The sequence below is a fragment of the Rousettus aegyptiacus genome, unplaced genomic scaffold (assembly GCF_014176215.1).
Source record: "Rousettus aegyptiacus isolate mRouAeg1 unplaced genomic scaffold, mRouAeg1.p scaffold_m13_p_5, whole genome shotgun sequence".
Lineage (NCBI taxonomy): Eukaryota > Metazoa > Chordata > Mammalia > Chiroptera > Pteropodidae > Rousettus > Rousettus aegyptiacus.
Window position 1 is genome coordinate 96,035,642 of NW_023416308.1, and position 1,128,151 is coordinate 97,163,792.

General features: G+C 35.1%; 4 protein-coding genes, 2 long non-coding RNA genes, 1 other non-coding gene and 6 pseudogenes across 15 annotated transcripts; 7 read left to right on the top strand and 6 right to left on the bottom strand.

Annotated features, from left to right (window-relative positions):
• Positions 1-12,140: 12,140 nt before the first annotated feature.
• Positions 12,141-606,204, top strand: LOC118602771. Of its 2 annotated transcripts, XR_004950748.1 has the most exons (5): positions 12,141-12,210; positions 86,013-86,288; positions 194,212-194,285; positions 439,133-439,262; positions 476,654-478,448. It is a non-coding gene; the product is annotated as an uncharacterized LOC118602771 (long non-coding RNA). The 2 variants fall into 2 exon arrangements; XR_004950749.1 differs by lacking the exons at positions 12,141-12,210; positions 86,013-86,288; positions 476,654-478,448 and adding exons at positions 105,083-105,190; positions 605,586-606,204.
• On the bottom strand, positions 246,921-247,762 carry LOC107499114 (annotated as a pseudogene).
• LOC118602770 lies at positions 458,128-480,443 on the bottom strand. The gene is made up of 4 exons (XR_004950747.1): positions 480,312-480,443; positions 474,462-474,652; positions 472,706-473,270; positions 458,128-460,549 (listed from the first exon to the last, which is right to left on the bottom strand). It is a non-coding gene; the product is annotated as an uncharacterized LOC118602770 (long non-coding RNA).
• Positions 527,323-961,868, bottom strand: KCNA4 (potassium voltage-gated channel subfamily A member 4). Of its 8 annotated transcripts, none has more exons than XR_004950746.1 (4): positions 919,572-920,047; positions 909,030-916,309; positions 528,870-528,954; positions 527,323-527,340 (listed from the first exon to the last, which is right to left on the bottom strand). XR_004950746.1 is itself a non-coding variant. In XM_036220194.1 (4 exons), the coding sequence occupies exon 4, from the start codon at positions 915,539-915,541 to the stop codon at positions 913,583-913,585; it is 1,959 nt and encodes a 652-aa protein (XP_036076087.1). In that variant the 5' UTR covers positions 915,542-916,309; positions 929,691-929,863; positions 953,677-953,864; positions 961,720-961,868; the 3' UTR covers positions 900,272-913,582. The 8 variants fall into 8 exon arrangements, 2 of the variants coding, with proteins under 2 accessions (XP_036076087.1, XP_016010343.1); XR_004950745.1 differs by lacking the exons at positions 527,323-527,340; positions 528,870-528,954 and adding exons at positions 583,645-583,709; positions 593,478-593,879; XM_036220194.1 differs by lacking the exons at positions 527,323-527,340; positions 528,870-528,954; positions 919,572-920,047 and adding exons at positions 929,691-929,863; positions 953,677-953,864; positions 961,720-961,868 and having other exon boundaries at positions 900,272-916,309.
• LOC118603335 lies at positions 622,481-622,599 on the top strand (annotated as a pseudogene).
• Positions 677,871-677,989, top strand: LOC118603666 (annotated as a pseudogene).
• On the bottom strand, positions 680,647-680,765 carry LOC118603189. Its single transcript, XR_004951129.1, has one exon. It is a non-coding gene; the product is annotated as a 5S ribosomal RNA (ribosomal RNA).
• On the bottom strand, positions 824,546-824,664 carry LOC118603633 (annotated as a pseudogene).
• LOC107515747 lies at positions 919,154-920,999 on the top strand. Its single transcript, XM_016154858.2, has 2 exons — positions 919,154-919,228; positions 920,397-920,999. The coding sequence occupies exons 1-2, from the start codon at positions 919,154-919,156 to the stop codon at positions 920,997-920,999; spliced, it is 678 nt and encodes a 225-aa protein (XP_016010344.2).
• On the top strand, positions 954,044-954,161 carry LOC118603028 (annotated as a pseudogene).
• A 16,406-nt stretch (positions 961,869-978,274) lies between the features above and the next one.
• Positions 978,275-978,393, bottom strand: LOC118603180 (annotated as a pseudogene).
• Positions 978,394-1,070,845: 92,452 nt separating this feature from the next.
• On the top strand, positions 1,070,846-1,072,959 carry FSHB (follicle stimulating hormone subunit beta). The gene is made up of 2 exons (XM_016154856.2): positions 1,070,846-1,071,035; positions 1,072,597-1,072,959. Exons 1-2 carry the CDS (start codon positions 1,070,877-1,070,879, stop codon positions 1,072,825-1,072,827), a joined length of 390 nt encoding a protein of 129 aa, XP_016010342.1. The 5' UTR covers positions 1,070,846-1,070,876; the 3' UTR covers positions 1,072,828-1,072,959.
• A 34,011-nt stretch (positions 1,072,960-1,106,970) lies between these two features.
• Positions 1,106,971-1,107,399, top strand: LOC107515726 (prefoldin subunit 4-like). The gene has a single exon (XM_036221585.1). The coding sequence runs from the start codon at positions 1,106,980-1,106,982 to the stop codon at positions 1,107,397-1,107,399; it is 420 nt and encodes a 139-aa protein (XP_036077478.1). The 5' UTR covers positions 1,106,971-1,106,979.
• Positions 1,107,400-1,128,151: the final 20,752 nt, after the last annotated feature.

The window sequence follows — 1,128,151 nt, forward strand, 5'->3', positions numbered from 1 at the left end:
TATTTATTATTATCACCATCTTATTGTTCCTTTATTGAGCATATCTTATATGGCAGGCAAAGTTATAGGATCTGAAAATCCTCAGCGAATATAATGGAGGGAATGAATTTGATGGGAAGGCATCAGCTCCTTCCTGATTTTGAGGTCTAGGATGCATTGTTCTCTTTTGAAGGTTTATAGATAAGTTTCGGCAAAGTTGTAGGTGTGAACTTGGAAGCTATTCAAGTAGATGCTAATCACAATTCAGTTTTCATTTGTAGGGACTTCAGCCTGGGAAGTGTCCATCTCTATATACTCCGATTCTTTGAGGATGAGTCTTGTATCCATATTTTCCAAATAATAAGTCAAGACCAATCGTCTGACATCGATGAGAACCAAAACCATCTGTACTTGTACACCTTACTGTTCTACAGTAACAGGACTTTTTCTTCAACTGTATTCTACAGCACCCAATCAAATCAAAAGAACCACCGTAAACCAGACCCCTCCAAACCTCATAAGTATCCCAGCTTTGCCTTTCTGTCTTGTACATTACTTTATTTCTGTTGGGTAGTGATCTCTTTTAGCCGTAAGCAATAAATTCAGTTTTGCTTGATCAGTAGGTTATTTGGGTGATATTTTGCAATAAAACAAAATATAATCTGGCTTTATGGTCACAACTTTATCTTTCTAACTATACCACTTTGGGGGAAAAAAATTAAATTCCTTAATTTTATTTTTTTTAAGTCTGGTTTACCTAAAGGGACATAATAAGAATAGAATGAATTTATAAGGTTGTTGTGAAGATTAAACAAAATAAGCTAAGCCAAGTTCATTTGGCTCTGAGCTTTGGCGAGCACTAACAGCAAGAAGGCAAAACGTGATATTGAGCTGTTTGGCCCTTATACTCCTCCCTGGGATTTGGTAGCTTGGTTGTGAGAGCAGATTTTACACTGTGGCTATAGAAGCTCATGAACACATTGCACTTTGGGGTGTACCGCTTGATTCTCTGAGTGGAGACAAAATTCAACACTGGCAGAGTTCAAACATTCCTTCTGATCTTTTCCAGGCATTTCCCAGCTCAGCAAATTTGGCCAGACTGGCAAAATCTTAGGAAATAAATTTTCAGGAGAAATAAGCAGAGCAACCATTTTGACAAAACAAAGCTGTTCATGCTGGTAGTGAAATGGATTGCCAACAGCTTCATTTAACTTAACTCTTGGTTCCAGACAGACAGTCTCCAAGGGCTGGGGTCGGGATCACCCAGCAGCCTGGGAGCAGATTCTGGCTGAAGAGAACATGCGTTTACAGCTCTGGACAGAAGGAAATGGGACTTTAATTGAGAAATGTCACCAGTTCTGGGGGCTTTGCCTCCTACTCTGAGGAGGAAAAATACATAGACAATAATAATTTTGACTCTTTTTGTTGTTCAGAACGTGGTTGGGATTTTACAGATCTTCAATGAAGTGAACTCTTTTACTTTTTTATTATAATAAAAGCCAGAAGTAAACCTAATTCTGTTTTGGTTTACTGAATATTTCATGAATGAGTATGTATCATTCAACGTATATCTATTGAGCACCAACTCCATATGAATGAAGTATGTTATCCCTCAACATGCAGTTAGTTATATAGGATAAATAAATAAAATTATCAAACTTTATCGTGCTAAATGTTATGGAATGTCATTCTCAGTGGAACTGGAGGGAGGCACTAACCTGGGAAAAACAAAAAACTTAACGACATATTTTGAATCTATTCAATTTTCAGTTTATTCTGACTCTTCAAAATAAGACAAATAAGATAATTACAATATTTCTGTAATGCCAAACCAGAACAGATGAGGATAATTATCAACGTACAACGGAATTGTGTATAAGTGGCCTGTTATTATAGGTTGGCAGACAGGCTGTAGCTAAATCAGAGCCCTAAAGCATGACACCAGCATGTGACAAAGGCCTGATTATGACAAAGTGAGGCTTAGCTGCATTTTCTTGTTAGAATTACAAATAGTCTAGGACATGTCAACACTATAGAAATCAGTTAGATTTCAAGATTCTTTGTTTTGTTATTCCCTGACCACCCAATTGGAGGGCCTTTTGCCTGGTGGAAAGGTCTGTGCTGGGTAAGAGTAGAAAGGAGCCAGGAAGATTTAGTGTGTGCACTCTTCATGCTAATAAATTCTACATAATCTTTTGTTACACTAAGTTAGTTGTTTCAAGTATAAAATCACCTATAGCTTTCTTTCACGGGTAGCCAACATGATCACTGAAAAATTAATTGAACTTTTTTTTCTAAACCTATAATGCCAAATAATTAGTATAACTTTATTTTTTTTCCTTCTTTCATAAATCTATCTGGTAGACTCATCTGAATCTACCGACAAGTTGTTTTAATTATGAGTGTTATCTAAGTTTAGATTCTACTGAAAAAAAATCTTAAGACGGGGGGCTTCTGAGCTTAGAAAGTGGTTCCAGGAAGAAAATGAAGAATCTGAGAGAGACAGAAGGAAAGAAGGTCAAAGTCAGGATGAGTAATCAAGGCCACTGCTGGAGCATCCAAGGAGTCTGAGAACAACCCTCAGAATCGAACATCCGAAGGAAAGAAGCAGGTGCATACTTTTATCCACCAGCTCCTGCCCCCATTGGTTGAATATTACCCCTAGAAGCATTAATTTCCTGCACTTATAAACTTCTATTGAATGACTCTTGTTACCTTAGAGAAGGCCGTCAGACAGAGAACTAAGTTCGGAGGATGCTAGGAGACAGAGGTGAGTCTTAGCTCCACTACAGCTGCAGCTGAAATCAGGGGTAGGCCAAGGAGATGTGAAGAGAGGCACCAGAGGCATTTTCTATAGGTACACATGGTCTTCCCACTGTAGACATCTTATTTTTCTCTCCTTTGGAGCGAGTGCCAAATCAAACCAGATCTCTTAAAAGAGATCATCTTTGTTGGCCTTGTATTCTCAGAAGTGGATATGAAGATTCAAAGAAAAGTGTTAAAATGAGTTTCTAGAAGCATGTATAATTCAATATGTCTGCATCAAAGAGTATTTTTATCACCTCAGCTTCTCTCAATAAGGACCAGGAAAAAGAAGAGTTTGTCTACGTTGTGGAGGTAGGAAGTGTATTTGTATCACTTACATTAACAGCCATAAAAGGAGATGTGGAGACCATCTTCATAATGATTTAGCACACCAGCCCATGTTGTCTCCTTTTTTTTCTGTAGGAAGTTTAGTGGAGGCCACAAGCAGCCAAGGGCCATGGCTAACTTTCTCCTCCTCCCTTCTTCCCACTGAGGGCATCTGTACATACCTGGACATTTACTTCAGATCTGAAGAAGTAGATAACCTCACTGCTTACTTCAATGTCAGCAAGATACTCCTCAGTAAAGAGTTTTTTATATATAGAGTTCAGTGCAAGCTGCCCTCTGATTGGGCACTCTGGGATGTCAGAGGGGACTTGGCTTACCCAAAGGCAAGGAACAAAGGCTTTTCGTTACTCTTTCATTAACATAAAAGGTTGAGTAGTCTGAAGTTCTTTTTGCAAATGGTTTCAATGACTGCAGAGGCCAGGGGGAAAAAAAAAGATTGCATAGCAAATAATGGCAATTCTGACATACTTAGAGTCTTGTGAGGTCCTCTGATACACTTATCCTGAGGCTGGTGGGAGAGGAGGTGTGATTCAGAGCCCGGGAGAGCAAAAAACAAAGAATTTCTAGGCATGTGTCTTCTGTACAGCTCCTTTGCTGTTATGACATCAAAAACAGTCTGTAGGGAGCAGAGGAGAAACCAAGGGCAGAAAAACCCACAAAATGATAAATGACCCCAGAGCTGTTGGGTTGCATCCCAGCATTCCCTTGGACTGAAAACTAGCAACACTTTTACACAGCCCCAGGTTAAAAGATGGAAACATTTTATCTCATCCTTTCCAGGAGATTTTTAATTTCCTTCCAGTAAACAAGGTTGTAATTCTTAAGGCTAGGACCCTCAACCTAGGCCAAACAGAGCATCTGCCTATCTCATGATAGGTGCTCAATAACTTTTTATTGAAAGATCAGCTAGTATGTTATGGCGTAGTGTACAGACAAGTAAACCGAAAGTAGGGATAAAAATCAACCAGGCTCTGTGACTAATAACTTCCCTCACTCTCAATTTGTTTATCTATTAAATGAAACATTAATTGATCCCCTACAGTGAACAAAGCTCAGTGCTATGAAAGACAGAGTGAAGAAATTCAAGTTCAAGAACTTGTCTTTGTCTTCAAAAAGGATGATGCTTTATGAGGAGATGAAGAGGTCAGACACTGGAGTCAGTGTGACTTGGGTACGAAACTTAGGTCCCTCACTCATTAGCAAAATGGAGATAATAATAGATTAAGCATGTAGATAAAATAATGCATATGAAAGCACACAACACTGGAACATCACATTCAATAAATATTAGTTATTAATATTGATTAATTATGAGCAAGTGATTGTAATAAAAGCCATATGCAGCAAACGTGTTAGGTATTCTCCTGTAGTGACTGGAGGGGATGGGAAGTTTTATATTGACTGACCCCATGAATGGAGTTGGGTAGGGTGTTTGCAGGCGGCTTCAGAGTTGCTTTTCATTAGGCTCATAAAGCATGAAAAAGAATTCCGTGGAAACCATGTAGAATGGGGTCAGCCTTCCCAGGAGGACAGGTGCAGAATTATGAATATCAAGATAAGGACAATGCATCATTTAGACAGTCTATTGTGAAGAGAGGGTTGGTGCTGTCGGAGATCCTAGGAAAACTTCACAAGTAGCATTTTTACTGTAAAAATTTTTCTTCCTTCAGGAACAAATGGATTATTTTTGTTCTTAAGTGTGTCCAATACTATTAGCTACATACCTAATTTAAAATCATTCTCTTTCTTTCTCCTTCCTTGCCACTAGAGCTCTGTTTTGGTAAAGAGTATCAAGGTGCCCATTTAAAAAACGTTCATCTCCCTTGATCCTTTGCAGCTACACAAAGTCTATGTAATCATTTTCCAGCCAATGAAATTCAAGCAAAATTCCAATGGGTGTGGGGAAGCTTCTGGGTAAGAAATTATAATCCTACCCTCCCTCCCTCCCAATCTTTTTCTATTTCTGCCTTATTAAAAGGCATTGTTAGCTCTCTCTTAATATGTGAGAACATTGAGGCTTAGAGATGTGACTTTCCCAAGTTCACCTTTTATCATGAAATGCTCTATCACCCTTCTTGATTCTTGCATAGTTCATTTTTGATAATCCTGTATTTCCATTAACATACCTCTTGTACATTGAAAACATTCCAATTGGTAGAGCCAGTCTTACTGGTGAATTTTAAAGCTTTGCTGACAAACGTTTAAAGCATTTGTCAAAGGCCCACTCACTGCCTTTTTGTTCAAAGATTACAATAATAGCTTCCCCTCCCTCCTAGATTATTAACTAGGATAAAGATAGAGAAGACACTGTCCCCTTCCCAGATTCTTCTCTAGTCATTTATTCATTCCCTTATTATTTGTCTCAGTGTGGTTACAGAGAGGCATTGAAGGTACAAAGGTAGAGGAAAGTGATTATGGCATATCAAGGAAATAATACAGCTAGAGAGAGGGGAGTCTGGGTGACACAAGAGTTCATCTTTTTAGATGAATATAGATTCAAGGCCATCTCTGCAAATGAGTTTCTATTTTACTCCTTTAGTGATTCTCCTCATATTTGGGCCAGTTTTCTATCTTGGCTGGATGTGGCCACCTCAGTCTTCTAAATACTAGAATACCAAAATTTTCAAGAACACAACAGAATTTTCTCCAAGAAGCCTCCCAGCACCTCAAGAGTTGCAATAATGTCTGCTCAAAATCTTTGGTATTAATTTTCATTATATTACAATATACTATCTTACTAATATGTTTGAGAAATATTGGTTGAAAGATTGTGTATTTTTGTATATTTGTATGAAATAATTAGTAGGGCATTATTTATCTGTTAATTTTAAAAGTTGTTAATGGATTACTATGTGCCACAGGACATGGCACAGTGCTGATGACACAAAGATTCATAAGACAGAATTCCTGATGTCAAAGAGGGAGACAACATATCCAGATAATTTTAACAACATATTGAAGGTATTATAATAGACTTGTGTTGAGAGTTCTACAATTATTTCCATCTCATTACTATCAAGAAATTCTTCCAGTAAAGGTGACATTTAGACTGGCCTTGGAAATATGAATAGGACTTTCCAAAGTTTGCCAGAGAGAGTACGTTGAGGGTGGGAGCATTATATACCAATGGAAGGGCAAAAGCCAGGAGGCAGGAAGGCTTGGCATAGCCTGGGAAGAAAAAGGAATGTGATTGGAACGCAGCGTAGGAGTGGGCGGTGGGAGACAAGATGGAAGGGTAAGTCAAGAATTTGTGTTCTACAGCATCGCATTTCCTTTCACCTCTGCTCCTTTCCCACAACCCCCTAAATCTTTAATGACTGAGACACTTCTGCTTTTGTGATTTCAGGAAACCAACTGAGGGCAATTCATCACAGGAGATCCACCATTGACAACCCTCCCTAAAATTATTTGTTTTTAATATCTCCGCCCTTTTCTTTTAGCAGGGCTTCGGCCTTACCGGAAGAGCTGACACCCAAACCATGGAACACTTCAGCAGAGCTGACTTTACAAAAGGCCCCCACAATACCAAGAAGGAAGTGTTCTACCTGTGCAGAGACCTATAATTTCAAACTTTAAAAATTTTAAAAATACTTAACCATTGTTTTCCTGAACATTTGGCATGACTTTCCTTTTTCTAGGAGAGCTAAGATCCTGCCAGCCTTGAACTTTCTAGCCTTGACTATTTGTTAAGTTAGAAGAGCGGAGAGAGAAATTATTGCAGGCTTTTTTTAGAATGGAAATTTTTACTTTATTCATCCTGATGTAGCTGAAAAAAAGAGCTAAATGAATTCATATAAAACTTTTAAAAGAAATTCAACTTAGAGTTCAGATGAAGTGTAGCTACCTTTAATTTGAAAAGAACTTATTTTTAAGGAGACTGGGAAATTTTGGAAATTAGGTTTGGAGTGGATCCTCTCTCTCTCTCTCTCTCTCTCTCTCTCTCTCTCTCTCTCTCTTTCTCTCTCTCTCTCCCCGCCCCCTTGCGTGCGCACACACGCATCACTCTCTCTGTGTCTCTATCTTCCTCTTCCTCTCTCTTTCTCTTCTTCCCCCCTCCTTTCCCCTACTGTGCAGGCACACACACCCTGATATACTTGTATACACACACACATAGAATCTTAGTTCAGTGAAGCCTCACTTAAATAGTAACCTCGGCAATTGGTGTATTCCAGAAAAGTGAGTTTTCTGGATAACAGAAAGTTAGTTCTTCACACCCATTAACTTTAATACAAAGCCTAACTACTTTTAGTGAAAATGTTTCTAAAATGTTTCGCATACTTCTCTGCCCTCTTAAAGAGTGATAAATATAATTAAACCTTTCTAGTTACACCACTACCTAGATTATGAGTTTTAGGTAATCTTTAAACTCTGAGTTTATTTATTTTTTACATTTTATTCTCTTCAATGAGATAACTACCGTGTTCTGGGTACCCAAATATCTACTCATCCTTCATTCAAGAATACATATTAAGTTCCCATCCTCAACTGCTATTTGCTGCCCCCTGGCGGCACCTGCTGACAGTACCTTTCTACTTTTGCTGTATGTGGGTGGGGGGAGGGGGAGGGTGCCCTCTTTAACCCTTTGTTGGCCGCATGAATCTCTTATATTCAAATTTTGTCCTAGTTCTCTCTACAGAAGAGAAAATAAATTCTAGAGAGTATAAGTTATATAATGTCACATTCTCAGCAAATTTTAAAAGTGGATTATCAATGTATCATTGTGAACACTCAAAAATAACTAATGGTCATGTGGCATAACGGATCACTAAATACACATGAAACATATTAAACCCACGAACCGCATCTTCTTTTAGGTTAGAATCACCCACCGGGATTAGTGGAATAATGCAGAGGATGATCACATTGGTTTCTAAAGGAATTTAGACTGTGTTGGTATCTTCATGACCCTTTTCCTTTTCTTCAAAGTGTGTGGGGTTTTTTTTGTTTGTTTGTTTGTTTTTGCTGGGGCATCGGTCTCTTCTTTATCCATGCTGAAATGGAGAAATGTTAGCCAGAGGTTGGATAATAGTATCAATGCTGAACTGAACAAATCTGAACCCCTTGAGAACATATGTAGAATTTTATTTTTTCGATTTTTGTGTGTGTGCTTCAATTTCTATAACATATATACCAGTTTGTAGTATATTTGTGCTAAAAGCTTATTGAATTTTAGTAACTAGCAGGATGATACTGGACAAGACACTTATTTCTCTGTCCTTCCTTTTGATCACCTGAATAATGAACTGGTTTAATCAGATCTCTACTAAAATTTACTATACAAAGGTATAATCTTCTCAGATAATGCTGAATGAGGCTGAACTCATTGTACCGATGTTAAATGATCTCAGCCTTGAGTGATATTTTTTAGAGGTTATCTTTTTGTTTGTTTGTTTTAGTAATTTTATTACTTCTATCTCCTATGCAGTCAGTAGGCTGGTTTCTGTTATGTCTATTTCAGTACTGATCACCTCTCTTCCACTTCTTATTTGCTGATACTAAACTTCTGTGTGTGGAGAACCAATATCAAAGCTTATTTTTCATAGTACTACACAAAAATATTTAAAATCCTGAAGCCTTTTGACCTTTTGTGATGATCTGAAGTTGGCTCCAGTTCATCTTGTGACATAAAACACATGGCCTTTATGAGAATTATTTTTCTTTGTCTTCCATGCCCTCTCCTTCTCAAATTCTGCTTTGTGGCTTTGTTTCAGATGGATGATATTTCCACAAATCTTTAAATAAGTGAGGTGCATTGTTATATAATCACTGATAGGCCACCTCTGTGTTTCTATTTGGAGTATAATCTGGCTCCATATCTTGATCAATTTGTGAATAGATCAGTGCATAAATCAGTGAACACATATTTAGCAAGGATTTCCCTTCACTGTGTGTAAGCTACTCATCATGGAGATCCAAAGCAATGAAAGACAGAGCCCTCAATCTCAGGAAGACATAACACAAATAATAGTACCACAGCTAAGTTAGAAAAATAAGTACCAAAGCAAAGTCAAGAAATTAAATCTCTGAACTATGCACTTGACTGTTAGACACACGCTATTGGAAGCCACAGAATAGTGTGTCTATCAGTCAAGTACATAGTGAAAAGATTTAATGCCTTGACTTCAGAGGCTATAGTGGATCTCTTTGGTCAAGAAGCTTTCCATCCAGGCTACTGGGTGGAAAGTTCTGACACAGAGTTGTCATCTTGTTAACAGAGATGTGTTCACTGTTTCTTCAAAGATGGGTTTTAGCTGCTATTTTGTGCCCTTTTTCTCTGAGAGTGCTTGATTCTCTGTCCCTTCTCTTTTGCTTCAAGAAGCTTCTGTCTTTCCATTTTGTACCTTGGTGCTTGCCTCACTTTCCCTGAATGGTAATCCTGCTTGGAAGTTAAAGATGCGTAACCTCCGATCAGCTAAAAATAGACTTCTTCATGCACACTGCTCCTCTATGAGATATGACATGGTAATTTTATTACCATTCAGGTTCAGCTTTTGGAATGGAGATGAGGCGTGGGAAAAAGAGCATGAGCTCAAAGTCAAGTGAACCCAGCTCTACATCATTCTCTACCATTTCTTAGCTGTGATACACTTGCCAAATTTCTTAAACATTCTAAGCCTTGGTTCTTTCATCTATAAATACAAGATAATAAGGAACTATGACTTTAGGGGAATAAATTTGGCAGAAGTACATATGATGAACTCCAGGGACAAGAGACTCTCTGAGTAAAAGAAACTGCTGGTGAAGAGATGAGTTCAGAAACTAGAGTATAAAAATAGTGATAAAAGTATAAGTTAGGATATTGACTAAATACTGTCTGGCAAATTGGTAGGTTTTTAACATAAAAACTAGCCTGAAAAATCTGGGATATATAATTGCTGGAAATAAAAAACATGTGGCCTAGGGTCTTATCGAAAGTATTGATGGGGCAAATTAGAAAAGATATGGTTCTTATATTTTATTAGGGCAGGGTCTTTGTCTATTTTGTCATTCTAGCACCTTCTGCAATGTGCAGTTCCTTATAGATAGTCACTTGATGAATGTATTTGATGAATGAAAATGTTTTACATCCTAGCCTTACCACATGCTAGTTCAGTGACACCTAGAGTATAAATGGAGGCTGTGACATTTGGCTGGTATCCAGTACTAGTTATGTCAGAGGTGGAATCCAATATGACTTGGGTGGCTTTACTTTATGGCATTTTTGAAAGACTAGACTTTGGAGTCAGATGGCCCTGAGTTAGACTCCTAGATCTCTTATTTATTATTGATGTTGAATAAGGTGTTTTACTGCCCTGAGCCACAGTTTCATCTTCTACAAAATGGGGATAATATCATTAACCTAAAAGGTATCGTAAAGATTATTTATAATGCATATAAAAATGGTTAGCATACTGCCTTGCATATAGAAGGTAAACAATAATCTTTAGCTATTTGTTATTTTTATTATTGTTGTTAGTGCTATTATTCCCAATTTTCTCTAGCCATTGAACAGCTCCCAGCTTTTGTTTGTAAGCTGAACTATATAAAAGAATCCAGCTCAGTGGAAAGCTCATGTGGCAGGTCAGTCAAACACCTGGATTTGGAGAACCAGCATCATTAATAAAGGCTACATCTTGGCATATCCTGGCACTATACTTTTCTGGGATTCCCTTTTACCCTCTCTGGGGATTGAGGAGTGACAGACTTTCCTTTCCTGTTGATATGAGGAGTGAATATGCTACTGAAACATGTGGCTGTTTCCTCTATGCTTCTTCCATCTAGAGCCTCAGTCTCCCAAGATGCTCTGGGAAGAGTGGTTGCCATTGCTCTCAGGGTATGATATATATGCTTGCCCCCTGCGCCAGTATTCCAGTTGCATTATTCCTTAGAAATGTGATAGAAGGGCTTTGACTGTAACGAGATTTTATTTGTACAACTGTTCTTCCAATAGATTATGAATTAAGTAAACTTTGAGGCAAACCTAGAAACTATCATCATCCCCAACTCCAGTCCCTTTAAATCCCAATGACTGCTCCCCATAGTGTTACCACACACACCACAATTTCTCTAGGGGCAATTGTTTAAGCTCCAACAGCCAACGTATGAATGGTTTCTGGACCGCAGCTGTTTGGGATGTTTTCATCATTCATGCAAGTGTTATGAAAGGCAGCATGGTACAGAAGACTGGTTCTGGGGATGTTGGCTCTCTGTTGAGTTCTGCCCCTTACTTGCTTTCTAACTTTGGACCAGTAATACCCTCCTCTGGGACTCAGTTTGCTCAACTATAAATGAAAGGTTTGAACTAAAACCCTTTTGAGCTCAAAAGACCTCTGATTCAGCAAAATCCTTTATTATCGTAGGTGTTAGAAAAGGCTTGTTTCAGATTGATTGTGGTGGCCATTGCTTTCCTGGCCTGTCACAGTGCTCATTTCTTCCTTTTCCCCTCACGTCCCTGTGGTATTTTGGCACAGAATGAGTCACTGCCGGCTGTGGCGTACATCCGGAAATGGACTGCCATCCTCTTTCCTGGCACGGGGAGGGAAGAGTGTGACTTTTTATATCCCCTCCTATTGATTAATGACATCTCCTACATAAGAATTATGATTATTCTGGTCTCATCAAGCCACATCTATGAATACAAATCCTTTGTGTTACTGCAACCTCATGATGAGTCTGACCTCGGAAAGGCTTTGGGGACACTTTAGAAAACATCTTTCTCTACCGCTGAAAGGTTCACAACTATTGTTTTCCTCTTCTGACTCATCTTTGAATCAGTAAATTAAATATGTATAACTTGTGAAGATTTCATTTTTATTAAAGCAAGGTGCTTTGCTGAGCAAAGTCAAGAAGTATTCAGTCCTCCTTTTCTCCCTTCTCAATGATTTCATTTCCTTTAGTTTGCAGGAGGGCTCTCTGAGAGCTTCTCCTTCTCTCTCTCTCTCTCTCTCTCTCTCTCTCTCTCTCTCTCTCTCTCTTTCTCTCTAACTCTCTGTGGCACTGGTTCTTCCCTGTAATGTGGAGAAGTTAAAATTGAGTTGACTACCATCTACTGTTCCAGGGGGACTGGCAAGAGTTGAGGATCAAGAAGCTGTTTCTCAAGTAAGTGATGGTCATTATATCTTCTGGGAGATTGTGTCTTCCTCTGGGATAGGGCAAGAGTCATATTTTTTCATTTTGTCATTGCTGACATGTTCTAGAGTGCTGTTTCTTGATGATCCTCCCATCTGGAATGTTCTTATTCTACCCCTGAACCCCATCTGCTATTTTATCAGTTCCTAACTCCTTCTCTTTTATTTCCCCAAAGGGAACTAGTTTATTTCATAAACTAAAGCCTTTCTGCCTACATTATTTTTTTTTTTCCCTAACATAAATGTCTATACAACTTATTGTCTTTCTCACCTTTTAAATAATTTGGTTGGGAAATGTATCAGATTTTTAGAAGTTTTTCCCTAGTATGCAACTCTTGCCTTTCCAAACAGACTGGAAGTTTCTTGAGGGCAAGAGATCACATGCTTTTAAATTAATAGATAGATATTCCTTAAGCATTTTTTAAAACATTTATGGCACATATTATAATTTATTTCTATCTGTTGTACTGTACTTGGCATAAATTTTAGGTGTTATCAAAGCCCTTTGCTAACAACTAATTTGAATAGCATATGACATTGCCTTAAAAATATAACTCTTAACTGTTAAACTGCCAAAGTAATGGAGATCATAGCATTTTGATATTGTGATTTGGAACGAATTTTTAACTTTCTTTATATATTTTAGTCCTACTTAGTTTCCCAAGTATGTATTAAGTGCTGACTAAATACCAGGAGCTATCTTAGATACCAAAAATACCAAGAAAATCATCAGGCTCCATGTGCTCAAGTAATGGTTACTCTATCTTTGAACAAGTCATTTAATATTCTGACCGATTTTTTTTACCAAACAATGGGAACAATAACTCTATCTCAAAAAACTATATAAAACTTTGTAAATTTGAAAAGTGCAGAGTTACTTTTTGTCTTTCTTAACTCATTGAGAGGATCTAGTTTATGAAAAGTAATCTTTTCTTGAATATAGAAGGCTTTCTTCTCTTTATTTAAGTCATTTTTACTTTCAGGGATGGGGACGCCTTTGTGAATGGCAGTTTCGTGTACCTACAATAGGAAGTATGAGTGAAAATGAGTTGCTGGTGTGACAATCTCAAGTCTTCCGTCTTCATTTTCACCTATTAACAGCGGGCCACCTAGAATTTCTGATTTTTTTCTTTATCTCTTGCTTTTTTTTCTTTCCTTTCTTTCAAACCACTGTTGCCACCATAGTCAGATCCTTATTAGCTTATAAAAGTTTATTCACTGAGCAAGTATTTGTTGAGTTTGAGTTCTTACTATGGTCACTATTTTAGGCACTGGTACACAGGAGCAAACAAAGCAGACCTAATTTTGCCTTCATTAAACCTATTTTCTAGTGTAAAGTCAGAGAATACATAAAACAAATAACCATAAAGAAGAAGAGTATACTGGCAGATTAAGAGCCCTGGAGGAAAATAAAGCTGGAAATGCAGATCGGAAATGCTGGGAGTGATGGGTACAATTTTAAGTAGATAATAAAAAAAGAGATAATCTTTCCATAAAGACTTAAAAAGGGTGAGGAACAAGCCATATGGTTATTTGGTGGAAGAACATTCCCGGGAGCATGAGCAGTTGATAGCAAAATCTCTGAGGTGAAAGTGAGAAAGTTAGACAGGAAGCTGGAGATTCGGGAACAGAAGCCAAACAGGCAAGGCCCGAAGACCGTTGTGAGGAATTTGGCTTTCGGGCCAGATGACATGTGCAGCCATCAGAGCATTCTGAGGGGAGGAAAAAAACATGATTTAGCTTATGTTTGAACAGAATTACTCTGACTACCATACTGAGACAGACTCTAAAAAGGTAGGTGGAGAAGTAAGGAGACCAGTTTTGAAGCTATTACAGTAACCTGCATGAGAGATGGTGGTGGCTTGGATCAGAGTTGGAGGGGTGTATGTTGTGAGAAGTATCTGGGTCTTAGATATATTTAGAAGGTATCGCCAAGAGAATTTGCTGATTGACTAAACATGGATGTGAGAAAAGAAGTATATTCAAGGATGATTACAAGGTTTTTCCCTAAGCAGCTGAAAAAATAGGGTTGCCATTTTGTTAGAGAAATATGTTCGAAGCACTTAAGTTTGAGATGCTTATTAGAAATGTTAAGTAGGCGGTTGTTTATAACAATTTGGAGTGCAAGAGTGAGGTTCAAACCCATCTTTGAAACTCTAATACTGAAGCTTGCATTTTGTCTGCTATGTCAGACTCCTAGAGTAGAAAAGAGAGACTAAATAGAAATAAGGAAATACATTCAGAGGATATTTTGAATTTATGCATCAAAAACTTATACAACTGTTATCTCTTCTATTTCTCTTCTCTCTCCCTCTCTCTCTTTTTGTGTTGTGCCAGTTACAATGTCAATTCAAGATACCTCTGAAGATATTTATTAGCAAAGGGATACAGAGTCACAGGCCAGAAGCTAATTTTGCATTGTAGAATTGATTTCTGTTGAAAGCATATTTCATAAACTTAAAAAAAATTATTGGGTGGGGATAAAAGACAACATCATTATTTCTCATTTGTAATTTATCTCACGAGTATGATCTCTCAGCCAGTAGAATGTTACATATCTTATGTGGGATGCAGGATATATTCAACTAGTGTTACTTAGTCAAGTTAAATGGGATCAGGCTACAAATATTACTTTGAAAGGATCTTTGGGATATTTAGTACACATTTGCAGAACATTGTATGACATACTTTATTCATTTGTAGCCCAGTTTGTATTTGTCTAGAAATGCTGCAGACTATTAAAAATTAAGTGAAATGCATTCTCAAATGGAATATAAAATACATCCATTCTGGAAGCTTCATAAGTGCTAATTTTAAGTTCTAGGATCTAAATTCTATATATTATAGTAATTGTGAATATTCATGTACATGGAAAGAACAATTATGCGATATCTGGGTAATGCTTGTCAGTTTTTAAAACTTGCTTTTACATATCCTGTCTTATTCATTTCTCATAGCAACCCTGTATTATAGGTGATAGTATCCCCTGTTTTGAAGTATGAGGAATTTAATGATCATAGGACTTATCCAAGGTCATAGAATCTCAAGCTGATGTGTCATAAGTTCTCTACATGGTGAGAAAAGTGTGTTTCTTTGTTATATTGTCAAACATTTATTATATTATTTATTATGATAAAGAAGCATATTTTTCCCTTTTCAAGTAAACATTTCTCAAGATTTACAACTTTTTCTTTTTAATTAACATCTATTACTGAACTAGTAGAATCTATAAATGGTTCTTCTGGGTACTGGTAGAGAACTGACAATCAAAATAAAACCATATATTCTGTATAACAATGTATGCTTGACAAAGTACATTTATCTATAGTATTATATTTAATCTTCCCAACAATCCTGAGAAGCAGAGTGATCAGTTTTTCTCATCCAGATTTTATGGATAAGATGGTCAAGTGACCTGGTAAAAGTCATATCACAGATTGTCAGAGAAGAGACATAAACCCGGTTTTAGATGTGAAGTCCAGAGTTCCTCCATGTGGTGTCCTGAACACATCATTTATTGCATGTTAAGTGCTTAATAGATGGTATCTGTATTTTGTTATTAGCTTTATTGTTATTCTGTACATTCAACTGATTTGTAAGTATACCTCTCCTTGGCCAAGTTGGCTGATATCTATTAACCCAGCTAGTGAGCCATTCTTTAATCCGCCTGATAAACCACCACTTAGCTGCAAACAATCAAACAAGTGTCTAGTTGCTGGAAGCTGAATTTGACCAGGACAATTATTAAATAGTTAAGTTGAGAAACTTTGCAAGCAGAAGTGGACTGTATTTTACAGTGTAGAGAACTGGGCAGATTTTTTATGCTTCTTAGTGAAGATGGTTGTTCAATTTTATGAATTTTCTCAAGGTTGCAGGGGTGGAGCAGAGATGCTACAGTAGCCACTAAAAATCAATGAATCTTTGGTTGCTATAAAATAAAAATCGCACTCATTCAGAAGTGATCTCAGACAGTCTTTAAGCTGAGTAATCAAGAAGTTATTCAGAATTATTCTTGCCGGACAAAATGCTATGCATCTTTGTTTAATCCAGAACTTTTAGAACTTAACTAGAAGCTGTCATTTCTAACATTTATTGTGTGTTTACCATGGTCAATTACTGTGCTAAGTAAATTATACATTGGGAAACCATATGTACAGGTGTGCCTAGGAGAGTCCCAATGTTACTCACCTATCCTTGCATAAATATTAACGGTGTCTCCTTTCACTTTAAAAAATGTTCTGGAAGGAAAAAAAAAGATAGGAGGAAAGGTAGAGGGATATACATAAATTAAGAAATTTAGAAAAAAATGTTAATTATAGAATTTAAGTAGTAGATATAGATGACGGTAAATAAAGTTCTTTAAAATTTTCCAAATAAAATGTTGGGGAAAAAACATCCTGGTTTGGATGGCAAATTTTATGGTTACCCAATATGTAGATGATCTAATTTAATACCTAAAATCACCCTATAAGTTAGATGCAATTACTATCTGCATTGTACAAATGACAACTTTGAGTCACTAAGAGGGTGAAAAAAGTGGTCCATAATACATACCGCGTAAATGGGGTAGACCTTCTCGCGGCAGTGAACTTCCAGGACTCACACAGTTGGAAACAATGCTATACTTCCCCTAAATATGTGATTGCAGTTAACTACCTTTTCTTGTAACAGCTATTTAAGTTTCATGAAATTAATGTTTCTCAGAATACATCTTAGGAAATGCTGCCAGAGGAAAGGTGGTAGGTGGGTGGGCGGGAAGAAACTCATATTTATTTAATTATTTATCTTCTTACTACATTTTACTGATTAACTTTCTGTCAAGCACTTTATATAGACAATTTCATTTACTCACAGTGACATTATTAATAGATATTAATATCTTTATAGTAAATAAATGAATACTTAGAGCTATTAAATAACTTATGTATGGTCACACATCTAGTAAGATTCGAAGCTGGAATTTAACACAGGAATATCTGCCCTCTTCACCCAATTGCTTATTTTAAACTTGTCAACTCTGTGTCTGACATGAGCTTAGCCTAAAAAAGGAATACTTACACATGAACAAAGGCCCTAAATATTATGTGACTAGATAGTACCCTTAGAATAATTCATAAAATTTTCTCTTAATAATACATTTTTAGAGAACGATAAGGGTAGAAATTGATCATCTTTTAAGTTGTATCAATAGATTCTATGATACTACATTTATCCAGATTCTTTAGCTGTCATTAATAGAGCACTTTTTAGGTAAGGTAATTGAAAACTAATTACCCCTATTCCCTCTTCTGAAGAAAAAGAAATTATATTTACTGATTTTCTACTTCGTGCCACACACTATGACCTTTTCTGTCTTAGCTCACTTATCTACAAAATGTTTATAATGACTACTGATCTCATAGGGTGGCAGTGTGGGAGTCAAGTGAGCTGCAAAGCACTTTGGACAGTGCTTGCTTCATACTAAGATGACATTCATCTATATTTCATTTATTCAACCAATGGTGATTGGGCATGCACTATGTCCCACACATCATTTTGTGTGCCAAGGATATATCTGTTAACGGAATAAATGAAGGTCCTGCCCTCATGAAATTTACATTTTGGTGAGGGAATCAGATAATACATGAATAAAAAAGTAAATATATATCAGGCAATATATTAGTCAGGATTGTCTAGGTTGTGCTGCAGTGAAAAATAACCCCAAATATCACCAGCTTAACCCACTAAAAGTTTATTTCTCATGCATGCTACATGTTTAATGCAAGTTAGCAGAGGAGCTCTGCAATTCACTTATATAGGGATTCAGGTTCGAGGTTCCATCTCGACTCAATGCCATGATCTGCAACAGAAACATAATTGTACACTGACTCTTAATGCTCCTACCAAGAAGACACAAGCCATAGTTCATTGGCAAAGGCGAGTCATATGTCAAAGGGAATAGGGAATACAATGCTGAAGTCAAGGAGAGAGAAGGAAGCCAGATCAAGAGCCTTGTGGGTCATTGTGAAGACTTTGGCTTTAGTGCTGAGTAGGACTGCCATTTTGAGAAGAGAGGTGTCATTTAACATACATGTTAATTGAATCACCCTGGATGCTTTGTATAGAAGGGGGCTTTTGACTTATATTGATGAGAGATGATGCCGGCTTGGATCAAAGTAATAGTAGTGGAGAAAGTGAAAAGGTGAGATTATAGATATGTTTTGAAAGTAGAGTCAAGACTATTTGCTTACTGATAAAATGTAGGGCTCTAAAGAAAGAAAGAAAGGAAAGAGTCAAGGGCAAATCCAAAGTTTTTAGTGCGAGAAACTGTAAGGATGAAGTTGTAATTTATAAGGAGGTAGAAACTTTGAGAGAGCTCATAGAATGTTGTCATAGGTATCATAATTATTTAGCCTTTATAGTAGCTCTATGAAGAACATTTTTCTAGCCTCACTTTAAAAAGGCAGAGCTGATTCTCAATACTGTTAAGTGGCTTATCCAGGGACATAGCTCTAGATCATTTGGTTCTTTCTCCAAAGATACACTGATAATTACAAAGCATATTTCTCCTATTCTGGTTTGGTGCTTAACTAGGTTCTGATATATTTGTAAGTGTAATATCATGACGGCTAAATTACTTTAACAATGAATAAAAATCCCAATGTAAAATTTTTAAGGGAGTTGCTGTAAAACCATAAAAGAACTTTAAGCTCCTATCAAATGTACTATTAATATAGAATTACCACCAGCACCACTGTCCTCCAAAAAATGGGTAATGTATATCTGTATACCTAGTCAGGGCATGCAGCCAGATCAGTGGAATGGATTGGGTTTCATTTTAATGTAGTAAACCTATATTAGGAAGCTATGTATCTATATTATTATGTGTTTTCTATATAAATATAGAAATAAATCTATACCTATGTATATATGTGTATATATATCTCCATACATACACAGTATACAACTTATTGTTTTAACCTGTTGAAAGATCCTGGACACAATTGAATTCTATTAAATTATGGAGGAACTTGTAGTTTATTAGTGTTGCCCTTAGTTCAACCTTTAAAGCTTATATGACCTGAACTGCTCCTTTCTCTCTAAAGTTGGCCCAGTGACATTCCTTCTCCAGTTGTAGCAATTATTCTCATCCCAGAATTTTCCATTCTGCTTTGCTATTTCATAGACTCACAGATGCTCTTCTCTTTCTTTAAAATGTGTTTTCCCAACCTCCATTAACTTCAGTGAAGTTCTGCTCATCCTTCAAGACACAGACAAGGACCGTGTCTTCTAAAAAGTCTTTCGAAACTATTTCTCCCAAGAGGGCCTAGTATCTCTCCTTTCTATGCCCACAGCACCTTTAGTATACCTCACTCAGCACTCAGCATCCTGTATGCCAATTAGTTATTTATTTTCTATTTTTCCTTTAATCTGTAAGCTTTTTGAGGTCAATTCATCCTAAATGTCTCCATATTCTAGGCATCTAAGCCAAGTGTTCTTCATATATAAGGAACTCAATAAAAATGTATTAAATAAATGAGTAAAGGGTTTTTTTTTTTTTGAGTAAAAATCCTCACCGACAATATCTATAGATGTTGAAATAGAACATTTAGAATAGAAATAGCAAATGCATTTTATTCCTTTTTGTCAAATCTCGTCAGTTGGTAGTATCAGCATAGAGTGTAAGATAAAAGGGCATTCTGAGACTCTTTTATCTGCACTTGGTTGGAAGAGAGAGGCATGTGAACGTGATGCCTGAGATGGAGATGGGAGAAAGAAGTGAAGGCATTCATTTGAAGTTGTTTGACTCTTGGGGCTAGAAAAACGGGCTGGCTAAATTCATGTAACTCGAAGGACTTGTATGGAAACTATAAATGCCTACTATCAACTTATTTATATCCAGGATTACTAATGTGATTCAGCTGAGGACCTATTGGTAATTTTATTGTTAAGCAAGTTTTTCTGCTTGCCTTGTAATCTCTTGAAAGAGAGTTTTTCCTTAAAAAATACGATCAGCTCTTGTTTTGACGTAAGTCCAAAATCTCTTAAGTAGTAGTGGACATATCTGGAAATATCATATAATATTGTTGTAGATTCCTTACTCTGTACTTTTGGAGGCCCAATTAGATTTCATGGGAAACATGGAGACTTATCATCAGTAACTTTAAATTTTTTCTGCAGTGGAAGAATATAGAATGAGGACAAAATCCAGGAAGGCAGACATATTTTTAAATAACAACCCCTTTGCCTATTACTGTTATACCTGCTAGCTATTCTTCTCTTCTAAAAAGCTAACTTCAAAACCTAATTAAAATAACTTAATTTTATCAAACACTTGCTGTGCCTTGCTCCTGTGTGTACTTATATATGTAGAGTACATAATTATACATATAAATTCTATCTCTATTTTCTTGTCTGTCTGTCTATCTATCTATCTATCTATCTATCTATCTATCTATCTATCTTTCTATCTGATCAGTGCAAAGTTGTTAGTTAGCTTACCTTAGAAAAGACTGTCCGTTATTCTAAAATTGTATCATTCACATTTTTCTTGATGTTGAAATGCCTTTTTAAAAAAAAACTAAATAATGGAGATAGAAAATATTACTGTTTTTATAATGTCCTTACTTGGCAAATTAAAAGTAGGAAATTCTATATTTTCCTCCTCCATCATCCCATAACCTTCCTTTTACCTCTTCCACCTCCTCCTCCTCCACCATAATAATCAACATAATCAAATCAATTTTTGTCTTTTACTTGACCATGAAAACTGAACTGTGCTACTAAAAAAAAGACATTTCAAACAATGTAAGATTGGGTACTCTTGAACTTTTTCCTCACTTTTTTTGTTAACCAGCATGGGTCAATATATTGAATTCAGATCCCCAGGTTTTAGTTCTTGGCTTTCGAAGAACACATAATAATTGGTTTTAAAAAGTGATAGCCAACATACAAGGAGACCTAACCTGAGGAAGATACTTTGCCTGTAGCTCTCCAGAACTTTGCCTGGCACCTAAATGGTACATTATGGTTCTTGATTGAGATGGGAATTTTATGTGATAAAAAAAATAAATCAAGTAAAAAAGCTTTAATGACAGGATTTCTAAAAACTTTATTGCCAGGTTGATAGAGAAGTTGCCTCTATTTCAGAACCAAATGAAAATCAAACACAGCCCCTCAGCCTCTCATTCCAGATGTCTGTGTAAGTTTTGGGTACATTTGTAATGTTTGGTAATAGATTAACACACAGAAATAGAATTAATATCAATAGTATTGTAAAGGAAAACATTTTATGTAGATACTCAAAAATAAGTAGTGTGTCTATTTTAATGTAGTCTTAACATGAGCTGTTTCCAGACATTTGACACAAGTTATTCATCAAACCATAGTTTCATTGTTTGTCTTCTAACCTATTATGAAAATCACAGAGCTTTTGTACTTGAAATAATTCCCAAACTTTGTACCCCAAGTTCCTAAACTCCTTATTCTTTTATGCTAAGTCAATTAAAAGATTACTTTGTTCTTTTCATGAAGAACGTAATTGAGAATGGACAGATTTTTATTGCTTCAGGAGATTACAGCAGCGTCCCTCAGGCTTTGTATTCTCAGGAACCCCTTTACACTCTTAAAAAATACTGACAACTTCAAAGAATTTGTGTTACATGGGTCCTATGCATTGATATTTTCTATATTAGAAACTAATAATATATATATTTATTCATTTTTAAATGATTCTTTGTAAAACAATAATAAATGCATTACATGTGAACATAAATAACATTTAAAAATAAAATGTAGACATATTTCCCAAAACAAAACAAAAAAATATTTACTGAGAAGAATACCATCATTTTAAATTCTTCCAATTCTCTTTAGTGTCTGGCTTAATAGAAGACGGTTTGGTTCTCTTATCTCCTTCTGTACTCTACTGCAACATATGGTTTTGGTTACAATATAGGAAGATTGAGCATCACACAGACATGAGAGGGAAGAGTACTTTCATAGCCTTTTCAGATTACTGAAGATATTCTTATCTAAAGTCTAATGTTATTTTCTAAGCCCTGCTCCTGTTGTATCATTCTTCTGTTCCTCTAGTGCTATGACTGGTTTTAACTATTTTACATCTATAATTAAGGTCATTCTTTGCTACTACACTAAAACTTGACAGCTGGTACTTTGTATATTAAAATTTACTGGTATACCTTTGAATGAATCCTTTTCTTTACCCATGAATAATTTTGTAACACCATTCAATGGTCATTTGGAAAATATTTGTTCACTGAGTTATGTAGCTCTTCTAAATGTTGACTCATTCCATTACACAGCATAAAAAATCGTGCTGATAAATATTACCACTTATTTCAACTGAAAAGTCTTTAAGTCTGGGGACACTGTTAAGCTCACAGTGGTGGATACAACTTTTCTAACATTGTAATATTTGCTTGCAAGCTGAAATTTTCATCGACAAAGGATACTGTGGTTGTTTTCCTTGGAGTGACAGGCTTGTTTCATTCATTTTTGAGAAGATGTCTGCCAGATTCCCAAGTCTGAATAATCATAGTTGGTCTGTCATTCTTCAGTTAAAAATGATGGTACATTAAAAAAGCAGCTAATTCAGCTTGCAACTCAATCTCACAAGTCCTTTTTCTTGAGATAACTACGGTATATAGTAGAAATACCTTATGCATACTTTCCATGTTGTCACAGAATATTAAAAAGCATATATTTAAGGTTTGAGGTTTAATAAGATTTTTAATGCTTCATCAAAGACATTATTAAGTGAAACTGGCTTTCTATTTGCGACCTCACTTGATGAAGAATATAATAATTACTGCTTTGGTGTTCAGTTTAGTATCACATTAAGGTGCTGTATTACTAACCATTAGTTTTATACCATCAGTGCAAATGTTAACACAATGAAAAAGCAAATAGCATCATAGTGTTATGAAAATAATTTTGACTTTGTCCCTGAAAAGTTCTGCGGACCATACTTTGAGAACCTCTGTATCTGAAGCGTAACTAGATCCAAGCTAAATTCTGAAGTTGGTAAGGATTGGCTTTGGTGCCCAAACTCTCTTGCTGTACATGCTCATCCCCAAATACCCTCCCCCAACTCCCTTCTCCTCCCTGCCTAGCTCCTATTCCACAACACTCTCAACAGGCCAAGAGGCATGGTGTCTCAAGTGGGATCCCTAAGTTGAATTTTACCTTTGAAGTCATCAATTATCAGCTCCTTCCCTGCATTTTCCCATTTCAAAATATATTTCATTGTCAGGGATACAACTCCCCAGGAAATATTTGGATGTAGCATTATCCTTTTCAACTGCTATATTCATCACTGATAAAACTTTATATGTTATGCTTACAAAGGTGAACATCTATAAATATATTTTGAACTATAATGAAAAAAATCCAATATCAGTGTTAAAGTATAAATTTCAAAAGTTAAAAACATGGATCACATACAAATACATAGTATGCATGTGTCAAAGATTTATTTACCTCATAAATAAAGGAAACAGTAGGATGGTAAACCTAGTTCAAAGGATAGAATGAGGGGAAAAAATTGCATATATATAGTCACTAGGAAAAAGAATGCTGAAATAAGGCTGTAAAATTAGATTCCAAACTGATTAATGTCCTGCAGTATAATAAAATCTTAACCTTTGGAGCTATATTTTTTACTGGACAGAAATTATTTGCATTCCTACTGGACAAAAGTAATTTGTAGCTTATCCATCTTGCACAAGTTAGGATATAACTTTACCAAGTCCAGGCTCTAATTGAGACCATTACAAACTAAAAACAGTTTCTTTTCTTTAGAGCAAAAATGGACCCTTATGCGGGCTTCTTTAATGATATTTCTGAATGGCTTTGAAAGGGAATGCAGTCATCTTTTTGCTGGATTTATGAATTTGAATCATTTTTCTTAAATTAGCAACAAAATTGTGGAGAGGGATGCTTGGGGGAATATCTTTCCAAGCTCTTAAAATGCTGCAATATAGCCGAATGTGGAATATTTATTAAATATTTATTGAATATCCACTTTGTGACAAGCAGTATATAAAGAGATTTCATGTATAGTTTTATTTTACCTTCACAACAACCTCATGATATATGTATTTTTTTTCACTTTTAGAAGAGGAGACAGGGATAAGAGGTAAGTGAGTTGCATGAGGTAACACAGCTAGTAATTAGTTAGCGCCAAGATTCAGATACTAGGTCTGAATTTTAACTAACATAGAACAGTCCTACCGACAATGCTCAGGGATTATTTCTGCAAATTTCACTCTTTTGTTTCTGGCAAACAAATGCCATTCATTCACTTTATAAGATAACATATTTTTTTTTTCTGATTTTAAAAATATTGTAAGATCATTATAGAAAGTATGGCAAATAACAAGAAACATCAAACTCCTTGATCTTTCACTACCCAGACACAAACCCAGTGAACATTTTGATATTAGTCCTCATGATTTTTATTATATGTATAAGCTTTCGAATATAAGGTTGCAAATTGTACCATGATCTATAAGATGAAAGAGCTGATTGAATTACAATACAATATTGCATGGATAAATCATAGTGTATTTGAAAGATCCCTATCATTGGGCATTTAAAATTTTCAATATTTAATAGGGTAGATAATGTGATGGACATTTCTAACTAAAGATATTATTTAATCTTTTTGTCGATTTAGTAAATAGGCACTCTATTGTCTGTACTTCTTAGTACAGAAGGGTAGGCACCTAATATTAGGACACAGATGGAAAGTGCATCTAAGTCAAGACCTTAGAAAACCAAACGTACATTCTCAACCACTGGGGGACCAGGCACCCCAGTTTACATTCTTTTTCTCCACACTATTTTCCATGAGCTCAGACTCGGAACCCATGGGACAGTTTGATATTCATTTGTAATGTCTACATGCACATTCGAAGTTGCCTTTGCTGCCATGATTTGTGAGATCTTGCATTCTCTGCCTCCACACTCAGGGTGAGGCAGCATCTCCTTTGCTCTTCTAAGCCAATAAAACATCCCTCAGGAGGTGGGGCTTCATACATATGCGTGCCATATGCTGCCCCTCACAATCCACAGGTGTGTTTTATCAGATTATTAATACTTCTCAACACACACAAAGCTTCAGTCTGCCCATTTCTGTAAACTCTCTCCTTAAGAAGAAGCGTTTGTTTGTTTATTCGATCAAAAGAAAAAATTATCTTCAGTTTTGACATATACAACATATGGAATTGCACGGCATTACAAGGCAAAACAAGAACTCAACCACAGCTGTTAACACACCAAAATCCACCAAATGTTCTGGATTTAGGGAGTGTTCTTTATTGCAAATAAGATGTTAAAATGTATTAAACTCACTAGAGCACTTTTATATTTCATATAATATTTCGTTCCCAGACGATGGAGGGTAGAGAATATCTATATCTTGAACCTAACACACCATTTAATTATGTAAATAAATTTGTTTTCTTGTGCAAAGAAGGGTCTCTCTTTATTGTTTATAGTCTTAGAGGATGTAGTTTCAAACCATCATTCTGGCTTCTGAAATTACATTTTGCAAACTTTTATCAATTTGATTCACTGTTCTTAGTTTATTTTCTCGAAAACGTTTTTCCATAGCATTACTGGTGTTGAGTGGATTACTGAGAAAAGTAAACAAGGATATTTCTGAAAGGGGCTGATGTGTCTCCTTTGAAAGATATACTGAGGTCAGTAAAGGTCTTTTAATGATCTGGATATACACAACTTCCTGGTTATTAAAAGCACAAAACATAATAAAAGATCATCATTGACAACAACAAACTATTCTTCCAGCTAACCCTGAACACACATGCTCATTATTTTGAAAATGCTCTTGCAGAAGCAATAGAAAATTTGACACAATTAATGGCAAACTCTGACATCCATCCTCAGGGAACTCATATAATTCCCAAAAGTATTTTCAGCTGTTTCTATCATTTTATATCTGGCCAAGTGTGAAAGGAAATCATATTTTGCTCCCAGTTTTGAGACAGATAAAAAGCTACATATATATTTCTCAATGTATTCCTAAAGCTGCCTTCAGAATCAACACAAAGAAGAATATTTTATGGTTCTTATGATCAAAAATAGCAAATTCCTTGTGATACTGATGCATTTGTGCACTATCCAGAAACTCCCTTACAAGGGCAGAAAAACCATTTCCTAAAGGTGAGTGTCAGGAGCATCTCTGAGCTCCAATGGTTCTTGGTTTAGTTCACTAAACTGTGGGATGGATTACTGATAAATTAGAAAAACAGAGTTGGGAGCAGCAAAGGGTGGGTATTCTTCTGGTTTAAATACCCAGTCCTTGAGCTTGGGAAGAAACTTCTAACAAAACAAACGAATACTCAAAATCAAAGTGCAGGATTCTCCCTAGAGTTTCACTTGGGTACCTTGACCCTGGACCACATAACACCAGAACAGATAGCAAAACCTGATAACGTCTTCGTACTCAAGGAACTCGAAGGTTTAAAAAAGGGGAGTGTAATTAATTGCTACAGGGGTATCTGCTCCCAAATAGTAAAAATGGGCTTGTCTTTGATTTACTTTACCCCAGATCTCACCAGCAGTCTGATCTAATTCCCTATCTTTTCATATTAATAAACACACACAGAGATTGGGATCATGTGGCAGTATTTAGAACCTTGATAATATGACTGGGAATGCTGTTTTATTTGGGATAGAAAAAGAAGAGAAAGTGATAGGGCATTACACTTTTTCAGGCCTCTGCATCTCACTGAGCAATGCCTCCTTTCCTTCTGTGGACTGTGATTTCGGTCACCTTCTGTCTTGCAAGGAGCTCTGTGCTTCACATGGACAATGAGTAACTCAGGAGACCTGGACCAGGCCTACCTTTGTCACTTTCTAGCTCTGTGGCCTTGGTTGGGAAAGGCCTTTCTCAACTTTGGCTCTTAGTTTGTCCTCTTGTAGAATGAGGAGTTCAGAAGAGCTGTTCTTGGTTGTCCTTTCTTAATCTATCCTTCTACAATAAGGGTTGTGGCCATGTTCTGAGTTTCTCTCTGTCTTCCCTGAGTCCTGGAGGCCACGTGTTAGTCTGAATTCTGGCTCCGCAGGTTGCCAGCTGTTGCACCTTCCACAAGTAACTCTCTAAACTTCAGTTTCCTTATGAAGTGGTAGTAATTCTCCTACCTCATAGGAGCGGTGTGTGATGAAATGAACCGTTTCTGAAACATTTTAAATGTTAAATAAACGTTAGCTGGTTTTTTAATGAGATAATATATGTCAGGGAGAGCACAGTGCCTGGCACATAGAAAGGATCTAATAAACATTAATCATTTTATTATGATTGTCATGTGCAGGAAAGTAAGGTTTCATTTTAAAACTCTTTAACGCTATTTTTGGTTTAAAGAAAGTTATTTTGCTTCTTACCTCCAGAGGTGTCTAAAGATGAAGGGGTTTCTCCTGCCTGCGTCTTGCCTTAGTAGAGAGAATGTGCTGACTTCAGAAAGGAATTCTCCTAACAGATTTTTGGTGTTCGCACTTTGACCTGGACACACTGTTCTTCCTCTGCTATTCCCCCAACCATCTTTGTGCTGCCTCAGGCAGTAAGTGAACAGAGGTTTAGATGACTTCAATCTAAAGACAACCTCCTGCCGCTGCTGATGGCTGCATTGGCAGTGGCCCGTGCTGTGAAGAGGTTGCTTACTGCTCACTTGAATGCAAGAGCAGAGAATACATCACTCTACCCCCAGGCACACTGGCTCCTTGAAACAGCTAATAGGAGAAGTTAAGCAAAGGCCTGGGGAGGGGGGTAACAGAAGACAAATTATATAAAAACATAGTTGCATACATACTATATTAGTCAGCTTGGGCTGCCATAACAAAACACCACAGGCTGGGTGGTTTAAACAAGAAAAATTTATTTTCTCACAGTTCTGGAGACTGGACATCTAAGACCAAGGTGTTGTGAGAGTCAGTGTCTGGTTAGGACTCTTCCTGGCTTGTGGATGACTGCCTTCCCACTATGTCCTCATCCGGACTTTCCACTGTGCATGCCCGGAAAGAGGGAGCTCTGATGTCTCTTCCTCTTTTTATAAGGACAACAGTTCTACTTAATTAAGATACCACCTTTATGACCTCTTTTAATCTTATTGACCTCCCAAAAAGCTCTGTCTCCAAATACGATGACGTTGGGGGTTAGTTAGAGATTCAATATATAAATTTTGAAGGGGTACAATTTAATCCATAATACATATATATAATAATAGGTAAAGAAGTAGCGATTCGAAGCAAATTTGGTCCCTGCATTCTGTGCTTTTGCAATTCATAATTCGGTGGAAATAGGTAAAGTTCAGTTTTATCTTCCTTAGAGAGGTCTGCTCTGAATCCTCTGACTTTGTCATTTTTACCTACCATATGCAGTCATTGCCCTAAGTACCTATCTCCCTTGTATTATTTTTTACTTACTCACATTATTGTTCGTTATTATTCAATTAAAAATAGGCTCTACAGTCTGTCTAGTCTCTAAGCTCGCGATTACCAGAGCTTTATGTTTTGCCCTGTTGCTCACTGCTCAGCACAATACGTGGTACATGAGAGGTGCTCCCATTACATGGCCTTTTTCCTTGAATACCAAACATATTCCTGCCTTGGAGCCTTTGCACTTGAAATCCCTATGTTTATAATACTCTTTCTCTATATATTTTCAGTGTCAACAGATTTCCTTCAAATCTCTACTAAACTGCTACCTCCAAGGCCTTTTCTGCCCTCACTTTCAAAAACGGTTATTTTTCCTTCCCCACTATATTTTCCTTTATAACCCTTTTCAATAACTAACCTGGTGCTATATGTCTAATTATTTTCATTATTGTACATCTTCTGCTTTAGAAATTAGGCTTCAAGAAAGCAGGACATTGGTTACGTTGTTCACTACTGTTTTGCTCTGTTCACTCAGTACAGAGACTGAAAGGTAGGATATTCTTAATAAAATAAATGTTAAATAAACAAACAATCATCTGAATAAATGATAATGTAAAAAAAAAAAGTTTATTCCTTGCCGAAAGGGGGACATCATATAGAGAAAATATAAAATACCTTAATTCTTCTCCCAGGAACACTCCTTCTCAATTTTCTTGATTCCTTCTGTGCATCTTTTAGGTCTCCAGGAGAATTTACCCGATCTTTGAAGTAGGAAACGGGTGTTCCTTCCATGCACTTTCCTATTATAGTAATACCCTGGTAACTACATCCTCCTCTTCTGAATTTTCTTGATTACTTCCTAGAATATATGTTCTGTGAGTGTGGGAACCAGGATTGCTAGCACAGAGTAGAAGCTCATTAAATATTTGCTGAATAAATATGAAAGGATTTCTAAAATGGGAGAAAGGTCTTCTAAGCCCTAATCAGCTCAAACAATGATGTATTTTTCTAACCTAAATTCAAGGTCTTATGGGATCATTCTCTGTCAGCTTTATAGAATCATTTATAAAGGTGAGCCCTCTCCCAGTGTTTTCCATATTATAAGGCTCCATGTAAAACATAACACTGGAGACACTGGAACTTTACTTATTGGGGTAAATTGTAAGGGCTTCCAGGGGAAAGGAATATGTTGACTAGTTTGAGTAAAACAAACAAACAAAAGACGCTTGAAATTAAAACATCCCCTTTGTAATAAAAAAGATATTAAAATTATATTTAATTGGGTCTTGTTCCAGGTACCATATTTAGAAATGTATGCCAAATTTCTCATTTAATAGTCAAATCCTAAATAGATATTATTTTTAATCCCACTTGAGGAAATTAATGTTCAGAGAGATTAAGTGACTTATCCATGATCATAGGCCAACTGAATGAGAGTCTGGACTCTCATTTAAGTCTATCTGACCCCCAAACCCATCTTTCTCATCAGTGCTACTCAAGAGTATTGGCTTGTTTGTGCTCTATATTATATGACATCTAAAAGAAGTTATTTGATTCCATCAAGCCTTGTAGAAAGAGAGTGGTTTGACTTTAAGAGGATATAGGGGGCCAAAAGTAGATTTAGAGTTCCCAGTAACCTCCACATCAGATGCTTGGTTTTAACAGCATAAGGAATCAAGTAATTGAAGAATTGAGGTAAAATCCAAGAGCATTAGAGCTGGAAAATGTGTTTTAAAGTCATCTTGTTCAATGCCTCCATTTTTGGCACAATGAAAATGAGGTATGAGCAATAATATGACTTTCCTAAGGTCATCCAGGTAAGTTGTGGCAGAGCTAGCCCAGTGTGTTCACTTCTCTAGAAAGAAAAACAGAAAAAAGAAAGAAAAGAATCTGTTGGTAGGATGACATGAACACAATTTAAAATAGTTATCAAGCTGGGTTTAAAAATAGCCAAACATGCCCGATTAGCTCTTGGGAGTTAGATGCTTGTGGTGCAATTTAGTAAGAATGAATATATATATATGTATTTTTAACTTCAGTCTGTGTGTTTGATAGTTTTTTGAAGCCATTAAAAAAAAGATTTATCTGACCATCGCACATGTTAAGGTAGTTTATGGGCTTGCAATAAAAGTGATAAGATGTGTTAAAGAATGATGTGTAGATGTGCTTGGATAGGTTTTTGAATCAATAGTAAATACTTGAATTTTGCCATTACATAAATTATTTGACATGGAGAAATTTACTATCTGCTTAATCAGTGAACTCACAGCTAATCCCAGATTTGAAATGATGAGAAAAATCAGCATTTTACATATCGACTTTGTTAAACTTAATATGATTATTATTAAGCCAAACATAGAACCAGCTCATAGTAGGTTCCTAAAGAATGGTATTTGCTTGACCCCATTTAAGCTGTACTGGAAATAATTCAGATACAGATTCTTATATCCACATTATTTAGGATGAGAAATATATGAGAGAGAAAATCTGAAAAAAAGCACACCAAAAGAAAAATGATGTAAAATCTAAATGTTCAACCCCATAATGATGTCAAGCAATCAACCTGAATGACATTGAGGAGATTATCCCAAAAGTTGACTATAAAGTTTGCCTGAGAGTCAACATTGCTCTTCTCTAAGTCTTTAAATTCACAACAGACTAATATAGTGAATGTTTCCCCTTTAGCATCTACCTTGCTGAGTAATGGATGATTCACCTATTGAATAAAATGTCTTAATGTAGTAAACATATTTCAGGCTCTTTATTTAATGTCCTGGAGTCTATTGGTTTTGGCTAAGGATGGAGAATGCAGTCCAGATGATTTCTATGTATCTAGACTACACATGTTTGCATCTCTCCACTGAGAAAGAAGTGGCATTGCCAGGAGTCAAAAGATGTTATTCTTGTCTTTCTCACCTTTCTCTAGCAACTGAGAAATCCTCGAACTTCTTTGCCATTAGTTTCCTTAGGTATAAAATGCAGGGGTATTGAGGGGAAAAAACAAAGATAAAAATAGTCGATATAGCTTTGAAATATTGCCATGGGCTGGGGTCCGGGTTAGGGACTTTAAGTGTATTACTCTATTTAATAATCACTAAATCTCTGGGCAGTAAGCATTATTGTTCCCTTTTCACAGATTAGATAAAATAAAAGTTAGTGTCAAAGAGATTAAGTGCTTGCCCAAGGTTATGTGACAGAATCAAGATTTGAATCCAGTATTCTCTAATTCCAAAGTAAATATTCTTAACCCCTATTCTAGAGTACACTGCCTCAGGCAACATGCATATAGAAAGTGTCACAAAAAAACAAATAATAGAGGAGGGGAAATTATGGAATATCTTCAATATACTCAACATTATAGAAGGTGTTTTCGTAAGTTATTCTATTTCATCCCCATTACCTTGAGGACACCTATCTTCACAATTATTATTTACTTATTTTTTCTCTGATTTCAATGTATTTCTTTACTATGTCAATGTAGAAACCACAAAACTAATGAAAGCACACTAGGTCTATAATTTTACAATGTTAGAAATTACAATATTAGAAAATTGGCATTGCCTCCTTAGATATGAAAGAATGGGTTATGAAGGGAGTAATGGTTCTTTATGACATCCAAGTCAAAAGTTTACTTGAGGGCCTTGAGGATTTTTTTTTTTTTTTTTTGATATATTGGAAAAGAGTAGGCTAGGAGAAAATGATCAAGGGTCAACATAATGTTTCACAGTGGTAAAAGTTATGATTGCAGACATCTGCCTGACATATTTCTTCTTTTTTTTAATAAACCTGAAGTGAGAGTTATGAGGAAGACTGAGTGTACTGATTTTCATTTGGAGATGTGAATTTACAAATTTTAAAAGTTCCTTGAAGATATTATATACATAGGGCACTTTAGGGAGAATACTCTATTTACATTGTAGACTTTATAATCACTTCTTTTGATTAAAACAAGCGGACTAAGTGGAAAAAAATTTTAAATTGTATTAAAAAGACTTTCCTTCAGGTCTCTTTTGAAGGAATGGCAGAAATTTTGATATGTAGTGAAAAGTATAGGATGGTTTTCAAAAGATGTAAAAGGTGAATCAGAATAAAGACTATTTCTTTGCCTAGAATATTCATAGAAAAAATAAATGTCAATTGACTTTCTAGGTCTCAAGACTCATAAATATTTACATGTGAGTGTGTATGTGTATGTAAGTGTGTGTAGATGTGCAGAGAAAGGTTTCAATATATTAATCCCTGTCTTGCGTGGATTCTTCTACACTTCTCTTGTCAAATTATCTTTGCCTTGAGAGAAATTGTTAATTCTAATTGATTTGGCTCAACTGGCTGAGCTTTTTGAAAAGTATTCAATTGCTTCCAACTTTTAAGGCATTTTCTTACTCATGGAAGATGGAAATGTTTCTGAGCAACATTTCTGAATAGGTGGCCTTCCTGAATGTCTCTCTGCACACCCTGGATCATTGGTCTTTTGATGCTCCTACCCTACGGTCAAAAGAACCCGCTTCATACACTTGCAGTCACAGTACAGCTCACCATAAGCCCTCTCTCACCCTCCCCAGGCTTTTTTCAGAGCTCTTTGCTTTCTGGGCTTAGTGTCAGGCTCAGTTCTCTTTCCAGTGTGCCAGTGTGCCTATCGTGTGTTTGACTCCAGCTACCACTGCACCCTTTTTGTATTTCTTTTTGTATCACTGCTGCCTGTACTTTCTGACTGTATTTTTCCCAAGGAAGCCACTGTGTAACAAGAAGCTGAGGCCCACCTTATAAAACCTGCAGGGATTTTCAACCAAAGACATTTAAGCATATCTTCAGGGCCCGAGTTAAATATGCCTGCCCCTGGCTGATCCACTTCATCTCTAACAGAGACTCAAAAGAGCTGGTAGAAGGAGCATACCCTTCTGTAGTATGATCTTAGTTGCCAGTGGTGGAACCAAGCTCTGTAACCTGAGAATGAAGACTTCTTAAGTGCTAATGTGAGAGCTGAGAAATAACCTCCTCCAAATCAGCTTGACCAACAGCATAACCGCTAGAGAAGAATGAAAGTCCCAAATTATACTTGGCTGGAGTACCTAAGATCTCTGTAGTGAATATTTGGTTTCCATCTAAACGATCCCAACATTGAATGAAAAAATGAGGGCTCAAAATGTTTTCAGGATTTATTGCTCATGCATAATACAGCATAGTGAACAAGAATTGGTTTTGTTGAACACATTTGATAATTGTGTATTTTGGGTCAGCTGTAGCTGTGATGTGGTGTACCCTGAGTTAGAAGTGTTTGTTCTCTAAAGCACATGGTTCCCAGACTTACTGTGTGCTATGATCTGATTTTTAAATGAAGCAACAACAAAAACAATAACGAAAACTGCAGCGTGCACTAACAGTAATGTTTATGTAGGGAAGTAATGTTTATGTGAGGGACTAATTCCAAATGGGGACTAAGATATGAAGAGGGAGGTGGCATTTAATTAGTCTATAGTTTCACATTGGTATAGAGATATAATTCTGGACCTTTCTACTTTCTTTTACTTAAGTTTATAAAAATTTATGGTCTGGGTAAAGCATAAATAATGGCGTAGTATAGAGAGTCCTCAGTCTTCATGGACTACATAAAATGGGACCGCGGGGCCTGTCACATGCATACATCATCCATAATCCCCTAATTCTCCAGCAAAGCCACTGGCGTCAGAGTGGTGTGAAATACTGTTGTGCCAAATTGATGAGTGAACCTTGAACAGTGAGCATAAAGAATCTCTTAAGAAAACAGAAGAATAGACAGCAGAAGAGGAGATGTTACAGAAAAGCTTATTCTAGAGAAAGAGCTTTTAAAAAGGATAACAACATTATAGACCTGAATTAAGATAAACCAACAAACAGATGTCGGTATCAGGATGCTGTATTAGAATATTTAGATGAGGGAGGGATGCTGACAGCTGAATGCACAGACGGGGCTGAGCAAGGTGGGCGTGGAGGCCTGAGAGTCTGTGTTCCTGGTTATGCCTGTTCGCATGTGGAGATGGCAGCTGTGGTATAGAACCAGCGTTAAATGCAGTGAACATGAACACACCGAGTTCTGAGTTTTCAGTACTGATTTAGTATGTTTGCATGATCCTCTGCCAGGGGAATAACTGCCAATAAAAATCCGATATCAGATATTAGGTAAGAAAGGAGAAATATTTTTTATATATATATAAAAGTTCTTTCTTTAAACACAGAGGGCTCTGGAATCCAGTGTTGATCTAAATCTCAGTACCCTAAGAGCTATTCAAGTGTAAGACCCACCTCACAGATTTTGTGTGTGTGTGTGTGTGTGTGTGTGTGTGTGTGTGTGTGTGTGAGGATTAGGTAAAATTCTGCTCTTTAGGCCAAGTACATACCTAATATATATTAAAAGTGTATCCCCTTTTTATAATTTTTACTTTACCATAATTTTGACTGGTTTTATAAAAACTCCTGTTAACTTAGTTTTAAGCACCTTTCCAGGGTAAAGGGTGAAGAGTTACCACAGAGTGGTTGTATCACCCACACATTTTGGCTCTCAGAAGAGCATATACATGCTAAAAGTCATTTTATTTGCAGTTTCTTTGACTTTCAATCTTTGTTCCTTGGATCACTCACTATAGGCCTTACTTCTGGATACCCTCTGGCAGAGGGTCCATAATACTCATGTTTTGCATCACCAGGTCATTTGGAATAAAATCATTAGCATTCATATTGCTTAGCCACATCCAAGAGCTTCATTACACATTTGTCTAACCTCTATTGATCCTGTTTCTCTAAAGTTTATAGTTTAGATTCTCTGGTTCTCATTTTTTCTCCCCATTATATCTGACCTGTCATTGCGCCTTTCTCCCTCTGTTTTATAGTTGCACTTTCTGGAATTTCTTTGGGCTGCTGATTCTTATCATTTTCCATGAGCTAAAAAATGTTAGCAGATACTGCTAAATGGGTCTGATAAATGAAGTTATACCTTGAATAAATATCTATAATATGGAATTGAATGTTTCCTACCAAATGTTGAGGGTACATTTCATTACTCTTTTCACTTATCATTCATTAGCCTCTGGGCATGTTGTAAAGAAGATCCCCATCAGCCCTGATGGATACTGGTATTTGGCCAGATCTACAACTTCAGAACAAAGTGGAGGAATGACTCAATTATTCTCGTTCATGCCTGAATTATCTGTGTAATTGGGACAGGGAAGTGCGGGCAAAGATGCTGCCTGTCGCTATTTTTAAGCCCTGCTCCTGCTGCATTGTTCTTCTGTGTTTCACTAGGGCTGTCACTGGCTTTAAATATTTTACATATCATAATTAATGACTTGGATGCACCCCGAGGCTTCCTTAGCAAAAGGGCGAATTTTGCAAATTAAATTGCAAATAATTACATAGGTGATAGCATTTCTGAATAGGAAATGAACAGATCCATTGGGTTTGTGTATTTTAACAGTATGTTCTCAATTTATTAGTGATAGTTATAAGAGAGCTATTACTGTCAAAAGCTCAGGTATGTGTGGGAAGGAAATTAACATTAATAGGATGATAATTGATCTTTAATGATATAAAGAGAGCACGGTCTACTTGACCTCCAAGTGCTTTCTGGTAAAGGGGAAACATTGAAGCTGACTTTCTCATACAAGCAATATTCTTTCTGGTCTCTGCTTTTGTTTTGTTCTGCTTTGTTTCATTTTAAAATAGGGAGTGGAACCCTAGCTCTTTAAAAGAAAACAAAATAAAACTCAACCAAAGACTGGACTTTAGACAAACTGTAGTACTGGGCTTGCATGCCAGGCATTATATAATTATAATTAGTTGGTGTTTCCAATTTTAGTGAACTCTCTTGTTTGCTAAGTAATAGATTACTTTCATTTAAAGTTAGATATCTCCCTTCAAAGGGAAAACCTGTTTTAATACCCAATCTAAAAAGGCACTTCCATAACCAAAGACAACTTGGCTATAAATAGACAGTCATGATGTTATTGCAGCAGAAGAGATTTCATCCCATTAGAAACTTCACTCAGAAATGTAGAGGAGTGTTTAATAATGAATGAATGTGATTTAAGGCCGCTTTATACTGATGACACTTTTCCTATAAATATTACAAAGACGTTTAAATTTTTATCTTCCGTAATTCTAATGAATGAATTTCCCTGACCCTTCCTGAAAATTATACCTGTAAAGTCTGCAATTTACTGATGATTGCTTGGGCTATTAAAGAGACTTGGGTTTCAAAACATTTTCATTTCATTCATAGATTCCTGTAATGCCTTTGGAACCAAAGTTTAAAGAAACTGGGTTGGATGTGCTTCCAGCATTAATCATTGGGAAAATTTTGTAGTTTCTTCAACAACTAACTTCATTAACAACATCAAGAGTCCAACTAATGTGGAAATGTGGGGGCTTGCATGAAGCCAGTTTCTGTGGATAGTATGCTAGGAAAAAAATTAAAAGGGGGTAATGGTTCTACTGCTACATTTTGAGGCAGTATGCTAACCCACTTTCCTTCATAATACAAGTATTCCTAGTCCTGTATTCCAGCTTGACAAAGTATAAAGATTAAAGGACTGGGAGAAAGAAGTCTTGCTCTAAGTATTTCCAATGTTAACACTAATTATTAACACTAATTATATTCTATCAAATAAAGGAGAAACTGATGCTGCATTTGGCTAGAATTATCAAATTCTCCAGATAATTGTAGCTTTAATAATACAGAGTTTACATGTATGTATGTATGTATGTATGTATGTACATACATACATGCGTACGTATATATGTATGTATTTTAATGGAAAACTGTCTAAATTGACAAACATTGCCTGGATGGAAAGCATCAACATTTTTTGAATATCTACAGTGATTAAATTACTGTTCTGGAGGTAAGAGTGTACTGTTTTAAAAATATACATACATGAATGTCACAAGAATACGAGCATAAAGGTACTTTGGGAATAGAGTAGGGAGAGTTGAACTGGGAAGCTTTCTAGACATGATGTCGGACTGAATTTTAAGAAATGAGTTCTTTCTTGTTCATGGAATAAAACACATTTCAGGCAGAGAGCGAGTATTCAAAGCTCCCATAAATAGGGAACAAAATATAACCTCTCTGATAATATATATGTTCTAATTTAGTTCTTTTCCCTCATCTCTGACCCTGTTGGAAAGTTTTCTCGTGTTTAATTGGTCACTATATGTTTGATATCCCCAATATCTACTGAAGCTCTGCCTTCCTCTCTTATCTGCCTTGCTGCCATTTCCTTAGTTGAGGTTCCCATTCTTTCTTCTCTGGGCCGTCACAGTAGCCTTCACGTACACAGCCTCACCTTCATGCATCTCATTATTCACACTGTTCCAAAAAAATAAAATGGGTTTTCTGCACTACATATCCAATCCCATCATCTCCCTTTTTGACTCCATTAAGTCCTGGAGGAAGTGCAGACTCCAAGAGCCCCTTCTGTCACATCCCCACATCCACATTCATCCTTCTCCCAACAAATTCAGTCAAAATTTTTCAAAGATTCATGGTTTTCTTTGTCTCCTTGCATTTACATATGCGTTTTTATTTTTTTAATGTCTAGAACATCTTTAACCCCTGGTCCCCTAGCCCGACTTTTAAGACGCATTTAAAGCATCCTTTCCTCTTGGAAACAGTTCTTGACTCCTCCTGCTTCAGTCAGATGTGTCTTCCTCATTTTTGTGTAATACCTGTTTCTCTCTTCTAGCATGAATTACTCAGCAATAGTCAATTCTGTGTGTGTTTTCCCTACTAGAGTATAAGCATCCGAGGGCAGTAACTATGTTTTCTCTCTTTGTTTACGGCTCTTAATGTAATATTCTATGTCATAGAAATTTTCAATGAATGAATTAATGAATAAGCTACTTCTTCTTAGGAATACAGTGTGTTCATTATTCTTATATATACTGATATCAACATCTTATTGAAAATTCAATTGTCCTGAAGTTATCTGGTTAATTTTGGCACACTTTGCCTAGGAGAATTCCTAGCTCATAGACTTTGAACCATAAATACCTATAAATATTTGTTGCTTGAATGAATAAAGAATTGTGCTCATCCCCCAAAATATTGAAGTCCTAACTCCAGTATCTGTGAAGGTGACATTATTTGGAAATAGTATCTTTGCAAATTATCGACTTAAGATGATGTTATTAGGGTGGGCCCTAATCCACTATGACTGAGTCTTTATGAAAAGGGGAAACTTGGACACAGAGAGAGACACAGAGAGAGAATGCCAATGTGAAGATTGGAGTTATGCTGCCACAAGCCAAGGAATACAAAGATTGCCCGCAAACCAACCGAAGCTAAGAGAGAGCCATGGAACACATTCTTACTCATCACTGTCAAAAGGATCCAACCTTGCCAATACCTTGAGCTAAGGTTTCTAGGTTCCCAGCACTGTGAGAATAAATTTCTGTTGCTATAAGCCACTCAGTTTGTGGTACTTTGTTACAGCAGTCCTAGGAAACTGATACACTTGGAGACAAAAATTTGCATATTTCATCGCCTCCAAGGACTGGTATGTATCTTCAGGACGACTGCAGTGGCTCTGAGGAAAATTATGAATATTATGAAGGCAGAAGGTAAAAAATTATTTTTTACCATGGCTAGTGAGAGAATTATTGTAGGTGTCATAAAAAAAAAAGAAAGAAAGAAAAAGAAAAAAAATGCACAAAAACAATGGATTCTTGTGGTAAGAGTATTGGGAGCAGTCTGCACTTTGCAATTGAGGATTAGATTTTCAGATTAGACCGGGCACGTGTATTTCTGTAGAAAGCTCCTCAGGTGATGTGGGTGTGCACTGAGGTTAGAAACGTGAAATAAAGGCCTTGCCTTTTGCGCTGCAGGCAGGCTCCTGCGGGGTTGTGCTGCCTCCTTCCGGGCAGCCTTCTCCTCTCAGTGCGGATTCTGCTAAGGGTCACATTGCAGCGGGAGGGAGCCAGGCCTCTTGGTTCATTTCCTAATGAGCCCCTGCTCATTGATGATAAAACTATGTTTATTTTTTAAATTGCAAACTTTTCCTTTTTTATTTTTGTTTGCTTATGTTTCCGTTTTCCCAAACTCACCTGTGGTATTTAGTCTTGAAGTTTGCTATACTTTCTTATTATTTTTATTTAAGAAAACAAAATTGTTTTCCCTTTCCTTTCCTTTCCTTTCCTTTCCTTTCCTTTCCTTTCCTTTCCTTTCCTTTCCTTTCCTTTCCTTTCCTTTCTTTCCCTTTTCTTTCCTTTTTCTTTCCTTTCCTTTTTCTTTCCTTTTCCTCTCCTTTCCTTTCCCTTTCCTGCTTTTTTTCCTGGGGATCTTGCATTCTTTTTCTCTACCTGGCTCTCAAATATTGCTTCCCACATCAGAACAGCTCTGCTCAAACATTGCCAAGAAGACTAGTTAAAATAAGTCTTTCCAGGTTAACTACATAGATTGATTCATTATCTGATGGAGTCTTTTGACCTTTTGTATTTAAAATAAATCAGGACTTCTCAGAGAATCAGAGGGAAATAATATAGTGTTAAATGACTGTCTTACAATGATTCAAAACTGAAAGATACTTTCACAAACAGGCTAATATTCACAGCTTATGAAGAAATATAGAGATTCAAGTGTTTTTTTTTCTATTTAACAATATCAAAACAAAATGGGATCAAGGGATTTGAATTTAGTGTACATAAAATAAAAGCGCTTATAGAGCTTCCCTTGCATTTAGAGCAATCAGCTAGAGCACAACCTAAGTGGAAATGGATATGTTTGAAAAATCTATATGCTCCGTGAAGAACGGTATGTTTGAGAGACTTGCTAAGTGCTTACATTAATACATCCTGAAGTACTTTCTAATCAAACATATTATTGCATTACTTTCCACACTGTTGTAAGTTGGAAAGTTTCCTCATATGTTAGTGGTTTTTAAAATCACATATTAAGTCTTCATCGCAGATTCATTTCATCATCTCCCATTATTCTAAAACGTTGTGTTAGTTTTCACTAAGCTTTGTGGCTGGCCACTGTTATGCCTCAACATACCAGGCTGTCAGTTTGGAGATGGTGCATCTGTTGCCTGAGCTTTGCAAATCAGGAAGTGTTATTTTCACAATTAGATCAGTGGCTATTGGTGTATGTGTTAGAAGAGAGAATACTTGCAGGGATGACAAATGGAAATATTTTCTCTGTGGAAGCTCAAATCATTTTGGTGAAGCCAGGTTCAAGGCCCGTCCAACATATGTCTATAGTGACTTGTGGCTGAAATTTTACACCTGTTTATATTATACATGAATTGGGTCTGGTATCATGTGAATTGTTGATGGTGAAACTTGAAACTATGTGAAAATTATCTGGCTTCAGGTTTGGTTTCCGAAGCGAGACTCAGACAATAGTTACAGAATGTTCGCATGAACCTGAGCGAGTTTGTGTAATTCTCCTGGTTTAAACTCAGGGAAATGTTTGTAGTCCTACTGAGCTATGACTTAAGACTGCGAAACAAAAAGGATAAAAGATTGTAAATGTCGAGGGAACAGTTTAATAGGGATCAGGGATAAACTAAAATGAAAGAAGCTGGTAAACCCAAGTATGCCAGAGAACACTGAGTGTGGGCATGGCTTCCCTCCCCTACCATGTCCCCTTATGCTTGCACATTTTCCTTGCAGTCATTACTTCAGTTTAAATGTCACCTTCTGTGTGAAACTTCCACTGACCCCACAAATCAAGAGATAATTCTGTCTTCTGTGCTCCCCAAATATTTTAATTCTATCTATTCTAAAAGTAAGCTTTTTTTTTTTTTTTTGGCAATTGTGTTTATTTCATGCTTCCCCTTGCCACATACCTACACTCCAAACTCCAACTACCCAGTATAGTGCCTAGCACATAACAGGCAAGTGAGCAATATTTATTGCATGAATAAATGACAGAATTGGCTATGTGTCATCATTTTTGTTTAGCTGTTTAAGGAGTGAATGTAAGCAGAATGCTGAGCCACCAAAAAAGTGCAGAAATTAATAAGAAATTTTCCCAGTGTTGTAAATAAGCTCTCATGTCTCCTAATGTGGCTCTAGAACTTGGTGCATATGAAGACCTGAGGAGACCTAAGCAAAAGCAGATAGGAGTTAAGATCAAGACTTAAGAAAACAGAGTCCAAAACTCTGATGGCCAAAGGAAATAAGAAAGAGAACTGAGATGTGAGCCGATGAGTTTTGATAAAGAGTATGATGACCATTTATCGGTTATCTCCACTGGGATAAAGCAAGAATAGATGAAACAATGATGAAGCTGTTGCATCTTGTGATGAGTTCCTATGTGGCATCATAATATATTCCTGCTTCGAACTTCAGCTAATAAGAGCCTACACTGCCAGCAAAGGAATGATTCCGAATTCCAGGACTGATTATACCTTTTCACAGCTTGAAATCCCTTGCTGAATATTTGTCGCTTCTAGTGTTATTTTCTAAACTTGCCTGAAAGTAATAATCCCCCAGGACAATGGTAGACAGTAGAGATTCCTACCCATCTTCTAAATAAGAATCTTGGGAGGTGGGGGCTGGGAATCTGTATATTTAATAAAACATTTGGTTATTCTTATCCTCAATGAAGTTTGGATGTATCTTCAGAATGAAGTGCTTTTTCCTTAGAAAAGCACTATGGATTTACTTTCTGGCTCTGGCCTCATTTGCTGTGTACCCCTATTTTGTTCCAGTAGTAGTAGCATATTGTTTCAGACTGCTGTTTCTTTCCAAATGCTATTTTCTCTACTTAAATTCTATTCGCACTTCAAAACCAACCTCAAATGACTCTTTCCCTAGAAAACTTTTTTTTTGCACACTCCCAGAAGAAGTACCAGAGTTTATCTTATCCTAGTCTCTTTATTTGTTCTTTATTTATGTTTTTCCTCTATAGCAGGAGTTTCTGAAGATTAACAAACATGTCTAATTTATTTATACTATATGTCCAAGACTCAGCCTAGTGCCAGCAAATGTACTTTTCCTGACTCCTGCTGTGTGTGTATTTCTCTTACCCATACACCTTTGCCCTTTGTTAAAATCCACCTGAAATGAAGCCTCCTCCATGAGGATTTTCTGGATGGCTTTAGCTCTTCCAGCGATCTCTCTTCTTTATCATCATCTATAATTACCAACATCCTGTTTGCTTCTCTTTTTCTTCTTTTTTCCTCACATAAGCCTGTGTGACTAGAGGGCAAGTGGGTTGTGAGTAAGGAGAACACTTTACACTGTATTTGCATAAAACACTCTAGAATGTAGTGGCACATTTAGATTTAGTGATATCTTAATGATATGTTTCTTAACAAAATATCTGTGGTAAATATGTCACAAAGTTAACATATTTAAAATGTCAGTGATGGATATACAGAAGTTTGTTATGTAATTTTCTGAACTTGTTTGACACTTAAAATAGCTTATAATTTTAAAATATTATAATATGTTAAACCCAGAATTCTCAAGCTGAGATCCACACACTCCTGAACTTGAGAATTTCATATAAACTCCCTAAAATCATATATAATTTTTTAAAGTACGTGCCTTTTTTTTTGAGAGAGAGAGACCATCACAAGCTACACAAAAAGATTGACAATGTCAAATTATTTAAGAGGAACTCTTCTGAATTTGCAATAATAATGGTAAGAATAATTTGTGGATAATTTTCCGATTTACAAAGAACTTCCTCATGCATTAGGCTATTCATACCTCATAGCAGCTCCAAGGAGCAGCCATGACAGGCATTCTTAGCTCTACGGATCAAATAATGAAACCAACACTTGGGAAGGTTAAGAACCTCCATTGAAACTAGAGTCTTAAGTCTTATGATTCCAGAGCTCAAGCTATTTCCATTATATGAATCAAGTGGTTCTTCCCATAAATACTAGTTTGCTTAATCTTCTTTGGACATGTAAAGTACTTTAAGCTTCTGCAAGGAGCAGACAGGCAGGTGAAATTTAAATTACCCTTTATACTTTAATGAATGAGGTGAATTAGTTTACTCTCTCAGTCATTTGTCTTCAATGTCCTGCTTGTATATAAAAGGAATTTCCTCTTCATGCTTTCATCCTAAACACAGATTAATTAAGAAAATCCCTGGACTCTCAGCATCAGCCTCTTCTTGAGAAACATTTGTCAAATGCATTTCATATGCAAGGCACTGTGCTTAGTGCTAACAATTGTAAATACGCAAGCTGAAACAAGCAGACCATTGGACAATTAATACCAAAGTAAACCAGCTGCTTCGGCCAGTATCAGAAGACAGCAACCATTAAAATACGGTTTCAGTGATGCCATGAAGTATGTACTATTAGTCTTAAAAAAGAACTATTCCCTGTTAACTGGTAATTCTACTTCTAGAAATTGGTCTTATATAATTCTAAATCTAGAAAATTCTTTATGTTCAAAGTAGCATTATTTAAAATGGTAAAAGAATGGAGACAACCTCAACCTCCAGCAGCAGGCCAAGTGGTATATAAATTTTGCTTAATTACTTGTGGATGAGCAATTGACCTTTAATTTTTATTCTGCCCCAACACACTTGAGAAATGCAGTATCTTTATCGGTAGCATTGGTTCACAATATAGAGACTCAGAGCAGAAGTTGTATAACAAGTCATATAAGAAGAGATACACTAAATCTTTTACAGATAGAGGTATACTTTGAAATGAACTTCATAAAGTCTTGCTACTCCCTTTTTCTAAGATAAGAAATATTCTTACTTTGTGGAAAATTAAGGATTCATGACATTAGAAAATACTTATCTTTTGTTTTGACTATCCACTATTCCTAGTAGCTGTCCTTTTAGAAACAACAGCTTCCTTTTTTTGAGGGGATGGGAGGAAATTGCTCTTCCTCAATTACTTATAATTCTAAGGGAGAGAAAAGGTCTACCCCAAAATAGTAATGGATGCAGAGTCCTTCCCTGGGAACCAAGATGTCCCTCATAACTCGGAGGTCCTAAACTGGGCAGGCATCAAAACACTCTCCCTCTTCTTGTCACATATGAATGTTTCCTATTTGTAATAATTGAGAAAAACACCTGATCTACCCCCGTTCTTTCCAAATGACATGAATAAACTTTCTTCTTTTTTTTAAAATTTATTTTCTTTAGCTAATTCAATTTGGATTTTTGTGACTTGCAACCAAAAGATTTCTGAGTATATATAACAAGTTAATATGGATCTGACTGATGTAAACATACTAAAAACAAAACAAATTTAAAAAATCCAACAACATTCCAAAATTGAATTCATAAAGAAAAAGTGCTGTATGAAAAATGGTGATTATTGACTTATTAGAGATTAATTTTTCTCTTGTGCTCTTTCTACTTTTCTGTACTTTACCCCAAATTTTCTATAATAGCTATTTACTTCGTTTCAAATTGTAAACAGCAGCATTCACACCACATGTAATTTGGTACCATGGCAACATCCCAGAAGAAGATAGAGAAAAGAGAGCAAGAGATGCAGGCAGTTAGGTAAATTGATTACTGAAAAGTATATTGTTTCTTTCCCACTTCCATCAATTGCTTCTTGAGAAAATATGCTAAGCTCTGCTGAAATCTTTCAGTTACATGCTGTCAAACATCTATACCTGTCGTGAAGGTTAGTAGTAGAAAATGTTAAATAAATATTTGTGCCTGAGGAGTGTGTAGGTGCTTTATTGGGAGAGAATGTCTGATAAATAGAGGGAAAGTTTTAAAAAGAAGGCTTTCATTCTAAAAGATAGCAAAGAGTAAATATCTCAGTAAATCTTAATAGACTCATGCAATGTTCTGACACTACTAGAGTCGGGCTGCCAAAAGAGATACTGCTTGGGCCATGGCTAAAATGGACCATCTCAGCAAGCCATCTACTGTCTAATCCCAGTAGCCTATTGTTAGATGATGTTTGACTATTACTTCAGGGGAAGTGAAATGGCTGTAATGATCTTTATATCCTCTTAGCTTTATCAACAACTGACAGAGCCTCGAATGTGGCAGACTTTAGGTTATATTTCTTTATCTGAGAAGAGCCCCGGTTTCTGCAGTCCTGTGGTGTGTAATAATCATCTTCTCTAAACCAAGTGAGGATAGCAGAGCCTCCACAATAGACTGTAATAGGGTTAAAACTGGTGTTGGTTTCAAGTCACCACTTTGCAATTTGCTAGCAAAGTGCGGGGCACTTAAAATTGAACTGCAGTGTATAGAGTAATGAAATTCCATCTCATTGTCAAGAGGTGGATGAAGTAGGGCTCTCCCAGCTAAGGTCATAGTTAAGGAAATTCTTTAAATAATATTTAAGCAGATTATGTACCAGCTTTGGGAATTTGGATGGTGACAGGCAGTCATCATCGAACCCAAGAACTGCATTGTGAAACCTGAGTTCTCATAGTAGAGAGAATTAAAATATTACATGGGAAGTTGGAGGAATTGTGTTCTCTGTTTCCTCCCAGTCTTGTGTCTCTAAGACATGTTCTTGTGACAGATTCTAAAATTAATTTTGTGGTTGCATGTAACTACCAAAACACTTTATTATTTGACCTCATGATAAGGAGATTAATTTAACTTAAACTATTATTGGGCCTTTGTCATTACTGTCTGGAACTCTTCTGTAGTTGACTGTTTGACCCCAGCCTCCACCTGTTAACCCTTCCAGCCTATCTTCCTCATGACCATCAGAGTGATCTTCAAAAAAAAAAAAAAATTCTTTCTGTCCAAAACAAAACGAAACAAAACAAAACAAAAACTGAAGTACCGAATCCCTCTTTTAGTTTTCTGTTGCCTATAAAGTTCAGTATTATTCTTCATCTTGATATTTAATCTCACCTCAACCTTCCTCCTTGAGCCATCCCCTACTGCTCTTCAATGGCTGCCATCTTCCTAGAGAACTCAAACTTCCAAATATTCCTTAATATGCTGTGATTTTTTTGTCTCTGAGACTTTATTTGCACATGTTCTTCTGATTAAAATGCTCTTACCTCCTTCATTTGGGAAAGGTAGTGAAAAATGAGGCAGGAAAGATATATGGAAGAGGGTAGTAAATCACTGTGAAATTATGGTAGAGTTTGCACTTCATCTTAAAGTCAGAAACTAGACTCGATCTTCTTGAATCAAAGTACTTTGGATGAGAAATGTCCAAAATTCCCTTACATTATTAGGGATCTGGAATCTCTGGAAAGAAAAGGACTTCATAACAGACCTTGAAACCTCAATTCTATAATTTTTCTGATATAAGATTACCACTTTACAAATGAGGAGACCGAACCACATGGATGTGAATCTTGTGGCTAGAAAATTCATCATACTATGCTGCATCTAGACTCTCTCCAATCTCCCATCTCAGCTGTTCCTTGACACTTTGCTTGTACATCTGCTTTAACATTTGCCAAGTTGTGTTATAACTTACATGCTTGCATTTTTTTATTCCTCTTTAAGTTGAAATTCCCAGACTATATTATTCAAGTTTCTTGCCACAGTGCCTGACATATTATAGGTGAGATTAAAAAAAAAGAAGAAGAAGAAAAGAATTTTCCCTGAATCCAAAAGAAAAAGAGTTATGTTTAAAATGCTTTTTAAATTTAAGAAATATGAAGACATGTTTTAATACTGATATAATTACTATATAGAGAAAAAAAAATCTCTGAATATATGTTACACAGGACAAGCTTTAAGATTCCTAAAAAGGGTTTGTGGGTCATTTGAGATCATAAGCAAATATGAATTTACAATATTCATACTTGATTGTTAATGAAGTATTTAGTTGTGTGAATTGGTTATAAAGTATAAAATTATCTTTCCATTGCTTGGATCATTTATAATTCTTTGATAACTGAATATATATACTCTCTATATAAACTTGGAAAACATCCATTGGTAAGAGAAGTGATAAAAAAAAATTGTCATCTAATGTGTATTAGGTATGTTTGTTATAAATAATTTTTATACATTATCACATTTGATTCTTACAACAACCCTTTGAGAAAGTTGAGTAAACTGTCCATACAATTGTCCATACAATTAGTCAATGGTAGAGCCAAAATTTTTATCCAGAACTAACTTCTTTAACCTTTACTGAATACCATGCTGCCTTCAGAAGAAATCTGATTTCTTTGGCTTAGAAAAAATAATACTGCAAGAGGCTGAGGGATACATTTTTATATGCAAAATGAGAGTCCCTACTTCCATCAAAGTCTGGATATGAGGACATTAGATTATGTTGGAACTGCAGAAATTTCAATTAGATCATTTGAAGAAGACATTAGAATATGTTGCCTTGGCAGGTGGTAGAGTCTTCTCAGGAGACGACATAAAGAAAGCTTTTAAAACCTACAGCTTTCTTTCTGGAGATTAGGCAGCCAACGTGATGAACGTTTCATTTCAGCTCTAACTTTTGATTTTAGTTAAACAGGGTGCTGTGTACTGATCAAGCATCTTTAGAGACTCCAAAAAAGCAGCAATTAATACTGCTCTACTGTATAGGATAGCAGGACTTCTGTTGGAACAGCTGTTTGTTGATCCAGCTGACATTCTCTTTCATCCACCCATCCATTGTTCTCCTTAAACAATAGCAAGATACAAATGTGAGTTTTACTCACTCTAATGAAAAGGGTAGAGTTTCTCTCCCTATAAATATTTTCAAAAGCCTTGATGATTCATGAGATTTGCACAAATACATTTAGAGCTGAAAGTAAGTGTATAAGGCGTGTGGAGAATACTCTGCCCCTGGCATTACAGGGAGGGGAGGGCGCCTACATTAAAAATAACTCTGCTTGTGCTTTTAAGGCAAACACGCTCTTCATTACTCTCCTCCCTACCTCACTTTCTCCTGGAAAAAAAATAAACACTGTCCAAAACAAAACCTGACATAAGAGAAGACTGCTTCTTGGGTGGGCACGAATGCACTCTTGCCTGAAGCAAGGGGCATACACAAGATGACCTTTAAAACTTTCCTTTCAAGCCCATTATTCACTGGGTTTATCTAAACATTGTTTATGAAGGAAGATAAAATATGGATGAGTTTTCAAATCAAGAAAGCGGCAAAGACTTACTGACTCTTGTTGCAAAAAGGAAATTGGATTTGTACCTTCATCTCCTACATTTCTCATTTATTTCATTCAAGCATGTGGGAGATGTAGCAAGTATCAAATTCACCTCTGCAGCACAGTTTGTACAATAAAAAACTGAAGGCTTCATCTCTCTTCCTCTGCAGAAATCTATATTTCCCTTTCAAGTTGATAGTAGTTCTTTATGCTTCTCTGTTAGAGAAGATTCTAAACTTTAAAAAAATCTCCCTCTGCATATTTATTTTTTAGAGATACTTCTGAAACAAGGGGCTCAAAGTACAGATGAGATTAGACTCAAACACCTATAGTTCTCCCAAGCAATTTCCAAGGTACCAGATCACAAAGCCTGTATTTTGCCTCTATTTTCTGTTCTTCAACTAGACACTGAGTCACACTCATTCCATCTAGCTGTTTCTTATAATTCAGAATGTAGATCGAATGCCATCTCTTCAAAGATCTTTCTTGACCACCCCAATCTAAAGTAACCACTTGGTCACTATCACATCCCATTGTTCAAAGCCCCCACCTAGGATTTGCTACCACCTTGTTCATTTATTTAATGTTCACATTTCTCAACTGGAACGTATTCCATGAGAACAGAGGTTAAGTCTGCTTTATTCACCTATACACATCCACCAGTTAGAACAGAGCTTATAAATAGTATGTATCCAATTAATATCTGTAGTATGAATAAATGTATGGTGCCCTCGACAGGAAATACATTGCAAATATCCATGGATAATTTCATGTTATACATATAACATGCGCATGGAGAAATATAGACAAGTATTAATTACTTGGCATCAAATTCATATTGATTAATAATGGTAAAGAATGGTTGAGACGGCACAAAGTTGGGCTGGATTTTCCTAAAATAAAACATGTTAAGACAAAATGTAAGGGTTTAGTCTGGTATTGCCTCTTTAAATTAGCAAAACCGATTTCCTTGTAGAAAAACACAATAAAAATGAGTTCTCAGCATCCTAACTGGTTTTAAATGTTGTGATGATCTCTTTTGTCTCCTGACAATGCTACCCTCTTACTTCATCTAGTCTGGGTATCCTTAGACCCAGATATCTTGATTTAAACACTACTCTTAGGCCTGACAGCATTTCTCTAAATAGATCTTAGTTCAATTTCTTCCAGTTTTATCTTCTATTCCGCATTTTTTCCTGCTTCCATTTGACTGGCTGTATTTTATCAATTGTCTGGTTTTAAATTGTCTCTAATCTTCAGGCTGAAGAACAGTTTGGAAATCAAACAATAGCTCTAATATCTGTCTTAATTGGAGCTTATACCAAACTATATTGACTCTGCTTACATTCACAGTGTATTTTAAAATTTATTGGCATCAACATTAAGTATACTTGGAAGACTTCCCTGAAGATAAAGTAGGAGTTTTGTATTTCTTTAACTGGGCTTCATATTGAACATATCAGTAATGGTAATGATTTTAGATTCCTGAAAAAGCTACCTAATTTTTTCTAAAATTTATGACTGGTGCCACCCTTAGCATCAACATTTAATGGACACAGAGTTGCAGCCAAGTATATCTTTAGTTGCACAACCAAGACTGGTGAGGGAGGGAAAAAGTAAAACAACTTGATCATGGTATTGGAAGTCTTCCATTAGTTGGCTCAAAACTCCCTTTATTTAATTATGTTTTAAAAGTTGAATTTATATGACTATAGAAATATGTTTATTGTATAACAATTCCATGTCAATTTTGGAAAATCATCTACAGCACAGGGAATATAGTCAATAATATTGTAGTAAGTGTATGGTGGCAGATGCTTACTAGACTAATCTTAGAGATCATTTTGTAAAGTATACACATGCCAAATCGCTATGCTGTATACCTGGAACTAATATAATATTGTATGTCAACTCTAATTTAAAAATTAATTAGTTAATTTTTAAAAATAGAAAATAGAGATAAGGAAAACAAACACACACACACTTCCAACCATACTTTCTAGTGAAGTTTTATTATTCCGGTAAACTTCTTCCTCAGCCACACACACGATTGGCCATCTCACAAATATAAGATCCTGCCTGTCTTTGCTCAGACTGTTCTCTTGACAGGAAAAACCCTTTTAAATATCCGCTTTTAAAAAATCATAGTTACTATTCAGAGTCCAAACTCAAATGCTACTTTCTTTATTAAAACTACTCATGTCATTTCAAATGAACCTAATCTTTTCTCCCCCCCCCCCACATAGTCAGTTTAAGTCATCCCTCAGACTTTTGAATTTCCTTTAAATTTGTAGTTGGATCTCTACTTGATAAGACTCAAGGCTGCTTCTATAAGGAGACGTATATTGCCTTTCTTTTTATGAAATTAGTAACCATTGATTCTCAATGCCTTTAGGTCCATTAATAATTAGGAGATGATAAATAGTAATATTCTAATTCTATTTTTGCTCAATATTATTAATTGGAATACTTCTATTAAGGAAAACTTTTCCCTCACTTATATTTGGTTACTTTATGGTAAAATTTAATAGGAAAGGCGTTATAGATGCCTGATTTTTATTCCCCTCTTTACTTATCTGGTGTGAAATAATGAGTTGATTCACTAGTATCCTACAAAGATGACCATCTCTTAAAAAAGATTATTCAATATAAAAAATTATGGGTAGGTGATTTTTTACTATCAGATAAAATGAGAGAATGTATTTTTAAAAAGACTTCTAACGGCAAACCATTTTATTTTCTATAAACAAAAATTCTATTCTCATTTGTCTTCTTTTTCAATGAACAATAATTTAAAAAATTCACATGCTCTACTTATTATATTTTGGGGGTCTCATCCAATCTCTTTATTTTAAATATTATTTATATGTCAATAACTCCCAAATTCTTGGAAATTGGATCCTTTCTGGCTCTTTCCCCCAAATTCCTGTTTCATATACCTGACTCTCTACATTGCCCTTGATAGCTCTACTTAGATATCTACTAGTCATCTCCTGTCTATATAACCAAAACTCAACTCCTGATCTTCTTCCATCCACATACTTTTTATACTCAATTTTCTCCATTTCACTCAATGTCAATATCATCTCTTCAGTTGATCAGGCAAAAAATTTGGAGTCACACTTAGGTCCCCTTTATCTCTCCTATCCCCTGTTGGCCCTGAATATATATATACACACACACACACACACACACACACACATACACACACATATACATATATGTATATATGTATACATGTATATACGTATATATGTATATATGTATATATACACATACACACACATATATACATATATATGTGTGTATATATACATATATATGCATATATATACATATATATATATGTTCTTTGAACTTTCCCTACTCTCCAGCCTTTTGCCCTTCAAGTGCTAACTCCTCTGACAGTCTTGAACTCCAACTTGTGTTTGCTAAGCAACATCATTCCATTTTTCTTTATAAAAAACTGGACTTTATTAAAACTTGTATAAAAATATCAATAACTGTGAAAACTAATATATGTAGGTATATCTTATGATGATCACATGCCACAATGATTTGTTTGTTATAATGATTATATGTTTTTATTTTTATATTTATAGTATAGCTTCGCCAAAATAGAAATTCTAAGTCAAGGCACATGTTTTAAATGTTATTCGCTACCGCTATATTGCTTTAACCAATATTTTTTTTTCTCCCACCAGCAATATATAATTACTGTTTTGCTAGTCCTCTCCAGAATTAAATATATTCAGCATTTTAAAATTTCAGTAGACTAAAGAGGTTTAATAATGGAATCTCAATGTTGATTTGGTATTTTCAGTTTACACGAGTTGAGCATCTTTCTGAAGTTTCTTGGCCATTTTTCTTCCCTTTTCTATGTGAATTTTTTGTTTACATTCTTTTTCTACACTAAATAATATTGTTTAACGTTGATTTTTATGGGCTTTTTTTGAAGAAAGGAATGCTAAGACTTTTTCAAACAATTTTTTGTAGTCTCTCATTTTTATTTTAACTTTAATGATTTTTCTGTTCAAAATTTTAATGCAGCTATGTATCAATGCTGTTTTTTATGACATTTGGATTTACTATTTGATAAAGATCTTCTTACCTTTTATATTATATAAATATTTTCCTAAATTTACTATAATTCTTTTGTTTGGATTTTTATATTTTATATTATTATCCTTCTGAAATTTAATATTTTGTGCTGCAATGTTGGGCTGAATTCTTTCATTTTAAGATGTATAACAGTTATGCCAAGATCATTGGTTAATAAACTATGATTTTTCCACAAATACTTGGATTTATGTGTCTATCTTCAACTTACCTCTTGTTCTTTTTCTTTGTTTTAGTCTTTGCTTCAGCTAATGACATATTGTTTTGATTTCAATAACCAGTATAATAAATTTTATCTGTGATATAGCATTTACTGTCATCTCTTTTGTAAAAAATTTCAAAAAAAAGTTACATATTTTTGTTTCCATATGTGTTTTAAAATAATCACCCAGTTTTTTTTTTTTTTTAAATAAATTCTTAATGGAATCACATTAAATTCAGCTTCTCGGTTGTTGTTTTATTCTGAGTTATTTGAACCCTCACTCTACATATAAAGTTATATTATATTAATTATATTATATTATATTATATTATATTATATTATAAATGTAGTTTAGGAATCAGTAAGCAGTTCAGAAGGGGGATATGAATGTAGATTTTGGGGTTTTTTAACCCAAAATTTAATGTTAATCCATATTAATTAATATTAATATATATTAACTGGAAGAAATATTTATATTTTCATGATTTTTAAAAAAATTCATTAATACTATAGACTTTAGTTTTCTATTTTTTGAGTCATTTATTTATGACTTTAAAAAATATTTAATGAGTTTAGTTTTAATTTATTTTATTTTTAATTTTTTAAATTTTCAAACAATTTACCATTTGAGATTTGTTAATAATATTCAGCCATTATAACATATATGGAAAAAATAGCAATATATTAATTAGTATATTCCTTAACATTTAATTAATTTTTTGACTGTTATTCCTTTCACTGCCATCATTGCCAGTTTTTGCTCTCAAACGGTGGTCCAGATTGCATCTGAATGCTGCAAAATATATTAACATTTATTTATTTATTTATTTTTACTATGGTGACATTGATTAATGAAATCCAGTAAGTTTCAGGTGTACAGTTCAACAGTAAGGCATATACATATATATACATTGCATTGTGTGTTCACCACCTGTAGTTAGATTTCTTTCTGTCACCACATATTTGACCCCTTTTACCCCATCTACCTCCCCTTCCCCTCCCCCCTCTCCCCTCTCCCCTCTGGTAACCACTAGTCTATTGTCCATGTCCATGAGTCTCTGCTTGTTTGTCCTGTTCGTTTGTTGCTTTTAGGTTTATATTCTATATATAAATGATACCATGTGGTTTTCAACTTTTTCTGTCTGGCTTATTTTGCTTAGCATGATTATCTTGAGGTCCGTTCATGTCGTTGCAAATGGCAGTATTTCATCAATAAGTTTACTTTTAAAATTTATTACAAGGTACATTATAGTTTTATCGTGGTCGTCAACAGGGCATTATATATATATATATATTTCATATTTGAAATATACATATCTCAATGGTTGTTAGAATAAAGAAAAATATATAAAAGTAGTTTTATTTTATCCAGTTATCTCATTGATTTTTCTAGTATTTATTATATATTTTTTAGAGTTTATATTGACTATAGTATATTATACACATAGAGATTTTGTCTTTTTGTTTACAGCTGTTTGGTTTTCTTACTGCGTTAGTTTATTCACAATGCTGAATAATTGTGGGGATGGTGGTCATTCTAGTATTTACCCTCATTGTAATGGGAATGATCTTGGCATTTCAATAGTCAATATACTGTTCATTGCCTATTTTATAATGGTAGATATTGGCCAACATACTTTTCTGTTATTAAAATAAAGTTTGTATTGAAAATATATACTGAATTTTATGAAATTTTTTAAAGAAAATTTTAATATAATCACATTAACTTATTATTTAAATATGTAAATTCAATACATTTTGACTTACAAAACTATCAAAACAATTTATATATCCAAAATGTATAAAAGTAATGTTCCCTTAGTGAAAAAAAAAATACATGATTTTAAATATGCTTTTTAAATAGACTCATACTGTGTTTAGTACTTTTATAACCTACTTTTTTTAATATAACAATTTAAGGTAGATCTCTTTCTCACTTATGATTATATTTCTATATTACCATACAGGTGGCTACGAAATACAGTATTACATGGATAAATATCATAAGGTACCAAGTTGGACATTTAAGTTATTTAAGTTTTTAACTATTAAATATATTTTTAAGATCTTATTCAAGAATGTAGTAAACTAAACAGTCTTGCAACCTGAAGTATGCAAAGTATGATTTAACTGATTTGAAGAGAAAGCTTATTCACAGTTACAGAAATATTTAATTTCTTTTTTTCTCAATCACAGCATATACAATTTTATTGTCAATATTTCTAAACTATGCAAATTTCCTATGTATCCCTCATGCAGGATAGTCTAATTAAGAACTACTAATCATGCATAGCTACTCTTTTCCTCACAACATTTTATAATCATACATGTTGGTTGGGCTTGAAATGATAGGATTTCCATATATTCTTGTCCTTAACAAAAATGAATTGAAAGGCAGTCAGAGAGTAAGAATAAGAAGGACTATGGAAAACACACTTTGTGTGAAGTGAAATAGGGTGAGGTCACCATCAAAGAATCTTTCCTCCTTAGAAGAATTCATTCTCTTAGAATTTGTCTTTACCTCAGATGATTATTTCTGTCCTTCATTTGTCCAGACCTTTTTATGGAAAGTTGTTTCTAGAACACATCAAAAGTTAGGTAGTTAAAAGACGATATGAATCTTTCTAGAAAAATACATGTAACTCCTGAAATAAATCAAAGATAACAATTATCAATGAGCACCAGGATTATAAACACATAGACTATGTCATTAAAATTATATACCTTTGAAAATGTATTTTTAGTCTCTCTCTATACTGTGGAAAGTGTCTAGCCTTTGAAATAAGAGAGACCAATGTTCATTGTCATGGATTTACAAGTATAGTCCTTAAACTCTCTGAGATTCAGTTGCTCCAATGGTGAAATTGAAGTAATAATATTCACTTTGCAAAATAAATATAAAAGCTAGAGAGAAGATATAGGAAGTTCTTTGCATAGTGTGGGGCACTTTGTAAATTGTAGTCAATCACTGATAGCACTGTTGTTGATAATAATAATATGATATTTAAAATATGTATGGTTTACAATCTAGAGAATATTTAGACTTTTTCTTTTAACATTTTAAGACTTTATATTACTCATCCAGCTACTATTTGCTTGTACTTATTAGTATTCATCCTGGATAATGTCTTGGCATAGAGATTATTGATGACAATGCTTCTTGTTCTACTATTTGTTTGGAAGCAATATTAATTTATATGCTGATTAACTTGGGGGGCTGGTCACCTTACTCCTCTGCCTTTGTCAGAGATCTCATTTGTTTGTAATCAATTTTTCTTAACCTTTATACACCCAAAGAGATGGCCCATGAATACATTACTTATTTGCTTCATACCTTCATTCATAAGACAAACAGCTAATGGATAGAATGCAAAGATAAAAACAGGTAAATTACCTCTTCTTTAGGAATTAAGACTATTTCAAACTTATAAAAATTAATTTTGTGAAAATTCTTACTAATGATCTTATGTGTGTTTGTATAAATGAAAACAGGAATATAATATACATTCATGGGTCATTAAATAAGTGTGTATAAAACTAGGAAAATGGCATATTATAAAGTGTTTTTTTTTTTCTGTATAAAATGCCTGTACAAAATTAAGGTAAAGAGGACCTCTTAGACTGAATGTATATTTTTTCTAGCTCTGATATGCTACTTTGTTGGTCCAAGTTTTGAGAATATATTCCTTTTATGATGCCTTTAGTCTTTAAGGTTACAATTATAATACTGTTAAAATTATTTGTTAAATACTAAATTTATTGAATTATTTCATTTACTGAATAATGTATTTTAGTAGTGGAGTGGAGGTGTGGAATTATAAATACTGATATATTGAGAGCCTGAGATATTTTATACTGGGAGCCATGGATGAATATAGCTCAATGTTGACCATGATTCTGAGATTTAAAATGAGATCAGAGCATCATATTTTTTCCTAGATCATCTAGTAGTCCCATGAATAATTACCAACAGCTCTTAGAATTAGTGATTTATCATTTTTTTTTTTTGGTCACTAAAGCTTCATTACTAGATGCAATAACATAAAACTATTTGGGAAAATAGAAAAGTTACTAGACAGTAATTCGGAATAAAGAATAAAAGTAAAGAAGATAAGAAAGAAGAGAAGGAAGGAGGGGTAGAGGGAAAGAGAGGCAAAGAGGAAGGAAGGAAGGAAGGAAGGAAGCAAGGAAGGAAGGAAGGAAGGAAGGCAGGCAAGCAGGAAGGAAAGAAGGAAAGTAGGGAAAGGAAGAAAAAAGGAAAGTGGTGAAAATAAAAAGAAGTAAAAAAAAAAGAATGAAGGAAAGAAAGAAACTAATAAGCACTTTTTTTACATCTTGGTCTAACACGATAGTGGATCCTCACAGTTTTAAGAGGTAGGAATTTTCCCCCATTTTGTAGACATATACCTGTGTGTTGCCCATAGAAGAAATGTTTGATTACAAAGGATCATTAATACACTGAGTATGAAGTTACTCCAAAGCCTCCACACCTTGTTTCTTCATTGGTTTTTATTTTTGGCTTCGTTTCCTGTCTTTGCTCCATAACCACCATGAGCACACTCTGTGGACTAATTTTAGCCATGAGGATTTAATGTCACTTTTAACTACAGATGGCTAGGCAATTAGGTAATTTTGTTTGTCTAGTGGCAGCCTGTCAGGGTAGTGCTGATAAAGCCACTGTAGCAGATAACTCATTTGCCAAGGGCTCTGATTATTTATCATATTGCATGCAAGCTTCCTTAACTGAAAACACAAAAACAAAGAGATAGAATGCCGTTGTGGGCAAGACTCCAGCTCAGGACCCAGACTCACTGGGTTTGAATCTTAACTCTGTTACTAGGTGAGATATCCTTGGGCAAATTGCTTAACCTTTCTATACTTCAGGTTTTTTCTTCTCTGAAATGATGATAAGAACAATATCATAGAGTGCTTCTAAGCATTAAAGGAGTTAATATGTAAAAGTCCTGGTACATAACAAATGGAAGATAATTATTGCTATTATTATTGCTTTTATTATTTGTTAAATTTATTCTAGCTTTATAATTCAGCGATTCTAAAAGATAATACCCCATTTCTATACTTTTACCACCTCCCTGAACTTTCCCATCTCACAAGCACAGCTGACAGGTCACTTTTTGAGGACAGGGACTATAGTATGTCTGTCTCTTTTTGCCTTCTAAGCACATATCACAGTGCCTGGTACACAGAGGGCTGTCAGTAAATATCAAAGAATAAGTGAACTTCCCACTAGACAGATAGCAGTCTAGGGGAGATGAAGTAAAAGAAGCGTAGGGACCCAGGGAAGCAGAAGGTACAGGTATGCAGCTATGACAAAGGCTCATAAGCAATAGTTATTGGCCCATGTTATTCTCTGTCATCTAGCTATGTAATAACATTAATACTTTAAAGTACCTTATCCAGAAACATCTAGTAGGCACTTTATATTTGACCTCTCATTTAGTATTTACAACAAAATGCATGCAGTACATACTTTTATTAGCCCCATTTTATACTAATGAGGAAATAAGCTCAGGGAATTAAGTAACATAGCTTTGACTTGCTAACGCTGGGATTAGAACCCTGACCTCTGACGTCAAACTCTATTCTCCATGTTTTAAATTGCTTCTATACACACACTGCCTTTCAAATGAATAAATATAAAATTTTTTAATAAAAATATTTTATTTTGTTCAGAGTTGAGATGTTTCCCAATGGTCAAATCTCATTTACAGCCCAGGATAGTCCATCCATCATATTATTTCTGGGGCAGAATGGAGGAGTATAAGCAAGATAAGTTCAGAGAAATATGATTTTCTCTTTTCTCTTGGTTTTTTTTTTTTTTTTTTTGAACCCTGCCTCACTTGACCACACTCTTTTTTACTGATGGAGAAGCAATTTTAGAGGCTGAACAGTCAGGACTGGGTCTTCTAAGGGATCTAATTTCACATCTTATTCTGTATAAATGAGTATAAGTTGTTGAAGAATGTGAACTAATGTTCTGGTTTGGATATTTTCCAAAGGTAGAATTTATGAGGCTATTGAAATTCTGTTAGTTGAGAATTATTGCCTACACATTTCCAAGATGAGCAATTTAAGATTGATTAGAATGGAGTCTCTGATGAGAGCTACTAACAAGGAGACCTCTCACCAATAAGCAATGTATTGCAGTGGATCCAGTACTGTTATTCTGTTTCCACTTCTCTCCAAAGTTGGGAACTTTGCATATGCAATCAACTTTTTACTCATTCTACTTCTGAAATCATGTTGAGGGAAAGGAATTTTCTTCAACTGCCAGCTAAGGAATGGTAGGAAGTTGAGGTTAAATTCAGGTCATTGTGATGGGTTAGGAATTTGGGCTGGAATGTGCTCTTCTGAGTGCCCAGTATTCATTTTACACCCTTCAACATGAGAATGTAGTAATGATATATATGAATAATTTCACACAAAACTTGAGAAAGCAGTCAGTGTACTCTGATGTGAATTGCTGATGATTTCAGCATAGGAGAATCCATGAGGCTTCTCCATAGCTTGTAAAATTAGAGCTTGCTCCTCTGGGGAGTAGATAGAGGTTTCTGAGCTTGGGCATTTATCACCTGGGATCAATAAATTCTCTCGTTCATTCTTCCCTTTCTTGAAGAAAGGTCCTGCAAGAGATCAAGGCAGCATTTTCCTGTTATATTTCTCTCACAATTTGAGAGAAGAAAAAAAAAACCTACGTTTAGTTTATAGGTAAATCATTGATAAAATTCTATTTTGAGAGATCTCATTTCTTATCTTCAAATTTAAAGAAATTCTTCATATTTAAGCACTGACTATTTTCTCAGTTTTGTGTGAAATTATTTATATATACCATTATATTCTCATAAAATAGCATTTTGTCATTGTTGGTGGTTTCCTTTTTTTGTTTGTTTGTTTTGTTTACTTCTCTCTCTCTTTTTTTTAACTTTAATGTTAAGCCTTGATCAACTTACTGATATTAGTGACAGGTTCTGTAATTTCAGGTATAATATATTGAGCATTACTGTAAACAGCCCCATATCAAACTGACCTTCCTGGAGAAGGTAAAGCACAACTCATTGGTTTAATCATTGCATTCCATAAAGGGAGATGTCACTTAACTAGCTTTCCTCTCAGTGCCAGGAAATTAGCTTAAAGTATTTTTTCTTCAGATAAGTGAACATGCTTGTCATAGCTTCCTGTGCCTGTTAAAGCTTTCTATGAAATATTTTACAAGGAAATATGTAAATATTTTGACTGCTTGTGCCATTCTTTTCAGACTGCTTTGCAGATTACACATGGGTCTCTATATGAAACAAAGGAAAAGCAAGCAGAAATTTCTTAATATAGCATTTTTCATTAACAAGGACAGAAAGACTAAAGGAATTTTTTTTTAATGGAGTCTTAATGTAAATAGCCAAGAAGAGTAATATATACTGCATGAGTTGGCCTCAAAGTGATACTAGTATGATGGAAGTACATTACAAGTTTCCAGGACAGTATGTCCTCTTACCTTTTCTTCCTGACAGCAGATAAGTAAACTAAGGCTTAAGAGCAGAATATTTGCCAAATATGCATTAGCGCAGACTTTGTATGTAGCAAGACTTTTATGGGTTTGCTACATCTTACATGAACAAAGGTCTATAAAGCAGTCTTTAATCTTAGAAATGTTTTTTTTACAACCTATAGTTAGCAGATGTGATATATTCTGAACATAGACAGGATTGAGAAAAGTGAAAGAATTTTCCTCAGGCAGTTCTCATGAAACGTAAAAATTTTTTTTCAATTCAGGTATTTATATTTTGCTTTTTTCATTATTGTTGTTGAAAGAATAACAATGTTGATGGGATTTGAAGACCAATATCATGGAATAATTGCGCTGGTTCCATCATTTGAGATGACATGGTTATAAATGTTTTTAATTGTCAGATGACCATATTTTTCACATTTTTTCAGCAAAACTCATTTTATTCAATTTTGGGGTTAGAAATGTAAATGTATGACTTGACTGAGGAAAGAATTACATCACTAATACTTGCACAACTGTGGAGCTGAATAAAACAATAGGCAGTTTCTGATTTGAAGCAATAGAAACATCTCTGGTTGTAAACTAAAAGAGATGCATTGGAAAAATTATAATTGACAACTAGGCGGAAGCCTAAGGCTTAGAAAATAGAGAGTCATAAAACGGGCTGCACAAGAAGTGCAGTCACAGTCGTGCTACAGCAATCATCCAATCCATGGGCTCTTGCTTTAGTGGAGATCATTTGACTCTCCCAATATTTTCTCATCTTTTGCATTGCTTGTCTAAGAGTCAGAGTTCCACAACAAATGCTTTATCAACAAAGCCACCATTGACCTGTTCTGTGTACAGCCAGGAGTGGTAGAGGAAGGTCCCTGATTCCATTGTTTGAGATAGGAGGAGTAATAAGAGGCAAATAGTGGGAATTGTCTCCCGACTCTGTTGGCACACAGTGAAGAACTAATAAAAGTAGTGGGACGTGATGATAGCCAAAACATGGCAAATGTCCACTCCACATAAGTGTTGCCTTAGAAGTAGTGATTGGTTTTTAGATTGGACTTTATCATTAAATTCTGTGAGACCTTGGATACGTCCCTTGAGCTGTCTTTTTCTCAGTCTTTGAAATGAGAACTTTGACTTAGAGAAGGAATGGGAAGTAAACGGTATTTACCTTGTCATTACTCTAGTTTCCATAGCAGACATCACTAATCAAGCATTGGATTTGTCGCTCCTAAACCCAGGCATAATCTCAGAAGCCTTCTCAGTACAGTGTTCTGGCAGCAACCACTAAATTATTAGAGTTGACAAATGAGATAAAACTTTGCAAATATCTCTAAACTAAAGGTTTATTATCTTTCCTTAAAGTGTTAATGTTCTTTGAAGTTCCAAGACTAAGAAGTATTATTAATTGAATTAGTTTAGATAATTAGAAAGAAACTATATCAGGTGGGACTAGACTCATAAAGTAGCTAATCTTGCAATATCTGATTGAAGAGAAAGAAAATATTTTTAAACTGACTGGCTTTTATTAGGAATGTTGAGATGTTAAAGGAACACTTTGTTCTATTGTGGAATGTGCTATTCATCCTCTGCCTTTAATCTGAGAAAGTTCTCTGCTCACAAAGACTATCCTTTAAACAATATAAAAATGAGATATTGATCTGAGGCTTAAATTATGAATTATATCATTGATGTAATTATATATAACAGTATATTATTAATGGCAAATAAATTATTATTAACCATGAATTAAATTGTTGATGGTAAAGAAACTACTATTTAAGTAGTCTTTTAAAGTTTACATAATACAGGATCTAAAATGGCTCAAAAAATTTTATCCTAGAATTCACTAGGATATAGATTACTAAACATAAAAGCAAGTTTAGGTATCATGATTAAGTAAACATATTTAGTACTGTTTTTGTTTACTAATCTATTTTAATAGTGAGTCTATTTTAATAGTGAGCTTTTTTTTTTTTTTCTAACATCTCAGACTAGATGGATGTACATGTTAGCACAAGTAAAACCAGACAGAATGATTATGGTACCCAGAAATTGCTATTCTCCAAAGGCCAGTAGCATCCCTTTTCCACCCAGTAGGTTTCCGTTGCCTTTCTTATAACTTTGGGCTGTGTTTGTATTCATCTATATATCAACATTTCCCTTTGGAATTATAATAAATTGTAATATGTCCATGAATCATGCCAGGAAAATATCTTTCAAATTCAAGAGAAATATCTGGTTCCATGAAACCACAAAAAGTCTTCTAAAACTATTGGCCACTAGCTCTCTGTGAGGTACATAGAACAAGCTCAGTTTCACTGGCTAACTTCTCTGGTACCTGTGATAGATTACAAAAGAACCACAGATTTTTCTCATGTATGCATGCCCTTTAACATTGCAGTTTTGTAGCACCTTTCATCAAGACAGGTAGTGTCCATTTCTCTATGCCTTAAATCTGGGTTGGCCATGTATCTTGCTTTGGCCAAAGGGTTCTTAGTAACAGCGTGACAAACAGAAGCTTGAAAAGTGCTTGAACTTTGGAGTTTGCCTTCTTGCTGCTCTGGGGAGCACTGAACTCATCATCATGTGAATTAGCTTGCAGTAGCCTTTTGGATGGTGAGAGAGACATGTTAGTTCCGTCACTGTAGTTAACATCAAGTCAATCATCAATAATGTCAGTGAGGCCTTCTAACTAATCAGCCCCATCTGAGCTGGCCCACTATGAACTTCTCAGCTACTTCAGAATCGTGAGAAATGATCTTTGTTGTTTTAATACATTAAATCTTGGGGTGAATTTTTAAGTAGTAAAATATAGCCCTAATATTTTCTTTTAGTCTCCTCATCATTGACCCAGGATCAGTTTGTCTACTCACATAGGTTAATCTCCAGAAATTCCTTAGCTCTGCCTACTTATTTTCAGTAAACAGAATGTATCCTAAACGCACTAGGAAAGATTCCTGATAGCCTTTCCACAGTTTTTAAAAGAAAATTAATTTTGGACTCTTATTTTAATGTTTGCTTCAGGCATTATTTTTTACATTAAAATATCTGTGTTGAAATTTTTTTTGAGGTACAGCAATGATACAGTAACAAACATCTCAATATATATGGTGAGAACTTCATAGCATTGGTGAATTGTATAACTTTTACTAAAGAAAAAAAGTAAGTTCTCAACTTGTTCAGGGAAAATCTGCTATGTGGATTTGGTGTGGCATTTGACGAATGAAAAAAAAAAAAAAAAAAAAAAAGAGAGACCAAGATTGTCTTAGAGAGAAAAAGGGCCTTATAACATTTAAGCTACATAATGTCTTCCCAATGGGGAGATAAAGGTTCGTTTACTTTTAGAATTCATTAAGTTCTCTGAGACATTTTGCCTTTCATCCTAACATTCCAACCTATATCTTTTCCTGTGTCCCAGGGGCAATTGATTTGTTTCCTCTCCTCCACCTTCAGGCTAGTTCTAAAACATACTATCTGCTTTTCCTGGGAATTGTCCTCACAGAGTTCCTTCTAGAATTTTCATCTGTTTTGACTGTGTTAATCCATTTTCAAAGTTAGATAGTTTATGTGTGTACTTACACATGGATGTATTTATTCTACTTCTCTGTTATTTCTCTCTGTGCCTTGGAAACAGTCTTCTGGGAAAAATTGGCCAGAGAAATGTTTGGGAAGCATGGCAAAGCATGGAAATCTATGGTCAGAGAGATTGCGCCTAAATTATATATCTTATCTGTACTTACAAAAATGCTTTTTTGTTTTTATTGTCATATTTCAGTAATGTGATAGTGCTTTAGGGTACACAAATATGCTGTTTATGTGGTTCTGTAGTCTTGCATGATGTCTATTATTTCAATTGTTGTATCTTAGAAAATGTGGAGAAGTTGACAGAAAGTGCTAGTTATGTGACTAGGAATATAGTAATATTGGTACTGCATTCGAATCGAATACCTAGATTCAACATAGAACCACAGTGTTCCCTGCAAAAGTAGTAATAGGGTCACAGCAGTTCCTATGGCAGGTGGTTTTGAATAATTACTGGTAAGAATCCTCTTTAGATTAAAAAATTTAAATGATCAAGAATAAGAGTCATGTAAAATGTCTCATCATTTTTACTTCAATACCCTTTGGATGTGCCACAAAACATGCAGTGTTTTCTTTAGACGTCAGTAAACTTGTGAATACGCTTAGTCAAATAATTTAGTTCAAATCTCTTCAAATTTTTTCATGCAAAATAAGTATACCAAACATATATTGAAAGTGCTGTCTGTTGTCTCTGGGCAAGGTCTTGTAAAATTTATTAACTTCTAAAACAGAAGCAACAGAAGGCAGAGGTGTCTCACAGAAATGTATGCTCTTAACTCCTTCCCAGTTGGGGAAAGTAGAGATAGGGGGAAACACTAAGAGAAAGATTCTATGTTCAGAGTGGATAAAGCAAATTGTGACCTGTAATTAGTAACTATGACTACCTTCAGCTTCGCAGAAGGACAACAAACAAAAAGGAACAAGATGTCTGGAATCTTGGAATGAGACTAGATGAGCTAATACAAATGTGAGAAAAATAACTCCTTTTCTTCCTTTTGCTAGGAAGACACTCCAAATTTGGGATCTAATGATGAATGTTACTTTTTCACTATCTAATAACAAGAATCTTTACTGTGCCTCGTGTGGTAGTTCAGAATCAAATTTTCTTCCCTAATTATATTTTTACCAAAGAAAACACTCTTGAATTTCAACATGATTTGTTATCCCGGCTGTGATGGTTGCTTATGTGTATCCCTAACCATATAGAATCAAAAATAGTCTTAAATTATTATTAACCCTCTCTAATGTTTGTGTGGGAATTAGGAAGTCATAAACTGCCCTTAAAGAATCTTTCAACCAGGGCCAAAGTTTAGAATTATCTCATCCCTCCTTCTCCCTTCTGTCCCCACCCTCTACTCACCCAACTGCTCTATAGGTGATCATTCTATTTTAGTATCTCCTAGAGTTAATGATAGTGCCCAAAGTGCATTGTTTATTCTATACTTTATCATAAGTGTTTACTAAGCATCTTGTGTAGTATATGCAAAGTACTATACTGGTGCAAATGGAAATTCTAAAGGAATAAGACCAAAGCTTTGAGTTTAAAGTAGAATAAGATGAAGATATGAAGTGACACCATCTTTTAGCTCTCAACGAGGGACTAAATATTAATGAAGTGAGAGTATTGTACTTGTTAGCCTTGAGGATCCAAACAAGCTCATCTTAAGCTATAAACCTGCCTATTGGCATGATGCATTCATTCTTAACACAGTTATTTTATTGAACACCTACCTTATTCATTCACTTATTTGTTTAAGAAATGTTTACTGGTTGTCTATTATATGCTAGACTCTGTACTAGTCTCTGGGATAGAATAATAACAAAAGCAAAGAAAAATCCTGCCCTATGGAGTTTTCATAAGTACTAGAAGACAGATGATAAAATGAGAAAAGTTAAAATAAGATAAGTTAAATGGGAAAAAAAAGCTATGGAAAAAATTAAGGGAAGAAAGTGGGATAGTGTGTGTGTGTGTCTGCATTAGATTTTGTAGAAAAAGTAATAAATGAGACTGACATGCTCATGGTATTTATAGACTAGTGGAGATGAAAGGCGATTATAAAGATAACTTTATTAAACTGTGGTATTAGGATAAGAGGTTTATATAGTACTAAAGACAATGACACTAGGCAAGGAGACCTTCAATAGTCTAGGGAATCAAGAAAGGTTTCATGGGTGAATTGACATTAAAATTGAGACCAAAATGTAGAATGAGCCATAGGAAAAGTGAACTGGGTTGAAACTCAGCACAGGAAAACTAAGTTTAAAGATCCAGAAGAAAGTGAGACCAGTACATTCAAGGAAGTAAAAATTTAAAATGACTGAAGTGTGGATTGGAGAAGGAAAGTGACATGAAATGACTCTCCAGAAGTAAGCACTGGTCCTACTGCAAAGGCATTGAATGCCATGTTAAGAAATTTGGACTTTATCTTGACAATGAATAGAAACAATTAAAAGAATTTAAAGGTTTAAATAAGACTTGAGGTTTGTTGCCAAGGGCCTCTAGGGAGGCAGGATGGTGTTCTGTTCATTCAGCATCCTGATCTTAAATGGACTCTTAACTCGGTTCTTTGATTTAACTAATTAGTTTTCTTTTTAATTTTAAAGCACATTTATCTGTGACCCATATGTTTATTAATTTATTCATTTGTTTCTTCAACAGATATATAATATTGCTCATTCTGCTCATGTCCAAATAAATCCTTTTAATTCTCATGTCTGAAAAGATGTATGCTTCTCTTAGAACTTAAATAACTAGAGGCCAGCTGAAAATTCTGGGTGAACAGTATAAAACTCAGGACTGCAATTTTGATCCTAATTTTAACTCACTTGGGCATTTACTGAATCTGACTGCCTTCCTTTACATTTCCAAAACACACACAAAAAAATAATTATTAGCTCTCTTGGCATATTACATATTATTTATGTTCTAAAAATATAATATACATGTAGTATTCTCAATAATATTCCATAGCATAGACATAGACATGAACTTCTATAGTTAAAAGGCTCCACAGGGATCAAAATTATTATACAGAGGAGTAAACTGCCCACTTGAGGCTATCATTTAATTTATATTATTTGACAAAATTTACCTATATATTTATATGCTTTTTATGTTTCATGTATTTTAATAAATAGTTATTTTAAAAATATGTTAATATAAAAATATGGTGCAAAAATTCAAAAGTTGTAGAAAGGTATACAATTAAGTATTTCTTTCATATCTTTTCTTAGGCCACACTGTTTCTCTCCCTTGATACTATTTTTATGTATTCTGTCCTATATGTTTTATTTATATGCAAACATATAAGCAATATCTGTGTACATACTACAAGACAGAAATTTTAGCACTCTTTACATGTTTTTCTCACCTTGCTTTATGACTGAACAATATATTTTTGAGATCATTCTATATGGATATACAGAAAGACCTGTCTAACTCTTTTTAATAGCTAGTATTCCATTGCATGATATAACCTGATTAATTTAATTAATCCACTGTCTAAAAGATTTTATTTTTTCCAAATATTTTCATGATAAAAAATTTTAATAAATATTATTTATATATCATTTTTACCATATGGGATTCTACCTACAAGGTACTCCTAAACATGGAAGTACTGATTCAAAGAGTATGTAAGTTTTGAAAATTTCAATGAATATTTACAAATACTCTATAAAATGCTGTAGATTTCCATTAGCAATTAATGAGAGTGTTAGTTTTCCCACATCCTCTTTAACATGATGCCTTATTAAATTATTTGATTTTTGCCATACACCAAAATGGTAATTTACTATTGTTTTAACTTACGTTTCTCTTTTTAAGGGAAAAGATGAATATATTTTTACATATATAGGATTTATTTGCATACCCTTTTCTGAGAACCGTTAATAACATTTGACTATTTTTTAATCAGATTATTGCTTTTCTATTGATTTATAGGCATTATTTATGTATTAGATAATTGAAACCTTTATGACATGAGTTGCATTGTTTCCTGTTTGCAATTTACTTTTAAACTTTGGTTAAGGTTTTTTGTTTTTACTGTGCATATTTTAAAAATGTAGTAAAACTTAGCACTCCGGTCTTTTATCACCTCTGTATTTATGTATATTATGTAGAAGGACCTTTTTCACTCTAAGGTCATAAAAAAAAGTCCCATGTTTTATTCTAGAGGGTTAATGGGTTGTTTCATATGCAAATATGTGATATAAAGATATATTTTCTGTAATTGATATCCAAATCCAAGTTATTTTTCTTAATATGACTTTGTTGCAACATCATTTTTTGAATAGCCCAATTTTTATCTCCCTATGCGAAGTGCCATCTTTATCATAAACAAAATTTCTAAATTTGAGTTTATATTTGGATCTTTATTATGTTCCATTTATCTGTGTGTTTATTCATGTATCATTATTCTACTATTTTAATTATTGTAGCTCTAAAATATGTTTATAGCTAGTAGATCTAACATTTTCATTATTAGAATTATTTTGATCAAATGTGTTGGTTTATTTTTCATATGAACTTTAAAATCTATATAGTTCCAAGAACTCTTGGTGTCTTTTGGTGATTTTATATTTATTGAGATATATGTGTGTGTGTGTGGTGTGTGTGTGTGTGTGTGTGTGTGTGTGTGTAATTTTATTTTTTTTCTTGTAGTATCCTTATCTGGCTTTGATATCATGGTAATGGTGGCCTTGTGAAACAATTTAAGGAGTGTTCCCTCCTCTTAAATTTTTGGGGAGACTTTGAGAAGAATTGGTATCAATGCTTCTTAAAAGTGTGGTGGAATTCACCTGAAGCTATCTGGTCCTGAACTATTCTTTGTTGGAATGTTTTTTGATGACTGATCTAACATTCTTACTCATTATTTATCGGTTCAGTTTTCTATTTATTTATTATTCAATCTTGGCAGATTGTATGTTTCTAGGAATTTATACATTTCTTCTAGGTTATCCAACTGGTCGACATATTATTATTGTTCATAGTCATCTCCTATGAACTCTTGCATTACTGGTGTCAAAGGTAATGTATATTTTCCAAAAACTTGACTTTGCATGCCAAAATTTGCAAGATCTTATGGATTTTGGATTCTCTGGGGTCAGTCAGATTGCTTTATAAAACATATCTGCAAAAGTGGTAAAAGTTGAGGTTCACATGTAGAAGGAGGTAATTATCTCTTAATACTCTTATTTCTTAAATTATTTTCCTATGATAGAACACTGACTATGATGACTTCTCGAAGCCTTTACTTCACCCATGTCCAAAGATATTGGCAGCTGTGCTCACATAGTATCTAACCTACACACTATTGACACTATTTTGGGCAAATAGTGAGAATATCTGTGAGTTTCCTTTTAGGACATATCCCTGTGGTACATGTTGGTGCCAGATTGGGTTTTGTGAGGATTCTACTGCTTACTGGTAAATATCCTTTCTGTTGTGTAAAACAGAGTCATTAGTTTTGTTTCTTCATAGTATGTCATCTATTTCTGAGAATTATGTTCTGATGCCTTCCCCCAACCCGCAACCGAAATCTGCAGCTACAGGTGTTTTTCTTATCTGTTTGACTTTCACTGTATTTGCAACTTTTTTATATATTGGGAATTACAAATTTAGTTTTACTAAAGATAAAAATTGCAATTCAACTTCTTTCTCTTACGTTGTTTTGGGTGATTTCTGTAGAGATTATACAGCATAATCTTTACATCACATTTTTAAAAACTAACCTTTAATTATCACCTTTTAGTAATGTTATGCTACTCAATTCAAACTATTGTCTTACTGGTTTGAATTTTATTTTCTAGATTTTTTTCCTCTTGTACTAAGTAGTCTTTCCATTGAACATTAAAGGATGGGAAAATGTAAAATTTGCATTTTTTTTTAAAATGAAGTTAAGAAAATAGGCTCTTTTGAAATGATTTTTTAAAATTCAAATTTAGGTCTTTATCTTTAGATTTATTTTAATCATGATTTTAACTAATAGCAGATCACAGAACTATGAAAACTACTACCTCAAACTTCAAGGAGGAAAATAATGTTCTAAAAAAGGGACCAATTATGTGTAACATATTTGGAGAGAGAAAAAAATAATGAGAAGTGCTCATGTCATGAAGCTCTATTTTAGTAAAATGAGAATTTTATATTAATTTTTCTACTATAATGTGTAGTGTATCATAGGTTAAGTAACATTATAAAGAAGGAAATCTGGTGGAAACTAAAGTGCAAATTAAAACAACCCTTTACATAGCTGTTCTTTATTTTTCAGAGATGCTAAGAAATAATTTGAGAAACAAGAACATCAAGAGATGATTACCTCCTTTTGTGGGCAAACCTCACTTTATACCACTTTTGCTGATATGTTTTGTAATGCCATCTGACTGATCCCAAAGAACCTAAAATTTAAAAATTCTTGTAATTTTAGGCACACAAAGTGAAGTCTTGGTAAAATGTACAGGGAGAAATCTTCTACAGAAGTTTACATATCTTTTAAACATCTAACTCATCTTCGAAAATCAAGGCATTTGATTTCAATTCAAAATTTATAGATGTTCTGATTGCTTTTGGAAAAGGTTTTTGGATTACAAAAGAGGTTACCTATGCATAGAGGACCCAATTCTTCTCTCTTTTGGTATTCTAATTTCACTCATTTTTTACAGTACTAAGGAGGTAGAGAGGATCTCATCTTATAAATTGTGATTCTTTAAACACTTCAGGCCTGTAAAAGCCCATACTAAACTGCTCATAAACAAAGCACCCTAGTTGATGCCTTTGGACCATATAGCTTATTGTACAATTGACTTGAAGTTATATTTTTCAAAGCATAGAAAACATAATTTAAACTCAAATTGGGGAGCTCGCATAAGTGCTAGATTAAATGCTGTATCTTTGAATATCAAGGCTACAAACATGGAAAGCAATCAGTCCACTCATAATTACTATGCCACTTGAATTCTAGTAATTTATGGAGAAGGAAAACAAGTCTAGTTACTCATTCCCTTCGTGAATGAAATGTGCTCTGCACTACAAATGCAAATTATTATCCCTTATCTAAATCGACTTAATGATATTCTATTTCCCAATCTCATCCTCATGTCATTGTCAATGAACAGGCATAATCTAATGATTAAAAAGTGTTCTCTGTTATATTTGAACTGGAGTTTATTTCAGTGTTGTATGCTTTAAAATAATATAAGTATTTTATGGTTTTATATCTCTGTAGGAGAATATTAAAAAAATAAATGTCTCTATACTTCCTCTTCAAAAGGAATGATGCAAACATTTATTAGTTCCTGCCCAGGGAGCTTAAAATGCATTTCAGAGAGCCAAGAGACAAATAGTGCCCACTAAATAACTATGTGGGAGACGAGTAAACATTCAAAATGATATTATAAGATAAGTTCTAAGGAAATACATTAAAACCTCTTATTTTTCTGGAAAATTTTGGGAGTGACTTCTTAAAAATTACAACTAATGTTAATTATTTTAAGTCTTGAAGTATTCTTAATTTTATAATAGTTTGATAGCATTGTAGTTGAAGTGTTATGCACATACCTTTCCTTTACTTTGTAGCCATGTCAGTAACCATTAATTATGTTTTCCTTGGTGATTCAAAATTGTGGTTGTAAATGTCAATTTTTATAATACAGGAAGAGGTATGTTTTTACATTCTAATGAAAAAAAATTTAGTGGTCGTATTTTTTTTAATTGTTTTTTTTTTTTTTTCAATGTTTCTCTGTCTTCTGATGTGCTCCTTGAGAATTTTCTACTTGTTCTTCTTTGGATTAGGAAATAAAGTACAGTGGGAGAGAGGATGTGTACATATGAATGTGTGAGTGTGTGTATGTGTGCGTATGTATTTGTATATGTCTGTATGTTGGATTCTTTTAATTCAGAGAACAAAACTAGGTGTTATACCTAAAGTGTTATAGGATTTTTCATTATGATGCATGTAGAAATAAAGACAGAAATATCTCCCAGATAATCATGCCTAAGGGAATTTAGAAATAATGAAAGACTAGAAAGTGGTTTGGGAACTAGAAAGTCAGGCTACAAAGAAATTCTGGGAACTAGACTATTTCATCACCTTCTCTTCCATAAAACTCCTACAAAGAACTTGACCAATTTGACCCACCACCTACTCTCTCCTCTTATCTTAATATTTCTATTGACCATGCATAAAAGTTTCAATTAGTTCACTTAGTTGCTATGACTTAAGTGGATTTTTATTCCCAATCATTTTAGAGGTCCCTTGCCAGCCTATGAATTGGCTGCCTTTAAGCTCAGATATATTTGGTACTAACTTAGCTATTTATTGAAATAAAACCCTTTAGAAAGAGACAGCATTTGAACATTCTTAGATATTATGAATTTTGGCCAGTCTAAATTTCATGTGATCCAACTACCTATGACTGTGTTCAACTTAAGGTTAAATATGCTTTGAGTAAAGTTCTCAGAAAATGGAATCTTGTACCTGTAATAACTATATTTTGTAAGTATAATTTGATTCCTCGGTAGCTTTCTTTTTCCCTATAAAGGTGACTGTTTCTTTTGTATATTTTATAGCATATTTTTTAATCTATTTTATGTTAATTTTTTGTAAATACGTCACTTTACTCCTTAATTGGTCAACCCACATTCCCCACAATGCCTAGCAAACTCCTTTGTTTAAAACTGACAACGAATATATATTTAGTAATTTGAAGTAAATCAAAGAAAGTCGCTACTAACTACAGTTGTTTTGTTATTTGTATAAGTTATAAACAATCTGTGCTACAAAGTCAGATGAGAGAAATAATACTTGGAACTGAAATAATTTGGCAAATTTTATGGAAGAGGTGAACAAAAGAGTCGTTATTTAATCAAAATGTATAAGGCTTTTGTTTTAGTGATAACCTTCATTGTCATTGCCATTATCAAAAATAAAGTTTCACCTGCAAATGCTAATTACTATTTAATACTCACTTTTGTTTTGATTCAAGATATCTACTATTTGAAGAGAGATAAGTAAATTCACTCACAGACAACTTTGTAAGAAAGATAACATTAATTTGGCCATTTTTCTCTCTAGAGTATGGTCCACTACATACATACATACATACATACATACATACATATGTACATACATACACACACATGAATATACATATGTGTACGTGTGTGTGTATACATATACATATATATATATATGCACAGAGGTTAAGGTATATTCAAGTTCTTCTCTCTGGACATATTTTGAGTGAATTCATCTATAGGATCTAATAACCCAGTAGAGACAGCAAGTCTATTTGATATAGAAATGAAGAAAATGAGATTCTTTATATTCTGAGTAAAGAAAAATATTGTCCCCAAGAAAGATAGATGGATGATAGATGAAAGAGCAGCCTTCATAATTAACAAGTACTTTTTCTCCTCCCATCCAAATGTGTTCCCATCTACCTCTTTATTTTTATTGGTATGTGAACTTAATGTTCCCATAAAACAAGTACATATAAATCGTCAATTTAAACCACAGGGCTGGATCAGTGTCATGTGGGGAAACATGAGTCCCTTAGCAATACTGTGTTACATATTTACTAAACCCAGACCTTACACAAACACAAGTATCAGTCACTAATACCTTTTTACCACTTTATCAGTATGTTGCATATGCTAATGTGGTTGCCCACTGTGGTGAGGAGACCATACTTTACTCATCTCTGTATTCTTAACCACCTAGCATATTGCCTGGATAAGTATGTGTTCAGTGTTTGTCGAAGAAATTTATGAACTAATAATTCAGAGACATGCAAATAATTATTAGCATTCATCGTAGTCAATGACACAACTATTCAAGAAAACAAGTTTAGATATGCCTGTAATCTGTAGTCACAACAAATAATTTTTCATACATAAAATTTCACTTGGTCTGTATGGGTACTAGACTAATGACATGAGTCTCTTCTGCAGTACACCGTCACCAGCTTGGGTAGCCAATTCAAAACAGGAAGCTCACTGCCTTTGGTATTCTTTATGTGGAAAATTCTTTTCAGTTGGTGTCAGTGCCTCAACCTTGATCTGATTTTGCTTTTCGCGCCTTTGCTTTAGCCTTATATGTTGAAAAGCTTTAAATTACATGATTTCGCTTAAAAAGTGAGTGATCCTCACCTAAGACAATCTCTAATCTAGAGTGTTTTAAAGGACTATATGGAAACTATTTCTTCTCTGACATTCCCCACATTACAGATTTCAAGCATAGACTATAAGATCTGGTTTTAAATTTCTTTTCCTGATGATGGTAATAGATTTATTCTGTGTTATCTATACTGTCTTTTGTTTTGTTATTTATATGATTGTTATATAGCTCTGAAGATGAATGGGGCAATCTGAAATCGTCTAGAAAGTGCTGTTTCAATTCATATCCACAGGTCCATCAGTAGTTTCAGGGATGTAGTGATAATCAAAATCCTAGATGCTTGATTAGAGAGGGGAAATGTTTACCTGAGGCCATATATAAGAAACACAACTAAACAGAGATTATAAATTACAGATGAAGCAGGAAGCTAAAGGTCAAAGCTATTGAAAAATGATCAGGCTATATCAAATTGGAATGCAATTGGATATAGACATCTCATGATATTTGCATCTTCCGAAGTTTAGAATTGAACAGGAATTAAAATTTGAGACAGATTAGGGGAGTTAGGGTTGAAGTTACAAGTTGTTCAAATGTGCCAGTACTCTACTTCAATATTCTCCTTATGCTTAGGAGTAGGCCAGTTGATTTAAAGATCCAAACAGCCAGATTTATGAAATTAAAATAAAGCAATGAAACACAATTATAGCTGGAGATTTTGAATTGTGTATCTGAAATCCTGTGGTGTTCAAGATAATAAAGAAACAAATAGAAAAGTGGAACATTCTTTAATGCACTGTTAGAAAGTGGTATCTGATAGAATGAATTCCAAAGACTCAAAGAATTCTGGGTACATGTTCATCATTATAATTACCATAATCAGATTATTATTTGGATGATTCTGTGTGTACAGCTCTGTATTCTGGTACATAAAGAAGAAAAGAACTCAATCTGGGTCTTAAATGTAGATTTGACAAGAGAAAGAGAGAGAGATGGAAGGTAATGATGCAGTCTGAAATTGTGGTGTTGTAAAGTGTTAAGGGCACTGGATCGAGTGATGACAATGTAACAAAAGACAGCAATAGATTTGTGGAACATTTTGTATGAAGAAATATGCATAAGGCCCAGAGACGACAATGTAGAGGAAAAGGAGAGGAATTCGAAGCTGGGGAAATTGCAAAAATGCTGACAGCATGGCCAGAAATAGTGGTCTGGAATGAAAAATTGGCTCTGGTGTTAAAGATATTTAGTTAAATTTGGAAGGTACACTTGAGAGTGATGTCAGACACACGACGGAATGAGAGACTTCCCTGGATTTCTCCCCTTGAAACAACAATAAGCCGAATATCTAAAATTCAACAACAAAAAAAAACACCCAAACTGCACACCAGCATATCTGAGTGTGAGATCTGCACATAAGAGCTACCATAGGTCAGAACCCTAGGTGTCAGGCAGTGGATTGGGAGAAAGAAAGAAGCTGTCTCTCACAGTCGGAGCTCCCTGTAGGAGAAGGGGGAGGGGAGCAGGATTAGCGGCTTCCCTGAGCAGCTCTGCCTGGGAGACTGTGAGTTCCACATAGCTGGCAACAAGGCCCAGTCATCAGGGCAGAAGGCAGAGAAACAGGATGGCGGAAAAGCAGGGATGGCAGAGTACCAGCAAACAAGTTTATTTTTACTAGCCGCAGTTGCAAAACCATCCCCCAACCCAGAGGGCCCCTCCCCCCATATCCTCTAGGATGGAGTGCAGTGGAGCCCTAGGGGAATCTGAGCAAATGCTAACTGAAACTGTCGCTAACACTGACAGGAACTGAGACTGAGGATAGTGAGCGTAGTTGAACATTTATAAGAAAAAAAAGACTTTATATAAAGCAGAGATCCAAGAAGCTTAGATGCCACCTACTGGAAACAAACAAACAAACAAAAAACAACTTCTTTACAACAGGCTAGGGACCATTATATAATTAGTCTTTATGGAAAAAAAAAATCAGAATATACTTCCATTAATGCCTAGGCAGACAAAAAGTCCTTTAAGTGCCATGAACAACAAAGGTGACAAAGCATCTCAGAAAGAAAGAGAAAAATCGCCAGAAAATAAGTTTACAGACATAGAAATATGTGACTTAAATGACAGAATTCAGGATGGTACTTCCGTAAAAAAACTCAATGAGATCCGAAACGAGTCATATCAACAATTTCAGGAATTGAAAAAACAACTAGATGAGCAGAATGAGTTCTTTAGCAAGGAGATTGAAACCCTCAAAAAGAACTGAATAGAACTTCTGGAGATAACACACTGCAAGAGTTAAAAAATGAAATAACAAGCTTGGGAAATAGAGTCGACCAAATAGAGGAAAGGATCAGTGATATCAAAGACTGAAATCTAGAAATAAGAAGAAATAAGAGAGAAACCGAAGAATGAAAAATAATGAAAGAGAAATACAAGAACTAGCTGATACTATCAGGAGAGGAAACATAAGAATAATGGGAATTCTCAAAGGGGAGGAAAAGGAGCAGGGATTAGAAAGTATTTTCAGACAAATAGTTGATGAGAATTTCCCAAATCTAAGGAATGACCTGGAGCTTGAAATTCAGGAAGTCAATAGAACACCCAATTATCTCAACCCAAAATGGCCTTCACTAAGATGCATTGTATTAAAATTATCAAAAATCAACTACAAAAAGAATTCTCAGGGCAGCCAGGGAAAAAAAGATGGTAATGCATAAAGGAAAACCCATTAGATTATCATCAGACTTAGCACAAACCTTACAAACCAGAAAGGAGTGTAATCACATATTCAAAATGTTAAATGAAAATAACTACCAGCCAAGAATAATGTATCCAGCTAAACTCTCCTTTAGAAATGAAGGAGAAATAAAGACCTTTCCAGACATACAAAAATTGAGGGAATTCCCCATTATGAGGCCTACACTATAGGAAATATTGAAAGAGGTCAGCTCACCTAAAACAAAATGACAAAAATAATACACAATTAGGAGTAAGGTGACTAGGAGGCTGATAGAAGCAGAAGAGTGTATCCCTTACTAGGAACAGGGCATTATAAGCTTAAAAATAAGAAGAGATTTGCTATAACAAGATAGTAAGAAACATTTAGCATACATAGGGACAAATTGAGATGACAATGACTGAAAAGGAGAGAATTCAAAGATCCAAATTCACAAAGGGGAACAGAGATAAGGCATGCACAGAAGAAAGTGGAAGGTGTACTTGAGGTGAAGGTGAAACAGTCAGATAGTCATGTGGATGTTAAATTAGCATTTATTTGCTTATATAGCCTAAAAACAACATAAAACTACTCCAGCAAGAACCTGAGGATAAATCTCACAGGCCATATAGTTGCTTCAGTCTTTATAACTGAAAGAGGCAAAAAAGTAGTCAGTTCATGGTCTCTGCCACAAAATGGTATTGAAGCTTGGTAGAAAAAGTCAGTGGATCAACAAGAATAAATGAGATTCTTTAGGGAGAGATTATGGAGTAAGAAGAACAAAGGACTGAAGCAGAAGCCTTAATGACATCAGGAAAAAGATCGCTATTTTATGAAATTTGAGGAGGAGCCTGAGAGAACAAGGATGATGAGCCGAGAGGAAATAGTTCCAAGGGAATTGTGTGCACGTAACTGTGTGAAATGTTATAAAGTGATTATTAAAGAGTGGAAATCAACAAATGGTAACCAGGAGGTCATTGATAAACTTGGGCAGAAAAAATTTAGTAGAAAATGGACGGGGCGGGGCGGGGGGGAACAGTTGGCAGGAGCTAAGAAGTGAACATATTTTGAAGAAAAAAAAATAAAATGGACTACTCTTTTCAGGAATCAGACAGTGAAAAGAAAAAAAGGAACCAGTTAAATTCAAAAGGTATCAATGTTGAGAAAAACTTATGCATATATTTTAGGCTGGAGAGAGCTGAAAATTTATTCAGGCATAAAAAATATAAATCAATGTCTAGTAGATAGTACCTAAGAAAATAACTTTGATTTAATTTCTGGCTTTTTTCTTATTTTTACTCTGACAGTGTTTGTTGAGTAACTTTATGATGTTACTATGATCAATACTTAGTGCTTAGGATACAAAGGTAAATATGGTACAATATTTACCCTCAATAACTTATGACCTGGAAGGTAGGAGAGACAAATAAGCTGAACTAAGGTTTTAAGTTCTGATTTGTGAAACCTAGACCTTAGGGACTGTCAGATGTGAAAGTCTTGATAAGAGTGTTAAATATAAAAAACCTTTACAGAAGACCTCTCTCCTTTACATTATATTTCTCTTTTTTAGCAGTCTGTTTGGGAATTAGTATCACAGGCCACCGGTGGTAAAAAAAACCACAAGATGCCTAAAAAATCCTTCTGAGCTTGGGAAAAGTTCTTGAGATTTCAGGGTTCTTGGTGATGAATTTGATCATATGCATGCTTCATTAGAAATTAAAGCATGTGCTTCCTTCCGTATTGAAACCAAAAGCAGAAGCACAATAGCATTCCCAAGGTGCGGTGACTAATACTTTGAGTAAGGCCTCAGTGTTCCCTTTTTAGATCAGGTGTTAATATACACTGACATGCTTGCTCACAGCACTGAAAATTAACACGAACACCACAGGCTAAATAAAGTGCCACTCTGAAAATGCAAATGCTTTAGGTAGAATGGGAAACATTTTATGGCTTACTTTAGAAATATTCTCAGTTCCTCTGAAGATAAAAATACAATGCTAAAATTCCCATTAAGACCTTTTAGGGGTACTTGTATTCTTCCTTCTACATCTTGTACTGAAGTGAAACCTTTAAATTGTGTTAAAATAAAAACATTTCCAGAGTTAACAAGTTAGAATTAATTCATGACCAAATAGTTTTTCAATGACAATCATTTTCATCCTTTGAAACAATGATATTTTTAATGAAGTTTCTTTTTAAAAACTATTTTCCTGGGTAGTTTAATTATAGAAGCAATGGTCTGGAAGGGATAGAAGTGGTACGTTAATTAAAACATTTGGATGCACAGGAGTTTCATTTTATCTTCTTAGAGCAGGAACTTTAACCAACCTATTTCTTTGGGGACTAACAGTAACCATTTCATAGACTCATTGAACCTGTAAATACCTTGGAGATTAACCTAGTAGGGATTATTCAAAGACCTCTGTAATTCTGGAAATATTTTCCTTAAAGTGAGTTTAAGTTAAAAAAAAAAGTAAAGAACTCTTAAGTTCAAACACAAGGAACTTTGATAATATAACTAGTTAAACTCTTTGATCACTGGCCCCCATATAATGCAGTGGTTAATAGCACAGAATATGGCAAAAAACTGATTTAGAATTTTCTTTGCACTACTTACTAGTTGTGTGATGTTAGACAAGTAAACACCTCAGTTTCATTTTCTGTAAAAAAGAACAACGATAGTAGCACCTGATTAGAGTTTTTGTGAACGTGTTTATAGAAAGTGTTTAGAACATTCCTTGGCACATAAAATATACTATGTACATTTAAGCTCTAATTATTATGAGAATTCTTGAATTGTCCATTACTAGGGGGTAGTTAATGTTTAAGTTTATAGATAAGAAAATTGAGGCTTACGGAAAGAAAATAACTTGTACAAAATGTCATTAATCAAGTAAATGGTGTAGCTAGGCATAGAACACAATGATTTTCACTTCAAAATATATATCCTACATGATATGACTTTAAATTTTTCTATATGTTATCCATTGAATGTATCACTTATGTTATCCATCAGATGCCACTTTAGTTAATATTCAAATTTTAAGTAAGATAGGATTGTAGTACCATTCTAAGTAGTTTATTTATATTTCTTATACCAAATTTCAAGTCGGACATGTTTTATTTCAGTACACTTTTTAAGGTAAGACAGGAGATATGTATATATATATATTTATATATATATTTATATATATATTTATATATATATTTATATTTATATATATATATAAATTTTTTACTACTGCAAATATTACCACAAACTTAGTGGCTTAACACAGCACAAATTTATTTCTCTTATGATTCCAGAGCCCAGAAGTCTGAAATCAGTTTCACTAGGTAAAGACAAGGTAGGCTGGAGGCCCTAGGGAAAATCTGTTTCCTTGCCTTTTCCAGCTTCTAGAAGTCATCTGCATTCCTGGGCTTATGTCTCCTTCTTCTGTCTTCGAAGTGTGTCACTCAGATCTTTGCTTTCATTGTCACATTATTTTCACTCTTTCTGACCTGTCTGCCTCTTTCTTATAATAACCCTTGTAATTACACTGGATCCACCTGGATAATCAAAGATAAACTCTTTCTCTCTCTCCCTACAGTACTTGGTCTTCCTAGGTGGTCTCCCATCCAAGTACTAACCAGGCCCAACCCTGCTTAGCTTCTGAGATTAGATTGGATTGAGCTTGTTCAGGGTAGCACAGCCATGGACAAAATAATCTTCTTTTATCACATCTGCAAAGTTCTTTTTACCATGTAAAATGACGTAGTTGTAGTTTCTGGGAATTAGTATATAGACATTTTCAGGGAGAGGCGCATTATTCAGCCTGCAATACCAGGTTTGGTTAAGAGACATTTATTTCATGTTATTTTGAAAACCTTCCAAATAACGTCACTTTAAAGAACGGAGAAAATTTGGATAAAATTCTTGACACTCTTTCATCTTTCACTCCCTCCACCCACATATTTGCTCACTAAGGCTACTATAAGATCTGATGTTTGTTAATTATCAATTTTATTGCCAGAAAGATTCCTACTTAGGCTACAGTAGTTGTCTAAATATAGCAAGGTATTCAAGACAACAAATGTTTGACTATAAATATTACAGGGTTAAAGGAAAATCATGATAATAACTTTAATTTAAAGAGAAGAATAAACATTCCTTTAAGTTTTTAACCAAATCAAATTCGAGCTACATTTTTCAAAGTGTTTTTCTGAAAAATGTGCTCAGAATGACCACTTATCCCCATTTCCATATGTAAGGTTTTTATTTTACAAAACAATAACAGAAAGAAATTTTGCTACAGCTCAGTTTTATATAATTAGATCTTTTGGATAAAGAAAATAAGTACATCAGGTTAAGTTCATAATCCATAGTTTTAGGTGTTATAATCACTGTACGGCCAGAGTTGAGAACCTAAGAGGACCATAAAGAGATCATCTTACACAGATGAACATAAACTAGTTAGGGCTATGTGGTCAATAAAGATAAGAGCTGAGCATGGGTATAAGATTTATCTCCATAAAAAATACTTTTGATATATATAAGGGGCCCATAAATATTATTGCCAGATCTTACTACATTAGCAAAGTTACCACTCCATCATCCCCTCTTAAAATTTAAAAGAAAGAATTTTAGGAAAATTTCTAAAAATGGAACTCTCAGTAAACTAGCATTTTCAGGTACTGGGCTAATTGACTTAATTAACTAGCATAATCAGTTCAGTTTCACCAATTTTCAAAGACTATTGAACTTAACATTTAATATTAAAATACTGATTGATTAATCAGACAAAAATATTTATCAGTATTGAGTTTTTGCAATGTGCTAAGCACTGTGGTAAATGTTTTAAATGCCAATATAAACAAGGTAATATTCCTGTGTTCTAAGACTTTTAGAGTTCATTTGAGAAGTCATATATGTAAACAAACAAATCTCAGGGTATACCATGATAACGATATGTACCATGGTGGAGAAACATACATAGTATGAGAACAATTAACCTCTAAATGGACAGGGAGATAGGGCTTCCTGGAGCTACTGCTTGAGATGAAACTTCAAGGGAGTCCATATCACAATCAATGGCATAGAACGACATGATTTTTCTAGGGAACTATTTTATACAGCAAGATAGATGAGTGATGGGCATGAGGCTGAGTAGCATTTAGTTGAGAATAATTCTTTCTGCTGTATTAGAGAATTTGACTTTCATTCTGAATTAAGTTAAAGCTGAAGAATAAAGCAATCATATCTGTGATTTGAAAAAATCAATCTGGTAGAATGTCAAGGCTGGTTTAGATGGCAGAGAGATGGCATACAGGGAAAACAACTAATAAAAGACTATTTCAGTAATCCAATTGACAGGTAAGAATATTGTCTAAAGAATATTGACAAAATAGAAATAGGGATGACTAGCAATGGCAAAATAAGTATATGGATGTAGATTCAGCAAAACATGAAAAGTAAAAGAGAGGAATCAGAGATTTACTTTAGATAGAAGAAAATATAGTCACTAAAATGGGGAATATAAAAAAATACAGATTTTGTAAAAAAGATAATAAATATTTTTTTGACTTGTTTAGTTGGTGAACCCATAGAATGTTCCAATAAAAATGTCATCTATATAATTGTATATATTGTCCCAAAGGTTAAAAGAAAAATCTATGCTATGTAAATATATGATATCCATAAAGAATTGAGGTCATAGGTATGAATAATTTTCTCCAGAGAAAGTGAGAAAAGTAAAATAGTATAGGATGAAGGCTGACAAAACACTGCCTTTTATTATAAATAAAAGAGATGCCACTAAAAGTTCTAAAGTCTCATAAAATAGGAATAAACAGGGGAATATTTTTAGGATATGAGGCAAACATTGTGGCAACTGTTACTCTCATTTTCTAACCCCAAAGTAGCAAATCCAATTGCCTATGGGAGCCAGACAGGTAATCTAATGAGTAGAGAAGCTTGAGTGTAAGATAATGACGAGAGAATGTTATAGACCAGAAACTACCTTGTACACAGGTAGGAATTGTTATCTAGGTCCTACCTACTATTGCCCTCTGAAAATTTGGGTCAATGTTGCCAGACATTTGGCTTTTTCAAGAAAAACTGAAACTATATTTTTATATGAAATCTGGCAATTTTAAAATGTTCAAAACACAAAACACATCTATGGGACTTTTTCAGCATACGGGCTGCCAGTTTGCAACATCTGCCATCCATGACAGAAACAATTCTGGGCCAGTATGACATCCAATTGGACCCACTATTGTGATCTTCTATTTCCACATTCATGAGCAGGTTCTTCTTATAAGTGCCTGGAGAAATAATTTTGATAATCGGTGCTGCTCTATCTAAAAATTGATAATTGGAACAATTAAGTAGTAGCTCATGAAAACAGAGATATTCTAATCAATGCCTAAGAATGTTTTGCAACCTTTGCTAGTTACCACTACACAAGACCTTGACATCTATAAACACACTGATTATATACTTTAGCATTCAAACATGGGTACATTTGAGGTGAAAAGGAGTGCTTTCAGGAGGTGTAAAATGAGATGCTTGATCACCCTAAATATAAATGTATATTACCAGTGGTGAGCTATATATATTTTATTTAGACCCTGTGAAATCAGGTTCTTAAGTGGGACTCATTTTCTCAAAATTACTTAATCTTTCATATTTATCTTGAGGGTAGACCATGAGCATTTAAGTATTTTTAAGTCTCACTCGTTAGTCATGTAATTTATTTGAAGCAAGAGCAGTTTTACTGTGTATCAATTAGTGGCTTCTTTTGTTTAGGAATATACTATCTAAGTAACCTTAGAATAGGAAAAAATAATTAGGTTGTGTCTCTTCACAGGTGGTGTATGTAATTTTTTCATTTACATAATGTCTATATTTGTATAGATATTCATGCTTATTTTAGATAAAAAGGATATGCAATTTTCATTTCTTGTGCTGGGGAAATCATTATTATTTAATCATCAAGCATTGCTTTTTTTTTTTTTTTTGTATATCAAAGGCCATTCAATTAGTAAAACCAATTTTCTCTGGCTTTACGTCAAGCTCTCCTATCTGGCTTTGGGTTCCAAAGCAGATGACAAGCACACAAAACATAAACAAACAAACAAACAAACGAATAAATAAATAAATAAATAAAATCTTTCCCTTTTTTTAGAGGATGAAATAGAATGATTTTCAATACATTGACAATAAGTTTTTTGTGTACCTTTATTACTAAAATGACTTTTTTATGCAAGCACGTTTTTATATCACACAGTGGAGATGCAAAAAAGGCATCTACTCACATGGGTGTTGTTGGTTATTCTCTGCTAAATTATCTTAGAAGGGCTTTGGGGGGAAGAAGACTAGCCGTAATAATCCCACATGGGCTCCAAGGAATTTAAAGCCAAAATTATTTCTGAGCTGATTATGAGGAAAACTCCTTTTAGGATGCTTTATTTGAAAGGGTGAGCCAGCAATAAGGAAAGAAAATTTACTTGGGACAGAAGTAAAAGTAAATAAATAAGTAAAAAGAGTTCTTATCACCATGTCATTATGCAAGCATGAGTCATAGAAGTCATCAAATAAGGATGTTTTAAATGCCTGTGCGGGGCATTTTTTGAAGTCTCATAAATATTTACATATTTGACAAGTGAGGGTGGAGTATTTCCAATCTAGCTTTTGGTGTAAAATGTATTAATGACCTTTTAGAGCAGAAAATGGCCTTTGAGATTTTTCAAGTTCCTTCCTTTCTTTCTACTTTTTAGAGGAGTTTGATCAAAGCAGACTAGTTTGAAGAAGAGTTGGAATTCAAATCCCAGGCTCCTAATTCTAAGCCCAGTGTATTTTCAACTACATATTTTTATGTTCCAACCATTCTTTATAATATAAACATTTGAATATCCAGGAGACCAGGGGAAGAATATTTAAATGTTTAAATTGGCCTGCACATCACAAAGAAGTTTATTAATTTTAACATAGCTCCCGATAAAATTCATAGTTTTAAATTGCCATTAAAACGTACACATAAAAATATGTATAGACACACTGGTATTGTTTATCCTCAGCATATACTCTAAACTGCAGTCATTATTTAGGGACTTCTTGAAGTTTGTTTCTATTTTTAGTAATACCTGGAGGGATATTTAACCTTGTACTTGCCTTAGTAAGAGGTTCCTGGGAACAAATATCTTTTTAGAAGTCTTAAATTCAAAATACTCTCTCCTATGAAAATACTGCATCTTAACCAAAGATTGCTTTATTTGGTCATCGAATTCTCTCCCGAATTATTCAGAAGTTCTGAACTTTAATGTAAAAAACCGGCAGTTGCAATGATTATCACACAACAGTTTGCATTTAGTCACAAAGGTTTTTTTAAAACGTATGACTGAGATTAGCATATACTTAAATACTTGCAAGGGGTTGTGACTTTCTAAAATGCTAAGTCACTTCTAAACTCTTTGGACTTCTTAAGGAGGAACCAAATAATTATTTTTCTGGGATATAAATTCGGTCTGTGCTTTCTATAAAAACTCACTTATTTAAAGGAGAATATTACATGCTTATAGCTCTACTCCTGGAACTAGAAATGTATTCTTTAATTAAATTAATAAAATAATTATTAATAATGAATGTAAATTTAAAACATAAATATGAACTCATCATAAATAATACAAAATTTTATGAAGAAAACAGTGATTAAATAATAATGATTTCCCCAGCACAAGAAATGAAAATTGCATATCCTTTTTATCTAAAATAAGCGTGAATATCTATACAAATATAGACATTATGTAATGAACTTGAAAAACTTTCAACTTGTTTGGTTTTGGATATCTCTGTTTTGGCCTGGTTTGGATTCATTACTCAGACTCCAGAATCGTCTTTCCTGTTCCATGCTTTCAAAGGGAGGCTGTGATAGTTTATAAGGCGGTCCCCATAAATCCTACCTTCCCATGTTCAAATCCTTGCGTAATCCTTCCTCTTGAGTGTGTGCAGGATATTACTTGCTTCTAACCAATAGAATATGACAAAGGCGAAAGACGCATATGATTATGTGTATGTAAGGTTATAATGCCCATCTTGCAGAGACATATTTTTGTTTTTTGCTAGCTTTGAAGAAGCAAGCTGCCACACTCTGAGCAGCTGAATGGAGGGGGTCACATGGCAAAGGCCTTCAGCTGACATCCAGCAGGAATCTTGAAGGAGTTTATCCAACAGCCTGCAAGGAACTGAATTCTGCTAACAACCATGTGAGCTTGGAAGAACTTTCTCATTTGAGCCTCAAATGAGACGATGACCCTGGCTGATTCTGTGACCACAGCTTTGTGAGACCTCGAAGCAGGAGATCCAAATAAGCTGTACCTAAACTCCTGACCCATAGAAAAGGTATTATAAATATATTACTTTAAACTGGTAAGTTTGTGGTAATATTGCTACTCAGCAATAGATTCCTAAAATAGAAGCCTATGCTAGAATGTTTGTTCCATATATCAGAGTTCATTTGTTTAGTCATTTATTTCACAAATATTTATAAGCCTCTATGATACATAAGGCTGCAAGACGTCCTGGTCTAAAAGATGAGAGAAATGCTATAAGTACCGTAACCAAAGTTTGGATATGTCCAGTAGAAACACAAAGAAAGAAATGGTCTGTTCAGTTTGTCTAATTCAGTAAGAAAGAATAATTATAGGCTGTGATTAATGCTAATAATAATCAAATCTAATAATTATAGGCTTTGATAAATATTATAAAGCACATACATAGGACATGATGGTAAATAATAATAATACTTAATAATCATTGAGTATTTATAATATGTCAAGTGCTTTTTTCAAAAAGTTTATTAAGCTGTACTTTGTTTTCACAATTCAGCAGTCCCCAACCTTTTTGGCACCAGGGACCGTTGCTCCTATGAGAATTTAATGCCTGATGATCTATGGTGGAGTTGAGGCCATGATGCTAGCAGTGGGAAAGGCTGCAAATACAGATGAAGCTTCACTCACCCCCTGCTGTGTGGCCCAGTTCCTAAGAAGCCATGGACTGCTACTGACCAGTCTGCAGCATAGGGATTGGGAACACCTGATATAAGTGAATTTCTAAGCATTTTAAGTAAATCAATACTTTTTAAAAATAATATTTCTATTAGCATATCATTATAGAGATAAAGAAATTAAGGAGCTGACAGACTAAGTAGCTTGTCCTAGATTTCCTAGTAAGTCAGTGCCAGACCTGAGACTTAAACTTTGGTTGTCTTGCTCCAGAATTTATGTTCTTAATCAGGGGCACCTATTTGAGGTGGGGTGGTCAGGAATTCCTCTGAGATGACTTTTAGTTAGTATGCAATGGATGAGAAGTATCCAAAGATGCAAATAGCCAAAGAAAGAATAATTCTAGAAGAAAAGGAAAAAGTCATTAAGAGAGAAAAGGCTGACATATTCTAAGAGCCAACGGAAGGCCAGTGCCACCAGACTTCATTGAGTATTGATAATATTGAAGCAGAATGTAAAGGTTGATTTATGCAAAAAATTTTACTTTATTCTAAGTGAAATAATGAGGTATCTTACTCAGAGAAGTGCATTGGCTGCTGTGCAGAGAATGGTTTGGAAGGGATAGACATAGACATGAAGAGACCAATGAATAGGCAACTGTAGTAATCCGAGTGAGAGACAATGACGGCCTGGGTCAGGGTAGAGACAACGAACAGAGAGATAGAGAGGCTAAAGGTCTTTTCTAAAGGAAGAATGATGGGATTTGCTTAAGCAGCTAGGGATAAGAAAAAGGGCGGAGTTTAAAATGAACAACACCTCTCTGGTTTTAGTCCTGGATGAATAATGGTGCCCCAATAATTTATTGAGTATCCATTATGTGCTGTCAAGCCCTGTGCTAGGCCCTGTGCATATTGTGGTGGTAAATACACCCTCCTGTTCGATAGGCTTCCTCTACTGAAAGAGACAGAGACAGAGACAGAGAGAAACAATGGACCATAACATAGCATTATAAAACGTAGAAGCATCTCAGTGCCATGGAAACATGGAAAAGTGAGTAATTCATTCTGCGTGGTTTACCAGAGGAAATGTGGGCTAAATGTCAAGAAAAGCTTTCACAGAGAAGAAGGTATCTGAGCTAGACCTTTGAGATTATTAAAGAGAGGGAGGGAGTGAGGGAGAGAGGGAGACAAAGTATCTAACGAGGGCACCAAGGATTTCTCTAAATAACTTCACTTGTTTGTTTATACTCTTCATTTCACAAAGAATATAAAGTAGTTCACAGAAGTAAAAAAACAGTATGAAATGTTTTGAGAATAAATAATGGTCTAGTGTGGCCAAAAATTTGAAAGGCTGATGGGAAGTCAAAGTGTGAGGAAACTACTTCAGGATGTGTTCATGAACGTTTACATGCCATGCTGGGAAGTAAACTCTTCTCCTACTAAAATTTCATGCAGATCAACAGAACATATTGTTAAGTACAAATGCATTAATTGGATTTAAAAAACTAATAAAAATCCCAGAACAAAAATGGAAGCAACGTACTATATCTTTTTTTACTACTCTGCAAAAGATCAAATTGTATATGTATTTATTCATTCAATAAATATTTAACCATATATTGTATCTTATTAGTCATAAGAAGATAAACATGATTATTTTACTTAGGGTACCAATAATCTAGTAGAAAAGATAATTATGAAACTGATTAATTCAACAAAGTAATTAATTTGATTTCTGGAAAGTGCTAGAAAGGAAAAATTCGGGTTGCTATGACAACATTTAAAACAGGGGACTTAACCTAGTCAGGGAGGTCAAGGAAATAATAATTAAGGTAACTAGGTCAAATTATGATAAATGTTCTATTTTATGAGGAAATGTCCATTTTATAAGGAAATGCTCATTTTATAAGGAAAAGGTAAACAGCATTTGAATATGTCTGTTTATCCAACATATCAAAGTACTACTTAGATATGAAGCATTATGAGAAAAACAGAAACAAATAATGTAGCACTTCTATAAATTCATTTTACATTTAATAGTTTACAAGCCATATTTTAAAATCAAACCTTAGTTTAACTACTTCACACAACAAGAATCTATAAATAGATACCTTTAAGCATATCATACATGAATGATATTACCTGGGCACTCCTAACAGAAAAAAGAGATGTTAAGGAACTAGAAGGCAGGTAGTAAAAACAGAGACCTCTCTGGCTTATGAAGGCAAAAGCAATTTTATTATCAGTCAATTGAACCACAAGAACTAATTTAAGGATTCCCTTGCCCAGCTCAATAGGCTCAATTTTGAACATAGCAAAAATGATTAAAATAACTGCAAGAACAATAGCAACAACTTCTCTCATTATAAAATTTGTTTGTCTTCTCCAAGTTTTACGTCTGTACTATCCCTAGTACAACCAGAAATAATAGGACTAAAGGCCTGGCACTAAGATATGTCTCTGCTCATTCAGAGACATTTGTCTTCAGACAACTGAGATTCTGATACTCTGTCCTTGGAGACCCTGCATCTTGTGGCCACCAGCATAAACCCCAAAGTACTGAGGAATTCAGGTTTTAATTGACATTGAATCATTTCATATAAAAGCTGTAATTGGATTTTCTCCCATGTCCAGTAATAACAGAACAATATGTATTATATATACCAACTATTAAAAAACAGGTAAGGCTAGATATTCTTTTTTATTTTATTTTATTTTATTTTATTTTTTTATTAAGTTTATTGGGGTAACATTGGTTAATGCAATTATATAATCTTCAGGTTTACATTATACTTTGACATCTGTATATTCTATTGTGTGTTTACCACCCAAAGTCCAGTTTCCTTCAGCTACCATGTATTTGATTCTCTTTACTTACTTCACCCTCCCCATAACCCCCTGTATTTGACCCCCTTTACCATGTCTCCCTCTCCCCTCCTCCCCTGCCCCCTACTCTCTGGTAACCACTAGTCTATAGTCCATGTCCATGAGTCTCTGTTTGTCCTATTCCTTTGTTGGAATATCATGTGATTGTCAACTTTTTCTGTCTGGCTTATTTCGTTTAGCATGATTATCTCAAGGTCCATCCATGTTGTTGCAAATGACAGTATTTCATCTTTTCTTATGGCTGAGTAATATTCCATTGTATATATGTACCACAGCTTCTTTAGCCAGTCATCTATCGTAGGACGCTTTGATTGCTTCCATGTCCTGGCCACTATGAATAATGCCGCTATGAACATCAGTGTGCAACTATCTTTTCGGATATGGATTTTCAAGTCTTTGGGGTAAATATCCAGTAGAGGGATTGCTGGATCATATGGTATAGATTAATTCTTAGCTTTTTGAGGAAACTCCATACTGTTTTCCCTAGTGGCCGTACCAATTTGCAGTCCCACTAGCAGTGTATGAGGGTTCCTTTTTCTCCACATTCTCTCTAGCATTTGTTATTACTTGTCCTGTTGGTTATAGTTATTCTAACAGATGTGAGATGGTATCTCGTTGTGGTTTTGATTTACATTTCCCTAATAGCTAGCAATGTTGAGCATATTTTCAAATATTTGTTGGCCATTTGTATGTCCTCTAGGGAGAAGTGTCTGTTCAGGTCCTCTGACCATTTCTTTTTATTGGATTGTTTGGTTATTTTGTTGTTATTGAGTCATATGAGCTCTTTGTATATTTTAGATATTAGGCCCTTATTGGTGGCATTATTTGCAAATATATTTTCCCATTTGGATGGCTATCTCTTTACCTTGTTGACAATTTCTTTTGCTGAGCAGCAGCTTTTTAGTTTGATGTAGTCTCATTCATTTATTTTAGCTTTTACTTCCCTTACTTTTGAGGTCAAATTCACAAAATCCTCTTTAAGTCCAAGGTCCTTGAGTTTAGTTCCTGTTTTCTTCTATGCTTTTTATTATTTCAGGTCTTATATTCAGGTCATTTATCCATTTTGAGTTAATTTTAGTGTGTAGTGATACACAACAATCTAGTTTCATTCTTTTGCAGGCGGCTTTCCAGTTTTCCCAGCACCATTTATTGAAGAGGCTTTCCTTTCTCCACTGTACGTTTTTGGCTTTTTTGTTAAAAGTTATTTGCCCATATAAATGTGGGTTTACTTTGACTTTCAATTCTGTTCCACTGGTCTGTGTGTCTGTATTGCTGCCAATACCATGCTGTTTTGATTACTGTCGCTTTGTAGTATAATTTGAAGTCAGGCAGAGTGACGATGCCTCCAGCATTGTTCTTTTTTCTCAGGATGGCTTTGGCAATTTGAGGTCTTTTGTGCTTCCATACAAATCTGATGATTTTTTTGTTCTATTTCTTTAAGAAAAGTCGATGGGATTTTGATGGAGATTGTATTAAATCTGTATGACACTTTAGGCAATATGGTCATTTTAACTATATTGATTCTTCCAATCCAAGAAAACAGCATATCTTTCCATTTCTTTGTATCGTCTTCAATTTCTTTGAATAGAGTATTGTAGTTTTCATCATATGGGTCCTTCAAATGTTTCATTAGATTTATTCCTAGGTATTTTATTCTTTTTGTCGCAATTGCAAAAGGAATTATTTTTTCTATTTCTTTTTCTGACACTATACTTAAAATATAGGAATATTTTGGATTTTAGAATGTTGATATTATATCCAGAAACTTTACTATATTGGCTTATTGTTTCTAGTAGTGTTCTTGTGCAGTCTTTAGGGTTTCCTATAGAGAATCATGTCATCCACAAATAGTGACAGTTTGATTTCTTCATTTCCTATTTGGATAAGGCTAAATACTATAATAAAAATTATCGAATGAAAATGATCATTTGAATGCAATTTATCGTTAAAAGGTAAGGGACACCAGAGTACCTCCACCAATTTTGACTAAAGTGACCTACAATAGAAATAGATAAAAAGAGGCTCAGAAGGCATAAAGATTTCCCAAAAGTTTGGTGCTCAATAAATTGTTCAACCTAGTCTTGAAAGTGAACCTTTTAAACATACTATCTAAACTTATTTTTTTATATCATTGCCATCACTGTAGGTCCCTATTCCAAAAAGAAAAGTGATGTTTAACAGAGGAGATAAGGCATGCATATAAGTAATCACACTATTAAGTGCCCTGTGAGAGATATAGATAGAATGATATGTATTATATGGAATTTTTTTTCAATGGAAACTTATAGAGGCTTTTATGAAGGCAATGGATTTGTTACACTGAGCTTCCATTCAGAGCAAGGGAGTGATTTCTTTTGGCAGAAAGCGTATTTTAGTATTTGAACCTCAGAGGAAATACTATAAAGCTAAATATGTGCCAAGGATGGCTTTTCTGTTTTTACTTTATTTGCTTTATTTTTAAAGGTTTTATTGGCAGCTTAAGCCCAATTCTAAGACTTCTACATGACAAAAGTACTACTAGCTTAGCTGCATTTGTGACAATTTACTATGTGATAGAAAAAATATCATTTGTAGATGTTTTTCCTGCCAATAGAGACTAAGGATTTCATTACCACCAAAATGTCTGTCTCAGTGTAAAGGTCAGAGGCATATTGGAGAAAATGCTCATATATTTAGCTGTCACAAAATTGTTCTCTTACCATAAAACTCTAGAACAGTTATTCAATGAGGATTCACCATTTATTGCATTCTATTTATTTATAGAATGAATGTGGTCACTTGGTTATAGAAGATACTAATGTTTTAAATTTGATGCATTTCTTATTGGTAGAAAAAGAAGGAGAGTTGCGCATTCTAGATGTTTAAGGGAAAATAGAATGGCCACGCGTGGAAAGTGAGAGGCAGGAATGGGACAAAATGGTTTGTTCAGGTCATTTCCTGCCAACCTTTTTATGCAACCCAACTCAGGAGATGGTACTTTGTGGAAACAAAATGATTAATAAGGCTTCCCAAAAGGACCACAAACCAACCTGAACCATGACAGAATGTTACAGGTTACTGTCTAGAGTAAGAGCAAACATCTTCAGAGGGCTATAATGACAAAAAGAAATATCATAGATGGCTTACAATATCAGTGAGATACTGAGCAGAAGAAAAAGAAACACGTCAGCATGCTTTTCTCAGGATATCCTCTTGGGACTGGGATAGTTTGGATTTTCAGTCATCAAAACAAATAGAAACATTTATTAGGTGCCTAGATGTTGCAGAAGTAATGAGTCCCTTTAGCTCTCCTAATGTTCCCTTTTCATTTGGCATAGAGACCCTGGATGACTTATGCTCTATACCAAGATGTGCTTTATTTCGCTGTTTTTCTTCAAGTTTCTTTGGACATGTTTTCTTAGGATGGAAAGGGAGTAGGCTGATAAATTTTTCTTCATACACATAGTATAAAGCATGACCTAATTTGTGGACATCTCTTGATATTTTTTTATGTACACAGTGGATTTCAATTATTCCAAGAATTATTTCCTAGGGGGGGGGAAAAAGGAAAAGTTCTAACCATGGAAAATGACTTTGATGTTTGGCTAAAAATATGGATTTTGATTTAGAAATAATAAAAGCATTATTCCAAAATAGCAAGTGAGTTAGTGACTGCATTGTAGCAAGGAAACGGATACTATTAACTGGAATCAGCATAGCCAGGTTCTCAAGTTCAGATTAAGTGCAATAGATAAGGAACAAGGTAGAATTCTGGATAGGCAATGGTCAACCATTGATGAAGAGAATACACACACATGCACACATGCACACAAATGGCCACATAAGGTGCAAATACCTTTTAAAGACTGAGATTCTTCTACATGATTAATTTTGCAAATCAATTAGTAATATAGGAGATGACTATTTTTTTTTTGTCTTTAGGTGTCTACTGAACATTACCATTCAATTACATTAATGTGGACTTAATATCTGTATTAGTTTCTTACTGCTGCTGTAACAAATTATTGCCAATTGGCTTAATAAAATACAACTTTATTATCTTTCAGTTCTAGAGGGCAGAAGTCTGGCATAGAACTCTGAGCTAAAATGATGGTGTCATCAGAGCTGCCTTCTTTCTAAAGGCTTAAGGGGAAATCCTGCTTCTTCACTCTTTTAAGCTTCCAGAAGTTGATCGAACTTCTTAATTCATAGACCCACCCCCAAGCTTCAAAGCCAGCAGCATAGCATCTTCGAATTTCTCTCTGACTCTGACTTTCTTTTCTTTTGCCTTCTTTTACTTTAAAAGACCCTTGTGATTATATTGTGTATACCCCGATGATTGAGGATACTCTCCTTATACTAAAGTCAGTTGATTAACAACCTTAATTCCACTTACAAATTTCGTTCCCCCTTGCTATGTAGCATAGCATATTCATAGGTCTTGGAGATGAAGACATGAACATCTTTGGGGAGGGACATTATTCTGCCTACTCCAACACTTAATATTAAGTTAACATATTTACATGCAGAGTATTTTCAATTTAAATTTACCTTGACAGAGGAGACCACATTATCCAAGCTTCAGAGTGTGTGTTGCCCTGTGATTCAAAAATATTAATCTACCAACCAATCAAAAACTAAACCTCATCTACCTTTTCCCCCCCAAAATATGCCTACTTTGCCTATAAGAGTCTGCATTAATTAGTACTAAATTCTTTCTTTAAGAAAATTTTGCTTCTCACAGATGAATTTGATTACCTAGTAATTTTAAGTTCATGTGTTTACCCTTCCTCTTACCCCATCCTTATCTGTTCATTCTCATATTTAACAAGTCCAATATGTGTCAGATACTCTGCTAGATATAGATATTCAAGGATGAATAGAACACAGTTACTACAGTTGAAACAAGATCTAAAGTAAAGACAGAGAAGGGGACATAAAATTAAAGAAAAACTATTTGGTTTAGAGTATGAAATGATTTGGTTTAGACTATGAAACCAGAGAGAAAAGTCCTAATTCTGGTTGGTAAGGTCAGAAAATCTTCACTATAACTATGAACTCCTGACATACCGGGTGAGGGCAGGGGAGATGGCATTTTGGTTAAAAAAGGAAGACTACATTGAGAGAGAGAGAGCTAGTTTTCTCTTTTGCTCTTGCTGTTTGTTCTTCTTGAAATGTGCCCTCCACAGTTTGCCACATCTAATCTTTCTCTATTCCTGTCCCCATTCTCAGGCTTCCTGTTAAATCTCCATACCTGATTTACTAAAAGAAGAAGACGAGGACAGAATAGTCTTACTATGTGATGCATAAGTACCTTATGACTTTTCTTGCTTTCCTCTTCAAATCAATCTCTTAACCACTTGCCCACATAAACCTAAATTCTATATTTCACTGTGTAATGGAAAGAGACTTAGAAATCAGAAGGACTTTAGTGTGAACTCTATAAAGTGATCGTTGACAAAGCACGTGACCTTGAATGAATTGCTTTATTGCTCTCAGCTCTGTGTAGCAGGGATGTCATAAGTTAATATAAAGTAACATATGACTGATTTATTGAGTAGGCTGAACATGGTGCGGTTCAATCTGGAAACTATTTTATTGTTCGATTGCCTTGAAACATGCTCTATTGTACTTCTCTTATTTCAACAATATTTTGTGGAAGACTTTATAGCCTTAGATCATTTTAATAAGAATAAATTCCATTTTGATTAAATTTTATGTGATTATAAAAGGTTTCCTCTAGACAAATCTACATTTTAAACTTTAGTTTCAATTCTATTTCATCTATATTGGAGAAAGAGCATGATTTCTCCTTTTTGTATTCCTCAATATTTTTCTACTCCTTCTTCCTTCTTTTTCACCCTTCAACTGCTTTGGAGTTAAAAAGGGGAGGAAAATGGTCAAAGTTAGTTTTATTTATCTTGTCCTATATGAAATTCCATATTTGTTTATATTATCTGTCACTTCCTGTGTTGTGATAAATGCTCATATTTTTGTAAGACATAAATATGTGTGTTGGTTGAATGCCTATTACAGACTTTCACACTGGGCAGTTGCTGATATAAATGATGAATTCTATATCTGGTCTGTCAAACCCACTAACCAGTCTATCTCTTGTCTCCGTAGTTTACCCAAGGAAACTTATAGTATCCCTTTGACTCGGGTAATCTCAATAATATGGTTCGAAGCTGGTTATATTCTATGGTATCCATCTGGCCCAAAGAGATTGCTTTATCTCTTCAATAACAAATACGAATAAACACCATAATTCTATTGCTACCCTCTCTTTTTGTTCTCCAAGGCATCTCTAGTCATCTTTTCACCTTCAGAATTTTCTGATGGAAAATAGGTACAATCTTGACTTAGGACAAAATTCTAGAAGACGCATTACAAAATACTAAGATATTTCTTCCTACATTGTTCTCTCAAGACAGCACCAAGCTGGGCCTATGGGTTATTTTAGGTCATCAAACATCCAGCTTTGGAGAAAGATGTCCACCTTTTCTTTTTTTCAGGCATTCTAGATATCTGTGGGTTTTTATCTTGGTGCTGAGTCTCTTGGTTTGTGGGCATTATAGAACAAGATACTTCTCTCACTAGAGAGAAGTGGGCACACTCCCCCGTACACTGGCAACTCTCCTCCACCTAACCTTATGAGTTGGATGGAGTGATAAACTGAAGGTTTAAGAGCTGGTTTGGCCACTTCTAGGGCACCCAAGGTGACTGTTTAATAAAGTTTCTTTACTGCTGTCTTCAGAATGCAGAGGTACTTACCTCCCGTGTTCTATAGATGTGTAATTTTAGCCCAAATTCTCAGACAACTGTAAAGTTTCATTTTATATCCAGGCTCATATGTAAATTTTATAGCAGAGTGCCTGCCACAATATGAGGCTCAGAAATGTTAGTTCTTTTTTATTTTTATTTTTGAATTATTATTATTTTTACTTGGTAAGTTTCAATTGGGCATTTCTGTAATGCCACTTACTTATATAACTTTTTAAGAGGTATTTAAATCTAATGCACATATTCTGGCATTTTTTTTTTTTTTTTTTTTAATGAGTGAGAAAGCTAAAAGAGGGAAAAAGAAGCCAATCTAAAATTTAAGAACTGCTTGGGGGAATGGAGAAAAGTAACACCTTACTGCATTGAAATATTTTTTTCTTTAGTTCAGGGGACTGTGAGCCTCATTTACACTTGCCTTTTCCAGAAGCTAACATGTAGCTCTGCTCACCTGCATTTAGGAATAGGTTGATTCATTTCACCTTCACATCCAGCTAGTGCATTTGAAATTGCTGATGAAAGGTACCGTCAAATCCCTGGTCTATTTTGATAATGATTTGTACTTGTAAGGCAATCTGCCCATTAGTGTAGAAAAGGAGAATTGGGACAGCACCTCACAAAATGATTTCTAAAAGCAAGCACGGAGCCCCAGAGTCTGCTGGGCAAGAATTTATACTCAAATAGCATCTTGACTCAGCACACATATGTGGGATGTATGGGGGTGTTTGCATTCAGTGCCAGATTGTTTGCCTATACCAGAGGCTATCCTAAGAGATTTGTTGTATCTGCCTTTTCTTACAGATTGCAGTTTAGGGAGCCTTTATTTAAATGCTAAATTATAGCTCAAGGTTTCTCTACATTTTATCTATGGCTGCCCAGGAATAATAACCCACAAATGATCAGGATATATCGAAATGTATCCAGTTGTCAACCAACTGGGTAGAACATCATCTGTCACTAACCCGCTTTTGGTAATGTACTCAACGAGGAATTGCTAAGCCAAAGATTGCTTGTATATCACAATATGCAGTGAAATTCTCCTCCACCCATGCTATGAACTCTGCCACTCTACCCTAATATTTTACCTCAGAAAATACAGTTGCATTAAGGAAATATAAAAACTATATCCTGGAGTAAATTTGGCATGCGTTTAAATTTTAATTTTTGCAGTAAAAAGTTTACTGCAAAAATTCGAGTAAGAAGTCTTATTTTTTCTGAGCCATTTTCTGAGCTACATTTTTAAAAGACCTATGTCTTAGTTTGCTATGAGGAAAAAAATGAGATAATATGAGCATAGGGCCTACAACCTTCCTTGGCATGGGAGAGGTGCCCAAGAACTGTTAATTCTCTTTTCTCTTCAACCCTGAGATAAGACTTACTTGTTACTCTTGTACCTAGAAGTGCCACTGGAACATCGCGTGCGTGCGCGCGCACACACACACACACACACACACACACACACACTCCAGCAATTGTTTCAGCTTTGGGTTTTGGAAGCAAGCTTTACCTTCGACTGGCAGTGCCTCAGGGAGAGAGTGGGAGGTGGCTCTGCTGCCGTTTTCAGCTCCCGTGCAGTCTCACTTTGAGACTTGTAGAAGGAAGGAATCCCCTTTCTCCTTTAAGATCCCTTTCATCTTAGGAATTTGTGTTCATGAAGAAACAACATAAATAGCTCTTCATCTCTTCATGATCAGTTTTAAAGATGAAGATTGTTGTTAAGATTATTGTTATCTCATAATTTTTAGGTAGACTCAGAGGTTTAGGAGTATGATCCTTTAACCTGCTTTTCACTTTTTCCAGTTTTTTTTTTTTTTTTTTAAACAGATTCTTTCCTTTCTTAGGTCCTTCGTCCCCTCTGTTTCCTCTCTTATAATACCCAGGGACCCTGTCCTGACTACTTCTCGTCCTTCTAGGCTCACTTAAGTATTACTGTTTCCAAGAGACCTGTTTCAGGTTGATTGTCCTCCTTCCCTTAGTTTTAATCACAGCTCTGTAGTTGCTTTCTTCACCTATTACAATTTTAATGAACATATTTATTTGTTTACTTGTTTATTTACCCTCCCAGTCCTACACTAAGACAGACTCCTTGAGGGCAGAAACGAGGTCTGTTGTCTCAATATTTTAAATCCAGTGCATCACATGGAGGCATAGAGAACGTGCTCAAAAATATTAATTAAAGCAATGATTAAATGAATTTTCCAGCCTCAGTTTCTTCATATGTAAAGGGGATAATAATTACTTAGTGTGAGATTTAAGAGAGATAAAATTGGGAAGGATTCAGCAGAGGGCAGAGTGCCTGACCTAGCACTGATGTTATCATTATAAGTATGGGCATTACTATTCCATTATAGTTCAATGGTTGTGTAAATTGGGCAAGTTTCTTAGCCCTCTGACTTCACTTACCTCATCTTTGAAATGAGAGCATTAGGCTATTTCATTTGAAGAGTACTTTACGTATGTACTTCCTTGTTAGCAGAGAAAAAAAAAAACTATATCTAGATTTTTAAGCGTATAAGACATCTTCTTGATTAGACAATTAAAAGTGTTATTCTACAACATCCCCAAATATTTGAGTTAATATGTAGTGATAACATGAAATTATTCTTTTTTCTTCTGGGAAATTCTTTATTGCTCAAGAGAAAAGGGGACTATTTCACTGGTTGTAATTCTTTGAGGCTTACCAGCAATAAAAAGAGGAACTAGAGATAACACAATTTCTCTGCTGTGATAAAACATGTATAAAATTCACTGCAAAATTAACAGTTTTTATCACTTATAAAAACTGCAACTGCTTCTTCCATATTTCTAGATTTTTTCATTCTGAGAGAGAGAGTTGGGAGGTAGCAATATTCTAATTTGATATATTTAATTAAAACTGCAGGCTTGCCTCAGAAAAATTATCAAGAAAACTCTCCTCTGCCCATGGTGACAGGGCTCATCGCATTACCAAGCCGTGGAGATCTTTTGTTTCCTTGCCCCCATGTAACTTCCTGTTGCAACAGAATATAATGCACTCACCGATTTGCAGTGCTCGTTTCAAATTGCCAACCTGATCCAGACAACATGTCTTCCCAAGATGCCTCAGGAAAAGGTGTTGCAAGAAAAGACAGACTCACTTGAGTCATTTTTCTCTTTTATTTTCTGTCATTCTGTGACTTGGTGCATTTTGTCACCATTTTCTGCAGTTAAAACAACAGTGATGGTGACAGCAGCAACAGCTAACAATTACTAGGTTTTGCTTTGTTTTGGGCACTGTTTAAATACTTTATATTTAATTTATTTATTCCTAATGTACGAATTATTTTCTTCTACTTTTACAGAGGAATAAAGAGGTTAAATAACTTGTTCTGAATAATGTTATTAAGTAATAAGAGCCAAGATTTGAATGCAAGCAGTATGGCTTCAGTCTATGCTCCTAACCACTCTATTTATAAATGTTTGCCGTTGGTGTGAACACCTGTGGTGAGCAACTTCTAATCCTTGAGTTCTGGTATTCAATCCTAAAGTAATTTTCTTCTCTTCCCCTTGTATGAGGGCTGAATCTAATGACTTGCTTTAAATAGATAGATTATAGCAAAAGTAATGAGATATCACTTCCAAGACCAGGTTATAAAAGTCTGTGACTTCTATCTTGTTCTCTCTCTTTCTCTCACTGTCTTTTCTTGGCTCTTCCTTCTTATGAAGCAAGTTGTCATGTTGTGAGCTGTCCTATGGAGAAGCCCACTTGGCAAAGAACTAAGAGTGGCTTACAGCCAACAGTCATCAAGGAACCGAGGTTTTCAGTCCAATATCTAGCGAAGAACTAAATCTTGCCAATAACCACGTGAGTGGATTTGGAAATGGATCCTTCCCCAGTTGGCTTTGTGAGGACTGCAGACTTAGTCAATACCTTAAAAGCAGAGAACCCACTTATGCCGTAGCTGGATTCCTGACCCACACAAACTGTGAAATAATAGATATTTTAAGTCACTAAGTTTTGCAGTACTCTTCTACACAGTAATAGATAACAGATTCAATCCCTTAGCAGTCTTATTTATTTTTCCCTCTCTCCCTTCCTTCTTTCTTATTTTTTTTCTTGTCAGTGCTTGCTATGTGTCAGATAATATTTTCACATACGTTGTCTTATTTAATCCTCTTTACAGCCCTATGAGGTATATAATTTTTATTTTACAGGTCAGAAAACAGAATCTCAGAGGGTTTGTCGAATCTCATAGCTAGTAAGTGGAAAAACCAATGTTTGTAACTAGATCTCCGTGATCTCTTTGTCTTTTATAAATTTATATCACTTCTTTCATAAATTATTTTCTTTTTTATTCAATTGTCAAAACTTAGAGCTAATCACTTTCTTGTCTATTATACCTCTCTCTGCATCATTTAAAATAATTAAAATTAATTGAATTGTTCAGCAACTTTAATATGCCAGGTACTATGTTAAGAGTTTTATAGACATTATTTTATTTTGTTCTCATAACAATAATCTGAAAGAGGTTCTATTGCTTCCTTTATTTTGTTCATGAGGAAATTGAGGATTATAGATATTAAACAACTCATTTATAGTCACGGAGATAGAGCATTTCGTGTCATACTCATTACCTTTAATTGTAATTCACATGCCTGATTTCCCCAATGGACTTTGAGCTTCAAGAGGGCTTGTGTTTTTGCAGATTATGGTACCCAACACAGAACTTTTCCATCTGGGTGCTGAATAAATGTTTATTGAACTGAACTGAATTTCAACCTCAAGTTCTCTATACTGTGCATATAGACAGGCAAATTTATTCAGAGCAATATAAATACCAAGACACCTTATTCTGCACTTTAACTCATTCTGTACATTGACACCCATAAAATCTTTGGCTCACATAGTGTAGAATAACTTAAATCTTCAAAATTTTTATCTCTCACATGCTTTCTAACTAAAAATGATGTACAAAATAATGAATTCTGAAAGTCAACAAAAGTTGTATCTTTAAAATCATTTTATTATATACCTTTAATATATTGATTTTGCTCAAAGTGTTGAAGGCAAGAAAACAGTATACAGAAGGACTTTCTAAACTAGGGTTCAAACTAAATAATATTTGTAAATTAAAATGATGAGGGAACCAGAAAACTCTTTAATAGAACTCCCATAATTTAGTAAATTGAATAATTAATATAGTTTATCTTGGAGGTTCTTACTGAAATTTTTGTAATTACTTCTTGAGAATGCAACTTTTAAATTATTATCTTAATTAATTCACTCACTTAGTTAAGAAACATTAAATGAACTCCTACTATAGCCAGATACTGTTTTGTAAATAATAATATAGAAATGAATAAAAGATGGTCTCTGTGCCAAGGGTCTTTCAGTTTAGTGAAAAAGTTAGATTTGAATATTAATAGTTACAGTATCATCTAAGTGCAAAGATAGGTGTATATTTTAGGAACACAGAATACTCTTGATGATAGAGGTATATCAAAATAATATTTCATATATAAAATATCAATTGATTCATATAATTTCCATGTAATTCCATATTCTCTAGAATTTTATTTAAATGAAGAAATATAATTATAGAAACTACCAAATAAATACAGATGTTTGAAAGTTTGGCTTTCCTATAATAAATTCTTAGCAGCTAATGAGTCATTTAGAAATATGGAACATTTAATGTTATGTCTCTGTGTACTAACATTAGCACAGATGAGAACCACAGGTATTTTGAACTCCCTAAATGTTTCTCAAGTTCAGAAACACCTGTGCTAAATAACTTTGTGTGTATTTGCTATGATGACTTGAAGATTTTATAAGTATGTGAGACTTTACATTGCCAGATTTCTTCATTATGATTCTGCTCCATAGACTATAGAATTTATGAAGTCCGAATAGAATTATCTTTATCCCACAAGAAGCTTCTAATCTAATAGAGTTACAAAACACATTGACTTTTAGACTTAGGATTGTTCAGGGTCACATGGCAACTACATTTTAAACTAGAATCCAAATGTATTTTCTTTCTATTAAGTTCATTGTCTAGAAAATGCTGTCATATTCTTTGAAATAAGAGAATCATTTTGTTAAATTAAGCAATAATCCTCGCATTTGTCTTATAGATCACGGTTCCTTCCTCCCTCCTTTGTTTTGAAACTTACAATATGTGAATATACAACTCTCCATTTCTCACTGTCCTTATTATCTAGCCACATTCTTCTCTACTGTTCTCTTTCTTTGAAGGCTTTTTTACTTGCTGCACGTTTTCATTCCAAGCACTCTCATCATAGTTAACTTACACATTTACATGAACACTATAGATATCTGTGGTCATCTTAGGTTCTTATCCCTTCCAGGTTTTTATACATTGTTCTCATAAAATACTGTCAATTTTTTTTTTTCTTAAAGATGCTTCTCCTCTTCTTTCCTTCCTACCTTCCTTCTTAGTTCTTGCCACAATTGTATTCTTACCGGCCTTTCATATTCCAGTCTCCTCCCCCTCAGAGCCACCCCACATACACCCTTGGATGACCTTTCTACATAGCTATTTCTATTCATCATTTATTTTTGGCAAAGTATGCAATGGATCACAACTGTGTCTCATTCGTCTAGTTTCCTTCAGTATACTTATTACCTTTCTTTTATTATAGAAGTTTTTGCCTACTGTGGAAAAGAGTGGAAAGTACTGATATTAACAAATAGGCAAAAATTTCATTTGCAATATTGGGTCTCCCCACATAGGATATGGAATAATAACTACATTTCATATTTAAATTTAAAATTCTCATATCTCTGGAAAATTTGTAGCCTTTTACATGAAAGTCTTATATATTTTTCTGTTCTATGTGGTGTTTCTAGATTTTATTTTTTACATCTTTTGTAACTCTAAAGTTTTTCTTTCATATTTCCAAATGGTTTTCATTATTTTATATAAAACTAGATACATGTTAATTTTAAAATATTCTTACTTAACTCACTGATTCTAGGAATTTTCAGTTTATTTTCTTGAAGTTTCTGGGAACATAATATTATATTCTTCAACTAATGGTAATTTTTCCACTCCTTTCTTTTTAACAGCTTATGAAATTGGTTAGAACTTCCAGGAAAATGATAAATAATAATGGAAATAGTCCATTTCATTGTGTTGCTCTTGATGTCACTGGGAATGACTACAGTGTTTTTCTTTGCTTTCTAAAAATTTTAACCAGGAGCAGGGGCTTAATTTTTATCAATTTTTTTCCCCCAACACCTGAAAGGGAAAAATGTGTTCTTTTCCTTTTATTTTTGAAATGTAACCTTTGATAAATTTCCTAATGTAAAATGAATGTTCCTTGTCTCTACCAGCATGTATGATTTAAAATATATTAATATTAGTAATCTAAAGATTGATGGCTCACTGATCAGGAACCATGCTCCACTAAAAGTTCTTAACCTTATATTGTCCGACCACAAATCTTCATGATTTCTTATTGTTTCCAGAAGGCATTTAGTAGGTGTTTAGAAAAATAATAATCTTACTGCCTTTCACACTGACCTCCTTATTAATGTAAAAAGCTCTTGCAAAAAGTATGTGACCTTATTTCTCATCTCTACTGGTGGTTTTCCTTAGAAGACAGATACTGTGTTGTTGTTGTTGTTTTAAAGATGCTTTTTTTTTTTTTATTATGAATTCATACTACAGGCTCCCATACATAAAAAATAAAGGAAGTGATAGAATTTATTTCAGATTATTATAAAAACAAAATAAGAAAACATATGCAAAGCTCTTAGTATACTGACTGGCATATTAAAGTCACTCAACAATTGTATTACTAGTAATTATTTTAAATGATGCAGACAGAGGTATCACAGACAAGAATGATTAGCTCTATTTGTAGAATTAGGGCTTGAGGACTGAATCAAACAGGGAAGTCTTTACAGCCTTGTTAAAAAATTTTGCCTTATTTTTATTTTATTTTATTTCATTTCATTTCATTTCATTTCATTTCATTTCATTTCATTTCATTTCATTTCATTTATTTTTTTTATCTACCAGGCAGCAGGAGAGTCCAAAGATGAGAAACATTTGAGTGCCCCAGCACCGAAGACCCATTCTCCCAGACTTATTCATAAGGAGTCTAATAGTCAGGGGTCCCTAACCTCTGGGGCGCTGACCCGTACAGATTTATGGCACAGCAGGAGGGGAGCAGTGGACCAGTAAGCCAAGCTTCATCTGTATTTGCAGCTGCTCCCAGTGCTAGCATCACTACCTCAGCTCCACCTTAGATCATCAGGCATTAGATTCTCATAGGAGCACTGGTCCCTGATTCCAAAAAGGTTGGGGACCACTGGTTTAGTGCACGTCACCTATCGTGCAGTACCTAATCCTGACAGACTCTTTGATACCCGCTTTTCCGCCTGGTTGAGCCACAGTCTGGCAATGCTGCACACCAGAGGCACAGCCAAGTGTGAGGAAAACACTCTGGCCTAAATACTGAGCCTGGGAAAAACCTCCGGAAGCCAGATAGAGGCAGTGAACTGCGCATGCGGGTGGCAAATCTATAGCCTTCTGGAACCTAAAAGGTCTGGGGAAGCCAGGGAACTTCTGGTGCAGAACCCTAGAGCTCTAATCTAACGTCTGTCAAAGTCCAAGACTGCAGCAGCTCGAACACAGGTCCAGTTGTTCCCCCTGGGAGCTTTAAGGTATTTAAAAATTGTCCCAAGAGACCATCTTTGCCTGTCTCAGGAGCATTTTCCTTGAAAGGCTTTATTCTGAGCTTTATTCTGTTTCCCACCCAGCCCATCTAGCAAAGATGTGGAAGCTGGCTCCGTCACCCAGTCTCTTTTATCAGGAAATATTCTATCCTTTGAATACTATCAAAGATGCCAGTGAGCAGGGGCTGGGACCGGGACCAAGTGTGTGAGATTGCCCAGGGAGGCGAACCGCGCAATCGGAGCCTGCGGGGTGTGCTGTGTGACTTCTCACTCTTGTCCTTTGTCCATATTCCTAGGTTCTCAATTCTAGTCCATTGAGCTCTGTGTTTTTATGCCAGTACCATACCTTTTTGATTAGCTTTGTAATAATTTTTGAAGTCCTGAACATTGGGTGGAAGCTTTACTTTTGACCTTTTCCCAAGGGAGAAGCCTCTGAGTTTTCATCATCATCTTATCCATTGAGGGTCAAGTAATATATCATCATGAGGGTTTTCTTTACTAAACTCTCAAAATGTATTCTTGATATCACAAATTGAATACTCTAAGTTATTATTTTTGTGATTTGATTTTCCATGTGTTTAATCTTAATTTTATATTTGGAATTCTTGGGCATATGTATTATGAACGTATGTATTATGCTATATTTACTTATTACATATTCTTTGTTTATCCACAGTACATTGCAGTGGACTTTGTAAGGATATTTAAGATAAAAAAGGCAGAAAGTTTGATATCCAATTAAAAAATTCTTTGTGGATATCTCCATAAAGACACAAATTATTGATCTATAGGATAACAACTTATATATTTCATATGATGTTATTGAATCAAAAAGGAATAAATCATTGTTTTCTGGTATTAATCTGGAAGTGGCTTTAATGATGAATGAGGGAGGCAAAGTATTGAGAAGTTTTTATAGACTTATCATTCTAGTGAGAAAATGCCTTGATCAGTTGATTGCAACATCCTAAACCCATGTTTGGTGGGTGAAAAATAAAGAAAAGATCCTTAAAAATTGATAAAGAAAAGATGAAAAAAATGAAATAGGATTTGTTTATTTACTAGACTTATGAAGGGCAGAAATGATTGTGTTCCCGGGGCTAACATATTTTAGATATAAAGACAACCGAGCTGCTAAGTGGCAATATATTTTCTTCAAAACTAGTTTTGCTTGCTTACTAAAATTTTATAATGATGTTGTCCAATTAAAGGAGTAAAGTGATGCTGAGTCATATTTGAAATCTGAATGTTGCTTAGCAGGTATCAGATGTTCACCTAAATTACAAATTTGTAAATAGATTCCATCTTTCCTTTTATTGTAGTCTTGTTTTAGTCTGTCTGAGTGACACATGATAATGTGATTAATTACTCTAATTTGTCTTCCATGAATCTTAATTTCACGGTTTCAAAATATATAATTCGTCATCGTCTAAAAGATACACATCTAGTTAATAAGCACATGTGATACACTGTATTTACTATAATATAATTCATGCAATGAAATCAGCATGTAGCAAATTAAAACAAAGCTCAAATAACAGCAGCAAAGACTAAAAATGGTGCCCTTCTTTTAGATTCCTTTGAATTGACAGCATTTGAATCCTCTCATTTTGTTGTTATTTTTTGAGATTGTATTGTCTCTCCCAGTTTCCTTGAGTTTTCAAATAAATTTTAGGATCAGCCTGTCAATTTCTACAAAGAAGTTAACTGGAGTAATAATAGGGATTGCATTGAGTCTGTAGATCAATTTTGGAAATATTACTATCTTAATATTGTTTTCCGATACATGAAAATGGGATGATTTTCCTTTTATTAAGATCTCTAATTTTTTTCAACAATGTTTTAAAAATAATTCTAACTATAGTGTGTTGATGAAAATATGGAAGATCTCAATCTTTGATACACTGTTGTGAGGAGTGTAAATTTCATCATTTTGAAAAACTGGCAACACCTAATGAAGTTAAATATTTGCATTTCTTATAACTTAGAAATTTTACTCTTAGGTAAATGCACACATATATGCAACATAGAAAATGTACAAGAAACTTCAAAGCAGCAACATTATTTGTAATAAACATAAACTGGAAAAAACACTAAAGCTCATCAAAATATGATGGATGAATACATTGTGGTATAGCTATACATGAAAATACCATAGAACAGTGACAAAAAAAAAAAACTTAACTGCTTTAGTTAACAATGTGGAAAAATCTTAACATGATATCAAGCAAAAGGCAAAGAGACAAAAGACAATATGCATAAGATTTCATTTAAGTGGTGAGAGAATTTTATATTTTGTCAGAGGAGGCAATAAATACCAATAATGTAATAAGTTTTTTTAAAAATGTTAATTAAATTTGTTAATATTGAAAAGTATAAAATTAGACATCTACATTACAACATACAAAAAATAAATTTTGAGTGAGGATTCAGGACCTAAATCAGAAAAGCAAATGTAGTTTTATAGATTACATAAAAAACTTCTAGAAGTCAATATGGAAAATGATTAACCATTACAATAGAAAAATTGGCAAAAGATAGAAACCTGTAGTTTATAGAAGAGCGGACCTAAAAGAGTTATATATGTATTAAAAGATGGTCAACCACATTAATAATCAGAAAAATATACATTAAAACAAGATATTTCCAACTGGCAAGAAATAAGACCTGAAAACAGCAAGCTTTTATAGGCATGTAGGAAAATGAGAACTGATATATATTGCTGGTGGAAGTATACATTGGTTTATTGAATGTGGAAATTAATTTGGAATTAACAAAGCTGAAAGACATGCATACACAACAGCTCTAAGTTTCGATGTCTGAATTTACATGCTCTTTCATATATCCACAAGGAGATACATATGAGAAATGCTGTGCCAGTGTTTGCAACAGTGAAAAAAAGTAGAGAAAACCAGAGTACCTCTTATAGGAGAGTGATATAAAAGTGTGGTTTAGTCATGTGGTGAAATACTATAGAGCAATTATATCAATGAACTAGATCTACATAGATCAAGGTAGATAAATTTAAAAATATAATGTAAAGTCAAAAAAGGCAATATAATTCCATTTATAAACATTTTAAAAGTCTTACGATATGGCAAAAGTTATTTTAAAACGCATACATTTTTAGTAAAAGTAAAACAAAATCATGGGAACAATTCATGTCAGTTTCCAAATACTAGGGTCTACATCTTGGAAGTCATTCAGTTTCCTCTTTTCCTCACATCCAACACCCTTTCCGTAGGGAAATCTTCCAGCTTCAAAATATATTTAATTATTCAACAGCTTTTACTATCCTCATTGTCCCTTGATTAGTTCAAATTCAACCTAATTGGTCTTTGTGCTTTCACTCATACTTTCTTTCAGTCTATTCTTAACTTCAGAATGTTCTGTTTAAAACAAGTCAGGTGATGTCCTGTTTCTGCTCAAAACCCTCCAATGACTCCCTATTTCTCTATCAATGGTCTAAAAGGCTTCATATGGTTAAATTCCCATCATCTCTCTGACTTAATTTTCTAATATATAGCCTTTGCTTCCTCTGCTGTAGCCCCGGTTTGCTGTTCTCAAAACATGCAAGGTAAATTTTGGCCTTAGGATATGTGTGTGTGTGTGTGTGTGTGTGTGTGTGTGTGTGTGTGTGTGTAACACTTCTACTCTCAACAAATTTCCATTATATAATACATAGTTACTAACTTTAGTCATTATGTTATGCATTAGATCCTCAGACCTTATTCATCTTACAGCTGAAATTTTATACCATATTTTTTACCAACCTATTTCCCTTACCTGTCAGGCCCTGGCAATGACTTTTCTGTCCAAGAGTTTGACTTTCAGAATTTTGTTTGTTTGTTTGTTTGTTTGTTTGTTTGTTTTAGATTCCACATATAAGTGATACCATGCAGTATTCATCTTCCATTGTCTGAGTTATTTAACTAGAGTAATGCTCTCAAGGTCTATGTTATTCCAAATAGTAGGATTTCCTTCCTTCTCATGGCTGAATAGTACTCATAATATATATACACTGTATCTTTATTCATTTGTTGGTGGATATTTAGGAAATATTCACATCCTAGCTATAGTGAATAATGCTGCAATGACCACGGGAGTGAACATATTTCCTAGATAATGTGTTTCCATTTCCTTTGGGTATACACCAGAAATAGATTTTCTGGATAAGACGGTAGTTCTATTTAAAATTTTTGAAGAAACCTCCATATTGTTTTCTATAGTGGCTGCACCAATTTATATTCCCACCGACAGTACACAGGTGTTTCCTTTTCTGTACGTCCTTACCAAAACTTGTCTCTCGTCTTTTTGATGATAGCCATTCTAACAGGTGTGAGGTCATATCTCATTTTGGTGTTAATTTGCATTTCCTTGATGATTAGTGAAGTTGAGCCCTTTCATGTGCCTGCTATAAAAATCTCTTTTCAGTTGCTCTGCCTATTAAAAAATAATTTATTATTATTATTATTATTATTATTAGGCTATTGAGTTGTGAGAATTTTTAAAATATATTTGGATATTTACCCTTTATCAGATATATGCAAACATTTTCATGTTTTATCCCAGTCCATGGGTTGCCTTTTCATTTTTTGATGGTTTTCTTTTTATGCAGAAGCTTTTTAGTTTGATGTAGTGTCAATTGTTTATTTTTCTCTTGTTACCTTCACTTTTAGTGTCAAATCCAAAAAATATTTGCCAAGACCAATGTCAAAGAGCTTACCTTCATGTTTTCTTATAAGACTTAAATGGATTAGGTCTTAAATTTGTCTTTAATATATTTTTAGTTCATTTTTGTGTATGGTGTAAGATACAGGTCCAGTTTATTGTTTTGCATGTGACTATCTAGTTTTTTCAGTATCGTTTATTGAAAAGAATGTTTTTTTCTCCTTTGTCATTAATTTACCATAAATACATTGGTTTATTTCTGGTCTCTCTATTTTGTTTCATTGGTCTATGTGTCTATTTTTATGTCCATATCATACCGTTTTGATTATTACAGATTTGTTGTATAGTTTGAAATCAGAAAGTGTGATGCCTTCAGCCTTGTTCTTCTATCTTGATTGCTTTTGCTATTAGGAGTTCTTTTATGGTTCCATACAAATTTTAGGATTGTTTTTCTATTTATGAGAAAAATACCTTAGAATTTTGATAAGGATTGCATTGAATCTGTAGATTACTTGAGGATAGAATGGACATTTTAACAATATCAATTCTCCCAGTCAATGAGCACATAATATCTTCCTACGGATTCATGTCTTCTTCAATCTCTTTCATCATTGTCTTATAGTTTTCAATGTATAGATCTTTCACCTCTTCAATTAAATTTATTCCTAAGTAGTTTATTCTTTTTGATGCAATTATAAATGGGATTGTGTTCTTATTTTCTCTTTCTGATAGTTCATTGTTAGGGTATACAAATGTAACTGATTTTTGTGTATTGATTTTATATCCTGTAAATTTACTGGAATCCTTTATTAGTCTGTATTTATTCTCTATTTTCTTTATTTCCACTTTGATCTTTATTGTTTCCTTCCTTCTAGTAACTTTGGCTTAATTTGTTCTTCATCTAGTCTTTGTAGGGTAAAGTTTATTTGAGAACTTTCTTTTTTCTTTACATGGGTATTTATCACTATAAATTTCTCTCAGAATTTCTTTTGCTGCATTTTATAAGTTTGGGTGTGTGGTATTTCCATTTTTATTTGCCTCAAGATATTTTTTGATTTCTCTTTCGATTTTTTCTTTGACCCATTGGTTGGGGCCTGTCCCTTGGGCAATAGCCACAAGAGCTGGAGCTCTAGACATGTATACAAGCTTCTTCGCAAGGAAATATTGATAATTTGGAGTGGACTCAAGAGAAAAGGTGAAAGTGGTGTCTGCTGTCTTCCCCTTAATCCAGAGAGTATTCCAGTCAGCCCCTAGGTGCATATTAAATTAGGAGACTCACTTGCAAGTAGCAGCATGCAGATAGGCTTCTTTCAGGGAAAGATTGAGATGAAAGTTTTTCACTTGCCCTTTCTCTACAAAATTGGAGGAGTTTGGGTGAGGACAGGCACAGCAAGTTCTTGTGATCTCCTTAAGAACTGTCTTGTTTGTTAAAATCTGTGGGTTTCATGGACACAAGCCCTATTGGCTTTCAGAACTAGGTGTTCTGAGGCCTGTCCCTTATGTGGGAGTCTTAAAAGATGGAGTGTTTAATGTGGGATGCAAACTCTTTGCTCTTCAGGGAGAAGCTAGGAGTTGAGAGTTCCCTCCTAATAGTACGGTGCTATGTGGGGGTATGATTTATGTTGAGACTATGTCTCAGCATTTCTTTCCCATTTCGATGTGGGTTATGTGGGTATTCATGTTTGTCTGATGTGTAGGAGTCGCTCATTAGTTTCTGAATTTTATTTAGTGGAAATTGCTCTGTGTGTTATTATAGATTCCTTGTGGCCATGGCAGGAAGTAGGTTCAGGATGCTCCTATGTTGCTATCATGAATAGGAAACTTCCATGAAGTCTTTATATTGCCTATTCCCTCATCCTATAAAGTATCCATTAAGCTCACTTCCTCGCTCTCTTTCAAATTTTGCTCTAATTTCACCTTTCAATTTATAATTGCCCCCGACCCAGCTCCCAGTCTTTCTTATTCTGCTCCATTGTTTCATTTTTTCACAGCATTGGTCACTATCCCATTTAATATAAGATGTACTTATCAGTTGTTTGTTGATTACAATCTGCCTCATACTTTTCAGTGTAAGCTGTAGAAGATCAACAATCTTCATCTCTTTAGTTAGTTCATTGATGTGTTCCAAATACTTGGAAAAATGTCTAGCACATAGTAGAGAGTTATTAAATATTTGTTGAATGAGTAAATCAGTTAACTAGCATCAGAATATTGGATAGTCTTTTTTTTTTTTTTTAAAGAAAAAAGTTTTAATGAGAACAATTTAAGGGACCTATGGGATAACATCAAGCATACCAAATTTGCATTATAGGGGAGGGGTCCAGAAGGAGAAGAGAGAGCAAGGGATTGAAAACCTATTAAATATTGTTTATTCGTGGTGAGGAAGGGAAGAGGGCAAAAAAGAAGGGGGAGGTTGTAAAAAAGTGAGTATCTGTAATTAGAGAGAGGGAGAGACAGAACAAAAGAGAGGAAAAACGGTGAAATGTTAACAAAAAAAGTATTTAACAGACCACTATATGCACATACCTCTGTGTAATGATTTTAAGCTTCTTTGTTTTTTTCATAGAAGTTAACAGAATTCTTCTGGCCATAGAATAGAGGCCACTATTGAGAATGACAATATTTGTGTCTGTCTGTCTGTCTGTCTGTCTCCCTCTTTTTCTCCTTCTCTCTTTCCCTCCCTCCCTCTCCCCACCCTTTCTACTTTATCTTTACCTAAGTGTTTATTTCTCCCTTGCTTTTCTTTTTTTTGTGCACTGAAAGAACATTTTCTGAAGCAGTGGGATTAAGGAGCCTCATTTCCATTCTTAATGAAGTTATACTATCTTGTTTCTTAGGAAATCACTGGAGGCTTTATAAACTTTGCTTTTTAATTCAGCTTTATGTAACCTACTCCACTTAATGTTTGACTGAAAAAAAATGAGATATGAATATCATTCTTTCAGCAAATATAGTATAAATTAGGGTTAATAGCCCTCTCTTTCCTAAATTTTTTGGAGAAGAGGGACAAAGAATGACTTTGGAATTATAAACTTCTGGTCATTTTGTGTGTTCCAGGCTTATCTGGATAGAAATATTTTTCATTTTAGATATGGTTTATGTCCTTGGCTATTTTACTGATGCAACTGCGATAATTACAGTAGTAGAAAGGATAAGAGCAAAATTCTGACACAGTTGATATCTGAAAGAATTCTCTTCTTGAAGAGTGCCACCCATCAGTTAATGAGCATTTGATGCATACCAAGTAAGGTGCTATGTGCTTTATGTACATAGTTTCCAGTAATCATTAAAGAAAATATTTTAATTGTTGTACACATGCTATTATCTTTATTCTGTAGATGAAATTCAGAGAAGTTAAATGACTTGTCAAAGATTTTAAAGCTAATAAGTAACAAAGCCCTGATTCAAATCTATTTTTCTTGTCTCCAAAGCCCACACTCAAGAGTAGAAGATACCACCTTCTTTTATTTCCATCCACTCTCACCGTCTTTACTGTGGATCACAGAAAATTGTACATATTCTGTTTATGACTATGAAAGAGAAGATTTCTCTTTCTTTTTATATAAAAATCTGCGGTCATCCTATAGTCTTCAGAAAGGAATTTGCCTTCAATTAATATATATTTAATGTCAACAGAAAAATAATAAGTAGTTTGGAAAACCGTCACCTCATTAATTAATTGTTAGTGTCCTTTGGAAGCTTGCTTTCCTCATAGCTCAGGCAAGAAAAAAAATGTTTTGAAAGAGAAGTTATTGGGATACCATTTTTAGAATCACAATTCTGGTTTTTTTTTGTTCAGTGATTTTTGGTTGTCACATACTCTGGACAATGAAAGAATCTCACGTTTAGGCTCCCTCACTGCTTATGAGAATTGTTCTTAGGATTACAGGAAATGGACATGATTGGCACTTGAAATTTTGTTGTTCTCAAGCACAAGTAAAAGTCTGTACAACTTTAAACATTTATTATAAGATTATATTGGATCACAGTATCACTGAAAGAAACAAACAGACAAACAAAAAACAAGATGTGTTAGACACACCCATGTATCCTAACTCTGATATTCATATATTTTAATAACTTGCTTTCAAAAAGGAGAATTAAAGGTGATTTTATCACATGGGTGAAATTGATCTGAACCAAAGTGATGCCTAAACAGACTGAGCTGTATTATATTGCAAAAATGATGCTCTCAGGTAGCATCATTTGAAGGATGCCTAAGGCCTTAGATGTTTTCACACCTATTAAAATGCATAAAAGTCCTCTTTTACACTATTAATTTGTATTGGGTAATAGAGGAGAATTATTTTAAAACTGAATTAAACGAAATCAGGGTAAGATTCTTCATTTATTTGGTTACTACTTATTAAATGCCTATGTTAATTATATCATTTAGTATTTTTTAAATTCAATAGTACTTCTGAAAAATTTGAGGCAGCTCATAGTAAAAGACATACAAATTAAAAAGACTTCTTCTTAGAGATAAGTTACATGTGTCAGTACTAGTAGCATCTCTAATTAATGAACAGGAGGTAACCAAACAGAAGCAATCATGGATGATACTTAATAAAGTTGCAAAAGAGCAGATCTCAAGTTCATTTTTTTTTTCCTCTGAGAAAAGAAGATACTCTTTTTGTATACAGCCAGGAAGCTATTTTGCCACCAAAACCCACCACCGCTGAGCGGGTAGAACACAGAACATAGAGCCAGCTGGGAAGAGCAGGAAATCACAGGACTGCCAAAGTAGAGAGAAGCCATTCCCAGTTAATAAGCAACTGACAGCAGACAATTTATAAATTAGATGGAAAAAACTGACATCTTTTATTAATATCATAGGTAAAGATTTTACTTAAAGGCAATTTAAATCATGGTATTTGCTGTGATAGTGTTCTACAATTTAAATTCAGATACATACACAGATGATTGTAATGTTCGTGACAAATTATTATGACTTATGCTGGATACTCTGGTAGAAGCCAATCTGAAAGAAATGTGCAGTAATATAAAAATCTTTTTTGAAGAAGCATAAACATTGAGAACTGAACAGAATTTACTTAGACAAAAAAGGAGTAAATTTTTTCAGGCAGAGGGAATGATAGAATATGGTGCGTTCAGAAAAGTGAAAGTTTTTCTGAGTAGTAGGGGCCTTTCAAAAATGGAGGGAATTGGGCAGATGTGAAGCTAAGGAAATAGGCAAAGGTCAGGTTTAGAAGGACACTAAATACTGTGTTAATGCATTTGAGTTTCTCCTACCCCCAAGTATGATATAGGGTTACTACATGAATTTAGGCAGTGAAATAGTCTAATTATATTTTTCATTTTAGAAAAAAAATTTCAAAAGCATTGAGAACGGATTGAATGAGCAAGGTATATGTAGGTGTCAAGAGAAATCTTTTGAGTGTCTTGTAAAAATTTTATGGTGAGATGATGAAAGACTGAAGATAGGATGAAGCAGGGGAGAAACGGAGATAGAATGGAAGAAAAAGATACAAATGTTAAAACGCCAGGATGTAAAAGTCTATTGTTCGGATATTGAGGATAGTGGGAAAAAGAATCTTGGAGAACTGAGGGCACTTAGTGGTGCTCATTAAAATATTACTGTGGGTAAGAAGTTGGTTGTAGTTTCAAGAATGAGGGATTCAATTTTAAAAGTGTTGTCTTGACTGGCTGTGGTACATCCAGAGGAGGATGCCCACTATGGAACCTGCAGATACTGTATTCATGAGACTACACAGAAATGATAGGTTACAGATATGGCTCGTGGGTGTGAATTAGATATCTTGGAAGAATGACAAGAAAAAGCAAAGGCCCCGACAAAAATTGGGGGAATAAAGGAATGGGCTGGAGGAAGAAAATGCTGGGAACATCACTAAAAATAAAACTATGGGAAATTCGATTGCACCTAACAGACGACTATCTCTGTCTCCAGAATTCACATGTAATGCATTTTTAATTCTTGAGTTTCAAACTAAAAGAACAAGAGCTGAAAGTAAATTGATTGGTCATGAGTCACCGAGTATATGAATGTTAGAACTATTATTAACATTCTGGGTATATTAGCCAGCAAGATTTTCAGGACCAGCAGATGTTGCTGGGATTAAGGACATGGAGAAGAGAAGAGCACAGGGTGAAGGGCCCACAAAAGCATTTTGGAAAAGTGAACAACAGGAGTTGGTAATAATTTAAAGGAAAAGGAGAAGGAATGGAAGGCTTGAGGCCTGAAAGCAATGAAAGACTTGATTTCTCATTGCATTAGCTCAGCAAAAAGAATCCTTGTGGACCAGCACCACACTCTGGCTCCTTGTTAGCAAAGCACAGCCAAGAACGTATAAAACGGTTGTTCGTAAAAACAATATGGGGAGAAATCATACCAGAGTACTCTAAGAAGTACATTAGGGTAATATGCCCAATATCTTAAAACTTTAGATTCTTATGAAATTGGTATATTAATTAATGTGATTTCCAAGTAATAGATGGAAAAGTTTAGGATTATAACTATAAACCAGGTCAGCAATAATATATTATTCTAAGTATTGAGGCTCAGTAAGTAATGAAGCATATTTAAAAATATAGAATAGTAATTAAAAAATAATAAAATAAGAGATAAGAGCAAATGCCAAATGTAGAAATCCCAAAGCACCATTATTATCTGGTTTTCTTACATAACATGATTTATGAGCAAAGAGCCAGCGCCTACACTCTAATCTCTCATGAGTCAGCAATGACCGACTATTTTTCTTTAACAGGGCCATGTTCTTGGTCTGGATTAGTGGAGAAAGTGACATATACTTCCTCCTGAAATTTTAAATAAATGAACCTCAGTATACTCACTCAGGAAATTAAAGTTATTAAAAACCTAGAGAATTATGGGAATTCTCAGAAGGTATTTCAAATATGTTCAGGCAAAAAGCTCAGTCATAAGTTTGGTTAGTTACCTTGTGGTGCTACTGATTTTCTACTTGTCTCCTATCTGGCCCTCCATCACTGTGTTTCTACGTTTGCTGGATACTGCCAGAAACCTCCATGACTTCTGCAGAGGTTTGCGGTCTGAGGCTCCAGGGCACTGCCTACTCTTGCCAGTCTTATGTTTTGATGGTGTACAAAAAATGATCATTGGGCTGCATGATTTTCTCTTGTGAAAGAGGGAGGACTGTCTTGCATTTTAATACAAGATTATTACATCCTGTTATAGGGTACTACAGCAGCATTCCTTGAGTACCACAGTCCATTTGGACTGTTGACTCATTCCAGCCAAGATGCTCGGTGTTAAATATGAATAGTAAGCAAAAACAGCCACCTTAGTGGAGGAGACAGACCTTAAATAAATTTCAGTAATGACACGCACAATTACAAAACTCTAATTGTGGACAGGATTCTAAAGGGAAAGAAGAAGCTACTATGAGATTGGAAGAATCAATAAAAAGAAACTAAAGTGGGGATGGATGGAGTGAGAATGAAGGATAAATTATCACAGCAGAAGGAACTGTCCAAAGACTGTGGTAGTTGGAGCTTAGAGCTTCCCAGGATCTGAAGAAGTCCAACGTGGCTAAAGGACAGAGAGTAAGAAAGATAATGGCGCAGTGCAATGCTGAGAAGTCTACCAGAGCCAGAACATGACTTGCTAAGGTCTTATGTCTTCATTCCAAGAGTGAATTATTATAAACTGGGACTGCGTGGGATGTATCCTTCTCCACTGTGGAGAATTGATTAAAGAGAGGCAACACTTATATTGAGTGAAACAAGACTTTCATGTTTTATATGGAGTCCACCTCCCCTCCTTCTTCCTCACCCACATGCTCAGTAGGACTGAGCAGTGAGTCTAGGGAGGGGAGCTATGCTTGGAGATAAATTTAAAAAACAGTTGTATTATAGTCAGATTTATGTCTCTCCTCTGACAATTATGAATTCCTGATTGGGTCCCCCTTTTTGTGCCTGGCTTGGTAGGAAATATCTTATGAAAATTAACTTTAGTTAGGACTGTCTCAACATTTACCACAGATGCCCAGCCACTTCTGAGACCCAACACATTAGATTCCAGTTGGGGTTCCCACTCTATCGGTATAAAGAAAACGCATTTTCTTCAGTGCTCTATTTTCATTGTCTTTAAAATCTCTTGTATCAGTCTCCCTAGTTATAGAAGATAGTTTTCCTGATTTTATTACTTTAAAATTTCACTCCATGAACTGGGATCCATGATTCAAATAATACAGTAGTAATCTTTTCATTGGATCTATATTAGCAAAACTAAGATACTGTGTTTCGTGGTTTCAAAATATCTGGTTAACTAAACCAACTATAAAATTCAAAGGCAGAATAACAGTGATTTCAACTGAAATAGACAGACGTGGGCACAAATTCTAGCCCAGGGCCTAAAACTCTGAAATTCTGGGCAAGTTTCTTTAATCACTGATACTTAGTGTTGTCATGTGAAAAATAGTTGTACAATAGTTGAGTATACAGTAAAATAGTATGCATATGTGAAGCTCTTAGAAAAGCACTTGGAATATCACATTTAAAGATTATGATTATTGTTTTATCATTATGAATTAAGTTTAATGGTGAATAGTATAATACGATAAACGACTTTCTACCAAGTCTTTTTTTTTCCCTTGTTATTTAGTAAAGACTTCATGCCTGTGGATATTAGTGATATCTTCCCTTAATAAGCATCACAAAAATGTATAACTTAAGTTTTGCATTCTAGTCCAAAAGCATATGGGAAAAACAGTTTCAGAAGCTTTAAATATTAACAAGAGGAATACGGCATAATGATACAGGGAAAAAGTGCGAGCATGAATGCTCAGAATTGCTTTTAGTGGGAAAAAGCAGCCAGCATTTGTTGAGAGCTAAAGATTTTTTTTTTTAAATAGATCTGAGTTTAATTGGCAGGACTTGGCATCATTTACAGGAAAATATGTTTTATTTATTTCAGTTTAAATATATTTCAAACATTATTTTAAAATATACTTCTGCCAAATGATGGGGCAGTCGTTCAGTGGTTCAAAATTTAATGCCCTGGTTAGCCTTTCACCTCTGAGGGCCTTGATCTATCTCCATGTAATTAAGCTCATACATTAAATGATTTTTATGGGATAAGGGAGCCCCAAATAGAATATGGACATGCCATAATAGGAAGCCATTTTGGATAATTGGCAGCTTCAGCTTGAAAACCACTTGGAGTGGAGATGAATGGGTGTTGCAAGTTTACATGGACATTAGCGAAAATAAATACCAGTGATGAAATTGAAATTTTTCTTTCTGTTTTTGATCAAGGCCAACCTGAGTCAAAATTATAAAGTAGATAAAGATTGTCTTTACTGGGATTCCATCTCTATCAGTGCTTTCTTCTTCCCTCTTTCCCCTCTAGTCTCAGGGGGAATGGAAATAGACATATCCGCAGGATGTAATTTCTCCTTGAGGATCCCCTACCACAATACTACACTGCAGACTTAACCACATTCCAGATCTAATCACTACTTGCAATTCTCTGTGTCATGCAAATTCAATTTGTGCCTTTCTTTGTGCTGTTACCTCTGCTTAGAACAGCCCCCAAACCCCCAACTTCCTAGGACTCCCTCATAAACATAACTGTTTATCTTTAAAAAATTGAAATGATGCCACCCTTGAACCAGACACTCCAGGTATGATTAGACAAACTAGGCAGGATTCCCTCATCTCTACTCCTTCTGTATCCTATACAGGCTTCTAGTGTGGTGTCTTCACATCATGAAGCTTATTTCTTACTCTCTTGCATACTTCGTGCAATTGGTAAGAAACATTCCTCCTTAAGGTCTGTCTCTCAGGGACCAGGGCTGAAAGAGGCTCTACCATTTTATGATGGTACCATATTTACAACTGGCTTCTAGGATTAACTTGATAGCCAAAGAGAAAATGTGGACAATCCACACTCACTTCTAAATGCCCTAGAGCAAAGTGACAGCCACTTCTGTTTTTGATCTAGATAGAAATTCTGGATCAATTCTGACCTAACTACAACATCTACAAGTTAGGACAAATTAAGGAAAGACATCAATCTAACTACAAGGAGGCTGGGAGATTCAGTACTGTAAATAGACTATTAGATAAGCATTACTTTTTCAAGCATAACAAGTTAGTGTTCTTGTTTATGTGGCCGCTTTTATAACCCACATTTTGTATCTTCAAGGACTAGAAACTTATCCTTCCTCAGACAATGTTCAAATATTTTGCACTGACAATTAATTTATGTTTGAGAATTAATGTGTTGGCCCATAAGGAAGGAGATAGAGGAAGAAAATACTTCACAATCATGATCTCATTAAATTCTTAAAGAAATGTAAGGCAGCATCGCTCTCTTCATTTTATAGACAGAACAGTAAGGCTGAGGTTACTTACATGAATTAACACAGAGTTAGAATTCCAATTCAAGCAGACTCAACTGTATGCTACATTTAAAATTTTGAAATGTCTCATTTCTAAAGGAGATATCTAGAAAGACTAAAACAAAAAGAAATGAATTTCTCATATAAAATTCTCATGGCTTAATTTACTCTGTAAATAGGGGAAAGTTTGGCATGTGTTTCAAAGAACATTTGAGGAAACTTTGATTCATAAAGTCAGTGTGACCTGCCCAGTGTTACAATGCTCTAGTAGATTCCTTGTTTAGTATTCTGACAATCTGACCTTTTTTTTCGGTCCATCTGATAGTGAATACAACCTCACGGGGTTTAGAGAAGATAAAAGGAGATCTACGATTTGTAAAGTGCTTTGGATCACGTATGGCACAAAGCAAACAACCTAAATTCTTGATTCCATGCCTGCCTGACTTCTTTTCCTTCGTGGCTGACTAGACCCTTTGTTCATTCGGCAAAGTGGAGACTGCTTTCAGAGTTACATATAGAAATAGCAGAGATGACTGTTCTACTGTTTATTCAAATGGGAGTATTACAAAATTTTGAATATAATTACAGGTAGGAAAGGGGATCTAATTTACAGGTAAGAAAACAGGTTCGAAAAGGAAGAAGTGACTTCTTCAAGGTCACAAATGTGGTAGTAGCAGTAGTCTCAACTCCTGATTCATCATGCGTCCTTTCTCTGCCCAGTGAGCAGGTGCTGAGTGATAAGTAGTCGCAATGATTGATCGATTAAGAATATTGAATTTCTTCTATTTGGTTGTGTATGTGTGAGAGCTAGTCAGAGTCCGTGTGGGGGGAGGAGATATCTCACTGAAGTAGTTTCAGCCTATTTGGTTTCTATCTTTAGAAAAATACTCCTCCAGCCAATGTTTTCAATAGGATAATTGCATTGTATTCATAACCAATTTGAACTCTTTTCAGCAACTGTTTCTTTCCCATGTGAGAAGCCTGGGGAGCATTTCTATTCCATCTTGAAATAATATTTTCATTTTCAAGTCTAAACATAGTAACTAGGGTAAAGACTTAGTTTAAACTTAGCTGCTAATAGCCTAGGCTGTTAAACTTGTCATTACGATAATTCTTTTTTTCCTAAGTGCAAAACTATCGCAGAGTAAGATGAAACAGTCTTTTGTTAGCAACCAAAGCTATTGCTTTTAGCTATGTAATTTCCAGAAAATAGAGAAGGCAGCAAAGCATGTTTTTTACCTCTTATTCATAGATGACATAGTCACAATGTGTAGCATGAATATTTCCAATTAAAGGGACAGTGGAGGTAGAGTTGGCAGAAATTACTTTAGGTCATGGGGTCTGTAACCGAGAATCTCTGCATTTACTTGAAAGGTACTGATATTTTTGTGGGGAGGAGGGCGTGAAGTCATGTATATGCTATCATCTGCCATAATGTGGTGGAAAGTCAAGGCTTTCTTGATATTCTTTTCTTACTCAGGCCTCTAAATGTGAGTCCAAATTTACAATTAAATCATCTTCAAATAGAATGCTTTCTCAAACTTTCCTAAACTTGTGTACATAAAAAAAATAATAAAGTACAATTGTAAATATCACCAGAAAAGGAGGTAGTTTAGGACAGAGGTTCCCAATCCTGGACCGCAGACCCATACTGGTCCGTGGCCTGTTAGGAACCCGGTCACACAGCAGGAGGTGAGCAGCGGGGCGAGCAAGCCCAAGCTTCACCTGTATTTGCAGCTGCTCCCCAGCACGAGCATCACTGCCTCAGCTCCACCCCAGATCATCAGGCATTAGATTCTCATAGGAGCAACAGCCCCTGGTGCCAAAAAAGTTGGGGACTGCTGGTTTAGGAGGTTATCTCATTTGTCTCCTTAATTTGTTTCAGGATCACATTTAAGTCACCTCAGGTGTGTGCGACTTTTCTTAAATAGCTCTCACTTCTTATGATAAAGGAAAGTTTAAAACGTCTCACAGGGAACATTGCAACCTTCAAAATATCTTGTGGGAGTTTGGATAACAAACCTGTTGGGTGTGTGAAGGAAGGTTATAAAATGCAAAGGTGGGTCTGAGGATCTAAGACTGCCTCTGGGTTATAGACTCTGAGATTATTTCTAAATTAATGCTGAGGGCAGACTTAATCTGTCTCAGCTGGGATTGTTCAACTGTATTTGATAATTTTATGCCACCCTTTCCACATCAAACTCCATAAAATACAAAAAAAAAGGAATCATTCTTTCATAGCTGTTCTTCCTTCCTTTCTGTTATTACAGTTACTCTTTCTCTCACTCAGGCACTCTCTGATAGACACAGATGGGCAGCCCAGATCCCTCTTCTCGGAAGGGCTTGCTGACTAGGGTACAGTGCTGTTATCAGGCAGGTTCCTGCTCTCAGCGCTTTCAGGGTTGGTCCCAACCGTAGAATAACCATGCCTAAAGTCTCACTCCTGCCAGGGCAGTCCATATCGATGGAATGAGCAAGGCGGTTGTATCAGATATCCAGACATTTCTACCTGATGTGGTCACATGGAAAAACCCAAGTGGTAAATATTACTCTGGAACTCCTCAGCAGGTTTACCACATTTTTTGTTGTGTCTGCATTTCAAATAACTTTTCTCTCTGCTGAATCTTGCATGGTCCCTCTTCCTTTCACGGGGGCTGATTCCTAATAAACATCTTTCCACCTAAACTTCATCTCAGCATCTGTCCCTGCAGAATTTAACATTCCTAACTTACATATTCCTGTATCACTCCATCCTATGTGCCTGGTTAAACCTGACAATTTTTGTCCATCCCCAACTAGATAAATCGGTCTGGAGAAAATCACAACCATTCAGATTCACTTTAAATTCATGATCATCAGTCTGAAAGGGCACTCAACCCTGCCAGCTGATCTTACCACGCTTCTTCTATGTGATTCCCCACATTTTCTATTTCTCCACCAGTATCATCAAAACACCAGCGCCCCTTTCTCTTACTTCACAGTTTAGTGAGAAAGATCTAGAAGATCTTATTTTTTAGTTTGGTGAAAAGGAAATGTGCATCTGATAATGCCTTCATATTACTAATACCAAACTATCTACATCCACTCCTTTGTCTTGGGTGCAAGAAGTGTCCCCTCCTTTATCTGCACCATTTTGCTTTCGATGTCCTTCAATCTTACTTTCTTAAAGACTTTGTTTCTGCAATGTTACTCTTTCTCTGGGAACATCAATTTTTCTCTGTCTACTGACAATACATGTCAGTACATACTTATGACAATACATGTATTAAAGGCAGACTAGCATAGTGAGAGACGGACAGTTCATTGTAGAGATTAAAATTGTAAACTCTGGAGTCAAGCTGCCTTGGTTTAAACACTGGCTCCAGCGTTCACTAGGTGAAGCACATTACTTTGTCTTTCTCTGTCTTACTTTCCTCATCTGTAAAACGTGGATTGTAACAGTACTCACCTAATAGAGATTTCGTGAGAATTGTAAATAAAATAAGAGAATGCATTTAGAAGAGCATCTCACACATTATAATCACGAAATAAGTAGTAGAAACTAATAAGATTTATTCCTCATCTCAAAAAACACACAAACAAACAAAAAAACTTTTTTGGCAGGTCTTCCTCTAGATCCTACTCCATTTCCCTATTCTCCTTCACATCAAAATTTATAGATTTTTATTTCTACTTCCTCATGTCCCATTTTCTTCTTACTGTACTTTGATTGGGCTGCATTCCCTACTTCTTTATCCACTCCCTGCTGAATCATCTTTGCAGTCACCAATCCACATTGCCAAAGTTAATGACATTTTTATACTGCTTTACAGGATCTCTCAGTATGTTTTGACGTAGTGAGCATGCCATTCTTTTTCAAACACTGCTTTTTCTTATTACTGTGATATACAACTACTTGGTTTTCCAGGCACCTTTCCAATGGCACCTTCTCTGATTCCTTGGCAATCTTCTTTTCTGTTCAACCTTTAACTTTTGGTTTTCCTCTTGATTTAGCACTAGGTTCTTTTACTTTTTTGTAGGTGACCTCACTTGTGGTTAGACATTTAACTATCATTCCGTGGGCTGTTGACTTCCCAATTAAAAAATTTCCTGTCCTGGCCTGTCTACTTAGCTAAAATATGTGTATCTAGCCACTTACTTGTTACTTCTACTGGTATGGCCAAAACAAACCCTTCATTTTCCTCTCTACATAAACCTACCTGCTTCTCCTCAAGTCTTCTCCATTTTAGCAAATAGTAACACCTAGTTATTCAAGTCCCAAAGGAAACAATCTTATTTTCCTTTTTTTCACACCTATATCTAACCTTTCAATATATGCTTTGTTTCAAATTATAACCTCAAACAATCTACTTCTATGAATCTCTAGGACTTGTAACCAAGATATTCTTACCTGCTTAGAATCCTAGAACAGTTTCCCAACTGATATTCCTGTTTTCACACTTGTCCCATTAAAATGCATTGCCACCTAAGCAGTCATAAAGATTTTTTATGCAAATTAAATGATCACTTCCCTTCTTAAAATGCTCCACTGAATTCTCATCCCAATAAGAATAAAATGTGAACATCTTTACTTTTCAAACCTTCCTCCCTAGATTCTTCTTCAGGCACGTAGTCATATATTTCTTCTTCCTCAATATGGAATCTCATTCTCACTTTATGACTCTTGCACTTGCTTTTTTGTTGCCTGGAGTACTCGCTTTACTGATCATCACATAGCTTGACAATTGCTCATCATTTAGGTTGCAAACATCATTTTTTTAACGAGGCTTTCCCTGATCATCTCTTCTGATGTTCCCGTGCCTGGTTTCTTTTTTTTTTTCTTTTTTTTAAAATATTTTTATTAAAATGTAGCTAACATACAATATTATATTAGTTTTAGATGTACACCACAGTTATTCAACATTTTTATACTTAAAAAAGTGATCGCCATGATTTTTCCAGCTAATCTGACACCGCGCAAAGCTATTATAATATTATTAACTGTATTCCCTATGCTATACACTGCATCATGACTCATTTGTTTTATAACTGGAAATTTGAACCTCTTATTTCCTTTCATCTGATTTCTTCCCTTTAAAAATTTTTCAGTTACAGCTGACATTCATTATTAGTTTCAGTTGTAGAGCATAGTGGTTCGACATTTACATAATTTATGAAGTGATCATCTGATCAGTCTAGTACCTACCTGGCATTATACATAGTTATTACCATATTATTGACCGTATTTCCTATGCTATACTTTACATCCGCATGACTATTTCATATCTACCAATGTGTATTTCTTAATGCTAATACCTTCATTACCCCACTCTCATTCTCCTGTCATCTGGCAACAGTCAGCTTGTTTCCTACATCTATGAGTCTGTTTCTGTTTTGTGTTTACTTTGTTCCTTAGATGCCATATATAAGTGAGATCATATGGTATTTGTCTTTGTCTAATTTATTTCACTTAGCATAATGCCTTCCAGGTCCACTCATGTTGTTGACAATGGTAAGATTTCTTTCTTTTTATCGCTGAGTCATATTCCATTGTTTATATGTACCACCTCTTCTTTATCTAATCATCTATTGATGGGTACATAGGTTGCTTCTCTATCTTGGCTATTGTAAATAATACTGCAATGAACACAGGGGTGCATATATCTTTTCAGATTAGTGTATTGGATTTCTTCAGATAAATATCAGAAGTGGAATTACTGTGTCATAAGGTTGATCTATTTTTAATTTTTTGAGGAACCTCCATTACTTGTTTTCCAAAGTGGCTGCACCGATTTGCAGTCCCACCAATAGTACACAAGGGTCCCCTTTTCTCTGCATCCTCACCAACACTTGTTGTTCATTAATGTTTCTAAGATAGCCACTCTTGACAGGTGTGAGGTGATATCTTATTGTGGTTTTAATTTGCATCCCTCTGATGATTGGTGACATTGAGCATCTTTTCATATCTCTATTGGCTATCTGTATGTCCTCTTTGGAGAAATACTTATTCATGTCCTCTGCCCATTTTAAAATTGGGTCTTTTTGTTCTGTTTTGTTTTGGTATTGAGTTGTATGAGTTCTTTATAAATTTTGGATATTAAGCTCTTATTAGATGTAACCCCTTTTCACTGGCAAATATCTTCTTCCATTCAGTAGGTTGTCTTTTTGTTCTGTTGATGGTTTCCTTTTCTATGTAAAAACTTTTTACTTTGATGTAGTCTCATTCGTTTACTTTTTTTTTGTTTTGTTTCCCTTGCCAGAGGAGATATATCAGAAAAAAAAAAAAATGTTACTAAGAACAATGTCAGAGAGTTTGCTGCCTGTGTATTTTTCTAGGAGCTTAATGGTTTCCTGTCTTACATTTAAGTCTTTAATCTATTTTGAGTTTATTCTTGTGTATGGTGTAAAGAGGTGGTCCAGTTTCATTTTTTGCATGTATCTGTTTTGTTTACCCAACACCATTTATTGAATAGACCGTCTTAACCCCATTGTATATTCTTGCCTTTTTTGTCATAGATTAAACAGCTATATAGGTATTGATTTATTTTTGGGCTTTCTATTCTCTTCCATTGATCTATGTGTCTGTTTTTATCCAGTACCATGTTCTTTCAATTACTATAGCCTTGTAGTATAGTTTGATATTAGGTGTTGTGAAACCACCAACTTTTTCCTCCTTTCTTTAAATTGTTGTGGCTATTTGGAGTCTTTTGTGGCTCCATATAAATTTTAGGATTATTTGTTCTGGTTCTGTGAAAAAATACCATTGATATTTCGACAGAGATTGAACTGACTCTATAAATTGCTTTGTTAGTATGGGCATTTTAACAATGTTAATTCTTCCTATTCATGAGTAGGGTATATGCTTTCATTTATTTGTATCTTCTTCGGTTTCTTTTTTCAATATCTTATAATTTTCTGAGCATAAGACTTTTACCTCTTTGGTTAAATATATTACTAGGTATTTTTTGATGCAATTTTAAATGGTATTGTTTTTTTAATTTCTCTTTTTGATAATTAATTATTGGTATATGGAAATCCAGCCAATTTCCAAATATTAATTTTGTATCCTGAATTTCCTGAATTTATTTATTGTTTCTAATAGTTTTATGGTGAAATCTTAAGAGTTCTCTCTATATAGTATAACATCTGCAAATAATGGCAGTTTTACTTCTTTTCATTTTGAATGCCTTTTATTTATTTTTTTTTCTTGTCTGATTGCTGTGGCTAGGACTTCCTTCCTTATCAATTTTCAATATGAATCACAACATATTTTTAATTTTACTTCTAATGTTTATCTTCTAAGGTAATCTTATATATTTATTTTCTCATTTATTGTCATTTTTTTATCCAGTTGAATGCCAGTTTTATGCAAACAGGGTTCTTGCCTGTCTTGTACGCCAGTTTATCCCTGGAACATAGAAAGGGCTCAAAAATAGTTTGTGAATGAATAACCTTCTAGTCTTTCCATGCCATAGGCCTGATTCTCATTGTAGCTAACTTTATCTCTCCCTGTCTTGACATCATCATTCCTTGTTTGTTTGTTTGTTTGTTTGTTTGTTTGTTTCTTTCTTTCTTTCTTTCTTTTTCAGTAATACTGTGATACTTTTCTTTTTCTGGTACAATCTTAGCACTTCGTGGTTCAGAGTCTCCCTTTTAACATGGTCATGGGTGGTCTCCATAAGCAGCTTTCCTTTTTCACTCCAATCTGGGATCTTTTCTTACAAAAACCCTCTTTTAGGTGGCATTCCACCAATCTTGCTCTCTCACAGGGAGCCAGAGCTGGGCACTAATCCTTGTGGCTTGATGTAATGACCTCCATCTTGTGTTTCCCTAGAATATTACAATGTCAAGAAGACATCTCAGAGGATGCTGCTAAGATAGAGAATGATCTAGTTATGGAGAGGGGATGCTCTCTTCTCCCCTCTAGAATTTAACTAAAACAGTGTCTCCACTTTGAGAGTATCCATCCTCATGTTGTTATAAAGAGAACTCTTAGGCTTTAGAAAACCACAGTCCAGGTGCATTCCTTTTAAAGTTCCTATGACTGAAGTGTTTGCAATGTATCCTAAAATGGCATTATCTAGTCTGAAACAGTTTATTTCTGAGTTAAAACTTTATTATAGGTTTGTTTAACAATTACCTGGCTAACACAATGATATTTGCTGCTCAACATTTAAATGACATTCATCATTTAAGTTTAGATTAAAAAGAAAGTCAGTTAAGAAAAAACATTTACCACATTTGCAATCTACTTACAAGTTTCATTAACCATAATCATATCCTTGCTTACAGTTAATTATATGTATATTAGGTGGAGTTCGGGCTCGATTTGATCAAGGCTTCAGGATGAGTGGTCCAACCTTGATTCTATAGGGCATTAGAGGCCTCAGGTAGCAGTCTTCTCTTTTCCATTGTTTCTTCTAATGTTCATGACTTCTTTTATGAGTTCCTTAGAGGTACTTGCTAATTGTAAACACTCTTAGACCTTGCATGTATTTACATGGTTGTGGCAGTCAATGTTTTCCACCCTAAATACCCAGGCAGCTCACTATTCTTTGTTTCACCCAGTGTGGTGCTGTCCAGCCACTGTGGTTTTCAGTTTGGGAGATCGGCTCATGTCTCTGTAGAAAACAACCATTTTTCTTTTCATCGAAATAGGTAATTCATTTGCCCTGTGTATTTCTGGCAGGAACAATTAGCTCCTATGAGGAACATGAAAGCAGATTCTCCACGGAAAACCATACTGATGTTTTCCCAGTTATTATTTTAATTGTTGTCTCAAACACACCCTCACTCATAATCTAATTTTATTGACAACAACATTATTATCATTACAAAAATTAAAATCAAATATTAAGAATTCACAGTGTGCCAAGCAACATGCTACGTATGCTACAAACATGATTTTATTTCATTCTCAAACAACCCTATGAGGGATTTAATTATTATCATCCCTGTTTCGCAGATTAGCATCATGAACACAGAGAGTTTAAGTGACTTGGCCCTCATAACACAACTGGTGATGCGAGAGCCAGGATTTTAATACATATGGCAACACCACTGTCCACATACTTAACCGCTCCAGAATTCTCTCTTACAGTGTCATTCCTTCTAACAATGTCCTGGACCTTCTCTCATGTGGGTCTATGACTGGTATGTCTTCAAATCTTACATATAATTTTTGTCCTTTATGTTCATTGGTGGATTTATTTATTTTTTTTTTTTTGTGATCAGAGAATCTAGATGATATTTATAGGCAATGGTCATCATCATAATAAAGAAGTTTGTTTTTTTAAATCACGATGTTTGTTAATCCTAGAAAATATTTATTATCCATGTGTCAAATATTTTGCTGGGAATGTCACACAAATCTGTATAAATTCTTCCAATAATACTGAGAAGTAAATGCTATTATATTCATTTTAAAAATAAAGTAATTAGACTTAGAGAGGTTAAGTAATTTATCCAAGCTTACAGAGATATAGTAAGTTGATGCAAATGAAATTTGTATACAGATATGTACACATTTCATAAAGTTTTTACACCCTAAATCTGTATTATTTCTGCTATATTAGACTGGAGTGTTTCAAAAAGGGGATACTAAAGAAGGATTTGAAATCATAGAAGATCCAGTAGATAGAATCTGGGAAATAGCTATCTATAATAACAATAACATCCAAGACTATCATGGGGAAAAGGACAGGTATCACCTCTTCTGAGAAATTGATTCCCATCACCTTGTACCCTACCAGTGAACTTGGCAGTGGCAGTTAGTGAGGACAATTTTTAACACGTGTTTGCTGTGTACTTTTGTTGTACTTATTATTATTTTCTTAATATAATGCATCTTACTGTATTTTCTTAAAAACATTTGCAAAATACAGAATATATCCCTCAATTCAATGAATAGTTAGGTTCTAGGCACAATAGCAGGATTTTCATAAGATTTGGAGCATGACACAGAAATAAATGTATGTGCTCTGGGGCCAGAAGTATCCAAGTTAAAATTCTGCTTCCTCCACTTAATGTTAACTCATGACAGGATACGTAATGCCTTAGAGTCTCACTTTTCTCATTTGTAAAATAGGGTAACATATACCTCCTAGAGTTGTAATGAGAAATAAAGAGGTACCTTAGCATGGCACCTAGAATATAGCAGGAACGAAATAACTGTCTATCTTCTTATTTCCTTCTTTTTACAGAGAATACAGTACAGAAAGGAAATAAGATAACTCTAAAATAAATAATGCCATGACTCATGTTTTGATGGATTGAGGTAGTGGACAAATAAGTGAAAAATTGAAATTATAAAAAGGATACACACATTGTGATATACTCACATACTGGGATACTACTCAGCAATAAAAATGAAGAAACTATTTTACACCCAATAATAACATAAAACAATCTCAGAATATTATGCTGAACGAAAGAATCTAGGCACAATAGAGTACATACTGTATGATTTAATTTATATGAAGCTAGTGTGATGGAAGTCATAACAGTGGCCACCTCTGAGGCAGAGGAACTTGCTGGAAAGGGGCATGAGGAGATTTTCTGATGTAATGGAAACAATGTATGCCTCAATTGAGGTGATAGTTGCCTGGGTCAAAAGTCAGTAAGCTGAACTCCTAAAATCCATACATTTGTATATGTTAATCAGAATAATTTTTAAAAGTACATATGGCTATGAATATTTAAAATATGAAGAAATGAAGTCTAATTAGGGGGATAAGGAAAGTCTGTTTGACAGGTTCATGTAGGACCTAGAATGAGTGAGGGGTAAACAGAAGTGGAGAGGGCAGTCTAAGTAAGAGAATAGTGAGGACTTACAGAAAGGAGAGTATGGGGAGACAAGTAGTGGGAGGTATTTCTGAGAAGATGGTAGAAGCCAGATTGTAAAAGGCCTTGCATGTCAGTCTGAAAGATTTTACTTAATTCACTGGGTAAAAGGCGCCACAGGAAAGTTTCAGTATAGAAGACTGGTATGCTTGAAGCAGTACTTCTGAAAGATTATACTGGCAATTACCTGCTGACTAAATTAGAGGCAGAGAAAACAGACATTGGGCTACTCAGAGGAGACAAGTGGAAGAAAGACTGCACAGGGAGCCTATATCATGTTATTATGGACGGAGTGAAGTGCTACTCAAGGCCTCCAGGTAATTTTTTTTTTTTTTTTTGTAAGCAAAGCTATCAAGTGTTCCCAATTTGAAGATGGCAAGTATGTCAATGGCACTAGCTGGTTTTATCCAACAACACTGATACTGACACCTGTCTATTTTTGAAGTCAGGAAAAGGAAAACATTCTCCAGCATGTGGTGATGCAGTGGTATTACTAGAAGTCCAGCTGGATGACTGACAAGAGATCTAATAAGGTAGTAGTTTTCCCTGATAAAGTTGCTTACATCAGAGTTTTACCATTGAATACTTATAAATGCATTTTTTTTTTTTTTGGTATCTAAGAAATGATCAGATTTGGGGATCTTGATTATGCTAATTTCACAGAAAACTGATGCATAAACAATACCACTTTAATTGACAAGAAAAATATAGCCAAGAGCACAACCCCAGACAGGTAAATACTGATTGGGTAGGAGGAAGGGGTAGGGAAGTTTTGGGATTCTCCCAGACAATGAAAGCCCACTATGGAAACTGAAGATAACATCTTCCTGCTGCTAAGGCACAAACATTTTATTTGTGATTACCCCGCTCACCCTCAGGCCACTTCAAACTTTAAAAACAAAGCTAGGAGTGCAGGGACAGGAGTTGTGCGAAATCTCCATTCTAGAATATTTGGTTTGGAGGGAGCCACATCCAGTGTAGAAAGGCAGCAATATGAGAGTTCCTGCATCAGTGGTGGAAACAGTGAGAGCTGAGGCTTTGCCCCAGGAGGCAATGGCAGCAGTGCTGTCTTAACTCGACTGGTGTTGCAGTATGATTTTGTCTGTCGTTCTTGCCCACAGAGCCACCGTCCAGCCATGAGGCTGTCTACCTGTATGTAAATATACCTCACAGTACGGAAGATAGTGAAAGTAAAGAAAGAAAAAATCTTTCTGCAATATCCACACATTTTACCTGTAGAGAAATCAGGAATCCATGCAGTTTTAGAACTTGAATAAACTTTAGGAACAATCTTTTACAGCCTTTACCACACTTGCTAGAAAAAGAGTTTTACCCACATAAGGGACTGTACCTTATTAATCTCTCTGTATCTTCTTTCTTGCCCAGTGCAGTGCCAGGCTTGGCGCGTACTCAATAAGTGCATTCTGAATGAATAAACCATCTAGTTCTTGCATGGCAAGTACCTGGCAAAATACCTTGCCAGGTCAGGTCTAACCCCTCCAACATGCGCAGCAGACCTCATTAACTGATCAAGTTAATGTTCTCTTTCCAGCAGCTCTTATATATGACCTCAGAGCTCTTCTCACCACAAAATCACCTGGAGCTGGCATGAAGATGAAACGACATGCCATTTCTGAAATTGTCCACAGAAATGAGAAAACTGAGATATAAAATGTTAAATATTTTGAGAACGTTCTCATGGTCAGTGGCAGAACCTGGAATGAAGTGCAAACATTAGATTCCTAGACCAGTATTTTCCACTTTTTCACATTTAATGGGTCTGTGTAGTCAAGAAAATTTTGTCTTTAAAATCAAACAAACTAAGGAATTCACATATTTAATAAAAGAACTAAGTGAAATAGGATCCAATAAGTCATATATCTTAATAAAATCCTGTATTTAAGGGGCTAAAATGCACCATCATGTCATGGTCATGTTGCTCTGAATTGTCAAGAGGTGAGCATTGAAGGGAAATCTCATGTAGACAAACTGAATTATTTATCCTTATACCAGTAATGGAGAATTTTATTCTAATAAGAACCATAAAAATGTTGCTAGTAAATTTAATATCTAAACCAACATATCTGGATGTCAAAACCTATTTTCAAGTGTTTTTATAAGAATTTTTACCAAGTTACTATTCCCTTTCTTTGGGAACTGACGGTATTTTTCTGATAACCATGCTTGCACAGCATGACCTTAGCTATTATTGATTGGAGAAGGGATAGACACTTGAGGTAAACTGGATAAATAGTATTTTGGGATCTCGGAAATTTGGTCTCTAAAGAAAAAACAGTTGGCAGCTGAGTTGCACAAGTGGTAGAAGGAAAGCCTTAAAATCTTCTAGGGGATCCTCTGACGGTGTATAGTTCTTCATCTTTCCTGGTACCTAGTTGTTCAGCTTTTCTGTAGAATTATGCAGTATCCCTAATAATATTTTTTCCTTTAAACTTCCTTGATTAATTTTGTTATTCATACTTCCCTCAAAACAAACAAAAACTAATTTATACACTTAAAAACGATTTTACATTTTTGTGTTTCCTACTCATCTTCCTTACTTTTTAATGTACACTTTTCTAAGATTAATCTTTGAGCTGCCCCTTTTTTATGTATAAAACCGCTTCCTTGATAGTGTCATCCAGTCTCATGAATTTAAATATCATCTATAAGATGATGATTCCAAAATTTAAATCTACACTCCAGGCCACTTTCCTAATCTCCAGACTCATAAATCCGAATGCCAATTTATTGTTCAGATGTCCAACGGACATGTCAACTTCATTATGTTCAAAACCAAATTATCAGCCTCCTTTCCTCCATCCTTTCAATCCAGTTAATAGGAGCTCAGTTGTTTGGAGTGATCCTTGCTGCCACTCCTCTAAAACCCCACATCGATTATGCCAACAAATCTTCAAAATATGCCCCTAATCTGATGACTTCTCACCAACTTTACTGCTTTTACTCTCAGTCCATTCTAGCATCATCTGTTGCTCATTTCCCCAATAGTCTATTTCCATCCTTATTCCTGTTTAAAGCTAGGCTCAGCAAAGTAGCTAGGATGATGTTTTATTAAAAGTGAAGTGACATCATATGAGAGAGATGAAAGCCAAAGTCTTCATAATGTTTACATCTCGTTACCTGGCCTACATCACCTTTTGACTTTATCTTTTACTTAGATATCTAGATGAATGATTTGGGTAAATTATTTATTCTGGGCCTCAGTTTCCTTTTAAAAATAGAAATAATAATGGCCACCTGCCTCACTGAATTGCTATGAGGATAAAATGAATTATTATAAATAGTTAGAATGGTGCCTGTTATATTGTGAGCATTGAGTAGATATCAGCTATTATTATCAATAAGAGAATGCCAGAGATCATGTCAGTTTTGCACATGATAGTAAAATTAGCCTTACCTAGGTCCTTGATAATTATGTCAGATAAGTCTATTAATAAATACATTTTAATAGCCTGTATTTATAAATTCACAAATATGCATTCTTTTGCCCCATTAAACTTATAGTATAGAGCACATACTGAGTAGTGACACAGTGAACCTACTGGTAAATGCTTGCTTTTTTCTTACCAGCTTCACAGCCCCATTTTTTAAATTTATATCTCAGGAGAAGTTATCACAGATTACCTTTCAGGGATCTTTGGGGGTGCATGCGAATAGTAAAGCATTCACTGTGTTGTACTTCTAGGTGGTGGCTCTCCCTCACCACCACTTTGTGTGGCCTAAGACATATGTGATAACTGACTTTTTCTTCCTTTGCTTTTCCATCCTTATTAGTCACTAGAAATAATCTATCTTGAAAAGATGAACAACAGGCCATGGAATAAATTAGCATAAATAAATGAAACCAAAACGTGATGAGTGTTAATAATAAGGCCCCAGTTGGATTTGACATTAGATAAGCAGCATCCAGAATATGAAGGCATTGGGCTAGGGCATCTCTTCTGCTTCTCAGAAGTAAAGAGAGCTCATGTCAGCCATTTACTGGCACTAGATACCTTCTTGCAGGAAAAAAGTATCAAATGTAGCCAGCATATTCACACTTATACTATTTCCTTATGAAAAAAATCCATAGCCCTCTTAAGAAATAAAATTAATATTAAATATTCCATTGGCTGAATCCCATACAGACACTAATGGGAATCTGAAAAGAGCCCTGCTTTTGGTAAGCAATCTTGAGTGATATTTTTCTTTTTCATATTATTAAAAAATATGGATCTGGTTCTCATCACTTTCTTCTTTGTGAATCTATCCTATATTTTTTTAATATGAATAAGCATACTGAGATAAGTTATGAAAAAATGCACAATAGAGCTCAGTTTTCCTAAAATCCTCCTTGTCCAGCTGAATAGGCAGCTATAATATAAATGAATGCAAGTGTCAACATCAAATATAAATGCCAGTGTAATGATATTGTTTGCTAACTTCATCTCCAATCTCTGCTTGTCTATAAGTCAGCTTTATCATTTGAGTTCCTCTTGTATTTATGTTATCAATATTATTACTTATTAATTATCCATTATAATCAATTAATAATAATGAAGAAGCAACCAAACATCACTGGTTCTCTATTGGCTTGTTACCACTTTGATACCCCATGTTTTATGCTGTGCTTATGCCTAACCAGACTTCTGACTTTTCTTCCTCCAATGGCTTCAAGCCTTTCAGTACAAATGCTGGCAATTCTCCCTAGTGGATTTTATCCTTTCTCTGATGGACTATTTCTCTAATTAATAATATGATCAACTGAATTATCTTTCTGTTATCCTGAGTTACAGGCAACTGTATTTAATTTAATGTCATCTACTGATTGTAGCAAGATACTTTTAATGCTATTTTGAGGTCACTGGTAAGGATAAAATAATTGTCTATGTTCTTGGAGTATTTTCTTCCAATGAAGATTCAGAGAACAATTCTGTATACACAATTATCCATTTATGCAGCACCCACATTTTACTATCAAAACCAAATTAACCAACTTTCATCAAGTTCCTCATGAACTTATCATCTAGCTGATTTACTGATCATTAAAATTATAGCATGTGACAGTAAGAATAAAAAACTTCTTTTATAAAATTAGATATTAGCCTTGCTATTATTGTTAGTTTGGCAACACCTCCAAAGATCAAATCAGATATATAAGTATTTTGGATATTATGTTGTATGAGAAACAGTCAACAGTATTGTTGAAGGTGAGCCTTTTGGGAAGGACAGGGCAGTACAGGCTTTATGGTTGATCCTAAACATTTGGAATGCTATCTAACAAATGAAGAAATGTTTGTTGTTGTTGTTGTTGTTGTTGGTTTTGGTTTTTGCATTGCCATAAAAAGCTGAACTAATCCCAAGTAGTGATAAACACACGTCAGTAGAATTATTTCACTTTATCCTGACTTGTTTCATAAAGAATTTCAAAAGATACATGAGGAATATAGACTCCTCCAAATGAAAAGGATAATAAGCAAGAATGGTTCTAAGTTTCTTTCAATCCAGGCATCCAAAAAGTGACAGGAAGATTACTTTCGGAAGCTCTTTCAGAAATAAATTAAGCCTCAGAATGGTGGTTTTACTAAGTGGCCCCACATATTTCTTTGTAACCCTAGTAATCTATGATTCTATGAAATATGTCATCTATATTCCTTGTCTCTAATTCCTTCCTGCTTATTCTTCAACATCTTACAATCTGTGTTCATTATTACTAAACTTTATTTCTTTCATTAAAGTTACTATGTTAGATTGCATTAATGATCCTGAGCCTTCACTTGCTCTATCTGTATCAATACTCTTTGCCATGTGACTTTGCAGTTTCTTCTACTAAAGGAGGATCTATTTCTCTGCCCTTTGACTTGAAGTTGGCTATGTGGCTTGCTTGGCTGATGTGATATTAAGAAGGATGATGTGCCAAAAACATTTTAACAACTTCTGCGTGATTGGGCTTACCTTCTTGCGCCCCTGATATTTCCATGAGAATGACATGCCTTGGATAGCATGCTACTCTCAGGAGAGTGATAGAAGAATATGTAGCAGTTAATCCACAGAAAAACTGAATTTCCTAAAAATGAATTATTATTGTTTTAAGGTGCTGAATTTTTGGATGGCTCATTATGTTAATTTTTTGAACCAGTAGCTAAGCGATGTAAAAATGGTACCTAAAAATGGGGTGCTGCCATATTAAATAATTAAAATTAATAGGATGAGTTTGGAGACTAGCAAGTCAGTGGTGAGGAAACAATTTAGAAGAATCTCAATAAATGACAGTGCACACTATGTAGTGATGAAATTAGTAAAATTGTTATTCCTATAACAATTTAGATAGAAAATATACTTAAATGAATTTTTGTACTTGAGCAAGTAGAACTATAGGAAAAATAATGAGGGTATATCATAATTTTGTTTTTACTTATGTTTGATATAGTACTTTTCAAAAAGTAAAACATAAGCTTAGGAAAACACCAAGCAGATAGTAAGCAAAATTTAAAGGGAATATAGAGTCCATAACCTGTTGAGTTGGAAACTAAAAATGGCTCTTAATTCCAGCTTCTCCAGACAGCAAAAAAATCTTCAATTCTGATCAATCTTGAGGGTGAAGATAAAATCTAGAGTAAAGGTGATATATACAAATCCTCTAAACAAAGGTCTTATAGGTCTATAGTCAAATACTACAGGTCTTGATAATACCGCTAAAAAAATTTAAGGTATTACTTTTTAGACTCTCCTGGTTGGATCAAAGAGCTTTAGAAAGTTTAAGGCTATGACCCCACAGCAGCCTAATGTTCCCAATATACATAATTGAATCTTAGCTTTTTTTTTTTCTACATGGTAGCTACTAGCTACATGTGTCTATTAAAATTAAAATTAATTGTAATGAAATATTTAGTTCACAGTCATACATACTATATTTTAATGACTCAATAGCCAAATGTGGCTAGTGGCTACTTTATTAGGCAGTACAGGTAAAGTATATTTTCATCATTGGAGAAAGTGCTATTGGACACTTCTGGTGGAGCTATCTAAAAAAAAAAATCACTAAATGTTTTAAAGGACTCAGTTACTACATTTGCTACCATTCTGGACTGAAAGATACTGAGACTATTCAGAATGTAAGACTGCAGGACTCTCAACTTTCTTCAGGCAGGAAGTTTCTCAGCCATAAGAAGTGTTACATTTTCAATGTTCTCCTTATAAGTAGCCAGTGGAGTGTGATGGAAAAGAAAGGCATTTCACAGTTCAGAGGCATGGACAAACCTTGGTCAGAGAATGATGTGCTGGAAGTTGTTCCCAGAGAGCAGAACTAGTGCCTAATAAATATTCTTTGACCCAAGAATAGAAGAATGGTACATCATTTTTGCACTGTGATTTTAGAAATGTGGCGCTCAAATGGCTGCTCTCTCTTCTCTCTCTCTCTCTCTCTCTCTCTCAATTGAAGTGTCCATTGCCCTTATCTTGCCCCTGCATCATCATTGTGTGTTGATTTGTGTGGATAGATAACTTATCTTTTTAGATAATGCCTCCAGGTCAAGAGAAGTCTCATCTGAACCTGACATATCAGTTCACAAGATCCTGGTAGAGTTTAATGCATAATTGAAGGAAAATTTGTGGTTCCTGAGATGGGGCTTCACATATTTTTCATATGAGAGGGATGTGAATAACTGTGGCTACAAAGGCAGACTATAATAGATTATATCATTGACCCTAATGCTACTCCCCTTTCTGTGTTCAGATCTGTGACTTAGGATTCAACCATGTTACTTGTCTGTGCCAATGAAATATTACTGAGTGCTGTAAGACCAAATGCTTGAAAGTATTTATATGATCGGATTTATCTGTTGACTCCTGATAATGCCATGAAAATAATATTTGTGGACTAGCTTCATGGTTCCAGGATGTGGATGAGCAGATACGAACAGCTCCAGCTGAATTCAGACTAATCGCCTGAACTTCCAACAACATGCAGATCAGGGAGACTCCATGATTGTTGTTTTAAACTACTGATTTGGGGGTTATTTCTCATGTTCCTTTTGTGTGTCAATTGTGACCTGATATATTCACCAATGCTTTCTTGTCTATTAAATTTAATAAGCGTTTCTTAATCTTTATCTAAATCTTTCTCCACCAGTTGTCACTTTTGATCATTTAATCTTATAACTTGATTTTCGTGACCCACTTGTTTTCTACCTGCCTATTTTTATGGATGCTTTTTCTCAGCTGTCCTTTATGGATTTCTTTCTAGACTTGTTCCTTAATTCAGGTTTACCCTTAACTTTGATCTTTTTTTTTTTTTTTTTTACTTCGTGTGCTGTGCTTGGTTATACATTACTCTCCTTGACTTCTCTCCTATCAGTTTATAATGTTGAGATCTCTATGTTCTACTGGGATCTTCCTTGTGGTCTAGAATATTTAACCATCAATGGGTTGCTTTAATATGCATATATCACTGGATTTGTCTCAACACATATTCCTTATCTTCATTCTTAAATATGTACCACTTCGTGTGTTTCTTATTTCAATGGATAGCAGTATCACATTTCCAGTTGCTCAGGCCAGGAATCTGGGTGACATGAATCTTCTTCCTTCTCCCTTACTTCCCACATCTAATTAATTACAAAGTCATGCCAGTTTTGCTCCTGAATATATTTTATATGCATTCACTCCATTGACTCTAGTCTTTGTTATTTTAGGTCCATGTTATCTTGTGCCTAGATTTCCACAGCTTCCTTTTAACTGTTTTTCATATCCTCAATTTTGTATTCATTCAAGTTATTCTTCTCACTGCTATTAGGCTGATTGATCATGTTAAATAGGGTTCTTTGGTGGTAAGTTAGAGAAACCATCTCTAGCTAACTAAAGTAAGAAGCCGATATATTGAAAAGAATTGTAGAGCTATGTGGATGTTTACAGATAGAAGGACATTTTAAAGAGTCAGGATCAGAATAGACATAAACTAATACTTCTCAGCAGGAATTGCTCCATAGGTTTGCCTAGGAACTCATGCTCAAAATGAAAAAAAAAAAAAAAAAAGATGTTTCTTTTCCTTTAACTGCCTGGGCTTAGATGTTTCTTTTGTTCAGGGTGTTTGTCACAGAGTAGTGAAAGAAACAATGTGACAATTAAGCTTCCCATGACTCTTTAAGTTTTTGAGAACAGAAGAGCTAGAATTAAATCTCTTTCTATATTTTCCTTGCATTGCTTAAAAACATTTTGATATCTCTTCATGTCCTCCAGGGTAAATACCATATTCCTACCAAGGCAGGTGAACCTTTTCCTGAGTTCTTCTTATGTCCTCCACCTTATAGAACACTATATCACCAGAATCGGCAGAAGAGTTAGATTACTTATACCCCTTTTAACAAGTCATGTCTTTCTCTGGTTCAAGGATTGTGGCTTCTCTTGCCTCCTAGGCCTGTTCCCAGCTATGCCTAGCTAAATCTGGCTAGCCTTTCAGAGCTCACTTAAAATTCATCTCTTCCAAATACTGAGATGGCATAGCATTTCTTCTATGAGCTCATATGTACTCTGTGCTTGCTTGCACAAAAGGGACTTAGCATACTGATTTTTAGTTATCTTTTAAGGAAACTAATTGATTCCCACTCCCAGGTGACTTCCCAGTGGCTCAAACTGTACTTGGCACATAGTAGGTAGTCAGTATATTTGTGGAAAGTTCAAAAATATACTCCTTATTTCACTGGTACATTATTTGTGAGCACTATTAAAATGGTAGTAACATTAACCACATGGCAAAGATGCAGGATAGTAAGGCTTTGAATTAATGAAATCCACCTACTCTTGCCTCATAAATTGCACTGCAATATCGTGTTCCAAGTTCCACAGGTGCAATGCTTACATTTAATTGCACTGATCAAACTCTCCTTATGCTGAATTCCTGTATATATCATCCTCTAGGTAGGATCAACTGAGCAGTTTCAAATCCATTTGTTTCGAAATCCCAGGAGGACTCTGTGTTCTTGTGTGACTTTGTGTTACTTCCTGATGACTCATGGAGTGTAAGAGCAATGAAAGTAGATGCTGCGTAAATAGATTCTCCTGGGAAGAAAATTCCTCTTTAAATCAATTTAATTTTCTAAGTTTTTTGAAATGTGAGCTAAGCATGTTGCATCTTTCTTTTAAAGAGCTCAAACCTCTTTGCAAGTATTTGGTCTCTATTCTTAAAGCATTCTCAAAGCCTAAGATGACTGCCTTTGACTTCCATGTTTCATAATTCCTTGTGGTTTGGTAGGTATATCAAAGGCGAGAATCCATTTGTTCTTCTTTAATAGAGAGTGGTATAATAAATTAGTAGTATACTGTGAAAATAATAAAAGCAAATGGATGCCAATAAGTTGGATTTCTACAGAGCATGTTTTTACTACAGAACTGAAAATTCTTTCTCATATACTATATTATCATATTGTTATTTGTTCTGTCAACATGACATAAATGTAAAAATAAACTTGCTGAGGATGCAGAGTCATTAGAAAAAAGTACTGTTCAGTCAGGTCTCCAGGTTATTTTCCTGTTTATAATCCCCAAAACATGCTGCTGTCTCACCCTTATTTAAAATGTTGGCTCATGATCATTTGACTCTCACAATGGGTATACTGGCAAATTCCTCTTAATTTTCCTCTGACTAGTATGCATTAGGATAAAAGTGACTCCCAACTGACCAGTGCTGTGTTTTGAATACACACTATAATGAATCAATTTACACAGGCAAACATTGGCTTCTTTTACTGATTTGATTTTTCTGAAACCTACCAAATAAAATCCAGAATCATTTGCTTGACACTCTAAATCTTCTGCCACCAGATCCCCTAAGCATTTTTCATCTTTGTTCTACCCGAGAACTTTATAATATATATTTATTGACTATTAGTCCTTTTAAATATTCTGGGAAGGAAGCAAATTCCAGGGTAAAATAAGTTTATTAATAACTTTATACTCTTAAGGATTTATAATGCAAATTAGCATAATAAAAGCTTTGAGAAACCTCTTAATAAAGAAGTTGGTTCCATTTTGTTTAACCCAGCGTTTTCCAAATGTAGTAAATCATGGATTCCTTTTTTCAGATAACTCTTTGACTTTCTAAGGAAAAGGTTCCATTCCATGAAATGTGTTCTGGAAAACTTTGCTTTAGCCACTCTAAACTGATGGACAGTAGTTTCCGTTATCCTGGTATATCTCATCCACCATCCTTAAATATCTTTTAAACTAAGTCTATGTGCTATCCATCCCATTTGTGATCCTCCCACTTCTGAACTCCTGTTGCATTTTATGTGTATGTCTCGTATGGCACAGCTTATTCTCTGTATCGAACAATAATAAAAGCCAGTTTAATCACTTTCAATGAACTGTGGGCTCTTTGAGGATAGAGCCTGTTTTTAATCACTGTTCTAACATCCAAAGTATAGATACTTTATTATTTTTCATGTTTATTCTAGAACATAAATGCTGTTGAGCAAACAAAAGAACAAAGCAATGAACGAATGAATGAATTCGAATGATTAACTTTATACATTATTAATCAAGCATCACTTTTAGTGTTGTGGCTGGATTTAACTCTATAAAAATAATTTCATTAGTGATATACAAGGTGACTAAATATATAATTTAAAGACATTAATACTTGATTGGCAGTTTAATTTACATAGGGATCAGCTATCAGTTAGCAGCCTTGACTCTCCATTTCAGGCTTTCATATCCCATGAATATAAATCTTCAAGAATCAAACACCTTAGCTTGGTTTTCAGGGGTCTCCTATATTAGGCTCCTCTTATTTCAGCCTTTGACTGTCTTCAATTGGCAAAGTCTAGGAAAGTATGTCTCTTCATCAAATGAAAACATTATACATCACTGCCTCATGCTGACTTCTATGCTATATACTCTTGCTCTGAGTGCTTTTCATTCTTCCAATCACTTAACTATACCAACATACTCATTTTTCAAGGCTTCATTCCAGTCACAAGTTCAAAATGAAGCCTTAATTCACTTGTCTTCTCATGTCTTTTGACATAACATATCAGATCTTGTATTATTGATTACTTACCTTTTGTTTCGCCTTTCCCCACTAGGCATCAAACACATTGAGGGTGGGAACATTTTGTCTGTCTTTTTTGTTGCATCAGAGAATAACAGCAACAATATTAATAGATAGCATTTAGTGGGTACTTACTGTGTCTCAATCACTGCACTAATTGATTCAGTAAATCCTTACTCATTTGAGGCATAGAGATGTTAAGTACTTTGCCCAAAATAACACAGCCAGTTTGTGATTTAAAATCAGGTGGTCTGAATATGGAACTTACATGCTTAACCACTAATTATTTAGTCAAAATGGTTTCTATCTTCCTAGGCATTATAAATTGTGCACACCTGTACACATATCTATTACTTTAGTTATATTAATAAAAATATGTATGTTCTCATATATTATTTTACAAATTCTACAAGAGAAGAATTTCTTTATAATTGGAGAGAATTAGGTAAATATACTATACAGAAAATTGAAACCTAAGATAGTTATAATTTTTTAGTCATGTGACATAAATTCATATCCAAGCCCAAATATATGAAATACATAATACAGAGATATAACCACACAAATAAAACAATATCTGACATAAATAAAGCTTTGCATGTATATTTTCAGAAAAAAACATCAAACTTTGTTAACTTATGGAAAATAGCAGGCCTTTTAAAATTCCAGGAAACATAATGTATTTTAGATTTTAAAAGGAAAATGACAGTTTTCATACAAATTAGAAATATCAGCTAATATTAATCATTAGCAAATTTTGCATTAGATTTTTGAGCAGAAATTTTGTATTGTGGAATAAGAGAATGTGTTTTTCAAGGAGCTGGTGAAGATTCATTCTCTATTTGTAAGGTTAATTTGACAGTACCTCTCTATTCAGTAAGACTGGGTTTTGCTGATCTCTCAGGTAAATTGTCAGATAACTGAAGCATCAACAGATTTCAGATATTCAGTAGGCAACACTGCTGCTCATGGAAAAGTTTGGGAGATATTGAAAGATTTGAAATAAATATAATACTAGGCATTGGTTAGATAGATACATGTAAAAAGTATTGATAAATTATTGATTTGCTTTGTGATGCTATAACTCTAAAGAATACCTGCCTGTGTCTCAGTGATCAGTTTTCTTTTCTAACACCTTCTTCCCCAGGAAGCTAAGAAGCTATGCTGGGGGTTTCTATATTGTTACAGCACACCTCTGACATTTTACATGGATAGTTCTGATACCTGGTAATCTGTTAAAGAACCCCACTAAAATATTAATATTGTATAATGTCTTAATATGTCATCTCTCTCCAAAATATTTATATGTTATGGCTGAACTTCCTAAAGACACACTGCTTTGGTCCCAAATGACTAACCTTTGTGGTAATAATTCAGTCATCAGAGTAAGCCAAAAGCAGATATAATTTTGGTCCTAGAATTAGTATTACTACTTTTGGCCAAATTTGTAAGGCATCGTGTGTGTGTGTGTGTGTGTGTGAGAGAGAGAGAGAGAGAGAGAGAGAGAGAGAGAGAGAGAGAGAGAGAGAGAGAGAAAGAGAGAGAGAGAGAGAGAGAGAAGGGGGAGGGGAGAGAGAGAGAGATCGTTCCAGAATTCCTTTGCACACTCGTTTATCCTCTTGTTCTCTCTGCATCATCCTCTTCAACAAAATTTACCTTCTGGAAAGATTGTAATGCCAGTCATTTACAGCTTAATGCAAATTTAAGCACCAGTATTTCTCTCCAGTGGCATTTGAATTTTAACTCTAATTTAAAAACAAGAGGTTCTATTTAAGATAAAAGATGTTTTAGTCATTCTAAAATGGGGAAGAGGGAAGTCAAAATCTGGCTTTAATAATTTTCTGCGCACCTCCCTAATTTATGTCTATCTGGAATCAGTAAATGTAACTTATTTAGAAATAGAATCTTTGTAAAGATCCCATCATGATAAGTTCATACTGACTTAGGTTATAATCCAAGGACTAATGTTCTTATAAGAAAAGAGATATTTGGGTACAGACACACAGAAGGAATATGCCATGTGAAGACACAGGCAGAGATGGGAGTTCTGCCACAAGCCAAGGAGTGCCAAAGATTGATGGCTGCTATTAGAAGCTAGGAAGAGTCAAGGAAGGATATTCTTCTTAAGCCTTCAGAAAGAGCGTGGCCTTGCCAACACTTTGATATCAGACTTTTAGCCTCCAGAAATGCGAGAGAATCGATTTCACCCAGTTTCTGGTAATTCGTTACAGCAGCTCTAGAAAACTAACCTGTTGATAAGACAGAATTGAGTTTATTGCTTATTGCAGTGGGGAGAAAATACCTCAACATAGTTTTAGTAGCTTCTTAGGGAGGGGAAGGGAAACATTAGGATATTTATTGGGATTTTTGAAGGTGGGTTTTTCAGTGAGTGAGTTGAGAAAAGGTCATTCTATAATTGTTTAGGATAGATAGATAGCAAGGCAAGAAAGTTGAAGTGAGAAGTCAAAAAATCCTGGACTGTAAACTGTCATTTGAATTTCCTAATGAAGAATGGATGTGTGATTCAGAAAATTCCTAGAGTGAAGAATAAAGTTCTTTGAAATTATTTCTGTGAAGAGATTCCTGGAATAATAAAATATGACAATGAAGACCATGGAATAGTAGAATCACATTAACACAGACCCTAAGTTGTATGAGCATAGGTATTTTTTTTCCCTCAGGAAATCAGAAACAGAATCACTGGAAATCACAACTTACAGGCAGTGACTTGCTCTAATTATCTTAAGTAAGCAACTGCTGGGAGGCGCCTGCCATCCCACAAGCCACGATTTCATCAACTCTCCTCTTAATGTTAGCAGCTCACTAGATCATGCCTCAGATCGGCCAATTTTTGGTGTAAGTACTTGTTTCTGGAGTGTGCAGATCTAGAAACGCCAAAACAGAATCATTTGGGGTAAGACTTTAAAGGATGCAGAGGGCTATCACTAGACTGTTTTAACTTGTCCAATGTAAAAGGGAAGTAGCCCTGAAGATCCAGACTGAGTTTTACCACCTCAGAGTGTGGCCCAGACAGAAGTACTTCCTCTCTTTTTTGTGTGCCTTTGGCACATGTATGCATCTTTTCTGTAGAGAGGATGTATTAGTCAGAGTAGGCTAACTGCTATAACAAATAACTTCCAAATACCAATGGTTTTAGACCATAAATATTTGTTTCTTACTCAGGTAAGCAGTGAGTGTAGGTATTTGACAGGCATCCTGGTGAGCAAGGTTTATGAGATGCACATTCCTTCCATCTTGTGACTCTGCCATCCTTGAGGTTCTCAGAGTTCTCTCTGTCAGCAGGTGAGGAAATGAGAGAAAATATCACATGTGGAATGGTTTCTATGGGCCAGTCTTGAAGTTTCAGACATCATTTCTTTCCATATTCTATTGGCAAGAACTCAGTCACATGACCACACTGACCTGCATGGGAGTCTAGGAAATATACTCTAATTACATTCTCACAGGAAAATGAGTGTGTTTTGTGCTCACACAGCAGTCTATGTCACACAGAACTTTTTTACATCATATTTTAATTAAATATTAATTATGTGCTGATCCCTTCCACTGTTCTTGAGTTCTTTGAAGTTAAAGAGTTCGTTGATTTAGAATTTGGTATCCTCGGAGCCTCGTAGCAAAGCACCTGGTACAAAGTAGTAGGTGCTTAATAAATATTGATTGAATGATTGATTACAGTAGCATTTAGACTAAAAAAACCTATAATTTGATTTTGTAGGACTCATTTAATATTATATTTTTAAAATTCTTGCTGAATAATGAAATTGACTAAGAAATAACTCACTTTCAATGTGTGTGTGATTCATCCAACCAACACATTCTAAAGTACAAATTATAGCCTCTTTTCTCTGTGTTGTCATACTGCTATTATTTGAGCTGGACCTGAATGCTGTTATTATGGGATTAATTTTCTCACTTAAGTTTTACTGGAAACTTTTTTACTGACTACTATTAAGGGTCATGTCAAACACTTTCAACTTACTCCATTAAGCAAAGCAACCATTGCTTTTAGCATTTTCCTTATGGTTCTTGACATATTATGTCTTTTTCAAAAGGCTTGTTCCAGTAAGACTGAGGTTTGCTCAGATGTTCACTTTAAATGAGTGGTTTAATCCATAAGATCTATAAGTACTATCAGAATATTTATGTGGGAAAACAGTTCCATACTTGAGGAAACCTATTTTAAACCTCTGAGTAAAAATCTTGTTTCCAATAGATATTACAAAATGTCAAAATAGTATATATGTATGTATGTATGTATATGTGTGTGTGTGTATGTATACACATTTATACACATACACATATATGTGTATATATATATTGGCTCTGGATTATCGAATATTATAATATAATAAATAAATATCACTTGCATAATAATCATCTAGAAACACTTGTTCTACATCTGATATACTCAATGAGGATATATAAGAGGAAAGAAGAAATATTATAGAGGAGTTAAGAGAGCAAGTCTTTGAAATTTGACACGGACGGATTTAACTCTTAGCTTTGCTATTTGAGCTATGTGATCTTAAGTCCTAGATGTCCCTGAGCCTCAGTTTTCTTCTCTGTAAAATGGGGATACAATGTCATGTCTTTCGCAGTATGAATGTGAGAATGAAGAGGTTAATCATAAAATGCATGTGACATATATCAAGGAGCACTCAATAAGTGATAACTTATTCATAAGTTTTTATAAGTAAATTTATTGAGCTCTTATCATGGCCTAGACAATATGTTAAATATCCTATGGGCCAATGTTAACTTCCTTTGTCCTATCAATAATCTTGAGATCTTGAGGTGACAAGAATAGAGAGGAAACTAGGGCTTTATGTAAAGGGTAGATTCAGGATCAAAGACTTGTCACACTGCAGCTACTTCTATCCTTGTCCCTAAAGTGCTTACAACCCAATTGGAGAGAAAAACAAATAAACAAAAACTCAGTGGAATAATAAATTCAGTGGCACGAAAGCTATCAACTGGGTTTTTTCTATGTGTCAGACATTTTAAAAATTTTTTATATACTATACAATAGTTGTTACCATTATCCTTATTTGCATATGAGGTAACCGAGGCAAAGAAAGTTTAAGTAATTTGCCCAATATATACATCCAGTAAGTGTCCTAATAATCCCAAAGCTGGAATTTTAACTCAAGCAGTATAGTTTAAGAGACTGTGCTAACCATCAGCACACACACTGCTACAGCACAAAAATGTCATTTTGTCCAATACACTGTGTGGAACAACAAAAGGATAGTTAACAATAATTTAGATGAGGGAGAGAAGCAGGACTTGCGCTAGACCTGAAACAAGAGGAAATTTAGATAAATAAAAAAGAGCAAGGAAAGGAGTTCAGGAAGGTGGACTAACATCAGATGGTGAAATGGCAGTATAAACACTTCCATTCTATTACAGTAAACAGAACTGTACATTTATTGATGAAAGTATCTGAACGCTGCAGCACCAACTTGGAAAGACAGAACTGTTGAGCAAAGCATCCCAAGAGCCTTCAAGTAGGCGGTGGAATTGAGTGGGCAGATATTGAAAGAAAACATAGATGACTGACAGGTAGAGTTGGCTCAATCTATTACTTTTCTTGAAATCCTCTCAAGGGTCATCATTAAGTGACAAGCTCATTGAACTTCACATGAGAATCCACAGGATTAGAAAAATGAACTCATATCAAAAAGTATATTGGAAGAGGCCAAAGGAATCTGAAAATGAAAGTGGCAGTGCTTTTTTTTTTTTTTTTTTAAATCAAGGTTCTTAAATGGTTGTTGAAAGTCATGAAGCTAATTTGTTACTCCATTGACCGTCTTATGTCCTGAACAGTTGACTTTCATTTTTAATTGTAATTTGCCTTTAAGACTCCACTGAAGCTTTGTTTCTGTCTTCACCTAATTCCTATTTTAGAAGGACATTCACCATAGCTGTAGTTACCTCAGCAGTGTTCTCTGGTAGAATTATTTCCCAGTGGAAGTATCTGATGCTGAGTCGTAGGCTCCATTTGCATTTATGTTCTGATGTATCCTCACAGCTGGGTTTTTTTTTTTTTCATTTACAGAGTTCTTTTGGTGATCATTCTCATGAGTAATAAGCTAATTCTCTTTATAGTTCTATAACCAAAACATTAACCAATTGAATAAATTCAATTTTTGAGAAAGTAAAAACTAAGTAGTTTTATCATCTCTCTCGATAGTCTGCAATCTATATTGGTGTAAAGATTAGGACCATTAAGGCATGGTGGAAATCATCAATGTCACCATTATTGTCATGACTCTGTCAATGACATCACCATCATCATTATAATCATCATTAATCATTGTAGGCTCATGAACTGTAATTCCAGAATCTTTACAGATCCTTTCTTTTTTACAAGCTTCTTGATAAGAAAAAGTATAATTATTATTCCTACTTAACAAGTGTAAAATGAGGCTTTGGTAACTCATGCAAAAATCACATTTCTGGTTTGTGGAAGAGAAAAGCTGAGATTTTACCAAAGTTTACCTTTCTGAATCTTGTTTTCCCTTTCTACTTCACATTTTAGTGTTTTTTACCAGCCTCAAACTGGAACCTGGGTCCATTTCCCAGGAAAGAGTATTTCTCATAGCCATAAATTAAGCTAATTCAGGGTTTCTCAATATCTGTACTTTTGATGTTTTGGACTAGATAATGCTTTTCGGGGGTGTCATCTGTATTATAGATTGTTTAGCAGTATCTCTAACTTCTACTGTTCGAATGCCAGTAGTACCCCTCCCCAGTTGTGGCAGCTAAAAATGTTTTTAGACATTGCCAAATGTTCCCTGGCGGTCAAAAGCATCCTGATTGAGAGGCACTGAGCTAACATCTTGGAAAGTGTTAGCTTCTCGGGAATAGAAGACTTATTTCTCCCAGGGGCATTTCCAAAGAACTGATTTCATAATGATGGAAATTTTAGGCATTTCTACAGACAAGAGGGAAGCTAATTTTAGGTGTGGGTAGATGCAAGAGATTTTTCTTGATGCTCTTGAAAAACATATTTTTCCTAAGCAATCACAAAGCAGATGTTGATGTGGGCATTAAAAAATGTAAAAAATAAATAAAGAACTAAACACGATTGTCCAAATATTATAATCTTACTTACTATGGACTTCTCTTGCTCAACTCAAAATTTTATAGAAATTGATACATCTCATTTAGCTAATTCAATTTTGAAAACAATTATTTTAACTAATTTAAAAAGTGAATGATTATAGATATTTTGGAAAACGTATTATGCAGTAAAATAACCATTTGTCCTCCAAATAAATTATTGTTTAAATTTGATACATTTCCTCCTCTATAGGGATTTTTGTTGCTGTTATTGATGTGTGTGTGTGTGGGGGGGGGTGTGTGTGTGAGAGAGAGATAATAATAGTGCCTTTCTTACAGGGCTGTTTTAATTCTCATTTAGTGTTTAACACATTGCCTGGTACACAGTATAGACTCTGTTTGTTGTGCTTGCTATTTTCAGTGTTATTATCTTGCAATTATATGTTTTATGAAAACTTTGCATCATGTGAATGTGTCATAATCTAATTAACTTTCCACCTATTTTGTGGCATTTAGATTATTTCAAACAATAATAAATCATTTTTGAACCCCAAACATACTATAAAGTAGTAGTTGCTTAATGGATACTCACAGATGAAAAGGGGGGAAGACTTTTCAAATGTCAGGCGATTAATCAGTAAAACAATATCTTCATATCTGACCATTTGTCCATTTTCCTACCAATGTGAGCTTCTAGCAAAAATAAGCATTGAGACAGAAACGTATTTATTAAGTTCAGGTAGAATGCACTATGCATTTGAACCTTCCTTTTGAAATGATCAGACACCTGTAAAGTATTTGGATATTTTATATATCTTTTTTGTTCGACTGTGACAATCATAGGGAAACAAATAAAAGGGTTGTTAACCAACACAATTCTGCACAATATGGAAAATGAAAATAGCTTCAGGAAGTTTTTCAATTTGAAACTCAGTCAACAGCTTGGACATTGGGCCAATGAGATGAGAAATGGTGTCCTCAAACCAGTGGTTTCTTCGTTCAGAACTTACTAGGCTTTGCTGACTAATAGCTGTGGCTCAGGAAAGGTGTCTCTTTGCCTAAGTTAATGGCAAATATTTGCTTTAAATTGGTTTTAACATGTATTATAATTAGGAATGATGAGTAAGAAGCAGGCAATTGGGGTGGGGACGGATCTTTCCTGGGTATCAGGAAATTTGTTTTTTTTAAACCTCTACATCAAACTTATTCTGGGACTTAGACTGTGTTTTCTCCTCTCTAACAATGAGAGTGGAATTAGATCACTTACAAGTCCTCTTACCATTTCCTCATTTTGAATTTTTCAATTTTGTTGAACAAATGTATTCAATTCCTTATATGTAGATTGATAAAAGTAGGTTATTAGTATATTAAACTTGTCAGAAAAGAGATCAGAGAAGGCCCCCAGTAAAGATCACAGCTTTTAAAGTAAGATTCAAGTGACTCAAAGGATTTCAATCTATGAGACTGAAAGAAAGGACTGGACAGCAATGGCGGTCTGCTTTGAGGCACAGACACCAAATGCAAAAGCTACTTAACACAAAGACTATAAAGAATATCTACTGGACAATTGGAAAAACCCAATGGTTTGAAGTCTCAAATTCCTCTTCCCACCTTGATTGCATTTTTCTATTGGATCAGCTAAAATAATTGAAAATAGCAGAAGCTAATGAACCCACATTATAGCTGCTTCTCAGTCTGTGCTCCATAAGCTGTCAGAGAGCACACCCCACTAATAACTATGAACCTTGTAGCTTTAACTTTGGTCAGGGTATTGCTCAGTCTGGCTATTCTTAACATCTATAAATATAACAGAAAAAAAGTATCTGTCGATATCTATTTTATGCCAAATACTCTGCTGGACACTGTGGACGCCATAAAAATAATATTTATTTGGTTTCAAGAGCCTCTGCCTTCATGGGTCTTCAATCATGGTGAAAGAAGCAAATAATCAATCATTAAACAAATGAATGCTGAATTGCAACTCTGAAAACTGTGTCAAATAATATGTTATTGTGGAAACACAAAACGGAGATTAGAGAAGCTCTCACTTCTTTACCAGAACAAAACCAGTAGGACAGCTCCAATGATCAGATGTGCTTCAAGTGCTTTTTCTTCTTCTTCACTCAAGTCTCAGAGACGTGTGTGTGTGTGTGTGTGTGTGTGTGTGTGTGTGTGTGTGTGAGAGAGAGAGAGATAAAGAATGCATAGGCATATATAATCCACTGATGCTTTCTGTATGGTTTGATATGGCACTTTACTCTTTGAGATTCCAAAAAAGTAAAAGGAAAACCAAATTATAAGATTTTAGTGTGACAGTATTGATTCTCACACCAGCATACAGCATACATTTCATTTTACCGTATAGTAGATAGTTTTTAATTTGACCATCATTTAAAGACAGAAAAGTATACCTGAATGAATCTGTGCCTCATCAGGACTCAGTCCCATATTTAGTCCACTTCAGACTTATTGATCAGTACTCCAACCTTCAGAGAATCATGGGAAATCTCCTCTAGTTTGGCTACCTAATTCATCTATTTATTTGACCAATATTTAGGAAGTACTTGTTTTGTTAGATGTCAAAAAATCTAACCTTGCAGAGATACACATTGTGCCTCCCCTCAAGACACTTAATGTCAAATGCTTTCAAGAGGTAGTGGCAAAGCTCTCCAGTGGTTAAGATAAACAAATAGACATTTGGCCAAATTGGTGATCCACCCCCCCCCATTATATTATTTGCTTGTAATAATATGGCATGATGTAGAACACTGTTAACAATCAATTCTCTCAAACTTGAAGATGTTCACAAAACTACTGAAAACTGAGTTTTCAATTTTGGTTAGGAATTACACAAAGACAAGGAAACTAGCCTGTTGTTATCGCATGAATTCATTCCCATTCCTCAAGTAGTTTGCAATTTATTTTCACCCAACTGTTGTTAATACTTCTGGGCAGGATATTAACATTTTATTTAATAGTATCCTCACATATCAGTTCTTTAAGACTGCTATAAAATGTCAGGTAACTTTAGGATTTTGTATTAAAGTCTGAGTCTCAGACCAGAATCAATCAATAACAATGACAATAGCAAAGATTTAATGACAATAATGGTAATATATATTATTAATTGAATATATATGCCAAATGCTACTATAAACATTTTCCATGTGATTTTTACTTTTCACAAGAAGTAAATATCATATAGCTTATAAAATTCACAGCTAAATTCAAACTGAGGTCTGTCGAATTTCAAAATTCATTCTAATTATATTAACATATTAACTACGAACAATAAGTAAGGGCATTGGGAATTCTGACACTGCATCTACGCTTAGTCTATTTCTCATAGGCATGACAAAGGTGAGAGCAGGCAAACATGCCACCTTTGCATGTGTTTTGCCACTTTGCATGAAGGATAAAGAAAAATTTTTCCAAACCACAGGCCTTCTTTTAGCCAGCTTTTCACACATACACTATTGATAGCAGGATACTGGATGTATAAGCATAAATTTGTCTATTAAAATGTGATGTTTTTATACAAGGTAAACATTTCCACTTTCATCTTTTCAAAACATCACATTCATGCTCTTTAAATAAATTAGAATCAAATAATTCTTTAAAATGTTATTTTCCATTTTTGTCTATTAATTTTATTTAAAAATATGTATGTTGCAGCAGCACAAAATTATATATTATGGAAAGTCTTTTTCTACATTTAGTAATCATTTACCAGTTTCTTTCTCTAGAGGCAGACAGTATTTTCAATTTATATGTATCCATTTAAGTATATTCTATGAATAAATAATTCTGTATATGTATGTGAAAGTATATTTTTTCATCAGTAATATATGATGGAGATTAGTCCATGACAATATCTTTATATTAAATTAACATTTTTAACATCTTCACTGTATTCCACTGTATGCACATACTGTAATTCACTTAGACCATCTTCTACCGATTAGTATTGTTTCCAGTCTTTTCGTACCTTTACCAGTGATGTAATATATTTAGATATATATATATATATAAATTTCATATATATATATAAAATTAATTTTTGGCTCATATGGGACTACATTCACAGGAAGAAAATCCTAGAAATAATTGGGTAAAATGATATGTGCATTTTAAAATATGGTTATTAACAAATTTTACACAAATAGTATATGAGTGTTTTCTCCACACTATAACCAAAACTTTTTCTTATATTTTTGTTTAAAAATAATTTCAAACTTACAGATAAATTATAAAGGTAAAAATAACACAAATAACTCTATTTACTCTTTATCCAGATATCTAGATTCAGTTATCATTAACAATCTGCTTCATTTGTTTATTCATTTTCTCTTTCTCTTTCACAATTTTAAATGAAAGTTACATACATCATGGCCTTTTATACCAAAATACTTCAGTATTCATTTCCTAATGATATGGATTTTCTTTTTTTATAACCATAGAGTTGACTACAGTAAATTTAACATTGCTACATCTAACCATATGAATAGGTAAAAAATTTACTCAGATTTATTTGAATTGTTTCTGTTAAATGAGTGAGTTTAGATATTTGTTTATATGCTTAAATTTTATTTTTTTAAGAATTTCATGTTCATATCCTTTACCCTATTTTTCTATTCATTTGCAAATGTTCTTTATATGTTATACCTATTTGCTCTATCATGGCAAATATTTTGTCTCATTTTATAATTTGTGTTTTGACTTAGTTTATGGTGCTCTTTACACTGTAGAAATTATTTTTAAAAAACTAGACTTTATTTTTTAAAGCAATTTTAGGTTCATAGAAAAATTAAAAGGAAGATGCAGAGATTTCCAGCATACCCCACCCCCTTACACATACATTACCTTCCTATCAATATTCCCCTTCAGAGGGGTATTGTTACAACCTATAATGCTATATTGATACATATTATTACCCAGAGTCTTTTGGTGATGTATATTCTATGGGTTTAGACAAATTTATCATAACATATATCCACCATTAGTATCATACAGAATAGTTTCACTGACCTAAAAATCTGTGTTCTGCCTATTTATCCCTTCCTACCCCTACTGGCAAAAACACAGATCTTTTTATTGTCTTTATATTTTGCATTTTCTAGAATGTCACATAGTTGGAATGATACAGTATGTAGCCTTTTCAGATTGGCTCCTTTTAGTTAATAATATGTGTTTAAGTTTTCTTCATGTCTTTTCATGGCTTGATAGCTCATTTCTTTTTAGACCGAATAATATTTCATTGTCTGGATGTACTACAATCTGTTTATCTACTGAAGAATATCTTGATTACTTCCAAGTTTGGGCAGTTATGAATAAAGATGCTCTAAACATCTGTGTGTGGATTTTTGTGTAGACATAAGTTTTCAGCACCTTTGGGTAAATGCCAACATTATTTTCAAGAAGTGCAATTGCTGGACCACAATGATAAAAGTATATTTAGTTTTATAAAAAGAAGAAAACCCACAAAGTTTTCTTCTAAAGTGGCCATACCATTTTGCATTCTCACCAGTAATAAATAAAAATGCCTGTTGATTCACATGCTTACCAGCATTTGGTGTTGTCAGTGTTCTGAATTTTGGCTATACTGAGATATGTATAATGGTGTTTCATTGTTGTTTTAATTTGCATTTCCCTAATGACATTTGATATGGAGCATCTTTTTTATATGCATATTTATTTGTATATATGTATTTTTGGTCAGCTGTCTATAAAAGTTTTACTTTTCATGAACCAAATTTATCTATCATTTTAATAATTTCTGTGTTATATTTTAAAAATAATTCTTACTATGAGATTATAAATATTCATTTTTTTCCTTATACTTTATGGCTTAATTTTATATCTTTAAATATTTGAAACATCTGGACCTCATCTTAGTGGCAGAGATGACAAGAATCCAAGTTTATATTTTTTAGATTGTTTCACAATTTTTTCAACACTATTTTCAAAATTGCTTTTTTGGCTCTTGATTTAAAATATTACATTTCACATGTACTATATTCCCATATGTACTTAGGCCTATTTCTAGATTCCCACTTATTACATTTATTTACCTCTGCTCATGTGCTCACGTTTTTATGACTGTATCTTTATACACACTATATTTTAAGTTTTGGTAAAGCAAATGTTCTATTAATTACCCTTCTTTTCAGAATCTACTGGCTCTTTCTGGCAAGTTTTAAAAATATACATATGAACTTTAACGTGATATAAATTATTTCCAGTATTAACTATATTTTGTTAGAATCACATTCAAGTTGAAAATTAATTTGAGACAATAAATATTTTTATAATTAACATTTTTCTTGTATTTAATTATTTATGTCCCTTGATATCATTTTAAAAATTTTAGTATTTATTTATTTAGTGCTGTTTTAATCTTTAGCATATTTTCTATTCTTCTTTGTGATCACAAAATCATTGTATTTAATTCCCACTGTCAAGATAAGTATTTACTAACAAAGTATGAGTGCCTGTATTTTTCTCATTTTATATGCTCATTTATACTCACACATACTTTATATCCACATATATTATTTTATTTTATGATTAATATTAAGTGGTGATAATTTAAATGTTAGATTTATAAAAATAAAACTATATTATTAGTTACTTATATTTATTTTTTTAATCTTCAAAACATTTTGGAAAATTCTATCTACTACAATTTAAATACATTTTTTAATAGTTGTGTAATAGTGTACGGTGTAGAATACCACAATAAAGCTAGTGATTCCCCTGTTAATAGGCAGTCTGTTTGTTTCCAGTTGTTGGTCACTGTAAGTCTGAGTAAACATCCTTATCCATATGTCCTTATTGTCTTTATGAGCTGATATTTTTCCTTACTTGGGGTAGATTACCACAAGAGTTATTTTTGATAGACATTACTAAATTCCCTTCAAAAGGAGTTGTGGTCATTCATATTCCCAATAAAAATGCATGATATAATTTGCCATGAGAAAGACCTCTAGACTCTATAATTTAGATAACATAATTCTCACTTAAATCTACATTTTAGTATTAGTGTTACTGAACACATTTTTACATATTTGTTTTTTATTTGGTTTTGCTCTTCTGTGAATTATCTATTCTTAAGACTTGAGTATTTTAATTTAAATTTTTACTTTTTTATCAACTCATGAGAGCTTTTACATACTATACACATTAACCCATGGTCTATCATCTATATTGTATAATTTTTAGAACAATTACTCTTAACTTTTTTCATAGTATCTTTTTCCATACAAAAATTTTTATTTTTTTTTCTCAAACCCTCTATGTTTCAGTTAGGAAAATATCCCTAATTTCTATATACTATAGTTTTTTAGAGTTCTTTGCAAGTCTTGGTTTTTGTCATTGTTGTTAAACATTTAATCTATCTAAAATTTATTCTATATTATTTGGAATATTTAGGACATTAGGGGTTATTTTTCTTCTAAATATTAGCCAGTTTTGCCATAACTATTCATCAAATCATCTTTATTTTACCCACTGAATTAAACTTCCTATTTGTCATATATCAATGTCCCATTAGTATAGACATTTATTCCAAGTTCATAGTTTATTTTAAAATTTCTGTGTGTTACCCACAAAGCAATATTATACTGATTTTATTTCAATGGTTTTATAATAGTTTCTCTATTGAGAGCCTGTAAAATGTTACTAGAGTTCCTGAGAGGTCATAGTTAGTTAAACAGTTGTTATTTAAATTTTGGATGCTTTGCAATAGTAACTTTGTCAGTAGTGAATATTAACTAAGCAGTACCATTAGAAATTTTATTATAAGTTTATCAGCCTTGTATGACAGTACACAATAGGAAGCCCCATTTCATTTGGTTGAATCTATTCTCAGTTTCTGACAGGATAGGGGAGAACACTGACTATTTCACTGATGGTTGCTGTATGAGAGGGCGGGTTGGGGCAGTATGATGATGATGCCACCCTCTCTCTCTAAATTACCTCACCCAAAGCCCCCTGTGCACTGCTGACTGACTCACGGGATTGAACAATATATCAGAAAATTTGGGGGACATTTTCAATATAAAAAAGAAAATTTTACCTACAATGACTCAGCCATCCTTTTGAATTTTGTCATTGTAAGGTCAGCAGAATGAAGATTGTATTAGAATTGAATTGTATTGTGAAATTTTACAATTTAATTATTTATTACACCCTCCTATTTTATATTTTATTAGTGTTTGTGTGTTTAAAACATGTCTGGTTATCCAATATAGTGATTTTTGAAGATGAGGTAAGACATGGATGAGAATTTAAGGCTGATGGCAATTATAATTTGATGAATGATAAAAAAATCATAAGTTGCAAATTCAGCAACGGCTCCAACAAAATTTAAAAGTCGCTTATATGCAACTCGCAACGATTTGACAGTAAAGCTACTGGTTATTTTAAATAGCTATTCTCAAAACAAATATTTGTTTTTAAAAAGTCATGTTCAGTCAGAAGCCTCAGGAATCAAGTTATTTAGTAACTGAACATATTGACCAGAAAGGAAAAAATGATACAGCTGGTAAGAAACTAATAATGTCAGCATGTAAAATTATAGTAAGTAAAATGTTTGGACAGGATGCAGTATGAGAAATTGAAGGCTTACAGTACAGTAAGTTGACACATTGATGACATGTCACATCATACTGAATAGGTTTTATGTAATATACTGAAAAACAACAGTTTCTCTGCAGATTGATGAGTCAACAGATTTTGCCAGTAAATGTCATGATGTAGCATAGTGAAATTCGTAAATGATGGTGAAATTTAAGAAAAAGTTTTTTCTACTGCAAGGAATTGCCAACAAGAAAGTGCCAAGAACTTTGTCTTCATATCTAGAAACAAAGTTTTTATCTGGAGGACTGAATTGGTATCTGCATGAATGCTTCCTATCAATGGTTGGCTCTATGAAAAATTTTGCCCCTCATGTAAAAGAAGGAAAAACCTGATGTTGTTACAATACAGTACTTTCTTCAGAGAGATGCTGCAATCAGCATCTCTAAGAGATGAAATAAAATTTCTGGGTAATGTCACAAAGAAGGTCTCCTGAAAATTAACCCTGAGATCATAGTCCATAGGAACTTAATTGATAACCTAGACTGCTATACCTAGAATATACTTATCACAATTGTTAAATTAAAATAAGTACAGAAGAGTAAAATAGGTTTCAATATTATTCAATTGGAGAAAAATGATATCATATATATATACATATATATATATGCATGTGTGTGTGTGTATATATGTGTGTGTGTGTGTGTGTGTGTGTGTGTGTGTGTGTATATATTCCAAATCTTTTTAGACATTCAGATTTTGAAGTAATAGAGTTTATTTCTGGATCTGGAAGACACCAAGATTTAATTCCTGTGAATCATTTTCTTATAGAAATTTTATTTGTATCATTACCAGTATAACCCTTAAAATTTAGGCTAAGACTTCCAGTAGACATTTTGAGATGTGGGTCACTTTTTTCTTGTACAAATAGAGGTATCATGTGGCTTTTGTTTATACTCACCTATGTCATGTGGCTAAGCTCTGCACTTAAATGGGGATGCCATTCATTACCAAGTTCATTACCAAGTTCTTGACCTTAGACCGCCTGTGTTCCCTTAGCACATATGTTTGTGTCATTCTCCTGAGAGGTTTCTTGGAATAGCCTTATTATTTTTTTCTTCTCAAGTTTGTTATTTTTCTTTCTGTTTATTTTATATTTCCAATAAAGTAAACTTTTTCTTGACATGTCCATTTGGAAAATATTTACAGAGGCAAATAGGAATAACCAAAGTATTTTCCAAGTGTCCAGCCATAAATTTGCCTTGGAGTTCATCAACATTGAGGGATGAAGCCTGCATTATTTCCCTGTCTTCACATTATCCACAAGAGTGAAATAAGACTTGTTATAGAGACTTTTAAAGAGATTTTTTTAAAAATCAGATTTATTGAGCTATAACTTATATAAAATAATTATCCATTCTATATGCATATTTATTGAGGTTGACAAACATATTGCCATAACACCACTCTACCAAGATATAAGATCTACCTATCACCATGAAAATTTCCTCCATGGATCATTGATGTCAATCTCTTAACCCTATTCCCCGTCGACTTGGTATTTTGTCTTGTACTTACAGTTTTGCCTATTCCAGAATGCCATTTAAATTGAATCATATATGTGCATATACACACATATGTATGTGTGCATATGTATATGTTTGTGTGTGTGTGCGTATATATATATATATATATATATATATATATATATAGCCATTTAACTCTGGATTCTTTCAAATAGTATAATGTATTAGAGAAACAGTCATGTCATTGAATACATCATATCTGTAGTTCATCACTTGGCATGAGTAGGTAGTATTCCTTTGTAAGGAGTATGACAATTTGTTAATCTGTTCACCAGTTGATAGATATTTGGCTGTTCCAAGATTTTGGTGATTATGAATAACTATGCTATAAATATTCATGTACAGACATTGGTTAAATATGTTTTCATTTATCTTGTGTAAATACCAGTAGCAAGATTGCTGGGTTGTATGGAAATTGTATGTTTAAATTTTAGGAAAACTGCCGAACCATGTCTCAAATTGGCTGTGTCATTTCACATTCCCACCAGTAATATATCAATGTGCTAGTTGCTGCATAGCCAATATAGTCAGTTTTCTCTTGTGCTTATTTACTATTTGTATATCTATTTTGTGTGTGTGTGTGATAAATTTGTTCAAATCTTTTGCCCATTTCCTAGTTAGGTGATTTGGTTCCTTGTAATTGAGTTGAAAGGATTCTTTACATATTCTTATTAAAGTCCTTTATCGGATATGGATTTTGTAAATATCTTAAAGTATGTCCCTTGTCTTTTCATTTTAGCTATGTTTTTCAATGAACAAAATTATTCAATTTTGATGGAGTACCATTTTTAGAATTAATGCTTTTCTTTACATGTAAGAAGTCTATGCTTTCGGAAAGGTCGCAAATTTTCTTTTTTAGAACTTCTATAGTGTTAGATTTTACATGTAGATATATGATTTAGTTTAAGATAAATTGTGTATGTTATGTAAGATATGGGTCAAGATAATTCCTCTCTCCGTTAAGTTGTTTTGTCATCTTTATCAAAATTTGATTGATTTAAGTTTGTTTATGTCTGGCTTTTTTCTTCTTTTTAATATATCTATATGTTTATCTTTTTGCCAGTGTTATACTATCTTGACTATTGTTGTTTTGTAGGTAATCTTGAAATCAGGCTTTGTGAGTATTACAAAGCAACTAGAACTCTAATATATTACTGTTGGGAATAAGATAACTTTGTTCCTTTCTCAAAAATATTCTAGCTATTCCAAGTCATTTGATTTCCCATTATAATCATATTTAAGACAATATATACAAAAACCTACTATTATTTATAAGAGGACTGTGTTAAATCTATAAATTAATTGCTAGGGAATTAATATCTTGATAATGTCAAGTATTTAAATTCATGAACACAATGTAACTCCAACTTGTTTAGCTATTCTTTGATTTCTTTTTTCAATGTTTAGTATTTTCAGGATACAAATTTTGCTTGTTTTATTAGATATACTCTTAGGTATTTCATCCCTTTTCTGAGTATAAATAGCAATTTTGTTTTAATTTGCAGTTCTTCATGGCCAGTCTAGAAATACAGGTGATCCTTGTTTCCTAAGAACTAGTGAAACTCATGTATTCATTCTAAAAGCTTGTTGTAGATTGTTTTGGATTTTCTACTAATACAATCAGGTCTTCTGCAAATATAAACAGTTTCATTTTTTCTTTTCCAATCTGTATTTTTAAAATTTATTTTTCTTGCCTTATTTCTCTGACTAATGACTTCCATTATGATACTAAGTAGAAATAATGAGAGTCAGCAAATTTTCATTGTTTCCAATTTTAATGAGAGAGTAATAAAGCATACCATTATAGATGATACCAGTCATAGATATTTCATAGATTCACTTTTGTCAGATTGAAGAAATTTTATTCCTAATGTACTGTGGATTTTTATAATTAATGAATGTTGAATTTTGTTAAAAGATTTTTTTTTTTGAATCTACTGAAATAATTATACGATTTTCTCCTTTAGTCTGTTGATAATGGTGAATTACATTTAGTGATTTTCAAATGTTAAACTTCTCTTGCATTCTGAGATAAACCCCACTTGGTCATGATGCATTATTCTTTTTATCTATTGCTGGGTTTAGTTTACTAATGTTTTAAGGATTATACACTTATGTTAATAGGATATTGGTCTGTGATTTTCTTTTGTTGCTATCCGTATATTTTTTGTGGGAGTATGTTGTAATATCCTTATCAGTATGCTGGCCTCACAGAAAGAATTGGGAAATGTCTTCTTCTCATATTTTCTAAGAGAGTTTGTGTAGAATTGATAGTACTTTTTCTTAAATGTTTTATAGAATTCACCAGTGAAGCCACATGGCATAGGCTTTTCTATGTTGGAAGGCTTTTTAATTATAAATTCATTTTCTTCAATAAATATAAAGCTCTCAAGGGTATATATTCTTTCTGAATGAGCTTAATAGTTTGAGTTTATGAAGATATTTTTCATTTAAGTTATAAAATTTATTTATATGAGATCGTTCTTGAGCTCCCTTAATGTCCCATCACTATTTCTATGTTCTTTTATATCTAATATTAGTAATTTGTGTCTTCAATCTTTTTTCTTCGTATAGAGATTCAATAATTCTATTAATTTTTAATAGTAAAACTATTGATATTATTCAATGTTTTATGGTTTTTCTGTTTTTAATTTCATTTTTTTTCTCATTTGTAATATTCCTTTCTCTTACTTATTTTGAGTTTAAATCACTCTTATTTTACTTTCTTATAGTGGACACTTGTATTATTGATGTAGTACTATATATTATGATTTGTTGCCCTATTTTAGCTGCATTCACCAATGTTTGATATGTTGTGACTTTATGAAAAATATTTTCCAGTTTCTCTTGCAATTTCCTCTCTAACCTGTGGGGGTTTTGCTAATTTGTGGTTAATTTTATCTTTTTGATTTCCAGTTTAATTGAATTTTGATTATTTCAAGTCTCTTACATTTGTTGATGTTTGATTTATGGCCCAGAGTATGGTCTATCTCAGTGAACATTCCTTGTGCACTTCAAAATAGTATCTCATGCTGTCGTTGAGTGTAGTGTTCTGTAATTGTCAACTGGGTAAATCTGGTTGATAGTGTTCAGTTCTATATCTTTGTTGGTTTTCTACTTGTTCTATCAATTACTGAAAAAGAAATTTTGAAGTCTCTAAATTTAATTTTGGCTTTTCTATTTCTTCTGTCAATTCTGTGGTTTTTGCTTCATATAATTTGAAAGTCTGTTTTGTTTTGTTTTATTTTGTTTAGGTGCATGCCAATTTAGTATTTTTAGGTCTTCTTGATGAATTGACTCCTTTACCATTGTCTAACATACCTCTAAATACCTGGCAATATTTCTTGTTTTGAAGTCTACTTTGTCTGATATAAATCTAGCTTTCTAGTTTTAAAAAAATTACTGATAGCATGTCAATCCTTTCAATTACTTTGCTGTTAATTTATCTATGTCTTTATGTTTAAAGTAGCTTTTTATAGAAGAACATATAGCTCAATTTTGTTTTGTTCTGAGATTGTCTGCTATTTAATTGGGATGTTTATATGATTTTCTTTAATATAGTCATTGATATGGTTGGGTTTAAATTACCATCTTGATAGCTAGATTCTAATTGTCCTAAATATTCTTTGTTCCACTTTCCCTTCTTTTCTACCTTCTGTTTTATGATTTAATCTCCTCTATTAGCTTGTTAGTTATACTTGCTTTACAGTTTTTAATTATTGTTCTAAGGCTTATAGTAAACATCTTTAATACATTTATATCTTTTCAATAAAGGAGATACAGCTATTACCTTGGAGATGAATGAAAAGCTAACTTTTGTACTGAGATACCAGAATTTCTTTACAAAAAGCCATTTCACTCTCTCATATATTAATACGCAGTATATTTGCAGATGCACCTCTATTTCTAGAGTATAAACTATACTACTTCATATATGGTATAACTTATGATAGTATACTTTTATAATAGTATACTTCCAATTCTCCCTCCATTTTTGAACTACTTTCATATATTTTACTTTTAAATGTATTATAAATAGCATTAATAGATAAGTAACTAAACGAGTGATAATAATGTATGCAAGCCATTGAAAATATAGAAAACTCGTCATGTATGTCCCTTTATTTTTTACCATTTCAGATGCTCCTTATTTCTTTGTTTAGATTGAATTTATGTCTAGTATTATATTTTTTCTGCCTGAAAAGCTTCCTTTAATATTTCTTGTAGCATAATTCTTATGTAAATGAATTATCTTAGGATTCGTTTTTCTGATGAAGACTTTGCCTACATTTTGAAAAAATATTTTTGCTAGGTATAGAATTTTGGGTTGGTAACTTTTCCTTTTGATATTTTAAAAATAATGCTTCATTTTCTTCTAGCTTATTTGTTTTCTGACAAAAGTTCTGCTGTAATTCTTATTTTTATTTTTTCTGCCTATGTATATTCATGTCTTTGGTGCTTATAAGTTTGACTAGCAGATGTCTTTTTTTTTCTTTTTTTTTGAAATATGTATTTTGATTAGAGTTCCCAGAGTTTCCTGAATTTGTGGTTTGATGCCTTTCTCATTTTTAGATAATTTCCCACATTTTACCTACAAATGCACTTTTTTTTTGCCCTATTTACTTTCTCTTACCTCTCCGAGATTAAATATTATATGTTTCTTAGACTTTCAAATATTGTCCAACAGTTCTTGAGATTTATTTTGTTTTCTTCATTTAGTTTTGTCTTTGTTTTTTGTTTGTATAATTTATATTGACCTATCTTCAAATTCATTGCTTCTCTTTCTCTTGTATTGAGTCTACTAATGAGACCATTAAAGGAATTCTTTATTCCTGGTATCACATTTTTATTTCTAGCAGTTTCATTTAACTTTTTCTTATAGTTTCCATCTCTCTTTTGATGTTCCTCATCAGTTCATACATTTTGTCAACCTTATAGATATTTTGAAATTTTTATTTGATTGTTTCAACATCTGGGCCATCTTTCAGTCTGCTTTATCTCTTACCAGTAGATTGGATTTTATTTTTCTTTTGTGTGTCATACTTTTTGACTGAATGTCTCTGTTCATGTGTAGAATAGTATATATGACAATAAACAGCAAGTAATCCTTGGAATGAGCACAGCTCTCCTGTCAAACTCTCAGCATGGGAAGTTGAGTCTATCTGTCAGCAGCTAAGTGATATTCGGTATTGTTTTTATTGTTACCTTCAGTGCTCCATATAGGCTTCAAATTTTTCTGGTAGTGGGTGGCTTTTGCCCTGTTTTTAGAATATAGGCTGCAGTGCTGGAGGGTATTTATTAGTATTTCTGTTCCCCCTAAGCTTTCAGCAGTCTCTGCATGTCTGTGCCACAGCGGGAGGCTATCCCTATGCTCTTATTCCTCCCCTGTCTTAGTCTGAGCAGACCCAACACATGGGTCTTGGAAATGAGCCTTTTTTTGATTTTCCTGCTCCCTTCACCTTAGCAAACAAATTCTGCCTGCATATGTACTCAGACTTGGGCAGAAGATTCCTGTTCTTCCCCCAGCAGTTACTGATGGAGGCTTTGTATAGCCCCTTAGTTAGAGGATTTTTTTTCCTACTACTTTTCCCCTGGTCATACTAGATCTTTGTCTGTGTCTTGAATGTGACAAATGTACTACCCTTCCCTGAGAAGTTTTAAATTTTTTGTTTTTTGGGAAAGAAATGTCTGCAGAATAGGTGGTTTCTTCATATCTTCCTGCTAACAGCCACCAATTAACTTCTGCATGTCTGTAGAGATCCCTTTCTAGTCTGTCCTCAGTCTTTCTTCTGAGTACCTAAAAGAAGCCCATGGAAAATATCTTGTGAGTAGATGCAGATTTCAGTTAGGTCTGGTGCCTACTCTTATCCTAAAATAACATGTAAGCCTACACTCGACCTTTTATAATACATTACAGTTCTTAACCGATTGCTTCCTACCTGCTTGTATGGTAGTCCCTATGTTTCCCACGCTCTGCCAGAGGTGCAACTCTTTTTGTGTCCTTGGAAAAAGCTTGTTCCTTTTTGGAATTCTGGTTACTCGGTTGCTTCACAAACTTACATCTCTGGTAGGCTCAAGAAAAATTATGATTTTGTAGAATGTTCAGTGTTTCATCCTTGTTAGGTTATAGATGTTCTTTGGAACTTTTTATATCTTAAGTGGAAACTTTAGTGACTTAGACTGCAATTAGTGAATGCTGACAATCAAGTAATGTTGTAAATTGACTATAACTGGACAAGAATCTGGGAGTTAATATACTCTCAGGAAGTAAAGACTCACATTTCCCTAAAATAAATAGTTTTACTGAGTTTTTAAGATTTGAAGGAAACAAAACCCCATAAATCAGTGTTTGTATTTGTAATGTTCATAGGTATAGGAGATTAAAAAATGTAAAAGCATGTCTGATGGAGCCTCCTTTAGAAATGGTTGCTTCTGGAGCCATACTTGAATTTATTACAAAGTTATCAATTATTGGAGTCAGAGAAAAAGGCAGTTGTGGGGGGATTTTTGGCTTTGGCATGGGGCAGATGTTTTGGGAATCCATATTGACCTTGTTGTCTTGGTATCATGAATGTGCCTGGAGAAACACTGCTCTGTAGGAGCTGAACCACCAAAGAGTAACAACCCTGAGGATCCAAGCAGTTTTGCTATAGGGAATTGTTTACTAAGTTTTAGCCGAAGAAGAAAAAATATGCATTCTTATTATAAAAAAAAATTACTTGGATTAATTGGCAGAAGCCTAGAATGAATCAAGAGAGATATAGGAGCCATGAGTGAGGCTCCAGCTATAAAGGGACAATAAAGTCAGTCATGGTGACTTTACTGTAGAACTACCAGGGCTTTTGGCATAGCCGTTAGCAACTGCTGATATCTTGCTCTTCTGTCAGTGAAAACATTAAAAGATCTGCATTTATTGTCTTTAGCCAAAGAGTAAGACCCCAGAATCTGTTCTTCTATCAACAACTGAGAGTAAGTAGTAATAGTGACTAATTCATCGTGAACATATTTAAGCATCACTAAGGATTTGGAGGTAAGAAGATCCCTGGAATATGATGAAATCTCTGTTAGTAAAGTTGATTGTTCTCAGAGTCATTTTAATTTGGTCATAAAATCCACTTGAGGTGAGATACAAAGGATGTTGGCAATTAAAGACTAAAGAATCTACACAAAGCATCTAATCCCTACTCTGGACTGTAGTCTCCTTCAGGATGCAGACTGTGTATTATTTGTAATTACATCCCATTATTTACTCCAGTACCTGACACTGATAGTTTTTTACTGAACATTTACTGAATAGTTGAAGAATGACCATAAACTTAAGGAGAATATAATATGATATTTGACAATATTTATAATTAAGGGCTTTTTTTTTCTTGAATAGTTTCTAATAGAAGCATTATGTGAGAATACCATTACTTTTGTCAAATGCCCTTGTGTTTGTTTATAAAGGTAAAAAATTAAAAAGTATATAGATTGTAACATTTATAAAGCTTCCAGATAGTAATTACTATAGCTTAGAAGTTTAACAAATTTTCATGCCTGTTTATGATAAGTGTACTGTAGAGTATCTATGTGACAGATACTATAGGTCAGCAGCCACTTAGCATTGTAGGATCTTACCAGATACTATTTGTAGACTCATTTTATCAGTGGGATCCAAATGACAATCACAGTTCTAGGAAGAAGAGTAAAATTACCATACCTATGAAAAAATTCATTCTCAAATGCACATAGTATTTAGTAGCAAAAATGTTCTCACTTGGTTACATCCGTGATGGAGACTGAGGCTAACTCTCTTAGCATCTCACAATGGATTCTGCTTTACCAGAAGTTATTTTAGGGAAATTTACTTTGCTTTTTCATTATTACCATTGATAAAGGTTCTAGAGGTTACCATGCATTTGATCGAATATTAATAAATGTGCTTGGAGAGAGTTAACGTCTACCAGCAAAACAGAGGGGACACGTCATTTAGACCTGACAGAGAAACTTCGTGGAAAATCTGCAGTGGAGATTGCTCTAGGAGGCAGATGAGAGAGATTATTTTTCACAACTACTGTTGAGTGAAATGAAAATGCCTAGCTTTGTCCCTCTATGGCAAAGGCTGGGAAACGATCAATCTTGTCAGCACCTGAATACTATTTTGCTGGCGGACTTTAATTACATAGGCTAGACAGCTTGCAAGGGGAAAAAAAAAAGTTGAGAATCTCTCTTCTGGGTAAATTTCCTAAGCAGTGTGTGAGAGGTATACACAGAAATCATGTTGACAAAATATTTTGTGCAAGTGCCTCCCACACACAGCTTTAAAATGTTACCCCTATGTGTTTTCCATTCCTGCTGCTATGCAAGTAACAAATCTGCAGCGTCTTAATCTGTTTCTTTCTCTCCCTTGCCCCATGACTCCTCCAAGAAACATTAGCAACTCTTGCATTCATCTCCTTGTATCATTTCATGTAATTTAAAAGTGATTTTAGAATTAAATTGAGTTCTAAGTTTTCCTATGAAGTTTTCTGGAAGGTAAGTTAAATTAAATGAACCATGAACATTTCATACTAGTATAATATGTTTTTAAGAGAGAGAAATTCACATTTTCATTGAAAAAGTTATAAACTTTCTTTAAAATCTTTTGTATATTTTAAATATTTTCAGGGAGTGCTGAGGAAACACACAGTTTGAGATTACGGAGTGACTAAATTGTTTCTCCTATGAGGATCTAAACATTTTAATGATGTCATCATTTTTCAGTGATGTCAGTATTTTCTTTTCTTTTGTCCCATTAAGTAAAACATTATGTTGGTCAAAGTGTCTTTGCAGTTTCTGGAAGCTATCTGGAGCCTGTCTACTGGCAGAGCCCCTGAAAATGCAGTAACAGGAAAATTTAGGTCATTCCTTCACTCACCATTCACCCAATAAACTTTTATTGAACATATGTGGTGTACATATTGGAAGTATATAATATTGAAAAACAAGTGTTCCAGTAGAAAAAACACAGATTATGGATTCAGAAAGAGTTAGAGTAGGCTTTTACCTTTGCCCTTGCTGGCTATGTGGCTTTGGGCGCCCTATTTAAACTTGTTGAACCTTGGCTCCCTCACATCTCATCTTCATATCTACAGATATAAAAATTAGAGATACCAGTGTGTATAGAGCCTAATATAATTGTAGAAGCTTATTCTTAGCAAGATTTTTCCTTCTATCCATTTCTTTTTGGAAAGAGTTACAATGAATGTTGGGAGAGAAAGAGAATGGCATGATATGGGGTGCAGTCTTGTCTTAACACATGTCTGTATTTGAATCCATACTCTAGCACTTTGGGGTCTAGTGGGATATCAAAATGACTAGTATTATCTCAGTGGTGCAGAGAAAATGTAGATTCTTTATTTGGTTTATAAGCAGCCAAGTACCTTTGATATATATGAGAGTCCATGTTAAACGTTTAGTACAATTTAGCTTTAAAGCTCAGGCTGTGCAATAATTTAAATATAGTCATGTGTCACATTATGACATTTTGGTCAATGATGGACCATGTATATGATGATGGTCATATGAGATTACAATGGAGCTGAAAAAGCCCTGTTATCTACTGACATCATAGCCCTTGCAACTTTATTGTGCTGTGTATTACTCACAAGTTAGTGGCGATGTTGGTGTAAACAAACCTGCTGCACTGACAGCTATATAAAAGTATAGCACATACAATTATATATAGTACATATTACTTGATAATGATAATATAAAAATTATGTTACTGATTTACGTATTTATTGTACTATACTTTTATCATTATTTTATTTATGTTATTATTCTTTTTAATCATTATTTTAGAGTGTATTCTTTCTACTTATTAAAAATGTGCTTGTTGTACAGTAGTATGCCATGTTATGCTGGCAGCAGCCGCAGACATCTCTTGTTTACTGTGTCTCTTAATTGCATCATTTTCTCTTGGCCTTCTTTAATCTCATGTTATCTACAGTACATGCTGTACAGGCTCATAGCCTAGGAGTAATAGGCCATCCTGTATAGCCTATGCGTGTAGTAGTCTATACTATTTAGGTTTGTATAAGTGCACTCACAATGATGGAATTACCTAAGGACACATTTCTCGAAACAGATCCCTGTTGTTAATTGGCGCATGACTGTAGTCTCACTGGATCAGTGGTTCTCAAACTGTAATGGAGAGAAATCATTGGGTGGGCTTTAAAAATCCTGATTGCCAAAACTTGTCTCCAAAGTTTTCACTTCAGTAGGTCTGAGAAAGGCCTGAGAATTTGCATTTTAACAAATCTCCAGTTGATGATGATGATGCTACTGGTTGTGAGACTCCTTTTTGAGAACCTCTGATTTAGATAATAATCATTTATCAAGGAAAGTTTCCCTTTGTCTTTTATATCTTTCTACTCTTTTAAATCTCTGAATACCCAATTAATTTTAATAAAATTATACCTACAAATGACAAAATAGAAGCATATTTGAGTTAATTCTGAATATATATGTTAACATTTATGTTATTATATATCAATATAGAATAAATCTAAAATTATTTCTTCAATTAAAAATAAATAATTTCATTTAATTTTTAAAAAGCAGAATTTATTTAAAAAATAAAAAATAAAATAAATTAGGTAATCAAACTTGGGTCATTTATTGAAAATCATGAATTCATATTGTTAGATCTAATTTATTAAATTATTCCAATTTGAAGTCATTTCTTTTTCTCTAATAATTTAAAAAGTTAATCAATTTTTATCTGTTTTAAATGCCAGTTTTTATTATCTCTATCACAAAGTCTTTATTAATTGTAGTATGCTATGCTGTATTCTGTCATTGCAAATAACTTCAGTTCTTAGAATATTACCATATTCTTTTGAAATTTTGAATATGCCACATATTGTGTCATAAATAAAGAAACCATGCTATACGATATTACATTAAAAAAAATAAATCTTGACTTCTACCTCACTGTACACAAACATCAAGTAAGGTGTATTGTAGCTCTAAATGTGAAAGGTAAAACAATAGGGCTAGAAAATAACCTTCATATCTTGATAAGGTAAAATATTTCTTAAGTAGAGTATAAAAACAGCTAAAAAAAAAAAAGCATTACTAAATTGGACTACTTTAAAATTAAAATCATTTTTAAGAAAAGATAGGCCACAAAGTGTAAGAAATTATTTATATTACATATAACTGAAAAGTGTTCACATCCAGAATTTATACTTCTCCAAATCAACAAGAAAAAAAACAGACAACTTAATTATATATTTTTGTATTACTTGTCGATAATAGCCATTCTTTCAGGTATGAGGTGGTATCTCATTGTGGTTTTGATTTTGCATTTCCCTAAAAGCTAGTGAAGTTGATCGCTTTTTTCATATCTGTTAGCCTTTTGTACATCTTTTTGGAGAGAAGTGTTTGTCCAGGTCCTCTGCCCATTTTTTAATTGGATTGTTTGTTTTTTGCTGTTTTTGCTGAGTTGTATCAGTTCTTTATGTTTTTGGTTATTACTTCCTTTTTGAAGCTGTTGTTTGAATATATCTTCTCCCATTAGTTGGTTGCCTTTTTGTTTTGCTGGGCAGAAGCTTTTTAATTTGGTATAGTCTCATTCATTTATTTTTACTTTTATATCCCTTGCCTTTGAGTTCAAATTCACAAAATCCTTTCTAAGACCAAGATTCATAAATTTAGTATCAATGTCTTCTTCGATGTATTTTATTGTTTAAGTCTTATATGTAGGTTTTTGATCCGTTTTGAGTTAATTTTTATGTATGGTGACAAAGAGCAGTCTAGTTTCATTCTTTTGCATGTGGTTTGCCAATTTTCTCAACACTATGTTTTGAAGAGGCTTTCTTTTCTTCATTTTGTGTTTTCGGCTCCTTCATCAATTTTTTTTTTTTTTGCCCAAATATATGTGGGTTTACTTCTGAGCTCTGAATTCTGTTCCCTAATATGCCACATATTGTGTCACATAGAAAGAAACCATGCTATATGGATATTATATTCAAAAAATAAATCTCGAATTATACCTCACACTATATACACATATCTATAATAAGTGTTGGATAGGTTGTGTAGAAAAAGGTACCCCCATACACTGCTTGTGGGAATGTAACTTGGTACAGACACTATGGAAAATAGTATGGAAATTTTTCAAAAAGTTAAGAATAGCATTGCCATATGACCCAGCAATCCTTCTTCAGGGCGTCTACCTGAAAAATTTGAAAACATTTATTTGTAAAGATAGATGTACCCTTGCAGCATTATTTGCAATGGCTAAGATATGAAAACAACTGAAATACCTTTCGATAGATAATTGCATAAAGAAGATGTGGTACATATACACCATGGAATACTACTCAGCCATAAAAAGGTGAAATACTTGCCATTTGTGACAACATGGATGGATCTTGAGAATATCATGCTATGCTAAATAAGTGAGACAGGAAAAGTCAACCACAGTATTTCACTAATATGTGGAATATAAAACTGAAAGCAACAAATGAACAAGACAAACAAAAACTCATAGACACAAACAACATTATGGTGGTGACCAGAGGGAAAGGGGGTGGGAAAGGTGAAAAAGGGTAAAGGGTGTCAAATATATGGTAATGGAAGAGCTTTGACTTTGGGTGGGGAACACACAGATGATGTGTTATAAAATTTTACACTAGAAACTAATTTTATTAACCAATGTCACCCCAATACATTTAATAAAATTTTAAAAAATTTAAATGATCAAAATGATTGAACAGTTACTTCACAAAAAAAGTTATCCAAATAGCCGTGATATATATATATATATATATATATGAAATATTTTAACTCTTATTTGTAGTCAAGGAAATGCAAAGCTAAAACCACTATGAAATTTCACTTCATACCCACAAAAAAGGCTAAAATAAAGTCGACCGAGTTACGAACTGTTAGTATGGATGCAGAGCTGCTAGAAACCTGATTTGTACAAACTTTTTGGAAAAGTGATAATACTGTCAAAGTTGACATATGCATACCCTTGACCCAGCAATTTCTTTTCTAGGTATATACTTTACAGAAATCTATACATATGTGCACCCAAATCCATGCACAAGAGTGTTTATAGAAGTATTATTCTTAATTACTAAAGTTTAGAAATAGTCCAGTATCCATCAACAGTAAATTGTGGTATATTTATATGATGGAATGCGAAACAACAAGAAAAATGAATGAACTATTGCTACATAAAACAACCTTGATGAATTTAACAAATGTATTTTCCTAAAGACACAAGACACAAAAAAATACATATTGTGTATATAATATTTGTACAAATTAGAAAACAGAAAAACTTCTAAAGTGTCCTAAGTTACTGATTAATTTGGGGGAACGGGGAGGGTAGTGACTAGGAGGGGGCACAAGGGGGCACTCTGGGTTTCTGCAAACGGTTGATTTCTTCTTTCCAAGTTGGCGCTAACTTTGTAATAGACCTTCAAGCCATCTTTTGATTTGTACAGTTTTTGATTTATACTTCAATGAAAAACTTTTATTTATTGTTGAACTACATGCACAAAGTTATGTTGGAACAACAGAGACAAAATATCTGACATCAAGGAAATCATCTCAGAGGGGGGATCTGAAGTCAGACCTTATACCATGATGAATTCAAATACAAGTACAGAAAATCTCTTTCTTTAGTAGCTTAAAAATGTAATGGTTTTATGTTCATTGGAAGAAAAATAACCTAGGAATGTGCATGTTTCAATAACGTTGTCAATAATTGAGGCTAACTCAACTCCTGCTGTTCGTTTGTTTTTTTGTTCCTTTGGCTACAAGATGGGTGCTGCTTCTCTAGGAATTTAGTCAGAGTTACAGGAATAGGCAACAAAAAAGTAGAAAAGGTTGCCCAACAATCTCATACCTCTACCTCATTGACCAGAACTGTGACACCCTAGGTTTGAGGAAGTATGGAATGATAATAATGGGAGGCAAGGGAACAGGCTTTGAAATGGATATTTAGTGAGACAATCTGTGATTTGCCATTACACCTGAAAGATATGTCTGCCAGCTATGTTTTGGGAGGACACTACAATGCAAAAGAAACACTATACGTAAACATAAATTTTGTTGCCACCTTCCACTTCCTCTAGCTTAAGGAAGGTCACGTATTCTCATAAAGTTTCCAATGTTTTCAAGTATAGTAGAATTTAAGGTACACTGACGATACTTGAAGTTATGATGATTTTCAACAATAAAGAACCATAAAGGAGTTCACTACGTAGGCAGACAGAAAAGTGTCTGAGTTCATATAATAACGATGAGGTCAATTTTTTTTTTTGGTTGTTATTCTTTAATAGTTTGGCATAGATGAGGGAAAAAATAATTTTAGGCATCAATTTTGGAAGCATTTAGTAGGTAGATATCCAAACTAAAAGTTTCTCAAACAAAAAAAAAAAAAAAAAAAGGAAAGAAAGAAAAGAAGAAAAATATCATGTGACTTCAAAGAGAACAAAACTGTCCTGTTCAATTTATCTTCAGTAGAGTAGAAAGATTTTGTCAATTCTTGAATTCCTGGGATTTGATTACTCATTTCTCAACCAATAATTATTGTGTACCTGTTATGTGCTAGCTGCTGTGCTATCTACTTTAATGCCTATTGTCATATTTACCTCTATAAAGCCTTTCCATTTGCAAACTATAAAATTGAGTCCCAGATGGGTTCAAGAATTAGCCGAGTATCCTACAATTAGTAAATTCTGCAATTGGAACCAAGGCCTTCTACTTGGTATGATCTAGATCCCTGTAATGATCTTAATATTTGACTGCATCCACCCAATTGTTCAACTGAATAACCAGTTAATAACTGACTGATAATACATGTGATGTCGTCTCACATTATTTTACATTAGTCTCATTTCTTGTTAGTAGATTCTAAAGTATTTATTATTAGTTAATTTTAAAAAGGTGAAATACTCATGAGGAAAGTTTTCTGAGTTTTTTCTGGGGAGCTTGCTCACTGGATTACAAAATTTAAGTATAATTCTAGCTCAAAATTCTGACCTCGTGGGAGTATCTATCTCATGCAATCTGATATTTTGAAATGTTATTTTAGAAAAAATTAGAAAAATTCTTAAGTATCAAATTCTTATGATCAAAAAAAATAAAAGGAAAGAAAGAAATTTTCAGAAATATATACCAAAATAAAATATATCACTCACTTTTTCAGAGTTAGCCAATTATATACTGGATCCTAATCAGAGTTGATATGAGAAACCTCTAAAAAATGATGTTGTGCAGAGAGGTGGGACTTCCATTTAGCTTTGTACATTAATTTTTTTTTTTTTTTTGGCATTGTGGTATTGTTTGAGGACTTTAACTTTTCTTACTAGTTGAGGCAAAAGTGTTCCAATGGGTGCTAAAAATGCAATCAAACAAATAAAGTGTTAGTCAGAATTCTAAAGTAGAATCATTTTGTTCTAAAATATTGACAATCTCGTGGTGGTGACACAAAGCCAAATTAGGCAAAGAACACATTGGTGCCGATCTCTGTGTAGTTGAACCTGAGGCAGTATATGCATCATCCATGAACATGTAGGAACACTAAGATTAGATTAGTTTGCCCTGTGCACGGTACAGAACATTTTTACTCTTTTACTGCCCTTGAGCAACTGATAAACGTTCAGTGACTGCATTTTAACACATTGTGTCAAATAGATCTTTTCTTCCTTTTCTTTTTCTAAGTTTGAGGCAAAATATCTGGCTTGCCTTTCAATCATAGAAATAGGTCCACATGTGTGTGAAAAGAAACCAGAGAGATTTCTCACATAGCTCTTTTAGGTATAAACCACCTTTTAAACAAATATAATCCCTTTTCTGGGAAAATAAAACTAATTTGTACTTTTTAATAAATATATATATATATTTTTTTTTTCATTAGCAAACCATTGCAGAGGATGGAAAATCCCTTCTAAGGGCTCACGAAATTTATCACAGGTAGGTGGCATTTGATGACTCACAAAAGAGGAAATGTGGTGCAGATTAATTATTATTTTGGCTATAAAATGATGCTGGTTTATTTTTCACCAATAATAAGAAAGTTAATAAATGTCATTTACATCATCAAAACTAAAGTTTCTGATGCTATTGGAAACTATAAACCAAAAATCCTGTGAGAGAGCAAACATTTATGGTAATCTACCAAATTTGTCAATATTCCTACTATTAATGTAATCTACCTTTAATCGTTAATATTTCTTAGTAAATCTATTCTTCATAAAATAATAGCTATAGATAAGTTATCTTGTTTTTTTCACTCAAACAGGGAATAATCTCGACATTAACTCTTAATACCAAAGTTTCCTTTCTACATTTAAGTATCATCCACAAATTAGTTTTTAGATATACCATTAACCAGGCCTATTGTGGGCAAGGGTGTTGGAAAGTGGACACCTTCACATATTGCTTTTGGGATTAAACCCATACAACATTTCTTGGTGGGCAATGTGTATCAAAGATGACATACTCTTTGAACTAGAGTCTAATTCTAAAAGTCTGTTCCAGGAATTAATCAGACAAATGCTAAGAATGTTCATCACAATATTATTTACAATAGGAAAATTAAATAACTGAAAATTTTTATGTTGCTAGCGATCTGTCAATAAGCTATTATGTACAATTAAAATTATGTACATTATGGTTTGGGCATGAAAAATCTCTATAGTATGTTGTTATGAGGGAAATAGAAGCTACGGAAAACTATAGTGTCTCTACATTTGTAAAAATAAATGTATTTATAGACTCGAACATATGTGATATATAGATATGTGATCTATATAGGATGGCTTAGACAGTTTTTATAACTATGTTAAATATATGAAAATAAAATAATTATAATACTAAAATAGTTATCTTAGTATTTATAGAGGATTTAAATTTTTATTTTCCTTTTGCTACTATATGTATTTTTTCTAAAAACATATGAATACTTATATAATAGAATATAGATAATACTTATATAATAGAATATAGATAATAGAATATAGATAATGTAAGAGCAGAAAGAGCAATTGAAACAGTAAGTTACCTCGATCACACCTTCTATTTTTAATCACACAAAAAAAACCAAGATTTATATCCACCCTTCCCCTCCTGTACACACACAGATATAACCCATTTAGGACTTCAACTGGAGAGGGATAGACAGAACATTGGGCCTTTCATTAGTGACCTCTCCAAATTTCTCTCTGATTTTTATCCCCTCATAAAGTGGTTGAATTTTTTCTTCCTCTTGAGTTTGAAATCTTCTTCTTTCACTATTATACATCTTTATAATGTGGGAAAGGGCATTCAAAGTTTGAACCTGGGGCACCAGCAAGTGGATGTTCTCAACTGCAGGTCTAGGACTTCATGAGCAACTTCTCCTTCATCCAACTTCCTCACCTGTTTGGATATGTTAGAAAGGGTTTTCCAAGCCCAAGACTTTGATGACTTTGGACACAGAGGGAATCGAGGGATGGGTAAAGCATAACCTTGGGAGGGACTTTCACTTTATTTTGGACATTCTGGTTTAGGTTGTGGAATATCACAGGCTCTGCTGCTAGGTCAATTTGAAAAAAGGATACAGGAGATGAAGAAAAGGAGACCATGTAAGTTAGCGGTCACAATAATAGTTTTTTTTTCCATATTTTCATATACAAATAACTTATAAATCTAGTTACACCACATATATAAGTTCAGCATTTGGTTTAAAAGTGAAACAAAACAAAGCAAAATAATTAGACACCCAACACGGAAATATGAAGAAAAGAAGTGCAAGAAGACAAGAGCTGCTAAAAAACTAAAACAAATAAACCAAATCCCTTCTCCCCCCAAAAAATAACTTCAAAAGACAAATATAAGCAAAAGAAATAAATACACGTACAATTCAAAATATGAGCCAGAACTGATATAAAAGTAGAGGAGGTGTTAGGCTTGCAGTGTCATATTGTTTTTCTTTCTTATGATTTTATATCCTGTCTAAGATCTTTGATTTGAATTCTTTTACTATTAAATGATGTTTTCTCTTAAGGTTTCTAATATGAAGTTTATTTAAACTTAGAATAGGTTGAATTTTTCCAACCTACAGACAGTGGATAAAATAATGGAATTATCATATTAGGGGTGACATTGTCAGCAGCACTGTGAGGAGGTAGGTGCTTTCAGATGAAGACAGATATAAGAAAACTGGGGTAAATAGAATTGCTTATTCTTTTAAGAACAAATGGTAAATGCTTGTACATAAATTTATACACTTATCTATATAATTTTACATACATATCTATATACCGAGAGTTGAAGACCCTGCAATAAGAATTTAACTTTTCTGTTTTGAAATAAAGTTTCAACTTTTCCTTAGAAGAAATAAAAAGAAGTCACTGGGGAATAGGTTGACAAGAAAACCAATTTGACATCTGACATTTTTATTATTTCCTTTGATTTTGTAAGAGCTTTGTTGTGAGAGGAAAAGTCAAACTAAACAACTTCTAAATGAATGGAAGAATTTGTCTTTGTGTATTCATAGATAGTTCTTCAGTAGTTGGACCATTCATATAAAAATTGTTGAGAGCCTACTTTTGACTGTTAAAAAATAGATCATTCAGATGATGTGAATGATTGAGATCATGCCTTAAATTATTTGGGTAACAATTACCCTATTAAAAGGATAAGAGAAGTTCTATCACGAACTTAAGTTAATTCAAATAACGGAAAAATTATTTAACTCAGTGTGTTACCTTCATAGTGTTTGTTAATAGATCTACATTTCATATTAGAATTCTTCATTATTGACCAAAAAGGGACATGGAGTTAGAATGAGAGTTTCATTGAAAACATATAGGGCTTTTAGGTTATGCTTGGAAATGTGACTGTTTGTGGAGGTTAACACACAATCTATTTTCTAAGAGTTTCTGGACTACTCTGCTAGGTTACTAAGCAACCTGAAATCCTTAGCATTCAAGGGTTATCTTTCCCTGGTGGAATGTCAGTCCTCTTATGAATGATAAGCCCTAAATGATATCCTTCAAATTAGGGATACTTTTCACTCAGGGAGTGAAATAGCTTCTATAAAACTAGACTTAAGTGAGAATTCAGAGACAAAAATTACAGATGGATACTACAGACCAGGGCAAGACTTCTGTAGACACCAAGGCAGCATTGTAATGAACTAGAAAAAAGGATATTGATATTTGGAGTCCCTATAGATTTAAAAATATCAATATTGAAGAATTTATCTCATTGGCACAAACTTTGGAGAAGTTTCCATAATATAACCTGAGAAGTTTTCTTTTTCCTTACTTACTTTAACACTGATATAATCTGTTACAGCAGGAAACTCACCTTTTATGATTTCTATACATCCAATACATTACCAAATTCTGTTGATTTCTTGCTATTTCTCCCTACCTTCATCATAAATAATTCTATGCATTAACACCTCTTTTTTGAGCTTCCAAAATAACTTTTTGACTGGTCTACCTCTGTCCAAACTTTTTTCCATCAATCTATTCTTCAGACTACACACATTTTAACAATACAAATTTAATTACATTAATCCTCTATCTCCACTTAGTTAAAATACTTTAAAGGTTTTTATTATTATTATTATTTTTAGGATAAAAGTAAATTTAGGATTAAGGTAAATGCCATCTTTCACCAAGCTCCCTCTCATTTTCCCAGTTTTGAGGAGCTTCCTCACTCAGATCTTTCTAGTTTAGGATGTTTCAATACTTTTCTCTTAATCCAAAGTACTCTCAAGGTAACATAATTTTTCTTTTACAGCATGTACCACATTTGCTATCTCATGTTGATTTATGTAATTATTAATGCCATTCTCCCCACTAGACCATATGTTCCATAAGAGTAGAAATCAAGTCTGTTTTTAATCATTATTGACTCTCCAATTCCTGACATATAGCCTAACATTTAGTAGGTACTCAATAAATATTGAATGTATAATAGGAAGAGTGTATAATGGGAAGAATATAGTTTATTCTTTCTCTTGTCTTTTGAATGGCAATCTGGGGCCAACATTATAATCTCCAATATCTTAACATGTCCATAGGGTAATTATTTTTCAACTTTCCAAGCTCCATGTATTTCTTTTTAATAAAGAGACTTAAAAATAGAGTCGTGACCTCCTTAAAGTACTTCTAGCTCATGAAAATATGAAAAACTTATAGCTCCTCAAGATCCCAAAGGATATAAAATTTTTCTATTTTCTCCCCATCTTCTATAACACAGGTAGCAGAAGTTCTCAATAAAATAGCATGCAGCCTTTGAAAGAAATACTCCATTTAAAACTACCCATATTATACCTACATAAATCTATTTTTATTAACGAATAGCAGAGATAAATTTGATATAGTAAGAGAAGTATATAGTATATAGGGATGTTATAATAACTAATTTTATTTATTATATATACATGTAGCTCAAGGATTTTTTAGAGATTTTTTTTTGGGGGGGGGAATCAACAATCCAAATCCAGACTTAATCAATGGCGTGGGAGGGATCACTAATTAAATTTCTAAAATTACCTTCTCTGTTCATATGTAGAAATTCTTCTCTGAATTAAGTTAGGTGGCATTATGTAAAATGAGGCAACCATAGTGCTAAACCAAAGACCCAAATTAGCAGCAGGCTTTACTGGTATTTGGAACTTGTAAATTAAAATCACAAACATTAGTTGCATCTTTGTAGTATATAAATTAATAATATAATGATGACTTCATCTTCATGTTTAATTATACCATAATAAAATCACTTCATGATTAATTTGGTTATCTTAAGAGCTGTTGGGTTTTCTCATAAATCAAAACTATTTTCATAAAGTGTCAGTTCAAGATGTAATTATCTTAGAGCTATATTTTAGCATTTATTCTTCAACTACAAGAAAATAAAATAATTATATTCACAACATAGCCAAATGTAGCACATGTTTATAATTGATTGATTGATTGATTAAAGGCTACCATAGAATTTTCAAGTTCACAATTTTCTTTATGCTTAAGTTTGCTTCTTTGGTGATTAGCACCAAATTTGGGGATTTTGGAGCAATGGAGGTTAAGATCAAGGTGCCAGCATGTTGTGTTCTGGTGGGAACTCATTCCTGACTTGCAGATGACTGCCTTCTAAACTGTGTTCCCAGATGGTGCATGCATGCAGAAAGAGTGATCTTTTTTTTTCTTCCTCTTTGCATAAAGCCACCAGTCATATAAAATTAAGACACAACCACTATGACTTCATTTAACCTTAATTACATTTTAAAAGCCATGTCTGCAAATATAGTCGCATTAGGGGTTAGGGCCTCAACATATAAATTTTTGGGATACATAATTTAATCCATAAATTATGGTTTTAAACTTGTAACACATTCTGGTACATCCCAAAGGTTCATGTGGTAGGAAGATTTCTTGCCATAGTTAATGGGCTGCTTGTTTGTAGGAATATTCTGTACAAATCAAGGGCACTTAAGGAACATAAAATACATTTCTCAGAAATCAGTTGTTAAATGGATTTGACCTGTATTTTCAACATGATGCACTCAATCATTTTTCGCCATCTTCACAGGTTAACACAATTGGTGAAGATATGATTCACACAGGACAAGTTTCCTCTCTTGCTGTGTTCCTATAAAGATCTGACTCAAGTGTGAGGATTCAATTTAAAATCAGTTCCTTGCTTAGATCAAGATAGAGAAAGGGGAGGAAGTGGTAGAAGTTTTTAAACTTCCTTAGGTACAAATAACTTTTGTGCAACAAATCATATCCTCTTTGAAGACAGCTGAATATAAATCTGATTTAGGTAGGAGCTTAAAAATATAGGTATAATTTTTCCTTCTATAGAAGGGTAATCAATATTTTCCATTACTTCCACTTGCCACACTTGAAAGTCAAAGGGGCTTGATTTCGATTTTCCTAAAATGTGTAATTATAATACTTGATTGAAAAATATAAAATTAAAATATTCAAAAAAGTAGATTATTAGTCATCTCAAGAAGGGATGTGTACTGTAAGTTCATACATTCCCAACTTATTCTTATGATTTTTATATCTAAACTCATAAAAACACAGGACAGTGTATTCCAATATCCTATGTTGGTTTCTCTAGCCCAGCCTATAACATGACATATATATGAAACCTTTTAGTTGATGCTATGTGGACTGTCTGCTCATGAATTTTTGTTCAAAAATTCATGAGCAGACAGTCAACTAAATAGAGTCAGCTGCTCTATTTAGGCATGGTCTGGATACCATATTCTTAGTGAAGTTCTGGGCTATCTTACTGGAGATGTTATATGGTTTCCTCACCCAACCCCTCTGAGGAAACTTCCTGTTCACAACCCTGACAACCAATTAATTGATCTCTCCTAGTTACAGAGAGAAATGTGAATTAGTTAACTAGGGATCTGGTGATCTACTCATGGTTGATCATATTCAAGGATACAGAAAAACTGACCTTCAGAGAGATAAGGAGGATTGGAGGAAAATAGAAAAGCAGCAGCGAGAAGTAGAAATAAGATAACTCAGAGAGAAAGAAAGAAAACTCCTGAATTTTCAGGTCCCTTGCTCAGCCCCTATGATGTCTAACTCCCTTCATTTCTTGGTTATAAGTGAGTATGTGTTTGACTATTACACTTCTATAAGAATATCTATTTTTAAATTTAGCTTATTTTTGTCTTTTTTTCTGTTGCCACCAAACATGCCTATCTAAGAGAGTTACCAAGAACAGGAATCTGTCTTCTGCCCTCAGATTCTTCATTTTTTATTCCCACAGAACAGAGCTTTGTATATAGTTCAGGAGTAAAGTGAACAAAGCTGATGTCACAATTATGCTCTCAATATCAGGAGACCCTGTTAGTAGGAGAATGCTTTTGATTCTGATCTTGTCATTGAGGATTCTGGCTGTGGTACTCCTTTAGAAGGACATTAGAGCAAAAACCTAGTTATGGTACCAAGGCTCATTTTAGATTTTTGGTAATCCATTAGTCATTTTCTTCTATTTTTAGCCATCAAGTCAGTTTCCCTGTGAGATATTTGGAAGACATTTAACAAGAATAGTTATGAGCTCTTAAGCATAATTGAAAGCTATTTTTATTATTTCCCAAGTTCTATGTTAAATAACATGCAAGATTCATACCAGCAATAAACCATTGAGACATCTATCAATCATTTCTTCCATACATATTATTATTGTCAATTAGCAATAATGAATTTAGCCCTACTATGTGATTAGTCTTTAAGGAATATCACGCACAGCACTAAAGTTGCCACACTTTGCTTTATTTAGATGTATAATCCAACTTTAGATCACTACATGCTCTTTTTAATCTTCAAAGATTCTTCTTATTCCTCAAACATTGTATCCTCATTGCTTACTCACTTGTTTTGGCTGTCAGGCCATGAAATACTGATGAAAGAAAATGCACAAGGGTGTAACAATTATAGATTCATTTTGTGGAGTTTCATCAGGATCGTTCCTGTCATCACATCAACCCTTTTATTCACCTCTCAAATGTCACAAAGCTATTCTCTCACTTATTATTCTTTTCTCCTCAAAACATCCAACAATCTTACAATTTCTCCCCCCACCCTGATTCTTAGTAAAAATATAGCCTTTTTCTTATGCTGCAAATTGAGTTTTGCTGAAACTCTCTCATATTCTTTCATCTTCAATGTAACATTCTCATGTTTCTGTTCAGGCTCTTTGGAGAAGAGTCCATTGGGCTGAGACCTCCCTTGATGATAATCATAAAATTTAGTCAACCTTCTACTTTGATGCCCAGCCAATTTTATTTAATGTAAAGGTTGCTTCTAAATGTGCTAAGTACATTCATAAGTAAAATATCAAAACCACTTTTCTTTTTAAAATTTATCATTTTATTTAAATATAGGTGGCATACAAGTTTATATTGGTTATATTAGTTTCAAGCATACAATATACAGTGATTTTACATTTCTATACCTTATGATGTAATTATCCCACTTAATTCTAGTAACCAGCTATTACTGTGCAAGCTTATTACAACATTATTGGTTACATTTTCCTTCCCCTTTCACCTATCTTCCCATCCCTTCCCTTCTGGTAACCATCCTTTTGGTTTCTGTTTCTGAGTCCGTTTCTTGTTTTGTTTTTAGATTCCACATATAAGCGAAACGATTTGGTATTTTTCTTTCTGTGCCTGATTTGTTTCACTTAACATAACACCCTCTAAATCCATCTTTGTTGTCACAAATGACAATATTCCATTCTTTTTTATTGCTGCATAATATTCCACTTTATATCTATATATAATTATATATATATATATATAATCTTCTTTATCAATTAGTGGTCACTTAGGTTGCTTTTATATTTTGGCTATTGTAAACAGTGCTGCAATGAACATACGGGCGCATATATCTTTTGGAGTTAGTGTTTTTGTTTTCTTTGGATAAATTCTCAGCAGAAGTCAATTTGTGGAGTTGTGTGGTATATACATTTTTAGTTTTTCGAGGAATCTCCATACTGTTTTCCATCGGGGCTGTATCAGTTTGCAGTCCCACCGGCAGTGCACTAGTGTTCCCTTTTCTTCACATCCTCACCAACACATGTTATTTGTTAACTTTTTGATATAGCCATTCTGATTGGTGTGAACTGGTATCTCACTGTGGTTTTGATTTTCATTTTCCCAATAATTAGTTATATTGAGCATCTTTTCATATGTCTGGTGGCCATCTGTATGTCTTCTTTGGACAGATTTCTTTTCATGTCCTCTGACCATTTTTCAATGGGATTGTTTATTTATTTTTGTTATAGAGATGTATGAGTTTCTTATATGTTTTGGATAACAATCCCTTATCTGAGATATCATTTTAGAATATATCCTCCCATTCAGTAGGTTGTCTTTTTTGTTTTGTTGTAACTTTCTCTCGCTGTGCAGAAGCCTTTTAGTTTGATGTAGTCTCATTTGTTTATTATTGCTTTTGTTTCCCTTGCTCGAAAGGATTTATCAAAATAGATAGTACTCAGAATGGTGCCAAATAGTTTACTTCTTATGTTTTCTTGTAGGAGTTTAATAATTTCAGGCCTTACATTTAAGTTTTTCATCCATTTTGTGTATTTTTGTATATGATATGAGAGAGTAGTCCAGTTTCATTTTTTTTTGTATTATCTGTTTAGTTTTCTCAGCACCACTTGTTGAAGAGACTATTGTTACTCCAGTGTATATTTTTATCTTTTTTGTCATAGATTAGTTGACCATTGAAGTGATGGATTATTCCTGGACTCTATTCTGTTCCATTGATCTATGTATCTGTTTTTGTGCCAGCACCATATTGTTTTGGTTATTGTAGCTTTAATAGTATAGTTTGAGATCAGGGAGCATGATACCACCAACTTTGTTCTTTTTTCTCAAGATTGCTTTGGCTATTCAGAGTCTTTTGTGGTTCCTTATAAATTTTAGGACTATTTGTTCTAGTTCTGAGAAAATTTACATTGGTATTTTGATAGAAATCACTTTGAATTTGTAACTTTCTTTGGGTAGTATGGTTATTTTAACAATATTAGTCCTTCCAATCCATAAGCACAGAATATTCTTCAATGTCATAGTTTTCAGAGTACAGCTCTTTTATTGCCTTAGTTAAGTTTATTCCTACGTATATTATTCTTTTTGATTCAGTTTTGAATGGGATTGTTTTCTCCATTTCTCTTTCTGATTATTTATTATTAGTGTTTGGGAATGTGACTGATTTCTGTATATTAATTTTGTTCCCTGATACTTAAGTGAATTCTTTTATAAATTTTATATAGTATCATGTCATGTGCAAATAGTGACAGTTTTACTTTTTCTTCTTCTATTTGAATGCCTTTTATTTCTTTTTCTTGTCCGATGTCTGTGGCTAGGAATTCCAGTACTATGTTGACTAATATTGGTGAGAGTGGGCATCTTTGTCTTGTTTTTGATCTTACAGGAAAAGCTTTCAGCTTTTCACCATTGATTATAATGTTAGCTGTGGACTTGTCATATATAGACTTTATCAAGTTGAGGTAAGTTCTTTTTATACCCACTTCATTGAAAGTTTTTATCATAAATGAAATTCAAGTTTTATTGAATGTTTTTTTCTGCATCTATTGAGATAATCATATGGTTTTAATCCTTGATTTTATTGATATGATGAGTCACATTAACTGTTTTTGCAAATGTTGAACCACTCTTGTATCCCAGGTATGAACACTTTCCTTAGCTCTACTACTTCTAGATACTGGTTAATCTTTCCATTTATTATCAAAATCTTTAAAAAAAAAAAAAAGAAGAAGAAGAATTTTCACTATTGTTTCCACTTCTTATCTAATCTCTCCACATTTTAACTATGAGAAATAGAGTTCCCCTATTTTCCAACCCCATAAATGTCTGAAAATACTTTCAAAAGGTTAGGAGTGACATTTATGTCCCTACAGCCAGTAACTGTGCCTTTGCTTTTATTTTCCTTGGATTCACTTAGATATTTGATATTTGAGGCCACCTCTTTCTTAAATCTCTTTTCTGCCTGAGTCTTTGTTGTTTTTAAAGCATATTCATGGCTTGATTTCTGATTTTTAGGCAGATAATTCCCAAATGACATCTTCAGCCCTTGGCTCCTGCATGCATTCTTCCTGTGCTTTTTCTCAACCAGCAATAGGTTAGCCTGAATGGAATTGTGGTTAGCATGTAAATTCGGCATATTCCAAATAAATACAGAATCTTGGTCTTCAAATGGCCCTTCCTTTCTGAATAAAACTGTGTGCAGTAGCTTTTTCATATTCCTCAACCCCTGAACTCAAACCATAGACTTGCCTTTTAGTCTTCTCTCTCCGTTATTCATAATATGTCACTATGTGTTGATTTTTCTTTTGAAAAATCTCTGGAATTCTTTTTTCTCCTTCTCATTGTTGACTAAAGTAAAGAGCTCAGGCTTTTAACACCTCAACCTAGATACTGTCACACTGACTTTGTTGTCTATTTCACTGTTTTTCTGTCATTGGATTATTACCGTATCACTAATATTAAATGAAACTTTTAACCTGTCACTCCCATCATTAACTTGCCTAACATATCAAGTTCATACTTTCTGGTTTAAGTTAATATGCTGATAAGCTTACCTCACATTACCTAGTTATTATTTTCCCTTTAAACACTAACTTCTACCTCTGCCCCAAATACATTTGTGTTCTCACATTTTCTATCTTAACTTTCCAAACATACACCAAACTCTTCCTGATTTCTAGATCTTGCTTATTTTTCTCCCATTTAATCCTACATTTCCTGTACTATAGTACATATCTCATTAAATTTCAATTTCTTGTTTACTCATCAATCTTGCTAGACTCATAGTATATAAGGACATTGTTATTATGTTTCCTGCTGTATACTCATTGCTTAGTACTATGCCTGTCATTTAGCAAGTTCTCAATATATATTGAAAGATAAATATACTAGCTGTGAATCACATACAGGATCTAGTCAACTGAATGTCACATACTATGCTCTCCATTCATTCTGGCTGCTTAATTACTGTACAGAGTTTCCTTTTTAATTATATTGAATGATATTTGCTATTAGTACTACTTCATCCAGTAGATTTATACTAAACACACCCACATTTATATTTGCTTTTATTTTCTTTCCAAATGTCTATAATATCATGTCTGCACAACCAAATTGCCAAAAAATAAATTTAGTAAAGTTTGTTAAGAATTTACTTTGAATGGATTTATATAAAAGGAAGTTTGTGGTGATTATAAGAGGGACAGTATTACTTTGCTGTTTTATTCTCCATCATTGCCCTTATTAGAGGTTCAGCAAAGACATTTCCTAATTGTTTCTGTCTACATTTTATATAGTCTCATATTATTGACCAAGCATATTATTCTATACTTATATTGCTAATTTATGATTTTATGCTTCAAAAGAAGTGACACTTTTAAAAATATATTTAAATTAAATAAGAAGATTTATTTTACTATGTATTTTATTATTATTATTATTTATTACATAGCTTCTGAAGAATTTCAAAGTAGGTTGTTAGGTTTAGATTTATTATTGGGATAATTCATGTCCCTCAAAAACATTTTATACAATTTAAAGTAGTTGAATTAAAGATGGGAAGACATCCGGTGCATCTGTATTGAAATCATAGCCCAGAGAACTCTCACTTAGATATTAATATAGTCATGAGTATAATCCTGAGAAAAGCAGAAGAAAACTGTGAAAATCTTTTATTTACCATTATACAGTTTTAAAAGTATATTTAAGATATAATTCTTGTTTGGAATTCTCTATGGAATACCAAATACTAAGGACAATCAACAAACATCTTAAAATTAAGACAAAATGCCTTTGTTCTTTATAATAATCTTGGATATTAAGTTAAATTATAAAAATTACATAGTTCTTGATAAAGCAAGAGAGCAGAGTTTTTAAGAATCTTTAAACAAAACTTGACTCTTTTTTAAGAGAATTACTTAACCTTGGTTTTGTTGATTTGCAGGGTGGTGCCTTATAAGATTTTTTTCAGAAATTCTCTAAACATAAATAGTTTCATGAGTAGAAGTATGGAAAAATGCGACCTACGCATCAGCCATAGGTTAAAATAACAGGATAAATAATACCTCTTCACATTCTAAATGGGAAACTAGTACCGAGAGTCTCTTTTCTGCCCGAGGCCTTCCCCTCTGTCACCTGCCGCCCACTTCTGACCTATGAGTCACTGACTATTCCGACTTCATTTAAAATCTTTATTAAATTAGTTTGAATCCTAAGCCTTCTGTGTTAAGAGAAACTGTATTGGATTTTATACCTTTAAAAGGAAGAATTGCAGTGGAGACTGAAGAATTCTTGGCATATTTATGTATTTGCAAATCAAGGTATATGTATAAATATTTCTGTGTGAATGTGTGTGTATGTATGTGTAAACGTATGAATGCAACTAAACTGACACACGTCCCCATTTTTCCTTTAGTTTATGATGGCATGCTCTATTACTTCTTTGAGAAGGAATAATAATTATTAATTATTAACATTTATAATTACATTAATAATTATTAACATTTATTGAATGTTTATTATGTGCAAAGTGCTATGCTAAGTTCACTAATAAAATCTCCATTCAGTAGTAAGCTTAGTGGATTAGACTGCGGGTACCTTGTTCATTACTAGTTAATGCCTGTTATATAACAGGTGTTCAATAAATATTAGTTGAGTGAAAGAATAATATTCTTTCAAGACATAATTATTTTTATTATGCAAATGAGAAAAAATGAGATGTAGAGAGATTGAGAACTCCCGAAGTTTACCCTTACTTACTCCAAAGCCCATGGGTTTAATTATATTATAATTAGATGGAAATATTCACTAGAGGCAAACTTTTTAGGACAGAATTTTCACTTTAACTTGTTAATTTCTCTGTGGAAAAAAGATCCTACTACTAACACATTATTCTTCATTCTTTCATTAAACACTAGCCTACTAAGAAGTTTTCCTTAAGTAAAAGCATCTACAATGTTTCACAACTGTTCCAGGTTAACTTTGGCCTTTTTTAAAAAAAATATATGTTTAAACATATTTATGTTGCTTTAAATTATTTTCATTGTTAAGATATGAAGGTTCACATAACTAGATATATTAAATAAGCATAAGTTTTTATCTGTACATATAATTACATTTAATTTTAGAATTATTTATTTCATTTTATTAATATTTCTTGGATAAAACTATAAATATAAAGAACAAGATGCTTAAGAATTCAGATATATTTGTTTCTGGAGTCCCCTGGGAGATTGTGCCTTCTGCGATCAATAATGTGATTTCCCTCCATAAATTCATACAGTCTTCATTTCTAGGCTCGATCACTCTGAAGGTATTGGGTCATGTGTTTCTAATATCACTTGTTGAAATCTAATTTAACAATACCCTACATCAACATAGCTAAGAAATAAAATAGTCTCTAAAATACATAATGCATTTAAAAGCAAAATATTTCTGTATAGTATATGCTTGTCATCATTTCCTTATCAGCGTTCCTTTCCATTGGAGTAGCTACTCAGAAATGTATTTTAGTTGGACAAATAAAAGGATAGTTATCGAATGTCTCATGTGTATGTACCAGGCTTTGTATTAGGGGACAGGAATATGAGGTTGAAAGAGATCAATATGGTCACTAACTTCAGTTCAATTTCATAGTCTAATGGGGGAACACAGAAAACTTAACTGAAGAATATAATATGATGTAAATTGCACAGGAGAGGAAGTCTGAGGTCCTTTCGAAACACTTAAGAAGATTATATGAGCCATAATTCACATAGTCAAGGAAGGCTTCCAAGAGCACGTGACATTTAAGCTGAGATATGGAAGAATTGATAACTTCTAATGATATTTTGTGATAAATGTTCTGAAGTTTGGGAACTTAACCTACACTGAGGTTAGCATTACAAAAATGATGCTTTTTTACTGAGATCTAAAGATGAGTTTTCATTAAGAGAAGAGGAGGGTACTTCTGGAGCTTCAAGCAAGAGAAACTGCATGTGCTATAGTTTATGGCAAAAAAAGAACTTGTGGCTCTCGAAAAACTGGGGAAAAAATGCAAATATAAACTGCAAGAAAACTGCCTGTAGGCATACAGAATGGGTGAGTGAAAGGAGGAAGGGAGGGAGGGGCAAGGTCAGATCCTGTACCTGGGTTTAAGCAGGAAAGGGCAAGAGTGACAATCACATTTGTGAGTGACAATCACATTTGCATTTTTCAAAGAGTAGGCAGGCACCCTTCCAAGGGTATAAGTCTTGCAGGTATGCAGAGAGACAGGTTGGAAATGCTTATGTCAGAACTGTGCTGCATATATGGATTTGAGAATTATCAGCATGTGAATCATAATTGACAGAACAAGAATTCATGTGATCACACTGGAAGAGTATGTAGAGCTGTAAGATGAGAAGAACAAAGGTGACCCCTGAGAAGCACTAGCACTTACATTATCTGTTGTGCGGTAGATGGAAGTCTAATTCCCATTTGAAAAAGAAATCAGCTCACTACCAGAACTTGTGATTCTCCAGAAAATGGCTCCATTTTCTAAACTATTTAAGAAATGTTGATTTTATTCAAAGAGTAATAAATTATCATTTTGGAAAATTTTGAAAGTGTAAAAAAGTAAAAAAAAAAAAAAAACAATAAAAATAAAAATTACCTGGACCCCTACCACTCAGAACTAAGGTATATTAAAATTTTGGCAAGTTTACATGCCTTCCTGTACCTAGGTAGTCTGGATTTGGCCATATGACCTGTTTTAGTCAATGGAACAGTGGGAAATATAGCACACACATAGGCACGATAAGTGTGCTTTGAGTTTTTTCACTCCTGCTCTTTGTATACTTGAGACTGCAGTGGGAAAAAGCCCATCTAAATTGCTGGATAATGGAGCAGAGATGAGTCATCTTGGCTGAGATCTAGACTAACTACACTTCCAAACTATGAGGTGATCCGAAACCATCCAACTCCAGAGAAAGCTGTCCAGAGTAGAACATCCCAACCAACCTACAATCATGAGAAAAAATAAATTATTGTTCCTTTAAACCTCTAAGTTTTGAAGAAATATGTTATAGAGCAAAAGTCAACTGGTATGATGGCTATTAAATGAATTAGCAAGTAAAGGACATTTCACTTGTACTTCAAAGGCTTAGGTTGAATCTCATCTCTACTGCATCCTGGCTGTATGGCTTTGGATAATTAACTTTACCTGTTAGACTTCATTTTCTTTATCTGTAGAATATTTCTTCAGATGAAATGTAATAATGAATATTAAATTAGTTTATAAGCTCCGAAACATTAGCTGTTGTTGTTTTGCTTTTATAATCCTTTTTTTCTAAACTAAGTTACCTATTAAGCAACTATATCAATTTAATATGATAAAACTCTTACCCAGTTTATACTGTTCTGATATCCAATACAATGCAGTAAGGCCATTGCTGTATTTCCCACAGCAAAACATCAGTTGGCTCAAATATCATTATTTCTATTATCGTTAATAAGAAAAAATATAAAAGCTTATATTAATCAAGAGATTTGGAATTGACATGTATTGCATTTTGTTCATTTTAGCTCTTGGAAAGTTTTCAACAACCTTATGAAATAGACACTGTTACTGTCACCACTTTTCATGTGAGGAAACTTCCAGGACTTAGCCTCTAACTTGGTTTTTTTCTGAGTTCAGAACCCAGGTTCTGAACTACTATATTATTGCATTCCAGAAATAGAGGCTCAAGTTTCAAGGAGCAAATCAACTACGGAAGCCCTTGTATAATACTCAGATCACTTGAGGCATTAACGTAGGGACACCCTACTTTATTTACTTATAGCTCTTCAAAGAGTGATTCCAGATTCCCACATCTCCCTGCAGAGTGTGCCAGGGACAATTGAGGAGCTGTATCCATGGTCCATAACTTAGAGCCTGTGACTGTGACAGATATCAAAGCATGCCCACTCACCTCCAATTTACCAATGCAACTTTTTGGAAAATTTTTCTCTTCCTGCATGGATTTTTCATTTCCTCTTAAGCCCTCTTTTATCTTCTTCTATCATGTGGTTCAAGTTAAATAATACAAATTAAACCTTAGCATCAATGTTAAAATTTAAACCTTACAAATTTCGGATTCTTATCTGGCTTAATGATCTTTTTACATAAAATTCTCCTCTCAAACTAACCTCTATCCTGACTCTTGTTTTAAAGGAAGGTGCTGCTGACTCACCTGGTAGTAGGTCAAACTGTAAATATAGCATTGGCTGAAGAGTTATCTGAGCGTAAATAATCAAATTTCTATAGGTGTTTTTCTTTTCCAATAAATACTTTTGATCCTAATGATTTCAGTCAAGCCAAAATAAGTCAACATAGATCCTCATAATCCAGAGCCAGAAGAAAACAAAATCATGTGTGCTTCCGGAGCAATGTTTTTAAATGTTGATAAATGTTTTCAAAATATTTATCCATAAACTGCAGACTGTTAAACAATGCATCATTACTGAATCTTCCTTGATGTAATATTAGCAGAGATGCTATGATAAAGAGCCATTTGAATATCTGATAATTAAATGATATTTTATATGCATTCTAGTTTACATTTTAAAATAAACTATAGTTAAAAAAATTCTGACTTTAATCTATTGTCTGAGTATGTATCTTTTCAGTCTAAAAACTAGTAGACCTTCCATAATATCTTTCTAAAAGCCACAAATCATGTTATAAAATTTTATTCTTCTTATACTTTTTTATGTAACTTAGATTTTTCTGGTAACTTTACTTTGTGTGTGTGTGTGTATGTGTGTGTGTGTGTGTGTGATCCTATTACTCCCAATAGTAGTCTGTTTCTTCCTATTTACGCCTTCACCGCACATCATTTTGTATTGAACTTACCATTTTTTCCATTTTTCTTGCCTTCTAGTATGAATTCCTGAAAGGTGTGGATTTTAACTGGCTTTCCACCATATGCCTAATTTAAAGACTTAAACATAGTGGTTCTTCAAAATTATTTGTTGAGTAAATGCATCATTTTATGATGTGTCTGACTCCCCCTTTTTTCTTCATATTTCTCTATTGTTTCTCCTCTATCTTTCTCTCTTCTCATATTACTCTTCACTTTTTAAATCTGCCTTGGATCATAAAAGACTTCTAGAGTGTCTGAACTCTATCATTGTCCCTATTGTAAGGAACCTAATATCTCTATATTTAAGGTTCTCTGCATATTCATCATTATTTGCTCAGATCCTTGCATAGCATCTTAATTATTACATTTTGTCCTTCCCAACCAAGTGTTTCTGGATTTTTAAATGGCTTTATTCCTTTATTTTTCTACCAGATTCCAAAACACAAGCCGGATGATATGGATGGACTAAAGCTGAAGTGAAGCAATCTGATGACCGTCCCAGCAGAGTAAGTTTCTTGTTTCCCATCGCTTTACTGGAGCAAAGTTTAGAGTCCAAAGGTAGCTTACTCTATCAGGGGATTAACTTTTGGCCTTGGGCCCAAGGAACAATCAACAGTGCAAATGTGCATCAGCTGTTAGTTACTCTTTGCCTTATATGTCTGCAGTCTTTTTATTTGTTCTTTATGGCCAGCTGCTGGACTGCCACTTGGCAAGCTCACACCAATATGGTGTTAACCAATTTGTTTCCCCCTAATCTGGTTCTGGAAATTGATCTATACATATCTAATTCATTACTTCAAACAAGCCTCTAATCAAGAGGCTCGAGAACCACAGGTGGCTACTTCACTGGGGGTAACAAAAGGCCTTTTGGAGATGATCTCATTAGAATCAACAAAGAATCCTATTTTTATAGCACTCACATATGATTTATTGCATATAGCAAGTGTTGATTTATTTATCATGATCATATTTCTCATAGTTCTCAAATGAACTTAATATAATAAGATACAAGTTTGTGTGTTTATTTTCACTTAGGGAAAACCACATTATCTAATGTATGTTTTGGTCCCTAGTATTTATCTGAGCCCTCTTATCTCAACCCTCATATGAACACTAATAAAGAAAACATGATCACATTCTAGAACAAAGTAGACTTATACTTAGGTATTGCTAAAAAGGTATTATATCCATGTCATTTGGATATGAATGGAATAGGAGAGAGATTTATTATAGTTATAAAATATTTATGTAGCTATTACTAGGTAAAGACTAAATGTGTGCATTTTGGGCATTATGCTAAATACTTTCTCATTTAATTTTCAAAATAATCCTATGAGAATAAGAGGTATACAATTCCCATGTTATAGATGAGAAACAGACACTTATTGTAAAATTAATCTACCTGCTAGGTGTCACCTAGTTATTAAGTCATAGAACTGAGAAGAAGAAAATTTTATGTAATGCTAATGTCTATATTTCTCTGACCCTATGTAATTGTGTCTGTGGAGACTTAAAAAACTGGTTGGTACGTGAGATATTGTGGAAAGATTACAGATTTGCGGCTGAGAGTTGCATTTTATTTTAGCTCATATATAAGTTGCCTAATTTTACCTGGAACATGTCACTTAACCTCCCTGGAATTCCATTATAACACACCATTTGGAGCTTTTATGAAATGAAATCTGGATATAATTCAGTTTTATTTTTTAAGTACTTGACTTATGAGATATTATGACTGGCTTGACAGACTACATTTGTATGTATTTATTGAATAGAAATTGACTCAGAATTGCTATTAGAATCTCATGTGGAATTATCTGCTATTGGTGCAGCCATGTATTTCATTCTCATCTCTGCCTTTTGATCCCCTTCTTCTCCCAGTAAATATCCTAATAAGACACTGAGTTAGTCACTATATATCTCAAATGAACTGTCTTTTATACCTTTGGGTTTTGCACATGCCATCTCTTAATGTATGCACATCACTTAAAACAATGACACAGTGCTGTGACAAAATAAGAGCTAATATGTTATTACTGTTAATATCGTTATTTTCCCTTTCGTAAACTGCTCCTCAACTTTCAATATTCAATTAACATTGCCTTATTTGTGATTCCACATATCAGTAAGAAATTCTATTGCATGCCCAACTCAGACTCAATATAATAAACAAACAAAAAACATTAATAAGAGGGAATTTATTAACTCACATAACAAATATTCAGGAGTACATCTTATACATCAGTATCTGGGGGCTCAGGTAGCCTTTCTTAGTCTCTTAGTTCTGTTCTTCCTCATTTGCTTTATTCCCTTAGTCTCATAGGGTGGCAATAGGACTGCCTACAACACTAGACCTGCTGAGGTCACAGCCAGCACAGAGAGAGTGTTTCTTTTCTGTAGTTCCTACATAGGTTTTTGGATTTACTCTGATCAAAGCCACTTCTATCATATGTTCATTCCTGAAGCAATTACTGTGGTATGTGAGGAGAAAGGATGCACACTAATTAGGGTTGGATTAAGAGAGTCTACCCTTGAACAAATCAGTCTAATTAAGCAGTGCACTTATTTACACACCCACCTACCCACTCTATAAGTTTCTTCAGTATCAGAGCTACATTTCATGCTCTCATGCATCCTTGAAGATTATGATGATGGCAGGAACAGTAGATTCTCAATAAATGTTGAACTGGCGAAGGGATGAATGAGTGAGTTCGTGGACTCATGAAAGCCAAATGCATGATTGAAAAACATTTATAGTGCCATGACGTGATAAATTTATTATTTGTTTTTTTCAATTAATATTTATAAACCGCCTCTAATGTTCCAGGAAACATACCATTAGGAAGACAGCAGTAAGAGAGACATCACTTCTGTTCTCATGGTGTTTATAGCCTGCTGGCAAAAGCCAACAAGCAATTATAACTAAATAGCATTATAAAAGAGACTGAGAGGACCCTTGAAAATGTGGGAGCGAATTAACCTAACCTAGTTTAAGGATCAAGGTTTACCTTTTTTATCAGGTTTATCTTTAAGCTGAGCCCTGTGGGGATGAGTAAAATAAAGTGAGAGAGAATTGAGAACCAGCATGGCATATTCAAAGAACCGAACAATTCCAAATGGATGGTCAGGATGAGGGTAGTTTGGACTGGAGAAGGGCTTGGAATTTATTGCTGGGATCATGTAGCTGATCCTAGGAGAAATTGAATGTCTTTGTATATAATATCGTATCTGAATTATATAATAATAACTACTTCAAAGGTAGATACTTGCAAAGTTATATGCTGTCTAGAGAGTCACTGAGAAGAGTTACAGCAGGACTTATGTGTTACTTACACTTTGAAGAGAGTTTTCTATCACAGAACGAGTAAGACATCAATGCTGTAGCACATTGATGCAAAAGTACCTAAGGAGTGTGTTTCTATAGGATACTATACTGGGTGATGTTTTGAGAGCACTGGAAATGAGCCTGGATAGGTAGTTAGCTGCCAGTTCTTAAACATCTGCCTTTGTTTGCCACCTTAATAAATCTTAATTTTATCTTTTAGTCAGTGTGGAATCTTTTAAATAATGATGGACATTCTCTTCAGATTCTCTCAGTTGTGTCCTATGGTTAATTCTGGAACTTCCAAAGATAAGGGACGATAAATATGGCCTAAACTTTTTTTAAAAAATTCAATTGTAAAGACCAGAAAAAAATAATTTACGTAAAAATCATTCAGATTAAGGTATTGCGGTACTCCTTGAAATTTCTAATAACATAGATCACGAAACTGCTGACCTTCAAAAGATTACATTTGACGTCACCCAGTAGTACCAAAATAACTCCTTGCTTCATAGATTTATTGCACAATACATTTTCTTTTGCTAACACCTTAGAAGATCACTGTTGTTTTGTAGGCAGCTGCCCTTTCCCTTTACAAAGGAAGTAGCATTTTATCACCTACCAAAGATAATTGTTGAGAAAATAAGAATCATCGCTCTGTCAATGACCTATTTTAACTAACTTCTTTGGGTTGTAATCAGAAATAGGCCAAATAAAAAGAAATGAAAGTATTTCAAACAATTCTGTTTATAGTATAAAGGAAGAAAGAAAAGTTAGTCTTTACTCTTTAATGGTTTGTCATTATGGAGTAAAATAATCTGTTCTTGAAAAATTCTAAAACAGTAAGGAGCAGACTGCAAATATCACGTGCTGAATCATCCAGGAACTTGGAGATTATTTGGTATGATTTTATTTTTTTTAATATGTAGAATTTATTAGGTATCTTAAAAAAAAACATTTTTTAGAGACAGCTGTGTTAAAAATAGCTCACTCAGGAATAAATGTTTGCCTTTAGGCATCAGCTTCTTTCTGCCTGAAATTCTAGGTGCCTGCTTCTGCTTATTTCCTTGGATCACCATTCAGGTATCACACTCTATCGGTCCCTACTAAACAACCTCATTTATACCAATCATAAAATGTTACATGTCTGCAGTATTTCCCCAGATTCCTGATTTCCAGATAGGGAATAATTTTAATAAATGAAAAATGCTAATGTATGATGCAATAATTTTAAGACGAAATATTTCATATTCTGCTTTTGTTTTAGAAACAGTTCTGATGAAAGTAAGCTGGATGCATTAAACAGTATAATTAGTAAATTGCCATCGTAATGGTACAGGTAAGAGATGATGAAAGCATTAGCCAGGAGGTACAATAAGAATATTACAGAGTACGTACACACACACACACACACACACACACACACACACACACACACACAGCATATGGAATTGTAGAGCTGATTTCTATAGGAAATGAGGGCAAAGAAAGACACAAGATTAGAAATAATGAATGAGAATTGGGACAATGAGAGAACATTGACTCAAAAACAGAAAAAGAGAAGTATATTTAGGGTAAAGAGATGTAATGAATAAAGTTATAATATGTATATGTTTCTATATGAATATTAAGGTGCCTTTGGTGTTACCTAAGTAGGGGTACACAATAAGTAACATGTGTCTGCAACTCTAGAGAGACATGAACTGTAGAAGCAGATTTGATAGTCATCAATATATTTACAGATAACTGCTGAGTTCATGAGTGGGTATCATGCAGGAAGAGTTCATGGGACATAAAGCAGGGAGGCCTAAAAACAGATGTAAGAGTTATTTAGCTTAAGAAGAAGAATAGAAGCCAACAAAAGAGAAATCTGCAAAGTATAAAAAAAACAGTATAACATTGTGAGAAAAGTCAAGGAAAGAAAATTTTATGGGAGTAGGTCACTAAGGTCTCTAAGGACAAGATATGAAACAGAAATATATTCACTGAAATGGTTAATAGGAATTCATGTTTGGGTTCCTCTGAACCAAATCTTGTGATAGGGACTTAATTTTACAGGTAAATTATTGAGAAGTAATCTCAGGAAGCTAAGTAAAACAGAGAGCATGTAACAGGCAAAGACAACTCAATAAGGATTATTGCTCTGGCTCATGAAGGCTTGTTTCAGCCCACTGAGCAAGCAGGTAGCAGACACCTCAAAATGGTCTCAGGAAAGGATGAGCAATTAAGGACTACCATTGCTTGAGGTTTGAAGGTTGTTCCAAGGGATGTTAACTCTCAGCAACTTCTGGGTGAGACCAAGCAGCAGTCACAGATTCAGAGAAAGCCCTGAGTCAGAAAGCTGAGAAACAGTATCCACATGAGGCAGAAAGTCATTAAGGTGAACAGAAGCTGTACATCCAACTGAAACTTAATTTAAATGTGGGCTAAAGGAAGATGGTATGGATGCACAAGGAGTGTCTATTATGGAGTTCATGAGTAAACTCACGAAACAGGTTTAAGTACAGGGTGTAAAACAATTTCATTACTAAGAGGTAATGAAATTAAGGTATTGGTTGGCAGTTGTATAGTTAACTAAAATGAAACTAAATTTTCTTACCTTGACATAAGGGATTGGGTATATCCCAAGAATGCATTCCATAACTGATCAGTATTGTAGGAAGAAAGGAGAGATGTTAATGTGGCCTTATTCATACCCACAGATACTTGGATTATAATTGGTTCCAGAATGTAGGCAATGGAGAGAAAACTAAATTAGCAGAAGTTTTAAGATGAGACTTAGTTGAAAGAAGTTTTTATAAACATGCTTGTAGGCATTCTTTCATTTATTTAAGTGTTTTTGGATGTTTATTATTGATCTATTCTAGGCTAAGCATTAAAAATGCAATTGTGACCATCATAGGTATGATCCTTCTCTCAGGCAGCTTGACATCTAGTCCAAGAGACAGGCAAGTTACCAAAATTACATTTACCATAATTTATTTATAATCACGATCACCACTGCGAAGGAAAATTGCAGTGCGTTACATGAGCAGGTAGCCAGAGAACGTCAACTAGGGAAAAGAGAGTGAAAGATCATTAATGATAAATGAAGAGGTGTTTATCCAGGGCAGTTCTTTCTCTTCTGTCCTAATGTGAACCCATTGTTTTTTAGTCCCTTACACTTCATGTTATTGACATTCATTTAAATTTGCTTAAATATATCTACAAGTAAAAATTTAAAAAAAAATGAATTGTAGATAAATGTTTTTGTTGCCCACAACTCGATTGGAAGTCTGACCATATATGTTTCCAAATAAAACCATTTTCTCTCAGAACTCTCTAACCACATTTGAATTCAGTATTACTAAGGAGATTTTCAGTGCTAATTCTCACTCATTACATGTAATTTTCACCTCTTTTCCTGTTTCCTTCTTCTACTATAAATCTTTGTAGCTCCTCTTTATTCAGAGTATACTTAAATTTCACAATAATGGGCCAGAGTGTTTTTACATTTGCCTCTCAGTATTGCCATCTATGCATTTCAATGCTTTGAATATATAAAGTTGATTTTATTTCAACTATTGTATTTTTTTAGGTTGTTTTATTGTATTAGTTTCTCTTCCATATTCTCTTTTCCTTATTTGTGAAATACCTTTAGGATGGACCTTGAGTCTTCAGTTGATTCTATCTCTTCAGATTTTTCTATTTTATATCTTTTAAGAACATTCTTATGCTTTTTCTTCCTTTTTTTTCTCATATATTTTTTCAACCAAATGAATATTTGATATGTTCAAAACTATATGCAATATAAAGGTAAAGCTTGACGCATCCTAATACTTTATGACTGAACTTAAAAATTAAACCATTAACAATACTGGTGAAGTTTTTTAGGGTCTAATTTACATCTTTTTCCCTGTAGATGGGATGACTTCTAATTTTTTTTTTGTAATTTTATGAAGTACATATTCCTAAACAATATACTGTTTATTTTTGTATGGTTTTAAACTTTTTAAGTTAATGTATTTTATAATATTCTGTAAAACACTTTTTCAGTCAAAACATATTTTTAAGATCTGTTCATTTTGCCATATGTGACTATAGTTTCTTTTCATTCATGTGAGGAATTATGTTACGTGAACCTATAAGGTTATTAGACACAGGTAGCCAGCAGGAGTAGAGACTGAAATCTGACCCTGGTTACTGCTCATGAAGTCCAAGATCCAACCCAGAGAAGGGATGGCTTTTGTAATTGTGTACCCAGAAGGAAGGGTCTTGGATTTTATGCAGAAATATATAAGGTGGGAAATGAATGGGGACTGATTCCACAGTTGGTTTATTTATTCTCCTGTCAATAAACTTTTAAATTTTTGAGTTATCGCCCTTTTTTTTTTTTTTTTTTTGAGAGACAGTGCTTTTGTGAAATATCTTGTACATGTTCCCATGTATATGTTTCTTTTCCATGTGTAAGCATCTCTAGGGTAAAATTGCTAGGCAACAAGGTATGCAAATGTTAAACATTACAAGAAAATACCAAATTAAGATTTACTAATTTATAGTGCCATCAACAGTTTATGAGCATTCCTATTGTTCTATAACTTTGCAAGCTGTGGTGCTGTCAAAATTTTTAATTTTTGCAAATTACTGTTGAAATTGACCATTTTTTAAAAAAAAATAAAATAATTGGTTATCTTGTTAAATTTTCATGAAAAAAAATGCATTGAAATTTTTATTAGAACATCATTTACTCTAGAGAGCATTTGAAGGAGAATCAATATCTCATGATATTTAGCCAATTTGTCTAAGAAAGTAATAAATCTGTTTTCTAGATCTTCACTGTTATTGCTCTGACATTTTATGATGTTCTCCATAAGACTCTTGCATATGTTCATTCATATATACCCAATATTTTGTTATATTCATTCATATATACATTTTTTGCAGTTTTAAAATTACATTTTTGCATTTTTGTTGGTATATGGATATATCATTGACTTGGAAAAATGATTTTATGTTTATCAACTTTTCTAAACACTCTTATTCATTCTGGATTATTCTGAGTTTTCTAAATACAGAAGTAGAAAAAAAAATCTGTTAATAGCTACCAATACAAATCTTGTCTAGATTTTTAATATAGTCAACTTTATTTTTTTTAATGCTATTTAGTACCTATGTAGTACAATATCAAATAGAAGTGGTGAAATTTGTCATTTTGTCTTGATCTGCATTTTCAAATAAAGTGTTTCTTTTTTTTTTTTTTAACTAGTAAGCATTATTTTACTTAGACCTTGGACCAAATCTTATTTTATAAATAGGAATATAGTGCTACTATATACCAGTCACTTTTATAAGTTTTTAAAATATAGGTTAACTCTTCTAATTATTTCAGTAGATTTATGAGGTAAGTACTAATTTACTAAAGTCTTTTCATTATAATACATATGGTATCTTATTTAAAGCCTTATATCACTCTTTTGAAAATGATTTTTTTCTCTTTATTCTATTAATTATATTTATGGATTTTTTGAAAAGTGAAAGCATCTTTTCAAACAAGATAAACTCCAATTGATCTGATATATTGTCATACATCTATCTGTCTGTCTGTCTGTCTGTCTATCTATCTATCTATCTATCTATCTATAATATACTACATATAGTATACAGACATACTGTTCCTTAATAGTTCCAATGTAGCAATTTTTTCCTTCTATATTGGAATGGAACACTGATTCTTCATTTACACCACAGATAAATTGGTTTACGTTACAAACAATGTTAAATGAAAAACATGTATTTTTAGGAATACACTGAGCATCGTCAGATGCCTTTGTTATGAGATGAACAAAGGAACTGAAACTAAACAAGGGAAAGTATATTTTTATCTGCAAAATTGTGTTTCCTCTAAGAATACATCCATTGAGTGGAATAAGGGCAGGTTGTTTTTACACTTATGTTGTTATCATCTCTCTTACTTTAATTTATTACTTGTTGAGTAAATGTTTTTGATTTCGAATAAATTAAAAGTGCATATGGGACTACTCTGTACCTAATTTATTGTGGTGTTGTTAGGATTAAATAAGATAAGCCTTGTGATGTGTTCAGAAGTTTCAGTACTAAGTGCTTAAAGAGTGTTGATTTTACTTATTGGTATCAATATATTTTAAATTGTTATTGACCAGAATATCAAATATGAATTTACCAATTCAAATAACTATATTAGTTCACCATAATATATTTCAGTATTTCTTTTATAAACTTGCATTATTTAAGACCTTCATGTTAGATATAAATGCTCTGATTTTCATGTTATAAATAAGAAATGTCATATTTACAGATAATGAAGGTAAGTCATTTATAGGGTTTCTGCAGGTTCATATTATTGAACCCTACTCTTATTACTGATAAAGAATAGCTGCTATGATTAATCTACCTCCTCAAGATCTAGCCTTACCATTGTGATCAAGAGCACCCAGACTGCCTATGTTTAAATCCTTACTCTACTCCTTACAGGTTTGATGACATTATGCAATATGCTTAGTGTCTCTGGGCTTTCATTCCTCATTTGTAAAATGGCAATAGTGAAAATAATGACATGTACTTCATAGGCTTACTTGAGGATTAAGTGATTTACTGTATATAAAGCATTAAACCTGGTAGCTACCTTTGTTATAACACCATGCCAATCATTTTCATTATCTCATTTAATTCTCATATAATCCTATACAGAGGCAGACAGTAATATCCTTTCTTTTCTTATCTTTTTTTTTTAGCTAGGAGATAGATTTTAACCTAGAATTGCCTGCATTACAGTCATTACATTGAATCTTACATGAATGCTTCTTCTAACAAAATATGATGCCACATTTAAACAAAGTAATAAATTAGTGCAGATCAATAATGTGAAAATGAGAGATTGTTTAATAGACAGGGAAAGCTAGCATTTCTGTCACCACTTAAATCAGAGAAGAGATGAACCTTATGTTGTAATATGAAATTAATATGTGAAGGGGATTTATTAATGGAAGGATTTGTTTACATTGGAATGGGCTATTAAGGAAAATGCAGACTCTTTCTAAAAGAATTAGTAGTAGAAGATTAGATTTTATGTAAATTAGTTCAATAGTTAGTTAAAAGCATTGTCCTTTCCTCTGGAAAGACTTGGATTCAAATCATAAGGTGTTACTTTAAAGCTCTTTGTCTTTGGTCTGTTCATGTAACCCGTGAACTTCAGTCTCTCATTGGGAAATTGTCCATGATAATATGATCCTACCTCATTGGGATGATTGAAAGAATTGAATCCCTCAGCAATGTGCCTGGAATAGAATAAATACTTAAGAAAATATTAGCTTATTATCATAAATGAGAAGAGAGAAAGAGAATCTTCCCCTTCTTTTGAGTTAAGTGGACTGTTCGTGTTAAGCAGACTAAGTAAATACATACTCTAATCAAGAAGCTATGATTATGAAAAATTGTAAAGGCTTTAATCAATCTAAATTCTTATTAATCTATATTTCAACTGTCTAATCAAACATGAACACACACATATGCTCATGTGCACACACACACACACACCAAAAAACAAAACAAAAAAAATTCCTAGAGTCTATGAAAACAAGTCAATCATATTAACCATTCTTACTAATGCAATATGTGTCATTATGCACCCAACCTAAGATGCCTCATAATAGTGGTTAAAGGCATAGTCTCTGGAGTCAGACTATTTGGGCTTGATTTCTGCCTTCCCCTCATATACTTACTGTATGTCCCTGGGCAGTTACTTACCCTCTTTGTGACTGAATTGCTTGTTGGGTAAAATAAAAATAATAATAGAATGTATCCCATAGGGTTATTTTGGGATTTAATTCAATTATAAGGTGTTTAATCTAATTCTGACACTTAGTAAGTAATAAATATATTAGCTATAGTTATTATAAAATAGGGACACTAAATGTCCAAACTTACCTTACAATTGTCCTGAGATTTAAATTAATTAAATGCATATTTAAGGCACTTTGAGGGCTAAGTAAAATGAGGTATTATCATTTTTAGATTGCTTTGCATATGCCAATTATTCTCAGAGTTGGAAACCTTTCTCGTTTTCTCTTTATTTGATAATTTAATTCCTAGAACAACCTTTTAAGCATGTGGTCATGTGGCTTCTGTTTCACTACGTCCAGTGTCAATCTCCCTGCTTTTCAAAGCAATGCATTCCATTATAGAATATATTAGAAAACTTTTCTTCATATTAAATTATTGTATGCCTGTTCATAACTTGCATTAATTAATCTTAGTTCTATCCTTGCAACTGTACAAAAAACAACTATCAGTGTATATTCTGCATAACAAACCACGCCAAAACTTAGCTGTGTAAAGCAGATGTTACCTCTCGTGTGTGATTTTGAGTTAAGAATTCGAGGAGTGTTCATTAGGCATGTTTTTTGTTTCCCGTGGCATCTACTGAGGCTAAAGTTATCCAGGTGGTGGGTGGGTAGTCCGAGGCACCACAATGGCATCATTTACGTGTCACGTACATTAATGAGGATGAATTGAACTGTTAACCTGAGCCTAAAAATGTGGTCTTTCTTGCACAGTGGTCTCAGAGTATAGGCAGATTTCTCATATGGTAACTGGCTTCACTCAGAGCGAACATCCCAACAGCATCAAGTTGCATGGCCTTTTCTGACTTACTCTCAGAAGCCACTTAATTACACTATTCTCTTTTGGTACCAGCAGTCACAAGATCACTCAGATTAAGAGGAAGAGAATATAGACTCTGCCTTTTGATGGGAGAAGTATACAAAATGGGAGGGGGGAATATTTTAATACCACTATATTTGACCTGTTAGTGTGCTTCTGGTGGAGAGACCCCAGCCCTTACACAAAGCAGAAAACGTTCTGCACATGGCAAGGAGGTTTACAAAACACTATTTAGACTGAGATTTAAGTCACAACCAGAGGGGCTAGAGTTGGTTGAATATTAGCTGGTCCTCTCTGGAATAAATCTTTCCTTGTCATGGTAGAGTCTGGACAGAAGCAGACATAATTCTTGTCTATTTATTTGAAAAATGAAATAGAACAAAATTATCGTGACATTGTTCTGCATATAAATAACATATATAAAAACCTGATTGGATACTGCACAATCTTAAGATTACTTATAACAACCAAATAAAAACAGGAAGTAGAGGCACATATTCATTTTTTTAATTATAATTAGCAAATATGCTTGACTTGAATTTTGTTTATGATATCCAGAACTTAGGAATCTCAGCATTCAAAGATAGAAATATGTGTGTCCTAAAGTATGAAATTTTTGTTGTTGTCACATAACAGAAATGACTAACTATTTTGATATCATTTCTCCATTTCCACCAAGGTAGTCTAATTGCCTATGATAGATTGCTATCTTTTATTATTGATTTGAGGCTGTAATCTAAAGAGAAATAAAGCAGGCTTAAATAAGTCATTTTATTATAGGTTATGTGGAGTAAGTAATAGCCTTATAAATATCATAGATTCATATTCTATTCATTCTTAGAGAGTTAGCAGGAGATTGTGTTTGAGAGAAATTTTGTAACAAAAATAAACAAAATAGTCGAATATAAAGAACTGATAGCAATAAAAAATAAGAAAGAAATCATGAAGACAGAGAGAGAGAGAGAAACTGAATGAGTCCTGATGGCCTACAAAACCACGTGCAAACTCTTTTATCTTGTATTCGAATGACCTTGAAAATTTGTTTCTTCCTTCCCAAGCTATTTTTCTCTTGACACTATGAGAAGATTTTGCTCCAGCCAAAATTACTACTTAACTAGCCACAAAAAAGTTTCATATTTCCCTTTATGCCAATTCTCCACCTACGTTACCTCTCCGTGTATACAAATCAAAATCTTAAGTCTCCACCCCAGTGCTGTTTCTTTAATAAACTCTAATGGATCCTCTTGCTTCAAAGTGTTCTCCTTTACAGAACACCTATGACATCCACTTTTAAGATGCTGCCTTATTTATCAGCTATTTTTATATGAATCTTCTTCTGGTAAAGGCCAGTGCTGCTCAGCTCTACCCTACAGTCACCATATAAACATTAGAGACCATGGTGGCAGATTGTCGGAGATTTTTGAGAAGCTAATAAGAAGGCTTTTATGTGTCTCTCTTCATTATGAAATGGTGGTTTAATTTTTTAAAAAAAATATTTATTTTACTGGTTAAAATAAATCTGTAGCCTGATGGGGGGCCTGGGCTTTCATTTTGCAACTTTGTTTTAAAGCATTATGTTTATAAAAATAAGAAAGGAATAAACGAACAAACAATTCTTCCTCTTCCTTTTCAAGGCTGCATGGTGACTGTCTGCTTCTACCCCCACACATATTTAAGCCTACCTTCCCACCCATGGGTTAGAGAACAGGTTTCTATATTTACCAGCTCTTCTAACCACATGTATCTTCATGGCGCCACAGTGTAGAAAGTCTGAGTGGGACTGTGTGCAAGTCAAATTATATATATAAATTACACATCTGTCTAGTTGGAAAGAGCACACTCAATTTCCTTATACCCCTCAAACTTTCTGAGGTAGGAATGATTGATTTGGAACATTTGGGTTCATATGAATATTGTACATGCTGGTTTCATTTATACACAGTATAATATAATATGCCCATATTGAGGCTATCATGTTGTGATTTCCAGTCAGTTCACAGACATTTAATTCATGTGCTTGAATGTGAATGTGTGTTTTGTAGTCTATGCAAGAAGCACATGGAAAGTAGAGAAGACATTAATTGAACACCTAGTATGTGCCAAGACCTTTACTCTTTTCAACTCACTTCATAAGTAGAAAACAATTAAGAATCTCACAATGTGTTTGGAGTAAATTACAAATGCACATGAAAAAAAAGTAGCTGGAACCACAAACATTGAATGTTACATATCACAAGTGGTACAAATAGCAGAGACAACAGGATCCTGCAGCAGAGACATTACCTTGAGCAGCAGTGATCACAGGAGACTTCCTGGAAGAGGGAAGCATTGAAACTGACTTGGGTGAAAAGGCAGAAGTAACTCTGCAGTTGACAGTGCAATAGTCCAAGGAATAACTAAGGGAGAGAATCTCTTTTCTTCCAAGAGACATCTTTACCAAACGATACAAAATAAAGTCTTAGAACATCTGGCACTACATATTATAATATAAAAAAATACATGTTATGAGACAAGTACATATAAATGTACATGTCTAGATAATCAGTTCTAATGTTTCCCTTTAGTTGAGTAAATGGAGAGTAATTAAAAATTGAAAGCTGATAAAAATAACGTATAAATTTTTGTTGTTGTTATTGTTATATAAATAGGCCTCTTTTCTCCTTGACTTGCACAGCAATTGTTTGCATCTCTTCTGACACACCTGATGGGTCAAATGTACTAGGATAGAGAGTAACCACATTGTTTACTTAGTCATTTTTGTTTCAGCCTTTTCCTAAAAATAATTTTGCACTAAAGAGCCAACTATCTTAAAAATTGTTTTGTCAGTAACCAAATGTAACATAGGGCTTCTTATCCTACATTTAAAAGAAGCTTAATAGAAATCCTCCTAAACTTGACATCTGACAGCTAAGAACTGTGACTTGTCATTGAAAGTTTGAAGCTAGAGCCTGATAAAGAAAAATAAGAAGAAAGCAATGTTTAAGGAACATTCATTCTGTGGTGTCATAAAGGATAGGTCATTTATAAGAATAAAAAATTAAAGAAACTTGTTAAGAATGTGTAATAAACTCATATGTTATTAAATAATTTTATGTTAATCAAATGAACTATTATTAAATAAGACTTCTTTATGCTAGGACCAGTGCTAAACAATGGTATAGTCAGCTCCAAAATGGCTACCAACCATCCCACCTGCTGGTACTTACACTCTTGTGTAGTTTCTTCCCACACTGAATCACATCTGGCTATGTGATCTAAAATATGATGGAAATAATATGAGACTTTTGATGTAAGGTCATAAATTAAATTGTAACTTCCTCCTGGTATTGTAAAAGGCTCTGCAGCTTCCTCCTTGGTTTCTTGGATCGCCCGTTCGGGGAGAAGCTGGCCACTGTGTCGTGAGGGCCCTCAAGCAGCCTGGGCCAGAAACCCTCATGGAAAGAATCCTCCCACCAAGAGTCAGCACTAACTTGCCAGCCATGTGAGAAGTCTACCCTGGACGTAAATCCTCTAGCCTCAGTCAAGTTTTCAGATCACTAAGCCCCAGCTGACATTTTGATAGTTTTATATGCCTTGAATCAGAACTGCTCCTGAGTTCCTAACTCCTTCTTTCAGAACTTTGAATGAGTCCCCAAAGCACTTGCACAGAAGAGTCACAAGACCACAGATAGGCAAAGGAGGACGGAAATTCCTTCTTACTCTATCGGCTTTCCCAGAAATGTTTCTAAAATCATGTGTCTGGAGGGAGGCTTTGCCTCCTTTGTATTCTCTATGTAAGTCATTGTAGAGCCAACAGTGCAGAATGTAGGACAATAGAAGAGATTATGTCCAGGGAATACTAAAAATGACACTGAGCATGAAAATAGTTAAACAGGACAAAAGAAATACCTCAAACAGATCAATTGGGCAGAGAGCTGATGTGCATATAAAAGAATTCCCATCTGGAAACCAGAGGGTTGAAGTTCTGAAGAAAACTTCAGGGCCCCAGCCAGACGGTGTCTGTCATGCTAAAGGCCTCAGTGATGGAAGGAACAGGAAATGTCATCAAAAAACTAATGAGACTGTCAAGTTTCAGCTAGAATTAGATGAAAGGCTGCTTCACTTGCAGGGGACAGTCCTAGTTAGAAGATGAGGAGCCAGAACAGCTTGAAGAATTGGATGTTTAAGATAGATTTTTAAATCTCCTCTTATTCGCCTTCACCCTCTATACTACATTTAAGAACAATAACTTCAAAGTATCTAGCAACCAAGAATAGTTGGCATTTCTCTTTGGAGAATGACTGTTCAAAAGGTGCCTGGGACCTCCAATTTCAAGAGGGGAATTTTACCTGGATCACGTACAATTTGAGAAACTGGGGCCTTTACGGGGCCCAATTGTGGAAGATAATTTCAAAAAGAGACGAATCAGTGTCTGTGTGTGTGTGTGTGTGTGTGTGTGGTATAAATTTAAACCAAATATAATTAAATCAGAGCATATTACATACAGAAATAAATTGAAAAATCCATAATGCATTATATTTTATGTGAAAGTATACTACATTAAAAAGTTGGCAAACTTTTTTTTATTAATAAGTGAATGTCAAAGACAGTAGAAGTAGATTAGGAAAATTAAAAGTCTGTATTAATGGATATATTCAAAAACTGTACAGAAAAATAAAATTAGCCTGTAGTTTTGTGAGACAACATGCAAGTAAGTATAAGGCAAAAGAGTGAATGTTTTAATAGAGCTAAATTTTTAAGAGAGGCCTAAATTTTTTTTCTTATGGTATTGACAATGCTCAAAATATATTAGATATAGCTTTTGAAGGGAGTCGGCCTCATAGTCTATGGTATAGTCTTTGAAATATTGACATTGACAACAAATTTCCATCTTTTATAGTTATTTTTTGCATGTGGATAAATTCTTCCCAGATATATAGAGAGGATTGACTAGGCTAGGGAATACTAGTTTAGAAATGAATGTTTGGCGGAATCTAAAAATATTGATTTTCTTCTTTTGTATGAAAATTGGTTTTTGAGATAATATTGAGAGAGTAATACGGTAGATTGAATTATAAATTCATAAGGATTTATTTCCTCTTTATCTACCCCATCCTTCTATGTAGGCATTGGCTTTGTACTTAGTCATATGACATGAATTGGCTAAAGGCATGTAAGCAGAAATGACATTTGCCATACGTAAGCAGAAGCTTTAAATGTACCTTCATGTTTTGGCTCTGAGTCTGTTTCATTCCTGCCTTTTGCCATGAAACAATGGCATTTTTAGATAGTAGCTACCCTTTCAGTCTGGGTTCCAGAATGATAAGAAACGTAGTATCTAATTGAATCCAGTCATGTCCAGGAGAATGGATCAGAGCCACAGTCCATCCGGTGCTCTCATGCTACATGAACATGAAATTATTGTTATTTTTGCAAGCCTCTAAAATATAGGAGTTATTTATTACTACAAAGACAGATCAGTGAAGTAAATGGTGCCAGAAGTGGCATGATGCCAAAGGGAACCCTAAAATATAGGAATGTGAAGTAGACATCAAGTAAACTGATATAAGAGACAGGAAAGGTAATGATCTAAGTTATAAATTGGTAAAATATTTGATAAAATGATTGCCTGCAATAAATTGGAAGCAAAAAGTGCATCTAAAACACTTGCAACTTTGGACAAAGATATTAAGCAGAACTTTCATAGCATAATTTGGTTGTTATTAGCTAAATTTGATTAGATATTACAAGAAAGAATGAGCTAAGAGAATAATTGGCTTGTTTCCAAGGATAAAAAAAGAGAGATAATTTCAACATTCTAGAGATGGCCAGTTGAAAGATGTGATGCTTTCTCATCTCCTGCCAATAAAATGCTCTCAAATTAAGACAATCTCGGGGGGGGGGGGGGGGGGGAAGCAATCAAAGCTTTGGCCATCACACCCTTTGTTAAGACCTCTAGATTGGATTAAGATAAAGCCTGAAAATCCTTTCAGCTGGACTAAAGTTCTCAAGAGAAAAGACCTTACATAGTTACTATCCCAAGTAATAATATTAATCTAGAAGCAACCAAAATTAATGGCAGAACAGCATGGGCCAGTAGAAATATACCGCAAATCACATACGTAATTAAAATTTTTTTAATAATCTCACTTTAAAAAGTAAAAAGAAACAGGTGAAACTAATTTCGGCAATTTTATTAATTTTAGTAAGGATATTTTATGGAATCTAACATGCATATACAAAATAACACAATTTCCACAGGTAATCAATATAAAAATAATATTGAGACCTTTTCCAATTTTTTTGTACTTAATGTTGAAAAGCATGTGTGTGCTTTAGAGTTAAAGCACATCTCAATTCAGACTAGTCACATTTCAAATGTTCCATAACTATATGTGACGAATGGCTGGCTGGATAACAGAGTTCTAGAGTGAGGAATGCTAGAAAAAGATTTGTTGATGTAGTCCTCCCAAAGAAATAACTAGAATAAAACACACACACACACACACACACACACACACACACACAAGTCAACAATGTTTTTGAGAGAATTATGGTGTCAGAATGAATTAAAGGAGACCATGATTCTTTGAAATGTAAATTGACCATTTAACTTTCTCTGATAGTCTGAGAGCAGTCTGAGAATTGTAATAACTGTATTCTGCTGAGATATTAGGAGTTGTTTGTTGCCATAGCAAAAGCTAACTAATGCAAGGAATATTAAAAATAGTTTTAAAAACAGCAGATCTTTAATAAGATAGGCTTTTACTATCACCAAACCTTGCAGAGCTGTCCCTCCTGACTATTCTCTGCAGCATTTACTGAAAAAGGGGAAGCTTATCTCACTACACACCAGCAAAGACAATGAAAGAGCAGGATTGTTATCAGAAAGACCTGTATTTGAATCTTAATCATATCACTCTTTAAATATACAATACTTACGACACTTACAATATAACACTCTTTTAGCAAATACAACATAAGCAGAGTCTGGAAAAACATTTGTACATTAGAGGTTACTCTCCTGGACTGTGGCCACTGTGTCAAGAAGTTTAAGAGAGACTGCCGAATACTCATGGTTTCGCCAACAGCCATCACCAACAATCAAACTTGGGAGTGAGCTCCTTTAGACCATTCAGCCTAAGCAAGCTATCTACTGACTACAGCCACTTGAATGAACCCAGTCAAGACTAGCAGAAGACCTGCCCTGCTGAGCCCATTCCAAATTGCTAATCTAGAGAACTATGAGCAAATAAAACTTGTTTTAAGACACCTGATGTTGGGATAAACGTTTGTTGTACAGTGAATAGATAAAAGTTATATATGACTTAAAGGAAGTTATTTAACCCCCTGGATCAGTTTCCTCATCTATAAAACAAGGCTAATATTATTTACCTTAGTGCTACCAGGCAGTACCAAGAATATGGCAGGTTCTTAAAAAGAAATAATATGTTCTTTCCTTTTTCCTTCACTCTTCCTTTCCCTTTTTCTTACTTTTCCTCTCTTCCTCTCTCCTCCTCCCAGTGGCACTATTTAATATTGTTGAAATCAATGCATAGCCTACTAAGATGGCTACTTCAAAGGGGCTGGCTTCATTTGGGTAAGTCAATACGAACAAATTGCTGTAAAATTATCTACATTCCATTAGACACATTTGATAAAATCTCATTATATACAGGAGGGGAGGAGGGCAGGGAAGTATTCATCTTTATAGAAGTAGAAATTTTCTAAAATACTGCACTAAAATCTTTTCCTAAGTCATATATTTGTCTACTAGTCATGATGGTTCTCATTGGTAGAATGAAATCTGTAAGCTTTTGTGTCTAGCCTTGTTTTTATGCCAGAAAGAAATCTTTCTTTGGCAAAGCTGATAGACTAACAAGATATTCTTTATTCATCCAACTTAATCAAAACTTGTAATCAGTGAATAAGAATAATTTGCCTAAAAAAAAAAAAGCTGGGTCTAGTATTGAATGACTCATACAGGAACTTTATGATTTTGCTTTGTGCTTTATGAAGTAATTTCATAATATGTAATTATTTTAAATATTTTATAAACTACAGTGATTTTTTAATAAGGGTTTCTAATTATCCAATACAGTTTCTAGAAAGATTTGCTGAATACGTAGTATACGTGTGATGAATCATTTGTCATCCAAAGGCTTGTGAAGAAACCCTCATTCCTAAAAATAGGGCCCTCGTAGATCTGATACCGGCTGTAATTTTTCACTTGAGACATTTCCTTTTATATCTCTGACTCTACTTTTGGTAAATCATGATACATAACTATATAAAATATCACATAATCTAAAAAAAAAAAGGAATAAAGTTGCCAACTGTACCACATCAAACACAGTACACTATGCACCAAAAAATTAAACTAGTAAGCGAATATTAGGATAAGAAAAATTAAATTTTTAATTTTCTTTACCCTTTGCTCTGCTGTCTCACACCCTACCCCTGTACCCCTATTTCTTGAAAATTTATACTATCTGGTACATACTGACAACAGGGGAAAAATCAATCATTAACACAATAAGAACAATCCAAAAAATTTCTTGGTATGAAACAAGAATTCATTCATGCTGGTATATCCAAAGGATAGGCCCCTAACAAGTATCTAAGCTTTAACATTTCCTATTTAGAAGACAATCAGGTTAGGAGGGACAGAAAAATCTCTTAGACCAGTTGTCTTATGAATACTCACCTCCCCAGTTGCGTGACAAAGTATGGAAATGTGAATGGATATAAAAATGTAACATAAAATCCAAGTGAAAATCTATATCAGGTACAAATCGTTATGTCATTCCCACTGCTTGCCAGTTAATAAGGTTGTTTCACTTTGGTGCACCCTTGTAAGCATCTAGAAAAATCCACAGATTGAGTCCATTTTAGGCTTTGATTGGTGTCCTTCTAATGCTTTCATCAAAAAGGTTGTAGTCTAATCTGATCAAATCAACATTTTAAGTACTTTATTATTTTTTTTTAAATATAGTTCTTATCCTTCGTGACACAGTTCTCTCAAGTAACTGATATTTTTTACATGATTTGCTGGGTAATAGAACACATCCTTCAGTTTTATCCTGAAATGCTTGTTCCTGCACAGGAAATGTTTTTATGTCACAGGTCAGCCCAGAGTAAACACTATAGTATCATAATAGTTATGGTTAAAGGTTTTCAAAATGATTCAAAAATCTCTAATCCAATTCTCTCATTTAATAAATGAGAAACTAGTTCCTAAGATGTTAGTGTGCTTTCCCAAGATTGCACAACTTTGAGAAGCAAAAGCAAAACAAAACAAAACAAAATGAAACAAAAACAGAGAAACAAAAATAATCCTCAGAATCTCTTGTTATAATTCATTCAAGGCACTTGACCAACATTTCGCCAGTTGGGATAATTTTGCTAGCTGTGGTAATTACTTCAGTAATGCTTCTCTGAAACAGGTGGTGTCATCAGAATAAACTCTAGATCCCATATAAAATCCAAGAGATCTTTTTATCTTATGCTCAACTTTAATGACTGGTAGTTCTAATGCGAATGGCAGCCATGTTGACACTTTAAAGGACCAAGAGCCACTTGAATGAAGCTGAACAGATAGGTTGTTTTTGCTCCCTAGTACCTACATGTCTTCCTGATATATCCCTGTAAACAGATACATTTCTTCTCTTCGACGTATGTATTTTTTATTCAAGTTGGACTTTCTGCCACATGGAAAGTGTCCTGATACATGAACTTAACATAATTTACTTAATTATTAGAATAACGTTAGATTTTTTTGGTCTTTCCAGTAATTGTCAATGTTACAAATGAAGCTTTGTGTAGAAGTATTTCTTTGTATATCAGAATTATTTCCCTAAGAGAGATATAAGAGAGATTCTTAATCATATAATTCTTAAATTTGAGAGATTCTTAAATATGAAATTAGTGGGCTAAGAAAGATGAATATTTTTAATACTCTTGATACCCATTCCTCAATTACCCTCTAAAAATGAGCACCCTTTATTTCTATGAGAACTGATCTTTCTTATGCAAATTTTGCTAGACTCGAATACTACCTTTTAAAAAAATGTTTTTAGTTTGAGGCAAAGCCTGTACCTCATTTTCAAAAGGGAAAGTTAAGTTTTTTAACTGGTGCTTTAGGTTTCTTTGGGATAGGTAATGTGAAAGTCATAGGAAAATCATTCAATTCTAAGCAGTTATAGATAAGACAAAGTCTCTAACTTTACAACAAAATTTCCCTAACTGTAAGGAGAGGCAGAATGAGTCCATTTGGGATGTGTGAGGTGGTGCAAAGAGCAGTGAAACTCATTAAAAATAGACATTTCATGTGAATCAAATTTTATTTTTAAAAGTTATTTGATATTTGCTTTCTACCTTGTGTTAGAACTACATATATTTATAATCTAAAGGTAATGATTCACATTTTTCTTATTAACTTTTGCTTCAAATTATTTATATTCAAAAAGTATAAGTAATTCAGTTTGAAAACATCAGATGGCATGAAACTAGATAACCAGCTATTTTGAATTATAAAATCATACAAACCGTTCAAGAAACACCAGAAAGATGTCTTCTGGAAATTCTAAGGACTTCAAAGAGCAAATAAGTTAGAATTCAATATTCTTTTTCATTTTGACCCAATTTTATATGCTGATGAATAAAGATCTATCATATAATTAGTAACAAACCCAGTGGGACAGGGGTAGCCAAATTGCAGGGCTACCGCATTGTTTTCTATATGTATATTTCCTTTTGTAATTGTAAGTGGACATCCTGTCTAACCATACATGGCTACCTTGCCGGTTGACAAGAGAGGATATAACTACTGTCAGAGACGTGAGAGAAGATGTGGTCACTGACAGTTTTAAGCATATGTTGTGGGCAGCACAAACATCTGTGGAATAGATTAAGAATAATTTCCCTCAATTTAGAAGGAAGAAATCTTAAGCCTCCATATAACATACTTAAAGATGCAAAGAAATATAATATTGGAACCAGGCTCAGAACCCCCAGGTTGTTGATACTGTTACCTACTACATATTATATATTTCATTCTACAGAGTTAAATTAAATTAAATTATTTAACTATGGGAAAAGAAACATGTTCCTAATCCTATAATCAAAATTCTAGCAGTGAATTTGCTAGAAGTGAATGCAGTATCTATTGAAATGTTCTTTTTGTAACATTGTCATAGCACGTAATTATCAGGAACAGAAGACAATGTCCTTCTATAGGGAACAGAGCCTGTGTATTACCTGATCGAAACCGGTGTTTTGTGACATTGGAATAAATTAGTAATACTGTGCTTTCTGAAAAAAGAGTTTCATCTTTTCTAAAACGTAATTTTAAAAATCTCATTTAAAGAAAGCACAGAATGGTTATATATTTTTTTTTCAGATGCACTGACTTATCGAGTGGGATCATTCTCTGATAATTCTGCACTGAATAATACTCATACTAATATCCTGATCATCCTCAAACAATAACCATTGTCATGGTAACTACCTATCATGGGAAAACAAACAGTGCAAATGAGCTTCTTCCATAGCTTTAATTATGCAAATAGAAAATTGAAAGAGTGCATTTTAAGGAGTCAGTTTCCTCTCTAAGTATTGACTAAACTAAATGACTCAAGCTGTTCTCTACATCTGACTTTTAATACATTGAAGATGTTAACATGATTACTACGTCTGTCTGGATTTGTGTTGACGTTCAATACAGGAAACAATTTAAATTTCTGCTTAATATTTTACAGCAATAGAGTCCGATTCAGTGTTTTAATCAGTTATCCTGATAGTTATTATCTGGATTCAGTGCATGTGATTAGTAAGTGACCACTGTGAAGTGATTGATTGATTTTTCATTTCTAATGCAATTGATTTGATAGTTGGATGGAAAAAGTTAGGGCTGCTGTTACAGACTTATTTATTCTTTTAGTTTATATTTATAAAGCATCTGGAATATTTACTGGGTGCTATTTAAGGTATTCAAGTGAAAATTAGATGGTTATCCCTTTAGAACTCAGACTCAGTAGGAAACGTAAGGTAAAATAGCTAAATACAAAGTGGTATGGGCTATGTGTACATCACTGGTATGAGTGTTTGTGGTGAATGGAACATGTTCAGGTACACTCTGTAAACTATCAACATGAGACCTTGCAGATTGGATAAAGGTACAGAATGGAGAGAAGTGAAAATTAAGAAAGAAAAGACAGATTAAGGAAGCCAGTAGTAGGCTCATTAGAAGGCATTTTGAGTCCACATGAATGACCCGGAGAATCATAAATCATTTCATGGGAGGTTATTCCTCCTCCTCTTTCAAATGAAGATTTTCTAGAGTGGTTCAGAAAAATCACAAAATGTAAGAAATAAGGTATTCTTCTAGAAATAAAATGAGGAATAGATTGTGGCCAGCACAATTTAAGTATTAATGTTATAATCCTCTTTGGAAAGCTGAGCAACTAACAGTAATATGGCAGATAACACACACACATACACACACACACACACACACACACACACCATACACACACACACATGAATCAGGATGGCAAGAAAGACACAAATATGGAGTTGTTAAGGAAATGATGTATGGTCTGCCTGATCGGATTGGTGCTATGATCCAGGCTTTTCTAATCACAGAAGTAAGGTAGTGGGAATGGAAGACTTAAACATATGCTGGATATATCACTCTACTAACAGCAAAAGATTTGATAAATGCTTAACCAGAACATGGAAAAAACAGCTACTTTGGGGTAATTATGACAACCATGGAGAAAATTATTAGACATGTAAATGTCAGGCATCTCTTAGTAGAAAAGAATCATGTTATATTGGAGAAACAAACAGCAAAGAAGAAACTACTAAACATTATTAGATGACATGCTCATCTTCCTGAAATTATATTGTGAAAATATAAACCATAAAAGAATAACTATATTCTGATGAGGGGAATTTTGAAAAGGAAATTTGTTTCAAGAGTATTTAGAGATTTGATAAAATTACTTGCCAATATAAGTATACATACTTTAATGCAAAGAAATGTTTTTATTGAGATCAGATTTTTAAAAAACCATAAATAAAGGTGGAAGGAGTTAAATGCAGTTTAAAAAATATAGAGGGGGCTTGAAAAAAGAGTATTTAGAAAGCAAAGGCAGAAGAATTTGACATTTTCTTAGTATAATACAAACAAGAAAATATTTTGAACTCATGCTTTAACTGAGAAGAGGAACAAACATAGGATTGGTATATTGCTTGTGGGGAGATGGTAGAGTAATACAAAATGGCAAAAAGAAAGCAGAACAAATTGACAATGGTCTTTGAAACCAGCAGAGAAGAGAGTATTTTATTAAGAAATGAATAAGGCTCAAGATAACAAGGTGTTAGAATAATGTCAGGCTAACTATTTTAGGACCAGGTCCTTGTAAGGACTAGCCAACGACATGTAGGAAACTTGTCAGTAATCTGAAAGAATTCTGGAGAAGAGATATGGTACAGAAGGGTGGGGATAAAAAAAATGTGCACATGTTGACAAAGAAAGAAAGAACATGAATTATTGAAATTGCATTTCTGTAAGCTTGATGCCATTTCCTGCTGATAGTCAATTTATTAATGTGTGGTTGGTATACTTTAGGAAAGAAGACAGTGGTCATTATGTGTTTACATTGAGAAAGACTGCACTTATAGTAGTATTTGTAGATAAATCTTTTGGGAAGTAAGTAGGTTTAGAAGAGTTCATGAGAATGAGCTCCCATGATAAGATTTGTGGCCTTAAAAGAAGGGGAAAAGACTAGAGCATTTCTCTTTCCACTATGGGATGATACAGCAAGAAAACAGCTCTCTAAAATCTGTGAGAAGACCTTCACCAAATACTGAATATGCTAGCACCTTTATCTTAGACTTTCCAACTTCCAAAACCATGAGAAATAAAGGTTTGTTATTCAAGCCACCCAGTCTATAATATTTTGTCATAGCAACCTGAAACTAAGACAATACTCTGTTATAATATTTTCCCCTCTATACATCTACATCCCCACTTACCTGCAAATAAAACTGTTCCTATTCATATATTTAACCTCCATCTGTGGTACATTGCCCCGAACTAACTGTTCATTGAATATTTTTTGAATGAAAAAATAAAATAATGAACACCAGAAATGCTGTCCTACAAAAGAGGAAGTTGATTCATTCTCTATTGCCACAGATGACTTAATATTGAAAAGTAAGAAGGCAACTACAATTCATTTTTAAAAGAATGATTACTGTATACCAAGAGCTATAAAGAATATGTTACTATATGTCTTCTACAAATGAGATAACTCAGGTTTAAGAAAGGCTAAACTAAGTTGTTCATAGTCTCACAGGTAGGAAGTGGAAAGTTAGGGTCTGAGAGCAAATACACAATGCCTATGTTCAGATGTTGGATGCCTATGAATGGGTCTTCTTTTCTATGGTACTTCTTAGAGTGCAAGGAAGGATTTTCATAGTAATTAAGATTTCAAGGAAGATTTCGAGCTTTCTGAGAAGCTTCTAAGAAAAATTAGAAGACAAATAGGAATTATTAGCATTTCTATTTGCATAGTCCCCCCATCAAGATGCTAAAAACAAAATATAGAAATCTATGAGTTTAAATCAGCAATTTTTTTATCTTAAACTAAGCAGATGTTGGCTAAGTAGGAATAAAACCCTAAATATTACAGATTTTAAATTGATATAGCTTTGGCATTTGGTGCTTCCAGAGGAAGGAAACTTGCAGGTGGACCTCATATTCAAGCACTAGAAGTATTTTCTCTCCCCAAATATCAACCTTTACCTGATAAATCTTCAGGGGGGATATAGTCTTAAGGTAAAATTAAAGTAATAATAAAATAAGAAAAAAAAATTGTAAAAACAAATGGGAACAGCAACATCAACCATTTTCAAGGCTTCTAGTTCACCCTCTGATTTCAATATTACACATGTAATCATTTTATCAAGTTATTAACATTTTCAGAAAGAAAGCATAGAATGTTAGGTATTAATAGGAATAAGCCCTGAGATAAGATGTCACTTAAAGTGAAAAAATTTCAAGTAAAGAAATCAGGAGCTTTCACTGACTCTTGTATTTAGTGGTCTGAGAGTGGTAAGGTTATGCACTAAGTATGTTCTTCCAATAAAATGTTACTTTCAGTATTCAGTAATGAACGGCTAGGCATTACATTATAAATCTTATCAAACTTATTGATGTTGCCCAAAGACCAGGAGAGTTCCTAGTGCCTTGCTACTCAAAGTGTGATCTGTGGAACTACAGCAGTGGTATTTTCTGGAAGCTTGTTAGGAATGTAGACTTATAGGCTAGACCCCAGATACATTGAATCGAAATCTGCATTTTAATTAGATCCCAAGTTAATTGAGAGGTTGAAAGGCACCTTTCTAGAGCACTTGACTCAGTTATGATTTCTACTTTCTTTCCTTTCTGTATTATATATGTATGTACGTTTCTGTATTATATATGTAGGTTTTTCCCACCATAGGTGGATCCCCCCCTCCCCCCCCAGTTTTTAAAATGAGTCTTTTGGCAAGAATATGCAATTGTTTTGAGTTATAAGATGGGTCTTAGGTAAGCTGCATGAATGGGAACATAGATCTTTTAGCCTTCTGTAGTTCATTGATTCACTCTTTTCAAATACCTAATTGAGATCAGATCTGGGGCTATGTACACATGCATACACACATAAACATACAACAAAGTGAAAATGAAGAAATACGTAAATTTTTTTGGTATGATGAATATGTTAGGCAGTTTGTATAAACTCCTTTTGTCTTCTACCTACATTTAGAATAAGATTCAATGCTATGAGGAATGAGGTCACTGCTCTGGCAAGAAATATGATCTGCATTATGACTCAGAACTCAGCAGAAAATGGTCCTCACTCTAATACCTTTGCAGCTTTGAGCCGACTATGCCATCTGTATCAGTCAAATGTTACTGTGTAACAAACACAGCAAACATAATTTATTAGCTCCTGACTCAGTGAGTAAACAATTTGGTCTGGGCTCAGTTGAGCTGTTCTATTTCTCTTGTCTGGGTTCATTCAAGCTGCTGCAGTAAGCTTGTGAATCATATGGAGAGTTGATTGAGCCCGATTGGCCTTATCCATGTCTGGCTTTTGGCTAGGGTGCATAAGCTACATGTCTTCAGTAGGCTCACTCAAGCTTTTTCACATGGCAACTGGGTTCCAAAAACAGTAAGTCTCAATGAAAAAGCACTTTTTAAGCTACTGCATGAATCATGCTTGCTAATATCCCATTAACTAAAGCAAATCACAAGGCCAAATTCAGATTTAAAGGGTAAAGATATAGATTCTATCACTTGATAATAGATGCTATTACATGCTGAAGCCATTTTTTTTTCTCAATTTACTATATCATCTCTTTATTCCAAAATATTGAATAGGTTTTATAAACTTGTACTTCTTTCTATGTAAACATTTTTATGTTATCAGGAAAGACCCTCATGTTAATGAAACTATTATGGAACAAAAATGTCATAAGAGCTCTAAGACCATGGAATATGGTGAGAGACAGAAGACATGACTTTGAGTAGGATCAAGAAAAGACACTATTATTTATGCTGAAAGTCCACTTCCCTGCTTTTACTCTGGGAAATCTATATTTGTAAGTGGAACCGTATTTTGTCTTGTTTATTTCACTTCTGTTGCATCAATAAAATCTGCACCTGTTTGTTCTGGCATTGAGAGCAGCTGTCTGCTCTGTAGCAATATTTCCCACCTGGGTAGCTGAGCTGTCTCTCAGTGGCAGACACCTTTGTCAGCGTTGGTGGGAAATGAGCATTTTGGCTTATTTGGTTGCTTCCCTTTGGACTTGGTGAAATAGAACAGAAAAGGAAGTGTTTGACTCCCAAATGCGTACTGTGAGAAGTTTCCTAAGACACACACAGTGGGTAAGAACATCATCAAAGAGGAGGTGGGTGGTGCATGACATGGAGAGGCATTAATAATTAATGTGAGTTGTGAGGTAGAAAGATGAATAGAGACCAAGGGACTTTGGTTGTGTCACAGTAACCATGTGAGCAAAGCCTCCATGGTTTGTATGATGGAAAATACCTGATGTATGTAAATAAATTAAGATATCATTTTTTGTGTATTAGACTCTATGTACTTGAGACACACATAGATACAGCTATTTATCTATGTATATGACTGGGTTGCAATTGGGATTGTTTTTTATTTATTCATGTTATTGCACATATCAGTGGTTTGTTCTTTGTAATTTCTGAGTATTCTGTTGCATGAATAACTTGCAATTTGTTTTTTCCATTTACTTGTCGATTGACATTTGAGCTATGTCTAGTTCTTGACTATTATGAATAAATTGTTATGAATAATTTCATATGAGTCTTAGCATGAATACAAGTTAATTTCTCTACAGTAGGTACCTAGGAGTAAGATTGCTAGGTCGTATGGGAACCGTATAACTGAGAAACTGCCAGATTATTTTCTGAAGTGATTATGTTTTCATCCTTATCAGCCATGTATGAGAGTCTTGCTTGCTCTATATCATTACTAACATTTGGTATTGCTAGTCTTTTTAATTATAGTCATTCTAATGAGTTTGAATTCATATCTCAGTGGTTTTAATTTGCATATCCATAGTCATTAACTATGTTTAGCTTCTTTTTATGTAATTAATGATAATTCTATATCTTCTTTCAAATATTTTGTGATTTTTCAATTGAGTTTTCTGTCTTCACATTATTAAGTTGTAAAGGATCTTTACATATTTACATACAATTGTTTTACCACTGTATGTAAATATATGTATTTATATATATATTTATTTATTATACATTTTATTTGCATATAGATGACAAATCTTTTCTTCTAGTTGGCTAGTGTTTTTTCTTTCCTTAGTGATGTCATTTGAAAAGCAGACAATTAACTTTAGTGAAATTCAATTTATTGTTTCTTTTTAATAGTCAATGTTTTTTATTCTCCAAGAAACCTTTACCTAACACAAGGTTGAAAAGATTTTCTCCTATGTTTCCTCTAATATATATATTTACCTGTTATGTTTAAGTTTATATTACATTTCAAATTAATTTCTGTATATTGTGAAGGAGGAGTCAAATTTTATTCATACAGATATTTAGTTTCGAGAGCCTTATTTGTTGAAAAGACTATACTTTCAACACTGAAATTTGTTGGTACCTTTTTCAAAAATCAGTTGATCTTATATGTGTCATTTATGCCTAGACTCTCTATTTTTTTCTCATTGATCTAGATTTGTACCTATGCAACACTGTTTTGATATCTGTAGCCTGGAAATCAGATACCTTAAGAACTCTTTTTTTTCTCCTTTTTCAAAATTGTGTTGGCTATTGTGAAGTTCATGAAAGGCCTTGCTAAATTTGCTTATACAATCTAGAAATCTGCTTTTCTTAGATACCTCAGAATTTTCTACTGAGTAAATCATGCCATCTGTAAATAAGTTAACATATGTTATTATACCACCAATGCATAATTTAATAAAAGTGTCAGGAGTGGGGATTGCTGCTTTGTTCCCATTTTTAGAGGGAAAACATTTAATCCTTAACCATTAAGTATGATATTAGCTGTTGTTTTCTCTTTAAATGCTATTTATCAAGTTGAAAAAATTTCTTTCTATTCCTATTTTGATTAAAATTTTTCTCATGAATGGATATTGAATTTGAGATCATTATTTGAATATTCCCAGTTGTTCTGTTATGGTAGTGAATTATGTTGATTGATTTTTAAATGTTAAACCAACCTTGCGTTGCTGAGATCAATTGCACTAGTGCAATGATGTGTAATCCTCTTACATATTGCTGGATTCAATATATTAATATTCTAGTTGATTCAATTTGCTAATATTTTGCTGCAAAATCAATTGCCAACATTATTTTGAGGCTTTTTTCATCTATACCCCATGATTTTCTCTTCTTGTAATAGCTTTGTCAGGTTTTATGTTTAAGTTATACTGTACTTATAAAATTAATTGGAAATGTTCCTTCTGACTCTGATCTATAAAGAAATTTTTTTTTTTACTCTTTTTAAAATTGAAGTTTTTTCAATTAAAATTATTGGCGTGACATTGGTTAATACAATCAAATAGGTTTCAAGTATGCAATTCAACAAAATGTCATATATATATTGCATTGTGTGTTCACCACCCAAAGTTAGATTTCCATATCTCACCAAATATATGATCCCTCTTAACCCTATCTACCTCTTCTCTCCCACTCCCCCTTCCCTCTGGTAACCAATAATCCACAGTACGTGTCTATGAGTATCTGTCATGTTTATTTGTTGCTTTCAGTTTTATATCCCACATGAGTGAAATCATACGGCTTTCAACTTTTTCCGTTTGACTTATTTCCCTTAGCCTGATTATCTCAAGTTCCATTAATGTTGTCACAAATGACAGTATTTTATTTTTTCTTATGGCTGAGGAATTAATTGTATAAAATTTATGTCATTTTTCCTAAATATTTATTATAAATTGTCAGTAAAACCATTAGGATCTAGAATTTAAAATGTTTTATTTTGCATTACATTAAAAAATAGATTTTAAGATATTCAGAATTTATATTTCTTCCTAATAATGTTTTTATAAGTTATGCTTTTTAACAACTTTGCCCTTTTTATCTTAGTTATTAAATATATTAGCACAAAGTTGTTAAAAATATTTCTTTGTAAACCTTTTTGGTGTTTGTATGATATGTATTAATATCCTTCTTTCATTACTATTATTATTAATTTGTTTTCTTTATCTGATTTAAAATTATTCTAGCTGAGTTTATCAATTTTATTAATATTTTTAAAGTATTAACTTTTGTCTTTAATATTTTTCTTTTTTCCCATTCATTTATTTCTGTTCTTATTTTTATTATTTCATTCCATATGTTTACTGAGAGTTTATTTCATTTTGTCTATACTTTTTAAAGTAGGAACTTAAATAAATGATTTCACATTATGCTTTGTTTCCTAATATAGATATGTAAAGCTATGTCCCCTCTAAACACTGCTTTTGCTTATGCCTACATATTTTGATATGTTATTTTACCATTTAATTCAAAATAATTTTTATTTCACTAGAAATTTTTTGTTGTACCATGGTTTACTTATTTTATTCTATTTATTTGTCATAAATATTTCATGATTTTTCTAGATATTTATAGGTATTGATTTTTAATTTCATTCCATTTTGATCGAAGAACATACTCTGTAAGATCTCAATATTTTGACATTTTGGGAGATTTATTTTATGGCCTACCATATGGTTTATCTTGATGAACATTTCATGCAAGATTGAAATGTATATTTTTCCATTTTTGTGTTTTATGTTTTATAAATATCAGTCAGTTTAATTGATAGTGTTGTTCAAATATTTTTATTTGAAATCTTTACTGATTTATCTACTTTTTTCCATTAGATACTATGAAAAGAGTAAAAATCTCCAATTATGTTTGTAGATTGTTTATTTCTCCCTTTAATCCTGTAAAATTTGCTTTATAATTATAACTGGGTATATACATATTCTGGATTACTTTATTTTCTTGATGAATGATTTCTTTTAAACTCTTGTAATGTATTTTTAACCTTATATTACTCTACGTTACAATTTAATTCTGGTATTAACAGAACTACCATGTCAGCTCTTTAATATATGTTTACCTTTATATTTCAAGTATATCTCTCATAGATAACATATATTTCAGTCTTGCTTTTCTATTCAGTCTGATATTCATTTTAATTATTCCTTAGTCTATTTATAGTTAATGTAATTATCAGTGTGGTTGGTTTTTAGTTGGCCATGTTAGTATTTGTTTTCTACATGTCCCTTTTGTTTTTTGTTCCTTTGCTGTCCTGTTCCTGACTTCTGGGTTAATCAATTTTTTGAGACTTTTATATTATTTTCTCTAATTTCTTTCTTGGCTTTCCACCATTTCGTTATTTGCTCTACAGTTCAAAATTTATATTCTTACCTTATCAAAGACCATTCAGAGCAATATTATCTACCACTTTACACATCTTACTTCTGACACTGTATGCTTCCTACTTCCTAATGAAACTTCCCACTTAAAATAGAATACTATTTACCTATTATACTTTATTTTTGTATCATAGCTATATATTTTGCATCTCCATCTATTATAAAGCCTGTCTTACCAATAATTTTCTTTTAACTTTACAAAATCAATCCACTTGTAAAGAAATTACAAAAACAAAATCTCCGTCTTTTATATTTACCCACGTGTTTATAAAATCCTATGTTCTTCATTCTTTCATGTAGATCCAATTTTCTTTCTTATGGTTATTTATAAGAAATCAATAATCATTTGGGCTGTAGTTTTCTTTTCTTGTAAAATCTTTGCATGATTTTGGTATTTGGGTAACGCTGGTCTTATACAATGAGTTATGAAGTGTTCTTTGTGCTCTATCTTCTGACCGAAAGAGAGTATAGAGAATTGGTAAAATTTCTTCCTGAAATGGTAGAATTCTCCAGAAAGCACCAGGCTCAGAAGCACCCATCTGACCCTGGTGCTTTCTGTTTTGAAAGGTTATTAACTCTTGATTCAATTTCTTTAATAGATATAGACCTATTTATATTATCTATTTCTTTTTATTTGAGTTTTGGTAGATTGTGTTTTTCAAGTAATTGGTTCACTTCATCTATGGTAAAAAATTTGTGGACATAAAGTTGTTCATAGTATTTCTTTATTATACTTTTAATGTCCATGGGATCTGTGAGATGCCTTCCTTTTTATTTCTGGTATTAGGCATATATACTCTCTCTTATTTATTTTTTTAGTTAGCCAGGCTATGGGCTTATCAATTTTATTGAACTCTTCAAAAAATCGTTATTGATTTTCTTGATTCTCTCTGACAGTTTTCTTCCAATTTCATTGATTTCCGCTTGAATTTTTATTATTTATTTTCTTATGCTTGCTTTGGGTCTAACTTGTTCATTTTTTTCTAGATTCTTAAAGTGAAAACTTAGATTACTGATTTTATATCTTTCTTCTTTTCCAATTTATGCACTCAATGCTATAAATTTCTAAGTGCTACATTTGCTGAATCCCACAAATTTTGACCAATCTTGTATTTCTTTCCTTTAATTCAAAGCATTTTTGAATTTCTATTGAGATTTGTTTTTTGATCCATGAATTATCTAAAAGTATGTTGTTTAAAATCCAAGTATTTGGGGATTTTTCAGCTATATTTCTATTACTGATTTCAAGATTAATTTCACTGGTTTGAGAGCAAACATTGTATAATTTACGGTCTTGAAATTTGTTAAAATGTGTTTTATGGCCCAGAATATGGTCTGTCTTGGTGAATGTTTCATATAAGCTTGAAAAGAATGTATATACTGTTATTGTTCTATGAAGTCATCTATACATGTCAATTATATCTAGGTGATTGATGGTTTTTACGAGTACAACTATATTTTTATTGATTTTCTGCCTGTTAAAACCATTAATTTCTCATAGAGGACTGTTGAATTCTCCAACTATAATAGTAAATTGTCTATTTCTCCATTCAGCTTAATCAATTTTTTGTATCATGTTATTTCGACACTGTTTTTAGGTGCATATATATATAAAAGAATATTATATCTTTTTATAGAATTGACTTTACCCATTATGTAATACCTCTCTTTATCTTTGACAATTTTCTTTTCTCTAAAATCTGCTATATCTGAAATTAATATAACTGCTCTCACTTTTTTATTATTATTAGAATGGTATATCTGTTTCCATCTATTTACTTTTAATCTCTATGTGACTATATTTAAAGTGGGTTTCTTGTAGATAACATGTAGTTGGGTCTTGCTTTTTGCTCCACTCTAAAAATATTTGTTGTTTAATTGGTGCATTTAAATTATTAACAATTGAAGTGATTATAGATGTACTTGGATTACTATCTACCACATTGGTTATTGTTTTCTATTTGTTATACTGTCTTCGTTCCTATTTTTTGTATTCTTTTTTTCTGTCTTTTTTGGTTTTAATTGAGCATTTTATATGATTCAATTTTCTCTCCTTCGTTAGCATATAAGAAACATATCAGATATACATCAGTTATATATATATATGCACATATGAATGTATATACAGAAATATTTTCTCTTTTACTTTTTTTAGTGGTTGCCATAAAGTAAGCAGTATACATTTACAAGTAATTCAAGTCTACTTTAAAATAATACTGTACCAGTTTGTGTGTAGTGTGAGTACTTTACGATAACAAAATAATTCTAATTCCTCTCTCTTGTCCTTTGTACTATTACTGCCATACATTTCAGTTATACATAAGCATATATATGTGTGTGTATATAATTCATTTGACTACATTGTTGCTATTATTTTCAACAAACTATTAATTAAATATAAAAATAGAAGTTTTTATTTTACCTTGATTATTCCTTATGTGATGTTCTTCATTACTTTTTTATTTTTTATTTTCTGTAGTTTAATTATATGCCTAAGTATAGTTTGTTTTTTGGCATTTATCGTGCTTGGTGGGGGGGGGTCTTTGAATTTTCTAGATGTGTAATTTGTTATCTGATATTAATTTGTAAGAAATTTCCAGTGAATATTGTTTCTAATATTTTTTGTTCCTTTTTCTCCTTCTCCTTCTTATACTATTTCCATTATATGTATAGTACACTTTTTGTAGTCTCAGTCCTTGAATAGTCTATGCTGTTTTTTTTTTTTGCCAATTACAGTTGACATTCAATATTATATGTTATATTACATTTAGGTATACAGCATAATGGTTAGACATTGTTATAATTTACAGAGTGATTCCCCTGTAAGTCTTGTATCCACCTGGCACCATACATCATTATTACAGTATTATTTACTATATTCCCTGTTTTGTATTAGGCATCCCTGTGACTATTTTGTAACTACAGATTTGTACATCTTAACCCCTTCACTTTTTTCACCCATCCCCCAGCTTCCTTCCCATCTAGCAGCCATCAGAATGTTCTCTATATCTATGAGTCTGTTTCTATTTTGTTTGTTCATTTATTCTGGTTTATTTATTTATTTATTTATTTATTTATTTAGATTTCACGTATAAGTGAGATCATATGATATTTATTTTTGTCTGGTTTATTTTGCTTAGCATAATACCCTCTAGGTATATCTATGTTGTTGCAAATGGTAAGATTTTATTCCTTTTTATGGCTGAGTAATAATCCACTGTATAATACACCGTCTTTTCTTTATCCAGTTGTCTATTGATGGACATTCAAATTGCTTCCATGTCTTGGCTATTGTAAATAATGTGCCAATGAATATATCTTTTAAAATTAGTGTTTTGGATTATTTAGATAAATACCAAGAAGTAGAATTGCTGGATCATAAAGTAGGTTTATTTTTAAATTTTTGAGGAACCTCCATATTGTTTTCTATGGTGGTTGCACCAATTCGCAATCCCATCAATAATGTATGAGGATTCTCTTTTCTCCACATCCTTGCTAACACTTGTTGTTTGTTGATTTTTTGATGATAGCCATTCTGACAAGTATGAAATGATATCTCACTGTTGTTTCAATTTTCATTTCTCTGATGATTAGTGATATTGAGCATCTTTTCATGTATTTATTGGCCACTTGTATATCCTCTTTGGAGAAATGTCTATTCATTTCCTCTGCCCATATTTCAATTGGATTGTTTGTTTTTTGGTGTGAAGTTATATGAATTCTTTATAAATTTTGGAGATTAACGACTTCTTGTATGTGACCTTGGCAGATACCTCCTCCCATTCACTATATTACCTTTTTGTTTTGTTGGTGGTTTCCTTTGCTGTGCAAAAACTTTTTAGTTTGATGTAGTCTTATTTGTTTTCTGTTGTTCGTTTGTTTGTTTCCCTTGCCTGAAGATACATAGCCAAAAATATATATATATATTACTGCGAGCAGCATCAGAGAGTTGACTGCTTATGTTTTCTTCTAGGAGTTTTACGGTTTTAGGATTTACATTTAAGTTTTAAATCCATTTTTAGTTTATTCTTGTACATGATGTAAGAAAGTGATCTAGTTTTTTTTTTTACCAACTTCACTTATTAAATAGACTGTCTTTTCCTTATTGTATATTCTTGCATCTTTTGTCATAGATTAATTGACCATGCAGGCGTGAGTCTATTTCTGGACTCTGTATTCCATTCCAGTTATCTATGTGTTTGTTTTTATGCCAGTCCCATGCTGCTTTGATTACTATAGCTTTGAAGTATAGTTTCATATCAGGTATTCTAACTTTGTTCTTTCTCAAAATTGCTGTGGTTAGTCAGAGTCTTTTGTGTTTCCATATAAATTTTAAAATTATTTGTTCTAGTTTTGTGAAAAATGCCATTGGCATTTTGATAAGGATCGTACTGAATCTATAAATTACTTGGGTAGTGTGAACATTTTAAGAGTAATTCCTCCTATCTATGAGCATGGTATATGCTTCCATTTATTTATATTATCTTCAATTTCTTCACTATCTTAAAAATTTTTGAAAACAGGTCTTTTACCCACTTGGATAAATTTATTCCTAGGTATTTTATTATTTGGGGTGTTTTTTTTTTAGCCTTTTTTCCTCTTTGCTTTTCAGTTTTGGCAGTTTCTATTGGGAGATCCTCAAGCGCAGAGATCCTTTTCTTAGCTGTGTTTAGTCTACTAATAAGCTCATCAAAGGCATTCTTCATTTCTGTTACAGTGTTTTTTGATCCTTAGCATTTCATTTTGGTTGTTTCTTTGAATTTCCATCTTCCTACTTACGTTGCCCATCTGCTGTTGCATACTATCTACTTTATCCATTACAACCCCTAACTTATTAATTACAGTTATTTTAAATTTCTGGTCTAATCTTATATCTCTGTGTTATATGAATCTGGTTCTGAACCTTGCTCTTTAAACTGTGTTTTTTGCTTTTTAGTATACTTTGTAATTTTTTCTCGATAGCTAGGCATGATGTGCTGGATACAAGGAACTGCTGTAGATACACCTTTGGTAATGTGGTGGTAAAGTGTCAGGGTAGGGGCAGTGTCCCCTAGTCCTATGATTAGGTCTCACTTCTTTAGTAAGCCTGTGCTTCCAGACTGTGAACTTATTTATTTTCACCCCCTTATTTGAAACAGAATAGGTAGAGTTGACTGTAGCTGGAGATTTCCCTTCTCCTGTGTGGAAGGCTAGAGGGGACTGGAGTTGGGTATTTCCCTTTCTCAAAGTCAATTAGGGTCTGATAATACCCCAGCAGAGTAGGCTATAGTAAATTACTTTTCTCTTAAGGCAGGCCTTGTTAAGATGAATAGAATGTTCTGTTGTATTGCAAAATGGTACCTTTTCCCCTCCACCTGCCAGAAACAGGAGGGATTTTTTCTCTGATATTCACTACAAGAAACTGGACTAGCTCCTACGGGCAGAACTCACAAGAGAATGAGACCTCCCAAATGACTGGATCCTCCTGCATTTTTAATCTCTACAACTTGTCTATACTTAACTACTGGCAGTTTGTCTATTACTGCTAGGTTTTCCTAACCCATCACTGGTTCCTGCAGAAGTTTCTGCTTGTGGATTTCTGCTTTATCCCAATGAAAATATAGAATACTTCTTCCAGTGCATCTAAAATCATTCAACTTTCTCAAAAGCTACAAATCTTTTAAAAGTTTTAATGGTTCAGTTCAATTCTGTCAGGTAAAATGTTTAGGCTGTTTTAAGAATAAGAGTTGGAGCATACAGCAGGTCCTCAAATAATGTCATTTTGTTCATCATTGTTTCATTATAATGTTTATGAGATGCCTTAGGAACTTAAACAGAATTTACTACTTTCTTTCCTATTGTGTTTCCTCAGGAGGTTTCATGACAACAGCTAAGTTAATATAAATGTGCATTAATTAATTATGAATTTTGCCACTATTAGATCATATAGGTCAAATGTCTAAAGGGGCATAAGCCTTTTTAAAAAATAATATAATTCAAATAATATTTGCTGGTAAAGGTACCCAATATTTTATTCTTATAGAAGGTCAGTATGGCCTCTAAAAGATATGAGAATATTTTTTCCTTTCAAATCTTTCATGATCCGTATAGGATCAACATGTAAATATATAACATGTACACATACTATATATCAAAAAACAGTATTGTAGGTCTTCAGAAAGGTAGTCGACAGCATAATAATATAGGCAGATAGATGACTAATAAATTATATATTAGAAGAAGTAAAGGCAGTTTATTACACTTCTGAAAATAGAAATAGCAATAACATTTATAAAACTTGAAGTATATATCTTATAAGAAGATTTTAAGAAATTATTATATAATCTTATTTTCATAAAAATCCTATAGTTGATATACAAATGGATGAGAAAAATGAAGTAAATTTTTTATACAAGTACACACCTAAGTAGTCAAGAAAAAAATTGTTTTTAGGCCTAGTAAGGTCACACAGATCCATGTTAAGTGCACTAAAGCAAATAAGAAAACATGAAAGATTGTATGCTCATTAAAAAAAAAATTCTTAACAAATCAACTATATCTTCCAGATGCTCAAGAACAAGAAAAACTTGATTTTTTTATTTGATGAATAGGTGGAACACATAGAAGGACAAAAACAAAAAACAAACAAACACATTTACTGATTGTTCTGATAATGATTCAGATTATGAAATTGATGACCAGGATTTAAATAAGATTTTGATTGTAGCTCAGATGCCGCCTTATATAAGATAGCATCCTGGAGAAAATTGAACAGGCAATCACATGTCTTTGGCAAAAATTACATGTCAGCTTGCTGAAGTTATCAATAATGGTTTATATTATTATAAATAGTATCTATGGTTATAAAATGAAAACATACACATAGCCACAAAGATAAAAATAATAAGACTCTTTCTCAGAAGAAGGAATAAAAACTGAATTCATAGGAAAAAATTCTTAATTATCTGCTGTAATCACAAAACAGATCATGATAGATGACATGTCCTAGCACTAAGCTAAAATAATCTCCTTCCTGTAGGCATAGCATATGTATTTTAGGGAGAGAACTGTAAAACTTAATGGTTTAGAAACTTCTAATAGAAGTATTTATATGTGGAAGAATCATAATAACATATTCCCAAGCCATATTTATTCTAATAGTAGATTTAAAAAATAAATATACATCATAAATTAATTCCAGTGATTAGCATTATCATAAAATTAATTTGATCATTAAAATGAATTTGAATTTATTAATATTCATAAATAAATATTTCAAACAATTTGAAGTGATTGATTATTCATCTTCTCCTCTTCAGCATCTTCTTCAGCAGGTTTAAATACTATGCTTTACTGAATTTCCCTAAGCAATGAAGCAGGCATTTACTTAAGAATCAGCCTAAAGAAACAAAGATTTACTTACTTGCATTGCCAATTTACATTTATTTGTCCTATTACACCAAGGAAAGTAACTGTAACAAGAAATTGGTTTAGTTCTCTACACAGAAATCAAAATGAATTATAGTTGCTGTAGTATTTTTTTTTTTTTGGCAAGACACTAATATATCTTATTTTAGCTTTCAGAATGGTAATTAACTTACTCACAGTTAATAGTTTGACACACTTTTTTTTCCCGTAGTACCTGAAATAAGTGAATAAAACAGCACTTCTCTCCATAATTGCCTCGTAATTACTTTGTAAGCTTTAAGCATTTACATTTTATCAGCTACAGAAGTAATTACATAATCCTACATGTTCTTTAAATTCCACTTGTTTGGCTTATTTTGTTGCAATTTAATCTCACAGCCATTGCTCAAAGGGGGGAAAACAAATGAACAAACAAACAAAAAAAACCCCAAACATAGGATGTCCCAATATCATTTTACCCTACTCTATGAATCATTTTCTCTGCTCATCATTTTATTGATATTAATTTTTGAATGGTTTTCTTTCTCATCAATTTGTTTATGAGGTTGGTAATGATAGGATTATGAGAATATTATCTTTTTGAATATTTTATGGGGGAGGTATTATTGTCTATATATACTTATTTTAGTATTTATTTATTTTAATATAGATACGCTAGTATAGATACTCTTTGTTACATTTGTCATGATTATTATTGTCTCACACTGGGGCCAGATTCTTGGACATTCTTTCTGTATATTACAGTGCCCAATACCTGTTTAATGCTCTGCTGTTGCTATATTGAAATTCTTAAAATTATTGAACATGGAGTCTGCATTTTCACTTTACGCTAGGCTTCATAATTTTTGTAGCCAGTCTTCACACACACACACACACACACACACACACTGAGTTGGCTTGGATTACTATAACAAATTACCATATACTAGGATTAAACAACAAACATTTGTTTCTCAAAGTTGTGGAGATAAGAAAGTTTAAGATAATGGTGTCAGATTTGGTGCCTGGTGATAGCCCTTTTTTTGGTCTATACATGACCACCTGTAATCTCACTTGATGGCAGGAGAGATCATCTCTTCATTGCCTCCTTTTATAAGGGCACTAATCCATTCATGTGGGTGGTGCCTTCATGACCTAATTACCCCCCAATTACCTTCAAATTACCATCACATTGGTAATTAAGGCTCCAACATGTGAATTTTTGGAAAATACATTCATGTCACAGGACATATACACACACTAAATGTTATATGCTATTATGCTTATGACATGAAATTCAGTATTGATTAAATTAGATTTAAGAAAAAAGATGCTCTTATATTTGTATTGTGGATTCATAAGTAAATATTTCAAAGAAGTGACTTGCTAACCTATGCTCCTGCTGTTGCTCCAAGAGAAAAAGAAATTGAGTAGGAGAGAGGAAGGGAAGAAAGAAGGGAGAAAGGAAGAAAGGAAAGTTTTTTTTTTTACTTGATTTAGTCCAACTTACACACAGATAAGTGAACTGAGCCCAAACTCAGGCAAAAATATACATAAACCCATTGGGCTTTAACACATAGCTTTAATACCCATATCAAGGCATTGGCCTGAGATACTTTGATTTTCACTCTAAGTCACATAGTAAAAAGACTTCCCATATGAACAGCCTTCCTTCTGTGTTCTCACGATAATTTAGTGAATTCAAAAAATTCATGCAATTTTAATGGAAGCTCTTTGTGTTCCTACAGAGAATCATAAACAAAAATCGGTTACTTTGCATCTCTACACAGTATTACTTATATTGATATTGTTGCATAAATACTGAGACTGAGGTGTGTCACAAGCAAGTTTCTGTACACACACATACATGCACACGTACACATATTCCCTTCTCTCTACTGCTGCTTTTGGCACTTATTCTGCATCTAAAATATATGACCTAAGTTTCACTTTTCACAGATTTCCTCAAAAGTTCGACTGAGTAGAGAAGGGGGTGTACATTTAAACTTCTAGAAAATAAACTTCAAAGATGTGCATGATCCTGCCGCATCTTGTGTGATGTAAATACCCTACAAAAGGAATAGGGTGGTGTCTGTACAGGTATGATAGTACTGCCTACTATCTTGCCTTTTATACTTGCCAGCTAGATCTGGTATCTTTACTTTGTGTGCCCCAAATACTTTATGGGGTTGGGATGTGATAGCAAAAAAGCTAAAGCTAGTCTGGCTCACTTAATTTTAAGGTATTCTATTGACCTGATGGTGCCCATCACCAAAAAGGATTAAAATTTATTATGCTATGTCTTAAAGCTGAATTTCCAACAAGCTTTCCTAGGCCAGGCTCTTTTCTCTGTACTATATTATTTTCTTCAATATCTTCCCATTTTTAATTGCATAGTAAAAGAACCATAATATTATTTTGGAGACTTTAGCATGTGATGCTTTATTTTATTTTTTTTTAAAAAAGACTAGAAAAATCCCAATGATTACCCCTTCTATAAGATCACCATTAATTTAAAAAAAATAGTTCTGTTTGTAGGCAAAGATAGAGGAAAAGGATTGGATTTACCGTCCTGTTCATCCCTCCTTTCCCTCCCAAAAAAAGAGGGCGGAAGGAAGGGTGGAAAGGAGAATGAAAGAAAGGGAGAGAATGTATAAAACAATGATTTATAAGACACTAGAGGTCAGTCAACAAAGAAGAATGATAGTCCTCCCTTTGTTGTAGGAAAGAAACGAGATGATGGCCCAAGCTCACTGTCCAGAGATTGTTCCACAGCACAAGGAGAGCTACTGAGACTAGTGTCTGCTTTCCCCCAGCCAGACTATGACACTTCATGATTCGTGGAGCATTGGAAAGACACCCAAATGGGTCTTGCCTTCTTAGCAGTGGGAGATATTTCATTTTAAACTAACTGCTCCTCAGATCTTGCCTTACAAATCTTAAAAAGCAAGACCCAGAAGGATCAAACAGTTTCCAAGAAACTTAATACCATCTCAAAAGAAAGATCAAAATTGTTTGTTGGAACAAGATAATATTTAGCATGTAACAAAGTCAAATAATGTCTAGCATCCAATCAAAGATTCCCAGGTATGCAATATGAATCATATGTGAAGAAATATCAATTGAAATCATTCCAGATCTGAGTTAGATGTTAGGAATTGCAGATAAGGACATTAAACAGTTATTATAACTATATTCCACATGTTTAAAATTTTAAGTAGAAACATGTCAAATGTAAAAAAGATCCAGTCAAATTTTTCAAAATGAAATATCTAGTATGTAAGATGAACAATATGCTGGATGGGATTAATATATTAGACAGTGAAGAATAATGGTTAGTAAATTTGAAGACATACAATGGAAATTATCCAAAATGACACACACACAGAAAAAATTTTTTAAAGGATTGAAAGTATACCAATAAACTGTGGGACAACAAGTGATCTAATATTCACTTACTTGGAATATATAAAGGTATGGGCACAAAAATGTTAGAAGAGAAATGGCCAGAAATCTTCCAAATGCCGTGAAAGCTATAAATCCAGAGATCTAATCTGCTTAATGAAGCCTAAGCACAAAAAAAATGAAGAAAACTACACGATGTGCTTTGTGATGGTTCATTTTTAGGTCAACTCGATTGGGCTGTGGAGTGCCCAGATATTTGGGGGAACATTTTTCTAGGTGTTTCTATGAAGACGTTTTAGATGAGATTAATACTTACATTGTAGACAGAAAAAGCAGATTGCCCTCCCTAATGTAGATGAGCCTCATCTAATCAGTTGAATCAGTCGAAGGCTGACACTCCCCCAGAGAAGAGTGAATTCTTCCTGCTTGTCTGCCTTCTAACTGGTACATTAGCTTATTTTCTGCTGTTGAACTCAAACTGAAGAACTGAAATTTAGGAATTTGAGATCATCGACAATCTCGGTTATATACTGAGTCCAGATTCGAAGGAGCAAAAAATTGTAACAACTAATTCATTTTTCCATTCATTTATTCACTAAGTGTAATGGTATTATGTTCTCAACTTGTATATTACATTGTGACCAAGAATATATTTTATTCTGAGCAGAGCTTAATAACTCTTAGGATACTGCATTGGTTTCTTGTTCAAATGCAGTTGTCCCATTCCAACTGGATTAGTTTCACCATATGGGTCAAGTAAGCCTCTAGCTGCATAAGAAAATGATACATTTAAAAGTTAGTATATTTTTGAAGCAGTCTATGTTTGAATAAAGAAAACACAATTCCTTGTATACCTCTAGGATTTACAAAGAGTCAAATGCAGGCTATGTTATAACTTTTTGGATGTATTTTGGTAATTTTGTAAATATAATTGTACTGTAAAACCTGTGTACCCAAATGATCAGTCAGATCAAGTTAGAATGAAATTTTCAAATAGCAAAGCACATGAGTAGGGGCATTGAGGGAAAAGCAAAGGAGGCAGACGTGAGCAAAACAACTTAAGGCGCACAGTTCTAAAATAAAGATATTTTGAGAGAAAACTGCACACACAAGTACACATATGACACATATCCTAATGAACATACTTATAATTCAGAGTATCTTGTTTTAATAAAATGAATTGAGAGGCAAATCATACAGATTTGTAAATGGGATGCATTTTCTTTACGGAAAAAAAAATCCTAAGGACTTTTTTTTTTTTTTAGAATCCTGTTGTTTTAAATCTTAAGATTGGTTTGCCCCTATTAAAAATACCCAGTTTTAGTGTTATTCCACTTTACTTTCATAACCACAAGACTTCTCTCCACATATGAATATAACTACTCAGACCAAGTTTTTGGAAACTTCCCACAGGAACAGTTCTCTCCATTCTCTTCTTTGCTGGTTAATATGACAGGTTTATCCCTCACTACTTCCATTATTATTTTCCAGTTCTCATTAGTATACCTTTAATTCTATCTTACCCATTTATTTCTTGTTCTTTACAATTTCTCTTCCCAGTTACAAACTATTATCTCCCTTTTATTATGATTTTCCCCTAATCATCTTCTATTATCTCTTATTTTAGTACTTGGCTTTCTCTCTTTGATGTCTTTTAGTTTGAACTTCAGGTAATTTGACCCTTTTTGTTAATTCTTTGACTTATCATAGATCCATTATCTATTCTTCTTTTTTCTATCTTTCATCTTTTTCTTTATATTGAAATTCATACAATTGTATGGTTTAGCTGCAGCCGGCAGGGTGATGAGCTGTGGAGAGCTGTCAGAAGGTGAACAAACAGGCTTTTATGATAAAAGGTCGAAATGGAGCACACATGAGGTTAAAAAGAATAGGCATCTATTATAGGATTTGGAGAATTGAATTGCATGACATGATTCCAAAAAAAGGAAAAAAAATACATTGAGTAGGTAATGACATCATGACAAGAGGAAAGCATTATTTATCTCATCAAAGCTTAGTGAACTTAAAAGCTAAATCACATAAGGCATGTGTTTCAAAATAGTTTGAGGAAGGTTAGATCAGAAAATCAACATTTGAAGTCCGTGTGCAATCTCAACAAGCACCGGGCGTTGGAAATAGCACCTGACCTGGGAGGCAGGAGGTTTCACCACCCGTTTAGCCTTTTTATTTTGACTTTTATTTTTTCCTCTACAAAATGGAATTAATAGACCTTATTCTGAAGAGTTTTAGATCCTAGAATCATGGGCTCTTGTCATACTTATATATGGCAAGATCTGGAAGAAAGTTTACAAGTTTTTTATTTATATGTTGAGTTGAGGTAGATCTGAACGCAAATTTGTTGCTCTTTATTTACTATTATACCCTCCAGTGCCTCAGCCACATATTTTTTAAAAAGACTTTACGACACATACTCATGCATCTAATCAAAACTTATGGGGTATAAAAGTGACAAATTATTTTGGGAAAAAAAAATAACTCTTATCAAACATCTGTGCCCTTTGGCTCAGTAATTCTACTTCTAGAAATACATACAAAGAAAAGAGCCCAAATAAGAGAGGAAATTTTTTAACAGAAGGTGATCAATACAGTGTTTCCTTAAAACAAGAATATTTTGAAATATTGTAAATACTCAATAGTAAGAACATAGTTAAATAAGTTAACATCAATGTATATGATTGCCATGAAACATGTCTGAGAAGAGTTCTAACATTAAAAATACTTTATTATATTTTTAGGTAAAAATCATGTTTCAACATATGTAAATAATAGTTCTTAAATGAATTTAAATGCTTGGAAAGACAAATAGAAAGATTTAAATCAAAATGTATTTATTTTGGCAATCTGGATTTGTTTGGGTACTTCTATTCAATATTCTCTAAATTTTCTCTTGTAAGATTATTGATTTTTTAATGAAAGAGTAGCATACTCTTAATAAATCTAGTATAACTTATTAAGAAATTCCTTTCATTTATTATATTCATATATTATATTCACAGGATTATAGTTCTAAAAACCAAATGCTTATAAATATGAAACTCAAACTAAGCCAAACTAAACCAAATCCCCAAAAGTTATACTTTGCTTATCTAACAGATTATTCTTATTGCCCTGAATTTAATTTTTATTTTTTAACTTTATTTTTAGCACCTTATTGCCTGTCACATAACATAAGAAACTAAAATAATTGGCTGTTATTTATCTGGAATTTTATTTGCCTAATTATGTGTTCTCCTGAAGCCTGATATTCAGTAGACAGGTCTTGTATTTCCTTTTATTTCTCATGGTATTTTGCCATGGTAATCAACCAGAGCAGATTATTTATTTGCTGAAGCACTTTTGTGGGCAGAGTGTCGCCCTTCTTGAACCCATTGCCTGCCCAGGTTAAAAAATTCTGGATGCTTCTTGCTTGTAATATCCTTTCCCAAGAAACAAATCATTAGATGCAGTGCTGTGGGGAAAAAAAAAAAAAAAAAAAAACAGCTGGAGGATGAGAGAGAAGGAGAAAGCCTGCATTACTATTACCCCCAAGTGACATAGTAACACAGAAGATGAAATTTCAGTGATTTTTTTGGTTCTTATTTACTATGATACTAACCAAAGTTATGGTTACCTTGGCAACCCTCTAAGCTACTAAGCATCTAGGTGGGAAACAAAACAGTTATTTTACTCTCTTGTGCTTTGTAGTGGAGTCAGGGAAAATTAAGTTAGATTAAGTATAGATCAGATTCTCCATGACTTTTATAGATGGCTTTAGAATAACAGTTTTTTTTAGTCACACCATTTTCTGGTCATTATTATTTTTACTTTTAATTTTTTAAAATGGCACAACAACTCATAAGAAGCAACCACGTAAGAAGCAGAAGAGGTTTTCTTAAAAGCAAAGGAGAAAGCACAAACAAATTGAAATGATATAAGAAACATTTCAAACTCTCCTCCAAAAAAGATTCCTGTTAGGTGTTTCCTCATCACATTATTCTTATTAGCTCATTGACTTCTAAGAATTGGAAAAAGCATTAGATAGTAGAATCAGCTGGGGTTTTTAAATCACCCAAATGCAAGTTTGACTGTTCTAGAATTGAGAGATGTTTATTGAAGCACTGTGCCTTCTGAACCAACACCCACTCATGAGTACAATGAAGACACTATCACATATTATAGAGAAACTTATGGCTTAGCATCAGCACTATATGGGAGCTTATTTAGAAAAATTTTGTGTACACTGGCCAGCTTTAATACAACTCAAGTTGTCTCATGTTACCCAGATTTTCTGATCATAATCTGCATTATAACAAGGTCCCCAGGTGGTTTGAAATGCACGATGTAATTTGAGATACACTGGTGGATATCCTACCACCATGTCTTAGCTCATGGAAAAATCTCAGAAATTGATCAACCCTGTTTTCCTTCCATTGAACAGATTGGTCTCTACCTTTACTTCAAAACCATTGGACAATATTTTCGAGGCTACATAAAAAACCCAAATGGCTGTCCTTCAACTCCCTTTGTCATTGTAGATTTTCACAGGGTTGATGTTCTGTCTTTTTTGTTGTTGTTGTTTTGCAGTTGAACACTTTAATCTAGCATCAACTCCAAAATATGCTTAATTAGTAAAATTATATACGTCATTAACTAACTTGAATTTCTTAGCTTTTGAAAGTATTATAACACATTATATTCCAATCTAAACAGTGAAAACCTAAGATGGCATATTTATGCTAAAATTACAATTAAATATTTGAAAAGTAAATTGAACAATGAGGAGGTTGTGGGTAAATTCCAAATTTTTACAGTCTAGATTGTTTGAGGACCTTTGGAGTCACATTCAAACTCTGTCTTTGACACTTTCTAGCTCATTACTTGTTACCATTTATAAAAATGTAATAGAAATAATAAGAATTACCTAATCCAGGGTCAGTGAGAATAGTTACATTTGCCCCTCCATTATTATTCTTAAAAATTGATCTTTAATTGGACAGACATCTGCATAGACCGAAATACAGATATATAAAAAATCCTTCGATATGTAAAGAGTTCTGTAATCTACCCTTCATTACCTCTGATTATAAGAATTAGAAATAAGTAAATGCCATAAGATTATTATATTCAGATATATACAGTGATTCAATTAATCATTAACAAAGTGTTCCCAAGTTGAGATCCTCAGGGACCAGCTTTAATGAAAACTAAAGATGCCTCCGTAATTAGCAATCACGTGCATTAAATTTTATTTTCTTAAGCAGTTTAAATGTGCTTTCTGCTAAGCTTGTCTTATCTTAGTGATAGTAGGATCTTTTCTTACCTGGTCAATGCTGATGCCAATGTGTCTATCATCTCCCTCTCTTCTAGAATGCACTGTAGCTGGAGTGTCAGCCACCCCAAAAGATGTTGTCAGATGTTGACATCCCCATAAGAAAAAGATAAGCCTGCATCAGAGTTGTACTGACCTTAACAATCTTTTATCTTTTAACATACCCACTAATTGACAAAACTTTCCAATGAAAAACTTTAACCCAAGAAAAATTTTCTCACATTCCAAATTCGTAGAGCACAAGTTTAAAAACTTGTAAGTCAGAAAACTTGGCAAGCAGCTTCTTCATCAAGGAATAAATATATGGTATAGAGCTTTGAGCATATCTTTCCTTGACAAAAACTGTGAATTGAGTCAAGTGTTACAGATTCTAGTCCTGGCCCCGTTGAGTCTTGTGGACTTGACTTAGCCACTGTCAGCCTATTATCCAGGGAGCAGTGATTCTGTCCTGTTCACTGCTGCATCTCAGTGCCTCAAAGAGTAACTATTCTAAATATTTGTTGAATAAACAAATCTGTAAAACCTGCTTCGTCAATCTCTCCACAGAGAGAATTGACAACAGAGCTTCCCAACTGGAGTGACCCACCCCAGTGAAAGCTCCATTTGGTTATGAGCCTGATGAAATATTATTCCCTTCAGTCCTGAGGGCAGCAGGGTAGGGCCTGCGGCAGCTGGAACTCTTGAGACAATCTCTTAGCAGCTTTTTCATTAGTTCAGTGGCTACACTAATAAAGTATTTTCATTTTCTCTGTGTGCCATAGCATGAAAAATGTTGGAAAGCCACTCTTTGGTATAAGAGTGATAAACATAAAATATCCACGTTTTGTAGGTAATTTGAGTTAATTAAGCTTGGTGAAAGTACTGGCTAGCTGGCTAGTTTGAGCCCTGATTTAGGAAGCAAATACAGTGACCAAGAAAGTATTATATCAAACTGAAATGATCACAGAAACTTAAATCTTGAAGGCATCAGACAAGAATGTATAGTATAGAAAGTGAACATCTTCATGAAATTACTTACGTATCTTTGCTTTGAGTTACACATGTATCAGCCTCTGAAATTTACAGAATTAGAATGCCATACTTCTGTCTGTTGGTTTTATCCCTTGACCCGTCATCCTTTTTGTTCCTCATCTTTTTACCAACCTTGCTTCATCTTTTCTATTACCTATTTGAGTTCATTTCTCTCACTTCGATTTCAAACTTACAGATATATGAGCCACACACAGATTTATGTCATAAGGGTTATTTTGTGGCATCATCACATGTTTTTAGTTAATGATACCACATCCTTTTTTCCTGTCATTTATGTCAGTGCCTATAAAGCACCAGGCATTATATTAAAGTCTAGGGGAAAAGTTTAATACGATATTATCCATGTCTTGAGAAGCTCACAGTCTAGTAGAAGGAGACCATATTATGAACCTGTAATTAAAATAATAATAAAGTTTTATTGAGTAGTAATTGGGTACTAGGAATTATTCTAGGCAATTTACATTTATTACTTCATTCAAGCCTTCTGAAATACATGTTTACACCCTATGTGTGAATCTAAATTTTTCTGAAATCTACCGTAAAGATGGAAGCCTTCTAAGACAGTAAAGTCCTTGATGCTAAGCAGTCTTGAAACATTTTCATAAAATTTTCTTACTATATGCACTCAGCTGCCCTTTTACTCCTGGTCTCTTCTCATTCCAAACCCACGGGTATGTATAGAGTCATGATCTGTGCATAACTAAGGGTTTAGTGTGGCTTGGATATGGTGTGCTTCCATTGTTCGAAGATGTCAGAGAATCTCAGGATATACTTTGTGTGTGTGTGTGTGTGTGTGTGTCCATGTGTGTGCCCTCATGAATATTTATACACATCATCTAATTTATTTTTATATTTTTATTAGTTTCAGGTATGCAGTACAATGGTTAGACATTTATATATTTTATGAAATGATCCCCCCGATTAGTCAATCATCCATCTGTCTCTACACATAGTCATTAGGTATCTCCACTATGCATAACAATTCTGCAAAGTAAAAATAATTATTTCCATTTCAAAAATGAGGCTAAGAGGGAGTAGGCAGTTGTTCCAAGTCACAGACTATAAGCACCAAAGATTACAGTCAGACTCATATCTGATTTTAAAATCTAGTGTTTTAGCCATTGCCTCTTTCTTGCTTAAGATGTTTTAGTCTAATCATTCACCTGATGTTCATAATCTGTCTACAACTTCCATGGCAGATGGTAAAACAGTTATGCCTTCAGAATAGAAGTGACCACATTCTTATTTCGTTTGGAGACACCTTGGACTGTTCTGAGCTTTGAAAGTTAATATAAAGTTTAATTCTTCTTAAAGTAAATTTTCCTTACAATGAGGATGGTTCAGATTCTATCCCTTGACCATATAGAACTTGTTTACTTTTTTTTTTTTTTTAATCAATACTTTTGTCTTCTCTGAACTTGCCTTGCCTTTTTCAGCAGTACTGCCTCTGATTCTTTAACTGGTTTTCATGGTGTAGAGTTTCAATTCTCTTTCCTTTCCCTTTTCCTCTCTGCACTTGTCCAGGGTTAATATATTGAGTGTGATTTGCTCAGCCAGCTTTTCCAGTTTCTTTCTTCTAATAACAGATACTGCTCGACCCCACTTTCTATTCAGCCACAGGCCCTAGGAGTGATCATATGACAAAATCAAGCCAACCATATTACCCCATCTCCCTGACAAAAGTGATTGGGAAAATAAGTTTTTAAATGGCTACAGCATGGCCAAACAGAATTCTTTTCAGGGATTGATATATGACTATTGAACCAAAAAAAAAAGCTTTCTCTTTCAGCTGGAAAAGCTAAGCCCCCAGTGGTAGTCATGCTTCCTGACTGTGGTGAAGGCCTGTGTGAAATAGGTGAGGATGAGACCAACATGTAAAATGAAGCAGTAATAGACAGAGATGAGAGATTGAGAACAGAGAGAGAGTTTATGGCTCTAAGACCCTATTTTTCATTCCTAAAGTAAAGATTCCAGTTTTTTCTTCACATTTGTTGTAGGTTACCTGAGAACTCTTCTCCGCTCTGTAAACCAGAAATACCTTTCTTTTTTTTTTTTTTTTGCATAGAGTTTCTGTCATTAACAAAAGAAGAAATCCTGATAGATATATCCTATATTAAGGTGTAGAGTTTAGAACTCAGAATACTGAAAAAGCAAGCATGCCACCTCCCTCATTTCAGATAGTTATCCTAATAGGACGTAAGAATCTTTTAATTTTTTTAGCAGCCAAATCAACACTATTGACTCACAACAAGATTGTTAACAAATAAAATATCTATGAATTCATTTGATAAACTAATGAGTTTAGATTCTTTTAGAGCCTGATTCTATAATTCAAAATATTTCTTCTTTCTCCAGTTTCAGGTAGTTTACAAATTTTAAAAAACATATACTATTTATAGTTTGATAATCTTCAGTAAAATTTTCAATTTAGGTGATGTACAACTTGAAGAGCATTTATTTTGTTGTTCATTGTGAGTATAAAATTCACGTCAAGGGGTTAGCACAAGCCTAGCACACAGTAGGTAGGTGCTGAAATGTGTTTTTAAAAAGAAAGAAAAGAAGATATTTGAAAAATAACAGAAAATTGTGCTCTAAGATTCAAACAGTCCATTAACTAGAATCTTTGATACAGTTATTTAAGAACTTATGAATCTATTTTTCTGTATGATCTTCAGGTTGAGTTTCCATTGTGACTGACAAATGCCTTGCTAAATCCAGGTGATCACAATCCATTTTCTAAGAATTCTTGTGCAAAGAATAAAGCCAGTCTGACCTGAACCTTTCTTTGTGCACTCATCCTAACTCCTGCTGGCCTCTACTTCTATTTCGAAATGTTTGGAAACCATTTATTTCTTTCTTCATTTTTTTCCCATGAGGTACAGTGATCTTTATTGATAATACATGATAAGGTAGGGCTCCCTAAGCGCCTTCTCTTTTTCAGGAGGTCTGGGATAGAAACTGTTGAGGATGGTAGATCTAAGTACATTGGTAGATCTAGCAACTTTTTGTGCTTTCGCTGAGGCTAATTACTTCAGGGGGCTGTCACCACCCTGTTGCTATAGCCAAATTCATTATCACACCATGAAATGTGATTAACAAAGTAGTTAATGAGGGTAATGTAAGCCCCAGCATCAAAAGTAAAGGAATGGGTGTCATAGTTCAAGTCGCAGGACACAGCCTGGTTCTCAGTGTAGCCCAAAATATCATTTAGTGGGCCTTCTGATGTCTGTTGTATTATCTTCTTAATATCATATTTGGTAGTCTTCTCTAGACCATAGTTTAGATCCATGACTGACATGTTGGAGCTAGGACCCAGGAGGTCATGCCAGTGAGCTCTCCATTCAGCTCAGGAGTCACCTTGCTCATAGTCTTGTCAGTGCCAGTAAAAGCAGGGATGATGTTCTGGGCATCAACATAACTACCATGCCACAGCTTCCGAAAAGAACCATGACGGTCTTCTGGGTGGCCATTATGGCATGAACTGTGGTCATAAGTTCCCTCCACGATACCAAACTTGTCATGAATAACCTTGGCCAAAGGGGCAAAGCTGTTGGTGGTGGAAGAGGCATTGCTGACAGTCTTGAGGATATTTTCATACTGCTCATGGTTTATACCTCTTTATAATATATTTACCATAGCATCACCCTATTTAACGTGGGCAATAGCTTATTCCTGAAAGATGGAGATAGGCCTTCCATTGATAAAAAGCTTCCCGTGCTCAGCTTTGACCATGCCATAAGTTGTCACAGGTGGAATCATATTGAAACATGTAAACCATGTAGTCGAGGTCAATGACAGGGGTCATTGATGACAATATCCATTTTGCCAGAGTTTAAAGCAATTCTGGAGACCAGATGCCCAACATGGCCAAATCCATTTACTCAGAACTTTATCACAGTGTCTCAGTGATGCAGCTAGCACTGCAAAAGAATATGCGACTATCTGTGGAACAGGGAAGAGCAGAGAGCTCCATTTCTTTAACAATTATCTACTAGTGCTTAAGATGCACCTCAGGCATAGAAGTCTAAAGTTTGTACGTAGCTAATTAGTGTCCTTTTTAAAAAAAGAACTACTGCTGTTTACTTGCAGCCTTGTGGTACCAAGTCCATTTCTCTATGATGGTTCAAGATGATTGAAAACAGCACAGTAATTTCAAATACAAGTTTTCAGTAGTCTGAAATTCAGCCTCATTTAACTCAACAAGTGCTTTCCTATAATTCATCCAACTACTCATAAGGGAAAGCTCTTCTTACTTTCCATTATGTTCATTATGCTTTTTTTTTTAGTCTGAAGGTCATTTTCAACACATAAACATTATGTCTATACACACATATATAAATATATGAATATAGATATAATTTTATCAGTTGATAAAAGATGTTATTTAGTGTCAAAATCTCAAGTTCACTTTATTATCTATGCTCTAAAAATTGGCATACATGCATCTAGGGTTATAAATCCTATTTCCTGCTTATTCTCAGTTGGTTTTATGACTGAATCACTGGACACTGCCTACACTTTGTTTTCATATCAGACAGACCTGCAGTCTTCCTTAATGGCAATTGGTTTCACAGGTTTATCTGTGTATTTTTCTTTCTCTTCCACATCCAATTTAATTATTTGATTGCACCAGGTAGAGTTTAGACAAATGTTCTTCTCAGCTCTAATGAAGTCACCATAACTTAGCTTGTTGAGGTTTTATCTTAGAAGTACCTATATTCATACAAAGTAAGATATGGTCAATTATGACAATAAATTCTTTTTTTATTAATAGTTCTTACTTTGTTAGTGCTCCTTAAAAACTATTGTTTTGAAAATAGCTGAATCGAAAATGTTTCCCTTGTGTATCTTTAACTCAACAAGCCTTATTAAATTGCAGTCAGGGAGAGAGATTGTCTATCTCTCTATGTTTAGGCTTCGTGCCTCATACATCTCAGTAACAGAAACATTTAATTGTGTAGCACACTTTGTTCATCAGGATAAACATGTATTAGAGAGATAATTGGGAAAAAATAAAATAACAACCCAACAAAACCATTTATTAAAGTTATCCAAGGAAGTATTATGATAACTTTCTCTTACACATTAGATGGTATGGTTTGTTCATTGTTGTTGTTGTAGTTTTGTATGTGTTTCTGTTTCTTTAAAGTTTTGATATAGTTCAACTAAAGCATTAAATACAAAACACAAGGTATCAACATGTAGTACTTAGCTATAAATTGTTTAGAAAGAAAAGAAAAAAAAAGAAGAAGAAATGTTATCTAGGCATACTTCTCCCCTTGTAAAAATCTGAATCTAGTTTTTTGAGTGAAATTGAATGAAGAGGCAACACTAGGAAGGAAGTTAATTAATTTTTTACTTCCTTTTGTTTTTCAATATCCTCTACTAAATTCAGGTTGAATTCTTTTATTCTTACTTTTGGTAGTGAACAAGTATTCTTTTGGTTCCATTTTTTGGTTGTGGCATCCATATTTCCCCTTGAGAAAGTTGAACTTTTGCATTCTCTCTGTCTGTGGGATTTGGATGAATGATGACACACGAATGGCTTCCCTCTAGCTGTAAAAATTGGTGCAGGGATAACACTGGACCCAAGTTGGTCTGTTTAAAACTTCTGATGTACTGGGAGCTTCTGATGAACTGAAAAAAAGACATTCTTTCTCATGTAGCTGCTGAGAAGCTAGAATGCAAGGTGGAGCCCTGGATATCTATTTTGCCAACAAGAGGAAGTATACAGTCTAAGAAGGAAACCCACACATAGCACAGCATAGCCAAGAGATGAAAAGAGCAAGACTTAGTCTTGATAAGGACTTTTGAACACCTGGATTCGGATGTCCATATGTACTGGAGTTTATTTCTGGATAGAGAGTCCCTATTTTAAAACATTTTCACTTACTCTTTTTTTTTTTTTTTTTTTTTTTGAGATGGAGAGTAAAAAGAAAATAATCTCCCTTGGGATATATCCTTTCTTTCCTCCACCCTCTTTATTTCTGCTTCTGCTTGTGCTTCTTCATCTGACTAGGGAGGTTTTTGCTTCCAAAGAGCCATCCTTACATTTGTTTGCAACACATTCCTTTGGAAAAAAAAAAAAAAAACTGATGGAGAAACAGCAGTATTTTTCCTATTCATTTCTTATAATTTTTCATAATTTGGATCTCAATGAGTTGTTATCATATACAAACAAACCTGGACCCTTGGGATGTTTTGGAATGAAGATAATTTGTACATATTGTGATTGTTAATAGAGATTTTGGTGTACAGCACTGATTCTTTACAATACAACAAAGATAACTATATTAGGAGACACAAAACAAAATTCATTGTTCAGAGACATTCGTCATTTTTATGAGTCTCTATGGGAAGGGGCAGGCGATGTCAAGAGTTTGCATTTGATATTAAAATGTCAAGTTATTGAATAATATCAACCTTCAGGGAAACATATTTAACTACTTATTTAAATTATATTTTAAACATTTCTCTCCAAGTAAGAATGAATCTTGTTTAATATCCTAAGGCTGTTTGTACAATTGTTTTAAAGGGTGAGAGGCTATTAAGAAAAACACATTTTTAAAAGGATGAATAATCTCTGCATTATATGTAAATTATGGTAGCAAACCAAGTCCAGAAAAATATATATGGAAGAAATAGAGAAGAAAAATTAGTTGAGATGAATAGAAAGGAAAATGCAGTGAAAGTGTGGCAAAGTCTCCTTTAAAAAAAAAAAATGTAAGCGATTTAGTCCCTTGTAGGTAAAATGAATTCAGATAGGAATCCAGAGAAAGGAAAAACACAGAACATATTGTCTTTCTCTTCAACATTGTAAGGGATATTGTGGTGAGCCACACTGATCCTTCTTCAAGACCAAAAGAATTATGCCCCTAGCTACTGGGGCATCTCTTAATTGTGAATCTTCTCCAAAAAAATTTCTAAACTAGAAAGAGCTGCTTCAAGGCAAGAACAGACTGTGTCCAATGAATGGTTGATCCCTGAGGCTAGAGGCTGGGATTTGAGGCGGGGTAACTTTTGAGGGCTTCCCTATGGAGACAGCTGTAGCATTTGCTGAGAAGTAATCAATGTCTTTCTGTGCTCTGTTCTGCTTCTTCCATGTCCTTTCCTCTTCATAGGTGCTGATCCTAAGAGTGTCTTCAAATCAATTTACTGCATGTTAAACTCTAACTCAGAGTCTGCTTGCTTGGAAACCCAATCTGCCACAACCTGAAATTATTTTTTTGGTTGCTAATATTTACTGAGTAAATATTGTGCATAAGGGAACCATGTATGCACTTTACATGGATTATTTAATTTGATCCTCACAATTGGTAAGGGAAGTACTATTATCATCTATAATTTTTTAGTTCAGAAGACTGAGATGAAATGAGATTTAATAATTTGTTTTAGCTTCATGGGTGAAAAAGAGTTGGTGTCCATCCCATTCTCTAGGGACTGCAGAGGGAGAGAGAATTCATAGTTAGGAGCTGCTGAGAAAAATTTAGGATTATTGGCCCTAAAGTTGAACTAAGAGTCAATATTCAGGAGGGGATATAGAGTCCAATTTAGGTATTTGTAACTCTCTTTAAATTAAATTAGAATGATAAAAGGAAATTTTCAAGGGTAAAAGTTCAACAATAATGAATAAATGTATCTAATTGTATTCTTAAGCTTAGAGATTTAAAATTAAATTTTTCTTCAATCTTAAAATATATTATATTCTGAGAATATTTCAGGTGGTGACTTTTAATAGAAATATTAACTTCTTATATAAAATGTAGAAATTTTTATTATGCATCTTTAAGTAAAGCTTGATGTAGCACTTAATCTAAGAGAATTCAGAATTTTACCCCTCTATTCAATCAGTATTGACATTTACTAGGAAAAAGATTTATTTATTTATTTTAAATACAGTTTCTTAAATGTGTTTATCCATCTAAATGTAATATATAATCATGATTAACTACAGATGGAAATGTAGAATCATAGAGACCATAAGTGAGTTTTGTTTGCTTAATTTTTTTAAGCATATGATACTAGCAGCTTTATATTCTTTTAAAAGTTAATATTATAATAATTATGTTTTATGAGACTCTATATACATTTTAGCTACTTCATAATGCTCTACTGAGCAGATGAATAATTTTAGCATAAATGAGAAATGAGACCCTGAAGCCAGAGGTCACTTAGGGAATACCACCTGGCCTTGTAGACCCAATCTACCCAAGACAATAGTTGATTTGGTCACAGTATGGAAGTAACAAGAATTCAGTAGAAACCAGAGAACCCATTAATCACATAACAATAAAAAATATACATGGAAGAGACAAAGTGAGCATGGACTGAGAGCCATCAGAGCTAGCTGTGACAGTAATGGTGGCCTCAGGGCACTCACCTGGATTTAAGAATACGCATGCTCAACAGACCAGATCTGACTATTTATCAACCAAGGAAACTTTGTCATTCTCTTGCTTAAAACCCTGCAGTGGCTGGTCTTAACCATTAGATTAAAATATAACATCTGTTTAGATAATTTTGTACCTACCCACTTCTGTCTCATTTCCTACCTCTTCCTTGCTCCATACTGCTCACACACTACATTTTTTTCAGTTTCTGGAACTCACCAAATCTTTTGCAACATTGTGGCCTTTAAATATGCCATTCTCTTGACCAAGAATGCCCTTTTCTCCAATGTTTCTACCCCAGTTTGCCAGTTCAATCCTCATTTATCATTCATGGTTCCTCTAAAATGTCATTTTCTCAGAAAACTTTCTCTGTAATATAGGGTTATGACAGTTAAATGTCATTAATATGTAAACTATCTTGGCACCCAAGCCTTCTTTGGAGCACTAGTCTCAGTTGTCATTGAATAATTACATACACAGTTTTTCGTGGAGCAGGTAGATACTTAAAGAGAAGTTTGATGCAGTGAAGCCATAAGCAGTGAGTTACACAAGTTTAAGGACCATATTTCTATTATTTACTACTGTGACTTCAGTATTGACCTCTGGATCTGGCATCTATTACGTATGTGTTGAAATCACACAAATTTCTTTCTTTGCCTTTTTCTCTTCTTGGCTTGCATTTTTAACCAAAACATTTTTCCGTCTCCTTGCTAAGATGAACACATGTACACACAGACACAGTACACACATAAATACTTATTTTGTATAAAATCTTCAGATTGAGGTTGAAATTAATTTTTTTTATTAAACAGTCTCTTTAAGATGACTTTATATATTTCTGTTTTGGTATGGAAGTAGAGATTTTATTTCAAGATTTCAGGATATGACTCACAGTTTCCTTTAGTTACGTGAATATTTGGCCATTTCCAAAATCTGTGGATGGTTAGAGTTAATTATTATTTTTTATTATACACAATGCTGCGATGAGCGTATACCTATATAAAAATAATTTTTTTATTTTATAATTGAGTTGTTCCTAGGGTAGACTAAAGAAATGCTTATAAGAGCTAAATAAGTCCTTTCTGACATGGATTTTTTAAAATTACAGTAGTGTAATAATGGATCTTTAATTTTTTAAGTTTTTTGATTTCTGAGTTTTTAATTTATTGCGAAAATTCATGTATAAGTAAAAACATTACTCACATAGCAAATGAGTGTTGTTAGCTAGGTTTGGTTTCCTTTAGTCTCTCAGGAAATGACAAAATATTCAACCTTTTTAGAGAACTTAACTTTTCATTACTCTAGTCAATGCTGACACTGCTAAGAACAAATCATTAAATGTGAGAGGAAGGCTAAAAGGAAAAACTTTTAACCAACCATCCTTTCCTAGAGCTACATTTAGATAAACTATTTTTGAATATACAGAATATATTTCAATGGCTCCAATATAATAGAACAGAAAAGATATCCTTTAGTTATTGCGATTCATTCATAAAAGCATTTTGCATGCTAATTAAATCAAATTTTGGTGACTGGAATGGAATGTTGAAAGTATAGGAATGATAGTTTTTTTAAATTAGTTGATATCAGAGATTTCTTATAAAGTTCAATAACAGAGTTTATTACATATCTCAACAAGAGGAATTGAATTCGACATGGAAAGAAGAAACTACTTCATTCCCTCTTGTTAAATCCCTGGGCTTCAGTTGCATGAAATAATAATTTCGATTACATAGAATTCAACTGAAAGGGAGATTAAATTAATCATATTTATGTTTTCAGAGTTCTACTTTGGAGAAAAATAAAGGACCCAAAGTCCAGTCAATTAAATAATGTGTATATAGTTTATATTGTTAACTATTAGTTTAAGACTAAAGTATAGCTACATAGTATTAAAGTATTTATGCATTTTATATTAGACAATGAGGAATGACACATGGAGTGATTCATTTTTTAAAGAAATATTTTTGAGTGCCTAATACACCAGGTGTTGGGATAAATATTTCAGATTAAATAGCAAACCAAAATAAACATTATCTTGTCCTCACAGAGTTAGAATCCAGTGAAGAATGTAGACGTGGAAAAAAAAATGTTCAGTTTTAGAAATTAGGTAAATTAAAACATATAAAGCACAACCTGGAAAGTTATATCATGCTTTAAGAGTGCATAATATACCCATTTGACCAAATTATGGAGGTAAGAGAAAGCTTTACCAGCAAAGGAGTGGATGAGCAATGTGATGAATAATGATACAATTATTAGTTTAGGAAAGAAGGAAAGAATTTCTGAAGAGATGAACTTTAAAATATGTTTTTTCATATTGCCCTTTATTTGAAAAACACATATGACTGGAAGCATGATAACTTTTAAAATGGTAAAAATACTACCATTAGAAGTGTTTCATTTCACTATTTTTTCAACAAATAATTGTCTAGTTTTAGCGAGAAATCATCTAGATTGTGAAAAAATGATGTTAAACAAGAAAGACAAAATTCCTCACCTCGTGGAGCTTAACTTCTAGTGACCTCAAACAAGTTAACCAATAAATAAATAATTTTATATATTAATAAATGCTGTATAGAAAATAAATGTAGGCAAAAGGCTAGAGAGTGAATGTTACAGGAGAGGATTTTTTTGTTTATTTGTATGTATGCATGTATGTGTGTGTGCTTTTCCTGTAAACACGTATGGAACGTTTTATTGTTTTTAATAGTCACATGCTAATCTATTCATGTATATACCACTGTTATTTAAGAGTTTATCTAAGAGTACTTTAAGTTCTTGCCATTTTTCACTATTGTTATAGATGAATGAAAGGTTCTTAGCAGTTATGGGGTATTTCTAAAGAATGTAGGAGAAATGTTAGATCAAAAGGATAGGAATATTTTAAATTTAATCAGTATTTCTATATTGCATTCCAAATGTTTATTATATTTTCATTAATGCATATGAACAGAGTGTAAGGTATCTTTTACAGTTTTCTTTGATAAAATTGTATATCAGTATATCATTTTTACATTTGGTTCTTTGATAACCAATGAACTTCATGTTGATGCTGTTTCGCTTTTAATGACTGATTCCTTATTTCAAATTTCACATATAAAAAGTAATGGTTTAATGCCAGTTGTCTCACCATTCTAAATTTATTTCCGAATTTTATATATTTTTATTGTCTAAACATGTCTCATATATGCAAAACCACAACCAAAACAACCTCAAAATGTAAAGGAGATATTGATGTTTTCAACAGTAAACACAATTTGGAATATGAGAAAAACTTTATATGGGCTAGGATAGTATTTATGCAAGAAAGAGAGCAGTAAACATGAACATTGTAGTGCTCTGCTTGTGACAGTGAATTCCAGCAGTTCTCATTTGGAGCCAGACTGCAGAGACATCAAAAAAGCATGGTCAGCAGGAAATATATTTCACTCTTATTAGGCAGAGCATACACATCTGCATGGAATGTATTCAGGTTTTACATTAAATGTGATGAGTTTTTCTTAGTGTTCCATAAACACTTAGAAAAACACATCTGTATGTTTTAGATTTCATCTATTAATTCTACTTTAAAAATCATATTTTCTTAGCTTTGATGTCTTTTATCTTAAACTGGGGCAACATGTTCCATTAAAGAATAAACAAATCCACAGGTGATACATGACATTTTTCAGAAGTGATTAAATCAGTATAAAACACTGGGAACTTCTTTTAAAGTTTGATTTTCAGAAAACTCTACTGTTATGTATTCTTATTACATACAGATAATGGCTTCCTAAATCTCCATTGCTATTGTGTTTCTGTCAAACATTTTTTCTTTGCATCTCTAACTTTTTTTTTTGTTTTATGTCTTTTAGTGCTTTTTTTTTTTTTTTTTAATTTGGCATATTACTCTTAGGTCTTTACTTTTAATATAGCTTATATCAATTTAAAATTGTCCTCATCTTTCTCTTGCCTTATATTCTAATTTATCTATTAAAATTTTGTTTGCATATTATTCTCTAATGCACATTTATCAATCTTTTTATTTTTTACTATCCTTATTCTCTTTTAGAACCCCTGCGTCAGTAGTAAAGCAAGATTCAGTGTATTTCAGGAGATTAAGCTTTGTAATTGTGAAAGTCACTGTTCACATTTACACTTAGAAATATGCTTATTTCTGTTTTCTGCTATTTTGTTTTATGCCTTTTGTTTTACATTGTTTCTATTTCCTTTTTTAATTTCTAGAATTTTTAAAAATAATCTTCAGAAGTTGGGATGGCAAAACCTATTTTTAATTGTGCAGGTGGCATTCCTTTTTTTTTACTTAGTATATTGTTATATTTTTATTAACCTAATTTCAAATTAAAGACAAAACAGTATCTTCTGACTTTTCCACAAATGAAGATAGGAAGTGTAACACTTTTTCATTTATTTGTTCCCAACCAGAAGTGTGCTATCTTATAGATTTGGAATTATGCAGTAAATTGCTTTTTCATTCAAATAGAAATTACCACTATATTTTAATGATTTTTAAAATTAGCCCCAACACACTCATTCTTAAGTTCATTATTTCAATTCTTTTCAGAATACCTGAGTAATATATTTAGAAAAAGAGCTTAGAATACACACACACACACACACACACACACATACATGTGTATATATGTACAAATATACAGATATTCGTATACATAAACACATACACATTGAGAAAGTTAGGGCAAATATTTTGTCTATCTTTACATATTAATGATTATGGAATGACATAAATTTTCAGTACAATAACAGTTTTCCTTAAAGCTATTTAGATACTTTTTGGGGGGGATTATATTGTACACAGAGCAAATCAGAAAGAGCTCTCTGTATCCAAAGATCTCTCATTGTTCCCAATGGCCAAAGTTGAAACAGTTAGAAAAATAAAATTAATAATAGCAACATTGGATTATAACGCATAGGATAAAATAAATATACATGTTTGTTTCCACGCTGATATAAACAAATAACTGAGGATAAAGGACAGCTCTCTAATATATGAAATCCAATAGAAAATATAGAAGGAATGAAGGAAATGGAAACTCTCATTAGAGCTTTATAGTAATAATTGTCAGACAAGATTTAGCAAAGGGTGCTAAATTTCAGGACATGGCATGAGAAAATACAGGACATTTCTGAAGACTCAAATTGTCTATCTTAGGATATTTATTAATTATAATGGGAAAAATAATAGGTTTTTCTTGTTTGTTTGTTTGTTTGTTTGAGTAAAAAAACCTGACAGATAGCACCTTAATGAAGTTATCAAGGTTACTGTCACCAGTAAAATAACATATTGACATATATGGCCTTTGATATGATATACTGAGGAGGATATGTTATTTTTGTGTCATTTCTCCAAATTACATAACTTCAATCTAATAATGAGAAATCATAAAATGAGTCTTCAAATTGAGAGGCATTCTCAAAAATAACTGAGCAATATTCTCAAAATTGTGAAGATCATGAAAGATAAGGAAAGACTAAAGAACTGTCACAGATTGAAGGAAACTATGGAAACAACTAAATTTAATGTGAAATCCAGGAATAGATCCTAAACCAGTATTAGTAGAAGTACTGATGAAATCTGAATAAAATATATGGTTGAATTTTTAAAATAGCAAAAAATAAACAAAAATAAAATAACCTTATAAATAAGCCAGCAGAGGAAAGAAACAAATTTAAAGCTATTTAGAAATGACTAACGATGAGGATAGAGCATTTTAAATATCTAGGATGAGAACAAAATAATTAGAGGAAAATTTATAGCCATAAATCCCTTTCTTATAAATAAAAATTTAATCGACAATAAATGAACTTAAAGGGGGAGAAACTAAAGTAAAATCTAAAATAATTACAAAGGTAGACTTTGTAAAGATTAAACAAAAATAACTAAAATATAAGTTAGTTGTAAAGTGATAACAATAGATTTGATTATTAAAATTCAGTTTTTATAGCACTAAATGATTAGATAAAATATTAACAAGTCTACTGTAAAGAAACAAAAGAAATTATTAATAAACAACTAAGAAAAAAGTATGCATAATAGAATCAATGTACAACTTTAAATGTAATTTAACAATGAGTATAAAATGGACACTTTTCTTGGAAGTACTAACTCAAGAATAAGTAGAATAAATATTAATTTGAATTAACTTCATTAGGCCAAAGAACTGAAAAGATATTTTAAAAGTAGTAAAAGATCTTAAAAAAAGCTCAAACTTATGATCATGTTCAAGATTATTTCAAGAATAAGGACCACATATTTATAATAAGGAAATTCTCTTAGAAAGAATACTAAAGCATATTCTTTAAAATAAAAGAATAATGTGCTATGCTTCAGCATGGAAATATCCTATATCATAAAGATGTCATTTTCCCCCCAGTCAACATTTACAATGCAATTATACTCAAAATCTTTAAATAGTTTTCATGTAATTACCAAGAATATTTGAAAACCAATCTGGAAGATCAGATTTACAAAAATGGCAAAGAAAAACCTAAAGAAGGAAGAAAAACCTAACGAGAGAAGAAAAAGCTAAAGAAGGGAGAAAAGCCCAGTCATGTCTAACAGACAAGGGATGAGAATAGCATCAGGTTTCTCAACAATACTGTAAAATATAATACAGTGAAGCCATCTCTAAAATTTTGGAACACATTAATTACAACTTGAGAATTTATATAGAATTTTACCTTCCCTGTATCAGGAAATCTTGTGTCTGAAGAAATAAGTACACTAAGGAAGAAGAAAATGTGATTCAGCAGAGTTTGTAACTTCAGGATACTAAAGAGAAAAACCTCAGGGATGATGAAGTCAGAACAAATACATACCAGGTCTGGAGGACAGAAAGCTGAGAAGGGATATCGCAAAGAAAACATAAATAATAGAAATTCTAATGTGTTTCAACAAATACTTTAGAGGTTGCACTTATGACTGAGAATTAGGGGTAATTAGGTAATTTTGTCAGTTTTCTATCATTTGTTCCTCCAGATTCTTCTCTACCCTTGTCTTTGCCTCAAGAAATTGATCCACTTGAAAAACATTGGTGGCATCCCTTGTCCTTTATATTTAAGAACTGTGTGGCCAATGCAAAGACAAACAGGAAATTCAAGAGAAGAAGAATGAAGCAACCTTGACTTTCTTTGTCCCTCCTATAAAGATTATTCTTATGAGCGGCATTGTTTACATACACTAGTGAATTTCAATAACTACACCCTCATTGGTCCCTTGGATCTAAAAGTAGTTATAGCTCTTTGTTACTAAACCAAGGTACTGAACTATTCATTATAAACATTTTCTTTATTAACATCTTCTGAATGTCATTCATTCATTTATTCATTGTTCCAGCTATCCTGGAACATATATTTTAGTTAAACAAAACAGTTAACACAACTAAATAAAGGAACAAGAAAATGTCAGAGAATGATAAATACAAGGAAGGAAACACGTCATGGGGCATTCTAGCCAGAAAGTGATGTGACTAGAGGGTGCCATTAGCCAGGGTGGACAGGCGGTTACCACAAAGAGGGTCTTAATATCCTGATTTGATTCATATTTCCTGCTGGGGCCCTGACTGGAATAGTGCTATCTAATTAGAAACGAGATAACATAACAATCAATTCAGTGGATAAAATACTTAATTCAGAATAGCTCCAAAATGAGAGAAGTGAAAATAAGAAGAGCAGATATTAACTAACAATTAATTCAGGAAAACTTCCCATGAGTGACGGACTTGAGTTCTAAAAGTCTTCCAGATTGTAGTAGTCTTCTGTATACACGATGGATGAAAATGAAGAAATTCTTTATAGATGATAGATATATAGATAGGTAGATGATAGATATACAAATAGATAGATGTATAAATGTATATTTATTATATAGCAAACTAAAAAATACATATAGTAATTATACAAGGTAGTACTGATTCAGGAGTTAATAATATATAGGTCTATGTAACAAATAAATAGTTCAGAAACTATTTGTAGATACGAGAATTTCATTGTACAAGTAAGGGTTCAATACAGTGGAGAGATAAATTGTAACATATCATGTAGCTATCACTTTAGAGAGGAGAATAAAGGGAAACAAAATTCTATAAAGCGGGGAGAATTTGAACCAAATTACTTAAATAACCTAGAGAGAGAAAAAAGCAGAACAAATTAATACTAAGATAGTAGGTGTACATATGTATGCATATGTATACCAGTGATTATGCTGCATGTAAATAAGTTAAATGCTCCAATAGAAGATGTTTGTTATATTGAATTTTTAGAAAACTATATACTGTTTTAAAAACAATAAAGCCTTAAATGTGTAAAAAGAACTTGATATAAAAGGAATTCACAAAATGTACAATGTAAATTTCAACCAATATAATATGGGTACAAATATACAAATATTAGAAAAAGTAAATTTAAGATTTCTAACATTGTGTGCACCTGGAAAGAGCTGCAAAGTACAGCAAAAGTCTACAGAACAAAAATCTATAATCGCCCAATTAAATTTCCATACACTCTTACAGTAATTTATTAAATGAAAATATCAGGAAAAAGTAAGTTTATAGAGCATTTGAAAATATAATGAACAAATTTGAGATTATCACCATATATAGAATATTTTATCCAATGTGTACAGAATACACATTACTTTAAGTGCACATACAGAATTTACTAAAATATTCTGGACCATGAAACAACCCTGAATAGCTTTCTTAGGACTGAAATCACAGTAAAATCCAATGACTTAATATGGTGGGACTATTATACATAACTAATAAACAATAACCACAAAATTTACAAATGCTTGGAAATCAGCAATTTTACTTCTAAGTAATACAATTAAATAAAACATTTGGATTTTATATCAGTCTAAAAAAATCATATCAAATTAAAACAATGGAGGAAGATGGGAAGAAATTATTAAGAATATAAATTAATGAAAGAAAAAAATGTTCAGTACAGAGAATTGATAAAACAAAAGTTTATTCTTTGAAAATGATAAAGTAAAATAGATAACTTTCTGGTAAGTCTGCTCGAATATATTAAAAATAGAAAAGAAGATAACAGATTCCACAGAAAATAAAAAGAAAGTAACAAAAATAATGCGATGGACAAAATTATGAAAATTTAAAGGAAGTGAACATGTGTCCAGGAAGACTGAATCTACTAAAACTGTTGTAAGAAAAAAAAATATCTGAATATTACTACTACCAAGAAATTGAATCTGTAATTAAAACTTCCTACATATAAAATTCTAAACTTAGTTTTACCAGTATAGAAAAACCCTATCATATACACTTTCTAAAAATACAAATAAATAATACTTGAGAGCAATTTCTAAGCAATTTCATGAAGCCAGCATAGCCTTTATATCAAACCTGAGAAAGACATCACAAGAAAGAATATCATAAGTCAGTCTTTCTTAGACACATAGATATAAAAAATATTTGAGATTCCAGTGAAATATATTTTTAAAAAGTTGGGGGGATACTATATCATAATAAATTTGGGTTGATTTCACGAATGCAAGGTTAGTTTAATGTTTGACAATCTGAAAATCAATATAAATGACCACAAAAAATATCACAAAGAAAATGAATTCATTTCAAAAAATAGCAGAGGCATTCAAGCAAAATAATCATCCATTTATGCTTCAAAAAATAATAAACTAAAAATAAAAGAGAGCTTCTTCTATCTAATTTTTGCATTTTTATTTTTTAGTTATGGCTGACATGCAATAGTATATGAATTTCAGGTGTACGATACAGTAATTATAACTTAGGAAGTGATCTCTTCATTAAATCCAGGACCCATATGACACCATACATAGTTATTACAATAATACTGCCTATATCCCCCATGCTACTCTCTACATACCCATGACTATTTTATTACTACTAATTTATACTTCTTAATCCCCTTCTCTCTTCACCCATTCCTCCCACCACCCAAACTGGCAACCATCAAAATGCTCTCTGTATCTATGAGTTTGTTTCTATTTGTTTGTTTATTCCATTCTGTAGATTCCACATATGACATTTGTCTTTCTCTGACTTACACCACTCAGCACCCTCTAGGTCTATCCATGCTGTTGCAGATGCTAAGATTTCATTTTTTTTTATGGCTGAGTAATATTCCATTGTGTATAGATACTACTTCTTTAATCCATTCATCTATTGATGGACACCCAGGTGACCTCCATATCTTGTCCATTGTAAATAATGCTGCAGTGAACATATAGATTCATATGTCCCTTCAAAGTAGTGTTTTGGGTTTCTTCAAATAAATACCCAGAAGTGGGATTCCTGGATCCTTCATTGTCTCTTGTTTTAATCTATTTAAAATCTGTTTTGATTTAGAATCTATTTTGATTTCAAATCTATGTTGATTTAAAATCTATTTTGTCTTGCCACCCGTTTGTTGTTTGTTTGTTTTCATTTTTGTGAAACATCTTTATTCATCCTTTTACTTTCAGTCTGTGAAGTGAATCTCTTATAGGCAGAATATGTAAGAGTCTTGTTTTCTTATTCATTCAGCCACCCTATATCTTTTGATTGGAGCATTTAATCCATTTATATTTAAAGTAATTGTTGTTAGATATGTAGTTATTACCACTTTATTAATTATATTTTTATCTTTTATTTTTTTCTTCTTCTTAAAGAAGTCTCTCTAACATTTCCTCTAATACTGGCTTGGTGATGATAAACTTCTTTAGCTTTTTCTTGTCTGAGAAGCTCTTTTTCTGTTCTTCAATTTTAAATGATAACTTTGCTGGGTAGGGTAATCTTGGTTATAGATCCTTGCTTTTCATCACTTAGAATATTTCCTGCTAAACCCTTCTGGTCTGTAAAGTTTCTATTGAGAAATCAGCTGACAGTTTTATGGGAGCTCCCTTGTAGGTAACTAACTGCTTTTCTCTGCTTTTAAGATTCTCTCTTTGCCTTTAAATTTAGGTATTTTAATTAGGATGTGTCTTGGTGTGGGCCTCTTTGAGTTCATCTTATTTGGGACTCTCTGTGCTTCCTGGGATTATATGTCTATTTCCTTCACCAGATTAGGGAAGTTTTCTGTCATTATTTCTTGAAATAGATTTTCAATTCCTTGCTCTCTCTCTTCTCCTTCTGATATCTCTGTAATACAAATGTTGGTACACTTGATGCTATCCTAAAGGTCCCTTAAACTATCCTCATTTTTTTTTGGATTCTTTTTTCTTGTTGCTATTCCAATTGGATATTTTCTGCTACCTTACCTTCTAAATCACTGATTCCATCCTTTGCTTCATCTAATCTACTGTCAGTCCCTCTTTATTTCAGTTACTGTGTTCTTCATTTCTGACTGGTTCATTTTTATGTTTTCTCTTTGTTAAAGTTCTCACCAAGTTCCTCTACTCTTTCTTTAAGTTTATTGAATATCCTTATAACCAGTGTTTTGAACTCTGCATCTGGTAGATTGCTTGTCTCCATTTTGTTTACTTTTTTTTTTTTTCTTTTTCTAGAGCTCTATTCTGTTCTTTCAAGATTTGTTTCTTTGTCTTCCCATTTTGACTGCCTACTTGTGTTTGTTTCTATGTATTAGGTAGGGCTGTTATGTCTCCCAGTCTTAGTAGAGTGGCCTTATGTAGTAGCTGTGCCATGGGCCCTAGTGGCACAGTCTTCCCTAGTCACCCAAGCTGGGTTCTCCAGGTATGTCCCTTGGGTGTGCCCTCCTGTTGTAGTTGAGCCTTGGTTGTTGTTTGCACAAAAATGGGAAGAAGACTCTCAGGATGATTGGTTGTGATGACTGGCCATGACCAGTGGATGAGCTATTGTGCAAGGGCTGACCGTACAGAGTAGAATTTGCTTTAGCAGGACTCTGGGACCTGCCCTGTCTTCCCTTTGGATGTTTCATCCTCAGATGAGGCCCCAGGTGGTGCTCTGGCTCTGTCAGCAGCAGGCCACCAGGCATGCAGGCCAGGGCCTCCTGGGAGGGGCCCTGATGCAGGCAAAGTTCAGCTGTAGCCTATGCCCTGCTTGGGTCCACCTGGCCCAAGCCACCAAACAATCTGTAAATGGTTGCCACCCACGGTGGGCTTGGAAGTGCTTCAACAGGCAAATCCATGAACGGAGACTGCCTATGGCTAGTGCTGGGCTTGGGGCTGCTCAGCAAGAGTTATGGGGCAAGCCAAGGTTAGATGCTGCTTGTTGAGGTTTTGTGAACCTTCGAGAAATTTTAGGAAAGTCCATGGCATGAGACAGGACAGGCTGTTTGTAAGGAAAAGCAAATGGAAGCAGCTTGGGTAATCCTACAAGTTGGGAATGGCAGGGTCTCTGGGAATCAGCAGGAAGTAGCTGCTTCCCTAGTGCAAGAGCTCAAAGCAAGTGAGTCCATCAGCGGTATGTCTACAAAAAGGCCCTTTAAGAGGAAAGTCTGCTACTCCAGAGGCCCTTTGTTTCGCTCAGCCACAATCTCTGTTGGTTTTCACAGACAGAAGTTGTGCGGACTTCTCTTCCTGGCTCTGGAACCCTAAGCTGGGGAGCCCAGTGTGGGGCTGGGACACCTTGCTCCTCAGGGGCAACCTTTGCAGACAAGATATTTCTCCTGATTCTCAACTGTCACATACAGGAGTGAGACCAGACTGTTCCATGTCTTTGTCCCTTCTACTTATCTCAAGGTGGCCTCTTCTGTGTGGCCCCAGTTGTAGGACTTCTGTTCAGCTAGACTTCAAGTGACTCCCATGATGGCTATTCTGTAGTTTAGTTGTAATTTTGATGTAGGTGTAAGAGGAGGCAAGTGCTGCATTTATCATTTCACCTACTTGACTGGGACCTCAAGACTTCCTCTATCTAATAATGAATATCTATCAGCAAACATCTTAATGGAGAGATATGGAAAATTCAGGAGGAAAGAATTCAGTAGAGAGAAAGGAGATGTTCATTATTACCATTTATATTCATCATTGTATTGTACATTCTAACAAGTAGAATAAGGTAAAAAAAATAAATAAAGATACATAGATTGGAGAGAAGCAAATAACATTACTCATTTATAGACCTTATTATGCACATAAAATATTTGGAAAGAGTCTGTAGATAAACTAGTAGAATTAGTAAATGATTTTATCGAAACATAACCTCAGTCGTGGATACATGGATAAGTTTATTTTTTGACTATTTGTTGAACTGTATATTTAATGATTTATTCAATTTTTATCTATATATTATGCTTCATTAAAAAGGGTTAGCAGAAAATGCAGGGTAATATGGCTATAACTTTGGCAAAAGGACTTCATAAACATTTATATATTATGTAAAATATGGTAGATAATTTTGACTTCTCAAATATTAAATCTTTTATATTATAAAAATGATAAACAAGTGGCACACTGGGACTGTAGTTGCCTAAATGAAATAAAACATAGCATTGTTATCCAGATTATAGAAAAAATTCCCTAAACACATTTTTTAAAAAGAAAGAACAGAGAAATACATAGATATTGCAAAAGCCTATGATCAGGAAATTCACAGGAAAAATAAATTTGACTAAAAAATGTATAGAAATGATTTCACCTTCAGAATTACTTTTAAGAAGATGACATAAACAAATACTAGATTTTTAAAAAATGATTGCCAATTTCAAATGTTGGCTAGTATGAATAAATGGAAATATCAATGTGTACTGCATTTTTGGAGGCCAATATTAAAGCACCTGTCCACAATAAAAATATGTATTGTCTTCGACTCAACAATTACATTTCAGTATGCCTCATCTGTAAGATGATGCACATAATAACAATTAATAATGTGCAGAGATTTTCACTAATAGGAAAACTTGGAAATAATCTAAATTCACCAAAACTTGTGAATAGTGATACAAACTATTGATGTATCTGTATTGAATAGTTTCAAGAATATGGTAGGTCTAGTACATTCAGTGATATAAAAAGACCCTAAGTCAGATCGAGAAGTGAAAATCATAAATTACAAAGCAATATATCTAGTTAGATTATAATTCTATATTAAATAAAATAAACTGCAAATATATGTAAGATTGTATGGGCATTTATGTGTTTGTTTTGTCTTTGTAAATATATACCAAAACAATAACAATGGCAGTTCTGGGGAAGGAATTAAGAAGAGGAAAGAATTCATAAGGACTTTCACTTTTCCCTATTGCTAGTATGTGTTTCAATTTCTTACATAAAGAATCTATTCCTGCTTGAATAATTAAAAGATAGGAAGAATACAATAAAAAGCCCGGTAGAAATGTGACTCATTATTAAATTATAATATCCAGGTTTTACACTATCGTTCTTTCTTTGGTGGTATACTGAAGAGGTTGCTTTTGTACAAATACTTAGCCATCCAGTAATATAGAAATTTAGAGGTAATAAATTAAATGCCCACTTGTTGCATTTGTCCACTGCAAGCCAAAGTCTTAGTGAAATTATACAGGAAATGCCATGGAAGACATCTGAGTGTAGATAGAACACTAGTAAAGAATTCAAACAAAAATCAACATTTCTATGGCCTGTACATATTTTTCATTTCCCTTAATTATTGTTCTTTTTCCTAGGGAGACATTAAAAAATGGATAGTAGTTTCTTGCCATGAAGAGACTACTTTAAAAAGCTATGCTAGAATGCTAAATATGAATTTTGATGAGTATCTAAAGAATTCTCAAAGCCAAGCCACATTTATCTGAGCATACAGTATATGTACTTTAATTACATTAAGTGAGATTTCTAAACATCTGACATCTGTTTACTAGTAAACATTTAATTAAGTATTTGAACATAACAATGTTAAATGAAATGTTTTAAAGAAGCCGTTAGAGCTCTGCAGTTCTAGCTACAGTCCTCAGAAACTCAGGAGAGCACTAGAATCTGTTGTTACTGCAACCAGAGACAATGAAGCCCATTTGCTCTGTGTTCTGACTTTATTGCCTTGTTTTTCTGACTTTTGCCTGCCTTTGCTTATCTCTTCTCCCTCAGTGATGATGCATTATTCATCAGGCCCTATGTATGAAAAAATTGGTATCTTGCAATCAGAAAAGTGGGTCCGAAGTTTTTCAGTGAGAGACCGTTGTGCATATAGACATTTAAAAATCATTTATTCCCCTAGTAAAGGTAAAGAGGGAGTCTCATTAATTTTTTTTTCCCTTGGGTATTGTCTAGCTACTGGAAATTACAAGACTGACTTTTATCTGGTGTTTAAATATGAATCAAGCATTGTAGCTTTAGCAGATTCCACATAAACATTGCAGACATAGAAACCTTTTATCCCATGCCATGCAGTTTTCAGTAGAGAATGTCTGAGAGTAGACACATGGGAACAAGGTTTCTCAAATGCGAGGCATATACATACAGCTATGTTGATGTCTTGGGACAAAGCTGCAGAGTAGGTGTCTATAACCTCTCCTACTGGACACCCTATTACATTCCAGCACACTTGAGGGCCTAGAGCCCTACAGTTTCCAGTTAATACAGTGTCACTTGGGACTTTCTAGTGTAGTACTCCTGAGGCCTCCAAAACAGCCATCATTATGCAGAGTTTTCTGGCTCTCTCTCTCCTTATTGAATATCAAAATTCACTGTTACTCATTCCTGCTCCTTTAAGATGAACCTATGTGACTACATTTTAGCTGGGGATGGGAGAAATCAAACTGTGGTGTTAGTAGCTGATAAATGACTTAACCATGCCTTCCTGTCTAATAACACTGGTATTTGAAAGTAATTTTAGATGTCCTTATACAGATAGCATGAAATATGACATGTTAAACATCTAGCATGCTGTGCCTGGCAAATACTAAGGTGACTATCATGGTTGTTGTTCTGCTATCATAAGGAGCACAGGGCCAACAGGCAGAGAGTCTGGTTTCATTTGGAGATCCAGCTTCTTTATCTGCAATGCTTTCTAGCTCTGTGGCTTATATTTGTTCTCTAAATGTAGACTTAATGTCTAGTTACATTCTGGACCTATACCCTCAACATCAGCAAAGTATAATGTTCTCAGTGTGTTTATTCAGATTCTAGAATGGCTTAAACATTGTTTTCTACTACTACTAATTGCAATGATGGCTAATGTTCTTTGATATTATACTCTATTGCCAAGCAGTGCCCAAAGCGTTTTATATGGATTATCTCATTTAATTCATACAGGAATCCGTGAGGAAGTTATTAGTCTCTTTTTATAAATAAGGAATTCAAAGGTCAGACAAGTGAAGTAATTTATCAAAAGTCATTTAACTAGTAAATAAAATAATTAAGCTCTTAACTACTGAGATATTCTGCTTCTATCATTCCTTGTGTGGTCTCCTCCCACTCCGTATATTATCTGCCCTGTGGCTAAGCTATGTCTACCAGAGGATATCTCTTTCACTCGTGAAATGAAAAACTGCTACCTATGCAGCTTATCTCCTTTTATAACAAGAGCTGCTTCCTCATCTTCCTTTTCAAAAAACATTAATCACCATTGGGATGATTTAAAGGGGCAGAGCAAAACCATTCATTCAAACAAATTAGCTTTGGCTAAGTGTTAGACACTGTGCTAGGTAATGCAGATATAGAAAATGAACAGGGTCCTGGGTTTGTGACACCTGTAGGGCAGAGAGAGGAGATAGTAAATAAGCAAATAAATGATCAAGATAACTGTTATAGTGAAACATGCTTTGAGAAAAATAAACAAGAATGATAAAAGGAAGTGGCTACTTTCAATTTTAGCAAAATACTGGCAGCAACATCAGTGACCAGCCCAGGGGTCTTGATGAATACACTGTTCTGTTCACACAATATGCTGCAAAAAGTAACAAGGAGATCTCTGAATACTAGTACTGAATGATTGCCAGAATAGTTATTTAATACATTGCCTTTTGTATAAGAAAGGGGAAATATGGATATATATATATGTATGTATATATATATGCTGAGATGTGTATATCTATACACACAATTATGAATACAGATATATAAAAACATATTCAATTATAATGTTTAAAAGACACAGTAGCTAAGTAAAACAGAAAACTAATGAAAAGGATCACTCTTAGGAAAAGAAGGAAAAAAGCAGAATGGGAAGGAATGGAAATAAGATTTCAATGAATGTGCCTTGGTATATAATTTTGACTATATGTTTATAATAATTTGAATAAAGTCATTGATTCCAACATTAGTGGAAATGATTGAAAGCAAGATTTAACGAATTTTTTTTAAAAACTTAACTATTAAGTGGATGCCATCCACACTCTTTTCTTACTGATTCTTGAACACAGTGGATACATTTCTGCCTCACAACCTCTCCATTTAATGTGCTCTATTTGGAATGGTCTTTCTCTGTTTCCCATAGTTTCCTCCCTTACTCTATCAGGTATCTGATGGTGTTTCTTGAGTCATGTGTCTGAACTAGCACCTTCACTTTTTTTTATGGCATTTGTTATCATTTGTCAAGCCGTGAGATACAGAAGTGTGGCTGGAACACTGTGGAAGGAACTGTTAATATTCAATACCATCCGTAGTCTCCCTTTTTTTCTGGTCTTAGAGCTAGGTTATTTTTTCCAGTCTCTGTTGCAATTAGTTGTATGTAGCCAGTCATATGGGTAGATAGACTACGTCCTGGCCAGTTAAATATGGGTAAAAGAGATATCACAATTGCAAACTGGCCCATACAGTTACTCTACCAAATCCTCAATCCTTTCTCTATCTCACTATATACCACTGATTGAAGAGAAGATTATAAAGACTTAGATAAGGGTAGAGATCGAAGAGGAAAAGATCATAGACTTCAATACTTGCTGGAGCAGGGTCCTCTACACATCTGCTTTTTCCTGGGACATGAGCACAACATAAATTTATTTTATTAAGCCCCTGTACCTGTCAAAGTCTAAACAAGAAAATGAAAATCACTTGAAGCAAAAGAAAATTAACTCAGGGAATTAGTTGACATAGATGATGGAGGACATTAGAGTCAAATAAGAGACAGAGATAAATCAGAAATTAGTATCAGCAAGAAAACACTACCATCCTAGCCAAGAGAGACAAAGCGAGGTGTTGATCACAGAGTCCAGAGCCTGGTGAAAGCCAGAAAACCTACTCTGTGGGAGAAAAAGCCACAGAGAAGGTATAGCTGCTATGTCTTGGAAAGTTACCTGGAGGAAAAACTATTCTGGATTTTCCCTTCCTTGCCTTCCAGTTTTCTGGAAATGCCTTCCATTAGCTAGAATGACCTCGAGGTGAGTTGACAAAGGTACCTGTGAAGAGCAGCCTATAGGCATCAGCTCACTTGCAATCAGAACATGCTAAGAGGAGGGTAAGGCCTAAGCCATCACTGACATTGAACTTTTGGGTTCCTTTAGGCCATGCAGAAATCTAGGCAGAAAATGAAGATTGTTTGCACTAGAATGGAAGCAGTGGAGAAAACAGTTGACTATTTGGAAGTCTGAGCCAACAAGATTTCTGATAGATTGGATATGAGGTATGGGGAAAAGAGAGGATGCAATGAAGGCTTCAAAGTTTTTGTTCTGAACGATAGTGCAAGTTACTAGACTAGGAAATACTTAAGTTTCATATTTGGAGGATGGAATGAGGAATTCTTAGATTTCTGAGATGTCTAATAAGAATGTCCGGTTTTATTGGACACCTAAAATGCCCATTATATTTCTTAGAGGCCAGTGGCTATTTGGAGGTACTAGAAGGTCTTGTTCCATTGGCAATATCTACTTGGACCACCACCATTCTTTTAAGAAGTAAAACAAATGAAAAAAATCCCCTGTATGTAGTGGCTAGAGATCTGTTTACATAGTCACTTGTCGCCATCTCACAATGTCACTATGTCACAATAATAGTACCAAACTAAGTATAAGTTTTGGGGAGATAGATTAGTATTCTAACTTTTCTTCATGACAAAAAAATTGTAACCAGATCTGAGCCTTGGAATGGGAAGGAAGGATCTGGGAGAAAAGAAAGAAGATTAGGTTTTAGAATGAAATGGAATTGAGTCATAAAATTTGAATATTCAAAGGAATGGCTTGAATTTGTTCCCGAAGAACTAAAACTAATAAATATCTATTGCATAATTATAATCTCCCCTAAAATATTAAAGTTAAGATAAATATATATCATTAGTATGACTCACCTATATAATAAAAATAATTATATTAATGATGTCTATGATGATGGTAAGAGTTATTATACCATATTTTAAAAAATTAGTCTCACATATTTTACTTTGGATATCCCTTAAAATAGCTTCTTATGTTAACAGGGCTGGAATTACTAATGAGAAATGGTTTTCATTCTATTACCACTATAGTCTCCTTTTTGAGAATATTCAAATTGATCAATGCTGCAAATAACTAACGGTTTCTTTAAATTGGCACAGTACCCCTGCTGAGGCCTAAGCAAGGTACAGCACAGAGGTGCTGTGGTTTCCATGTTCCAGATGCATGACTAGATAATGGCAGTAGGACAACTAACTGCTTGGGTTTGAATTCCTATTGAGCCACTCACTGGTGATATGATCTTGAGTATGTTATTTCTTTGTTTATCAGTTTTTCTGTCTGAAGAAAGGCATAGCTCTGGGAGGCAAAGCTTTCAAGAAATTAGGTTGTAATCTTCTTCACTTATTCTTCTCTTTGTACTTTCTCAAAGCAAAACAGAAATCCAATAACTAAGCATAAAAATCTATAAAAACTGAATTTCCAAATGAATGCAATAATCTGTGATAGAAGTGACTATTATGTACACCTGGAGCAAAAATTAGGCAGGTACTGAATCATTTTTCGCTATAGCCGTGGATTGAGGAGTTTCCGTAACTACATTCTTATGTATTACCCATCGCTTTCACTAGCGTAAATTATTGATAACCTTTTTAATGGATACTTCTTAGATTGATTAAAACTTATAAGTGAAGCAAATATTTTCAAAATGTTTCAGCTATTGTGGGGGTGTGACATGTATAGACTGAGTCAGAATGGGGGAAACAGCTGTTCTTTAGTAATGACATATGAGATATTGGCTTTATTAATTTTACTGCCTTTGTAAACTTAATTAACAAACATCTGCACCCTGCTGTCTATTCCCCAAGGTTCTGACATTTTCTACATATTCAAATACCTTCATTTTCATTGATTGAACATTTCCAAAGCGGCTATTCTGACAAAGTTCCCAACTGATATTGTGTCAGGGGTAAAACTATACTTTTTGAGGCTCTAGTATTCAGAATATCAATGTAATTTTTGACCATTAATCATGGATTATGGGATAAAATCTGGGTACATCACATTTTTTTTTGTCTTTTTTTGGTTCAAGTCCACGGATATCAGCAAAAATTTCAAGATCGCTTCCATGTCTGTAGTACATATATGACCAAGTCTCAGATCAATTCAGTTTCAGTTTTAAAAATAACCAGTGATTCACTATGCAGATATTAGATGTATTTTTATACTCCCAGGCAGATTCCTTTGCCCCTTTGGTGCCCCTTCAAAAACCACCCAGGGGTTGAGCTTCCTCAGTAATGGCAGATTTATTGCTGTGATTGCAAGGAATGGGGAAATCTGTCTGCTTCTCTTTCATGTGAATGTGAGGGCCTAGATATGGATTTCGATGGAGCTAGACAAAATTATTTTACCTCCTGAAGACCTCTGGTGAGGGAGTTTGTGGGCAAAAGATACTAACTGTGTCTAAAAGCCCTCTGAACTATGCCAATTCTCTTAAAGTTATTTCAAAGGACAATCCTGGCAACCAACTGATTGCTCAGCCTGCATCGTAAAGTGGCCTGTGTAGGTGCTGCAATTTAAATTGGCTCCCTGGCTTCTTGGGATGATAGTTAATATTTTTGAGGGATACATTTCAGTGCCAATGGAATACTCTTTGGAAACGGAAAATTACAGACATATAGGTAACAAAATTATTCATTTTTATAGAAGGAAATGTGTTCTTTTAATATGCCGTGATTATTTTTAGATGTCGAGATGAGAGCATGACTCACCACCTTCCATTTCATCCACCACTTGTGCCGGCCCCCACTCATCTTTTCTGACACATTGTGCTGATGAAGGGAGTGACAGCCTGTTCCCCACAGTGTGGTCATTGCCGCATGTTGCAGCTGCTTTGAGAAAATATGGAGCACTCTGTTTCTTGAATACAGATTCTGAGACTAAACATCAGTATTCTGTGTGACCTAAAGTATATATCATTGCATAGGGAATTCAATGGGGGCACTTCTTTCTGGTGGTTAACAATGAGGTTTTAGAATATTAGAGATCTGGGTTCAAATCTGACCTTCTCCCCTTAGAGGTTGCTGGCACTAGGTGAGGTTTGTAACCACTTAAAACATCTTTTTTTTTTTATATACCAGGGGATGAAAAATATCAACTCAATGGGATTATTTGAAATATCGCATGAGATCGTGATTATAAAGAATTTAGCACAGTGCTTTACACAGAGTATGAAAAGCATTTTGCTGTCATAATAATAAAGATTGTTGCTGTAATCATATTGATTCTACTACAGCCCTTCTCATTTTCTTAACTGTAAAATTAAAACATGCCTATAACATCCAGTAGAATATCAAGAGGCTACATTTCTACATGCTCATATGAGCATGGTGTGCTTTTGGGGAGGATCCCAAGAAAATCCAATTCATTGCTATTGTTACTGATATCTAAATCTGGAAGACTATTTTATTTGCGGTATTGAAAATGAAAGTTCCTTCACCATTTGATTTTTCTTATACTTAAGAGACAATTATTTATTTGTAGTCAATTTTATCAAGTCTTAGGCATGATTCATGTTCTATCTCATCCCTGGCCAAGATGACTGCCCACCCACTCGCTCCCCCACACTCCTTAGTTCTGTCTCATTGCTGGCCCACTGCTCATATTTTCAGAATTATCCTTTGTCAGTTTTTCTATTATTCCTCTGCCCACCTTGCTCCTTCCAAAAGTAGTTTGTGCTTGGGCTAATTTCACAGACTGACCAGAAGAAATATAATCACTTTAAAACACTTTTAAAAAAAGAAGAGAAGAATATTCATACTATTGTGTACGTCATTATACTCCTCTTGTGAAAACCTTTCCAGAAGTCCCTGATTTTCATTGCTTGTAGGTAGATTAGAATTTCTTTGTCAAGCCAACGAAGGGACAGATAATTTTTGTAATAGGATTATATCAAATTATTAGGATTTAAGGCATGATGGAGACATTTCTCCTTCCTTAGTCAGATATAATGTTTTTTGATATAAACTTAAAGGTCAGAAAATTATAGGGGATATTTCAGAAAAAAATATGCCCATAGTGATTTGTCTGGTTATCCCTTCTTTTCTCATCTCTTTTTCTCTCTTGGCAAAGAGAGAGAAAAAGAAGATTTTCAAAACTAACAACATATTGAAAATGAAACTGGCACACTGTCCTCCTTCTAAGGGGAGGGTGAAAATATCAGTTGACTGTTAGTGATTCAGAAATGAAATTTTGGTATATTTAAGTCCATTTTAGAAGGAGGGATGGAAAGTGCAATGCTAAGAAGAAACAAAGATTAGTCTGGTTCCTATGTGGTGAAATAAAGGAGAACAATGACCACGTACAGCTTTTGCACAGCTGCTACTGCTCAAGATCCAATCCATTCTTAAACAGTTCCTTCAAAAGTGAGTCTTTTGCACTTCTAGATCAGGGCCAGATTAAAACATCCTAAATTTCTAGAAGCACTAAGTGATAAAAACATGATGGTGCCCAGTGTTCCAGGCCTGTCACATAGAATCCAAATTAAACATGCTACTAAACCTTAAAACACAAATATTAATGTAGTTTCCTTTTAGAATGAACTTTTCCCATGTTGTTTATATCTATCTTAAAGTATAAGCCTATTGTATGGGCTTAGTGTGAACACCTACATTGCCTTAAAGTTTAACAGATATGAGCTGACAAGTTGTAAATGTTTTTAAGTGTGCAGCTTCAGCATAGAACTCTGCTTTGTATTGAGAAGCCTGGGGCAAATTCTTTAACCCTCATTTTTTCATAAGTGGCATGTAGATAATAGTACATACAGCAGAGTTATTGTAAGAATTACACTATTATCAAAATTATTTGAGTGCTAACCTCTTAATTAGGTGATCATGAACAATGAAACAAATACCTGAGCCACCCATATTTCTCCTATGAAAAATATAGTGGATATCAGCAAAATGAGAGCAATGAAAGTTTAATATTATAGAAAGGAGACAAGAAATTACACATTATTTTAAAAAGTCTGGCATATAATAAACATGCAGTAAATGTTAATTCTCTCCTACCAACATAGCTTACCAGCACCAATGACAATCAATGGCTTGCTTTTATCTATCTATGTATTTATGAATGTATGTATGTATCTATCATCTATCTATCTATCATTTCTGGGAATATAAACTTAAAGGTCAGAAAATTATAGGGAACTTGCCTCAAATCATCTTGATGATTTAGGGCTATTTTACCAAAGAAAGGTTAGAATGGATCATCATGAGTATAGCTTGGGCAGTTTCTCTCTTTCATTTGGATTTTATAGAATTTTAAGTAGAGAAATAGTTTCATAATAGTAAAGAACATTGAATAGTTCTGGTGTAATAATATAGAACTGAAAATGCTTAGAAAAATGTGAGAATCTGAAAAGGACAATTTTCTCCTCAAGTTGAAAGTAAACACCTACACCATCGGGAGTGGCACCATAGGATAGGCTCTAGGAATTCTGAATATATACTCAAAATAAGGGTTTTCCAGCACAAATGATTGTCTTAATTCTTTCCTTCTTTACTTGATTGCTGTTTGGTCTTATATTGATTAATATGAACTTCATTAGGTTATTTATTTATTAAAGTTTGCTAAAATCGGCAAAAATTTGGGATCTTATTAGCATTAAAAATGCTCAACTAAATAGATATTCTTTAGTCAAAGGATAACTAAGATAGAAATATAAATCTACTCAGAGTAAAGAAGAACACTAAAAGTGGTAATCACGTAAATTATGTTCCTAGATCACTGTTCGGTAATCCTCTTGCATGCAAATCTCAGCATATCAAATTATACAGCCTGCAACAATAATTGATAAAAATAATGATTAAACCTCAATGCCTTTAAATATTAAGCCTGAACTAATATTGTCATAGACTATTGAAATTTTGGCAAATAAATAATTGAATGCAATTTATTATGCTATTATACTATTTGAAGTTTTTCTAAGAAAGATAATTGATTTGAATTTTATAAATACGTGATAATTACAAAGTGCGGTATTTCCTTAACAAGGACTAAGCTTAAGTTGTTCTCAAATACTGAATTTTCCCATCCAGGCACAGAGTCTATGTTAAAAAAAAAAAAAATTATCGAATTACAAAAACAAACTGAAGACTAACTAATTCATGAATTCACTAATAAATCTTGTTTCCTATTTTAGATTATTTGAACAAAGTGATATGTCAATTAATAAAGTTATAATCTTTACAAAGAATTAACAAATGGACTTGGGGAGGTATATAAAACATGTTTAATACAATACATTTTAGGAGAGGGTGCTGGCTGAGACTGAGGTTTGGAGACTGAAGGGGCAAGCGAAAAAAATCAGCACTTATCCATTCTCTGTATTGGCACTCACTTAAATCACCATGTATTGTCTCATACCTTAAAAAAAAAAAAAGCCAGTACAAGTTGACAAAGTTAAATCAATTCGCATACCTGTTGACTGAGCAATTCTATTTCCCAGGAATGTATATAGATATTCTCTTATCCAGATGCAAAGATATTTGTTAAAGATGTTCACTGCAGTGCTATTTATAAAAATTATTTATCAAATGAGACATATATGTTCATTTGAAATAGTCTCCAACATACCTTATTAAGTGAGCAAAGGAAAGATCAGTGATATAATGTAAAATATTTCTTATAAATCTATATATGTCATATTATTTATTATATATTATATATTATATAGTACATAAATATATATTATTTAGGTTTATATGTAGTATATAAATTATAATACATAAATATATATCCTATAAGTTATATTTATTTGTTATACATACATATATACATATATATACACACACAATTCTAATCACATATAAAAATTATAATTTCATAGGCACAAATATTTTGGGGGAGAAGACACAAGACACTGTTAATAGTGGCTGCATCTGGGGGGGAAGATTGTGGGTCTATGTAGGATAATTCCTATTTGTTCAATGTTTTTTGTACTATTTGAGCTCTGTTTCATTGCGTGTTTGTTTTCTAGCATATACTGTAGTGCTTAACAAGATAGAGGCAGAAAAGGTTTAGGATAGTTTTGAAATTTTTATAGTTAATGAAATTTAACCTTCTGATTTAATTTTTTCAGTTGCCAAAATATATGAGCAACTACATTTTCTTATAAATATTGCTGAAAAATAAATACTAAACATTTAATCCAATTCATTACTGTATTGTTTAGAGGAAGCTTTTTAATGTCATTTCTGAATGGAGGTCTTTCTTTTTTCCGAACTAGGTTAGGTGACTCTGGTATTTTCTTCAAATAGTCTATGCACCTCTTAGTTCTTGTTGTAATTTTAGTGAATTATTTTTCTCCTGTAAAGTTTTATACCAAGAAAACAATTTCTCTCTGTTTTGCTCACTATTTTAGAACCAATTATTAGAAGACCAGGAAACTAGTCTGATACTCAACAATCATTTAACAAATCAATTAATTATTCAGTCAAACAATCCTTGAAATTAGGAAATCTTCATTTCAAAATGTATGATAGACTTTGTAATGCTCCCTTGTGTTAATTACACATGCAGTTATTTTACAAACTATTGCTATACCTTTATAAAATTCTGCTAGAAAATATACTTAATGCTCATTGAATTATGTACTTGAGTACAAACTAAATCCGCTTCATATATTTTTTTCATTGTTTACAGATGTAGGAAATTATTGCACCTTCCTCATCTCACATCTTGGGTTAATATTAACTTATTTTTATTATTAAAGACTTAATGTTTACATTTCAGAAGCTTTCCAATTATCTTTCTGTCCTAAGTGTATTTCTGGCTTTAGCAGGAGCGTGGCATGCTGTTGCATATTTCACTATTTTTTGTGGGTGGTATGACGTTAAAGATGACATAATACTTATCATGCAGATGAAGAAATAAATATTTCCTAACTCTAAAAAGTGAAGATTGATAGATGGGTAATTCCTCAGCATGCCAACCAAGGCATTCTTCAATCTGTGTAAATCCTGATATCATTAAATTTATAAAGGAACAGGAAGTAAATCAATGCCTTTACAAATAGGTGAAAATGACTGATTAGTTCTGGAATGGACAATAGCATGGTATTTTATAATTTTATAAGAGCAATCTAAGCTCTGTATCTCATTGGCTATAAAGTGAGCAGCTTTGCTTTTCCTTCTAATGCAGATATTTAGATCTCATTTGAGATGAGACAGATCAGACGGAGTTCTCCCTTTCCCCGGCATGTTGATGAGAATGCATATACACATTTTATTAATCAATTTCAATTATTTAAATGAATAATAAATAAAATTATATGAACTACATAATGTAGCAAGGTATCATGGATTTTTAAAAAATCAAACAAATTATCCCCTCTGTACAGATTCTGCAGGCATTAGAAATCAAAGGACTTATTTACACAAGTCATTGAAAATCTCTTGGAAGTACTAACTCTTGGGAAAGTTTCTTCAAAATTAAAAAGTCTGCTGAATTTCTATCTTTTCCTAGAATGTGCACCTCATGATCATGACATGACAAGCTTCCGATCTTGGCTACTTGATTTGTGAACACACACACAATGTGTATAAGAATAGCAGCAATATAAAATCTTATAAAAAAAAGTTTTTGGAGAGATTTATGTAATAAATTACAGGAGTGTAAGAATCATTTTTCTGCTTTAAACAGGATCTATATAATGCAGAAGAAACCAGTGAAAAGCATTCAGTTAAAAAATGTTATATTTTTTCACATATAATAGCAAACAAGTGGTTTTGCTCTTTTTTTCTTTTTTTCTGAACTGAGTTGATATTTTAATATTCTGTGCACAGTTAATGAAGGCATTAAAGGAGTTGCTATATTTGCCTCTGGAAACTCTTCATTGCTTCTGACTTCATGAATGTCTTCAAATAATAGAATGATGGCTGAATGGAAAGAAAAAGGGACTTGTGTTAGTAAACATAAATTCAGTTATTATTTTCACTTATTAGCTTTGTGAACTTTTGTACATCCAAATCTGTTTGAGATACTAACTTTTAAAGAAATAAAATTTAGTCTTCTTGTATACTACCCCGAACTTTCTCCGTAGAAAAATAATCACTATTTGAAGTGGCATGGTATTCTCATGTAGATTTTCATAAATTTACAACATATATATCTACCCACAACAAACTATTTAGTATTCTTTTCAGAACTTTTCTCATAAATGATCTTAAATTATATGAATTATATTATACTTTGCTTTTATTACTTGTATTTTTAAATTTAAAATACTTTTTGATTTGTTTTTATGATTTAACAGTAGTGTTTTTTTATTACAACTGATGTTAATTATTTTTTCTTAGATTTATTGGTCATTCAGGCTTCCACTTTCCTGAATTAGCTCTTCCTATGTTAACTTTGTTTTCTTGTTTTGTTGTTGTTGTTGTTGTTGTTGTTTTTACTTTTGTATTGTTTATCTTTCTAATGTTAATTCGAAGGCACTTTTTTAATGTTTAGTATAATCTAGATATTAATTGCTGATTACATTTTATGGAGGTTCCTTCTCCCATAAAGTTATTTGTCTTTTAATTTAGTTTATCATCTGTAATGCAAAATTTTTAGTTTTATTTTAGTCATTGAGAATTTCTCCCATGAAAGTTTATGCTTATGAATGTTTTTCCAGAAATAGTTGCCCCTAATTTATAAAGACATTCTCTTCCAAAAGTTTCAATGTTCAAATCTTTAATTCAAATTCTAGGTAATGTGAGGTATAGTGCAAAGTAGGGTATCTGATTTTATCTATTATCATACTGTTAGCCATTTTTCCTAGAACCATTTTATAAATAATCTTTTTCTTTCCCACACTAATTTTTCATGCTGTTTGTCATACATCAATTTCCAACTATAAATAGGTCTATATGCAAGCTCACAGCTCTGTTCCAAGGATTTACCTTTCTATCTCTGCAAAAAAAAACAAGCACTATGTAATTCTTTAACATCATGCTATCTTCATATCTTGTAGAGAAATTCTACTTCCCATTTTTTTCATGTTTCAACATGTAACAAAACAATTTCATTAAGTAGCATCATGATGTCATTTATTAAGTGCCATAACCTTGCTTCTCACTTATAGCATCAATATTACTTCACTATATTGAGACCAATGTGATCTATTCATGGTTATGGTTCAAACAATACTGTTATGCTCCTGCAGAATTTCAATAGGGTGATGTCTAGCTAGATAAGTGAGATTGATATGCTATATCATCATCATCATCACCATCATCATCATCATCATCATCATCATCAACAACATTATAAACTTTTTAAAGATTTGGGAGGACTCGATCAAAAAAAAACACAGATGGAAAAAATTAATCAAGATTCAAAAATAATATACGAATCACTCAATTTCTCCATTGAAGAGCAAGTGCAAAGCATGGTACCCTTTTTTGTAGTCATGTTCAGATCCAGATATTCCTCAGCTTGTGAGAGTGAAGAAATCTATTTTAATGTAATTGAGTGCTATCCTTCCACCATGGGGAAGCACTCAGTAAATAGTAAGCTGTTTTTAGGACTGATTCTGACTGCTCTCCCTCAGCAATGCCATCCTGTCATCTAGCCACATGTGCTCCTGATCCAAATCACCATGCATATGCATGGCCATATGTTTCATCCCTGTGGGCCTCCTTAGTCTCATCATTTGGTTCAGTATCAACATTCCCATCCCCTTCTTTGCAACTCCACACGTTGTGTTCGACTCATTGCACCTCTAACCACACCTCAGGAAAACTGTTGCTATCAAGAGGGATATGCTGTTGACTTGGATGTGTGAGTGTTATCATATTCTGGCCATCTATGCTGTGATGCTGCTTCTGATTGCCTTCTCTGATCTGTCATCACAGAAAAGTCAGTGTTTTTCTCTGCTGTGTAATTTGGAGTGTAGGATGAGGTTCTCTGCCATCCTCATTCTACATTCTCAAATGAATTAAGGTTCTCAGAATAACTCTGAGGGGAACTGAGTTTTGCATGTGTTTCTAGCAGCTTTGTCTGCAATGGAGGTGATCTAAACTGCTAGTATACCCAAGGGAGCTTTGCTGAGAAATGCCATCTGACTCGTCATCACCCATGAAATCTAAGTGAGAAGTAGTGGGGGTGGGATTTGGTGGGAAGGGAACAAAAAACAGTAGAAATGTGGACAGGTACACTGATGTCTTTACCTGAATGTCAACAGGTAAACTAATGAGTATTTAAATAATAAACAGCTGTTCTTAAGTAAGATCTCCCTAGAAACACAATTGTCCAGAAAAGCAAAAAGCTGTGTAGATTTAGAGGAAAAGGAACTTTAGAAAAGGAAACTAAATGTCACAAAATGGTTCACATTTTCTACATCAAACTTCTTAGTTAGTTGACTCTACTCCTAGGTTCAGCTTCATAATTTGCAAGGCTCAGACCAAAATGGAAATGTGGGCTTCCTTTCACAAAAAAGCAGAAAAGAAAGTTATGTTAAAAGTACTAAACAGGTTTTCTTCTGTGGTCACTCAATTTGTGGTCATATTTATTATTAGCTGTTTAACGTTCTAATTAAATAAAATTTAACATTTTAAAATACCATTAATTTTACTATTCATCTTAATATTGTGCAATATTATTTTTAGTTTATTTTGTATTACAATGTAGTTGAAATACAATATTATATTAGTGTTAGGTGTACAACATATTGATTTGACATTTATACATCTCACTATGGAATCACCATAATAATCACCATCAGTTACTATGCATCATTATTACATTATTTTTGACTGTTTTCTCAATGCTAGGCATTACATTCTGGTGATTTGTTTATTTTATGAATGGAAGTTTGTACCTCTTATTCCCCTTTACTTTTTTCACCGATTTTCTATAACTCTTCCCTCTGGCAACTATCAATTTGTTTTCCGTATCTATGAGTTTGTTCTTGTTTGGTTTTGTTTGTTTACTTGTCTTGTGCTTTTAGAGTCTACATATAAGTGAAATCATACAGTATTTGTCTTACTCTGTCTGACTTATTTCATTTCTGTTACCAAAGAAATTTCCCAATGATCCTTGCCCCTATAGCACTTGGCCTAAAGTTAGTCATTGTAATTCCTTCACTATGACCTAGGCAATTTTCAAACTGCTGTCTCTACTCTGGAGCTCAAAGCAAGTTCTTTGGCTCCCTCAGATATAAACCCAGCTGGTTCAGAAAATCAGATGTTATGGAGGCTCCTCTTCACCTTGTAAATCCCCTTGACTGGGGTTTAGATTCTTCACTTCTTGGGGGGGACCACCAAATTGGGATATCCCTCCTACTGGGAACTTCCACACGAGGGGTGAGGGTCCTGAACAGACCATGTCTCTATCCCTCCTACCCATCTCTAGGTGGCTTTTTCTTGATATCCTTAGTTGTAGAAATTCTGTTCAGCTAGTCTTCAGGTCATTCTAAGTGATGGTTGCTCTATATTTAGTTGTAGTTTTGGTATGTCACTGGGAAGAGATGAACTCAAGATCTACTTATTCCACTATCTTTCCTGCAAAGTCAATGCCAATTTTAAATATAATAAGAGCATAACTCTTATGTGGAATCCCTGAAGTTACATAATTTATATTTTGTGGCTCATGCATTTATATGTATTTTGTTCTTAATAGAATGATAAAAATATTTCACAAAACTAACTCAACTTTTTAATTTTACTTATTGACACATACACATTTACCAGTACTCTCTATCCTTGGCTTGCTCATAAGGAAGTAAAGACTGAAGGGAAAAGGAACTATGGGTTGCTCTATATTTTCCTTTCTTTCTATGTTGTCAATTTCAGCCTAAATGGTTGACTGATTCAGGGAAGTAATTCAAGTAAGAAAGATAGGGTTCCTAGGTCACTCTTGTTTCTTAGAATGACATTATCTTCTTTCTATATTCAGAACAAGTTCTGATTCAAATGATGTGTGGTATCAGAGTATGCACAAATGCTTACTCTGTTGTAAAATTAACAGGTTTACCTTTTACTTATGAGTCTCACTGAACTACTAAATATTTTGATTCCAATGGAATAGTTCTTTTCTCATAGAACATAATGAATACAATATGCAAATAAAATGACAAAGAATAATAAGGGACATACAATTTGAATGAATCTTCTCTGCTATATTCTTCTCCCACTGTACTTCACTTTCAAAATTCAAGTTCAAAGATAAAATCATTAAGTATCACAACATGGCTACAGCATAGTATTAAACTAAATACACTTTTGTACTCCCATAGAGGTGACCCTGTCTACTCTTATTTGTTTTGGTAACTGAGAATTTCTATTCGAAGACCTAAAATTGTGTATTATCTTCACTCTTATACTCAATTATGACTAGATATATCCTGACTGTCCAACCTATTTACTTAAAGACAAAGGGACTCCTTGGAAGAAAAATTGAGAATAAACTTATACAAGTAGGTTTTGTTTAAATAAGTGTTGGAGCTTAAATGTATCTGAATCTAAGGGTACCCAGTATCAATGGTCTTATTCTAAGACATAAGGAAAGGATGATATATTAAAGAATGAGCACAATTAAGTATAAATATGTCTTAATACAATCTTCGTAACACTTTAGAAGCAAAAGTGCTCATTATTTGTCACCTGTGTAAGGATGAGGAGCATAGGGAATAATACTGGAAGTTCCTAGAGGATTGATATTGGAGCATGCACTTCATGCAGTGAATAGCCTCCGACTCAGAAGGAAACTTAATAGTATTTCAGGCTCGAGATACCATTACTGCTCTTACTAAAAAAAGACAATTAGAAGCTTCAGCACTAATGGCAACAAGAAAGAGCCCCACAGGTAGAGGAAAATAGTGGTAAATACAATGTGTCAGTAGAAACAATGATGATGATGAATAATAGTTGTCTAATATTATAAGAGCAAAATGTTGAACTCTGTGCCATAGTGTGCTATGAGTATGGATTATCTCATTTAATCCCCACAATAAATCTGTAGTAGAGACTGCAAAGAAACAGACTTTATTAAGCCTATCTTAAATATGATACATTTGAGGTCCAGAGTGTTAGTTATCTTGCCTAAGGTCATGCAGATCATAGGTTGTGAAGGAAAGGTTTGAGATCAGGTGGTGGGCAGGTGCTGTGGATGACTCATGGGATTTCTGTGCTATCTACATGCCATATTCCTCTTTTTTAAGAACTGCTCTACATCATCCTTCCCAGAGGTGGAATCGCATAGCCAAGTATAAAAGGCATTTTAGTTCCTTCTCTGAAAAAGCTATGTATGATTTGATTATATAGGAATGAACATCTCCAAATTGATCTAAAAGTGTGTTTTTCAAATTTGTTAAACTGATGCCTGCAGTACATCTTATATCAGTATCAGGTATTCATACTCATATACTTATAACATCTACTGTGTGCCTTACAATCTGATATTTTCTATTCTATCCTATTTTTCATTTCTAAAAATGCAAATTGACAAAGTAGATTGACTAACCAATTAGTGACCATTTTAAGAAAAAATTACTGTCTCCCAAGGTTTTGGAATTGGGACTGAGAGACAGTTAATTAAGTTTTATGAGACTCTAAAAATGACATGTGAATTTTATTCATTGTCATCAGGGGGCAGCCATATCTCACAACTTACTTATCTACCATAAGCCAAAATAAATAAATAAATAAATTCATACATACATAAATAGAAAACTGATCTGGAAGAGCAAGAGAGAGTAAAAAAGAGAGAAAGAGAAAGAGAGCTAATTTTCAAAAAGAAACAGATAACTGTAGGAGTAAGAGAAGATGAGACAACTACCTAATCCTTGCTTCTGGGCCCTTCCTGTACCTTCCTAAATCCTGGTTATATTCTTCCATCTGAAGTTTACTGAGACTTCTCTAGTTTTTAAATGAGCTCTCATTTACATGTGTTGGGTTTACAAGTAGAGAATCTCTGGTTGCACAGGATGGGAAACTGATCAGAACTGTCCAGGAATAGCTGGGAGGAATTTGACAGAAAAGAATTCTCCTGACTTTGTGCTTGCTACGTCTGTCTGCAAAAGGTGAAAAAGAAAGAGAAGCAGTTAATTTTGACCTCTGATTTGTCTACTCAATTATTGGTTTGTTCTTTGGGTTAGAGAAACAGACTAGACTACTTAAAGAATTATCAAATGAGAGTCAATTCTCTGACTCTGAGTTTTAAGTCATCGTCTCTATTGATTCTATAGATAAGACAGGAGAAGTAAACATTGCAAAAATATAGAAAAACTCTACTTACTCAGATGACAAAATTATAAGAATTTTAATAGAAATGAGAACATTTCCCACAGTCAGAAATATGGCATACTTCAAAAACTTTACAGTAAATTCTAAATTGAAAGCCTTACAGTAAATATGGTTTTTTTTCTTTTTGCTGTCTAGTCTCACAAGAGAGCCTAAAAAGAATACCTTTGAGAAATACTCATGAATTCCATAGAATGGTTAGCTGTAGTTGACTAATTTCGATGTTGCAGGAACTGCCAATACAATTTTTGTCCTCTTCCTCTACAATAGGGAGAAGATATTGCTCATTATTTCAGTGACACTAACTTGAACCTAAGCAAACTTTCTCAACTACCTCAATCAATAGAATGCAACAAGAGTGACACCACATGACATCCAAGGCTAGCTCATGTGAGGTGATATATCTTTACCTAGCTCTCTTTAAGAAAGTTCATCAGTGGAATCTATGTAGGCATAAAGACTACATGAAGAGGTCCAGGAATACTGGAACTGATATTCCCAGCCAACTCTCTCAATCAATGATCCATCCAACATGAATGAGATTTAGATAACTCAAGCCCTTAGTCTTTGATCTTCTGGCCGAGTTCTTTTCTATCCTAATTACTAATTCACAAAAACCTGGAAAGACAAGATATGACAATTACTGTTTTAAGCCATTATGTTTTAAAATAATTTGTTATATGGCCAAAGTGACTGTGAAAGAGGAAAAAGAGGCCTCTATCCTCAGAGAGAAAAGTTTGTCAAGAGAGTCAGATATTAATCCAATATGACTATAAGCAACTATAAACTCTAATTATAAATTATAAAAGCTAGAATATAAACTCATTGAGGGCACAAATAGTGCCTATCACATGCATTATCTGATCCGTAAGGCCTAATGCAACAACATAGTAACTCCATAACTATTGAATGGGTAAACAAGTGAATCAAATGTTATAAAAGAAACATACACAGAAATGTGAAAGCATATACTAAAAAACCTAAGTGAGCCTGGGGGGTTAGGACAGCTTTTCTAGAAGTACAGTCCATAAACCTACATAAATAACATGTCAACATCTGCTTGGGAGTGAGCAACATGGGCATACAAGGGTCTAAAACAAGGTCAGTGTGGCGAGAGTACAGAAGTTAAGGTAGAAGTAATCCGTGATAGGGAATTAAGCCTTATTCTAAGACTAGTGGCAAACCATTCATGTACTTTAAAGAAGGGCGTGATATGACAAGATTTTTTTATAAACTTTACTCTGACTCAAATGTGAAGGCATGGGTGGAGGAGTTAATGTATTTTTTTCAGTAGTTCAGATGATAAAATTAAATTAAAACAGTTATAGTAGGATGGAAAAAAATAAATGGGTTTGAAATGTATTTGGGAAATAAAATCTATAGAGCTTGGAGATGATAACTTTTAGAGAGTGAGATGGAGGTACTAAGGAGATCTCCGAGTTTCAAGAAATGAATATATTTTATTTTCATACATTGAGAGAGGAACCATTGAAAGAAAATGAACTTTGGTGTTAGGATCACAAATTTTGCTTTTTAGTTATCTGAGTGGAGATGTTATGTAGGTGATTGGATAGATGGACTTAGAGCTGAGGAAATGACTAAACTAGAGATAAAATTTGGGTCTTATGACATATAAATTATAACTGAAGTTTTGGCAAGGATGAAGTCACATAGTTCAAAGGAAGAACAAAACACAGCGTAAGACAATACTTTGGAACTTATAAAGGATGACCTTATAAAGGAGATTGAAAAGATATGATAGGTAGAGGGAGTTAAAAAAAAATGTGTCCATGAAAATCAAGGAAGATATTGTTGCTATGAAGAAGGTGTAGTGTTGAATACTGAAGAAAAGCCAAATTAGAAGTACACTAAAATCTAACCACTTTATAGTCACCTGAAGTACATTGTTGGCTTTGTACAGTGTTCTTCACTTATGCCACGCATCAGGTCAGACCATATCCATGCTTCATCTCATTTATATCTACAAATAAGAAAAGAGCTTAGGAAGAACTAATGAGCTATTTTAGACTTCAGTTTAACAGGAGTGAAACACATCTACAAAACTGATGTCTATAGTTTCTAGTCTTGAAGAGAATACACGGTGATAAGGATTGGGTACCCTACCAATGAATTAATTAAGGAAATCTCAAAATTTACCTTTACCTGATATTTAGAGAAAACTAAATGGGAGGAGGTTTAAAATAAGCTAGAATGTCAAGTACAAGTCACCTAACTTTAGGGATTAAACTAAAGAAGATTATGCAAAATGGTAACAATTTAACAAAATAATGACCTTTTTAAAATCCTGCAAAATGTAGAAAATATTTATGTTTCTGGTGCATGCCATTTTGCTTAGAGCACACAGGTTATTCAGAGATGGCACCAACTGGTTAATCTGTGTACTGTTGACCCCAAATAAAAGTATATAAAGTTTCTGTAAATAGGCATTTTACCCTTCGATGAATATTTGACTGTAACAGCAAAACTAGAAGACAATCAAGTTTAAAAAAACACACGGTTATGGACAAAAGACCACAGCCTCTAGAATGCCTAAAATCAAAGAAGAAAGCTGAGGTTTACTACTCTAGTTTAGATTTTTTCTTTTCTGGATGGCAACTTTGATTGCAGTATCTAATATCATTTAAAAAGATCAGTAGACCCTCAAAGACAAGAACTTGACAGAGTAAAAAGTGTAAAATTGTCTTTTGAATACTTGTTGCAAGTTTCAGATGGAATGTAACCCAGAGTTTCCTTCTCTAATTGTGCTCACTGACAGTTTCCTGCTAGACTAGTCTGGTTACTGAATTAGAAGAAATGGGTACTGCCTTCTCGTTATCTGCTCATAATTTCCCATTTCAATACCCGGGTGAGTCTAATATTTCTTAAAATATGTTGAAGGTAAATCAAATCAATCTAGACCCAAAGAAGATGGAGAGAAGACCTGGAAATAGAGAAGGGGTGTGGTCAGAGAATATATGGAAAGACTGTTAATCAATAAACATTTTGGCAGGAAAAAATAGCATGTTCAAACTGGGTAATTTGAGAAAAATTTAAAGGGCCTATGTATAAAGGTGTATGCAGAGTTGAAGAAACCGATGAATAATAACGCAATATCCTGGGTTGTATATCCTTATAACAGTACACAGCCATTGGTATTTATAATTGAAGCAGCCAGAGAAAGAAGCATTTTTGGGAATTCATCGAGCAGTGATCTGGCAAGAAGGAATCCAGAAGAATAAACATGCTTAGCTCATTTTTCTCCTTATCTCTGGTCTTCTGCCACAGCCTCTCATTGGCCAAAAGCAACCAGAAACCAGAAGGCAATGGAGCTTTTGGATGCAGTCCCTTGAGGTCTGTCTGCCACATAACAGAGCAAGGTAGAGAGTACATCCAGAGGGTCAAATTGTAGACTTATACTAAGTGTCCTCTCTAATGAAAGATCAAGCTGGCACTTCCCTGGTTTTATGTTCAATTAAACTGAATAAACATTTATTCAGAAAAGAATAAGTGTAATAGTTGTACACGAAACATGAAAAGATGAATAAATATTAGATTCTATCTTTAGAGGACCAGACCAGTAGCCAAGGGATTACACTATAAAGTAGTGATCTCCAACATTTTTGGCACCAGGGGCCATTGCTCCTATAAGAAGCTAATGCCTGATGATCTGAGGTGGAGTTAAGACAGTGATACTAGCACTAGAGAGTGGTTGCAAATACAGATGAAACTTTGCTGCTAGTCCACTGCTCACCTCCTGCTGTGCGGCCCTGTTCCTAACAGACCACAGGGCCCATCTGAAGATGGGGGTTGAAGAAAGAAAAAGAAGGAAGAAATTAAAAAGGGAGATATATTTTCCTTTGGTATGCAAACTCCTCTTAGCTGGGGAAAATTGTTAATTTTATTTTTTGGTTAGTCGTTCAAATTAAACCTTAGTCGAAAGTCCATTATGCTGATCAGATAAAAGAGGCACAGTAGTTAAAGTAAGAATGGGACAAGGATGTGTCTATAAAGGGCAAAAATATGCTATTATGTACAAATAAGAAACAATAAAAATCCAGTTGAGAAAGGAGAGCAGTGGTCCAACAATTGCAGTTCAACTTCATAAGAATTACTACAAAGAAAGTCGAGGTGCTTTGGGAGCATGAATGGGGGGAAAACATGGAGCTCAGGATACATAGGTCAAGAGAGATGTCTCAACCAACATTCTATCTAAACAGTTACCTGAAAATTGTTACCTGAAAAAATCCATGCAAAGAAGCCAAGAGAGGAAGAATTTTTCAGGCAGAGAGAATGGTAAATATATGAAATTCGAGGGAAGACAAATGGTGTTAATATGGTGTTTTCAGGGAGACACAAGAAATTGAATATTACTGGAGTTCAGAAGGGAAGGTGAAAGAGCTAAAGTCAGGCAGACCAACAAGGTAAATTCATGATGATGGCACAAGAGGAAAGAGCTTAGATTTTTGCCTGGAGGGCACTGGTAAGTCATTGAAGGATTTTAAGCAGACAGGGATGTATCCTTAATATAGTTGCATTTTAAAGGACTATTCCAATGAATGGAGTGGATTAGAAGAGAACTAGCTGATAAATTAATAATACTAATCTGGATAAGAGATAATGATGACCTGAGCTAGGATGGCAGGAATAGAAGAAACTTCTTGGTTACATTCCATCTGAATAGAATAGAAATAGGGATAGGACTAGATGAATTTCAGAAATATTAAAGAACCGTAATTATCTGAATTGATGATGGATTCGATGAGCAATAAAAAGAAAGAAGTGCACATAGATGATTCAGTTTCTGACTTGGTAATTCAATGACCAGTTGTTCCATTTACAGAGGTAGAAATTGCAGGGAAAGAAGCAGGTTTGGGATGAGGAGAAATGAGTTTAATTTTTGATATTTGAGACTGACGTACTTGGAAGATATTTGAGTATAAAAGCGTAGTAAACATTTGAAAACATGAACCTGAATTTGCTGTGAAAATTATTGTTTGTATCTCTATAAATTTAGGAGCTGCCAACATGAGTTGTAATTAAACTACTCATCAGAATAAGGTTACTGTGGGAAGGTATAAAGTTATAGGGGGGAAAAAGTTAACTTTAAACAATAAAATTTAAGAATGGCCTGAGGAAGAGGAGCCTGAGAGCTGAAAAGAGGCAAGAGGCAGAAAATAACTGGAAGAATGTGGAGTCAAAACTGTTATAGAAGAAAGTGTTTCCAGAGGAATTGGTTTTTGAGGGTAGAATGTACCAAAATTACTTTTCATTGGTATGGACAGCCCAATATTCTTATTGAGACCAGTCCTAAGAGAAGAGACAGGTTTTTATCCTTTCTTCCAATTTCAAATTTTTATTTTCTCAAGGTCTATGGAACCCTTCTATCCACCTCTCTAATTCAGCTGGTTAGTGGACACATAAACCACCATGTTAAAGACTTACTAAAATGTTATAAGATGGATGAAATGAGTTGAATATTATTCCTGCCACAGAGTTATTTTACTAACAATTTATGGAATCATTACCATTTTATTCGATGTTATGTTGACTACTCAAATCAATGGTTTTCAGTAGTAATGTGTAGGACTCCTCTGACTAAATGCCAGAGTGGAAAAAAGGGGAGGACAATGACAGACTAGAGGACACTCACAGTCAGTTAATATACATACATACATATATGTATTATATCATATAACATAGCATAGACTATTAAATATATATAGTTTTAAAGCATTCACTAAACCTCATAAGAGTCCAAAGGATACACACATGCACACACACACACACATGTGTGTGATTTTTCTTGGTTGAGACCTGCTTATATAAAAACAATTCAGAATATTTGATGAAAAATTTGTGTGTGGTTTGGTTTGCTGAGTCAGAAGACTAAGGCAGGAATCTCATATTAGACTGACAGCATTGAAAGACTCTGGCTTGCATTCTTAACTAGGTTTTTTTCCAAGTTGTAAGCTTCCTTATTAGTCTAGGAGTAGGGCACAGAATTTCAGAGCTCTCATTTAAACACAAAGTTATAAGACAGAGTGTGTAGGTGTACTGGGCACACAACTTGTCTTTGCTATATATAAGCATATCAACTGATTCTCATCCATCTAAATTAATTAGAACTTTTGATACCAAGTATTAAAAGGTATTCTCACCAGGTAATGTTAATAACTTGGCCCTGAATAACAAAGACATTTTTCTATTGGATCCAAAGGTTAAACTTGATTGTAGAAATCTTCACAGAAGAATGTTTAAAGCATTCACTAAACCTCATAAGAGTCAACAGGATAGAGTAGTTTAAAGTATTTATCCTACAAATTTTAAAAGAGATCTAATCAGGAAACTATTAAAGTATAGCTATATTGTTAGAGATAAATTATTATGAAAAATAAACTCCCTGAGGACAAAGACCATATCCATTTTGTTCATCACTACATCCTTTTAGTTCTTAGTTCCTGATATTGCCTGGAACATACTAGGCATTCAAAAATATTTCTTGGATGGATGTTGCACAGTCTGTTTGATTCAAAAGATTCTCTGAAATATATTTAGCTGAAGAATCTTGAAGCCTATTCTAAGTATAGTTTCTGTTAGCAAATAGTTTTTCTCTATCCATCAGTGATAATTGATGTCTAGCCTACATTATGTTGAATTGGAAGAAGCATTCGACAGCTTCCGAACAACAGCTTTAGTGGAACAGAAAAGATCTCTAAAACTGTTATGTGGTTCCATGTATATATGGAGGATAGTATAATAGTATAGATCTTTTAAAATAGTATAACACTAAACATATTACAAAACACTGTATAGACTTTTTGTTTTCATTTGAGCTGCACAGCAATCCAGTTGGAGAAGAAAAGAAAATACTGTCTCCAATTTATACCTATCTATGTGACTAATTATTCTTTCAACAAGCATTAACTGTGTTCTAAATACTGAGAGCACCCCTTGCCAAATAGATACATAAATTATTAGACATGAATCCTACCCTTAAGAAACTGACATTTTTTAGAGGAAGTATGATAATGACATAACTAATTATAATGAAAAATAGAGATCAATATCAAGTAAAATATATAACCTCATTATATAAGGAGGTTGGAGAACAGGACACATATTTGGCTGGAACTTTAATAAAGGATTTAAGAAGGAAGGTGCATGTCAGTTGAGCTTTGAAATATTTATTTGATCACTTTTTGGAGATTATTTAATAAGTAATTACTACATGTTTATTGTATTTCAGGCACGATACCAGGTATTGGGGACACAAAAATTTTTTTAAAAAACATATTCTAACTTTTTGGTGAGAAACATTTAATTTTAAATGTGTATATACTTTAAAGGAAATCATTACCTTAATGAGAAAAAAGTTGTAACAAAACTCCTCTGTGATAGAGCCAGAACCACCCTTAGTCCTGGACATATGGGGACCATGCCTCGGCCCCTAGCTTATATGGAAAAGAGCTGCATAAAGATATTTACTGGGGATGGGGACTTGAATACCCGAGAGGAGGCGCTGGGTAAAAAGATGAACCAAATGCTCTTGGTGGCCAGATATGGAAGAAAAGAACTCTTTGAAATGGTCAAAGAGTTTCCAAAGGAGATAACATTTTAAATGTGAGAACTAGATATCCAAAGCATTATATCACTATTTTTAGCTACTGTAACTATGATTTCAGAAACTATGATATGATTATTATTTTTACTCCTTCTGAAATACATTTTGTGGACAATATTGTTAGTAAAGATATAAATTTTTATACTATTTGCAGAATGGTTAAAATGACATTAGATTTGAACATAAGCCCTGAATAAATTAGACCTACTATGTAAAACATTCCCAAGTTCTCAAAATTAATTTGTTTCACAGAATGGGGTTTATCTTCTTCACACAGAGAGATGGATAAAAAAATTCATTTGAGAATAAGGATTGACACTATTTAAGAGAAATATGATTCAGTGGAAAAAGAGCTAGAATTCAGTTTTAGCTCTATCAGAAACTATTGAATTATTGGACTATTGAACATTCACTTGCCTCTTGATTTTCAGATTTCCATTAAGGGAGGAAGGAACGGATTAGACATGTTATGTACATGCTGCAACTTCTCCCTCCCATGATAACGATAGACACTTCTGTAGGATCATTGGTGTCTTTTTTGCTAAGTGAGTTGTTATGCAAAGTGAAAATCTTTGCCTTCCCTAGATTAGATGATGATCAGTATTCCTTCACCTGGAGTATTCTATGAATCTATGATTTGTATAACTCAAATGATATAACTTAATTTAAAATGAAATTTAGTTTCTTGCAAAACCATTGACTTACTCATGAGCTGCACATTAAAACTTTATTAAAGATTTAACGGTAAATCAAATACATTGGTGTATAACGATTATTAGTAGAAATTTTAACCAATATCTTTAATCTTTGCCTGATTAGATTCTCACTTGTTTTATACCTTTTTTGTTTGTTTTTCCATTTTGTTCTCAGAAAAAGGAAGGAAAGAGCCTATCAGATTTTCAGTGTTCAGATTGATTTGACTGATATTCTCCCAAAAGATTATAAATTAGTAACAGTCCATTTAGTTCCTTATTAACTATTAGTAATAGTTAATAATATACAGATTCTCCAATCTAAATAGGAAAAAATATCTCTTTGTTTTTTGGAATGTTGATAAATTGGTATATAGCGGAGCATTCAAATATTATATATAAGGGCCAGCTGCTCTACTTCCAGCCTTCTACATCTGATTGCATTCTACTGAACTCATTACTCTACATAAGATATGCTTTCTAAATACTAAGTTGAAAGTATAAAAATTGAATCAATCTTCTTTCATTTTTTAATTTCCAAATATTTTAAAGGCCGTCTGAACTAGCCTTCTATAAGATTTCTCTAAGTTCCATCATTACTTTAATAAATCTAATTTAAAAAGTTCCTTATTCTATACCAGTACTTATTTTTCCTAAACTCCCATAGTATATTAAATATAATAAAATGCAAAAAGTTGTCCCTAATTTCTAAAAATCTCACCTTATTTACTTTAGGCTCTTATAATATGAGTAGTCACATACTGTTCATCTTTTTTTTTTTCTTGTTCCACCACAATTAAATTATACTATTCTAGGGAGAAATTTCTTTTATATTGTTCAAAATAGCTGTTATGAAACTTGCACATAAAAACACATTTAAAAATGATTGTGTAAAATTTAGCAAGTAGGAATAAGAATTTCCTTTTTAATTTCCTCTTACTATTAATAGCTCTTACAGAGACTTTTGAATTAAATTTGATGGAATGGATTATTTATGAAACAACGGGAAAAAAGGAAACCTATAAAAATTCTTCATGTAATATTGATCAGTTACCAGTTTCACAGATGGATAGACTCATTTATATTTTGTACTTTCAACAGAAGTTTGTTATCAATGAGGGAAAAAAAGGCTTTAAGTCACCAAAATATTCTGGGAATGAGATTTCAATAAATAAAATTTACATTTAAGTAAAAATTATGGTAAAAATCATTTGATTTTTAAAAACTAATTCTGTTAAAAATCAAAAACTTTTAAGTCACATCTTCTTATTACAACTTTTTAGTTAAGAGAGTTCTTTGAGGCTTTGGGGGTCTCCAATGCAAACATGAATTTTACTTCATTAAGAATTATAAATGGAAGTTTAGAGTGTGTTCAATAAATCCATCACATTCTCTGGAATTTTTTTTTTTACTTAACAATTTACTGTTTAATTTTTGTATAACAAATCTCATTTTGAACTCATATGAAAGTAGAAACATTCTTAATGTAAACAGCTCAATTAAAAAAAAATTAACCAAATCAACAAACAAAATTAAATGCAGGTTTGAATCTCATCTTCATAATTCTCTACCTGATTTAGAGGAGTTGAATTTAAATATAGAGTGGTTTTTGGAATATTTCTATTCCAGTTATGGTGAGGTGGGAAGTATTAAGCTGCCCTTTTTCCTAAGAACATCTATCAAAGCTGGATAAATTTTAAGGGGGAAAAAAATCATCTGTTTGCATATTTCAGAGAACAGAAAGCAGCTAAGGGTTAAGGAACCAAAAATACCAGAAGTAATTAGAGATAATGAAAACACATCTAGATGAGCTAGGTATTTATGCCTTAATTTTCTTCTTGGGGAATATGTTAATTTCAATGGCGAGACCTAGAAGCTGAACAAAAAGTAGCAATCTGGATATTGTAGTTTTAATGAATAAATGAAATTAAAATTCGAATTTAGGGCTGCCAAGGCATTCATGACTTGAGGGTCTGATCTCAGAGAAAAGAGAACCACAAAAAAGTAGGCCATAAATTCTGCATGTGATTGTCTCTTTAGGTTTTTTTGTTTCCTAAGCTGAACATCTATAGGCAAAAATACTAAAAACATAACCTGGAAAATGTTATTGAGCGCCTAAAAATTAAGCAGATATTTTAGCAGTTTCAGTGTGCTTGAGACACAAAAAAAAGAGCTACTGGTAAATACCATAAACTTTTTAGTTATGAATCCAGAAAAGGATAAGACTTAAGACTAATGGTAAATTAGAAATAGACTAGTCGGGGTGTTGCTGCCCTTAGTCAATATGCTGCCAGAAAAAAAAAAAATTAGTCTATTACATGATCCAGACTCTCTACAATTTTGCATATCAATTTCCAAAATTCAATAAAAAAAATTGACAGGAATAATAGACAATAGAGCCAAATGACCAAAACCAAACAAAGAAGAATTATATAGAAAAATCTATTGGGGAGTATTGAAATAATGGGGCTATCATCTAAGGAATTTAAAATAACTCTGATTAATACATTTAAAATAGATGGATAAGATAAAGAATTTCATCAAATAATTTTAATATATTAAAAAAGAATCTAAAAATTATAGATCTAAAAAATATAACTGAAATTAAGAATTCAATAAACTCAGAAAATTGTGATAGTGTAGAACAGATAATTAACAAACTGGAAGCTATGTTGATAAAAATAATTCAGCTTGAAAAATAAAGAAAAAATTACCATAAAAATTAGAGAAAAAAAAGAGTAAGAATCCTGTAAGGACCAGTCAAAAGTTTTAACATAAGTGTAATTTGTCTTTGTAAGAGAGTAATAGAAAGCAACAGGGTTAGAAACAATATTCAGAAAGACAAAGAAAAAGGATTTTTAAAACTAATGAGAAATCACTTCAGTGATTCAAGAAGTTGGTAACCTTAAGCAGAGTAAATACAAAGATTGACCATACCTAGGAATGTCATAACTGATAAAAATATGTAAATAAATAAAAAATAAAGACAAGGCAATCAAAGGTAAAAGATAAACTATCTTTAATCAAGAATCATGAGTAACTATTCACCATCAACTATGGAAGTCTAAGGATAAAAGGATGATATTTTTATATTACTAAAATAAAGAATACAGTTCTAATATTCAATATCTAGCAAAAATATTTTTGAAAATGAATAGAAATATGAACATTTCTGCTTCTTCCCCCCTTGCCCAAAGAAAACCCCACAAAATATGAAAAGACTTGTGGCCAAGAGATTCACAATAAAGGAGATATTTAAGGTAATCAGTTCTCCAGACAGATAAAACTGATCCTACATGAAAGCATAACAGCATTGGAAAAAGGGAAGAATGCTGGTAAAAGTAAACAACAATTATTTGAGAGGTAAAAAAAAAATGTAAACATACGAGGTAACAGTACAATGAGTATAAGTTTGTATACCCAGGAAATAGGAAAAATACTAATTTAATGCCTAGAGTACTCACTAAAGGAATAATTAAATCTGCACATTCTTCTAAACATTAAGGGAAGAATTTGTCCCAGAATTTAAAAATTGAGAGTAAGTGGAAAGAATGAAAAATTATTAAACCTGACACCAAAAAAATAGAAAATGTAAATAGCTCAATGGTCAATAAAAATATAATCATAATTTATAAACTTTCTCTCAAAGAAAATTCCTTGACTAAAATGCTTCATCTGCACATTCTTCTAAACATTAAGGGAAGAAATAACACTAATATTACACAAAATTCTAAGAAATAGATAATAATGAGAAAACACATACCACCAAAATGTTGAGACCTAAGGAGCTTTAGAGTGTAGAAACAGACTAAAATAATACTATGAAGGAAAATTACAGACATCTATCTCAAAAAGCTGTATGCAAAAATCTTAAACACATGATTAGAAAACTGGATCTAGCAATATATTAAAAGGATAATATAACTGTTAGATTTTCCCAGAAGTGTAATGTGGGTTTATTATTGAATGTCAAAATTAAAAAAAAATAATAATTGTAGTAATGGAAGAATACTTTAAAAAATTGAGAATTGCAAAAGAATGGACAAGATTTTATATAGTCCTTTTAGTTTAAGATGACATCTGACCAGAAAAATATATTTTACCAAATAGAAACCAAAAACTGCTTTTTAAACTAAAACATACAACCTTAAAAACAGAATCAAAGAAATTTTTGACTAATTATAATTTGAAGATACAAAATGAAAATTATCACCAGTGACTCAACCTGAAACACAATTTTGTTCCAAAGGGAATTAAAATTTGGAGAAGGAGATGAGGAGACATCTTTGCATTGCATTTTTCTGTTTCAGAGATTAGGATCTGTGCTCAAAGGAAACTGATAGTTATTCTTCTACTCCCTTAATCTGGCAATACATTCATATATTCAAACATCATTTCTTATAATAAAGAAATACGTCAATGAGTAGATGCTATCACTCTTATTCTGAAATTTGAAGTCAGACTAGCAGTAATATGCGACGTAAAAGTCACGGCAGTGGTACTCTCTTGAAGTCTGTTTTTATTTGGGCTTTTTGGCAAGAATATACTAAGTATTATTTACATTACTGAGGAATAAATTTTAATTTTCTTAATTCCAGTCAGAGCTGGCAGATAATCCTTCCCTCAATTTTGTAGCCACTTTTGAAAAATTATTGCTTGATATATAAATTTTGGCTAGAGACTGTATATGTTTGTAGCCCTCTAGTTAAGTCCTAAGAGTAAACTCTGGTACTTGTAACCAGGAAACAGGGATAGAAACCAAGGGAAAATGTCTGGTATGGCAAAATCCTAGAAATGACTGGACCCCTTTTCATTCAAAGATGTGTAAACAAAAATACAAAACCAAAAACATGACCTGAAAGGACTCTGTACTCAAGTCACAAAAAATAAAAATAGAATACTCAAGAAACAGAAGAACATGCTTTTTAAAAGAAATGTAAGAAAAAATGTAAATGTAAGAAACAAATAAATCTAAGAAATATATTTGCTTTGGCTTTGTAATATAATTCAAAGAATTAAGGGCTTCATAAAATTAAAATTTTGATAAAGCAATAGACTAAGATAAATGAAATGATTTTGTTGAGAAGAAATGAAAAGGCAGCCATTTTAGATATGGTAATATTAGAAGAAAAAAAACCTTAAGTATTCATGGACACACAAAGAAACACAAATATGAGGTTTAAAAAAAATAAGAAAATAAATTTTGAAATAAATTTTAGAGAAAAAAATTGATGATTTGTAAAATAACTGTAATAACACTTAAAATACAGCAGTAAAGAGTAACATAACTGGAAAAATAGGAGAAAAGATTGATCAGTATGGAAGACACACACACACACACACACAAAAACATATCGTTTTTGGGGAGTGTTACATAATAGACTCAGATAGTTACTGGTAGTGTAAGTTAATATGTTCATTTATTCAGCAAAGTTTAGCGCCTCACAATGTACAAGGCACGACTATAGATGAATTACATACATCAGTGAATCAGAGTTAGGTTCCTTACCCATTTAGAACATCTAGAGTGAGGAGACAGATAAAAAAAAAAAAGTGATAAATAATTAAATTATATAGTAGCACATTGAGGGTGGAAATTGCAAAAGAAATAAGGTGATAAGGATGGGCTTCATTAAGGAAGCGAGATGTTAGGGAAAAAGTACAGGAGATAAAGGGGACTGCTAAGAGAAGGTATAACAAAGGCTCCGAGAGGTTAGAGCACCCTTGTGTAAAAAGAATAGCCAGGAGGCCACATGTGTTTGCAGTGGAATAAACAAGGAAGAAAGTAGTGAAGAGAAGTCAGAGTTTTAACAGCGTGGGCCAGAAATGTAGACCTTATTAGGATTTTGACTTTTACTTTGATTGAAATGAAGAATCACCAGGGTTTTGAACATTTCTAGAAAGAAATTTAATAAGGTAAAACAGATTGTAAAATGTTCATATCCATTGCCCTTGTAATTCTATTTCATAGAATTTATTCTGAAGATATAATCAGATATGTGACAATTAAGTGTAAATAAACCATAAATAACTTCAGTGAATTTATTATAACAAACCATTGGAAACAACATATTATTCAGATAATACAATAATGATTAAATAAAGTTTGATTACAGGCTCTATAAAATGTACTTTTTAAAAAAAATATTTGATAATATAAAAAAACTTGAATGAAAGATGGTAAAAATGGAGACAAACCTGTGTAAATATACATTTTTGCTAATAAAGTTTCAGTTGATAGAAGAACATGAATTAATATATAAAGAGAACTAGAAGGAAATACTAGCCTGGTATGAGGATATATGTCTGTGTGTTGGTATTATGGAATTTAAAAAAAATCCTTAGACATATAACCATTTTTTTTTGTAAATTAGCATACATATTTGAAAGCAATAATAACCCATTCTTTAAAATAAGAATATTGATAGCGAGGCAAATTACTTTCTAAAAAATCTGTTTGCGAGATCAAACATGAAATAAACTATTTTAAAGATAATGATAGCAAACAAAATTTTTACTATGACCTAAATGCTTTGCTTTAATTAAGGCAATCTACTTTCTAATCTGCTGGATTCAAGTTGACTTTGTGGACCAGAGGGATTATAGGAATAAATTTTGTTTCATCTATTGTATCAAAGATGCAAAACATGCAGTGCAGAAGCCTTGAGAGCATTCTAATGGCCAAAATTTTCATCTCTTTCATGAAATTTTAGCTTGTAAATTCTCTCTGATTACATACAAACGAAATAAAACAGAAACATTCTGCCTATTTCTGAGCATTTCCATGTTTCAGAGGTTATATGAAACATTGACGCACATTGTAACTTTTAATCTTTACAATAGCTATAACTTAAATCTCATAAAACTGAGTCTTTGGGTGGCTACATTGCCTGAAACTTCTTAGCTAGCAAGTGCCAGGAGCAGGACACAATCCAAGATATAGGCAACTCTGGATCTCATTATCTTAACCACTACTGTGGACTCTTAGACGTACAATGTTAACTCTTAAATTGCTAGTTTTTCATTACATGCTCAGTAATGTGTTCACTGCATTTATCTACTTCACTGAATTCCCAATCTATTTACAACTGCTTAATGACCACATCATACATGGAAGATCATATAGAATGCTAGAATCCAAAGAGACTTTGGATATCATGTCTAATCTATAACTCAATCCCAAAATCCCATTTTCATGTGCATTTGCTTTGTCAGGCATTTCTCCTTGCTCTAAGATATGATATCTTCTAGCAACATCTCTTTTTGGTAGTTTCCTGACTTATTTCCTACTCTAATGGAACTGTTCCTACAGTATTTTCAAAGATCATTCTATAGTTTCAAAGTAGTCTTCTAAGTTTTGGCAAATTTAATGTGATCTTAGGCTCAGGTATCTGTCTTTAGAAGGAGCAGCAATATACATAGAAGCAGATTTAGTTTAGTAATGTGTTCAAATGCCTATGTGAATGAATATATATTCAACATTTGGACACACATACACCTAAACTTACTTTCTCCTACTCATTCATTTAGTATCCAGTATTTACTGAAAACCTATAACTTTCCAGGCAATGTTTTAGATGCTAATGATTCAGTGGTGAGCAAGACAGATAACATTCTTCTGATTTCGTAGAGGAAACATACCAAAAGTAGTCAAGGGAATTTTTGGAATGGAAAAGAATGGAGATTACACAATTGCTAATAAGGCTACGGCCAAAGCAATTGTTTTGAAACTATTAATTTAACTTCATTAATTTAAGTGACAGAAGTTTACTGCATGGCTGGCTGAGGCCTGGGAAATATGCGTAGTGTTATTTTGTAAACATTTGGAACCCAGAAGAACAGTAAACATGACCTATACTCAACCTCCCTGCTCATGTATAGGATTGCTTTCTTTAACTTATCCCATTGATTGGCTTTCTGCCTACTAGAGCAGAAAGAACAAGAAAGTATGAGATAAGAAAGAGATTTTAATCATTACAATGCTCTGCAACATACGTTATCATTCCCATTTTGCAAATAAGAAAAGTTGATTCTTAAAGAACTAAATTACCAGCCTAAAACATGTTGTCACTAAGTGTAGGATCTGGAGTTAAAACAACATGTTTGTCTTGAAACCTGGTTTTCTAAACACTATATTCCCTGCCTCATCAAGTCCTTCTAACTCAACAAGGTCAATATCTCATACAAAGATTATACTAGATAATTTGGTAGGTAAAGCAGTGTGCCTCCCCAGCTCCTGACTTCAAGATATTCACATTACACCATGAGTGGCAGATACGCCATTAGACTGGCTGATCTGTTAAAACAATTTTTAGGAGAAGTGCTAAGAGAGTAGAGCTGGGGGGCACAATAAATGCCAAATAGAAGAAATTGGGGTGATTTCGCAAAGATAATTTGAGATGGACATTGAGGATAAATAAAATGTTGACAGTTATAGTAAGGCCATATCCCCTCTACCCTTACCATGGTGGTAAACAAGAACTGACTTCCAATAATCCAAGAGCTTTCTATTACGCCAATCTACTCTTCTCAATCTCATAGTAGGCCAAATATGACAAAAAAAAAAAAAATTGATGCTTTACAGGAACAGCTCCCAACCAATAACAAATGGGTGTTGGTATACAAATGTCCTATTTCCTTTTCCTCAGGCAGGTTAACTTTAAGATGAAAGTTCCACACCGACTCTGAGTTTCCAATGGAATTAAGCTCCAATACCTAGAGGGCTAACATGATTTAGTATGCTCTTTATTGTTTTATTTTCCTTCCCAGTTCTGTTCACTCCTATATTGGTGTTTGCTGGGATTACTACCCTACTAAGCTATTTACATTGAAATCCTTGACTCAAGATCTGCTTCTGGGAAACCCTAAGGCTCCTCCTCAACCAATCTCAGCCTACACCCCTGAGTGGGTAGTTATCAAGAGTTTGCAGAGACCAATGTCAGTCTCAAGGTCATCTAGTAAATTCACAAAAGCTAACACAGGCAACCAACAGAGTTATTTTCAAAAATTTTCTCTTAAGCCAAATGTGAATCTGAACCCTTGTCCATGTGGAGCTGCTAATTCTCCCAAGATTGATGGGCTCTCCTTGTCTTCTTTCTACCTGCCAAAATCACATTAATACCTCTATTGACACCAAAATCTCTGAACAATCCTATTTTACTCATTTATATATTACTTCTAGCTGCTGTAAGCAAAATCTCTGAAAACAGTAATGGTAATGTTGAGTCTGTAACAGGAAATTCTGCATAATTTTAACCTAAGCATTATTTCGCCATTTCTCTGTACAGATGCTCCCAACTAGCCCCTGTTTTCTATTCATATCAGCACTAAATATGGTGAGATTTTTTACTTCTTTTCTTTCTCTCTACCAATGAAAATTCTACCTAATCTTCAAAATGCAGCTTTTGTCATTGCCTTCTAGTGATATGCAGTGGCTAGAAGAGATGTCGATAAATATCAGCTGTTTTCGAGAATTCACAGAGGAAAGTGTTAAACTTAAACAATTAATGATATAAGGGATAAAAAGCTGTAAAGAATTAGGACATTTGTTCCAATTCAGATGCCTAACTACTGATTTTCAAAATTATTTCCACTCTTTTTGACCCACTGGGAGAGTTACCAATCCCAAAGTTACCCTATAATCTTCATCAGTAAAATGGGATCTGGCAGTGAAGATAGAAAATTTCTAACCTAACTTACTTTTAGAGCTGAATGTTGTTTTGATGAGCTTCTTTGATGACTTGTAAACAAAACCAATGATAAGGCCTTTCAATGAGCAAGAATAAAGTAGCCTTGTAAGAACATAACTAAAAGACACTTCGTGTTGTTGAATTTGGTAACTATATAGATGAGAGTGTCCTGTTCGTGAGTCTATGTGGTCTTTAAAAATAAAGGCCTACAGCAGGGTAGAGAAAGGAATTGGAAGCCAAAGACAGGAAATATATTACTAGTGCAATGATCACATGATGATAAGTCAGAAGTGAGATGGCCTCTATCCTATCATCTGCCCTCTATATAGTCATTTTTTCAGAGTCTTTATCCAAAGTCTTTCTGTTTCTGTTCAGAATGGATTCTATTCAAGTATATTTCTGCCCTATATGTGAGACTGGCCAGGGAAGGTTACAAAAAACAAGTTTTGTCCTTTATGATACATATAAACAGGTCATGGGGCAATAAAACCTTGGTTACAGCAGCTAGAAGTAATATATAAGTGAGTAAAATAGGATTGTTCTAGTTACAGCAGAAGAGGAATGCCAGATGTAAGGTCAACCAAGAGTTGTTCCATCAGTGACTATTCTAAGTAAAAAAGAATTTAATTATTTGAATGGAGTAACTGAGATTAAATTTCATTTAACACTCAATGAAAATGAGAAAAGGTTGGGCTATCATAATAAGATTTTTTAATGTTCATTTCTGGAGAATTTCTAAGCACTCCTGAGTTTAATAGAATCATGAAGAGAATACCTGTTGAGAAAACAAGTCTTAGGCTAGAGTTCAGAATAATCAGTTTATGTCCCTGATTAGAAACATACCAGAGTAAATGCATATCCATTTAGGAGGAGAAAGAGGCAAGAGCAATAACAAAATCGAATGATTTTTCATCCATCCTGGATTTTTAGAATTGAAAACACTTTGATAAACCATATTTTTAAGTTGCCTGGATTCTGTTTTTCTTTAATTTCCTAGCCCTTTAAGAGGACAGTATCTGATGTGACCAGTCTCATCTTCGCTTCAACAAGCTCTTTGGATTGCTTTAGTACACTTGAGTTTTATTTATATAAACCAGAACTTTAATAACATGGAAGAGAGATCTTCTATCATACATTTTTGGCCTTTAAAGAGACAACATATTCTCTTTTTGCCAAAATATCATCCCTTACATTGGATTACTGGAAATTTCCTAAACATTTTGTGACGTTTCTTGTATTTATACGTGCCTGGGATACTTTAGTCCTCTGGTTAAAGCATAAGAATCACAGGGAAGTGCTCTGAAATCAGACTTCATTGTTTTAAATCCCAGTTCCACTAGTTCCTTATTATATGGTATTTAAAAAATTGCCTAACTCTCTAAATTCTAATGCCCTCATCTATAAACTTCACATGATACCAATAGTTTTGCATAGAGCTGTTAAAAGATTAAATAAGAAAACCCATGTAAAAGATTTAGCTAAATGCTTAGCTATAGCATTATACTATTATGACAATTCTTATTATAATTATTACTATTATCCATATAAAAATTATGTCCAGCCTCTTTAAGAAATACAAACTATTTCAAAATCTTGGTCACAGGCTCTCCTAATACCATAAAGACTAATGAATACCAAAATTGGAAACTAAGGTTAAAAGCAGAACAAAGTGTCAAATAATTCCTTAAGGTCACTCAAAGAGTTCATGTGGAAAGATTACAGGAACACAAAAGGGACACCAGGATGCTTCATCTTGGTGATCTGACTGAGACTAGCAATTCTTATCCCTTCATGGACATGTCTAAATGTAATAACAATATTATTATTTTGTTTCTGTTTCATGAAAAAGATTATTTTACTCTCAGAAACTCAAAAGCAAAAGAACATTTTTAATTTCTACTTTAAGTTTGTTAGAATTCATTTCCAAGAGGACTGTTGCCATTAAAAGTGTTATCTGTCTCATAACTATGGCAACTGGTGTCCTGGGAAAATATTAACTACCTAGCTACTTGTACTATTTACTAGCTATATGACTACAAACTACTTGCCTAGCTTCTCTGATTCTATTTCCTCATCTACAAAATGTACAAAGTTATCTTAATAATATCTTCCTAACCTGGTATCTATAATAATTTATGATACAGATAGCGTGTCTTCCACACATACTACATATTGTATGCAAACAACTAGTAGGCACTATACAGCATAATGGGTAGTTAATGATGTTTGCTGCCCCCACCCCTAGGATAAAAATAAATATGAATGTCTATATCAAGATATCAACATCATATCTACATCAAGACATTTTTATCAAGATATCTAATTTTAGGGAGTGGCTCCATAGTGTAGTGGTTAACATATCTGCGTTACACACAGAAGGACCTGGGTTCATGCCCCAGGTGGAGCCATGGACCATACTTTGGGCATGTCAGACCCCTCAGGTGCACAGGGGGCACCAAACCCCAGGTACATGCTGCGAGCCTTTGGGAGGAGACACCCCGCCTTCAGAGATCCAGTTCTTAAGGGGAAAGGGTAACATCTGTAGGTCAGGGGTGGAAGTGGCAGGGCGAGGAGTTAAATAGGGTGGAAAAAAAATTCCGAAAAAAGAAAGCTATCTATTTTTATATTATCTTCTTCCAAATCAGTACAGATACTTTAACTTGAATAAAATTACACCTATTCTAGTTGAAAAAAGAGAAATGTGTGCTTAGGAAATACATATTGTGTACAAGGCACTATGCAAGACTTTATCGAAGATGCGAAGAAACATAGTCATTGTCCTCGTTCTCAAAAATTTGTCTTTATATTGAAAGATGAAACTTACACATCTGAAGAGTTATATGATAATATGGCAATAATAACAAGTGATACCGCAGTGCACTGTGGCATTATATGTCTAATAAGTGTTATCAACAAATGCAAAATTGTCACCCGGAAAATTCCCCTAATTGGAATGTTTTTCCCCCTTACCTACTCCTCCTTCCAGACACAGCTCAGATGCCACCATCTGTGAGAGTGAGTTTAGTGTCACTCGCTGACACAACAGTCATGTCCTAGGTGTGCATCATTCTTCACAGTGCTTTACTTCAGACTGCTTTCAGTTTCTCTTTACTACTAGGATATGAACTTGAAGACAGAGGTCCTGCTCTTCTTTGGATCTGTGTACAGAACACTTCTTGTACATAGTAAGAATATAATAAATACACATTAATGTTTAATGGGCCTTTTCCCAGAAAAGATGGTATTTTGACTGGGCTTTGAATACGTAAAATGAATAGCCTATGTCTATTAACTCATAAGATGAAGACTCTGATAACAAGGAGGATCATATGGAGAAGAATTACAATCATAGGACCCAATCAATTCCAATCGCTTTGGTTATAAAGTATAAATTATCTATATACTACTCCAATGAGGTCAGTAGGTATACATGTTTTAAACTTCACAGATAAGATCTTACCCAGTAAGCACTAAAATTCATTTTTAAAGTTTTCAGGAGAATTGATTGTTATATCTTAGTAACAGAACTCTTTCTGTACAAATAATGATAATAGGCCTAGATCTCTAATTACTGGATCTAAATATTAAAAATCTTCACATGATTAAAATACTCATACTATGGAATAGTCTGGGCAATTATATTTCTTTATTGGACAGCAATTATAATACTGATTCCTTTTTTTTTTAACTACTCTATCATCAATCGGTTTTCTTTAATGTTGACAAGATATTGTGAAATAGGTAGAATCTTTATTTTTCACAGAGAAAAATTAAAGTTACCAGAAGTTGTGTGAATGGTCACATTAATATTATCATATATTTTTATTTCTATGATGTACCATATCTTTGAAAAATTAGAAAGTTATAAAAATTTAGAGCTAGAAAATAACTTTGAAATCTTGTTTCATTCTTATATCAAGCTCATTTTCTGCCTTATGAAGAAGAATAAATCTTGCCATTACGTTTACAACCCAAATTCTTGAATAACAGTATAATTCCTTTTGAATCAGTTTAAAGTCATTTTTGAGAGTCTCTAGTCAGCAATGAGTATAGAAGGACAGAAATGGATATTGAAAAGCAGATGTAGGCAATAGCTTTATCCTGCCCATTCTCTTTGTACTGTGATTCAAATTTGTGACATCAAAATTACAAACTGCTAAAAGTCATGGATGCTTGGGGTAGTGTTTAAATGGCATAAACCATAAAGAGTAAATTTACAAACATCAATTCAGTGAAGATATATAACTCTTTACTTGACATTTAAAGGTTTTCTAGCACTCTAAGTTCTTGATTCTAGTTATATGGAGGCAGAGTAAATCAAGCTATGGGTGTATGGGGTGAAAGTCATGAATCAATAAGTAGTAAGTAGAGATCTAAGAACAAGATCATTTTTTTTTTCAACAAGCTCATTTTACTAGCTTCTTTTCTTGATTACTTCTCTGTCCTAAAAACAAAGTACAACAAATCAAAAAATTATTAATATTTCTATCTCATTTCCTTTTGCATTCTTACAGAGTTCCCTAAAGTAAGGTATTAAAGACTAAGACCAGTCCAGCTAAACATTAGCTCTCCACATTTCAAGGAGGTATATAAACTTCCTAAAAGAATAAATTGCATTTCTGAGTCCTTGAAACTTAGGCAATTGCAATCACAAGTGTTTTTATTGGTTGCACCATTGACCTCCTCCAATTTCTACTTAACATTACATGCATGGCACATTTTGGAAATGCAATCGTGATGGTCTAACACAGTTACTTTCTTTTGTCTTTCTTTGGATAAAGACAAAGATGTCTTCAAATCTGCTCTGTGAGATGGCCCCTGCTTTTCTCTTCAGTTTAATCTCCCATGAAACAATTCCAACTCTCTAAACGGTAGCCTCCTTAGCCTTCCTCAAAATTTCTCCAATTTACTATGTTGCCTTTGCCCTGGGGCTTTTGTTCAGCTTCTAGCTGGATTTCATTTTTCTATCTCTCCTCTTTGCTGTCTCTTTTGTAGTTAGCATTTCTTTCTTCTCATCTCAGCTCACTCTTAGTTTCCTCAGGGAAAAGCATTTCCTAATATCCCTGACTAGAACGAAGCCCCTATTAGAATTTTCCTCAGAGTCATATATTTTCTCTTTATAGCATTTACCACAATTGTAAGCTTTTTTTCAATTTGTGTAATTGTCGGTTTTTCCATGTTCAGGACAATGAGCTATATAATGAGAAAGACTGCTTTACTGACATATCCCAGCACTCAGCAGTGTGCCAGGGACAAAGGAAGTAGTTAATAAATTTTGGTGAGCTGTTGTAAGGATTTGTAGAAATCGAAAATGTATATACCTTATGTCGTATAATTTAGCCATGACTAAAAAAGATAACTAAATATGAGATCATAAGGCTGAACTGGTAGTTAAAAAAGAGAACTGAGAGTGGAAGTCTTTTCATACAGGTGATTGAGCTGTTAATTGATAGGAAATTAATAGGTAAGAAGAAATTTCAAAACTGCTTAGATACTAGAAATCATAAAATTTAATTTAATTTTATCATCTTATAATTAATTGATTTTTGTTTAAGGTCCTGTTGGATTTATAACTTTAAGGGCACTGTTTAAGTCAGTTTGAGCTGCTATAACATATTACCATAGGCTGTGGGAGCTTAAACAACACACTTATTTCTCATAGTTCTAGAGGCTTGAAGTTTAAGATCAAGCTACTAACAGATCAGATGTCTGGTGAGAGCACTTTTCAGGTTTGCCTGTCTTCTCATTACATCTTCAATGAGAAGAAAGAGAGAGGGTGATCATCTCTCTACTGTCTCTTCATATAAGGGCACCAATCTCATATAAGGTTCCACCCATATGGCCTAATTACTTCCCATAGGGCTGATCCACCTCCAAATATCATCCACTGGAGACTAGAGCTTCAATACATTAATTTTGGGGGAACATAAACATTCGGTATGTAGCAGAAAAAGCATGTTTGATATGGGAAACTACATTCGTTAAAATGTTTATTAGAGAAAATATTTGTTGTTTACTTGGAGTTATAAGCTATATCTGTCATAGGAGGATGGTTTTTTCATCTACCTTAGTGATAAATAATTCAGCCAGTATCAGTAATCTAGCTCTAATTAACTCAGCTGGTGAAAAAAGACCATGAAGTCCTTAAAGTTATTAAAATGAAGAAATAACTAAAAGAATATTTAATCCTTGTAAAATATATTTAAAAATAGAGTCAATTTTAAAATAAACTGCAGTACCTAAGAATTGTCAAGATGGTGATAATGTAATAAAAATAGTCTGTTAAATAACTTTGTGAATTTCTGGGTTAATCAAAATTAAATTAGTTTCTTTATTGCAAAGTATTTAAGAATCTTTAATCTTCATTGTAAATCTTAAGGTGAGAATAATGGAAACTGCATTTAATAAATTCATCTGGACACCTTTTTTTTTTTCACAAGCAGCTCCCAAAGAATATACTTGGCAATGCTGACAGTAAAATACTTTCCATCTCCGTAATTCTAAATTTTATGTCTTAGATGTATACTATTATGAATATGCTTACCGAAGGAAAAGGAAAGGAGATAACCCTTTTGAAAACAAAGTGGGGCTGTTAGGCTTAAACAAATGGGAAAAATCTTTTAAATCTAGAACTAGGTGGAAGATGACACATTTTTTAGTGCTTTTATTCCCCCTATTCAACTCTGAATTTGAGATGTTACTCCTTTATGTAAAGCGTACACACTTGCATATAAAACTACCCCTGAAACTTGGTTAATATGGGTGGCACAACTGCTAATGATGTTTTCATGACTGTGGGAGTGATCCAGATGTTTACTTCACTGTACAGTTGCACACTAAATGACTCATTTCAATAGATAACTTTTAAAATTTAAATTCTAATGTAATTAAATAGACCTTTCTTTTCAAGGCCCCCTAAGTCAATCATCAAATTATATTAATTATGTAATCCTGTGTCAAGAAATGTGGCCAGTTTTAATTCATATTGCCAAATAAATTGGAAAGAACACATTCATTAAATTCTTCCATTATGTTCTTGTCATTGCTATTGAAATGAATGTTCTGACCTTTGAAAACGATGAACAATTCAGAAATTAAACATTTTAAAAAGTAGTATTAACTGTGATTGAGAATACTGAAGGAGTGTTTTGATATTATTGACTTTTGGAATTTGCTACTGGTTGTTATCAATTTTCTCTAGCCTTTCTCTCAGTAAAAATAAATAAACTCTAAAGTAGCTGTAAGACAGACATATGAGCACTTTTATTGGAATTTAAATATGGAGTCTTAGGAGTCTTTCTAAATCAAATGCCATGTTATGATAGCAAAACATATTCTGAACTGCGAATCATAAAATCTAGTCAGATGTCAAAGGTCAGAATTTTTATCTACTACATTCTGTTGCTTTTAATTTTTATTTACCAAATACCTACATGGAGGAGATGAATGCTCAATAACCTTTTAGGTAATTGGTATTTTTATTCAAGGATTACAGTACCTTTAAGTATGTAAACATACAAACAACTAACAAATAGTACAAAATTTTAAATATAGAATATTCAATGTGATGATATTACAGAAGGAATGTTATATGTGGATTTCAAGGAAGAATGTAAAGTGCATTATTTTAGTTGGGTCTTTAATACATGAGTAGTGCTTTACAAGGGCAAAAAGGTGTCAGTAGGGTTGGGGGTGTGGGGAAATGGTAGGATTGCTAGATTTGGCAGGTAAAAATACAGGATGCTTTTGGAATCTTTCTTTCTTTCTTTCTTTCTTTTTTTTTTTTTTTGACATAAGAGGAACCAAAACACACATATAACTAATTGACATTAACTTGCATATTCAAGGATTAATTCTATGTCCATACAATCTTGAGTTTAACAGTGGTGTGGAATCTCAAGCTACCTTTATATAGTGAAATGAGAGTCAATGGGGCTCAAAGTATGTGGTTAAAAAAATTAAAATTTTGCAATAACCATTTGGAGAATGACAACAATTACTGACTAGTACCTACCAAAAGAATTAGAAAGAATTTGAGTACCAGTATTTTCAGCAAATTAGAAACTGTCTTTCTCTATATATTATTTCAAATATTCATATATTTGTATAATGTAAGAATATATACACAGTTAAACAGTTGAAACTATATAAATGCTTCTTATATATTTTGTTATATATACATAATTTTATTTATTGTGAGATTAATACACATGTAATATGGGAAAATTTAAAATACATAAATCACAAATAAAAAGAAAAAAATAATCACATCAACACAGAGAAGTGTTTTACTATTACATGTTGTATGTGAATATATTGATCTATAGATGAATGTTATATACACATATAGCTATAGATGGATTATATTTTAAATTTTATACAATGCTTCTTGTACTTAATATCACAGAGAGAGCATTTTATTTTCTTAAAATAATATGAATATATTTTCAGTGGCTATGAATATAATATCATTTGATTAATCAATACCTAAACCCTATTACTTAAGGTTTCAAAAGCTTTTTGATTATGACGGTTACAAATATGACTACAATAAAAATCCTTTAGCATAGAATTATTGTTTACATTTTTGATATGTTCTTAGGATGAATTCCAAAAAGCATAATTAGTTGATTAAAGCATATACATCTTTTAGATCTCTGGAATTATTTTGCCAAATTGCTTTTTAGAAAAGTTTTATGAATTTAACTTCTCAGAGTATATGAGAGTATTTGCTTCATCATAAATTCACGAATATTTTGTATTCTTAATAATATTCTTGGCTATTCTTGAAATTTGCATTTCTTTGTTTACTAGGAAGTTTTAATATTTTATGGTAGAGGAGGCATATCTGTTTTTAATTCTATGAGTTGTTTGCTCATGTCTTTTCTCAGTTTTCTATTAAGCTATTAGCTTTTATTTTCTTGATGTTTTGCAATGAGTAATAATATAGCAATATTTTTTACTCTTGGTCATATCTTTTAAAATATATTTCCAAGTTTTACAATTACTTTTTTGTAATAATAAGGTATATGATATACAGTAACCTTAAAGTTTTGTATAGTCCAATGTTTCAATACTTTATTTCTTCATTGCTTGTATGCACAGAATAGGTTTCTTCAGCCAAAAAGTAGATGGATATTCATTTGAAAAATCTAGTGTTTTCTTTCTTTTTTTTTCTCTTTTTTAAAAGTTCTGAACCATTTAAAATTTATTTTGGTATAAAATCTAGGGTAAGGATGTAATAGTCTAATAATTTAGGATAGCCAACTTTCCCAACCCTATTAATTGATTGGCAAGATTTTCCCTTCTCATCTTAGTATGCAATGTATTATTTTTTAATGTATCAAGTTGATATAGATATGAACATTAATATGTAATCCGTTTTAGGACCATCTGTTATGTTGCTTTCATTTTACTGTTCACTCCTGAATGAGTTCTACACTTAGAGAAGTTGTCTAATTTGTGTAATATCAGGTAGCTACAAGGCCACCACACTCAAAGTCTCTGATACCATTATGCTTAAATGTCCAAAATTATTTCACTGTTGATTTCTTTTCCAAACAACCTTTTGAATAGTTTCGTCAACTCCTTTTTAAAGGAAATTTTATTGAGATGACGTCAAGACCATAATCTGATAAGAACTAAGAATTTTGAAACAAATGACTGTTCAAGGAACATAATAAGAAGAACTAACACGTTTTAAATGTCTATTATACACCATTATTCTAAGGCATTCCAATTTACTAGCTCCTTTAAGACCAAATACACTCACTTCCTTGGTGATTTGATTGAGTTTCAAGGGTTTGAATGTATTTTCTAAAGAACATCCACATTTGCTTTTCCAACTATAAGCACCCTCCTGAACACTGTAAAACGTATTACTTTCCTACTCAACATCTCTTCTTGGATAACAAGCATTTCAAACTTGACATACACCAAACCAGACCTCACTACTGTCTTCCCATCACAGTTAATTATTCCATTTAAAAACCTTGTCGTCCTAATCGACACTTCTCTTTCTCTCGTACTCCATACATAATCAATCATGTTTTCTACTTATCCCAAAATATAGCCATCACAGGCTCTACTTGCAAAATATATCAATAATCTGAATATTCTCGATGTGTTTTGTACTGGATGTATTTCTCAGCACTGCCACCATACTAGTCCTACGTCTCTCTTCTAGATTGCTGCAGTAGCCTCCTAATGGGTCTCCTTGTTCTGACCATTGCTCTTCTACATTCTTTTTCCAACAGAGTAGCCTAAAAGAATGTTTTAATAAGTGACTCAGATAATATCACCCTTGTGAGAAAATTTTCCTATGGCCCCCGTCTGCTCACAATAAAGCCAAGTCTTTACAATAACCTAAAATGCTACTTTAGCATTCCAATTTACTTATTTAGTTTCCCATAGTTTATTTTCTGTTTCCCTCTAGAGAATACATAATCCCCAAAGGTGGGGATCTTTGTCTGTATTGTTCATGGCTATATCTAAGCACCCAAAATAGTATATTCTTGGCACAAAATAGTTACTCAATAAATATTTTTCATAAATGCATAAAAAGAGTAATACAATCTAATAATCCATATACTAATATTGTTTCTACTTTTGTGATGAGAAGAACAAATAACAGCAAGGTAAAGTAACTCAAGAATACTTAGAAACAATTGCCAGAGCCAGGGTTTGAACCTAGATACTCTTTCTGAAGTCTGAATTTTTAATTTCCAGCTTAGATATTATTAGCCACTACATTTTTTTTAGTTAGATTGTAATTAGTATTTTACCACTTCTCCTCTTTGAAATTAGGCATGGAGTATGCCTTGCTTTGGCCAATGAAATATAAGCAGAAGTGTTACAGGACTCTTGAATGATTTTTCATCTTCCTTTTCTATCGTCATAGTACAGAGCATACCAATATTTGGGATCCAAATGGCTGTAGTATGAAATACAGTCCCCATTCCATCTGATCGAGGACATGAAAAATGAGTGAGGAATAAATCAAGTTTATTTAAGGGGATATTTTTCACCACAACATAAAATAGCCTATCCAGAGTAATACATGCATTTTCTAATTTTCATTGTACAGATTTACACAATGATATTCCTAGACAGTGATTGCATGTACATGTGTGTGAAGAGTATGTTGTTTTGTGTGTTTTCAGGGTAGTGTGATTTTGGCTTTAGAATATTTGATTGGAATATTTTTAAAGATATTTCAATCACAATAAAACATCTGATTTTTATTTGATTTTATTTAAAAAACAACCACCGTACTTAGAATGAACTCAATCTAACAGGTTATCCCTCAATCTTCTACCATTTCCTTTATACAATTCTGCTACCTGCAAATAATGCTAATGTTGTCTCAGTTTTAAAAGTTACATCTCCTATTTCTGTCTCTTGCTTTATTACTTTGGACAGAAATTCCAGCCAGTGTTAGAAAATAATAATGTCTTTGTCTGTTTCTTATTTTAATGAGAATGACTATTATATTTTACCATTAAGTATGATGCTGATGTTTGATTTAAAAATTCTTTATCATGTCTAGAAAGGCAACATCTATTCTGATGTTTCTACATGTTTCTTTTCATTTTACTCAGAAGCGATAATCCAAATGCCTTTTTGTATTTATTGAAATAATCATGTGACAATTTATATTAATCATTAGGACTAATATTAATGTATTAAATAATACTCAAATATATTGAGATGATATTCTTGAATTATTATCCACTAAATGGCTTTTTCTCAGTATTTCTTTTTCTCTGAAGCATTTTTACCATTATAGTGATGCTTATAGCCTCAGAGAAAAATACGATAAAGAAGTTGCTTCCGACCACAAGAGGAAATGGAAGACTATTCTGTTGCAGAGATGGGTTGTTAGGGAGAGAGATGAAGATAGATCATTTCCGAGGGATTAGAGAGCATGTGCTGCCCAAACATGCAACATTTATGCTCCTACATGCACTGATTACCCTAGGCATGGGAAATCAAATGTTTTTTAATTTTCCAAAGTACATTATGTTCTTAGAGTTAAAAAATTAAAGCAAAAACAAAACTATTTTTACTCCTAGGTATAAGCAGAAGTTTAAAGCTTTTGAATAGTGACTAATGTTTGTGGTGTAGAAGCTGGGAATTTTTAGAGATCTTTAACACTATTCAAACGATAGATATGTTTAGTGAAATAATCATAACTCTGGTTTCAAGTAACAGAAATTCAACTTAAAGTAATTAATAAACAAGTGAGATTTATTGGTTAAACTCCTACCCTGTTTGTGATTTAATTGGTTATATAAGATATATAATATATCCCATAATATGTACTATAATGGATGTTATAAGGACTACACGAGTCAATAAGATGTAATGGTAAATCTGTGTCATTGGATTGTTATAAGGACTAAATTAGGTAATGTCTTTAAATAACGACTGTATTTTGAAAACACAAGGGCTGATTTCCTGTCCCTGTATGGAAGGAGAAACACCTTACATTATATTCTGATGAATCAATATCCACCCTGAAAAGAGATAGGGATTCTTCCTATGGTAGTAAAATCAGTAACTACGGGTTAGTTATCAGAGGGACAGCCTACTGTCCAAGAATTTCTTAGGATGCCCTTTTACTCTGACTACAATTGTTTTTACTTCTAATCCTATCAATACAATTGCAAATTATATATCGATATGATTTTATTTATTTCTGTACTTCCAGTATCTGGCAAGGCCCTAACCTAAGTACTCAGTAAATATTTGTTGAATGTATAAATAAATAATTTGTTAACTCTGAAGGATATAACAATTATCATAAAGAAAGAATTGACACTATAATTGTATGGAAAATCTCCAAGGAGATGTAGCCTCCTTGGTGGCATCAGTGGACAAGAGTGTAGACACATTACTATAATTTGTTAGATCTGAGAATAGCTTGACATCAAGATGTATGTCTGCATCATAGGAAATCTTAATCTTGACTGAAAGGAGCAAGCTCTTTCAATTCCATTATATCAGTATGTTAAATAATAGATAAACACCAGTTTACATATATCCTGTATAGCACATTTCAAGAAGGTAAAGAGTTTTAACTCTGACACTAAGATCACAATTTAGAATTCTAAAGTACGCTGACAAAAATGGAATGCAGAATCTCACAAAATAGCACTTAGCCAAAAACACAACATATGCGGGCCTTTACCAGCAAAAGGCAGTCTCCAGGGTAGGGCTAGGAAGGAAGGGGAAGCCGTGGAGGCAAAAATGAAAATTCCAGAGAATGCTGTTGGCTTTTGAAGCTTTTGGATAGCATATCTCATTCTATTTCCATTCAAATACTCCCATTTTTAAGTTCCTCAATAAAATCCATTGTAAATGAGAATATATTAAGAGACTAATGTTACCACTCAAGTTCAAAGGCCCAGATATTTTCCATTAGAGTATAAATAAAAATCTTTCCATTAAGATCTCAATATCACTAATGCTTAATTTTGGAGAAGACATTAACTGAAGAACTGCCACATGACTATAGACAGGCAGATGTCTCAATTGATTAAAGACAGAACAGGAGAAAATGGTATAATGAGTGACTGGTAAGCCTGATGTCAAACTTTAAAAAAAATCTAGAGTAGATTATTAAACACATGCATAATAAGCCATAAGAATAGAAGGTTTCAACATGAATTCACTAAGCAAAGAAATTATGTCAAAGTAATCAAAGTTTTTTTTTAACTACTATGTTCATAATGTGCTATAAATATCATGTGCTTTAAGTTCATCAAAATATTTGATAAAATGAGGAGACTGGAACTGGAGAGTATAAGATGAACTGAAACCTGAATGATGTGAGTGCACCATGTGAAGCTCTGATGAAAAATGTCTTTGGATGAGAAAACAGCAAGGGCAAAAACTAAAGGACACAGGTCCTGAGGTGAGAAAATACTAATCATATTCAAGGAATAAGAGGAAGCCAGTGTGAATGGTGTGGAGTGAGAAATGGAGTGGAGAGAAAGTAAGAGAGGAGGCCAGAGACACAGGGGGACAGGACAGATGGTTTAGGGACATTATTGTAGAGAGTATCATCAGGACGTAAGTCGGGATTGAGATGTGGATGTGAAGGCAGAGGTGAAGATTCAAATTTGTTTTGAAGATAAGACCAATGGACTTGCTCATGATTCCATGTAGAGCCAAAACAATGCCTGGCCAAGGAACTGCTTGGAGAACAGCATGGCACACCAGCCATCATCAGTAGAGCAGCACTTTCTAGACTGCTGCTGGGAAGGAAAAACTCCCTGAACCCAGGACTTGTAGTAGAAATGGCTGTAACATTTTAGTATATGAACTCTCCCTTTTTTTGAGCACATGGCTAGACTCCATTTTCTATATTTCTTTGAGTGAGGCACAGCCATATGATTGAGTTCAGTACAACGCAATGAGAGCAAAAGCATTGAGTTCAACTTCCAGTCTTGACGCTTAGAAATTCCCATGCCTGATCCCCATGATTCTCTCATTTGCCAAAAGGACCTAGAAGAGAGTAGAGACACAGCATGGTAGGAGTTTTGGGCTCAAAATATTTTCATGGGGTAAACCCCAACACATATACACACCCTGACTATCACCATTGCAGTATAACATGAGCAGAAAATTTAATTGTGTTAAGGAGTTGAGATTTGGTGATTTATTTATAATAGCAATGAGGGTTGAGGTGAAATAATATGAAAATAGGCATCAGAGCCTGAAATATAGAAGTAACAAAATGCAGATAACTCAGATAGTGAGACATTGTGTTTCATGTTCTAACCAAATTAACTTTCAAATCACCCATTGTATGGATGAGGAAACTGGGGCACAGCGTGGTTAAATAACTTGTTTCAAGTTGCAAGTTTCAAATAGCAAAGTTGAGACTTAAATCCTGGTCATTTGGCTCTAAAGTTTTCCTCTTTAACTACTACACAATACAAAATGTTATTTGTACTTTTATAATATTCAAATAATCCTGAGTTAAAGATTACCTCCACAACTATTAAGAACCTTATGACCATGGTGAGATGGATATTGTCGTGCTCATCAATTATAGGTCTGATTTGTTTGAATACTTTGTAGCAATACTTTTATCCCCCTGGTATAGAGGAGAGCACTGAATTTGGGCAGTTTTTATGGTTTTAAAGCTAGTCTGAGCTGTTATTCTTACCCAGATCATTAGATTCTAGAGCCGTGTTCTCATAAGCACGCTCTGCTGTCTAAAACCCATGAAAACTCTCCTTCCAGAGCACTGTCTTCCTCCTGGCTGTGCATCTACAAAATTGCTCTGTGAGTAGAAAGACATGACATATGGGAAAGTGCTCTGTAAACTAGGAAACATTGCACAAACATAAAATCTGGTTATTACCATGATTACTTAAGACAGAACAAACCATGACAACCCAATTGCATGTACTTCCTTATTATTCAGAAAGGGAGCTCAGAGGAAAAGGCTTGCCTGGGGAATTCTCTACCATCTGACTGTACGTTCTGCAGTTCACTCAGAAAACTGTGACTTGGCAGTTCCCATCCTAAATTCTGCTTCCCAGTAATTGGATGATATTCACTTAGATTCAGTGTGTAGGATCACCTCTGTCTCATGCGCCCGGGCCTCATTTCCTCACTCATTGCCTTCTCAATTCTGTTATTTATTTTCTTTAATATTATGGCAGCATAGAAGGATGAATCATATGCCCTGCCATTCCCAGTAGTACCCTCAAAGGCCTACAAAACAATAAGGTGATGTGTAAAGCCCATTTCACCCAAATGCTACACAATCACAGAAGCTTGTTTTCATGGCAGGTCAGGAACAGGCTTCGGCTCTTATATCAGGGAAGGGGCTCCAGATCTCTGACCTAGTGCCTGTAATGGAACAGTTCTAATGCAGGGAGACATGGATGGCTAGAAAGCTGGACCAGAAAGAGAGGGAGGAGAGAAGGGTCTGGGGACAAGCAGATGCACTCTACAGAAAGAGAGGTCAAAGCATTGAGCTCATCTTGTATACTCATTCCTAGAATGGGAATGCCATACATTTAAACCTGTGTTTCTTAACTGTAGAGCAATTTATGCCCTAAACATCACTTGACAAATTCTGGAAATACTTTTGTCAGTCGCAGTGGGGAGGGTAAGGGTGAGGGTGTTACTTGTATCTAGTAGGTAGAAGCCAGGGATGCTTTTAAGCTTTCTACAATGCACATGGCAATACACACAGACACTCTAAGAATCAGCTGGCTCAATGTCAATCATGCTGAGGTTGAGAAACCCTGTTCTAAAACCAAGAAAAGGAGCCCAATACCATTCAGAATTAGAGTTTAAATTTTGGGACCATGACGGAGGGATGGAGTGGGTTGGCCATGGTCTCTAAACCCTTGGTAACACCAGTGTTTTCTTCTATCCACTGGCACTTGTTCTAAATGTTAAATTATATCACTTTTTAAAAAAAAAATTCCAGTTTTACTGAGATATAATTGACGTATAATACTGTATAAGTTTAAAGTGTACAACATAATGATTTGATATATGTATATATTATGAAATGATTACCATAAGAAGTTTAGTTAATATTCATCAACTCATAGTTACAATTTTTTTCTTATGTGTACTTTCAAGATCTACTCTCTTAGCAACTTTTAAACATACAATACAGTATTATTAACTATAGTCACCAAGCTATATCCCTAGAATTTATTTATCACATAATTGGAACTTTGTGCCTTTTTAACAACCTTCACTCAAATCTCCAACCCTAAGCCCACCTCTGGTGACTGTCAATCTGTTCTCTGTTTCTATAGTATTTTTGTTTTTTAGATTCCACATGTAAGTGAAATCATATAATATTTATCTTTCATGTGACTTATTTAACTAGCATAATACTCTCAAGACAGAAATTCCTTCTTTTATATGGCTGAGTAATATAGATATATGTGTATGTATATGTATACACACGCATTTTCTTTATTCACTTGTCAATGGATGCTTAGTCTGTCTCCATGTCTTGGCTATTGTAAATAATGCTGCAATGAACATGGGGATAAAATCTCTTTAGGATATATCACTGTTTTAAAGAGGGAGTGTGTAAATTGAGGAAGGGGCTGGACAGACCTGAACTCAAATGCAAAGTTGATCACTTAGTAGCTCTGAGACCTTTTAACCTCTCTGTATCTAAATTTCAACACCTGTACAATGGAAATAGTAATAATTAACTTTCACATTAGTGCTACCTTTTAATAAATTGATGAAGTTTCAGATGTTCTTTGCTAAAATTGAAGTTTATTGCTGTCAGAGCTACAGTTCTAAATGTCCGGGGTAGTGGTGGCGGGGGGAACAGTGTACCATTTTTGAGTGCCTACAATGTGTTGGTGACTTTATACACATCATTTCACCTAAACAGGGCTTGAATTCGAATGGTTTGCAGCAGCATGAAAGCAGAGAATGGACACCACATCACCTTCTCTGGAACAAGATTCATTGACAAAGCTTTTCCCAGCAGGGACCCTAATCATGTCCGTGCGACGTGATATTTTCTTACAGCAAAACAAATCTGACACCTTAGCAAGATTAATCATAACTTCTCCCTTTGCAGCAGTGACACCATCCTGCCCTTGTCTCCCAGGCCACTTCTTGACTGTTTTTGTTTTGTTTTTGGTTTTGGTCAGCCTTCTTAAAGAACTCATCTTAAATGTTAGTGTGTTCCTGTGACTCTGCTCTAAGTCCTCTGTACCTCTGGCACTTTTTTACTCATTCCTAATTAACACACTCCCTAAATTACTTCATATCCATCCAAGACCTCGACTGCCACTTATAAGATCAATATCGTCAGAATTGTATTTCTAGCTCAAGTATGTGGTTTAAGTCCTAGTGAGCACCAGCGCTACAAAAGAAGGCAGTCTTATATAGTGGTTAACAAGTATAGACTTAAAGATATACAGAATTGTACTGACATTTTGGCTCTGGCACTTACTGTATTAAATAGAACAAGTAAATGTCTAGGAGACTTCATATTTAAAATAAAAAGATTAATACCTACATCACAGAACATTTGTGATGATTAATCACAAAAATCCAGTAGAGTTTCTGATATTTAGTTAGCCCACAATATTCTTTCTTCAGCATAGGTATCTTAAAGGCAACTCCATTCAATTGTTAATTGCTTTTTCTGCTCATTCCCCAAGGGAGACACCCTCCCTCTCTCTTAACTTCCACAACTAAGACCTATAAATTCTATCTGTAATTCTACTTTAATTCTTGACTTTTTAATTTTTCATCCTCACTGCCTTTGCCTTAGTTCAGACATTTACTATTTTTTACCTAGATTACTACAACAGACTCAAAATATGTTTTTCTACCTTTACTTTCCCTCACTTCCCAAAATACATATTAATAATGCAACAATATTTCTCGAATGTAAATCTGATTCATTCTTTTCATTTTGAAACTCTTATTGGTTTCAATTGACTTTCAAACTTTTCATTTACAAGATTCAAGTTCTGGCTCTTGGTTTCCCCTCTAGCCCTATCACTTAATACTCCGCTTAGTGAAATCTACCCTTAATATCACTCGTTTTACATATTATCCCTTTTAGGAGATCCCCTAAAAGAGTTAAATGCCTTTTCCTTTGCTGTTACCACACCACCTTGTTTTTACCTCTGTTTTAGCACTGATCACATTGATGTAATTATTTGCTATGTATCTGGCCAGATGTACTGAGTTTATCTCAAGAATTTAATAAACATTTGTTTGTCGAATAGATGAGGGATGAATTAGTCTTCCAGTGTGAAAATCAGCAGCTATTGGTATTGCAGACCTCGACATAAAACTTTAGTCTAGTATATTATTTTGCCTACCTTTCTTCATTATACTGAACAAAATAAGTTAAGAGTGTCACGATTTATTCATATCTGTATTTTGAAGGAAAAAAGTAGAGGAATAAAACATCTATATGCACACATGCATATATGCTTGCATATATGCAAACAAACGAACATGCATACGTATTGAATCCCATTATACATGTAGCCAGAGCAGGCACTTACCACTGGAATAAGTAAAATTATTTTTTGTATATGTCCCGTGCATACTCCATGGAGTTCTCATTGGCTGAGTAATTCTTCCTCGGAGAGGTACCCTCCTAGTCTTATGAAACAAAATTTTTGAAAAGGGGACTGCAATACATGGAAAAAAGTCAAATGCCTCCAGAAACCAACTTTTCCAAGCTCTAATTTTCTTTACCACAAGGTTTTCTGGCAAAGCATGGTGCAAAAGGGCCTAGCTTTGTAGCTAAACTAGTAGGTTCAAATCTTACTACTTACTAATGTGAACACAAACAAGTCATCCAGTTGCTTCTGTAGGCAGAATGTTATACTCACCACATAAGGCTCTGAGAGAGTCACTTTCAGGGTTTCTTGACATTGGCACTGTTTAGAGTTTGCTGCAAGGGACTATCCTATGCATTGCGGGGTATTTGGCATTCTCACTGGCCTCTACCCATTAAATGCCAGCAGCACCTCAGCCCAGGTTTGACAGTTAACAGTGTCTCCAGATATTGTTAAAGTCCCCCAGGAAAATGGGGCCCAGGGGCTCACACCCTATTGAGAACTAATGCATGTGTCATATGCCCAGAATAGAGTAGATTTTTCGTCAATCTTTTCCTTCCTTTTCCTTTCCTTCCTTCATGGAGCAAATGAAATTCTATACCAAGAATTATATTTCCTCAGGGGGGAAAAAAAATTGTGTCTACGAATGACCGCATCTCAGGGAATGTTTAATATGAGATGTGTGGTATGTTTTTACAGCCCTCCCTGGTGCTCCACAGCAGCTTTACTCAGAAAACCTTAATTATCAGTGCAAAGTGATAGTCTGAATGTCCCAGTGATGAGGCTCAAGCTCTAATAAGTGTTGTCTGTGAAGAAAGAAAAAATATACTTCTTTTAGTAGGAGAGAAAAGAAAAGGAAAAGAAAAAGAAACTTCAAACCTGAAATAAATTGGAAGTTGTAGGTGTCATGGTGATGCAAGCTGAGAAATGATCGATTCTCTTAGATTCTGAGTGGCACATTCTGTGCACGGAGCGCCATCTGACGTCAATTGGATTAAGTGGCCTCGATGGGAGCACTGCATGCAAGATGAGTGAAATGCAGGCCCAAGGATTTGTCATTGCCTCCAAACGCAGCTTCTTACTTCACAGGAAGAGAGAGGATAGTCTGTGAATGAGGAATGAGAAGAAGCGTGTTCTTGCTTAAGGAAAAGCTCTTCTGGTTTATACAAATGCAAGCCAAATCTGAACACACTTACCTTTCTGCATGTCCCTTCACTCAGTAATATCTCTAGCCAAATGACACACTTTCTTTTTGATTTAAGGGTATATAAGCTTCCCTTGCTTTATTTTGAGAAAAAGTGGCAAACCTTCAAGATAATTTTACCTTAAGATATGAATGTAAAGAGAGCGAAGGCTCAGAGCTCACTAATAGATTTTGCCACTTCTCCTGAATGAATAATTTAAATGACTTAATTTATTCAAAAGGCTGAGAATAGTGTCTGACATAATTCTATATAATTGTTAACTGTTTTCATTACCATTAATCATGTTGCTGCTGCTACTGCTCCTTTCACTTTTTGCTAAGTACTATATCCTTCAAGGGTCATCCGAGGAAAGATTTCCCTATATGTCCAAGATATATTATGCTCTCTTCTTCTGTGATTGTACAGATAAGTTATCCCATTCAGAACTTACCCCATTCTATTAAAATCATCTGCTGCACTGTTTTTCTTTTACTGAAATGACCTCTTTGGCTGCAAGGTCTTATTTCACTCACTTTTTTTTTTTTTAATCTTTAGCATTAGCAAATTGCTTGCTTTCACACATTTGTGTAATTCAGTTATTGAAAACACCCTCCTCTCAGTGAATAATCTTTGTAATCTTTCTATAATACTTCTGTCGTGAAAAAAGCATGCCAGAATAACCAATCAACATGAGAAGAGTATCAGAGATGATTTTTCCTCAAAGCATCATGGGCTTACTCCTCATCAATGTCATTTATCCAAGTCCAAGGGAGACTCTTGTTCCCAGGATAGCTGCTCAGAAATCCATATGAGGCTCTGAGCAGTGAAGAATTAACCTTCCTTAAAGAGAGATTTAGCTTCTATCTTTGGCTACTTGAGAGGTAATCTCTCGGTCCCTGAAATGTCCTTTTTGAAAGAAAAGTATTTGCTTGGGGTTTTTGACATCTAGATAATCTAATAATGTGATTTATGATCAGAGCTTTGAGACAGACATCATCAGTTCTAACTTTCAGGAAAACTGGTGATTATACCAATGTCCAGGAAGGGCTGCAGACTAAACGTCAGCTGCACAGGTGGTATGTGAGCAAGCCCCAAAGAAAACTCTGGACATCAAAGATTTGGGAGTACTTCCCTGGTCGGCGGTACTCTGTGTGTATGGTTATATGTCATGACCAAAGGGAGATGACATTGTCCACAATGCCACAGAAAGAAGATAACCAGCAGTTGTAGGAGATGAGAGAGAATAAATATTCTTAGAAATATCAAGATACATGAGTAATCACGGAATGTCCATATCTAGGGTCAGTTTTGTGGCCACTTTTTGGTTTGGCCTCTGTGCCACTTTGGGCCTTGAGGCTCTTTCTGTGACTTCATCATGATCTCATGTACCTCAACTGGCCCATTTTTCAGAGAAGTTAATGAGAAATTGATGCTGTTCTTTCCATTCTCTTTCTCCTCTATCTCTCAGGCTAGAAGAGAATTTCTTCTCCCTATTTGTGACTTGATTTCTTTTTCTGTTATTTTTTCACACCAATCTTTTAAATTGTCTTTAAGGATGTCAGCTCTTGGAACACAAAACTAAGAAAGACTGAATTTTTTTTGAGTTGTATCCTGTTACATCTCTCTCCTGGGACAGTGAACAAAGCATTGGATGCTTTCTTAATTAGGGAAAAGGAAAGAATGAAATTCAGGGAAGGAAAAATAGTTAGAAGAGATAATAGATTCTAAAGAATCTCCTTTAAATCTTGGCCTCAACCCACAGCAAAAGATACACATTTAACATCATGACCAATTACCACATGGGCATACTCCCACATGTATATATAAACATACTACAATTAATACATTATGTATATATATACACATATATATGTATATATATACACACACACGTACACAAATATGGTTTAATGTGCATGCGTACACACATATAAATGCATGCATAGGTGCATGTGTGTATGTATGTGTAAATATATGAGAGAAGTAGAAGTTTTTAAGAAAATGCTTACCTCTATTATATTTTATCTACTCCTTTTTTCCCCTCTGTTCTATTTTGTTATTGATAATGGCCATCTACCAGATTGATTTTATGAGTATTGATGCATCAAATTGTAGTTTTTGAAAAACACTATCTCAGTTATGTGATAATTCTGTTTTCACTACTGAAATGAACATTTGAAGGAAGTGACTCAATTCTTTTCAACGTTTAGGTCAGAGAGTCAGTGATCCATCAAACCATGCAATTGGAAGAATTTCATTGCAGGGGATTATATTAAAGAAATTCCTTCCTATTAAGTCCTATGATTCTAAGAGTAACAGTTTGGAAAACTAAAATTAAGACCTCAATAATTTTTTTTAAATAAGAGATCCCAAGTCTCATATTATCACTCCAGTACAGATATTATTGTCCTTATTTTATTTATCTCCCCCCACTAAAAAAAAGGAAAGAAAGAAAAAGCTAAGAGAAAGAACGAGGAAAGGAAGAGAAATTCTGAGAGATATGACATCCTGTGTTAAAGGCTAGTAAATGCACATATAGACTCAAATGCATATCATCAAATTGCTAATCTCTTTCACATTATCTTTTTCCACTTGGCCTTTTCATGTACTTTTAAGCTCAGATTTTAAAGTGTTTATATATAAGCCATGCACTGTTCTTAGACCATTGATCACAGTGACTCCTTTAATCCTCACTGCAACCTTATAAGGTAAGTATTATTATTTTTCCCCATTTTATAGAAGAGAAAATCAAAGCAAAATAAGTTAATTCAATTGCTCAATATCATACAATTTGTAAAATGTAGAGGCAGGATTCAAGCTGAAATGTCTGACACAAGAAACTCTTCAAACAAAGGAAAGCATGTTTACTCACTGGTCCAAAATGATTAAAGTTTTAATAACAACCTGCGGCCATAAATATAAATTTTCTTATATTTTTAAGAAAATATAATATTGCCTCATTAAAATATATAATATTGATAATTATGTAATTTATATTAATACATATAAACACATATAATAATAAAATAATTTGCATGTAATGTGGCTGCAAAGTTTCATAAAATCTATATGATTAACAAGGTAAATTTTAAGTGAAGCAAATAAAAAGATAAATTTCTTAAAATCAGAAAAGAGGGAAAATAATGGCGGGAGAAGTAATGCATAGTTGTTATATAATAGTCATGATGAAAGGCCTTGTCCTTGTCCACCTGAGATACAGAGAAATGATTTAGTGCTGATGATCCTGGAAGGCTATGCAAATAGATGCATACTACTTATGATTATTCACAGGATTTATTCAGTTAAATATTTTTTTTATTATAATCTAACATGGAAAAGTGCTCCAGGTCATAACAAGATTTAATTAAAACCAAAGAGGATTTATAAAACTGGCCCAAGGATTTTATAGTTCTACAGCCAAGTCTATGGTCATGTAAGGATTAAACCCATATAAAGATTAAATAAAGTTTAAAAATTAGTGAATGGTTGGTGATATACAGTAGAAAATAAATAGAAGTGGAAATGGTATGAGTCTGACTTTTAGCAGAGACCACACTGATTTAGCAGAACTGAGGTGATGCAGCATTCCTTGTAGGAACAGCAAAATAGCATACAAACTTTTCCCCAGTTCTCAAATCCACCTAGCTAAATAATATAATATATACTCAAGTATATGGACCATATTATTTAAAGAACTTTGGATGAAGAGTTAAACTTGTCGTGCATGGGTATGATCTGGTACAGCAGGTCTTGAACCCCCTTTTGTTCTCCTTTTTGTTTTCCAAGCCTCATATGCCGTTGATCCAGTATTATTTGTGTACTTGAATGAAATATCACACACCTTTTTGAAGAAGTAAATTGTAGCAATAATTTATAATCCAAACTTGAAAAATTGAAAATAAAAGGGGAGTTATTATGCTGTGACGACAGGCGTAAAATGGGACTCTTCTAGGCAGATCGTGTTGTAAAGTCACAGGGAGAACATTCAGCCAGTATGGTTGCTAAAATGTAGTAATTCTTTTTCTATACCAGTTAGAAAACACCCAGTTCTCCAAATTACTCTTAGCGCTTCTGAACTTCAATTTCTCCTCTAGGACCCACCAGACAAACTGATGTTGCAATAAATGAGGGGACAATGACTAGGACATTTCATAGCACTACTACACTGGAGTCTTCATATCCATAGTAGGGTAACCATATTCCTGGTTTGTATCCCGATATCATTATTTATAGCACTTTCTTTCAATCTCCAAAATGCCAATTTGGCTGATAAATTTTATGACTATACTACCCATAGAGCATTCTAAACAAATGCAGCATTCCTTGTAGGAACAGCAAAATAGCATACAAACTTTTCCCCAGGTCTCAAATCCACCTAGCTAAATAATATAATATATACTCAAGTCCTAAATTGTGGCAGATAATAGCCTCCCAGCGTGACTGGTATCCTATGGAGTGGGTCTTGCAGCTTTACTCTAGTACACAGAATTAGTTCCTTGAAGCTGTGGAGTCCTTTGAATGAAGACGAGTTAGATAATCCTTTGGGTCAGGAGAAGAGGATGTATATTATTGTACTGGAACTGATTCCATTTTCTGTGACTATTCTCTTCTCCAGAAATAGCCTTTGGTCTCCAGTAATTATTTTAAGATGCTTTCTACGTTGACACTGTGTTGACATCTTGGCACTTAAAATTATGTTTATATTAAAACATAAAAATATACTATACATACACAGTGGTACATACAGAGTGGTAGTGGTATTCTTCTGGAAGTTGGGAGTGAATAGAAAAGACTAAATATGCAAATTCATAGATTCATTCAGCAATTAAATATTTATGAATACCTATTATGTTCCAGGCCCTGTTCTAAGTACTTAGAACACACCAGAGAACAAAAGAACAACAAAAATTATTGGGGAGATTAGGCACTTTTAAATTAGGTGGCCAAGATAGTCTTCATTAAGTGAGTGAGATTTGAGCAAAGACTTGAAGGAAAGGAAAGCTTTAGCTTTATGACTATTTTGGAGAAGATAATTCCCAAAAGTGAAACTACATTGTATAAAGGTTCTGAGGAGAGGCTTTGCCTAACTATTCAAAGAACAGAATGGAGGTAAGCATGAATGAAGTGGAGTGCTTAGAAGATGAGACCAGATAAGCAGAGTCATATAGGCAATTATAATTATTTTGACTTTCATCTGAGATAAATAGGAAGCCATTGGATGGTTTTGTGCATATTTATGACATTATATGACTTACATTTTAAAAGACATAGTTTGGCAATTGTGGATTAAAAATAGACTGCAGTAAGGCAGGTTTAAAGCCTATGGCAGTAATCCAGGAGAGAGATGGTGGTGATTCAAAACAGGGCAGTTAAAGTGGGGGCGGTGAGATCCTCCCCATATTTTACTAGCACAGAAACAATATTTCTTAAGATAAGTGAAGTATGGGAGAAAATAAATAGAGAAAAGTCAGTGATGATTTCAATGCTTTTGTTCATTTGCTTGTTCTACTAACCGACTGGAAGGGTGTCATTGCTATCATTTGATATAAAGGAAATGATGAGTAGATAAAGATTTAAGGATGGGAGGTGGAATATAATTTTGTTAAATTTCAGGTATCTTTTGGGCACTAGATGAATGCGTAATGGTGACAATTGAGTATGTAAGTCAGGAATTCACATCTTATTTAGTTTTCATTGTGTGCAAAACTATGTTTTATAACAGGGCATATAAAATTATGGAAGGTACCATCTCTGTCTCTTTTTGATCCTGTGACCTCTTCAGCTATTGATTTATTTCTTGCCTTCACAGCCACATTCCTCAGGAAAAAAAAATAGTTTTTGCTTATTTCCACTTCTTCACCACAGGTTCTATTCTTCAACCCACTATAATCAGGCTTCTTCTTTACCAATTTTCCCAAACCAATCATCCTAAATTAACATGTAAAATATATTTCATGCTGTTTTTATTTCCTATAATACTGACTCCTCTGTGACATGTTGAACACTTTCTCCTTGGAATTGTCTTTCCTTGATTCATGAGACAGCTCTCTCTGTTTCTCTCCCTTCTTGCTATTACTATTTTTCATTTTCATTTAATGGGAAATCTTCTGCTCATGCTCAAAATACTATGTTGTCTCAAATTCCAACATTAAACTTTTAATCACCTAACTCAACATGCTTTTACCGAGAAATCTCCTTTACTTCCATACCTTCAGCTGTCACTAAATATGCTGTTGACACTAAACTTTGTATCTTTGGTGCAGACTTCTCTCTTTACCTATACATTCATTCAGATAATTGTTTTCTGAATATCTCCAATGGTGTATGATATTGGTACCTCAAAACCAACATGACCTCTACTTTCACTTTCCTGGGACACACATACGCACACAGAGTTTCCCTTCTCCTTCATAGACATTTCCTTCCTAAGCAGCTCCTCAAGCCAGAAATATTAATGTTATCCTAACTTCTTATTCTTCTCCTCACCTAGTAATCTTACTAATTCTGTTTTTAATAAATTCCAAATAGTTCCCTTTTTTCCCATTCCTATCTCCAGATTTCCTGGCTGCTCTCTTAATCTAGCTTCGCATGTATACTCCCAGATTTTTCTGGAATACCTATAAGGCTTGATCTATATGCTAACTACCTGAGATAATAATGTGAATATTAAACTCTACTTTTTTGCTTTATCTATGAACTTCCTTTAAATCCATGTCTTTACCAATTTTGACCACTAGATATGAGACCCCTCTTGTCCAAGAAGAACAGATCAGAGCAGAACGAAAGGTCCGAACCTTTCATTTTTGATGTTCAGAAGCAGAAGTCCTGTTATGAGAGGGGCAATTTTTTTTTTTTACTTCATGAGTCTTCTTTTTTTTGATTTTTGTTCTTTTTTAGAAGTAATAAATCCTCTCTGAGCTGGAAAGGGAGGTTTAGAGAAGAGAGCAATATAGAGAGCAATAGAATATTGTTGTTATGTTCATGTACAATTTATTTTAAAATATTTCTAGAAAGTTGAGTAATTTTCAAACAGTTTTTACCTCAACCCATAGTTTGAATTATATCGTATGTTGAAATTCAGTGCACACATACATACGCATAAACACACATGTGCATGTATGAACATATACATACACATATAACTGCTATACACACTTTAAGGGATATATTTACCCTTACTTTCTATGTTCCTGCATTCTGACTTTTTTCTATTATATATCATTTTGTAAAAATGTTGCTTTTGACATGAACTTTTTTCATTACTCATTAATGGGTCACTGAGACCTGCAGTTTGGAAAATACTGATAGAGTGACCTAGATACATGAGTAGGTAAGTTAATTTTAATTTAAGATCAAAAGGCAATTAATTAATACTTTCATCATCCTAATGATAAATCTATACTCCAAGAGTTGTTGGTTAGCACCAGAAAAACCTGATCAGGAATGCATGCTCTCTAAGAAATACTTCAAAAGCTTTCAAAAAATGTACTGTCTAATTGGTTAAGGGATATTAAAAATAACTTCTGTGTTGAGCTAAAAAGTATTCAAAATGTGAGATGGTTGCAAATACTATATAGGCATGGTTGCTCTTGAATGAATGGAATTTAAAGAACTATACAAACCTGATGAGCTCAGCAGCCAAAACTTTAATTGTAGATTTAGTTTGTCTAGGTTTCTGCCCATTCTCCTCATTAGTGAAAACTACAGGTATATCTGATCCTGCCATAGGATCATTTCTGCATTTACCTCATAGAAAAGCTTTCATGTAAGGTGACCATTGAGGGGCTTAACGGCAAAAATTAGGAAGTACTAAACATGCAGAATAGGTTGCATAACTGCCTTTGGACCTGTCTGCTAAGAGATGTTTACACCTGTGGCAGATTTTATTCTACACTTGCTCATATTGTAACAAAAACTTGATAGTGGGGAAGGACAGGGAACAAGAACCTTCTCCATGTCTAATCATAAGAGTAGCCTGATATTACCAAAAAAGAACAATCTGAAAATATGAATGGTCAAATTAGCCTATGGCAGCTTGCAATATAGATGTTAGTGGGTGTTTCAGAAGAGGTACAACTTGTCCATTTTTGCAACCCAAGTGTTCCCCAGGGACATAAGAGGCCAATAAATACTCCAGATGAGCGGAAGATTGAAGTAAAATACCTTTCAATTCCTTCCTAGAGTTTTAAAAAGTTTTTTAGAATTTCACAGAATTTCTAGGCCCATCATCCCATAGGATGGCAGGTAGCCTGGGTGCCAAGGCAGAGAACACCTGAAAAGCCTTGGCAAGCTTTCTGAGGTCCCATGGAAAAGCAATTAAATTTCCAATCAGCCTGAAAGAGTTAAAGTGGCTAGCTAAAGGGGTTTAAGATTGGGTTAGGGGACTCATCATCAGAATTTCTGGCATATGACCAAATCTTTAGCATTTCCTAGGATTGTATAAACAAGTTGTTTGATGTTCTCGGAAGCGTGGTTTTCATACCTATAAAATTGAAAAGTATGTATACTTTAAAGCATCGCCATGAATATTCATTTGATAAAGTGAAGTAGTAGGTATTGGCAAATACTTTATAACTAAAACCTAATTTAGATTAATGTAGAGAAAGGTAACACTTTCTTCTCTTCTAAGAGATACACTGAAGGCTCAGTTATAAATTGAAGAAAAAATAGAAATAATCTTTGTTGAATGTCTATATACCATATTCTAAAGTAGGCAGTTTGCAAATATGTATATTTAATCAGCTCAATAGCCCTAATCAGTAGGTACACTTGCTACACCCATTTTACAGATGATAAAAATTAGACACTAAGGAATTTATGCAAAGTCACAGAACACAGAAATGGTTAAGTCTGTACTGAAACTGAAATCAGACTTTTCAGACAAAGAAAAAAAATACTGTATGATCTTACTTACATGTGGAATCTGAAAACAAACTCATAGAAACCGATTAGATTGGTGGCTTCAAGAGGTGAGGGATTGGGGTGGGGGAATTGAGTGAAGGTGGTCAGCAGGTACAAACTTCCAGTTACAAGATAAGTTCTGGGAATGTAATGTACAGTATAATGATGACAGTTAATAAGACTGTATTGTATATTTCAAAGTTGCGAAAAGAACACATCTTAAAAGTTCTTGTCACAAGGGAAAAAATGGCAACTGAGATGATCTCTGTTTCCTAAACTTACTGTGATAATTTCAAAATATATACATATATCAAATCATTATGTCATACACCTTACATTTATATAATGTTATAGGTCAATTATATCTAAATGAAACTAGAAAAATATATAAAACATAAAAACAAAATAAAACACAAAAGTCTAACTTTAAAAGTCATCGTCCATGCTCTCTCCTGATTCTGCCACTTTAGACAAGACTGGATAATGTGTTACCATGTGAGAAAGTGGACCTCCTGAAGAAGGACAAAAGAGCCACATTATTTTTAGTAACATTATGGAATGCACAGAAGAAATAATTTATAATACTTTTCCAAGTGAAGTTTAACTAAGATTTCAGAAATATTTACAGGTAAAGAAAAAAACTATTTTTAAGAAAAATTATATAAATTTCCTTGTAAGATAAAGAAGTACCTTTTCAATTTTTATCTTTCTTAAAAAAAAAACCATCAGCTTCACAAAACGTCAAGATTATTCTTTTAATTAGTGTTCAACAAATAGAAATCATCCTACTCATGTTTGTTTTGATAAATATTATAGGATACTGAATAAATTAGAAATATACAACTTATTTTTTCCTGATTTCTACATTGTTATTCAGAGTTGGAAGTAGATTAATTTCTTTGGGAAACTCAGTGGCCTTTTATGGATACCATATTGCATTGAAAAACTAATTTCTCCTTTTTGATTTACATGTAATAGTTTAATAGAGAAAAATTTTATGAGGGGCCTGATTTAATCATGGATTATTTATGTCTCACCAGACATTATTGTTAACTGATCATATCTCACTATCAATTGAAGCCAGACCCTGGTCAAAATTGTCCTTTAAGTAAGATAAAGTTGTGGGTAGTATACATGGAACACATATGCCACTTGATATAATTTCTGATGTTTAGTTAGCCCTTACTAAATATTCTTAGTATTATCATTATAGTAGTTGTTATTTCTATTGTTATCATTATTTTATATTGTAAGGCCCTAGAGAGAAATAATTTAGTGGTAGTATATCCATTATATTTCATAGCTGTAGGTGTCAACTTGGTGTGATGATGTTGGTGCTAGTGGTGACAATTTCAGTCTATTATTAAAAATACAATATATATTTTTGGATTTGTGTATATTATCTTATATAATTATTACTATGATTCTATAAGATGCATTTTTTTATTAACTCCCCTTGGCAGACAAAAGAATTAAGGTTCATAGAAATTGATATATGCCCAAGTTTATATATTCATTAAAAACTGTTTCTAATTCTCTTCAAGGTCCATTTACTTTCCATTTCTTATGCTGCCCTTGTTATACCAAAATCCTTTCAAATCCTTGGGATATTAGTCACTGGAGAGGAAATTCACCAGAAGAAATTCTTTAGGCTTTGAACTCAACAGTCTGACCAAAAAGATGTTTCTATCACCATCAAAAGAAGTGCTACACCATTGCCCAATCATGCTACCGTCTCTTAAGCAACCGTTTAGTGTTACCTGCAAATAGCCTCCACCTGAGATTTGCCTTCTATTTTGATAAATTGTCTTTTGGTGTAAAGAAGCTTGTCTGTGCCATTGGAAATACGGCATATATTTTTACTTTTCAATAACACTTATAAGAAAACTTGAGACTTCATATTAGAAATGTATTAATTCTTTATTAAGAAAAGGGACTTGGAAATAAAATGTTGAGAGGTTAAACCTTTATAATTCTTGTCAAACTCAGATGAAAGAGTCTCATGCTTAAGATAAAGTGTGGGCTTATTTTTTAAGTAATCAAGTTAGGTTTCTTAGTAGCTTTCAGAAAATATTATACGAAACCTGAATTGGAGCTTATGAATTAATAAGCATAACAAAATCATCTCAAAGTTTCTGATATCTTAGAATAGCACGGATCTGACATGTCCTTATTGTGAATATCCATCCATCAGAGACCTTTTAAAAGATATTGGTGCTTCTGTCCCTTGTATTTTTCTCAATGCCTCAGAGAAGGCAATGTCAACAGAAACCTCTTGGGTCATTAAGGAACGTGTCAAATCTATTACATTTTTCTCTCCCCAGTCCTTTAGAATTTGTCTTTTACATTATTCCAGGGAAGTCTAGCACCTCAAATTCATTCAGTATAGGCCATTGCTGAGTTCAAGTTTCAGTCAACAAAATCAGATGATAAAGCCACTTCTGGCTGAGTGAGTTAGCATATTAATTTTATATAAATGCATCCATATTGATACAATTAGCCTATTGCAGGTATATTTCTTCTTCCTTTGTCTCTTACTCTTAGCAAGCATTGACACATATTCTCTAGTTTCTGCTGATATAAAATAGGGAAATATTGCAATCCTTTGAGAATTTAAGATATTTCCTCTTGGTTCATATTTTGTACTGGTCCCACTGGCATACTGAGATCTGATCCATGCTATAAATCTGGTGACAATGAGAGATAATTAGAGTAAGTGTTGACAAGAATAAAAATTCCTTGCAAGTCATCTGCTCCAGGCAATATTATTCAAGTATCTTCAAAAAAGGTAAAATAAGTTTCTTCATACACAGAATGGTGATCTCCTTCCATAGGCAAGAGACTCTCGGCGTAATTTAAGGGTTTAAGATTTCGAGTTTCATGAGTCCAACAGTATTCAGATTCCAAGTTTTAGGTCCCCTCCTTCCTAACAATGCTCTATTTTGCAGGTGAGAACCTAGTGTGGCTGTAAATTCAACTATCATTTTTATTTTACAATCCATGCAATGGATGTTTATGTCTGATTTTCACTGAGGTCAGCCTCAAGCACACAAGAAAAAAAGGAGTCTTTAGGACCGCTATAGAAACTCTTTTGTTTTGTGATCATGACTTGAGCTGAGAGTTTAAAGAATGAACCTCATCATTTTTTTTTTTTCCTGTAAGCTCTCTAGTGTTCTATAATAGGATCCATTTATCTCACTGTAGTCTCGGTAGTTAATAATTGCTACTGCTCTACTGGTTAAATGCAGCAACTACTTTATACACCAGGGCAATTGCTGTTATTGGTATTTCAAAACACACAAAATACAGATGATAACTTTATCGATTAAGATGCTACCACATGCCATGGATTATAAGTGTAGTGGCTTTAAAACACGTCTACCAATTCTTTGACACTCTTTTAAAAGAGATGTAGGGGTAGAAGCCCCGATCCTTTGAATCTTGGCTGGTTTAAATGACTTATTTGTAACAAATGGAATGCAGCATAAGAGACCCTTCACAACTTCAGGTTTAGGCCAGAAAAAGTCACGTAGCATCTGCCTGGCTGTCTTGGTGGTTTGCTGATTTTATCATTTTGTTTGTTTGTTTGCTTTTATTTGTTTTATTTTTATGTTCCTCAGTGGAGACCGAATTAAATAGTGTTTACACCTGGAAATGGGCATAATTTCTTTTTTTATCAGGCTGCTAGTGTAGGAAGTTGAGTCTATCTATTCAAGGAGTTGAGCTGGGTTTGGGTATTATTGTTGTTTTCGTTATACCAAGTACACCATGGGCTTAAAAGTCTTCCTGCGGTGGGCTACTGTTGTTCTGTACTTAAGATGCAGGCTGGAATGCCAGAGGGATTTTCTCAGTGACTGTACTTCATCAGTGGCTGTCAGTCATTCTGGCCCATCGATGCAATAGAGGAGATCTCTCTCCATGCTCCTATTCTTTCCTCAGTAGTAGGCTATTATAGCTTACTCTCAAGGTGGGAACTAGGAGTTCTGTTATTCTGGCCTAGCCTCAGTTTTAGGCTAGTCCTGTATGCCTGGGTCTCTGGAAGTAGAACTTTTTAATATCCATGCCTCTTCTCACCATGGCAGCCAACTCTACCCTGTATCTATATTTGGACTTATGTGGGCATTTCCTACTCCAATATAATATAAGGCCTTTTCTTTGTAGGAGGGAAGGATCCAGAGAATTAGTTGGGGTAGGTGCTTTTTTCTCAGTAGTTGTTGAAAAGATCATTTTCTTCAGGTTTATATGACCAAAGGGGAATTTTTCAGGTCTCTTGCCCTGTGCCTATCCAGTCATTCTCATGATCATCTGGTAGAGACCTAAGGCAAGCTCCTCTCTGTCTAGAGTCTCCATTCTCTGGCTTTTCTGGACTCATACTTGGCCTTTAACATTTCATAAAATTTTAGCTAATTTCTTCCTGCTTGTATGGTAGCCACATTGTAGTCAAAGGTGAGCCACTTAATGACTCTCGTCACACTTTAAGAGTTCAAGTCACATGGTTGTCTTGGGACCTCATTTCTCTTATGTGCTTAAAAAAGGTAGGATTTTTAAAACTATTTCTCTGTTTTTAAATCTGGAGTAATATTTACACACATTTCCCATAGTTTTCAATATCTGAATATCAAAACAAGCTATAAGGAATATGAAAACTAAAAATCATGCACAGAAACTTAAAGGTCATCTAATTTGATGAACTATCCAATTCATAAAGGTCTATTGTAGTATTTTACCAAGTGGTCATTTGGTCTGTGCTTAATTTTTTTTAATGAACTTTAAAAATTTTTGTTTTATTTTTTTAATTAAAAAATGTATTGGGGGTGACATTGGTTAATAAAATATAGTACAATTCAGTAATATATCATATGTACTTTGCATTGTGTGTTCACCACCCAAAGTCAAATCTCCTTCCAGTTTTAGATTTACAGAAAAGTTGCAAAGATGGTACAGAGTTACAACATACCCCATACCAATTATTCCTTATTTTAAACATCTTACATTTGGTACATTTTTCACAATTAATGAATCAATACTGATACATTATTAGTAACTAAAGTTCATGCTTTTTTGAGATTTCCTTAGTTTTTAACCTAATGTTCTTTATTTCCAAGGTCTCATTTTAAATACCACATTATATTTAGTTATAATGTCTCTTTCAACCCTCCTTGGCTGTGACAGTGTCTTGGATTTACTTTTTTTGATGACCTTGACACTATTGGGGAGTACAACTTATGTACTTTATAGAATGACCCCAATAGGGATTTATCTGATGTTTTTTCTCATGATCTCATCAGTTATATGTTTTCAAAAGGAAAAGTACAGAGGTAAAGTGACATTTTTCATCATATCCATATTGAGGGTATACACTATCAACATGTTTTGTCACTGTTGATGTTAACTTTGATTACCTGATTGAAGTAGTGTATGCCATATTTATCTACTATAAAGATCCCTCTGCCTCTGTTTTATTGTAATTTTAGGAAAGAAAATCACCATGCACAGCCCACACTTAAGAAGCAAGGAGCTATCTTTTTGAGAGCAGAATATCTATACAAATTATTTGGAATTTTTCTGCATGAGAAACTTGTTTACTTTTTTATTTATTCAACAATATGTTAAAAATTGATATCAGTATTAGGTATTAGTATAAATATATGCATATTTATTTTGTACTTTGGGTTAAAATCCAAATAAATAAAATTCTTTATTTTGTTGCTCTGAGTGTTCCAACTTTAGTTTTTGGGAGCTCTTTTGGTTTGCTACTGTCACTTCGACATACTTTATCATCGAGTGTGTGTGTGTGTGTGTGTGTGTGTGTGTGTGTGTGTGTGTAGCACTTCTAACTTTCTATAACTGCAAGGTACTGAAGGCTTATCTTGTCAATATCTTACCCCAGTGTTAGGTCAGCTATTCTCCAAGTAATTCTGGGTCCTTTTTTGGGAACATTGTATTAGAAACCAAGATCTGAATGCTAGATGTCCTTATTGCTCCTGAGGTATCATTACTTAAAGGCCCTCTCAGTTGACAAAGAAACATGTGCATGTATGCTAACAAATGTATATATACTTATCTATTAATATGTATGTGTGCAACTACCTATGTCTAAATTAAGCTGAACCTGAATTCATGCTTGTGTCTTCAACACTAATTCATTTCCACATAGATCATTCTAGACTATTCCTCTTTCTTGTCTCTAGCTGCCCCTTCCAACAGTGAGAAATCTGGCTCCCACCATTGGCCAGACATAATTGCTCAATTTCAGTAATAGCAGTAACATAATTGTCAACCTGTACCTCTGTGCAGGGAAAAAAAGTTTATCAACTTAAGTGTTATTCTTACATACAGTACTTTTTGCCTTTAGTCTTGCATGTTCCACTTATTTCCAAAATTGCTTAGGTAAACAAACACCTTTCCTTTTATCTCCCTTGGTAAGGTGATTTTATACATTTTCCATACAGTTAGATTATTTTGTCATATTCTACATTCTATCATGAGATTCCGCAACCTTGTAAATAGTTTTCAAAAAATTTTCATACATTAAAGTTCAACTGTTGGGCTGTAAACCTTTTGAGTTTCGACAAATGCACAGTGCTTTGTATCCATCATTAAAGTATACAAAATAGTTTCAACACTAAAAAATCTCCAGTGCTTTATCTATTTAAATCCCCAACTCCCCCTGAACTACTTAATTTCTCACCATTAAATCTGATGTCAGCCATAAGGTTTTTTAAATAGATGTTGCATTTTATCTCCTCTCTTAGTACCTCTTTAAAAACATTTTAGTTATTACTCTAGAATTTCCAACATACGTTTTTGCTTAGTCTTTGTTTACCTTTAATAACAGTACTTTTACACTATACTTGCAGTGTAGTTATCTTAAAATATAATATTGTACTTATAGTATTTCTAACTTCTCTGTTATAACATTGCTGTTGTTAATTTTACTTACCCTTGTGCTATAATTACCTAATATATGATTACTATTATTATTTTAAACACTTATTTTTACATCAATTAAGAAAAAGAAAATTAATATTTTATTCTACCTTATATTGTTTGTTATTTCATGCTCTTCTTTTTGTTATGTATGTCTAAATTTTGTACCTATGTCATTTTCCTCCTCCAAAAGCACTTCTCTTAACATTTCTTGAAGGATAAGTTTGTGATTAATGAATTCCCACTGTGTTTGTTCATTTGAGAAATCCTTTATTTCTCTTACACTTCTGAGGGATAATTTTAACTGGATATAGAATTCTAGTTTACTTTTTTCCATTTCAAAATTTGCATATTTTCCTCCACTTTCTTCTTTCTTTGCATGATTTCTGATAAAAAGTTTACTTCAACTTTTATCCTTGTCTTTTTATAGGTAAAGTGTTCTTTTTTCTCTAGCTATTTTCAAGATTTTTTTTTTCTCTGTCTTCGGTTCTTCAGTTTGAATAATATGCCTAGGAGTCTTTTTCTTGTTATTGTTTAATCCTCCTTCCTGTTTTCTGAGCTTTCTGAGTCTGTGATTTTGTATCTGATATTAACTTTTTGGACATTTTTTTTTCAAATATTTCTTCTGTTTCGTTCATTTTTTAATATATCTTTTTGTTGGTGGTGGTGGTGGTGGTGATGATGATGATGATGTTAAAGTGAAGGCAAAGTTATTTTTAGCTTTCCATAGACCAAATAGAATAAGGAACATTTACCTTGTTTTCTTGAGACGGGGAAGCTGGTTCCCATATAAGATGTTTAACTACTCTAACTTCATTGTGATTTAGGGTCCACATGCAGGTATTCTTGTCAACACTTTCATATTAATCCCCAGGTCATAGCCGGCAGCAATTGCCAATCTCTTGAGTGAGCCATCTAGTATAGGCAGTAGCAAATGGCAGTCCACAGGCCAACTCTCTATTTTTAAAACTGTTTTATTGGAATAGAGACAAATCAATTCATTTACTTTGTACTGAAATGGCAGAATTGATAGTTGTAGCAGAGACCACATGGTTTATAAAACCTAAAATATTTACTCCTTTTTCCTTGGGAGAAAATATTTGACAACCTGGGGTCTAGGATTTTAAGCCTAGTTGTGCCTTGCTTGCAGACTTAGTTGACATCTGAATAAATATATGTGGCTCTATGCAGGAATCAACCAGATGAGCCTTTCACAAATTCCTGACCCCAAAAATCATAAACAAAACAATATTGTTGTTGATTTATATGATGAAGTCCCAGGGTAATTTGTTACAAGTGGAATCTGATTTTTGATTGTCTCGAAGCTCAGTATTGTGTTCAAGGTCAAGACCAAACTCATATCAATCTCAGAATCCTCTGTTAGGGTCTATTTGCTGAAACAACTTTTTTTTTTTTAATCGAGTACTATAAATCAAGTTTTAGTAAAGAAAATAGATACATGTCAGTTTTAACAGCAAGAATCCTATGTAAAGAATTGTTTAAATGAAACTTAAAGGACTAGAAAGGCAAGAGAACTCTGAAATAACACAGAGATACTAACTACCAGCTGCCAGAAGCAGCTAGCATTCTTAGGGAAAGGAGAATAAATGAAAGAGACTGATGATAAGAACCTTGAAGCTTACAGGAGAGTTCCTGCAGAGCTTGAATATAGACTTCAGAAGTGTGGATGCTGCCTAACTGATTCTGGTATTCAGGAGCAAAGAAAAGAGACTCTGTGGCACTGGGACCCAGACATCTGAGCATGACCCAATTTGAGTTGGCCCCTCAGAAACCCAGAGGAGGGATATACAGAGCTAGAACTCAAGATAAAGAGCAGACATTGATCAGCTGGTGCTACATCTTGGAGGGAGCTCTATGACACTAGTTCTGGGAATATGAGGAAAAAAATGGAAAGCTGAAGTAACAGGTTTTGCTGGTATAAAGGAACACTTGCTAGAGAGATGCTGACAAGAATAGGAATCAAAAAAGGAACAAGTCTCTTCATCTTTGTAGTCTTCCTATAGCACCATTTACTAGCAAAACCTAATAGGCAACTACCTAGTATAATACATATGTTCCACCAAGAAGCCGATATATGAATTTGGAGCTCAGATATTATAGCTTAATAACTATTAGACTTTTATTATGGAACATACATCTTTTTCTTTATTCACCGTATCCCCAGACAGTTCTGTAAATGGACAGGTAACATATCCTCTGAACTACTGTGTGACATTCGCCTTTTTTTTTTTCTCTCTCTCTCTCTTATTCAAGCTCTTTCCAGACATTTGAACTGGAAAATAAGAGACAGTGACATGACAAATGTTTCTGCTACTGGGGCTTTTTTTCTGGTACTAGTGTTACTTCTTACTAAAAGCTCCCATGGGATTTTAATTGTGCTAATACTACACAGTGCTAATACTAGTCAACTGTGCTAGCAATAATTTCCATCCACGCTATACTCGTAGTTTATCTCCACTTGACTAATAACTTTCATACCAGTTAGGGCTCATAGTTTCAAGCACTGAAAACAACTCTTGTTAACACAGGCAAAGAGGAATGTATTAAAAGAATGTGGAAAGCTCACAACTGGGACATCTTCTGAATTTGGATAGTTAGCACTTATAGTCTTTTCAGACTATTCAAGAATGAGTAAAATTATCATTTATAAAGTTTTCAGTTTCTGTGTCACATAGACCAAGATTCAAATTTCAGGCAGAGAGAATCTGATTGTTTTAGCTTGTTCAGGTACCCACAGTTTGGCTACAGAGAGCAGGACACCTCAAATGACAACTACACTAAAATAACATGCAATGAAGGTGGGCTAGTTTTCTTAAGTAAAGTCAGAATATTTCTTTCAGACACGAAGAAAATAAATTTACATCTGATAAAAATAGCTTACTACCTCTAGTAATGCACTTTGTCATTATTGCTCAAAGAAATACAGATGTGTGTTTCTCATACTTGTAAACCACTTCTGATGATATCCTTTTGTAGGTCCATTTGCCTAGGACGCAATCCCTCTCTCAGCTAGTTATGGCATATTCAATTTGAATGTCACCCACACCTGCACATTTTGCACACCTATAGCTGAAGCCCTGTCTGGTTTTCTAATCATCCACCCAAGACTAATATTTTACTGTATAAATTTTGCTTCTTTTTTTGATTACTGTTGGTGAATTTTAAATGCCAACAATGTAGTCAAAGACTTACTTTAAACATGTTATAAAAAGCATACTGGAAAATAACACTGAAAAGTTTCACATGGATTGAGACTGCCACTCATGGTCCAGAATTCTTTTAGATCAATGGCATAAAGTTTGCTAACATGCAAAAAAAAAAAAAAAAAAGTGCTGGTAAGTCAATGATACCTGAATGGATGATGAAAATTTGTGTCAAACCTTAAGATCGTTAGTTATTTTCTAAGCTAATAAAAACATTATAAGCTATGTGGCTTTGACATATATTATAACACAGATTGCCAGAGGTGATTTTCCCTAATCTAACTGACTAGATAGGCATGTTCTTTTTCCTTCACTTTTCCTAAGATTCACCCTAGAGTGAAATGATCATTTGGTGGGGTCCAAATTCCTAATTACAGAAACATTTTCCTTTCTGAAAACTTAATAGCTAAGTGACATGTATGTCTTTGATTAAAGAAGAAACTTCCCTCTACAATTATGTATTGCTTAATGACATGTTCTGAGAATGTGTCATTAGGATTTTATCATTTGCAAACATCATAATGTACACTAACGCAAACCTAGATGGTACAGCCTACTACATACCTAGGCTATATGGGATAGCCTATTGCTCCTAGGCTAAGAACATGTACAGCATATTACTATATTGGATACTGTAAGTAATTGTAATACAAAGGTATTTGTATATCTAAATATATATCAACATAGATAAGGTATTGTAAAGATACAGCATAAAAAATAAAAAATGACACTCTTGTATAGGGCACTTACCATAAATGGACTTTGAAGATTTAGAAGTTTTTCCTGGATGAGTCAGTGAATGAGTGGTGAGTGAATGTGAAGGTCTAAGACATTACTGTATACTGTCGTAGACTTTATAAACACTGTGCACTTAGGCTACACTAAATTTATAAAACAACACAAAATTAAATCAAACATAAGATAAAATGATACAATCAAGATGTATAATGATTGCTGCCAGTGTAACAAAGAATACTGTTTCATCACAAAATTTTTTTCTAAATAGAAAGAGTATGATTTAAAATAACAATAAATATATAGTATAGTAAATACATAAACCAGTAACATAGACATTTATTACCATTATCAAGTATTATGTACTGTACATAATTGCATGTGCTATACTTTTATATGGATATAAGTACACTAGGTTTGATTAAACCAGCAACATCACAAACACATGTGTAATGTATTGTGCTAAGATGTTATAACAGCTGAGACATCACAGAACGATAGAAATTTTTCAGCTCCATTATAATCTTATGGGACCACTATCATATATGTGGCTTGTCATTGATTGAAACATTGTTATGAAATGTAAGACTATGTTCCATTTTAATAAATATATACACATTTATTAAATATACATAGCACAGATATATGCTCTAGCCTTTTATTACTTGGAGATAGTGAAGAAAAAGATCTTAAATAGTTTGTCTGCTGGATCCTAGAATTGCTAGATTTATCAAATAAAAATACAGGAAACAATTAAATTTCAATTTTAGATAAAAATAATATTTTTAGTATAAGTATGTCCTTCTCAATGTGTGTGACATCTTATAGTTAAAAATTGCCGTATATTGGAAATTCAAGTTTACTGTGCATCCTCAGTCTATATTTTATCTGGCAACTCTAGATGAACAGTACAACAAAACAAATATATTTGGTGGAATGTTTTTTATTTTTTTTAACAAGGATCAATACTTAAAGTCCCAATTAAAATAATGATAGTAATAGGCCAGTCAGAAGAAAAGATATGCAGTGCATCTTCATGGGACTTTTTCTCTAAGTTCAAATTGAGATAAATAACTCAATGTCATAATGCAAAAGAATTCTTTTTACTTTAGGAGTTAAAAACCTTTTTCCTATAAAGGACATTGTATTGTGCTTCAGGGAATTTGTGTACACATGTAGTCTTGTCATCTGTGAACATTGCTGGAACTAATCATAAGACCACTGCTCACAGCAAAAGTGCAAATACTCTAAGGTGAGTTTGGGGAGTACCACATCAATCTAGATGTTGCAGTCAGTACTGAAAAAACCGAATGTGAGACATTTGAAAACTGGAGTACAAATCCTGAGAAACGCAGTTTAGCAGAAAGATTAAGGTCAAGGGGTAACTTTTGGTGACAATCCCAGTTCTATTACTAAAATGTGCATGTCCTTTACAGTATGTGTAGTAGCTGATGCTATGTCTTGCACATACTTAACTGTTCAAAATTATTGATTCTTAATTTATACATCTCTTTCTTTCCATCTTTGTTTCCTAATCTATTAAGTGGCCAAAATCTATTATGAAATATAGCTAAGATATGAGCATTCAGTAAGTAGATCGTAGGACAAATCCTACCAGTCTATGAGAACTGCCTAGTTTTATTTGAATATCTTTAATAGTAATTATCTCTGATATTTTCTTAGTGCTTCATAAGTATGTGGTTCCAAGCTAAAACTCTACCTATCACATGATTTTAATCTTCACAACAGCTTAAAGAGGTAGACACTTCATAATCTTTATTTTACAGATAAAAGAAGTGAGGCTCAGAGTAATTTGTCCAAAGTTCAGTGGCTAATAAATAATACACACAGTATTAAAACCAAAGCAGTCTGATTCCAGATCATGTACTTTTGATCACTAATGAATTCAGTCTCTAAACGAATCCACCAGTTGTTGAATGAACTAAGTACTTTATGTGCCTATCTTATTTAGTCCTCACAAGAACCCGATGGGGATGCTAGCTTAAGGACATCATATAGCTTGTCCAGAGTTACAGAGTAAGGAAGTAGCAAAGTCAGGATTCAGTTCTAAATCTTTCTAATTCTTAAGTTATACTCATAACTACTAAATACTGACATCATATATAGGAAGAAGCTGCAGCTCCTGGAAATTAAGAAGCTGAGCTAACTTCGCACAGGTAATTAGTAACAGGAATAACACTCATGAATGTATTATCTCTTGATTTCTCATCTAACAAATTTTTGTTTATTCCTCTGCCAGCTTTTTCATTTCATTGCTCTTAGCTGACGTTTATTAGTTATCACATTTAAGGAGACTCTTTGCCCAAATCATACTCTTCTGATCAAGTGTAGGAATACTGACTTCCTCATATAAGTCATAATTTCTACATAGTCCTCTTTCCAGCAGAAAATAGGCCTCTAGTACCTATGCCTTGTCAGCTCACAGAATTATAGAATGATAAATTTCTTAAAAAATCAAGTACATTTAAAAACTTATAAAATGTATACATAGCCAAAAATCACACTTTTAAATAAATTGGCTCATCTGTTACCTATAACAAAATTTGGATTTGTAGCAGTCCTAAGAAGTTAAGTATAGATGCCAGACATCTTTAAATTCCATTTATAATTATGGTTCTGTCATTAGCAAATTACTTAAATGAGGATTTTTCAAAAATATGTTTTGTATAATATTAGTTATTCAGCAAAAAGAAGATTTGGGGCCAGATACATTTGGAAAATACAACATAATATAACAATCATTTATAAGTTTAATATAATTCCTATCAAAATCACAGAAAAGTTTTTTGTAGATGTAGAAAATAATATTCTAAAATTTATATGGGAATCCACAGGACCAAGAATAGCTAAAACAAGTTGAAATAGAAGAATAAAGAATAAAGTGGGAGTCATCATTCTAGCTTATAGCTATAGTAGTTAAGACAGAATGGTATTGGCAGAAGAATAGACACACAAAGCAACAAAACAGAATAGTGAAGCCAGAAACAGATCTATGCAAATATGCCCAACTAATGTTTTTCTTAAATAACAGCTTTAGAGAGGTATAATTTGTATACTATAAAGTTCATCCATTTAAATTTTTTTAAATCTCTTTTTTAGAATACTCACATAGTTATATAATAATCACCACTATCTATGCTTAAAACAAACATTTTCCTCACCTCCCAAAGAAATTCCATATCCATTGGATGTCACTTCCTATTTTCTCCTCTCATCATCCCTGAAAACCCTAGTCTACTTTTGGTTTCTATAGATTTACCATTCTAGACATTTCATATAAATGAAATCAATCAATATGTGGTATTTTGTGACTGGTTTCTCTCATTCAGCATAATGATTTCAAGGTTTATCCATCTTGTTGCACGTACCAGAACTTCATTTCGTTATACTGCCAAGAAACATACCATTGTATGATTATATGTATTTTATTTATTCATTTATTGTTAGAGTTGTTTCCACTTTTTGGAATACTGGCTCCCATGTTCCAGTTTGCTATCTTTATTTTTGCTATTGTAAATAATGCTGCTCTGAATATTTGTGTACAAATTTTATGTGGACATATGTGTTCACTTCTTAGGGATGAAATTTCTAGGTCATATGGTAACTGAGTTTAGTATTTTGAGAAACTGTCAAGCTGTTTTCTAAAATGACCGCACCATTTTACAACACCATCAATAATCAATAAAGGTTCCAATTTTCCACATTCTTATTAACACTTAATATTTATTATCTCTTTTTTTGTTAGCCATTTTAATTTATTTTAAGTAGTATCTCAATGTATTTTCCAATGATGTATGAATTTGAACAGTTTTTTTGAATGTGTGGCTATTTGCCATTTCTGCACCCCTTTTGTAAAAAAGCTCTTTTAAGTATTTTTAAATTGGGTTATCTTCTTTTGAGTTGTTAGTGTTCTTTATATATACTATATAATAATCTCTTATCAGATATGTGATTTTCAGATATATTCTCCAATTAGCTGGATTACTGTTTTACTTCCTGATGATATCCTGTGAAGTAAAAATTTTAATGTAGATAAGACCAATTATTTATTGATTTACTGCTTGTGTTTTTGGTGTTATACCTAAAAGTAATCAAAAATCATTAAAATTTACTCATATTCTCTTCTAAGATTTTCATATTTCAAACTCTTATATTTGGGTTTATGATCCATTTTTAATTTATTTTTGTATATAGTATAAGGAAGGTGTCTAATTTCTTTTATTTTTTAATTTTACATGTGGCTGTATACCAAATATTCTTTTACAAAGGTGCTAAAGCAGTTCAATTAAGGAAGGATAGACTTGTTAACACATGATGCAGATGCCAACTGGAACAATTGAACATCTATAGTCAAAAAATGAACCATACCCTAAACCTTACATCATATAAAAATTAATTCACAGTGGATCATGGACTTTAATGTAAAATATAAAACTAAAATGTATTTAGAAAAAAATTTAGAAACTGTTAGAAAAAATGGAGAATTTTTAGTATCTTACACTAGGCAGAGTTCTTAGATTTGACAGAAAAATATGATTAATACAAGGAAAACTTGATAAACTAGGACATATTAAAATTTAAAATGTTAGCTCTGTGAAAGAACCTTTTACTGAATGGAAGCTACAGGCTGGTATAAAATATTTGCAAACCACATATCTAAAAGTAACTGTGCATAGAAAAATATAAAGAACACTCGAAACTCAATAGTAAAAAAAGAAAGAAACAATCCATTAGATAATGATTAAAATACATGATGAACATCTTACTGAAGAAGATATATGGATGGCAAATAAACACATGAAAGGATGTTCATCATCATTACTTAGTTGAAAAATATAAATTAAACCTCAATCAGATGTCACTATAAACCTATCAAAATGGCAAAAATAAAAAGGATAACACCATATGCTAATGAGGATACAGAAAAACTGGATCATACATTACTGGCCGGAATGTAAAATGGTACAGGCAGTCTGGAAAATTGTTTGGTGAGTTCTTATAAGATTAAATATTCAACTACCATATGGCGTACCAATTACATTAGGGCATTTGCTCCAGAGAAATGAAGACTTACATTTACATATAATTCTATTCATGAATGTTCATAAAAACTTTATTTATAATAACCAACAACTAAAACAACCCAAATGCCCTTCAACACGTGAATGTTTAAACAAACGATGGTACATCTAAACCATGGACTTCTACTCAACAATGAAAAGAAATAGACTGCTGATACCACGCTAATGTTAATGAATTTAAAGGAAATTATGCTGAATGACAAAGAATGTATTTGTAAATCATTAAATACCATATGATTCTATTTATGTAACTGTCATGAAATGATAAAATTATAGAAGAGTATATAGTGGTTGCCAGAGGTTATGAGTGGAGGAAGGAAAAGGTAAGTGAATGTGGCCATAAAAGGCTATCACGATGGTCCCTGCAGTGAAGAAACTATTTTTTATCTTGACTGTGGTGATGATTAGAAAACTTTACACATGTGATAAAATTGCGTAGAACTAAACAGACCTACACCCACACACATAAATATACACTCAAGTGAATACATGCAAATCTAGTAAAATCTGATTAAGATCAGTGGATTGTATCAATGACAATTTCCAGTTGTATAAGGTATCATAGTTATTCAAGATGTTACCATCGGGGGAAACTGGATGAAGGGTAAAGGGAATTTCTCTGTATTATCTCTTACAACTACATGTAAATCTGGATTTACCTCAAAGAAATTAATTTTAAAAATTCTGAACTGGAATTTTTGATCCTGAAATAGATTGTTCCATAGGGCACTACAATTGTTCTACTTATGAGGGAGATTGAAGAGATGTTAGAGAAAGAGTATTTCCATTTTCTCTGAAGAAGAAGTAAACAATTTTAATTTTGGTAAGACAAGTAAAATATCCCTCAGGCAGTCTCATAAAGTCCAATCATCTAGTGTAATCTTCCTAAAATGTAAATCAGATCATATCATTTCTATGCTGAAAAATCCTCAGTAGTTTCCCATTGCACTTAAAATAAAAATCAATGTATTTAATATGATCTACCAGGCCCTACAAAATGTGGCTTCTACATACTCTCTGATCTCATCTTATCTTCTTTTACTCCTTTTATTAGTTATCCATTGATGCGCAACAAGCTACCTCAAAATTTAGCAGCGTAAAATAGCACACGTTTATTCTCTACAATTTGTGGGAGGTACAGATCTGGGCATAGTTTAGCTAGGTCTTCTGTTTGAAGGTCTCTCACAAGGCCTCTCACGAGGAGATCTAGGTGTTAGCCAGTGCTGGGATATCATTTAAAGACCCAAGTGAGGGGTGAAAAATATGTTTCCAAGCTTACTTATGTGATTGTTGGAAGGATTTAGTTTCGTAAAAGGTTGTTGGACTGAAAGTGTCAGTTTCTTGCTGGTTCTTGGCAAGAAGCTACCTTCAGTTCCTTGCCACACAGGCATCTCTGACATGTCCCTTGTTTCATCAAGGCTGGTAAGAGAGGGTGAGAGAATTTGCTAGCAAGATAAAAGTCATGATCTTTTGTAACTTAAGTCCAGAAATGGCATCCATTCAATGTTGCTATATTCTATTGGCTGGAAGCAAGTTACTCAAGGGGAAGTGATTACACAAGGCCCTGAGTAACAAAAGGTAGAAATCACTGGGAGGCATATTAGAGCCTGTCTATCACACGGGTCTTCTTGCTGTTGATTGTGTATCATATCCAAGATTGCTACAAAGCTGACTCCTCATTTGGTATGTCACAATGCAGTCAGTATTAATTGCAGAGAAAGCTCAAAGTCTATAGAGGCAGGAGTTGGGTTTAGAGGTGAATCAAGCTTATGGCTAGCTTATAAATTAGCTGTGTTTAGGTGTGGCCCTAGGTCATTCAGATGAGTTAGGTCAGCCTGAATTAAAGATGGTAGAAGTCAATACAAGTGTGATAGTACAAAAATATAGAATACCTTCTGTGACTCAGATACCATGTTTGTTGTTCTGCAACTGAGAAAACTATTAGTCTTACTTCAAGATATCATGATCCTAATCTCTTAAGTAATAGAATCCAAGGCCCGCAGATATTTATTGAAGTAAATCCTAAGATCATACAATTGTAAAATAATTATTTGTCCCATACTGAGCCCTGGGATGTTAGGTAGGTTTAGAGTCAGAGACTACCGAGAGAAGCAGGTTGGATCAGGCTCCTGCTATAGCTGGACTTGGACTACTGAGCCTTTTCCAGCATCTCCTTTGTGATGCACCTTTGCATTCTGCTGCTCCCTAATGTCCAAAGCTATAATTACAGCTAAGCCTACAATCCTGACAGAAGTTTTCTAGCGAAAAAGGCAAGAATCTCAAAGAACACAGAAACATAAGCCAACATTTCAAGCAAATAAAGGATTCGCTTTAAAAAAAAAATAGAAACAAAGGGTAAAAAAAGGAAAAATGAAAAAGAAGCTCATGGCTAGGTCAGATGCTTAAATATTGGTTTCCTGCCCAGTTGTCTTTTGTCCATGCCTACCTAGAAGAAAATTCATTCATAACTTAGGAGAGTACATTCTGACTGGGACTCCTCCAGGAATTACACAGACACAGGTTAAAGAACCAATCAAAGCTGGTAGAAGAACCAAGATTTGACTAAATAATGAGAAGTAGGCATGCCTCTTATAAGATTATTACTCAATATAATAATATAAAATAAGAGTTATAAAAATAAAACATAATAAAATTAACTTGCAAGTGCATTATAACATTGTATTATCTAAGCAAACCTGTGAAACCAAATTTTCATTATCCCCATTTTACAGATGGGGACATTGAAATTCAGGGCAATTTAGACTTGCTCCTAAAGTCACTAAGTTAAAAGTATCAGATCCAGATAGTATTTCATATCTTCCAATTCCAGACTCGTTCTTTCCTGTTATGTCTCTTTATTGTGTCTTTCATTTCTGGAATATCTTTGAACCTACTGGTTCTCTCTCCAAGTGATTGGATTTTCTAGATCCTTTTTCACTGTACTGCTTTGCTGTGTCTTCTTAATCTTTAAACTACAAAGCAATTGCTCGTGTTCAGTACATTTTCACATCCAGACCACCAATACCCATGCTTTCCCAACCTACTTAGAACATTTGAGGTCTTACTGGACAGACTGTTCAAAGAGGAATATGATTGAATTAAAAAAAAAAATTCTGTGTTCTTCATTTCCTGGAGGGATACAAAGTACCTAATTGACAATTAATTGATTATATTTCCATTTCCCACCTTTCATTCCGCCAGAGGAGTTTCCCCACCATCCTATACTTCTATGATATGGGTGTTAAGGAACGTGATTTGAAAACCCACGAGTGATTCACCAGATTAATGTAGACTAGAGGTACTAATCACAGTTTAGAGATGAGGGAGTGAGAGCATCCTGACTGATGAAATAAAGGGCAGTTTGGAAGAGAGAACCAGGGGCTGCTCACTCATTGTTTTTCCTGTCTATCTGAAGTTCATTGTGTTCTTGAAAATGTTACTTTTCCAGTACCTAATGAATGATACATCAAGAGCTGCCATGAAACTGTAGGGAGAAACTTTATGGTGTGACTCATGAGCCGTGCCGAATTACAGATCTTTTCTCATTAGTCTGATTAAAAACCTAAGCTCATTATGGCTCAGGAAGTGATTTAGTTTCAATGCCTTTTGGTTATGTTCTTTTTTTTTTTTTTTTCAGGAGTACATATTTTGGCTAAGAATTCATTTTCTATTTTAAATGGTTCTAAATTTCAGTTCTTAAAATATGCGTTCATTCTATCATCCAGACCTGTAAATATTCTTTTTATATTTTAAGAACTATTTTAGGAAAGCAAAAGCTATTTTGATATTATCTCACGTAATGTTTTTTTTTTTTCCATAAATAGGACTCTTCAAGAAAGGTTTTTTTAGCAATATATATTTTTTAATTTTTGAAGAAAATAGGCATAATATTGAGGAAAGAGAATATTGGCTTTGGAGTCAGACCTAGGATAGATTCATACCTTAGCTATTTCCTACAATCTTACCTTGGTCAATTCACTTAAACCTAATAAGTCTCAATTTCTCCATCTTTTAATAAAATTAGAATAATAACAGTGATTCAATAGTATTTTTATGAAGATTACATAAGTTGATATATTTAAAGCATGTGAAATAGTAGGGGCCCAACAAATGTTAGTGTCCTTTACTTTCTGTACTAATATGGAGATATAGAGCTTTTATATTTTTGTGCTAACAAATAATTAATCAAAGAGGCTGATGAATTGATTTTAATATATTCCATCTGTGAAATGAGGATTTAAGTATATATTTCCATATCTCTGGGGACAGATGTACAATTCAAAATGCAGACTAGGAATTTATTACTTGAAACTCTTGAGCTTAGTTTTCATGAACTCTACCTGGCACAAAGCATGCAAATAAAACATGGTCTGTATGTTAAGATGTATTGGGAGATGCCTACTTCCATAGGATCCCAGTGAATTTCTCAGAGAAAATTACTTTTAGCCTGAGAAATAGCTTGATGATAACCATGAAGTTGTTTCCTGTCTATTGAGAACTAGATTTGCTATATACAGCTGAAAAACTGAAGATGCAAAGACCCTTTCTGATGTGTATACATAGCAGTTACCAATTGTAACTGGGTAGTCTTCCCCCAAACAATAATACTGTGGTTGTAAATAGAGGATTGGTGATTTTTGCCTTTCAGGGGACATTTGGCTGGAGATATTTTTGGTTTTCACAAATGTTGGGGTAGTACTGGTATCAGAAATACTGCTAAAGATCCTACAATGCACAGGACAGACCCCCTAACAATTATCTGGACCAAAATTTCATTAACACAATTGTTAAAGAACTCTGACCTAATAAAATCACCATTTCTCCCAAGTTTTTCAGATACTCTTGAAATGTTTTCTTGATGTCATGTAGAAACAGCCCTAAGCTTACAGAGCCTTAAAGGTTGTCATGGCTATTGAGTAGAGATGTGACCAGCTGAGCTTTCTTTCCATTCAGGATTGATCAAGCAAAAATAGGTCTGAGGTACAAGAAGTCTAGTTTGAACTGAAGAAGAGCTTCCTCTTAATAAGAAAGTACAATGCTGTTAACGTTGGCATTGCAATTTTAAGCTAGACTAGGGAAATTATTTCCCTTGCTACATTTCACATTAATGGTCATCATATCTTCCTGTATCCCAAGTTGGCTATGATCAAAAAAATTTGTTAGATGGCAAAAGAGCCTGGCTTGGAGTCTACAAATTTTTACTAGCTAAAGCTGCTTGTTAACCCTATTATCTTGAATGCTTTGACTTCCTCCCAAAAGTGTCATTTTACATCATAAAAAATTTCTGAATAAATTTATCTCCCCTTTCAAATAATTTTTAATTGGCTTCCTCTTAGCATGTGCCATTAACACCTGTCTTATTCCCACACTTTAGGTATCCCTGGCAGTCTATAATGTTCCTGAACATAAGAAGAAAAAGATGTAAATGTTTTACATGTGTGGTCAATATTCCTGAAACTTTCTTTAGTTATTTAAGTTCTGAATTCTGTAATACTCATAGTGAGAGGCAGGGAGTCTATACTTGTTTAATGAGGTACAACTGGATAGATTTTCATAGAAATATGGACCTAAAGCCATCCAAATGGAAAGTTTCCATTGTTTTCATGGTCACATTTGATCAGTCCCCTTTATCTTAACCATTTTAGATCATTCTATATTCTTACAGAAGATTATTTTATGATGAAACTTAACATTTCATGACTTAATATACTCTAATTTTAACTTTTCCATTTTCAAAATCAGGGCCATCTTGGTGTTTTTGTCTGCTGCTACCTCAGAGACACCAAACACTTATGCCTTAAGAAATGTACCCAGAAATAAAAGAACATATGCTGTTACCTTTCCATATACAATTATAGTGTTTTCTTTATATGAGTTATCTTATTACTAAGACCATTAAGTTTAGGGAAATGTGGAGGCAATTTTACAGGTTAATAAAACCTTTCAATTTGTGAAAGTGTGTATAAACTGAAATATTCTTTGACTATTAGTGGATATTTAAATATCTAAATATTTAACTATTAGTGGATATTTATGAAATAAATTAGAAAAAAAAATGTCAACATTTAAGACAGGCATTCCTTTGTCCAGAAATGCCATTGTTAGGACCAGTATAAATAATGAAGGAAAATACACAATGAAGTTACAAAACTAAACATTTATAATTGAAATGAAGCTAAATGTACAATTAGGAGCTAGTAAGACAAATTTTAACACATCTATCTAATGTAATTCTAAATGAGTTTCAAAAAGTATGAGATTGGAAGCAAAAATAAATGAATGGGACTACATCAAACTATAAAGCTTCTGCACAGCAAAAGAAACCATCAACACGGTAAAGAGACAACCATCTGAATGGTAAAAGCAATGCCTCCGATAAGGAGCTAATATCCAAAATGTACAAAGAACTCATACAACTCAATACAACAAAAAACAAATGATCCAATCAAAAATGGGCAGAGGACCTGAACAGACAGTTCTCCCTAGAGGACATACAAATGGCCAACAAATATTTGAAAAGATGTTCAACATCGCTAGCTATTAGGGAAATGCAAATCAAAACCACAATGAGATATCATTTCACACCTGTTAGAATAGCTATAATTAACAGGACAAGTAATAACAAATGTTGGAGAGGATGCAGAGAAAATAGAACTCTCACACATTGCTGGTAGGACTGCAAATTGGTACAGCCACTATGGAAAACAGTATGGAGGTGTCTCAAAAAACTAAGAATTCTTCTGCCATACGATCCAGCAATCCCTCTACTGAGTATTTATCCCAAAGTCTTGAAAACCCATATCCAAAAAGATATTTGCACATCGATGTTAACAGTGTCAATATTCACGATGGCCAGGACATGGAAGCAACTAAATTGTTCTATGATATATGATTGGCCAAAGAAGCTGTGGTACATATGTACAATGAAACATTACTCAGCCATAAGAAGAGATAAAATACTGCCATTTGCGATGACATGGATGGACCTCGAGATAATCATGCTAAGCGAAATAAGCCAGACAGAAAAAGTTGAAAATCACATGATATTATTTATATGTGGGATATAAATCTAAAAGTAACAAATGAACAGGACAAACAAACAGACTTATGGACATGGACTATAGACTAGTGCTTACCAGAGGGTAGGGGGCAGGAGAAGAGGGGAGGTAGACAGGGTAAAGGAGGTCAAATAAGTGGTGACAGAAAGAAATCTAACTATGGGAGGTGAACACACAGTGTAAATATATATATGCCTTACTATTAAAGTGTACAACTGAAACTTATTGGATTTCGTTAACCAATGTCACCATAAAAAATAAACTAATAATTAATTTAAATATATATGAGATTGATTTATATGTATTGGCATTGAAATGACTCCACATCATTATTAAATGAGAAAAGAAACTGCTCAAATAATATGGTCTCGTTCATATAAGAACCACACACAAACACACCACAGAGAAAATAAAGACTAGAAGGATACTTCTCTATATGGAAATATTGCCATTTCTTGGGGAAGAAGCAGGAATTCTGTATAATTTTTATTCTCTACTGTATTTATTTCTGTATTGGTGAAGTTTTGACAATGAGTATCAAATCATTTTGTAATAATATAAAATAATTAAAATTGTTCAATAAAAAAAAATTAAAAATCACAGTAGGATACAAAAAAATTACCATGGCTTGCATCAATTTACTCAACAAATGTTTGCTATGCTTCAATCACTATGCTTGCCACCAGTGATATGCTACTTTCCAAACAGAATCCTTGTGTAGTTTGGAGTGCAGTGGAGGAAACCAACATTGATCAAATAACTGTATGAATAAATACAAATGATAATTTAGAGCAAGTGTATGAAGGAGAGATGCCTGGTAATATAAGGGTATATATTAGGGGATCCTGACCTAGATCATGACTTCAGATTAAATTTCATTTCTAAGAAATGAAATTTAATCTAAATATGAAGAATAAATAGGAATTAAATGGGTAAAAGGGGTGAAAGAGCATCTTAGATAAGGTAAACTGCGTGTAAAGAGACTTTCTGGTAGGATATACTTTAATACATTCAAGGGATCGAGAGACAACCAGGCTTTGTAGTTGGAACACAAACAAAATTGGAGAGACAAGGCTGATAGGAGCTACATACTACAGGTCCTTTAGCTCATGTTGAGGATTTCGAGACTATAGTAAGAATAATAGGAGGCCATCTATTTCAGAAAATAGAGCAGAACATTGATGAGTATGGATTGCTATTTTGGAAAGAGCACTCTGGTTCCAGAGTAGAAAATAATGCTAGAATAGAAGAGAGAATTTATGGAAACCAGTCAGGAGCCTGTCACCAAGTCCTCCCAGCACTTCATATAATGGTGGCACATGTAGCAGTCATCTTTCTTAACAGTTTGGGAGTACATAAGTGGTAAACAACACTCATGAAAGTGTCGGGGTCACCTTCAACAAATAATTTTTAAAAACCAACCAGAAGTGAATATAGTTTGATATCTTTGGAAGGAAATCATCTAACAATACTTTGAAAATGTACAGTTATTTGAGTGCAATTATAATAACTGAAATATAACTTCAGAAATATATGATTGGAATTTGAGTGTGTTTCTAAAAGCTACAACTCTTCAAAAGCATTTAGTGACCAAATAGAGCCCAGAATAAAGAGAGGGAGAAAAACAAGATTTTTGTCAGTGTGTTCCTCATTGATCTTGGAGAGATGTTGTGCCCTGATCATTTGCATTCAGGTCTACTTGGAAGGTATATCTCTATAGAGGAGACAGATAGATTCGTTAAAACCCTTTGCTCTAATTCCATGATCATTTGTCAGCCTTCTAATTATAATTTGTCTTTCTGCATAGTATTCTATAGAGAAGAACATGCTGCTCAGCTGAAATGAGCCACTCTGATATGATTTAAAATTATATTTAGCTTTAGACATTATTAAATGGGCGTAGTTGTCTCTTGTGGGTTTAATTTCAAAATGAGTCCCTCTTACATCAAAAGACTGATCATCTTTGAACAGATATGACAAAGTCAAGGGTCTGGGCCTACACAGTTGAAGGTCGGATTCTAGGGTTTGGGGAACTCAAATGTTTTTCTTGTAAACTCTTCCTGATTGACAAAAGATCATTCTTTTGCCTCCTATCTATCGAGAAATCCACTGATCTAGCAATAACTGCCTAACAAACCAATCATTACAGAAGCTTATTTATATGATTTCACTCAAGAAAAATCTAGTCACTTCTTTTGACTGAAAATCATAGCTGGAATTCTGCTGGTAGCTGGTCACTACCAAATATATAAACAATTCAAGATAGTGGCTAAGAGCACAGCCTGGGGAGGTAGATCCATCTACATTCAAATCCAGCTTTGCTTCTTACTAGCTGTGGGACAGTGGGCAAGTCATTTAGTCATTGGAGTTTGGGTTTCTTCCAATATAAACTGGGGATAATTTTAACCTCAAACTAATTCCAATAGAGATTAAGTGAAAAAAAGTATCCAGAGTTCATAATACAGTGCCTGTTAGAGTAGGTTTTCCATAAATGATAGCTACTATTATGGCTGTTATTTACTTTGCCCCTTAAAGCTCTAAATCTTATCTCCAAACATCTCTAGAGAGATTCTATTCCCTATGCTTTCAATAATCCTTTGCGCATGATACCGTACTTTGCCTGCCCTGTTTTAATATTTTACTTCCTTTTTTCACTCTATTCCCAGATCAGCTATATATTCCACGTTGTAAAATAGAGACATCCTCCTAACAGTTGTACTCTTGACATGAACTTTAAAATCTGTCTTAGAGAATATGCCTGTGACACAAAATGTGAGTTTGATATTGAGGGCATCACTTGTAGAAGAAATTTAATGAATATATCTTACAATTCTACTCATATAAGCGATAAGAAAAGGCCCCAGTACATCACCAAAATGAGGAAAAATAAAACCCCCATCAAATACTAGGGTGCTTTCTCTTTGATCTGCCACATGTCATTTCTGCCTGTCTGGAGCTGCACACCAGCTATCTGGCAGGCAATATTTCTGCTCATGAAGATGAACAGGTGCAGTGACTTTTCCCGCAGGGAGGGCAAAGATTAATGAAGTGTGTGTGTAAATTCTAGGAATACGAGAGGCAACAGTCAGCCTTTTAATAATACCTTAATTAGCACTGATATAATGCATTAACTAACCCTCAGCAGCACATTTTGACTCATTTGTTAATCTTGTTCCTAACAGCAGCTGTTCAACTGTATCAAAAAGCATTGCTTCCGTTGCATGTTAAAGAGCCCAGAGCCATATAACACAGTCTACAATGTAATCATCCTACTTGACTAAGAGGAGGTTGTCATTGAAGACAAAAGGAAGAGAAAATATTGAAGGTCTAAATAAATGTTGTCATTCCCTATATCTTGGGTAATAGCAGGCTTTCCGGTAGTCCAGCACAGCAAATTTTATATGGAATTTCCCTAACAAATCATGACATTTTACATCTTCAGTATTCTTATTTATGCTATTTTGTAGCCTAGAACAACTTTCTCATCATTTGAAAGCTAGGTCATATTTTACTAATACCTCCATATGAATCTATTCCTGTTAGATGACTTTTGTTCATGTTTCTATTGCCCATTTGCTTCTATTCTTGCATTGATCACACTATTTCATAAATATCTATTTAAATACATATAAAAAATCCCACTAGACATTGAGTCTTGGGAGCTAAGGCTGTGTGGTATTTATTTTTGTATCTCCAAAGTCTAGCACAGTGATTGGTATCTGATGAGTACTCAGTGGATTTAATGAAATTCACTATTAAAAATAAATTAATAGAATGCACATAAATTAAGAGCTTTTATTTGAATTAAAATTATTCTTTTATGTCATTTAGATTCAAGATTATGATGAAAGTCATATTTCTAAGAATGATTGTCTCTTAGAATAACTATGACAGAAAATAGATATTACTGAAACTAGCCTTTTCTCCATAGTCAGGGACTAAGAATCCATTTTATTCTATTTACCATGACAAATCATTCTGACTCCAATGGCAGAAAGTTACGCTAAACATCATAATTAAGCAACAGTTAAAAAGGAATACCAGATGTTAGGAAGCAGAGAAATTGCTCTGAGTAAAATCTTTAGTACTCTGTGCCTTTAAAAATTCTGTTCTCTTTTTCACCCACTGATCACCCACTTTATCTCTTGTCTGCTAGCTTAACTGTTTCCACTTTTCAAATTTAGCTTCACTGTATATTTGAGACAGACTCCCATCTATAATATTCTATACCTACACACATTCATGTAAATATTTTTTGTTAATTGATTGTTCAAGAGTATGTTCTTCACTAATCTATTTACTTTTGGAGACCGGGACCATGTCTTTTCATCTTTGCATCCCTTCTTTCTGTCAGAGTATCTAATACATAGTAGGTCCTTAAAAATATTTAATGGATGAATTGTTTACTGTAAACAGTGACTTTAGATTTTGGTTGTATTTACTTTTCCATGATGATTGCATTTTAGTAGAATTATTTTCTTGTCAGTGATAATAAATATATACCTAAATACAACAGAGTACATGAGAAAAGCTTCCAAGGCTTGGCTTGTGTTCTGGTGCTTCATTTTTTTTATGTCATTCTTGAATTAAAACTCACAAGTTTAGTGCTCCTAGCACTATATTACTCAGTAGTTTACTTGATTCACTGGAATAACCCAATGCAATGTGCATGCCATTAAAGTGTAGATCACACAAATACTCAGACACTCTTGGGAAATAAAACTAATAGAGTCTTTAACATGAGTTCTGCAAACTGTCATTTTATAGCTATAGCTACTTTGGTTATGTGGAGATTAAAACACACACACACACACACACACACACACACACACACACACACACAATTCCTTAGCCATTTATAAGGCTCTGTTCTTCATTGTCTTAATATAAATAGTTCTGGTATTTGGTAAATTAAATTGTAACGTTTGCTGTTGCTTATGGAGATTGGTTTCACTAAGTTACTATATAAATTTTATTTATTTCCTTATCTGTTGGGTTACTCCCACCAGATCACCTTTGCTCTGAATCATTACACAGTAAGTTTGGCAATTGAGTCAATGATTATTGAAACAATTTTCTCAAGTCTCTTCTTAGAAAAAGAGTTCCTTAAGGATATAGATTTTGTATTATTCATTTTGTATTTTCATTCTTTTAATGCACAGTATCTGACATACATTAAGTATTTAATAAACATTTGTCATTGAAACTATTGTTAAATTCCTATACACTTATATGCCTTTTTCCTACTATCACAAATGTGGACACAAGAAGTATATAAACACATATTATTTTTGGCCTAAGGGAATTTTTGAAGCCTGAATTATGAATTTCAGATATTTGTCCTATCATTAATTGCTAACTACACATTCTACATTACATTTTTCATTTTATGAATTGTGACTAGTAGACACTTCCATTTTTCAGTGGGTTCTATACATATTAAAATTAGAACACAATTCTGATATATTAGGGGCATGAAAGACATCAGTATTAATTCCTCCTGCAAAGTAGAATTGGATAGTGAGAAAGAGCATGATTGCTAATGTCAGACTGACAGAAATAGCAGAATTTGCTGATAAATAGGATGAGATATGGGGGCGGAAGCATTATAATGGTACTCAGAATGTACGTGTCATTTATGAAGATGGAGTGACTATAGGAAGGCCAGTATTTTCCAGGATATCAGTTCTTTGGACAGGTTAGGTCTGAGATTCCCCACATAGATCCAAGTTAGAGATGTTGAGTAGGCAGTTGGATATATGTCTCTGATGTTCAGAGGAGAGGTTTCCCACTAAAGATAAAGATAAAGGGTATATCAAAAAAAGTTGGCATTTTAGAACAGAAGATGGGATTAAACATTCTATAAATATTGGAAGTTATTATTACTGAAGTTCATCATCATTATCATTATGATGATGGGTAGTCCTGTGTTCCTTTTTTAGGGCATCAGAATCGCAATTGTCTTTGGAAATAAGGTGTAGAATAGAGATTGTCATGTTAATTTTTTTAAAAAAATGCAGAAATGAAAGTAGACAGGGGATAGAGAGTGAAGCTATTCTATAAAATGAACCTAGAAGAGCAAAGAAGTTTTTAGGGTTGATTAAAACACTGTCAGCCCTAAAGGTCTTTTGAAACTGTTTGCATACCTGATCAAGGATAGTTGGAATAAATTAAAACTAAGAAATGAAACAAACCTTTTCATGTCCCAGAGAGAGATGGTTTGAGTAATTAAGGGCAGATCTATACCTTTATTTCAGAAGCATAATATTTGCATTACATATTAGAACGGTGTTAATCTGACAATTGATTTTTCCACTCACTATTTCTTTTCTTAATCACTGATACTGAAAATGATTCAGAAACCTCATGCAATAATAATCTTACAGTAAAATTTTGAAAATTTAGGCACCATTCAAAATAAATTCATTCACTTGGTCATTTTCCACTAAAAGTAGATCTAATTGCAGACAACCAATAGGCTGTAAGGTCAAATTCTATTTACAAATGAGAAATTAAAATGCCCAACTCTAAAGTGGAATTGAGCTAGTTTTTTCAGCAAAATTTATCTCAGTTTTAAAAAATAAGTTTACAGTGTATACTTCTATCACTAATAGTAATACATTAACCTCCAATTATTTGTATCCACTATGCCAAGTACGCTGCTAAACACTTGAGAATTTATTTTATTTGATCCTGACAGCAACTTTTTAAGGAAGCCATTGTTCCTGTTTTACAGATGAGGAAATTTAAAACAAGACAGTTTAGGACAGTGTTTCTCAAAGCAGATTCAGATCTGAGGGTCTGGAGTGAGGCCTGAGATTTTGCTTTTCTAACAAACTCTCAGGCCGGCCTTAGAGATTAAGGAACTTGACAAAAATTGTTTGCCTGGTCCAAAGCTGTTGCTTATACTCTTATTTTTAACCTAGTTTTGTCCCATTGTAAAAAGACTATTCCTTTCCTACAGCTAAGCTCCTTTCCCTGGTATCCTAGGCAAACTGGCTCCATTAGAAAGAGATGCCTACTTCATGTTTTCTACACGTGAGTCTGTGAGTGTGCCGTAACGCTTAGACTTCACATACCTCCAAAACTGCTTTTTCCCTCTGGCTACCTGACCAAATCACAGACCCAAGTTCTGCCTTTAGAACTTACCTATTCCTTTAAACTTGAAGACTCTAAAATTCGTGCTTCTTTGTCTACACTCTAAGGATCAAATTCAAGGACTTCCCTGGATTACCTGTATAATTACCCATTTTTTCTTCACATCCTCTACTCTTCTGCCTTTTTAGATTATTATGCAGAAGGTGTGGATAAACAAAGAACCCACTCTTCCTCTAAGCTCTCACCTCCTACCCGATCCTACCATGCCTTTCTCACTTATATTCTCACTCATGCCATCTGTTATTCTTGGAGTAACCTTTTAAGTCTACCTTCTCTCCTCTTTTTCAAAGGTTTTCTAAAATCTCACCTCCAACAGCAAAGTCTTCTAGAGATAAAGCCCTGTGATAATCCTCTTCTCAAAGCTGATGAGTAACTTTCATATTTTCTATCCCATGAACTATAAACATAGACACTTTACATAATGAAAATGTTTGCATAGTTTGTCTTTCCCATTAATTTTTCCTTTACAGTTTGCATGTTGTAGATTCATGATATTAGAGCTAAAAGTTATCTGAAATTTTAATCCAGTAAAACCAGCATTCTATAACTAGACAATTAAGCTCAGAAAGCAGAGATTAAAAAAAAATTTACACGATACCAATATAATTGTGAGAATTGAGTAAGATAAAGAAAGTTATGTGCCTAGCAGTTCGAATACATGTCAGGAGGTGAAAGAAAATACTAAAACAAAATTTTAATAGCACAGTTCATTAGTACAATTGCTGAGAACAAAAATAGTTCAGTACTAATTTAGTATTCTTTCCACTCCGCCACACTGGAATTGAGGTATTTAAAATTCTCAGACTATGACAATAATTGTATAAAATTAAGTGGCTGGGTTTTTAGGACTCAAGATAGTAAGACATTTGAATTTTTCTCCGGCCACTACGATTAAGACATACCTGTTTGGCAATAGTGGTTGAGGAAATATCATCAGAGAGCATTCTCTGCTTTTTAAAATACAGAAGAAGGACAGGGCAAGATGGATCTGAACATGGAGCCCTGAACTAGTCTAACTTAAACAATAATAGAGACCCCTAGGCATCTACAGTAAAACTGCCTCCATAAGTTCACTTTCTTCAGGGGTGTTTGATTCATCCTCTGAAGCTATCCTATCAACTTCCTGGGGTAGAAAAGAGAAAAAAGAGAAAGGAAATAGTGTCTCTTACTGTATTTCAGACTAGGCTTTACACAAGTCACAATTCCAATTGTCTGTTTAATACAACTACCTTTAATTATAAACATCTGAAAATGGACACCTCTGAAATAAAATGTCTCTTTTATTCATTCTCTACCTTCTTTATTCTCTTAAAATCATTGATTCTGCCTCCCAAACCAGGGTGTTTGATATTATTCTCAGTGCTTGCCTCCTCTATACCCTCTTCTCTCCATTTAAGCAATAATAGAGAGTCTACTATATGTGGAGATTTTTTGGATCTATTTTTCTCTGTCTATCCCAAATGTTACTGTGTTAAAATCAGTCCCTCAACATCTCTCACTTGGAAAGCTGCAATTATAACCAAGTGCTCTGGATACTATTCCATTTTCCAAATGAAAAAATTTTTTATTTGGAAATCACAAATTTTTCTTCCTTATCACAAGTTGATCACAGCACCCTTTGGTCAATATTTACTGCTTACTCTTTTTCCTTTTGAATTAGTTCTCATCTCTCTTATTGGCAGATGAAGTCCTCTCAAATCTGGTGCAGCACAGAAATCTATCCTTGGTAATGTTACATCGCCATTAGCCAACAACACTGAGCTGAGTCCCAAATATTAGGAAACAAGGATGTATGAATTATTTTTGATCATTTACAGTCTTTATTATATACAAGATTTATAGTTTTTTTAATCATAAAATATTACATATCCTTGAACCATAAAAACAATGAATTAGAGTCTGAAAATTTACTTGAGTAACTAATGGTTGGAACTTACTTTCTAAAAGGGAATAATGAGTAGCTTGAGCTCTGTTGAAAAAGAAAGGATTCAGTTTATTTCTTTATATTTGTATCAATTGTTTCCATTGTCTCTTGTGAAATACATGTTTTAGTGGGTTACAAACTATTTTAATTTCGACTGGCTATCTGCTAAGATTTTAACCAGGCACAGGAAATTTCTGGGCGCTACTTAAAAATAAAAGGAAATGTCTTGAATTCAGCTTTAGTGAATTATTTGACTTTAAAAATTGCTAGATAAAATATCACAGGAAAGAATAATTTCTTGGCCTGCTTCTATGAGAACTTCTTTGGTGAATACATTTGCAGAGACGTATGAAAGCATTCATTAGAAGTGAATCATAGTGTACTTTGTTCAAATAATTTCCATTCAAGTGACACTTAATTCATAGTTTATATATTCGGATCCAATAACTACACAATCTACATTCCAGGAGGAGTACCAACAATTTATAAGATGCTCCAGGTTTCCTGAAAGTAGAGCATATTATGTCTGCACAGATGATAGTGAGAAAAGTGAAATGGTGAGATTGTCAGAATCCCTTTGATGTTTTTTAAACAAAGATTCTAATAAACATTGACTCATTTTTATTCCATGTGACCTTATGGAAGAAAAATTTTGTTTGGGTCTTGGGAACTTAGGCATGCAATGAACTTAGATTTCTTTCCACATTTTTTTCATTTTTGTAGTAGAAATATTTTACACTTCAGATATCAACCTCATTAACTTTGCAAACTACAAAGACACATAAATAGCATTCAGGGCATTTTTGCTTATGACGATTGTGGTAATTTCAAGAGGCCTTCTCCAATTTACCCCTCTATGATATTGGAAGTGGGAAATTCATCTCCTGTAAATTGTATACTTATTAATGCTGGATACCACTTGGAACAGCTATCTTGAGTATATATTTAAATGGAAAAGCCTATTTTCCTAAAAGAAATAAATTATGACTCAATTACTGTATAAAAAAAAATTTTTTTTTTTTTTGGTGAAAAATGCCATCTTACCTCCTTTAGTATACCATAGAAAGCAGATTTTTTAAATGGCTTTTTAGTTTTTCTGTTGAACTAGATTCTTCATCACGCAGATATTTTTCTGAGATTGAAAATTTTGCAGGTGTGTTTAAGTTAGGCCGTCCTAAGGGTACAAAGAAGTTGGGGGAGTACTGAGGGGAAGTTTCTGCATGGTGCTACCCAATTCAATTACAATAATTACATTTTATTATGACTTCTTCAAGAATGTCTCAGGTATATTGAGAATTATAGATCTGAACGAAGATAAAAATAAAACAGTAAATATAGTAAGTGAATATTACCATGCCATAAAATGATTACAAAATATTTAAAGAGAATTTGTCCTTAGCATTTACTCAACGGATTTTCGGCTTAGTATGTAAAAGGTTTTGTTTACTCACTCCATAACCTCTTTAAAAATTCCATTAAGAATTTCTAAAAGGGGGAATTATGGAGAGGAGGTAATGACCCCTCCTCCTCAAACTTCACATGAGCGAAGAATATGTTAACTCCTCTTTCCATCAATAAGAGAATGAAGTGCCTCTCAGACACTTTCCGGTGGAGCAATGAGAAGAGTCCCTACCTTGTTTTTCTGGACATTTGCTCATGCCTCTGAAAGTCCACACGGAAGTACTAGAGGCACTGTGGAATATTAATTACAGTGAGGTAGGGAGGAAAGTATTTCTAGTGATTCTCTAAGCAAAGCTCAGAAATCCCAGTAAGACTAAATAAAATAAACCATTGGCACTATGGATATCAGCAAACAACTTATGCTGAAAAAGGAAGGAAGCTAGTGGTTATACCAATATTTGAATCTTCCCCTATTACTGAATCAAGGACAATCTGTGCTTAAATAGTGTGGTAAGAAACACAGTGACCACAGTGGGTATATTCTAATATATACAATATATAAATTATACACACTATGCAATATACATTAAAAAGTGCCAAGAGATTCCAAAGGTCCCTAATAATGGTGAGAAAATTATGAAAACTATGGCCAATCTTATCAAGAAGTTGCAGTTGCATGACTCTGAAGTCTTTTGGGATCAACTGTCTTGCTGTCTGGTTTTTAGGTTCTATTTTCCCACAGCTAGAGTCATTTGATCATTAGATGCATGACCAAACTTTCTGCCTGCTGCTAGAACCATTGTGAGTTGAAATATGAGTTTTTATTGTTGTTTCCTTTTTCCCCGCTTTTCTTTTAGGCATAGTACACTACACTTTGGTTCAGCCCATTTTTTAAAAGCTAGATAAACCTAGATTTGAATACCAGATCTGGAACTCACTTATCTGCTTATCTGGCTTTGGGAAATTTACTTGCCCTTTCTGGGTTATAATTTCTTCATCTGTCATGTGAAGATGCCAACTCTTTTCTTGTAGACTTTTTAGGAAGCATCAATACCATGCCTAAATAGTAATAGTAACAGCAATTCTGCATCGAGCTATCTTTGCTGTATGTAGAACAAGCCTTCTACCTGAATATAAAAGTTGGGATATTATCTCACTTCTTGAATTCTATGTTATACCTCAGTCCTTCTAAAGGGTCTCCTCCATTGGTTTTGTTCTTTCTGAACCTATTTTGTGTATCTGCCTAGGACCTGGATTTGGAACTCATACCTTATTCTTAACTCTTAACTTGAAGACAGTAAGCTAACAACTCTGGTGAGCTTCTGAGCATTATGTTTTCTACTTGCTGAACTACCTCGTTCCTTAAGATTATTGCTGACAACTTATGTGAATTGTGCTTAGTTATTACCATATTTCTTGTGCATTAGACTGCCTGCCAATAGGAACTTTATCTTGATTTTTATAATTTGGCCAATTTCTCTCAGCACATGTCCTTTCCTGGCGGACACTCTCTAGGCGAGTGACATTTTATTCTTCCAAGAGACATTGGACAATGCATGACTGAGTCCCAGGATATGAAACCATAGGCCTTTGGTAAGATATTGAGAAAGTGAGTTAACTTCTAATAAGAAGAATATAATAGAATAATAATCATCACTGATAGAGTAGTTCTTAGGTAATTAGATTTGCTGCTTCACAGATATCATCTATAAACTCCAGAATAATTTTGAATGCTGATTCTTATTCCCATTTTACATATTAAAAAAAAAAAGATTCAAATACACAAAATCACTTGCCCGGGAATATGTTGTTAGTATTAGAAAAATCAAAATTGAATTCAATCATCACTCAAAAACATGTTTTTTTTAAAACAAATCCCTTCCATACTGTCATGAATTAGGCCCCATTTTTAATGCTGTTAGAGCAAAATTCCAATGTATTTGGTACTTTTGCCTAACATACCAGAGATATTTTTTCCAGAAACAGTCAATTTGTTCTAATATCTATTATAAACACCTATGGAGACTTGTATGTAATTCCCTAACATACTCATTATCTGAGTTTTTTTTTCTTAAGGATGTACAGATTACATAATGGTGGCAGTTTTACAGTAGGGTTTTATTTGGCTTGGTGGCCTTTGATATGACTTGGTCAGGTTTTTACCTTTTGTAAACTGATGGAAGCATCCTCCTGTAGTCATGGCCTGTATGTCTTTGTACACAATAGTCCCCTGATTTTATGTCATTCTAGGAAGGTATTCTGAAAAATAAAATTAATGAGTAGAATATATTGAAGACTCAGGACTTTGTTTATTAATTATTATATGGAAAATTATCTTCTAGTTGTGACTGGGGATTAAATCATCAACCACATCTCTGGTTTGCACGTGCTGGCCTTGGGTAATAGTTTTATCCAGACTGCCTCGTATTTGTTTGAGTAAAGGGACATATCACAGAGCACACATCTCAACGCTATTATTCATCCCATTATAATTGACACTTACAAATGTGAAGGAGGCAGGGGCCCAGTTATGAAGTATTCATGACACACTTCTTTTCCAGCATCTCACATCTGCCCACTCTGACATTTCTCAATCCAAACTATGTAGTAATTCTTCTCATCCTATGTTTTCCACACATTCTTTCAGGTCAATACACAGATGCTTTTACTTCTCCGAATTTGAAAAAATAAATCAGACTCCCACACCCATCTATAAAAGATTGCTCAAGGTCATGGCAATAACAACTCTTTCTTCCTGTGCAAAATAGAATAACTTTGCTTTCTTACAATCGTTGTTCTTTGGAGTTTGCCTTAAAAAATAAACAAATAAAAAGAATAGACTGGCATTTCCATTGCCCTCCACAAATTCAAAATGGCTTGCTAATATGACTTAACACATAATATATGTAAGATAAGAGCTTTCTAGATTCATTGTAACATCTAGACTAGCTGGTTCTTAACCTTAGCTACACACGAGAATCACCTGAAACACATATTAATATATACATGTTGTTACCTCTGCTCCTCATTCCTTAATAGTCTTAAAATAATCTAGGTTGTATCCTCACAATAGGTATTTTAAAGAAACATTTTGAAATATGCCACCACATTTGAGATTCACCAATGAAACAATATGACACAGGGGTTAAGAACATATACTTTGTAGTCAGATAGACTGAGGCTGGATTTTAGCTCTCTTATCGGCTATTAAATAGTGGGCATTTGTTTAACCTTCCTCATCCTCAGTTTCTTCATCTGTAAAAGAGCTTGAAAATTCTCACTTAAAAAGTTGTTATGAGACTGGAATAAGATAATGAACATAACACACTTAGGGAGTGCCTGGGACTTAGTTATTGTTCAATGCATTTTTTTAGTGTGATGATTAAATTTCTCAGGATTTTTAAATATGCCTCTATGCTAGTACACTAGACTATTTATGAGACAAGCATTTTTAATGACTAATATTTTGCTTCAATCTCCAAATTCGAATTTATAACAAATACCAATAATAGTAATTGCAAACATTTATTAACTACATTAGTATATGCCAGGTTCTGTGTTGAATCTTTTATATAAATGATATTTTTAAGCTGCTTGAAATTTTTGGGTATACTTTAATGCATTTTTATAAGAGTAGAGTGCTTGCTTCGGCAGCACATGTACTAAAATTTATAAAGGCAGACACAGATTTTCAGAGATTTGAATTTTTTCCCAAATCATCTGTTATGAAGAGTTGGAACTCAATTCTATGTTTAAATACATATATTTAAACTTAGACTTTTAATCATTGTACTATATTGTCACCAAAACAACAAATCTATACAGGATCAATATATAGTCTCTTCAAACAGGGCACCCTTTTTCACTCCCTCCTTGACTAAACTCAGAGAATGAAAGCTGGGGTCAGCTTTGTAAGTGGTCAGCCACGCAGTACGGTTGCATAGGACCTGATGCTGAGAAGAGCCCTGTGCTCTTTGCAATTGCCAATCTAAATCCTTAATAATTTTCTCTTTGAACTTGTGTTTTGTAAGTGAAATCTAATAGGACAATGGAGGACGCACTGGGGACTTGGTAGCCTAGCTTACATATAGTCCCCAAACTAGAAATGATGCAAATTACTTTTTTAATGAATGGATAAACAGTGGTACATCCATACAATGGAAGACTGATCAACAATAAACAGTAACACATTACTAATATATTTTCCATATGGATGAATTTCAAAAGCATTATGCTAAGTAAAAATATTCAGACTCAAAAGGATCCATGCCATATGATTCTATTTATTATTTATTTATTTATTTATTTATTTATTTATTTATTTATTTTTCTGGAAAAAGGAAAGCTATAAGGACAGAAACTAACTATTGGTTATCAGAGACTGGAAGCAAGGTAGAGGTGACTACAAAGGATCATGAGAAACTTTTGGAGGGTAAAGGAAAGGTTCTATATATTGATTATGGTGTTAGTCACATGACACTCTTCATCTGTCAAAGCTCAAAAAATGATATACAAAAAAGGTGAATTTTATCATATGTAAATTATACCTCAAGTAAACAAAGAGACTATGGCTCCTTTCAGGAACTAAAAATAGTTACTATGGAAATAAAGAAGCAGGAGAAGGTAAATAATGAGGAAAGAAAGGTAGTAGATATCAAGGCATTAAGGTCTTTGTAAATCATGTTTAGGAATCCAGACTTTATCCTTAAGGTAATGGTGAAGTTTTGAGTAATTCAACTTGGTCACAAATCATGTTAAAGGGATCACTTAGCCAGAAGAGTGAAAGCAAGAAGACTAATTGAGATGTGAGACAGAAATATAGTAAACCAGGTAGAAGGCATTACTTGCCTGAGCTAGGAAAATATGATGGAAATTTATTCCTTTTTTAACAACTATGTTTTAAATGCCTACTATGTTACAGATAATGAGCTGGTTCCTGAAAATAAAATGGTCAGTAAAAAAAAAAAAAATACACATAGTTGGCCCTCTTTAGAGCTCATGAACTTATGACAATGACAGCAAGTATGTAATTTTGTAAGTGATAAATTCTAAGAAAAAATGGTAGTTCTTATTATGAAAGTGTGTACCAAAAGGGACTCTCTGTTTGACATGATTAATTACTCAACCAAAATCTATTCTTCCTTTCTTATTAACAGAATCCCCCATTCTGTTTGTGTCACCTACATGCTACCTTTTTTTAAAAAAAAATAATATTTCCCAACATTTAGGTGTGGTCACGTGAAACAGTTCTGGCCAGTAATATATAAGCAGAAGGATGTTGGGTATTTCTAGGAAGGTTTTGCCCACTTGATTATAGTCTCCCCTTATTGCATTCTTTGTTTTTCTTTCTGTCTGGTGCAAGAGATAATAGTCAAATTAATGACAACATAAATTTTTGTGTTGGCATGGCAAATGTTTAGTAAATTTTAAATTTAATGCATTATAATAATTATTTATTGTTACCTTTATGAAATTTGTGTTTGTTCCTTCCTCTTTCCCCACCCCTCCCCCGATAGCTCAACAGAGGTATAGACAAAGATTCCTCATGCATGCTATGGTTTAGCCTATTAAATCTCTGTGTTCTCTGTCTCTTAGCCACTGCACACAAAGCAGTGTTGGAGAACTTGGGTTCCTCAAGCCTATAGCAGGGTAAATACAGTGGGTTAGTTTTTTTGGGGGGGAGGGGGGGGAGTATTTTTTTTTCATGTATAACTATGCTAATCAATTGGTTCTAGTGTTCCCAAACACATTGAGAAAGGTTGTGACAGCAGGAAAGAGTATTGTCTTAATTAGTAATGTCCATCACATACACAGGAGGGAAGATTTGCAAAAAAAAAAAAAAAAAAAAAAACTTTTCTATCATTATGATGGTACCATTCCCTTTACAGAAAGAAAGGTGAGGGAAGCCTTTTAGATATGGATTATATGCTCAAGAACATAGAAACTAGATAAGATAGTTCTCTGGAGCATTCAGGAGCCCAACTGACAAGAATGTTGGTCTGTGTAGATAGGCCTAAGGACAGTGAACACTCACCAAGAACAAAGTAATAGGGTGACACTCATGGCATGGGTGGCATACGCCCTGATACCGGAACTGTTATTCTTCGTGACTTTCACATCAGCAATTTCTCTTGCCTGAGCCCATTAACTACTCATGAAAACCATTCTCTTTCTTCCTGAAAGAAAAGTACAGAGAGGTGATGTGGGGTCATGAGTGAAAGCAGCCTTCTGTGCCAAGCAGTCAGGTCAAAAACTGAAAGGAGAACAAGCCATGAGGTTAATTTTTTTTTTCTAGTTTTAGGTACAAATTACTTTATTTTACTTTGGGGGGAAGTAAAATGAAGCAATTCAGAAAGAAGAAAGAATTCCGGAAAGAAATTCTATTCTTACCAACCCAGCAGGGATGTACATTTCAATTGCTGAGAGGAAACAATATTAGATGTAATACTAGAGGCTCATTGGAAGCGGAAACAGGAGCCCTAATTTGAAGCGGGAGCCATTCATAAAATGACTCACAAACTTGCTCGCAAGAATTAAACCAAGTTTATGAAGAATAAGTCTTGTTTGCATTTCTTTTCCTTTTCGAGCAAGTAATAACAGTAATGTGGCCCATACCCAAGGTCACATCAGCCTTTCTCTGGCCATTCACATGGTCATTATTAAAGCAATACATATGTTGAGGAGGCCTGGACAACCAAAGAGGGAGGGGATGTTGGAAAATCCTGGCTCCCGGCCATATACTGAATTGGTAATAGGATAGAATGGTTAATGGTATTTCATACTTTAGGTAAATCTGAGGCCCAGATTTCTGTCATGAAGGACATTAGGCATCAGGTTAGCCAGTGACAGGTCTTTTCCTATGCCACCTTCACTGCCTCGAGGGATCTGCATGATGAAAGCAGTTGATTAACAGAAATCCTGTTTTCACTGTGGGACTTTTACACATTTCCTGCCGGACAGCTCAATTGTCACATGACACCTTCATTAAGTTAGTTGATCAGATTAGTTCCAATGTGTTGTCCTGTTCTGCATCCTCCCCCACATTCATGTATCTTACCTCTGTCTGAGACAGAAACAGCTCTACAGGCAGTGGAAACCATCAAAGCTTCCACAACTCGGAACCAAAAGAGCAATATTTCCTTTTGACTCATTTCTCAAGACTCCTGTCTATTATGACTTTGTATCACATTATGGGTAAGCAAGCTGCTTTGGATCACAGACTTGCTATGCATTCCAAACTTCCTCCCCAAGAGAGGAAACACACTGTAATGTAAAGTCATGGATCTGAACGATTTTCTATTCTCTCCTTAAATTGTTCTTGTCTTACGTTTGCACCAAGGGGAATGAACCTATGTTACTGTAGTTTCTTACAGCTGCCCTCTTGTACTTTAGGACATTATGGTCAGGGAGAATTAGACATTAATTCCTTTGGAAATCCAATTCCAGGGTGTCAGCCTTCCTCAGTTGAAACATGGGTCAGATGTCAAGTCTGTCATTGAAATGAGAACTCAACCTCTCTTATTGGTTTCATATTCCTGTTTCTCCTCTTCCATTCCCCATCTTCCTCTTTGAAGGCACAATTTCTAAGTAACTTAGAAAGTTGGGACACCCTCATTCTATAAGGCAATAAAGTTGAAGAAATCATAAAAATGGTTGACATTTATGTAGTGTGATTCCTGTGCATTTTTCTAAGTAATTACTTATAATAGTCCATTTAAAAAAATATCTTTGAGGTTTATGTTAAGTGGCTTCTATATAAAGATGTTCTTATTAGTTGACATATTTCTCCAAGTATTAGACCAATGCTACTAAAGATTTTGTGCTAATGAATATAGTTAGCTAAGAGAAGAAGCCAGAAAGAGAGCTAATGGAAGTGGAAAGAAGGATTGTACTTATCATATATATATGTGTGTGTGTGATATATATACACATGTATATTATACAGATATATAAACATTATTCTCTGAACAACTTAGGCACTGTCTTTAGAATAACTTCTTCCTTAAGTAGCCAAGAAAAATCCATCTTATTCATAGACTTTTTTATAGAAATGAGGTGGATATTTACTGTTATGAAATTAAAAATTTGCTAAGTAAATAAATAATACAAAAAATAGAGCAAAAGAGAGGCCAGGTTGGTGTTATCTTAATAAGAACTTAGGACTTAAGAAAATTTATGGGGTTTTTTGGTGTTTCTTTACTTATTTTATCTCTCCTAAAAGGTAATTATGTAAGTAATATCTATTAGGCTACCTAGTTAATAAGCACGTACATTCATGTGTTTATTTACCATTCATTCATTCCTTTAGAACCTATCACCCACATGTGCTGCTCTGGAAAATTTCTCCAATCTCTCTAAGACTTTCTAATTCATTATTAATGGAGATACTAAAAGTAAATATAAGCTTTTTGTGGGATTTAATTGAGATGTAGCTTGTAAATCATAAGAACCATCTGGCCTATAGTATGATTTAATTACTATTTATTTAAACCAATTATTTTTACTAATGATTAAAAAACAAATAAGAAAAACCAGCATCTAATATTAATTGAGGCCTAACTACGTACAGGGTTATTGTTTTTAAAGAACAAGATAGTCATCATGTTATTTATCTCTGTTTATGTGACTTCTGCATATTGTCTTTCTCTTTCATCCCATCCATCCTTCCTCCATTGATTTTCATGCCTTTGGAGTGGGGCAGTTTGGTCACTGGTCAATTTGTATCACTACTCCTAAATATCACTTTTTCTTCTGGCTTATTTCACACTTGGTATATTTTCAAAGGTCCAGCTTTACTTTCAGGCTGTCTTTCATGATCCAGAGTCTCATTCAGTTCAATCCAATTTAATTCAATTCAGTTCAGTTAAAAGAAAAACAAATCATGTGGCTTCTACAATATGATACAGAGATGATTAAGGAAAGATTCTGCATCAAGTTTCTTATAGCCTTTCCTTTTTCTACCTCAGGTCATGCTGTTGATAATCTTCCTTCATAATTGGAATTTTGGCTCAGTCTTTATCATGCCACCATCTTACTTCGGGTAGGCCCAAGCAATTTAGAAATCTAAAGACAGCTAGCTGACCCTAAAGGGGCAAGAATAACAGTCTCTGAAAATTTGTTCATTATGTGCAAAACACATTCACAAGGAATTCTTCAAAAAAAATGGCTAATCTTTATATCAAGAATTTAATAAAACTCTATGAGTCAAGGGAATTGTTCAAGGCAATAATGAATATAGTATTAACCGACCTTACTCTTTGTAAGCAAAGTGCATTCCAGTTTCCTTCTAGTGTTAGTGTCTACATGAGGCTAACTTTAAAGTCTCCATCAAGACCATTTTCTTCCTCCTTTCTCTAAACTCTCACCCTTTGCTGAGGACATTATCACTTCAACTTCATTTAGTAGCCTAAACACTTCCCTTTGTTTGCATTAGAACATTAGCAATCCAAATACCACAGCCATGAGGAAGAACTGAGTCTTAAAAAAGTAGGTATACATTCTGCCCAGATTCCATTGTTTTCCAGTGAAGTAACATGTTCGTTTATATCTAATATCTTCAGTACTCTGACCATGTAAGGTAAACAGAAGACTTCCAGAAGGTAACAGCCCCATTAGGCTAAGACTTCATTATGTCCTGAAATGATTTAATGAAAATATCAGATAGATCAGAAAGAGAAGAGAAATTGGGATACCAGAAACAAGACTCAAACATTTGATAGCATGGCCACATTTTTTCTTGTGCTATATTGAGATGTTACAGATAACTACTAATATTCCCACGGCTCTGATATTAAAAAAAAAAAAAAAAAAAAACACTATTTTGAACCTTATAAACCCATCATGTGCTGCCTCCAAAACAGAAACAGATTTTGTTGTTGTTGTTGTTTGTCAATTTAAAAGTATTTCAAAATAACCAACTCTGAGCCCTCTGTGTTTTCTTTATTGTGCATTTATTTTATATTTTATTAATTTATGCTTTTATGTTATTTCCTTCCTCTAATTTCTTCAAATTTAATTTGTAATAATTATTCCAAGTTCTTGAGATAGTTACCTAGATCAATGATTTCCAGCTTTCCTTTATTAATATATGCATATAAGGCTATATATTTTCCTCTAAGCATAGCGGTAGCTGACCAATGACTCAGACAAAAACAAAATAATGCAAAGAGCAATGTCTGACATGAGACAACTCGACACAAGCTTTGTGGTTTAGAATAGAGCTGTTAGCTGCCATCTTTCAGAGTCTGAATAGTAGCTTCCTCTCTGTGCTGATTCCTGATTTCTCACGCTGATTATAATGAAAGAGGCCACTATCAAGCAATGCTCACACTCTATGCCCTCAACTACCTCTTATTTCTAGGATTAGGCAAAGGGAGGACATTGTTGCTCCCCTAATCCAAATGGCCCCCCTTAATTAGAGCTGGACAATGTTTGTAAGCTCCTAGGTATACTTCCTCTCTAGATTCTTTAGCCGCCATTAGTTTCTGCCGATTTAAAGTAAATCCTCTTACTTTTTCAAATCATAATCCTCCCCATCTACCCCTTAATAATTGCGTTTTGATTGGCCAATTAATCTTCCATTGTTTCAAAGAAAGAACAGAATTTTGCCATGATATACATCTAAAATTCACATTTTAGAATATGCATTTTAAAAACTGCAACCATAAAAAAAAAAAAACTAGAAAGCCGTCTATGCCCTCAAATCCTACCTTCATAAGATAAAAATTACTACATTAGGTGGTCTTACTACCTCAACACACCTCTTTCCTTGTGCTAAAAAAAAATGAAGCAAAAGCCTATGAAGATGGGATCTTTTTTTTCCTACACTGACTCCAAAACACCCTGATACATGAATGAAACCTTTTTTTTATGCAGCAGGAATTCTACCTACTCCATTTAACTGTTAACAGACCCTGATTTTGCTCAAATATTAGGCCAAAATCATTGATATTTGGGAACATTGACACAACCTCAATTTCTGGGCAATGAAAATATAAGATGAAGATTTTAAAAGTGTGCCTGTAAAATATTTTCTTCCCTAAGAAAACATAGTTTATAAGTGCTTATCCCAGTCTGCCCTCTTCCCTCACTTTCTCCTTTTCACACTGACCATGCTTCCTGGAGCTGGGGCAGCCATCATCTGCTGTGGAGCAACTTAAAGATGAAAAGCCAACCCACAGAGGATTGCAAGAAAACGTAGAAATGAGCCTGAGTTCTTGAAAAAATTGTTGAACAGTTGAGTCAATGCCAGCAGCCGCCTACCTCCAGATTTGTTATTATGTGAGATCAATAAACCCCCAGTTGTTTAAGCCATCATTAGTAGGATATTCCATTACCTTTAGCTGAAAGGCTTTCCTAACAGATAAACATAACTTTTGCTCCATCCAAACTAATACTTATTTCCCTTGTCCCAAAGCCAACCTACTCTCTGACTAAACTGACAAATTCTTTTGTGTACAGCATTAATAGTTAATGGTGGCTTAATGAGTTATATTATCCTAGGAGGCATTTGTATTTTAACAGTAGGCTTTAAATTCTTAAGAAAAAAAATAAGAAGTATGATAGTAAAGGTATAGTTGAATCAGTGAGGAAAATGAACTACTTACTCCTCAAAACACACCTTTGACCTATGTTTGAGGTCAGCTTAGATAAAACAAGAGATTGCGTGAATTATTAAAGTGAATCTCACTATTCTATTTTATGGTAAACAAGTGGAGTCATGTGTCAAATGATGAACTAAGACTAAAGAAAAATGAAAATTTTGGAGATTTCCTAAGATAATTTTTTTGAATTATTATTGATAAAAGACAATTTTCCTTTTCCATAACAAGTAGAGACTGAAGATGGCCACCTGTTTTCCTTTTCACCAGAGAAAGAGAATAATTCAGATCATTAGTTCAAAAGAATTTTCTATAGGCATCTCGAATTCAGTTTTTAAAAATGAATTCAAAATCTTTTTCACTGAAATATTTTTTTCTCATATTCTCCAGTAAGTTTCTCTGCTTCTTATGATTATTTGCTCCCATCCTTATTCCATTGTGTATTAAGCCTGGCTAATTCTCTTAAATTGTTTGGAATTCATCTCTTCCTTTCACTCTACTTGTTTTACTTCAGGCCATTTTATTTCTCTTAAGGGCCATTTCCAAGAGCCCCACACTTCATTTCTTCACTGTTTCTCATGCTGTACTCATCGTGGTTTATCTAAAAGTCAGACCTAATCATGTCATACACATGAATAAAAAAAAAAATCTTTCCATAATTTCCCAGATATTTCTTATGATCTAATGCTATTAACTTATCTAATAACTCCTGTCCTTTCATGTGTTCCAGCCACACCTCATGTCTAGTAGTTAGCTGTGTATGCCATGCAGTCTTTGCTTGGCATGACTAAATATGCTGTTTCCTCAGGAGCAGCTTTCTCCCAACCCTCAATCCCTTTTCAGTTTAGAAGAGCGTAAACATGAACTCGAGAAGAATAGGAGACTGCTTAGATGTCATTTCTTTGGCGAATCCTTTCCTTAATTTCAAGTTTGCTTAAAGAGTCCTATAGTTCCTGGCAATTATCACTGTCCATAATGTATTATACTGTATGATAAAACATAATTATATATCTCTTTATTACTAGACAAGTGGTTCTCAACCCTAAGCTGTACAATCCGGAGAGGTGTTTTTTTTTTGTTTGTTTGTTTTGTTTTGTTTTGTTTTTTAATGTTAATACTGGTCTCCATTCCAGACCACTCATTATGGTTTATTAGGAACAAATCTCAGGCACTTGAAGAGCTTGTTCTTTCTCTGCCAGTTTCTTCTATATGCATAGTGGCTGTAGTTGACAATTTAACTCAACTATTTTATATACAGTTTTTAATTCATTACACTGATTACCATTTCAGAGTCAATTCTTAATGCCCACGCCTGCCTTCTTCAACAATGAAGTCTCTATGAGGTTCTGCTAAAAGAATAGCTTCCACCTCTGTGATGCTTATTACCTGTTTGGAGATAATGCATCCTTCACTTTAATTTGTTTTTGCATGAGAAACAAATAGCTTTCCCTCTTGTAGGAATTATTCTAATTGTCTTGTCTTATTTTATTCTATACCTCCTTTTTATTCTTGGAACTTTTATAAATTTATTACCTTTTGAGTATTTTAATTATGGTTCAGTGGGGTGTGGGAGGGCAGGAAGTAAGCATATTTACAAAGTCTGTCATTTTGTCTTGAAAGACTATTTAAGCCATTTAGGTACCTTAGGTAGTAAGAAATTAGTATTTAGTGTACCAGTTTATGGGTCTGATACAGACACTGACTTTTTCTCAGAGTTTACAAGGAGTTAAAACAAACAAACAAAAAAAACCCTATAAAATATCATAAGCATGTTTGTATCAAGTGGAGAGAAGCTAAGAATTTATCCACTTGTCTGGGGTGAGAAAGTTGAATGGTAGAAGTGAGCCAGAAAGCAGTCATCTGAGGTGAAAAGGAGCACCAGTATGTCCAGTGCTATTATCTTGATAGAGATAATACAGGTACAGATACTCCTGATTTTTTTTCATATTATTATTTTAAATTTTATTTCATTTAGAAATTTTCCTTCAAGGAGCAAAAAATCTGAAGTCCTATTTCTAAGATTTGTGATAAAATTTAGTGAATATACCTATTTACTGTTATCAAAGACCTATTTTCTAAAAAGACTACTGAAGACAACTCAATGATGGTTTAAATTCACATTATTAAAAGACAGTAATGTTTCCCTTTTTATATGCCTTAGAAGAGCTCATTTCTCATTATTTCAGCATAGAGTTCAATAGTTTGCTCAATCCAATCTCGGTACAAAGTGTAAGTCACACCTTAGTTAGCATTCTGGGGTTTCCTCTGGTCATACTGTTATAGTAAGAAAACCTTTAGAGTAGCATCCTCAGAGATGGCTATAGGGTGTCAAAGTAGTACACATGGCACAAGTAGGTGTCACTTTTTCTAAATGACCAGCTAAAGTGGAAATTTGCATAGAGATTATGTTTTTATTCATGTAAAAACCTGACTAAAGCAGGTGCTGAGTACAAAAATATATATTTCAACTCGTATAAAAACTGATTGCTATTGATGGTCTGGTCCAACAGATCTCTAGCACTTGAAGAATTATCCTCTTTTCCCCATTTACCCAGTGTTATCTAGTCAACAATCCTGCTCTCAGCAGGAATCGTCCTTCTAGCTGAAGTCTAATAGCACTGTTTATTCATCTCCAACTTCCAACTCACTCTTTTATCAACATCTTCACCAAATCCAAATTTATCCCTCATACCAAAAGCCTCATTAACTCATAATTACATACCAAGAAGTAACTTTGAAATCTTTGCCTAAATCCTTAGTAACAGGAGAACTGGTTTACTCTTCCAGGCTTGAATTTAAATTTATTGAGGGAAGACTTTGTTTCAAATTTAGAGTAGATTTTCCTTTTCCACAAGATGATCCCGAGACTTCATTTAAAGCTTTGAAGGAAAAATCATTACAAGAAAACCAAACAACATCTTGAGTTTCCAAATAAAAGCAAATAGCATCCATGAACCAGTTCATAGTTATTGACACCTCTCATTTCCTTCTATTTGTAGACATTTAATTGACTACATTTCATTCCCGAGTTAAGGCCTTGAATAAACCTCTGTCCACAAGTCAGTTGGACTCTCTGGGCCTTGGTTCCCTCAAAAAATAATAATAATAATAAAAATAAAATAAATAAAAACAGTGTAAGACTTGAATAGGGTTGGTTACTAACAATTATATTTCTAATATATTTTTATAAATAAGTTATTTTTGTATGTTCTAAATTTTAGAATGATTTTCTGACACTTTCAATGGAAACAGAAAAGTATAAAGTAAAATATGGCCACAATTCATAGTCTTACCAGTGAGAATTTAAAATACTAATATTAATGTATTTATTTCAAATTTTTATGTAAATAATTTTAAATTTTTAAATTATTATAAAAATACAAATGTAAGTCATGTCTTCGGTAATCATATTCCCCTATCGATATATTCATTTTCTTTCTTCAAAAAGACCATCTCTATTCCATATGCTTTAACTGCCTCCCATTCTTAAGTATGGAATATCTAATTAATGTAATGGTTTCCAAATTAAAAGGCAAATAATTATTATTACCCTTTCCTTTAAAAAGAGTGGAATTGTATATATAATGACCAATTATCTGGGCTTTGGAGTAAATAGATATTAATGTTAATATCTGACAGCAATAATAACATTCTGACAACTGAGATAAGTGCACGTCACTTCCTTAGGCTTAATGTCCTCATCTGTAAAAATTATTAACCATAATTATTTTATAAAGTTATTATTTTGATTAAAATAAATTATAAAGTATTTATCCCAGCGGCTACATAAATAAAAATGTGTGATTGCATGTGTAGATGAGTACATACACACACACATGCACAGAAAGTCTGTGATGCTGTGATTGTACTCTCTTGATGCAATGCCTAACGGATAAAGAGGACATTCATTCAACTATGTAGATGGTACAATTTTACAGTATATAACTATATTTCAGATACTGGTCTGTTTCCTCATTTATATTTGTGATCCCATGAAGGTGTAGATTTCCCCCAGTTTCACCATTTTTTGTTTTGGAGTAACATATATATGTTGGTGCTCAACAAACACATGTTACATTAAATTGTATTGGTTAAGGAGTTAAAATTACCAATATTTCAGAGCAGCTTACTCAATGTTTTAAAAAGCAAGAACATGTATCATAAACGTTTGAAAACTCCCTTCCCCACAATGAACTATTGAAAACATAAATAATCCTACCATATTTAATTTAACTCACACATACACATACACAATAGCAAGTACTAGCAATCGGAGTGTTTATAACTAACTCTCAGTTTCCATCAGCTAAAAGAATGCACTAATAAGAAGTGATTACAAACTAAATTCTTTGGGATTAAATAACATGTAGACTTTTGTTACTAGAAATTCAAGTATTCATCTTGACAGACAGATCTTTTAATTGTCATTGCAGTTGATATAAATGGAACTTTCTAGCATAAGAAAAACAATAAATTAGAAGTACTTATTCTCCTTTCTTTTCTATATATTTTGTTTATGTATTAGAATCCCCTACTATTGTCACCTTCAGGAATAATAATAACAATTATGTAAATACTTACATAATCTTAGATATTATCTAGCCCAATCCTGTAACATTTAACTAAAACTATAAAGGTTATGATAAACACATTCCAAGTCATCCAGATGGATCAAAACTACATCTTTCAACTCTTAGATTGATGCATTTCTACTTATATGCATTGTCTCTCTTAACAGATGCCAGAGAAATTGATTTCCAGTTTTGCCACAGCTTAGAGCTAATGCTGCAAGAGATCAAACTAGTAGCTGCCAACTTGACTCATATTTATTCTCAGAAAAGTTATATACGTTGAGGAGAAAAAGGCTCAACCCCTAAAGCAATAGTTCTCAACCCTAGCTACACACTAGCATCGCCTAGGGAATAGTCAAACACACTGATACTATTTCTGGGTCATTCATTCAAAGATTCTGATTTAATTGATCTAGGGTGGAATTTAGCCCTTATTCCTTTTCAAAGCTACCCAGTTAAGACTAATGTCCAGGCAGAGTTGAGAACCAATTCCCTGAAGCCTCAACTGTAAATCAAAGGAAGTCACACAGGTAGAGGCCAGCCCTATCCAGATTTAATCAGCCAAAGAAACCGCTGGAACTGTTAGAGGCAAAAGAGCTAAGTTGTATTTTTTTATATAAATCTTAAAAATATTTTTCTATTTGGTTCCCATGTGGTCTCAAAAGAAACTAATCATTTCTCTACAGTTAAAAATTAACTGGACTAACTCATGGCCAGGAGGGGCGTAAAAATATATGATGTCTAAATGTAATGTAGTATCCTGGATGAGATCCTGGAACAGAAAAAAAATCATTAGGTAAAAACTAAGGAAATCTGAATAAAGTAAAGACTTTCGTTAATAATAGTGCATCAATATTGGTTCAATAACTGTAACAAAAGTATTGTACTAATATAAGATATTTATAATAGAGGAAATTTGGTACAGGTTGTTATGGGGTGACTCTTTGTACTATTTTTGCAATTTGTCTTTAAATCTAAAACTGCTCTAAAATTAAAAGTTTATTTAAAAAGTAAATGTACTTAAAAGTATGACATTCCTATCAATTTTTTTCAATTTAAAAGATAGTATATCATTAGCACGTTTATTTACAATTTTTAGAGTTAATATTTCTCTAATGACTGCTCTACATTTATTATTCCATTTTGTTTACAGATCATCCTCATTAAAATATATTAGAAGTCATTTATATTTTTAACATTCTTTTGAAAATTTGAGAGGATTTATAATAAAAAACAAATAAATAAACCATAAAAATGAAGATAAAATATTAAGACTGTATTGGAAGGAAATAAAAGAGAACAGTATTTCGAGGGCAAGTAGAAAAAAATTGTCCTTAGTATTAGTAGTAATAAAATTAATGCAGTCACTTAGAAGTATTTCCAATATCATTTCAAAATTTGCCTTGACTGCTAGATTATTTGTAATTCATATTAATATATTAAACACTTTTTTATACATCGGTTATCATTATTTTCAAAGTCATAGGGTTGAACAGATGGAAAATATTAAATAGTGTGGGTGGCTTTCTTGGCTTAGCATTGGAGATTGAATTCTATAATGTGAAAAAAAAAATCTATTGATTTCATTTTACCTTTTCTACTACCATTAGCCTGCTGCTCTGTCCGGAAGGGGGATAGCCTGATTACTTGAGTCTTATGCGTACATTTGTCAACATCATTTCTTTCACTTTCCAATCCCACAGTCCTTCACAATATAATTAAAAGTGAAGCGTGTGGGTGGGTTTCACAATCTTCTCATTCAAATGTAAGACCCAATATCAAATTATTAACTTATGAAAAAGAACAAATAAAACAGGGGAATCCCATTCTCATTAAAATGAAAGAGACTGGGTCAGGGGTGTGGGGGTGGAAACTGGGAATGCGTCTGCATGGGAAATCAGCTTGAAAAGAGAAGGGCTTTAATAATGTCAATACTGGTCAAATTTTTGGAACATCTTGAATGTAACACTTATCACAGGTATTCTGATTGTTTAGTGCCTTTCAGGTCAGCAGTAATCTGACAGGAAAATGAAGTATCTCGGGAAACAAAGTTCCTCAAGAAAAAATAAGACAATACTATATGTGTGGCATCAGATAAAACTAAGTTTAGTTCCTCTCTGTCCCTTATCCAATGTATAAGTTTTAGTAAATTATTTCTCTGAGCTTCACTTTCCTAATAGATAAAATTGAAGACAATAATAAAAACTTCATAGTATTTTTGTAAGAATTAAGTTAGATAACATTAGTTATATGGTTAGCATTGTGCTGAAATTTCAGTTTGAGATGCCTAACCATCTATATGGTCCATGTTCTTAGTGATTCATTTGTTTTTGTATTGTGTTTTCTATAACAGAAAGTAGAGTTCTATGCTGTATGTATGATATAGAATCTCCTAATAGCTTTCTCTGTAACAATTATGACCTGGAACTTTCTAGACTAGCCTGTTAGCTACTATGGGATTCAACTATGATATTATGACTGTTTTGCAGGCAGAGAATTTTTCTTGTCCTTATATAAGGTGCCATGCACAGTAAAATCATGTAAGAGCTATTTATCATAGAAAAGCTTATATCTATTGAAAAACTTGTATTTTTTTTGTAATGTCAGCGAAATTACATTGTCATTTCTGTTTCACTCTACTTTAGATGTGCTAGAAAGATATGAAATCAAGAACCATAGTTACATTTGCAAGGGTGTTGGTGCAAATGATTTCCTTTCTAGCAGTATAATTTGGATAAAATACTTCTATTTTATTAAGGAAATTGTATGCTTACGTTCACTGAAAAATAGTGTTTGGAAGTAGGTGAAATAAAATTTTTAAATAAATAAGCGATCTACCTCCATACTACCATGTTGCCCAACACAATGTATTTTGTGTAGCATACATACAACATATATTGTTTAGCTAAGTCAAACTAACTTTGGAGTTTCCTAATATAAATAATGTACAAATGAACATAAAAGCATCCACTTAAAATTCAATCAGACTTCTTGGAAAAGTGTCAGAAAGTTAACTGAAATTCCTGTAAGAATGTGGAGTTTTAATTCACATTTTATCCGGTATCTCTTTTCAAATTTTTCTGCCAAAACTATTGTATTATACTACAATTATCCAGAGGTGCTATTTTACACTTGGGCTATTATTTCAGAAGCTCTGCTTCCGATGTCTAATAAGGTTTCCACACATAACTCCCACACCCCTGAGCTGCCTTCAAAGGTCATTTCTTCATCCCGTTCTTTGCCGACATAATTGCACCTGCCAGGTGAACTGCAAAACAAGTCCCAGGCGCACAGGGTGAGTCAGTCCCTGTCATCCAAGCTGCTTTCCTGTTTATGCTCATCCCAAGCATTATGGGCTGGGACGGCTCTGGGGCCATTTGTAGCTTCTCTTTTTGATAGCCAGAATTTTCCATACATTGATTCTCAATTCCCCATTTCCCATAACAGGAAGTCAAAACAGACTTGATATCAAACAGGAGAGTTGCGATGATCTCAAACAAGGAGAAATGAAGAGAGAGAGAGACCCCTAACGTTTCCAAAACACTCCAGTTTGAAGAGGGAAATATGCCGTGTTCCTGAAATGTTTTAAAAGAGCTTGTGACTGACTGGAAAATCTCTTGCTCGCATTTCCCTGTCATGTTTACCTTTCTTGTAGTCTCCCAGGAGCTCTTTCAGTTGAAATTCGCATTTCCTATTGCCAGTTGCAAATCTCATAGCAAAATCAAGTATTTCTCTGTGAACAAATAGATGTGCTCTGTATTTTCCCAGTTATCTCTGAAAATGAGGAAAGGAGAAAGTATTCAAAATCCTATCCTACCATAGAAATGTAATTTGATGATGTGACCTCCTTAACAAGTGATGTTCTTCTGAAAATGAAGAATGATGCGAAAGGCAGAATCCTATAGTTAATAATACCACCTGTTCTCGGTTCAGCAATTACATTTCTAAGTATATGAAGTGTTTGCAAAGCCTGGAATAAAAGAAACATAAATAGGACAGTGTTCATGGAATAAAGTCTCTTGCTTTTGTTTAAATCTTAGAAATATCTCAGAGTAGGTTATTCAAATACAAGGTAATATCTAGCATAACATTAAACACTGTGGTAATTCAGATGTTTTATTTTCATATCATTCAACATAGTTTTCCCAATATTTTTTTAATCACACTTGTGAAAGGTTTTAGGTTAAATTACCACATAAATAACTAAAATGTGCCAAGTACTGTGCTAAGCTCCTCACTGTCCCACCCTTCATACCATTCCCCTGAAATAAGTATTCCTGTTCTCATGTGAAAAATAGATTCAGTGGTGTTAACTGCATGAAATCACACATCTAAAAATAAATCAGTGTGTACCATACCTCAGAAAAATCTGATTCTAAACCTTGAGCTTTTTAATTTATACCAGAGATGCCTAGTCCAAAATACTGTATCATTAAAATATTATGTCATTATAACAATTATTATTATAATCTCAGATGTTATATAACATTGCCACAATTTTATATGATAATTACAATGTAAATATAATGACCCATAGGAAGGTCATGACTAGGTGAGAGAATGGTCTGAGGGTGAAATCCAACTAGTAGAAGGTCATTCAGGGCACTAGGAGGATGACTGCATAGAAAGTAGAGGATGATAACTGCTTCAACAGACAGCAATGAAATCCAAAGGTGAGGCAAGAAACGGAGTATAGCTGTCTTCCTGGAAAGTTGATTCAGGATAGAAAGTAGCATGAGGTCTTTCAGAAACCAAAGTCTGTAGAGGGATGCTATTTTTCGTTACTTTCTGGAACCCAATTTTATGATATGCTCCTTATTTAAAGATTCCAGGTGAAGATGAATAAGTCATAAGTCAGATGATCACAAATCGACTTCTGAACTTCAATAGTTTAGCTAATTGATTGCCAGACTCCTTACAGTAGAACTCCCACTGATACTCTAGTGTTGACTTTTTCTCCTAATTCAGTTTGGTCTCTAAGTTCAGTTTCAACACTCTTACAAAGAATCATAAGATGACTTGTCCTTTTCCCTTCTTACCCACATTTTAAAAATATGAAAATACATTTAATTTTTTTTACAATGGGAAAAACAAAGGGTTATTTTTTATTTAAAACTAAGTACAAATAAGAATATATGGAGATGCCATTTGGGCAAAGATTTATTACCCATAATTCATTACCTTTTTTCCCAATTCATACTTTGCCTCAAAAAGCTAGCTTCTAATTTAATCCTCTCCATGAAGAGTCATGACTATTCTCCCCTAGAATATTTTAACACCCATATAACTGTCTCTTTCCCATTTGAGCCACTCTCTACTCTACTTTAACTATGATCTTTCTAAAATAGAAATATACCACCAATCCTCTGCCTAACAAACATCCAATGGCTCTGCCTCATTACAGAATAAATTACCTCTTTTAATATTGCACACAATGCCTTTCATAACCTGGACCCTGATATTCTCTTCAAATTTATTGCCTTTCTTTTTCTATTTTAGCAATATCAAAATATGTGTGACTCTCTGAAAACTTTGTATTGGTTTACCAACTGCAAGCATTTACACTTGCTATCATTTTAGTTTCTAATGTCTTTTTTTCTCTTGTACAATATATGAATGTCTTTAGAGTAAAACTTTTTTTATGTCCCTGTTGTATTTCTGCATACCTATTATTGTGCTTGTGGTACCAACTATAATCATTTGTGGCCATTTTAGACTCATTTCTTACATTGTTGGATTCTTTAGAATCAATTTTACATTTTACTTATCTCTGCTTTCCCATAGCTATGCTTGAAACAAGGAAAAAAACACAGTTAAGTTGGTTGTATTGCATTGAATTTAATTGTGTCCCAGTAAATTCTTCCTGTGGGATTCTAGTCCATTTTGCAGATCCTCAGAGTCATTGGGACTAAGTAGTGAGGTCAAGAAACTGCTTTGGATTAGTGACTCTTTGCCTCTATTGGTGGGAAAGGAGGGTCTTTTCTCTTCACCTTGATTGGTGGGGAAAGAGGGTCTTTTCAGAAGGATAATGACCTTTCTGTTAAGCTCAAAGATCTCCAAATAGAGCCTGTTTATAACTTGGGCCATATGATATCTTGCAGGATTTGTTGATTTGCATAGGCAGATTCACAGAGATATATTTTGGCATGGCTTTACCCTTTTTTTGTTCAGTCCCTTAACTTAGTGTACCTGCTATCTATGTCATTGATAGAAAATATATGACACAGATGTTACCAATAATCGCCTGTAAAACCGATTACCATTAAAATCTACTGGATATTTTTTCTTTGAAAGGAAAAGGATGATTTATACCTTGGATTTGTGGTTTTACCTGAATAGAATAATTTATACCATGATACCTACACTGTGTAATTATGTAATGTCTTTTAGATAAAATAAAGCAGAAATTGTCTGTATTAAAATCATAATTTATTATATTATATAAATTAAAGTCTAACTGCTATTTGGGGATTTTCTATACCCAAATTCTGAAAAATAATCAGAATAACATCAAATATTAAACACGGATACCAAAATGTCACCTTTACAATTAACAGAGGCTAAATTTGAGTATGTAGCTTTAATCTACTGGCAAGTACACTTGTCAATATTTAACCTAAGAATCAGGCATTTTTGTACCCAGTCCCAGTTATCATTGTACTGGGATAGCCATGTCTGGTCAACCCAGGTAGAATCCATAGTATGAAGAGGTGGAGAATGCATTCTTTTTGTGAATATTTACTTACTAGAAGAAGGAGAGAGCTAATCTGACCAGATCAATTTATTCCTCTCAAATTTATAAATCAAATGTCACTTGAGCTTCTCAATGGAGATGAGAACAAAGTAGTACAAAGAAGCAAAGACTAGATTTAAAAATAATATTTCCTGTGAAGGTTGAAGTTTAAGGCAAAAGAATTATTCTATCATTACAAAAATTACAGGGTTTTAAAATGAATAAAGAACTTGCTCGTATGTAATCTTACTTAAAATTGACATACCCCCATGATTAAGCAGGGCCAATACCTTTATAAGAATTGTCTAAATAAGAAAAATGAGGAATTTTTGTGAACAGCCTCATGATTGGTAATAGCCAAAACAAAAACCCATTTTATCTGACTTCTAATCCAAAGCACTTTTATTATGATATACAGTATATGTCATGGATTTTCTTTCCTAAATTTATCCCATTTTCCTTAAAATGATTTTTTTTTAATCATGTCTATATTTATTAAGTGCCTAAAGCAGTGCCATGTGCAGAGTAAGCATTTAGTCAAGATTCATTCAGTAATGCCAGTAGTTTATCATGGAAGTAAGTTTAATATAGGTGGTTAATTTTATATTAACATTATTAGTCTCTCTCAACTAACTATGCAATGTTACCTCCTATAGCTCTTGAATAATTCAAGTAATAGTTATGTATTTAAGACATTATACTGTTTTTTATTTATTTTATTTAATTGATTCACCGTAAATACCTGTAAGTTCTTTTAGTTGCCTAAAATGATGACTTAAGATTATGAATATCTGCTGAATGGTTTACTTTTAAACATAATCAGAAAAAAGAGTATGTCACTTCTTTTCAATTTCTCAATTAATCCAGCTAAAAAAAAAAATAGAGGGTTAATTACATTATCCATAGGTTTCTTTTTAAATTTCTGAAATTATTTGTGCAGAGAATCATTGCTCAGAATTGTAAACATGCAAAAAATGGTTTATTTTTATTTTCAAATTTATTTCAGGTTTCAGTGCATAGACTTCTTGTTTAGCAAGTGATTCAATGTTATTTGTTTTTGAATTCAAAAACTATACAAAAGTCCCAAGGCATTGATGATATTTCTCCATATATTGCTTATTAGTTCCTACTGGATAAAAAGAAGACATAGGTTGTCCAACCGACTTTATCTATCCAAGTCCTGGAGCTTTGCAGTCACTGTATTCATTACCTTCTTCATTCTCATTGTTATCATCCATTGAGACCACCTTCACATCATCTCTATCATCATTTAATCACCTCCCTATTAGCATTATCATCACAATAATCCTTGTCATATCACCAATGTCATCCATCAGCAGCACATCATTATTGCCTACATTGTTTCACTCTGTCATTGTTAATTTTAGCACACTAATATCACAATCATCATTGCTGCTATTACCTATTTCATCATCTCCACCATCACACTGTCCTAACAACCATCTTCATAATTGGCAATGTTAGAAGCATCAAATCCTTTGATCTAAATGTGGTACATAGATCTTGACTATCAAAGATAATTGTTTCACATATATCTACATTTCCCACCATTGCTCTAAGTAAGATATCTTAATCATCTCTTTCAACAGCATTCATTCAAAGAAACTATAATGAGTTGTTACTCTTTCAAGATTTTTAGCTCATGTTAGTAGGTGCACTTATCCAACAGTCTTCTTTAGACAACCTCTAATGCTATAGGAATGATATCCTTTAGAAAGTGACCATATACTATGATATCATTGAAACCATAAGCAGATACCTAATAAGCAATTTTTATGTGCCCAATTCTTTAATAGTTAGTAAAAGTCAATGATATTGATATAAAATCCATCTTCTAGCCTCAAAGAGCTGACATGAATTTTTCATAAAAAGACAAGTAGACAAAATTCAGCAACTACTTTTAGAACATCAATTATGTTCCAGGCACCGCACAAATTGTTGTATGGGACATGGGGATGAATTTAATTGATGTATGGGATATGTTACTTGCAATTTAAGAGTCATGCAATATTCTGTGTCGTTATCCTTGTAGTACCTTCCATAATAGGCTGTGATCTCCTGAAATGCAGGAATCTCTGTATCACTAAGGCACCTAGCACAGGAATTTCTGGCTAGTAACAACTCATTATAGTTTCTTTGAATGAATGCTGTTGAATGAATTATTTAACAAAACCAACAAAAGTGTTTATATACAACCTTAATTACGACCACTAAGGGTTATAACAACTTAAATAGTAGATATTTAACTTATCTATAGGTATTAGGGAGATACATATAATTAATTTTAAATTTTATTCATAGATATTAAAGTATAAACTTCGTTGTGAAGCACTTTAAGCAAAAGAAAAAATATTCAGGACAAAGTTCATCAATTATCAATTATGAATGTTTCCTTGAAATGAAATTGAACCACTGCCTTACCCAAACTCCCTGGAAACAGCAGCCCACTGGAATCTCTTTAGATCCCCAGGAATCAATCCCACACCCACCCTCTTTTGAATATGGCCTTATCTCTTTGCTTTCTTGGTAAAATTGAGGTCACCAGGAACAAAGAGCTCTGTTCCAATTCTGGAAATTAGGTTTTGGGAAAATCTCAGAAGAGTCTACAATCTCATTTACCTTTCATGGTCCTCCACTATTCCAAAAACTATGGGACTTACCTAGCATTTTTATTTCTGTGACTTCACAATTTTCACTCAAATAAAAAGAGTAACTATAATAAAAAGAGGTTTTGAAAATCTCTACATTGCTTCTTAATTCTTAAAAGTTAATCTGTAGGTTCAGAAATTTTCAAGTCACTCATCTTTCTTCTTTCTCCACCTCTACTTCTGTATTTTTTTTTTTGTATTTTTACTCCAGTTTTTATTACTATTATTTTAGTCCATGAAAGTGATATCTCAGTTTTGAATATATTGTATTAGAAGAATTGGTGGTAGTATTGAGATGCATGTGAATAACATTTTGAAAAGTATCTACTACAGAAATGTATTTTTAAATGTTTTTAAATGTCCCTGCTGTGTTTTATGAATAAAAACAATAAAATTTGAGTAAAAGAATGAAGAATTGTATATGTTGTGATTAAATATAAAGGAGCTAGCTTAAACAGAGGAGATAATAAAATAGAAGAGATTTAAATAAAAAGACTTAAATAAAATAGAAGAGACTTAATTAAAAAGCTTAAACTTCACTCACATAATAAAATGAGCATTATAAAATATAAGGTCCAGTATCAACAGTGTAGAAAAAAAATAACGATGTGAATTACAAGTCTGTGAAATTCCCACAAAATAAAGAGTGAAAATACTAAATAAATGAATAGTAAGAAAAATATCACAGAATAACAGAGTGAAGTAATAGAGAGCAGAATTTCAATAGATGAAAAATTGTTTCAAAAGAGGGGAATGTTAAGATATTTACAAAAATGTTCTAAATAGTAATTAGAGTATAATAGAACAAATCTTTTCCGAGCTAAAAAAGACTGTCTCTAAATCACACGTATGCGTTTGAAAGATTAAAGTAAAGTAAGCAATACTGCTATAGACTATGTGTCTGTGCCCCTTCTCCCCAATTTATATGTTGAAATTCTAATGTCCAAAGTGATGATATTAAAAGACGGGACTTTTGGAAGGTGATTAGGTCATGAGGATGGAGCCTAATGAATAAAATTTCTGATACTAACAAAAGAGATGCCAGAGAGCTCACTTTTATTCTTCTACCATGTGAGGACACAGCAACAAGAGGGCTGTCTATAAACCAGAAAGTGGGCCCTCAGACACTGAATTGGTTGGCACATTGATCTTGGACTTCTGAACCTCTAGAACTATGAGAATAAAATTGTGTTTTTCATAAATCATTCAGTTTTACACGGTATTTTTTTATGACAGCCCAAACTAAGACAAACATCTAGAAATAGCCAGAAGAAGAATATTTTGAAGATGAAGAATAAAGAAATTCACCTGCAATCACTCAGGTCAAAAGAATGGAAGAGAGAGTTGGGAGGAATATACACTGTGGAAGAAAAACTGGGTTTGCTAAAGAACAAAGCCTTTGTCTCCATATATTTAAATCTAGAAAACAATGGAGCAGCCTCTAGTGAGTTTTTATACCTAACTAAGCTTTATTTCATCTGGAAAGAAAAAAAAAAACATGAAAGACCAAGAAGATGATAAACTTTTTTTTTCTTCAAAAAAAAATACTCAAGACAAATTTCAGGCAAAACAGAAATAACAACAGCAAAACAGAACAAAACAACACAAAACAAAACAAAAATCTAAAAAAAGAAAAGTGGATATTTTTGGTATAAAATGGCAAGTATGAATACTAAATCTAAATTTCATGGATTAAGTATAAATTATCATTTTAAATGTGATAACTACTTGATTTCATTTATTCATTTATTTATTCTACTAACATTAATTAAATGTCCACTCATTAGGTAGCTGGGACACTGACCTTAAGGAATTTATTTCATAGTCTGAAGATGTATTCAACAAAAATTTTTCATAAAAGAAATATGAAAAATCAAGATAAGCACATAATGAAATAATCGACGTGATGAAGTATGACTTTGTTTAAGTTGGGTTGGCAGCGAAGACCATCTTAAAAGGTTGCTTTAAGTTGGAGCATCAATATTATAAAGCTTCTTTCTATGTGACAATCTGGATAAAAAATAATCAAAGTAAAGGGAACAGTGACCCAAGACAGAAATGAATGTTGAATGTTTGAAGAATCAGAAGAAAGCAAGTGCGGCTGAAACACAGTAGCCAGAGGAGACTAACCAAGGGACTAGATATATATAGCCTAGTTTCCCCAGGATAGTTCTAGTTTGTACCTGCTGTCTTAATTTAATTTTAATAGCATCCCTTTTTTCATTCAATAGTGACAATCAATAACACAAATACTCTCAAAATGTATGAAATGAAAGCTGCAAGGTATACAGGCTAGTAGACAAAATTATTGACTCCCTAGTTATTCTTTCCATGGCTTAATTTCATTCAGCAATAGATGAAAGAGGAGTGAAACTGCAATAGAGATGTTCAAAAGACTGTTTATTTACAGTACTAAGGTCAGTGAGAGTGCTGTTAAAGCCCTAGTTAACCTATAAATTACATTATTTTCCTTTTCATATTTTTTTCTAGTGCAGAACCTCTATACAATCTTTCACATACCTTTCCCTAAAGTATAGTTATATAGGCCATGCTTTGATCCACCTTGAATTTGCATGTAGCTTTCTACTTATTGCATAAATATCATTATGCAGGCACTCCATCACCAAGGCAACAAGATGTGGAGCATGAGCAGTTCAACCTTTGCAGATAACCCAGATTTAATTGGTCAGTCTTCATTCTGTTGTGAGAAGAATGTAAACATTCTGAAATTCCTTATTTTTCAACTCCTTTACAATATATTACAGAAGAGTGTATTTTCTCATGAATCTACTAATTTAAATTATTTTATTTCTACAAACTCATGTTGATGTGTATTCCCTTATCCAATATAGGGATGCTGCTTTCTGATCAATACTGTGTACCTAACGGAAATGCTATCAGGCTTTGTAAACCAGGGTAAAAGGCTTTGGATTTCATTCTGAGTGTCACGGGAATATCATGGCAAGATGAACACAAAGAAATGATTATGACCTGATGATTATTCTGACATGGTAAGAAAAATGAATAGAGGAGAATAAGTGTATAAACAAGGAATAATTACAGAGTTGTAAGAATATTCTATTTGAGAGATGACAATAGCTTTGAATAGGCTGGGGCATTAGAGATGGATAGAAATATTTGAATTCAAGATATCTTTTGAAGGTATAGTGAATGAGACTTGCTAATGGATTGGCTGTGGGAAGAAAGATCATCTGAAGTAGAAATTAAGACTGTATCCTTCATTTTGCTTAGCTGCTTGGATTGGTAATGTGAATACTTATTTATATGGGAAAAACAAAAGGATGAAACAGGTGTAGGAGGTGTCTCAAGAGTAAAATTTTAGTCTCATGTTTAGGATGCCCATAAGATAGCTAGTAGAGTTAAAGGAGTTGCAAGCCTGACATAAAAGGACAGGTAAAAATTTGGGAGTCGGCAGCATCAAGACATTTAAAACCCTCAAACTGAATGGAATTACATATAGACAGAGTGTAACGAGAGATGAGATGGCACCCCAGGACTGAGCCACAGAGTAGAGTAATCCAATATTTAGAGGGTCTAGTGAAATAAGATGAGCCAGTAAAACTTCCAAGGCCATAACAAGTAGTTGGGAGATACACACATGACTGAAGAGAAATAGGCAGTCATAATCATTTTCTCCTGACTATAGTGTTTTGTTTAAGAGAGAGTTAATGAATAGGCATGGCCCTAGCAAATTTAACAGTTTTTCCTAAGTTTTTTTCTCACTGGAATTTTCAGAAAAGGCTATCCTCTCTAGTCTGTGAAAATGTGATAATATAAAACCAGACTATATCATATATAATCAAGGTTCCTGGAGGAAGCTTGTTTGAAGAATGAACCTGATGTTTATGTTATTTATTTAACTAAAAATTTTATACCACTAAACAACACCTAAAATATAATTTCATTTCCTGTCTCCCTCTATTAATTTAATTTTATTTCCTGTAAGCTCTCTGGAGGCCAAGACTTTGTTTTGCTCATGTGTTTCTAACACCTAGAATGGTGTCTGGCACACAGTAGATGCTCAATAAATATTTTTGAACAAATATAATATCCATGTATTGCATTGTCTAGAGCATACAGAGAAAGTTTTCAAAAAATACTTTTCATCTAAATGAACCATTACCTACCCTTAAGACTCTTAATGCATTGCCATTTGTATTATTAGTCTTCTACCATTTCTTCTGTCCAAAATACTCTCCCTGTTACTTTTTCAACTCTGTTTGAATTTCCCTTTTCAAATCCATGGTTAGATTCATATCTGCATCCCAGAAGATGTTATTCGTGTTATTCAGCAATTCACATATATTTTCTTGGTATCATTTGTCTTCTCATCTAAATATGAGCATTCATGGGTAAGTATTATAGACATATTCAATGGTCTGCCACATCTAAATCTCTTCTTAGAGACCTAGTCTTTCCATAGCTCAAAGAAGCACCAGGCATACATGTCACATACAGGCACACTCACAACTCAGTCCTTGCTTTCTGGAGAGAGAAAGACACCTAGCCCTTTAGTCTATTTTCTGTCCAGAAACCATCATATTTTCTCTGAAGGGAGAATTTAAAGTGAGAGAATGAGAAGCATTCTCCTCTGACCTAACATTCATGTGAAGCCAAGGCTGGAATCAATATCATTATAAGACAAATTCATGTGTCACCCAATGTTATAGAACAAAGACTATGTGTTATGTACATATAGAGAAAGTGAGGCTATAGAGAGAGGTGGTTATTGTGTTCCTAGTAGTTGTCCACTTCCCATAAAGCTGATTTGTACTTTGTTTTCTGCCCTTGGGTTATATGGGATTCTCCTGTGTTCCCTTCAAGAATCCCCCCTTGTTTTGACTACTTCAAATGAATTTCTGTTTCTTGCAGAAATGAGTTTCAACTACAACTACAGAAACTAAGTTCTCTACTAATTTATTACCTTTGAAATTGTCTGCTTTGCACATAGTAGGGGTTCAGTAAATCTATGGCAGTGTTTTTACCATTTTGTGATCTACACCTCCCTTCTGTCTCCAGAATACTTAATTCGGTGTTTGGCCATGTAGGCCATTATTATCTGTTTGTTTGTTACTGCATGCATTTTGTGCAACAAAGTAGAAGTAGTCTCTATTCATGTTTGAGTCACCAGATTGATAACATGCAACTTCAACCTGTTGTTTCGGTTGTTGGTGATAAAGCAAAAATACTAGATTTTACAAGAGTAGATTAAAAATAATTATTTAACGAGTCAATGGAATAAGACACTTTGAAATGGTCTCTTCATGGAATATGCATCTCCAGATTCCTGCTGCTAAGGTGCCACCTTTACTTACGTACAAAAGGATCATTTTGAGTCAAGTTGTTTTTTCCCACTACTGTCAATATTCACTAGATATATTTGCCCAATGAAGTATTTTTATTTTTTGGTCTTTATCAAAACATCTCTCATCCTTGCTGGGCTTATGGTTGAAGATCAGAAAGGAATATTCCAGCTGTTCTTAAACCAGCATTTCTTAGCAAGGTTAAGCAGTGCCTTTTCAAACTCCCCATGCTGTATGCATCATCTCCTGGTGAGTCAAACCTGTTATGTCAGTGCATCGCACAGAGAAAGGCCAGCAAACTTTAAAACTTTGAAAAAGCAGCTTCCCTTCTTGGTCTACTTAAGTTGGCTTCAGATGTGTTTATCTGTACTCCACCTGCTGCTTTAGACTCTATAAGCCCTTTCTTTAAACAGCTGATGCCACTTTCTATTTATCTACAGGCTCCTCAACTGCCACTACTTCTCTAACTGGGAAGACTGAAAGAATGAGAGTATAGAATCAAATCTTATTTTGGAAGAAACTCACTTGGGTGGGTTCCCATCTTTAAGAGTTTGCCTTTGAGAGAAAGCCCTGAACAGCTAGGCAATGACCCTTATCCTTCCTAACACCTGAGACCTGATTCTGCCTCTCAACTTTTTTGATGCCCTAGATCCTAAACCTTAGATAGGCTCCCCACTTTGCTAAAATAGCACATGCCCTAGTGTTTTAGTGATAAGAATGCCAACGAATATAGAAACAGTATCCTAAGACTGAATAATTTGGGAAATGCTGGTCTAAACAAAGTTGATGGTTTCTTCCCTGAAAAATTTTCTGTGTCATTAATATGTTAAAGTGATTCTGCATTTTCAGGAGAGATAATGAATGTCTGTTATTTGAACACAGAACTCTTTGTGTAAAATATATTAGGAGGCCTCTCTTTAGTGCAGTTCCCAGCTTTAATCTCTTGAAATCATCACTATGAATTGGTATGGGAATTTGGGTACCTATTTTGATATTTGACAGTTTTAGTCTGAAGTCCCTCATGTCTCCATTTACCTTGCCCTTATCCTTTATCTAGATTTAATTATCTAGTTCCACTAACTCTCACCTACATATCAGAACTTATGTATTGTTATTTAACATTCTATCAGTCTAAAGAGTCTCTATTCAAAGTCATTGCATCCCTCTTCTTTCTGATGAAATTCAATTTCTCTTTTAAGGGTAAGCTCAAACGTTATTGTCTCTGTCCTTGACTCCGAATGACAGACTATAATAGATCTGTTATTATTCTGGTTCAAATATCTTTCAGATGAGAAATACATAGTAGAGGCAATATAACCTATCCAGGTCACACTAGACAGGTGTGCTAGGACTGGATCCTAGTGTAGCTAACTGGACCACATAAAAGATGAGGCTTCTAGGAGCTGTCAGGACTGGATTAGGAGTTGTAAAGCAGGTAAGAAAGAGGCAGAGTTTGGGCATTGTCCCCCATGAATTACATGGAGTCACATATTAAGTTCGGTTGATCAAATATACAAAACAGAGCTGGGTTAGGAAAAATAGCAAAGCCCATGGTCAAATCATAGATTTAAAAAGGAGAACTCATGGTATGGAAAGAGCAAAAGTTCCAGGTTCTTTAGATTTAATTAATCAATCAATATGAGTTGTTAATGACAATCCGAAGCCCAATTCCTACAAGGTATAAATCACTGGTACTTATAAAGAGAGACTTTGCAATTCTTTAAACTTCATTTCTGACAGCTAATTTTGAAACCTAGTCTCCAGTACAGCATCCTTCAATATACCACACTCTCTTGCTAAATGAGCTTTTGCTACAATTTCAGAGAAAAAAATTTATTTGTTCTTGGGGGCATAGGACAAAATATAAGATGACAGCCTTACTCCAAATACAGCAGGGAACTGCAGTGTGAATTTTTTTTGTTAGTTATGAGGATAAATGTTTCCTGAGTCATCCCTGTTCTATCATCTGGTCCCTATGTGAACAGAATTAAAAAAAAAAAAAAAAAACCCTGCTAGTTTCTTTGTTGGTATGTGGTTAAGTATGATCTGCCTTCTTACCCATAATTACAGTATAACACACATTTCAGATAACTGCTTTCTACTCAGTACACAGCCATTTTTAACATAGATGTCAGATTTGTAATATTGAAGATCTATTATTTCATTATGTCTTTGAAATATTTAATAGAATTCCCAGTTTTGAGAACACTGTTCCTTTGACATGCTCTGGATGTTAGACCACTTGTCTGGGTTCCACATCCTTATGTTTAGGTGTCACTACACATTACCACTTGAGACCCCACTTGTGCTTAAAACAGCACTTTCAAATCAAAATGTCTTTTTTCCTCTTAAACATGTTTTTTCTCCTGCATATTGATCTTAGGAAATGGTATCACCATCCCTAATCACCTAAGCCTAACATCAACCTAGACTTAACTTTTTGTTTTAATCTTTACCTCTACTAATTAGAATTTCAAATGTGTTGCTTCCTTATTTAAAATGTTTCTTGAATTTTTGCCTTCTTTCTTGAATCATTGCTTCCTTTCTATATCCAGAGCTGTTATCCAAACCTTCACCATTCTAGCCTAAAATATAATAATGTCCTTTAGAGTGCTCTCCTTATCTCAAGTATTTACTCCTCACAATTGCTAGGGGTTATCTATCTGAAATGCAATATGACTATACCATTTCCATTTATTTTATTTTTTTGCCACTTCCATTCTTGATATCATACAATAGCTTTCTACCCTATAGAGCAAAAATGTCAAAGATCTCCACTGTTGCCTTTCATTCTTTTTTTTCCTTCTTCCAGTACTTTATTAGTGATTGTATCATCAGATTTACATATTTTATTTCTTTATTTTAATATTTTTTATTATATGTGGCATTAAATATTATATTGGTTTCAAGTGTATAGCATAGTGGTTAGATATTTGTGTAACTTAGAAGGCGATTAATCACCCTGATAAGTCTATTACCCCGATAGTTATTACAATATTATTGCCCATATTTCCTATGCTGTACTTTACATCCCGTAACTATTTTTGTAACTGCCGATTTGTACTTTTAAATCCCTTCACGTTTTTCACCCAGCCCCCTACAAATCCTCTTTCACTTTGAAAGCATCAATTTGTTCTATGTATCTACATTTGTTTCTGTTTTGTCTGTTCATTTATTTTGTTTTGTAGATTTCACACATAAGTGAAATCATATAATTGTCTATCTCTGTCTGACATTTCATTTAGCATAATACTCTCTAGGTCCATTTATGTTGTTGTAAATGATACGATTTTAATTTTTTTTTATGGTTGAATAATATTCTATTATACATACACCACCTTCTCTTTAGCCAATCATCTGTTGATGGGCATTTAGGTTGCTTCAGTATCTTGGCTATTGTAAATAATGATGTAATGAACATAGGATGCATATGTCTTTTCAAATTACTGTTTTATATTTCTTTGGATAACTATCCAGAGGTGGGATTTCTGGGTCATACGGTAGTTCCAATTTGTAATCCCATTAACGATGCATAAGGATTCCCTTTACCCCACACCCTCGTCAACATTTGTTGTTTAGTGATGATAGCCATTCTAACAGATGTGAGACGATATCTCATTGAGGCTTTAATTTGCATTTCTCTGATGATTAGTGACATTGAACATTTTTTTCATATGTCTATTGGCCATCTGTATGACCTTTTTGGAGAAATACCTGTTCAGGTTCTCTGGCCATTTTTTAATCTGATTTATCATTTTGGTATGAAGCTGTATATAGTTTGGATATTAACCTTATATATTTTGGATATTAACCTTATATAACTGGGATGTAAAATGCGTATTGGATGTACCATTGGTGAATATCATCTCATACTAAATAAGTTGTCTTTTGATTTTGTTGAAGGTTTCCTTTAATGTGCGAAAAAAATTTTAGTTTGATGTAGTCCCATTTGTTTGTTTATTTATTTATTTATTTATTTATTTATTTATTTATTTATTTATATTCTCTTGCCTGAGGAGACACATTTGAAAATATGTTACTAAGGACAATGTCAGTTTACTGCCCACTTTTTTTCCTAGGATTTTTATGGTTTCAGGTCTTACATTTAAGTCTTTAATCTATTTCAAGTTTATTCTTGTGTATGATGTAATAAAGAGATTTAGTTTTAATTTTTTGCATGTATCTGTCCAGTTTTCTCAACACCATTTATTGAAGAAATTCTTTTTACCCTATTGTATAAGTGTGCCTCCTTTGTCATTGATTAATTGACCATATAGGCATGGGTTTATTTCTGAGCTCTCTTCTTTTCCATGGATCTATGTGTCTGTATTTATGCCATTGCCATACTGTTTTAATTACTATAGCATTGTAGTAGTTTGATATCAAATAGAGTGATACCTCCAACTTTGTTCTCCTTTCTCAGAATGCTTTGGTTATTTGGGGACTTGTGTAGTTCTATATTCACTCATTCTTGGATTATCTCTTGCTACACCCCATATTGATTTATGTCGTTATCTAGACTACTATCTATTCTATAATTTTCCATGCCCCCCCCCCCCACACACACACTGGTTTTGTTTTTTTCTTTTGCCTAGAATAATTTTTCCTCTTTCTTGGTTATATTTAAGATTCACTTTATAGTTCTCTTGTTCTAATAAAATTTCTCTGGACAGTCTAGACTAGGTTTTATGCCCTTCTTCTGGTCTCTACAGCATGTATACTTTGCTCTATTAATAACTGTACTATAATTAGTTATTTATGTCTGTTTTCCTGAGAGTTCAGTAGGTCTCTAAAATCTCAGGTTCAGTGATTTGCTAAAATGACTCCTGGAACTCAGGAAAACTATTATACTCATAGTTATAGTTTATATAACAAAGGATAAAGATTAAAATAAGCAATGGGGAAAAGTACGTGGGGCAGAGTACAGAATTGTTTCAGGCATGAGATTCCAGTTGTCTTTTCTCAGTGGAGTCTTGTAGACAGCATTCACTTCTCCCAGCAAATAGTACTTCCAAAGAGAGAAGCTTATCTGAGCCTCGGTGTCCAGAGATTTTTATTGGAGGTCAGCCATGTAGAAACAGAAACAAATAACCATCTATATGTGCTGACTTCAGTCTCTAGCTCCTCCAAAATGGAGCTGTTACCTATCAATTACATTGTTAACATAGACTATCTATAATGGCCAAAGGTCTCCACATAAACAATTTTACCAGTCAGAATATTACAAGGGCTTACGGACTAACTAATGGGACCCAGGGGCAAAGTCTCAAATCTTTTCTCTAGCAAGATTCATCTTTACTGCACATATTCCCACTAAAGTACAATCTCCATAAAAGTATAGACTGTGTCTCTTTCATCTCCAAATCCTCATTATCTATCCATATTCAACCCAGAGTAAGAGCACAATATACAACTGCAGAATAAGTGAGTCAATTAATATAAAAATGAATAAAACTTCAATTAGTTCTTCAACTCTTCTGCATTTTACTCACCATCACCTTCCAAGACTAAACACAACTTACTAAAACTAAATATGTTCCTTTACATATATCAGCTAATAGTCATCCAATTTCTGTTTTTCTCTTATTTCTCAATACATAAATGAAGTATACACTGTTAACAGATGAAGGAAAACATGATAGTCAAAGGAATAGATCCAATTTGCTATATTATCCCATGCATCACAGATGAAACAACTCCCATAGGACAGTCGTGTGAAGGAACCCCATAATTAAAGATTGGGAAGAGCACCTTCAACAGAAGTACGTAGTGAGGTCTCAGAAGAAATGTGCCTGTATCTTCTTTGTATAGGATATATCCAATAAGTGGCCTCAGGATAGAGTCAACTATCACATACAGTTCCTTTGCCTGTAAGAAGGCTTTCTTGTTTCTGGGTGTTTACTCCATAAATATCTCACTCTGTCATATATATCACCATTAGGAATTTATTTCTCTGAATATGCTTCTTCCTTTTAAATTGCCTTTATTCTTATTAGACATTATGCTACCCCCCTTACTCTCAGTGTTCTACATAGTATCTCCTCAGGTGATCTTTTAAAAATGTAAATCAGTTCAGATCACTACTCTGCTTAGACCTTACAGTAGATTCCTATGTCATTTAGGAAAAAAAAAAATGAATATTTTTACCGTGGACTATAAGACCATAATTCCTTTATAACCAAACCTCTGACTGTCTCTCGATCTCATCTACCCATTCTACTGTTTTATTTCTTGTAGCATCTTACAGCTCTCTAGCATTATGTTGTTCATTTATTTTGTTTATATTCTGCTTCCCTCTGACTAGAGTGGAAGCTCCATGAGGTCAGGAACCTTAATTACCTTGCTCACTAATTTAGCCCCAGTACTTAAAATAGTGCCTGATACATGATATGTATTACCTGTCAACTGGCAATCCTTCGTATGGAAGCACTATTAGGTTTTATCAGAAAGTGAAAGAGCAGCTCACTAAATAGCAGCTTGTGTAGGAAGGGGGGGGGGTGGGAATTGGCACACTCCTGAGAGCAGGCAAGCCTGCAAGGGTGTATATGAGAGGGGAAAACATAAAGATAAAGTAGTGCCACTTTCAACTTTTCAAGCTACCACAGTGTACTTCCAATCCACTCTTAGCCACCGCTCACATGATGCTTTGAGTATCCAGAAACAAAAGAAAATAACATGAACAACGTTATTCTCTCTCCAATGTTAATGCCTCATTGGCACCCAGAAATATGTAGCTTTTAAACGCCTTCAGTAACTGTTTACTACCTACAAGATATAGCAAGATACATGCAGCCCATTATAATATGATTCAAAACTATTATTCCTGGATCAAATGTTGTCACTTTTGCCAATGAATTTTGTGTCTGTGCTAATTAATATTGATGTTTAGCAGATCTTTCTTCAGATCCAGAGTATGCATATTTAGGAATATGGCAGCTGAGATTCTAGAAAGCATCATGCTATGCATTTTACTTATTCTTTTCTCAAAGAAGAGCAGAAAGAGGCACCTGACCTGACACACTGACAAGGAAACATGCTTGATTGGTTCTTTTTCTCCACCCTGTAAGGAAAGGGTTGGAAGAGAGCCCGTGGCTGTAGATGGAGAAGCAGCTGTATCTCTAGGGGTGAGGTGAGCTTTAATTCATCCACGGAGGCAGGCAGGCAGCCCAGAGCCGAAAAAGAGGATCAACCTCCTCCGAGTTGCTATCATGGGACCCTCAAGGGGTTAACGATGGCAGATTTTTTTGGTTGCTATGTGCAGCCGGAGAACAAGCAGATTTTTACTGACAACTCCAGGAGCACCCCCTTTAATAAGTGAAGGGTGGACTCAACCACAACGCACTCGCTGACGTGCAGCTGATCCCCAGAGACTCCAGGCTGTTTTGTGTGTGATCAATGTAATATTCCACTGCTAAATTTAGGGACCCTACATCCGATGACAATTGCACCTCAGCAAAGCTAATTAACAATAAAACTATGGATGGTGACAGGTTTAATTATTTAATCTCTAATGTTTTGATTAAATTAAAACCCTTTACCACAGCCCAAAAATTTACAGAAATTAAAACTGTAAAACAAAGAGGCTGATACCATAAATCACAAGAGGAAAAGGGTCTCATGACGGAGCCTCTCTATGTATACATGAGATTAATTGTGTTTGTGTGTGTGTGTGTGTGTGTGTGTGTGTGTGTGTGTGTGTGTTTCCACTATTAAAGAAGGGCTACACCAATCCTGGAGATGTTTTTGTATGTATTTTGTGTGCATACAGATTCTATATGACTATGTTCAAATGACATGTGTATTTTATTTATAATTTATATACATTATATATAGTCAATATACAATAATACATAAGGTTATATATCCCATGAAAATAGATTATATAATATATATTAAAATGTATGTATAGTTAATATTATAAAAGTAGTGTGTAGTGCCAGATGGGTGCTAGAGTAATTGGGGGGATCACTTCACAAATTATATAAATGTCTAACCAAAAATTTTTTTAAAATTAAATATATGTATGAATATACCACTAGGTATACAGGTATATGCATGACACATTTGAGATATATTTATGAGTTCTACATGTTAACCCTGTAAAACATTACCATGTGAATTTATATTCCACATTGAAAGTGGTAATACATATAAAATTGAAGATACCATTGACCATGTTCATTATATGAGACACATGTATAAACATTTACCACACAGTAAGTATACGTAACACTACAGACACATTGTGTTTGCAAGTAATATTTTTAATTGTGTGAAATATACATAACATTAATTTACTGTTTTAATCACTTTTAAGTGTACAATTAAATGGCATTAAGTACATTCACATTGTGCAATTATATCTACCTTCCACCTCCAGAACTTTTTCATCTTGCAAAGCTGAAACATGGTACCAATTAAACAGTAATCCCCCATTCCCTCCTGCTCTTAGCCATGGAATCCACCATTCTATTTTCTGTCTCTATGACAACTCTAAATACCACAAATGAATAGAATCATACAGTATTTGTCATTTTGTGACTAGTTTATTTCACTTAGCGCAATGTCTTTAAGGGTCATCCACATTATTGCATTTGTCAAAATTTTCTTTTAAAAGCTGAATAATATTCCATTGTATGTATAGACCACATTTTGTTTGCCCATTTATCTGTTGATGGACACTTGGGTGTCTTCAACTCTTTGACTCTTGTGAATAATGCTGCTATGGACATGGGGGTATAAATGTCTATTCATGTCCCTGCTTTCAGTTCTTTTGGGTACATACCCAGAAGTGGAATTGCCGGATCATACAGTAATTCCATTTTAAATTTCTTTAGAAACTTCCATACTGTTATTCATAGTGGCTGTACCATTTTGTATATATTTATGTATGTGTGTGTTCACTATATAGGGAACATATACAACTATGCATTTATATTTTTATTTATAAAACTACAGATATAAAATGTGAATGTAAAGCACTGACTATATGAATGTGTGTATACATATTTAATGCTAAAGCTGGATTCCTGAATATATACCGAGATATATATATGTGTGTTTGTGTATGTGTTTTTGTGTATATAATAGTGACTTATATTCAGTCATTTTATATTTACATTTGTTCTCTCATTGTGTCAGTGGCCTTTTTCTGTATATAAAAAATCCTAAAACATAGTAGATTAAAATAATAACAATAAATTATTTTGTTCATAAACCTGATACTTTGGCAATGCTTGGCAGGGAGAGCACAGCCCTTCTTTGTTCCTAGAGGTATGACCTGGAGTATCTTGATTGGAAATGGACCTGCTTTTATGATGGTTCACTCACATGGCTGGCAAATTGATGCTGACTGTCATCTAAGGACTCCACAATGGCTGTGGGGTATCAGTTCCAGGGCCTTTCCATCGGCTAATTGGACTTCCTTATTACATTATGGCTCTGTTCTAAATGCAAGCATCTCAGGAAAACCTGGTGGAAATTATTGCTTTTTATGACCTAACTCTGGAAGTCACATAGTGTCACTTCTGCCAATCAGATTGAAGGAAAGAACTATATACCCTAGCTCCTGATAGGAGAAGTGTTCAAACCTCAGTGTAAGAAGAATATTTGGGTTGGAAGATACTGTTGCTGCAATTTTAAGGGAGGACAGTTTGCCACAGTCACAGGTTATTATTTCCAAACAGTTTGAAAGGTTCATTCATTCATTCATTCATTCAACAGATATTTATTGCATGCGAACTATGTACCAGCACTGGAAATTAAGCAGTAAATTAAACACACAAAGCCTTTGCCCATGTGGAGCTTATATTCCAGGGGAAGGAATCAGGAGAAAAACAATTAAATACCTGTCATGTCAGATGATAATAAGTGTTAGTGAGAAAAATAAGGCAAGGTAATGGGGAAAAGGAATGGTAAAAATTGTAGAAGTACTATTTTATATAGGATGATCTGGGGAATAATCTCCAATAAGGTGACTTTTGAGCAGAAGGGTGAGAGACTAGATCTTGAACATAAAGGCATCAGGAGAGAGTAGATCTAAATTGAGACATGTAAGGGCATTGAGAGCTAACCATGCTTGGTATGTCTGAGAAACAGTAAGGAGGCAAGTATGCCTGGAGCATGAGAGGCAGAAAGGTAGGAAATGAAATCATAGAGGTTATGGGTGCCAGATCATGTTGAAATAGAAGGATGGTGATATTGTCCTTCCTGTTGAAAAAAAAAATCCCAAAAGAGACATTCCACTAATAATATAATTCTTTTTAGCTGTATTGTCTTTGTTTCAATCACATCCATTCCATAAATGCCGGATACCAAAGAACAAGGCTTCATGTGATAAGTTAGTGGGCATCAGCTGTCATCTGGATCAGTAGGAAGATGGCCAACTGATGGAAATTGCCTCTAACCTTGGAGATGAAAATTCAGGTCTCAGAAGGCTATGAGACATCCCTACTGTCTGAATCTGTTCTCTCTGCCTGTTTCATGCCACATCTGTGCACACAAAATGCCAACATAGTCACTGACCTCAATAGCAGAGGTATTAATGGGGTTGGCATTTAGATGTTAAGGTTTATAATCATGAAGAGGACTCACCAAAGATTTTAAAGGTTGTTTTGATTGTCCTTCTGTGCATTTTCCTACTCCCCATCTCCCTAATAAGATTGGGTGAATCCTTGCTTGTCATCATGAACATCGAAAGTAATAAACAGAAAACAGCTGCAATCAAACCAGCCAAATATTTAGCACACTCTGATATGTCACTTTAGATATTGCTTTCGTGGCCATTTGTTTTCAAAACTCATTGCAGGTTAGCACCATCTGGAGAGTTTTGCCCACCTTAAAGCTCTGGAGTTGGGCCCAGGAATGGATTTTTTTATTTTTATTTTTTAGCTCCCCAGCTTATTCTAACACGCAGCCATAGTTGACCACTATTGCTATCAAGCTATGACTAGATGGTACAGAAGGACTCAGATTTCATTTTGTTTTAAACACTGTCAAACAAAATAATGCATATGCCTAAAGGTTGAAACCTACTAAAGGGCCTATTTCTAAATCCTTTCTCTGAAGGGTCATGCTTGGTTAAGTGCTGTATTTACAAATATCACTGGAAATATTTGCAACATCTCTTGGCATATCCATCACTGCACCCTTTCTTTCCCAAATCCAGTCCTCATCTTTGAGAGAGCAAATGACATCATTCCTTTCTTATGCAAATACATCCTGAATAATCCTGGCCCCTTGCAAAATTCTCTAAGGCTGTATTTTCAAACTTCGGTATTATGATATTTGTATCTTGATTAATTTAAAAATGTTTCTTCCATTACTTTGTTTTTCTTTCTCTACTTTTTGCAAGGCATTCAACTTGTTAATTCAAGCAAATGAGATTAAAACATTGTTTAATTTGGTCAGACATGCTTAAATCACTTTGTGAGGCTTGAGGTCAAAGTATCAGTAATTAGAAAAGAAGCACAATAAAAGCATTTTCTTCACTGAATTTTATGTAATTATCTTTTGTTCATCATTTTTTTTCATCCCCAACAATAAGACATGGAACTTCTTGAAGAACCACTTGGACCATATTGTATTAGGATATCCACTGATATTCTTCATCCTACGTATATCAATCATAAAGCCCTATTGAATCTCCTAATGTGCAAAACCAAAGTCCACTGCTCTGCTATTTATCTCCAAGTATGTTCCTAGTCAATGATCTCACCCGATGCAGAGTTTCAAAACTAGAACTTGGGGTTATTATCTACTCAGGTAGTTTTCAGACATTTTCTAAGGAAGATTTTTATCAAACAAAATAGTATTTACCAATATAGTCAATGAATAAAAATAAAACTTTTCTTTAGGGTATTGGGGAATCTAAGTCTCCTAAGTTAAGCCTCCCGCTTTCTCCCCAGTTACTCTCAGTATTAGTCAGGGTTCTCCAGAGAAACAGAACCAACAGCGTATGTAAATATGTAGAGATTTATTATGGGAATTGGCTCATACAGTTGTGGAGGCTGAGAAGTCCCACCATCTGCCCTCTGCAAGTTAGAGAACCAGTAAAGCTATTAGTATAATTTAGTGTGCATCCAGAGGCTCGAGAATTGGGTGGCCAAGGAGATAAGCCTTGGTCTTGGTCTAAAAGCCAGAGAACGGATGCCCAAGGGCAAGAAAAGATGGATGTGAATTTACTCTTCCTCTGCTTTTTGTTGTTCTATTCAGGGTCTCAATAGATTAGATGATGCTCACCCACACTGGTGAGGGTGATTGTCTCTTCTCAGTCTACTGATTCTGCTATTCTCTTCCAGAGACACATTTACAAACACACACCCCCAAAAATAATGTTTTACCAGCTATCCTGGCATCTTATAAGACAGGCAAAGTAGACACATCAAATTAACCATCACGCTGTCCTTAAGATATTCCCATGGAACACTAAGTGATTTGCCAATTACTTCTTTACAACATCCTCTCCACACCCAGTCACCAAAGCCTCTGATTTTACTTTAGAATGAACCCCTGAGCCCAGCATTTCTTCTCCATTTCTACTAATCCTGCCTATCTTTTGTCTGGATCGTTATGATTTAATTATCTTTCCCAACAAATTTTTGCCCACTGAGGTCAAGTGCCAACAGTTTTCTTTTAAAAATAAAGTCGATCATGTCTTATAACTCTTTAAAGATCTAGTTGCTTTTGTACTTCTAATGGGATTATGGCCAAACTCCAATACTTGGTACAACAAGTCTTCTTATCTATTTTCTACCTTTTTCTCTAGACTCACTGACATGCTCTCATATCACATAACAATCTCATTAAACTTTATGACTTAAAATATCATCAAAATATTGAAAACCCACAAATTCATATCTCGAGATTAGAACTCTCTCTCTGATTTCCAGTATCTTGTTCTCCAACTATTGCCTCAGGATCTTAGTTTACTTCTCTACTAGATATTAAAAACCTTAGTAGTGCAAAGCAAAACTTTGTTTCTTTTACATCCTCTCAGCTTAGACAATGGTAATTCCATCCTTCCAACTGCTTAGGCCCAACACTTGAGTAATGCTTGAGTCCTTTTTTATAATCCATCAGCAAATCTTAACAGTCCCTCCCCACAAAAAAAAAAAGCCCGGAGTCTCACTATTTTTGCCACCTCTACTGCTACCACCTTCATCTCAATTACCATTGTTTCTTGCATAGCAAGCTTTTCTTGCCCCTAAACTCTGTTCTCACAGGATACCCAGATTAGTCAAATCAATAGACATCTCTACCTAAAAACCTCCAATAACTTCCCATTTATTTCATAGTAAAAAACTAAGTCCTTCCAGCTGCATCCAACACCCTCATTATCTGACCCATATTACCATTCTGTCTTCACATCTTCTTAACCTCTCACTCTCACTCTTCTGCTACTACACTGGCCCCCTTGCTGTTCTTTCCAGGCAATAAACATGTTTCAGCCCATAAGATTTTTGGACTGTTTCCTCTGTCTAGCATGTTTTCCCCCAAATACCCAACTGGCTGTTTTTCTCATTTCCTCTAGGTCTCTGATTATGTCACTTCCATAATATGGCCTTTGTAGACCCTCCTATTCACTGTATCCAACACTCTTGGCTATACGTCTTCCCTGTTTTAATTTTCTCCATAGAGCTTTTCACCATGAGATATAATTTGCATTTTTGTTGTTGTTGTTGTTTTTCTCTTCTAGTTAGAACATAAGCTCCACAGGAGCAGGGATTATTTTTTTCCTCTCTATTTTGTTTACTATTGTACTCTCAGTGAATAGAATGATGCCTGATACACAGTAGTTGCTCAATAAATATTAGTTAAATACATGAATGAATATATTACCTTGAACTATAGACACATAATTTCATTATTATCTGAACATACTCAGTACTTTTCTAATTAGTAATTTGCACACAAGTAGTTTTTTCTGCTTGGAGACCCATCATCCTCACTTCAGGCTTTAACACCTCTGTTGTTATATTGTAAAACCTCCAGCTCCCTCAGATTATTGTGAATTAGATTATATATTGTGTTCTAATATTTATTTGTTTATTAGCAGTCTGTAATTAGAAGTATCTGTTAGAACTCTACAACATGGTCTCATTTATTTTCATGTCTATCTTCCTTACTATACTACAAGGTTCTTAGCAACCAGGACTGGCTCTAAAGTATCTTTGAGAGCACAGAGCATAAAATTTTAATACATATTTGCTAAATGCAGGAATCAGTAGTCAATGGTTCAAATCTATATATCAATCTGTGACTTTCCAGGAATGGTGACTAGGTCAAAAGGCCAGAGCAACAGGAGAGAATACAGGTTAAATTTTTTTCCCAAGAGTGGGAAGTGTTTATTTCATGAGTTTATTTACATTAAGTGATAAGGAATGGAGACAAGAGTGAAAATTGAATAGTGGAATTTGAAAAGACAAGCTAAGGTCAGACTTGGGTCTTTCTTTTTTTCTTGGCCAAGAAAGATGCTGTCTGGTTAGAACAAGACAGGAGAAATGGTCATTTAGAAGATGCTTGCGTAGTGCTACTAATGAGATCTGGGTCGTAGGTGAAAACAATTTTCCAAGTGTAGCACGAACTTTTCTCTTTTGTCTTGGAAACTGTGACAATAATTTTTATGAGTTTTATTCAGGGACTCCAACCAAGCTCAAAATTTATGTCCAGGAGGACAAAACTCAGATGTGATTGATCTTAGAAATAGCCCTTTTAATAGACTATAGGTGTGAGTTTGAACGTGTGTCTTGGGGTCTCCTTCCTAAATCTCTGCTATTCACAAGATGAATAAATGAAGGCAGTTGGGGCTGAAAACTCCAAAGGTACTTCTGATCGTAGGGAACACTAAAAGCACTTCATTAGAGATGGAATTGCACCCAAAAAACCATATTACATACTCACCCAAAGTAGACTCTAAGATAACTTCCTGTTGATCACTCTATGTATTCTGGAACTTGTAGAAGCTTAAATAATTCAAAGCTATTCTAGTTCTCTAATGGATTGAGGGAAGTGGGGGATTATCTGTTAGATACTTTGTTTTATCAAGGGTTAATTTGTAACATGAAGAATGTTTATATAAAATTATCTGGGTAGGTTTTTAAAAACTCATGTAATACTTTCCTTGCATAACTTAGTTTCATAAATGAGATATAGTTTCATAATAGATGTTAAGTAATAATATAATTTGCTTTTTATTTTACAGTGACTGCTAAAAAGCTCAGAGAAAAATTTTATGTTCAATTATGGTAACTATATTAGGCAAGGTGGTTGATATTTTCTTTTTTATTCTTTTATGTTTTTCAAGGTAATTTCATAGAAGTATGATTTACACAAGAACATTAATTTTATATATATAATATAGCAAATTGAGCAAATATTTATAGACATACAACCATAATCAAGAATATTCTATCACCCCAAAGTTTTCTTACTGTACTACCAGAGTCAATTACTTCCCCTAGATTCAACTCCTGGCTAGCATTGATCTGCTTTCAGACCTTACAGTCTGGCTTTTCTGAAATGATACATAAGTGCCATCATACAATATGTAATATTTTGTATCTGACTTCTTTCACTTAGTATGATCTCTTTGATATTTTTACATATTGTTTTGTGTGTTGGTTAATAAATTTTTAATGTTGTGTAGAAATCATTGTATCACAACTTGTTTTCCCATGCACTAATTGTAGAATATTTAGATTGTTTCAGTAGTTATAAAGAAGCTGCTATAAACATTTGAACACATTTTTTTATATGCACAAATATTTTTGTTTCTCTTGGTTAAATACCTAGGAGTTGATTACTAGGTCATATGGTAGATGTATATTTAATAATATAAGAAACTGTTGAATTTTTTTACCAAGTGGCTATAACAATTTGCATTCCCACCAGCAGTGTATAATAGTTTTAGTTCCTCCAAATCTTTTGTAGCACTCGATTTTGTCAGTTTTTTTAGAAATTTTAGTCATTCTAGTGAGTGTGTAGTTATAGCTCATTATGTTTTTATTTGAATTTTTATAATCATTAACCATGTTAAGCCTTTTTTTCACACACTTATTAATCATTTGTATACCTTCTTTGGTGAAGTATCTGTTAGACTTTTTTGCTCATTTTTTAAATTAGATGTTTGTTTTCTTATTATTTATCTTCAGGGACTCTTTACATATTTTGGATAGAATACCTCTATCAATATATACTCCCATTAGAACCTCTCACATTATAATTTTGTTAAACATTTATTCTAGAAGCATTTTCATAGATTCTTTAGTTTATTCTATATGTCTAATGATTTTATTTTTTTGACATACAGATCAATAAATAAATAAATTTCTTGATTTATTCCATTGGCTAGGACCTCCAAAACAATCTTTGGTGGTTGTTATTCCTTTAATTTTGCCATATTTATGATCTTATCAAAAATTATTCCATTTATCCCTAGTAAATATGGTATTAGGTATAGATTTTTCTTAAATGACTTTTACTATTTGAGGAAATTCCCTATTATTTCTACTTTGAGGGATCTTCATTATTATAATGAATGAGTGTTGAATTTGCTGAACACTATTTCTTCATTGCTGAATGCTATTTCTGCATGAAACTATGCCATAGTTTTTTCCCTTTATTTTGTTAATATAATGTTATATTGCTGGATTCAATTTTTTAAGTATTTTTATGTCTGGGTTCATGAGAGATATTGTTCTGTAAATTTACTTTTTAGTAGTATTTTTGTCTTATTTATGTATTAGAGAAATCCTGGCCTTATAAATAAATGGAAAATCTTCTATTTTCTGAAAGAATTTAAGTAGAATGGGATTTAATTCTTTCTTAATATTTTGGGAGAAATCAGCACTAAAACCATCTGTGCCTGGATTTTTCTGGATATAAAATTTTTAACTACAAATTTATTTGTTAATGTATACAGAGCTCTTGTGATTCTCTTTCTCCTTTAATGAAATTTGATAGTTTATATCTTTCAAGAAATTTGTATATTTTGTACATATTGGCAAAAAGTTGTTTATTACATGTAGTGCCTTATTCTTTTAACAACTGTAGGCTCTGTAATAAAGTTCTCTTTTATTCTTGAGATTAGTAATTGAGCTTGTTTTCTTTGTTGCTTGGTTGGTTAGTTTGCTTGTTTCTCATGAGGAAAGTTACAGATTTATCTATTTCATTGACCTTTTCAAAAAAACAGCTTTTGTTTTCATTAATTTTCTCTGTTGTGTTCCTGTTTTCAAGAACAAATCCAGTCTCTATTATTCCATTATGACCGGAAGTTAAAGTCATATATTATACTTGTATAATTTTATATTTAACAGTCTTACTGTAAGCATACTCAAATTGTTTTTCAAAAATTGGTAGAGTTTGTTTCTAATTAAAATAATGTAGAAGGGATGATAAAAGCAAATTTAAAAAATTAAATGTTGAGCTTTTAAATGGAGTAGATCTGCTAATCACTCTTAAAGAAGGGCTACAGAATCATAAATATATTTCTTATATTCCTGTGACTATGAATTTTCTTATATGGATCTCAATTAATTTAACAAATGCAAGCTTGATTGCAAAATATTTTCAGGGATTAAGAATAACCAAGACCTCAGTATTGCCTTAGAGTTGTTCATAGTAAAGTAGCAAGATGAAATTTAGGGGAAATCTCAACAATGCAAGGTGGAATGAAATAAATGTCATAATAATATTTGGATAACATATTACTGCATTTCATTTTACTATGTTTGAAAGCAATTTTCATGACTCATGGCTGGAATCAGTTTGAGAATCAAAGCAAAACTAAATATTTATATTAGAAGCTCTAACATTTTTTTTTATAATAGATGTAAATGTTCTGAGATTCTAGAAATATTCCTAATTGCTTACTTGCAAAAAAGCAGAGACTCGGCATAAGTTGGAACAAAAAATTAGAGAGAAGTAGGGAAAAGTAGTGGAACTCATAAGTTGTCTTGATAATAGTTACTTTATTGTGCATCTCAATAAGTGTGACATATCAAATAATTGCCTAATAAAAAATTTTTGGACAATACAATTATGAAAATATCTGTGTTTCTTATCTGAAAATGAGTTCATAGTATCCAATATGGCCCAAAAACTATTTTCAGAGGTCTAAATTATGAGATATTTCAAAGACATAATGAACATGGAAATTAGTGCCCATCATTTAATTATTCCCATACTTCAGGAGAGTGGTAAATGAAAATTAATATTTCTAAGATGAATCTACATTGTTGCTGAGATGGAAAATAAAATCTATCAATTAGATTATTTTTTAAAAGAAAAGGTTAAATGGAAAATTACACCGGCCCTATGGTGTCATTATTATATCCTATTATAAGTGGCAATACAATTTGTCCCTTAGAAAATCGCGTGGTTTTATCAATTTAGAAAAAGTTCTGTGTTTTGAGAATGCGATCATCTAAAAAAGAGATGAAGTGCAAAATTCTGCACTGTGACAATTAAAATATATTTTTTAATGTTTTATTGTTTGAGGAAGTGACTATAATTATTAAGTTTACAAAACAATAAATATATAAAGTATGATGAAAACTTCTTTGTAAAGAAAACATATACTTAGAAGTATATTTATGAAGATGGTAAATATATAACAAATGTATACAATTTTTTTCATTTAATTTTTCTGGATATATAAGATTTTTTAATTTAAAAAGCCTGTGATGAATTTAGAATTTTAAAAATTCAAAATTAAAAAATTAGCAGCAAATATAATTTAGTGGGCCATCATATTTTAGAAGGAGAATTCCAACAAATTAATGTTTCTAAATTTGGGGGCTTTTTTAGAATTGTAAATTTTATTTGCTGGGTTATTATTCTGTGATAAAGATTTCACTTCTGAGTTTATAAATGTTGCCTTTCTATGTTTTGTTTACTTTCAAAGTGCTATTCCTAAAATGTAGGTGTGTTGCCACCAGAAGGTAATTAAGTTTCAGAAAATGGATTCTCTTTCCAAAAACATGTCTAATTTTATGATTTCTCTTATGCTTAAAATAACAGTAACAAAGTGTTCTGAGTGTTAGTCTAGGTATAATGGAAAAATTTTGATCATCTAATCTCTTTCTCCATTCTAAAAGAATACCAATTTTGTTCCAGGGGTGGTCCTGATTAATTTATGCACCTAATGTTTCCTTCTCTTGATAACAGCCTTGGGTTCAAAAAAATGACTTGACCCAGGTGGAGTCAAACAGAGCCTAGAATTTGCTGGGAGCTTTTGGGAGAAACATTCTTTAAAGACAGGAAAAGAGAGCCTTCCTTCCACCTATTGTGAGGAGTGGATGTGATTTGCAAAAGTATCTATCTCCCTCCTTCAAAGGAAACAGTCCACACACAGGAGAGCAGAGCCAAGGAATTCACGGAAAATAGAGCCAGAGCCACATGATTAAGCCTCCTTTATCATCAGATCTACTTCTCAACTTTCTGTTAGAGTAGTCAAAACAGTCCTAATTTTTTTGGCCAATTTGATTTGGATTTTCTGTCACATGAAGCCAAAAGCCTCTGACAGAGCAGACAGTCATGACCTCAGGGCACTCTTTTTATAGTGCAGGCACCTGGAACACCTCTGGGCCACTCATGGTCACTGGCTTGCTTTCTCAGTTGCTCTCTAAAGTTTATTTTTCCAATCACCATCTCTCTTAGCCAGAATGATAAAAAAGATACCCAAAGGGAGTTTCGAAAATAAATTCTTCTCCTAGTCATATAAATTTGCCAATTTGAACAAATATCACGGATGTGTAAGTGTGTGTGCCTGTGAGTGTATAATATACATAGATAGTATGTGTGTGTGTGTGTGTGTGTGTGTTGTATATGTACCTAAATATAATTTTGCCATGTTTCCCAATGAAACTTTGGAAAACCAAACTGGCGTTTATCAAAGTTTTTCTCAGAAAGATTGGACTTCAAGTTCCCTGAATTAAAAAAAAAAAAAAAAAAAAAAAAAAAAAAAAAAAAGTTTTTTAATGTAAGTAACTTATGAAATAAAATAAAATAAAGTGAATCCCATCTCAGTCATTCCCTAGCTATGTGCTTGAAGCAAGTTATTTCATCTTTCTATCTTTAGGAATATTTTTGTTATTATTGATAATAACACCTACCCCACATGGTTGTGTGGGTTTAAATGAGATATCCTTAAATTTTATCTCTCAGGTCTCAGCACAATCAACTATTTATTCCCTTCTCTTTTTCCTTTGCTCATGAGAGAAGCCCATGTGAATCTCATTACCTAGTTAGTCCTGTACCTGAAAAATAAAATCCACAATGCCTGCAATTCTTCAAAAATTAGGAGGTACAATACTTCATTCCTGTAATGATTTTTTAAAATATTTTATACAATAGAGTTTTCTAATTCTTTCTGAATTAAAGATAAATCAATTAATACTGTCTCTTGAATTTATTTTTTTGAGGAAACACAATTGACTCCAAAGACTTCTAAAGCTTCATAGAGAAGGAAACTTAAGAGTAGTCTGACTAAACAAATGTGGTAAATAGAGAAAAACCTAATCCTAGCACTACTCTTTACCTTGGCAATGGAAATCAAATTCCCAAGGCCCACCTACACCTGCAAGTTATAAAGATATTTACATTTATTTTCTTGTTCTCAAAAATCTGAGCCCACCAAATACTTTGTCTTTCAGGAACATTTTGCATATTTATGTGTAAGTCCTAAAGTTTCCATGATCTTGCAGTTTGCTATTAACATATTCCGTAGTCTTTGTCTTAGTTATAGATATATGAACACATTTTACACAGAACGCAAATGCTGGCCAGACCTTCTCTATGTATAAGAGATAGGTCCCTTGAAACTAATTTTCCCCTAAGATATACAGAATATGTATATGTTACATTTATTACAGAATATGTTACATTTTTCCTGGTCATAGAGAAAATTGCACTCTATCAATATCAAATGTGTGAGTTGATACACTAAGAATTTTCAATAATTTTGGGGTCTAGACTGGTAAGGAAATTGAGCCATTTTCAATTTCTAAAAATCTATTTATATTACTAGGACCAGATTAACAAGAACAAAACAGCAACAGCAACCAATATTTTATATTTATTATGCATATGTGCCAAACGTGATCTTTTGTGCTTCATGTGCATTTTCTCAATTAATCTTCATAATATTCTGTCAAGTAGATACTATTGATATAACTATTTCACAAAAGACAAAATTGAAACTTAGTGAGGTTAAGAAATCTGACCCGGGTGATTGGGCTAGAATATGGAAAATGGAAGAAGGACTTTAAGGTTTTATGTCAAAAAATATGTTTAAAGCTAGACCCAATTTGGGTTTATGCCGATTTGGGTTTAACTTTGATTTTAAAACATGATGAAACAATTAATCCCGTTTGAAATGTATAAGAGAAATTGTTGCAGAAGAAATTACATATGTATTCTTATTTAACTAATATGAATACATGACTTTTCTCTTAGTAATAGACATTTGCTCATTTGAATAGCATTTATAGACACTCCTCCAAAGCAGCAAGTATGTATTTCCATTATGTTTTCCAATGACTTCTTTCCAATCAAGAAGAGCAAATTGACATGTATCAAATTTCAATTTACATATGGCATATGGCACTGATCTAAGATTTTCCAGAAGTTTATCTATTTTCCATCTAAAATAATTCATCACTGGACATTTGGTTTTGAGCTCTCTTCAATCTTATAAAATTATTGAGCAGAGTTAGTGTGGAAGAGGCTCAAATACCAGAATAATTATTGCCTTAAAATTACTGTGATAAGAGCTTTTAATTCAAATATACCATTATCAAGAAACATCTCTACTTACACAAATCAGCTATTAGTCAATCTTTTAACAGAGATAATTAAAACTTTCAAATAAAAAAGAAAGAATTATTTTCTGCTTCATTGTCACAAATACTGTTGGTTTTTGTATAATTGGAAACTGTCAAAATTTTTACATATGGCAATAAATTCAATTTGAGTATTTTCTAACATATCTTGTAGTACATCTATTGCAGGCAGAAGATCAGTATCAGGCTTGATTATAAAATTAAATTTATTTAACTTCTGCAAAATCCAACTTTATTAGCCAATTTTATAGCAAAGATTACTATGAATTCTGAAAAACTTTGACTATCTTTTTCACTCTTTTCCTGATATTATCTAATGTTCACCACTGATTTCATAATATAATAATCAAGTTGGATTATGATATAGACAAATGAATTTTATCTAGTATGTTTGAAGAATACCTATGAAGTTAAGCCCAGGCTGTTAACTCTCACTAACCATTTTCCCCTGAATAATTATATATATATGAATCCTATTATAACACCCAGCCTTGTGTCATTTTTTTCTGATAGCTTGCCATGGTACATGGATTCGTATTATGTGAATGCATAAGAATTAACCAAGATCCTTAAAATCTTAATGCTAGATGGTCTAGAGAACTTCCATCCTACTCTCAAATTCTACATTTGAGATGAGACTCCACAAAAGTTAACTGGCCATGCTTCATTTTTAAATCCATACAACTAAATAGCAACAAAGGATTCTGACATTATAGGTGAGTAATTTATTACTTTATTACATAGCTTTCCAATGAAACAGATGAAGAGAAGGTTTTAAGACAAAAAATGCATATATTTTAACAGGGGAACTAAAAGTCTTTTTTTTTTTTTTCAGGTGAGGCAACCCTTGGTTGACCTCATAGATTGCAAGGACCTTGTCAGCTTACAATCCCTTATTTTTTATTTTATTTTATTTTTTTTATGCCTACAGCACCTGGTCTTCCTAGGCAGTCTCCCATCCAAGTACTAATCGGGCCCAACCCTACTTAGCTTCTGAGATCAGACAGGATCAAGTAAAAGTCTTTATTGCACTAATCTAACCATTACCTGACAAATATTTTGAGAGAGGGATGCAGCTATCCCATGGTAAACAAGCAGAGGGAATCTCAGTGGAAATAATTATCCAATCACATGTCTTTCAATACTCTAATCCTATTCCTGTGCTTTCCATTAGCTAATCTCAACCAGAAGTCAGGGGACAAATGAGTCCGCTGTAGCAGTCCTTAAAGATCAGCCTTGGGATATCCCTTCCTGAGGCACAGAGCATGGTGAGGAATTATGGAGTAATGAAATGGAAGATCAAAATAGAATATGTCCAACACACTACCATACTAGATCCCCTGTGGTTGTGAGATTGTCTTATTTTCTTACACAAATGCATTTATGTCATTTGATTTTCACCTTGAATTTAATACCTAATACAGTACAGCTATGTTTCTACATGCCTATTTCTAAACAAAGATATAGGTTTGTATAGAGTAGAACCTGATAGGATTCTAAGGAAAGGCCATGACAATGCAGAAAAGGAAAGCATGAAGACTTAGTAGCTTCCTCCCAATTGAGAGGGTGGGAACCTATCTTACACAAAAGATTGCTCCATAAAGAGTAGAGTATGATTTTCTTATCATTAATTTGGAAAGGAGGTGAGGTGATAGTTAACATTTAGCACATTCTGAACCATTGTGTCAAAACTGGAATGAGTGGGATGAAAACTGCATCTGTTACTGCTGATTTGCCCTCCCCCAGAGGCTGGGCAGCATTTGAACCTGTGATTAAGAGGAAACAGGTTTATCACACATGATAAATTCCCCAAGCTCTCTGTTAGTCTTTAGGAAAGTTCCCAGCAAAAATACCAGAAAAACTGTGAGTGATCTATATGCACATTTTGTAAAAAGCAGGCGCTCAAGTCCTAATGGGCTTCCACCTGGATGACTAGGAATGGACTGAAAGTCAGGGAATAAATAAGATATGTGGATCTTGAGTTTGTATATGAATCCAGGAAAAAATAGTAATAGTAAATTCCTATTTAGAGTAGGAATTTTAACTTTTGCAATGTACTGAAGCAGAATATACTTCTATGTTTAACTGAAGACTCTGAGAGGCCAGGATGGTGGGAAACAGACAACTTGCTTACATGCAAACCACCACAGACTTTAGCTTGGGTACACTCTCTTTCCTACGGAGTCTTAACTTGTGCAAAATTGGAATATCAGCCAAGCTTGCCCTTGACGTCCTTTCTGATGCCTTTCACCTGTTCTCTCTACCTTATAGAACTCCTCGACTAAAATATTCATTATCTTCTTAATTCCCACCCACCTTACTTGAGTGTTACTTCACTCAAGACCAACGTGCTTAAGTATGGCTCTGAGCCAAATCACTCTCTCTCCCTCATGGCCCATTAACTTATAATCTGCCAATCATTAAAAATGGCTCAAATCACTCTTAGGGTATTTATATTGGACAAATGTCTCCTAATGTCCAAAATTCATAAGCAATACATTTCTAAATGTCTCATTCTAAGTAGCCAGGAAGCAATTTACTATTTAGAGGGACCTATATTATGTACATATCAGACTATGCCTTTTCATGATATTGCTTTTGATAGTTCCTGTGCTAATCTTGTTTTAAATCATGAGGTCAATCAATAAGAATATTAAATATTTTCTTGACTCCTGAGATTTTGTTAATGCTGAACTTTTTACAGCAAAGTTTGCTTTTTGTTATATACTTATCTATCTTTATCTATTAACTAGAATTTCTTCTCAAGGGTTATGTGAGGTAGTTCTGCACCTTTTGTAGCTGTAAAGAATTAAGGTGATACTTTAAAAACAGCAGACCCTCTAAATTGTTCAGACTCAGTACAGAAAAACATAGGCACTCAATCTAAGCCATAGATTAAAACCCAATGAATATGAATCCTCTCTACCACAATCTTCTCACATTGCTGAAAATTAGGACACCAAGACTGAAATGTGAAGGGCAATTTCACTTATGCATATTTATCCAAAGAAAATGAAAACACTGACTTGAAAACTAACATATATCTCTATGTTTGTTATAGGACTATTCACAATAGTTAAGATATGGAAGCGACCTAGGTGTCATTGATAGATGCATGGAAAAAGAAGATGTAGGCAAACACACACACACACACACACACACACACACACACACACACACACACACACACTGTACTATTACCAAGCCATGAAAAAGAATGGAATCTTGCCATTTGCGCCAACATGGATGGACCTAGAAGCTATTATGCTAAATGAAATAAGTCAGAGAAATACAAATACCATACAATTTCACTTATATGTAGGATCTAAAAACAAAACAAATGCACAAACAAAACATACAAGAAACATACTCATAAACAGAGAAAAAATAGATTGGTGGTTGCCAGGGGATGAGGGAAAATGGGGTCAATAAGGAAATGTTGGCTTAAGGGCATAAACTTTCAGTTAAAAGATGAGTAAATTTTGGTAATCTATTGTACAACATGATGACGATAGTTAATGATACTGTATTGTATACCTGAAAGTTGCTAAGGGAATAGCTCTCAAACGTTTTTAACCACATACACACAAAGGTAACTTCATGAGGTGATAGATGTGTTGACTAACTTTATTATGGTAATCATTTTACATTATATATATATATATTTAAACCATCACATTGTACATTTAAATGTATATGTCAATTATAGTTCAATAAATTGGGAGGGGATACATTTATCCTTTCTTTGTTTTAATTTCTTTCTCTGTAAAATGTGGATAATAATAATACCAGTTTGCAGGGAAATTATGAGTACTAAATTAGATGATATATACAAAGGACTTAAAATAATGCTTTTCTTATAATTAATGTTATAAACATGTTTCTATTGTTTTTGTAAATGAGAACAATTGTCATTTTCATTGTTAATGATTATGATCTTGACACAAATGACCATAATATAACACAGAAAATGATGAGCTCTACTAGCTATTTAAAGAGAAACTACCATAGGATTTGATAAAAAGTAGAATATTTTAGGCAGAGAAATGATGAGAGGTTTCAAGGAAGTAGTGTATATAGAGAAAGCTCAGGTTGAGAGGCAAGTAAAAGACATATGGAAAGATGAAAGAATGTGAGCAAAATTATGCATAAATTGTAGGTAGTTCTACCATTGGTATATTGGGAAGACACCGTGAGTGTAAGTATTACAAATATAAGCTAAGGCAGATCATGAAAGAACTGGAACAGCAAGCCATACACTGTAAACTTTATTGTCAGCAATGGGGAATCCCTCAGGGCCTGTGGGAAGACTTATCTTTTAAAATAGGTTGTAGAGAGAAGGAACAGGATGTAGAAACACGAACTAGGAGATTTCTGCATAACACAGGCTAAATGTACAGGAAAACTTCAGTAGGTTAGAAGCAATGAGAGGTGAAATAAACATATATGTCAAAATGCCCTCCTAAACAAAACAATTCAAATAAGGGTTGCATAAAATTTTTTAATGATACTGCAAAATCAAAAATATCCTGCCATTCTTTTCTTCCTTTCTTCGCTACCATTTTTCCTTTTTATGTAAGATATACAGCCTTTACATGAGGGGTTTGCAAACTCAGGTGCCTATATGAGACAGGCAGGTAACCTAGAAAAATACTGAATGCTTGGCAAAATGAGGCAGTGGAGAATTCAGGGGTTCATGACGTGTCTTAAGTGTATGGTTGCCATAGGCCCCCAGCAATTGTTGCCATGTAGATGTGTAACTCAGAATTGCCAGCTATTCTGATTTTTCCAGGGGGAAAAAAAGGATCTTTAAAAAATCAAAACTACCAATTTGTACACGTTGGCAACTATTTTGCAATTAAAAAAAAAAAACCCTCTCAAGGCCAAACTAAATACATTTATAGGCCAAGTATGGCATGTGGGTCATGAATTTGTAAAGTCTGTCTAACTCTCTTATCTGGCAAGGTTATGGAGCATTCTGGTTAGTCACATTCTGATTGCATTGCCACATATGTTATATAAGGCTTCCCAACCTTCCAAGAATAGGAATACATCAGCTACACTCAACATGAAAGTTTTATTTAATATTATCAGTTTTCCCTCTTAATTCAAATATATATTTACTCCAGAAATATTTATCATTTAGCTATGTTTGATATACCATGATAGTCATCTAGAGGTATTGAACTATGAATGAGATAAACCTGTTCTCAAGTAATTCACAGCTTGTTAAGGGTATAAACAAAAACATGAATAGTGACAATATGAAAGTCTGACGACTTGGAATAATATAGTGTTTCAAGAGCATGAATGATCAACATATAGAAAACATGGATAATGGAAGTTGGTAGCATTTTCCAACTGATATTCTAGAAGCTCTGTTCTACAATGTCAGCTTTCAATATTTAATTTCTCAGAAGCACTGTGTCAGACTCTCAAGCAAGATTCTGTGCTAGCTTCTGTCTTTTCTGAAAATATTTTTTCTTAAGATGTTTCTTAAAAAATTTATGGAACAGGATCTGATTTCCAAGGTTAAAAAAAAAAAAATCTCATTCTAAAGTTTCTGGGCTCTTAATTTAAGTTCCGTAGGTAGGAAAGAGGAAGTAAGAAGAATGTCTCTGGATGCTTTCCAAGGAATATTCCCCTTTCATTTAGTCCTCAGCACCAACTTCTCTTCTAACACAGTTCCTCACTACCCTGAAGAACATGGTACACACTGTGTTTCTCCATTCTGGTCTATACTGTTCAGCAACGTAAGAAAATATTAAGGAAATAACTACAAAAATGAGTACCGATTATTCTGCCTCTCTTCCCTAACATCCAAAATCCCTGGCTACATACCTATTTTTATGCAGGGGTCAAATTAATGTTTTTATTTTTCATTTATTTTTCTTATTATATTTATTTATTTTTAATAATTATAGTTGACATACAGTATTATATTAGTGTCAGATATACAACATAGTGATCACCATCTGTCACCATACAGTTCTGATATTATGGACTATATTCCCTATGCTGTATATCACCATGAGTTATTTCATAACTCGAAGTTTGTACGTCTTAATCCCCTTCCCCTTTTTTGCCTATCCAACCAGCGGTTTGTTCTCAATGTCTATGAGTCTATTTCTGTTTCGTTTGTTCTTTTGATTTTTCACATTCCTCTTATAAATGATTTCATAGAGTATTTGTCTTTGACTTATTTCACCTAGCATAGTAGTTTCTAGGTCCATTCATGTTGTTGCAAATAGCATGATTTCATCTTGTTTTATGACTGAGTAATATTCCACTGTGTGTGTGTATATGTATCCATGCATCTAACAAAAGAGACCTAGGTTGTTCTATATCTTGACTATTGTGAATAATCCCGCAATAAACACAGGTGTACATATTACTTTTCAAATTAGTGTTTTCATTTTCTTTGGATAAATATGCAGAAGTGAAGTTGCTGGATCATATGGTAATTTTATTTTTAATATTTTGAAGAATCTTCTTACTGTTTTCCCTGGTGGCTGCACCAGTTTACAAAACCACCAACGGTGCTTGAGAGTTCCTGTTTCTCCACATCCTGGCGAACACTTGTTCTTTGTTATCTTTTTTATAATAGACTTTCTGACAGATGTGAAGTGATATCTCATTATGGAAACTAGTATTTACATTTATTTCTTCTTTGAGTGTTATGTGTGAGGCAAGCAGAGAGAGTACATTTTTATATGCAGTTTCGGACAAATATTTAGGGCAAGCAGCTATAATTCTTTTTGCTCTTAATGTAAAATCAGTGAACCTCACCGACCTCCCTAATTCTCAAAGTCTAGACATAAAATGTTATTTTGTTTTTATAGTTGATATATCCAAAGATATGAACAGGTCTATTACAAAAGAATCCATAGGTTAAGAAAATAAGAATTAAAAATATAAAATCCTTGGCTCAACATATGAAATAACTATTTTTCCTTTATGGTAGTATATATAACACCGTGTATCCTAAGTTGTGTAGAGAACAGGAACTGAAGATGCGAGATTAATTACTTCACTATTGTCATCTGTAGCTAATAACAACATAGAGATCAACCCCGCTGTTAAAGCCTCTCTGGATATATTTGTTTGCTTTCGGCATAAATTAAGGAAGCATACAAGTGGGAAAAAAAATAACACAAAATAAAGTTTGTGCTTTGGGAGAAACAGAATTTGTTATTACTTTGTCACTGCAGGCAACAGGGTGTGAAGCCAGTAAGAAATCAAGCCAGTTCTTGACGTCAGTTTTTCCTAATTTGGAGCAATTGAGTGCGTCTTTGACTTATGTGTAAGAGCTGATCATTGATTAAGCTGCAGGGGTGTTTCCTATAGTGTTCCGTTGACCTTATTACTGTGAATAGCAATGTGTTGTCAGGCTGCTTTGCCTTTTATGTTTTTGTTTTGTTATTTTCTTTCTCCAGAAGACCCTAAATTGAAATCTTCCTGAATTTGGTTACAGCAAAACTTACTAGTTTCCAGAGTATCAGACTCAGAATTTTCCTTGAGTTTTTGATCAGCTTTAGGAAAGCAGATATAACATTTTTGAGGTTTCATAGACACAGAGAAACACTTTAATATTGTGTTTTCAAATTGGAATAAGTGGCATAAATAGCAATCATTTTGACAAGAAAAATAAACTCTTCGGTTATCACATTCTTAATTAGACTTTTTAATTTAAATGAAATAGTGCTTAAAAGAAAACACAACTGTTATAACTCTCTTTTCAGGGTATAGGGAAGTTATGGGGTATTTTAATATTTAATAAAATTAACAGCCATTATGCAACCTAAGAAAATGGCCAACATCCCAAGGTGGTCATGAAGAAAAATGAAAAGAATTTGAGACTCTGAGGACTTTATAGACCTACTAAATTACCCAACTCTAACACTATAGCCTCTAATTATGTTTGTTATTTGAGACTCCCTCATCCTAAAGATCTCGTTTTCTACTTCTAGACTATGTATCAAGATATTTTCCTAAGTATGTACAGGCTCTTCCCTGAGATGAATTTGGAAATCCCTTGTTAAGATAAGACTAAAAATACTCATCTCTGTACAATGAAAATTTACTAAGCTTTTACTTTGTGCCAGTTATTATACTAAACATTTTACACAAATAATCTTGTGTATAGTTCTGGAATTATACATTATCATTATTCCCATTTGAGGGTGTGGGATGGTATTCCACTTTGAAAGGGGACTTTAGATTCAGTGAATTTTAAAGAATTTGTCCATGTCCAGTAAAGTCTTTCTCTTAAATTACTTCTTTATGGGAAAAACAATCTCTCTTAAATTAGTGGTTTTTAATGTTGAAAATATACAAGACTATTTCCACTGTAAATCTCTTTATCTGAATATATAGTATTCTCTCTTCATCGATTCTCACCTTCCCAAGCATTGTGTCAGTATTTTGGATGCCAACGAAGGTTTTTCTGTTTTCTCAGTTTTGAATTAAATTGACTTGAACCCCCTATTTCACTTTCTCTGAGAAGTCTAATGCCTTCTCCAAGATTTCTCCTGGTGTTGTCTCTCAATTACTGACTCTTCTGGATTCTCTCACTTTCATGCGTTATCTCTTACTTTTCTGATTAATGTAAACTCGGATGTAGAAATTGGCCCCGTTGTGATATTTGTGCAACTCTCTGACAAAAGGCATGTGGTGCACAGAACATTTTGCTAATACGTACTCAGTAAAAGTCAAATTAGTCCATGACCAACAATTTCTTATGGACCTTTCATCCTGCTTTGCTGGATTATCTGCTTGTCTTGGTGATTTCCACTCTATGCTCTCCTATCCCTTCTCCTAGTTCACATTTTCTTTTCTAACTTTTATGTGTGTTTATTATACAGAGTACTTTGAATATACTGTTCAAACTAGTTTTTAATTTTATGCCTCTAAAACCTCTCAGTTCCATATCCAAACTTACTTAGCCTAGGCACTCTCCTCCTACCAAAGACAAGTTTCTCCCCAAAATGTAATCTTGTGGCAATTGATAACATAATTAATTTACATCTGGGTTGTTAATTCCTTAACTTTTAAACACCTAGATACTATGTTGGCCACTTATTATCAAATAAAAATGATAAAAAATGTTTTGTTGAGCATCTGCTCTATTGTAAGTACAAAACAAGCCTATTTACATTCATTTTTTTATTCTTTATAATAAAACTGAGAGATAAGAACTATCTCCACCAGATGACTTTGAAAAGGAAACTAAATCTTGGGTTGGTTAAGAAAGTTGCTTGTCACATAATTATTAAGTGATAAAGCCAAAATTTCCAACCAAATCTGTTTGATTCTAAATTCATATAATTCCATTTGATGATTCTGAGCACAGTCACCCTACTCCATCTCATTTACAATATGCCTTAGTAAGAGGGAAGAGGTAGGATGTAAAGACATCTTCTGAGGCTCTATTCTTTAACATAAATAGAGTAGGTTAATAAAACAATATATATTTCCAGGATTGAGAAAGGATGCAAAAACTGCTTTACATCTCACAAGGTTAAAGGAAAGCAGAAAAACAATGAACAAAGGGGAGGCGGAGTGACAGATGCTGGGACAGATTGTGTACCTTCTCCCCAGCTTCAGACTAGAAAAGAAAGGGGGGAAAGAGAGAAAAAGAGAGAGTGAGAAAACAAAACCTGATCTATTTATACTCGTGGGACGTTTTAGGTCTCCTCTGGCATAGTTGATGTCTATCCCTCCTAAAAACACGTTGCAAATGTTCCATCATCTGCTTTACACCTCTCCTGTTGGCCAGAATAGGACAACTGGCTCCTTGCAGTCAGTCTCAAGTTTCTAATGGTTCAGTATTTCAGTATTTGGTTGTTATTATCTTTAAAAAATCTCATGCTTTATTATGTCGCTGAGCAAACTGGGCTTGTGAAGTTGCTTAGGAAACATAGTGTAAACATATAAAAGTCTCTCCCCATATTTTCACCTCCCCATCTGTGAGGCGTTTTGAGTATCTGCCATGTCCTCTTGTGGGATGCTGCTAGTTTGTATGTGGCGTTACTTATGTACCTACCTACTTCCTTCATCCTTGCCTTATTTAGTTCCACGTTTGTTGGTTTTTACAAGTCTCAAGAAGAAAAGAAGTCACAATCACTCTGGTGTTATAAGGTAAATAAAAGGCTGAGAAAAAAAAATTTAAACAAAACTGAAAATGTTCAGCTAGGTCAACAGGATGCTAAAACATTTGTCTATAATATGAAAAGTTTAGTCAATTGATGACTCAGTAAAATACAGTGAATATTCATTTTTGGATTTGTTTTGTTCTACCTCTGGCTTCACTGAATCTATAAGTTGGTCATATAGGTACAATATAAACCCAGCTATAGATTAGTTTCTATCTTGTAGAGTGTTTGAAATATAGAGTCACAAGAGCATACTTTAAACAACATCTAAAGATGAGGAGGAAGAAGGAATTAATACTTGTTGAACACTTATTGAAAATTATGCCATTATGTAGATGGTATCCACAATTTACAAATGAAAAGTTTAGAAAATACAAAGAATGTAGCCTACAGTCAGGATTAATTAAATGCAGGGTTAATTTAAATTAAATTTAAAATTTCATCTGTGGAACTTCAAAACCTATGCTTGTTCCACTATGCAAATATAATGCTATAAAATCACGTTCTTGAGCTTACACAAAACTAAATTTAGGAAACATTTATTTTTCAATTATCGAATAAGGATTTTTCAATACATAGTAGGTGAGCAAAGTGCACATACTCCTCAATAGATGAAATAAAAATGACTATTTAATGATGATATTTCAATATACCAGTTATTTCAGCATACTTTAGAAGGCTCTACTCAGATCTGAAAAATCTTAAATTAGTAATTTGAGACCTGAGGAAACAAGGTTTCTAAGAGAAAGGAGTAGAACTAATGTCGATCGAGCTCCTGCTATGTGTGAGATGATATTATTTATTTAACTTTTTCCAGGGCCAGGAACATGAAAAGTTTTAAACATTCTACATGTATTACATCCTTTAATATTTACAATGACCTTGTATGGTATGACACATTATAAATTTTATTTTACTGTGAAAAAAGTGAAGTTATACAGTAGCGAAGCTAGACTTCAGACCCAGGTCCATTGTCCTTGTCCTGGAAGACACATACTAAGCCAGTAGCTCTTCCAAGCTAGTTCTATTAAAGTAACTTCATGGTCGCTTCCTAGACCAGAAAACGAGCAGAGAATTTTTATCACTTTAAAGATTCATTACTCAGGATTTCCGTTTATTCATTTAATTAAGTCATTCTTCTGCTAATGTTAGTGTTTAGCAGTCTCTCAGCCTCACTGTGTTTGTGGACAGGTCAACCAACAGAATAATTTTCATCCAACAAGCTCCAATTGAACTTGTTTCCCTGGATCATTAAGCACATTGGCATTTACATTTACAACCATTTTCCGCCTTGTTAGTTTCCATCTACTTCATTCACAAATTCATAAGAACATAAAGAGGACTTAGTTAATACCTCTTCGCACACCACCAGCAGCCTTCTTGGTGGCAGATAGTGAAGATTTGATATTAAAAGAAAAAGCCTGGAAACATGTTAAACTCAGAATGGAATCAAGATTCATTCATCTTTTGGGACTTGAAAACTATGCCAATAGGAATAAATTCCTGATTTTGTAATACCAAATGTGCTTTAGACATTGTCAACATGCCCTATCCAGAGCCCTTTAACCTGAGGTCCTCATCCTCAGCACTATTGACATTTGGAGCTGGAAAATTGTTGTGGGGCCTGCCCTGTTTAACAGCATTCTTGTCCTCTATCACTTGATGTCAGTGGTATCCCCAACTTATCCCTAACCGTGTAGTAACAGTTGTCAAAAAAGTCTCCAGACATAGTTAAATATCTCTTTGGAAAGCAAAATACCTCTATTGAGAATGACTGCTCTATCTTCAACACTTACCCCTCTGTGCTATTCTCTTAGACTTCTGAAAGTAACACCACAAGTCTTAAAGATCACTTTCTCTCATTTCACTGTTAAAAAAACTAAAACCTTAGAAGAAGTTAGATGCTTAAAAGAACAGTATTTGATGAGCATATACTGTGTACCAAGATCTTTTACGTATACTAAGGGGATCCTCATGGGAGAATCCTCACTATTCTTAATTTATATATTTAGAACCGAGAACCATAACTTGCCCCCAAAGTCACAACTACTAAGTTGCCTTGCTAAGACCCATGAATGAGAAACTCAAGGTTTAACCCAATACAGATATCTCTCACTATTTTTTTAATTCATTATAAAGACTCGAAAAAGTTTTTATTGCATATTTACTATCTGAAATGAAAATCAGCTCTAATGGATTCACATAGTCACAGAAAACAATATTTTAGTTGCCCTCAAGTTCAGGCAAGAGGATATTGAGTCCTCTACAATTATAACACAGCTGTTTTCCAGTGGGTATTATCTCCTGCTCTGTTGTTTAACATGTTTTTTGCTACCATCTTCTCCTCTTTTTTTCTTAAGATTTAACTCTTCATGGATCCCAAGTGTTTCCTTCTTCCAGGTCTGGGGACACTATCAAAAGATTTCAATTTATATAGTACCTTAAGATCTTTAATACTATCTCATTGTTTATTTGCTTAAACAGTCCTTAATTCCTTAAACATTCTTGAAGAAGTGTAGGAGGAAAAAATCCCAATATATATCTGGTACTCTATAGTATTGCAACTTACTACACAGATATATGAGTTATTTAAGTGTTAATAATTTGATAACTGGCCATTTAAATACTGTATCTTATGCTGAATTCCTGCTTAAAAGTGTGTCAATACTGTCTGGGGAACTTATTGGATGGATTGGGAGCACTATTATTTTACCATTTGTAATATCTGAAAATTTAATAGCCAAGACATGTACAGGAGAACATTAGAAATGGTAAAATGGAATCTCTCTAATCCTTTTCTAAAAGTATCTGGGATCCACTTTTCAGTTTCTCAATAACCTCCTTTCCCTGAAAATTTACTTAAGTTAGTAACCTATACTCTGACCTTGAACTTACTGTTAATTAAAATGTATTTGGGAGTTTTAAATTATAGATCTAAATCCTTCAATTGTCCTCTCATCAAGACTGGGGTCTGTATTCTCTCTCCTTGAATCTGGATGGGCTTGTGAGTTTGGCTGATAGATTTGACAGATGTGACGCCATATGACTTCTGAGGCTAAGTTATAGGCCATGTAGCTTCTTCCTTTTTATCTCAGAAGGCCCATTTCTGAACATTTTCTCTCAAAGTGTTTTATCTGAGAACCCAGTGTCCATGTATGAGAAGCACAAGCCACATGAGGTCATGTGTAGTTGTACTGATCAACAAATTACCCAGACGTGACCAGCCTTGGGTAATCTTAGCACAGGGGCATAAAGACGTGTAAGTAAAGAAGCCAGTTGGACACAGATCTTCCAGCCCCAGATATTTCAATTCATAGCAATATTAGTCACCTCCAGCCTTTAAACTGTGTAACTCATGTCACAAACAATATGGAACAGAGACAAAATATGCCCATTTTGCCTAATCTAGGTTCAGAACCACAGAGACCATGAAGATAATAAAATGGGATCATTTTATGCCACTAAGTTTTTGAGTGGTTTGTTATTAGCAATAGATAATGGAGACATTACATATATCCTGGTCCATTCCTTCTAGGCCCTTTTTCAAACAATTAATAATGGAAACCACTTGGGATAATCAGAAAATCTTATTAGTTCTAACAGTTAAAATATGAGAAAAGTTTTCTAATTTTTTTGCAAAAAATAACTTGGCCATAAAAGAATTCATGTCAGGTCACTTTTCCAAGTAGACCTAGTCACTCCATATAGAAGTTTTCAAGGTGGTAGGGGAAAATGGGAAAGTAAATTCTAAGAGATATGAATAAAGGACAAATAAGAATATAAATAGAGAGAAATGTTTTGGCATTAACAAAGAAGCTAAAAAAACTTTCTCTTACAAGTCTTGACCTGAACAAGTGAAACTGACTTTTGCAATCAAGGTGCAGTTAGGTTTGAATTGTATTTTCAAACTATGCTATACAGAATAATATTTCCCATAATGTAGACATAAATTAATATACATTTGTACATACTGTAATGGTTAAATGTTTGCCTAGATGTCGCTCTGAAGATACTGTCGATGTGATTAAAATGTACAATCAGTTTAAGTAGAGAATAATCTCAATAATGTGAGTGAGTCTCATCCAATAAGTTGAAGACCTTAAAAGCAAAAACTAGTTTCCCAAATTAAAAGGAAATCAGTGAAAAGATTATAACAGAAATACTGTGTCTGTACACACACACACACACACACACACACACACACACACACATTATACAGACACATGGACATGAAAATATAAGCACTAAATTTTTAAACATTAGTATAAGCCAATATTTATAACATAGGAATGTCTCTGAAACTAATTATGCATGTCACCATATTTCACTGTGTACACACTGTTTCTCAAACTTATTTTACCATGGAACACTTTTATTACAAACCACTCTGTGAAACTTGTTATATGAAAACCATTTTGAAAAATTCTGGGTTAGCAACTAGAGGGAAGCAGAGAAAGTTTGGAGTACCTACCAGGGAAAGTGAATGAGGTAAGTCAGATGCTTTTTTAAAAGCACTGATGTCCCAGATATTTTATGGAGCACAAATATTGTGCAGTCAGTTGGCCTACTTTATGATTTTCTTCATGGATAAAGTAGATGGTGGAATTTATACACCTCTTAGTATTAGAAAAGGTGCAAAAGAAAATCAAAAGGATATGTAACCCTAACTTATTTTTAAATTATATTTATAAGACAATGAGACTAGGAAAATTTTTCTAACTACTCAGGCTGTTTACCTAAGCAAGAAAGCTGGCAATCATTATTAAACTTCTCCTTCATTACTTTACATCAGAAGAATGTAAAAGCAAATAATTATCTCATACTTTCTTTTAAATCTGTATCCTTTCCTCAATCCATTTTGCCTTAAATGGGTCCCATCATCTCAAGCTATATTTATTTACTAACCTAATAGATTTGCCTCAGTTCAGTTATCAAAGGATTCTCCTTACTATAGCCAGAATATTACTAGAACATAAATATGCTCTTATTACTCTGAGACTTAAAACCCATTACTTTCATAAGAACCAAATTCAGAAAGGCCATGGCTTACTAACAGCTACATGATGTCACCCTGCCCGATCCTCATTCCCTCCTACTTTTACTGTGTCTGCACATTAATCATAAATCCAAACACATCAAATGGAATACAGTTTCCCTGCTCAGGATAGGAAGTCTTCGCATCTTCATGTCTTATGTATGATTTTCCTGTTGCTTGGGACACTATCCACTGAGCCATTGAGATACAAATGCCATGTCTCAAAAATATACTCAGTTATATAAGTGAATAGAAAATAAACCTAGGAAATTGGAAACCTGTGTATCACGTCTTTTAGGGGACGGGGATTTAGAAATTTATTTCTAAGTTAAAAACACATAAATATATGCAATACTTGTGGAGCTCCTGCAATGTTCAATTAATTAAGGTCAACTGTTAATAAGTAATGCTGCATCTCCATTGACTCCTTTATTGTTTCAATATTACATTTTAAGATGTATGTTAATATATTATGAAGCTGGATAACATAGTGAACAATTACTGCAATTATAATAATTACATGTATATTTATGATGAAAAAAGTGACAAATGTGTTATATTAACAAATAATTATGTCTTAAAAAGCTAAACATATAAACCTTTTTGCTATCCAACTAGTTCTTTTTGAAAAACATTTTCTTGTAATATGAATTCTTTATTTAAAAATTTAAAAAACATAAACAAACTTAAAGAAGAATTTTTTAAAAAATTTTATCTGTACATGTATTATGGAAAAATAGCCAATACTAATATTTTGTTTTGGTTTAATCACTTCATCAGGTGCTTTATGCAAATATCATCTTTTATAGTAACAAAACTGTATTAAATGGTAATATTATCTAACAAACTTTTCTGGAATAAGATATACCATGTTTATCTCTTCATATTATTACATATTTTTCATGTAATAATTTTCAAAGTCCTCATAATGTTGCATGATATGGAACTATTGTAATTTAAATAATTAATTTCTATGACTGGACATCAAATTTCTTTTCATTGCTTCATTATTAGAAGATTAAACTATGATAAGATTCTGATAGCTATGTCTTTGTAAACCAGCAGGTCCCTTTCTGCTTTAATATTAATTCCTAGAGGAGGAACTGTTGAGTCAAGGGATATACAAGTGCAAATACACTGATAATATATTGCCGCATTTTCTTCAGAAATCCTGTTACAATTTTCATTCCCATCAGCAAAGTAGGAGACTGCGCACTTGCTACACGATTTCCAGATTTAGCTGTTTAACCATTTCTAAAATTACTATTTAAGGATTTTTTAGACTTTTATTTTTAGCCAATTTCTCTAAGACTTTGTCTTTGCTATCCTGGTTTTCTTTTCTTTAAATAAAAGAAACTTCGATATGGAAAATATAAATAGTAAGAAACAATTCACCTCCCAATAAGCCTAGAAGACAGGAGCAATGCAGGAAGGAGGGGATTTTGCAAAATTTATAAAAAGAAAATAACCACAAAAAAGATGCTAGAATTTATGTAAGTAATTTTACAATGTTAATAACTGTCATTTTTTAGCCAGTTAGATAGTACAGAAAAACAGGGAATTGTGTGTGGGTAGTTGTGTGTGTGTGTGTGTGTGTGTATGTTGTGTGTGTGCAGTATGTATATATATTTTAAATTTTAGTTAGCATAAATTACCCCTGTTAGATCAGAATTAGGTTCACAATGAAATGCTAAAGGAAATGCTATAAGATATTACGATGGAAACATGAGAAAGTTCTATGGTATGATCAGGTTGGACTAGTAGTCAAGTGGATGAAACACTTTAAAAAAAGGAATACTTTGAATTACCAACTGTAAAAAATTAGTGACAGAAATAATGATACATCTACACAGGCTTGTACACAGGATCTATTTAGCTCAGCAAGCTGACATTGTTATTCAGCTGACATTGGGGAGGGGAAAACAGCAACAAAAACCTCACCATTATGCACGGAGGGTTGTAAAACACAAGACTGTACATGTGTCTATTTTTACACTCATACTCCCTCATTTTACACATTCTCACTATACTCACATTAATTCTACCAGGCAGCCTTTACATTTACATTTCGGTTTTCTCTAGGTCACTGTAAAGGAGCCCTTTTATTGAACAAGTATAATTATGACATTCGAATCTTATTGCTGTCTTCATTTTCTTCCTACGAAAATATGATTGTTTCATTTCTACAAAGCCATGTGTGTGAAATGAAGAGTGAACTATGGAATTTTCTATACTCAGAAAATAAATATTACATATAAGCTTTTCCCTCCACTTGGGAGTTGCCCAGAGCTAGGCAGAGCATCTACCCTGCCTGATCAGCTCAGGGTAGTGCTTGTCAGTGGAGTAAAAGCAAGACATTTAATTATTTCAACAAGAGAGGGTAGAAGCTTAGGATAAAAAGGAAATATTATTAACTGAGAAGGCAGTACTCCTCCTCCAGCAAAAGCTGGGCACCCTAATGAAAATATAAATAAATGAATTAGGTAAGAAATGCCAGCAGGCCTGAAAAGGCACTGTCATGTGACTGTCTAGCATTTATTTAGAGAAGTATAATCTTTTCTAACAAAATGAGTGGTAAAGGTAAAGGGACTGAGATTAGTGGGAAAAGAAACTGAGTCAAGACAAAGACTTAGGTTCTTTAAACAGGAGCTCTTTCCCATGTATGTGTTCTAAGGTGAGTTCTCATGGCCCTTCCCTTGTGGGACCTGGGCTGGAGTGTAATGAGAGAGACAGACGGCTTGCTCTAAATTCACAGGGAAGAAATACACTCCCTATTTCACATTAATTAGCAGGTGGTATTTTTCATGACTAGGTAGAAGTGTAATTGCTTTTTCCCCTTTCTTTTTTATTTTTAACCCTTTAAATACACTACCCGGCATCCTAGCAATTGTCAAATCTGTGTGTATGCCTGTGCATGCACGTGTGTGTGTGTGTGTGTGTGTGTGTGTGTGTGTGTGTGTGTAATTTACCAGCATATGAATGCTCTGGCAGTGACATCATACTTTGACCATACTCTCCACCATGAGCAATATACACAGAGAAGACTAATTAAGCAGAAAACTGATTTTTATAAATAATCTCTTTTTCTTTTTGCAAAGTAGGGTTGTTTAGAGTTACTGTGTGATCACACATTTGTAGCTTTATTCCTCGGATTGTAATGCTGAAACCAGGCTGTCATTAACACTTGCACTCTCTTCTTCCAAAGAAGCATTTTAATTAAAAGGCCATTGGTGGCAATGGTGAGGTGGGTTGGGGTGGAGAGAGCGAATTTTAGAATGTCAAGGTATCCCATAGCCACAAACACATCGTGCTATTTAAGTTATATCTTTACCCACTGCAGTTGGCAACTATCAGAATGCAGAGGAAGCCAGAAGGGGGATAAAAAAACGACATCTTTTAAAAAGAGTGAAAGGATTGATTTTTTACTTCAGTCACTTGAATGAGTGATTCTCTCCAGGGGGTGCAGGGAGGAGGCTTCTCTCTAAATGCTAGGAGTGTCTATGGATTTGAATAATGGATTAGGAAGTGCACAAACATCACGATTTTCAGATTTCTCCTGCTGAATCAGGACAGCTTGTCCAAAGCTTCAGGAAGAAAGCTATTCTTTACCTTGGAAACGCTGCGACAGGGGGCCCAAATAATGACATTGCAATAGGGAGCAAGTCCCTAAAGGCCAGTGTCATATGAGGCTGAGCTAGAATGATCAGAGGCAGTTAGCTATAGGTGGGTGGGCCTCTGAGCACTTTTCTGCTTGTCATTTTCTCTCCGTTAGGGCGGGTGTGTGTGGGGGCAAGGGACTGTGAATTCAGAATGCTTTAGGGAGAGCAGGTTGTGGGGGTTGGGGCGGAGGAGGGATTCTAGTTATTTTCTGACTAGTGTCTTTGATGGCACTGTCCCTAGAGACCACCGTGCTGCCAGCCTGTTACTCATCCCCGGAGTGAATATTACTTTAGGAGGGGTCCCCATTTATGTGGCATCTGTATTGAAGCCTAAGGCTCATTTCTAAAAAGAAGAAGAATGCTGTTCAAACTATAAGAATTGGAAATTGTGTTAAAATTCACCCCTGGATCTTAGGAAAGGATTACATAGTAGAAGTATGCTACAGGAGCTAATGTAAACAATCCAGGCTTTGGACACTTTCTCTGAAAGGGAAAAAAAGTGTTTTACCTTGAGAGATTATGGGAAAAGCTGTGAGGAAGGGTCGGCCTGCTGACAGGAAGAGGATAAGACGTTGAGTGGGAGGAGAAGCATAACCAAGTCATTTTTCTGGTCAGTGAACACCACCAAACAATTGCGAGGATGGAAGCAGACATCTCTCATCTTCTTCAAAACAAAAAACTGAGTGAGCAGCCATATGTGAGGCTATGTAAACAGGACACTTCTTCTGATCCCAGGAGTTAACAAAGACAGTGCCAAAAAAATGAGTCACTCAAGCATCGCCAAGGCTGAGGTTGGGGCTGAGTCATATGCGAATAAAATGTAACCTCACGTCCCTGCCTCCTCGTCCAGCTTCCCTGGATGGTGCCCGCAAAATGGACTTTTAGCTGCACCTCCTATGAACATTGGCTGTGTAGGTAAATAAGCCATAAAATTTAGGATTTTTGAAAAGGATTTTCTTAAAAGTAATTTTTCCCACTGAATTAGCCAAGTCAGCCACTCAGGCCTTCTTTTCTTTCTCCAGAGCTAACCAGGCTGGTGTCTAGATTGGGAGAAACTATACTCAAGTCTAAAGAAAGCACACTCCAAGGAGTCTTTGGTAATTAATGAATGGAATTATCCACATTCCCATCTGGCCAAATCACCACTATCAGGTGAGTAACAATCTGTGTACACAGCACACGTTTCCTCTGCTTCCTGAAGCAAGTCCTTGGGTCCCTGAAGAGTGCTCTTCAATCTCTGACCACGACATTTAATGCTGGCTTAGTCAGCCAACATGTCTAAGACAAGTCACTGACTATGACACAGTCACTTCCCTGAAAGAATTAATTGTCTTTTGGTAAGATAAATTAAGTAAACATATAACTTTCAAACACAGCAACAAAATAAAAGTGTTTATGAGAGAGAATCAAGGTGAGTATATAGACATAGATTTAGGCATCTCAAGGATAACTTTTTAAAATATAGATCTATATTGTTGGTCCAATTGTACAGGCCTCTAGTCACAAGATGAATAAGTTTTAGGGATCAAATGTGCACAATAGTGATTATAATTAATAATAATGTATACTTGGAAGTTGCTCAAAGAGTAGATCTTAAATTTTGTTACCACAAGAGTTGATTGTATGACCTTATAGAGGTGTTTGACAACATTATACTGGTAATCATATTGTAATATATAAGTGTATCAAATTAACATGTTATATACCTTCAACTTACCAATGGTTATATGTCAATTATATCTCAAAAAGCTGTAAAAATAAATAAATAATAAAAAATATGTAATATAGATAAATATATACACATTTATATGATATGTATAAATGTGTCTGTGTTTGTGCAGGTGGTCTAAAATGAATTTTAAAACTGAGATAGGATGCTCTCAAAGTCCTTCAAAATGTGTAATATTGAGACAGGTAGAAAGGAAAAAGGAAGATAACTCTAATCACAATGGAACACAGGTTAGTCTGAAGTGAAAAAAAATACTGTTTTTGACCTACAAGTAAGCACCATATAACCCACTTTAAAATATTTGTTTCATCTTATAACTCTCTGAAAACTTGGTACAGGGCAGTCTCTAGGATGACCAAGGTTACGCATGAGTAGAAGAGTCAAGATTTGCAACCAAATTATTTCCCAACTTCAAAGCCAACACTGTCTACACTGCACATATTAAATGAAGGCAGATACACTGAGAAATTGGAAGATTCTACTTTTCTCATTAATCAAAAGCATGAAGTTAAGTCAAATGGGTAAAAGATTTGCACATTATTAAAGAATTTCTGTGTGCATAAGATAAATATATAGGATCTCTGCTTGACTTCAAAGTTTAGCTACAATTTTTCAAACATGTAGTATCATTTGTTCTTTTGTTTTCAAAACTGAATAGTCAACAGCAACCAGGTTGAGTTCAATGAGAGTTGAATTGAGGCTAAAGAATCACCTCTTTCTGGAAGACTAATTATTTTCACATTCATCTCTATTTTATCCATTTAAGGAAACCTACTCTTTTATCACCTTCTTTCTTAATCTTTTTTTTTTCTTTAATTTGACGGCAAAATATGAATAAAGCATTTAAGTAAATGCAGATCCCATAGCCAAAGATGATGGTTCTGATCAAATTCTTCTGCTGGCTGGAAAAACAGCATCTGCATGTAACATTATTAAAGTTCATTTGGGAGTTGACTTATGGAAATCCCAATTCTGGATGCAAAAAGAAGCCTCAAGTTGTTGAGCAATGCATATGTAAAGAGCCAGGTCTAGGAATCCGTTGTTGATTATTATAAAATGGCTCCCTGCATTTTTAACACTCCGGAAATGTGGAGAATAATTTATTCTCTTTGAAAGGAGAATAATTTTGTATTAATTCACTAATATTTAAGATATTTTATTGAGAACATAACCATGAACAAAAACAAAAAATCCTTTCAAGTGCTTCTAGAAACCAAGCTTGAAAAACATATCTGTTATTTTTGAAATATGATGTATTATATATATATATATATATATATCATCAGAATGATCAGAATTTTGCATATTTGGTATGACATTTAAATTCCAAATTCTTGGTAGCCTATGTGGGATGTAGAGCTCCCCTGGAGCAATAATATAGGAGTAAGTTGCCTTGAGATAGTTGAGCTGGTGATAAGTAGAATTCCTTACACTGTATCAAAATTAGTCTAAAGAAATATGTACATATAGTTTTGTTGTGACTAAAACAAACTAGCATTCACAGTGAGAATGATCCAATTTATATGCTGTAATATTTTATATATTTTATGTTCTGAAGAATTATTATTACTAACAATGGCCTACATTTTGAATACCTAAGATCAGGAATAACTATCTATCTATCTACCTCCTTGTCATATTTTCAGAATGATACAGATGTAGTTATGTATATAAACATGTGTACAAGTATGAAATTTATTTCACAATCAAAAGTTGCAAGAGATATTATTATTTTGTTTTGTTTTTCTCAAAATCAAATTTAATTGCCTTAAAGCTTTCACAGTGACATACAGGAATTCCAATTTGAGTAATTTTGAGACTGTGTCTATCTACAGAAATTTTTTAAACATGGAGGAAGCTGAAGTCTTAATCCATAGAGGTTGTCATTTTTTAAATTGTGCCTATGACCGATAATGCTGTTGCCAACTGCCAGTCCTGGCCATTTGGCTCTTGAAAATTGCTGCTTCATGCTGTCTCTGAGATGACCCTCATACAAACTCCCCTATTGACCTGATATCCCACAGCCGTTTCCTTATCTGAGGTGCTGGGACATTTCAACAGTCTCTGTCACCCCATCATCGGTCTCCTCCCCCATCTAGGGAGGAGTTGGAACTTACTCTCTGGAAAGCAAACCTGAACCTCCCCTATTCAAAGCACTTCCTTCCCTCTATCCCCTTTATCTTCCCCCATCTTGGCCTTTAGAGACATAACATTTTTATTAACTTCCTCTACAATATATGGAATTTTCTTACCATATAAGTTTTAAAAGTTTATTTCTCGCTAACCGAATTTTGAAAAATGTTTCAGGCAGTTTACTCCATTCAAAAATGCCATACGAGTTATGAATATGCATTAGGTGAACATGCATCTGAACATGCAAAGCTTAAAGGACTGACCTCCAAAATCTATTTTAAGCTATGTTGAACCAAGCAAATAAATTTGACTCTAATCATTTAAAACAATTATTTAATCAGCAATCACACTTTAGTTAGCTGAGTGCCTTTTAAGCTCTCCTCTCATTTTTCCCTCTCTGGCCAAAGGGATCAGGAGCTGAACAAGCTGGTATGATATGTTCTTTTTGAAACGACTGCTTTTACCATTGAATTGGCCAGATGATTAATTTAAAAATTAAACTGTTTGGTCAGATACACATATCCCTTTAAAGATCATTTGATACTGGATACCGAATATCAAAGACTCACAGTAGAGAAAAGGAAACGTGGTTGTTAAAATAGCCTTGTACAGTCGCTATAAACAGATTTTTTTAACACACAAACTGTACAGTGAGTACAGTGTTTAAATCCACAAAGATGCTTTAAATAGAGTATTTCTGTAATGTAACATCTTGTGTTTTCATATTTCCCATCATATTCAAAAATATTCTTCAACATAAAGAAAAAGTACAATATATTTGCATAGTAGGAATTAAGAGCTGAAAACACCAGAGACTATAAAGAAACTGGAATAATAAAATATAGTACTTTCTTATTTCTATATATTTTAAAAGTGAGTGTTTATACTTATAAATCATTATATACAGAATTACTATCAAATTTATGATGTCTTTAAAAATAGAGTAACAGTGTTTCCTGTAAATACTGGACTTGCAAGAATTAGGCTATGATTATTTTCTCAAGGACATGTAGATGTCAAAGTGATGTATATGCTTATGGATTATCCTTCATAGAGAGAGAAAAAAAACAAACAAAGTAATATAAGTAAAATAAATCTAGCAATCAGTGAAAAATTAATTAAGGCCTTGCTTATACATCTGTAGATAAGGAAACTGACTCTCATTTTTTTCAAGATTATCTTCTTTCTTAAATAATCACTTATAGAAATGATTAATCACTTATACTCATTTTAATTTTTATAATCAAGCTTGTATTTCATTCATGTTACACTTCCTTGAAGGAACAAGACAGTGTTGGGGGAAAGGAAAGAATGGTTTATGGTTTGCTTCGGGCAGCATTTTCTTCATTCATTCAATAAATATGTATTGTGTTAGTTTCTAAGAATATAGCTGAGAATAAGACAGGCACAGTCTAAGCTCTCATACAATCAATCCTAGGCCATTATTGCATTAATAACGATTATTCTTGAAAGTATATATAGACACAGTTTCTTGATTTTGAATTAACCATTTATTCTTTTTAAAGGTGGATACTAAAAACACATAAGTAAACAAACATTTTATTTCTAGCAGTAAACTTGGCTATAGTTTATATTAACTCTTTCACCACACATTACATGTGTCCTCTTGTTGCTGTAGTTCTATTATGCCTGGAAAGCTAAATGGATAATTCAAGCAAGAAAATTCAACAGCATTTGAAAAGGAATATTTTACAGTTAATGACGAGCCTTAGCTTATTTATGGTCTTCTCTTAAAGTTTGATTCAAACTGGTAATTTGCTTCTTGTATACTCTAATTGTATTATTTCAGAAATTCTGTCAATTTGTAACATTCCAAAAGTAGAAGAGAAATGGAAGTTGTTATAGTCAGTTATTGCTGCATAACAGACAAAAACAAACTTAATTGTATGAAATAAAAATCACTTTATTATGCTCATGTATTCTGTTGATTGGGAATTTAGAAAAAGCACAGCACAGAGGGCTTATCTCTGCTTGACAATGCCTGAGATCTCAGCTGAGAAGACTCAGAGACTTGAAGTGACTCGAAGGCCAGGATGGGAATCATGTAAGAACTCACCCACTCACAGGTCTAGACAATGATGTCAGCTGTGACTGAACCTGACTAAGGGCTGTCAGCCAGAATAGTTACATGTGGCTTTTCTATGTCACTTTTCTTCCTCTTAACAGCCTGGTGACTAGGTTCTAGGGGTGAGCTTCTTGGTAGAAACTGTATCACCTTATATGACTTAGTTATATAGTGTCACTTTTGTCATAGACATAGGCCTACAGAGATTCCATATTTTAATAGGAGGAGTATCAGTAGTACAATGTAAGAACATGGAGAGTGAGATAGCTTATTGTGGCCATGTTGGAAAGCTCAATCTACCACAGAGGCAACTGAAAATTAAAGACACATATTTCTCATCACATTTTTTGTTTATAAGCATTATGTTACACTATATTCTTTTATTCAGAACCAAAGGACTTTAATAGTAATAATGATATGTAGTATATATTAATATAATTATATAATACCTATAATATATTATATATAATAAATAAATATAACAAATACATATATAATAAATAAAATAATAATAACTATTGTTACTTTTTTATATAATGGCTATGAGAATTTCTCTAAACGTGTTTTTTATGACTCACTAATAGATTGAAAACCAATTTAGTAAATAGAAACTAAAGGACTAGTTAAGTGTCATGTTAGAATAAAATGGGAAATGTGAGAATGTTTTACACATAATAAGTATTGCTTCAAGAATTTTTTTATTTTAATTATCTATGTGTGTTATGTGTATGTGACTGGCTATGAATTAAATGTGTGTCTTCCCAATTTTCAGTCAAAAAAGTGTGAAAGCCACTTCCCTAAACTATAGCAAGGATTCTCTACATGAAATAGTAAATTAAGAACAAGAAAAACAAAACGGGATGATTAATTACATAAGATTGTTACTGATAAACTGGTTAAAATTAGGTTACTATTTGTCAATGAAAATTATTTTACTTTTAAAATAGATCAGATCCGTCCTTCTGCAGAAACCACTAATAGTGTCCATTGTTTGTTCAGATGCCTTAAGTTTTACTTATAAAAACCAAATGTTCTACATAGAAGTTATTGTTTCTCCTCTTCATCTCTGCGTAAGGGAAGGAGGTGAGGGAAAGATGAAAGCAGTTCTTTGAAAGTGGCTGAATCTCATTTAAAAAAAAAAAAAACTTTAAATGAATGGAGAACATAGTTCTTGTTTTATTTTTTCTGAAATACTCTATGAGTATTTATAAGTGGGGTCTTATGGTGAATTTTTGCACCTTGGCCCATAAATGGATCCTGTCTAGAAAATGAAGGATGAAGTGACATCAATGAATGCTACATAGAGTTGGTAGTGTCCCAGTAGTCTTCCACATGTAAAAGTGTGGTTCGAGCATCCTAAGTTTAAATTTGCTGCGTTAATAGTTGTCCTACAATTAGAAAAAATGTCCAGTAAACCAGAAGGCCATGACTGGAATATTAGATTGTTGGTGTTTGGAAATATGACATCAACTCTACCCTAGATTCCATTGAAATAGTGATTGATACTCACAAAAAGTACATATGAATTAGCTAGTGATGATTATTTATTCATGCCTCTATGTGGTTAACAAGTATATACTGACTGCTCGTTATATGCCAGGCGCCCTGATGGACCCAGGAAATGTGATGGTAAATTAAACAGTTAAATTCTTTATTCTCATAAAGTTGACATTGAAAAGCTCAATTACAGAGAATGACTGTGAAAAGCAATTCTACAATGTTTCAAGTGTTTTTTTTCTTATCTTCCATGCACATAAATTTTCCTATCCAATATATTTTGTATCAAGACCAATACTGCAGTTATATTGTAATAGGCTAAGAAGTTATATAAACACCTTTTTGCTTTTCTTTGTTGTTAAAAAGTATGAAGTAATTTAAGTGAAATGAATCAGTATCAGCAAAATATTAAACCTACGAACCAGAAATTTTAGCAAAAGGAAGTATCTATATTCTTTGGTTGTAAATCACCATTATAAAAATAACAACATTAAAATATCTCTGGGTCTTATTTCCTTTACTAAGGTCAGGTATCTTTTGTTATCGTTTAAAGTTTTTGTCCTTGTTTTGTTTTGTTTCATCTTCCTTTTAAAAGAGGAAATGTGGGGAGACTACCAGGTGTATCTTAGTCATGTTTAAACCAATTGTATAATTTGTATCAAGAGTGTTGTTCAATAGAATTTTGTTTTAAAAATTAACCTTAAGAATAAATTGCTTTTAGAGTTTGTGTACAAAATGGGGAGGAACAATATGCAGCAAAAAAATGTGTGTGTGTGTGTGTGTGTGTGTGTGTGTGTGTGTGTGTGTGTGTAGGGAGAGGTAGTAAGAGAGACACAGACAGAGAGAGACAAAGAGAATCCTGGGCTTAATTTTGAAGCTGTTATTACTATTGTTGCCATTCTTTCTTGGGGAGAAAAAAAGACACAGTACCAATCCTTCAATATTTGGGACTGAAAGCCATATTCAATTGATATTTTAGCCTCACTGATCTCGAGCACATCTATAGGAATGGTTAACGAACAGGGTGATCACACTTCCCAACTTGCCTTGAAGAGCTCTATTTTACATGCCAGTGTTCCCAGAGTAGTTATAAATTGTGTTTCTTATAATTCTCAAAACTGCCCTTATTTGTGCAGTAAATTCTGTGGTCATCTTACTAGTGAGGAACTGCGAAAGTTTTTTAAAAAGTTCAGTGTAAAATATTAAATTCTATTTGATTTTAGCTTTCGTATAAATAGAAGAAATCACTGACAATTAACAAAATAATACATGGCATCTGAATTTTAATCTTGCAAAGTGTTTCCTAAATCGAAACTCTAGATTGATGCAACTTGCATAATAACTAGTTATGTTTATTTTGATGAAAGCCAAGAACAGTGAGAGGAGAATCAATTGAGGCCAGATTTTTGGGATTGCTAGTCCTATGTGGATCAGTCCTATAATACAGCTCATATACGATGTCTTCCTAAACAAAATAAAACAAAACCCAAAGTGATGCTGCCGAATTTGAAAATCTTTCCAGTAGCAGGATGAGGCTGAATGATGACATGGTGAAGTTCGAGGAGTCGGGTCCATTGTTTTAATCCTTACTTTCCCCTTGTCTGGAAGTGGGGATTGGTAACTTGGAAAATCACTCACCTCCTTCGAGGCTCAGTTTTATCATCTGATGAGGTTGGGCTCCATCCAGAGTTTTCAAACTTTGTTGTTTGTGTGGGAGACAGGGAGGGGAAGTCAGTCAGAATATCCAGAAGCTCTTTCCTCTAACTGTATCTCAGGAGAAACACCAAGGGGGAGAGGGGAAGGGCAGCATGGAAAAGATAAAAGTGAACTACTGTACTCAGTTTGAAAGGAAAACAGGGACCCAGAGCTCTGTCAGTTGGACTTCTTATCTTCTATTATAATGGGCAAGAGCTCTGAGGAACACAAACTTTTAAAAATGCTATAAAAGATGATTGCTCAGGTGCTTTTTTCATCAAAAATTCATAGGCTCAGAGATTTCACTCAATGCTGGCACTAAAGGTGTTTTGCTGTGTTTTTCACTCATCATTTCAAAACAGTGATAGGAAATTAACAATTCTGCAGTGATTAATAACAATGAGGCTGAAGGCTCTATCTTTTAAAGTACCTCTTTTTTCCAACTCACAGCAACCATGAGTGGCTGACAGGGAAAATGTGATTATTTCTGCTTTAGAGATGAAGAAACTGAGAGTCAAAAATGTTAACAAACATGTGCGAAGATAGATAACTGCTAAGAGGTGAATGTGATTCATATTGCTTCACTAGCAATCGCACCATATTTTCTATTCAAAAGGATAAAATAATGAAGGTGATTGTTTTATTTATGGACCTTAAAGATGTGAAGTTAAATATCTTCTCGTTTAGAAACAGGGTGAGTTTTCTAAACCACAAAATCAGTGACAAAGAAGAAAATTCGTGGGACTTTTAAATTTTTCTCATGTAGAAAAAGTAACCTAAGGAAGAAAGTGTCATTTGTTGCTAATCCAGTAGATAGGCGGTCATAAGGAGAAGTATATTACTATGGAATTCAGTATTAAGACTGTATTACAAAAGATAAAGGGACGAATAACAGTAACGATGGCAGTGGTTGCTCAGTGCGTTGCCCCCTTTAATGTCCCTGCTTTTAAGGAAATGTAATTCACCAAAGGAAATACTATTATACACTCCTGTGATAGGGGGTGAATGTGGGAGAAAGTGAAGGCAGAATTAGTACTGAAGTGGAAAAAGCAATGCATTGCAGGACAGAAGGCTTAGGTTAAGTATATTTTGCCACAGAGTAGCTTTATAATATGAAGTAGATATCTCTCCATTATTTTAAGTCTCGATTTCCTTATCCAGAATCAGAGAGTGTTGGACTTAAAATTCTTAGTTTCCCTACAACAATGCTACCCTGAACAAGCCTGATCCCATCCGATCTCAGAAGCTAAGCAGGGATGGGCCTGGTTAGTACTGGGATGAGAGACCTCAGTTCCCTGTTAGCACAAATATTTTCTCATTTTAGAGTCCCTTTTAAGTTAATATGACTATCAATATTACTTAAGAGGTCCAAGATGGGAAAGCCAAGACGTTTCACCCATACTGTAGAGCCACCTATCTGGAAAAAAGAAAAATAAATCCATTTCCTTGCATGTAATATTGGTTATCTCCATGTCAAGCTTAAGATGCATGGTTTGTCTAGAAATTATTCTCACACCTCATTGCACTTGTGCCTGTCAGTACTCTTGGTGGCAAATGACAGAAAACACAACTCAAAACAATGTAATTAATAAAGGGAAACTATTGGCTTATGTAATAAAAACCGTCAAAGGCACATAAGACTTGAGGTGGAAACTCAAAAGGTATCATAAAAACATAGTCTCTACTTTTGACTCCACTTATCTCTACATTGCATTTATTTTCAAGTTACACAAGGTGTTAACATGGCTGTCAAAATCTTCAGGCATGAGTTATTCCAGATTCGGATTCCCTAAAATTGTTCTAATATCTCTAATAAAACTCCCGAGATTCACATAGATTGGAACATTTTGGCTTTATTCATCCTTTAATCAGTTATTATTGTCTGGGGGATGAAGTACCCTAACTGGCCAGGCCTACTACAGAGGCAAATGTTAATGCCCATGGACTTGACTGTTACTGATCTAGCATACGTCAGACCCTCAAATTTTCTTGAAACTGCAATAGCACTCTCCATAAATAAAGTATTTTCCAGCTTCATTTTTCTCCATAGTACTGGCCACTACCTGATATACTTACTTGTACATATTTGTTTGTTTATTGCATATTCCTCCTCAACTAGATTGAAAACAGGCTGCATGAGAGTAAGGATTTTTATCCTCTGATCTGGAAAAGTGCATGACATTTAAGAGAGCTCATTAATGAATAGCACTGTGAGAAACATATGTTATTATTCACCTTTTATAGATAAGAAAAAAAAACCGAGGCACAGAAATAAATGTTAACGTGTCTGAAATCATAGATCTATTAAGTAGCAGAGCTGGAATTCACACCAAGGAGTCTGACTCTGGAGATCATACACTTGGTTGTTACACTAGTCACCAGAAGAACTTGTTTATCGTTGTTGTTGGTAGCATTCTGAAATTATCAGTGACGTAGAGACTCTGAATATCAGGTTTCCTCACCAAAATGAGATCCTAATGCAGAAGATTATGTCATTTCGATAAAAGAACAATCCAACCTCCCTGAAAATTAGTTCAAATACCAGCTATGTTTGCACATCATAGTTAAGTGAATGTTTCAGCTAAATAAGTATCATTAACTTTCACCTGATTGAGCTCAGACACCCCTAGGTAACTTTCTCAAACTTCTTCCATTCATAGATGACACAGCTGGGTAGAAATTAGTCTCTAAAAATACTTTCACACAACCGGCTTGTTTTCTAGTCACTGTCTGCTTATGTTATGCTCATTCCATCTGTCAATAGATGTGAGTCACACATTCGACCTTTCAGCTTCACTTGCGCACATAAATTTCTTCCAATTTCCTGTGAAACAAACACTTTTAACTCTTTAGGGTTTAGTAATTTGTACACAGGTCATTCAGGGATGATTCAAAGAACAAAGTAAGCCCTTGTCTATGTGACAAATTTGGCTTGAGACCTTTATTACAGAAATAGATTTTCTTTTGCTGTTTGACTAATAAATGTAGGTCAATATATAGAGACAGATATGTATATTTGTATTTCAATATATTTCTATGTACATATAACCAAGCTTTCCAGTGGCTTTCCACAATGTAGGATATCTAGATGCAAACCACTTTAAAGAAGGCACATGCATTCACTAACAAATTCCTGCTAACTCTCCCTAAGTATATATAGTTTGCCCTTTCACAATTCATAGGAAAGAAGAAAGTTGAAGTAAGAAAGCAAAGTTGATCCCTCTCTAATATCTACCTGTCATCATGACTGACTGTTTTATCAAATTGGTCTAATCTTTTTTTTCTTTCTTTTTTTTTTTGATTCTGGCTCTACACAATAAAGAATCCAAATCAGAAGGATATGTTGGCAGAAATACATTTCTGTTTTCAGAAATTTTATTTGACTGAGTTTAAATCAAAACTAGCTCCTTGATTTAACAAAACCCACAAAACTCTTCCCAAAGCCTTTTATGATAACAAGCACACAAACACTGAATAACACAATGACAAAATCAACAAAGGTAGCAAAAAAAACAGTGTTCTCATCTCAAAAGATAGTCTTACCCTGAACAAAAGAGAAATAACAAGACCCTTTTCTTCTTTTTCCTCTAATCCCGGAGTGCCTGAAGTGATGGGATCTGTTTCTTCAAGTGCTGTGGAAGGGAGCTGTACCTGCAAAGCTCCGGGAAAACGCAAAGGAGACATTCTTCCTAGTTTTGTGCCAATATGTTAAGGACTATCCTTCCGCATCCATTTTTATTTATTTTTTTGTGTCTCCTTTCCTCTTACTCGGCAAATCTGCTGACCTCAATAAGAGTTTCTGACTGCACTTCTTGCCTTATGGGATCACAGGGACAGATAGTTACTCAGAAGAAGTTCTGTGATTATTAGTAATCTAATCAAAACACTTCATGACCAGTGCTTGTTAGGTTATTCCACACTACCTGTTCCATATCTTTATTCAGGCTGGTAGAAGTGGGTACTGTGAATCGTCCTAGCGAAGAGTATAGAGTATAGGCCATGGTTTATCCTTAATATATAAATCCCAATATAAATCCCAAGCCCTGGTGTGACTTCCCCTGAAAACTTTTTGTGTTACTTCTGTGATTAATCTGAAATGTAGGAAGAAAGACAAAATGGCCAGGGACCCAGGAGCAACATATAGCCACTGAGCATGATGATTGCTTAGTAGCTGCTTTAAACATATGGGAGAAGGTGAGATGAATGAAATTTTAGTATGGAGAATACATGGCACCCATGGAAGGTTAGAGATATAGCCTATTCCAGCTTTTCTGACCTGGAAGTGAAAGGAGACAGAGCACCATGTAGTATAGTAGAAACAAGTCTGTCTTTGAAATATAAAGCAGATATGAGATTCCAATGTAACCTCTACAACTGAATGGTCTTGCACAAATGGCTTAATTTTCTCATCTATAAAATGGAAACAATGGGGGACGATTTGATGATGATAACTAGCTTGATAATAACTAGGGATTAAATGGCATGTGATCCTGTCTGTGTTATTCACCACTGTATCCCCTATTCCTTGGTGCTGTCAAGGAATTGCTCCCCCAGTTCCCTGGGTTTGGCACATAGTGGAAAGTTAGTTGTTTTTCTCTGTTCTCCCTCAACTTTTTATTTATTCATTTTTTGTGTCTGAAAGTAATGGGTCCTCTTCCAATTTTATTTATATTCATCATCTTGAGAATGTCTGAATAATGAAAACACTTATCAATTTATTACTGATTTTTTTTTGTTTAAATTAATTATTGTGATAAGCCTCAGGCATGGAAAATCCTAATGGAGGGCATGTCTGGAGCATAAGCAATAATGGAGATGTCCAAGAGGTAAGAAGGGACATTTAACATGTAACCAGGCAGTTAGTCACAGAGTCTGTTGCCCCAAAGGCTGTCTTATTAAGAAAATAGCCATATTATGTATTCAAAAAAGCTAAGACTTCATTTAAAAGTCTAATGAAATATACTACTAAAAGAACAACACTCAAATTCCAAACTAAAAGGAACATACTCTACATAGAAAATATGTGCAAGTAGTTTGGAGCATAAGAGCCAGAATGATGCCAAATCTGAATTCGAACCATCTAGAAGGAATAACCATTAAGAATATCAGCCTCTCTTTACCCAGGCCCCAAACAAACAATCAAAGACTTAACCAGAAAAATGAAGAAAACAAAACGTTAGTTGAAAATAAACCTTCTTGGCAGGAAAGTTTATCAAAATGATGACTCCTTCCAAGAAGGTGATTCAGCCAGCTTCCCAGGAGGCATACGAACCCAGGCTGCACAGAGGAATCAAAAGTACATCATGGAGAACCGTCTGCTTCCCCAGTTCCCTGGGTGTGCACTGAGCGCACCAATAAAGTCGTTCCATCTTGATTCTCTGTGATTTCAGCACAAATTGCTCTGGGGGGTTCCTTGACCCCTGCTGGAGCTCGGGAAGCTGCCAATAGGTGACTAAATCAGTGGAAAAGATAAAAGTAAGGAGACTCCCTAATCAGATTACTGTGTAAATATTAGAGATGCTTCAGAGGGCCCAGTGTATTTGGACTCTGGCTTCTGATTCCAAAAGCAGATTTGTTCTGCAGGTATCTGTGTTTATGGCCTCAGCCTACTTCCCTGTTGTCGATATTTCTAAACTTTATTTCTTGACACTTTAGTCACATCACAAGGTTATTCTTTATAGGCAGTGAGTCAAAAGAAAGCCGCAAACAACATAATCATTCTTGTAGCTACTTTCCTTTACCTAGAACTTTAGTAGGACATGAGAAATACTTAAGGTGGTCACTCCATATTGCTTTTCCCCATCATTGGATATTCTTGGAAGTCTATTTATACACCCTCTGGAACAAGCTGGGATATAACTAAATGATGAAAAATAATCCTATTCTAGTAAGAAAAACCACTACTACTACTACTATAAAAAAAAAAAAAAGAATAAATCAAAGGAGGAGAGACCTAGTGCCAGTTATGTTAGATTCTTATCTAGGAATTTTTCTCCCAAAATTAAGACTCGATAAACCTGACCTAATCAAATTGGCATATTGCAGAAGGCAAATGGAAGGCTGTATACACTGTCAGAAATTTAGCTTTGAAACTATATTTCCATTCTTCATTTAGCCAGTGTGTATATTTCAGCTAGTTTGCTCCAAAGTTAGTTCAGATACAGCAAGCTCCATTTTCTCTTTTATTATCTTCAATATAACTGGGACAGAAGTCACAAATGAAATGAATATGTGTTCTTTGATAGGTGATTGGAAAAAGATGATGTACATATATACAACGGAATACTACTCAGCCATAAGAGATGAAATACTGCGTTTTGTGACAACACGGATGGATCTTGAGACATAATACTAAGCAAAATATATCAAATGGAGAAAGTCAAGAGCTGCATAATTTCACTCATATGTGGGATATAAAAAATGAAAGCAACAAATGAACACACAAAAAAAGCAAACAAAAATTCATAGACACAGACAACAGTATGGTGATTACCGGAGGGAAAGGGATTGGAGGGTGTAGATAAGGGTAAAAGGGGTCAAAAATAAGGTGATGAAAGGAGATTTGACTTTGGATGGTGAACACACAATGCAATATACAGATAAGGTATTATAGAATTGTAGAATTGAAACCCATATAATTTTATTAACCATCGTCATACCAATAAGTTTAATAAAAAATTTTTGAAAAGCAGTGTTATAGTTTAAATGGCTGGCTCTGTTGCAAATTGGACACAGAAATCAAAAAAAATAATAATGTGTAGGGTTTATAGAAGGTTTTACATTGTCCAAAGTATGTTCACATGTAGGCATCTAGCTGTCAGGAAGTTAATTGAAATGACACAGAGTTTGGGCACAGAGATAGTCATAGAACACAATTTACTCAAACCACAATATATTCCTGCTCAGGTTAGTGGCAGACCACATACAGATGATTTTTTTTCCTTTGGCATTATTTTGCAGCCAATATTTCTGCCATTGGTGTTAATTTGATCCCACTTTGCTACTCCAGATAATAGGTTTTCAGATCCCCAGTAGGTAAAATCTCCAAAAGGAATGCAGTACAGATACTTGGGAGCCAAGGACTAGTGCCTACCACTGTCGATTTATTTGATTGCTCTTAACTCTGGAATCCTTGTTTCCTCAATAACTATTTAAACTTGGCTGTCAGACAGATCTATATATAAATCAAAGTTAAGCCACTTAATTGTGAGAAATTTACTAAAATCTTTAAAAATGAGCCTCATAATAGTTACTGTTAATGGTTGTTTTTAGGAGCGAACAACTGATGATGCACCTAGCTGCGTATCATTAACAATCAATAAATGTTTTCCTCTTTTACTTACTCCCACTTTCCCCACTTCAAATCTACATTTTCTAAATTAACATTATGAAATGTTACCATAGTATTCTGTCTCATCCCAATAGACAGTGACTTGCTATTAATTGAGGCCCATCCCCAATTACTTAAGAGCAGATTATTGCCAAAATGCAACTGATATATGAACTACTTTGTCACAAAGATCTGAGAAGACACAATATTTATTTTAACATTTTATTGTGAAACTATGTCTCACAGAAAAGTGAAAAAGAAAACATAGTCCAGAATAATAATTCTAATCCAGGCAATTGTTTAATTAGCACTCAAGAGATAGAACACTGCTATCAACCCAGATTTTCTTGTTGGGGTATAATTTTTCTTAGACACAGTCACATATACGTATAAAACGCAATTGTGATATAGTGGAAGAGACATAGATTGTAAGATCACACAAACCTGAGATTAATTTGGTTTGCCTAATTTATAAACTATGTGACTTTCGCCCAGTCACTTAATCTCTTTGACCCTCAGCACCCATATCTGTAAAATGGGAATGATAAAACCCACATTTCGGTGTAACTATGAGGGTGTTATATGTACACAAACACGTGGACATGTGTATATGTGGGCGGCATGTTTAGTTCCACAATGAACAGTAACTATTACCATTAGAAATCATATATACATCAAAGGCATCATGACATATTTGGCTTCAATACATGACTTCACTTATTCCAGTAATTTAAATTATAAACAGTTGCCTTGACTAAAATTGTCTTTTCAGTGATTACTAGTCTGAAGAACAATGATTCTTTTAAGCAAAGGGATATTTTAAATAAGAATGTTGAAGATTTATTTAATAAAGCTTTAGGTATTGTTTGTATGCACTGCAAATTAAAAACATTTGTTAAAATATACCCAGCAGAATTTCCACTTAGATTGTACATTGTTATTACTAAAATGTTAAAGAGATATTTTATTAAAATGTTCTCAATTCAGACTTTGAACTAATTGACCAAAATAACCATCTCTACTTAATCTGACTTAATCTTGATGAATTATTACCACGTTTCTACCTATAGCCTTTTGTAGCAACATAACTTTTAAAGTATTATGACTAAATTGAATGGATTATTAAACTCTCTTCTTACAGAATAAATCTTATATCAGAATATTCTAGCATTCCATTCTAGAGAAAGCCTATATATAAATTAAGACAATGAGAGAGGTGGTCCCAACTTTACTAGAATTCTCAGGAACTACATCTTTTTGCTTAAAAAACTTCTGCACCTATGTTAATAAGAGCAAAAGAAAGTTTAAATGCCTTTTATGATGGCGAGATTAGGAAAGGACTAATGGGAAATATATTTAGATAATTCACATGAAGGGTTACTTCATGTTTAGTTTTGACTTTCGTCCTCCACCTGAGAGAATGCGCATGGACAATTTTATTTCCCCACAACAGTTTTGCATTCTTATTATGTCTTGGACTTGATGTAGTCCCATTCATTTGTTTTTGCTTTTAATTCTCTTGCCTTTGAGGTCAAAATCATAAAATTTTTTCTAAAACCAAGGTCCATGAGTTTAGTATCTATGTTTTCTTTTATACAAATTATTGTTTCAGTTCTTATATTTAGGTATTTGATCCACTTTGAGTTAATTTTGGTGTATGGTGACAAATAGCAGTCTAGTCTTATTCTTTTGTGTGTGGCTTTCCAATTTTCCCAGCATGTTTCATTGAAGAGGTTTTCTTTTCTCCATTGTATAATTTTGGCTCCTTTGTCAAAAATTATTTGCTCATATATATGGGTTCATACCTAGGCTGTCAATTCTGTTCCATTGCTCTGTGTGTGTGTCTTTTTCTGCCAATGCCATACTGTTTTATTGTTTTTTTGTAATATAGTTTGAAGTCAGGCCATGTGCTAGCTCTGAACTTGTTCTTTTTTCTCAGGATTGCTTTGGCTATTTGGGGTCTTTTGTGATTTCATACAAATGTAATGATTTTTTTGTTCTATTTTTTTAATGCCATTGGGATTTTGATGGAGATTGCATTAAATCGGAACTTTGCTTTCAGTAACATGGCCACTTTTAACTATGTTGATTATTCCAATCCATGAACACAGATTATATTTCCATCTCTTTATGTCTTCCTTAATTTCTTTTAATAACGTCTTATAGTTTGCAGTGTATAAGTCCTTCATTTGTTTTGTTAAGTTTATTCCCAGGTATTTTGTTGTTGTTGCAATTGCAAAAGAATTATTTTTCATTTGTTTTTCTGACACTTTATTATTAGAGTATAGGATTTTTGGATTTTTGGCTTTATGAACATTAATTTTGTATCCTGACACTTCACTGTATTTTTTAAATTAATTCTAGTAGTGTTTTTTAGTGGAGTCTTTAGGGTTTACTACATAGTGGGTCATATCATATGCAAATAGTGACGGTTAGACTTCTTTGTTTCCTATTTGGATGCCTTTTATACTTTTCTATTGCCTGATTACATTCGCTAAGACTTCCACAATTATATTGAATAGTAGAGGTGATAATGGACGGCCTTGTCTTGTTCCTGATCTTAGAGGGAAATCTTTCAGATTTTCACCATTAAATATGATATTAGCTGAGGGTTTGTCATATATAGCTTTTATTATGTTGCAGTAATTTTCTTCTATATGCATTTTATTAAGTGTTTTAATCATAAATGGATGCTGTGTCTTGTTAAATGTTTTTCTGCCTCATTGATATGATCATATGATTTTTATCCTTTATTTTGTTTATGTGGTGTATCATGTTGATCAATTTGCATGTTTTGAGCCATCCTCGTCCCCCTGGAATGAACCCCACTTGATCATGATGTATAATCTTTTTAATTTATTGCTGTATTAGATTTTGTTTAGGATTTTTGCATCTGTATTCATAAGAGATATTGGTCTATAGTTTTTTGTGTGTATATTGTTCTTGCTAGGTTTTGGTATCAGGATAATGTTGGCCTCATACAATGAGTTAATAAGAAGTAATGCCTTTCCTTAAATTTTTTGGAAGAGTTTGGGAAGGACAAGGATTAAATCATGTTTGAATGTTTGTGTCTCATCTCTGAAATTCTTCATATTTGATATTGATTTCTTAATGTCTTTTAGTTGTTGTTTCTTCACTATCAAAATTGAAATAATGATACTAGCTGTATCTACATCATAGATTTATACTAAAGATTAACTAATAATGTATGTAAATATATATATTTTAAAAATCGTGAATTGAAATGCCAATAGAAATTACGATCACTATTTTCTCACCATGCCAGAGTTTAGTCAATGCAATTTTTATAAGTTGTAATGTTCTTGAGATGGATTGTTTTATAGGTCCTACTTCACTGTTTACCTAACTCTGGGGAATGTCTTTAGAATATAAAAGGAAAAGTTATGTTTATTGCTACATACTTTGTGGATTAATGGTTCTAAGAACAATCTCAGCTTTATCTTTTTGTTAGGTCAATCAACTGGGATCTCACCTCTCAGGAATGCACTAGTTATGATTCAAAAACTTTGAGAATTCACTCTTACACTAAGATGGATAAGTCTGTTTATTTACTGAGACTTGTAGCTAAGGTTAGTCTTTAAATTATCTGACTACAGATTTAGTATGGATACGGCATTAAGCATATTAAGCATATGTAGATCCATCAAGGAAGTTGCTATAATGTTTCTTTTTTCTGAAAGGTTCTTACATCTCTCTTCCTATTGAAATCTGACACATACTTCCGAGTCCAGTCAGCTGTTACATTTTCTATAATGATAATTCCCCAAACAGACTCAATTTATGGCCTTGCCTCATTCCTAAAACATCACCTCTCTTTCATATTTATGCTGCCTCTCTCATTCATTGGATCCTGGCATTCTTGAGGTCAGGAACCTAGCTAGACTCATGCATCCTTATATTATTTGGGTTATCATAGTGCTTTTCAAACTTTCTCATTATAGTGGAAAATGCTAGATTCCTCCAATTCCCCAGGTATCTGCAGAGGACTGGTTCCAGGAACCCCCACCCTCCATACCAAAATTCAAAATTCATGGATGCTCAAATCTCTTATATAAAATGGCATAGTATTTGCATAGGTACAGCCGGGTATGACTACATATCACTTTATTTCACATGGATTCTACATAGTGCTTGGTTTGTGAAAAATTCAACTTTTGCTTTTTTGAACTTCTGAGGATTTTTTTTTTCTGAATATTTTTGATCAATGGATGATTGAATCAGCCAATGCGAAAATCTCAGATACAGAGGGTCGACTGTATCTTACCTTGCCTTCTTATGTTTTTCACTTGGGCATATGCCTGCCCAGAATAATGATTACATTTCCCAATTTAGGTGTGGCTTTGTGTCAAAGTTCATTTAAGTATTGATTTAAGAGCAGAAATTACATAAGAAAATTCTGAGCCACTCTTCTTAAAAGGAAATGTATTTTTCTCCTACTTTTTTTCCCCTTCCTATGAGCCATCTTGAAAAATGCAGATGAGGGCAAACATTCTGGGGAGCATGGAGAAGCATGATATAAGGAGATAAACTTATAAACTTCTATGTTTAAGCTTCTATTGCTTCGGGTATTTGTCATAGAAGTCAAACCTAATACTCTAACAAGTGTACTTCTACACTGGAGGTGCAAATAATAACGTTTGGACATAATATAGTCATGTTTATGTACTATAAATTGAAACAGCATGTTTATTAATTAATACAATTACATTACTCTTGTTGGGCATTATTCATTGTTTTCACTGTTTTTGCTTATAGGTCATCTAAGCTTTGGAGTAAAAGTACATTTAGGTTATTTATATCACTGATATTTTTGTGGTATTTAACAACAGGCTCTTATCTTTAAGAATAAGATTCCAAAAGGAGATTGCAGAAAGAGCGTCATTCACTCTTTGGTGTAGCGTTGGCTGTGAATCTAAATCTGGAATATATTAGAGATAGTTTTGTTCATTTTCTATGACTTCATATAGGCTGTTTCCATTTTCTAGGAAGCTTGTATATTTGGGATTGCTTTATGACCTAGTCATCCTTTTGATCTCAATTTAAATATTATTTCTTTTGGAAAAATCTTCCCTGAACTTACAGACTTATTAAAAATTAATATAATGTGGTATCATATTTTATAGCACATTATTATATAACAGTTCTGTAATATTTGTATAAGTTTTATTTTAATGCCTGATCCTTCCACCAGACTATGTTCCATGAGGGCTGGAACCATGTTTGTAAAATTTACTGATGTATCCTAAGAGCTGGAATAATCTATGTAGCTGCTGATTATTTGGTGAAAGAAAAAGAAAAAAAATAGAAAATGAAGAAAAGGGAAGAAAGAGAGGGAAGGAGGAAGGGAAACAGGGAAGGGAGTGAGAAGGGAGGAAGGAAGGAATGCAAGAAGGAAAGAAGGAAGGAAGGAAAAGAGGAAAGCAATACAGCCATGGAAAAAAGGAGAACTAGAAACCAGTTGGAGATCTGATCATTTGAAATACCCAGATAATGGAGGAGAATATGTTTCTAAAGAGAGGGAGTTGAATCATTAAAATTAATTTACTAAATTCTCCTCTTCATACTGTGTGGGTAGTTATAGTAGGAAAGGAATAACACTTTTCTTCTTTTTCAATTTTCTTCTAGATCCAAATAAATCGAAGCTTGAAAACTTTGCATATTTGCAAATCAGCAGTTACCTCCAAAACTTTCTCTATAGTATCTTGGGATGTTTGCCCAGGATCTTCCATTTTCTCTATTTCCTGAATAAGAATTTGCCAAAAGGGATTTGATCAGGCCCACCTCTGGCGCTGCCAGCCTGACTGAATTTCCTGGTCCTCTAGGTGGTGTTGGAAATGTCACTCAAAGGAGCAATGCCAAGTCAGAAAATCACTGCTTGTGCCTCTACATGCGGATAGAGACAGGTGTCTTCATTTGGCTGCTGGTACTCCCTGTGTCATGAGAAGTTTCTGTAAATAAAAGAAAAAATGATAAAGTTTTTTCGAAATAGGGATTTAAAATTTTCAGTACACTCCAAATCAAAAGTGTTTGACACAGTCGATCCTCCCACTCATTGATACACTTTTTTCACTTGGTTTCAAGATACCACATTCTACTGGTTTTCTTCCTACCTCACTGGTCACTTACTCTTGGTCTCTTTTGCTTATTAGAATGCCTCATAACTTATTCCTAGGGTCACTTCTCTTTCCTACCTGCAGTTCCTTGAAGATTTCTTTTATACTCACAGTTTTGAATACCAGTTGTGCCCATGACTCCCAACTTTGCATCTCTCGTTATACTCCAGACCCAGGTATCCAATTGGCTACCTAACAATCTCATTGGCTGTCCACCGTCATCAAAAATTCATCACATCAAAAGCTGAACTTCCATCCCTCTTCCAGACTTGCATAAATAATCTCATTTGATTGAAACTCAGGCTTACAGTTGTGAAAAACAAAAGTGATATTAGGATGTAAGCTTTGATGTCTCTCTTTCATATTCCACTGTTGACCTAGCAGGACATTTTATGTACTCCACCTTCAAAGTACAGTAGCCCCCCCTTACCTGTGAGGATACTTTCCAAGATCCCAGTGGATGCCTGAAACTGCAGATAAATTCCAATCCCTACATATGTTTTTTTTCTTATACATACATACCTATGATAAAGTTTAGTTTGTAAATTAGGAACAGTACGAGATTAATGAAAGCTAGTAGTAAAACAGAGCAATTATAACAATATGCAACAAAATTTATAAAAAGTTATGTGTTCTCTGTCTCTCTCTTTTAAAATAGCCTATTGTGGTGTACTCACCCTTCTGCCAATATGACAAGATAAAGTGAGGTGAAATTTTCCATTTAATATTTTCAGACTGTGGTTGACCATGAGTAACTGAAACTGCTATAGATAAGAGGGGATTACTGTATATCTATATTCTGGCTATTTTTCAATACTGTCATCGTCACCACTCTGGCCTGAACCTATACCATCTCTTGCCTGCATTATTGAAATAATCTCCTTATAGCATCTCCCTGATTTGATATAAGGTCCTTATCACCTAAACTTCTAACAATGACCAGAGTGATTTTTTAAATAATATATGTCAGATCAAGTCACTTTTCTCTCCAAATACCTTACTGGCTCTCCAGTCCATAAAGTTATAGCCAAAGTCCTTTTCTGCATGGCTTTGTGTGGTCTGCCCCCAGGGCCTGCCTAACCTCATCTACTTCCCTGCTAGTTGCTCACTCTGCTTCAGCCACACTGGTCTGCTTACTCCTCTTCAGATGCACCAGGCATGCTCTATCCTTGGGTCTTTACACTGGCACTTCCTCTACCTACAGTGTCTTTTCTACAGATATGGACATGGCTAACCCTCTTACTATCTTTGACCCCTGCTCAAATGTTAGTTCCTCATGAAGTTTATCCTGCACTACCCCATGGATGCCTGATACTCCCAATCGCCCTCTTCTTATTTATTCTATGCTGTTTTTTTGCTAACTATAGTAACTTCACCTTCTACATTTTATCTAATTTATGTATTTATGATGTATATTACATATCATGCTTCATTAATGCACAAAAGTTTATTGTTTTATTCGATGATAACTAGAACAGTTTCTGGCATGTAATAGAAGTTTAATAAATATTTATCGAATAGATGACACTTTCTCACCAAAGACAGGCACATGTCAAGTTCGCCTGCTATCTCTGCGAGTACTGAGTATTATACTGGATGAACACATCAACGTAGGAGGACAGGAAAAGAAATGAGTTATAAATGATAGAGAGGGAGAATCAAAATTGTGATTCTGTGCATATAATATGATTATGTTCCCATAAAACCAAGAAAGTCACCTAAAGAGGTCTAAGAACTAATGAGAGAATTCAGTAAGAAGGACACAGTCTTGCTAAGTATGTATTTTTTCAAAATTAATCATTTTATATATGCAAAAAGTAACCAAATATAAAAAATAAACTCATGGACAAAAATGGATTTACAAATGAAGAATAAAATGCCTAAAAATTCACCTAATATGTAAGGATCAAGGCTTACATTAGAAAAAAATTCAAACAAAAAATAAATGAATTTATATTTAGCATTCCAAATTCATAAACAGGAAAATGTAGTATTATATATAGAACAATTTTTCCAAAATAATTATTTTGATGTATTTTATTAAAAATGTAAATAGGAATTTTTTAGAATTTGACATTTTTTTCAAGTTCAATGAAAGAAAAATACATAAGTATATCCATTACTCTTCTACTAAATGTTAAAAAATGTATATTAGTACAGTATTTCAAATTCCGTAGGAAAAGATGGACTATTGAATAAATCATGTTTGAATAATTAGCTATTTATTACGAAAATAATAAAGTAAGACTATAACTCAGATATGCATCGAATTAAATTTCTGATGGATCAAGGAGCTAAAATTAAACTATGTAAATATTGCAAAAAAATGTAGGAAGACATACTTTTACAGTGGAGAAGAGCTTCCTTAAGAAAAATACAAAACCTAGAAAGTCTAAGAAATAAATCACCCACTTTGACTGCATAAAAGTGAATACAAATAATTTTTAAAAATAGGTTACTATAGGCAACATTAACTTTCTGGATGACTATCCAGGCTCATAGAGTTCCTTCAAATCAATAGAAAAAAAGATAGGCCTTCTAGAGGACAAAATATACAAAAATATAGGTTATAGAAAAAGAAAAACACAGACAAATAAATATGAAAAGCCTTAATCTCACAGATAATCAGGGAAATCCAAACTGAAAGAGAGTATTTTTTTACACATCTAACAAATATAAACGTTTTAAAGATTGCCAACATGGAATACTGACAAAGATATAAGGAAATGTATATTACACCCCAGGCTAAAAGATGAATACTTTTTGAAGCCATTTATTTAATGACTTGACTCCCCTGCCACTCTCTTTTAAAACATTTCCTATTAACCTAGAAGGCTCAAAAGCTCATTGGTTTTGTTTTGTTTTCTTTCTTTCTAAATTAGGGAAGGAAGAAAATAAGAGGGGCATGTAATAAGCACTCTCCTCTTTTTGATGCAGATGCCATTCTTTCTCATTGATTCCAATTACTCCTATCAGTTCAACCAGCGTTTACTGACTACTTACTGCCTCCCAATTATAAATGTTATAGCAAAAAAAAAAAAAATTAAAATTTAAAAAATTAAAAAATTAAAATTAAAAAAAAGATAAAAATTTTTTAAAAATACTGAATCAGAGCCCTGTTCATTTTCTGAACTGCACAATCTGTTGGATGAAGAAGATTCTCTCTTATTCAAGATAGATTGTTAAGTGCTCTGATAAAGGCACACTCCAAGTGCTACGGGACCATAGGGAGGAAGAGATTAATCACTACCATTACCACATTTTTTAAATCAATTTATCAGGATCCCAACTTTGCAATTAAAGGAAATTTGTCAAGGCACTTAGAACAAAAGTATCTGTATATAATTTTCTTTCATTAATCCTTTCTTCCAGGCTCTTTCGCCCAGTGGGTTGTATAAATCAGTATGGTTTTTTTTTTTTTTTTTTTTTTTTTCCTACTCGCTGGTCAAAATGTGACTAAGAATGGGAGATCGTCTTTGGACACAGTATCAAAGCCTTATATGGCTTCACTCTTGCCATTTGTAATCTCAGAAATACCATACAATAAAGGTCATTCATACTACTAGCATGACAAATAGTTTAGAGAAAAAAAAATTGCACGTAAAAATATTCTGAATTACTTACACTCCAAAATTGTGAAGGATTTCTACCAGTCATCTCTTTGGGAGGTATTGTTCTGTTGATCATTTACAGTTTTCTATTTGTTGCAAATTATGTAATTTATCCAAATTTACAACAAAACATTTAGAACGTAAACTAATTTTTGTTACCAAATCACTAATTAAATTTATTCTCAATGTTTATTTACTTATTCTTTCAACTAATATTTGTTATGCACCTACCAAGTTCAAGTCACCCTTCTAGATGCTAGGAACACAGAGGTACGTAAAATATACTAAGTCCTTGAACTCGTAGGACTTGTTCTCTGATAGAGAAAACAAAACAAATAAACATAAACAGAGCCCAATTTTAGAGAGCAATAGGTGTTAAAAGGTTCAGCACAGGGGCAAATTTAGGAGATAGCAAGTGATAGGAGGAAAGGCTATTCTAAGATAAACTGGTAAGGCAGGCGTTAAAGCAAAGTTAAAAAAAAGTAAGAGAACATGACACATGAAAATATGAGAAAACACCATTCCAGGCAGAGAGAATCACAAGCACAAAGGCCCAGAAAGAAACTAGGTTTGTTTCAAGAACTCTTAGAAGTGAAGTGAACAACAGTGCCAATTGTTGGACTGAGGGGGTTTCTGCGATGCTAAAACAGAAAATCCCAGAAAGATAGGGATAAGACGGTCATCCTACATGGAAAGCCAAACTGACCAGAGTGGATGAAGAGTAGACAAAGTGGTGGGAGGTGACTTTAGTGAGGTAGGCAAGGGCAAGAAAATGTGCAAACTTTAGAATCTGGTAAAGAGATTGAACTTTTTAGTGTGACAGAAGTCTTTGGAGGAATGTTATCAGGAGAATCATGTAATTTTGAGTTATTTGTGGTATTGCAATAAGTAGGCATCCCCTTTAGTGAGAAGGGTTACTGTTTTCTCTGAGGTCAGAAGCACAGAATGTTGGGCAGCCTTCCCATTAGTCCAAGGAATTCTGAAGATCAGAGTCAGAAAATTCTGGGCAGAAGATTCACTTGCCCTCAATGATATTTCTAAAGATATGTTAGGAATAATTTTTGTAAATGCCTCAGGGATTCTCTGTTATGAATCTGGAGGAAACGGCCTTCCTATAGAGGAAAATGTTGAGATAAACCATAATGGCTTTGTTGATACAGGTATGAGTCCCAGACTCTGGCATGACCCATTAGTCACCTTGTAGCCATTTTGAACTGAAGGCACCAATGTGATCACTGATAGGATTTGAGCCCAAGAACTCTTTATTCTGCAGAAACACTGGAGACTTTTCTCACTGTGCTTTCTGTGTTAATGTCTTTTTTTTTTTTTATAGTATATTTCCTGAAAAGTCTCAAAGCAATTTCTCTAAGCTATGAAAATGTCCTTATCTTTTGGTCCAAATGGAGACATATACCCGTTTATGGCTAGGAATGACTTCCTCTGAATGCACTCATGTTCAGGCCAAACTGTAGCAGCAAAATACCTAAAATCTTGGTTTTTGGTGCTGTGCTTCACTCCACTGTGCTTCATTTTGTCTGAGGTATAGATGCTGAGAAAGAATTTTTAAAAATTAAAATGACGGAATAGAGAGAAAGAAGTAGGGAACATTATGAGACAAGGAAGTAAGGGATGAAAGAGAAAAGATGAAGTAAAGGTGAGGGAAGGATTCCATTTAGCAAGGATACCACTAAAGCTCACTCTCTATTTTAAAGACCATGAAGGGCTGGGCAAATCCAAGTCCTTCTCCAACTGAAGGATGTCTCAAAAGACCGAGGTGAGATTCAAAGTGGAAAAGGTAAAGACAGCAAGAAAGAAAAGGAAAAGTTATAACCACAGTGTTTTTATTAAGTTTCTTTTGACCCCAAATCCTCCATGAACATGCCACTGCCTCCTTTCTAATCAGAATGTAAAATTATTTCTTCTTAAAAATGGAGACTGGATAAAAAGAAGTTTAAGAAATATTATTAATAATTTCCAAACAGTTGTATCAGAGTGAAAGAATTATTAACAAATCCTTTTAATTTAAATTTCCTTCTATGCCTTTATTTTTATGCTTTAAATTGAACAGAAGTCAGTATACAGAAAGATACATGCAGATGGAACCAAATTTATTGTTAAATATATCTAGTTTAGATTAGTTCAACTAAGCGGATTTGTAATTAATGGGATATTATATAGATGTATATAACATAAAGTATACATAGCACAAGGTATATATCACAGAAGGACAGAGCAGATAGCCTGTTTAGGAGATTACAACCCTAGAATATTAATCATCAAAGTCTTACTCAAGGAATAACTCATGTATAACTGGTTTCCAAAAGTAGATAATAAACATAGACAAACTGAAAATATATAATTATGTGCACAATCTTAAGAAGAGACTGTATAGTGGACAGTCTTAAGAAAAACATCTCAAAATCACATATATTGTGTCTTGGGAAGAAGCAACAGAAATTTTAAGAGAAGATGGGACCAAGTCAAGGATTGACATAAAGGGAAGCATTCCCAGAGGATTACCCTGTTTTAATTTGAAAATAGTAATATTCATCCAGGTATGAGCACAATACCAAAGAAAAGCAAATGGGAGCTATACGGGGCTTCAAGAAGCTCCTTTAGAGGAGATTAGATCAATTATCCTTTATTGAACTTCTCTATGTGCCAGATACTGGCACTTGCCAGTAGATTATCTCATTTTATCCTTACAGAAACAGTCAGGAGCATCTCAGCCAGTTTAACTGACTATTGTAATAGAGATATTTAGGGCTCATTCATATCCACTTCTCATCACCTTCTTGGCACACAGGAAGACTACAATTCTCAGGTGCCATGAGGCCAGGCAGAGCCATATCACTGACCAACACTAGCCAGTGAAATGTAAGTGGGAATGAAAAGAGTCATTTCTGAACAAAGGAGTTATCAGCTTGTATGATGCCTCCACACCTTTTTCTCTTCTGAACAAACTTGGAGGCCACATACTAAGATGGCAGAGCCACAGGATGGAAATTACATGCATCACCGAGTCATTGATTAGAAGAGGGGTCTGACCCTCTAAAGCTGCCCAATTCACATTGGACTCAGTATGAGAAAGAAAGAAATCTTCCTTTCATTAAATCACTGAGATGTCAGGATTTGTTTACTACTACAGAAAAGCGGTTTATCCTTAACTAATATACTTATATGTAATATACAGCAGGCAAAGGTAGAGGTAGATATTGAAATCTATACTTACCTGACTCCGAAGACAAAGCACTTTCCACATTATCATACTACTTTTAATGAGCAATATAAAAACGCTGCTGATATGTGGTGACACTGACTCTATATGCCTTATACACTCAGGATAAAGTAGGTATCATTTTTAACTCAGGCTCATCATTGTAGGTGGGCTTTGACTTGGATTTTAAAGTGAATGGTGGAGGATGTAGGGAACTATGAAAAAGAAATGGAAGCTGTCGTTGAGGCCATATAAAAACAGGTTATAGAGGTGGAGATGAAAATGGCCTATTTGAGGAGAGAATGAGAGAGAGAGAGAGAGAGAGAGAGAGAGAGAGAGAGAGAGAGAGAGAGAGAGAGAGAGAGAGATGACAGAATATAAAATTAGAATGGAAGAGGAGATTTTCTTGAGAATCTCAATACCAGATTGGAGAACTTAGGTTTAAGACAGTGGAAAATGGTGGAGAGTGCACTGGACCGAGAGTTAAGAATGCTGGAATTTTTCATGCTGTCGTTAGTATCTTCATCTCTGCTGCACATAAGCACTTCCTTCTTAAAGTGTGAGGTATATCCTGAATAATCTCTAAGACCCATTCCAGACCATGTATCTTCAAGTCTACATCTCAAAGGTCTTTTATGTGGATTCATTAGTTGTTCTATTTAGGGAAAATTAGAACCAATGACCTTTGATAATCATTAGCTTTTTAGTGAAGTGTCTAATAATCATCTAGAGTTAGAAATGTTCCCATACTTAGACCAGAACATATAAATATGTTTACATCGATTTGGCCACAGGGCATAATGTCACAGGAATGATTCTGCCGCTGTAGGAATTGATAGCAGCCTTTCCATAGGCTAAATTGAATAATAACTATTTTTTTTTCTATTGGAAATGTGTACAGCCATCATTGCTTTCTGTTGGGCAAAGTTTACTATTACCTATTTCTAGGAACTTGATCACCAGACCCTCTTTCCTCTAGTTCTTATTCCATTTCTCTCTAAAGCATGTCCCTCCTAGGAAGCCCCTTCATTCAGAGGCAGAGGGAAAGGTAGCATATATGACTGCATATGAGCATAGGCATACATTGACTGTCCTATAAATGCTAGCAATCTGTTGAACACTAAAGATTATATAAATCTTAGCAGCTTTACTGATGCTTCATACACAAGCAGCTGTTGTTTCTTGGTCGCCTGATTAAATATGCTGCAAAATTTCTCCCTAGAAAATCTCACCAAAGTTGATTCCAGCAAATCCTTCGTAACAACTCTGCTAGTGAATTTGGTTTCTAAGCAATTCAAAGAAAAGACCCAATCAATAGCAACTCTTTCAAGGGGGTTGCTCATTTTCCTTTTAAGACAAGGGAATAATAATGCCTGACCAAGTGTTCTAGTCCTGGCTCCGCCATCACTCAACATTTCCAAAATGAAGTTTCGACTATTTTGAAGAGACATTATATGGAGTGAAATGTGTTTTTGACAAAATGTCTCTCTATATATGTCTGTAACTATTTCTAGATCATATACATACATTTATATGTATTTATATATGTATCTTCATAAATAAGCAGAAAAATTATGATCTACATATTTAGAAATAAATTCAGAAAAATGTCTCTAGCCAAGCCTAACGCTATCAAAAATCATATTACATTTATGGAATGTTTAACATTTACTGGAGAAATCAAATCAAAAGTCTACATAAAATATGAGCTCCAAGTCTTTTGTTCACAAGAATAGGGCTTAATAGGCCCTAGATTTTTGGGAACTTCTCTGAGTCTGAATTATCTACCTTTTATTTATGCTTCTATGGTCCCCAATAGTTACCATCATCATGTCATCATGTTTGTTTGATTTTCTATTAAAATGTATTTTTAAGAAATGAATCATTCTGTTTTGAATATTATATCTTTAGCAGAAGGATACACATAGATAGATCCAAATTTATTGTTGAATAGATCTAGTTTAAATTTAGTTCAAGTAAGGGGATTTGTAGTTCAATAAATTGTTGAATGATTTTTTTAATTTACATGTAAAATGTATTATTATATTAAAGTGGTACACATAAATTAAATATCACATAATGACCGACCTTTAAGATATGCACCATATTTTCTTTGCTGCCACACTTTCATATGCGCTATTCTCTAAGGCCGGAATGCTTTCCCCAGTGAATTCGTTAGTGGCTGCTATAACCCATTCCAACATCTGGTGGTATAGCACTTCTTCGGGCACCTTTCCTTGACCACTGACAAATCCAAACCCTCCTACCACAAGTTCTGGTATCCACTAATCTCTCTTACAACACTTATAATTTTAAAAATTTTATATATCATTGTGTAAATTTTTGTTTAATGTATGTTTTCTCCTCTAGACAATAAGCCCTTTGATGGCAGGGGCCCTGAATGGTCTTGTTAATCACTGCACCCCTAGGTCTAGCAGTGTGACTGGCATACTGAAGAATTCCAATAATGATCTTCTGAGCTAATGAATAAGTGACTTACCATTTATGCATAAAATAAGAGATTTTAAGAGCAAGATATTGTCAAAAAATTTCCAATATTATTCAGGGAATAGGATATACAGTAACTCCTCACTTAACATCAGTCGATAGATTCTGCAACTTTAAGTGAAATAATGTACAATGAAACCAATATACCATAGGCCAATTGATATAAACCAAAGTTAAGTTTTTATAGCATCACATCAATATTATAATGAAAATGTGTTGAAGGAAACAATGTTATTTGAGGACTTGCTGTATTTTATTTATTAATAATGGCTACATGTATATAAATGTAAAAAGAAATACTCTAGACTTTAATGATTGGTGGGAATGATCTACTAAGAGTATATTTTTTGTTATTGTTTGCTCTAGTTTCATTGGCACCCAGAGACCTGATCTGTAAGTTAGTCTTGATTAATATAAGTAATAAGCAAGAATACCCTGTGCAGATACTCAGAGATGGGTCATCTGCCAGAAACATCCTCTACTATATATTAATCAATTTATATGTCAGTTCCTTGAGTTTAGTTACTATGTGAATATAATCAAGAGGAAAGTGATATTTATTGGTATATCCATTTATTCACACATTTATTCATTTTTTATGTATTTCTGGAATGCCTACTAGGCGCCAGCACTGTGCCAAGTACCACTTTGGTGTGCTTAACTGTGTGTAAAGGGCGAACACTGGGTCTGGGCTGATACAGAATTGGGAACTCAATGTCTGTCTTCTCAGTGTACTTCTTCCTTGGAAATCACAGAGTTAAGGTAAATGTGGAATGTTGAATCTGCCTCATCTACTGTATTGAGCTATACCTGCATTGAGATAGCTGGAATTGGGGATGTAGGCCTTGGACTTACGTAAATGGAGATGTAAAAGATTGCTGAAAAATTAAGGAATAATTTCTCTGAGTCAAAATGACCACTATACTTCTTAGTTCTTAACGGAGGCAGCTGTGCTTATCCTACATGAGTGTAGGAACTAAAGACTCTCTGAACTTGGGTAATTGCAGGTCTTCCCTTGAGAAAAAGATGGCATAAATGCTGAATATCTTGTCTTATAAAATTAGATAACTAGCATTAGATTGAAGCCTATTTGTGGCTCATGCGACTAATTACCTCCTCAAGCCTGTAATAACACTGTGGTAGTATACTGACAAAATCTGGAACCGAATTTCCATGCCAGAACTATACCTTTACCTGTAAAAGTCCCACCTCATATCTTGCTGGCTTTTCTCTATTTCTCTGTCTATTCTATTGCGACATCCTATGCTTGTAATAGCTTATGGTCAGCATCTCAGTAAGAGACAGACCCACATTTATATCTCAGCCCCACTACTCCCTGGCTCGGTAGCTTTGGCAGGTGATTTAATTCCTTTACATCAGTTTCTTCTGCAAAATGAGTTCACACTGGAGAAACAATAAACTTGATAAAAATACAATCTTTGTAGCCATTGCATAAATTCGGCTACTATTAATAAATACTCGTGTGCCTCTGGCCGAGTTGCCAAACATCTCTGTGCCTCAGGTTTCTTCACTACGAAATGCAGAGAACAATCACGCATACATTATAGAGTTGCTGTGAGGATTTAAAAAGTTAATATATATAAAATGTTTGCTACACTCCCCAGTGCAGAGCAAACCCCCAATAAATGCCAGCTATTAACTATAATTATTATATTCAAATTTCAACTTAATGATTATCCTTCCAGTGTTTCTACTTCACCAAAAACAATGAAATAATAGGTCGTTTGCCTGGAAAGATTAAGTAGTAAGAAAAGGGCTACAAATTCCAAAAATACATAAGAAAGAACAAAAAGCAAAACATAACTAATCTAGAGAGGTCACTCTTCGTCTCTTTGACTGGAGAAACAATAGAATTAAGTACAATGAGATAGCATAATTCCCAAGCAGCAAATTAATTGAGAAACAGCAAGAAGACTATGGCACATATGAAGTCACCATGGTGATCCAGAACAAATCATCTCTATTGGCTCAATTTATTTAATATGTATTACTCCATGTTTCATCAAGGATTGATACATTGCTCTCTTTCTCTTAGAGCCTCATTGTGCTCTTCTATTAAACAAGAGGGTCAGATGAGATGAATTCTATGGCCATTTGTAGTTCTAAATTTATATTACCCATTCAAGCTAAGGAACATGAAGATGAAAACTCTCAGGTGCCTAGTCCCACTGGGCAAGAATTCGTGTATTTTTCTTAGCCAAAAAAATAAAATAAATGTGTAACTCAAATTCCCTTTTAACTAATCACCTAGAGGGTTTTTTTGAAAGATTAATCTACCTTATATTCTTCATCTGCTTATTTTAAGTTTTGTGAAGAATTTCCATTTGCCTATGTAGAAATTGAATATTCAGCCTTGCCCAGCATCTAGTAATGTTTGTCTCCCACACAATCCAAATCTGAAATGTTTTCGTGACATTTTCATTGGTTCAATTAATTACTCTGCAACATATACTTGCCTTTCCTTTGCCCCCCCCCCCCGGATAGATAGATAGATAGATAGATAGATAGATAGATAGATAAATAAATAAATAAATAAATAAATAAATAAATAAATAAATAAATAAATAAGAAGGAACCTGGTCTCAGCTGCAGAGATGTTCCTAGTTGCCTCCCACTCACACTCACCTAACTCACCTGGCAGCTGTTCATAGTGATCATTTCAATTAAAACAGACATCACTTTTAATCAGGAATGCTGGTCGGCTTTGTCTGCTCTGTCTTGTGGCAAAGTTTCCTCAAGTTCCACAGATGCACTGTAGGTGATTCAAACTTCTCTATGTTCGTTATGTTCATACGAGAGTTTAATATGAGTGAGCTGATATAGAAATAATTGCCTTTATGCAGCTGGGAAGGAGACCTTCAGCTACAGTTCTCTGGGGCTGGGGATGCTATAGAAATGTTCCTAGCCAACCCAGCCAGTGAGTGACTGCTCACAGACAACTGAAACCACAGACTAGGAGGACTCATGGATCATACAGCTCCATACAGAAATTCATGGTCACCACAGCTGCTTCTGTGTGTTGGGATAGATTCAGAGTCAGGGAGTTTACATGATCCTTAGGTGCTCTGCCCAACCTCCATGGAATTCAGAAGTTTTAATGTTGCATCATGTGTAAGGGCTTTGGAATTCGAATGACCTCAGCAAAGTTTTGTCCTTTACAAGTTATCTGCTTGATGTTTATAAAACCCAGCCTTCACAGCTGAAAAACAGGAAAAAAGTGGAATATAGAATATAGGACTTTTATGATTATTCAAACTAATTCATTTAAGGTACTTTAATACTGTATTTGTTTTCCAGTATTGGTACAATAAATACTTCTTCTTATAATTGTTATAATTAGGAATAAATTATGGCTGTGATTCCTATTGACTCACTCAACTTCATGTGGTAAAAACCACATTCCAAAGTTCTAGACTACCTTTTCCAAACATATGCTTTTGAGTATACAACAAATGTGCCAACAGTGTCAAAAATAAGAGCATGCTAATTGCTATTTCTACAGAGCCACCCGAGATTGGATATGTATTTCTGAGAATGGCTTATGGCATTATTTTAATATGTTTTATAGTCATTTGAAGGACGATGAGTGGTAATATATTCATGTACAAATAATATGGAGATGAGATTGAGAAATGTTTCTAGGTGTGATGGGAAGAAATATTTAAGTGCTTTTAAGATTTATAGGAGGCTCTCTAGTTTGGGCCATTACCAGGCTGCCCCAGTTTATTAAAGATCTCACCCTAAAGTTTGTAAGGGATGAGGATGCAATCTAAAGTTCTATTAATGTTTTTATCTACGTGTGGCAACAGCATCACTTCAACTCAAGCATTATTAGTCAGGCAACACTTTTCAAACAGCAGTGTAATCTGGTAACTGTTCTCTTCCTATGGTACTAGTAGAGATGCTTCTGATTAAAAGCTGCCTAGAAGGAGGCTCAAGACAATTTGAGATACAACAATATTTATATTGTTTTAGGTATAACAAAATAACTAACATACAGTGTATGTGAAGAGATATAGTGCATTGTGCTTTTTATGATTTTTAAGGTATTGATAAACTTGATCGTCTATGAAAATTTCCAAGCCTTTGTGGCATGTCTGCTGCATGCATTGGCTGAAGAGTTGATCACAGCCTCCAATTGTGAATTGAGCATATGGATAGAATTGGAACAAAGAGCTAGAGTCAGGGGCCCATACATTTCTGTCTTAAACATTACTTTACAAGACACATTTCATTGGATACTAATTTTAGCCCTGACATGTTATTATCTACATTTTAAAGATGAAAGAAGGTGATGCTCAGAGAAGGGAAACCACTTGCCCATGATCTTATAGCTAAAATGACAGGGCTGAATTTTAACTTCAATAATACAAATTCGATCTCCTCTTACCTAAATTAAAAGAAGAGTAGGAGTTGAATGATGAGGTCTGAGGGATACTAAAGACCTGCCATGGCTGCAGGGCTTCTCCTTGAAGCAGGCACTTCTTCCAACATTATGATAATTACAAACCTCGAGGGGTATTTTTTCAAGCATACCTTTATTTAATGAGTGCCAACTATTTGTTCAGCCTTGTTCTAGGCCTAATAAATAGAGGTGTAGAAAAAGAGAAGAAGGTAGAGAGAACAAAAACAATCTCTTAAAATTAGTTTATAATCATCAAATCCATGTAAAGAACAGCTTTGGAATTCTGTTATTTAAACCAGCATTTGATCCAACAATAAGTTTTCTGGCTTATTCTCTGTTTTGAAGCAGATCTACAACCCACCAGTAAGCCTACAACCTGATCAATCCTCCCCAAGAAATAATTGAATGCCGTTATGTTGGATATATTGTATCATGGGTTTACAGAACGGGAATGACAATAATACCTTCCATGTAATCTTGCTATTGAACAAGAGTTGTTTGAAATCCAGTCATTAAATCATCAATTACCACACTTAAAACTGCTAATTAGGTTTATAGATTAACTAATTTGAGTAATAAACTACAAATCATTTATTTTGAAAAAATATTAAACACAACATAACTGAAGCTCTAAGACAAAAAAAAAAAAATCACTACACCATGAAACAACTTTGAAAATAAACCTAATTATGTAGACTTAACTACTGACTCCTGTAAAGTAGGTGTATAAATCATTTGACTTTGCAAACAAACTGGTATCTGACAGGTATTTAGTAAAGTAAAATTTTGTTACAAAGCCTTAAATTTTGCTTAATTATGTGCTATAAATATAAAATGAATTCCGAGCATAGCATGAGAATCTCTCATTTGATTATGAAGTTGCTTGTGGCCTTACTAGGTGAATATGAGCTGTGTTTGTGGATGTTGTTCCCTCTATATGCCATGGTTCTAGATTTATTTTTCTAGAACATAGCTCTGTTCTCTTCTTTAAGACTATATCATTTCATATTACTAACTAACCTTTTGGGGGCTCTATTGACAGGCATAAAATCTGTTTTGTTTTGTTTTGTTTCTGGGTTGACATTCATCACTTTTTTGGATCTCATTAAACTCACTTTCTAGCAGTACCTTCCACTTCCCCTGCCTCAAATGTAGCTTCTGTTTTGCTAGACTATTATTATTTGCTATGCTGTTCTTTCCACAGGTGATTCTCTTCAAAACCTACCTATCCTGAAAGACAGTGACAACACCAAGTGGTGGCTCCAATGAGCCTAAGCACAAGATCCATAATAGCCATTGGTTCACTTAAGTGAGCTCAAATAAACTCACTTTCTAAACTGAAATAAACCACAAATACAGGTTGGGAGACTGATAACGAACACCCTCTTCATTATGAGGTTATTTACTAGCGTTTACTACTTAACCTGCAAATAACCAGTTCAAAGGGAACACGGGATCAAGGATACAAGAATGAGGCAAGACTCTAATGTCCTTCCTGTTTTACAGAGATGTAAACTGAATTTGAAGTCATTAATCAGCCTATTAGAATGACAAGTCCACTTAATCAGAGTAGCTCAGAGTCACAGACTCACAGCATTTGCCATATATAGCTGGAGAACAGATCATGTCAAGAGTCAAAAGTGCTCTCATTAACACATACAATTTTTTTTATTATGCTTGAGATACATACTCCCACATTCTATTCTAACTGCAACACTGGGCCTATAGGTAGTTAGACAATAGTTCACCATAAAAATAAAATAGCATGTGCTTGCTCTGCCAACGTAACCTTGTGACAAGTCACGTAGGTAGAGGTACACCCTCAGCTAATCCTTCAACCTGACCACCACTGCAAAACAACTTCTGAGCTGTTTCAAGATAATGTTTCAAGGTCAAGCTGAAATACTAACAATGTGGAACATTTTCTAGACATATCCATCTGCTTTCTGCAACAGAGAGTAACCTTTCCCCCCAAACCATCAAGAGCTTCATTGGCTACTTTCTTGGGTTTTCACGTTTTATTTTCCATAAAAATCATAGGAGTGGACATGAGTATATCAAGCCTGGTATTGACTAGAGACTTCATTTTGCCATTTATTAAAAGAACAAAAGAAATGAATATGGGGTTGTTGATTTCTTTTGCTGCTTGGGTGAGTGAGTTAATTCTCCTTTTCCAGATGGCTGTGGTCCCTGCTCATCTTTGGATCCTGACCCTTAGTCCCCACCAATATTGTGAAGAGAGAAGCTGGAGAGAGAGCCACAAATGTTGACAGATATCCAAATGACAGAGACACATATGGAGTAAATGCACTTACTTGGCCCATTGCCATAAAAAATGATATGAGAAAGAAGCAGTTGCATCTTTAAAAGAACGGAATACGGCAAGCTAGACTTTGCACATTTCTCGAATGAAACAATTAATCAGCGACATAAAAAATACCAGCTTCTTAAAGATAAAACCAATAGAACAAGGAAATAAAAGGAAAGAATTTTTTCATCTATCTCTGTATGAGATGTAACTATGCACTGAACAGAAATGAAAAGAATTAGAATGGAAAGCAAATAACTGTGAACCTGACACTCAGGGCCCTTGATGTTGCTTTTGTAGTGAGGTCCTCCTATCAACCCCATGTGTCTCCATTTCACCAATGAAGTATCAGGAAATAGTTTAATTCGCCCAAGATCACAAAGCCCCATGTGGCAGAGCTAAGATCCAACTGTAAATCTGACTCTAACATGCATGCTGCCTCTCTTGGCTGAGCAAGTATGTTGCTACTTTCTATAATAATTACTAGAGAATGGCATATTAGAGAATAGCTATTTAAAGAGAAAGGTGAAACTGTTTTGAGGGACTAAAAATAGATTGAGGTTGAGGAGAACTTGCCCATGCCAGAGAGATTAATTAAAAGTAGATATTTAATAACATTGTCATTGAAACACAGAATGGCAGCTGTAATCAAATCCATAAAAGGGGCGAAGTATACAAGCTCCCAGTGTGTAAAGGACACAGCTATTTCTGAAATCAAAACAGTAACATGAAGAGATTACAGTTTGACCCATTTCCTGGCATAAGAACTTGGTATTTCCAGATTGCTTCAGAACACCAATAACCTTACCACAGCTTGAAAATATTATTTAGGATCAACAGATCTGCAGGCAATGTTGAGAATGGATGCTGAGGCACTTGAAACAGATTTATCTATTACTTAAATTAAAAATGTTATTAATGTCTTATATGCAGAGATGGCCTGGGGACCAGATGGCTGCACTATCGCATGTTCTAAAGCTCACAAAGCACATTTGATTTTGGTTTTGAACTTACAATTTCTGCATTAAAAAAAATTATTAAAGCTACATATAGACCCCATTCTCAGTAATTAAAAATGACTTTTAAAGACTCCTAAAATGCTTGTAGCAGACAGAGGACACAGATTTATTTCTAGGATGATTTGTGAAAGTCAAGTAATATGGCATGAATGGTTATTTTCTCCAGACATTCGTATTCTCCTTCAGTGATAACTAGGGGAAGTCGAAATGTTTTCAGTTATTAGGGATTGAACCCTGTTCCTAAAAGCTGCAGATCACTGTGTTTTTAACAAAAATAATTTACTTTAGAAACACATAAAATATGTTATCTGCAAAATGACAACATTCCAATGAAAAGTGGAAAGTGCAATTTACTGTTTTGCTTTTTGGAAACATCTGGATATTCATCTAAGTATAGCTCCTTGGAAGGGCTTTGTCTATGTGACCCATGGAGATGTTTGTCAGAAATGACCACTTTCATCTCAGTTAATGATAACTTCCCCTGCATAAAAGTATCCAACAATGATATTCAAAAAATTTTCAATAAAAAATAAAGAAATCAAAAACCACCCTTAAAAGACTTAGACTTTGGAGTGGGGTAGATCTATGTTTAAATCTCAGCTTCACTACTTAATCATGATTCGACTATGGCTAATTTATTTTTAACTTCTCTGATATGTAATTTCCTAGTTTGTAAAATGAGAAATTATTAAATAAAATAATGTATACAAAGCATTTATATAATATTTGAACTATAGTAATTAATAAATGTTAGCTATTGTTATATTAGATTGAACCACGTGAAACTGCCACTTTTGTCTGACAAATCAAACATTGGCAGTGTTATATGATTTCATAGAGTTCTAGCTTGCATTATAAATTTCAAAAGTGCTGAAAGAGAGTGGAAAGTGAAGGCTTAACTTGCCTAACCAGAACAAAGGAGAGGAATTCCCCAAAAGGCAAGGAGGCATCCAACAATACCTATAAACATGCAGTGATATGATTAGATTGAAAATGGTATTGAATTTTTAGAAGAAACGGCAAATTGCACATTCGAGCATGGGACAGAGGGCGAATTCTTTGACAAAATTTGAATATCGAGGATGGTTGAGGAGTAACTATCTACAGGCTTATATTTTTTATTGATTTTTTAAAATAAAAGAACCTTAATAGATTAAAACAGAATAATAAAAAAAAGAACATGGAAAATAGTCAATTTCACATACTCTCTTGAATAACTTTTCTATGACTTCGACTCAGGATAACAGTTCAATGACAACAAAGGGGATTCCTTTTCCCTGTTCATATCTTTTTTTCCAATTTTTAAAAAGCTATCTTTGAACTTTTCAAAAAATTTTTTCATACCCAGAAGGAAAAGTTGTAAAAATATTTTTAATTCTTATAAATTTCAGGCAATGCCCATCCTACTTTTCATATGCTTTAAAGTCATTCTAGTGGGCAAATTTTATTTTTGTGGTTGTTAGTGGGAAAAATACTAAGGCTATCCAGAAAATAGGAGGAATGTGTATTTAAATTCATCTTGGTAAGGGCCAAGGCTCCCCTAAAACCTTGAAAAGGCCTAGAATTCTGAATACCTATGCCTACACCCTCCAATTCTATTGTCATGTATTTATGCTCATATTCCATCCTTCAAGTAGAAATGCACGTCAATTCACCAAAAAAAAAAAAAAAAAAAAAAAAAGGATGTGTCCCTGAGATTGTTGATTATAATAAAACATTCTGCTTCCAAAATAGAAGATATTCTAGAACCATATAATGCTAAATAGACACACTGTACCAAGCTCACATTCACAAACACAAAAAGAATGTACACCAGAGAATGAAGGGAACAGGGCTCCACGATGAGGTCGGAGAGGTAAACTGGTCCCCACCAAGGGCCCTGAAGGCCATCTTAGGGTGTGTTCTTTTACATTTTGAAAATTTCATCCTCATGGGAAGGTGGAGAGTAAGAATAAAGAGAATCCAGGTTAGAGACCCATCCTGTCGTCCCTTTAGGAGATGGCAGTGAAAAAGAACCAAAAACCAATTTGGGCCAAGGACTCAGAGACAGACAGTCTTCTTTTTGATCAGTTCTTTGATTTCCAGAGGTGGCATAACTGTGGACAGCGGTTGGGGGAAGGGTTCACACATGCCCCAGCCACAAGCCTCAGGACCGACTTTACGTGGTCTCTGGCTTCTGCTTCTCGAGTTAGTTGTACTAACTGAACATCAAGGGGCCAGAAACACTTGGAAACATATATTTTTCTCAGCAAGTTTTAGTGTTATTTTAAGCCGGAAATTCCCTCCACTTTGTAAACTCGACAATCAGGAATTTAGTATGTCAAGTTGATTTATGATAAAAGATGCCTTCTAGATTTTTGAAGGACCTGTTCAGGGATCATTGCCAATTAGCTCAAGGAAAATTTTAAAAGGCAGGGGAGGGAATGGTTGAAAAGACTCAGAACCACATGTAGGATTCGATAGAAGCAAATACAAGCAGTGCTCATAGGAAATGTTTCAGATAACTACCTTGTAAATCTTTTGGAGTCTACATTTTCTCTTCTATCTGATATTTTCTTCACATATGTTCCGTTCTCTGCAGACTGACTTCTTCTTACTCACAGCAGCAGCTTCCCTGTGACTGCGAATTACTTATGGCTTTGGTTTGCCTGTGAAACTCCTACTCTGACATAGGGTGACTTTTCTACCCTAGAGCCCTCCTCCTTCCTTTATCTCTCAGTTCAAATTCTTTCTTTGGCATCTAGATGGGAAATTTCAGTTTGTGGTTGCTTTTTCTCTTAGTTCAAATGTTTGCCCGGGAAACAATAGATTATATTAGGAGAGTTTGGTTAACATGACTGCCCAATTTTTGATTTTCTTATCAAGTGGGATCAATTTAGAAGAAAAAGTTGAGCCTAGAAATTGAGTTCACATCACAGATTCAAAAAATAATAATAACAACTACAATAATTTTAAAAACCGAGCAAAAAAACAACTTTAGTTTTTACTCTAACCAACACCTCTAGAAAGTACATAAAAGGGCAATTTGGGTAAAGCTAATGTTTACCACTGTATCTTTAAGCCTCCCCTGGTCATGTTAGACTTGTACCCTGGGTATCTTTGATCTGTTTTTGTGCTATTACATTCCCTTATAGCTCCGATCACCTATGAAATGCTATAAAATTTAAGAACAGAGCGTTGCTTCACAATGCCAGTGCACACATATCATCTGGCTGGGTTTTAAAGTTTAGAATGTGGTGAAGACAAGCGTTTTCCTGGTCTGAGGTATTTATTTTTTCCTTTGGAGACATCATCACTGGGCTACTCTTGGAAAATGAAGGAGAGAAAATGAGACATCACTTTTGGCTGTGTGGGAGTCACTGGCGAAGGAAGATGGCTGGGGACAGCTCACAAAGTACACTCCATTTTTCACATCCCTGGCCTTTTGTATGCAGGACAGACACTTGAGAGCCATCTAGTGGTGTAACATCATAGAACTAAAACGTTGAGAAGAGCCAGGTTTAGACTTGAGGGCAAGCCGGTGTACAACTCCAGTGGAATCTTACTACATCTGGGAACAATCTCACAAAGAGGAATCATTCATTTCAGGAAGGCAACTCTGGCTGTAGATGTCCTGGGTCTAGGAAGGCAATGGACATCTTCTCACTCTGCCTCAATCTCTCTGACTACAGCTTCCTGTAGCACTGTTTCAAAATGTGCATCATCTAGTGACCTAGAGGTGGTGGAATTTATAAGTAATAGTTATTTTAAACAATGAATCCACAAAATTCAAGACTTCATCTATCCAGTAGAAATTAGAATCTGTTGGTGACCTTATTATTGACCTCTATATAACTTTACATGTTTTTAAATAAACACTTTGGGGCTGAGGTCGGGTTGTCATGGGTGTATTTAATGGCTTTATAGTGTAAGGATAGTGTTTTATTTTGACTGATATTTGTGGTGCTTGAGGAATAGAAGGAATGGAGGCATTTTCCTGTCCCTGAGACTGAAAACTAACTTTCCCTATAAAGATTTAGACTGGATGAGATTGATTTGCAATAGTTGGAAGAAGTTTTTCTTAGAAACTGCACTGGTAGCTTCTTTCGATTCATTTTACATTTCTTTTACTTGGGAAATGAATTAAGCCCTGTGGCAGGTGTCGTCAGACTTCAGTATGCATCAGAATCAACTGAAGTCCTCTTCAAGTGCAGATTTATGGGTCCTATCTTAAGAATTTCTACTTCACTTAGGTCTGGGAAGGGTCCAAAAATTTGCATTTATGACAATTTCCCAAGAGATGTTGATACTGTTGACTTTGGGAACCAGTAATGTGAGGAATCAGGCGTGGAGGCCCACCTTTTATTGTCTCGCTAATTTAAAGCTAAGGCTCAAACATTCTTCCAGAGCTCCTGATGTGCAACAGGTTTTTATTGTTGATAATTCTTCTATTTTTTAAATAGACTTGATTCTTTAAAAGAGATTCTTCACAGAATTCCAAGATATAAAACAAATCAAAATAAAGCTGCTCTAATGAAGATTGGGGAATATCAGCTCACATGCCCTTCTTCACTCTCCACAAATTTCCACAGCAGATACTGGAACCATCTCCGCAGAACCCCTAAGCTATCATGGAAAAACAAAGCAGTCATTAGTATGACTGCTGTCCCATTAGCTCCTCCCCAATGGTCACTAGCGACACAGCTTCTCAGGAGCTTCTGCTCATCATCCTGACGTCTCTCACCAGTTGTTCCATCCCAGCCTCAAATACCATTACCTACAAAGTGTCCCTTTTGCACCTCACCACTATTTACTTATGGGTGGAGTGGATTTTTCTTGTGAGGGTAACACTTGATGATAAAATTTTTGTTTCACAGAACTAGCCCATGAGATATTGGGAACAGTTTAGAACATTAATACTGCTTGAGGAGCATCTTCTGCACAGCTTGGTTCTTTAGGACTTCCAGGAGTAGTGCATCATGATCACCATTGCCCCAGATGCCACCACTGCCACCATGCCTCCTACTATCCCCTCCACACTGCAAAGCAGATAATTTTTATTGATATATGATTTATAATTTATCCAAAACAATTACAAGTATTTACGTGGGAATACTTTTAAATCATACCTTTTAACTCAATATTTCTTTCCTTTGATAGCTCAATACTGGTTTATGTGTGGGAGCAGAGAGAAAGAACAGGTTAAGAACTGTCATCGACTTCAAGACTTCCTAAGTCACAGCTTTTATCAAGCTATCTATGGGAATATATAACTATGCGTAGATTTTTTTTTTCTCTCCAAATGAGTTCTTGAATCTAAACCAATACCCAAAAGCATAAAGGTTAAAGATTCTGTATCTCTGAGTGCTAGGCTTGCTTTGGGCTATGAATCTAAAATCAATTCCCCTCAGGCTACCGAGAATTCTATTAGATCCAAAGAACCAAAAAAGAATAGTCCCATGATTTTACTATTGGAGATCCCACCCATTTTGACAATCAAGGGTAAACAGACCAATCATATTACAGACAAGTATACTTTTGTTATTGCTGTACCAACAACATAAAGGAGAGTTTTAGAGTTAAAGCAAGCCACTAGGAAGTACCTGTTCACTTTTGGCTTGACTTTTTTTTATTTTTACAGATTTAATGTGAATTTCTTTGAGCATATTTCAAATAATCAATATTCTTTCTCCATGAATTTGCATATAGTCTCTATACCCATTGTCACCAATCTGTTCCTTAATCTGAACTATAGGGAGACCCTAATCCGAAGTCATTAATATTTATACCTACTCTACAACTTATTAGGGGAATCCGAGGCTATCTCAATGAGGTCAAAGGCAAAATTGGCTAATGTAAAGTATAAATCCAGAAGTTAGGAATGAGTAGGATGATCCAGGGGTAAAGACTAACACTTCTTTCAAAAAGCCAGTCCTGCAGATATTATTAAAAATAACATTAGAAAATCCAAATATGTGTGTGGATTCAATAGGTGAATATAAGATGATCAATGGAAGATAAAAGCTAAAAAGTCATTTTCTAAACAAATACGGAGACGCAGAATTGAACTAAAAATAATATGAGTGGGCCAATGTCACATAAGAAAACAGACATAATAAATGCTTGGTGACTCTATTTTATGAGTTTGTATTGCTAGGCATATAGTTTGAAGTGTGTATTCAGAATACACATATAACATGTCATAACAATTCCCAAAAGTTTTGTCCACTCTTTTCTATTCCTTACATTAGACACACCAGATGCCTGAAGAAGAGTATCTAACAACAGGGGGAAAAAAAAAAATCATCCAAATTAAGTTTCCAAAGGGATTATAGTGGAATACACATTTTAAAATAAGATCTTGTTTTCTGTTCCAATCCCTTAGAAATTGGTGTCCACTACCATATTATGCAAGTTGCCTATTTATTTAGTCACAAATGAGTTCACTCTCTATGGAGCACACAAATTCTCAAAGCAAACTCTTCAAAAATTCTTCAAATGACATTCAGCAGGGGCTTTTTACATAGAGTGCATACGGACCCTACCCATGGCAGGGTGTGGAAGGTGTGACATTAAGAAGTGAAGGTTAATTGCCTGACTTTCGCATTGCAAGGTGATCCTGGAATCATAAACATCTCTCACGGTTTACTGCTCTGGCTCTAGCCGCTCTCTCTTTCTCATAATTAAGATCTATATGTAACTCTCTCCAAATGTGCTATTTTTAGACTTGGAAACAATTGTTCAATTTTCTATGAAAAAAAAAAAAACTTAAGTATTTTCTAATACACTGAGGAAATTTGGATAGCCATCCAAATAAATCCTCCAAGCCGACAGACCTATGATTTTTCAAGGGTTGTTACAAAGACTGTGCCCGTAAGCCAAATAAGCATCATCTTTGGGGAGATTTTATTTGTGTGATCAATTCATATCTGGACAGGTCTTCTGCTGGTTGGCATAGCAACTAACTGAAGTTCATTGAACTTTTAGATGTGTTTGCTAACAGTCTAAAGCCAATTTTTCCCCAATAGGGACCAGAAAAGGCTGTCTTTGTTAAACCTCTCTAGTTGCATTCAAAAATACATCATTTTATTCTAACCTACAAACACACACATTTGAGATTTGGGCAGTAATATTAATAAAACTGCTTCTATCATATAATCCCATAATAATTTTCCTCTATTTTCTGGGGGGAAAAAAGCTAAAGTTAAATATCAGTCTATTTTTATCGATTCAAGGTCTTTTTATAGTAATCTTAGGAGATCTTTTCCAAGAATTTATTTTTAAAGATTTCATTGAATAGTCTGAGCCTTGACTTTGAAAATGTTGGTTTTTACTTTGGCCTTGATAAAGTTTTAGACTTGAATATATTAGGTCTTCACTTCTTAGTCAGGTGAAGCTCTCCAGTAATTCATTTTCATGCTATGTTTGTTAAGCAATGAGTTAACCAATACACATGTAGAGAGAAAGCCTTGTCATAAGCCTGTGCAAAGCACTGTGGAAGATGAAGAGCAATAAATGCCATTGGCTTTTCAATAATTCATAATATCATTTTTTTAAAAGGACTAAAGGAAAACTAGCAAAGACAATGTCTCTACTACAGGGAACAATATGAAAAAAGACTTAAAAAGGACAAATTTCTAGTTATTTCCTACTCTTTCCTTGCTTAATTCCCAATTTTGAAAGCATTATTACTATGAAAATTAAAGGAGCTTAAGGTGTAGGGTAGTTTTCTCCAGAAGAATGTAGTAATCCCGACCTGTGTCTACCATAGAAGATCATGTTACTATTTAAAGAGGTAAGAAGAAAAGATAGCATTTAAGAAATCATTCTCTTATGAAGAATAGAATGAATGCTATTCTAATTATTTGTACAAGAAATATTCTTGTTCCTTGATTTTTATTTAAAGTCTGCAAGCAGTACCTAATTTCCCCAATTTCACAAAGATTTTATTTGCCTCACTTCTTCAGCTTTCTGGAGGAGAGGAAAGATGTCTCAAATATGGTTTCGTAGTCATTTCTCAATTGTGGATCTGTTGGAGGCCACACTGACTTGATTAAATAATTACAATCTGACTACTCACGAAGACTGTTTCCTTACAGCCTGGACTCCAGCCAATCTACTGCCAATGAGGCTGTTACACTTCAATGACTTTATTGATTAACAGCGATTAGGTCAGGTTGCTGACAATGTGTAACTGACCACTGCTATTTAAAAACAACCACTTGGCAACCCCCGATCTAGGGCTCAGTTGCATGTGGTTTTGTGGGCAGCTGAGCCCTGGCCTCCTGTGTCTGGGGGTCTTTTATAATGAAGCTGATGTATTGTATGGATCTTCATTCATAAATGTTCTTTTTGAACTGAAGAGCCTGCCTTTGTTTGATTCAGAAAGGGGGGAAGTGAGAAATGTTTAGAGCCAGGGCTGCAAGAGGCTGTGGGCATATGGAGAAAAGGAGAGTTGAGTGCCAATTCTGAACAAAACCCTACTGTGGGATTTTGAAGGGGGTGTATAGTGAGGTTTAACATTAACCTATACTGCCATCCTGTGGAGAAAAAGAGAAATTCTTGTCCCAGTGAACATGCTTAAAGAACTGGAGGGAACTTAATGCTAAATAGGAGGCCAAAATCTGACTTCAAACAGTACACTTTTAATTAAAAATATCTTGGAGTCTACATTATTGCTTTAAATTACAAGCGTCGGAGCATGTTCTAGAGTATGAAACAAACCAATCCTCCGGGACTACTAACAGCTTCTATGGGCCTGAGGCCAAACCTCTCTTACACAAGGGGAAGGGTGAGGCTCTGAACCTAGGTTCTTTCATCCAATCTCACAAACCAAGAAAAAAATAATGAAAAGTTTGCAAACACAACTCTCTAAAGCTTAGACTAGAGAAAAGAAGAAAAGGCAAGAGACATAAATCTCAATAACAAATGGGTATGAGTAGAAAGAAAATGATAGAATTAAGCATTCGATTTGAAACCAAATGACTCTGAATTTAAGCCTTGGCAATCATTTACTGAATGTTCTTAAAGGAAATTATTCCCTTATTCATGTCAAAGAAAAATAGTACCAGGTGGAGTTAAACGGGAAAGGAAGACATTACGATAAAAGTGCTAGAGGACTTTAGGGGGAGGGTTCATCAATGTGATTAGACCATCTGTGTTTGCTAATTGATGCTTGTGAAAGTTAGGCTCCTACCTTCCCAGAGACTAACAGATAGGGTCTCAATATTGATTATTACACTTGAAAGGGTTGGCTCCCATGTCTTTGAAAGAAATTCCTAGATTATAAAACTAGTAAAGCTTGGGAGAATTTTTACATCTCCAAGGAGCAGAGAAAGAACTTAACCATTGCAAGTTTTCTAAAGTAAATCTTTAAAAAAGAAAGGTCTTTAAAAAAGAAGGTCAGGGGCCTAAAGTCAAGGAGAAACTTGCCTAAAATGTAATCAGGTCAAAGGGAACATTTAAGTCATCTTGGTGAATCAGTCTCCCAATCTGTAAAATGGCCAGAGTAATCCCAACTGTCTTTATCTACAAACGTGAATGTGAGCATTGGGGAAAATATTTAAAAAATAAAGAAGTATGTGAATGTGCAGGAAACCACTAAATATAATCAATGTTAACATAGTGTTGCTATTTTTCTCCATCTTACTTTAGGAATGTGCAACTAAAAGGAAAAATGTTTCTACAAAGTAGAGACAGATCTATCAAAAAAAATCTCAGATTCAGGCTTAGCTCTATAACTTACTAACCATGGGGGCTTAAGAAAGTCATTTAATTTCTCTAAACTTTAAGGGAACTGAGTACACCAACACCTACCTCACATGGTGGTTGTCAAATTTAAATGAGAGAATATGTGAAACTACTAGCACAGTGTTAGCCCTTAGTGAATACTAGTACGATCTGAAGTTGCATTTAGATGAAGTTGTGGACTAATTTCTAATATGTTTTTCTTATCCCTGATTTGATTCATGCATCTGGCTATTTTCACACACACACACACACACACACACACACACACAAATGTGATATTACGGACCACCTTCAAACTCAGTGTCTTAATAGAACAAGCATTTATTTCTTGAAAGGATGTATGAAAATGTGCTGTAGGTTTCATGGTGCTTTTGCACAAGACTGGGGTTCAAGTGATCTAGGCTGGATCTGGCTAGACTTCAGTCTAGGTTGTGGGTATACTTCAGCTCTGTGCCATGTGCTTTTATGTCTTCCAGGACCAGTGAGCTGTTATGGTATGCTCTTCTCATAGTGATAGCCCAAGTGCTAAAATATAAGCTTTTGCTCATTACATATCTGTTGAAAATCGATTAGCTAAACAAATCACATAGGCAAACTGAAAAGCAAGAGATGAAAATATGTAAAATTTCAGAAGAGCAAGAGGATGAATATATAATATTACTACAAAGAAATAGAGGACTAAAACAGTAACTCAATCTCCCACAGTATATCATCTATTTTTTATACATGTTGTAGCTTCCCCTGTGTACTTGGGTGCCCAAAATCTTCATATCTTCAATAGTGATTAGTTATGGGAGTAAAGAAAGTATTTGAGCATAAAGAAAAATCTAGGAGAAAAGTGGGAATACTTTTCACATATTCCCCACCACATATTTGGAGAAAAACATGACCCAAACAAAATCTTGCATCTTTTTACAAAAACATTTTATTATGCAGGTTTTTATATTTTTAATTTTTCTTAAAGGTTTTCCCTTACTGAGAAGTATTCTTATGACAAATTACTGAAATGGAGATGCCAGGCCAAAGCAAGGACTTTGAATTTGCCAAATACAGGGAAAGTAAGCAATTATCAAAAGGTGATCAAGAGATGGATAACAGTGAGTACTTGCCCCCTGCCTTTTTTTTTTTATATCTCCTCACCTCCTACTCACACCTCAACTAACAAATCTGCGTCATTTGAGCTGAAAGAAGAATTCATCTCTGAATATAGATCTGAGTTAAAATCATTCTGCAATGGTCCTACTGAGAACAATGCCATCTCTTAAAATAACTGTTTTCAATCGTGACCTTCAGTCTGAAAGTTTGTGATGATGAATAGTGAATGGTGAATGGCATGCTACAGAATGTGGTCCCTAATCACTCATGGAGAAGTCACATAGGATTTTCAATCCTTCTGTTTATCCCAATGCTTGGAAAAGATCACTGAATCTGGATCTATATGGAGCTACCAGACTGAATCAGAAATGAAAATTTTCATTTGAGCCAGCTCCTCAGTCTTTTGTGAAACAATTTGGGGGAGGGGGCAGTATGAAAGACAGTGTGTAATGATGGTGTGCACAGACTTTGGGGTCAGACATGTGTGCTTAAATTGTGGCATTACATTTAATGACTGTGTGACCTTGAAGAAGTTGGTAATTCTTTTGCATTTCAGTAACAATATCTGCAAAATAGAAATCATTATCACTCATGGGGTTGTTGTGAGGATTTAGCATGCTAATATATGTAAAATATGGCACATAGTTAAGTATAATAAGCACACAAGAGAAGAGAGCTGTTGTAGTAGCTATGACAATGTATTAGTGAATTTGTTTTCAGCAAAGAATAAGGTAGAAACCTAGTCTGCTCCTACAGGGGTAGAACCTGAACTCAGGATAACAAATCCGTGCTGTGGACAAGGCAGGGCTGAAGTCTGTGGGATGGGTGAGGAAGGAATTTGACAAGACAGGTTGGCGAGTATGCAGGGAACACATCTGGAGGAAATGTTCCTCCAGAAACATGAAAACAATGACAAAAGAACCTCTTCTTAAACTACTTCTACTCCAAGGCTGAGCATTGAAAGGTTCTTCTGGGATGTTATATTCAGGTCAATGACTCTGAATTTGATGACTATTGTAGTGTAAAGTATGCTTTCCAGCTTCTGGAATAAAGGAGGGAAGGGCGTGATGGTTAATGTTATGTGTCAACGTGATGGGGGATGCTCAGATATTTGATTAAATATTATTCTGGATGTGTTCGTGAGGGTATTTCTAAATAAGTTTAACACTTGAATCCACAGAGTAAAGCAGATTGCCCTCCCCACTGTGGATGTGTCTCATCCAGTCTTCTGAAAGCATGGATAGAAGAAAACAAGCAAAGAGAGAATTCTCTCTCTTTATATGACTGTCTCTGAACTGGTACATTGGCTGTCCCCTGCTTTTGAAGTTGAACTCAGAGTGGAACATACCCCATCCTGGTTCTCAGATCTTTGGACTGGAACTAGAACTCTACCATTAGCTTTCCTGGGCCTCCAGCGTGTAGCAGAGACTTCTCAGATGCCATTAATTATAATAATTTATATATAATTTTATATAGAGATATATAGGAGACAATCCTAAAGCAGTACTCAAAATCAAATAATCTTGAGAATTCCTCTCCAATGTCTGTATTCTTAAGAAAGCAGGTGACAATCAATATCCCAGGTAGCTGTGAAGGAAGAGAAAAGCAGCTAGGTGTCAGGGGGTCCACCTAGAACAAACTTTGAAAGGAATTACTGAAAACTAGAAAAATAAGGAGTTTTCAAGGCAAGTAGATTGAGCACAGGAATGGGGAATTACAGAAGCAACATTGTGTATATTCTGGGAGACAACAGAGGGACTTCTGAGAGCAAATCACAATGAGTCCCAACTGAGTGGGGACTGGGAGTGGGGGAAGAACCCTCACTTGGGAAAGAAATGGAATCGATGACACCAGACTTTAGTCTTGTTGGATTGTGTTTGGAGCCAAGGATTAAAATTAGGCCTCAATTTAGACATGGGGTACAAAATAGTGTCTTGTTCTCAGGAGCCAGGTCACTGGGACTAAAATGCAAGCCACAGGAGCACTGGAGCTGATATGACTGGATGTGAGGCATCCGGGCTGCTAATTAGAGTCCTACCAAAGCATCCAGATGGAGGACAGCTCTGATCCAGGCTCAAAACTGCCTTGAACAAGACATCTTGACAAAATTTTCATAATGATCAGACTACCAGCTAGGCTTTTGAGCAACGAATCTCCCTGAAATGTCTTCTTTCATGCTCATGGAAAGGAGGAAGTCCCTACTTTTATTTTGGTCTAGATCTTTATATTCATGAAGCTTCTTCTGGTGAAACTCTAGAAGTGAGGCTAGATTTACAGACAAAATCCTGAAGTGCCAGCTCAACTCACTGTACTCATGATCCAGTCTCAGATTGTTCTTTCATCTCTGAGTGGTACTGACTCTCTCATCTTTAACTCTACTATATCTTACACTTCAGACATGATGCTCAAGACTGTTTTCTTAGAGCCATCCTTGGATACCTTCTTCAAATTTGTAGAATCACTGATACACAGGGGTCTAATTACTGAAATAGACTTAGAAATTAATGTTCTCCATCTCTGCCAGAGCTCTTGAAGGCAAGATAGATTTATTGATCAGACACATGCAGGGGCTTTCCTTTACCCCACCCATGGCTCAGAATATGTCTGCTAAACAAACACTCCACCACACTCTGGACAGCAACATGTTAATCTATATGAAAGGAAGAATAAGAATAGGTTTCCTAGGTACAAAATTTATCATTTCAATTTTTTTAAGAGTTAGGGTGGGATGCCAAGTAGCCTGGCAGGGAATCTTTGGAAAATTAAAGCGTGAGATTAGACCTTCCAGAAAAAGGGCTATGGTTAGTTACCACAATAGACTGTCTTTCCCGATAATCTTTCCTTCTGCTCTTCTGCCCCAGGGGTGTGAGTAATCACCACTTGTGTTGAAGTGAATTTGAATTTGAGACGAGAAGTTACCGACTTTGAGAAGGTTAATAACTCATTATAAATGTCTCTCCTTTTGAATTAGATTTGGATTGGAAACCTTTTCAGATTCTAATGTTACAGGGGCAATAAAATATCTTAAAATTCAGCAAGCCAAATGGTTTCTGTCTCTTCTTGAATTTATTCTTATGTTCCAGTGGGAAACTAGGCAATAATTCTTTACCATTACTGAACTTCGTAACATTGGAAGTTAGCAGAGTAATTCGTAGACTCCTTCTGGCCCTTTCCCTTCAACCTACTCTCACCTCCATTCTCTAATCACTTGAGATAAACCATTTTGAATGAAAGCAATGAATATGTGTGAACGGATTCTATCACCAAGTCCAAGTTCATGTATCTGACTCTTCAAAAGGCTAAAATTCAAAACATCAGAGTTTGGAATGAGAAAAGTTTTATCGATCAAGAAGGCACCAACCGAGAAGATATATAATTTTATATAGTGCCCCCAATCCATCTTTCTCATTGGACTAAATTAAGTTTTTAATGCGTAAGGGAGTATAGGTATGTGGAAGTGCTGGTTGAGCAAGTTTTAATTGGAGGACCTTAGAATTTGGCTATTATATGGAAAAGAGATGTCAACACTTGATCTTCTTGGACAGCAGACCCTTTGCTTCTGAAAGGGTTTCAGTGATCCAGTTCTGCTTATATCCTGGTCCTTTGGTAATGGGAAGGTGAGAGGGGGTTGGGGAGAGGCACGGAGACTTTAGTTCCAGATACAGATGGAGGTCAAATTTCGCTCCTCTGGCATGTTTTGGCTTCATGACTTATAGTTTTGGTATATTGTCGCTAAAAAGCAACTCAGTATCTTATTAAATAGAATAGAACTATTTTAATCTGATTCTGTGGTTACAATTAATTCAATGACTTGAAGCAAGAGATCCTGGTTGGCCAGGTTGCCCTTTATCTGCCAATAAACTAGGCATTCTACTTGACTGTGCAGGGCTGGTACGGCTTCTTTCTCGGGCCTTTCCCACTAGGAGAGTGTTTGAGCTGCTATTTCAAAAGACAAGGCATTGGAAGCAGAAATAAGCCATGATGTTGTGATTTATAATAAGAGATATATATTTGGTCTTCATCCCCATTTCTGGCCCAGAGCTCCTGGACTTTCCTAAGTGCTAAGACAAAGGTATCTTTTGTTATGTTAATGAGGTGACATTTAGACTGCACCTAAGGATGGGAGCTGGTCGCCAAAAGAAGGAACCTTGCATTAAAAGATAACGGTTTTCAGTTCTACCCCTCTGACCTTTGGGGAGGAAGGTGGGGCTGGTGATTGGATTCTATCACCAATTGTCACTAATTTAACCAACTATGCTTATGTAATGAAGCCTCTGTCATAACCCAAAAGGACCGGGTTCGGGATCTTTCAGGGTTGGTGAACACATGGAAATTCGGGGAGAGTGGTACACTCAGAGACACCATGGACTCTCTGGGCCCTATCTTTATGTCTTGCCCTATGTATCTCTTCCATCTGGCTCTTCCTAAGTTATGTCCTTTTCTGATAAGCCAGTGATCTAGTAAGCAAAATGTTTCTCTGACAAATTGATCAAAGGTAAGGATCAGAGCTTTGGAACCTTCAATCTGTAGCTGGTCAGTCAGAAGCACAGGTGACAACCTGGACTTGCAACTGGCCTCTGAAGTGAGGAGGTGGGGGAGTATTGTGAAATCGATCCCTTAACCTGTGAAATATGAGGCTATCTCCAGTTAGGTAGTGTCAGAATTCAGATGAATTGTAAGACACCTAGCTGTTGTCTGAGAACTGCTTGTTGGTGTTAGGACCTCATCTTCCAACATTGTAATTGGGTGCAGAATTCTTACGAGCATCAAAGGTCTTTCAAGTGTGGCCTGACTTTATTATCAGACATCTTTCTTTTTCTGTCTTCTGAGTCAGGTACCAGGAAACTGATTAGATACTCTCTTTTCTTGATACACCCACCTTGCTCTAAGACCACATGGGCTGTATGAGAATTTACAAAAGACACTGAGAACAAAACATTCTTAAATGAGTTACTGCAAGAAATTTGTTCTGTGTGGTGTTTAAATGCTGAACTCAAATTATACTCGTGTATTTATAAAAACCTTTTTTATTAGAAGAAAATTTTCTAAAATGTAAACTGAAGTTGTCTTCAAGTTGTGGGATTATAGATGATTTATCCTTAGAATTTTTTCTTTCTTTACTTTTATTACTATTTTGTATTAAGTTTATACTATTTTTATAACTTAAAATGGTATAAAATTAAATCTTACTTATTTTTATGGGCACTTTAATATCTTCCTATTTGTGTGTATGTGTACATGTTAACATGGCCGCATCTCTGAATTATTATATTGTAACTGCCTCTTCACTATATTATACTTTTCTTTGTCCCTCAAAATTATTTTTAAGCTAGAAGCAATGAAAAAGAAAATTCCAATCCATTGTGATTTGCTTTTCTTACACCTATCGACCACTTTAATTTACTCTGACGAAATGAACTCAGTAGGCATCATTATACAATGTAGCATTCAAGAGAGGATATACTTCTTTGGTGGTATACTGCTTAGCATTCCTCTTCCCAAGAGATCACATTAGTGCAGGCAAATTCAGAAGATTCAGCTTTACCAAACACCAAACACATACAATGAGTTATCTCTGACCCAAGATTGCGCACAGTTCCCCAGGAGGTCAAGAGCGCAAGTCCTGACAATGATGTCAAGATTTTGCTTAGAAGCACCTAGAGCAAGAAGGGTCTAGATTAACGGAAGATTAAATAACTTCTTATGAACTTGTATGTCTGCTCTAGGTTTGACTTGATCTGTACAATGACACTCAGAGGTAGATGACATTATCCTCATTTTGTAGATGAAAATATGATCAAAGAGTAAAGCGGCTTTCCTGACTTTACATATAAATATATCAATATTTATTAAGTGATGGATTTTGGATTTAAGGCTAGGTTCTATGACTTTATACTTCTATGCCATGACTTTACAGAAAAAGGGCAAAGAGTATATAGAAGTAGAGCTGTTCTATATAAACAAGTGGCAGGGGGGCAAGGAGGAGTAAAATGAAAGAATGCAAAACAGTGGAGAAAGTATGCATTCAGATTTTCACCTATCCCTAAACCATATTGACCCCAAAGAGTTCCTCCACCCTTTCTCTCCTTGTATGGCCCTCATTGTTTCCCTAAGTTCAATCTCTTCTCCAGGTTGGGCTACAAAAATGTGCAGGCTCAAGAAAAAGTCCCAAATAAAGAGTAACTAAATCTCATAAATTTTAGGTGATTTCTGAATTTTCAGTCACCTTATTTTAAATGAACAAATTTTCTAGAAACTTTCTCAATTTTTGAGCAAAGGAAGATATTAGTGATGGCAGAGCTGATTCTATGATAGATTGAATAGGTAAGCATTCAACTTCAAAATGACTTAAATGGATACTTTGGTTCAAAATATTTGTAATCAGAATGTACCAGGATTTAAAATCAGACAGATGAAGGGTTTGAAATCTAGCCCTTACCAGATAAGTAAAATTCGACAAGTCACTTCACCTCTCTGGACACAGGAATAAATAACTAAGGTATATGCTTACTTAAGGGCAAACTTGGAAGTAATGAAAGAACTGGGCTTAGAGCCCAGGTCTATTGATTCCTAGCCAACCATGTTAACCAAGAAATAACCCACAGTGGGCCCCAAAGAATTGATTGATGCTTCTTTATTTGCCTTCTTGCAGCCTGGAGCCTGGACTCTTTCTGATGACTTGATGATCACAGAATATTTCTGCTTCAAATGATAAACTTTGAGAGTCTTGGAATAGCCAATACTGGCCCCTAGCCCCTACCACCATAGAACACAGACTAGAAAGAAAAGAAGAAAGATTGATTTTTTGATAAAGCACCAGACATCAAACACTGTAGTGTTAGCACATTATCTCACATGTTGATTCATGTCATGATCATGGTTATTCTCAACAACAAAAAAATGGAGAAATCAAGGCCCAGAGATGTAAAATAACTTTCCAAATATCACAGTGCTAAGAAGTAACTTCAACATGATTGAAGGTCCATGCTGTTTCTCTGGGTCATGCTTTCCTCCATGGAACACTGAGAAATGGGTTTGTTAGAGATGTGAGAGTTTCTATTAACCCACACAATTGCTAGTCCACCCTAAACATGTCCTTAAGATCCCAGAAAAAGGGGGGAACGGAGAAGCCTGTTCTGCACAGTGGTCCACGCTGTTCTTGTTTATCTCTGTCCTTTCCCCTGTGTGGAGGTAAATGCAGGTTCCTTTCCTGTCACCTCAGAGGCCCCGATAAAAGACGAAAAATGAGGAGAGTAACAGCTGTGCTCTCTGGAGTCTTCACAAGGGCTAGAGTTGCCTCCTTGGACACCTCTTCTATCAGTCCCGTTTATTTCCCATCCAGGTTGACCAGGGCTGTGCAAAGTGTGGGTTAAGGAACAGTGGTGTGGTTTTCCGTCCCTCGTCCTTTACAAAGAAATACAATTGGTTCTGGTTCAGCTACCTCACAAATCAAAACCTTCCACAAAACAGCATTAGGAAGAAAAACCAAGTCAATCCTGCAGAGGGAATGAACAGCAGAAATCCTACATCTGTGACAAATAGGTTTACGTGATTTCCTGAGGCCCTAAAAAAAAAAAAAAAAAAAAAAGACACTCACCTGCAAATAATGGTCCACAAGATGGCAGCACACTCTACATCTGGCTTCCAGGCCTGCTGGTTTGGAGAGCTTGCTCCTCTCCACAGGAAGGAAAAAGGAGAAAAGGCAGGGCAGAAGGGGGAATGGAGGGAAATGAATATTTCTTGAGGGTCTTTAGTGTGCCAGATCCTGGTGTACATATTTTAAAACACATTAATTCATTTATAATTCCCACAGCTTATTGAGGTAGATACCCTGTTTTAAAGTTATTCATATCGATATTGAATATTGAGGGTTTACTCCATGCCAACCACTCTTCTATATATTCACTACCTTATCTAACTTCCTCAATACCCAACAAAATGACTACTCTTATTAACCCTCTTTAAAGATGAGCCAATTGAGGTTAAATGAGAGTCAGTGATTAAAATCACACAGTCACTAAGCCAGGACATAGGAATTCAAACTCTGCGAATGACAGTATACACTCTCTGCATATACAAAAGATTAAATAGCTCCAAATGTAAAGAATGATAAAGTCAGAACTAAAGCCTATGCTTCTAATAATACTTTTTTTTGAGTATAAAAAGAACATTTTTTTCACAAAGAAATTTTACATACAGGACATTGACCAAAGGAATGTAATTTATCTATAATCACACAATCCAGAGATAACTACTATTAACTTTTCCCTTTCTACTTCTCTCTGTGTGTATGTGTTAATAATGGATCCAATCATATTGTCCATATAGTTTTTGAATAGCATTTATTTCACTTAATATTCAAAAATTTTCCCAGGCTACTAACTACGTTAAAAATATAATAGCCTATAAAATGCATGACATTAATTAATTATATACATGTTTTAGAATCTGGATTGATTCCAATTTTTCACTACTCTAAGCTTTGTTGTAATGTACAGCCTTGACTATAAATCTGAGCACGCATTTCTCTGCAGGTAAGTTTCCTATCAACAGAACTGCTGGATCAAAGGATCGGACGCATTTAAGTTAATACCTGCTATCAAATTTATTGCCAGAAATATTGTATCAGTTTTCATTTCCTCTAGCACTGTATGAGATCTTCGGATTCGTTTACTCCTTTGCTTTTGAGCCTGTTCTACTGCCCTTTATGGATTATTTGGCCCACAATTACATCTCTTCCTTCTAGAACTGTCAGCCTCTCCATCATTCGAGGCTCTTTCTCTCTGCTTTTAAATGTGCATCCCACTTATCCTCTATCTTGACTCAAAAACAAAAATTCCTTATTTGACTCGGGTGCTCTTTAAGCTATAATCTATTTCCTCTGCCAGTTCATTATCAGTTTTCTGAAACACATCTGGTTCCTTTGGCGCACTGCCACGTGTCAGTCCCCTCCAATTAGGGTTCTACATTCTTCATTCTAATGAGGTAGTCTTCATAAAGATAGCTGATGACCTCTTACCTTTCTTGGTCTCTGTTATTCCTAGCTTCTCTGCACCATCAAATTTTGTCACCAGATTTCACTCACTAAAACTTCTATTCTTTAGTCTATATAACATTGTACTTTTCTGGGTTGTTGTTGTTGTTGTTGTTTTTTTTTTTATCTTATTTTTTATTAACTTTCCCCTTTTCCACTAGAACCTGTTCCTTCCCCATGGAAATCCTCAAATTGTTATCAGAGTCTACTTTTTCTAGGCATAGCTGAATTCATAATTTGACTTTTTTGATGGCAACACAAACTTCAAATATATTAATATTTTAATCTCTCAAATAAGCATAAGATCTGTCCAAGTAGATGGAAGAGGCAGAGTACAGAGAGAGTTTATAAGGCAGAATAGTAGAGTGAAGATAGAGACAGAGGGGTGGATGCTACTTGCAAGAATGATAAAAGTAGCACTTCTGCTAGCATACCAGGGCATTTGACAGGTTTTGCTCAAAATAAAAGAGGGAGAGTACAAGCAAAGGTATTTAAATGTCAAACTAATTTGGGAAACATGGCATGCTATGCCCTAAATTTGCTCTATATATTTGCAGAGTGAAGGCTCTGAGAAGTCCTACAGGTGCAAAAGCAAAGGGCTAAATGAATCTGTGCTTGAAGACATGAAAACTGATATAATGATACAATATTTCTGGTAATAAATTTGGTAGCAGATATTGACTTAAATGTAATCAGATCCTTTATCCAGCAATATAAAGACCTATTTAATCCAATCTTTCTAATTCTTGATTGTTGGACCTTTTGTGGGAGATGATCTAGTAGGATACAGTGTGGGAAATTCCAGACTGAGAAAATGAGGTTCCCCATGATGAGCTCAAGAAAAGTCAGATCATGGCAGGTCTTAGTTGCCCAGGAGAGGTAAAGGAGCACTTTTGATGTTTTGTTCAGCTTTGAAGACTGATTAGGGGTATTTAAAAAGGGAATATTCTGGTGGAAATATGTTTTTTAGATAGATACTTTGAAATATTATGTTATCAAGGGCCTAAAGAAAGGTGATGGATGGAGAGGATTTTGAAATTGATAGGACTTCACTGAGGAAAGACGTGCTGCTCAATTCTCATTATGGTGCTGGGGGTGGAGAGAAAGACACCCAAAAAGGGAGATGAAAAGAGCGAAACTTTGTAATCGATTAATAAAGAGGATGAAGTAGAGAAAAGAATCAAATAGCACTCATGTTTATTAATTCACTTCTTTACACCGACAACAAATATCTGCAGTGCTAGTAGTTGCAATTATAAGCATCAACTAAGTTTTTTAAAGCTCTTGCTCTCAAATAACTCAGCCTGGTGGTACAAGAAAAGTGCTCGGAACACTACCTGTATATATCTATAGCTACATCTACATCTACATCTATGCCTATAACTATACCTATACCTATATCTATGTCTATTTCTATATCTACATCTATCTATATATCTATATCTATATCTATCTTTATATCTAGCCACAGATAAAAGAATTTTTAAGTAAAAAAATTAAATACTTAAAATGCATGCATAAGTAATTATCGAACATAAAATAAATACTGAATATATAAATACATAGAAGTAATTATACATAAAAATGCATACAAAATATATTTTAAGTATATAAACATACATAAATAATCTTATATTGGATGTATATGTAAATAAAATATTCAAAAATACATAGCTATTACATGAACTATATACTTAATACATAATGCATATGAATAAATATACCTAAAAATACATACGTAATGTATTTTATGTACCTAAAACACATACATAAATAATTTTATATTATATGTGTATATATAAATAAAATGTTCACTTTTATAAGGGAAGCTCTTTCTTTCTGTCTCTGTCTATATATATAATGGTATCCTCAAATTCTATAAGGAAATAAGATAAATCCTGCAACGTAGAGAATAACTGATATCACACCTCCCAGAACTCCTGACCTGATATTGATGCAGCATCAGAAATTCTGCTTCCAAAGCAATCAACCTATTATTCACTATTTCACTGCACTGTTCTTTTTTAATTTGTATAATAATGATAACAATGAATTCATCAACACCTGGTGATCAGAGCATTCTATCACCAGAGAAAATCTATTGTGAAAGATAACCAGATTTTCTGATTTGAAATGACACTAAAAAATCAAAAGGAAAATACACACAAAAAAAATAGAAAATTTTGTATCTAAAGGGAGAATTCACTCTCTTTGCTACAATTTTAGAAAATGAGATATAGCAATCCCTTTTGGTTTAGTGTCTGTGCATGTCTCAATATTTTTGTAGAAAATGGGAATATAATTTCTAGTCTCAGAATTGAGCCGACATACCCAGCAATTTTTAGTGGTCCCTAAAGAGGAGATAAGGTTAATATGAATTATAGCTTTGAAATTATCTGTATACTCACCAGCATTATTCATTGAAATAAAAGCCAGAATGTTATCTTGGAATCAGAATGAGACAGAAATGGACAAAACACTTGATCTCACAATGTTTTGCTGCAAATCAAATTTCCAAGCATGTACTTAGCTGCCTAGTTGAGGGAAGCTCCATGCTAAGCATGAGAAGATAGTGACAAAAGAACATATGTGCTAGAGTCAAACGGTCATGGCGTCCATCACTGATTAGCTATGTGATCCTGGACAAATCATTTGACCTCTCTGAACCATGATTTCCCTTTTAAAAAAATGGGGAAAATAATTCTAAAGCATCTTGTATGTTTGCTATGAAGTTTCAAAGATGTAGAAATCAATGTCTGTCATAGAGATGGGACTTAATAGTTCTTATTATCTCACCTCAGCCAACATTATTATTTTATTGTGAGGTCAAATTGGACACAAGTTCTTTGAGAACAGGATGTGGTCCCTATTCTCGAAAAAGTTGTAATCTAGCTAAAGAATCCAAATGAAAAGAAAAATAGACTAAGCAATTTTTATAGGGCCCATTCAAGAAAAAGCGAGCCTTTTCTCAATGAGTTTCACTGAGTAGTATAACCAGCAAATATTCTAGAACTGAGATAGTCACCGTGATAAACATTGATCCAGGAGTGAAACGATTGTAAGATTCAAGAAGGTGTGGAGGGTCAGGAGGAGGATCTCCAGGCAGGAAGAGGGTTTCAGTAAATATGATGGCAGAAAAACATATTTCAGAGTATTTAGGGATAATAGGCCCCTTTCTCAGAAAATTGATAATTGGCTATTTTTCATCTTTTACAGCTAAAACTATCTTAGGCCTGATTGAAAGTAAACTTCAGAAATTAAAAAAAGAGAGAGAGAGAAAGAGAAATACCTCGATTAAAAACTGGGAGTCTAGGGAGATGAAGATGCTACATTGACAGTCAAAATATATCTTTCTTTAATTTACTATTAAATTATTGATAGGTTTCTCAATAACTACATGACCTTGGGGAAATCATGGCAGTTCTTTGAGCCTGAGCATCCTCACCTACAAAACCTTATCTAAACTGGATGCTTTCTTATGTACTTCTAGTTCTAAAATACTATAAATTTGTTCATTTCTAAACACAAAGAACTTTACAATTTTTTTAAAAAAAAGAACCCCTACTCTAGGGAAACACATTTTTTAAATCTATCTAAATCTATTGAATCTATTTAAGAAGGAAAACAGATGGTAAATGTATCCTAAAATGCCATTATTTCTCATATAACTGTATACCTCGAATTTACATGAAATTTCCTGGGGATAGTCAATCTGAAAAGCTTTCTATACCTTAGCCTGAAAAATGAAACACCAGCAACATGCTGAGCCTCCTAATTATCAGGAATGCAGGGCCCATTAAACTGTGAGAATGCATATGCACACCTAATTATGTTTATGCCTACTTATAAATCAGCAAAGTGAAAGCATATGCATGCTGAAAATTACCCATCATTAACTTTCCTAATTGCACCCAAATAAAGAGGGAAATAATTCACTTCAGAATATGTTTTCATCCTTTGGGCAAAGCCTACACTCATCTTGTTTAGGTTTTGAAAAATTGTCTTCTTGCTCATAAATGGAAATCAATTCTTTGGGTGCCAAAACACAACATAGTTCTTCCCTGGGTGTTGAACCAGAGAAAATGAAAAGATTTAGAATTGAATGTCAGAAGACAAGAGCATGGATCTAGGAAGCAAACAGCACAGAGAGGAGATACTAGGTAAATGAAAACAATTCCATCATTCTGAAGAATGTGATGTAGATGGTGACGGGCCAACCACGGTTACAACAGAATGCAACAATGAAGGACAGATCCTCGGGGAAAAGGAAACATTAAATCTAGATGTTGGACAGAAGACTCAGTTTCATGACAGTAATTGAGATCAATTGGAGCCCTGTCTGCACTCCTCATTCACAATCTCCCTTGTAGTTTCTCTGAACAATTACTATTCTATTACTGGCAGGATTAAGATAAGACAGACAGGAGTTGTGCATGCTTAATTGGGTTTCCATATATGGTTTATTGCTTTCCTTAGAGACAGGAAGCAGAAAGAAAGGTGGGAAGGTGAAAAACAAGGCTTTTGATGTTCATAATAATGGGAAAACCTTCTGGTACTAATTCAGTGGTGCAGAGTCCTGAATAAGAACTCTGAGGATCTGCCTCCTGGTAATTCTCTTCTAGGCATTTGCATATATTATTTTATTTAGTCTTGACAATAGCACTGCAGACTTCTGTTATTGTTCCCATCATACAAATAGAGAAGATGAGGATAAGGACGTCAACTAAGATGACCCAATAACTGACTAATCGATGGGGTGAAGATTTAAACTCCAACTCCTGACTCACAAGCCCTTGTTTCAAGCTATACTGCCGCCCAACACAAAGGAGCACAGATTTCCAGATTCAATCTTCATTTTGCCAAAGATTCAGATGGACTTTTATTTTCCCTTCACACTATTGATTTTTTTTTTAGATACAACAACTGAATTAATGACTATAATGTGCAACATGTACCAGATGACTTTACTGACTTCTGTTGATCTGTGCTTGGGCGATGTTTTCACTTGAGTTTATACGCCATCTTTGAAAATCCTCTATTTTAGTATATTCCAAATTATAAGTATAGTCTTCCCAAAGGAAGAAGCTAGAAAAATCTGAGCTAGACTCTCTACCAATAAGATTCACTTGTGCAAGATTTTGATTGAGAACTGAATAATTCAAGGAAGCCATGTGTCCGGGGTATTGAAATCAAAGAAAGTAGAATGCTGGAAGAGTCCAATTCTTCATAGATGGCCATGGCAGTACTTCTGGTTTCTAATCTTGAACATAATGGATATTGTGCCATGGTATCTAAAGTGGACTTGGGAATTGATTGTGGCTCTAGTGCTCAGTGTCTTGTTCTCTCACCTCTTGGATAGTCTGTAAACTATCTAATACTCTAATAAATCCCTTTTTACTTTTACTGGCCAGAGTGGATACAATTGTTTGCAGCTAACTCTAATTTTGACACCAACCAAAGTAAGTACAAATTCTCTTCCCTGGCATCCATAGTCTTTCCCACAAAAAGACTCCTATTTTTCACTTTTTCATACCAGTATTCTAGTCAGTGTGACTTATGCAGTGTTACTCTGCTTGAAAGTGGTCTTATTAAATTAGTCATTGCACTAGGCTTAATACACCTTGACCTATATAAAATCTAAGGGTAACAGTTATTTTCCAATATTCTCTGTGAATTTTTCCATTTTTTTATACAATATATGTAACTCATCCCATTGCCCAAACCAAAACTCTGTCATCCCTGATTCTCTCTATACCTTTAGTCCTTAAAATCCAATCCCGTTAATTGCATCTCCTTTATATTTTTCATATCCTTCCTGTGTTCATTTATTCACGCCCTCTAGCAACAGCTTCCTGCTGGTTTTTTTATTTCCAATTTCTCTGCTGGTTTTCCGTTCCCCATAAGTACAGTAGTGTGACTTTTCCAGAGCAAAAATATGATCATGTCTCATCCTGGCTAAAACTATTCCAATCACCCACAGAATGGAATCCAAACTCATGGGCATTACATATACCCCGTTGCCTAGGAGAAGAGACAGATCCGATGCCTGCCTTGTTGTCTGGCTTTGGTCAATGACCGATGCTTGATGGTTTGTATAAATTTTCCCAGCTTACTTCCATGATATAGTTGAATATTATAAATTCCTCTAAGAACTCTTTATTGACTCCACCTGTATCTAGCAGTGAATGAGGCACATAACATTTTAATGATGATGAATAATAGTAATGATGATAATTAAATAGTAATGATAATTATTAGCTACTATTACGGGATGCTATTATATGACACCGAGTCATTTACCATCCACCACAACACTGTGATAATAATCATTAATAATAATCATTATCAATTTATAGGTGAGAAAAATGGAAAATAGAAGAATTAAGAAAATTGCCCAGTGTCACAAAGCTGAGATATAACAGAGCCTGCAGTTGAACCTTATTCTCTTTGATTCTCTGACCTTGTCTACTGGTACCCCTGCCCACAGGTCTTCAGGTCCACATTCCAGATGAAGGGGAACCAAGAATTTTCTGCCCAAATGTCCCGGAGACTTTACGTCTTCTTGAGGTCCTTTCTCCCAAGAAGGGACCCACCACTGGAGTGGCTATTCGTGGTATAGTATGAATAAGGCTTTGACGTGACGGCTGGAATGTCCACACACATGCAGACAATGTTCCTCACACAGTGCGATGAAGCTGGTGTAGGAAGGTCCAGTGTTATGCAAATGAACAACAGAGTAATTTGAGAATTCTAGGTTTGAACCTGTTTTGATGTTGCTACAAGGCTGTATTTGTCAAAGTAGGAGGTACAAGGTGTTTTATTTTCCAGTTCCTAGTTTATGACTTTTAAATATTTAGATATGTGGTATCTTGGCCTCTTTTTGTCTTCATGTCTTTGACCTTGTGAAATGTTAAGGGCGAGGCTTCCTAAATTCTAGGTTAATAGGCTGATGATGTATTCCACATCAGGTCATTCATAGTAGAATTTTTACAGCAGCCTTCTCTCTAATTGTCAGAGGCAGTCAAAAGAGACTGACAGGTTAAGTCTGTCAAATCCTTTGGAATCTTATTTGTGTCCACCATGTACACTTTCAATCTGTATCTCATGTCTCTACATATGTCTCTCCAGCTGTATTTAGGAAGGACTCCAACTCCACAGGGTCACATACCTCACTTGGTCACAGTCTACATCCATATAAAATTCCTAAATCTCTTTGAGCCTCATTGTTCAACACTGAGAAAACTTCCACCCTTTGTATAGCAATTCCCCTGGGTGTGACTCTTGTGGCCCTTGCAAGCTTAGCCATGGTATGTCGCTATGAATGTAATCTCTGAAGTAATTAGCATGCTCAAGCACAAAAGAAACAGTTCCCCCCCGCCCATTCAATACAGTACCCGGCTAACAAAAATTTTCTAAAACTGTTCAATAAGAGAAAGTGGAGATTGTTATTTGTATTATGATTGCCATAATATTACCAGTGAGCATTGTTGAAAGTTGGGTTAAAGAATTATTTCTCAGCTGATGAAATGACAGTAAGCAATTGTTATTATTATCTTTTATCTTATAATATTATCATAACATATTTCACATGCATTACACAATTTTATGCTTTAATTTATCTCTCTTAAAAAGAGCTTCATAGTGATTTTCTGCAGCTTAAAAATATAGTCCAAAAAAAAAAAAAAAACTGCATAACCATAGCATTTAAATTCTTTGGACAAGAGATTCATTTGAGAACCCTTTAAAAGCTTTTAATTCTCTTCTCTGGAAGAAACAGATGTACATATATGCAACTGTTTGCTACAATTTTCTAGGGCAGATGTAACCACAAAAGTCTGAAAGAGTACTCCATAAATTACTTAGAACCCCTAAATAAGAATTTTGCCTTTCCATGTGTCTGGAAGCTTTCTTCAATATTTTGATAAGAAGATTATAAGAGAGGGAGTATGTGGAGAATAAAAAATCCCCCCAAATGGGAATTTAGACATACGAGAAATAATAATAGAAGAGGGAATGGAAACACGAAGAGATGAAAATGTAGAGATGAAATGTGCGGAAATGGCCCCCCAAAATTTTATCTCGTGAATCTCATATTAAAATTATTTACTGTGTGTCATGGTCGTGTAAGCTCCTAGTTTGTACCCTCAAATGTGCAGTAAAAGTTTCCTGTACATGCCTGCCTCATGCAAGATGAATCTGTGGGAAAGTGCTCAAGGAATAGAGAGCTGTTTTCAACATTTGAGTCGATGACAAAGCAGAAACAGAGGAACAGATGCAAGATGCAGAAGCCAGAAATCAGAGCCAGAACAGATGAGGAATATAATTTTTCAGAATGCGAAGAAATTTTGGAGCGTTCGAATTTCCATAGAATGTAGGACCGTCCTTGGAGCCCATCCTATCCTTACTTTAAATGGGTAGGCAACCTCGCCTGGTATCTCAGTTACTCTAACATTTCACTAGCTTTTGAAAATTTGCAAAAGGCAAGCACATTAATTATCTCATTTTATCCACTTTAAAAGCCCATGAAGTGGGTCGCGGTTCCCCTTTTATGAGGACACTGAGAACCAGAGTATAAAATAACAGAGATCATGGAATTAGAGAGAATTGGCTCACAGAGCTGTGTCTAAGGGTTCTAACCTTTGTCCCTAACAAATCTCCCACTCTGGGCCTCATTGCTTATTTGAAAGCAAAAGTTAAATAATGGACAGCTGGTTCTTGGTCTTTATTACTCCTCTTCCTCTTGCGCCTGTACCCCGTGGCTGCATCCAGTTAGAGCATCAGTACATGACTAAACACCCTGCTGCCAGGGGCCAGTCTCATCAGGTGAGAATTGGCAGTTAAAGTGCAACCTATTCAGCATCATTGTCTGACATAACTAGGAGTCAGGCTTCTCCTGGAGGTCATTGAACCTGGACACAGAAATCAAAATTAAGGTTTTATAAAAATGATTTGGCCATCAGCAGTTTTCAATTCCAGCTCTTGCTTTCACATGTGTGCCCCACTCCAAGACTTTGAGTACGAGCTTCCCACAAGACATTTCAATGCAGAGCCACTCGTGACCTGACTTGTGCGTGAGTCCAGGTATAACGATCACCCGTTGACGTTATATGAAACAATCCTTAGAGGATTGTTTTCTGATTCCCATGTTAGATTAGAAGAAAATTTCTTGTGGTTTAGCACCAAGCTCTTGCATATTTGAGAGAGGGGCCTGCTGCCCTTTGTCATCATAGTTAAAGCAGGTCATTGTCAGAGAGGCCCTCCCAGCTTCCCTTTTCTAACATTCGCTAACCTTTTCCCCACCCCATTATCCTCTATCATAGTTCCCAAGCCATTCATCTCTCCTTGCACTTATCATGACTGGAAATTAGTTGATTATTGTGTAGTGATAATCGCCTCCACTCTGGTGTACCCTTCACAAGACAGTTCTCACGTCTACTTTGGGTACTACTGTATCCTCTGGCAGAGGGCCTTACACATAATAGGTGCTCGAATAATATTTGTGGAATTGAAGAATCTGCGAAACATATACACCAATAAATAAATGGTAGTATCATCTCTGCTGGAGCCTAAGGGTCATTATAATTAATCATACAATCCCTTACCCTTTGTTCTAATAAACAGAAACACTCACATTCTTCTGCACTGCTCTCCATTCCCACCATCATTTGTTCACCAGTTGTAGTAGCAATGCCTCCAGTCTCTGAGTCTGTACCTTGGACCACTGCCTTGGACTGGCTTCCTCTGTCTTGTATTTCCTAGCCCTCCAAGATACTGACATTAAGACCCTGAGTGCAGCCACTCTGCTTGGGTTTTGATTGCTACTGTTTGTTCTCCTGATCCCACAATGCTCTGCCTAAAATGATGCTCATTCTCCCTTTTTGGTGATAGTAAAAGAGAAGTAGTGATTCACAAACAGTAATAAATGCCTGAGTTTTTGTATATCATAGCTACTCAGGGGCAGACCCTAAAGAATCAGAGTCTCCAGGCCTAGGTATAAGGAACAGGTACTTTCTAACAAGCTCCTATGGTGATCATGATGACCAAGGTTTAGGAGCTACTAGAGTAGAGAAGAGCCTACCAGTTTGGAATCACATATGAGTTTGCATCTTTGCTCACAGATGGATTAGCTTGATGCCAGTTAATTAAAATAAGTTCATTGCCTGCTATAGAAGATGGTAGGCCTTGACCTCCCCTAGCCTATTCAAATGCAGACCTACTTTTTATACTGACTGAAAATTCTGTAAGGACCCAGGTTCAACCTTTTTAACTTAAACAAAGAGCTTTCCTAAATTCTAAATGATAAGATAAATCCATTTTCTAGAAAATGGATTCAAATCAGAATATACCAAATTATAATTATACTTAGACATAAAAGTAGTGCAGAATATATGATAACCCAAGCCAGTTATAATCCACAGATGAAAAAAACTATTGTTTAGATACCGTTCTACTCCTTCCAAAGTCCCTTACCTTGCTACCACCAGATGCAGAACTGCCGTCACTGGTTCTACCTCCCTACCAGTCCTCACCTCCTTTCACATTCTACTGCCTTTAGGCCAGAAGGCATGCTGACCTAACGCCACTGGATTCCCAAGGCCAGTAACTAATGTCCCTATTATTGGATTTATTAGGAATCCCACTCATGCTCCTGATATGGTCTTTATACCCTGACCTGGAATTCCAAATTAGTCACTTTTTACAACTGATATTGTTATGGAGACACTGGCAGAACTAAATTTCTCGGCTCCAACCTCTCTCATGTTGATTCCCAGGAAAGACACTGCGATTTGACAGTAAAAATAGCTCAGGAGATTGTAAATGGCAAAAGCAGAGGGAAAGGGAGGCAGAAAATGATAAGAGATGGAGCTAAATATTTATATATACAAAAAATGAAAACATGAAAAACGTTCCTTCTGAAATACATAATTAAGCTCAAGACAGAGTAGGCAGATGGAGTCAGTAATTACAGGTTCCTAATGTATCTAAAATTCCCAGAGAATGAAAGCGTTGCTGCTAATTTTGTAGTTTCACAATTTATATAGGCTCTGCTCCATTAACACTTGATGTTCCAGTTAGATAGCTTGAATTTTAAAAATAAACCTAGCAGAGCAAAGCGGCACAATTTCTGACCTAATTAGACTATTTATGTAAAAATGCAATGTAAACTAAGGTTATTATGCAACTATTACATTTGTTATAGATACTATCATCCTCATTATTATTACAGGCAGTTGTGGTGTCACGGAAAAGACCTGGATCTGGAACCTCATTTAATTTCAACACATATTGATTAAATGCCTACTACTGGTTAGACACACTTCCAAGCCATTGGGACATATCAGTGAACAAAAAGCCTTTGATTCCTGTCCTTGTGGGGCTCCCGTTCTGATAGAAATTAAGGAGCAGGGAGACAAAAATAAATAATAAACAAAATGAATAAGTAAGTTATATAGTATCTTAGAAGGTGATAAGGGCAATTATAAAGGAGATCGTATTGGGCAAATAGGTTTATCAATAGAATGGTTGAAGCAACGTTCATAGAGAACATGATGTAGGAGCAAGACTGAAGGAGCTGGCCATGTGGGTGTCTGTGGGAAGGGGAGGGGGGCAGCCAGTGCAAAAGCCGTAAGGTGGGAGAATGTTGTCAGCCCTGTTAGGGAATAGCAGGAGGTGAGCATGGCTGGAACTGGCTGACAGACCATGAGACAAAAGGTCAGGCGGCTGACAGGGAGATCTCGTAGAACCATGGCGGCCGTCATAAAACTCTTGACTTTCACTCTGAGGGAAACTGGGATTTGTTTCAGGAGTGCAGTAAATTGACTTACATTTAAATTTGGGACCCTGATTGCTAAAGGATTTGTTTCAAATTCTCTTCAGGTTATATGGCCTCATTTTTTTTATGTGTATGGTAATAGAAAAAGAATTTCAATTCAACTATGTAGCTCCTAAATACGGGATGGTGGTGGTGTGGTGTATTACTTTTAACAAAAATATAGTTCTTTTTTTAGAAAAGCACTATAAAATTTTTTAGAAAAGTGATGCCAGTTTGTTGTCACTTTGGAAGATGGCCAAACCATCCATGCCAGGCCCACCACATTTTCCCCAATATCATTCATAGATTCATTTTCCCTTCCCAGGGCTTGAATTAAGAGCGCAATCTCAGAGACAGCTTCTCTGACGATGAGAAAAATTACACAGCAACTCTAGTGCGTGACCCCACACTCCTACTCCATTTCCACGGTCAGGATTATAATTCTATTATTATTATTTGTAACCCTCATCCTCCAACTCCTTCAGAGTCAAGAATAACCAGAGAAAACCAAATGTGCTGCCTAATCAATCACATGAGAAGCCCTTTCATCCAATTAGCCTGGTTTCAGCTTCCCCAAGCCAACAACTGCCAATCAGGCACAACTGAAGCCTTTTCTTTCTTTTTTTTTTTCTTTTCTTTTCTTTTTTCTTTTCTTTTTCCTTTTATTTTTTCTTTTATTTTTCCTTTTATTTTTTCTTTTCTTTTCTTTTTCTTTTTTCTTTTTTCTTTTCCTCTTCTCTTCTCTTCTCTTTCTTTTCTTTTTTTTTTAATCATAAAGCTTTCCCACTTCCCTACCTGCATTGGAGTCTCTGCCAAGGGCAAATGACGATGGCTGACTCCCTTGCTACGGCATGCAATGCAAGGCCTGTTTTCATTTTTGCTGTGTTTATCTTTATAGAAGCATCTCTGTTCCCCACAAACAGAGAAGATAGAGACAGGCAGGGAGGAGAGAAGTGCCCTGGGGGGAGGGGGGAGAAAAACACCAGTTTACTCTCTGCAGTTTCTCCCAGTTGTGGATAGAGTGGCAGATCTGGCATGTAGGGCCAGCTAGCCTCTCCTCTTGTCCTCCCTGAAGCTCCTGGTGGCTTTTTAAAGCCTAAGCTCCTTAGTTAATTGGTAGTCAGTGCTTTTGAAGGCCATGGAGGTGCTGGATAGACACTTTTATTGAACCTGTTGAGAGAACAGTGGGGCACTTTGCATACCTTCATTTTCCACTGGCCCAGGAGCCCTGCATGAACAGCAGCAGTCACTACTGGTACAGCTTGCAAGCTGCTGCTTGCAGCCAGCACCCTTTCTTTCCCCCACATCATCTTATCAGGCTCCATGGAGCTGATGATCTTCACTCACCCTATAAGTGTGGTGAGTGAGGCTTGGCCTCTCAAAATGATTTTTCTTTATTGCTGCCTCCACTGCCCACCATAAGAAGTCTGAGCATTTCCACTCAGTCTTTGCTTTCAGGTCACTTCAGGCTAATTCTAGCAAACCTGAAATCGAGTTTTCTGTGTATAAACGTGAAAGAGAATTCACTGCAGTTCCCGGTGGTCCCTTGCCAGCCCTAGTTGTTGCTGGAATCACCACAGGGGAGATTCTCCTAGACGCAACTGTAAGGACAGAGTCTGCCTAGTATGGACAGAGTTTCCAAGGCTAGTTGGTCGAGTCTGAGGCAGCACCACTTCTTCTGATGTTGTGAACGAAAGTGAAGGCCATGGGGACACAACCAAGAGCTGTGTTTGGCCATATATGGCACCTCACAGTGACTCTCCGTGGGGCACAGCCTCAAGGCCTGGTGGAGTCGCACTGAGGCTGTCTTGGATTCTTTATGCAGGCAAGGCGGGTAGAGACATGAAGGAAAGCAGGAGCCAAAGAGGTCCCTACCTTGGCACAGTTAGGATGACTTTGCCATTCTGGATGGAGGCCTCTCCAAAAGCAGGAAATTCTTGCTTTGTTTGTGCTAGTAAAGAGGTCGCTGTTTGCTGAGGGGCGAGCGAGTTCTTCTCACACTCCAAGCTTTGGTTGGGGACTGGCAGACATTGGTCGTGCTGTTAGTTTTCCATCCTTACTTGTGGTCCTCCTCAGGTCACTAATTTCCTGTGTTGTTGCTCTTAGTATTCTCAGAGTAGGAATTAAAGATGGGATGGGTGAGCTCACTAAAACTCTGACATTTGAGGTTAGCGGAGATGCTGTGATGTACCTTGTGGGATGGGGAAAGAGTGCTGCTATTGGTCAGATCAGCTGGAGGCCAGGGCTTTAGGATGATGTGTAGCCTTCCAGTTTGGATTCCTTGTAGCAGTGGAACAGACAGGTGGCCATTGCTTTGTTGTATTTCTGACCTATCAGGAGACCTGGATCTCTTCCCATGTGTAACTCATGGACACCATCCACTGAGACCTCTGGAGGTTCTTTTAGTCAGGAGGTAGCCGCACATTATCTTTAGGACTCACATTCATCCATTGATCTTTCATGATTTTACCGTACATGCTTCTCTTGTTGGCACTGAGAATGAGAAATTTCTTGAGCAGGTTTTCACATTGCATGGACATGTAGAAGGGAATATGGTATTGTCCTCTCTGTAACTCAGTATATACACTAGGATTTTCTATATTCTTGGCCATAAAATGCATTTAAAAGAAGTCATACAAGGTGTGTTCTCTGACCATGAAGAACTTACTGAAAATTAATAATACCTAGAATAACTCCAAATAATGTGAAATTAAACAACACTTCCAAATAATCTGTAGATCAAAGAAGATGTCCCAAGGAGAACTGGGAAGTATTTTAACTTAAGTAAAATTGAAGTGCAGCATATTAAAGTATAGCAAGAACTACTTTTGTTTCCCCTACTCTTTCTATTTAAAGTAAATTCAAACCCTCAAAATATTTCTTTATATTGATATCTGAACTAGACAGGCTTCCCTTGATTTTTGTTATCAAAATTTCTATTCCTGAATTGGGTCAACTAGATAAGCATTCTATTTTTCAAAACAAGGCTGAGGCAATCTTTATTTATTTTGGAATGTGTTGTGTACTACAGTTTCATAAATACCTTGAACTTCCTCTCATAATCATATGTTTTAAAATGATTAGTTTATCCTCATAGTGCAAATGTTTCTTTTAATGAATATTATAGAATCTTACCAATTAGGAAACTGAAGTCTAAGTGCCAATTAGAGATATAGCAGAAATTAGAGAGAACCAGTTGTTCTTATTTCCTGTGTCCTCTTTCCATTAAATTATCTTGTTCTCCTTATAAACCAAAAAATTAAGTTCATATGGCTCACAATGTTAACTAAAATTGTTTCCTTGTTTATGTATTAAATATAATGGCCAATTAGGAACTCCTTCTTCTACTCCCCTCTACATCCCTTGTTCCTCCTAACTCACTTTTCCCGACATGAGATGCCAGATTTGAAGACAGACAATTCATTTAAAACAGCACTAAAGTGACCCACATATTTTCATGTTCACAACCTTTACCTCCTTGATTTCCTCTTCTAGTCTTTAAATTAATTCTTTGTGACTCTTCCATAATTTCTTTAAGAACACCATCATGACTACCATCACCATCACCCTCATTATTATCACCATTATTTCTAATTTTTTTGAGGATTTATTAAATACATGCAATGTTCTAATGTTTGACTCGCATTATTTAATTTAATCTTCACAAAAACACCAAGCGACAGAAAACACTGAAAATTAACTTAATACTTTATTCCTCCTGAAGGAGGAATTCAATTTCTAAAAAATAGCTTCTAAGTCAGAGTAAATATAGATCCATATTTACAAGTTATCCTGAAGGAAGCACCCATCTCCCTGACAAGTCTTTTATCTTTGAATGTTTGTTCTCATTACAGACATGTATTTGTTTCACTTTCAAGAGAGGAAAGATGAAATTAGTGTATTTAGCTTCTTCTTGTATGATTCCTTTAGGTTTTGGAAAAGCTCTTAGAGTCAACTGAAACACAAAGGAAGGTCTGTAATCCCACAGAGGCCACGTGGACATGGTGCCACGGAGATGTGGCTGCAGAATCAGCAGACATCTGGACGTTGGATAAACATCAGAACCATACCAGAGCCAAGGAGTACTAATGCAGCAGTTGCTGGTGAGGTTTGGGTGGGAAGAACACTAGACTGAAGTCGGCAGATGGGGCACTGGAGTTCTAGAGCCACAATTTTATAGTTTTATGCTACATGAACTTGAGCAAACTATTATCCTTCTCTAGACCAGCTTTTTTTTTTTCCTTGAGAAGAGGTCCTTGATTGGAAGGAAATCTGATGTAGTGGTAAGGGCACTAATTCTGAAGTCCATCAGAAATGAGATTGAATACGAGCTTTACTACTTACTGATGTGTGTCCTTTGACAAGTTATATAACCTCTCTGAACCTCAGTTGTGCCATAGGGAGTTATAGGATGGAATTTTTAAGAATAAGTGTTTTATTTCAAATATTTTATAAGAAGTTAAATAGATACTCATTTTTTAAAGATATTGTGAGGATTAAATTAGAACATAGTTAAATGCTAAACATAATATACACCCAATAAATGTATCTGACATTTGCTCTTTTTATTACATGTTTCACCTCTGTTCCAAGGGTGAGTGAAGAAATCAATCCCCTTCATTGCTGCGACATTATGTAGATACAGGTAGAAGATGGCATCAGAATATATAAATCCACTGCCAAGATCTTAAGAGAAAAGAAGTCTCCGAAAGACATCATAATGAGGAATAAGTAAGATTAGTATTGCTGCTGTAACTTGTTGATTGTTCAAACATTATAGACGGGTACTCCATATAAATTTTACATAAAACCAATTATAGAGCCTTGACTCTCAACCCAAATAGCATTGTATCAATATCCTAGCAAGAGCTAAACGACAGGGATCATTGCTTTTTCCGAGTTATTTATTTATTTATTTATTTATTTATTTATTGCCATTTGATGATAATTTAATGAAAACTTCCTCTCCTCCAAAGCTGTTCAGTAAACTAATTGACATAACTTCCAACACCAGATTTTCTAAAGTCTACCAGTTGTGGCCTCACTACTTCTTACATCCTTTTTTTTTCTCCTTTTATAAATCAATTTTAATGACTTTTAAATTATGTATACAAAATATATGATGAGTTGACATTTGGATCTGTCCTTAACATCTAGACACATTTGGTTCATGCTAAAAATTCCAGAAATTAGGTCCTATCAAAAAGAAATTAGGTTATTAAAAGAAATAACCTATATATCCTATACATCTGGAAAACTCAATGAACTACAAATAGAATAAAGGTAAAGAGACCCATAAAAAGACACATCATATAAACGTGCTGAAAGTTGAAGACAAGGAAAAATCTTGAAAACAACAAGAGAAAATTAATGCATCATTTACAAATGAATTCAAATAAACAGTTGACTTTTCAAAAGAAACAATGCATTGAAAAGTCGTTGAAAATTAGCACCAATCTTTTCTTATGTTTATTTTGGAGCATTACAAAAATTTTACGTTAAAAAAATTATTGACTGTCTTCTATATTCACACACTTTCTAACTACTCCAGAGCTTCCTATTCTCCATCTACATATTCTTTTGTTGTTGTTGTTGTTCCTTCTTTTTTGTTTTAATATCCACCTCTTTAATATTGTCTTTCTGTACCTATTTCAATATTCAACTGACAAAAAATGAGAATTCTCTTTAAAGGATAAGATAGTACTGAACTTAAGCAGGTTAATATCAAATTCTCTTTATTAAGAATTGGACTGTGGGAGTACTAAGGAACATTAAAAAGAAGTACAAATTAATCCATGGGATCTGATGAATTCAGGGGATATTTGGTCTTCACTTTGAAAGAGTTGTTTGAGCCAGTATAAATCATTGTAGCTATGAACAGTTGTAGCTATGCGAAGAATGGGAAAGAACTTTTTAAGCAAAGAGGACTATTTGAACAAATACCTTGAGATGGGAATGAGAATGATGCATTGGAGAGGCAAGAAAAAAACAGTTTTGTTGTTTGAAGAAATGAGTAAAGTTTAAAATGGCTGATAAGTTTTGTGGTATAAAAATGGACCAGAATGTGTTAAAATTTGTACTCCATATTAAGTAGTGTTTTACTCTATTTTCCTCTCAATAATTGAAATTCAATAACTCTTTTTCAATCGTGAATGATTAATGTACTTTTATTGACCTACCTGGAGAGGATGCATTGAAGTGCAATATTTTAATTCAGAGAGTTCCAAAAGAATGTGGTTTTGTTATTTTTAAACTTAGACAAAACTTGGAAATGTTTATGTGGTTATTACAAGTCTTAGAGGGAGCTTAGTGGGGTGGATGAGACTCATCAGTAAACATTAGCAACATTTGCATATAATTAGTCTGTGGATGCCTTATAAAATAGTTTTTCTCTTAAAAAAACTTCAAAGTTGTGTTTATACTCCTCAAATTTTTTTTTCAAAAAAAATTGTGTTTCTATCAAATCTCAAATAAGGGAGTGAGTTAACAGAGATTTTACTAACACCATCTGGCTCACCTATGAGGCTCTAAATTCCTATACAGGATCTCCTAAAAGAAAGTTTTGACTACAGATCAGGGACCGGGGAAGGCTCTCTGCCCGAGGTAAAAAATACAAACAAACAAACAAACAAACAAACAAACAAAAAACACCAAAGATAGTATTTTCTTCACCTGATTTAAATAAGTCGGTCTATCTGCCCCATCTGCCACCCAAAATTTGCATTTTCTCTTTTTCGACAATTTTTCCTATCTTGATTGTATCTAGTACTACATACTAGGAATGGGAAAAAGGAATGGGAAGGGAGAGTTGTAAGGGAAAATATTGTGCTGGCTGCTCAAAGCTGCGCCCCCAACCAAAAGGCGATGTGTAGGTGATTGTGTAAGTGGAGAGGGACTACTTTATTGACCATGAATGTGTGAGATTTTGTGAACATAAGTATGTTGGATTTGAGTATTTTTACATTTTTATTATTTTGCATTTCATTCATTGTGAGAGATGTGAATGTATGTGATAACTGTATGTATGTATGTATGTAAGTATGCATGTATATGAATATCTTTAAAACTTATTCATAAAACAATAAACTGAGACTATTCTGGTTTATGCATTGCAAGTGCTTTTTCTTTGGCTGTCTGTGAGAAACTAGAGAAATGGAGACTAAATTACTTGTGTTGGATATATCTGCCTACAGCTACGTATTTCCTGTTTAACTCTTACTGTTCAACTTGTTAGTCAGCAACATTTATTGACTTTACTGTGCTAAGCAGGAAGAGGTGCTAAATTAGGAGACCTTGACTTTAGAGAGCTCATAGCAACAAAGGAAAATAGCACGAATCAAATTGCTAAATATAGTCTACCCTCTTGAGTAAACAAATGAAGGCTATTCTTTTCAAGAGCACTCAAGAGTGAAAGGGTGGTAAAGAACAGTGTTCTTGCAGAGAGAAATTATAATTCCTTTCTTTTAAGTCCCATCTTGTGGGCTGTATATGTCAAGCAGTTTGTTTGTGGGTTGGTTGGCTTTTTTTTTATGCACCATTGGGCATAATGTTGATGAAAGACCATCCAAACCTGTATAAAGCTTTGTGAGAGTTTATTTGAGTCAAATTTGGAGGACATGACCAGAAGCAAAATCTCAACAAATTGAGAAAATACTCTGGAGAATGGCAGTATTGCAGCTTATTTTGTATATTTAGAATCAAAGGAGAAAACCTAAGGAAGGTTATGTGAATCTACTGGTGGTAGATTAGAGAAGGTGGAGAAAGCAAAGAAGGAAATCTCTGGAATTGGATAAAAAGCAAAGTGCAGAGATATATGCTTGTTTTATATTAGTGTGTATGGGATAGCTAACACATTTATAATATGTAGAGATGGTATATGGGCAACAAAATATGACTTTTGTGGTTTTGCTGGAGGTTGTGCCTTTGAGGGATTTGGAAAAGAAAATTACTCCAACATTTTAAAGGTATGTTATCCTAGATGCATAAGAGCAATAGACATGGCTCACTTAAGGTAAAGACTGACCTTTGCTAAGGAGGTGATAGGCCTGGGACATGACTACCCACCCACCTGACTTGCCCAGTTAGGAATTTATGATCAGATCATCCCGTGTTACTACTTTTGATCACTGAGCATGCCAGGCCTGCCAAGTAGCCCCTAAGCATGTCAGTTCTACTATGTCACCTCTTTTCATTCATAATGCAATGAACTCCCATCCTCTATTCTTCTTTATCATCAGTGAATATTGTGGAATATGACATGAGTGGATCTGTTACTTTTTTTATTTGACAATCTCGGTTGTATGGCGGGTTGGGGAAGCATAAGGAGAGAAGGAAGGAAGAGGTGAACCCAAGGAAGAAAAGCACTGGAGGACAGTCTGAACGATAAGGATGCAGAAGTAGCAAGTCAGCAGTTGTCTAGATTCTAATAATTACTTGGCCATTCAATGTGTGCAATTATATCCTCCAACTCTTCTATCACTAGAGTAAAATGATTATCGTCAGTTTTTAAAATGTTAACTGTGGAGGTATCTCACAGGTTACCTTGGCAGATAAGAGGTAGGAGCTTTATCTATCTGGCAGTATGAATCTGATTGGGGAAAAACTGTCGATAGTATTTGAAAATCCTTGGTCAAGTACTCTCTCAGACTCTTTCTGGTTGCAAAACTCTCATAATAGAACATTCTCCTAAGAAGGCTTGACCTATCAGGGTCTGATTACTTGGAGGTGACAGTTTCTTCTTATAGTCTCCTGGAGTCTAGAGAAAAAAAGATTTTTAGAAGACCACAGAGGAGATTTTTAAAAAGATTTTGGTGATTTCAAGGAAGGCAAAATTCTCACAAGGTCTTATTTGTAAGATCTGCTTATTCTGCCACCTTTTTCTTACTCTCCTTCTGTCTATATTCCTAGTTCACACCAGATTAAATTCCATAGTCAATTAATATGATCACTGCTTCTAATATCTTTCAACTTCCTTGTCCCTCTAACTATTCTATGCTATGATGTTAGAATCACAATTCTGCTTGAATGCAACTCTTCATATACTCAGAACTACATTAGTATAGCTAATTGTCACTGGAGAAAAAGTGTAACATATTTTAACCACTCAGGTTAAAGTATGACTACAAACGCCAAGCACACCGTTTATTGCTCAGCAATCAAACTATATTTCCCTAGACCATTCATTTTATTACTTGCTAGAGGTTATTTCACACATTGCTTTTTCTCTCCAAACCCCATGCTCATTCGGCTTTCTACTTCATTAGCAAAGTGGAAGCAAACAGAGAATTTTCACAAACTCCCCCTACTACAACTACTCACATACTAGCATCTGGGTACATACACTTGACCCTCTCTTCTATTACTACATAAGGATTATTAATCCTTCTATTTAATACCAACCCTTAATAACTGAACTGTGTATCCCCCTTTCACCTATTAAAGTACTTCATTCAAAAATATTCTCAACTTTTTTCTATGTCATTGTTTCCCACTCTACACCAACATTCAAACATACTGACTGCTATTTTGTCTACCTTAAAAGTAAAGTTTCCTGATTTCGCTTCTCCTTCAACTATCATCTTATTTCTTTATTCCCCTTTATAGCAAAATGTCTATCAACTATTGTCTTTATCCATCAATCTCTTTCTTTTCATTCTTTCAACCCACCCACATTCAAAGTCTTCCTACCACCCCCACCGAAACTGCTCTTGCTAAGGTCACCAATAATCTCCACAAATTAAGTCCGACTATATATCCTAAGTGCTCATTTACTTCACCTGTCATCAGCGTTTTACCCAGCTTATCATTCCCTTCCCATGTAAATGCTGTCTATTTAGTTTTTAGGATACTGTACACTTGTGGTGCTCTTCCTTCCTATTCATCCGTTTCTTCTTAATCTGTTTTGCGTGTTCCTCTTCTTTCTCAGACATTTCACCTTTGATATGCCCCAGGACTCAATTCTTAGACCGTCTCTCCTCTCTACCTTCATTACCAGGATGAAATCATCTCAAGAGTCATGGCTTTAAGTATTATTTATCTGCTAATGACTCCCTGCTAGGTTGCCAGGTCGTCTCCTCTGAAACCCTCATGTATCCATCCAGTCAGTATGTTGCTCCTGAAATCTAGACTCACATCCGATTTCCTACTTGACATCTCCACTTGGATGTCTGATGAACATCGCACAATGCTTGTGTTCAAAGAATTTTAAACTTTCCACCGACTTCCAAATTTACTGCACTCACACTTCCCTCATGTCACTTAATGGCACACACCTCTATTCTTTCATTTACTCAGACTAGAAATCATTGACTTTTTAAATTTCTCTCATGTCCCACATTCAGTCCAACAGAAAGTCCCCCACTTAAATTTTATATCCAGAATCACATCGCTTTACACTTTCTCCAATCTAAGCCATTATCTTCTTTTATAGATTATTAAAATTGATTTCTGACTGATTACCTACTTTCACCTTTGCCCCTCTACAGCCTATTCTCAGCACAATGGTCAGGATGGTCATACTAAAATGAAATCAGGTCATTCCATTCCTGCTCAGAATATTGTGGCCTTCTCTACAGCACTCAAAATTAAAGCCAAAGCCCTTATAATATCATGTGAGACCCTATGTGATTGAACTCTCTACTAGTCTCTGACCTTAACTTCTACTATTTTCTTCACACTCCTTATAGACATCTGGACCTTCTTAATTTATAAGCACATACCAAACATGCAACTGCATATGAATTTCACATAGTCTTTTTTTCTGCCTATAATTCTTTCCCCAGCTAGTCACATGTCTCATTACCTCATCTCTTTTAAGACTGCTATCATGTTAATTTCCTAATGAATCCCACCCTGACCATCCCTCTTTAAAACTGCATACCTAATATCCAGCACTCTTAAACCCAAAGCCTTTGTGTAATTCAAATAGGAGAAAAGAATCGCTCTGGATTTCTTAAATAGAGGACATTTAATATAGGACATTTAATATAGGGAATTGGTGACAAAGTTGATGAAAAAGTTGAGAAGCCAAAAAGGATGGAGAGGTAGACAATAGCCATCCCATAGGACTAGAATTTCATATGACTAGAAAGACTAGTGAAAGGTTACCAGAGCTCAGAATTGGGGGCTGTCTGGTGTGAACTAAAATCATGATGGAGGCTGCCCAGCTTAGCTGAAACCATAGAAGGGACTATTTGGCTAGATGCCATAGAAAGCAGAGACATAGAAGGAGAAACACTCAGATTTCTATCATCCTCTCAACCTCCACTGTTTCACATTGTTCAAACTCCCACAAAAGCCAAAAGGCTAGGTTGCTTGAGAAATGTAGTTTCCTCTAATACATAGTAAAACTGATGTGGACAGAAAGTAAGTAGGCAGTTGACTTGAACTTCTGATTCTAAGTGGTCTAGATAATGTCATTGGTTTATTATCTCTCTACTCCCACCTTATCAAAAGTCCACAAGGGCATGAATTTCTTTCCATTTTATTCACCGGCCTATTCATAGAACTTAGAAATGTATCTACCACATAGTAGATGCTAAATATATTTGTTGAGTTGAGTGAATATGGCAGAAGATGAAGGTAGAGAAATGGATTTACTTCTTACTATCAACATGAAACTAGTTAATTGTTTTTATGAGCTAAACATATTTACCTAAAGAGAAAATAATTATTCACTAGAAATTACCCATAAAAACTTATTGGGGAAAAACTTGTCAGAGTGAGGGAACTAAAGATCAAAATTTAACACAGTACTTAACTCAGAGTAAATATTTGATAAATATTTTCTAGTTTTCTCTAATCTTCTTTCATTCTTATCAATTATATCAATATTTTAATTGTAAAAGTCTCTTTGAGTCAAAATGAAATCTAGGACATTCCCCATGTCACATACGAATGTCCCCAAGTCACATCTCCTTGCCGCTACACATTTGTCTCTTTTTTCTGTAATATCCTTCTTCACCCCAGCTCGATTTTTATTCATTGAATTAATTTGTACTCATGTTCTAGGGGTTTATTCATATATTAACTTCATGCATCCTTCCCTTAACCTTCTTTCACCTAAGTCAAACCCATCCCTCCCTCTCTCTCAGCTATATCCTCATAATTCCTGGCATGCACTACCACTGTAGTACTTATTATGTTATATTAAATTTGTGTCCATTTTTGTGTGCCCAGAAGAGACTGTGTTATCTTTAAGAGTGGGCATTATGGCAAATCTATCTTTTCATTACCCTTATTGTCATGGTTGTGGCCACAATTTACTCTGGGTTCCCATGAGATAAGCCTCGTATTAAACATCTGTTTCTGATGCTTTGAAATCTGGAGCCTTGCTGACCTTGAAGGGACTGCCCCTCCCAAGGCTAGTGAATTCCTAAAGAAAATAAATGAACCATTTGTGAGCATGTTTTTTATAAGAAAACCAACCAATCCAGATGTCAAACTCCAGTCTCTTCCTTTATCAAGTTCATACACTCAGGACCCCTATTCCCCCTAATCACCCCCAAGTTTAGGCACCAGATACCTAGGGACGGATCTTATGCCCCAGAGCCTGCTGAAATTATTTAAACTGGGCAGTCTCAAACCTTCTGGCTCTGCCTTGCCCATGCCTTCCTGTGCCTTCTCTAGTCCCCCATGGTGTGGCATACCCTCTTCCTCTTGGAATTTGTGAGCATAACAAACTATCTTTTCAATAGTAGTTATCTACTGATCTGTTGGACTTGCCATACTTAAAAAATAATAAAATCTATATTTTAAAACAAATCCTTTAATGAAACCATTAAAGTAAAAATAAAAAGATAATTGATTCATTCTCTCTTAAGAAACTGGTTCTATAACTGATAAGAACTCAACATTAATTGAAATCTACTTAATACTAAGCTCTAGGAATCTCTATTCACCAGCAACTTAGAGTATCAAAATGGAGTAAAAGAAATTAGAAATAAGATCCTTTTCAGAGTTAGAGAACAGAAAAAAAGATCTCTAAGAAAGCTGGGAAAGAAGGATCTGTGATGAGCATCCCAGGTGAGAGAAGCACCTTTGTACTGTAGGGCAAAACCTCCTGAGCTGAGATTTCAGTGACAGAGTCCAAGCTTGTAGTTGTGAGATCTAGCACAAGTCATGTCCCTTCTCAGAGTCGTAGTCTTCTCATCAGTAAAATAAGGGAGGATTCAGTAAGTAGCTGCTCTCTATTAACTATCTTGATTCTCAACCAGTTTCTCTTGTTTTAATTTTGAATGGCGCCACTAGATGGCAGCAGGAATTAAATAATATCTCTCTTTGCCTTAGTTTTCTGAAGGATTTTCAAAAGAATTTTTTTTTTTTGCAAGAATAGTATTCATTTTGGAGAATGATAATACCACCACCAATGCCACAAAAATGCAATTAAAAATGATGTTTAAAGCACACAAAAATTAACACAACTTCTAACTCATTCGTTAGTTTATTGTTGCCTCAGCAAAATATCCAATGATAGTAAGAATTTAACCTGCTCTCTATCGAAATACATTATCAAAAGTCTAAGCTTTCATTATTTATAGATTAAATGTCTTAATACTATGAACTCCAGGCACATATACAGAACAACGTGCTCAATATTTCCATTTCGATGTCTAATAGTACCTCTCACTTAAACACAGAACTCAATTTTCTTCCCCCAAACCTGATATTTTCCAAACTTTTGTCATTCCAGAAAATGAAAGCAATATTCTTCTCATTGCTTAATCCAAACATCTAGGAGCCATAATTTATTTCTCTCTTGTCCTCCCATTCTACATATAATCCATCAAAAATGCTTTGACTCCACCTCCAAACACATTGAAAACATTTCTACTTATTTCCAAATTCACTGCCACTGTTGCCATCCAAGCCAACATTATTTCTCACAAAGAGGACTTCAAAAGCCACCTACCTGGACATCCTATTTCTCCTTTTTCATCGTACAATCTATGTTCCATGTATTAACCAGAGTAATATTTTAAAATATAATGCCTGTCATGTCCTCTCTTACTTAAAACCCTCCAAAAAATTATCAGTGCTCCAAAAATGGAAACCAATCTCCATAACATCATCGGTGTACCGCTTCATAATCCAGTGTTGCCTGCTCCCCCTACAATTACACACTCATTCACTGTGCTCCAGCAATACTGAACTTCTACCCTTTCCCACATGCATGTCAATCACTACCTTAGACCTCTGGATTGGTTCTTCCTTCTGCTCTACTCATAGCTGGAATTTTCTTATCATTTGGATCTCAAGATATCCAAGTCTAACCCAGCCAGTCCATGTCCAGTGCCAACAACTACTTTAATTACAATGACCAAATTTGTTCCCTTCTGTCTACTTGTCACTCTCTAAATGATCTTTGTTTGTTCATCTGTTTTCTTGTTTATCATCTTCTCTTACAAGAATGTGTTATTTAGGCCAGGAATATGTTAGTTATTCAGTATGGTACATATATTCATGTCTACAGGAACATCACAAGTACTCAATAAATACTTTAAACTGAGTAAATTAATGAATTATGGACAGGATTGTATCTTTCTTTAAAGATTAAAAAGATATACCAGCATGGCTTTGACAAACAGGATCACCATATTGATCTCTAGACTTCACTGGATCCAGTCTTTAAGAATAATTCATTTTCCCTGTGTAAATCCTCTATCACAAGCAAGTAGCATGTTTAGTGTTGAGTAAATTTTCTCTCTCAATAACCATTTAACAACAAAATCATATTGTGTATAATCTCTTAAGTGACAACAATTAAAACTGAGTACATACTCTGGGCTAAACTCAGGGCTAAATGTTACATTAACAGCTTATTAATTCTTAGAACACCCTATAATTAGGATACATATGGTCATTTTCTCAAATATTATAGACAATGAGGCAAATGAGGGTAAAGGTTGTTGCCAAACCTGCCCAGGTTTGACAGCTGGCATATGCTAGAACCAGGACCTCAGCCCTCACAGTCACTCCAGAGGCTGCTATAACAAATTATCACAAATGTAGTGGCTTAAAATAATACAGATTTATTCTCCTACAGTTCTGGATGTCAGAAGTCTGAAATCAGTTTCACTGGGTTAAAGTTAAAGTGTAGAGAGAGAGCCGGTTCCTTCTGGAGGCTCTGAAGGAAGAATTCATTCCCTTGCCTTTTTTCACTTCCAGTGACAGCCTAAGTTCTGTGATTTCAAAGTGCATCACTCCAATCTCTGTTTCCATCATCACAGCACCTTCTCCTCTGTGATTCCTCCCATGTATCTCTTACACAGTCCCTAATGACACAGTCCCAGCATAATCTCCCCATCTCAAGACCCTTAATTTAATCACTTTTACAAAGACACTTTTGCAGTAAAAAGTAATGTACATAGGTACCAAAAATTAGACTGCACATATATCGGGAGCAGAGGAGGTAATATTCAGCCTCCCACAGTCCCCACGCTAGCTAGCAGTAGGAAGAAGATACCAGGCTAACTCTTTTACTACATAATTGTCTTGTTTCCACACACCAGCCTCTCTCTATATGCAGTTCTAGCTAATGCTTTAGCAAAATCACATAGCACAGACATCATGGGACTTTGGCATCACCTACAAGTAATTAATGTTGAAAATGCTTATGTTCTACTATATATTGATAATCAATATGCCTGCCAGGTATTTAAGACTATTTAAACCTGCAAGGCATTAAGCACAAATATTTAATACTAAGTCCTAATGCATTCCCTTTCTACCTCTTATCTGTTTCAGTTTGGGCTTCCTGTTTAATAATTCCTCTGACATACCATGAATGATTTTTATTTAAAAGGAGTGAATTCTTTTTACAAGGTTCAGAAACCCTTGCCTAGTTCAGATATGACCTACATGATTTAACTTGAAAGAAAGTTGATGCTGGTTTTATTAAACCAGCTCCTAGATGCTAGTTACAGAAAATGATCAATGATTTTGGCAAACAGTAAAATATATTATAAAGTGCCCAATAGCATCTATAAATAAAATTGCAATTCACTTAGGATGTAAACAGTGCAGAGTAAGATTCGAGTACATCAGCCAGGCTATGAAATGATGCCTTTACTTTCCCTCACTTCTGACCTCTCAATTACAAAGGCTTCCAAGAGTCTGTGGTAGAACATTATTCCCAAATTTCTGCTCTCAGAATATCTGTCAATTCAGAGATTCCATTGCAACATTCATCTCTTCATATCTCTGGAGGCAGAACAACTTTCTAAGTCCAAAGTAGCTCTGTAAAGAGGAATAGTTTAAGGACAGGACAATTTGCAATCAAGGTCAAATGATCTCCTAAGGGACAATCTGCTTACAAGATCATTTAAGATGGTGGCAGAATTCAGCTCGAGGCAGTTTTTTGTTCTACTGAGGTCCCCATTTTCTTGCTGGCTGTCATTGAGGGGTGGGGATAGTTTTCATCTTCTGAAAACTGCCTGCCTTCCTTGGCTTGTATCCCTCTTTGTCTTGAAAGCCAGCAATGGCTAGTTGAGTTCCTCTCATGCTTTGAATCTTTCGTCCTTCCTTTTCTATTTCGGCTCTCTCCCACTGAGTCTTTGGTTTCCCTCTTCCAATTTTAAGGGTCTATTTAATTACAATTGGGCCTTACCAAATAATGAAGTCTAATTACCCTAATTCAAGCTTAGCTCAGCAACCTTAAAATTCCTTTTTGGCAAGTAATAAAATAATATTTATAGGCATAACTTCAGGAGGTAGAACATTGTGGGGGCCAAAATCCTGCCTACCACACCAGTCCTGCTTTATTCTTGAAACATGGGACTGAAACTTAAGTACACATTACTTATACTCTAGCGAATTTACACTGGCTTTTTCAGTTAGCACACATATCACCATCTAGAACAATTTGTTGACAGATAAAAAAAAAAAAACACTTGTTACAAAATGGTGTTTGCTTGAGAGTGCTCTGTTCCCCAAAAGAAATCAAAGGAAAAGGTTTCATTACAATGTAGCAGTTGCTTAGGAAAGATACCCCACAAAGGGACTGTCCTGGGATTCCTCGCCAGGTGGGCTCCCCTCCTGCAACCCACACTTACTTTCTCTGTGCTTTCAAATCACTTACTGGCTTCTTGGTACAAGGAGTTAATTTTTCAGTGGTGAGCCCAGTTTACCAAACAGGGTTGTAAGGAAGCAAACATTATGTGCCTTGAATTTCTTTGAATCTTTAGGAACAAATGATTCAAAATATGAACAGGACCATACACTGAATAGGAATTTATAAAGAGACAGCGCCCAAGTATAAACTAGGTTACCTACAAGGAAAACAAAAACTGCCTGCTAGAATCCAGGGAAGTTAAGAAAATTAATAGGGAGAAATATCCTGAATGATTTGTTATTTGATAAGACATGGCATCTTAATTTTTGATATTTGTTTTTTCGTATATCTGATGAGAACTTGATAGTGTATAGTTCTTTTCCTTCTTTGTTATGTTGTGATTCTAGTATCTCAACAGCCCTAAAAAAATCTCAGGTTAGAAAGGAGAAAAAGTTAATGAGAAAAAGGTAATAACCCCATGATTACAATACAACGAAATATATTAGGTTGAAGTGTCAAGGAGTGATTCGAGACAGTTATGCAAATAGCTACCTAAATCCAACAAAGTCATCAGAGAAAAGTGTCACTGCAAGAACAGTTATGAACAGAGAGAATAAAACCCGATCTCATTGCAGGAAGTTTCTGAACCTGGCTGAAAAGATTTGACTTTCCATTCCTTCTTTGGAGGTTCACTACACTCTTGAAAACCAATGTGCTTACTGTGTCGATTGAACTATTCCATGCTGGTTTGCTTAGCCAACCTACGTGTAGGTACCAGTGACTGTAGATCAATTCTGTAGTTACGTGGACCTTGCAGCTGCAGGACAGAAAAGAAAATGACATGTACATAATAAATGTTCTCTTTATACTTAGTTAAAAATATTAACGAAGATAAATGTGGCTAGTGATGCTGCAAATTTTGAACTGAATACTTGAAAATTAAGAGCGACAAAGATTCTATGATATTCCTACAGAAAATCAATGTTTTAAAAATTTTCTCCCTTATGAAAGAGAAACATTCTCATGCCATGCTCCTAAGCGCCAGAAGAAGGCAGAAGATGTACATGGTTGAAAATATCCAACACCTCTGGATTCTGTTATATAAAGTAGCTTTTTAGACAATATCTTACTTAAACACTTTACTGAACCTAAATTGAATGTTTTAGTCTTCATTCAGAATTTTTCCTAACAAAATAATGAAAATATGTAGGTGGGTTACAGTTTTACTATATAGTGATGATTCTAAATTCTGATGATTCTACATATTAAGGAATACTATACATTGAATCTTTAGTTACAAAAGAACATGTGAAGCATTTGCTAAAAGCTTATGTGAATGGTGAATTTTTTAAAGTGCTTTCCAAGCATCATACAGTAAGCTAAAGTCTAAGGTGGTCCTGAAGATTTTCCACCTTCTTGTGTACATGTCCAACATAATCCCATGGACTTTAACTCTGACAAGATTTTACTCTTGTGCTGAGGTTATGTTATATTGGTATAGTTGACTTTAAGATAGGGAGATTTTCTGGGTTAGCTGACCAAATCACCTGAGCACTTTAAAAGCAGAAATTTTTCCCTGGCCGGTAACTGAAAGAAGTCAAAGACTTGAAGCACGAGAAGATTTCCATGTGCCATTTTTGGCTAGAAGATGATGCAGATTGTACATAAAGAAATACAGTGGCTTGTAGATGCTGAGAGTGGCCCGCAGCTGGTAGCCAGCAAGGAAACAGGGATGTAAGCACTATGAATACAAGGAAATAAATTTCATCAGAAGCAAAAATTAGCTTGAAAGTAAATTTTCCCCCAGAGCATCTAGATGATACTTTACTTTGATTTTAGCCTTGTGATATCCAAAGTACAGAACCAAATCCATACTTCTGATGCACACAAACTGTAAGATAATAACTAAGTGTTATAGGGAGATGCTAATTTTTTTTAGTATTTTGTTCTGCAGCAATAGAAAACTAATACAAATGAATTCATTTAATTTTCATAACAATTATATGAACTAGCAGCCATTATCCTTATTTCCAGGGGTTTTTTTTTTTTCAGTTTTATTGAGGTATAATTGACAGAAGTTGTACATAGTTACATGTGTGGAATGTGATGATTTGCTATAGATGTATATTGTAAAATGATTACCACAATCAAGCTAATTAACCTATCCATCACTTCACATAGTTCCCATTTTTTTTGTATGTGATGAGAACACTTAAGATCTACTCTCTTAGCAAAGGTCAGGTATACAATAAAGAATTATTAGCTATAGTTGTCATGCTGTACATTAGACCCCCAGAATTTATTCATGTTGTAACTGAAAATGTGTATCATTGGTCAATCTCTCACCATCTTTGCCAAACCCAGGTCCTGAAAACCACCATTCCGCTCTTTGCTTCTGCAAGTTTGACCTTTTTGTCTTTCTCTGTCTGGCCTATTAAAGTGAAAAAGGGAAGACTTAATCAGAATATGCTCACTTAGGTAAGTAAGACAAAAAAAAAATGATGATATTACAGAAAAAATGTTTAGAGAGAAAACAGGGAGGGATGAGGAGGAGGCAGATATATTTATTTAATGGAGCCCCCAGGCTAGAAAGTACCAACCAGAAAGCAGAGTTGAAAGCATCTAATAGCCATATTGATATTGCCTCCACACAGTCTTGAATTCTTGGCGAAGAAAGACTGTAGGGGCTGATAATATGGAGTCAGGCTGTGAAGAGTATACAAATAGATATTTTATAAGACTCCTTTCCTGGGAAATGTTCAGAGTCCTCAAATATTCAGAGGTATCATAAGTCATTTTTTCTGATTCCGTAAAATTTTGATCGGTGGTCCCATTTCACCACACAAAGAAAAGCAGAGGAATGTTTTCTAAAAATGCCAAATTTGAGTGCCTCAGAGTCTTGCTTGTTGGTTACCAATTTATGTTCCTCCCAAAATCTCATGTTGAAGTCCTAAACGCCAGTGAGACTATATTTGGGGATAGGACCCTTAAGGAGGTGATTAGGTTAAATGAGGTCATGTGGGTGAGGCTCCCTCTGATAACAGAGAAGGAGACACCAGAGTTTACACTCTATTCACTGGCACACAGAGGAAAGATTATGTGGGGACACAGAGAAGGCAGCCATCTGCAGGCCAAGAAAAGGGGCCTCGCTAGAAATCAAGACTTCTGGCTCCTTGATCTTGGATGTTGGATTAATTTTTATTGCTTAAGCCCTTCAGTTTGTGGTATTCTGTTATGGCAGCCTGAGCTAATACACATATCTTTGTGGTAGCAAAATACTCTGGTCAGTGAACAAATTGTGTGATAAACTGTATCTTCTCAGGCAAAATGATCAAATGTGACTGTTCTCCTCTTCCAGACTCATTTCCTGGGCTAAGATCAAATAGAGACTGCCAGGACCCGCTTATTTGCTCAGGTCAGCACCAGGGCCACAAAGTACCTGGGGGAGTTAAGACTGAAGCCTGAGGGATGTGAGAAAAGAGGCACTCTCTGCCTCCACACTTGATGTATGAAGCCTAATCTGCCCATGGAAACAAAATGGCCATCTTTTCACATAGTTGGGTCTCTAGTAAGGACATAGCTATAATCTGAAATTTCTGAATTATGACCATAGCCTCAAATACTGAAAATCTTAAAGAGAGCAAATCCCAAATGATATTTCAGACCTATGAACACTCTACATTTGTCATTGAAATTGGGCAACCAGCCCTAGCAGAGTCTCCGTCAATTGGGAAAGACAAGTTCAGAAGCCACAGGAATGTTTTCTATTAAATAGGTAAGTAAAACAAGCTGACACAGAACTCTTTCCTCCGGAACCCTCCCTAGTTTCCAAGACAGAGTTCCAAAATAGGATAGGAGGATGTATCTCTCTAAGTAGGAGGCACTAGGCTCCTCCCACTGTACCAGCCTCGCTAGAGAAAACAGACCAAGAGTTTGATCCTCCAAAAAGAAGTGTCTTAAAGAATCACGTGGGTCATTCTTCATGCTCACAAATACATTTACTTTTTCCTACCTCACATTGTATATGAAAGGCTTAATGTTTTAACATTGTGACAAAATTTTAGCACAGCTTTTTGCCCTTGATGTGAGTGGTTTATATAGATTCAAGTGCACTTAAACATTACACACTTGTAAAATAGTAATATAATGATTGAGAGGGCTCAACTCCCCCATGCGCCACACATTGCGCTGACCATTTTTCATATATTATCTTATATAAGCTCTACAGAAGCCTAGCATATTGTGGCTATCTGTTATGCGTGACTCTTAATATCCATTTATTTTAACCCTGTCTAATAAACCTCAGTTTCCTTCTGGGAAGCCATCCCTTCTTCACTTTGTTAATTAACTTCCTGTAAATTGAGAACAGAGGTGAAGCATGGGAGAAGTCTGAGACAATCATCAGTTCATAAACAATGTGAATGACAACGGCATTTTCTCTGGCATTTATCGGAAAGAAATATTCTTATTTTCTTCTGTGCTGAACCAGGAAAGATCCTTGGTGATTGCTTATTTTGTTATCTTAAGTGAATGAACTGCTTAAGATGGAACTAAAAAAAGGGGGGGTAAGAGTTAAAGTGAAATTATAAAATAAAAATAGATATTGGACCTGGGTCATATTGTTTGAATCCATCTTGGATCAAGTTTCAACTGAAGCCAATTCTCATCTTTGATCTGTTTAGTTTTACATACTAAAAAAGTTTATTTTCAGCTTAAGCCATGTTAAACCACGTTTTCTGGCATTTTAAAAAGAATTCTCACTATTGCACTTTATTTTATACATAAGTTCCTGAATCTTAGAGAAATAATTTAACCCGAAACAATACTATTAACTACAGCAAAAATGCTAAACCCTATATAGCCGAACATATGGAGAAGTTGAGTGTAAAATTCTCCATGTCTGAACTGAAGATAATTTACCATCAACTGGTTCAGGAAATTCATCAAAAGAAAATCCCAGGTAGAGGTTGGCCTGACATATCTCCTTGTGGTTTTTCACTGTCAAAGTAGAATTCCATCCTAGATCTGACCAAATCTATGGCTTACGTTCTGCTGTATTTTTTCATGCAGCAGAAGGAATAATGGATAACACTCTATCTTACATGGAAAACCTGATTATGCCTCAGGAAAGCCAAGATAAGAAAAGGTGAAACATGGGGGGGAAAGTTAGAAGTGTTCTGTGATCAAGGTTTCTGAGCCTGAAACACATGCTAAAATAGAGTATGCGAGCTGCCTTCAGAACCATGGGCCAAGGCCACTTTCTTAAGCTACTAGGAAGCATTAGAAGGAACTGAGCAGATCAAAGAAAATGGGCCTTGGTCAGAGATGATATTATTTGGGGTATATACATGTATTCCTAAACTATTTGTCCCCAAAATATGTTCTTTGCAGCACTGGCATCAGAGATGTTCTGTGAACATATTCTAGATTGTAACCAACAGAAATTTGACTCTAGTAAAGGAAGAAATGACTATATGAAAAGATAATGGTTACTTCCTAAATTGACAGTAGGGCGAGCATCTACTTTGTTTAATGTTGGGGTCTAATACAACTGGGAGTGTAGTGGCAGTCAAGATTAGAAAAGGTGAAACATGGGGGGAAAGTTAGAAACCAGAATCTAATTACTACTAGCACCAAGTCACCAGATTATCACTGGCCACCAGATTGGTCACCACTCCAGGGGTAAATTCAAAACTGTCCCTCTTCTTTCTTTATCATTGGTTCCAGATTAAAGTCCCCTCTTTTACAAGATAATTCTACTGGCCAAGCTTAGGTCACTCCCTTAAACTTTAGTTGCCTTATTTCAAGAACAACAAATGTCTGGTTCTTTTGTCTTCATTGGTAAGAAGCAGAGTCTTGATCCATGTAAAGACTCATTCCAAATCAGAACTTTCGAACATAAACATAAGCTAATGAATAAGTAATAAATCTCTGCTTCATTCTGAAAAATGTTTAAAACAACAACAACAACAACAACAACAATAACAACAACAAAACAATGGAGAGGATTGATACTGTAATTTCTTCTTAGAGATTCACAAATCTCTTTATATAATAAAGTCCCTGAGAATTCTTACAGATAAACAAATGAACAATTTAAAAAAGCTTATTAACTTTATAATTTAGCATTCCTAAATTTATTTGAACATGGATGTCCTTTAATTATAGAATATGTTAATTCATTGAATATTTTTCCTCGGATATAACTTGATAACTGTTTCCTTGAGCTTTCTCCAGATCTTTTATTTATGTCCTCCCTCAGCCTTCTATAAACATATCCTGAGATAGCAATCTAGAGGTAGAAACTAAAGAGCCTCATTTTCCTGTTTCAACTAGAATTCAACCTAATAACAGTGTCCTTTGGAATTCATTCACAGAATCTAAATCCTGGACCAGAGTTTACAAAATAATAGAGATTAATAAAAGCTAAGAAACTTCTGGTCTTAAGTTGAGATGCTAAAGGAATTCCAAGGAAAGATCAAAGGACAAAAGTAAAATGGCCAAATATCATGGTGGGTAAGTGACATCGTTACCTAGATGATGTAGGAGAGACAGAGTCTGGCCTCCAACTACATTTGTGTGTTCTTCTGTTACATTATGGATGTGTCAAGTCTAGGCCTATTGTACACTGCCCTTTTCCCTGAAATACTCTTCATCTGCTTTTTCTGGCTGATTTCTTCTCGTCATTCTGGAATTATCTTACATAGCCCTTCTTTTTGGAAGCCTTTCTTTGACTTCCTTTGCCACCGCTTTCTCCACTAACTAAATTAGGAGTTAGTTACTCTAGTATGCGCTCATGATACCTTTTAAATTCTTTCCCGCTTAACAAATAGCTCACCTTATATGACTGCTCACTTGTGTTTCTATACAATGGATTATAAAAAAAGAAAGAAGTAGGGGTATTAAGCGGTAGATCTATTTTCTTTTTTTTTTCAGGATAAATCGCTATGAATTTCATCCCCCACATAATAAGGCAGATGATATTCATTTCCTACCAAGTGAAAGTAGGTATATTAGTTTCCTAGGTCTGTTGGAATAAAGCACCGCAAACTTGGCGACTTAAAAAAGCAGAAATTAATTCTCTCGTAGTCCTGGAGGCTGGAAATTTAAAACCGAGGTATTGGCAGAGGGCCATGCTCCCTCCAAGGCCTCTAGGAGAGGAAACTTTTTTCATTTTCTAGCTTCTGATTGCTCCAGATGTTCCTTGACTTGCAGCTGCAACACTTCAATCTCTGCCTCTGTAGTCACATGGTGTTTTCCTTGTGTATGTCTATCTGTGTCTCTATTTTCTCTTCTTTTATGGACACCAGTGATATTGAATTAGGACCCACCCTAACAAACGCATCTTAACTTGATTATATCTTCAAAGACCGCATTTACAAATAAGATCATATGCACAGTACTGAGGGTTAGGACTTCAACATATCTTCATGGGGACATAATTCAACCCACACAGCAGAGTTCACGTTTATCTGATACATCCACAGCCTCTTCTTAAAAATGTTAAGGCACAGTATATAATTAGTGATACTTTCTCTTTCAGTAGATATACAGACAGACAGACAAGAGTGGGTTGTGTGCATCTCTGTGTGTGACAAATAGGTTGACATTTGAGAAAGGATGTGATGTGTTTTCTGATTGCTCTGCTGTTTTTCAGGAGGGCTGGAAGGACAACAAGGACAAATCTATAAATTCGTGCTCTTAAGGAAAAGTTAAGAGAAATAAATTGTTGTTGTTGTTGCTGCTGTTGTCGTTAGGACCCAAAGACATGAGAATGCAGAATGAACTTGTGTTTAACTTTAACCTGACATAGTAATCTGTTTGATCAGATGAATCCACAAAAAGATAGAGGATCAGAAACAATCTGGCCCTTATTTCCAGAGCAAGAATATACATTAATATCTTTCTCCTTGTCTTTCCTCACCCTTTCCCACTTTTCCTGCTTCTTTTGTCTTTTTCCCAATTACCCTACAGCCTCAACTGAAATTGAAAAGGTTTCCTCTAACTACCTGTCTCTTTTTTCAGGGAATCATTTATCTCTCCCTTTCTCCTGTCTGGTTTACTCTTTGGCTTTCAATCCTGGTTGAGCACTAGAATCATTTAGAAGATTTTTTAAAATACAAATGTGATGACCATGCCCATGAATCTTCTGTTTTATCATCTGTGATTCTATTGTAGGATTAGGGTGAGATCTACTGGCTTTGTGGTGTAAGAAAGATGCATTCAAGATGGCAACTACCATGAAATCCATCAAGTGCAAAATTCTGAAGGCAAATAATTTATTTAATAAAAATATCTTGAGCATTTTATGTCTTCCTTCTTATAAAATGCATTAGCATTGTGTTATATTACCCAAGTAATTTAATTCACCTCGAACCTACTCCTTCCCAACTCTTCAAATTTCTACTTCAATTTTACCCAACAGGTAAACTGAGCCCTTTGAGGATGAGAACTTTGTTTGATCTCTGTATCCCAATCATCTACCACAGGGCTCAGCATACAGTATGACTTTAATGCATTTAGTTAAATGAGGAACTGTTTCTATAGCTTCAGTTTTCAGGAAATAGCAAATTTCTCCTACTCTCAACATCTCAGACTGGCCTTAGCCTTAGATCAATCTAAGGCAAAACAATGGCCACATTTCTGGCTACATTTCCCATGCCAACTTAAAAAAAAATTTTCCTTTGATCTCAGCTGCTGATGGAGAGACTATGAGGTAACACAAAGTTCTTTTCTTCTTTAGCTAAAAAAATGTGGTACTAATGCCCAGGAGGGATCTAAGGTTCTATTTTTACACCTTCTCTGAATTATCAATTTACTGCTAGGCTTTGTTTTGAATTTCAGGGTTCTGACAGAGCAGACTCTGTCTTTCAGATCTGACTGTTCTGCAAGATCATTAAAAAGTAGCTTTATTAAAATAAACACATTAAGAATCAAAACAACTTTGGTGCTTCTAGAGATGTTTCCTAGAAGGAGTGTGAAAAACAAGTCAACTGCTTAAGAACCATTTTATTACCTCTAATTAAAATAGTTTTCTTTTTCTGTCATAGTGACCTTTTTGGTAGAGAGATGGGGCTTGTTTAAGAAATTCCTCATGTTTTCTAGGGACCATAGAGTCTCACAATTTTGTTTTCTGACTTTGGTCTCCTTCACAGTAGGCTCTCAAGTAAACTAATTGCTCTGGACTCAGTGCTGCAGAGTTGTTTACTTAAATTTAAATGTTCCATAAATTTGCATTTAAATTAAAAAAAAAAAACCTTTAAAACATTTTTATTGAATTTATAGCATAGAAATAAAAACCTAAGATCTGGTAAGGCAGTGTGATACAAAAGGAAAAGGCATAGATTTGATGATCAAAGACTTGAGTCCCTGCACCACATGAATTATGTGACTTTTGGAAGGTCATTTCACTTCTTTGAATCTCATCTCCCTACTCTGCAAAATGGAAATACTGAGCACATAGCTTATACATACTTTTGAAGGTAAAAGAGAATCAGATAAAAGCACCTGACACATAGCAGAAAGTGTTAAATAAAATAAAGTTCTCTCCTCTTCCTATGATTTCCCTTTTCATCACAGAATTAAAATAGCTACCGTAACAGTCTCTTCTCTGTCAAATTATTAGCCTTATTAACTAATCTTTGTCCTCTGTCACATCTATATTCTGGTGGTAACTGCTGTGAAAAAAAATGATATAAATGAAACAAACAACCAGATAAAGAGAAAAGGCGTAACTTTAACTCTCAAATATATTCTGGAAAATATCATTTATGTATTATTTTTTTTGGTACACCTATATGTCAAAGACCATACTTATTGCTATTAATTCTTAATTCCTTTCCTCAAAATATGGCAGTCTAGTAAGGAGGTTAGATATTATGACAAAAAGTTTTAATGTGAAGCTGGTATTGATATATACTATGAGAGAGGCATAGATGAGGACTATAGCCATTCAAAGAGAGAGAGAGAGAGAGAGAGACAGTCTATCCATCTTGGAAAACCAGTAAAGGTTTCTGAGAGCAAAGAGTATATTAGCCATCAAATGAAAGATTGATAGGATTTAGAAATGAAGAAACTAGAAAGGAAAGCATCTTAGCAGAAATAGTAACATGAGCAAAACAATGAGGAGCGAGCAACAGGTATATTTGGAGAAGTGAGAATTCAGTTTTGTTGGAACAAGTGGTTCACCGGAAGAGAGAAGCGAGACAAGATTAGTTTCATGAATGTACTGTAATTGTAAAGTACTATGATTATGAAATTTAGAAATTCTGGTAGATATTTGAATTGGCCTTAAATTATTTGAAGCTGGAAATGTGTCTTCCTATGTTGGAAAACAGTAAATTCTGGCTCAGAGATGACTCCTTTTTGACTGAAATATGACTAATTAAAACCTGGATTGAGTATATATATTGAGCTATATCAACACATGACCCAAAAGACTGGACTGAGAATACCATGATTCAGGTCAAAACAATCCTTTGAATATTTCCATAGTCAGTACTTAAATATTGATGAAGTTAGAAAATCAGTTCCTCACCAAATCAGACAATTAGGTATTTGAAACCAAATTGTCAAAAACATGCTTTTATCTGGATGTATCTGCCCATAAAAACCTTCATCAATATTTGAGGCCCATCTGGATTACCACTTTTACATTAAGCCTTTTTATCATTAATGTTGCCCCTAGGTTTTATCTTGGTCATCTGTTTATTTGTATATGGTTTTTTTTTTTTTTTTTTGGTAATTTTATAAGCCTCATGGCTTAAAATATCATTCACATTTGACAATGACTCTTAAATATATGTCTCCCTTCTAGACCTATGGCTCAAATTGCTCATGTATCCCTTCAACTCACTCAATATAACTACTTGAATGACTGATAGATATCACAACCTAACATGTTTAAAACAGAATTTCTGATCTTCCTTCCTAAAGCGAATCAACCTTTAGCTTTCCCAGTCTCAATTAATACCAACTCCATTATTCCAATTTTCCTAGCCAAAAAACTTGGAGTAATCCTTGTCTCCTGTCTTTCTCTCATTTCATGCATTCGTTTAATTGACCAGGAAATTCTGCTATTCTCTACCTTAACAAATTTAAAATACTAATTCTCATCACCTCTTTAGTCCAAACCACCATCGTTTTCTCACAACAAATAGCCTTCTAAATGGTCTTCTTGCTATACTTGACCTCTCCCCAGACCCCAGCTTAATCGCAACACAGCAACTAGAGTGATCCTTTTATTATGAAAGTCATAGCATATCACTCCTCTGTTCAAATCTCCGCATTAGGCCACCATTTTGTTCAGAGTCAGTATGCTAGCTATCCTGCCATTTCTCTAACAGAACTCATTCTCAAAACAGGATCTATCTAGTGGTTGTTCCCTCTGCTTAGAATGGGATTCTAAAAATATCCTCATGGTTTACTCCATTTTATTGATACCTTATCAATAAGACCTATTGCAATTCTTGTATTAGAAATTACGACTATGCCTACAGCATTCCCAAATTCCATTACTCTGTGCATTTCATCTTCTTCCTTTATTCATAGTGTTTAATATTTATTTTCTATCTTCCTGTGCTAGAATGTAAGTCCTTTGGAAGGCTTGCATATTTGCTGTTGGGGCCATTTATTTTTTTTTAAGTGCCTAGAACAATGTCTGACACAATGGATGTTCAAATAATACTTAATAAATGAAATTAAGAAAAGATATTTCTTTTACCTCCCTTTCTACATACTCTTTCATTTTACCTAGTCCTTGATACAGTTTCTGGTAGAATCCTTTATACGTGGAGGTGCTCAGTAAATGTGTCATGAATGCAATTGTGTTCCACATTTTATTGGATTCTTTTAGAGTCATAGAGTTGGCACATTAGTAACAGAAAACAAAACGAAGCACTATTTGCTTATATCTCTCGTTACCAGTGGAAAAGATCATGTTCTCTAAAACGAATTCTTTCATTAGCAGTAAATCTGCAACCTGAATTCCCTGGACTAATGGCTTTTAAACTGTTTTTCACATCCTTCTTGGTGCTCTGAGGATGTGCTACAAGGGCTGCTGAAAAAGCCATGAGTCCACCTGGGGTCCTAACTGAACTTGACCTCGAGTTTCTTCTCACCTAGGCTAGCTCTGCTATTTCTACTTGCTATATTGAGCCATGGGGTAAAATTTTGTTGGAATAAAGGATTGCAGAGTAAAAAGAAACTTTGGAAACAACTAAATTAGGTCATTTTCTTGACTCTACTTAGTTTGATCTGTATAGACACCATTTTTCCTTTCAGTCTTTGCCAGTTCTGGAGCTAAATGGAATCACATTGAATATTAAAAATGTGAGATTTTTAATATTCTTTCCCAAACTGACACTTTCTATTTTTTAAAAGAATGAAGCAAATAATTTGCCTTAGCTTGTATTGGATTACAGTTTTATTTTATTTATTTATTTAGCCATTCTGTTTTCCTCTTGGTAGACTGAATGGCTGACTGATAATTGCTACAATTAGTGTCCAGGAAAATTCATGTTTGCTACTAAATAAAACCGATAGAGAAGGAAAAAAGAAAAATCAAAATGACAGAACTTATAATGTCATAACATGTCATGCTGTCAGAATCTTTAATTTGATGCCTGAAAAAAAAAAGCCCCCACCTACAGATGTGCTACAACCAGCAATTTTGAGTCATCCAGGAATATTTAACATCGACTCATATTTTATTACCTTGCTTGGTGCTTTTCTTTTCATCTATTTTTAATTTTTTCCCCCCTTGGTTTGTTATTATAGTCGACAAAAGTGTATTAATATGTATCATGTTCTTTCTTATTTGTATGATCTCTATTTTTCTACGAAAAGAAAATCGAAATTTTTCAAATTCCCTTTCTGCCCATCCTCTCTCCTCTGCTTAGGACATTCCTAAGTGGGCATATAATATCTGTATATCATTTGATCCTTTTAGTAATCTGAATTTAAGAGATAATATACTATTTAATTTTAAATCACCAGTATGAACATAGATTTTATTAGTCAAATATAATTAGTATTTTTGAATTTTCAACTTTTTTGGTCAGTGATTCTTAGTTCTGGTTTCACATTAAAATTACCTTAGGAGCTTTAAAACACTGATGCTTAGACCCCAGTAAGGATGAATTAAATTAGAATCTCTTGAAGTGAAGCTTAAGCATTGGTACTTTTTAACAGTGCCCTGAGTCATTGTGTTGTATGGGTAGTGCTGAAAACCACTTTTCTAGGAGAACTAAGTTACTGAAAAGCGAATTCGGCATTTATTCTAAATTTAGTTGCCAATGTATATCACTTAAAGAAATGCATTAAAATACAATAAGGACTGAATTAGCTATTGCTTTACTATTTTAATATGACCTAGAGTGACTTATAGTGGAACCAGAGGTGGATTTGCTGTGAACTTGATGAAATTTAAACTTTGGTGTCCCCACTTGGTCTTGCCTCTGTGAGAGCTAGGACTTGCTAAGAGTTGAACAGTGTTCAGGTAGATAAGTCAGGTAACAACTGGAAAGCATCTATGTTTAAGGACTACTTATAGATTACCTAAAGAGATCTCATTAAAAGGGACCTGAGTCATCCTGTCTATAGAAATTTATGATTTCTTTTCTTACTTTACATGAATATTTATTTTCAAACCTAATTTTATACTTATAATTTTGTGTTCTTTTTCTCAAAAAAAAAAAAAAAAGACCAACCAACTATATGTTCATAAAGTCTCTCAAAACCAGGATCTGTCCCTAAATGGGACAGGTTTGAAGAAGCAGAAGGAATTGTTGGTCATATGCCTAACTAGGAATTTAAATGGTTAGAAATTCAGAACAAAGAAAGGTACATTGATCCTTTTCTGCAAAATAATTGCCCATTTCAAAGATGTAGTAGCTTTACCTTTGAAACAGTCTTTTAAAAATAACTTAGTATTTCTGTTTTGTAGTTTTGAGTTGCTTCTCTATCTCTTGATTCTTTTGAGTAACTTTCATATATACTCTTAAATTCCACTCTGAATTAGAAATGGCCCAAGAGTTTCCATTTGATGGCATTCCCATTTGATATTTATTCTTTCCTCTTTGAATTCAATCACAAAAGACTCTAATACTCATCATCATCATCATCATCATCATCATTGTCATCATCATCACAGATATTTATAGATACTATTTTCACATATATTAACTCATTTAATACTTAGAATATATCTATGAGTTACTCATTTTTACTCTCATTTTCAGAGAGGATGCAAACTGAGAAATAAAACCCATACCCAGCATCCAGAATTCAAGCCTAGAACTATCAGATACAAAAGCCTGTATTCATTCCATCATTAAATTTTTCTTTTATCACAACTGTACCTAGGTGTCCATATTGACCTGAATTGTAAGCATTACCTTGAGGTTTTCGTTTTCAAGTCTTAGATCTCTAATAATATTCCAAGATTTACAAGTAAGATTTGTTTTTTCCTCTCACATACGAATTCTAATTGACAAACAGTGACGAGCTGAAGTCCTATGCTGAGAAAGATTCTATAGGTGAGTCTGAAATCATCAGAAGACTAACATGAAAAATTAATATCTGTCTTTGATGCACAAAGTGATAGTTCTTATGCTAACATTATATTATGTATTCTAAGCTACTAATTACAGCCAGTCCCTAACTAATTTTCCCTCATTTACATTTCAGACAATAGTCTAATGGCCTTACTAACAATTTCCAGTCTTGAACATTTTTCTCCATAGCAGTCTTCAAACATCAGTGACACAACATCCACTGAATATTATTCTTCTCCGATCTCAATGCCACTAGGTGAAGGTTAAAAAACACTAGATTTTATTTATCTCCCTTAATTTTCAGTTAGAAAGTGTATACCGAAATTTATGGGACATGGAGGAGCTATGAAAAATATATTTTATTTAATGTAGTAAAGCACTTGCTTATATATTGTGTTGTTTTGTAATTGTATACCCGAATAAAATTTTCTACACTTCTCTACCTAGACATGCCTGTTTACCATTCAAAAACCCTTCTTGATTTTATTTTTTCTTTTATTTTCTATAACTATTTCTGTAGCTAAAATAGTTAGGGATGCATTTGACTGAAAATAATAGAAACCCAAAATATAAGGGCCTAGATAAATATGAGTTTATTTTTTTTCTTACTTACTAAAAAATCCAGAATGTGGAGTTTGTTGACATTTATTTAGTGAATCAGAAATGTCAAGGTCAGCATCTCTGGAATTCTCTTGGCCTTTACCTTATGACTGAAAGATGGCAATTGAAGCACCAGCCTTCACAACTACATTCAAAACACAAAAGCATTGCCATGCTTTTCCTCATCATCAGAAAAAATCTAATGCCTTCCCAAAACACTGATTAGAATTCCAATTCCATTCAATTTACAATTTTGTTGCATGATTACTCCTAGCTACAAAAAAGACTATCAAACTGAATAATTAGTTTTCCCATCTTCTCTGGTAGAGATGGAATGGGATGAGTATGGTATCAAGCTACTCAACCATCAGTGTCAATTACTCTTCCCATTTCGTTATAATATTTTTCCAAATCTTGTCTCCTTAATAAATAATTTACATGGTGAGGACAGAGACAGTGTCTCATCTCTGAATGCAAGATCTATACTTGGTGCAGAGTAATTACTCAGTACCTATTTATTGAATTGCACTGTGTGATGGTCCTGTTCAATGTCAACGTGGTTAAGCAGAAACTATATTTCTCAGAATCCTTTTCCCTATGTGGTCCAAGTTTAATGTTGGTGCAAAGTGAAATTTATGTGAGATTTGGAAAGCAGAAGGCATTTGTGGCCATTATCTTCTGAAGGCTATCATGGTTAGACATGGTGAGAGACAACATGGAGATGTCAGTGAGTTTGAGTTTATCTTTTGCTCTTCCCTGCAGTAAGAAACAGATATAGAGGCACTAGTTAAGTCCAGTTTGTTCCCATTCCCACTCCTGTCCTGTGTCCATCTCTTTTTTCCAACTGCTAGCTCTGTTGACCAACATCAACAAGACTGAGAGCAAATGGCTTTCTGCTGACTTCTCCACCAGTCCCCTTTGTAGGCTCACACATGAGCTGAGCATTCCTGAATCCCAAATCTCCCTGCACCTTGCTCCACCTTGACCTCCAGTGCCCATGCTCCAAAAGAGCTCATTAGTGACTTTCTTCTGTTTCTCCCACTTTTCTCAAAATTATATAAACTTTAATTTCTACAAAAGATCCTTTATTTCAGTCTGATTACCTAATTTACTCAATTGATACAGAGAGATAAGATAAAGTGACACTTGTCCATGCAAATTTGGGGCGAAAAAATTTTCCTTTGCCTTTCTAAGTTCTTTTGGCTGGTCTTATAATTAAATTGACATAAGGCAAATTAACAGGAGAAAATCAAATTTAATTTCATGTGCATGGGAACCTCACATATATGAGAGAGTTGGAGACCCCACATACATGAGAGACTCAGAGATAGAAAGGTAAAATAAATGTGGCTTCCTGAGCTAAGGAATAAGGTAAGGGGTCTGGAGCTTCACAGGGGAGGAGGGCAATTTGCAAGATGATAAGAGCAGCTATTTGATAATTAGATGTTTACCCTGCCATATAGATAGGCCGTAAAAATTATATCTGGTAATAACTCTTATTATGGGAAAGGCCCCAAGTAAAGGTTTTTTTTTTTCTTAAGAATAGTTCTTCCTCAATAGTCTTTCTCTCTTTGCCATGAGGCTATTTTGCTAATATTTCTTATTTGTTTTTACATATGAACTTTAGAATTCTTAGGATATCAAGTGTTATTTTACCAGTATAGTATTAAATTTAGAAAGCAACTGTTTTCAAGTTTCCTCCATTTAAGTTTGCACATTAATTTATTTCTAAGTATTTTATCTTTATTGATAATGTACTCTATTTACTTGTTTCATTTAACCGTTCCTTTGTTTCTACATTATAAGGCTACTGAGTTTGGGTATTATTTTTTCTAGTATTATTATTTTTTACTCCACAACCTTATTGAATTATTATATTATTTATAATGTTTTTTTTTTTTTTGGTTTATTCTCTTGGATTTTCTAGGTATACAATCATCTCATCTGCAAATAGTGATCATTTTTCCTTCTTTCCAATACTATCTCTAACATTTCTTTTAGCAAATTTTATTTGTTCATATCCTAACACAATATTAAATAATGTGGATGATGATGGACATTTTTACCTTAACTTTAAGGTTAGTGTTTCCCTGTTGAGCACGGCACTAACTCTTTTGAAATATACATAGTTTTCATACTTAGAAAGAATCAATTAATTTCCATCCTACTGAGACTTTTAAAATCAAGAATGGGTGTGGAATTTTTTAAAACGTCTTTTCAATATGTGAACATATGATCATATAATTTATTTCAATAAGTTGATTTATATGTTATCTTAATATATTTCCTAATGTTGACCCAAAATTTTGTTGCTGTTATAAAACATTCTTGGTCATGATTTATTAGTTTTTTAATGAGCTATTGGATTTTATTTGCTAATATTTTGTTTGTGATTATTTTCATCAATATTTATAGTAAGATAAATCTATACTTTGTGTGTGTGTTCAGTCTTTGTCACATTTTTCAGAATACAATGCTAACTTTAAATAAAAATATTCAATTACCTTTTTTAATGTTAAGGCCACGTTCCAATCTGGCTGCTGTGGAAGAGATAACATCACTAGAATTATCTGATCTTTAAAAATGTGACTACATTCCCCTATGAAGCTATCTGGGTCTGTTTCTTTGGGGGGCGGGTGAGTGTGTTTATTATACTACTATTTGCTATTTATTTCTAAGAAAATCAGTCTTTAAACACATTATTTTCTCATTCTAAAAAATTTTTTGATGAGAAAAGTGGTCATTAGGCGGTAATAATGAAGCACCCAAAATTTGATTGTTAACTATCAGATTGGAGAAAAAAGGAGTCTATTTTTTTAGGAGAATATGAAGTGTTACTCTCTTTCCATTTAATTCTCAATAAAACTCAGTTAGATAAATATCACCATCTCCACTTCACAGGTGAACAAAATAAAGTGCTAAGATGTTATGTAACTTTCTCAAAAATGTATGCAACCAAACATTATTCAAACTCTTGTCTTTGTAACAAAGCCCAAATATTATAGATTGCATTATCTTTTTCTTTCTTTTGCTTTTCAGAAATGTGATGCATAATGTGTAAATCAGGAGGTAAAACTATCATACAGTTATTAAGAAGTTATGGTTCATATATACAATGGAATATTACTCAGCCATTAAAAAAATAAAATCTTACCATTTGCAACAACATGGATGGACTTAGAGGTTATTATGCTGAGTGAAATAAGTCAGACTGAGAAAGATAAATACCAAATGTTTTCACTTATATGTGGAATCTAAGAAACAAACCAAAAAACTAATCAAAAAGAGACTCAAAAATATAGTGGACAATTTGGTGACAGAGGGGAAGGGGGTTGGCGGACTAAGAGAATTGAGTGAAGGGTTAAAGAAGTACAAATTAATAGTTGATAGTTGGTCACAGGGATAGGAAGCAGTTACCATTAATATGATGGCTAGGTAAAGGGCTAGGGGAGGGAGGGAGCAATTGGGGGAATCGTTTTATGAACTATATAGATGTCTAACCAACGTACTGTATACTTGAAACTAATTTAAATAAATAAATTTTAAAAATAAAATAATAAAAAATAAGTACCTCCCCCCCCAAAAACACTCACATAAAGATGTTTAAAATCAAATAGATACTTAACAGCATACATAACAACTCTGATAGTTTGTATCTGTATGCAACCAGCTCATCAAACAAAAAGAAAAGAATGGTGAGACCTCCAAGGCATTAAGGGGTCTAACTTGATAGTGAGAAAAATGGAGTTAGCCTTTGCTGGGATATTTTGGCCAGATTGGCCCTATACTGAGTATAATCATCCTGTCATCTCCTTCCTAGGATCATATTAGGCCAATTCCTAAAGAACTGGTTAACTGTTAAAAAGTATTTTATAACAAATCCAATCTGTAGCTGTGCTTATTTTATTAAATAAATCCTAGACACTTGCTGAAAAAGAAAATACTAGAATTACTTTATCAATATCTTAAATCTAAAGCTCATACAGGAAAAGTGAAATATGAATCAAGAAAGCTTCCCCCAAATCTCATATTGGCTTATCCCTATTTTCCTCAATAACTTTTGTACTCAAATTACTCTCAATTTGAGGCCCTACTGATCCTAATTCTACAATTATCAGCCTGAAACTCCTGTAAGCTTATAACATCTGATGTTTTGCACCGTAAATTAAACTATATGAATTTCAGGTTAACCTAGTAGCCCTCTACAATGTGTTACCCAATTATATAAATCTTATTTGGCAACTGAAATGCAAAGAATATGAAAATAAGTGAATCTGTCTCAGCACAAATCACATAACGTATGATTTTTCTCTTTATTCTATGACTGTCAAGTATCTTAGATTTAACAGCAACTTTGCACATTGACTTCAATAATTTTATAGAATATGTACTATTCCAAGTCTTTGGAGGAAAATAAATCAATACAAATTAGTCTCCATTGTCACCTCTTTTAATTGGTCTATGTCAGACAAAAAATAAAGCAAGATCAAATCACCTTGGTGCTTTGTAATTAAATGCATATACCTATTATTTGAATTGTCTATGATACATAACAGTTTTGAATCAATATTACATAAACATACATACTCACATTTTTTCACATTACATACTTGCATGTTGTTACTGTTTCCCAATAATTAATAAAAAGGGTTTATAGACCAAAATAATGAAATTGTCAAATAATATTATTCAAAAAGTTAAAACTGTGACTCATATCAATATAAAATAAACATATATTAAAAATAGTAATAGCATAGAGATACTACTACACACTTATTAGAAAAAAAAACAAAATAAAAAAAGGTAATTGATAATATTCATTGTTGGAAGGATGTGGAGCAGCAGGAACTCTCATGAATTGGGGTCAGGAATGCAAATGGTACAGTCATTTTGGAAGATAGTTTGGCAGTTTCTTACGAAACCAAGTATAGTAGTATAGTCTTGCCATACTGTCCAGCAAGTGTGTTCTTGGGTATTTACCCAACTAATTTTAAAATATGTGTCTTCACAAAAGCCACATTAAAATGGTTATAGTAGTTTTATTAACAATTGCTAGAAAAACAGAGGCACCCAAGATCTTCTTCAATAAGTGAATGAATAAGCAAATTGTGGTACAGTCACACAATGGAATTCTATCTATTAATAAAAAAGAATAACTTTCCAAGCCAAGCAAGACATAGATGAATCTTAAATACAATATGTATTGCTAACTGAAATAAGCCAGTCTAAAAAAGCTACATACTGATCCATTTATATGACATTCTGGAAAAAGCAAGACTATAGAGATGATAAACAAATCAGTAGTTGCTAGGAGTTCAAGGTGTGTGTGTGGTGGAGAGGAGGGGTTATTCAATAGTGGAAACACAGAGAATTTTTAGGATGTGAAACTATTCTGTATGATACTGTAACGATGGGTATAAGACACTATGCATGTGTCAAAACTTATGAAATTTTACAGCACAAAGGATGAACTTTAATTTACACAATTAAAAAAAAAATTCTTTAGAGGGAACCCAAAGATGAAATGCAGACTGTGACGACAAAAATAAATAAATAAATAAATAAAATCCAGCTGTGTTACAAATGTATGATACAACCTCTCAGAAAGGGGAGGTAAGAGGTGCTGACCTAAGTAAGTTTGAAAATGAGTGGAGTCTGAAACATTAGCAAAAGCATTGTGCATATACCCTATATTTTAGGTAATAAAGTTTTTTTCTCATGAGGATATGGGTTAACAATTCTGAAATCACTCACATGTATACTAGAATGGAACAATAAAGTAAATAGATAGTAAATGGTGAGAGGAAGTTTTTACAATGTTGGAGTGGGATCTAGGAAGGTTTCTATAGTAGGAATATTTGATTTGATTCTTTAAAACATATAGAATTCCAGCAACAAGAAAAAAAAGAAAGGATATTTTAATGAGAGAGAAGAGTGTCATTCAATTGTTCTCAAACCTTTAGGTTTCAGAAGATAGTTATACTTAGAAAAATTATCTAGTGTCCCAAAAAGCTTTTATAAAATGTATATTTACTGATATTCCCATATTATAAATTGAAACAAATAAAATTTTAAAATATTTATTTGCTGATTTATTTTTAAATAAAATAATAAATCCATTACATGTCAACAAAGTTTCTAGAAAACTCCACTTTACACGCATTTGAAAAAGTTTTAAAAAGCCAGTAATATCTTAATATTATTATGGACATAGGTTTAACCTTGAAAATTATGCAGAAAGTGTCTTGGTGATTTCTGATAACCATCGTATCATACTTTGAGAAGCATTGAGTTAAGCAAGTCACAGAGGACAGAAGCTCAGAATGTTGAAGGGGAAAAATGCATAGATTAGTAATAATAGAATCATATTTAAATGGTGTAATTACATGTAGCTAAATTAAGAATTAAATAAAAATTAAATTGTCAGATATTGAAGAAATTTAAATTTTCTACAGTGTAATTTGATTGGCTTATTGACTTATGTTCTAACAAACACAGATAACAGGTTCTTGAGCAGAGAGTGACTGTCTTTAATTTTTTTGTTTAAGGAAATAAATTCTAATTCTATAATTTGGAGGGTTTATTTCTTTTTTTAATTTAATTAAGTTTATTGGGGTAACATTGGTTAATACAATTATATAATTTTCAGGTGTACATTATCTTTCGACATCTGTATATTCTATTGTGTGTTTACCACCTAAAGTCCAGTTTCCTTCAGCTATCATATATTTAATCCCCTTTACTCACTTCTCCCACCCCCATTTTTTGATTGGATTACTTAGTTTTTTGTTGTTGTTATCGAGTCGTATGGGTTCTTTGTATATTTTGGATATTAGGCCCTTATTGGAGGCATTACTCTCAAATATATTTTCCCATTCGGATGGTTCTCTCTTTACCTTGCTGATGATTTTTTTTTTGCTAAGCGAAAACTTTTTAGTTTGATATAGTCTCCTTCATTTATTCAAGCTTTTACTACCCTTGCTTTTGAGGTCAAATTCATAAAATCCTCTTTAAGTCCAAGGTCCTTGAATTTAGTTCCTATATTTTCTTCTTTGCATTTTATTGTTTCAGGTCTTAAATTTAGGTTCTTAATCCATTTTGAGTTAATTTTGGGGTGTGGTGATAGAAAACAGTCTAGTTTCATTCTTTTGCAGGTGGCCTTCCAGTTTTCCCAACACCATTTATTGAAGAGGCTTTCCTTTCTCCACTGTATGTTTTTGGTTTCTTTGTCAAAAATTATTTGCCCATATAAACATGAGTTTACTTCTGGACTCTCGATTCTGTTCCACTGGTCCGTGTGTCTGTTTTGCTGCCAATACCATGCCGTTTTGATTTCTGTCACTTTGTAGTATAATTTGAAGTCAGGCAGAGTGATATCTCTAGCTTCGTTCTTTTTTCTCAAGATGGCTCTGACAATTCGGGGTCTTCTGTCCTTCCATACAAATTTGATGATTTTTGTTCTATTTCTTTTTAAAAAAAAAAAGCCGATGAGATTTTGATGAGGATTGCACTAAATCTGTATAATGCTTTAGATAATATGGTCATTTTAAATATGTTCTTCCATTCCAAGAACACAGAATATCTTTCCATATTTTTGTATTTTTTTCTGATTTCTTTTAATAAAGTCTTAGTTTTTATTATATAGGTCCTTCATTTGTTTCTTTAAATTTATTCCTAGATATTTTATTCTTTTGTTGCAATTGCAAAAGGAATTATTTTTTCCATTTCTTTTTTGACACTTCATTATTAGAAAATAGAATTGTTATGCATTTTTGAACATTGATTTTGTATCCAAGTACTTTACTGTATTTGCTTATTGTTTTTAGTAGTGTTCTTGTGGAGTCTTTAGGTTTTTCTATATAGAGAATCATGTCATCTGCAAATAGTGACAGTTTGACTTCTACGTTTCCTATTTGAATGCCTTTTATATCCTTCTCCTGTCTGATTGCACTCACTAGGACCTCCAATGTTATATTGAATAACAGTGGAGATACTGTACAGCCTTGCCTTATTACTAATCTTAGAGGGAAGATCTTTAGTTTTTCACCATTAAATATAATGTTGGGTGAGGGTTTGTCATATATGGCCTTTATTATGCTAAGGTACTTTCCTTCTATACAGATTTCATTAAGTGTTTTGATCATAAGTGGATACTGTATCTTTTTGAAGGCTTTTTCTGCATCTATTGATATGATCATATGATTCTTAGTTTTTAATTTGTTTATGTGGTATATCACATTAATTGATTTGTGCATGTTGAGCCATCCCTGTGCCTCTGGGATGAAGTCCATTTGATCGTGGTGCATAATCTTTTTAATATATCATTGTATTCAGTTCACTAGTATCTTATTTAGGATTTTTGCATCTCTGTTCATGAAAGATATTGGTCTGTAGTTTTTTTGTGTGTTATCTTTATTAGGTTTTGGTATCAGAGTAAAATTGACCTCATAAAATGTGTTGGGAAGTATTGCCTCCTTCTCGATTTTTTGGAAGAGTTTGAGGAAAACAGGTATTAAATCTTTGAATTTTGATAGAATTCATTGGCGAAGCCATCTGACTCTAGACTTTTAATTTTTGGTTGGTTTTTGATGATTGTTTCAATTTCCATACTGTTTATCCATCTATTTAGATAGTCCAGTTCTTCTTGATTCAGCCTAGGAAAGTTGTATTTTTCTAAGTACTGGTCCATTTCTTCTAGGTTATTAAAATTGGTGTTATGTACTTTTTCGTAGTATTCTTGTATGATCCTTTGTATCTCTGCTATGTCAGTCATAATTTCCCCTCTTTCATTCCTGATTTTTTTTTATTTGTCTTTTCTCTTTTCTCTTTAGTGAGTTTAGCCAGGGGTTTGTTAATTTTATTAACCTTCTCAAAAAACCAGCTCTTTGTTGCATTTATTTTTTTTACTTTTTTGTTTGTTTGTTTTCAATTTCATTTATTTCTGCTCTAATTTTGATTTCCTTCCTTATGCTGACTTTAGACTTCATTTGTTCTTCCTTTCCTAGTTTTTTAAGATGAAAAGTTATGTTGTTTATTTGGGCTCATTCTTGTTTTTGGAGATAGGCCTGTAATGATATGAACTTTCCTCTTTTGACCACTTTTGCCGTGTCCCAAAAGTTTTGATATGTTGTACTATCATTATCATTTGTTTCTATGTATCTCTTGATCACTCTTTTTATTTCTTCTTTGACCCAGTTATTCTTCAGTAGTATGCTGTTTAATCTCTATGTATTTGTGGTTCTTCCTGATTTCTTTTTGCAGTCGATCTCTAGTTTCAAAGCATTATGATCAAAGAATATGGTTGGTATAATTTCAACCCTCTTATATTTGTTGAGGCTATCTCTGTGTCCCAGTCTGTAGTCGATTCTTGAGAATGTTCCATGTACACTAAAGAAGAATGTATAAGCAGCAATTTTGTGATAGAAGGCTCTGTAAATGTCAATTATGTCCAGTTGGTCTAATGTATCATTTAAGAATGTTATTTCCTTATTGATTTTCTGTTTAGATGATCTGTCCATATCCAACAATGGGATATTTAGGTCCCCTACTATGATAATGTTTTGGTCTGTTTCTCCCTTTATTTCCGTTGGTAATTGCTTTACATATTTCTGATTGGGAGCAGAGATTTTAATAAATGTTATGTCTTCTTGGTGCATAATTCCCTTTATTATTATGAAGTGCCCCTCAGTATCTTTCTTTACCTTTTTTATTTTGAAGTCTATTTTGTCCAATATTAGTACCACTACTCTCGCTTTTCTCTGAATGCCATTTACTTGAAATATCACTTACCACCTGTTCATTTTGAGTCTATATTTGTCTTCAGAGATGAGATATATCTCCTGAAGGCAGCGTATGGTTGGGTTCTGTTTTTTTGATCCATTCTGCAACTCTGTGCCTTTTTATTAGTGAGTTCAATCCATTTGCATTTAGCGTGATTATTGAAATGTGAGATCTTCTTATAGCCATTTTATTTTTTGCTTTCTGGTAGCTCGGTGTTTCCATTGCTTTCTTGTCCTTGTGGGTTTTCCCTCCAGTCCTTCTTGTTTTATATTATATACAATGGTTCTGAATCTTTGGTGTGTGGTTACCATTATGAATACTTTTAAATATTCATAATGTTTTGGTCTGTTTCTCCCTTTATTTCCATTGGTAATTGCTTTACATATTTCTGATTGGGAGCAGAGATATTAATAAATGTTATCTCTTCTTGGTGCATAATTCCCTTTATTATTATGAAGTGCCCCTCATTTTCTTCTGTGTATGCTTTGTCTCCATTCCCCTTTGTAAATTTGAATCTTTGAATCCCTGCCCCACTTTTCAGTCATTATTATCTCAATTTGTTCCTATGTAGGCTGAACGTTCATTACTATCTTGTTCTAACAATTTTCTTCTTATTATTTAAGGTTAAGGTTATAATGCCCTGTTCTTAGTAAGGGTTAGAAGCCTCCGCTTCTATTTGCCTGATTGTCACTTAACTCCTAATTATTTTTTTTATTTTTATTTATTTATTTATTTATTTATTTATTTATTTATTTATTTATTTATTGTCATTTTGTTTTAGGTGAACTGTCCCTTTTCAGTATTTCCTGTACTGCAGGCCTTGTAGTGGAGAATTCCCTCAAATTTTGTATGTCTGGAATAGTCTTAATTTCTCCTTCATTTCTAAAGGAGAGCTTAGCCAGATACTTTATTCAAGGCTGCTAGTTCCTTTCACTTAATAGTTTAAATGTTAGATTCCATTCCTCTCTGGCTTGTAAGGTTTGCGCTGAGAAGTCCGAGGATAATCTAATGGGTTTACCTTTATAAATTATCATTTTTTTCTTCCTTGCTGCCTTGAGAATTCTGTCTTTGTCACTGATTTTTGATAATTTTTATACAATATGTCTTGGTGAAAGTCTTTTTGGGTTGAGATAATTGGGTGTTCTGTTGACTTGTTGAATTCCAAGCTCCATCTCATTCCTCAGATTTGGGAAATTCTCATAAACTATTTGTCTGAAAATGCTTTCTAATCCCTGTTCCTTTTCCTCGCCTTTGATAATGCTCATCATTCTTGTTTCCTCTCCTGATGGTATCAGCCAGTTCTTGAATTTCTCTTTCGTTATTTTTCATTCTTCGGTTTCTCTCTTCTTCCTTCTAATTTTATTTCTAGATTTCTGTTTTCGATATTACTGATCCTTTTCTACAATTGGTTGACTCTATTTTCAAGCTTGCTACTTCATTTTTCAACTCTGGCAGTGTGTTCTTCATCTCCAGAAGTTCCATTTGGTTCTTTTTGAGGGTTTTAATCTCCTTGTTCTGCTTATCTAGATGTTTTTTTAAATTCCTGCAAATCAATGCATTGATTTGCATTGTTTTGGATTTCATTGAGTTTTTTTAGAAGTACCATCCTGAAATCTATGTCATTTAAGTTATCATGTTTCTCTTTCTGTCTGAGATGCCTTGTCACCTAGGAATTAAAGGTAGTGTATTCTGCTGTTTTTCTAAAAAGAAGATTTATTATACAAAGATCTCTCTTTAGCCTGTTGCAAAGAAGGCACTTTTCTTTTGATTTCCAGTAGGTGGTATCTAAGCCCCTTGAATCCTTGTCTTATACAAAGTCTTAATAATGCTTATTTAATTTTCTCATAGATATTTAATCGCACTTGCTACCCTCAGTTTCAGTCCCTGTCAGTGTCAGCGACAGTCTTGGCAGTGTTTGCTCAGATTCCCCTGGGGTTCCACTGTGATTGGTCTTGGAGGGTATGGGGGAAGGGACACATGGGGTTGGGGATTGGGGGCTGTAGCTCAGCCTCATTTTGCAACTGCAGCTGGCAAAAATCAGCTGTTGTTCCTCTGCGGTCCTGTCCCGCTGCTCTGAGTTGTGCCCTGTTGATGGGGCCCTGCAGCCAGCTGGCCACGGGGAGCCCACAGCTATCCCAGGCAGGAATTTTCAAGGAACTCATTGCTCCTTCTCCCTTTCCCTTCCTCCTGTAGGGAGCTCCAGCGGCTGTTGGAGGCAGCTTCTTTATTTATCCCAGTCCACTGCTGAGGGTTCTGAGCTGTGGTAGCTCTTATGCACAGATTCCACACTCAGACATGCTGATGTGCAGTTTGGGTGTTTTTTGTTGAGTTTTAGATGTTCAACTTATTGTCGTTTCAAGGGGAGAGATCTGGAAATGTCTCTCACTCCATCATGTTTCCTTAATTTGGAGAGTTTAAAGATTAGAATTCTGAGGTCATCACCTAAGAAGTGGTTTTAACAGTCCAGGTGAATCATGATGGGACCTAGTAAGAATTTTTAAAGGGTGGTAAATTTTATAGCCAATGTAAAGAGCACTTGGGGTTATTAAATATGTGGTTAAAAGAAATGGAGAAAGATCAGGAGTGGGTATTTGTGGCCTTAATTTGAAAGAGATCTATTTAATATTGCATTTCTATTCTCTATACATATACCCTGCAGAGAAAACTTGTGGTAGACTTCCCAAACACATTAAATATATTTTCACAGAAAGTTAAAACTGAAGTCTTAGCAGTAGCAATCTCCCTAGAAAGATGGATGAATTTTTTGGATTTGGGGCTGGAACCATACAAAAGTTACTCTTGGAAAACTATATGTGGACTTTGTACCAGTTTTTTAGAAAGAGTTCACTGTGGTAATTTTGCATGGATTCTTATAAATTAAGATAGTATATCTGGTTTATTCTAGGCAATTTGTTTTGCTGAGTGGGTATAAAGACAAATACAAAGCTGAATTTCTTAACATAGAAATGATTGAAAAGATGGCATTATGTGCTGAATTGTGGCCCCAACCTCTCGAAAATTCATGTCTTGAATATCAATACCAGAAACTGTATTCAGAGATAGGCCCTTTAAAGAGGTGATTAAAGTTAAAAGACATCATATGGATGGGCTCTAATCTATAACTAAATTTGGAGATGAGTCCTTTAAAGAGCTGTTTGAGTTAAAATGAGGTGACTAAGTTTGGACCACTTATCCAATATGACTGGAATCCTTATAAGAGAGACCGGAAATGCTGGCACACAGAGGAAAGGCCATGTGAGGGCACAATGAGAAGTCAGCCACCTACAAGCCAAGAAGAGAGGCCACAGGAGAAACCAAGCCTACTGGTACCTTTACATTGTACTCCTAGATTCCAGGACTGTGAGAAAATAAATTTCTGTTGTTTATCCCCTCAGTCTATAGTATTTTGTATGGTGGCCCTAGGAAACTAATACAAATGATGAGGGAGAAAGAGCTAGGGAATACATTTGCTTGCAAAATGGAAAGGTACATTTGGGAATGAACACATACATCTAGCAGGGATTTTGTTTACTTTGCTTTGTGGCAAGCAAAACCTTTTCCTTACCTCCTGCAGAATTTTTAATAAAACCTATGCTACTCAGAGCATTTTGGAGTTGATTTACTTTCTATTTTTTGGCAGAAAAGATAAAGCTTCAAGGCAGATTTTAGCTCAATAAATTTTGCACCTAAAGACTAGCACATCTCTGTTAAATAAACAACTACGTTTTTTCAAAGTAAAGAGAATGTGTATTTTAGCAAAGAAATAGCTGCCTATAATTCACAATAACCAAGATATACAAACAGCCTAAGTGTCCATCAACAGATGAATGGATAAATAAGATGTGATATACATATACAATGAAATCCTATTCAGCCACGAGAAAGACGGAAATCTTTCCATTGTGACTATATGGCTGGACCTTGAGGACACTATACTAAGTGGACAGGGAAAGAAAAATACTTCATGGTATCGCTTATACGCGGATTCTTTTAAAAAATGTTTAATTCATAGAAACAGAGAGTAGAAAAGTGACCTGGGGGTGGGAAAAATAGGGAGAGGTTAAAGGTACCAATTTTCAGCTATAAAATGAATAAGGTCCAAGGATCTAATGTAAAATATGGTGACTATAGTTGATAACACTGTTATAAATGTGAAGGTATAAATGTGAAGTGATGGATGTGTTAATTAACTAGATGGGCGGGGGGGTTCTTTCACAATGTATATGTATATATATATATCAAACCACCACGATGTATACTTTAAATATCTTAAAATTTTATTTGCCAATTATACCTCGATAAAGCAGGAAAAAAGAGAGAAATAGCTGTTTATTAATGAAAGAAAATCAGAAGAGTAATAGAAAATGCAAAAAAAAAAAAAAGTTTGTTTCTGAGCAGAAAACCTAGAAAGTAGTAAATCAGGATAGTTTGAAGAGGAAACATGGTGAGCTAAGCCAAACCACAAAGCCTGGTACAGAGATAAAAATTGGTGAGAATGACAACACTAAGTTCACTTCCTTCATTCAGCAAGCAACAAAATGAATATATGCAAAATTAAGAGCACACATACAAATAAATACAGCTCCCTGTTGCCTCTCCTGCTCCTAATATACATGTTTTTTTTTAAATTGGAACTCCAAGTAGGGACTTTCTCTCAATGAGGTGTCTACCAGGTCAAAGGAACCCAAAATAAGGACTTTGCTGATTTTTTTCCCTTCCGTTATCAGCTGTCAGTGTGTAATTGTGAGCCTTCCTGAGCAGTGAGGATGGCCTATCCGTTCTCAAGTGCATGTCTCATTAGCAAAATGTACTCTTTATTATGCTAATTACAGTCTTCCACATGTTATTTCATGCCAAATCGTTGGGCCTATCTGAAGTTTCAGTGAAGCAGGCATGTCATGTCCCTGAGGTACACATTTTAAATGCTTTTAGAACTATATCCATTGTTGAATATAAATTTCAGGGATAAACACCCAACAAATGCTCAAAAGGGAGTTACGAATCTTCTTAAAAAAAAAAAAGTATCTTCTTAAACTTCAGAAAAAGTTTCAGCCCATACGATTTACTATAATAAAATCAAAAGTACAGCCATTACTACAGTCATTAATTCTACTCTTTGGCTCCCAGCTCTCTTAATATAGAATTGAACTTCAATATCCCACTGAGGATGTTTGTGTCTGCAAGATTTATTTAGCCAAAAAAAATGTAAGCAAAAGAGACAAGTGCCATTAGAATTGGAATAATTTAAAAGCCAGTGGATAATTTTCCATACTCTCTTTTCCATTGCCACGATCATGAACAACAGTGGCTGTTGTTGAAAATAGTGGCTGCTCTAATAGCCTATAAGGAAATACTGAGCAGACACCCTAGTCGAATACCGACAGATATAAACCATGTGCAATAAATAAATCTTTGTTGTCAAAAGCCACTGAAATTTGAGGGGAGAGGATGTTGTTAGTTACCGTGACAATAATATAGCCTATCCTGATTGATAGAGTCAGGTCGTTCAAGATATAAATGAGTCTTCTGGCTGTTAGAGAGATAAACTACTTCTCTAGATATTTTAAAAAGTTAATTTAGTCTCTCACAACCAAGTCTTTCCTGTAACTACCATTTTCATAGGATGAAAGGGTTTAGCTTTTCTGATTATTATGGAAAACGTTTATCAGGCATCTAAAATTGCCTTCTCATGATTCTTGTTATGTATCTTTTAAGTCGATATTATTATTCCTATTTTACAGATACTGGAACTGAAGAGTAAGAATTTATCAAATGTACAGATTGTACAACCAGTACATGATGGACTCTCGATTTGAGTCAAGTGCTTACTTTGGTGTATATGCTCTTTCCATTTGCTACAATTCCTTTGGTTAATCTACAGATAGAAAATTGACTATTGCCTTCTAAGGGAAGTCTTTTATTCTTATTCTCAATGTTTAGAATCTCATTTAGACAATTTTCTGGGTCTTCCGGGAACAATTTTTAAGTGAGCTTCTATGTTCTGAAAATGAATTCTTCTTTAGATTCTTCTGCCCTAGATACTGAATTCTTACACATAGGAGTTTCAGGTGAGTTTCAGGAGAAACTGGCTCTCTTGTCTTATGGAAAAGACAATGTAAGGAAAACAAAAAGGAGATGCAGGGCTATTTTCATGTGTTACTCAACTAGATAGTCTTTTTCCCCCTTTGAGGGGAAATAGGGAGATAATTATAATCACACCAATCACTTTTCTAGTCTTTCCTCCAGCATAAAAAGACCATGGATGTCTAAGTTTTGAAAACAAAACAAAACAAAAAATCTATGTAAAAAAAGAAAATTTACTTTTCTCATTTCCTGGATGGATGACTTAAATTAGTCAAATAATCTCTAATTATATTTCCTATTTACACAATCAAGAAAATGATACCTTTCTAACAGTGTTATAGCAAAGTTTTTTTTTTAATTATGTAAATAACTGGCACAGTGTTTGCCATAATGGTGATTATATTTTATTTCCTCCAGATTTTCCAATTAAAAGAACCACAATACCTATCCTTTAATGCTCCAGTTAAACAAACCTTTTTAACATAAAGGTCTCAAAATATGTGATCTGTTTCATTTGGATTCAACAGATAGCTGAAAGTAGCTTCATCCATTGTACCGATAAAATAAATCAGAACGGAAGTTTCTGTGATTAATTTGGCTGTGATGATCATTATCCACCTTCCAACAGGCCAAAAGAGCCACACTGGGTACAGTATGTTCCATTTATTTCATAAACCTACAAACGCCTTAGTTAAAGGAATGTGAGCAATTTATTTATCTTTACCCTCAATTGCTAGTATCCTGGGCAATGTTTAGAGAAAATGCAGACACAGCTGAAAACTCACAGAAGCTTCCAACCTTGGAGCCACAGATAGTCCTAGACAAATTGTTTACTTATTTGGTGAAAATAAGAGGTAAGATATGGAATGACTTTACTTTTTAATAACTTATTTGTATTTCCTAACTACAAAGGTAGTAATTTAACACAGGCATTGGTTTTAAATTTAGAAGACAGAAAACTTAAAAAGCAGGATCAGAAACTATATAATCTCATGATAAAATTGCAATCTTTATCTGATAATAAACTTTTGTCAAGTGGAAAGATTTTAACTAATTATTCTCTCACTACTAATATGTTCATATTGATATTTGATTATATTTAAAGAATTTATAAGAAAATATTAAACCAGTAAACAAAATGGAATAATAAATGATTTGTAACAATAAACTTTTTGACTATCCCACAGATAAATTTCCCTATTTAGTAGATCATTTTATTTTAGCGTATAGATATGTTATACCTCCTTCTGGAGGATATTTAATTTTTTCCCCCTTCATTCTAAATATTGCCCTGTGAATCTGTTTACTTATATGTATAATTAGCAAATTCTAGAATTGAAGAAACGTATCCAAAAGTTTTAAACGATTTTAAGATTTTAAATGGTATAAATATTAATGTTAAATAATACAAGCCATGAAAGAAAATATTTATTTTTCTATACTTGTGCCAATGTTAAATATTATTAATCTTTTAGTATTTTGTATTTTGTCATTCTGACAGTCCAAAACAAAACTTACAAGAATAAAAACATCACCAAAGAACAATCCTCCTTGTTTTCTTGGAAAGTTAATTTTTATATTTATTATTCATACGTATGATTTTTGGGGGGTTACCTGTTCACATTCTTTCTTTTTGACTCTTTGATCTCTTTTCCCTCTCTTAATGGCTTTTAAGATATATAACATCGTTTATATCATATAAAATATGAATCTTTTATCTTTTACAAATGTTGCATCTTTCCCTTTTGCCATTTGTTTTAATTTTGCTTGTTTCTTTTCGTTACCACTAGGTAGTTTTTCATTTTCATGTAAAGAATCTTTTTTTGTATTTTCAACCACGTTTCAAAAGTTTTAATCAAAATTTCAAATTCGTACTTTATGTTTTAAAGATTTAATCAGTAATACCAATTAGGAAATCCTCCATAAAAACCCAAAAGGACTGGGCTCAGACAGAGCTTCTGGGTTGGTGAACATATGGAAGTGTTACCTGGGTAGCAGTCCAGAAAAAGCATGGAAGCTCTGCTCTCCTTCCCCATACCTTGCCCTATGCATGGCTTTCATTTGCTGTCTCTGAATTACATATTCTTTTATAATAAACTGGTAATCTAGTAAGCAAACCCTTTTCCTGAGTTTTGTGGGCCACTCTACCAAATTAATTAGACTCAAGGAGGGGGTTGTTGGAACCTCTAGTTTATAGCTGGTCAGTCAAAATTAAACTTTTGATGAGCATCTGAAGCAAGCAGCAGGGGCAGTCTTTTGGGATGGAGCCCTTAGCCTGAGGGATCTGATGCCATCTCTAGGTAGATGGTGTCAGAAGTGAGTTGAATTGTAGGACGCTTAGGTAGTGTCTGAGAATTTCTTCATGGGGGAAAAATCTCCACACATTTGGTGACCAGAAGTGTCAGAATTGTTCAGGAAAATGTTGGAAATGAAGTGCTGTATTGTGAGTAGCGAAGGGAAAAATGGTTTTTCCTTTACAACAGAATATTCTTAGTGTTCCTTCCCCGCCCCCCGCCCCCCGTTGGCTTCTTCTCTATACCTCTTTTGATTATTTTTGGTGCTAGCTTTAGGGTTAGCAATATACATCTTTAATTTTTCTGTGTGTTAAGGTCAGTATTTTACCACTTCATACTTTACACTTCAGTACTCACAGTTACCATTTTTCTTTCTACTTCCCTACACTTCAAAATCCTCATTTCTGAAACGTAATAACTTATAATATTATCAGGAATTTACCCACCTCTTCTTTTTTGCGCACTGTTGCCCTATCCTATACTTCTCTATACATTATTAACCCCACATTACAACTGTATTATTTTTACTTTTATAGTCATTTTCTTTTAAGACAATAATGAAAAGGATCAAATACATATATTTCTATGTTTATCCACTTAGTTATTTTTTCCAGAGTTCTTCATCAATTTCTGAATTTCTATTTGGTGTCTTTTCTCTGAAGCTTGAGAACACGCTCAGTACAGCTAAAGACAAATTTCCTCAGATTTGATATGTCTGTAAATGTTTTTATTTTACTCTTATTTCTATGAGATATATTTGTTGAATCATAAATTCTGTATTGATGGACTTTTTTTCTTTTTTAGCATTTAAAGGATATTATTTCATCGTTTCTTGCTTTTCATTTTTTTCTAACGAGGAGTTAGGTGTTCACTCGTGTTGTTATTTCCCTTCATCGTATGTGTTTTTTTCCTCTCCTGATGAAATTCAAGATTTTTATTTTAGGTTATAGAAATGTGTTATGATTATTTTCCTATAATTCTGGTTGCATTGCTGTACCAGCATCATGATGCTGCACTGGTGTTATGAAATTTTCCTCATATCCAGGCTTAACTTGAGAATTTCCATTCTTTTAGGGATTCCAGTCTTGTGCTGACAGCTGTCCACCACCTGATAGCAGTTACCTTATAGAGTTTGTACAATATGATTGTTGATTATGGCAAGAAGACTAGTGCAGTACCATTGACGGTATCATAGCCAGAAGCTGAAGTCTCTGCACCTAAAATATTTTAATGTATTTTCTCCAGCCACTCTCCTTATGTAATTCAATGAAGATGTAATTGTGATATATACATATAATTTTCAATCCTTCTATTTTTACTGAACACTAGAAGCATTATCCAACATTGCTTAAAATAATTATTAACCTTGGAAACACTTATTAGAAACAAATAGTTGGATTTGCAATAATTTTCTATAATTATAATAATTAATTCAGAACTGTAAAAATCTTCTACTTCGTAACTAATCTTGTTTTATGCCATAATTATCATTCTTTTGGAGACTTTTATGATTTAATCCTTGCTGTCAGTCACCCTGAAGCATAATGCATACATTTGTCTCAGGAATAGCAACTCAGTTACAAATCAATGCTTATAATCTAGAGTGGCAAATGTAATTTATCACTAGTAATGGTAAATATGACACTTATATGTGGTAGGTAAATGCTTATTCCTCTCTATTCTTGTCCTTCATTTTAATGTATTTGCAACCTTCCTTACCTTTTTTCAATGAACTATCTCCATTAAGGATTTTTGTGGCTGTGTTGAATTAATAGCAGACTTCAATATGACCTTTCCATTGATATAGCTTATAATTTTAGGCTCATCTTTTCGTTTCAGATATTGACATTAGTAACTGAATTCAGACATTGAATAAAAGTTATATTTCTCAGCACATATGACTTGAAACCACTGTCTCCTTTGTGCACAATGTTTTAATGTATATGGCATGTCTCTCCACATCTGAAGCCACATGTACCTTAATCTAGAGTTTGGATTCAATTCCAGTAAAACCCCCTGTTATTCCCAATTGGCAGCAATAGGCAATAATTCACTAGTAAGCATTTAACAACAATAGCTCAGAAAAAAATAAATACATGATTCGCTCCAGTACACCACTGGCCATAGGACTTTTTCTTTAGTTCCTGGAGGGTGACTGACATCTCTTTGGGTATTCAAACATTCCTCCTGTCAGGCAGCAACTTCAGTTATGCTTGATGAGCAGAGTTCTGCAGGGAGATCACCAGACATTTGTTCCATTATACATCGCTTCCATGTGCCTTCAAAATAGTCTTCTTTCTCTAATGAATATTTAGGTGGTCATCATTTTGAGTAAAATTCAGGAAATCTCAGATTTTTTTTGTCCGCCTCCCAGCTTTATTAAAGTATAAATTAAAAATAAAATTGTAATATATTTAAAGTGTACAATGTGATGGTTTACAATGAATTGTGAAAGGGTTTCTTCCACGGAGTTAATTAGCAAATCCACCTCCTCACATATTTACTTTATTTCTCCTCTCTCTCTCTCTCCTCCTTTCTCTTCATTCTTCCTTCCTTTTTCTTTCTTTCTTTCTTTCTTTCTTTCTTTCTTTCTTTCTTTCTTTTTTTCTTTCTTTCTGAGGACATTTAAATTCTACTCTCTTAGTAAATTTCAATTATGCAATAATACAGTATTATCAACTATGATAACCATGTTATACATTAGCTCCTCAGACTAATTCATCTTATAACTAAAAATTTGTACTGTTTTGCTAAGCTTTCCCTATTTCTTGCACTCCTAACCCCTGGCAACCACTTTTCTACTCTCTTTTCTTCCTTCCTTCCTTCCTCCCTCCCTCCCTCCCTCCCTCTCTTCTTTCCTTCCTTCCTTCCTTCCTTCCTTCCTTCCTTCCTTCCTTCCTTCCTTCCTTCCTTCCTTCCTTCCTTTTCTTTCTTTCTTTTTTTTTTTAATCTTCACAGAAGTGTAACTTAGCATAATGCCCTACAGGTTCATCCATATTTTTACAAATAACAGGATTTCCTTTTATTAAAGGTTAAAAAAAATTTTCATTGATATCCGCTCATCCATTAACAGACACTTAGTTTGTTTCCCTATCTTGGATCTTATAAATAATGTTGCTATGAACATGGGAATGCAGATGTCTTTTCAAATAAAGGTTTGTTTCCTTTGGATATATACTCAGAAGCAGAATTGCTGAATCATATGATAGTTTTATTTTTACTTTCTTTAGGAAATTCCATAGTATTTTCCATAATAGCTGTACCAGTTTATATTGCCACCAACAATATATAAGGGTTCTCTTTTCTCCACTTCCTTGCCAGAATTTATCTCTTATCTTTTTTTGATAATAGACATCCTAACAGGTATGACATGATATCTCATTGTGGTTTTGATTTGCCTTTCCTTGATGATTAGCAATGCAGATTACCTTTTTAAGTACCTACTGCCCATTTCTATGTCTTCTTTAGACAAACATCTGTTCAGATACTTTGTCCATTTTTTAATTGGTTTGTCTTTTTGCTATTGGGTTGTATGAATTTCTTGAGTGTCTTAAATAATTTAACTTTTATCAAATATGTGGTTTACAATAATTTTTCTCATTCACTTTTTCATTTTGTTTATGGTTTTCTTTGCTGTAAAGAAGCTTGTTAGTTTGATATAGCATGCTTGCTTATTTTTGTTTTTGTTGCCTTTGTTTTTTGTGTCAAACCCAAAAACATCATTGCCAAGACCAATTTAAGGAGCTTACTCTGTATGTTTTCTTTTCAGAATTCAACAGGTTCAGGTTTTATGTTCAAGTCTTTAATCCATTTTAAGTTAATTTTTGTGTATGGTGTACAATCGGGGTCTAGTTTTGTTCTTTTGCATGTGGCTATCAAGTTTTCACAGAACCATTTATTGAAGAGAGAGTACCTTCCCCATTGCATGTTTTTGGCTTCTTTGTCCTAAATGGATTGACCACATATGTATGGGTTTATTTCTGGGCTCTTTATTCTATTCCATTGATTTGTATGTCTGTTTTTATGCCAATAACATAGTTTAGATTATTAGAGCTTTGTAGTATAGTTTGATACCTCCAGCTTTATTCTTCATTTTCATGATTGCTTTGGCTATTTAGGGCTTTTGTAGTTCCACACAAATGTTAAAATTATTTATTCTATTTTTGTGAAAAATGCCACTGCAATTTTGATAGGGATTGCATAGAATCTGTAGGTCATTTTGGGTAGTGTGGACATTTTAGCAATATTAATTATTTTAATCCATGAGCATAGTAAATCTTTCCATTGATTTGTTATTTTCAGTTTTTTTCATTGATGTCTTATAGTTTTCATTTCCTAGATTAAATTTATTCCCAAGTATTTTATTCTTTTTGACACAATTATAAATGGGATCATTTTCTTAAGTTTTCTTTCTGATCATTGATGCTGTACATTTAGCTCTTAAATATAAGGTTTAATGTAGATGCTTGGTGCAATTCGGGTTGACTATTTGGTTTCATTTGTTACATACACACTCAAATATATGTTGAAACAGACACACACATCACATACACAATATTTCTTTCAGAAATTTAATCTTTCTCAACTATTATTTCTTCAGCTGGTAGAACTAAGAATTAAGATGTACTATAGAACCAGATTTGTTTGCTTTCGAAATAGCTAGCAGGCATAATTTATTTAAGTATAATGAAGTATAAATAAAAACAAATAAAATTAATAACTTAAAAATCATCTTCTTATTTTTAGAGAGGATTATACTGACCACTCCTATCACTCTCTATCACCTTACTTTAGTTTTTATCAAAATATTTATCACTGCATATTATATTAAAATTTTTATTTATTGTTTCATCCATAGCACCTACAACCATGTGCATAGTCACATAATAAATAATCTTATAAAAATTCATTAGTGTTTGGGCTCCTCAGTCCCCACCAAAAAATCTCCATTAAAATTAATTAAAATAATTAAATTAACAAATTCCTGAACTTTACTCATCGAAATGTTTTAAATATTGATTTCATAATACTGTACAAAATAAGAAAGTAATTGATGTGCTATATTCAAAGTTAATTTAATGTACTTCATATAGCTTATATTTTAGGCAATAACCTCTAGATATGGTTAAAATCTATTTACAGAAAAAAAAATCATACCTAAATACACTTGTATTTTACATATATAATTGCAAAAAGCTTTTTCATTTATATTAAGTTCTTTCTGAAAAGTATTGTTAATGTTTACATATTTTATCATAGAAATAGATAATGATTTACATATTAGCTACCCCAGTTTCTCAAGACCTATGGCTACCAATGGAATTGTATTTGCATTACTTATCCAACTCTCACTGGCTCATGACATTTCCTCCTCAAGCCTACAAAGATCCTGAAAAGTATTTTGGAGAGTCCCCAGTGTTAGGTCGGAGGGGGTTTGCCTGGAGGCTTCCCAGTTTGACCTCGGAATCCGGAAAAGGGCCCACCCTAAAGCCCTGGCGCCACTGCCCTAATCTGCCACTGCCCTAATCGAGATGCTCCACTGACATTCCCCATTCTATACCCAAACCCCACATAACCCTGTAAAAATTATGCCCTCCTGTCTCGGGGCGTGACATCTCTGGCCCCTCTCCTCTCTGGCCCCTCTCCTCTCTGGACCAGAGAACCTCGCCCGGGAGCACTCTCCCAATAAAGGCTTGCTTTTAAAACTTCTCTTGGGGTGTCATGCGTTTACCTTTCACCCAAGTGGTTACATAACAGCATCTCCCATGTCCTCATAAATATGGATCTGATCAGCACCATGTGATTGCCACAGGGCACTAACATTCTCAGGCCACCATAGTGTCCACAGGCGGTGCTACCACCCTTCCTGCTGGGTTCCAGACTATTTTGGAGGAATGGTGGACACTTTCCTCATGTTTACTGCAACGCACTGTCTTTGGCCAATACTATAGCCTCTATTACATGATGCGACTACTATTTTTGTCTCCTTTTCTCCTTTCAGTTGTACAAGTAGCCTGCTAGGGTCCAGTACAGATTCCCAGAAGTCACCGCAGATACTAGAGTGATCTACCACAGAGTGGAAAAAAATGTCGTATCTTGTGTAAATTAGTGTTGTTTGTGCTCTGATACCAGAGAGGTGAATTAGCTTTATATTTTACTAATTAATTTCGTCCCAAGAACACAGACAGAAGCTCATGGGAATAGGTGAGGGTTCTCAAATGACAGGTTTAGAATTAACCCCTTTCTTTTCCCCTAATATTTTATTACATGGCGAAGCTTAAGATATTTGTTTGTTTGTTTGTTTTTCCATAGGATTAGTTCTGCACTAGCTTCATCCTCAGGCACTCATTCAAATTGATTTCTGTTAACTCCCTCTCCTTCAACCCTCTTTCTGCTAGTTTTCAGACCATAATAACAAACTTAAGCACTACTACATAACGATTATCCTACTGTTAGACAGTGGTGGTTTAAAATTTTCCCTGTGCTGCAATGAAAATCTTGGCATTGAAAGCTCTTTTCAGTGTAGAAGTTATTTAAAAAAAAAAAAAAAAGATTGATTTTGGGGGCAAAATTTTTGAAAAGTTGTAGGATTCTTAGTATGTATAAGAAAGTAGATGTTCCTCTCTGATTTTTTGCCTGTAGATAATACCTCTCCTAATCTCAAGAAAGCAGTATCCTCATTAAGCAATCCCTGTGGTAAAATTACAGCCACTCCTCAAAATAACTCCATCACTTGCTTTAAGTAAAGGTAATAATGTGTCACCCAGAAACACCAAAACCTTATATTTCTTTAAAAAAAATTTTCACTTCAATTTCCTTGCTAGCAGAGTATGACTCTCACAAAGCTTTGCGATTATTTAAGCCTTCAAGTTCGAATGCCAAGATTTAGGGTGGTTTTGAAATCTTACATCCATAAATTGAGTATGTTATACACACAAAAGTTTCTCCAATCTAACATGAGATATTGGTGCCTTGATAGAATGTTATCTCCCTGACTTATCATTCACTTATCTCTCCCTATCTTATCACTCACAACCTTGAAGAGTTTCCTTAGGCCCATGGAAAATAATGTTAATTATATTTATAATCAGCTCTTCTTGGCTCTAAACTAATCAATTCCTACTCTTTGACTCAGTGAGTTATACAGGCCAATATTATGCTTTGTTCTTGCCTACATCAATCCTCCAGCTATGGACATATAAAATGATTTTCATTATTTATTTGTTTGTTTGTTTGTTTGTTTTCCATGCTGGCCCTTAAATCTGAAGAGAACGATAGTAGGGAGTTCTCACTCATTTCGTTCGGATTCTAATATATTTATATTGTTAAATAATTTCTAATCTTTCCCTCTATTTTCCTTTTCTCTCTTACTTTTTAGTAAGAAGGCAAAATAAAATGTATATAGTAGATAAAGTAGTGTGTATGTGTAGAGAAAAACATCCCAGACTAATTTTCCAACAGAACTGGAAGGCACATTAATATAAATATTTTTAAAATGCATCTTATAAGTCTGCCAAAACAATCTAAAAACAGGTCTTATATAGGACTATGCACGTTGAGTGAATATTTTGAAACTGCTGATTTATAAAAGAAAATTATCGTGATCCTCTTAATCATTCTCATTATCCCAGATATGATTATTAAATGCCTACCATGCATCAGGTAATTTCCTGAGCATTTTACTAATTGCATTAATTTCCTAGGGTTGCCATAACAAATTACATGAACTTGATGACTTAAAACAATAGAAATTATAGTTCTGGAGGCTAACAGTCAGAAATCGAGGTATCTGTAGGGTTGCACTTCCTCCTAAGAATACAAGGGAAATTATGTTCCTTGCTTCTTCCAATCTCTGGTAGTTGCTAGCTTCTTTGAGATTGTGGCCAAATAACTCCAATCTCTGCCTCTATAGTCATATTGTTTTATTCCCTCCATCTATCTCTTCTGTGTATCTTTTATAAAAATAGTTGTTATTGGATGTAGGACCAATTCCTGTAATTCAGGATGAGTTCATCTCAAGATACTTAACTACATCTGCAAAGACCTTTTTTCTAAATGAGGTAACATTTACAGGTCCTAGAGATTAAGTCATAAACATCTTTTTTTTGAGACACTATTTAACCTACTACACTTAAATTATTTTTAATTGTCACAAATATAGACATACACTAAGAATGAGAGAGGTTAGCAATTTTCTTAAGGTTGCACAGAACTCATCCCATTACATTTTGTTTTGTTTTGTTTTCAATGAGGTATGACTGACATACAAAAAAAAGATGTACATAGTTAATGTATATATCTTGAGAAATTTGTCATTACCTTACTTGTTCATTTACTCATTTGCATATTGCTCTCTGGGTCTAAGTATCTTGGTGGCTGAGATACTCTCTTATTTTGTGTTATGTTCTCAATGCCTCACTTTTAGCCTTTAATATAGACTAGGTACTAAATAACCAATTGTTGAATAAATAAATGTATGAATTCTAATCAGTAAGACCTCTACCAATGATCACCTATGACCAATAACCATCAGAAAATGTATCTGTCACATTGCAGTTGTTTTACCTAAAGGCATCAAAATTCAATAGCAAATGCTAGCCTCTTTCCTGAGATATATAATATGAAAATTTAATTCTTTAGACTTTATCTACTCAAAGAACAATCTCTAAAATATAAGTATAGGAATAAGAATCAACCAATTTTTACCTTCTTCCTTTATCTTTTCTTCTTATTTTGTTTTCTTAAAGTTAGAGATAACTGAAAGGAGAAAACCTTGATAGATTACCTCCTTATTTAGTCTTTAAGCACAGCCACTACCACATATTGACTGGTGTGTGATTTGTACAGAGCAGGGAGATCCAATTTGTTGCCTAGTTATTACTGGTGATTGAGGATAGCTTTTTTCCCTAAAATTGAGTGATAGTGAGGATGGCCGAACACCACTTCAGTCATTCACTGTAGCAGTTGTTTCATGAATGAATCATTCAGCTTCCCTTTCTCTCCTTGAGGGAATTTCTATAGGCAACTAAAATTTTGATAATATAGAGGACTAGTATTGAAAATTTTAGATCTCATCTATTTGAGGAGTAATTTTCACATTTCCTATTTTTTTCTAGTTTTTTTCTAGCTATTTTAGTCTAGGTTTTTTGTTTGTTTGTTTGTTTGTTTTTAATTTGGTTGGGGGAGTTATTGTTCCTGTTATCTTTTATTCATTCATTAACCTTTCTTATGCCAGGGCACCTACCATCCAGGTAAATCTTAGTGTTGTATCATATACTTTTTGTTTGGTTTAGATGTACTTTTTTCATGAAGGGTTTCAACATTGTGGTCCTTATCTGTTCTCTAAACATTTCTGAGTTTGGCAAGGAATCTTTGGGTATTGCAAGGAAGATATCAACAAAATTTTAACGATAGATTGGCATCAGATTCATGGATTTGAGAATGCAGTGGTTTGAAAAGACAGAATTCAGAAACACTAAAGTGTTAGGATTAAATATAATCTATTTGAGGCACCCTGATTCAGATTTATTTTAAGCCATAAGAAACTAAATATTTCTGGTATTTCTGATATTCGATTTTTCATTTATAAAATGCATATTACATAATACATTTCAATCAAGGTTTGTGTGAAATTTAGACAAGTAATACATGTTGAGTATTTGGCACAATACCTGGAACCTATTAGGTGCTCAAATATTGTTACTTAAAATAAGTTCAGGCAGGGGAGATAATTGTAGAAAGTTTTTTCCACATATTTAGTGAAAATTTTATCATGTAGTTATAAATTTATTATCTTTGTGAACTTCTCAGTACCCATCACTGCTCAGTACCCAAGCATACTAGCTCAATAAACAGAGAGCAGATAAGTTTCTTATGGAAAAAATTGTGCTAACAAAATTTATGAACTTGCAGATAAAATCAGAATGCTAATTTCTTAATTTTCTGCTTAAAACATAATTGTCATGCAGTTGGAAGTATGTCAATGCTTATTATTTTATCTCTGTAGGCAGACTTCATGGGAAATAAAATCATAATTAGAATGCTATGTAGAATCTGAACAAGAAACCATAGATAAAAAGAAATGTAATTACCATCAAGTTTATGTAGTTTAATAAACTCATCTTTGCAACATGGATGGTCTTGTAAAAAACACTGGAATGTTTAAATTTTGCTGTCTAATTTTCCCTTTCTTTAGAATGTTGGTTGAGTGAGTATTACACTTGTTTGCTTCTATCATTAAACTTATGATCAATTTTCTGGCAAGTTGATCTTTTTTCTTTCACAAATGGCGTTTTTAGTAAGTAGTCAGTCCTTGCTTGCTAAGAGCAACTCTCTCTCCTTATGAAATGTTCTCATCTCTAAGCCCACATTCATTGTGTGTCAATTTTTACATTATAAACATCAGAAAGCAATCTCATTTTTCTTATTCCCATAATTCTTGAGTCACCTCTAACTGAAGATGTTATTTATTTCTTTGTGGCTTTCGGTTTTCTTGTTTTTAAAAATAGAAATAATACTAGTATCTTCCTCATATGGTTTTTGAGATGCTTTATAAAATAATGCTTTTAAAGGACTTAACACAGTGCCTGACATAAGTACAAACTCAGTAAATGTTTTTTAAAATTCTAACTCACCTAACATTTAATAGTGTTTTGCTATGGCTTGATATGTCATAAAAAGGGAGGCCTGCCATAGCAAGACTTTTAATAATGTATACAGCTCACTCTTTGTATCTAATAACAATTTTCACCAAAGATATGTAAAAAGTAAAGGCCATCTTTATTTTAACTAACTGTAGAAAGTGTTGGAAATGCCTGAACTCCATAAGGGTATCTGGAAGTTGCAGCTTTAGGTCCCTGTTGAAGAGGAGTCAGACAAGCAAAATAGAATAATGGACATGAATTTTCTTTAAAAATGGCAAAAACACATTGAATGTCAGGAGCATAATCATTATTATTAGAAGGATGTTAACTTTATAGAGAACAGCAAATGCATCAATGAAGCTTTCTAGAGTTGGTGAAGAGACAAAATCCACAAACTTTCATGCAATTCTGATAAAAATTCTTGAACAATTACTTCCTTCTTTAATAATGAAATTATCACAAGACAATCTATGACATAACAAGACAAAGTGCTCCAGTTGTTAACGCCTTCGGGTGACATCTGAAAAAGAATCTCCCCTACAGAGATTATAAAACGACATTATTCTTGCTCCATTATTTTCATAGGCAGCAAGAAGAAACTACAGGCTAATGAATCAACAAGTCACTTATCCAACCTCCTCCTTTCAGCAGCTTTGCTTTAAATAATCTCTTATTTAAATTATTCAATAAATCTACCAGAAGCGCAGCAAGGATTATTAGTCAATCTTTCCCACATGAGGCATGGTTGGAAGGCTTAACAGTTTCAAACTTAAAATTATTTCTTAGTTATGTAAATGTTTCTGATCTATCATTTGCTCATGAAATATTTCATGAAATAGTGAGAGGCTGAAATAAGACTTTGACTTTGAAACAGGAAACCATTTACTATAAGATGAAAACAGTCCTGGGTTTACCAGGTTGATAGTAGCCATAGAGCCTGTAAGAATATACAAACATGGGAATTCTTAGCAAAAAGCGGATCTCAATGCCTCCACAAATTAGGCTGTTTCTCCATTAAAGGCAACCTATTGGAAAGGTGTTTTTTTTTTTTTTTTAAATGCAATCTTCCAATTTGAAAACCCACATATTTCTTTCTAAAAACCTCCCAAGGTGAACACATCTTGATTGTTCCCATATTGGGCAGAATCAACTTAATCTAGTTTGGTCTTGTGCCTGTTGTAAGTCACGCTAATTGCCAACTACTTCAATGGCTCACATATCAGATTGGACCAGAGCATATGTTAGCAGTTTACCTCTTCAAAGATCAGGGCTTTCATTTGTCCTTGATTGCCTTGAACAATCTAGACAAATAATCTTTATTTTAATGGAATTACATTCAACCAGTCTATTCAAGTGAAATAAGTCATATCCTGACATTGTAGAGAAGAAGATTGAGCTTTGGAAGCAAAATAGGAGACAGAAGGAAGCAGGACATAGCAAGCAGTTCTTAGTAGTGAAAGGTGCTTATACTAAAAACTTAATTGAAAGTCATGCCTTTAAGTGAATATATTATATTTTCTTGTGGAGTTTTTCTTAACAAAATATTTACTTATCGTCCAAAGACAAGCAGCACCAGACATCTGTGAGATAACCTCGAAAGCTGTTGAAGCATCATATAAGTGCTCACTTAATGTCATTCATAGGTTCTTGGAAACTGGGAATTTAAGTAAAATGACATGTATTTAAACCAATTTTACCCTAGGGTAATTGATATAAACAAGAGTTAATTTCCTACGACAATATTTTTGATCACAGAAACATCACCGAACTCCTAAATAAAGACCGAAACCTCTTCTAAAACATTTAAATATAAGTGAGGTATACATACATTTAAGAAAGAGTTCTAAAAACAAGTAAGATAATTCTTTTTCAATCCGCTTATTCTAGTCCGGGGTCACCGCAGCCAGCGCCTGTCCTGATAGTGCAGGGTACCAGGAGGGCATCCACCCTGGACAGGGCACCCTTCCATCACAGGGTGCACTCACACCCATACTCACCCAGGCTGGGATAACTGAAACACAGCAGTTCACCTTACACGCACATCTCTGGGACGTGGGAGGAAACCAAAGTCCCTGGAGAAAACCCACGCAGACAGGAAAATGTGCAAACTCCACACAGGATCTCTGCCAGGAATCAATATATTTTTTCCTCATTAATGTCATAATGAAACAATGTTGACCAAAACAACATTATTTGAGGTCCTTCTGCACATTGATTTCAGGCGCTCGGTTAGGTTTGCTAAGCATGGCTACATGCTAGTGTAGTCTATGGATGCTCAACCTTGCTCATAATTAAAATAGAAGCAACTTATGAAATATATATCTTTTATTACTCGTCAGATTAAAAATATTTCAAAAGTATGACCAGATGTTGGTGTCAGTGACAAAAGTTCCTAGTAAGAATGTCAAATGGCATATGGTACAATGGTACAATATTTGGGATAAATTTTTAGTACATATATGTATATAATTAAAAATATATGTATGTATGTAATAAAAAACATTGGTATATGTAATCAAGATATATATACACACATATAAGCATACATATATAGTATATATGAAATTCATATGCTATTTGATCCAGTAACATTAATGCTAGAGATTAATACGACAGCTATTTCATAAAGCTTATTGCCACATTGCTTATAATGGCAAAATACAAACTTGATTGCTTTCATTCTCTCTCACTCTCACGCTCTCCCTCCCTTCCTCTCTTTTTTCACACACACATACACACACATCACCACTTCTACCACCGCCACCAGAAACCTCAGTCGAGTGGTCCATTCATAGGATTAATAGAAGATTACTATGAGAGGCAGTATGGGAAGAGCCCATCCCCCTGTTTTTAAATGTTAGATAGCTGTATGAAGCAACTTTAAACATATTACTCAACCTCTCTTTGCTACTCTCTACTCATTTTTAAATTGGAATGATAATTATGGTACCACCTTATGAATAAAAATAATAGTACCCATCTTACATGGCAGTTTCAAGAATTAAGTTAATATATGTAAAGTATTTTTAAAAGGGCCTGATATGTAGAAATAATTTCCTAAAATAGCAATTACTTTAAATAGCCATTAGAAATAATGACTTAAACCTCTTTATGCTAAATTGGAAAGATTGCTAAGCTACTTTATAAAGCAAAATAAAAAGCAAATGAATAAATAATAGCATGCATATTTTTATCTCATTTAATTAAAAATCATAAAATTTTAGGAAATGCTAAAGATTTTTGGAACGATATACCAAAAATAGCTAAAGAGTAGTTTGCAACAGTTGCTTCTGAGAAATGGTAGTGGAGATCTAAGGAGGGAGAAGAATTTAACTTTTCCTTTTAATCCTTTCCCTATTAAATGAAATTTTAACTAAATATGTCTGTACTTTCATAAATTAAGCAAAAGCGTAGAGGCATAATTGGCTGTTTTTTAAAGACAAGTTTAGTGGCTCCTTACTTTTTTCACCTCATGTGTCTCCAATGTAACTTAGTATTTTAGTAGGACACTCATGGCAGGGGTTACTCTAGGAAGACCTTCTGTTCACACCCACCGTGTGAGTTAATATAACAATCCAGAGTCTCCTTCAGGTGGTGTCCTGTGTATGATCACATGGTACATCTTGCCAATAGTTTAATTAAAGCGCTTTAATAATTCCTTCTGCTCCAGGCTATGACTGACTCTTGCATTAAAATATAAAGTTTATGGTAGAGAAGGAAGAACCACACTCCAAACACATAGAAACATTACTTTTGTCTTCATGTAATACGTATTTATCTTTTAGAACTCATGTCTATTTTGACAAAAACTGGGAAAATGACAGATCTTGATTCTTGTATTATCAAGGTGACTTGTACATTATTTCAGCATTGATATTCTATTTAACCCACTTTAGATGAGCTTATCTATTCGAAATGATCATTCCCTAGTAATTCCCAGGACTCGCTTAATGTCATGGCTTCCTTGAGGTAATGAAAATACTAAGTAAGTTAAGTCTAAACAGACAAAGTGCTATATTACCTACAATATTGAGAAATCCCTTGAAGTTAGTGGTAGGTTCTTCAGGAAGTATTGAAGTGACGAGGGTGTGACATTTTTTCAGAGAGGATCTGACCAAAGATTTTTTAAAAAATGAAAGCTATATTGGACCAGAAAAGAAACTAAATTTTCAAGTAATGTGATATTTGTGAAAACTATGCAATCAGGGATTATATACTCCACCTAAGGGCATTCAAACAAAAACCATGCACGGACAGAAGAAAAACAAACTGTAGTCAAATCTAACCTCAGGGTCTCCTAGTTATCCATTTCTGCATTGTTTTATCTTTAAAGCATACTTTAAGACCATATATCTGTTTAAGCTACATGTTACTTAAAAGTGAACAAATAAAAATAATTTGAGGATAAATAACATAGTACTCTTGAATTCGTATTTCCTTTGCAGTAGTAAAGGCTTCTCTTATTCCATAGATTAAAACAGGATCACACTGTCAAAAACTGTTCCAGCTCCTACTCTGTGCCTGTCACATAGTAGATGATAAATAAATAAATGAATACTGGAACAAATGATATTCAAATTATTGTCTTGCCAGTGTGGCAAAGTATCAAAAGTTACCTGTTTTGTCAGCGTTTTCGACAGAATCTGCAAAGGGAGAAAACAATATAAAATATGTCAGATGCCCTGTATGCTAAAGAGAAATCCTAGACCACTCAGGTAAACATTAGCTCATTAAGCACATCATGGATGTATAAGAGGTAAGGAGTTAAGAGGAAAGCTGTGGAGAATTGTTGGCATGAGCGGCATTTCTCTCCTTCTTCCCATAACTCCCCTTAATTAGTAAAGATTCCAGGAGGACTGTCGGAGAGCTAACTCTCTGACGTTTAGGGAGCAACAGTGCTGATATTTAAAATTTCTTGAAAATACCTAAAAGTAAAGGGGTAGGTAGGACTGGAGCTGTTCCTGTCAGCGAGTATAGCATGAGCATGAAGAGGTAAATGTACTAAGAAAGAACTGCCATCAAAGGCTGTGGGGTGTGTGTGTGTGTGTGTGTGTGTGTGTGTGTGTGTGTGTGTGTGTGAGAGAGAGAGAGAGAGAGAGAGAGACAAAGAGAGAGAGAATATTTGGAGGAATGTACAAATGAGTTCTCTGTGGAAGGGAATGGCTGCATTTATCTTAAAATGAACCTATCTCATGACAATGTTCTGGAAAAGCAAAGGGACTTCAACAACAGTATTCACTTACAGAAACTGATGAAGAAGTCAAAATTGGGCAGCCTGAGGAGGCATAATCTACAAGGAGGCAAATGTAGCTGGAAGTACCTGAATCTAAGAAAAAGTTCTGAAAATCCTATATAAGCAACTCAAACAAACAAAAGAAGTCTTGACTGTGTTGCTTTCACCTTCAGAGGACACCAGCCTCAGCTGTCAATAGCGCGGCCAGATAAGACCATAATGTTTCTCTTTAATCATCCCCTTCCCTAACCCAGCACTGAAGGTATCAGAAATATCTGTTAGAAAGAGGGCAGTGAGAAACGAAGTACAGGGAACAAACGAGACAGATTACTCTCCACCCTGCTACTGCAGGCTTCCAAACCTGAGCCAGTCTAAAACACAGAGTTAGAGCAATAGCCTTCAAATTTGGATTAAGTAAGATTAGATTAGACACTTTATTATCCAATAGTCGCTAGAGAATCTTTTGAATCTGCCCAAGTTTTTGTCTGGATATAGAGAAGAACAAATTCATTGACTAAGTTTAATGACGAGAGAAAAGAAAAAAGTTAACTTTAATGCATCCTGTCAGATCCAGCCCATTCAATAAACTTATTACTCACTCTTGACTGTAACAATGAATGAATAAATGAATGAATGGATATATTAAGATGTATGAGTTAGTTTCTTGAAAACCAGGTCTGGGGTAGCATAATCATAGAAAGAAGCAATGCAACTTTAGGGACTGCTTGAATTAAAACTGAATCCGCATGCCATTTTTTCTTCCTCCTTTCTCTGGCCTCCCTTTCTCCCTGGGTAGTGGTCTTATTCACTGAGAGGCCATATCCTTACAATTTCATTTCCAGAAAGGAAAAGAGAGTTAGAAAAAATATCTCAAAGGGAGTCCCGAATGGCTCGTTTTTGGTCATGTACTCACAATTAGACAAATCACTATAGTGACGGGGGATGATATATGGCAATTGCTAAACCCACCAGGAAACACTAGGGTATGAGGGGAAGGCGCTGTTCACCAAAGAAAATGAGGCATGGCGGAACAATTCACAAAAGACAAAAGTACTGTTATATATTTGTCCTCCAAATTTATTCTAAAAAAATGATAAGCGCTCCATTCACTGTGAGAGGGCTGACAAACCAATTTATGAGCATTGAGAGCTGATAGTTTTTGTCAGTGATGGTGATGACTTACTGACAGCCAGTTAACAGAGATATGGGGAGGGGGGAATACATGCTCTGAAACAGGCAGGAAAATAATGCTTTGTAACAGTATTTTAGGTACAGAAATGCTGCTCATTTGTCAGAAACTGTACTTGCTGATGTGAATGGCAATTTCTTCAGCCAAATCTAAGGAGGCATTTTGTTTATAAGATTATCTCCTTTAATTTTACTTTTTTTCCCAGCCACATACATTCTGTATAGAACAAGATAAGTATATTGAGTTTCAAAACACAGAAGTTATCAAATATTTTACGAAGCGTCTGTTTTGAATTGATTTATTTGGGTTTGTAGGGCTAGGCTTTTATAGCTAGTTTCCGTAATCTAAGTAAAGTGCCGCTATGTAAACAATGGTAACTTGGGCATGTCTTCATGATCCAAACACTCATTTTACCATAAATTTACAAATAATATTATTGGAATTATTCTTCTTTTTAATTATTGTGAAATGAGGTTATTTTTGTAGCAAAGTTGATAAAATTCATTTAAAGACATTTAAAATAATTCAAAAATTACAGAAGTTACCATAGTTTTCAACGTTGACATTTTTTAAAATGTTATTTTCTATGTATGATTGTATAACCAATCACCTTATGGTTCGCTAATTTTCTCAAATCATTTTTAGTCAATGCAGAGTCTGAAAGGCTATAAACCAAATTTCCTAGGCTCATTGCAACCACTGTTCTGAATGCAAAAACTGATGAGACGCACATGTGTGAAATTCGGAGTGCAGATTAATGCAAAGGTCATCATCCTTCTGCTGCTTGTTGTGCAAGCAATCAGGTGGTGGGAACTGAATGCTAAGAGGCAATTACAGAGTGCAGACCTCACCATCTAAGGTCTATTCACAAAATTTGGAGAGGTTGAAAGGCAGTTGTGGGTTGCTAGCAGCAGTGGTGGCAGCATTTTCAAATCACAGCTCTCATATGTGATGTGCTCCTAAATTTTATCTATACTATCCAAGATTTCTGCTACTCCAGTGCTTTTAATAATTTCGTAGGCACACATTTATCTACGTTAAATCATCTGCTGCTTAAAAGAGCTGGAGTGTGTTGTGTTTCCCGCACTGGTCTGTACTTAATGCAAGCCCATTCTTCCTGCTCTTTAGTACACACCCTGCACTTTAGAGTTAGGGTCACTGTGGGGCATCACATAAACCTTGAGATTCCCGGGTTCTAAAGTCCAACCAAAACTCTTTCACAAGACTCTTTTTCTCTCTTCTCCTCCCCTGTTTCCTTCTTCCTTCTCCTCTCCTCTCCTCCCACCTCCTCTCTTCCCTTCCCCTCCCCCCTCTTTTCAATTGGCCTGTCTCACTACACACCTCTAAACGTCTATAGCAAGTTTGTAAACTCTTCTTCTTTACTGTTCAGGTAATATTTACCTCTGCTTTATATATTGATGTCTAATTATCATAAAAATATAAGAACATGCCTCGTATTGTTTTGTTTGCTTGATTATATTGTGTGTGTGTGTGTGTGTGTGTGTGTGACAAATTCACCATGGCCTATTCCAATGTCTTGGATGTAGCTATAGGTTGATATGTATATATATATATATATATATATATATATATATATATATTCAGGTTAATCACTGATGAACTTAGAAATTCTGCTTTCCACATACAGTCTTCATAGACTATAGCAAATAACTTGCGAAATTAACACCTCAAATTTGTCGCATGACATTTGACACTCTTTATCATTGAAGCCAAAGTAGAATGTGCATGAATTTGCCAGTGGCTTCTAGTTGAAGATAAATATGTACTTTTTAATCATTAGAAAATTAAAAAAAATAAAAAGATCATGTAATCGACTTGTGCATTATTTGAAGTCTGGCTCAAGAACTATAAATTTACATCTGCCATTACTAAATTTCCATAGAAGCATTTGTTGACTTGTGGCAATTAATAAGTTGTTTTTCATACTATATAAATATATAGTATATATATATTTGGGTATATAAATATATACCCAAACATATATTTGCATCTCTGTCTGAATGCATATATTAAAATTAAAAAGTTTTGGGCTTCTCAAGAGCACACTACAGAAACAAATAAATACTAACATGGATGGCTACAGAGAGAGTGAATAATTCCACAAAATAAAAAATGGAGGAGAAAATACATTGCAAGTTAAAAATGACCACACAAATATACAATGCTGATACTCTATTTTACATGAAGATGCCGTTGTTAACAAGGAAGTTGTAGATTTGAAACCAATCCTTCCTGCTACACTTAACTATGTGAATGTGGGCAGCTTGTTTATTGTCCCTTGAGCTTCATTTTAGTCTTACATCAAATGGAAAAACTGGGTTCTCTTTCCTTTTCTCTTGAATTAAGGCACAAAGACAATCCCCAGAAAATGCTCGTGAGAATAGACTGGATTTACAGCAGATGTTCATCACATCTTGAAAACACTCATACTGCAGCTATAGAACATGGTGCAGTGGCCAAATAGAATACTTTTGGCTTACAGCAATCCCTTCTCAGGTCTGTGGTAAAATTGGAAGAAGAAAAAAAGAAAACTGCAATGCAATACTTCTAGAAGACAGCAGCTCCTGTCATAAGATGCCAAAATAGCTGCATGCATAGGAAGTGCTCAGTTTCCTTGATCATACAGATGTTTGGCACAGAATAGGTACAGGATTCAGATGCTCAACCAGTTAGTACCTTGTATCCAGATGTTTCAGCACCATATGGAGCAAGCTTTAACATATTTCCTTTTCCCCTCAGTGATAACTTTCATTTTCTTTTCTCCTTTATGATTCTCAGGATCCAATCTTTTAATTTATTCAGTCTGCAATGGATCATTAGTTAGTTTATGTTTTCTATCCAACCATAATGAATATTAGAATATAGCCTTGTAGTCATAGTATTTATTTCAAGAAAAGTTGTGGTTTAATGAACATAAATAAAGTTTGAATTTTTTTGACTTTAAAAAAATAATTTCAGTGTTAATCATTTTATTCTAACATCTTGGAGAAAATTAAATTTGAATAAAATTGAAGCAACTAGCATTTACATTTTCGGGAATAAAGATTATGAAATCTCAGTCTCGATGTCCCTGAATTAATGAATTATGTTTAATCTGGTTACACAATTTAAGTCAGAATCTGCTACAGACTCTCCCAAAAGTGGTTTCAGTCCTCCCTAGGAAACATGCTCCTGAATTTCCCCCTAGTGAATTTTCTGAAAAATTCTACTTTGTTACCATTCCATTATTCACACTGGTGATTTTCATCTCATACTGAGAACATTGCAGTTTGGGGGGTCATCAAATCATTAGCTACTTGAAATGTCTCAGGAAAGATTCACAAACAATGTACAAATGATCACTTCTTTGTCCATATATTACATCACTTTAACATACTCTCTTCCCTCTCCCACTTCTGTCTTCTTTGGTGGAATTTCAAATCAATCAGAAAATAGTTTGTTAAATTAATGGCTGCAACTGGTGTAAATAGAATAGAATACAGGTTTGTGATAATATAATTGGAGCTGTCACTGTCATGTAGTAGAAATATTATTGAATTTGGAATTAGAAAAGTGAGATTGTAGTTCTGTTTATTATTAACAATATATGAATTAAGAGATGTTTTGTTTATCCTGTTGAGTTTTAATTTCCTTATTTATCAAATGAAAGCTTGAAAAGAGTCTCTAATGTGCCTTCTACTAATTAGCTTCCTGTTACAAATGATATGTCTGCCCTGGAATAAACATGAAGTCCCTATATTTGTTTTCTTAACTAGTATTTCAAATATACCTTTTCCTTTCATACATACCATTTATTTTTTCTCTATTAGATAAGAAGCTATCAGATAAACTGTTCAAATGCTTTATAGAGCAGATACCTTAGAATAAGCATCACAAAAACAAGGACTCTGAGGATTCAAACACTAGTCAAAGCACAGAGACTAACACATAAAGGTCACACAGCTATGGAAAATCTAAATCAGCTGGTTGTTAATTTAACATGTTGGTTATGCTTTGAAGAGGGATGATAAATATCACTCTGTATAGGGCTACTATTCATTAACAACTTTTAAAAAAATACACAATTTAAATGTTGTATAAAATATAAAGTGCTTTAAATTATAAAGTATTTGTTTTTTAATATTTATAAATGAATCTATTAAACAAACCTAATAAAACACCAGTTTTTAAATGCTTTTTAATTCCTCATTTGTTAAAGAAAAGAAAAATACAGATAAGCAAAAAGTCTAAAATAAAGGTAAAATGATTAAGAAAGAAGTGAATGAGAAAAATCAGTAAGTTTTGATGTGGTTTAGCCTCAGGGAAATTAATGTTTTCATACACATTAATTCACTGAGATAGTGAGTTTTAGAGCATCACCGAATGTCATTGACCTTTAAAATGTCAATTTACCAATATTCACAGTTCATTAGCCGAATTAATCCTTAACCTTTGGAAGCCTTCTCTTTAGCAGGCATAATTCAACAAAGAAAAACTCTCTTTTGGAGAGAGAGCAGCCACGGAACTATAACTACCATGGACCCAAGTACATATGAAAGTCTGACAGCACACACACATACACACACACGCACACACTGGAACATCTGGAAAGATAAATGGAAATATTTATAGAAGTTATCTTTGGATAAGAGATTATGAGTAATTTTCCTAAGATGTTTATCTTTGTTTTTTAACTTTCAAAAAGAAATATAAATAATTTTTGAAAGATAATTTATTAACCAATTAACTTAACACATATATGTAGGAATCATTTGAGTATTTCAGCAATTTCTTCAGCAAATAATGTACCATCTAGAACAGTAAATATTAAGATTTTCCACATATTAGAATAATCTTGGGATCTTTAAAAAGATCGCATTACCCTGGCTGCTCTCCACACCAATTAAAGTAGAAGCTATAAATGTTAGTATTTTTAACTCAAACCCACCCAGGTGATTTCAGTGTTCAGCCAAATTTGAGAACCAATGATACAGAACACAGATATATGTTATATATAAATTTGAGGACTTTGAATTATGAAAAAATGACATTAAGATGCAGTTGCACAGTAATGAGTTCCGGTGATGGCATTCTTAAGCGAACTCTTTCAGCAACCTTGTCTCAGCCAACTACTCATTAACCTGTTCTTCCGTGATTTATGCTGCATTCCACACCTGCTTTATCAACATTTCTGTCATTCTGTGAGATACTGGATATTCTTCCAATAAATTCCTCAATATAAGTTATTCAGTTGTTTGAAACCTATAGCCTTAGCTGGTATAGTCTTAATGTATTATCAATTTAATAAATAATATAAACTGGTTAAAAAAAGGAAATAAATTTCTATAAAGGTAGAGTTAAATTAGATACTTTTAAAAAAGTTTAGATCAATACGATTTATAATAATTTGTAAGATATATAGTAGTTATCATGTATATGACAGTATGTTTTACGTGTATTTTCTCATTTATGTTCTCACCATCATCATTAGGCAATTACTATAAATATACTCATGCATAAATGAACAAACTAATATTTAATCAGGCTAAAGGTTTAAAACCAAGTGGTTTTCAGAATCCATTCTCTTAACCACAATATTATATTATTATTAATGGATATGGGTTGTTATGATAGCAAAAGAATGTAGGGGTAAAATTGAGACCACTTGAAAGTGATTGCAAAGCTGTCTTGGGGTACATAAGCCCTTGTAAAAATATTTTTAACATGATTTTAGTATATTACTTCACTTACTTCGATCGTGTTCTTGTGCTAAACTGTTAATAAAACACTGTAAGATTCATCAAGTTGAATATCTCATCCATGACAAAAAGAATAAGGAGAAACATAAACTTTTGTACACATGGTAAAAGAATATTATCTGTTTATATCTAATTATAAATTAATCACCTCATCATGCAAACATAGTATGAAATTCACACCACATGAATGTTTAGATGATATAATTATCTTAATATCAGGTTGGCTTTTGATTCATCTTTGCATCTCTTATGACATCTGAATAAATATTAGAGTGTTTTTCAGTTTTAAGTATTGAGTTAGTAGACTCAAAATTCTTCAGTATATTTATTTCAAAATATATTTAATAGAAATTGGCAATATTTGGAAGACTGGGTCACAAAAATAAATGAAACAATCTTTTCTCTTAAAGAGTATTTTCCAAAAGAAGTTTTGGTTTCAAATATTTAAAAAGTATAAATAATGTTATCCTATTTCATATAATTATTAAGTAAGATGAGTAACACTCATTTTACCTACACTGTCTAGCTAAGAAAATTATCACAGTTCTATGTCTATTCCTGACCTTCCCCTTAAACCTCAGAGTCTTACGTCTAACTGCCTACCTGGCATATACACGTGGATATTTAGACCTAACAATAACAAAACCAAAATACAAGTTTCTGAATTTAAACCTGATCTTTCCCATGCTTCTCTAGCTCAGTAAAAGGCAACTCCATTCTTCCACTGGAACAGCCAAAATAATTGAGTTATCTTTGCCTCTTTTTTCTTTTTATATCTTGCACACCGCACACCAAAATCTATCAGCAAATTCTGTAACCCTGATCTTCCGAATTCATATTAAATATGATGCCTTTCATCACCACCCTTATTGCTACTACCTTAGCAATATATGACAAGCCTGCAGCTAACATACTCACCAATTAAAGGTTGAAAGTTTTCCTGCTATTATCAGGAACAAAACAGGGTGCTCACTTTCATTACTCCTTTTCAACATAGTACTGGAAATTTTAGCCAGAACAATCAGGAAGAATAAAGAAATGAAAGGCACCTAGCTCAGAAAGGAATAAGTAAAATTGTCTGTATTTGCAGATGATAGGATTTTATATAGATAAAATCTTAAAGACTGAACCAAAAAAAAAAGTTAGAACTTATCAATAAATTCAGTAAAGTTGCAGGATATATAATTAATATATAAAAATCTGTTGCATTTCTATATATTAACAATATAATAGCTGAAAAAATATATTTTTAAAAAGGAAACAGAAAAGAGAATAAAGAAAAAGAAATAAAAATTTCATTTCATAATAACATCAAAAACAATCAAATAGGAATAAATTTAACCAAGGAGGCAAAAGTTCTCTACACTGAAAAACTTTAAGACTCTGATAAGAATAAATGAAGTAGATACAAACAAGTGTAAAAATATCCTTTGTTCATAGATCAAAAGAATTAATATTGTTAAAATGTCTATACTACAGATTCAATGCACTCCCTATTAAAATTCCAATGGATTTCAAACTATACTACAAAGCTATACTAATTAATAGAGCGTGGTACTGGCATAAAAAACAGACACAGACACCAATGGAATAGAATCAAGAGCTCAGAAATAAACTCTCATTTAAATATAGTTACCTATTATTTGATAAGGGAGCCAAGAATGCTCAATGGGAAAAGGATAGTATCGTCCATAAATGTTATGGGAAAACTGGATAACCACAGGTAGAAAAATTAAGTTGGACACTTACCTTAAACAAGTCACAAAAATTAACTTGAAATGGATTGTAAGACCTGAAATCATAAAACTCTCAATAGAAAACATAGAACTAGAGCTCATTGTCATAGATCTTAACAATGTTTTTTTTGTTTGTTTGGTTTTTTTGTTTTTTGTTTTTTGTTTTTTTTTTTTGGCTATGACACCAAAAGCACAAGAAATAAAGCAAAAATAAATAAGAGGGATTACATTAAACCAAAAAGATTTTGCTCATCAAAGAAACCACCAACAAAATAAAATGGGAGGAAACATTTACAATCCATATATTTGATAAGAGGTTAATATCTAAGATATATTCAAAACACATACAAATTAATAACAAAAAAGTAATCTGATTAAAAAATGAGTAGAGGAAATGAACAGACATTTTTCCGAAGAGAAGATACAAATGGCCAACAGATATATGAAAATAATGTTCAACATCACTGATCATCAGGAAAATGCAAGTTAAAAACATGATATTACCTCACATGTTTTAGGATGGTTATCATCAAAAAAATAATAGATGAAAAGTGTTGGCAAGGAAGAAAAGGTAACCCTTGCGCACTGTTGGTGGGAATGTAAGTTGGTATAATCACTACGGAAAACGGTATGGAAAAAATTAAAAATAGAACTACCATATGATCCAGCAAACCCACTTCTGGATATATATCCAAAGGAAATGAAAACAGATATCAAAGAGATATCTGCATTCTCATGTATACTTTTTATTGCAACATTACTTACAATAGCAAATATATGGACACTACCTAAGGGTCTGTCAATGAATGACTGGATAAAGAAGACACACACACACACACACACACACCAGAATATTATTTAGCTATGAAAAATAATGTAATCTGTCCACTTGTCCACTTATGACAACATGGTTGGTCCTTCAGGACATTATACTAAGGAAAATAAGTCAGACAGAGAAAGATAAATACTGTATGATGTCACTTATATGTGGAAACTGAAACTGCTGAACTTGTAGAAACAGAATTAAATGGTGGTTATAGGAGCTAGAGGTATAGAAAATGGGAAGATGTTGGTCAAAGTACAAACTTCCAGTTAAAAGATGAATAAGTTCTGGGGATCTAATGCACATCATTGAGATTATAGACAACAATCTCATACTATGTACTTGAAAGTCACTAAGAGAGTAGAACTTAAATGTTCTCACCACACACACACTCGCGCGCGCGCGCACACACACACACACACACACACACACAAAAGGTAACTATATGACCTGATGGAAGTGTTAGATAACACTACAGTGGTAATCAGATTGCAATATATAAGTGTATAAAATCAACATGTTTTATGCCTTAAATTTACACAGGTTATATATCAATTATATCTCAATAAAGTTTAGGGAAAAGAACACAGAAATTCAGGTTGGCATTAGACTTTTCAACATCAACATTAGAGAAAGATAACAGTGGAAGACTAATTTTAAGAACACCGAGGAAAGACATTATGAAACAATTGTGTTGGACAGATGTCCTTTGAGTATTAAGGCTATAATAAAACAGATCAAAACATGCACAAAAGTAGAAAATTTATGGAAAATTATACCTACAAGCCCTCTCTATGGAATCTACTAAAATAAGTTTTATTCAACCAACAGATTTTTAGAAAAACAAACAAGATATTTTGTTTAAGAATGTACTATATTTATCTGTAGATTAAGACCAAAAAGAAAAAATAGTGGGAATAATAGTGGCAGAGTAATAAATGAATCTTACATGCTCTGACAAATTAGAAATAATACAACTAAAAGTGGATGGAGGAGGGAAATAGAAAAAGGAAAGTAGAATAAGAGTCTGGAATTTTTTAAAGGGAAAGGTAAAAGTCTAATGATACAATTTAAAACTGACAAAGTAGATAGTAGAGTCTGAAATAAGGTAAAAAAGAAACCAAGAGATAGTATACATTATTGATATAAAAATAACTTGAACAAAAATATAAACCTTTCTTTAGGAACCAAAATGTAAAGAAAAGAAAAAAGCCAACAAAATAGTAATAAAATAGATCACATTGATAAAGAAACAAGGTAACTATAACATAATATGCAGTAAGTGTATCATAAAGTTGTCTGACAAAATTGAGAAAGACCTCAAAAATGACTGTATTACGTATATTAGAAAATTACTTTCCTACTGGGTCATAAAACAAAGCTCAAGCCTAGCTATATGCAACAGTCTAATGTTAAGTAAAATGATTCAAAAGGTAAAAAAGATGGTCAAATGCATCCCATATCAGTAAAATCAAAATGACTACCATTTGATATTTAATAAGGTAGATTTCAAACCAAAAAAAGCATTAAACAAAAAGGCTGAAATTCCCAACGCAATTATAGATAAAAGTTATAAGTATCTATGCACTAAATGACACAGCAGTGACCTTCATATAGAATAAATTATAGAACATAAAAGGAAAAATAGAAACTATCTTAAGAAAATTTTAACTTATATTTATTATTCTCAGTCAAATAAACAAGTAAATAAGGATACAGATTATCAAATAATCAATAAAGAGAATCAAAAGTGAATATTTAATCAAAATGTGTACCTTCAATAAATAGAAAATATATCTGCTTATAAAGTGCAGTAATAATACTCATAAAAATTTACCAAACAATAAAAAAATCAATAAATTTTATAAAGAAAAAATGATACCAAAAATTATCTTAATTCAATAAAACTAAAAAATAATAGCAAAATTAAACAGAAGTTTCTTCCATTGGAAATTAAAATATGTCAAAATTTCTGAAATTTCTAAATAATATTAATGAAAATAATATATTCTAGAATATACATAATTAGCAAAAGAAGTACTCAGTTGAAATAGCATTAATTAATATAACAAGCTTTAATTATATAACAAGAATAGGAAAATGAAAATAAACATAACAGCCAACAAAAACAAAACAACAACAATAAAAAACAAGCGCTATGAAGACACATTAATAACAAAATAGAAATTAACAGGTTGGATAGTAGAATAACAATGAGAAAAAAAAAATTTGCCATCACTAAAGGTGATTGTTACCCTAACTTCTTTCTCCAAAAAAAAAAATGGAAAGAGAAAAGAGTTAATTATTTACACTGCCTTTTTATGAGGAAACATGGTTAATTACCAGTTGAAAATAAAACCTTTTTTAAGCAGAAGTATGACAGCTAATAAATAATGTACAATAGGTTCTTTTAAAGTACCATTTTTAACATCAAATAAAATAATGTATCAAGCAAAAATCATCAGTGAATGCTCAAAGGAGGCAAAAATTGATGTGGACAGGATATTTGCATACTGCCAAAATATCACCACACAGAATACTTGATAATGGCAAAGAGAAAAATTTATTTTTATAGTGAAGTTTGGTTGTCATACCTTAAGCAAGTGACCAAATTTAGCATCAGTAATTTTGAAAATACTTGACAATATGTTCCACCTGATGTGATATGAGCAAAACAGCTGTTATGAAAAATTCCCAACAAATGAAATATTTAACCTGAACATAATCAAGCCATTATATCTAACTTCTATTTTAAAATAAATTCAACAATATATACAGAGACGTGCCCTGTAAATTAACAAATCAGCTCAAAGAAAATTGGCCTGGTATCTTGAAAAGTTATTGCTATTTTATAAAGGGCTGAGAAGAAAATTGTTCTAGATTAAAAGAGATGTGGTTGATATTTCAATCAAATGCAAAGTGAAAAATTGATGAGATGTTATCTTGAAAAGGACTTGATAATAAGTGATAATTAGGAACCTATTTTTAATTTCTATAGATATAATAATATCACTTCAGTTGTTGAGGTATATGCCTTTATTCATGCAATATTTTTAGGGGTTAATTATCGTAATGTCTGAAACTTTTTTTTAAGTGGTCGACAAGGATATTGAAACATAGAGATAGTGCACAAAGCATTAACGTGTTTTGAATGGATCTGTAATAGTGGGTGTATGTTGCTCATTGTCATATTCTTCCATAGTTTGGAAGAATATGACAGAATATGGAAGAATATTCTTCCATAGTTTAATAACAGTTGAAAAATAGCCCACTAATTTTTTTTTTAAACTGAAGTCCAACAATGTAACTTTTTACCTACTTCCTTAGTCTTTCCAGTCTCAGTCAAACAAAGTTCATTATTCCTGAGTAGACTTAATTTCTTCAAAAACTAAAGTTAGTACATTAGAAAGTTTATGGTTATTTTAACCACTCCACACTGAATTAATACACGTAAAAATCTTTCACATGTCTCATTTGTTAAAGAATTCAATGAATTCGCTGAATAATCATACCGCTAATCCCGTAACAGTAAATTTTTTTTAAATGAACCAATCCCCAGCCCTAGGTAAAATTATATTTTTGGAGCCTCATCCATACATGATGTTCAAAAAGCGCAGAGGAGTGATTTATTACTGAGTGAAGGAAACAGGAAAGGAGATAATATTATTGATTTCTACTTTCCCATGATGTCTGCAATCTATGACAGTTGTGTGAAGCCCATCATCTGGGAATTTAAATTAAATTAGTCAAGAATTAATTTTGCCAGAATGTGTTTACCAATATGGATGTCGGGGGTGGAAGGGATCCACCTTTCTCTTTTCTCAGAGAGTGGCATTTGATGATTTGCAATCATGGTAGCCTTCATCGCCAGAATTATTTATTGAGGTGTCTTTTATTTCGCATCCATCCTATTCAAAGCTTCTTAAATTTCATTCCCCTTCGAGTTCTGTGATCCTGGTTCACCAGTGCTCCATCGGATATGGGATGATTCTGGCAATCTAGTTTGCCAGTTGTTACTAGTGTCCACCGAAACTTCCCTCTCCTTCCTGGGCATATGGATACTAACTCTTTCTAGATGCCTTATAGTTAAGGGGAATCATGTGACTAGGTCTGGCCAATGAGATGTGGGCAATGAAATGTGATGTGGGTCCTTCCCAGGCTGAAGCAGTGAAAAGTCACAGAGAGAAACTCCGGCAACAGCTGGGCTCCTTGAATGCCTGTGTAAAAAAACAGGACCCCTTCCATTGTACATTAATACAGTTAAGCCTTTTTTTATTTTTAAGCACTGAGATGTGGGACTTAATTCATTAACACAACATAATCTAGCCCATCCTGATGAATACACGTGGCTTCTTCCATTCCCTGTGAGCAAGGATTTTTGCTGGATTGCTATAGTACCTCCTGATGCTGTCATTTAATTTGGAATTGTTAGGCCCATAAAACTAGCTCTTCAGGGAATCTTGCCATCATCTCTTCTTTTGTTTCAACTAGAGAACCACCATCCTTCGCAGATTCTTGAACCAAAGCTGCAGTTGCTCCTAAAATCTGTATTTTAGGCACCTCCTGAAGAGGACTACATCTGGCAGATATTCCCAAAGACACTTCAATTGCTTACCTCAGCTATTGGTGTTATGTGTCTGCAGTAGCATTTGTTCTGCTATATCCCTTTTTGGTAAGAGTAGAGTCTATTCTCCTGTTCCCTTTAGAGAGGTCCTAATTAAATCTTAGCAGCTTAATATGTTTGTTCATTTGGTTCCATACCTCCTCAAACATACCTAGAACTCAAATGATTTGCTGAAACTCAGTGCCCTTTTATTTTTCCCTTTCTCTTGATATTTTGGGTCAGATGTTTGTTTTTCAAATACTCTTTAGACTTTGAAGTCTGTAGTCTCCTATAGTAAGATATATGAAATCAATTAGTTCCTTTCAAGCAAATCATGTCAGTCTTCACTCCCTGGTTTGGATAACCTTATCCTAGAGGGTTCCAACATTGACTCTGGAAATGGACTGATTAGCTCTCCTTAGATATGATTCTGATTTCTTGTGACTTCCATTAATGTCCTAATTCTATAACCTTGAGTGTGTTCCCTCAGGGCAGAGACAATTGTTAAATCTCCAACTATAATAACTATGTTACACAGAATCCCATCTAACATTGCTTTGATAGTTCATGCTAATCTTTTGGCCTTCCATTTTCAAGTCTGAACAATTTTTTTTTCCCTTCTTCCTTCTCAATGTCTATCTGTCCTGGACTATATAATTCATTTTTTTTCCTTTCATATAATATAGTTTGGCTTCTATTATTCAATTTTTAAAGAATTATCTTCTTCCTCTACCTTAATCAATTAATTTTTATTTATTTTACTATCATGAACTACTCTACCCTAAGACAAAATTAAAGCATGTTTTTCAAACCCTCTTAGATCCTCTGTTATATCCTGAGAAAATAACAGTTCTCAGAGATAGCACTGTAGGCACAGCCCTTTTTTGGCTTCAGTGCCTACTTTGGGAACTTAATTTCACTGAGTGATTTCTCATCCTCAGCTCTATGTATTAAATTTATAATAGGGCACTTCCATTTCTTCTTGTCTATTAATTAAATCAATTAAATTATTGTTTTAGTACTATAAGTGCTTGTTAAGCCTGAGTATTTTAGGCATATTTGCTAAAGTCTAAAGACAGTAACACACACACACACACACACACACACACACACACCCCAAATGAATTCATCAAGATAAGGCCCATACAGTTTACCCACCTAGCCCTGAAGACTTTGCAAAACATCAAACAGAAAAAAACAGAATTTGAATCAACTAGTCTAGAAACACCTATTTATGTTTGGCATTAAATAGTTTGAGCTACAAGTTCATACTAATTCTGTTACCATATACAGAATGTAGTCTCTTCAGCATAAAATCCTAACCTGTAGTCCTATCTGATAAACATAACCACAGGGAAAAAATATTCAGCTCATTAATACTATAACATCTCTTAGATATAATCAAAGTGTTTGGGTTTGCCAGCACTTAATGAATTAAAGTTACTCCTAGCGTCACCTTCAAGTCTCTCCAAATTGGTCAGATTCTACAGATATAGCATAAGACTCAAAGATGAGTAGCCTTCCTGAGGGAGACAGAATGGGTGGAGCGACAAATTTTTTTCCATTCCAATAATTTCAGATTTTGTTTCTAACAATTAATTCTTCTTATTTAACTCTGGTTTATAACAATTTGTCTTATTATAATCACATGTCATTTTCTAATTTCTTAAGAGAGCACAAAAGTCATTTTAGTCTTTCACATTTAATAACGTAGGCACCTACAGCCATAAATTTCCAGGAAATAGCATGTATAATCATTTCATAGAATTTTTTAATGAAGCGTTCACTTTTCATTACTTTTAAATAAAAGTTTTAATAAGTTTGGCAATTTTTTCAAGATTGTACAGACAGTAAATACTGGACTCAAACCTAAAAGTTTCAGTTTGCTCATTCTCTTTCTACTGTATTAATGAATTTGTGCTGTGTAGTTGTATTAAAATCTGACACAGAGACTGTCTTAAGCTGGAACTAGAGCTTAGGAGGCTCTTAGCACAGATGTCCATCCTTCCTAACATGTCCTCTTTCTAGTATGGGGATTAGCTTCAGCTTTAATGGTGAGAAGAAAGATGCTATCTCTTTTTCATCTTGCATTGGGAAGGCACTGCTGAGATCCTGATGAAGTATGCAACAAATCTTTCCCAAGAAACAGATAAGAACTTCTGAACTCCCAGACCTCAGAGTAGATCTTTCTACATTATAAAAACCTGGAAATGGATACTTAGACAAATGAGTGGGAAAGCTTTACCAGGAAGAATTCAAAAGCATTACAAAATATTTACTCCTCTGTTTTTTGCTGTGAAGTACTTGAAGTTAACTTGAGTTTTAATCTTATAAATATCCTACAGCATGCAGTAACCTTTGATGTTTTATTAAAAAAACAAATGCTTTGATGATCTACTCATGGGCCCAGAGATTGCACCTCTATCATTCATCCTCCTTACACTCCTTGCCAACCATCCCCACTAGAAGTTGAAATGCTGGAAAAGGTTTGGCCTTGCTTTGGTTCTTTTTAGCACTTGCTGTACATTCAAAATTTAAAAAATAGTCCATGATAAAAAGTACAGAAATGTTTTATTAGATAGTGACTAAGAAAAGTTTAGGTATTCCCTTGAAAAATGGTTTTATGAATGTTTATGAGTCTGTGTAAAAGCAAAGTATTTTTCTAAAATCCTTACCAAGTCTTTACTCTTGGAATAGTGTATGCTAGAAGTTTTCTATTTGCTCATTTGGACCAATCTCCACCCTTCTTCATCCTAATCTGTCCCCCCAGAATACTGGCTTCCGGTATCCAGTTGGATTGAGTGAATAGAGGTCACTGAATGGAGAGTACAAGAAATAGGGGGCTGAAAGAGAGCGAGGTTGGAATATTTATTTTCTCTGTTTTCTTCTAAGCACCACAGGTTGGCAGTTTCTTTTTATCAAAGGCTCCAGCTCCTGTTGGGTGGTACTTTCCATACTGCTACCTAGTTTAGGTAGCAGTAACTGCTGCCTTTCTTCCCATCTTCATATTTATGGATTGCAATGACTTCTTGCTGTTGCTAGTACTGGGTAATTTATTATCTTTCGCTGATTTCGGTAATCCCTGCTGACAAATCTTTTTAAATATTTCCTTTAATGAACTCTCTTTAACAACCCAGGATGAGTATGAAATATGCTTCCTGTTTTAACCCTGATTAATATGTAATGTAAAAGCATCTAATTGTGGATAGCGTAAGGTTAATAAAGGGAAGTGTAAGGATTAATTATTACCTGAAATTAGAAGTCTTAATTTGAATCTGATTTCTGCCAATTTCTAAAAATTTTAGAGAATTTCATTGACCTCTCTGAACCTCAGATTTATCAAGGGAGAAATATTTTCTCAGAGGACTATTTTAATATAAAAGACATATGAGATAGAAATCAGCACAATGCCTGAGAAACATAATATTAAATACATATGGCTTGTGGTGGTTTCTGAATGGTGTCTACATAACTAAGCTAGACTTACGTCTCCTAGAATCTCCTTGCCTGTATGGTTTATGGTTAGGGTTGGCTCCAAGAGAAATTTGCATATTTGGAAGGCAGAAGTGAAGCAGTAGACATTTTGTTCTGAATATAAATGTAGGACCAGGAGCTCTTGCAGACGATGTACATCTTCATTAATCTGCTAGCTCACCTTGTGTGGGACAGCATCTGGATCCAGAGTTTCTTTAGTTTCCACTAGATTTCTCTTTCAGTTTTTCTGAGTCCTGGGCCAGGTGCAAGAGTGCCAGGGTCTTGCAAGTTGCCTACATCATCAAGGCTAAAGATGTTCAGAGACAGATGCTAGTTCCAATTTGTCCTCATTCTTCTGAATTTTATGTCCAATTTTCTTCCCAACAATTGGTTCTGTGGGCTTGTGGCATCTTTAAGCTCCTGCCAAACTCAGAAGCAATTTCCATAAAGTTATTCACAAATTTCCACAATTGTGATTGATCTACTCCCTATTGAATTATATCCCCTTGTTTTCCATCACTCAGAATGGTTCTGGTCACCTGGCTGAATTCATTTGATAGGTTGATCCTCTTCTCTTCTTCTCCTGTTAGTGACATAACCACAAACATGACAGATCAGATAACACAGAATTTGGAATATGGTCTCTAATGTAAAAGGGGAGATCAGAATAATGTAAAAAGCATTTTATCTTGTTGAATCATGAAGTTGAAGAAAAATAATATTTAAATTTGGAAGCCTTTATTTCATGAATTAAACCCACTCCTCCACCTTAGTTCTAGATTTCGAGAATAGCTTAAAGTTTAAGTCATTGTCACTTTGTTTTTCTCCATTCTGTTGGTACAATACAAAACCTTTGATCAGTGTTTGGGAAAGGAAATGGGGAGACAATTACCATTTATTAATTTTTACTGGATTTACTGAACAAACCCTATGCTTCTTTTTTTCCTTTCAGGTTTCTGTCATTGTCTAGTCAACTTGAACTTCCAATGCTTTGCTCCCAGATAGAATTTCATGCTCATTTAGCACATGATACCTTTGGAGCTGACAGAAATGATCCACTTGGAACCCTATGCTTGGGACTAGAAAGCTACAGAAATAGTCTTCTTTGTCTCCTTGATTCTCTATGGGTCATTTAATAGAAGCAGTTCCTCTTTATTCTTTTCCTTTTTGAATGGTGCTTTTGTGAGTTGGAGTCTTGATGCAGCTGTCACAAACCTTCCACTTCAGAGGTTAAACTACAGATCTAATGAGGGAAAATTATTTTTAGCTTAGCCTCTGGCACTATAAATTCCAGGAAATTTTTGAATTAAGCTTTATGACTTTATAGGAAAAAATAGCAGGCTGCCAAACTGTCTTTTTATTTAACTCTTTCTCTCACTTTCTTTCCCTTAAGTAAAATCTAACTAGGTGATTTTAAAAATATTACTTCCAATTTCCTTTAGTAGCAAATACATGGTAGTTTAATTCAACAAAAATTCCAAATCCTTCTTTATTTGTGTCTGTTTATTTTCTAATTGGACCTCTATCTCTGACTGCTGATGATAGACAAGCAAAAACATTGCCCATGATCAATGATATATGAACATAGATTGTTGTCTTCTCTTCACAGTAGAAACTAGAATTTACCCCTTAGGTCTAATACTGAGGCGATAGGAAAAAAAAAAAATACATGCACGCACGCACACACACACGCACGCACGCACACACATACTACGACTTTATTCTTAAAAGTTGAAATATTTCTCCCGAGGTAGAATTTCATCTTAACTCAGTCAAAAAATAAAGTAGAAGCTGAGTCATATTAGAAACAAGCCCAACTGTGAATCAGTCAAGAATTTCTCCTCTGCATTATGGCTTACCCAAGCCCTAGACTTCTCTCCTCTGAATACTAGTTTTGAGCATTCCACTGCTATTAACAACTTCACCCAAGAGGAGTGACTGGAAGAGACAACAAATAAAAGTGAAGAAAAGCCTTATTCACAGGTTAATAACCATGAAAATAAAATATCTATTGTACAACGACTATGCGCATAGCAGTGGGGAATTGTGGGGCTATCACACATGGGGATACAAATAGGCTGGGAAGAAAGCAATGCATTACTACATATTAACTGTAAAATCAATTAGCACTGCTTGCTAATAATGTTGAAAAGTAGATTTTTATCCTCAAGAAAATGTCAATATCATTGGTAGGAAATGGTGGGCCTTGTAACTGACTGATGGAAACACCACTCCTCTCCAATACCAGGGAAGAGCATGTTCCAGGCAGACCCTACAGTAAGGTTAGAACATCTCCTTGGTGAAAGTGGCTATGTGTATTGTATGAATCATACAACTAAGAGGCAAGATGTGCTAAGAAACAAAGAAAGACAATCTCATGCAAATAGGATAAAGACCTTGGAGTTTTAGTTTGAATATTAAAAAGACTTGCCTATATTTTATTCCAAATATGTTAAAATCAGCCTGTCAGTCATGATGATAAGGACAACATTTATTATTTTTTATGGCCCTGCAGTATGCTAAATCCTTCACATATATAAACACATTTATTCTCAAATAAATATTATTACCACCATTTTACATAAGTGGAAACAGACATTCAGAGGATTAAAAAGCCTAAGTTCACATAGTAGTGAGTGGAAGAACTTAGACTTAAGTCTTAGATCAATCTTATTTCAGAGCTTGTGATTTTTATGCTAAAGATAAAGAGAATGGCCCAGACAATAAAACCACTGTACCATTGTGAGATTGGGTAGTAAGATGAAATGTTATGGAATATGCAAGAGAGGAATTTGAATGGAGTCTTGAAGAATGGTAGAAGCAGAGTAGAGATATAGCGTATTCTATGAAAACAAATTGAATGAAAAAAGTTATATAGGCAAATAAGGACTGCCCAGGATTTTCTCAAAAGACCTGTGGGTTGATAATATACTATTTATCCATGAAAAATTGCTATTGCAACATTATTCAAAAATGCTGTCAAAATTTGTAGATATCTACATCTTCATTAATCTATTAAGTTGAAAGATAGAAAAACATTTGAAAATTTATTAGAAATTTTAATTGGGAAGCCTAGTTGTATCAATGAACTATTATAAATTTATGTTACATCTAAAGTATATATGTATGTATATATATATATACGTATATATTATTAGAATTGTTTTTTAAAAAATAAATAAAATCCTCACTCTTACTTCAAATAGGACCAAGTCTCTATTTGCAAATATTTACAAGGCCGTTTTGGAGTGACACAATTCAGAATGGACTTAGACCCAAATTATATTCTACGTTTTGGTAATTTTTTAAAAAAACATCTCTGTCTCCAGGAGAAATCCCTTATATATGTCATGAGAGAAAAAGAAATATGAAATATAACTTTGAGAAAAATAAGGTCATTAGGACATTGTAACATCAGGTCCTTGTGGGATGAATCACACTAGAAAAAGAGAAGCAAAAAATAAATAAATAACTTTATTCTTATTAATAACTCTTAGCAACATGTATAGAGTTGTTATAGGCAAAGTAAATCTGAAGTGGGCTGAAGATCTAGAAGTCACAGCCAGAAGGGCGCAATATATCATAACTTCAATGCTCCTGATTCAAAATGGCTGTCACTGTTACTTGTTAACATCAAAAAGACAGAGGAATGAGAATGATGTCATGGTAATATTTTTAGTGGATCTTTGGAGCTTGCATTAACCTTATGTTCTACAAGTGAAGTTGCAGAAAGCCGCTTATTTTTTTATATAAATCAAGCTTTGTCACATATTAATAAGAACCTAAGAACTATAGTACTAATTTGACTTAGATACTAGGATCTTCTTTTCTGATGACTTAGGAGTTGTTGGTTATGAAATCTCATCTTCCTCCCCTGCCCCCACTCTGCCACAAAAAAAAATGTCCGTGATCATAGATGAAGGTTGCATTTTCTTTGTTTGGAAAGATTAATATGTTAAATGTTTTATAAGTGAAGATAGTTTTATAGTATGCAAGATAAAGCAGAGTGTGCTAAATTGACTATATGATGTGGTGTGTTAGTACAATTTTTCTCTTAGAAGATTGTCAAATAAACACATTCATATCTGTTAAGTTGGCTCTAGAGCAAGCACTTAGTGCTCAATTTTTAAAAAAGCCTAGCTCATATTAAATTTAACTTGCTCACAAGAGAGAACACTAGTGAATCAGTTAATCAATGAATTTAATGAAATTCAGTACCTATAACCATAATCAATGGAGTTCTTTTCATTAACCTGGGAATGTTAACTGTGGTCCTCAATAAGAAACATCTGGAGTAACTACCAACACTTTGTTTCCTAAAAGAGGAAATCCATGATGTTTTTTTTTTTATTTAACATCAACAAGATAAGCATGGACATTAAAAGGAAATAGTAACTTTCATTTTTAATACAGGTTAAATGGTGCTTACTCAGAAAGACAAATAATGAAATACTGCCTAGTAAATGTCAAATCATTTTTCCCCAATTCTCTGTTTCCAAAAACCAGATTTCCATGTAAGTTTAAAAGTCAGGATAGGAATGGAAGAAGCAGGAAGCCAGCCTTCGGGTTACTGGAGATAAGAGGCAAAGTGTAAGCCTGGCAGAAACAGGTTATAGTAGAAAGTTTCCACTGGATCAGAGATAACTTAAATCAGAGGGGTTTTATCATTAAAGGGGTTTTATCATTCTTTTGTTTCCAAATATCTTGACTCTTAAAGAAGCCTGGCCTTCTTTGATTCTAGATATAGTTCCTTTGGCACTCGGTAATACTTTCATTTTACCATATTTTCTGGCTTGAAGGGAAGTCCCGCGAGAAAATTATGCTTTAAGAATGCACACCTACACTCTCCTTGGCATTAAAGGAGTACCTTTAGAACAACAAACCTAAACCTGCCTCCCCATCCCATCTCTCAGCACTCACACAGGTGAGAAATCACATGTAAACCCATTGGTAACAAAGATATAAAAGTTGCAGTTCTTCTTAACAGAGAAATTGAGGTGGGAGGTTACTCAGTCTCACCTAAATAGATTAAAACAGCACTCCAGATGATTCTGATAACCCCGATAACCCCGTAGAGAAATATGCATCATTCTCTCCTCCCCCAAGCTTCGTGTTGAGAACCTTTTTTCTGGGAGGTGTTTGTTCCCTGTTCCCAGGCCACTAAAGTGCTAGTTTACAAACAAGCAGATTAACCCAAATTTTAGGCCAAAAAAAAAAAAAAAAAAGCATGGGCATAAGTATAAAGAAAAGAAATGAACTATTTCATGATTGATAACTTTAAAATAGATATGCTATTGTCATCACAAAAAAAATTAGAACTGTTTTATGTCTTATTTTAAGGTATAGCTTTATCTTCATTTTGAAATATACTGTACTTGGCCAGGTAGCAGTGGAACTTTTTTGTGGCTTTATTGTTGAAATGGTAAAGTTCTTAATTTTGTCCTGGTTTAGAGTCAGAGACTCTGCCTAGGCAATGCTCTATTAGGCTTTATTAGAACTGTGATAATTCTGTGGCTCCCTCAAAAGCAAACAGGCCCCCAAACACATAGTCCTCTAAATATGTTGGCATACCAAGATTTCAAATAGAATGCCATGACTCAACCTTTCCCAGTTTTCACTGTGTAATTATAAAAATGTGGTTTCCTAGAGAAAGCATACAAATGAAGTGCAGGTAAAATATTGAGGTAAATTGACAACAATCGTATCCTCCCTCAGGTGATATAGCTTCCAACTCTGTCATGACCCATGGACCACCACAACATGGTAGGCTGATGAGCAATCAATTCTTAGATCCAGCCTGCTTTTAATAGACCTTTATCTGAGAGTTGGTTCTCTCTTTTGCTGTCCTATATAAATAGCATCTGAAGAAAGGCAGTTATTAAGGGGGCAGGACAATGATCTCACCCTTCCCATCACACTAGGCATTGGTATTTTTTTTTTATTCCTTTTACTTCTGGGTACCATATTTAAGTATTTGCAGATGCTCCGTGACGCTAAAACTCAAATTTTGGGAACCTAGAATAAAAGAAGAGCGTTCTTTTCTGGAAGACTTCAATAGTATCTTAACCTGTTCTTTTTGATGCCATTATTATAATTTTTGCTTTCAAATAATTTGTCTTACAGAAAAACTGTAAGAATAGCACAATAAAACTGTATAGTACTCTCATCTAGAGTTTACAGTTAATATTTTTAATAATTACTTCATCTTGTATATATGTTTGCGAGTAATATTTTTTCTGAACAATCTAATAAAATGTTGCAGTCATAATGCTACTTTACTGATATTTAGTGTGCATTTTTTAAGAATATTCACTTACATAATCAAAGCACAATTATCAAAATAATGTAACCAATAGTAGCATAATCTATTACCTAATCAACCAGATCTTATTCAAATTCCACCAATCTGAATGTCCTCAATTGCTATTCAGGGTCCAAGCCAAGATCAGACATTGTTTGTCAGAATTTCTTTGTCTTCCATAATAATAAATATTTTTGAAAAGCACAGAATAGTTTTGTTTTTTTTTTTAATGTCTCTCAGTTTGAGCTTGGTCGATATTTCCTTATGATAAGATTTAGGTGACTCATTTTTGGCAGAAATATTACTAAAGTGGTGAAGTGACCTTCTTAGTGACTTATACCTAGGGGCACATGATATTGGTTTGTCCCATTAATGGTGATAAATTTGATTGCTTAGTTAAAGGCACATCTGCCAGAATGCCATGGCAAAGTTAATGTAATTAATAAGCAAATTTTTTTAATTGTAATCAATAAGTAATAATAAACTTTTGAGGAGATACTTTGAGACTATGCAAATATACTGTTTCTTAGCAAATTTTACCCAGTAGCTTGAAATTTTTTGTCTGATTTATTACAGTGATCATTGTCAAACTGCTATTTTCTAACTCAATTTTTTCTTTTTTTATTTGTCGATTAATTTATTTTATTACAAATATTAATTTATTTTGTAGATGTTTGAATCAGCTTGTTTACATTTTGAAATGTTTCTTTAGGAAAAATTAAACAGAAAAGGGAAAGAAAAAGAAAAAGTATGCATTTGGATAACAGAATTAATACACACTGGATTTGTCAGCATTTTACTATAACAAAGAGCTCTTTTTCTCCCATTTATGTGTTTATAATTCAGAAACTTAAACCTGGGCACAAGGTATGCTCATTGCTACAAAGGTGTCATATTTCTAGGACTTTTTGAGGGAAACAGCTAGAAAATAAATGTAATATGTACACAAGCATACACACATATATACACATATCTATATCTGTATCTATCTATCTTTCTGTCTGTCTGTCTGTCTGCCTGTCTGTCTGTCTGTGTCTGTCTGTCTGTCTGTCTGTCAATCTATCTATCTAATCTATCTTATATATCTCAAAAAACATGAATTTATACTAACACCTTCAATTCAAATCCAACACCATTTGCTTAATTTTCATCTTCTTCCATATGTTTAACTTCCTTTACTTATTTGTTCAACCCTAGAATACAGAGAACGTAGTTTTAGAAATATTACCCCAAATAAATCTGCAATTTTTTTCTACAAATAAATTTAGCAACTAGGTTTACTGTTCTTTAAATATTTAGTTTGAGAGTATAGAGTGAAAAAATAATGTTCAAAGATCAGCTTTTGAATTAATTTCCACACCCTCATTAAGTGTAGCTATGTATTGATTTGAAGCACAATTAAGTGTCTGTACCCTATTTCAGTTTTTTTCTTACATCTTTGTTGATTTTTTTTTTGAGGATATAAAGTATTAACATGTTTCTGAAGTCAGAATTATACAAAAAGATTAAGAGTATCAAGTCTCTACCTAAAACTATTGTATTTCACTTTCAAGAACTTTGTAAAGGTAATCACAAACTAGTTCCAGTTTATCTTTCATGTGTGTGCCTGTGATGGTTTTTTTTGTTTTTGAAAAAATAGGCAACTATATATGTGACTGTATGTGTGTATATATATATATATATTCATATTTCATCTTTCTTACAAAATAGCTAACTTGAAATATGATACATTTTGCTTTTTTCACTTTGCTTTTGCATTTAACTATATATATTAAAAATCACATCATTTCATTTCTCATTATTTGTTGTAGTTTCACAGTAATTTATTGTGTGGATAAACCATAGTTAATTCAACCAAATTGCTATATATAGGCATTAAAGATACTTCTAATATTTTTTATTTTTGAACAACAGTGCAATCGATTCTCTTGTATACATCTATTTTCATATTGTTGGCAGTGTGTCTACATGGGTAAATGATTAGAAGTTGAATTGCTGTGTCAAATGCATATAAAGTTTTGAAAGATTTGCCAAATTTCCCTCCATAAAGGTTGTGCCAATTTGCATTCCCACCTGCAATGTATGGGAGTGCCTGGTTCCCCAGAGCCTTGCCAACAGAAGGCGTCAAGTTTTATTTTTGCAGTCTGAGAAGTGAGAAATGACATCTGTGTGGTATAAATGTGCATTTCTCTTATTATGAGTGAAACTGAACATCTTTCACATGTTTAGGAGCCATTTTGAATTATTTGTTCATTTATTTGGTCAATTATTATATCAAGTTTTAGGTCTTTTTCCTCTAAATTATAAAAAATAATCATTTTATAGATAGGGCGATAGACAGACATATAGATTTATAATGGATTAATATAGAGAATATTAGTCCTTTGTCTGCGATATATATTACAAATGCTTTCTCATTGTTTTTAACTTATCTTTTGACTTTGTTTATGTAGTTTTTTTCAAGGCAAAGGTTATTCTTGTTATTATTTTAGTTTTACAAAGTTACATTTATTTCATCGCGATTTTGAATCATAGGCAAAATGTCTTTTGCTACATGCAAGTCATAGAGAATTTCACTCAGTCTTCTATTATTTGTCAGGTTTCATTTTTACATATAGTTCTCCTTCCTTTTGAGAGTTTACTTTTGTTTTTAATGTGAGATATAGGGCAAATTTTGTTATATTTTCTATACAAGTATCCAGTTTTTTCAGAACCATTTATAAAATGTTTTAATTTTTTGCTACAGTGATTGAAGATGCCACTTTTATCATATATTATATTTTTCTATGTATTCAGGACCATTTCTAGGCTTACACTCTTCCATTCATCTTCTATTACCACACTGGTTTAGCAGAATTTAGTATTTAATATGGCTAGTGTCACTAATAGCTTTTATTTTCCAGGTTTTCTTTATTTTTTTCCTGTAATGTTTCCATATGAACATAGTAACAAGAAAGTTAGTTGGTATAGTTAATGAGATTGAGGGATAACTTAAGGAGAACTGACGTATTTATGATATTGAGTCATTCTAGTAAACAAAAAGGATGACTTTCTATTTGCTCAGGTCTAGTTGTATGTCTTTCCAGAGAAGTTTAAAGTTTTTATTGTATAAGTTTTACACATTTCTCATTAAGTGTATTCCTAAATGTCTCCTTCTTTGTTTCTATTGTATGTGTGGTCTCCCCTACCATCAAATCCCCTGATTATCATTTTGTTTATGAAGGTCATCAATTTCTTTGTGTTGATTTTATGATAACTACTTAGTAAATTCTTAAACTATGTTAGTTTTGTTATTGATCCTCTAAGATTTTCTTAGAACACTATCATCCCAAAATGGAAAGGGTTTTTCCTCCCCTTTTCAAAGACTTAGGTCTTTATTTGACTTATGTGATTGCACTGCTAACAGTTCTAATAGTGGATATGGTAGTGCATCCTTGCCTTGTCTTGGCCTTAGCAAAATGTTATTAGTGTTTTTCCATTTCCGAGCATCTTAAGATGCTGAGAAATATATTTTATTTTACTAAAAAAATATTCATGAAACCCCCTAATTGAGTATGTTTCTGAACTTAAAATCAGCAATGAGTACAGAATGTCAAAGTTTTGTTTTTTTTTTTTTGTTCTCTAGCATCTGTGGACATCTCCATATTATGTCTATAATTTTCTTTTTGTACCGTCTTTACCAGATTATTAAAGATGCCATAGAATGTCCTGTGTATTCACTTAGGCCTAGTTAACCTTCTTTCTTTTAGAGAAATTAGTAAATTTGGGACAATAGACATTCCCAATATATTATCCATTTCATTTATACAATTAAAAATGCATGTCAGTATCCCCTTCATGATCTGTAGGGACTACAGCAAAAACACAAATGGAGGTCCACATAATATATCTAAATGTTTCAAAGCTTTAAACCAAGCAAACAAACTGTAAAACACACACACACACACACACACACACACACACACACACACACGTTATCCTTCTGCCTTCAAAAATATCTCTATAAGGCCAAATTTGATTTTAGAATCTCATATTCCTCACTTTTACTCTAAATCATAATGGCATAGAAAGAGGTGATAGCAGACTCTTGATCATTTCCTCTGTTCCTGGCCATGCATAGCAGATGTATGTGTGTACATCTGAGACCACATGACCAAATTATGCTACATTCTCCTGTTCCTCACTGTACCCACAAAGAGCTGTCTTTTTCCTATTCCTTATGCAATTTATCCTTAAGTGTACTGGCTAGAGAAAGAGGTTCCCAGACTCTGGAAATGAGTTTAGGTTCATTTGAATGTGAAAGCTAGAGTGCAAGGTACCCAGGCCATGGTCAAAAAGGGCTAACGCGGGTTTAAGTCCACATGGCCCTATGAAATACATGTTTCTCGAACAGAGGTGTGTGAGAGGAAGGTCAGGGTGATCCTATAAAGGGCTGTCCTTCCTTGGTCTAAAGACAAAAGTGTTAAAGAGTAAAGCAAAACATTTTAGTCTGTCGAATTTGTGTTTTCTGTGTGTGTGTGTGTGTGTGTGTGTGTGTGTGTGTGTGTGTGTTGCGAGGTAAATGAGAATGTAAACAATGAGATAATCTTTTTATTACTAGTAGTAAAAGTCTTTGAAAAGCAATTTGACTACATATATATTCATATATAAATATTTATTTACCTAGTAATTATACGTTTGGAAATCTAAGTTTAGAAAATAATGTTAAAGATCTAAAAGCATTTAGTTTTGGATATTATCACTACAGAATTATATATGATGACCAAAAATGGAAAACAGCACAAGCCCAACACTAAAAGATTAGCTGAGCAAATTATGATATTTTCATCAGTTAGGAAACTATTTAGGCATTAAAATTTTTATTTGAAAACTATATAATCCCATAGGATAATGTTTATGGCATAATATTAAGTGAAAAGTAATATACACATTATATATAATTATGTATACAATTTGATTTAAACTGGGTTAAAATAATCTTTTCATAGAAATGAAGGAAAGGAGAAAATTAATTTTGCACAGTGTATCAGTAATTCAAGGCAAAAAATTTTTTCATCAATGTTTGTGTTTGAGTATTTTGGGAGAATGAATTATATTCCCTAATAGCTTTTCTGAGTTTTCAGATTTGCTTTCCTCGGAATTTATTACTATTGTAATGAATAGAAATATGATAAGAAGGTCAGACTCACTTATCTCTATGGTACTTTGCAACTCTATCATGGAAATGTTTTTATCCCTGAACAATCAAGAGCTTGCTATATTCCGGTATTATAACATAAAAAGTCAAAATTGAAATGTTAATTTCTTGCAGAACCCCATATGTAAGTATTGTATTAATATAATCAACTAATGGGAAAAACGCTTGTCCAAATAAGGATTCTTACACTGACTCACTGGATGAAAGCTCAAACATTAAGAAATGCTAAACTAGAGAAAAGATGGTGACATGACTGGTAACAATGAATTTTGGGGCCTCAAAATTATAACACTAGCTATGAGTTTGAAATAAGAAGAAAAACATTCCTCATAAGAAAAATAACTGGAAATTAAATATATTGACAAATAGTTAGATTTAAGAATCACATGATTAATAAAATATTATTGTTTAATATGAGACAAGTATTTTACATTATGGTAGGATTTGTCCTTATAATCTTAAACTTGATTTACTTATACAAAATAGTAAAAAATAACTACCACATATTTTTACTATGGATGTTAAATAAAATAATGCTTCTAAAGCACTTAACCAAATGTTTGACATCTGTGGGTGTTCAATTATCATAGCCCCCTTTATAACCACAGTAACTTGGGAATAAAATTCCCTCCTTAAGAATCAATGCTGAGCTTTAAAACTGATGCCTCAGTATGCTAAGCAGTGAGAAAGATCTAAAACAAGAAAAGCAATTTCTAACTCCAGTCTCTCTCTCTCTTTTTTTTTTTTTTTTTTTTTTTTTTTGCTGTACTGTCCTAAACACCCCTTCCCAGAGTTCTGTTGTACATCAGGCAGGAGTGTGACAGTGAATCATCCCCTAGGCTGCAATTTCTTCGTGGAGATGCTTCCAGATGCTGATATTACCTGGGTGTTGCACAGTTAGAAAAACGAGGAGCAAAAGCAATGCTGCCATGCTTTAGCCAAAGCTAATTAGACTCTTCTAGACTCTCAGATACAGAAACCCTGACCAATCTATGAGACCATGGCTCCCAAGGTGCTTTTCTGGACATTAACACCACTTTAAGGAACTCCGTGGGAATCCCCTTGGGTGTCCTTAGAACATATGGTGTGTGAACTGAAACAAAGAGCAGCTGTGGCCCTTATTTGTTCTGTGGCCTTACATAAGTCACTTAGCTTCTTTAAGTCTCACTTGGAAAACTGGAACAAAATCTCCTGTCCTGACTACTGTAAAGGGTTATATGAGGGTCGAATGAAATAATGTGTCTAAAAATGCTACTGGGAAAACAATGTAATGCTCTTTAACTACCATTATTATCTTGAGAGGCAAAGAGATTACACCTTTAAAGGCTTTTAAATAACATTAAGAAATATGGCCTTGCAAACACATCCAATAGTAAACTAGTAGGGTCAGCGAGTGAACCTGCTAAGACTGATAAGGACATAATTAAAAAGCTTTGGAAATCACAGGCTCTGCTTTGAGTTTTCCTCTGCTGGCATTGTCCTTTATTCCTTGTATTATTTAAATTCAACTCCTGAAGACCTAATTTTATTTTTCTAACTGGTGTTATATCCTGAAAATGCCTCCAACTATAGACAGAAGAAAAATATTGGATCGTGAAGATGAACAAGAAGGGAGAAGAAGATAAAGAGGAGACAGAGAGTTCTGCATAATGCTCCAAGAGGTCCATTCTGACTTCACCCATCCCTATATTTTAGATCTCAGAAACCAGTGATCCCTTAATCGAACATCATGGATCCCATTGTGATATTTTCTCTTTAGCCTAGTGGTATATTTGCATGTTTACTGGTTATTTATCATTCACTGAAAGTTTCAAGGACAAATAAATATACTATAAATTTGGGAATAACTTACAAAGTTATAAAATATTACCTCTTGACAGCGAAATATTTTACAATGATATTGTGCCTGGTAGGCAGGGCTGTCAGTATAACATAAAGATTAAAAATCCTCAACTGACAGTGAATTTTTATATATCGCCAAGGACAGAAGCATAAAAGGTCATTTTAAGTAAAGTGGTATCTGCAGAAAGTGGTGCAGCAAAATACCTGTGGATGGCCAGCTGAAGTAAGAATGAGAGCAGCCAAGTACGAGGGGACTTCTGCACGGCAAAGGTCACAGATGCTGTTACAGGAATGAACCACAGAAGATGGCAAGCTGTATTCACAAGAAGCTGTCCATGTAGAAAGAAAATGAATTCTAAGAAATTGCAATGAGAGCCCTTGTCTCTGATTTTCACAAAGCTCCAACAATCATCAGATCACTACTGACTTAGTAGCAGTACTGGGAAGCAGAATGATCCCACAGGAGTTTAACCTTTTCTTATAATTGCACTAAAACGAGCAATGCTTAAAGACCTGGTTCCCCAATCTACAGATGAAGAAACTGAGGTTAAGTCATAGAGCAAGCAAGCATTGACGTCATTTGAGTGCAAATCCAAGTCACTTGAGCTCCAAAATCAATTATCTTAATCAACTTATTTTACATGTATAGTTTCCAATTTATAACAAAGTGAGAGCTAGTAAGTAAAACAGAAGTATGCAACATTGGAAAGTTACCCAACTTTTCTTGATGTTAGATTTTTTTTTTTCTGATTTTCAAATTAATGGTAACACCTAAGGGATGATACTATTCAGTAATGAAGGCAAAAAAAAAAAATTCTGCATGCTTTGAGCATTATATTAATATCATTCAATAATAATTTATTTCCAGGGCCTAAAACATTGTAGAAATTCAGCAAATTTTGCTAACTTAAATCAGTCAAATATCTCCAAGTATTCAAGTGTCTTCCAGGCATAAATGAATTAATTCCAAACAGGCACCATGCTAAGAACTGGTAAAAACAAAAACAGAACATAGTACACTGGAAGATAAATCAACAGGGATGGTAGAGAAGACAGGAGACATATATGCCCGCATTGAGTCATCATTCTCAGTATCAAATTCTGGTACTTAAGAGGGAGGAAATTAAAACTGTCAGAAATGTTTTAGTGCCTTAAGACTGTCAAAGATAAGTGAATCATCTGTGAAAAATATAAATAAAATAAGTATTTTATTATCTAATAAGTGTGAAAAAACTACATTGTTTTTTAAAATATATTTCTTTGGCTAATTTTATTTGTTTATTTGTTAGAAATTATGTTTGGAAACAAGGATAAATAAGACAAATATGATTCCTGTCCTAACTAAGCTTATAGTCTAGTGGAAGATATAGACAAATAATAAACACAATTTTTACAATTTATGATCTTGAAAAGTGCCATGAAGTAAAGGAAGAAAATTTGGGGCAGCATTGGTATTTCAGATAGGCTGTTTACAGGTAAACTTTTTGAACATGAGACTAGACTAAGAGGATCGTTATTAATTGTTGGTTACTTTCAAACTCCTGCTATGAAGGAGGAGCTCAACATCCTTAACTTTTGAATAAGTTCAACTTTTGTTTTTAAGATAATAGAAAGGATTTATTTTCCCAAGAGTTGGTTATTTTTAGTGCTAAAGAGTTCAAATGTAGTTCAAAATGCCAACCTGATACATTTTGACTGGGAAAATACAGCAAAGCATAATTTCCAATAATTAATTGTATCATCTGAGATACATGACAGCAGGTTTTGCTGGTATAAGAATTATATGTGATAGAATTCATGCTGCAAGTATAAAATAAAGAGACCAATTTATGCTTAATAAGAATAATTACGAAGAGAATACAACTGTGGTTCAATGGAAAGATGTATAGAATAATCGGAAAAACTTAAGTAAATCATATTATCTCATTGAGCCTCATTTTTCTTATCTGAAAAAAAAATGTGGGTAATAAAAGTTGGGAGCAAATATTTCTTCATAACTTCTGATATTTCCCTCCAGGTGAAGAGAACATGGGGTAACAATTCTGATGTCTTTCTGCCCTATTTGTTCTGCTCCAGAAAAATTGGAATGACTTCATTGGAATTGTAAATTTATGGAGAATAACCTGGACTTGCTCTTTTCAGCTCCTCTTTTCTTTTCTGGAAGGAGTTGGGAAGGGGGCAGGCCCACCCATGGGGAGAACCTGCTGAGGAGCTGATTGACAGGTGGATAAGTCAGTCAGTATTAAGAAACTTGACAGTATTCTTTAAGGTCAATAAGTAAGACAATAGGATATAATGTGCAGACTTGCTTCGAATTTTCATTTTTTAACATTTCACATTCTGGTGAGGAAGAAAAGTTCTATTTAAACTCTCAGGAGTAACAATTTGTTATTTACAGTTCTTTTACGAGAATCAAATGTGATGATGAATATAAAACTGTCACACAAATTCAAATCTGCATGTAGATCTGTACATTCTTTTATTCCAGCAATATACTTTATTATTAAAACTTAATCTTCAAAAGTAAAAATAACAGTGGAAGCATAAGATTAAGCCTGAGAAATTTTTAAGCATTCCTGGGGCACTTCCAGAATGCCTTGGCTTCAGGTAAAACACTCTACATTTCTATTTATCTTTGAAGGGCTTGTTCCCACCTCTCAGGTAATGTTCTCTCTTATGAGTTGGATTTATCTCCCCCAGAAAAACAATGTTGAAGTCCTAACCCCTGGTAGCTGTGAATATGATCTTTTTTGAAAAGAGGATCTTTGCAGATATACTCAGGTTATAATGAGGACATACTGGAGTAGGAGGAGCCCTTAAGCCAATATGGATGGTGTCCTGATAAGAGAGAAGAGTCACAGAGACAGGGACACACAGGAAGAAGACAGCCATTTATGATGGGGGCAGAGGTTGTAGTCTTCCATCTACAAGCCAAGGAACACCAAAGCTTTCTGGCAAATGCCAGAAATCAGAAAAAACAAAAAAGGATTCTCACTCATAGATTTCAGAAGGTACATGGCCCTGTCAATACTTTGATTTTAGACTTGTATCCTCCAGAACTGTAAGACAAAAAATTGCTGTTGTTTTAAGCCACCTGATTGCAGTACTTTGTTATGGAAATCCTAGGAAATGAATACAATCTCCACACCTTGTATAAGAAAACCCAGGCTTCACTTTCAATGCTCCATTGGAAAGACATTATCATTGTAAGAACTGTTGTACAGCCTGGTACTACTCAGCCTTGGAGAACGCAACCAAGACTATGTCCCAGTTGACTCACTCCACTTTCTCAGATGCTGTTGAACTCAATTCTACCTCAAACAGTTTGCCCAGACCACTGTTTGTAAAGTAATCTTGTGCCCAAGGGTTGTGTAGACAGAGGAATCATGGAGGTCAGGTGGATGGCCAAGAGGAATATGAGTGTGCTGACTCAAAATTAGGAGAGACTCAAAGGGAATGTTAATAATATGTTCATCATTTAGTATAAAGTAGTCTTGATTTTGTGGTTTACCACAGTAATTATTTCAGAGACATTTTTTAAATGTGTTTTATTCTCTTAAGATTGTGGTGAAAAAAGCATTTAACTATCAGCCTGCAAACTGACCTTTGTCATCTTGTAAAAGATAGGCTAAATAATTTTACATGTTACACTTCCTCCCACTTTCTAGAAAAAAAAAATGAGGTTCAGCTGCAGATAGAATGACCAGAACAGCAGAAGAATAGTGAATGTCCCTCTTCAGAGTTGATTTCCTAGGGTCAGCAACAGCTCCAGGCATGAACATAGTAAGTAGGCAACAGAATTGATTCAATAGATGTTTCAGTATTGTATAGCAAAGTGATAAGGATGCATATCTAAAAATATATCTTTTTTAAAGGCAGCCAGATATAGTGATTAAGAACAAAAATTTTGAAGCCAATATGGTGTTTTCGAATCCTGGCTTCATTTCTTAAAAGCTGTGTGACTTAGGTCATGTTTTTATATGTATGTGGGCCTCAGTTTCCTCACCCCTAACAAAAAGATAATTACAGTGCTTACTCTTATAGAGCCATTATGAGAATTAAAGTGTTTAGAACAGCAACTGCAACAAATGCTATATATATATATATTAAAATTAATCCCTGAGAATAACATTATTCATGGGATGATAAGCATATAAATTATTTTCTTAGAGATACTTGAATCGAAATATACCTGTTTTTTTTTTTTTTTTTTTTTTTTTTCTTGCTCAGGTCACACAGTGAGATGGGGGCAGAGAGAGGGGTATAACTTCCAACTCTTAATGACTATTCTAGATCTTTAGCCATCTTGCACCCTCGATATTTGTTAGTCATGAAGAGATGCCATCGGCTCTTCTCTTTCTTTCCTCTCAGGCTGGGAGTTTCTCAGTTTGGCAAATTTGAGAATTTAAAAGCAATTTCTTGGGGTTTCAAAGCCTTTCTAGTCCCAGAAGGTAAGAGCAAGGAGGACAGTACTCTTTAGAGCTTTTGAGTTAAAGCTTTATATCCTAAAGGCCATGGTCAAGATATAAACTCTTTACTATACTGGGGCACTGAATAATTTATCTGAAAAAGGATTAATCAATAATGGGACCAGGTCAAGTAAATTGAAATGAGATAATCAGCTTTTGGAAAATGTCACTGGTAGCAGAAGAGTTGGAGGAGCGGGATGTGAGCAGTTTACTAAGAAATCACTAGAAGCCAGCCCACAGAGCAAGAGAAAGAGTAACAATGCACATGGTACCTACATATCATGGAATGTAGTTTTTCTTTCTTCAAGAATAGTATTATTTGGAAAGAGAAGGATAATGATGGAGGAACAAGAAGGACGAAGAGAAGATGGAAGGCAATGTTCATTGGTACTATGCACAGGTACTGTTTTGGCATTTTCTTCACAGTTACCCTGTGAGCTACTGTTTTTAACTCAACTTTCTCATAGGGAAACTGAGTCTTACTAATTAGCTAAGAAGAGGCAGGGCTAGAACCGAATGAAATACAGGGCCATTCTATGGGGTCCAGAGTCCTTCTGTCACAACGCCTGGCTTCCTCTCTGTTGTAATAACATTTTTCTTTTCTCTCACTTGCTGAACCTGATTGAATGGATTTTCATTATGAAGCACTTTTCTCTTACCACTTTCCTGCCAAAAATCCATCACCCCAGATTAGAAGGTACTTGATTGCAAGTCAAAGAGAAGAGAAATTGCTCTTCTTTAGTTAACTATATTTAGCACAAATTAACTGACTAGCAGGTATATCTTAAATGATGCTGGCACTATTCATGGGGCCTGGACTACTACTGAAAATACAGATGTTAATTGTGCTGACAGCACTCAGAACAACTTTAACTTTCAACTCATTCTAATTGAAAGCTAGACTATAGGGCCTTGTTTCATGTGAATTTGTATGAACCAGATGATTGTCTTAAATTCTTAGACTTATGATCACACTCTGTGTTTAACATGTTCGTTTCCCTGAATAGCTCGATTGCTTGAAAATTCAGTTTATCCATGTTTACTGAAAAGAGAGAAAGAGGTCACTAAACATAGTATTAGAATCCACTCGGGAGACTCACTTATACTGAAAAACAAAATTATACAAAAATTCATGAATGAAAGAAAATATGATTTTTTTCTATTTCACACTCTCCACATGACCCAAATAACCCAAAACAAAAGAGAAAAGGTAAGGGTGGGTTTGTGGCTGAGGGTGAAGACATTTACATTCAAACTTAAAAATTTTTATGACCAAAATGAACATTATTTTTACTGATAATGGTAATTAAAACAGGAATAAATTTTTTAGGTTCATAAATTTTAATATATGTAGCCATGAAATTTTCCTTGAACTTTCAATGGCTACCAGATGCTTTTGTTAATGATGGTAGTTAGGGGTTCTTTAGAGTGCATGGCCTTATAAATAATGTCGTGTTTTGCTTTTGTGTGTTTGAAAAAAATATCTTCTTCTATCCATCTGTAATTTCTATCTCTACTCTCAGGCACCAAAAGATAACATTTATTAATTGACAGTAATTGGTACTGAATATGTACACAGCAGAATGAAAGAGATAAGAATATGAAACACTTAAAAAAGTTATTTAATGTTAGCTTGCACGTCAGTTCTGGTTCTCTCTTATTAGTGAATAAATGACTTTTGGCATGTAATTTATATCTGTAAGCAGCAACTTCTTCAACTCATAAGAAAATAAAAAAGAGAAAAATAATAGCAGTCTTTCTTAAAAGAACATCTATGAAGAGCAAATAAAATAACATTGGTAGTTGTTCAGCATAGTTTCAGCCATATAATGCTCAAGATATGATATCTTTTAAAAATAATTATTATGGGCAAAATTAAAAAGAACTACTAATTTCATATTGTTCCATTCTTTTCTGTATAACAATTGACTAGATATATAATTAAACATTTTTTTCTTTTATTTGTGGTATTTTTCGATATATTTCCTTAACATTTTTTATATACTGTTTTTGTTGATATAACTGTACTTATTTTATTTATGATATTTTGCTTCCTGCTTTTTGAATGTAGTGTTCTGTCAGAAACACATTTACATATTATCTGTGCTCTGTGGCTAAATTGTATTTCATGCAGTATGGATATCGGATATTGGATAATTACATTTCAACCACAGGATGTGGTAACCAAGTTATGAAATTTATAAATCTTAAAGCTTCATTCATTCCCTACCCAACTCAGTTCTGCTATCTTTTAAAACTATCCACTTATGCTTCCCAACAGATGAACCCCTCCTTTAGACCATTTTTACTTCCTTTATTTCACCTGATGATAACAACTGCTTTACTGAGCTCCCTACCTCAGATCTTGCCCACTTTAGTTCAATCATCCCTTACCCTGTAAACAAAGTAAATTTCAAATATAACTATTGTTTTTTTTTTTTTTTTTTTTGTTTCTCAGCGCTTTTCCATTTTGGATTTCAAAAAATGCACTTAAACTCACCGATCTCAAGGAAAAAAGTCCAAAGTCCTTGAGGATTTTGCAAAGCCTGTAAGATCTGGCTGTCCTTTAAATGTATTGTTTCTAAGTATAAATGAATATGATTCTTTGTAGAACTTAATTTTTTTAAAGAACTGGATTAAAATAATTCAAAGTTAACATGAATTATTTTAATCCAGTTCTTTAAAAAAATCATCAAATATCCAAGAACATTTAAGAAAATAAAGAATACTAAAGAAGGATGCGCTTTTTGATACTACATGAACTAGATGATTGCCTTAAATTCAAAATTGTGTGATATTGGCTCAGAAATAGATTAATAGACTATTGTAACAAAACCAGAATCAACAAATAGAATAAAGTAGATATGAAAACAATATGCAACCAAGATGGCAGTTTAAATCACAGAAAGAAAGAAGATTTATTTAATAAATTCAACTAGAATAAATAACTTCTTATTAGAAAGAAAAATAAAACTTAATTTTCTTCTTCATATCATATACAAAATTTAAAAACCACATACAATGATTAGTAAATGCAAAAATAAATAATTAAAATAATTTAAGCCAAAGCAGAACTGCATAGTCTGTAGAAAATAGACTTTGTGTATAACTTATGGGTGGGGGACATTTTTGACTATGACAATACAACTAGAACCAAGACATATGGATGTTTATAAATGTAACTTTATAGTGCAAAATAAACATTATAACAGTTGTAAAATAAATAATGGCATTAAAAAATATTTACAATAAAATATACAACAAAAATTTATTATACTTATTATTTGAAAAACTTCATCTACCCATTCAAAAAAAAAATCAAACAACCTTATAATAAAGTTGTCAACTGGATACAAATAAGCAACTTTCAGAAGAGGAGCTGAAAATGTCCAGAAAATATGTACAAAGGTGCTCAACCACAAGTATAGAGAATTAAAAATAAAGCAACAATTAAATATAGTTTTATCAGGTTAGTAATAATTATAAAGAGTAGTAATATACACTACTTGCAACAATGTGGACAAACATTTTCCCAGTAGGTTGACTCTGGGAATGTGAATTGTAAAATTTTGCCAAAGTCGTCTGTTTATGGCTGGTCAAATTAATATTGCAGAATATAACAACAAAACAATCTCATTTATGGAATACTTTTCTATGGTACATAGGCAGAAGTAATGAGATTTTTATATATGAAATGAGGGATTATATATAGGTAACAGATACAGAACAAGCACATGTATGTTTGTAGTGGAAAAAAAATATAGCTGAAAAACATGCTCGTAAAGCTGAAAAGATGTGGAGAAAACATTGAGCATGTGAATATATGAAAAAAGAGAGAGAATACAAAATAAACAAAATAATTTAAGAAAAAAATCCCAGAACTGAACAATTAAAAGGACACATCAAGTGCTCAGCTCAATGGCTGAAAAACCAGTCCATATCAAGACCTATCATTGTGAAATCTCATAACACTGGATACAAAGAAAAAATCCTCTAAGTTTACAGGGGCAGTGGGGGAGAGAGATAGAAGGACAATTTTCAAAATTCTAAAGTAAATTTTTCCAACTATAGAATTTTATTACCAGGCCAAAAAAACAAACAAACAAAAAACAGGGTAAAGACATTTTCAGAAAAGCAAAAGTTCAAAATGTGTACCATCTATGCATCTGTCTCAAGAAGTTATTGAAAGTCTCGCTCTAGCCAAAAGATAAACAGAACCAATAAAGAGGCCATTACATGATAAAGGTAACTGGAGATCCAGTACAAAGAGAGCTTAATGAGATATCTCAGAGTAACAGCAGAGTGTACTTTAGAGCAGTGTGACTGGAGAAGTACAGGTGCATACTGAGGGCTGTCATCGCTCATATTTTTTAAAATACTTTTTTAGAGCAGTTTTAGCTTTGCAAAAAAATTAAGAGGAAGATACAGAGATTTACCATATACCTCCTACCCCTGCACATGCACAGATTCCCAATTATCAACATCGCTCACCAGAGCTGTGTGCTTGTTACATTTGTTGTACGTTCGTTACCAAGGATGAACCTACATAGACACAATGATCACTCAAAGTCCTTAGTTTACCTTAAAGTCACTCTTGGTGTTGTTCATTCTGTGGGTTTGTACAAATGTGTAATGTCATTTTTCCATCTTTATAATATTGCACAGGTTTTCACTGTCCTAAAATTCCTCTGTGCTCCACCTATTCATCCCTCCCCTCTCCCCACCTTCTGGTAATCACAGATCTTTTTACAATCTCCAGAGTTTTGCCGTTTTCCAGAATGTCATACGGTTGGAATCATATAGTATGTAGCCTTTTCAGATTAGCTTCGTTCACTGAGTAATATGTACTTAAGGCCCCCTCCTTGTCTTTTCATGGCTTGATAACTCATTTGTTTTCAGCACTGGATAATATTCCATTGTTTGGATGTACCACGGTTTATTTATCCATTCACATACTGAAGCACCTTTTGGTTGCTTCCAAGTTTTGGCAATTTATGAACAAAGCTGCTACAAACATCCATGTGCAGGTTCTTGCATGGACTCATATCATTTTTCAAACTTAATGACAGCGCATCAAAGTGATCTTCGCCTAGGTCCTTTTCTACACTTGGCTTGTGTTCAGCACATGTGGATAGAGCCGTGCTTTCTACTCTAAGCCCTCCTTCCTGGATTGGTCATGGGCACTCCTTTCACCCAGCAGAACTGTTTTGTATTTATCTTTTTGCAAAAATTTTGATATTATAGTTGGTATACAATATTATATTAGTTTCAGTTTTACAACATAGTGATTAGACATTTATATATTTTCGGAAGTGATCACCTTGATAACTCTAGTACCCACCTGGCATTGAATATAATTACATTATTGACTGTATTTCCTATGCTGTATATATTTATGTTTCTAATGATTTTCGAAAGAAAGCCAAAAAAGGTTACAAGTTGAAAATGCTGAGCAGTCCACCCTCCCTTCTCATATTCCTTCTCAGTATCCAGTACCTGGCCCACACCACTGACCTGCCTCAGCAAGCCACATGTTCCTAGGTCTCTCTCAGGACTCTTGCAAGAGTTAGTGATAACAAATTACCAAGGAAACTGAAGCCAGACACTGAAGTCACCATTTTAAAATCTTGTTTCAGCTGAACTGATAAACTGTCTTTGAACAGCATCCTGTGAGGAAACAAGATCAGTAAAGTGAGTTACGATAAAGTACATACTGGAAAGAAAAAGAGGATTACTCTCAAGAGCTTGGAGCCCAATAAAGCCTGGTCTCCAACAATGCTATTGTAGCATCTTCATTTACAGAGGCAGCCAACATCCTCTGAGGCTTCTCTGATGGGTGGGGCTGTGCTCACTATCCTGCATAGCAAAGGAGTCTCTCTACCCACCTCATGGCTATTTCTGTATCGCTTATTATAAATAGATCCTTTGCAAAGTAGTGTCTGTTACACATTTTCACTATCTCCTTAACCATCTCATACAAAATTATGCATACCGCAGTACTGAAGAGTTGTATCTTGAAATGGACCGAATTCACCATTTTATCTCAGATAATACCTAATTTTAATCTCTGGCCTTCAGTGTTGCCACTGTGCACAAACAAGCAGGAAGACAAAGAAGCTCAGAAGCCTCTTAAGTAACAGCATTATTCTCTCTGGAATTCTGTTACATGCGATGAGAAGCTATTGTAAATTTTGAAGGTTTTGTAATTATTGTTATTAACACTTTGTTTAGCATTTTATCAAATTTTAAGATAGCAAAATTTTATCATTTTCTCCCATATTTTAATCAAGGATATTGCGACATTAAAAAAAAAATTGCCAAATAGTGCTGTCACTGCCTTCGTGGACAATATTGTTCTATATAATGCACAATTTTTCTATTGTGAAGAACCCTTGAATCTAAAAAAAAAAAAAGTCAAACTCATAGAAACAGAGAGTACAATGATGGTTCCCAGGGGCTGGGGGGTAGAGGAAATGGGAAGATGCTGGTCAAAGGGTACAAAAGTTGAGTTATAACATGATAAATTCTGAGGAGCTAACGTGTGGCATAGTATCTAGAGTTAATCATACTGTACTAAGATACTTGAAATTTTATAAAATTAAAATTTCCAAAAAGAAAAAATGTAGCTAGGTGCGGTGATAATATATGCTAATTGACTTGATATGGTAATCATTTCATAATGTATGTGTTCATCAAATAGTATTGTACACTTTGAATATATATAATTTTATTTGTCAATGAGATCTCAATAAATATTAACAAAAGACTTTCAAAACCTCATATACATTTTAGAATCTAAATAGTTTTTTTACGACAAGAAATGATTTGAGGAAAAAGTCTTCATGCTATCATTGAAGGACATAACTTTGTGGTGTCTTCTTCCTAGCAAACGGCTACAAGTTGACAAAGTTAGAACTTGAACCCAAAAATTCTGACTCCAAATCAAATGCTTTTTCTGCACTACTCAGCTTCTGTTTATGCAGCAATTCATCTATCTGCCAGGAAAGAAGTTTCCTGCCTGCTTCTGAGCTGGTGAATGCCATTTAATTATTTGTTCATTCAAAAAATATTTGTTGAACTTCTACTATATTTCGGGTGTTAAATAAGACCCATATGGTGCTTGCCCCTCCTGACACTTTACTGTCTGGTGGGGGCAAAATATGTGAAATTAAAAAGTAATATAAATAATTCTTTAGTTATAAATTTAATAAATTGTTTTGAAACAGAAATGTAGGCTTCATGAGTGTGTGCAAAAGGGAAGTTAACTTCATTTAGGATGGTAAGACTCCTCAAGGAGTATTGATGTTAAGACTTTAATGAGAAGTAGGTATTTTTAGGAAGTTAGGATTGCTAGGAACTAAATGTTTGAATTCACAATTCATATATTGGAATTCTAACCCGCAATGTGATGGTATTAGGAGGTGGAGCCTCTGGGAGGTGATTGGGTCATGAGGGTGGAGCTCTCATGAGTGGGATTAGTGTCCTTATAAAAGAGACCTCAAAGAATTCTCTTGGCCCTTCTGACATATGAGGACACAGGGAGAAGACAGACATCAATGAACAAAGAAACACGCCCTCACCACACACAGAACCTGCTGGCATCTTGATCTCAGACATTCCAGCCTTCAGAACTGTGAGAAATAAATTTCTGTTGTTTATAAGTCACCCAGTCTATGATGTTCTGTTGCAAACTCAGAGAGGGATGAACAGAATCTGTTCAGGAAGAACAAATGACTTTCCTACAAGAGTCTCATACAGTAGAGGACATCTTTGTACATTAGGAGAAAAAAAAAGGAAGTCAAATGTTGGTGGACTATAAAGAGTGAGGGGGTAGGCCATACTCGTAAGCTGAAGAAAAGCCCTGCTCCACATCTGTCTTAAGAGAGACACTCTTATCTATTGCTCCATGATGTTTTCCTGCTTCCCAGTACCCAGGAGCAGTGATTACCTGAAATAGCTATTTCCCCTCAGAGCAGAGAGGCATTTTAAATTTCATATAGAATTCACATTGTGCCATTGCAAAGATCCCTGTGTGCTTGTCTATTGTGGTACCTAGAGATGGAGAAATGAGAAAAGATAAATAACCTATCTATAAGATTTGGAACACTGTGTAACACTGAATTTTCTCTGTATTTCCATAGAGAGAGGATTCAAAAAGGAATAAAAATGAAGCTACAGTCCAAAAAAGTAGCGGGGGGTGGGGGGGAGATACACAATTTAAATTAGAAAGTTTTAAACTATTCACTTTATAACCTGGCCAAGAACTGAAGTCCCAGTAGTTCTAACAATCAGGGAATTGCACAAGCGCCAGCTGCTGAGGGGGAGGAAAGTTTTTTTCCTTTCCTTTTTTTTTTTTTTTTTTTCCTTATAGTAAAACCATGGACCTTAGCTTTTGTGCCTTTATCTCCTGGTTAGTTTCCTCTGTATTTGGGGACCAGAAATTTTTGACTCTAATGAAGTTACTTTTTATTGACACTACCTGTTCTCTGAAGTCTAATGTCTATGACTTTCTATATCTAGCACTCGTTCTCTTCACTATCAGGAATTCTAGAAAGACATGACAATTTTCTCCTGAGGATCCCATTTCTTATATATTTCTAACCAGTTACTTCTTCTTTTTTGTTTAGGACTAATTTCAGTGAAAGAATTGCATGTATATATTTCTATATCTTTAAACTTCATTGTCCTAATTCCACAAAAGGACTATTTATAATCTAATTATGAAAAATTAATGGTGGTGCAAATGTCAGCTCAGCAAAGGATACTGTTTGACACATGATTGCATAGTCATCTATTAATTGAATGAGAAAAGTGTCTATGCTGGTACTTATCAATAGCAACATTCTCATCCCTATTAGTACCATATATATTAAAGGCAGAAGAATGCTCTGAAATAGTTTATGAGTGAACATTGCATATAATATATCCATCAAGAACATTGAAAATTGACACAAAGCTAGGGAGAGCTGATAATGCCAGTCTTTAGCATATACCATTCATCTTCATTAAACAATATGGAAGGCCAAGCTAAGGGCTAAGATTAGCCTCCATTATCAATAGCAAATGCAGGGAACACGATAATCCCCACAAAACTCACCTGTATAGATGGATCCTTCCATTGTTATGCTAACTTTTGCACTCCACAAATGTCTTAGTTGATCAAGACATTAGCTCAGAACTGGATTTTCCAATGTCAGAAACATTTCTGAATATATTAGTTTATGGCCACTTTGTAGTCTCTGTCGAAATAACCTAACATTTACTTAACCCTTACTACAGTATGCGCTAAGCAAGTCTTTCTTAATGTGTAGAACCCTTACCTCACATAATATACTGCCTGGTTTTAAGTAGCGTGTATCTATACATAAAAAAAAAAATCTAAGGATTGCTTATTTTAATGTATATTAGAAAATAGAAGTGACATTCTAAATTTAGGATTTAATGCTGTGATACATAGAAATTTCAGAAGATAAGTTACATAAAAACACTATGAGTATGAATGATGAGTATTTGGCAACAATTATGGTGGTGTGTTTTTACATCAGGAGGAATATAATGAATGTTTGTCTCATCTTTAACTGGATTAGAAGCTATAAATCCTCAATAATTACATCCATTAATTCAATAAAGTTTTCTTATTTCATAATTTTTGATATTTGTTGTGACCCCTTGCTTTGGTTTTAATGGAATCGTTGAAGGAAGTCTTTTCTTACTAAATGTCCTCAGATATTTCTACAGTGTCCTTTGGGAGGCCACTGTATCTAGGTTTCTATTTCATTATCGTATAAAAGAAAAAACTGAACCAAATAATGTTTCCCTTCTAAATCTAGGTTTTTAATTAAATAATCCTGTCAATCATTTCATTAGGATTCTCCTCACATATATTCCTCCTTAACAGTCCCACAGTTACTCCATTCAGTTCTCATTTGGACAATTCTACTCTATACCTTACATTTAATAGGTATTACTAAAATATCTACTGAGTCAATTTAGATGAGAATGTCAAGAAATAAAAGTATACGCTAATACAATTACAAATAATCCTTCCTACTTTGATTAATGATCATCAAAAATTTTGTGATTGCTGTTTTACAAATAACAATTGCTTTAAGCTTTAAAAAAGTTCTGGGAAACAGTTTATCATAATAGTTGAGAGCAGGGGCTTTGGAGTTAGAGTCCACAGATCAAATTCAGTTAGATGCTAATTAAATATATGTTTAGGGGCAAGTTAGATCTCTCTAAGTCCTATTTCCCTTAACTGAAAAACTAAAATGTAATGGTTCTCAAAAAATATTTGTTGAGTAAAGGATTAAATAATATATTGCCTATGAAGTCTACACAGTGACTGCCTAGAACATAGAAATTTCTCTATAAATGATAGCTACTGTGAATATTATGATAAAGCTATGATTATGGCTTATTTTTCTTTTTCAGGTTATAGGTAGTGTATTTGTAAATGGACTGCTTCTTGCATACAAGTGATGAAACAAGTTGAGTCCCATTGATTTGAACATTATAAAACTACAAAGTGAATTTGAAATAAACTTAAAAAAAATATTGGACTATGCCCAATTAAATAAAAACCACTGCATTAAAATTTCAGTATTATAAATTAATCATGTATAATCTTATTTCTAAAAATATTTTTAAGAGTTTGAGTTTTAAATTAACTGCTTTTTAATTCCTTCAAAATGTCTTACAGTCCTATAGCTTACTAACGCTCAAATAAAGCTTTTCTCTGCCAATTTTCAGGTGGAAAAAAAGTTTACCAAGTAGCAATTTATCCACAGGAAAATTAATATAGATCAGTATTACCAGTGTTTTCAAACTACTTCTCAATACAGATTTGTGGCCAATCAGAATGAAAGCCAGTTATGAGCAATATATGGTTGTACGAATGCATATCAATTGGATACCATCCTAAAATATTACAAATACCGTAGTCTCTCCTCCCCTTTAACTGTGGTTTGGTTTTCCTCAGCTTTAATTATCATGGTTAATCATGGTCCAAAAATATTAAATGGAAAAATTAAGAAAGAAATAATTTGTATATTTTAAATTACATGTCATCTGGAGTAGCATGATAAAATTTTGGTCCAATCAACTCCACCCCATCCAGAATGTGAATCGTCCCTTTGTCCAGCATACCTACTCAGTATATGCTACCCACTCTTTTGTTACTTAGAAGCCATCTATATTCAGAGAGAGAGAAACAGGCAGAGACAGAAAGAAAAACAGAGACCACATTCACATAACTTTTATTACAGTATATTGTTATAATTGTTCTGTTATATTAGTTATTGTTCTTAGTCTCTTACTGTGCCTAATTTTTAAATTAAACATTATCATAGGTATGTATGTATAAGAAAAATATAGTCTATGGCTATGCCACCCTGAACAAGCCCGATCCCATTTGATCTCGGAAGCTAAACAGGGTCAGGCCTGGTTAGTACTTGGATAGGAGACTACCTAGGAAGACCAGGTGCTTTAGGTGTAAAAAATAAAAAATAAGGGATTGTAAGCTGACAAGGTCCTTGCAATCTGTGAGGTCAACCAAAGTTTGCTTTGCCTAAATATAGATAGATAGATGATGATAGATAGATAGATGATATAGATAGATGAAAGATAGATAGATATAGATAGATAGATAGATAGATAGATAGATAGATAGATAGATAGATAGATAGATAATAGATAGATATAGATAGATTGGTATATAGATACAGATATAGATATAAAGTATAGAGTTAGGAACAGCCTCCAATTTCAGGCATCCACTGGAGATCTTGGAACATATCCCCATGCATAAGTGGGGACTATTGATATACTTTCTCACCTCTCATTAGTCCCCACAACTCATTACTCATAGTTTGTATCACAAGTCCAGGTTTCTTAAAGGTTGGAAGTTATGTATAGTTAATAGGTTCTTATCCCTCATACTTAGAGATAAGACAAATAGATATCCCATACACACAAACCTATATGTTAATACTAGTGAATCATGCAGGATCCCTGTAGTTTGAAATAGCACAATCATATTTATAAGAAAATCAGAGGGTATAGTAGAGAATGATGAAACTAATGACTCTAATAGAGCTGCTATCATCTCAAGGCCAGAAGAAATAGGAGATGAGAGGTCCCCAGCATTGGTTGGAGAGAGTCTTATAAAAAGGGTCACCTTGAGAAGAGCAGGAACGTTTCATAGGAAAACACAGCTAGCTTGGAGCAACCTCCCAGGGAGGGAGCCAAAGGACATAAAATCCTACCTTCCTCTTCCCTTCTCTTGATCTCTTGCCATGACTTCTTATTGGTCAAACACTGTCAGAAACCAGTATATAAATGTATATAAAATTCAGATCCTTAAGGCAAAATATAAAATGAAGACCGCTGGAGAGGTGATATGGAGGGACAGAAAATTGATATTTGATACAACTAGCTTGTCTCTTTCTGTCTCATTTTCAGAGGTAAATATTTGATATTTAACTCTGAAACCAAACAAACCTAAAGATGTTTTGACCTAGGTTGTACTTCGATTTAAACCCTAACAAAAGGGCAAAAACTCTAAGAATGGGATAAATATGTGATGCCATCTGTCATCAGACTCAACTATCTGAATTTTTCCCTTTGAAAAGTTAAATTTCTACTGTTCTTAATATTTAGACATTTATATTATATATCAATCCAGCCTTCAGACTAACACAGGAAGAGTTAAAACTTGGATTTTCCAACCTACTACAAAGACGTATTCTCCTCACATCAAAGAAAGAGAGAGACTGAACACTGAATTAGGAAGGTGTGCTCAATGCGCGCATGAACAATTGGCTCTGACACAACCAGTCGAGTGCTCTAATAAATTCTAATAAAATATTATTAATTCAAAATAAGAACAATCACTTTGCTAACATTTATTATTTAATGTCAACTGACAATGCCATACTTTGCCTTGTAGAGAAACAGCTACAAATTGCATAAAGAATCCACTAGAAAATAAAGTTTCCAGATACAAACAGGGGAATTAATGGAGCAGGAAAAAATTTTAATACCTTGTGAGTAGAGTAACTATCTCCCAAGAGCAATGGTAGCCAAATGTTTTCTGGGAGGCCAGGCTCAGCTGGGCTCAGATAAAGCTGTTTACCAGGGAAGGAGAAGAAGAAAATACACTTGGAATCTCCCAAACAAAAAGAATCCTCTCTCTGTGAGGTCCATGGAGGCCAGAAGTGATATTATTAAAGATATGACAGTGTAAAAAGAAATAGGAAAATCTAGAAATTAATAAAGGTAATGGGGTGCAACAGAACCATTTAGCTATGGTGAATAAAAATGTATTTTATAATGACAACCAGATAATTTTCCCTAAAGTCTAAAAATCTCACAGTAAAATCAAATTAAAAAGAATCTCTGAACCCCTTGAACATCTTCAAACAAACGATATAAGAAAGGCAAGAAGATCAGGCTAAAATATCTAGGAACTGGTATTAATGATCTATTGTCAAAAAGATCATTTTGCACCTGCTATTCCAATAAGTCAATATCATAGTCTTTTTTGGATCAGTATGCATTTCATTTCCTTATTGAATAAACTGCCTACTTATAGAACGTGCAAGTCAGAAAGTACAGTCCTTCTTAAAGGACCTTAGAGACTCATCATTGGCCCAGTGACATCATATAGAATTAGGATGCTTCCAGATGGAATAGGCCATAGGTGATCAAATATTCAAGGATTACTCCAGGAAGGCTGAAATCCTTCTTGGTTCTTCCCAGGAGTTCAAAGCCTTCATTTTCCTCCTGTCTATTCAACTTTGAAAAATGATCAATGGAATGGAATATACTAGGGTGAGCCATTGACTATACTGTTCCTCTTGATCTTATGACAACTACAGAAAAGCAAATGATTCTGTAAAAGAAAAACAGAACCATATGCTTCCAACAGCCTAAAGTTTTGCAAAATTTACATAGGGGGGCCTTAGTACTGAAATTTCAGCTCTTAGAAGGAACTATTTCTATACCATTTACACAATTTCTGACATAGAACTCTCATGTAACCTGGTAACTATGTAAGCACACTTTATACCCACATCCTTGAGAGGTCACGGACATGCCAAAAACAATCATAAGCGTTTAGACGGCCACTGCAATGAAAGCCCAAATAGAAGCCTAAATACTCAGTGCCAGGTTCAAAGAACTAATAGGAAACTCAGAAATTATAATGTAATAATTGCATAGAGTGTGGATGCAAGGAGCAAACTAAAATATTCATTTGAAATTTTTAAAGTATCAGCTAAAATCTACCAGCATTTTAAAGACCTGTGCAATGAGACAAACAGTAAAAACTTATGAAATCATAATTTAACATCTTTACCAAAGTCAGTGATAGACTTATCCATACTTATTTATTTGGATTCCATTGCTAATGAGATTTTCCTAAAGGAAGATAGGGACAAAAATCTACCTTTATAGATGGATAGAACTCCTGCACTTAAAGATACCTTGGTGGCCATCAAATATCATTGGTTCTCAGTCTTTACTATTCATCAGAATGTGCTTAGAGTATTAAAAGAAATGGTATCTACTCCTAGAGCTTCTGGGTCAATTGCTTTGGGATGGAGCTGGTCAGTGCTATTTTATGTGTGTCCCCAAGGTAATTTGATGAATAGTGAAGGCTGATGGCCACTGATCTAATTGAACTTGAATCATTCTATAAATGAAAGAAGGACTCTTTGTGATCCACACAAAATCACTATCAGTAGAAAGAACTCAACTTGTGATTAGAAGATATGGATTTGAGTTGTGGCTTTCTTGCCGAATAACAGTGTGAAACAGTACAAATCACACCAACTCTCAGTTTTAGAATACTCATAAGGAAAATAAAAAGAAAATGCTTGTTTGACTTACTCCACATGGTTGTTGAGAGGATTGACATAAAACTATGTGACCTAAACTGTGTAAAATTATTTTGCAAAGTACTACATACATATTGAGAATTGTTACTTCCAGTACAGGAAAGCCTAGAACCAGAAATTTCTGCTATCTCCTAGTTCTTAAATTTTTTAAACCATTCAGTAACTATATTATACTATGAGTTATCAGGTATTACATAAATCAGCACTTAGTATTAACTAGCTTATCCCCATACAGTGGTAATTAGTTTTCATAAGCATGACCCTGATGCTCTACAACTTCACTATTCAAAGCATGGTTGGTCCAAACCAGCAGCATTAGCATCACCAGGCAGCTTGCTAGAAATGCGAACTTCATGCCTTACCTAAGAACTCCTGAATCTCGCCAAATCTTTGGTTTAACAAGATCCCTAGGTGATTTGATGAACATGAAAACTTGAAAAGTACTGTTCTACGAGATCTCAAAATGTCTTTGACATCATGAAAGTAGGTTAAGTGCCATTTGAACAATTCTTTTTCTATTTTAATTATTTAAAAACGAAAAAAGCATATGACATATATGTGTGTGCAGAAGTGTGATTTTATCTGATACTATTGGGTTAAGTAAATTCTCTCTTTCTCTGTTCGAGCTAAACAACAACATTCATTGCATTAATTTAATCAAATTCTCTTTAGATTTCTCCTCATAATAATCAATTCTTAGCAGTAATTTTGATTCATTTAAACTAATCACTATTAAATTCCTGTGGAAGCTTAGAGATTCAACAGTCTCTATTCAATCTCATTTTAGATGAGATTCTTTGAACAGGAGTGATTAGACTCTATACAATCAAAGTCCCCCAATGAGTATTCCATGCCTTTTCTCCCATTCTCCAAAGCCACAAGCTCATATTACCCAATCCACGTTGAAACTAATTTGTGATTCTTAGAGATGACCAAGGCATACAGTTTATTATTTGGATTACATTTTCTTAGTTAAGGAAACATATCACTGGTGATTTTAATTTAATCAGAATATTGCAGTTTAGGGGAGTTAACAGAGGAGAATGTGGTCTCAATATTCAGACATTTTTTTTTAAAGGAAAGAAAAGAAGTAAATAATTTTGTTGTTGTTGTTGTTGTTTTTCCTTCAAAGATGCTATGCTCCAATTAATTACCCTGTCTTAAGTCATTCCCTAGGCTCAGCAGAAATTAGGAGTGTCTGAGTGGAAATTAAATAAGGTGAAATCTTAACAAATGGCAGTTTCATGAGTTACTCAGCCATCGCAGAGACTGCATACTGAGTGAATGGAAATTTTCTTGCAACTCCAGATTTCCCTCCACATCTAATTGGGAGTAAATTGCTGCCTATTTATAGTTGATCTATGAATAGATGTCAGTCCCAACATGTCATGGACTTGAGATATATTGCAAGAGGCTTATGATGAATTTGTTTCCACGGGAGGTAACAATTTTTTTTGAAAAGTATGGCCGCAAATCGTGAGCAGGGAAGCAAAATGTAGCCAGAAAGATGTTTCCTAGAATATCTTTTAAACCTTTTGTGAAATGAGCCAGCAGTAAGAAAATTTAAAGTGATCCACAGGGCTTTGGCAGAGGAAGGGAATAGGGGCTCACACTTACATCACTGTCAATTTCACTTTGGAAAGTATAAAGATGAAAAGACAATCAAAGATCCAAACATAAGGCAAAAACTTGTTAATGAAGATGCATTTGCTTGAATAGATTTCATCCCCCACTTCTATCTCAAAGAAAAATATTGATTATCAGCTATTAAACATGATTTCTGGCAGAGTTCTCTGGAATGCAACTTGTAGTAAATGAATTAAATAGTGCAAAATGTACAGCTTTAGTGCTAGGATTAACATAATCAGCTATGTACAGAGCCAGGCCCATTTTACATTAATTTATATGTCTTTATGTCATATGTTCTTTAACTTTCTGCAGAAATATTTCAAGCTAAGGCAACAAGAAATACTCATCGGTACATTCACCAATATTGATTGTCATTTTGGTTATGTTCTCAGTGTTTCTCTCACCAGAAGCATTTCTCCCTGTGCTACCTCATCTCCATTCCAGACATAAGGAGTCAACTCTGCCTGGGATTTATAGGCAGCCTTTATAGCTGTAAGCGTGTTCCTCCTCAGTTTATAGACAAAGAGATAGATGATCTATCAAATGCAGTGCTTGGGGATGATAAAATGGGCATTTACAATTAGCAATAAAGAACTCAAATACTCAGAAGTTTTCCTGAAGATAAAGAAGTTTCTAAAATTTTATACTTTTCAGTAAATACTCTACATATTGGAATACTTGAGGGGTGTTAGGCCCAGTTCACTCTAACCAGTTAGGTTTCACAGGCCACAGTTGCACTTCCCAGATCCTGTTCTGGTACTAGCACTAGGGTCTGTCCTCCTTAATCAGTGTCTGTGTTATACCTATTATTAAATAGTTGTGTCACCTACTCATCTATGTCTAGGTCTTTGTCCTTATTTCTCCTCAATACAGGAGAGAATATCACCATCAGCGTATTTTCTCAACTGCTCTGACTTCTGCTGGTCCCAGTTCCTCTGCCATTCCACTTACCCTTGACAATAATAGCATTAATAGAGCCTGACGATAAATTTCCTCTTTTTATTCCCCAATTTTCACACTTTCTGAGTCATGCTGGATCCTCCTCTCTTCACACAAAAGTGTTGGATCTTTATCCTACTCTAGGAAATGCTAGATTCTTCTTAAAGGGCAGAGATACAAAAGAAGAACAATTAGTCTTGGTTAGCTCTGCCAGAATGTCTTCCAGAATAAGGTGAAAAAATGAAAAGCCAGGGTCAGTGGTATGAACGAATTACAGATTGTGGCTATTCAAGGCTGATCAGGGCTTTGTTATTTCACTCTTTGGGGGTGCTGGTGATGAAGTTCTATAGAATGATAAGAATATCTGAGAACAGTGAAAGACTCAAGGCCAAAGGTTCTGCTCTAATTCTATATTTTCCTCTAGCTGTCCCACCCACGAAAAGAATGCCAGTTGGTGAAGGTCTGCCCAAGTTCTCTCTGCCTTCTGCCTTGGTCCTTGGTAACCATTCTGAATTTTTTCATTCTTCTAAATTCTGATTTTTTTTTGTCTCTATTTATCCACCGTTCAAATTCAATGATTTATATAGTTTCTCTAGCATGAATCATTGCTCCCAGCTTTTGAGCACAGAGATTTGAATGTGCCCTATGACTCTACGCAATTTCTGTGACTCTTGAAAACTACCCTTCCCTCTTCTGTTTTACATGTATTCTATTTATTGGTTTCTATATTACTGTAACCCAACAAATTGAATATAACCATTCTAATTGCTTGTAATTACTATATAATTAAACATTAAAATTACATTAAATTATTTAATTTATGTAAGCTATTAATAAATATACTATTTATACATATTCTTCCAGACTATAGGAAAAGGCCACAGAACCGGGACTTCTAGGTATGTCTCTGAATTGTGTAGGAAGGATGCTCTTTCTCCTTCCCCAGTGAATAAACAGCCACTAAAGACAATTCCAATCCTGGACCTCTTGCTAGAGCAATGTCCTGAGCCTTCAGCCAAAGACTTCAAGATTTCCAAAAGCAAAGGAACTGCATGCACCTTGCAGCAGGAGTAAGTGATACTGAACTATGAAAGCACAGGGATTGTACGCTCTTTTGTGAGAAACTGCCTTCCTACGATTGGTTCTGTTTTCACCTTGTTCTGATTTTACATGCAAATTAGCTCATATTAATTTGTTGATTCTAAATATGGTTAGTGAATGTTAATGCAATGACCCCTACCCATCTGGCATGAGTTTTCTGGATATGCAAATTAGGCACTTTCAATGTGTTAATGCTGATAAAATGTTGTGGCCAGAATTGAGACAGAAAAATTCAATTAATTAATTAATCCTTCTGGTTCTCACTTGGCTAACTCTCCAGCCTTGCCTATCTCAGTCTGTCCTATTAATATGTCATTAAGCAATGCCAAAGGAAATCATACTTATTGATTTGGGTGGTAGTCAAAAATTGTTGCATTTTGAGCAAAAATATCTCCTTTCTGGTTTTGTAGCTTATATGGTGATATAAAATATCTTTCTGTGCCTTTAGGCAGAGAAAAGATAAAATAAATACTCACTAGAAAAAATGTTGTATGAATTTTCTTTCTTCCCATCTACAAACTTTACCTGGAAATTGGCTGATAAACTTATTTTTAAACATGACCCCTGGGCCCCACCCCCAAAGACTCTGGTTCAGACTTTCTGAAGAATCAGAGCCCAGGAATCAGATGTCTTAACTCACATCCAGCATAATGTTGATGCAAACTATGCACTGAGGCTCAGTCCACAGGGTAGTCCAGGCCAGTTCAGAACAGATGGTGCCGACTTCTTCACTGCTCAGCAGATTCAGTTAAATATATTAAATATGCAACAGTTATTTGATCAGAAAGAGAGTTAATGGAAAATACAATAGGAAATCCAGAAATAAATCAAAGTGCATACGGCAATTTGATATTATAAAAATGGCATCTTAAGAGAGAAAAGAGATCTTTTTAAGAAGTCATATTAAGATAAACAGCCATTTGAGAAAAAAAGATAAACTGGATTTGTACCTTACCCTTTGTACCACACATGGTGTAAATGCAAATTAATCAGAAGTCTGAATATAAAAAGAAAACCCTATGAGTAGAAAAAAAGAAAGGAAGATCAGTGCATTCCATTACAATCTCTAAGTGAGGACATCTTAACTATATTTTATCTAGAAGTAATTATAAGTAAGAGTAATATATATACCCAACTATGTTTTTTAACTTTCCTTGTAGAAATCAATACTGCAGGAAAAAAGGGGGCTAATGTCGCTTTACATAAAGAGGTCTTAACACAAGCAAAAAAAGAGACCTCCCTCCCCCCCAAAAAAAAATTAAAAAAAAAGAAAATACATAGAACACAAACTGTCCTGAGGCATTATAGAATGCTTAGAGAGCAAGTCATTTTGCTATCTTGGGAAATGTTCCAGGCAGAGGGAACTGTAAGTATGAAGGTCCTGAGCAAGAGCTTGTTTGATGTCAACAAGAAAACAGTGTGTTGGTTTCTGCAGCATGGTAAGTAAGGGAATTAGAAGTTAGAGACAGAGGAATGGATTGTTCAGAGTCTTGTTGGGTCAGGTGAGGCCTTGGATTTCATTCTGAACAAGGTTGGAAGCCATTGGTTTTAAGTAGGGAAGAAACATGCTATGACTTGTATTATAAAACAACTATTCAGTATGCAAAGTGAGGAATAAACTGATGGTAAATTGACCCACACATCCCTTCTCATACGATGATCACTATCTTTAGGACAAAAAAACACAAGACTGTTACCTGCCTTGTCCCAAACTTTCCAAGAAAAACACGTAAACTCTCTCTGTCTGTCTGCACGTCTTTCTCTCTCTTTTGTTCTCTCTCTCCTCAGTCTCAGAAAAACAGAAGTTTCTTAAGTGCCAGAATAAAACTAGATTACAGTCTGGCTCTAATGTGCATTAGCCATACGCCCATGAGCAAAATACCCTCTCTAAACCTCAACGTCTTCCTCTGTTGCGTAAGTTAGTAATAAATACTTCTTAAGAGGGCTGACAGAATTAAATGAGGTCTTGTACGTAGGCACCTAACTTAAGATTCCCACCAATTGCCGCTTCTCTTTCCTTCTCTTTCCTTTCAAGCTGGCCTCTAAGGCTTAACTGTCTATACATGAAATTGTTTTCAGTAAGGTGACAGAGTCAAGGATGGGGAACCAGGTGGGAAATTGTTCTCTGCCAAGAGGTGGGAGGCCCTATTCTCAGACCTTCACTGCTCTTGATGACATTTACAGTCCAGCTCCAAATTAAAATGGACCTTCCACATTTGGTAGGAAATTTGCATTTTTTTGAGTTCCTGAAAATTATTTTTTTCCCCCTCTCTAGTCCTATCAGGAATTTGAAGATAGAGTTCTCTATGCCTTATAGTGACCAAAATGGCCTTAAGTTTCCCCTCAGCTTGACTTGACTAAACTTTAGGCAGTTTTCTTCCTGATATAGCCCCCAACCTCCACCTCTGACCTTCCTTGGCTTAGCCTTAGAGCATTTATTTTAGAAAACTTGCAATTCCAATTTTTTCTCTGCCCCTTTGAGATGTAAATCTCCTCCCAGAATCTTGCCAAATTTACAAGCCAGGAATGTCTTTCTCAAAGATTTGGGAGCCATCCCTTTGAAATTTAATCCTTAATAAAGTGCTGCTATCTTCCAGTTTCTGTGGGAGGGGAGGATCTTACCTTTAATAAGCAATAATTTGCAAACTCAGATGACCTAATGGCTTAGACTAACCACCCCACTAAAATCCTTTTTTTTTTTTTTTTTTTTGGTAACTTTCCATTAGCTCATCCCAGTGCCTAACACCTCTCCTGCCTTTTGTTTCAATGGAGCTGAATTCTCTCTTTCCTCACTATTGCAGCAGTTTGGACAGGTCTTCCACACTTAGTTAATTCTGTCCTGTGCCATTATTCTTTGACAATAGATACCACCTTGCCAAGAGCAGAGCACTCACTGAGGCCCATGAGTGAGACTTACATCCAAGATTTGAAGGAAAGAAGTATCCTGTTTCAATGCTACCTGGGACATTCCTATAACCAGACTAGGCCAAGACCTAATTAAACAATTGCCTCTAGAAATAGAACTGTGTTCAGAAATACCTTACTAGTGATTCTTTCTTACCTATGAAATTATTGGTTAGCATTTTCAGTTATTCAGTTGTGTCATGTGGGGAAAATAAACTGCCAAGCTTCTGCATATGGCCATGCTCCCCCCATCTTCCCGGATGTCCAGTAAAATTAATTTCCTACATTTTCCATCTTTCCCTGAACTATGCGCTTGACCATGTCAACAGATAATCAGGGGCACCTGAGGGACCACTGGTTGTGGGGCTCTTGTTCAATGTATCCCTTTGATACTGAAGCTGAGGCTAAAGATCCCAGATGCCAGAAACATTAATAGACAGAAGGTTGTCCCTAGGTTTCATTTGCATCTCTTTGTTCTCATCATCAAAGACACTTGTGTAAAAGTAGTCTTAAAGGAGATCCTTCTACTAGCTCATAATGAGCTCTTTCCTGGGGTAGTGTCATAGCTGACATTTCCCTTGCTTAATCACAAAAGCCCTGATTAAGGCACTGCCCTGGGCAAGTGCTTATCCAGCCTTAGGTGAAACGTGAGCCTCCTGCTTCTTAGAGCTTTTTTCGTGTGCTATGCATGAAGGAACATTGAAACAGAGAAGCAAGCTCTGTGCATGCACTAGCATCACAGGGCGCATGGGATAATGACCTCTGCTTAATCAAGACTGATGGGAGCCTTGATTACATCTACTTTCCAAAAAAAGGATAAGTCACCTTAGAAATGTTTGTCTGGACTGAAGACTGAAAAAAGGTTGTTACATCAGGAGAGCGATAACCTCGACTCTAGCGTTATATCATTTAGAATCAGTAGAGTTAGAAATCTCTGACAACTTCAGAGGGCACAGTGAAGGCCAGACATTTTGGGGTCAGCTTAAAGAAAAGACTTTTAACAATTAAAATGCACAGAACTACTGCTTTGGGAGGTGGTGAAGTTGTTACAAAGGGAATTCATGCATGAGAAACACTACTATTTCTACCATTTCTGAAATTATATGATTCTTTATGTTAAATTTCCAACAAAAATAAATTAAAGGCATAAATGAACTGGAATAGGAATCTGCACCAATTCTACTGGACTTTTGCAAGGCTTTCCTTTTAGTAAATTTGTAACTATATATTAAGCAGTGGGATTTGATAGAGATTGCCATTTGTTTCTTTATGAATTATGAGAAGGCTTACTCTACTGCACTCTGGCAAAACCCAGGGTGTATAATTAAAGTTTTTGACCTTTGCCAATCTGAGAAGTAAATATGAAGACTTGGGTAGTTTTAGTTTACATTTATTTTATGATGTGTGATGTCAAACAGCTTTTCTTATGTTTAAGATCTGGTTATATTTCCTTTTCCATGAATCGTTTGTTCATTCTCTTTGTTTATTTATTTATTGAACGGTTGGCCTATTTCTTGTAGGTTTATAGAGCTTGCAGCCATTTTTCTATATGATTAATAGATGCTTCCAGAGTTTCATGTTTGTCTTAAGACTATCGTATTTTTCTAACATAAATTTCAAAAGCTTTTTTCGTGGAATTTTTTTTTTCTTTTTGTCCCTCTTCATTTCTAGATTTTGTTTCATACTAATAAAATGATTTTCTTTTTTTAAATTCTCCATTTATTTGACCAATATTTTAGCAGTTCGTATTTCATATTTAAAGCTGGAGTTCATTTAGGTGTGAACTATAAATCCAATTTTACAGGCGACTGCCCAGATATTCCAACATTTATTGAATAATCTATCAGTCACTTACCAATGTGAAATGTCACATTTACTATATACTTAAAACCTCATATATACTTGGTACTATTTCTGGAATTTTTATGATATCCCATTGATTGGTCTAATGTGTAACAGTACAACATTGTTTTAATTACTCTAGATTTATAATGTTTTAATATATGCAGTAGGACTATCCCCTCCCCTAATCAAGCCAACAATGTCCTGAATACTGTTGTTGATTTTTTCATATGAAATTTGTCCAGTAAGAAAACAATATCTGAACTTGGCATCTTTATCATATTCAATTTCTAGAATGAATAACTTAATATACTTTGTTAGGATTATTATCTGAGTCCTTCCAAGAATATAGCATTTTACTTAATTTGTTTGTATTTTAGATCCTACAGTACTATTTTCGTTTTCTTCGTGTAGATGTTGCATATTATTTGTCAAGTACATTTTTTCATGTTTGTGTTTTTCTTGTTTTGTTCTTGTCTATTCTTTCCTGGAAATATGATATTTTAAATATGGGGCAGGGATTTTTATTTTTAAAGGAGTAGAGTTGGTGTGTCTGAAAAAAAAATGTATGTTAAGGAGTGGCTGGATTTACTCCTTATGACTGGGGAAGAATGTTGGGGTCAAGTTGTAAAAAGCCTTGGACACTATGAATTTGAATCTTATATTTTTATCATTTTTAAAATTACATAAAATGTAATTTTTATAAAATAAACTTAACATGTAATATTATATAAATTTAAAATGTAAAGTGTGTTACTATAGTACATTTATATATTATAATATGATTAGCATTCTAGTGATATTTATCACATTATGTAATTATATACATTATACTGTGCATTAGAGATCTATGGCTTATTTATTTTAAACAAATTTGTAACTTCAAACACTATCAATCTTATGGCCCCATCCCCCCCCCCCCCCATCCTCTGGTAATCACCATTTTACTCTGTTTTTTGCAGGTTTGATTTTTTTTTTCAGTGAATCTTATTCTTCAAATACCAATTAATACCTAGTAATTTTTAAAAGGTGATATATTATTTTCAGAAGATGATAGTTTTGGAAGCAGCATGAATAATAAGCTAGAATCACATTAGTTAGTCTCAAGATATCTAATTGAGAAAAATATTATACTCTCCCTCACATTTAGGAAGAATCATATTTAAATCTGGAGTTCATTTAGAGAAAGTCATTATTTATTAAGGGTCTATTACATACCCACATATTGTGCTAGCACTTGGAGGATTTTCATCCAAAGTAGACTCAAATTGTACCCCTATCTCTGGCTCTTTAAACTAGGATAGCCTATTCATTTACCATCCACTGCCGGTATATTAAAAGAGACAAATAAAAACAGGTTTATTCCTTATAATTTATCAACACTCTTCCCATGACTGACCTCTCCTATGGCAATTAGTCTCTACCTGTTTGCTATTCCTCTTGTTTCCCTAGATCAAGCTCATATCTCCGTGACCCCAATCTTGAATCCATGGGTTCAGCAGCTTCAATTCAACTTTATCCTCATCTACCAGAACATCTAGGCCTCTATTATTCCTTACCCATTCTGGCTCGGCCTGGTTTCTGGACCAGCAATTTTCATGGCCAGGTAACAATCCCATTCATCAGTCTGGTCCCATAGAACTACATCCTCGGCACACCCACTGGATCAACTCTTTAGATTTGGAAAGAGGAAAATTGAAGGTAGATTGTGTTTGAATCTCAATAATCCTAGATTTCACAAATCAGTACAAAAATGAGTTCTCACTTTAGATATATTTGGCCTTCATTGATTTGATATCTTCTATCTGCAGAATGGCTGACTCTCAGCCACTCCCCACCCTCAATTACTTAAGGTCATCTGCCTCGCATAAAATCTAAGAAGGTTTCCATTAGTATCACACTATATTTACAAACTCCTCTGGTTAAAGTGACCAACTTGTTCCAGTCTGCCCAGAACTCTCCCAGTTTAGCATGGAAAATCCCCCATTCTGAAAAATTTCTCAGTCCTGGAAAAATTGTTATGCTTGGTCATCCTTCCTCCAGTGTTCAGCCCAAGCTCCTTGCATCTCCTCTCGTAGCTTTGCTGTGTGTCTTCCTCTGAAATAAAATTTCACATCATCATGGCCCCTCGTCATGCAGTTACTCATTTCCAGGACACCAACGTTCCCTTTGGTGCTGCTGGCACCATTGTAATTATATATCAGCTCTGAACAACAGAATTGCATATATACATTACTATTTACTTGGAAATACATTTTATTTTAAGTTTGAAAATGTATTTTTTAATATTTTTTACATGTTCTAAGTATAAAAACATAGCTCAAACAACAGAATCCCAGGATACATGTATGCTGGGAACAGAGAAATTTTAATGATAAAAGGATGAAATAGCTAAAAACTTCTATGTAAAAGAAGTAACCTGTGTTTTTCCTTTATAGCACTTATAGCCATTGTACTTAGTAAATTATTCATGTGATGATTTGCTTAATTTCAATCTAGCCCTTTTCAAAAAAGAATTGTATCTGGTTTGGGGTGGGGTGGGGGCGTCATTTGTTTGGTTGGTTGGTTTTTGGTTTTTCTTTATCCCCAGAGTCTTTACAGCAAACGAGGCATAGTAGGTGCTTAATAAAAAATTGCTGACTGAACAAATAGTGGATTAAAAAGTACTTAAACAATTAAGCACACAAACTAACCTCATTCAAGTTATACGAAATTAAGAACTATAGACTAACAATAATCAAGTTACATGCAGAAAGAGTTCTTTCATTTTCTTATGAGAAAATTATGTGTGTGCACTACATACACAAGCTTTGAGTGAACATGCACGCACAGACGAACATATCTCATTTCTCCATTTGCGATTCAACTGTGATTTGTTTAACAGGTTAGAGAGTGACATTTTTCTAAACTCTAAAAATACACTGAGGGAACTTGTTAAATGGTGTGTTGTACAAATGCCAAACACCCCAAATAGTCAGCATTCCCCAGCCATTTCATAAACAAACTTCAAAAGTCAATTGGTTTAATTGAACTCTCAAAGTAGGTCAGACTGAAAGGGCAGAGAGCATGTATAAATAGTCCGATATCTGCCAGTCTCAGGGAGCTAGTCATTAGATTTCAATCTGATCATAATTAATATGTTATTAAAATCCTCACAAAAATAAATTGGCTTCATTTAAATCAGAGAGTTGAAGTAATGCAAAAGAAATGAAGAGGGAGGATATTCAGGGTGAGGTTCTGTATTTTCCTGAAATTGCGAATTTAGGCAAACCTACAAGGGGCTACGTTATTTTTCTTCTCAGAGAAAATGAGAGATCTTTTTATTTAGTAGTAATCTACTCATATTTTAAAGACTCGAAACTTAGAACAAGCATCCCCAAATTTGTCCCTATCAGATCAGATTTATGATCTTCTTGATCCATTATTTTGTGTTCGACAAAAGAAACAAGTGGAGTGCATCCAGCCTCAAGATTTTAATATGTTCAAAAAATATATGTGTTGCTAACAGAGTGCCTAGAGCAGAGCAGAATAGACACATAATAAATATTTGTTGGGATGACTAAAATTCTAATTTCCATGAATAATTCATTCATGTATTTTCTAAACTTTTTCTAATTTTTATTCTAGATTTTCTTAATGAATCTACTATAGAAATACCTTATCATGGAAGAAATACAATATTTAGAAGAAAGTTTTAAAAATTCTTCACTGAACGCCTGCTCTGGGCTGGGCACCAAATCTCACTTTACTCTCAGAACAACCTTATAAAGGAAGAACTATTAGTATGACTATGCTACAGATGAGGAAATGATGCTTTGAGAAATCAAATAAGTGGCCTAAGCTTATGCAGTTAAAAATAAAAGAGCCAGGGTTTAAACATCGAGTTCCCTTAATTCTAGCTTTCAAATTAAATGCCGTGAGAGAAACAGTGTAACCCTCTCCCCTGAGCATGTTTCTCTCTCTGAGTCTTGGGATTTTCTACTTCAGGATATTTGGAGCTGGGGCAGGGGTTCAGAAAAGGTCTTACTGAAAATGCAAACTCGTCAGCTTCACACAGACCTACAGAAGGATCCTGTTTAGACCTACTGAAGAAAAGTGGAACCCCGAAATTAAAAACAAACAAACAAATAAATAAATATGCAAGCAAACACCTGCCACACTGAAAAGAAGCTAAAAGAACTGAAATAAAATTTTGATCAAATATAATTAATATTTTCAGAACTGGCTAATGAGAAAGGCGAATATATTGTGTGTCTATGGCAGCTGAGACTAAGTTCAGAGCAGAATCTCGATCACTTCAAATACCGTAATTACTCCTAAAGACCAAGGGTAACAGGTTAACAGAACATTCAGCACTGTTGAAAGGATGAGAATAATTCTTAAGATAGAAACTGGAGACTAATTTGTATACTTTACTGAATGGCCTTGAGCACATTATTTAAATCTCTCTAAGCCTCAGTTTACTCATGTATACAATGAGAGAAATAATATCTGTAAAGGAACAATAATACTATAAGTAAATATGTAATAGGCACTTAACTAGAAATATATTCTTTTTCCTTAAAATAGCTAGCTTCTGTGTGGTTAGTCCTAAATTCTCTGTAAATTTGTACAGTCCTCTGTTTTATTGTGGATACATCCTAAGCTAGAAGGCTGTTTCTATAGTCCAATGACTATTCTGCAAAACCACCCTCCATGATCAAAAATGAAAATAAACATGACGTTGTCTTGTAAGTTACCCAGAATAGCGACATGTTCATTTCTTCACAAACCAAATGCCCTTTATAGACACTGACCAATTCCGAGGTCGTTTCGCTCCAGATATTCTAAAAATGGCAAAAAGACTTTTTCATGTTAACTATCTTTATTGGGTCAGACACATGACCTTGGAGCTAAGACAGCAGGATTTATCTGAAAAAAATTCAGCAACTACTGTAGAGTCAGTTCTGCTGGGTAGAGTTGCTAATAAGGACTGGGTCACAGGTTCAATCCCTGTGTGCACCCGTTACATTCACCTTTGTATAAGACCTCCTTGCAGGGTGCCTTGGGCCAGTCTTCTCACCAGCACAGCAATAGCCACAGAAAAGATGGAGCAGAGGGCAAGGCTTTGACAGAAAACATCTCTATTCTTTAGAAACTTCTATGCGCAAACTGTATGTGGTATATTTCTGTGGTATATTCCCTTAAAAGAGATACCAGGCCTTACTTTGACTCAAAATATATTCCGAATCTGTTTTCATTGCAAGAAAAACCTGAAGTGAAAGTGCTTTCTCTAATCAATGATGGGGGAGGTGGGAAGAAGAGAAACACATGTGTACGAATTTGAAATACAAAGACACATAAGTATCAAATATTTGTATGTGCTTCTGGTGTTAGGAAAAAAGACAGGAGATGGTAGGAAAAGGAGGAAGGAAAGAGATTCACATTTACTAAGCACTGCGAGAGTTACTTCATATAAACCTTTTATTTATCCAGCCATTTATTTCTAGGTGTCAGGCACTGTGCTAATAAGTACTGGAAAACAGAGGAGCAAGGCAAATGCTGTTCCTCGTTTTTATAGAATTTACTTTCTGGTAAGGGAACCAAATGTTGAACAATTAATTACAAGTGTGACATGTGTTATAAAGACAAGAGCGAAGGGTACTTTAGAGGCAAATGGCAAGAGAGAGTTCCAGTTAAGATTTTTTAGTATAAAACACAGAAATAATTTCTGACTACATTTAAACTGACATGGGCTTATGAAATGAATATGATGATAGTTCACATAACCCAAGAAAGACTATAACATCCAGGCCTCGTAGAGGACAGACAGACTACAGCAAAATCCTAGAATCTCATGATCAGAAAGACATCTTGAGGCCACCTGAGGATCCTACCATCTCATGACTCTGCTATAACCACGGCCAGTCTCTCTATTTCTCCAGGAAAGAATAGTGAAGAAAAATATCTGATTGTTTTTTTTCTCTTATGTGCCAAACTTTGGTCAAGGTAGCAGGATCTGTTGCCAAAAAGAGGATGAGTTGGGAGTGAAGCAGCTATGTTCTACAGATAAAAATATCACAAAGATCTCACTTAGGGTGTAGAATTAGGGAGTAGAATTTTAGAAGAAACTTCAACGATAAGACAGGTATCATTATATAAATTTTACAGATGAGGAAAGGAAGGTCCAGGAAGGTTAGTGACAGACTTATCGAGGGTCACACGGCCATTAAATTAATGGAATGAGAATGGAAATTTGAGATTATCTATTTATAAAGCTAATAACTTTCTATTACATCACATTCTCTCAACTTGTAAGAAATTAATATAATTAAAACCTGAGCCTTTTAAGAAATCATGGATCAGTTTTTGTATAACGAATTTCTATGTCATTGGCAATCCTCATGAAAACAAATAAACATCCTTTACTCCTTATCCCTAATGTATTTTGTACAGAGCCTGTTCAAGCTGTTGTAAACTCAACTTTGTAAGACAGTGGTTGCATTACGTACATATGCAATAAAACTGCAAGAAAATCAAGATAGCATTTGATTTCTACTAATTACTGCCAGCATGACCAAAATCAAGGGAAGCAGTTGGACACACAGTTAACAGATTGGTGAGGGAGGAGGTGCCTTTTCTCAGCTGGTCTGACTTTCAATGTCTCAAACTGTTGGGGAATGAATTCTTTTCCCAATATAGCACAGCAATAACAAGTGAATTGCCAAAAATTAGAAAATCAATGGTTTTTATTTTTTCCCACTTTAACCACAGCAGACATGGCAGTTGATAGGATACCCTATGGGGAAATATAATAAACAAGATACAAGGTTAGTTTTGAACCATTCCAAGTACTGACTACATCACCTTTATTACTTTATTCCTCCTACTGAAGAAAGCACACCAGAATACGTGTGGGAATGAGTGGGATGTTATAATGGAGATAACCTGAAAGTGACTTTAATACATGTGAAATTTAAGTGATTCCATTTTACGACTTTATTGTGCAACACACTCTTAAGTAATCATGATATAAAGTATATTCTGATGACTGTTGAGAAAATGAATAACTGCTTTATAGTCCAGATCCAAATTCACCTATTTTATGAATTATCTCTAACTACTCTAACTTTTCACTTTTAAAAGACTTATCATACTTGCATCCTGAACCACAGAATGTTTACCACAGTTATATATCTTCCTTTCAGAATGTATACCACTTTACAGTTTTCTGATTATTTCATATATTTTCTTCCTTGCTGAATGAGAAATGCATTGAAGACACAAATCAGCTTATAGTGCAGAGGTGGGCACAATTGTTAATAGTACAGGAATTTCTCTTTTGTGGTTTCAGTCCTTGGAGTCATAAAGGTAATTTCATAAAATAATAAATAAAACCATGAAAAGCTGTATTTTCCTCCTGAAGTTAAGAGGTACCACAGGAGCAGACTACAAGTTGCCTTAAGCCTGTTTCCAATGAATATATTTTTGACTAAGACTTAAAGCTAGAACTTGAGATAAACCTCACTGGATCATGATATATTATCATCTCATGTACTGCTAAATTTCATTCACTAATATCTTGTTAATAATTTCTATGTTTATGCTTATGAGGGCCATTGATTTATAATATTCTTTTCTTATAATCCCTTTGCCTGTTTTTGGAATCAGAATAACTCAGGCCTTAAAAAGAAAGGTGGGAAGTATTTCCCCTTTCTGGTTTCCTGAAAGAATTTGTGAATGATTAGTATTATTGATACTTTACCTGTTTGACAGAATTAACTGGTGAAGCTATCTAGCCTAGAGTTTTCTTTTTAATAAGGTTTTTAATTATGGCTTTCTATTTCTTCTTAAGTCAGTTTTAATAAATTGTATCATTCAAAGAACTTAATTTCATCTGTGTTAAATATATTAGCATTAAGGTGCTTATAATATTACCTATTATCTTTTCAATGTCTATCGGATCTGTAATGTTATCCTCTCTCTTATTTTTATATTAATAGTGCTTGTCTCTTTTGGTCTTAATCAGTCCAACTAGAGTTTTATCATTTTGATGCCAAAGAATAGGAAAAAGTCATGAATGTTCATTCTAACTACTTTGATGCAACATTTAAATGGAATTACAAGACAATATAATTAGAAAAGTAAAGGAAATAGAAGGCATACAGATGGGAAGAAAAAGGTGAAGCTATCTCTCTTTATAGAATATTTAATTATGTTTGTGGAAAATTCTAGGAATCTACAAAAAACAAGGTTTTAGAACTAATAAATGGTAATGACTTTACCAAGATTCCAGACAAGGTCAATATGTAAAAATAAGTAGTATTTCTACACTAAAATGAACAATAGACAACACAATTTAAAAACAATAGCATTTATAACACAGTAAAAAACATGAAATATTTAGAGATTAAATTTAACAAACATTATAAAACATCACTGAGAGAAATTAAAGAATACAAAATAAAAAGCCTATCCTTATGAATGCAAAGACTAATAGTCTCAACAAAATGACCAATAGAATCTGTACAATCCTATTCAAAGTCCCAGTAAGAATCTGTAAAACTGGACAAATTGATTCTAAATTTTATATGGAAATGCAAAGGACATAGACTAGCCAAAACAATTTTGAAAAATAACTAAGAGAAGTTAAATTACTTAACTTCAAAATCTATTAGAAATTTCTGGTAACTAAGGAAGTGTGATAGTGGCATAAGAAGAGTCATATATGGTAGAGAATACAAACTGCACATATTTCCACATTGTCTATCAATTGGTTTTCACAAAGATGTCAAAATAATTGAATGAGAAAGGAACATCTTTGGAACAAATGGTTCCAGAAAAAGTATAAAAAGTACATATATACACTTCCATTATATTTCACACAATACACAACATAATTAATTTAAAAGGACCATTGATATATGTATAAAATATAAAATTATAAGACTTTAAAAAGAAAATATATGAGATAATCTTCATGACCTTTCTATAGACAAAAATTTCATAGGATGGGAAAGCGGAAACCATAACAAAGAAAAAAACTTTCAAACTGAAGTTCATAAAAACTCCAAATTTTTCCTTAACGAAAGACATTGTTGAAACTACAGAACAAAAGCTGTGGACTGGAAAAAAAACATTCACAATACACATATTCGACAAAGCAGTTGTAGCCAACATACATAGAGAACTCTTCCAACTCAATAAGATTGCAAACAATCTTAATGGATGAAAAATTTTGAAAAGTTACTTCACATCAAATGATATACAATTGGTCGACATGCCCATGAAAAGAGGTCAAGATTATTATTTATCAGAGAAATTCAAACTGAAACTTTAGTGAGATACTACTACATGCAGATTGGGGAAGATTAAAAGAATTGACAATGCTAAGTGTTGGAGAGAATGTGGAGAAACTAGAACACTCATACACTACTGGTAGAAATGTAAAATATTGTAATCATTATTGAAAATCGTGTGCATTTTCTTATAAATTTAATTGTACAATTACTATACACCCCAGCAATTTACTCCTAAAAATCTATAGAAGAGAATTAAAACACATTTTCATATAAAAACTTTTTTGTGAATATTTACAGCAGCTTTATTCATAACAGTCCAAAAGTGGAAATAACCCAAATATCCATCGACTGATGAAAAAACAAATTGTACTGTATTCATATAATAGAATATTATTCAGCAACATAAAATAATAAATTATTGATATAAAAACATAGATGAATCTCAAAAATATTATATTAAGTGAAAGAAGCTAGATATAAGAGTATCTACCAGATAATTTCATTTATATGTAAAATTACGAAGATAAATCTCATCTATAATGACAGGAAGCAGGCCGATGATCACCTGGAGTAGGATGGAGGGTGAATCGTGATGGGGCACAAGCTAACTTTTTGCTCTAATGTTCTATGTCTCAAATTATGGTAGTGGTTATATGTCTATTTAAATTTGTCAAACTCATAGAAATATACAATTACAAAAGGTGCCTTTCATCACATTTAAACTATATTTCAATACAAATTAAATACAACTCTCTTTACAACATTTCTCCTCCTCTCCCCATTTTCAGTTCTTTCCAAATGCTATCACACATGGTAGAACATGGCAGGAGTGAAGAAAACACATTGTCAAGAGAGATAAATGTTAGTCTGTCACTGGGATCTTTACCACCCTTTCAATGGTCTCTTCCCTTTCAGTTTGTTCTCTATTAGAAATGTGTGACCTTCATAACCTGGCTGTACACACTCAAGTATCTTTGCTTTAGTGAGAATTTAGCACCAAAAACTTTACTTGAATTAACTCAAATCCACATCAGAGAAACATCTCAATTTTATAGATATGTCTTATCAACTAAAGAAGAGTAAAAAGCGTTGTAAGAAAATAAGAGAATGCTGCGTAAGTCCTGTGTTCCTGTTTAATTGCCATGGGTACATAATGACAGAGGATTGCAACATTACCTGACCTTGGAGAGCCATGATGAAATTTGAAGCACAGAAGATTTAGCTCCCCTGGTTAAGAAAAAGAGTCCAGAGAACTCCACATTTTCAATAAATTATCCATCCTTGTATGTTTCCCAGTGCCAGTTAACACTAGTATTTTTAAGACAATTTAATCTTCTTATTTTACAGACAGGAGAAAGCTTTATTTTTGAAGTGCATAAAAGAAGAGAAAAAACTGAATGGAGGGAAGCAAGATGGGCAGTTGACAAGAATAACACAGAATAAGTTATATAATAAGTCTTATTTGCTTGGTTAACCCCTGATCCTGAACTTCTGTTGCTTTACAGAATTTGATAATAGTGAATAATAAAAAGAGAAAACAAAAGAAATTGGAAAATATTGATAAATTTACAAAATCAAGGAGGATGAGCTAGAAAAAAAGGAGTAAGGAGAGAAATCAGAGCATCACAATCCACAATTAACATTAATTTTGGGGCGAGAGGCTGGAGAATGGAAGCTGACATCATGAAAAAAGTACAGAACGTCTGAGAATCACTACAGTATGTGTGAGAGAGATCACAATAGAATTGAGTGAAATCCTAAAAGTTTTGCTTAGACGTGAATTAAGGTACTATTTGATATGCTTTGAAAGATTCCAGTAACACCTGAATTGAAGTTTTAATTATTCTTGGTTATAACCCGGTATAATTGGAATATGATTTTCTATGGGTAGTATTTTCGATAAACTTTGTGGCTTTTATAGACTATAAAAGGAATAATAATAAAAAAAAAAAAACTTCAAAGGCAAGGAGAGAAAAGGAAAGAGAGAAATTGCATTTCTCGGATGCTATGCTGGATACTGAAATACTTTCAGTGAAAACACAAGGTTCCCTTTAAACCAGTGTTGGATTTTTATCATCTTAGCTTCCTTCCTGGATGAGACTTTCAGGGTTGGCTACAGAATACTTGGATCTCTTCTTGGAAACTCAATAGTGGTGAAGATCATGTTGAATTCCCTCCAGTTCTCTTTATTTTACTGTCTTTTCGAAGTTTTTATTTTGGAGGAGGTAACATAACTATTTTTTAACTATTTCACATTTTTTTTTTTCAGACATCTCCTGACTACCAGAATAGTGAGATAGAGTAAAGGATATATTTTGTATATAAATATGTTTGAGTGTAGGTAAACCATCGAGATCACACATATAATAGCTTAAGTAAACATGGTTTCAGAATATGAATACAGTGGTATAATGAATCCATAAGAGAAGATGACTCAGGAACCAGAAGACTTTTTGCAGAGCCTAATCCCATCTTCTGTGGGGCAACTGGGGAGTCCATATTTTAAGATATTTCATATTTATAAACATAAGTGAGAAACGGCCTGGATATGTGAGGATGTTACATAAGATTAGTTGTTTGGCTTAGTAGTAGCAAGATACTTGTTAATTAGTGTTAATATGATTCAACTTTTTACCCTGAATTTCGAGTTGGGTAGTCTGAGAAACTTCAGGCTATAAAAGAGTCTAAGTTACACTAAAGAGACAATATGTAAAGAAAACAATAATGCATCCTGAGTAAGATTTAAATAAGTTTTCTTTGTTACATCCCCTTAATCCAGATGGCCTCTTTAGAAAATTATAAAAGTGCTTATATATATATATATATATTCATAGATTCTCAATAACTCAAAATTTACTTTTACTACTTCTAGAGAGGATTTCAAAACTTATTTTTTATCTGCTTTATAAAATTTTAAACTGAAATTTTCTTGAAAAATGGAAGAAAGAATTTCTTTTCTATTAGATTATAAATGATACCTTTTTTCTCACTTAACTAATGTAAATGGGACTATCTGAGATTTGAAAAAAATGAGAGCTGACTAAACCAGAACAACTGTACCTTCTGCTTAGAGATGGATCATAAATCATACCAAGGCCTCTTTTCTCCCAATTTGCACACAATATTAAATAATGGAACATAATTTGAGTGCTCACTGTCAAAAAAGCTATGAAGGTCACTCACAGAATTCTACTCTATATCTATCTCTCTAGCCATGAATCACCTTCTTAATATCACTTAATATTTAGAGATAGTATTTAGGATAAAATTTTAACCATAGCATAAAGGCCTTTAATCAATAACAAACAAATTATATTTTCTTGAAATATTCTGTATTTATGATCTGTTTAAAGGACACATGGGCTTGACAGTAAAGGGAGAAGAATAAATACCTGCTATGACTCAGTGACTGAGAGAAATAAGGATCACTATATCTACTCACATTTTCTCTCTTACTGTTTATTTACCTTAAATAAATTTTCTGTTTTCCTGTTACTCCAGCTTACTATTTTATGTCGAATGTGTTATTGGTGGCTAACATTGCAATTTACTCTGTAACCAGAGAATATCAAGGGGCCGATCACAGAACTAGAAGTAGAATGGATGTAGTAACAGATCAGGAAATACTTATACGTTAGAGCTTATTTTATGCCAAGCCATTTTCCAAGCACTTTACCTATATTAATTCATTTAGTCTTTCTAAGAAAATAGGGGTCAATACTTAAAAAAAAAAAATGGAGGAAGCAAATAAAGGTTAGTGAGTTGTCAAGGGTCAGAAAGCAAGCATATAATGGAGGTGGAGTTTTTCCCAGGCAGGTCTGGCTCCAAAGTCCTCCTTTTAACCTCACTGTTATAGGGACCCTGATCGAATGTTGGGTTGGACTCTATGTGGAAACTTGATTTTCCAAAGATATCACAAATACCATTGGATAGATCAGGGCATAGGGTTCATTGGAGAGGCGTTTGCACAACAGGCTGGATCAATGACAACATGGAATTGAACTATCCAATAATGAGATACCTGCCATAAATATGACACTCTTCAACTTTTTAAGGGAGAAGCCATGAGTGTTTTATTTTGTTTATAGAATAATTGCATTATGCCAGGCAGAAACATTTGTCAGTGTTGTAGTTTGAAATTTAAATATCATCTAATTGTATAATTTGATATTGGGCCAAAAAGAAATGGAATTGTAGTAGATATGTTTTCTTTAAGTTGGGTGCACCAAGTCTTTGAACACTCTTCCTATATTTTGCAATTCAGTACCTTATGAAACCCTGAATCCCTTTATAAAATTATAACCAAATCATTTTTTCTTAAAATATTTAGTATTCATAATTGATTTAAAGGAAACATGGGCTTGGTAGTAAAGCTTAGAAGCATCCACAAAAAGTACATATTCATATCAAATTATTGAATCGAAATCTAGCGATCTGCAACAATGTGAGCGTACTTCATGTCACAGCAATGTACACTTAAAATGGTAAATTTTGTGCTTTGTATATTTTATAATTTTTAAAATTTAAAAAAAAATTAAAAGCTAGCAATGTGAAAAAGGCAGGTGCTATGCAGAAAGGATTTTGTTGAGGGTAGCACGTATACACTATATCCTAGAGGAAATAGTGCAGAGGTTCTAGAAGTAGCCTCCAGAAGCCAGCATCCATGCAGTTAGCCATGCAAATTTCAGAGTCATCAGCAGTGTCACAATCACATCAATTCTAGAACATAATTTTGTAAGTTATTCCTATTGCATAGCTTCAAAATCTAGTCCTATCATCTTTCTAAGAACCCAGTGAGCTCCATAATATCTTTTAATACATTTATTTCTGCTCAAACAAGTTTGGGCAGTTTTTGATATTTGTAACAATGATTACCGATTAAAACAAACAATAAGTTTAAATACTATGTGTCAGTATTTAGTTTACGCTACATTAAATTATTAATCTGTGTTTTGTTATTTACGCTACATTAAATTATTAATCTGTGTTTTGTTATTTAATAGTCATAGAAATAAAAAGAGATGCAAACTATGATTATCCTCTTTCCAGATGAAGAAAATTAAGCTGAGTGGGATTAAGTAATTGTCCAAGGCCACATGGCTAGAAAATGGAAGGCAGGTTTACTTAATGTTGGTGCCTATGCTCTCAACCACTGTTTTATAAAAGTTACTGATTGATATTCTTACATTAATATATTCCAGCAGTACTGCACTTCAGAGGCTTGAGAGAACTAATAAAAGACTTTAAATTGATAACAACTGAACCTAAGATCTGCAGTGGTGATTTGCAGATTTTGTTCTTCTCTATCAGAGATTCATTCTTCTGGGCTAGAGATTATTCTTATGTAAGATAATGGGGGGAACTAAGAGCCAAGATTCTCTATGGCTGTGTTATTCCATAGCTCCACCTCTCTAATTAAAAGCCTCTCTTCTTATCTGCTTTGTTAAAAAGAAAATGTGCAAAAAGCTACTAACTGCAGACCCTTGGAGCTGTCCTCATATCCTTCTCATCCCTCTCCTCCCTGTGCCTGGATAAAGTCATGTTCTGATTAAAAGTCCAAGGAACTTTTTCATCTGCCACCCAGATGATTCAAGGTCAGATTTCAGAAACTGTCATGTAACTGCTGGTTGAAATCAATAGCACGCGTCCTGGATTTAGTAACATACAAATACAAATAAGCACAAATCACCTAGGATGACATCTGGTCCTTTGATTTCATAATAGAAATGACAAAGGGTTATATTTTTCTCAATGTCATTTTATAAAGACAAGATATTCCCTACGGTAGGCTTTGGACCCAAGTATGAGAATGGTCATTATTGTTGAATGTCAGGGTTCTCCTTGAGACTCAGCATTACTATAGAGGCGATGTTTTTTTGTTGTTGTTGTTGTTTTTGGCCTTGAGCAACCAATTCAATCAGTACTCAAGTATCAGTTCTTTTTTCTTCATGACTGCTGTATCAACTCTAATAATAATACTTCGGTCACCCAAATTAGTTTTGAGCACCTACTGCCAGACTAGGAACTCCAAGTTAGAGACTGTGTCATCCCACTGCAGTATTTGAAGATAGCTGAATATTGCTAATAATAAAAATACTAATACCTGTACTATTTATTTATCTGTGCCAGGTATTAGAATAAGAGGTCTACGAGCATTATCACCTCTATAAGTATGGCAACCTTATATGATAGGCACTATTATTATCATCTTTATGGTACATATGGAGAAACTGAAGCTTGGAGAAGAGGAATAATTTCCCAAAAGTCACACAAATAACGGCTCTAACTCCATGCTCTTAACTCATCATTATTGAAATAATACTTCTCATTGGAAATTAGTCTGCCTAAAAGATACATGAAATAAAATCTCGTTTAGAAATTCTAACAGAATATCTGAGCTCATCCAGGACCCATTACTAACAAAAGTTTCTTTCTGAGAATGTCATCCATTTAGACTGACTTGCAATACTGGAAGACACATGTGGATGTGCCAACGCTGAGTTGGTAGTGGAAATGAGGCAAGACCAAAGAGCATATGAAGACAGAAGCAGTGATTTAATGTCAGGTGCAGTCCCAGGGGCAAAGGTTAGATTGAGGACCAGAGGCAAGGTCACTTGCTGGGTATCCAAATAAAACATGCCAAGTGAAGAAAGAACTCATGAAATCATCAATTAGCAATAAGAAAAACAACAGCAGAGAGCAAAGTAGCTAGAAATTTATCCTTAATTGCAGAGTGGTTCAACACAAAGTCAAAAGATAGCCTTATGGTTTCAGGACTGTTTTTGAAGAGCTTGAATCATGCCTACTCACTGAGGTGTGACTCTGTATCTGAAAAAATAAGCTTAATCATAGCTGGCATAGAAGGAATGGACAAACTTCACAATCAGATTAGAAAATGTTTACAAAGACTATTAATTACAACATATATTAAAAAAAAAAAAAAGTCTGCGATTCTAAATTGGAGGAGCCCAGATTTTGGAACAAGTATCTGAGTATAAACAAGGTTTATACTCAGGCTTTTAAATCTTGATAGATATTTCTATTAAGCCTTATTCCACAAGCAAGCAGCTGTCTGCTTGAAAATTAGGCCTTGCCAAATAAGCTCACCAGGTGTGGAGCAAGGGGCTTGAGAAGAATGCAGTCAGGGTACCACCTGAAGACGCAAAGGTCTGATCGATAGAGATTTCTCCCATTGTATAACTTATTTATTTATTTAGTGGCAAATATTTTTCATGTATATTTTGAGTTCTGGATATACATTGGTTAACATAATAGACGGGGTTTCTACCTTCACCAAACTTAGACTCAATTAGAAGAATCAAGAAAGAGAATAGTCAATCACAGTTGAATAGGATAGATGAAACATGAAAAGTGTTGGTGATGGCTGCCCAGAAGAAACTATACTTCATGTGGGACTAAGGGGTTAGTAAAGAGTGGTCTAGGACAAAGAAACAACATTTGGAAGGACTCAAAGTCTACCGAAAGTCTGATCAATTTTACAGTGTCAAAAATTTAAATGCTTGGGATATCATTTATAAGGGAAAGTGGATATTGATGAAGGTGACAAAGTTCATGGAAGGTAGTATAGGAGGGCCTTGTAAACTTATATTAAGAAGTTTATACGTTTTCCTGAGACCAATGTTGAGCCTGTGATGGGTGCCAAGGAGGGAAATAGCATAATCATATTTACATTTGAGAAAGAGGACCTCGATTTACTTCTATGCCATGTTAGTTTGAATAGTATGTGTTACATTCCTGAGAGAAACTGAAGAATGACAATAGTCATCCTGGAGTGAGCTGATGAAATTGATTTTATGGACCTACAAAGCTGAGGCAATTCTCTCGAGGAAACACCACTGACAGAAGCAGCTGGGTACTCTTACTTTTTAATTACCAAAATATAATACATAAGGACAGTGACTTGGGAGTCCCAAGTGCTCTATTTAAAAATCCAAATCCTCTCCTTCAAGTTAACTCTAATGTCAACTGACCACTAGTTCACATAGCTGTTGTTTGTATGCAAAAATAGCAATTAATTTTTCAAAATAGCAAAGGTAAAAAGATATTATTAGCCCTTCTGGATCAAAACTTTTGATGGCCTTACTCTTTTAAAATAGAACCACGAACAATAACGCCTATTACTCATTTTTATAGGTTTAGGCACTATTATAAATACTTTATGTGCATTATCTCATTTAACTTTATGATAATTCTCTGAGGTTAGTACTAGTATTATTCCTTTTTTTAAGATAAGGAAACTTAGATTTAGTGAGGTTAAATAGCTTGCACAAAGACAAACAGCAAGTGGCAAAGCCTGTCTTCAGATCTGTTCTAGTGCAAAGAATGTGTTTTTAATCGGAATTAATTCCTACCTTCTATTTCATAAAGTAATGTAAGAAATGTTACAGTGCTAACTATCCTAACTGGAAATGGTAAAAACCATTCCAGAAATCCATCGACTTTAATTTGACTTATATTTGAGTTCAAATATAAACATACTCTAGGCCATAGTAGGACAACCCTTTTGAAAATGACAAGTCCATGCAATTGTTAATCGTATCTGCATTCTCCTTCTGAGCAGTCAAGGACCTGGAAACTCAAACTGGGATGAGAATTCTAGTAGTCAAAATTAAGTGAGTATATGTGTACTATTGGGGTGGGAAGATTATTTAGCCTGTACCTTCAGAACAAGAAGGTGTCAGACAAAAAAGTGAAAACAGTCAGAAAAAGTATCTAATCAAAAAAGAGACCAAAGAGACAAAATTTTAATTCAAATTAAAGGTAAAGCAATTGGTGTCAGATAGACGAAGTACATTTTTACAGTTGAGAGAGTAAAGAGAGGCAGAAAACAGATTCTGCAGGCACTCTCTGACACACGACCCAGGCCTCCTATATAGAAAACAAGTTGCACCCTCCAGACATATGCAGAAGATTTACCTGTGAAAGATTGATAGAAATTGTTATCATTCATTTCTGCTTCAGAGAAGACTCTTCCTAATAGATTAGGATCATAGGTATGCCAGAACATTTTCTGGAGTTTGGAAAGTTCTGTACAATGTAAGAGGCGGTAGAGGAGAAGGGTTGGGAACAAAGTCTTGAGAGGCAGACTTCTTAAGTTTGACAAACAACTTCATCACTAACTGTGTGCCTATCCTCCAGCACCTGGCTTACATTTCAGCTTCCTCGTTTATAAATTAAGGATAACAAAATTAATATCTACATCATAAGGCTGATACAAAAAATAAATGAGGAAATCCAGTGAAATATCTAGCTTAGCTACTTGGGAAAAATCAAAACCAATAAGTATCATCATCATCATCATCATAATTATGTAGTCTATGCTTCTAAAGGTAGATCTTCAGAGTAAAGAATTTTGGTAACTAAGAGAATTTTAAGAGACCGAAAATGAAACCTCTAAAAAGTTCAAAGATTTTGAATAAAGCCAGCGTGACTTAATGTGTAGAACAAATGAGAAAGCACTGAGAGGAGGCTGTAGAGATAGCACAGAACTGATCAGGCAGGATGCTATTAAAACACCCAATTTTATTCCAGGGCCAACACAAAAATCAATAAATGAAGTTCCTTCTCCAGTGGGCCAAGGAGACAAGGAAATAGGTCAGTGCGGTGTAACAGCCATGTCGGAAATTAGAACAGAGCTTTTAAAGCAAAGAGAAGGGAAGTTTCACTCAGGCTTCATGGAGCCTGCCAAACTTTGCAAAAAGACAGGGGACATACACGTAGGCTACATTTCCATAAAAAGTAAGAAAAGAGGCCTTGGTTTGATACATGTCTTATCAGAATATGTTTCCATTCTTACTGCATTCAAAACACTGATGATCTGGTTCACAGTTGTGGCAAAAAAAAGAAAAAAAAAGTAAATTTAGATTTTATATACATGCCACTAAAGAGTGTGTCAGTGTACACACTGGTTTCCCTGACTTTTTCACCAATGCATCTCTTGCCAGGAAGTCCCTGCTGTTGAAGGATTTAGAGCCTTATAACTTCTGATATCATGACAGGTTACAAGAAAATTCAAGTCCATTAATGGTCAGCTGGGTATAAATTAGCAGGCATGCAGGTGTAGTTGCAAACAATAACCTCAACAGAGAAATTAGAGCTAGTTACTTGTTTTCACTAATGGTCATAACGAGAGAATTGTTTGTGACAGGTGGAGAATTTCTTAAAGCCTTTGAGATGCTGAAGGACATCAGGTACTATCTTCAGACTTCCTCTCCAGATGTTTGTCATTCTGAAAGCACAGTTAGCCAAGCATATTGACAATACAGTCATCATACATTACAAGACCCCAGTGGATGCCCGAAACCACAGATAGTACCGAATCCTATGTATACTATGTTTGCCTATTCATGTAACCTTTTCACTCAAAGCACTTTCTGGCTTCTCTTTGGTATATCTAAATTGCCAGCATCATTACTCTTGTGCTTTGGGGCCATTTTTAAGTAATATAAGGGTTACTTGAACACAAACACTGACATACCATGACAGTGAATCTGATAACTAAGACTGCTATTAAGTGACTAAGAGGTAGATAGTGTATGCTGTATGGGTATGCTGGACAAAGGGATGATTCACATCCTGGGTGGGAGGAAGCAAGAAGGCACAAGTTTTCATCATGTTACTCAGAACAATACACTATTTAAAACTTATAAATTTTTTTTATTTCTGGAAATTTCCATTTAATATTTTCACATCACAGTTGACTGACTGCAGGTAACCGAAACCAAGGAAAGAGAAACCATGGAGAAAAGGAGGACTACTATGTTGGCTGGAAATTTTATTCCAGGCTCAGACAGCAGCTAACATGATCTCAGACCCAGAAGACTGGCAGGACTGTTACACTGAATGACATTTGGCTCTTGCATTAATGAAGAGTATTCGAGATGTGACCTCTTAGCTAAAGCCACTCTCCGAAGGTATTAAAAGGTTTAAACACATCTTAATGTCAGGAGAGACATAGCTAAACCTGACAGCAGAAACAAGATTAAAGATCACATGAAGATATATTACATATCAATTAAGCAAACGGTTTATTTTTATCTCCCAATCACCTTCAATGAGCCTTCCAAACTAGCCATTTTAGTCTGAGCAAACTTCCGTATATATCATGAAATTTTGTCTTCTATCTTTGACTCCTACTGGTCACCTCTCCTCTAATTGTCGAAATCATTTTAATCTTTTCAGATCTAATTCCAGAGACATCTCCTGTTTGGAGAAGTCCTGCATTACTCCATCACCCCAGAGCAGAGTTATTGCCTTCCTGAGAACTCTCCCTTATTCCAGTTGATAGGCCTAGAAGAAAATCTTCGAACCAAACTCCAGATGATATAGTTAATACAGATAAAAAGGTAATTATCATACATATGTATTAACAAATAAGTTGTCAAATGAAATTAGTCATTCCTAGCTTTTCCCATTAAATATATGTGTTTTGTCACTTTTTGTCACTTTGTCACTTCTATGATTTTTCTGGAAATCAGAGACATGTTAACATTAAAAGAAGTCAAGTATGGGATGTCTCAGTATGGATGGAATACCAGTGTTTCTTCTAAATGTATTGGGACCCAGTGAGCCAGATTCTTTAAGAGCCTGTGTCAGTACTGTCCAAACATATTTTGGATGCTCCCTCCAAAGAGGGACTGAGCCTCCTGCACCAGGCAAGGAATACCAAATTACCTGCATTTTTACCTGACTGATCAGCTGCAGGCAGTCTGTTGGACTTAATGTGTGACAGACCAACTGGTAGATTCCACTAGAAATATACAAATCCAGTAGAAATATTTTTTTAAAAATACAAGATATTTAATAAGTCCTGGAAAGAAGAGTCCTCTTTAGGGACTAGAGCAGAATCTTATTGGTTTCCTTAGAATCCACAATTGACGTTCACTTCCTTCTGGAATTTGCGGGAGATAGAACATTGTTTCACAGCTACGTACAATAATTGAACTATGCATTCCAGGACCTCAACTAATACACAGAAATTGTAATGGCTGTAAAATAACTGCTAGAAATTTATTATTTTCAAGAAAATTACTGCTTGTCTGTGTCCATGAGAACATGGCTATGTCCATGGGAACATAGGCTGTTACTCATAGGAACATAACATTCTAAACAAGCTTTCTGCTTTTGTAACCCCACTTACGCACCTGACCTGTGAGTTGACAGGTAGTGAATAGAAGAAGGATAGCCCTTTGTGTTTAGACAGAATGAAGAATGAAATTTTGGGCTTAAAAACCCTGTACCTCTACATTTCAGGGCTGCTTAATTTGGGGTCTGCGTACCCCTGGCAGACCCAGCTGGCTGAATAAAGAGTGTTTCCTATAACTCACTCAGAGTTCTGGTGGTCCGTATGTCTTTCGGGGACTGGTGGCCACAACAAAATGTCTTTCTCATTGGCTACTGGTGTAGACACATGACAAAGGGCTGATTGTCCTGCTGTTGGGTAGGACAATGTCATCCCTGCAAATGACAGCTCACATTAGGTTCACTCCAATGTACCCAAAACACCGGAAAAGAAGATCTGATAGAAGGCTATTATCAAAGACAAGGGGTTTAAATACATATAGGTACACACACACACACACACACACACACACACACACACACCCTGAGTTCTTGTCTCAAGAGTAAGTCAGTTCCTTTTTTAAAAGAATCCTCTCTAAACTGAACAAAACAAATAGATTTAGATACTCATATCTTTGTTTTTAAGCAAATTTTCCAGAAATATACACTTTCTGAATGTGGGAGAGGCAACTAGGAATATTTGTGCCCATGACAGGAAACCGGCAACATAAATTGTGCTCCTTAGATCAATGGGAGGAGCTCTTATTGCAGTCCTATTGCAGCTCTTAGTGTTTCTTGCCTTAGGGCTGGAGGAATTAGCTAGGATTTGTTTGGGGTTTGTTACCTGTTTAATCTTTTCAGAAGGACGATTAAACACGGAATGCAGAGTCTGTGTGTCTCCAGCAGCTCTCTTGGCCAGACTATCAACTCAAGACTGAATAAACTATAGGCAGCCAAGGGTTAGACAGAGATCAGTTGGCAAACTGGCAGAAACGTCACTTCTCACCAATCAAATTCCAGCAGCATGGAAAAGCACTTCATCTTGACTTTTTAAAATTTGGTTCAAATTAATTAACTTGTAACTTTAGGACCAAAAACAAACAAACACACACACACACACACACACACACACACACACACACACACACCCTAACAATTTCCAACCTATATGGAAAATTGAACTATTTTCAGCCTCAACTTTCTCTCTTAACTCCCTACCTCTCTATCTCATATACATAACATGCACCACATTTTCATCACATTACTTTACACAAATAACAATCCATTAGTGTAAGTATAGTATAGTATGTATACATATATTCATATATACAATGATAATTTCTATAGCAAGCACTATGTTAAATATCATTCAAAATGGATTAGTATACGTATTTGATAAAGGATAACTATATAGTCATGTATAATATCAGATCTAGAGTCATGAAGCTTGGCTGTTTTAAATTTTACCTTATAGAATCTTGAGAAAATCATTTAACTTATATTGGCTTCAATTTACCTACCTGTAATAATAAGACAATAATTTCAGAGCCACTGTTGTGATATGATTAAATGAAATCATAAATAAGAAAACTTTGCTAATGCTGAGCATAATTTAATAAAGCATTATCCCAAAAGTCATAACATGATGGAAATTATTGAGAATAATGGTTAAGATCTTCAGCTCTAGAGGCTTTGTGATCAATAGCAGTGAATTCAAGTGTCAGGTCTGCTACTTTTTAGCTGTATAAACTTTATCAAGCCTCCAAACTTGATCATAAGCCGCCTCATTTGTAAAAAGAGAATGATAATAATAATATCTATCTTTCAGAATTGTTCTGTCACATTTAGGTTACATAATGAATATGAAGCTTTTAACACAGTGTCTGGCAAGGAATGAGTGCTTAATAAATTATCAGGCAGAGTCCCATTAGAAAATATATGGCTTCCACCGTTTACAATAATTCGAAGAGCTTTCAATAAAAAGACAATTTGCAAAGATGTGCAGAAGGCATTGTAAAACCACAAGAGATAGTGCAGGGCTATTACCATTGCTCTATGGGAAATGAAGAAGATATGGAGTTATCTGACCCAGCAGAAGAGAGTAAATAAGTAAGATAAAGCTGCCTTGAGAAATGTTAAGAGCACTGGCAGAGGGACTCTCTAGCCCAGGAAGATCTTGCATAGAGCTCTCTTTACTCTCTCTTCAAGCTCTAGCTCTGTGTTCCATTGACTAAATCTAGAATTTCAAGGAAGGAAGCCATTGATGTAGTCTAGAATTCAGCACTTCTTTTTCTGTTAAGAGTTAGAGAGTAAATATTTTAGGCTTTCAAGCCACAGGGTTTCTTGAAAACAGCCATAGATACTGTAAACAATGAATGTATAACTGTATTTTAATACAATTTTATTTACATAATCAGGCTATGGTTTCCCAGATGCCTGATGTGGTTCATACAAATTATATTCCTGGTGGAGATAGAAGACTGGAAAATGGATTAGGAGAGGCAGATGGAGAATATCCATCTCAAAACAATGTTAGCTATTTCAGCTTTTCTTGTGCTTGCTCTTATTTTGGATATCACTTAAACTAGATACCAACTGAACATTCTAGCATATTTTCTTCAGCTGTATAATGGCTTTTGCTTAATCATGCCAGTTTTACACAGGTGTACCACAGAAAGCTATAAATAACCAAAGTTGTATAAGGTCCATGAAGGTAGAGACTGCATTTTATTCGCAGCTGTAAATCCAGAACCTAGCTCAGAGTCTTGGTGTATTGTAGGTACTCAATAAATGTTCGACAAATTAATGAAATCAAAAAGTATTAGATGTCCTAGGAATGATAAAGTCATCAATTTGCATAGAAGCATAACATACATAACAAAAAATTAACAGTTTTTAAATATACAGACTCAATAAATTTTGACAAAATTGATACCTCCATTTAATCATCTTTCAGATCAGAAAAAAAGTCCTTTTCAGATATATGGATTGCAAATACCTTTTCTTACCCCGGCTTGTCGATTTTCTTTCTGAATGGTGTTTTCTGAAGATTAAAAGTTTATTCCAATGTTGTCTGATTTATCAATTTTTTGCTTTATAGTTTCTTTTCAAGGATTCTTTAAGAAATATTTTCATACTTTACTAACATTAGAATATTATCTTACATTGACTTCCAGAAACTTTGTTTCTATATTCTAAAAAATATATATCTTGTGTATGTTATGAAGTAAAGGTCAAAATTCATTCTTTATTTATAGATATAAAACTGACCCAGAATCATTTATCTAAAAGACCATCTTTTACACATTGCACAGAAATGTCAACTGTATAATAGTCTGAGTGACTGTATAGTCAATAGTTCAAGTGGGCCTGTTCTAATCTTTCTGTTCTGATCCATTGATCAACTTCCATGTTACACCTTAATTTTTGTACCTTTATAAGAGGTATTGACATCTCAAACTCTCTTCTTCAAGGTTATCTTGGTGAGTCTTGGCATGTTGTATTTCCAAATATATTTTAGGATCAGCTTTTAAAATTTCACCAAATTATGGCAGATATTTTTTATTATAAATATATTTAATCTTTCTGTGAATTTGGGGAAAATTTTATTTTTAAAATACTGAAACTTCTGATACCTAAATATAGTATATTTCCAATGAATTCTGGCCCTCTTTAATATTTTATAGTTTATTTTTGCTTACACATCCTACAAATCTTTTATTAGATATATCCCTAGGTATTTTGTGCTTCAGTTGCTATAATAAATGGTATAACTTTTAAATCTTCATTAGTGTCTTCTGTTCATATGGCGAAATACAGATACTTTTTGTATGTTGACCCAATATCATGCAATTTTACTAAATTTAATTACTAGTTCAGTAGAGCCTTTTAGATTTTCCATGTTTAATTATTAGTTTTCTTGGGCTGCCATAATGAAATACTACAGACTGGGTAGCTTAAACAACAGAAATTCATTTTTTCACAATTCTAGAGGCTAGAAGTCCAAGATCAAGTGTTAACAGAATCGATTTCTGATGCGGCCTTGTCTCCTGGTTTGCAAAAGGAAAGCTTCCCACTGTGTCTTCGCATGGCTTCTCCTCTGTGATTCTGGAGAGAGAGATCAATTTCTGGCATCTCTCTCTCTCTTCTAATAAGGACACCAGGCCTATCAGATTAGGGCTTCTCCCTTATGACCTCATTTAATCTTAATATCTCCTTAAAGGCCAAATCTGCAAATACAGTCACATTGGGAACTAAGGCTTCAATAGATGGCTTTTGAGGGGACACAATTCAGTCCATAACACATAGGTAGATATAGAATAATAGGTAAAGATCTTGATTCATCAAAGTAAATCACTTTGGTAGCCTTGAACTGTAATTTTTTATCTCTCCATTCTTGTAAGACTCTCAAAAATCTCTCCAGAACCTCTTAGTTTCTCAGCAGTGCCTTACTACTCAGATCTCTCCCTCTTGGTTTATAACTTTTAGGAATCGGTAAAAATATTTAAAAAAAAAAAAAAAAGGATAGTAAGTCAGTTTTCACTCAATGCATGTTTCCTTTCTCTGAAATCTTAACCCCTCTGGACAGATGCCTTGATAGCTCTCTGAGTCTTTAAAACCACTTATTTTCATTACTCCATCTAGCTTTTTAAGTTGTTCTTGATGACTGAGTTGGTCTCCTATAAGGTAGGCCATTATAACTAAAAGCAGAAATTCATATAATTCTGATTGGGAAGTTCTTGAGAGGAAGGAGACTGATTAGGAGCTTAATGAGAACTATATAGCATAGAGGTAGTAATAAATATTGCAGGGACAATGTTAGGAAAGTTTCAGAAGTGAAATGAGTCTATGGTGGTAGAGGATACGTGGTAGAGACAGGTATTGTTAGGCATTCAATGACTGAGTGAGCACTGACTACCAAGGTACATGCCAACAAAAAAAATATATATATATATTTTAAAACCAGGCATAAAGGAGGGAATATAGGAAAGGACATATAAAATAAGGAGGAGAAGTAACAAGTATGGTGTAAGGCAGTGGTTTTTACATTTCAACATGAATTACTCATTTAGAGGGCTTAAAATGCAGATTTCTGGGTTCCACCTCCAGGAGTGAGACCAAATAATCTGCATTTCCAACAAGTTCCTAAGTACACTGATACAGGCACTGCGGCTGGTCTGAGAACCACGTTTTGAAGAAACACGAGTACAGAATAACCACTAAAAGAGTGGTAAGAGAATATATGTAAATAACAACGAATAGTGGTAAAGCTGAATAATAAAGAATTATTGCTTCAAATAATTCAAATATTTGCTTCAAAGATTGAAATATGTTTCATTTGGCTATAGCACAGGGCATGAGTATGGAGTTCTGGTATGTAAGATCATAAGCAATTTATGAAAAATTATGAAAAATTGCTAATTTACTAAGAAATGTGATGGTCATGCAGCTAGCAAAGAGTATAATCACTTTTTAAATCCTGTATCCTAACCAGCATCCCGTTATCTCCATAATTTTCTAAGTAGTATAATTTCCCTCTCCAATATTTTTACTAAAATTCCACCTGATTGGTTTAAGAGATGTTAGTAGCACTCCATACTTTAACATATTAATTGTAAAGAACAAAATCACTGTACAGTATTTTGTTTTAATTACACACCATGTGACTATCACTTTCCATTGACTACTTTCCTAGGATAGAGTTTAGTTGAACCATTGCCTACGATGGAATGAATCCAGGTCTAAGAAATTTCCTTTAATATCGGGAAAATTATTTAATAAAAGTGTCAAGTTAGAAAGAGTCAAGTTGATATTTAGAGACAGCAAAGTATTACATTTATATGTGTCTGGAAAATGAAAATACTGCTTATGGTAAAATTAAAATTGAGCTAAACTTACAAATAACCATCATACTGCTTTTATAAACAAAAGGTTACATTTATTTTAAGTATTAAATATAAATTCAATTATGAAAAAAATTTTTCAACTTCATATTCCTCAGTCTTTGTTTGAAAAAGTCTATCTATATGTCTTCAATAATTATGCAACTACTTTCTTTAAATGAAATGCATGTGATTGTTTGAAGAAAACTGGACATTTTTAAAGAAGGTGCAAACATTCTGCTCACTGACCATCCTTCCAAGCTAGTTTAACAGCTAGAGATGGGTTGATCCATAGTATTTCTGAGAATTCTTGTATAGATAAAAATCACAGTGGAAATTGCCAGAATTCAGTATATTAGTATATTAACAATATACTAATGAAAAAAAGGTAGTGATTCTAGAGATAGAATAGATGAAAACCTGGGGAAATGTCAATTGTGATAGCATCAATAATGGAATTCATTCTATTCAAGTATAGATGAGACTTGGTGAGCCAAATCTCTCGGCTCTTCAAAATGATTCTAAAATGTCCCATAGTTTTCATCACCCTCAGCTGGGGTCTGACCCGACCTGCTAGCAATGAAGAATAGGAAAATTCAATTTCTAAGCTCTATGCACTGGGTCAGCAAAGCTCCTATTCGTTCTTGGCTCTTTCAAATAACTGAATGTGTGATTTTATTAAGCAGACATTAAGGATAGGGGAAGTAAACGACTCCATGGAATGCTGTGTATGAAGAACACTTTTGACTAATCAAAATAGAATGTTCTGCTTTTTATAGCAAAGCATAAAATTGTTTGTGGTCACCCAGAAACAATTCGAACCTGGAATTTATTACCTCCTTCAACACTGAATAAAATACAGTGTGTCCTCTCAGAATGTTCCAGTCTTTGATGATCAAGCAAACACAGTCTTTCAGGCCTCCTGGTGTCCATGGGGATCACAATGGGACTGCTACAGCTCACTGGGCTGTTGAGTGATACTCCCATTAACATTTTCCCACATTCCATTTGATACAGTCCCCTCTCTCTCTAGCCTACCCATAAATGATAGAGAGTGGAATTACATGTCTTTTAATTGCAACATATGTTGAATAGCTTTATATTTTTCCTTCTTAATAACAAAAGCAAACTAAAGATTAATAGACTTTCTTTCTGCCACAAACTAAATTTATTTTACTAGTGTGGAACCCTTGATGAATGTTTTCTGTTTCAGAATTCTTCAGTATAAAAAGGTTCTATATTCTTACTTTCAATCCAGGATGTGTCAAACTATGTATTTTTTTAAAAGTCTGGATAGTAAATATTTTAGGTTTTGTAAGCTATAAAGTCTATGTCATAACTATTCAACTCTGCCATCATAGTGGCATTTAAATTGGAAACAGACTAATAGCTCTGCCATATGTGACCCAGGGTAAGATGTAACATCCCTAAGTCTAAGAATTATGACTAAGTCTTTAAGTCATAATTCATCTGTAATATGGAACAACAAGTTCTTTCTCAAAGGCTTGTTGGGAAGGCTGCTGAGTCCCTAGTATGCTCCAGAGACAGCACCACACAATTCCACTCAGGGCTCATCATCCCAATAGCGGCTTATAAAGGTGTTATTAACCCTTAAGGAAACAGGTTCAGAGAGATTAATTCTGGGTCACGCAACTAGCAATACAGAGCTGGGATTCTGAACAAAATTTTCTGAGACTCCAAATTCCTTTGTTCCTTCTAATCTGTGATATCTGGCTCTCATTATACTTTCTGTTAGGAATGAGAAAAAGTACAAAATAAACAAAATGACTAGCACATTCTGTGGCCTGTAGTAGGTACTAAATAACTGTTGATTTTCTTTCCCTCCCTAGAGAGGCAACCCAAGGCTTGTTAATGGCAGCACTAGAAAGACAGCCTTATAAATCTTCCTGAGGACAGAAGAGAAGGGGGAAGAAACCTATAAGATAATATTGACGGCTTCAAGTATAAAATTCAATAGTTGTTTAGCTCTCATGCAAGAGCAGTTTCTGATGGGCAAGAGAATACAGCTTGTGGCCTGAAGCCTGCTAGAGCCGTGAAGACTCCATAGAGAATACATGTCCATTAAATTTTCAATTCCAAATCCCATCTCAGGTTTGTAGCATTCTCATTACTTTCAGAGGCATCTGTTAGTAAGCCTAGACATTAGCAGTGTGAAGTTTGTCTCCTACACAAGTATTTTGTCCCAGCCACCCAGAGATGAACCAGAGTATGTGGCAAGGCCTATGCTAGAAAAAGAGACATATGCAGTCAGGACCTTGAGTGCCAATTAGTTCCACATAACCCTAAAGATGCTGTTGCTTATATATTATCCCCTGGTCTTCCTTCCTTTTTCAGAAAGAACTTCTCAGTCTGACATTCCTCTCAATAAGGGTGCTCTGTGGTCCTGGAGATCTCCACTACAATTATACAAACCTAGTGGCCATGTCTACTGAGCACTGTAACAAAAATATTTTATCAGTCATTGTGAGCTAGGTTGTGGTGTGCCAATAAATTAGGCCTAAAATCTCAGTGAGGTAATACAACAAAGATTTATTTTTTGCTCCTATGAATGCTCATACATGTTGGAAAACTCTCTGGAAAATCTGTGTTTCAGCAGTGACTCAGTACCCAGGCAGTTTCCACATAACTCTTAGATGCTTTGGTCTAAAAGTGATATACATCACTTAGACTTATAATCTATTGCTCAGATTGCCCAGAACTAGTCACATGACCCTTCTTCATTGCAAAGGTGGTGGGAAAATTGGGTAAGGGGTGGGTATAGGTGGAAATTCAATTAGCTATAAATGTTTCTGCCCGAGATGTGCAATGGAAAGATGCTTTTATCCAATGCAAAACTATTTAATACTCTTTTATACTGGCTTTCAACTCCATTGGAGGACCACAGTGGATGATGAAGTGCTATTGGACAACTCATTATGGCAAACGTGAATTGCCTTAGGCTTGACTGAATGTGACCTGACTCTTGTACCTTGCCGGATTAATACCTGAGACATGGCGTCATTTGTGTTGTTTTATGAGGTAGACCTAAGAACAATAGATGTTACTAGAAAATAGGCTTCATCTTTATATTAGTGGAGAAAGTCTACCTTGGGCCTAATCTACCTTTTCACATACAGCACAGAAATATGAAGCGAACTCTGGGTTGTAGGTAAGACTGAGTCGATTTTTCTTTCCTAGTCAATGGGTATGAGGATCTGATCTCAATCACCAGGCTCCTCAAAGATCATCAGGCTCCTCAAAAAGAAGAGTTTGTCTTCTACTCTTCTCCGATATAAAGTTAGGTAGGTGAATCTCAGGCTCTTATCTGAGGACAGTGTTAGAGAAAAACACCCAAGTTATCTCCTAGAAAAGAGAACTGGAAGAAGGTTGAAAATTAAGGATGAAATCAAGGTCAGAATAGAGGAATCTAGACAAACTAGTCTCAATAGTTTTCAACTGTATGTATAGAGTAAAACCATTCAAAGGGGCGATAAATGAACATCCTGGAGAATTTTGACTAAAAGACTTTTAGCTAAAAAAAGAAAAGATAAATACTTGTCCTACTCCTATGAGTGAATTAAGGGGACTTGAAAAGGCAAAGGTCATCAGTGCAGGCTGGGGAGATTGAAGGCCACATGTCTTGTCCTATTACACTGTTTTTACATAGGTTAAAACAAAAATGAAAACAAAAACAAAAACAAAACATCTGATCATCCAGCAGCCTAAGGTATTACCTTCACCAGGAGACCTCCAATCTTCTCCTTGGGAACATGGTACAAGTTCTAATAGAGAGTTCTAAAGCAGAAAACACACACACACGCACACACACACACACACACACACATACACACACACAAGATATCTTTTGTGGGGTAAAGAATGATTAAGGGGAAAATGACACACCATTATTTGACACAGAATGAATTGTGGCAGTCAAGGGGAAGAGAAGCTAAATAGAAGGCAGCAGCAATACTTACGTGCAGCCAACTTCTGAAACTAATCCCACCAGTCTGAGCTGGGGTCAATGGTGGTAATGTGGGTGGCACTGCAGAAAAGTAAAAAAGTTAAGGGAAGGATTGCTGATGGAATTGGAAACCCCAAATCTGTACTAAGCTGGAGTTGTATGTCAGTGATAAAGAGTTAATTTCTTCCATCAATGTTATACTTGGGCATACAAAAAAGGGGGAGCTCAGAAAGGTGGTTGAATGCATTAGAATGAGCTTCTACAAGAAACAATGAGATTACTCGCTATTAATGGAAACATTTATGAGAAGGGAAGATGATCAACTGCCCTGGTTAGCATAGAAAACTTCCTGCTTTGACAGAGAAATTGTGGAAGACACCCTAAGGTCCTTTCTAACATCTATCGCATTGTGAAGAGTCTGTTTTTTTAATGGGGTTTAGTTATGTCAAATCATGTCTATGCATCCTCTTATTATTCAAAGTTCTGTGAATCCATGGTTGTTTCAAGAATCAAAGAGATAATATAAAGAAGGATGAAAGAGAAAGAGATGAGCACTAAGAGCACGCTGCCTAAATGTTCAATCGTAGCTTTCTCCCCAGTTCTTTCCCTGTCATCAGGTATAGCCATGCTATCAAATTGCTGCTCCCAAGCCACAATGGCAGTGCTTCTTTTAATGACAGTCTAAACCTGAGTATTAATTCAGAGCAAGGCTTGAGATTAGTTGTTGAGACTGTGTTTTGTGTTTTTCACTATAAATTGCAATGGCAGAGACAAAGCTTGTGAATCCCAGTGGCCATTTGACAGGTGAGGCTCTGCACTCTCTCTGGAAACCTGCCCCAGAAGCACCATGATTCTAGTCCCCATCCCAGTCAGATGGGGTATCCCATCTACTACTACTACTACAAATAGAAGGAGCTGAATGTCATGCCTATTCCCAGGGCTGGGGCCCAACCACACAGTGGTTCTCCATTTGCTCAGTTCCAAAGCCTGGGCCTGCTCCGTGGCTTCCATTGGAACAGCTGGTATTTACCTTCCAGACCTCCTGCGATGAGGCCCAGGCTGATTCAGATGCACTGTAGCCTGCCTGCCAGCATGAATTTTCTTCCACTTTTGATCAATAAGTCACAGGCCTATTTGGTCTTTCCCCAAACATGAGTGGGGAGGGAGGCCAAAATAGACTCCTGCCTTTCCCTACCATTCTTCTCCCTCGCATTCCCAGCCCCACAAATGAGTCCAGGCTCTCTCTCGTTTTCAGGCTAGAATTTATATTGAAGCATGTAATGAAAGAAAAGAAGAAAAAAGAAGATGAGAAAGAAGAATGAAAAGAAAGAAGAAAGAAAGAGGGAGGACAGGAAAGGGATACAGGGGAAGTCATTATTTATTGAATAAATACAGAAAGAAAGATTAAAAATATTTGTCTTTCTATTCTGGAAATACACTCACACATTCTTATTCTTCTCACTGGTTTGAACCAGAAGCCACAGCCTACGCCCTTTACTGTACCCCTCACCCACTCTCTACTTCCCTCTCACCTGAGTCAATTTTCCCAGCCACACCCCTACTGTATACTCCCTTAGGATCACAGGCTTCCAAACTTGGAGACGATATTCAACCAACTGCTTTCACTCAACAAAATAGTGGCTACTAGCTTGTTGACTGCTCCCTAAGATCCAGGCTTCATTCCAAGAGCTCTATAAGTAGTGTTTTTTTTTTTTTTTTTTTTTTTTTTTTTTTTGCCTCTAGTTGTCATTGACCTCCGGGTAAATTATTGTTGGCTTGATTTTATGATGAAGAAACTGAGGTTAAATAACTTGCTTCATGGCACACAGTAAGTAAGATGTCATAATTCAACCCCAGGCAATCTGAAGCTAGATGTCCTCCTCTTGACTTCCTTTCCTCAACACTGCCTCCTGGGAAGGAAAAGAGGGACATGAAAAACGCTTAGCTCAGACTCTGAAAGCAGTGTCTTCTTAAGCTACAGCATCCTCCTATGAGAGAAGGGGATGTTCTCAAAATCCATGGGGATTGCAGAGATGCAGCTACTTTTTTCTCCCCCCAAAATGTGCTCTGAAGCAAAGTGGAGCAGAAGTTTCATTAAATCATAGACATTCAGAGCTGGAAAAAAATGCATCCAAACTCTTTATTTTATAAATGAAAACCCTACAGCCTTTAAACCTGACTGGATTTATAAGATTACTTTGCTGAGTGTAACTGAGACTAAAGCTACTGGATCAAAGAACTTTAGAATTAGAAAACATCTGATAATCCATCTATTCTAAGCCACTCATTTCTTCTAGTCTCTTTTTCATAGATGTGGACACTAAGAAGCATAAGTAACTAGTCTATCTTTAAATCACAGTATCTAATTTTCTACAAAATGTGGAGGCAGCTGTCATAGCCAATTTCAGAAAAATATTAGGGTTCACAACAGAATAGTTAGTGTCCTGAATGGGAAGACCAAGAGAAAAACAGAGTGCCTGGATATGGAAAGTACTCAATGAAGAGATATTGGGTGATATATAGCGTATGATTAAATGAATGGAAACTTAAAAGTAAAAGAGAAGCAACTGAAGTCTTTCCTTGTGGTTCTAAATATGCCATCTTAAAACCTTCCCTGATGACAAAAGACTTCTCTAAGAAAAATCCTAGCATCTCCCCGATTAAGGAACTCTTTACACTGGGATAAAGTGAGTGGGACACAACACTGGGATGAAAGTATGAGTGAGATCCAAACTTCCTATTTGATTTATAGTTTCATCGACCTTCATTTGTGTGGAAAATTAAAATAGGAAACAGATTTAAGGTATCCTAGTGACCTTGAAACAAGGTTGCAGGATCTGGTGCCTTAGGCTTTCATCCTGAACAGAATCCCAACAGAGATGTCCTCAATGTTTGCGAATTGCTCTGCTTGCTTTACATTCATTCCAAAACACCTGGTATTGTTAGCTATCATTTTGTATGTCTCCAAACATTTAAGGAACACCAGCTCACACTATAATATAGTGGTTCATTAGAACCTTGGGCTCTCACTTTGCCTGTCAGACAGTTCTTGTTCAGATTGTGTCTCTATCACATAATACCTATAAGATCTTCAACACATTGCTGAATCTCATCTGTAAAATGAAATGGGCTAATAATAATCACTAACTTTTAACAAGGTCTTGGTGCAGGGAATTAAGCACAATAGTATTTCACAGAGATTCGCTTTCTACTCTCCAAGAAATTGTTCATATACTCAAGACTGACCTAAGCAACTTCTCTCCTGGCCACTAGTGGGAAATGATACCACGGCCTCATCACCCTTCCTAGCTTTATTTTTATAAAACAAACTTCTCTTCTGGTTGATCATCAAGCTATTTAATCCCCAGGCATTAAGTATTAAGTGAGAGTCTGAATCAAGGCTGTTTCTCAGCTTTTAAAGACAATTTCAGGCTAGCCTGAAAACAAATTACTTGAGAAAAGCAGTGTGATTCCATTTATGCATATTCACTGTCCCATTGGTCAGTGAAGAATGTCTCATTCAAAATTCAATTTTGGGAATTATGGTGCTTCCGAATGAGAGAAAGAGAAGTATAGATAAAATCACCATGAAGTGGCATTTGTCTATTTCTTACAGGTTGGATGAGTCACTGCAAACAGGAGTCCTGCTCAGAGGTCTCTTTTGGTAGAAATCCTAGGAGGGCAAAAATGGCAAAAGGAGGTAGTCACTCTCTCTCTCTAAAGATTCTGACTGGCATTGGTGAGTCTGCCTCTGGCAGCTTCCAAGAAGGAAAGGAGGAAAGTATGACTTGAGGGAAAAGCCAGAGGAGCCCCTGGTTCCCTTTCTTAACAAATACGTTGGGAACCTAAATGATGCAGTTGCTCTCAGAGATGCTACATTAGATCCCTAACCAAAAGGTATCCTGTGTCACAGAGAGTTCTCCTTTCTCTATACTCATAAGAATTTAGTATCTAACTTCAGGCCCTCGTATTTAAAGTTGCTTCTAAAACTCAGTCTGGGCACTTGATCCTTCTCAGAAGGGTCAGTGAGAGAAAGATTAATTATGTGATTATTAAAGATTGTTAACGTGATTTTTCTTTTCCTATCTTTCATGGTACAGAAAGGTAATACACCTGCACTGTAGAACAATAATTGATGAGCCAACTCACTTCTGGCAGGAACTAGACAAAATGAAAACATGTTTAGAAAATGGAATTCAGAGAGGAGTCAAAAAAGGAGCATTTAAACATATATACTCTGCAGTTGGCTTTCCATATGTCATCTCATTTGAAACTTATCACACCCCCCTAACATGAGTAAATTATATTCATTCTAAATACAGGAGAATTGAGGCTCAAACAAGTTAAATATCTTGCCCAAGATCACAAAGTTACTAGGTGAAATTCGGTTTGATTTCTAGCATGGATAACAGTCTTAATGTAGGACTCCAACCCCATAGTTAGAGCCTGGGAATAAAATACCTTAATAGTCAACTAGAGCATGAGAGGAAGAGTTTGACTGGCAAGAATGAAGAAAGGTCATCGGGTTATCGTTCACTTGTGTCCTTTGCTCTTGCCAAATCATTCTCTTTCCTAAGAAGTGACTATTAGCCAAATAGACCAGGAGAGAACTCCTTCTCTTCACAGTCTTTAGCTTGTTGCTAAATGATTGCAGCTGGAGAGAAAGTTCTCCCTTTATGTACACAAATAAATTCACGCACATATATACATACCTATCGAAGAGTTTTAAAAGATTGATCAGAATATAATTTCTCTTCCTCTTTCTCCTCCTCCTCCTTCTTCTTCATCCCAGAACAAAACTTAACTAAATAGATAAGAAATTTCTTTAACTGTCAAGTCTAGCAAATGTCTCCACTATCTGTGAAACAGTACTGACCCTTAGGAAGTTGTAAGAATCAGAAGGAAAACAGATCCTTCCAAAGGTTTGTCTTTCAAACAGCACCAGGCAGAGAAAACTTTTGAGGCCTGATAAATGTTTATCATCTCCCTCCCTCCCTCGCTCCCTCCCTTTCTTTCCTTCCTTCCTTCCTTCCTTCCTTCCTTCCTTCCTTCCTTCCTTCCTTCCTTCCTTCCTTCCTTCCTTCCATACCTTTTTCTTTCACTTCATTCTCCCTCTTATTTCCTCCAGAAAATGTTTCCTGATCGCCTATGATGGGGCAAGCACTAGACAAGTCCCTAAAAATGAAACTCTCATCAAACTCAGATGTACCTGTTGAATAGAGCTTTGTGACTAATGGGGAAATAGACATTAATCAAGTGATCACACACATCATTGTGATGTTACAACTATGATGGGTATACTGAAGAAGAGGTGCATCCCCATCAGATCAGGGAAGATCTGATCAGGGAAAGCAAGGACAGCTTCCTAAAGAAGGGACATATAAGTTGCAATATAAAGATAAACAAGAATCAACTTTCAAAGGAGGTAAGGAACGTATTCCAGGCAGACTGGACAGCATGCGCAATGGTCCTATAGTGAGGGGGTCATGACAAGTTGCAGGGAATGAATAGATGCCAGTATGGATGAAGAACACACACAAAGGGGAAGTTTTCTGCAAGTTGAGGCTGAAGAGATGTGTAAAACTCTAAAGGGACATGTAAGTTATTGCAAGGAGTTTTTCATGAAAGCCTCAGAAGAAGTCTAAGTAGGAGATTACATGATCAGGTTTGTGTTTTTAAAACTTCACCTTTGCTTAGGCATGAAGAATTGATTCTCTGTTTCTATGCATATGGGGCACAAATAAGTTCTCCTGTCCATCATGTGCTCTGAATCTGGTCTTATTTAAGTTCTATTATCTCACTCATCAACATGGAACCTGTGGTTACAATTCTCTCTCTCACCCCTTGATCCCCACACTGCTTTCTTTAGCTCTCTAAAAACTGCTAACACAGGCAGTATGTGCTGTTTTCTACTAAGGCTTAGTGATCACAGATTTCTGCAGAGTACAGGTGAGGCAAAAACTGGATATTGAACATTAGACATCAGTCTCTTAAATTTCCCTGGATAATTTCTACCAGCATTATGTCGCTGGCTTCCTCTTATGTTCAGCCTCACATCACTGCTATCTTGCCATTTTCTGTCAAGATTTTCTTCATCTTCTCCAAGTCTCAAGACAACCCACACTCCTGCTTGCCCCTCACCAGCAATCAGAAGTAGGCTCACATTTCCCACTTCCATTTATCTAAGTTTTGCATCAAAGCAGTGGAGAACAAAACAAGAGATGGAAGGCTTTGCTTTTCATAATCAAACAACCCAAGAGAGGTTTATTTCCCTAGGCAAAAAGGTAAATCTCTGACCAAAAGGAATTCTTCTACCTAATCAAAGTATTTAAAGTACAGTAGTCTTTTTAAAGTCATGATTATTTCCTTTTCTTTACATGTACAAGTCATTAACTTCTATTTTATTCACCTGACTCTATGTGATTATGCCAGAATGCAAGAAGCATGAGGCATATGTAATAAAAAATGACTGAGGCAAATCAACACCAGAAGATAAATCAAATAGCTATCATAAAACTTAGAAGAGAGGAGATAGCAAACATATCCTTAGAAGCAAGTAGATAAAATAGATCCGTGCATGAATTTGGAAATGGAAAAAAAAAAAAAACAAATACGCTGTAGGAAACATCAGCTCCCAGAAGACACTGAGAAGTGACAGCATAAACAGTAACAGAGGCAGAGAGTTAAAATGAGAGAATGAGAAAATACAAAGGCTGACAAGATGAGCAGAACAATTTGCCAACGTGTGTCATTCCTCTCATAGATTAATTTCATCAATAGGCTTAATTGTTTGAACAAATGGGATGAAGCTATGTTCAGAGAAATTATATTTTTCTAACCACCAATTCCTTTACAGTGAAGGGAACTGCAGAGAAACCATACTATACAGGGCTTCATCATTTCAGTTAAATATTTACATGTTTAAACTGCTTCTTGGTTCTTTAAAATAAAAGGGTTCATAGCAATAGAATGAAAGTGTCTGACTATAGGCAGGTCCCTCAGAGAAAGAACCCATTTTTCTGCATACTGCCTGCCAGTAAAGAGCTACTTCTTTCTATTCAGACTCTGTGCATGCATGTGTGTGTATGTGTGCATCTCAAATGAGCAATTTAATTGCTAGAGGTTTAAAAACTAGACTCTAGAAACTGAAAGCCTAGGTTCAAATATTGGCTCCATCATTGCGAAGCTGAGTGACCTTGTCCAAGTTACTTTTTCTCTCAAATCTTGGTTTCCTATTCTGTAAAATGATGGCATTAATACTTTCTACCCCATAGGGGTTTCACTAAATAAGGAAAAATGTTAAAACACTTAGAATCATGGCTATCATATAATTAGTCTCAAAAGTATCAGTTACTGTGATTCTTGTTATGATTTAATGGATTAGCTAATGCAAAGTGCAATAATTCCACCTGATATGTCTTCATGCAAGTTCTCTCAGAAGTTGGCTGAGACAAGATTTTGAATGTGGGCGGTTTATGTGGAAGGTATAGAGATGACTTACAGGAATCAAGACAGTGATAAGGGGAGGGAAGACTATCAACGCAAGTTAAGTCAGACATTGCGCTGGGTGAACGAAGCTTAATCCTGCAGGGGATCCCCCCAAAATGCTTGCCTATCACTTTAAGGTTGAGAGAGCTGGTATATTTATACATTCCCTTGCTTCACTAACTGGTTGATAGTGTTAAAACCCTGGTATCTCTAGCCAACTGTCAATAGGCAGAGCGGCCTCTTGGAAAGAGGCCTTAAACAGAAAGATGCACATTCTGTAAGTTGAATGATGTCAAGACACTGAATGGACGTCTAAAATTAATAATAACTCAGGGACTTGAAGACAACAGCTTTCAGGACACAGCTCTTAACTAAGATTTCCTTGTAACCCTAAGATTTAAGTGGACTTTATAATGATCACTTTAGATGTATTCTAGATAGCATGTCACTGTGCAGATATACTGATCCTAAAGAGAACTGTATAATTTTTCCAAAAATAGTATGAGATGAAATATTGAATATAAGTGCCACTACGAATAGTGAAATAGAAATAATTTGGGAGTACAGAATATATGGACTTGAATCTTGGCTATACCATTCACTAGTTTATGAGTTTTTTACCAAGTTGTATTATCTCTTTGATCCTCTCTTCACACTTTTCAAAAATTTTTAAATTAGAGCTGAGATTCAATATTATTTTTATATTAGTTTCAGGTGTACAGCCTAATAGTTACCATTCATGGATTATACATTAGAGTCATTTAAAATGTCAAAATGCTTTACGGTTGTAAGGTATTTTTACATTCATCATGTTTAGATAATTAAAGCTGATCCCTTTTAAGAAACAAAGTTCATTTGGGGGGCCATTCTTGATGGAAATGTTTGCAAAATACACATCCCCAATAAAATATATTCGATAAAATGATTGAATTATTTCTCAGAGCTCTTATACCACTATAGTCATTATCTCCAGGCTAATAAGATATGTCACACTATTTGCTTTCATTCTTCTTCTCCCTTATGGTATGCTTGCCCCTTCTTATTGCTGTAAGTTTCTATGGCAACTAAATAACTAAGCTAATTAAATCAGCAACCCAAAGTAACACCTAATACTGAGTAAGCTCCAGCTAGCTTAAGGGTATGCACCAATGTAAATAAATTTTATGATAGCTATTTTCCTTGCTGCTCAGAAATATTTTAACTAATTTTAGATTATTTGTTATATTTGTATAGTTGAGGATCCCGATAGTCTGATCAATTTATAAAAGTAGTATTGTACTATATATATTGGCTGTAGCATTAAAGAAGATATTTCTCTATAAATGACTCATTTGTTTATTCTGTATTTCATTCATTTATTTATTCATTTATTCAATAAATATTTCCCCCCAGTGTACACTAAAAATATAATAAGTAATCAGACGTGTTTCTCACCATAAACAAAAATATAATTGAAAATGCAAATAAAGTTGGTATAACTCATCATAATTTTATTATATTATATATTAATTGTTATTCTTTATTAAAATTTGCGTGTCATAAGCCAATTACAAATAAATTGCTTTGTCATTTTGAATGCAAGGAGAGGAAAAATACTTCTAGTTTGGGAGATCAAGAATGACTTTGGGCAGAGGACCTGAAAAAACATTTTGGCAAAGAAGACATATAGATGATCAACAGACACATGAAAAGATACTAAACATCATAGATCATCAAGGAAATGTAAATCAAAATCACAATGAGATATCATATGATACCTGTTAGAATGGCTATTATTCAAAAGGCAGGCACTGATGATGACGCGGAGGAAAGGGAACCCTCGTGCACTGTTGATGAGATTGTAAATTGGCGTAGCCACTACAGGAACTAGTATGGAGTTTCCTTAAAAAATTTAAAAAAGAACTAACATAACCCAGCAATTGTAGTTCTGGACATTTATCCATAGGAAAAAACACTAATTTGAAAAGATACATGCATCCCTATGTTCATTGCAGCATTGTTTATGATAGCCAAGATGTGGAAGCAATCTAGATGTCCATCGATAGATGAATGGATAAGGAAGATATGAGATACACGCAGACACTCACAAACACGAACACGAAATGGAATATTAATTAGCCATTAAAAAAGAATGAAATCTTGCCATTTGCGGCAGCATGGGTGAACCTAGAGGGTATTATGCTAAGTAAAATAAGTCAGACAGAGAAAGACAAATACTGTATTATTTCATTTATATGTGGAATCTAAAAAGAAAAAAAAGAACAAACCAATTAGAAACAGACTCATAGACACAGAGAACAAACTGTTGGTTGCCAGAGGGTAGGGGTCTCAGGGAAGGAGTGAAAAAGGCGAATGAAGGGTATTAAGAGGTACAACTTCCAGTTATAAAATAAATAAGACAAGGGGATGTAATGAACAGCATAGAGGCAATAATATAGGGAATATAGTCAATAATATTGTCATAACTTAGTATGGTTACTAGAGTTATCGTGGTGATCACTTCACAAGGTACATAAATGTTGAACTGCTATGCTGTACACCTAAAACTAACATAATATCATATGTTATTAATTAACAAACAAACACAAAAAGGACTTAATGAAGGGATTAATATATTAACTGAGTTCAAGAAAAGGTAGAATGTGGATTTGAGAAAGTAGAGGGATAGGCTGTTACAGTCCTAGGATAGAAGCATGAACAAAGGCAGAGAGGCAGCTCCTTACAATATACAGAACATGGAATGATAAGTGGTCAGTTTGACTTAAGATAGATACACAAAAAAGTCCTGGAAATAATTTTTCCAAAGTAAGTGTGGCCTAAAAGTTGAAGGTATTAAATGCCTAGCTAATAGGCATGGACAGTGAGAGCCACTGAGTGATTGTGAACAGGTATGGGTAGGGGTCATGACTATACTTAGGGTGTTATTGTACTAGGTGGAACAGGGACAGGCTGGAGTAGAAGAAACCAATAAATAAGTGTTAGGGAGAGAGGACAAAAGTGATGAGAGGAGGGATACTGCCCATTGGAAAGAAAAAACGTCAATGAGGTCTCCTAAGGAAAAGACAGAGGAGGCATAAGGAAAAGTGTTGCGACTTTGACAGAGCTGAGGGACACTCTGGATCACTCAGCTCCACAAATCATTACCTTCCCTTGGAAATGAGGCTATCTATTATGAACTCATTCTGTTTTCTCCTTGGCTGTCTTTAAAACATTTATCTCAAAATAATTGCTCCTTAGTCTCTCACCTTAAAGAAAAAGTGTATGAATCATAATTTCTATTTTATAACAAGAGAAATAGAAGTATGAGGATTTCTGAAATTCACTTATCATTAAAAATTTACATATCATTAATATTCTAAGATAATAACCCAGGATTTTAATGAAAATCTAATTAGAACAACAACAGCAACGATAACTAAAAAAAAAACCCAACAACCCATAAATGTATTCAAGTTATAAGGTATATGGTAAATAATAAACACTCGATAAATGTATTATAGATGAATTAATAGATGAATTAATTCAGGAGTAAATAAATAAATAAAAAGTGGATACAGATCCTCGTATCAATGGAAAAATGAGATGTTGAAACAATGTGCTAGATGTGACAAAGTTTCTTAAATTGTTTATATTCATATATTTCAAAAAAATTTTATATGGATAACAAGACTAAAACCATTCAAGTACAACCTTATTCAAAGAAGTCACATGTGTTACGATGAGATAACCACTCAACATACGTTTGAGCAACAATTAAGTGCCAGGGATACAAAGACATACGGAAGGACTTTGATATTGAGAAGTTTACAATGTGGGGAGACAACTTATTGAATATAATTATAAACTGTTATAGGAGTTAAAAGCAGACATATTTTCAGGCTGCAATGAGATCTCTGTAAAGTATAGAAATTAGTTCTATTTATACTCATTCTTTAATTCGTAACTTTTTTTTTGCAATCAGAGGATAGTAATACAGGTATTCTCAGAGATATTATAGGTTCAGTTCCAGACCACCACACACACAAAAAAAGACAAGTATAGTATCACAAAAAAGCAAGTCATAATCCTTTGGCTAGTAAAGATCTTATCAATTTGTAAAAAAAATAAATCAACATTTGTGAAGTGAATTAAGCAAAATGCAATAAAAAAAAAGTATGCTTGTGATAACATTTGACTATTCTATAAAGTTGCAGGATTATTGAAAAGTTTTCTGAATTAAAAACTTTAGATACTGTGGTATGAAGTGCTAGTAGTAGTAGTAGTAGTTGTAGTAGTAGTAGTAGTATGCATTGGACATTTGTGGCATTATTGCATCAACATTCCAAACAAGAGCAAAGTCTTTCAGTTCTAGAAATTAATGAAAGTAGTACCCTTTGACCTAAATGTCAAAAAATTCTCTTTAATTATAGAAGTTGAATAATTAAAAGGAGAAAATTCTGTCACCAGAATTTAAATCTGCCCCTAAACTTTGCAGACATGATTTTCTCTGAGAAATGACAGATAACTAGCCCTTGAAAATGTGCCAGGCAACACTGGAAATATATGTAGATATTTTTCAACCACCTGAAAACTACTTATTTAAAATGACACTTAATAAAATAGCCTTGCTCCAGATGAGGACACTTGAATTCTGATCATATTCAAGGGGAAAGATTTGCAAAACTGAGTTGTATTCCTGTTGCACCTAGTATGAAAAACATCTTACAGCTTATAGTTTATGTACAAAAGCTCACAACCAAAAAATAAAATGCAAGGTCTATGGCCATGCCACCCTGAACAAGCCCGATCCCATCTGATCTTGGAAGCTAAGCAGGGTCGAGCTTGGTTAGTACTTGGATGGGAGACCACCTAGGAAGACCAGGTGCTATAGGCATAAAAAATAAAAAATAAGGGATTGTAAACTGACAAGGTCCTTGCAATCTGTGAGGTCAACCAAGGGTTGCCTCGCCTAAGAAAATTAAGTAAAATCCTTTTTAAATAAGGTTGCTTATAAACAGAGAACAAAACTCACCTCTTACCCCTGAGAAAGGCTGGGTACAGTTTGAGTGAAGGGACTTGCAAGAAGCAGGGGGAAGTAGATTAGGTCTACCAAATTTTTTTCAGGGATGTTTCCCTTCATATTCAAGTCTCCTACTCCAGATTCCTCACAAGGTAAACTTGTAAACTGGATTATATTTTGGTCGAAATTATAATTCATGGTATAAAATTATGACAGTGAAGTGAAAATTAAACAAAAGAGCAACTTCTTTCTTTCTTATTGCTAAACAACATCCATCACAAACACATTAAATGTTGGATCAGTACCTGGTTTTATCCTGAAATTGATGAATCTTGGAAGTTTGGAACTGAAAGAATCTTGAAAATGATCCTCTCTATTTTGCCATTCCTAATCCTGTCACCTCCACTTCATAGATGAAGAAAGTGACAAGAAAAATAAAGTTACTTTTCCAAGAAACCGAAAGGAAAAAAGTCCAGCATATTGAGCTTCTACCATATGCAGTACACACTTTCTATGGGTGCTGCGTGCTCCAAACCAGCCTTACCAGGCTAATTCCCCAAGGTTAGGAACTATTTCGATTTATGCTCTTCTTTTATCCTTATGGTATAGGATAGCATCCAACACTTAGTAGCCACTCAACAAATACGCATGGCATGAATTAATAATTATCTCATTAAAAACAAAGCTACAAAGCATGCCAGTGGCTGAGTAGGGCTTTGAACCCTGTTTTCTTGACATCCAAACCCATGTGCTTTTCATTGTGCCACAAAGCCATCTCCAAGTACTGGTCTGCAAACTCAGGTGCTTCTCAGGTAAATTTCACCAGCTTCTGAGATGAAACTAGATCCCCATACATGGAGGGCAAGGAGAAACTCAAGAAATAGGCAAATTACTCCAGATTGGTAGATGGCAGGTTTAATAAGCAAAGGAACTTACACACAAGACTTGTCTTGCATGATTGAGAGATATATAGGTTTCTGTATCCACCCACTACAATCTTAAATTGTTTATATAGATGCCTTAACAGGGTTCAAGACATATACTGTCTACATGGTCTCAATAACACAACACTCTCTCAAGGCTGGAAACAGCTCCTAGTATGGGAATTTTTGGTAGATAGAACATACATTCCAAGGTCAGGGGAGGAGGTCCTCCAAAACCAAGTTTTAAAATTGAGCGTTTGTTACCAAGGATGAGCCTGTTGAGAGTGGTGAGTCCTGTTAAATTTACTCCTGGGAAGATATGCATGAAAAAGATTTCTGTCTTATTTTAAGTTAAAATTTATTTTCTAAATTTTTGGTGATATCTCATCATTGTTTACTGCTTACTGCATCTTTTGGAGCTATACTTCCCAAATAGTTTGACCAAGGTAAAGTGAAGAATCACAAACAGTCCAACCATCATCCCCATTGCGGTTTACCAAATTAAGAGATAGCCTCAAAAAAAAAAAAAAAAAAAAAAACGATAAGATTAAATGACTTCTAACATCTCATTTGGCCTTGGCCTTTACATTCTGTAAACATTTTTTACATTACATTTTTTTGAAAAAGATGGGGAAAATAGAATTAGGAAAATAATACATAAGAACTTATTCATTATTCATGATAATGATAATAGTAGAATAATAGCAGAAAGCTGTGCTTATATAACATATTAAATTTACAAATCAAATTCATATAAATAAGATTATTGTGATGATTAAATAATACACATAAACTTAGAACAAAGCTTGGCACATAGGGAGCACCAAAGAAGTTTATTATCCTCATTATTATTATTTCTTATAGTAATAATCACATTTGGAATTTGAAGTTAGTAAACCATAGGGAAAATAACCAAATGACTCAAATTTCAAATTGAAATTTGAATTCAATTCCTTCACTTTCTAGATGTGTGATCTTGAGAACCTAGATAACACTCTGAGTTGCAGTCTACTCATCTACAAAGTGAAGATAAGAACAACTTTTTCTTGTAGTTTCCACAAATATTAAAAAATATAGTGTATGAAACACCTAAAATTGTGCCTGGTGGTAATAGAGATAAAATATGTTGCTCTTTTAATAGTTTTGTTATCATTGTTACTAAGTCACAACATTCATATGAGGTAGTTTTTATTATATCCACTGTTAAAGAGGAAACAAAGCTTATAGAGAGAAAATAACTTGAACCAATCCCTCTTAATGGATAGAACTGGAAGATGAACTCCTGGTTCCTAGACAATCCAATTTTTTTAAAAAAGAAAAAACCATATGGTAAAAAACAGCCCTTTTTTGCCACAACTTGTTAGTAAAGCCTACAGGTCTGTGTGCAATCTGTCCCAGGTAACACTATTGACATTTTTGTTGGAGGTTTCCTAAGGTATTTTGGTTAGAGGTTTCCAAAATGCCTTAACCAACTACTTTTCAGAAATGCATTTTATTTTATTTTATTTATTTTTTAATTTTTATTTTCTTTAGGTGAGGCAACCCTTGATCGACCTAGCAGATTGCAAGGACCTTGTCAGCTTAAAATCTCTTATTTTTTATTTTTTATGCCTACAGCACCGGGTCTTCCTAGGTGGTCTCCCATCCAAGTACTAACCAGGCTCGACCCTGCTTAACTTCCAAGATCAGATGGGATCGGGCTTGTTCAGGGTGGCATGGCCGTAGACCAGAAGTGCATTTTATGGAACAAAATTCTCTTTTGATACTTAAGAAAAAAACAAAAGGAAGGGAAATAGTGTCTATCTCTCAATTTGAATATCGCTCTATATCTTATATACCTATTCAAAATATATGCTAGCATATCAAAGAATCATACACATAACAGCCTGTGACAAGATATAGTATCCATTTATAATCAAAACACTTAACAAAATCAGTATGGAAGGAAAGCACCTTAACATAATAAAGGCCATATATGACAAAATCTCAGCCAACATTATGCTTAAAGGTGAAAAACTAAAAATCTTCCCTCTAAGATCAGGAACAAAGCAAGGCTGACCACTAACACCACTGTTATTCAATATAACATTGGAGTTCCTAGCATGTGCAATCAAGCAAGAGAAAGATATAAAAGGCATCTAAATAGGAAATGAAGAAGTCTAACCATCACTATTTGCAGGTGACATGATTGTCTATATAGAAAATCCTGAAGACTCCACAAGAACACTACTAGAAACAATAAGCAAATACAGTAAAGTTTGTAAATACAAAATCAATGTTCAAAAGTCCATAGCATTCCTATACCCTAATAATAAAGTGTCAGAAAAAAAAGTGGAAAAAATAATTAATTTTCAATTGCGACAAAAAGGATAAAATACCTAGGAATAAATTTAATGAAACAAGTGAAGGACCTATATAATAAAAAACTGCAAGACCCTATTAACAGAAATCGAAGAAGATACAAAGAAATGGAAAGATATGCCATGTTCTTGGGTGGGAAGAATCAACATAGTTAAAAGGACTTTATTACCTAAAGCATTATACAGATTTAATGCAATCCCCATCAAAATCCCATTGGCAGGTTTTAAAGAAATAGAGCAAAAAATCATCAGGTTTGTATGGAAGCACAAAAGATCCCGAATTGCCAAAGCCATCCTGAGAAAGAAAGAATGAGGCTAGAGACATCACTCTGCCTGGCTTCAAATTATACTACAAAGTGACAGTAATCAAAATGGCATGGTACTGGCAGAAACACACACACACACACACACACACACACACACACACACACACGCACATGGACCAGTTGAACAGAATTGAGAATCCAGAAGTAAACCCACATTTATATGGGCAAATAATTTTTGACAAAAAAAGCCAAAAACATATAGTGGAGAAATGAAAGCCTCTTCAATAAATGGTGCTGGGAAAACTAGAAAGCCACCTGCAAAAGAAAGAAATTAAGACTCTTGTCTATCACTGCACACCAAAATTAACTCAAAATGGATTAAGATCTGAAACACTAAAATTCATAGAGAAAAACATAGGAACTAAATTCATAGACCTTGGACATAAAGAAGATTTATTGAATTTGATCTCAAAGGCAAGAGAAGTAAAAGCAAAAATAAATGAATGGGATTCCATCGAACTAAAAAGCTTCTACACAGCAAAAGAAACTGTCAACAAGGTAAAGAGACAACTATCTGAATGGGAAAATATATTTGCAAGCAATGCCTCCGATAAGGGCCTAATATCCAAAATATACAAAGAACTCATACAACTCAATAACAACAAGAAAACAAATGATCCAATCAAAAAATGGGCAGAGGACCTGAACAGACACTTCTCCATAGAGGACATACACTTCTCCATAGAGGACATACAAATATGTGAAAAGATGTTCAACTTCACTAGCTGTTAGGGAAACGCAAATAAAAATCACAATGAGATACCATCTCACACTTGTTAGAATAGCTATCATCAACAGGACAAGTAATAACAAATGTTGGAAATGATATGGAGAAAAAGGAACCCTCATACATTGCTGGTGGGACTGCAAATTGGTACAGCCACTATGGGAAACAGTATGGAGGTTCCTCAATTGTTTTACCATATGATCCAGCAATCCTTCTACTGGGTATTTATCCCAAAGACTTGAAAACTCATATCCAAAAAGATATTTGCACACCGATGTTCATAGCAGCATTATTCACAGTGTCCAGGTCATGGAAGCAACTGCAGTGCCCTACGATAGATGATTGGCTAAAGAAGCTGTGGTACCTATATACAATGGAATATTACTCAGCCATAAGAAGAGATGAAATACTGCCATATGCGACAACTTGGATGGACCTTGAGATAATCATGCTAAGCAAAATAAGGCAGACAGAAAAAGTTGAAAATCACATGATATTACTTATATGTGAGATATAAACCTAAAAGCAACAAATGAACAGGACAAACAAACAGAGACTCATGGATATGGACAATAGAGTACCAGAGAGTAGGGTGGAGTGCTGAGGGGGAAGGAAGACGGAGTAAAGGGGGTCAAATAAGTGGTGACAGAAAGAAATCTAACTATGAGAGGTGAACACACAGTGTAAGTGTGTGTGTGTGTGTGTGTGTGTGTGTGTGTGTGTATGCCTTACTGTTAAAATGTATGGCTGAAACTTATTGTGTGTGTGTATGCCTTACTGTTAAAATGTATGGCTGAAACTTATTGGATTGTGTTAATCAAGGTTACCATAAAAATAAAAATAAAAAAATAAAATAAAAAGAATCCTGAACATGATACTTAAAAATAAATTAAACTTTATTTAAACCCACGTTTAATTCCAAATTCCTGAACTATTTGAACACAGAACACCTATTAACAGCCAGCAGGACCCATTTTGGGAAAAATCACCTTCCACAATGCTGGAAGTTATAGATACATTGGCAAATTGTTGAGACAAATAATGAAAAGCAAGGAAGATTTTTACTTTCCTCTCAAATTCTACAATGTATATAGGTACTGATCTACCTATACATGATTATCTTTGAGTTTATTAAATGTTTTGTTAAAAAATTGAGCTGCAAAAATGAGAATGAGAGTAAAATTGAAATACTGGACTATTACCAGACAGTCTAGGCTCTGCTTCTAATTTTTAAATTAACTATACCTTTGTAGCTGACTTGACTTAGGATAATATCCTATCCCTGCCACTTAATAGCTATGTGATTTTGGGCAAGTCTATGACCTCTATGAGTCTCTACTTAGTCATCTGTAAAATGGGAGGATAATAATAAATACATTTTATGATTGCTACAAAGTTCGATGTAAAATGGAGTTAATAGCACCTACTTAAAATGGCTATTGTAAGGATGCTAATATTGCATGAAAAGAACTCATCAGAACTGGAGCATAGTAGGTATCTGGTAAAATTCAACTGCAAATATGACTACTTTAACATCCGCTGTCATCATTTTTCTTTATCAGTAAACTGGAGTTAACACAGGACCTCCCCACCACTCAGGGTTACCCCCATTCTTTCATTCTTTCATTCACTCACTAATTCATTCCTTCTTTTTCCCCCTCATTTCTTAAGTACTTGTTAACTATCTGCATACATTGGGGTAAGCACAGGGCAGAGATGAATAAGGTGTACATCCGGCACCCATTCAAAGAGTACATAATCCAACAGAAAAGACAAATGTGCATATGATGCTCACAATAGAAATTGTGCAGGGCTGTAAGAGAGTTTTGCAACAGATACTATGGGAATACAATAAAAGGGGGGAAATTATTCCTGCCAGAAAGGGACAAAGGGAAGTTGAGAATGTTTCAAAGGAAAAATAAGCTTTGAATTGAACTTTAGAGATTAATGAACAGTTCACAAAGTAGAGAAGCAATATTATTAAACATTGCTATCATTTACTGAGCCCTTAAAATATGCCAGGCATGTGGGACATTGTAGTCCAAATGGCAACCAGGGCCTGCTGTGGTGTCCTCATGGCAACCATCTTGATAAATCATCTACGGATCTAGGATAATTTCTTTATTTCTCTATGCATTTCCTAATGTTTTGCCTTCATTAACACATGTTTTTTTTTTAATATCTGTGATATTTATATACTTGTTAATTTAGTTCTTTGTCCTAAATTTTAGTTTTTTGTTTCAATTTTTAAAAAATTACATTCTCCTTTTAAATTATGCTGAATACCTAGTTTACATGTTGTTTTTTGTTGTTGTTGTCTTTGTTTTGTGAGAGAGGAGGATCCTTCTTTGTGCTAGGTACCTCTAAGACTAATTTTAGCTCATGTCTTCCACTTCATTAACATTGCAATTAGATTGTTTTCCCTGGAGTATTCTTTGGAGGGAATTAAAATTTCAAAGGAATTCACATTCTCAAGTTTCCTTTGGGTTCTGATTTTCTGAGTTGGCTGTATGTTGGTTCCCTGTACTCACTGAAGCTCTCCACACTTTCTCTCCTCTCCAGAATGATTTGAGGGTCATGATGAAGGTCTTGCATAGCAAATAGCAAATAACTCAGCCAGGCACCCACCTGAACAAAGGGGCTTTTAAATAATACAGATTACTGCACTTAGAAGACAACTGTGTTTATAACTAACACGTTTCCCTTTCTATTAATCTCTTCCTTTCGCGATTTGAGTGGCTGAAGATGACTTCCTATTTTTCACTTTATTCATGTATTCTTTTGACAAATGTTTACTGAGTACCTACTGTGTGCCAGATGTATTTCTTGGCACTGCTGATACTTCAGGAACAAAACAAATGATCTACTATGAGTCTTGTTTTTTTTTTTTTTTTTAATTTGTATAGAACTAAAGATAGAAATAGCTACCTGAAATTTTATTGTAAGTGTTAAATGAAATATATGGATAAAGTACATGATAAAGTACCTGACACATGATTAATAATATTAATGTCATCACTAAAACCAACAATAACATTAGGGGAAGGCTGGACTTGGAAAGGAACATGGGGGAAAACATTTCTTAGATTCTATCAGTGGCAGTGGCAAGATAGATAAATAAATAACCCCCTAAAATATTATTATAGAATGTGTAAATACTAAAAAAACCAACCACTTATAAGGGTGGGAATACTATTTGAGAATAAATCCTACATTGAAACATTTAAGACATGCCCACAGAGTACTTTACAGCATGTATAACTACAGTTATAAAAGTCATCAGGAAAGAATGCTCATAGAGAGCATCCTTCATGCTTGATAGAGAGTTTTTATCAAAGTGCAGTTATAATAGAATTTTATCTTTTACTTTTTTCTTTTGAAATAATTTTTTTTTTGCTTTCTATAAAAAAAAAAGTATTCACTCTAAAATCAAGAAGTATAATTAGCACGATGAGTATACAGTGACAAGCTCCAAGACATACATCGAATTTGAGGTGAGAAACCTGCTATGCATTTGAGGTCTTGCGATCTAGGACACGACGTGTCAGAAATCTACATAATGATGATTCCAAAATAGCAACCCACCAAGTGATAACTCCAAAGAAGGGTTTAGGTCCTCTCCTTCAAAAGGTTTTGGTGCCAGTGGGATTAATAACAACCAACCATCAGTTTCTCCTTAGAAATGATTGTCTTCTGATCTATTTGTACCTACCATAGAATCTGTACAACTAGAGAGGATTGACAGGCTAATTCTTTGGGCCCAGGTGTGCTTTTAGAATGAAATCTCTGCCCCCAGGTGGGAGTGTGAGAGTCAAGAACATGGCAGAGAGGTTGGTAGTTTGTTTAGTTGGATGAGAGACTCTTTTCAGTTTAAGGAATAGAGAGAGGGGAGGGGGGAGTTAGAATGATCTACTGTTTCACTAGATAACTAAGGTTTTCACAGCACACCTGTGAAAAGAGTTCTAGCATACAAACAAGACAGACCAACAGAAGGCTTTCTACTTAGTGTGATGTTTTCCCTGGCACCCTAACACTGCCTTTTCCCATCCTTCCATCACTTAGCTTCTCCCTCTTGATTTCTTCCTTCCATTTCTCACCTCCACAGGCTCCCCTGGGTACCTACTGGAGGTCTATTAACTCTTCAGGCAAGGGGATGTAAGGATCCAAATTCAGTTTAGTAATTCAGATGACATCAGTAAGTCACTTTCACTTTTTTTTTTTTTTTGGCTGAGGTTCCCACCTGAGACCACATTTTGATAAATGTTCCCATCTTTCTCCCCAAGCCTGAGCTTCACGCTTAATATTGTTGTTGTTGTTGTTGTTAGTAGTACTAGGAAGAGTAGAAATATTTATGTCAAGCATTTATTTTGTGATTTATGCACATAATCTTCATTTAATTCTTGCAAGAAAAAATCAAAGTAGCTATTTTTACTCCCAATTATTTCTTAGATAAAAAAATTAAGAAGCAGAAGATAAATAACTTGCTTAAGTTTAAAAAGCTAATAGATAGAGTGGCTGAGATTTACATCCAGCATACTAAAGTGACACAAGTGATGCCAAGAAAAACCAGCAGAACTGCTTAATTACCACACAGACTCAGAGGAAATAATAAATTGTTGTTTAAAGCTACTAAGTTATAGGTGGTTCGTTGCATAGTAATAATGACTAAGATAAATCGGTATCCGAAGTGAAGTGCTCCCATTAAATCTAAAGCATGTGACATTAGTTCTCAGACCAGGCAACAGGCAAGAGAGAGAAGCAAGGAGACCTTTAGTGGAGGGTGGAACACACCTTATATACCTGAAGAAACTGCTGTCAGAGGCTTGGACAAGGGAAACCTAATTATTTTGTAGAAAATTTGGAAAATCTGTCTCTCATGATAGGGTTAAAAGCCACAAAATGCAATTAATGAATTTGTAGATCTGGCTAAAGTTTTAGGGCAGAACATTAAATATATCAAGTCCCTTTCATTTTTAAGCCGACAATTATAAATTAGGATACTAGAATGATGAACTAAAAGAAGAAATTCTCCCAATGTAAACAGCATTTAAAAGAAACATAAAAGAGGCAAGACTTTAAGGGTTGGAAAATAAAACTATTTCACATTTCTAGTCTCTCTGGGTGACAAAATCTCAAAGTAAGAAATGACCTCAGGGTAGAGACCAAAATAAGGATGTGGCTCTAAGATCCTTTGTTAAGACTTCAGAAAGAATTAAGGTGGTTTCCACTAGACACTCTTAGAATCTTAAAGATGTGGTTACATAGTAGCCATATATGGAGCTCAAACTAGAGGAAATGTCTGTCCACAAGGAATTATGGATATGGCTTTTGGGACATCAAGCTAACCTCAACTGCATTATTAAAAATCCACAAAAATTTTATGAATGATTTACCACCTTGGACTACAATAGATAGTTCAAAATAGAAAAGACCCACGGTTTCCCAAATTCTATAAGTAAGAAGCAGGTTGATTAAGCTGCGTAGCTATAAACATAGAGGTTAGGGTAAAGAACAGAGGAAAACAGAAGATCAAAGAATTACTCTCTAGAAGCAGAAGTTGACCCACAGCTAATGTAAGAATATGTTCTTTCCCACAAGGAGGAGAACTTGACAACACGAGCCCTTCAAGTTTGATGCTGCAATTGGGATGAGACACTCAACCCAACTGGGGATGCCCGCAGTTGTGGATGGATCTTGCAAGAGAGTTGAAAATATATTGCATGTGGCTGAAATGTGAGTCATTTGTGGCCAGAGAACCAAAAATTTGCTACATTTACTATTAAACTGTGATGATATAAAATATGGTAATTATCTTCCATTCCTATTATAAAGCTTATTTGCAATACAATTTCACCATTTCTCTCATCAGTATGTCATCTACTTTTTACCTGGGCTGGCCTTGTGACTAGCTTTGATCTCCCAAAAATGCGGAGAAAACCATTCTAAGCCAAGGCCTTAATGGGCATTGTAGCTTCTTCCCATCTTATAACCTGAGACTACTGTGGTGCGAAAAAGAGCAGAATGAAAAACCATGGTGAATGGAAAGAAGTTGGTTGCCTCCCATCTGATCTACCAGGTAACTGTAGCTGCATGAAATCTGCAAACAAACAAACAAACAAACAAAACCACCTAGTCAACCCACTGAATCATGAAAAATAATAATTTTTTTTTAAAGACACTAAGTTTTAAGGTTTAGTTTGGTGGTTTGTTAAATATCCATAGATAATAAAGACACCATGTGTGATACATTGCTAAAGCATTATTCATTTACCCTCACTCTAAGTTCACTGATTTTCCCTCCCAGATTCTGCAACCAGCCTGGCTTAATTGTAGTCAGGGAAAATTTTAGAACTGTAACATAATATTCCAGTCCCAGTTCCTTGCACATGGCAGGTGATTAACGCACAATTATTGAAATGTTTTGTTTTGAAATTTTTGCTGCTCTATATCTTATTACTTGTTATTAATTTGAGTAGTTGGGCCTCTGTTCTGATAACTGAGATTCTGGCTAATATTTTGTCCTGAACAACTTTCCATGACTCCAGTTCCCTCGTATAAAAGACTTGTCATTTTACCAAAATCCTCAAATAGGACACCTGACCCGAACATACCCAACTCAGTGCTGACTTCCATTAAACTGCTGCCTGACTCCCCTGTATCCACCTTCCCAGAACCCAAATGGTGCCTACTCTTAGGTACCCTACCTTTGTGATCTACCTGCCAGGTCTCCTTGAATGTAACTGCTGGCTTGATCCTACTGTTTATTTCTATTTCCTGGGAATAATCCTATGTCCTAAACAGTTAGTAGGTCCAACTTCATATTCTGGTCTTTTGTTGGCTGAATTCTTCCCTAATGTGGAATATCATCATTTTCTAAACTGACTGCTTTATTCACTTCCAGTCCATGGAATAGAGGGCGATATGCCTGGAAAATAATAAAAAGCTAGAGAATCATTTCTCTAATTTGATTTGAGAGCTGAAAGTTTAAACTAATTATATCCTATTTTCTCTTTTTAATCATGCTTGGATTTGGGAGTCAACTAGAAATGGACTTGAAACCAGCTCTGCTTTTCATGCTTAAAAACTTGTTAAACTCAGCAAAGTAAGAGTTTTAGCTGTAAAATGGGAACAGTATTAGCATTTCCTCACTGGGATAATGTTTTGCACAGTTCCAGGTACATAATAAATGCTTGAAGAATAGTAGTATTATTAGGGTTCTCTGAATGGCTCCTCTGCAAGCCATCATCCTACATATAGTGAAAGGGGGTTAGGAAACTAGGCATTTTTCAATATCCTTGATGATGAGAATGTGTCTGGATCATATCTGGCACATAGCTCTTCTTGCCTAAAAATAGAACATCATCTGCTTTATGTCAGGAACTATCGTTATTCCATTAGTATCTTCGCTGCAAGCCACAGACAGCTCAGCAGAACCACTGAGTCTGCAGCGTGCTCTTTGACCTCCCTAAACGACCACAGAGGCAAAATTTGATTTGGTACATCAGATCACACATCCCTCACTACTCGTCTTGTCCCTCATATCTCCTTTTCCATTAGAAAAAATATATCGCTCCTCTCTAAATATGAGGAGATCACAGAATCTGCCATGGCCACGGTTATAATTGATCAATCAATTCATTCATTTCAAGGAAGTGACTAATTATAAGAAGCTTACAAACATACTGAAAAACAATGGATGCTGGTCGAAAAATTTGTGTTTTGATTTCATGTGATTAGAAAGACAGGTGACAGCCCAGGCAGCCATGAATTAATAGTTTTCATACTATTGAGTAAATACTAATATTTGGCTCTGAATCAAAGTCTAATTCGAAAGGGAGCTGCTTCCATTTTTTACCCCAAAATCTATGGATCGTAGATTAGCTAAGCAAAAAAAAAAAAGAATATAAGTTTTAATAATGGTAAAGTAAAAACAATGACAAAAATTATTATAGTCACGATGTATTACACATCATATTAAGGGATTAACATATTAAGGGATTAATATCATACTTAATTTGGAGAAACCTTAAGAAGTAAATATCATCATCTCACTTTATAAAAGGAGAAAACTGTGATGCTGAAAGTTTGACTACTACATCTGTTGTCCCACAAGTAGCGGATGCAGAGCCAGAATCCCAACACTGACAATCTAGCTCCAAAGCCGCGGAATGAACTCCCATAATGCTTGAGAGCAGGAGTCGACAAACTTTTTCTCTAAAGTGCCACATAGTAAATATTTTAGGCTTTATGGGCCATGATGTCAATGTCGAAACCAGTCAACTCAACTGGTATAACATGCAAAAGTCACAGTCAGAACACAGGGTGGTTCCAACAAAACTTCATTTACAGAAGTAGATACATAGTCAGCCCCTGCTCAACATATGTGTGCACTGAGTTTCACTCCTCAAAGTGACCGGCAATCTCCTCTCATGAATTTGACACTAAGTAGGTTTCATTCATAAATAAAGGTTCTGCCTCCCCCACCCTCCTGCCAGACTTTTCCTTTGGCCAGTGGCAAGGATGGGAACCTAGAAGGAAGAAGCTGTAAAGTTTACTCTTGCTCCAAATGAAGCCAGTAGAATATTAGCTCATAACTATCAGCCTTTCAGCCTGGACAAAGCTGTGTCAATATATTTGCTCCATCATCCCTCTGTTCACTCTTTCACATTTTCTGTGAACAAAGGAAAGGAAAATAAATGTTTGTGTTTTTTTTTTTTCAAACTAAAATCCCTATATGATGATCCCAACAGGAGAGTAAAAACAATTCTGACAAACTCCTTCACTTCATTGTTAGATATTGCACCAGAACTAATGAATAATTCATCGATCAACTATTCATTACAGTGTATTGCTTCCTTACTAAGTACTTAGTCATTACTAAGTAGAGAAGCACTATTATGCAGTGAATGGACTCCAGCTGACTTCAAATGTTGGCTCTGGCTCTTACTAAACTAGAAGACCTTTGGCAAATCAACTCATTTTTCTGTATCTTAGTTCACAAATATATACAATTAAGATGATCAATAAATTCAGAGTATAATAAAGATTAAACGAGCTAATACATGCATGTTAAATGCTTAGAAAATACCTGGTACAGAAAAAATACTCAGTAAATGTTATATTTTAAAAAAATAACATAGGAAAAAGAGTTCTTAATTTTGTCATTTTATATTAAAGAAATACTGATTGAGCTCATACCTTGGACAAGGGCCTTTCTTGGGTGTTATTCTGAATAAGACATGGTCTCAGTCCTCAAGGAACATAAAATCTAGCAGGCATTAAAACTTTGAGCTCTTTCAAGGAGGAAATGATGTGCAGATTACATTAAAATATTGTAAGCATAGTTGCTATAATTCTGTTTCTCTTCCTTCTTGTATCCCACAGGAATCTATCAAAAGCCTCTAAAATACAGTGAGGAAAACATAAGAAGGTATGTCTTAGGTTGTGGGAGGACTAGATTGTGTGGTGATTCCGAAGTGAAGTCTTTTGTGAAAGCTAGTAGAGCAAACGTTGAGGAACTGCAATTACAAAATAATGATTTTCTTGAACTGTAGTGAAGATCAGGACATTACGAGTTCTTAACCCTCAATGGCTCAGATTCTGTTGTAAAAAATTCTGAGTGAGATTTGTAATTCCTAGGCAGCACTGGGATTTGGTGGTGTTAAAAAGGTTTAGTTTGTGACAATGGTTAAGATCTATGCTATTTATAACATGTGCAACCTTGAGTAAGAACCATAATCTCAATAAGTCTATTTTCTCATCTGTAAAAAAAGTGTTAAAATAATAATGGCTACCTTATTGCATCCTCATAAACATAAATGAGACAATGTATATAAACTGTCTAACATGGGGCTAATTCAGAGAAAAAAAAAAACCTCAAAATGTAGTATGTATCATTATCCTATCTTCCCCAAGAGCTCAGAAAAATCTACTACCTGGTGGCTGTTTCACAAAAGAGTGTGTTCTATATTATTCAACCCATTTTAAAATCTAAAGGAGGCACATTGGGGTCCATTGGATACTATGGTGGCCTTAAAAACATGCAGCTCAGATCTCTTGCTGTGGGGAGTATAACTGATTGGCAGCCTTAGCAGCTGCCCTTCTGGATTTATCCCCACATTCATGTCATGGCCCCACTTCCTGTGGGCTTCTCCCAGTCAATGACTGAGCATGATGGGAATAGTAACATAGGTCTATCATATAAGACCCAACATTATTTTAACAAGTGCCATTGGCTAAAGGATTCCTCAGGCGCCTGGCCAAACTTTCTAAGAACTGCCTCCAGACTGAGATTCTTCCTGCTCTGCCCTTCCTTGCCCTCTCCTCCTCAAGTATTAGACCTGTATAGGAGAGTGAAGTCTCCCCTTCCTCCTCTGGCTTCCCCTCTCTTTCAGACTTCACAGAGGTTCCTCTTAAATAAATATCCTGCAGTTTAATCCCATCTTGGTATCTGCTTCTTGGAAGACTCAAGCTGACACAGACACTCGGAATTTATTGATATCGATCCTGACCATTCAGGACTTACCTGCCTTACCCTCACTCCTGGCTGTGTTTTTCAACCTTGTTCTATTGATTATTCAATATAAACCCAAGCAATTGGACGTATAATATAGATTTTTTAAGACACTGGCTTTTGCTCTAATTCCAAGCTACAATATTATCTCTCTTCTACGAGTCAGTGCTTCTGCTTTTATCAGCAATACCATTTCCCCCCACCCACATCCAACATGGGCTACTGTGAGCACTGGTGCTTCTCAACTGCCCAGTGACTGCCAATGCTCCCTAGGAAGTCTCTCTTAACCTTATGCTGACCTTTCAAAGTGATTTGTACAAGTAAGGTAATAGGACCTACCTGATTTCATAATGGCACTTATTAAACTGAAGACCCAGAGAAACAAATCTTTCATTGCTAGATTTTTAGAAAAGTCTTAGAAATTACCTTTTCTGATCTTGGCTCTTTCCACATGAGGAGTCTAAAGACAAAGATACCAAGTGACTTTCCCAAGGTCATATGAGGAATAGAGATGGGATAAAAAGAAGCACTGTGTTACCAAAGAAATAAGAAGCATTCATAACACATGCAGTGACTTCATAAAGAGCTCTAACACCCACATGGGAAGAAATCTGAAGATCACACATGTGGGGACAGGGTTTTAAAAGAGGGGAAAATGCATGTTTTTAAGGCGTTCGGTATAGAGAAAAAAATAGCTGTTAAAATTATGATTCTCAATAATATCCTAGACAAATCGAGTGCTTAATAAATCAATTTTAGTAATCAAGGGTTTTTGCTTGGACATTTAGCTACAGGCTCAAATATAGTAATGAGTGTTCTGATAATCACCACATGCAAATATAGCCACATTGGCCCTCCAGGTAAGGAGAATATAATTTAAGTTAATAGAAACTTTTTTCTAACAATAAAATTAAATCATTTACATTTAAAATTGTTATTTTTTCCTATAAAGAGTGACGAAATAGATTTTTTCTGGGGGGAGGTATCATATATAGTTCTGCATCATATATAGTTCTACATTTCAACATTAACTATACACCAGCACCAGGAAATTATCCACCCCAAGAAGGCAATATATTTAGTTACTTGATGTTACATTGGTTATTTTCATTTCTTAGATCAATAATCTATAAATCCTAACAATCGTATCACACACAGTTATTAGTACATTTTTTGAGCACATATTTCCTAATAAATATATGTTGGTTTATTTATAAATCATGCACAGCTACTATACCAATTGAATATATTATGCATATTATAATGCACAAACCAAAATCATACTGTAAAAAGAATGAAATAAATGTTAATATAAAGTATAATATTTTTTGTTTTCTTCCTCATAGATCATTTTGAACACCATAATTTTTAGACTATTGATCTATGTCATGAAAATAAAAATAAAAATCCTCTGCATTTCATCAAGTGAAATACCATTTTCTTTATATTTATATTTATATAAATATGCATTTAAATTATTTTTTCTGATATTCTAGCTCTAGACAATGTCTAGTTACCCATCTAGTCTATATTTCCCCCACATTTCTCTACATCTTGGCTTAGAAATAAAATAGATGGGCAATGGTGGAAATCAAATCCATAAATATATTCTGGATGACCTAAACAGTGTTTTTAAAATGTCTGAAATCTAAAGTGCATAGGAGGGGAAAGATGTCCTCTGATGTGCATGTTCCCTACCACTTTTTTTTTAAATCTCACACTTATGCTGCTGCATTCACTAGAAATGGCCACAACTTCTTTGATACTCCTCCCAACCAGTGGCGAGTTTGTTTTATCTCCACTCAAATCTGGGTTAGCTCTATGATTTGTTCTGACTGATAGAATAGAAAATAAAGCCATGTAAACTTATGATACACGCAGCTTCTATTTTCACGCATTTTCTATTAGATTTCAGATGTCACTCTGTAGGAAACCCAGGCCATATGGAGAGCCCATGTGGAAGAGAATGAATGCACTCCAGTTGAAACCCAAGTTGAGTTCCTAGCTGACAGCCATCCTTATCTGTGAACTACTTAAGTAAGCAATCTTGAATTCCAACTGATTCAAGCCTCTGGACTACCACATTTGCAGTTGATATCACATAGAGCAGAGGAACAACCCTATTGGGCCCAGTCTAACCACAGAATTTTGAGTGATAATGATTGTTATCATTCTAAGCAACCAAATTTTGGAGTGGTTTGGTGCATGGCAATGGAGAACCAAAACATACACTATCTTTGAGTGGCACATAAATTTATGATACCTCCCCTATGCAAACTTTTCATTCCAGTCAAACTGGTCTAGTAAAAGATTTTTAATCTGACTTCACACGTGCATTCTCCATGTCTTTGCTTATGATGCAGGCTTTGTGCCTGTGAACCTATACAAATTCTAACCATCTTTCAAGGCATAGCTGGTTATACATTCTAGTTCCCAGATCCTAATTAAGTAATCATGAATGAATTGATTCATCTCATTAACCCTCTCCTTATTTATGCAATATATAGTAACAGTAACTATCTCACAGGGTTATTAGGAAGATTAGAAGACATATTGCATGTAAAGGGCTTAACACAATGTCTGGCCTACAATAAGTATTCAGTGAAGGCTATTTATTATTGAAACCCACTTTTAAGTATGTAAGTAGCCTTTTTTCTTTATCCATTCCAATGTTGTTTAGCTTAGTGATTTCTCACTTCCAATACTCTGTTCTCAAAGATGTGAATGAATTCTTTCCATCCCTTCAAAACTTGGCTCTAAATAGATCACTGAAGAGAATATCTATCAAAGAGCTAAGATTCATCCTTCCAAGTGGAAATAATTTGATCATGTTAAGCCCTATAAAAATTGAAAGTCAATGGATAGTTGTTGAATTAATTAATAAATGAACAAACCAGAAGACACACCTGATGTTCACCTGAAAATGGGAAAAATAATCATTTCAGATACTCTAAGCTTCTGAATTTGTTGCCAATGTCTTATATTTCATTCAAAAATTTGACTGATCATTAACCACATTTGTTAGTTGTGATGTGCCCTGCTATTCAATTTTATGAAATATGTAATCCATAAATCTGAATAAAGTAAAATAAAGGAGTTAAATTTCGTCAAGTCCACTGTCTAAGAAATATTTTCAGAATCAATAAGAGCCTCCAGGTTATTTAATGAGGTTGTTTTTCAGCCTAAGAGTAGGCTTAGTAGATGCTAGTATAGAAAGCCATTTCTAATTTTTGGCCCTCCCTCTCATATGGCACCTCTCATTGGGTAAGAGTTTTAGAAACCCCATTTCCCTGGAAAATTAAGAACAGCAGAGGAGGTGACTAGAGCAGAAAGACTAACAGAGCCAGGTAAAGTATCAAGATGACAGCTTAGAAATACAGAGATCTCCTGTTTATGGATTGTAATCCACCTCTGAAAATCATGTATGCTATGGGAAAAAAAAGCCAAACAAAACAAAACTACACCTGGAAAGTCTTCCCATTATTTTATATAGGAAAAAAATATATATGTTATGCCTCAACTCAAAACTCACACATACAAAAATGCTTCTAGAGAATTAACAAACTATTGTGTTAGAATAGAAAACATTAGGAATATAGGTCTGTAATATATCAAATAATTAATATAGTAATTTTTTAAATTATATTTTATGGAATAACATTTCAGTTCTACTATAATCACTCTCTCATTTGTCATGAATACTTCCTTGTGATTGGGGGAAAGAGGTGGAGTCACACTGTACAATCAATTCTTGGCAAAAAATTGCCAACAATATGAAAGACATTCAGGACAAATGCCCAGTGGAGAGAATGGCAATCAGCCTTGAATGTGACACTCTGATGCCTTTCTTAGCACAAGTCGTATCCAACCTACATATTCTTTTTTGTCAACACTCACTATACTTTATACTTTTCAAAAACATTTGTTATGGTTTTGACATTCTTCTAATTGTTTTTAGAATATAACTCAAGGCTTTTACTAAACATCATTTTGTTTGAAATGTTATGTTGAACTCTAGGGACAAAAATACAAATTTTCTGATGCAAACGCAGGCTGGAAAATGTTGCAATTGAGAGTTTTGTAAGCTTCATAAATTTGAATATTAAAAACTAGAAAACATCATTCCATCAGGAAATATTAGCTAAAATAACACTCTCTAGGGTATACATGTACAGCGTTGCCTCGAGTTATTTATTAGGAGATAATGTGCATACTGAATATATGCAAATTAATGTGGACTTTTTTTTTGGCTTCCCAGAATCAATTCACCTTTTTTTAGTCATAACAATTCTATTTTGTTTTGTGGAACCATTCTCACTGACTGCTAGTCTGTATGATTTAGGTGGGACTAATGGTAACTCTTGGACCCTGGACAGGCCAATCACAACATATTAAATCAATGGTCACTATTCATATTCATGGATATAGAGAGGAATACATGACCTGAACTAATACAATGATATTCAATTCCAGGTATGTATGTGTGTATGTGTGTGGGTGTTTGTTTGTTTGTTTGTTTCAGAGTGAGGAAAATATTGCAAGTTAAAAAGCCCTTTTTTATTGGATTGTTAAACGATAAGTATAAGGAGCCAGAGATACTTTATGGTAAGAGCTTGTAGAGAAACAGTCAACATAGAGAACGCAAAACAGAGATTAGGAACCACTGAGGTCCAGCTATTCCTGAAGTCAGTTACCCCTAGAGTTTTAGACAATGATTTCTTTTTTGTTTTGTTCTGCTTTATTTTTTATTTTTTTTCCCACAAGCCACACTAACAGAATATCAGGCAGGATACAGAAGCAAAACTAGAGTAACAGTTTAAAACCAGAGGCTTAAAAGAACAAAGACTTATCTCATTTAAACAAAATCTGATATGAATCAGGCAACTCTCAAGGGATGTTCTTCTCTACCCAGTGACTCAAGGACTCAGAATGATTTAACATGTGGCTTGCACAATTACCACCAAAGGAGAAGAGACAATTCGAGGTGACACAGTCTTTTTCAATACTTTGGCCTAGATTTTACACACATCACATCTGCTTGTGCTTCATTGGTTAAAACTAGTCTTATGACTTTTGTGCCAAGCAGTATGAAAGAACCAAATATTGTGAGCAACATTCATTTCCAAAATATTGTTTTGGGGTATTTTTAACCAATACAGAAATATCATTCAATTAAGTCATAAATATTTCTTTTCCCATAATTCCCTACTGAAAAAGGATAGACAAAGGTATTAGTGCAAAATGTGGTGAAAAAGGTTCACCTGAGTCTCCTTAGAGAGAGTATGCCCTGTATAAAAACACTGGTTGAATGTCTAGTATGACTCATTTAATTGATGCATATTATTGGCACCATTCATCTTGTCACTTTCCAGAAATGATATTATTTGCTCAAACAACATAGAATTATGTACCTAACATCAACAACCAGTAATCACCCTCTCTTAGTTCTCCCTCCTAATATCAATCACATTTTGTAGTTGAGAAGAGACAATGGCAACTTGGGCTCAGCTGTGAGATACAGGCTTTAGCGCTTTCATTCTTTATCATCTCCATGATCAACTCTGCTGCCACTCTCAGCAGCACTGCCATCTTCTCAGCCATAGTATTATGTAGTTTAACCTTTTCAGCTCCATTTATTTATTAGCAGTATTTCCTCTTCCATTTTGACTGATAGAACTCGAGCCCCGTCTCTCATTACCTAGCTCCTAGTTCAACATTCTTCTCTTTAGTTCTCTTGTTTTTAGGCTCACTTCTCTCTGACTTATCTGGTCCACCCTTGCCAGTCCAATTTTACACAAGCACCCGCAAGATATTCTTTCATTCATTCATTTCATCAATTTTCCAGTAGGTCTCTATTCTCTACCAAATCCAGTGTAAACTGTAGTTCCTCATTTTATTAATATGGCCCTATCCTTTCCACCCAAGTTAATGGTACATTCTTTTGAACATTAATCTGTTATTCTAGATAAAGATGTCTCCAAATAATCTAATGTAGGATTATCTCAATGCAGTTGACTGTAAGACCTGCTGGTTCTTCAGAAAAAAAAATGTGGTTTGGAAGAAAAAAATCCCCAGCAGTAGACTTAGACTCTAAGGTGGGTAATTGGCATCCTAAAGATTCAGAGATGTGGTAAACTCATTTATTAGATTTAAAGAGGTCTGTACTATATATAAAAAACTCAAGATTACATTTTGAATGTAATTAGACTGCTGAATTATACTCTTTAAAAGGGTAAATTTTATGGTAAATATATACAGTATCTCAATAAAGCTCTTATTAAAATAATTATATTTCCATTTGGGGACAACCCTTCGTGCCAGATGTACAAGCTATAGTAATATTTCTCAAACTTTTGCTAGTTTTATTGAGGTATAATTGGCATACAGCACTGTATAAGTTTAAGGTGTACAGCAGAACAATTTGACTTACATATATTGTGAAATGATTACCACAATAAGTTAACATCTATTATCGCATATAGATATGAAACAATTGTACATATTTTTCTGTTTCTCAAACTTTTACAAATTGTGAAAGTTTGTTTACTTTCAAAGTTCAGAGTCCTACATATAGAGATTATGATCTCATACGTCTACAGCAGGGTACTGATATGTGTGCTTTTATAAATCAGTCTAAGAGACACTGTAGGTATCCCATGGTCCACATTTTAAAATAATAATACAATATCACTGGTCAACACAGCAGCCAGCCTGAGGAAGAGAAACTGACCATGGCCAGAGGAGTTGTCAAAATGCCAGTCAAATGTATTGTTCAGGAAATAATTTAAGACTGTATGAACTGGAGTACAATCAGAAATACAAGAAAGATACATTTCATTCAGACTACCAAATATGGCTAAAGCAGTGGTTAGAGCAAGGCTGAAGTTCATTAACTACAAAAGTACTCTCTAGCTGACCTGAAGAATTCAAATGACCAGGCTTTACATAAGGCTTAATACAGCAAGACTAATTTGGGCCCCACTTATTCATAGATGTGATCTGTCCATTTTGAGTTGAACAGATTCAGCAACTGGGATAGGTGGCTGCAGGATGATGAACTCCAGACTGATATTTAGAAAAGGCTGGAAAGATAAAAAATAGCTAACAGTGCAAACACCCATAGTCATTGCTGCTTCTCTATATTAGGAGACTTTACATGCTCAAATACCATCTCTGACTGGGTAGAGTGCCCAGAGTGACAGAGCATCAGGTAAAGCAGATGCCTGCAAAGTCGATTTGGGGTATTACAAATTACTGCCTAGTATTATGTGTGATTTTAATGACTTTAACCAAAGTCATCTTAAAAATATATGACAAGATCATATATTTGATTCAATACATGACAAGATCTCAAGCCTTCTAGCTATTTTTTATTCCTTCTTATCAAGACTTTATGGGAAGCATCATGTATTCTATACCATTTAACTCTAAATTCTTTCCTTTTCTTTACTAATCTATCATATATTCGTTCAGTAATCAGTAATCAAACACTTTATTGAACTAACATGGCAAGAAAAAGTTCCTTATTCTCAAAGGGCTTAGAGTACAATATAACTTAACTCTTTATCCCAAATAAATAAGAAATATTTCAGTGAATGACTAAATCATATCTCCCAACTGTGTCTTCTTTGATATCCATCACAACAAGACTCAATGTTGTCTTCGAATACATTTTTGTTGATTTTTAAACACATTAATTAACACACCGGTTTCCTTATGAAAAAAGTCCAGGCAGTTAGGTTATGCCTCAGGGTGAGTTAGGTTATGCCTCAGGGTTCAGGGTTTATAATCAATCTATGAAACTGGACATGTCAATATCTACAATTTGTTTGAATCTTTTCACTGAAATAAAAAGTTGGTTCCATAGTTTAGAAGTTATCTATACTCGGGTTTTTGCTGTCAAACAAACTGACTGGAGTAGTACCTGGATAGAGGGACGTGTTTAAGTATGAGACAGGCTTTAACAGATTCAGTCTGAAAAAACACCTAACCGTCACCATATTTACATAAAGATGAGATTCAATTAAGTGAGGAAAAGGTTAAAACGGGAGGAAAACTAGAAGTGAATTAGTCGTTTGACACGAATAGTCTAAACAAGACAGCTGGGAGATGGAATCCTTAACTTTTCAATCAACTTTCAGAAAAACGAGGTGCTAAATTGGCTGCCTCTACTCATTACAAACACCAACAGTAAATGAGGAGTTGGAGTCACATTTACATAAATTATTTATTCACCATCCTAGTATGTGTTACTATCAAACAATTTTAGCAGGTTTCATGGCACTCAATGTCAATTATGGAATAAATGGAGTCTGGAACATGGTGACAGGCACTGTACTGTGTTTGACAAAATCAGTGTTGAGCTTTCTGAACCATATCGTTATCATTTTATTTGAACCTGGGCTTTCCCAGCAATGACTTAACTTCCTATACTTCCTGTGAACCCTATGTTTATACAATAAGACACTTTTGAAATGTCTTTGGTAGTAGTACATCTGAAGGCAGCAGTGTTTGTTTTCCAAGATCCTTAAACCTGTCAGATTAAGAAGACCTAGAGTCTCAAATAATTGAATTATTTTGTCAAATGTCAACTTAACAATTATTAAGATATTGGGCCATTATATTAAAATAATACACGAAATGAGACATGTTCAAAAAATAAAATTAAAAATAAATTTCTTTAGGTCTTTTACAACAGTTATCCAGGCTTGGTGGACTTTCTTAGTTAATAAGAGGAATAATGAAAATGATGTCATAAAACTGTGTTCTGTTTGGGAGACTAGGAATGTCTCTGTGGAGGTGATTCAAAATTCATTTCAAAATTGTAAAGGACTACAAATACCAAATATCATATGTTACCTATGAGTATGATAATGTTTTGGATAAATGTCATGGCTTAGCTAAACCCAGTCTAAGTTCATGTTGAATCCCTAGCTAAAAAGGATCACCATGGGGCAGGGTCAAGGAGTGATTGAGTGGTTTCTAGTGACCAGAATTTGCCTGGAAGAAAGAGAAGCATGATAGAGTTTCCTAAGGGCTTATGCATGAAAATGGGTCAGCTAAAAGAGAAACCATGGTTACTGAAGGAAAGTGGAAGAAAAAAGCTAGGATATGAGAAATGTGTGATATCATATGGAGTGACTGTCAGATTGAAAAGTGAGAAGCAGCAGATGACCAACACAAATTAAGACCGAGCCAACGTGTATTTTGCCAGAAGGAGACGGAGAAGCGACACTGTTGCACTTGGTTCTAATTCACTAGGCACCAAAAAGCTACTATTGAGCAGCCAGTGAAGCAAAAACGATAGGGAGGTCAGACCTATCAATAGCACTAGATCACAGCTACCATCCAACTACACTGTCTTTGTCATTGCTAGTTCAGATTCTTCAGTAAATAGATACTATCTCAACAAGAAGGCCTATAAAAGAGGGGGCAAATAAAGTTAAAGCCTTGTACCAGTTCAGGATGCAAATGTCAGGACAGAATTAGAAGTACAAGATATTTAGTGGGGAAAGGCCAGTGAAAAATTAAGGGGAGAGGAAAGGGCGGAAGGCAGGGACTGCCTTTAGACTGGCGCAGGTCTGCAAGCCTTGGAGGAAGCTTATTGCTCAGGAAAAGAGGGAAGGAAGGATGATACAGCAGGAAAGGCCTCAAGCTGCAAGTTGTAGCTCTGAGAAAGTCTCAGCCAGCTCAAGGAGGAGCCCAGAGAAGAAACTGCTCTTTAGAGATGCCCTAAATTGAGTGTAAATGGCCAGAGTCTGGGACCCCTGCTGTGCTCAGTCACTGGATAGAGGGATCATGGCCTAGGTGTGAACCATTCAGCAAAATGCCAATAAGAATGTAGCTGGAGGCTATTAGCTACTACACTCCTCACAGGAGCTTCTCTCTTGACACACTGAGTAGCAGAACTCTCCTTGCTGCCACAGTCCACCCTTCACTGCACAGATCAGCTTCTCCACACAGTTTCTCTATCTTCCCTACAATCCTTTCTTCATAGAGCAAAACTTAAAATAGAGATGTTAATGGGAAGAACTACATCTTCCACTGTTGTTGTTGGTCTTGAAACTGCAACTAGTGATCATCTCCCTCCTCTACTGCACATTCTAGATTTCCCTTGCCTTCAGTTATCACCTCTGCAAGTCATGGTAGCTTGCTTGGTATTACCTAAACCTTCATTCCTAAGGGGTCTAAGTTCCCTGTAATCAAACATATCAATAGCAACGCTCCCACCTAACTCCAGACCCTTGGCTGCAGATCCACAAAGAGATAACATCAGCTCTGTAGAGGCAACAGCTTCCATTAAGGCAGCAACTTCCACAAATACTTTAAAAGTCATCCCTTGCTGTCCATCTCGGCTCTGACTTGTCATCTTGTGCCAATGTATCAGGCAGACTGGTTAGCAAGTCTGACTCTGACTCTCCAACTTACCTTTTACCAAGCACCAATTTCCCACCTCTTCTCACATTTGTATAAGTTCTGATTTCTATATCAAGCTCCTAGTTTCCATAAAACTTATAATAACTCTGCGGACTGACAGATGCCATAATTCTCATGCCTGCTGCAAAGCTCTGGACAGATTCGATACCCAAATTATATTAAAAGCTGAATGTGTGTGTGTGTGTGTGTGTGTGTGTGTGTGTGTGTGTGTGTAGTATAAAAACATAGAGCTCTTAGTTTAAAAACAACAGAAACCTACTTTTTTCTTTTGATATGTGGGTTTTATTATTGGGTTTTATTAGGAGCCAAAGTATCTAATGTCTTCAAGTGCTCTGAAAAACAGCGATTTTTGAATAACAAAGAACTTTAAAAAGTACTACTGTATGTTTTTTATGAGGTGATTAGAAAACTAATGTCAGGAATGTCAAGTATTTGCTTATAGTCTTTCACGTTCAGTGACTTCCCATTCTGTTAAAAGCAGATTTCTTTCCTTCTTTTTTTTCCCCCTATGAAATGATTACTCTAGCACCCATCTGGCATTATACACAACCATCACAAAAGCAGATTTCTCTATCCATTCTCCTAACTGATGATATGAAATGCAAACCATCTTGTTGACTGAATCCATTTAGTTCAGAATGTCCATGTCTATGTTTTAAACAGCTTCCTTTTCTTATCCATGATCCTATTCCTTACTCTTTGCCCCACTTCCTTTTTGTCCCCCAAGCCAGTAGCATCTGGGTCAAGAAACGTGAATTGCATTGCTCTTGTTTTACCTAAATATATTCAAAGAGTTTCTCCCCTCCTCATTTTGGCCTTAAATAATAAACAATCTCCTAGTCATGTCATACATTTGGTACATTTCCTATGCTCTATTAGTAATATCCATTCTGTGTTATCTTTGTTTACAGGTTATTTCGACAATAATGAAATGGGAGAGAGTCGGTGCAGATTGGATTTTCCATGACTAAAGCTATCAAATGAATGGAGCACTGTAATCCATTCAAACAGACGAAATATACTGCATTACGACAAGATGTCCGTGCATATTGATGAGTACTCTTTGGAATACAATTATTCGAAATTAAAGTTTCAAAGGCCTGAAATGCCTGTAGGCAGCCTTTCCTTAGGTCAGCATTGGAAAGTTTTGGATATTATATATTGTTGCCTCAAAATTTATTGATAATACAATGGTCTTCTCCAAAATTAAATCTTGTCTTGCCCAAGAAAGAAGATAGGTTTTTTTAAAACATGTCACCTTTCTTCAACTTTTTCCTTTTCCAAAATATTCTCAAGATAGTTTCTGTTTACTATAAGTAGATATTGGTAAATTCAGTCATTTATTTTAACAGGGTCATTAACTACAAATTTAGTTTTTTATTATTTATTCTGACAATGTTTTCTGACTGTCTCCTATATGCCAGACTTGGTGCAAAGTGTTTGGGATGTGGAATGAAAGCCATTAGGCTCTATATTTGCGAGAATTGGAAACTTAAACTTACTCACTAATAACATCCTAGCACTTAGATGATACAGGACAAGTGCTCAATAAATAAATTATTTTTTAAATTGATTGATTGATTGACTGATTAAATAAAAAGTTTCTGGTTGTAAACAATTCAGTCTGGAGGAGATAATTATATTACTTGTAATTAACACTATTGTGACATTAATGATATCAATACAGAGTGGAGGAAGCTGACGGGAGGAAAAGTCTAATTAATATTTAAGAGCCCCTCTATAAGAAATGAGTTGGATGTCATTTTTGAACAACTGAAGAAAGAAACACACCTAAGTAAAATAGTGAAGGAGAAGGTCATGCTTGGTCTCAATCTAGAAGTGCAAGCAGCGGGGAAGATGTTCAAATGTAAAAGGCCCCCAGACATGGTGTACGAAATGCTACTTTCAGTATTTGCCATTACTTGCAGAGACTCCAAACAGCAAGAAAAAGAAGCTGAAACTCCTGAGAAGTGAAGGACTTTGCTGAAAACTTAGAGGGAATTTATAGAATTACAAGGAGGCCTTGTAGTCTGACTGACTACCTTCAATGGAATATATTGACGCTTCTTCCAAATAGATAAAATAAAAATAAAAACTGGCAAGAAGCCAGCTAATCAAACAAGCAAAATAAATACCACTTGACTTCATTACCAATATTCCTCTTGGTTTTGTCAGTAAATAAGGGGTTGAATATAAAAAGAACTAGTAAAGCATCTAACGATTTATATCCTGGCAAAAGAGACAGAAAGCAAACTGGCAAGTTCATACTAATGGGCTGCTCTAGCATTTTGTATATTTACAATAAGGTCTGAAACTACAGAATCTGCTGATAAATCATAAACATTTTAAATTCGGTTAGAAAATCAAGAATATCTGGAGTAGTGGGGAAAATATGAAGCTTAAATCTAAAATTAAACGCACGAGTATCAACAATTCAACCAAGAGCCAGGTGTTGGATGCAAAATCAACTAAAATTTTAGCGACTTCAGTGTTATTTTAGCTAGCAGGAATCATTTCAAGAGGCTGGAAGGCACAGCTTGCCATACCCAAGAGATAGAGCTTACATCCCAAACTTAGAATAGAGCTTTTCCTGGTTATGCTGTTGGTATTTTAAGAAACATGACAGCCCCATCTGTCATCCATATGAGGAGTCACTCTTTCCAAGATGTCACTGAATTTATGCCTGTAACCCCAAACTAACAGGAAAAGGAAATATCATCCTTCCCCATCTCCTTCCAAGAAAGGTTTAATGTGCAATAGTCTAGCACTCTTTCCAAGAAGATAACCAAAGATTTTTTTCTACAAATACATAACAGTGTGTCAATATTCAAAGAGTATAAGAGATCAAAAGGAGTAGCAATACATACAATGAGTGTTTTTACCCTAAAATTTCCTTGCCAAGCTTTGCTAATCACCACAGGCATTATCTCATGTAAGTCTAATTCTTACAATGACTCTAGGAGCTTAGTTATAGCCATAATCATTTAGTAGAGAAAATCCAATTCCTTAGAGAAGTTAAGATACTGGTTCAATCAATCCACAAAGATAGCAAAATTATGGAACTGGGACACAATTCCACATTTTTCCGATTCCAAATTTTATGCTCTTAACTATTCTGATACGATGTCTCAATAATCACATTACTCCCTCGATTACAATCTTTTGATAGCCCCCATCATCTGTAGCAAAGATTCCTCATTCTGCTATAAGTTAGCTGTGGATAGAATTCTGGGTGCCTGTGAACATGGATAAGAAAAAAATTATATAAAATTATTTTTACCAACTTCTAATGCGCTTGAGCATATCCTTCATAGATGAGTGTAGGCAAAACACTATAGCAGCAGTATTAGTAGCACCTCTAACTTTGTCACTAATAGAAACCACAGATATTTTCACAACACATTATGGTTGTAAATTATCTCAAAATATTATTTATTATCATCACCATTTTCGTAAGTATGTTAGTTGTTAGGCTTGTCACTAAATCTTGTCAAGAAGCAGTATATATTCTGATATTACACATTAAAAAATATTTTGGTTCAATCCAATACCTTCCTTTGAGATCCTAATAGTCTTGTTTTATATCATTTCATAATATCGTTCTGAGAAGGGGTCCATCGGCTTCAATAGACTGCCAAAGAGGTGCATGACACACAGAAATGTAGGAAACCCTGCTCCACAGAATATAGTACAAATTTTCTTACATGGCATCCAAAACTCTTCACGGAGTGTTTTGAACAAAGAGCCTTTCCTGACCCAAGCTGAGCCAATCAGAGTCTTCCTTAATGAATTTTTGAGCAGAAATTCAGGATTGAGTCAGCTTCTTCCTGATTTTGAAGTTGTTGAGCTGTGGAGTCATCGGTGGCTACATTTCCCACCTTGTGGCCAAAGGAGCCTAAATATGTTAGGGGAGAATAAGCCAAATAAATACCTGCATACATTTTTAAAAGTCAGTAGAATTTAGTCATCTCTATTGCCTTACTGTTTCTCCCCAGGCTCAATTTAAATTCTTTTAAGTTGATTATCCTCAAGTTTTCTGTTTTCTTTCAAGTCCATCCTGTTCACCATTAAGCTGCATATTCAAGTTAATCTTGCTAAACAATTATGTTCACATCATATCACTTTTCAGAAAACTTCTATCACTCTCCATTATCTACAAGCTATTGGTTCCTTCAATGGATTAATATTTAAGAATTTCCATGTAATGAATCCATCTTGCCTTCCCAATTTAGTTTCTCAACTTCTTCTCCATCATCATGTATTATAGCCAAACTGGATCAATCACCATTTCCTATTCCCTATTTCCTGTACCTTCCTTTCGCTGTGCTTTTCATTAAACCCTTCTCTGTACCTGAGATGCCACTCTAATCTTCACATATCTCAATCATACTTACTTGTCAAGGTCCAGCACAAATGCAACCATCTTCATTCAGTTCTAATTCCTGATCCTTCCTAGCAGAAATGAAATCTATTTTCTGAGCTTTATTTACAATTCATCTATATCTTCTACTGGGTGTTTATCCTATTTTATTTATATAATTATTTAATATATAACTTTTCTCCCATAATAGTAATAGTAATAATAGCAACTGAGCATTTATCTTATGTCAAACACCACTAAACACTTTAATTGAATTGTCTTAATTCTCACAACAACCCTATAAGTTATAAACTATCATTGTATCATTTTATAGATGAGGAAACTGAGGAACTAACAATCAGAATAACTTGCAAAAGGGTGGAAGTACTATCTTCAAACTCAAGCAGTCTGACTCTAGAACTCACCCTCCACCACACTTTATTATTCTGTCTTCTCTAATAGCCTATAAGGTCATTGAAAACATTTCTGAGTTTGGAGCAACTTAATAGTCTATGGAATGCCCAACAATGTGTTTTGGGTATGATCTGTGCTCAATAAAGATTTGGGTAGATCATATTTAGATATTTACTTAGGGATCACAGTGTTTGAGATAAAACGAAACTTAGAAAAAATAGTCTCTCTTTAAAAAAAAAAATCCTTTTTCTTGGCATTATCAGCTGTGAACTTAACGTCTTTCATACTTACTAAGCTAAGTAAAGCATGTAACATGGTAGATATACAAAATTGCTCATTAAATGATGAGACAGTTACTACTTTTTTTTTCTTGCTGTTTCTATTGTTCTTATTACCATAGTGAGTTAGGAAGAAAGAAATGTTTAGGCCTCTCATTGCACATCAGAGAATACTGAGTTTTCAGCAAGTTGAACAATATGGTAAAGATTGTGGTCTAGTTGGTTCCAAAACCAGAAATGAAACCAGTGGCTTTTCATTTTTAGCCTGTGGTTCAAACTATCAGAGCCCACAGCTATCACCTAATCTCAAGAGTCACATCTGCCTCTTTAATGAAGAGTTGAAATGAAATCCATTCATTATTGACCTGAGACAGTAGCATTCAGAAACTCAATTTCTATGATCATTTTTATTCATTTATTAAAAGCAGAAGTTGTAATGGAAAAAAAAATTGAAGAAAATTTATGTGCTTAACTAGCACCAGAAAATTCAAGATGTTATGCAACTTCAATTTTTAAATAGCATTTTCTTCCACCTCAGAATCACAAGCTTAGGAAAAATAACCAACCTTTGTTTTGAAGTCTTTGGCTTTTGTCATTTCATGGCAAATTTTAAAATGCTTAAAGATAACATCTTTCATCCTGGCTGGAAAGATGAAGCCAGTCTAATAACAAATGCTAGTACTCCAACTTAAAAAGATATATACTGCTCAGTCATTCCGTGTTTATGATTTACCATCCTTTCTGAAGAATAAAAAGTATTGCATAGACTAAATGGACAGAAGGGGAAAAATTAAATGTAACAGCTTTCTGCAACAGATATGCCTTTCTCTAGAGACAACTCCAATTATATTAACTGTAATAAGAAGTTAATTGTTAGTAGCCTTCCTTCTGCCAGCTTTCTTCAAGTTCAGGCCCCAAACAAACAGACTGCCTTCAAAGTAAATAGAGATTCATTGCAGGGATGGGGAAACGTGAGTGCTCAAGCTGGAAGCAATGACCCAAGTGCTTCATGTTCTATTCAATCTCTGACTTTCATTGTGACTCAAAACAGATGACAAATTACCTCTAATTTGAACTCAGCAGCTGTCTACTCTTCTCATCTCATTCCTACGCCCCTCCCCACCTTCCCTAATACAATCTTCTTCCAGTATATTCCACCTCTATTAATAACACCTTGATCTACCCAGTCACTGTGTGTCTTCATCCTCCTTACAAAGATATCTGATTGTGCTGGCCCCTCTCCTAACATCTGCCCAGATGCCAGGGAATAAATTCCCTTTCATGCTATTTGTTCTGTGATTTCCCTTCCAAATGTGAGTTCACCTTACCACCTTAAGATTTGTTGAAAGCAAAATAATGATCCTAATCACTGTACCATGAAAACTTCAGGAATCTATTATTCCCTTAAACTAAAAGAGAACATGTTGTAACAGGAATATCATATTCATCAGCAATGATATTGCCTCAGCTTGTAAAGGGTTTGGCAAACTGTCAGACCTCAGCAAGCTTTCTCTCTTTTGCGATTGCTAAGCCTTCATTTCTGACCAGCATCTTTCTGGTTTCTCAAGCATAGTCAACAAAGAAAACTAGCATCATTTCAGAGTTTAACTGTTCATGTCAAAACAGCAACCGCCACTTGTATTATTTGGATCGGTTTCATAGTTGTTCAAGTGCTAGTAGAATGCTGCTTGAAATGGCCCCTGACCCCTTCCCCCCTTTTTTTATTGAGATTATGCTGGAAGTGATTTGATTTGTTAGAAATTGATTTACAAGAGGAATTTATTCAATTTGTTAACTTTGCACTAGGGAGTTACTAATGGGGACTGAGGAGAAACCTCAATACTAAGTAACTGGCCAGACTTGAATCAAAGGGTTTGGGATAGTCACCTTTGCAACACAAACCAGCAGCTATGTGCTAATAAGCCACAGTAGTAATACAAGCTGTGCTATTGTATAAATGGCATGTGTAGCTACAACATGGCATGAAAAGGTATAGCCAGACATCTTTGCTTGTAAAGGATCACTTTCCGTCCTAGATTTCACAGAATTAACTCTAGTCCCCTCTGACTACATTCACCACAGTGTAAAACTTCCCTGATATTAGCCTGAGATAGTTGTGATGGTTGGTACACAGCATTGTGAATGAACTCATTGCCCTGGACATTTTTGACTGTTCTCTTTGGCCACGCCATACTAGTATACTTCTTTCTGTCTAGAGAGACAGACAGAAAGACAGAATGTGATGTAAACTTAGCTTTTGGCTGGATTTCATGTAGCAGAGAAATTCTAGCATGGCTGTAGAAGTTGCCACATTGACTGGAATAGGCCTTTAGATTAAGACCGCTCTCTCCAAAAGGAAGGCAAAATTATCTATTAAAATATGGAAGAAATATTAGAATTCTTTTTAATAATGTTTATCTTATTATTTCAAAATTTTATCTTACATATGTTTTCACATGTATATAGAATTTTGATAAAGTGATAAATTTGTATAATTTAACAAAGAATTAATGTATAAATATTGGTGAAAGCTCAAAAATGTTTTACCTGTATTAGAGTGTTATCGAAAATATTTAGAAACTACTAGATTATTACACTACTCAAACAACATAAAGATGCTCAGGTACTTAGAAATGCTAGTCACTGTGAGCTTTCATCTCCTAAGCTGGACTACATACAAAAGTAGAAAAAATGGCTTTGGCTCTGAGTCCATGGATAAGGGGAAATGGATCAACAAAAGTGAATAAATGAGATTATATCATATTATATCATTTTTTATTGCATATTTGTTATCAAAACTGGAGAAAAAGATAAAAGGTAAGCATATGTGTGCCTCAGAGTGAGAATAAAGATGAGCATGATAGCAAAAGTCCATAGAAATGAGAAGCAGTCCTGAAAAATCTGGATTTCTCAAGCATGAAATTAGCTGGGATGGAAACTATATCTAGATCTCTGAAAAGCAAACGAGCCCTGGCTAACATCTGGAGCCACACCAAAAACAAAACAAAACGAAATAAAACAAAACCAGAAAGGTGAAATGCACAGTCCTACAATTCCACATTTGAAAAGATTTGCCAGGAATCCATTAAACAGGGTGGCTAATTAAGGCAATACAGCACATGCAAAAAGTGAAACTAATAGAGGGTCATCAGATTCTAGGGAGGATAGAGATCACGCTAGGCCAGGTTAATCAAGAAGAACCTTTTGGAAAAAACAAGACTGAAACTGGCCTCTGAGTGATCTGGAGAAATGAGTTAACTGAACATAATTTAGAAAGGGAATAACTACATGTACAAGAGTAGCAGTTAAAAACAAAAAAAGGCAATCAACCTGACTAGGGCAGAGAGTGTTTTTGAGACAAATAATATATTTTTCATCCAGAAATGTAGCATCTCACCTCTTTAAACTGTTATCAAATAGCTTAGCATTCTGACCAAATGCTTTCATTTAGCTATCAATCATCTCATTACCAATTTTTATGCTCTAAAAACCAAGCCATTTTATTAAGAACTCTCAGGAATGAGAGAACTCTCAACATTTATGACTGATAATTTCAAATTTCCCCTATGGCCCCTTACTAAACACAACCTTTGAATTACTTTGACCAAAACAATTTTTTCTGTTATTATATTTTGAAGTCTGACCCTAGCATTTTACACCACGTTAAAGTCTTTTCGTGGTCCTTGGTATCTCTGAGGCTCAATTTCTCACATTGGCCCCTACAGGATGAGGTAACTAAATGATGTTTTGTAAAGTTCCATTAAAATTACGAGGAATCGTACCTGTCACCTTATATTTATTAGTACCATGGATGCTCACTGCTTTTATCAGATAGACTAGTTGAATTTTCTTATTTGCTTCTCATCTAGACCAAAACTTATGAGGCCCCAGGAAAGAACTACCTAGGTGCAAATCCATGCTCAACTCCATATTGAGATAGCTAACCTTAGGCAAGTTACTTCATTTGTCTCTGTAACTCTTTCCTCATCTGAAAAAATGGTCATGCTAATAATAGTACCTACCTTGTTTGTATGGCTTAAGTGAGCTAATGCTAATGTATACATATTAATAATAATTCAGTTCAGTTATGAGAACCAAAGACTCAGAGAAAGAAGTCCACAGGTTAGCAATTGTTATGGTGGCTCCACTGTATCAGTGAGCCAGGCTCTTTCTTGTTACTCTGTAGTACTTATTTTCTATTGTCATGGTCATTTCATTATCCTAGAGAGCTGTTGAACGTGAGACATCACATTTCAGGCAACAGGAGGAAAGGGCAAAGGAGAGAGTATTATGTATCTGTAAAGGACATTTCATGGGCACCCCATACAACACTATCATCTGACCAGTTTCCATATGTCATGTTTACTCATAAGTTTAAATTAGAATATCATAAGTTCTTAGCATGGTAAATAGACAAAAGAAAATAGACATGCTTATAAATGATTAGTCTATAATAAGTCATCTGTTAACACTCTTTCTGAACAAACACAGAAGTCCATGCTCCCAATTTGTTTTTTTTTGCCCCTGAAATTCATTACTTGAGATGTAATTAATGTACCACTACTTCAAGATCACTGTCTCAAGCACTTAGTCTCATGGATCATATACTTAAAATATAAACTTCCCAGAAGTAAATTGTTAAAAATGTTAAAGTCGTAAAGTAGGAAAATCACTTGGCATTCAATAAATAATATCTTCAGGAATTAAGACACCTTTCCCAGTTGAGAATAGAGCTACTCTGACAAATACACTATTAACATTGCTATTTCTTTTCCTAGGAATAAAATGATTTTGCAGCGCTGTATTGGACAAAATTTTGGATTCATGTTCACAATGGCTGAAAGTAACCAAAAATAGACTTTTATAACCATATGCTCCAAAAATTGGTCATCTCTTTACAAAACTAACTACAGTAAAGATTGTTGATGGTTCAATAACTTACTATAGATATATTAGTACCTACTGGAAATAATTTTTAAAAATCGGAGTAGGGTGTTAAGAACTATAAGCAGAATTAAAATGGGTGACAGACTATGGATATTTTTTCAAGGCAAGTTTAAGAACCTAAAACAAGGCAAAGCAAACTGTACGCAAGCTACGACTTGCAATCTGAGTTGGTTACTGAGAAAAAAAAATGATATGCATGTAAAACGACAGTAAAGACTATGGACAAAACCAGCTTTTATGATGTTTTCTGTTATGTTTTTATGTATTCTGCCATGAAATACCTAATCCTGCAAACCAGAAAAGGATTTTGGAATGAAAACACACTTTAGTGTATATGATTATTTCTCTCTAGCTATTTTGGCCAAAAAGATGGGAGAAAAAAAAGAATTACATAATTTTTTTTTGCCATTTAAAGAAAATAATCTAAAAGTATAGTGGAATCTAGGAGATAGGAGTCAACTGCTTCCTTTACAGAAGAATATAAGTAACGGCACACAGGATAACATTTTTCTTCTAATGAGTACAAGTTCTGCCTTTAAGATATCTATCAAAAGACGATGTGTGGGAAAAGTGAGTTTCTTATCTGTCGTTACTGGAGCTGTTAGTACTGGATAGCAAGAGCCAAGTGCTAAATTTTTAGGAATTTTGCCAACTAGATTTTAAACACAGCTATTATTTAAAAAGTTACATTATATAAAATTATACTTGAAATAAATTATATTAAAAACAGTTAATAAATCTTAAAATTTATCACTTTCTAATTATTTTTATCATATTTTACTATTAACTATGCTCTTGAGGTTATTTATAGCCATTTTATCTGTATAATGAAAATAATATCTAATGGTAGATTCTTTGCATATCTTCCCAATTCCAGGTTCAGTGATATCACATTGGTAGCTTGAAATGGGCCATTCTGTGAGTATGTATACCATGGAAAGTATCAAATAAAGGGTTGATTTATTGTTTTGTTGATTTTCTAGACTTACAGTGATGGAAAATGTCAATAATAAAAATTGCATTTGAAGTTATAGTTGTTGTATTATTAATCCTCCCCCCCCCAAATTAGAAATATTCTGGTATTCGAAACTATTATTCAATGCAGAAAAAATCACTGACATGATTGAAGAATGAATAAAGTTGCAACAATGTCTTCATCATTTCACTTTTATCTTACTCATTAAATGAAAATATTAATCAACATTTATATTGGGTCTACATTCATTTATCAATGTCATGAGTGACCCCTTCGTCAAATCTGGGAGTAATCAAGCATTTATTTGTAGCCTGCATTTGTCAGAACACTGTGGAATTGCAACCATAACTATGCTGCAGATAGAAGAATTCAACAAAATCAACAAAAGCATCTATTGAGAATCAATTGATTATGTGGAATTTACACTAAAGAATATTAGTTTATCATTATTTGTAAATGTGTTATGTAGCTTTCATATCATTAAAGTTTATTATGAATTTAAGTATACATATATATGAATCCTCTTTTATTAGAGAGCTTATTGATAAATTTTTTTCAGTACACCACTGTTAATATCTAAGTTATAGAGCATTTCTCTAAAAGTATGCTACCCCAATAATAATATGGCTTTGTGCTCTAAGAATTTAACTAATTCAGTGTTGAATCTTTTTCTATTTTTATTCTGCTTTTCCTAGTAATTTCAGCTATTATGTTGTAAATTATTGCCTCTCTCATATTAGTTGAAAGCTTTAGGTATAATATTTAACAATTTGATGAACTTATGTTCATCTTACTCATACTTTGCCCATTTATGAGTCCATCTATCTCAACCACATCACCCCTCAGCTTCCATTATTTCAAAATGAAGTTCCTTTACCTAACTGGGCCTCTGTCTTTGCTTGTTTCTATTATTCAGAAATCCCTATAAATCAAACACCATGATATGAATCCACTTGATCAATGTATTTTCCCAGATTACCACTAATACTTCCAAGATCTGGAATCTAGAAAGCTCAAAGAAATTTATACCAACATCAGAGGCAACAATAACAGGAGGTGGATTCCACTCTCAATCCTACACTAGAGATTGCAAATGGCAGGTGAATAAAAGAATCAAGATTCAGGCAGAAATAAAACCACATTGGGAATGGGAAAAGAAAATAAAGAGAATACTGGAACCAGATCAAGAAAGCATTCCCATGCTTTAGCTCAGCATTAATGATTTTCCAAATTGAGGTGCATCTATAAGTAATTGGCTGTAAATACAGGATTTTTTCACTTTTAAAATATTAGTGATACCTACAGCATACTACACCCAGTAATAAGTGCCAGAGATACAATGGTGAGAAAGACATACTTAGTTCCTACACTCTCAGGTTAGGAGAGACAACTTTTGTCATTTTGCTTCTTAGGGAAATATTTATTTTCTATTTCTATTGCAGTACTTGTCCTTCTCTTAGCCTACTTCAAAGTTGTACCACTCAAAACCATTCTAAGAAATATCTTGATTTCAAATATTTCTACAAATGTACATTACCATATCCCACCAATTTAGTGTTATATTCATCAATAACTTCCTAGTTATTCTTTTGTCTTTTCATTAAAATAGCTTATAAGGTCCTACATGATTTGCTTCTTTCATCTTAATCTCTGGCTGTATATTTTGTTATTTTCCTACTCCTTCACTCTAATCCTGCCACACTGACTTCTTTGCTGTTCTTCTGACATGCTAGGTACATTCCAAATTTAGGGACTTTGGACTGGATGTTCCATATGCCTGTAAAGTTCTTCCTCACAGATATTTGCATAAGCAACTCTTTCACATCCTTCAAATCTTAGTTCACTGTGTTACAGTTGAGATAGACTCACAAATGGGCAAAATATGAGTAGGATGAACATAAATTAATCAAATCCATAAATATGTAAAGTTTCCAACCAATTTGAGAGAAGCAATAAGACCTGCCCTGACTATCTATAATGGTTACTATATATCGTCTTGGATAGATTATGGCACACAGTGCAAACACTAGATGTTTCTTGTGAAGGCCTATTGTAGAGGTGATTAACATTGACAATCAGTTGACTTTACATAAAGGAGGTTACTTTTGACAATATGAGTGGGACTCAACCAATTAGTTGAAGGCCTTAACAGCAAAAACTGGAGAAGAAGGAATTCTTCTTAAAGACTTTAACAGATCCTGCCTGGGTTTCCCACTGCTGGCCTGCCCTGCAGATTATATTACTTGTCAGCCCTTAAAAACATGTGAACCAATTCCTTAAATCGTTTCCATTTCCATCTCTCTCTTTCTCTATATATGTATATGTATATGTCATATGTATGTATATGTCCATGTATATATTTATAAAAATAAGATTTAAAGGAATTTTTAAAGAAATATATATGTGCACGCACTTGCATGCAGAACCAATAGGAGAATCCTAACTAATACACCACCCTACTTACAATTGTGCTCTCTGGAACTTTCAATTCCACTTATTTTTCTATACTCATTTTCTCCCCATAGACTGCTTCACACTAAAACATACTCTTAAATTTAATTCTTTTTTTTTTAGTTTATTATTTATTAACTATCTCCCACTCACACTAGAAATAAATGTTATAAGGGCAGAAAATTTTGTCAGTTTTGTTCAGTGATGAGTCTCAGTAGAATAAAACCAACCAAAATAATGCCTAACATGTGGTGGATGCTGAATAAATATTTGTTGAGTGTATTAATGGACTACGTGCTCCAAATATAATGTACAAGACAAAAAAATATGATAATTATTTATGTAATTCAAAACAACTTTGCCACCATCATCTGAATGTTTATTATTAATATTGACAATTCTTATGATTTACAGAGAAATCACTATATACAAGATACAGCACAATCTCACTGTCTTATGTGTACATCATTTAAAATCACAAGAACCCTAGGAGATAGATTCTATGGTTATTTTCGTTTTTCCATGAGGATACTGATTTACAGAGTGATAAGATGACTTGCTGAAGCTCACAAGTGGAAGAATTTAATAAGTGGCCTAAAACTCATGTAGATCTTTCTGTAGAGCCTATGCTCTTAATTACTCTAATACTGGAAACAGTTTGAGATATTAAATCTTCACCTGAATTCTCCAAATTATTCCACGTGACTGGAAAGACTAACAAAGCTGTATTTAGCCTAGTTATTTTATAAAGGGAACAGAGTTTTGCCCTAATGAGATCCATCGCATATGTACACCCATCTAGTAATTTGTCTGGTTTTTATTTTAATCTAAAGAAAGACTAGAGCTTTATTTTAGCAAAACTTTTATATTTCCATCCATATTTTTCACTCGTATGAACAGTTCATCTGTAATTTAAAACTATGAACAATAAAACTTCCTAGCATCCATCCATATCTCATCAGAAGACCCTTCATACTGATTGAGTTTTATTATCACAATTTGTCAGACTAGTTGACAATTGAGAGACTGGTTCTTATCTACCACCTGTAATAGATAGTGAATAATAAGCAATTTAAGTACATATTCATTGATCATCTTTTCCAAATTCTCTTCTGTAGTAGAACTCATGTGACTTTGAAATTGAGTTGCTTTATAAACTTTCAGAAAATAACCTGAGAATGATGTAAAAAGAGGCAACTTCTACCAAAGTTCTGATACGAGAATATGGCCATTATAAGGAGGCTTCAAGAAATGTCTGTGTCTGAGATAAAGTGATCAGCATGTACCAGAGAGTCCATGGTGGTTGCTGGGTTGTCTGCTTGAGCACATTTAAAAATTGCGAATGTGACTGGATTTTATCTCCAGGATATGCATAACTAACTCAAAGGATATTTGAGTTACATCTCATATAATGCCATTTTCTTTTGCTATTATTATATTAAGATCAAACATTTTTCTAATGAGAATCTACTCCTTCATTCTTTCATATAGGGAATCAATCTTAAGGAAGGCACAGCTCTAAATGATCACCATAATCTACAAATATGCAGGCCTCAAATTCCAGTAAACCACTTTATTATTTTGATTGCAAATGATAGGGTAAACTGGCTTAGGCGAAAAATAAAAATTATTGTCTCGCATAACTGAAAGTTCAGGAATAGGTAAACACCAGCAACATCTGAATTCAGGTACTCTCCATTTGTTAACATCATTTTCTTTTCTGTCACCTTTATTCCTACAAGATTTTTCATAGTGCAGTAAAAAGTTGGCTACCACTAACTCTAGATTTGCCTCTTCATAGTTTAGCAACTCCACTTGTGATGGGAAACAAACAACAACAAAAAAATGTTTTAATATTTTCTTTTTAACATTTTTAGACATGAGTTTTGGATGTGAGTCTTATTGACCTAGTTGGTTTTGCTTGTCCATCCTTTAACTTATCAGTGAAGCCAGGAAGCTAGAATATTCTTATTGATCAAGCCTGTGCCATATGCCCACCATCAAAACAGGAAAAGGGATAGCTCAGCACCACCCCAAAAAAATAAGCTGAGAATTAAAGGAGGATGTATCCTTCCTCACTAGTAATTAAATAGCCCACTATTTACTCCACCTTCTTATAGATATGGGATCTCAAAACATAACAAAAAACACTATTAAAATAGAGAGAAACTTCTGCTACTTTTAGTTAGTTTGTTTGATTTTTCCCAAGTGGCAGCCTAGCAAGGAATAAGTCAGTGATGGGAATTATGAAGCTCAGGTACCAATTATATGGGTCAGCTATCTTCTAAATAAATGAGTTTCTATAAGTCCTACTACTGCTTAAGAATCCAAGTTCTAGAAACAGTATGCCTGAGATCAACTCTGTAACACTTTTTAAATAGCTAGCCTTGTGTAATGTTACGATTTGAATTGTGTTCCCCAAAGAGATATATTAAAGTCCTAACACAGGGTACTACGGGTGTGACTCTGTTTGAAAAAAAAGTCTTTGTAGGTATCAACAAGTTAAGATGTGATCATTAGAATGGACCTTAATCTAATATGACTGGTGTCCTTAGAAGAAGAGAAAACAACCAGAGGGTAAGGAGGAGGGGGGAGGGCAGAGGGAGACAAGAGAAAAAATAATTTAAATCATTTTTTCAATTAAAAAACATAATTTATTAATTAATTTTAAAAATAAATGTAAAAAAAGAAGAAGAAAAAGAGAAAACAGAGACACAGAGAGAGAGAGAGAATTCACACAGAGGGAATTCCATGTGCCAACAGAGACAGAGATTAGAGGAATACTTCTATAAGTCAAGTCATGTCAAATACTGGCTGCCACCAATAGAAGATAGGATGAGACAAGGAAAGATTTTCCCCTACAGGTTTCAGAAGGAGCATGACCATGTCAACACCTTGATTTTGGCTTCAATAACTGTGAGAGAGCAATTCTCTGTTTTAAAATACCTAGTTTGTGGTCTCTTGTTACAAAAGCCCTAGGAAACTAATATAGGAAATAATTTCTAAGTGGTTTAAGCCTCAGTTTCCTCAAATGCAAAATGTGAGCATATGATTACCAGCCTCATTTGATTATTGGGTCAATGTATATTACAGGTTTAACACCGAGTCTAGAAAAAAATACTTCCAAAATAAAAGGAAGATGTTCTTTAAATGCTGTTAACATTAACAAGAACTCGCCATTCAAAACTCTCCACATTTTTAGGGAGTCCTCACAAAAACCCTGTTAGCTAGGCAGAATGGAGATTCTTATCTCTATTTTACATATGAGATGTCTGAGACTAAAAGTTCAAACAACTAATTCAAGTTCACACAGTGACTTTGTGATAGAGACAGGATTCAATCTTAAGCTTTCTGAATATTAGTGGGAATTCACTCACCTATAGAAAAATCTTTGCATGGGTCTCTTTATCCTGCAGGATTGAGAGTCTAATACTACCAAATACATTCCACGTGTGTCACTTTTCTAGGTGAATTATAACCATTAATACATCAATCTCTATAGCAACAACCCAGGCAATTGTATGTCCATTTTTCAGGAGATGAAATTCAGGCTCAGATAAGAGAGTTATTTACTCAAAGTTATAGAACTTGTAAAAGTAGAAATGAGATTCAAAAACCTACATTACTATACTTTTCATTTCATTTATTTCCACCACTCCTTAACATGCAAGGGTCAGCTAAGATTGTGTGTATGCTTTTGGCTGTACATAAGTTAGTATCATTTATCACAAGCCATTTGGACAATACAATTCAAAGTTCTTCTAATGTTCATTTGTATATGTCAAGATAACCTTTAATTCTTTTAAAAAATTTGCTCCTTGCTGGCCCAGCATCATTAAGGGGCTGACGACATGTCACAATGTTCAGCAGTGCAGAATAATTTAAATACAAATGGTGCTGCCTTCTTTAAGAGATAACTTCTAAATGCTTCTCTTGCAGTTCCAGTTTTTAAGATATGGATCTTTTTGTGACACTTGGTTCTACCCAGCAGTTTGTTCCAGAAAACAAATGAGGGGTGATTATGGAGTCATGTGAAATATCTAGAGGAACATGAGATTTAGCATCAGGGGAAAAGGTGAGCAAAACAGAGTAGATGAGCAAAAAAGATCCGACTCTCAGAACCAAAAGTTCAGATTAAAAAGTGGATGTCATTTTATTTGTAAAGGTGCTGAGGAAAGTGCCACCCCCCACTATGTTTCCCTTTTGGCATCAATAGATGACTGAAAATCCAAATATCATATGATAACTGTGCAACACAAGTACCATACGCTATTAAATGTCAGAAACTGTCATTTCCTATCATCCCTTAATTGTTAAAAATGTGAGTACAAGGGTATGCAAGGAACTCACATCTTTACATAACCAGTAAAGGGCATCAGGATAGCAGAAATAAAAAAAAAAGAAAAGAAAAGAAATATACACTGTAACTCTGCATTCAACAACTATTAATTGAGAACCTATTTTTGTGAGTTATCATTCTAGGCTCTTCAGATGCAGCACTGAATAAAGCAAAGTGTCTTCCCTCTTGGATCTTTCATTCCAGAGTCATCTGTCAAGGGCTTTATGAGTGTTAAATCATTTAATCTGCATCAGACTCTATCATGGTAGATGTAGTGAAGATATTTCTTTTGTTCATTTTGTGAGCAATTAGCACTTATGTTCTCTTCTTGAAGCAAATATCCTTTGGGGGAGCTACCTTTCATCCACCTTGTGTAATCCTTCTAAGTCTGTAAGTCAAAGTGTCATGTTAGGTCGACTAGACTCTTTCCAGGAACCTGGAAACTTAATCAGAGTAATCCAAGGCTGGAGGGAAAAGTCGCGGGTAGTATTCATTATAGCAGTTGAGTCTGAAGATTATAAAGCATTTCTGACTCTTGAACCACAAGCTGTCCCACCTCCTGCAGCCGTGCTTCCTGCCTATCTATAATCCTGGTTTTATTGCCTTCCCATGTATTCTGTGAGTTTCCGTAACATTCTTTGAATAAATTCCCTTTCTGTTAGATCTACCAGTCACTATCAGTTACTAGCAAAGAATGAACCCTAACTATCAAATTAGGTATCATTAGCATAATGCTATGAATAAGGAAATTAAAGCTCAGAGATGTTAAAATTTTGTCCAAAGTTCACATAACTGGAATACAATGGTGTTAAGTGTTTCTGGTCACAAGGTCAAGCTCTTTCCACCATATCATGCAGTGTCACTCTTGATGAGGGCAATTTAATGAAGAGCATCTTTTCCATAGCTGGCAATATACCTATTATTTCTTTCCAAGAGAATTTATTAAATGATAGAAATGAGATCAAAGCATATAGGACAGACTTTATCTCCTCTTTACAGAAAAAAGTAAAGACTATGAAACACAAAGGCAAACTGCCTGGAGGCTCCAATTTTAACCTATTGTCTGAAATAAACAACAGGAAGAAATGCTGCAGAGGCCCTTTAACGGATTTATTAAAATGATTTCCTCTAATCCTTTGTTTGCAGTTTCTTTAATGCTTAACATGGTTGTGTTCCCTGATCATCTGGGAATTAAAAACAAGCAAGCCATGGTTCAAAATGTCAAATAACTAAATTCCAAAGTAAAATACTTTAATGGAAAAAAAAAAAACCTGTATATAAGTAGCAACGATATGTGTATTTTATGAACCTTGCATTCTCTGTATTCCATCTATACCCATGATGGGTCTTTTATTATGTTGCATTGGTCACAATGCTTTTAGCCCATAGTGAAGGATGATGGAGGACACCCTCTGAAATTGCATTGTCTTATTACTCTAAAGCTATTGCTCACTATAATGTAAGTTTCTACTCAGGAGGACTCATTCAAGAAGACTGAAAACCCAATTTGCTTGTGCTCCTCCTGAACTGGTATTTTTATTCCTATGATTCACATAACTAATTATATTTCTGTCTTTCTCTTGATTGTTAAAAACATGAATGCAAGGGTATGCAAGGGACTCATAGCTGGCTTCAAATCGTGTTCCCATCCTTTTTAACTATTTACCGCACATACTTATTATTCTTTTCTACCATTAACTCAGATTCCCTCATTTTACCTGTGTGTTTTTGTATATCCCATTTCCACCTTTATTAAAATTAAAAATAATGCAGAAATAGGTAATCGAATAACCAAATACAATATGTAATATTTAGGCCAACTTAATTCACCTACAATTTGTTGAGTTCCTAGATCTTGCCCTGTGTCAGTCTGTGCCTACATTATATATAATGTGAGTACTGCAAAGAATTCCATGATCAAAATATAAAATGTGTAGAGTATTCTGATCTAAACTGTGAGGAATCATAGTATTTTGAGAACTTCACTGACTGAAGCATAAAATTTAGGTAATTGTGGAAGTTCTTAACATCCCAATGCCAAAAAAAACCCAGCTTCCTGGGCTGAGCTCATTTTTTACTATTAAATTCACATTCAGTTACTTTTTAAATTTCAAGAGCCCTGGTAAAGATTTTTCTCTAGGCAATGCTTAATTTTTTAAAAAGAACTCCCTCCAAATAGGTAGATATGAGAACTACCATGCGGGGAAGTGGGCTGAATGCTTTGGGAATTAATACAGTTAATTGCAATCAAACAAACATTAATTCTAAGACATGACACTTTTTTAAAAAACTTACACCCTAAGACTTGATCACCCAGAAGCCCTGGACATATCACATCTCATTTACTCAACATGACACCTTTATTAAAAGAAAATATTTTAGAAACAGAATTGGGTTGGTGTCCTTCACTTATGATATGGCCTTTATTTAATTTCTTTAAGTCTCTGTAGTATTTTTCTTCTGTAAAATGTAAATAGCAGCAATAATAGTTTTGCTCAGAAAATAAAATAAAAAATGTGAAGTTATTATCCCAGTTGCCAACAAATAGTAAATACGCAGGAAAAAGACAGTTAACAGTGGCATTATTTTATATATGTGTATGCATGTGTACTGAGGTTATATGTGTATGTGTCAAGTACTATAATAATGTATATGAAAAAATATGACACACTGTGGTAAAAACATAAGTTCAAAATTAGTTCTGAAAACAAAGCTAACATTTAGAAAAAAAATTATTCTAAAAGTAAAGTTTTGAGGTAAGCATTAAAAATCTGATACTAATCATCACAGTGAATACTGAATCCAAATCAAAAGTTCTCTGATTTGAAGTCTACTAAATTAATTCTACATATTTTGTTACCTTTTCTTTCAGTCAAACACATCTTCCTAATTCTTAATAAGCTTACCATTACAAATTATTCTTTTTGCCTCATATATAGATAGTCCAGTTGGAAGCTTCTCTGTATATGAAGATATTTGATATTTTCTAAATTATCATATGCTATTTTTAATTTGATGCATGGCTAAGATCTTTTTATCAATCAAGGTATTCCTTGAACTCAAAGCCCATGCTTTTAACTAGTGTTCACTTCTTCCTATCATTTTACTCCAAATAATTAATAGAAATCCTGTATGGCCTCTCTCTCAATGAGCTGGACATGTTGGACAAAATCTGCTCTAACTAAACACATAGCCTCACAGTGGCCACTTTGAAGAAAATTCTTCAAATTATTCCAATTCTCATCTTTCTCTTATATTTGAGTTTAGGCTAGACTATTTATTTATTAAAACTGGCATAATTTGTTTGCACTGTTAGTGATGGGAGAGTGAGCAAGGCTCAATAAGTAACTATCAATTCACCTTTTAAAGTTTTCTTTCTTTTTCTTCAAGTTCATTCTGTTCAACCCTTGACAGATCTTAGTGCATTTTTCTGGATTGATTCAAGACATAAAAAGGAAAACTTAGAATAAATTTAAGAAAAAATAAAAAATAGAAATAATGGAAACAGGGAAATGAGCTTTTTAATAAGTGGAACATAATTATGCCTATCTGGGTATAACCCTGCACAGCACACACTTAAGCCAAGGGAATGATATCTCTTTCCTGGGAAAGGGGGACCCTCAGGTTGCTTCTAGCTGATCACTCATTGCTAGATCCAAACCTTGCCTCATCTTCCACCTAAAATATGGCTGGTAAAATATTTGTGAAATAGTAGGTTGAGAGAGCAGTCTAGACGGGGCCATTTTGTACATTTGACTACACTTTTTCATACTTTTGGAAAATGTGTTGGGCCTTCCTTAGTAGAAAAGGGGCAGGGAGAGGGGGACTAGATTTGAAATTTGTTACATGGAATCATGGTAACAGAAAACAGTAGAGTAACTTCCATTGAACAGAACTCAAATTTGTCACTTGCGAGCAATCTTTAGCAAGCTTTGGTTAAAACTTAGTTTTATATTTCTATTTGGGAGCTAAAACTTATTTGATTCTTTACTATTTAAAATTATTATTTTATAATAAATGGTTGGAGTGGTCTTCTATAATACTTTTCTCTCTCATGCTTAATTAATAAGAATATTCTCCTGAGCAGAACTTCTCTTCTGTAGACAACTCTGAAGAAGCTTTATTAACTGTTGAATTCTATATAAATGCACGTAATTCCTATTACTACAGTCATCATTATTAGCATTTTTGATGACCTTAAATATTAAATATCTTATTCAAAAAAGGCATTAACACCTCTTCAAATAAACTAATGTTCTCTACAGACACACGAGAGTGACTGTCTTATGTGTCATTGTGAACAGAGAAGTGAGGCGAGGAGAAGATGCATTTCACAATTCATATGTGTCATGATTTTACCTTTACACCAACACATAAGTTAAAGATTGTTCTTTTTCTAAGACAGGTTGATACTTTTTTTGCCATGTTTATTTTTTATTACCAAATGTTAGGTATACATTAGAGAAAATGCACAAAATCCAGAAAAAACAAAGGAAGAAAATAAAGGATCAATACTGTTAATGTTTTGGAATGAACCTGGGCAGGTTTTTCACATGAGTACACATAAACAATCCTCTCTTCTCCCAATTAATATCACATTAGACATGCTGTTTCATGTTATTAAATATTGTACTACATATACAAATGGCCAACAAATATATGAAAAGATGTTCAACATTGCTAGCTATTAAGGAAATGCAAATCAAAAACACATTGAGATACCATCTCACACTTGTTAGAATAGCTATCATCAATAGGACAAGTAATAGCAAATGTTGGAGAGGATGTGGAGAAAAATGAACTTTCATACACTGCTGGTGGGACTGCAAATTGGTACAGTCACTATGGAAAACAGTATGGAGGTTCTTCAAAAAACTAAGAATTGACCTACTATATAATCCAGCAATCCCTCTACTGGGTATTTACCCCAGAGACTTGAAAACCCATAACCGAAAAAATATTTGCACACCAAGTTCATAGCAGCACTATTCATAGTGGCCAGGACATGGAAGCAACCAAAGTGTCTTACAATAGATGATTGACTAAAGAAGCTGTGGTACATATATACAATGGAATATTACTCGGTCATAAGAAAAGATGAAATACTGCCATTTGCAACAACCTGGATAGACCTCGAGATAACCATGCTAAGCAAAATAAGGCAGACTGAGAAAGTTGAAAATCACATGATATCACTTATATGTGGGATATAAACCTAAAAGCAACAAATGAACAGGACAAACAGAGACTCAGGGGCATGGACAATGGACTAGTGGTTACCAGAGGGTAGGTGGTGGGGGAGGAGGGAAGAGGTAAACAGGATAAAGGAGGTCAAATATAGGGGGCTTGGGCCGGGGTGAAGTGGGTAAAGGGGATCAAATATATGGTAGTGGAAGGAAACTGGACTCTGGGTGGTAATCACACAATAGAATATATAGATGTTCAATTATAATGTACACCTGAAAATTATATAATTGTATTAACCAATGTTACCCCAATAAACTTTAAAAAAATTTTAAAAAGTAAATAGAAAATAAATAAATATTATGCTACAAAATGATTTGTTAACGTCTGTAGACTATTCTTGAATAGATGTACCACACTGCTTAAAATTTTTCTAAATATATTTCTAAATATATTTAGAAATATAAATTTTATATATAAATTTTTCTAAATATATTTTTAAATATTTTTCTAAATATATTTCTAACTTTTTATAGCCATGATCATATAATAAACACACACACGCGCGTGTGTGTGTGTGTGTGTGTGTGTGTGTGTGTGTGTAAAACATTTTCCATATCTATATCATTAATATGACATACAGCCCATGGCAATAGTAGCTTTCTTGGGTTTCTGGGATAACAAAAGGATGGAAGGGACCAGTCTGGCTTACTGAAAATCACTGGTAACTTCTTCATGATGTCTGTATCTATCCCTAGATCATTCAGTATGATATCTCAGGTCCAACTCAAGGGTATGAATTTCCCACATTCCTTACGGCCAATAACAGTAACTTTCTAATCCTCCTGTTAATGTAGTTCCCTACCCTCAGAATAAAAACCCTCATAACAGAAGAAAATCCAAGCCTTAGTTCAGAAATGCAGCAATGGATTACTTTTTCTGTTTTCTTCAGAAGCCCTCCCTAGGGCTCATTCCTTACCTTGATGTCATTTAGTACTTTTCAATTAACCTTGTGACAACCTCCTGACACCAAGTATTCTACCCACCAAGATAAGAGAAATACCAGAGAGCAAATCAAGATAAGAGATCCTACTTTTAAGTGTCTAAAACAGTTTAAAAATCAAAGCAAACTATAAAAAGATTCAAAATGAAAGTGAATTTAGAATGCTATTACAGTGATGGCCACAATATTAGGAAAGAAAAGGTAGGTGTTAATGAAGTTCTTTTCCAAGCTAAGAGGACTAAGGAAGAGAAGTACAGACCAAAATACTGATGATTATTCACTTAGACCTGGGTAATAAGTCCTTACTTTGGGGCCCCACACTTTAGAGAACCTTAGTCTGGGCCTCCTCTGCAATGCCTTTGCAATAGAGTTCAAGGATTAAGAAGAGATCCATCCCCAGAGTCTGAGCCCTCCCTCACTTCCTTAGGTACCATATTTTGGGTACCTAGGACTCAGAATTACATGCCAGAATAGCCAAAGACATACCTCTAGGGCTTATCCTGGTTCCTTCCCAACAGACAACACTGCCAGCATACATTCCTTTAAGCCTGAGGGTAGCAAAGAGCTGTCTGTTTAGGGAAATGGATGGTGTTTAGACATGATTTCTGGAGTGTCTACCCAGGTGCGGGTGAAGCCCTTTATGGGGCAGAAAAATAAGAGACAAGAGTACAGGTGGGAACTTCCCTATACTCATGCCCCAGACTCTGCTAACCTTAGGAAGAGACTCCCCCTCTGGCCCTTTATGCTTTGTGCCCAGTATATTTTACATCATTTTCCATTTCAGCATCGCTTTTTTTTACGCCTAGAGATAGGTCTTCGGGGATGAGTCCACTAAAATGTATAAATGTAATATGTCTTTCAAAATCAACTTGTAGGAAACAAATTGTATGACTGCAGTACCTACTCCTTTCTGAGCTGTAACTAGGGTTCTAAAGATGAGAATCAGTGTTTTCAGAGGAGCTATGAAAATTCCATTGAATTCAAGAAGGGAAAAGGATGTTCACATTTTAGAAAGTGCCAACAGGTTGTCTAAAAGCCAGCTACAGGTCCAATATTTTGTCCCCATCCCAAGATCAGGTATCATGTGTCCACTGTGACTCCTAGACACAGCCATTCTGTTTGCATTTCTTTCTCTCCATGCTACCTGAGGAATATGAGGTAGTGGATTGATTACTCCCAAAAAGTTAAGTTCAAGTCCTAACCCCAAATTCCTGTGACTGTGACCTTATTTGGAAATAGAGTTATTGCGGAGGTCATTGAGTTATGATGAGGTCATGTTGGATTAGAGTAGGCCCCAAATCTAATAATCACTGTTCTTAGAACAAGAGGAGAGAACACACAGAGAACCGTGGAAGAAGGCCATGTGTCTTCAGAGGCAGAGATTGCAGCAATGCAGCTACAAGCCAAAGAAGGCCACAAATTGCCCAAGAAACTAGGAAGAGGCAAGCAAGCATTCTTCTGCAGAGCCCTCAGAGGGAGTATGGTGCTGCCTACCCCTTGATTTCCAGACTTCTAGCCTCTCTGACTTTGAGAGAAGTTTGGGTGGTTTTATGCCACTAAATTCTGTGGTAATTTGTTTCAGCAGCCCTGGGAAATTAATGCAGGAGCTCCTGGAGATTTTTCCTTTTCCTTTCTGCCAAAGTGTACTGACATGTCTTCTTTTGTTAAAGGTTTTTTTACGTGAGTGACTTCAAGAAAGTGGGTAACAAAATGATCACACATGAAAGAAATGGGCAGGCATTTTCTAAACACCACTGGCTGAGTTAAGTGCATAACTGCTTTAATTCACTAAATCTTCACAGTGATGCTGGAAGGTAGATATTTTTAAACTCCTCTATGAAAAGGAGAAAGCTACATCTCAGAAAGTTTAAGTCACTTACACTTAAGCGCACTGTCATCCAGCTAAAACAGGGAAAGCCAGGATTTAAACTGAAATCTCTGAAATCCAGAGAACTTTCAAGCTGTATTAATTCACAATTAATATTTAAACTTTTTTCCTTTAGTTTTTCAAGGATCTGTTATATTTCAGTATCAGGCATTATTCTCTCTACTCTTTTTATGATTTACTAGTTTTAATCTTAAAACATTATTTATTTACTTTTAGTAAATAAAGCATGTGTGTGGTAAACTTTTCTTATATATATTTATTATTAAAATTTCTCATTATATATACATACGCATACATATCTCCCTTCCCCTCTGACCCAATAACCCAGTTCTCTTGCCTAGAGAACTTGCCACTATTATCAGTATCTTACACCTTTTTGCCCGAATTTACATATTTACAGATACCATTGCTTTTCTTCCCAATGGTGGCAACAGTATACAGGTGGCTCTGCATCTCTCTGTGAGCTTTTTTGACTCTACTCTTAGCCAGTCATAGAAACTGACCACCCTTTCCTAAAATATTGCTGAACAAGCCACGTCATGTCTCTTCTCTTACACTCCCTTCTTTCTCTCTACATCCCCCTTCCCAATGCTCACAAGTTCAATGTTGTTTTGTTCCGTCACGCTATTGTTGAAGAAACACTCAAGTAAATCAGTATATTTAATAAACCAGAACTCCTCTCTATTCCTTCAAGCCTGACAATATCTTATCATAATCTAGGTAATTAAATTTTTAATGCTCTAGAAGGAAATGTTTTACAAATTGGGTTGTGGAGTTTAGAGATTTTTGTTTGAATGTTTTTGTAGAAAATTCTCCCTGAGGGCACACAGTGGAGATTGCTCTCAAGGGGAGCCCAGAGCCTATCATGGAAAACTTCACCTGCTATTTTTCCTTTCTAAAATAAACTAATCCATATTGATATCAATAGAGCAGAAGAGATTAACTTTCTTTAGAGGTTCAGAAAAGCAAAGTTTTTACTCCATTTGATTTGATTTTTCAAAAACATTTATAGCAACTTACCTGACACATTTGCATTTTCAAAATCACATAGAAGGTTCTTTGCTCACCTTTGTCAATACCCTACAGCCAACAACCACTAGAAATGCACCTGGGGTTTAACAAATTGGATTCTCCATAACCTGTTGTAGTGAGGGAGAACACACCATGGAGAACCATGGGGCATCTCATGGTTAGAATGATAGAAAACAGATTCAGGCTTGTGTTTAGGGATTTCAGGGAGAGTATAAGGAGGTGGGGGTTTGCCTTGGACTGACTGTAAGGTTAATTCTATGATTGGGTATCTTAACTTAATAAATCTTATCTAGAAGGAGGGAGGACTAGACTGAGATTTAAACTTAAAAAGTATTGAATAAAGAAGGAGTAGTCATTCATATTGGTTAGGATGAGGAAATGTTTGGTCATTTTTGTGGCCTGGGCAATGTTCATGTTTCATCTTTGTTCAGACACAATTATAGAATAGTCCTGGTTTTGTCTTGAGTCACAAAGGTCACAGAGTGGCCTTGTCTAATGTTGTTGTTCTGAGAAATTTGTTTATGTTCAACAGAAGAATACTGAGCCTAACCAGCTTTGAGTGTCAGGCCAATTTGTGGCAACATTAAGTCCCAGCTGAAAGCACCAGGCCAGCTTCTGGATGTCAGGGGCTGCTTATCTCTGTCTCATTCCTCTCTTTCTAACCAAAGGCAGATGAAATTGAACTGCAGAACATTAATCTGTGCTACTCACATCTTCGCCATGGTCAAGATTTCGCTGAGCAGGAGGTTGGTTAGAGAATGTAGCCTGTAGTCAGACTAGTTTCTCCTGCTTCTTTGGCTGCAGGATGAGTGGCTGAATCCTCTGATATGTTGATAGCTATGCAGAATACATCAGCATAACTGTAACACAAGTTCACTATCAGAAATAAGCCTTGCAACCAGGGGCCTAGATTATAAACTCTGGGGAGCAAATCCAGCTGGGTCTCTTTTAGAGTGCCAACTTTTCTCTTATTTTAGTCACAAGCTTATTTGCCTTGTAGTATATAGATGCAGTAAAAAGTGCTTGCTTTAGCATATTTTCTTGGTTAGGTAAGAAGAAATCAAGGAATATGTCCATTAAAAATTAATAATGAATTTAGACTTGTTTGTTGGGCTTTTAGCTTAGCATTTGTATGCAAACAAAATTTTGGATAAAAGCAAAAGTGATAATGGTAATATTAACAGGAACTGTATTTATTTAATTTAATCCTCAAAGAAATTCTCTAAAATATTATTTACCTCCATTACACAAGCACAGAAAAGCAGTGCATGAAAAATAAAACATTCCCAAGGTCAAACCATTAATAAGTAGAAGAAAGAGAATTCAACCTCGGGTTTGTCTGACCCTATAGCCTTCATCCTTAGCAATTACTCTCTATTGTCACCATGCTTTCGGAATCAACTCCAATGATCCATTCCTTGAGCACTATGCCTGGGAAACTGCCTTATGTAAACCAATTTTCTTCCATGGCCTTTCTCTGTACCTGCCTGCCTGAAGTGCCACTGCTTTGAAAACTCATGGGAAAAAAAGGTGTCTAGGGAGTTTAGTGGAAGGGTGAATGAGAGATTGAGAGATGCCATGTAGTTACCCTTGTTCCTTAGCTACCATCTCACTTCTCCATGAACTGATATAATAAATATCCATTTTTAGTGGCTGTATACATTAAAAGTCAAAATTTAAAACAATAATTCACAAAGCAGACATTTGCCCTACCTTTTTCTCCAGTAAGTATAGCCACAGAGCTTTTGAACTGTTATTCATTTTACCTACTTTTTTAAATGCTATTTTTCAAAGCATTGTTTTGTTAAAATGTTCCCAATGAAATGTAATAGAGTAAGCTGTCAAAATCCCAACACTGTATCATATCATTTAACTTAGCAAAGTGTGCTGATGGATGCCCCGAGCTAATTAGAAGGGTGACTTGAAGATCATATTCCAGTGACTCAGAAAATCTGCCTTTACTATTTTTTTTTTTTAGTTACTTATTGGTTTTGGAATAAACATCCTATTGTGAGAACTAAATTCCCCCTTTTTTGCAATAAAAATCACAGAAACCTGTATTGATGTTAGATTTTTGCATCCATGGTCTTGATTAAACTTTTCCATTTATAAATATTGTATTCTTGCCCATATAAATCACATTTAAAACAGAGTTCCATAAAGACTCTTGTCTACCTATTTTTTACCCTGAATCTCGGAACATCATATAATTACTTTTAAAACAATTTAAAGAAGAAAGTTGCTCTATGAATATATGTTCTTCATTTCATGTGATAGGTGGGATACCAAAAAAGTGTAGGTAAAAAAGTAATGTCTAGGAATTTGAATCATATTATGAATATTTCATTGCATACAAAATTGTTCCATTATAGAGTTGTTTTAAAGCCAAGTGTTGTTTTGAAACTTTCTAGTTTATCTGTACTAAAAGTTCATATGCTCTTATCTCAAGTTTTCCTAAAGTAGGCAAGCCTAGGCTGTTGAACACATTGCAATTCTGTGGGTAAAAAAAATGTGTATTCTCACAATACTGCTTACATAAATATCAAGTATGGTACTGCGTAATCTAGAGAAAATGCTATGCAGCGTAGTCATGCAAATGCATCAAAATTCAAGGGTTATTTTTAGTCTTTGAAACTTTCAAAGAAATGGATGACATTAAGTGTAATTTAACAGAAACCAGTGGCCTATTTAGCTGAATATAAAGTTCTAACCAGATCTAGCATGAATATAATCTTTGGTCAAATATTGTGGGCTCTATGATGTTATATGTTTATTTTAACTTTACTTTAAAAATAATGCTCATTTCTAGGAAAATGAGATCCAGAAATCAGATCTGATTCACTGATTAACTATGGCAGAGTTTATTTTATTTTCTGTATAATTTTATGTTTGAGATGCATTTAGAAGAGGCAAGGTAGAGAAAGAAGAGAAAGAAAAAAAGAGGAGAAATTAAAAAAAAAAAAAACAAAAAGAGGAAGAGAAAGGCAGGAGCAGACAAGAGAAGGTAACACTGATCTAATAGAAAGTAGAATGAAAGACCAAAGAGAAATCAAAATTTGTTCTACATCCAGCAGTTCATGTGATTTCTAAATCTGGCAAACCTGAAACCATGTCTTCTCTCTATAGTGAAATATCTTCACACTCTGAAGCTCCTAACAGAAAACCTTCTGGAAGGTAGGACTATTCATATTTCACTTTCAGATGTTCCAGAAAACATTCTGCAAATTTAATTAGCCTTCCTACTCATGGAGGTAGGTACGAAGGACTTTTAAAATGCCACTTATGGGGAAAAGATGCTTTGAAGATCACCTTAGTCATTTGCCTGATGTTGGAATTCAGGAGCAATGCTCACTTTATAAAGCCTGATTCAAATCCCACTCTTTCAGTAAGCATCCGTGATCACCTCAGTCTTAAATAATCCATATTTCATGCTCCCATAAGCAACTTACTCTTCTTTATTTCAATAAAGACCCTATTTATTCCTAAAAAATACAATTCTTGTGTTACTCAGGATGCAGATCCTGCACTCTTATTGTTGGAGTTGATAATTGGGCCATGTAGTCTTTGGCAAAAACATCTGAAATATCAGTTATCTCAACTATAAAATGGAGAGGATAATCCTTATCTTACATGGTTATTGTAGCAGTAAAGTTGTTGCAACGTGTCTACCACATAGTAAGAGAAAATGAGTGTTAGGTACTATCATTACTACTACTATCTTCATTATAATTATCGCTATTATTATCTCTGTGACGAAATGCACCAAGTACTACCTTTAAAATATTTTGACTAATTCTAATCAGGACCATAAGCTCCACAAATAGCAAATATTACACCTTATCATTTGTATATATCCCTGCCAAAGTTCTTTGAGATTTAGAAGTGCTCATCAAATAAGTGTGAAACAAATGAAAGATGGACTTGTTTATTCTATAGGTTCCTAGAATTCAGGAACTTGATCCATTTCTGCTCATATAATACAGCATCTAGCATAGCAAGATGATAGAGAGATGATAGATAGATAGATAAATAGATAGATAGATAGATAGATAGATATAGATAGATGATAGATGATAGATAGATAGATAGATAGATAGATAGATAGATAGATAGATGAAGTTGGGTTAAATAAATTAATGAACACTAGGATGTATGCACCATGTATGCACTCTGTTTATTATTGTATCCTCATCACTCCACATAGAGCTGGGACTAAGTAGCACTCAATAAATCTAGGTGAGGAGTCTATTTACTAATACTCAATGACTTTAAAGATTTTTTTTCAAGTAAGCTTTGTGAATAAGCAAAACCTCTGAAAAAGAAATTAGTGTCCAAAATGTGTATCGCCCAATATCAAGTGAGGTTGAATACATACGGGAAGTATGAAACCTTGTTTAGACAAAAGGGACTTATACAACCATGCAACAGAGTTATGAATGGTCTCAAGTAACCTTCGATCCTACTTGTCCCGGGGAAACCCAAGACATTTGCAGGAAACTACTATGATGTTGACTGAAACAAGTCCTTTTCTCTAGTCCTTTGCTTTTGCAACGCTCAAACACTAATCTAGTTGTTTAAAATGATGGTTCATGCAGCTAAGATCTTGAAAGAAGCACAGCAGTAAAAAAAAAAAAAAAAAAAAAACTTAATGTCCTCATCCTGCTTTTCTCTTCATTGGGTTCGGCAGTAACAAATACCAGCCTCTGATTTCCTGTCTGAGACTTCCAAATCCACAGGCTCGTGGTTCTCTCAAGCAGAAAATAACTTATTTACTCTGTACTGCTATCTTTCTCTTTCATTTTGGTTTGTAACTTCTTGAGTAATATGCCCTATAATTGACCACAAAAGAGAAGGAGGAAGGGAACAGTGTGTAGTCAGAAGCTTTGGGGATGAATTGGACTAGGGGATAGTTTCTGGGCAACACAGCGAGTTTTATGGCCTTTATATAAGGAGTTAAGTTATTTGCTAGCTGGTTTTTATTTGTGAAGAGAGAAAATAAGAGTTTATGAACAAAATATTTTGGGGAAGAATCATGAGGATAAAAATGTTTTGGTTTTATCTTACTCCTCCCTCTATTTAAAATAGCAGTAAAGCAAGCAATCAGTCAACTTTCTGAGTAAGTCAAGAGTGCTGAGCATTGGGCTGGGTGCATATCGCTGCTACGGAGAGAGACTGAGTTTAAGACATGGACATGACCACTGCTAGCACCGTGATATATAAGAGAAACACACACACACACACACACACACACACACACACACACACACACACACACACAAAATGGTCTTCTGGGTTAAAAACGAAAATAATTAGAAATTATACCCACACTGTCAAAAGTTGTAGGATTGTTCCTAATTATTAATTCTCTCTCTCCCTATGAGAAGGTGACATGTCCCTGTCCCACTGGCATCAGTCTGGGCCATGTGACTTGCTTTTACCAATAAAACTGAAACAAGAAGCAACAAATGTCACAACAAATTGCACGTTCTACCATTGCTTTTTTTCCGCTGCTGTAAGCCCAGATAGGGGCTGCTCATTTGGCCTGGATTCTAGAGTAAAATAAGCATGCAGCGGAGTCACAGTTCACATGTAACATTAGTGAGAAATAAAATATCTTTTTGGAAGGCACTGAGATATATGAGTTAATGCAACAAAACTTAATGCAAACTGATTATACACGTATCTTGATAGATCAAAGTATCTCATACTCTATTCATTTTGTTCTAGCTCCTCCTCACTTCAAATATTTTTAAAGTTCTTTTCTATTTATTATGTAAATTCAAAACTCTTAGGATGGAATTCAAGATTCCATAGGCCCTGACCCTTTGTTAGCCTCGTCTCCTGCTTTCCATTCCACCCATTACAGCCAAACCGATATATCTACAATTCTTCCATTTCCCCAAGATGTTTAACCTCTGTATTGGCTCGTAGTGCTCCCTCTTCTTAAAATTTGATCCATCCCCACCCTGTACTTTCACTTTATCTGAAAGGTTGATTTCTACTTATTTGCAAGACTCAGTCCCTTTTATTCCCTCTCCCTTAAGCTTTCTCTGACCCATCCAAATAATTACTGTCATCCTACTTTTTGTCATCAATGTAATATATTAGACTTTATTACAATTACTTTTGGACATTCTTGACAGTGGGTGTTCCTCAAGAGCAACTATTATGCTTTAGGGATCATTAGATCTCCAGCATCTAGCCTGACATATATTAGCTATCTGATATATATGTGGCGCTCATATATACATAAATCACTGAATGAATTAATGGCCTTTCTCCTGTTTCTCCTTCCACACTGACATGCAATTTTTTTTTTTTTTGTATAATCCTTGCTAAATGACTAAGAGGAAGAAAAAAAGTGATTGGTTTGAGTGTATTGATTTTGTTCTGAAATAAAAATGCTATTATCTCCTTACCAGTATGTCCTCTCATAATAAAAGGGGTGTTTCTATTTACAGGATAAAAGTTGAGGCACGTATTAGATGTTATCATCACAATTGGAGATTATTCCTCTAATCCCTAATTTGGTTTTAATTTCTATATTAACAGTGATATTTATTTGAGTACCTGGTTCACGTTGTGTCAATCTTAGAGGTTTATGCCTCTACTTATTTTTGTATGTTTTTAGTATGACATCATCCCGACCTCATCAGCACATTCTTCACTTCCTCTAGAAAGTAACACTAAACAGCTCCAGTAACACCTTAGAAGGTTCCTTTTGAAAACTTGTTTTCATCTTAATACAGGAAATAAGTAAATTTCCCATACTCTCCTTTACTAATTGAGGCCATTTTTATTTCTGGCCAAATCATGTTGTTTTTGTCCTTTTGTATTAGAAATACTCTTTGGGGTTTAGAAACAGAAAACTTGATCTCAAGATCCAGCTCAATTATAAATTGGTTGTACGACCCAGGTTGTGTCACTTATTCTTCTTTAGTTTTACTTTTCTTATCTCTGAAATGAGAGTGGAAAAAGAGATGAATAATGAAATTTATTTTACAGTATTGGTGTGGGAAACAAACTGACTATGTGTTTTGGAACTAAGATTAGAACTCTGACCATATCAATAGGAGAAGAATACCTGCTGGAGATGTGACCTTTGGTAGAGAGTCATAACAGGCATCAACCCTCAGCCCAGGAGGAAACAAGCTGGAGGAAAAAATTCCCTAACTTCACTTTTTCCTGCTCATTAGTTTCCTGCTGAACCAATGAGCAACAGAGACTATGGTTACAGTGCATGAAGATCAGCCTTCCACACAGAGGCACATAGCAGCAAACGAAAGAATAGAGAAGAGAATGTGGTCTGAAGGGGCAAATGGAAAGGGCCAGGAGAAAATTCAAGAGACCCCTCAAAAGTGAAAGTCTATATTTTAAGACATAAATAAACACACTTTCATCAACGTAATTAATGCAATAGGAGACAGGAAGCAGAAGTAAAACCGTTTTGTGTTATAATAACAAAAAGTTATTTCAGTATTACTAAATTTTTATTTCTTAGCCTTGGCATTTTTATCCTGAACAGTCTTCCCAACTTTTCATTTTGTCAGCTCACTTCAGTCAGTCTTTTTTCTTGTTTATTGAAAGTCTTTTCAGTCTTGACTAAATCACATCTAGCATGGCATTTGCTGTTCACATAAAATTGGGGACCAAGCAAAGACTGAATTGATAATAACTCCTTCTTGAAGAAAGTACTTGGGGTTTCCATAATTGGTTTTCTTGATAAAAATAAGTCTCTTCAATTTTCCCCCTCACGTCTACTGTATACCACTGCCTGCATTTTCTATTAAGTAATACTTGCTTTGTAATACTTGCCATGTAAGACTTACTTTCAAAATTGCCCTTTAAAGTGTTTGCTGTCTGATACCATGATCTCTCTCACTCTAATTTATTTTATCAATAATTAAAGTGTATCAAGCTTTACATCCAGCCAAACTTGTGAATTACCTTTTATGGTGAAGAAGGAGGTTTTAGGTTTGCCTTTGATTGAGTTTCCTGGGACAGAAAGGACATTCGTTTTTCTATATGAATCTTTGCCACTATACTAGAAACAAGAATGGTTCCAAATTTATTCTGGAAGACCTCTGTTCCATCCAGTCTGTGTATCCCACAGATTTAAGACAGTCTATGCTGGACAGGAAGGACTTTTCAGGAGAAATCTTTGCATGATGATCCCTTCAACAAAATTGTCTTCAAATTTTAGAAGCTGAAATTTTAAGATCTGTCTGTCACTCCTCTGAAAAGTATATAAAATTGCAGTTACTACATAGGACAACAATTTAGTGACTCCTAAGGAAATGGAAAAGATGAAAATAAGATTGCTGTTTGAGAGTTAAACTATATAATCAGCACAAAAATGCATCAAAGTAGAGTTATTCAGTTATCTTAGAGAGGCGAAAATGGCTGTCAAGGGTAAAAGTACAATGTCAACAGCAACAAACAGCAACTATTTAGAAAATTTTGAAATCAGTGCATACTACGTGTCAGATGCTACATAAAGCACTTGCCATGATTATTTTATTTAATTCTAAGGAAACCTTATAAGGAAAATGTTATCATGGTTCTCTTTTACTGATGAGAAAACTGAAGCTTAGGGCCATTAAATGAGTTACTTGCTCAACGTTCACACAGATAGTAAATGAGAGTTGAAACTCGAACCTTTAGAACCACGATAGTCTAAGAGGAAGCCCAAACAATAGAAATTCAGGCAGGCACATGCTGCTAAGATTTGTGCAACATAATACAGCTCTGAAGAAAGAACCCATTCTCCCTGGAACAAACCTCACTATTGCAGAAATAGACACTGCAGCCTAAATAGACAATGTTGTATTATTAAACATTGCTATCAGAGAGCTCTCTAATTCTGGGCTTCCTGGTAAGCCTTAATAACTTGATGTCTCCTTCATCTTTTCTATAGGAAAATTATGTATTGAATCTATTGGCATTTTAATAATTTGCTGCAGACTTATGAGTTATTAGTGTGAGCTCGTTTTACATACCTTCAAAAACGGGGCACTAGCAAGTTTGAATTTAAGGACCTATGGAATGGGAATCTATTGTTTTCTTCTTCCTGGATCAGGAACCAGTTGTCTCTTTCCACTTATTCTAAGCATGTATTTTGAATGGAAGTTTCCAGATTTTTGCAGATCTAGTCTCCCTAGCCATGGTCAGCATCTGGCCCATGATGGACCTATCATAGTATTCAATCTGCCCGACCACACTGTGAATCCAGGGATGCTCACCTACTGCAAATGGAGAAAATCAGAACTTCTCCCCACAACTGGTTAGCTCAGAATTAGAGGAATAGAGTACATTTCATGTTCTTTTCTTAAATGATGCTATATGACTTTAGAGCTATGGCCAGTCACGGTCTCCATCTTATGGAAAAAAAATCAGTCTATAGTAATAAACAAAACCACTCATAAAGAAAAACAGGTGAAAGAATGAGATCAATTTATCATGGATGACAGTTGATTCTTGCCCCAGCTGCACAACTGTCCTGCCCTCAGTTAAGTAAACTTTCTAATTACCCTCTTTTTAGGACAATGCTACTTTACATTTGGTTTTAACATAGAGTACTGACTAATATATCTGTTAACCCAAAGACTTAACACAAACCAGCAGAGCCAAAATCCCTACATACAGTTGTGTACTGTGTGCGCTGCACGAGTGTCCCCAGCCAAAATGAGGAGCAAAGGCCAACATCCCAGTCATGCAACTTGATATGAGGCAGCACACAGAAAGGTAGTGACTTCTACAGATTTTCAAAAATCACCTTAATCTCAGGGTTAATGTTGGCCCTGAGCGAAGTCAACAAGGTAAATGTCAACTTGTAAGTCCTCTTGGAAGCCAAGCAAACTAAGAATACCCAGATTTCATCTGATTTATTCTAATTTAAATGTCCATCTCTGTGAATGTGTGATTGAGAGATGTTAGCATCTGAGAGTTATATATTAGGAACACCATACACACAACGCACTGGCTTATCTCAATCTAAATAAGTCCCAGATGCTACTCTTATGTTGATATGTGACAAGAATTAGCCAGTTTTCTTTATCAGAAATCATGAAAAGAAACTATATTCTAATATGAGGACATTTCTTACCAATACCGAGTGCTTGGCACACATTACAGATTGAGCTGACAATTCCTGGGTTAGATATGATTTTCTTATAAGTTTCAGGAGACAATGGGTACACGTCGATATCCATGTCAAAGTCTTACTGCAAGCCACGTGATCCACACAAATGCTCAGTCACTCGGATGTGATATTAAGTGTTCCTAAACCCACAAGCTATACTTATCCTGTTTCCTGGGTATCTTAAAAGAGTTGGTTTGTTGTTATTGTGATGAGTAAGCTACCCATGTCATAATAGCCTATAACCACCAGCCACCAGGCTTACACTTATCTCAACTATCTTTCAGATTCCTCTTGACAATTATAGGGGAACATAAAAAGATAAAAACTGGGCTGCTAGCTTTTCCATTTACCCAGTGAGTTGCTTATCTCCAAGTCATATAGGGAAATGTAGGAAGAATAATGATTTAAACACTGAGCACATTAACAAGCAACCGAATGGGGAAATAGGTCACAATTCTTATTATTCATGCTTCAGAATGTCAGTCAAATCTCTCGCCAAAGATGGTCACTAGAGCTCCTGAAAATATAACCGATGATATCCACTTACTTTTCCATCTATTTGGTTAATCACTGATGATTTATGCTTCTAACTAAGAGACAGTATGACATAATGGCTAAGAGTACAGGCTCTCTAGTTAGGTAATAACTTTGGTAAAGGTGTTGAAATTCTCTGGGCCTCAGTTTCCTCATTAACAAAGTGATGATAATAATAGTACCTATGATATAGAACTATAGCAAGAATGATAATACATATAAAGTGTCAAAAACCATCTCTAATTTATGTCAAGCACTCAATAAGTATTAGCTCTGTTTGTATATATCTTATGAATATTTTTTTAAGTTTCATCACATGCTGGATATTATATTAAGAAATAGAGAAGAAAATATAAAAATGAGTAAGACAGTCTTGCTCTCAGAAAGATATGTAGTGGGCTAAAAATACATAAATGATTAATAGAATGAATTAAGAATAAAATTAAGTGTTAAATAGAATTAAAACTCACATGCTAACATGCTATAGGTATTCCAGTTGGCCAATTCTAACTGGCCAAGAAAGCCTCTTATTGGGTGTTCTCAACTTAGGTATGCAATAAATAGTAGGTGGTTTAGTTAAACAAGATTCAAGGTGGAATAGGGGAGAAAATGAAAATTTCCATAGAAATTCTTTATTGATTCTGTTCTTATAGATTCAGGCCTGTAGTAGGTACTCAAATAATCTTTTTCTGAAGGAATAAAATAAATATTATATGTCCTTGCTAGAGTGAGTTTATGACACCTGAGCCTACTCAATCATTCTGTATTTGGATGTTTATTAACCTGAACCCTCGCAGTAGAGCTACTTGCAATAAGAGTCAGAAGTGATTTTTAGCAGGCCAGATGCTCCTTTCTCCTACTCAGCAGTTATGCTTCTATACCAAAACAAAACAAAGGATCTCCTGGATCATGAGACAGTAAAAGAATGAGAAAAAAGAGTAACTCTGAGAATTCATACAGTTATCCTCTGGCTTCTTTGCAGCTATTTCCATGATCATGTTGCTGAGAATATGTTTCCATAATATGAGGGATATTGTCACACACAGTCTAATCACTCCCCCCTCCCCTCCTTCCATCCTCTAATTATACAGATGAGAAAACAGAGGAGTCAAGTTATACACCCAAGGCCACATATCTCTACAGCTCATTAAGAGTAGAACCAGCTTTCAAACTCAGCTCTCCAGCCTCAAAGGCCAGGCTATTTTACCACACAGTGTTCCATCTCTCTGAAAAGTCCGTTCCTTCATTCCTTATTACATCTTGGGGTTTCCTCCCGCTTCCCAGAGTGCTTATTTAACTGACTAAGGCATGCCTCAAAAGCATCTTTGATGAGCCTATCAGAACTTGCCATTTAGAAGGAGGGCTGAAGAGCCAGATGCGGGAGCTGGTTGGAATTCCACAGGCATCAGTCCTTGCAGGGACCCAGCAGACAGAAGCAGTGCATGCCTCCTGGAGTGACTAAGTGGATAGTGGAATAAGAAGACAGGACACGTTAAGGGCCTCATTTATAAAATGTTCCACAGAGCAGCAGGAAAAAGGAATTGGAATCAAGGTAAATATTATCTCTCTGCCTGTGTAAAAAAGACTAAGTCTGGCCCCCAAATGGCCCTCAGCTAAGGATACAAACATAGAGTGAAAGCTGTTCAAAAACTTAGAATTATGTTCACTGATTAAGTGGCTGTGTTCCCTTTCCTATCTCAAAAAGCTCCTGAACCTAGTCCCAATTAACATAGTTCGATCACATTTCAACTTAAACATTTTAATTATCAGTTATATCTCTATTTTAATGCTTGTGAATTATAAGGTTAATCAGGTTCTCTTGCTCTGCAACTCCCTCAACTCCCTCAAACTCAGAAACCTATAACCGGAGGGAGTCTAGAAAAATTATCAGATCCAGCCTGTAGTCTTCTATGAAATGAATATCTAGAGTACCCAGGATGGAAAACTGTAAGTTATTTTTATGCAGATTTCCAGGATTAGAGACCTTTCAGTCAGGTGTATTGGGTTTTTATCACTTCGAGAGCCAGAGTGAAGGAAGGAACACCCTGGCTTCTTCTTCCTCTGACCCTCCAATCTCTTGACAGGGCTTCCATTGGCTGAACCTAGCCAGAAGTAATTCTAAGAAATACTAACATTGGCTCTCTAAGATCCAGAGCAGATCATAAGACGGGAGAGGAAGAATCGTGAGACCAAACAGGCAAATGACTGGCAGAGTGGACGAGAAATCAGAGGAGATGAAACCAGAATCCAAAGGCATGGACTTAAATATCGGACCAAAAAGGAAATTTATTCAGAAATTAAAAGTGATACAAGTGGCTAAAGATTCCCTCTTTTTAAAAAATTTTCATAATACATTTTACAATAGATACTTAAAATATGTCAGTTAGTTATGAATTAATTACACAGCGACATTCCTATCTTGATCCAAGAATGGACAATGAAAGTAGGACGATTGCCTTAAAGAAGCATAAATTCAAAGTAAACAACCCAGAAACTTCTGTGGAGCTTCATGCAGAAACGGTTTTTGTGTCTTCAAGGTATGAGGGTAATAATAGTTACATTAAATGAATGCCTAGTATATAATATATTTTCTACTGAACACTTTTTATTCCTAAATAGTATAGCAAGGTAGCACCATAACCACATTTAATTGTGAAAACTGAGGCATGAAAGGTTAAGTGAACTGCTCAAGGTAAGAAAACCAATAAATTAGGAAGCTAGTATGGAATTCCAGTCTGTTTAACTCCAAAACCTGTGTTCATGACACTAAATCGCTCCAGCTCAGTACACTATAATGAATGATCTCAAACTCACATATTGAAAGAGAGTCGATTTAGTGGCTAAACACATAGATGCTGGAGCCAGATGGGCTCAAATCCCAGCTTTGCCACTTAATGATTGTGTTACCTTGGAACATGCATTATTTTCTTGTTGCTGCTGCTATAACAAATTACCACTACAAATATAGTGACTTAAAACAACAGGCTTTATTTTTTCTTTTATAGTTCTGGAGAGCAGAAGTCAGAAATGAATCTTACAGAGCTAAAATGAAGGTGATGGCATGGCTGTTTTCTTCTGGAGGCTCCAAGGGAGATTCTGTTCCTTGCCTCTTCCAGCTTCTTGTGGCTACTGACAGCCCTTGGCATTCCTTGTCTTGTAGCTGCATCGCTCCGATTTCTGTCTTCATCATTACACAGCTTTCATCCATGTATGTCTTGTCTGTGTCCTTGTGTCCAAATGTCCCTCTTCTTATAAGAGCATTGGTTGTTGCATTTAGAATGTTCCTTAACCCAGTATGACCTCATTTTAACAAACCACATCTCTAATAACCTTATTTCGAAATAAGGTTATGTGGTGGATATGAATCATTGAGGGATACCATTCAACCAAATACGTAATTGTCTGAATGAATGAGTTCTAATCTGAAACTGACCAAATGGGTCTATTGCTATGGGCAGTATAGAAAAAGTAAGGCAAGAAACTAGAGTGGTTGAGATTCAACTGTGGCGATGCTTGATGGAAGAAATTTCTCTACATTTGACCTTGGTTAATGGCAGTCAGTAATGAACTCAAAATCTACCTGGACTGAAATGAAGGGTCATGTCTCCCTTGTCTTTCCACATCTAAATACAAACAAAAATTTGAAAGGTTTAGCTGAAATTAAAAAGGAAATTTTCAGTTTGTCTACAAGCTCTAAACTGGACCTTCAGGTCATGAAAATAGTATTAATTGGGAGCAAGGATTTTAATTTGAGCAAAAAAGACCCACTCTAAGAACCCACAGCAATTAAATAAAGACCCTAGAAAAGTTGCAAAACAACCATTTAGCTCGCTTTTCTGGAAGCAACATTATTCCATTGATCTGAACTTTCTGTCTGCAATAACAAACTTGGATAGCTCCTTTACAATATCAATTTCTCAATATAGACTCTAAAAATACATCCTGCATGTACACACCTATGGTGACTAGTAATTAGTCACTGCTTTATCCATCTCATGAGCCAAAATGAGATAGATACTATATAAGAATAAAAAATCAACCAACACAGAATGGCTGAAAATGGGCTTAATCAAAGGTTAGGAGTAGGCTGGCACTGACTGCCATATTGATTAGCTCTGCCTGTTACTTCTTTCTCTACCTGGGTGTGGTTTTACGGAAGACACAGTTACTATTTCATGCTATAAAAATAAATTATGATATAGATAATTCTCCACTTAGAAAATAACTTAATTTTATTATTCTCTATTTAAAATTTCACTTCCAGAGGATTTTAGAAACCTAGTCAAAATAACTATTAATGAGCATTAAGATTTACTTATTATTAGTATCCTGGTAGGCAGTTCCTTTCCTATTCTCGTTTTATCTTATATTTTTCCACAAAAATTCTTTCCTATATGCAAAGCAGTAACCAACATCACCCATCATCCCCTCTGCCAGAGCATCTGGTGTATTCCAGTAGCCAAAAATGTCTGCTTCAAAGGAGGGAGCTAAATGTCCCTAATGCATGTAATTGTTCAATATAATCCTTAGTTATCAGAGGTAGAGAGAAATTTCTTCCTGACATGAATAAGTCATTAGTTTATACTAGACCTTGGCAAAGCATCATTCCATAGTATGGAAAGGGATTGGGTTTGACCTAAAATAAAATTCAGTTGAAGGTTAAAGAGAAACAAAAATTGTATCCTCTTGTCTGTGCTGCTTCTGTGGCTGAGGCTCAATTGCTGAAGGCAGAGAGAGCTTTCAAAAACAGCAGGCAGATTGCTCTGAGGTTTGGGTCCAAACATGCACTGCTTCTCTGATTGAATATTACAGTAAGATAGCATCCTCCAAGGCTATGTCAGCAGGCGCTGCACATCTGACCATGTCAACCTAGGATCCCTGGTCTATTGCCAGAGAAGCTGGGCCTGTGGGGAGAACAGAGGTTGGAAAGGCCCCAGACCTGAACTGGGAAAGAGAAAGAAATGAGGACTAGATTCTTCTAGGGAAATGATATGGATTTATAATGTAAAATATCACTGCATCCCCTTGATGAAAGACTAATAATTGGATGTAAAGTGTTTTCTTGTTGAAAGAAAACCATATCTGTAGTAAAATTTTACAATAAAATAGAAATAGTATCTTACCATGTCTTCTTCAGCTTTGCATTTCTAATGATTGCCACACCCTCAGAGACAAACAAATCACTAACATCAGGGCAAAAGTGCCCCCCAAAAATTCTCAAAAGAAACTATCAGACGAATTCATGTCCACACTAAATATATGAAGAAATTTCTCTTTGTGTTTCCAGTACTACTAAGGGTATTTGTTTTCAGATGGATTCCTTTAGATACTTAATAAATTGTGCCAATCCTATTAATTTTTTTCCAATTTCTGTCTTTACTAAAAACCTTAGGCTCTGACTCTTGCATCTTATCAGATATATATGTATCCAGTCTTCATGTTATTTTGTTATTGTAAAAGAGCCTTTCCAGCTCTAAAAAAAAAACAAAAACAAAAACAAAAACAAAAAAAAATTGCATTATCTACTCTACTGAAAGCTTCCTCATTATCCTCCTTCTTATGGCTAAAATTATTTGTGCAAATATAGGGAACATTAGAAGAGTCAATACTTCTACACTACTGGTCCAAAGTTCTTCGCCAATAGATGTTTTGGCAATTAGGCAATGAAGGAAATAATATCAAAAAACCCTGAAATTTATATAAGGCTTATTTTCACACTGTTCCCACACTTAAAATTCCTCAAACTCTGAGGATCATTTAGGGTACTCCACCTTGAGGTCCTACTTTATAAGCTACTCTTTTGAACCTTGCTAAAAGAAGGCCAACCAATGTCATAAATTCATTTGTTTTATTGTTTGAGAGGTTATGGTGAGATAATATTTTAATTCCCCAAGCAACATCTTTATCGACTTCTGACTCTCTAATTTAGTGAAAAGTCTAATGATGGAGACACAAAGAAATGGTTGGGCATCTAGTTTCCCCCAGTTGTATCTTTCTCAAGTTCTCAGTCCTGAACTCTGAAATGGAATCCAAGAAAACTAGATTTACTTTATCTGTATGACTTGAGCAATGGCCACAGCCATTGAGAAAAGAAAAAAAAATACAGCAATCAGGCTTTATAGTAAATGGCTACTGTTCCAATTTAAGGGCTACTGTGCCCTTAGAGCAATGTTATTTTAGTTATACATTTTAAATAAAGAAGGAAAGACATAATTTTACCAATTGCCTATGAACTGGGTTGAATAGTGTCCCCTCACGATTCATGTCCACCCAGAACCTCAGAATGTGACCTAATTTGGAAATCAAGTCTTTGCATGTAATCATTAATTAAGTTAAAATGGCATCATACTAGATTACAGTGGGCCCTAATTCAACGACCGGTGTCCTTGTAAAAAGAGAAAACTGAGACACAGAGACACACACAGAGGAGAAAACCATGTGATGATGGAGGAAGAGACTGGAATAATACATTTAAAAACAGGAAGCACCAAGGATTGCCTGCAATCGGCAAAAGCTAAAAAGAAGCAAAGACTGATCCTTCCCTAGAGCCTTTGGAGGGAGCAAGACTCTCCCAACACCTTGAGTTTGAACTGATAGCCTCCAGAACTGTGAGAGGATACATCTCTGATTTTTTAAAACCACTCAATGTGTGGCACTTTGTAACAACAGCCCTCAGAAATTAATACAGCCTACAAGTATATCTCTTCAGTATAATCCTCTCTACTCAAGTCACACCAGGAATCCAAAGATGGAGCTAATTTCATGGTTTCCCTAGTTAGGAAGAATCTATCTCCCCAAATTTCAAAGCCTCCTTTCCTTTCGTTGAAGAATGCATCACAGACTGGTGGTGATCTCTAATCTCCTGAGAGATCAAGTCTGGAGAGAATTCTGAAATAAAATCAATATAATAGTGATGTCGTTTTTATCCCACAAAAAAAAGTTATTTTCTTAATTCACTCTAAACCAATAAAACAGAAATATCTGCCAACTCCAGCGATAGTACTCATCAATGGGTAGTGCTAGTTTCTTTAGCAGCTCAAAGCAGCAAAAGTAGGTGGTCTTGTTCCTTATTGGCAGTTCCCAAATGTACTGGTAGAGGTTCATCATCATCATGGTTGATAGCAGCTTCTCCTCAGGGTGGTGGTTTCAATGACTAGCAGCATCGAATGATAGCAACTTCTGTTCTTAGCAATGGTGGTAACTCCAGGCATAAAATAAGACTGGGTATTATACAATTTTTAACAATCAATGTAACAACTAAATTACATGAGCTACCCTAAGTAATGTTAGCATTAAAATGTCCTTAAAGATGCAGAGAACAAGACACTTATGCAAAGGATGCTCCAAGCCTTTTGTACCTTTTTTGTTCATATAGGTTATGACTAGAGCTTGGAAGTGCACATTAATAGTATAAAGAAATCACTCCCTGAACTGCAGTCTACCGAAAACACTCAAAATTGGACTTCTCTAACTCTTTCACATTTTAAATTAAGTCCAGAATGTCCATGGTGCTGCTAGTAAGGTGATTTACTACCCTTCCACATGTAGTACAATAAACATGTTTGCTCTTGAGAAAATAGCGTGAGTACCTCGCATTCAGTACAATTCAGCTCCTCTGAAAGGGGTCAAGTGAGGCTGACAAAACAAAATATAACCTCCTTGAAAAGTACAAACTTTAGTAATAGGTATGGCACAAACAGTCTTCGAAAAACATATAAAGACAAATTTATTGTGCCATTTAGTGCAACTTTTATTATAGAACCACACACAATTGCTCTTACAGATTCTCCTTGCATGAAAATTGGCTCCTAAAAATGAACTTAATAGCAAGTAAAATTGCTATTAGGCCAGACAGGAAAATCAAGCCATCATTACTAGAAGGAAGAACTAACATTTATTGTGTAGCTAGTACATATCAGGCATTCCACAACAACATATGTTGTTTTTATTTAGTGCTGTAGATATTGTTACCTCTATTTGCAAATGAGTAAATTGAATCTCAGGGATGTCAGCAAGATAGTTAAAGAGCTTAGAAAGTACCTATGGCCTCAATGCCCATGCTATTTTCCTTACCCAATGTTGATTTTCTCTGTGCTAATGTCAACCTGTATTATTAGAACCTCAAACTTAAATCTACTGCAAGGAATCACAAGGCTGTTTTAGTCAGCTTGGTTTGCTCTATCAAAATATCAGGGACTAGACCACTTAAACAATAGATATTTATTTTTCATAGTTCTGGAGGCTGGGAAGCCCAAAATTAAGGTGCCAGCAGATGCTGTTCTTGGTGAGGACGCTCTCCCTGGTTTGTAAACAGCAGCATTTTCTTATCACATAATAATATTGCAGTACTACTTAGCATGTTCCGAGACTGTTGTTGTTGTTGTTGTTTTTTTTAGGTTTATGTAAATGTGTTTTTGATTTAAGTATAGTTGGTATATAATATTATATTGGTTCCTGGTATACAATATAGTGATTTGACATTTTTATATCTTACAATGTGATCACCCCACTAATTCTATTAAGCATCTATCACCATGCAAGCTTATCACAATATTATTGACTATGTTCCCCTTCTCCATTTTCACCTACTCCCCCTACTTCCCCATCCCTAAGATTGTTTCTTGATATGACCTCCCCTAGAGAAAAATCCTGCTTAAGTCAGAGCACTTTCTACCTATATAATCATTTGATATATTTCAATTGTTCACGATACACCATATTATCCCTTTAGTCTTGCTCAAATACCTTTTAATACTTTTAATGCCCTGGTCACTACTTATCTTTCTAAAATGTTTCAAAAACAATACACATACCCCTCTCCTTTTTGTCTATCATCCTGCTTTCCTCTTCCTTCCAACTAAAGTTGCTTAAGTTTGCTGTTTCTTATATGAAGACTGTTCTTCAGAATCCACATGACAATGCCATCCCTTCTCTCAAGGGAAGGTTTGTACTTTTCTTTTCCCAAAATATGACTTTTGGGGGTCTTCGATTTATTCCTTTTGCTTCTGCCTAATTGACGCAAGTTTCTTTCTTTGGAAATAATGGTCCTTGATCTCTACTGAATCAGTTCTCTTAAGTCATCTAATGAGATGTTGGGTTTTGGTTGGAAATAGAATAAAAAGCCAATGACTTAAAAGAAAAGTTAGAGAATGAGAAAAAGGTTGCTTTGTCCCTAGTAATCGTCAACTAATATTTATTCAATAACTGTCAGGTCATGGGATGAAACTAGATAAAATAATAATCTGCTGATCAGCTAGCTGGATAATTAGAAATCTGTTAAACTGTACCTTTAGAATCACAGACAGAAGTAGAGAAACTTTAGAGGTCATCTACTCCAACCCTGCCATTTTTTTAAATGACCAAAGAGGTTAAGTGATCATACAGCTAGTTAATGCCAGAACTGCCATGTAAACTTAAGTGTTTTCCAATAGCATTGTGGTCTGGGAGAACTTCAAGAGGTTTCTACAAAAAGAGCAGGTAATCAGAACAAGTTTTTGTGGGTTACAAAGGTAAGCTCAGAGATTTGTGAAATAGGAAAGACAGGGAAGAAACATCATAATCCCCAATTTATATTTTACTGGTTAAATCATGGATTCAAATCTTTGCTTCACTTATTAAATGTATAATTTGTAACCTTGGGCAGATTACTTAGCTTATGTCTCAGTACCCTTAATATAAAATAGATTCGATAACAGCATCAAAATTTTATCAGAGTAATAAATAACATAAGGTGCATATATTGTTTGGGAATTCCATTTGGAGATTTTATATATATATATATATAAAATCTCCAAATGGAATATATATATATTCAATTACAAAAGTTTAACCAAATAGAAGACATTTATTCCATAAATTCAAAGTCTAGAAGTAGGCGTTTCAGGGTTGGTACAGAGCTCCACAGTGCCCCTTCTATCTTTCCATTTTATCACGCTTTTACATAAGGCTTGTATCCTCCAGGCTCGTATCTGCACTGCAGGCAGAAAACAGAAAGAGGAGGTAACAAGGGAGTGGCAGAGCTTTTTCAGAAATCCATAGCAGACTTCTAAATCTAAATCTGTTGCCAGAACTTTGTCATATGGCTATTCCTAGTTCAAGAGAGGCTAAGAAATGTAGCTTTTAAGCTGGGCTCGTAATTTAGGAAGAATAGATATAGGAAAGACAATTGACTGGCTCCAACCATTAAAGGACAATGCCTGGCATATAATAAGTGTTTAAGAAATATGAAATATTATTGTTCTTATTATTAATAAGAAAGCCGAGGCTTCAAGAAAAATGGGAGCACCTAGCATATCTCAGCACGGAGTTCACGTATGTTATTTAATAATCACCATAACACTATGAGATCGATTTTCTTTGGCATGCCAATAAATAGTTTGACATAAAGAACATTAAGGATTAGACTGAAGTGAAAAATCTTGTCTGAGGTCTGATAGCCAGGAGATGATTGAGCTGAGATTCGAGTACAAATCTATCTGAGTCCAGAGGCCTATCTTCTGACCATTCTGCCATTCTCTGACATCTTTTCTTTTTTTTTCTTTCTTTCTTTTTTTTTTTTGTCAAGAATGGAGACACATGAACACATAACTATTTCCTAATCTGCTCTTTTGGGGGCTTGACTCAACTGCATTGGTCATCTAGAGCCTGGGCCATTCTAAGCTATGAGATGATTGTAGGGTTTTAGAAATGTACTGAGGAGCAATGTGAGATAGAAAGTACAGGCAACGGATCCAAAGAAACATCCCTAACAGACGTCTGACTCACTTGCAGCCTGCTCCACAGCACACGCAGCCCCCGCACACCCAGTACCTTACAAGGGAACAATGCACTCCCACACTTCATTCCTGAGATGATATTCAAGGCTCTAATTGCCAATAGGAGATCAATAAGACCAAATATACTGCACAGTGAATCACATGGTGGACTCGTTGCCACAACTACGCCTCAGAACTCTGAGTGCTTCTGGGTTTCTGGAAGACCTTTACAAGGTAGGATTTCTCACTTCCTTCCCAGACGGGATGAGTATTTGGCTGCACATCTTTAATTTCCCTGAGACTCCTTCAGAAAGTTTGCAACATTAAACAGGTGGGAACTGTGCTCCAACACTGTATGATAATTTAGTCCTGACTATTACATAAAAAAAAAAAAGATTTTATACGAACTTAAATCAGTACCCCACCATCACCATTTGCAAAGTATCTAAATATGAAAGCTGACACAAAATTCAAAGGATGTAATAATATAGAGAAGGGTGGGAATATTCCCGAGTAGTCTACAGGTATAGATAGATATAAAAATTTAGCGGTTTGAGTACATTGGGAATAAAAGGATTGACAAAACAAACCAGAATGTGCAGATCAGATGTGAGGAAGATCCTCTTCTACAAAGTTCTTCGGAGCTGATAGAAAAATTGAAGTGGATGGTCCGCTTAGGAGATATTTCACTAATTTGGGCAGAATAACTCCTACAGCCTCTGTGCTCTAGGTGTTGATATACTCTTATGCCTGGAATAACAGAAGCTTCCTCAAAATAGCCAAAGTAACAAGGAAGATTTTATTATATCTGTAATTTATTTGAAAGCTACTTATTCAGATCTCTGATGCAGTATTGGGAAATGAGTTGTGAACCAAATAGACAAGGTATCTATTATCATGTAGTGTGTTCTAGTAAGGGGATCTGATAATAAACAAATAAAATAAAAGTCAAATACATAAATCTCACTAGTACCCATTTATGGAGCTAAACACTATGAGGAAAATAAAGCAGAGTAAGCTGGGGTAAAGAGAATGACAACAGGAACTCTGAAGGGAAGGCCTGTACTAGGAGATGACATTCAAGCTGAGATCAAAGTGACAAGAGAAGCCAGGTTTGTTAATACCTGGAAAAGAGTGTCTGGGAACCTAAGAGTAGAAGTGTAGAGCTCAGAAGAGTTATCAGGGAATACAAAGCCATCAGGAACCAAAACAGGGCTAAACCACCTCTGTCTCTGCTTCTCTCTGTGCTCATCTTTAATTCTTCTCTCTGTAAACCAGTTTCATCAGCACTCTTGGCAAATATTCATCCAGATGATTGATCTGAGTCACTATTTCACAATTCTCAATTTGAAGAAGAATCTGTTTGATACAGCGTGGGCCAGCGGATTGCCCTCGATTTAATCTGTGATCAATTGGGCAGGTTCCCGGCCTCTGCTTCTCATGAAGCAGGTGAGAAGAGGACCAAGTTAGTTCTCCAAAAAGGGGACATTGAGTTTAATAAAGTGAATTCTCTGAGAACATTCTATTCTTTAAACCTCTAATGATTCATCTAATTGTTCACTCATTTACTCATTTACCAAAATTAATATACAGCTAAAGAGCTACCTGTATACCTGTACTCTGTATCTGGGTGTAGGGAATGGGGTGAGGAAAAGAATAGTACGGAATTGGGATGCAAATATAGAAGCATAGGGTCTATTAGGAAAGCTAAGTGATATACAAGGATATGAATAATAAAGAGATAAAAGTGCCATAATAAGCACATAAATAGAGCACTAAGGTATTTTTGCAGAAAGAGAAATTTATGGACCTTTGCCCATAAATTATCCATTTTGTCCTATTTCTCACAGAGATGGTGAAATTAAAGTTCACAGCCATTGGCAAAATTCTGAAGCTACCACTGCCTTCTCATGACATCCTGAAAAGTTCATTTCCATCAGAAAAGTAAGTATAGTGGGTGAGGTAAAAGGTTCAGTCAGGGAAAGTGTAGGAGGCCAGAAGGCTAAGTTCTATATCAATAATAAATATGTGTGAATACTCTATGGCTTGTGATTATACCAGGCTTTTCAAAGAGGTAATAGAGCAGGCTTTTCAGAAAGCTGATTACCTTTGCCAGGACACTACTGTCCTGGTGAGAATGAAGCCGAAATTTTTTGATGGATTATATTGGTGCAGCACTTTATATTTCCCCAACCACATTCACATCCATGATCAAATTTGAGTCTAAAAATTAGAAATTGCATTAGCACTTTTGGAATCAAAGCTTTGTTGTTCTTGATCACAAATTTAAAGTTTCTTGACTATTTCTAGGTGAAAGAATATCTGAGCGCTTGTTTAAAAGTCAAAGACATGAAGAACTGTTGGTCACTCTATGTAGATGTAATGGGACATGAAATGAAACTTTTTAATATTCTTTTAAAGTTCTACAGAGGCCGCAACAGTTGAAGACAATACAATAGGCAGCAAGCCACATAATCAGGTAATGTTAAAAGATAGTAATATTGGATATTGGATCCTTAGTTCATCAAGTACCTTGAGATTGAAGATTTAAAGTGTGTATGGAAAAGATGGAACAGGTCTTTGGCTATGTTAGATTTAAATCTACCACCAACCATAATCCCCAATGTGGTAAGACAAGAAATATTTCTCTCTCATATAAAGCTAAATGAAAATAATTTTAAGGGAACTATTTAAGAGTTTGGCTGTGTCTTGATTGGCCTATAATAGCAGAATAAGGAGAAGATAGAAGCTGAGGAGAGAGTTGTAGTGACCATACAGGACATCTCACCTTCATAGTTGTATCTGTCAATGGAGAGGCTCCTATAAGGAGAAAACTTGAAGACCCAAGAAGGGCCCAATAAAATAAAAGCTTTGGCTAAACACAGACATCAACAAAAACAGACTATTCCTTCTAAAACTCTTTTCCCAACCCACCAAAGCTTGACTCTGGAGGAGTCCCCCAATAATAGCGAATGAATAGGAAAAAAGATGGAGAAAGGAAGAAGGCAGAACCAACCAAATATTCCCTTCCCTTTAGTGTACAAGCTCAAGCTGGGGGAAGTAAGAGGCTTGAAATTGAGTAAAATAGACTGGGCTGGAGTTTTACCACCTGAGAATGACCAGAAGAGTCATGAGCTCTGCCTGTGATTTCATTCAGGGAAGGAGTATGTTGTGATTTTTTTTTTAAATGTATCAAAAAATTCTTTGATACTCCTTCCTTTAAGTGGTAGAGTTTATTTAATTCTTCTCCTTTTGAGTGTAAGCTATTCTTAGTGACTTCCTTCTAAGGAGCAGAATACAGTGGAAGTGACAATGTATGACTAGGTCATAAAAGGAAGCATATCTTTCTCTTTGCTTTCTCTCTTGGATCAGTCCTACTAGAGGAAGCCAGTTGTCAATGATGAGGATACTTGTACAGCCCCACACGGTCCACATGATGAAGAACCAGAAGCTTCTAAAAAGTGACATATTAGTGGCCCATATTGGAAGTGAGAGTTTCAGCCCCAGACAAGCCTTCATACAATTAAAGCCCTGATTGACCTCTTGAGTGCAGCCTCACCAGGGTCCCTGAAAGAGAACCAATAGGCGAAGCCATTCTCAGATTCCTGACTAGAAACTTCGTGAGATAACAAACATTTGTCATTTTAAGCCTGTTAAAAATTGTTAAGTTTTGTATGTAATTTGGTACCCAGAAATAGCTAAATAATAAAAATAAGTATTAAATCCACAGAATAGATATAAATTCTATAAAAGGATAGATGTGAGAAAAAATGAAGTTTCTTCCTGATTGTAGCCTACCAAGTCCAGCTCACTCATTAAATCAGTTACACAGAAAGGAGGTTTAATACCTAAGTATTTTGATGTTGGTTTACTCAATCTCTTTTTCAATTATTGCAATGAGTTTTACAAGTGGGAAGTACTCAGTTGCTCACCAAGTAATATGGGGAGGTCAAGTCTAAATAAAGTCCAGCACCCACAATAATGGGATAGAAGGTGGTTTATCACAGCGGTGAAAACAGTCTCCATGCCAGATTGAACTGGATTTGAGTATAGCTTCTCTCATTTACTAGAAATGTGACTTAGAGAAGTAAGTTAACTGTGTTCTCTGTTTCCATTTCCTTTTCTGTAAAAAAAGAATAATAAGGAAAAATAATCCTCATGGATGGTTAATTTTGACATTCTATAGAAGAATTAGAAATAGGTTAAAGTATAAGGCCACCATTATTTCTCCCTACCCATGCAATCACAGGACCAGAAGGCTAAGTGTGTCACTTTTTCTCTCTGTTTTTAAAAGTAACTGAATGTGGGGAAAAAAGCCACTGACAATGAAATCCAAGCAGGGCAAACTTTGAAATGTCTACAAATGCGGAGCAGAAAATCTAGTAGGAGTGGAGTCATTGTTGCCTGAAGCTGCATTGACACATAGCACTTTGCATAAAATAGGAAAACATCTTTCATCCATGTCAAAAATGTGGGGTGTGGCTGACTGAAATGATGGGAGCTGAAGCTGTGTCCCCCACACATACACAAGCCAAGCCCTGGCACTAACACCAAAAGCTATGAAATGTGCTCTACACCAAATAGTACTCAGGGATCTTAGACTGAGCTGTTCCTGAAAATAGAGGTGGCAGGTCACAGGTACAGAGAAAAGGCAGGATTATTGCCTACAAAGATTAATAAGAGGGATCAAGAACTGGAAAGGGAAATAGTCTAGTTTACATAAAAGCACCTCATAACACCTCAACCTGTCTCCCCTAAATCACAGACTACTGAACCTAACCTGGTTTAAAAACATAGTGATGTTTTTCACCACTTCTACCATATAAATACTGACTAATACTAGAATTCAATATGTATTTGCTTCAGGGAAAGACTCATAAGGTAAACAACAGGTAAAGAACCGAATCAACAAAACAGAAAAGTGTATAAAACCTCTTTGTAGACTTTGGTGCTTTGAGCAATATGTACCTTTAGACCCCTTAGCCAGGTAGGGATCCAGTGAGGGCATTTCTTCTTCCTGTGGTTTAAGAAAAGAGCCTCCCATTAAAAATGTTTGTAAAGTGCTTAGCATTACACCTAGCACAAAGCTCAAGCATATTAACTGAACAAGGGATATAGAATCAGAATTTGCGAAATTTCTTACTCTGTGTTTGAAATGAGATCACCAGCCCAGATATACAGAAAGTCCGGGGCATTATTTCCAATTTTTAGATGGAAGCCAAAGCCATTGGAGCTAAGTCAGGACTGGCTTCGCACCCAGCATCACTTCTGGGCAATGAAAGAGGCCTCAGGGTATCCCATGGGTCTCTAACCCAAGGTTTATTCCTGACAAGATGGACTATCACTGGAAGGGAGAAGGGAGAAAGACCACATTGTTATTATTAGCAGACTTTTACAACTCCATATGTGGCAGGGTTTGTCAACATCAGCACTACTGACATTTTGGGCCAGATAATTCTTTATTGTTGGGGCTCGTCCTGTGCATTGAAGGATATTTAGTAGCATCCCTGGCCTCAACTTACTAAATGCCAGTGGCAACCTCCTTCCCATTTGTGACAACCAAAAATATTTCCAGACGTTGCCAAAAGTCCCCTAGGTGCAAAATCTCTCCCAGTTGAAAAGCACCGTTTTTCTATGGCAGAAAAAAACAATCCAAACTGACTACAGTGCAAAAGGAACTTATCAGTTTTCATGATGAAAAAGTTTAGGCATAGAATCTGCCTCAAGAACAGCTGGATTTGGGGCTTCCAGTGACATTATTCTGACTGTTCCTCTCCATTTCCTGAATCCTTTAGTATGAACTCCATTTTTAAGCAGATCCTCCCTATAAAATTATTGCAAAAAAATCCTAAAATTGCATCTTTCATTTTGAAAAGTAATAAAAAAAAGCATGTTCTGTATTCATCAGTAGTTCATTTTTAAGTTTTACCCTCACTAGTCTTAATTGAGTCTCGGACTCATGCCTAAACCAACCATTGTAGTAGTTACTTGATATGCACCTAGGTTTGGGTTGTAAGCCCACCCCTAAATGGGTGTGAGGTCAGTCCTACCCAAACCCATATATTGTAAACAAGGGTAAGATGTTTTCCTTAACATAGAGGTATATCCAGTACTATCAAAGGGTTGGGGTGGGGAGGGTGGACGTTGGGTACAGAAACTAACGCTGACTCTATAGGTGACCTTTCCGAAGCATGCATCTGGCTTCTATTTTTACGTGGTGAAAAACAGACAAGGCTGGATTCCCAAGCTTCACCATGACCCCAGGTACCTTATTAAGAAATATTATTCCCAAAGCCTTGGAGAATCAATAACACTGAAGAATTGAGATAGCACATAATTCATCCCCTTGGTAACTTTTCAAAAATATCACCTCGCTGATGCAGAGGAGGCTATCTTTGCCTACTATAAATTAGAAAAAAGAAAAAAAAGAAAAAGAAAAAAAGACAGAGGGAAAAATTCTGAGCTGCTTGACAATTACCCTCACTGTGCATCACTCACAGTGCAATCACTCCCACACCCCTGTGCCAGTACTCTAGCAAGCACAGGCATGCACACTCACAGAAACCTCACACACCCTCTCACACACCTACCACCTTGGAGTCGGCCCACCAGACTGACAATCATGTTGGCAACTGGGCAGAGCCGAAGCCTTCTGCCCCCACAGCCCATCATTTCCTAGGTTACCAGCTCCCCAATTCGAAGGGGCTGTGGAGAGGGAAAGGAAATGCCCCACAGACACAGCAAACCCAGCTGCATGGAAAACATGGTCTTGGTAGGTGAAGAAATCCTAGCAAACCTTCCTAGAGGGTTGGCTGCAGGTGAAGATTGGCTGCAAGTGAGGATCTCACTGCTGGTAATTCACTACCAGGTCCCTTTCCCAAGCATGAAATGCTGGAGGCATTGTCCAGGGCCATGCCAAAGGCCATGCTAGCTTGTGCCTGAGTTAAACGACAAACTGAATGCAGCCATTACTGGGAGAGATGAGCAGTGTATGAGGAGGAGGAGAATGGAGACTGTGCCAGGAATTCCAAAGAGCAGTCCTCCCCCGGGGAGCTGGGCGCCAGGCTCTGTGGGATGGGCAGAGACAGAAATAGCATCTCCTGGATCCCTGTGGGGCCGGCAGTGGGTGGGCATCTGGAACCCTCTGTGACCCAGTTAGAAGAAAGCTTTCCGAGGGCTGGAGCTGGCCTTGTGAACAATGAATATAATAGCAATAGTGATATTACTTCCTCAACTGTAAAATGTTGATAACAACATTTAATTTCTCCCTCAGGGTAGTGTTGTAAGGATTAAATGAAGTGAAACACACAGAGCTTATTGAGTAGTGCCTGGCTTATAGTAAAAGCTAAATAAATATTACCTAATAATACTAATGAGAAGCAGCATGGCATAATGAAAAAAGCAGACTTAAGTTTAAAATCTAATCCTACAACTTACTTGTCCAACTCAACCTTGGGTACCATCTCTGAGCTTCAATTTCTTTAGCCGTGAAATATTTATTTCATGAGGATTTTTTAAGAGAACGTGTCATATAATATATGTGAAATGTCCTTAGCTATATGATAGATGAATAAGACAGCAGAATTAGCTGGTAATGTCATCATTGTCATCATCATCGTCGTCATCATCATCATCATCATCATCACTTTTTTTCAGAAGAAAATATTACTTTCAGTAAGTCCCTTTCCTTCATTCAATTCTGTGTAACATGTAGATGAACAGAAAAGGAAAAGGCATTACCCTCAGTTTCCAGATTAGAAAATTGGGTCCCAGAAAGGTTATATTATTTGTCTATAACCAATTAGGAGGAGATATTTGGGATACACATGCCCTTTGGATTCTCAAGGTGATACTCACTGTACTTTGCCATAATAACTCTGAGGTACAGTTAAGCACCAAGTAATCTATGACAACAGTTACAGCTGTTGCTTATTGAGTGCCTCTTAGGTTACAGGTCCCGTTCTGCATATTTTCCCAGGCTCAAAAAGGATCCAACACAGATGGATCCTGGAAAATCTTGTCAGCCAACCCTTATAAGTGGCCTACAATCTATTTTAGGTACTCATCTCTCCAAATATCACTTCTCTGCAAACTGCATGCTTTCCAGCAAGACCTAGTCCCCATCTATTCCACATATGCACCTTCTTATGCACCATTTAGAAGACTAAACTTCTGCATAGCCTTCCAGAGCTTTCCTCTTGCCTCCTCCACTCTCCTCTAAGTCTTAAAAAAGACTCCTTCAACCTCACAGCAAGCTGGGTGAGTCATGGGGGAGGAGGCCAGCTTTCTTCATCTCTCCCCCAAACGAGGACCTGTTTTATTTTGACTTTGCCACCCCATGCACCAGTGCATTAGCAGAACTAGGAGATAATCCTGGGAAAACCACAGCAGCAGGAACACTTGCCTCCATCCATGCATCAGGCAGGTCCCTAATCCTACCAGGTTCTAATAACTCCCACCCTCTCCCAACATTTTATTTGGCATGCAAACTAGATTATTCCACCATTCAAGAATTCATTTTTCTCAATAAGAACGCTGTTCATTAAATGGTCTCATTTGATATTAACGTAGGTGTCAACATGTAGGTTTGTTTGATAAGTGCCCTAACACACAAGCAATTTCTAAAGTGAATGTTAAAAAATAAAATAAAATGTTTGGGAATCAATTTGTTATATAGTTAAACTGTACAAAGCTGGTAAGAAAGATCTATCCTTAAAATAAACTGTCGGATTTGACAAGATAAAGGAAATACAGAGAAGAATTTCAAAGGCACACAAATGATACTAAGGTTTGATGTTGCTCATCTGACACAGATATAAAATGAGTCATATTTTCAGAGGCTTTTATAAGAGAAATGAGAGGTGGATATACATTCTTACACTGGAATCAAGCAGTGAAAGGCTGTTATTTGCTTAAATGCTACGTTTCACAAATTGGAGAAGTAGTAGTCATTTTGAATGATATCCATTAGTCCCCTACCTAGCTCAAATTCTGTGACCAGAGTTCATAAGCAAGAACAACCATTTTCAGTGGTCAGGAAAGCATAATTTTTAAAATAGTTTCAGAACCGACTCTTACAATTTCTTTCTTCTGTTTTACCTCGTCAGCCTCCAAATGAGTCCCAAATTTGTGCTCCCTGTTTATTTTCTTCATTTCAGCGTGATGCTAATTAATAAAGGAATGCTTCTTGCCTCTTAGAGTTACGAGAAATGAACAGGCATTTGTGGTTCAAGTTCTACCAGAGACTAGCCATTGTGACCATGAGGAAACCATTTGCATTCTCTGGGATACACTCATCTCATTCATAAGCAAAGGCTATTGCCTAGACTAGAAGCTCTCAGCTGGTGTCTATGGGAGCAGACAAAGATAAATACTGAAGGCGCTTAGGGAAAACAGATTCAAGTGTCTGGGTTTTAGAAGGCAGTTTCTAGTTTCAACTGAGCAGTATTTTACTGATCAAGTTCATCAGTCGATGGAATTTTTAACTTCATTCATTCATTCATTCATTCAATAAACACTTCTTGGGAATCTTCTATGTGATAGGCGGTGTTCGAGGCATAGGAATACAAAAAGGGCAAAAAAAAAAAAAAAACAACTCTACCCTTTGGAGTATGTATTCTGATGGGAGAGACAAATAATAAAAGGGTAAAATTTTTAAAAATACAATTTTAGGTAGAAATAAGTGCTATGAAAACAATAAAGATCTCCCTTGCCAGCCATATGGGGAAAAAACTATTAAAAAACAACATTGACAACAACAAAAACAGCCCAGGCAAATTCAGGATCTTTCTTCCAAACCCTATTATCTCCCATCCACTAAATATGAATAGATCCCTGAACAGAGAAAAATACACATGCTTAATACTGCTGCTTCACAAAGAAGTAAAGAAATAAAATAAAGAAAAAAATCAGTAAACTGAAAGTTGAATTTTGCTCAAACCAAAGAAAAGGCTGAAGTTGTTCTAGAGCAGATGCCAATATGGCGCTTACTCCTTGCATTAAACAAGGATCTTCAAAAGGAAGAAAATGGTCCCTACTGAGTACTAGCTAGCTTGAGGCAAGAAGCAAATGCAAATATCCCTGAGATCATCCCTAATTTATATTCTCAGGATTTTACGTTTTAAGTTCAATCGAACATGATTTATTTGACCTCAGAACTGTAACTACAGAATATAAAAATACATGAAAGATTTAAAGAACTAAAAAGACAGAATAAAGGATAAGAAAGCAACAAAATATTATCAAAAATGAGAGTCATTCAGATGTTTAAAAAAAATGATCAGATCAAACCTCCGCTGAAAACAAAAAGAAAAGAATAACGAATGCTGACATGTCCTTAAACACGTTGTTCATTAAAAAAAAAAAGGAAGAAAGAAAGAAAGAAAAGAAAGAAAAGAAGAAGAAAATGAAAGAAAGAAAGATAGAAAGAAAGAAAGAGAAGAGAGAGAGAGAGAGAGAGAGAGAGAGAAGGAGAGAAGAAGAAGAAAGAAGAAAGAGAAAGAAGAAAGAAGAGAAGGAAGGAAGGAAGGAAGGAAGGAAGGAAGGAAGGAAGGAAGGAAGGAAGGAAGGAAGGAAGGAAGGAAGGGAAGGAAGGAAGAAAACCTGAAACTATAAGTAATTTACAGGGTCAAAATCATAGCCGGACTTCTCAAATTATGGTTCGCCAATGCCTGGGACCCCAAGGCCCATTCCGAAGGTCTGTAAGGTCAGAACTATTTTCATAATACTACTAAATTCTTATTTTCCTCTTCACTGGATTTACATTTGTAATGTTGGTACAAAAGAAATGGAGAGATGGGATGGAGAGTGGTAAGACTACTTACTGGTAACTCAGCCCAAATCAAGGTAGTAGCCTCAATATATTAGTAGAGTATTGGCATTCGAAAAGTCATTTACACTTAAGAATACCTTTTATTAAACAGTAAAAAATTAATTTCATTAAATATTGACCATCGAGTATGTTTTTAAAAAATATTTTGTGTGATGAAATAGAACATATGAAGCATTTTTGCTGCATATTAAAGCATGTCTGTCAAGAGGAAAAACACATGTGTGCTATGAGCTCTACTAGTTGCTTTTTTTAATGGATCATCATTTGTACTTTAAAGAACAGAAAAACCATGTTTATTTGGACTTGGGTGTTTTCCAAGATTTTTCTTGAAAATGAATGAAATAAGAATAACAACTGACAGTATTTGTTGCCAATGATAAAATTTGAGATTTAAGCAAAAACTAATATTTTAGAAAACTTATATCTGCTAACATGAGCTTGACAGCTTCCCTATACATAAAGATGTTTCTGATGGTATCAGTGGTGATATTAACAAACATATTTTTTTTCAATTAGTAGACTATTTTTTTAGAGAAGTTTTGGTTTTAGAGAGAAATTTAGAAGATAGTACAGAAAGTGTCCATATGCTCCCTCTCCCCTAAACAGTTTCTCCTATTAACATCTTGCATTAGTATGGTACATTTGTTAAGGTGACGAACCAATACTGATATATTGCCATTAACTAACTTCCACAGCGTTCACTCTTTATGTTGTAAAGTTCTATGTGTTTGGACAAATGCACATTGCTATGTATTCATATTACAGTATCACGCAGAATAGTTTCACTGCCCTAAAAATCCTCTGTGCTTCACGTATTCATCCCTCACCTTCTCCCCCAAATTCGTGCTCTTGCTATTAACCCTGTAGTTTTTTCTTTTCTAGAATGTTATACAATTAGAATCATATCATGTGTAGACTTTTCACACTGGTTTCTTCCATTTAGCAATATATGTTTAAGTTTTCTCCATATCTTTTCATGTCTTGATATCTCATTTTTTTATTACTGTATAATATTCTATTTCTAGATATATCACAGTTTATTTATCCATTCATCTCTTCAAGGACATCTTGTTGCTTCCAAATTTTGGCAATTATGAATAAAGCTGCTATAAACAATAGAGAGCCAACTTTCGTGTGGATGAAAGTTTCAGCTCATTTGGGTAAATATCTAGGACTGCAACTGCTAGATTTTGTGATAAGACTATGTTTTACTTTGTAAGAAACTGCCAAACTCTTCCAAAGAGGCTGCATCATTTTTCATTCCCTCCAAAAATGAATAAGCATTCCTGTTGCTCCATATCCTTGTGTTTGTCATTTGGTGTTGTCATCTATATATCTTCTTTGGTGAGGTGGCTTTCAGATCTTTTGCCCATTTTATAACTCTGTGTGTTTTTCTTTTTAATCGCTGAGCTTTGAGAGTTCTTTGCATATTTTGAATATAAGTCCCTTATCAGATACGTGTTTCAAATACTTTCTGTTTGTGGATTGTCTTTTCATTCTCTTAACAGTATCTTCTGCAGAGTAGCAGTTTTATTTTTACTAAAGTCCAACATCACTTTTCTTTCAGGGATCGTGCTTTTGGTATCAGCTCTAAAACCTCATTGCCAAATGGAAGATCACTGAGATTTCCTCTTCTATTAGTTCCTAGAAATTTTATAGTTTTGCATTATACATTTTAGGTCTATGATGCATTTTGAATTAATTTCTGTTTCTAGATTCATTTTTACATGTGGATGTCCAGTTGTTCCAGCACCATTTGTTGAAAGGACTATCCTTCCCACATTAAATGCCTTTATTTTTTGTTAGAAATCAGTTGAGTATATTTGAATGGATATATTTTTGGATGCTCTATTCTGTTGCATTGATACATTTATTACTTTATCATAACTGCCCTGTCTTGATTATTATGGCTTTATAAAAAGTCTGGAAGTCAGGTCAAGACAGCCCTCTAACTTGGTTCTTTTTCTTCAGTATTATGTTGACTATTTGGAACTTTGTCTTTCTCATATAAATTGGTTGTTTAAAATAAGTTTTTTTTTTTTTTTGATATCTACAAAATTATTTCCTGAAAATTTGTTTGGGATTACATTGAATCTACAAATCAAGTTGAGGAGAATTAACATCTTAATAATCTATCTATCTATAAATATGAAATATCTTTCCATTTATTTAAACTTTATTTAATGTCTTTCATCAGTTCTCTAGTTTTCTTCATTAGTTTCAGGCTAAGTCATTCTTTCTTTTTTTTGGTGCTAATGAAAATGGCATTCTGTTTTTAATTTCAGGTTCCGATGGCCTATTTCTGGTGTATAAAAAAATCATTGACTTGTGTATATTAACCTTGTATCCTGCAACTTTGCTAACATTGGTTTTTAATTCTAAGCATTTGGGGTGGGTTTTTTTTTTCATTTGTTGTTTTGTTGTGTTTTATTATTTGTAATTTCTTGGGATATTCTACATAGAAAATTGTGAACAAAAGTTTTTATTTCTTCTTTTTTAATTTGTGTGCTTTTTATTTTCTTTTCTTATCTCATTGCATTAACTTGGACAATGCCACAATTATTTACAGAGCAGCCTCCGGGGATGATGAATTGGCTATAATGTATTTTATTTCCCAACCGAGAGAGATAAAAAAGCTTTACTATAGTAATTTAATCTTTTGTGATATTTATTTATTTATTTACTTTTGATACAGGTACCTGGAAAAGTTTGCAGTATATATGTAGCTATATTGGAAGTTAATTTTAGGGAGAAGAAATTATCTTTATTACATTTACAACCTTAGAATAGGCCTTGTACTTGCTAACAGATAATCTCAGGGTCTCCTATATGACCATACTCTCTGGTGACAAAATTAATGTCACCTTGATATTAAATTTAATGCACCATATTGAATTAATGTGAAGAGAAGCTTTGTACCAGAAACTAATACATATGTTTGGTAGCAGAAACAGCAACTGAAAAGTATCAGCATCAAATGGGTGACTATAACTATATCATGAGATCTCACTTCACAACACCAGAGTTATAACAGCAGGAGGCTAATTCTGCAATCACAATTTAGGCAAAGGTCTGACAATACAAACTGCTCAATTCCATGTAAACAAGAATAGGAAGCTCTGTGGGGGGATTTGAGGAAAGGAGGGGAAAGATGGGTCATTATTCCAACTTATTATAGAATAACAAGTATTCTATCCTGAAAATCATTGACATTTTAGTTATAGTTTAAAAGAATGATTTCCCCTAAGAAATCCCTCCTCTTTATATTCACAACAAACAAAGCAGTCCTTCTCTGCTTTCCTTATTACCTTTCAGGTTAACTCAGTCAGGAGCATGAACACTGAACTCTGAAAGATCTAAATTGGAAGGCCACATAACTCTGTGATCCTGGGCAAGTTATTTAACTTTTCTAATCTTCTGTTCCATTTTGTAAAATTAGGAAAATGAGTGTATCTACTTCAGACTGTTAAAAGGACAAAATGAGTGAATGCTTGTAAAATACATAATGTGGTACCTACCACATAGTAAGATCTTTATAATATTATTGTTGATATTATTACTAATGATAACTTCCATGTGGCTTACAAGTCCCATTAGAAGTATTTTTTTTTTTTAATATATCATGTCCTCCCTTCTCCTTTCCATTTCTATCTTATTACAGACCTGGATTGTCCATTACCTGGTCTACTCTGATAGCATCTAGCCTTGTCTTTTCCCTCTGTTTTATTTTACTTACAAATGCCAAATTAATATCTCTAAAGCACACCCTGTTTAAAACCTTTATTAGGACCATAGTGTCTACAGAAAAGACTCTAAACTCTCTACTTTGGCACTCGAGGCCTCCATAATCTGACCACAACCTCCAGCTCTAATTGCTCTATCCCTGTCATGCATTTAAGATGCACCCGGACAACAGCACAGTCAAGTTCAGGCTTGACTGAGCTTCACAATTTCCCAGAATGGTCAAGAGAGAATGAAGCCAGATGGGGAGTATAAACTGCATCCAGAGGAGAATGTCAAGGAAAAACCATAGGAAAGAAGCCAGATCTGTTGTCAAAAACAGCACTAAATTGGGGATCAGGAGTGATAGATAAACAAACCCTAGAAGGTCCGAGGTTAGTAAAAGCAACCAGAGCGGAATCAAAGAACAGAAACAGAGAAGGAAGAGGCTTGAGAACTTTTTGTGTGAATAGGGTTAGGATTGCCAAAATGTACTTTCGTTTTGTTCTATGTGAAGACAGTCTGTCTAGTTTAAAATGTGGCTTAAACAGGACTGGGAAAATAGCATATTGCATAAAAAGTTATAATCTGTAAAATTTAGCAATAGGAATATTCATCATAGCTCATATTTGCACAAAACTAGAAAATATATATGTAAGTAAAATTACTAAGAGGAATATATTAAATGATTAACATTGGTGATTGAATTTTATATTAACATATATACATATATTTATATACATATATATGTATATATGTTAATGTGTAATATGTCTAACATAAATATTTCTGCATTATATAAGTATATGTTTATACATGCTTACATATAATATATACATTTATATACTATATAAACATATATTTATATGTGTATGTGCATGCACATTTCTATATTTATGTATATTTTCCAAAAAAATTATATATACTGGAGGAACACTCGTATACTGCTGATGAGACTGCATATTGGTACAGCCACTATGGATAACAGTATAGAGGTTCCTCAAAAAACTAAGAATTGTTCTACCATATAATCCAGCAATCCCTCTACTGAGTATTTACCCCAAAGACTTGAAAACTCATATCCGAAAAGATATTTACACAACAATGTTCATAGCAGCATTATTCACAGTGGCCAGGACATGGAAACAACGGAAGTGTCTTACAACAGATGATTGGATAAAGAAGCTGTGGTACATATATACAATGGAATATTACTCAGCCATAAGAAGAGATGAAATACTGCCATTTGTGACAACATGGATGGACCTCGAGATAATCATGTTAAGCGAAATAAGCCAGACAGAAAAAGTTGACAATCACATGATATCCCAGTTATATGTGAGATATAAACCTAAAAGCAACAAATGAACAGGATAAACAAACAGACTCATGGACATGGACTATAGGCTAGTGGTTACCAGAGGGTTGAGGGGAGTGCCGAGGGGGAAGGTACACGGGGTAAAGGGGGTCAAATAAGTGGAGACAGAAAGAAATCTAACTATGGGAAGTGAACACACAGTGTAAACATATATGCCTTACTGTTAAAGTGTACAGCTGAAACATTGGATTTCATTAACCAATGTCATAAATAAATAAATAAATAAATAAATAAATAAATAAATAAATATTATATACTAGAATGTTAACAGTGGTTAAGAATGGTATAGGATTACAGGCAATTCATTTTCTTCATCCTTGCACCTAAGTCAAAATGAGTGAGTATGTACTGAAAAAACAATGAGAAACCAATTGACTATGCCACATAATTCATTGGAAAGAAATTAGTGGTTTATCTCTCTATGGAATTTCCAAATCTACTGATTTTATAACAGGTGTTTAAGAAACAGACTCAGTCATATAAAGAACTTTTAACTTCTGAATAAATATACTGATTTTTAGCCAAATAGTAATAAATAAATGTGAGAGAATAAAAGATATTATCCCTCCTACAAATTCAGATCAATATCTCATATGACTGTTACAGTCTTTGAATATAGGTGCTCAAAATGTTTCGGAGCACTTTTGCAGATGTAGTTGCATTTGATTCTCAAGATATCCCCTTACGTATACATGTGGAAACATAGAGACAGAGAGGTTCAAGGATTTTGTTAATTTCACAAAGTGAAATTTCACAGCAGTTAAACTACGTAGAATCCAGATATTCTTGTGAATAATATGAGGGCTAATACACTATATAGAACACATCTCATGGGAATTTGTTTAAGCTAAATGATATTTTATATGATATATTAAAAACATCTGAATCTATTTTTGAAGAATAAGTTAAAATATTTAGAAAGACACTAAATTCTCTATCATGATTGAGCAATATCACCATCTTCTAACACGTAAAAGGAACCAAAGCAAAACATAGAACAATGGGGTGGTTGGGAGGAAGAAAGGGAGAGGGAGGGAGGAAGGAAAGAAAGAAAGAAAGAAAAAAATTAGATTCTTTAAACAATAGAGATTTATTTTTAGACATAGAAAGGTATTTTTCTTCCTTCTTTGTATGTTTTTTTTTTTCACATAAATATTACTACTGTCCCCTAAATCCACTGCTAATATGACATCAGGGACTCATTAAACATATAAACCAAGAACTCACTAGAATGGATTGATAGGGTTTGGACTCTGGTGAATTGCCAAACAAAAGAAAAGCAAGCAAGAAATAAGTCTTCACATTTCATTTAAAATAATTTATTATTTATTAAGGGATTCTAGATATAGATTAACTTTCTCTGACTTTTTTTTTTTTTTTTTTTTTTGGTCTCTGACTTGAATCCAAAATTGCTCTGATAGATGGATTAAATGCCTGTAGTTTCTGGGCAGATTCACTTCCATCTCTATGTATTAGGCTATCATTCTGTTTCATAACTCCTTTCAGTAATAAGCCTTATTGAATTACAGCAATATTCATGCTACCTTCCAGAGTACAGAGAGCTAGGTGTGTTTTTCCACGGAAACAATGAAAAATGCCAGGGAGGAAAACCTTGAGTCAGAATCTGAAGCCAATTTTTTAAGCACCATTAAGACTAGACTGAAGCTATCTATGGTGTGGACACACCATGTGGGCTCCCTAAAGTGGATGTTCAGTCCATCAATACAAACAACAAGCAAAAATTTCTGGTCTTCTGCTTGATGACTTCCCACCTGCACAAATTACACCCATTCTCTTGAGTTCAGTTCATGTCTCACCCTCTGACCACCAATGTCCACCTCAATCTCTCCTGCCTTCAAACTTATACATTATCTGTTCCATCCATTTGGCGCTTCCTTAATATTGTCTTGCAGTGATTTTTTTTTATGAACATATTTTACCATGTTACCTAGACTATCAGTGTAATTCATAAGCCACAAGAAACAAGGCTTGCTAAGTAGCTTTCTATTCAAGGCTCTGTTTAAGTGGTCCTGGGCATGAGAACCATGACTTTAATTATTGGGTAACCTGTCTATCTATGTCCGTCTATAACAGTATCTAGAGGGATTCTTTAAGTTATGACTTTATAAAGACAAAAAAAGAAAGAAAGAAAGAAGGAAGGAAGGAAGGAAGGAAGGAAGGAAGGAAGGAAGGAAGGAAGGAAGGAAGGAAGGAAGGAAGAAAAAAAGAAAGAAAGAAAGAAAGAAAGAAAGAAAGAAAGAAAGAAAGAAAGAAAGAAAGAAAGAAAGAAAGAAAGAAAGAAAGAAAGAAAGGAAGGCAGCTTATTCAGTAATTCAACAAGTATTTTCGGAACATGTACTATGTACTGGGTGTTATTGACACAGATATAAAAGATAAGATATAGATGCTGCCCTGAAAGAGCTCAGACTATTGAGAAGATAATCAAATAAATATTATATAGAAAATACAATAAAAGAGAATTCTGAAACCAGACATTAGAAGTATTTTACTATACTGTAACATAAAATGCATGTACTGAGGTCTTATTTTAGAATCCCATATTCTACTCAAGGAAGGGCTATTGAAAAGTTAACCTCTTAAGAGAGTCTCACCTGGCTGAGTGGTCCTCCCATTTTTGTTGAATTTCTTGTTTTGCCCCCATGTTGTTCTCATCCTATACCAAACTACATGGGAGTGTCAGAGTGTCATATATATATGACATGTATATATATATATATATATATATATATATATATATATATATGATATAAACCAAAAAGCAACAAATGAACAGGATAAACAAACAGACTTATGGACATGGACTATAGACTAGTGTGTGTGTATACACACACACACACACATATACATACATACATACATACATACATACATACATACATACATATATATACATATATCAAAGCCATTATTGAAATCATAGCAAGGTCTTTTATTCAAAAATTACCAAAGTTTAGATTTAAAATAAAGAAGCATTTGTCCATTGTAGCACATTGCTGGTAAAATGCCTGACTGCAGTTATCATATTTCCTATTTGTGTAGTGCTGGGTGCCCACATCTCTCCCTGATTGAGCTGTATGCTGGGGGCATCCTGCCCCTCAGCCTCTGAACTTCTTATTCTGAAGCTGTCCCAGTGGGAAAGGTATTACTCAATTCTTTGGTGGCAGAAATACAGTTTGCGAGTGACTTTATTTGTGTCTTGGCTGTAAAAAAAAAAAAAAAAAAAAAAAAAAAAAAAAAGCTCTCCCATTGGATAAAGTCCTGAATACAAAAACAGATTCCTTTGTAATATTAGTTTACTTTGTTATACCAACTCAATGCAGCCATTTAGGGGTAATTAGGCTCCTTAGAGACTGGAATGATAGGAAAGTTATATTTTATACTACTAACACCCTCATTTTCAACACATCCTCAGCACCTAGTATGCACAGATTAGATGCTTAATAAATATCTAGTTGACTGATTCTTAATTTTTATGACAGTTTCTACGACAAAGTCTTTAATGCAAGTTTTCATCACACAAAAACCCATTTTTACATCCATCATTGTTCAACATGGTAGTCACTAGCCACATGGGACTAGTGAACATTTTAAATGCCATTAGTTCAAGTCGAGATGTGCTATAAGTGCAAATACACACCAAATTTCACAAACTGGGTATGAATAATGTAAAATATCTAATGAATAATTTTTACATTGGTTATATATTACATGATAATATTTGGGGTTAAATAAAAAATTAAAATTTTACCTTTTTCTTTTTTACATTTTTTTTAATGCCATCAGTAGAAAGTTAAAAATTACATATATGATTCACATTATCTTTCCACTGGTCCAGACAAGATTAGATTACTGTTTTGTTTTGTTTTGTTTTGTTTTGTTTTTAATCCAAGTGAATTGTTCATTTTTTTTACAGTAAGGGCCAGATGAAAATAATCCAGGTGGAGACTCATCTAAGAAGTGCTCATTCAACATATCAAAACAATTACAAGACCTGGGGAAACTGTACTGTGGTGGGACTGGGACCAACTAGGAAAAAATTTAGAGCCGAGTTGCAGAGTTTCCATGAAGACTTCTTACACCTGGTCTGCCATAGCTTTGGCTGGTATCCTCACAATCTGCCTTGGAAAATTAGTATCAGATACACTGTCCTATTGGCAGTGAGAACTACTGGGGCCTACTGAAGCGGAGGTAAACAGCATGGATATTTGAAAGAATTTGGGTTTTGCAGTTAATCTTGATATGAACACTGCCACCTTCTGATTTAGGAAAGTTACTTAACCTCTGAGTCTCAGTTTCCTTTTTTATAAGTCTAATAATAATACATATCTTGTAAGATCACCGGAGAATTAAGTGAGTTCATTTATGTAATGGTCTTAATACAGAATCTAACACATAATACTCTTTTAAAACAAAGTAGCTATTATTTAGAATCAACATGCTCAACAAAAAATTTGATATTCTGATATGTGTGTATGTGTGTGTCTATATATATTCTGATATGCATGCGTGTATGTATATATCTATATACATACACACACATAGATAATAAATAAGTACAAATTAGGTATATAGGTAGATTAAATGACTGAAAATATCCTCAACTCCAATTAACTTCACAGAAGAGAACTGCTTATGAGTCTCATCTCAATGCCCTCTCCCCTCCCATTTTTCACTTATAAATTAATAAACCCATTGTAAAACATCATGGGCTAAATGGAATTTCTCTAAAATGTTTGCTTTAGTGAACTTAAAAGTGGGAGGCATGAAGGTAGGTGACTATAAGAAGCTTCTAAGGGAAATGTTCAAATTCCCTCTGGTATATTCTAGACAATGCCCTCGAGAAAAAAATCTCTCTCATTGTCAAAACTTTCAAAAGAGTCACAGAATTAATCACATGCATCTCTTCTGGGCATTCTGAATTAACCAGAAAGAGGTTTCTGTATCATCCCTAGTTTTGGGAAAAAATATCGTCTCTGTCCTGAAAATGTTTATTAATGTTTCTTAATAGAAAAGGGAAAGGAGGGAAGAAGGAAAAAAAAGGAAGGATGGAAGGCAGGCAAAAAGGAGAAAATTTAATCAAAGATCTCCTGGTTGGGTCTCTATTTAGACATTTCCTATTGTCTTCTGGATTCATTATCCCACTAATAACAGTTCAGTGTGCCTTAACCAGAATTTTTGCTCTGCCAGTAATGTGTGAGTCTAAAAATATGTGTTTTTTTTTTTAATTGGAAAGTAGTTAGCTAGTGAAGAAATTTAAAAAAAAAAAATCCAACTGCTATGCTCATTAGATCTTTACATTGTTATTCTATATAAGTTCTCAGCTCTGTAAATCACCTTCATGCACCAAGGCAATGGGTCATTCTCCTTGAGATGGTATTCTGTATGCTTCTCACTGTTACTCTCCTTAACTATTCTAGGTTGAGATTCCTAGAAACCACCTCGCCTGTCAATGGAAACTACATTCTGGGTTGTGTGTGGACACAGTCCCTCACCCCTCGCAGCTGGTTCCCAACTGTGCAAATCCATGTTTAAATTCCAGTGTTGCCAGTTATCAGCTGTGTGACTTTATGACAATTACCTGATGCCTCTGAGTCTTGGTTAGTCATGTATCAAATGGGGAAAATATCTAAGGTTCTCGTGAAGATTGAAATGATTAACATATGTAAAGTTTTTAGGCACATCACTAGGCCCAGGGTCATACTATACTCACTCTAGCTCCCCCCTGGGCTTAGCCTCAGGCAGGAGGCAGAGGACAAAGAGGAAAATGATGAGAAAAAGCTGGGAAAGAGGAGTGGTGGGGAGGTGGGAAAAAAATCTAACCCAGACAGTGGAACATAATATTTATCATTAGCAGAGTTCTCATTCTCTGTGGTGAATGATACTACTTTTTGTGTTTTATCTACTTTACTCTTGCAAAAATTCTGTAAAGTAAATGCTGTTATTCTCAATTTAGTCATATGGAAATTGAGTGGAATTTAAGCAACTTTCAGAAAATTACACAGTTGATAAATAGAGAAGCCAGGCTTAAAACCCAATCCATCTGAGCCAAAAACCCATAACAATGTTTCCATTCAGAATTTATCATATTCCTCCAAAGTATAGGCCATGGAACACAGAACTCTCCCCCCAATAGAAAGTTATAATAAAATAAAATAACAGTACTTTACAGGGAAATATAAACAATTATGCTTTCACATATGCTGGCAACTGGAACAAGTAAACAGGGTTCATTTCCCCCACTCTACCGGTAAGAAACTGAAGATGAGTGCAATTTGCTCGATCTCACATAGTTAAGTGGTAAAGTCAAGGCTTGGACTCTATTTCTCTGACTCCAGGACCAAGGTTTTTCTCACAGACAGTGCCTGTATAGCAATGTAAGATAAAGCTAGTGTTGAAGGGCTCGGGCCATGAAGCAGGAGGCTCTGCTAGTGCACTGACTTTAGTCCTGCCCCCCACTTATGTACAGTTGAACGATTTACATTAATACCATGAAAAGGTCACAAAGGGCTCGATGCATTCCAGTCTTTGAGGAGTCATGAAAAAGAATATTCTAGTTCCATAAGGCCTGTCACCAGATGCTTAACAGAAACATTCTCAAAACCAAAGTATTTTCCAACATTACAAGTGTGTGTGCGTGTGTGTGCGCGCGCGCGTGTGTGTGCGTGCGTGTGTGTGTGTGTTCGCATGCATGTCAGAGCTAAGAAGTAGAGGTGCAGGAAATGGAGGTGCCATTTCTTATCCTAATTTTTAGAGAGAAAAAAAATAACTCTTAAAGACATTTGCCAGCTTCAGATCACCTAGAGCCAGCCAAGTGTCCTGCACTAAGTGAGGACATAGGTCCCACTTTCCATCTCATATCCTCACTCTCTTTCCAGCCTACTTCTTCCCAGTGCTCCTGCCATCTCATGTCACCCAAGTGTTCTTACTCCTCTATTCCCTCTACACTATACAATCACGGGTCCCACTAAGAGTGTCTTTACCAGGCATCAGGGTCCTCCCTTCTTTTCCCTATATATTTTGCCCTAACTGTTTCCGTTATGCTCTCCAGTTCCCAGATCCCGTTCCTGGACAAGGCATGCCGCCTTTCTTTTGCCATCTGGATCTACTCTTCACCTTTGACCTCTTTGCTCTCTATCCCAGGTTTCTAATTTGCAGGGCCTACATCAACTGTGACTTGGCCCTCTGACTTCCAATGGGTTTGGCAAACGGAGGGCTCTATCAGGATACTGGATGTTTATTTCTCTCTTCTTCCCCATAGGGTGTCCCTGAACTGCCTGGACCACATGACTGGTCACTCACTGCTCCTCTCAAGGAGCCCTGTGTGTACTACACTCTCCTATAGGCTCCGTAACCTCTCCTCAGTGTCCTTTTGGTCCCAGGGTTTATAAGTTCTGCTTTTACCTGCCTTGGGATAATATCTTACATGGTTTTGCCTTATCTTGCATAAATTTTTATTAAAATGTCCTTTATTATACCTTCTTTAAATTAACCTAATTCGAGTATACATCTATTTCTTGATGATATCCTGATACATGTACTAAGTGATCAGCTTTCACATACTACCTCAAAAGTCTCAATCTATCACCAATCCTATAGCAATGCCCCAAAGTCAGGGAGATGGGCCCTGACTATTGCAAAAATTGCACAACTGTTCCCCTCGGCCAACCTTTCCAGTGTATCCTCTATCCAGTAGCCTGAGTAATCTTTTCATATTATGAATTTGATATTATTTTTCTCTTTACAGCCTTCAGCTTATACCTTGGACCACCTTCCTCCAATTATAAGATAAATAAGTCCTGGGGAAGTAATGTGTCACATAGTGGCTATATGCAGGATAGATTTGAAAGTTGCTAAGGAAGTAGATCCTAAAAGCTCTCATCACAAGCAAAAACTATATGAGGAAACAGATGTTAACTAAACTTACTGTGATAATCAATTCACAAAATATGTATGTCAAGTCATTATGAGGTATACCTTAAACTTATTCAGAGCTGTGTATCGATTATAAAGATACTTAGACACTAAAATATGGTTTAGTGACATCCCATCCCCTTCAGGTTAAAGTCTTTATCTCTTAGCATACAAGGTCATACACCTGCTTCTTCCTCTGCCTCCCACTTTCCCTGTCCTTTTACTGTTACCTCCCACCTACCATAATCAGATCCTGAAATGGGAACTCAAGTGAAGGTGACTTATTTGGGAGATGATCTCAGGAAGTAGAAGAAAGAAGGACAGAAAAATGAGAAAAAGACCATAAAATATGCATTAAAAATCCAGGCAGCTGGAGTTCTGTTCTACTGGAGAGCTCCTATGAAACTGTGGGGATCATTCGTCAGGATTGTCCCACCAATAGACCAAGGATCTAAAGCATTGACCACTAACCCCTCTCTGCCATCATTTGAGGGGTGCTCTTGGCATTGTCCCCTCTCCCACATTTCCAGGTTGCACCTATCGCCAATTAAGCAAATGTCCCTGTTGCCAGAGAAAGTCCCCAGGAAGAGAAGCAGAGAGATTTGGGCATTTAAATTGGGAAACTATCTACAATAGCTTCAGGTGAACACAGAGGTGAACTTGAGAATATGGGTTGATGATTTATACTCATTCTGCCCTGCTGCCTCATCTTGCAACATAACCTATACTCTAGAAATGCCTAAGGACTCCCTGTCTCACACACTTTCACCTCTGCAAGAACTTGTTCATTCCATTTCTTCAATCAGAAAGTCCTCTACTCTCACCTCTTTCTCAACAGCTCCCAATATTACCTTGGGACAACACGCCAGAAAGAACGATTTGTTTTTCCCTGAGTTCATAGACCATTTGTTTATGATTGTATTTTAGAATTTTAGGCACAAACTAATAAGTATTACATAATATTTTATTTTCCTCCATTGTATTATTTAAGCTGAATGATCTTAGCTTTGTTAATATATTTGAACCTTAGTTTCTATATCTGAAAAATGAGACAAACATATTTCCCATATGTTGGGAAAGTTAAATTAGGTGGTGTGAATGAGGTGTCCACTGTAAATGATCCAAAACTTTCAGTTCCCATCACTCTGTCTAACTCTTTTCATCTTTGTATCTCAAACAGCCAGCACAGTCCCAGCATATAGTAAGCTCTCACATAGTAAGAATGGCTCAACAGCACTAAATTGTCCCATTTAATTCCCATACCAACTCTGTTATAGTCCAGTCAAGGATAATGGATATCGAAAAAACTTTAAAATTTAAAATTATAAGCAAATGATTTGTATAGACAAAAAGCAAAAAAAGCAATATGTCGGTAACATTGTCATCCCCACTATTATTTTAGAATATAGGATAAAAACTCCTCAATGGAGAATTTCAGCTAACTATAGTAATGATATGCAACTGGATGCCAAGAGTTCTGAAATGACCTGAATTGTGGTGAATTGTTTAAATTTTTTCTTCCTAAAACTCAGTTTCAAGTGCTCACTTCCTCCTTCTGAGAAGCAATTTCAAGTACCATATGGGTTAGCTAAAATGGCATATATTTAAAATAATTCCACGTAAATAAATTAAATAGCCTAAATTGAGTTTCCCTGAGAGTAAGATGAGTTGGCACACTCCCTTTTAAAAAACTAAAATTTCAGCAAAAAATGTTTTGTCCGAAATAAGAATTGACTCAAGGGCCTTAAAACATCTTAGAGGAGAGAAAACAAAAGTGCTTGGCGATGGTTTCAGGAGTCACTTTATTTAAAATGTGGCACCAGTACTTTAAAATCATGGCAACCTGACAGCACTCCCAGATTTAAATGGTGTGATCTCGGCTGCCCTCACCTCCTATGCTATCAGCTGGGGTTACCTGCAGCAACCTGGGAGCAATTTGTTTTAGTGGAGAACATACACTGGGTCTTAGGAGGCCTCAGCCCTTGTTGAATAAAAAGATGAATGAATGAAATAATGGCATTACGAAAATCATCCTTGGCCTTCGTTTCTTTGCATGCTTGAAGTCAGACTAAAACAATGTGAACGATGAATGAAAGTCTGTATACAGGACAAAGAATGAACTGACTTCACTAAGGAATTTGGTGTTTGCAGCAGAAGTAATCCATCAGTTACTTATCTAAATGAATCCTGGAGAGGCAAGAATCCACAGAGAAACAGTATGTATGAGTCTGGGTTTCTAATTACACCTCTTGGGTAAATTCTAGTTCTGTGACCTATCACCTGAGCTGCCTTTAGCAAGTTACTTGAACTCTTTATGTCTAGTTTCTTCTACTTTCAAATAAGGACAAAAACAGCATGTTCTCTAATAAGGTCTTGTGAATATTCAAAAAGTTAACACTTTAAAATATTTAGAATGGCGCCTGTTATGTGTTGAGTGCTTATTATTACTGGGTGCAATTATCTGTCCTCCAATATCATTCCATTGCCATAAAACACCAGGGAAATAAATCACATAGATTTTTCAAAATGTATCAGAATAGATCAATGAATTCATAGCTAGTTGGAAGAATGTGCTTAAGAAAGAGTCAACTTGTTATAAATTATTATTAATCTTAATGATGATAATGATGACCATTTATTTATTGCCCGTCTTATCGTAGGAACTGTCTAAGGAACTTCATATTGCATCCTACCAATATTATTATTATATCTGACCAATATGTTATTGTGTCCTACCAATAAACCTACAAAAGAAGCTATCATTACATAATTGAAAACCTGAGGCTCAGATATGTTAATAAAATGCCTGTGGTTATAAAGTTAGAACACTGAAGAACTACAGCTCAAAATTATGCCCAAAGGTTCTGAAGCTGATTCTTTTTCCATTTCAACATACAGAGCATTACGCCCACGAGATTAAAGTTTAACTGATTGCGCTTCAAAAAAAAAGCCATACAGAGATAGAAAAGGCAATATCTATACAAGAAACATCCAAACCTATAGAGAATTTTTATGAGAGTTCATTTGAGCCAAACTGATGATATTATGCTGGAGAGCAAGATCTCAAATGCTCCAGAGAATAACAATTTTTCACCTTCTTTTATGCATTTGAAATTAAGGAGGAAATTTGAAGAAGATTACATGGAGGTGGGAAAAAGGAAGGTAAGGGCTGGATTGTAGGATAGTTAACCAGATTATGTGCTCTCTAGAGGGTGGTTACGGCTTATTTTAAAGGTGTGTTAACCTAGATGCACAGAAACAGTAGACAGAACTTGCTTAAGGCAAAGATAAACCTTTCACTAAAAAGTTATATGTCTGGAGCTTGACTACCCACCATGACCTGACCAGTTAAGAATTTATGATCAGATCATCCTGTGAGGTTATTTTCCATAGAACCTGTTTTTTCATCCACAGTAGAAAAATTACCAGATGGGTTAGAGATTAAATATTGAACCTGGCTGAGAATGGCCAAAAATGTAATATATCCCATCTCCTCATTTTAAGGGGGTGGGGGATGGGGTAAACTGGTCTAGAAAAGCTTAGCCAGTTAGTTATTCCTTCGATGTTGCACTATCTATTAACTGAATGATCAACACATTTGGAAGAAACTTGAGAAATATCACAGGATCAAGGGCAGATATGAAATGTGGAACAAAAACATAGAATGAAAGGAGAGATATAAGATCCCTCCGGAAACTAAAGAGAAGGAGTGGTGAAAGGACCTAGCTGGAAGCCAGAGGTCTCTGCAGCAAATCATTTGATTTCACAGTTGATAAGAATGCACAGAGAAGCCAATGACAAGGGACAGTGGCTAGGGTTAGGGTTGTTGAGATAAAAATGCTGAGAATTATGATGGTTTGTAATGAATATTTTCTAAATAAATATGCTATACAGTTCTATCTATTACTACATAACAAAAATCAAAGTCTTAAAGTAACAATCATTTATTTGTTCAAGATTCTGTGATACAGGCTGAGGTTAGCTGAGCAGTTTTCTGGCTGGTCTCTCCTGGAGTCTCTCCTGAAGCTGTAATCACTAGGCAGCTCAACTGCAGCCAGATGGCCCTATGTGGCCCCAGTCACATATCCATTGGTAACATGCTGTCAACCAAAAAGCCTTAGTAAACCTCCATGTGGTCTCTTCAGCAGAATAATCTAGGCTCAGTATTCTAAAGAATAAACCTCACTATCCCAATATGTAACAGGTTGCCGCTTATGTCATATGTATGAGTGTCCTACTGACCAAAACCAGCCATAGGATCCAGCCCAGAGTCAATTCAAGAGAGAAGTATCCTAGGGCATGAATAGTGTTAGGTGTAATTAACTAGGGATCATTGATGTAATAATCTACCACAGTGGCTAAAAAAATGAACAGGGAAAAAAAAATATATATATATATATATATTTCTATATGAAAACAAAGGCATCAACCATGATTAGTCATAGGCTTTCACATTCACATTATTCATTACTAAATATAAGGATAAGTGAAAACTATTACTTGCACTGCTCTCACAGTAGAAAAGAAAATGCTACTATTCAATATTCTTTTCAATCCGAGATCTGATGCTAACTCACTTGGCAATGGGAGGGTGCCTGAGGGCTCTAACCCACAATCTGTAACTACTGCCCCTAGGAATTATAGGTTATGTGTCCTAATAAAATAATGACTTCCTTTGTCTTATTTGAAACACAAGGAACATATTTCTCCCTAATTAATGTAGAATGAGGTAGCAAAAGGGTGAAACAAAAATATGTATATTTCTAAACAAACAGACTTTAAGCAAAGACTAGCAAATGTTCTAATTGAAATTACAGGGTATTTATTGGGAGAAGTAAAGTAATATTTGAATACCTTGCTTAGTAAGACACTGATTAGAATTTGTAGTGTCATCTGTTCTTGTGAGAAGAAGAAAAGATTACTAAGCAACAAGTAACACCAGTGACTCAAGCTTAAGAAAATAATGTCTACAAAAGAGAAATTCACCCCAAGTTGGTAAGGAATGTGGACAAGATTTCCACTGCTTCTTATCTATGAAACTCAGAAGATCCAAGTCTTGCAATTGCTTCTCTTCTCTGATTCAAGGTTATTCAAATAGTGAGAAATTCTGCCTCTAGGATGATCTAGATCCAGCAACTAAATGACACATTGTATTTCCCAGATGGAAAGAGATAGTATGCTCAGGTTTGGAAAGAAGGATGCACTGGTGACAGGGGATGGAGCTTGTGGTAGATGCCATTGGTTTCCCATGAAGGACTCATGCTCCCTTTCATTGCATACAGGCTGGCAGATTAAATGTTACATTTTTCAACCTGCTTTACAATTATGTAGGGCAAAGTGACTGATGACCAATCAATTCAATGCCAATGGAAGTGATGTGTACTACTTTTAGATCTAGACCTGTGCAATAAATAAATAAATAAATAATTTAAAAAAAAATGCTATGTAATTTTTTGCCACATCCTATGATACTGTAATTTATAATAAAAAAATATATATATGTGGTCTTCGACCCCATTCCTGGCACAAATCTCCTAAAACCCTTGGAACTACCTGTGATAAGAACAATAAAGGTATATTTTGTTACGTTAATCAGTTGACTTTTAGAAAGCCCTTAGATAACCTGCAGTTAGAAGCTGGTTTCTAGGGGAATCAACCATGTGATTAGAGGATTGGAACTTTCAATACCACCGCCCACCCAACCTACAGAGAGGGGAAAGGGACTGGAGGTTGAATCATTCTCCGATCTCCGATGATTTGATCAATCATAAGTATGTAATAAAGCTTCCAGAAAAACCCCAAAGGGGAAGATTTGGAGAGTTCCCGAGTTGGTGAACGTACAGAGGTGCTAATAGAGTAGTTGGCCTGGAGAGGGCGCTTCCCTATATGTGGCCTTATGCATTTCTTCCATCTGGCTGTTCCTGAGTTATATCCTTTAATAATAAACCAGTGATCTAGTGAGTTCTGTGAGCCATTCTAATAAATTAATCCAACCCAAGGAGGAGGTCATGGGGACCGCTGATCTATGTTAGTCAGAAGCACAGGTAACAACCTGGGCTTGCTACTAATGTCTGAAGTCCAATCTATAGCCAGACAGTCAGAAAGACAGGTAATAACTGAGGACTTGTGACTGGCGTCTAAAGTGTTGAAAGGCAGGCAGTCTTGTAGGCCTGACCTGTTAAGCTGTTGAATCTGACATTATCTCCAGGTAGAGAGTGCAAAACTGAGTTGAAATGAGTTGAATTCACTTCTCGGACACCCTGCTGGTATCTGAGAACAGGTCATTGTTAGTATGGGAACTCCCCCCAACATTGAACTTGGTTTCAGGAACCCAAAATACATCTTTTTCCCCTAATTTTCCTGGCTCATTGACCCTCAGCACAACCTTAGAAGCTATGAAGGATGGCACATCAGCTTAGAGCCCTGAATGACTACACTGAACAAATACCAACCTACCCTCCTCAAACCCTACCCACGGGGAGTTATGTGAGTAAAAAATAAACACATGTTGTGCTATACCATTGAAATGTTTTGTTTTATTTGTTTTAGAAGATAACAAGGGGATGTCAGGAATTTTAGCCCTACTGGAATTCTGATGTCAAGTGAATTAGATTAAGTCACGTGGCAAATGAAGCAGCTGAGAAGAATGAATGTGTAGTGACAGGGATCAAAACCAAAAGCAGGATCTTTGGAGGCAGACAACTCTGGGTTTGAATTCAAGATTTATGTCTTTTATCATAAAGTAATATTCTTTATTGAATTCTTACTAGTTACCAGACACTATTATAAGCCTTGGGGATATTGTAGCAAATGGAATAGAAAATTCCTATAATTTTGGACTTTATATTCTAGTCAGGGAGGTAGATAATAAACAGATATTTTAAAAAAATGTATGGTACAATATTAAGTAGTAATAGGACCTATGAAAAATAGTGAAGAAGAACAAGGAGATAGAAAGACAGGGTTGCTACATTTAATAGACTCATATTCAGAGGGGGGCTGCTCTAAATAGGTGACATTTGATTAGAAATGTACATGAAGTGAGGGAGTGGGCTTAGTTGCTATTGGGAGGATAGAGTTTGAGGTGGAAGGAAGAATAAGTATAAAGGTCCTGAAAGTGACAGATGCTTAGCATGTCAAGAAACAGCGAAGAGGCCAGTGCTGCTGGAATCAACATGTACGAGGAAGAGTAGACTAGGGAATGTGATCAGCAAGGTGTGCAGTGATCACATCATATAGTTTTTTTTTGCCTTAGTTTAGGTCTCCTAGAAGCAGAACCTAAAACAAGACGTTGTGTGAAATTGGTTTTTAAAGGGAGTTCTCAAGAGAATGATAGGAGGTAAACCATACAGGATAAGAAGGAACAAAACAAAACAAAACAAAACAAGAATGAGCTCAGCTAAGACTAGCTTCAGCCGAATGCCACACGGAGCTCTGGAAAATGAACAGCACTACAGAGTTGGGTCCACTTTGTAGCAAGAGGAATGGCCTTTTGTTCCCTCATGTCATTAGTCATTACCAAAGGCTGCTCCTGGGAAGAACGGGGTATAACTTCCTGTGAGGCAGCTCCTGTACAATCAAGACAATTCATAGGGGAAATGGGCAGCTCTGAGCCATTAGCAGCCACTGTCACCTGGGTAGGTACATTGGCTTGTAACTGATATTCATCATTTCCCTCCTTCATTACCCATTCTGGATTCCCCAACTGGCTTACCGAGCACTTTCACTGGGCTACTGACGTGCCTGGCAGAGTGGCCCTTATCAGTGCAGGCTCCTATTAGAACTTGGTTGTTGTACCCGGACATCCCAATTAAAACCAATCATAAGACTAACAAAAACGCCCTAGCACATCAACCAATTGCCAAAAATATGTAGCAACAGCACTATCTCCTCATGACGATCAAGGTCAATCATCCCATCCCGCCCATAAGTTCATTCTATGACTGCTAATCTACAGGCACAAAGTATCCAAAGCAACCTGGTGGCACTTGTAGTTTTCAGTTGAGTAGAACTCTCACTGTATCTCCGAGAAAATATATCCTTCCTCTCTGGGACCCAAGACCTCTAGAGCAGGGATCAGCAAACCTTTTCAGTAAAGAGCCAGAGAATAAATATTTTAGGCTTTTAAGGCTTCATATATATGTCTGTCTCTGTCACAATTCCTTCTGTTTTAGTAACCTTTTAAAAATATAAAAACCATTCTCAGCTCATCAGGCCATAAAGAAAACAGGCTGTGGCAGAATTTGGTCCACTGGCTCTGGTTTGCTGACCCCTATTCTAAACTCATTGAGGCTGAAGTTGTGGAGACAGGAAATTACCTAGGAGGGTCACTGGGAGTGACCACGAACAGGGCCATTTCTACTTCTAACCCTAGGTTCTTGGATCCATATATTCTACCTAGTGAAGACACATAAATAACAACCTAATGAGAAGAAGCACCTGCTGTTGGGTCTACACATAGCTTCTGACTTTACCAGCATAGTTACCTAATTCATAATCTACTGTGCAAACAATGGGGTGCCTGTGGTGATCAAGGACAGATGCTGGCTGATGTCAACAGGCCAAGTCATTTTGTCTGCTTGTCTGCTTGATAATTTAGTGCCTCTTTTGCAGTGAATGTTCTCTGGTGGCATTCAAATACAATACAATGACTGTCATATTTTGAACTTGCCCTTAGAATGTGATAATATAAAGCAGCTATAGCTTCCCCTGAGTTGTGAGGCTCCTCCATTCTCATTGCTAGACATTCTGAGAAGAAACAAATGAGAAACTTCAACTCGTCAAACTCAACTATCATAGTGTCCCTCTCATGTCCTTTCCTTACCCTCCATCTGCAGCCCCCTTAATTCCCCTTCCACCTATTGTGTTGTTAGATGAAATATAGGATGTCTCGTTAAATCTAAATTTTAGAGAAACAAATAATTTTAGGATATACATGCCTCATCCAAAATTTGTGACATATATGTACTAAAAGATTACTTGTATAAATGCTAATTTAACTGGTTATTTTTAATTTTAACTTGCTAAATCGGGCAAACCTATGCATCTAACTACTAGTACTGCTGTTGCCTGCCCTATTTCATGCCCTACTACACCTTGCCTTTATTCCAATTCTCTAGTTATATTTCAAAATCTTTTAACTGCTGTGGTGGGTAAACATACCTTCATGCCCCTCTACCTCCGCCTGCTCTTGATATTCCCTAGGCCTCGAGTCCTCTCTCCCACACCCCTCTACAGAAGGAAATCTAGCTCATCTGAGAAAGCTCAGCTCAAATGTCCCCTCTGTGAAGTCCTCCCCCACTCTCCCTGACAAATTCTACTGTTTTTTCACTTCTGCTCCCAATGCAATATTTACCTATAGGATAATATGTATTTCATTCAGCCTTATATTTTTATTAGTTGTTTGTATAATCTTTCTCTTTCATTGGATTTTTAAGCTCGCCACCCCCTTTTTCATATTGTCACATCAATCCAAGCACAGTATCTTGGATATAAAAAATAAAAAAATATTTTCCTGTTTCAATTGGATTAGACCACAAATGTGTCAATCTAATCTGGCCACAGACTAAATAGGAAACACAGTTCCACTAATAACGATTAGCATCAATTGTAAAAATGACAGTTGCGTTTGTTGTATTTTGCTTTGTTTGGCAGACAGCTTTATAGATAGTCTAAAATCCCCTGCAAGAGTAGTTGCATGGAGAAGAGCCAATATTAAACAGGCTTTAAAGTAGAGATGAAAAAAACCTATTACATTAACAAAACAATGTAAAAACTCAACATTTGAAAGTACAACTATTAATAAAGTAAAATGGTTTGGGAAACACACAATATAGGGTATGATTATTCCATAGTCTCATGCGGAACCTTTCACACCTCAATTTAGACAGTGTTGGAGGGAAAATTCCTGGGTTTGTTCTCTCCTGTGACCAAATCAGCTGCTACATGGTCTTTGATCATGCTTAGTTTTTAATTCGTCATATTAGATATGCCTCCCAATTCTAAGAAACACCGCTGGAAAATTTTTTAACCAATAATAACAGGTCATAAGAAGTATTAAATTAAGAAATCAACACGTCCAGACAGGTTACAGAAAAAGCACCAGTTTAGAATATAAAGATGTGGGGCAGAGTTCCAGCTCTACCACTTCTAACTTGATAACTATGGGAAACTTATCTAAAGATCATGAACTTTCCTTCCCTCCATTAAAGTTCATTGTTCTTTTGTGGATCAAGCACCATGACTTTTAGTAAAAACAGTACATGAAAGACATTTTTTTTTTAAAAAAAAAAAAAAGGAAATGTCAGTTGTATTTAGAGGGTAAATTAACCTATGACAAAAAGTTGTATCATCAAAGTAATGAATCTTGGCCCCTTGGCCCTAGTAATACTATTTGGGTAACTGTGGTCATTACCATCGTCTTCACAACCAAGTAATCTGGTGGGAAGAATGTTTTTTATTCAACCTCTGTCCATGAGCAGTTGGACAGCTGTTATGAGGCAAGTGTTTCTTTGTGGGCTTAATAAACTCACCCTGATTGTGAGAAAGTGAGATACGTTAATCTACACTTCCATCAGGAACCCCACAGAGCTCACAGAGGTGAGGGGGGAGGGGAACAGAAGCCTGGTGCTTTTGCCTGCAGCAATGACCTGGTGTTTCATGCCTCAGGCCTGGCACAAATAATGTTAGTTAAGATTCCTTAAAGATAGAGTGAATTAATTCTGTCCATAGCTAATGATAGTCCTCCAGCTTTGGTGGCTTAGGGAGAAAGGATAATAATTCCTTTTTCTTCTGTGTAGTAGTGAGGGAGGGAGGGAGGGAGGGAGGGAGGGGGGAGAGAGAGAGAGAGAGAGAGAGAGAGAGAGAGAGAGAGAGAGAGAGAGAAGAAGAAGAAGAAGAAGAAGAAGGAGGAGGAGGAGGAGGAGGAGGAGGAGGAGGAGGAGGAGGAGGAGGAGGAGGAGGAGGAGGGAGCAGCGGCAGCAGTAACAGCTGAGGAGAGAGCCGAGATGATGTTATTATTTTTCCTCCTGGCTAGGAAGTTCCTCACAACTCTAATCAACAGAATTCGTTTTTCACACAGAGGCTTGTGGAATGATAAATGCATCCAACCACTCAGGTTCAAAATAGGTCACTTCTTCGGTGTAAAATTGCTTTGGGGGTTGAAAAGAGTGGGGAATAGATTTTTGTGGCAGAGTGTACACCGGGGACTAGACCTACATCTGCTATTATGTTCTTTTCAAAATTCTGATAATCTACAGTAAGTATCTTTGCGTAGATTTGATCTAGACCCACTCTAGTCCCAGGACCTGGCATGATGTCTTATGCAGACTGTGGGGTCAGTAAATATTCTGTACAAATAAACCAAAATAAATAAATACACAAATAAACAAGTATCACCCAAAAGGCAAAAAAATAAATAAAATAAAAAATAAAAATCAAAGGCATATTTCCTTCCAAGGAAAACATCTGCTGTTTCAAATATTGGGATGTGTCCTTGAGCTAGGCCTCTCTACTGAATAGGCTTACTGTTGTTTACAATGTAATCCAATCATCTACTGTGCTTAAAGATAGTGACTTTCAATTCTGTGCACTCCTACAAGGTCTACACAAATAAAGGCATGACTTCCACATGATTATAAAAACAATGATTATTCTAAAGCAAAAATATAATTGGCTTTGAAATAGAACCGAGACATTCACGTACATGCAATGTGTCTCTCTGCAGCTGTTGGCTTGTGTCCCTCTTCTCTCCAACACACGCACAGATTTGGTGTGCCCACTTGTTTGTGAGAAAGAGGTATTCCAGCATTCATCCATTCAGAGTGAGTAGAGTCCCGTCCAAACCAGAGTCTCTGTCTATCTAACTTCTATCTTCTACCACCTAACTTATTTAAATAAGAGTTCTCCTTTCTCCCTACCATGACAGTATCTTTGGCTTAAGTTTTCTCTCACTAAATGCCTCTCATTTCTTTATTTTATCCTATCAACGTTTATTATCTATTACACATCAGAACCTGCACTCTGCCTTTGGGTTAAGAAAAAAGGATAAAAGTTTGTTGAGGGCAATGTCAATAGTAAAAATGGAAATCCCCTAAGGGCAGAAGTCATGACTCCTTCAGCTCGTAACTCAGTGTCTATCGCAGTGTCTGACACATGCATCATAAATGTTGATGGAAAAAAAAATGCTTCCTAATAAAAATACATAAAAGTGCCCTGGGACAAAAGAGATTTAGAGTTGTTTTCAAAGAAGTTGAAGCCTGAAGGTTGGGTCAGCAGGTAGATGAAGAGAAGGGCATGCCGAGAGGAAGTAGCATGCGTAAGGCAGAAGGACTGAATGCTTGGTGAATGGGAGGCCCAGAGGGTGGAAGGTAATTGGCTGTGGCTTTGTGTGTGGGTATCCGCTGTGCTGGGAGCAGTAGTAAGAGATAAGCAAGAGAGGAGTTCTAGGAGACATGATGATTATGAATTGTTATTGTTTTAAGGACTTTGAACTTTATTACTATTTAACTTGTAATATGTGACTGTTATATATCCCAAGGTAAACCACAATCCCATTGGGGCCAATCCTCTGTGAAAGTTCACTTTTGCACCCTAAATGCATAACATAGTGCTATGCACAGAAAGAAATCCTCATCAACCCATCACCATCATTATTACCATCATCAATATCATCTAACATTTTCTGAGCTCTTAGTATGTGCCAGGGCAACTAAAATTTTTAACTAACTTTGACTTCAAGTTTTATGCCTCATATACTCTCTCTTCATAAACATCTGCTGATTTATTGAATTTATATATTTTTCTCCACCCCAAAATAGCTGTACATGATGATCAATTTAACTCCATCTTACTAAGGTTCATTTTCTTTACTTTTAAGCTCATAGTGTGATGAGGTGGACAATGTAAACAGAATATGACAATAGGTCAGCCTGACCACTGACCTTCTGGGATAGGTCTGAGCCCCACCCCACCTCCACTTCCATCACTCATCACACACATTTTTTCTGGTAAATCAAAAAGTGCAGAAGTCTGATCTGACTGCACTTCACTAGTTTTAATAAGCTTTCTCTCCTCTTTACCTCTTTACCTTTCCCCGAATTGACAGGTATCATTAAAACCTCCTCCATGAAACTTTAGCAGTTAACAAAGTCTCAGTCTCCATGGGAAGAATAAATGAAGGCACATTTTTTTAAATGTATAAACTGAATCTTCAGAGGTACAGCGTTGGAGGTTGTCATGGAAACTTTTCTCTCTCCTTCCCACTGATTTTGGCGAGTTTTTTATTAAACAAAACAAAAAAAATTTAAATGCCCTCATTAGCCCCATCTCCATTTCCAGCAGAATAAGATCATTCTTCTAAATGTCTTATGGCCCAAGTCATTGGTTCACGATATACTGAACATTGAGAAAAATATGTACTTTAGTTCCTCAATATTAAGAACTGAGGACTGAGTTCATTCACTCATTCACTGCATGTAACATAGGACTCTCTCTTTATAAAGGTGCTTTGTGAATATAGACTTGTATCCAGGCCCTCACTTAAAGGAGTCAACCATCCAGTGGGTGAGATAAAATGAGTACATGGCTATGATTTAAGGCAGCCTATGAAAGAAGTTCAAAATACTCTACAGGTTCACAGGAAGAAAGCAATTATATCCAGCTAGAGCCCCAGGCAAGTCTTTTTGTAGGAAGCAGCCCTTAAATTGATCCTTGAAAGCTGATTAAGAATTAAAGGGCAGGAGGTCAGCTTTAATTGCACCGTGTCTTCAATGTCAGGTTATAGAGCCTAATCTTTTTGAGTCACAGTGTGATATGATATATAATATGATAGATCTGTATAATAATTTTGAAAGTGTGGTACACTATTGAACTGGGAGAGAACCTGAGGGCTTGGGAAGATAGAGGTGAGAAAACAGGGAATTTAGAAGGATCGACCACAATGGGAGATATGATAGTGTTTCATTTCCTATATATCAAGCTTGAGATCGAAAAGATTTTCTCTCAAATTAACTGACAAGATGGGGTGGGACAGGGGTGGGGAGAAGGGAATCACATAAACTTTTCTTATAGCAATGCTAAATGAAATCCTAGCCAAGAATAAAACTAAACTTTTTCTAAAGCATAATTTTAGGAGGGAAGGCCATGGTTCTTTCTTGCTAAATAATGACTAAACTTTTGTACATGTAAACAAGCTATAGTCCTAATTTTTCTCATTATTTTATTTGGCCATATATTTTATACCACATATATTTCATGATAGAGGTTAGAAACCAAAAGTGACTCCTAAGTAAGGAATGCTTAAAGCCTGCTTTGCCTACATTGTCATTTCACTGAGGCAAAGGGCAGAAACTCATTTGTCTCAGATCCATCAATTCCTGGCACTTAGCAAGTAGGAGCAAATATTTGCGCATTATGACAAAAATGCTTCTTGAACATTCTGCTAAGATGCTGACCCTAAAGTAATTCGAAAGGTCTCCTATCCAAAACAAACAAATAAATAAATAATAAAAATCACGCTGGCCCTTGTGAACTCCTAAAATTTAACCCCAGAGCTATGACTTGGGTTATGTCAGTGGTTCCTAATCCAGGTTTTCTAAAATTGAAGTATTTTCAGAGGAAAATAGATTTTTGAGAGCCAATTTTTGATGTATTGAAAGCCTAATTGAAGTTCTCCATTTATAGACGGCAAAGCTAGAAAATCTCTTGCCTTTCATTGGATATATTTATCACAGGATGGTCAAACTGCTTATATGTGTCATGCTGATCAGCTTTGTCTGGCAGCTGTTTAAGTCTCTGGTTAATTAAAAATGGGAAAATAAATTAATGACTACTTAATGTATGCAGTTGGCCTGATAGCAAAATCTTTTAGAACAGTGAATCGATGAGGGTATAAAAACAAAACAATCCTGAGGTATAAAAACCTGAGGACCAGAAAATTCTTATAAGTTCAACTGAGTACCTATTGCTTTCATTATCATATTAAGACTTCATTCATAGGCACTGAGACAGGGACGTTGGCAGTTGAGCTCTGATGCACAAACGGTGGGTGAGGAGTAACTATAGCAGGATTGGATGTAAGGAGGCCAGGAGCACCTGGGGAATTGGGTTCCTGAGCAGCAAAGCAAACTTGGCCTCTTTCACAACTTAGTCTCGAACTGCCCTTGGTGTAAAGTGAATATTTCCATGTTATTAAAATAGCAGCAAACAGCAAGCTCAGCATATAAAATGGCTGTGACTGACAGATTAAGTGGGAAGAAATCTCATAATTATTCTGCCATGATGGTATGTGACCAGCTTAATAGAAAGGTCCAGTGAATTTCCAAATCAGGCTGGGATAGCAAGCAGTCAAGTCTAGTAAACTCTGATTTGGGACTCAACATCAGGAAATAACAGATTCTATTGGCTGCCGACTTACTGCGTGACCTTAGGCAAGTTATTTAACCTCTCTGTTCTTCAGCCGCTCACTCCTCTTATAAAATGGATGCAGTTTGTCTAGTCTCTGAGAAAATTTATGCATGACTATTCTGAGTTTTGAGCAAGATATTTAGATTCTTCCTGGCTCCAAAAGCTAATAGCTTTTTTTTTTTTTTTTTTTTTTGCCTTGGGGTATTTATCTTAATTGATATTTCTCCAGCTTTGCTAACACCAGGGAGCAAGCTATGTCTAGACTTCTTCAGAGCCATTTCATGTTGTTGTTACAGAGCAAACTATCAAGAGGAATTCACAGTGTAAATGCATCACCTTTCAACCACAACATTAAAAATGACACTAGCTTTCTTAAATTTATATTGTCATTTTCTTTCAAAGAGCTCTAAGCCCTTATAGTTCATTTTGACCTCACAGCGCCCCAAAGAAAGACTTGTACTAAAATCTCTAGTCCCTATTACAGTTGGAGAAACTTAGAATCAGAGATAAATAACAAGTCCAGGGAGACGAAATGCAATTCCAGTAGAGGTGAGATTAGAATATTTATCTCTTGACTTTCTGCCCTGTAGGAATGGCTTGCTCGGCAGAATTCAGCTAAGAGACACAGAAAGGCACACCACTCAGAAAATGGGTCTCTGAGAAGCTCCTTAAAGTATCTTATAATTGCACGGAGCATACCCTAAGCTACCATTGTAGCTAATAGTTAGTGAGCGTGTACCTCATGTCAATCATTTACAACTCATTTAATTCTCACAACAGTGCTATAGATGTGGGAAATGACATGTAGCAAGGTTAAATAATTGACCTGAGGCCATAAAGCTAGTGGACTAGGCACTAAAGGTCCTTGTTAAAGGGCAAATATGTATCTAGGTAAGTTGACCTGTACTGGGAGTGGCAGGGGGGTTTACAGAAGAAGGGTGAAACTATGAAGTCAAGCAGATCTGAGTTCAAAAGCTAATTTAGAAGTTCATGAATCATGACACTTTCGGTATATTATAGGTCAAAAACAAAATGCAAATAGAGTCGTGTTACTCCCTGCTTCAAACCACTTTCTGGCTTCTCAGGGCTCTAGGTTCCGGCATGTTTCACCTTTCCTGCCTCTCCAGCATCATGTCCCATCAGCGTCCTCACTGCCCCCTGGGTCAGAGCACGTACCACCACCTTTCGGTTTTTCAAACAGGCCCTACTCTCTCTCCTGCCTCAGAGCCTTTTCACATCCCGTCCTGTTCTATTTTATTGAGATGCATCATCCACCCTACCTCTCACCTGTGTCGACAGGTGAGCACCTCTACCATATATCAGGAAACCTTCACCTTGATCTGTTCCACAACTTTGCACTACCTACATTATTATTCATTCATGTTAGACAACAATACGGAACTTCAGAGGGTTTAATTAGTTGCCTAGGGTCATACTGCTAGGAAGTGGCTGAGCTAAATTCAAATCTAGTCCTAACTGAATATTTGGGCTCTCTGTACTTAGCCGAGCTGTCCCTAACATTGCTCTCTAATATACCCATAAAGAAATCAGGGATGTCAGTCTTTTCCTCCTGCCCACCAGTTCACTACTGAAAACTGTTGAATCACAGGCTATAAGGCTTAGGCATTTCTCAAAGTACTGAGCTGGTCTCAAACTGCCAGGGAATACATGAAATCCTTCAAAACTCTGCCCACTTGACCCATCTATGATAACTTCTGCCACAAGATCTGCCCCAAAATTATTCCAAAGGAAGACCACAGGGCTAAATAACTCTATTCTTCATCATGAATTGGTAACCCAAAAGGAAATTATAATAAAAACAGGGTCACTGAGATTGGATTGTTGTTAAGAATTACTCCAACCAATCAAGTTGAACAAACTGAAAATTCCCGGTGTTACGTCATTTGTTCACTCATTCAGCACATTCATAATGACAGACTACCTCAAAGGGTATTAATTAAGTAACTGGCACACTGTAATAGGCAGGACTTGGGCCTTGCCATTTTGCCGTCTTGAGGGAAATCAAACAAGAAACGAGTAAATAAATATATCAGTAAGTATTTGCAAACTGTGATTGCAAAGAAAACATACAGAGTATTATGAAAGGGAATAATGAAGGTGTAGGGGGCTACTTCACATGATCTCTTCTTGGAGCCTGGTACCCCGAGGGATGTGAGGAAGTTCCTCCACATGGAAAGATCTGGAGAAGAAAATTCCAGCTGGAAGGGATGACAAATGCGAAGACTGTAATTCGGTAAGAAGTTTGACATAATCAAGGTATTGAAGAAAAAAAAGATGGAAGTTTATTATGGGGCTTGGAGAAGGAGAAGAGAATGAAAGGACATTTACTGTCTGTTAAAGAAAAAAACCACAGGCCCAAAATGGCATCACTTATGCTAAAGCCCATGATGCCAAATTTAGGTTTAACACCTGACTAATTGCTGTTTCGGACCATTCCTAGAAATATTATCTTAATTAATTAGTCTGTAATTCTCTGGTCAAGTGCCTGCAAGGTAATCTGTCACATGGGTCCTCTCCATCCTCCACAGAAAGACAAAGAAATCTGCATGATAAAAATCCCTTCCCCCAAAAAGAAGACAGCTTGGTCTAAAAACAATCCTTTCTTTTGTTAATAGCTCCCTCGCCCCACCCTTCCTCCTACAAAAACCTTCCATTTAGTACGATCCCTTAGAGCACTCTTCTAGTTGCTAGATGGGATGCTGCTCATTCATGAATTGCTTAATAAGTAGTTATTCTTCAAATTTACTTGATTGCATTTTGTTTTTTAACAAGTTATTCAACACACTTTTCCTGAGCACCAATCATTTACCGGGTGTTATTCCAGGTGCTGAAGATAAACTAATGACAAAGACAGAGGAGTTTCTGCCCCCTGGGGTTGACATTCCAGCTAGAATGTGGAGCAGCTGTCAAGCTTCATGCCTTTGGAGTTTTACAAAGCATAGAAAAGAATTGGGAGTTTATTCTAATTGGAATGTAAACCTAGGAAGTAACTTGATCTGATAAATATTTTAAACGCTCACCCTTGTTTTCTCTGTGTGATGACAGCCAGAATTATTGTTGTTGTTATTTTGATTATTATCAATAATAAATATCCTGGGTCTCTCTTGCTTACATTTTTGAAGACAGAAATCTTGTCAACCCAGTGTCAAAAACTTCAAACCACTAGAGGGAATCGTTTACAAAAGGACACCAACAGAGCACGGTCTTGTTTGCTCTCAGAGTCTATTTCCTCCAGATAATTTCTACACTAAAACTAATTGACTATATTAGCCAAGAATGTTTATAAGGCAGAAACCCCCTGAGGTAAGTTGAAAGGGAGTAGAAGAAACGGTGCTCATCTGTTAATATAGAGATAATTTATAATCAATCATATCCCTTTTCTCTTTAAACCTTTTCTATCTCTCTCTATATAGACTGCTTTAGAATGGAGGAGTAATCAAATTCCATGTGATTCTTTTATGCAAGCAAGTAGGCAGCTTTCGTATCCTCTTGTAAGAAAGTGGACTAATTCCCTGCCTTCTTTCCCCTGGGGAAATGTGCTCTCCTGGAAAGAGCATGGGTTTTGGACTGTGAAGTCCTGATTCATACTCCAATTTCAGTATTAGCTGAAAACTTGGCTAAGTTACTTAGCTTCTCAAAAATGAGGAAATGGAAATAAGTATTTAAACAAAAACTTATACATGAATGTTCACAGAAGAACTATTCACAACAGCCAAAAAATAAAAATAACCCAAATATCCATTAAATGATGAATGGTCAAACAAAATGTGGTGTATCTATACAATGTATAAACAGCCATAAAAAGAAATAAAGTATTGGTTCGTACTATAATATGGATAAAAATCAAAAATATTATGCTAATTGAAGAAAACCAGACACAAAAGGCCATATATTGTGTGATTTAATTTACATGAAAATCCAAAACAGGTAAATCTATAGAGACAGAAAGCAGAAGAGTAGATGCCAGGGGGTGGGGGAGGGGCTGAGGCATGACAGCTTAATGGGTACAGGACGAAATGTTTTGGTACTAGGTAGAGATGATGACTGTGTAACCTTGTGAACATGCTAAATACCACTGATGTTATGTAAATTTTATGTGACTTTAACCTCAGTTTTTTTAAAAAAAGTGAGGAATCCCAGGAGCCAGGAAACCTCCATTTTTAATAGTTATAGCTCAAATTTGGCACAAAAGTTACATTTGGAAACTGTTTCATAAAAACCTAGAGTTAACTCATGGCCTTTGGGAATCCCGGAATAACTATCTTTTCTGCTTTATAACAATATCTTACGTAATATTTAATATCTGCCTTCCATATAGGTCTCCATCTATAGGAGAATTTTTTTTTGAATTTCATATTTACAGCAAGACGTCTTTATCTGCTTTTAAACCAAAGATGTTACAAAATAATAAGCTATGGCCTTAATTTGAAATTGGGAGGCTATATTTTATATTTAAATTATTTGTACTGTTTAAAAGAATTTGAAAGGATCTAACAGATTAGCCTTGTGTTCACTGAGTAATTGATCTTAGACTTGTGATTTCTATTTAAAAAGTGTGATATGTAATCTTGATCAATAGTTTTAGATTCATTATTTGTAATCTATTAGCTTTTCTGGAATTATGTATTTAGGTAGGTTTTGGTTGTTAGTCATACATTTGAACTGTTTAAGAAAGAAACAAAAATAAATGAAGTTTAAAATATTTGAGGACTCTTACTACACTGTTTGTAAATAAAACCAAAGTAATGAAATGATCATCAAAATTTGCTAGGCATATATAAATAGAATAATAATATGAACCAAGAACCTTAAGGAAAAACAAAACAAAAAATTAAGTTTAATAAATTGAAAATTACTTTTAAAAATAACCAAAAATAGTGTTTTCTTTGCACACAAAAGAATCACCTCCAAGGAAATCTAAAACTTCACTTTGATAGTTTTCATTCCATATAGCCATCCACACTCTCTCTAATCTTCTCTCACTAGTGCAAATACACATTGCCTCCCCCGTCCAGGCCCATATCTAACTGTTAGAGCTTACCTCTCAAACTCAGTGTAGTACGACAGCATGACCTTGTATGCATGTTCCGCCATGACGTGATCTCTTTTTTCAAAACACAATGTATGCCAATCTTAGTTTCCACTTGAAAGAATGCCAAAAGAGAAAAAAGAAAAAAAAAAAGTGTTCCACTTTCCTCTTCTCTACCCAGACTCAGAGAAGTCTCTGTTAATTGATCACAGCATACTTTCTTGCGGCGCCTGGGTATTGCCTTAGAATCTTTCTCAAAACAGCCTTTTAAGGAACTGCTACCAAATTATCAGAAATAATGCACAACACGAAATCAGTTTATCATTCCCAGTCTTCACTCCTGAGTTATTTTGTCAGCTCCACTTCTCTATCCTATACCCCTTAAGAAGTAAAGTAAAACTAACACTCTGTACCACATCTGATAAATGTAGTTGCCTAGACAGGCTCAAAAAAAAAAAAAAAAAAAAAGTAACTGAGTAACATCTCTAATACTTGTTCACAAACTATTCCTAAGCACAGAACCCATTCGAACTGATTACTGAGAACATCCAAAGCCAGGCAATTCCAAAATGGGCCCTTTTCTGTTGCAAAAAGTCCAGTAAACCCCTGGGACCACAGATTCCAACTACTCTAGGCTATACCTATCTCTGAATTGTGTTCAGCCTAAAGGATAAACATAGTCATTGCACTTGCCAGACTTATTAAATGGAATCAATGATAGCACCTATTGTTCCCTAGACAGTCTTTTGGAGGAATATAGTATAAAAGCTCTACTCCAGTAAATTATTATGGTGTGTTAATCTATCATCAGGATGCATTACCAGTAATTCTTCCAATACATTAGTGAGTACACCGAGGTTTACTAAAGGTCAGCTACATCATCAAATGAGTTTCCAACTGACAGGATCACTTAAATTTATGGAACAAAGAGTCCAGAAGCAAATTCATTAATGGATTTTATTCTCAAGGTAGCCCCACTGATGATCCCCAAAGAATACTTAACTAATTCTGCACTGTAATTCCAGACACTAGATTTGCAATCCCTTTATTCAGCATTCAACTCCCATACTCCCCAACTTTGGTGTCTATTTCTAGATAGTTCTGTACTTCTGAGTCTCTTTATTTCATAAATTCTTTTTTCTTCCATGAGTTCTTTTCAGATTACACAAGTATCAAGTGGAAGAAACAGGACTTTGATGTAGTGACCCAAAAATGGAATATATTCAGAATTTTCTTTCTAGAACACCCGGACATATGACAGTAATTTATTTACAGCTCGAACTATCTCTTTAAGAAAACATTTTGTTTATATAATTTCTTTGTTTATGTAATTCAATCTAGTATTTATGTGTATACAGTTTAGAAATATATATGTGGGAGTGGTTTCCAGATAATTTCAGTGAAAAAGCTGCCCTTTAGAAATTATAGATGTTTGCTGCTAGCCATGATGGAGTAACTGGTAAAGAATTTCCCCTTTTGCCATAAACTTCCAGAAGACTGAACAAAATATATGTTCCAATATTGCACAAGAAGGGCAGGGTGGTGATCATGAAAAGAAGGAAAACAGATGGATTCTAGAATCATCTAGTCTTTCTGCCTGCAGCCACTTTCAGGTCCATGGATCCCCTGACAGAAATTCAAAAAGAAATCTGCAGTCTCACTGGGTTGAGGAGATAGAAACCAGAGTTGGGATGTAAAGGTAGTTGAAATTTATGGAGCTGAGTACCAGAAAAGAGAACACTTCACAAAGCAAGACCTCCAAATTGCTTTGTATGAGTCCCCTGCAAAAGGTGGCTTAATGATAAGCCACACATGCATACTCAGATCCTCGATGATCCTGGGCAAAGAACAGCTGCCTGAGAAATAAAGAGTACCAGGTAACTACAGGCTCACCAGTTCCCAGAGTGCACAGAGGGTAGTACAACATTTGAGTTTCCAACAACAAGAATAAAGACCTCATTGAACACACAGGGCATATAGTAAAGACACCAGAAAGTTTACACCTTAGTATTATGACTAAAGTATCCTTAGAATAAACTATCTTTCCTCTAACCCTGACATAACAAAGCTTAACAATTAGCCTTGAAAGAATAAAACCGATTAGCAAGAAACAATGCAATAATGCCTGAAAATTTTAAGTATTTGGTGAAAACTTATATAAACTCACAGTTGCAAGGCTCTAAGTGAACAACAAGGAAAATAAACCACTGATAAAGAGAAATCTTAAAAGCAGCTATGAAAAAAAGAAACATTAAATACAGGGGAGCATCAATAAGAATGATTGACATCACTTCAGAAAAAAATGCAAACTATAAGACAATTATATAATATAAGTTATATAATTATATCAGGCAAAACCGTTCTTCAAAATAAAGGTGAAATAAAGACTTTGACAGATGGAAGCCAAGAAAATTCATCACCAGCAGATCTGCACTATAAAAAATAGTAAAAGAAAATCTCGCAGCAGAAGGAAATAATACCAGATAGAAACTAGAATCTATAAAAAGTGAGAAATATTCACCAAAATGAGTAATATGTGAGTAAATAAAATAATTATTTATAGGTATGATACAATTTTAATAAGAAGCCCACTAAGCTTTTTGTAGAAATTGACATGCCAATTCTAAATCTATAAACAAAAAGAACCCACACTAGCCAAACTAATTTTGAAAAATAACAAAATTGTATAACAAAGTTATACAACAAGAACTATACTTCTCAATTTCAAAACTTAATATAAAACTACAGTAATCAAGAGAGTCTGAGGTTGGTAGAAAAAAAATAGAGAATCCAAAAAATAGACCCACACAAACATGGTTAAGGTTGGTGCTAAAGAACTGTATATCTGTTTTAGGGGAAAAAAATCTTGATCTTTAGCTGACAACATACCCCAAATTCACTTTAAATAGGTCATTGCCCTAAGAATACACACTAGAATTATAAAACTTATAAAAAGAAAACATGAAAAAAATCTTCATACTTAGGTAGGCAAAAATTTCCCAGGAAATAAAATATATTAACCAGAAAAGAAAAAAAATAATAAAGTAAATTTCTTCAAAGTTAAATGTCTCTGCTCTTTCAGAGACACCTTTCAGGAAATAAATGTCAACCACAAACTGGTGAAAATATTTATAACACATATACATAACAAGAAACTTAAACCAAAAAATACAGAGAACTCTTACTACTCCATATTAAGAAAATAAACAACACAATATAAGAAATGGACAACATATTTGAAAAGGTGTTTCATAAGGCTTGATATATCAATGGCCATTAAGCCCATAAAAAGATGTTCAATACCATCAGCCATCAGGGAAATATAAATTAAAACTATAATAAGATAGTTCTATATACCCATTAAAATGACTAAAAAATAATGGGACTTACAATATCAAATCTTGGGGAGGATTTGGAACAGTTGCAACTGGTGGGAATATAAAATGATATAACTGCTTTAGAAAACTGTGTGGCAACTTCTTGTAAGGTTAAACCTATAATTACTATTCAACCCACTCATTATATTCCTAAGTACTTACCCAAAAAAAATGGGGGTGGAAAAAAAACTCCACATCAAGACTTTTACACAAATATTTATTACAACTTAATAATTCACAATAGCTAAAAAATGGAAACACTAATGTCTATGAACGAGTAAATGAATAAACACATTGTGGTATGGCTATACAATATTCTATTACTCACCCATTAAAAAAAAAAAATCACCGACACATGCAACGATTTGGATTAACCTGAAAAAGGCATATGAAAGAAATAAGCCAGATACAAACAGGTATATACTGTTTGATTTCATTTACAAGAACTTCTAGAATAGGCAGATCTAATCCACAATGACAAAGGTGGTCTATGTTTGCTGAGGCCTGGGGTAGGGGGATTGACTGCAAAAGCGTTGAGGGAATGCTGAGATTAATGGAAATGTTCTTTATCGTGACTGGGTTATATAGGTGTATGTATCTGTCAAAATCCACAAACTGTATACATCTTCAAAATAGGATGTATTTGCATTTTACTGATTGAAAATTATGAGTGGTAAGTAAAATATTGTTTAATTTTCTGTGGAGCCCCAATATGTAAACATAAAAAAGCAGAGATTCAGTGTCTGATAAGGGGTAAACTTCTCATAGTCCCATCCACTGGGAGCTCCCTTAATAGAGTGTCCCTTAAGCAACCATGAGGGATCACAAGGACCTGATTGAATACAAAATGAAAACTCACACTCCACAGTATCTATCTAAGGAAAGGCCATAAGGAAATTTAACTATTTTTATTTTGTCATTTCCATATTTCCCTTCATATAATTATCGCCTATGTAACCTAATCATAATGTACAATGTCAGAAAGATTACTTTTTGAACGTATCCAGAATGATGTTTAAGATCAAGATATCTGCCTGCAATGTTTTCCAAACAAGTGAAATCTGAGCTATGCTAATCTTAGCATCCAGGGCAACGCAAGAGTTACTTATAAAGAAGGATATTCTAGTAATGGAAGGTCTTTCATTTAAGGGTGAGTAAAACATTTCCCTGGTTTCTTCTTTCACAGTTGAATTGCACCACTGCTTTGGATTCACATTTAATAAAAACTGTGTTGTTGTGTCTTCCCATTCACCTTGAAATGAGTGAGACAAATTCAAATAATCTTGACATAGGCCACAGCAAGGAGGAGAGTGGTGCCACAAAGATTTTCAAAAGATGCAGAAGTTCACCAACATCACTAGTATTTGGCTTTATCTGTCTGTTGCTAGAACTAAAAAATTCATTAAAGAGTCAACTCTTTATACTGACTACTGTGATAATTCTTCCTTCTTTACATTAAAATTCCTCAATTAGAAGCACTTGGTTGGAAGCAAAAGTGGCATTTCAAACAAATACCAACCCTGATGGAAATACAGCAAGCATACAAATAAATGTGTGATTCAAAAATTTAAATATATGTTTCCTTTTAAGCTGAAAGTAAACTATTTTCTAATGAAATACATTTTTTATCCAATCTTCCAATTATTTCCAAATCATCTGTTGATTCTATAAATTGTTCATGTGCTTTTGTCTGACAGAGCTTTCACTAGCTAAGTGATGTCCCTGTCTGAGTCACAACTTATTGTAGTGAACCACATCAACTCTTGCAACAACTTCCTCAATTAGTTGAGAATCATTCTATGACTCGTAGTCTTCAGAAGTAGAAAATTTCTGTAAACTTACCAATACCTTTATCTTATAGTTTCTCTGTGACTTTTCCACCACTGTTCTCTGCAGCCCCAGGAGTCTAAGCTGAAGGAAAGGAGATGAAAGAAAAGAAGGGCTTATTGATGGAGAGCTCCCATTACTAGCTGGGTTGTAGCATAATCTAAACACTGTCTGGCCCTACTCTGTAAGGTCAAGTAGGTAAACTCTAGTGGGAAATCAATCCTAGCCCACGTCCAGCCCCAGCAATCCAAGAGCACCTGTCCCTCACCCAGTGAATCTCAATGGGTATTAACCCAAAGAGCAGAGCAGGGAAGGGAGATGATGTTTTGAATTCCAGCACCCGCTGTTCCTATGCCCAGTATAAACTAGGGCCTGCCCTGCACGAGCCTTCTTCCAGCCTAAGCAGACATGACCTGCAGAGGCGAAGTTATTGAATAGGAAACACGTGATCCTCCAAAAGCACAGAGTGCTTCTGGAAAACTCTAGAACACAGCTGTGCTGCTTTTCCAGCCAAAGATAGAGCTAGCAGAAAGCGCTTCAATAATTATTCAGACATCACCATAACAAGGAGAACCATTCATCCATGGTCATTACAACTTCCTATGACAGTTATTTTGACTAATTTCTCTACTTATCACAATCATTATTGCCAGCAGATGACGAAGAATGTCAACGAGTACCATACTGATGATTCTTTGTGAATAACAACCATGATTTCCACTAGTAGAATATTCAACCAGTAATGGCTTAGGCAAACAGTTACTTCACATACCCTCAAGAGGCCCAGTTTTTCTGTTTTTCTGCTCTGACATCCTCAATAGGCTGGCTTTTCTTCTTTATACCTGTCACCTCAAAGCAATACCATGGCTTTTATAATTCTGAGCATCACACAGACAGGTGAGAAGGAAGGAAGGAAGGAAGGAAGGAAGGAAGGAAGGAAGGAAGGAAGGAAGGAAGGAAGGAAGGAAGGAAGGAAGGAAGGGCTGAAGCCACAGTAACAAGAGAGAGCTGTAAGTTCCTTTCTCCTTCTTATTAGGAATGGAAAACATTTCCCAACCTCAGGAAACTTCCTTGTATCATAACTTTTTCTCACAAAAGAGAGTCTGAAATAGTGTCATGTGCAAAAGAAGTCAAGAGGAACAAGGTGTTAATACCTTATTTAAACCAATTATGACTTAATCTTTTTGAGTAAGTGAGGTAGAAAAAGCTAACTTCCCTGAGATCTAGAACTGTCTACTAACTGTACAAAATGAAAGTTCTCTTAAGGAAAAGAAAGGTGGATGCTGTTGAATGAGATCTGCCAGAAGTGAATTATATTTTGCAGATATATTTACAACTATCAGTACTACCATTACTAGTATTACTGCAACTACTACTTTCATCATCTTTCATTGAGGGAGTACTCTTTGCCAAGAAATTCACCATACTAAATACTTGCGTTATTTTATTTAATTTACACAATAATCTTCAAAGACTGGAGAGGCCAATAACATCCCTATAGTTAGGCACTGTTTGATTTCACCTAAGGCCTGCATAATTCCAAAGCCCAAATCACTTCATATTCTTGTGATGACCTATATTTCTATACATGGATGAATTTTAAAAACAGCCCTCCTCACAGTTCAATCTTGGCATTGTTCCTATTATTTAATTCCATGCAGAAGGATGCTCACTGAAAATAAACGCAACTCGTTACTCTACCTTTGCACATAATTGTTTTTAAATTGTGTCAAGATGTGCATTGCCTTTATCACATCCTGTAGAAAAAAAGAAATTCAATGATGCTATTAGGAAATGACTATAGCACAGGAGTTGTCTTCCTGGGAGGATTAAATAGTGTGGGTTTTATAACCCAAAGCTTGGCTTAGAGCAAGTGACAAATGAATACTAGCTGAATGAATGAATGAATGAGATTCAAAGACCCGGAGAGCTGTTAATTTGGATGCTTCTGCTGCTGCCTAGAAAATATGTGCATTAATAATCAGCACACACACAAAAAAATACATTTTTCTGCAACCTTTGAAGCTCACGGGCAGAGGCAGACAACTGGATTTTGAGGTGGTAGATGTAGCTCAGTTTGGGGGCTGTTGACCAAAAAGCAAGGTTTAATATATAAATTCCTATTGATCTTCATTTTCCACATCAGTATCAATACTTCTAAACACTATTCAGAGTGATCTGAATAAATCGAATACGTTTTAAAATAAATGTGGCATCGTCATGTACTTTTAAATAATGAATTAATATTTTTAAGCATTTATTAAAAACCAGATACTATGCTACACAATTTAAATGTGTCTCATTTAATTATCACGATAACCCTATGAGGTAGATGTTTTAGGTGGCCCAATAAGTAATGCAAATATATTACCATGCCTAAGTTCAGATTTATAATATAGATGAAACAATTAGATGAGATCAAAATATCAGTATTATATGTCAAGCTAATCACAGAACGTGACTTTAAATCTGGAGCAAGCATCCCACCCTATCTCAGGTAGGGGCCAATAATAGTTTCAGTGAAAGACACTGAGTTGGCCCAGTACACAAGGAAACCCCTCAGATGGCTAAGGGGTACATGCAGGACTCCTTCCTTCTTGCAAATGCACGATCAAAAAGTTGCCTCTCTTACATCTGTTTCCTTAGAACAAGACTCTGAGATGGAGGTTTACCTTCAGGAGGTTTACTGGGGAGTTTCATAGGGATCAACACTTTTGGGGGATCGAGGGAAGCAGGAGAGGGCAGATGGAGAAGCTGAACTGCAATGCAATTGCAACAGAGGCCTCTGCAGATCCCGCACAGGGCCCAGGAGTAGGGCAGCCTTGCACAATTGTTTTGCGTTGAGACAAGAGGCCTAGACTTTCGTACTCTTACGTTGACTAGTCATTGGACGCAGGCTACCCCTGGGAAATGACATAACTTGTGCAAGCCCACTCCCTTCAATTACAGGCCATGCCTGTACTGTGACTCAGCTGTGGCCCATGAGCAGCCAACATCCTTGCAGGTGAAGAAATTAATGTCTCTAAATCAATTGAAAAGAAATTAATGTTCTAAAGGGGGAGACTTGGGCTGAGTAGCACAGCATTTATGAGGTGAGCAACTCATAGTGTTTTCCCGTAGAACTTCCATTATATGGAAATAGAAAACAAAAGGACACTCTCCAAAAGGTATCATAACAATATCTATTTTACACATGAATAAAATATTAATGAGAATACACAGCAAGTGGAAAAGATGAAGATTACAAATAGTCTGAACTTACTCTGTTATACCGACTTTTGCTACAGAGCTTGGATACTAAGTAGTTTATGTGAAAATATGAGGAAACCTTAGACTTACTGATATATTATAAACAGCATCACATGAGTTATAAATATTTGGCTCATGATGAAAATAAAAAGAAACTGTTTAGCACAGTTTACTTTGACCAACACAAATATGTATATAAACATATATTTGAATATTAGCACTAACGCTTTCTATTTGAATTTGATATTTTACTTATGCTGCCTCTTCACAGTTATAATAGTTGTTAGAAAGTTCTCCCTTTGCACAGAATCAAAATCTGCCTTTCTGTGCATTGTACACACTTTATAAATGCTAGTTGTGCATCAGAACCACCCACAGAGTTGTTAACAAACACAGATGCCCAGACCCCGCCTCAGATCTATAGAAATTCAGAGCCTCCTGAGTTGGAATCCAGCTTCTGGTGTTTTTAATGTTTGTTGATTTTTGTTTGTTTGTTTCTTAGTTAACTCTGCCCATTCTCCTGGTTAAGCACCGCTGCTCTGGTATGACCCATATTTGACTTATTTTTGATAACACTGAATTTACAACTGTGTCCACAATACATTAATCTCCTTTTAGATATAAACATGCAAATACTCCAGCCTAAATTTTCTAAGTCAAACAAGCATGTTCTTTCAAGCAAGACTCGGAAGCAGTGGTTTGCAGATTCTTCAGCATCCTGCTATCCATAGCCCAACAACCAGTGCTCTAATTAAAAATATCTTTTTGCCTTTTAACAACATAATACTACATACACAGCAAAATACCATATATTTAGTTTTATCAACATCTGTGTATATTAGACATCATAAAATTAAGGTTCCAATGTCTAAAAGAAATGAAAATAAAAACCTTGAAATAGGTAGCTAAATACAACTTACAACTTCACAGCATAACAGCAATTCTTTATTATTTTTAAACTGCGAGTCCACAGCCACTCTATTTGATATTTGAAAAGCATGTAAATGTTTACTTTTGTAACCAAATTATAATCACACTAACACATCCTAGGCATATGTACTGATTGTTGGACAATATGAAAGCCAACCAGAATATAAACTCTGTAAGGATGGGATTTTATTCTTTGGTTCCTGGTTGCACCCCCCAACTTCTAGAACAGCAGCGGGCACATAGTACATGCTCCATCAATATTGTCAATTGAATGAATGAACATCAGAGTTGCACATGAGTGGAAAACGATTTATGGAAGTATTAACTCAAGACCAATAAGTTCACAAACAGAGCAGCCATTGTAGCAGGGATACACCATGGTGTCCCTAGGATAAAAAAAAAAAAAGAAGGGGAGTGTATTTGTATAATCAGATAAAATCACAAGCTGACAACTGGAAGGCTGAGGTTAGCTGCTACAATGAAAAGTCATGACCTCTCACTTACATCCTATATCTAAGTCAGTTTTCATTCAAGAGCCCATCGATTGAAAGAAAGATCATGTTCTCTAAAGGAGAGAGTCTGGAACCAAATCAAGTGAGTACAATAAACATTTCCCGATTTCTGTCCCAAAAGGACTTGCAGATATTTATCAGAGTGACTATATCCTGAGAAGGGACAATACACAGACCATTCCAGGGCTAATAATTGCAGGATCTGAGTTGTTACTGATATTTGACACCAGAAATATAATCACGGACTTTGGTTCTATCAGGTGATTATGGAGGCCAAATGACCCAGGTTCATCTCACAGTCCTCGGAGCTACGCTGCAATTACATCCCCAGTCCCTGAGTGTAAAATCGGGATGAGTATATTTAGGAGCTGGTAGAATTCTCATATTAGTTCCCTGAAGTAAAAATAAGAAATATTATGGTAGCAAGTCCCATGCAGAAGCCCCTTAAGTTACACCCCACCAACTTGCCAAAATAATAAACCAGAAGAAATTTCGCAGCCTGGGCAGAATCACCTACAACTTAAGCTACTTCCAAAGACTTGTCAAATAATATAGCATTTTATAAGCCCATATAGGGTAGGTATGTTGGCAAATCTATGGGCAAGGAAGAAGTATACATTAATTCCAGGAGCAATAAATTTTTGCCAAAGTGGAAAGGGTCTGATATAATCGACCTGCCCCCAGGGGACTGGCTCATCTTTCTGAGGAATGGTGGTAACATACCAATTAGCGTTGCTCTCTGATGCTGACAGGCTGGACATCTAGAAAGAATTGTAGCCAGATCAGCCTTGGTAAAAGGGAGCCCATAATGGTTAATTCACGCATTGCCTCTACCCATTACATAAATTCTCTGTTTATGGACCCACTAAGCAAGTTCTGGGATGACTAAGGGCAAACTGACTAACACCCACAGGTTATCCTAATTCTTGTACAATAAGTTTTTTCTAGATATTGTCGCCAGCTACCACTGTGAAGTCTATATGATGAATTAGACTTATTTAGGATTTACCCATTGAATTAGAGCATGCATCCATGGCATGAACTGTATCAGACATATCTTTTGCCCAGCTCATATCCTTTTGACCCACTTTTTCATTCTAGCCGTTGTTGCTATGGCATTCAGAGCATTCAGCTATGGGTAGTTATAATCTGCACGCTACCTCAACTGTGTCACATAATTATAATTCATACTTTCTGCTCTGGGACTTCTTTAAATCGACCACTTCTACTACCTGCAGGATCCCACTCAGCTATTCTAACGCAGAAACCTCAATGGGAAGGTGTTAATATACTACAGGGCAAGCCTTGATGGATGGAGAAAAGGAACTATGGATAAATACTTTCTTCTGTGGACCTTAGGCAGACAACACTGAAGCGCATTCTACACAATGTAAAAAGTCCCCAGCACGATTGATCAGTCCCCTGTTGTCCACAGCAGAGACCAGGTGCTAACATATCTTTAAGTGAGCCTTCCGTTCTACTTCTCTATTTTACTCTTCCCCTTCCCTTACCACCATTCATTAGGGTCACTTCCTAAAGTAAATAACCATCGTGGAAGTCTTTGTCTCTCGCTCTGCATTTTGGAGGAACCTAGACTAAGACACAGTCCTCCTCCAGTTTATAGGCAGCTGAGTGAGAGCTCAGAGGCCCATGCAACTGAAAGTAAGGGGGTCAAGATAAAAATAGCAATAGTGTACAAAAAGGAAAGGAAAACTACGAAAACTTGAAGTTTGCCTGGAAACGATTCTATAAATTTTATTTGTGTGTTTACCAAAAAATAAAAAAGAAGTCTTCCATGTCCAAACACTGGGAAATTTAATGGGAATATTGCTTTCAGCACAGATTCCTTGATTATAACCTGAAAAAATATGAAGTTACTCTTTAATATTTTTTCCTCTCTCCATTCCCTTAGCCTTCTTATGTGTACAAATCCTTCCCACAGATTGTGTCTTGATGGTATAGCTCATACTCCCTTCTTCTTTTATATTTCCAAAGCTCCCCTACCCCATCATTTCAGTCTTTTAGTATTTAATACCTGATCTTTCTTACTCCGATGCCTCTACCATTTCTCTAATAATATTTATAAATATTATTATCATTCTGCTTAGTTTGCTGATCCAAAGCTTCATGGCCTTTTTCTCTTCTGCATAATGTAAATAATCATTCAAACAACAAAAAAAAACATTTATTAATCACATACTAAATGTCAGGTACTCTAGCCAGGACTAGGACTAAAATGTTGAGAAAAGCTGGTATCATACCTCTTATCTACATTTTTGATATTAGCTCATATTACTCTGAAAATCTTCAGCCTAACTCAGTTAAATGATTCTTTAGTCTCAGAAAACATAACCTTCCAGTCCCTATTTTAACTGTTTCTGCTAAGAATCACTTATTATCTTTCCTCTGCTTATCTTAAGCTTATTCTTTACTTCTAATATGTACCTGTACTGACCAGATCAGGGTGCCTGCAAATTTCTTTCCTCTGAATTTTTACTATAATCACTGTTATTAGCACTTATCTGACCTTTATATGTTCACAAGCACCTGACAAAGACATAAGCTATATCCTCTTAAAATTTATACCTTGTTATATTAGTATTTTTTCATTAATTTATAAATTAAATATAATCTTGGACACAGGTTCATTTTACATTTGCATAAGAGTCTTCATTTCACTTTTCTAAAAGCATCCTTTGACATGATATTATAAAACCCAATCCAGTTCAACATTCTCTCTCATCATTAGAGCTTCTTAGACCTACCTCCGGTTAAGAAACATGCAATGGGGCAGGAGCTGAGGGCACAGGGTCTCTTCATTATGTGCCTGGGAGAAGAAGTTGGGGTCAGGAGAAGCCTTACTTGGCTGATTTGGTTACATCTGCATTGGGGCCCTCAGGGTTGGTCTTCTAGAAGCTTGTTTTATATGTAGGCATTTTAAGGATACTCAGAGACCCATTTCCTAGGAATTTCTGATTTCCTTGATGTGGGTGAAATCTCTCATTATCAGTCTTTAAATGGTCTACCCTTCTGTGGGGGCTCCTTTTCTTTTTAAGTGTCTCTGTTGGGTAGTGTGCCTTTGGAGAAACTCCTCCTCCTGCTTCCTTTTGGGTGTCTATGTATGCACACATCCATTTCCCACCAAGCTCTAGAAGTACAGGCCACTTTCTGTCTCTGCTGCCATAGACCACTTCAGGCAGGAGGTACATGCCTTGCCTTGTATCATAAAAATTCCAGATGACACAAGCCAGGTTCTCTAAATTGTTCTCTTAAAGAGCCCTTCAATGGTTTCAAGGTTAGGAAGGCCTATCCCTCTCTACTTCTCAATAGGATTCAGGAATCACTAATACATTTATAAGTCTTCCCCCAAATAGTCACACTGTGGCCATTCTAAAGAACTCAGCTTTTTAAGAGTCTATTATATAAACTAGACTTGATGTGGGAAATAAGCAGATCCTGAGAGCGAGATTTTTTTTTTTTTTTTTTACCACCCCATTGCATATCCCAAAATGGTGGCCAAGCATTTCAATGTAGATTTAGAGGTATTTAACAATTAACATTTATTCTTCTCATTTATGAGAACTCAGTTAAAACTCCAAGTCAAGACCATTTTAGCATCCTTCCATGCATTCCTAAACATACACCATTGGTTTTTAAAATAATGGGTATCCTACATATGGTTTTGCAACCTGCTCTTTTCACTTAACATGTCTTGCATGTCTTTCCATATTTCATATTTCTTTTGGTCAATAATTTTAGGTATAATATAGTAATGGTTCAGAAATAAACATACTTATACCTATTTAATCCATAAACAAGAGAAGTCATTAGAAAATTTTGCAGACTTCCGGAGAGCTTTTCATTTTTTATAATAAGTGTCATAAAATGTCATTGGTGAGATTAAACGCTCAACTAGTTAACTGTGAATGTCATAATTATCATATGAATGATAGAAGGAAAAAGTTGTAAAAGATTAAATCTAAGATAACTGAGTTTCTAGGACATAATGAGCCATCTTGTACAGAAAATGTGGACCAAGACACAAAGCTGTGGTTTAAAAAACACCTAGATTGTGTGTTTTCTGAGTTGCAATAAAACAAAATACAGAAATATTGCTTACTACCCACAAGTCATGATGCTAAGTGTTTTGTGCATATCATTTAATCCTTACACCAGTCAGTCATATTCTTGGATCTTATCTTCTCTCACTTGCCCCCTCACCACATGACTCCAGCCAAACCAACAACTGCAGGTCTCTGAATATGCTAATCTCTCCTTGGGATGCTCTTCCTAGTTAGAAGTATAGCTCCAGTTCTTACTTCATTCATGTATTTGTTCACTGTATACAATAACCCTTTTTAGACACTGTATACAATAACCCTTCTGGCCTCATAGCACTCACTATTCTTTTACTGCACTTATTTTTTTTCCATGTAATGTATGACTATCAGGCATATTTTTTCTTTCATTTTCTTTAGATAAAAATAAAAAAAAGTTGATAACCTCTGAGTGACTTCTGCTGTACTCTCACTTCCTAGGGTGTATCAATCAACCTCAGGGGGACTGGGGTAGATCCGGGAGAATAAGAATGACCTTAGCTTTATTTTTCAAATTATTCGTTTTGAACAATTTTGTGTTTAAGGAGGAGAGTCTTAGCATATTGGTAAGCAGCAGCATTTAAGAGTGCCTAAGCGCAATGACCCCAAAATTTATAATCTCAGATGAGCTGAGAAATCTCCTCAGTTGTTTAGGAGCAGTGGGAACAAAATGCTCCCTTCTCTTTTCCTTTTTCATTAGGCACTGAGCCATCGGTCTCTGAGGATGAGATCCCTTACCTGCTACGGAGTCAGGGGACAAACTCTAACAACAGCACAGGGTAAGAAACCATGAAGGAGAGATTTGCCTTAGAAGCAACACTTAAGCCTTTTAGGTTCATTGCTTCTGAGAGGACACCCCACATCGCATCACTAGTGGGCCCCTATAGCTCTTCAAGTAATACTGTGCCAAGATTTTTTCCCCAGAGGTGTCTTCTAAAAGCACAAGCCAGTGCAATAATTCACTTGTGGGTAGACAATAACCCAACCCGATTGAATGGCTCTTCCACTGACATCAGTGTTGGCTGAGTCACTGGATGAGACTCACCTCCTACACAGTCCTGGAAGAAGCCTCTCCTTACTCCCTTCTAGGATCTTTTGCCTTGCACATTAGCCAATCTAGCTAATCACCCCGTCTCAGACATGGGGTAGAGCATCAAACAGGACCCAGGGGACCCAGTTATATATCCCAGAAGGTGGCTAGTCATCCCTAACACTAAATTACATTAAAACGAGGTATATACCACTGAGGCAAGTGCCTTAGGAGTCCTCTTATGATTTAGGTTGAAATGCCATAGCAATGTACGGCATACACAGCATAAAACTATGACAACTAAAGCACAAGTGCCAGCCCTTCCTTCCCAGGGAGCACTGTCTGGTAAATCCAGTTAATAATTTAAGAACAAGCTAGGGGCATGCCCCTCCATTGCACACCGAATGACCTTCTTTGCTATACCTATTGTCTCAATTTACCTAGAGATTTTTAGTTCATAGAGGTGACTGGGTGACAACACAGGAATGTCAACAACATTGAAAGAAGAGTTTTTCACTCATCCTTTAAGCAGAGGAGACATTCCACATCATGTATGGCCATATGAATAGCCATCGGCTTTGGTCAGGAGGCAGAGGATTACGGGGAAATCATAGCCTTTACTACTATGGTGGTGGGAAGTCGTTAGGTGGGGACATACTCCACTGGGTGGGAAGTTAAATACAAATGTTGTGGTCTGTGGTTGGGAGGAACATAAAATAATTTTTAAGTGTGGACCAGAGAGAAGATGTAAACAATTTTGGCTGTTAGTTTGGCCCTGCAACATTATGATTTATATTATATATTTGGTCATTCAGATCACACACACACACACATACACACACACACACATATCTGTGTTTTTTCAACAGTTCCTGGCTCAGAGCTCTCAAAACCCTTTGAATTTCCTAGGTATTGGGAGTGACAAAGATGTCTTTTGTTACTAGTGAGGTAATTTTGGGAAAAGCACCTGAGGATGGGGGCTGGTTGCCCATGGAGCCAGCCATTGATTAGAGGGTTGGAATTTTTCATCAGTCCCTGACCTCTGGGAGGTGAGAAGGGCTAGAGTTTGAATCAATCATCAATGGCCAATGATTTAATATATCATGCCTATGTAATGAAGCCTCCATAAAAACCCAAAATGATAGGGTATGAAGAGCTTCCTAGTCGGTAAACACGTGGAGGTGCAGGAGAGTGGTGTGCCTGGGGAGGGCGTGGAAGCTCTGTACCCTTTCACCATGCCTTGCCCTATCTCTCTCTTCCATCTGCCTGCTCCTAAGGTATAAATAAAATCTTTCTCTTTGTTCTAGTGAGCTGCTCTAGCAAATTAATGGAACCCAAAGGGAGGTTATGGGAACCTCTGATCTACAGCACATTAGTCAAATGTATAGGTGACAAATGGACTTTTGACTGTCATCTGAAGTGGGGGTGAAGATGGTGAGGGGGCAGTCCTGTAGGACTGAACTCTTAACCTATGGAATTGGATACTATCTCCAGGTGGATAGTCAGAATTGAGTTGAATTACAAATCAACAGCTGGTATTCTGAGAACTGCTTGTTGGTGTGGGAAAGCTTCCGCACATGCACATTAGAATTGGGTCCAGGAACCTAATTTCAATCCTGTAATCAATGGATGCCAAACCATAAATTACAAAATCTATAAAGGTTGGTGAAAACATAGAATAACCAATGAAAAGCAGCTTAAATATTAGACATTAACTATCTCCTATGTTAAGAGCTCTGAAGGTATAGAAATTAATTCTAGGGTTGGTGAAATGGCTCTGCAACGCCACTAAGGCCCAGCGTTCCTCCACCTTATTACTCTGCCACCCACAACAAACTTCAGCATGTTGATTTCTTCCCTCAGGTTTGTCCTTTTCATGCTCATAAAATTACTGCAAAGCATCTAGGCCTCACATCCTTATAAGTTTTGCCTTATATGCCCTTTTTCATTGTACAACTTTGTTGCCTGAAGTATATAAAAATCAAGTGTGGTTGGCAAGAAAAACGGTGTAAATGGTCGCTGGATAGGCAACCAAAATAACACTTACTATCATCAATGTGCCTGGATTGTGTCCTTATCACCGAGTAGTCTCCAATGCCTCTGGGTCTAGAGGACCTAATCCTTGTGGACAAAGGATGAGGACTATGAAAATGAGAACATCTTTCATACAGTTGACATAATTAAAGCCATGAATATATTCTAAACAGAATCATAATTAAAAGTCTAGTAAAATCTAGGAATTTTTACTATACATGTCAATATGTTTAATTAATTGGCTTAATTCATAGAAAGCCAAAAAAAATTTTTGATGTCCTTAGAAAGAGAAAATATAGCTATTGAATTAATTCCTTCAGTCTTGAATAATTTTTATGCTCTTAGAAGATCATCTTAAGTAATAAAAGGATGCCATAACCAAGTTAGATAACTAAAATAAGATTTTAAATGAGGTCCTATCTATAATTAACTTGGAAGTCTATAATTTTTACCTCTTGTTCAGGCCTAGCCATTTCCTCCTCCAAGACTGTGAGCTTTTGTTTGTTTAATGCCATCTTCCCACAAGGGCCCCAAACAGTAATTTACATCCAGAGAAATTCACTTTGTCAGTAGCAATGATTCCCTCATTGTCAGGATATAATGGCATATACTAAAGAAGAATATAGATATACAGAAACTTTAAGAACTCTTTCTTTCAAGCTTGCATAGAAAAGAAAGTCAGACTTGGTAAAATAAAGGGACTTACAATCACCTTCAAAGAAATAAAACAGTCACTCAGCTACACAGCAGGGAGAGATGTCTCCCCCACCCCACCCCCCCACACACAGAAAGTCTACATTTAAATGTAAAAATCATATAACATTTCAACTCTCAAGAACCTTTTAAAGATACAGAGTGTGAGTGTGTCATTAGAAAAATGTGAGCCCTGTCCTACTTAAAAACAGTTCATATGCCAAAATCTGCAAAAGGAAAAAGATAAAAGCTCAATTTAAATTTCTATCCATGTTTCAACCGTTACTCTGTTATGGCACAAATAATTCCAACAGCTATTACGCAATTGGCATAGAATGTAATACTGTCTATTAATAAATGGCAAATGAAGGAGAATTAAAGACTAATCTTAAGAACAATGAAAAGGAGTGTAGCTGTTTTGTACTAAGTGAGATAGGTTAGTATCACATATTTAAAGTGTATCAGTTAGAGTCCAGTTACAAAAATAGAAACCATTCTAGGCATATCAAAGAAAAAGTCAAATTTATGTAGAAGATTGATTACACAGGTGTTGGGAGACTTAAAATGTTAAAATGCAAAGATAATAACCATAGAAAATAGCTACCATTGCCTTGGATTAGGGAAGAAAATGGAGGATCTGAAATGATCAGAATCCAGCGTTGCAAAGGAGCTGCCTCACAAATCTGGGACTCAGATTTATGAGAAAGGAACAGACCCAGCCATGTGAGGACCCCAGACACTCAGGGAAGAAGCCTTTGGAACTACAAGTTCTCTCCTTCTTTTTCCCTCTAACCTCTTCGCTTTTCTCTCTCTTTCTTTATTTTCCTTTCTTTGTCATATTCATTAAATTGAATAAAAATATCTTTGAAAATTTAATCCGAATCTGATCTTTAAAATACTACATCAGTTTTTTTAAATCGAGTTTATTCATTAAAACTTTACTCTTTGGGAATATCCAGCATGGAATCAAACTGAAACTTCGATCTTTCGCTTTCCAGTTCACCCTTTCTCTTCACACACGCACACACACGTATGCATGCATGAGCGCGCGCACACACACCTGCTCCACCGTGTTCCCCATCTCAGAAATTGTTAATCTCCTTCTGCCCATTGCTCAGAGCAAGAAACTGGAGTTATTCTTGACTCCTTTTTTAATTTAGACTGTAGATCAAATCGATGTCCAGAGAGAGTCAAAGCACTGCTTATAATTTTCATTGCTGTATCTAAACCACTATCAACCAGGGTTCTGGATTATTGTTGTAGTTAGGGTGTTTCCCTGATTTCTACCTTGTCCTGCTACAGCAGTGATCCCTTTAATATATAGGACAGGTTACATCTCTCTTTTGTTCAAAACCCATCCCTACTTCACTCAGTGTAAAAGTCAAAGTCTTCGCAATGCCCGCAGGCCCTGCACCCTCTGCCTCCTCACTGCCTTCCTGATCCTAGTCATTATTCTCCTTACTCCCTCTGATGCAGCCATGTTGGATTGCTGTTATTTCTCAGACTCATCTGGCATGCTCCCACCTCACCTTCAGGGCTTTCATCTGTTTCCCTTTGCTTTAAGAATCGTCTTCTTCTAAATATCTGCATCCTTTACTCTTCTACTTTCTTCTGTGCTTGCTCAGATGTCACTTTCTCATTGACACCTTGCCTGATCACACTATTACAATTTTAGTTTTAATAGCTCACTTCTTATACTTGCAATCACATTCTTTTTGTCCCAGAGGACTTATCACTGACAAAGATACTATATATATGCTACTTTGTAATTAAATTTATGTTCTGACTCTACAAGCTCTGTGACATTAGGAATTTTTGACCAATTTTTCTTCTCTTCAGTGCTGTGAAAAGTGTTTAAAGAGCATCTAGAACATAATTGGTGAAAAATCTATAATTGTAAAATGAATTAATCAATGAATAAATAAAAAGATAGAAACAAGCAGTTCTACAGTTCTATTTTCATCTGAAACAATACAAGGATGTGTTATCATCCAGTCTTTTAATTCCATCTTGACATTTGCCCAAACTCCAACAAACTCCATTGCTGTTTTATAAGATCATGATAGTTTACCTGTACCTCCATGTTTAACTTGTTTGTGTGTATATATATATGTAATAATTACATATACTATTTTATGTCTGTATGTACAGTTGACCCTTGAACAATGTAGGGGTTAGGGTAACCTATCCCCCACCACAGTAGAAAATCCAGGTATAACTTTTTACTCTCCAAAAACTTAACTACCGTCATCCCTAGGTATCCACACAAAGGGGATTTGTTCCAGGAACCCCTGCAGATATCAAACTTCTGGGATGCTCAAGTCCCTTATGTAAAATGGCATAGAACAATGCATACAGTGTGCCCTCGCCTATGAGGATTTCCAACTGCAGATTGAAAATACTGTTTTCCGTACACAGTTGGTTAAATCTGAGCATGCAAAATCCAGGGCTATATAGAATCAACTGTACATTGTACATTTATTTTTTTTTTTAAATCTTCATATAAGTGGACCAATACAGTTCAATTCCATGTTGCTCGGGGTCAATTAACTATATTTTACTCAATAGTCATCTTTATCTCAAACCTTTGTTCTGGAGTCAGTTTCTTTCTTTTAAAACTACATTCTTTCAACATTCCTCTAGTTGTCCATTGTTTCAAGAAAACCTAAAAATATCTTTTTGCAACTTTATTCTGAAATAATAGTTTAGCTTATCATAAAATAAGAGATTTTTATATTTATATTTCCTATCTATTTACATTACTATTCTGCATTTTCATGAGTTTCTTAAGGTCTAGTCAATCTCTTTTCAGTAATGTCTCACCTACTATGTAATTCATTCTTCACATTTTAATTTAAACAACTACATGTTTTAGAATTTCTACTAGGTCATTGTTTATTTTTTTCCAAATATGATTTTATTTTTAAATACTAACTTCTTATTTTCTCATGTTTGTATCCTCCCTTTGTACTTCTTTGATCATTTTAAACATGGGTGAATTGTAGTAAGAATTAGTTAATCTTGTTATGTAAAGTTGATAGAGATCCAACTTAGCTTTTACTTAATTTCATTTAGATATTATTGTCTATTATGTAAAGTGGGAAAAACTCTACTTTAAAGAGTTTTTTCAGTGTATTTTATGACTACTTACTGGCATAAAGTAGGTACTCAATAAATATTAGTTTCCCTACCTCTGAAAACCAGATAATAGAGATAATACATGTACTATAGAAGGAAAAGAGAATAGACGTTCCTTTTCAAAATATAAAAAGTTATGTTCTGGTTTGTGTGTAAGTACATTTTACTTCTGGAACTTCATTCAAACAGGTTTGCTTTGGTCTCATTTTTCAATGGTTCACATGTATATGACAAATTATTTTTAATTAATTCTACTTTGAGCCAAAAACTAAAATTAAAACAGCTGAAAGGAGCTAGCTATACAAAATTGAAAGATTTTCATTTTGAGAATCTCAAATTTTATAGCAGAAAAGAGCATTCAATAGGTTTCATGATAGAAGTCTACTAAGTTTAAAGGATGAGATTAAAATTGTCCCATAATAGAATTTCATTTTTAATATATAATAGTTCATAGAACATTTGATTATACTAGTCACTGTGCTTTGTAAAGATGCTGGAAAAGCATTAAGTGCTATTAATTAAATAATAGGATGTACAATTTTGAAGGTATAACTTATCAGAAAATCTACCACAAAGCTATAAGTACTTTGTACATTATGTCAAAGACAGGTTCCAGAGATGTCACCATTCTGAAAGTGCAGATTTTCCATTAAAATTGTCACTAATATGTCTAAAGCTTTATTCAGAAATAGTCATGATGAATATAGTAATCAAGTTAATTCTTTTACCATGATTCTAAATGTTCTATAAAATAATCGATACCAAATTCCCCATTTTAGTTTTATTGCCTTGAATATTACATTTATTATTTGACTCTAACACAATACTCAATCTTCAATGTTAAAAAAGTGCAAACATGAAGAATGGAACACTTATTCCAGACTTATCAAGAAAAAAAGAGAGCTCAAATAAATAAAATCGAGAGATTCAAGAAGGCATAGAAGGGAAAGGCTGTCCACACCTCCTCTAGCGACCGATATTATAACAAAACTACAGAGCAACCAGTACATCGAGTCACCAGAGGGTCTAGCTGAACAGAAGCCCTATGATTAGGTCACCTCAAATAACAGATCACCTAACAACGGTAGTTGAGAAGAAGATGTGAAATGGCCCAGTCCCACGAATGCCTGTGGCGATCGAGAATTGTGAGGGCCATTTTGGCTACAGAGCCACCTCCCCCACCTGAGGAGCAAAAGGTCCCAGCTACACACAAGGATCCCCTACCCAGCGTTCTAGTGTCAAGAAGGGAAGTCCACACAACCTGTGGCTGTAAAAACCAGCGGAGGCTGTGGCTGAGTGAGATGGAGGATCTGCGAAAAGTGGAGATCGTCCTCTTAAAGGGCCCATGCCCAGACTTACTCACCGATGGACTTGCTTACTCTGAGCTCCAGCACTAAAACAGCTGCTCCAGAGGCACCAGAGATATATAGGGAGGTGCTGAGCTATCAGGCTTCAGGGCATGACAGAGTTGCAGGCAGAAGCCATTGTTCCTTTGTTGAGCCCTCCTTGCTCCCAGCCTGCAGACACAGGCTTCATCAACCAGAATAACCAGGTCGCTCCGCCCAGGAGATTCACTGAGACTCCACCTCTCCCAACTTGTAAATCCACCCAGCCGCTTCCTGTGATTTATTCCATACAAATGGGCTATCTTGGCTCCTGTTGCAAACTTTCATAAAATCTCTCAAAGGCTCACAAAGCCCATAAAAGTAGCATCTGGTGTCAGTGTACCCTGTACCTCTTGTTGAGCAGCCCTAATCCCTGCATCAGTGGCAGCCGGCCTCAGTTTCTGACTTGGCCCCTTGAGGTACCTATAAACCCGGCACAGGTGGCAGCCACATGTGGATTGCTTGATGACTCTGACCAGGTGGTCCCAGAGGTGCGCAGGCTGCAGCCGAACTTGGCCTGTGCTGGACCCCTCCCAGGTCTGTTCCAAGAAGCCCCACAGCGCTCCTACTAAATAAAGTCACTCTACTAAGACCACAGACATCGAGGCCCTACCTAACACATAGAAACAGACACAGGGAGGCAACCAAAATGGGGAGACAAAGAAGCATGTCCCACATGAAAGAGCAGAACAAAGCTCCAGAAAGAGAATTCACCAAAATAAAGATAAGCAATATACCAGATGCTGAGTTCAAAACACTGGTTAAAGGATATTCAAGGAACTTAAAGGAATAGTAGAATGAACTCAGTGAGAACTTAAACTAAGAGATTAACACACACACACACACACACACACACACACACACACAAATCAAGATGGAAAACATGCTAGGAAGCCAGTCAGAAATGAAGAATACAATATCTGAGATGAAGAGTACACTAGAGGGATTCAAGAGTGGATGAAACGCAGGATCGAAACAGCGGCATAGAGGGTGGGGTAGCAGAGGACACCCAATCAGAATAGTAACAAAAAATAGAATCCAAAAAAATAAAGATAGTTTAAGTCTCTGGGACAATGTCAAGCATAATAACATTTGTCTTATAGGGGTATCAGAAGGAGAATAGAGAGAGCAAAGAATTGAAAAAGTATCTGAAGAAATAATGATGGAAAACTTCCCTAACTTGAAATAGACATACAACCCCAGGAAGCTCAGAGACCCAAAAAGATGAACTCAAAGAAGTCCACACCAAGACACACCTTAATTAAAATGCCAAAAGTTAAATTCAAAGAAAGATTCTTAAAAGCAGCAAGAGAAAAGCAATTAATTACATACGAGGGAGTGCCCATATGACTATCAGCCAATTAATCAACAGAAACTTTACAGGCCACAAGGGCTTGACATAAAATATTCAAAATGATGAAAATCTAGGACCTACAACCAAGATTACTTTACCCAGCAAAGTTACCATTTACAATCAAAAGACAAATAAGGAGCTTCCCAGACAAGAAAAAGCTAAAGGAGTTAATCACCACCAAGCCAGTATGATAAAAAATGTTTCTTCTTTAAGAAAAAGAAAAGAATGTGTATCAAAATTCTAAACAAAGAATGGCAAAAACTACATATCTATCAACGAATACGTCAAATGAAAAAGAATTAAATGTTCCAATCAAAAGATAGGGAAGCTGAATAAATAAGAAAACAAGACCCTTACATATGCTGCCTACAAGAGACTCACTTCAGATTAAAAGACACATACAAACTAAAAGTAAGGGGATGGAAAAGATACTTCATAATGGGTGGTGTGCTGAGTGGAGTAAGTCAGGGGAAGACAAATGCTATATGATTGCACATATACATGGAATCTAAAGAACAAAATAAACAAATAGAAACAAACTCATAGATACAGAGAACATTTTGAAGGTTACCAGATGGGAGGAGAGTTGGCGGTGGGGAGGGGGGAGGGTGGGGTTGGTGAAAAAGGAGGAAGGGATTAAGAAGTACAAATTGGTAGTTCTAAAATAGTCATGAAGGTAGAAGATATAGCATAAGAAAGATAGCCAAAGATATTATAATAACTATGTGTGCTGTCAGAGGAGCACTAGATTTATTGGGGTGTTCCCCTGAAACTAATATAGTATTATATGCCAATTACAACTGAAAAATTAAAAAATATATTATTAATTTAAAAGTTAATTAAATCAGAAATGAAAGAGATTACACCTACACCACAGAACTACAAAAGATCATTAAAGAAAACTATAAAAAATTATATGCCAATAAACTGGATAATCTAGAAGAAATAGATAAATGTCTAAAAAGTTATGACCTTCTAAGACTAAACCAAGAAGTAATGGAAAACCTAAAAAGACTGATTGCTAGCAATGAAATTGAAGCAGTAATTAAAAAATTACCAGCAAACAAAAGCTTAGGACCAGACAGCTTTACAGGTGAATTCTAGCAAACATTTAAAAAGAATTAATACTTATCCTTCTCAAACTATTCCAAAAATGAAGGAACACTTCCAAACTCACTCTACGAGGCCAGCATTATCCTGCTACCAAACCCAGACAAAACAAAATACTACGAGAAAGAGAGAGAGAGAGAGAGAGAGAGAGAAAGAGAGAGAGAGAGAGAATTACAAGCCAATATCCCCGAAGAACATAGATGCAAAAAATTCTCAACAAAATACTAGTGCATAAATGTTGAATTAGAGCCACTGAGAGAGAATCTGCTCTGACAAGTAATTTTATTATTTTTTTAATGAAAGAGAATTATATAAATAAAGTACTGAAAATATCCTTAAGTATGACAATCTTTAACTGCAACCCACAACTGTCCAACCTACCTGACAGGCATAAACTGTGACATCTACTTGAGTGGCAAAGAAATACACAGATTAGCCAAATGACAATAGCCATCCCTACCAAAAGGTATATGATTCCTCGTAGATTTAACAACAATGTGTAAATTTATCAAGCTGGAGTTTTATAAGTGCTGTGTTGTGGTGACTTCTTACATAGGTGGAGTGTGCTTCCTTAGTGTATGTTTTCACAGACTGTGTTTCCTTGACTGGTTGCTTCTTAAACTAGTGCCATGCATCATTTTTATGAACCTGTGGGATTAAAAATAGTGTTGCACCTTCTATTTGCTGCAAATATAACAGACCTGTTATTTTGTATTGGTGAAAAGTAAATCTATAGAATTCAAAATCTAGTCTAAAGAACCAAAACTAATTCAAACTGCATTTCTGCTCAAATATGCAATTAAAATTGACACAAAAACAAAGATAACTATTTCAAACAATGCATTAACTCGAACAATTCTGAATGAACATATATTCTCACTCACGAAGGCTTATACTACCAATTTTCCCAGGAAAAGAAGACAGGATTCTTAAACATACTTATAAGCAGTGGGATTCTGTGTACCAGTATCCCATTCAAGTCCTAGAGAAATTTAGAATTTTTTGATGAGAGAGTCAGAATGCTACATATAAATTGGTTTTTCAGGAAAAAAAAAAAAAAATATATATATATATATATATATATCGATTTAGCACATCCATAGACAAGACAAGTTTTTTTGGTTGGATTCTAAATGCCCTGACAAATAACAAAACAGAATTTGGGAGGAAGGGATGTCTCCTTAAATTTATTCTAATATATATTTCTCTATTTTAAATTATACCATCAAGAACTGTAAGGTTTTCTCATTAAAAACATTTCAGCTATAAACAGCCGCTTCATGTAATCTGTGTCGATAGGTAATCTTCACATATCCTAACAGAAATAGTTGTATGGTATTTTTGTTTTGTTTTGTTTTGTTTTGTTTATAGTTAAAACAAAGTTAATGAGAAGTCTAAACCCTCCGAAGGAAATTTAGGGATAAAGAGAAACCTTTCTTTTCTTTTAAAAAAGAAAAAAATTTCAAAGTAAAATTTTTTTTTAGTTCTTTACTTATTTACTTATATTCATGGGCAATTCTCTGGGAATAAATCAGATTCATATAATCCTTTGATCAGGGGCTTTTAAAAAGTCTAAATTATTTTCTATCTGTATCTGTGTATGGAAGAGCTGAAAATTGTAACAATCAACTCAGTCTTTATTTAATAGCAAATGCCCCTTTGTCCGTTTGATGTTTGAGGTCAGAGTTGAACTTCTCTAGTCAACGATATAAATCTTGGTTTTTATTATCAGACACAAAAGCTGTAACAAAAATCAAAATACAGGAGTTTGGTGTTTAGATGTTCCTTTTACAACTAGCAGGGGAAAAAAAGTTGCATTAGGACAACTTTTGACTTTTCAGAAAACCGAGGGGAAAAAAAATGAATTCATTCGGTCTTTATCAAAACTTCTTTCACAGAAGTATGTTAAAGAAACTTTCTCAGCATTAACTAAAGACTTTAGGAACTGACAATTAAAGGCAATGACTCTAGGCCTAGATTCGCGGGTGATCCATCCAGGGCCTACTTTTGGCAAAAATATCGAAGTGGCGTATTATTTCTTTTTAGTAGAAAGACAGATTAATATCATAGAAACAGCACTGGCATTTTCCATGGACTAATTTGTATGTTCCCCCAAATTCATGAGTTAATGCCCTACCCAACATTGTGATGACAGTTGGATATGGAGCCTTTGAGAGGTAATTTGTCATGCATGAGGGTAGAGTCCTCATGATGGGACTGGTGCCATTGTAAGAGGAGACTCAGAGAGAGCTCTATCTTTCTTCACCATAGGAGGATACAGCAAGAAGGTGGTAAACTGCAAGCCAGGAAGAGGGTCTCCACCAGAAGCCAAGTTAGCTTGGTACCTTGATTGAACTTTCTAGCCTCCAGAAATGTGAGAAATGAATGCCTGTAGTTTAAGCTACACAGTTGATGGTATTTTAATAGCAACCCTAGTGCACTAATACGATATTCGATTAAAAAACATTTTAATTCAAATTCTAGCTAGGCTTCTTACTAGCTGCATGATTTTGAGAAATGCAGCTTTATCTCTTCTGAACCTTAATTTCTTCAGTGTTGAAATGAAATAAGCATTGTTCAATGTTTAAATGAGAGCTGATATGCAACTATTTAGCAAAATGCTTGTTGCCTGCTAAGTTGATCAGCAAATTTTAGTTTTCTTCGCTTTTGACATTTTCGACCTCTCCCATTATACCTCCATTCAGAATACTCTTCTTCTTCCTTTATTCATTCTGTCTTTATTGAGGAGACAGTACAATCAATGGCTGAAGGCATTATAATTTTCAGTATAATTATGTATTATATGTTACAGATAACATATTTACTTTTAAGTAGCAATCTCTGAAATGCAAAGCAATGGTGGACATTTAAGAAATGGGTCAACGAGAAAATATTTAGGGGGTTAGTTGAGCCTTTGAACATCTCACAGGTTTTATCACGTGGATGATGGCTCCATTATAAGTGCATAGGAAAGGCCATTGAGTCCAAAACATAAACGTAAAAGTCTTTTGGTTCATTCGTGTTTATTACCTAATTTAGATATAAAAAGAACAAACTTAAGTGGAAATAGTTACATGTCTTATCCTAAACATGACCTCAAATTTCTTCCTTTACAAAATACACATGGATACTACTGTGTCCCATAAGACTTTACACGAACTGACCATGACAATTTCTCTGATTCATGTTGCCTTGCTCTCCCTCTCAGTCACTGTATTCCAGCTATTAGTCTTCTCCTTGTCCTGTAAGGACCACAGGCTCATTCCTCGTATGACCTCTACACTTACTCTTCCAGAGCCTCTGCTCTACTCTTACATGTTAGAAGATGGTAAGTGCTCTGGAAACAAAATCAGGGTAAGGCAATCAGAGGTAGAGGGTTGAAATTTTGATTATTGGAAAGGTGATGTATAAGCAAAGATTTGACGGAGATGATAAAATAGTCATTCAGGTATCTGAAGAAAGAAAATTCCAGGCAGTGGTGTTAGCCAGCACGAAGGACTGAGATTGGCATATAATGAGTAAAACAGGAGATAAAGGGTAATGGGAAAGTCTGGGAGATGTGGGAATTCATGAAGGATCTAGAACAGAATTGATGCGATATGATTCAATACTTTAAAGAATCAATTTGGAAGTTGTGATCAGAACACAGTTTCTCAACTGTGGCACTATTGGTACCCTGGGATGAATAATTCTTTTTTTTTTTTTTTTTTTTTCAGGAAAGGCAACCCTTGGTTGACCTCACAGATTGCAAGGACCTTGTCAGCTTAAAATCCCTTATTTTTTATTTTTTATGCCTACAGCACCTGGGCTTCCTAGGTGGTCTCCCATCTAAGTACTAACCAGGACCAACCCTGCTTAGTTTCTGAGATCGGACGGGATCAGGCTTGTTTAGGGTGGCATGGCCATAGACTGAATAATTCTTTCTGGAGGGTTATCCTGTGCATTGAAGAAGAATGTTTAGCTGCACCTCTGGCCTCTCTACTCACCAGATATCAGTAACAAACACCCCACCTTTTGTGATAACCAAAAATATCTCCAGATATTGTCAAATGTTTGGGGGCAGGGCAAAATCATCTCTAGTTGAGAACCACCACTGTGGAGGAAAAGAGTGGAGGCTCAAATGTCACCTCTACAAAGAGTGACTGACTTGATTGCCACGTCTGGAGCCCAACCACCAGCCCCTGGCACCCTCCATCACAGCACCTTCTTTTGTTTTCTTCATAGCACATATCACACGCTGAGAAATTATCCTAACCATTTGCTGATCGACTTTGTTTATTGCCTCTCCCTGCCTAATGGTAATTAATGTAAGTTCCATAAATTTAAGGACCTGATCTACATTACTCACTGCTCTGTTACCCAGTGACTTGAGTTTTGCCAAGAATCACAGCTGAAACCACTTAAGATTTTATATTATTTTTTCATTGCCTGAGCAAACCATGTAAAGATACTCTTCAACAAATATAGAATGCTCTAATTTTATGATGAAGATGGAAAGTGATGTGGATTGCCTTTTGAGGGCTCATAAAAGAGTATTAAATAAACTTGGGGCAAACCTTACTGCTTAGTGTGAGGAACAGGGGAAAGTAAGGTACCAAAGGTCAGCATGGATATCTCCTTAACTAGTTTTGCCCATATTTTTACCCTCCAGTTATTTTTTTTTATTAATTTATATTTTAAGGAGAGTTTTTGGTTACCTGGATAATATTCTACTGCTGAGTAATATTGCACATGCTATTCTATATTGAGATGTTTGCTATCTTTGCGTTCCCTTTACCTTCCATAGATCAAGGCTGAACTTAGGGATCTCTGGGTTCAGAACAGTAAGGCTGGAGGTAGAATGTTGGTAGTGTAAAAATTTATATACAAGAAACATTCGATGTTTATTATCCAGTGCAATGCCTCAGTACATAAGGGTCACCCCAGGGAGACTTGGGAATGCTATATTGTAGACTCTCTATAATTTACTTCAAGCTTTACAATACGACTATGGTGACTCCAGAGGGATTACCCATAACAGATTAGAAATAAGAATCTTGGGTTTTATTTTTTATTTTTATTAAGAAATTTATTTTATTATTTATTATGGTGACATTGGTTAACAAAATCCAATAAGTTTGAAGTGCATGATTCAACAGTAAGTCATATTTATATTGCATTGTATTATCACCATCCATAGTTAGATTTCTTTCTGTCATCTCACATTTGACCACTTTCACCCCACCTACCTCCTCCCCTCCCCCACCCTCTGGTAACCCCTAGTCTGCTTACTGTCCATATCCATGAGTTTCTGTTTGTTTATCATGTCTGATTGTTGCATTTAGATTCATATTCCACATATAAGTGACATCATGTGGTTTTCTACTTTTTCTTAGGCTTATTTTGCTTAGCATGATTAGGTCAAGAGCCATCCATGTTGTTGCAAATGGTAGTATTTCATTTCTTCTTATAGCTGGGTAATATTCCATTGGATATATGTACCACCGCTTCTTTATACTATCATCTATCGTAGGACACTTTGGTTGCTTCCATGTCCTGGCCACTGTGAAAAATGTTGCTATGAACATTGATTGATGCACATATATTTTTTAGGATAAATGTTTTCAAGTCTTTGGGATAAATGCCCAGTAGAGAGATTGCTGGATCATATGGTATATCAATCCTTACTTTTTGAGGAACCTTAATACTGTTCTCCATAGTGATTGTACCAATTTGCAGTCCTACCAGCAGTATATGAGGGTTCCTTTTTCTCCACATCCTCTGCAACACTTGTTATTACTGGTTCTGTTGATAATAGCCAAGAAAATCTTTGTTTTATTATCAATCTCTTTTCACAAAAATCATAAGGATGAGAAATGTAAGGATTCATTCATTAATTCATTCATCCACAGCTGTCCACTGAGAACCTCCTTGTTCTAGGCAGTAAGTAAAGCACTGAGCAAAACCGAAGGTCTTGTGCAATTAGTCTAGTCAGGAAACTATAAATTAATTATATAATTAAACACTCTGATAAGTACTATAAAGTGAAAGTAGGATGTTATAAAGTATATCATGTGGGAGCTAAATCTAATTTCAACAAATACAGAAAGACTTCCTTGAGGAAATTACATTTGAAATCAAATCTATAAGTTGAAAGGGAGCTAAAAGATTCCAGAAAAAAAGAATGATCATATGTCATCATAGCCCTATGCAGGAGAATTAAAGGAAATGTATGTGTTCTCTATAAATGAAAAATATTTCAGTGCTAGTATATGATCTTATTCAGTTCACCTATTGATCTTTTCAGATGAAAAATGTGGGCAAACAAGCTTTAAACTCCATTAGCTTAACCTTTATTAAGAGGCTATTAAATACTAACAGGATTCCTAGAACCAGGAGATATTCAGTAGACATATGTAGGATAAGTGAATTAATAAATTGATCCCTTCACATCCTGATCTCTTGTAGATAATGTGAAAAGAGAGTGGTAGTAAAACCCAAGAATGTTATTCACAGTCTGTTTCAAGTAGTTGAAACCTCACTGGGATTAGTGTGGTCATATTGTGAAATTTGAAGTCAAATAGAGAGTCTACAGTATAGTGGCAATTTTCCTCAAAGGTCTCACCTCACTTGACCTGATGTTTTAAGGCACTGCCAATGGACAGTGGGCCTATTTACATGAATTTTTGCACTACCAGCATCCTGTCCCCAGTCTCACTACTCTGAACCCAGATACCCATAGGTTTAGTCTTGATCTATTAAATGTAAGGTAAACACAACAATTGCAAACAATATCCATAAAGAATGAAATGTGAAATATTACTGAGCAGTAGAACAAAGATGTAAACTGTGCTTTTAGAGACTAAGTTGGCAATGGTATTAAAAAAATAGGTTTGAATTAGGGAAAAATTGGGGGCAGGAAAAAATAGGGCCTACTAGAATAAACCATAGAGAGATAAGGAGAACCTGAACCTGAGAACATGGGCCAAATGGAGAGGAGGGGACAAATTACAATAAAGCTGAAGACCTAGAATCAAAATGGCAGAACAGTTGATTGATTATCAAGATGGAGGAAAATGAGAAATGTATACTCTAATTACATCAATTTGATCTTTATGTGGTTAAAAAATTTAGGCAGGTTTTAAAAATCCATTTCTCACCCCTCCTCATCATCTCCTAAATCCTCCCTTCACAGAAGTAGATGGATTATTGAAGGGAAGTTGTCTGGTTGTTCTCTTGCATCAAATTAATTTTCTTCAACCCCCATATGCCAATCGTTACACAGCCTGTTCTAAATTTTGATCTGGTGAATTATTGATGAGCTCTTAAAAAGAGATTAGAACAACGATCTCCCACACTCTTTCTGGGGGAAAAAAAAAACCCTCATGCAAAAAGAACTGGCAATTTTGACTAAAATGAACCACCCAACAAATCAGTAAATCATATTTATGACATGTTATTTGTCAAAACTAATATTAGTTTATTGGATAAGTGTCTTTGAGGACCTACTATGTTTAAAGCACTGTGCTAGACAATTCATTTATTTGACATTTGATTCAACTTATTCTAGCATTCCATGACTAGTACTCTCAGGTTTGAAAAAGAAAAAATTTGCCCTTAGCTAATCTTAATCCTAAAGATATCTCTTACTAGTACCTCAAACTGAGCAGGTCTAAATTCCTTTCAGGAAAGAATCTTACAATCCAGCACATCTGTCTGTTGGGGTGTAATGAGGGATTTTCATTTCTCAATGCTAATTTTTTATCTTAGTTATTCTTTGTCAAAAGTTTTGTTTTTTGTTTTTTTGTTTTTTTGGGTTTTTTTTATGGAATTTTCTATGCCTGAATTTGAGCATTTGCATTTAGGATTCAAGTTCTGTATTCCCAATATAATAAATCGAATAAGTAGCTGATTTTGAAGTACACAGGATGAAACCCAACCTGTTTTTTACATACAATATCTGCTTATTGATAGCATAGCCAGTAAACTGCAGGGAATAAAATGATTATGTTTGCAGAAATAATCTTAACTGAGTTTTAAAGAGTAAATAATAATTAATTCCTTTAAACATTAATTTTCTAGACTTACTGAAGAGTTTTAATCACTTTATCTTTAATTCATTGGTGACTCACAAAATTTTGTTATTGTAGAAGCAATATATCTTACAGTAGGAAAATTTTTAAAAATTAGAAAGGAAAGAAGAAGACGAAGGGGAACAAAAAAGTACATTCATTATCACACTACTTAGGAGAAGTTACTGCAAATATCTTGTTTGGCGTCCTTCCAAACCTTTATTTTTATGATAGACCTTTTTCAAACTAAAATACAATCACATTATACATGCTGCTTCTGTAATCTGCTTATTTCCCTGAATAAAACAGTTATATGAGTAAGTAGTATACAACATACTTTTTAGTGATTAAATGTTATTGAGAAATTATATATAATTATATACACCATGATTTCTGTAAGTAATCCCCAAATGTTTGACACACTGTTTCTAAAATATAATATATGTGATAATAAATAGACTTGTCCATAAGCATTTTAAATTCATTTGATTGTTTTCTTAATATGGCAGACATTGTCACGGGCTGGTCCATACCTTGAGGAGCAGTTAACCTGTTTCCAGCTGTCACTATCTTCATCTTGATGGCTGACTGCTCTCTGCATTACTGTGTAAGTCATCCAGCTCAAGTCCACAGCTGACTGGAATTCTAGAGAATTAACACTCCCGACTAATGACTCTCCAGAGTTGGTGTATGAGTACCTGTTGGGGTTCAGAATGAGTCAGACCCCAAGATGTGCCTCTTTTGAGCCAGAGGCAACCTTAGCCACAGGCTCAAGAGAATCTTCTTCCCTCCTTGCCCTCAACTACATAGAAGAATTTGAATTAGCAGCCTTCCCCATAAGAGATTATCAGAGATATCTTCTTTTGATCTACTTATAAAGCGGGGAAAAATTCTATTTACTAAACATCTGTTCTTCTTATCATTCTTCAATGACCCTTGTGGGATGCATGCGGTTTCTGACTCTCTCATATATGTGGGGTTCCCATACACGTGTATGTATTATATTTGGTTATTTTCTCTTGCTAATCTGTCTCATGACTATTTGATTATTAGACCAGCCAGAAGAAACTTGAGAGTAGAGAAAGATTTGTTTCTTCCCCACATACCCCAACTCCCTCTCCCTTAGAAGAGAGAATTCTGAGGTATATATTCATACCATTTCCAAGAGTTTCCCCATGGATTAAGCTCCAGCAGCCTACTATGGCTAATGCATCCTTTATTGGTTGTTTCCTAAATGCCTTGCATTTGAATTTCTATGTCTGAGATTACTTCTGTGTATACCTAAAACACTAGAATAGATTCTAAGAAATGAAATTGCTGGATAAAAAGGAAGTGCCCTCTTTAAAAGCTTTACATTTCTACCATTTACATTATTTTCATCATAATCTTGTCAAAAGGTAGATGTATCATTTTTAAATGCCAATTTAAATAGGTAAAAGAGGAATTTATTATTTATGAGATTATCATTTTATATGACTGTTCATTTTTACCGCTTCATTAATGACTTGGCTGTTCATATTCTCAATCTATATTTTAATTTTTTAACTAATTTACAAGTGCTCTTTTAATGTGAAGGGTATTAACTCTGTTTTACTCACATTTTAAAATTAGCTAGTGTGGATTTTTTACAATCACATAGCATTCACCTTGCAACCAGTTAAAAAATTCATTCTTCATTAGGACATGTCTTTCACATTAAAGGAAATATGAATGTCTCTATTGGCAAATGTTTATTAATAAGTGGATTTCTTGAAAAAAAAACTGCTACATGAGTTTGGTTCTATTGTTAGAGTATTAGCCAACATACCTGTTAAATACTGAATTCTCTGTTTGAAACAAGACTGTGGGTTCTCTTGCTAGGATACCACAGATGCATTTATTATCTAAACCTAAATTATACCATCTCTCTGTATTCCTACTGCCTCATTTAAGAAGTAAAACTTTATCTGTCTTCTTGCATAGAGTGAGAGTATAAGGTGGCATTACTATGACCCTGAGCTTTTGAGACACAGTTGCTACCCAAAAATAAGGGACCATATTATTAAACCAAGTTAGAAATACCAATAGACTTTCCTAGGAATAAATTTGCCTTTTATTCTAACAGTTCAGCCATTCTTATAATTTTTGTGATTTCATCTCTGACCCTGATTAAGACAATTTGGGCTTTATGGCTTTTTAAAAGCATTTCCACTGATGTATCATTATCATCTCTGGGTACTTTAAAATGCTTCTGAAACACAAATGTCACTAGATGCAACACAGCCTGAGTTGTGCTAATATCCTTATTTACAGAATTGGCCTGCCTTTGACTTCAAATCTCTGCATTGAGGACTCTGAATGACCAGGCCTACTATTTAAACAATTTTTTTTATAGTATTACTAACCCATTTTCCTCTTTTAACTGTCACAATAATTTCCAAATCTTGGCCAACTGCCTCAGTACTCAGGGCCAACATTTTTCGTCATAAAACATGCAACCCGATGAAGCTTCAACAATTGGCAGCACGGAGAAGTCGAAGAACTTGTAGATTTATTGGCTCGTCCAGGACCTTCCTCCCAGACCTCTACTCTTCTCCATCAGGGGTCTTTTGGAGTAACACTGGCTTAGTTTATCTTTGACAGTGCCTTAAGGCTAAGAAGAAGGAAGCACACCTTTCGGAACTGTGTGGGAATACACACCCATCCTCCTGACCACCCCTTGATTTCCATCCTCAACATAAGCACAAGCAGATCAGAAGGTGAAGTTTCTGTCCTGTTTTGCACCCTCCTGCCTAACCAGGAACATAAATATAGCTAAAGACAAGATTTTTTTTCATAATTGTTGAATATTCATGACTTTCCAGAGATTGTGCTAAGCACTTCTCAAGTGTCACCCCATATAATTCTCACAACCATATGAGATATAATACTATTAGTATTATACTAATAATAATAGTATAATAATACTATTATTATTTCCATTTTATAGGTAAATAAACTGAGGCATAAAGTTATTCAAGAATTCACTCAAGGCCATATAGTCAAAAGGCTGTTGCACCTAGGCAGTCTGAATATAAAATCTGTGCTCTTAAATGTTATCATGAATATATAATACATAAAATTAAAAGGAAAACAACAAATTGGAAGATAATATTTTCAATATATATAATATAGAATTATCAACTTAAATATATAAAGAGATATAAAGGATGGAAAGAGTTCATTTATAACAGAATTATAAAAACTAATAAGCATATAAAAATTTCTGCCTAAATGAGTAAAGAGACTTTAATATATATTTATATATAAAGTTTTATTGAGCATATTGGTAAACTTTTTTAAAACAGTAATATATAGTGTTCGCCAGGGTGTAAAGAAGACTTCCACATTCATAAACCCTGAGAATATAAAGTGTTCCTCTTTTTCGGAAAATATTTAACCTTAGAAATTGCCTATTTTTGCCCCAGCAACTTTATGACTAAGATTTTTATCCCACGGAAACAACTGTGGATGAGCACTGGAATTTATCTACAAGGATGATCACTATAATACTGCTTATAGTAGTGAAAATTGAAAAACAATATGTGCCAAAAATTAGAGGTGGTTAAAATAAGAAACATCTAAATAACAGAATACTATCCATCACTGGTAAAATGATATGGTGGAAGAATATTAATGACATAGAAATGTTTATGGTGTTAAATAAAAAGGCTGGCAGAATGTTATATACATTATAAACTTGTATTTTAGATAGATAGATAGATAGATAGATGATAGATAGATAGATAGATAGATAGATAGATAGATAGATAGATAGATAGATATAGATATGTACCAGTATGTTAACTGTAGTTATAGCTCGAGATTAGAACTGTGGATAATTCATTTTCTTAGTTGTGTCTTTTACATTATCTAAACATTCTGCAGTAGCATTTATTATTTTTATACCTAGATAATTCTATTAAAACTAATTATAAAACAAGTCTCTTTTGCCCCGATTCTAAAATGGGCCAATTGTATATATCTCACAAGAGAGGCAACATGGTATGGTTATTGTGGAGAGAGTAGAGCAAGTTATTTATGTCCCAGTTATCTGTAGAAAGTCATCCAGCTCTTGCTTTGGGGTGGGGCAGCTTTCCATCTGGGATAGCTAATTAGTGATGATAGCTGCAATCTGTAACTTTGCTGTTTTGCTTAAGTGAGAATTGTCTCTTTGTAGAGTTCCAGCTTGTTTTAGGAACTAACTATGCACTTCAAGGTAATCTAATTTAAAAACTCAAGGCTTTGAATTTAAATTAAAGTCTCATTTATCAAGCAAGTGACTAAATAAATAGAAGGAAGGAAGGAAGGAAGGAAGGAAGGAAGGAAGGAAGGAAGGAAGGAAGGAAGGAAGGAAAGAAGGAAGGAAGGAAAAGAAAGAGAGAAAAAAAGAAGAAAGAAAGAAGGAATGAAAGAAAGAGAGAGAGAGAGAGAGAGAGAGAGAGAGAAAATATAGGAAATTCGTTTTAGTTTCATTCTCAGATCACAAAATGTCAGTATTGAAGTGAATTTTCAAGGATATAAATAACTCGACTTATACATTTGACAAAACTCAAGTCTAGCTAGGAGAAAAACTTCTGGTGTTCTGGCAAGATATGGATTTAGGTAATAAAGAAGCAAATATAGAAGGAGCCACTTAGAAAGGCTTGTTTAACTCTGAGCTTATTTTACAGTCTTTATATTCATTGCTAAGAGCCCTGGAAAATTTCCAATGGTATAATGTGGCTGTCCTAATGGTCTACACCATCTTTAAATATTTCATTAGTGAAGGTAGTATCTAACTAAAAAGGCAAGTCCTCTAGTGAACTGCTCCATCTTAAAACTTGCCCTCCAATGAAATTAATACACACATCTGAGTGAAACTCAATATCAATCTGACATATTTCTTGAAACTAAAAACCTCAAATTTGAAAAAGAAAATCAATATGGAAGATAAAATGCAACTTAAAAGAAAATTGAGACTGAAATGTCTTTTTATCATGTACTAAGGACTAGAATCAAGAGGAGAAGAAACCCACCCACAGAGTTCTGTGTACACTTTAAGACTTCTAGGCAGCCTATTATATAAATGGATGCAGCAGAAAGAACTTAGAATTTGCAGTCTGTTGGACCTATGTTGAAATTCTCGAGCAGGTGGTATTCCTGAACTCCAACTTTCCTTATGTATAAAAATGAGGACAATAAATCTTATTTTATGAGACAGTTATAAAAATTAAACATGTCAATAAATATGTCTAACACTTCATAAGTACTAAATAAATATCTCCTTCCTTCCTCCTATTCTCTACCTATCGGTTCAGGTTCCACTTAAGACCCATTATGCCCCATAGTAAATATCTATCTTCTTCTCCAGTTCAATCATCCTATTCCAAACATTTTTTACTCTTCATATTCTGTAGCATCCTCAACATCCCATGGTATGCTCTACCATGTACCCTGGAAATGCACTGTAATTTTTCAATGCCCATCCTAAAGCATGGCAGCAAATACTACTCTCAATACTCAAATATAGTTGCTCCTGAAAAGGAAAGATTAATATTTATTTTTTTAATACAATGTTTTTGATTATTGCAGCCTCACACAACGGGTGTGCATGTGTGTGTGTGTGTCCACTGAGTCACACTGACTTAATGAGACAAAACCTCTAAGACTTTTTAATATATGATAATAGCTAATATATATATTATATTATATATTATATGTATTATATATTTTATATATTATATATATATAAAATATATATATATCTCAAGCACTCTTTATGTATCAAACACTGTTCCTAGTCATCTACATAAAGTACTAATGTAATTATCAAAGTGGTCGACAGTGGCCATCACCATTATTATCTTCATTTAAAGGATGAGAAGACTAACACACAAAGAGGCTATTTTTCAACTTAAGTTAAAGAGCTTGAATCTAAGCCTGTGCAATCTGACACCAGATTCTCTGTGCCTTCTTGGTGATAATATAAGTAAAATGTTACATAAAGGTGCCTCATATTTCCTTAAGAAAAAAATTCTTGTTCCTGATATTTCTATGGGCCAATCCATAAACTCACACCTTATGAAACAGAACCCCCAAGGTTCTCATAACAGAATCAAAGACTAGGAAACATGTTCCCTAATGACTAAACACAGACATAAGAGAGGAGAGGGAGAAAAAACGCTTAGACTAAGGTGGCTGTGTCTTTTAATCAGAGGCAGCAAGATTAGACCTTGAGCCCTTCAGCCTCTGTTTCTACCGAGGTTCCTTGGAATAGGCCAATAAATGGAGGAGAAAGAATCCAAACAGGTAGGTTCTCCAGGGATCTAAAACACAAATTCAACCCCAACAGCCCATTCTCTTTGGTTTTGTCACATACTGGGCTTCTCCCTAATATTTTATTTGAATAAATGGTTTTTCTGTTTTGAAAAATTAGAAAACTATTTGTAGAATGAGTATTTGTTTAGAGTCCAAGGCACCAGTGACTTAATAGGATTACCTTGTGAACTTGGTCATGCCCAGCAATTTCTCTGAACTTACAGGGTTATTATGAGAAACAAATGTGTCATTTAGGAGAAGCACTTTTAACTTACTATTAATTATAACAGTATTTGGTACATTGAAAACACGGAGTTGCTGTGCCAATTTGAGTGATTGTCATGACCCATCAGCAAGAATACTTATGACCATCGGCTACTCATGAGGCAGTGATGTTAAAAAGTAATAGGATTTTTAATCAGAGTCAGTGGAAATCAAATATCTACTGATGATTACTGGGTGACATGACTATGGGAAAATTACTTTACCTTTCTGAACCTTTACCCCATACCTATAAACAGGGAAACTAGCAGCGTAGTGGTCGTGAAGACTTACTTCAATGAAGTTATGTCTCCATATGCTTTCTCGTGCTTTGAACAGGGCACAGGCTAGTCTGTAAATAGAAGCACTGATGATCTGTTAATAGTCTCATATCAAGTCTTATCTCCCAAATTTTCCACCTGCCTTGTGAGGGAGGCTGAAGTGGAAAGCAGACTTCAGGCACACTCCTTTCTACACGAGTGAATCCTGAGCCGCCACATCTGATCTCCCTTTGCCAACAGGCATAAATATTCTGTAACTGCTTAGAGCGTACTGGTAACAACATGGCCAACTGTTCCCTGCGATGACTCAGCGTTGCTTTGAAACAGAACGGGTGCGTGCAACGGGAGGCTGTAAAGCTCTCAAGTCTGAGTCACCGCGATGCCACAGTCTTCGAGCTCCGATGTTCACAAGTGCCTTGACAACTCCTCGCCCATATGTCCCCACTTGGCCCAAGGACACCTCGATACTTCTTACCTCACTGAGACAACACAACTCACCCACCTCTTGTTACATTCTCCTCTGCCTACTGATAGGCTAGTCATCCTTTACCAGGGCCAGCTCAGATGCCATCTCTTTAGCAAAGCCTTTCCAGATGACCTTTCTAGACAGCATAAATGACTCTTTATTAAATAAACCCTAACCCCACAGGACATTGCAAACCCATCAATTTTGTTTATGCACACCTAATATTTTAATGTGGCCACTTTGACTTGAGTCTCAAGTCTCAAGAAAACTGTTTTGGATCTTAAATTCATTGAGAGCAACAATGTTATCTTACTCATTTTATATTCCTCCAAGTGTAATGTACCCATGAGTGCTTAATACACAATAAAGTTCAATGAACACATAAAAGACATGCGATTCTTCAGTCTAGCCCTTACGATGATATGTTGCTACCTTATATGACACATATAAATTGAGAATGTTGACAATGATTTTTAATCACTTATGAATTTTAAAATCCAGTATTTTATGTAAAATAACTTTTAGTTAAACTGATTATACTGTCATTGAATGTTTTTATTGAATACTATAAAAAGAAAAGTGATAAATATTTTAATAGAGCTATTTTTATTTATTTTCTTCATTGAAAATTAGCTGATACATCTACATGTTTCTAAAATAGTAATTTATAGGGCATTTGGCAGTCAAGGAGTTCTGGCTTCTTCTGAATTTTAATAGTACATTACTACCAAAAGAGTTTTCTGTCACTGAAAATTTAAAGTAACTAAACTGAGCCCGTTAATGCCTCCAATAGTAGTTCCAGCTTTCAATGTCCCTATCTTTGTCAATAACTACACCATGTCTGTCCAATGGCTCCAAACATTTGAGTCAAGTACAAACATTTAGCGATTCCTGTTAAAATTTTGTGCAAATTGTTTCTTTTTTCATCTGTCTCTTTCTGTCTATTCTCCTGGACACAGAATTCCCCACCCCCAACCCCAAGCCATCCCCTCGCACCTGGATTACAGCAGAGGTCTGTGTCAGCCTCCTTGACTTTAAGCTCACTTGATCTGATCTATTTTAAGTATAGCTTCAAAGTATTTTCATCCTTAAATAGCACTTTCATAATGTTGCTCCTGTACTTAAAAACCTTTTATGGTTTGTGAGTTCTTACAACTTCACAGCTAGACTCTTCTCCCTGATCTTGTGTAGGTGCCTTATTTGTCACTTGCTTCTCCAGTTAGATGAGCTTCTGACCCATTTCATCAATATACAAGGTGACCCATTTCACCAATACACAAGGAAAGTGATTCACTTAGCTCCCATAAACAAAATGAATTCTCTGTGCCAAGTACTGTGTGATATGCTGAGTGAATGAGAGGCCACTGACTGAGGATGCCATATAAACCAGGGAAGACAGAACACAATTAGACTACCAGTGTAGAATTGTAATACTTAAGTGGAAATGAAGTGCAATGAGCATGCAAAATTGGAGGCTAGCAGAGTGAATTGCATAGGATTCAAGGACCTTACGCTCAGGTGGCAGAGTTCTCCATGACCTAGAGGAAGTACAGAGCTGTTCAGATTCCAAAGTTTACCCAGTCCTTCACTTAGACTTTGCCTTTGTCCAATCCACTCATCCATCACAGTTAATTCAAGTCCCAACACTGTATGGTGAGCCGGAAGATGTCTTAATTTGGGTTTCTCCAGACACAGATCCTGAGACAAGGATTCTAGTGAAAGTAGTTTGCTAGTGTTATGATCTCAAGGAAACTCCAGAGGGGAGTACATTATAAAAGGAAAGAATGGCATATTATAGAAGGGGCATGTTATCAAGTAAATTACCCCATGGGTAACCAAAGCTTAATTCCAAGGACAAATTCTAGAAAAGCAGAATAGAACACACACCTCAGAGTTATCCTATGTAAGGGCAAGGCAGTTGGGGTATTTACACACCAACTTCTGTCACTCATTGTTTGAGGGTTCAGGAGTTGTGAATTCTTCAGCTTTTCCAATCTTCTCTGAATTGTGGCAGAGCAGCTTTCTTCACCGAAAGTGCTCAAGTGAAGGAATGCCAATGCCGGTAATTGGAAGTCTTGTCTTGGAGACTTGGTTTGGTGAGGTCGGGAGGATATAATCCACCACCAATAGAGCCCTCTATAGAAATCAGCTATGAGCTCCAATGATGGTACAGCCTCGGTCTCTGTTATGTGTGCCTTTAAGGAGATCAATTTTCTGAGTCTCAGTTTCTTCATCTTCAAAAAGGGAGATAAGTATTATTGATGATTTTTAAATTATTTTTTACATAGCAGAACCATTGGTCCTCAAAGAAAATCTGAAATAGAATCCTAATTTGTAAGCAAAAGGAGAACTGTTCAGGTTGAAGTATTCACAGGAGTCTCAAGGGAGAGACATCTTCTTGGATACCTATAGTTTCCAGAGAGAAACAGGTAAAATGCTCTATATCACTGAACAGTGTCTAAGATCTCTTTGACATCATTGTATTCTCTTCCCCTTTGCTAATGTTCTACATTTCTTAGTACACAACTTGGTCCTCTGTCAGGGAAAGGAAAGCACCAACCATTCACTGAACACCCATATGCACCAGAAATCTTGACCATGTTGTATGTATCATCGCTCTAGTGACAGCTCAAGCATTTCTCTGTGGGGGAATAGTGATTGTCAATCAGGTCAGAGTATAGCTTGTGATGCTAAGCTCTTGATACTGTGTTTGCATAATAAACCAATAACTAAATTTATTTAGTTTGCACAACCTTTTTGCAGTGACTTTGAGGATGGGGAGAGAGAGAGCATAAAATGATTAAAAATTCCCAAGTCTAACTTGTTTTTGCCACCACCATTTCTTTCATTAAATCTTCATAACTATATAAGATAGGTATTATTATTGTTATTATCATAATTAGTATTGACATTATCATTATTACTTTATAGATAAGAAAATGATGGAGGGTCAAAGAGGAAAAGAGTCTTACCTGAGGTCCATAGGAAGTTAGTGGCAGAGCCAGTCTTCCTGGGTCTGGAGCCCACCACACCACACTACTTACTATCACATCTTTTTTTTTACATGTGAACATTTTAAAACACATGGTGTTTACACCACCAGGCTCCAAAGTCCTGGAAATATCAGGCCCACCAACTGTCAATACAAAGGCTATCTGAGACAATTGCCCACACATTAGAGAATTAATTAATATGCATTGGGTATTGAACTTACATATTGGATTTTTGCCTGAAAGGAAGTACTGAGACAAGTGTGAAAATTCATAATTATTATTGATGTCAGTGCAGTAAGTCATATACGAATGCTGAAACTGGGAATTAAATTAAAAAGTGAGTGATTTTTCTTTCTTTCATTCACTCGTTTATTCAAACATTTTTGGTATATACTTTTTTTGAGGTATTGTGCCACACATATAAAGCATATTAGAGATAAAGCCACAAGATATGATTCTGTTCTAAATTATGTATGAGGGAATATAAAGCAAATACATACATATGCTACTATATACATATGTAAAATCTCACCTTACATCTATGTATATATTAACAACTTTACAAGAGGAAGAATTCACTTGTTGGGAATCAGAGAAAGGTCATAAAGAAGGCTATCTTCATGTTTGTTCTTAAAAAATGGTTTGGGTTTGAGAAATTTGAACCAAGGCATTCTAGAATAAGTAAATGATGATACAAGACACTAAACAGAAAAATTAGTGACATGTACTTGTTCAGGTCCAAGGGAGATCAGTTCGTCTGAACTGTATTGTTCTGAAAGCAAAGGGGAGATTTTGTAGCTGGAGACACATCTAGAGAGAGGACCCTGCAAGTCAAGCTAAGGCTTCTTGCTTTTTATCCCATAAACGGGGTTGGGGGGGGGCACTAAAGGTTAATGTTTAGGAAAATCACATGATTGGAGGTGTGCTTTAGAGATGCATATTGCATAAAATAACAACCCAACAACAACAAAAATTGATGTAATCTGCTGCACCTTTACTGCATGCCAGATACTGTGAAAAGGGTTTTACTTGAATTAGTTTAATCTTCATCACACTTTTAAAAAGTTGTATTATTATTATTATCCCTGTTTTATTATCCCTGAGAAATTCAAAGCTAGGAGAGGGTGCATAATATACCAGGGGTTCCAAGGTTAGTAACAGACAAGCTGGGATTTAAACTTAAGTCATTCTGAACCAAGATCACAAGTCTTTTATAGGAACCAGAGTTGGAATTGTCTGGAGGGATGGAAACTCCTTGGGAAATTATTATAAAATCCCAGCAAAATCTAACAGAATTTCATACTAGAATAGAAATTTGACTTTACTCAATTCTACCTCATCTCTCACCCCATCCAGTGCTTAAATCCCTTCAACAAAGCATCTGATCTCTGAATGAAACACCTCCAATGATGGAGACTTCAAAGTTTATGTCTTTTTGTCTTACTACGCTTATGTTAAATCAAAATTTAGCAGGTTGGGAGCCAGTCATTCCTAAGTTTACATCTCAATTCCACTGCTTCCTAAAGTCAAGTTCACTTAACTCTTTAATTCTCCATTTTTCCATCTGTAAACAGAATTGTAACTTCCTATAAGATGATTAATGAAAATCTAAGAGAAGTATCTGAAATGTTGCAGGAAATCAAAAAACTTAAGTATATAATCATTTCTCCCTGGTGCTTCTAATTATTGGTCCTATTTTTGCTCACTGAGGACACCTGGATGTGGACAGCCATTCAATGTGTAAAGACCAGACCATTGTTTTCTATTGTATGTGTGTGTATAATTTTATATATAAATTTTTATTTAGTTATATATAACATATTTATAAAATACATAAAATTTATATATGTGCATGTATGTGTGTGTGTGTGTGTGTGTGTGTGTGTGTGTGTGTGTATCTGCCTATTTAAATTACAAACTGGTAGGCAAAATAATGGTCCCCTAAATATCTTATGACCTAATCCCTGGAAACTATAAATAGGTTAGGTTTCATAACAAAAGGTAATTAATATTGCAGGTGGGATTAAGATTGCTAATCAGTTGACTTTAAATATAGAGAGTTATCCTGGATTATGCAAGCTGGCCCAACCTAATCACATCAATCCTTAAAATTAGATGATGGCAGAAGAATTGCTGTTAGGGAGATGTTACCCGAGAAAAGTTTGACTCTGCTTTCTTTGAAAATGTGGGGAGGAGGGCAGCCAAGAACCAAGAAATGTGGGCAGCCTCTAGAAGAAGGAAAATATAAGGGGATGAATTCTTTCCTAGGTTATCTAGAAAGAAATGCAGCCCTGTCGACAACTTGATTTTTACCCCAGTGAGACTTTCATTGGAGTTTTGACTGACAGAACTCAAAATAACATATTTACATTGTTTTAACTAAGTTTGTAGTGATTATTAATAGCAGCAATGGAAAACTAATACAGATATCCTCACTTCTGCTGGATAAATTGTTTCATTTTTTTTATATGTAGATAACTTGGCCCAGATTTGAGTGGCTTCACCAGCCAAGACATTGAAGAGCTGTAGAAAAGAGATCTGACCCTAACAATGACCTCGCAAAAGTGTACTAATCAAAACACAGTACATACTCCAGCGGTGGTTGTACATATTCAGCACAGCATGGAATGCTCACTTCCCTCATTTCAGACTCTTCTAAGGCAACCTATTTTCATCGCAGTGGGAAAAAAATAGTTACAGGACACTGTAGATTCACATTGAAGTCTTAGCTAACTGAAACCTCTAGATTTTGTTTCACACAAATTGCTTTTAAGCTACTTCTCCACTTGATGGTAAAATTTTTTGAATCCCTATATGGAGAATGTAATGTGTATGAGACATTAATGGGATTGTAAATACAATAACATCTACTCCATGCCTAGACACTTAAATTGAGCTACTTTGGCCGTTTATTACAAACAGGCAATGTTTTGACAAGATTCTCTCTCACATGCCTACTCAACAATTTCCTAGTCAAATGTTTGACTATCATTCCCAATAACCTGTCCCAGAATCTCTTTGTCTTATAAGACATTTGAAACCTACTTTTATGGTTTACAAAACATAGTCTCCTCTGCTCAACGGTCAGAGTCTTACACTGCCTCATCTTTGAAGTGTATAGCTCGAGGATGAAGCATGTCCCGTTCTCCAGTCTCAACCCACAAAATGCACACCAGCTAGGTCTGTAGCCCTCTTCCTTTTCTCACCTTCCTATCCCGAGAGAAGATTCAAAAATGTGAAATTATCCAGTAAGCAGTTGGACAGCCTTGGAAAAGAAGTCAGAACCAGAGATATAAACCTAGTAGACAATCTCATCCAGTGGTTAAGGGTGTGGCCTTTGGAGCTAAAAGGTCGGAGATCGAAAATCGGCACCATATAATAGTCGTGTGGCTATAGTTACTTAACCCTCTAAACCTCCTCTGTAAGATAGAAACAATGGAATAGGGTTGTGGTAGGGGCTATATAAGGTAGTTCACGTAAAACCCTTAGCACAGTGCCTAGATCACTATGTGTATTCAAAATGTGTTAGCTGATGAAGCTGACTTGGTGGGGGGGGGAGGGTCATAAACAGTATGTTACTTGCAGCCATGAGTGTAGATGAAGTCACCAAGGAACAGTTATTTTTAAAACTGGAGTGGAAAAGAACAGAACCTTTAGGAACACCTATGTTCTGGATGTGTTAGATTATGTTTTGCATCAATGGCCACAACATATTTTTATTCCTATATGCTTTTCTAGGTACTTGCCACTTCCCCTATCAAGGATTGGACCCCAGTTCCCTTCCTCTTTAACCTGAGGGGGACTTGGTGATCACCTAAACAAATAAAATGCATGAAGATGTAACACTCCCAAAAATGGTCATAAAAGGCAAGCCCTGTCTCTACCTTGAGATATGTATCTTTGATTCCATGAGCTTCCAAATAAAGTCTGGCTACCCTGAAGGCAGTTGTTAGAAAGCTTAGCAACACCACCGCCTGCTGTAATGTGGAAAACAAGAAAAATGTACCTAATGAACTAGGTAAGTAAGAAGATTTCCAGACAGAGAATTGAAGTTGCTGCCTGCCTTCTTGCTGCCCATAGTAAAATTCGAGAGGAGAAAAATAACCTAAAGAAAGAATTGTTAAGTAGAAAGGAGCCAGGATTTGCTGAGCAAATAAAACACTATCCTTTCAAGCCTCTTTGGAGGAAAAACAGTACTAAAATTAGAAATGTCTTCAGGATATTGAAAAAGTCTAGTGTATGATTGGGAAACATGGTCTCAAGATAGAGCCAATGAAAATCTATGTTAAGAAAAATTTAAGTGGTACCTCAGACAAAAGATCTTCTAAGAATATTAAGTCCTACCTCACAGATTCTTTGTATTACACAATAGGGCTTCTAAGAATCTGAAGTGCATTGTCCTACAATGGTTTCAAAGACAGCTCAAGGTGGCACAGGGATTGCCTTGAAGAGATCCCTAGGTGTGACTTTTGTCTAATGTAAAGGATTAGAGATTGATACATTTAAAAAAAAAATGTTTAAAGGAATTGTATCAGCTTGGACTGAAAAGGACAGAAACAGTACCAAATGAAAGAGGTCATAGACTTTTGAGCTTCTACAAGCAGAAAATACACCGAAAAGAACTATTGGGCTGCAAACACAGACTACATTTGATGAAAAAGCAAAGCCGAGTGCTACATAAAATCATTCCCAGACAATAAGACTAAACTTTAATCAAGAAACTGACAATGCATGCTCAGTTATTTTCTTCAGAACTGCTATGGACTGAAGACTGCCGTGCTGCCTATGTCCCCCTTTCTGAACAGGAGTGTCTCTAGTGGTTATTCCGGGTCTGTCTCCTGATGGTATGTTGGGTATGGGGGAAAGGCAGATGGTTTGTCTTTTTAGTTTACATGTCTTGGAGCAAGAGGAAAGATAGTTAAAAAGCTGTACCCAAGGAACCTCACTGAAGAGACTCATCCACACCTAAACCTGATTATAAGCTGAGAACCTGGTCCCTGAGCATGAGCCTAATGCCATAATGGAACGAACCTTTGGAGGGAGGTGGGTTTGGAACAGAGTGAGTCTATTTTGCATGTACAAGGGTCATGTATTATTGGGACCAAAGTACTGTGGTAAGTGTTATTTTCTCAATGTAGCCACAGAAATATTTCTGGTTCTACATGCTCTTTCAGAATCTCGTCTCATCCTCATTGAGAGTAGAGTTTATTTCTTCTCCCCTTGAACCTGAGCTGGCTCCTTTGACTTGTCTTGATAAATAAAATGTTTCAAAAGTAATAATGCCTGACTTCTGAGACTAGATCATAACAAGTTGTTGCTCTCTTTCTCTTTCTCAGAAATATATCTTCGAAGCCTTCAGGCGCCATATAAGCAGCATGGTTCCCCTAAAGCAATTGCACTAAAAAATAAAAAACAAACAAACAAAACAAAACAAAAAGAAAGAAATTATGAAAAGAGACAGAGATAGATGCCCAAGGGTCCCCAGTTGCTGCAGCCGTCATCTATTCCTATCTTCCCCTCTTCTCGGGAGCCATACTTGAGTGAATAAACTTTCAGATGATTCCAGCCCTGCATTTCTGAATGCAACTGCATGAGAGAACCTGAGTGAGAACCAACCTGAGATAGTCAGTCTCCAGGGATAAAAACAAAATAATATTTCTTGTTTTAAGCCAAGATGTTTGGAGGCAGTTTGTTACACAGTGATGGGTGACCGGAACACATTTTTTTTTCTAAAACCAGTAAGAAGTGATATAGTCACATGATTAGGCAGAACTAACATGGTAGAGTCCTGTGGAAGCCAAAGGAAGTAATTCGAGAAGTGTTCGTCATTCTCAAAGGTTGCGGAGAGGAAAAGTAGTATGAAAAGATTCACTGGTAAATGTATTTGTCATCTTGTCTCTAGGATGTAAAACCGACGAGCCTTCAACACAAACACAGTATCAAATCCAGTTGCCCTTCAGTGTCCAAGAGGGATTGGTTCCAGAACCTCACATATACCACAATCTGCAGATACTCAAGTCCCTTATACAAAATGGTGTGGTGTTTGTGTGTAACCTATGCAATCCTGTCATATACTTTAAATCGTCTCTAGATTACTTATAATACCTAATAAAAAGTAAATGTTATATAATAATTATTATAGTGTATTATATGAAAAATGACAAGGAAAAAAATCCGTATGGGTTCATTACAGACACATCTATTGTAGGCCTAACTACATGATACTCATTAGCAAGAACATAATTTAAAAAAATATATATTTCTGATCCGTGGTTGGTTGAATCCACAGATGCGGAACCTACAAATATGTAGGGCCTACTATCTAGGAAAGCACCTGTTTCCTCTACCTGGGTCATCGTGTCTCATTCATCAAGTCTTTCTCCAACTTCATCCAAAACCTGGATAAAAAGGAAAGCAGCACTCCTTTTTTATCAATGTAGGTGCTTCTATTTCCATTAATAATAACAGTAGGTCCATTAAGTGATTATGATTCTCATATTACTAACAATTAATATGAAATTTAGAAAAATTAAATAATTTGAAAATAGACATACAGTTAGTAAATGGTGGACCCATTTTTTTTTTTTTTTTACACCTACAGCACCTCGTCTTCCTAGATGGTCTCCCATCCAAGTACTAACTAGGCTTGATCCTGCTTAGCTTCTGAGATCAGACAGGATTGGGCTTGTTCAGGGTGGCATAGCCATAGACTAGGACCCATTATTTTAACCTAATCCCATGTAAATCCAATAGTCAGAACAGAGATAACTATAGTCATTTCTCCTTGATCAAATCTAGTCCAGTGGAGACTAAAATGAGTCCTGATGATTTAAGTGCTGGTCCTCTTTGAACTCTTCCTTTCTCCATATGGCATCCTCCAGATGGCTGGAAGCTTGAGAGAGTGATCTGTGACAATCAGTTCTTCTCTCTCCCCACCAATGCCAGTTCATGTATTACTTTCCCATAATGCCCCCAGACTCCAAAAGAACTGCCTTCTGTAGGCACAAATTAAGCCTGCTCTATAACAGCATGAGGAAGCTAAGCTCAAAATTCTAAAAATGAACTACAAAAAGAGTGTGTTTAATACAGGAATCGGGTTCCAGATTGTGTCCTGTTTACAAAGGCACATATTGTGCTGATAGTAAAAGCAAGCGAGTTCTACTTTCATGATGGTGGCCTAAAATGAATGCCACCCACCTACGCCCCCGTCCCACCCACACTCACACTCCGTCAGAGCAATTAAATATTAAATTCACCTTGCTCTGAACTATACAGACAAATGAAATTCTGTGCACATCTTCGTGTGGTTTATTTATCATCTTTCCCAAACTGCTTTACCAATTGAAATGAAAGAACTAGCTTGCCCATATATGCATTCTGGGCTTCTAAGTTTTAATTCACAAGATCAATGTACTCTCATGTTGACCGTGGGGAAATCACTTAGATGAAAAAGTATCATTCATTCCAAGAAGCCAGTGCTTCAAGCTATATTCTAGGAAATTCTAGGTCCACTAAGACTCTAATAGTTCAATTACAAAGAGGGCTTTGTGGTCAAATAATTTAGGAAAACACTGCAGCTCATTTTACTCTTTTGGAAATCTACATCACATATTAGCATGTAAAGATGTAGGAAATCTTGCAAGGTACATATCTATTTAACTGTTTAAACCAGGATCTCCCAAATTTATTTTACTATGAGCCCTTATCTTCATATAATACTACTATATTTCTTGTAGACGACCATTGTTGAAGAAATAGGGTAAACACCATTCTAATTTCTTTGTATGGAATTCCTGATTTAGATCAAACTGCATGACCCCCAGTAGATGTCTGAAATGATGAATAGCACTGAACCCTACATGTACTATGCTTTTTCTTATTCATACATACATATGATAGTTTAATTTATAAATTAGGCACAGTAAGAGATTAACAGTAATAACTAATAATAAAATAGAACAATTATAGCAATATACTATAATAAATGCTATGTGAATGTGGTTTCTCTCTCTCTCCCTCCTTTCCTCCCTTTCTCTCTCTGTCTCTCTGTCCCTGTCTCTGTCTGTCTGTCTATCTTTCTCTCTCTCTCAATCTCCCTCATGATGGCTACTAAGTAACTAAAGGGCAGATGTCTGGATATGCTGGACAAAAGGATGATTCACACCTGGGTGCAATAAAGCAGGACAACATGAGATTTCATCATGCTGCTCAGAACCACACAGAATTTCAAACTTACGAACTGTTTATTTCTGGAATTTTCCATTTAATTTTTTTGGACCGTAATTGATGATGGGTAATTGAAACTGTGGAAAGCAAAACCGTAGACAAGGGAGGATTGTAGTTATTTCTGAAAATATTATAATACGATAAAAAGATTATAAGCTTCAGAGTCAACATGGTCTAGTTAAAATTCTATTTCTACCATTTATTAGCAGAACGAGTACTTTTTAAAACTGGTTTAAAGTAAGTTATTTAATCTCCTTAAGTCTTAGTAAGAAAATATAGATACAGAGGTTTTTATCCCTATTTTACATACAATGCATTTGTATGTAAAATAGGGATAAAAATAGCTACTTTGTAGGAAGTGTTATGAGAATTAAGTCAGGTCTAGTATGTAAAATGCCTACCACAGTGTAGGCGTGAAATAACTAATATTTTTCCTTTCTGGTTAAGTTACTTTAACTTATCACTTAAGTAATTTTACATTGTTATGGATAAAATAATGGTTCCATATGAACTGGACTAGAACCTATGGATTTAAGTTCCAGGCATTCTAACTCAGGTTTATATGGCTACATAAATAAGTACCTTAAACAGCACTGAGCAAAAGGAAGTTTGATAAACCTCTCTAGGCTGCTTGGGGCCATGTTTTGGTAATTCTAAATAACCATAACGAAAGTGTCTTAAAGGAAGAACTGTTCTGTTTTGCCATCATGTCTTGTATGTACCTGAAACTCAAAATTTTCCTCCTCAATCACCAACCCGAAAAGCATTCTGCATTTAAAAAATCCTAGTCTTTGTATCGACCTATTCTTACTAAGAGATCTATCTAAACTTACTAAAATCTAAATCAAGTTCTTAACGATGTCTTCTTTCCTCTTTATATCTCCTACAGAATCCAGCACAGTCCCCATCTCATATTAATCCCTCAATAAATATTTATGAATTGTTTTGAGCCATTCATAATTGTAGGAAGGTACTATAGACAGAATTGTGTTCCCGTCAAATTTATATATTGAGGCCCTAAGTCCCAATGTAATGGTATTTGGAGATAGGGCTTTTGGGAGATAATTAGGTTTGGATGAGTCCTTGAGGGTCATGAAGAGATTGATGCCCTTAGTAGAACAGATACCAAAGAGCGCTCTCTCTCTCTCTCTCTCTCTCTCTCTCTCTCTCTCTCTGTGTGTGTGTGTGTGTCTCTGTCTCTCTGTCTCTCTCTGTCTCTCTCTCTCTCCCTCTCCCAGCCAGACAAGGACACAAAAAGAAGAAAGCCATCTATGAGCCAGGAAGAGTTCTCACCAGAAACTGGACATGGTCTTTGTCCTCATTTTGAACTTGATCTTGAACTTCTAGCCTTCAGAACTGCGAGAAAACACATTTCTCTCATTTAAGCTACTCAGTCTAAGGTATTTTGTTTTGGTATTCAAAGGTGATTAAGACAAGAATAAGATTTGGAATGCTGAAAACTAAAATCAATCAGACAACCCCCATTCCTAGAATTTTCCCTTTGTACATTCATGCACATTTATATTTTAAAAGGTCCCATTTCAGCTAGCTATATCAGAATTGAAGGAATCAATTATATTCATTTCTTTCCTAGGTGATAAAGAAAATTTTATCAAAACATCACTGAAACCTAAATCCCAGAAGTCTCAGATTTCAAACTTAACGTTTTATAACCTAGAAGCAGAAGTTGCAGCTCCATATGTAAAGTTTACTAGATGGTTAATCAAGGGAGATGCAGTTTTTTGACTATTTACAATTATCAACTATATCATTCTTTGGTTGCATGCATGCATGCTGAAGGAGTGATACAGGGATTAAGAAAGGTAATAATAATAGTAAGAAGTATCTGCTAGAGACACAGAACATACTTGTTATTTGGTACAGTGACAAAAAATTTAAAAATAGAAACATTGGCAAAAAAAGACCATGTTCTGAAATCATTCAGCTTTGGAAGATGTAATTAAACAGAGGTGAAGAATACAGAAAGTGTCCACACCTAGATAGTATTTGGATAGGAACCTTCAACTCAAGTCATAAAATAAGCAAGTAAGATCCATTAGGTAGGCCAGGGAGTGTCAAGCAGAGATATAGAACAAATATTTCTGATGTGGTTTTTTTTTCTAGAATGACCTGGGTTAATTTAAAAGCAAAACTTTGAAGATACTAAAGAAATTAATGCATTCCACTTACCGAATGGTAACCCATCAACTATCAAAACTGAGGAAAAGTTTTAACTACTAAATTAAGATGAATAATGTACATAAAATAAAAAAGGAGATATTAGAGATATACGCCAAGAAAACAATATCAATGTTCGTATTGTACAATTATAATCTGGATATAACAGGTGAGGTATAAAAGCAGTTTCTGTCTTACTATCTCCAGCAGCATAATTTTAGAACTCAAATTCTTCCAAGTCCAGGTTTTCCCTGACAGAGCTCAGAATGGCTTATTAAAGTGCGCCTTTGGAGATGAAGTTGTCTCTTTTTCCATTCCTACTTTGCTGTGATATGAAAGTTAGTATCCCCCCCAAATTCATATGTTAAATCCTAACACCCAATGTGATAGTATTAGGAGGTGGGGGCCTTTGGGAGGTGATTAGGTCATGAGAGCAGAGCCCTCTCGAATGGGATTAGTGCCCTTATTAAAGAAGCTCCAACTCCAGAAAGTTGTCAGCTCCTTCTGCCACGTGAGGATATAGCAAGAAGTCTACAAACCAAAAGAAGGCCTTCTCCCAACCTTACTAGCACCCTCATAATGAACTTCCAGCCTCTAAAACCATGAGAAATAAATTTCTATTGTTTGTTAGCCACCTAGTCTGTGGTATTTTGTTAGGACAGCCCAAGCTGACTAAGATATCCCTTGGGAGTTGTCAGTTGTCTCTTGTGCTTTCTCTTTATGGCACCAGTTGACTTCGGTCAGGACTTTGGAATTTGGTATCCCCTTAGGGCATCATTCCTTTCTATGTGTCCAGGACTAACCCGTGGTTCTGATGCCGATGTCGATGTCCTCAGCCCCATAGCAACCAATTCTTTCCTCAGGAAAGAAGGAAGGTGTTTCCCCAACATCATCATGACTCATATCAGACCTCAAACAGAAATACTTTATTCTTTTAAAGACTATAATCATAAATAAAATCTGCTTTATATACATATACATAAAGAGTTTTGTGAGTTAAAATCCACTAAAAAAGTATTATAAGTACTTTGACATATAAAATACATAAGATGCAAACCACTATCAAGAAAAGGTAAATTAAGTAAGAAAGTATAGGAATACATTTCATTTTTAATGTGAAGATACTTAATGCACCCCACAGGAAAAGAGAGAAAATGTTTTTGTTCATATAAGTGTACTTAAGTATTCCTGAGAATTTCATCACCAGGAGGTTAGAAATATGTCTAAGTAGAACAACTGGTATTCTGAGCACATTGTGAAAAAAGAGACAAAGAACAGCTAAATTGAAGACAAATCTTTATCTTTGGTCTTTCTACGGATAGAATGAAAAATAAGATTGTTCAATCCATAAGGAACAAGTAGCCTTGAAATCAAGCCAGAGAGAAATGTGAAATTACAAACAATTTGTTAAACTATTGACAACTGTCTCTGTAGCATCTCAAAATTAAGCAGTAGCAGTCTTTAGGGACAATGGAGTTATGTGGCTAGAGATTACTCTTCCTTATGCTTTATCAATTATTGAGCCACATATTTGATATAATACACTATTAAAGACATTTAAATTTCCCATGTCTCCTGGGAGACAATGGAACAATAAAATAAAAAAGTTATAATCATTTTAAAACTTGGTCAGAACTATTATATTTTTAAACAGTAATGTTTAATAAGATTCTCATTCAAGATCAAAACCCAATTTTTCATTATGTTCATATCATTTGGATTTGTCTGAATTAAGTTCATCTAATATGCATTTTGAAAATACATAACCCATGGACGTTGTTGTCCAGAAAATAAACACACATTTTTATAGTGGTTTACAGAAGGACATAAACCCTGGAACAGAATCGAATTTCAGGACTAGCAGACAGAAAGTTTACTTTTAGGTGGTGGGGGAGGGGAGGAGAGTTCCAAGATTGACTCCTCATAAAACAGTAGGAGTGAATGTCATTTTCTGTTCTAAGCATTAGTACATGTACTGTATAAGTATGACACCTATCATCTCACTGTCACTGTTGGAAGACTGTAGGAGTATTAGACAAAAATTCATCTCATGAGAGCAGGTGTCATCATATATAACAATATACTTTACTGTTTGACTGGTCTCTTGGGCAATATCATTTTTCTCTTTTTCCATTTTATTCACCAGCATTTCTTTTGGTTTGTCTGTGTTCCTTCTTGATATAAATAATTCAGTGATTAATACTAGGCAAATGTAAATTATAGGATTAAGAGGTAATCCTATTTAATTATTTATATACGTACAAAAAAAAAATGGTATTGTCAGGCAATCACCCTCAGGAAGTACAATATGCAATCTGAATGACTTGGGAATAAATCTAAATTTTCATTAAATTTTAAATTTCATTTAAATCTTAAGAGAACCGGATTCCTGAAATGTTGTTATTTTTAATTTTTTATTTCAACTTTTGCAATGCACATTTTTTAAAGATGACAAAAATAATTACATCAATAATTACCATTTTAAGTTAACGAGATCATTTTTTTTTTATGTCAGTGTTTTCTGGGCCAATTGAAAGGCAAAAGGACCTGATAGAAAATAAAAGCTTTTTAAAATATCATAATGAAAATATATTAAAAGTCATAAATCAATATAATATTAGAAAAAGAGCATATGGGTTTTAGAATCAATCAGACATATCTGGTTAGGTTGGAATCCCAGCTCTGCCACTTATAATGTGGCTCTGAGGAAGCTAATATTTTTGAGTCTCAAATTTCAGTCAGAAAAAAATGAATACAAAAGCATTTGCCTCCAACCATTCCATTTCTAGTCATATAGCCAAAAGAATTGAAAGCAGATACTCGTACTTGTTCAATAACGTTCATAGCAGTATTGTTCACAATAACCCAAAAGTGAAAACAACCTCATGTCCATCAACAGATGAATTAACAAAATGTGGTATATAAAGGCAATAGATTATTTAGCTGTTAAAAAGAATAAAATTCTGATATGTGTTACAACATGAGTGAAACTTGAAAACATGCTAAGCAAAACCAAAAACAAACAAACAAAAAATATTATATGATTCAACTTTTACGGGGGACCTAGAATAAGCAAACTCATAGAGACAGAAAGTAAAGTAGAAGTTACTAGAGAGTTAAAGAGGGGAACCTGGTGAGTTATTGGGCATAGGAATGATGAAAAAGTTCTGGAAATAGATAACAGTGATGAATATACAGCATTTTGAATGTACTTGAGACCATTGAACTGTATGCTTAAAATGGTTGATGATACATTTTAATACATATATCTGCAATAAGAAAAGCACTTGCCTCACAGAGTTGTGAAAATTAAATTAGATAAAATATCTAGCACCAATAGGCATCTGACAAATGCAACTCTGAACTCACCCCAACTCTTTTTCCCTGCTTTTTTAGAGAATAGCACTCATATTTTTAAGACAGTGTTGTATTCACATTGAGAAAGAGAGGGTGAGTGGAATCACGGGTGTAAAAGTTTCTGTCTTGATGAGAAAAATCAATCCCCATGTTTTAACCAGAGAACTCCTGAACTGCTCACAAGCCTTTTCATTAGATTAAAAGTGCTCTCCAGCTCCTCAATGAGCTGCCCATATTCTGCTTATACAAACCCCCTGAGTTTCAAAGCTCTATAATAAAATGCTGTGAGCACCAGTCAAGGTTTTCTCCCTTTTCAGAGAATGTATTTTTCTTATCCCTTTGGGGCAATACTTGAAATAAATAGAATTCACTTATTCACATAGACCACTTATTTTTAATGAGCATTAAATGTATAAATGCACTGTAGGAGATCCCAAGAATGACAATACTTGGTCCTGCCCCCAGGAAATACAGCAAAGAAAAGAGATGGAGATAACAGAGCCTGAGAGTTCCTCAGAAACATGATTCCAGTACTACAACAGGCATTTTTGTCGTTTCACTGTCATTGACCCTCTTTTACAGTTACTCCTTTCTTCAGCTTCTTCTACTGCTCCTTGATATATGTATGTCTATGTGTGTTTATATGTATACAGCAAATTGCAAAGCTAATGGCAGACGTTGAATAACGAGCTGATAATTTTGATCAAACTCTATGCAGGTGAGATTGGGTGGGATGGAATCATATGGTCCTGTTTCTACTACACATCCCAGTTTGTAGAACTATTGTATACAGACCCTAAAAGTGAGCACAAACAGTAGTAACAGTATATTCCAATTAATGCCCAGTAGGGTTCATCTAAGCAGTTGAATTTTGTTACCAGCCCTTCAATAAAAATTTTTCTCTCATTTGAGTTATTTCACCTAACTTCTCAGAATTTTCTTTCATAAAAGACACATACTTAGCTACAGTTTCTGATCCCAACTAGGGATTAAATGGAGAACACATAAGATATTTATTTCCTCATATGGAAAAAGATAGCATATTATATTCTGATTTCCTATAAATTAAAATTGTAGAAAACCCATCTTTAATGAAATAAGTTATCTGTTTCGTTTTGCTTTTAAGCTTCGTAGGTGGTACACAGTGCTGCTACTCCTCTCCTAAGGAAGATTAAAACCTTAAAACTTCTCTTCAGTCCAGTAGTGAAACCATGATATTCTTCTTAGGACACATATAAACATAAAATTCTGTACTTCAAAATAGTTCAAAATAGAAACCCTCTGGGTTAGAATTTGGGGTTTTCATCTTTAAAAAATAAATAAATAACGATGTTTCCCTAGGTCATTTCAAGGCTCCTTTGCTCTAAATTGAGTTTCATATGTTATCCTAGGAACACAGAATTCCACTAAGGCAGTCTTGACGGTCACTTCAACTTAGCTATCATAGCAAAAAATAAAACATGAAAAGTGCCTCTGAGCTTGTATGTCTGTAGAACACACACACACACACACACACACACACACACACACACACACACACACACAGCACTATGAATAAAAACAAATGCAAGTGTCCTCACTTATATGTGGGATATAAAAAGTTGGATACATAGAAGCAGAGAGTAGAACTGGTGGTTACCAGGAAGGGGCAGGGAGGTCGGGTGAATGGGGAGACACTAGTCAAAGGGTGCAAAGTTGAAGTAGGATGAATAAATCCAGAGGTCTAATGTATAGAGTGATGACTAGAGTAAATAATACTCTATTAAATGCTGGAAATTTGCTAACAGAGTAGATTTCAGGTGCCCTCATCATTGTTATATATGGTAACAATGTGATGAGATTGATATTTTAATTACCTTGATTGAAGCAATCATTTTACTATGTACATGTCAAATTATCATGTTGTACACCTAAATATATACAATTTTTATTAAAAAAAAAAAGAGATGCAGGGAAACTGAGTCTTTTTTTATTAAAACTATTGAGGTGACATTGGTTAATGAAATCAAATGTTTCAAGTATTAAATTCAACAATAAGTCACATTTATATTGTACTACATGTTCACCACCCAAAGTTAAATTTCATCCCATCACCGAATATTTGACCCCCGTCACCCCTATTTACCTCCCTCCTCGCCTGCTACCCTCTGGTAACCACCAATTTACTGTCCATGTCCATGAGTCTCTGTCATGTTTGTTTGTTGCTTTCAGTTTTATATCCCACATATGAGTAAAATCATATGGTTCTCAACTTTTTTCTGACTTATTTCACTTAGCATGATAATCTCAAGATACATCCATGTTGTCACGAATGGCAGTATTTCATCTTTTCTTATGGCTGAGTAATATTCTATTATATATATGTATCGCACCTTCCTTAGCCAATCCTCTCATCATAGAACACTTTGGTTGCTTCCGTATACTCACCACTGTGAATAATGCTGCTGTAATATATATCAGGGTGCATATATCTTTGGGGATAAATGTTTTCAAGTTTTTTGGGGAAATACTCAAAAGAGGGATTGCTGGGTCATATGATAAGCCAATCCTTAGTTTTTTGAGGAATCTCCGTACTGTTTTCCATAGTGGCTGTACCAATTTACATTCCCACCAGCAGTGTATGAGGGTTCCATTTCCCCCACAACCTCTCCAACACTTGTTATTACTTGTCCTATTGATGATAGACATTCTTACAGGTGTGAGATGGTATCTCATAATGGTTTTGATTTGCATTTCCCTAATAAGTAGTGAAGTTGAGCATCTTTTCATGTCTGTTGGCCATTAGTATGTCTTTTTGGAAGAAGTGTCTGTTCAGGTACCCTGTCCATTTTTTAATTGGGTTGTTGTTGTTGTTGTTGTTGTTGTTTTATTGTTGAGTTGTAGAGTTCTTTATGTATTTTGGATATCAGGCCCTTATCAGAGGCTTTGTTTGCAAATATAAGGCAATGAGTCTTAAATCAACCACCAACATAATGTCACATGGGTCATTTTAAAAAAAGAAACTCAAACCTAATCATCTAATTCTGTGCAACACTCAAGCCCAGAAAGTCTTTCACTGGCAGAAATGTCTCTTGATACCTGAGGAATTATGCATTCACAAATTAACAGAAGATAATGTGTCAAGCTTTGACCTCCCTAGACCCTACTTGACTAAGTCTTATTTCTAATGTTGTTTTAATGTACTTTTCTGAATTGAATTAATTGTTCAGTTGTCCCAGTACTAAAGCTGCTGCTGCTGCTTCTTCTCCTCCTTCCTCCTCTTCCTCCTCCTCCTCCTCAGCCTCCTTCTTCTTCTTTTTAACTAGGCTTTTATCTAGTATCTGTGTCTTGTTACCCAATGTTTTTATTCTTAAGGAAAGTAGCCACCAAGGTTTCAATGCCTTCACAGGCAACAACAAAAAAGTTTATTACCAAGCTTTGCCAACAGACTAAAATGTTGGATTAAATACACCCTTTTCTCTATCGAACAAAAAAATCAGAGCTTGATAGAATGCTGAATCTTTACATGATATCAAAGTCTTTTTTTTTCACTTTTTTACTCCCATATTTGAAGAATATTTTACATTGTATATAATGTATATTATATAAAAATAGCAAACATAGTATAAAATTCTAGAAAACTGAAAGCTCATTACAGAAGCTCTGACCATTTCCATCTGGAGAAACTCAATATCACATACTATAAAATATAACATCATTCCCTATATGACATTTCTCTAATCACCACATCATTTTTAAATTTTTGAAAAAAATTTTTATGCCAAACTATTTTTAAAAATATGCAAGCACTTGCTATATGAGAAAGGCCCTGGTAAGTTGTAATGAGAAATTTAAATCTGAATGTGGACTCTTCCTGCAAAGAGTTCTGTATTAAAATAGTGCAAAAGAAGAGAATCCATAAAACATATTTTAGGATTATGTTTCTTTGTCGATTGAATCCCCTAAATGGAGGAACTATACACAATGTACCACAAGGTAGCTTATGAGAAAGAGTAAGTCATTTTAACAGCCTGATAAAAAATAATACACTGAGTACCAACCAAGAGCAAACTAAATATATTCCATTACATTTTCCTGCAGAATTTCCATTAAAGGTAAGAGAGAAAATGTGTCTATCCACAAAGGAATCTGGAAGTAAAGGAAAAATACAGTACTTTTGTGTAGAACACAGGGTCTTGAAATATCTGAACCCTACTGTGATCTTATGAGGCAGGAAAATGTCGAGGACAGGAGAATTCCTGCTGAGAATAAGAAAAAGAGATGGAGCGCTCTTTACTCCAATTTGGAGGTACACTTCTTAGGGGTGAAGGGGTCTTCTGCTGCAGTGATCCAGAACCTCTCGGAGCTCTACAGCTGACTCATTTATTCAAAGCCATAGCTGATTAAATTTTCTATAAATGCAGCAGAAGGAAAAGGCAGGGAAGGAGTTTTTAAAGTTCATTTTAAGTAACTGTTTCTAAAGAGAAAAGTGAGATGTAAAGTCTATTCTATTCCCCACTTTTTTCTTTCTCTCTTTGTGTCTCTTTCTCTCCCTTCCTTTGTCCTTCCCTCTTTCATTTTTCTGTCTCAGACACACAGAGTACATACTTATTTCATATACATTTTCCCCTAAGTCAAAGAATTAAAGAGCCATATACAGCTATACAAGGGGTCATATGATATAATAATGTCTTCTAAAGGTCATGTACTTATCTGAAGCCCACAGAGCCTTATTTTTAAAGAAGCTCACTGAAATATTTATTGAATGGAATATGTATGTGATAAGAAATAGAAGCGCATATTTAGTATATAAGTAAACCCTCAAATCAGAGCAGGTCAGGCTTATGATTCTACCTTAATGTTTAATAGCCATCTGTGCTTGGGCTAGTTATTTCTCTTCTATAAACCTTAGGTTTCTCTTGGACAAGATAAGGACAGTAATACTTACCTCATAGAATTATTGTGAGATAAGCTACAATGATGGTATCATAGCATCTAGAGTCTAGTACATGGCATGTAGTAAGTGCTCAATAAATTTTAGCATTTTTAAAAGGGAAGCAAATAAACAAATACAATATGAAAAAGATTTCTAAAACCTGTTGATTATCTTGTCTGCCTGAGCGAGTCGAACACTTTTGTGATCCAACAAGTTCTCAGGGTTATCAAACTGAGCCAGAACCGCAGGTATAAAAGGATTAGATGCCACACTGAATATGTACTCAGAATCTACCTTTCTTCTTTGCCTCATTCCCTCTTCCCTTCTTTTCTTTTTGGCTTTCTTCTTTCAAAAAAAAAAAAAAGCCCTACATTGAGCAACTACTCTGGGATTAGACTATGCCATGTGTTTGAGATAGAGAAACAAAAACACAGTCAATGTTTCAGGAAAGCCACAGTGTACTGGGAGAAAGAGAGAAGTAAAACAGTAGTTGTGAAACGAGCAATCAGTGTTGTGACAGGTACTTCTAAGGTGTTGCTGAAACATCAAAGAAAAATAGCTAAATCAGAGTGGGAGGTTTAGGGAAGACTTGCGAGCAGTGATGGCTAAGGCAAGCCCAGGCAAAACACATGGACATTCAAAGATTATGCAATCACAACACATAACACCCTAGGCTTTTTTAAGACCACATGTACATGAGAAACTACTTTCCTAATTTGGCCCACTAAACACCAGAATCTTCCTTGTCAGATTCACAGGTTGGTTCTCTCAACTCAAAAAAGTTCTTTAATTCAGAGCTTTGTAACATCCACAAAAGGTTTCCTTAAGAATAACTATGTTCTCGCTATGAAATGGAAATGACCTACATTTTACCTAAAAGCCGAACTGGGCAAAGTGATAAAACAAATGAGAAAAGATTTACAGTATAATTCTAATAATATATTTCACTCCTCTCTTCTCACAGAGGAACTGATAAAAATCCTCAGCAGCCCAGCGTTTTAGAATTGTTTCGATTTATGTTCTTGCATTATCCACATTTTTCTGTTTCACGCTGTTCTTTTGATTGGCCAGTCTGAGGTGACGTAACTTTCTTGTATTGGGGTTGTTACTACCATATACAGATGTTTTCCACCTCTGTGAACGTGACGGCATTTGTCTTGTTCACTGTCATACTCCCAGGAAATAGAATTACTATATGCTACAAATATAGTAGTTACTTAATAATCACTTGATATATAAACAATTATCCTTTTACCCCCAAAATCAAACCTGATCCTTTTCCCAAATTGGTTTCTATCTCTGTGTAGTTTTCCTGCTTTGTGTCTCTCTTTAATCTAGTTTCAGTGGCTAGAAAAAAGCACATCCAAATTGGATATAAATGAGAAATGGTAGCGCCATTGGGCAGAAATATGGACACTTACAATAAATCAGTTCTTAATGTCTAAACTGGAGTTCTCCTTAGTGACAGCCTACCACTGAGTAGAATACAGGAGAACAGGAAAGAAAAGAAACACATCGATTGGTCGAGAGCTACAAAGTGTTCATTATGCTGAGATATGGAAGGCCACACAGTGAGTAAGCAAAGTCTGAAAAGAATTCCTCGAGCTGAATCCTAATAGGCCCTGTGAGGCAGAGCACTAGATATAGTAAGGATGCAAAACTGACTCAAAACTAAACCCTCCCCAAGATTTTTAGATATTGTAAAAAATCATATATTTTAATACCCAATTTAGATAAGGTTTAGTGAGATAGGCACATTCAGACATAAAAATGTGGTTGGTATCCAAGTTTCTGAAGATATAAAAGATATACGAAATGCATCAAAATTACTTTAAAAACTCATAATCTTTGGTCAAGATGTTTCATTTTGAGAAATTTATTCTAAGAAAAAACATAGGTATACATAAAGATGTGTTTGTATGTTTAATTATAATGTAACTAAAATATAGGAAAACATTTGAAATAACCCAAATATTCAATAACGGAATCTTGATGATCTAAATTACAATTTATCTATATAATAAACTATGGTGTGATGTTATAAATCATATTGTAAAATATGCATTCTCAATAGAGACAAAATTGCTGCTTTGCAAAGGTGAAGAAAATCTTGGTTTAAAGCACAAATATACATACAGTACATAAACAGCTATGCACTATATCTGTGGCATTGAAATTTCACATAGAATTTGGGGAAAAAGAGGTCTCAAAAAGCTCCTTTGCAGGACAATAATGAACAAAAGTTTGAAAAATACTACTATGGAAGAATATTTACTGACAAAGATAATATTCTTGATAAATAATTATAATAACCACAGTAATCATTGTTGTTGTTATTATAACAATAGTTAATCAAGTGGGCCTAGTGTTATGTGCTTTACATAAATAATAAGGTTTAATTCTCAGAAAGTACTTATGAAATAGGCATCATTATTATTCCCATTTTATAAATGAGGAAATGGAAATTTTGAGCAGCTATTATTTTCTCAGATGAGAAAACTGAGTCTCAAAAGGTTGTGAAATTTATCCAATGTAATACAACAGTAAAAGATTCAGACCCAAGTCTAGATTTGACAATCTAGTTTACTTAGTCATTATGAAAGTTTCCAAATGGTATAATTATGTACACATACACACAAATGAATAAAAGGATGCAAATCAGATTGTTAATAAAAATCCATAGAAGTTTAAGAGCTTAAATTTCTTTGAATTTTCTTTGTTACAGAGTTTTCTGCATAGAGCATGTATAATTTTTAATGATACAGAATAAACAGAAAATTCTATATAATAAACCTTGCCCTCAATGAGTATTCAAATAATGAGGAGGAGAAAGGCATGAAAGCAAATAGTTATGATGCTGGTGGAATTAAGCTGAGTTCAATCACTCACTACGTGGATTCCTTAGGCAAGTTCCCCAAACTTTCTTTGAGTCTCAGTTAGTAAATAGAAATGAGAATATCTATGAGAATGAATGCGGAAAATGTCATAAGAGAAGTGGAAAGTTGAACCTCCTTTCCCCTTCAGCCTCACTCCTGCGGCCTGATCCCAAGGCTTCAGAGACAATGTCCCAGGTCAAGCATTGTGGATGCAAAGTGACCTTGAATTTCATGCTAAAGAGTCTGGACTAAATCTAGCAAATGTGCTCTTAAATAATCTCTAATGATAGTGAGCTCCATTTTCTTTTTTTCTTTCTTTTTTTTTATCTTTCCTTTCAACCTTACACTTGTAGGAGATTTTTTAGGTTGACTTTAGGGTTCATATTAATTGAATTTTTCCTTTATTGCTTGCTGTAAAGATTGTTAGAAATATCTCCTGCGTTGAAGGACTTATTAGCATGGAAAAATGGCACATTTTGCAGCCTGCCAGCAGAATTCAAAGCAGCCTGGCACCTGCCTTGTTCAATTAATAAGCAAGTAAGGGTTTTATGTGAGCATACATTCTCCCTTCCCCTCTCCTCATCCACCTTGAACAATCATTAGAGCCAGACGGTTCTGTTCTGTGCTCCTGGGAAAGGCTTCCTCCCCAAAGTCATCCTTCTCTGGACCTCCACTTGCTGTGGCCCTTCTTGGGCAGATGGTGTCTGGAAGGCATGATTGATAAACATGTTTAAATATAGAAGGCAATCTTTTCTGTTTGCCAAGCAATTACTCAATATCACAGATAGGCCTGCCATGGACCGACAAAATAGCTATAGTTCATGATTTAACACATTGAAAAAAGGAAAATTATTAAGAAACCATCAAGTGTCAGTGTGACAGCAGAGTCTGGAAAACATTTACCAGTCACCATTCCAAAGCAAAACTACCAACATATAGGAAGGCTGAAAGTCACCTTGACTTCTGCTCCACATACTGCATATTCACAGTTTAGAGAGAATCATCTTTTTTTTTTTTTTTTTTTTTTTAAGGAAAATGGCTCTACTACAGAGCATATTTTAAACTAGCCAAGCTACATCTGGTTATCAGAACCTGATTGTTTTCTTCTCTATACCTGGCTTGAATGAGTATGATCATCAGGAATCTCATGATGTCTTTGACACTGGATGTGTCAGGTGCTGTGTTAAACTTTTAACAGTCTTGTTTAATCCTCTTGACAAACACAACGGTGGGTACTGTTATCTCTCAAATAATAGCTGTAGAAATTAAAGCTCAGGAGAGTTAAATTGCCTAAAATAACACAGCTTGTAAATGCTAGAGGCAGAATTCATGCTGAGGGCTATCTGACTCCAAATCTTGGGCTTGTTCCACAGGACTAGGCTGATCCTCCATTCACTAGAATCCACTCAATTCATTGCAGGGCGCTCTAAGACCTCCTCCTCACAAATAGCCCTACCCTATCACTTTTTGAAGGTGTGGCTGAATGAGGATCTTTTCCGGCATAGCAGTGGCTTCGATTTTTGAAGCATGAATTGTCATCACTGCATATTGTTTATTAAAAGAAAAATGTAGACAGACTCATTTAATATAGAGGAAAAAAATTTTCTAACCAAAGCAATAACAAAAGAGACCAACACCAAAGGAAGAAGTCTTGTGTGGACTGAGCCATAATTTAACCATTATGCTACCACAAATAGGCATGTGTTTGTGCTCACGGTATTTAGAGTTTTAAAAAGAGGCAAGACGTACCTAGGGAGATGAAACAAGGTCGGATTCAGGTCAGACAGAAAAAACTCTTTTTTATATCCCATTCTTTATTGTCTTTTCTTTTTGATGATTTATATTTGTGAAGTAGTTCTGGGTACATGTCTCAGAGTTAGTGTAGAAGATAGGGATAATCATAGCGAAAAGGTGAAGGTTCACAAGGGAGAAACCAAAATCTTGCTATGCAATTCTATTTGTAAAAAAGTTAAAAGAGGATGATGGTTTGTGTGTGTTCAAGTATATACATATATATGCTTACAAACACAGAAGGAGATCGAAATACAAATGAAGCCTTACATTTCCATTCGACTTTATAGCTAAAGACATCACAGTAAAAGTGGCTTCTCCGTTAGGTTTTTCTGCATCACCCACCTCATCCCCAAGGAACATGAAATTTTACAATATGATGCTCCCTTCATAACTTAATATCTAGAGAAAAAGATCTGAAAATCACTTATTGACTGGAGCCCTATTAACAATAGCTAACATTTATTAAGAATTCATCAGTGTGTATCTTTCAGTATGTTAAATGTTTGATATCATTACCTAACTTACTCTCACAAACAGCCCTATGGGTGGAAGTTATCCTTATACTTTCTCTACAGGTTAAATTAAGTTCAAAGAATCTAAGTAACTTATTCAAGGTCAAGGGCTAAAACTTGAGCCCAGGTCTGCCCTGCTCTAAACCTATACTTTTAACAATCATTCTATTGGTAGTTTCCTGGCTTTAATTTTTGCTTTTACTCATCTGTCAGGGCAGTGAGCAGACTTTTCTCAAGATGCCAAGAGAGCACATAATGACTCTGAAACAAAAACTTATTCTTATTAAATACATGGCTTTACATAATTATTTAAGGGTAAGAATTTATAAAAATAATTAAAAATTTAACAAAATTCCCCATTTATAACAGCAATCAAATATATAAAATGGCTCATTATAAACTTAATTTTTTTTAAAAAAAAAGCAGGACATAAGAAAAAAAAAAACTATGAAGCTTTCCAAAAGGTCATAAAGTCATATATATAAAGACAGACAATGTTTCTATTTAAAAAAATGATTTCATGTTAAAAGATGAAGCTCCTTCCAAATTATTGAAAATGTTTAATGCAATTCTAATCAAAAGTCTAGTAAGGTTTTTTAGAAAGCAGTAGGAGAGGCTAAAAGAAAGACCCAGGAGTTCCTCTGGTAAAATAAAGTGAATTTTAGAAATTTATTTTTTAAAAAATTCCTCCCAAAAGAATTGGGCAGAGAAACAAGCAATATGTATTATAAGGATACAACATACTTGCTAACTGCATGACTTCCACCCTTTACTTAAACTTTCAGTGCCTCTACCTTCTTACTTGTAAGTGAGCGATATAACAGCACCCACAATTATTAAGTGCTATTAGCAGTAATAAAGTTTGACGTGTACTTAATAAACAGATTTTATTTGGTGGATTATGGGAAATAATGCTTATAAACCGCAGTCTTTTACAGAATAAGAACTCAGTAAATTTCAGTTATTACTGTTGTCATTATCTTTACATTATGATACTTGGCTAATAACACACCTAATCTACTCATTCATTTGACCAAGGAACATATCAATTGAATATGTACTGCATGTCAGGCCAATCCAATTCTCAACATTGGAGAAATAGTGGTGAAGCAGACAGACAAAGTCCATTTTCCTACAGAACTTAGACATTCTGGTGTTGGAGACAATTAAGTATGTAAACAAATGGATAAGTAATTTGGGATATTACTCTATCCTGGGAGAAAATACAAAAGGGCCAAGAGACCAGTAGTGATGGAAGAATGGTCTTTAAGATGGGATGGTCAGGAAGACCTCTTTGAAAGAGATGGGGATAATGAGAAACCAGCCACATGAGATCCGGGAGGGGCTTTCCAAGCAAAGGAATCAAGTGTCAGAACCTTGAAGGAAATATTAACTTGGGGTGTAAAGGAAGAGTAAGAAGCACAGTGTGAATGGAGAGTAGTGAATCAGGGAACGGTGAGGGAGATGACTGGGTTTAGTTGGATTGGCAAGAACCAGGTCATGTAAAGCCCTATGGGCCAAAATGAGGAATTTAGGGAGGGGACAGATCAAATTAAACCCCTACATCACAGCCACACACCAAGATAAGTTACAGAGAGATCAGTGCTAAATATAAAATATGAAAACCTCTATAAGAAAATATAGATTATCTGATTCTGGAATGGTGAAAATCTTTTAAGCATAAAATTAAAGGCAGAAATCATAAAGAAATAGGTAGATATATATGAACATATAGCACCTTAAAATTTACATGCATTAAAAAAGCAATGAACAATAATAAACTAACGACAAAGTTTTAAAAGCATATTAAAAGCTCTGATAAATATGCACAACTCAGTTAACAAATTCTTATATTCCTTAATCCATAAGAGACAGAAAAATATGTGCATTCAAATAAAAAATAAAAATACAGGAATAAAAATATTCAAATACAGGAATAGAAAATATATACAAATATGTGAATAAATAATTTCCAAAAAGTGAAATCCGAATGGCCAATAAACACATGAAAAGTATACTACTACTAATTAAAAAAATACAGAACTAAAAAGCAGAAGATCACTTTCTATCAAATCTATTAATTCAATAAAAATGACCAATTCAGTGTTGATAAAAGTCAATTATGCTGACGAAGGGATATGAAACCCTAGTGAGAGTATAAATTGAAATACCAAATGTCAGTATAAATTGGCAGAACCTTCTGCAGGTGAAGGGCCTCAAAAATGTATACATGTTTAGGCCATTTACTCCATTTCTAGAAATCTAGATTTTGAGATTATCTAAAATATTAAACAAATGTATTCACAAGACCCTGGGTCTGTTATCTAACAGAACAAAGCAAAGCATAAAACTGTATATGTTTCATGAATACAACTATGTGAAAATGTAAAAAAAAAAGATAAAATCTTGGATGGAAATATACAGAGATGCCACCAGTTACCTAGAGTAGTGAGCTTTGTGTTGGGAGTTTTCTGCTCCTTTATACTGATTTAACACTTTCAACATGTTCAAAAATGTATTTCAGATTTCACATATGAAAAATGTACGTTAGATTTCACAAACAAAAAAAGAAAAACAATAATTTAATATAAATGGCATTCTATATCCTATGATCTTCATTCAAAAGTTTTACTAGTCTTCCCTTTATTATCATGCTTTATTATATAATTTGTTTGTTTCCTCCTCTTCTCCAACAGACAACCTCTATCAGACAAGTAGAAATCATAATGCACATACTTTTTTTTTTTAAATCCCCATACCAGTGACACATGCATATACATGTATCTAGATATACACATTTATAATTCAAACAAAGAATTTCAAAAGGTTAACAGAATAGAGTAAAAACAATTACAGTGGTATATTTGGAGACAGAGGTATGATAGAAGGTATGATAGAAAAACAGACAAACACAGATATAACATTACTTCGATTCTAACCTTAAGTGTATAGCTACGTAGAGAAAATTTCCAATCGAATAAGTATGTTATATAGCATCTTCTGAAAGCCAAATGGTAGATTATTTTATATCTAAGGTATCACTGTTTTAGTACTGACTTGACCTTACATGAAATTTTTTGCTCAGAACATTTTGAGCAAGCTAAGAATATTTATGCAATTTGTTTTGCTTGGGGCAAAGCTAAGAATATATATTTCCCAAAGTCTGCCATCCTCCCCTCCAGCACATACTTCTCTGACCTCACCTCAGTTCACCGGACAGACCCATTCACTCTGAAAAACAAATGGAAATGTTAACGGATACCGAGGGCAAATGAGTAAGCTAAAATAACTCCCAGGTATCAAGGAGGACTGGGGATTCCAGGGCAGCTGAACTCCAACCTTTCAGAGTACATACTAAGAAAGAGGGAGATATTTTTCAGCAAAGAAGCCCAATCTGTCTAAACCTATTAATTCCCCTGTCGACCAAATAGATCAAGCATGATTCAGGATTATTTCAACAAAACATCTTGACAAGTAAACATTTTCTGCAGACTGTGGCTCTTTCTGGCTATTGCAAAATGAATTGTGCGAACAATGCTGAGGTAATATTGATATGAATCAAACAATAAAGCAATATTGTGCTTGTGTATCCAGCTGCCCAGTTGTTGAAGGAGATGGAGACAGTTTGAAGAGCCTAAATATGCTAATCGAAAAATTTCATGTTTTCCTTTCCAACAGATGCTTGTCTTCTGGTGCTATTTTTAGCAGTCCTTTCTCCCTCACCCACATCTACCCTAAAGGGATTCACACATGGAACCCCAATTCATAAACCCTGTAACTAGGAGCATTTCTGGGAGACAGGTGGTGGGAGCCCAGCCATTCTAAGCATACATTCCTCTCAGGCACTTTCCTGCAACCCTAGGATGCATGCAAGATAGGCTCTCCCAATTTTAAAGAGCCAGGAGAACCAACCAAAAAAAATTGACTGATAAGATTTATGTTCATCTTGAAATATTATATAAAATCCACTGGGCACAAAAAGATTCTGAAAGTAAAATTACTTGTGTTTATCTTTTGAATGTCCTCCCACCTCTACTTCCTTAACCACCCTCCCTTCCTCCTCCTTCGTACTACCTCACCCTTTTCTCCAAAGTATACACCCCTGCCACAGAAACCTCCCCTCCCTGTCATTATTACATCCTCTCAGTAGCCTGTCCCTCCCACTGGAACAAATAATTGGATAGCCCTTACTGTGAATATTGTGGTTTTACCACCCAGTCTCCTCTCCCAGCTTTTCCTGACAGCATTTCCTTTCCCTTAGTGTTGGCAGTCTTGGTGGTCTGTTAATCAAGGTGACTTGACCTAGCTTATCCAGGTGAAGGGCTGCTGCCCCAAGATGGGGACACTTAGTCTTGGTCTCTCTCCAGGGATTGTGAATCTTAAGGAGAAGATCTCAAAGAGAGAAAAGCAGAACTGATTCATCCTGGTGATGGCATCCTGACAAGGCCACCCACTAGTTCCTGTAATGTAAATCCCTGGTCCAGCCCTGGACCCTGTGCTTCTGTACCTAGAATCTCAGCTTCATCCTTTCATTTAGTGAGTTACCCAATGGCCTTCCAATAAGTTCCTTTTTTGCTTAAGTTAGACAGAATCTGTTGCTTATAGCCAAGAAACCTAAATGATACAATCTTCTGTAAAAGTTTCAGATTCATTAATTAACTTGGCCCCCAGAAAAATCCTTTGAAGTCAAATGGGGAAATATTATCAATCTCATTTTAGAGCAAAAGAACTGCAGGCTTGTATTATTCAATTTTATTGTCCAAAGTGTCATGTCATAATGCTGCAGCATCACAATTAACATCACAATTAACCCAGTTCTTCTGACCCCAACACATACTCTTGCCTCTGCCATGCTGACTCTTGCTTGGGGTAGGACTCCTATTTGGATCTAGACTCACTAGGGAAATGTGATTTTGTATGTCTAATTCCCTCAGAATCTCCAGAAATTACCACTAGTTAATTCAAAAAGGCAAGTCCTACGCAATAAAAGACTAATAGAGAAATAATGTGTTTTCCTTCTCAAGGACATTTATTTTCAACGGGAAGTTAAATAAGCATATATACTCCCTTAATCACAAAAGGATTCATTAAAATAGATGAACTTTAAGAAGATACACACACACACACACACACACACACACACATATATATTATATATATGAAATGCTATATTTTATATTTTCAAAGATACCGATCCAAATATTATGTGTCAGGTATTCCATAGAGAGCATCTAAACTCAGCTATTATCTGATTTCAGTCTGATGGTTAAACTCATATGTAACCCAAACTGTTACAAAGAAAAAAGTTAAATACACTGGAAAATTAATAATAAGCCATTTGGATTACAACAGAAAGGGGGGGGGAAGAAAATTAAATTTCCAGGCTTCAGGAGGGAACTAAATGACCCTGACCATAAAATTCTTCTTTGCATCTGGAATCAACAGGAATGGATTTTTATTGTCTTACCATACTTATCAGAGCTGCTTGTAAAATACAGTGAGTTGAATTACAGAAATAACCCCAGGATCCTTGCTCATCCCCCCACCCCACCCCCCCCCCCCCACACACACACCACTACCACCACCACCACCAGCACCCTTCCTCCTGGACTTCAGGGTGGTCTGGTCCAGGCTGATGAATAGTTCGTGAAAAAAGAGGGCTTAAATAAAAAGGCTAAATTCTAGTTTCGACAATGTGTCTAGAATAGCTGCCTCTTTCCCAATGTAAAAAGAAACATCCCTCCCCTTAGCCCCACTTTCACCCATACCTCCAGGCTTCAGATTGTCCCATTGGCCACAGAATCATAAAGGTCAAGTAACACAGTAGAATCAGAAGGCCAAATTGAAGTCCACATTCCACTATTAACCCCAGTGTGACTTTAGGCAAAATGTTAATCCTTTTGAGCTCTTGTTCGATTCCATTAAAATGGATAAAAATAATATTACTGATCCTTCCAACTTACAAAGACTTTCAGATGACTACCAATGCAGATAAAAGATAAAGGTATATAGAGAATTTGGGGTTCATCTCATAGATACTGGCTAGGCACTCAGATCTATAAGGTACTTTCTTCAGCCTTACAAAGTCGACTCAAAAATCTGGCTTGTTAATATACTGAGAGGATCTATCTGTAAGGGTTGGCCTCATGTTATCTACTATGTAAAACCGGGATGCCTGTTACTATTTTATCTTAATAAATATAATTGACCCTGAAAACATTTTAACCTTTCTCTATGTCTGGTGAGTACATCTTTATTAATTTAATATGGGACTATATTCAAATGAAGTCATACTTCCATTAATACATAATTTGCAATGGCTCAGCATTCTTACTTACCCTGCTCTTAGAGGAAAAATTTCTATATGTTCCACAAATGACTTTCCCCAGAGATCTATAAGGATCTCCAAGAGTGCTCATGTGCCCAAGAGCCATTGCTTGTCTGTTGCTTCTTGGCCGAAGAGAGGAACGCAGCCCTTAAGACTGAACTTGACACTTACTACAATTAGCATCTATATTCGGGGCACCCAACAGTTCTGCCGATTAATTTTAATTAACATCATCCTCAGTGAGAATGTGGTGGTGAAGTTGGGCTTCCATCCCCCACCGTGGTGTTGCCGCATACATTTTCACATTGCTTTTGAGTAGAGAGTTCCATGAATTGCCCAGGCAAAGACAGTTCCATGTTGTGAGGTAGAGGGCTAATGGTGCTATTCTTGCTTTCAGCTATACTCAGTCAGTAGTCCCACAGAAAAGCTACCTGATGCCTGAGAGTTTCCATGTCTTAGTGGAGAAGTTCGTTCAATTCAAACACATATGTTTGTTTTTTTTTTTCCCCCATGTTATATCCAACGTGTCAAAATGGTTCCAGTGTCAATCATCCTGAACATGGTATCAGGACTTCCTCCATTCCAAAGCTCAGCCACTGATGAAGGGAAGTTTCTCGGGTCAGGATTTCTTATGCCTCCAAAATTAGTTGCCTTTCAAGCACCTCCTTGCTCTTTCTCACAATTTGGCCTTTATCAAGGTCATCTTAACCCATCAGATATATTTCAATATCTTTGAATCTTAAAGAAAAAGGAGTCAGGCCCAATTTCTTTTCCTTCTATTAGCGCTTCTTTCTCACGGCAATTAGTGGATGCAAATAAATTCAAGCAAGACTGATGCTCCCCAACATCACCTCCAGCACCAAGCTGCTGCAAGAGTTAATGGATATCTGAGAAAACACTTTGAGCAATCTTCTCTACCAACGAAGTTTGAGCCCTAGACCTTACCTAAATACCCTCTCTCCCTCTCCCCAACTCTACACACTCACACAGCTATCATCTACAGAAAGCAATGTTGGAAAAACTGTTGTACTAATGAAAATGTAGCAAATAAAAATCTAGACTAAAAAAATAGGATGAAAAACATACAGAGACATCAAATGAGCAAGCAGGCTACATAATGAGCTGTTTGATGGAGCCTGAAAACTTAATAAGCAACTTGAAAAATCATTTAATATCTAGTTAGGAAGGAATTTAAAGATCATTTAGTTCAACTCCTTCACTTTCTAGCTGAGAAAATGGAGATGTAGATTGATGAAGTGACTTTCCCAAGGTCACATTGCTCCTCAGAGACAAATTTTGGACTAGCGTTTTTCTATGATACCTTATCACTATGATTCCTCTATACGTAATATTTACTTGAAAACTTATTCTTTTGCTAAGAGATAAAAGGGGAAGAATCTTTTCCATCAAATCAATCAAATCTTATGAACCATGATCCAATTCCTTGACTTAGAATACCCAGGGGGAAAAAGAGTTGTACAGAAAACTCATTCCATCCTATGTCACTAAACTGCCGCTTGCAGCGTTCACAACAATAATAGCAAAAATACTAATAATTATCAAGTATTAAACATTTCCCACTCATTAGGTGCCATGTCAAACACTTTAGAGTTATTTTTTAGTCTTATCGATCCTCATAGCAAACACACATTGAAGATACATTTTGGTAACTTGTCCAAGGTCTTGTGAACAGGTGTCAGACTAGGGTTTGGGTCTGGGAAGACTTACAGTGCTCTGGAGGGAGAATCAGATTAAATCCAGTCGTTTAGGGTACTGAACTGTTAAATAACTTTTAGTATCTTTTAACTGACTCCGACATCTGTTTTGCTTTATTCATCTTATCACTGGTCTCCATACCTCTGGTCTATCTCTTTCTTCTGTAATCTATACCGCACACTGCTACCACACTCATTTTCCTGAAGACCATGTTTGTTGTGACACACCCTCTCTCTGTAACCTTCAGAAGCTCCCCACAGCCTATTAAATACACTGGTGTGTCAGACCTCCATGATCTAACATTAGATTCTACTTCTTCCCCATAAATCCTTGTTCTTGTCTTTCTATTTTCTTAACTCTCTATTTTGAATAAACAGCCTGCAAAGTATCTTTCATTCTTCAACACTTAGCCAGTGCCTATACATGACTGACATTGTGTTTCACACTAAAAGTAAAACATAGAAGAGACCTCTCCTCTTCAAATATTCAGAGTTTTATAGACAGAGAGACATGCAAACAAGTGATTACAGCTGAAGAAAGTGATCGTCATAACTCAAACTGGACAAAGTGCAGTGGGAACCAAGGTAAGCTCTGAGCTTCCAGTCTACAAGTGTGTTGCCGTTGTTTTGCCTGATAAGCCTTCCATCACCTACACTTCCATATTCGTGTGTCTATATCCCATAGATTCAAGTTCAAATGCCACCTTTTTCATGAAGTCTTGCCTCAGAACCATGCGGACATGGTTTTCCCCCTTTTTTGTGAGTGCCCCCTGCCAAAATGTAGTGAAAGTTCCTAATAAACAAAAAAGTTATATTTTTTGTTTTTAAATCTTAAATATTCATGCTTAGAAAAGCCATAAAAGTAGAAATTTGCCAAAAATCTGAAGGTGATTACAAGGGCCCCGGTGGTTTCAGAGCATAATTTTTTTCTGGCTATTTAATTTCAAAAGTTCTGACTTTCCATTTCCTGTATACAGACAGCTATAATTAGGGTCTTTTATTGGCTCACAAATGGAATGAAAAGGAGGGATGACGACAGTAGACGATTTTCTAGTATGAATAGCTAAAATAAAGAAAAGTACATAAAAGAATATTGTGACAGCAAAGTTGCCTGAAGTTAAATAAATTTTACTGTAGCAGTGAAAAATACAGGAAAACGAAGACACAAGGAGGGTCCTGAGATGCAACCAGGAAAGTTCTTGAAATGAAAAACCAAGCAGTTCCCCAAACCCGCCACTAGGCGTCCCAGCCTTCTCAGTCTCTCAGGCCTACCTGAAGGAGACAAGGAGATTGAGAGGCTGCCTCTAGCCAGTCAGTCATATTGCAGTTATCTGAATACATTTTAGGCTTAGGCTTCATACCAAATCAAAGCTTTATCAAATTCATTTCATGTTCCACAATGTCTAATACACTGTTTGGCACATAGTAGGTACTTAGATATATTTACTAAATGCATGTTAAATAAAAGAACAAACATAAAAGAGCAAGTATCTCCATGTTGTAAAAGAACGTTGTAAAGAACAAATCTAAGCCACTATAATCGATAGTTTTGCAGACTTTTTCTTTGACTTGCTAGTGTTTCTGAGTGCTTCATCATTCCAATCAATGTGGCAATAAATCTCCGGGCATGTCTAGCCTACAGCACGCCCAAGATATTTGTTCATACCCTTCCTCTACCCCTTTATATAAAAAAGGGAGTGAAGGATGTTAACTACGAGGTTGAATAAAGCAACAAGCCAAGAGGTGGAACGTTCCAAATGTGTTCCTGCACTTGAACAACTCACAAGTGACAAGCCAGTATTGCCCAAGGGCTCGGAGAGCCAAGAAGGCCACAGTGAAACCACTGCAGACAGCTCTTTGATCTCCTGCTCACTTTATACTACTGGCCCCCATGGCTGTCTATCTTTAGCCATGGAAACATTTGGTACGAGAGAATATGATTCTGGAGAATTAACTGGACTCTTCTCTGTGTCCAGATAGTAAATTATGAGACTAGATGGCCTACAGCTAACTAAGCCTACTAAATTTCCAGCCCTGGTCAAAGGCTGTGGCGCAAAGAACAGCAGTTTTGGTACAGAAAATAACAGCCAGACTGAGAAATAGATTTTTAGGACTGTAAAGGGTCCTACAATCATCTAAGGCCAGCAGTTCTCAAGTGTTTTTAGTTGTGGAGTCCTTGCTTCAAATAAAAACTGTTCAGACCTTTAGTATAACTGAGTAAGTAAAAGTTACTCCTGGGGAAAGGGTATGTATGGAAGGCAATAGAAGCAGAATCTCTACAGCTTCAGAAAATAACGTTTGAACACAGTCATTCTAATCCACACCCTGATTTTGCATATGCAAAGTGTGTATAAGAAGAGAAATTACTTAACCTTCACTTTATTGATACAGATACTGAAGAACGGTTTAATTTTTTGGTCAGGATTATACAGCCAGTGCATCAGTCAGAGTCCTTTTAGGAAACAGATGGCACACCCAAATTTGGATAATTTAAAGAGGCATTATTAATAAAACAACTATTTATGAAGGTGTGCACAGGGTTTCCCAAACAGATAAGGAATAGTATATCCCCTGGAGCTGGTCATATAGGCCTGAAAAGGGGAAGAGAGGGCACAGTTACATGAACTTACAAGAAGAGAATCATGTAGAAAGGTCCACCTTAAAAGGAGATGTAATCTATAGTTGAAAGACACAGTCAGCCCTAGGCAACCCTTCGAGGAGGAAACTAGAGGAATCCATACACTGTCCTCATTCTCTTCCTCCATGATCTCCTGCCAGGCCTCCCACCAGCTGAATGAACTAGAAATCAGACATGGAGGGTCTATTAATGTATTCCATATAGTTCAGCCTCCTGAAGCAAAGAGTAGAGTCCAGAACAGCAGAGAGCAGACAGGAAGGGGGAAACTGAAGTTATCTGCTATCATTAGCCAGTGCCAGACACAGAATTATCCAGACAGTTAATGGCACAATCTACATTCTTGATCATAATGATGCTTTAAAACTCCAGATTTTTTTTTTTTTTATCCATATCACTGTTCGGTGGCAAAGATAGCATTGAATACGATTCCTCTCCATTACTCTACAAATATATGTTTTGTCTCCTATTAATCGATAAATATGCTAAAAATGGTGCTTCCAAATATTAAGCAATATTTTATCTTCTCAGACAATTTTAATCATGTTTTCTTAATGTAAGTATAGAATAGTATAGCTACCCTAATTTACTTTACAACATTAAAGTGAGAGTCTGTGTCTTAATAAATACTTACCTACCATATTTCAATTCATGTATTTGCTGAGTGTCAGTTCAACTTCATCATAGGAAATGCTTAACATCCTAAAGAAAGTTTGGCAAACCCGTGGGACCCCACTTGCTTAGTCTATGCCCATAGTAGACATCGCTATTTGATAATAGTTCTTCTTCTTGCTAAGAACAGATACCAACTTTGGATCCTTCTCAGTATAGTCATCAACTTCCAAAGGATCAGTTAACATATGAGAAGAAGCCCATATTTATCCCTATAGTGAAAGAAAAATATAGGAATACAGAAAAAGTCTGAGAGAATCTAAGAACACAAGCCTGAATGTCCCAACACATTGAACGTCATTTTTAAAGTACTCTCATCCAAAGTGAATCATTTTTAGAACAGGCAGAAGAAAATAAATACATGTTGAAACAAAATACCTCTTTGCTCTAGGGAACAAATCTACCCTTAAATTTAAGAATATACAACAGGAGGCAGATAGTTTTAAATTGTTACAAAATAAATATAATTTTACAATAAAAAGTTGTATAAAACTCTGTCAAATGGACCATTTAACATTCTCTTAGGGTCATACAGGGATTTATTCTACAAGAAACCTGTGGGAAGTATGTTGATCCAAGAAACTACTCTTCCTTCCAGCAAAGAAGTAACAAAGATATAAACAGAGATGAAAGGAAGAGAAGAAGAGAGAAAAGGACTGAGTATGGACTTTGCTCAGAAAATTAAAAAATGACGAAAAGGTCTTATGAAATATAGAACAGAAATCCTCTTTCTTACACCTCACCTTATTAGATCAGGAGTGTTTAGGAATCATTCAATACCTTTCCATGAAGTTTGCAGAATAAAAAACAAACTCCTTACGATAATCAGCAAGATCCCACATAGTCAACTCACTGCCTAGTTCTCTCATTTAATTATTTGCCACTCTCTTTCTTGTTTACCACACTCTAAGCCCAGAGCTGAGAATGGGAAGATCCAGGGATATGTCTGAGTCAACAGAGAACTGAGTAAAAAGAACCGAATTTAAATTCAATTTATATATGGAAGAAATGTGTTTGTTTTATTATATCGCAAACTACCTCAAGTAGGAAAAATGTAATACTACATCATCAAAAATGTAATACTACATCATCAAAAATGCTGGCATGTTTTCATATTCAACAGCAAGCTATGGATATTTGGGGAAGAATATGGGAATGAGAGATTTCCCATGTAAAATGAAGTAGTTACAGCAGATAATCCTGTAGACCTCCTTAGGATCTCTACAATTCTCTGATTCTGCTTTTCTTAAGTGTTTATTAAGCATTCTTCATAGATTTCATCCCCTCATGAGCAGAGCAAGTCATACAGAATAATATATGATGACCAAAAAAAATTTAACTTTGGGTGGTGAACACACAACACAATATACATATAAACTACTATTAGATTGTACACTTAAAATCTATAAAATTTTATTAATCAATATCACCCCCCAATAAGTTTAATAAAGTTTAAAAAAATAAAATATTGTCTCTTCCCTCAGAGATTCTAATCTAAGATCATTATAGATCAAACAGATAAAACAAACTATATAATGTCAATAAAATAATTCCAGTTTCAACTTATTCCTATTTGATTATGTAAATCAAAACATACTAAATAAAAGCCCCATATATTTTGAGGTAATGAAAAGTTTTAGAATTTTCAAAACATTGTAAGTAGTAATATAGTAGGGGAAAAAAAATAAAAGTAACTGAGTAATCACTTTTATTATGTTGACCAGGCAATATAAACTTGGTGTATTTTAATAGGAATAGGTTTAGAAGGTAATTGAGAAGTTACATTTATAGGAAATAGAGTTCTATTGTGATAGATATAATAATAATGAAAAAGAAAAGACTACAAATGGTTTAGAAAAGACATACAAGTGTTAGATTAAAACCTCAAACATTTCTTAAAGCCAAATAATCATCACTTTAGTAAGGCTGACCAGCATTAAGTATGAAATGATAAGGGGAAAATTAAAAGATACATTCCCCCCCGAATATAAAACATACATGGTAAGTTAGATAGCGTAACAGTAATTGCTAGGAGGCAGATTATCCTTAAAAATTTCCCTTCCATGAATTTGAGTTCATAAAATATAAAAACTGTGATGATATTTTCTCTTCAGAAACATTTCGTTTTGCTAATGGGCTGCCAGAAAAATCAAGATTTTGAAAAATTCTTGAAATAATGAAGGCAAAGAGAAATATTAAAATTTAAAATATTCCTAGTATCTTAATGTAAATATAATGCATATTTTAAAATTAAATCAAGTTCTTAAGAGATCAAATAGATGAACTAAGTTCATTAAGATCTAACTTTTAAAATGAGAGAGGAAAAACCTAATCTATATAATATATGACAGGAAGTCTCATACTATGAGTAAAAGAAATACTGCTTCTTTTTAGAAAATTTTTTTAAGTATTTTAATTTTTATAAAAGACATTTTACCCACATGGAAAAAAAAGTAAGATTTCAACAAAGTGGAGGTAACTTAAAATTATATGAACACTGAAAAGATATAAAAGCATGGAAAATTATTCATGCATTCATTCAAACAACAAACACTTCTTGAACGTTTCTGTGTATCAGGTACTATGTCCAGAGATGACATAAGATACAAAGAGTATATGGCATGGATTCCAAGATCCCCAGGAACTTACAGCATGGACTAGGGGTTGGACAAATAAACATTAAAAGGCAATCACACTGCATCTCATAATAATAATGCTGACAGTAAAGATACAGGAGATCTAAGTTAGTGATCAGTTCAGGTGGTTAGAGATGAATACCAAAGTAGGTATTAAATAAGGTAAATATTGAAGGATGTTTGATGTTCCAAAGGTATCGGAGGGGTAGAAATAGTGAAGACATTCACATAAGAAACTGACAAAAGAGACTGAAAAGATATACAGGTGTCAGGAATTAGAAAGCGTGGACTGCTACAGTAAATATTTTATGCTTAAATTTATGGGCAATGGTGAACCACGGTCATTTTTTTTCTAATACATATATGGCATAAAATCATGGACTCATAAAACTTTCGGAGGCTGGTGGGGAGCAAGGAGTGGGGTGGGAAGCAATGACTCCCTTCTTTTCCATGCAGAATTCCATAATTAGCTACTCCCTTTCCCATTGACTCCGAAACGCCAACTCAATATAATATTCCAAGAAGCCATTGCCAAGCTCACTGAATTAAATGTGAAGTTCAATTATTCATCCAGTATTTTGCTATTTTTATTTTTATCTACTCTTCCACATCTCATATATAACCATTTGACCAGAACAAACTATCAAACCAGGCTCTACGCTAGGCACCAGTGGAGAAGAAACAGACCCAAACTTATCAATACGATATTTAAAAATGTTAAGAGGAAAGATAGCAGTTTATATTCATTGAGAAAGTGTAAGTTTCCAGAGTAAATAATCTTTATACTCTTTTATATAATGTCAGCTTTTGGAGTAAATAGTGTGTGAACTAAGGTAATGACTGTAGGCCCGGAAAGAGAAGTAGAGATGAGACTGAATTCAGAGCTATACCAAAGTACTTACTGCATTTCTATTATTGATTTTCACATGCCCTGTAATCCATGCATCTTACAATTTTCCTGGAACATGTCATGCTTCCTTGTGGCTTTTTTACAGCTTATTCCCTTCATTTGAACCCCTTTTGAATTCTTCACTGCCTACCCATCAAACCTAAATCACATGTCTCATCTTCCAGGAAGCTTCATTCAACAGTCACTCTTTGCTGTTTCCATGATATTTGATATTTCTATTTTAGCACTTATCAACCATGTTTATTCAGTCATATTTTTGTTCCTCAGGTCTAGGTGACTCTCTTCATTTTCATACTACACATATTCAAGAGTGTGCCCACCACCCAATAAGGTGTTAGCTAGTGTAATTTGATTGATCGAATAAATATATGCTTAAATTGAACTTCAGAGTATATAATATGGGGTTTTACTAGGTTTCTTTTGCCATGTTTCCTAATGCTCATATTACAAACTTAAACACTAAGACTTTGAAGACACCACTTGGTGGGGTTTCTAAAATACTGTAGTGGCTATGAGTAACCCAGGTAAAAATGAGAAATTTATCACTAACATCCCAAACAAGTAATCCTGAAAGGTGATATATGAGTTTCTGTACTTGAAAAAAATATATACATTTAGCTTGAGAGATTAGTTTGTCCCCCTTGAAACACAAGTCTCAAAGCCATACATCTTTTAAAAGAATCTATTCTTCTAAATGCCTATTAGTATTGAGGACTGTTTATGCAGCCCGTGTCTTTTTGGCCATATCATCCTGAGGTCCTGTTTAACATTAGGCTGAACAAAGAGATACAGTTCTAGAACATGGCCTCTGAACTCATGAGACATCATTGTACTGGGCCTGTACTCATGAAGGCTGGTAACAGTATCAGTAAAAGCTGCAAGACCACAATGAAGGCTTTGTAGAAAGCCTCAAGTTCAACTTCAAATAATTTCCACATAAAGCATCATTTGGCTTGATAGTCATTCGAATGATGGCTTTGACATATTTAATGAAAACCTACCATGATCCAATATGTTGTTGAATTTTATTATTCACAGCTCTGTGAGAGGGGTATAGCATTGTCCCTCTTTTAATGATGAAGAAATTGAAATTCAGTATGTTAAGACCTTAGCCCAAAGTTTTCAACCAAGAAGTAATGGAACCTAGACTTGACCCAACAGCATAAGAAACTACCAGCCAGAGATCATTATTATCATCTAGTGAATTATTATTGTTAGATAGTATCACTGTTAATACTGCCAGTTTCAAAGGTATATTTCTTTACTAATTGGGCTTTCATGCACCCTGTCGACAAACAACGATAATTGTAATAATCCTAGAAAAAATCAGGGCTAAAGTCTCTTTCCTAATTTTCAGTGAGAAAACTATAAGAATATTGATAAATGTGAGAAGGGACTCAAGCTAATTAAAACACACTGTATAAATAATTTTGGTTTTCACACAGGCACAAATTTAAAAGATTGATATCTAGTATTAGTAAAAGTTACAAAGGAAAATATACTCTTTCACATTTTTTTGTTGTGAATAAAATGTTTCAAAATTTGGGGAGGATTATTTGACAGTACTCATCAAAATTTAAATGGGTATACACTAACTAACCCTTCTAGTTTTCAGAATCTTTCCTACAGAAATAGTTCCACATGTCCCCAAAGGCTTGCTTGCAAAGATGTTTCCTGGAGCACTATTAATAATGTGAAAAAGTAAACAACAAAAATGGCCATCAGTAGAAGACTGATGAAATACATTACAGTGTATTCACATTATGGAATATTACAGAATTGTTAAATGTGAGGTACATAAGTGTTACTAACATGGAAAAATGAAAATAATATTAGTGATTAAAGACAAAGTTGTAGAACATGTGCTTAATATGATACACACATGTATACGCACATATATACACACTCATATACACGCGTGCACAGCCTAAAAACGCATACCAAAATGTAAATAGTAGATAACTCTGGGAAACTAAATTGGAATTATAATAGATAAGGAAAAAAATCTTATATTTTTAATACATATTTTTGGATTCTTGGATTTTAATCCTTAACATGTATGACTTGTGCAAAAAAAATGCATTTGTAATAAAAGTTTTATAAATCATAAAAGCAATCGCTTGTTGCCTTTGCTTCACAGTTTACCAGATGCATTCCCATCTACCACCTGACTTTAACTTTCCAACCACCCTTCAAAAAAGATAGGGCAGAGGTTATTATTGCTCTTTTATGAGTAAGTATAAACCCAGGAAGAGCAGAGATTTGCTCAAGGTCACACATGTTTTAAAGAGATCTCCAAACAGCCTACTTGAAGCCATGATTCTGAACCTACTTCTGTAAACAACAAGGTAACCCAACCCTCTCAGAGGTGGCCTTTGTAGTCAAAATGGCAGGTTCTTAATTAACAACAGCTCCTGCAGGCTCTTGGCTAGCAAGAAGCCCTGCAAAAGCCAGTCCACACAAGCCAACTGAGTGAAAAGGATGCCTTTCTAGTCGCATAGCAAAAGCACCGTCAGTTATGCTAACTTTGAGTTCTGAGGACATTGAAAGAGACCTTCCGTCAACCAACAAAAGAGCCCTAATTCTAGGAAAAAAAATCATCCTTTTAAACATTAATAACTTAAGATAAAAAATGATTAGCTTCAAATAAAACTGTTTTGAGACTTCAAGTAGTCTTACCCCAGCTCCCCTTCCCTCTTTTTAATTCTATGCTGAAACTAGTCACCTATTTTATGGGACAATACTCTGAAGCATGGATAAGTAATTCATTTTAAAATGCACTAAGATTTCTTAATTAAATAATTAATTTAGCAAAGCTGATATTCTTTGGGCAACTAAGATATCTTTCTTTTTACTTTCTTTTTCTTCTCCTTTTTAAATTGAGAACCTTAAAATGGTACCATTGCTCTGGGCAGAACTGGTTTTTGCAGAGGGTAAGACCTGCTTTAGCTGCCTCTGTGCCCACCCGTGTGATTAAGTGAATTCATGCCTGGAAAGAACAAATTTCAGCTCCATCACTTACTGGCTCTGTGACTTAGGCAACAGTTTTACCTTTTATGCCTCTCAGTTTTTTCGTCTGTTAAATGAGATGATGAATAATGGCCCACCTCATGGGATGTTGTGAGGAGCAGATGAGAGAGGCCATAACTCATGTAGCACAGTGATGTATCACAGGTGCAAGCTCAATGAGTATTACCGATAGCCCTTGATATTATTAATAGAAGCATTAGTGTGGGTAATATTAGTATAGAGTAGCTATCATTGTCATTGCCGTCTTCTAATAGATCCAAATGTTCTTAAACCTTTTAAAATTTGGAGGTACTTTGCCTCCTTATTAAAACCTTCTTTCTCTGATTCCATATCTCCTCCATATTAATAATCATGTCCTGACTTTCAGCAAGATGATTCTGGGTTAAGGAAACCAACTATATTTTTCTATTTCAAGATTCTAAAATGATGTTTAATATTTGTATTTTCCATACACATTACTGGACTCCAAACACTACCCTTAGAAATGTTATTGAAGATCTTCATCTACATGCTCACTGGCACCTAAAACTCAGTATGTTCAAAAGAGATTCACCAACCTCCTTCTCAAATGTTATCCACCTACTGCTTTTTCCTCTAGCCAATGGCATAAACATAATTCTAATATTCCAGATTTGAATCTACAATTATAATTGGCCACTGGTCCACCTGTCCAAATGAATTGTACGCAATATCTCATTTCTGTTACCCAATATCCCTCTCATCTACCCCCTCCCCCACTCACCACTCCATTCCTATATCGCTACTTTATTCTAGAATTTCAGCACTTTTTGCCTGGACTATTACCATGGCTTGTTCCCCAATCTGCCCAACTCTACATTCCCTCCCCTCCCAGTTTTATTTTATTTCACTGTTCAAGTCCTCTTTCTGAAGCACAAAAGTGATAACATCCCTTTCCTATTTAATAATAGTCTCCCCTTATGCCCGCCAACTGTCTTGTGAAAAAAAGTTAAAATACCTAACCTGACATCTATGATCTTCCAAGTTCAGGTTCTACATTCCAGTCTATACCTTTTCCTATAACTATCCTCTAGGCAAAGGAAAAAATAGGATGCCACAACATAGGCATGGCTCTGCACCTTTGGATCTTTATTATAATTCCCTCAGCCTGGAATTGTTCTTCCATATCCATATGTTCAAAACTTACCTATCAATTGCAGTCTGGCCTAGATGCCACCTTGATTCCCACAGCCATAGGTAAATACTTCTTACTCCAACTTCCCAAAAACCTTGTCTGGATTTTTGTCCACAAATAATGCTTTCCATCCAATTATAATTATTTAATACACAATCCTTGAGGGTTGATCCGTGGATGTTTCATTTTTGTATCCCCGCACTACCTAAAACAGCACCTTGAAATAGTGAGTACTCACCAAACAGACAACTTCAGGTTTTGAATCATTTAAATTAGGAGTCCTAGCTGCAGTATGACCTCTCCCAATTTACCATCTTTTCTCTATAGATTTAGAAGTATTAACATCATTTTGGATGAGTCACTTCCATGTTTCTCAATCATTCTTGACCTAAGCTCTATTTTGATATGTATAAATTTGATATGTCATATTTAATATGGTATTTCTTTACTCAACAATCACCCTATCAATACCCAAGAATAGGGCATGTGGTCAAGCTTTATGTTCTATATCCGTATTAAGAACAATAGTTCACTGTTATTTTCCAATTATGAAAGTAATGTTTTCAATACTTTCTGAATGTCCCTTATGTTGAAAAATCACTATTACAATTAGTACTTACATAAAAATATTGGATATTAATGATGACTCTTGCATTGGCCTCAGATAGTACATGGCTTATACTTCCTCATTTAAAGTAATTGCAGAAATATGCTCTCACCGCATTCGTTTGCCCTGGTATACCCTTCTGACTTTTATGTCCCTTTCAAAACAGTGCAGCAACAGCAGAATTTAACTAATCACACTGATAACTAGAGACCCTTTGTGGATTTTTGAATTAGTAATAAAGTGGAACAAATCTGCAAAATAAAGGAAAATGCCTCATCAAATTTATTCATTTATTTTGACAAGAGCAATTTTGTTTTAATTACTTATGATAGCATCTCAGTAAATGTGCTGTAGCATGTTTTCTCAAATTAATTAAGCCTGTTTTCCCAGCAATGCACTCTGCTTATACAAGAAAAATAAAAGGGAGGAAAAAAGACAAATTTCATTGAGACACTCATTGGTTTTCTGGGTTCTTTTAACAGAATATATGGAAAATTTTCAAAAGACAGTGTCCGCTCCTTTTGAATATATATTCCGTAAGTTCATTTGGAGAGAAAACTAGATATTGCTTTTAAAAGATAAATTTGGATATGAATTCAACTTGGAGCTGAATTTGCTTGCCTATTAGAAAGTGTTTTGAAACAGAAAATAGTTTCAACTAAACTGTTTTTACTAATTCATAGACTTTCATGACTAAAATCAATTTTAAATTTATTTAATCTAATATATTAATAGATGCAATATTTTTATTTTACATCTATGTATCAACTTATGAAAGAACTAAATTCTACCACAGTCAAAATAAATACTTTTCGTTTTGTTAAGAACATCTAAATTTTCAGCTGTCTCTGAACTAATATATTGAAGAAATATAACATATTAGTTAAGAGCAAGGACCCTGGAGGTAGACTAATTGGGATCATATCCTATTTCTACCATTTCTCTCCCACATGACCTTGGCCAAGTTCTGAACTTCAGTTTATAATCTTTAAAATAAAATGCATGTAATAATTATATATTATTCATATAAAGTGCTTTACATAGTGTCTGGTACATAAAAGCACTATTATATATTAACTATTCAGTTAGTTTATGACCACACACTCTTGCCTTGAGGAGCGGCTTGATCCAAGCACAGATTTTAGAACTAATATCTACTAACTTGGATCCACTCATTGACTTGTTGCAAATTAATTAAGTCTCCTAGTACAATGATTTTCACCTGACAAAACGGGATTTGGTGGCTAACCAAAAAGAAAAGTCTACACTAGATGAATTTAGGCTCAACATAAATTTCCGGGACTTTATTTTACAGAACATAATCATAATATCCATTACCCTTATTTTGTGCACAGAGAAAAATACATAATCCTTGCTGGTGAATAATAGCATATTTTAACTCACTAAAGCCTTTCTCTGATACAAGTTTTGTGTTTCAATTAATGTGGTGGCACTAGTTCAGATCTGTAAAAAAGTTTTTAAGTAGCACTTTAGCAAGCTGAATTAAGATTCATGTCTAAAGTTCTACATTCTAATGTCATTTTCCCATCATTCTCTTGGAACAAACAGAAGACAACCATATTATGCGTTGGCCATGGGCACCAATTGCATATGCATGATAAACTACCTGGCATGCAGTTGCATTCTGAAAATACCTTTATGTTTATATACAGTATTACATAGTGATACTTAAAACTCAAAAACTCTCTTTTACTTTTCTTTAAGGCCCCAAAACTCCTATTTTGTTTACAGATGGTAATAACTTATGGATAACTGAGAGCCGATTCTATAAGCAGAATTTGTCTTACCCCTAGTTCTCAGTGCTACCTAAGAAACAGCAAGGCTGAGCCTAGAGACTTGACTCAGGAAACAGGAAAAAAACATAGTCAAGGAAATTATGTATCCATATCTGAAAAACTAAAGAAAAATTGTATTTACTTTTTTAAAATAAGATTTAAAAATCTAAACAAATTCAAGTAACATTTCATCACAATAATTGATTTAGCATTTATTTTGACTGAATTGATATTGTTGGCCCTCTCTTCTTCCCCTCCCCCACCATAAATAACTTTTGATTGACATTTTCCCTTGAATCGTTTCATGTTTCAGACCCTACTTATTGCCTTTGTCTGATTTCATGTCTGCTTACAGCCCAAAGACACATAGAGATGATTTAGGGATTCCACAATCAATACAGTTGCTTTGTAGAGGGCCCAGTGCAGGGTGTGCAGGGAGAGAAATATAAAAGACATGGTCCCTGCTCTCAAAGAGGATTATTCATCATACTATGATCTCTTCTCCCTCATGTGTTAGACAATGTGATTTATATAAACCTACATGAAAGCAAATTCACAATTGTAAGAATGTAAGCATGAGCTTACAAGTTGCTCTGACACAAATTTCTCCACTTTTTTCCACCTGATAATCTACATTCTCATCTTTCCTAACACACAAATGAGAAAACAATATTCTGTACACATATTTGAATTAGCTTTTTTTATTTTCTTCAATTGCAGTAGTGTAATTAAACAGCAACAGATGCTGAATGTTACAGTAGTACAACTATGATAGATTTTGCATTCTTATGTTATATAGCTATGATACATACCTTGTTATAGCAGTCAGAACCAGTCATCTAAATTTATGAAGAGGTGAACACAAGAATTGCCCAACGGATTATATATAACTCATAGATGGGGGATAGCACATCCAATTCTCTATCCTGACTTCCTATTACCAAGTTAGAAAAGCTTGTATTTAGATTTATACGAGGAACAAAAAATCAAAATAAAATAAAACAATATACACCACCAACAACACAAGAACATATATACAAGAATATGCACAAGTACCCAGGTCACCCTTTAAAAAGCTGTAGCTTATAGTTGAGTAAATCTCTAGATAATTTGATTGTTTATTTTTTTTACACTGGGTATCTATATTACATTGGATCTCTTCTGCTCCAACAAACTGAGTGTAATGCATAAAAAAAGCATCTCAATTGTTATTATTGTTAATGTTTTATTACACAATTCTAGGAACATAATAAAATCATAATTCAGACTCAGTTAATTTGAAATTTCTGATATGACCAAGGATTAGACTAAAGCTTAACTTTGTAACAATGACAAAGGGTTTGTAATCAAAACTGCAGAAAATATGTTTAAACTACCGAAGAGACTTTTAATGACTCCATCAATTGTTTGCAAATAGGACTTTCTAATTACAAAAAAAAATCTTAATTCACTATAACAAGCCCTTTATTAGAAAGCATTCCTTAGCAAGGAATTTGAGAAGTAATCAATCTAAGTACTGAGAAGGGGCTTAAAGGAATGCCACTGCATTTATTTAAAACACGATCCAGATATTTCACTGAAATCTTGGCCCAGTTACTCTAAGTTCGCAGCCTAAACAGCAAGTTTTATACCAAAGACAATAAAATGGCATTTGAAGCATATCACTTTTATAACAGCGTTAGTCTATATTTAAGTATTTGAAAATAGATGCTAACCAAGTCACAGGATGCAAAGACCGTTTGTTGACAATGTGACATCACCATAACCTAATGCCTTATTAAGGATGTCAAAGAAGCAGCTCAGTGAGGATATTTCCTTTTCTATGCCCGGCACAGACACCACTAATGAATTATGTTGCTCTTTCCCATCAAGCTCAGACCATAGCCTTGGAATATGTCTACAGAGATCCCTTTAGATAGCAAAGAACAAACTAATAGAATTAACCCAAGAGATGAACCTTATTTGTTATCTCAGCCCTAGATTAAACAATTAAAACCCCTTCTGAATCGCTGACAAACTTTCGTATAGTCAGTTAAGTGTTTGCCCTAGGCTGGATGCATGAATGCTGAGATGGATAAGGAGTTAAATGACTAGGTCTAGCTAAGCATGTGTATAAGTAACATTCAAAGTTATTGTTTATAGAAGAGAGACCCAAACTCAACCACTAGGGACTTCTCAAAATGCCACGGAATACTTCAGACACACACAGCTGTGTCAAAGCACATAGCTATTTGCTATTTTATTCTAAATCTATGTGTGTGTGTGTATGTGTCTGTGTAAACCTCATAGCCAAGCAAAATTATAAGAAAAAATAAAATAAACAGAGTATAAGTAATAAACAAGTGAATCACGTGACATGATAACTACTTATTCAGTTTCAACTTCTAGTCCCATAAGGAAATGCCTCTCTAACCACCTCACCTCCAGGCTTCAAGTAGCAGAGACCATTTTAACATTTTCACCTGGGAAAGTTTAAGCATTCGAAGTGTGTTCCAGAGGCCAGTAGCATTAATATCATCTGGCAGCTTTTTAGAAATGCAAAATCACTGCCCCAGTAGAGACCGACTGAATCAAATTCTTCATATTAACAGATATCTGCAACTTTGCATGCACGTTAAAGTTAGAGAAGCCATTAGAAGCGCGAGATATGTTACAAAATTTTAATAAAATTTTTTCAAAAATTCTCCTTTCCAGATTCTATAAATAGTATTGACCAAATTCTGTTTTGTGGAGATGCTCTGCAAAAGAATAAAAAGGATAGAGGAGGGGAAGTTTATGTTTAAAAATGTGAGAAAGTCCACATACTATCCACTTGGAAATCTGCTACCCATATTAGCATGTAGTGGGCTAATAAGATATACCATCACAAAGAAACTAGCTTTACTTTGTTTCAATCTTTCAAAAATGACCTCTCTTTTCAACTAATAAGTGTTAACTGCTTATGAGACACTTTGGGAAAACTGCTATAGACTATAATTTCCTCCTGTCCAGAAAAACATGCAGACATGCAGGCCTCCTTCTACATCACCTTTGGGATCCATATTATGCAGAGAGTGAGGTACAATGAAGTCTTTTTGGCATATTGGGTTAAAACCGAAAAAATAAAAATGAAACTTTTGGCTAAGGCCCCAGAATAACCGGCATCAATGTGAGTTTCTGCTACATTAGACTGTATTCACAAAGCTCCTGTGTATTTGCCTGTAGTCAAAGTACAGGGAAAGATCTAGAGCTTGAAACAGACCCATATCAATAAAACAGTACATCTTAAAAGCTTGACAATAAAAGATTTTGATGCCCTTGGCCCAATGCTTTAGCGTTAGGATTTCTTAGAGGGATCTTATTGCTCAAGATGATTCACAAATACTAAGAAGAGTTCTGTCCTCATTTATGAATATCTTTAAAGAGAGTAAAAATGTTGAGCTTTAGAATGGGATCAAACTACTTGTTACCAACTTAAAATAGACTCTCACAGAAATAAGTTGTATATGTAATCCCCATGGTAACTCCAAAGCAAAAAACTATAGTAAATATACAAAAGATAAAGATATGAATCCTTATAGATTCATAATGATAACATCATTGCTCTCTGGAAACTGTGTCAATCAATTAGTTAATAGTAGTGTACTTCCCAATACTTAATTGGACTAACTACTCAGTACCACCCAAATTCTTATATTTAAAGAAACCAGATTGAGCTTAAGGCAGGTCGAAACAACAGCTGAATGAAAAAGTGGGGTGACAACAGGATGAAGAAAACCATTTAGGGTCCTTACACTGCCCAGTCAACCCTTCCACCCCAACACATGTCAAAACCTGGTTATATGGACTCATATTCCTGTCAAGTTCTCAATTTCCATCTCTTCCAAAAGACATATTAAGTGGGTTTTAAAACTTCGCACAGCCCCAATCTTTTGTTGAGTTTTACTGCTGTCTTCTAGACAGTCTGAGGCAAAACGTCAACCTGTTGTTGAGAGGAGCTAGGGCCCCCAGAGAAACCTTGCACTTTGTAACCCATGCATCGCTGATCTGCCCACTCAGATGAGCAACAACTGATCACTGGATCAAGGGTAGAGTCCCTTCTTTCCCCACAAACACCTACTTGTTGGGCCCCAAATACAAAAACAGGAACAAAATGACGCCACAGGCTCCTGCATGTGGGAGCAGACAATACCCCTCTGAGTCCTCATTGCCAAGATCTCAGAGACTCTGACTCTTTCTATGGCTGGAGAAGCCCAAGCCAAGAATCAAGAACCATGCCACAGAAGCAAACAATTTTTTGACCCCAAACCAAAATTAATAGAGCCCTCAGGTAGGTTTTATTACGATCTAGGAATAAACAATCATACAGCCACTTATCTGAATATTTTCAAAAATCAAAACATCCTCCTATATTATTAGCTGTTATTAATAATTAAGAACTCTTAATATCTAATACTCTAGTCAGATTTATCTACCTTGGGGCCAAAGGTTCAATGATACAATTTAAAGAATACTAAACGAAATTTTTAATTGAGACCAAAAGAGGAGAAAGTGTTCACTTATTAGTAATAAAGGTATAGCAACCAACTAGGTTCAAGCTACACACATATTTTATACACACACACACACACACACACACAAGATATATTAGGCCCCAAAATTGGACCCTATGTCATATGATATAGTCCAACCTTGGATTAAAAAAAAAAAAATAGTCACTCTGATATTAACAAGAGCAAGGATATGGGAAGTCCTGAATCAAATTTGGTAAAGGTTGCATGAATTTGGAGGTAAATAAGGAAGAAATGTCACATTTGGGACTCTCAATCTAGTTCAAGCTGTAAGTCACTAGAAGGCAATACCTCCAAATAGCTGCTCAGTAGTGTGCAAAATGAGTTGATTTTCTAAATCAGATCTTCAGTGAGCTGCAGAGGCCAATGGAGGTCATATCACTATTAAGAGGCGCTATAAGGCAGGGTCACACAGATGGAACCAGCTGTGTGAGCAACTGTGGGAGACAGAATTTCCAGCATCACATATCTAAAAGAAAAACCAACCTGACAATTGCTTTTTTCTCTGAAAAAAAAATCTTGATTCCATGGGCCATAAATAATCCCCATCAAAGACTTCTCCTAAAACTAGTATAGACCTCTGCAAACTAACCCCATGAGATTACTCTAATTGGACCTATCTCACTATCAGAAGTTATTTCGGGAGAAAAAAAAAATAACTTGCTCTTAAAAATAGATACAATTATTCAATTTAAATGACATAACTTCGACAAGTGTAAAACCATCAACCAAGAGTGCCTTGCAGGAAAGTATATTAATCTCTGATGATATATAAGCATAGCCAGAAGTCAGATTAAAAGACACAAAACCAGAAAATGCAAGCATGGGATACTGTGCAAGATATGACACAGGTATCCAGCTAGTAGGAAGATCACCCAGACGACAGAATCATAAATCACAGGGCCTGTATCTCTACATGTTTAAATCCTCTTCCTCTTTTAAAGGTGGGCTAAAATGCCATGAAGATGGTCCAAGAATCCCTCTGTGATCCCCCTAACACAGTTCATCTCTGATCTCCAACAGCTCCTTATCTGGCCCTCTCTCAGGCCACTTATCACTTTTGCCTTGTACTACAGATATTTATAGATATCTCATCTTTTCTACTAGACTGTGAGCTCTTTGAATTTGGAAACTAACATTTATGAAGCACCTGCTCTGCACCAAGCACCGTATTTGGTGTTTTCACATGTGTTACCTCAATTTAATCCTTATAACACCCGTCTGAGATGGATCTCATTTTCCCACTTTCGGAGGTGAAGAAACAGGTTCAAAGCAGTTAAGTATTTGCTCAGAGTCTGACTTTTACTAAGGGCTAGAAAGGAAATAGAAACTAAATTGAATCTGAAGTTGATGGCTTTCCCACTATAAAAGGTTGCGTCTAATTTATCCTGATGTTGCTAGCACGGTTCTTTGAACATAGGAAATGCTTAATGAATCCTTGCTTTTTTTGGTTAGGTAATTTACACATGTCCAGTGAATATGAATGAAAATATCAGTTGTCTGTGTGTCAGGTCACCTTCTGAAATGCATCCCAGAAAATAAAACAGCATCAAAATGACCAAATGTATCCTCTATAGACTGTAGAGATTCAAACTGCAAAAAGAGTAAAAAAGAAAAATGAAACAGAGGCAGCAAGCCAGTTTCTAATTTATCCTTGAATGAGCTCCATAAAAACCACATATATTGTACATAAGAACACGCTGTTCTAATTGACTATAGCATCGTGGTACACTACACAGATGAAATGTAGGAAATTAAATGGTACCCTGAGTTTTCTCAACAGTCCATTAAATAGTCTATCAAAACAAGCAATAGCACAGCTCTAATCATGCTCTCTGCTCATAAACAGCAATTGTTTACCTTTTCTTAGTACAGAAGTTTCTGATTTGTGGCCTGAACAAGAATTATTCACAAAAATCATATTCTTCCCCTAGGAAAAGGAAGAATTCTGGGCTGCACCATTTCAGCTGAAGCCACAGTTAGAAACTGTATAAGCTTCTTGGAAGAGCCTGAAGGTATTTTTCCCTTTTTAAAAAATGTCACTGAACTAATTTTAAAGTATCCAGCTCTTTTTTAAGTGTGTCAAAAATGAAGTCCAAAAGGATAGACTGCCTTCAGAATTCAAAGTGGCCTCAAATTCAGTTTAAAACTATGGTTTGCGATTTTAAAATCTGGGCTCTTAATCAAAAAATAATCGATTGGCCAATGGACACGGTTTTAATAAATATTGCATAAAAACACTGGAAAAGTCGTCTGATTAGGGACCCAAGACCTGAGTTTTAGTCTCAGGTAGGATAATCCTTCACTATGGTTTAGTTTCTTCATCTTAAAAATAAGTACTTTTAGGTTTAAAGTTCTGTGATTCTACCCAACAAGTAATGGTCATGCTTTTCACTGGAGCTTCTGTTAGGCACAAAAAAGTCCTCACATATATTCATGTCCTGAGTCCCAGAACTTATGAGTGGGACTCTGTAGATGTGTGATTCAGTTAAAGATCTTGAGATGGGAAGATTATCCTGGATTACCCAGATGGGTCCAACGCAGTCACAAGGATCTTTATAAAAGGGGAGCAGAAGAGTCAGTCAGAAAACAGGATGCGAAGCAGAGGTTGGAGTGTTGTGATTGTTGGCTCTGGAGATGAGAGAGGGCGAGGAGCCTAGGAATGTGGGCAGTCCCTAAAAGCTGAAAAAGGCAAGGAAATAGGTTCTCCAGCAGAGCCTCTCGGAGGAATGCAATTCTGCCGATATCTTGATTTTAGTATTCTGATCTCCGTAACTGTAAGATAGTAAATTTGTGTTTTTTCAAGCCACTAAATTTGTGGTATTTTTTAAAAAGCAGCATTAGGAAGCTAATACAGACCTGATTATACTTCAGTACCATTTGTATCATATATGTCACAAAATTATGAAAAGACGCAGTTATTTTTCTTTTCTTACATTTGTTAATTGTATATATTCAAGGGTAAAAATTTTCTGTGGCTAATGATTATGGGGAATGGTGGAGAAATACTTAAACTATTCTATCTGATGTAATCATGAGACATTCATGTAAAAGCAAAGTGGAATGATAAGAATAATAATCATGATAATAAACAAATATTAAGTATATTATGTGCTAGGCACCATTTTAGTCACTTTGCATGTGTTATTGTAGATGAGGCATGTCCAATTTCACTGATTCTGTCTACTACTGCCTTCCCACATGTTCTATAAAGCAGCGTTCAATACCTACAGGTGGGAAACCATGGAGTAGAAAGTCAAGGAAAGAATGGAAGTCAATTTTTCTGATTTAATTCAGAGAGGTACTTATGTTAAAATCATGTAACATGAGGTCAGCCCTCTCATCAGACTCCACATCAGACCAGTCAGACACTAGTTTACAATATACCAGATAACCTCTCTTCCACCTGAGACTCGAGCAGACGAACACCTTGTTCAAAAAGCCATGCCCCAGAAATTTAAAAATAAATACCTAATTGAACTACTTACCTGAAAATTCCTGTGAGAAGAACCATATTAAAATTATTTAACTGGGGCCTATTATATCACATTTGTGTGTGTGTGTGTGTGTGTGTGTGTGTGTGTGTGTGTTAGAGAGAGAGAGAGAGAGAGACCGACCATCGATGGGTTAGATGCTTTCTCATTTAATTCAATTTCCTAGAAGAACAAAATGTCATAAGTGAAATTCCACTGTTGCAAGAAATAGATGCTGAGATATAACCAAAGCTATAGCTCTATGAGCAACAGTCAGCTGATAAATTACCAAGTTAATTATACAAGAGGAAATCATGGAGATTAACAAAGATGGACCAACCAATGTAAACTCCAATATCCAGTTTTGGAATCATCAGCAAAGAATATATGTCATGATTTGTGAGACTACCCCTCCTTTCACTTAATTCTAAGCAACACCTCCCAGCATCTCTCTAAATGTGGAATATAAAATACTTCTTCCCAATAAAAAACATTATTTCAAAAATAAGTCACCAAATAAAATCAATTCTAATTAAAGACTATTAAAACTACAGTTCTAAATAAATATTAGCAAGAGTAAAATAAAAATAGCCATAAGATCAAAAGTTGTGGTCCTAAACAAAAGTCTTCCTAAGGCAATGGAATAGGTTCAGCCGACAAAATTAGTTTTTCCTCCCCATGAGCTTTCCATAAAGTCTAGTATACAAGAAATGCCAAGTAAACAAGGAATTTAAGATTTCATGGCACTGGGTATGTACTCCCATCAGCATGTATCACAATGGCTATCATTTGTTCCCATGACTCTCACTCTCTCAGAAGATTGTAAGTTCAAGGGTAAGAATGAATGTCTTATTAATTTGTACGCATCTCCTATCACATCAAATCTTTGTTGGCTCATAAATGAATGCCTACGGGTACTCACTGAGTTTTTTAAAAGATAAGTTAATAAAATAATGCCAAAGACTTTGACCTGAATACACACTGAAGTCAAGAATATGTTTCTGACACAGCACGGGATTTTGTATATACTACAAGCTCACTAAATATTGGTTGAAGACTAATAACCTTTGGTGCTAATTAGTGGTGTTTTTAAATTTTAAGATCAGTGACATTTATCAAATTATAACCATTTACAAGACCTTTAACTATCCACTAGGCAAGTCATATCTATTTCCTCCCTGCTGTAAGAGCCACTGCTAATATGAGTGCAAATCATATAACAAATGGCAATTTTCTTTTATTAATGCACAAAGACAAGACACTCCAGTCTATCAATACCTCTTTTTCTTATCTCTCCCACTACCCCATTTCCCTAACCATTTAGTCAACTGGATCACCAGAGTTCCAGGCTACATTTGGAAGCACAAGCAGAACTGCCTGTTATATTATCATGACTAAGCTAAAGAATACTGTAATTAGTTTAACATGAGATGGAATGAGATAGACTCCCAGGAGCCTCACACAATCAGTGCAGTCACAGCAACTACGAGTAAGAGGAAGGAAATGCTTTGGAGGTAGAAGAGAAAAGTGCCTTCGGGGGCTCTACTAGTTATTTAGAAAGATACATATGTGTAAGTATTTATATATTCATGTGTATACATACACACATACGTTTGTATTTTTATGTATGTAATCTTTATACTGCTGAAGTGGTCAAATACTTTGGCAAAACATTTTGTGGAGACGCATTTGGCTGAAATTCTTTTAGGAAAGCAAACTGAATGATGCTACAAAGATCTTAAGGCAGAAATCTAAAACAGAAATCCCACTGAGACCAGTTCTAGGAGCTTTGCCAGGGTATAGGATGCGGAACTCACTCCAGCAATATCACTGAGATTTCTGTGTTAGGAAAGCAAAATTTTGTAGGCAAGATGGTCAAAGCAGAGCTGAAAGAATTTTTCTTGTGGTGCTCAGTCCTTCCCTACAGAATCTTTATCGCTAAAGAGAAGAAGGGAGAAAAAGACAAAAATGTAAATGCAGATGGAAAATGAAGGAGGAAGACACATAGAAGAGAGGACAGAAATGAAGAGGACCCCAGAGAACTTAAAAATGTGAACGTGCTCACACATTAATATTAGATTTAGGAGGCTGAGCCTGAAGATTTCAAAGTAAAGATCTAAAAGAAAGATTTAAAAGATCTAAAAGGTCCACCAGACTCCCACTGCCCCTAACTTGGCATTTTACTAAGGTTGGCAGGGGCAAAGCTGGTCTTCATAAATTTGCCTCCACAGAGAAGCTACAGTTCTTTGGGTGAATGCAACTTCCAGTTCAGATGACTGTCACTTAAAAAAAAAAAAATTAATGAACATCTCAAGGAGCTTAAATTTCAAATGGGGAACATAGAAAAGTCTACATTTCATTTATCAACTTTTATAACTGAAATCCCTTTAAATGTCAGGTATTGTTCCTTTGAACCAAGGAAGGGCTCTATCAGCAGACTGCTGGTCTGCTTATAAGTCAGCATGTATTTCCCCAGAAATTCTCATCATTGCTGCCATCAAAACGACAAAATGGCCCAGAGATAAAAGTGACCTCTGGAGAAAAAGATCACACATTCTTAATTAAAAGCAATTTCCTCTGGGAAAGAAATCATTAAGAACTGAATTTTTTCTAAATGCCAAGTATTTGTACTTAAATATATATCCTATATAAAATTTTAGTGATGTTGGTTTTTTGTAGTGTATGGAGAAAGTAGATGTTCAAGTAGTAAAGTAAATGACAAAAATGAATGAAATTTAAGTTTAAGGACATGAAATTATTAGCAGGTGGCACTAAAATCAGGATTTTATATATATAAAAACATCAAAACAGGATTTAGAAAACCTAAATGTCCACCATACCAAGAGGTGACTAAATAAGCAAAATGTTGTATATCAAAGTGATGAAATAGCACTCAGAAAACAAACAATCAAAAAGAACTAGTGACATATGCAGTAACATGGAAGAATCAAAAACGTTAGGCTGAGGGAAAGCAGCCAGAAACAAGAGAGTTCGCAATGTACAATTCCAATTACATAAAATTCTAGAAATTATAAACTAATCTATAGTGACAAAATACAGATTTCATAGCTTGCCGGAGTCAGGGATCAGATGTCTGCATCTTGATTGTAGTGGTACATTTGTCAAAATTCATTGAATAGACTAGTGATTACCAGAGGGTAGGAGAAAGGGGGGAGCAGGGGAGATAGACAGGGTAAAGCGGGTCAAATATGTGGTGACAGAAGGAAATCCAACTGTGGGAGGTGAACACACAGTGTAAACATACATGCCTTACTATTAAAGTGTACAGCTGAAACTTATTGGATTTCATTAACCAATGTCACCCTAAAAAGTAAATTAATCAATTAATTTTTTAAAAAATTCAATGACTTGTACACTGTAAGTCGATACAGATTGTACAAAACTTAAACCTCAATAGAGACGATTTTAAAAGAAAAAAATAATAAATAGAAAAAAAAACGGTGTGGGTCTGACCTTGTCATATTTTCTAAGATAAATTAGCATGTATTTCAAATTTACCATAAAAGGATCAATGAGTTCAATTTGCATGGTGGGGCCTGTCTCCTCACCCAGCAGTTCAGCTGCTTCACAACCACTGAATTAGTGAGAGGATCAAAATTCAGTGGTCTCCACTACCAGAAGAAAAACAGATGAGGCACAGAAGACAGGAATAGGACAGCCAATGCAGATAAGTGCAGTGTAGCAATAAGTGGTCTAGGAAAACAGATTCTTGTTCTCTTCTTGCTTTTGGAATGTGATTTTTCACATTTTGCAGTGATATGAAGAAACGTCTGCATCAACACAGCAAAGGACACAGAAGAGATCTAAGTCTGACCAGCTGCTTTTAGCAAATACTCCAGATAGCAAATTCTTCTAGATATTCGATCCTGGTCCCTGTCACCCCTGGACATTTTTTCTTTGGCTTTTTAATATGAGCGACTGCATCATTGGGCAAAGAGCACATAAGAAATAACCTATAACGATGTGAGGTGTTCCCTCATGAAAAGCTATATAAATGTTCTTGAAGAAAAGAGATGGTGAATTTAGGAAGCACCTTTTGATTACTACTGGACTGCTCCCATTAAATACATGCTTACACTTTTCGTGGTTTGCCCACTAGAATTCCCTGAAAATGGAGTATTAAATGAAGCCACTCACATCAAACAGAGGATGTGCCTATTTTCTGGTAAACAAATATTTAGATAACCCTACTTCTTCTCTCTCCTCCCTGTTCCCCTCCCCCTCCTTTTTCTCCTTATTATTCAAAATTTAATCTATATTCACCAAGAATACACTACAAGGGCTCTGTTATCTGATGTGTATGAAGTGGCTGCTATAAGAAATATAACGGAAAAAGGTAGCCATAAAAAAATTATTTTTACTTGTTAAGAAAACCCTAATGTTACTCAAAGCACAGACTTTGCTGCCTAATGGCTCTTTGGAAAAGAAAAGGCAATTTTCAAGTATGACATTTAAATATGGCGAAGGAAGTATCTGAAATTTTTTATGACTAGGAACAAAGATTTTAGACTTTTGAGCCAAAGGGAAAAAGATAAAACCATATACATGTCTATATAACCCCAGCAAGGGAGAGAGTTAAACCACTATTATTATGTAACTAAGTGTAGTTGATGAGAACTTTTCTAAATAAATAGATTTCTCTGCTCCACCAATTAAACTTTCCAAAGTCCTTTAAACGTTATTTAACTATTTGCTGATAGATAAAACCGTCAAATGCATTTGGAAAGACATCTTTCCAAAACAATATAGTAATTCTCAAGTCATTTCTTCACAGATACATTAGAAAAAAATATTGGCTTCATTGTCCTGGCTGTAAGACATCTATGAACATGGCAGGAAAAGTACCAAGTTTAACATAATTATTATTGATGTCAGTAATTAGCCAACATGAATGCTCCGAAATCACTTGAGAATGTGCTACAAGACTGATACTGTACTCCACAGATATTGGTTTGAGCACGTTTCAATATCAGATGTTTCATTGGCAGCTGACTAGACTTGACCTACTGCCTGACGAAATTCACATGTTCCACATATAAAAGACAGATCCAAAGTTGGACATGCACTCTCTAACCAAATCTCATAGGAGATAAGCTTTCAATTCACAATAGAAACCAATGTTCTTGGTTTAAAATTCAAGGCACAAAGCAGTAGCTTGCATTCATGCAAAGATTTTTTTTCAAATAACTGCTAAAAAGCACTGAGTCACAAGCAAACATAATGAAATGATGTAATCATGCTTAATGTGAAATTCTTATCTATGTCTAGCCAGGGTAGCCTATAGATTACACTATGTGAGGGCCACCAGGCTGCAAAATGATACCAAAAAAAGCAATCAATCTTTATCTCTTGGAGCTTATAATTTTCTCAGAAAGGACATTTTTAAAAAGCTAATAATAGAGAGAAAAATAACTTTAAAGCCATTTTTTACAAACTATTACCTTCACAAAAACATATAATCCAAATTCCATAAATGTCCCAGGGTATACTAGACACAAAAGAGTTTGAAAAGTAGGATGAATCTCTTCTCCATTCATTCTCTCCATAGCAAGGACAGCTCTCTCTAAAATATTTGTTCTGGAGTATATTCATTATCAGAAGAAATCTGTTCACATGCTATTGTCAACTGAAAAACGGCCCCGAATATTTCATAGCTCCTCTAATCAAAACGTGAACTGTTTCTCCACTCCCTGAAACTGGGCTTGGCTATGTAACTGGTTTGGCTATGGGGACATGAGCACACAAGATGTAAGCAGAGGCTGGAGAAGTGCTTATACCATGTTTGCCCTCTTCTGCTGCTTTTGGAACCCATGTGAAGAAGCTCTCAGGCTCTCCTGCTAGATGCTGGAGACACATGGATTGATCATCCCTCATCAACTTCCAGACACATGTTTGAGCCCATCTGGGATCAAGGAGCCAGGAGTAGACCTCCCAGCTGACTGCAGCCACATATGGGAGCTCTGGTGAGACCAGAATAAACACCATCCAGCTGAACCCAACCCAAGTTGCCAACCTACAAAATTTTGCCTAATAACTGTGTGTTGTTTTAAACCACTAAATTTTGGAATGCTTCGATACCTGGAAAATGCTAATTGACATACATGCTAACATGTAAACCAAAAAAGAATGGAAAGAAAAAAGATTATCTACTCCCCCTCCTCCTCAGACTTTTTTTTTTTTCCACTAAAATATTGAATCTTGGAAGTTTGGAAAACAGAGGTTATTCTCCAAGAGCAGGAATTAGTATTCCTAGGAATAACCTATTTATTTCTAAATATAACTAGCATAAGAATATAAGATTCATTCTCCGTAAAACTCAATAGTCTATGCAACTCAATTCTCTTACTGAGACAAGCTGGTAAATTTTTAATCTGAATAGTTTTAAGCTCTTTTCAGGGACCTCCCAAATCCAAGTCAGTGAGAAGAAAGAAGAAGGCAGAGTGCCTTCCATTTGTAATTTGTCCCTCAGTCAGTCATGAAATATCAAGGCAGTGAAAAGCTAGATATTTAATTTTAAAAAATGAAAAGAAAAAAATAGTCAAAGGAGAAGGAAGACGAAAATAAGAGAAATAAGAGAATCGGAACTGAAGATAAAACCTGCTTCCTCTTATTAAATATCCTTTGATGACATTACCGTGAAATCATTCAGAAGCCATAGAGATTGGGCAGCTTAGGATAGCATGTGTCTTATGGGCAAATGAAGGGCTTCTGATGGTAGAGTTGAGAAAGATTAGAGAGCTGAAGGCAGGTCCTTCAGGTAAGACAAAGAGATAGGGGGAGGGAGAGATAATTAACCTGATCACCATGAACCAGATGAAAAGGTACAGGAGTCTGCTTACAATAGGAAATCAGAGAACTAATGTGAACCACTTTGTCATGAGCTGCTCAAGCAATCTTTATCATCTAAAAGAATTTGCTACGTGAATTGGCAAAGTCAAGGTCAACATATAGCCATTACATCATTGATAATATGTAAATGATTAATGCTTGCTAAACTGCAGAGAACAGTAAATGAATTATTTTCAAAATTTATTTCTTGCCCCACTAGATTCATTATTAATATATTATGTTATGTTGGAAAAGACTGCAATACCATTTAAAATTAAAATCCCTTTATTTAAAAACAAACAACTTCCTTGGGGAAACTAGCTTTAAAAATAGTTTTAAAATATTTATTCATAAAGATAGTCATCACAGTTTTATTTATAATGAAAAAAATAAAGCAATATGGAAAATAGCCATTAGACTGAAATGAACCAGAAAACTAGTCACATGGATTCAAAAGACTATGGTGTACATACGACATCATGGAAAAAAAATAAAAAGAAAATAAAAAGGTGTGTAGCAACACTAAGAAAAAGGCAGTGATATAATGTTCAGGGAAAAGCATAACTTAGATATAAACATGTTATACTTAAAATGAGGTAGGATAAAGATGCTTAGGGAAAAAGGAACTAGAGTTAGGATAACAAATCACCGTCTCCCTTCCAACACACACACACACACACACACACACACACACACACAAACACACACACACACACACTCTTCTCTATTTTACATGTTGAGAACATAATAGGTATATTTCAGTAAAAAAATCATTTTTAAAATAACTTTTCCAGCTTTAATTACAATAACTTTTTCTTCAGGATCACATGCCATCATAGTTATACATAATCATATTATATTCTGAAATACTAACATACAGTGCTTTTAAATATATATATATATATATATATATATATATATATATATAAGCATCTGCACAGCATCCACAAAAGCAACAAGTAAATAATTGGGTCAGTCTCATCGATATAAAGGCACAATTCATATGCTTCCAGAACCTCTTACAAATTTCTGAAATGCATGGCACATACCAAACCTCCTTGAGTTTCAGATGTCATTAAATGACACAAGCCAGGCTAAATATAAAGCTTATCATTAATGAGCTTGAATACAAATAAACACTCTTTCTCAGTTGTGTATGAGTCTCTTTTAAAACTTCACACAGATAAGAAGCATACATTAGTCACTTCATCCAATCAAGAAAAAAACATATGTATGTCTTGATTTGGAAGTGGACAAACAACCTAACTGTCCAAAATTACAAGAATATACAACTGCTTCTCCTAAACACTCTGCTGCCACATGATTTCCATTTCAAAGATGGATTAGAGACACTCTCTTAAAACATAAAAATTTCCTTAAATAAAATTAAACACTCTTCTCCTCAGAGTATATGAGAAAGAAAAAAAACATACAAAAAAAGCTTTCAGCACAAACATGTTCATGGCACTAGAAGTGATGGACAGTGACTATGGCTGCCCATCTAACTGGCAGCTGGCTGTAAAGCAGACCACCTAAATTTACCACCTAGGTTTCCCTGGAAATTAACAAACTGTTAAAATGTGTTGATATTAGTATGTTAATGGTAGAAATTATAAGGTGATTGGTCTGTGTTATAGACACTAGCACAAACACACAGAGGCAAATTTGGTTTATTCATGATTAATCTGACTTTGAACTTCTTGCTCTTGTTATCTGTTAGTTAAAAAATCAAAAATTGCCTATAATTGAGGCATGCTTGCAGGCATAAGAACAGTGTCAGAATTAAAATAAAAACATTGTTTTATTTAATAGTAAAACTCTCTATACCTCATCCCCCAATTTTCATTTGACCACTGATAATTAACATTTGGCAACTAATGTGATTAAAAGACGAGTTATGGTAACATTCAAAAATCTGGGCTTTTTTTTTTTTTTTTTTTAATGAAATCGAATCACTTAAGTTGCTGTACTTTCCATTAAATACCCTGGAGCTGCTTATAAAACTGTCCTTGAATACTCGCATGGAACCATCTTTCTGGTGAGAGTTTTATTACAAGATGCTTTTAATATTATTCTAGGGAGACTAAGAGGTTTACTTCTCCATGGAAAGCAGTGAGGTTTTGATAAGCAGCATGACCGGGCTGCAGTAAATACTTTGTGAAATAAAGTGAGTTTGAAATTTTTAAACAGCAGAAAAACATGATTACTAAGAAATTGTTCCACATGACAAATGGGGGGAAAAAAACGTCTGTGTTGCGTAGTAATTCTTTAGGGGTCAATCTGTACAAATTACTAGTCCCTCTTATTTTAAGAAAAAGTTTTATTCTAATAGAAATAAATAATGATTATTTAATACCATATAAACCATCCATTTAATACTAAAAAAGGTAAAACCTAGAGCCAAATTATAATAAGATCAAGATCTAAAATAAAAGATAGTTAGGGTAATATATTTATATTCGAATGTGTACATAAAAAAGAATTTTTTTCCTGAAAACATACTGCTTTTCCAGGGAGATAGGCTTTCAAATGGTCAAACTTTATTCTGAGAATATTCATAGATAGACTGTTAAGCGACTTGCTTTGTTTAAAAAAAAAAAAAAAAGGTCCTAAATAAAGGAAATATTATGTCATAGGTATTTATTTAAAATCTCAGAAATGTAATCTATATAATGTAATATCACATTTCTAAATTATATTCTCTAGTTAAGCATAGAAAAATTCTGATATATTTTAAATGTACTTGGTTTGCATTAAAGGAACCACACAAAATATTCTGTCATCCATCACCTTCAAGCTATTTCAGAAATTGTAAACAAATATATATCCTTCCACCTCTGATTTCCATTGTGAAAAAAAAAATTGTAAGTCATTACTCTTCTTTTATACCATAATATTGAGCAATGCATCTATTTGCCTAAAAATCTTTAAATATTAACTATGTGTCTATTAATTTAGGCTAAAATACATTTTTAAAATTTGTAAATACTTTCATGAAAAATTGTGAAGGAAAATTTATCTTAGTTTAAAAAAATCACATAAATAACAGTTTTATTTTCATTTCATGTAAAGAAGGTCACATTTCTAAGGCACAGGAATAGTTGCAGTTTGCTAAAGCAAAAAAATAAAAAATAAAAATCTCACAAGATAATGGTTTTACTATTAAAGGTATTTCCCTGACAGAATAGATAGCAATTGAAAACTCCAGAAACTTAAGGAGAATCCAGGATGGTTTGATACTAATAGCTTTAATGAAGCAGAATTGAATCAATGGCTTCACTATGCCAGACAATCAACTTGGCTTTTTTCTTCCTCACTGACTCGACCAATTGTTTCGGCTTCAAGTAGAAGAAGCTTCAATTAAAGATAATTGTTGTTTGGCTTGAATGAAGACTAAAAGCTAGGGTCTCTAATGTATGTTCTGAAACACTCAGAAAACAAGATAGTCCTTAAGGTATAGTTCATAGAAGTCTGAGTTGTCCTTAAGAAATTAAAGCTAGTTGAAGAGAGCTGAAAATGTTATTACAACAGCATTTCAAATGTGAAAACCTTAACTCCAAGAGAAAGAAATCAGGGATCATCTTGAAAGCAAGTGGAATCCTGAGCACACACCTATGGACTCTGATCAACACAGACAAAAGGCACCTTAGAAAAGTCTCAAATGCCTGCCTCAACTGTTCCGACTTAGTCATGTAATTGATGCAGTTTCATTTGGCTTGCTTAGGTAGAAATGTCCACAAAAAGAACAATGGTTTTTACATTTATTTAAGAAAGAAACTCAGGTCTATTCATGTAGAAAATTTTATGTTCACCATAAGTGGCACTCATACCTTTTCCAAGGAGAAAGATACAGATGGAATTTTTTTTTAAATATATTTTTGTGGGGCCAAAGAACCATGAACAAAACCTACTTGGAATAAAAAATATGATAATTGTTTACTGTTTCATGAGTGTTTACTTTTTTTCAGATGTTTATTATTTCAGTCAAATCTGCTCTTTCCTCCTCTCTGTTATGATTTAATCACAGTATTAAATATAAATTTTGGGAATTAGGAGAAGAAAGTACTCTGTACAAAACACCTCTACTATTGGAAAGCAATGACTATTGTTATTGTTCATACAAGAATCATAAAAAATTGGCAAGTTGAATTCTGTCCCATTTACTATGAAATTTATACAGAAGCTATTACAGAAAATGAAGCACAGTACAGAACACAAGATAGAATTTATTAAAAAATATTATTAAAGCATGATAGCCTGGCCATTGACTCTCCAAGGAGAAACGAGACCCAGTCACATACAGATTCTGGGAGCGGGAGGAGGGAGGGGGAAGTTAATAGTAAAAAAAACCAAACCAAACAAACAAACAAAAAAACCAAGAATCTTACTATTTAGAAAAATAAATCTGTAACTCAAAAATCCTTCTCATGGACTGTGATTTTCTCAAGCTTTCATGCATTTAGGTATTAGGAACACAGACAGGCACAGCCCAGTCACCTAGCATGAGCTTAACCAACATCTGTTGAAAAAAATAATTGGCGAAGGAAAAGAAGTCTGTGCATCTTTTTTATTCTAATTTTAACCCTGGGTGATGAAGCAACAAACAGCACCTGAATTAAATCTGTCCTTTTCAGGATACCAAACAATTTTAAAAGCCTGCAAATCATCATAATAAAACATTGCATTGTCTTTGAATTTCAACCTCTCTAGCCAGGGTTGAAGTTAGTCACAAAGGGACCAACCTAAAAATAGACTCACTGGTGAGTGAGAGGACTAGAGCCTGCCTGCTCTGTCAGCTCCTCTTGCCAACAGTAAATGGAAAACTCAGGTGATGTCTCATGTGTGTAGACATTTCCCCTTAAGCAAATAAATGTAACAGCCAAAGCATAGCTTCGGTAGCCTAAGGAATACCGCAAAAGGCATTTTAAAAGTTGGTAAATCAACTGCTTTGCCTAGGAATAGAAATGAGTATGCAGTCTCTAATAAGTTTGGAAACCAAACAATAGTCAAAACTGCCCTTAATTTTCTGGATTAAATTCCTAATAACAACAGTTGCCTCAGAGCACGATTTTTGCTATTATACTGCCAGGTCATTCCACACTGGGGCTGTTTCTACACAGTAATAAAGCATTTGGGTGAAAAATGGAAAATATGCAACTAATCATCCAGCTGTTTCTGAAATCCCAGCTGTTCAGTCATAGGCAGAAAATAGCATAACAGAACATAATAGAGTCACACCGCAGGTGACTATCAAAGTTTTCTGGGTAGTCAAGACCTGATTTAGAAAATGGAAAGACATCTACCTGGATCACACAAGAAAAGCTCTCCCTGAGAAATCTGTGAACCTGGAATGGCGGAAGCCTTCCTGATCTGGGCTTTTGTTGAAGGAAAGTGAGTGAGGTTCAGTGGGATGGGGGAAGGAGGGGCGACCAAGCACTTTATGTGTCTATCGCTGCGGTTAAAAGTAAAAAGCAACAAACTTAATGACAAGGGAAAGATTGGAAATAGAAACAAAAAACAAAACTTTTGAACACTGTGTTTTGATCAAGTTTGTATTTAGTCAGAACTTATATTAGAATCTTCTACCTGGATTTTTTTTCCAAATCCTTTCAGAGATGCCGTAACATTCTAAAAAGTTGAGTCTCTTTCTAATGTTTCTTGCAAGGCTTATAACGCAACTACAGCTTTTCATAATTAAAAAAAAAATGCCTCCAGCCTGTAATTTTCACCTTACTTAACAATGACGTCAGGATTTATCCCATGCTAGACTGATCTCTAACCGTGATACCACGGACAAACAAAAAGGAAATGGTAATTCCTGAACAAAGCCTCTCCCATCCAAAGATGGGAGTCTGGTGTCACAAGATGATTCACACCTTAAAATACTGTATGTTGCTTCACCCCTATCTATCTAATCTAACCTTTCTTTCTCCTCATTTTCTCATACTGCCTGGGAGCCTCTGAAGTATGTGGATCCTAGTAGTGAAATAACACCTCTACTCTGTGGATGAGTAGCAGCAGCTAAATCAGCAAGGAGGCAGCAAGTTCTAATTATGTTGCACAGATTTTATGATTTTTCTATAACCATGTCAGCATAACCAACATAAACTAACATAAACACATCATTCAGCTCTGTGTTAGTGACAGTCACTCCCGGGGCTTCAACTGGTTGCTTAATTCTGTCTTACTTTTAATACACTACTATATTAACATTCTTCATTATAAGAGAATAAGAGAGAGAAGGTGTATACAAGTAATATAGGTGCCCAAGTGGTAATCTTAGAAGGATGTGAAAGAATCCCTCATTCTGAAGAGAAAGGTGAGTTTTAACCCTTAATAAGACATGTAGCTTTAATTCTCAGCAACAGTTTTATAGTTTTGTATGTGAGTGTTCTCAAGGGCTAATAGCAAAGGGAATTAGGATGTTGGGACATATACATACACATGCCTTCTAAGTTTGGTACCAATACCAAGTCATATCAATGAAATACCAATTTACTTCCCTGGATTTTCTAAATTAACAAAAATTAATAGTTAGCATTATCAAAAGAAGCAGTTTTTAGACAGATCTAGCTATGTTCACCATTCAATTAATGGCTTCTCGCCCCTTGCCAACCTCCCTTCTACTCCCCCTACCCCTCAGTTAGCTCTGGTCCTCCTTATATCCCATTGCTGCTCCAGGGAAAAAGCAATTTATTAACTTTTCATTGGCTAGATCAGATCAGGAGGAAACAGGGCAAGAGTTCTGAGACTACTTCTAGCAGCTCGGAAGGAAAACCTATTCCTAATATTCCTTCTCTGTTATCTAGATTCTAATATGGTATATATGCATTTCCCCATGTCATTTTTCACATAAATGAAAATAGCTTCTAGGCTGATTAATAAATTAGTAAATGTCACAAAAAAGATCACCAAACTGTCAACCTCTAATCAATTTGTAACCAAGTCTTCCACTTGGTTTGCTCAAAGATAAAACATTTATGTCCACCAATTTAATCCAATCCACAAATTTAAATGTAATGTGGAAAGCCAGGAAAAAAGTCAAGAAAAAAAGAGGTTCCATTGTCCTCTCAAAAATCTGAATAAATTAATCAATAGGAGATAAATCGTCCTCCAAATAAATAGCTCTAAATATAGGTCACGATTCCTAAATCTCATATTAATTTCTTAAAATATTGAACCAGAGGTACGCTCAAGCTAATAAGTGTGGAACTTCTGGTGTCTGGTTTCTTATCAAAGGCTATTTTAATATTAAGTATATCATCTAAAAACCAAAATGTATTCTCCAGCAGTAATGCCAAAAATGACACTGACAAGGAATGGCGAATAAACAAACAAATACAACACCTACTACATTCCCTAGAAATTCCATCACCCATTGATAGATTTCAGTCCAGTGGGAGCTTCATTAATTATTTCCTACCCTGCCTGAGAGCAAATGAAAGCCTCATTTGGATCATGATCCCTACCAATTGAAAGAGAAAAAAAGACTTGCTCAGGTGCTATCAACACCATTAGTGTTCTCCAGGGGGAACCATCAATTTATTCAGGTATGAACGAATTAAGTTTACAAATAGAAGAGCATGCATTCTCCATGTTAACTAATGCAGCCCCTATCATTGACAGAGTTCAGATAATATAGCCCTGGTGTCCAAGAGATATGGGGCTTTCTAATTATTTTATACTTTTGTATATAAGGCCAAATGATATTAGAACATTCATCCAAAAAATAATAATAACTTGAAACTTTTTAATGCTGTAGTTGATCCTAAGAGAATTAAGGAAGTCACCTCAAACAACAGCTTCAACAAAAATGCAGAAGGATAATGGCCTCACGTAAGTCTATGCCCAGAGAACACAAAGTAGGTCTGTGAAGGCAGACAGTCTAGTTTCCAATACTATATGAATCCCTTATATAATGGGAATAATGTCTATAAAAATAATAAAATAAACACTTTGCAATATTCCATTAAACATAAAAATTAACCCTTCCTGGGAATGAAATTCCATATCTCCTTATCCCATAAAATATCTCAGAGTTTAGCCCTAGTATCACTGTGGTTATATGGCACAAAAATCCAACTTAAAGTATAAATTATAAAGGTTTTTCAATCCTTAAGTCTCACCATTTCCCCCAAAAAAACATGGGAATCACACACTTTCGCTTTACTTCAAGAAATCTCTTTCAGTGCCTCAGACCTTTCATTGCCAGAATAAATGCAGAATATGAAATATATGACATACAAACATATGAATATATCGTAGTAATCTACTTATTTTAAAACAAATTTAATTCTTTGGCTCAGCACTAGCACAGCTTCAGTCAATATTCATAGGAGCTATTTATTTAACTGCTTTGACTGATTTAAGAGGTGACTGATCCCTCAATAGCCAGTAGCTTAAGAAGCTCTGGATAAAAATGCCTTCATGCTCTCTGGCTTTAAATATATGCCCCTGGTCTACAGAATCATGAGAAAACAATCCAAGTACATTTCCAAATAATACCAATAACTAGAAAAAAAACCAGCATATTTTCCATATTTATTAGTTATTCCTAATAATTACTATTAAGACCACTGCTAAGGTAAGTTGGCATTTCTATCATTTTCACAGAAAATGTTAACTTGAATATCCTTTTGGTAACTTATTTTTGCTTTCTGTCTTCTACTACAATGGTTGCTTCTTGGGTATCTGTGCTAAGGGCGAGGAGCCATGAGAAAGGTTGCCCCTAAGTCTGTCATATCTCCTTTTGATGGGAGTGACACTTTGATTTGAACCACAGACTTAGCTTCCCAGTAAGGTTTTGCTTGGCTTTCTAGTTTCAGTGTATTTGTTATTTCTTTGTACTATACTGCTTTCTTTTTATAATTTTGCATTTTATAGACTGCTGCTTAATGGGAGACAATGGTTCTGAACCCAGATAAAGGCAACCTCAGATGAGAAGCTAGTTATATAAAATCTACACAACTGATAATTTGCAGGTCAAGAAGCAGAGGTTGACTGTGGATCAACTATCAAAATCATTTTGCTCTAGACACAAATTCTCCTTTCAAGACATCAGTAACAATAAATGGATCAAAAACTTAACTGCAGGTCAGCAACACCATGACCACTAAATACAGGAGTATCCTTTTCTAAACAGCAGCAAGACACCTTACTTAGCACATTATTTGCTTTATACATCTATTCTTCCATTCTCACTTAGTGTTACCCACAGCCTTGGAAAGGGGTGCTAGAGTCTCACTTTGAGCCACGGCTCATTAAATATGTGTTACATTCTTCAAAGCACCCAACTCTTGCCCTGAGATTATTTATCCATAAATAAAGTAACCATATTTTCTGAATCTCAAGTTGGGCCATATGGTCTGATAGGTATTAGCATACTTTTTATGAAGAAGATACTATAAGAAATTGAGACTGCTATGGAAACAGAAAACTGAGTCAGAAATAAAACTCATATCACAGGCTTAATCTTAATTTACATTTCAGAAGTACATATTCCCATTTACTGCAAAAATAGCTCTGCTTCCTTTAATCTTGAACACAAACCACTCCGTCAACCTTTTTTCAAACAGGAATGCTAATCTCCACATTAGAAAGTAGGATTGTCTTCTAACCTGTAGTGGTACATTGCTTAGTAAGACTCTGTGCTTTGAGTCAAATTGCTTTGCAGGCAGGAAAACCAAGAGGTACCTTTTGTCCACACCAAGTGTCCCTTGCAGAATTCAGAATGACTTTTGGGTCAGGAAGATTTCCTGGAACAGGCCCCTTTGTCACTGAATGACAACCCGTAATCATTCTAAACTGTATCAATAATAAAAAAACAAAACAAAAAAAACATAAAGAAGGATGTTATACTCTCCATTGTGCAAATGAGCACATTACATGTTTACTTAAAAATGTAAACCAAACCTATGTGTTATTTCTCACTTTACCTAGAAATAGCTGCAATGTTAGTGCTGAAGATGCATCACAATCCTGAAAACCAACAATGGAGAACACCATTTCTGATTCTCTTGGGATGTGGGGGTACTACTGTTTATGATTCCAATGTATTTAAAAATAATTTTCCGCTGGTTAATGTTGACATTCTAAAAAATGAAAAAATATATACATCTTAACTCAGAATGCTTTCCTTAGATTTTCATATTCATATATGGATTCTATTTAAACACATGCTTAATGAAAGATTTTTCACAAAGCTCCAGCGATCCTGTTTAAAACAAATGTGACGAGGAAAGCAGTAGCACTTGTGAAATACTACATGTGTCTAAGCAAAAAATGAGTTTTCCAGCACAGGTCGGAACACTCTGTTTACTGACAAGACTGTGCTATAACAAAGCAAGAAATCAAAATGTTTACTTACCAACTTTCACAATATGTATTTAACTGGAGACTGAGAAGTTATTTTTTCAATGATTCCCTTCCCTTTAGAAGTTGTTAAAATAAATAGCTTCAAAATACACTCTATTCATTCAGCTTAGTTTACGTTCTAAAAACTCAATCCTAAACTCCTGATGTGTCTTTAACCTAACAGTAAGACTTTAAAACTAGTTTGTTCTTATTACTTAACTATGAAATCAAGGCCGGTATGACTTGGAAGTGTACTTAGGAAATATCAAGCTAGTCTAATACTTCCTTCAACTCCAAAGAATTTTGGTGCTAGAAGGAATAAGTGATAATGTAGGCCAACAGCCGATTTTACACTAAATAAACAAACAAAAAATGAGAATCAAGGAAATGAAATGATATGCCCTTGGTCTGACAACTCAGCTCTAGACTTCTAAACCAGCTGTTATTCCTCTGGCATCCACAGAAATTCAAAGCATTCAGTCCTCCTCTCTTCTCCAGAATTGTTGCACATAACTATTTCTTTTTCAAGCATTTGCAAGAGAGAACAATGTATCCACCCTTGAAAAGATTCTGATTAGGATGAACCTCAAAAACTGTACTTTTGGTAACATTTATTATCATCCATAAAGCAACAAAGGAACCCAGAGCCCAAGAATTCAAATCTCTAAATGGGTCGCCTCTTTTATCTTACAACCAAATATGTATGGTGGCCTAGAAGAATATACAGTTGCCTAAATTAGTTACAATAGCCCCTCAAAGCATACTTCTCAGTATAAAATTTCCACAAACGGTGCTAAAGCATCTTGCCTAGATTTGACTTGGAAAAATGCTATAAATCCACAGCTGCACTGAGAACTCTACCTCACACATCCTCTATAAGAGATGTGTTCCATATAGATGTATCCCTGTACAAATCTTGAGGGCTTAAATGCTTCTTTCTCAGGGTAGAATCCAGATCCTGACATTCTAAAACCTATTCATCTTGCAGAAAAAGAAAACAAACATACATTTAGTAATGACCTGATAATATCTGCTTTGAAAGTCCCATGATTGTCACTTCTTGACTGTTTTACCCTTCCTTAAGAAAACCATGTTAAGATAAAGGAAAACCTCAGGATCCCCAAATGACTGTATTTCTTAGATTTTCAGAATTATTAATTCTAATACATGTCAATTAAGTTTAACATAAATTTTCAGATTTATACTAAACAATGAAATAGCAACACATTTTCCCTGCCAAAAATAGCCAAATCGTTGCTATTGCTGTTACAGAATGTTCAATAAACATCCAATGCTGGAGAGCATTTAAACTATTTTAAGATATAATTTGACCTAGTTTGGTACAACAAAAGATAAATGGTACCTTGCCCACAGAGTCAACTTTTTTATACTATATTATGCCTGGAATCTTCCCCTCAAAGAAGAAACTGCAGCAATTATTCAATGATTGGTTATCTTGTGTCTACAAATCATTTTCTTGTAAGGAGCTCAAAATTAAATAAATTACCCATGATTTTCACAACATCCTGGTAAAGCAGATGCAACTCATAGGTTCTACCTCTCTTTTCCTCCTAGAGGAAAATTAAGCAATTTAGAGATAAAGTCAGACGTTCGTATGGAACTTGACATTTGACATTTCAGTTCTCACATGTTCTCATTTGCTTTCCATAACAACTGAAGTAACAAATGCTTTATGTGCCCTCTTCTTAACTAATGAGGAAACTGGGGTGCAGAGATTAACCGAGTGACTTTTCCAAATGAATGGTGACCAACCTAAACAGCTAGTCTGATGCTTGTTATTTTTGCTGATCCAAAAAATGTTAAAATGCTATCTTTGAAGTCCTGTTACAAGATGGCACGTGCTTGTTATGTCTCTCTATTGTCCGCTAGAGATCTTTGGTCCACACATTTAATAGGCTCCTCTACTTGCTGCTTTTCACTCTCCAAAGGTGTTCTCAAGAGGTGTTTCTATATAAGGGTCGGGGAAGGGGTGGGGAGGAGGAAGTAGCTTGGCTTTTAAACCTAATTTTGAATTTACATTTAATCAATTCCTCTGCTTGCTGCTTTTCATTCTCCTAAGGTGTTCTCAAGAGGTGTTTCTTTATAAGTGGTAGGAAAAAGGAAGTAGCTTTGCTTTTAACCCTAACATTGGATTAACTTTGAATTTCAAATATCATTAAAAAAGAGGTAAATTTTATATTATTATCAAATGATGGCCTGGAATTAAAAAGCTTGAAAAGAGCTATTCTAGGTCTTTTTATTTTTATTATATTTTTAAGTTCACAGTTGTCAGAGTTCGTTATGTAGTGAGATACCCTATGTAGTACTTTTTTTCCAAACCTTGGGATAACCATTTTACAAAGAACAGAAGTTGAACAGAAGGAGAATAAGGCCTCTTATGTATTCTGAATTTGCTAACCCATATTTCATTATGATTTAATAGCACAAGTCTGATCACTAGCTGTTACCTCATACTCTAGAACACCTTGATGTTGAGTTAAACACTGTTAAATGCTATGTCATAAATTCCTTTAACAAATATAACAACGATGGTGATGTTGAAACCAAATGCTTTGATACAATTCCTTCTTGTACAAATTTTAGTAAATAGAATGTCAAATTCTAAGATAAATCCCCACACTCTGCTCTTATGTAACTGCACAAAGAAATAAATTTAATAAATCTAGCATTTATGTTGCACATTTAATAGAAAGCTCTTAAGCCATAATCACTGTAGCTGCTGGGCATCTTATTTCTTCAAGAATTCTTTCAGTGCATGCATGAGCTTTGGTTAAATTATTTTGAATTTAAAGGCAGAAGAATATTTAAAATAGTATGGTTTCAGAAACATCATTGTAACAGACCAATTTTAAAAGATTCAGTTGCTAAATTTGCCTTCATAGTCCCTTTGCATATCAGTTATTTAGGTTTAAAAAGAGAATAGAATTGTGCGCGGTTATCTGCGTGGCCATTAGTCTCACACAAAGAAAAGAACAATAAAATAAGACTAAGAAATCAATCTTCCAATGATTGTCATTGAACTGTTACATTAGTAAACATTCACAGTATGAAGTCTCTCTCAATCTCCAGTATATAAAGTAGTGCAAAGAAAAAAATTAAAACATTCCAGTTCTGGTATCTGTGAACAAAACTTGTTACATTTTCTCCAATGTCATTTCTTCCATATTGTTAGGCATTTGCTGTCATATCATCCCAAAATTAATAATAAAATATAATCAATTTCTAAAGGCCCCTGCAGCCTTTTTAAAAGTTAATTTCCAGTTAAAAATAAACTTTAATTAAATCCAAGATAAAATTGTGACCTATATTCTATTAAATAATTCACTCTTTTTTTTCTGTACAGTAATTCTTAACCATTTTTAAAAAACCAATTCCGAAGACATGAGATGCTATTAAAGCACTGATAAACAACTGCTCAAATTCATTAGTTCTTACATAGTAAATACTTCAAAATGCCAACTTCTCCATCACTGCACAATTACTAACAATGTTGACAATTTACTTACACATACACACATGCACGCGCGCACGCACACACACACACACAAACACATACACAGTCTCTCCATGAAATCATCTTTACTTTTAACTTCTTTTCCAGTTAATGTGCAAAATTCTTGCATTCTAATAAAAAATATAAAGATCAATTTGCTCCTAGTTAAGCCTCTCTCTTCTCCAAGATGTATCATTTATTTGATATGTATTACAAGTTTAGTAACAATTATGTCACGTATAACCATTAAATGGTGTACTACTGTATGCATTGGATTCACTTGCATATTTCATTTTCGTAACTGCACTCTCTATGCATAAATATATTTGGAGATGCCGGGGTTCGGGGCGAGGGGGCAGTGGCAGGTGGAGAACGAAATTCACACATCGGTCTCCACAGCCTTCACGTTGGAACAGTTGTTTTTATCTGTCTCACTGTCATCCCCCTTCCCCTGACACTTCTCCTCCTTTGCACAGAGAGATTCCTTAACTCCTTCTTCCATCTCTAGATACTCTGACTTGTCCCCCAGGGAAGAAGAAGTAGAGCTCCGAAATTTCTTCAGCAAATTAGAAGGGAGGTATGGACAACTGACTGCATTCTGCGTCAGCTGTGTCTGTTCCTCATTTTCAGTCTCTCTGTGGTAGAAATAGTTAAAGTTAGAGACAATCACTGGCACTGGCAAAGCAATGGTTAAGACACCCGCAATGGCACACAGGGACCCCACGATCTTGCCCCCCACAGTGATGGGCTTCATGTCCCCATAGCCCACAGTTGTCATGGTCACCACAGCCCACCAAAACGCATCTGGGATGCTTTGGAAGTGGGTCGTAGGTTCATCCGCCTCCGCAAAATACACAGCGCTGGAAAACAGGATGACCCCAATGAAGAGGAAGAAGATCAGAAGGCCCAGTTCCCGCATGCTGGCTCTCAGGGTGTGGCCCAGGATCTGCAGGCCTTTGGAGTGCCTGGAGAGTTTGAAGATCCGGAATACTCGGACCAAACGAATGATCCTGAGGATGGCAAAGGACATGGCCTGCTGCTGCTGACCGTTGCCGCCCCCCTGTTGCTGGGCCAGATCGGTGCCCAGTGTAATGAAGTAAGGCAAAATGGAGACAATGTCAATGATGTTCATGATGTTTTTGAAGAAGAGCGCTTGGCTGGGACAAGCAAAACAGCGAACCACAAACTCAAAGGAAAACCAAACAATACAGACTGTCTCCACGATGAAGAAGGGGTCGTTGAATATGGTGTGCCCTGAGCTCTCCGGGTGGGGCGCCGAGGTGTCGTTCAGCAGCCCACTGTGCCTGCCCGCACTCAGTGCCATGACGAGGTCCCTGTCGTCCCTAAACTCAGGCAAGGTTTCCAGGCAGAAAATGACAATGGAGATTAAGATGACCAAGACGGAGACGATGGCTATGCCCCTTGCTGGACTGGAACTCTCCGGATACTCAAAGAGAAGCCAAATTTGCTTTTTAAATTCATTCTCTGGCAAGGCCCTGTCTTCCTCCTCTCTCACAAAGCCCTCATCCTCCCGAAACTTGAGCAAGGCCTCCTCTCCCAACTGATAGAACTTCACCTCCTCAGTGAAGATATCACAGGGGACATTGACGGGCCTCTTCAGGCGGCCTCCTGACTGGTAATAATATAAGATGGCATCAAAGCTGGGCCTGTTCCTGTCAAAGAAATACTCGTTACGCAAAGGGTCAAAGTACTGAGTCCTCTTCTCGGGGTCCCCCAACAAGGTCTCTGGAAACTGGGCCAGAGTTTTCATCTGGGTCTCAAAGCGCAGGCCTGAAACATTTATCACCACGCGTTCACAACAGTCACTGTAGCGGACCGAGCTGTAGCCGCCACCCCCGTCGTCCTGAGGCAGCAGGTCCGTGTAGGAACACTCATCGCCGTGGTCATCTTCGCTGTAGTAAAACCTCCCCTCTTCCTCCTCCTCATCCTCCTCCTCCTCTCCCTCGTCCTCACTCAGTTCCCTCAGGATCTTCTCCTCGGAGCCACTGGGCATCAGGTCGGAGCAATGAGGAAAGCTGCTGGGACGGTGGTGGACTTTCTTCTTCTCAGGCCTCTGTCGCCTCCTTCTCCGACTACCCCGGCTGCTCTGCGGGTCGTGGGAGGTGCAGGACCCCCGAGATTGGTGGTGGTGGTGGGAGCCCCCTCCAGAACCCCCGCTGCCTTCCACAGCAGCTGTGGCAGCTGCGACAGCGGCGGCCGCTGCTGCCCTGGAGTGAGCCAGCCTCTCCCGCTCCCGGGCCCGGGCCTGGGCTGCATAACCATAAGGCATGTGACTGTTGCACCCTGAGCTCTCCGCACTCACCATTGCAACCTCCATGGTGGTGGTTTTGGGAAATGGCTGGTTCCAGTTGTAGAAGAAAGAAAAATAGGGCAGCTTCTTTTCTCACCAAATTAAGGTAAGTTTGGAACCCTTAAGCAGATTGCTTGGAAGACTAAGGATATTTTCAGTCCAACTTTGCATTTTCTGTTTTTAAATCAGCACACCCCATGCTCTCTCTTCCCAGGGATTCAACATTGCTTTGAAGAGCTGGGCTGGTCTAGATAAACGGCCTAGCACACTCAAGCCTAAGTCAGAAAATGCTGGGGTCTCCCAAACACCTGTTTTGGGACAGATGTTCAAATCTGGGAATATGTTTAGGATATGGTCGGTGACGATGCTGCAAGATTTAAAGGCAGCAAGTATCTGACAGCCAGCAGTTGTGCCTAGAAAATGGAATACATTTTTCTGCCATGGAAACTGTCCAAAGCTCAGTCCATCAAATTTAAATAAAATGCAAATAAGCCTTTAGTCTGAGCACTTGCCTTCTAGTGACAGCTTGACCCATGTTAACATGAGACTCGAAGTATGTCCAGCCATTGCCGCTCAAGCCTATCAGGATGATTCTCCAGGCTCTCGACCCTTAAGTTCATCACAAGCTTCCTGGACCCAGGGGCAATGCCGAGCTATTGACAGAGGCAAAGACCTTGGGAGGTAGAGAATGTGCAAGATGAGGTGTCGGCAGGGGCAACCCCAGCTTTGAGGTCTCCATAGAAATCAAGGAAATGCAGAGCATCCTTCAGCTAAAATCATGCAGCAGCACTTCACCTGAAAAAGGAAGGAAAACAAGCGTAGGAGAAAAATAAAAAAAAAAGAATCAAACCATAAAAAGCAAACCGAACATTTCCTTCACACACATTTCTTTCTCTCATCCTCAAGCAAACCACATAAAGCACTAAGCAACCTTAAATTTCCAAGGAGTATGGGGCAGATTGTTAGATCTCCTTCTCACTAAACATCCTTCTTTCCTTCTTTGGATATTATTTCAGGTCAGTGTATTTTCATGGTAATTCAATTATTTTTCCTCTGTCCACTCTCGACCCACATGGCTTTTCCTTCAATCCTCCTTTTCACTAATGCCACATCTTAATTGTCACTGCCACTCTCATCATTCCACAATAATAATGCTGTTACTTTATACTGCTTTCATCATTCATTGACATCAAGGCATTTTTTAAAAAATTTCCACTCATAAAATATTTCTGAATTTAGTGTTCTTCTCCCCTTCTTTATCTTGATTCAAGATTAGGGAAGTTGGAAAAATTGATTTTTTGTTTGTTTGTTTTTGTTTTTTAAATCCAGGCTCTAGCACTTGAATAAGCCTCAATCACCACATCTTCAAAGTATAGATAATAATGCAACCTTCCCCATCCTACCTTTGTAAGGATTTAATGAGATAGTGGATTTTGGTAGACTAGCACATTGTCTTATACATAATGAATTATCCATAAGTGCTGGTATTTATTAATAATGTGACAATAACCTAAGCTTAAATGTTTATCTACCTACCCACAAATGTGTAAGTCCTTATCCCACTGTCCGAAGTACAGGAAGGACGGAACATGAGGACATCCAGGACATTTTGAGACTCACCAATGACCTGCATTAAGTTGGCACTTCCTGATTCCCTGAGGCATTTCCCTGTTTTCTGTTCTCCAGACCCCAGAATACTCCCTACCACCCACAGCTTAGGAGCTAATCGCAGTTTCCACTTCTCTAATAATCATCTCTCCTTGCTGTTCCTCCATGTTCACCTCAATATTTCCTCCTACACTCTTCTCAAGGGACTATCTCCTTATGCTTTAAATCTCAGCTTGTGTGGACTTTCTTTTCAGCCTATCATCCTCTGCCCCCTACAATTTAATCCATAAGCCCCACCCCCAACTCCCCCTTCCTCTCTCTCTGCCCAGCTTTATTTCAAATCCCACTTCCTGATCACATCTTCTTTGCAGCCTGCTCTGTCTCCATTCTCACTTGTATTCCAGGCCTTTCTTCTATCTTAGTTTGTTCTCCCTAAGTTCAGTTAATTCATCTCCTTCACCAAGACCTGCAAATGCTCCTGCCCCAATCTCCTGTCTACTCTTGCTTCTTTCATTCACTCCATCCAACAGGACTTCCAAGAATGAAGAAGAATGGCCCAGAGAATTGGGGAGGACAATAACAGAATTCAGGGCATCTACTAGCTTATATTACTGGAAGCTCTGGGGAGCATAAGAGAAATAGCTTTCTGGAGCCATTAAAAGGATTCAGCTCTTGACCACCTGCTGCTCCCTGCTGAATAGTGTCAGCCTAGAAGCTTAAACACAGTGAGTTTTATGAAGTGACAAGCAGAGAAGTGGCAAAAGTATATCCCTTTCCAATCACAGGCATTCTTCTAGGGTAAGAGGAGAGCTTGAATGGGATACAAAACCCAGAAAATACACCTCTGAAGGTATCTCAAATGACATCCCTCTTCCTTTGTCTGACTCCTAACATCATCTCATACACTGAAATGTTTACCCTCCAAATCTCTATTTTCACTGTGGAGGGTCAAGCCTTTGAATTCTTTCACAGGCCAAATAGCCTGAGAGTTTGCTCAGTTACTTCTCCAACTCTCTCAAAGCGATTATAACACACTATTTCAACAAAGCCCCAGTGTAACCAAAGTGCCTGTAAATTTGTGTACTATGTACACCCCTCTCTCATCCAACTGACTCCCAGAAGGTCATAAATTAGAGGCTTTTCTAATTTACCATCAACTCTGCAGGACATCTAGACCAGCCCTCTTTTTGCTCTATGCCAAATATTTATTTGTTTGTTTGTTTATGTTTGTTAGTTTGGGTTCATCTAACTCTCACCCTCACCCTACACAAAGCAAATTACTTTCCTTTTAACTGATTACCAAGTAACTCACTACTCATAATCTTAAAGAAAGAAAAAAAGAACAGCAAGAAGGAGGAGGAGAAGAAAAGAAAGAAAGAGAAAGAAAGAAAGAAAGAAAGAAAGAAAAAGAAAGAAGAAAGAAAGAAAGAAAGAAAGAAAGAAAGAAAGAAAGAAAGAAAAGAAAAAAAGAGAAAGAGGAAGGAATGAGGAAGGAAGGAAGGAAGGAAGGAAGGAAGGAAGGAAGGAAGGAAGGAAGGAAGGAAGGAAGGAAGGAAGGAAGGAAGGAAAGAAAGAAAAGAAAAAAGAAAAAGAAAGAAAAAAATCATTCCATCCAGCACACGGGACTGGTTTAAAACCACTCTTCCTTCTTAAGGTAGTCATGTTAGGAGAATCTATTCAAGCCAACTCCCAGGAGCCTTTATTGGGGAGACCTTTGCAGAGAAATTTCCCCTCCTCTTTAACACCATCGAATTAATAGGATTGTGCAGACTACCAATTCCCCAGTCCCTGCACCCCCAAAGGACAGCCATGCATCCCGCCCCTCCTCCTCCTACCTCACCCCCAACCCCCCAAATGCAAGGCTGTTTTCATCTCTCGGAGCTAATTCCTGCAACTGTCTTAGGGTGGTACCTGAACCTTATCAGAAAGAGAGAGATTGAGCGAATCAGAAAAGCCAGCACCGTGAGCAATATACACTTCAACGCACGCCATTTATACAGTCCCTATGTGTTGCTCAAATGCTCTCAGAAAATGCACGCAAATCCAAATGTTGGAGAAGCAGCAATTCAAACCCGTTCGCCAGCTGTTCCCGAAGGAACGAAACCGGTGAGTCTGGGGTGAGGCAAAACGATGCTAAATCCAAACCCCACCTCGTTGGGAAACGACATCTTTAATCGCGCCCTCGTCTCCAGACCTAGGTTCCCGCTTCGGCACGTTAAGCAGGGCGCACGCACCCCATCCCTGAGGTTGGGAAAATAACAACTGTTGGCCCCCTGGAGCGCAGCGCAGCATCTGCACCTCCCTTCTCCCACCTCCTGGTTTATTTTTAACCGCCTTCCATTCATGCCCTTCTGTCACATTCCCGATATTATTTTCCCTCAAATGTCCACTGTTTGTTAACAGCCAGACGAGGAGCGGGGAAGAATCATAGGAAAGGTATCATACTTACCGTTCCCAGGCGGGGTGCAAAATAAAAATAAAGAAAATCCCCCGGTTGGTTTTTATTTTCCACCCTCAAACTGCAACAGCTGGAGGAGGGGAGGAATGATCTTGAGGGTAGCAGGAATCACGCCTGTGTGGCAGGTGGAGGCTCCAGAATATCCACGGAACAAGTTCTGTTGCCTGGCCAGGGGAGCAAGAGTCCTCGCTTCTGGAGCCCAGGGGTGGGGTAGGGGCCGCCCCAGGGAAGACCCCCAAGGCTCCTGGTTCTTCTGGAGTTCAGCACAGAAGCGCTCGACTGGAAAAGGAAGTCAAGGTTCCCCAGAAAAAGAAACAAAATCCTAGACAGCAGCAATCACTTGTTAAGCCCGAATTCCTCCTCCAACATCCATCCCTCTCCCTCTCTGGCTGGCTGCAGAAGCAGCACACGCCTCCCCTGGCCGCGAACGCGCGCCGGCCGGGGGCGGGGCCAGGGCCGTGCCGAGGGTGTGGCGTTCGCCACGGTCGCCTGGGGCACCTCCCGCGAGGCCAGGCGGGCGCAGTCACGACGCAGCCGCTGCCCGCCCCCTGGTCCGGCCCCCGACGCCGAGGCTCGGGGGAGCGACTGAGACCGCTATCCCAGGGGCTCCTGCCTGTAGCCTCAGAGGCGAGGAGCTGATCCCTGAGAGAGAGGTGTCCCCTTCGGAGCTGAAATGGGCTCCCGACGGCAGAGCCGAAGCCCCAAGATAGGTTGAGGGGTGGGGAGTTGACCTCGACGGGAAGGCCAGACTCGGGAACAGGGTGCTTCTGGGCATCTTCTCTCCCTGACCTGCTTTCTCTCTCTCTCTCAGCACAGGTTGGGGCTCGGGTGCGTCCCTGGCGAGGCCGCCTGCCGGGAGCCCTCCCCGTCGCCTGTGAGTTCTCCCAGGCCCCTCAGTCTCTTCCTCCCTTAAAGAGTTTGTCAGCCCAACTCGGGGTTCTGGCCTCCAGGGGGCCGAGGAGGCGGACTTTAGACACGTGTTCCACCCAGGTGAGGGTTGCAGAAATTGGAATCAGGCCCAAGATAAAGGCTGTGCAGCTGAAGCACAAGTCCGAGCAAAAGAAAGTCGGAGGGCTCAGAGCGGTTATTAAGTGGAGCTTGGGCAGGGGGCCTTGGAAGGAGGGGAGAAGGCCTCTGCGAACCTGTTGCTGCAAAAGAAATACGACTCAGCCTAAGATTCGGCACCCTGGGAGGTCTCTATCGGAAGGTTTCTACCATAGCAGTCGGATCTCTAACACCACCCACTTAACAAAAAACATATCACCCCCCTACCTACCCCTGCGCCCTGTGGGGCAGGCGAGTGCACCTGCAGCAGGAGTCTTCATCACTGGATGGACTCCCAGGTTGCTAATTGGGTGGCTGGTGCGTAAAATGCCCCAGGACATGAATGTAAATGTGCAATTCCTACAAATACACTAAAAGAAAGGATAGCGATGGGAAGTGCAAAATTTACACGAACATAACCAGAAGCTCGGGTGGCCGCTGATGCTCTGGGCACCTCTCCCCAACCCCCCTGATGGGCCACGCAGGCAGCGGCAGTACACGCCCCGGACTGCTGGAGAAAATCCGACCTTGGGCGGGTCAGTTGGCACTGAGGCGGCCACTGTAGTCCTCAGCTGGCAGCTTTGTTCGAGGGCCTTATTGGGCCTCCTCCTTTTGTGGCGCTCGATTAATTATTAAGAGAAATATTCCCAAGCTGAATTATAGATATGCCTTGTACTCACTAACCTAACCACGGCTGGCTCCGTGAAGGACAGACACCTGGAGGACAGCTTTTTGTTGCTGTTAGATTAAAAAAAAGAAAGAAAGAAAGAAAGAGAGAGAGAAGAAAGAAAAAAGAGAGAAAGAAAGGAAGAAAGAAAGAAAAAATTAAGTAACTAAAATATTCTCCATTGTAATCAGTGAAAATATGAACCAAAAAAAGAGAAAAGAAAAGAAAAAAAAAAAACTGACGTCCAACCTTGGTTTTCCTAACTCCTTCCAGCTAGTGCAGCTTGAACTTTTGTTGTGAATACATTTACCTTCATCCTTTGGCCTCAGCCACAGGTGGAGGAACTGAGCTGAAAGGTGCTTCCCCACTATAGTTCATGCCAGCAAGCAGGGAGCATGGATTTCTCCAAAAGTAAAAATGATCATGTGCACTAGCCCCCAACCCTCTCTGTGGCTCCACAATGTGCTATAGTCCCTGTGCAGTTTCATACCTACCAAAAGCAGGTAATTAAATGTTTCTTGAGATGGTAGAAGGCAAGGCTGAGGGCACAGTTTCCTCTTTTGGGACTTTTGGGACTAGTTTCCCAAAAGTAATTTGTGAGATCAATTGGGAGCATCATCAGAGCAATGAAAACAGATTGAATGATGTACAAAAGATGACAGTTATATTGAATCTTGGGCATTTTAATGGGATTATGTTAAAACTTTATGAATTATGCTTCCATATGCCATGTATTGTTTGTTCCTATCACAGCCCAGAGAACGTTAAAGTTTGAAATGTCTGGGGACTTCATAAGTATTTGTAGTTTTTAGGTATCAGGAATCTGATTTACTAAAGTACTTGGAGAATGCAGTCAAATGCAGCTGAAGAAAAAACACTCTCAGAAAGATATCCGGGTCATACAACAAGTATTTATTGAGAATTTGATCAAAGTAGATAATGCTCATCAAGTTCCCACATAGTACTCAGCCCTGTGCTAAGTTCTTTGCATGCATATTGTCTAATTTTATCTGAATAAACACTTTATGTGGTAGTTACTATTATTATTTTATAAAGAAGGAAATTGAGGCTGACAGTGGTTAACTAACTTGCCCAAAAGTTATATAGCTAATTATGTAGCAGACGGAGACTTCATCATCTAACTCTGCAGTGTGTACAAACCCCAAGCTAGCGATGATAATACCATGTGGTCTATGCCCATTCACCCTCATGAACTAGTGGTTGTATCAGCTGCATAGACAGTTAATGAAACAAAGGAATGCATACTATGATGGAGATGTGAGTATGATGTTCCTAAGATGCAAAGAATGGAGTAGTACCTGATTTGGAAGAAGCAAGCACAAATCGATAAGGAAAGGGGAGATGTGTCTGAAGAATGGTGAGAACAGGAGTGGCTGCCGTGGAGAATACATGGGCACATGGCACTAGGGTGGATCGAGAGTAAACTAGAAACTGAGAGACAGATGGGAGCCAATTGGGAAGAGTATGCTTTGCCCCCTGCCTTCTTCCCCGCCATCCCATACACACACACACACACACACACGCACTCACCCCTCTTTGCCTCTTTAAATAATTATAAAGCGATCAAAAAATATTCTATTTCTCTCTCCATGAAATTCTCTTAAGGATTCCTAGAAACCCACACAAATAAACAGTCATAGAAAAGATCCTTTGCTTGTTACAACAAAAATCTACCTTGTCTCAATCCCAAAACTATTTTCTTTAGAGAGGAAAAATGATTTTCTTGTCTTAGTCATCAACTAGTCAAAAATTTTCAAGCTCCCCACCCTCAAATACACTTGTTAAAACAAATAATTTCTCCATGGTTTTGAATTCTCTCAGTGGTGATACAAATGTTCCAGAGTTCACCATGAAGTTTTTGCATATATAGAAAGGGGCAAATGGCAGCAGATCTTCCTTTGTGCAAAACCAATAGGAGGCCTTGTGAGATACAGACTAAGTCCATTATAAATGGTTTTGTTTTCTTTGGAGATTATGGTCCCCCGTGAATGACAATGTTCTGTTTACCCCTCCTCTCTTCCTCCCAGAAGCCCATGACACCTTGAGAATGTACTAAAATGAATGAATAATGGAAGAGGTTTCCATTTGCCAAGAAAGTTCAGTATATGTGTTAAGAGAAAACTAGATCCTTTTTTTTTTTTTCCTGCTTATCCCAACCTCTCAACTATCTGACTTTTAAAATTCTAAAGGTAATAAGGGTGAGTCCTGGGGGACTTGATTCTTTGCCTCCCTGTCCAAAATTTATAGATGCAGATATTCTGAGCAGCCCATAATTCCTTATAAACATGGGTTATTCAGCAATTTGGCTAGTTCTTTCTTGAAGATGGATTTTTCATTGACAGTTCACCACCACTTTCCATCCCATCTTAAGCATACCAGTACTGATCAGGTCTTAAGATATCAGAAAAGCATAATTTACTTCTTATTTAAGTGAGAAAACATTGATCCTGGAGAGAGAGACTGACCACTTGCTTGCTTTCTGACTGATCGCAGCACTGACAGGGACAGTGGGGAGTAAGACAGCTGCTGTTTGCCCTGGGTGGACACCCACGGTCTAGAGGGTGAAAACTGAGTCAACACACTCATGTAGTAAGGGTCTGATAGAAGTCACACTAGGGGCAGAGGCAAACAGCCCTTAATTAAGGTTGGAAAGAAAGGTTTTCAAGGCAGAAGGAGCCACATGGCAAAGGCTTGTTGAATAAGAATGACATGTATGAAGATAACAAAGATAAGCAGAAGATCCAATATGGAACCGGAAAGGGAGACAGTAATGGTGGTCTGAGATACGTCATGCTTAAGAATATAAATTAGAGTCCACGATAAATTGCTGACTGAAAGAATTTGCAGCCCTTTTCCTACCTTTACATACAGGACAGATGTAGTTCACACACACAGTAGTACACTCCATGGGCAAACCCAGATTAGCAACTGTGGCATCCATTAAAAAGACTTGAGTTATAGGCATTCCTAGGCTTCCTGGCTAATATGGCATACTTTTCTCCTCCATCTATGACTACATCTTATGAGCCAAGTAAGTGAAATTGAGTTGGCATAACCATAAATCATCTCAGATTTAGTTTTCTAAATGCAAATCAATAAAAATAATACCCTTCTTTAACTGAAGGAACTCAGAATTTGTAATGCACTCCACCTCGAATCAGTGATACACCTTGAACAGTGATACACAGTTGGGAGACACTGCTGCTGAGACCCACTCTAATAAGGTGATGTAGAATCATGCTTTCTTAGCTCTTCGTTCTGTTTTCCTTACACGTGGTTAGGAAATAGAGCAGTTGTGGAGATTCGCTTGAAATGAAGTAGCAACCAGGGTGTAGATAAAATATAACCACAGTCTTGTCTGCTGGCAAAAATCAATCAAGAGTAAACTTGAAGCAGAGGCAACTCAAGGAAGGTTTAAGTATGGAACGGTGTCTCAGTTCCTACAGTCGCTACCACCACCATGCGTTCTGTAATAACTCCTCCCAGTTTATGCCAAAGAACTTTTACCACATATCTAAATGTGAGCCTTTTTTATAGAAATAAGAGGCGTGATATACATCTTGCCAAAAATGTGTTCCAAACTCTCTGAAGGCCACGTTAGATATGATCAATGATCATCGGACAAGCTGGATCCTAGTCTCTTAAAAGTCGGCTCCTTCCTCCTCTCCCTTATTTTGATTTTGACCAACATCTTTCACCCCGTAAGATGGGCATCACCACTGGAGCTCACAGCAAACCTCTGCTTTGCAGCATAAGATTATTTGCACGCCTCTTCCAGGCTGCCGGCACCATCACAGCCCTGACTACTTCTCCTTCATCAGACCAACATTCCTTCTGATGTCATTAAACGTCAGAAAGACTCGGTCCAGCACATGCTTTCCAAAATTATCACCACAGTTGCAGGAAGGTGTTTTCATGTGAAATGTCTACTAGGTCCTTTTAGTAAGAAATCTAGCCAAAATTATTTCTGCTCTTTGCTCACTTTTCTCCATTCTTGGCTGAAGATAGAAACACAGTTCTGGGAAATGGCCAACAGATGTATTTTAGAACAAAAAGCCAAAACAAACAAAGTGGAGAGAGTACGAGTGTCATAGGGATGCTAACTCATGGTTTCTCATCAGTGGCTGCTGAGAACAACACATCACCTGTGAGGTTTTATGTATACCAGACACCCCTCTAATTTATTTCTCAGTCTACCCCACAAATTAACTCTTATTCTAAATAAGCGCAAAGTCATAGGCTGAGATCTCCAAAGGTCACATGGGAGCACAAAAACTGACGGTTTCCTTTAGATGGTTTTTAGAAGGAGTCCCTTCCAAAATTCTTATATGAGTTTGTACTTAAAAGTAAAATTATTATTATATTTATGGTAAAATTCTAATGAATTACAACAACGCTTGGGGAAAAAAATAAACTTTTGTCCAAAGCAATTACTCTTGGATTGCTTGAGGGGCTGAAGCAGTATTAATTATTCAGTCATTCAACAAAATTTTATTGCGCATCTCCTTTGTCTCAGGCATTGGTTTAAGCACTAAGCAGTAGTGATAATCAAAGACAAAGTCCCCGCTCTTAAATAAATATGGTTATTGCAGACAAGAGTAACTATTATGAGGAACATAATGTAGGGTAATAGTTGGTCAGAGAAAAGGGTTTCAAGTGTAGCTGGGTAACTAAGGAAGCCCTCCTTAAGAAGGTGACATTTGAGCCAAGGCTTACATGACAATAAAGCTTGCCATGTGAAGAACTGTTGCAGAGAAAAGAAAAACTGTTAGCTAGAGTGTCATCGGATATGGTTTAAAAGTTGAAAATGTGGGCAACGGTAGTTAGTAAAATCTTTCCCTGAAGGAGCTTTAGTGAACAGACGGCATTGAATGCATGAGTCCTAATACAATTTAATTCTATATACCACTACCTAGTCATTCAGAACTGGGATCCCAGAAGTTCATCTCCCTCCTTCCTTCCCTTAGTCCCCAATTTCAGGCTTAGTCACTCTTCCAAATCTTAGAGAATGAACAAGCAGGAGCTCTCCCTTAGGGAATAAGGAGATAATCCTGGACAGAGGGAAGTGTTCACAGTTCTACATCAGAACACTGTTTACATTTACATAAGAGGCTAGGATGATTGCTATCCCCAGGTGTTCTGATTTGTAAATGTAGTTCCCAGATTCCTGACCTTGATCTGGCTGCTGCCTATTCTCAAAAAGGCAGGATATTACAACTTCTGTTTTATTATGCGTTATTTTGTAATGAGTAATAGAAAGCAGTTCAAGCTAGCTCATATTCAACAGTGATAGATAGATGATAGATGATAGATAGATAGATGATAGATGATAGATAGATAGATGATAGATGATAGATAGATAGATAGACAGATAGACAGACAGACAGACATAGATATCTTCTCCCCATCACCTCTTTCTCAGCAATGAGTCTCTGCTTTCCCCTATCTCCATGTATGTAGCCTGATAATGGCTGACTTAGCCCCATTGCCATACGGTCTTTCAATGTAAAGGTGCTTCATATACTTCAGATTTCTAAAATGAGAAATCTGATTGATTTAGCTCATGTTTTTAAACCATGTCACTCAAGTCACAAGTTACCAGCTTAACTGGTTAAGTCACCTATGTCCCCCAAAAGGAAGTTATTCATCTGAGTCTAGATGGAATGAGATTTTCTAAACAGGGACCAATACAAGTCTAGTGCACTAATTCTAACAGCAATATGCCAGGTGGTTTTAGGACCTTGGGAAATCTATGCTGCTCTTACTTATAAAAGATATTCTGGGTTATCTTATCAAGTATACCATTCCACATTAGAAGCTATGTACATTATTTTACAATTGAGTTGAAGCTGACGAGCAGACAATATGACATTGAAATTTTGCAATATTTTATGGCTTGTTTTTTGTTCTGTATTTCAAAGCTAATAATTTCATTTTCAGAGTGTAAACATTTCATGGCCTCCTGGAAAACTTATAGGTACATGGGCATGGCCCAGAAACAAACCATAATTCCTGAACAAAGAAGTAGCTCCTTGATTACTGTTAAGTACTTAAGATTCTTGGTTTTTAAGGAATAATAAAATAATGTCAGCCAATAAACTGTGGATGAAAGGTCTCCTTACCTTCTTATTTGTCTGTGTGTGAATATGTACTGACATATGTGAATGCATCCTGTGTTTATGTTGTCTTCTATGTTGTGTGTAAGCTATAATGGGAAAGCTAATTATTAAACTTCACAAATGCACCCAGAGGCTACTGTGAGCAATGCATCCAAAAAAAAAAAAAAAAAGAATCTAAAAATAGCTAAGTAATAAATAACCATTTGCAGATGGGAATTGTTCATGCAGTTTTCTAAACAACAGCAGGTTTCTTTAAGACATTATGGTTTGTCCCCATATTTTACTAGGTGTACTAAATCTTACATACTTAAAAGCAGATAATTTGAATAAGAGTGCAGTAAAATTGACTGGATCCAAATTAAAGTTATTTTTAAGACAATATCGAACCACTGCTTTCATCTTAGAATAGCTTCACATATGCATATTCTTCTATGTTAGTTAAAAGCACCGAGAGTAATTTCTGAGTGGCAGAGCATCCTAGCAATTATTTTAGAATACTACATTGCCAAAAATGTAAAGGCCATTCTTCAAATCAGTGTCTTGATTGCTTGGTGTTTTATTTGTTCAGGTTCACTCAGAGGGAAAAAAATTAATAAGGGACTAAACTAGATATAAAAAGTTCATTGTGGCCTAGGAGTATGTTGTAGAAATATTTAGATAAGAAAGCTACAGAGTTTGCAGCAAGAGGCTTAATTTAAAATGCAAGAGAATTGGGGATTCTTAGAAGGGGTGATATATTGCCCTTCATTAATAATTAAAATAATATTAATTAATATCCAAAATTTAAAGTCAACATACAGAGGAGTGGGTTTGATATGTGATAACTGAAATGGTTTCTTCTATCCAGAACCCAATCAACGTATTTGGTGTGATCTATCAAGCAATCTCCAATCCAGTGGTCTTTTGCCACCACTAATGTATATGTATATTGGTCTGGTCATGTGTTTCAAACTTAGCTCAACGGAGTCCCTATACTAATAATATATTTAATAACACAATTAATCTCTCTTGCTCAAGACAGTACACATCCATTAAGTGATAAACTTTGGCTCTGGTCTTACACTTAAATAAAATTATAGTATGCTTTCCTCTTCAACTGGGGAGAAGTTATTGAATATTTCATTTTAAACTGAATGTGATATACACACAGAATAATTTGCTTTGTTTATGGTGATATATAGATTACAGTTTTAGAAATCAGGAAATATCCATCCATTACTGGATGTACAATTGATTACATTTCTTAATTCTTCTAAATATAATGTTCCCACTTGCAAAAGGAGAACAATAATACTACTTTATAAGGTTGTGATGAGAATTAGATAAGTTATGTGAAAGACAAAACACACAGTACAATTGAAGAGATGATTTTATTCGAGCCATCACAATATGGCAAACATTCATTAATGATGAAAGTCCCAAAGAAAAAGGAGATCTGCGATTTTATACAGGAAGATAGATAAACAAGGGTCTGATCTTGGAATCCTATGGGAGTCATGCAGAAAGATGGAGGTGAATATTACCTTCAATCTGCAAATACAATAAAAATCTATGTGTAAACTATAAGTGCTGATAAATCAGAGAAAACATAGCTGTTTTTTTATTAAACCAAAAATAATGAACAACTCTTATTTGCCAAAGCTTTACCTAAATATGTGAGGTTGAATAAAACATATCTGATTTGTGTTTTATAAGGATACTCTTCAAATCTGGCACATTGGAAATCTTAGTAGTCTAATTCCCTTAAATTCTGAGGATTTTAGGAATATTCAATTTGTATATGCAATAATTTACCTCTAAGCCAATCACAATAGAACTCCTCAAAGAGATCTTATAATCAAATTCAGTAATACCACCTGGAGGTTTGGAAAATATACACTCACACAATGAGAGGCCTAAAGTCCTGTCTGAATGACAGATAGAAACATACAACAGACAGAGAGAAAGCATATAGCTTCAATTCTAAAATTTGGTCATGGGTCAAGCATAAACATAGACATATAAAACTCACTGGTCCATGTCATAGATCTGTTCACTTTCCAGTGAGTACAAGTTCTTAATTGATTTGCACTCAAAACTGAAAAACAGAAAAGACTAACAAACCAGAATCTCTGCCATCTTCCCCACCTGATAGGCACAAGATCTCTACAAACCATTAACTCCTTTACAGAGACCACCAAATTGTCCAACCTCAAAACCAAAAAGGCTGTCACTGGAAATCAAGCGAGTATTCAAAAACTATCAAAATCAAATACTTACATGGTACCAGTGGACATGAGCCCATTGCACAGGACTAGAAAAGAGACTCACTGTTAAGTTGCTAGTCGCTAGTCAGGAACAGAACACAAAGGGCTCCAAGAGGACTTGTTGCCTGGGCGCAGTGAACAGGGATCCAAGGCAAGGTTTCATCCTATCCAAGTTATAGCACCAAACTGTAAAAGACAAATGCACCAGATAAGATAATTTTATGTAAACTATCACAATAGGGAGTATATTTATTAATGAGAAATGTCTCAAAGAACAGGAAAAGGGCCTGTGGGTTTTTAGAGGCAGGTAAGCAAGAAAGTCATCCTGGAGTTCATCGGAGTTCCGAGGATGGATGGAAGTGGGTTTCACCTCAAAACACACCAGCACAGAGTTGTCCATAATGAGTGGGAGGATTTCTGAACCATTGATTTCTAGGAGCACAGGGCTCAGACAGAGTTCAGCATTGTCAGTATTAGTTTTACAAAATGCTTACTCATAAAAAACAAAGTATTGGCAATTATTGTTGGAGAGGCCAATACATTGAGCAGTACATTTTGTATATTCTGTGTAGAGTCAAACACAGACTATCCTTTATTAGCTGTATGATTTAAGAAAATTACATAATTTCTATAATTTTTAATTTTTTTAACAGTTCATTGGCCATTCAAAAGGAGTAGCTTCTTCATAAAGCTGCTGTGAAGACTGAATATAATAAAGATGAAAAGTTCTGAGACTAGGTTTTCACCTGGAGAGCTCTCATAAACAATAGTCAACTATTGTTACCATCACCATTTAGAACTGAATGACTGCCATAAGAAAATAGGTCATTGTTTTATTTCTAAAATCCACTTGAGGAAGTAAACATTTCCAGAACATAAGGATTCACTTTTTCATTTGTCATATTTGTTTGGTAATTTTAACAGAAATTTTTGGTACGTCTTAACATAATACTTAAACATTTTCATCATATCATTGAGAGAAAGGGAAATTTTAAATTTACTTCTTAAAAAAATACTGTCATTGTAGAGGAAACAGAACATAAATTGTCCCTGATAATTAACCGAATATTAACAAATTAAATCAAAACCAAAATTAGAGAAAACTAAATGGCATTTTTCTATTTCGGGTTAAAATCCATAATTTTGTTGTTTGCTAGCTGAGCTGCTATAAACTAGAAAATTGAGTATGTTTTGAGAAAAAAAAATGTTTTTAATTGTGTCATCTTCTTTTTAATGAGTGAAATTAATGGTAAGGAAATCTTACCAAATCTAGTTTATGTGGACACGGTTCTGGGAGGTCAAAGGTTTTGTTATTAAAAAACAGCAAATAAAAAGTAGTCCTAGAAATTCTTAAACAAGCATGTATTTCTCTCCTATTTAGAGCTCAGAGAGCTTCATCGAAGGGTTCAGCATCTATATCTCTTTCAATTCTTAGCCTCCTACCGATGCTATTAATGCTACCTAATTTAATGACCTTTACAATATCAAGAAGGAAATAATTTATGCTAATTTCCCTGACTCCCTACCTGTAATGAGGACAGACTTAAAGGGGATGGGGATGAGACAGGGGAGCAGTTCTTGTCATTTTTGAGCTGACTCAACCAGTTTTCATCTGCATTGCAAAGAATTTTAGAGATATTACCTGCTTTGTAAGTGGACCAAACTTATAGCCACTGACTAAAGAACTCTTTAAATCATCCAGTACATTTAAAACAAGACAAAACTTTCATTCTAAGGACTTGGTATCATAATAGACAGTTATAGAAAGCAGACCTATAGCTTTAAGATGCTTCGAATCTACCTAAATGCTTGGGAAGGCAAGGCCAATTCTGACATGATGGGGTAGCAAATCTATAAGATGATATATGTTTTTGTGGTCTGTGAAGTTAGATAGCTTTGGCTCAAATTCTGATTCCATCACCTACATATCATGGGCAATTAACTGTAAAATTTGTTTTCTTCATCTGAAAAGTAAGAATACAGGAAGTACATAAATTGCAAAATTGCTTTGAAGGTTAAAAGAGAAAATTTGAGTACTTAGCTCGGTTCCTGGCCCATTGTAAGTATTCTAATGAATGTCAGCCACAGTAGTAATGGCAGTAGTAAAACAGTTCATAAGTAGTATATATTGTAAAAAAAAAAACTTATATATAGGCTACCCACATAGCCTACAGTTAGTACATCTGACAGTATATAATTAAGTAGTATTTATGGTGGTACAGATATAGATGCTGTAGCAAGTCAAAAGAAGGAAGAACAGTGGGGGTATCAGTAGGGAAATTAATGTTCTTTGTACCATGCCTGGCAAGTTGAAGGCTCTTGATAAATGTTATGTGTTTTTATTATCAACACTACTGATCATATTAGGCTTTGTAGAAGAGGTTAAACTTGAGGAGAACTTTAAAAGAATGGGTAAGATAAGGATAGCAAAAGAGTCTCAAGTAAACAGGACAGCAGGAGTGAACCCACGGATGTGAGAATGAGCAGGACAGTCCACAAAGGTAAAGGCACTGCTCTAAAGAGTTCCATCAACGAGTCGTTATCATTTTTATTTTCATTATTAATAGCTGCTCTTTATATTGTTTAGGTGTCAAATCCCCAGCATCTATAAATATTACCTTATTTGGAAAAAAGGTCTTTGCATATGTAATTAAGGATCTCAAATTGAGAAGATCATCCTGGATTATCTGATGACCAATGTCCTTATAAGAGAAACACTAGGGAGATCTACAGAGAGGAGAAAGCAGTATGGCCATGGAGGCAGAAATCAGCGTGATGCTGTCACAAGCTGAGGATTGCCAACACTCACCAGAAGCTGGGAGAGGAAAGGATCAGAATCTCCCCTGGAGGCAAGTTGTTTTCCGAACTCCTGACCTCCACAATTATGAAAAATAAATTTTTGTTTATGGGTTTAACTACCAAAGAAAGTTGTGGTATTTTTTTTTTTTACAGCAGCCACAGAAAACTAATACACTATGCCATTTTCCCCCCTTATTTAACCTAAGCCTTCTATAATCTTCTAAAATACAATGTAAGTCATAATTTCTATGTACAGGTGCTACAGAAATATTTAACAGACATATCCAACCTAGTCTTAAAGAAGGGTCAAGGAAGGCTTCTTAAAGGAAGAAATGTCTAAAGTACAATTAGCTATATGAGTAGGAGTTAGCTGAGACAAGAGCTGACAGATGTGACAAGCAGGTGAAGGGCCTAGATAAAAGACTATGAGACTGAATGAAGTTTGGAAAGGCTGGCAAGCAAGAGGAAGCATATCTTGGAAGCCGCACTAGGGCCTGACCAAGGATGGAGGAGCTGCCTAAGCCCAGGTGAAGTTCCCCAAAAACAGTTAGAATGACACTGACCACAGGAGAGGCCACACTTAGGAGACTCTAAAAACAAGCAGAGGTCACACTCTGCTTTATCAGCCTATCCGCTAGCCTTTTGATAAATAATAGATAGGCCTGGATTATTTTAAACCCCTGTGGGTATGAGAAGGTTAGTGGGGAGAGAAAGGGGATAAAATACACATAAAACTTTGCATATGCGCTCCAGGGTTTCGCAGAAACCAGGTGGTAGCCCCAAAAGGAAATCAATAACCACTGCTTCTATTTGTGGCTCTGTTTCCACAGAAACGTGTTTGTGGGTGAATTTGGAAGGCAGATTTATAATGCCAAAACCACCAGTCCAAAAAAGAAAAATTCAGTTCAAATAAACTTTTTATTATAGTAACAAATGCTTGATTTTACTAACATTTTTCCATTTAATTAACTGAATTTGGAGGAGATTATCAAATAAATTCAGCCATGCTCCTATAGGCTCAATAATACTGAAATCTGGGAAAAATATTAGGTTCAGTATAAGCAGAATACATGGGAAGTGGTAGAAAAAAGTTTGAGTGGTCTGTCAAGTTGAACCTATTTGCAAATGTAATGAATATAACCAAACTTCAGGGCACTGAGCTAGTGAAGTTAATACTGATTGCAAGAGGAAAAAAAAAAAAAAAAAAAACCTCTCTCTTGCTTTTGTACCTTTCTAAATCTTATACCATGCATGTTATACCATGCATGTTGTAGGCTTACTATAAAAAATGTTTATGAAATTATTTTACAGGAGTAATTTATGTATGACCCCTTATCTCAGTTAAGATAAAATTTTTTCTAAGACCCATACTTTAGTAGAAGGAATACATTTTAGTATTTTGGTTAGTATTAAACCCAAAATACTAAAAGTGCTCAGAGCTTTTATCATTAAAAAATATAAAGTTGTAATAGTTCATTTTTTAAGACTATAGGTGTTTTGTCACTGAAAAGAATAAGGAAGGGGAAAAGAAAGGGTTCCAACCCAGTGCATGCAGACATGGCAAGCCACTTGCACACTATGGCCTGCCTGCCAAGACGGAAAGATATTTATAGAAGGGAAAAGGAAGTTAATGGAAACGGAATTTAGAACCTAGTTTTATTATAAACAGAGCTTTTTCCTGAGAGTTCCTGCGATTACGTAGGCTATGAGAACCTCCGTAAGCCCTAACTCCTCACATAGACCCTCTGGATTAAATATGTTTGCTTAAAGTTCCAGTTCATCTTTATCACAGGTTTAGAGCAAAATTGAGAGGGAGGTACTCAGATTTCCCATATGCTGCCTGTCCTCACACATGCATAGCCTCCCCTGTTATCAACAGCACTCACCAGAATGGTACATTTTTTTTTACCAAGGAAGAATCTAGACAGACACATTGTGATCACCCAAATTCTACAGTTTATCTTAGGATTCATTCTTGGTGTTATACATTCTATGAATTTGGACAAATATATAATGACATATGTCCATCATTATAATATCACACGGAAGATTTTTATTGACCTAAAAAGCATCCATGCTCTGCCTATTCGTCTCTCCCACTCCTTCCACCCCTGTAGACCACCGGTCCTTTTTATTGTCTCTATAGTATTGCCTTTGTCAGAATGTTGAATAGTTGGAGCCATATAGTAGATAGCCTTTTCAGACTGGCTTCTTTCACTTGGTAATGTGCATTTAAAGTTCTTCCACGTTTTTTCATGCCTTAAGAGTTCATTTCTTTTTAGCGCTGAATAATATTCCATTGTGTGGGATGATAGCTCATTTTTAAACATTGATCTTTCCCAGCTTCTAAAGGAAACACGAGCCTCGTTTATTAAAAGTAGTCTCAGATCTAGATCTCACTAAGTCCTCCTAACTTCTATGTTGCCCTAGACCCTGGGTGGTGTTGAGCCTGCAAGAGAGATGGGGGAGAGGTCAGGAAAAGAACGACAGTATTCAATAAATACTTATTAAATAGAAGTGAGGAAGAAAGGAAGGAAGAGAGGGAAGGAGAAAGAAAGAGAAAAGAGGGAAGAAAGAAGAGAGGGAGGAAGGAAGGAATTCTGATTGTACTTGATCTATAAGTAATCAATACATATTCTTAGACAGGCCAGGCCCACCAGCTGAGGAACATGGAACTAGATTAGTACTTTAAAAATATAATGAAATGAATATCTGAAATAAAACTTTAAAAATGCATGATTTACTAAACTCACTAATGACATAAACTATTTCTAATTGTTTCACTGGCTTCCTTCAAAGTTGTACCCTAGTTGGATAGAATTGTTCCTAAGTAAAGTAATTGGATACTTAAAAAGTAGCTTGAACTTTTTAGTAGGATGACTGGGGGTAATCTTAGGTGCCAAAGAGTCTAGGATCTAATACTGGCTCTGGTATTATCAACAGATTGTCTAAATATGCACTTGGCTCTCCCATTTACAGTAAGACGAAACGAATGAGTCACCTAACACTGGGTCCACTGGCAATACTTTATACTACGTTTTCTAAGCCTTGGCAGTATATTCATTTCCCTTTAATAATGACAGTAGCACTTTCTTCAATTGCCAGCCAGCATGCCTGTTAGGCCTTTATTTCCTTTCTATAAAACCCTCTTTTATCACAGCTTCACATATGTATCTGATTTGGTCTTTGCTCTATGTGGCTGCCAATATGTGAAATCTGTTTGATCTTGATGAAACTATAGGAGAAGGGATGAAAATTTAACAGGATCCCACAGACATTCTTCTTTTTCCTCTCCAACTGAGTTGGGTATCTTGAAGATAATAATTTAAAAAGTGTTATTTTAAGGTCAGTTCCTGGGGAAAATTTCATGTGAACTCAACAGCCAATAAAAGGTGCATAATGGGCTACAAAACCTCTCAATTATCACTATGTGTTTAAGAAAAGTTGATAAATAAAATGTAACCCAAAAAAGCAGATTATGACAGAGGCAGAGAATAAATGACCAAATCGCCCTGAACTCTTGGAGCAAGCCACCTATATGCTCGCTATGAGCATATTTCCATGGAGAAAAGATATGGAGGTTCACATTGAAGCAAAGTTATGAATTTGATTGAGCTCTAGTTTTATAATTTCATATTTTCTTGATAATTTTTTGTGGTCCATGTTTAAAAACTTATGACAGCCAATCATGAAATGAGGCATAAGCAAGGAAAATGATGTTTTCCATGATACATCAGGGTCAAGAAAAAATAAAAAAAGGAATTCAACTTAGAGAAAAGTTAGTTCTCTTGGAATACAAAAAGCACAATTTTTCTTTTTGATAAACAATTCTTCCCCAATAAATGTGGTATAATTGGAAATCTTTCAGTTGTAGGCAAAAGTTATAGAGGAATCATGCTATCATAGGGTAGCCTCTTTGGTAATTTCAGACTCAGATTCAAAGAACATTTACTCTTTGCCAAGTGCTGTGCTAGATACTGCCTTGTGTTATCTCACTTTTTTCTCACAATTAGGTATAGAGAAAGCATAATTGTCAGCTTTTATTATGAGAAAATTGATGCTCATGAAGAGGAATTTTCCACTCAAATGGCTAACCTTGTAATCAGCTCTTTGTTCTGCTTCTGTAGACATGCTTGCTGCATAGGCTGAAGGGCAGCATGATCTAGAGATCAACTGAAGACTCACCATCCCCTTTGATTGTTCTATCTAAATAACAGATGTATTGCAAAAGTTTCTGCCTGAAAATCTCATTCTCTGTAACTGCCTGTAACCTATAGCAATTCCCACGGTCTGTAACCTCCTGAAGACAAATCAGCCAATCAGCCCATGCCAACTGTAACAGCACAGATAAGCCTTATAAGAGCAAAATTGCCCCTGAGCTCTGGTCCCAAATCTTCAGAGCACTAGCTCTTCTGGGCCCATGATCGTAATAAACCTGAGTTCTCTAACTCTCCAAATGGTACTTGGTTTCTCCCCAAACTGATTTTGCAACATTTTGCAACCCTCAGAGAAGTTAATTCACTTGTACTTAGTTGCACAGCTTAAAATGGCAGCTTTGAGACTCATACATGGATCCTTAAATTCTAAGTGATCTGATAGAGACTCAGAACTATCATGGAAAAGAAACAAATACTGGAGAGTTGGAGGCCAGGGTTTGTGATTAAAGAAAAGAAGGTAAAGACAGAAGTAAGGCTATGAGGTTCAAAACAAAATCCTCAGAGAAACAGAAGGGGGATCATAAGGGTTCTTGCTCCTTAAAAAAACTAGTAAACATTTTACCCTTTATCTTGCTCTGCTGCCTCAATTTATCCTGTCCCTTAGTGTGGGTGATACCCAGGCTCTGCCCTCAGCTCTTCCCTTTACTTCCTTTCTCAGGGATATCATCCATTCTACAGGCCACCTTTTGCAGACAATTCCTAGATTGACACCTCTAGCCTGAACCTCTCACAAGAGCTCCAATCATATCTGTCCAAAGAATGGTTATACATTTTCACTAGGATAACTTCTCATTTCCCCTACAACACCTAAATTTTTCTTCATTCTGCTTTTCCTGTTTGTTATAAATTAGCCATACAGGCATCTTGACACAGAATTCAACAGCGTCTTTATTGTTTTCCTCTCTCTTAACCCCCACATTTGTCATTGGTTCACATTGATTCTACTTTTCAACCTCTTATATATATACTTTCTTTTCTATTATAGGTATTAAAGAATAATTTTTAAAAAATGAACATGTGTCAAATATTATATTAACTCATAAGTTAATAGGGAACCAGGAAGATGTTCCAATCATTTAAAGAGCCACACATATATAAGCAATAAGAAATACTAAAATAAATTTATAAGGAGGTATAAATAATTTATAAACAGATGTAAAACTGTCTTACTATATGAGTGGAGGGGGAAAGGAAAATGAATTGTCCTCAGGGCAAACATCTCATTTACATGTCTATAAAAAAGATTTATTTGAATTGCTATCAGTTAACTACAATTTATATTGTAAAACTTTGTAAAATATCTCGCAGATAATTAAAGACATAAGCCCCATTGAATCAAATAACCAGGGAGGGTGCACACTAGAAAATGCCGACTGTTCCACTGAAAGTTGGTCCATTTCAGTCTTTCACAAGTTTTCCCAACTCAGGCTTCAGTCCCTCACTTTGGACTTTGGAACCTAACACTAGAACTATTGCCAGAGCCCCTAACTCATCTCCCTGTATTTATCTTCTGGCCAAGACAGCTTTAACATTTCCCTTGGTTTGATTAAACTTTAGACAAGTTTGTTCTTAACTATGGGCCCCCGATGTCCTTTTACTTAGAGTCTTTACTCTAGAAAACTTCCAAGTATAAATTCTTTCTCTGCCCCTTTGAGATATAAACCTTCTACAACTGAGGAATGTCTTTCTCTAAAACCTGGAAGCCATCCCATTGAAATATAATTATTGAAAATATAGCACCCCTATCTCCTAGTCTCAGTGAAAGGGTAAGAGCTTAACTTCGATGAGAGCTAATTAGCAAATACAGATGGCCTAATCGCATTGACCTACCTTCCCCCTAATTTCTTTCAGTATTTTTCTACTAGCACACTCCAGTGTTTAAAAACCCTTGCCTTTTTTATTTCAGTGGAATCGAGTTTAATCTTTCCCCCTGTTGCATTAGTCTCTCTTCTCTATTACAATAAGCTTAGATAAAGTTTTCCTTGTCTGTTTAACTAATCTGGTGCAATTTTTCTCTTACATCTCTGCCCCCTCTAATCTATAATAAACATTGAATCTTCCTAAGACATCATTCAATTCACAACCATCTCTTCCACCAAATAACTGCCCACCATTGACAAATTATTTTTTTTATTTGACCCACAACTTAAAAATTTAGGCCGGGATTAAAATATCAGTAGATTTTACATAAATCTAGATTATTTTTTCCTTGAACAATACAAAAACTGGAAACTTTGTCTGGGCTCTCTTGGCCATCATCAGCTAGAGCCGAATAGTAGAATTTATAGTTAACAAAGCTTGCTTTTTCACAGCCCTCTTCTCAACTGGACCTGTGTGCTCACACTTGGCTCCCTTACTTACTCCCAAAACTTGCCAGGCCTCTGCAAGCATTTCTGCTTTTGAACTTTGACCAATGTGATAAAATCCAAACTCTATGTTCCTCTATGAAGTTATCGTTTCTTACTTTTATAGCCTTACCTTTTCTCTTACTCTGTTTTGCTAATTCAGACTCTTTCCTGCCTCCTGGAATAGATTCTTATTGGCTCTTACTCTTCTCTCTATCCAGAACACACTTATCTCTCTTGTTTTCCTACCCTTATTATTAGCCATTAAATCCTACTACTCAGGATCCAACTTGTGTGCTGTCTCTTTCAGTAAGTCTTCCCTAACTGGAGTCCCAGCTAAATCTATATTCTTATTCAGTAATAATTATTGTCTGTGAAACTTCCAACAGCATCTATCAACCTCTCAAGAATGGACTGTTCTTATTTACCTGTACACCTGCCCCACCTTCCACACACCCAGCCCAGTAATTAAATATGAGTGAATTGAACTATGTCTGTTCTTCTCAATTAAATTGTTAGAAACTAAGGTTAGAATCAGATCTTAAACTTTCTCTTAATCTCTGTAGTCCCTGGTCCAAGTTCTTCCATGCAATACACAATTGGCAAATGAATAAATAAGTGACTTATTTATGGAAACATAAATGAGAGAGGATCAAAGATTTGTTTAAAGAATTTTAAGCTCAGAGTTCATAGAAACAAGCAACTAATTGAAGTTTGCATGTAGTTACAGATAAATAACTTTAGCCTGTACTAGACTTCTTCTCTGTGTATAAATTATGTAAAAATAATTTTTCCTGCTCCAAAAGTAGTATGATTTAAACAAAGGTGCATATGAATATAGAAAGAAATCATAGGGCCAAATCACAGTCTGAGACTTGAAATCCAAAAAGAAAAATTCTCCTTAATTTCTTAATCGTGAAGTGTAGACCACTAGGAATGGCTCCCTTCTATGGGGGAATGTCTTAAGTATTTTTTAGTGCCTTATAATAACACACATTTATTATTTCACAGTTTCTGTGGGCCTAGAATCCAGTGCAGTTTGGATGCTTTGACTCTGAGCCAGCCATAAGGCCGCAGTCAACTTAAGGCCCTCCTGGGGTAGATCTGTTTCCAAGTTCACTCCAGTAGTCATTGGCAGGATTTACTTTCTCACATGCATTTTGAACTGAGGGCCTCCATTCCTCAGAACCTACTGGCTGTGGCCTCCCTGACTGCTTGCTACACAGGCCTCTCCATAGGTAGCTCATAACATGGCAGCTGGCTTCACTGGAGCAAGAAGGAGAAAGAACAAATGAGAGTGCCAGCAACATGGAAGTCATAGTGAGGGATATCTCATCACTTCTGCCATATTCTGTTCCTTAGAAGCAAGTCACTAGTTCCAGTCTGTACACACAGGCAGATTACACAAATGCCTGAATACCACACGTCTTCGCCTGTCCCTTAGCCGCACTAGGATATCTGAGACCATGATTCTCCCACTTAAGCTCTTGCAAGGTGCTCCAATAAGAAGGCACTGGAGGAGCAGGAAACAGTAACTCGAGGAATGAGAGGTAGGTTAGCGAGAGCAAGCCTTCTGGGGATAGGTAAACAGAGAGTGATGACAGAGCGAATTGACACAAAGGTAGTCCCATTACCATTAATAAAAACTGCTTCAGACAATTAATTGATAATTGATTCATTTAAGTGTTTATGTCACCCATACATGACACAAATGAACTTGACAGTGAGATAATTACTTCCTTAACTCCAGAGATTTTTTTTATTATCATCAAGTTAACATTCTAACCACATCCAAAAAAAAAAAATGCTAAAACTTTCTAATGTTTTATGTCTTAATGTGAGCACTTTAATTATCCATATCCTAATCCATGCTTTGCCCATATGTGTACATTTTCTTATGTATCATAGTGAGCATGAAATTTTGTTTTTTTTTCATTACAATTATATTATAGGAAGTTTTGTGAACAATGGCTTATAGGTTTAAGTCTAAGAGAAACTCCCTTTACCAAACTAAACAAAAACAAGCAAAAAAAAAAAAAAGGTAAAAATAGCAAAGACATGATAACAATGAAATAGTGAATGGAACAAAGCTCATGCCACAAACTGAAAAATGTCATCTGTGACAGAAAAATTTGGACCAAATTGAAATAAGATACATAGAATTTATAATGATGAAGGCTCTATCAATGAGAATAGCTGCTATTTATTTATAGGCATTATTTATATGAAAGATAACCAGAACATTTTTTAAAATTAAAATAAAAATATACTGACTATTTTTATCACATTCTATCTAGATGACAATTCAGCAGATAACAAACAAACAAATATATATAGGAATAAATAGTATAGTCAGTAAGCATGATTCCATAGACCTTAAAAAGAAAATATTCATCTTTTTTCTCAAATGCCATATAGAAAATGATAATATATTTCCCCAAAGTAGCAACACTACAAGGTAGATTCTCAGACCACAAACAATAAAACAGTTGAAAGTGGAAAATTTTAATTGTCTCTTAATTAAATCCTGTCAAATGTGAATCAAAAATACAACTAGAATAACTAGAAAATATAACAATAACAGTACATTTCAGAGTTATGAACTATAGCCAAGGATGCAATTCATAGCAAAAATAATTATTACTAATCCCTTTAATTAAAACTGATTTAAAAATTAAATTAGAGAATTTAGAAAAAGAACAATATATCAATTCAAATAAAATCAAAAGGAGGAAGTGAAGATAAAAGTAGAAATAATTTAGGATAAATTTTAAAAAACTATTAATTTTTAAACAAGTCTAAGATCAGTTTCTTTGGCAGAAGTGAGTATGTACAGATGGGGCTGGGGAGGTACAGGAGGTAAGGGGAGAAGGAAATGATGAAATAGGTAAAAAACGTAGAGACGTCGAAAAACAATAAGCGTTGAAGTTATGAAGAAAAGAGAACCATCATGCACTTTGGTAGGACTGCAAATTTGTGCAGCCACTAAGGAAAACAGTCTGGAGGTTCCTCAAAAAGTTAAAAATAGAACTACCTTATGACCTAGCAATTTCACCTCTGGGTGTTTATCCAAAGAAAATCAAAACGCTAATTTGAAAAGATATATGCATCCCTATGTTCACTGCAGCGCTATTTATAATAGCTAAACTATGGAAACAACCTAAGTGCTCATCAATAGACAATTGGATAAAGATGTGATATATGTATTATATATATATATATATATATATATATATATATATCACACCGCATACACACACAAATATACAAGGGAATATTACTCAGCTATAAAAAACCCTACCATTTACAATGACACAGATATACCTAGAGGGTATTATGCTAAGTGAAATAAACAAAAAAAACAAACAAAATGAAAACAGACTATGGTTATAGAGAACAAACTGGCAATTGCCAGATGGGAGAGGGGATTGTGGGGCTGGATGAAAATGGTGAAGAGATTAAGAGGTACAAATTGGGAGTTACATCATAGTCACAGGGATGTGAAGTACAGTCATCACACTCAAGTGAAACTAATATAAAATAATATCAAATGTCAACTCTAATTGAAAAAATAAAATTAAAAAAGAAATGCAGTGTATACTACAATGAAAACAATAAACTGCTGCTAGATAAAATTAAAAATTAAAAAATATAGACATAATATGCAAAATTAGAAATAATAAAAGGAAAAATAGCACAGATACCACAAAAATAAAAATAATTATCATATAAGAGAAAATTTTGCATTATTCTATGAGTGGCATGAGTGTTTTTTAAATAAAATAAAAAGAAAAATATTGACTCAAATAGAGATACACATTCTAAGTGGGACAAAAACAGAGAAGAAATTTAGAACTTTGTTTTTAAAAAATTTCTCTTGTTGAGAAAACTGGACAGCCAAATACAAAAGAATGAAGCTCGACTATCTTACGCCACACAGGAAAATCAATTTAAAATGGATTAAAGACTTGAACATAAGACCCGAAGCCATAAGATTTATGAAAGAAAACATAAAGGGTAAGCTACTTGACATCAATCAGTCTTTCAATGATTTATGGAGGGGATTTGACATCAAAAGCACAAACAACAGAAGCAAGAATGAACAAGGGGACTACATCAAACTAAAAAGCTTCTGCGTACTAAAAAATATGATCAACAGAATGAAGAGGCAACCTACATAATGGAAGAAAATAGGTATATATTATATATCTGATATGGGTCAATATCCAAAACATATAAAGAACTCATACAACTCTATAGCAACCACAACAATAACAACTACCTGATTAAAAAAATGGGCAGAAGATCTAAATAGACAGTTTTCAAAGAAGACATACGAAGCGTCAATAAGGACAAGAAAAAGGTGCTCAATATCACCAATCATCAGAGAAATGCAAATCAAAGCCACAGTGAGATATCAGCTCACGCCTCTTAGGATGGCTACTCTTAAGACAAGAACTAACAAGTGCTGGTGAGGATGTGGAGAAAGGGAACACCTGTGCACTGTTGATGCAGCCACTACGGAAAACAGTATGAGGGTTCCTCAAAAAATTAAAGGCAGAATTACCATACGATCTGGCAATTCTACTTCTGGGTATACAGTATTTCCCCCTTATCTGCAGTTTTCCTTCCACGGTTTGTTACCCAAAGTCATCTGTGGTTTGAAAAATACTAAATGGAAAATTCCAGAAATAAACAATCATAAGTATTAAACTGCATGCCACTTTGAGTGGTGTGATGAAGTTTTATGCCCTGCTCTATCCCTCATGGGATGTGATTCATCCCTCTGTCTAGCATATCCATGCCGTATACCCTACCTGCCCCTTCATCACTTAGTAGCCATCTCTGTTATCAAATCAACTGTCGTGGTGTTTAAACAAGCCATATTTTACTTAATAATGGCCCCAAAGCTCAACAGCACTAATGCTGGCAATTTGAATATGCCGAAGAGAAGCCATAAAGTGTTTCCTTAATATGAAAAAATATGTGTGTATAGGAAAAAACATAGTATATATAGGGTTAGATACTAGCCATGGTTTCAGTTATCCACTGGGGTGTTGAAACATATCCCTCACAGATAAAAAGGGCTACTATATAGCCAAAGGAAACAAAATCACTATCTCCAAGAGGTACCAGCACCCCTGCCTCTTCACTGTAACATTATTTACAATAGCCAAGATATGTGAACCACCTAAGTGTCCATCAGTGATTGAATAGGTAAAGAAAATGTAAAAATATAGATATTTATAATTATAAATATTATGATTTTGCTAAGTGAATTAAGTCAGAGAAAGTAAACACTGTGAGTTCTCACTTATATGTGAAATTAAAAAAAAAACAACTGAATACATAAAACAGAGAACATAATGGTGTTTGCCGGAGGTGGATGATAAGGGGTGAGGGAATTGAGTGAAGGTGGCTAAAAGGTACAAACTTCCAGTTATGAGATAAATAAATTCTGGGGATGTAATGTACCACATGTTCGCTGCAGTTAAGAACACTCTACTGTATTTTTGAAAGCTGCTAAGAGAGTGTATCTTTAACATTCTCATCACAAGGGAAAAAAATGTATAACTATGTGAGGTGATGGATGTTAACTAAACATATTGTGGTAATAATTTTGCAAATATACAAATATCAAGTTATTATGTTATATACTTTAAAGTAATATAATGTTTTATGTCAATTACATCTCAATAAAACTGGGAAAAGGAACTCATGAAAAGCAGTTTGGCAAGATATTTCATGGATACATTTTTATAAACTTAAATAGATAATTTTTATACTTCCCCAATATTTCTCTAGATCTTTTATATAAAGCCAAAAGAATACTGGTAACAAAAAATTATTTAGCATGAAAAATAAAACTACAATTTTACTCATTTATGAATACAAATACCAATTTTCATATATAGTAACTTAAAATAATAATGTATTATTTTTTAATTTTTAATTAATTTTATTGTGGTAACATTAGTTAATACAATTATATAATTTTCAGGTGTACATTATCATCTGACATCTATATATTTTATTGTATGTTTGCTACCCAAAGTCCAATTTCCTTCAACTATCATATATTTGACCCCCTTTACCCACTTCACCTTCCCCCTAAACTCTATATTTGACCCCCTTTACCCCATCCGCCTCCCCCTTCCTCCCTCATCCCACTAGTAACCACTAATCTATAGTCCATGTTCATGAGTCTCTGTTTGTTTGTCCTGCTCATTTGTTGCATTTAGGTTTATATCCCACATATAAGTGATATGACGTGATTTTCAACTTTCTCTGTCTGGCTTATTTCGTTTAGCATGATTATCTCGAGGTCCATCCATATTGTCACAGAATGAATCACACCTGATACTATGTATTATTCTTGCCATTTGCGACAAGAATAGTACATTATTATCAGGTGTGATTCTTTCCAGAAAGCCAAAGATGACCTTATATTAGGACTTTGTGACAGAGATGACCAGTTATTCACTGAAAAATTTTGGTCTCCCATTCACAGTGTGTATTTGTTGCTGGAAATTACCTCCCCAAAATGGAACTACCTTTCCCAGCTATACTTGCAATTAGATGTGGCTAGGGAATCATATTTCAGGCAATGGAATGCGAACAAAAGTGGTATGTGCCACCTCAAGTTAACTTTTACACGGTACTGCTCCATGCTTTTATTCCTAATATGATTTCAGAACCTTGGAAAGTGCACTTTATAGATAGCAGGGCACCTGTCAACCTTTGTCTTTAAATGATTATGTGGAAGAATACTGCTTTAACTTATCCCTCCAGTTCTGTCTCGTTAAAATAAACTTTTATTTGAACTATTATACTGTTTGGCTGGTTGTTGCAGAACTTAGCCTAATCTAACTAATAATATGTCTATTAATATAAATCATATAGATGACAAAAATACAATTATTACTAATAAATTCTCATAAAAGCATTTGATAAAATTCAAATTTTCATCTTTGCTGTCAACTATCTGAGATGCAACAGAATCCCTCACTTTCTTGCAGTTTGGTCATCCATTCTTGTATTTCTACACCTTCTGATGAATTCCTCTATTTTGCTTAAGTTAGCATGACCTAGCTTCTGTCACTTGATATAATGACCCAACTAATATAAAAGCCAAAAGAACTAAATGAACTATGTTTTAAAGAATAATTTTGATTTTCTCTTGGGCAAGCATAATACCTTCCTCCTTTAATACAAAAAGAGTACAGAGTAAAATTATTAGTTTCCTAGCACTTGCAAGAATAAGGCTCTGTCAAGATTCTATTTTAAAATCCAAAATAATGTCACCTATTCTATTACCCAGCAGCAAGAAATGGATTTTGGTGATCAACCGGCATATGGTGGTTTGATGCAATCACTCATCCAACGAGACCAATAAATGAACCAAATGCCATTTCTCTCAGGTGATAGAATCCAGAGCAGTGACAACATTTTTTTGGCAGATAATTTAGCCCTCATTATCTAGGCTTTGTGTACTGTTACATAATGTTATGTGCCTTAGCAATGCATCAAGTCTTTAAAAGACAAAAACTTCTGGTTACAACTGTAAATTGATATATATTCATTATCTTCTATGAAAGCTATTATGGGTTCATAGCAGTCTTCTTCATGGAAATAATTCCTGTTTCAGAAATTATAAAACTTGCAGAAGTGCAGAGCAAACTCCATTCTGTTCTCACAGAGTGATCCCTACCAGAGAAGCCTTTATAAGCAAACGAGAGAGAGATGCTACTGATAGAGTTAATGTTTATATTATTAAAAATATGCTATTACCATCACCATCCCTTGTGCCACAAATACTTTGAACTGCTTTGAAGGGGTCCTGTGTTTTCCCTTACAAATTATAATTACTCCCTAACTTGATGTAATATCTATTAAGCAGGCACTTTTGAAAACAAATGACAGAAGTCCAACTAAAAAAACTCGAAGGAAAAAAGTGGAGGTAATTTATATTGACTAATGAGCCTTTAAAAACCAGGAAACTATAAAGTCCAAGCTAAGCTGGATTCAGAGGCTCAAATGTCTTCATTTTTAGATAATTTTTCCTCATGGAGTAGCAAAAATGGCAACTGTCAGTTCTAGGTTTGCATCATACTTAGAGCTACAGATAGCATCGTTAAGTTCTTTCTTAACTTTCCGGTTTGTGCCCTGCGTCTTGTGGTCTTCCTTGAACCAGCCACCATGGCGAGTGAATGCAGTGCACTGATTAGTCAGATGTTGTGAATAGCTTTGTGGCTGACCTCCTGCATTGAAATATGTGAAATGGATTCTCCATGAGAAAGAGGAGGACTCTGTCAACAGAAAGGTTGGAGTGGTGAGGAAGCACAAACCTTGGCAAACAAAAACTTTAGCTATCACCATCCACAACAGTTAATTGCATTTTAATTAATATTATGACTATTAAGGGAAAAGCATCATCCTTTCTACTTACGTTAAGAAGCTGTAATTTCTGAAACTGATGACCCGTATTTTGCCTTGTGTTTTACAATGCTGAGTGCTGCTGTCTCTATAGGGATATCTGTTGCTGGCAGGACTAACTCATGCCCATGGGGACGTACCTCCCTTAGTTATGATTATGCATCAAGATCTTTTTAAAAATTCCCTTTGAAAAATCAGTTCCTACTTTGAGAGTTTGTGACTGACAGAGAATAAAAGGGTTGGCTGTGAGTCTAGGGTATTCCTTTGTCCTGTTCAAAGCATTCTGGACAACAAGTGAGTAAAGCTGGAACCACTGCTCCATGAACACTATGCTCCAACCCATTGAGCTAATCAGCTCTGAAAGCCAGCAATACTTATGATTCATAAAGTACAGGAAGATACCGAGGAAAACAGCAAAGAAGAAGAAAGGAGGAAGGGAACAAGGAAAGGAGGAAAGAGGAATAATATATGTCAAGCTATTCATCAGATTCTCAGCCCATAATATAAGGTGTGCAAGAAATATCTCATTAAAATTTGTTTTCGGTTAACCTAATACTAACGCTGGTCCCCAGTTTAACGGCTTGAAGGGTCATCTAACCTGTTATTTGTGGAATCATTTCCCATCCTTCACTCTAGAGATATGCAAAATACTAGGTTCAAAATAGCACTAAGACTTTGGGAAGGCTCATCTGGTCTTTGGCCACATATCCATACCGGCACCCAATCAGATACATATCACCATCTCAGTCCATGTGGTTACTTCAGGAGAGATTGCTCTGCTGCTTTCCTGTGAGGCTTGAGGCATGTGACACTTAAGCAAAGCTTATGTAAGGCCTAGGAGATGGCAGCCATTTCCCTCCCAGGTCTTGTCACCATCCTAAATGCAACCAAATCCCTGCACACACATGCCCTCTCTTCCTGGGAAGCATAAACTTTCCCATTCTCTCAATTTCTCAGCACATCGCAGCTCCTGCTTTCTACTGAATATATGACAAATATTCTAAAGGCAAGAAATTACAAGGTAAGTGAGGGCGAAGGGAAAAGTTGAAAGAAGAAAATCACTATTTCCCAATAGATCATTTACTCCCATTTCTTTGAATGGAGATGGAAAATGAAGAAGAGGATGAGAAAGAAGCTAAAGTTCAGAAAGTTTCAGTTAATTACCAAAGCCCTTCTGCCAGTAAGTGGTAGAATCTGGGTATTTTTTATCTAGTGCTTTTTGCAAACCTGTCCTAATTTATCACATCATTCAACTTGGAACATATAAAAAAATAGAATTAAACTCCAAAATTAAAATCTTCAATTCAATTTATTCTTATAATTGTTTTATTTCTTCAATTTTACTGACAATTGATTTAGAAATAACCTTGGATTTCTCAGAAATATGCTTGGTTCCAAGTTCTCAATCATGTTTGAAATATCTTTTAGAACTAAAGTTTCTATAAGTCATCATAGTATAGCTTAGGATTCTAAATGACAAAGATAATAGAATATAAGAAAAAATTAGAAGCAACAAAAATAAAATCCCTGAACTCTAATTTTTTATAAACCCTTGGTAGCAAAGCAGGATTTGTGGTCTTTCATTTGCAAACATTGTTCCTAGCTGCCTTATTCATAAGATATCATATACCTGACACTAAGCCATGTGGCAGATTTCCTACCATTAAATTTGTAACAGCAAAGAATCAGTATGTGCATCCTCTGCTTTTACTATTTATGTCCAAAGATCTGGGAAAGTTCCCAGAAAGTACATGGGTGAGCTGAAGTCCAAATAGTATGGGAGGGAAAACTGTGCTGTGAAGAATTGTTTAGCAACAAAGATAAAAAATAGAGTCATTTCAAAGCTGAGACAATAGAGTCATTAGTTTTTTATAATGGGCCTGCTTGATGACCACAAGCACTAAATCTTAGAACATTTAGGATTTTTCTAAAACTTAAAGCAACAGAGGTTCTGTTTAAGCAGAGAATAAAAAACCAAGAAGAGAAATTACGAAGGTTCTAGAACATAAGACAATATATTCTCTGTAAAATAAATGATAACGGCCTTGGTTTTAAACACTACAGAAATTCAGTAGTGTTGCATCATATGTGCATTTAATTTACTAGAACTGGATATATGAAAAAATAACACATTTTTTAAAAAGTTAATTGTTGACAAATATATGAAAAGATGCTCAACATCGCTAGCTATTAGGGAAATGCAAATCAAAAACACAATGAGATACCATCTCACACCTGTTAGAATAGCTACAATCAACAGGACAAGTAATAACAAAAGTTGGACAGGATGCAGAGAAAAAGGAACCCTCATACACTGCTGGTGGGACTGCAAATTGGTACAGCCACTATGAAAAACAGCATGGAGATTCCTCAAAAAACTGAGAATAAATCTACCATATGATCCAGCAATCCCTCTACTGAGTATTTACCCCAAAGATTTGAAAATTCATATCCAAAAAGATATTTGCACATCGATGTTCATAGCAGCATTATTCACAGTGGCCAGGACATGGGAACAACTGAAGTGTCCTATGATAGACGATTGGCTAAAGAAGCTGTGATACATATCTACAAGGGAATATTACTCAGCCATAAGAAAAGACGAAATGCTGCCATTTGCGACAACTTGGATAGACCTCGAGATATTCATGCTAAGTGAAATAAGTCAGACAGAAAAAGTTGAAAACCACGTGATATCACTTATTTGTGGGATATAAACCTAAAAGCAACAAATGAACAGGACAAACAGAGACTCAGGGACATGGACAATGGACTAGTGGTTACCAGAGGGTAGGGGGTGGGGAAGGAGGAAAGAGGAAAACAGGGTAAAGGGGGTCAAATATAGGAGGACTGGGGGAGGGTGAAGTGGGTAAATGGGATCAAATACATGGTAGCTGAAGGAAACTAGACTCCGGGTGGTAAACACACAATAGAATATATAGATGTCAAATTATAATGTACACCTCAAAATTATATAATTGTATTAACCAATGTTACCCTAATAAACTTAAACAAAAAAAAAAGTTAGTTGTTGGTTTTTAAACCATAAAGCAGCCAGATTCTTCCGGTGATTATCAGAGATTTTTCAAAGTTATTTTGGCATTATTCAGTTTCTGCCATAAGTCTTAAATTTTGGATCTAAACTGCACAAAATAAAATACCGCCGTAATGTTGTAGCATTAACACTGGTTGGCGGCTGGTGGGATGAAGTTAGAAGACCTGCAGCCAAGCCTACTGTCTGAGGAGAATCTGTGTAAGGAACTTAACCTCAAGTGAGGCGAATCTGACTTTCCTCACCTGCAAAGTCAGGGTAACAATCATCATTTTCTTATCATCGGAGTACAGCTTTTGTAAAAATCAAGTTACATAACAAATACAGTAATATCTGGCAAAATTTCAAAATATTCTTTTAAATTCAACATATCAGTTATTGTTATTGACATGGTGATTATTCTTATTCTTATTACGATCAGGTTCCTGATTTGAAGATTCATCTTGGAAGCATTTCTAAAAATCAAATTTAATACAATCCACACTTACAGCAGTCAATTCAAAAGGGCTTTTGCAATTCCTTGGTTCAGCACACTCAATCTAATTCAAAAGATGAAGATGCTGTTAGTATCCACTATGTACTGGTATTGCTCTTTTGGTATATTACGTTGCCAGTAGAACATCCCTAAGTGCTTTTCTCCTATCATTTTATTTTACTCCATGGGAAAAGTATATAAACCATGATTCTCTCCTTTTCATAGATAATTTGTAATAGGACAATAAGCGGGACTTTGTCTGTTGCTCCTAAATGAATTACCGTAACATAAATTTTCTGAAACAACATGATGGGAATCCCTCTGAAGTGATGCAAAGCAGGCAACAGACCCCCTTTGAGTTTTATTAGGAAGCAATCTAACCAGATTTGATGCCTACAATGATCCACCTGAGGCCTCCCCAACCCCTATGCCACTAGTACTTCCCAGCTTATATAAGAAGAGAACAAGAATTGTAAGGGCACAAAATCATAGGAATCCATCTCAAGGAAATTGTTGAGGCTTAACTTTCCATGAGAGCTGACAGGTATGTACTCTCACCCTCCAAAACATGTGTGTGTGTGTGTGTGTGTGTGTGTGTAGAGCATTGCAGGCGGTGGTAGTTCTAAGAAAACCATGAAGAGATATTAGGTATCTCCTTCTCCTTTTAGACAGTATAATGGCTGTTCTGCCCCCTGCCCCATTTGGACAGTGCAGCAAAGGACTTCAGCAAGATAGCAGGGCAGAGAGTAAAAGTGACAGCTGAGCAGCCTCTTCTTCCACCTGTGGCATGGCAAGAATATGCAACTTATACATGGACAAGTTGAAGTTACAGAAAGTAGCTATTACAGAGACACCTCACCCAAACACCTCCGGTCATAACCATATTCCCTGATTTGTTTATGTGCATGTTGCTTTCTTACCTGTTTCTCTCACCATGAGGGCAGCACCTTTTTATCCCAATGCCCAGAATAGTGTCTGGTACGTGGTAAAGTTCAACCCATATTTATTTAATCAATTAACACCTAGTGACTTGGCCTGGCCTTCAGGTCTAGGCTCTATGTACTGTCACTTCTGGTCTCCCAAACTTCTACTTGATAGCACTGATCTGTTGTTTTTTTTTTTTTTTTTTTGATTTTTTTTTCTGTATTTTAAAAATAGGACTTCTCTTTAATGTCTAGATTATCAAATAATAATAGAAATTGATCTCATTACATTCCTTATTCTATGTCCTAATTCTTCTTCCACTTTTATCCCTTAAATTTGGTAGTTGGCCCCAGACTGAAAACTTGGTTTAATCAATTGACCTATATCGTAATATATAAAAATAAGCATTCCAACATTTGGTCTTACATGATATAACCCTCGCTTGCCAGGGAAAACACACACCAGGACTTATTTCTGAGAACTGTACTAGTTTCATTTCAGTTGTTGTCTTGGCCATTGGCCATGAGGATAACAAAAGTGGAAAATGCAAGCAAATATCAAGAATTCGATGCTTTAAATACTCAGAAGTACCATTTTCAAAATTATTGCTAATCTTCATCTAACCACTGGTACAGATTTTAAAATAAAGCCATGCTGTATTTTAAACTCAAAAAGTGCTATCAATATATAGAACTGGGCTGAACCATGAAAAATAGGACGGTCAGCTCCAGACCTTGCAAATCTTTAAGTGGGGCTTCCAAACCTCACTGGCTGCTATGCTCTATTGTCCATTTTAATGGACCGAAGCAATAATTTCATTCAGGAAAAATTTTAATCTCCCCACTGCATCACAGCTAACTTGGGCCATGGCTCTGTTCTCATTGGCATTACTAAGCCCCAACAGCCAGCCATACCCTTTACCCAGGCTGTGGCTTGGACTTCTATTAATCTCTGCTTTGAGGGTCTTCCTGACCCATGACAGACACATGGCAGGCACCTTGATTCTCAACACCTCTACGTTTAACACCTTACTCAAGAATGTAGAGACTTTTTCTATTTAGCCTTCATTCACTTACGGGCTGGATGCATTCTACTTTCAGAATGCTACAGTGTTTCCCCAACTCCCTTCTGCATTTTCCTCTATTATATACATATAGGCATACATACCCTGCCTATTCTGTAGGGATCACCTAAGTCTGGCATAACTGTTCAGGAAATCTTGTTAAATAAAGTTCAAGCTCCAGTTCTGTTCCACTGGTAAAAAAAAAGTAAACATCCTTTTTTGCTTGATTTTAATTGTTAGATGTTGGGGGGTGGTTGCTTTGGAGAAGATTTTATGTCAAAGAGAGCTCATCATATTCTGCTCCTCTAGTTAAATGAATCTTGCTAAAGAAATGATTTATTAGTCACCATCCCTCATTAACAGATATTTATATTAGATTGATTTTTCCTTTGAGCCAGTCTCTGTCAGTGCCATTAGGTAAGGGGTTTGACAATGGGAGGGCTCAGTTAGTCCTCAGTGATAATGGGAAAAACTGTCTAATTCAAAACAAGCCTGTAAGCTTTGCTGTTTCCTACAAGGAAACAAAAATAGACATGTACTTGGTGGGAGGCTGAACTCGTAGGTGCCTGGGATACCTTTGAGTTAATAAAGCAGAGGGCAGTCATGAACATAATATGCAAAGAAACATGCATGGTTTTTTATTTCTTAAGAGGAGAGGCAGTTTAAAATAGATTCTTTCTTTACTTACTCTTTGTAAAATATTGTGTGTTTCTTATGAAAAGATTTCTTTTCCCCATGAAAATTTACATTCTCCTGCTCTGATACTGCAGTTACAAAAATTCTGTTTTGATATGAGAAAAACATTCCACTTCAGTCCAGAATTGAGCTTTCTAAATCATTTGAATCATCCCACATTAGCTTGCAACTCCGTGGGCGCTAAAAAAAAAAAAAAAAAAAAAAATTTAAACAACTTTGTTGACTAATTCTCCTCCTGAAAAAAGACCACATAGTAATTATCTTCTCCCTTTTAAAAGTGAAACAGCAGTTACCCTTTGTAGATCCATTGCACCTATAGAGTTTAAAACATTCTCCAAACAACTTAAAAATGTATTACAGTCTACAGCTATGCCACCCTGAACAAGCCCGATCCAGTCTGATCTCGGAAGCTAAGCAGGGTCGGGACTGGTTAGTATTGGATGGGAGACCACCTAGGAAAACCAGGTCCTGTGGGCATAAAAAATAAAAAATAAGGGATTAGAAACTGACAAGGCCTTTGCAATCCATAAGGTCAACCAAGGGTTGCCTCGCCTAAAAATAGAAGAAAAAAAAATGTACTACAATCCTAACCAGAAATAAAATGTAATAGTGTTCCCACTTTATAGGTATTGAAATGAGATATGAGGAAGAGAAAAGATACAAGTTGTTCAAATACAATAACTCATATTTACTGAATATTTAATATGTGCCAAAAACTGTTCTAGATATTTTATGTACAAAGCTCACCTAACCTACATTATAATCCCATGAGTTAGTACTATTACCCACAGTTTACAGATGCACAAACTGGTATAAAAGCATTTCGGCAAGTTGCTTAACGTCACAGAGACAATGTGTGATAGGGTCAGGATTTGAACCTAGGCAGATTAAGTATATTGTCAACCCTCTTAACACTATGCTTAGTACCTTTTTATTATCCTACAGCATTATCGAGATATAATTATACAAGTAAAATTGTAATATATTTAAAGTTACAATGTGATGAGTTGATATACATATACTTTATGAAATGATCCCCACAATCATCAACACATTCATCACTTCGTATAGTTATTTTTTTAAAAATAAGGACACTTAAGCTCTATTTTCTTAGACAATTTGAAGTATACAATACAATATTATTAACTATAGTCGCCATGCTGTACGTTAGATTATCTTATAATAAACAATAAGTATCGTTTGAACTGTGTCTTCCCATTTCTGTCACTCCCAGCCGCTGGCAACCACCCTTCTACTGTTTCTATAAGATCAACATTATTTTTTTTTAAAGAATTCACATATACATGATTTGGCACAGTTTGTCTTTCTCTCTCTGGCTTATTTCACTTAGCAGAATGCCCTTAAGGCCTACCCCTGTTGTCATAAATGGCAGGATTTCCTTACCCCTCATTTTTCATGGCTGAATAATATTCCTCTGTGTGTGTGTGTGTGTGTGTGTGTGTGTTTGTGTGTGTGTCTGTGTGTGTGTGTGTATGGTGTGTATGTGTCACATTTTCTTTACTCATTCATCCATCAACTTAGGTTGCTTTCATAACTTAACTGTAATGAATAATGCTGTAATGAACACAAGAGTACACATAATTCTTTGAGATGGTGATTTCAGTACCAGAAATGAAATTACTAAGTCACATGGTAGTTCTATTCTTAATTTTTTGAGGAACCTCCATACTGTTTTTCATAATGGCTGTGCCAATTTTCATTTCTACCAAGAGTGCACAAGGCTCCCTTTTGTCCACATCCTTGCCAATATTTATTTCTTGTTGTTTTGAAAATTGACATTCTACTACATGTAAGGCAATATCTCATTGTGGTTTTAATTTGCATTTCCATGAGGATCAGTGATGTTGAACATCTTTTCATATATCTATTGGCCAACTGTAATACTTCTTTGGAAAAATATCTATTCATGTCATTTGCCCATTTTTTAACAGGGTTATTAGGGGTTTTTTGCTATTGAAATATAAGAGTTATTCACATATTTTGTATATTAACCCCTTACTGGAAGTAGGGTTGGAAATATTTTCTCCCATTCTATAGGTTGCCTTTTGTTTGTTTGTTTGTTTCCTTTGCTATGAAGAAAATTTTTAGTTTGATGTAGTCCCACTTAATTATTTTTGCTTTTGTTACCTGTGCTTTTTGGAGACATCAAAAAATCATTGTGTTGATCAATGTCAGTGAGCTTTTTCCCCTATTTTTTTTTTTAGTAGTTTTGCAGTTTCAGGTCCTACATTTAAGTCTCTCTCTCTCTCTCTCTTTTTAATGTTTAAGTCTCTAATCCAAATTCAGTTGATTTTTGTGGCATAAGATAAGGGTCCAATTTCTGTCTTTTCATGTGAATATTCAATTTTGCCAACACCATTTATTGAAGAGACTATCCTTTCCCTATGGTGTATTCTTGGCACACTTGAGAAAATTAACTAAGCATATATATACATATATATGTATATGTTGATTTCTCAGCTATTTTTTCCCATTGATCTATTTATCTCCTTATATGCCAGTACCATACTGTTTTGATTATTATAGCTTTGCAATATAGTTTGAAATCAGGCTGTGTGATATCTCCAGATTTGCTCTTCTTGTCCAAGATTCCTTTAGCTATTTGGGGTTTTTAGTGGTTCCATACAAATTTTAGGATTGTTTTTTCTATTTATGAAAAAAAAAGCCATTGGAATTTTGATAGGTGTTGCATCGAATCTGTAGATCACTTTGGTAGTATGAGTGTTTTAAAAATATTAATTTTTCCAATCCACAAAGATGGGATATATTTTCATCAATTTGTGTCTTCTCCAATTTCTTTCATCAATGTTTTATAGTTTTCAGTATATAGATCTTTCATCTCCTTGGTTAAATTTAGTCCTAACTATTTTATTCTTTTTGTTGCTTTGTAAATGGGATTACATTTTTAAATTTTTTTTTTTGGGACAGTTCATTGTTAGCATAATGCCATTTTTATACACATATAGTAAACTGCATCAGTTTTCAAACTGGAAACCAGATCTATGTTGATTGACATTTTGCTGTTTAGTGTCTTTTAAAATGAAAAATTAAGATTAAAAAGTGTTCTCTGTGATAGAAAGTGAAGCAAATTTTAAAGGGGAAACCAAACCAATTCCTGAAGATTTAAAATTTAAGTGAGTTCGGGTGTTCAGAACACAAGTCAGGTACTTGGTGGTACCTGGTTAAAAAATATGCATTTGAGATTCAAATATAACACATCAGCAAATACAGCTGGACTTGCTATTATGAAGATCATTCTTTATAAAAGAAACTCAAGCTTTTATTTCACTGAAATATCATTTAAGGACTTTTGTAAATTGGATCAAATGAACTGTAAATACATATAAGAAGAACCTACAGTAATTTAATGTTTTATACAGTTTAGTAAATGCTTTCCCATAGGCATCTCTTTTAAGGAAGGGACAAGATTTATGATTTTTCCTTTTTTTTTTTTACAAAGGTCCAGAAAGATTAAAATTCTTGCTCAATGTCACACAGCTGTGAAGTTACATGATTGTGATGCAAATAAATTCCATTTCTCTTTCAACTATATATTTGGAATTCTTTAGCACTTGCCATTTACAGTGTGCTTTTAAAATATGCATATTTATTATATTCTTATTGTCAGTGTGTACAGTGTTTAAGAATATGGACTTCAAAATCAGATTGCCTTGGTGCAAATTCTGACTCTGCCCCTTGTTATGTAATCTTAGATGAGGTACTAACCTCGTTGTGTTTCAGTTTTCTCATCTCTAAAACAGGATTATAATATCTATCCCATAGGGGAAAGGGGAGAATGTGTAAGTATTAAGTGAGATACTATAACAAAAACATTTGGAACCGTGCCTGGCACAAAGTAATATATACAAGTTTTATATTCAATGTATGTTAGTTCTTATAGAGAAAGGATTATTATGTTCATTTTATAGATAAAAGGACTGTGGATTCAAGTTATATGACTCACCTATTAAGCTGGAATCCAAACTCAATTCTACTGATTCAAAATCTGTTTCTTTCTCACTATACCAGCTTGTTTTGTGTAGAAAATTAGGTTTTACTGAACTTTATTACAGTTGGAGAATTATAAAGAAGGATTTGAAATCAGGTGTCTATTTGTGGACTTTAGGGTTTCTGAAAACCCTCTAAAATAGTATAGAAAATGTGCCTTGGTATATTTGTCTAGAATAGGGTTCATAGCTTTAACCACATTCAAGAAAGAGGGCCAAGTCTCATGAGTGTTAGTGGCCATGGATTGTGAGGTACTAGAGTGTAAATTTAAGGTCTAGGTTTGGAACTGCTTGGGTTCAGATCAGAAGTCTAACACTCTCAGCTCTGTGACCATGGATAACCTAATTTTTTTCTCATCTGTTGAAGAAGCATGATCATTTGTAAGAATTAAATTAATACATATTTAAACACACACACACACACACACACACTTGAAACATTGCTTGGTACTTAATGAGCTCCATATAAAGGTTGTTGTTATTATCATTGACATGATCAAGTGATGCTTAAAAATTGGCTGGATTAAATTCACTTGGACAGTGAATTATTAGTATAACTCATATCCATGAGAACTTGGCCTAGTGCTAAGGTACATAGCCTCTAAGATATTCGACTCTTGGTTTTCACACTCTTGTGCAATCTCCTTCTCTTGAGTGGATTTATTGGCCAGCTTCTGCTGAATTAAATATGGTGCAAGTGATGGGATGTCACTTCTGAGATTAGATTATAAAAAGACAGTGGTTTCTATCCTAGATGTTCTCTCTCTCTTTCTTGGGCTGCTCTCTCAAGAAAAGGCCACCTGCCATACTGTCAGGCAGCCCTGTGAAAAGAAACTGAAGGAGGCCTCTGGCCAACAGTCATCGGGGAAATGAGGTTCTCAATCTATCAGTGTTGAGGAACAGGGGCCCACATGAGTAAGCTTGAAAGCAAATCTTTCTTCAGTCGGGTTTTCAAATGACACTTCAGACCCAGCCAATAGCTTGGCTGAAACCTCATGAGAAAAGGTAGGCCAGAGGCACTCAGCAAAGCTGGGCCCAGATTCCTGACTCACTGAAACTGTCAGATAATAAATACCGTATTTATTGTTTTCAGTCACTAATTTTGATAACAATTTTTATGCAGCAATAAATAACTAATACATATGCAAAATACTTTATAGATATTATCTCATTTAGAACTTACGACCACCCTAAAATGTTGGTATTATTATACTGATTTGTAGAGGTTGCCTGAAGAAATCAAATGACTAACAGAAACTCATAGTGAATTTTGCCTAACTCCAAAGCCCATGCTCTTTCTTAGCTAGGATACTAATTTTTTATTGTTTTAATTATGGTATAGTTGACATACAATGCTATATTAATCTTAGGTGTACAACACTGGTGATTTGACATTACATACCTTACAAAGTGCTCACCACGCTGTCTAGTAACCATTTGTCACCATGCAAAGTTATCACATCATTATTGACTATATTCCTTGTTCTGTACATTATTTTGCTGTGACTTACTTACTTTATAACTGGAAGTGTGCACCTCTAATCCCTTTCACCCATTTCACCCATGCCTTCGCCTGTCTCTGTTAACCATCAGTTTGTTCTTTCTGACTCGTTTTTGAGATTACTTTTAATTCTGTGTAGGTTTTGCTATTAATATTTAAAATAGAATTACTGAAGGTGTTCAGAAACAGATCTCAATTTGGTTTTTAAAACATACTACTGGCCTTTATTTTAACCAGAACTTGGAAATCTGAATACTTCACACAGTGAAAACACTACGTTTTGCCAAAATTTATGCTATAGGGAATAAGGTCTAAGATATTAATAAATATTAAATTATAGACTCTAAGTCTGGGCTCTTCAAAATAATCTCTACATCATTATTATCATTTATTTATTTATTTCTGAAACATAGCCCTTTTGAAAAATAACTAATATTTAAATTAATGAATGGCTTTAAATAAGATGGATAGTTATCCATCCCATTAACTCCCATCCTCAAATAGAATTTCCCTGAATAAGTCAGTGGTCTCTTAGCTCTGGGTCCGCTGACTCTTGGTCCAGCAGCCTGTCAATTCCACCCTTGATTTCCTAATGTAGAAAATAAAGTCCTGTGACAGTTAATAGCCTATGCCAAACCATTAAAAATAGCAGTCAAATTTAAAGAAGAACACTAATGAAGACATATTTATGACTTCACACTTCACAAACCAATTGATAGAATCCTTTCCCTCTGCCTTTTTGAAATAATTAGTGACTTTAACAGCAGAATATTAAGATTTGATTTGATTACTGTAGTCAATTGAGAACAAAACAAAAATCATTAATCCCAGAGACAAAGACGTCTTTGGTACAGAGATATTCCACTAAAATGTTATAAAAATGATCAGATAGATGTTGATGTTTCCAAGACCTATGTTTCTTTCTGTTTATCTACCTATCAATCACCTACCTATGTTAGCATCAGTGTCTCAATATGTAAACTATCTCTAATCTCAAAACAGACATATTTGAAAATAAATGCTTTTTGGGTTACTAATGACCTAAAAGAATAACATTACCACAGTTTTTAAGAGGTTGAGATATTAAAGCATTATAAGTATATAGTATAAAAATTAGAAATGAAAATGTAGTTTTTGATACTGTATATACTATAAAAGTATTTTTTTTAATTTAGTTTCATCATTTTAATAATATATTTAAGATCTACCCTGATTAACTTAACTCATAATTTGGCTGAAGAGTAAAACTGGTTTGTGTGTATATGGACAGTATGCATCTCTGTGGGAATGGTGAATAAATGATATGGTTAGTCATAAAAATTAGAGATCTGCCATTGACAAAAGTGAAATCATTAAGACTGACTATCAGTGCGCATTGCTTTTGCTATGCTGACTCCTCACTTTGTTTTTGATGGATCCAAACCAGAAATTCACATTATTATTGATACAATCTCAATATTAATGTTAAAATTTAAAAAATACACTCTACATTGTATGGGGTAAGGTAGTAGAAAGAGAAACAGGTTTAGTATCAAGAAATAAGGGATTTTGGTCCTGTTTTTCCACCAGGTAATTTATAATGCAACTTTTTGAAAGTTATCTCACCTCTCTGGGATTAATCTTCTTTATCTATAAAGATTGATCTTTAAGATCACTTCCAATATTAATGTTCCAGACTGAATAATTATTGTCCAATCAAAAGTACCTTAAGAATTCAAATAACTAAATCTCTAAAAAATATTTAGTTAGGTTATTCCTTTAGGACACCCATTAAGCATTTATTTCAAAGTACAATGGATCCTCACTCTTTACAGAGTCTGTATTTGTGAATTCACCTGTTCTCTCATACTGTAAACAGAGTCCTTAGTGCCATGTTATCTGCATTTTTTTATTTTTTGTTGGTGATTTAAAATGGCCCCCAAGATTAGTGCATATGTCTCTAAGTTCAAGAAGGCTGTGATGTACTTATGAAGTAAACACATGTGTTTGGTAAACTTTGTTCAAGTATGAGTTACAGTGTTGTTTGCCAGGAGTTCAATGCTCATAAGTCAAAAATATATATTAAATAAAGCATCTTTATACAGAAATTCACATAAACCAGGGTTATACACTGACTAGTTGATAAAAATGTCGTGACCAGAGACTTGCAGGAACCTAATTCTGCATTTCTCCTAGGAGCTTGCAAAGTTTTCCTCTTTCTGAAAATTATCTCTTTAAATAAATTCTTTAGTAAATGGATAATAGAATTTTATTTTCATATAGTGTTTCAAATGTTCACTGAAGTATTTGATGTGATAATCATAGTGTAAGGTTCAGCTAAATATTTAGGATTCCATAATTTCTTTTCTGTTAATAATACTCCTCTCTTCTATTTCTAAATTTCTTTATTTTTCAGCTTATTTCCACTTGAGATATTTCAACAGTCCAAAATTTCATTTGATGTTAAAATTCTTCAAAAGCATTATTTTACAGGTCCCTCCCTTTCTACCACTCAAAGAACACTTACCTTCTTTGAGTTCACATTCAGCCTGTTCAGTATTCTATCTCAGGGAATGCAACAGTAACATTTTGACATGGGCTTCTCCAAACATCTTAATATACTAGAGAACATGCCAAGGAAACAAGATACAGGTATGGGAGAAATACTGTTTCAAAGATCATATTTTCTTTTCCAATAAAATATTGAAAGCCTGTCATCTGAATCATCTGTGGACAATTTGATAAACAGATAAAGAGAAAGGGTGGGAAAAAAGGCTGCTCTCGCTATGTCGCTCTGTGTTAACAACAGATTGCTGGAAATACTACTTTTGAATTCTGCAAATATTAAAACATTTCAATCCAATAAAGGCAATGGGTTTTATAATAGCTTGAACTTCAAGTTAACTAGGAAGAAATAAGTCCTATTTAACAGAATGCAATCTGTGTGTGGTGGAATAATGTACTGGGATATTAATTTGCATTCTATTCTCACTGTTGTAAATAATTTACAGCTCTTTGTCCAAAGGAGATAGTTATGTTTTTGTCTTTGTTTTTCCTGGAAATGGGAAGAAATACAAGCATACCCAAAAGATTACTTCCAAAAGGGACATTTGTTTTCAAAAGTCCAGGTTCAGAAAAGAATATGGAACTAGACTGTGGGGAGCAGAAGTTCAGGGTTAGGAAAGGTAATGAGTTAGCCCTTGGAGGAGAAGGGTTTTGAGAGAGGTTTTCCAAAGAATGTAGGACTGGAAGTTTGAAGAGTTCATGTGCAATGGAGAATGATATACTGCTCCATATTCTGCAACCAGGGAGATACAGGTCTCGGATAAGCATAACTCCAAGGCATACCAGAGAAGGTGAACAACTAAAGACTGCAGGTCTCAGCCTCAGCAAAAATCTAAACATTCCTTTGCATGTAATTATGATGACCAGTGTGCAATGCAGACCAAAAGGACATTCCTCAAATACTTTTCAAATATCGTGATTCTTATATGACCCTAGGCTCCCCCTCCCCCCGCCAAAACACAAATCTCAATTTTTAATCAGGTAGGGAGGAGTTCTGAGTACACTGATCTGTTTCTTTCTTTCTTTCTTTCTTTTTTTATAAAGAAAAAACAGAGTATGCTTCTTGGGCTAGATCATAGACAAAACTCATACCCATTTGTTAACTCAGGTAACCCTTATAAATAACACCATTGGATTTATACTATTAAACCCATTTTACAGATGCATGAAGTGAGGCACAGAAAAGTCAAGTACCTTGTCTGATATCACAAGGATAGGAGGTAGCAGATGTGGGATTTGAACTCACGCAGCCTGGCTTGACATTCTGTGCTCCTGAATACTCCACTCTTCTGCCTGTCCTGTCATGTCTATGTCAGGTCACTTAACTCTTTTTTAAAATGGTCTGCTACAAATAATTACTGTGTATAGATTTTATCTCCTCTTAGCTCCCTGATAACTGGCATGCTTATTTTTTATGTTTCCTCCAGTGCCTGACACTGACCCTGGAAAGAACACATCACTCTTAACATGAACGAGTAAAAATAAAACTTACAAATCAGATCTGAATATAAGTGTGTGCAGACAAACACACACACACAGAGTCTTTAAAACATAGATGATCAGTACTGATCAGATTTGATGCAATAAATATCTATATTAAATGTCTCAAACCACGTTAATCATGTGATTAACTTAAAAATACATTCCTACTAGAGAATGCATTGATATTTTTCATTACCTATCTTACTCTGTGACATTATACAATAAAAATAATGCATTTTTTAAAAGCATCTAGTAAACTATCTCTGAAATTTACTTTCAATGGCATTTTAGAACTATTTTGAGTAAGGAACATATGATTTTTAAAGAGCATTCCATAGCTAATGGGGGTAGATTCTGTTATACACACTCAAACGTCCCTTCAGATCTGAAGAACTTATGTGCCTCCCCCCCCACACACACACACACCAAAATAAAATAACTGGAAGCGCCACCAGCTACCAGTCCTTAGAGCTGAGCCCTCACCAGAAATTACCCTCAGCTGTAGAAAGCTGCCTAAAACAGGGTCACACATGTTTCCCCAAATGTTCCTGCATCCAATCACTGGTCGGTATGGGGATATAAAGGTACAACCCTCCTTGTCACAACTTAGGACCACTTTGGTAGGCCACCATAATTTCAGAGCCTTCAGTGGGGGTCAACTGTGGCTTTCCTTGAAACTGTATCAACACCCAACTTCTCCCGCCACCCAATCCTGTTTTCTTCCTGTTCCTTCTGCAATTGTTAATCCTAAGAACTCTCCAAATGAACTTCATGTCAGTGCCTGCTTCTTGTGGAAATCAAGCTGGGACACCTCATGCATCCAAATGAATGATACTTACTAAATTGACCTCGGTCTTGTTTCCTTGTAGGCATGCTCAATACATTTTATTCAGCTGAAGTACTTATGCAATTTAACCTAATAGAAGCAGATAAGCCATGTCTAAAGAGTCAAGAAGCTTATCTGGCCCTGCTGTGATTCCCAACATCAAAACGAGAAAATCCCCTTCTAAATAATTATTAGATGCTCATATGATAGTATCCATTGATTGCAACTGCAGTTGCTAACATTGAGGGCTTTTTAGGTGTCATGCACTGTGGCAAATACTTTGCATGCATTGTTTCATAGAGGCCTTATAACAACCCTCTGAGAAAGATACTATTATCAACTCATTGTACTGTGAAACTCGCAGTAGTTAAATAACCTTTTCATGGTTACATGGTGACATGACTTTCTGTCTATAGATTCTTACTACTGCTATATTGCCTCACCTAAATACATAATGACAAAGAGCTATAAAGAGTTCAGTAATGCATTTCAATTACTTTCTATTTTATTCACCATAAAACAGCATCTGAATTTGTTTGAAATACAGTAGTATATAAACGTTATTTTTAGTCAGCCTACAGACAATTTTTGGAATGCATATGCATTTGAAAACCTATTTCAAAAACTCTGTACCTTCATGGGGGCCTGTACTCTTGACTCAAAGGTCAGTGACTATTGTCCTAAAAACATTATATACCACTGTATTTGGTGCTCCCAGTGTTTAAGGTTATAGACACTCCCTTCCTACACATGAAAAAATACACATAAAATAGCAAAAAGCAAAAAAAAAAAAAAAAAGGTTCAAAAGTAGCAACTGCTATCAAATTTGAAAAACAGTAGGAGCCCAAGAGAGGAAGTAGGAAATTTTAGTATGGCTTGGTATAGAATTTAAGGTTTACCACCATTATTATCCTCTGAAAGCCATCTTAGAGAAAGAAAGTAAGCACTCCAAATGTTGAGATTTTTATTAATGTTTTTAATTTTCAGAAAAATTGACTAAAAAAATAAGCAGCAATACAGGAAAAACAGTCAACGTAAATTCTAAAGTGCCATGCTACCTGATGAGTGAGCAGGAGCGAGAAAACGCCAGCAGGGACATGATTTTCCAAAGCTGCATTTTGAATAGAGTGAATTAACTGGAGGTTGAGTGTATTCTACCAGAAAAATAGGATATTCCTCTAACCAAGTGAAATAAACCATAATGCAGGATATTTGACAAGATGTCCGTAGAGAGAGCAAATCTTAAGTGTTTTAAGTGATGAGCTCTCCTTCTCTTGCCTCTGTCCCTACTTTAAGGCAAAAAAGAAAAAGAAAGAAAAGAGAAAGAAAGATGGGAGAGGAAGAGAGAGAGGGACAGAGTCACAAAGGCCTGCAAAAGGCACACGGGCGGGCAGGCTTAGAACAGTGCTTCGAGCCTGTATATTTCAACAAATGTCAGCCATTGATTTTATTTAAAGAACATAATATAAATATTATCGATTTTGACAAAAAAATATACTAATATAACCAATATAAAGATGTGAGGGAAAAATGGAGGTAGGAGGAATGTACATCTGAATTTTTCCTATTCTTCATAGCTAGTGGACATTCAATACCATTTAAACTTGAAATCCAGGGTTCAAAAAAGTGGCCGGCACATCTTATTTTTTCACACTATGTTTACCTACCTTTAGGACAATCTATTAGGAACTAATATTTTCGGAGAAGAAATAGTTATTGGATGAGCGGCTCATTTCTGTTTATTTTCATTTGGTATAACAAAGTAATTTAATATATTTAATTTAAAATAGAATGTATTCTAGGATGTCATTTTCTGAAATGATTTCCATTCATCTATGTACCCATCCATTCTCCTTTCTACTTATTTGTCTATCTATCTATCTATAGACACTAAGAAATATTTGCTATTATGTTCACTTAATGGTGATGGTGGCTATTTCTGATAGATAAGATAATTTTGCTCTCCTTTATCACTTGAGCTTTGCGAAAATAATTATGTATCATTTTTATAAAAATAATAAAACTTTCCTTTTGTGGAAAATTTTTTAAAACCACCCAAATGAGAAAAGGAAATAAAATCATTCATAATCAGGTGTGGTCATTTTTAAAACAAAAATATGATTTGAATCTAATTCCAGGCTTAGAAGCATTAAACAAAGAAAGAAACAATGTTCTCAGACTGTTTGATGAATTGTAGCATGGGCTTAAATGATACCCACAAGAACTAAAATAGGGGAAATCACTCTGAAGAAAAACTATCTGTAGACAAGATGAGTATCCAGTTTTGTTAAGAGTCAAAGCTATTTTAATGGGTGCTCTTTATCAAAAATAGGAATAGCCTCATCATGATTAAGTCAAATGTAATACAGACTAAAATAAGTACAAATATAACCAGAGTATTGAGATCAGATCACTTATTCTTTTGTATAGCAACATAACTATTCCAATTAGAAACAGAAAAGCCACCAAGTACATTAAATTAAAATAGTACGAAAGTTTTTGTATAGTGTTCTTCAGGCTAAAAAGTTTAAGTTTGCTTTTGAGATGAGCTCGTTATTATATTTACAATGCGATTATTGACATTATTTATGATTTATGATTTTTTCCATTTTAGAGATGAAGAAAAACAAGGTTTAGTCGATTATCCCAAGTCACACACATTACTCTTACTATCCTGTGTTGCATATCATGTAGCATCTTATGTCCATATTTCTTAGAAATAGTTCAGATGAATAAGATATATGATTTAATGTTCTTCAACTTTTGTAATCCAAGAATATTTTCCTAATTGAAGTAGCAGGAAAAATCCAAAAGCTTAGGAAGAGCCATATCAATAAAATAAAAATGAAAACCATGATTTGGGACTAACTAGTCTACCCATTACTGTGTCAATCTCTGAAGCCCCTTGACAGAAACCCAAGAATAATTTTAAAATCGTTCACATAATCTAATGTGTTGTTATTTATCTATTTGTTTTAAGCGAGCGACAAAATATAAAAATAAATGATAGCCAGATGTTTTTTAAAAATAGAACTCAGATCCACAATATGCAGCAATGAGCCAGAAACAAATCCATTATCCACAGTAACCAGCCAAGGAAGCCAATCTACTATCTATAACTTAGACTTATAGAAAGTCAGACTACTACTACCTCTAGCATCCAGTTCAGGAAGCCAAACAGTAACAACTCCTGGAACAATCAGCCCCAAATGGCCAAGACTTGAAAAATAACTGATGGCTTCTCCAATTTTCGTCACCAGTTCCAGCCTGGGATCAACCATAGAAAGCCAAACATGTGCCCCTAACCCATCGCAGAGGATGCCTCACTTCTAGTTAGCCTGCCTCCAGGCCTCTAGCTTCCCCATGCCAATAGTCCCCAAGCACGGCACACCAGAAGCCTTCCACTCTTTCCACTGTAAAGCTAAATATTATGCATTGCACAAGTATTACTTGTACGTATTAAAATAGCATCAAGAAAAAAATGAAAAATGAGTTTTATGACACAAATATCTTATATTTAGATTGTTACTCTGTTCAAACCAGTGACTCATTTCACATACAATGACAGGTCCCCTTTCTCCTGGGACAGAATGGTCTTAAGAATTAGAGACGCAAACAAGGGCTTAGGCCATGCAAAGTAATCCATAAAGCAAAATATCACATCCAAAGCCACATTTTTTGCCTTTATCATAAACTCACTCAAATATTCTGTCCTTTTCATACCTTCTTACTGTGGTCATTTTTGCAACAAGTACATTATAAAATTATTTGATTGTTATTTATTAATAAAGGGGAAATTCATTCTCCATCTATTCGTGTTTGCTTATCAAGAAGCCTATTAGCCACAGACATTTGATTGGATAACAATGCCTTCAAATAGCAATAGCCTACTGGCTGATTTCTTTTGCTATCACCCAATGCGGCATGCACTCCCTTGGTTTGCAGGTGCTCCAGCTGCTGAGTGCACTGTAATGGGCTGAATTAATCAAGTGTGACTGATTGCCTTAATTGATGGGGGAGACAGAGTAACCTTTTTTCTCAGAGCAACTACATCATGTAATTACGGAGGAAACTGTATAGCTTTTGTTAGTTGGACTAGACACCTCTAACGACATTAGCCAAGCAAAGGGTATTATTATTCCCCATTTTAGAGATTTAAAAAACCGAAACTAATATCAGTTGACTAGGTAATAGCTCCAAGGTCACACAAAAGAATAAGCAGCAAATTTAGAATTCAGGTCTGTTTAACTCTAAACTCTGTGCACTAAGCACTATAACCAGAATTTGATGGATTGGGTTCTAGCATATGTAGGCATAAATAAGGTATTTCTAGCTGGTTTCAATTCATGTATTTCTGGGGCTGCATGGAAAGGCTTCATTTGTCTTGGGTCTTTACTTTTTGGAATAATATTTGACCTGTATCTTTGGTCATTCCCTAATGGGATGAGTCACAGAAGGATGTCTCACATGATCACCTTTAAAATCACCCCTTCTTTCTCAAATGAGTACCCAAGACTGAACTGGATGTTGGGCTTTGATTTTTCTCCGAATTTGTGGCAGGTGTCTTCTTGATCCAGGATAGCCTACAGAAAGTTATAGGCTATCACTTTTCTTCATGAGTGTTGATTCTCCTAAGGGCAGCCCTGTTGAGGCCTTCACATAACTGGAACCCTCAATGAACTGTCTCCTCCCCAAAGTCCTTATTTCTTAGAGTTCCCAAAGGAACATGAAGAAGCAACCCACTGCTGACCCTTGTGAAATGTAAAAGAAAATTTCTATCCGTTCCACTTGGCAAGTGGAACAAGTTACTGTTCAAATGCTTCATTTAAACTCCATTCCCCTCCTCCTGACTTAAGTCTTTCTGAGTACCTAATTAATGCCTGTCTTCACATGCACACAACAACAGGTAGCAGATTCCTTGCCTGAATCATTACTGTTTCTTACCTCTGGATCTAAGATTTATCATCTGTAAAGTTGGAGGTCAGATTATCTATTCTCTATAGACTCTCTCTCATAATTCTAAGAATTTCTTCCTATAGAAGAGACCACTTAAAAAAAATAATTCACATTCTTCACTTTCAAGGAACACACACACAAAAATTTAAATCATAATGTTTTTGAAATATAATAGTGTATATATATATAAGTATATATGCTATATACATGTGTGTGTGTATAGATGTACATGATATAAAATCACTCTTATTTTTTAAGCCTTTTCTTAAAATAGAAAGTTAGCTTTATTTAGTGAGAGTTGTGGAGTAGTATGGAGAAAGGAGGAGGTAGTTCTAGTCTTAAAGACTTAGATTTGATATCCAGCTCTAATATTTACTCTCTCTGCAACATTGGGCATATTACTTCACCTCCCTTGCTTTACACATGTATAAAGTAGGAAAAATGACACCAAGTTTATAGGATGTTATAAAGACTGAGACAATATATGTTTACCCATCTGCTAGAATGCAGGATGGACATCAATACAGATTATAATGTCAACAATAATATTAATATTGCTTCAAGCTTATAAAAGCTTAATATCATATATTTTTTTCTAAGACCACACAGCATAGCTCAGCTGTGCAAATGCACATTATTCATAAGGATCATTTGAAACTGCACAATAGATGGAGAGAGAGGGCTGAACTCCCTAAAAAGCTTTTTCATATCTCTCCTCTCATGTCTATCTTCATATTCAGAAAAAGGAAATGAAAGTATTGGAATGTCAAAAAGAAAATAATAGTCTTTTTTTCCTTTATCAGTTTACACATACAGCATTCTTTCAAAATTAAAGAGTCAGCATTCGATATGTGTGTTCGATTTCTAACGTGTTTGACCTCATGGTAGAAATAATGTTCCCTGCTCATGAAGAAAAATGTTCATCCTGACAAGATTATGGCCATCCTCCTAGACTGTAGTTTTATATTAACTCCTTATGGCTTCTAATAAAACAAGATTGTTTTGAGCAGTTCTAAATAATAAAATCTATTTCCCTGAGGATTTTCATCAGCTGGTTGAGAGCAAAATATTCACGTATTTTAACATTATTTTCACAGATTATTATTTGCTTCATAATCAATAAAACTATTAAAGGTTATGGATTGATTTCCTTGGGAATAACTGTTTTCACTGAGGTACAGTTCAGAAAAAGGAAGTTCTCTAGGTCTCATGAACAGAAAAAACTGATTACAGAAACTGACTATCAGGTGATGAAAGAGCTTAAAAAATCAACTGGGGGACAATGAAGCAACCCATAGGTTAGCATCAGCAGGAAACCACTGCCCTTCCTAGGACTGGAGGGATGTTGGGAATAAGTGGATTGTTGGAGGCAGGCCCAACTGCGGAGCCAGAACCACAGCAAGGGCTGCTCCAAGCTGGAACACCAGAGGATACCGAGTTACTCCAGGAGATGCTACCAGAAGCAGGGGTGGCAAAGATGAGAAGCTCCCTCTTCTTTCCACTGTCCAACCTCTCCCTAGGGTCTTCATTGGCTAAACCTACCATCCTAGGAAGATGCAGTTCTCTGAAAAGCAGAGTAGAATAGAGAAAGGGATGGGGACAGATCTGAGAAGAAAAAGGGACTTAGTCGATCAGCCCAAGAACCATGTTTTAGTTAAAGTTGTAAGCTCCTGGAGGACAGGAACTGCCTCTGGTTTCCAGGTGTATACCCAACACCGATTCAGCACCACATACAAGGAGACGTTTCATATTTATCAACTAAGTGAATCCGTGTTTAAGTTGGTTGTATCAGACACTTTGTAGGCTGTAATCAGATCTTCTCAGCTTCCTAAGTCTCTGGAGCCACTTGTTTTACTCCAGCTCCCATAGCAACTAGTTTCAGTGGGCACAGCTCGACAATGTGTCTCGTCCCCCACCTCCCACTCCAGAGGAGTCCGTTCAGTAACCACATATGTACAACCTGGAGATTAATGTTCCATGGGAGATAGCAACTGGCAGATATATTTGTCTCCCTCTCTCCTATCAACGGACTATCCTGAAGTGCTATTCTTTATAAGCTTTCCCAGGAAATGATCCCGTGATGTCAAGCAGTCAGTTGCCCTGGATACCAAAAGGTGATGTCCTTGAAAGCATACCCTGATAATTGCACTCTTTTCTTTCTTGCCTTCTTTCCCCTTCCCCTGTCTTCTGCTTCCTGGGGCTAGCACTCCCTGATAACATAGTAGCACCTAAAATCTTGCACTGGTACAAGTGGAAAGAAGTACAGAGTTAGGAGTCAAGAATTATGGATGCAAGTCTGGGCACTTTGAACTAGCTGTATAACCTTTATAAATTCTTTAGTCATTCAAGACCTAATTCTTATTTTTTCATGAATGATTATTGAACAGATACTCTGAGCAAAGCATGGTATGAGGTGATAAGATACAAATTTGAAAAAACATGGTCTTAGCTCTCAAGGACTTCGTATATTAGGGAATGACAGAGATATAAATGAATAAGAATGTCCTCATTTATAAATCAACAAGTCAGTGATTCAAAGTTCAGAATTGGGACATTTTATAAGTGTCTCAAATAAATTGTTACTCTCAAAGCTCTGATATTTCCATCTTGAGCTAAACAGTGTCTTGTCAGTATATATACCAGCTTGAATCCTGAGTACCAATTACCTCCAAAATATATTTCTCCTATAAATACTAAAAAATAAGAAAATTTTATCTTGTATCTGAAACAACTACATTTGGTAATCTATCTTAATGGAATAATCAGGGATGTATGTGAAGATATGTGGATACTCATAACAGCACAGTTTGGAAATAAAAGGCATTGGAACAACATAAATGTCCAACAAGCTGAATAAGTTATGTAACATTCCTATGACAGACTACTAATTAATCTCTAAAATGCATATAGGTGTTTATTTATGGCATAGAAAGAATGTTGGAGAGATTCTTAAGTGGGAAAATATCATACTTTAGTAGATAAAATATCCTGTTTCTATAAACAAATTACATATATTCACACAAATCCAGAAGAAATGTTAGCATTATCTCTGGATGATGGCTTATTTGTATAATTTTTCTATTATGGAGATATTTTGAGCATAAAGGCATTACCATTCTGAAATAAAAAAATATAAGTAATCTAAGTCGATTTACTCACTCAAGCATCACTATAAGGAAAGTAACAAACTATTATTTTTTTATATCATATCCTTATTCTGTTAATGTACTTTAAAATACCAGTGATATTAAATAATTTCTCCATGAAAAAATTAATAAACAAAGAGAAATTCCCCTATCATTTTATATTTAAACTTCATTTTTATGAGGGGTGTTTAAAGCTTGGAGCTCATTTAATTGGAATTCTCCCTGAATAGTAAATTAACTTCCAGTGAATTGAAGTAGAAAACGGGAGCAAACTAGCACAGTATTGAGAATCCATTTTGAAATCACAGGGTCTTGGTTTCAGATCTTAGCTTCTCATCAACTGTCTGAGTGATCTTGTATCTCAGTTTCTTCACATGAAAGATGAGAATAATACCAGGTAAATAATTTGTGAAGTTAAAATGAGATAATGTCTGGGAAAGGCACACCATTGGGCCTGGTGCAGAGAAATTCTATCAACAAAAAGTGAGTTCCTTTTCCTCTTCAACCACTCCAAAGTCTATCAAGAAATAGCTAGGAATAAAAGGAAAGACTATACCTTGAATTTATCCCACTTTCCTAGTTCCTTGGATCTTAACATTTTGAAATATGAGGGACAAAAGGAGTTAAAATACCAGTGGAAGGCTGAAATGTCATTATAGTCACAAATATTGCAATTACTCAGTTATTTTTGAGTGGTCCCATTTTAAAACAAATATTTGTTTTATCTTTTTACAAATTGAAGATTATTTTTATATTTTTTATTTAGGGAAGGGAAAATGTTATCTTTCAGAAGAGCAGTTTTACTGTAATTTACTTTTTTGTATCAGAGAATTCATTTTTAGAATTTTTTACATTGCTGCTAAGTATAGTTATGATGCTCAATACAGTATGACACATCAAATTCTACCAAAATGAATCTCTTCAGTATAATATTTAAGTCTCTTTCCTGTCATGTTCATAACATTAAGCTATATCAAACATTAAAAAAAAATAAAAGGAAAAAAGCTATGTTTTTTCAATAAAAGTTAAAAATACCTCAGAGAAATGATTTGGTTTTCTCATAACTTCTTACATAAATTGACAATTTATCCAGAGAAAAATAAGTGACTGAATGAACATCAGAAAAGATATTGAAATGAATACAGATACAGATATATCCTAAATGTATTATCTTGGGAGTCTTAAAGAATAGTTTCCTTTTGACGTGGCCAATCTGACTCTACTCTGGATTTTCATGTTTCATATCCTCATCTTCAGAAGGTGTCCTGGTTCCTCCTTAGAGCAACAAAATTGCTCTTGTCCTTGGCCTAGAACCATATCCACAGGGAAATTACAATCAGTCGTTGGGCAAGCAATGTATGGAGATCTGGGAGGTAGGAATGAGAGGTAATAATAAGGACAAAAGCAAAGCAAAGATTTTGACAATCTTGAGTTAATTCACCTTAGTCCTTTCCAGAAACATAAGACAGCTAATGAAAAAGGAACATGGCCCATTGTCTCTGTCTCCAAAGTCCAGAATAGGCTGAATCTGGGATAATAAGTAGCCACAGTGATGGGGCCCAACACCAGTCTTATAACTCATTAACATCCCAGGGTCTTTGCAGAGAGATGGGGGAAATGTATTATTAGACTGAGAGAAACAGAATCAGGTATGGTATTGGGTCATGATCCCTTGAGGTACAGGCTATATATTGCTTTTCTTAGCATTTAGGAGAAGCACACATTTTTAATGTGAATTTCATATTTCCTCATTTTTCTTGTGTAATGATTATTTCGGAATGACCAAGCTCTTAATCGTCAGTCCTATCTGCATTCTCTCTTAGAAGATTCAGCGCATCTTAAGAGGTAAATTCAATTATGTAGACTTCTGTCCAATCACAAGGTAATAAAAGGAAAGCAATAAAAGAGTTAAACCTCTCTTACTTTTCCAGCAGGCCAGCATTTTTATGTTTTCTGACCTGGAGAAAACCAAAAGCAAGTTCCAGAGCATAGAAAAGAGAGTGACAGGACTGGCTTCCGGGCACAATTATATATCACACAAAGCAAGTAGTGAGCTAAAGATGACTGAGGGGTGGAGGAGTGAGCAGGAATGTGGGTCAGGATACTGATGACACAGCTACTTATGATCACATCCGAAGAGTGGCACAGAAAGCCAGTACAGCTTTAAATAAACACAGAAAACAAGTGGGTTTTCACAGAGGTGAGGGAGGGTTAAGCAATGACAATGCATGGGCTTAATAAACAGTATAATACCAGACCTGGCTGGGTAATTCAGAAAACTCTACCACAAAGCAAGGCAAGGCGGGGCAGGCATGGGGGCCGGGCGTCACGCTGGCGGGAGGAAAATAATAAAATAGCTACTCTTTATTGGTCTGAAGCAGAGGGCAGGGCACCTCTCAGATGGCTCAAGACTGTCCCAGTGTTCCAGCGTTCTGAGGCAAATGGAAGATCAAGGGACATCAATAGAGGGGAACCCAATAAGAGCCTGCTACAGTCTTGTTTAGGTATCTCTGAAATTCATTCCACAGCACACCTTATGTTTCCTTTTTCTTTACAAAAGCTCTCTATGCTCTTTCTCTCTTGCTCAGTACCTTAAACTTCCCACTTCATCCCATTGGCTCCTAATTCCTACCTGTGAAGTTCTATGTTTCTGACAACTCATCCTCTACCTAGCAGATTTACTCTCCAGTGGCCTCAAGCATCCCTCCAGGCTCAGGCCCTCAGGATTGACTCGATCCTTTTTTGTTTACACCTGCCCCCTCTGCAAGCCCCAACCACAAGCCAGTTTGGTCAGTGGGCAGTCCTTTGATGATGTCTTTAAAGTGTTTGCCTTTTAAACCTTTGAATAGGAGCAGATAAAAATTAATTTCCAGATTCCGCTGATCAGCAGAAAGGGTACGGAGGGTTAAGGTATCCTCCTATGTATTTCTCAAGTCTATTCTCTGTTCTCTACTCTTTAGCTCATGCCCCATATCTTGGCATTATTAGTCCAACAGCAGCCCATCTCTCCTTCCCTCCTTTAGTTCTGCACAACACTCCTATAAATTTACTTTATACAATGTGGTAAGATAATTTTCCAGACATAAAACCTGACCCCATCCTTGCTCTGCCAAAGATTCATCAATGACTACCCTTGCTCTCTGGGTAAAGTCTAGATACTTTCATAATACTTACTAGCTCATTTAGACAGGGATTTCCCCTGTCTATTTCGTTAGCGTCTTCTCTGTCTGTGCCTCCTCACCCAACACTGTAAGATTCAGCCGTACCAAACCACTGACAGTGTTTGGGACACATCTGGCATTCTCGTTCTTTTACGCCATTACAAGTGCTAGACCTTGCCTCCTTGCCTTTTCTCCCTTCTTCTCTTACCCTTAGCTGGTCAACTTCTATTTATCTGTCACGCTTCTATCTTCCTACAAAACTGGGTCAGGTGGTCCTTTCTATGCTCCCACAGCATTTTGTTCTTAGATCTCTTATGATAATTAACTGTATGATATATTGATTGGCCACTTATTTTTGTAGATCTCCATAAAACACTATGCTCCATGAGGGCAGGGATCACTTCTGTCTAGCTCAGTGCCTGGCAAAAGGTATATAATTGGTAAATTTTTATAGAGGAAACAAACAAAAAAAAGGGGGAGAGAATACCCAGCTGTGTTGATTATACTGCTGGAAGGGACAGTGTTGCTTATAAATCACTTGCTTCTCAGTATGAAGAACATGGCTGGGGCACTGCAGATCAAGACTGACATAGAGTGGATACACATGAAGTCAAGCGGCCGCTGCTTCATGATTTCCCCAGGACCAGCCCTTCACAGCATCAAAGTAGACACCTGGGCACATGCCTTCCTTCACCCAGAGGGATGGCACACGCCAAACTCAGTGTCACCTAAATGTTACCACTGCAACTCAAATATCAGAGGAAAAAGATGGAGGTGGAGCCACAGCGGGTAGGTGCCACAGTGGGAAGGTGTCAGGTAGGGTATGAGCTTACCTGCTTCTCAGGGTTTATCTGATGCATGGTGAATTCTGACATAAGTAACATGGTGTTAGAAATATGCTTCCGAATATAAAATTTATATATATATATATATATATATATATATATATATATATATATACACACACACCTTGGAGATTTCAATTTCTACCACAGAGAGATTTGTCAATGAGAGGTTGTGGTTGACCTTGACAAGAATGGTGTGGAATGGCGAAGATGAAATCCTGACTGAAGGGGTTTTAAGAGAGAATAGAGAGGAATTAGAAACAGTATATGCACACATAATATGAGTATGGTATGATTATAAGAGTCTAGCATTATGAGATATTATAAAGCAAGAATTACTTTAAGGGGGAATAAGAGGGCAAGAAAAAAATCCGTGACCTTGAGGAAAATTTCCAAATGGTAAAGAACAGAGGCACATCTTTCCTCTGGGGCTAGAAGATGCTATGCAGAGATCATGTGGATAGGCGAGTTTCAATGACCTCACTATATTTGGCAGTTTCACACCTGACCTCTGAGAAAACAGGCATCTACCTCACCACTGGGGGATGCAGAACCCAACATGCCAAATCTAGTCACTCCTGCTCCTGGGCCCAGGCCCTCATGGCTGACCTCATCTGATATCTGTGTACAACTTTCTCCCTAAGATTTTATTCCACCTTTACTGCAGCTCTCTAGTACTGACTCTATTCTGACTCCTAGCCTTTCTTAGTTGAGGCATTTGTGTCAACTCTGTCAGTTGCCTTGATTCTGCCATTGCTGGACCTCTTGGGCTGACTTCTAGAAAATCTAGTCAAGTCCCAACCAGTACTGGCCCCCAGGTTCTTTGTGCTGCTCTCAGATCAAGCCATAGTTTAGATCCAAATATTTAAGATATGGTGTAAGGAAAAGAGGCCTGGATTTGAAATCGGAGAGATGGGAATTAAAGCTGCCACTTGGCCACTTACTAGCTATGTGATCTAAAGTGGGTTCTTCAGCCTCACAGAGTTTCAATTCCTTTATTCATAGACTAGAGAGAATAATTCTTACCCTTAAGAAGTTGTAAGAATTGAATGACATAATATATATGTTAGAATTTGGAGACAATTTTATCTTTTTAGCAGCTAGTAAAAGATAGAATTACAGTGTGGGTAGAAGATGCTATGTTGAGAAGATGCCTTCTGAGAAACTTGTGATACCCACAGTTCAAGCAGAAGACAGGCCCAGTGCTACTGAGTTGGAGAGAATGGGTAAGAGGTGTGCTGGCTGAGGGGATCAAGGAGCTCCCAAATGTGTAATATAATTTCTTTCTCTGACCAAATAAATCTGTGGCCTGATTTGATTTCTTATGAACGCTTGTGAAGGGCTAAATTTTAAAAATCACTGGAAATAGAGGTGAAACAGAGTTAGACTGTAAGACTATTGAGAACACCTGGCACCTTTTTACACACATAAAGTGCCCATAACCTAGTAGAATCTCCATTCATGTAAGGTCTCCAGTTCTCCTATCTTTTCACTTGCTTATTGTGTATGATCCACCAGTGGCAGGAGGGGCCTTGCATGAAGAGTAGTATCCAAAAGTATAGACTCTGGAGTCATAGCGCCTGGGTTCATATCCTGCTCCCTGTCTTCATTAATGACCCTGAGAAAGTTATTTAACAGTATTTGGCCATAGTTTCTTCATCTGTAAAATGGAAATAATAATAATAATAATAATAATAATAATAATAATAATACCTATCTCATGAAGTCTTTTTTAAATTGAGATATAGAGTTTACCATAGTTCATTAAGGATTAAATGGGATAATACATAAGAAGCAATTAGGCAAGATTCTACCAACATCATTACTTAAAATATTGCATTTGCCAAAGTTACGTGTGAAAGTCATCAGAGCAGTCATGTGAATCAGTTTGAAGAATGATCTGCACAGTACGCACTGAACCACAACTAGGGTAGTAATGACTGAACAGGATATGCTTTATAGAAATTTCATTTAACTTTGTAGTGGTGTTGTTTTTTTGTCTGTTTCTTTGTTTTTTAGGCGACGCAACCCTTGGTTGACCTCACAGATTGCAAGGACCTTGTCAGCTTACAATCCCTTATTTTTTATTTTTATTTTTTTACACCTATAGCACCTGGTCTTCCCAGGTGGTCTCCCATCCAGGTACTGACCAGGCCCGACCCTGCTTAGGTTCCAAGATCAGATGGGATCGGACTTGTTCAGGGTGGCATGGCCGTAGACTAGCCGTAGACTAAGTGTTGGTTTTTTCATTGTTTCCTCAGCTTCCTTTCAGAAAACAAGACTCATTTTACACTTCTTACATTTCGCTTCCAGAAGTACTGAGCTCTGGCTTCAAAGACATCACTCTCATGAGGTGATGTAATTTGCTGAACTAAAGCAATCTTGAGTGAATCACTGCAAAAAACAATGTATCGTCTGGGCAATTTTATCTCCTTAAGAAAGAGGCAGCAGGGCATAGTGTCTGTAGTTCCTTAGGTTGTGGCAGAGAATAAAGGCTACTTTAAAAAAAAAAAAAAAAAAGTTCTTCTCTATACATCAACTATTCTCACCCTAATTCAGAATGTAAATTCTGATATCAAATAGACATGTGTTTAGATCCTGGCCCTGTCACTTGCTAATCGTGTGACCTTCCACAATCTACTCAGCCATTATGGGGCAGAGATGGCTGCTGAACATCAAATTTATCCTTTTCTTCTATACAGTAGGGCTGCTGATGGGAAGCAGCTGCATGGCCAGCAATTGCCTTTTCAAGCCTTTATTAAAATTCCAGAAAGGGCCATGTGAACAAGTTCTAGCCAAGAGAATGTGAGTTGGAGTGATAGATGTCACTTCCTGTCATGGCCCATAAAATCACGCTCTATGCTCTCTCTTCTCCCATCTCTGACGGCAGGTATACATGTGTTAGAGATGGTGAAGACTCTCTCCACCTAGATCTCTGAATGACTATGTGGTCCCCACTACCACCATCACCACCACCTTCTTTCTCTGACATTGAACTATATATGAATTATAAGTAAAATTCTACTGGCAAAAACTATTCAGATTTCAGGTTCTGTCTGTTACAACATTATCTTAACTAATAAATACACAGTTCAAGCCTCTGCTTCTTCATTTGTGAAATTATTATTATTTAGTAATGGCTACTCAGAGTCGTGATAATTAAATAAGTCATATAAAGCACCTAGCACAGTGCCTAGAACCTACTAAGTACTTAAAAAAATATTAGCCACTATATTTACTAAAATGTTTTCCTTTTACTGCTTCTTAAATTGGAATATATTCCTTCAATACCAGCCATCTCTAGAATAAGCGGTTCTTCAAATGACAGTGAATCTCACAATCAATGGTTTCTGAGAATTGAAAAAGTATTATTGCTATTCTTGCTACTATTATTATTGCTTTTACAGTTATTATACTATAATATCTTCTCATTACTATTATTATCACTATTACTTATTAATAACAGTACTGTTATTGCTATTGCTATTATTGCTATTACTGTTATTGCTATTACTATTTTATTTATCATCGCTATTATTATTGTTTTTATTACTCTTATTATTAATTATCCAAATCATTATCCAAATAATCTTTCTTCATTTTTTCCACTATACCCCTCTGGTAATAATCTGTCTTTTTTTTTTTTTTTTTTTTTTTAATCAATGTTAACCAATGTCATGCATCCTTAAGAGGAGCTTTTTGTTTGTGAACTAAGAAAGAGATAAGAGATACCAGAGGGCTGCTGGCAATGATCTCGGACCAGCATAAAACCTACAGCAAGTCCTTTGAGTTATTTAGAAGACAATAGATGTTAGAGCTATTACTCAAGATACTGTTCTTCATTACTGTTAAATGACAGCACCTTCTTCAGTGGAGAGCCCGACTTAGAGCAGGAGAAGGGATGGGCAGATCTTTCAGTCCCTACTTGCTCCTGGCAGTGCTCTGGCTGACTGTGGGTGCCAAAGCCCTGCCACATGCAGGCCTGTCTGTCTGTTTCTGAACTGATGAGAATCAGACCTGGTATTATCATAGGAGAGCCTTTACTATGCATAATAGGGGAAAATGAAAGGCAAAATTTGGTCTGTTGCCCTGAGCTAGATGCACAGGGGCTAGAATTTGAATATGGGGTTGTCTTCCAGGCTGACCTCCTTCCCAAACCCCTCCACAATGCCCAAGTGGAACAGGAGGGTTTATGCACACCCTGCTGCACTGCTATCCCACTTCTATTACTGGCTTGTACCAGGCTTCTCACTAAGAATGGTACACATTTCTGAATCACAATCATTGACATTATGATCATTATTGTCACCAGAATAGTAATATTAATAACCTATTGAGCATTTTTATGTATCAGAATTGATTGCTTTACATATATCATTTCTTTTAAAAATATTCATGACATATTTTCAACAGAGTCCTTATTATGCCTATTTTAGAGATATGGAAATTGAGGATTAAAGTAGGTAAATAGTTTGCTAATAAATAATAGAGCCAGAATTCAAATCCAGCTCTGATTTTAAATTGTGTGTGTGTGTGTGTGTGTGTGTGTGTGTGTGTGTGTGTTGTCTTTCAGCTGACTACCTCTTAGCAGGATACGTCCCTCCATCCCTATTCCCTGCCTATAAGAGCAGACTTTGTCCTTTTACACAGTGGATTGACTGGCTTGGCCTCTGCATAAACTCAAATGGGCTGCCTTGCCTCCTTGTATTGAAATTGATCGAGGTCTTAAACCTCCTTGATTAAAATAAATGCTGACCACAGCCTAGAGACTGTTGTCACATGAACACTCCATCTCCTTTTGGATATGGAGATTTGGGTAGTTGACCCCTTCTGGAGGAGAAAGGTAGACAACCTAACTGTCATGTTGGTTCCCTAAGCCCTGGTCTTACAGTTCGGAACTCACTCCTCCCTCCACTGGTCCCTCAGTGTGATAGCTCTGCCTCACAGACACAAGTGTTGGTAAAACCTAGTGAACAAAACAGATACTTATCATAAAAGCAATTAATAATTACAAAGCAATTTGTCAAATCTTTCTAAAAATTCTTTGGGGTATTATTTAAGTGCTCCTATTACATATTGTTAACTCTTCAACCCAGAGGTAGGTGAATTTCTGAAATCTAAAGGTAAAGGTCATAGTCAATTAATAATTTCAAAACTGAGCTAAGTAAGGGATGTAGTAAATTAATGATAAAATAACCAAGAGACTCCCATTTTTCAGTTTTGGTAACAGTGGACTGACAAATCCAATGCCTCTCTAAAGCCTATAAAACAAATGATAGGTAATTAGGTGCCACATTGCATCTGTCCAGTGCTATGAGGTTATTTTAAAGACATGTGCGTGGCTCACCTAAGTTGTAAGGCCATGTGAAAATAAACACTGTGACAATCAAGGGCAATTATAACAGTGACACGTAGCACAGTGCGGAAGAGCATAAACTCTGGAACCAGGCTCATCCTGCTTCTGCCACCCACTAGCTTCATAACCTTGGGCAGGGTATTTACCCTAACTACATCTTCATTTTCTGGACTGGAAATAGGGCATTACAATTGTACATACTTCAGGGTATTATGAGGAATAAATGAATGTAGGTGTTGCTTATGACAGAACCTAGCGCACAGTAAGCCTTCAGTGACTTTCAGCTATTACAATGATCCTCTTTTTTCCCAAACTGGCCTTTAATGGTACTCTCTCCCCACACTCTCTCTGTTTTGAAACTTACATCATTCTTCCCTGGCTCTCCTCACCACCCTCCATCTTTTGCTGCCCATCTATGACCCACTAGAGTACACATCTGGGTTCTTAGCTTTCCTTCCCAGTTGATGGCCTATGTTTTTCTTCTTTGATTGCCATTATTTATTTGCTTGTTAATGTGTTAAAGGTGACGTGTATCACCTCAGGATCCCTTCTCCCTTCTCTCTCCAGGTATTGAGGGTCCTAACCATGCACCTATGCACAGACCAACCTGTGGCCTAGGCCAGACAGTAACCTTATTTTGCCCGCACCCTTTCATATTCCTTGCCTTTTCCCAAGGATCGATTTCTTTATATTCTTGCCTTTTGGTTTTCTGTGTCAGATCATTTTCTTTTTTTTATATGTCCTTTGTGTGTGTGTGTTTCTGCTTCCACATTCTCCCTACAATTGGACTTTGAATGAGACATAATTTTCTATTGTGTAGATCAACCAAGATTTCAAGGTCCATATGTTTTGACACCTAGCTGTATCTTATCTAGTAATTATGTATGGAGGAAAGCAAAAAGAAAAATGACGATCTATGATTAGACTGACCAGGTAAATGGTAGTTTCTTTCATGATGGTATATAAACAAAGTGGGTAAATAAGACCATTAAATATGGGTGCCCAAGTAAGGGATTAGTTGTACTCTGCACTTCACAATAACCCAAAGATTTAATTTATAGTGCAGCCAGACATACTGAAATTTTGCACCCAAGATAACAAATATTTTCAAATCGAAATAAGGATATAAAACAATAAACTACTTCACAAATTCAATATTTCTTATCTCTTTCTTACTTGCTGTCAGTGCTCTAATCAAAATTCTCTAGTGTTTTGTTCACATGCCCCTCTCCTTGCCTCGCTACTTCCAGAAACGTGGTCTGGTAGTCGAGAGAATCCACCACCAGAGTAGCAATGGATGGTCATGGGAACCTGATTTTTTTACTCCATCAGCTACTCAGTGGGCTATTGGAGGCCTACTTTCTAGAGAACTTTCTCCGTCTTGTCTACCCTTACAAAGTCTCTCCTATATTCTGGCACACATTAATCCCCATCATCAGAATCACACACCCTTTTCCTATGACTCATGAAGTCCATCCAAATGAACATAGCTCCCTATTTAAATTTTTGAAGCTGATTTGAGACTTAGAGCTCAGGCATGGAGTAAAGAAATGCATTGCTATATGATGTCATTTTGTCTCTACCTAGCAACATAACAACTATGCTACTAACTTGCGAAAGAAAGTCTGCCTTCATTCTCAAGCAGGAAATTTTTGCTAGGTTTCTCATATAAAAGATACTTTGTGTAATTAGAAGAAGGAAAGAGAGTGAATAAAAATTCAAAATGCATTCTCTTCTACATATTTATTTTGTTCAGAGTAATTAAGGAAAAGACTTGACACTTATCTTTGAAAGAGGGCATGGAAATTACCCATGAATTTTGAATATTAATCCATCAAAGTTTCTGTGTTGAATGAACAGCCTAGTTTAGATTTTTTTCATGCACATTGAATTCAGTTTAAAGAAGCCTGTTTTACAATCATCACAATTTATAAACCATCTTACATCTTCCCTTTTCACTCTATAATAATATGTAAAGACATCCTACAGCACTCCCGAAGAAGGAATCCAAGGTAGTTGAAGAGAAAAAAGTTGATTTTTAATCATTTTAAAATATGAAGTTTTGGGTGCAACTGATATTTTTAATGTTTTTTTTTTTTTTCATTGAATGTCAGTCTGAGAGTGACTTAGTCTCTAGAGTCTAGCTTAGTCTCTAGAATTCTCTCTTGATCTTGGCCAAAGATTACTGAGGATTAAACTAGAAGATATATGGAACCATCTGGCATAGTTTCTAGTACAGAGTAAGTGTTCAATAAATGTTTGATCAGAATATGAGGTTGTCCCTGTAGTAGAGAGACTGACCTAGCAGTAGAGAGAAAGGTTATATGTTTCTTCCCCTCTACATCCCCTCATATTTCTTAAGACCTGATCAGTGGAGCCCCCAGGCCAATCCCATTCAGTAGAAGTGAGAACCCCAGAAATGGTCTGGATATAGCAGTAATACATGTAGTTCAAAAGTCAGAGAGAGATAGCTGAATGAGGAACCAGAACTGAGAGCCCAAGTCAGAGGCATATTGTCTACAGAGAAGGAAAACTGGAGTTGATGAATTTATAAATCAGATACATAGAATCTTGCCTTGACAATGTCATGGAAAAATGCTCTATAATTGACTCTCAAATTCTATAGCTGAAACAATGTCCCTTCCCTAAACCTTATACTCTACAAATACTACTTTGTGCACAGTAGGTGCTCAGTAAACACTAATGACTGATTCTTATCTGTATTATTCCCATTAGTTCTTTCCCTTTGTTTCAAGATCAGTCTGATATCTGGGCAACTGAGATTTACTAGAAGTTTAAATAGTCAGAGTAAGAGATTATGAAATTCTTAGGATTCTGTAGATAAAAAAAATCTGTTATGATTTCAGAAAGTTGAAGCTATGGTTTTGCTTTGTGAATGATCGAATGAACTACCAATCTAGGGACATGGGAAATTTAAATTCACTATGAACCTTTGTGCATTAAAGAGCAAAGAATTATAGGATCTCAGAATTGGAAAAAAAATGCTAAAAGGTCATAGAGTCATGTCTTTGTTTTTATGAAAGATGTATTAGTTTTTATTTCATCTTACTTTGTATAGTGGATTGAAATTGGCCACCAATTATTTTCATAACCGTATTCATTTCCCTTTGTGATGTGACATTGCCATGCCTCCCATAGGGAAGTGGAATCTATTCCTCAATTCTGATCTTTGCTTTATAATTTGCTTGGGCCAAAGGGACATTAGCAATTGTGACACAGGCAGAGGTCAGAAAAGTGCTACTCAAAGTCATTAAACCTCTTTTGCTGCCCTGAAACTACCTGTCGAGTAGCTCAAACTAGTCTTCTGGAGTAAAGTGAGATCAAGTAAAGCAGAGACAAGCTGCCCAGCTGTGACCCACTAGCTCAACCACCCTGACAAATGCTAGTTACAAAACAGAGGTAATCCTAGACCATCATACCTTAGCTGACGTACTAGCTGACTGGAGAACTCCTTGGCTAATGCACAGACTCATGAGCAATAATAAAATGATTGCTGTTCACTACATGCTAGAGTGGTTGTTACATAGCAATAGATAATTGATACACCATGTTTGATAGCCCAAGTTGGATCTACCATCTCTTATAAGTGCTAGATTTCTTTTTTTATTGTAATATACAGGATGAAATATAATTAAGTTACTATATTTGTATTATATATATATATATTTATCACCTGCTTCATCTTACAATTTAATGCAGCTTTTAATAAGAATTAAAAAATATAATACTTATAAAATAAAAACAAAAAATTAGTTTCCATTAAACAATAAAAATAAGGAGAGAAACAATATGACCAAGTAAGGAACAAAAATATGTTTATTATAAAGGGCATCTTTAACTTTTTCTCTAAGACCCCTGGCAGCCAAACAAAAAGCAAATTATATTTTTCTAACAACAGGAAAAAAGCAAGCACTCTAGTTTCTTAGAAGACACAAAGTGTTTCTTGTACTATATTCTGAAGATTTTTTTTTTTTAATGTAGATGCCTCTCACAGGAGACAGCAAGGAACATTAAAGATAATTATTTTCCCAAGCCTATCTAACAGGTAGCTTTAGTGTGTAGCATCCTACTAAAACCAAGAGAATAACATAAAAACACACCTTCATGAAGGCAGTTTTTTAAGAGGCTAGTGAAGTTAATGTTTAAATTTTTTCATGACTCTCAAATGTTCTCTGGTATGAGACATGAATAGCTTTTAGAATCAGTAATCAAAAGAATCTTTGATCACTCAGTAAAGAGGCAAGTTTCCTCTTTCAGGAATAGCTCAATTTCAGCATTTTTGTCAGTACAAATGTGGATCTCTTGATAATATGCCCAATTAGAAAAACAGCAAAATTAGGACCAGAACCCAGATCTGGTTCCAAAGACTGTGCCAAAAAAAAGAAAAAAAAAACAAAATTGTGTTACCAGTGATTAAAGAATTAATGGTTTGATTTAAAAAATACCAGCTTCTTCATTAAGGTAAGATTTTGTACTTTTATAGGAGATTCTGATAGCTTGTGGTCAAAGTGTATATTAAAGTAGGAATTTCTAATGCTTGAGCCAAACTGAGAAGAGTAGATGAAGGAAAGGGAAGAGAGCAGATTGAGATTTTCACTGAGTTCTTCTGTCAGCCCTCAAATCATACATTTGGACCTATTCAACCAGCATTTTGGATCTACTCTATCCAACACCACTCAACCGATAGGGCAGGCACATTCTTTCAAAAGCATTGTATGCTATATTATAAACTGCTGAAATGAAAGAGTTTGACATTTTTGATTGCTGATCCTCAAATTTTTAACTTTAAAAATAAAATTGAATGCCAATATTTTGACTTCTCGGAAAATGTTTGTGCTCCCTTATCAAAGAAAACACACACATTGATTCTGTTTTGTGCCCTCAGGTAAGAGTAAAGTGAATTTACAAAGCCTCTGAAGTCTACCTCTGGTCTGATTATTTATACAGCTAATAAATAATTACAAAACCAGAGCCAAGATTGTCCAAGCATTTGTCAAGTCTACAGAATCCATCCACTATTAATCACAAGCAGTCTTATTTCCAACTAGCCTTTTGGAATGAGCTGTTTGCTCTAAATTTTGTTAATGACCTTGGAAACCAGAGATGTTTGTACATTAGGAAAGAGACTCTGATGTCTGCTTTTGTGTACATTCATAATGGAGGCAACCAAGATGTGGTGCAAATTCTGTTTGAAGTGCATTTATCAATGGTGAGCCAGCCATTGAAAAACATTCTGTTGAAAGAAATGTCATTTGAACCAATAATTGACCATTTCAAATATCAGCATGAAAATTGCATATGACACAGTTACATACAGTCTATGACCCTATAAATATCCATAAAGGGATGGATCATTAATAAATTGTACCTATATTAACTATACCTGTCCTAATTAGATTATTTGTTTTTATAACAGATAGCTGCTGTTATCCATGGGGAATTAGCTTACTATAACACTGTCCTTCTTGAGATGAAATAAAAATAAGTAAAACCATAGGCAACTATTAACTAGGGGCTTATTACATGCAAAATACAGCATTAGGTATTTTATATATTGTTGTTCATTCATCAACTATTTCTGGAGTAAGTGTCTAGCATTTTTCTATGCTCTAAAATAAAGTCATGAAAAAGACAAAGTCCTTACTCTTAAGGAGTGGAATTTATAGCTAGAAAGAGATACAATAAATGAACAATTCTTAGCTCATTTAATGTACATAACAATGAACAATGTTCATTATTCCAATTTTTTGGAAAAAGAAATAATGCTTGGAGAAGTTAAATACCTTTTCCAAAGTCACTATTAGTAAACAGAGTCAGGATTTAAACTTCGAATTTTCTGACTAATGATTTTGCTCTTAACTACATCATTAAGTTGCTACCCATTATGTATTTGTTATTGATGGGATGCCTCACTACCCTGATTCTGTTACAAATGTTCTAAACCCTTTTTCTCTGTTTCCTTAGCACATTCATTCAACCAGCCAGCATCAAATATGTGTTGGGTACTATTTGAGGCGCTGGGGACACGGCATCTGTTATGAGTATACTCTATGGTAAGCATTGAGCTAGAACTTCTACTTCCTCTGTTCATCTGACTCTATCTTCAGGACATCTTTGTTCCACCTCCTACATTAAATGGAAGAAAATCTTTCTATGTCTAAGTATCAAAATAACACAATTTAACAGATGCTTATGAATGAATGCTAATGTCATTTACCAGATGCTTCTGAAAAAAAAAATGCTTCCAATTTGACTTTCAACAATTAGGCAACATTTCTTTCCATGAGAATCTCTTTAATCCATATCTGTTTTGAGTTCTGGATGACTTCAAGAGGCAAGGAAGAGGATAAGCACTCTAGGATTCTTGGAGATGATCTATTTGATCAGTCTCTTTCTTTCCAGTTTTGATTCATAGATGCAGTAAACGTGTTAAGAGACCTCTTATAGAATTCAGGAGTTAGGTTTCTTAGAGATCATTCATCTCAGGGGTTTTAAAATTTGGCTATGCATTCAAATCACCTATAGAGTTTATTTAAAAACAGACACTTGGGTATAGATCAATGGAACAGAATAGAAAGCCAAGAAACAGATCCACACATGTATGGCCAATTGATTTCCAAAGTAATTGAACAAGGGAAGGGCAATTTTTGCAGCAGATGGTTCAGAAACTAAAGATGATCTCTAACTTTACCTCATACCATATACAAAAATTAACTTGAAATGAATTATAACCTAAAATGTAAAAGCTAAAATTATGAAACTTTCAGAAAACAAGACAAGACAAAAATCTTTGTAATTTTAGGGTAGATCAAGATTTCTCAGATAGGGCACAAGAAACACAAGCCATCAAGAGAAAAAGTGATAAATGGGACTTCATCAAAATTAACAACATTTACTCTTTGAAAGATAGTATATTAGTTTGCTAGGACTACCATAACAAAATACCATAGACTGGGGGGCTCAAACATCAGAAACTTGTTTTCTCACAATTCTGGAGGCTAGAAGGCAAAGATCAAGGTGATGACAGGTTTGTTATCTTCTGAGACCTCTTTCCTTGGCTTACAGATGGCCACCTCCTCACTGTGTCCTCTGTGTTCATGAGCCCCTAGAGTCCCCTTACATTTCCAAATTTCCTCTTTTTATAAGGACATCAGTCAGATTAAATTAGGGACCACCCCCATGGCCTAATATTAACTTAATCACCTCTTTAAAGACTATGTTTCTAATACTGTCATATTCTGAGGTACTAGCAATTAGCTTAAACATATACATTTTGGGAAAACCTGATTCAGCCTATAACAGACACTATTAAGAAAATTTAAAAGGCAAGACACTGACAGGGATTGAATATTGATAACACTTACATGTGACAAAGGACTTATATCCAGAATAGAAAAAGAACTTCTAAAATTTAACAAGAAGACAACTCAAGAAAAAATGGGGCAAAAGATTGAATAGTCACATCAGGAAAGAAGATACAGGAATGGCAGTAAGCACAAAAAGATGTTTAATATCTTTAGCCATAAGGAAAATAAAAATTTAAACCACAATAAAATTCAACTACACACTTAATTGAATAAATAAAATTAGAAAGACTGACAAGGCCAAGTACTGGCAAGAAAGTGGAGCAACTAGAATTGCCACACATTGTTGGCAGGAATTGCAAACTAGTATTGCTACTTTGGAAAACAATTAAACAATTTTAAAAGGTGAATATATATTACCATACGATGCAACAATTCCACCCCTAGGTATTTAACCATGTGAAATGAAAATGTCTACCCAAAGACTTGCACATGAATGTTCATAGCGGTTTTAGTAAAAACAGCAATATATACCCATTCATGAGTGAATAGGTAAAATCGTGGAATATCCTAAAACAGAATATTACACAGCAATAAAAAGAGCAAACTTCTAATACACCTGGAAAGATAGATAAGCCTCAAAAATATGCTGAAGGAAAGAAGCGACACATATAAGAATTCATACTACAGATGCCATTTATCAAATCAGAACTCATTTATAGTGACAAAAAGCAGATTAGTGGAGGCCTAGAACTTGGAGGAGGAAAGCTGACCATGAAGACATCCAAGAGAAATTTTTAGAATTACGTAAATGTTCTGTGCTGATTATGATGGGTACATGTGTGCTTACATGTCAAAACTCACAAAACTTTGCACTTTAACGGGTGCCCTTATCATATGTTAATTAAAACTCACAGATGCCTGGATCCAATTCAGTTGTATTAAATCAAAATTCCTAAGAAAAAGATCTAAGAACACATCTCCTTTTATATTCCATCCACAAGTAGTTCTGATGTAGCCAGGTGTGGAGATGATGATGCTGTCCAGCACTGACCATTCCTGGCATCCTGTCCTGCATCGCCCTTCTAGGGTCATACATCTTCTGCCTGGTGCCCACCCTACCTCTATGCCCCACTGTCCATCTGCAGCTCACTCTCTTGTATGGGAGCCAACTCACCTTTAGAATAGTTCTTTTTCTTACCATGGCATGCACCAAACCTTCAGTCATTTGACCACTGAAATGGCAGATTTCTGTGGTCTTTTGCTTTTCTCTTCTGCCTCTGTTCTGGCAACTCAGGGCTACTTTTAGAAGAATCTAAGAAATAACGGATACAACCAGAGTGAACACATTACCTCTTATATGTTTAAATTCATACATTCAATTGTCATGTCATATTGACTCACCATTTTGTTGGCATTAAGTTGGGATAGAATAAAGAATAATATTTATAATGATGGCCCCAATTCAGGCCCTGACATCTGTTTGAATTTGTGGTATTAGAGGAAAACAAGTAGACAAAAGTGTGTAGTAGGGTTCTGTTCATGCCTAGAATTAGGGATCCAAGCTCTTTGCATTCATGTCTCAAAAACTCTCTATAGGCAAATTTTGGTCCATTCCAAAGATAATACCAAATTATTTTTTAATGCAATCACTTACATAGTCTCATTACTTCTAGTGCCGACTGTTGCTCCTCTCTCCTCATCTCCTCCAGATGTCCTTAATGGTCCTTGTGGGCCCCGCCCCATGGCAGAGTCCTGCTTAGACCTGCTCCCTCACCTTGAACCACAGTCTGCATCAGCGGCCGAGGCCCTTCTGGCTGATACGGCAAGGCCAGTCTGACAACTAAAATGTGAAAGAATGAAAGTGCTTTTACAGAGGCAGAAAAAAAAGTGTCCCAGCAGCACAGAGCCAAATTATTTCCATTTATGAAGTATTTTTCACATATATTATCTCAGTTGAGCTGATCTGTGACTGAAAGTAATAGTAGCCACCATTTATTAAGTTCCTACTGTGTCTAGATATTGTGCTAAGTGCGCTGCACTTTTTAAATCTCATTTGAGCCTTACAACAATTGTATGATGTCCATACCATGTTATTCTCATTTTACAGTTATGAAAACTGAAGCTGAAAGAAATTAAGTAACCTTCCCCAAGTCACAAAACTAGCAAGTAACAAAATTGGAATCTGATCCCAGTTATGTTGTCTTCAAAGCCCATACACTGAACTACTTCTCTCGTTTAGAATGACCTAAGTTTAATAATGCCCTGCTCTGAAAAATAATAGGTTTTTACTTTCCTTTCTGGGTTGATCTTAAATGCTTTAGATAACCTCAGAAAGAATTATTCACTATAGAACTCAGCTAAATTAAAATCATGACATAGGCTCAGATTCTTCTAAATGTTCATCAGTGTAAAGGTATGTTGTATTTTTAGGTGACTATCTTTTCATTACAGTAGGACCTTATCCTGTCTTCTGGCTTCTTCTATTTCTTCTACGTTCTAAACACCCAGCCTGTACTGTAGCCCATCAACATTTTCCCTCCATTTCGAATGTAAAGGATAATAAAGAGTGAATCAAGGACTACTTAAAACAAGAAGCTGAAATTCCACTAGCTCTTGGTCAAGCATGAAATCTTAACAGTCACAGTGGTACCTGGCCGGCCTGCAAGACCCATGATTCATGATGGGGACTCCTTTCAAGGTTTCATATTCCAAGACAGATTTCCATCAGTTACACTGCTGGTCATGGCTTCACTCTACCTGCTAGCCACTCTTTCCCCAGAAAAAGGAGTGACTTGGAATTCTGCTGTCTGTGGCTTAGCCCCTTCTAGGATCTTCTTGGCATTTGTCTACCTGGAAAAAATACTCATTCTGATCTATACTCTATGCCATGAAATTTACTGGGCAAGCCCTGCCCCTATGAAGAAGGCCTGTGGTTTTTCAGCTCTATCCATTACTGAGTAGATGAGGTAACTTTTTAGGTGCAGTATTAATAAGATCACTTTTGTCATACACATAAGCCACATATTCCAATCCAGAATATTTGTAATTTGAAAAAGATCAGTGTCCTTAATGAAGATCAACTTCTACTTTAACTCTTACATCTTGAACTCAAGTAGCATAACAAAAGTAGTTCATTTCTTACTCATGTAAACTCTAGTCTGTGCTTGGAAAGGCTTTCCTTACCTCAGTGACTCAGGACTCCAGGCCACAGGAGGCTCTGCTATCTTCAATACTTGACTTCCAAGGGCTCCCTGATCATTAGTAGCTAACTGGCAGCTAACAAGTAGTCAATAAATGTATCCAGAGATATTAACTTCATTAGTAATCAGAGAAATGAAAATTAGAACCACAGTAAGATATTATTTTATCAGAAACAGATTGGCAAGACATAAAAACTCTGATAATGCCAAGTGTTGGCCCAAATGCTTAGCACAACAGACACCACTGGTGCTTGTCCATCCCTTTGGCTACCATAGAATCCAATTACGGTAGGGAAAGAGCAGTAAGATAAACTAATTGGCTAAGCGCTGGCACGCGGTCAAGTGGCATAATCTGGTGTTTAGGATTACAAATTCTGAGCCAAATAGATTTAGGTTTGAATCCAGCTCAGCTCCTTGATAATTTTTCTTCTTGAATGAATTCTTACTCTTTCTAAGCTTTACTACTCTGTAAAATGCATTAACAATAGCACAATACAGAGACTAATAGCTAGTGAGTGCTCAAGTGCTTAGCCTAGGTCTATGTGTTGCACACACTTCAGTAAATGCTGACCACTATGATGGAGCAGGCCAAGACAGTGATATGGGAACATCATCAGAAGGATGAAAAAAGGCCTCAACAATGTATAATCAAAGAAACAGTGGCTGCTTAAGGCTGTAAATGAATGGAATACGGAATAAGAGCTCAACTTCCTGAATAGTTGGACTTTGGAATTGCTGAAATTATTGATTTATTTGGAGGAAATTACTCTTAAGATGTGAAGGTTTCATAGTCTGTGGTATCTATGACTTCGTAAGCATCACTGACAACCATTAATTTTTAGAATATGTTGTCCTGTGTATGTTAATAATACTACCTTCTGCATGGTTTTCGTTTGTTTGTTTTAATTTTGTTTTTAACTTTCCATTTTACATTTATTTTTCCATTTTCATTTAGGTCTATTTTTAATTCTTCATAATCACCCAATCTTTCTTACCTACTGTTTTGAGTATTTACCATCTGCCTAGGTCCCAGTTAGCTCAGCACCTGAGCTAAATCATGTCCTTTCTCTAATCAGCCAAGTCAACCAACCATTTCAATTGCTCCACACTAAATCAAATTCCATATACCACATGTTTCCATTCCCTATTTGGCTTAGTCAATAATATGTATCACAAAATAGATGCAAAATACCTTACTTAATTATTCTCAAGAGTAAATGTTGAGAATTGTACGTAGAGTAACACATAAAGCCATGTATACATCATGGATTCAAACTTCGTTCATGCTAAGCAAGCCTGTTTTTCATCCCTCTCTATAGGTCTGATATCCGTCCATCAAAGCTTTATCAAGTTCCCACAATCTCACTCCCATGTCCCCCTGTCCAAATCTGTACCTAGTGTTCTTGGAGGTTCTTGTTTGGTGAATTTAGTCAGCTGGCTTCGACACTTCTAACAGTGTTGCTGGAATCCTCAGTTAATAACCACTCAGGGTTTTTAAGTTGTTCATACTGTCCACAGTCTTCTCATCCTACAGTACTGTTCTCAATATACCAAATTCCAGGACTGGAACTAAAGAAGAAGATAAATTATATTCTGATTCTATCCCATGCATATGCCCACATATTTTATCCTTTCTCTTTTGAAGACTGTTTTACAAAGTTCTGATTCTCTCTTCTGCTCCTATCTCTTTTGGATACCCCCCTTCATCCTAGTGGAGGATGCTTCAAACTAAGTTGGCATATTCAAACCCTTGTTTCCTTTATTTGCACAATTATATCTTGAGGGCCAACACAAAGGGAATATGTCACGATTTTTGCCCTTTTGAATATAGACAAGAAAACATTCTGTGCCACAGTATATTATGGAGTGCGATGAAATGAAAGAGAGTAAGGAGGCCTTCTCAGTGGTAATGATGCCCAAAATGTTTCTCAAATGACAGATGAGCTACAAAGAGAAGGCAAACCATTGAGAAAAACCATGAGAGCTCTTCTCTCTTCTGTGAAGTATTCCGGTATCCACTCTCTGGGTGTCACCCTAATTCAGTGCACACTCTCCCTCAGAGTTTTGTCAGTTAGAACCTCAGTTTCCAGGGTGTTGACAAGCTACTAAAAACAGTGAAATATGTGCTAGAGGTCTTTTTTTTTTAAGTTTTGCAAAACAGTCCAGATTAATTTCTGGTAATCCTGATAGTGACTGCCAATTAGTCCATGAATCACAACAATTACTCACTTCTCTCTAGCAATGAGGACATTTCTGGGCCAGGGCTGGATCAATTTCCTCGGTCCATTCTTATAATGGAGGAGGTGAGGGTCCGTTGAAGTTCAATAAAACCCCAGGAGCATTAGCATTATGTGAACTGTTCAAGCTTGAGGACATCCAAGAAATAGCTCTCTGTGAGTTCAGATAGAATTGAAAGTTAGGAATAGGGGTACAGATGGTGACTAAAATGTTAGTTTCATTACTATTTAAAGTTGGATTGGAACATGTGGCTTGTTTGTGGCAAAAAAAAAAAAAAAGGTCTTATTAATACTGTACCTAAAAAGTTACCTTACCCATCTAGTCACTCACAGAGCTGGGAAACCACATGCCTAGTCCATGGGGGCCAGGCCTATGCCCGTAAGTCATGACCCAGACAGCAGATCACAATGCGTATTCATTCCAGGCAGACAGACACTTCAAAGAGGCTAAGCCATATACATGCAGTTTCAAATTGAGAAGTCACTCCTCCTCTCCAAAGAGTCGGCAGGGGACAGAGAGAAGCCAAGACCAGGAGACTAACACATAGAGTTTGATTTGTTTCCATATATTTATTTCCTTGTGATAAACATAAAGCTCTTAGATCAAGGGGCTGTGCCTCAATTACTTTAGCTCCTGTTTTCAGTGCTAATGCTGATATATAGTAGGCTCAAAATATCAGATTGCTGAATTGATTTTATGACCTAAATTTTCTAATTCTAGAAATGATAACATTCCACTATTTTCCCAATTACATTGCCTAGACTCTGCTCTTTTTATCTTACTCTTCTTTTTTCTCTACCCAGGGTTCTGAATCCATCCCTCTTATTCCAATTTTCCTTTCATACTCATATAATTTACAAACTTATTATTATGTAATTTAGAATTGGAACAACATGAGCCTTAGAAAGCAGTGTTAATGGAATTCTAATAGGAAAAAAATGAAATCAATTATTGAGATATCTTATAGTTTGTATCTTTTTGCCTCACTCTAAAAAGAAAAAGGAGAGAGAAGAGCTATTAAGGTTGGCCCTTTAGTGGTGTGAGGGGGTAGAGAGAACAGAATACCTATTGCACTAATTATAGACATAGTACAGAGTGGTGGTTACATGCCGAGACTCTAGGTTCGTATTGTCTGGGTTTAAATTCTGAGTCTGCCACTTAGGAATTGTGATCTCAGACAATTTTCTTAACATATGTGTCTCAGTTTCAACTCACAGGGTTGTAGTGAGGAAGAAATGTATATAAAATGCTTAGATCAGTGCCTGATACGTAATAAGCAGTAGGTAGTAATTGTTAATACTACTCTGGGGGATTCCCGATCAGCCTGGGGAACAAATGGAATGGAGAATCTGAATGTGGAATTAGACACAGCGTACATTAGAAGTCACTTCAAAGAAGGACAAGATGTTATAAAATGACAAACACTAGGCATTGATGCTTCCACTACCCTCACCTGTACCTGTGACAGGCATTTCATGTCAACGGGGAAATTCATTCCCTCTAAACTGGATGTAGCTTCAGAATTCTTCTATCAATGTCATACCAGACAGTTGCCCCCAGCCAATTAGAGACAAAAAATAAGATGAAACCTATTTTTCAATCCCAATTGGAGACCAAGTATAGGGTCAGTCGCCAGGAAGGTGGCCATAATCTGACTTTGGGTTGGGTATTTTGGAGGCCAGGTACAGACCGAATGAGCCACCTGGTGGAGGGGCCTTTCTGTCCATAACCTAACCTCACTGGTTTCTTCTACTGATAAAAAGAACAATTATATTTTAAAGCAAAGAACAAAGGAAACTTCCATAAGGACGGCATGAGTGTGACACCAAGACCTGAGTGCCCACGCACACATGAAACCGAGAAACAGTGAAAGCATCTAACAGGCTAAGATACTTGCTTACATTTTCCAATGCTTGGACCAGATTCTCTGTGTTTCCTTTTTAAAAAATTCTGCTCCCCCTACTAGTATCACTTTATTTGGTCTTCTCAGAAGTGTTTATTTGGAAGGGAACAGACCTAGAGTGATGTCAGAGATTGGGGAGAAGAATTAGTCAGGAAACGATGCTGATGGATGATTGTACTTGTTTGAGCATATTGAGCTAGGTGTATTAGGTTTTGAATCTCTTTTTCCAAGAATATTGGAATAAAACTGCCTTTTTAAAAAGTTGGACAGTCATATGTGTTACAGTGTTCACCTGCCTGTGTCTGCATTTGCACATCTAGAACATTATGGTAGAATAAGCACATATTATAACTAAAACCCATCCTCCTGAAGACTTAATGAAACTGTTTCCTATTTAATTCCTACCCCTGGGGTAAATTTTTCATAAGGAGGCATTGATGGAGGAGGAAAAATCTGACACTAGAATCTTATGCAGAATAAGTGGTATTTTCCTCTTAACTATTGCAATGGGCTAACCACGCACATCAGCTTTACTCTTCTTTTGACTTTAAATCCCTTTCTCACCACTGACTGTTTTTTGAATCCATACCCATCAGAAATCAAAATGGGGTCCCTCAAATGAGTTGGCGATGAAGACTCTGCCTTCAGAAGGCTCCAATTCTGGTCATTCCCCATCCCCACTCACCTCTCGGCTCAACAACATTTGCAGATTGCCACCTCTAGAGGGAGCTACCTTTACTGTCTTAGTTCATAACATAATGGGCAAGGAATTGTCAAATGTGGAATTTTTTTAGTGTCTCTAGGATTTGATAGATTAGGGTATCATCCCTTATTCCCACACTTTCAGGAAACCCTAAAATAATGCCAGAGGGTAATTATGTGGGAAGGCAATCAATCCCATGAAGGAAAAGGAGAAAGCTACTTGCTAACGATAGAGGTCTATGTTTCCTCAGCTCCTAAACACCAAATGCAGGGAGGACAACAAACAAACACACGGACAAACAAACAATGATTGCACTTTGCTTTTCCAAATCCAATGCTAAAGGATGTTTTCTTCTTTGAATTTCCCTGATCCTTACTTTAGTATATTTGATTGCACCTCAATAAAATATTAGCAATTATGGTGGTAGATAAATGAGGCTGTGTAGAGGAGCATAGAGGAGAAGCACAGTCTAACTTGACCTTCATACTTTACCAATTGTATAAGTCATTTTCAACTTAATATTCATGTTCCCTCTGAGGCACAGAGACTTGGGCTAGCGGACTCTAACTAATGTGGAGCCAAGAAGCAGCTGTGTGTAATCTGCACCTCCTAGGTATTTTGCTAAGGCTTGGCTGATCCTCTGCAACATCTCAAAGTTTTCACATAATACACAGCTAAACAGAACAGTAAATAATGAGCACCAATGGAATCAGACAGAAAAAGTATAGCTTCTGGCTGACAGCTAAAAGATGAGCCACCATTCTCCGCAGGTAAATTGGGCTCCCGAATTATAGCCTGGGAAGGAATGAAATAAAGAGGCGATGCTGTCAGCCTGCCACGGCCTTGAGCTCCCAGAGGCATCTGGTTGATTCTGTACAGCAATGTCAGGAAACGTGGCTGGAGATGGCAGAGAGGCTGCTGGAGGCCCAGCTGCCCCAGTGAAAGGAACTGAGTTCTGTTTTACAATTTCCAAAGCAGCATAAATTCCAGGTCTCAGCCAGAATAGAAATAACCTCCTTTAGCAGCCCTGAAGCACCTCCACCCCTAACTGCAAAAGGCTTCTCAGGCTTAGGACTAGGGGGCTCAGCTTATGCTAAAAAAAAAAGTCTCTTGTGTTCTAATTAGTGAACTGAACAGGCTTAAAGGACGACTGGGCTAAGAGAATTAAAAAATGAGTGGCTAAGGGACCGTATTGCACCTGAAGTCACCCTGAAGCCAAAGAACATATTAGGAAAAAAGACATTGGAACCAATGTTTCAAAATTGTATGTCTCAGAGCAATATTATCCTGTGAAAAGTGCAGTGACCTCAAGAGAGAAAGCAAAAACTGCATAAGGTGACACAATGCTTAGCTGAGATCCTTATGGAGTCACACCTGGATCAGAGCAATGGCCTCCCAGTCCAGGGTCCTGCCTCTAGTCACTCCTCCCCTAGTTTTTCTTGCACAATGGGTGGACATTCATCTTCCCAAAACTTTCCTTCCATCGTGCTATCATCCCCTGCTCAGGAAAAGTTAAATGCATCCTTGCTACAACTCCTAGAAAGTCAGCTTCATATATCTACCTGTCCTCACTCCTACTTCGGCATAGAATTTGGCTCGAGTCAGAATATTAACTGACTTTTGGACCAACAAGCTATGATGAGGACCAGCAAGAGCAGAAAGGATGCAAGCTTTGGTGTCCTACAGACTTGTTTTCAATGCCAGCCCTGCACTTGACCAGTGGTAAGTCTCATTCACATTATTTGATTTTGTCAGTCCCGTCTATAAAACAAGGATAATACCAAAGCTAACAGTAGTTGTCACAACAAAATGGGAAAAATGTGTCTAAAGCATCAAGTATTACAGAGCCAGGAACTTGCTAAAAATCAATCGATTATTTTTTGCTATTAATCATTTCCTGTTTTCCAAATTGTCTGTAATGGGCTATTTATACTTTAATATTTTAAAAGGTATGATAAAGAAAGAAGGTTAGTCTATCATCTAATGAAAACCAGAGAACACCAAAATGTGTCTCAGAAAACCTGTCAGAAGTTCTGCGAGGGGTAGCAGCTCTATTTGCCTGTTGGTCTCCTTTTGTTTGCAAAATAGCTATACAAGCTCTTTTTGTCCTCTGCATCTCTGCATTTCTGTGACATCTCAGCGTCTTTGTGACCTCAAATGACAACAGTATTAGCAGCTCTGTAGAAAGGGTCAGTAGAAGACACAAGCCTCCACAGACACATAAGCCCACCCTATAGAAATTTCTGGCATTTAAAAGCCCCTGTGTTGGATCTACAGGCCTTGCTTATACAGTTCATGTTTTCTTCAACCTGTCTCCTACAAACGTGACAAGGCTGACGTCATTAGGCTGGTTTCACACCATCTAAATTCTTCATCATGAGGCGTATTTTACATAGACATAGCTTAGACCCATTTTGTGAAGATACCAGGTGAGCCGTGCATGAGGCTATGTAGGGAACATTTGCCAAGTGTGCTATGATGTGTTTCTACATTATTTTCTACCAGGAAGCTGAATTCCTATTTGGATATTCTAGGTTCTTTAAGAAACTGAGGTAAGCTTCCATCTTCAAAGAAATAATTAAAAATGGAAATGAAGTTGAAAAGGAGGTTAGAAGGTGGTCATCATCTTGCTGCCCAAATTCAAATGTCCACTAATCTTCAGGGCATAAAAGACATAGACGTGATAACATGTAAAGAATAAAGGAGAGTGAGAGCAAATTTAGGATCAGAACAAGAGACTATACTAAGAAAAAAGATGACTGATAAATGGAAATGGCAGATTTGTTCTATCGAAAAATATCAGTATATTCTGGAAGAAACAGGAGAACAAAGAATAAGGAAGTTTTCATTAATATACTTTTTCAGAAGCAGAACACCATAACCCAAAAAAGAACTCTACTCTTAACTTTGTATATGACACATAAAAATGAATGCTTGCCACAGAGGAACCAAGAATACAGTAATTCACTAAAATGAATATTTTAGGTGGGAAAAGAGAAAACCTTCATTATTAGGAAATCATTTGGTTCCTAATGTCTGCTTATGTAGCTGCAGAGACCTGGTGTCCAAATGGTGAGGGGAAATAAAAAACTGCCTCGTTCAATTTTATACTCACTTTTTTTTGCACCTCATAAACTGATCCAGTCAGGAGAAAGGACTATTGGTGTTTCTGAGTCCAGGGCCCACTGCCTCATAAGCATAGGGTTGTTTTAAACCAACGCTGTGTGGAGCTATTGCCTTAACAGAGTCTGATGGTCAAGGCCAAAAACCCCAGTATGACTCAGACTGCGGAGAAAAAAATATTAAGCTTCAGAGCATGCCATACACAGAAAATTAAACAAAGCCTCTGAGAGAACTCAGAATTTCAAAAAGAAATAGCTTCAGTCATTTGAAGCATTAGTTTACCAGAGCCTACTAAGAAAAGAGAATTTTAGTAAGTTTACGAATGAACTATAGACGCAAATTAAACAGTCTGGTATTAGAGCTTTGGAAAAGATTCAGAATACCCTAACCTCTTACCATATTTCTGCCAACACCTTTTATGTATCTCTTGCTGCTGCTGCTGCTGCTGCTTCAGTGTCTCTACTTTCTTACACTCCCACACTAATCACTCTTTACCCTCTCTACATTATCTTGCATAAGAAGTGCATCCATCCTTTAAAATACTTGTTTTATTTTGTGGTTGGTGCATTCTGTGTCCTCTCCAAGAAATTTTTGATTTTCCTGAATCACAAAGACATGCTCTTATGTTTTCTTCTAGAAGTTTTAAAATTTTAGCTTTTATATTCCACAATTTGTGCATATAATGAGAGCTAGGGATAGACATTACTTTTTCTCACTTGCTTAGCCCAGTTGTTCAAGCACCATTTGTTGAAAAATTTTCCTCTTCCCATCAAATTGCCTTGGCATCTTTGTAAAATCAGTTGGCCATCTTTGTGTGGGTTTATTTCTAGATTCTATTTTGTTCTGATGGTGTATTTGTCTGTTTTTAAGCCAGTGCCGTACTGCTTTTATTACTGTAAAATTTATAGTAATCCACTTTTAGATTTCACAGAGAGCTTGATGCAGAGGCTGAAGACCTAAGTTCTAGGACCAACCATGGTATTATCTAGCCATGAAATTTTGAACAAGTCATCCAATTTCTCTATGCCTTAATTTATTCAACTGTAGACTAAGAGGGAGTAGAGCAGGGCTGCAGATTGAAACACTTGAGGACAATTTCAATCAATTAATCTGGAAGTTACAATACATTCGGGAGTGATGCCAAAGTTCACATCCAATCTAAAGATGAAAGTTAACACTCAATTCTAGCTTTCAGGAGTGTAAGCGTGCTGCTGCCAGATCTTCTGATTTTTCCAGAGAAGACAAAAATCTGCATTTTTATGTGATATCTTGTGTTTTAGTTTGTTTGTCTAAGATTTTTTAAAATTTATTGATTTAAATTAGTTTCAAGTATACAGTACATTGGTTAGACATCTATATAGTTCATAAAACAATCCCCCCCAATTGCTCCCTCCCTCCCTGGCCCTCCACCTATCCATCATATTAATGCTAACTACATTCCCTCTACCATGCTCCCCACCCCCATGACCATCTATCAACTACAAATTTGTACTTCTTTAACCCTTCACCGCATTCTCCCAGGCCCCAAATCCTCTCCTCTCTATCCATCACTAAATTGTCCACTATATTTGTGAGTCTGTTTTTGATAGTTTGTTCTTTTTGTTCCTTAGATTCCACATATAAGTGAAATCATATGTTATTTATCTTTCTCTGTCTGATTTATTTCACTCAGCATAATAACCTCTAGGTCCATCCATGTCATTGCAAAGGGGAAATCTTGTGAGTTTTGAAGCATTGTACAAGCCAAAGAAAACACAGATTCTCAGCCCATGACCTGCTAGTTTGAGCCCTAGAAACTAGCGAATCTCTCAGAATGCTAATGCTTCTCTTACAGAGTTATTGTGAAGATAACATATGAAAATGCTTGGCATAATAAATATTTAGTAGAATTCTCTTTTCTCCCAAATTAAACATTCCATAACCTGTGTCCCAAATCTCTACCACAAGGCCTGCTCTTCTTATAAGCTAAGAGCCATTTCCTTGCTCAAGTCCAAATAACAGCTTACTCACCATTGAGTTCACAATCTATCCCATTATGGAAACTTCTGATTGCCCTTCCAGAATCTCCCTACACCTTCTCCAGCCCAGTCTTGCCCAGGTAAGCTGGCTTATGTGAACTTCACACACAGGCTTTCTTGTCATTGTCCAATAGGCACATCAACAAAAGATTCAAAGGTGGGAGAATAAGATAGGAGTTTATATTCTCCCAGTGCCTTACCTGTTGAGTCATCATGATTGACTATGGCTTAAAATCATAGCTTTCTTCAGGCTGCTCCCATTTGGCCAAACACCCTCCTGGGTACCATTAATCATTTTCTCCTATTGACCCTTCAGGACAAGAGGTAGTTAAAGCTCTTATGTTCTTTTAAACCCTGTCCGCTCACTTAAAAAATTTTCAATATGAGTGAGCTATGTCATCTCATGCATACACATTGTCTAATACACAAGCTTCTCACTCCAAATAAAATTCCCCCTTCCGTTCCCTTTCTCAATCAACCGTGCCACTGTTCTGCCAATTAACCAGCCTTACAATGATGATCCTCTAGTGAAAAGGAAGGTTCTCATGGCACCCCAATGCCTTCCTCATCCCTAAGGGTGAGCCAGGAAAAAAGGCAAGAAACTCCACCTAACAAAGAGTAGGGGGATTGGTTAAGTTCAAGGATATTGATTTGGCCACAGTTTCTGGAATGAAGTTTCAACTGCTTTTGTGGCTACAAGTTCTTTTCTTCCTTTATTTAACTAGGCCAGAAGGGTAAAGGCTCAAGGGTGCTCCGAGTAACCCTTCCTTCTCTCCTTTGTGAATATTTTCTCTTCATTGATGTCTGGAGTCACCAGCACTTTTCTCCTGGTACTGGGTACACTCTGAATTGGCCCTTTCGCACTATCAGTGAAAGGTCTCCTACGCAGGCTGAACTTAATAAACATGGAAAGCTGTTTGGTCTGCTTTGGATCTAAGCTATACATAGGCTGCTTCTGGTGTTATGAAGTTTTCCACGTGTTTTACCCTAGTCTACCGCTATTTTGCACTGAAATTTCAAACAGAAGTTTCTGCTAATAATAGTAGTATTTGGCTTCCTCTTGCCTTCTTTTTATATATCTTCTTTAATGGTCTCAGAAGTAGGAGGTTGGATGGACTAAAGCAGAATTTGTAGACTCCTGATTATACTAGTACAAAATTCCAACACAACATTTAATCAATACAAAGCATTTGACATCAATTTTTATTCATGCTAATTCTTCATCTTCAGGGTTCACTCCATCACATGCTCTTTTTTCCTTGCTTTAAAATGCCCCTCATATCTGTCTTGTAATGCTCCCTATAATATGCACAGCCAATCTCAATTGTCCTGAAGATAAGAGTGAGAGAGAGCAGTCTTCTCAGTGTTTCTTCTACAAATCATTCTTGTTTCTATATCCGAGCTGTTCCCTTGCTTGATATGTCATATCATACTTATAACTAAGCCCTGTTCAGCTCATATTCTACTTTCTTAATTAACCATTTCCTTCTTTAACCAATATTTAACTCTTCCTATGAACTTATATTATACATTTAGTCTCTTCCATACAATATAACCACTAAATACAGGTTAACTTATTTTTTTTTCTAATTACTTTAAGTATGTTTGCATTAAATACATTGCTTAGTGTTAATAATGGTGGAGTTTTGATGATATCATTAGGGAGCCTAGAAAACATTCCCATCTTGCTTTCATTCCAGCTATATTAGTTCCTCCTCTTCAGGCCTTTAAAAGACAGATTGCACACATGGAATAATGACAAATGGGAATTTAGGTACCATCTTGTGATAGTCAGTTTTATGTGTCAGTTTGGCTAGGCTACCATTCCCAAGTTATTCAATCAAACATTAGTCTAGGAGATTCACTGACAGGAAAGACTGCTCTGGAGAGAAAGCCAATGGTGTGGCTGGACAACCTTTTGCTAGTGCCTCAGAAGCATCAAAAGGTCTTAATATTCGATCGCACAGAGGTGTCTTGGGAAAGATCAACCAAATGACTCATGGATCTCCTTAGCCAACTAAACCAAAGCCAAGAGCAGAGATGGGATTATCTAGGAAAGATCTAAGAAGGCTCTTATCTAATGCAGTGAATCCCCAAGACACACACAAGAAACCCACAAAGATCTTGGGAATGTTATACCAACAGAAACACTTACGATTAACACTAAAAGGGACACAGAAGGGATGAAATAAAAGAAGGCTTTGTTGGAATCCTAAAATTCTACAGGTAGAACACAGGCTGATAAAACCACTCAGCTGCAAAAATATGTTATCGTTCGTGAAAAAGAAAAATGACTAGGAGTGAGGAGCGTTGAGCCCAGAAAAAGAAGCCTGACAAAAGAAGCAGTGTCTGTTAACTCTTTTGAAATCCTCTCTGTAGTTTCTGGAATGCATAGGACTTACTCTGATTAATATGTCGGAAATACCATTTCAAATCTCTGCTTATGCCCTTGAGGTATGAATTTATTTCCATAAAATAATTTACCTCCTAGGGTCACGCTCAAGAGAAAATGAATAAATGTCATATTTAGAATTTTCCAGAGCTGAAGCCTACAAATTAAAGTCAATAAGAATCAAGAGGTAAGCTGCCCTATGATCCAGGCCAGCCTTATGGGTGAGCAGATTTGGTGGTACCTTCCTAATATTGATTTATAGGCAATGAGAATATACAAATTGTCCAACACTTCCATCTAGCTACCTTCTAGAGAGCACCTCTTGTACCTATGATTTTGACTGACTTTCTATTATTTTTCTTCATAAATTCATTTGTTCATTCATTCATTTATTCATTCTTTAAGCACTTATTAAATACCAACTAAAATATACATGTAAACACACACACACACACACACACACACACACACACACACACACACAGAGAAACCATGAATTCCGTGCATGGTTTATAGGAATTTAGTGATTAAAAAAAAAAAAAAATTCCCCTGTCCTTAAAAAGCAAAAATATTAGATTTGTTACTGGAAATTAGGATCATATGTACTTGCTTCACAGGGTACTGGGAGGATTAAATGAAATAAAGAATATAAAGTCTTTTCACGATTTCTGGCACATGATCAATAGCCATTTGTTATTACTACTATTACCGGTGTCGGTAGAGCTGTAAGGACTTACAGAACTTCTTCCAGTGGTGCTCAAACTTTGCATGTATGAGAGTGACATGCAGGGCGTGTTAAAACTGCAAATGCAGGGTCCCACCCAGAGTATCTGATTCCATAGATCTGTGGTGGGGCTTGACAATTTGCATTTCTAACAAGTTCCCAGATGATGCTGATGCTGCGTATCAGGAGTCCCGCTTTGAGAATCCAGCTCTATTCCAGTCTCCTTACTTTACAAATGAGAAACTGAGGCTCAAGAGAGTTGAACTGACTTGCTCAAGGACTCATCAATAATTAGCTCTTCTGACCCCACCTATCATCATTACTCTGTTGCCCCTCTCTGATAACTATATATCATATCAGAGGTTTCACTTCATTAAGCTTACAAAAAGCGGCAGTATTACAGGTACTGTAGGTGTTACACATGCCTGTGCATGGATAGGTGAGAGGAAGAGAGATATCTCTGGATAGGGAGATTATGCAAGTGGTCATCCATACATAAGGTCACCAATAAGTTTGAAAACCACTTGCATTAGTTACCTATTGCAGGATAACAACCCCTCTCCAATTTTTTTTTTCTTTTTAAAGTCATACTCCCCCAAAGGGGAAAGGCACTGGGCTGTGGGATGTAGAAGTCTTAGAAGCTCAAAAGTGAATATTCATGATCTCAGTTTCCGTGCATCAGGAATTCAGGCATGGCTTAACTGGATACTCGTGCCATGTGGCCCTGCCTCTTCAATATAATAGCTTGCTTCAGCAAAGCCAGGGAGGTGGCAAGATGGAAACCACAATTTTTTGAGACCTGATCATGAAGGTGACATCCCATCACCTTTGCCATACTCAATTGGTTATAAGCAAGTCACTGGATTCAGCCCGCTTTCAAGGCAAGAGGATTACACAAGGGTGTGGATACCAGCAGTGGAGATGATTGGGGGCCATGTCCAATGCTACCTGTCATACTGCTCACGTAAACCAAACTCCCCATTTCACAGATGAGGAAATAGAGGCTCTGAGACAGCAGGTGGCTTAGATAAGATCATGTAGCCAGTCTACATTCCTGACTAGAGTCTTAGCACTCTGTCCATTACACTGGTATGAGATTTTCTCCATTTGATCTTTATTGTAGACATTACAATGATCCAGCGATTCAAAATAAAAGAATAAAAAGTGCTCTGATAGAATGAGAGTTTATAAGTTTATCATATCAAAAATGTAATTCAAATAGAATTTGGAAAGCATTTGCCTAATCATTATTGTAATCAATAACTCAGGAGAAATAAATGTAACATAACAGTTCTGATGAACAATCATTTATTGAGTGCTTTGTTCAAATAACATTAAGATAAGCATTTTCTTTTGGATTTCATACACACTAGTCTAGGAGGCAATTCCTCTATCCCTTTGTCAAGAGAATGTATATCTCTTCTTGACGTTGTAAGGCTCCCCTATATTTTTCAAAACTGAATGTACCTTGTAAATATATATCATAGACCTCAAGTGATACATATTCCCTAGGTAGCTGTCTAGAAAAGGCCAAAATACACTCATTTCTGTTATAGTAAACATTTTTTACTACTAACTGTATTTAAGGTATATGCCAGCCTCTAAAGAAGACAAAAGGGGCTATTGCTCTAATGGTCCTTCAGGTATACTGGGGAAAATAGACATTTTTAAAACATTATATACAATTAATTAGTGTGTAAAATGCTTTGAAGGTAGAATACCAAGTGTTATGGGGGATATAACAGTATCTTCTAACCTAGCAAGGGGATATAGAAAGAAGTGGTAATTAAGCAGAGGTCTGAATGGGGCATAAAAATTTGCATATTTTCTTCCCTCATAGAGGCCAATGGGGAAAATAAGAACATTCCAGGCAAAGTCTCCAAGATGAGAAAACTAATTTTATGGGTAAGATCGAATCACAGAAAACAAAAAATAAAAGAATACAAACCATCTTTGCACGTGATTAAGAAGTAGCAAAATAGTCATCATTGATTATATGCAGTCACAGCAGTTTCAACTGAGCTTTGGGTCTGTCAGACTAGGCAATTCAGTTCCAGAATTACTTGACTGCTGGACAAAGGGCATATCTCTGGAGAATAAAGGTCATGGATAACCCTCTTCCTTACTTTAAGCGTGGTAGATACCTAGTTATTGACTTTGAGACAATTTCTCAAATTTCCAAAATGAATCCAGGTCAGGTGCATGCCCCATGGGTTGCAAAAAGTTATGCAGAAGAGCTGCATACATTTCATAGGGAACAGACCCCATGAGAGAATTAAATTCCCAAGAAGGAGAGGTTTTAAAGATTAATCATTTATAATTTTCATTAATGATGAGTCATTAGTGATAAATCATTTATGATCTACTTCCTGGCGATGGATAAAGTGATGCATCAGAACAGGGAACTCTGAGTAAGCTGGCATGCTAGCCACTCAGGAGAACTGGGTCCCAGGATTTCTTGGAGGGTAACACATTTGCTGAATAGAAAATACTGTCCTCTCAAAGGAAGCCCCTTGCACTTTTCAAAGCATTTTTTACAGTGCCATCTAGTGGAAATTATAATTATTGTACAACAGTCCCAATGCCTGGGTTCTAGTCCTCGCTCTGATACTAAGTAGCTCAGGTCAAAAAGCCCATTCCAGATACAAAGTTCCAGAACAAATTTGTTCAGTGAGTAACATTAAACATCACTCTTTGGCATTACAGTGACCTGTAAGTTTCCTTTATCTCTAACATGGAGAGAAACAGCTACCTCTCACGGTTGTTACATATATAAAATAAAGTGTTTTCATAGGCAGTAAACTCTTTGACATTGCACTTAGAAATATTTCTTTGGCTATGACTTCCCAGACAAGGGAAATAAAAGAAAAAATAACAAATGGGACTACATCAAACTAAAAAGTTTTTGTTCAGCAAAGGAAACTATCAACAAACCTAAAAGACAACCCACTGAATGGGAGAAGATACATCAATGATACATCCAATAAGATATTAATATCCCAAACACATAAGGAATTCATATGACAACACCAAAAAAAAAATAAACAATGCAGTTAAAAAGTGGGCGGAGAACTTGATAGATACTTCTCTCAAAAGGACCTACAGATGGCCAATAGACATATGAAAAGATGCTCAAGTCAGAGAAATGCAAATTAAAACCACACTGAGTTATTATCTTATAACCGTTAGAATGGCTATCATCGATAAATCAACAAAAAATAAGTGTTGGCAAGGATGCGAAGAAAAGGAGACCCTCGTGCATCATTGGTGGGACTGTAAACTGGTGCAGCCACTATAGAAAACTGTATGGAGGTTCTTCAAAAAATTAAAAATAGAACTACCATATGACCCAGCAATTCTACTTCTGGGTATTTATCCAAAGAAACCACAACACCAATTCAAAAAGATATATGCACTCCTATGTTCACTGCAGCATTATTTTTAATAGCCAAAATATAGACGTGACCTAAGTGTCCCCAGATGGATGAATGGGTACAGAAGAGGTGATACATATTTACAGTGGAAAATTACTTAGCTATGAGAAAGAATAAAATCTTACTATTTGAGACAAAATGGATGGACCTAGAGGGTATTATGATGAGTGAAGTAAGTCAGATAGAGAAAGTCAAATACCATATGATTTCACTTAGATGTGGAATCTAAAAAACAAAATAAATGAACAAAGAAACTCATAGATACAGAGAATATTTGATGCTTGCCAGATGGAGAGGTGGGTCGGCAGGGTGAAAAAGGAGAAGGGATTAAGAAGTTCAAATCAGTAGTTACAAAACAGTCATGGGAATGTAAAGTATAGCATAGGAAATATAGTCAATAATATTGTAATAACTATGTATGATGTCAGATGGGTACTAGATTTATAGGACTGATTACCTTGTAAGTTATATAAATGTCTAATCACTGTGTTGTACACCTGAAACTTAAATAATATTGTACGTTAACTATGAGAGAAAAAAAATTTTAATTATGAAAAAAAGAAAAAACAAGATGGAAAAAATGAAGTGTTTGTAAATGCTAGAGTCTAGTACATAATTAATGGAGAATAAAGGCAAAAGAGGAGAGAAAACATCTTGAAAGGCTATAAAGTAAAGATGGTAAGTGGTAAAGATGAGCTAGCCATGAGCTTCCTACAGGTGCCACAATGGAACTGAGCGATGGCCTGGTGTAGAAAAGAAAGCACAGGATTTAGAATAAAGGTGGGTCAAAAGCTGGCTCCATTACTTACGAGTGACGTCACAACAGAAAGGAGGCTTACCCTCCCTGAATCTGTTCCCTCATCTATAAAAGGTGATAGCTATCCCTCGCTCACATCAATATCCTTAAGATTAAAAGATAAAACAAAGGCCACACTTGCAAGTAGAAGATGCTCATGGATGCCCATTCCCTTCCCACCTTCTCCACCAAATTTTCAGCTGGTTTTAGGGCTCAAACGATTCACTCATTTCCACTGGATCACTTGAACTAGGGTTTTGACTCTTCCAAATCCTCTTAATCCCCTCCCCCAACTTCCCATTCCAATACTCTTCACTCTGAGGAAGCGACTAGTTTGTTCCAATCTAATTATCCATCACAAGACAGAAATCTCTGGCTAGTCTTTTTCCCAGAAGTTGCTGAAAAGCTATTCATGCTTGTGTCTGCTCCTTACAGAAAAATCTATAATAATTGTTCTTCCCAAGGGTCACCCAACAGAGAAGAAAGCTGCAGCAGGCTGCTGACTCTTGACCCAGAAGATAATTTGCTCAGCTGATACTTTTTTCTACACATTTTCCTCTTATTCTTCTCTCACCTTCAAAGTTTTTTTTTTTTTTTTTCATCAGAACATCAGTCTGTTGCCCTCACGTATGAGACACATTTTGGCCTCTCTATCCTATATACCTAGGTGAGTAATGCCCTAAGGCCAAGAGAACAATAAAGAATGACAAGGTTTTAGCTCAATGCTGAGAAAAAGAAGTATGTGTCCCCTATTTCTCTGTAAAGGCTTGTTCTTGGAGGGACATGTCATTACTTCAAAAAGCCTTCCTCCCTCCCCGATGTTTGGTTTGTTCCTCTCAGAGGCAAAAATAATATTTTCCTCAGCAAAGGTGATTTTCCTCCCATGAAGCCTGTAGACAACTGAATTGATTTTTCAGGCCAATACAATTTTAGAGTCTATTTGTCTTCTCAGGATGATCACCTTCACCAAATCATTTTGTCATCTCTTTGCTGTGGGTTTCTGTAACACAGAAGATTGTAGGCCTTCACACTTAAAAATAAATAAATAAATTCTATCTGTCTTCCTTGCAGAAAGCATCTCTCACCCAAGTCTTTGAAACAGAAAACTCTAAATACAGAATAACACAATGGCATCTTTGTAAACGTAGGAATTAAATGCCTTATGATTTTTTTAATGCTCTACATTAGTTTTTCTCAATAGCTCTACAAAAATGATTTCATAGGTAAAATTTAGTAAAAGTGAGAAGACACTATTAAAAAACTATATTGAAGACTCAGTTTTTTAAAATGTATTTTTCTTCCTGATGGAACACTGAGAAAGAGGCTTAAGACATGAATTTTCCTTTTTCATTGTAAAATCAATGTATATACTTGTTAAAAAAGAAAGAATATAAAAAGTATAGAAGAATTTATAATGAAAAATAAATCTTCCCCTATCTTTATCCCTAGACACACTCGGTATGTATTTTATGTGCATACATAAATAAAATCTTATTATTTTGCTTCCTCCACATAATTTGTTTTGGAAATCTTTTATACTAACACTTACAAATCTATCTCACTTTTAAGTGGTCAAATATCATGAATAGTTATGCATATATCAAAATTTATTTACCCATCCTTACTATAACTTGCCCAATCTTTCTGGGAGACTGATGGAAATAAAAATCAGTATGAGGTAGCATACAACCACATGGATCCTGCCACTTAAAAATTCTCTTCTATTTAAATAAACTCTTTGAGTTTTTTTGTTTGTTTTTAGCTTTGCCCCATTATCCCTTATTATTATTTTCTCCCTGGTGAAGCATAGGGGAATAGCTTTGATAATATGATAATGATGGGAGAGGCCTCTATACCAAGTGAGTCCTCCTGAACCTCCCTGAGGCCACTGAGGAATGGCTGATCTGATTTTATCTTTGGACATTCTTGCTACACCTAATAAGGTGTGAATGACCTGCACCAAGCCTTGAGCACTGTGCAGATCCACAGCTGATAACTACGGATGTTACTTTGGTAATTAATTCCCTATACTGTATGGATTTCTCGTCCTAAGTCCAGATTTCTTCAGTCTGCTTATCTTCTAAAGCCATTTCATGCCTCTTGATCAGGGCACAAGGTATTTTATGAGTTTCCTATGTGCCATGCCCAGATTGGGCACAACTGGGAACACTAACTTAGGCTCCTGTACATCAACACTATCCTTCCCCCAGGCTGCTCTGAGGCTCCTGTACTATTCTGCATATGGCAGAGATGCAGGGCACCAACCTGCATAACCTCCTATCCTCCCTCCCCCAAAGGTGGGCTGACTAAGTCGCCATTAGAATTTTATTTCTGTTCTCAGGGTCCCAGGTTGTGTAAGAACTAATCTCGTCCCCTCTGATTTTCTCTATGTTTACCTCCTTCTTTTACTTTATTTCCTTTCAGTCTTAGTAAAACGACTGTCATCATAAACCCCATCTCTCTATGGCTTTTTGCAAAACTCTGTGCTCTGATTTCCAGCTTTGTTCTTCATGCGTAAAGAGAAGGCTTTATAAATTAGGGGATTTTGTAAATTCTTTTAATAACAACAGTCTTTCAAGACTATTGACTTTCTATGGACTAAACAAAAGCCTAATTTGTAGCTCAATGATGTTATATTTTAGGGTCTATCTGCCCTATCCTGGAAGCAAGGTATATTATTAATTCAATAGGTGGACAGCCTCAGGATATTATAATGATTGACTGAGGATAAAAATATACAAGTGAAACTCCCACTTCAGATTCAGGCAAGAAAGTTCCTCCTAGACCAATCTTCCTGTAGACAATAACTATAAACTCTAAACAAAATAAAGGAAGGAAGAAAGGAAGGAGGGAGGGAGGGAAGGAAGGAAGGAAGGAAGGAAGGAAGGAAGGAAGGAAGGAAGGAAGGAAGGAAGGAAGGAAAGAAGGAAGGAGGGAGGAATGAAGAAGGGAGGGAGGGAGGGAGGAAGGGAGGGAAGGAGGGAGGAAAGGAAGGAGGGGGAGAAAAGGAGAGAGAATGAATTCTATAGAGATTTTGTAGGGGAATCAAAACCCTCAGGCTTTCTGACTTGAAGAAGAAGAGTTCGGAGAAGCACAAATGCTGAAAACGAAAGGTAAAGAGAAAATGTTTAGTGCAGCCAGAGAAAAAAAGGTCACATTGCATATAGGGGAACAACAATTTAAATGATTCAAGTTCTCATAAAAATGAAAACATCGAGGCCTGAAGACAGTGGAATAACACCTTCAATGCGTCCCTTTTCCCCTAAAAAGCAACCTGTCATCTGCAGATAATTGGTAACTAATTGAATTTGCTACCAGCAGATAAGCACTATAAGAAATGCTAAAGGAAGTTCGTCAGGTTGCTGAAAGAAAATTATACTAGTTTTCAGAAGGAATGAAGATATCAGAAATAGTAAATACCTTGGTAAATATTTTTGAAAAACTATTTTCCCTCAATTTCTTTACATAGAACTGCTTAAGGCAAACACTGGAACACTGCCTTGTGAGTTTGGTAACATAAAGTTGTAAAATACATGGAAAGACAGAGGATTGGTGAAAATAGTATTTTGGTCAGAATTGATAATTATTATTAATAAAACATTATTTAAGAGATAGGTTTATTTACAATTTGATGTCATAATCATTTCAAAATTTCTACGCAAATGTTTATATGTATTTATGCATTTATATTTGTGTGAGCACACATTAAAACTCAAAAACTGTTACAATGGCTAACATTTAATATTTTATATGTGCCAGGTATGTTGCTAAGTTTAAATGAATTATCCTAAATAATTTTATAAAAAATGGTGCCCATTTCAAAGGGAAACAGTGCTTAACTGTGTGTATCACATACTTAATAAATGAAGAATTTAAAATTTAAACTCCTTCTAATTCTAGAATCTGAACAAACTTTCATAATCTATAGATTATGAAACAGAAAGTATTATCATTTTTATTGTTAATTTTATTAAGATGGTTTTATTATTACTATTTAGATCTTTACTCTTATACCCTCTAGTCAACAAGGTAGTCTGAGTACCCAGCACACAGATTAAATACTATTTATCAAGGAATGGTAGATTCTGACACCCAGAAAAGACTGTGGAGGCAGCCAGATATTCCTGTATCATGGTCAGCAGGCTCTACGATGAAGCATCCACAATTCTGCTTTCCAAAAGGCCCAATACAAACACCTTTTGTATTATGTATCAGGAAGCACATACTCTGGAATGTGAAGCGAGGGGCTAGAGGGCAGATAGCTAAGCGGACTGCCTAAAGGGTAATCAAATGCCTGCTGTTCTTCTTGGCCGGCACACAAACGTGTTTTTTCTCAGTCAAGCAGCACTAACAGCACATTTAAAGTATTTTATGTTTTTGCTTTTTTAATTTTATGGGCTCCATAAAATTGAAGGTGGTTTACAGAGTGACTTCTGTGGTTGTATTCTTCCACCACAGCCAGGCTCAAGAGAACTTGGAATTGATTTTTTTTTCCCCCTGCCCTAGAGAATTGTATGATCAGGCATACTCCAGGGGATGATCTAGATCCCTAGATACACATTTCAATAAATTTAAGTTTAAATATTTTTATATGGCAAGAAGTGGTAAGTATGTGGGTAGAAGTTAGCTAGGAGGCCAAAAACGTCTTCAACACATCTTTTATTATTTTCATACATTATTTGTATGATATTACAAATAATGATTAAAGAGCTCTGCACTTCATTCAAATATAGAAGCTCAGAAAGAGCCACAAATGTTATCGAAAATGCAAAAGAACACAGACTCCCAAAAGGGACAACAACTGCACCTGACTCAGGGTAGCTCTCCTTGTTTCTGCCTCCCCGACTCGACTGCCATATCGGCTAACAATATTTTCTGAACAGCAAGGAGTTCTTCTGCAAAGCTATCTTCAGGTTATCTTTGCAGGTAAATAAATATCAGGGAATCTCCATTTCAGTAGTTATGTGAAAGAGAGAAAAAAACACCATCAACTTAAGAGTAGGGAACCAAAATACATATACGTATCTTTGAATCTATAACACCCAGATCAGACCCTAACAGAGTTTCTTTTTTTCTCTCTCACTGTTCCCTCCCTTTCTCCCTCCCTCCTCTTTCTCCCTCCTACCTTTCCTTATTTCCTTTCTTCCTCTTTCCCCTTTTCTCTCTGTACTTTTCTTCTTTCTCTTTCCTTCTGTGTCTTTCCTTCTTTTTTTCCTTCTTTTTTGTCTATCTTGCTTTCCATCCTTCTTTTGTCATTCAACAAACATTTGAGTGCCTACTATGTAACAGGCACTATGCTTAACACTATCTATAAGAGAAAATGAGAGAAAGAGCCTTTGCCTTTTCAGCCTTACAATCTACAGGTGGGAGTTACTGCATGTTGATGAACTAAATAAACATTTCCTTTGCTTAATGGTTCTTTGTATTCCTAAATAGAATGGTTAGAAAAAGTATCAGTGCTAAATAGCTCTAAAGAACACTCTCAGTGCAGGGATCACCAACTATGAAATCTTAAAGGGCCAAGCAGGTTAAAAAACACTCATGGCCAAAAATAGAAAGAGGTGGGCTCTGTAGTAAACTGGAAGCATGTAGAAGTACACTTTCTAGAGAAGCTGTCTATTGAAAAGGCTCAGGGAGAAACATAAATTGTTCAACGAAATGTGCTCAGGAGAAAGGCAAGTGTCAGCTATTCTTGGAGCACAGCATTATGTGCATATTCAGGCAAGAGAGTGTGGAGAGCTGAAGGAAGAGCTGAAAAATGCATCTGCCCTGGGCCATGAACATAACTCTGCAGGATTAGGAAAAGAATCTGAGCCTTGAGTTTGCTGTTGCTGGTCACTTAGAACGAAGCAACTGAACACCATTCATCTTGCATTCTTCCATTGTCAACAAATATTTGTTGAGCCCCTACCATGTGCCGGCCCTGTTTAAATGCTGGAATAACAGAAAACAGAGCAGTTTCCCTGTCTCATGTAACACTCATTCTCATGGAAAGAGACAAAACAACATACAGATAAGCAAGTTTATTAGAAAATGAGAAGTGCTGTGGAGAAAAATAATATAAGGGGGCTAGGAAGTGTGTAAGTGAGTAGAAAAGGGAATACTATTTTATATGAAATAGTCAGAAAAGCATTCTCTAATAAGGTGGTGTTTGCACAGAAACCTGAAGGAAGTAAAGGAATAGGCTGTGACACTATTTGGAGGAAGCGCATCATGTTTGGCAGGCTAGAGAATCAGTTAGGAGGTCTGTGTAGCCCAGAAAGACTGATAAAGAGAGAGTGATAAAGATGAGGTCAAGAAGTGACAGAAAAGCACAGGTAGGGCTCAGAGCCTAGGCAGTTTACATTCATGGATGCTGTCTAGACATAATTACTAACAGCATCCTCTTTCTCTCTGCAAATAGTCCCACTTCGGATAATAAATTACAGTCGTCTTACTTATAAGAGAATTTAAGAGCTTTGGCTTTGACTCTGAATAGGATGGGAAGCCCATAGAAGATTTTAAGCAGAGAGATGACTGATTAGCTCCTCCAGCCCCCTCCCAACTTCAAGTCAGAGCTCAGCAGAACCCTCAGAGCTGGCTTCATCTATCCACTTTTCAGCTCTCTCCTCTCTGACAAAGGGAGAAACAGCTCCCAGTTCCAATTTTTAGTTGTCTCACTTTTCTTTGCCTCAATGCTGAACTAAAAAATATTGATTCCAGCTCTACTGGCAATTGTATTTGCCTCTTTTATCCCCTTATATAGATGTGCATTTTTGTTTACTTGTGACTTAAATCATCTAAATAGTGAAATTCCTAAAACTAGAGTGTATCTCTGAATATTGCTTTCATTGCAAAACTTTGTGCACAGGATAGAACAGGTCAAAGCAGATGTTTAGTATGGGTTGGATGAAAAGAAGGAGAAGCAGGTTACTACCTTATGATTTTGAAGGGTACAGAGCATTTTGTCATGACGCAAAGGAGAACACAATGATTCCGTGATATTCCATTATCCACAATTAATTCCACTTGCCATGTTTATAAATACTCCCCTCTCCCCGCTTTTAATGGGATGCCATCCAGATTTCCAACAGCAACAATCACTTTATATGGACATTTCATTAGAGGTAAAAGCCACTAAAATAAATATTTGTCAAGGGACAAAATACTGGAAAAAGTTCTATATATCATCAGTGGACAGTGCAATTAGACCTGAAGCCTGATGTCAATCTGCTTTTCTTTTCTTTTATATAGAAAAATGCAATAACCTATTTTAACTCCCATAACCTGGCTTTGTGAACCTGGGGACTCACTTATTCTCTGTGGACTCCAGCTTCCCTGTCTATAAACGTAGGGAGTGAAGGGAAAGATGAGTTAGACATTTCTTACAGCTTTAAAGTCCATGATCCATCATCTAAATTGACATTTTAAGTATTGAATCTGCAAAATGAAATTATTTCAATTAATATTTAATACAGAAAGTATTCCACGTGAAGCACTTGCTTGGATTTTAAACATCTGGAGGAAGCATTTGGCTATTTTAGAACGTATACTCTAATCAGCCTACCTACCTACACTTTCAGAAAACAGTTTAATTGGAGAACTGGGGAAATTAGATTTGATCACAATCCCAACTGCCACTCAGTATATTCTTTGCCTGTGCAGAGTGGCTTTTTACAATTTTACTGTCTCCTTACTCCAAATGCAATTTTAAAACAAGCAATCAGAACTGCCACTGCAGTTGGAGATTTTCTTTATCAAATGATTCAGCCTTAAATGTCCCTTCCTAGTCCTTCATTTGCTCTTGTCATTATTTCTGCTTTCTTCCTCTACCTCCTTTAATCACTTATAATCAAACCAGCCTATGTGACTGTCCCATTCTCTATCCAAATATTTCTCCACGTGATAATATTTTGTGAACACTCAGATCTCATGCCTCTCTCTTTATAAAATGCTACCTCCCTTAATGAAATAAAAACTAGGTTCCTCCAGCTTTCTCTTTGGAGGGATAAGCAAGTCTTATTATACTTGCTTGAATGCATCACATCTTTGTCCTCTAGCGGTTCCTCTGCCTGAAACAACTGTTCCTCAGCTTTTGGATAGCTAAATAATTCTTATTCCTCACATTTCAACCCACATATTACTATCTTCACTAGGCCTTTGCTGATTCCTGCCCCTTTGACAAATACCATTTTCCATTATCTCCCCCTATGTTTCCAAAATTACTTTAATAATTACATCACAGTTGGAATTACTTTTTAGATCACTATAGTCTACCCTAAATTATAATTGTATGAGTTAAGGGATCATATTTATCTTATTTATCAGCTTATCAGTACCCTGAGACTCTAGAACTATACCAGGAATTTTCTACAGTGAATAAGGTAGAAAAGAAAGAAAGGGAGCAAAAGAAATAGAAAATGAGTGGTCCTGGCTCTGTCTTAGAGTGATACCTACCTCTTGAGTTTTCTGGCTTTGATCACTGTCACTGCCACCACCATGATCCTTCTTGCAATGGCAGCCAGAATGGTATTGTGTAGAAAGACCTAGGTTTAAATCCAAGTTCTGCTATTTACTAACTCTAGGATTTGAGTGAGTTATCTAGCCTGGCTAACCATGATTCTTTATCTAGAATATACTTTGCAGGGTTGCTGTGAGGATAGAATGAGATCATGTCTAAAAAAGTACATGATGGTTGCTCAATAAATATTAATTACTTTCCATCTCCACTCTCCCCCAGCCCCCACCCTAAGTGTGCCACTGTTCCTTTAACACTTTGGCTCAAGTGTGGACAAAAACATCTTCTCTTGGTTCTCCTTAGCACATTTGAGACAGACTGGCACTTTACTAATTGCTAAGGGAAAAACAAAAGGTAATTAAATATAGAGAGCAGCAGCAGTATAAAGCACTCTGACTTCCCCAGAACGGGGTTTAGTTTCCATTATAGCTACTTGCTTTTTAGACTCAAAGGCCCCATAATATTCTGAATGGGATCCTAAGGAGAAAGAGATCCTAAAGAGCAAACTCTTTCCTTTCATTCATTTTTTTCATTCATCCATTCATTCAATAAATATTGATTGTGTCCTAATTAACAGAGAAGTGGTGCAGACCACATAGCCTGTAGACCACACAGCAGTGTAGACATAGGGAAACTTAGCTTAGAGAGAGAAAAAGAACCAACAGAAACAAGAATACAAAGAAATGAGGGTAAATTGTCGTCCTGCAGGTAGGAAGGTAGGTTTGCCAGGGTTTTATTTTTTTTGGGGGGGGGGGGAGAAGGATACCCAGTTAAATTTGAAAATAGCTCTGTCATATTTGTGCAATTCTTTTTTAAAAAGCTGAAATCAGAACACTTAGGATGTCCTGACAAAACCAATAAGGGATGCATGTCAAAATTATTAAATACAGGACATGTCCTATCTATGCAGTTTGTCAAATCTTCTGCAAGGGAAGGGGTCCATAATTAAAGGCCTAAGTCTACCCATTAAAATGAGTTTTGAGAAGAGTATTGATCAAAGGAGGAGATTCGGTCATTGGTGATAGGCTGCCATAAGCAGAGGGTGCCAACATAGGCTGGATAGAGGAGGACTGGAGGGGATTGAATATAGTGAAAAAGACTTGCAGCTGGCAGTGTCCTGACGAAAACAAAATACTGGCAGGCTGAGAAAAAAGGAGAAACATGCAGAACTAAGAAGGAGCTCAGGGAGCAGATCCGTTACTCTCTGCAAAGGGGTAGTACTCAAATGTTTAGTAGCTGGCAAACAGGTGCCAAGCAATAAGAATGGGTGCAGTCCCGAAGGCCTTTTGCCATGTCAGGCATTAACTCTTCAGTTACTGGACCATGGGGAGATCCAGGAGGGCCTATAAGGTATCTTAGGTTGCCAGGGTGCCTGTGTAGGGGGTTATTCAGGCGACTAAGGGTAGAACTATTTACCTCTGGAAAAAAATATATATATTTCAGTATTATACCGAGTACAGCTGTTTCACTGTGTGCTAGAGACTATTGGAACCTGTCCCAATCAACTCCTAGGAGGGGCAATTAGCCCACAAAGCTTAGGAAGAGACTCTGGCACCTATTATGACCCCTGCTATTGGTAGCTTGGTCCTTCTATTAAACATCTGGGGAGGATGGTTTGGCTGACTTTGTGATAGGCATCTGGTTATCTTCTGAAGCTAGAGGAGAGGCTGAGATAGAGGCCAGACAAAGCAAGTATTATACCTGTAACACTGATCTCACATCTATCTCTCCATTTGGCAAGGATGAAATCAATGTCTCCTGGACTAGAAGCTCAGGAGAAAAGAGACTGAGATAACTCAACACCAACTTTAATATCAGGTATAATATGGGAAATAACATAAGAGTAGAAGCATTTAAGTAATACTGAAAGTCATTTGTTTTTTCGAAATGCATTTGTTTTTAGTACCTATCATGTGACAGGTATTGTGCTATACCCTGGGATAACAGCACACATTTACTGAATGCTTCCTTTGTACAACTCTATGCCATGTACTTGACACACGTCTTCATTTAATATTCAAAACTTTGTGAGGGATACTATCTTACAAGTGAGCTAGTTGAGATTTAGGCGGTTACTTTTCCACAAATGCTGGTAAGTGGCAGAGCCAGAACTTGAACCCAGGTCTATCTGACTCTAAAAGGAATCTATCTTCTAACAGAGGAGAAAAAGTCATAAATAAACAGTAAAATTACAGGGTGATGAGCACTCTTATAGAAGAAAATGCAAGGTACATGGGTGCCCAAAGGTGAGTCTGGTCAAATCTGGGGACATCAAGAACTATTTCTTAGTATACCCCAAGAAGGTAGTGTTTGAGCTGGGCCTTAATCCCAAATGATTCTCAAATCATTCCAAAATAACTAAGTCAGCAACTATATACACTGACTAATTTCCTTAAGTATACCAGAAACAAAGCACTAAAGAAATGATTACACCACTGAAGAATTTCAACAAATTGCCAACAAGACAGGGTAATAGGGAAAATTGCAAATCTCAGTGAACATCTTAAAAGCATTACAGGATGCATGGTGTGTATCCCAATTGTTATCATATGTCCTGTCATGGTGATTGATGCTACAGAATATAATTCTATTGAAATGCTATCTGTCTTGTCAAAAAGACAAGTTGTAGCTACCATCAGGTAGCTGTGTGCTGCCTGGCATCTTAAAGGAAAAGTAGTGGATGCTAATTATTAGGAATGGTAAGAATGACATAAACTATTGAGAAATAAATAGTTACTAAGTAAAGGGCTTGCCTTAGAGTGCTGCTCTTGGGTTCTGACTATTTTCCCATTCAGCTGCAGAGGACAACCTTAAAAATAGAGTAAGTGGTAGAAGTGGTTGATTGATATCAGTGACTGCCTGGGAAGGGGAGAGCAGAATGGGGAAGAACAAGCACTAGGCCAGTCTCTTCTCATTCCAGCTCTCCTACTGGATTGTGGTGTGATCGTGGGCAAGTTCCTTAACCTCTCTGGAGCTGTTCCTCTTCTGTAAAAAGAATTAAGTACCAGAACCTCATCATCTCTGACATTCTTTCCGTCTCTCAACTATTAACTACTTACCAGGCCAAAGTCAGGATTAGTATTAGAAGATTTATTCACCTAAAAAAGAAACTAGAAAAATCCTAGTTCTGTGCCTAGAAATAGTGAACTCACAGTAATCATACTCTTTAGGAGACTAGGTTTAATGACAAAGAGTTAACTTTCCACATTTTATTATAAAACAGAAAAGACTTAACAAGGGCAAAATGACATCCTCTCTGGTTTTCGACCAGGTTCCACATCATTTTCAATATTAAATGAAATTATGTGAATAATGTGCTCACCACAGGAGCTGCTACTTAATAAATGGTTGCTCAATAAATATTATTTCTTCCTCCTACTTTCTCTAAGGATCTTGGGCATCTAATATCCAATATTCGTCCTTTCTAAGTAGGAATTCTCTAATCCCTGGTTGAATTTATAATTGGCAATACATAAGAATTGTTCCTGATCAGAGATCCCCACTCAGCTAGAGACTAAGTCTGTTCATGACTCTCAGAAGCTGGATGACATTGTCCTACAGGTTCCAAATAAATCACACTCCATAGCCTTTCCTGTGTCTCTAAAAATGTGAGAAACAAAATCAATAATATATCACAAGGAATCCCACATATTCCCATTACTACTGATAGAGGCAAACTTGAAACGCAGCGTGGTGTGAGATGCAATGTTAAACTGCTAACTTATCTCCCAAATTAAGTAGATTCCCATTGAGTCAGAGGCTAGCCTTCCTCTACAAATGAGGTGTACCAGTGGAGGAATGTTTTCTGTAGGCAAGCCCATGCCTAAGAAAAGGAGGGTAGAGCAAATCCAAGTAGACAAATCCAGTGTTTGTCGTTGTTGTTGTTGTTGTTGTTGTTGTTGTTGTTGTTGTTTTACCAAGTTTACAATCAAGTAAAACCCTCTATCATCCCAATAGTGGAGCAATAAAGAGTTCGAGAGAGGCTAGGACTGCACTTAGGGAAAATTCCTCCATGCAGAACCCAAGACAGGGAAAAGGCATTCTCTTCATTGTTCATGAAAGACAGTCCATCCAGAAAATCATGGAAGCACTAAATGGACAAACAAACGAGCAAACCAAAAACTAGTCTTAGTTACACTAGGGAGAAATAGTGGAAGCCAGTTTAGGTCATTGAAGCTCTGACCTGACCACACAGAAGCAGTCAAAACTATTAGATCTCCCTTTCAGACTCCGAATATCTAAACATATGCCTTTTATGCCCAAAGAGAAAGGAGACTTAGGTTGAAGTTGTGACCATTTTGAGGAGAAAAGCTGTGGTCAGTGAAATGGAAGGAGTTGTAATAAGAGAAATGATATCCTCTGGGATGCTCACTCACCTAAAAAGTCACTTGACCAAATGCAAGCAGGGTGGCAGCTCCATTATCCAGAAGTGGACCAGCTGCTAATTACCAGAGATCTCTGGAGAAGTGCTTCCAACAGTATCTTCTGAGTTGTTAGTTGATCAGGTTTCAGTTAAATCGATAAAGACTCCAAGGTTAACTATCTAGGAGATATTGTTCTACAATTATGATACACAGAAAAGTGTTTATTATCAATTTCCTCTTACTTTAGCTTAATTATTTAAGCACTTGTGATTCAATAATTATTTTCCTGACTCCCCAGAAGCCAGTCTGAGAGGGAAACTGGCAAACCTTTCACAGAGGCAAGATCTATATCTAATGGACAAGTGACTCAGACAAAAAATTGATCTATTTCTCAATTATATTCAGGAGGAGCACAATATAGTCAATCAATCAATGGGCATTTGTCTTAGAACAGTAAATGCTACCACCATGTATTGAATGCTTATCATGTGTCAGGTTCTAGTGAAGTGCTTTGCCAACATAATCTCATTTAATCTTTAAAACATCCTTGCAAGGTAAGCTTTATTACCCCCCATTTCAGATGTGAAAACATTGCCATGTCAGCAAGAGAAAGAGACAGAAATCAAACTCAAGTCTGTTGGTATTATGTGTTGAATTGCATCCCCCCCAAATTCATATATTGAGTCCTGAAACCCAGGGCCTTGGTAATAGGGTTTTTGGAGATGTAACTAATGAAGTTAAAATGAGACCATCAGGGTGGGTCCTGAATCCAATATGACTGGTATCTGTATAAAAGGGGAGATGTGGACACAGATATGAACACAGAAAGAATGAAGGCAGACAGGCCAAGGAACTCTAAAGACTGACAGCAAACCACAAGAAGCTAGGTGAGAAGCATAAAACAGATTCTTGCTCACAGCCCTCAGAAAGAACCACGCTGGTTGACATCTTGATTTTGGACCTTTAGCCTCCCAAACTGTGAAACAAATTTCTGTTGTTTAAGTCAACTGGTTTATGGTACTTTGTTACAGCAATTCTAGCTAACCAGTATAACTGGATTCTAAACATCTGTGCCTTTCCTTTGGGTCATGAGGTCTAGGTGGCCATACTTTCTTGCTGCTCTTGAACCCACCTACCTGGTTAGACACCGTGGTATCAGCCTTTGCTGGATTTTAGACTGAGATTGTGAAAATAACCTCTGACAACATGTCTGTATGGTGTGGCTTTCTTCCCTGAAACCTTACATTTCCATGCCTTGACTCCCTCCCACCTGTCTAATGTTTCTGTGAAATCCATATTGCTTCATTCTTTGAGTTAGTAAGCCATGTGTCATTCATTTGTTCACTAAAGAAAATTCTTACTGAGTGTATCCTTTCTTCCTACTAGTCTCTTACGGAATTTACAGTCTAAAAGAGGAGTATGATGTTAAGAAAGTTATTACACCTAAAATTATTACAAGCATATTAAAAATGTGTGTTTAGGACCCTACTAAAATTGAGGCTGATCCTTTTCCCTGTTCAAAGCCTTATCCTAACTCTTTAAAATCAATAGTAAGATGATATTTTCAGAATACCAAGAAAAAGAGGCCAAAAAATTATTGAGTTGTTTTCTTTACTCTGTATTCAAGGCATTGATAAGCAACATTTAGCAATTATCTGTAAATTTTCTCAAATTTAATAAAAATTGTAAATTTGCATATCCAAGAAGCCCACTGAAACCCAAGCGGGATAAACTCAAAGAATACCACATCAAGGCATGTCATAAATTTGCCTAAATTCAGCAATACATGCTGAAAATTGATGATAAAGATAAAATTTTAACAGCAGTCAGAGGAAACAAGATACATTACATGCGGTGAGGAGTACGGAATATATAAGACTGAATTCTCATCAGAAACAATGCAAACGAAGATGAAATGCTGACACAAAACAACCAACAAACTTGCTAACCTAGAATTCTGTAACCAGCAAAAGGATCCTCAAAAATTCCATTGAATTAGGACATTTTTAGTAAAGTTAAAATTGAGAGAATATATTGCCAGAAAATGTACATGACAAAGAATTTTAAAGGATGTTTATTAGGGAAAAGGAAAATAATATGTGTTGAAAAAAGGTAATATGTGGGTCAATATAAGACTTTTTCTCATTTTTTAAGTTTTTAAAAATATAATTGACTTTTTAGAATAAAAATAATAATATGTTGAGAGATTATAACATTGTAGAAGTAAAATAAATGACAACAATTGTACGATTGATGATGGAAGAAATCATAAGTATACTGTTTTAAGATACTTTAAGTATGTGTGAAATAGAGTAATATTATTTGAAGTAAAGGTATTCATTTTAAACTTAAGAGCAACCAAACAAGCAAATAGATAAATAAAACAGGCTGATAAGCTAATAGTAGAAAAAAATACTGAAAACTAAATAATACAAAAGAAGGCAGGAAAATGGGAAAATGAACAAAGAATAGATGAGACAAATAGCATTATGGTGAACATAAGCCCAAGAATATCAAAATTATGTTAAATGTAAAAATTCTGAGCACCTCAATTGTTATCATATCAGATTTTTTTTTAAAAAAGCAAGACTTAACTTTATGCTACCTAGATGACATGCATTATAAATATTAAGATGAGATAGAAAAAGATATATGTTGCAGACGCTAGTTGGAGTGACTGTATTAACATCAGATGAAGTAGAGTTTAGGAAAAGGAATGTTACCTTGCACAAAAAGAAATATATCACAAGATAAAATGGTCAATTCGTGAAGAATATGTAAAAATCTAAAACATGCATGTACCTAATAACAGAATTTTAAAATGCATGAAGCACAAATTAATAAACTTAAAGAATAGATAAATTATAGTTGGAAATTTCAACATTCCAACCTCGATAATTAACATAACAAGTAGACAAAAAATGAGAAAGCATATACAAGAGTAAAACAACATTAGGTTAAACATCTACAGAAAATTTTACCCTCAAACATTAGAACTAACATTCTTTACAAATGCATACAAATGTTCAACAAAATAATCCATAGGCTGGGCTACAAATTACATCTTAAAATGTTTTTAATGACAGAAATTATATAAAGTGTGGTTTCTGAATATAATGAAATTAAATAATAAATGACAAAAAATATCTTGAAAATCTCCCAAATTTGGAACTTACGCAGCATGCTTTCAAATGACCCATGAGTCGAAGAAAGCAGGAGAATAATTAGAAAATATTTTTAACTGAATAATAATGACAACTCAGCATAAATTAAGATGTAGGATGAATCTAAAGTCAAACATGGGGAAACGTATAGCTTTAAAGCTTATATTATAAAAGATGATAGATGTTAAAATAAATTATTGAAGCTTCCATCTTGGTAAGTTAGAAAAAGAAGAGTAATTTAAAACCAATAGAATTGAATTAAAACATATATATATAAAATTAGAAGTGTATTTGGTAATAAAAATAACTAATTTTATAACAATATTTGATACTGCCTAAAGAAACCAGAAGGAACTGTATATTTTTTTCAGAAATTAGTTGGTATTATTTGACTAATAAATAATATATGAAATTTAATTATATGCTCATTCTCAAGCTTTGAATATATATTTATTTGCCCATATATGTCCACTTCTAATGACTTTAAAAACTTACAGTTTCACTTTTGGGCCTTAATGAACATTTATCAAGTACCTACTATGTTCAGCCTTTGCTCCATGCTAAAGCAGTATGCATGACCAAGTATCAATCTCTGTCTTTGAATATGTTTTAATTCACCCGAGAGCCAGACAAGGAAAAAAATCACCACAATATACTAGGAGTATGGTTAGATGATGATGTGGTTAGAGAAGAGGATGATGAACTCTCTCTTTTACATCATTCCCCTGCTTCAGTTAGAGTTACAAAGAGAATCACATCTGATTTGGGTCATGAAATATAAAGAGTCTTTGGAGGTTTTGCACCATGGTAAATACAAAGAGAAATGAATCAACAGTACAGTTAGGGAATTAAATAGAATAGTGATCTGTTGCTAAATTGGTTAGGGAGACTAGTGGGGGCAGGAGCCTGAGGAAGGAGTTAGAAGGCTTGCGATATCGATCATGAAATTTCAATCTGTTCTTTGAAGAATGTATTATTCACCTTTCTGACTCACCATTCTCAATAAAGCCGAAAGCAACCTTGGAAGAGATTCTGAATTCACCAAATTAAAAACACCAAAGAAAAAGCTATGGTCATGTTTAAAACAACAAGGGGAAGGAGTAGATATGCTATCATATTGAATTTGATTATGAAAGATTATCTGTTTTAGAATTCTTTTCTCTAATATACAGTTTTAACAAGATTTGATCATCTGTTCAAATACTTTCTCACTTTAAGCACTAGTTGAGCCCTAGTACATTTTGATACCCAACAAATCCATCAAGTATTAAGTACATGTGGCATCTGTACAAATGAACTTGAAACTTGCCTCTGCCTATGGCACTCCTCAGCCAAGCCAGTAGATTACAGATCTCCGCTTCTATGGTTATAAAGTGGGGACAGTTATTCTTGAAATTATTGATTTTCAGTATCAAAAAACTTGAGCTTTGCATTATTGTCTTATAGAGAGTCCAGGCATGTCAATTTGGTTTCTCAAAATTTATGAATGTATTATAAACGTGGATAGCAAGTAACTAATTTTATAGACCAATTAACATGGCCTTTGAAATATTCTTCTAGCAATAAAATGAGAATAAAATTATATGTTCATGTTTAGGTTAACCTCAAAAAATTTCCATGTAGAAAATTTAGTTCGTTAAAATCAAAATGGTCATTAAAACTAGCCAACACTGTCTGTGTTGTGATTAAGGTTAATTACCATGATATCATTTAGATGTTTGGGTTTGGATTTAATTTAGGCAAAACAAATTTTGAGTAGTAAGATTGATGTAAATGAATGCATCAGTGATGTGCTATCTCTGCATTTTAAAAGGATATTTTTCTGCTAGCTTTACCTATTGAGAGAGAAACACAAACATGAATACATATCTATATTTAATCATGGAATATTTCCAATAGTCTCAAAAAGCCAATTGCAATAATAGAAAAGCATACCTCTGCAATAGGGATAGTACCAAAATTCATTTAAAGCCAAAGAAAAATGGGAGAAGCTAATTATAAAATTTATTTTATTGGTTCTCCCTTAATACAAATGCCAACAAGCACCCAGAGAATAATCAACCTGTACACTAAAACCAAAATGATCAGTAAATCTTTATGTTGTTGAGAAAATCAAGGCATAGAGGTGTTAAAACCATTTGTCTACATTCTCACAGCTTCTTTAATATAGACTAAAGGGGGAAAGTGTTTCTTCTTGGTTGTTTCTCTGTAGCATCTGTCTGTGATGCAGGAGTTCAATAAACTAAAATTCAAACTATCTGCATTTTAATGAATATGTGTTATTTAATATTAAATAAATAAGATCAATGGAACCCAGCTTGCTTTTGGTAGGATATAGACCTGGAAGCCAGTTAGGAAAATGAATTATCAATAGTCCCTTTCTTCCTTAAAGCCAATTATTTTCTCATTGGGGAAGTCAAAGAGTGAAAAAAAATTGGCCTGAATTAAATGTACTGGTATCGAAACCATGTTATATACTTTTGGATCGAGACTCTGCATACACAGAATTTAAATCAATGGCAATGCTTGGAAATATTTTTCTGAGCAATTAAACCCAAGTGTCACACGATTTTATCTGCCATTAATATAACATCAGATCAGTACCAAAAAAAAAAATCTTAACAATCTAAAAGTTGTATCTTCTTTATTTCTTTATCTTCATCCTTTTACGCCATCCAAATTCAAAGTTTTAAGAAATAGTAAGTATGTGGGTACTATCATGATAGGGAGAATGGAGATAGTTATATTTTCTATAACACTTCCAGGACAGTTCAAAACAGCGTTGTAATGTGAGAGTTCCATGCTGAGGTTAAGCTTCTTGTGCTCAAGGATCCTTGAAGCTGGTCTTCTTAGAAAAAATACTAGAGCAGCAGTATTAAATCCCTTTCTCATTTTGACTAAGCCAAACAGAAACTTTCAGAATATTATAACCTAACTCTTTCTTTCCTAAATTCATCAGGATCTGGTGTGCAAAAACCCAGCCAAGTCCAACACCCAGTAAACATGTACCTTCAAGGAACTGGCGTATGCTTACAGTATGGACTCTCTGAATGTGCACCCTGTAACCATTGAATGTCACTGTGGCAAGTGTGACAGTGACAGCACTGACCGCACGCACTGTGTGAGGACTGGGGCCCAGTTACTTCTCCTTCAGTGAAATGGAAGAAAGAATAAGTAGCAGTGGGCATTTGAGGCTGCCCACCTTTGTCCTGAAAGAACAAGAGATTCAAAAAGTCTGTGTCTGTACAATGTGCATAGGCTGCAAACCACTGTGAGCTAGAGCATCTTCAGACCCCACTGATCCCAGTTCTCCTGGCAGAGTAGGAGACAAACAGAGAAAGATAAATTCTGTATGATGTCATGATGTCACTTCTATGTAGGATTAAAAAAAAAAAAAAAAAAAAAAACGTAAAGAAAGTAAATTGGTGGTCCAGGGCATGGTTGCAGAGGGAAATAGATGAAGGTCATCAAAGGGTATAAATATCCAGTTATAAGGTCAATAAGTCTTGGGATCTAATGCACAGCATGGTGACTATAGTTAATAATACTGTAGTATATACTTGAAAGTAGCTAAGAGAGATCTTAAAAATTATCACTACAAAGAAAGAAAGAAAGAAAGAAAGAAAGAGAAAGAAGAGAGAGAGAGAGAGAGAGAGAGAGAGAGAGAGAGAGAGAGAGAGAGAGAGAGAGAGAAAAGAAAAGAAAGAAAAGAAAAGAAAAGAAAGAAAAGAAAAGGAAAGGAAAGGAAAGGAAAGGAAAGGAAAGGAAAGGAAAGGAAAGGAAAGGAAAGGAAAGGAAAGGAAAGGAAAGAAAAGAAAGAAAGAAAGGAGGGAGAGAGGGAGGGAGGGAGGGAGGGAAGGAGGAAGGAAGGAAGGAAAGAAGGAAGGAAGGAAGGAAGGAAGGAAGGAAGGAAGGAAGGAAGGAAGGAAGGAAGGAAGGAAGGAAGGAGTAACTATGTAAGATGATGGAAGTGTTGACTTAATCTTATTGTGGCAATCATTTCACTATATATATATATATATTTCAAATCATAACACTGTACACTTCAAAGTTATACAATGTTATATATCAATTATACCTCAATAAAGCTGGAAAAAATTAAAAATAAATTTTAAAAAATTATTATTTCTAAATGACTTTTTTTCATCTAGTTTAAAATCTTCAAACTGAGTACATATTAAATCAGTGGGCCTCTCAATAATCCGTCCTGTTCTTCAAGAATAGATGTGATTATATTTTCTGACTATACAGATATATAATAAAATGAAAGTTGAATAGAATCATGGAGTAGAGAGAGGATCTGATTCAATGTTTCTATTTACTGGATATTAACAACGAGGCCTGAGATCACATAAGTCATCATAGGATCAGAATTAGAAACCTGCACTACTTATTTTTAGTCTCTCTTTGAAAAATCTCCTGTATGCCATAAAACACCATGTCAACCAAACTGGCTTGTTCAAATATGGCTATCTGTAAAGTGTAGACTATAGCATACATCAATATCCTCTACATTTTTATGCCAAAACTAGGCTGCGGCTCTGTGATCAAATTATAACAAGTTAAGGCTCCATGGGTGCAGAGATTGTGCCTGCCTCACTCACTTCTGAGTAAACCTTTGGCACTTAGCAGGTACCATTAATGGGCTAATTTGATTGATTCACGCTAAACTGAGAACATTTTCCTGTAATTTCTATCTAGTTTTGTTTTTCAGAACCATCCAAAACAAAATTAATCTGTTTTCTGCTTGAACACCATTCAAGTAAGGACAGCAACTATGTTCCTGTTTCCAGTCTAAAGATTAGCAGTTCATTCAACCGTTCTTTAAATAACCCAGGGTCCAGACGGGCCCTTCCACAATCTTGATCAAGATTCTTTTTTGTGTTAATGGCTTATATAAAGCGTGGTAATTCATAAAGGGAAAAATGGACCCAGGCTGAAGACATTAAATAAGTGTAGACAATAGATTTGAATGAAAGGCATTTGGAGGCAATGAAAATATTGCAATTATGTTCTTCACACCTGGACCAGCACCTGACACATACTAAGCTCTAGTGACTACGCCTAAATGACCCTTTAGAGCTCTCAGCATTATTGACCTATACATGAAGCCCATGGTCAAACACTATTTATTTTCAAATGAACTTCAATTACTTTTACTTATTAAAGTTTGAAACTGTTTAAGGCAAAGCCTTTTGCCCATTTCAAAGATAAGCATTCTTTTCTGTACTCAGTGTTAGTGTTACTACCTACCAATGTAATTCAGTCAGCTTTTTGAGTTTGAATTTTATATCATCTATTCCTTACATTTCTTTTCACTGAGAAAAACAGGAAAAAATGTTTAAGAACTTAAAAAAAAAGAGGTGAAAGATCTAAGACCTATAGAAATACCAAATTTATCAAGATGAATGCAGAAACTTTGTTTACATGCCACAGGCTTCCCAGAGAAGTAAACAAGGCATATTGGTCAGAGAAAACCAAAGTTGATGATAGGTAGTATGATGGATGATTTGGAGCAGACATCTGAGTCCAAACCCCAGCACGGCTCTCTTTGGTGTGCTATTGGTTAAACTATATAACCTCTCTGGATTTGTGTCCGCATTTTCAAAATAGGGATAATATTTATAACTATATTGCAATAGGAGATAGTATTACATGGAAGCTACTATGAACCAGGTACTGTTTATTTATTAACTCATGTATTACACATATAGACCATTTGAAGTGAGTACTATTACTATTTTCATTTTATAGAAGAAGAAACAGAGGTTCAGAAAGGTTAAATAATTTGCACAAGCCACAAAGCTATTAAGTGGCAGAGTTCGAATTTGAACACAGGCAATCAGCTCCAGAGTTTCTGCTTACAGCCATTACACCATATTGCCTATGCTAGTGTAAATTCTAGATTACAGACCTTACTGTTATGCCCTCCCTATTGCCATCACTCCCTTCAGAAACAGGAAAGAAAAGAGAGCATTGAGCTAGAAGCAAGTCAGGAGGCCTACATTCTACTCGCCGTTTCTGACTAGCTCTGTGAACTTGAGCAAGTTACTTGACCTCACTGGCCCTCAGAATCCTCATCTGTAAAATGAAAATGTCCAGGGGTCATGAATTCATGTTTAGAGATGCCCAAAGAGTAATGTAATGAATGAAACTGACTAAGGCATACTTTTTCATAGAGAAACCCTATACTTGTATATATAATACATAACTTACATGAGCACCAAGAAAGACTTAATAAATTTGCAGCTATCATTATCATTTATTTTTCCCTCTCCCTTTCTCTCTTCATACCTCCAGAGTTTTCAACTATAAAAAAAGTTAGAAAAGCTACATCTCTCAATAACCCTCACCACTTCAGATCCCAGAGAAACTAAGCTATTAGCTAAGAAATAGCCTTACAGAGATAAGGCCAGAGGAAGTCAGCAGCCAGCCCATTTCTGAAACTGTTTAGTCTTCCAGCAACTTACTATGACATTCTAGCCAGCTCTGAGCCAGCCACACCAAAGGTTCTTTAGACTCAAGGCTAGGTATGTATGCACGGTGTTCTGGAAGCAGTCATAACCTCCCAAATCTACTTAATTCCTTAATCCCCGCCCCCTAGAAGGACAGGAGCCCACACAGCATACCTGTCTCAAGTTTTACCCAATAGCATCAGCAAAGACTTGAGCTCAGTCACAGCCACTCTGTTCGGATCATGAGGCATTGGCTCAGACCTAGTCAAACCCCAAGGTTCTTGTTTTTCAGAGGCAATGTTCTCGTGCGTGGCTGGAATTTGCTAATATGTAAGTGATGAAATCCAAAGTACATTTGGTATTTGGATAAATGTCAAATGTTTTCCCTATGCACCAGATATGAAATATAAATGAGGAAAGTTTAAAAAAAAAGGCAAAATGCAAGCAAGCAGGCTGCTCGGAGTCTGGTGCTACTTTTCTCCTCCAATAGAGGATTCTAGAAAGGTAGGTGAGAATTCCACTGCATTCCAAAATGTTGACCTTATTATGCCCTCTCTATTGCCATTACTTTCCACAAAAGCAGTAAAGAAAAGGGATTAAGTTAGAAGGAAATCAGGAGGCCTGGGTTCTATTCACAGCTCCTCCCTGACTAGCTCTGTAATCCTAGGCAAGTTACTTTACCTCTCTGGGCCTCAGAATCCTCAGCTGTAAAATAAAAATATCTAGAGGTCAAAATTCAAGCTCAGAGAGACCCAGAGAGTAATACAATGAGAAAAACAGATTAAGGAGTATTCTTTCAACAAAGAGGCACTTTGCTTTCATGTTTAATACATATTAATATTGTCCACTTTTATAAAGAAATGTGCTCAATGTCATTTAGTAAAATTTTAATTTAAGAATAGTTTAAGATTTACCAAAAACTGGCAAACATAGTAACCCACACCCAGTTTTCACTTTTATTGATATCTTACATTAGTATGGCCCATTTATCACAACTTTTTTTCTTAAAGTATAGAGCCCTCAGCCTATCTATGATACGAGTACAGAGTTATAGTTCTCTACTAGAGGAGGACAAAGTGCAATCTTACCTTGCTAATTCAGCCTCAGAGATGCAAGGAGGAGTGGAGGAGACTGCACTTAACAAGCATGAACCCCCAGAACGGGAGGAGCTGCGATGCAGATGCAGGACACGGTCACCACACAGGAATGTGCAGATCCTGTATTTCTAGCTCTCTAGGTTTTATTTTTGTTTTTATTTTGTTTTTAATCAGAAATCAGAAATCCAGATATTTATGTGAAACATACCAATTATTAAAGGTTGGCTTATTTCTTTTTCTTTCCCCAAACACTACGCTGGCCAAAGAAAATAGATATGCTAGCTAGATTTTGTCTGCGACTTTCAATCTGGGATCTCTCATTGTATTAGTTTCTCTTGGCTAAAGTCTTGGTGTTAGAAGGGCTGATTCCTTCTGGAGGCTCTGAGGGAAGAGTCTGTTCCCTTGCCTTTGTCACCTTCTGGTGATGCCTATTTTCCTTGGCTTGTGGCCCCTTGTTCCATCTCCAAAGCACTTCACTTCAACTCTGCTTCTGTCACAGTGCCTTCTCTTCTGACTTTGAGTGCTTCTGCTTCCCCCTTATAAGAAGAATGATGGTTATATTCGGCCCACAAGAAAATGCAGATAATCACCCCATTTCACGATCCTTAACGTAATCACATTCAAAAATTTTCTTTTGCCATTTAAGATAACATTTACAGGTTCCAAAAAATTAGGACATGAACACACATGATGGGGGTCCATTATTCAGCCTACCACATTAGTTCAGAAGCTAAGTTCCTTTCCCGCTTTTATATTAAAGCATTCTCTCCCAGATCACTCACTCCCAACCACACGACTCTTTCTTATGTTTCCATCCTGGACCCCTATCAGAGAAGCCACTTCAACAAATATTTGTGGGATAGCTGCCGTGTGCCCAGTAGCATGCTAGGGACATAGGGGTAGAGTAAATTAAACAAACAAACAAACAAATATTTCTTTCTATTCCAAAGATTTCTGATGTACTTGTGAAAGGACAAGAATTTATAGAAGGTGCACTGCTCTGAGAACTCACTTCACTAGAAAGATTTTTATTAGATCTAGGGGGAAAAATTGGCAATGTATATTTTTTTTCCAAGAGAATATTCTACAACTATTTATCATATTAGCCATTTATTGACATTTGACACTCATTAGTCTCCATTTACATATATGATCCTCAATCATCCACACAAGGGAGGACACAGACTATGAAAACACAGATCTAAGATGAAGGGTATGAGAAAGGTCAATATCTCTGAGATAAAACTCTTGGAGGAACAGGGCCACCCTATTTCTCTAAGCCAAGCTTTATACACAAACATTACAGCCATAAACTCTTAAGCAGTAAGCATATCTTTTTATTGAAAGCTATCATGGACATCTTCTGGAGTATCTGCCTCATACATAAAAAAGTCAATGACCCCTACCTCCTTCCTCAGGGAAATACATCCTCTCTAACTCACTGAATTGCCTTCTTGGCATATCTTTGGAATCAATGACTACATTTGATTTAACCAGAGTAGGCATTTGATGCATACAGTTTTATCCCTGTATGTCTGGAATTGAAACAAAGAGTCAAGTTAGTTGAGGCCTCAAACAGAAATCTGGAGGTGAAGCATGGCCATTTCTCTCCACCATAGATCAGGGATGTAGAGAGAACCACTACACAGATAGAGAGAACAAGCAAGGCATGAAACAAACACACAGAGTCAAAAATAAAATCCAGAGAAGCCACAGGGCTTTTACACTTCTGCGTCCAGTCACTTCCTGAAGTTTGGCTGCATTATTGCCCTTGAGTTCCAAGAGATAATCCTGTTCTTTAAAATAAATTCCCTGTCTTTTCATAGGTGAGACTAAGTTGGTTTCTGTTAACTTGAAATTTAAAGAGTATTACAGTCCCTCGAAATCTCTCAAAGAGCTGCCCCCGAAGGCTCCCACCTACTGCTGTCTCCACTGAAAATGTTTTCTACTAGTCCTGCATTCAGATCCCTGTCCTTTAGGGACTATTTCAGAGGAACTTGGCACCTGGCATCTGTAAGATTTGAGAACAGAGGACACCTTAGGCAACACAATTCACACATCAGTTTTGCAGAAGTGAAATGTTTGGCCTAATTTCTCAAAATAAAGTCATTTTTATGGGTGGTTAAATTCCTCCTGTCCCAGTTGCTGAATGGTTTCATGTAAACCTTGAAGCCTGCAGGGATTTGGTCCTCATCCCAGATGCTATCCAAACTTTAAGGGACAAAATGAGGCTTAATAGATACCTATTTGGTGCTTTCACTTATTAAATGAGTATTGAAAGTGTGTAAAGACAGATTATTCAATATTTTGCCATGTACAGAATGTTTGCATTCAGAGTGCTTCATTTGATCCTTGCAATAATCCAGTGGGAAAGACAGAGTAAGATCCTGTATTCCCGTTTTACAGACTTCAGAGGTGTTGAGTGATTTGACCTAGGAAAACGGCACTGGATTCTGAGCTCCTGAAGTAAGTAGTATATCTAACTACTCCTAATATGCTAATCACCCTGCAGAGTAACTGACACATAGTGTTTCAGGGGTGACAAATTATTTCATCTCATACAGCAACTCTAATCCACTGATCATGGTTTTCTGCAATATTGTGCTGAGAAAGATTCTGAGAACGCATCTAGACTCCATGTGAAGATGTGCTGTGACTGAATAGTGTCACCTGATGACAGTCAAGGGAGAGGAAAGTAGCAGCACGGTGCTTAGTATTTCCAATCTTATAGTAAATGCACGATAAATTTTTATTGAGTCAAACCAAACTGGCAGACCCAGGATAAAAATTCAAGTCAAGTGACTCTGTTTGCTGGTGTTCCTTCCACTATTCTAGACACAGTCTCCCTCTGGCCCTAATATCCTAACCAGGGATCGGAAAACCACTGCCCAGAGACCAAACCTGGCCTGCTGCCTGCTTTTGTGTATAAAGTTTTATTGGAACACAGCCATGCTCATTTGTTTATGTGTTGCCTATACATGCTTCTGTGCAACAAAGATAGAGTTTAGTAGTCACAACGGAGACCAGGTTGCCTACAAAGACTGAAATATTTACCATCTGCCCATTCTCACCCCTAAACCAAATCAAAGTTCAGATTAGCTCAAAAGAGATCAGTGAAATCCTATCTTCTCTCCTTCATAGAAGAAAGTTCCCACCTCCGTGGTTTGGTGGTCAGGTGAAAGTGCACCTCACATCACTAAGCTTCCTGAGATAAAGCAGGCAAGTGTGTACTCCTTACTGGGCCAGTCATGAATTGGCATATAGAAAAGAAGCTGCTCTAACATGAATTAAGGATGTCAATTACTTCTGCCTAAGGTAATTAGTTCATTGAAGGGTAAACAAAAAAATAAAACAGATAATAGTAATAATAGAATTAAAACCTGCTGTAAACTCCTATTCACCCAGGACCCAAACAACCAGAGAGTTGTAACTTTTATTTTCCTTTCTGAGGAGAAATCCTATACAAAGATTAGTCAATGAAATTGATGAGAATCAGTTTTCAGCATATCCACTCAAATTAAAAGTAGCTGTTTTTCATAATTATAACACTTAAAGCCTTAAAGTCATATAAAAGGGGTTTAGTAATCTTTGTGAGACTCAGAGGGCAATAATTAAGTTAACCAGTATTAATGAGTTCAACTACCCAAGTCTTGAACACACAGGAGAATAGTATACTGGTTTATCTTTTTATTTCTTTGATTTTATGCAGTGTTACAGAAGTTTGGCCAAGCAATACAAAGAAATAAAATGTACTGTGTTAGTTCTCTCTTTCTCCAACAGATTGTGGGTAACTGTACTACACAATGCAATACTAACATTGGAGACCATTACATAGTTGTGAGCAGTAAGGTAATTATATGAAGTTACCAACTGCAGTAGGAGGAAATGATAATCATCAAACACATAAGCATACAACACAATATCAGATATTATGGGAGAAATACTATGATAGAGACTAAGCTGGGCTGCTTGAAAATATGACTATCAATAATTCCTCACACCTAAGTACATATGCATATTCCCCTCAACAAGCAGTAGATCTATTTTCTTCTAAGCACGCCTTGTGACTTACTTTAACCAACAGAATTCAGCAGACATAGCATTCTAAGATTGCCTAACCAGGTCTTAAGAGAACTGTGTCTCTTGCAATCCAGCTGTCGTGCTGCGAAGAAACTCGCACCAAACTCCAAAGTGTACGAGGCCTGCCAAACAAGAGGCTATCTTGGACATTTCTGCTCCAGACAGCTCCCCACTGCATGCAGCTGCCACACACACACACACACACACACACACACACACACACACACACACACACACACAAAACAGAAGCATCACCCTACTGACTCCAGTAAACCCAAAAAAATAGTGTTATTTTAAGCCACTTCATTTGGGGTAGCTGGTTACACAGAAGCAGAAGGCTAAACATAAGACAGATTTTGTGGGGAATATTATTTAAGTTGGTGATCAAGGAAGATCTTATAAGAAAGTATTGTTTACATTGAGTGAAAAGAAGGAACCAGCCATGAGACTCTCTGGGAGCAGAGTATTCCAGGCAGAAGAAACAGCCAGTGCAAAGGCTGGTGGCAGGAACAAGCATGGGGTGCTTGAGAAACAGTTAGAAGCCTGATTTCACTGCAATGCAATCAGAGAAGTTGAGTCAGAGAGGGAGGGAGGGGTTAGATTGAGGAGGAACTTATAAACCACAGTAAGAATTTAAGATTTATTTTTAAGCCAGTGGAAAACCACTGGAGTTTTTTAAGCAAAGAATTATACAAGTTGATTTATATTTTAAAAATAGCATTCTGGTTGCTGTGTATGCTGTGAAGAGATACACTGAACTACTGCAAGAGTATATTTGAGGAAAACAATCATAACACTGAGAGAGGGAATACCAAAGCTTGTGGTAGCTTTAAAAAAAAAATTATTGAGGATAACATAAAATCTACCCATTTTGAATGAACAATTGAGTGAGTTTTTGTAAATTTATAGTCATGCAACCCTCACTACAACAAAATTTTAGCATACTCACATCACTCTAAAAATGTTCATTATCTAATGCATCTTTTTAGTTAAAATACACCTTTACCTCCAGCCCAAAGCAACCACTGTAACTTTTACTTTCTGTGAAAATTTGTGTAACTATAGCTTTGCTTTTCCTACGAATTTCATATAAGTACAATCATACAAAATGTAGTCTTTTTTATCTGGCTTCCTTTACTTAACATGATGTCTTTGAGATTCATTCATATTGTTGCATGTATCTCTAGTTTATTCCTTTTATTCCTAGATAGTATTCCATTATATGTATATATTACATTTTGTTTATCCATTCGCCCGTTGATGGACATTTGGAGAGTTTCCACTTTGGAGCTAATGTAAATAATTCTGCTATGAATATCTGCATAAAAGCCATTGTATAGGCATACATTTTCATTTCTTCTGAGTAAATATCTAGGTAAGTGTATGCATATATAAGGATATAAATACCTTTCTCAACAACTGTCAGACTGTTTTCCAAAGTGATCGTACCATTTTACAGTCTCAGCAGCAGTGAATAAGAGCTCCAGTTTCCTCACATTCTTAATACCTAGTATCATCTGTCTTTTTCATTTTAGCCATTCCAGGTAGACATGCTGTGGCACTTCACTATGGCTATACATTGCATTTCCTTATTAACTAATGATGAAGATTCTTATTTGCTTCAATGTAGCTATTTATATATTTTGATCCCTTTTTTATCATTAAGTTATAAGAATTCTTTATATATTTTGGGTACTTGTTCTTTATCCAATATATATTTGAAAATATTTTCTCCTTGTCTGTGGCTTGGCTTTTAAAATGTTTTAATGCAATCCTTTGAAGATCAAACACTTAATTTTTGCGAAGCCAAATTTTCTATTTTTTTCTCTCATGTCTTGCTTTTGTGACTTATGTAAGAAATCTTTGCCTAACACAAGGTCAAAATATTTTCTTGACATTTTCTTCTAGAAATTTTATAGCTATTAATGTGGATCCATTACCTACTTATTTGGCAGACTTTGATGTGTTGCCATGTCACATTGGCAGGGCAACTTTGCTTATTTTAAGAAGTTTAAATTTGGTAGGTTAAAATTTATTTTATGACTCCAAAAAATAATGGGTAATCTTTAGAAAAGGAGGAATCTGTCTTTCAATCATTCTCTCTTGGACAAAGCAATGTCGTTCCTTGGCCATGGTCTCATTTACTCTATGAAATGCTTCTGAAAACTTCCTCATGCCCTCTACCCGAAAAGTTGATGTTGGTGGGAGGAGTGGGGCAGGCAGTCGAAAATGTTCGTCGCACGCCTGGTATTTCCTTTCATATATTGGGAGATCTACTAGCTTAACATCTCTGAACTCCTTTTGTCCCATCACTTATCCCCCAGGGTGGAAGAGAGAGAGGTATATATTTGAACATTTGTAGTGCAGTGCCTTTTCTCCTCCTTTTACCTCTGCCATGCGGTAAATATAGTTGTAAGGGCCCCACCCCTGGGAATGAGCATGTAGGGGACCAGCGTTGCCTGTGATTGGGTAGTAAGTCTCTCTACCAAAGAGTTTATATTTAGGAAGTCCACTAACACTTAGATATCAGCCACATCTTGCAATATCAGCTTTATCCATAATAAAGATAATGTTTTGCCTCTACTTGTTTAGTCTTTTCTCTTATTTCTAATTTGGTTCAGAACTCAGATACAGGAAAAGGCTGTTATTTGCTGGAACACCTTCAAATATCCTTCGAACTTCTGTCCTGTGGGTTTCCTAATTCTATCCCCCTGACCTCGTAAATCCTTGCTTCTTTTTTCCAATCCCCATCAGACTGAAAATTCTTTTTTATAGACAGCCCACATTTTTATCTTTAAAAAACAAAGATACAAATCTTACAAAAATTTTAAAAATACAAACGTACAACAGGAAGAAAGTTAACATTACTTATTCTTCTACCCTCTAGAATCGGGTGGACCAATAATGTAAACTCTTGCCCTACATGGCTATTTAAATTTAAATTAATTATAATTAAATTAAAAATCCAAACCACAGTTACACTAACTATGATCGATAGCTGCATGTGGCTAGTGGCTACTGTATCAGGCAATAAATGTACAAAACACTTCCATCTTTATAGGAAAGTCTATTGAATAGACTGCTCTAGAGAAATTCAGGATTTAATATGGCCTTCCATATTCAATATGTGTGTGCATGCATGTGTGTGTGTGTGTGTGTGTGATCAATTGTGCATATGTTTGAAACCTCAGACTTTTTTAAATTTATTGTGACCACTTTGCACATCCATCCTTCTACAATATCATTTTTGGTGGCTGCAGTTTCTTCTTTATTAATTTCTTTACAATAATTTCTGTAACCAGTTGTTAGACACAAATATTTTTTCCAATTTTTTTTTATTAAAGCCAATAATGCATTGAATAATCTAGACTATCTTCAAACTGTCTTAAATTCTTGGAATGACTTACAGAGTCTAAGGGTATACATGCCTTCAGCACTACTGAGAAGTAATGTCTGTTAGAAAGTCAACCATAGCGTTTAACACATGTCCAGCCCTCCTATCTATCTGAAAGAAATGGAGTATAATTCAGGGTGACTTTACTTCTCAATTGAAAGCTGTTTGAAAAACAGAAAAGGCCGAAATGTTAGCTGTTAGTTAATATGCTAAGGATGCCTAGGAGTTTGTTGATTATAATCACACAAACATGCATCTTGGAAGCTACTGCTCTTTTTAGTCACACCCTAGAAATATTTTTAGTGTTCCTTCAAACACTATAAAAATTAGCTGTTCCCTTAGGGATTCTTGGAACCTTTCCCACTGCAATTTGATATTAAACTAAAGACTAACTGTAGGTAGGTTTGTTTTGCCACTGGTGTGTCCTCATTCTCTGTTGAGCATCAGTGCCACATCCTACATGACACTGTTCCCACTTTGGTTTCAGTAGGGTGGCTAAATGTGGCTTTCAACATGGAAAGCACTGGAAGCACTTTCCCAGCTGTGGCAGGAGAGTGTACAGATTCTGGAGACAGACTACCTGGGTTTGGATCCTGGCTCTGTCACTTGCCAGCTGTGACAATTTTGACATGTTACAAAGCCTTTCTTGTTTTAGTTTCCTCATCCATTAATAGCATGTTATTACATGTCTGGCACATAGTAAGCATCATATAAATGTCTGATAAATAAATAGCCTAATCAGTATAAGACATAGTAGGATTATCGTCTACCTTTATCTATACGTTGTGGTTTTGGTGGGATTAAAGAACAGCAAGCTCAGCTTATCATACCATTAGCTAAAATTAAACGAGTCAACTGAAATAGCTAAATCAGCATTTCCCAGAGTTTGTTACATGGGTGGCAATATTTCTATGTAGAGAGAACGGGTTATGATTAAGTTGAGTTTGGAAAAGGTTGCTCCTCTTCCAGAGTTAGTTAGAATGCATATTAGCATAGCTAGGTTCTGAGAAGTCCTGCAAAAAAAAAAAAAAAAAAAAAAAAATCTATTGAATTTATTTTAACCAAGCATTTTCCAAAATTATTTGATATGGGCATTTTTCACTGAATAGCCTCCCCATTAGATCAGGCTTTGGGCAATGCTGCCCTCTTATTAGCACGGTACCATATTATTTGCCAATTCAGCCTTATCCCAAAGCAGAGACTAATTCTCTTCTTTCTGCCTAAGCCAGTGGCAGACATTGCAGACACTTTGAGTCAAAGAAAATTCTGAAACCTCGTAGGCTTGTCACCTCATCTATTCATCCCTAGCATTAGCCCCCACAGTGTTTCATTGATTAGCTAGGATAAAATTCTTTCACAAAGCACAGTTTATCTTAACAAACCAAAAGTAACAGTTTAATAAAATTTCCTTAAAACCAAAGCAATGTAACCAAAGTAATCTGAGCCTGGAATCTAAATAATTCATGAAAATATGAAATCTAGTTTCCATTTTTCTTTTTCAAAGGATAGTAGGATTCTACTAAAATGAATTTATGGTTCTTCATATTCAATTCTGTTAAGTTTAAAATTATGCTAAAATTCCTTCTAAATATTATTTTCATATTTTAAGAGGTATATTAAAAGTGTGTTTTAAAAATATATATTGAGAAAATAAAGTGCCTCTACAGCACATACAGAATGGTGGAAAGAATGAGGTGGGATAAGACAAGTGTTATAAAATGTTTGATTAATGAAATGTGCTTTGTTACAATTTCCATTGGCATTCAATAATGATCACAAATCTTTATTCAAGCCTAGACCTTGCTCTTTTGCTCCACACCTAGATTTCTGACAACCTATCAAAACTTATCTCTGCAGGATTACAGAAACACCTACAAATTTGTAGGTTCAAAACTAGACTCATTGTTTATATCTCCTCAAACTGGCTTGCTTTCCTTTGTTCCATATTTTAGGAAATGGCACCAACTGCATCTGGTCACCAAATCATCTTAGACACACTCTTTTCCTCATCCCTACAACTGGTTACTCAGGGGATATGGATCCTAAAAAACTAAGAACAACAAAAGTAGCTTATACTTTTGGGGCCGGTCCTCACCCCCAGTGCTTTACATACATTAATATATGCATGGCCTTAAGTATTATTCAAATCCTTTCCTTTCACTCCATTCCTACTGCCAGCTTCCTAATTCAGGGATATGTAATTTCTCCTCTAGATCACAATCGCCTCCTAACTCTGAAGTGTCCTTCACTCTGGCCACTCCAGATCTCTGGTCTATCCTCCACATTGTGACAGAGAACCCTTTCTAAAACTGAAACCTGATCTTGTCACTACTCTGTTCAAAATCCTTGCACGATTTTCATTGGGCCACAGTATTAAACTCAGATTCTTTGGTATGATGATAGACAGGCACTGCTCAGTTATTCCTTTTACTCTCCACCTTGCACTTCATTTATAAATCACTTAGATTTACTGAAATACAGCAAGCGGATTCACTCTCTAGACTCCTGTCTTCGCAGTCTCAGCAGACTGGAGTGCCTTTCTCCATTCCATGCTGTCTCTTGAACTTCTTTTATCCTTCAAATCCCAGTTCATACTTCACTATGCCTTTGAAACCTTCTTTGCCTAACTCTAAAGTACTATTTCTATATTTTTGTTTATTTTCTTTAAAATTTGCCTCCGTTGATAGACTGTAAGTGCCTTAAAAACAAGTTTGAAACTTTAAATGTTTTGATATCCTCAGGTCCTGGCTACACAACCTCCTTTCAGAAATGAATGTTATACCACATGTAGAGTAGTACAACAACCTCCCTTCTAGAGTTAACATTTAAAATATCCTTCAAGACCTAACTACATACAAGGAATGCTTGATATTATAGAGATGTTAATCCCAGTCATTCCTCCACTTATTCACCAATGGCTTTCTGAAGATAAAGTGTTAATAAGCGCACCAGATTGTATATTCCTAGAACTGTCACAATAATATCTCCCATCCCCCATGGTTTTCTTGCAATGTGATGCTGACTCTTTGCCCATTGAGAGGTGAGACATGTTCTTTTTTTCTTGAATCTGGGTGGATTTGTGACCATGAAAGAAAGGCCACTATATGGCTTCCAAGGCAACAGCATAAAGGGTGATACAACTTCTGCCTGGGACTTTTGGGAGGCTGACTCTTAGAACACGGCCACATTGCTGTAAGGAAGCCCAACTGTCACAAGAAGCTGTGACCAACAGCTCCAGCAGAGATTCCAGCCCCTCCAGACATGCAAAGGAGTCTGCAGATGATTCCAGCCATGAAGTCACCCCAAGCCTTGGAGTCTTTCCAGATGAGCATCCAGACATCATGAAACAGAGACAACTTATCCCTAATGCGCCCTTTATAAACTCCTCATCTATAGAATCTCGAGTGTAATATAATGGTTGTTCTTTTATGCCACCAAGTTTGGGGTGGTTTATTATTCAGCAATAGAGAAATGATATGATAGGCAATAAGATAGCCTAATATTTCTTATACCCTCTAAGGGAAACCCTGGTATCCTGGGAAATAATACTAACTTGTATGATAAAAGAGGAAAAAAAAAAAGCAAAGAATAAAAAAAAAAAAAAACAATGGTGAGGTTGGAGTGGTCACTCTGTGGTCACTCTGTGGTATCTCCTTCTTCAAGAGTCCCATTGCATAAAAGCAAGTAAAAGGTTTTGAGAAGTCCAGAAGCAACAACACAAAACACCTACTACTAGCAACAGAGCAAACTCCAAATATACTTGACAATGGACTCCTTTTGCCACCACACACAAAACGTTCTCCCAAGAAAACTACTGTTTGTAGAATAGGCTGAAACACTGGGTTACATTAACTGAACTCGCCAAATCAAACAATCCCAAATACTGGGCAATTGGAAAATGATTTTTGTTGTTGTTGTTGCTAAGGCCTTATAATCAGGAGGGGAGACCTTAAATGAGAAGCATAAAGCAGTCACGCTGTGGTTGGAAAGTTCAGCCAGCACGCCGGGCCTCCCCTCAAAGGTTCTTATAGTAAACACCAGGCCCTCTGCGGGAACGAGTGTGGAGAGCGGAAAGCATAAGACGACACCCCGCGCATGCATAACCTGCATAAAGTGCGCAGCCCAGGTTCAGCTGTACTGAGGAACACCGCTTTCCCCGGCAAAGAATGACCGGCCTGAACGCATTCAAGGATGGGAAGGATGGGAAAACAGAGACACCAACATGAAGGGAGACTACGTTTCCAAATGGCTAAACACTTGTTTTCCTTCATGGCTTTGTCTTATTTCAAAATAAAAAGGCTTCACAGGCGTGCGTGGGAAAGTGATCCTCAGATAGTCCAGAACAGTTAATCTTCATCATTCGTATGGTGGAAGGAGCCTTGGAATCGGAGAGTCTGTCTCATGTCTAGGGGCTCGAGGCTAGGGTGGCATTTTCAGTTCTTAGGTTTCCCATCCACTTATGTTATTAATGTTCTGCATCAAAGCACCAGAGCCTTGCCCTTCCCGTGTGATTTGATGCTGATGAGAGACAGTGGTACACAAGGTTATCTACCACCTCCAGCCAAGTGGCTGACTCACAGAAAGTTGCTTGAGCTATAGGTGTGCATCACTGCCACCCAGTGGTCACCTTCCCGAAGTTCACTCTCCTTGCCCCATTCTTTTTCAGCAGAGTCCTAACTGCTGAGACTTTAAAGGGATGAAATTCTTCAGGTCATGAAAGACAAAGTAAAATAACTTATCTTCAGCTTTATTTCAAAGTCATCTGCCAGCTGGCACCTCTAAACTATCTTTCATCTGAAAATCCAGAAGAGGCAAAGGACATATAGTGGAAAGCTCCTGGACTTTGTTTAAACAGAGATAAATCGGCAGTTTAAAGATATGTGATTATGAGCAAATCAATATATCTCTCAGAGGCTCCACTTCTTCATTTTAAAACTGAGGAAATATTATTTATTACAGGGTTATTGAAAAAAATTGGTAAATATATCTGTGTATATAGACATACATGTAAATATATACATTTGGTACTTTCGCAGTCAGTAAATGGAGATTTGCAACATAGCTGTGATGTGTCAAAGACAGAGGGAAAAAGCCACTTCCAGTGTATTACTCTATTAAGAGAAATATGTGCTTTTTAGTCTATATTGTCGGGAGTGGTTAGAGAGGAATTGGGCTAAGTGCTAGTTCACCATCTTATTTAGTTATCCAAATAGGTGTGACTTAGGTATTATTCTCCTCCACTTTAGGGGTAAGAAAACTGAAGCTCAGTGAGGTTAAATCACTTCTGTGCAGTTTATAGTCAGCAAATGGTAGAACTATGATTCTAAGGCTAAATTTGTCTGTGTCTAAAAGTGGCCTCCTAAAAACATGACCTTCAAAACAGTATGTGATATAAATTGCATTATAGTGTCCTACGCAGTGAAGGTCAAAACTGATGAGAGCTCAAAACCTATTCAATGCAGGGGTTTGCTATCTGGGTTCCACAGAGGTGCCTCAGTTGTCCCAATCACCAATCACTTCATTCTTATCATTCTCTGTAGCAATTATTTACTGCCATAAGAATCCTGAGTAACAAATAATCACAAAGCTCCGGTGACAAAAAAAAAAAAAAAAAAAAAAAAGCATTTGTTGATCAGATGTCTGAAATCAACTGGCTTTTGGCTGGGTAGTCCTACTGATCTTGACATTTGACTAATTCACATGTTTGGGTGAGGGATGATCGTTAGTTTATTTAGGATGACCTGGCAACTGGGCTCTGCATCATATTCCTTTATCTTCCAGCAATTTAGCCTGGACATGTTTTTAGCAAGGGAAGAGACACAAAAGCAAAGATAAATCCAATCATACACGAGTAAGTTTTTCAAGCATCTGCTTGCATCACATTTGCCTACACCTGAATGGCCACAGCAAGTCACATGGCTGAACCCCATATCAGAGTGGGAGGGCACTGCCAAGTCTCATGGCTGTCACAGGGCTGCTGTAACAAGTATCACAAACTTAAAACAACAAAAATTTATTTTCTCACAGTTCTGGAGCCTAGAAATCTGAAACCAAAGTAATAGTAGGGTTTATTCCTTCTAGGTACTTGGAAGGAAAATCTGTTCCATGCCTCCATCCTCGCTTATGGTGGTTTCTGGCAGTCCTTGATGTTTCTCAGCTTATGGACACTTCTCCCCAGCCTCTGCCTCCACTGCCACATGATGTTCTCCCTGTGTCTGTGTACCTGTTTCCTCTTCACACAAAAACACTAGTCATTGTTTTAGCATCTACTCTAACCCTGTATGACCTCATTTTAACTAAATGCATCTGAAAATACCTATTTCCAAATGAGGTCGCATTCGACGCTTCCGGGTAAACATGAATTTGGAGGAGGCATTACTCAACCAAGTACAATAGCAAAGCGTGTGGATACAGGGGAAGGAGGAATTGGATCCTTTTTGTATAAACTGCCTTATCACTCTGACCTGAAGGCTCTATGTTTTTCTACTTTATTCAGAGAGGATTTGCTAGTAAAAAATAAAAATTGAAAATTATTGGTCCAGGACTGTTTTTTCCTTTATGAGATGGGCAGAACGAAACACGGAGATGGAAAATAGATGGCCCGATTCAGTGGCAGAGCCAAGAACAAGACTCAGTCCAGATCGCCTCTCCTACCGCACTGCAATACCAAGGGAGGCAGCAGTTTCATGGTCGCTGCTGCTCTTGTCGTTGTTGCTGCTCCACGGCAGAGTGCCACGTTGGGCTCTACAGCAGGCAAAATAATATTCTGCCCCCTAGACATCCACATTGGATTCCCAGAACCTGTGAATAAATTATGTTACCTGTCAGAGGGGAATTAAGATTGCAATTGAAATTAAGATTTCAAATGGGGAGATGATCCTAGATTATCCAAGTGAGTGAAATGTACTGCAAGGGTCCTTCAAAGTAGAAGAAAAAAGCTAAAGAAGTCAGACAAAGGAACTTATGACTATAAAAGGAAGGCACAGAAATGAGGTCTTTGCTGGCTTACTGAAGAAAGAGGAAAGGGGTCACAAGTTAATGAATGTGGGTATCTTCTGGAGAAGCTGGGGAAAACAAGGAACCATTCTTCCTCAGAGTTCCCAGGAAAGGCCACAGCCCAGTGAAATCCATTTCAGACCTCTGACCTCCAGAACAGGAAGATAATAAGTTTGTTTTGTTTAAGCTTCTGAGTTTGCGGTATTTTGTTATAGTTACAGTAGAAAACTAATATGGACACTCTGGGGGAAAAGCTCTACTCCAAGCCTTTATTTTAGGAAGGGATGCTTTTAGGTGTAAATTTTAAAAAAGTGGGTTCAATAAATAGGGGCTTTTAGTTCTCAACAACAAAAAGTCTGGAGTTAGTAGTGGCAGGGTGGTTCAGTTGTTCAGTGAAGCTATGAAGGACACTCAAGTTCCCTCTTCTCGGAAACCTCTCTACCTCCCTGTCAATCAGACTTTACTGTATGTTCTACTGGTTGAAACTGGCTTATAGTAGCTTTACTGAGCTGTAAGGGAAAGTGTGAGATCTAGTATTTGGCAGAGTAACAGCATTGGCAAGACTAGATCAAACCAGTCATGGTTTATTGCTTGGGGTTGGGCATACTGCTGCCCTGAAACAAACTGGCATGGATACAAGGAAGATGGTATTGAGAGGCAAATAATCTTTGTCAAAGACATGATTTAGCATCCACCTGACTACACAACTTACAATTCACAGGGTGCTGGGACAACTATTTATTTCTATAAGTTCTAAGAACCCAAATAAGGCACTCATAACCAGATGCACCCAATTAGAGGCAAACAATATGCAAAGAGAGGAGGCTAGAATGTTCAAATGAAACCAAGTATCAGAATTAATACTTTCATTTGGTATAGAGGGCAAAAATCACCCTTCCCACTTAAGAGATAAGGAAACTATCTCTCAGGCTAAAAAATTAAGTCATGTGTCCAAACCCACCTAGTGAGCAAAGGTATAATAAGTCCATACTCTCATCCTGCTTTTCCCTAGTGGCAAGAATAAGTGGACTGATCGGTGCCAGTTAGATGCTGATAGTTAGGAACTTCACAGCTCTATCTAGAGGAGTACCTGAAGAACAGTGGCCACACTGATACTATGACCAGGTCACCGAATGAAGCCTGTTCTGAAGAATGAAGAAGAAAAGCATGCAAGGAGGCAGAGGTTTTTTGCCAGTTCATCTCAAGAGTTCTTGAATCAGGGCATGATCCATCTGCTGCCACAAGAAATTAAGTTTCTTGTAAATTGCAAACTCTTCAGAAATTGAGGGCTGCTCATAGTCTTACTTATAAAATAAATTATTCCAGTGCCCTGGCACCAAAGAATGATTTCATGACAGTGGTTTTCTCTAAAAGGAAAAAAGAGAATGGGATCAAAAGAGGTATTATAAAGGCTGTCAATAAAACTATAATGTTTAATCTCTTAACGTAGAAAAGATCTCAATGAAAAACAAAAACGGCACCAAAAGTATAAAGCTAATTGATGGGTTTAAAGGCATTTGCTAGAGCATACTCTCTTCTTCTCTACATGCATAAAATATCTCCCAATTAAGATAGGTACTAGATTTACTGGGGTGATCATTTTGTGAGATATATACATGTCTAATCACTATGTTGTACACCTGAAACTAATGTAATATTGTATGGCAACTATAATGGAAAAATAAAAAATATTACTTTAAAAAACTATGAAATATTTAAAGGAAAATGTTAATTCCACAATGAAGAGTGAGTTTTATTCATTTATTCATTAGCTATATGTGCATCAAGTGCTGGGTAGGTACTAGGCACTCTTCTGAATGCTATAAGCAAGATCCTCAAAGTCATGGCCCTCATGGAGAGGAAATTCTAGTCAAGGCAGACAGAAATCAAACAAGGCCATTTCAGCGAGTGTAAAGTGCTCTGAAGTAATAAAACAGAGGAATGTGATAAAGAGTGCCCCAGAAGATGTTGTTCTCCATGAAGTAGATTGAGAAATTCCAACTTTACTTTTGATGAAAGTACACTGAGGAGATAGTAAGAAGTGTAGATTTTATTTAAAATGCAATAGACAGCTAAATGAATAAAGAGTTAAGAGAGGGAGTTTAGGGATCTAGAATATTATTATACTATCATTGTTTTTAATAATACTATGATTCTAAATGATTACAGGAAAGCAAAAAAAAAATCGATAAAACTGGTAAGAGCCTATAGTAGTAATTCAAGCAAGAGAAGATATTGGCTTGGAGATAAATCCTGTGTGTGTGTGTTTGTGTGTGTGTAAATATATATATATATATATATATATATATATATATATATATATATACACACACACATATATATGTATATGTACTGAAAAAGAGATATATTCACAGTACATTGACAAGTAAAAACACATATTAAAAAATAATATGACAGTAACATATCATGTTTGCCATAAAAATGCATGCTGTGTACATGGCAGAAAGTTGGGAAATATATATACAAATGTGGTAGGAATTCAGGTGACTTCATTATTTTTTCTAGTTGTTTATCTATCTATATATTTTTTTCATTGCCTGGCAATGAATCCTAATTTCCAATCCAATACTATTTCCAGTGAATCATAATACCCTTCTCATATCTGGTTGTCTTGATAAATGCTTCTGAGAGAGTTCTACTGGCCTTGAGACTTTGAACTTCATACCCTTTTAAGAGTCTTCTGGTTTTCAGTGCTTGGGAGGGAGTCAATGGCAGGGTTTCATTTTAGATATGTCACATGAGAGATGTCTATGTTCAGACTGCCATAACAAGGTACCATTAACTGATTGAGCAGTTTAAACAACAAAAATTAATTTTCTCACAACTCTGGAAGGTAAAAGTCCAATATCAAGGTATCTGCCAGGTTGGTTTCTTCTGAGGCCTCTCTCCTTAGCTTGTAGATGACATCTTCTTTTTGTGTCTTCACATGGTCTTCCCTCTATGTGTGTCTGTGTCCTGATCTCCTTTCCTAGTAAGGACACCATACATACTGGATTGGGACCCATCCAAATGACTTCATTTAATTTAATTACCTCTTTAAAGAACATATCTCCAAATATAGTCACATTCGGAGGTACTGTTGTTAGGACTCCAACATATGAATTGGGAAGGGAAGTGGGAATAGTCAGCTCTTAACAATGTCCACCCAGTAGGAGATTTTTAGAGGATGTTAGAAACATTATTCTGCAGCTGAACATAGTACACTGGCCAAAAGACTTGGGATTCTTTCATGTCTTAGTATGCATGAGCTCACCGTAGGAGCCTTGTAGCATGAGGAGAGTCAGTGACAGAGGAAAGAAGGAGAAAGACTGTGAAAGAGGTAGAGAAGCCACAGCCCATGAAGTAGGAGGAAGACTAGAAGAGAATGAGAATATGCAAGTTTCAATGAAGGTAGTCAACAGTGAAAACACACCCTATAAACAAACCTTCTAGGGCCCTTCCTAAATTATACCTCCACCCTTGGCTGAAAGCCACCACCAAGGCTCCCATTAGCAATAAAATAATTAGTCCATCATCCAAGGTCCTCCATGGTATGATTCTAATCCCTTTTGAGCTTTATCTCCCTTAAGTGCTCTTCAAAATCCTTTAGTAGTAAAACAGTAGTAAAACCCAAAATTTTGTGACCTCTGTCCCTCTGCATGCAGGTAATGTTCTCACACAGGAGAACGCCTTTTCCATGTAACCTGCTCATGCTGATCCTACCATTCTTCAAGGACAATGCTATCATTAGTAACTTTTCTATATGAAGTTAGTTTCTGTATGTGTCTATCTGTTGCATTGGGCTGTGGACTCTAGGGAAATTTCTGCCTATTTTTTATCTCTGGCACCCCTCAAACCCTTCCATGGTACCTGGTGTAATATACAGATATTCAAAAACAACAACAACAACAACAACAACAACAACAACAAAAAACAGTGGCTTTTAGAATGAATAAATTGGTGCTGTTTTGTACCAAAAAGAATTAAATAAGAATCCAGCAGCTGACATTTGAAAATGTCGATGCTACTGACTCACCTGTTTGGGGGAAGGGATGAGTTCTTTTGAAGACTTAGTGACTTTCTCATCTGTCAGAAATGTCCATATCCTTTTCAATATGGTCACTTATTACAAGGAGAAACAGATACTCAGGATTCAGGTATTTTCATATACTTAAATTATTATGTCTGAAATGTAATATTGCTCTGTCCTTTGATATGTATTTCAGGGTCAGTAGAAATATAACCATCCCCAGTCTCTATCTGTGTTCGATCTAATTACCTAGAAGGAATATTGGACCCAGCACGCTCTGATCTTTTAAGCTTTGGGAATTATTATTTTTTTTAATTTCAACACTATAAATATTTTCCAAATGTATTAATATGTAATTATTATTACTTGATATTTTAATCTTAACATGTTAACATTCTTCTTAATATGCTGTTAGTCTCTAAATATTGACAAGGATATATGTTAGGTTGTAGGCTTGCATATAAATTTTTTTACAATGTTTTATTATAATTATATATAGAGATAAGGTAGGACACTGCTTTCTTCAAGACCTGAATCAAAAGTAAAGTTGGAATTTCATTGAAGTGTAAATATGTTAAGGCATTGATTATTATAATACCTTATATATGATGCTTCTCAAAACCTTCCCATACCCATGAATTCATGTGACAATGCTTTGAGATAGGTTGGCTAATGTTATTATCACCATTTTGTGCACCTAAAAAAAAAAAACTTAGACACAAAGAGATTATTTAAGAAAATAGCAAGTTGTCACATGCATGACAAGGACAGTCTCCTTTCCCCAATTTCAGGTACGCTTGACAAAAACCTTAAATAAATAAACCTCATTCCACCAATAATTAATGATTAGTTTAGTTGACCCTTAAGGCCTCTTCCAATTCTGAGATTCGATAATTCCATAGATAAAATACATTCCTTAAAACAGACCTTCATATACCAACCACTATTTCCTGTTAGCTGCAGTGCTTAATAGTTAAGAGCCTGTTATAGAAAGTGAATCAGAACCATAATATTCTAGCAAGGCCAATTATAATATGGCTTTAAGCAAGTTATATTCATTTTCCTGAATTTCAGTTTTCTCATCTATAATTTGGGATAATAATAGCACCTACTTTCCACAGTCGTTATGAAGCTTAAATGAAATAATATATATAAAGTCCTTAGCAAAATACCTAGGACATATTAAGCACTCAATAAACATTAGCTGTTATAATTAATGTTGCCACTGTTATTATTATCATCACTAATACATTCTAGGACATATTTGTACTTTCAGAACTCTGTTGTAAGGATATTAAACTAGTTAAATGTCTTCCCTACATGGATTTTATATAAACTGAAGTCGCAAAATACAGTTAGCCAACTGATCATTCATGTTCTACAATACAGAGCATTTAGATGCCTTGGAACTGAAATTCAATCATGAATTAAAATATCTAGTCTCCTTGCTTTAATAAAGGCAAATTCTCTAGGGGAAGTGGTTCACTGAGGATTTACTTAAAATTTCCTGTCGGAGAAGAAGATTCAGACAATTTCATTGTATTATAAATAGGAAATGTATAGAATCACAACTTAAGCCCAAAAGCTTTTATCTTTCTTTATAAAATTCAACAGAAGTCTTTTCAAGAAGTTTAATACATTTAAATATTTACCAAACCTTACTCTTAGCTGAAATGGATGTCAAATCTCAAATTAGAAAGTCTCCTTTTTTTGGTTAACTCCCATTGGGTTTAGCTGCAGCATTTCCTGTTATTTGCATTATAGGGAGAAGAGCTTTAGTACAAAAGCTTCAATATCAGTGATAGAAACGGACAAAACAGTAGAAAGCAAAACATAAACAGCCAAAGACAGAGGGGATTTCCTATATGTTCTTAAAAAGGGAAAACCATGTCTTTAGCTATCAAGAATACAATTAAAGTAAATCTTGAAGATAATATTTCTATCAAAGATGGAAAGGATGCATATTAAATCCCTATTATGAGGCAAATATACATATAGCTTATCAATTACTCTTCTCAGAACCTTATATTCCTTTATTAACCTAAAATGGTACAGAGACTTGGAAAAGTGTGCATGCAGCCTGTGTTCATATAGGTAGTGAAATATACAAATGGATTCAAGACCCAGAGCCCAATGCCCCCTCAGCTTTTTCAAGCTTTTCTTTTTTATTTATTCAACAAAAGTTTACAGAAGTATATGATTTTAAGTTGATTAGGAATCAGCTGGAGAAACAGTGGTGAATGAGTTAAGTTCCTACTCACTGGGAATTTATAGTCCTGCAAGAGAGACAAACAAATGTGCCAAGACGACAGTAAGAAAAGTGAAAAAAGGAAGCACAAAAGAGGGGCCACTAAATCAAACCTACTTTTTTATTACAAGCCTCAAAGAGTGTTGCATTTTCAAAGATGCACCTATGACGCTATATGGATTTATAAAAGCATGCAAACTGTGAGCACATCATGCTTTAATTTCAGTAGCAGGGCCCCAGCACTTTGATCCCTAAGCAGACACCCAGGGTTGATCTCTAGGGAAGTTTCTGAATCTTAACTAGTACCTCAAATTCCCAACTCTATATGGATTTCAGCATGAGGATGAGAAGAAGAATAAGAAAGAAGGTAATTGGATGACTCCCAACTACATTTTAAAACACAAAATCAACTTCCCACTCAGAGATACTTATTAACTTCCAATATCCCAATTGAATTTTAAAAAACACTGTTCTGTTTCGGTTAAGGAAGAGTATAGATTATATTAAGGTAAAACAGAGTTAACTGCTTTATACTCTCTCCCATATCAGTACATCAGCCAGACTACTTGGGGCTAAAGCTATGTTGAAAGTGGAGTGAGCTCAAAATTATAAAAGCTCACACATAGATTTTAGTCTATAATTCTCTCTCTCTATGTCGCACCTACCCCATACATAGTCATTATCTCCTCTCCACAGTAATCACTATCCTTTGTGCCATGTTCCTTCATTTCAGTTAGGATGCTAGGATGTTCAGTTCTTTGTTCATTCATTATCAAAACAATATTGGACTTCTATTATGTGTCAGGTAAAACACTATGGGCTACAAATACCAGAAAGAGAATGAAGGGACCCATCTTCTCCCACATAGATCTTAATAGTCGACCACTTGGGCAATTCTGCCCGCTTAAATGGCAGTAGGGCAAGATGGCTAAACTGTGTACTAGTCCAGGGATGACAAATAAGCTAGCCAAGATAAATAATTAGGAGCACTAAAGCCAGCCTACTGACATGCAAATCTTGATTCTACTCAATTTTTTTACCTTGAGCAAGTCCTTTATGTACTTTGTGCCACAGTTTCTCTAAGTTAAAAATAAAGATAATGATAGTTCCTAGCACATAACGTTGTGTGAGGATTTAAGAAGACAATACATATTGATTACTTACAACAATTCCTGGCATATAAGTGCTCAATAAATATTGCTGTGTCTTTCTTGCCAAGCTGATTAGTAGTTATGCTGGGTGGTGTTATCTGGATACAGATATGATATATAGAGAGTTAGAAATGTAAAAGGTTCATTAAGAAGTAATATCTGGATAGAGGGAGCTATTTCCACCAGCCCACCTAGCAGCTCTGGAGCATAGAATGTCACTTACAGGTATCCCAGACTGGGAAGAAATGGCAGGGCCCTTATACCCAGTTCTGCTCCAGGATTGAAAAGAAGCCACCAAGAGAAGAATACAACCTCAGCTCAAAAGCTGAGACTGACCCTGAAGGATCTAACAGCTGAAGGCAGCAAGTCCCTTCCTGAAAGGAGACCTGAGCAGGCATTTCCATGCCATCCACAGCGGTTACTATTTGGGGTGATGGCTCAGAAGGATTCTGAGGAAGTGTTGGAATTCAATGGACAAAAGCAAGTGAAGGCATCATGATTAATTAAAATGTTAGCCATGGGTCTTAAGCAAGGAAGAGAATCTGCCCTACTCAAATAGATGGTCTCAAAAGGCTTCTTCACCTCTGACAAACTTATTCATTCTTCAGTAGTTTCTTTGAGACCGCAAGTCTGGCAGGAGGGCCCTTCTTCAAGATCCTGCAGCTCCCTACTATGCGAATATAACATGTTCTAAGAGGAGCAGGGGCGAGCTGTCAACTGTTCAAAAGCTCCAGATGTACAGAATCATAGCACACTGTTCAGGCCCCACACTTGGCTTTGGCTCTGTGTGTCTTTCTCAGAGCTTCTTCCAAGGCCCAGAGTTTCTCAGTTGCTTTCAGACTGTCATTCCGGAACTGGACAAATGGCAGCTTGACTTAGAGCGCCACTAATTATTTACATTCCACCTTCTTCCAAAATGGATTTACTGCATCTTGTCAAAAACACTGTAACTAGGTTACTTCTAATAAAGACTTTTGTCTAAATGAAGGATGCGTTAGTGAGGGAAACTAACAAAATACAGACAGAGTACTAACTGGGGAAGAGAGGCTTTAGATGAGAGTAAAATGCTATCAAAGAACAATATCAGTCATCACTTTGAACAGGTAATGGATCACTTAGCACTTCAATATTTTCTTGTTTTGCAACTGTGCTTGCAGCAGTGGGGATCTGTGATTTAGTAATAGGGCTCATTTCTGCTGTCCATTGTTTTTCACGTATGGGTAAGCACAGTGAGGATCCAGGCTGCGGCGGGAATGTGTTCAGCTGTACCTGCCAGAGAGTAGGCAGGCTGAGCAGCTGATAGTAATATCTAGTTCCAGCTCTCACCTGGTGGCAGCCTCCTGCAGTGAAGTAAATCTCCTAGGAAGAAACTAAAAGTCTCAGTTGCAATTTTTAAGTCTTAAACCTCTGAACTCCAAGTGGAAAGGAACTAAAACAGCCTCTAATGTTGACACCTGAATTTTAGATTTCAAATGTGTTTAAATTTTTAAAATTATTTCTTCATGAAGCACAACTGGTGGTCATGAACAGTGCCTAAAATAATTTCTCAGTTCCATGAATGCCTGCTAACTGTTCAGGAAATAACAAGGCAAAGTTGTCCTCCATCCTTGAAGTTCATGAAACAGATTTATCAAGTTTAAGACCAACAGCCCTCATATACTATATATTGGTCATAATGTCTTCTCTTTTTCCAAATCACAGAATCATCACTCTTCTCCCACTTACTCACCTCCCCCAATCCCCTAAACATCAACTTCTCATCTTCCCTTGTGCCCTTTAGGATGCCTGCTGCTAATCCTTGTTCTCAACAACCTGTAATAACAGCAGGGCTCAACAGAGACACCCATCAGAGTCCCTGGTTTGAGCCTCTCACCCATCAACTCACCTTGGAAATTAAGACCAAAACTCACTTTAAAGGTCAAGAATGTAAGTGACTAAGAGGTGAAGCTTGGGACAGTTCTAACTAGACTGCTGACGGGATTCCTGAAAAATGGCATGCCCATGGCCAGGTACACTTTTCCAGAACATTTCTAGGCAACAAAGCACCAGGGAATACTTCGTGACTCATCCTCAGCAGCTGCTTCAAGAACACCTGAGTGCTACAAGCTGAACAGGTGGTGGCGGTGGGGGCTCTGTCTTTTCTCATTTATCTGACAGAGTTTTATTTTTTGCACAATCAAGTGCCAGGAGACATGGAAAATTACAGTTATAGATCTAAAAGAGCTCCTAAAGAAACACAGAGTTGGATTTGGGCAAATTTTGATATCGGGAAATTCATCTTTTAAGGCCTTCCTACTTCATTTTGACAGTATTCTTGCTCTGTGATGCTCCTGATTATCACATTTCATTTCTACGTTCTGCTCTTCCCTAAACATATAGTCTCATGAAGCTATTAAAAAATATCTGTGAACATCTGAGAAGACTGCTTTGATCCTTGCAGAAACTAGTTGCTCCCTTTTGTGTAATCTTATTGGGATCTACTCTGTAGCCCAAATCGTACTGTATTTATTTCATATTATCCACCTATTTGTCTACCTTGATAGACTGTAAAGATCTCTAAGGGCAGGACCAAGTATGACCCATCTTAACCTAGCACATAGTAAGCGAGTTGAATTGTAACTGATTTTCATTGACACAAATGAGCACTCTGCACCAAAAAAAAAGTGGCCCAAGTGTAAAATATCAGCAGCTTCAGGCATGGATGCTGTTAGATAGGGATGAAGCCCTCAGTTTTTTGACAAGATTTGTGCATTTAACCATGCTCCAAAGAATTCCAAAGGTTGTGTCCAGACTTCATGTGCAGTACCTCAGTGGTGACATCAGCCATTTCCTCATTGTGTACTAACACCTTAAGGCTGATCTTTGTTCCCAACTTAGGGGGCTTCCCCTAGGTCCAACCTCCCTCAGACCTATGTTCTGCAGAAAAAGAACCAAGGCCCTGCTCCCTAAAAGCCATAATGCAAGAAGGAACAGAACTACTTCTTTGAGCCACATGCTTATAACAATAGAATTTAAAAGCTTAAGTCAATCTGAGCCAGTCTACAGGAAGCCTCCCTCATCTAACATATATATAATCTCCCCATAATTCTAACTCTAGGAATCTGAGCTAAGAAAAAATGTCAGAAATGCAGATAAAGAATTATATTTAATTTTTTCACACTTCCAAAATTGCCAAATTGATATGCCATTCACTTCTGAGACTTTATCTTACATCATATTTTCTCTCCTATTTCTGTTGTCACATGGCCTCCCCTAGTAGGTTCCTATTATGACCATTATGCCCCCCTTTATAAGAACTCTGATGATTACATTGGACCCATCCAGATAACCCGAGGTAATCACACATCTCAAGATCCTTAATCGCACCTTCAGTGTCCCTTTTGTCATATAAGGTAAAATAGCAGGCTAAGAGAATTAGGATGTAGACATTTGTGTGTATGTGTGTGGGGGGGGGGGCGGGGGGGAGGTGGCATTATTAGTCTACCATGGTGACTATGCAGCCTCAGAGATAATTTCCAGCTAAGACTCCATATAGTTGCTTATTATAATCTCATGTGGCAGAAAGAATTCCTCTTTCAGCCACATCAGAAGACTATGCTCCTTAAGCCCTCTTGCAGTTAGATTGGGGCCAAGTGAAGAATTCAAACTAAGGGGATATGTTTGGAAAGGAAGTAAGCCCTATCTCCTCAATGCATTGTCTGCAGGATAGCTGAATTGCCATCTCACTGGAGTTTGTTAGAAATGCAGAATCCCCGTCTCTACCTGCAACCTCCTGAGTCAGATTTCTCATTTTAACAAGATCTCAGGTTATTCTGATGCACACTGAAGTCCAAGAAGCACTAATACAGGCCAATTCCAATGCTGGCACTTAAAAATACTGTGCAAAAGCCAACCCTCCAGGTGCCTCTTACTCTTCTGTAGTGACCTCAGAGGCCAAGAGTTCCAGGTAGCAAGTCACGACACAGAGGCCCCTCAACCCACAAGGGACTGTGGCATAAGCAGAACATAAACTTCTAAGTTAAGACACCAAGGTATTGGAGATTGTCTGTTGTAGCAGCTACTCTTAATTATTCTGATTTTCAGCAAGATATGTATTTGAGCTAGTTTGGATTTCTGTTTCTCTCAATCAAAAAAGCTTTGCCCACAACAGTGGTTCTCAAACAAGTCTGCATCGGAATCACTTGAAGGTCTTCTTAAATAGTGCTAAGCCCCACTCACTAGAGTTTCTGATTTATAGGTCATGATAATTTGCATTTCTCACAAGTTCCCATATGCTGCTGGCCCTGAGACCACTTTTGAGAACCAATGGTTCACATTTGAAAACAATTCACTATTAGTTGTTCTCCATCACTGCATAGTTCAACTCAGACAATGGAGACCAGGAGTCTGCAAACTGTAATCCACAGGCCAAATCTGACCCACTGCCAGTTTTCACAAATAAAGTCATACTGGAACTTTGGAGCATAACCATACCTATTCATTCATGTATCATCTACAGCTGTCTCCTCACTACAAGGGTAGAGTTGAATCACTGTGATAAAGACAATATGGCCCACTGCTGTGGACTGAATGTGGATTAGTTTAGGGCTAATTCACTAAATGCATTAGCTGGCACTGACATTAGTCTCAATATAAATACATATGGTGAAACCTAATCCCCAGTGTGGTGGCATTTGGAGATGGAACTCTCATGAATGGAATTAGTGCTTTTATAAAAGAGGCCCTCCAGAACTCTCTTACCCCATCCACCATGCAAGGACACAGAGAGAAGATGGCCATCTATGAACCAGGAAACAGGTTGTCACCAGATACCAAGTCTGCCAATGCCGTGGCCTTGGATTTCTAGCTTCCAGGATGTAATAAATAAATTTCTGTTGTTTATAAACTATTCAGTCTGTCATGTTTTGTTATAGTAGCCTAAATTGATTAAGACACCCACAAAACCTAAAATATTTATTATCTGGCTCTTTTCAGAAAAGTTTGCCAACCTCTGATATAGACCACAATAAAGTTTTCCCTATGTAATCCAAGATTACAAAACACTGATTTACTTGAGTATATTCATTGATTGTTATCTACTTCTATGCCTTTTTCCATTTTGGCAACAATCACAAGAAAATTCTTTGAGAACTGCTATTTACTATTACTATTTTGTCCCTAGGAAGAGCCATTCATTATCAAGTACAAGTCTCTCCAATTTAGAACTGGAAAGATTCTCGGAAAGCAATACGGATTTTCCAAGAATTTCTTCCATGAAAGTGGGGGCTGTTTTAGTAAACCTGGAAGAGCGCTGAGGCAGAAGTGGGGTTGCATGAATGAAAACCAGGCAGTTTCCCATACTATAAACACTCTTCATGACCTCCTGACCTATCTGCTCAAGTTATAAATCAGAATGGGCTTTCATGTCTTTCATCACTCTAGGGTCACCTTAGTTTATTAAAATAAGCTGCCTGTCATCTTCCAGAATGGTACACAAGACTATAATATATGTTCTTTCCACCCACCTCAAAAGCCCTGTGACTGATTTTTTTTTTAAATCCTTAAAAATGCCAACCCACACAAAAGCACTGTCTTTTTTTTTTTTTTTTTAACTATTCTTTCAGGCGTGTACCTTTTAAAATAGTAATGTCTGCAGAAATGTCACATCAAAAGAAATTGCTCAGAGGTCGAAGTACTTAACTGAAACTTCTTTTATTAGTATATAGGAGGAAATTTGCTGGTTAGAGAATGGAAAAAGGACTGATACTGAATAAAAACAAATGGAGATTTTATTTTGGAGCTATAAAAATCCCACATCATATTTTAAAATCTGAATAAGATTTTCTATTAACTGTAGCTGGTTTCTTTTGTTTTCAAAAATAATAATCCTTTCAGAGTCTCCCCAGAATTCTGATCCCCTAAATGAAGCTTAGGGCTAATCCATTAAATGGGTTAGCTGGCACTTATAGTAGTCTCTATATAAAGTCACAATCTCTGCTACACAGTTGACAACTATGCCAATCCCCCACATGACCCTTTAGAGCTACTCATGCCAGAGCTCTTAGTAGACCTGTGCCCTCACTTTTCTCTGTGCTTTGCAGACTCTTCCCTTTGTCTGAAAAAACCTTAAATCCACTTTTTTGATGAATCCTCATTCTGCTACCTTATGATTTACCATCATGTCTGGATTTTGATAATCCTTAGACCCTTCTTCCCACCATCTCAGAGAGAATCCTATCCCCCAAAAGTGTCCCCAATTCTTTAGGAGGTCCACAAAGAGATGCCTCACATACCCATAAGCCAGTAGTCTAATTTCATTCTTTACCCAGTGTCTTCCATGTTTCCTTTCAGGTTCAGGCTTTCCCTGTCCAGGATCTGAGAGCAGCCCCCACTGCAAATGCTGCCAGACACATGAATGCCAAGGTTCCTGCCAAGGATGTTGTTGCTGAAGCTGCTAAGATGAGAGAGACAAGGACACTGGCTTTCCTCTGAGGAAGGAAAACTGTTCCCCTGCCTCTAATTCTATTCCCCACTTTGTCACCTGGGCCCCAAAGAAAACATTTCTTTGATCTTCCTAGAACAAGTCCCCAAACAAGAATCCACACATCTTCCTCTCCAAAGTTGTCAACTATGCAATATATATATATACACACATATATGTATATGTGTGTATATATACATATGTGTATATGTGTATATATATGTGTATATATGTGTATATATACATATATATGTATATATGTATATATGTGTGTATATATATGTATATATATGTGTGTGTATATATATATATGTGTGTGCATGTGTGTGTGTGTGTGTGTGTGTGTATGTGTGTGTGTGATACATTTCTTCCTCCTCAGGATAGTCTAAAACTAGTCACTTAAAAATATATTTCCCCAAGTTCTCATTTTACCAACATGGTATATTCCTTAAAATCAGTTCCCCAGTCACATCTTCACAAACATGTCCATTTTATAATGTCTGGCTTTATGTAACCCCTTCTCTTATGACAGAGCATTGGGCAGACACAAAGGTGAATGAATGTATTATTAGAAATAAACATTTTATTAGTCTCAGGAATACTCAGAGAAAGTCATCTAAATATCTCTACTTTTCCTGATCACTTTGGATCCACACTGAGTCAGCCTCAGGTGAGCATCTGGGAACCTTCTCTCTCTCTGATCTCCCTCTAGCTTCTCTTTTCCACCCTCTGCTCTTGGCCTTTGGTATTTATGGTCTGTCCCAGATTAATGCCAGACACATAAATTTCTTTCTGGTTCCTCCATAGGTAGACTGGGTTTCTCAAATTCTTCGTAGCTGAGCATCTATAAGCCAAACATTCCATTTGTGTCTAATAGCATAACTTTGAAGCATTATGCCCAAAGACCCCTTTTCTACCAGCACCAAGAAGGAAAAAGAATGAAGAAAATGAAAACAGAAAATCCTTCATGTCACATGTATATTTGTCTTACTAAAAGCTTCTGCACAAAAGATGATTAAAATCTCCATCTTTTAGAAGACAGAAATGTGTAGTTTTAAAGTGGCAATTTCTCCAGTTTTGATGTTTCCAAGATCTTAGGTCCAAGACTTAATCTCAGGTTCATCTTAAACTAGCACAGGCATCCTCCACCCTCTACAAACTCTACAAAAGCTAGTTATGCTAAGCATTTGATCTAAGAATTTGAGTTCTGCACTGAAATAATTACTTTAACTGTATGTACCAGTTAAATTCATTCGGCTTCAAGTAGTAGAGACCCAAAATAATAGTGGCCCAAACAAAATAGAGATTGTTCTCCCTTTTGTGTAAAATCCCAAAGTTATGCAGTCTAGAGCTGCACTGACAGCTCTGCTCTGAAAAGCCCTCAGCAGCCCATGTGCTTTCCAGGTCCCTGTGCCACCAGCTCTAGAGTATAACCCTCACCTTCTTAGCACCAAACATCTACATCATGAGGAGCGGAATAAAGAAAGGTTAAGTAACAAGAAAAGGGGAAAAGTTGCCTGCCACCTATCTCCTAAAGTTCCTAAAAACTGTCGCACATTTTAATTACATCTTTTTGTTCAAAACAAGGCCACACCTGGATGCAAGGGAGGTAGAGACACTTTACAATTTTGTTCTGGGCAGCCATGTGCCCAGATGAAAATTCTATTCCTATGGGAGAACAGAGGGAGAATGAATATCAGGGGACAACTAGCTGTCTCCATCACACTGTGCTCCTGAAATCACTACCTCTTTCTGCACTAAAAATAAACTCTGAAGTTACCTAAAATAGAATGCTTTAAAGCCCATGTTTTTGTAAAAAGTTGAAGTATGAGTCAAAATTCTGTCACTCAATGTAACTGTAGGTAACTGTGGTTTAACTCTCTGCTTTATTGTGATAGCGATGTCTGTACTGTCACCTTAAAAAGTTGTTCTAAGGATTGACTGGAAATAAACTGAGATAATAAAGGTGGAAGTAATTTTTGAAATGTGATATAAATATCTCTCAAGGCAAAGTAGAATTAAATCAATAAATTATGTTGTCTCCTTTAAACATATAGGTCTCTCATTGAAATTATCTCCATTCTCCTTTTAAGTTTCTTAATAAAATGTGGCAGGTAGATGTCAAGAGAGCAGAGGACCAGAAATAATATTAGGTGATTCATAATAGGGTTAATGGTCTATCAGAGAAAGAAAATGAAATTCCATAGAAATTACCAATATTTATGAAGACTCACACCATCAACCTGGTCTCTCAACCATCTTCCTATATTTAATTGTTATTATTAGATATTGGATTGGATCTTTGTAACAGAAGTTATTATTCTTCAGACAAAATTCTAGGTTCTTGCAATTCTGTTTTGCAAAAGAAGCTACCCTGGCCATTTAGGACAAGCAGGACAGCTATAAAATCAACTGGTCTTTTTTGTAATTTTCTGGAGTGATTAATTTTGCTGCCATTCTTGTTGTTTCTGTTGTTGTTTGTTGAAAAAAAATGGAAAGACAGAATTCCTGAAAAGCCCACATAATTCTAAACTGCTTGAAGGGAGGGAACAAATCCAGATGAAGGAAGTCTTGTTAAAGGTAACTAACCTGTAGATATGCTATGGTTTCACCCTGCTCTGCTGGAGGAACAGAGAAAGCACATAGTGAGCAAAAGGTGTGGTGAGACAGAAAGTTTTGGAAAAGCAAAGAAGATAATTCTGAAAATTATGTTAGAGCAGATTCCAGGCTTTAGAAGTAATTTTTTTTTTCTCCCCCTGCAGTTTGACATCATATAAAGTCAAACAGACCATGACATGCCCTTCAGGTAACCTGGTAGAGACTTATTAGTCAGAATAGGCTGTTATGGTACAGTAACAAAGGAACCTCAAATTCTCAGTGACTTAACACAATAAAGGTTAATTTCTTTCCCATGCTACATGAGTCAGAAGAGACTATGCTCTACCCATTCACCCAAGGATATAAGCTGTCAGAGTCTCTAACAATTTCTAGCCTCACCACTCAGATGAATCCTCTGCAGTACCTAAAGAAAACAGCTTTTGAGAGTTTAGGAGATTTGTACTGCCTCAGCCCACAAATAATACATACACTTCACTTCTGCTCATAGCCCAGTGGTCAGAACAAGTCATATGGCCCCAATCTAAATACAAGGAACATAATATAATTAATATAATATAATATAATATAATATAATATAATATAATATAATATAATATAATATAATATAACATAACATAATATTATAATATAATGTAATATAATATAATAATAATGTAGGAGGGTAGAAAATTTGATGATTTCTTTATGTCATAGTGACAATTGAATTATCTAAGAAATACTTCCTGCCTCATTTTTTCTTCATGTTTTCTGAGAATGACATGTTTTATTTTGAGGCACTTTCTTCTTTGGTAGAAGGTAAGATAATATCTTGGTCTTCTAGCATAATTCACTTTACACAAACACAGTGAAGGAATAAAAATTCATTCTAAATGGCATGGAGATAAACATGTATTTATTCTAAAATAGGCTGAATTGTATTCTGATGAGAGTGGCCCGTAGAATTGTATAGTAGGTAAAAAACAGGCCCTAGAACCAGATAGCTTGGGTTTGAATTTCACCTCCCCTATTTACCAGCTACGTGGGCTTAGTAAAGCTATTTTAACTTTCTATGTCACAGTTTCCTTATCTCTAAAATGGAGATGCTTATAATATTCATTTTATGATTTCTGTGATGAGTTAATTCAAATGGTAACATAAAATACTTAGCATTTACATATTCAATAAAAGTTAATTCATTCTTTAGTGTCCTGGCTTTTTATATTGACTCAGTTTCAAACACCAGCTTTCTAATAAGCCTCCTTGAATTAATGATTCATTGTATGGTTTTCTTACCTTTTTTTCTCTCTTCCTAAGATTCTGCTTCTCTTCTACTAGTCCAGTCTGTCTAGAAAATAGTTATGTGATGGAAAGAAGAGTACCAGAGACTCAGGAATCCCTTTGCATGGTCTGGATTGAAGCTTTGCTACTTATTGTGACATTGAGCATCCTAATCTGCTGCTCTGACCCTCATCTCTTTATTTATAAGGTATAGATAATAGTATACATACTTCATAAGACTGTTGAGAACACTCAATGGTGTCATGCATGTAAGGATTTAGCACAGTGCTGGATAAATGTTTGCACTCTATAAAATGAGAGCAATAATACTTCCTCATAGGGCATGTATGAGTTTAAGGAAGCTGTGAAAGCACCATAAACTGTTTTCATATCAATGTTTTCTGTATGTGTGTGTATATGACGCTCTTTCCAAAAATAAAAAAATGTAAGAACTGAATCTGCATTTTGTGCTGAGAATAATTGCTGGCCCATCAGTAGATTACTATTTCAGCATAGCCCACATCAAGCATCAATATATTGTTAGTTACTTGGATCTACGTCCATTCTTAATGCTTTTTGCTCTAGATTGTAGAAACATGCCAAGCAGCATCAAAACAAAAATCAAATCCATAAGTATTTATTGAAGGCTTATTCTATGCAAGATAATGACAGCTGTAAAGCCTAGGAAATATTTTTAGCTTCATGCATTATCAGTTGCCTGATACCAAACATACTGACTTCTTACTGAAACACTACCATGGAATATTCTGAGTGCCAGTGCTGCTTTTCGAAGAGTTCCTATCAGGGCAAGTCTATGCCACTTTGCTCAATCTTGCCTTGAGAAAAAGAAAATGCAACAGAGATAAGTATTAGATTTCATTTTATTGTTCATAGTGTGTTACTATATCATCTGACAAAATAAATTAAAGTTCCATCTGACTGCCTCAGTGAATAAGAACAAGAAGTTTACCTTGTAACATAAAGACTAACCCTCCCGACCCTTTCACTGAAAGCTATACACTAAATTGTGCTTTCATATTAGTAAACATTGGCAACCAGTGGGCTTTTCACTTTATTATTTTTTACGGTTATATCAGTTGACCTAGCCTGGCAATGTATAATGCAGAAGGGCCAGACCTTAGGCCAGGAAGCAGGTATTGTGATCTCTGCAGATTCACTCATTAGCCAGCAAGTTCTGTAACAGTGCTTTGCAACAGAAATATAATGTGAGCCACTTAGGTTATTTTAAATTTTCTAGTGACCACATTTTAAAGTACTCTTAAAGTGAAAGAATTGGTAAAACTGACTTACTAACATGTTTTTTTAAACGAAAATACCCAAAATAATATCACTTCAATGTAATTAATACAAATCATTTTGATATTTTACATTCTTTTTTATTTTGTCTTTGAAATCCAATTTCAAAGTGGGTATTTTATACTTAGAGTACATCTTAATTTGGACTAGTTGCATTTTAATTGCTTATAACTACATGTGGCTGGTGGCTGCCATGTTAGACAGTGCAGCTCTATAACATCATTGGGTAACTTGGTAGGGTAAAAACTTAATAAAAATTTAGCACTTTATATGGAAATGTTTATTATATATTACATTATAACTTAAAAAATAAATTGAAGTGATTAAAATGGATAAATTTAAATTAGAAAAAATTAAATATATTAAAATTTTTAAAACTTACATTACAAAACACATATCATATGGACAAAATAAAAGAAAAAGATATGGAAAAAAAGGATATCAGACCATAGAAAGCAAGTGATTTATCAAGATATGAGCACAGGTACCTAATTTCCTATTTTTAAATTTGAACATAAAAAAATAACTTGAAAAAAATTCTTTATAAATGAAAGAAGGATGTAGGTCATTAAGTATATACACAGGCAAAAATTCTAAGGATCCTCACATAGTTCACCAGGATTCACAAGAGAAGTCTGCTGTGTATTTAAAATAGAATGTGATAAGTGATAACACTGAGGTAGACACTGGGAAGAAAGGAAACATAAAACAAAGTATTGGACTGAGAGTGAGTACCGAAGAACTGTACTGTGTACAACAAAGCATGTGTTTGCCTCCCAGAAGAAGCTACAACAATTGAAGTCTTGTAGAAGTGCTTATGGGAGTAGCTTAGATATAAAGGAGATGAGAAACATACCTCAGGTATAAAGACTAGAAACTTTTTCCGTCAAGAAAGAGGGAAAAAAAAAGACATATCATTTGGGGGAGTGAGGAGGTGTTTCAAGCCAATAAAGTGAAAATTTGACATAGGATCTCCCTGAATAATCAGTATTTTGTTGAATATTGAGTTAATTAATATTACTGCACTAAAACCCAACAATTGAGAGCTAGAAATGCAAGCAGGTGTTATAAGTCAGTTTCTAAGCAGGAAAACAGAAACCATTCCTACTATGTAAAACAGAGGGAAGTTAATCCACAAAATTGATTACCTAAGTGTTATAATTGCTGAGAAGCCAAACAAGGCAAATGAAGCCCTGTTTACCTTCAGGGCTGGAGGGACACAGAAGGTAATGTTGGAGTACACTAGGCTCAACTCCTGGTCCTTTTATCTTCTCTGTTGACACCTACTTCCTTAGGAACCTCTTCTAGGCTCAAGTCAACGAGTCTCAAATTTATACCTCAGCCAATATATTTCTCCCAGAATTCAGATTCAGCAGTCTACTTAGATGTTTTAAAGACAACTTGAGTTCAATTGAACTCCTTATCTTTTCCCAAAAGTTACTATATCTACAGCCATCCCATTTCAGTTGACACCAAGTTTATCCCTCAAGCTGCTCAGGGTAGAAATTTTAGAGTCATCATTGTCTCTTATCTTTCTCTCACATTCAATATTTATCCATCTGAAAATTCTTTTGGCTCTACTTTCAAAATATATCCAGAATCAGATGTGTCTCATTGCCTTCGTTGCCACCACCCTCATCTGAACAAATATCATTTGTCACATGGGTTGCTACAATAGATCTTCCTGTTTCTATCTTTGTTTCTCGACATTAGCAGCATAGCAGTCAGAGGGATACTTTTAGAACTAGATCAGATCACATCATTCCTTTACTCAAAATCTTTAATTGGTCTCCTCTTACAGACAGTAAAAACCAAAGTCTTTACATAGGCCTGAAAGATCCTACACAAATGACTCCTGTTACACCTCAGACATCATATCCTAATGTGTCCACCATTGCTTCTTTGCTCCAGACACACTGCTTAATTAATAAATAATTGCTATGAAAAAATGCTCAACATTGCTAGCTATTAGGGAAATACAAATCGAAACCACAATGAGATACCATCTCACATCTGTTAGAATAACTATCATCAACTGGACAAGTAACAAATGTTGGAGAGGATGCAGAGAAAAAGAAACCCTCATACACTGCTGGTGGGACTGAAAACTGGTACAAACACTATGGAAAACAGTATGGAGTTTCCTCAAACAACTGAGAATTGATCTACGATATGATCCAGCCATCCCTCTACTGAGTATTTACCCCTAAAGACTTGAAAATTCATATCCAAAAAGATATTTTCACACTGATATTCATTGCAGCACTATTCACAGTGGCCAGGACATGGAAGCAACAGAAGTGTCCTATGATAGGTGATTGGCTAAAGAAGTTGTGGTACATATATACAATGGAATATTATTCAGCCATAAGAAGAGATGAAATACTGCCATTTCTGACAACGTGAATGTACCTCAAGATAATCATGCTAAGCAACATAAGCCAGACACAAAAAGTTGAAAATCACATGATATCACTTATATGTGGGATATAAACCTAAAAGCAACAAATGAACAGGACAAACGAACAGAAATTCATGGTCATGGACAATAGACTAGTGGTTACCAAAAGGGAAGGGGGAGGGGGAAAAGGTAGATGGAGTAAAGGGGGTCAAATATGTGGTGACAGAACAAAATCTTAACTATGAGACATGAACACATACTGTAAATATATATATGTCTTCCTGTTAAAGTGTACAGCTAAAACTTACTGGATTTCGTTAACCATTGTTACCATAAAAATAAAATAAAATAAATATTCGCTAAACATATCAATCTCAATCTCCAAGGAGTTCATAGTGTACTGGAGAAACAGAGCTATATAAATGATTACCAACAGAAGGTGGTAACTAAGGCTCACCTCTGTCTCCCATCCGAAATTCTAACATTATGGTGAATGTAAAAGGTTGAGAAATTTGACAGGTGTGGGAGTATTGTTGAGGGACACAGGGGAGAAGTAAGGACAGCTAAGGTGGGATGAACATTGCACATGCAAACATCCAGGAAAATGAATCAGCGGAATATTTAAAGAATTACAAGTAAAGCATCAAAAAAATAGCATTTGAGATAAGGAAATCTAGATGTGGGAGGTAAAGAGAAATACAGTTTATACTTCAGATATGAGTCAGATGATGAATGACTTTCTATTTGTTTGTTTCTTCCCTTACAGCTTTCAATATGATCTCAGAGCCATTTATTAAATAACCAGGTCTTTTTGATGTACCTTCTCAACAAGGCCAAAGCAACACTTGGAAGGATTCTGAATTCCCCAAGTTAAAGATAAAAAAGAAAAACCTAGAGTCACATTTAATTTGGCAAAGTAAAGGAGTGGGTGTGCTTCTATATCAAATTTAATTTGTACAAAATCATCATCTCTGGTAACATTATTTTTCTTGATCTCCTTTGTTTAGACTACTTTAGTAAGGCTTGTCTCCCTGTCTATCTAAACACTGATTCACTTACAGCAAGCTGCAGGCTAACGTTGGTCTTATCAATACCTGCCAAATCCACAAGGTGTTAGTTGCACATGATTTTGTATAAAAGGTGAACTGAGACTTAACACAGTCTAAAGCTTTCCCCAGACAAGGCAGCCAACCACAGGTGAGTCTCGGCATCTGTAATTATCAAGTGGTGACAGTTACTTTTACAATTACAGATTTTTCAGGATCTGGAGAACAAATCTAGAGCTTTTGAACTACTATTGTGTAGAGAATTTGTGCTTGTCAATCTGGTTTTTGAAATATGGTTAATACAATGTAAGCACTGTGAGTAAGCAATTTACTTTATATAGATCAATTCCCTTGGCCTCTGAAATAGTCTTATTTTCAACAAAGGTGGAAAAAACAAATGAAAATATTTGTTAGAGGCTAAAAGTGATGAACCAATTTCATAGTGTAGAATTTTCTTTTTCTTTTTAAACAAAAATAGTCTTTAAAATTATAACGAAGGGACAAATATGATGATCACAATTACTTGCTTCAGCGTAATCACTTTAAGACAATCAATGGTAATACTCTAATCTTTAAATACTGTTCTTCTTAAATCATTATATTGGAGGTTTGACCTATCATATGTTTCTACTTTGACAAAAAGAAAGAAAGGAAGGAAGGAAGGAAGGAAGGAAGGAAGGAAGGAAGGAAGGAAGGAAGGAAGGAAGGAAGGAAGAAAGAAGGATGAGAAGAAATATTTGTTCAAGAACCTAAAAATAAAAGAGAAAGATAGGAAAATAATTGCTGGAACAAAATGTGACTGGGGCAGATGGGTAGACCCATTCATTTTGGGTTGGACGACTTACATAATGGCTATAATTCTTTTGTTTTTTGGTTTCTCATGGGCCTTAATTGTTTGTTTCCTAGTTCAGAATGAAGTCAGTCCAGTTGTGCTTCCTTTTCTGTTTCTGGAAAGCAATCTGCTGCAACAGCTGTGAGCTGACCAACATCACCATCACAGTGGAGAGAGAGGAATGTCGCTTCTGCATCAGCATCAACACCACTTGGTGTGCAGGCTTCTGCTACACCCGGGTAGGAACTTTGCTTTGCTGCAAGTGAGGGTGCTGAGGGTCTCTATGAGGCAAGCTTCATGAAATTCCATTAAACATTATTAATATGTTAAGATTCCCAAGCAATAGCCATGAGTCCCTCAGTCAATACTGTCTTGTGTTATAATTGGGGTTAATTACCATGGTATCCATTAGACGTTTAGAATTGGATTTCTTTAGGGTAAATTTAGAGAAGCTTCAGATTTGATATATCAATTTGATAATATGCCAATTCTGCATTTCAGAAAAAAAAAGAATTCTATGCTAGATTTTGCATATAGAGAGATAAACATGTAAATATGCATATATTTAGTAACAGAAGATCTACAATATCCACTCAAAGCCAATTTCTATGTAGATGTATTTCTATGTATTCTCCATATTTCTATTTCTATGTAATTGAAGCCATATCTCTGCAATAGAGATAGTACCAAAATATGTTTCCAAGCCACATAAAAACACAAACAGCCATATTATAAAAACTGTCTTACTGCTGTGCCTGAAAACAAATGCCAACAAGCAGCCTGAGAACACAATAAATCCTTGTAAACTGTTAGAACCAAAATGAATCTGCAAACCCACTCACCTCTTCATACTGTTGAGAAAACCAAGGTACAGAGGCATAAAACCACTAGTTTGAATTCAAGCATTTTCTTTGCATTAATCCGAATAAAGAGGCATTTTCTGCTTTTTCTTTATTTTTGTCCACTATAGTACCTGTTTTTTCTATAAAGAGTTATATTCTATCAACCGAAATTGAAAATAGCAACTCTTTAATGAAATAAATTTTATTGGGTGGTAAAGGACTTTGATCAATCTCTTATTACACAATTTAACACATCCTCTTAGGATACAGACTTGGTAGTATGATGTTGAAATAAGTTAAACAGTAGTATCAATTTCAGTGCAAATAATTTTTTTAGTAGAAAGAGTTGGAACATTCCTATTCTGCCTGGATTAAAAGTTCTTATGTGCAAACCATGTATCCTTTTAAACTGAGAGCACTGCAAAATATATAGCATTTAAGGGAGAAAAATGTCTACAAGACAGCAGAATATTTAAAATCTTACATGAACCTTCATAGTTACATTGGGCTAAGCATTAACATTTCATATTTTGTCTTTTTTGACCTATAAACACACAGGGACAATGTATTTTAAAATGTTTTCTGAGAAATTAAACCAGCATTTTATGGTTTAAGTTCTTATTAATATAGCTTTCTACTGAATGCAAAAAGTCAACTTTTTGTCATATTTCCATTTTTTATCATTTTTATATATTGAAATTCAAAGTTTCTCTACAGTTTGAGGAAAAAAATGAATATTTTGATATTGACATAAAGAGTCGAAAAAAGAGTAACATTTTTTGCAAGATTTCCAGGAAGAATTTGTGAGATCATGTTTCCTAGGCTAGGAATTCCATAAGTAAGTTTTAACAGGTAAATGGTAGAGTAAGCCATATTAAATTCCTGTCTCATTTTGATTAAGCTAAATAGAAACTTCCAGAATATTGTGACCTAACTTTCTCCTTCCTAAACTCCTCAGGATCTGGTGTACAAGGACCCAGCCAGGCCCAATATCCAGAAAACATGTACCTTCAAGGAGCTGGTGTATGAGACTGTCAAAGTGCCTGGCTGCGCTCACCATGCAAATTCCCTGTATGCATACCCAGTGGCCACTGAATGTCACTGTGGCAAGTGCGATAGCGACAACACTGACTGCACAGTGCGAGGCCTGGGTCCCAGCTACTGCTCCTTCAGTGAAATGAAAGAATAAGGAGCTGTGGATACTTCAGACTGCCCACCCTTGTCCTGAAGGACCAAGATATCCAAATGTTGTGTGTGTACAACATGCCCAGGTCACAAGCCACTGTGGGCTAGGGGATTGTCAGAGCCCACTGATCCCTGCTCTCCTAGCAGAGAGGGAGTGTAAGGGTGCAGGAATTGAGAGTGCTGGGGCTGGGAGCCTGTCACCACTTAACCCTGTATCCTAGGTCTGGTTCCATACGTTTTATTCAGTCTTACTTAACTTATGGACACATGGGTGCTTTCTTGTTTAATACTCTCGACAATCCTCTTAGGCAACCCCTCGCTCTTAGAGACTAGGATAACTAAGCCCTCGGGGGTAGAAATGAGATGAGGGTGGGTGAAATTAATAAATGCAGCATTCTCCTGATAGACTCTTGGGCCCTCAAGAGAAGGGCCAGCATCTTTTTCATAATTATAGCCTCAATGCCCAGGAACATGCTTTGAAATTAATAAGAAATTCGACAGTGGCTTCCTTAAGGAAAGAAAGACCAGAAAGGTAGGGGACAGGCAAACACTGAAAGGATTTTTGAGACTGGGTAATAAGCCTGCCTCCAGCAAATTCAGTCAGCCCACGGAAATGTGGACATTAGTTCCACCTCACCTATCCTCCTTTGGCACATGGAGTATTAGGACAGGACGCGTCTGTCTGAATTGCTCAGTACAGATAGGAATTAAGATTTCTAAGCTTTTACTACTAAGCCCTTAAGAGCAAAAGCAAGAAAAGTTAATGTGGGCTTATGGAAATTAGCCCACACCTATTGCATGAATTAAACAAATTGAAAAAAAAAAATGCTGTGAAGCCCCTACAAAACTCCCTTTGGAAAGGGAAAAAACAAACAAACAAGAAACAACTATATTATCGTGCCCTCCGGGCTCTCTTTGTAGACAGGAGAATTTGAAAGTAAGTTTGAAAGCAATTTCAGAAACTTATCAAGTATACTTACCTTATCTATAAATGCATTTCTGTAAAGAAATAGCTCTTTCAGAAGGTTTTAGCCATGGCGGGGGAGGGAGAAGGGCTGTTTTTTAGAATCCTTTCCATATCAGTCTTCTCTTTTGTCTATCCATATTGTCCGAAATCTATGATTTATTTCAAGATACATATTGAAACTATTTCATAAGTTGATTTCTTTTAAAGATGTTACATCTCTTAGTTATGCACTTGTTTTACACTTATATTGTTTAACCAATGTGAGAAGTAGTATTAGCTATTTTCACACCTGGTCCATTAAACCCTCTCCTAAGTGATTTCCATTCTCTTCCCAGTATCAGCTAAATGTCAACTCCCTGGGTGATCTTGAAAGCTCATAACAGAGCTATTGTCAGCCTAGATTCCTGAATGTCTGCATAAAGTAGTCTGCCCCAACACCAACAACTCTTTATAGAAAACTAGATTTCTGTGAAAGGAAGTGTTATTGTGAAAATGTTATTGTATGGAAATGTCTCTACTTCATCATTGAATGCTGAGTGCATAGGGACAACACAGATAACTTGTCTTTTTAGTTCCTGGATTGCCAAACTAAGAGGAGTCACATCTGGAATGATAAAAATGGTATCGTTGAAATCAAAGGCCAGATAGATAAGATCTTTGCAAAGGGAAGGAAATGGTTCCACATAAGAAAAAATAAATAAAACTGTATGTTCCTAGACGACTGGACTGCAACAGAGATTATTGTGTTCACCAAACCCTTTTCTCTATTCTTCCTGAAGACATATCTAGTTCACTTTTCCGAGCCTCACCTGTAGAAAGGTTTGATTAAATGACTGAGTTCTAGTAATAGAAGGTCATCAGAAATGATGTGCGCTATTTTTGGTCTGGTTCATAACCTGCCACCACCAACAGGTGAATCATATTCTCTTCCTTTCTTGGCTGGCATAAGTGCTGATGCTTAAAGCAACCTTGGTAGCCATGTATAGAATATAGCAGAGCATCCATTAGCCTGTATCAATCACTGAGACACATATATATATGCACATACCTGCTCAGAGAGGCCAATGTCAATAAGAAATCAACTTTTCTTGTGTTAATTCTCTAAGATGTTGGGGGGGGTTATGTTATAGTAGGTGATGTTACCTTAACTAATACAGGTATCTACAGTGTTCAAGGAACTTAAGGATGTTTCATCCCAATCCACATGAACTGAGTACAAAATTAGTTATTTCATATTGTTCACATATCTACCCCACAGCACAACCTGACCAGTGAACTACTCCACACAAATCCGCAAGCAAGTTCCTTTTGCCTATTCCCAGTAAAGTCCCTTTCCCTGAGGCTGGCAGTGTGATCAAAGTGTTATCAAGTGAGAAGTCCAGAATTCAGAAAGTTATCACTTCAACCTACTATGCTCCTCAAGCTTCACTGTGAGGGCATTTGGGGGGTTAATGTAGAGGTAGACCACTTGGCAACACTTGGCTAGTACTTAAAATTGACCCTCAGTTCACTGATAAGGTTTTAATGAAGGCAGGAACTCACATCACACTAGAAGAAAATGCTGCACTTCAAACAGGATTACTTCAAAACTTCAACCCACCTGGGAAACAGAGAGTGACCCTAGGGGAGAGAATATATTGGTTGGTACAAATGCTAGAGATCAGGACTAGAGAAATATTGGAGTTATTAAGCAATAAGTCTTCAAATTTGAAGACTATTTATTTCCATCTTAATATAATTTTTCAAAATCTAAAGCAAAATGTCTTTACTCCATTAGCATTTCTTTCTCAATCTCCAATGTACATAATGATAAGATCGGCAAATAACATCAATAATAACAAAACAATCTGAACCACTTTGAAATATACATAATGATCATATCTAAAGCCCAAATATAGAATATAATTGGTGCATTTAAAACATGGTTATTTAGACAATCAGCTCATATTAAATAATGAAAATAATATATAACCAATCAGAACTAACTAAAATAATAGATATTGCATTTAGGAAGTCAGGTGCCTTTAAAACAAACAGAAAAAGACTCAGAACACAGCACCTTAGATATAAGAGAAGATTAAAAATGTGGCAATGATCAGTGTGCAATGAAGTCAGAGTCACTGGGTCAAGTTTACCACACCCCTGTGGTCAGAGCTTTTTTGGCGGCTAAGGACAGAGACCCATCAAGTTTCTTTACAAGAAAGGAAGGTTTTACTGTATGGTTGTTCATGGACTTGGAACTAAAACTAAAATACCTAATGAGATCAAGGTAGTCTTTCTTGTTCAGGAGCCCTCAAGGTTGATTTTCAGCAATCTTTCTTTTTGCATAGCAGCTCCAATATCCACGGCATCCTTTTAACACAACACTCAATAGCCATTAGAACTTCTCTTTGAATCTTTTAGCTTAAATTTCCAAGAGAAAGAATTTTATTCACTCAAATATTATCACCTCTGTTTGGGTAGAGCTCTTCACACAAGGCCATAAAGAAGGCCACTAGATATCCCAAAAGTAGGTTTCCAAGTACTCTAATAGCAGGCTGCCTTCAGAAGCAAGATACAACCTTTGTCCTTTCCGTGGCCTCCCATGGGCAAAGAATAGCATGATGTGGTTTTCTTAACCAAGGGAGAAGTAAAAAAGCAGTTTAATCTAGAAAGGGAAGGTGAACATGGCAGGTGGCAGATTGATTGCCATATCTCAGACAAATGTTTATCAGAAGTCAGACCCAACAATTCTAATGGTCTTCAAACATTCTAAGTGTTCTACATTGAAAAAGGTCACCAACCCTTTTGAAGATAAAGCAAATTGATCTGAATTCAGTCTATTTTCTGTACATCGGCCCTGACATATGAATGTTATATGCTACCGTCATCAGTACACCAAACAAGCAAGATTCATGGAGTATGATCCTACAAATAACTTTATTTTGTTCTCCCACTGTCTCTTTGAATTTCCTCAGAAGAAGCTGTCCTCCTGCTACCAGATAAAAATTTATTGGACTACGTAGCATCACTGGTTACACTTGGGTAAAATCTTCATTATCACCTCACAAAACCTCCAGTAACCCAAAACTTCCAGTCCCAGATAACAACAAAAACTTCAAATAGAAGTTGATATTAAACGTTTCCCACCCTTGGAATTACTTATCTGAGATTGTTATTGCCTGCCTGCAGGTCACTGGCCCCTGTGGATTGGAATACAGAGCAGGGAAAAGAGGGCCAAAAAATAATAATAATAATAATAATTGCATGCTCTTAGGACCTGATGATGTTCGAAGCTCTTTCCTGAGCATGTGTCTGTGTTCTTTAGAGATGCCTCTGCTGGGATGCCTCCAACTGCAGTTCTCCTTACCTGGGCAGTACACCTCCACAGAAAGGCAGGCCTCTCCTGATCCCCCTCAGCTCCTTCACCTAACACTATACTCCAGCCTAGGGCAAAACTCTCTTAAGCAGGACCTTTTATTAGATAGGCAGTGCTGAAGTGAGTTTTCCATTCAGATCCCAGAATTCTTGAGTCTCTGGCGCAGTACTGGAGAGAAGAGTACTTGCTTTCCAGATCTAGCCCTCTATATTGAAGCCATAGGAAGCCTGAGCCAGCTTGACTTTTAGCGTTCTCTGGCATGAGTCAGATATCAGCCATGCATCCACAAACTCTAGGAAACATACATTTTATCAAGCCACATTGAAGCCTCCCACCCTTGAACTTGAGATGAGGAGAGGACACCTCTTCTTTGCCTCTTTGGCAACATGGCATAGAGTAGAAATTTTATACAAGCTTCTCCAAAGCATTCTTCTTCATAAAATCCTCTCATTTTCAACCATCTACTTTTTAAAAATCCTCCGTAAGAGTGAGGGTCTCTAAAAAGGGTTTCTGCTCTGATATTCCTGGAGAAAGAATGGTCTCTCTCAGGATTCATTTTGGTATCAGAAATCTATAACATCTCAATGTCTTAAAACTCCAATTTTAACATCTTGTTATACTACTTGATACACTGTAAGAAATCAATTGATCAAAAATGAAAAGAAACATTATGCTCACAATTTTTATTTTTGTCCACCTTTTTAGACTGATTGCAAGAACCTTCTCTTAGCTGTATACTCATCTGTAAATCATTCTTGAATAACCTATTCTTGATGACCCCAAAATAAATGTAGTGGGGAATGCTACATTTCAGGAAACTGAAATGGAAATGATCTCTAGCTAGACACAAGCACTGTACGATAACTACATCTCCACTCAAATGTAATTTCACCATCTCCTAAATTACATTTTCCCCACTAGTCCATTTAATATGCATCTGCAGAATGCTGTCTCAGAATTTCATTTTCCTCTGGGCAAAATGTTACACTCTCATCCAGCCTTGAACATGTTTATGTCTCTTGTTTATTTTCTTAAATAAAAGTTGGGACAAAGACAAATAGGCAGAAGCTACAAGGAAGAGGCACACAGGTCAGTGAATGAAAAAGGAAGAGGGAGACAAAGCAGTTTGGGGAATTGTCTAAATCATCTCTGATTGCCATAACAAAATGCCACAGATTTTGTAGTCTAACCAACAGACATTTATTTTCTCACAGTTCTGGAGGCTGGAAATCCCAGATCAAGGGGCCAGTCAATTCAGTTCCTAATGACAGCTCTCTTCCTGGCTAAGGGATAGACACCTATTTACTCCATCCTCACAAGGTAGAGGGATGGAGGAGGGGAAGGAAGGGAGGGAAAGAGAGGGAGGGAGAGGCAACGCAGATAAGTGTTCTTAAAGGAATACTACTCCTCTCAGATCCTCCCCAGCTACATTAACTCCATTTCACTTAATTACCTCTATAAAGGTCCTATCTCCAAATAAAGCCTGTAGCCACACTGGAGGTTGGGGTTCAACTTATGAATTTTGGAGGACACATTCAATCCATAATATTCTACATCTAGCCTCTGAAATTTCTATCTTTCTCATATGCAAAATATATTCATTCCATCCCAACAGCCTCCCAAATCTTAACTCATTCCAGCATTAGCTCTAAAGTCTACCATCCAAAACCTCATCTAAGTATGATCTAAGTCAGATTTGAGAGATTCAAGATAAGATTTTTCCTGAGTTAAAATTCTTCTCCAGCTGTGAAACTATGAAACCAATAACAAGCATCTGAAATAAAACGTTATTAAATAGGGTAGACATTACCATTCAAAAAGGTAGAAATAAGAAAGGAAGATAGGGTAATGGGTCTCAAACAAGTCCAAACCCTAGCAAGGCAAATTTCATTAGATTTTATGGCTTGAGAATAACTCTCTTCAGCTGGGTGTCCTACCTCCAGGCCCACTGGGGTGGCAGCATCTCATTCTGAGGACTGTGCAGTGTGGCCCCCATCCTTTTAGCTCTTTCAGACTCCAGCCCCTCTGTTCTCTGCAAGGGCCCTACTCACAGGGCTCTCTGCAGCAGCTCTTAGGAGAAGGAAACAGCCTCATCCCCTGGGCCAATAGGGAGAGTGCCCTCCCTGGAGATCTCTGAATAGCCTTTGGGGTCATTCTGTTGTAGCTGCCAGCCCCCGAAAGACACATGGACCACCAGAATCAGTGAGTTATAGGAAACACACTCTTTATTTAGCCAGCTGGGTCTGCCAGGAGTACATAGACCCCAAATTAAGCAGCCCCGAAATGTAGAGGTACAGGGTTTTTAAGCCTCAAATCCCATTCTTCATTCTATCTAAACACAAAGGTCTACCTTTCTTCTATTCACTACCTGTCGACTCACAGGTCAGGTGCGTAAGTGGGGGTACAGAAGCAGAAAGTTTATTTTTAGAATGTTATGTTCCTGTGGGTGACGGCCTATGTTCCCATGGACATAGCCATGTTCCCATGGGCATAGCCAAGCAGTAATTTTCCTGCAAGTAATAAATTTCTAGCAGTCATTTTTCAGCCATTACAATTCTCCTTTTTTTTTTTTTCTCAAGAATAGCCCAACTCAGCAGCTAAACAGTTCTGTGGTGTGGTCCTTCATTCTGCCAAGCTTGCTCTGTCTCTTTCAATTCAGATTGGCAGTGTCTATGCTGGTATAAGCCCATTTCTATTCCTGGTTCAGTTGAGATGGATGATTAAATCTATGAGTCATCCATGAACACTTTATCAAATGGTTGTTCATTTGATAAAGAGAACTGTTAATATTCTCTTAAGAATAAACCTTCTCATTCTTTATAATAGGAATACGCTGAGATTTCCCAAATCTCCAAGTTCTGATTCCTTTTTGCTTAACAATTCTTCAATTCATCTCTCTCCTCTTGCATTTTACTATGACCAGTAATAAGGATCCAAGCTGTACCTTCAATACTCTGCTAAATAGTCAATGTCATTGCTCGCAGGGCCTACCTTGCACAAAACACTAGAACACAATTCAGGCAAGTTCTTTGTCACATTATAACAAGGATCCCCTTTCCTTCAGTTTCCAAAAAACTTTTCCTAATTTCCATCTGAGAACTCATCAAAGTGGCTTTTATATCCATATTTCTATCAACATCCTAGTCATGATTATTTATACATTCTCTCAGAAGACGGAAGCTTTCTCTCCAGCTCTCCTTTTTTTATGCTCTCACCAGAACTGCTTTAACATCCATGTTTCTACCAATAATTCCTTCATGGGATCTTGGCTTTTATTAGCATGCACCTCCAACCTCTTCCAGCTTCAATACATTAGCCAGTTCCAAAGCCACTTCTACATTTTTAGGTATTTATTACAACAGCACCTCACTACTTGGTACAAAAATCAATCTTAGTCAGCTAGGGCTGCCATAACATTCTTGCTGTGTCCTTATATAGCAGAGTGGTGGGGGGAGGGAGAGAGGATCAGGGCCCCACCTTTACGATCTAATTTAATTAATTACCTCTAATTAAGAGGTTAGAATTTCAACATATGGAGGTTGCACTTAAACATATGAATTTGAGGTGGGAGGACACATTCAGTCCATAACAAAAATAATTATATCACCAGCCAATTTAACATTATTTTGCTCCATTTTGTGATAAGACTAGCAGCCTCCACAGCTAGAATGGCTAAATGTGAAAGCTACATGGTCCTGAATTCCTTCTAGTGAATCACAGGCCATATTCAGGTCTTTTAACTTTAAGCTCAGACAACCTGCTGTGGTACACAGAATAATGGCCCCCAAAGATGTTCCCTGCCCTAAACACTGGAACCTGTGAATATATTACCTTATATCTGTAAAGTCTCTTTGCAGATATAATTAATATTAAGAACCTTGAGATAGGGAGGCTATCTTGGATTATACAACGTAATTATGAGGATTCTTAAAAATAGAAGAGAGAGACAGAAGAGGAGAGTTGCAAAGAGATGTGACTATGAAAGGTCAGAATGATGCAATATGAAGACTTGACCTGCCACTTAGATTCTCCTCTAAAACTTTAAGAAAAGAACACAGCCTGGCTGACACCTTGATTTTAGACCAATGAGACCTATGTTAGACTTCTAATCTATACGGCTATAAAATAATAAATTTGTGATTGTTATAGCGGCAATAAAAAACTAATACACCTATTAAAAGGTCTCATGCCCCCCTCCTCCAAAAGTGGGCTTCCACTCTTCCAGTCAAGGACAATATCCCAAATCTCTGCTTTATGTGAAATATACTCTGGCTACACCCTGGCATAACTGGCTATACTCAAGATACATGGGAATTGAATCAGGACAGTTTACGTGCTGTCTACACAATCCCATGACAGCTTACAAAGCAAACAGATGCTTTCAGAAGATAATTTAATGTTTATTTCTGATGCTAAGTACTCTAGACTATAAGCATTCCTCGAGGATGGGAACTACTTCTTGCTAAAAATTCTGTCTTCAGAACCTAGAACTTTCACACTTAACATATGGTAGGCACTCATAAAATACTTGTTGAATATTAAATAAAGTAATTATCACAAACTCTGTTTAAAATTTGACAGGATAAGTCTTAATATACTTTATGATTTTCACTTTCAATGTTATGATAAATAAATCTATTATGTTACTCAGGGATTTTTAGTTAATTAGTTAGTTAGTTAGTTAGTTAGTTAGTTGGTTAGTTAGTTAGTTCGTTTGTTAGTTTACAAGAGCTCAAAATCCAAGCACATGAGGAAATTTGTAATATGGATAGTTAAGAAGGGTTATCATGGTACCAGCTTCGATTACTCTTGAATCCAGGGTAGTTCTCACATTAGGTCCCTCATAATCCTCTTCCTTAGTTGAAAAATGGGCCCATTACTAAAGTTGAAAATTAAAAATACAGATCACTAAACTAAATAATCCTGGTGATTCCTTTCTGTTCTAACAGCTTATTATTTCATAAGAGAATGTCACTTGTTCACCCAGGGAAAACAACATTAAAATGTGTTTTCACTCACATATCTAAAAGATATCTCTAAAGACACACTAATAAACAGAATTGATCATATCTACTCGTTAAAACATTCATTTCCTACACTTAGAGTCAGCATACATAAAAAATTATTTTTCAGTGGATCATTTTAAATTTAAATATTCCATGGGTAAAATTATCTTTCTCCCCTCTCTCCTAGGTTTTAGCAACAATGGAAATGGTGATAAATATAATATGATATTCAGTCCTCTAATATTCTATAATGGAATTAGGAATTAAACTAGTCACTGTATATATGATAAATATATTTTCTGAACAAAAAACTGGTTTTATATACATCACTTTAGTCATCAACTTTAATATCAGTATGATTAGTTATTTTTGGTTTTGTAATTACAGCAGAAGTCACGTATCCTTGCACACAGTAAGACAGTTAAACTTACCAAAAATTTCAGTATTACTTCAATTATAAGATCTGGTTTGTTGGATCTGATTTATAAACTGTAGTGTTAGAATTCTGGGATATGTGATAAAATATTTAACATTAAGACTAGCCAGAAAGTCTGAAATATAACATCATTTTATCAAAAGAGTTAAAAGGATAAAGGAGAAAGCACAAGGATAAATTACAGGACTTTGTTCTGATCTACAACCAGCTTATATATAATGGTGAGTAAAAATACTAACTCAGAGAAAATGACAAATGCTATAGAACAAAATACAATTAAGTGCTAGGTTGTACAGTACAGATGATGAAAGCTAAAGAAGAAAGGAGAAATACCTACTTACTTCAGATCTTTTATAATAGCTTCTATTTAAGTCCTGAGAGATTTTATACATTTTCTCTTTTCACAGCCATTCATCTGAACATTTCAGTCAGCTGGGTAACTGGGACTCTTACAATAAAACCTGACCCCGAGTCTCCCTTTCAAGTGACAACTCATGAGATTAAACCTTTACCCTTCCACTTGGAACAGTCAAATTCAAAATGAATATAGCAGATCCAAAAATTAAATCTTTTAATAGAAACATATTTGTGAAAGAAATGTGGTAACTGGAATATATAGCCACTAATCATAATATGTGAGTATTTTATTATATAATGTTGCCAGGGTAGAGTTGGAGAAGAGCATTTTGGCCCACTTAAAAAATACATTAAGAAAGTTTAGAGTTCTCTGAACACGACAGGCAAATGAATGATTGAAATTGTTCTAGAAAAGGTAATTATATGTGACAAGATATGATTTGTGAAGTAAGGCCAGAAAATCAAACTAGTGTATCTCAACTCCAGCAGAGATTAAGACAAGTGCACATGACTACATCTATTTTTAGTTTAAAATAGTGTTTTTAAAAACCAATTTTTTATGTTCTACTTTCAAATCTAAATTCTTTCCTCTACCTTTCTGTCGCTGACTTTTACATAAGCATTTCATCTATGTCAGAATGTAAAATTTAGTTTAACAGAACTTTTTTCATATTAACAGTTTACTCTTATGATCTTTGCTTATAAGATCTACAAATAACTTGAAAAATCCTCAAGTTCAATGTACTATAACCAACATACAGAAATCTTGAAAGAACTACAGGGTAAGCAATATTGCAACGATGACAACTACTTTAAAGCTTGCCAAAATGACACAAAAGCATCCATTTAATAATCAAAAGATAGCTTGCTATTCAGTATGAAAACATTTACAAGTAAACATTCATTCTCACTGTTACTGGGTCTAGAAATAATCAAAAGTTCACAATGGTAAACATTTCCACTTAAAATTGCAAATATTTATTGAAAAACTATAATATACAAAAAAAATTGTACTGTGGACTATGAAAGACACTGAGAAGTCTAAGGCAGATCATGCATTCAGTGACTTTATAATTTAGTAATCTGACATAAAAAAATACAGTGACTTTTACTTTGGAAAGATGGTAGAGACCCATTTCTCCCTTGTTATCCCTGTTAAGCACAATTATAAACCCCAGAAACAGCATTAAAGGCAACCAAAAGTGAACTCCGAAAGGTGGAAGAAAAAAGTGAACTTGTATGGGATCCCAACTAGAGGAACAACACATCAACAGAGTATCTTATATCCTTCCACCCAAGGGAAGAAGGCAACCCAGACCCATGTTTACCAAATCCCAACCTAGCAAGGCTCATTGTTCCTCATGATCAAAATAGGGTCCTTCTGACAACGTCAGGCAAGCCCAATACCACGAGCCCTGACAACAAAACATGGTCAGAGGAAGCACTCCTCTCTACCCCACCACCAGCCCTTCACACCCTTCTAAAGAGTGTGTTAAAAAATGACCCAGCTATATGCTGTTTACAAAAAAAAATCATTTAGATTTAACAACCTAGGTAGTTTGAAAGTGAAAAGATGTTAAATGGTATGCCATGGAAACACTATCAAAAAAATTTTTTTTTAAAGCAGGAGTGGCTGTTAATATGTGGTAAAGTAGACTTCAGAGCAAAGAAAATTATGTAGAGATGAAGAGGAGGTGACATAATGACAAATCTGCAATTAGAGCTGAATACTTCAACACTCCCTTCTCAGCATCTGATAGAATTAATAGGGGGAAAAAAGCAAAAAAGATTTAAAAGATCTAAAAAAATGATTAACTGAAAGATTTTAATTGACTTGTATAGAATACTCCATCACCAACAGCAGAATATACCTTTTTTCAAGTGTCCATAAAACATTCACCAGGATAAACTGTATCCTGCACCATAAAAATGTCAGCAAATTTAAAAGAACTGAAATCATACAGTGTGTGTTCTCTAACCGTAATCAAGCAAGAATCAAAAAATCAATTAAAAAAAAACAAAACAGGAAAATCTTCTAATATATGGAAATTAAACACAAAACTTCTAAATAATCAATGAGTCAAAGAATAAGTCTCATAAAAATAAAAAACACATTGGACTGAATAAAAATGAAAGTGAAATATACCAAAATTTGTAGGATACAACTAAAACAGTCCTGAGAGGGATATTCTTCCCTTGGTCTCAAAACAATAATCTAAGTTACCACAAAACAGAGAAATAAAAGAGCAAATAATCACAAAATAAATATGATCCCAAAATAAGAAAGAAAATAATGAATATAAGAGTAAAAATAAATAAAATTAAAAATAGGAAAGTAGAGAAAATCAATAAAACAAAAAGGCAGTTCTTCAAAAAAGTTAATAAATTGATAAACTTCTAGTAAAACTGAAAAAATATAGAGAGAAGATACTAATAGACAATATCAGAAATTAAATACAGAATATCACTGCATACCCAGAACACATTAAAAAGATGAGGAAATACGATAAACAATTTTATGTGCATGCATTCAACAAATTAAAAGATATTAACCAGTTCCTTGAAAGCCACAAACTACCACCACTCAAGATAAAATCTGTATCATGAAAAACTCTATAGCCATTAAAGAAATTGAATTTGTAATTTAAAAGCTCATTTTAGGGTAATGAACCAAAGTGAAAGTATCAATCAAATTTTTATTTACTTAATGTGACAGTGAAAGGAAAAGGTGCCAACTCCCTGGTGTTCCATTTTTCCCCACGTAATGGCACCAGGTGAGAGTCAGATGGATCCAGTGCAGACAGAGGGAACTGTCTCACTGCTCAGGAGCCCTGAACAGAAGGTTCCTATCTTTTTATGTATTCACGGGCTTGGGAGAAGGAGAGGGGAAAGGCTAGAAGTGGAAAGATATTGAGGCAAAATAGAAAAAAGTAATTCAGCCAAGAACCTCAAAAAGGAGGCTTCAGCAGAGGTGCCCAAGAAGTGTCTCAGGTAAGGTCCCCAACAATGAGGTCTCTCACTAGAGACTCCTGGGGTAGAAATGCAGATATGAGCACGGCTGGCCAAGGGCGACCTTGACTGCAACTCCCTCCAGAAAACTACAGTGCACTGGCCACACACCAGCTGGTGTGGGGAGGGCAGCTTTCCTCCATGAGGCCTGCCCATCACAACCTTGTAATTGTCTATGGTTGGGCCTCCAAGACCACAAATATGATTTTGTCCTGGAGTCAGATTCCTCAGAACAGAAGAGACAATCCTTAAGATCTAAGGATAGGCAAAAGTTTCATAGATGACACCAAAAGCATAATCCATAAAAGAAATTAGGTACCATCAAAATTAAAAATTTCTGTTCTGCAAAGGCACTATTTTGATAATAAAAAATACAAGCTACAGGTAGGAAGAAAATATTTGCAAATCACATATCTGACAAAGAACTTGAATCTAGAATATGTAAAGAAATCTCAACACTCAATAGTAAGCAAAAAAATCCAATAGACTATACAAAAGACTTGAACAAACACTTCACAAATGTGAATACAGACAGTAAACAAGCACTTGAAAATACTTTTAATATCATTAGCTATCAAGGAAATGCAAACTAAAACTATAATGAGATGTCACTACACATCTATCTACCAAATGCTGATAAACATGTGGTGGATCATTTTGTAATTTGCTGGTGGGAATATAAAATGGTACAGAAAACAGTTTGGCAGTTTTTTCTAAAGCTAAACATTCAATTGCCATTTTACACAGCAATCACACTCGGACATTTATCCCAGAGAAATGAAAATGTATTTTCACACAAAATCTGTACATAAGTATTTATAGCAGCTTTATTCACATTAGCCAAAAACTGGAAACAGATCAGATGCCCTTCAACAGGAAAAGGTTAAACAAATTGAGGTATAAACATACCATGAATATCACACAGCAATAAAAAGAAACAAACTATTGATGCATACAACTACTTAGGTGAATTTCCAGAAAATTGCACTCAATCAAAAGAGCTAATCCTAAAAGGTTACATATTTATGATTCCATTTATATAGCTTTTTTGAAAAGACAAAATATTTGAAACGGAGAACACATTAGTGGTGAGGGTAAAAATGATAGGAGGGAATGGGCATGATTATAAAAATTCAACATGAAGGATTCTCGTGGTGCTCTAACTGACTAGTACTTTGACTGTGGTGGATATCTGAAGCTACTCATTTGATAAAACTGCAGGTAACTAAATACATATTCACAAATATATGAGCACAAGTGAAACTACAGAATTTGAATAAAATAGATGGACTGTATTTGTCAGTATCCTGCTTATGATATCATACTATAGGTTTGCAAAATATTACCCTTAGGGGAAACTTCTTAGAGTGTACACAATATCTCTCTGTATTATTTCTTATACCTGCATGTGAATCTATAATTTATTTAAAAATTTCCCAAGAAATAGCATCAATCTTTGCTGCTAAGCAAATGTTTGTTCTCAAGGCAAACTTTTGTCATAACCACTCTCAATTTACTTTAGAAACACAGACTCCTAGAAAGTAAAGGGTCTTTATAGATTTTCTATAGAGTGCAATCAGTTTTACCAATACCCAACTTTCCTTCCTTGAAGATTAGCTTTAGTCGATACAATATATAAAAAAGTAACATGTATCACTTCTAGGCAGGAGCTTTAAGAGTAGATGCATGCTTTGTCATCTTCTCTTTTCCCTCTATCACAGCCACACCAATGTTTCAGGCAGTGGCTTCTCTGTCAGCCCAAATCATAAAGAGAGGATGATGATGGTTAGAAGCAGAAATCCCAGAAGATATAAACTCTAATTGTTTCAAACCTTGTGATATAGGTGTTCCTTATTACGGCAGCATAACTTGGCATATCCTGACTAATACATAGTCTAATACTTCTCATATCACAGGTATGAAAACCAAGAGCTGAGAGCTTAGAGCCTAAGTGACAGAAAGTTAGTGACAGATATAATAACCATGACCGGGATAGCAAGAGTCCCAAACTGGTGCCTTTTCCAATACAGATTTTATCGGTGTGCTTCAAGCTATGTTGTACATAAGAATAAAATTAAAATACAAATAAAAGTTCTGTACCGAACCAAATAATCAAATAAGTTTGCAGGCTGATTAGCTAAAAGTGAAGGAACGGGTTTTTTAAAGTAGATTGAATGAAATATTAGCATTTCTCCTTTTATCATATAGTCTGAACCAGCAGCCCATCACTCAGAAGAGAAAAAAAGTAGTTGACTCAAATGGATCATGTTAGAAAAATCTTTGATATTTTGAAAATTCAAATGTCAACATGTCACATAATATGAGAAATGGGAGTCACTGGCTCCATCCTTCTGAGCATTTCTACAAAGTGAATCAAGATCAAATATCAATCCTAGAGGTTTATTAACCTGAAAAGTACATTTGGGTAATTCTGTAAAGAGATGCTTCAGTGGTGGTCATGAATATTTGTGGCATTAAAAAGGAGTTTGTAAAAGTAAGCATCAAGTTTTCTTCTGAGAAAAGGATTATTTTGCTCAGCATAGTTTTTTGACATTTGACTTATGGAAGAAACAACAAAAAACTTAAGAACTAAATCATTTAAGAAAACAGCTTTCCATCCTAATTTGCTACATGCCACACAGGAAAAAAGAATCTATGCACTTCTCTGACTGCACAACAGAACTTCTCAAAAACTGCCAGTCACCCAGTCAGTCAGGCATTAAGGTTTTATTGAAAATATTCTACTATGAAACAGTGGCAGTTCAGGAAAAGAAAATGATGTAGCTGAAATTTTCATTAGGAAAAAAGCTTCACCTTGTCCTTGATTCATTATTCTATTTATTAATTATTTCTTGAAACCATGAGGTTTTCCTTTAATTTTCATTCTAAACATAACATGGTCATTGTAAAATTTTTGGAAAGTTTAGACAAGAGAAAATTAATGCAAAAGAGTGTTTTCCTGTAATCTCACCACCCTAAGCAAATAGTAGTGTAATTGTGGCAAATTTCCTCCGACCTTCTTTTTATCTGGGTACCTTTCAAATATAGTTGAGGTAATAGTTTACTTATAATTCTGAATCTTTTTTGTGTCCCAATCATTGCTACATCAAAAAATATTTTCTTATATTACTAAAAACTCAATAAGCTCATTTTATTAGATGTACAAAATTCTATTGTCATGAGATGCTGTTATTTATTCAGTTTTCCAACATAGGACATCTTGGTCTTCTCTCTCATCATCATAAGGTATCTGAGTTAATAAAACTTTATTCAATATTCTTTTTCATTATTGCTTTGATTTATCCTGAATTTTAAAAAAATATTCAATATGCTGCTTTCGATTCCATTCTGCCTCACTTCTCCCTTTAGCTGCTTTTTCTCTAGATTGTCCTAGGAACTTTGAACAATCATTCTCTCCACAGATATACTTCAAAGCTGGATTCTAGCAAATACTTTGTGGTGCTCTCACTGGTATTGAGAGAAGGGGTTGTGTATCTCACATTCACAAAATAAATATGTCCGTAGGTGATTGCTTAAATAAAACAATTCTTAATATCTGTCCATTCTTAAAGGTAAATGTGATATGATAAAAATAGAAAAGGCATTGGATTGAAATCAGATTCTTGATGCAATTCTATTTCTCTCTTTGTAAGTCACTAAATTACTTGAACCTTACGTCCTCATTTGTAAAATAAGAAATTTAGTTAGAGAACTCTGAGTTTTCTTCTAACTCTATCCTTCTCTGACTGGAATAGTTTCTAACTCTGCTCAGTTGTGTGACCTCATGGACCAACCGGACTTCAGAGAGGAAGAAAGCCAAAGCCTCTCCTTGTATTTAAGATATGATGTGTCTTAGCATGGGAATTAGAATTTTACCAAAGTGGGAAGAGTTGGACCCAAAGAGTTGTGCTCCCAGATTAAAGTACAAATGTGGATGGTTTTCAAGAGATGAACCCAAAGCTGCTACCAATCTGGCAAACCTCTGGGAAACTCCTCACACAAACTCATTCAGTTTGCTCCCAGAAAATCAGTGGATCTCAAGAGTTTAAAGCTACTGTGAATCTCAAGAACTTCGTATAATCTCCCATCAATCAGCTCAGTCTGCAGGAACCATGTGCTAACTCCCATGCTCACCTAGAAGCAGTCTGAACCTCAAGTCAGCTCACATAACTGCCTTTAACTGCCTTTGGAGCTTCTTCTCTTCCAGCTCCATGGACTCTCACTGAGGACTATAGTAGGCGGTCCCTGGTAAGTGTAGTTCATACCTTTGAGAGTCCCTTAACTAGATCTGTAAAATATTTAATAAACATAGTTATTTAGTCTCTACTATAGTCATAGTACTAAGCATGGTGTTATGACAAGTACCAGGAAACATAACAGGAGTAACCACAGCCTTCAGGAAGCTCACAGCAAATTTGGAGAGGATACCCGCAGGAACAATAACTGGTTGGAAGTTGCACTAGACCCCCAAGATGCAGGGGCCCCACATTCTTTTTAGAACTACCCAAAACCCATGTTTTTAAGATACTAAGTTACTCATAGGAAAAGAAATCAGGATAAACCCTCGGATTCCCTCCTGTGCATATCTCCTGCTTGAAGAAAATGCAAAAGAAAATACCATGTGGAATCCCCCATTAGGGAGTGCATGAAACCTACATGAGGCGGCTCTTCAAGTTGTGTCTTGAAAACAGAAACAGGTGCTTCTTTGTTATCCCTGTTTTTGTCCTTAGCAATATTCTAATATAAAGTACACGAGATTTTTCCAAAAACCACTTGTGTGATTCATTTCTTGAGAACTTAAGAAGTAGTGCTTTGGATGCTCAGCAAGTACACGGCAGAGGGCCCTGGAAAAGCATGCAACTACATGTTATGGGCTAAATTGTGTCCCTCCAAAATTTATATGTTGAAGTCTTAACTCTCAGGTGAATATATTTAGGATAAGAACATTAAAGATTTAATTAGGTTAAAATGAGATCATATAGATGGTATTTACTCAATTTGGTGTCCTTATAGAAAGACATTTGGATGCACAAAGAGGTAAGACAAGTATACACGAAGGAAAGAGCATGTGATGGCACAGTAAGAAGGCTGCCACCTACAAGCCAAGGAGCGAGGCCTCAGAAGAAACCAAATCTGACAATGCCTTGATCCTGAATTTCTAGAACTGTGAGTACAAATTTCTGTTGTTTCAGCCTCCAGTGGATAGTGTTTTGTTATGGCAGCCCTAGCAAATTAGTACACAATGGCAGCAAACACGGGTATTTCTATGGGATTTGGAGCAGCAGCTGTGGGCATGGGTCTTACAGCCTTGTGGAAGCCAGCTAACAAGTACTGTCTGGCCCACGATCAGCATAAATTATCAAACTACTCTATTATTTTGAGGCCATGCATGGTTAAATGTAGAGAGAAGAATATAAGCTTCATGCAGGCAAGACCCTTATTTGTTTTACTGACTGCTATATTACCAGCATAAGTATTGAATGATTTGATGAGTCTTGAAAAACCATCGCAGATAAGTTTTCATCACCCCAAAATGCTCCCTCGTGCTTCTTTGCAGTTAATCTCCTTTCACAAACCCTGGTCCTTGGCAACCATGATCTACGATTTTGCCTTTTCTATAATTTCCTATAAATGGAATCATGCGAAGTAGAGTCTTTTGTGTCTTGGTTTATTTCACTAAGCTTTTGATATTCATCCATGCTGCTGTATGAATCAGTACTTCATTTCCTTTTTATTTGTTGGGAAAGACAGTCTCACATATGCGGTCTTACAACCCCTGCTCAGCCACTAAAGAATGGGTGTTGGGCCTGAAAAACTTTCTTATGTGGAAATAAGGAACCCACACCACCTGTGCCAGGCCTAGCATCTTGCCTGATACTCATGTGGAAATAGCTTGTCGTATAACACTGAATGAGTGTCCCTTTGCCTTGTGTAAGAATATATGTCACTGGCCCTTAGGCATGGCCCCAGCTTTCAGTATTTCAGACTCCATGTGGAGTGCACATAAGCCATTTTCACTGCATGAGCTTCCGGGGGCACCCACTAGCTATGAGGCCAGCATGCACTATTAGAGCTGATATTGCTGTCTCTTCTCTATGTGAGTGAAAGCATTGTTCCATCCAGTGCTTGACTACGTTGTGTTTTCTTTGGCAACTCTGAATCCAGAATGTAGTAGAAAGAAGTATTTGGACTTCTGTGATGATCTTTGCTATCTCTGCACGTACTTGGAGTCTCACCTTGGCAATGATTACTGATGCATAGTGTTCTGCTCCACAGATTGTTGACTAGTATTCCATTATATGAATATGTTATAATTTGCTTTTCCATTCACCAACAGATGGAAAATTGGATTGTTCCTAGTTATGGGCCATTATAAAAAATGTCCCTCTTGATATTTGGGTAAAATCTTTGTGTGAATATGTTTTTTGTTGATTTTTTTTTATACTTGGATAAGTATATAGGAGTAAGATTGCTAGATAGTATATTAAGTGTATATTTAATTTTATTTAAAAACTCCTAAATTATTTTCTAAAATGGCTGCACCATTTTGTGTTCCCAAAAGCAATGCATGAGAGTTCCAATTGCTCTTCATTCTTACCATCTTTTGTTATTACAGTCCTTTAACTTTTAGTCATTCTACTGGGTGTGTAGTAGCATCTCATTGTATTTCCTTGATGACTAATGATGTTGAGCTCCTTTTTATGTACTTGCTATTTGTATATGTTTTTTTGATGAGGCATCTATTTAAATCTTAGCCCATTAAAAAAATAGTTTATCTTATTACTGAATTTTAAAAGTTCTTCCTGTATTCTGGATGCAATTCTTTAATCAGATATAAGTTTTGCAAATACTGCCTCTCACCTTGTGGCTTGTGTTTTCCTTTACTTAACAGAGTCTTTTCAAAAACAAGCGTTGGCAATATCAAGATTATTCCATAAGTCATTTCTGACTTCAGTTACCCTCACAAGACCATCTAGCAATTATTCATAGAGAAGACACCACTGTGAAAGTCCCAGAACCCAGGGGTGAGGCTGAAGGACTCCTCACCCCCAGACCACAGAGACACCACAGAGAAGAACCACTTTAGAAGGATAAGAAGAGAGGCAACACCGACCACATCACCCCTTCCCCAGGCCAGCATTGTCCCTCTTGAGCCTATAGCTTCTCCAGGGCAGGGAAGGGAGCCCAAGGTGGGCATCCAGTTGCCCAGTACTGCAGGACACTTTCCAGGTGGCCCATTGGGTCACTGTGGTTATCTGTAGGTCTGGACTACTGGGATCAGAGAGAAATGGAGGACAGGACTTATATCAGTCAGAGCTCACACCTTGATGGACCACATTGCTGTCTGCAGTGGCATCGCAGCAGAAATCTAAGACAGCGGCTCTGCCCAGCCGGTGGCCCTCTCTGGCCATGGAGTCTGTTTTTTTTTCTTAGTTTCAGTTTAAAAAGACTATTTATATGTCTTAAAATTCACTGATTATTTTTTCTTTTCCAGTATCTCATCTGTTATTAATCTGATCCAATAAATATGTTAGATGAGATATAAATATAAATATCTAACATTTATTATTCTGCTTCATTTGGTCCCTTTTTATAGTTTATGATTCTCTTGTCATTATTTTCATATTTTCCATTATATCTTTAAGCACATTAATAACAGCTATTTTAAAGCTTACTGCTTTAGTATCTTTTACCGGGTATTGGCCATTGTTCTGCCAGGCAGTTAAAGTACTCACCAATAATGCTGATATTTTCAAGCTTATTTTTCAGCTTTGTTATAAAAGTCTAGCATACCCTTTACATTGAGACTAGTTTGCCATATATCTAAAGTATGACCTTTCTGAAGTCTCTATGGGCATGTAATAGGTGTTAAACGAGGAATCTCTACTCGAGCAGGTCAGAATTTTAATATTTCCCAGCCCTGTGTGAGCTATGGGAATTTTCAGCTAATAACTACCCAATTATCTTTCTCTGGCCTCACTGGTTTCCACCCCATAAATTCGTGGATTTGTATTCAGCATCAGACCTAAGGGACTCATATGCAGATTTTTAGAGCTTTTTTTCTGCATAGCTCTTGCCTTTCCTATATTCTGTCCTGCAAATTCTGGATGCCTCACTTCTCCACACTGTGATCTCTGTCTCCTGAAATCAGGGGGATCATTTTGCTCATCCTGGGATCCCCAGCTCTGTTCCTCTGGCAGAAAACAGAAGTAATTTTAGGATTTACCTTTTTGTTTCTCTTTTTAGAGACAGAGATCTAGGATGATTACTATCCAATGCTTAAAAGAACATTGTTCCCTATCTATTGTCAAGTTTTCTACTTGTTTAAAATTTGGTGGCTAGGCTGGCTCCAATTATTCCATCAGGACCAGAAGTCAATATCCAACCCATTTACTTTTTATATTTGAAAAAGGATAGGTTCCAATTATCAACGGTCTCAAGGGAAATTTCTTAGAAAAGGTGCACAAGAATTCTATCTCTGGCACATGAATTGCAAGAAGTGGTACTATAGAATCATGAGAAAATTAATCTTTCAGAGAAAGTTCAGGAGAAAAACAACTATTTTAGAGTTATTTGCTGCCAGCAGGGAATCACAAATGATTAACTTTTTTCTGCCTGTAACTATTTTGGGCTCAGGTCACTGAATCCCTCTTTGTCAGTATTTTTTCTTCAGTTATTAGAGCAAGTATATCCCACAATTTGGCAGTTAGGTTAAGCTGCTACTGGCACTGTCATTTGGTTTGCAACTTTGGTGATGGTCAAGAGAAAAAAATTCCTCATCTAGGGTAACCAGATAGAATATTCAAAGGCAGAAGAAACAAGAAAGATATAACAAACTGAAGATGAATTTATTTTCTTATTGTTTTTGTCTTAGTGAAGAAATGCCATGGGAGGTGTTGGCAGAAGTCTGACATGGAAGAGCTGAGTATAATCATTTCTCTCTTGGCAAAGGATAGAGCTGTTGGCTTCTCTTGGAAAAGGGAGAGACGTTTCAGGAAAAGCAACAAAAATAATTAGGCAATGAAAAAAAAATGGATCTGTGGGGAAGAGGGTTTATGAATTGACACTGTTTATACCCTGAAGAATGTAAAGGTGTTTCACATATAGATTAGGTTGCATTTATGGAGCACATTAAAACCCTTTCACAAAACACTGCCAGATTATCTGATTTTATCTTCAAAATAACCTGTGAGTGTGAGGTATTACTTCTATTTTACAGAGATATAGACTAAGAAGCAGAGTTTAAGGAATTTGACTCAAATCAGAGCCAGTTGATAGTAGAGACAAAAACAAAAACAAAGCAAAACACCTGGTTGTTCTAGTCCATTCCACAAGAGTATTTTGGCTAGTCGTTATTCTTCTCCATAAATAATGCCACAAGAAAAAATAACAATTTTAATAAATGAAATCAAAAGCACAAGAACATCACAAAAGACTCCAGAAAGACCTAGAATTCTGGACTTCTGGGTAAAGATGGAAGGATGAATACATATACCTACTTTCATTACCTATCAAAAATACTCTAAAATAGTAAAAGGGAGAACATGAGATGAAGCAAAACCAAATTCTAAGAGAATATTAAGCAGAAGGAAGAGAAATAAATGAATTAGCAGACATAAGAAAACTGAATCCTTAGCTGGTGGCAATAAATCCTGTATCCCCGAAAGACTCAGAAATTGGCAGTATTGGGCATCTCTGAAAATGTGAGTAAAGGGAAAAAGGCTTTTAAAAAAGAAAGTCTAGTAGGTCTCAGATCCCCAACCCACTTTTAATAGCCAGGAAACTAGCAATGCTCTGCACCAGCAAAAGACTGGAGGTATTTTCTTTAAAGAATGTAAGATAGAGGTACCTCTCTTCTGGACCAGTATCACTGAAAACAGCTGACCTCAAGGGACACCTTCCTAAAAACAGAAATCCCTACCCTACTAGACTCACAGAACATTGTCAGCCAGCCTTCACTCTCCAGGAATGAGACTGAAGATTCTTTTCTATAGAATCTCTCTAGCCCTAGAAGATATAAAACACAGAGATTACCTGTTCAAAAGCTCTTTGTTGACAAGCCACACTCATGTTTCCATATTTTCAATTAGCTTTTTTAGTTCCCTCTTAATATTGAGCATAAAGCCACAGATTGTATACATCAGGAAAGCTTATTCCAATGCGTGTTTCTTCCGGCACCACCAAGCAATTCTCTAGTACTCAGCAAATACCAACTGGATGTTCTATAATTCAACTTAATTCTGACACTATCTACCTGAAGATAGTATCAGATCCCACAGGTTAGGAACTCAGTCCTATAAGACTTCCCCCCTCCACTTTAGAATTAAATCACAAGTCTAGGTTGCCACCTGTGCTTTTGACCAACTAGCTATAGATCAGAGGTTCCCACAACCTTCTCCTTGGGGTCAATTAATTTGTTAAAGCATCTCACAGAACTCAAAGAAATATTTGCTTACATTTACCAGCTTATTCTAAAGGATACTATAAAGGATACAGATGAACAGCCAGATAAAGAGGTGCATAGGATAAAGTCTGGAAGGGACCTAGAGCAGGAGGTTCTGCTCCCATGAAACTGTAGTATGCCATCCTCCCATCATATGAATGTGCTCACCAGTCCAGGAGCTCATCAAATCTTTTTGTTAGGAGTTTTTATAGAGCTTAATCTTCAGTCTCTCCCCCAACCCACTTACCCCTCCCAGAAATCAGTGGGTAGGGCTAAAAGTTCCAACCCTCTAATCTAACTTAGTCTTTCTATTACCTCATTAAAACTTAGGTGTACTCAAAAAGGGCTCCTTACGAATGACAAATGACACTCCTGTAACTTGGGAAATTCCAATGGCTTGAGGAGTTTGTGCCAAAAACTGGGGGGAAATACCAAATATATTTATTATACCACTTCTAAACTAAAGGATGCAGGAGGAGGTGGGGAGATGAGGGAGAGGAAAGAATGAAAGACAGAAAGATACTATATGTAGAGAAAAGAATCACCCCTCTCCTTACCAAAACAAATAAATGAACAAACAACAACAAAAACTACTGGTCAATTTCAGATCACTGGAGACAAAGAACATCCATTAAGCTACCAGAAAGAAAAAATGGGTTTCAAGTTAGCTTAACCTCAATCTTGCAAGCTAGGTGACAGTAGTGAAATCCTTTTAAAATTCTGAAGAAATTTTTTTTCAACCTAGAATTCATTACCAAGCAAACTCCTCTTTAAAAATTAAGGAAAGAATAATATATTTCAAAGATAAAAAAAGTTTCCAGGAATTTATCTTCTATGAGACCTAATTAGGAAAGACATGAAAAATCAGAAACAGGCTATACAACACAAAGAAAAGATAAAGCCTTCTCAGAATGATCATGAAAGAAGGTTCCAGGTAATCAAAGGTTTACTAAGCAGAGAAGGAGGTGATTTAGACAGGTACAGGTAAGAACAGTACAAGAGAGACTTCCTCAGGAAGATAAAATAGAAACTTGAATGTGAATGAATACATTTCGAGGCATCCTAGAAAGCTGGAAAAGAGTCAGAGGATGGATTAGTAATAGGTACCTAGAAAATTGTGCAAATAAACTAAAGATGACAAATATTAAAATTGTGCAGTAAAGGAAAAGTAATCATAGTTTTATACATGGCTCAGCTGTGATGAGGGTATACATTCGTAAATAAGAATACTGAATTATTAAATGAAAATTAAATCATCACTGGATTGGGAGTATGGGAGATAAAAACATTGCATGTGTGTAGGGGAGCAAAAAGCGTTATATCCTTATGTTTCATAGAGAGAAATCAATAGGTTGGAAAAATTAAAAAGTATCAATGAAAATCATGTTATTTAGAGATACTCGGAGGTACTACAGTAGATGTGGAACCAGGTTAGTTGTATATCTCCAACTTTGCTGAGAAATACAGAGCCTACCCACTCTACATAATGTCAAAAAGACAACAAAGCATGGTTGTGGGAAAGAATTGAAAGTTGAACTCACCTGGACTCTAATCCTGACTCCACCATCTAATAGCTGTGATACTAGGGGAAAGTTCCTTAACCTCTTCCAGCTGCAGTTTCCCCTTTTATAAGTTAGAAATAATAGTAACAGCAACAATAATAGTATCTAAAACATTACCAGGCACATAGTTGGCACTCAATATATATTCACTGAATAAATGTTAGCAAAGAGTTAGTGACTGTAATATGATATATAGTATATATTCTATATTAGATAGCCTGATATATAATAAACACTCAATAAAACTAGCTTTGTGTTTAGAGCGGGTCTGTTTATAAGCATGTTCTAAATGTAAGCCTTTCTCCCTGCTCATCAAGTTAATGGAGGAGAATTAGTTATTATATTGATTTTATTCTTAGAAAATTTAGAGGCATATTTAACTCTTCTCTTTCTTGGCCGACCTCTCACAACAATCTCTATATTCTGTCAGTCCCATCTTTATATTAACTTCTCACAATATCTCCTTCCTCTTCTGACTACTCCTATTTTCTCCGGTTTGTCTTTGGCAGAAGTTTCCTAAATGGTTTCACTGCTTCACATCTCTTACTCCTGAACTACGTCTTCCACCTTGCTGCTAGAGTTACCTTCCCCCCCCTTTTTATTGTTTATTGGGGTGACATTGGTTAATAACATTATATAAGTTTCTACTGCTCAGTTCTATAATACATCGCCTGTATATTCCATTGTGGGCTCACTGCTGAAAGTCTAGTCTCCTCTCCCCACCCATCTTCCCTCTCCCCACCCTTCTGTTGTCAGTGTCTATGAGTTTGTTTTGTTTGCTCATTTGTTGCTTTATGTTTTATATCCCACATATGAGTGAAATCATACAGCTCTTGTCCTTTTCTATCTAACTTATTTAGCTTCACATAATGGAGTCACCTTTCTAAAAACATAAATTCAATCATGTCACTTCCAGGCTAATACTTTCTAGAGCTCTCCATTACTTGTAGTGGAGAGCCTGAGCTCATCCCATCGTGCCCACTAAGCCATTATATGGTCTTATCCAAACTCACCTTAACTTTGTCTCCTGATATTTCCTAATCTTCCTCTTCATAACGTGCTTTCCTCCCCTACACTGCTCAAGCACATTCCACTCCACAGTCCCTCCGTATGCCGTGTCCTTTCTCACGTCGGAGGCTTTGCACATACTGTTCTCTCTGCCTAGAATGCTTTTCCTTCTCCTTTTTCAGTTAGCAAATTTGCTATAAATTTTTTGTTGGTCTTCCCAACTATACAACTTCAAGGTTCCTTGAAGTTTGCACTTGTTTCTATGTAGCCTGCCCAGCACCTAACAAGGGCATGGTTCATATTTGGTGCTAAATAACTGCAGGAAAGACAAAGCCTGTAATGAATAGTTGCCACCACCTTGTGGCTTCTGCTTACCAATAATAAAGGGCAGTTGATTATTACGTGTTACAAAAATTACATTCCTTTTTCAAACAAAATGAACAGGCTTCCAGTTTTCCTTATTTCCTTACATAATATCTATTATGTAAGTTATTAAGTATGGAAAAAACAAATTTTTTGACAGCTCTGTAAATGGAGAAGAGCCTCCACTATGCCTTATTTTTATCTCTTCTAAAAGATAAAATCAACTAGTATAAGCATGCCCATTTCAACAAACATAAAACTTCCATTTTAAGGTAGAATTTATTTTCTTTTAATTTTTTATTGGCTCCATTTCCACCTACTTCACTCTCTGGGAAACCCATGTCAACAACGAGTATGTTTACATCTATAACTATGTATCTCTACATCTCGAAACATTGATATATGTAGGTACACACATCTATGACACACTTTTATGTATACACAACAGTCCTCCTCACATGTTTTTCTACATCTCGCTTTTCTCTCTCCGTGGAATCTATGGAAAGTCCTCTAAGTCCTCTATGTATAATATTAATTCATGGTGCATTGGCTACATACAAATTCATTATCAACTCAAATTTTTATGAATGCTTTACCACCCTCTTATTTAAGCTACCTTCTGGTCTGTCTTAGTTTAGGCTTATAAACACCAGAACTCTATTTCTCACAGTTCTGGAGGCTAGCAAGTCTAAAATCAAGGCACCAACAGATTTGGTATCTGGTGAAAACCTACATCCTTTTTCACAAACGATGGTCTTTTTTGCTTTGTCCTCTCATGGCAGAAAGGGAGGGAGGGGGCTCTCTAGAGCCTCTTTTATTAAGAGTACTAATGCATTCATGAGAGCTCCACCCTCTTGACCTAATTATCTCCCAAATATCATTGGATTGAGGATTAGGCTTCAACATATAAATTTGTGGAGGATGGGGAACACAAATATTCATTTGATAACATAGCCAGAGAGAATAAAGCATGGAGAACTTAACTTACCAAATAAAAAAAATCTATAATTCAAAATGGTTGGCAATTTCAGATTTCTGTCAGAATTGAGAAGATATAAACAAACAAAACCTTAGCTAAATATAATCAAGTATGAAGTTGGATCAATGATTTACATATATGTTGCTAGAAACATTTTTAAACTGTCTAAGGAATTTGCATTTGATTCATTTATGTTCACTACAAAAAAAAACAGTACTGCAATTTATAAGGTACTGCCAGGCATTTCATTTGTTATGCTGATTTACAGTAAATTGGCTTATTCTAGCATAATAAGGAATAGTCTTTGCTTTATGCCACTAAAATGAATTAATCAAGCAATTTAAAATTGAATTTTCACTCCATAATCTTATTTTGTTTTCTCACATATCTAAAATAATAGCATCTATCATCATTTAAAACCAATAATATGATTTGTGCTTTGCAGAAACCAACAACAAATTAAAAACCAAATCTTTGCATTAGTAGCAACAGAAACAGCCAAGAGAGCTTGAGAAATGAGTATGATTTTTCCTTCACTGTTACTATAGCACATGAAATCTGGGAACAAATGAAGCCTAGTACAATCGCGTGATCAGTTTAAAGGCTGTAACACTTCAGGACAATGCAAATGGCTTCTCACATTAAAAAGATATTAAACCGCTAAGAAACTTAAAAGAAAAGGCATACAACTGCTCTCAAATTTTAAAATACACTTCTGCGAAAAATTACCTTGGAGTTGTAGGAGACCCTGAGGCTATTGTGATGTGTGCTGGGTAGCCTTCTACAGGCTTTCCAGGACTGATAAAAGCAGCAGTTTTGTTGTTCAAAATATTTAAAGTGAGTGATTAATCATGAGCTGTGTCATAGGCATATGAAGTGATAAAATATGGAAAAACTGAGTGGCTTTGAGGAGGAGGTGTAATCAACCCTTGATTAATTCTGCTAATGGAAAGGAGTGTTGTGGATAACACAAACATCATTAAATGCCAAATGAAAACTAGCCTGAGTTTGTCGCAAAAAATATAAATTGAAATTTTAAGATACGAAATTTTCTTTCCATGAAACTGTTATCTATGAGGATGGGTCTACACTTTTACTCAAACGCTGTCTTCGAAAGAATAATGCTTTGCAGTGTTAAGGAAGTTAGAATAACATTTGACAAGAGAAATACTTTCCAGATACAACCCTTCCAGAGTTAGCATAATTTTCTGTATACTGCCCCTGATGTCTATTTTCCAGCCTTAAAATAGAGAAACTGAAAACTGCAAGGCTGAAAACTTAATTGTTGAAAAATAAAAAAAAAAAAAATCTGCTAGGGTTTCCCAAAGTCACTGAGAATATATGAGTCTGATAAAAACAGATTAAAGTAATTCAGGTTTATTAAAGCTTTCCCTTTACAGATATATAAACAAGACTATTCCACAAACACACTCACCAAGACAGGGAGAACAGCCCCCTCCCTATTCATCAGCCCTTTCTGTACAGCCTTGCAGCATGGATATGCATTTAAGCTTTCAACAAATAATATTCAGTGGGCTTTATGTCCCAGGTAGCATGCTTGATACTGAGAATGGACTGGTGAACAGAACAAATCTGGTCACTGCCCTGATGAAATAAAGCACACAAGAACTCTTAGTACATAAGTGCACAAGAAATATAACTATTTTTTCCTCTTCCTTCAGCTTCTTTTAGCTTGTTTACTCTCCTGTTAAATGAGAATAATAGCATATACCTTAGAATATTACTAAGATTCAAAGTTCTAGTAAGAGTTACAAGAAAATATTCATTGATTTGAAATCTCTCTGGGCTGAGCAGCCAGTTGCTAAAATATCAACTTATATTTAAAAGGGGGAAGGGGTCTTGGGGTGGAGCATAAACATTTAGGGCAACATACTAGCTGTCACCTCCTCTGTAATGAGAAGTGCAAATAAGAAATCAAATCTAGTATAAAATCTATGGGGAAAGATAGGATTTTAGGAGTTTAACTGATGGTTGTCAATATTTAAGAACATTTAAGAAGTGAGCTGAAAGGGCATCAAATTCCCAAGGAGATTGTTCTAAGTTTAGCGCCAATACAGAAGAATTCAAAAAGAAAAAAAAAATGGGGAAAATGTCAAGTAAAAAACATACAAAATTAAAAATGATACATGATTACACCAAATGAACTCTGGGGGTTGGGGAAGATAGGAAAATGCCTAGTCAATAAATCAGAGATTGTTCTTAAATATTTTTACTGGATCCCTTAGTATTCACATTTATTGGTTGGTTTTATCACTATAAAAACAAGAATCACAAGAATTTTAACAGCCTGCACACAAACATCCATGCCTCTAGAATTTCATCTTGAGGACTTTGCTATTTGTTGTTTGGGACCACTGAATTTCTCAGATTTGCAACCACCTGTCATTCTGAGTATACAGACCAGTTACATTCACAATAGTCTAGTATCCAGTTAAAATAAACACATATAGTTGTTATCCTTACATGTGCAGGAACACAGGTGAAAACAAGCGAAGGTTTCTTTTTTTTAAACTGGGCAATTTTTTAAAAATTGCAGTTGACATACATTATATTAGTTTCAGGTATACAACATAGTGATATTTATATAATTTACCAAGTGATCATCCTGCTAAGTCTAGTACTCATCTGACTCTACACAGTTATTACAATATTACTGGCTATATTCCCTATGCTGTACTTTACATCCCTGTGACAATTTTTATAACTGGCAATGTGTACCATGTAATCTCTTTCACCTTTTTCGCCCACTTCCCAAACCCCTCCCATCTGGCAATCAACAATTTGTTCTATCTATATATTTCTCTTTTGTTTGTTGCTATTTTTTAGATTCCACATCTAAGTGAAATCATATAGTATTTGACTTTCTTTTTTCCAACTTACTTCACTCAGCATAATACCCTCTAGGTCTAGCCATGTTGTCCCAAATGGTATGATTTCATTCTTTTTTATGACTGTCATACTCAACTGTATATATGTATGTACCACACCTTATTTATCCAGTTGTCTATCAATGGACACTTAGGTTGCTTCCATATCTTGGCTATTATAAATAATGCTGCAATGACATCAAACTATAAGGATATATATAGTAATCAAAATAGCATAGTACTGGCATTAAAAAGACATATAGATAAATGAAACAGAATAGAGAACCCAGAAATAAACCCAAACCTAAATGGTCAAATTATCCATGACAAAGGCAACAAGAATATATAATGAGGTAAAGACAGTCTCTTCAAAAATTGGTGGTGGGAAAACTGACCAGATACATGAAAACAATGAAAGTAGACCACTTTTTCACAATATATATAGAAATAGACTCGAAATGGATTAAAGACTTAAATTTAGGACCTGAAATCATAAAATTTCTAGAAAAAAACATAGGCAGTAAACTCTTTGACATAGCTCTTGCAATATTTTTTTGGATATGTCTTCTTAGGCAAGGGAAACAGAAGCAAAAATAAACAAATGGGACTACATCAAACTGAACAGTTTTTGCAAGGAAAGAAAATCATCAATAAAATGAAAAGACAACCTAATGAATGGGAGAAGATATTAGCAATGATATATCTGACATGAAGTTAATATTTGAAATATATAAGGAACTCATGCAACTTAACACCAAAAAAAATCAATTAAAAAATGGGCAGAGTACCTGAGTAGATAATTCTCCCAAGAGGACATACAGATGGCCAACAGAATAAGAAAAGATTTTCAACATCACTAATCATCAGAGAAATGCAAATTAGAACCACAATATCACCACACACATGTCAGAATGGCTATCACCAATAAATCAAAAAACAACAAGTGTTGGTGAGGATGTGGAGAAAAGGGAACCCTCATGCATTGTTGGGACTGTAAATTGATACAGCCACTATGAAAACAGTATGGATGTTCCTCAAAAATTGAAAATAGCACTACCATATGACCCAGCAATTTTACTTCTGGGTATTTATCTGAAGAAATCCAAAACACTAATTTGGAAAGATATATGCACCCCTGTGTTCAAAGCAAAGATTTCTTTGGCCTCTTCTCTGTACAGACGAATTAAAGTTCAACTGGAAAAAAACACTTAGCATCAGAACGAGGCTAAGAAACCTCTAACTAGTTATATATGTTTTACTTTCCATCTTTAGCTGACCATGAAAAAGAAAAGAAACATGATTTTCCATTAAAAAGAAATTAGTAATCTTTCTCTTTTTCTCAATTAAGATATATGAAAATATAATCAGATATTTATGAGTTTTCCTATAGAATTTCCTTAATATAAAGTTCTACTGAGACTTAAGCAAGGCCTAACTCTAAAGTCCAAAAAGGTCTCCACACAAAGGTAGTTGTGTGAGTTATGCTTAGGCTGAAAAACTGGCCCAGGATGATAGCAAGACTGAACAACAGAACTGAAGCTTGAGCAAACTGCAGTTATTTATATTTCAAGTGTTAGCTCAATAAGCAATGTTGATTGAGCACATGTCATGTATAGGTACTGTCTGGCACTGGCCAAAAGCATTTAGTAAAACAGACTAAGTCTTGACCTCATAGATCTTACTTTCTAATAAAATATAAAGTAAGAACCCAAGGAAAAAGTAAAGCAGGATGGAGATAATGAAAGCATGGTTATTAGGGAAGGCTTCCTTGATAACTGACACATAGGTAGAATCTTGAACTAAGAAAGAATGAGCCACGCAGATATCTAAAGAAGAGAATTCCAGTCTGAGGTAACAGTATATTTAAAGACCTTGTCGTGGAAGTCAGATTTGTGTGTTCAAGGAGCAGCAAAGAGGCCAGCATGTCAGAAGTGTGATGAACAAGGTGGAGAGTAGTAGATAAGAGGTAGCATCAAGAGATGAGCCAAGGCCAGATGATGCAAGGCCTTCAAGAAAATAAGTTAGAATTTTACTCTATGCATGAGGAGAAGCCACCTGAGTGTCTTGCGCAGGAGACTGATATGATCAGATTTCTTTTCTTAAAGGATTCTGCTTGCTCTTTTGAGAGAATAAGCTTATGGGGTATAGCAGTCAAGGTTCTCCAGAGAAACAGAACCAAAAGAAGATAGAGATAGAAACAGAGATTGAGAGAGAAAGTTGAAATTTAAGGAATTGGTTCACATAATAGAGACTGAGAAGTCTCAAGATCTGCAATCAGAAAGCTAGATAGAGACCTAGGAGAGCAGACAGTACAGTTCCAGTTTGAGTCTGAAGGCCACGAGAACCATATGAACTGATAGTATAAGCTCTAGTCTGTAAGCTGGTAGGCGCAAGACCCAGAAAGAGCTAATATTTCAGTTCAAGTTTGAAGACAAGAAAAAAGAATGGATACCCCAGCTCAAGGAAGTCAGGCAGGAGAAGTTTTCTCTTACATGAGGGTCTACCTTTTTTTTCCATTTAGGCCTTCGACTGGATAAGGCCACCCACATTAGAGAAGACAAACTTCTTTACTCACTCTATCAATTCAAATGTTAATCACATCCAAAAAACATCCTCACAAACATATCCAGAATAATGTTTGACTAAATATCTGGGTACCTGTGACCCAATCAAGTAGACAGATAAAATAAATCATTACACAGGCAAGAATAAAAATGGGGAAACCAGTGAGAAAGTTCTTGTTATTTTTTAGGCAAGAGACAATGATGGCTTGGACTTAGTTGTAGCCATGGAAGTGGCAGAAAGTAGGATTCAGAACAAACTAGAAAGTAGAGCCAACCGAAATTGCTGATGAACTCCATGTAGAGTATGAGAGAGAAGAATCACAATGACCGCAAAGTACTTGGCCTGAACAAGCAGCTGGGTGGAGATGCCATTCGCCAAGATAATAACAACAAAAACAACAAAACAGTAATAATAACTATTAACCCTTAAATGATTTTAGTCAGTACCAGGTACTTTTCCAAACACTTTACATATATTAATAATTTAATCCTCACATATAATTCATTTAATCATCACTAATAAGGAAACTATGATGAATTTTTATTTTTAGTAACTTGCCCAAAGTTACATAGCTAGTCAATGAAAGTGTACTCATAACCCCTACTACACCTGGAGCAACATCTTTTATTTTCTTTTTTGTGTGTAGAGAGGATGATGATAAGGTAGAAATCAAGAATTTGTTTTAAGACATGTTAAAATTGAGATGTATATTTAGATATCCAAGTGGAGATATCAAGTCAAAAGTTGGTTTTTAAGTCTGTAATTCAGAGGAGAGGTCAACACTGGAAATGTGAATTTGAGAATTATATAAATAGTATTTAAAGCTAAGAGACTGAATTAAGTTACCAAATGAATGATCACAGGCAGAAAATTTTAAAGTATGGTAACTGAGAGTGAGGAACCTCAACATTTGGAGGTCAGGAAAATAAGGACAGCCCCATAAAGGCAACTGAAAGCCAGCAGTCTCATGTGGCAGGAAATCATGAGTAGACTATCCTAGAAACCATGTAAAACATTCTTTTAGAAAAAAAATTACCTATATTAAAGTACTCAACAATATATTGGTGAATGGAATAAGGTCGTCAATTTAGATGACTTCTAAATTATATTTTGTCAGTTAACTCAGAAATGTGAGTTCTAGAGAACTCACCCTAAGAGAGTTACAAGTTTATGACAGAATTTGGTTTGTTAATCAAAAAGCCAGGAGTCCCAAGATGGTATCCACCATGAAGAAGACAGCTACAGAAAGTGTCAGTGTTACTTTTGAAGATCAACAAAAGATAAACAAATTTGTGCGGAACATAAGCAGAACCACAGAGCTAGAGGAAGAAATAAATGTAAAAAAAAAAAAGAAAGAAAAAAAACCTCCAAATTTAAAAGATCCTTGTAAGGTCATCATGCTTGCAGATGACAACTGCTTATTGACATCTTATCAAATTGAAAAAAATGTTTTCATTAGCCATTCTCAAGAAGAAATACAGGAAATGTTAGAAGAAGCAAAGAAAAATTTGCAAGAAGAAATTTACGCTCTAAAATCCAGAGTGGAATCAATTCATCGGGTATTAGCAGATTTGAAATTTCAGTTATATCAAAAATTTGGGAGCAACATAAATCTTGAAGCTGATGAAAGGTAAACATTTTATAATACATTTTATAGTACATTTTTAAATTTGTGTAATAAACTTGAATATTGTTTAAGTGATAATTTCCCTTCTTTGAATTATATGGAAAGCAAAACTTACTTAAAAATATTTTTCATTTATTTAATGAAACTTGCCTATATATTACACAGACAAAAAAGCCAGTTTATCCACTTAGAGATATACCATTCTAACACCACTGGTAAATGAAAAAGCAGAAACTTACCATCAGTAAAATAGAGCCCTCCCACAATGGTATTAGTTTGAAGAATTTACTATAGTTCAGAATCTAGTCCTTACCTGGTATAAAAATCCTAGAGAAAGTTTGACTTGAGAAGGCTGGCTCATTCAAAAGATTCATGAATGAACTCAAATGAAGTTGTTCATTTGTAACACAGATGTAACTGAAAATTCAGAAGGCATATTAATATAAAAAAAGAAATCATCATTTAGTTGCTTGTTAAAAATGGAATTTTTAAAACTGTGCTGTATGTGATTCATATGCTTAATGTATATTTAATGAACATTCCTGTCATAACAGCCATATGTATAGTCTTTGGACCAAATAATTCCTTTTCCTGGCAGAGTGGATATCTGCTATTTGGACCTGTCCAACATCTCTTTTCTTTCTGATCACAGTGTACTGATTTTCAGTGGAAAACGTCTTCCCCTCTGCACACATTCATGACTTATTTTTCCTGTCTTTCCAATTCCAATTTATCTCAGAGAAATCTAATAATTGATGAGTAAAAAAGTTTTCTTTATAGAGATATTCCAACTAAAAAAAATGAAAAATATTACTATTCTGCTACTCATAATAAAATAATGGAATTAGACAAAAATCAATGATATCCTCTAACAGCACAATATAATAGTATGTGCTTCCTATTAGAAAAACACAACATACTCTTTCATGTTTTGGGGGGAAAAAAAAAGAAAGAAAGAAAAAAAAATCTGGCCAGAATCTGAATCTGATTAGCCCTTTAGATTTAACTACAATCTGTAGAAAATATAAAGGTTTAGAAACATGTCAAATAAGATTACACGAATAAAATCAGAAAAGTCACTCTTTGGAATAAAAACAAAACAATTTTTTCAACAAATAAATTACAAGAAGGAAAAGAAAAATACAAAGTAGAAACCAATAGGTTAAAAGAGACTTATATGATATATTCACTGCAGTAAATTGCAAAAATTGCTCTATTCTTCACCCCACATTATATAACATAACTTCATAGTGCTTTTCAAACTAACACTGTGACTTGGCATTATGACTTGCTTTTGCCAAAAGAATGAGATAGAAGTGATGGTGTGCCAATTCTGAGCCTATACCTCTGGAGGTTAGCATACTACTGCCTGCTCTCTCACTCTTTTGTATCACTAAGACGACATGCCTTGGCTAGCTTACTGGGTGATGACAGACATGTAGATTAAGGCCAAATCATCCAAGTCACTCCAGGTGAGGCTATTCTATATAGTCTTTCAAACCAAGATACACAAATGAACCCAGACAAGATCAAAAGGGCTGCTGAGCTGACCTCAGGGATGTCAGCAATAATTTTTTTTTTTTGCTTGTTTGTTTTCCCTCCAAATTATTGTGGGTTTTGCTAAAATGTTACTACAGCAATATATAAATGATACATCCACCAAACTGCAATATATAGATCTTATTTGCATTTTGAGTTAAGTAAACTGTTAAGTAAATGTGAGTAAATTAATTGGGAGACCTTACACAGAGACTGGATATTTGTTGATATTATGGAAGTATTCTTTTTTCTTTTCTGTGCTGACATTATAGAGTTATAACTCATTTTTTTTCTTTTTGCAGTATAATGGTCTTGAAACTGTGTATTTTAAGAGTCCTAGTTTAATAAAGATACATACTGAAATGATATGATGACTTGAATTTGCTTCAAAATAATTTGTGGGCCAGGGTGGTGATAAGGATAAGGGAATAGAAAAGACAAGATTAACTATGAGTTGGTAATCACTGAAGATGGGTGATGGCTATGTGGGTCTTAATTATACTATTTTTTCTATTATTAAATGGTTAAATTTTCCATAATTGAGAAGACAAGCAAAAAAATAAATGAACAAACAAAAAAAAACAAAGAAACAAAAAAACAAAACCCTATGCTTGCACAAAAGCAAATAACAACAACAACAACAACAACAAAAAACAATATCATCATTCATCGCTTAACAACAACAAGTATGTTCTGAGAAATACATCCTTAGGGATTTTATCGCTGTTTGAACATAACAAAGTAAACCTACACAAATCTAGATGGCATAGCCTATGGCTCCTACAAACTTGCAGAGCATGTTACTATATTGAATACTGTAGGTAACAGAAATACAATGGTAAGTACTTGTATATCTAAACATAGAAAAGGTACAATAAAATTACAGTACAAAAAATTTTTAAAGGTACACCTACCTGTTCAGGTAACTTACTGTGAGTAAAACTTGAAGGCTGGAAGTTGCTCCTGGTGAGTCAGTGAGTGGTGAGTGAATATGAAAGCTTAGGACATTACTGTGCACTGCTGTAGACTTTATAAACACTGTAGACTTAGGCTATACTAAATTTATTTTAAAACTTTTCTTTCCTCAATAATAAATTAACTTTAGCTTACTATAGCTTTTTTTACTTTATAAACTAATTTTTTAAACTCGACTCTTGTATTACACTTGGCTTAAAACACAAACACATTGTAGAAAAATATTCTTTCTTTATATCTTTATTTTATAAGCTCTTTTCTATTTTTTTACTTTTTAAACTTTCTGTTAAAAATTAAGACACAAATATACACATCAGCCCAGGCCTACATAGTGTCAAGATAATTAATATAACTGTTTCTACTTCTACTTCTTGTCCCACTAGAAGGTCTTCAGGGGCAATAGGGCCTTGGAGCTGTGATCTCCTGTGATAACAATGCCTTCTTTTGGACCACTTCCTGAAGGACCTGCCTGAGGCTCTTCTTGAGGAGATATCACTCTTTTCAGAAACATGTCCATGGTGGTTTGTTTCTTTTTTTCATCATAGATTTGCTTGTTAGCAGATAATGCCCCACGAACACTCCTCTCTATTAATGAAAACTTTTGGTGTTGGGTCCATGTTTTCAAACTTTTTAAGAAGCTTAGATTGATTTAGCTCATACTATATGGAAAGAAGATGAGATTAACTTCCCCTGAGACACATAGGCTGTATGAGAGTGTGGTGGATACTGGAACAGATTTAGAGTTCCACTAAATAGAAGAAAGAGTGATGGATGCTCTATAAACAAGCATTTATGTCTGCTACTGGACAGCAACATGAAAGTTATAATAACTTCTTTCAGCAAGAGTTCCAAATAAAATAAGGATAAGACACTTCGGATACTAAAGAAAAGATTATTTCTCTAGGAAGATAAACAAAGACGCTGTACTGTGTTGCACTGCGGGCTATTAAGGAAGGCTAAGGAAGATGGGTTCCTATCAGGAAAAAGAGGCCATTCCATTAAAGAGAGTGGAAAGTACTATCTCTTCAAGTGGATTATGAGAGAGAAAGAACCTGACTACCTGAAACATGACAGTGACCCGGAAAAAAATAAGAGAAAGAATGCAATTAAAAAGTTCTCAAGGCTTCTGGACTAGGAAGATATGTTTTCTCTCTCTTTGGTTGCTGGTAATTTTATAGTTAAAACATTACCTCATACGATGCTCCCTATGAAGCTCAGAGATGGGCTGTTTCTTTTTTTGTTGTTGCTGATATTTGAATTTTTAAAAAATACATTTTTCAGTATATTGCAACAAAAGCAAGCAATAATGATTTTTAATTGATTTTATTTAGGTAATTTAATTCCAATAAAATTCACCAATTTTAAGTTTACAATATGAGTTTTTAAAGTATAAAGTTGTGTAACCAGCATTCCCCTCAAGATATAAAACATTTAACACATCCAAAAGAGTTCTCTCTTAGTCTTTTGATATGCACTCTTAAAATGTAGCCTTAAGAAAGTTTGCCAACATCAATTCCATGAGTGGATTCTCATTAGATTTCACCAAAGATAATAATTACACCTCTTGCTAGTATTGGTTCAGGAATTAATATGAAAATCTAACTAATTCCAGCCTAAGAGGGGCTTTCTATAGATTTCTAATAAAGAATTACCATCCACTTCTGGTCCTGACAGAGTAACTAATACTGAAAGACATCCCACCATAAGCAAATAGAAACTGGACAAAATTAATCAAAGAACGGTTTTCTGACTTTAGACAACAAGTAGTATAGGACTGTGATCGCTTATGTTTACCCCCAGTTTTAGCCCAAAGGAACTGTCCAGACTGCAAAGTGGGAGGTATAAGCTATGTAGAGGCTTATCTACAAAGCTGAGGAGGCAGAGCTCTGAGTTTGGGAGGCTGAGTGGCTGAAATTTGTGAGGTAGAAGACCAGAGAGAAGGCAATGGAACTAAGCAGAGAAAAAATGCCAGAAACCTCTGTCCAGGTCTAGGGTCTTGGCCAAATCCTAAGATGCTACATGTCTGGTCAAAGAACAACTGCAATAAACAAAGCAAGTATTAGGTGGCTGTAAGCTGAATATGTACTGGGAACATTTGAATTGTGACCTTTCAGAGTAGCCAGGCCTCATGAACACCTGAGACACTCAATAAAAACCCCAGAAAAGCCACAACCTAGTCTATTTTCCTTAGCTTCCTTTAATAATCTTCCAACTTAATTACTGTAGTACATGTCTTAGTTTTCATCCTAGAGAAGGAAGTTTTTTTTAGTATCAAAAGTGTTTTATCCACACTTAGATAAAATAAATTCTTTGCCACAAATTCCAAAACCAACACAGAAAGAAAAAGAAATCTGAATATGCTGACGTCTATTAAGGAAATTAAATTGTAATTAGAAATGTTCCTACAAAGAAAATGATAGTCACATTTGCTGCTTCACCTTGATGGAGAATTCCCTTAAATTGTTAAGGAAGACATAACACCAATCTCACAAAACTCTCATAGGAAAGAGAATAGAGAACATTTCCCAAGTCATTCATGAGGCCAGTATAACCCTGATACCAAAACCTGCTAAGTCACATTACAAGAGAAAAGTGCAGACCAATAACCCTCAAGAATATAAATGCAAAAGTTAACAAAATTATAGCAAATTGAATACATCAGAGTAGAAAAAGAATCATATATCACAGCTAAATTGAGGTTTATCCCACGAATGCAAAGTTAATTTAACATTTTTAAGTCAATATATTTCACCATATCAACATAATAAAAGAGAACAATCATACAATCATCTCGATAAATGCATTAAGTGAAATGAACAAAAACTAATATCCATGTCTAATAAAAACTCCCAGAAAACTAGGAATAGAAAGAAATGTAACTGATATAAAACATTTACCAAAAAAAAAAAAAAAATCCTGTTGTTACAAAATTCTGAATGAAGAATAAATAAACATGTTGCCACTAAGATCAGGAAGAAACTAAAACATCTATACAACATAAATAATTGTCCTAGCCAGTACAATGAGGCAAGAAAACAACTGCAAAGAAAGAAGTCTATTGCCTTTAGTTACAGATGACATTATTACATAAATAAAAAATTCCATATTTTTACTTATCCATTCCCCTAGTGATGACCACCTAGGTTGCCTCTAAATCCCACCAGCGATGAATATACTTATAGATGCACATGTAGGAAAATTTTTGTGTGATATATACCCAGAAATGGGATTGCTGGTTCATAGAGCACAGTCATACTTATACTATTATACTATTAGGTTAATTTCCAGAAATATTGTACCAGTTTCCATTCCAACTATCAGTGAATCATGTATTTTGACCTTAAACTTATTTTAAATGTATTCTGTCATTTAAAGTAGCAGAATAATTTATTGAAATAATAATTTTGTTTTGTTTCTGGATACTCTCCATCTACACTCATGAGGAAGAAAGGAAGGAGATGGGCAGGCTTTGATTTCTAAGGTATCACCTCTTGATAGAATCTAAGGAACAATAAACAACCAGATTAGGTTTCAGAGCCAGAGGACTTGCTGCCAGGCAGAAATTCAACATCATGAAGACGGCTCCTAAATAGATCTATATGTTCCAAGGGTCTAGGCTCATGTGGAGAATTAAAGAAGCTTGGAAAGAAGCAAAGATTAGAGCTTTATGGAGTGTGATCTGGCTAATGGTTGTTGATTCTCTAGGAGTGCAAATTTGCCATGGATGTCAGGACTGATCCTGCCCAAACTGTCTGTACAGTGAAAAGACTATAGAAGTCTATAATTAGGTAACTGCTATACTCCTGGAAGTCTAAGTGAGGGTCTCTCTGGATAAATTTGGTACAGTGGAAATGAAGCTCACACTAGAGTGATTAACCTAGACCTGACTGTTGTGTTGGCCTTTAAGGACCTCGTAAGTCCCCAGGGTTCTTGTAAAAACTACGTGAGGAAAAGAAGTCTGTGAATAAAATGCCTGATAATGAACTTACAAGCAATTTTAGCAGATGGTACACAATTTGGACCAAAAGAGTCCCATAGAGTGTAATCCAAGAATTTCTTTCCTTATCTCTATACTCTCTTCCCTTGTTTTCCTCATAGGTATCTACAGCTTTCAATGCCACCTATATGTTGATAACTTCTATTTTTATATATAATTAGTGCATGTAAACGTTCACACTGTACATATTCCTTATTACCAAATCCTTTACTTCTTTATTGCACTTATCACTGTTTCTTTTAACATGTTTGCTCTCTGTCTTCCCAATTAGATTGTACATTAACCAAGGCAGGAATTACATCTTTTTTATTTACCAAATGTAAACCTATCTGTGGGCAACCTAGTGCCTGATACAGAGTACATGATTAATAAACATGAATGAATGAGTTGTGTCCCTAGAGTTATGGAGCAATTCAAATTGTTATATAAAAATGAAAAACACTTCATAAAATTTTGTCCCATTAATCATGCCATACTGCTCTCTTTATTAGCAATCCTAGAGCATAGGTGCCTCTTTCTCCTTAACCCCATCTCTACTATTATCTCTGATGCACAGAGAACCTTCTCCCATAAAAATGCAATTATGTTAATGCTCTAATATTGACCTTTGATTCTAAGAAAAAAAATGTTTGCTTTATAGGTGGTTCACTTAAGAAAATAAGGATTCACCATCCAAATAAAGAGTCTGAAATAGGTTTCTTGGGGCAGCAAAATTTACAAGAACTCAGCATATGGTGAGGGAGAGAGCTAGGGAATAGAGATAATAAAAGGACACAGGGCAAGAGACTGAAAAAGATCTTTCTTGGTATCCATGTGATGATTACTATTAGGACCGAAAGGTAATCCAATGGCAAGAGAAAATAAACGTTTCATATCATTCTCTTGACTATGAGTATATCTGTAACAAACCATTCATAAGATTAGAGTTTTTCTTGGAATATCTTGTCTTAACAATTGTCAAATGTTTCTGGACAAAGTTACTGTCTAAAACAAATACTCCGGGTCCTCGACTATCATTTTGCTAACATCTGCCTTAGGAACTGCCTGGTATCCACAATCATAATTTAATTTCCCACCATTCTATTTCAGATTAGAATAAATATCACAAAGAATGGGATTAATATGTAGAAGAAAGCTAAGAAGTAAGAAGACAAACAATGGTAGTTCAGAATCTGCACTTAAGCCAGAAGCTAGGAAGAAGTGTTTTCAGGTCCTGTCTGCTCTTCAGTGCTGGGGTCATGGGATTTTCTTCCTACACAGCAGGTAAAACAAAAGGTAATGCCTGGCATCTTCTACTTGGCTTTGCATGGTACCCCAAGCTTAAAATAAAATAGGTTTACAGATAATGAATGCTACGGCATTGCTAATTTATTTAAATGAAGAGTTCTCATCCATGATTTTCCCATCTATGCCCAGCCAGCTAAACTGCCTGAAGCAGAGAACATGCTGGTGGTTACTAGACTATTACTAATACTCTTAGGTTTAGCTCATTAAAATGATTTTGGAGCCTTTCAGTACAATCAGCATGGCCTGTTTGTCACTATTTCTATTTTTATTTTGGGGGGATATCACCTAGAAGGGCTGGATTGTTTTATAGCAAGTGACTGCAACTAAGTGTGAGGAGATGTGCAGAACAATCTTGAGCTTTTGCTACATTCTCAAAACTACTGGGAAATAGTGCTGAGGATTTTAAACTCAGACCTGGATTTGCCAAGGGGAAGTCATTAAATCATTCTGAGCCCTGTAACAATAATACATATGTTGCAAGATTATTGTTAACATTAGAAGCAACATATATCTAATACACAAGGCGTTTCATAGGTGGCTAATTAACGATACTTGGTATTATTGCTATCAGAAGTTTGCCAAAAAAATAAAATCATATGAATTTTTCTAATACATCTCCAGGATTTTATTAAAAGTTTACAGATACAAGCACAGTAGCAGTCATATTGATACCAAGTAACATAACTAGGCAGAAATAATGCCTATAATAAAGCGATTCTCCTCTCAGTATCGGGAGTTTGCATAAGAACCATAAATGTAAGTGAAGTGGAAGGGATTCTATTTTCTGCTATAATAGCATAACTTATAGCAAACCAATGAATGCTCACATCAAGAAAAATGAGCAAGAAAAAGATTTTTTTTTAAATATCTGTTTAAAAGAATTGAGAGCTACTGAGACAACCAGAACTTAAAGGACCATGATGCTAAAGAGCAATGAAGCAGAGAAGTGAGCTGAAAAGTTCCCTCTTGGGAAATTTACTAATTCTTAGTATAGGCTAAAAGGCTACGAATCTGTGTAGTTCTTAAGAAGCAAAGTAGTTGAAAGCTTCCGGTAATTGTACGGGGTAGAAAAGACAAAAAGTAGAGCCCAGAGTCAGCAAGACAGCAAGGATGGGGGAGAGGCAGCCCTGACACACAAATTTTTAAGATACACAAAGCAAGAGGCTAAGAATCTAACTAGGATGACACTTCAAAACAGAGCAGAGTTCTTGATGGTCTAAAAATGCCAAGTAGATAAAAGGAAGTCTATGACCCAGCAAAAAGAGGCCCTAATATACACTCCAGCCTCTCAGATCTTTGGAGAACTATATCCAGGTGTACATTTGCAATAAACCAGTTGTATATTTGTCTTAATAAAAATTCCAATACAGACGATTTATGGTAATTCAGTTGTTGAACAAATTAAGGTGATCTGACTCCCACCCTAGCTTTCTGACAGAGAACAGTATGAACCTCCTTTCTTAGGGAAGATAAAAATATCTGGAACCTATGTAATTTTTTCACATAAAATATCTACCATTTAATGAAAGATGACAAGGCATACCAAGAAATAAAACTAAAAGAAGACCCAGATGATATAAACAGACCTTCAGATTATCTAGATTGATGCTGTTCATCAGAAATTTCTGCAATGATGGGCATGTTTTATGCACGGCTGTCTAACACATGGACTATATACATGTAGCTACTGAGTACCCAACATGAAGAACTAAATTTTTAAATTTTATTTCAAATAATTTATAATCATATTTAAATTTAAATAGCTACATATAACCTAATGATTACTGCAGAGGCAGCACAGCTTTAACCACTAATAGAATGCATAATTCTCATGCTGATAAATGGAAAAGATAAAAAATATTTATTCAATTAATCTAACGAAGGAGGAAAAAAGCAACGTAGAGCAAACGAGACAAAAAGAAAACAGTGTAATTGTCAATATATACCCAAATATATCAGTAATTATGTAAATTACAAAAAGAACATATATTCCAATAGAAAAATGAAGATTGTCAGACAGAAAAAAGAAACAAAACTTAACTATATGCTGTTTATAACCACTACACATTCAATTACTGAAATTTCTTTAAATACTGCTTCTCCTCCACTCTTCTCCTTTAGAACTCTCATCATATTAGACAGATGCTCACCTCATTCAGTCTATCCTACTCATCTTAACCTTTTTTTCCTATTTTTCACTTCTTTATTTATCTTTAGTGCATTTTGGTTAATTTTCTCAACTCTTTCCTCCAGTTCAGTAATTCTAATTTTTGCTAGAACCTACCTATTATTTAACTCTTCCATTGAATTTTTAAGCTCAATGATTTCATTTCTAGGAGTTCTTTTAAACTGTTTTCCAAATTCACATATTCTAATATCATAAAATCCTATTCTTTCCTTTTGGTTTTTATTTCATCACTTTAATAATGTTACACATAGTTACTTTATAGTATCTTTAAGATTATTCTATTTTCTCAAGTCTTAAAGTTATAATATTCCTCTTCGTCATGTCTAATAATTGTCTCTTATGGTAAATTATTTTCTATGATTTATAAATTTTAATCACTAACTCTTCTTGGGAGTTCCTTATTGTCCTGAACTGTTGAAAGTGTTGCTAAAAAGTTTGCTTTGCTGGACACCCTAGGATTTCACTGGTGTGAAAGATTAGAGTTTATATTAAAATCCTAGGAAGAAAGAAGAAAATCTGCATATGGAAAAAGCCTGGAGCTTTGATTTCTCAGGGAAATTTTCTTTATGTTTGGTTTTAGTGTTTAGTTTTTCCAATCCCCTTTTCACTGAGACAGCAATTCAACATCTTGCCTTTAATACAGGGTACTCAGTTCTAACTTTCTGCCTTACACATCTCAAAGCTTTGTTTTCTATCCCCAGGGAAGATTTGAAACTATAGCCTCTAGCTCCACCTGGAGGCTCTACCCATCCAGTCAGTAGCATCCTTCATTCATTTGCACAACTGTCCTTCTACTACAACTGACCCAGTAAAATCCACACGTTTTCAATAGATGTGATCATCTGAATTCATCCTTAGTCAACTAGAAAGCTGAGCACTGAAAAGAATACCTCAAAACCATACTAATTTTTGCACTTACCAAAGATGACCTCTCACCTTGGTCTCCCACAACCCTAACTCATAGTGTCAATCCTATACTCATCTTTGGTCAGCTTGTAAACTGGTTTCCTGTTACATCAAGAGAAACGGGCCCATGAAGGACTATGTTTCTCAAAATTCGGTTTCCATGCATACAGTCACATACACCTTCACCACCCTCCTTTAAGCTCAGAAGTCTGGTGTCTCAACTTCTGTTCAATGTAAACTCCTCTATCTCTGAGCTTCCTCTTGTTTCTTTCTTCTGTGAGGTCTTTTCACCAATATCCTCTCCTGTTTCTTCAGTCTCTCACTGGCTTCTTTCTTATAGCTGGTAAACATATTCAATTGTCTTTCTCTTCATAAAGATTTAAAAAAAAAAATCTGTTTTTTCCCAGAATCCTTGTCAAACTAATGTCTGAACTCCTCCTTCTCACTGAAAACATTTAAAAGTATTATTTATTCTTTCTGGATATACTTTCCAATCATTTTCAACACCCTGTAGTCTGGCTTCTGCCCAACCATTTTACCAACAAAACATTGCTTTTAATTTGGTCAACAATATACTCCTGGTTGTCAAATCTAACAGACAGTTTTAAGTATATATTTTACAGGACCTCTCCATTACACATGGCCCCAGAGATGGTTCCTTCATTCCTATTTCTTCTTTCCTAAATCCCCTATTTCCTTTTTCTCCCATGGCATTATGCCCTCTGGGTTCTCCTGTCTCTGTCAATCACTTCTGTGTCTTCTATGTCATTTTTCCCAAAGTGCTCTCCTCCACCCAGTACTCATCATAAGCAACATGCTTTCTCTTCTAGACCTCACACTATATTTCACTGACAATTTAATGACCAATGAATTCAATTCTTTAGCAAATGCTGGATATTCTTTTCAAAGTCATACCCATTCACTTGCAGCTGGACATTGTCTTCTGGTCATCCCACAGGCCTTATTCTCTATATGTCCCAAATCAAATTCATCATCTCCATGGTAGAAGTGCTCCTGCTCTGTATTCTCTACTTCAGTTGGAGATACCATTACTAACCTGTCACTGGAAGTTGAAAATAAATCTTGACTCTCCCACTCCTAATACCCTTCATATCTATGTGCAGCAATATAGATAGCATGGTAATTAAGAAATGGTACTGAACAGTTTCCTGCTCCTGACTCATTAACTGTATCAGGCAAGTTACTGTATGGAAATCTCACATAGTTCAATCCACTACTTAGTCTTTTTAAGTTTCTTTATTTCCCTATCTGTATAATGGGAAAAGGTATGGTACATATTACACAGACAATTGTTGTTAAATAAGGTAATACATGCAAAGCACTTAGCCTCTTGCTTAATAAGGGCTCAATAAATGTAGCTAGTTTTATCAAACTCACCAAGTCCTAACTATCTATTTCCAAAATATATCTTAAATTGATCTCTTCTATCTCATCAGTATTTATTACTCATTCATTTATTAATTTACTTAATAAATTTTGATCAAATAACCACATATTCTGGGCACTATAACAGACCTGAGGAATTCATGAACAGATGTGGCTCTGCTCTAGTGGCACTTTCAGAATGGAGGGGAAGACAGACTGTTAAACAGCAATTAAATGAAAGTCACGAAAAGTCATCATCCTTAGGATGATGACTTTTATATATTCTCTTGCTCTAGTTAGCAAGAGAATATATTTTCCATGTCCCATATCCCTCCCCTAGGGTCCTGGGTGAAGGAACAACAAACACATCATAATTCTAGAGATGAGAGAACTATTGAAGAAACTCTCACCAGAGTGATCTATATAAACCACAAACCTGACTATGTCACTCACTGTGTAAACCATTCTATATCTCTTTGTAGCCTTCAGGGTAAAGTTAAGCTCCTTAAAATGGCAGGAGCTTATCCCACCTCATCTCTTAGCACTCATTCTTTCTCTTATTTTATGTTTCAACAATACCAAAGTATTTATATTTCTCTACATGTGCCATTTTTAAAAATGTTTCTATATCTTCCTCCTGTGGTCCCTGAAACTTCCTTCACCCTCTCTGCCTCAGTAACTCCTTATACTAGCTGGAATTCCTGTGGCTGCAAAGGAAAGAAAGCAAACTCAAACAAACTTGAGGGAAAAAAAAGAAATTTATTATAAGGATACTGGGGTGTCTCATGAAACAGAAAGGCAGGGAAGTGGCTGATCATCTACTGTAGGTAACATGAGAACTGGAGGCTTGAATGCTGGTCCACAGCTTGTCTTTGCTTCTCTCTGTATATGTCTATGTAACTTAGACTGTTGTTATTGTGGTTTTTCCTCTACCAAACAGCAGAAAACAAAGCAGTTCATAGTTCTCAAGGTTCACTGGGTCTCATGTTGAAAAAAACCTAGGGAGGGACACCGACTGACCCAGCTGTTTTAGGTGTATACTCGTGAACAAAAATTTGTGGCACCGGTACTGAATGACTGCTCTTACTGTAATCATGTGTATGGCGGAGGGAAGCCAAGGAAAAGAATTCAGAAATTCAGATTAAGAAATATGTTGAGTAGACTACATTCTCACTCAGCCTTTATGATTTAGCTCAGGAGGCCTTTCTCCAGGAAGCTCTCCCGGTTGTCTAATGTTGCTGATGCAGAATAGGCCAAACTTCCCCAAGTGATGGGGAGACCAAGCCCTACACTGAGAGATGACGATCCTTAGGCAGCGAGTGAAGACAGAATTCGACACACATGCCAAAGTTAGAGTCAAAAGGAAAGTTCATTAGAAAAGGGGTAACACTCCACAGACAGAGCGTGGTCTCCTCTCAGAAACAGAGTGAGAGAGACCTAGAGAGGATTCGAAAGATAGTGAGTAGAGGTGAGGGCTCAGTATTCAGGGAATTCAGTTTATATAATATTCTTTAGTTCCTGTGAGTTATTGTTTAAAAGACTTTGTCAATCCAGTTTCTTTAAAATGGACATACAATGAGGAAGGGGAAGGGTATATAGCTTATACTATGTAGAGTGAAAGGCCTGCTGGCAGTTCCTAGCCTTTAATCCATAGGTTACTCATGGTTTTAGCCATAGGAAAAGATTCTTGGTTCCTGTTTCCCTTTCACAGGTGTGGGGAAACGTTCTTGGTAATTCAGCAGAAATCTTTCTTTCTTCTGAAGGTGTCCTCCTGGCCTGGCTACAGGGCTGATCAGCACATTGTAGTCTCTGAATGTGGCTTGATTAACATTTTTAATTCTTTTGCCTCCTCCATACATTATTGCCATTAAAATTTTCAATGATCTTTTGCTGTATCAGTTTCTTATGAACTCTTTCAGGATAAATGTGTATCATATTCAGTTTTATATCCTAAACTCTGAAGATATAAAAACAAATCAATAAATAATGTGTAAATTTATTGAAGATTCATGAGAAAATGACGAGGTGATTACCTCAACTTACTGAAACATGGATTTTATTTCTAAAACTCTAGCTATAAAAAACTATCATTTCAAACTTTCTTTGGAGCCAGTATACAATGTGCTGGCTGGAAAATTACTGCTTGGCTATATCCATGGGAACATGGGCTGTCACCAATAAAAATATAACATTCTAACAATAAGCTTTCTGCTTCTGTACCCCCGCTTGCACACTCAACCTGTGGGTCGACAGGTAGTGAATAAAAGAAAATAGACCTTTGTGTTTAGACAGAATGAAAAATGGGATTTGGGGCTTAAAACCCCTGTACCTCTACATTTCGGGGCTGCTTAATTTTGGGTCTGTGTACCTCTGGCAGACCCAGCTGGCTAAATAAAGAGTAACTCATTGAGTTTTGGTGGTACATGTGTCTTTCGGGGGCTGGCGGCTACAACAATTATCCTCTTATACAACAAAATTAAATGACTAATGAGATAATTCCAAACTTATTACATTATTACTTCTCTGAAGCAATTATTATAAGTAAAATAATATATCTAATTTGATTATATATACCTAAAATCACTAAATTAACCCCATATTATGGAGAAAAGCATGTGAAAGCCATACAAACAAACTTCTATGATTCCAAACCCAGATCATTTGATAGCCTATTGACCAGTAAGTTAAATAAAACTCCAATTTATTGATAAAATAACTCTCTGCCCTCTCCAAAAGTACAGGAAAATATAGCATTTTTCCCACCACTGTCAAGGAATACACCAAATACATGGGGAAAAAATGAACAAAAGGTAAACTGTAAGGAGACTCTTGGTGAAAACCGCTCTCCCTCTGCTGGCTCCTCAGCAGTATTGCCCTTTGAAGCTCTGCTTAGCTAAAGGCCCAAATGAGAGTTCTCACACGAAATCCTCAAAAGATTTAGAACTGTTCATATTGTCCATCTAAATAAGCACCTCTCTCAAGTCAAAGCACCCCCACCAACGCCATCAATACCTTCTCTTCCTAGCATGAAGAATGGCTAATATAGACAAGGCAATACATGTAGACTCTAGTGGCTTAACTCTTAATTTTCCAAGAGAGTAATTCAAAGGAAGAGAGATATATGTAATATTTTATTTTCTGGTTTTCTAAGAATATGATCCTTACTTGATTGAGATTGAGATTGAGATTGAGATTCAGCCTGATAAAATGGGGAAAACACTCCATTTTGAATTAGACCAGGAGTTGAGTCTTGGCTTTCCCTATTACTTACTGGGTGTATAACCTTTACTAATTGTTTCTTTTAATATTGGTTGTGTAACATTATCATTTCTAAAACTGAGTTTCAACAACCTCTAAATGAAGCTATGCAATAGAATTGTTGGATCCTTTTCTAGTTCTAATATTTTATAATTGTAAGTGCTGTTGAATTACAGGATTTTAATAATTTATTTCAATTTTGGGTCACTCTCAAACATAAGCAAAATGGTTAAAATCATTCCTGTCATCATCAACTTCCTTCTCTGATGTAGTTCCAAACACACTGCAGACACCCAAATGAATCTTAATTGATACAATAATGATCATGATGGCAATGAAAAGCCCTGGGATTTTAATGTGAGCCAAATTCTCTCCTGGTTATATATGGCTAGTATTTTGAGGAGCAGCTGTGAACAGATCTGTATTTCCTTCTCCACGCCACCCCCACAACCGTCTGAAATCTTTGCTTCAAATGAAAAAATCACAAGCTAAAAATGCTGTTTCAATCTGTCCTACTGTCCAGTCATCAGTTAGATTTTCTATGTCACATTTCTTTAATTCAATTGACTCTTAAATATTGTTGTAGGAAATAATACAAAGTAGTGAGAGGGAAGTCAGGAGATAAAGGTTCAAATAACAACTTCGCTTCTCAGTTTTAACATCCTGTTTTCAAGATTAAAATATAGCATGTCATAAATGAAAGTATATGTGAGCTGATGACCAGTATTCCCCCAAATATAATTGGAAATCCATATAGCAAGAATAATTATAGCTACCGGTTATTGAAAGCTTACAGTGTGCTGAGCATATGCATGAAGATATATACATATTTACATATTGAAGGGTATTGTGATACACAATAAAAAACTTATATTCAATAGTAGGTTCCTTCTCTGGCACAGAGCTTCTAAAATCCTTGGAATTTCCTAAGTGATAAGAATGATAAAGGTGTCTTTGTTATTCATAATGAAACCCTTGCAACAATACAGAGTTTATGTTAATGAGGAGACTATTGGCTAGCCCTGAGGGAAGGGGGACTAGTTGCCAAGGGAGCTAACCAGGTGATTAGACAGTTGAAACTTTAAGCCCCACCCCACTTCTGAGAGGGGAAGGGGGCTGGAATTTGAGTTCTATCATCAAGGGCCATAAATAATAAATCATGCCTACTTAATGAAGCCTCCACAAAAACCCAAAGATGGGGCTCAGAGAGCCTCCCAGGTTTGGTGAATGAATACAGGTAAGGTTCTGGGAGAGTGCTGTACCCCAGAGAGGGCATAGAAGGCTCTGAGCCTCTTCTCACATACTTTGTCCTATGCCTCTCTTAGATCTGGCTGTTGCTAAGATATATTCTTCTAATAAACCAGTAATGTAGTAAATAAAATAATTTCCTAAATTCTGTGACTTGCTCTAGCAAATGAAATGAGGAGAGGGGGTCATGAGAACCGCTGATTCATGGGTAGTGGGTCAGAAGCACAGGTAACCTGAATTTAAGATTGGAATCTGAAGTGGGGAGGGGGTAGCCTTACAGGACTGAATCCTTAACCAGTGGGATATGATGCTATCTAAGGTAGATTGCGTCAGAAGTGAGCTAAATTATAGGACACCCAGCTGGTGTTGTAGAACTCATGAGTGTGAAACCCACACATCTGGTGTCAGAAGTCAAGGAGTATATAGTATAAAGGAAAATACATGAGGAGGTGTGTTTCTTCCTTAGTGGTATGTGTGTGTGTGTATACACACACACACATATAAAATATTGTAGAAATACACACACACACACACACAGATACACACAGTCTACCATAGTGCCTGGCATATAGCTAAGCTCTCAATAACTGGTAGCTATAATAATTCTTATTAATACATACATATGTTAAAGAACAAAATTCAACTGAGTATATTTTAAAGATCTTATTGGCTTTATTCAAGAATCAGGCAGCACACAGTCTAGGAGATAAGAAGTTCTTAGTAGTTGTACAAAATAAAAGGATTTTACAGGCAGAAGGGAGAGAGAACGGGAAAATCATATGAAGCATTTGCTCATTGGTTAAAGAGGGTTATTCCCCTATATGCAGCAAGGGAAGTCTTGGAGCCTAGTTAGGCAACTTGTGTTGAGCAGGCCTAGTTACCACTGATTGGCTGGCCTATGCTTTCTTCCCTGAAAGAACATAGCATAGAAACTTAGTTAAGTTTCAGTTTCCTAATATGAGGCTTAGCATGAGCAATTCCATCTTGGGGCTAAGCCAGTTACTTTGACATATCATACACACACACACACACACTCACTCACTCACTCACTCACTCACTTATTCCCCACGATAGCACTATAAGACAAATGATATTATCCATATTATATAGAAGAGACTTGAAGCTTAGAGAATTCAAGTAACTTCAATAGGTTATTCCACTAATAGATGACTGAACCAAAATTTCAAGGCAAACATCTAATTTCAGAGCTCAAATAGTTTTGTTTTGTACCCCAACTGGTATATTGAAACAACTTAGCTTTAGAAAATAATTACTTATCATCCTCCAGAATAACTAAAATGAAAACCAACAATAATGACTGCTAATCCCAAGTGTCAGTGAGTGTATTTAGGAGTATAAATTGATACAATCACTTCGGGAAACTCACATTATCTTCTCAAACCGAACATACGCACTGCCTATGATCCAAAAATTCCACTATCCACTACATAACCAAACAAAAGGGTGAATACACATGCACCAAAAGACAGAATATTTACAGCAGCATTATTTGTAAAAGCCACAAATGAAATCAACCCAAAATCCATCAACAGTGAAACAGATCAAATAAAATGTTGTCACCTTCATGTAATAGAAATACAATTCAGTGATCACAAAGAACTACTGCTCAATACAACAGGGATGGATTTCACAAACATAATGTTGGTACAATTACAAATTCAAAAATAGGCAAAACCAGTTTATGATGAAAGAAGTTAGAATGGTGGTTACCTTTGGTGACAGGTGACAATAATTGGGTGGCTACATAAAGGAGGCTTCTGAGATACTGGAATGTCTTGACCTGGATAGTGATTATACAGATATAAAAATTCATCACACTATAGACTTAAGACTTGTATACTCTTCTGTGATATATTAAAATTCAACATGAAAGCTTACAAAAAGTAAACAATTACTAAAAACCTATCCTCTTTTAATTTCCCACATCCCCTTTTAGAACACCACGCCATCTCATCCCAAATTTGGGACCCATTCCATGCCAATGTTCCACGCTTTTCCCAATTCTTGGTTCTTTTGGACATCGACACGTGTGTTTTATGTGAAGCCAAAATTTATCCACCAGCTGACACCTTAAATTTCAGTTCTACCATCTGACCACAAGCCTTTATTCTTCCAATTCAATTACTGCTTTCGCCTTCTGATCTTTTATTTTGATTTTGAGAGCTCAGGTTTTCTTCAAATCCTCATAGCAATCAGCTTTCCCTATTTTATTTGTTTCCAAAGTTTATTACTTTAACCATTCCACTTACTCAGCTAACAGTGTAGGCTGTGGGACTACTATAGTAAACCAAACCAGCATGGTGTCTTCTCTCATGACTCTTACCATCCTGTAAGATTTCCTTAACAAAATTCTAAACTCCCTTGTCCTTCTGATGCATATTATTGACAATTCTTCCACCTCAAATTCATCCAGTTGTCTGACTTCACTGGTACCACACAAGGACACCTATACACTAGAAGTTGAAATTTTCACATCATAGATTTATGTCTATACATATTTGTGGTCTCTAACTTCATATAGACCTTAAATGTTGTTCTTATATGCCACTAGTTATTTCTTTTTTCCCCTAATCTCTAACTAGAATTGAGCATTTCATTTACTTACAAATGCAAGCAACAAATTGCAGCATTTAATACTGACTTAAGGGCTTAATAATTAAGGAAGTGGTCATGTATTACCAGAAGGCTAAGAAAAGAAAAGAAGCAAGTGAGCTCAAGGCCAGTTTGAATCAAGGAGAAAGAGAAAAGGTCATTTTAAAGAAGTGAAGATTTGCACAGTTACAATACTATAGTATTAATAGTAAAGCTTCTTGAAAATGCTTCCTATGGTAGGTGTAATCAAACTTCTCACTCCTGAACTGGGTATATTCTGGCTTCTACCCTCCACTTCATCAGAATAGCTCTTATCACACCATCAATGACCACATTATTAGTGTAGCTAAAGCATACATTATAGTTCTTTTCTTACTTGACATTATATAGTTATAGTATCAAATATGGTAGCCACTAGCCACTGTGGCTACTGTGTACCTGAAATGTGACTAGTCCAAACTGTGAGGCACTGGAGATATGAAATACACATCAGATTTCTAAGACTTAGTATGAAAAAAAAAAGGATAACACACTTTATGAATTTTATATTAATTACATAGCAAAATGATGTTTTAGACACATCGAGTTCAACAAAATAAATTTATAAAATTAATTCCACCTTTTTACCTTTCTAATATTGCTACTAGAAAATTTACAATTACATATTTGACACTCATTATATGTCTGATGACCAGTACTATTCTATAGCAAGCTCTTGTCCTAATAAAGTCCTCATTCAACTCTTCTTCCTTAGTATGTGGGACTCTGCTCTCTCCTAGTTTTCTGGCTACCTTAATGTCTGCTTCTTCCCAAACTTCTCTTTTAAGACCTAAATCTATTATTCACAGAGTTTAGCGTGCGGCAAAATCACCTAAGTGCTTGCCAAAAGTGCAAATTCTTGAAGCTTATCTGTAGAGATTCTGCCCTAGTACTAACATTTAACAAAACTCTGATCTTCAGCTCAAATTCCTCTCATCCCCTGCCTCTTCTTTCCAACTTACTGTCCATCACTTGGAAGCCTTAGACTTAACATATCCAGCATTTAATTCCTTGTCCTTATTCTTCCTAGCCCATTTCTCCTTTGTCCTTCCAATTACCCAAACTAGAATCCTAAAATCACCCTCCTCCTTCCTCACATGTATATCTAATCGGTTACAAAATCCAATTAAATCTTCTTGCTTAACTTCTATCCTCTCTATGCTTTCTCAGTTCCCTTAGTTTGAGGTTTTTCTCTCTTGGCACTATTAAAAGTTTGAACCAGAGTTCTTTGGTGAGGGGTTGTCTTGCCCATTGCAGGAAGGTTAGCAGTTTCCCTGTCCTCATCCCACTAGATATTGGTAGCACCCCCTAGCTCAAACAACA

Bases quoted from the DNA above. Each gene is read 5' to 3' on its own strand.
- KCNA4 (XM_036220194.1), bottom strand. From the start codon at position 915,541: ATGGAGGTTGCAATGGTGAGTGCGGAGAGCTCAGGGTGCAACAGTCAC.
- LOC107515747 (XM_016154858.2), top strand. From the start codon at position 919,154: ATGCACGCAAATCCAAATGTTGGAGAAGCAGCAATTCAAACCCGTTCG. The intron at 919,229-920,396 runs GTGAGTCTGGGG...CTCTCAGCACAG, and splicing joins TTCCCGAAGGAACGAAACCG to GTTGGGGCTCGGGTGCGTCC.
- FSHB (XM_016154856.2), top strand. From the start codon at position 1,070,877: ATGAAGTCAGTCCAGTTGTGCTTCCTTTTCTGTTTCTGGAAAGCAATC. The intron at 1,071,036-1,072,596 runs GTAGGAACTTTG...TAAACTCCTCAG, and splicing joins CAGGCTTCTGCTACACCCGG to GATCTGGTGTACAAGGACCC.
- LOC107515726 (XM_036221585.1), top strand. From the start codon at position 1,106,980: ATGGTATCCACCATGAAGAAGACAGCTACAGAAAGTGTCAGTGTTACT.